Here is a 1,153,433-nt window from a genome sequence, read left to right as displayed (position 1 = left end):
TGGGGCATGGAGCATCACTTTGGGCATATTGATAGTGAAGTACTGTGGGACATCCATGTGGCTGGATATGGCCAAGGGTAAGTGTAGGTTCCATGGGGCCTGAAGTGTATATCACTCAGGGATTGCTATGATTTCAAGGTATGTGCCCCTCCTAAATGCATATGTTGGAACTTAAACCCCAAGGTGATGGTATTAAGAGGTAGGGCCTTTGGGAAGTGATTATTAAACCTCGACGGCTTTTCCCTCATTAATGGGATTAATGCCCGTATAATAGATGCTGCAGAGAGCTGCTGGTATCTTTCCAATTCTTCTGCCATGTGAGAACTCAGAGTCCGTTCTTTTTGTCCTTCTGCCACGTGAGGGCACAGCAAGATGGCACCATCTTGGAAGGAGAGGGCAGGTTTCACCAGACTCCAAATCTGCTGGTGCCTTGGTCTTGCACTTCCCAGTCTCTAGAACTGTGATAAATAGTTTATAAATTACTCAGTCTATGGTGTTTTGTTACAGCAGCAGGAACAAACTTAGAAAGGGATCCCTTTTAAGAAAAGGAATCCAAAATTAAGTGTGAGGGGGAATATGTATTGACAATAAGAAATCACAAAATTACAGAATTTTTTACGTTGTAAAATCATATAAAATCACAAAATCCACAAATTATATTTTTATTAATTAGTTGATACCTCTTTATAATGCCTTTTGTCCTACTTTTTTTTAGCTACATTTTTTAGAATCATATTTTAACTGTTTCGTTATTTACTCACCTTACAAGCTCCTTCATCTTTGTTTTTTCGTGACACAATTTTATAATATTTTCTATATAGAGAAAAAAAGATAATTTAGTCTTTCCTCTGGCATGGTTAATCGAAACTGGTTTTGTATGATTGATCATTTCAAAAAAGTTTCTTTGGCTTCCTATATCATTATTGGTTATATCATGTAAATTTTTAGAATTTCTGTCCAATTTGAGAAAATATTTATTTCACATCTGAGCTGTTTGTACTGCTGCTCTAAGTGTGTGCCCTACAAATGCAAGAGTTATGGTAATCCTAATTTGTTGATTCCAAATATTCCAGATTCTAAAAATTATCTTATGTTTTTATAATTGTTTATGGTGTATTAATGAGTGTATTGCTGACACAAGAGAAGTTCAGTTTACATGAGGTAATGATGAAAACCAAAGTCCTGTCTGTTTATAATTTTATACATCTAAGTTTGTTTGTTTGTTTGTTTTTGGACAGGGTCTTGCTCTGTCGCTCAGGCTGCAGTGCAATGGTACAATCATGACTCACTGTAACCACGAACTCCTGGGCTCGAGTGATCTGCCTCAGCCTCCTGAATAGCTAGGACTACAGGCACATGCCACCACACCTTGATAATTTTTTGTCGTTGTTGGTGGTGGTGTTGAGACAGGGTCTCATTTTGTTGCCCTGACTGGTCTCAAACTCCTGGGCTTAAGCAATCCTCCCACCTCAGCTTCCGAAAGTGCTAGAATTAACAGGCATGAGCCACCATGCCCAGCCACATCTGATAATTGAAAGAACTTTCCACGGGTTAGCTTCTCCTCTGTTACCCACTACTTACTTACTTCTGGTTCAGTTAAGATCTTTTACCCTACACCTTCACTTCCAGATGCCAAGAGAGTTTGCAGAGCAGGTGGAAAGGGTTTCCTGGGAGCTGTGCCTACATTAGGACTGCTGGCAATAACTTGGAAGTGCTTGGATAAACAACTGGATACCATTAATTCCAATCTAAAGTATGTCTTAGTCCACTCGGGCTGCTATAAAATGCCATAGACTGGGTGGCTATATACAACAGAAATTTATTTCTCACCGTTCTGGAGGCTGGGAAGTCCAAGATCAGGGCTCTGGCAGGTCCAGTGTATAGCGAGGGCCTGATTCTGCATAGACAGCTCTTTTCACTCGAACCTCACATGGTAGAGGGGGCAAGGACTCTCTCTCAGGCCTCTTTTAGGGTCCCTTCTCATGAGCTAATCACTTTCCAAAGACCCCCCTCCCAATATCATTACCTTGAGGATGAGAATTTCAACTATGAATTTTGAGGGGACATAAACATTTAGATCACAGCAATGTATCCTGAACTCAACTTCCCCTGCGCTGAACCCCAAAAATGTTCATAGTCACTCAATGCCATTGAAGAGGTGGGGAAATGTGACTGACAGGGAATTGAAGTGGAAACAAACAGCAGCTTTAATCAACTGTAGTGAAAATATCTTACTATAGACATTTTACAAAAACATGACTACATGAGCATATTGCTAAGTGTCCCTCTCAGAGCCATGAGAGGGACACTTAAGCTTCATTAGAATCATGGTACATCTAACTCTGAAACCTGTGGACAATTTTATATATAGTTGAAGCTGAGAGAAATGATCAGGGCAGTCATTGTAGTTGAATTGCTTAGGTATTTTTTATATTTTTTATGGATTCCTGATGTCCCTTAAACTTTATCACAATACTACTTATGCCTAAGATAGGCCTTTCGTCAATGCAGAGTGAGAAGTGGTTAAGTTTTTATCTTTACAAAGTCATCCCACTGAACAAAGGCAATGGATTATGATTAGATCTCTAATCAGCAAGTTAAGGAATTCATATAGAAGCTCATTTTCTAATGGTGTTAAACAAATGAAGTTCTAATTTAACTCACTATTCTGTCATCTGAAACAAAACAGGCCTGAAGATTTAACATCATGAAATATTCTAGTTCATTTTAAATGTTTACTGTAATTAACAAATTTCAAAGAGCAAAGTTACAATGACATTTCTTTTACTGCTAAAATGACCTGGAACATAATTTATTCTTTCCTCAAAAATGAGACAAGCACTTCAGAGTCTTGTGGTGCCTGAAGGCCTCCTTATGAACATCCCTTATCTGGCTCTGTGCTGTGCATCATTTTTTTTTTTATTATACTTTAGGTTTTAGGGTACATGTGCACAATGTGCAGGTTTGTTACATATGTATCCATGTGCCATGTTGTTTTGCTGCACCCATTAACTCGTCATTTAGCATTAGGTATATCTCCTAATGCTGTCCCTCCCCCCTCCCCCTACCCCACAACAGTCCCTGGAGTGTGATGTTCCCCTTCCTGTGTCCATGAGTTCTCATTGTTCAATTCCCACCTATGAGTGAGAACATGCGGTGTTTGGTTTTTTGTCCTTGCGATTGTTTACTGAGAATGATGATTTCCAGTTTCATCCATGTCCCTACAAAGGACATGAACTCATCATTTTTTATGGCTGCATAGTATTCCATGGTGTATATGTGCCACATTTTCTTACTCCATTCTATCGTTGTTGGACATTTGGGTTGGTTCCAAGTCTTTGCTATTGTGAATAGTGCCGCAATAAACATACGTGTGCATGTGTCTTTATAGCAGCATGATTTATAGTCCTTTGGGTATATACCCAGTAATGGGATGGCTGGGTCAAATGGTATTTCTAGTTCTAGATCCCTGAGGAATTGCCACACTGACTTCCACAATGGTTGAACTAGTTTACAATCCCACCAACAGTGTGAAAGTGTTCCTATTTCTCCACATCCTCTCCAGCACCTGTTGTTTCCTGACTTTTTAATGATGGCCATTCTAACTGGTGTGAGATGGTATCTCACTGTGGTTTTGATTTGCATTTCTCTGATGGCCAGTGATGATGAGCATTTTTTCATGTGTTTTTTGGCTGCATAAATGTCTTCTTTTGAGAAGTGTCTGTTCATGTCCTTTGCCCACTTTTTGATGGGGTTGTTTGTTTTTTTCTTGTAAATTTGTTTGAGTTCATTGTAGATTCTGGATATTAGCCCTTTGTCAGATGAGTAGGTTGCAAAAATTTTCTCCCATTCTGTAGGTTGCCTGTTCACTCTGATGGTAGTTTCTTTTGCTGTGCAGAAGCTGTTTAGTTTAATTAGATCCCATTTGTCAATTTTGGCTTTTGTTGCCATTGCTTTTGGTGTTTTAGACACGAAGTCCTTGCCCATGCCTATGTCCTGAATGGTATTGCCTAGGTTTTCTTGTAGGATTTTAATGGTTTTAGGTCTAACATTTAAGTCTTTAATCCATCTTGAATTGATTTTTGTGTAAGGTGTAAGGAAGGGATCCAGTTTCAGCTTACTACATATGGCTAGCCAGTTTTCCCAGCACCATTTATTAAATAGGGAATCCTTTCCCCATTTCTTGTTTTTGCCAGGTTTGTCAAAGATCAGATAGTTGTAGATATGCGGCATCATTTCTGAGGGCTCTGTTCTGATCCATTGATCTATGTCTCTATTGTGGTACCAGTACCATGCTGTTTTGGTTACTGTAGCCTTGTAGTATAGTTTGAAGTCAGGTAGCGTGATGCCTCCAGCTTTGTTCTTCTGGCTTAGGATTGACTTGGTGATGCGGGCTCTTTTTTGGTTCCATATGAACTTTAAAGTAGTTTTTTCCAATTCTGTGAAGAAAGTCATTAGTAGCTTGATGGGGATGGCATTGAATCTATAAATTACTTTGGGCAGTATGGCCATTTTCACGATATTGATTCTTCCAACCCATGAGCATGGAATGTTCTTCCATTTGTTTGTATCCTCTTTTATTTCATTCAGCAGTGGTTTGTAGTTCTCCTTGAAGAGGTCCTTCACACATCATTTTATAGCAGGGATGTGCTGCTGAAGTACAACACATGGCACTATACAAAAGCTCCAAACTGTGTCAGTTCCACTCACCAAATACAGAGTGTCTTATGTTTGCCTGGCATTGTTTGAGGACCATTAAAGATGCAAAGATGAACTAGACTACCTGTTCTTTTTAATTTTTTTAAATTTCCATAGGTTATTGGGGAACAAGTGGTGTTTGGTTACATGAGTAAGTTCTTTAGTGGTGATTTGTGAGATTTTGGAGCTTGAGATAAGGAGCCGAGATAAGAAATAATGCAACAAATGATTATACTTCCTTTACACCAATTATCTTCCTTCAGCTGGGTTTTTGAACCAAGTGTAGTGGGGACACGAAGAAAAGAGGTCACATCCAGATGGAACAAAAAGGAAAAGATTTCATCTGCTATGTCAACAACATTTGATAACATTATTAGAGCCTTTCCTATGCCCCAAGCACTAGCTTAAATAATGGCTACAGAAACAAGATTAAGATACAAGGTAGCCCTTCCATGCTTCAGAATCTAGGTGGGGAGACATATATAAAGAAAAATAATGTAAAGAGAAAAATCAACTTTTTCTTAAACAAGACAAAACCAAAACTTCTTCTTAACCCTGGAATCGTATTTTCTTTCTACAGCCAATCCCTAAACCAGAGACTCAAAAGGCATGTTGGCTGTGCTGTCATGACAAAGGGCCCTTCTAAAATGGGTATGCCATCGTGGTGGTTAAAAGCTCAGATCTAGAGACCACCTGGGCTCAAATCTTTTCAACTCCTGGCTCCTGCCTTACCTCATCTGTGACTTTGGGCAATAATTTCATTTCTCTGTGCATTCTCCACTCAAGTGTTGATAATAATAGTACCCAGTTGTAATGCTTTGATCATAAAATGAGTTATCCAGATAACATTTACTTAGATCAGTGCTTAGCCTGAGGTAAGCTCTTCACACATGATTTCTTCTTCTTAATCTTGTTGATTACTATCTATTCTTACAAAAATAGCTCATGTAGTGGGTACTGGAACAGAAAGTTGCATACATTGCTATGGGGTCACAGGAGAAAGGAAAATAACTCTTGGGAAGGCAGTGTGATTCCTGTGGTGGGTTTGGAAGGAAAGATGATGTTATCCTTTTAAATGGGAATGAGGGAGAGTAGGACTGGATTAAACATCCATGCAAAGGGAACAGCATATGCAACAGTGCCTATGCAGTGTCATAAAGGCACCTGGCTTGCTTGGGACTGATGAAAGGAGCTTGTTACATTTTAACAGAGTGCATATGAAGTAATTCTGGAAAGATGAGCACAATTTTGGCAAGTAGAGATGGAAGAAGCAAGTCAGTGGGGTGGAGATAGTTGACTAGGTGGGTGGCACTCTAGGCAGAAAGAGGGAAACATGGGAAGGCGTGAGATAACATTCAGGAGTGGGATTTGTCTGGAGGGTAGGGTGGGTACAGGGGCTGAAGGGCTTAGAGGAATGGAAGGAGAGTTGGATTCACATTGTGAAGAACTCTGGAAGCCACCATGGGGAGTTTACCAGCAGCACTTCAAGCAATCCAGTGGGAAGAATGGAAGGTCCTTTTTGTTTGATTGAGCAGGGACATGATAGAATCAAATTTTCCCTTTATACAGATTAATCTGACAGTACTTTCCGAAAGGATTAGTGTGGGAAGAGAGAGGAGCAAGAATGCCATTTAAAAGACAATTCTCTCTAGGAGTTCACAACATCTAAGTCTGGGACCAACTCTATAAAGCTAAAATCGATAAATTGTGTGTGTGTGTGTGTGTGTGTGTATGTGTTTAATCTGGAGGCTATGCCATAAGGATATTATGACTGTGATTCCACTAGAGGGTAGTAGAGACAAATTGGTAAAATAGGCTGCTATTTTTCCCTACCTGCTACAGGCTATTTTCTTGTCTATATTTTGTAATAGTTGCAAGTTTAATTTAGTTATTCCATGGCTAAGAAAAATATGACAAGTACATTTAGTGGGTTATAGCTCTAGACAGTTTAGTAAGTTCAAGGTATCAATTTTTAGAAGACAATAAAGCTGGACTGACAAAATCAGAAAGCTGGATGGTTTTTAGCCTTTTTATAATAACCGATATCTCATTATGGCATTGAACTGAAAACCTTCTTTTAAATTGAATGCTGAAAATTACATCCAAATCTCTTGTTGATTATATTAAAAAAAAAGATTGGTAAAAGTTAATTCTGGTGTGTACTCTTAAGTAATTTGAGAAGGCATTTCTTTGGTATACTCATCTGCAGATAATATCCTAAAATAGATACTGCTATATTATATACATTGCTATATTTGAGCATACACACACGTACACATACACTTTTGGAAAGTAATAAGCAATAAAGATCTATAATGCATATATTGTTTTGTTTTTCAACTTGTATTTTGTTTACTGTTAATTTATCGTGAGGAAATAATTATATATGTATAAAACCATATACTTGAAAAAGTTCATTATAACATTTTCTAAATTAATAAAAATTTATAGCCAGCCTAGAATCTAATCGGGAAATGGTTAAATAGGAAAATTAGGGTACTTTTCTTAATCAAATACCACATACACCGACACATACTGTGATAGCAAGTTTGTAAAAGCAAGAACTTATATTAAAAGTAAGTAGATACAGAATTGTTCACTTAGTGTTATGGGATGTGTCATCGTTTAAAAACACTTCTTCCAACTAGTTTTATGTTGTTTTTATAATGACCACACACAAAAAGGTTAATATACCTCAATAATATTTTACTTACAACTTCAAGACATTGCCACTTAGCTAACACCTTACAATTTTTTAGTCCAAAGATCATTATAATATATTAATAAATACTTTAATCTGAGTAACTGTCTTCGATTACTTTATATTGTTAGGAGGAAGGGAAGGAAGGAAGGGAGGGAGGGAGGAAGGGAGGCAGGAAGGCAGGAAGGCAGGAAGGAAGGAAGGAAGAAAGGAAGGAAAGGAAGGAATGGAGGTGGGGAGGGAGGGAGGAAACTGAGACTCCTAGAATGCATCTGCTATCATATCTACAATGAAATATCTCTGGAGTAAGCTATAGTATTTAAAAAAGATTTATTAAGTACCTTCCTCAATAGCTTAAGGAAAGGAGTGCAAAGAGGCCAGCAGAGCAAACAGAATTCTGAAATGGAATTTGTCCATAACAGAAGTACAGTGTGTTACCATATTTCAAATGGGTGTGTCCTACTGCAGGAAGTAGAAGCTTCATAAACTTGTTCAGTCATGAAAACGTTGTAGTTGAACATCCTCTTCCATCTTTAAAAATACAACGGGCCGGGTGTGGTGGCTCATGCCGGTAATCCCAGCACTTTGAGAGGCCAAGGCAGGCAGTTTGAGGCCAGGAGTTCGAGATTAGCATGGCCAACATGGTGAAGCCTCGACTCTACAAAAAGTATAGAAATTAACCAGTTGTGGTGGCCGGCACCTGTAATCCCAGCTACTCGGGAGATTGAGGTAGGAGAATTGCTTGAACACCAGAGGTGGAGGTTGCAGTGAGCTGAGATTGCACCACTGCACTCCGGCCTGAGTGAGAGAGTGAGAATCTGTCTCAAAACAACAACAGAACAAAACCCCAACCTAAAACTAAACTCATCTTCATTCTAGTGGCTTCTTTTTTTTTTTTGAGACGGAGTCTTGCTCTGTCGCCCAGGCTGGAGTGCAGTGGCGCAATCTCGGCTCACTGCAAGCTCCGCCTCCCGGGGTTCACACCATTCTCCCGCCTCAGCCTCTCTGAGTAGCTGGGACCACAGGCGCCCGCCACCACGCCCGGCTAATTTTTTTTGTATTTTTAGTAGAGACGGGGTTTCACCGTGGTCTCGATCTCCTGACCTCATGATCCGCCCACCTCGGCCTCCCAAAGTGCTGGGATTACAAGCGTGAGCCACCGCGCCCGGCCTCTAATGGCTTCTAATCACTCACAAAGGCAATAAGCATAGAATTATAGAATAATAAAATGTTAGAGTTGTTGGAGCCTTAGAGGTCACCTAATGAAAAGTACCCTAATTTTCCTAATGAAAAGGGAAGAGAGTCTTAAGGAGTGTTACATTCCTTTCATTTTTAGAGCAACATGTAATTATTACATTTGTTCTGTTATTTCAGCTTCTGATAATAGTGTAACTTTGTCAGTAAGTAGGATGTGTGTGTGTGTATGTGTGTGTCTGTGTAGGTAGGTAGATAGAAAAAGAAATTAGTTAAGTGTTTCAAGATGGTAACAACCATCTTTTATAATATTTAAAATTGTACCAGGTACTATTCTAAGTACTTTAAATGGACTGTCTTTAAAGATGCAACAATTCTGCTGGTGCAGAGCCAGCTTCAGATGAGGAAACTGACATCTCAAGACTTTAGATAATTTGTGCGGTGCCAGACGGCTAGCTAGTAAGGGGCAGAATGGACACTTGAACCCAGGATTTTTCCTGACTTCAAAGCCGAGCTTCTCTACCTGCACGCAATGTTCCTCTTATGTGCAATAAAATAAATACATGGCACACTATTAAGATGATAAATCACTTGAAATATTATTAATATTAATTTTGATATATAGAAATAATATATTTTGTCCTGTTATACTGTTGTGTCTGAATGATAATTTCATTCTCACCAATATCTCCCTAAATCACAGTAGAAGTGTATCATTGTCTTTAAATAAGAATGTGATTAGAGAAGGTTGAATCATTGGTTAATAGTAGAGTATTTAAAATAGTTGTTCATTATTCTTGGAACATCACAATCATTAGCTTCAGATGAAATGAATGAGACACTTTAGAACTCATTCTTACATAGCTGTAGGTCCAGGCTTTCTCTCATCACTAGAATTTTCCACTCAAGATACATGGTTGTTTATTTTCAGTGATTTTGTAGGACTAGGCGGGGGGTTACGTAAGAACACAGAAGTGGACTAATGTAATCCTTGGTTTGTGACACATTGTCACTATTGGTGCATTTACGGACATCCTTATTTATATAATTATTAATTTATAGTAATAATGTAATAAACACCCATGAAATCCTAACCCAACATTAAAACCGGATCCTGAACAATAACTTACATGTGTGTGTGCTCCTCTTTGCATCATCTCATTTAACCACTGCCCAAACCTCAGGTAACTGCTGCCATCTTGAATCATCGTTCCTTTGCTTACCTTTTTATTTAGTTTTATCTTATCTGTATAGTCTTAAAAATGTGTAATCTTAAAAAGTCCCCTTTAATTTTATTTAAAATTTTTTAAACCTCAAAATAGTTGAGAGTAGTAGATGAGCAATAAAACTCATATACCCTTACCCTAGATTTCCCAATTATCATTTGACCAAATTTGATTTCTCTTCTCCTCTCCTCTCCTCTTCTCTTCTCTCTTCTCTCTTCTCTTCTGTCATTCTTCTTCCTTCCTCTTTCTCCTCCTCCCTCTTCACCTTCTCTTTCTTTGCTCTCTTCTTCTTCTTCTTCTTTTCTCTCTTCCCACTTCCTGAACCATTTTGAAGTAAATTACAGACATCACGGCTTCCTCAAATGCCTCACTTGCATTTCTTGACAATGATGTCTTCCTATATAACCAAATACCACTATCAAAACCTAGGAAAGTAACACTAATTCTATAATACTCTCTAATATATTATCCATATTCAAATATCCATAATTTTCCAAAAAATGTCTTTTAGAATCTGTTTATTATATCTCTAATTCTATTTTAATAGTCTTCCATCTTCTGTTTCGTTTGGGTTTTGTGAGAATATATTTAAGCTGGTTGTTCTGAAACGGTTCCCACATGGTACATTTATGTGATCATTTCTTCTTGGGGTCATTTAACTTGTTTCAATATCCGTGTATTGCATACAATATTTTCTGTATTGTATACTGGTCTGGTAGGTTTGATTAAGTTCAGGTTATGCATTTTTGGTAAGGATACTTAATAGTGAAGTTGTGATTTTCACATTGTATTCTGTCAAAAGGGACATGATTCAGGTGGCCCACTTCACTTAATTGTAACTTTTAATTAAATCTTTTCATTTTAGGCTGGACATGGTGGTTCACATCTGTAATCCCAGCATTTTGGGAGGCTGAGGAGGGCAGATCACTTGAGCCCAGGAGTTTGAGACCAGCCTGGGCAACATCATTAAACCCTATCTCTACAAAAAATACAAACAAATTAGCTGGGTGTGGTGGTATGTGCCTATAGTCCCAGCTACTTGGGAGGCCGAGGTGGGAGGATTGCTTGAGCTCAGGAGTTTGAGACTGCAATGAACCATGATTGCGCCACTGCACTCCAGCCTGGAGGACAAAGCAAGACACTGTCTCAAATAAAATAAAATTTTTAAATAGAAATTTTTCCATTTTATAGTTGTGTTCATAAATTCTTTAATACCCTTCCACTCGTGAGGTGAATCTTAATTCTTCTCCCTCTAGCCACTATGCCATGAGAACACTTAGGCCATGGTTGGAGTGACCTTTGGGTGAGAAACTGGTCTCCTTCCAAGAGCCAGCAGTGAACTAGTTCTGCTAGTGAATGAGCTTGGAAGTGGATATTGTGCTATTATTTGGTTATTAAGTTATGTTTTTCAAGAAATTTTTCCACTGGGTATAATTTTTCAAATTGTTGGTATAGAGGCGATAATAGTATTCTCTTATTACATTTTATATCTCCAGCAGGTCTATACATTGTTTTAATTCATGATACTATTTATTTGTGACTTTTCTCCTTTTTCTGGTACAATCTTGACAGAAGGTTATCTTTGTTTGTTTTTTCTTATTGTTGTTTTTGTTTTTTTTTTGAGACAGATTCTAGCTTTGTTGCCCAGGCTGGAGTGCAGTGGCACTATCTTGGTTCCCTGCAACCTCTGCCTCCCAGGTTCAAGCCATTCTCGTGTCTCAGCCTCTTGAGTAGCTGGGATTACAGACACATGCCACCACGCCTGCCCTGTTTGTTTTGGAAGAGCCAATGGTTGCTTTTGTTAACATTCTCCATTCTATGTATAATTTTATATTTCATTAATTTCTGCTTCTATTTGTATTATCTCTCTCCTCCTATGCATTAACATTTAGTATCTTGTCTTTCCTAAGTATTAATATCTAAAAATGTCCCTCATAATGTCATTTTTGCTGTATACTATGAGATTTGATATACAGGGTTTTAACTTTTTGAATGTATAGAGACAGTAAAAATAAGTGTTTAAATACCATTGTCTGCTAATTCTGACATCCGTATCAGTTCATTTTCCTTCTTAGTTGATTTTGCACTTCATTATTGGTTGTATTTTTCTGCTTCTTTGCATGCCTGTAATTTCTGTTTCTTTGCATGCAGTAATTTTTACTGCAGCAGGCATTACTTTTACCTTGTTGGGGGCCGGATCCTTCTGTATTGCTATAAATATTTCTGAACTTTGTTCTGAGGTGCAGATTAAGTTCCTTGGAAACATTCTGATCCTTTCCAGTCCTGCTTTTATGATTTGTGATAGAAAAAGTAGATAGAACCAGAGCTGTGTTTAGTCTAGAGCTAATTATTCCCCATGTCCAAGGCAAGACCCTCCTGGTTACTCTTTTGGTTGTCCCAGAAATTATGAGTTTTTCTGCTCTGGCAGGTAGAAGCAGACACTGTTCCTGGCCTTGGGTAAGCAGCAGGTACTACTCCCTCTAATCTTTTGGGGTGGCTGTATAAGTTAGGCTCCTCCAGAGAAACAGAACCAATAGGATGTGTGTGTGTGTGTGTGTGTGTGTGTGTGTGTGTATCACAAGGAATTGGCTCATATGATTATGGAGACTGAAATGGCTCAGGATCTGCAGCCGGCACAGCTGGAGTCCCAAAAGAGCCAACAGCATAATTTCCAGTCTGAAAGCCAGAAGGGGGTTCTAGAACCAAGAAGAGCTGATGTTTCAGTTTGAGCAAAAGCAGAAGACTGACATTCCAGCTCAGGCAAGAGAAATTCCCTTTTACTCAACCCTTTGTTCTAGCCAGGACTTAAACTGATTGGATGAGGCCCAACCTCTCCCTACATTAGGGAGGGCCATTGCTTTTACCCAGATGATCAATTCAAATGTTAATCTCGTCCAAAAACACTCTCACAGACACACCTAGAAGAATGTTTAACCAAATGTCTGGTCACCCCATGGCTCAGTCAAGTTGACACATGAAATTAACCACTACAGTGGTTCTTTTCCTGCCCTCTGTAGTTCATTCACCTGAATTCTCAAGGGAGACCAGCTTCACATTTGCAGGGGGTTCTGTGCTTTCCTCCTCAGGACTCTGTCCTGTGAATGCTAGACTTTTGGGTTTGTCTCTCTGGATTCTCAGCGTTGTCTCTTCAACTCAGAGATTTTACTGGCTCTGCCTGGGTCCCCTTCCTGCACCAGGCTGTCTCAAGACAGTGAACTGGGGCAATCACTGGGTGTACCCCATTTGATTCTTATCTCTCATGGATCACTGTCTTAAATTGCCTGATGTCGAATGTTTTGAAAAGTGTTGTCTCATACATTTTGTCTATCTTATTATTTTTTGTAATTCTTTAAGGTGGTGGGGGGGATAAATTTAGTACCTGTCACTCCAGGCTTCCAAGCAGAAGCACCTATAGTATCCTACATTTTATTTTTAAATTTCCAGTATAATTTTTTTCCTTTAACCCAGGGTTATTTAGGAGTATGTTTTTAAAACTTGTAAATATTCTTCATTTATCATTTTAAAATTGTTTAAACTTAAAGCAGAATTTTATATATGTCCATTAAGTTCAGGCTCATTATTTGTATTACTCATATCTCTTTATCACAGTTGAATTTTTCTTTTAATTTTCAGTCCTTGTTTGGTTGAAAGCACTGTTGAATTTCTGACAGCCTCATCTATCAATAGTTAAGACAAATGTGTTGAAATCTCTCATTATGATAGTTGAATTTATTAATTTCTACCAGCAGTTCTATCAAATTTTGCTTCATATTTTTAAGAACATTTTATTGTGCAGCTATGTATTTAGTATTTCTATAACTTCTTGGTGAGTTGAACTTTTAATCATTATGTAGCAACCATCTTTTTTATTAATAATGCTTTTGTTCTTAAAGCCTATATCAGAATTGTCTGATGGAAATATGTGAGGCATATGTGTACTTTTGAATTTTCTTGGAACCACACTATAAAGGTAAAAAGAAACAGGTTAAGTCAATTTTAATATTACTTTTTTTTTTTTAAATTTTGAAATAGAGTCTCACTCTGTCACCCAGGCTGGAGTGCAATGGCACAATCTTGGCTCACTGCAACAACCTCTGCCTCCCAGCTTCAAGCGATTCTCCTGCCTCAGCCTCCTAAGTAGCTGGGACTACAGGCATGTGCCACCATGCCCGGCTAATTTTTTTTTTTGTATTTTTAGTAGAGACGTGTTTTCACCATGTTGGCCAGGCTGGTCTCAAACTTCTGAGCTCAGGTGATCTGCCCACCTCGGCCTCCCAAAGTGCTGGGATTACAGGCATGAGCCACCATGCCTGACCAATGATACATTTTATTTAACTTAATATATTAAAAACATTATCACTTAAACAGATAATTAGTATAATAATAATTAATGAGATGTTGTATATTCTCTATATTTTGTGGTAAGTCTTTGAAATCTGGTATGTATTATACACTTAAAGCACATCTCAATTTATTGGACAGTGCAGTTCTACATCACTGTATCAGCTTACATTTAGTTAATGTTAGTCTGTTACTTTTTTTTCCATCTTGTATTTGAAACTGTATTCTCAAGCTCTGTATCCTTGTAAAAGGCACATGCATTATTTTATGGAGTCTGAGATAAATATCAAATCTGGCATTGGGACAACTTTGAAATCAAGATGCATGTTATAATTAATGGAATGTTACAATCTCTTTCAGCCAGGTGGCATTTGTGACATAGTTGTCATTGCCTGTACATGTACATGCACAAGCATGTCAAAACTTGAAGAATGGGTGTCAGTGGCTTGGAATCAAATTTCAGAAGAGCATAGTGGGGGCTCTTTTAGCCCCTAAGGTTCAAATGGTTGTGGGAAAGGAGTGGAGAAAGGTGTGAATCCAATATGTTTGGCAACATTCATAAAGCAAGAATAAACAAAATAAATTAGCTCCACATAATTGCAAGGTTGTCTTAAGAGCACAGAACCAATGGTTTTTAGTTATTTTACGGATTGCTTTAGAAAGTGCTGAATTACCAGTGCTCTTAATAACATGAACAATAATAATGAGAAATAAAAAGGTGATTCATGAGAGCTGAGTGGATGTGATGAAATTTTAGAAAGACTTTAATTAATTTTTTTTTTGCTTCTATTTTACTTACTTTCTTTTAAAAAAAAAAAAAAAAAAAATAGAGACAAGGTCTCCCTATGTTGCCCAGGCTGGTCTAAAACTCCCGAGTTCAGGCAATCCTCCTGCCTCAGCCTCCCAAACTGCTGGATTACACAGGTGTGAGCCACCGCATCCGGCCCCAGCTTCTATTTTACTTTCTATGTGTACATTAGTTATATATGATTAACATATATGTCTAAATATATGTAAAAGAGCCCCTTAAGCTAGCATAAAATAAAGTTTAACTGATCAGAAAGCTTTTGTCATAATTAATTGGTAGGATTTCTACTTTTCTCCTTAGATTTACATAATATAAATCTTACATTCTATGGCATGTTAGATATGATGAAGTAAGGTTTCTAGATCTCAGTTCTGCTTTTATACAATGTGACAATCTCTTTTAATTAGTAAGTTTTGCCCACTTAAATTTATTGTAATTATTAATGTATGTAACTATTTCGATAATCATAGTTTATTATTTAAATATGTAACACTTTGTCAGTGTTCCTTTTTTCGTCCTCTCTTTTTGGCAGGTCCTCACATCCCTTAATATATAAAATATTAAATTTGGGGTATTTGTGGATATTTCTCTCTCTCTCCCCCACTGTACTGTGCAGATTTATAGTAGGCAGAATAATAGCCTTTCAAAGATAACTGCATTCTAATCTCTGGGACCCACGAATATGTTACTTTACATGGCAGAAAGATATCTGCAAATGTGATCAAGGTTAAGGACCCTGAGGACAGGGAGAATAGTCTGAATTATCCAGGTGGGCCCAATCTAATCACAAGCATCCTTAAAAGTAGGAGGAGTGGTCAGAGAGTCAAAGTCAGAGGTGACCATTTTGAAGAATGATTGGAAAGAATGAAGGTTGCTACTTTGAAAATGGAGAACAGGAGCATGAGCCAAGGAATGGGGACAGCCTCTAGAAGCCGGAAAAGGCAAAGAAATGGATTCACCCCTAGAGCAGGGGGCCCCAACCCCCCGGGCCACACCATGGCCTGTTAGGAACCAGGCTGCACAGCAGGAGGTAAGCGGTGGGAAGAGAGCATTACTACCTGAGCTCCACCTCCAGTCAGATCAGCGCTGGCATTAGATTCTCATAGGAGCACGAACCTTATTGTGAACTGTGAATGCGAGGAATCTAGGTTGCATGCTCCTTATGAGACTCTGAGGTGGAATTCTTGAGAATCTTAGGTGGAACCGTTTCATCTCAAAACCAACCCCCCGCCCACCTCCATCCATGGAAAAATTGTCTTGCATGAAACTGGTCTCTGGTGCCAAACGGGTTGGGGACTCTGCCCTAGAGTCTGCAGAAAGGAATGATACCATTCTCCTACTTTGATTTCAGCCCAGTAAGACTTGCATTGGACTTGATCCTATAGAACTGAAAGGTAATACACTGGTGTTGTTTTAAGTCACCAGGTTGTGTTAATTTGTCACAACAGTAATAGAAAACTCATGTAGAAATTTTAAACACCAAAAACTTCACCCAATATTTGAAGACCTTTACTCCATGTATATCTTTCATATTTTCTAGACTTGTCTTTTATTTGAGTGCTTTATCTATAATTGTTCTCAGGGTAGAATTTTGTGCGTTAAGTTTTTTGAGGTCTTTTATGCTTGAAAATATTTTTGCCAGATCCTTATATTTTAGCTGTGTAAAAAATTCTAAGTCCTGATTCATTTTCCTTTTTTTTCTTTTAAGACAGAGTCTTGCTCTGTTGCCAGGCTGGAGTGCAGTGGCGCGATCTCGGCTCACGGCAACCTTGGCCTCCCGGGTTCAAGCGATTCTCGTATGTCAGCCTCCAGAGTAGAGGGGATTACAGGCATGCGCCACCATGCCCAGCTAATTTTTTTTTTTTTTTTTTTGTATTTTTAGTAGAGATGGGGTTCCACCATGTTGCCCAGGCTGTTCTTGAATTCCTGGCCTCAAGTGATCTGCCTGCCTTGGCCTCCCAAGTTGCAGGCGTGAGCCACCATGCCGGCCCCTCATTTTCCTTTTTTTAAAAAACATATCTGCTCTTTCTATAAGCTTTTAGAATTTCTTTTTCATGTGATATTTAAGTTTTTCACTTAGTGGATCCAGGAGAAGTGTGTTTTCCTCTTATTTCTTATGTTTTGGGCTTTATAGACCATTTCATCCTAGGTCTTTCATCTTTCTTTAATTTTAGGAGTTTGTCTTCATTATTTCTTTAAATATTTATTCCTCCCTATTTCTATTTTTCTCTACTTTGGTGACTCCTTTTACCCAGATGTTGACAATTACACTCTTTCTTATCACCTAGCTTTATCTTTGTATTTCCTTTAGCTTTTTTTTCTCCTTCTTCCTTTGTTGAGAATTCCTCAATCAGACCTTCCACTAATTTTGTCTTTTTTTTTTTTACTATATGTATTTTTTTCTCTTACTTGTTTAATACATGTTTTAGGTTTGTTTTGAATTCATTGTCTCTTCTAACATTGCTTATGAGGAAGTCTGTAATCACTTGCTATTTTTCTTTATAAATAGATATCTGCTTGTTCTAGCCTGTGAGATCCTTTGTCCTAGAAGCAGTGCCTGCTTCATATGCTGGGAAAAGCTAAAGTCCATCCCTGACTAGGTGTTGAGGAAGTGTGAGGAATCCTGGGGGAGACAGTACCAGGCACAGAAAAGCACTCTTCTCTCCATGACTGGCTGGATGAAGCTGCCTTCAGTGGAAATACCGCTTCTACTGAAAGCAGGAGTGTGTAACTGAGCCCCAGAGTATCAAGGGGGAGGGGTGGGGAAGCAACTGCTTAAGACTAGTCTGTCCCCATCTGCTTTCTCTGCTCTTCACCTGCAAAGCTCTTCTGTGCTACAGTCTGATCCAGCATTTCTCCCCAGTCTCCTCACGACTTCTAGTTGTTTAATTTAAGAATATAAGAATGCAAACTATGTGAGCCTGGAGACAGAGACTGTTTATCTTTGCATCCACAGGGACCAGGATAGGGTCTGGCACTTGGTAATGATCCAATAAATAATTTTATAGTGCATTTCATCACATGGAGGGAGAAAGATAGAGACTGGGAAGGGTGAGTCAGGGAGAGGAGGGAAGATGAAGGGAAGTGGGTTCAAGGATACAAACACAGTTGGCAGAGGAATAAATTGATAGTAGAGTAGCATGGCTATAATTAAACAAAAATGTATTGTGCTTGGATGATGGATACCCTAAATGTCCTGACTTAATCACTATGCATTATATATTTGTAGCAAAAGTTCACATGTACCCCATAAATTTGAACAAATGAAAATAAATAAGTAAAACTCAAGATTATAAAAAGCTGAAAAAATCTTTTTTGCAGTGGAATAATCTGAAATAGTTATAAATTGGACTGGGGATGGCACAAGAATGCTACTTGCCAATCAATTACAAACATGATTGACAATTTAACAAAGATTGAAGATAGAAGGTAAGGCTATAAAGGAAATTTGAAATTAAGTTCATCAGGTTCTACAGAAATAAAAATTATTTGGTTCGTTATTCATACACACAGAAAAGTCAGACAAGAAGTACTTATTTTCTGTACATATATATGTATATATATACATGTATATGTGATTTTATACCACCTCTATGAGACATTCAATATTATTGCCAAAACCTTTTCTCTTGAAACTCTTTTTGATAGATGCATTCTTTCCACTACCAGCCTCTCTCGTGGTTTTTCTCTTATCATTGATTTCTTTTACTTTCCTTTTTTTTTTTTTTTTGAGACAGAGTCTTGCTCTGTTGCCCAGGCTGGAGTGCAGTGGCACTATCTCACCTCACTGCTTGAACATGCAATTGTTCAAGCAATTCTCATGCCTTAGCCTCCCAAGTAGCTGGTACCACAGGCATGCGCCACCACACCCAGCTAATTTTTTGTATTTTTAGTAGAGACAGGGTTTCTCCACTTTGGCCAGGCTGTTCTTGAACTCCTGGTCTCAAGAGATCCACTCGCCTCGGCCTCCCAAAGTACTCGGATTACAGGCACGAGCCACCATGCCCGACCGTTTTACCATTGACTTCTGCTTCCCAATTTCCTTCACTGACTAATTTCTTTTCTTTCCACCATGAGTCCCAGGGTTCTGTCCTGGGCACTCTTCTCACTCTATTCTCTTTCCTTGCCTGGTCTCATCAAACCCCAAGATTACAGCTATCACTTACATAATGATGCTGTCTAAATGCATATTTGCAATCCTCACCTCTCTTCTGAGTTCTAGGCTTACTACATACTAGACTTCTCCACCTGGAGTTCCCACTGGCATCTTAACCTCTGATATCTTTCCCCACCAAATACAGTCTGTCCATCTTAGTAACTGTTACCACTTTTACCCATGGCAGAAATCTCAATGTTGATCTTGATGACCATTTTTCCTCATGAATTACACCTAATTCAGCATGTCCATTCTACCTAATTCTTTCTTCTTTACTTCTTTACTATATCTTCTTTACTGAGCTGACGTCAGTAAAGTACTTGTTAAATAAACTGTAGTTTCTCAAAACATAATCCCGTGCTACTGTTAATAACTTGTGATTCTTCAAACATGTCACATTGCACTCTCTCTATCTGAAATGTCTACCCATTTTACCTACTCTTTATTGAATAAGAAGGTTCAGCAAAAATCTGGCTTGGTGGAGGAGAAAGTTTCAAGTTAGGTGGTAAAAATGGAGGCAATAAATTCAGTAACATCAAGAGAAACAGAAGGTCAGCCAGAATAAGAGACAGAGTAGCCTTGCAGAGTGAGAAGCAAAACAACGAGAGGAAATAGAACTGTTAGTTAAAGTTTCATTGTCTAGTATCCAGTTCTTGTTGGCCTGGCAATGGGGTCATCATTTTACGGTAATTATTCCATAATGAGAAAACCTACATGCAAATGAAATAAATAATAATTAGGGATTTTGGACTAGTGACCATATCCTTGGAAGAAAGTCAGGGGATGATGTTGGGAGGGGGTCTTTGCTGCAAACAATGAACGAAATCATGAAGGAAAAGGAAATGTTGTATGTATATACAGGATTAACTTGATCCTGCACTTGGGATAGCTTTCTGGTACTACGCACCTGTGTTTTTCCCATTATTTTTGGTCAGAGTCAGTGAAAACTAATAAAGCCTGTGATTCTAAGTGTCTCTCATACTCATGTTGCTGTTGGAAGGAACCCTAGAAATCAAGAACCTAGACTTGGGAAAGATATTCACTGTCTACCTGGGTTTAGAATAATCCAGGCAGTTTGCTATTGACCTGCTCTTCCTGTCCTTGCCATTAATAGGTGACAAGCAGATAGTGGGGTAGAGAGGGCAGCATCAAATCTATCCAAACCTACTCTAGGAATTACAGCAGGGAGCTGACATCAATAAAGTACTTGTTAAATAAACTGTAGTTTCTCAAAACAATCCTGTGCTACTATTAAAAATTAAGGTTCAAGGGAGAAAGGAGGGGTAGAGAGAGAGAATTTTTTCTGTACCAAAATGGTAGCATATTCAATATATTGTTACATGAAAATAAAATAAGATTGCAGAACAGTGATTATTGTATGCTAGCTTTTGTGTAAGAAATGGGAAAATAAGAACATATGTGGAGTATTTGCTATTATTTGCATAACAACACTAAAAAGTTATATAAGAACATAATTAAAACAGTTTCCTATAATGGGAGGAAATAGAAAGCAAGGTGAATGAAAGCAAGATATCTTAATTATGATTTTTGATATTGTTTTAATATTTGAAATATGCAAATATTTTATCTGTTGAAATAAAACTGTTTAACCATTGCTGTGTATTTGTCACCTCTTAGAAACATAAACAAAATTATCAGTTGATTATCAGATAACTGGAAGAGAGACAGAAAGACGTTCATGACAGTGTTGCTTTTAGTAGAACAAAAAAAATAACTGTGATAGGCAACTGATCAAGCACAATAATATGCAATTATGCAGTGAATACATGGAGTTGTTATGATGTAAATACATATTTATTAACAGTCAGAGTGGGAAAATGTGATGCCAAATAGTATTCATAGCATGCTCTCTATATATGCAAATGAAAAATTGTGAAACAATACACCAAAATGTTAATTTGAAAATACAGGTGATTTTTGTTTGACTTTTGTTTTCTAATAAAGCTAATAAGTTTTTTTTAATGTATAAAGTAAATAAAAAAATACTACCCCTCACCGTCCCTTGTCCTCTCTCTACTCATTCAGCAGTATGTCCTTCCATATTGGCTACTACTAGCACATATCAGTAGTAGGAGGATTGATATTTATTGTTTACCATGTCCCAGGGATTGTTATAAGCACCTTGCAAGAATTACATAATTTAATAATCAGAATGGTATCATGAAGTAGGAGTTACTCTATTTCCATTTACAGATAAGAATCCCAAGGCCTAGTGAGGGTATGTACCTAGTCCAGGTCACGTGGATATCATCAGTGGTGTGAATCATGAACCTAGATGGTTTGATTCTAAAACATGTAACCACCACGACTGTGCTCTCACATTCCACAGGCACCTAGGTGCACTGGGTTCTTATCTCACTTCAATATAACTCTACAATCCTGGCAACTCTGGCACTCTCTTTAATTTCTGGATTCCTGCAAACTAGCTCAGCACCTGGCTTGTAACACACAACTTAATGTTTATTGGATGAATGAAGAATTTGTTTGAAAGCTGGTGAGGTGGTTCAGCTTCGGCAGCCCTCTGGATATGATCTAGTGTGATGGTTCCTAATCACACAGGTTGCTTTCCTTCTATGTTGCCTGTCAGAAACAACTGTCCAGACATATTACTCTGAAGTCCATGTTTCTGACAGTCATGCATTCCTGTACTGTATAGTTGAGGTATAATTTTTTATCCTACCATTAAGCCTGCCCATGAAAATTTATAACACATGTATTGAGTGCCTAGCACATAGCAGGCTGTGCTCTAAGCACCCAGTGTACAAAGATAGAAACACAGTTTATGATTGTAAGGAACTCATAGGCTGGAGCAGGAGGCAGGGGAAGGGTGTGTCTAGTCACTGGTTCATTACAAAACAGATGGAAGAACACACAAGTTGCCTGAGAACCAGTGGAAGAATAACTCATTCCAACTGGGATGGAATATCCTGGAAGACTTCCCAGAGGAGGTGGCAGTGACTGCACTGAGTTTCAAAGGATGAGTAGAAATGAGGCTAACAGTAAGGGGGTGGACAGGAGGAGGGTATGTGGGCGGCAAGCCACCCAGGCGCCGAGGCAAGAGACCGAGGACACAAGCTGTTCCAGTATAATAAAATATAAAACAAGAATAGTTATACCAGATATAGATCTTAGATATGATTATATATGAATATCATTAATCATTAGTTTGTAGCAATTACTCTTTATTCCAATATTATAATAATCCTCGCTCTATAATCATAACCTAGGAAAAACCAGGCCATACAGAGATAGGAGCTGAGGGGACATAGTGAGGTGTGACCAGAAGACAAGAGTGAGAGCCTTCTGTTATGCCCAGACAGGGCCACAAGAAGGGCTCCTTGGTCTAGTGGTGATGCCAGCATCTGGGAAAACGCCTGTTGCCAGGTGGACCGTGGTCTAGCGGTAGCGAAAAGTGTCAAAGAACAACACCCGCTACTTAACAGACCGGGAAAGGGAGTCTCCTTTTCCCTGGGGGAGTTTAGAGAAGACTCTGCTCCTCCACCTCTTGTGGAGGGCCTGACATCAGTCAGGCTTGCCCGCAGTTATCCGGAGGCCTAACCGTCTCCCTGTGATGCTGTGCTTCAGTGGTCGCGCTCCTAGTCCGCCTTCGTGTTCCATCCTGTACATCTGGCTCTGCCTTCTAGATAGCAGTAGAAAATTAGTGAAAGTACTAAAAGTCTCTGATATGCAGGAATAATGGGGTAAGCTGTCTTTCTCTTTGTCTCCTCTCTCTCTCTGCCTCAGCTGCCCAGCAGGGAAGGGCCCCCTGTCCAGTGGACACGTGACCCACGTGACCTTACCTATCATTGGAGATGACTCACACTCTTTACCCTGCCCCCTTTGGTTTGTATCCAAAAATAACAGCGCAGCCAGACATTCGGGGCCACTACCGGTCTCCATGCATTGGTGGTAGTGGTCCCCCGGGCCCAGCTGTCTTTTCTCTCTGTCTTGTGTCTTTATTTCTACACTCTCTTGTCGCCACACACAGGGAGAAGCCCACCCACCCTGTGGGGCTGGACCCTACAGGGTAAACCAGGCAACACTTCTAATAGGAGCTTGAAGTCAAGGGAAGTCTACTTTATCCATTAAAATTGTGAGAAAGTACTTTTCTGGTAAGAATCCTAATCATTTCTATGTGGATGGGTCTCTTAAAGTAGCCAGGAGAAGGAGGATTTAGAAATTGTGTGCAGAGAGAAGCGCAAGCCTATGTGAGTGTACAAGATGAAAAAGAAAGACCAGTTACATTTAGTGCAATACTAACTCTTGTTACACATCACATCTTTGTTTTCTGACATTAACAGTAATTGCAGTAATTGTGAGTAGGCCAGTTCCCTCTGCTCTTGCTTAGGCACATGAATTCCTTTCACTGACTCTGGTAGCCATGTGCAAACGCAGTCAGAATAATTTCCTCGGTATGACGACTAATGAGTTGTCATTTATTCAGTGACCGGGAAAAAATTAACAAGCCTCAAAATAATGTCTTTTTTATCCAGATGGAATTTTAGCCCTTGTTATTTCAGACAACATAAATATATGACATCTTCTAATTTAAAAAACCTTTTAAAAACAAGGGACGTGCCTAGGCTTATTCTTCATGGTGCCCAGAGGTGGAAGTAAAATTATTACAAGTGACCAGGTAAGGACCCGGGAAAAAACATCCTGATAGAGGATTGAGTTCATTTAGTCAAATCATCCATTTTAAAAAAATTACAGGCCGGGCGCTGTGGCTCACACCTATAATCCCAGCACTTTGGGAGACAGAGGCGGGCGGATCACGAGGTCAGGAGATCGAGACCATCTTGGCTAACACAGTGAAATCCCGTCTCTATTAAAAATACAAAAAATTAGCTGGGCGCGGTGGTGGGCGCCTGTAGTCCCAGCTACTTGGAAGGCTGAGGCAGGAGAATGGCGTGAACCCGGGAGGCGGAGCTTGCAGTGAGCCGAGATCACGCCACTGCACTCCAGCCTGGGCGGCAGAGCGAGACTCTGTCAAAAAAAAAAAAAAAACAAAAAACAACTGCTTTAATTTCGATTTAAATACTGAAAACCATGTCCTAAATTTATCTCAACCACTTTGCTTGTTAGAGTGGAAGAACTAATTAGCAGTTAATTAAATTCCAGGCGATTTTTAATTAAGGGGTTAAAAATAATTAAGACATAGAATTGTTACTCAACTCTAACTAGAAGAGCAGTAAAAATCAACAAAATAATCCAATAAACTTACATTTTACCTGGAAAGGAAGTTTTACATCATCACTATGTATTTAAGTAAACAAAAATAATGTGTGTCGGGGGGATAAGGGGTGGATTATATTTAAATATGAACAATTTGGGGAAAAGGTACCAGAGATGGTACCTTTTATCAGATCAGATGGGTATGATCTGATTTTTATGTCTTCTATGCCTTTAGTGAATTATTTTCAAAACTCTCTTAATTGAACAGCTGGTAGCCTGGGGCAATCCTGGACAGGAAGTAGGTAGATCTTTATGTTTAATACACAGTGCATTCTTGGCACACATTATGTGCAAAATACTAGCCTCTTGGATCTTTCATCAGGCAAGGCTATGGAGAAGTTTATTACAGGGCTTCTTTTATAATGAATGGTATTACTTTTGCTAGTTAAATGATGAAATCGTACTAGTGATTCAGGATGGGTATAATTTGTGTTTGATGTTCAGAATGGTTGGCTAAATCGTACATTTCCCATCCCAAAGCTATATGCATCCTCTATTACCACCCCTTGTAAGGCTGGAATTGCTGATGTGAATACATCCATTACCCACACACCAGGGAAGAATGGGGTAAGGTGACTGGATGTTAGGGCACCAATGTCCTTGAGCCGGAGAATCTTGGGGGTTGCATATCTGACCTGTTTACTTGATTTTCTCTTTTTTGTGTCCAGCAATCAGTCTCTACTTCTGTCTCTGTCACCATCCCCAGGTCTCCCAATCACTTAAATTGTGCTCCTCAGTCACTTGAACCCAGCCTCAATACTCCAAAGTACAACTTTTACTGCCTGCAGACATGAAGTTTTCATTAAGAAGACTGATATCCAACAGTCCCTGACTTACTATTGTTAAACCCACGACTTTTCAGTTTTACAGTGGTGCAAAAGCAATATGCATTCAGTAGAAACTGTATTTCGAATTTTGAATTTTGATCTTTTCCCAGGCTAGCGATATACGCAGGTCAACATTTTATTATAAAATAGGCTTTGTGTTAGATGCTTTTGCCCAGTTGTAGGTTAATGTAAATGTTCTGAGAATATTTAAGGAAGACTAGGCTAAACTATTATATTTGAAAGCTTAAATACATTAAGTGCATTTTTGACTTACAATATTTTCAACTTATGAGTTTTTTGTGATGAAACCTCATTGTAAGTGAAGGAGCATCTGCACTAAGCTAAAATTCATGTCTGTAGCTTCCTCATAATATTTAATATGTGATAGAAATGGTGCTGGCTCGGCGCTTTACCCTTGACCGGGGTTTCCTGACCTTGGCATTATGGATATTTGGAGCTGGATAATTCTTTATTTATGTATTCATGTGTTTATTTATTTGTCACCCAGGCTGGAGTGCAGTGGCACGATCACTTCTCACTGAGGCTTGAACTCCTAGGCTCAAGTGATTTTCCTGCCTCGGTCTTCCGAGTAGTTGGGACTACAGGCAATTCTTTTAAGTTTTATTTTATTTTTAATTGACACATAATAATTATACATATTTACGGGGTACGGTATGATGTTTCTATACATGTATACATTGTGTAAAGATCACTCGAGTGATATTTGAGGTAATGAGTATTTATCGAGTGACATTTGAGGTAACGAGTATTTATCTTACTCGTTACCTCAAATATTTATTATTTCTTTGTGGTAAGAACATTCAAAATCCTTTTTTCCAGCTCTTTTCTTTTTTTAGTTTTAATTTAATTTTATTTTTGAGATGCAGTCTCGCTCTGTCACCCAGGCTGGAGCGCAATGGCGCGATCTCGGCTCACTGCAACCTCTGCCTCCCGGGTTCAAGCGATTCTCCTGCCTCAGCCTCCCTGGTAGCTGGGATTACAGGCACACACCATCACACCCAGCTAATTTTTGTATTTTTAGTAGAGATGGGGTTTCACCATGTTGGTAAGGCTGGTCTCGAACTCCTGACCTAGGTTATCCACCTGCCTTGGCCTCTCAAAGTTCTGGGATTACGGGCGTAAACAACCACAGTATTTTGAAATATACAATATAATATTCTTAATTATTTTCACCCTACTGTACAATAGGACACCAGAATTTATTCCTTCTATCTAACTGTAATTGTGTGCCTGTTGACCATCTCTCCTCCTCTCACCCTCCTCCTACTCTCCTTAGCCACTGGTAACCACTGTTCTACTTTCTACTTCTGTGAGATCAGATTTTTTAGATTCCACAAATGAGTGAAATCATGCAGTATTTTTCTTTCTGTGTCTGGCTTTCACTTGACATGATGTCCTCCAGGCTCATCCATGTTGCCACAAATGATAGAATTTTATTTTTTATGGCTGAGTAGTATTCTATTGTGCATGTATTCTACATTTTCTTTATCCATTCATCTGCTGATGGCCACTTAGGTTGATTCCATATCTTGGCTATTGTGGATAATGCTGTAATAAATACAAGAGTGAGGACACCTCTTTGACATACTGATTTCATTTCCTTTCAATAAATGCCCAGTAATGGGATCCGCTGGATGATATGGTAGTTCTCTTTGAAGAACCCACTTACTATTTTCCGTAATGGCTGTACTACTTTGCATTTCTACCAGCAGTGTGCAAGCACTTTTGTTTCTCCATATCCTCATCAGCATTTATTTTTTTCCTTTTGATAATAGGCCTTCTAACTGGGGTGAGGTGATATCTTGTGGTTTTTATTTGCATTTCCTGGAATGAATAGTGATATTAAGCATTTTCTCATATACCTGTTGGCCTTTTGTATGTCATCTTTCGAGAAATGACTTCAGGTCTTCCATCCACATTCTAATTACATTATTTGGTGTTTTTGCTATTTAGTTGCTTGAGTTTTTAATATATTCTGGCTGTTAATCCCTTGTCAGATGCACTGTTTGCAAGTAGTTTCTCCCATTTGGTAGATTGTCTCTTCTCTCTTATTTCCACTGCTGTGCAGAAGCTTTTTAATTTTATGTTGGAACTGAATAATCCTTGTGGAGAATAATAATATTAACTCTGTGTATTGTAGGATGTTTAGCAGCATCCTTGGCCTCTGCTCCTTAGATGCCAGTTGCAACCCTAAAGGCTGTGACAATCAAAACTGTGTCCAGACTTGGCCAAATGTGCCCTAGAGGACAAATAGCCCCCAGTTGAGAACCATCGTGCTAGATCTCTGTCCCACCAGGCATAAGGAGGAATTTCTGCTTTCTGGCAAGTTTGAAGAGTGCTGCATCCTATCTCCATATTTCACACCTTGACCTAAGAGAAGAAAGAAATCCTTTTGTCACTGCACTTCACACCCCACCATGATAAATCGAACTCAGGGCAGTCTCCAACAGAAAGCTCCTAAATTCTTTTGTTTTTTAACCGGTTTAACAACTTTCTCTTGCTGTTACCCAATAGATTGCCAGTTTCTCTTTTAATGATTTTGCTGCTGGTAATCCATCTCTCTTTCCCTACTCTTTTGTTCAGAGAAAACTTTTTTTTTTTTAATTTATTTTTCAGGTCTCTGGCTTACTGGGAAGTGAGATCTTTTTTTCTCTACAATGCAAGTCTCTCCATCATACTGGTTGGAATTGTTCTCCTTGTTGTCACCCCAAACCACACTCCTGAGTTTTCCTGAATGCATTACACAGTATTATGCGCATGCCTCCATCCTTTTATTGTTCAGCTGCCAGTCATGCTTTTTGTCCAGTCAGTCATAGAGTTTTCCACCCAAACACACCTGAAAAGAAAACATCCTCAACCATAATCATTTCCACAGTCCTTCTCTACTTGGGAAGCCGGCTGTGTTCTCACTCTTTCCTTCTGCCCACCGTCCCTCTTCACCCAGAGAAAACTGGCATTACTTTAAGGAAGTTGTTCTCACACTTTAGCTTACAGCAGAGTCACCTGGAGGGCCTGCTGAAACATGGATTGCTGGCTCTAACCTCAGACTTCTAATCCGGTTTGGAGTGAAGCCCAATAATTTGCATTTTTAACAAGTTTCAGATAATGCTTCTGCTCCGGTCATCTCATCTTGAGACCACTGCCATAAGGTATAATGGCAGAGAAAAAAGCCCTCCAGGTGAATCTGATTGAGGTAGGGTGCCCACCTACTGCAGGATCGTGGGTTTATTTCCTCCTTTCTCCAAAAGATCAATGTGTCTTCACAAGTTCCATCCTGCCAGCAATGCCAGCTGAGCTTGGAAAAGGCTATGAAAAATTTCCAAAGCTATGGAACAAAGCTCATGGACTCAAACAAAAATACACAACACTATAACACACATACATTTTGGTGGTTCTACCCTCTGAGAGGTGAATTTCCAGCTGCACTGACTTTTAGAGGAATGTTTTGCCACAGTCTTTCCACAAAAGAGAGAACATTTGCTTACTTAGAAACTTATGGACATTTATCAAGAAACCGTTACATTCAAAGCTTTCTAAAGAAATCAAGGAGAGACCAGAAGACTTGGAGTGTAAACACCTGGACTCTAGACTGGTTGAATAACCTGGGCGAGTCACTGCATGGCATTTTGCAAATATTCAGTCTTCTCAGCTATAAGATGAGGAATTTAGATTTATTCTCAGAGGCCTCTTGCAGTGCTGTGATTCTAGAAACTTCCTTGAGCAAGAACACTGATAGGATCTGGCTCTAGGGTTGGAACATACCTCACTTGAACACTAAAGGGTCTGCTCAAATGTGTCAAAATGAGGCAGTTCATGCCATCCTTTAACATACGGTGCGGTCGGCTGAATAATGAACACCAAAGATACCCAGATCCGAATTCCTAGAACCTGTGAATGTTACCTTCTGTGGTGTTAGAACTTTGCAGATATGATTATCTCTTAAAAAGGTAATCTTAAAAAGATTTTGAGATGGTGGGGATTATCCCATCTTATTTAGATAGGCTCCAAATGTAATCACAGGTATTACTCTAAGAGGGAGGCAAAGATTTGACTACAGAAGAGAAGGCCGTGCGATGACAGAAGTTGGGGAGAAAGTGTGATATGATGTGAGGCCACGAGCTAAGGAGTGAGAACAACCTCCAGATGCTAAAAAGTCTGGGAACTGATTCTCCCCTAGAGCCTCCAAAAGAAACCTGCCCTGCTGACACCTTGTTATTAGCCCTTTAAACTCATTTCAAGCTTCTGAACTCCAGAACAGAAAGATAATATATTTGTGCTTTTTTAAAGCCATCAGGTTTATGATAGTTTGTTACAGCAGCCATAAAAGATGGGTACATCAAGCTTAGAACAGCATGACACTCTCTTGGTCCCCAAAGTGGAAGTTTTCAATGGAGATGGCTATAGCTGGTAAATCAGAAGGATGACAAATGAATCACATTGCCTGCCCTTCAACATTAGAGCTGCCTTTCTTTAGATCTTAGTTCCATTATCTATTCAAACTGCAATATCTCTGACAGGCACTCTGCCTTAGTAGATAATGGGTTTAGCCCAAGGCTTGGCATATTGTGGATGCTTCCTAGAAGTTATTTTGGTCTTATTGTCAGCTGTGCACAAGGCACCAGGAGAACAGAGGCTGAAGGTGAGGGAAGATGGGAGCATGTAGAGGACCTGTCCAAGCCTACCTCCTCTGTTCCCTGAATTCCTGCCAGGTTCATTCTAGGACCACATACACTTTACCTCATCAAGGCCCTGGGAGAACATTTTTGTTGCTATTGCAAAGGGTCAGGATCATTCATTTCTGACTCTACTATCTGTCCTGTTGGCCACAGGGACCCGCCAACACCTCCAAACACAGCCTGTGTCTATCACCTTCCTGGATGTTCTTTGGTCTAATTATCCCTGGCAGCTGATAATCATTTCCTCCAGGCTCTCACCAGGAATCAATGGTGATAATAATAACCATGAGAGCAATCAGATCTGTTTAGTGAAGGTCTACCATGTGGTGAGCGCTTTACACAAAGTCTACCAAATCACTATAGCAACAATTCACAGTAGGTATTATTATAATATCTTCTCATACATAGGTTAACAGAGGCTTAGAGAAATGAACTATTTTATACCAAATCCTACAAGTGATCGGTGATGGAACACACATTCAAACCAAACCACATTCACAAACTGTTTCCATTTTGCTGCATTGTTTCTGATCAAAAGAAAATGTACCCCCACGTACTTAGCACGGTGTTTGGCATATGGTAAAGTCTTAGCATTGGCTTTTATTGATATCATTGTATGTTTATGTCTATGAATATGGCTGCCCATCAGAGTGTACATGGAGCAATGCCACAGGCATGGTGGGCTAGGGTCCAGCAAATGGAGAGGGCTCCTTTGGCCTTTCCACACCCCATGTCCCTGAAGAGCTTCAAAGCCACGCATATGCTTTTATGCTTCTTTATCCTCCTCCCTCGACATGCCTGATCATTTCCAGAAATGAGAAAATAAACAGGCTGTAGCCAAAAGAATAATGAGTGGAGAAAATGCATGCATAGAGGATCTGACCCTCTTAGATTGAGCCTCTCTTCACCTGGCATCCTGTCAAAGTGATCTTCTCCCTCTCGCCCTTTAAAGGCCCCTATGCACATCTCTCTGCATGCACTGACATCGTCCCAGAAACCTCCATGCCTTCACCTTCTACTACACACATACTGGTGTCTGAGAGGCAGAGGAGCTGACAGGCAGTAGGATTTGGGGAGGAAGAAAGAGGACCCTCTCCTGAAAACAAATGTCTCTGGTTATTTTCTCACATCCTTGAGAGAGTTGAACAGGTAAGGCAAGCATGTGACACACATGGTCCCTTCACCGCATCTCCAACCTGTGACAGGCATCACCAATGGATGGTGGCACTCTCCATTGAGCTCAGACCAATGAATTGGAGGTAACACAGTAGAGGAAACTCATTTGGCATGCCTAGAATATGACATGCATGTGGAGATGAGGTACTCTGTAATCTCTTCCTAAGTTGTGAATCCACTTAGTAATTTCTGAATTCTACCTTTTCATTAAAGCCCAGGCCCCATCTTATGCATTTTGAGAAGCCACTCCTTATCATACTGTTGCCTTCTCTATATTTCTCTTCTTTGATACTGATATATTCAAGGGAGAATTCAGAGTTTGAGAGAGCTGAAACTTGACAACAGTTTTGTAATATTTTCTATAGAGAAAATGAAAAGATAATTAAATTTTTCCTCTGAGTTGATCCAAATTTGTTTAGAAAACATTATTTTGGCTTCAGACTTACTATTGATTATGCCATGTAAATTTTCAAGGTGTTCTCTAATTTGGGAAAATCACTATCAATTTTATTTCATAAATGAGCTCTAAGATTTTAGAGCATCTCAAGTTTGCTGTACAATGTGTATTCAGAAACAGTCTTATGGTGAATGACACTCATTGACCAGTTTGTCCTAATGTCCTCAAGTTTTATTTCTAAGTGGGATTCATCTAAATATCTAAAACCATTGTGGGCAACTCATCATGCTCTTGCAAAGGGCACCAAGCACATATTGTGGAGCACCGAGTTAGGCATGTTCCTTCCCAAGCACTATGGGTGCAATCACCTCAGTGTGGGCAAAGCGATGTTCCTTCTGAAGCAAGAGCCAGGCCTTCTATTCAGCTATGTGTCTACTATCAGCTCTTCAAGGATGCTGAGAGAGTAAATCCAATTGCTTTACAACAGATAAGAAAACCAAATCCTTGAAAAATATTACTTACCAGAAAGTTGGAGGTAGAGCCTGGACTAGAATTAGGTAGACACACTCTAAGATTCATGCTGTCTCTCCCCTCTGCTTAGGAAGCTCAGTATGTCCTGGGTATTTGATAAATATTCCTAAAGCTCATCATGTACTGGGTATTTGATAAATATCCCTAAATTTCAGTCCTCTCAAAACATCTAATAAAATTCCTAAAAGAATTCAAATACATATCATTTAACGAATGAATGAGCAACTAAGTGAATGAAGAATATAGTGTTACAAGCATCTCCAAATATTCTGGTTGCTCTTTTTAATTTTTTTATATTAATGGTGTTTCATGTTAATAGCCATGATTTATTTAACTAGATTTCAGGCTTTTTTTTTTTTTTTTTTTTTTTTTTTTGCCTTCTGAGATTAAAGTCTTGATGAAATCATAAACTGTAGAATGTCAATACTGGAAGACACCCTAACAATCATATAATTCAATCCTTTTTTGTATTCAGTGGATAAGGAAACTGAGATTGAAAAAGCTGAAGTTATTTATCCAGGGCCTTAGAGTAGTTCTTCTAAATATTTATCCTGGTCTTTTGTCATACTCTTTAGCATTACAAGACAAGTGCTTATCATTTCCTTTTAATAGGCTCAGAATTTAGAGTCTGAATCTGCCTCGAAATCAATCACTTCAACTGTCCCCCACCCCCTTATTTTTCACTTAAGACATTGGAGTATTTATTAAATATCCTGTGTGTTCAGTGCCAAGGGGAAAGCAGAGACGTGGTCCCTACCCTTAAAGAACTTGTAATCATATATGTTCATAGAAACACATGGCCTTATTTATGACAGGGCATAATTACGGGGAAATTTTGTCAAGTTCCCCTGAATTCTGTATGAAATAAAAGTTGTTTCTCTTTTAGATCACAACATTTTTTTCATTTTTAAATGAGACATTTGAAGAATGACACCCTAAAAGCTAAGTCACTTCAGCAAGACTGACTGTCTGGAGAATCATATTCTAGCCACATCAAGATGGGACTGTCACTTTTACAGGTATTATTCATTAAATGGAGCATATCTTCATCTTTGTTCATCGAACTGGCCAAACATAGTTTGTGTGTTTTGTTTTTGTCTGCTATGTCCGTGGGACTATAATTTAAGGGATGGGATGTGAATGGAACAACACAAACCAAACGCTTCCCCCCAAAAATGCTATGATGCGTGTCATGGGAAATGGCCTCATCCAGTCCTGAAGCAGTAAAATGTGACGAAGAGCATAAGAGTTTGGTTAATAAACACTAATTTAGCAAATGTTTATAAATAATTCTTAAGTCCTTACTATATGCCAAGCATTACTGGATATTCAGAGTCAATATAGTGGTGAATAAGAGAGAAAGAGATCCCTGCTTCTATAGAGCTTATATTCTAGTGAAGTAGACAGGTCAAGAACAATAGCAAATCTACACAGTAATAAGCACTATGCAGAGAAAAAAAGTGTTTGATGATAAAGCATAGATTGGAGGATCAGGAAAGGCTTTTCTGGGGTGGGGGGCGGGGGGCAGGGAGTGACTTGGATGCTGTGATTCAAATGACAAGAAGAAAACAAATGACGAGGACTTGGGGGAAGAGCAGGGAAGAAGATGTGGGCAGAAGGAACATCATGTGCAGCAGCATAAAGGACGAGGCATGGCGCAGAAACAGAACTTAGGCTGGTGTGGCTGGGGCCTGCAGGAGAAGAACAATAGGGCAAAGGTGAGGTCAGAGAGGCAGGCAGGGGCCCAACAATGTCAGACTCTGTAGGCAGGGTGAGGAGTTTGGTTCCAACTTCAAAGGCAAGAGAAGCCATAGTAGGGTTTTCACTAGGGAAGCCACCTGATGTAATTTACATTTTAAGAAATCATTCTGGATGCTGCTAGGAGAGTCAATTGTAGGGAGGAGGAAGGGAAATAAGGAGACAAATTAGGAGACAATGAAAGTACTGCATGTAAGAGACAGTGGCCAGTGAAAGGAGGTGGGGCTGTCATATGGACAGACAAGGCTACTTGACTCACTGGCTAGGTGAATCTGATCAAATCAGCCTTCTAAGCATGAATTTCCTTACCTATAAAAAGGGTATAATAATGTCCTCTTGGAAATTTGTTCTGGGGAATAAGTGTGATAATCCCCAGCACATACTAAATACACGGTGATATTTTAGAAAACGAAAGGATGGTGTGCTAGCAAACTGGATCAGTAGTCAGCAAACTGTGGCCCATTTAGTCCACCACCTGTTTGTGTGGGTAAATTTTATTGGAATATAGCCATGTTTGTTTGTTAGGTATGGCCACTTTCACATTACAATAGCAAAGTTGAATAGTTGCAACAGCAACTATAATGGCCTGCAAAGCCTAAAATATTTACAATCGGGCCCTCAGAATAAAAAGTTTACTGATCCCTGATCTAGATTGTAATAAAGAGTAGAGGGTGGAAGGAATGTAAGAGAGATAAGATGTATCTGTACAAGAAGGAGGCAGATAATTCAGAGAAACATTAGTGGTGTGTCATGCACTATATTTTGTAAGTGCTCTGCCAAAGAGAAGGCCCTAGCTGTAAAGACATGATCAATCAAAGAAAGCATTTGAAATAAACTTCAAATGTCATCATCACACAAATCAACCAATAGTATGTAATATTTATATAATGCCCCTATATTTCCATTATGTTCATCAATAATTTTACTAAAATAATTCATTCTAGATGCATAATTTCAGGGTAAGAGAAGGTAAGTAATGGAAAACAGATAGCAATAAATTGGAAGAACCGTAAATAAAATAGAGAGTTCATCCATGCAGTCAATAAATATTAATTTAGCACAAAATTTATACTAGGTCCAGTGCTAGGTGCTGGGATATACAATGGTAGACATGACAGCTACAGTCCTTGCTTTCATGGAACTTCGAGTTCAATGTTTCCTTTTGGGGAAGAACTGCCCCCAGCTCCATATGAGTATCTTTGTGTAAATGGAGAAATACCCTCTCCTCCCTCCTCAAAATACTTTATCTCCATCTGTAAGAAACATTCCAAAAAAGATTAATTTTTCTAGCACCTTAATTGCCATCTGCCAACAATTTTAATATAAATGTTCAACTCTACTGTAATTATGATGTGAATGGCTCTGGGGTATGACAACTTTTTGGAGTATAGAAACATGTTTAACTATATGCAGAAGCATGAAAAGTATGTGCTCAAAACAGAAAGTGATGATAATATGGAAAGAAGGGACTGCTTGGGCTAAAGATTATGAAGACTCTTTCTCTAGTATCTGTTTACTAAGTTGGTGATCCCTAATTATGGTTTTATTAGTAACCTGCGGGTTATCTGGAATAATTTCATATGGCTTTCCAAAACTTTCAATGTGAAATTTAAGCAAGCTATATACTGTACTTGAAAGAGTAGGCAAGGGGAAGGGTGTGGCAAAATAAAATGATCAGTTACAGGATGTCCAAGTAACCCAAAATTTTGGGGTCTCTCTGAGAGTGGAGCCAGAGTTGCTGCACATAGTTTTGGGGAGTTGTGTTGGTATTTTTCTATTTTTATTAAATTTATTTACTTTCTGGTTTAAATAGAAAAATCCAGATTTGAAGTTCAAGACTCATATCACATAAGTAGTATATGATTAGAATTCCTAGGTGAAGAAGTTCCACACAAGGCCATTAGAAACAGTTTTACAAAATTCAAAGGCTAAAGCAGGCACTAGAATCAAAGCATGCGTGGAGTAGATCAAGTACCTTCAAGATTATTTTTTCCCTTTGTTCAGAAATAAGATGAAAACATGTATGAATTGAGAGAGCCTGATTCTGGTTTAGAATCAGAATGGAGGAGAGTAAAGGGTGAAATGAGAAAGGACTAACAGGAGTATATGGGAAGAAACAAAAATAAAATATTGTTTTTTGAGACAGGGTCTGGCTGTTGCCCAGGTGGGAGTGCAGTGGCACAATCGCAGTTCACTGCAGCCTCCACCCCCCGGGCTCGAGCTGTCCTCCTGCCTCAGCCTTGGAAATAGCTGGGACCACAGGCATGCACCATCATGCCCGCCTAATTTTTAATTCTTTTTTTTTTTTCTTTGTAGAGATGGTGTTTTGCCCAGGCTGGTCTCAAATTCTTAGGCTCAAATGATCCACCTGCCTCAGCCTCCCAAAATGTTTGGATTACAGGTGTGAGATAGAGCACCTGGCCAGATGAAAATATTTTAATTGAAAGTCTGGCTCTCTTTATTCCCCCAAATTCTGTTCTGAAGGTGTCACTTTTTTTATTCCTCTTCCCCTGCGTCCTAGATGCCATGCCAATGAACAAAATAAAGTTTCTCTTTCCTTTTCTTTCCCAAACACCTGCGCTAGAACCAACACAGTTCAATTCACCGGGAATTCAGGCAAAGGTAACAAAGTTTGCTTTTTCTTATTTATAAGTGGCTAAAAGTTACCAGTTTATTTTCTGTCACTAATTAGTTTTGCTTTATGTTAACTTTTAATGTGTATTTTTAAAGATTGATATTACCATTATACATATTGCCGTCACTTTAAATGTTTTTGAAATCCCAGACCAAAGTGAATAAAAAGAAGTGACAAAAAGTTCTAATCAAAATGTGGAGATAAAGTAGAATGAATCACACTGATTATTTTGTCTTCTGTAACTCTACTATGAAGTTTCTTATCCTATTTCATAAACTACTTTGGGACTGGATTTTTAAAATCAACAATTAGTTATCTCAAATATGTTGAGTCAGACAATGTTTGTCATTTTACAGAATATATCAGATAATCTCTATTTCCTTTCAAATGTTTTAAAAAAACTTAAAGGATTAAGAAATGGAAATAGACACTAAGTCACTTAAGCATATTCTACATGGGATTGCAAAACTAACTTGATAAATAAACATTATACTCTCATTCCACTTGATTTTGATAAAAAGATTGCTAAGCCATGATCTTTATTGTGTATTTAAAAATATGACTTTCTACTCAGTTGAGACCATACTGGAGGGGAAAGGCCAAAAGCCACAGGAGAGAAAACATTTTGGTTCAACTTTGCGCTTGGTGAGCTGTTTTCCTTCATAAAAGTCACAAATTAAGGGACATATTTCTACATACTCTCATACTCCCCATGGCTGTGGTAAACAAATCTATATCTCTTTGAGAAATGTTTTCTATTACTACTTTTGTGAAAGAAACACACATTCATTAAACATCATCCCTTGAGCTTTACACAAAATTTCTCACAGGCTAAAACTTTCTGTATTAACTCTTGTTTCCTTGTTTCTTGGAGATTTCATAGATACTATGTAAAAAACCAGCTTTTCTCTCTTGCTAACGGTCAGGTAAAAAAATTCTGCTGTTTAAACATAACTGAGTGTCTAATTATAGTAGAAACTACTGTGGAAGGAATAATGTCTCCGTGTAGCTATGGGGAAATGTCATAAATTCAGAAGCTGAGTAAGGGAGAGAGAGAAAAGTTCAATCCCATTTCTACTGATGGTTCTTGATAACAGTAGGTGGCTTAAGGACAGGGGATTAAATAGTATTGAATCACATAATATGTGACTACTTTTTTGCTTCTCTTTCCCTCTTGATAATTTCAAGGAGAAAGTTTGCATCCAGCTCTGGTTTTCATGCCCCTTTAGTGCTTGCTAAGTTTTCTTTCTAACAGAGAGGGGTTCAGACAGAATACAGAATAAAACGAGAAATGTATAATAATGTTTTCATCCTGTGTGTTTAGTATAAGTGGAAGTGATTTTTCCTAAGGTACTAAAAGAAAGTTTCTTTTAAAGATAAATGTGTTTAGAGCTTCCAGATAGCGGAACATGCGGAGGTTTCTGGAGAGTGGTCCCTCAGGGAAGTCATGGAAGCTCTACACCCCTTCCCCCACACCTTGCCCTATGCATCCCTACATCTGTATTCTTTGTAATATCCTTTATAACAAACTAGTAAATGTGAGGTACTATGTCATTCCTTATGATACCAAGTAAAGTGAGAGTCCTGTTGTCCATGGTCAGCCAACCTGGCACTGTTGGGGAGGCTCTGACCATTTATCCACTACAGGAAACATGACTACAGTTTGACCAAATTTGTCCAAATTGGGGGGAGTCTAACTGAAACACCAGAGGCTTATGCATCACACCATTTGAGGGACCTAACCGTATGACCACAGTGTCATCATGAGGAACAGACCAGAATCTCCAACTTCAAACAGTGGATGCCTAGGAAGGAAGATCTATGACTACAGACAGAAATCTGGTGGCTCTAATTGGCCAGTCATGGTCTGTGTGACCCTGACTCAGTGGCTATATTTCCTTGTACCTCAGCTTCCCTTTAATAAAATGGGATAAGGGTTAAAATATGTGTTTAGATAAAAAGTAAATTAATGTAAATAAAAACATTAACAAAGGTAGTGCAAGAATGTGACAAACTACAGGGTCTGGTGGCTCACGCCTGTAATTCCTAATGCTTTGGGAGGCCTAGGCCAGAGGATTGCTTGAGCCCAGGAGTTTGAGCCCAGCTTGGGCAACATAGTGAGACCCTGTCTTTATGAAAAATCAAAAAATAAGCTGAGTGGGGTGTCTCGTTGCTGGTAGTCTTAGCTACTCAGGAGGTTGAGTGAGCTATGATTGTACCACTGCACTCCAGCCTGGGTGACAAAAAAAAAAAAAAACAAAGACAAATGCTGTGAAGTGACTGAGTTTGGAACCCAATGTCACAGTTCTCTAGAGATTAACTCACTTTCCACCAGACTTCATCTTAGACAAACAACAAAAAACTTTTCTTCTTTTCTTTCTCCCTTCTTCCTTTCTAACCTCTATCATTTAACAAAATGGATTCCTAGCGTGTATAATGTGCCTGACGTTGTGTTAGGCATTGCAAACTCAGAAATGCAAAGATTAGTAAATAGATCATCATCTTTCTTCTTAACCTTCTCAATCTCACTGGAGAGATAGAAGTGTAAACAACTATTGTACAGTTAGAAATGTGACGTGCATGCAAGGTATAGTAGCCTAGAGGAGGAACAGTCAATTGGGAAGCAAGGGGAGGTGTCAGATTTCAACCTTAGGAATCAGTTCTACGAAATACAGTCCAAGTTCATAACTACACCCTTAATTTATTCGGCAAACTTTGAGTGAGCCAGACACTGCATTAGGTCATGGTGATTTGGACATGAAAAAGATAGTCAAAGCATCAAGAAGCACATGATTAAAACGGGACACAGGCAATGAAAGCAATGGTTATATAGGTCTATAACCCTTATCTGAAACCCCTGAAGGCAAATATGTTTGCAATTCAGAATTTTTAGAATAGTGATATGGTATACACACTATATGTTACATAATACCAGTAAAAGGGCCTGGGGAAGTACTTCATAGTTAAGACATAGAACCAGTCACACTAAATGGGATAAAAACTATAAATAACCTGATATCAATTCTGTTTAGGTTTCTAGTTTTTGTAATCGTTTAGATTTCTGAATTGCAGAAAATGTTTGGGAACATATTCTTCAAAATCGTTAGAGGTATGCTGCAGGGTGTTTTGGCAGAACAAAGGGCAACAAACTACATTGTAATAGAAAAAGAGTCAGGCCTCCTCGAAGATGTATTTTCTGAGAGGAGTCTTGATGGATGAATAGGAGTTAACCAGGCAGAGAAGATGGGTGAAGCAGAGAACTGGAGGATGGGGAAAAGGGTTTTCTAGGCAGAAGGAATGGCTTGTAGAAAGACAACGGCCTTGGTGTTTGTGGGGAACTACAAGTATTTCAGAATGGCTGTGTGTGTGTGTTGCCTGAGGTAGAGGGAGAAGGGAATGGAGATGGAAATGCTGATGGAGAGCAACTGAGATCCAGTGGAAGAAGTGGACAAGGACCCATGCTGAGTTAACCTTTACTGTGAAAGATAGAATGAGCTACTAAGTAATTATTTAACATTGTATAAACATATGAACAGATTTGAAATTTTAGACAAATCATAAGATTGGACAGAGCTGATACACTACACAAAATTAGGAGGATATTGAAGTTGTCCAGGTAAGAGATGATGAGAAAATGCAAGTTGGCATGGTTTGGCACATAGTAATTGCTCAATAAATCATAGCCATTAGAGAATCAAAGGCAGGGATGTAGTGGAGATGTATAAGAAGGGACATTTAAGGGCTCAGTATCTGATTGGATTGGGAGGTAGGGGGCAGAGACTCCTCCCCTGACTTCAAGGTCTTGCTTGCTTGGTGGTGCCAGGTTAGGGAGCATTGGTAGAGTATATGATTCTGTTGTCCTTGGGGGTAGGAAAGGAGAAATGATGTTTTCCCTTTTGGATGAGAAGAAATCAGGTTTGGAATTCAGGGAAATTGTCTTAGTTGGATTTGGGAATCATTATGTGATAACTAAGCCTTAATGTGAATGAGATCACAAAGAGATAGTGCATGATATGAGAAATAAGGCAGACCGAGGTCAAAATCCTAGAAGATGTTTAAGGAGGAGATAACAGTCAGCCATACCAAATGATCTTGAAAAAATAACCTAGATATGGTCTAGAAAAGTCTTTCATGGCTGTGGCAAAGAGGAGATCAACCATAACTTGAAAAGAGAAGTTTCAGTAGCTGAGGAAGGGCAGAGGCCTGATGACTATAAATAAAGTAGTGTGCAAGTGAGAAAATAGGGACCCCAGTGTCAACGACTATCCCTTCAAGATACTTGGCTGCGAAAAGAGAAACAGAGAGGAGGACAAACTTAGAGACAAACATAGCCTGCATGGAAAGATTTTTGATTTAATTTTTAAAGGTAGGAGAGGTGTTGCCAGACTGTCAGTTACTTCTTCCAGTTAGCTTTTCAGCTGTGTTGCAGCGTGCCTCTGGAGGAGGAGAAGTGTCTTTGATGCTCTGGAACACAAGTATTTCTCAGAAACAGACAGCCAGATCAACAGACTTGCCTGGAATAGCTCTGCAGGGAGGCACCCCTTTCTGAGCTTCTCTCCCAGGTGCTGCTCCTTGTGCTAACTTCCTGTAGAGTTTTTTTCTCCCTCTATTGTCCACCTGGCTGGCCGCTTGCCTCTTGTTTAAGACGGCTCTGTGGCTGTATGGGTGCCAGGGAGTTGGCTTGTAAAACACCCGTGTCTGTGCAGGCTTTACCAAGGTGATGCGCCTCCCAAACCACTAGCACCTGGCCCTTGTAGTCAGTATTGTCTGCTTCACACATTCAATTTGGGCAACCAATTCCTATGAGTGCCTGAGGGAATAGAGAACTAGGCTAGGCACAGTGAGAGATAAAAGAAAACAGGACTTTTGCCCCAACGGACCTTAAAATCCAAGGCATAGGATAGCCTTGGAAATAATGATGACAGTGGTTCTTAACTTTCTGGGGACACACAAATCCTTTTGAAAAGTTGATGAAAATGATGTGTTTTTTCCCTATGAAATAGCACACGGAATTTAACACAAAATTTTAAGGGATTTATGGACTTGCTAAATTCTGAAGTGGTTTATAAAGCTCATGTTAAGAATGCCTAAAGAGTTATTGTTGCTCTATTAGTGTGTGACCTTGGCTAAATAATGTTTCTGAGACTCAGTTTCCAGATTGTGCTGCCTGTCTTGCAAGGGTTTTGTGAAGACTAAATGAGACAACATGAATAAAGTGCTTAGCACAGGGTCCAACACAGAGCTAATGCCCAATAAATGTTATTTCAGTTTAATGTGTGTTACGGAGAAAATGAGCAAAATGTTAGATGGGACACATAGCTAACTCGCTGCAGTGTTCTCTGGTAATAAAGTCATTCCAGTATTTAGTTGTTACTTGTTGGCAAAAGTATGTTTCCCATACTTTAGTCATTCCCTGCCTACCTTTTGAAATTTTGCTTATCCCAGTCCCACCTGGACAATTACCCTTTAAAAATATTTTTTAAACATATATACTTGCTAGGAAAGAACTTCTGGATCCCTACCTTAAATAGAAAACCCACTTTCACTTGCCTTAAATAGAAAATAACAGTAACAATTAACAATGGAACTAAACAATGAAAATGAAACAATGTTATAAATTCCAGTTAGATATCAGTGCTCACCTAGGGCTTTGAGCCTGGAGCCTGCTCTGTGATAAAAGGGAGTTTACTGTTTGAGAGAGAATACTTTCTCCTTTTATACAGAAGAACTGAAAGAATCCAAAAAGGAATCTATTTCTTACTATGTGATTCACTGTCATTTAATGCCCTGGCCCTGCTCGGTGCACCGACTAGACGTATCTTCCGTGACTCCAACTGAGATGTCCTCCCTTTAGGAGACATTACGTGAGGGCAATTGCTCCCCTCGCCCCACACCAACTAGAACAGTAAATTCTGTGGGGGCAGTGGCCTGATTTCCACCTATCCCGCCGGCCTTGTCCAGGACAGGAGTGCAGCAAAATCCTTATCATATGAGCTCCTAGAAACAAGGACACTCAGAGGTCCCCTGCTCCCCATTCTGTTGCTGGATCAGGCTCAGTGCCTCGCTCCCACCCCTGACAGCTCCAGAGTTTAATATTTTAACTGGGCACGTAGCTGAAGCAATCTGCGTGCTGCCAGGACCTCGGTGGGGTGGAAGGGAGGCTGTAGGCATTGGTCGGAAGCTATCTGCCTGGGAAACATTGCTTTTACATAGATCGTACGCTACAGATTAATAATAATAAAAATGCAAAAACACACTTGCCTAAAGATGATTTTATTCCCTTAAGCCATGTTATTTTATTATTATTATTATTATGGGGATGGGTAATGAAACTCTTTTCAGCAGCCCGGAGGAAAGAGGGCTCGCCCTCGCTGTCTTCCTGGAGCTGCCTCTGCTGCTCCTAGTCAACCTAAGGCCATCTGCCTCTTACCCTGGCCCCTGGGCCCTGGCCGACTGGATGTCATCGCGGGGAGCTGGGTGCAGCGCAGCCTGGGCCTCCGGCCCAGCCGCGCCTCTACCTGAGCCGGGCCCGCCCCCCCACCGAGCACCGGCCCGCGCGGGCACCTGGCGGTCGCAGCGGACACAGCAGGAGGAGGAGACGCCGCGCTGGGCGGGCGTCGCGGGGCCGCGCTTGGTGTTCCAGAGCCGCGGCCGAACTTTTTCCCAAGAAGTCCCACGTTTGGAGGCCGGAGGAGCGAGACGGGGAGGAGAGACTAGAGTTCCTGGAAGGAGCAGCAGCAGCAGCAGCCCCACAACATGGCCTCCTCCTCCTCCTCCTGTCCCGCGGGCACCGAGGACTCCGCTCCTGCCCAGGTGAGCGCCGCGCCGCCCCCCTACCTGTGGCTGCCTTCACCCAGGGGCACGCGGGGACCCGGGCGGGCGGGAGGCCCGGGCCGGGGGGCCTCAGGAGTCCTGGAGACTCCCTGGAGTCCTGCCCTCGTGGGGGTGCCAGGCGGCGCCGCGAGGCTCCGGGAGGGCGAGCGGAGGGGACCCGGTTCCTGCGGATCGTGGGGGTCCAGTTGCGCCTGGAAGTTGCGGCCCGGGACAGAGGCGAGAGCTCGAATTCGGTCCCAGTGCTGGAGCATCCCCAGGAGAGAGGGGGGCCCGAGGACTTGGGGCTTCTGCTTGGAAACATTCGCCTGGAAAAAGAAAAGCGGGCCCCGAGCTCGGGACGCCCTCACCTCGGTCTCTCGTCTTGGGGCTTCTCTGTTCCTGGCTCGCCCCTCCAACTCTGTGTCAGGCTGAACCCTTCCTAAGGACACGACTGAAACAGGCTGTAGAGGCTGCACGTTTGGCGGGGAGGAAATCACCTGGTTTGTAAATCACCTGGCTCTGAAAGTTACCTTCAGAGTTAGGCGTTTTTTTGTTGTTGTTGTTGCTTGTTTTGTTTTCTTTTCTTTCTTGAAAGTGAGTCGATTTAACTCCGTGAAAGTATAGAATATACTTTATAGATTGAGACAGAAACGTGCAGAGCAGGGTGGCTATCGTGGCAGTGCCAGGGGGTGGCTTTGGTGGGTTTACCCTCTCTTGGATCTCCGAGAGCCTTGTAAAGGCATGCAAACAAAAACACGAAGTAGAAATCACCTGACGAGCAAAACCGCTGCATCAAGATAGTCTCCTTCTTCCCACCCCACACCCCTCAGCAGATTGCCACCTTTACGCCCAGAGGCGTTTAATAGCAATTTTGGTGCTGCCACGGTGTGTATAATGTGGCATAATTGGTTTAAAACACTCGCTTATGTTTGCATGTGCATAGAATGGCTAGGGAAGGGTTTCTGAGAAAGAGTAGTCGTCCCGGGAAGGGGGGTTGGGGAGACAAATGAGAGGATGAGGAAGGAGACTTACCTTTCACATACCTTTTAGGACTTTGGTTTGTTTTTTTTTTAAATTGTGGGCTCGCATTACCTATTTTCGCAAAAGAATAAGTACTACGTGTTTTAAAAGTGAGACACTTTTGAATCGTCTTGAAAACAACAGTTCACTGAGTTTTAAGTTATGTAGAATTGCCCTTGAAGCACAAATCTTGCCCATGTCATGTTTTTCCTTTAGTTGTTATCTCTAAAAATCCTCAGGGAATCAATGAGAAGTCTTCAAAAGAAGACCCTGAAGTTTCGACCAAGTCAACTGGTGGTTTTGATTGCTACCTAGATTCTGATATTTTGCTTGCTTGAGAGTGTGGGTTGTCTAATTTTGGAAGAGGTCACTTTCTCTCATTAGTAAAAGCATAGAAGAGTCATCCTGGGGTTACACCAGACTTCATTCCAGGAGGGTAGGTCAGGGCAGGTAGGCTTTATAGGGAGGCAGTCTCAGATTGGACACAGATTGCTGCTTTAGCAGTTCAGGCAGCCTTATAATCTGCTGACCTGGGCTCAAACCGGTGCATGTTTAAGGAAGCAAATTTCTGTATTGAAAGTGAATGTAAAGTTAAAACCACAGTTCTGAAACAAAAACTGACTGAAGCAAAACAATCCTTTGAATATCTCCAGATCTGCTACTAATATCTGGAGGGCAAACTTCTCTTAGTTCTCAAATCAGTGGAGGATAAATGAGTTTTGAATTTGGACTGTAGTTAAATTGTTATTTATGATGGCTCTCAGTGTTCTTTTTGTTAAGACATAAATAAATATGTTTCATAATCTACACAGTGATGTGTTAGGCTCCATAGCAGATATTGTAGCTCAAGATCCTTCAGACAATGTAAAGGCCAATGGTGTGTTTTGGAATCCAAGGAAACAGTGTGGATTCTGAATCTGTTAGTGTTTTTGTGGTGGTCTTTGTATTAGTGTATGTATATCTGTGGTTTTCTTTTTTTCAGTACTTAATTTTTTTTTCTTTTTACAGTGTTCATGAGTTTAAAGAAAGTAAGTGTGCCTAACTCTAGAATAATATGTTGATAACTGAGAAGAATATAATTGTTATGGACTCTCAGCAGTTTTTCCCAGGTTAATCTCCAATTAGTTACTTCTTTATTTAAAGTTATTCATTTTTATGCACAAAATGTCTGTATATTTTTGTAGAATGTGTTATTGTAATTATAGGGAATCTGTATAATCCAAATTGGAGATTATATAATATTCTAGCCTATATAAATGGCATTTTTACCTTTTTGAATGAAGTAAATACCTGAAACTGACGAGTCCAACTATCTGAAACTTTTACACAAGATTGATTGAGTTAGAACACAAAATGATTTTTAATTGGAATGTTTAGCCTTGATACAACTTCCCCAAACTCACATTATTAAAGTTTATCCTTCTAGAAAGATCAAGGTTACTAAAAATCTAATCAGATCTGAAGTAACTTTTCCCTGTATGTATTGACTGGGCTGTTGTTCACCTAACTATATCCTTAGATCTTGCAAATGTGAATGCCAGTCAGATGCTGGGTTAATGTTGAGGTACTTGGAACAATAGGGCCACTTAATTGCAATTTTTCATTTTCATCCTTTGTTGACATGTGAAAATAGCTTAAAAATTTTCAATTGCCTTCTATCCATGATACAATTTTAAAAGTTGTTTTAATATAGTCTACCTTCTCCTAGACATGTGTTTTAAGTACTAGAAGCTCAGCTGTTATTAGTTATAATTTGAAAGTTCTGTTAGAGTAGGCATGGTGGTTTATGCCTATAATCCCAGAATTTTGGGAGGTCGAGATGGGAGGATCACTTGAGCCCAGGATTTCGAGACCAGCCCTGGCAACATAGCGAGACCCTGTGTCTACAGAAAATGAAAAAATTGGTAGGGCACTGGGGCAAGTGCCTATAGTCCCAGCTACTCTGGAGGTTGAGGTGGAAGGATCACTTGGGCCTGGGAGGTTGAGGCCGCAGTAAGTGATAGTCATGCCACTGCACTCCAGCCTGGGTGACACGGTAGAGTGCAGTGGAGTGAGGCCCTGTCTCAAAAAAAAAAAAAAAAAAAATCTTTTAGCATTAAGTACAGTATTTATTTGAAGACCATGCATCTTTTTTCCTGATTAGACTCTAAAAGATGTGGTAACATTTCCAAAATCTACATGCATGGTTGAAATACATCCCGGACACTTGTCTCAGCATGCTTGAAGGTGGACAAACAAAATTCTCCAAAGGGTTTGTCCATTCAAAAAGACATAGATTTTTCCAGGAGTTGATCAGATTCCTGTTTGACTATGGGAGTGAGATCAGTGGTACCAAAATAGAAGTAATTTGTTGATGTTTTATGGAAATTACTCCTGAATTTTCTCTCTTAGGATGGTCTTATATGGATTAATTACCAAGTGTCATGTGGTGTGATGGACAAGAAGAAAGCAATCAGATGAAAGTTATGTGTTCAGTTCTGAGTAGATGGTAGTATTTTTCCCAGAATAAACTGCTTCTAGTATTTGATGTATATTAATAACCTGAGGCTAAATGATCTAGTGTTTGGAGCTAGAGCTTTAAAATATGAAATAAATTATTTTGGTGTTTTTTTGATCAGATGATGCTTTGGTACTGTCATTTTCTGATGACGTTAACAGAAGGGAAGTAATGAAAAATTGGCCCTAACATATATTTTGGACCTGGCTTGATAGGGGAAGTTAATTTGAATGCCAGAACTGAAGTTAATTTGAATGCCAGAACTGAAGTTAATTTGGATGCCATTGTTGAATTAAGAACTATGTGTTGCTAAACTGGAAAGGCTATTTTCCTATGTGTTTTGAAGATAACTGTGGTGATTTATTGGTAGCTATTATGTCATCTAGCTTCATTTCTGGGCTGTGCTGTTTCTCTGGGGGATGCCGAGGCTTCATGCTAAGGATATGCTCTACAAGTGTAGGGCTTCTCTTTCCCCACTTTTTTCATGTCATGATGCTTTATAGGGAATCTGGCAAAAAGCAGCTATGTGACTGCAGTGTTGCTCATTAGCATCAAACATAGGGCTTGATACACATTAACTCCAATTAATGTTTGTTAAGTTAAGAATCTAAAAATGATAAGGACCTGACATTCAGATTTAGTAGCAAGTTCCTTTATTTAAACAACATGTACTTTTGAGCTCCTATCATGTAAAAGGCACTCTTAGGTACACAGTGAAAGTATGGGGTTTACTGTTAAGTAAAAAGAAGTATATAATCCAAGATAGTGAAGACATATGCATCTTGAAAATATAACTGCATTATCTAGTAATAATAACAACCATGATTTATTATGCCTCTCACAGTAGATGCTATGTACTTCACAATAAACTAGAGGGTAAGTATTGTTACCCACCACCCCTGGCATTTTATACATGATGAAATTGACCTTCAGGAAGACTATACAAGTTGTAATTTGGTAACCTGAAATTGAATTGGAACCTTTGGTAATTGATGGAGAGACCAATGATAGTGAAACCAGGAGTCAAGGAATGAAGTCCCCATTCTCCAACTAACTAGTTCTGTAATCTCAGAAACGTATCACTTCCTGAGCTTCCATTTCTTCACTAGACGAAGGAGAGGGTTGGAATAAAGTATTTCTAGGGTTTATTCCAACTATAACAGTCTACAATTTAAAGAAATTTAAATGCTAAAAGAGTTATAGACAATTAGTAATAAGTGATACATTTCCTTGTTTCTAGGAAACACTTTTTCTCCTCACATTCGTATTCCTAATGTTAGAATACTTTTCCAAATGTTGGGAACTTTTACATTTATTGTTTTTAAAAAATGATTTCTTTTTCCCTGAAAATCTGATTTTAAAGCAATTGTGCTCCCTACGATTGATGGCATCTTAGACAACAAACATTTGTTAGTTCCAACAGGAAGTGGCAAGATGACATCTCAGTGAGTTTGGGCTGGTAATTGAACACTCACCAAAACACAAGGACTTGGGTGTAGAAGAACAGAAACATTTCCCGTAGTAGGTGGAGAACAATTGAGAATAACTGCCTGGCCTCTGTGGGTCCTTGAGGTTTTCTTTCTTTTTTTAAAAAGTTGAGATATTATCAGTGTTACGCTGGTAAAATGTCCCTAAAAGAAAAAACGCCCTGATTTGTAGCATTTGCCGATTCCTACCTCTACTATGGCTGATTTCAAGTTCCCAACAGGCGATGAATATGGAGTTGGAAAGAGAAGCATAGAATTGGTAAGCACACCACTTACGTACAGTGAGATGCACAGATTTCATTTTTAGTTGGATGAATGGTTTTTTTTTTTTTTTTTTCAAATTTATATGACACCAGGTATCAGGCACACATGGGGATGCACAGATAAATAACTGGTTCTTACTTTTCAAAATGTCATAGTTTAGCAGACTGTTTCAATGAACTTTTAAGTAGAGAAAGGGCTCTTGCACTGAGAATAGTTGATTAGGTCTCTCTTTTTCCACTGAGAACAAAATAAATACCAAGTAGATCCTTAAATATCTCGATTAGATATGAGAGAACTGAGGTCTGTAACTGGCTTATTTGATGTTAGGATGAGGGATTATGATTTTTAAGACCCTGTTTCTAAGGATGTCGAGTTATGCTTGTGTATGTGTTGGTATGTGTACGTGTCTAATTATCACCTTTATTGAGGTATAATTCACATACAATGAAACTCACTACATTTAAGTGTACAATTTGTTGAATTTTGACAGTTATCAAACCCTATCACAATAGAATATTTTTACCAAGCTGAGAAGTTTACTTGAGTTCTTTTACAGTTAAATTCGCAACCCTCCAGGAGACTGCTATTCTGATCTCTTTCACTATAGATGAGTTTTGCCTATATATACATTTTTGTGTCTAGCTTCTTTCTCTGAGCATAATGTTTTTGATATTAATCCATGTTGTTTTAGGTATTAGTAGATTATTCCTTTTTATTGCCAAGTAGTATTTCATTGTATGAACATGCTAAAGTTTGTCCATTCACCAGACATTTGAGCTGTTTTCAACTTTTGACTATGACAAAAAGATGCTAAGAATATTTTTGTACAAAAATCCTTTCCCTTTCTTTTGCTTGGGAGAGGGGCAGTATGTAAGTGCTTAAGACTGAAATTGCAGGATCCAAGGTTAGTATGTACTTAACTCTATATGAAAATATTCATATCTTACCTCACATCTCTAGGGAATGAAAGATTTTAGATCAGAATGGTAGGGTAGAGGAAAACCCATTGGGGAAATTGTTCCTTTGGTGTTTACTTAATCTGAGAATTTTTAAAATGCAATTGTAACTATTGATGAAATGTGAATATTGAAAAAAGACGTTGATGTTAAATAAGACTTTACAAGCTTGTAAAAGAAAATATAGTTACAGAAGGAAAACAAGTTTTTAAAAACAGTTTTGTTGTGATATAATTTATATACCATAGAATTCACCCATCTAAAGTGCTCAATTCAGTGAATTTTGTTTATTTACAGAGTTGTACAACCACCACCACGGACTAATTTTAGAAAATTTCTATCACTCTCAAATAGGAAGTACCCATTTATGGTAAAAAAGAAAAAAAAACAAAAACAAAACCATGGTTTTAGAGTTAGGAAGAGCTATGTTTTAGTCTGAATTTTACTGGTGTAGCAACTGCGTGACCTTGGTAAACTGAATCTCAGCTTCCACATCTTTAAAATGGAGATGAAGCCGCTCCTTTACAATATTTGTATAAGGATTATAACTAATGCACATAGAGCACTTGGTACATGATGAATATTAAAAAAATGGTAGTGTTTACTATTGAAACTTGTGTGCACCTTTGTACTTTCTGTGACATTTTGTTCATATCCTTATGTCTGCCTCTGCTACAAATGTCTTTGAACCTATCTTTAGGCAGAAATTAGATGGAGTGGAAAGGAGAATCCTGGACTTTAATGAGCTGGGGTTTTCTGGCTGTACAATTTAATTGCTTGACTTGACAAATCACCTAACTGTGTCTGTTTTTTTTTATATGAAGAATTAAAGTAATCACATCCACCTTGTGGGATTGTTCTAAGTATTTGAGAGAAGCTATATGATGTGCTGATATAGTAGATGCTCAATAAATAGGAGGTGTTCTTCTGTGATACTAGAAGTTATCATCGTTGAAGTAATTACATCATGGAAGTAATTACAAAATTCAGTGCATACATGGAAAGTTTGGATGTGAACTTTGTGCATACTTGCTGTACAATTTTTTATATTTTGGGACTAGTAGAGGGCCAGGTACATAGTTCTTAATAAAATATTTGATGAAATAAATGCATAGATGAGTAAACAAGAAAAATTATTTTCCCCATTCTGTTTCAGTTTCCCCATGTTTGGGAAAGTTTCATTTTCCAAGCTTTAGGCCCATTCACTTATCTCCTTTCTTTTTGGGGCTGGGATGGGGGGATAATAGTTAAAAACTTTCATTATAAGAACAAAAATAACACTAATTGCTTACCTTTGTAAGCAGCTATTTATATATTTTAAAAAATACTCTCACGTTATTTCTTTGCATTCATGTCTCACAACAACCATATCACGTAGTTGAAGTAGAGAGTCTTATTTTACTGAAAAGGAAAGAAAAGCAAGGTTCAGAGGTAGACTTGTTCCTGATTCTTATGGAGCTAATAAGTATAATAGCAAAGCCAAATGAGGGAAAGAGGGAATAAATAGGAGGCCTTGTGTGTGCTGGTGGAAGCACAGATGAGGGCTGCTGTTCTGGGAAGCAATCTGGCATTACTTAAGCAAATTGACTAGTTAGCTACTGTGTGACCCAGCAATTCCATTCCTTCAGGTGGACACAGAAATGTGTACCAGAGGTCCCCAAGAGGACATGTCCAAGGTTGTTTACTTCTGTTATTAGTGGTGGAGGGGAATGGGAGGTAACTGAGCGAGCACTGCTTGGGGGAGAGGAAAAATGGCGCATGCAACGTCATGGAGTTGTCTGTAGCTGTAGAAGCAAAGGATTAAATAAACAAAGGGAACTCAAATAGATTTTAAGAATATAGTGCTTGGTGAAAAGATAAGAGTGTGAAGTACATAAACATTAAATCCTTTATGTGAGTTTAAAATTCATTAGCCCAGCACAGCGCACATTTTGTAAGAGTACTTACATAAAGTACATCTTACATAAAGATACTCCTTAAACACATTAGAATGGCTGTCTGTGTGGGACCCAGAGCATGGGAGTGGGCTATGGAGATAAAAAGGAATAAAGAAAGAAAATAATGATAATGTGCCATGAACCAGGAAGTATAGTTAACTCAACCCTCTGGATGTTGAAGTTAAACAAAACTAGACAACACGTTGTTATTTGATACTGTTTGAGTTCCTTTTATTGTGATTAACTCTGTCACCACAAGGCTTAACCAAAGAGATCCTCACATTATCATTATATGGAATGGATGTTCCAAGTGAAATAAAATTTGGATTGGTTTTCTAAAGTTTCAAGTGAAATTTCAGAGTAATATCTTTTTCTTTTTAAAATGTTTACAAGACAGTACACTTGATTTAGTGTGATTTAAAAATTAAGTTCCTTGTTAATTTTGCGTTTTGGATAATAGAGACTGATGTGCCATATAGTACTACCAGTTTTTACAGAATTAGAATGTAATAAGCTACATATTTAATTCTAAAGTGATACTTAAAGTATTGTATCTTTATCATACTTCATGGATTTAGAAGGTGCTCAGTATCCTATTGTATCTAAATCCTATTGTATCTAAAAATAGTTTGCTGTGCGTATACTATCCTTAAAGGATTTCGATATGTAAATTTTGGGGGGAGGAGGGCAAATATATCACATTCTATAGTAATACTTGTTTTCCAAGTTAACTTTGAAGTATAATAGATCACCTTTTTATGGTAGACGGGACTAAAAACAATACAGATTTACTAGGTGCAGTTCTGGAGGCCAAAAGTCCACCATGGGTCAGCTGGGCTATGTTCCTTCTGGGGGCGCTAGAGGAGAATCCATTTCTTTACCTTATTCCACTCCTAGAGGCTGCCTGTGTTTCCTGGCTCTTGACCTCACATCGCTCTGACCTCAGCTTTAGTCATCACATCATCAGATTGCTTTTCAATTTATCTTCCCTTTCTACTCACTATTTGTAATTCTGAGATGATAGTTATAGAAAATGGCTATAATTATGTTTTATGTATGCTGCATATTTTTGTCAAATCAGCTATCTTGGTTGTTTAAAAAAAGGGGCCCTAATGGTTAAAAGTTCAACTCAAAATGGTCAGCCTTTGAGTGTCTACCCATTGCTACTGTGGAGGTGTTGCTGCTATTTGGTAGGGGAACTCTCCCGAGAAAAGAAGGTCACCCAATTATTTTAATGATAGGTATAGAAGCTGGAGAGAAACTGATTACATCTTTGACCCCAGTGTCCACCCGTTTGTGAATGGCATACAGGTGAGAGTTTCAGGTTTCTCTGTAAAATGCAAGGAAAGGCCTAGCTCTTATGTAAGAGTCTCATCTGCATTAACACTTTGTTGTGTAAGTGTGCCTTTTATAAATATCAATGAAATGTTGACATCAAACAATGAATTTCAATGCTGTGTTTTGGTTTTCTCCACAACTGAAATGAAATACTCAGAAAAGGAAGGTGTTGTGATCTTGAAGAAGGGATACAAAGAATGTCCAGAGTGCAAGTGGTGAAAATTAGATTCAAGAGCATGATTCCGAATTGTTCTGCCATTTAGTTTCCTCATCTGCAGCCTGGGAATAATAATTCCTACTTCCTCTCAAGTCATAAGGATCAAATTGTATGATTAGGTAATTAATTCAAATTGCTTAGTACTATGTGAAAATATTGATAGAAGATATTTTTAATGTACTCCTTAAAAAATGAGCTGCTTTTTTCAATGTAATAGTTTTTCCATTGAAGTAATTTAGTGTGTTAGTTTTTGTGTTGCTATACAGGAATATTTGAGACTGGGCAATTTATAAAGAAAATAGGTTTATTAGTTGGCCCATGGTTCTACAGGCTCATGGTTCTACAGGCTGTACAGGAAGCACAGTGTTGGCATCTGCTCCTGGTAAGGCTTCAGGAAGCTTCCAATTTTGCTGGACGGCAAAGACAGGCACATCACATGGCGAGAGAGGGAGCAAGAGAGAGAAGGGGAAAGTCCCAAACTCTTTTAAACAACCAGATCTCCCATGAACTCACTGAGTGAGAACTCACTCATCACCAAGGGGATGGTGTTAAGCCCTTCATGAGGGATCTGCCCCCATGATCCAAATACCTCCCCCTGGGCCCCACCTCCAACATTGGGGATTATATTTCAACATGGAATTTGGAGGGGACAAACATCCACACCATATCCTTTAGCATCTTGCCAAATATGATAAATAATAGCAAATATTAACTCAGTGATAAGTGAACACTTTAAAATTTGACACTTTAAGAGATTTGGGATTTTTAGCCTCTCTTTGAGGTTTTGGCAATTAATTCTTTTTTTAATTTTTAATTTTTTTTTTAGAGACAAGCTCTCACTTTGTTGCCCAGGATGGAGTGCAGTGTTGCGATCATAGCTCACTACAGTCTCCATCTCCTGGGCTTAAATGATCTTCCTGCCTCAGTCTCCTGAGCAGATAGCACTATAGTGTGGTGCCATACCTGGCTGGCAATTTTAAATTTTATTAAACATCAGGTATGCCGGAAAACTGTGCTTTCTTAGTCTACTGAATCCAACAGAACAGGTGCATAAGCAATAATTAAAATTTCCTTGCAGCCCTATCCTTCATTTTGCAGAGTCTTGTTGGATTGAAAGGCTGCTATGGGGTGTAAGGGGTATGAAATGGCATGATTTAGGTTGGTGAGGATGTCCACGTAAGTCTGCATGGAGACCTAAGTCTGTCTCAATGTGTATAACTGATCAGCCAGAAATTATTCAGATGTTTGAAAAATCAGTGTAACGAGTTGCTCTCTGAGTTGGGAAATTTGGGTTCAGTCTATCATTCAAAATGTATATACACTTGGCAAAATCACTTCTGCAGAGTTTCCTCCCAACTGGTAAGATTTCAACCAATTTAAAGATTCTCCATGCTCCAATCAATAGAAAAAGAGGGAAACATCCGTAACACATTTTATGAGGCCAGCATCATGCTGATACCAAAGCCTGGCAGAGACACAACCAAAAAAGAGAATTTCAGACCAATATCCTTGATGAACATTGATGCAAAAATCCTCAATAAAATACTGGCAAACCGATTCCAGCAGCACATCAAAAAGCTCATCCACCGTGATCAAGAGGGCTTCATCCCTGGGATGCAAGGCTGGTTCAACATACGAAAATCAACATGTAATCCAGCATATAAACAGAACCAAAGAGAAAAACCACATGATTATCTCAATAGATGCAGAAAAGGCCTTTGACAAAATTCAACAATGCTTCATGCTAAAAACTCTCAATAAATTAGGTATTGAGAGCTAATAATTAGGTAATAATAATTAATAATAATTAATTATTACCTAATTATTAGAGCTAATAATTAGGTAATAAGAGCTATGTATGACAAACCCACAGCCAATATCATACTGAATGGACAAAAACTGGAAGCATTCCCTTTGAAAACTGGCACAAGACAGGGATGCCCTCTCTCACCACTCCTATTCAACATAGTGTTGGAAGTTCTGGCCAGGGCAATCAGGCAGGAGAAGGAAATAAAGGGTATTCAATTAGGAAAAGAGGAAGTCAAATTGTCCCTGTTTGCAGATGACATGATTGTATATCTAGAAAACCCCATTGCCTCAGCCCAAAATCTCCTTAAGCTGATAAGCAACTTCAGCAAAGTCTCAGGATACAAAATCAATGTACAAAAATCACAAGCATTCTTGCACACCAATAACAGACAGAGAGCCAAATCATGAGTGAACTCCCATTCACAATTGCTTCAAAGAGAATAAAATACCTAGGAATCCAACTTACAAGGGACGTGAAGGACCTCTTCAAGGAGAACTACAAACCACTGCTCAATGAAATAAAAGAGGATACAAACAAATGGAAGAACATTCAATGCTCATGGGTTGGAAGAATCAATATCGTGAAAATGGCCATACTGCCCTGCCCAAGGTAATTTATAGATTCAATGCCATCCCCATCAAGCTACCAATGACTTTCTTCACAGAATTGGAAAAAACTACTTTAAAGTTCATATGGAGCCAAAAAAGAGCCCACATCGCCAAGTCAATCCTAAGCCAAAAGAACAAAGCTGGAGGCTTCACACTACCTGACTTCAAACTATACTACAAGGCTACAGTAACCAAAACAGCATGGTACTGGTACCAAAACAGAGACATAGGTCAATGGAACAGAAGAGAGCCCTCAGAAATAATGTCGCATATCTACAACTATCTGATCTTTGACAAACCTGACAAAAACAAGAAATGGGATAAGGATTCCCTATTTAATAAACAGTGCTGGGAAAACTGGCGAGCCATATGTAGAAAGCTGAAACTGGATCCCTTCCTTACACCTTATACAAAAATTAATTCAAGATTGATTAAAGACTTACATGTAAGACCTAAAACCATAAAAACCCTAGAAGAAAACCTAGGCAATACCATTCAGGACACAGTCATGGGCAAGGACTTCATGTCTAAAACACCAAAAGCAATGACAACAAAAGCCAAAATTGAGAAATGGGATCTAATTAAACTAAAGAGCTTCTGCACAGCAAAAGAAACTACCATCAGAGTGAACAGGCAACCTACAAAATGGGAGAAAATTTTCGCAACCTACTCATCTGACAAAGGGCTAATATCCAGAATCTACAATGAACTCAAACAAATTTACAAGAAAAAAACAAATAACCCCATCAAAAAGTGGGCAAAGGACATGAACAGACACTTCTCAAAAGAAGACATTTATGCAGCCAAAAAACATATGAAAAAATGCTCATCATCACTGGCCATCAGAGAAATGCAAATCAAAACCACAGTGAGATACCATCTCACACCAGTTAGAATGGCCATCATTAAAAAGTTAGGAAACAACAGGTGCTGGAGAGGATGTGGAGAAATAGGAACACTTTTACACTGTTGGTAGGACTGTAAACTAGTTCAACCATTGTGGAAGTCATTGTGGCGATTCCTCAGGGATCTAGAACTAGAAATACCATTTGACCCAGCTATCCCATTACTGGGTATATACCCAAAGGACTGTAAATCATGCTGCTATAAAGACACATGCACACGTATGTTTATTGCGGCACTATTCACAATAGCAAAGACTTGGAACCAACCCAAATGTCCAACAACGATAGACTGGATTAAGAAAATGTGGCACATATACACCATGGAATACTATGCAGCCATAAAAAATGATGAGTTCATGTCCTTTGTAGGGACATGGATGAAACTGGAAACCATCATTCTCAGTAAACTATCACAAGGACAAAAAACCAAACACCGCATGTTCTCACTCATAGGTGGGAATTGAACAATGAGAACACATGGACACAGGAAGGGGAACATCACACTCCGGGGACTGTTGTGGGGTGGGGGGAGGGGGGAGGGACAGCATTAGGAGATATACCTAATGCTAAATGACGAGTTAATAGGTGCAGCACACCAACATGGCACGTGGGTACATATGTAACAAACCTGCACATTTTGCACATGTACCCTAAAACTTAAAGTATAATAATAATAATAAAAAGATTCTCCATGCTCTGAGATTTGAACTATGATGAAGGTGTCAATTAAAACTAGTACATGCTGTTTTGCAGAACCTCCACTAAACTAATTTTAAGCTCTAGGTTTGCCCAGAAATTGATGAGGACTCTGCAGGGATGAGTAAATACCTTAATGTGCATTTATGTGGATTCTTGAAGCAGCTTCAGCTTTTATCTGTTAGTAATCATTGTCTGCCCAAGTTAGATATCTGAGTCATTAATAAGACCTTTCTCCCTGTCTCATGGAATGAAGTACAAATCATTTCAATACTACTCCACAAATGCCCATTGAATCCAATCCTCTCTCCAGCCCTATGCCACTGCTTTGGTTCTGGACTTCATCATTTTTCACTTGGGCCATTTGAACAACTGCTTAAAATTTCTCCTTGTTTCTTCCTTGTCTTTTAATAGACAGCTGGTCTTACCATTTATCTGTACAAAACAAAGATAATGATGTCATTCCTCTGTTTAAGAACCTTTTATGATTAACAATTATAAATAGGATAAAGTCCAAACATCTTACGGGGTTGTATAGAATATCTTTTGCCATCTTGACCCAAAACAGTTTACCATTTTACTCTTTATTTTTGTGAAACATCTGATCCTGTGACCATGCTATACTTATTTTTTCAATCTTTCTTTAAATGCAGTCTGCCTTTGCATTTTTCCACCTGTACATACAAGTCTTCTCTCTGCTAATTTGTGCCATTCTCATTTTTCTCTTCCTGGCAAATCTTCTTTCAAGACAAGTTCAAGTACTCCTCCTCTGAGCAGCATTCATTGTCTTCTGCAGATGGTGACAGTCAGTCTGTCTTCTATAGTGTTATAGTACTTCATGTACATTTTGCAGTGATGGCATTTAACACAGCTTATTGGAACTATTTAGTTACTGTTTCTCCCCTAACTAACTGGACAATGGATTTCTAGAGGGCATTTTTACTAATTGGATATTTTTATATCTGCTTACTCACATCTAGGATCTAGCACATCTGGTGCTCAGTTGATGGCTGTTAATCATAAAAATGCTTGGTTGGATGGTATTTACTAACATGATCTCCTGTGGGACAGTATTAAGGTCACTTTGACCTTCAAAAACCTTCAAAAGGTCTGGGCTTGGTGTCCCATGCCTGTAATCCCGACACTTTGGTAGGCTGAGGCTGGCAGATTGCTTGAGCTCAGCAGTTTGAGACCAGCCTAGGCAATATGGCAAAACCCTATCTCTACAAAAAATACAAAAATTAGCAGGGCATAGTGGTGTGTGCACTTGTGGTCCCTGCTACTCAGGAGGGTGAGGTGGGAGGATTGCTTGAGCCCAAGATGTGGAGGCTGCACTGAGCTGTGATCTGTGATCACATCACTGCATTCCAGCCTGGGCAAAAGAGCAAGACCCTGTCTGAAAACAAACAGAAAACCTTCAAAGATACTTATATTTAAGTCAGATATAGATTTTGGAAATGTGTTAGAAATCTGGCAAAACTATACATTTATAATATAATTACTTTTAATTGCAAAACCTACAATTACTTTTGCACCAACCTAATAGTATTTTGTATTTCTGTGTTTTTGGAAGCTTTGACACTGCAACAATTTTCTGCTAAATAACATAGTGTAGTAGATTTCATAGTAGCTGTGTGACAAGGGTAACTGAATTCATTTCTCAAAGACTCCTTTCCGCATCTTCAAATAGGGTGCATATCTCATAGGATTGTTGAGAGAATTAAATGTGATCCTTCATAGAAAGCGCTTAGAACAGTGTCTCGCACATAGCTACCATCTTGTGGGCATCTACTGTTAAAATTGAGTTTTACTATGTGTGTGTAATATGTGTACTAATATATGTTAATAATATGCATTTCTACTGTGTATTATCCTTGTAAGGAAGGGACATTTCTCATAAATTCTCTGTTGCAAAAGAACATCAGATTCTTTTGCTTAAACTTCCTCCTCTTCTCTCATCCTCTTATAATAAAATGATAGGAATTCGTTCAACATTTTTCTTTAAAGTGATGTTAAAAATAGAGATCATTGATATAATCAGTTGATTTTAAAATGAAGCTAATCTCTCTTCTATTTGCTTATGATAGACAGCAGCTAAAGTCTATGAAGATTCCAGTGATCTCATGCATAAAGCAAACAGTGCCATAATGTGCTTACTGCACCAAAATCAATGCCATATATTTTTGATTGGTTTATAAAACGTATAACCAAGTAATATAGCTAATAACATCATAATTAAAGTCAGAAGAAAGGTTAATAAAATATTTATAATAATGTGACAAGATATTATATCTCTAGTATGCAAAGAACTAGTACATATTGTGAAGAAAAGGACAAAGTACCAAAAGGATAAATGGCTCTGGGGTATGAATAGACAACTCGTAGAAGAAGGAAAGTAACTGGCTAATAAATGTATAAAAAATACATTAACGAGTCATAAAAGACTAAAATGACTAATTTTCATTTGATAGCATTTTATTTTTCAGATTGGCAAAATAAAAAATCTTTATAATGTTGAGGATATGGACACTTCCAAATATTGCTGATTTGAGCATCAATTGGTACAACTTTTTTGGTGGAAAGTGTAGGCAAATGGTTAATCTCTTAAAATAAAAGCATGCTTATTGTTTGTTACAGCAAACCACTTTGGGGAACTCCTGCAATAGAAATGAAAATATTAATATGTACAGATATATTAATATTTACAAAGATGCTTATTACAGCAGTGTTTGTAAAGCAAAAAGACCAGAAACAAACTAAATTTACCTTTATGGGACTGGTTGAATATATTTATGGTTTCTTTATTATATGGAAAGTGATAATTTAAAAGTGAGTTAGAACTACAAATAGTAAAGCAAAAAAGCAAGTTACCAAGCAGTGAGTATTGCATAATACTAGTTTAAAAACAAAACAAATAAAAAGCAAAAGAAAGAAGTCATAATATTTGTCTGAATTAAGGCCGTTCAAGGATTTGGTTGTCTCAGGGAATGGAATTTTGAGGGAATGAAGATTTATTAGCTTTTCTTTCTGCTGTATAGTTTGATATATTAAAATAAGCATGTGTTTTGTAATAAATCCAATAAAGTAAAACACAAGAAAAGAAAAATTTAGGTTGAAGGAAAAGCAGAGAGCAGTTTTTCTCTTGGATATCTTTTCCTTGCATAAATTTTGTGTACTATCATTTGTTGTACATTTGGTCTTATGAGTGCTTCTTATTCACATAGTCATAGAATTCCACTCTCTAAAATGGCTTCGTTTCCCTCTGAATGGGGTGGCCATTAAAAAAAAATTTTTTAAGTGAAATAAAATGGCTTGGTAATTGTGCTTGTGGAATACTTCTCATCCCTAGTTAAGGTTTTTGGTGATGTGTATATTGTCCTACTGTTTAGAAATTACATTTGGAACTGAGCTGGAACATATAGTTTTTATTGAGATGTTGGTAGCACAAACATGTTTTTATAGAGTAAAATTAAGAATACTTTTTTTTTCCTTCTATGTTAGAAGCCCAAAATTAAGTAGCCCTGTCCTCATCCTTCTTAATTTCAGGTGAGTAAATTCCCTGTATCATTGACTCCTCCCATTTCCAGTTATTGCTCAGATGAATACATTCCTTGCTTCACTGACTCCTCCCATTTTCAATTATTACTTCGCCTGTAAAGTTTAAATGTTTTAAAACAATGTTTTTTAAATTACAAAAGCAAAGGTTGTTTATAAGTGAAAAATCAGTCATGTTCAGGTAAATACCGAACAAAACCAACTCTTCTACTTCTAAAACAACAACAAACATGCTATTAAATTAAATTTGGCCTCAAGCTGTCTCTGCATGTAGTGAGCTGCAACTTAACTTAGTATGTAAACAAACTACAACCAAACAGCATATATTCTTCTAACAAATAGCTAAGTCTCAGATAATCACAGCAGCTGAGTCTCAGCCAATCACAGGCTGATAGTTCATCAGACAATGTCTGTATAAGGCAAATGCCTGATGGCATCCTGCCTAAGTAAGGCAGATGTTGAGCTGTAACCAATGAAACTGTTTGTGTGTTATTTCCTTTTTCTGTCTATAAATACTGACTGCTCATGTTGCTGGTAGCTCACTCTACCTTTTCTGGTTCTGAGGGCTGCCTGCCTTATAAATTGTTTTTTGCTCTAATAAACTCTACTGAATTTAATTTGACTGAAATTTTTCTTTAAACAATGCAAATCTCACCAATTTGGTGTCAATCTCTCAGTCTCTTGCTAACTTTCAAACCTTTCATTACAAATAGTTTTCATGAGTGGTAATGAAGTTGAAGGGCTTTCAGAGTCAGACTAATCTGTGTTTTCATTACTTGATTTTGTTGACTTGTATCTTAGTTTCTTTTAAGGAAAATGGGCATAATAAATATTAATAACTTCCCATAGGATTGTTGCAAGCACTAAATTGTAAAGTTCAGTGCTTGGTTCATAGTAAGTTCTTTTTATTGTTATGCTTTAAGATTTCACATATGTTTATTATTATGTATTGCTTAGGTAATCCATGTTCAATATAGAGATGAACCTTTTTAATAACATGGCACGTTGGACTCAAAGAGATACGCTGCTTGCTGCTGAATTTGATGCTGTGGGGCTGTGTCTACACTAGACTCTGCCATTGCCCTGAAGACTAATAACTCCTCACTCCCAGAGCCCTTGCCAGGCATAAGTTACCAGAAGTGGAATGTGAGCAAAGGGTGTGGATAGTTTTGACAGTTTTATGCCCTCTTTATTTTTTGAGTACCACTACTTCTTCCTTCTGATAGGTTATACCAATTTACATCTCACAGTGTAGAAGAGAGCTCACTTTCTAAACTTTTCACAGCATGGTATTATTTTTTCTTTACCTTTGCCAGGGTGATTGGTGAAAAGTAGCCTCACATTGCTTTACATTGTGATTATAAACTTTTGGTCAATGTAAAAGTAAAATGTGGAATACTGGCTTAATAAAAAAATCCTCAAGGGATAAAGTGAGGAGGGACTAATACCTGATAATCTTATAAATCACTGGCTGTGTAAGTAGTGATTGCTGGGGTCTCCACTCTTTAGATGTTTCTTATGAGCCTGGCTACTCTTGTTTCATAGCTACACTTTGTGCTTCTGGTTACAATTGTGTAATCTGTTACTAAATGAAGATTGAATATGGAAATCTTCACTCTCAACTTTTTCCTTTTTAACATTGATGAGGGCTAGGCACAGTGGTTCATGCCTGTAATCCCACCACTTTGGGAGGCCAAGGCAGCAGGATCACATGAGCGCAGGAGTTTGAGACCAGCCTGGGCAACATGGCAAGACCTTATCTCTACTAAATGTAAAAAAAGTTAGCCGCACATGGTGGCATGCATCTGTAGTTCTAGCTACTTGGGAGGCTGACATGGGAAGATCCCTTGAGCCTAGAGGCGGAGGTTGCAGTGAGCCGTGAATGTGCCACTACACTCCAGCCTCAGTGACAAAAAAAATTTTTCTTAAATTGCCTAAATTTTTTTTTAATTGAGTGTGAGATTGTAAGAGAAAATAGAGAACAATCCATGACTTGAGTGGAAGATTGAGATTTATTTTCTTGACTAGAGTTTCATGAAGAATTGTCCCTACTGTCTTTGAATTTTTTTTTTTTTTTACCTATATTTAAGTGCATACTTTGGCAATACACATTTTGCTTCTCCAGTTGCTTGCTTTTATTTATGAGAAGCAATACTCTGATTGAAGCAATCATTTTTTTCCCACACGTTTTTGTTTCCCCCAAGCAGTTTTTCTTAAGAGAGGACAAGCAAGTTAATTTTTAAAAGTTAATTCTATACTAGAACGACTTTTTTTTAACTTTCTTGGATTTTGATGTTAAAATACAATTTTTATGAGAGATAGTATTAATGATTCTCAATAGGAGTTATTTTCATGTAATATTCATGTCTGGTAATAGGTGCACAAGAAAAACTTGAATATGTGAATATGTATCACATGTAGCGATAGTGTATTACCTTTCAGATGAGAGCATGACATTTCTAACTGACCACCTGAAAGGCATCCACTTGAACCACATTTTCTAGTGTTGAGGCTAGATTTACCTTAATTTGTACATTCACATTTTTAATATTTCTTGAAGAAGGGAGAGTCTTTTGTTAAGGAATACAGGCAAGCTGATTTGGTCAACATGGTCCTTAAGTTTCAAACCTGCGATCTTCAGATTAGAACCTTAATGGTTTTCGCCAAAAGCCATTGTAAAGTTGAATTAAAAAGAATCATAGAACAAAAATCATAACATTCATGGTAGAATAGAGTTGCAAATATGCAAAACCTACCATTTAAGAATACATTTTATCAACAGTCAACATTACTACTCTAATATCTGAAATAAGTATCTGAAATAACTTTTATACTGGTTTCAGAAAGAAATACAAACAAAGTCTCCAGAAGTTACTCCTCTTGCTGTGACCCAAATATACCCTCCTGCCTGTCTCTGTGCTTTTGTTTAAATTGTTCTCTTTGTATATTCTCCCCACCCTTATCTACCCAGGAAAGGTCTTAGATACTTTATGCTGATTCTTTGAATTCACTTCTTATGTAAAATCTTGGATTTATGTTTATCCCACCACCAGATATTGTGTGTGTCTGTATGTGTGTATTTTCAGAGCCTGTGTTCCTTTATGCATTGTTCCTTTAATTTATCTGACAGTGACACCTCTTTGTGCTGGGCATTCTGTGGAGTACTTGATTTATAATGGTAAATCAAACACCGTGTTTGCTTTCACGAACTTTACAAAGCAATTTTATATGCACACACACACACATTTGTATATGTAAATATATATAATAGAATTTGTACCAAATTAAAAAAATTGTAGACTTTATTTTCTAGAGCAGTTTTAGGTTTACAGAAAAATGGAGTAGAAAATGTAGAGTGTTCCCATATATCCCACCTCCCCTCACCCCATACATGGTTTCCTGTGTTAATAACACCTTGGGTAAAGTGATAACTTTGTTAAAATTGATGAAGAATATTCATATATGATTATTAACCAAAATTCATAGTTTACATTAGTGTTCACTTTTTGTGTTGTACAGTTCTATGAGTTTTGACAAATGTATGATGCTTGTATTCTCTGTGATGGTATTATGCTGAATAATTTTGCTGCCCTAAAAATCTCCTGTGCCCCACTTATTTATCTCTCTCTCCTGCCCATGAACCCGTGGCAACCATGTTGCCCAGGCTGGTCTCAAACTCTAGGGACTTAAGCAATTGGCCTTGGCTTCTTGAGTAGCTTGTAGTTATTCTTTATCAAGTTGAGGAAGTTCTCCTCTATTCTTAGTGTACTGAGATTTTTATTATGATTAAGCATTTGATTTGGCCAAATGCTTTTTCTGCATCTATTGATATTTTTCTTCTTTAGCCTATTGATATGATGAATCCCATTAATTTATTTTCAGATGTTGAATCAGTCTTGCATACATGGAATAAATCTTATTTGGTCAAGATGTACAGTTATTTTTATACATTACTGGATTTGATGTGTTGAGGATTCTGACATCTGTGTTTATGAAAGATAGCGGTTTGTGGTTTTTCTTTCTTGTAATATCTTTGTCTAGTTTTGGTATTAGGGTAATGCTGACCTAATAGAATGAGCTAAGAAGTTTTTCCTCTGCTTCTGTTTTCTGGAAGAGATTGTAAAAAACTAGTATTTTCTTCTCAAATTTTTGGTAGAAGTCACCAGTGAACTCATCTGGGAATGATGCTTTCCATTTATGAAGGTTATTAATTATTGATTCAATGTCTTTAATAGATAAGGATTATTCAGATTACCTGTTTCTCCTTATTTGAGCTTCAGTAGATTGCAAAATGTCTTTCTAGGAAGTGATCCACTTCATCTAGGTTATAAAATTTGTAAGCATCTAGCTGTTAATAACATTCTGTTATTATTCTTTTAATGTCCATGAGATCAATAGTGGTGGCCCCTCTTTTATTTATGATATGAGTAATTTGTGTTTTGTCTTTTCTTTTTCTGGGTTAGCCTGGCTAGAGCTTTATTAATTCTATTGATCTTTGCAAAGACCCAGCTTTTTTGTTTGATATTCTCTATTGATTTCCCATTTTCAATTTTATTGGTTTCTGTTGTAATTTTTCTTTTTCTTTTTCTTTTTTTTATTTTTGAGATGGAGTCTCGCTCTAGCCCAGGCTGCACTGCAACCTCTGCCTCCTCTCCTGCCTCAGCCTCCCGAGTAGCTGGGATTACAAGCATACACCACCACACTCAGCTGATTTTTGTATTTTTAGTAGAGATGGGGTTTTGCGATGTTGGCTAGGCTGGTCTTGAACTCGTGACCTCAGGTGATCTGCCCACCTCAGCATCCCAAAGTGCTGGGATTACAGGCATGAGCCACTGCGTCCAGCCTGTTGTAATTTTTATTATTTCTTCTTTTCTGCTTGCTTTAGACTTATATTGCTCTTATTTCTGTAGTTTCTTAGATTAGATTATTGATTTTAGATCTTTGTCTTTTTTCTGATATATTTCTTCAATGCTATAAATTTCCCTCTAAGCACTGGTTTTGCTGCATTTCATAGGTTCTGATAAGTTGCATCTTTATTTTATTTAGTTCAAAATATTTTTAATTTCTCTTGAGATTTCTTCTTTGACTCACGTTATTTAGAAGTGTATTGTTTAATGTCCAATTATGCTGAGATTTTTTTCAGTTATCTTTCTATTACTTGTTTATAGTTTAATTTCATTGTGGTGTGAGAGCATACTTTGTATGATTTCTATTGTTTACATTTGTTAAGGTATATTTTGTGGCTCAAAAAGTGGTCTGTTTTGGGGAATGTTCCATATGAGCTTGAGAAGAATGTGTATTCTGCTGTTGTTAGATGAAGTATTCCATGAATATCAACTAGATATTAAGCAGTTGCTTAATGGCGCTTTTTACTTCAACTATGTCCTTACTGATTTTCTGCCTGCTGGATCTGTCAATTACTGATAAAAAGGTGGTGAAGTCTCCACTGTAGTTGTGGATTTATTTGTTTCTCCTTGTTGTTCTTTTAGTTTTTGCCTTACATATTTTGATGTTGTGTTTTTAGACCTATACACATTAACAGTTGTGTCTTTTTAGAATATTGATCTTTTTATCATTATATAATGCTCCTTTTTATCCCTGATATTTTTCCTTGCTCTGAAGTCAGTGTTTTAAGAAATTAATATAGCTACATCAGCTGTCATTTGATTCATGTTAGCACGGTATATCTTTTCCATTCTTTTACTTTTAATTTATGTGTTTCTTTATATTTAAAGTGGGTTTCTTATAGACAACATATAGTTAGGTGTTCTTTTTAAAATTTATTCTAACAGTCTCTGTCTTTTAATTTGTGCATTTAAACCCTTCGTGTTTAAAGTATTTATATAGTTGTGTTAATATCTACCATATTTTTCACTGTTTTGTATTTGCTGCCCTTATTCTCTGTTTCTTCACTGGTATTGAGCACTTTATATGATTCCATTTTCTCTCTAAGCATATAAATTGTATTCTTTAAAAAAATATTTTGGTGGTTTCCCTAGAGCTTGCATTAACAACCAATCCAAGTTTACTTTCAAATAATATGAATACCATACCAGTACATGAATAATACAAGTGCTTTATAACAGAAGCTATCCAATTCCTCCCTTTCATCCCTTATAATATTGCTGTCATTCATTTGACTTATCTTGCAGGATCTCTAAATTACTGGTAAATTAACAGATCCAGCAGGATAGGCTATAATCACTGAATTACAAGCTATAATCACCAAATAAACTATAATCACTGAATAACTTGTTACTCTTGTTATTATTTTAGAGACTTGGGGGTCTCACTATGTTGCCCAGGCTGGCCTTGAATTCCTAGGCTTAGGCAATCCTCCCACCTCAGCCTCCTGAATAGCACAGGCATATGCCACTGTGCTTACTGTTATTGCATGGCAGGTCTTCTGGTGACATATTGCCTCAATTTTTTTCCAGAGAAGTCTTTATTTCTCTTCCTTTTTAAAGAATAATTTTCTTGGAAGTGAAACTGTAGGTTGATGGTTTATTCTTTCAACACTTTAAGTATTTCATGCCACTGTCTTGCTTGTGTGCACAGTTTCTGAAGAGAAATCTAGTGTGGTTATTGTCCGTGTTCCTTTTTAGGTAAGGTGTTTATTTTCTCTGGCTGCTTCCAAAGTTTTTCTGTTTATCTTTGATTTTCTGCAATTTAAATATGTCTAGATATAGATTTTTTGGTATCTATTCTGCTGGCATTCCCTGAACTTCCTGGATCTGTAGTTTGGTGCCTGTCATTAAATTCTGAAAAATTTTGGTCATTATCTCTTCAAATATTTCCTTTGTCCTTTTCTGTCTTTCTTCTCCTGGCATTGCCATTATGTATTTATTACACCTATTGTAATTGTCTCACACTTTTTGAATATTGATTTCTTCTTAAAAAATATTCTTTTTTCTCTTTGTATTTTATTTTGGGAAGTTTCTACTGACATCTTGAAACTCACTAATGCTTTCCTCAGCTGTGTCCAGTCTACAGCTGAGCCTATTAAAGGCATTCTTCATATCTGTTACAGTGGTTTTTATTTTTAACATTTCCACTTGATTCTCTCTTAGAGTTTACATCTCTCTGCTTACATTACCCATCTATTTTTTTTGTGTGTGTGTTGTTCACTTTTCCCATTAGAACATGTAATGGTTATTTTATGTGTCACCTTGACTGGGCCAAAAGATGCTCAACTAGCTACTTAAACATTATTTTGGGATGTGTTTGTCAGAGTGTTTCTGGAAGACATTAGCATTTAAATTGGTAGACCTAGTAAAGTAGCTGGCCCTCCCCAATGTGGGTGGACATCATCCAATCTGTTGAGGCGTTGAATAGAACAAAAAGGCAGAGAAAGGCTGAATTTGCTTTCTGCCAGACTAGTTGAGCCAGAACATCAACCTTCCCCTGCCCTTGATACACCTGGTTTTCAGGCCTTCAAATTTGGACTGGAATCTGCACCAGCGGCTCTCTGGCCTTTGAACTACACCACCGTTTTTTCTGGGTCTCCAGCTTGCTGATGGCACATTGTGGAACATCTCAGCTTCCATAATTGCATGAGCTAATTCTTTATAATAAACCATTATATAGGTGACCCTTGAACAACATGGGTTTGAATTGTGTGGGTCCTCTTATATGTGGCTTGTTTTAAAAAATATATTGGAAAATATTTTTGAGATTTGCAACAATTTGAAAAAACTCACAGATGAACCATGTAGTGTAGAAATATTGAAAAAATTAAGAAAAAGGTATGTGATGAATGCATAAAATATATGTGGATACTGGTCTGTTTTATCATTTACTATCATAAAATATAGGAAACTCTATTATAAAAAGTTAAAATTCATCAAAACATATAAACACAGACCATTCATGATGCCATTTACGCTTGAGAGAAAGGTAAACAACTGTAAAGATGCAGTATTAAATCCTAACTCTATAAAATTACCTGTATTACATACTGTACTACTGTAATAATTCTGTAGTCAACTCCTGTTGCTACTGTGATGAGCTCAAGTGTTGAGTATCTGTTTAAAATGCCCTGTGATGCTAATCATCTCTGTGTGAGCAGTTCATCTCTCCAGTAAATTGTGTATTGCAGTAAAAAGTGCTCTCTTACAGTTCTTATTTATTTTTCACTCTGGTTAGTGCAATACTGTAAACCTTGAGTAACACCGTGGGACCCATACAAAGGGCCACTAGTGATGCTGGAAGTGCTCCCAAGAAGCAGAAAAAAGTCATGTCATCAAAAGAAAAAGTTGAGTTGCTTGATATGTCACCTTAGATTGAGGTCTACAGCTGTGGCTGCCCATCATTTCAGACAGATGATTCATCTTGTAAACAGATGATGTAAACCTATGATACTAATAAATGCAATATGGAACTATAAATATATATTCTCTTCCTTATGATTTTCTTTTCTTTTCTTTTTTTTCTTATTTTTTTTATTTTTTTTGAGATGGAGTCTCACTCTGTCAGCCAGGCTGGAGTGTAGTGGCACAATCATGGCTCACTGCAGCCTCAACCTCCTGGGCTTGAGCAATCCTCCCATCTCAGCCTCCTGAGTAACTGGGACCACAGGCATGTGCCACCATGCCTGACTAATTTTTATTTTTATTTTTGTAGAGACAGGGTTTCGCCATGTTGCCCAGGCTGGTCTCAAACCCCTGGGCTCAAGGGATCCTCCTGCTTCAGACTGCACCTGGTCGTGATTTTCTTAATAACATCTTATTTTCTCTATCTTACTGTAAGAATATAGTACATAATACATATGACATACAAAATATATGTTTATCAACTATTTATGTTATTGGTAAGGCTTCCAGTCAACAGTAGTCTAGTCATAACTAAGTTTTGGGGAATCAAAGTTTTGTACAACTTTGTTATTGCTCAGGGGTGGGTGCCCTAGGCAAATCTCCATGTGGTTCAAGGGTAAACTATGTAGATAGATATAGATATAGATATACATGATATAGATATAGATATAGATATAGTCTAATACAGGGCCCTTAGTATATTCATCATTCTTGCTTAAAACTTCCAGTCTAGTAATTCCAACATCTCTGTCATATCTGAGTCTGGCTCTGATGCTTGCTGTGTCTCTTCAAACTGTTTTTGGCCTTTTAGTATTCTTTGCAAGTTTTTGTTGTTGTTGTTGTTATTTTGTTTTTGATAGCCAGACACAATGAATTGTGTACAAGGCACTGAAATCAATAGGCCTTTATTGTGAGGTTTTGTGTTTATCTTGCTAGAAATCAGGTTGTGTTTACTGTTTGATGTAGCTTTGGTGTGGTGGCTGAAATACCCTATAGTGTCTTTGTTTTTGTCTCTCCTGTTGCCTTGAGGTTTCCTTAGAGACTCTTTCTTAAATAAGGTTTGAGGCTTGCAGTTCTTTCACGTGTAATTTCCTGTTATTACACAGAAGCCAGATTGACTGGGTCTCACTCAGTCTTTTAATGTGCCTGTACTCCTGAGCTGTGCCTTCACGAGTGCTTCTCAGCCTTTCTTTTCCCTCTTAGGTGAGACAGAAATGCTAGGGGGTACGGGAATTTGGGTATTTCTTTTCCCTCAGGTGGGTTAGGATCTGGTAAACCCCAAGTCAGGCTCTGGCAAATCAGATTCCATTGAGGAAACTCTTTATTAAGGAAAACAGAATGTTCTGGGTGTATTTCAAAATGACTGCTTTTCCCCTTCCCCTGCTGGCCTCGTGAGGGGGGTTTTCTTTTATCTGCTCTGAGAAACTTTTGGGGCTCTTGGAGGTAAAAATCTCTACCTTTTGAAACTCAACTCATTCTTCAGGGCTTATGTTAAATGTATTCTCCCCTGTGAGGTTCTGTTTTGACCATTTCTTCTCATGGATTTTGTTTTCTCACCTTTGGTGTTGTACCTCTGACATTCCAAAAACATGGAATGCATTGAATTATATTCAGCTTTGTGTTTTGACTTGAGAGGATTTCTCTGTAGGTAGGCAGGATTGTCTACCTGTTATAGCAGCAAAGGAACTTTGAAAACAGATGGGAAATTAATGGAATTCTGGATTTGACTAAGGTTTGGGTATCTTAGCAAGGTTGGAGGTAAATATGATAATGAGACAGCCAAGTGGGAAGGGCTCCCTGGCAGAACCTCTGACAGCCTGCACATTGGGAGGAACGCATACGGGGTGGAGACATGGGAAGTTCATGTCCTTTGCAGTGGGGAGGAGCCTGGCCTCTCCTGTCCCAGGGTGTGGTAACTGGGATTCGATCTGTGAGGCAGTAAGCACACTAGCAGGATTCTGGCTTTGCAGAGTGTCCCTGTTTCCCTTTTTTTCCTTTTTGTCCAAATCTTGTTTTTCTCACCCTTCAAATTGTCTGCGAGCCTAATTTTTTTGTGGTTCTGTGACTAGGACCTTGTCTTTAGCTGAACTAAGGAAAATTCCTGCAGCAATAAAACTTCTGGAATGAAGTTTTTGTTTAGGAAAGAAAACACCAACAGCAAAACATACAAATTGCTAGCTTAAAAAAGCTCATAATATGCACAGAAATTATTTCAAAATCAACTTGAATTTTTTAAAAATTGGCATTTTAAATCTATAATCATGTTTAAGTGTATCAGAACTGTATTTTGTGGAGTTTCAGGAAAACTTTCTATGCTGGCCCAAGTCAGAGTATCTGCAGTTCTGCCATGTTCTGTTAATTATTATAGTGTTTTCTCTTGATGATTTTAGATTTAAATCACTTTATCAAGTTTACAATTGAGGCTCTAATTTACATACCTGCTCCACACTTGTGTTTGTATTAACTCAAGCAAGGTAGCCAATTGAAATGTGACAAATGGGGTTTTAAAGTGACTAGTTAAAATGTCATATTTCGATGTAAGTTTTCATATTGATTGGCTTTTGAGGATCCAGATTTCAAAAATTGAATGATTTTATGTAGCTTGTTAATAATTTCATATTAGGACTTCTGTAGTCTAAAATTGGATTTTACATGATCCAAATTATTCAGTGATTTTTGACTGTAAGATTAGAGTTAGATTGTTGGTTTTTTAAAAATTATTTTTTGGCAAAAAAGTGGCATTACTGTAATTATTGACTGTGAACTCCTAGAATTTATAGTGAAGGAATATTTACATATAAACATGTTATATATTATTATTAGGTTTGAAATATAAGCATGTATATATGAACACACATATATATCATCTTCATTTGCTTTGGTTTCAAATATATAGTCAAATTATGTTCAAACTATGCCAGGGAATTTCAAGTTCAAACTCATTTACAGACCTGAACTTACTGTGCTTTAATTAGTTATTATGTGTTCTACAGGTTGTTTGACTTGGCTTTGTTAATTGTCTAATAAACCTGAACAATTTGTCTACTGGAAACAATAGTAGTAATTGTGGCCATCTTGAGAACAATGAAGGCCATAGGAAAAGATAATCTTACTACTCATAACATCTAAAGCTTTATTACACAAACATTATCCCTACTATACTCTAAAATATGAAGGAGAGATGTAAGGGTTAAAGAAAGAAGAAAGAAACATGAAAAGTGGCTCAACAGTCAAAGACAGGTTTATTTTGGAAGAATATACCGAGAGGGGCTTCTGGCTGATTTTGGTCAGGAGCATTCTCTCTTACAGACTAGGAGTATTTATTGGTGAGAGAGCTTATCACAGGCTTGGGATGTTTCTGTGTTGGGGAGAAGTTTATGGCAGGGTTGGAATATCTCTGGTCAGAGGGGAGGTTATCTTGGGGCTGACATCTCTCCAGCAGGGAGGGAGGTTACCTCGGGGCTGGCATGTCTCTGGTCGGGGAGGGGGTTTATCTTATGGTTGGAATGTTTCTGGTCAGAGATATCATTTGTGGTTTATGGTCATGCTGACCTTAGCCAATAGGCTGATGCCCTTTGGATTTAGGTAGTTTTTGATCAAGGGGAACTTTAGAATGGCGGTGCTTATCCAAGATGGCCATGCTTCTACTCTGTCAAGAGAGAATCAGAAAATAAGAACCTTTAGGAGGCTGGGTGCAGTGGTGCACGCCAGTGCGGTGGCTCATGCCAACATGTTGGGATGCCAAGGCGAGCTGATTGCTTGAGCCCAGGAGTTTGAGACCAGCTGGGCAACATGGCAATACCCTGTCTCTACAAAAAAATACAAAAATTAGCCAGGCATGATGGTGTGTGCCTGTGGTCCCAGCTACCCAGGAGGCTGAGGTGGGAGGATCACCTGAGCCTGGGTGGTCGAGGGTGCAGTAAGCCATGATCACACCACTGCACTCAGTGGAGGTGACAGTGAAACTTTGTCTCAAAAAAAAAAAGAAAAAAAAAACCTATAGTAGAAAACAAAACTGGGAATGTATAATGATACCTGAGGTTAAATCACTGTGGTCCATAACAGCACTGGTGATAGCTTTTCCTTGTAATAGATGGGCTTGTACAGATAGATGCTGCTTGCTTGAAGGGAGGTTATAGTGGGTTCTGTACATTCATATTTTGTGGGGGAAAAAACATATCTACTCTATGCCATTATCTAAGTTTTAAGTAAGGAAACGTGTCATAAATTCTAAAGACATTTGAGTGTCATGGTTAATTAAGGACATAGACTTTGGAAACAGTGCTTGAGTTAGTTTCATCATAACTTAGAGCCTCTGTTTTCCTATATGCTAAATTTCCTATATCTTAAATCAGGAATAATAATATTATACCTACTTCATTGGATACTCATGTGAATTAAATGTGAATATTATTTTAAAAATCATATAGTGTCTGTTACTCTGTGAATGTTAGGTGAAATGTTTGTTATTATCATCATCACCTTTATTTATTTAAGTCAATGGTTATAGAAGTAACTTGTCTTCCCTTCTACGGACATAAATCAAAACAGGTACTGAAGTTTAAAAAGAAACTAAGGTATTTTAGGGAAAGAATTCTCACTTAACTCAGAAAAGACAACAGACTTACAGTCTTATAAAAATCTAACTTGATAAAATTCTGAGAAATCTCAGCCTTTAATATTGAATAATCAAGCATTAAAGATAATATCTCTCAAACAATGATATTCATAGCATATTTGGAAAGTTAAGTAATTCATTTATTTTTAGCTTTTCTAGGAAAGCTATTTTTTGTCCCTGAGTGGGTTAGTTGGCTTTCATTTTCCTAATAAAGATTAAAAGCTTTAAAAATATTTCATTTTACCAACTCTGAAGATTCTTTTGATTCATGTAGAGAATGATGGATACTAACTATGATCTAGTTCTAACTTTAAAACACGATTATTTTTCAGTTGTTTGCACCTAACTTGAGTGCTAGGAGGTCTATTAATAAAATATGTTGTAATTGTCCCACAGTGATAGCATAGTATTGTTAAAGGAAAATTACTGGCTAACCCCCTGCTGAATTAAAATGAATTTGAAATCTGAGTGGAACATTAACAGTCTGATGCATCTGGATTCTCCTTTCATTCACACTCATTTCCTAGAATGACCTTTATACTTCCTCTTTGTAGAGTTTCTTTGTTGGAAAAGGTCAGGAGGACAACGTTATTAAAATTCTTTAGGTTTTTCTAACTTCACCCTCATTATCTATTGCTTTTTCTGGGGTTATTTTTTTTCCTCTGAGTTTCGGTATAAAGGCATTTTACTCTAAAAGCTCTATTTCTCAGATACTTGTTTTTTTGTGTAATTACACTAAACTTCGTGCAGAATATAGGCATATGTTGATTGCTGCTATTTATGCAAGCTAAATATTCAATCTGGATTGATTAAAATGTATTATAGGTCTGTTTATTTCAGCTGGTATTAAATTGAGATAGTCTAAAAAGAGAAATAAAACTGATATTGATGTGAAAAGATTAAAAACACTGTACTTGACATTACCTACGATATTGACTTTAAAACATCTTGGAGGCTTAACAGCCTATGTTTGATTTTGATACCACGTCTGTATTATTAAGCTTATGCTTATCTGGCAATGTAGAATTAACTTTTGTAGAGGCAATAAGATATAAGAGGCAAGATATAAGGGCTGAGAGCATAGCCTCCCCATGTGATGTGGGCTTCTCACAGTGTGGCAGCTGTCTCCAAAAGCAATGGCCTAAGAGCAAGTACTCCAAGCAACCCAAATGGAAGTTGCAGGGCTTCTTATGACCTGGCCCAAGAAGTCACATAGTATCAGTTCCACCACATCCTATCAGATCAAAAGCCAGTGTTAAGGTCAGCCCCAATTCAAGGAGACGGGTCTGCACAAGGGCGTGAACACCTGGAGGTGTTCATTGGAACACTGTCTTTGAAGACTAGCTACTACAAATATGGAACTACTCATCACTAAATTCAAAACAGTGGTTACCTTTGGGGAGGGCAGGGAGAAGTGCACAGAGGGTGAAATACAATTGAGGTAACATTGTATTTCTTATATATTTTATACTAGGTGTAGATACATAGCTGTTCTATTATGCTTTTTGGTATTTTTAAAATACTTCATAATAAAAATGTACACTTTTTATTTCTTTTTAGATTCTGTAGCATCATTGTTTTAAAGAAGAGCTTATATCCAGGAAATAGTTATCAAAATAAATTTGGTGTTTGAAGATAGAAACCAAATGCTGTGGTTGACTGTTTATTGTGGACAATTTAAAACATACAAAATCAGGCAGAGTAGTAGAATGAACTCCCATCTACCTGTCACCAACCATAACAATTATAGACACATGACTAGTCTGGTTTCAGTTATACCTTACTTTCCTTTCTCCTGTATTATTTTGAAGCAAATGAAAGACTTCTTAACGTTTCAGCCCCACATATTTCACTTATATCTCTGAGACATAAAAATTTAAAAAACCCCCAAAACCTAAACTTACAATACCTAAATCTTCAATCATACCTAAACTTTCAATAATAATTTCTTCAATATTTTTCTGATCCATTTGGAAATTATCAAATATCCACTAAATTCAAGTTTCCAATTGTCTTATAAATATCATAATATTTTTTAATTGTTTGAATTAGGATCCTAAGAAGGTCCATACATTTTGATTAATTGATATATCTCCTGAGTCTTCTTTAATCTGTGGGTTTCTGCTTTTTCTGGATTTTATATTTTGGGCAATTTATTTGTCAATGAAACTAAGTCCTTTGTTGATTGCATCCCTGTGGTATCATTGAATATGTTCTTTTATTCCCTGCATTTCCTGTAAACTGGTAGTTGGATTTAGAAGCTCTATCAGATTCAAGCTTGGATACATTTTGTAAGACTTCTTTTTAGATTGTGGTATATTCTTCCGTGTGAAGGCAAAATAATGACTTGCCTGGTTGTCTCTTTTTGTGGTCTTAGCCACTGTTGAAAAATTCACAGATCCACAAAAGTTTTGGAACTACCAAATGATGATATTCTGATTATAGAATTCATTCTTCTTTTCTAAACCCATAGTTCATTTTCTTTATTAGCTGAAATGCTTCTATAAGAGAAGATCTCTTATATCCACTATTTGCTTATCTTTTGGTGCAGTTCATATAGAAAGTTTTCAAAATAATGGGTTAAATCACTAGTCTCCCATCTTACATCTGTATTTTTTTTACACACCAATAATCACATTTCTCAAGGACCCAAAGAATGATAACACCAGAATATCAAATAATTACTCATTGGATTTATCCCACAGTATATACCCAACAGTCTCAAAATAACAAAACCAGCACTACCACCAGCAATATGATTACTGTACAATGTTTTGTATCCAGTTCTTTTTGCTTTTGCATATATCTCACTTAGGATATAGTGTACAAATTATTTGTTTTAAAGTCATTTAGCATAGTTCCTCTCTGTATGGCTAGGCCTCCAACTGGCCACTTTTTTTTTTTTTTTTTTTTTTTTTTTTTTTTTGAGACAGAGTCTTGTCCTATTTCCCAGGCTGGAGTGCAGTGGCGAAATCACAGCTCATTGCAGCCTCACCCTCCTGGGCTCAAGTGATTCTCCTACCTCAGTCTTCCAAGTAGCTGAGACTACAGATGTGTGCCACCCCACCTGACTAATTTCTTTATTTACTTTTTTTTGTAGAGATAGGGACTCACTATGTTGGCCAGGCTGGCCTTGAACTCCTGGCCTCAAGCAGTCCTCCCGCCTCAGACTCCCAAAGTGCTGGGATTATAGGCATGAGCCACTGCACCCAGCCTAATTTTTGTTTTTAGGAATTTCTGCTGTAAAGTTTTATTTATAATTATGTAAATTGTATCTCTTCCTTCTATTTCCTTCCCCTTTAATTAGCCATTTTTAGAGCTTATGATTTAATTTTTTCATAGTTTTGAACATAATAGGCTACTTTTGATACACATTTATATATATACTTGCATCCCCTTTTTTATTTTTTATTTTTTTGCAGGTAAAGGAAGGCAGATTAATTAGAGAAAGTACAAAGATATGTTGGAAGGGTGCAATGGGCAGCACAGCAGAGAAGGGGCTGTCTGCCACATTCTCCTTTGTTTAGATAAATGTAGCATACTATACATACTTATCCCATCTTGCTGTTTTTACTTAAGATAGCCTGGAGATTAAGTCATAGCCGCAATAAATGCTATTGTGTTGAATGTACCCTAATTTTATTTAGCTTGTCATTTCTTCTGAGTATTTCGATTATTCCCAGTTTTGTGCTATTATAAATAGTCCTGCCATGAATTGCCTCATCTTTTCATTTTTCTTCTTTTTTCCCCAGTGTGTATCTTTTCATGTTTTTTTTTTCTAGTGTATCTGTGAGATCAATGTCTAAAACAAGATCGTTGAGCCAAAGGGCAAATGAGTATTTCAATTCTTCAAATATTGCCAAATTCCCTTTCATTGAGACTGTACTGTTTTACATTCTCAACCACATATGAAAATGTTTTTTTTTTTACTCACAGGTTTCCCAGAATATGTCATCAGACATCATTTTTACCAATTTAATGAATAAAATAATCATGTATTGGAAGTTTTCCTTTTCATTTCTCTTATGAGAAATGTTAAAACTTTTTTCGTATAAGTAAGCAATTTTTTTCAGTCAACTGTTTCTCTAGACCATTTTAAAAAATATCTTTTTTCTCTATTGTTCTAGAAATTGTTTATGTATAACAAATAATCCCTTCATTTGTGATGTAAATCATATTTTTACCAGCTTGTCATTTATTTTACTTTGCTTATTATTCTCCTTGCCATATAAATTTTTATTTTTACTATTAAAATTTATCTCTTTATCTTATTGTTTTTAGGTTCTGGATCTTAATTAGAAAAGTTTTCTCCATTCCTTGATTATAGAAGAACTCACTCAGGTTATCTTCTAGTGTTTAGATAGCTTCCATATTTACATTTAAATATCTGATTCATTTTGAATTTATCTTAGTGTATGATATGAAGAATGGGTCTAATTTATATTCTTTCTATTCAATTGCTAAAATGTTACCTCCCTGAAGTGAAAGCCTATCTTTATCAAATATTAAATTTGCATTTGTAATTAGAAGTAATTCTGGATTTTGTATTTTGCTTGCTTGGTCTGCCTATTATTGTTTGAATACCAGACTGTTTTAATATTAGAGACTTGATAATATGTTTTAGTATCTTGTACAGCTGGCCACCTCTGCCCCATCTTCTTTTGCAGGGTTTCCCTGGCTTATTATATGCTTATTTTTCCAAATCGGCTGCAGAATTGAAGTCTAATTCCAGGGGGGAGAAATGATATTTTTACAGGGGTTGCTACAAATTAATAAAAACTTTAAAATATTTCCAGTTTGTATACTTTCCTGTCCTTGAAGTGTGTTTTATATTACTTTCTTATTTAAGATTTAGGCATTTTAAATTATGTGAACATTTTAATTCTTAAGACATCCATCAAACTTACTGTATTAAGAGGAAAATTGAGAATTATTGCTTTATAAGTTGTATTTATCTGAGCTGGAATTATTTAGGTCATTGATATCTAATTTATCTTTTGTAGTTTATTTCAAGTTATTTTTAATGCATGTATCTTTAGGAAGCAAAAGGCTCTCTACCCTAGCCCACTAAAAGAAAAACCAAAAACAAAAAGTCCCCAAAGGCTGACCGGGAGAGGAGCGGGTATGGGAAAGAGAGATGATGGTATAGAAATGTACGCTGGAGGTGTCTACAGTTAATAACAACATTTATATGAGCTTCTAAGCCAGTGGGATCTTCACATCCCCTAAAAGAATTTTGAAAAGCTATTTGTCTCTTTGTACATTTTGTAGTTGACATCTAACATTTGTACCATGAATTTAAACAGTTGTAAATGATGTGATTTCCTGTTTATGTTAAATATGTTATTTTAAAATGATACCATTACATCATTATTTAAAATTTATCCAATGAAATTAAAATAACATAACAATTTAAGACCTCTAGTCATCATTAAACAATATATGAATTAAGATCTTTGAGAGCCAACTTTTACATTTTCTTCTCTCCTTAAATGTGTATTTCCTTCCTCTTCCTGTATGGAATTATATCTTAACTAAATATGTTTTTATACTTAATTTTAAAAAAATTGATCATTATATTATACTTCTTGGTAATAAACATGTATATTAATTTAAAAGAATTGTTTAAAAATTTTCTATGACCATAGGCTTTAAGTGCTAAGAATTTTTTATTGGTTTCAAGTTTCTATTATAATTAACAGCATAAATTCTATATAAGTAGCACAATTGTATTAAAAGATTTGATCATTATTGTATGTTTTTAAAAAGTAAAATCTTATTGGAAATGCATTTCTTAAAGAGATGGGTGAGACTTTTTACATGTCTTCTTTGAATATTGGTTATTAGTTGAATAAAACAGGGTTTAGCAGTTCTTTTCCTGTTTGTTTTTATTACTATAATCTTAAGAAGCCCACATCACATGCCTAATAAGTGATAATAAAATAATTTTTTGTGTGTGTCATTCAATTCTTTGACCTGCTTCCATATCATATGACAAAAACAATCTGTTATCAAAAATCACTTTCAACAATCAGCTAACATCTGAATTTTGCTCTCCTTCTGCTTTGTTCAAAGCAAAGAATTGGAAATACCTGACTTGCAAAAGGATTGGCTAATCAGATGTTAGAGTCTGATTTCTTTCTGATTTTACCTTATTAAGTTGACTGCAGTAAAATTTGAATTGTCCCTTTATTTGGAGTCCCAGTGGTTGTTATACCCTGAGGCCATGCACCCTAGAAAAATTCAGAGTAGAAAAGAGGTTTGCGCTTTTGTTGGTAAATTGGGCAGACAGGAATTATGAGAAGAGGAGAAGAATGTGTGACACTTCCATACATTCTTAATAGATCAGTTTTAGGAAAAAGTAGAAATGGAAATTGAGAACCTAGAAATAGATATACAGAAATATCTATGCTCAGATTTGTCATCCTGAACCTTGTAGGTTACACCTAGTAGCCCCAGTTTGAAGACCCTCATTTGAGGTAGCCCATGACAGAAAGGCCAACACCCTGGGCTACATTGGTCTTGTCTAACAACAAGATGTACAGCAGCTGGGGGTCAGCAAAGGCAGAGCTCCTGTGCTCTGTAAAAAGTATGCCAGTATTGCTTATGTAGGAACACTGCCCAGTGATTTGACATTGTCTTCACAAGAACGTTCTATGCAAGATGATACATGGTTGGTCACTCAAACAACAAAATCCCTTAACACACATTGGGTTTTAATTCTGTCCCATAACACCTATTTGGATCTTAAATAATGTGGTTCAGATAGCTTTGGTCAGTCAACTTGATGATGGCTTGAATTTAGCTAGTGATGAGGAATAGAGGGCTACTTGGCATATTCCTTACCAGCTAAGGCTATCTATTCTTGATAACCCCTCCTACTGGGTTTAAGAGATAGGAATGAACTCTTTTCCCAAATGAGTTTGTGGCGCAGGTACATGTGTATATGCATGCATGTGCTTCAGCAGAAAACATTTCAGAACCACAGCCTTAAATTATTCATTCTTAAAAATTTTAAAAACCTCAGCTCAGCTCTTGAGGGAAAGAGGAGAGCAGATGAAGGCCCAGGGTTAGGAATTAAAATGCGGATACTGTATTTGGTATTGCTGTATTAGAAAAGTAATCTGTTAGTCATGCAAGAGGTGTAATTGACCTTTTATAATAAAAGGTCAAGGATCCAGACATATATTTTGGCTGGGAAAAAGACCATCTCACCTTACCTTTTGTGAGCAGCAGGGGCTCCCCTCTGTAGGGCAAAATTGTCCTTTAAGAAATTACCTTTGACATGCCATTATTTTAAGTAAGTGAAAAGTGGCAAACATTTAGTGCATCTTCTCTGTGTGCCTGGTACGATTCTAAGTGCTTTACATTGGTTCTTTAATTTAATCCGCATAGTAACCCTCATGAATGAGTTTCAGAGATATTGATCCTCTCATTCTCAGAGTTGGCAATTTGCCTACAGTACTGAGCAGCCTTTTCTACTCAACCAGAGTGCAATTTCAAGTAGTGTTTTCTTTTTTTTTTTTTCAAATTTCATTTAGATTCGGGGGTACATGTTTGTTACCTGGATACATTGCGTGATCCTGGGGTTTGGCGTATGAATGATCCTGTCACCCAACTGCTGAGCACAGTACCCAGTATTTTCTCTATGTGTCAAGAAATGTAAAAGATGGGGAGACTTGCCATGGAGTGTAGGAGAGCTGACTTTGACCTAACAGATCTGTGGGTAGATGCCATAAATTGACTCTATAGCACTAAAAAGAAATAAACACACACACACAATTGACCTGTTCAGTGAAGTTATTAATAGAGTTCTTCATGGTGAAGAAAATCTGTATAGGTTTAATTCAGGATTAAAAAATAGTGGTCTATGGGCAGATTTAACCTACAGGTTGTGTGATAGCCCAGTATGATATTTAAATAAAATTAGAATTTGCAGTGCCTTTTCATGGGGGCAGAAACACTCAATAACAGCTCCTACTGATGCTATAGCCCCAAAGCTTCACACATTTACATTTTCGTGCCTGGATTCTGAAGACTTCTGAGTGTGTAGCTCTTGGTTAAATCACTCAAAGGAGGTGGTAGGTCATACATGGTTGGTAGGCTGTATTAACTATTTTTTGGTTATTTTTACCAGAGATTCGGGAGATGATGGTGGTGGCAGCAGCCCTGGATTTGTCCAGTAGGCATATTTTAAAAATGCTTAAGCACCAGCTAGTTAGAAGCACACAAAACATTTGTTTCATAAAAGTATTAAAGTATTAAGTTTTCTAAAACTTAGGGAAAAAAACATTGCCTGTCATAAAAAATTCAATAAATTATACTATTTTCTGTGATAGTAAAAGTAAGAACTACTTTGGATTTCCTTATGCCGTTTGCTAAGACCATTGGAAAAGCACGCAGTATTAGGACGGGAGTGTCCCGATTTTCCAGGAACTGTCTGTCACGGCCTCCCTTGGCTAGGAAAGGGAAATCCCCTGACCCCTTGTGCTTCCTGGGTGAGGCGATGCCCTGCCTGGCTTCAGCTCGCCCTCCTTGGGCTGCACCCACTGTCCAACCAGTCCCAATGAGATGAACCAGGTACTTCAGTTGGAAATGCAGAAATCACCCGTTTTCTGCATTGATCTTGCTGGGAGCTGTAGACCGGAGGAGCTGTTCCTATTCGGCCATCTTGTAACGATCCTCAGATATTTCTTAAGAAATAAATTATTTAAATACTATTTATCCTAGTTTATAATACTTTCTAATCTGATTTCTTTCTCATTACATGCCCAGGATACTACCTTAAAGTTGAAATTTGCTATTCTCAAGCATGTTTGTATACTACAATGGCATGTTTGCATCCATAAAGGATGTGGAGTATTGTTTTGTATTATGTTTCAAACATCATATAACTGTGTTTATACTGTACATACAATTTTGTGCCCTTTTTTCCCTCAACATAATTTTGAGGTTTATCTATATAAATCTAAAATCCATACAAATATAAATTACAAAGTGAATGGCTCTAGTTCATTCTTTCTTTTTTTTTTTTTGAGATGGAGTCTTGCTCCATCACTCAGGTTTGAGTGCAATGATGACATGATCTCGGCTCACTGCAACTTTCACCTTCTGGGTTCAAGCGATTCTCCTGCCTCAGCCTCCCAAATAGCTGGGATTACAGGCACCCGACACCACGCCCAGCTAATTTTTGTATTTTTAGTAGAATCGGGGTTTTGCCATGTTAGCCAGGCTGCTCTCCAACTCCTGAGCTCAAGTGATCTGCCCGCCTCAGACTCCCAAAGTTCTGATATTACAGACCTGAGCCACCGCACCCAGCCAGTTCATTCATTTTTAACTGCTGTAAGTGATTTCATTTGATAAATACACCTTTATTTATTTATTTATTTATTTATTTATTTATTTATTTATTTATTTATTTTTGAGACAGGTTCCCACTCTGTTGCTCAGGCTGCACTGCAGTGGCATGGCCAAAGCTCACTGCAGCCTCGACCTTCCAGGCTCAAGTGATCCTCCTACGTCAACCTCCCAAGTAGCTGGGACTACAGGCACGTGGCACCACATCTGGCTAATTTTTTATTTTTTGTAGAGTTACAGTCTCACTGTGTTTCCAGGGCTGTTCTCAAACTCCTAGGCTCAAGCACTCCTCCTACCTTGGCCTCCCAAAGTGCTAAGATTATAGGTGTGACCCACTGTTCCTAGCCAAATATACCTCTATGTAGACATCCATTCTCTGTTGACAAACATTTTATTTGTTTCTATCCCATTACATTAGAAACAAAGTCAGCATTACATAGTGGCTAAAACAGGGATACTGAAAGTATTTTCTAGGTTCAAATGCTGATTTTATCTTTTTTTTTTTTTCTTTTTTTTGAAATAGAGTCTCGCTCTGTCGCCTAGGCTGGAGTGCAGTGGCACGATCTCGGCTCACTGCAACCTCCGCCTCCTGGGTTCAAGTGATTCTCCTGCCTCAGCTTCCTGAGTAGCTGGGACTACAGGTGCGTGCCACCACGTCCAGCTGATTTTTTGTATTTTTACTAGAGACAGGGTTTCACCATGTTAGCCAGGATGGTCTCGATTTCCTGACCTCGTGATCCGCCCACCTTGGCCTCCTAAAGTGCTGGGATTACAGGCATGAGCCACCGCGCCCGGCCTGATTTTATATCTTCTTCTTCTTTTTTTTTTTTTTTTTTTTGAGACAGAGTCTCACTCTGTCGCCCAGGCTGGAGTGCAGTGGCGCAGTCTGGGCTCACTGCAAGCTCCGCCTCTCGGGTTCATGCCATTCTCCTGCCTCAGCCTCTCCGAGTAGCTGGGACTACAGGCGCCCACCACCACGCCCGGCTAATTTTTTGTATTTTTAGTAGAGACAGGGTTTCACCGTGGTCTCGATCTCCTGACCTCGTGATCCGCCCGCCTCGGCCTCCCAAAGTGCTGGGATTACAAGCGTGAGCCACCGCGCCCGGCCCTGATTTTATATCTTAATAGCTTCCTTGCCTTGGGCAAGTGACTTAATCCCTCTTGCTTTACTTTCCTCATTTATATTATGGTATATTCACAAAACGGAATATATAGCAGCTGACAGAAATAAAATCTAGCTATATCAATTTTAAAACTTTTTCTTGTGGTAAGAATACTTAGCATGATATCTATCCTCAACAATTTTTTAGGTGTACAATAGAGTAGTGATTGTAAGTACAATGTATGGCAGATCTAACTTATTCATTTTACGTAACTGAAATTTTATGCTAATTAAATAGTAGTTCTGGGTCAGGCATGATGGCTTGTGCCTGTAATCCCAGCACTTTGGGAGGCTGAGGCGGGTGGATCACTTGAGGCCAGGAGTTCAAGTTCATCCTTGTGCAAACATTATAGAGTGAATTTACACAAACCTAGATGATATAGTCAACTACACACCCAGGCTGTAGCCTATATCTCCTAGGCTATAAGCTGTACAGCATGTTACTGTACTGAATGCTATAGGCAAATATAACACAATGGATGTAGTTGTGTATCTAAACATAGAAATGATACAGTAAAAATATCATATTTATAATCTTGTGGGACCATGATCATATTTGTGGTCAATCATTCACTGAAACATTGTTAAACTTAACACTGTTTTGCAGGGTGCATGATTGTATATGGGTAGATGTAGGTTATTGTGAAGATCCTAGCATTCCTATTGAATACTAAGGTGCTTGTTACATCTGTAACATAATTAACAGAGTAATAAGTTCACGTGGTTCAAAAATGGACCTATGAAGAGACTGTGTCATGAAAAAAGGATAATGATTAGTTTAATATTGTGTACATGAGGTCTAAGATTACACCAAAATCAAAAGTAAAAAGATAATAATACCTACAGTTGTTAGGAGGATTAAATGAGTTAATATTTATAAAAAACTTCTAATAGTGCCTGGCACATAGAAAGTACTATACAAGTATTTGTTAAGTAAAATATATGTACATCATTAACTATACAAGATATTGCCAGATTGTTCTGCAAAATATTAGTACTAATGAATTTTATAGCTTCATCCCACTCCAAATGCCACAAGCGTGGGTAAGAGATGACATTTCTTCATATTCTTTTACCACTTGAAATAATGAGGTTTCTAAATTTTTGTCAATTTTTGGTTGTGAAATGAATCTCACTGTGGCTTTAAGTTGCTACATTTTCCTAATTTAAAATGAAATTGAACAACTTTTAATATATTTAATGTTATTTCGATTTCTTCTTTTATTAAATGCCTAATTATATTCTTCACTCATTTTCTTTCCTGTAGAGCTCTTTGCATTTTACCTACTGTCTTAAATACTAAGGTTTGTAAACACTCTTGATGTCTAAAAGTGCACCTCCATACACACTTATTTAAAATTATCTTAGCTATTCTTGTTCTTCTAAAAAAATTGATATCAGTTTGTCAATTTGCATAAAAATTCAATTTTGATTTTAATTGGAATTGAGTTTATAGATCAATTTTGGAGAGAACTGATCCGTGAGAAAAGTTTTACTAAGAACAGTTTTTCTATTTATAGCTAGGGTTGCTCTATTATTTTGTTCTGTATTTTTTGTTATTCTATTTATATGCTTATATATTACTTCCTATTCTTTTGTGTTTGGAGCAGATGCACTTAATTGGTGAGTTTGACATCTTCATTAAAAGTCCTCTGTTCTTACATTTTCTTCTTTGCAGATCTTGCTAGCATTCACAGTTCCAACTATCATCTTATGGAAATGAATCCTCAGTCTCTTTCATAGCTCGTCTAGTCCTGCTCTTAATTCCCAAGGTCTTCATTCTAGGTCCTTGTTTTCCATTCCCATTTTCAATTACAAATATTATCCATCCTTAAGTGTATTGCCAATGTTTTTTAGATTAGCTGAAGATTTGCCAGCCTTCTCTTCATGAGCGTGGGTTATTTCTATATAATAAACATGTTGTAAATCTTCAGCAAAGGCTAATAATTTGACTGTGCTTTAAGGCTTTGTAGACTAATGTTGGTACAGTTACAAGCTCTTTCTTTTATCAAGGGAAATAAAATCATTTGGACATCAAATATTGTTGGCCATTTTGTCTTTTACATGGGTTTTTGAAAGGGTGTTTGGCCATTATGTATTATGAACAGATTAGATGTTCTGCCTGAAAAGCACTCTTCTTGAATTTCTGCATTAAGGAAAAATATAAACAATGTATTTAAGACTGTGGTTTGCATGACCATTCCTCAAGATGCTAGAACTTTCTCTGAGTTCTTTTGAAGGCAGCTAGGGCCTAAGTGGATGGAGCAGCTGCATTTCTCCATTAGGGCTTTGAACAGTCTTGCCAAGGAAAATCTAAGTGATTTAAAACACACTCTTAGTCCAGAACTTTAATGAGCATTTTCTAATAACTGAGGGAGGGGCATTAAGAACCATGTCCACATTTTTTTTTTTTTTTTTCACTCTTTAGAGTTTTATTTCACTAACTTCAGGTCAAATTTCTACAACTGTGTTCTGGTCAATTTACTATCCTTGCTTGGCTTCGCCAAATGGTAGTACCAAAAGATTTGTGGGATAGGGAGAAGATACCACTTTAAGAAGCACGCATTTACTCATCCTCCACAAATCAACAGAGTTAGGCATCTGATTGTTGAACAAAACAAAGTTTTAATAGCATCCAGGAGGGCAGACAGGCAAACCAGGCTGTAGACACTTTTCCATTTGTCAAAATCAGACCAGAGAAAACCTCCTCCACACAGATATAATAGGTATTGATATTCATCTTTTCTTTAATGATCATATCATGTAGTTTCTCAAGTCCTTCCTTTAGGCCATCTCCTATGATTGCGCAGGTAAGCTGCAAATGCCAAGGAGTTGATGAGCTCAGTTCACCCATTGCTAATAATTTCTCAATTTCTGAAAGAGATAATGAGTTCCCCAAGTCTTGTTTATTAGCAACTATAAGTACAGGGACTCCTTGATTTTCTGATAACCTAGTTATTTTGTGAAGTTCAGTTTTGGCTTCTTCCATCCTTTCGGTATCAACAGAGTCCACAAGAAATAAAATGCCATCTGTGCATCTGGTATATGACTTCCACAGTGGCATTAATTTCTCCTGACCACCTACATCCCAGAAGTGAAAAGTGACTGTTTTAGAATTTCTCAGGTTTACCTTAATTTTCTCAGTGTTAAATGCTTTGGTAGGTACGGTATTTACAAATTCATTGAACTGCAGCCTGTATAAGACAGTTGTCTTTCCAGCACAGTACAAACCCAGCATAACAATGTGGAAGGACTGAAATGAAGGCAGGCTGGACAGGATAGAAGTCTGGTCTGATAATCCATTCCCCATTTCCAGCTGCAAATAAATGTCCCAAATTGAAACGCTTTCTACTTCTTGCTTTAGAACTTCTCTTCGTACGTGATCCAACTACAAGACTGACTAACCATCCTTCCCTCCCCTTCACTCAGCGTCTCTCTCAGCTGCTGGGGAGGTGTGCTGATACCTGTTCGCTGGCACCAGGGAGGCATGGGCAGTGGCAGAGGCCTGAGCGCCAGGTGGGCGCGACGCGCCAGACTGTCCTAAGGGTGGTTGTCCGGCAGCTCCACGTGACAGACCCCGCCCCCTGCCTGCACGCCCCTAATCACTAATAAGGGTTATCATAGATGTCAAACTGCTTCCCCCTCCGTTCCAAGAGAATTATTATTCATGTTTTCTTTATTTAATGTTAATACTTTTCTTCCTTCATCCATGATTGCCCACCTATTTTGACCCTGTGTAATCATTTGATATATAATTCTTTTGGTTCACATTGACTAAAGAAACACATAAACAAAAATTAAGGGCACATAGCTTAAAAGTATTCTTAGAGAATGATGGTATTTCCGTGAGTTATAAAGAGTAAGATTCGAAGTAAACCTACCTTTCTTCCTTCCTTCTGTCTGTCCGTCTGTCCATCTATCCGTCCTTCCATCCTTCTGTTCTTCCTGCATGCCTACCTTTCTTAATTAAAAGAAATGTTTATATGTGGTTGTCATGTATGGACAGGAACATTGATATGGGAATTGAAGGCCTGGGTGTAGCTCTGGTTTGGCAACTTAAATTCTTTGAAGCTCAATGTTAATTTGGAAAACAAGGCCGATACTTGTTTTCTGAAGAAAGGAAACTGAAGAAAGGAGAGTAAGGGAGTTTAGGAAAATATAAAAGGAGAGCAATCAGGTGGATTTTGCTGTCTATAAATTTCGAGGAAACTGACTTTTAGAACAGATATGGAAGAAGGCAAACCTTGTTTCTAAAAGGAAACCCCACTTGTGAAATATCTTCAAAGTGAAATTCATAATCATCTTTCTAGTTCGGCTTCCCTTTTGGGGATAAGGACAAAGTACTACATCCTGTGTTAGAGGGTGATATGGCTGCAGTCAGTCCCCCATTAATTATGAAGTTTGGTAGCATGGATTTGACTTATTTTACTATTGTGTTTCTTCCAAAAAGCCCCATGCTTGCTCAAAGTTGATAACTATACCAGATATTGTGGGATAGTTTCAGCACTAATTGAATAATTTCTAAAGGCCAGAAATTATCAGTTGTCACTTATTTCATGTTAATAATCTTACTAACCAGATGTTGTGATAACAATTTAACTGATGTGTAGGGAGAAACTTTGTTAAACCATGAGTTTTTTCTGCTCTCAGACCCCCACAGCAGTCATCAACACAAAAGACTTCTGTGACCAAAGATGTGGGAGTTTTTCCTCAATATACCACGCCTGGACACCAGCTGGTATACTTCAATTCATTTCTGACACTGTCTACCTGGAGATGGTGTCAGGTCCCATAGGTTGAGGGCTTAGTCCCACAAGACCACCACTTCCTTCCCCCACAGTTGAAAGTCAGGGCCTCTGGAACTTCTGAGCAATTGGCTTCAAGTTGGGATTCCCATGAACCCTTCTTTGGGTTCAATTAATTTGCTAGAGCAGCTCATAGAGCTCAGGGAAACATTTACCTGTGTTTACTGGTTTATTATAAAGGACATTACAAAAGATACAGATGGAAACATGCATAGGGCCAGGTATGGGACACAGAGCTTCCATGCCCCCCCCTGGCACACCACCCTTCAGGAGCCTCCAGGTGTTCAGCTGTCTGGAAACTCTCTCAATACAGTTCTGTTGGGTTTTCATGGAAGCTTCAGGACATCAACATTCCTTCCCTCAGGGCATGGGGTAGGACCCTAACCAGGAAGGGTCTTAAGACCCTCAGTCAGAAAGGCAGAGAAGAGTGGAGTCCTTCCTTGGGGCAGTGGAAAGGAGGGCAAGAGAAGGTAAGAGGCCTGTGCCTGAGGCCTAACACACCCAATATTATAACAAAAGACTGTAACAAGGGCAATGGGAGTCAGGAGCCAGGAACGGGGCCAAAATCCAATATATATCATAACACCACACTGTTGTAAAATAAAAAAAAAAATGAGGCTCAAAGAAGTTGTTCCTTGTTTTAAATCAACAGGTATCAAGTGGCAGAATCAGGATTAGAGCCCAGGATGTCCGATTTGGTGTTGCATGTGACTTCCACTGGAAAACAGCATGGATTGGTGTTAGTAATGTGGCTTCTAGAATCTGGCTGTCTGACTTTGACCTTGGACAAGTTATTTAAGCTGTCTAAGCCTCTGTTTTCTCATTTAGAACGTGGGAGTGCGAATAATTATTTTGGTTTTTTTAGAGACAGAGTCTTGCTGTGTCACCCAGGCTGGATTGCAGAGGCATGATCATAGCTTGCTGCAGTCTTGAACTTCTGGGCCCAAGCAATCCTCTTGCCTCAGCCTCCTAAGTAGCTAAGACCACAGGTACCATCATGCCCAGCTAATTTTTCATTTTTTGTAGAGATGGAGTCTTGCTATATTGTCCAGGCTGGTCTTGAACTCCTGGCCTCAGGCAATTCTCCTGCCCTGGTGTCCAAAAGCTCTGGGATTACAGGTGTGAGCCACTGTGTCCAGCTGATAGCTATCTTTTAGGGGCAATTTTCTAGATCCCTGTCCTTCCTCTGTCTTTCAACCATCTTCATTATCAAGGTCTTAATATATGTATACTCAATCCCATGGTAACCTACTTCCATGTCCAAGTCAGAGCCAGTCTGCCCTGCACTGGAGACATACTAGTGTACAAGACAGTTCTTGTCTCTGCCTTTGTGGAATTTACAGTTTACTGGAGTTACCTATACTATGGTGGTGTAAGCAATGAATGTAGCCACATAGGATACTACTGGAAGGCATAGTGGGGGCACCTGAGACTGGTGGGGCTGGATAGGAAGGGAAGGCTGCTTGGAACTGTACATTGAAAGTGAAGGATGATTTGGATTTAGCCAGGTGAAGAGGAGGGAGAAGAGTGTTCCAGAGAAAATGATGTTTGCAAAATCTAGGAGCTGCAAGAGATCATGATGTTTTCCAAAAACTGGAAGTTCAACCTGTGCCCATGTGGGAGGTGGTAAGAATTGAGATGGAAAAATCAGCAAGGGCACCTCAGGAAATGCCTTGCTAGTCATGTTAATGGTTTTGGACTTGGACCTGAGGGCAATGGGAAACCACTGAAGGAATTTAAGGACTTTGCCACATGATAAGATTTGTACTCTGATTATTGTCTGAAAAGTAGGTGGGAGGAGGTCAAGATTTGGAAACAAGATGATGAGAGCCCAAACTTCAACAGAATAGTAGAAATGGGGAGATGCAAATATCTTCAAGAAATACATAGGAAGTAGAACTGGCAGGACTTGGACTTGGAAAGTAGAGGAGAGGGAGAAGTTGAACATAATGTTCAGGTTTTCACTTGGTTAACTTTCCCCTGAGTGCCAAGTGAAGAGGAAAAATATTATTATTTACTTCCTAGACAAAGCACTTCATGTGTACCAGGCACTGTTCTAAGTGATTTACAGATACTATATTGTTAACTGTTCATAGTGGCCTTATGAGTTAGTTCCTACTCATTTTTCCTATTTTATAGTTTAAGAAACTGAGGCATGCAGAGATTAACAACCTCCCCACATAGCCAGAAATTGGTAGAGCCAGAATTCAAACCAGGCAGACTGGTCCAAGACCCAGGTTCTTAACCACTGCACCCTGCTGTCTTATCAACGGGGAAGATAAATTCAATTTTGGTCATGCTGAGTTTGAGGCGCCATCAAGACATCTAAATGGAGTCACCCGGTGGTTTGGCATTTAAAAACAAAATTTAAGCCAGAGACATGGATTTGAGAAACATTTACCTATACATAGTAATTGACCTGTGTGAGGAAGAGGAGGTAGAGTGAATGGAGGAGCAGGCCTGTTGGGAACACCTATTTAGAACCATTCCCAGGAGACAGAGGTTAGGCAAGGCTAGAGAGGTAGGAAGAAAACCAGGAGAGCATGGACTAGATATTCAGTGACATCTTCATGGAGGTAACTGGTTTTGAAAGGAGGCCTCTCCAGTCCCCACTGCCCCTCCCTCTGTAACTCAGAGCCACTGAGCCATGCTGGCACTCACCGCATTGTGCCTGGCCTCAAGGCATGCCCATTACTGTGGTGTGAGCAGCAGTGAATTGGTATGGGTTTGCAGCAGCTCAATTCTTGTCTCCTTAGAGGAAGTAATTCAACTGAGGGGTTTAAAGCAGAGAGACCAAGGCAAGTTTTATATTTTTTAAATCTATTTTTTTTCCTTTTATTCCTTTTTTCTTTTTTCTTTCTTTTTTTTTTTTTTTTTTTTTTTTTTTTTCCTGAGACAGAGCCTCGCTATGTCTTCCAGGCTGTAGTGCAGTGGCATGCTCTAGGCTCACTGCAACCTCTGCCTACTGGGTTTAAGCGATTCTTGTGCCTCCACCTCCTGAGTAGCTGGGACTGCAGGTGCCCGCCACCAGGCCTTGCTAATTTTTGTATTTTTAGTAGAGAGAGGTTTCACCATATTGACCAGGCTGGTCTTGAACTCCTGACCTCAAGTGATCCACCCACCTCAGCCTCCCAAAGTACTGGGATTACATGCATGAGCCACCACGCTGGGCCCCAAGGGTAATTTTAGAGCACGAGTGAAAGCTTATTTAAAAGTTTTAGAGCAGGAACGAAAGGAAGTAAAGTACACTTGGAAGAAGGCCAAGTGGATGACTTGAGAGATTCAAGTGCCCTGTCCAACCCTTGACGTGGAGTTTTTATACATTGGCATGGTTCCGAGGTTTACATTTCTTCTCCCCTGATTCTTTCTTGGGGCAGGCTGTCCACACGCACAGTGGCCTGCCAGCACTTGAGAGGGGCACATGCGCAGTGTGTTTACCAAGTTGTGCACATGCTCGTTTGAGGCGTTTTTTCCTTACCAGTCACATTCCCAGAAGAAGGTCATATACTGGTTAAACTGCCATTTTGCCTTCTAGCGTGCATGCTTGAGCCCACTCACTCAACTCCTGAAATCTTAATGGAAAGCTGCTCATCACCAGCTTCAGGTGTTTTCTATCTATTGTGAGATTGCCTTTCCTTGGGGTCGGCTTGCAACCAATTATTATTTTAGAGAAACTGTTTAACAACCGCCTGACCATCACCTGATGGTTGCCTGACATTCCTGGTGGGAGTGGGGCCCTCTCCTGCCCTGCTTATGTCCGCTTAACTACTTACTGTAAGAGTATCTCCCTTCTACTCAGGCCCCAATTATACATTACCAGAGTATTTCTCAGACTAAGCTCTTTGCCTGCCCTGTCCATGCAGCAATTTTGGTATTTGGCATTCATATGCAGTTTGTGGCCCTTGTTCAGATCATTGCCCTCCCGGGTTGTATCATCCAGAGACCCATGTTTTAACTATTCACCAGACTGAGGACACAGTGCTGTCTCCACCCTGAGCACTCTCTTTACCAAGCATCTTTCTTGTTCCTCAAATACCTTTGCTATGTGATCTCCACCCTTGCTTTTCAGTTCAACCTGTTTTCTGTGATCAGCCATTCAACCTTTTAAAACCCAATCTGAGACTCTTCCCAGGTAACTTACTTCCAAGTCCAAGTCTAAGCATTGGGTTAAGCCTAGGGTTGGTGTATTTCTTTATTTTCTTCTGAGCCTCTGAACATTAAAGAAAAAAGTTACAGAACTGCATTAATTTGCCTCCAAATATTTTGTTTCTGAAACTGTGAGGTCTTAGTCATCTCCTTATTTTTGTCTTAATATTCAATAATCTATAAATGAGTACTATAACATAAATGTTGACTAAAGCAGAATAAAATAAATGTTTGCTAGTGGTCTGTTAACATTATCTGTAATAGCCTTTGTAGATTTTATTTAGGAATAATATTTGATATAATCTAGTAAATAATTTTTGAAGCATTTTATAAATTAAATATTTTCTCAATTCCAAGGAAAAGAAAGTCATATTGTGTTTATATACTAAGGTAAGCTTTGTATTTTGCTTATGTACATATAATCTTATCTAGACTTATGGCTTTTGCGGTTCTTAAAAGCTATGCCAAACTCTGTTGTTCTTATTCCCCTGACCCAATGTTTTGAAACCTTGCCCACTAAATTGTTTCTTAAGTAATCATTTGTTTTTCCCCTTTTTCCTATGTTAAAGCCAATAGAACAGTCAGCATACGATAACCTATTTTACTATGCTGACAATTTAATTCTCACCAAAGCCCTATCAATGTATTTTCTTGTTGGATTCTGCAACCTTAGTAAATTTTAAAATTCAATTTCTGTTATGGTTTTGAAATATTCAAGCTAACTCTTAGAGCTTTTATCATTGTCTTTGTGTATCTGGAATGTAAGAAAATTATTCTAAAGTTACCGTGCCTTGTTCTCAGTCTGTGTTTTATATCATTTGTTCTCCATCTGTGAGGGTAAAATCACCAGCTTACAGATAATCGCCTCATTTCCATTTCTTCCCTAACTTAGTGTGACAAAGTACTGTTAGTAAGTAGGGCAGTCTGAGCGGATTTGGGCAGCTGGGATGGAATTTGGACTTCTGTGACAAAGGACCAGTAGAAGTCTAGCAGGATCTAGCATTTGAAAGGAGTATCATGTAAGGAAAAGCTAGTAGTGTGGTGGTTGTTTTTCTTTCTTTTTCTTTTCTTTTCTTTTTTTGGGGGTAGTTGAGAAAGGATTAGTTTGGGATTCAGTCTTGAGGTGAAGTTGTGAGAAACAGCTTTGGAATTTGAGAGTCTCTGGAGATCAAACTTAATGCTTCAGTGAAAAAGCCAGTGCTTTTATCATTCATAAATAATTTTAAATCTTCCGTAACCATTTGCACATCTAAGGAATTCAGATGTTTCAAATATACTTATTTCTTTGAAAACTGGAATGGTAAGGTCGCAACCTTGTAAATTGCTTATTTGAGTAGGAAAACTAAATGACATACTTAAAATCAGTTTTTTTAAAAAGTTGCATCTCTGCAGCCTCTAAACCAAAGATTTTCTTTTGATATATGTTAAACTTTTAAATGAAATAATATATTATAAGGCTAATATCTCTGGGCAGTAGCATGTACTGATTTAAATCTAGAAAAAAGTAATATGTTCTTACTACCATATAACTATAAATACATATAGTTCTTTTTCTTGTCTTAATTCCTTCTCCAGTTGACTGCCTCACAGTCAGTGTGTCTCACTAAATTGTGGTCATTGAGTTCTTCGAAAGAACAAGATGGTTAGAATGTTGCTGTTTCTTTGATCTAGGTTATTTAGGAACATTGCTGATGTACTTTCTCTGAACTGTAACTGTACCATTTCACTCAAGGGCACCCGGTCTTGGCCACCCTCTGCTCTGGGAACCTGTCCTCAGGTATGAGCAGACCTGATAACAAAATCACTTAACCCTCAGATTCTTAAAAAAAGTTTTAAAATTGGTACATAATAATTGTACATATGTGATACATGTGGTATTTTGATACATACATAGAATATGTGGTGATCAAGTTCGGCTGTTTAGGGTATCCATCAACACAAGCATTTATCATTTCTTTGTATTGGGAACATTTCAAGTCTTCTCTTTTAGCTGTTTTGAAATATACAATAAATTATTGTTAACTGTAGTTGCTCTACTGTGCTAAAGAACACTAGCACTTATCCTTCTAACTGTATATTTGAAACTATTAACCAACCTCTCTTCATTGTCCTTACCCCATGCTTTTGAATGAATAAGGAATCGCTTTGCGTCTGTCCTTTCATCATAGTTAAGCGTCTTTAGTTCCTAATATTTTGTACTCCCTCTAGTTATTGCTTTTCAACACGACATTGAAGGAATCATGATGATTAATGATCCTTAATGAGTCCTATGACTATATTTTACTCTGAGATTGAAATGTATTTGTGTTAGTGTTTTATAATTGATGAGTATTATTTTTGCTTTAGACACGCAGAAATGGATTCTTCAGGAAATAGGACAAAATACTGGTATGTGTCATGACAACAGGTTACTGAAAATATATATAACAGACTTAATTTATAATTCAATTAGCATATACCTGTAGTGATTTATAGAAAATGTAGAATAATAAGCTTGTATGTAAAACTGATGGTCTAATTCGTATTTTAAAATTTAGTAGACATATGAACACATATATCCTTTTAAGCCAATTTCTATTAGTTCATTCCTATTGAGAAAAGGTAAAACATTTTCAAATTACTTGCAAGAATTATCTACTGTTAGTTTAGTGGAGCAAGTAATGGAAATTTTCCTTTTAAAATTGCAACATCAACTATTTTGCTTTGTTATAGTATTTTCACTTATTTTATTGACGGTTTTATGGTGTTCTATCTTAAAATTAAATAAGCCTTACCTTTTCAGGTAGTCATAATTTCTATAATTTCCAATGTACAGATGAGGTAGAAAAAAGTGGAATATTCTTATTTTTGAAGTGAGCCTGTATTTGGATATATAAATGGTGCAATTTAATTTTTTAAGTTATGGTTTTAAATATAGATTCTTTTTTTTTTTTTCATCCTCCAATTATCTCAATATTTCAACTTCTTTGTTGGCTATGTTCCTGAAGAACTGTGGCCCCAAATATGTAGAGAAGTGTGACAGTGAATTGACCTTTGCATATCTTTTTTATTTCTTGTCACCTTTTGGGACTGGAGTCCATTTGAAATCTAAAGAATGTGATACTGCCTCTTTTGAGAACAATGCCCATATTTATAAACAAAATTCAGTGTACGATTCTAGGCATTTTATGAACTCTGGCTCTGTCCTATATGTAGATACTATTCTGGTCTAATTTCAGAAAGTAACCCCTCAAATTTAGTATATGTTACTTGTTTCACTGGAACTTCTTATTTCTACAGGACTACTTTGCATTCATTCAAAAATACTTATGAATCATCAGTTTTGTGCATGCTATAGAACTTAGGTATTGAGAGGAAGCCAGGAATTCTCAGAGAAACACAGATCTATACTATCTTTTGCACGAATTTAGAAGACACATTGTGTGGACTGGAATGGTCATGGATGTTCTTGGGTATATTGGGTTGAATTAGGCTTTGGAAAACTGGGAAGATGGGTGGAAGAAGTGAGTGATGCTAGTCTGGCTGCCAACATTTAGTGATGACCTCAAACCCTGAATCCTTTTATCTTTGAAAGGAGGTAGCCTAGATCCTTCTAGGATAAATATGTAGGCTAGAGCAATGTTTTTCAAACTTGAGTAATGTACTGACTCCTTTTAAAAGGAAATTATTGTGGCCTGTCAATGCTGACTTAAATTATTTTTATTTGATGTTACTTAAATATGTAAAAACATAGAACTTGACCTGAATGTTTTATGCTCATAACTCTTATGCAACTGTAAAATCCAAAACTGATTTAAAAATTCCACAAACAATGATAATGATATGTTGCTGCAAATAAATTGCTACTTGCAATGCAAATGTGGTGCTGGCCATTATGGCATGAGTTCTTTTGAGGTCAAATTGCCCCTGATACCAGGACTCAAATGTATTGTTTATGTTTTTGTTCTCTTTTTTTAAAATTGGCTTACAAATATTTGAAATATTACTACCTCATATCAACTTGACTGTAAAGATAAAATAGGCACAATGATCAGTTATGAGATGGTCATCCAGATGACTCAGAATATATGTGTTCACTTATTAAAGATTACAATTGCTATGGCTATATAAATCAGAACAGTGGTTACCTCTATGGGGGAGATTCACTGCAAAGGGACATAAGATACATTTTGGGGGATAGTCAAAATTTTTAATATCTTGGGCATTATTTTCATAGGTACACACATGATATGGTTTGGATGTTTGTTTCCTCCAAATCTCATGTTGAAATGTAATTCCCAATGTTGGAGATGGGGCTGTGTGGGAGGTATTTGGGTCATGCGGGCAGATTCCTCATGAGTGGCTTGGTGTCTTCCCCATGGTAATGAATGAGTTATTGCTCTGAGTTCACATGAGATCTGGTTGTTTAAAAGGGTGTGGCATCTCCCTCCTCCCTGCTCCCTCTCTCACCATATGTCATGCCTGTTTTTCCCTTTACCTTCCATCATACCAACTTTACAGTCAAGTTGATATGGGTGGAAGCTTCCTGAGGCCTCACCAGAAGCAGATGCTGGCACCATGCTTCCTGTACAGCCTGCAGAACCATGAGCCAAATAAATCTCCTTTCTTTATAAATTATCGAGTCTCAGGTATTCCTTTATGCAATGAAAATAGACTAATACAACACATTTATAAAAACTCATCAAATTAAACATTTTATTTCACTGTAGTAAAGTTTACCTTAGTAAAGAAAAAAAATTATTGGAATGAAGACACAATATTTAACTTTTCTTTTTAATACAAGAACTCTCATACTCTGAAAATAGACGTGTGGACTTTAGTTTGGAACCCGCAATCAAGGAAGGCTACTGAACATTTACGGCTCCAGTAGGCTTTGGCCCAAACTCATGTACTGCTTCCTACCCTGGTGAACTGAACTTGACCATATCTGAGCAGTGAAGACTCTTTGCACCCAGCGTAGAGACAGCCTATGTAGTGCGTCTTATGCCACCAAACACCTTGCACCATGCTGATTTCAACTCATGCTTCTAATTGGAATATTCCTCTGAATATTCTTCCTTCCCCCATTGTAGCCACATTAGGGGAAGAGAGAGGAGGGTAACTTGAAGAGTGCAGAAGGAAGGATATCCAATAGAGCAGCACTCAAAAGAAGATTAGAGTTTAGTAGATACTTTTGTCCTGAAAATCTTTATTTTTACAGTGAACATTTGTGAGACCTTATTTAAAAACTTGTCTGATGGCTGGGTGCGGTGGTTCATGCCTGTAATCCCAGCACCTTGGGGGGCTGAGGCGGGTGGATCACCTGAGTTCAGGAGTTCAAGACCAGCCTGGCCAACGTGGTGAAACCCCGTCTCTACTAAAAATACAAAAAAATAGCTAGGCATGGTGGCGGGCACCTGTAATCCCAGCTACTTGGGAGGCTGAGGCAGGAGAATCACTTGAACCTGGGAGGCAGAGGTTGCACTGAGCCGAGATTGCACCATTGCACTCCAACCTGGGCAACAAGAGTGAAACTCTGTCTCAAAAAGAAAAAAAAAAAAACAAAAAAAAAACTTGTCTGAAGAGAGGTAAAAATTAAAGTTAGATCTCTAATCCTATGAGTTATTTCCTATTCTGTGGTTTTTCCAGCTTGTCAAGGAGAAGGAATGGGACCTTGTAATCTCTCATGAATGTCTTTACTCTTCTGTGCCTATGAAAAAGAAAAAAAAAAGCCATGTTTTTGAGCAAAACATGTTTACAGCAGAAGTTTCTAAATATTCAAGAATTATTAGATCATTCTATCACATGAACTCTTTTACCTTTTATAGGTTTTAGATAGATGGTCCTCATCTACATGCAGAGGTGATTTTTTTTTTTTTTTACCAAATTTTACAGAAATATATATTGCTTGTTGTATCAGAAAAAAAATACATGTTTTCTTCTCTTAAACAGTGAACAGTGAACACTCATCATACTTCTGTGACCAGAATGTGTGGGGATTTCTCCCCACTAACAACCAATTTTCCAGTGAACAACTGGGCATCCTATACTTCAATTAAATTCTGACACTGCTTGCCTTGAGTAGAGTCAGCTTTTCCAGGTTAAGTGCAAGGTTCCACGAGACTGTCCCTCAGTTCAGACACCAGTCGCAGATAGTAGATTGTAACCTATGCTTCTGATCAACTGGTTGTAAATCTGGGTTCCTAGGACCCGTTCCTTGGGTTTGATTAATTTACTAGGATGGCTCCCAGCGGAACTCAGAGAAACACATCTACTGGTTTATTATATTAATAAAGGATACAGATGAACATTCAGTTGGAGAAATACAGAGGGTGAGGTCTGGAAGGGTCCTGAGCACTGGAACTCCTGTCTTCATAGAGTTGGGATGCACCACCCTTCAGGCACATGGATGTGTTGTCAAGCTGAAAGCTCTCCAAACCCTGTAGTTCAGGGATTTTTATGTAGTTTTTATCATGTAGACATGATTGCTTATTAACTCAGTCTCCAGCCCATTGCCTCTTCCCAGAGGATGGGATAGGGCTGAAAGTTCCAAGCTTCTAATCAGACCTGGTCCTTCCAGTGATCAGACCCCATCTAGTGGCCCTCTAAGAGTCACCTCATTAGAACAGAAGATGTTCCTATCAACAAGGAAATTCCAAGGAATTAGGGGCTGTGTGTCAGCAATTGAGGTCAAAGACCCAATATCAAAACAAAAGATGCACCTAGCACCTCTGCTCAGGAAATTACAAGGGTTTTAGGAGCTCTATCCCAGAAACCAGGGTTGGAGACCAAATCTTTTTTATTTATCACATTGTCATAATTGTCTATTGTTGAGTAACAAATAACACCAACACTTAACGGCTTAGAACAATAAGTATTTATTATATCACACAGTTTCTGTGGGTTAGGAGTCCAGGAGCAGCTCAGTTAGGGGTTTCTGATTCATGATCTCTCACTAAGTTGCTGCCAAGATGTCAGCTGGGACTGCAGTATCTGCATACATGACCCAGGGAAGCTTGTTTGTAAGCCTGGCAAGCCAGTGTTGGTCTTTTGCAGGAGGCTACAGTTTCTCAACACATGGACTTCTTTATAGGGTGCTTGAAAGTCCTCACAATTGGAATTCTCCATTGGGCTGCTTGAGCATCCTCACAACATGGCTGCTGGATTCTCCCCACTATGAGTGGTCCTAGAGAGTAAGATGGAGATTGTAATATCTTATGACTTAACCTCATAAGGCACACTGCTGCATTTCCACAGTGTCCTGGGCTGGGCTGCATACTGGGTACAATAGTGAACAACAGGCTTATAGACACACATTCCTGACCTTGCAGCTTGCAGCCCTGCCAGGGGAACACTTACATATATATACCCTTATAAGTTCAATAACAAAAAAGATTTACAAAGGCAAAAAGTGCTATGACAAAAACAAAGGAAGTGCTGCATTAGAGTGTAACTGGGAGGACCCACTTAGATTGAGATACTAGGGAAGACCTCTGAGAGGACGTGACCTTTAGGCTGAGCCCAGATGGATGAGTTAAAAACCAGTCACAGAAAGGCTGGGAGGGGAGAGGGAAGATCCTGTGCAGGGACCTCCAGAAAGGAAAGCACTTGGCTGGTTGGAGGAATCCAGAGGAGGCCAAGGTGACTGAAATGTAGTATAAAAGAGAGGACAGTGAGGGACAGGTGGGGAGGTAAGTGGTGTCAGATCATGCAGAACCTTGTGGATCATAGAGTTGGGTTATTAATACAAATGCAATGGTATATTTATATTTAGATTTAGCTGCATGTGACTGAAACCAAAGAGTAGTTTATATAAGATAAGAGTTTTTTTCTCTTATGAAAGGAGTCATGTGGTAGGAAATCCAGAGTAATTTCTGACCCAGGTTCCTATTGATTTACTTATTTATTCAACTATTTTTGGTTTCAATGACTTTCACCCTGAAATTTACATTGTGTCCTCATATGGCTGCTACAACTTCGGTTGTTACATCCTTGCTGTAGGTCAGAAGAAGAAGGAAAATGTAAAACAGCAAAACAGGGACTTCTCCCAACTGATCAATCCCCTTCAGTGGCCTTCAGAAGTGCCGCACAACACTCCCACTTGGAGTCAACTGGCCAGACCTTAGCCACGTGCCCTTCTTCAATTGCAAGGGAGAGAGTGCATTTTATTTTGGACAAAAAGTACCAACTAAATATCGTGTCCCTGCTACTTAGTGGAAAGGGAAACTGGGTGTCAGGGCAGGCAACCAGCAGTCTGTGTCACAAACGGGAAGCCACTCCAGGGGTAGCCAGGGAGTGACATGGTGCTTTATAAAAGGGATATTCTGGCTCTTGGTGGAAAATGGCTTACCGAGGGAAGGAGTGGAAGCAGGGAGGCCAGTGAGAAACCTATTGCAGTAATCCAAAAGTTAGATAATGAGTCTGGGCTAGGTTAGAGGTGGTGGTTTGGAACCGAGTGGATCTGGGATATATAACCCAGCTCAGATCTACAGGTCTTGGTGATAAGCGAGGTGAGGAAAGGGGAGGAATCCAGAATGAAATCCAGGTTTCCTGTTTGAGCAATTCTGAGGGTGGTGGTGCAATTTTTGGAGATGAGGAAGACTAGCAGGGGAGGGTGGAGGAACTGGCTTGGAGGGAAAATTAGGAGGTCGGTTTTAGGTATGTTAGGGTTGAGAGGTTAGGGTATGGGAGGTGTTGAGTAAACAACTGGATGTACATTTCAAGAGTTTGTGGGGAGGTCAGAGCATATTCATTGTATTTGCAGCCATGGGATATTTAAAATCAATTAGGGCTGGGCACAGTGGTTCATGCCTGTAATCCTGCACTTTGGGAGGCTGAGACGAAAGGATCCCTTGAGCCCAGGAGTTTGAGACCAGCCTGGGCAACATAGCGAGACCCTGTCACCACTAAAAGGAAAAAAAAGCAGCTGGGCATGGTGCCTTGCACCTGTGGTCCCAGCTACTTGAAAGGCTGGGATGGGAGGATCACTAGAACCTAGGAGGTCAAGGCTACAGTGAGCTGTATTCACACCACTGCACTCCAGCCTGGGTGACAGAGCAAGGCCCTGTCTCAAAAAAGTAAAAAATAAGTAAAATCAACTAGGCTGAGATTATAGAAAGGGAAAGGAAGAAGGCCTGTGACCTAGCTCCAAGAAATATTTAACATTTCAAGGTTCGATAGAGAAGAAGTCAACCAAAGAAAGTGAGGAGGGGTCAAGGAAAACCAGGAGGTATGTGGTGCCATGGAAACCTGGCCAGGCAGGCTTCAGGATGTAGTGTGTCAACTGTCCAAGGCTGCTGAGAGGGAGGCTAAGATATGGTCAGAAAGGCATCCATCAGATCTGGAAACCTGGAGATCATTAGTGATTCCCCAGGGCAGCATCATAAAAACATTCCAGTGGAGTGGTGAGGATGGAAGCCAGATAAAAGTGGGTTGAAGTGGTATTAGGGACCCAGCAGTACCAACTGCTGAGTAAAGGGTGCAAGCCTCTGAAAGTCGGAGTGTTTCTTAAGGCAAAAAACACAAAATCACCAGTAGATAATCAGAAGAAGCAGAATGGATCCCATAAAATGGGTGTAAGTGGCTGCCAGCTAGAATGCATTTGAAAAATAGCTTTTGGAACAAAGGAAAAGTTTGTCAAGTTATTTAGCACTGCACTTCTGTGCCGACACTTGTCAGGAGTGAATGTGATTGTGAAGAGGCTGGTCCAGGGCCCTGTCCTGAGTGTAGGTCATAAATACAATCAGTTCAACCCTCAATCCAGCCTGAAAGGAGAAAAACCTGTTTGATACGTGTGTGGAGACAACATAGTTCTGACCATTTAGCCCCTTTCTCAAAACCTGGAGATCACAGTGAAGAACTGCTGACCTCCACAGCTGTCACAGTGTCAATTCTTGTGTTTGAATTTTTTTTTTTTTTTTTTTTTTGAGATGAAGTCTCACTCTGTCACCCAGGCTGGAGTGCAGTGGCGCGATCTTGGCTCACTGCAACCTCTGCCTCCTGGGTTCAAGCGATTCTCCTGCCTCAGCCTCCCAAGTAGCTGGGATTACAGGTGCACGCCACTGCACCCGGCTAAATTTTTTTTTTTTTAGTAGAGATGAGGTTTCACTGTCTTGGCCAGGCTGGTCTCGAACTCCTGACCTCGTGATCCACCCGCCTCAGCCTCCCAAAGTGCTGGGATTACAGGTGTGAGCCACCGTACTTGGTCATTTGAAGAATTTTTAAAGAATCTTGGACAAAGCTTTCTGGAGGGTAACAGCTGAGCCTGGCTGATGTGCACCTGCTTGAAACTTCCTCCCATCTCCCAGTGGAAGAGAAAGTCCCATCTGTTCTCTCTACATTTCTTCTATCCAGCAGGAATGAGTAATATCCCTATGTTTAAGAAATTCCTGGCACCTGGTAGCAAGTAAAGCCCACCCCCTGATGCCAATGATGTGAAAACAGTCCGCCAGATCTTTATATCGTAAAGCTGGTACTTATTTATAACCATGAGTCGGATGGCCTCTGTGGATTGCCGTGCCCCTTAAGTACTATAATCAGTGCCACACTGCAGTGGTCCCCGGGCCTATGAATAGCTACTTCCTCAGTAGTTCTTATGTTTCAGGGGCACCTTCTCTATGGAAAATCTTAATTTGCTCATGAGTAACTGGCAGAGAGGGCAGGCCAGATTTAAGTTAGCCCTTCGTCTGATGAGTTATTCCCAGCTCCTATGGCTAGTCCATCCTGCCGTGGGGGAGGGTGAGAATTACATTCTCCTCTGAGTTTCCTCCTTCTTTTCCTTTTTAGAAAGCGAAGTGAGATTATTTGGAATCAGTCAAGGAGCAGGATTGCACATATTACTGCAGTGGTCTTTGAAGTGTGATTCTGCAATCCAGCATCATCAAAGTCACCTGGGAATTTGCTGGAAGTGGATTTTTTTAAAACCCTAATCTAGACTTACTGTATCCAAGCTGAGGGATGGTTCCCAGCAATCTGAACCCAAGCAAGCTTATTAAAATCTTGTGTTTTTAACAAGCCTTCTGGGTGATTCTGTTGCAAGCTAAAGATTGAGAAACATTGCTCTAACCAGGAAAGAGGGAGATTCAGGGCCATTCCAGAATAAGGGACACTGATACAAATTACTGAGGATAGAACTGAGCTGAGGATTGACCACGTTACATGTCAATACAAACCTAGAGGTTCCAAACCCACTCTGAGGCCCAGGAGATGTCCCATGTACTCACTGGAAAGGAAAGAAAGGAGTGGAGGAAATGGAGACAGCTTGAGTAAGACAAGTTAGGTTACAAAGGGAACAAAAAAATGACAAGGTTGTAAAGTGTAAAAATATGCGTTAGAAATATTTCCAGAAGATTGTCTAGCTTCCTATATCTATGACGACTTTGATGTCTCTTTAGAGATGGATAGTTTTAATTTTTATGAATTTTTATATCATTTGGTTTCTTTTTTTGATACTCAAACAATGGCAAGAATCATTGTGTTTAGCAAAATTTGTTTTTAATGTGTTAGTTTTTTATTTCAATGTCTATAACACATTTTTGGTTTTCTTTATTTGTAGTTAAGAACATTCTTTTTTGGTTCTTTAGACTTTTAAGAGTGGGCCTTTCTACATCCTCTTAGTAGGAAATGGGGGATTCTTTTATATCTCTAAAACCTGGCTTATCTCTGGAATGGGGTGTCTCATACTTTTCTTCAGATACAATATAATATAATATTATACAAAGTTTTACCACAGGAAAAAAACTAAGAAGAAATTGGTGTGTTTGCCAGATTTAGCAAATAAAAATACAGAATGCATAATTAAATTTGAATATCAAGCAATTGTTTTTACAGTAGTGTTAGTATACTCCCTGCAGTATTTGGGACATACTTATATGAAGAATTCATTGTTCACCTGATATTTAATTTTAACAGGCAACCTCTATTTTATCTGACAATTCTAAATAGGTAGTAACTCTAAAATTAAAACATCTAAGCATTACAGTCTTTCAAAATTGCTCCAGCTATTATTAACTAAAAGATTTAAGAGAAGAGTTATCATCTTGGATAAGATTGGCCATGGGGTATGTGCAGTTTTAGGCACCCTGAAGGAAATGCCACCTTTTTCCTTCCTTCTCCAGCAATCACACTGAAATTCAGTGAATGAGGATGATAAGACTTATACAGATAATCTTGAAGATGGTCTACATTATTTTTTACAATATAATTTTTGAATAGGTAATACATGCACACCTCTTTTTTCTGTCTCTTACGTTTTCTACATTTAAGAAACCTGTGAATATATTTTTAAGAACTATGTTCAAATACAAGTAAAAGTCACCATCTTAACTATTTTAAAGTGTACAGTTCAGAGGCACTAAGTACATTCACACTGTTGTACAAACACTCATCTCCAGAACTCTTTTCATGTTGCAAACGGATGTTACGTTGACTTAATGACTGTAGTTCTGTACTCATTACACAACTTCCATTTCCCTATTCCCCCTCCCCTCCCAGCCCCTGGCAACCTCATCTACTTTCTGTCTTTGTGAATTTCACAACTCTAGATAATTCATATGAGTGGAGTCATACAGTATTTGTCTTTTTGTGACTGGCTTATTTCACTTTACATAATGTCTTTAAGGTTCATCCACGTTGAAGCATGTCACAATTTCTTTTCTTGTTAAGGCGGTATAATATTCCATTCCACATTTTATTTATCCATTCATCTATTGATGGACACTTGGGTTGCTTATACTTTCGGCTATTTTGAGTAATGCCCTTATGAACATATGTGTACAAATATCTCTTTGAGATCCTGCTTTCAATTTTTTGGGGTCCATACCCAAAGTGAAATTGTTGGATAATATGGTAATTCTATGTTTAATTTTTTGAGGTACCTCCATACTCTTTTCAACAGCAGCTGCACCATTTTACATTTCAACCAATAGTACATACATGTTCTAATTTCTCCACATCTTTACCAACACTTGTTAATTTGTGTTTATTTCCAGTAGCCATCCTAATGAGTGTGAGGTGGGCTCTTCTAATATTTAAATAATAAGTCACTAAAAAATATAATAATTATTGATAACATTATTTGATTCAAGTACATGACTATGTTATTACACGGTGGTTGAGAACTGCTGTTTTATTCTGTGATACTAGGTTGGCAGAAATTACGCTGGGATTAGGATGGAGAAACTGGATAACTTTAACAAAATATCTCAAGATACACTTAATAGAATGGCTATTTTATTTTTCATAAATTCCCAGAATATCAACTGTATTTATATTAAAACAGATACTGAAGACACAGTCCATGTTTAAGTATGTTTTGTCTGGAATACCACCCTTCTCCCCACGACAGTGTGGTAACCTCAAGAGCAGGATTTATGTGTCAAAGGATTTGTTCAGCCTGTATTTCATGAGCATCTGCTACATGCCAGGCAACACATTTGTTGTTGAGGACACAAAGAAGAATCAGCACATTTAGATTTTGTTTAGTGCTCATCAGGCACAATGATGAGCATATTTTAGCATCTTAGAAAATGCTCGTTGAATATAACTGCGTTTTGATGTTTTTGGTCTTTTGTTCTATTCTCTGGCAGTTCAAACAAAATCAGAGTGGACAATATTACCCCTGTATATTTCTTTAAATATTAATATACTTAAAAATAAATTTTTTACAGTGTTTTGTGCTCCCAGTGTTCCTCAATAAGGTATTGTTCTCATTTTATTGATGAGGAGGCAGAGGCTTCGTATCGTTAAGCGACTTCTACAGGGTTCTAATCTGATAACCCAATGGGGCTGGGAAGCAGCTGAGTCATAATAGGCAGCATCCTCATTCTTTCCTCAGAGGCGTGCTGGCCATTCGGGATAGGAAGTACTTTCTGTGTTTCGATTTTTTAACATGATCCTGTAAAAATTTATAATTGATTCTCTGGTTTAAGGCTTATTCTTTTTAAACTAAGTTGCATATTGGATATAAATGCAATTTAAATCCCTCACATTTTACTCCCCTTACATTCTTGTTAATTGACATTTAGCATCTATGCACTTGAAAATATTTCAACTTCATTCAGAACTAATTATTACTTTGTGATTTGAGTATTATTGTATATGACATGAAGCAAATATCTATGCAATACCTTCTGAAAATAATTGATCAGTACCTTATTTAATGAAGGTCATTGTTAGAATTTTGAATTTTATGCTTTTAAATGGATCTTGGGGTCAATTATTTTTTAGATTTTATTTCTGTCTTAACTCATGAGCCTTCTGCTAACCATTTTGGCCTGCATTGGTTTCTTTTGAGCTAATTTATTCTGGTTTCTCTGTGCTTTGAGACTTTCAATGGCTAACTTTACATGAAACAAGCTTACAATAGGACCGTCTGGTGTATCAAGGTGACCAATTCTCAACTCATTTGATTAAATGTTTCTTTTTGGAGTGTTCTCTGCTATCTTTGTACACACATAGATATCTTTATCTGGTGTAATATTTTGTGTCTCAGGTTTAAGACAAGGTCATTGCTTCTCAATTTTTGTCTCCTTATTTCACAGAATGTGATAACTATTATTTCATGTACAATTATAAAATTATCCCATAATAAAATCTCTTTTATAGTTTGCCCTAACTTGACAGTATTAGTATAAGAAATTTGACACTGAGTTCTTCTTCTTTATTCATCCGAACCATCTAGAAATTCTTGGAAGTGCTGGATCAGATTTTAAGCTGAGTTCGTATCAGGGTTCATGCTGTCTCATGTGTCCTCTTTCTGCTTTGCGCCCTGACAGCGCGGTGGGAAGCTGAGTGGGTGGGTAAACGGTAGACTGCATTTATGTTCCCAGGAAGGCTGTTTGTTTTGCCTTCTGAGATAGGCAGGATGCAATAAGAGGAAGAGTGCTACATGATTCGGCAGATAAGATGCATTTGATTTTGTGTAAGCCCTTTCATCTGTCTCATTTCATTTCTTACTTAAAAATATTAGGATCTGCTCTGTTCTAACTACCTCACTGCTTATTGTTGCAAGAATAAATAAGACACGATTTGTGAAACCTCATTGTAAATTCAAAAGCTTTATACAGAAATAATCTTGTATGTATTAATTTGGAGAAATAAGTTAATGTGCTACCTACTAAAGATGAAAGAATTAAAATAATTTACTTTAAATGGTACTTTTACAGTTTCAAAGTGCCTTTACATAGAAGTTCTCATTTGAGTATTTTAACACCATCGTGAAGGTAGGAGGAAATGCTATTATCAGACGTATTCTGTTAATAAGAAAACTCAGTTTTGGTGCTGCGACTGAAGTCACAGGAATGGAGTCTAAGGGTTGAGACCCTGGGGCTTCCCTCCAAGCCCGGACCACTGTCACTACCTCTGCTTTCCCTTCGTGCTCTTGAGCAGGTGTGAGGAAGTCATAGCCCTGGACAGAGCTGACCCACTGTGGTTTCATGTTATCTCCTTTCAGCTGAGCCTTGTAACACTGGTCAAGGTAGAGCTGCTTGGGTGGAAACAAGAGACGAGGGGCTTGGGGACCCTTTCTATTAGCCAATAGCTTCAACCAGGAGCCTTCTCAGTGGAATCTGCCTCTGCCTTCTCCCTAGGACCACTGTATAAAAATCATAGCCCTTTCCCCACAAAATGCTTGTACTAGCTTCTTGAATCAGAATTTCAAACCTCCTGGTGGCCAAGAATGTATAATACGAAGTGCTTTAATGGCAGCAATCTGATGGGGGAACGTGTGCTATTTGCATAGCTAGCACATTATTTTTATGTGAATTGCTCATTTTGGGGAACTGATTTTGTGAGCGGAGTTCATGGAGGAGAAAAGACTTGGTATTACCATGAACTCTTATGTTGTTTGACTCATTTCCCCAAGTAGTTTGCTCTTCAGGACTTTTGAAGGACTTTATGTAAGGCTTATTTGTATAGCTCATGAGGTCTTACACAAGTGTTCTGTAAATATCCCAGTAACCAAATGAATAAAACATAAAGTCCTGGGACAGTTTAACTGTTTATCTTGAAGGCAAGTTTAATAGCAGACTGTACTCTTAATATATTCATCCATTCAACAGATATCTTTTGAGCACCAACGACATGCTAGACCTGGCTCTAGATACTGGATAATGTAGTGAACAAAACAGGCTCCTGTCCTCTTGAAGCTGGCGTTTATGTTTCAGTGTATAAAACATAGATATAAACATTTGCTAGGGATTGATAATGGTATTTGTTCTAATTAAAACTTAAGAAATCAGTCAGTATATTTTATATGTTTATTTTAATAAATGATTCAGATTGCATGTTATAAAGTGACAGACAATAATGAATGTGTGTAGACATATATACACATATTTAGCAGTAGGTTAGATTGTTAGGATTTGGTTCTAACAAATCCTAAGATTGTTAAGGATTTGGCTCTAGAGATCATATAGCTATTATTTTTGTTGATTTTGCCCAGAATTTTGTTGTAGAAAGATTAGTAAAGTGTTAGTTGAATTCATATATAATTTCCATGTTATACATTTGTCTTTTTTATTTTTTAGTACTTAACAAAAATATCCATCAGATATGAAGTAGTACTTAACAAAAATATCCATCAGATATGAAGTGATATGAAACATACTATGTTTCAGATCACAATATATCAGTGGGCCAGTTGAAAACATTTTTGCATTTTCTTCTCATTGCAGGACAATCCCACAATTATAATTGGCTAGACATGGCATTTTTTTCATCCTTTATTTCTCTTTTTCCAAAATAAACTCAAAACGACCAATAGTAGTCATAGATAAAAAGTGTCCATAAATTTTTCATAATTTTTTTTATAATTTGTATTCTTTTTTGATATACTCTAACTGATCTAATTTAAAAATCACATCAAATTGATTTAAAATAGTTTCTTTAGCCTTGATTCCTATTCTTGACAGCCTGGTAGTATAGCAGCTTAGAGCTAAAACTGGAACGAGACGATCTGGTTCAAATCCCAGTCTGGCTTTGTTTGGGGGATAAAAGTGCATACTGGTGTTTGAGTCAGCTCACAAAAATTTAACTCAGAGGAAGTAGTAATGCTTTTGTAGCCCAGCGGAGCCAGATGAAGATAAGGGTGCTCAGGGCCTCCCAGTGGGTGGCCGGCATCATTCCTGTTGATGCCATTTTCAGATGCTTTTTCTTGCAGCTACACCTGGAGACAAAATGTTTGCCATTCATCTGAGCAATGGCTGCTTGAGACTTTTAAGTCTGCAAGGTCGTGTACAGTGAGCAGGCCATCACTATGCTGGAGGCTTAAAATCCAAAATAAAGAGATAATAGAAAAAGATAAAATATAGGATAAAAGTTAGTGGAATCTTCCTGGAGTCAACTGATGTCCATAAACAAAGCTGTAGAATACACAGGTGAAAATAATGAAGTTTTTAGAGGCTAAAGATAAGGAAACTAGAAGGGTAAATGATTAGGCCCTTATAATCTGTATGTCTGGGCATGGTGCCTTTTATGAATTGGAAGGACTCCCCGAAGAGCATTACCTTGGTAGAGGGAAAAAGAAATGCCTAGAATTTACAGTAGTTTTATTTCTGGCTCTCATTCTTTCACTTTCTAAGAAACAATTTCTTTAGTTTTATGATTACGAATTGGAAGTATAAATATACTATTTTTGTAATATTTGCTTATGTGTTTATATGTAATTTTGGCAAGTATACATAAAACTGTAACCTAGACACTAGTTATGGTTCCATCATTGACAGTGTTTGAAAAAAAAAAAAAACCAAAACACTTCCTCTCCCTGCTCTACCCCTAGCCCCATTACTTCTTCCTCTATATTTGATTTTTCACGTTGCCACCAGACTCATCTTTCTGATCATTTTACTTACCCACTTAGAAACCTTTCTTGGTGGTTCCATAGTTTTTAGAGAACTAAGCCTAAACTTCTTGATATACTTTCCAAGTCGATTGGTTGTACATTATGTGTTATGTCTTATAGATGTGGGGTGTGTGTGTGTGTGTGTGTGTATTTAAAATTCTGAGAGGTTTGCTCCCTTTTTTCTCAAGGCTTTAGGCAAGATCACTTCCTGATTCCTGAGATGACTGTTACAGAGTCACACTGTTAAGCTCATAATATGTTATTGGCCTCTAATTCTCCCCCGTCCTATCCCTACTTCTCTGTGTAGGAGAATCATCTTACTTCCACTTTAGGGACCAACTTAAATGCCAACTCTTCCAGGAATCCTTCCAGCCTCTACCCCAGAGAACTATTAATATTTTTCCCTATTCCATCGCATTTCTGCCATAATCCTCAGAGGAACCCAGCACAACCCAGAGTTGCTATATTATCCCACTAGACATGCAAAGAAACAAGAACTTTTGACCTATATTCAGGAAAAAGTTTTCAAGTAGAAGGGAAATGACAACAGGGGCAACTTGGATCCACAGAAAAAATGAAGAGCATCAGAAATGATAAGTATATGCATAAATGCAAACTATGATTACTGTTGCAACAATAATTATGACTTGACAGGTGTTTTACTTAGTGATAAGTATGACAGTATCTCACCTGATTGAGGGGAGAGATGCTGCTATTTGAAGCCTCTCTGCATCCTTAGTGCCTAGAGCAGTGCCACACACATGTTAACTTTGCAGTAAATATTTGGCATATTCATGCAGAGGTATGTATATTCAAGAAATATTTTAGTGCCTGCATGTGGTAGGAGCTTCAGTGAATAGGACGCTGAATAAAAGAAGGTTCTTATTCTGACACAGCTCGAAATTTAATATACAAGCAACTGTCTAATCAGAAAAATAGGTGCCACAAGAAAGGCATAATCCATGAGTCCAGGGAGTTCACAAGGAAGAATATACTTATATACCTTCATATATACCTACCTGCCTACTTACCTATCTGCTTTTCTATCTAGATAGCAAAATCAATCTCTAATATTAACAAATTTTAAGAACAGGCAGATTACTGATCAAATTAGTAGAGTAGAAACAAATCCTAAGAGCTTGCAGAGAATATTTGGTAATATTTTATCTTATTTGTTTCAAAGTCTCATAGAAACAAAGGATGCCCATTATCAGATTCCTTTGTACCCCTTGTCCCATTTTTTAAGCTTTCTAGATCTTAATTTGCCTTTGTGTAGAAGGCAGCCAATTGTCTTTTCCTACTTGCATTTTTTTCCCTACGGATTTTATAACAATGTACCTTAAAGCAAGGGGCAGTCTTTTCCTTAGTCACTTTAATGATTATTGTATCTTATAAAATATTTATGATAAACTAAGGATACACTCTTTAATTAAAAATGTTTACATGTACAGTGATTATGGTGTTTCAGAAAGGCCAAATAACGATTATGTATCTTTGAGTTTTAAAGTTGTACAACTGCTGACTACTTCCAGCATAAGCAGAGAGGTGATAAGGTCACACGAACTCTCTTGCAGATAACAATGATAAAAATTGAACAAAGTAATAATTAGAAATAAGAAACTACAATTATTTACAAATACTGGAAAGTGTCCCAGAGCAGATAGAAACTAGAAAAGAAACTGGAAAAGAGCAAATAGAACTGGAAAAAAGAACTATGACTGAAGGGGGTCAACATGATGAGCTGTGTCATTCTGGCCCAATAGTATCTTTTCCCTGCCATAATTATGTCAAAACTGCAGCTTTGCTGGCTAAAGGTACCAGGGATCAGAAATCAGAGCTGGAAAAATAGCCACTTTATTAATTCTACTTTTTGTGTCCCAAGAAATCTTTGCATAACTCAGGATCACAAAGATATTTTCTTCTGTAAGTTTTATACCTTTAGCTTTTATATTTAGGGCTACAATTCATTTAGAGTTAATTTTTTAGTCTGGTTTGAGGTAAAGAATGTTGTTAATTTTTTCCCATACAGATTTCGAACTATTTAGTAGTATTTGTTGAAAAGATCCTCCCCTCCCCTCTCCTCCCCTCCCCTCTCCTCCCCTCCCCTCCCCTCCCCTCCCCTCTCCTCCCCTCCCCTCCCCTCTCCTCCCCTCCCCTCCCCTCTCCTCCCCTCCCCTCTCCTCCCCTCCCTTCCCTTCCCTTTCCTCTCCTCCTGCCTGCCTCTTTTTTCTCTTTTCTTTTCTTTTTTCCCTTCCTTTCCTTTCCTTTCCTTTCCTTTTTCTTTCTTTCTCTCTCTTTTTTTTCTCACCTCTTCACCTCTCCTCTCCTTCCCTCCTTCCCTCCCTACCCTTCTCCTCCCCTAATAGGCCAGTCAACTGCCTACTAGGATGAAAGACCAATAATCTTTAGAGAAATGCAACACAATCCAGAGTTGCTACATATATTATCCCACTAGACATACAAAGAAACAAGAACATTTGACCTATACTCAGGAGAAAAAATTTAGGTAGAAGGGAAATGATACCAGCTGCAACTTGGATCCACAGGAAAGAATGCAGAGCACCAGAGATGGTGAATATGTGGGTAAATACGAAAAGCTATAATTGCTTAAAAGAAAATTATAACTCTATATTATAACTCTGGTTTATAATATATATAAATATAACATAAATGACAATAATAGTTCTAAGGATGTGTGTGGGGGCAGGTCAGTAGAAATATGCTGTTACGTGGTTCCTATATTTTACCTGGATGAATTCAGTATCAACTATAATTAGAAAAGGGTAATTTAAAGATGCATATTTAATTCCTATAACAACTGCTAAAAAAAATGAAGAGATACAGCAGAAAGCCAATAGTGGCAATAAAATTGAGTTTTAAAAAGATACTTGATTAATAGAAAACAAGGCAGGAGAAAAGGAATAAAGGAACAAAAAAGATGAGACTTTTTTTTTTTTTTAAAGGCAAACCTAAATATAGTCACATGGATACTTACATTAAATGTTAACACTCCGATGAAAAGGCAGATTGTCAGACTATCTAACAAAAGCAAGGACCAAGTAATGCTCTCTACCAAAGATGCATTTTTAATAACAGGATACAATTACATTGGCAATAAAAGGCTGGGAAATAATACATCATGGAAACAGCAAAAAAAAAAAAAAAGTTGGAATGGCTATAGACTTCAAGATAAGGAGTAAAATTAGAGTCAATAAGCAGCATATAATAATAAAACAGTCAAAATAAGAAGATGTAACACTTATAAATGTATATATACCTAGTAACAGAGTTTCATAATATATGAGACTAAAAGGACAAAACTAAAGGAATAAATAGATATAATCCTATAATAGTTAGAGACACATCTCTTAGTAATGAAGTTTTTTGGATATAATTAAACCCAAAAAATCAGGAAGGATATAGAAGATTAGAACAATATTCATAACCATTGTAATTTAATTGATATTTATACCACACTACACACAAGTACAGAATACTCCTTATTTTCAAGTGCATATGGAATATTCCACAAGATAGACCATATACTGGGCCCTAAAACCAGTTTCAATAGATTTCAAAAGATTGAGATCTTATAGAATATGTACTCTGGCCACAATAAAATAAAACTAAAATCAGCAACAATAAAATATCTAGAAAAGCCCCAAATACCTGGAAATTAAATAACTTTCTTCTAATTAACCATAGGTCAAAAAAGAAATCAAAAAGGAAATTAGACTAGGCATGATGCATGCACCTGTAATCTCACTGACTAGGGAGGCAGAGATCTTAGGATCACTTGAGGCCAGGAGTTCGAGACCAGCCTGGGCAACAGAGCAAGACCTTGTCTCCTGATATGGTTTGGTTGTGTCCCCACCCAAATCTTGTCTTGAATTGTAGTTCCCATAATTCCCATGTGTTGTGGGAGGGACCCAGTGGTAGGTAATTGAATCATGGGGGTGGATCTTTCTCATCCTTTTCTGGTGATAGTGAGTAAGTCTCACGAGCTCTAATGGTTTTATGAAGAGGAGTTCCCCTGCATAAGCTCTCTGTCTTTGCCTGCTGCCACCGACATAAGATGTGACTTGCTCCTCCTTGCTCTCTGCCATGATTGTGAGGCCTAGCCAGCCATGTGGAACTATAAGTCCATTAAACCTCTTTCTTTTGTAAATTGCCCAGTCTCGGGTATGTCTTTATCAGTAGCATGAAAACGGACCAATACATTTCTTAAAACAAAAAACAAAAAACCACCAACAACAATTAGCCAGGCAAGATGGCATGTGCCTGTAGTCACAGCTACTCAGGAGGCTGAAGCAGGAGGATTTCTTGAGCCCAGGAGATCAAGGCTGCAGTGAGTTATGATCGCACTACTACACTCCAGTCAGGGAGACATGAGAGGTACCAGATTCAAAGAAAAAAAAAAGAAATGAGATATTTTGAGTTCAATGATAATAAAAATACAACATATCAATGTTTGTAAAAAATAAGTTGTATAGGGGACAGCTGAAGCAGTGCTTACAGAAAAATTTATAGCTTTAAAATGTTTCTATTAGAAAAGAAAGACTGTAAAATCATTGATCTAGGCTCATTCATTCACACTTTAGGAAACTAGAAAAGGAAAAACAAAGTAAACCCTAAGCAACAAGAGGGAAGGAAATAATTATTACATTGGAAATTAGTAAAACAGACAAAAAGACAAAGGATAGAGGGAAATCAGTGAAACCAAGAGTGGATTTTTTAAAAAAGATAATAGCATTGATGAATCTCTAACTAGACTGATTTAAAAAAATAGAGAGGACACAGATTACCATTTTCACAAAATAAAGAGAGGATACCAAGACAGATACTACAGACATTAGAAGGAAAATATCATTAACAACTTTATGCCAATACATTTAACAACTTAGATGAAAGGTACTAATGCTTTGGACCACACAAATGATCAAATCTTACAAAAAAAGAAATAGCAAATTTTGCTAGACCTACATTTATTTAAAATGTTAAGTTTGTCATAAAAACCTTTCCACAAAAAAAACCCCTGGCCAAGATGGTTTCCTAGTGAGTTCTATCAAACAGAATCATGCATTGCTTAATGATACAGATACACATTGAGAAATTCGTCAGGTGATTTTGTCATTGTGCGAGTATCATAAAGTGTACTTACACAGACCTAGATGGCATAGTCAACTACACACCTAGGCTGTATGGTGTAGCCTGTTGCTCCTAAGTTACAAACCTATGTAGCATGTTACTGTAATGAATACTGTAGGCAATTGTAACACAATGCTAAGTATTTATGTATCTCAACATAGAAAAGATACGGTAAAATATGTGTCTAAAAGGTAAACAGTGGTACACCTGTATAGAGCACTTCCCATGAATGGAGCTTGCAGGACTGGAAGTTGCACTGGGAGAGTCACTGAGTGAATGGTGAGTGAATGTAAAGGCCTAGTACATTTCTGTACACTACTCTAGACTTTATGAACACTGTAAACTTAGTCTACACTAAATTTATAAAAATATTTTTATTTTTAATAATAAATTAACCTTAGCTTACTGTAAATTTTTCACTTCTAAACTTTTTAATTTTTAAAAACTTTTTGATGTTTTTATAACACTTAGCTTAAAACACAAACATATTGTACAAATGTCCAAAAAGATTTTTTCTTTGTATCTTTATTCTAGAAACATTTTTCTATTTAAAATTTTTTTCATTTTATTTTTTCTTTTTAAACTTTTCTGTTTAAAGCTAGACACAAATACACACATTATCCTAGGCCTATACAGGGTTAGGATCGTCAATATTACCATCTTCCACCTCAGCATTTTGTCCACCTGGAAGGTCTTCAGAGGCAACAACATGCCTGGGCTGCTATCTCCTGTGATAACAGTGCCTTCTGGAATACTTCCAGAAGGACCTGCCTGAGGCTCTTTTACAGTTAACCTTTTTTTCTTTTTTAATAAGTAGAAGTATGCTCTAAAATGATGATTAGAAAGTATACTATAGTAAATACATAAAGCAGTAACATAATTGTTTATTATTATTTTCAGGTAATATGTACTGTATGTAATTGTGCAATACTTTCAAATGACTGACAGGACAGTAGCTTTGTTTACACCAGTCTTACCACAAACATGTGAGTAAGGTGTTGCACTATGCTGTTATGACAGCTATAATGTCACCAGGATATAGGAGTTTTTCAGCTCCCTTATAATCTTATGGAACCATCATGATATATGTGGTTTGTCATTGACCAAAATGTCAACGTGTAGTGTATGACTGTATTTAAAAGAGGAATAATAATAAACCTACAAAAACTCTTTGAGAAAATAGAGGAAGGAATACTTTTCAATCCATTTTCTAAATTCATAATTGTTTTGATACTTAAAGACATTATAAGGAAAAAGCCTGTAAATCAATATCTTTTATGAACACAGATATAAAAGAACTTCAAAAAAATCTTCAGAAACAAGCCCAATAATACATTTTTTAAAGGATAACATGTCATGACCATGTAGGATTTATTTCAGGAAAGCAGATTTAACATTCAGAAATCAATGTAATTTACCATAGCAATAATGTACAGGAAAAAATGTTTATGATCATCTTAATAGATGAAGAAAATAATATGATATCATTTAACACCATTGATATTCATAATAAACACTCACAACAGATAAGGAATAGAACTTCCTCAACTTCGGTAAAGACATCTATGAAAAATCCATAGCTACCATTATACTTAATGGTGAAAGACTAAATTCTTTCCCCTTAACACTGGAAAGAAGGCAAGAATGTTCACTTCTTTTCAACACGGTACTGGAGATCCTAATTAATGTAGTAAAGCAAGAAAAATAAAATATGTACAAGTTGCAAAGGAGTAAAACTGTCTATTTGTAGACAACGTACTTGTCTATGTAGAAAATCCCTGCAATGTTTAAAAGCTACTAGAATTAAGAAGTGAATTTGGCAAGGTTGCAGGATACAAGAAAAATATATAAAATCAATAGTATCTCTATATAGTAGCAATAAACAATTAAAAATAAAATACAAAACAGATTCATTTACAATAGCAGTCAAAAACATGCAATATTAAATGATGCACGAGATCTGTCAATGAAAAATACAAAAACATTGCTGAAAGAAGTTTAAGAACACTCAAACAAATTGAGAGATATATTTATGAATTGGAAGACTCAATTTTCTCCTTAACTTCATCTATAGTGTCAGTGCAATGCCCATAAACATTTCAACCTAGAATAGCCAAAGCAATTTTGTTTGTTTTTGAGACACGTTCTCGTTCTGTCACCCAAGCTGGAGTGCAGTGGTGTTATTGTGGCTCACTGCAGCCTCAGCCTTCTGAGCCCAAGTGTTCCTCCCACCTCAGCCTCCCAAGTAGCTGGGGCCACAGGTGTGCACCACCACGCCCAGCTAATTTTTGTATTTTTTGTAGAGATGGGGTTTCATTGTGTTGGCCAGGCTAGTCTTGAGCTCTTGGCTGAGGGATCCTCCTCCTTGTCCTCCCAAAGTACTGAGATAACAGGCATGAGCCACCACGCCCAGCCCAAAAGCCATTTTATTTTATATTATTTTATTATTATTATTATACTTTAAGTTTTAGGGCACATGTGCACAATGTGCAGGTTTGTTACATATGTACACATGTGCCATGTTGGTGTGCTGCACCCATTAACTCATCATTTAGCATTAGGTATATCTCCTAATGCTATCTCTCCCCCCTCCCCCCACCCCACAACAGTCCCCAGAGTGTGATGTTCCCCTTCCTGTGTCCATGTGTTCTCATTGTTCAATTCCCACCTATGAGTGAGAACATGCGGTGTTTGGTTTTTTGTCCTTGTGATAGTTTACTGAGAATGATGATTTCCAGTTTCATCCACGTCCCTACAGAGGACATGAACTCATCATATTTTATGGCTGCATAGTATTCCATGGTGTAAATGTGCCACATTTTCTTAATCCAGTCTATCGTTGTTGGACATTTGGGTTGATTCCAAGTCTTTGCTATTGTGAATAGTGCTGCAATAAACATACATGTGCATGTGTCTTTATAGCAGCGTGATTTATAGTCCTTTGGGTATATACCCAGTAATGGGATGGCTGGGTCAAATGGTATTTCTAGTTCTAGATCCCTGAGGAATCGCCACACTGACTTCCGCAATGGTTGAACTAGTTTACAGTCCTACCAACAGTGTAAAAGTGTTCCTATTTCTCCACATCCTCTCCAGCACCTGTTGTTTCCTGACTTTTTAATGATAGCCATTCTAACTGGTGTGAGATGGTATCTCACTGTGGTTTTGATTTGCATTTCTCTGATGGCCAGTGATGATGAGCATTTTTTCATGTGTTTTCTGGCTGCATAAATGTCTTCTTTTGAGAAGTGTCTGTTCATGTCCTTTGCCCACTTTTTGATGGGGTTGTTTGTTTTTTTCTTGTAAATTTGTTTGAGTTCATTGTAGATTCTGGATATAAGCCCTTTGTCAGATGAGTAGGTTGTGAAAATTTTCTCCCATTTTGTAGGTTGCCTGTTCACTCTGATGGTAATTTCTTTTGCTGTACAGAAGCTCTTTAGTTTAATTAGATCCCATTTGTCAATTTTGGCTTTTGTTGCCATTGCTTTTGGTGTTTTAGACATGAAGTCCTTGCCCATGCCTATGTCCTGAATGGTAATGCCTAGGTTTTCTTCTAGGGTTTTTATGGTTTTAGGTCTAACACGTAAGTCTTTAATCCATCTTGAATTAATTTTTGTATATGGTGTAAGGAAGGGATCCAGTTTCAGCTTTCTACATATGGCTAGCCAGTTTTCCCAGCACCATTTATTAAATAGGGAATCCTTTCCCCATTGCTTGTTTTTATCAGGTTTGTCAAAGATCAGATAGTTGTAGACATGCAGCGTTATCTCTGAGGGCTCTGTTCTGTTCCATTGATCTATGTCTCTGTTTTGGTACCAGTACCATGCTGTTTTGGTTACTGTAGCCTTGTAGTATAGTTTGACGTCAGGTAGTGTGATGCCTCTAGCTTTGTTCTTTTGGCTTAGGATTGACTTGGCAATGCGGGCTCTTTTTTGATTCCATATGAACTTTAAAGTAGTTTTTTCCAATTCTGTGAAGAAAGTCATTGGTAGCTTGATGGGGATGGCATTGAATCTATAAATTACCTTGAGCAGTATGGCCATTTTCACGATATTGATTCTTCCAACCCATGAGCATGGAATGTTCTTCCATTTGTTTGTATCCTCTTTTATTTCATTGAGCAGTGGTTTGTAGTTCTCCTTGAAGAGGTCCTTCATGTCCCTTGTAAGTTGGATTCCTAGGTATTTTATTCTCTTTGAAGCAGTTGTGAATGGGAGTTCACTCATGATTTGGCTCTCTGTTTGTCTGTGATTGGTGTACAAGAATGCTTGTGATTTTTGTACATTGATTTTGTATCCTGAGACTTTGCTGAAGTTGCTTATCAGCTTAAGGAGATTTTGGGCTGAGACAATGGGGTTTTCTAGATATACAATCATGTCATCTGCAAACAGGGATAATTTGACTTCCTCTTTTCCTAATTGAATACTCTTTATTTCCTTCTCCTGCCTGATTGCCCTGGCCAGAACTTCCAACACTATGTTGAATAGGAGTGGTGAGAGAGGACATCCATGTCTTGTGCCAGTTTTCAAAGGGAATGCTTCCAGTTTTTGCCCATTCAGTATGATATTGGTGGTGAGTTTGTCATAGATAGCTCTTATTGTTTTGAGATACACCCCATCAATACCTAATTTATTGAGAGTTTTTAGCAGAATTGTTGTTGAATTTTGTCAAAGGCGTTTTCTGCATCTATTGAGATAATCATGTGATTTTTGTCTTTGGTTCTGTTTATATGCTTGATTACATTTATTGATTTTTGTATGTTGAACCAGCCTTGCATCCCATGGATGAAGCCCACTTGATCATGGTGGATAAGCTTTTTGAAGTGCTGCTGGATCTGGTTTGCCAGTATTTTATTGAGGATTTTTGCATCAATGTTCATCAAGGATATTGGTCTAAAATTCTCTTTTTTGGTTGTATCTCTGCCCGGCTTTGGTATCAGGATGATGCTGGCCTCATAAAATGAGTTAGGGAGGATTCCCTCTTTTTCTGTTTATTGGAATAGTTTCAGAAGGAATGGTACCAGTTCCTCCTTGTACCTCTGGTAGAATTCGGCTGTGAATCCATCTGGTCCTGGACTCTTTTTGGTTGGTAAGCTATTGATTATTACCACAATTTCAGAGCCTGTTATTGGTCTATTCAGAGATTCAACTTCTTCCTGGTTTAGCCTTGGGAGGGTGTATGTGTCGAGGAATTCATCCATTTCTTCTAGATTTTCTAGTTTATTTGCGTAGAGGTGTTTGTAGTATTCTCTGATGGTAGTTTGTATTTCTGTGGGATTGGTGGTGATATCCCCTTTATCATTTTTTATTGCGTCTATTTGATTCTTCTCTCTTTTCTTCTTTATTAGTCTTGCTAGTGGTCTATCAATTTTGTTGATCTTTTCAAAAAACCAGCTGCTGGATTCATTAATTTTTTGAAGGGTTTTTTGTGTCTCTATTTCCTTCAGTTCTACTCTGATTTTAGTTATTTCTTGCCTTCTGCTAGCTTTTAAATGTGTTTGCTCTTGCTTTTCTAGTTCTTTTAATTGTGATGTTAGGGTGTCAATTTTGGATCTCTCCTGCTTTCTCTTGTGGGCATTTAGTGCTATAAATTTCCCTCTACACACTGCTTTGAATGTGTCCCAGAGATTCTGGTATGTTGTGTCTTTTTTCTCATTGGTTTCAAAGAACATCTTTATTTCTGCCTTCATTTCATTATGTACCCAGTTGTCATTCAGGAGCAGGTTGTTCAGTTTCCATGTAGTTGAGTGGTTTTGAATGAGTTTCTTAATCCCAAGTTCTAGTTTGATTGCACTGTGGTCTGAGAGATAGTTTGTTATAATTGCTGTTCTTTTACATTGGCTGAGGAGAGTTTTACTTCCAACTATGTGGTCAATTTAGGAATAGGTGTGGTGTGGTGCTGAAAAAAATGTATATTCTGTTGATTTGGGGTGGAGAGTTCTGGACATGTCTATTAGGTCCGCTTGGTGCAGAGCTGAGTTCAATTCCTGGGTATCCTTGTTAACTTTCTGTCTCGTTGATCTGTCTCATGTTGACAGTGGGGTGTTAAAGTCTCCCATTATTATTGTGTGGGAGTCTAAGTCTCTTTGTAGGTCATTCAGGACTTGCTTTATGAATCTGGGTGCTCCTGTATTGGGTGCATATATATTTAGGATAGTTAGCTTTTCTTGTTGAATTGATCCCTTTACCATTATGTAATGGCCTTCTTTGTCTCTTTTGATCTTTGTTGGTTTAAAGTCTGTTTTATCAGAGACTAGGATTGCAACCCCTGCCTTTTTTTTTTTCCTTGCTTGGTATATCTTTCTCCATCCTTTTATTTTGAGCTTACATGTGTCTCTGCATGTGAGATGGGTTTCCTGAATACAGCACAGTAATGGGTCTTGACTGTTTATCCAATTTGCCAGTCTGTGTCTTTTAATTGGAGCATTTAGTCCATTTACATTTAAAGTTAATATTGTTATGTGTGAATTTGATCCTGTCATTATGATGTTAGCTGGTTATTTTGCTCATTAGTTGATGCAGTTTCTTCCTAGCCTCAATGATCTTTACAATTTGGCATGTTTTTGCAGTGGCTGATACCAGTTGTTCTTTTCAATTTTTAGTGCTTCCTTCAGGAGCTCTTTTAGGGCAGTCCTGGTGGTGACAAAATCACTCAGCATTTGCTTGTCTGTAAAGTATTTTATTTCTCCTTCACTTATGAAGCTTAGTTTGGCTGGATATGAGATTCTGGGTTGAAAATTCTTTTCTTTAAGAATGTTGAATATCGGCCCCCACTCTCTTCTGGCTTGTGGAGTTTCTGCTGAGAGATCAGCTGTTAGTCTGATGGGCTTCCCTTTGTGGGTAACCCGACCTTTCTCTCTGGCTGCCCTTGACATTTTTTCCTTCATTTCAACTTTGGTGAATCTGACAATTATGTGTCTTGGAGTTGCTCTTCTCGAGGAGTATCTTTGTGACATTCTCTGTATTTCCTGAATCTGAATGTTGGCCTGCCTTGCTGGATTGGAGAAGTTCTCCTGGATAATATCTTGCAGAGTGTTTTCCAACTTGGTTCCATTTTCCCCGTCACTTCCAGGTACACCAGCAGACGTAGATTTGGTCTTTTCACATAGTCCCATATTTCTTGGAGGCTTTGTTCATTTCTTTTTATTCTTTTTTCTCTAAACTTCCCTTCTCGCTTCATTTCATTCATTTCATCTTCCATCATTGATACCCTGTCTTCCAGTTGATTGCGTCGGCTCCCAAGGCTTCTGCATTCTTCACGTAGTTCTCAAGCCTTGGCTTTCAGCTCCACCAGCTCCTTTAAGCACTTCTCTGTATTGTTTATTCTAGTTATACATTTGTCTAAATTTTTTTCAAAGTTTTTAACTTCTTTGCCTTTGGTTTGAATTTCCTCCTGTAGCTCAGAGTAGTTTGATCATCTGAAGCCTTCTTCTCTCAACTTGTCAAAGTCATCCTCCGTCCAGCTTTGTTCTGTTGCTGGTGAGGAACTGCGTTCCTTTGGAGGAGGAGAGGTGCTCTGCTTTTTAGAATTTCCAGTTTTTCTGCTCTTTGTGGTTTTATCTACTTTTGGTCTTTGATGATGGTGATGTACAGGTGGGTTTTTGGTGTGGATGTCCTTTCTGTTAGTTTTCCTTCTAACAGATGGGACCCTCTCTGCAGGTCTGCTGGAATTTGCTAGAGGTCCACTCCAGACCCTGTTTGCCTGGGTATCAGCAGTAGAGGGTGTAGAACAGTGGATTTTCATGAACCGTGAATGCTGCTGCCTGATCGTTCCTCTGGAAGTTTTGTCTCAGAGGAATACCTGGCCGTGTGAGGTGTCAGTCTGCCCCTACTTGGGGGTGCCTCCCAGTTAGGCTGCTTGGGGGTCAGGGGTCAGGGACCCACTTGAGGAGGCAGTCTGCCCATTCTCAGATCTCCAGCTGCATGCTGGGAGAACCACTACTCCCTTCAAAGCTGTCAGATAGGGTCATTTAAGTCTGCAGAGGTTACTGCTGTCTTTTTGTTTGTCTGTGCCCTGCCCCTAGAGGTGGAGCCTACAGAGGCAGGCAGGCCTCTCTGAGCTGTGGTGGGCTCCACCCGGTTCGAGCTTCCAGGCTGCTTTGTTTACCTAAGCAAGCCTGGGCAATGGCGGGCACCCCTCCCCCAGCCTCGCTGTTGCCTTGCAGTTTGATCTCAGACTGCTGTGCTAGCAATCAGCGAGACTCCGTGGCGTAGGACCCTCCAAGCCAGGTGCGGGATATAATCTCCTGGTATGCTGTTTTTTAAGCCCGTCGGAAAAGCGCAGTATTAGGGTGGGAGTGACCTGATTTTCCAGGTGCATCTGTCACCCCTTTCTTTGACTAGGAAAGGGAACTCCCTGACCCCTTGCACTTCCTGAGTGAGAAAATGCCTCGCCCTGCTTCGGCTCTTGCACGGTGCGCTGCACCCACTGTCCTGTGCCCATTGTCTGACACTCTGTAGTGAGATGAACCCAGTACCTCAGCTGGAAATGCAGAAATCATCCATCTTCTGCATCACTCACACTGAGAGCTGTAGACCGGAGCTCTTCCTATTCGGCCATCTTAGATCCCAAAAAACCCAAAAGCCATTTTAAAAAGAACAAAAGAATCACATTACCTGATTACTATAAAGCTACAAAATTGGAGAAAGGAGAGATACATGCATCAGTGGAACAACATAGAAAGTCCAGATAAAGACTAACATATATTATCAATTTTCAGCAAAAATATCAAGCAATTTAATGGGGGAATAAAAGTCTTTTAAAAAAATACTGCTGGAACAACTGGAAATCTGTATGGGAAAAGAAAAATTAACACCAGTCTTTACCCCATACCATACTGTAAAACTAACCCTAACTGTATTGTAGCCCTAAATATAAAAGCTAAAGTTGTAATTGTTGTAGAAGAAAAATATTTGTGACCTTGGCTTTGTGATCTTGTCTGAGATTTCTCAGGACACAAAAAGCATGACTACAAGAGAGAATAATTCATCAAGTGGGTACTGTCAAGATAAAAACTCCTGCTTTTTGAAAAATGTTAAGAAAACAGAAAATGTAGCGAATAGGAGGAAATATTTATGATATATATATCTAAGAACTTGTACCTAGAAATTATAGAGGTCTCTTACAATTATAACAAGACAACTGAAGAAAAGATACTTCACAAATGAAAATATATAATTGGTCAAATAAACACATCAGGAGAGGCTCACCATCGTGAGTGGTGCTTGGGGAACTACAAATGTGTAAAGGCCTGCACTTTGTAGAACTTACCCAGACTCCACCTCCTATCTGGTCTCTAGAGAGCCCTTGCCCAGTCTTTCTGTAGTATAGTTTTTGATATTGGTTTCATTCTTTATCCTGCCTCTGCTTCGACTTCTAACTACTTCCTCGTTCAAAGTTATCAGACTGGAACCTTCGTGGTCCCATTTCTTTGCCCAGTTTAGTTTTGTTTTTTTTTTTGCATTTTGCCTGGAAGGCTGTCACCTCCTCAGACAATAATATGGTAAACAAGCTGGTGTCTTCCTTCCTCAATAAAAACCTCCCAAGGAATTTCAGTACTTGACTAATACTGTTCTTAATTGTTACTCTTTACACGATCATGCCCCCATTTATGCCTCTGTTTCTATTTCCTTTTCTCCTTGGCTTTTGATTAAGGGTTTAAGGTTCTTTTTCTGAATGAGACCTTTTCCAAGTTCTTTATCTCTCCTTCTTTTAATTCCATTAGTGTAGTGTAGTTTTTGTTGTTTTTGAGACAGGGTCTCCTTCTGTTGCCCTGGATGGAGTGCAGTGGTGCAATCATGGCTCACTGCAGCCTTGATCTCCTGGGCTTAAGTGATCGTCCTAGCTCAGCCGCCTGAGTAGCTAGGGCTACAGGTGTGCGCCACTATGCCTGGCTAATTGTTTTATTTTTATTTCTAGTAGAGACGAGGTCTTGCTGTGTCTTGAACTCCTGGGCTTAAGCAATGCTCCCCCCTGGGATTACTTGAGTGCTGGCAGTACTTGGCTTTCCAAAAACACTGGGATTACTTGGCTTCCCAAAACACTGGGATTACTTGGCCTCCCAAAGTGCTAGGATTACAGGCATGAGCCACTGTCCCCAGACTATCAGTATAGTCTTTGAACTCACTAAGATGATACTAGTTCTTCCAGAAAAATTCTGTTATTTTTATAGGCAGAAGTTAAACAACTATCAGCAAGTTTAATATTTTTTTCTTAAAATTATATTTTATAAGATTTTACTATCTAGTTTTTAGACTAGCAGTCTTTTAACTGAGCACTATTTGAGTGTTTGTTTTGTTGTGTGTGAGAGGTCAGAGTGCCTAGAGTGGAAGGGAAGACAGTTGGGTACATTTAATTAAACACTTGTATAGTGCTTCCTATATGCCAGGCACTATTGTTAGCACTACCACAAATATAACTCTTCTTCACAAAAACCCAACGAAGTAGATACTCTCATTATCTCTGTTTTACCAGTGAGAAAACTGAGGCAGAGAGGAGTTAGGAAATCCACAGCAAGGACAGGCAGCTAATAAATAACAGAGCTCGTATTTGAAGTGAGAGTCTGGCCCCAAAGTCTATCTAAATTGCTAATCTAGGCTGCATTATATAGCAAAAACATGCATGTTAATTCACAATGTTATTGTTAAAATAGAACATGAAGTTCATTTGCATTTTACTCAGAAAAGTATGTTTCTTGTGTATGTCCTCAATCTGCCAAATTAAATGTCTTTATGAATTTCTTTAAAGTTTTGGGCTTTATGTGAGGAGCTCTGTTAGTTTTGACTGAGGCCCTTGCTGAAACAGTTTGACCAATTTCTATAGGAGAGTGTAGCGGGCTCCCTATGTCAGAAGCTGGAATGACCACTGATCTTGATGTGTTATCCTTGAACACACAAAGTATCTGTTTTCTGGCTAAAAGCAGTTTCTAGGACTTCATTACTTCTATCAGCTAATTTTATTTCAGTAGTAGCTAATTTTATTTCAGGGCTAATTTTATACAGGTACATTGTGTGTGTGTGTACACATTCATATACATAAACACACACACACACATATATAAAACTATATATATATATAGTTTTAGAAAAGGGATCTTGCTTTGTCACCCAGGCTGGAATGCAGTGGCTCAACCATAGCTCACTGTAGCCTCAAACTTCTGTGCTCAAGCAGTCTTCTCACCTCAACCTCCTGAGTAGCTGGAATTACAGGTGTGTGCCACCACATCTGGCTATTTTTGTTGTTGTTGTTGTTAAATTTTCGTAGGAAAGGAGGGCTCACTGTGTTGCCTAGGATGGTCTAGAACTTCTGAACTCAAGCAATTGTTTTGCCCTGGCCTTCCAAAGTACTGGGATTACAGGCACGAGCTACCATGCTGGGCCCAGATACATCATATTTTTGACCTTTCATGACAGTTTATTTGAAAACTTTGAAGCTGAGTGGAGAACAACAAAGTTGTGATGAGATACAATTGCTGCAAACACCCTCCTGGGGTCCATTATTAGATTAGTGTCTTGTCTACAAAGCAGTCTCTCCATCCTCTAATTCAAAGTCTTCCCTCCATAAAATTTCAAATTTTTCACAGTATCTTTCACAGAAGCCAGAGGATTGTCACAATTATGCATATTAGAACTATGCATGCCAATGTCTATTGTACTTCATGTAGGGAGCAAATTTTGCCTTATGTTTATTTTGACTGATTCAGCACTTGCTGTCAAAGGGCATGGATCTTATTCACCTTAGTTTTCTTTAGCAGTACCTAGCTAGCATGGGACTTTAAAGCAGGAGCTTGTAAATTTTTTTTTTTGTAAAGGAGTACATAGTACTTTGTGAGCTATTCAGTCTCTGTTACAGCTATTCAGCTCTGCTGGTGTAGCTCTAAAGCAGCCTAGCTAATATGTAAATGAATGGGTGCAGCTGTGTTCCAACAGAACTTTGTTTACAAAAACAGGTAACAGGCTGGATTTGGCCCTGTGCCACTCTTTGTTGATCCCTTCCTTAGAGCATAAATTTAGCAAACTATCTAGCAGTCAGAAGGATAGGCTGCACTGTGTGACAGATAACTCGAAGATCTCAGTGGCTTTGTACATCAGTGCATATTTTTTGCTGATGCTTTCTGTCTAGTGGGAATTGGCAGGAGATTTCTGCTCATTCTAGACACTCAGGGACCCAGGCTGATGGAGACTTCTTCTAGATGTGCTCTCATGCAGTGAACAAAAGGCAAGGTGACAGATCATGAACTGTCTCTTAAAGCTTCCATCTGAAGGCGACACATTTCATTGGTTGAAACAAGTCCCATAGCCAACCCTAACTTCAAAGGGAACAGGCAGGGAGATAAAATCCTATCATGAACCTAAAAGAAAGAGAAATGGAGTGTTTGTGAATAGCCCAAGAATGATAACAGATAAAACATACAAGAGCATAAAAACATACAAACGCAGAGCTGCTCAGGCTGAAGCTGTAGTGAGGTGGCTAAAAGCTCTCTCCTAAGGCACCTTCAGGGGCCTCCTAGAGCTCAGTAGATTGTAGTTTAAAAGGCTCTGCCTTAGAGAAAACAACGGCCTACTCAGTTGGGAGAACTAGTTCTAGATTTCAAAGAGGTGTATCAAAAATATGTTGAGCTGAATTGATTTCACATAAGATATCATTTTTGAAGCAATTCACTGACTTTGCTAAGCTTTTATTATAATTCTTACCCTTGGTATTTCATCTTAAGATACTTATCTAGGATGTTATCAGAAGTACTGTTCCCATAAACATATTAAGATGCCTGTGCTTTTATAGGTTAAATGATTACCATGGTAAAAATCATTACACTATTAAAGAACTGTAGAGATGTGTACCTTAAAAAGTATTGTTTATTTTTGATAATATACTTTTAAATGTATTTATTAGGAGTTGGTGTTGATCTGGGTGGTTTTTTGATGGGGAGACTTGCTCTATGCTCTTCCTCCCCGTGGAGTTCCTGGGAGGGCATGTGTCAGAATACTGGCAATCCAAGAAGCAAAGTGCTCTCTCTTAGTAACTGGGAAGCTATGTTCGGGTATCTTGAATCTGTCTTCGGAACAGAGGGTTAGGTGGTTCTGCACAGGAAATTAGCCAGGAATGGCCAGTTCCTAAGAAGGACATTGTGTCCCTTTATACTCGCTGATGCATGGAACCGAGAAAAAGAGTCGTGGGAGCACAGCTTTGTGCCTTCATAAGGTACACTCACCCTGCAGGTTATGGTTGCCTTGGGCTGTGGCCAGTATGATTAGCAGATTTTCCTTGGTTTTGGGGAAGCAGGAGCAGAAGCAGGAGCAGGAGCAGAAGGAGCCTGGAAATAGCTGGAAGGGGTGTATCTGGGGTGGGAAGAGGAGCAGAAGCAGTATCTACTCCCAGCAAGGATTTTTTTTTTTTTTTTTTTTTTTTTAGACAGTCTTATTCTGTCACCCAGGCTGGAGTTCAGTGGCATGAACTCAGCTCACTACAACCTCTGCCTCCTGGGTTCAAGCGATTCTCCTGCCTCAGCCTTCTGAGTAGCTGGGACTACAGGCACACGCCACCACGCCTGGCTAATTTTTGTATTTTTTGTAGAGATGAGGATTTCACTGTGTTGGTCAGGCTGGTCTTAAACTCCTGACATCATGGTCCACCCGTCTGGGCCTCCCAAAGTGCTAGGATTACAGGCATGAGCCACCATGCCCAGCCCTCCCAACAAGATTTTAAAGAAACTTCCCTGGCCAGGCGTAGTGGCTCACGCCTGTAATCCCAGCACTTTGGGAGGCCGAGATGGGTGGATCATTAGGTCAGGAGTTTGAGACCAGCCTGGCCAACATAGTGAAATCCCATATCTATTAAAAATACAAAAAAAAAAAAAAAAATTAACTGGGCATGGTGGCTCACACCTGTAATCCCAGCTACTCAGGAGGCTGAGGTAGGAAAATTGCTTGAACCCAGGAGGCGGAGCTCACAATGAGCCAAGATGGCGCCATGGCACTCCAGCCTGGGAGACAGTGCGAGACTCCATCTCAAAAAAAAAAAAAAAAAAAGAGGCCGGGCGCAGTGGCTTACTCCTGTAATCCCAGCACTTTGGGAGGCTGAGGTGGGTGGATCACGATGTCAAGAGATCCAGACCATCCTGGCCAATGTGGTGAAACCCCATCTTTACTAAGAATACAAAAATTAGCCAGGCATGGTGGCAGGCACCTGTAGTCCCAGCTACTCTGGAGGCTGAGGCAGGGGAATCACTTGAACCTGGGAGGCAGAGGTTGCAGTGAGCCAAGATCGCGCCACTGCACTCCAGCCTGGTGACAGAGTAAGACTCTGTCTCAGAAAAAAAAAAAAAAAAAGGCAAATTTTGTTTCTCTCTTGAAAATTTGAAAAATCTGTTTTTATTCCTAAAAATGTGGTTTCAGTTGAAAAGGGAAAGGTTTTCCTCTATTCTGTGCTACACAATGACATGTTTTTAGACCCTAACTTGTTCCTTGTGCAACTGATATCCTTAAACAGCATTACAGATAGAATTTGTCCTCTCTTTTCCAGGTCCATACAGGACATACTATAAAACTTTTTCACAAGGCAAGTTTTTGTTTTGTTTTGTTTTGTTTTGTTTTTTACTGTTTTTAGACACTGTGAGTTTAAAATTTTATTTAAATTGAGATTCTTCTGTATCATCTAAGTATTTATATTGTGTTTAAATTTTGTTATAGGGCATTCTGAACATATTTTACTGTCCCAATAAATCGTCAATTAAGTTGTCCAGTGATGACTAAAAAACCTGTCAAAGAAAATTTAAGCAATAGCCAGCAGATGGCAGCAAGGCGTTGTATATGAAATAAAACTTTGCTGAGGACATTGTATTGCAGCTGCAATTTGGCATTATTAAGGCAAAATGACTTCATATTTCATTTAGAAAAGTATATTTTCAACCAAAAACTTTTAAATGAGGTCTGAGCAATTTCTCCCTTGATTATAGCCTAAATTACATCATTTCAGGTGTCTTGGCTTGACCTACCACATAGCTAACACCTTAAGGTTAGGCATAACATGTTATACCTTTTATTTCTCCTCTAAACATTGTTCAGCACAGTGCCAGGCACATAATTGCTCACCTACTTGCTCATCAGTGTTTTAGCTTAAAAATGATTCAAATATGTTATTGTTATTGTGCTTTCTATTCAAAATATTGTTTCATAAAGCCCTGAAAGCCTGTAATGTGTATATACATCACACACACATATACATGCAACACATACAAATATACCCCAATGACCATGCTACATAGAATAATTTATATTAGAAAGTTTCATATGTGAAACTTCTGTGAAGGTTATCAGGGATTTCCATGTTGCTAAATCCCAGGGACACATTTCAGGGCTCATCTTCCTTGTCCTTAGCAACTTCTACACTGGGGTCTCTTGGCTTATAGCATTCTACATTTTCCTATTTTCCCTTCCTTTTCCAGCAGCAACTGCTTAATAGTCATTAAATTCCTCCTCTTCTTCTTCTTCTTGAGCTAAATGTTGGGGTTCCTCAGGTCACAGTAATCTCTGACATCCTTCTTTCATGCCCTATAATCAAACCAGTGACTTCTCTCCATAATAGGCTCCTACCCCAGGGATGTCACAGGCCCTGAGCCTGGAACTGGATCTCTGTAGTTGTCTTTTTGTTGTTGAAGAGATGGAGTCTTGCTATGTTGCCTAGGCTAGTCTAGAACTCCGGGCCTCAAGCTGTCCTCCTGCCTCCATCTCCCAAGTAGCTGGGACTACAGGCATGAGCTACCTAGTCCAGCCTGCAGTTGTCTTTTATTTGGTTTTCTTATCTTTAGACTTGCTTTCTACTAATCCCTTCTCCACATTTCTCCAGAAAGAGCTTTTCCAAAGTGATCTTACTTCTTTGTGTAGAACACTTCCAAGTTTCTTCATTGCTCTTAAGAATAAAGCCCCAAGTCCTTAACACTGTACTGTATTTCTGGCCCAATTAATGTTGTCACGTCAATCTTGAGCCATTCTCCCTCACTCATTGTACTCTAACCATATAGTTTTTTTTTCTTTTCATTTCCACAAAAGACCTTGGCTCCCTGCCTGCTGATATTGGGACATGTTGTAATCTTTGCCTGGTACTCTCTTGAAGGCCTCCAACCCAGTGTCAGTTTAAATGCCACTTTCCTAAGAGCTCCTTCTCTTCCCCATAGTTGATATTAGATCCTCCTCCTGTATCAAGTTCTCATTTTATGTTGCATTTATTTCAGAGCATTTATCACAACTCTAATTAAATACAATTTTGTGTAACCATGTGTACCCTCCTAGACTGTAAGCTCCGCAGGAAGGGAGACTTACTACCTGGTTCTTTTTGTAACCTGATTCTTAGCAAAATCTTTGAGACAGATCAGGCTGCTATGAACCTAAGATCAACTGTGTTTAATAAATGCCTCAGGAGCTTCAGAAATATTTTTTTATTATTATTTTCCTCTTCTCTTGAGACAAAGTCTCACTCTGTTGACCAGGCTGGGGTGCAGTGGTGTCATCTTGGCTCACTGCAAACTCCACCTCCTGGGTTTAAGCAATTCTTTTGCCTCAGCCTCCCTAGTAGTTGGGATTACAGGCGCCCACCACCATGGCCAGCTAATTTTTGTATTTTATTAGAGACGAGGTTTCCCCATGTTAGCCAGGCTAGTCTCGAACTCCTGACCTCAAGCAATCCACCCAGCTTCAGCCTCCCAAAGTGCTGGGATTACAGGTGTGAGTCACTGTGACTGGCCTATTCTTATTTTCTAAAGCTTATCTTTTCATTGTCATAGATAATATATTAACTTACTAGACCAATAACTTTGGTAAAAATATCATTCTGAGAAAAACTACTCATGTCAAAATGCAATTTTTAGAATAACAGATGTATTTATAAGAAGTGGCTTAGCTTTCTTTTTAAAGATCAATAATTTTTTAATAGAATGTATGCACATTTTTATTTTGTTTTGTTTTTGTAATGCCTACAGAAAATTGTGGAAAAAATAAATTAGGTGACAAAAGAGGATTTCAAATTCTGGGCATCAAAAAAATCTCATTAGGAAAAATTTTCTTAGGATATATGAGAATTACATACATCCTAACCCACATTTCTAGAAATATCTAAAATTAAATGGAAAAAGCATTAAGATATTTGTATAAAAGCCTCATACATTTTTACAGTAAATAAAACTTTAGCCCTAATCAACCTTGTAGATGACAATTACTCCTAAAAATATACCTGAGTTTTATGTTTAAATTTGAACATCAGGGAAGAGCAGCAATGACTCATCGTTTTTTTTTTTTTTTTTAACTAAAACTATCTGTAATTCAGGCCTGAATCTCAGCTTTTTTTTTTTTTTTTTTTAAACTAAATTAACTTCCTTGGATAGTTTTTCTTATTGATTTTAAAATTTTCTTTTGGCATAATAAGTATTGAATACCTCCCTGCTACATGACTCACAATTATACTTTTCTGTAAGATACATGATCTCTTCCATTATCTAATCTAGGAGAAGAGGGAGGGGAGGTTGAAGAGGATCAGTGTGTGGCTGGAGGAGAATTATTTGCCAAGAATAGTGTAATCAATCCCATAAACCAAGCTGCAATTTTAAGAATCCTGTTGTGATGGTGATTAGACTCATAAATCTCTTTGCTGCATTTTTTTTCCAATAGAAGATGTGGTACTTTTAAAGACAATTATGCCTTCATTTGGTTCAAAGAATAATTTAAAACCTACTGGTTTTTATTTAGTGATGAATGTATTTACTTAGAAACATAACATGAAGGAAAAATCTTCATGAACCTAGAGCAGAAATTTTTGAAAATTCCTTTTTCATGCTACATGAAAACATTTTAAAATATGAGTAAAACTATATTTTAAAGGCTGAAATAATTAGTGGAATCTACCTTGTATATTTATTGGTTTGGGCAGATGCTATGTTCTCCTTATTTTCTCTGGGCACCTCTATCAAGAGATTGGCCATGCCCAATAAGCCAGTACCTGCATGGTGAGTGTCGATAAAACCAAGAGACGAGAAGTCATCTTACATTCATTACTCTCTTCTCCAACAGATAAGCAAAACAGACGTTCATTACATTATTCATTTACTATTAGTCTGGGTTCTTTTGGTTTCCTCTGGCAGAAACCACACTCAAATTAGCTTAAACAAAAGATGGAAAATAATTGGCTAATGTAGTTAAAAGGGCCAGGAGGGGATATTTTTAGGCATACAGGGCTGGGGATAGGGACTCAAATAGCACTGTCACATTTATGTTTCTTTCCCTTTGATACTCAGCACAACTTCCCTCTTGGTAGGCTCTTGTCCTAGGAACACATTCTCTGGGAATGATAAAGATTTTCTTTCCTGGTCCTGGATTACAAGTCCCTCAGATAAAAATGTCTTCCAGTATCCATACAAATGCTTGAACAAGAAACCTGATGGGCTCTGCTTGGGTCATGTTCCATTTGTTGATTAACCACTGGGCTTTGGGAGTGGGGTCACATGTCACTCTGGGCCATGTGGATATGCCCATCACTGTGGCAGAGGTTGTAGCACTCAAATTGAGAGCTCTTCCATGTGAGAAAGGTTAGTCCCTAGAAGGTAAAATGAGAGTCTATGTATTAGGGTTCTCTAGAAGGACATAGCTAATAGGATGGATGGATGGATAGATAGATAGATAGATAGATAGATAGATAGATAGATAGATAGATAGAAAGAAAGAGGAGTATATTAAGTATTAACTTATACAATCACAAGCTCCCACAATAGGCTGTCTGCAAGCTTGTGGAGCAAGTAGAGCCAGTCCGAGTTTAAAACTGAAGAGCCTGGAGTCCGAGGGCAGCAAGCATCCAGTACAGGAGAAAGATGTAGGCTGGGAGGCTAGGCCAGTCTCGCATTTTTACATTTTTCTCCCTGCTTTATTCTGGCTGTGCTGGCAGCTGATTAGATTGTGTCCACCTAGATTAAGAGTGGGTCTGCCTTTCCCAGCCCACTGACTCAAATGTTATTCTCCTTTGGCAACACCCTCACAGACACACCCAGGATCAATACTTTGTATCCTTCAAGTTGCCACTCACTATTAACCATCACAGTCTGTCCCCAGGTCAAGGAAGGGCTGACAGATTAAATATAAGATGGAGCCAGGATACCAGGATTATTAACATTGAGTATGTGCTTATTGAAAACAATCTCAAAATACAGAAAAGTATAAAAGAGAAAATAATGCTTCACATTTTATTATAATACATTTGTTTTTATACGTGTGTGTATGTTTTAATTATGTAGCTGAATTTTCTGTTCTATCAAGTTTTATATCATGTATAATATTTTGAAGCTCTGTTATTAGACACATGCACATTGTAAATAATTAAATCTTCTCGTTAAATTAACTCCTTATTATAAAATGCCTGTTTTTACCGATGATAATATTCTTTATTCTCAAGCCTGCTTTTCTCATATGAATTTAGCCTTTTTAGCTTTTTTTGTCTTTGTTAGTATTTGTATGATCTATCCTCTTTCGTCATTTTACTTTTAACCTGTGTCTATAAATTTCAAGCAGATTTCTCATAGAAAGCATATAGGTGAGTCTTATTTTTTTATCCAGTTTGATACTTTTTGCTTTTTCATTGGAATATTAAATGATTTACAGTAAATGTAATTACTGATATGATTTGGTTTACATCTCTTATTTTGCTATCTGTTTACTATTTGATCCATGTGTTCTTTGTTTTTGTTTTCCATTCTTTTTTTGAAATAACCATTTTTAAGGATTCTGTTTTATCTCATTTATTAGCTTACTAGAAATACTTCTGTGTTTTATCTTTTTTTCTTTATTATTATTATTATTATACTTTAAGTTTTAGGGTACATGTGCACAATGTGCAGGTTTGTTACATATGTATCCATGTGCCATATTGCTGTGCTGCACCCATTAACTCATCATTTAGAATTAGGTATATCTCCTAATGCTGTCCCTCCCCCCTCCTCCCACCCCACAACAGTCTCCAGAGTGTGATGTTCCCCTTCCTGTGTCCATGAGTTCTCATTGTTCAATTCCCACCTATGAGTGAGAACATGCGGTGTTTGGTTTTTTTGTCCTTGCGATAGTTTACAGAGAATGATGGTTTCCAGTTTCATCCATGTCCCTACAAAGGACATGAACTCAACATTTTTTATGGCTGCATAGTATTCCATGGTGTATATGTGCCACACTTTCTTAATCCAGTCTATCATTGTTGGACATTTGGGTTGGTTCCAAGTCTTTGCTGTTGTGAATAGTGCCACAATAAACATATGTGTGCATGTGTCTTTATAGCAGCATGATTTATAGTCCTTTGGGTATATACCCAGTAATGGGATAGCTGGGTCAATGGTATTTCTAGTTCTAGATCCCTGAGGAATCGCCACACTGACTTCCACAATGGTTGAACTAGTTTACAGTCCCATCAACAGTGTAAAAGTGTTCCTATTTCTCCACATCCTCTCCAGCACCTGTTGTTTCCTGACTTTTTAATGATGGCCATTCTAACTGGTGTGAGATGGTATCTCATTGTGGTTTTGATTTGCATTTCTCTGACAGCCAGTGATGATGAGCATTTTTTCATGTGTTTTTTTGGCTGTATAAATGTCTTCTTTTGAGAAGTGTTTGTTCATGTCCTTTGCCCACTTTTTGATGGGGTTGTTTGTTTTTTTCTTGTAAATTTGTTTGAGTTCATTGTAGATTCTGGATATTAGCCCTTTGTCAGATGAGTAGGTTGCGAAAATTTTCTCCCATTTTGTAGGTTGCCTGTACACTCTGATGGTAGTTTCTTTTGCTGTACAGAAGCTCTTTAGTTTAATTAGGTCCCATTTGTCAATTTTGGCTTTTGTTGCCATTGCTTTTGGTGTTTTAGACATGAAGTCCTTGCCCATGCCTAAGTCCTGAATGGTATTGCCTAGGTTTCTTCTAGGGTTTTTATGGTTTTAGGTCTAACATGTAAGTCTTTGATCCATCTTGAATTAATTTTTGTATAAGGTGTAAGGAAGGGATCCAGTTGCAGCTTTCTACATATGGCTAGCCAGTTTTCCCAGCACCATTTATTAAATAGGGAATCCTTTTCCCATTGCTTGTTTTTATCAGGTTTGTCAAATATCAGATAGTTGTAGATATGTGGCATTATTTCTGAGGGCTCTGTTCTGATCCATTGATCTATGTCTCTGTTTTGGTACCAGTACCATGCTGTTTTGGTTACTGTAGCCTTGTAGTATAGTTTGACATCAGGTAGTGTGATGCCTCCAGCTTTGTTCTTCTGGCTTAGGATTGACTTGGCAATGCGGGCTCTTTTTTGGTTCCATATGAACTTTAAAGTAGTTTTTTCCAATTCTGTGAAGAAAGTCATTGGTAGCTTGATGGGGATGGCATTGAATCTATAAATTACCTTGGGCAGTATGGCCATTTTCACGATATTGATTCTTCCAACCCATGAGCATGGAATGTTCTTCCATTTGTTTGTATCCTCTTTTATTTCATTGAGCAGTGGTTTGTAGTTCTCCTTGAGGAGGTCCTTCATGTCCCTTGTAAGTTGGATTCCTAGGTATTTTATTCTCTTTGAAGCAACTGTGAATGGGAGTTCACTCATGATTTGGCTCTCTGTTTGTCTGTGATTGGTGTACAAGAATGCTTGTGATTTTTGTACATTGATTTTGTAACCTGAGACATTGCTGAAGTTGCTTCTCAGCTTAAGGAGATTTTGGGCTGAGACAATGGGGTTTTCTAGATATACAATCATATCATCTGCAAACAGGGACAATTTGACTTCCTCTTTTCCTAATTGAATACCCTTTATTTCCTTCTCCTGCCTAATTGCCCTGGCCAGAACCTCCAACACTATGTTGAATAGCAGTGGTGAGAGAGGGCATCCCTGTCTTGTGCCAGTTTTCAAAGGGAATGCTTCCAGTTTTCGCCCATTCAGTATGATATTGGCTGTGGGTTTGTCATAGATAGCTCTTATTATTTTGAGGTACGTCCCATGAATACCTAATTTATTGAGAGTTTTTAGCAGAAGGGTTGTTGAATTTTGTCAAAGGCGTTTTCTGCATCTATTGAGATAATCATATGGTTTTTGTCTTTGGTTCTGTTTATATGCTGGATTACATTTATTGATTTGCATATGTTGAACCAGCCTTGCATCCCAGGGATGAAGCCCACTTGATTATGGTGGATAAGCTTTTTGATGTGCTGCTGGATTCGGTTTGCCAGTATTTTATTGAGGATTTTTGCATCAATGTTCATCAAGGATATTGGTCTGAAATTCTCTTTTCTGGTTGTGTCTCTGCCAGGCTTTGGTATCAGGACAATGCTGGCCTCATAAAATGTGTTAGGGAGGATTCCCTCTTTTTCTATCAATTGGAATAGTTTCAGAAGGAGTGGTACCAGTTCCTCCTTGTACCTCTGGTAGAATTTGGCTGTGAATCCATCAGGTCCTGGACTCTTTTTGGTTGGTAAGCTACTGATTATTGCCACAATTTCAGAACCTGTTATTGGTCTATTCAGAGATTCAACTTCTTCCTAGTTTAGTCTTGGGAGGGTGTATTTGTTGAGAAATTTATCCATTTCTTTTAGATTTTCTAGTTTATTTGCATAGAGGTGTTTGTAGTATTCTCTGATGGTAGATTGTATTTCTGTGGGATTGGTGGTGATATCCCCTTTATCATTTTTTATTGTGTCTATTTGATTCTTTTCTCTTTTCTTCTTTATTAGTCTTGCTAGTGGTCTATCAATTTTGTTGATCTTTTCAAAAAACCAGCTCCTGGATTCATTAATTTTTTGAAGGGTTTTTTGTGTCTCTATTTCCTTCAGTTCTGCTCTGATTTTAGTTATTTCTTGCCTTCTGCTAGCTTTTGAATGTGTTTGCTCTTGCTTTTCTAGTTCTTTTAATTGTGATGTTAGGGTGTCAATTTTGGATCTTTCCTGCTTTCTCTTGTGGGCATTTAGTGCTATAAATTTCCCTCTACACACTGTTTTGAATGTGTCCCAAAGATTCTGGTATGTTGCGTCTTTGTTCTCGTTGGTTTCAAAGAACATCTTTATTTCTGCCTTCATTTCATTATGTACCCAGTAGTCATTCAGGAGCAGGTTGTTCAGTTTCCATGTAGTTGAGTGGTTTTGAGTGAGTTTCTTAATCCTGAGGTCTAGTTTGATTGCACTGTGGTCTGAGAGACAGTTTGTTATAATTTCTGTTCTTTTACATTTGCTGAGGAGAGCTTTACTTCCAAGTATGTGGTCAATTTTGGAATAGGTGTGCTGTGGTGTGGTGCTGAAAACAATGTATATTCTGTTGATTTGGGGTGGAGAGTTCTGTAGATGTCTATTAGGTCTGCTTGGTGCAGAGCTGAGTTCAATTCCTGGGTATCCTTGTTAACTTTCTGTCTTGTTGATCTGTCTAATGTTGACAGTGGGGTGTTAAAATCTCCCATTATTATTGTGTGGGAGTTTAAGTCTCTTTGTAGGGCACTCAGGACTTGCTTTATGAATCTGGGTTCTCCTGTGTTGGGTGCATATATATTTAGGATAGTTAGTTCTTCTTGTTGAATTGATCCCTTTACCATTATGTAATGGCCTTTTTTGTCTCTTTTGATCTTTGTTGGTTTAAAGTCTGTTTTATCCGAGACTAGGATTGCAACCCCTGCCTTTTTTTGTTTTCCATTTGCTTGATAGATCTTCCTCCATCCCTTTATTTTGAGTCTATGTGTGTCTCTGCATGTGAGATGGGTTTCCTGAATACAGCACACTCATGGGTCTTGACTCCTTATCCAGTTTGCCAGTCTGTGTCTTTTAATTGGAGCATTTAGCCCATTTACATTTAAAGTTAATATTGTTATGTGTGAATCTGATCCTATCATTATGATGTTAGTTGGTTATTTTGCTCGTTAGTTGATGCAGTTTCTTCCTAGTCTCGATGGTCTTTACAATTTGGCATGTTTTTGCAGTGGCTGGTACCGGTTGTTCCTTTCCATGTTCAGTGCTTCCTTCAGGAGCTCTTTTAGGGCAGTCCTGGTGGTGACAAAATCACTCAGCATTTGCTTGTCTGTAAAGTATTTTATTTCTCCTTCACTTATGAAGCTTAGTTTGGCTGGATATGAGATTCTGGGTTGAAAATTCTTTTCTTTAAGAATGTTGAATATCGGCCCCCACTCTCTTCTGGCTTGTAGAGTTTCTGCTGAGAGATCAGCTGTTAGTCTGATGGGCTTCCCTTTGTGGGTAACCCGACCTTTCTGTCTGGCTGCCCTTACCGTTTTTTCCTTCATTTCAACTTTGGTGAATCTGACAATTATGTGTCTTGGAATTGCTCTTCTCGAGGAGTATCTTTGTGGCATTCTCTGTATTTCCTGAATCTGAATGTTGGCCTGCCTTGCTAGATTGGAGAAGTTCTCCTCGATAATATCTTGCAGAGTGTTTTCCAACTTGGTTCCATTCTCCTGGTCACTTTCAGGTACACCAATCAGAGGTAGGTTTGGTCTTTTCACATAGTCCCATATTTCTTGGAGGCTTTGTTCGTTTCTTTTTATTTTTTCTCTAAACTTTGTGTTTTATCTTTAGCAGTTATTTACTTTAGTGGTTTGTCTATGGATTGCTCTATGTATATTTAATATCATTATATAATCAAATTCTAATATACCACCCATGTAAGAATCTTACAACAGTATTCCTCTATTTGTTCATCTCATTGTTTTGTGAGGTTATTACACATTTTACTTCTACATGTTATAAACACCACAATATATCATTGTTATTTTTACGTTAAAAAGTAACTTAAAATATAAATATATATAATATTGTTAATAGATTAAAATATTTTTAAAATTACTTCTTATATTTGCTGCTTTGGGCTCTCTTCATTTCTCTTCTAAGACCTTAAGAACCAAATTTCCATCTTTTAGTGGAGGTCTAGTGGTAATAACTTCTCTAAGCTTTTTTTTTTTTTTGGTCTAAAACTTTTTATTTCATCTTCATTTTTGAAATATATTTTTGTTGGATATAGAATTCTATATAATTCTCTTCTTTCAGAACTTTGAAGCTAACATTTCATTATCTTCCCGTTTGCTTAGTTTCTGACGTCTGTCGTTCTTATTTTTGCTCTTACTTAATGTGTCCTTTTGTCTCTGTCTGCTTTTAGCATATTTTCTTTATCATTTTATCACTTTATCAGCAATTTGATTATGATGTATCTTTGTGTGGTTTTCTTTATTTTTATTCTATTTGGGGTTTGTTGAGCTTCTAAAATCTATAGGCTTTTTATCAAATTTAGAAAATTTTCAGCCATAACTTCTTCAAATATTTTTGTACTTCTCCCCCTTTCTTTGAGACTACAGTTGTACATGTTAGACTGCTTGATATTGTCCCGCTTGTCACTGATACCCTGTTCACATTTTCAGTCATTTTTCTGTCTGTGCTATATTTAGGATAATTTGTATTTCTGTCTTCAAACTCATTGATCTTTTGTTCTTATGATGTCTAATTTTCTGTTAAGCTCATCTAGAGTACATTTGACTCTAGAAGTTATTGAGCATATTTTCAGTTCTAGAAATTTTATCTGGGTGTTTATAGTTTTTCATTTCTCTCTTTATTGTGGTTGTATTTTCCTTTATAGGCTTGAGAATATTTATAATATTTTAAATAACTTTGTTAACATTTTTATGTGCTAATTCCATCATCTGTCATTTCTGTTTCTGTTTTGATGGATTTTTTTTTCTGCTTCTTTGCATGTCTGCTAATTTTTGGTTAGGTATCAGGCATTAAGATTTTTATATTGTCGAATGCTGGATTTTGTTTTGTTCCTTTAAACAGGGTTGGATTTTTTGCTCTGTTATGTAGTTGTTACTTGCAGATCAGTTTAATCTTTTGGAGCTGCTTGTAAGTTTTGTTATGGCAGGTGCAGAGTAGTGCTTGTTCTCAGGCTAATTTAGCCCTACTACTAAGGCATGACCTTCTTGAGATCTACCCAACATTGCATGTATTACAAAGTCTCTCCACTCTGGTTGATGGCAAAAATGAATTATTTGTAACCCTGTGTAAGCTCTAGGAATTTTTCAGCCTACTGGTTCTTTCTTCTACCTCATGGAGTTTCACCTCATCCATGCATAGATCTGTACTCATTTAATGATGCAGTGAACTTCTCTGCAGATCTTTGGAACCTTCAGTGCAGTTCACTCCCCTCTTGAACTCAGCTCACAAATTGGAATTATTTCCTGACTGTTGCACTATGTTGGGGTTCTTCCTTCCGGCACTGTGGCTTGAAACTGGCTCTCAGAAAGTTGGGGCCAACCTCTTGAGGGTGTGGCAAAATGAGCACTCAGGGCTGAACTCACTCCTCCCTCTTCACTCAGGGATCACAGGTCAGAGCTGCTTTTCAATGTCTGAATAAACATTGTTACAAATATTCTTTAATTTACATCAGAAAGGAAATTCCTATAGCAGTTAATCTTTTAGGGTTAGAAACAGGAATAAGAAATATTATGTAGTTGGGTTTATTTCATAAATGTGTATTTTGTTTAACATTATAGTATTTTTCTCATGTCATCTGTTATAATCTCATTTCACTCTGAAGAGCCTCCATGATTTATTTAACTCTTCCCTTATTTTTAGAATATTATACTTGATTCCAGTTTTTCACTATGTCAGAGAAGGCCATGTTAAAAATCCTTGAACATGAATCTTTGTTTTATATATCCAGCTATATCTTTGTGATATATGTCTTAAGGTGGAATTATTAGTTTGAAGAATTTGAGAGTAGTAAGATACTACAAATATATTGCTAAATAGTTTCTAGAAAGATTGTACCAGCTTCCCTTTGGCATTGTATGAAAGTACTCATTTTGCCACACCCTCAGTAGCACTGTCTATTTTCTTCTTTCAGTGAATGTGTATCAAATGCAATTGCTATGCAACGTCCATTGCCAGGAAGAATCAAGCACAACCTTCTCCCCTAAAGGCTCATAAGTGAGTCAGGAAGAGAGATAGTAAGCCAATCACAAGAATGTGATAAATTGGGGAACTTAGTAGCATGGGGAAAAGGGTGATCAAATTCTGCCTAGGAAGAACCTGTAAAGTTTTTTATTAAGCATCTGAGGAAAAGCAGTTTTAATAAGGTTAAAGAGAGAAAAAATGTTAGAAAGATGAATGGATTAAGGTGACTGAAATGTGAAACAGCATGGCATAGGCACTGCATGGTTTAGCTGGCACTATGGGCATGTTTGGAGTGAGAATGTAGTAGGAAATAAAGCAGAATTTCAAAGTAAGAAACAGGTGTGAAGGGTTCTGCATAGTCTTGAGCAAGTGAAATGTGCTGCCCAATCTTCTCCATTTCATGGGTTTGCAGAAACCTTAAATGTAGTAAAGTTCAACTGCTTACCATCAGCTTTGTTTTTCTTACTTCTTACAAATGTTCCCAAATCTTTTCATATCATGGGCTCTGTTTCATTTGAGAGTTAACACCCAGCAGCTAAATATGGTAGCAACACTTTTTTGTTGCTTGTTTTTTAGGAGAGTAGGTTGATGCCTTGTCTGTTGTAAATTCAGTAGTTTTGATTCTTTCTTGTCATCTAAGCAGTAGACATTGCACTTCTGTGCAGGCATAGCCCTGCCTGAAGCAGTCTTTCTTGAACTGAACACAGAATCTGCTGTTTTTCCTGGATGGGTGTTCTGTCTGGGCTATTACTAACAGGCTCTCTCAGGGTGAAGATTTCATCTTGGCTGTCTGCCTTATTAAAACATAAGCAAATCATAGATATTTTGTACTGAAAAACCTAATACAAAGCCATCACACAAAGAGGAGAAGGTTGGACAACGTTAAGAACAGAGGAATTGAGACTTTGGAGGTTGATTTTTTTACAGCTTAGCTTAGGAATTAATAGGTTGAGCGATCTTGGTCAAGTCACTAACCCCTTTGAACCCCTGCTTCTTGGTGTATAAAGTGGCCTTTATATTCCCGATTAGATATAAGTTTTGAATGTGTAAGTAAGGGTTAAAATTGTTTTTAGAAAAGGAGAAGCCAAATTTCTTCATTGTGGATATAGAAATTAAATTTGTGTTGCCTATTAAAAGCAACATTTAGCTATATTATGTAATGATTTAAATTTCCAGCTTGCCAAAGATTCTTTTAATAAGCATGATTTTAGTTTTTAAACTAATTCTCTTCTCACCATGATGTGTCAACTTAATTTCTAAGCAAAATATATTGGGCTACTTTTCATTTATCTTAGCAGATACTGAAACTTAAAATGTTTCACTATGAATATAGTTAAAATAAGATGCTTATATGGTTGTGAAATATTTCCTTAAGAGTTGTCAAATGTCAAGAGTTAAAATCAGAGTAGTTGTCCTGCTTGTGGATATCCCTGGCCTTTGTCTATTTCTACTTATGCCATAATTTTAAGGCTTTCACCTGTCGTGCAATGTGAGATGAGAGAAAAGGCTGTCTGGGGCTGTGTATTATAATTTTTGTTTAAAGCACTATTAATCTGATTCTTCAGTTATTTTTGGCTGCAATGAGCTTTTTTTTTTTTTTTTTTTGGTAAAATCCAGGGTTTAAGCTATAATAATTTATTTTTTAAAATGACCACAAACATTTTAAGTCCTGAATAACGGACTTGTGCTTGAGTTTTGGGCAAATACCTCCTCATAGTTTGGATTTTACTAGTATAGAGGGCATACGTGAAATGTTCTATGAATGACTTGTATGAAATCAGGTACAAACTGATAAGGTGTTCAGAAACGATTGATGTTCGGTCCATCAGGCCTTAGAAGGAGTGGCCCTTGGTGGTTATACTTCTATCTATTCAATCTAATTTTATAGATTTTTTTCTTAGGCATGTTTGCTGCTCACATTTATATTAACTGCTTCTAATATGATTCGTGCTGGGCTGGGACTGTAATTACATGAGTTTATTCAAATTACAGATAAATCAGTAGATATTAAATCTGAAGAAGTCTCAGAAAGACCACTCTCTACAGATAGGTAAAAAGAATTTAGGTGTAACCACCTTTTAAATGATGAGAGGTCTTTCCACCAAGACTATATCTGGAGGTGTAGAGCAGGATAGAGTTAAGAAAACTGAAATATGCCTTAAGTTTAACCCCTGAATTATTAAGGTTTTAGAAATGCGTGAGCTCCCAACAGTATCATAAACCTTTGGTTAATATTCAGTAAATAATATTGTGTCTAGAATTGGTTCCTTCCGGTGGGTTCTTGGTCTTGCTGACTTCAAGAATGAAGCCGCGGACCCTTGCAGTGAGTGTTAAAAGTTCTTAAAGATGGTGTGTCTGGAGTTTGTTCCTTCAGATGTTCAGATGTGCCCAAAGTTTCTTCCTTCTGGTAGGTTCGTGGTCTCGCTGACTTCAGGAGTGAAGCCACAGACTTTCGCGGTGAGTGTTAACAGCTCATAAAGGTGGCACGTTCGGAGTTGTTTTTTCCTCCAGGTGGGTTCGTGGTCTTGCTGGCTTCAGGAGTGAAGCTGCAGACCTTCGCGGTGAGTGTTACAGCTCATAAACGCAGTGCGGACCCAAAGAGTAAGTAGCAGCAAGATTTACTATGAAAAGCAAAAGAACAAAGCTTCCACAGCGTTGAAAGGTACTGGACCTGGTTGTCGCTGTGGGCTCAGGTGGCCTGCTTTTATTCCCTTATTTGGCCCCACCCACATCCTCCTGATTGGTCCATTTTACAGAGAGTTGATTGGCCCATTTTACAGAGTGCTGATTGTTCCATTTTACAGAGTGCTGATTGGCCCATTTTACAGAGTGCTGATTGGCCCATTTTACAGAGTGCTGATTGGCCCATTTTACAGAGTGCTGATTGGTCCATTTACAATCCTTTAGCTAGGACCTAGGAAGTCCAGCTGGCTTCACTTCTCAATATTTCTTATTAGCTCATTTTTTTACTCAAGATATAAATCATAAAAAAGTTGGTTTAGGGGAGAATTTCGGAGTACAAATACTTGACAATCTTGTACTATTTTCCTCTTCTTGTTGAATTATCATGTGCCTTCAGAGATTTCCACCCAACCAAACTAGACCAACTGAACAAAACCCAAACAGAAATAGTAGGTAAAAAACTTCCAAATTAATCTCAAGGATTCTGCATTATTCTGTGGGTTGTAAAGCTTGTTATATCCCATTATACAGAATGAGTGAATCAATTGAAGTGAACTATTCTCCACTCAAATAGTTACAACTGAACTCCATGCAGATTTTATTGTAATTGAGATATGTCTCTTATTTTGATCAAAGCATTAGAGTTTACACAAGTTCCATGAGATTTGTATTCTATTTCTTTGCCCGTCTTATGTTAAAATACACTCTCTTTTGTATTTGGCTCTAAGGCAGGAAGCATTGGCAATATTACGTGGGCAAAAACAACCGCAGATATTCAGTGGCAAGCATGGATTTTCAACTCAAGAGAAAATGAAAGACAAAGAGAGAACTCAATATGGATGCTTCAGGTGGTGTGGAGGTTTAGGAAATTGCTCTGCCAATGATTTCCTTTACCATGTTGCATATTTGTAAATATCACCTGTAGTTATCTAGAAAACCAAAGAGGTGGAATACCCTTACCCACTGCCCTGACCTGCCTGCCCAGCTCTATTTTTTTTAAATCCTTGTTTGATTTTATTGGATTGGCCAGCTAAAATTTAAAGCAATAAATCATGACCACATTTTGTATCCAAATCTATACATTTGTTTAGATTTCCTTAAATATATATGTTCATATTGCATAAGGTTTACATGCTTTGACATTCTCTAGGAACTAGTACTTCCTTTGTATCAATAAATGTTTATTATTTTTAACTTATATGATGATTCATTGTATTTGCTTAAAAAAACTCCAGCAACCTATTATTAGAAAATAAATTATTCCTAGCCATATGATAACACTTAAAAATAACTTCAAGAAAGTCTTTGTGATTTACATTTTTTTCAGTCTTGGGAGGCATATTTTCAGCATTATTTAATGTGCAATTATTGCATGCAATAAAATGTCTTAAGCTTTGCAGTATGTCATGATAGTGATTATTTTCAGTAGGTATTGTGATGACTGCATTGTTTTGCATACCTGCTAAACTTGGATTTAATTTCGGTGGAAATTGCATTTCAGAATTTTTAAAGAAAATTTTAGTTAAACCCAATGTGAATAATATTAAAATTTTAAACATAACTTTTATTTGAATTTATCAAATTGGAGCTAAGTATAGAATCTCTATATATACTAGTCTATCTGGAAATACCTGATAGAGATAGTAACCTCAAAATAGAATATTTAAAAATTCCTGCAGCTTTAATTTGTGTAATAAGGTCAACTATCAAAGCAAGAATAAGTAGGGTTTTTTGTTGTTGTTGTTTTTGAAGACAGGATCTCACTGTGTCACCCAGGCTGGAGTGCAGTGGTACGGTCATGGCTCACTACAGCCATCCTCCTGCTTCAGCCTCCTAGGGACCTGTACTACAGGTATGAGCCACTATGCCTGGCTAATGTTATTAAATTTTTTTATAGAGGTGGGTTCTCACTATGTTGCCCAGACTGGTCTCAAACTCTTGGGCTCAAGCGATGTTCCTGCCTCAGCTTCTTGAGTAGCTGGGACCATAGGCATGAACCACCAGGCCCAGCTAATTTTTTAAAAAAATTTTTGTAAAGACAGGATCTCATTGTGTTGCCCAGTCTTCTCTTGAACTCTTGGGCTCAAGTGAGCCTTCCTCCTTAGCTTCCCAAAATGCTGAGGTTACAGATACGAGCTACCATGCCCTGGCAAGAATAAGTAGTTTTAAACAAAGACCTATCATCTTAAACTTTATGCTTTCCTAAGTGTGTTATTTTTTCTTTTTGCTAACAGTAAAAATTTTTGGAAAGCAAATGTTTTGAATTCTATTGAGCTATAATATAGAATTCTAAAAACTATAAGTGTTGTCTTATAAGTAAATTAGAAGAGATTGAAATGTGATTAAAGGATGAATGCCTTGCTGCTGATGAAAGCAATTTGATTTTTACCTAAATAAATAGGTAGCCTATAATTTATAAAGCCCCAACATAACATTAAATGGTATTTTTTTAAGTTTATTTTATCTGAGCTGAATGTCTGATTTTGTAGATACAGGGTTTGAAGTTAGCAGTTGATAGCAGGGAACTAGTTGATGGGAAACACCAGCATCCCAAAGGTTGGCTGGGCCCTCCCCACCAACTGGTTCCATTCTTACGTCTTTAATTGCATTCCTTGGCTGAGACTAGACTTTAAGGCACTTGATAATATCTAGGCGTAAATTGTAATCCCCTAGTTCATTTCAATACTTTTTGAAATGTAAATTTTAATTTTAGATAGCCTTACCATAAATAGTTAAATACTCCAAGATAAAAAAATTCAACTTGTATTAATCAAAATATTAACAGGATTTATCTTTGGATGATAGGATTAGAGGTAATTTTTATTTTCTCTAAAGTATTCCATATTTTCCAAAGTTTGAATGTATTGCTCTAGATCTGTATTCTTCCCTATGTTATTTCATTATCACACAAGTATTATTTGTCTAATCTACTTTTACGGTTTTGATGATTTAACAATTTCCGTGTATAATTTTGATGCATGTTTTGAAAGAAGAGTCTTTTTGGATTGCTATAGGTTTTATATTTATGGATAACGATTAATGAAAAAGTAATAACTATTTATTTATTTTTATTTTATTTTATTTCTTGAGATGCAGTATCACTCTGTCACCAGGCTGGGGTACAGTGGTGCGATCTTGGATTACTGCAACCTCTGCCTCCCAGGTTCAAGCAATTCTCGTGCCGCAGCCTCCCAAGTGGCTGGGACTACAGGCATGCACCACCATGCCCAGATAATTTTTTTTTTGATATTTTTAGTAGAGACGGGGTTTTACTTGGTTGGCCAGGATGGTCTTGATCTCCTGACCTCACAATCCACCCACCTTGGCCTCCCAAAGTGCTGGGATTACAGGTGTGAGCCACCATGCCCAGCCAGTATTAACTATTTATAAGGAAATCTATGACTTTGGACTGGGAAAATATTTAACAGGCAGATCAGTACAAAATAGAGCCCTGATTACCTGGCACAGTCCACCTCTTCCTGCCATCCCAAACCTGTTCGGCTCTTCATAATTCCCATTGTAGGAGATGGCATCATCAGCCACCCAGTTGTTCTTATCAAAAACCTGGGAGTCGTAATTGATTCCCCCTCGCTTTTATCTCCTGTACCCAAATCCATCAGCAAATAGTGTTTTCTCTACCTCCAGGGTAGATCTTATTTATGTTCACTTCTTGCTGTCAGCAGTGCCACGTCCTTGGCACAAGTCATACCATCATCTCTCATGTTGGTGATGTTGTAGCCTCTTTCTGGTCCCTCTGTGCGATCCATTGTCCACACAGTCATAAAAACAGGGTCCGACTTTAGCTTTCTCTCCGTCTAAGTTTTCATACCACATTATCCTGTCCCTGTTCTATGCTCTTTACCCCCACTGACCTCTGTGCTTTTTTGTCAACATATTAACCTCTTTCCTACTGCAGTGTCTTATAACAGCTGTCCTGCTGCCTGGCTGTCCATCTCCTCCCATGGCTGGCTCCTTATCCTGAAAGTTCAATTTCACAGCCCCTTCCTTCCTCCCAGATCACTGACCTGCAACCTGACCCAAACTAGCCCACATCTTAAGAATCCTCTAATCACTTCACTCTGATTAGTTCCTCTGTAGCACTTTCAAATTTCTTAGTCGCCTTTGTTTACTTACTTATTTTCTAACATTTTCTGCTGGAACATAAGCTCTATGAATGCAGGGACCTACCTACCTATCTATCTCGTTCATCTTTCTGTTACAGCAACAATTGGTAACATGGTAGGTACAAAATAAATAATTGTACATCAAAATAATTTATAATATGCATGGATTATAAATGGATCTTTATAATTAACTCTAGTGTCTTAAAATAAAAATGTAAAGAAACATTTTAGTTTTTTTCACAGAGTGCTTTTGTATATCTAGCACATTTTGCAGCAAATTGGTAATGAGGAGGAGGGAGATATCATGCCTTTGACAGATAAGAAACTGACACTCAGATTAAATGATTTATGCAAATTCATTTGCCGGTAAATGGTAGAATAGGAATCATAGAGGCTTTAATGTCCTTTAAATACAACATCCTCCTGCAAATGAAAATCCAAGGCTTTCAGAGGTTACATAGCTGGACTCTTGAAAAGAATGGGAACTAGGAAAATGTTAAAATAAAGTAAAATCAAATAATAAAAAATAAAATCTAAACAAAGTGCTATTGAATTGCTTTGAGGGTTCACATTGCAATGTAGCATGCACATCTTTTGCAACTAGGAAAAGGTATATCCATTTTCATAAAAAATTATGAGTGTATTTGAAAAATATAAATTACATATTCTCACATTTATTATTATATTGATGTAGATTCTTTAAATACCAGAGGCATTCTTTTTTTTAGAAAAGATTTTTAACATGTCTTTTATATTTTCTAGCTAATATTGCCTTTGAACACTGATTTTGTTTGTTAAATATACAAAAGCATCCGTAACATTTGTAATAAGTGTTACATGAGCTATTTGGTCTCTAGACATCACCTCTTTGACTCTCTGTTGCTATGGGTTTTCATTAGTATTCCATGGAGCCTGGGTTGCCATAGAAAATGTGTGGTTGTAGAGGAGTTACTATGGCAACAATCCGCCATTATGTATTTTTCAATATCATCTAGCTCGAGATGATAGTGAATCTGAGTGATATTTATTTAGTGATCCAATAATGAAAAATAAAGCAAACAATATTTTGATAGCTAACTTCAACAGATATTTTAAATATGATGCTCGTTACCTTTTATTCAAATAAATTAAATAGAAATTGAAAACTGCTCTAAAAAGCTAGTTTTTAGCAGCCATTTAACTTGGTCTCTGGAGATACTAAAAATTTAAATTGCCTTAAATGTTTGACATGGATATAAACTTCCAAGTAATAAAGCTCCTTGTCAAATAAGCATACGTTTTTGTTTTATTGGTCTCCTTAACAACCTTGAACACTAGAAGCTCAGGTACGTGTGAGAAGATAAAGAAGAGGAAGAGTTTTTTTTTTGTCTTTGAAATGGAACTCAGAAATAAAGAAGGGAAATCACCTGGTGACTCGTTGCTCAATGTGGCTTTTCAAAAGAACAACAACAACAAAAAAAAGCAGAGAAACTATTTTCAATAAAATGGCAAATACCTAAGTTGAAGAGAAACATTTTGATATATTTAATCCTTTAGCAATCGTTTTGAAATTCCTAACTAATTGGAAATGTTAGGCATGTCATGTCAATTGTCTGCAAATAATCATTTTTAACTTCATAGAGTGACACACCAGTAAGTGGGAAAAGTGTTGTGACGACAAGTCAGCAAATTAGATCCATGTATATTAACGATTTTTTTTAAAGATGAGTGAACTTCAAGTTTTACAATTTTAATGTTGTGATCTGGTTTGTTTGTTTATTTATTTATTTAACTTGCCAATTCTTCCTCTGAAATTGTGGCAATACATGATGTTGGGACTCCCTTGTTTTATTTTCTTGAAACCATTTTGTCTGGGAGCTCTCCAACAATCTTTCCTGAAGCTGGGGTTTCCCGTGGGACATGTAAAGCTATTCCTTTCTGCAGCAGAGGCTAAGCACAGAATCATAGGGTCATAATTCAGCACTTCAGAGAATCAGAGAACATATGAATTGCTCCTGGATGATCCTGGGGGATTTGAGAGAAAAAGATAAAAGTAAACAATGCTTAATCAGGTGCAGCTTGCATAGAGGAGGTATGTTGGGTTTGATAGAAAATCAAAAGCAGACTATTCTAATCCATGATGTTGTCATGTCATGTCATGTAGCTAAAGCTGCATGTCATGTAGCTAAAGCTACTCTAATCCATGATGTTGTCATGTCATGTCTTATAGCTAAAGCTACTCTTTAGCAAAGAGTAGCTTCAAGTAAAATGAGAGCAAATTACCCTGAATTCCAAGCTATGGGGTTCTGGAACAATGAGGTTCACCTATAAATGGCATTTGACATAGTCCTGATAGTTTTACAGATAAGGGAATTAGTAACTTAATGGATATTATCAGTTGAGGATGGGAGTATTGAATTTAGGAAAAGTATAAAGTGAAATCCTTGGCATTTAGCAAATTAAGGGTTTATTGTTGAGAATACATTACAAATATTATTGTGTGCATTCATTTTCTCTGTCACAGGATATCTTTGAGCAGTAGGCAACAGTGTCCTGCTTGAAAGCATGAACTTTGGGGTTAGACTCCCTGGGCATGAATTCTGGTTTGATCATTTACTAGCTCTGTGATCTCAAACAAGTTAATTAACCTCTCCAGGGCTCAGTTTCCTTATTCATATAATGAAGATAATAACACTAAGGATGTTATAGGGTTATTTTGAGGATTAAATGTATTTAAATTTGTAAAGGGCTTGGAATTGGGTCTGGTATACAAAAAGTACTATTCAGGTGTATGTTAATTAAAGAGAAAAAAGTAGGAAGTTTGGGGTTCACAGTCATCCAATTGATCGTAGCTGATCAGAGGGCAGACTTGACCAAATAAAAGATTAATTCATGTCAAATAAGTTAGATAAACAATATAATAGCTAATTAGCTTGTTTCATGTTTTTCAGATTTAAAAAATTGCATGTAAGACTTTGACATAACATTAGTAGTCTTTTATACTGCATACCAAGGTTCCATTTGCTATCAAGCCTACCCAACAAGGATTAATTAGCCTTGATCATTAAGACCTTCATTCCCTGTGTAGAGGTTTCTGGCAGCAGAATACAGATGCCTTATTTTTTATTTTTTTTAATGGTGGACAATAACGACGTCAAGTAGAATTTGTTATGATATATAGCCCCCTTTTAACTGTCTTTGTTTCCCCTTGGTAGATCTTGAGTCAATACTGAATGGAAGAATTAAGTAGAAGATAAGTGCGGTTCATTCTAGAAATTGCAGTTTGATTTGCTATGTAATTTTGTGTTATGAGTTCCTTTAATATCAATGAGTTTAGTGTTGTATGTTTAAATTGGATATCACAGCTAATCTACACCTCTGATTCAGACTGTCTTGTTTCTTTTCTGATGTGGCTCTGGATTGAATGAACCTTTTACTATTTTTTATTCACTACTTTCAGGCCTTTTGTCTGTCTTCAGTCCCTTGTTTCGCTCCTTAAATTTGGCAAATCCCAAGCTTCTGTTCTCTTTCTCCCTCCTATCTTTTCCAGGGTTTTTTATTTCCCTCCTCCAATCTCATGGTCCCACTTTTACCTCCATGTGGTTTTCTTGAAAACCATTCTGTCCCTGTCCTGGTCTCCCTCCCCAGCTGGTCCTCAGTCTGACTACATGCTAGTATTTCCACTTGAATATTATACTGCTAAAACTTCAAATAGGCAGATAGCCCGAGGCCCTTTGTACCTGTTAACCCTGTCCAACTCTACCTCTTAACCTCATTCCCACTGTCTTTTAAAGCAGATGTCTCCTTTTACCTTTTAAATTTTGTCAGGGTACTAGCATCTCTCAGGCACTAAGGCTCAATGTTTTGGAAGAACTGTGAATTCAATGTAATTAACAATAGACCTGTCCAGGGCTTTAATGCAGAAAATTTAAATCAACTGGCTGTGAGTAGAATTTCCAAGGTCTCCTTGGATGGTAAAAAATATTCATTTCAGTAATCCCTAAATGAAAATTTAGCTATTTCTTTAATTATGAACATAGGCATAAACGACAGTAGTATGAATTGTGACTTTGTCACTGTAGTAATTATGAATACTATTATATTTCATTATCTTTGTTGAAGATGTCTTGAAGTATTATTTATGCTCTTAACTATTTAAAATTATAGTTGTTATTAGACCTACTATTTGTACAATATAATTCATTAATAAAGAAGCAAATATATTAACACAAATTTGTTTTTTAAAATATCTTAAAACTGTGATATTGCAATACAGTAAATATAATTCAATGATGTCATTGTCTTTAGCTAATTTCTTTACTTAGAAAGTACATAATCACCCAAGATAATGGAGGTCAGGAGAAATAATGGTATCTCAATTTGTTTGTCTTCCTTACCAGCCCTGTTTTGTTCTATGCCTTTAAAAACACTATTCTGAGAAGGGCTCCGGAGGGTTCATCAGTCTCCCAAAAGGACTGTCTTCCAAAAGAAGATGTTTCTTGTTCTTTTTTCTTTTCTTGTTCAATAAAGAAAAATAAGAACCCTTATTTTCCTGGAACAAGTGCTCATATAAAAGTTGACAGCTTTGAATGTCATTGCTCTGTTTATTTATTCATTCAGCATTTAAAAAATATGTACTAATGTCCTAGGTGTTACTTTAATCTATATTTCATCTCAGTTTTTAGGATCAAAATATCATAATTTTATAAGAACCATGGATTCTTTTGAAAAACTTTTAGAACAGCAAAATAAACCTAAGATAAAGGGGTGTGTGTGTGTGTGTGTGTGTGTGTTACCTTCTAGTATCATGGCAAACAAAACAAAACTAAATGAGCTTGCCAGTACTTTATCAAACAGGATGAGATTGTAGATATTAATAAGCCAGAAATAATGGAGATAGGAAATAAGCAGGGAGGATGAGCCAGGTATAATCAGAGATGTAATTGAGTACATTAGCCTAGTGGCTCCTTAACACATAAATTAGGTACTTTGGGAAATAAACTGATTTTGATAATCTATAGCCACATAACAGAATGTTGTCAAGCTCTTTGCGTCATTTGTGGATTTTAATTAGTTCTTCTTCTGACCTCCATTATCTTAGATGATCACATACTTTCTAAATAAAGAAATTAGCTAGGGACAATGATGTAGGTGAATTATATTTACTGTCTTGCAATTCGAATGTCTATTACCACATAACAAACCATCCCAAAGCATAGTGGCTTAAACAACAATGCATTATCATCTCTCATGGCTCCATGAGGTTCTTGTCTCTTGTGTGTGTGTGTGTGCAGCCATCTAAAGTCCTCACTGCTCTGCACGTCCAAGGTGTCTTCTCTACTCCCAGGTCTGGTGCCTCGGTGTTCCCCTTGTGGCTCCCTCTCTCGGTAGAGTAGCTTGGATTGTTTCATATGGTGGCTCAGGGTGCCAAGAGGCAGGAAGCAGGGCCTGCCAGTCCTCTTAAAGGCTAGGTTCAAAATGGCTACAGCACATGGTGGGTACGTGTTCTGTTGGCCGGACAAGATGCCAAAGGGTAAAGGAATAGACTTCACCTCTCAAGCGGGGTATTGGTGTGTGTGTGCACACGGAAGATGGAATTGAACTCACGCGTACTTCTCACTTCCCCTGCTTCACCTTGTTCTCCTCAAACTACATCTTCCTTCTTAGTTCTCAATTTTCATTTACTAACAATTTAATTGATCATTTTCTCCCAGTAAAACTCCTTTAAGTTTCCCATATCTAATCAGATCTCTACCCATTTTTGTTTGTTTTCTATAAAGTTCTAGCATTCATGCCTCCTCAATTCCACCACTGTTTTTTTTTTTTTTAAGCCACTATAACCTCATGCACTGTTGCGGAGGGTTTCCTGCTTTGGTTGGTGTAAAGTTAGGAAGATCCCAAGACCATGTTCATTTCTGACACCAACTGTAAGTTTTTGAGTTCCTAAGGCCACCCTCAGGTTTAATAACTTGCTAGAAAGACTCCTAGCACTCTGAAAGCTGTTATATTCACATTTCCAGTTTACAAGAGCAAAAGAAGACAGATTCAAATCGAGCAAGGGAAGATTGGGGAACACAGATCAGGGTCTAGAAGAGCTCCAAGCTTCCAGTTGTTCTTTCCCAGTGTAGTTGTGTGGATGATGCCACTTCTTCCAGCAACAGTGCGTGACAACATACATGGGTAGTGCCAACCAGGGAAGCACACCCAAGCCTTGGTGCGCAGAGTTTTTAAAAAATACTTTGTACTTTATCGACTGTGTTAAATATATTACCTACATCCCCATTTGCTTTGATTGCAGTGATGAGTAGTTTTTATTTATTTATTTTTATTTTTTACTTTTAATTTAGGTTGAAGGGTACATATGCAAGTTTGTTATGTAGGTAAATTGTATCATGGAGGTTTGGTGTACAGATTATTTCACCATCCAGGTAACAAGCATAGCACTCAAAAGGTAGTTTTTCCATCCTTACTCTTCTCCCTCCCTCTGCCCTCAAGTAGGCCTCAGTGTCTGTTCCCTTTATGTCCATGTGTACTCAGTGTTTAGCTGCCACTCATAAGTGAGAACATACAGAGTTACGTGACTGAGGCTCAGTCACACAGGCATGTTTGGTCACAGAGATATTGTTGATTGCTCCTGATACCGTGTAGCCACAGGCACCCTACCATATATAAATCACACTGTTGGCACAGACTCTGAGAGGTGGCCTAAAGCCCCAAAGAGAACAAAGGCACTCTTTTCCGGCAGGATATCCCAAGGGCTTAGAGATTACTGCCTGGGTGCTAAGAGTGAAGACCAGACCTCTCTTTGGGCAAGGTTAATTCCTCACTGCTGAGGTCCTTCTGCTTCCCTCTCCCGTCCATTTAATATCCGTGCCAGGTAATTTTCTCTGATGAATAGTCTTAGTCATTGTCACTTTCCTGCTCAACAACGTATGATCTCTTCTTCATGCATTTTTGTGCCTATGTTCCATATTTTTCAGGTGGCTTTTATTATAAATATTTTCTTTTTTGGTCCCATAAACTAGCAAAATGTCAAAGTGGTCCCAGGTTACTTGATCACCCTATGTTTTCCTACCTGGCCTTTCCCCTTGCTATCTATCTGCTGTGTCCTTGCCCATTCGAACTGCAACCCATCCTTGTGGTATCATGCCTCTGATAGTGCCCTCACTGTCAAAAAAGCTTAATTGGTTAAAATAGATTTATTTGATTCCTTTTTGGATCCCTTTCTTTGTACATCTCTGTGGCACTTGCTACGGTTGGCTTTGCATTACAGTTATTTTTGTACCTGCCTTATGCTCTTTCTAAGACAGTAAGTGCCTCCAGAGTAAAGATTGTACCTTATTCCTCTTCATATTTCCTGTAAAAGCCAAGATCATGCCTGAATCTGGAAGGGATGGAATATGGGGAGAATCTAAATCCTACCTTCTGGGGGAAGACCCAATACATGTTTACTGTCACAAGTACAGACTCCTTAAAATGGTGGCTTCTCTGTTGTATTAAAGCCAAATGAATAGTTTCTGTAATAAGCCCTCTTAAGTTCTATATGGGCTGAGGTGGTTAGGGGAAATTCTTTTGAGGAGTTTTAAATAACTGAATTCACTTGAGCACGTAGACACTAGCATTGCGTTCTTTGGTCAGTATGCAGCATTTGGTACTACATATAGATCAGGGATTTTGTAGAATCTAACCTAAAGGATCTGACTGGGTTCCGTTGGTCCCATGTGAAAAATAACTTGATAGGATTCACTTAACTTCAGATCTATGCTCTCTCCTCTCTCTCATTTTAAAAGCCCGTTTTCTCCCCTGCCAGGATTCTAGTATGCATTTTACTAAGATAGCTCTTTTAATATATTCATTCATATAATGATTCAGCATGTATTTAATGAGCATGTATTTATCAGGTGCTATGTCAGGTACAAGAGATACAGTGGTAAACAAGACAGCAGTAGCTCCTGTCCTCAGTTTCTCTCTTAGAAGTGACTTTAAAGCCTCAGGCAGCTGGGCACGGTGGCTCACTCCTGTAATCCCAGCACTTTGGGAGGCTGAGGCAGGTGAATCATGAGGTCAGGAGCTCGAGACCAGCCTGACCAACATGATGAAACCCCATCTCTACTAAAAATACAAAAACTAGCTGGGTGTGGTGGCATGCCTGTAATCTCAGATACTCAGGAGGCTGAGGCAGGAGAATCACTTGTACCTGGGAGATGGAGGTTGCAGTGAGCCGAGATCATGCCGCTGCACTCCAGCCTGGGCAACAGAGCAAGGCTTCATCTCAAAAAAAAAAAAAAAAAAAGCCTCAGGCCTATTTTTTTTTGTAGGTTTAGTTAACCTACCTACAAACTTACTGGCTTTCCAAACCAACTTTCTGGCTTCCCAAACATGTCTGTGAAATTGGAGAGCTAAATTGATAACATCTGCAACAGCTAATATTTGTTAAGCATTTACCCATTCTACATCCATCACCTCATTTCATCCTAACAACCGTTTAGGTAGCAGCATAATCATTATTCCATCATAAATGAGGAAACTGAGGCAATATTTCAGGTTTGCCTGTTCTAGAACTTGCACTCTTCACCACTGTGTGATTACTACTAAATTGAGTAAGCCTCAGCACCATTTTGCTTGAATTGACTTTGATCTTGCATTGTTATTCCAGGCCAGGGTTCAAACATCTCCCATCTGACTGTTAAAATTTACGATTTGAGTTGCCACTATATTATCAGCTGGGTAATTGGATCAGACCTGTTCCTGGATCCATCGTGGTAGTATTTGTCTTTGTTCTTTACAGAGCCTCATTATATTGCTTGAATATCATCTTGAAAAAAACATATATGATGTTAGAAATATTTTTTAACTAGATAAAAATTGCTAACAATAAATGTGCTACTTGGAGTTTGCTAGTAGTTCATTTTAACTGTATTAGTTGGTGTGAGTTCAACAAGTGAATGATGACTTTTCTCAACAAATTGGTTGATATTATGCTCCTCAAACCTGCCATGAATTACACGACCCCAGGAGAGTCTGGAATGTTGATGTGATACTGACACATTGTTTCACTGCTCTCTAATGCAAAAATATTGTAAATGAGAATCATCTCAGTTCGTTTATTCAAGTGTGTTTAAAATGATATATTTGGAGATATGTACTTTCTGAGCTCTGTAGTAGACATTTCTTTAAGGAAATAAAAATAAAATGTCAAATTCGGGACAAAACAATCTAGAATTTTAGTTATGTAAATGAGCGAGATAAATAGTACTGTTCTAGCACCTCTCTCTCTCAAAGGTCCTTTTTAGAATGCTGCATTCCAGTAGGCACTTCTCTTCAACATCTTGGCAGGTGCATTTGTAGGTATAAGCAAACACATTGTATTGCATTGCATTGCGTTGCCTTGCATCGTTTGCAGTGGAGAAATATTTGACCAAATTGCTTTTCTCTAATTTAACCAGTGTTATTTCAGTAGAGCAGATTGCAGGCAGGTCACAGAACAGCTAGGAGCAGGGCTCTGAAGACAGACTTGGGTTTGAATGCTGTCTTTGCCATGTGTATAAGCTGTGTAACTTTGGGCAATTTAGTTAATCTCTCTAAGTTTCAGATTCTTCATCTATAAAATGAGAACAATACTAATTCCTACCTCATGTTGTTTAAATGATCAAATATGGCTTATGCTGTGCATACATTAAATGCCCAGTAGCTCCAAAAGGCTGTTTTACTTATTAGAGAAGGTATCCATTTTCTTTTTATTCATTTAAAAAAATCACTACTTTAAAAGAACAAGTGGTCTTGGTAATTAGCGTTATTGCTAAATACAAAAAAGCCACTTCAAGGAAGAACAAAAAGCAATAACACAACTAATGGTTTCTTAAGTGGGCTGTCAAGATGTCACACTTTGATTCTAGTGGTCAATATAAAAACATTTAAATTCATGCCTAATCCTTGGTATCAAATTCACCTCTGGAAACTATGAGTTATTGAAACTGTCTGGACTCTGGAGTCACTCGACCTGCGTTCAGATACAGGCTCTGTTACTTATTTACTGTGTAACTTTGGGTAAGTTACTTATTCTCTTTGTGCCTCAGTTTCCTTTTATGTAAAATGGAGGTAATAAAAGTACCCGCCTCACAGGGTTGTTAGGTGAGGATTAGATAAGTTAATGTTTGTCAACTCTTTAGAACAGTAGCTGGCAGATACAAGGATTAACTGCAGTTATTTTAGATGGATGGTCCTAATATAACTAAACTTGATTTTCACACAAATATAATAAACACCTTTGATGGAGATGCATTTTGAATCATGGATAGAATAATTCTTTATTATCATACACATTGACTAGCTGGAAATGTAAAATAAGAAATATGTCAGATATGGAAAGTCACCAATGCAAGATCTCCTTGGAAACAGGGTCATTATTTAAAATAAATCATTTATAAGATGGTATATAGTTATTATAATGTACAATCTTTTTAATTTAGCATTTGTAGTAATATTATAATTCCCATTCATGGCTTTATAAATGCAGGCATGATTTGGCCCATATATCCTGGCTTGTTACCAGAAGAGATTATTCAGTCAAGGAAGAAACAAGAACTGTGTAAGACAGTCTCAAAGTAATTACTGTGGACTTCAGAATCGTCTTATTGGAGAGCAATTGCTGAGAAATGAACCATGATTGCTTCTGCAGCTCTAGTAGAAATAGTAAATGTTTGGTAACTAATGGTCCTGGAGACTGTAGGCATCAGTTTCAGCAAACAGGAAGAGCTTGACATTTGACAACAGAAGTCCTGGGTTCAGGTTCTGTTGCTTCCATTACTGACTGTGTAACTCCAGGCAATTCGCTCATTTCTTTGCTCATCAGTTTCATCTTTTATCAAATTAAAATAATAACGTCTCCCCTGAGGCTCTACGGGATTGTGAGCCAAAGAAGATAAAATGTGAGAGCCCTAGGCACATGTTTGTGCCTTCCATTTTTACTAATGTCAAGACAGGAGTCAAGAACCAAACATTTTTGTTTTTCTGTGGAACCTGAATATATGGCCTGGCCTATTAAAAGAGCAAAGCAAAAGTGATATTTTCTATTTAAATTGTATTCCACTAAATTTAATTATAATTAGTTTAATTCTGTTTATTCAGATTCTACTTAAGCACATCACTTTACCTCACAGCATATGATTTTGACCTGCTTGGCAGAATGAGATCTGGGAAGAGGAACTTAGATTGGAGGCAGGGTTAGGGAGGAACAGGGTCTTGGTGTGCAGCTGGTTATCAGAAAAGGTGGGTGTGGGTGTGTTTTTCAAGACTTGGTTATCAGATGAGGTCTTAGCAAGATAGACTCAAGACTCTTTGGGAGTGGGCTTGGGCATGGGGAAGGAAAAGAGGGTAGGATCTATATGTTTTGGTGGTACAGAGAGGTTTGGGAGGGGCAGGATCTGAGATTCCTGTTAGCGAGATGGGAGAAAGCCTGGGGGTGAAGGAGCTCTTCCAGAAGAGGGCAGAATTAACCTAAAGAAAGAGGATGGCCTGGGTAATTTTCTTCTAGGAACCACTATAGGGTCAACTTTGATTATGAAGCTTTCTATTACTGGACATTTTTTTTCTTATTTCTAGTTTTAATTTCCTGTCAATTTTCCAACAGTTGCTGAAGTTAAATTGTCCTGGAGTAGCACAGAAAGACATGTGTTTATTTAGGGTCAGGTGAATAGGAGCCAAACTTGCCTTTCCATAATGTGGTGAGCTGTAGAGGAGAAACATTTGGATCAGAGTTTGGCTGGTGGTCATGAAAAGTAAAGTAGATGGACCAAATCTTATTTATACTTGGTATTTGCTCTGACAGACACCTTCAACCCTAATGGGTGTATGAGAAAGAGGAGAAGGCCAGGGGGTGCCACAGAAGGATTTCACTCTGGTTTTCTCCTTCTACCTTGCTGTTTACCACCATCTCCTTCTTACCTGCTAACTCAACCCTTTTCCTCCAAGCGTTTCTGTTTTGCTTCAAAGTCCTACTCTTTTCTGCTTCAGTGTTTATACCTCCAGTGGCCAAAGCTATGAGAGTTTTTTATTCTCTCTGCTTAGAGGATGACTAAGGAGAAGTCCCAGCTCTGTCTCTGGTGTCTCCTACTAATTTGCTTTCCCACAGAAATACTGATGAATATTAAAATATTTCTACAGATAATAATGAGTGACCTACATTTCTTTAGGTAAGCTAATAAACTAGCCATCCTTTATTGCTTTACTTTTATAAGAAGATGTTTTATAAGGTCTAAACAACAATTCCTTTTGGCTATATATAAATTTTGGACAAAGCATATAACTGGGTTGGAGACTGACTACATTATAGGATGGTGGCATGGTTGCAATGGAAAATAGAGAGACACTGGAACCAGATAAACTAGGTATGCATTTAGGCCCCACCATGTACTGGCTGCATGACTTTGGGCAACTCATATTACTGCTTTAAAAATCAGTTTCCTCTGTGGGAAGAAGATAAAAAAAATTAATATTGTAAAATAAAGAACTGAAGGATGCTTCCACAATGTTATAAAGACTACCCGTCTTAAGCCCATAGTCAACATCAAACTCAGTTATGAGCCTCTAGAAGCTTTGCTATTTTAATCAGTTAAAAGACTAGAATATCTGTGTTTACTATTACTTATAAACATTGTTTTGGAAATTCTGGCCTATGTAATAAGACGTGCAAGAAAGAAAATGAGAGAGAGAATTGCAGAAAAGAGCATCTGAAGAATAACTGTAATAAAAAGTGAGTTGGGCCTGTGTAAAGAACGAACAGGTAGAAATAGCCAAGAACATTTTTTGAAAAAGAAGTCCAAAGTATCTTTTCTGATCAAATATTGTGTGCTCTATAAAGTTTATACTGTGAGCACAAGAATTGACAGATGGATCAGAGGAAGAGAAATGAACAGCCCTGAATCTAGTGTCTGGTTGGCTTAATCAAGCACTTATGCTGTGCTAGGCACTGAAGGGATTTCTGTACATTATCTGGTTTAATCCTTACAACAAGGCTGCAAGATAGATATTGACAAGCTAGACTTGCCTAGGTGTCAAAAATGACATCAGAGCTCAGGTGTGCCTCAAAGCAAATTTTGCACTGATGAACCAGGAAGGAATAAATGATTTCACCAGTGGTGCTGGGGAAAGTCTGCGAGAGGTGGTAGTCAAAAATTGTAGTAAGTACTCATCTCATGTTACACCTATGATAAAGTCCACATGGGTTAAAAAAAAGCCAAGGGTAAAAGATAGTGATAGGGACAGGGAGGACAAGCATAAGTAGCTATTTAATTGATATTGGATTGAGGAAGAACTTCCTAAGCATAGAAGCCCAGAGCAGACATCCCAAAGTAAATGATTGATATGTTTCATTACATAAAATTTAAACTTCTGTGCATCAAAACCATTATAAACCAAACCTAAATGCAAATAATGGACTGGGAAAGCAAATGAAAATATTTATATAATTATGATACACAAATGATTAATATCCTTATTTCTAAAGAGCTCTTATAAATAAATAGAAAACCACAAACATCCTAAGTAAAGATAGTCAAAGGCATAAAGGGAAAGAACTGCAATAGATTGTAAAAATTGCTTCATTGTAATAATAAGAAAAACTAACTCGAATAAAAAGTACGTATCATTTCACTATGAAATAAAAAAGCATTTTATGAAAATGTTAAGATATATTTGTGAATGTTTAGAGAAATGGGCACTTTCCTACACTGCGAATTGTTCTTTTGACGAGCAATCTATAGATTTTGCCCTTTTGGTGGGCACATGATAGGCAAGTGCCATGAAAAAAATTTGTTCCTTTTCTTCAACAGTACCATTTTGGTGAATTTCTCTTAAGGAAATCAGCAGATACAAAGTCAAGATTTTTGTGCAAGGAGATTATTACAATGTTAGATGTGCTGGACAAAAATGTATATCATAAATACTAGGAAGTATTTGAAAAAATCTTGCCATGTAAATAGGTAGATTAGGATGCAACTATCAAGGCCATATTTTGAGACTATAATATGGAAAAATGATATGATTTTAAGGGGAAAAGGCAAGATATACTGTATACATGAAATAATTTCAATCTTGTTCAAAACACTGTATATGTGAGACTCTGGGTATTGAAAGAGAACAACACAAAATATTAACTTTCCTCTAATGGTAGGACTGTGATTGATTTTCATTTTTTGTGCTTGGCACATTTTCTGTAATGAATGTGCGTTGCTTTTATGATTATACAAAGCTATTACATTTACTGTTTTAGAAGTTGTGAAGATTAAATAAGAAAATGTAGCTGAGATACCAGGAATAAAGTTAAGGTTTTAGAAATGTTAATTTCCTTCTATTTTTTTCTCTATTGGAAGCTCAAATAGAAACATGAAATTGCAGATTTAATTCTGTATGACTTGATAGTGGGCTTTTTAAAGCTGACAAGATGAAATAATTTTTGTGGTGTCAATTTGAATAGCCTTTGATAGAGTCGAATGAAATGTACACAAGTGTAGTTAGAGTTAACTACAAAGTAGAATGTTCCTTTCTTTACATTCTACGTATTTAAACTTCAGTACCAGTTGGAATAATTTGCATATTGCACATGTTACTATATTCTGATAGGAAATGAGCTAAAGGTATTTCTTCCCTGATGGAATAAAGTTAGCATTTTGTAAAAACAGAAAGTCAGCCTTAATCTTCATCTTGGAGTTCCTGTAGTCAGAGTAGATCCTTGGTTTTCTATTTTGAAGTTGTAATAATATTATAGGAAACATGTCATCTCTTGCATAATCAGACTTTTGGCTTTACAAGCCTTGCTATTCTGACCCTTGGTAAACAGTATTTACAGTAATGAAGTTTGGGAGAAAATGGATTTCTCATAATAGCTGTGCAAGAAAGTTATATGGGAAAATGTTTTCTGATGCCAGCATTTTCATGCGGAGAAAAAAAATTTTTAATTATCTTTATTATTACTGTTACAGTTACATCTCATTGGCATATTCATTTCAAGTTCAAGAACTTTTTTAATGTATCTGGCACAGTTTCATTTTTAAAAATTCTCTTTAAACTATTGATGCTATTGATTTGGTGTCCCTGCTTTTCTTTATTTTGTAGTTATCTAAGCATTTCCTGCAGATGTCTTTTTTTTTTAAAACTAGAATTCATCTTATTTCCTCTATTTTACTTTGTGCTCTCCCCTTTTAAGGAACTTACTATGTTTATAAGTCAATTAATAATGTGCATGTGTACATCACTGTCATGGTAAATATATGGAATTCTTTCATGTTTGCTAAATGTTTGTTTCTTTACTTTTTTGGGGTGACTTTGGATCAGATTATTCACGAAGCTCTAGAAAGATAATGAAAATTACCACTAAACTCAACAAATATAGTATTTTGTGTGGACAAGTTTCTTCTTATAAACATAAAGTTGAATGAATTATTTACAGGAGATGGTCCTTTTAAACCAGTTTATTGTTGTTGTTGTTGTTATTGTTATTTAACTAGAGAACAATTTGAAGGCTTTTATACTCTTGCCTAGTGGGGCAACCTGGTCACCCGGACATGTGCTCATGGTAGGATAATTCCTTGGTGCTATTAGTTGTGTTTCACATCTGCTTCTCAGCTGTGTAGTTTGAGGCTTGATTTAATGGCATGTACAGAGTAACCAAGACCCCCTGGAGACTGATACAGCATCCATTTCTCCACTGATAATGCCATGAAAATTAAATGTTTGATTTAGCTAAACCAAAAAGTCTACATGGGAGTCCAGTTATGATCAGATGTTTGCTTCTAGATCTGGAATTAGAAAAAGGAGAGTCACTTCAATTATTTTAATAGTGAAAGAGCTTTAGCTATGGTAACCTGATATGTCTGTCTAACCTTGAAGGATGTTCTGCTCAGTGGGCTATGCAGGCTACCTTTCCCCTATAAAGTGATGTGTAAATGCTTCAACTCTCTCCCTCTCGGCCTCTCATCTTCCTGGAGTCATCACCATTCATCTTTCCATATGCTCATGCCATCCGCTATTCTTTTCAACCAGCAGGGTCAGGTAAGGGTTAGGACAGACTGCATTAGAATGTCAGTTCCTCTTCCTTCGTTTTCTTCATATAGAAATAGATGAATAATAGTATCTGCCTCATAACCCTTTTATTGTGAGAATTTATTGAAACAAAACATTTAACTTGGTGCCATAATAAGAGCTTAATAAATATCAATATAATTCACAGTATTATTATTTTTTTCCTAAGATGACTTTTGCATTCATATGTATATATTTTACTAGGTTGAATTATGTGAAATTACCATTTTGGTAAGTAAAAAATAGTCTAACATCAGCTATTTCATATGATTAAACTAATTATTAATTAACTTATAATTCTATTTTCTATCTATGGTCTTTTAGTTATTTTGTTTCTGTAACATATTCACTACACAATTCTGTGGTACACTTGAATTATCTTTTCTTTTTTGACAAGAGTCTTGCTCTGTTGCTCGGGCTGGAGTGCAGTGGTACGATCTCAGCTCACTGCAACCTCTGCCTCCTGGGTTCAAACAATTCTCCAGCCTCAGTCTCCCAAGTAGCTGGAAATATAGGCACACATCACCACGCCCAGCTAATTTTTGTATTTTTCGTAGAGATGGGGTTTCTCCAGGTTGGCCAGGCTGGTCTTGAACTCCTGACCTCAGGTGATCTGCCTGCTTCGATCTCCCAAAGTGCTGGGATTACAGGCGTGAGCCATGGTACCCAGTCTGAATTGTCTTCCTGACATGATTTTTTTTTGTTTTTGTTCAGCAAAACGACTGAGTGATGCTGGTTTTTTTCGTGAAGGACTCCTAAGAATGATAATGTAGTCTAGTAAGACTTTGACATTGGTTCAGTAGGCTCATCATGATACTAGCTGGGTTCCAGCAGGATGTTGTAATGTTGCTGATCAATATTAATTGTGTCACCAGTAATAAGCTAAAGTCAGATTTATCTGGGTCAGGCACACAATTTTATCTTAGCCATATGATATGTTCTACCTATCAAAGTATTTTTCCATTTTTATTGTGTTTAATTTCTCAATAATTTTAAGGAGCAAAAGTAAAACTATCTTAATCCTTTAAAGATTAAAAATGGAGTCATACATTAACTAATTTTATCAGGAGCATAGATCTAGTTAGTGGCTATTCAGAGAGTTAAATAAAGGTCTTCATAATTTCAGAGCTAATATAGGCTTTTATAGGTCTTATCCCAAACTCATTTGATATAATTGGATAAATAAAATCCTCCCAATTTCTCCCATTCCTACTATATTTCCAGGATTCTGTGGTTACTCAAAAGCATTCTCTTTGTTTTAGAAATTTATATCTAGTATAGTTAATAATACAATTTTTAGAATGAATGGAACATGAATTTCACCAGTACTCTGATGAAGAACAAAACTACAGGCTGTCATATCTCAAGATTGCAATATTTTAGTTTATCTTAAAGCTTCTACAAGAATGAAACAACTATTCATATGTGGATTTAAGACTTTCTTGTTCTATTTTACTCACATATTTGTGCACAGTCCAACCTCATTTATAGCCCTCAGCCATTTAAACAGCTTCTGAAATGAATGTGTGGTTATGCTACCTTCTCTAGCAATTTTTATATATGGTATAAGTGCTGTCTTTACTGAAATTCTGACTCTGTGCCGGTGATGCCAGAAGACACAAAGACTATTGGGAATACCAGGCGGAAATGATTTCTTTAGAGGCTCTAACGCCACCAGGAATTCAGTTAGGTGAGTGATTAAAACTGAGTGAGCCAAGGCGGGTGGATCACAAGGTCAGGAGATCAAGACCATCCTGGCTAACACGGTGAAACCCCATCTCTACTAAAAATACAAAAAATTAGCCGGGCGTGGTGGCAAGCGCCTGTAATCCCAGCTACTGGGGAGGCTGAGGCAGGAGAATTGCTTGAACCTGGGAGGCGGAGGTTGCAGTGAGCCGAGATCGCGCCACTGCACTCCAGCCTGGGAGACAGAGCGAGACTCCGTCTAAAAAAAAAATAAATAAAAACCAGACAAACAACAACAACAACAAAATACTGAGTGAGGCAGAAAGAGGTGAGAGTTGCTACCTTTTATCCCCAGCTTAAAAGTATCTTCTATTTTACATTTTTGGTATCTTGGGAGCATCTCTTTCGGCCTTTAACCCATCTGGTATATACTCATCTGCCTTGGTGCTTTGGAACCCTGACTGTCCTGTCTGCTCAGTTTGCCTTCTTTCTTTCTTGTCATAGTTTCAAAGAATGTCCATTTCAGATGTGAGAGCTCTGAACTCGACAGAGATAACTTGCTGCTTGGCATCCACTCAGCCCCTGCAGCTCCTGTCACTTAATGGTCCAACCCTCTTTGCCAGCAAAATGTCTGGGGCCTCTGCGGAAAATGCAGAATCCTTTTTCAGAATCTCTGTTATTGAATCTCCTCACTCAGCTAAAATATTAAAATCCTCCTGGGATTAGGTAATGAGACAGTGTACACTCCATAGTGTGCAAATTGAAGAGGTAGTTTGGATGAATTCTCAACTGAATGAGATAAGAGTGTCAATAAAAATAAAAGGAAAACCATTTATTTTGTGTAGTATCTGATTCTTTCCCCATTTCTTCACCCCACTCCTCCACTGCTTTGATAATGTGTTTCTATAGAATATGACTCCCATGGCAACATTTAAGAAACCGAGGTTACTTTTTAGATCTTGTATGCCAAACACTTGCCTAGGCAAGCCTTTGATTTAGATGCCTGTAAATGTTACTTGACATCTATAGATAGGTGTGCTGTCAGGGCGTTCGATTTACTTAATAGAAAGTATGAAGGAAAGTGTTAGCCTATCTGTAGAATTCTTTTGTCTTTGAACTGTGGAATATGAGTCATCAGGAACAATGCTGCAGCATGTCAGGCAAAGTCTGAATCCCAATGACACAATTCTAAGAACTGTCAGAATTGACTCATGCCCAGTGTAAGGGTATGGGTTATGAAGGTCTGTATGTGGGTAGGCTGCCTTCTATTAGGTTCAGAAGTGCGAGCGCTCTGACTGCATCCTCTGGCATTTATTTATCCTCACAACTGAGCCAGTGGGCGGCCAGGTGTGTCCTCCCTCTGCTGATTCAAGTGGGCCTTTCTTGAAGGTGTGTGCTCTGTAGGAGGAAAAGACTCCTGTTTTCATTTTGGAGTATCGGTCCCTAAACACTTTCTGTGATGTTTGAGGAAGATGTATTTGTATTGGTTTCTGTTCTAAGGAGACTAGTGTTATTGTAGGCCCTTTAACAAATGTGTTAGGAATGCAAATATTTGCATATGGAAGAATATTAATACTACTTATAATAGTTATAAAAGTATATAATTTACTCATATAGAAATTATCTTACGAATGATCACTTTAGTTAACTGACATCTAGCTATCACATTACAAGTAACTGACACCAGCTTCGAGCCCACTAGCTTAGAATTCTGGTTTGGCAGACCAAAAGATGCATAGCCACAAGCTGTTTGTCTCATGCTGACAAAAAGCATTATGTTTAGCATCCTTCAGCACCTGAGAAAATCTAATTTTTCAATTGCCCCTCTGTTTTCTAGAGCCACTCTAAGTTGTTAAAGATTTCAGAAACGAAGTCTGTTATCACAGTATTTTCTTGCAGACATCTGATTCTTCCTGAAGGTGGAATAATCATCCATTTTACTTATTTTTTTCTTACAGGTTTAATTTGCTTTGCTCAAGTCTGTGGTGAGGATATTATTTGCCCTGGAAAATAACTTAAAAATGTGACAGTGATCTCTACAAGTTTGGGTTGGTTATTAGACTCAAGATTTTGGCCGTTAGTAAAGTTTCATTTAGAGAAATACAATATTTAGAGACCAGCCATGAAGATTTTACTCAGGAAGGATTTTTTTTTTTTTTTTTTTTTCCGCTCTTGTTGCCCAGGCTGGAGTGCAATGGCACGATCTCGGCTCAATGCAGTCTCCACCTCCCAGGTTCAAGTGATTCTCTTGTCTCAGCCTCCTGAGTAACTGGGATTACAGGTGCCCACCACTACACTCAGCTAATTTTTGGTATTTTTAATAGAGACAGGGTTTCACCATGTTGGCCAGGCTGGTCTTGAACTCCTGACTCCAGGTGATCTGCTCACCTCAGCCTCCCAAAGTGCTGGGATTACAGGCAGGAAGCAATCTTTCTACAAAAGGGGCCCTCCTTGCCTTTCTTTGATTACTAATGGATGGAATATTTTTTCATGCTTCGTAAATATTTAATGACTTCTTTTGTGAATTGTCTGTACATGTCTTTGGGTATTATTTTATTAGAGTATTAGTATTTTTCTTGTTAACTTATGTGAGCTTTTTATATATTAATACTATTATTCCTTTATCTGTTTGGTGGCGAATATTTTTCTAGACTGCCTTTGCCTTCTAATTCTCTTTATATTCTGATTAACCCTTAAAGTTTAATTTAAAAATCTAGTAAACAATTGTTTTCCAACTGTGCTGGAACTGTTAACTGTATCATTGTTTTCTAATATGTAAATCTTTAGAAAATGTAGTTAGGCACAATTAAGGATCATATTTTTGTTAGAGGGGTAAATATGGCTGAAAGATAAGCTAAAGTTGGGCTTTAAATTCTAAGGCAAGAGATCATCCAGTATAAATGTGTTTCAGTCTAGCACAGATGTTGTTGGATGCAATTATGGGTTATGATATGGTAAGGTATCCATGAATGCTTATTTCTTTGATGCAGTGCAGTGGTTTTCAAGCAACCTGCATTCTGTAATATCTCACTGTCATATTATCTCATATTCTGTCATATTATCTCACTGTTTTGTAACTCTCATAGAAGTCCCCTTTTGAATCTACCATAGTTGACAAGGAAAAAAAAAAAGGAAAAAAGAAGTCCCCTTTGTGGTAGATCCTTTTATGGATTTATTCATGTCACATCTACATCTATTATCACATCTAAATGCACCTTGGAATTCTAAGGTAAATTCTTGCTCTACAATCTTCATCTCTGTGATGGAAGTTGTGGTCCTAACTTGGGTAATGCAATAGCTCTTGATCACAAGCTCCCTCCATCTGGAGGGCAGTATAGCCTAGTAATTCAGAATGAGAGCTCTGCATTGACAACGACTTGGTTGGAGTCTGGCTGGCTAGTTACTCATTAGGAATTATGAACAAGTTACTAGACCTCCTTATTCCTCAATTTTCTCATTTCTAAAGGTAATTAATAACAGGTATCTATCTCACTGGGTTGTTAGGACAATTAATTGAGAATGTACTGTTCTCAAAAAGTTCTTGGCACGTGCGTTTGATAAATTTCAATGATCACCACCACTACCGTACAGTCATTCCTTCCTCTTTCCTTTTCTTCAATGGATGGCATTCTAACCCCATTTTCCAGGTAGCAGGTTTTAAGAAGATTGTGCTAAAACATAGAAAATCTTGAGGGCTTAAAAAAATTTTAAAGTATAGTAGTAAAGCAGTAGACAAGAACTTGGTGATGGAGCTAGGAAAAGATGCTTTACGGTTTAGTTTCAAAATGGTCAAGGTTTCTTCCTGTGCCCGTCTCCCTGACTCACATGTCACATACTCCACATTTAAGATATTCTAACAGTGGGATCTGAAACAGAGGAACAGGATTTGAGGATGTTAATCTTACTTTGGTCTTTAATAATACATCTTTATCTGTCTATCTAGTGTGTGTACTATCACTAGATACATGTAATCTGGATATTCCTAGATGTAATATATATGTGTTTGTATACACAAACTCACATTGTGCATGTGTATTTGTTTAGAATATATAATTATGTAAGTTAGAGATCTAGAGAGTCTCAGATGCCTGCTGAGCCTCTGGTCGGAGTTACTCTGCTAATTCATCCCAGGGGGAGGAACTTTGATGTGACAAATACTGTATTCTCTAAGCTACAATGATATGCTTCTCTCTTCACAATAAAGTATAATGCATATCACCCACTACTTAGTCTGTATCTCCCAACTGAAGAGGTTATTGCAATAAAAAATGCTTGTTTCTCAGGCCATAGAAAAGTAGGACATATATATATATATATTCTTTCTTAGGTTCACAAAGGAGAAAAAGACTTCCTGATGTAGCTGATTGTGGTTTGTATTTTGAGCTTATGGCCAGTCTGCTGATATTTAATTACTTCAAATGGTGCAGTAAAAAAACAAGAGTAAAAGAACTAACATTTATTGAGTGGCCATTATGTGCTATATGATGTTAACTCATTTGATTCTCTACTGATTCTGTGAAGCTGGCTTGATTACTTTCAATTTATGGATGGGGGAGCAGAGGTTCAAAGTAGTTGGTATATAGCAAAGCTCTGTTTGAACCCAGATTTCAGTGAGTCCCCAAATCATGCCCCTCACAGGGCCATGCTGCCTGCTGATACATCTGGATAAAGGAAAACAGAAAAATTGCTCAAGGATTTCCAGGTATGACATTTGAAGTGCTGGTCCTGGCTGGTCACTCTCAGGGCAATCAGCTGGAGGTCGCTGTGGCTGATAACGGCGTTAGGTAGGTTTCTCCCTCAGCCGTAAGCTTCTCCTCTCTATGACCATTCTCTGGTTTTTGGGTACAGCCTCACTCTTGGCTACTCACCTGCGTGCTCTGACTTCTACCCTACCTCCTATGTCCCACCATAGTTTTTTATTTGCTAGATTTGGATTCTAACACAGCAAAGCCATATTGGTGACAGTTATTTGCTTCACTTATTTATTTCAACTTTGATCCAGTGTTTTGAATATCTAGCTATAATTTGAGGCATGTATAACCTTCTGAGGAAAGAGTCAGCAATTAAGATGTCAGCCTTGTCAGGATTCCGGAGCACTATGCTGATAGGTGCTTGGAAATGATATAGATAGAGCATATGCTAAAACCTTCTGGCATGTAAATATGTTGCTCTTTAATGGAAAGTTTCCAGGATTCAATAGGCAGCCTTTTGCAATAATTAAGGTATTCTGGGCTGGATTCAGCCTCCGTTAGTAATTTTTTTTTATATTAGAAAGGGAGGCAGTATGTGGTGTAAGGTAAAGTGGGTGAGCCTGAAAGTCAGACTGATTCAGACTCAAATTTTAGTCCCAACCCTTACTGTCTGTGTGTCCCTGGGCTAGACACTTTACCTCTTTGAGCTCTGGTTATGCATCTGCAAAATAGATGTAATACCTACCTTATGGGATGGTTTATAACACCCAGTATGGTGCATAGCACAGGCCATCAATGAGCAAATATGAGTTCTCTTCATCTTGACTAGAAGATAATGCTTTCTAAAGTTCTTGTCTTCGATGAGTGCATGTTTATGGACAGGAAGGCTGATTAAATAAGCCTTTTCTTACATAAAGACTATTTTTCTTTATAGTCCTTTATCTGTTCCAATTCAAAGGAAGGTTTAAGCCCTCTCATTTCCTTGATACCTCTGCATGAGATAAGACTTGAACTCAATATACAACAGCTTGTTGGGTGTGTTCCATACATCTGTTATGTGCAAGTGTTCTTCCTGCCGGATCTGGGGAGCAGCGAGAGTCACATTTTGCTAGTAGACTTAGCTGTTGATGATTTCAACACAACATTTATCATGACATAGGGGATGCTTTTGAAATTGTGCAGGAAGCTGAAATGAGTAATGTGACAAGTCAAGGCTAACAGCCATAGAAGGAACCACTTCTCGGCTGGGTAGGGAATGTGTTTCTTCTCAGACTCCTCTCTTCTGTGAATTCCATGCTCCCTGATAAAGACTGGCCTTTCCTACCAGGATACCTTCTTAAAGTAAACTCAACAGTTTTGCCAGTGATGTCAAATGTGGCCAGACAAAGGCTTACAGTTGATGAGTACAAGCATAGCAAGGTTTTACCTTAATCAGCTCTTAGACATACTCCCCAGTGTTTAAAACTTGTTAACTCTTCTTTTACTTTTAATTCAACAGCTGTATAAGTGCTTTTTATATACAAGCCATACTTTTAAAATGAAAACATAATATTTTAATCGCCAAATGAGGGAAGACATTTCTCTCTAAAGAAATGTGTGTTTTAGAAAGGATCCTGTGTACTTTAAAAAAATCATCTCATGAGACCAATTAATTTGATTAATTAAAAGCTTTTAAATTATTTTTAGTATGGTACTGTTAACTGTGTTCCAAAAGAAAATGTTCCTCAACCCAAATTTATAGTTGTGTTTATTTTTCTAATTCAGCATCAAAAAACTAAGAAATGCATCATTTTTAAAAATCAGGAAGTATAGGGAACTGAGAAGAGACTGACTACCTTTCATTTGTATGTTCCTTTTCTAATTGTCAATATTGCTACTCATCAACTGCTAACACTAAATTTTCTGATGGCTTAAAGTCTAATAATAAAGCTACATTTTTATTTTTTTCCAAGCACTTCTTTATAGACAGAGATAAATTAAAATTTGCCACTTTTGACTAATAATTTGAAGCTCTAGAAATTGTCAGTACCAATATGGCACTTCTATAACATGAATTTAGGAGGCAGGAACTGTTGCATGAAGTCATAAAGAGTATTCAGAAGTTTGTAAGTACTTTCTGTCACTTGAAATTATTTGATTTTTAAAAATCATCCTTATGAAATGAGCAGAGAAACTCTTATTAATACAAGTTTATCGATAAACAAACTGAATCTCAGCTTACATGACTTGCACAAAGCCACATATTGACCTACCTATGAATACAGCACAGGCCTTTGTCCATTGATTTTTCTATCATCCCATTATTTGACTCAACTCCTTTAAGAGACCACATGCTCCCATTCACATAGTTTCCTTGTAAGAAGCAAGCAAGCTTTGTTCCTTGGTGGCCTGGACTTTAAACATGAATGGATAAAATCTGTAACTAATGGATAGAATCGGTAACTAAGTATAGAGAAACTAAGACTAGTTCATAAATGCTTATGAATCCTTCTGTGTGTGTCTCTGTTTTCCTTTCTATTTATTTATTTCTTTATATTTTTATTTCATTTTTGTAGAGATGGGATTTTGTCATGTTGCCTAGGCCAGTCTCAAACTCCCTGCCTCAAGCGATCCTCCTTCCTCAGCCTCCCAAAGTACTGGGATTTACAGGTGTGAGCCACTGCACCTGGCCTGCTTTCCCTTCTTTAAGCACATTTGAGTCTGTAGACAGATCACATCTTGTCATATGTGTCATTTATGTGTTTCCTGTATTACCTAAAGGGAGAGAGACTGAAAGCTGGTCTGTGGCTATTGGTTGTGCTGATGCCAGTTCAGTTTACTGATCACGTTTACCAGGCTCAAGCTTTTAAAATGAGGCTCTATGGAAATGAATTGCCCATTTTAGGGACTTGAACGGGACTGCGATCAGCCATTTACAAGAATGGTGGAATATACTAAAAGATTAAGCTCTAATCATGTGTTCACTGGAAAATTTAAGACGGCAAAACTTAAATCTCATTCTGCTGTTCAATAGCCATCTAGGGAGCAGCATAGCAAGTGGACCACAATGTTGGTGTTTATGGAGAGAAGGTCCACTTTCTACCTTCTGGCTCTTGAACTTGGTGATTTAGTTGTTTGGAGCTTACTTGTTTCAATAATAAAGCACACTATCTATGAATGTTGGAGCCTTTCTTTCCTATGTGGGAGTCATCTCCTCTGAGCATAGGTGGTGGCCACTCATTGAAAATGTTATACATGGGCTTAAAGCATTGGAGAAATTCATTCCACATCTTTGGTTCTGGAAACCCCCAAAGCATTATTCTATTTTCCTTTTTTACTTTTTGCAAATTTAGGTAACCTTGAAAAATATACTGAGTAGCTAGCTTCTATTTCCACAGCTCTGGCATGGAAATTTCTTACAGGCTAGAACTGCTGCTTAGATTGGTTGCTATGCAACCAGGAGAAGAGTTCACAAGCTTTGTCACAAGCCAGCAATCAAATGAGAGGCAATATTTTCTTTTATGTGTGTTTCCTTTTTGTCAACTTTTGTGTTTGATATTGTTTGTTTACATCTTTTGGGAAGTTTTTATTTGTAGAAATGCCTTTTCCAGAGAAACTTTATTTGTTGAAGGCATTTTGGTTTGATCTTGCTACATTAAAAGGTGAGCTCCACCTCAAAGGCAGTAGGTATTGAATTAGACCTTGAAGCAAATAAAAGAGTTCTTATAAAAACATGATGATGTCACAATACTGCTTTTGCTACTATCTTATTAAGAAAACATATATGTAGCTTTGCATTCTTTCCACTGCTTATTCTTACTTATTGTGCACTCTTTGACATAAATCAGTGACTCAGAACCTACTGTGCCTTTGTCCTCTTGATCTTGAAAGTCATCTCTGAATACAAGATCATTTAAAACTTTATGGTCAGGATTTGTTCTGGCTGAATTCTTTGGAGCCATCTTTTACTTAAAACCCTCTTAACTTTACAGATTTTGCCTTTCCAATACTAATGAACAGTTTTTAAACAAATGCTTGAATAAATGCTTGTAACCAATGTTTATATTTAAATTATCTATTTTCAATTATACATGGATGTGTATTGAGTGAGGCTGAGGAGTGTGCCTCAGAACTGTTCACTGTATTCTTACAGGTAGACAAGCAGAGATGGGGACACTAAAATGAGACAGCTCTTGTCCAGTGTCCCAAAAGTGGAAAAGATGGATTAGAGAAACTACATATCAATTAGCTTGATACCAGTATCTGGCAAAATTGCAGTCTGGGTTCTTGAACTAATAGCTTGTAATTCCATAGCCACTGGATATGGGTTTTGGTAACACGTTTGATGAAATATTTCTTGTGACAATCAACATTTCATTATGGTAATCTCTAATTTTAATGCTTGAGAAATAACACTTAGCATTTTTTTTCTGCAAATGGCTTTCTATTTAAATTATTTGAAGAAATGAAACAGAACATTGAAACTGATGTAAATGTTTTTGAAATTCAGGGATATAATATTTGCATATAAACTTTATAATTTGCATTTCCCCCTTCTAATTTGGCCTACTATAGGAAGATCCTTTTTGCTCTTTTGCCTTTTAAAGTCAATATTTAGCACTTCATTGCATGACGCCACACTCACATTTTAGGAAAGTGTGATTCAAAACATTCAGGATGAGCTGTCTTTACAATTCGTGCCCTCCTAGAGCAAGTGAGGTTCTAGTTAGGGCCCTGTCACTGCTGGGGGTTTGCATATGTTATGTCAGTGCACTAATGGCTGTTGGAAGAAGGCCTGATACCTCATCTTAGTTTCCAGACTCCTTTTGAGTTCTTCATAGAAAAGTGGAGAATGAACCGTTTTAAATCAAACCATAAAACACGAATTGGGAATGCTGATTTCTTTCACTTCTTCAAGACACAAGCATTTGCTGAGTCGGGCCCTTCATTGGTTTCAAGACAAGTGGAGCAGATACATTCTGCATCATGTACTAAACTCTCATCCTGACCCCCTTTTTTTAGATCCCTTTAGCAGCCTGATGAACCTATAAGAAGGAAAAATTTAAATGTGTAAAATGAAATATAAGAAATTATATTGAAATGATTATTGAAAAATTTAAAAATTGTGATAAAGTAATAACTATATATTAGTGTTGCATTAAGTAATGAGATCTAGGAGAGGGTCTAACACCAGGTATATTTTTGATCTCATGATGTTTTAGGTCATATCAGGAGATATCTGCCTAAATGTAATCTGTGAATACTACTATGACTTGTATCATGCCCGTATTTATAATGGAAGGAAATGCTAGATTTCAGTGAGATGCCTGTGAAAATAAAGATATACTTTTCCCATCCAAGCTCTATCCACAGACCCACTTGAAGGGGTCCATATATCCCAATTTAAGAACCCCTGATTACATGGGCCCCATTGACATGAAATCTAAAATTTAATACTAAAATAAGGTTATGATATACCCTTTTCAAATGGTAAGGTCTCTAGGGTTGGTATCCTTGGGGGATAATTCCAATTAATATGTGTCACTCAAACTGTATTAAGCATACATATTAGCAGAGACAAGTGAGTTTCAAACGTGTATTTTCCATGTGGCCTGGTTATTAGTAGAATGGTAAATTTTTACAGAAGATGCCAACTGACTGGGCCCACTGCCAACCTTCCATTATATTGTGGAGGGAGGATAAGAAATGAAGTCATAGTTTAAGTGGTGAAATTTCATCTGAAGAGGCTGTAAGTGACCAAGGGGAAATGCCCAACACATTAGTAAATAATGCCAGTAGTCATACTGAAAGTCTTCTGCATAAATAATAATACTGATTTTATGGATTTTTGTGAGAAATAAATGAGATAATCCATATATAACACTTAGAGTCATGCCTGACACATGGTAAGCCCTGTATTAATGCTACTCTTACTATTCCAGTGTAAGCTATTACTACTACATTTTACAAAAGTGATCCATCTATCTTTAAAGGAAGATTTTATGCACAAGCAAGTTTGTGCACACAGGCTTTTTACGACTGCATCTACATACACTGTACTTCACCCTGAGCATATCAATAAATATATTTGAGATTACTGCATATAGTATTGCCTTGTTTTTTAAAAAAGACACTTTATCTTTCAGAATAATTTCAACCTTACTGAAAAGTTGTAAAAGCAGTACAGAGTCTATAGACTCCGTGCCCAGTTTCCCCTATTGTAAACATCTTCCATTACCATGACACATTTGTCAAAATGAAGGAATCAACATCAGTACCACATTACATTACATTATATTAACTAAACTCCACACTCTATTCAGATTTCACTAGTTTCTCCCTAATGTCCTTTTTTATTTTTTGGCTCCAGGATCCCACCCACTATCCAGGTCTCCTATAGCGTCTTCTAATGTCTGATAGTTTCTCAGATTTTTCTTGTTTTTGATGACCTTGACGGTCTTGAGGGATACTGGTTAGATGGTTTGAATACCCCTCAATTTGAGGTTGTCTGAAATTTTTCTGGTGGTGACACTGGGATTATGGGTCTTCGGAGCTTGACCACAGAGTTGAAGTACCATTCTTATCACTAATAACAAGATTATCTGCTGTCATCATGACTTACCATTGATGTTGCTAACCTTGATGACCTGAACAAGGCAATTTTTGCCATGTTTTGCATTATAACTTTTTTTTCTCTCTTTCCATACTCTACTTTTTTTGTAACAAGGCAGTGAGTACAGCCCATACTCAAGGGGTGGGAAGTTAAATAAGATCCACTTCCTTGAGAGGGGGATGTTGGGTGTGTGTGTGTGTGTGTGTGTGCGTTTGTTTACATGTTTAATGACTTTGTAATCATCCATTGGGTTTTACAAGACATGTGAAAGTCTATTTTTGACATCTATTAATTCTCCCCAGATAAAAATTAGACTTAGAGTTCCAAAAGATATTTCCCCAAATCTAACCTCTCCCTTCATACATATTTCTTATTTGGGGATACCTCTGTCTAGTTTTCCTGAAACTTCTTTTTGTTTGTTTTAAAAGAAGTTTCTAGTTTATTTTTGGCATTCTTTGTGTAGATAGCTGAATTCAAAATAAACAATGAGCTACTTTATTGGCTTTGTTCTCATCTATATTCATAGATGAAAATGGCTAAGCTACTTTTCTGACAGCAAATTATTTGATCCAGGTAACTAAATAATCAGTCCTTCATAGAACTATGTTTTTGAAATCATTAATATCTAAGCATGCTGCTGTCTTATCAAATGTTACATATAACCTTGTAACATAAAACTTCAGTATGCACTCACATATTTTGGGGCTCTTTATTCAATTAGCAGATTATTTATTGAGCTTCTGCTATGTTCTCATCATGGTTTGGTGGAAAGACAAATTAGATGCCTGCTATGAGAAGGTTCATATTTCTAGTGGGAGACACAGAGAATAAACACATTAAAAATAAATGGAAAAGATCAGTTTAGAGAGTGGCAAGTGCTTTGAAGAAAAAAACCAGAAAGCAGGGTGAAGTGCTAGTGAATTACTTGGTCATAATGACTATTTAGGGACTGCTGTAAGTTTTGTGACCATGGAAGTCCTCAGGAGATGGCAGTTAAATTAAAGCCTGGGTATGCAGGAGCATCAGACATATGAAAACCTGGGAGAAGAACATTTCAGCAAAATCTGGAGTTAGGAGTAGTCTTGGCAAATTCCAGGAATAAAGAGAAGGTCAGACACAAATAGATTTTAAACAAATGTCGATTAAATTCAACTGAAAACAGTGGCATTGTCCAAGACACTGTATAAGTACAGAATCCTAAATTCTTCACTATCTCCTAGCACTTGAAACGACTAAGACTAAAATCCGGTTAAAAGTAGGAGCTTTTGAGTCAAATATTGTTTGCTACCTATATAATTTTAGGCAAGTCATTTAAGCCATTTTTCTGAGTGTACAAACTGGGGTTATTTAAAGCTGTCTAATAGGGTGGACGGAAGGGAGTAAAAGAAAGAATGTAAAGTATTTAATATAGACCTTGGCACATTCTAATTATTTAATAAAATGGTTGCTGTGCGAAAACAAAACAAAACCAAAAAACAAAGAGAAAGCCAGAGCTGTAGAAGAGAGGACAGAGAAGTAGAGAAAGGGTTACAGAGGAAGGCAGGGCCTGGTCCATGTGGGGCTTTACAGACAAAGTTGAATTTTATATGAAATCTCTGGATGGCTTTAATCAGAGGAGAGGGACATGAGTTTTAAAAAACGTGAGTGTTTTAAAATAATCTTCTAGCTGCTGTATGGAAAATGGATTACGGAGAGAGAAGAGGAAGCAAGAACACCAGTTAGGATATCATTGTGAGAGTCCTTGTGAGAGATGGATGATAGGTTGTACTAGGGCAGTAACAGTGACATGGACAAAAGTAGACAGATTGGGAAATACTGTGCGGTTAGAACTGTTAGAATTAGTAGATGAATTGGAATAAATTATTGCAGACAGGAATCAATAGGAAAGATAAGGTGATGATGTTATATAAACTGCCTCAAATAGAAATAACCTTTCATGTGAGTAATGTAAAAGTATTTGACTTTATATTTTTAATTAATACTTTAAAAGAAGCACGGTATTGAATATCCATATTAACACACTAGGAGTAAGTTAGGGAGTCATGTCCATTATAACTTAGTTAACATATTTAATAATAGAAGAGAAACCTTTCTTACCAAGTTAGTGAGCTCTTAATTTTTACCATCTGATGAGTCTGTCATAACTACCAAACACAGGCTGGGCTCAGTGGCTCATTCCTGTAATCCTGGCAGTTTGGGAGGCCAAGGGGAAAGGATCACTTGAGCTCAGGAGCTTGAGACCTGCCTGGGCAACATAGTGAGACCTTGTTTCTATGGAAAATAAAAAAAAATTAGCCAGGCATAGTGGTGTATGCCAGTAGTCCCAACTACTCGGGAGGGTCAGGTGGGAGGATTGCTTGAGCCAAGGACGTCAAGGCTGCAATGAGCCATGTTTGTGCCACTGTACTCCAGCCTGGGCAACAGAGCAAGACCCTGTCTCAACATGAACAACAACAACAACACAAATAACTACCAAACAAACAATGTTAAAACTTTGTCTTTAATAGTTAATTTCCAACTGAGGGATTAGCCTTCCTATTTATTTAAATCATTAATCCTCAGGGAATTCTCATTTTAGTGATAATATTTCTGATGTAATGGTCACTATGAATTGTTTTATGTCATAATGATGTTACTATTTAGCAAAGCAGAATAGGTTCAACCATACATTGATGTTTAACTTTGAGATTACTGAGGAAACATTTAATTTTGTACTGTTACTTTCATGCAAAATACTTTTTGATAAAGGGTTTTACAAAGCTTTCTTTGGAATGAATAACTAAATATAGTCACAATTTTGACATTTTGACTTATATCAAATACAGCAATTCATTTTATGAGGACTTGGAGTTTAATTTTATACACTTGCTTTGCTTTACATTTCCAAGGTAATCTTTTCTGTATAAAGAAACATTATGGTTAATATAACAAAAACTTCATTAGTCAGGCTCAATTTAATATTTTTAGATAAAGTAGGCAAGATAGGTACAATTTATTTTTGTATCCTAGAAAGAAGGATTTGCTAAGGAACTGAGGAGTTAAAGAGAAGGGAAATATTTGTCTCTTTAATAAACTTTTAAAGAATACTGCATAAGTATATGGATATCACCAAAGCTCAACAAAGGGATGTTGTTGATATGCTGTGTATGGCTCTTGTCTGATTATTAGGGCAGGTGTAACTGCACTTTAATTTGATAACACTCAGCTAACTTAGATTGTGCTACGATGTAACAGATGTTCCTGCATCCCCAGTTGTTCTTTTTTAAAGAATAAAATACTGTTAGTTGAAATGGATTTCTCTATCACAACCTGTTAGTTTCAAACAAAGACTTCTGCCCAAATTTATTTTTAGGAATATAATTAACTCTATGTATTGAATATTCTTTAGCATCACCTTACCGAAAGTATTAGAACTATTTTAGTATGTGAAGTTCAGAAAAAGGAACCAAGCTTCGTGAACCATTTTAGAATATATACTTTAAAATTATGAAAATAAGAATATGTAAAATTGCTTCAGTCCTTATAAGAATCTTTTGATGTTTTATCTTGTTATTCTTAAGAAAGAATTGCAGTTCCTGTTGCTCAAGGGGATTTTATTCTTGAGTTAACAAAAAACAAAACCAAAAGTTGCCGTTATGAATCATGTTGATCTTTTGATTGCATTGCTTGAACAAAGAGGAAAGAAAGCTCTGTTGAAATTCTTGAGAAATTCTATGGCATCGAGCATTTGAGCTGATTCTTCAGGGGTGTGTAGAATTTAATTTAAGCAAAGGGAGATGACAAGAAGCCTTGGGGGAAGTGAAGGAGGCGGGAAATGACAGCACTCATTCTGGCCCACCTGTTATATAACCAGGGATTGTGCCCATCGCTTGACTGCTCACTGGGAAGTTTGAAAGGTACCCTGAACAGAGAGGCTGCTAAATACATACAGTAGTATAGGTAGACAACATATTTGCCTGTTGATTTGCATACAGGTTACTAATGTATATTTGAATCAATTAAACAAGGCAACAGAATCCCATAAGCTACATTCATGTTATGATATCTTGGCAGTCTGTTTTATTTGCTTCCCATCTCATTTGTAATTCCTAATCTGACTGCTGCAGATCTAAAGAAGAAAGAACATGTGTGGTAGGAGGGAGAATTCATAGGGATTCCTCTGGCTAAATGTTGATAGACATCTCTGAGATGAGCTTTTGATTTGTAGTCTCCTGGTATAAGACTGTAAAAGAACAGTTGATTTAATGGTTTCTATTTTTTTTTTTTTTTTTACATCTGGGGGCTCGCTTTAGTGGAGGGGAATGCTAAGAATTTTTAAAGAATACATTTAAATAACTGCATTTTTTAAATCAGGAAAATTTCATATTGATTGAGTCTTCTTATGTGGTATGGATTCAATTTTTTATGTAAATAGTCTTTCTATAATTTCCTGATTTAAAAAACTTGGTTTCTTATAAATCTGATTTACTTTTGGGGTTTCTAATGTCCCAGTCTACAGAAAGTTTGTAAGGGAACAGGTGATTTCATGCTTCTGTTTTCTTATTTGGGGGCACTCACATTAGTGATGGGAATCCTAAAAGAGTTTCAAAGATTACATTTAAATAGTTGCATTTTTTTAATCAGGAGAATTCTATATTCAGTGGATTCCCTGATATGAATTCATTTTTTGATTTAAGTAGTCTTCTTGTAATTTACTTGTTTCAAAAATGTACTTTTGTATATTGGATTTGCTTAAAGTGAAACATGTCTAATATACTATTAACTTTATATTATAAACACCATTAAAGTATCCAGTGGAAAAATCTATTGGTACTTCTCAACATTTATTCTAAAATCCTATCAGGTTTAGTGGATAGGCAATCTGGAAAATTATTTCTTACACAATATTAAAAATAAGAGTTGATTCTACTGTAACGTATAGTAAGGTAATGGCTGCAACTGTGTATGGGACTGTTGCCATGTTTGATTAGGGCATGCATATTTGACATACAAAATATTGTTCTTATTAATGTTCATAGCAGTGGATTTATTTGGGTAAATTTTAATTTCAGTGTTGGTGATTTCATTATTGTTGAGTGTTCAGCCATTTCACAGCTTGTTAAAGATCTATTTCAAGCATTTGTTTTCCCTTCAGCACAGGTTCCCAGTATCTAATTATTAAAGAGAACATACAATATGTAGAACAAATTCACAAGTGCAAAACTGACAATCCCAGAAGTGTTACATTCTTATTTGTATCACAGTCTTATTCATGTCGGGTAAAATTCACATTTCTCAAATTTCTCTTCTTTTCCTCACTGAGCCTCTTAGCAGGGATGCTGTACATGATACTGCAGGCATGCTGTTAGGAATATTAAAAAGGTTAAAATCCTCAAACTGGAAGAATTATGGGGAAAGGATTCAGTGTGAACTGTCAATCAGGCCTCTTGTGCCTTTTTTTTGTTTTGTTTTACTTTCTTGTTGGCAATATCTGGGGAAAATGAAACTACCTTGGCAAAAATTATGATAGTGAGAAAAATCTGACATAGGAAAATTAGGACAGTGAAAGAAATCTCACCTAACCAACTCCATCTTGCTTTTAATTATCAAGCGACCCTTGTTCATTCCTGGTTGCAGGCAAACTAACTTTGGGAAGAATTTAGTTCATAGTTTAACTTTGAAACAAAGATAACAGTTCCTCCCTAAAACAAACCCCATTCTTGTTTGGGGACCAGACCTCCTTTTAAAAACTAACAAATTAGCCACAGGATCGGAAATTATAGCTCAGGAGTCATACAGCCAGAGACCACAAGATTTCTAACTACTCCAGTTGCTCTTATAGATAACGTTATTATTGTGAAACCTAGGATTGGTGTTCGAGGTATTTTTCAGACCCTGCATTCTGGTAGACCAACTGGTGCCATCTGGACTAGTAAACTGGATCATCTGGTCTTGTGGCCCCAACCGGGAACTGACTCAGTGCAAGAAGACAGCTCCAATCCCTATGATTTCATTTCAGCATAACCAATCAGCATTCCCCATTTCCTAACCCCCGGCCCGCCAAACTGTCTTTCAAAAACCCTAGCCTCCAAATTTTTGTGGAAGCTGATCTGAGTAGTAATAAAACTCCAGCCTCCTGTTTAGTTGGCTCTACATGTATTAAACTTCCACTATTGCAATTCTCCTATCTTGATAAGTTAGCTCTCCCTGGGCTGTGGGCAAGAAGAAGCCATGGAACAGTTAAAAAAATGTGAAGCTCTTTTACCTGCCACTGTTCATCAATTTTTTTAAAAAATTGATTTTCCAGGGACTTGTTTGAGTTGACAGGTTCTGTGCTTCATATCAAGGTCTGAACATTTTATTTCTTTTTCTAGAATGTTTCACTCCTTCAGACACCATAGACTTCAGGGGATACTTACCTTGTTGGAAGTAGCGATAATCTAAAGGATCCCATTAAGCCAGAATCAGCCTGAAATTGCTAACGGCTGCCTGAAAAGAACAGTCATCATTCCCTGCAAGGTGATTGTGAGGAAGCCAGAGAACATGTATTACTCAGGCACAACCAGCAAGACTAACGCTTGTAAACCTCTCAGAGACCTCATCATAGTGAAACTATTGCTATAACATAGCAATAGTTCACAAAGGGATGCCTGAAAAAAACCAACATTGCTATGAATGTAAATTTCCTGCAGATAAATTACAGATCACAAATGGCAAAACTCATAAAAAATTTTCTGTGTCTGCATTTTACTTTTCTTATATATATATATTTTTCACATATAGTCATGTGTGTGTGTGTAAAAATAGGCATATATCCTTATGCTTATAGATTGAAATGCAAAAAGCATGATAGTAAGTTAACATTAATTTGCACAATGTTATTAAATGTAATGAATGATTAAATAATATATTTTTGAAAGAGTAAGACTGGAAAGAGTCAGGTACATGCCATAATCCAGATTTTTAGAAGAAGTTCATAAAGTCTTTAACTGAAAAATGTATTACTTTTAGAGAAAGCCCCAGAAGGACCAAGTAGCATACACTGTATTAGTAACTGTTGCCTAGTATGATGGGTGTGAAAGCTGTAGTTCAGGGATTAGCCTAAGATTGTGTGAGTCTTTTTTGTGGCTGTAGTCCCTGCTATAACAATCTTTACAAAGAAACATTGAGAGGATTGTGGGGAAAGATATAGAAAGGTAGGTAGAAAGATTTCTATATGGGTAGATGAACAGGGAAAGAGAGAGGAGGAAGAGAAACTGATTATTTTAATTTTTTCTCATGTTTCATATGAAAATTATGAAAATTAAAACAGAGAATTCCTTAATAAGTTTTAGTTCTATAAATCTCTTCTATGAATATTGGTCATTTGCCCAGTGCAATGATGTAGGGAAGGAAGCTTCAATGGGACTACGTAAACATGTGACTTATCCTAATTTGCATTTTAGAGCATGTGGAAAATAGATATTGGTTCCAGGCCATCTATTTTTAATGTATAAGTATGTGCTTTCACTGTAACCACTTTTAAGTCAAAGCTTACAGGCATTTCATTCACAGAAACCCATGTAGATACCTTCATTTTCCTGTTTGTAGCTTTTTTTGTCAGCAGAAAAATTAATGGATTAAAACTTGAGTGAGGCAACCATCCACTTCACCACAGTTCCCTTGAACACGAGGTATTTTTTTTAGAACCTTTTCATCAAAATTACCTTTAGTACATATTTAATTTTCTTATAGTAAATACACATTTGGCCTCCTAGCCTTAAAGGCCCTAAAGGAAATGAATAAACGTTGTTCATACTTTTAGAAATACTGAGAATGTCCAGAAAGCAATAGAAACCTCAAAGGTCATGATTTAAAAAAAAAACATTTTCCTAATTATGGATTAAAATGTTTTATTTGCTACATGAAAAAGATTTTGTCCTAAAGCTGCCTTTTATTATTCTATATTACCTGCCCTTAAGTACTTAATTCTCATTATAGTGAGTCCTTTGAGATCAAGGCAAGATATCCTGAGATAGAAATCCGTGGATAATATTTTACATAAGGCAATAATTCATGTGTTTTGATTAAAACAAATTTCTTTACTTCCCAGCTACAGGACAGGCACAGAATGTCTTAAAAGGGTTGGAGGAAAATGGTCATCAGTTCCTTGGATATGGAGGACCTATGATAATAAGAGTTAATTAATAGGTGCTTAAAGATCCTTAAGATTAGTTGTTGTATTCACTTAAATATCAGTTATCTTTGTAGCCACTGCTAATTATCTTTCAGGTAGCCCTTGGCAACTCTAAAAATTTCTATGTGATGTTGCTCTCAACAAAGACATAGGGGTCATTCGTGTGTCTTGACTAACAGAAATTCTAAGTAGGTTTCAAAAAGAGGGAAGAAAAGGGGAAAGAGTTTCCTTTCTACTTCTTCTCTCCACTAGGATATAGGCCTTTGGAAAGAAGGTTAGGATGTGTTTTCTCTGGATTCGTTGTGGAGCGTTACTTTCATCAATAACTTCTTGTTATATTTAGCCAGTCAACAGCTCAAAGAGCCTACCAGAACCATCAGAAGGAGTGTGTGAGGGGAACACTCTAGAACTCTAGTCTGTCTTGAAGTAATTCAGTCTAAATTTCTTTTTTTCTTTTTTCGAAATGGAATCTCATTCTGTCGCCCAGGCTGGATACAGTGACGCGATCTCAGCTCACTGCAACTTCTGCCTCCCAAGTTCAAGTGATTCTTCTGCCTCAGCCTCCCGAGTAGCTGGGATTGCAGGTGACTGCCACCATGCCTAGCTAGTTTGATTTTTGTATTTTTAGTAGAGACAGGGTTTCACCATGTTGGCCAGGCTGGTCTCGAACTCCTGACCTCAGGTGATCCACTCGCCTTGGCCTCCCAAAGTGTTGGGATTACAGGCGTGAGCTACCATACCCAGCCAAAATTTCTATTAACTCAGTTACTCAATTATTCACTTGATTCCCTTCCAATTTCTCCATGTCTTACTTCACATGTAGTAGGCTGGTTATGGTGTGCACTCAAGGATGGTAATCTTTGTGTTTACTGTCTAATTCATTGTCCTATACATTCTGTAATCTGAAATCAAAATATTGTTCTTGGTTGCAAACAAGAAACTGATTCTGGCTAACTTTATTTTTTTTCTATTTTTTTCTTAAATGTTTAAATTATTTAAAAAAAGTTTGTGGGTACATAATAGGTGTACATATTTATAGGGTACATGAGATGTTTTGATACAGGCATTCAATGTGAAATAAGCACATCATGGAGAATGGTATATCCATCCCCTCAAGCATTTATCCTTCAAGTTACAAACAATCTAATTACATTCTTTGTTATTTCAAAATATACACTTAAGTTATTATTGACTGTAGTCACCCTGTTGTGCTATCAAATAGTAGGTCTTATTTATTCTTTCTATTTTTTTGTACCCATTAACTGTTCCCACCTCTCCCCCAAGCCTCCAATATCCTTCCAAGGCTCTGGTAATCATGCTTCTGCTCTCTATGTCCATCTTTTAATTGACTTGATTTTTAGATCGTGCAAATTAGTGAGAACATGTAATATTTGTCTTTCTGTGCCTGCCTTATTTCACTTAACATAATGACCTCCAGTTCCATCCACATTGCTGCAAATGACTGGATCTCATTCTTTTTATGGCAGAATAGTACTCCGTTGTGTATATGTACCATCTGTTCTTTATCCATTCATATGTTGATGGATACTTAGGTTGCTTCCAAATCTTGGCTATTGTGAACAGTGCTGCATGGGAGTGCAGATATCTTGTCGATATACTGATTGCCTTTCTTTTGGGTATATACCCAACAGTGGGATTGCTGGATCATATGGTAGTTCAAGTTTTAGTTTTTTGAGGAATGTACAAACTGTTCTCCATAGTGGTTCTGATTCTGGTTAACTTTAGCAGAAAAATCATCCATTTGAAGAATATTTGCTTGAGCCTGGGAGGTCAAGGTTGCAGTGAGCCATAATTGCTCCACTGCACCACTGCACTCCATGGCTGACAGAGCAAGACTCTGCCACAAAATAAAATAAAATAAAATAAAATAAAATAAAGTAAAGGATGTTGGGTAGTTTGCATATTTGAATGGAAGCCTGGAGAACAAGGCTTGGAATTATGGCAGAAGCAGAAGAATGTGGCAAGCTAAATAATACAGCCAAGGTCATGCCCCAGAAAATGTCCAGTTAGGACTTTACCAATGGAGCTGGTCGTGATCGCTGCTGGTCACCAACCCCAGTCATCACTTCTGTGAATAACCTGCTGCTACCCCTGTGTTTTGTCTCTTGCTCTCTGGCACACATGTATTCTTTGAAGTATCTGGGATAACTGCTAGTTTTCAGCACCTTTCTGCATGGTGTCTTCAATGTCATTAACTACAGTTGGCCCTCTGTATCCACGGGTTCTGCATTCATGTATTCAACAAACTGTGGATTGAATACGTGTCGGAAAAATAAACAATAAAAAACAATACAACAATAAAAATACAAGTAAAAAGCCAATACAGTATAACAACTATTTACATAGCATCTACACTGTATTAGGTGTTATAAAAGTAGTCTAGAGATGATTTAAAGTATTCAGGAACATGTGAGTAGGTTATATGCAAAATACTATGCTGTTTTATAGACGGGACTTGAGTATCTGCAGATTTCCCAGTGTCCATGTCTGCTAAATGGACACAAGGACCTTTGAGAAAGGCTAGCAAAAGACTCATGAACTATACTTATGATGTTACTGCAGCTATATATAACCATTCTTCATGTTGTTCTTCACTTGTAAGTTGATGTTAAAAACATAGTGAACTAGAACCATTAAATCTGAAACACTCAGTTCCCAATTATTTGTGTGGGTTGACTGGCATTTCCATTTATCTTGGCCAGTTTTCTTTTCAAGTAGTTCCCAAATAGCCTCATAACGAAGTAAAGTGAATGAGATGAAATTAGTTTTAATAACATATTTTAATCAAACATACTCAAAATATTACCATTACAACATGTAGTAAGTATAAGTAATTATTGAAGAGATATTTTACATGTTTTTTCATACTGAGTCTTCAGTGTCCAGTGTGTATTTTACAGCACATCCCTATTCACACTCAATACATTTCAAGGGTACAATCCCCACATATGACTGGCGGCTACGATATTGGATAGGGGAGGGTTAAATTATGTTACTGGATTCCAAGAGTTGGCCATGAATTCTTCAGTAAATAGTTTTGGACTGTTCTCAGATCCTCACCTGGAAGGAGAAATACAGAAATAGAATAAAGCAAACGTGTCTAAAGTGTATTTTCATTATGTGCTTTTTATAAAGTGTATCCAGAGTAAAGGTAAAAAAGAATTTGTGTCTCAAAGAGTACACCTACTGTTTTTAGAAATCCAAGTAGCAGCCAACAATTATTAGGGAGGGGCAAAATTGTGGAAATTGAAAGGAAGGCTATATCTTCAGTTAGGATTGGTTGAGAGGAAAACCAATAGCAATTTAGCAATACTGAAAGGAAGCTAGTTGAAATAGTACATTTAAAAATGGTCGTGATAAATTATCCATAATACCCAATGGAATCTTTTTCCATCTAAGACCTTTCTGAATGATAATTGTTGAAAGGAAAGAATTACGAGATTATTTTATTTCTGATTGGGCATACCAATGCCTTTTTTTCTTTAAACCAGTTTTGTTGTTTCTATGGAATGAAGGCATTGCCACGGAGATTAAGGCGCTCTCTTCTTTCATGCTGTATGTTGCCAGTTTTATCCTGCTTCAAGCCACAGTCATCTGTGACTTCATTTGTCATCCACATGGTTAATGAGCCAAGTCAACGTGCTACCTTGAACTTAAAAAAAGTCTATCGGTAACTTAGTTGATTATAACAGACACAAAAACCATGTTTATGTGATGCCATTGCATATGGAAGGTGCATAAACATTTACGAGGCATTTGGATTTGGGGATCAGACTTATTAAGAGCTCATATGAGGTTGATATTGTTATTTTGCCTAAACTTTTCATCATGGAAAATTTCATATATATGCAGAATTAGAATAAGATAATTAACCTCCATGTAACCTTTAGTCTAGCTTCAACAATTTTCACTGGTAGCTAATTTCTTTTTCATCTGTAACTCTATCCCCGTTTACCCGAAAGTAGAATTTTAGAATCATTGACAATCCATAAGTAATTTCAGTATCCTTAATAAAATGCTATATCACACCAGCAATTTAAGAATCTTAATATCATCAAACATTAAATGTTTGTATTTCTGAAATTATCTTTTTTTAAAATAATAGACTTGTTTGAGTCAGGATACAATCAAGATGTACAAGTTGCCTTTGGTTGATAGGCTTAAGTCTCTTAATCAACAGACCTCCTCTTTCTTCCCTTTCCCCCTTGTAATGTATTTTTGTTCATTTGTTTTGGTGTTTGTTTTTGAGACAGGGTCTCACTCTGTCATCCAGACTGGAGTGCAGTGGCGCGAACATGGCTCACTGCAGCCTCAAACTCCTGGGTTTAAGCCATCCTCTGAGTTCTGCGTCCTGAATAGCTGGGACTATAGGCATGTACAACCATGCCTGACTATGTTTTTTTTATTTTCTGTAGTGACAAGGTCTCACTATGTTGCCCAGGCTGGTCTTGAACTCCTGGTCTGTCTTGGCCTCCCACAGTGCTGGGATTACAGTCGTGAGCCACCTCACCCAGCCCCTTTGTAATATATTTTTTGAGAGAATTAGGTAATTTGTTCTTAGAATTTCTCACAGTTTAGATTTTGCTGGTTGCATCCCTGTGATATTGGTTATCATGTGCCTCTATATCCTGCATTTCTTGTATAATTATAATAATAATTAAACTGAGAAACCAGGCATTGTGGCTCACGCCTGTAATCCCAGCACTTTGGGACGCCAAGGCAGGTGAATCATGAGGTCAGGTCAGGAGTTTGAGACCAGCCTGGCCAATATGTTGAAACCCTGTCTCTACTAAAAATACAAAAATTAGCCAAGTGCGGTGACACTCACGTGTAATGCCAGCCGCTTGGGAGGCTGAGGCAAAAGAATTGCTTGATCCTGGGAGGCAGAGGTTACAGTGAGCTGAGATCACGCCATTGCACTCCAGCCTGGGCGACAAAGTGGGAATCTATCTCAAATAATAATAATAATAATAAACTGAGAAACTCAACCAGATTTATATTTAATTTTTTTTTGCTAGGAATATTTCATAGGTGCTATTGTGTGCTTTCCTGTAAAAACACATGCTGTCTAGCTGTCTCTCTTTTCGTGATGTTAACATTGGTGAACATGTTTGTGCATTATTAGCTTGGACCATCCATCCATTATAAAGTTCCCTAACAAATTTTCAGCTAATGGGTTTAGCAGCCATTGATGATGATTGCTTTGATCCATCATTTCATTAGGATCACAAAAATTCTAAAACTGTCATTCTTTCTTATTACCTGGAATATTTTGACATAGAAAAACTTGCCTTTATCGACAATTTGGTTACTTTGAGGTACAGTTTCTAAAGCAAAGACAAGATTAATATTTGATTTTTTCCTTATTTAGTAGTATGGTTGGTTAGTTCCCTGAGGTATCCTCTAAAGATAAATACTGTTTTGGGGTATTTTTTAAAGTATTATTATAATATCTGGATTTGAACCTGTTAAATGTATTTTAATACATTCTATCTATTACTGTTTTTGATGCCTCACTCTGGCTAGTTGGAAGCCTCTTTAAGTTGGCACTGGGTCCATGACTGCAGTGGATTTTGACAGCTTCCTTGCTTTCTGCAGTGCCAAGATGTTCTAGGCTCATCTTACATTTTTCTGCTCCAGATCTTGAATCAGCCATTTCTACAAGGTTTTTGGAGGTGAATAAATGCTTTTAGAGACCGCACCTGGGCATCTCGAGTTTTAAGCTTAAGGAATTAGTTAGGGAAACTCTAATGAAAGTAGCCGTAATCTCAGTGGCTTAATGTAATTCAAGTTTATCTTCACCTAATGATATGGTTAGGCTTTGTATCCCCACCCAGATCTCATCTTAAATTGTAATCGCCCGGTGTTTAGGGAGAAACCTGGCAGGAGGTGATTGGACCATGGGGGCAGTTTCCCCCATGCTGTTCTCTTGAGAATGGGTGAGTTCTCACAAGATCTGATGGCTTTATAAGTGATAGTTCTCCTACACATGCTTTCTTCTCTCTCTTGCTGCCATGTGAAGAAAGTCCTTGCTTTCCCTTCCCCTTCCACCATGATGGTAAGTTTCCAAGGCCTCCCCAGCCATGCAGAACTGTGAGTCAATTAAGCATCTTTCCTTTATAAATTACCCAGTCTTGGATATTTCTGTATAGCAGTTTGAAAATGGACCAATACACCTAACATATTGGCAGACAGTCTTCCATGCAGTAATTTGCAGACCCAGAAGCCTTTTATCTTACAGCTACCATAACCCCTAGTGGCTCAGAATCCTGTCCTTTCAGTGGAAAAATACAAAAAGGAAAGTGGACAGATACCTACGTTTTAACTACTTTGTTTTGGAGGTGATACATGCAATTTCTACTTTTTATTAGTCATGTGGTCCCACCTCAAAGCAACATGGTACTAAATGTAGCCCCTGGCTACAATATCTATGGCATAGATATTGTACGTTGTATAGAATACACATTGTACAATATACTGTATAAGCAGAGCACACATCTTGGTTGGATGTCAAGCTGCCTCGGCCAGAGACCAGCTCTTCTGTCACCGCAAATCATATGCCCTCCTCTACTCCTCCAGAGTCAACCCGAAGTCTCAGTTGGTTACAGCATCTGGCTCAAGGTATAGTATCTTCCATCACATTAAATAAATATATAGTGGTGGGGTAAAGATGGACAACCACAAAAAAGCTCCCATTTGGAAAAACGAAGGTGAGCCACAGCTGTCACTGGTCCATAGAAATTTTGGGCTACTGTTGGGTATACATTATGAGGTGTTTCTGCTCTGACATTGAGTGAAATTTCTTGATTAGACTCAAATTCTACCCTCTGAGAGGAACTCCCTGCTGATTGCTCTCTGTAGCCCTTGTCACTACTCTGGAAAATTCTTATCCATTTTCATCCATGTTCACATTTAAAGTGATTTTTTTTTTTTTTGAGAGGGAGTCTCACTCTGTCGCCCGGGCTGGAGTGCAGTGGCGCAATCTCCGCTCACTGCAAGCTCCGCCTCCCGGGTTCACGCCATTCTCCTGCCTCAGCCTCCGAGTAGCTGGGACTACAGGCGCCCGCCACCGCGCCCGGCTAATTTTTTGTATTTTTTAGTAGAGACGGGATTTCACCGTGGTCTCAATCTCCTGACCTCGTGATCCGCCCGCCTCGGCCTCCCAAAGTGCTGGGATTACAAGCGTGAGCCACCGCGCCCGGCCTAAAGTGATTATTGAAGACTGTGCCATCTTTGGAATCTATACATCTCTTGCATTCTGCTTCCTACCCTTGCAAATTTGAAGGTAACTTTGAAAATTCTAAGTTTTTTTTCCCTTTTTTAACACTCAAAATATCAGTCTTTCTTTTTTTTTCTTTTTTTTTTTTTGAGAAGGGGTTTTACTCTTGTCGCCCAGGCTAGGGTGCAATGGTGTGACCTCAGCTCACTGCAACCTCTGCCTCCTGGGTTCAATAAATTCTCCTGCCTTAGCCTCCTGAGTAGCTGGGATTACAGGTGCCCACCACTACGTCCAGCTAATTTTTGAATCTTTGGTAGAGATGGAGTTTCACCATGTCAGGCAGGCTGGTCTTAAACTCCTGACCTCAGGTGATCCACCCACCATGGCCTCCCAAAGTGCTGGGATTACATTAGTGAGCCACTGTACCCAGCCTAGGTACATGTCTTCACCTTGGTACGTGTCTAATCTATATTCTTCCAGTTAGTTCTATTTGCCAATAACCTCACTCAAAGGTCTGTCAAGGTATAACTACTAAACCTTATTGTTTCCTTTACTTCCTAATTCCCTTGGCTATATCTCTCATTTAGAGGTAGCTATTATATGTCACCTGAAGTGATAGGGAAAAAGACATATTCCTAGTCTGACCTTTGTTCCAGGGCTAAATCTCAATGGGTTTTGTCCTTCAAAGTTGTTCTCAGTATCCTATCTTACTCTTTGGGGTCTTTGGGGGCACTCAGCCTTTTCACTTCTGCAAGTCCCCAAATTTCTGAATGTTCTCTATCCTATACTTAAACTTTTTCATAATTTCTGCCTAAGCTCATCTCTTGCTTCCAAAACTTTGCCAAATGTTGACAATAACAACCAACATACATAAAACTTACAGGCACAACAAGCATGCAGGCCACCTTTCAAGTTACTGCAGGCCAGGTTTACCAAGTGTTTCACCACCTGTATACGTCAAGGCTCTCTAACTCTCCAGCATGCAGCATCCATTTCCTTGCTGCCCGACTGCTAGGTCAATTTTAGATATTTGTTAGGCAGGATCTCGCTTGAAGATACTAATTTCAGTATATGTTAGGGTAATGCCAGCTGCTGTAATAGGGACTGTCACAGGATCAGAAAATTTTAGAACTAAAACAGGACTTTAGAGATCCTGAAGGACATCCAATGCCCCTTCATTTTAGGAATTGGAAGCCAACGTGGGAAAAGGCTGAGGTTGGTCCAGAGCCACATAGTGACCTTGAGGCAGTACATCTACCAGTCCCACTGGGCCTTGGTGACCTTGGCCTCTTCAGCCCTTTGCTTGGCTCTGGCACATACTAGATACTTAATGAATATTCGTCAAACTGGATTGGGAACGTGTAAGTCTAACTGTGTGAAGACATCATTGAGTTTCAGACAACAAGAGAGGAAAGAAGGAAAATTCAGGAAACAATTGGAACTTCAGTAGAAACGCCTTAGGAAAGGCATAGATTAGAGGACCTACATGGCTTTGTTATGTGTCTTTTGTACACTTTGATGCTCTTCATTTTTGTTGTTGTTGTTGTTTTCATTAGGAGATGGGGTCTTGCCCTATTGCCCAGGTTGGAGTGTGGTGGTGCAATCATAGCTCGTTGCAGCTTCAAACTCCTAGCTCAAGTGATCCTCTAGCCTCAGCCTTCTGAGTAGCTGGGACTACAGGCACTCGCCACCACACCTAGCTAATTGTAATTTTTTGGTGGAGATGGAGTCTTTCTTTGTTGCCTCGGCTGGCCTTGAACCCCTGGCTTCAAGCAATCCTTTTGCCTTGGCCTCCCAAAGTGCTGGAATTACAGCCATGAGCCATTACACCCAGACTCGTGCTTATTGTTCCTTCTGTAATCAAAATGCTAAGGACATTTTGATGACGTGGTTTTGACACCAGATAGCTATTCTGATGTCATCTTAATAATAAGTCATTTACTATTTAGCTTAAAAACAACCAAATAATTGGTCCAGCCTATGGACCTCTTAACCCTAATTCCCAATCTTCCTCTCACCTACCTCTGAACTTCTGGTGAGAAGTGGAGGTAGAGGGAGTTGGTCATAATTAGGATGAGATGGGCTAAGGTTAAGGAAAGGGATGGTTTAAGATAATAAGAATCATCATCTTTTTAAAAATGATTGACACATAATCATACATATTTTTGGGGTACAATGTGATGGTTCCATACATGTGTAAATTGTGTAAAGATCAAATTAGGAAAACTAACATATCATCACCTTAAACATCACTTCTTTATGATAAGAACATTTAAAATACCTGTGGCTGGGCGCGGTGGCTCACAACTGTAATCTCAGCACTTTGGGAGGTCAAGGCGGGCGGATCACGAGGTCAGGAGTTCGAGACCAATCTGGCCAACATAATGAAACCCTGTTTCTACTAAAAATACACAAAAAATTAGCCGGGCGTGGTGGTGTGCGCCTGTAATCCCAGCTACTCGGGATGCTGAGGCAGGAGAATTACGTGAACCCAGGAGGCGGATTGCAGTGAGCCAAGATTGCGCCACTGCACTCCAGCCTGGGTGACAGAACGAGATTCCGTCTCAAAAAGAAAAAGAAAAAAAATAAAACCTCTCTGTAAGCTATATGGAAATATATAATACATTGTTCTTAGCTCTAATCATCCTACTATGCCACCAGAACTTATTCCTCCTATCTAACTATAGCTTTATACCATTGATCAATCTCTCACTATCCCCCTTCCCTCTTTTCTTCCCTTTCCCTGATAACCATTATTCTACTCTCTACTTCTATGAGAATAACTTTTTAGATTCTACATATGAGTGAGATCTCATAGTATTTCTCTTTCTGTGCCTGGCTTATTTCACTTCAGGTAATGTTCTCCAGATTCATCCACATTGCTGCAAATGACAAGATTTCATTCTTTTTTTATGGTTGAATAGTATTCCATTGTGCATATGTACCACAGTTTATCCATTTATCTCCTGATGAATACTTCGGCTGATGCCATAGCTTGACTATTGTGAATAGTGCTGCAGTGTGCTAGGATTGCAGATATCTCTTCAACATATTGATTTTATAACCTTTGGATATATACCTCGTAGTGGGATTGTTGGATCATATGGTAGTCTTATTTTTAATTTTTTTAGGAACTTCCGTATTGCTCCTTCCATAATGGCTGTACTAATTTAGAGTCCTACCAGCACTCTTTTCTCCACATTTTCACTAACACTTGTTATCTTTTGCTATTCTGATAGTAGCCACTGTGACTGGAGTGAGGTGATAAGATCAAACGAAAAAGCTTCTACACAGTGAGGGAAGCAGTCAACAGACAAAAAGACAACCTATGGAATGGGAACACATATTTGCAAACTATACATCTGAAAAGGGGCTCATATCCAAAATATAGAAGGAATCAATATATTTATATTTTATATATTATATAAAAATAATGTATTTTAGGAATCGGAAGCCAACATGAGAAAAAGCTGTGGCTTGTCCAGAGCCACATAGTGACCTTGAGGTGGTACATCTGCCTCAAGTCCCATTGGGCCTTGGTGACCTTGGCCTCTTCAGCCCTTTGCTCAGCTCTGGCACATATTACAGGCATAATGAATATTTGTCAAACTGGATTGGGAATGTGTAGAAATCTATTATATGGGGGCAACATTGAGTTTCAGACAAAAAGAGAAGAAGGAAGGAAAATGCAGGAAACAATTAGAACTTCAGTAGAAATGCCTCAGGAAGATGTACTGCCTCAGATAGATGTACTGCCTCAGATAGATGTACTGCCCCAAGGTCACTTTGTGATTCTGGACAAGCTGCAGCCTTTTCTTCTTCTTATTATTATTATACTTTAAGTTCCGGGATACATGCGCAGAACATGAAGGTTTTTTACGTAGGTATATATGTGCCATGGTGGTTTGCTGCACCCATCAACCCATCATCAGCATTAGGTATTTCTCCTAATGCTATCCCTCCCCTAGCCCCGCAACCCCCGACAGACTCCAGTGTGTGATGTTCCCCTCCCTGTGTCCATGCATTCTCATTGTTGAACTCCCACTTATGAGTGAGAATATGCCATGTTTGGTTTTCTGTTCCTGTGTTAGTTTGCTGAGAATGATGGTTTCCAGCTTCATCCATGTCCCTGCAAAGGACATGAACTCATTCTTTTTTATGGCTGCATAGTATTCCATGGTGTATATGTGCCACATTTTCTTTATCCAGTCTATCATTGATGGGCATTTAGGTTGGTTCCAAGTCTTTGCTATTGTGAGTAGTAAGCTGCAGCCTTTTATCATGTTGGCTTCTAATTCCTAAAATATATTCCAACAACTCAACAGCAAAAAAGCAAATAAGCTGATTAAAAAATGGGCAAAATGGCCGGGCACTGTCGCTCACGCCTGTAATCCCAGCACTTTGGGAGGCCGAGGCAGGTGGATCACGATGTCAGGATTTCAAGACCAGCCTGGCCAAGATGATGAAACCCCATCTCTACTAAAAACTACAAAAAAAAAAATATAGTAATTAGCCAGACATGGTGGCAGGTGCCTGTAATCCCAGCTACTCGGGAGGCTGAGGCAGGAGAATCACTTGAACCCGGGCGGCAAAGCTTGCAGTGAGCTGAGACTGCACCACTGCACTCCAGCCTGGGCGACAACGCGAGACTCTGTCTTTAAAAAAAAAAAAAAAAAAAAAAAAAAAAAAAAAAAAAAAAAGGGCAAAATACCTGGATAGGCAGTTTTCAAAAGCAGACATACAAATGTTGAACAGATGTGTGTAAAGATGCTTGCTACCCCTAATCATCAGATAAATGCACATTATGAACGACCTTTATAGTTTGGTGGTGTGTGAGAAGTGGCCTGCTGAGGTTTCTATGTCAATGCTGTCTCTCATACCCTATCAAATTGTAAAATGGGGCTTCAGTTTTTAGATAGAATAACACTTTTAGTGTAGGACAATGTCCAGCATGACAAAAAACTCTGTAACTCTGTTGCTTGTCAATTCGTTGATTCAGACGGTATTTATAATGCACCTTGTCTGTACCAGGCCCTGTGCTGGCACCTAAGATATATATATGAGTTGATATAAGCTTTGTGCCAAGAGCTTACAGGCTATGCATGTTTATTAAGTTTCAGATTATTGTACTGCATCAGAATATTGGGGGTAGCATTTTCAAAGATGATAAAAGTTTGCCTGGACCTAGATGTGACCCTCTTTGACTACTCTGTCTTCTCCCTTATAGGTAGAGAAAGCAAGCTTGTAGTTCATTTCTTTCATATTTTTTTCCACACTTCAAGCCTGAAAAATGCCTGGACAGCTGGGCTAGGCCAGATTCCCTGCGAAGGTGTTCTTTTCGGTTATTTGGGGACATTTTCAGTTTCTGAGTGAGCATATCTTTAGTTTGTAAGTGAAAGTCAGTATAAAAGTTGGGTTTGTTTTAGTGAAAAAAAAAATTTATACACTATGTTACAAGAATTAAATAATAAAGAATACTTGTATACTGAGGTTAATTATTTGGAGAGATTTCTTAATAACGTTGGAGGATTTTGTAGTGAGTAATCCCAGAGGATAAGTAAATTTTCATACAGAATCATATAATGATTAATTGTTTCAAGCTAACTTTAATTTACATGGAAAATTCTTATTTTAAAATTCTTTTATAGAGGAGGTTAGAAAATGGCAAAATTTGAATATGTTTATAATAGCAGTGGTAGGTTTGAGTTAGCTAAAGACAGTATACCAAAGAAACCATGGTGTTTATATGCTGGCTGTCATCTGAACAGGACTTTATAGAAACTTATTTAGATATCACCTTGGCTCTCCAATCACTTATTCATTTCTCACTTTGGTTTAGAATAGAGGCTGTGTGTTCTTTAGTCCTCTGTTTCTTAGACCTAAAAATAAGTCCATCCTCACTGATTATCTTGATAGACTAAGCATAGTCATGAAAATAAAATTTACAAAATAGGAAATAAGTAATGAAAGTTATTAGCAAATATGAAGAATGTGAAGAAATATGAAGAGTGTTCTACCAGCCAAAGAAATGCACATTAAAACACAGCATATTTTTTTCTTATCAATTTGGTAAATATGACAAAAGATTGTTGATAACTTATGTTGATGAGGTTATAAGCAAACACACATCCTTATACCTCATTGAAGAATGTTTAGATTGATAATGAATGGTAAACTCCAGAGGAGTGTCATTTTCACTGCTGATTCTTATAGGATTTTCTGAATCATTTTACCGTGTCTTAAATGTATGAATCATTTAAGATTAGGGGCATCTTTGTGTGTCAAAAGCATCAATATTACAAATAATTAAAGGATAATTATAAAAGGATTGACACTGTCCTGCAGTCCGTCACCTTAAGAGGAATATGTGTTTTCAGTTATTTGGTTGGAGAAACTTGGGTCAAGGACCATGACAAATCCAGAAGACTATATGACAATCAGTATAGACCTATTTTAAAATTAAGGATGTTACCTTAACTTTATAATTATCACTTCCATCTACTCTGAGGGTTAATAATGACATGATGAAAATATCATTGGCTAGAACCTGGTCCTGGTTTTAATGTCAGTATCATTTTTGATCATGGGGCGGAGGCAATATTTTGATGTCACAGGTGAGGGTACAAGTAAGGCAGGAGCTTCTTAGGACAGCTTGCATAATCTTCATTCCACAAACTCCCCACTTCAACAACTCCTTCCTCTTTCATTGTAATTTCTCCTATTCTCCTTTATTTTACTTATTTATTTATTTATTTTGCAACTAGAAAAATCTTTTTTTTTTTTTTTTTTTTAATTTAGACAGTCTCACTCTGTCACCAGGCTAGAGTGCAGTGGCACAATCTCAGCTCACTGCAACCTCTGCCTCCCAGGTTCAAGTGATTCTCCTGCCTCAGCCTCCTGAGTAACTGGGACTACAGGTGCGTGCCACCACTCCCAGCAAATTTTTGTATTTTTAGTAGAGACGGGGTTTCACCATGTTGGCCAAGATGGTCTTGATCTCTTGACTTCATGATCCACCTGCCTCAGCCTCCCAAAGTGCTGGGGTTACAGGCGTGAGCCACCACGCCCGGCCAGAAAAATCGTTTAAGCTCATTTTTTTCTCCTGTTCCTTGAACCAATGATTTCAGGCATCTATGCCAACAATTATTAAGCAAAACCAAATAAAAGGTAACAGATATCTGGACATACTCATCATTATATCATGTTGGTCTTAGGCAAGGTACCATTAAGATTAGAATAAAGTTTTAAGATACTAGGAAATATCATTTAAGTTAAAATTTTAAGAAGTCTAATTCCTTTTCTAATCCCTTTTATTTTAGGAGATGAACAAATAAGGGTCTTGATAGTTCTATGTTGTTGGAATATGGAGAGTTGGCAAGCTGCTATGTTGGATGGGTATTTGATAATAAAGAACTCCAGTGGAGCTGTATCTGTCCATCTTTTGTATGACTTTTCCACAGCAATAAAAGAAAGCCAAGCAGAACTACTGACCCCATTTCACTGTGGACTCAAATATAAGCAGCCATAGTTCTTAGTCATTTTAATATGAGCATTGCTGGAGATTACCTTTTGCAAAGCAAGGGAATATCTTTAGATTCTATCATCATCGTTCTTTTAAAATCATTTAGGATCTTTATTATTATTAAGTAAAACACATGGATTTAGGGAAGCTCAAAGGAATGACTCATCAGTTCCTCACCTCACAAAAGAATGTATATCTGTCATGTAAATATCACCAGGCCTCTAGAGAAAATTGTTAGCCCAGTGAAAGAAAATTACACTGCTCAAAAAACCATAACCAACAAAAATGCAAAGGTTCAAGGAAGCAAATAAACAAAAAGCAAACCATGCATTTACCAGCTATGTCTCGTTGAACATTCTGTCTCTCCCTACTTTACTAATGTACTTTTATTATATCATTGCATTTTAATGGGCATATGGCTGAATAACCAGGAAAGAAAGAAAACTCGGAACAAAACAGGAAAATCCTACTATGGACCTGGTTGAAGGGTTCAATGCATTGTCAAAAATGAATCTAGTGTATCAAAACCATACTGTCACAAAATAGTGTTGCTTACAGTTAAGCTAGGTTTAAAAATTTCTATCTTAATGATCATTAGATATGGCAAAAATCATTGTAGATATTTGAGGATGGGTTGGAAATTGCAACTCAATTCACAATCTCATTCTGCTTCACCTTATGCCCCACACCTACATGAATTTCCAGTTGCTGTAAGAAGATGGACCGGTGTCACTGTGATCATTTTTCAATATGAAGAATCAAAGAAGACTAGAAGCCTAATATATAGAGCATGTTTCTTCAGATGCTTTCATCACATTAAAAATACCAAGACATTTTATAAAACATAATGACTTTTATACATACATGTGTTAGTCTGTTTTCATGCTGCTGATAAAGACACACCTGAGACTGGGTAATTTATGAAGAAAAAGAGGTTTAATGGACTCACAGTTCCATATGGCTGGGGACGCCTCACAATCATGGTGGAAGGAGAAACGCACATCTTACATGGTGGCAAACAAGAGAGAGTAACAGAACTTGTGCAGGGAAACTCCCCTTTATAAAACCATCAGATCCATGAGACTTATTCACTATCATAAAAAAAAGTGCAGGAAAGACCTGCCCCCATGATTTGTTACCTCCCACCCATCCCTCCCACAACAGGTGGGAATTGTGGGAGCTACTAGGATTCAAGATGAGATTTGGGTGGGGAGACAGCCAAACCATATCAATACAATTATACTCTGATGCTTTAGTATTTGTAAATCTTTTCTATGGCCTAGAAGTTTAGGGCCCCAGGAACATCACTTGAGATAGTGGGCAAGCAGGAGAATGAAAGAGTACTGGTGGATGTGGTGGAACTAACTCCAAGACCATCCTTAGCCTAAGGCATGCCAGCTCTGTGGGAAGAAGAATGGCCACCTATTTCCTCTCACTCTCTTTGTACTGTTCCCTTCTCTGATGGCATTTGCACAAAGTAGTGTGAAGTAAATACCAAAACCCCACAGTGAAGTTTTCATGAAATGCACCTGATGGAGCCTAGTTACTTTTTTCTTTTTCAAATTGAAAGTAAATGCATAACTATTAAGGATAAGTTTGTTTACAATTGAATATCATCTCAAATTTCACTGCTAACTTGATATTCTCTGGGAGATACTGGTGTAGTGCAAAGAAAGCTCTTCAGAGCAGTTGGTAGAATTGCTTCTGGTCCCAGCTATGCTATGAACTGGCTAGGTGACTCAGGGGAAACCCTTGCCACAGGTGGAGGAAGAGGGCACAGCATCTCAGTGTTTCACTCACCTCTGAAGACTCCTTTGTTTCCAGAAAAAACAGCATATTTCCCTGTGGATTTGTCTTTCACTTTTACAAGTATTTTAAACATTGAGGAATGATATCAAGAGAATGCTGTTAGTAAGATTTAGTAACTATTTTAGCTTGCCAACTAGCAGTGTAAATTACAGTAAGTGCATGACGTCCTAAACTTAAAAATAAAATTAGCCTATTCATATAGGCATTTCTGCTGAACATCAATGGAAGGTTGTTGCTTCATTTTGTTTTACCTTTAATATGACATACCTTCATGTCAGTCAAACAATTGTATTCAGTGTTAGTGTTTTCAAGTGAATTTTATGCAGAAGATAGCTTTAAAAAATTTGCCGCCTAATAACCCCAACCCTGTTATTTCTTCTATGGCAAGCTACTTTCTGTTTTAAAAATAGATCTGTTCTACGAGACTTCAGTTGGCCCTGGTTGATGTCCTCTTATGCGAGTTATTTAATTTAAAAATAGAACAGTCTCAGGTCTGTATCAACTAGTTTATGATGACTTCTATTGGGAGTGAACTCTAAGTAGGCAGTGAATTCTGTGGAGTTAAGTGTGGGAACATTATAATCCAGTCGTGTTTTCCTCTTTGGTGAACTGGTAGAGCTTGGCATCCAAATTGATATTTTCTATGTATTCAGCTTATGTTTTTTCTTAGGTTAAATTTAACTTCCCCAAGAGCTGAGGGAATTTTATAATTTGGGTGGAAAAGAGATTACCGCTGCAAAGTAGTTAACATTTAACATTTTTGAAACAAGTAATCACCCCTAGACTGTTTTTAGGTCAATCAAATTACTCTTTTACACAGAGCAATTTTAATTTAAAATGTACTGGTACACCTTTAGGCATATTAAAACAATCATTATTTCTTCGAATACATGTTTCTAGAGTAGAGGCGTAGAGAAACATCATTAAATAATAATAAGTAATACCTTTTCTATTAAAGGTAAGTTGTTTTAATTTTTCAACCTTTAAATGAAATTTTTCCTGTTTTATAAAGTGAAGCTATGTTTTTACATTGTTAGAAATTAAATTCCCATTGATTTGGTGATGATTTAAGGCCTTAACTCTAGCATAGGAGCTCTTTTTGCATTAACACGGTTTCAGAGATGTAATTATTTGTTTCTTTTAAAAAGTCTGGAACTTATCAAGTTACAGAAAATGGACATAAAACATGTTATATGCCACATAGTTTCATTATTAAATTATAACTTTAAATGATACATTTTGCTATCTAAATAATTTGACATATTTTAAACATATTTTTCAAAATTGGGTTTTCTGTCAGACCTGATTAAACAATGTGACATCTTGAAATATTATTCAAAGTTACAAGTTCCTCATCAGGAAGAATAATTCCTTCTTAAAATGATATTTTGTAGAATTTTGCCATATAATCCAGTCTTTAAACACCCTTTTTTTTTTTCCATCCAACCAGCAGAGAGCACTTCAGCTTGTAATACGAACCTTACATATACAAATGAATACAGCCAAGATCATGCTTTATTAAATAAATGGGCAAACAACTACCCTTAGTCACAGGTTCATTCATTTCCTGCCAATTCATGTTTATTTGATCAATTTCCTAAATTTTACATTAATTTAAACACACGTTTACAGTTTAAAAAAATTTTATAAAGACATTTTCTTCAAACATATTCTTGTGCTATGCCCTTGGCTAGACATATGTTAATTGTATTTTGTATATTTTATAATCCCAATTAACTTGTAAATTTTTATGTAAATGAACTAAATTTAATTTCAATTTTTGTACCCCCTCCGTTGTTTTTGTTTGTTTTTTGTTTTTAAAGAAAGAGGCCCATGCTCTTTGGATAGTCAGTAAATAGTTGTTGACAAAGGCTTCTTTTGGGAGGTAAATCCTACTGCCTGGAATCTACTATAGACAAATTACTTTAGGTGGATGTACTATCTCTGTTGCTTACCTAGTGAAGAATGTCAAGATTTAGGTGGGAAAGTCGAAATTGAATCCATCTGCTTAGACTCTTCAGCTTATGAAGAATTTGTATAAAGCACCTACTTCACCCTCATCCCTCAAAAGACACACGACTAATAAACAAGGTTCACCCGATTGAAGTCAATGAGTGGTAGAAGCAGTAAAGGTACTGCCAGTTCCGCAGATTGCCCTGTGTTTTGAAGATGAGCAAGGGTTGAATCACTGAAGAACTTGAAAGGTTTATTTTGCCATCTTGAGATGTTCTATGTTTTATATTGCATGACAAGAGGAACGTTACTGAATAGTGGCAGAAAATGGAAACTGTGGTTAAATAGCAATTCAGTGTCTGAGCAGAAATGTCGAACATGGTGATTAGATGCCCAACACCATTCAGAATTCTGGCCATCCCAGACTTACTGAGATGTGTATTATTATAATTAATGCACACACCTCAAATAGAAAGTAGCTCAAATAGCTGCCCTGTGGTTGGTAAAATCCACGTGGCTCTCCCAGTGTGTCACTTGAATCCCTATGCTTGGCCTGCTCAGCCCTGGGTAAAGCATCTAAGCATCCCTCTAACTCATGTCTTTCTCCGGGACTGGTGTTTCAGGTGTAGGAGAAGGAATCTTAGTTGAATAGGGACACAAATCCCCTTTATATGTTAGGTAAAAAATGGGGACGATTTCAGCCTAAACAGATCTGTTCTTTTGGTTTAATATTTTAGCATCATGTCCTCAACCATTGTTAAGTCCCCCCACACATACTACTGAAAAATTAGCCCCCTGTGACTTGCTTTTTCCTGTATGACTGTGTTTTACATTCATTTGAATCCCATTTCTCCTGAAAAAGTTAATATTCATTTGAATGCTATGTCTCCTGAATAAAAATGTTGTGTGTGTGGAACTAATATGATTTATTCCTGGCTCCCAACCCCTAGGAATGGACCTGAACCCTCTCTCCCCTTCTTTCTCCCTTTCCCACTTGTTACCCCACTCTCACCCTGTACCTGTGTCAGTTATCTGCTCACAGTGCTCTGTTTTCATCTTAGTGCTTGTCTGTGGTTGCTCCTAGAACTTTATTCTTTCCTGAATCAGAATGTATCTGGCATGCTTCTAAAGATGCTTAAATGACAGCTCATAATAGTAATTTGGCTGTGTTTAAATGGATGTATGGCGTGGTGAGGGGGTTTCCACCCAGGTGTGAAATACCCCAGATACTCAGAAAATATCCAGATTCCTGGGGCTCAGGATGGTGTGCAGTGGGGAGTGTGGGCACAGTGTGTGGCCAGGGCAGCTGGGGAGTGTGTAATGTGATCTGAGACCTGCATTGCCCTAAACATAGTCAAGAAGCACAGAATGTTTCTGCCACAGAGACAGCAGCTTTGCTCTTAGTATTTCCTGAATATTCTGGAGAGTTTCTTTTTGGTTGGTTGGTTGGTTGGTATTCATGGAAGGAAACCAATGATTAAATATGAATCATGGCAAATTGGGTATGGGGCTTTCCGTCATTAACCCTGCATTAAAAATCCTTAGGTGAAGATTGGCATCTTTTTTGCATGTCACATTAAAAAAAAGAAGTAATCATGGAGAAAATCTAGCCTGTGATGTGACTTCTCCAGTAGTGGTAGATCTCTTTTATTGTTTGAATCATTGAGTGTTTTTTTTACAAACCAAGTAACCTGATCTTTTATCACTCTCCCAACTGCCTCCTCCGGTATGCCCTGATGCATTCAACACATGTGTTAGTATGGGAGGCTAGCAGCATGGAGAGCAATTTACATTCAGCTTCCCAGCCTGCTAGAAGCAGCAAATCAGCCCCTGGGAAGGCTTCGGAGACTTGTCAGCAATCTGTAGCTTATTTCTGTGTGTGTGAGGGTGTGTGTGTGTGTGTGTGTCTCTCTCTCTCTCTCTCTCACCATTTCCAGGCTCAAATCACTGTGGAGGAACAAGCAACAAAGTCTTGTCAGGACCTTATCTCAGGGTAACGATTAGTTAAAAATGAAAGGCTAAAATATTGATTTTCTTTAGAAGAATAATTGACTGTTTGATGTAGAGAACACCCAGTTTCTTCCTGAGGAAAGCTGAACAGGGCTACATTAGCAGCCCGCGTCTCTCTGACAGCAGCAGGGGCTGGGTTTAAGCAGCGGCTGCTTTGCCTGGGGAGCACCCGTAAATGGACTTTGGTCTCAATGCTTTGACTCTTTGTCGTGGTTTTGGATGTTGGAATACCGGCGGTGATCTGTCTTTTATAAACTCACCTGATTTAAAGGAAAGATGAGTGAAGAACCAAAGGAGAAAAATGCAAAACCTGCTCATAGGAAAAGGAAAGGAAAAAAGGTAAGAAATGAATAAGCAACATGTTCTCTTCATTGTTCTCTGGCTCTGGGGAGGAAGTGATCTTTAGGCTGAATTTTTAAGAGATTGGCTTTAGATTTTTAAGAAGCTGCTAGAATCTGAATGCTTTTGTTTTTCCAGTCTATTAATGGGTGTGTTCTGTCTTGGAGGAAAATCATCACAACTCGGATACATTGCTGAAATATTTAAACAGCTAAATACAGTCATTTAGATTTCACTGAAGTGGTGTGTTTTTCATAGTGATATTCAGGATTATTAAGTAAACACATGTCCTAATTATGTGGGTGGGTGTGTTTTTTTCTCCTTTAAATTTTACAGAATGCTCATTAATCAACAGGGTACAATTACTAATGAATATTATTATGGTATAGCTGTTTAGCTTTAACATATATTTTAGGGAAACTTAGAGAAACCTGTAGTTATACTTTAAAATTACAGCATGGAGGTGAACTCCATTTTAATTATTGATCACTTTATGGCTGACAGATCTCAGGTTTGCATTTGACCCTGCAGTCGTACAGCCATATGCCCAGTTCATCTATTATAATCCAAAAAATTAATTTTGTTTTCCATGTAAATTGAGGAATCATCAATATATTAATAGATGATTATGGTAAACCTGTAGATTCATTTTGGTTTTCTTGAATTTGTATATCTTCAAAGGTGCTCCTAACTTTTTAATTCATTTTGAAATGGGGAAAAAAGATAATTCCCTAGATCTATCATTTGGTTTTGATCCATTGTGGTTTAAAAATTGTCTTGGTTTTAGGGTGTGCCACCAATGGAAAAGACAGTTGTGCATCTGTAACAAAGAAAAACAAATATCTAAAATAGGCTTATTGCTCGTAGATATTTAAGGAGAATGTGGGCTGTATTTTAAAATCTATTGTCAAAATCCTCAGATATAATATTTTAATTACTAGGACTCATATATAATTTTACCTCTTTAAAATGCTTCCTTGGCCCAATGTAATGTATGCTCAGACAGTGGACACATACAGAATGGTGGCTATAGCAGAGAAGATAAAGATTTCAGCTACTCGTGGAATATATCAGGCATTTAAAAAATGTTCATAATCTGTTTATTATTAATTAAAAGATTAATTCGAATATGATGTTCTTAAGGGACCTACTACCAGCAGACTGTTCTGAGGTAATGTCTATGTACATGCCAACATTCTAGGGCAGTGGTTCAACGTCTTCCAGATAGTGAATCTGTGCAGACTGGTTTTAAGTCAGCCTTGACTTCTTGTACATTGCCTTGGCAGGGGTTGATGATGTTGCAAAGGTGTTAGTCTGATTTCCCAAGGGAGCAGGTCTCAGCTGCACAGCCCAAATGATTTGTTTAATGCCTAGCATAGTGGCACTGGTCTCAGAAAAAAAAAAAAAAAAAAAAAAAAAACCTGTCAGGTTTGCTCATGTTTATGAGATATGGCTTTAAGTGTCTTGACAGGCTCCACCATGATTCTGAACACAGAGTGTCATAGAGAACCGAGACAGACACATGAACCGCGACAGTGCAATCCATATTAGAGTGAGCAGTGGCTGGATTCGTTGTAAATCATCGAGCTTTTGTGTGGAATCGTTTAACAGGGGCTTTTTTTTCCCCTCTCTCTCTACCTTGAAATTTTCCCAGCTGTGTTCCATGTCTCCTCATATGAGGTTATCCTGCTCAGAGTACAATATAAAGTCAATTGCTTTGAGCCCTTCTTCCTTCATTCCACACTCTCCCAACTGCTACTAGGGCACTCTTAATGAAAGCTTTGATCATCACCCTCTGCCTAGTACCTTCTAAACTCCTTACTGCCTGCTCAGTGAATACCAAATTCCTGACCATAGGGCCTGAAGCTCTCCAGTCTAACCTGTACCCACATCTCCGGTTTCTTCCCCCTCATTATACTTCATTCACATCTGACTCTATCCAGACCAGGGTTTTTACCAGTCCCTGAATTAAATCATTCTTCTGATGCTTGTTCTTTGTCCATTGAGAGTGCATTTCTGTGCCAGCCCACTGGGTGACATCCTACCCATCCTTGAAGGTCAGACCCAGATCTTGCCCTCTTCTTGAAATCTCTTGATTCTCCCTAGTTGGAAGTTAGTCTTCTGGATGAACACAGCACCTTATACTGTCTGGACACTTAACACATTCTGCTTCTTTTTCAAGCTATCAGATACCTACTTTATTCTCTTGACCACATTGAACCTCCTGATATTTTCCTCCAAAAGCACTCAGCATGCTGCCTTGTATGCAGTTGACACTAAATAAATGTCCCATTGAATTATCTCTACCAGTTTACTGATCAGAGTTTACTAAGAATTGTCAGTGTTAGAGCAGATACATATCAAAAAGGAGATACCTTTCAAAGGAGTAGGACTTTTCTCCCCATATTTTCTGGAAAAAGGATACAATATTCTGTTGCTGAAAAATATGTATACATATATATACCTTTTTATTCTGAAGCAAATATTCCAGAAGTTTTCTGGGTGCTCCAGATGACCTATACTGAAGCAGGGGAGGGTGTGGTCAAATAAAAGCGTTTCAGGTGGGAAATATATGCAACTTGCCAAACTCTGTGGCAACAAGCTCCCCAGGCATTCAAAATACTTCCTAGTGACATATGGAATTATTTTAATACAAAATTTAGTGTGACATCATTTTCCATAAAAGAATCTATCTTAAAGTGGCCTTTAAAATTATGTGTTGGTGTTGAGTGTTTTCAGAAAAACAGATCACATGCTTAGGGCATTTGGGTATAAAGTCTCTCTTGAGACATTTAATATGCAGTCATCAAGATAAATGTGATAGAATCATATTATTCCTCTGTTAGCACATAGTATTTTTGTATTTTGATCAGGAATATAATGATTCAAGCTGGTGTTAGGAAATGCTTTTTCTAATAATTTCTGTATTTTGTTCTGGAATGCGAAGAGGGTATCTGTGTGTATCCATATTCCATAGCTGTTTATGTCTCCTTATGCTAGTTATCAAAGAAGGATTTGCTTGAAGAGACCTGGGTGCTCTTGTAGTCTTGCTTCTAACTTGATATCTTGTCTTGAATAGATGAGTCAAACTCCCTTTCTCTATAAAATGGGGATCATGTACCTGAGGCAGCTACCAGGGATACTAGGAAAGTAAAATAAAAATAATCAATAAGACCGTATTTTTAAAAGAGTTTTTAAAATGATAACACCTAACCTCGAAGTGGTCATCATGGTGGAATTTCAAGCTTGATGTAGAGTAACTGATCCTATAGAAGAGATGACACAGGATAACATATTGCCCCCTCTGATATTATACTGTAGAAGTGCTTATTTTAACCAGCCACCAAGGATAAAATGTAGGAAGTGACAAAGATTCTTTTCTTTAGCATCTGTATTAGCTTGGACTGATATTTAAAAAAATACAATAGACTAGGTGGCTTAAACAACACAAATTTATTTTCTCACAGTTCTGGAGAATGAAAGGCTGAGATTAGGGTGTCAGCATAGTTAGTCCTAGTGGGGACACTCTTCTCAGCTTGCTGATGACCATCTTTTTGCTATGTGCTCACGTGGCCTTTCCTCAGTGTGTATCTGTGGAAGGAGAGGCATCTTTTGCTCTTCTTTTACAACCACCAATCCTATCATGTTAGGACCTCATCCTTATTACCTTATTTAACCTTAACTATCTCCTAAAATCCCTATCTCCACATACAGTCACATTGGGGGTTAGAATTTTAACATATAAATTTGGGGGGTTGAGGGGAGACACAATTTTGTCCATAGCAGCATCCAAAGAAGGGTATACTATCCAGGTTCACAACTTAGGTGTGCTTAATAAATCATGTGATACTGATTGAAATTCTATTAATTCAATTCACTTAGCAGATGCTACATAGGGTAGAGCCTTCAATTACTGGCTAGAGCCAGCTACAGGCACACCTCAGAGATATGGTAGGCTTGGTTCCAGACCACTGCAGTAAAGTGGATATCACAACTAAGCAAGTCATGCACATTTTTTGGTTTCCCAGTGCATATAAAAGTTATGTTTGCACTGTGCTGTAGTCTATTAAGTATGTGTTTTTTATGTCTAAAAAGGCAATATACATACTTGAACTTTCTCCAAGTCTTAATCTTTTTGCTTGTGGAAGTTCTTTTTTTGATATCAATGGCTGTTGACGGATGGTGGTTGCCAAAGTTTGGGGTGGCTGTGGCAATTCCTTAAAAGAAGACAACAGTGAAGTTTGCCACATTGACAAACTCTTCCTTTCATGAAAGATCTCTCTGTAACATGCAATGCTATTTGATAACATTACTCACAGTAGAACTTCTTTCAAAATTGAAGTCAATCTCAACATCACCACTGCTTTATCAACTAAGTTTATGTAATACTCTAAATATTTTGTTGTCATTTCAACAATGTTCATAGTGTCTTCACCCAAGAGTAGATTCCATCCCAAGGAACCACTTTCTTTGATCATCTATAAGAAGTAACTACTCATCCATTCAAGTTTTATCATGAGTCATGTCATGTCTTCAGGTTTCTAGTTCTCTTGCAATTCAGTCATGTCTTCAGATTTCTAGTTCTCTTGCTATTTCCACCACATCTGCAGTTATTAATACTTCCTCCATTGAAGTCGTGAGCCCCCAAACTTGTCTATGAGGATTGGAGTCAACCTCTTGCAAACTCCTGTTAATGTTGATATTTTGACCTCCTCCCAAGAATCACACATGTGCTTAATGGGATCTAGAATAGTGAATCCTTTCCAAAAGATATTCAATTTACTTTGCTCAGACCCATCAGACAAACAACTACTTATGGCAGCTATAGCCTTAGAAAATGCATTTCTTAAATAATAAGACATGAAAGTTGAAATTACTCCTTGATGATGGGCTGCAGAATCAATGTTGTGTTAGCAGGCCTGAAAACAACATTAGTCTGCTTGTATATCTCCATCAGAGATCTTGGGTGATCAGGTGCATTGTCAATGAGCAGTAATATTTTAAAAAGAATTTTTTTTTCTGGCCAGTAGGTCTCAATAGTAGGCTTAAAATATTCAGCAAACCATGCTATAAACAGATGTACTGTCATCCAGCCTTTGTTGTTCCATGTATATATCACAAGCAGAGTATATTTAGCATAATTCTAAAGGACTCTAGGATTTTTAGAAAGGTAAGTGAGCATTGGCTTCAACTTAATGTCACTAGCTACATTAGCACCTAACAAGAAAGTCAGCCTGTCCTTTGAAGCTAGGCATTGACTTCTCTGCAGTTATGACACTCCTAGGTAGGATCTTCTCCCACTACAGTATAGGGCTGTCTTGTCTACACTGAAAAAGCTGTGGTTTAGTGTAACCACCTTCATCAGTTTTCTTTGCTAGATCTTCTGGATAACTTGCTATAGCTTCTAAATCAGCACTTGCTGCTTCACTTTTCTCTTTTAGGTTATGAAGACAGCTTCTTTCCTTAAACCTCTTGAATCAACCTCTACTAGCTTCAAACTTTCCTTTTGCATTTTCCTCAACTTTCTTGTCTTCACAGAATTGCAGAGAGTCGGAGCCATGCTCTGCAAACGTTGTGGCTGGTTTTTGTTTTGTTTTGTTTTTAAGAGACAGGGTCTCACTCTCTGTTGCCCAAGGTAGAGCACATTGGCATGATCATAGCTCACCACAGCCTCAAACTCCTAGGTTCCAGCAATCCTCCACTTCAGTCTTCCAAGTAGCTGGGATCACAAGTGTGCTCCATCACACCTGGCTAACTTTTTTATTTTTTTTTGTGGAGATGAGGTCTCACAATGTTGCCCACACTGGTCTCTAATTACTGGCCTCAAGCAGTCCTCCAATCTTGGCCTTCCAAAGTGCTGGAATTACAGATGTGAGTTCCACCATGCCTGGCTAGTGGCTGGTTTGATCTATCCACAGCACTCAGACCTTCTCCCTATAAGCAATAAGGCTATTTTGCTTTCTTATCATTCATGTGTTCACTAGAGTAGCACATTAATTTCCTTCAAAAACTTGCTTTTGCATTCATAATTTGGCTCACTAGTGAAAGAGCCCTAGTTTTTGGTCTGTCTCAGCTTTCAGCATGCCTTACTCACTAAGCTTAATCATTTGTAGCTTTTGCTTTAAAGTGGCAGATGTGTGGCCCTTCCTTCCCTTGAACATTTAAAGGCCATTGTAGGGTTATTACTTGGCCTAATTTCAATATTATTGTATCTCAGGGAATAGGGAGGCCCAGGTAGATGGAGAGAGAAGAACATGTCAGTGGAGCAGTCAGAACACACATACAACATTTATTAATTAAGGTTTCCATCTTATATGAATGTGGTTTGTGGCTACCCAAAACAGTTACAATATTAATAGTAACTACAAACCTCACTGATCCTAGATCACCAAATAGATATAATAATAAAGAAAAAAATTGAAATATTTTGAGAATTACCAAAATGTGACCCAGAGACACAAAGTGAGTGCATGGTGTTGGAAAAATGGCACTGATAGACTTGCTCATTGCAGGATCGCCATAAACCTTTAAGTTGTAAAAAATGCAATATCTGCAAAGCACAATAAAATGAAGTATGCTGGTGTGTTAAACCAGTCTGTGTAGAAAGTGTTATGGGAACCAAATAAAGCTGAATTCAGGCTTTATTGGTGGCAGAAAGGAGGGAGTGGTAACTTCCATTTGGAGGATGAAGTCATGAAAGGATAGTTGAAGGCATGCTTGCATTGAGATTAAGAAGATATGTGTTTCCCCGATGACAGAGGATAAGAGTGTTCCAGTTAGAGAGTGTGAGATGAGACAGAAAATGATTCAGAGCTGCCTGGTGTAAGCTTATGAATCTAAGCATTGGTTTGTATATTTGGACTATAGAGTGCAGGAGTGAGTTACAGCAAGATATAATAAAGAAAAAAACAAGGACCATCCCAAGGAATCTTAGTTAACAACATCATTTTTGACCTGCGGTTTCCCAAAACGACTTGAGCAGAGAAGTATTAAGGTCAGACATAGTTTATAGCAGGGGTCCCCAACCCCCGTGACATGGACTGATATCAATCTGTGCCATGTTGGGAACTGGGCCGCACAGTGGCAGGCAAGTGAGCATTACAGTCTCAGCTTCACCTCCTGTCAGATCAGAGGCAGCATTGATTCTCATAGGAGTGTGAACCCTATTGTGAACTGCACATGCAGGAGATCTGTGTTGCGCACTCCTTATGAGAATCTAATGCCTGATGAGCTGAGGCAAAACAGTTTCATCCTGAAACCATCTCCACCATCCGTGGAAAAATTGTGTTCTACGAAACCGGCCTCTGATGCCATTGGAGACCACTACTTCACAGGAAAACATCCCAACTATTTGGTAGAAAGGCCAGGTCTTTACTTTTGTACCATCATCTATCTCGTAGGACTATATGTTGTTCCATTGGACCATGGCCCAGAATATACACTTTCACTGTCAATGATTACTGAAGACTTGGTCCCTTGAGTGCTTCATTTAGTGATTGTTTTTTAAGGGGCAAATTGGAGAAAAATATTTATATGTTTAGGATTCTACTAGGTATGAAATTCCACTGCAGTGAGTTTGCTTATTTTTTAGAGAATGTCAGAAAAAGGATTTTCACTATTTCAGTTCAGCTGCCTTTTCAATCTTAAGAATAAAAACTAACTTACTTTATTTAAACTAGTTTTTATGGTTTGTGTTTCTTCTAAGGGTAGATTTCATAACTTTATCTCATTCTTTCTTTTTCTTTCTACCAGGCCACTATAGCTTTGCCTTATGTTTGAGAGCCGTACTTGTTTCCTCTCTGATGAATCTCAAATTATCCAAACATACATTCATTTTTTAAGGGACAGTCAAAGGAATGTCCACTTCTAATTTTCATTCCCTGTTCTTAATGCTGCTGGAATTATATTGTATTCTTATCTGGTCCTGGAGTCTTTGATTAGGGTGTCTTGAACACACCACGCCCTCTTACTAAGTTGGTGGTGTGCTGGCAGACCTTGAGCACACGGCAGTTTCATTGAGCTATAATTTTCATTCTTGTGTTTGGACATTGCTTAATTTGATTGCTACTGCTCTACAGGCAAATAACCTTTTGAAGTCTTTTGTTGTTGAGCAGGTGATTTGGGTAATGGTGTACTGAGTATGGTCACGTGTTCAGTGCATTGTTTCTTCTAATGATACACTCCATATCAAAAGGCATTTTAATCCTTTTCCATTTTACTTTAAACATCATTGTTGAATTTTTTCTCTCTTAGTCTTATGTAGCTATAAATTTTTTAAAAAATGTTTTCTACTTGGCTGTTAATTTTATTTTTATAAATGCTAACCATTTTATAGTCAGTAGGCATTCAAAATGATTCAATGTCTTGTGCATCCACATCCATGAAACTGGAATTTTGACTCCTCCAGTAATTAATTTGAAATGATTTTTTTTAACTTAGCATTGGAATTTGCTTATTTTAGTACAAAGATTTTTTTTTTTTTTGAGACGGAGTCTCGCTCTGTTGCCCAGGCTGGAGTGCAGTGGCGTGACCTTGGCTCACTGCAAGCTCCGCCTCCCGGGTTCATGCCATTCTCCTGCCTCAGCCTCCCGAGTAGCTGGGACTATAGGCACCTGCCACTGCGCCCAACTAATTTTTTTGTATTTTTAGTAGAGACGGGGTTTCACCTTGTTAGCCAGGATGGTCTCGATTTCCTGACCTCGTGATCCGCCCGTCTCAGCCTCCCAAAGTGCTGGGATTACAGGCATGAGCCACCACGCCCGGCCACAAAGATTTTTATGTTGTCTTTGCACAAGGTAATCGTGCACTTGGAACTTTCTTTTTGTAGGGAGAGATTGGATGATCCTGGGATATTACTTCTTGATATCAGAATTTCATAAAATGTTAGACCTTTAGTATAATATCACCTTTAAAAAATCAAACTTAGTGAGATAGGTTTACTGGAGATTTTCTTCAAACTTTTTATTGTAAAAAGGATGGAAAAAACATGATATAAATTTATTTTATATATAGTAGCCTTGGGGCATAGACTCTGAGCATGGTTTCAGACTGAGGCACTGAAAATTGGTTTACAATCCCTTCTCCATAATTTCAAAATCCAAAATGAAAAACTGAAATTTTTTCCTTAACTTCTTTGGCGGCAAAATCTGACCTGACCTGAACACATTTGGTAGCAAAACCTGATCTGACCTACATGAAGCTATTTATAGTCTTTATTCATCCTACTTAGTGTGAGTATTCATATGTTTTGCTGAAAAAGTAAAAATTCTTTGCTTATGGGATGCTGCCCCAAGACACTGCTGGGGATGTTCATAATGTTTATACATACCTTTCTAAGATGAAAAAGTTCTGAATTCCAAAGCTTGGCTGGCTGCCAGGATTTCAGATCATGGGTTGTGAGTCTGTATTGAGTTCTGAACTGGGACTGGGAGCCAGTAAGGTTAGCTTGGGGTGAAGGGAAAGGAGCTTGTTTTTGTCCTTAATAAATCCCAGATAAAGTGGTGCTCTGTAATGCCAAGCACTGTAGCAAAGGTCTGTAATGCAGTTTTCAGTTTGGTAGGAAAAATATTTCTAGAAGCACTCTAACAGAAAACTGCTTGCTTAATCATAAATCTGAACATTTGGACCAGGTGGTTTTCAAGATGATATTTATAAAGCTTGGTTTTTAAAAACCCAGTGAATTTAATGAATTGTGATTTATCAATAATAAAAGGAAAAAAAGAGTCCTGATTACTATTCTGGAAATTCTTAATTTTTTGTTGTTCATAATCATTTGATGAGGTTATAATAAATAACTCTGGTGTATATTTTCTGAAAGAAAGGATATAGACTTTGGGGAAATTGCTGTTTGAGTCATTGTACCTGCTTGCCAAGAAAATAATGTTAATCATACGAATAATTAATATTGCATGATTAGCACATACAATGGTGTTCTTTGTCATCTGTCTCAAATAAAAATTCCCATCTATGGGTATGGCTTTTATGCACCTTAACTTTTTTTAAGTTTTCAATGCATTTTTTTTCTGTCTGTTAGATGATGTAATTTATCCCATGGCTATGTTAATAGCTAAAAATCTAGAAATTTCTTTCAGCCTCTATTGATTTTATAACCTTTGTCACTGAAATCCTCTCTCATCACCAGGGAGGTAACAGAAACAAAGCGTATTTAAAACATGTTGAAACCCCGTATCTACTAAAAATACAAAAAATAAGCTGGGCATGGTGGTGTGAGCCTGTAGTCCCAGCTACTCTGGAGGCTGAGGCAGGAGAATCGCTGGAACCTGGAAGGCAGAGGTTGCAGTGAGCCAAGATCATGCCACTGCACTCCAGCCTGGGAGGCAGAGCAAGACTCCATCCCCCTCCTCCATGGACCACCCCCCCAAAAAAAATGCTCCCTTAAGACATATTGTTAACATTTTTAGATATACCATTTAATATACTAGCTTTAACAGCACCCATAAGAAAAACAAAACTCTAAATCAATTACGAAGTTTTAATGCATAAGAAGAGTTTTGAGAGTGAAATTTGGAACATTAAGCAATTTGCTGAATGCAGGCTGTCTTTGTAGACAGCCTTAAAACTTTCATCTTTCACTTCTAACTCACTAGTCTTTTAAGTTATATATTCCATGAGATATGTTTGTTGAGCATTTCTACCAAGTGTGTGTTTTAAAATAAAGCGTAATGATGCAAAACTATTTAATAGGTCTGTTTTATCATTTTGATTCTGCCTCAATGCCATACCATTGATTCCTTCCTTTGTTTTAAGAATTTATTATTCTAGGTGTAAGGAATACATGAGTGAACATGACAGACAATAAACATACACAGTGCATAACTAATGCTAACTATCACTAGTTATCACTAGTTAAAATTACACAAGAGGCTGCTACAGTGGAGAGAGGCTAGGGCTCAGACACAACTCATGATCAGGGTAGCCAGGAAAGGTCTGGCTGAGATGATTCTTGAGTGGTGAATGTGCTCAGTCACCACAGGGACTTGGGTCCACTCTGGAGAGAAGACACTGCAGGAGAAAGAAACTGCTTGGGAAAGGCCTTGTGGCGCTCAGGCTCTGAGGAAGAAACATCATTTGACCTCATCATGGATTCTCCCAGTTGGCATGAACTTTAAAGATTTCTTCACACAGTCCTCAAATGTTTATTTTATTTTTTCTTCCCAGAATCCAACCAATGTTTTGTGAATTTTAAATGTAACGAAAAATATTTTAGGGAGTTAGCTGGGGATACACGATACCTGAACAGTACAGCATCCTGTGAATCTTTGCTGAGTGAATGAATGATGAACTTTTATTTTACTTTCCACTTTCCTTGTTAGCCACTGTGCCTTATGTACGTGAAGAATTTTAAAACTTCTTGCAGGAAACCACATCTCTCAAGCCTCCATTTAACAATTACTTTCCCCCTTGGTACATAGTCTACTCGATAAAACAGAAATAAAAATGTGTACATCAGAAACTTAAAGCTTGATATGATGCTTATGCATGATAATTTTTGCAAATGATATCAATGAAGCTTATGAAATATTACCTTAGAATACTTGGCTGCCCCAATCCATGCATTTGTGTCATATTTAATGTCAGCATTTTGTGTGTACTTAGTGAAAAATTAAGCAATAATTATAGCAAACCACGCTAATTCCTTGAAACAAATCTTAACCTCCAGATAATTTCTGAGAACATTGTGCAATTTCCCCTTGTTATTTTCATGATGCTAACTTATTTAGTTTTTACATACAGTGATTTTACCACTAGATAATTTACCTTGGTGTTTTACAAAGTTGAAAAATCTCTTTGGAATATTTTCAGATTATCTTGAGTGATGATTTCTGTTTTTTCAAGCCAGTTCATTTTAACATAGCAGGAACATCAAAAATACAGAAGCTGAACCATGGTGGTCTATTAATGAAAAATATTTTATGTATAATTACAGGTAATTAAGTGAATCATGTATTCAAGTAAATATTTATGAATTAACTTCAAAATTTCTTTTTAAAAACAAAAGCAACTGTGGTTGTGATTTTATGGGTTCTCATCCCTATCCTCCAACAGAGATGCCTATCAGAAATTTAATGGATTTCCTCCTACTACAGATGTGGGGTTATTTCACTGAATCTGTTTTGGAAAAATAGAGAAGTTCAGGAAACAGCTTGGTTTCAAATATTTGAAGTTCCCTGTTCTGACCCATTAAGCAGCACTCTTTCTCCACAACTGTTCTCTATGTCTTAAATTTAAAAATTAAATGTCTTATAGTTAAAATTTAAAAATGTACACGGCACTTATAAAGTTAGACTAGCAGTATGCTCTAGATTCCAGCTTTCAAAAAAATTGCTAAATATGGCTTTTGATGAATTCAATTATGTGAACGAGCTTGAAATAGGTGCTAGTACCAACTTATACCCACACATTAGTCCTTAATTGAGAAGCTTTCACTGTCTTTCATAGAATTTTGCTATTGTAGGGAATTTCTAGAACAAAGCTCTAAAAATGAAGGAATGACCTTGATATCATCAGAGTGTAAAAACTACAAAATATTAATTTTAATTTCTTAAATGACAAATTTTCTTTTAATAGTCTACTTGATGAAAGTGCTTTTAACACGAATCCCTTATCTTTGAATAAAAGGTTTTTTGGAGGTAAACTCTAGATATTATATATAAGTTATAACTGTGCCAATTATATTTTTCTATCTGTCTCTCTATCCATCTATCTATCTATCTATGAATGACAGATTCTCTGTCACCCAGGCTGGAGTGCAGTGGCGAGATCTTGGCTCACTGCAACCTCTGCCTCCCAGGTTCAAGCAATTCTCCTGCCTCTACCTCCTGAGTAGCTGGGATTATAGGCGCCCACTACCACACCTGGCTAATTTTTGAATATTTAGTAGAGATGGGGCTTCACCATGTTGGCCAGGCTAACATTTTTCTTTTTAGATAATTGATGTACTGATGTAGTTGTATTAAACTAATGTGTCAACATATGCGTTTTGTCTGCTACTTATAGAGGTTTTCTAGAATCTTTAACATGGAGAGTCTTGAAAACATTTTTTAATCATGGGCTTGTGGTCGAAAGAAAAATACTCTGCACGGTGACCTGGAAAGAGCATAGAATGGAATCACATATATTAGAGTTTGAATTCTGTACAACTGTTTAAAAGCTATTCAAAGTTTAAATTACTTAAATTTTCTAACTCCTTGTTTCTGTAAAATAGGGGTATTTTGCCTACCTGGCGACTTAATGTAAGGATTAGAAAAAGTATATGTCAAGTAGCTAGCACAGATTTTAGCAAAAAGTAGGCACACATTCATAAAAATGAACGAAATAATGGCATTCGCGGCAACTTGGATGGAATTGGAAAGCATTATTCTAAGTGAAGTAACTCAGGAATGGAAAACCAAACATTTTATGTTCTCACTCATAAGTGGAAGTTAAGCTATGAGGATGCAAAGGCTTAACAATGATACAATGGACTCTGGGGACTCTGGGGAAAGGGTGGGGTGAGGTGAGGGATAAAAGACTATACAATGGGTACAGTGTACACTGCTTGGGTGATGGGTACATCCAAATCTCAGAAATCACTACTTATTAATGTAACCAAACACTACCCGTTCCCCAAAAACCTACTGAAAATTTTTTTAAAAAGTAGGCATGGAGCATATAGTAGCTATTGTTCTCATTAGCGTTAAAAGCATTGCTAGCATAAAAATAGATTTTGTGCTACTTATCACATTTGATAAGAAAGCAAATTTGGGGGCCTATAAATACAGGTCATTGTCTCCCAAGTCAGAATTTTTGCCATCCTAATCTGACTTGCTTTATTTTCTTATTTACAAATCAGAATAATTTGTTCCATGATGGTAAAATTAATAAGTAATGTTGATTCCTCCCTCCCTAATAAGAAAATTAGAAATTTGTCTTCCAAGCTGTACAAATATTATCTTATAAATTGCTTTAGAAAATTATATGTTTATTCTATCTCTAGGGAAATTTTGATTCTGGAACAAATTTACAGAACATACTGAATTATATAATCGTAAAAATTGGCAGAGATAGTTCTTAATATATTTGTGTAACATTAACTTCTGATGATACATGTTAGATAGGATTTGGATTATTAACATTAGTATATTAGCATAATAGTGTTCTTAAAATCCTTGGCACTCTCATTTATTTAGGAGGAGGGAATAGGGTGGTATATAAGAGAGAACTATGCACTGAGGGGTTCAAAGTCTTGGTTATTTGTCTTGGCTCTGATGTAATAGTAGCAAAAGGTAGTGTGCTGCAAGGAATATGAGATTCAGAATCAGATGATGTGGAATTTCCCATTGCCATTTATATGAGCACACACAAACATCACTGTTTTCTGCCATGAATACCTAGCACCTGCTTCAAATTGTTACAATTTTACATGCTTAAATTGCCACAACTGTTTGTATTTTAAGACAATATACCTGAAAATAGAAAAATGTTCACTGAGTTTACTGTGTGACATTGAACTGAAACTCCCATTTTCTAATATCAGAAATGCGGTTGAATGAGATGATATCTGTGACCCTCATGAGTTTTAAGAGAGTACTACTCTATAAAAGATATTGAATTCATATTCAAAGCAATGGGTAATAGGTGGGGTTTGCTGCATTGCTGTGTGTTTGCTGAAGGAGGTGCAAAGGCCTAGGAGAACCTCTTCTTTGTAGTTGCTGTCTTCCATTCAGCATCTCTAACATTACAGTGTCTCTAACAGTACATCCACCTTGTTTACTAATTTGTGTTCTAGTTTTTGTATTTTTATCATTGAGATGCAAAGAAAACTAGAAACGTTTCTTAATCTTTTCAAGTAGAATTTCAATTGCCATCCTGTATTATATTTAATAACAATAATGCAGTGAAGTGTTTTGAATTTTAAAATCGTTTTTAAAAGAACACCCCATTTAATATCAAAGTAGTTGGACCCTTTTATGTCTGGGCCTTTTATAGAATTTCCCTCTGGGGCATTTTATCAATTGCTTACATGTAGGTCACAGGCAATTTGTCATTCTGACTTTTTAAATTGTGACGAAATACTCATAACATAAAATTTGCTATTGTAATAATTATATATTATATTTCAAAATACATTGATTACAATATATATTTAAATATACAGTTTAGTGGCATTAACTATATTCACGATGTTGAGCAACTATCTGCTCTTTGGTTCTAGAACTTTCACACCCCCAACAAAAGCCCTGTACTCATTAAGTCTCACTAAATTCCTCCCTCTCCCCAGGCTCTGGCAACCACTAATCTGTTTTCTTTCTCTGTGGATTTTCCCATTCTTGATGTTCCATATGAATGGAGTCATACAATATTGTCCTTTTGTGTCTGGCTTCTTTCACTTGGCATGTTTTTAATATTCATCCATGTTGTCACACTTATTAGTGCTATTTTTCTTTTTTTAGCTGAATAGTATTTCATTGTATGGATGTTCCACATTTTCTCCATCTGTTGATGGACATTTGGGTTGTTTCTATTTTTTGCCTATTGTGAATAAAGTTTCAACAAACATCGTATATGAGTTTTTGTTTCAACATCTGTTTCCAGTTCTTTTGGGTATTTACCTAGGAGTGGAATCAATGGTCGTATGGTACAGTGGTCCCCAAACTTTTTGGCACCAGTGACCAGATTTGTGGAAGACAATTTTTCCACAGACCACAGCAGTGGGGGAGGGGGATGGCTTTGGGAAGAAACTGTTCCACCTCAGATCATCAGGCATTAGATTCTCATAAGGAGAGCAACCTAGATCCCTCGCTTGCACAGTTCACAACAGGGCTCACGCTCCTATGAGAATCTAATGCCACCGCTGATCCAACAGGAGGCAGAGCTCAGGCTGTAATGCTCACTCCCCACCACTCACCTCCTGCTGTGCCACCCGGTTCCTAACAGGCCACAGACCAGTGCCGGTCCATGGCCTAGTATTATACTTCCATGTTTAACTTATCTAGGAACTGCCAAGCTGTTCTTCTCTGATACATTTCTGTACTTTGATTTTTATTGTATTAAATATTTCACTGTTTTATTACTTTTCTAGTCACATTACATATTACTCTTTTGGAAGATTTTGGGTAAAATGTAGTAAAAATTTTGTGTATATTCATCATAGAGATATGGAAATAGTGGGATGGGATGTGTGGATAAAGACAGTGACACTGTTCTGCTGCAAATAGAGAGGGGGTCCCTGCGTGAGTTTTTAGTCAACGGCAGCAGGTGCGTTCCAGAGCACTGGAGACAAGTGAAATCACTCTGGTCACATTCCTGTTGAGGACTTTGTAATTGTAGTATAATCTTTGAACAGTGGCAAAACTGAGAAGACTTGCAATTCCTGTTACATCCCATAACACAACACGTCAATTGTTCCAGAACAGAGGGCATAAGATAGAACAGTAGTCCAGAAAAAAAGAATTTACAGCAGGCCAGAAAATAGATGGTGCACTTAGCTACTGCTAGCTTAAGGTTTCTTCTCAAGAGAAGTAATTTAGAGGTTTAAGATATATGCCTTCTGTTCTGCATGTTGGTTAACTTAACCATGGCTCAAATAGTATGTAATTCTCATTTTCTAGTAGAAGTTCAGTTGATTCTCTTTTAATATCTGGAGTCAGAGGATGCCCCTGAGCAATGTTATAAAGAGGTTTCTGAAGCAGGTGGGCTATGACTGACAACTGCAGCCACTGCTTTGGCCCGTGATTTTGGGCAGTACCAGGTGAACTATACCACTGGGAATTTCCTTTCATAAAGGCCTGCTGAATATGTGATTGTAATGGGGAAGTTGACATCAAACAATTATCTACTGCCTTGCTCACTGCAGGAATGAGAAAAGTGGAGGACACTTATTTGCTCATGAATCACATGAGCTTTACAGACAACACAGGAAAATTCCCACATATCAGGGACCCAGATCTCTTTTGCGTGGTGTAGGTTTTTTATTTTTATTTTTGCTGGTAGACAACCTTATAAAAATATGCAGTTAGTGCAAGTTATTCCACAGTCTACTGGTCCAAACTGGTGTTACTCCATAGGGTACTTTCTAGTCATGACATGTGCTACAATATTGAAGATTTAGAATTACCTATTCAGAAGAACCACCCAAGTTTCTTTTATGGTCTTCAGATTCAAAATACAATGTAGCCTTCATACCTGAATGCTTTTAAATTTGTTCTTGCCTTATATTTATTTATAACTAAAAAATTTTGTAATTTCTTTTTTTTTTTCATTTTTAATTTTTGGAGACAGGGTCCCACTCTGTTACCCAGGCTGGAGTACCCTGGCTCCATCATGGCCCACTTCAGCCTCCAACTCCTGGGCTCAAGTGATCCTACCACCTCAGCCTCCTGAGTAGCTTAGACTAAAGGTACACACCACCCCACCCAGCTAATGTTAAAATTTTTTGTAGAGATGGGAGTCTCACTATGTTGCCCAGGCTGGCCTCGAATTCCTGGCCTCAAGCTATCTTCCTACCTCAGCCTCCCAATGTACTAGGATTATGGGTGTGAGCCACTGTGCCTGGCCAAGTTTTGTAATTTCAATTCTAATAGGATATATTCCAATAAAATCTGATCTCCTTAACATTTTCTTAAAATTTCTTGCTTTAAATTTGTTTATAACTGGAAGTTTTTGTGTTTTTTTTTTTTCTTGTAAATGTGTCTCTTATTCCCAGCCTGCTTCTGTAAGAATTTTGTACTCCGGTTCCATTTTAAAACAAAAGAATTACAAAGCTGAAAAGCTGAGAATATTTCTGCAGAGAGAATCAACTTGGAAGCTATTTCATCCTTTTGTTTCCAAATAAATTTTTCCCTAAGTCTCTTTTAGGGTCTTACATGACACAGTATATTGATTCATGGCATTAATATGATGTCATGTAACTTTTATATAGTGTCTAATAATTATTCAAACCGTGTGTAATTATCAGGATAACAAATATACATGGTAATGTATGATTGATTTTATCAGGAAAATAAATTTGTTTTTAGGTTGGTGCAAAAGTATTGTGGTTTTTGCTATTATTTTTAAGTAAGAAAAGAAAATTCTCTTTGGAATGCACCTTGACACATGAAGATGTCAGCATCTATTGGATGGAGTTTGGATTTTTAAATGATTAGTGGGTTTTGGCTTATCATCTACTTTAGAATGTATTCATTTACTTCCTTTATTTTTGTGCTACGAAACCTGATACCATTGCAATTTTTGGCTTCATTGTTTTGAAGTTGGTCAGCAGCAAGCAGATATCATTTGTAAAAAGATGCTACAGCAAAGAAAGGCTGGGATTTTGCACTATAGGCTCTTTCCTTGAGCTGCCACCAGTTTGGAGCCCAGCAGGACCACCTGTGCTTACCTGCATTTATGGTGCAACCCACTGTCCTGGGTTCCCTGGGTGCAATCCTGTCCCTGTTCTCAGGAAGATTACAGTCTCATGGGTTGACTACTTTTGAATTTTACTTAGAGAAAGGGCTCTAAGTGATATGGTTTGAAAAGGGTAATACATGAAAAAAATAAAAAGCATAGCTTAAGACCAGGAAGAGCACAGACTTAAAGATGCATTTTGTGCTATGGTGTATCCGAAAAACGGGAGAAAGCTTGTTTTGAACCCTGGTGGCAAATTCCTATAAATCAAAAGCCAAAGAAGTAATAGAATTGAATAGATTGGAGCCAGTCTTGCCAGCTTTTAATGATTATTTAAGAAAAGCCAGAAATCTAATTTCTACGTGAAAGCTCTTGATGCTGAAATATTGAAACTAATATTTATTTAAAAACTTAGCATGGGTTAAAACAACCAACCAATCAACCAGCACAGTCCTTGGACTCCAAGTCTGTAACTGTTTTGAACTGTGTTATAAAGGGCTACCTACCATAATCAGTTATCACTGAGCAGAACGTTGCAACTGAGTTCCTATGCAGAGAATCTTTGTGCTAAATGTTTATCTAATATATACCTATCTTCTTTTCCTTTATTGGTTTTCAAAAAAATTATTTTACTCTTTTAATTGTTCAAATACTGATTTCAGATTTCAACTGCCCCTCCTCCCTCTGCCCCAGGCAATGCCTTTTAGAAAAATGATTAAATGAGCACTGGATACATTGTGTTCCCCAAGGACTGAAGAGATAATTTTGAGTAATAGAAGAAATACAGAGACTGTAGCTGAAAAAATCTGGATAACATCTGAACAGCTCAGGAGCTATAAACGGAGGTAGAATTTCAGATTTCCAAATTAGTACATATCAGCAGGTATTTATTTTATTAAAAATATATTATGAATTAACTATTTCAGAAAAATAGAAGATGCAATTAATATTTTATGGATCCCTTCTATGTGCTGGGTATAGTCTATGAGATTTATGTAAGTTATCTCATTCTTAAGTCCTACAGCAAACCAATGAAGTGTTTTCTTCATTTTTTCACTAGTGATCAAGCTTAACCTAAGAAACGTGTCCAAGGTTACCCAGTGGGTATAAGGCAGACCAAGGATTCTAGCCTTTCAGAATCCAAAGCCTAGTATCTTCTCTCTTGCCCTTTTAGCACTTCCCTATATCAGGAAAGTTTGCCATTCAGACAGTGTAATTAAATTTCAATTATTGTAATTTATCAGTTGGTGTTATCACTGTATTAGTCCATTCTCATGCTGCTGATAAAGACATAGCTGAGACTGGGCAATTTTCAAAAGAAAGAAGTTCATTAGACTTACAGTTCCACATGGCCGGGGAGGCCTCACCATCATGGTGGAAGGCAAGGAGGAGCAAGTCACATCTTACATGGATGGCAGCAAGCAAAGAGAGAGCTTGTGCAGAGAAACTCCCATTTTTAAAACCATCGGATCTCATGAGACCCGTTCACTATCACAAGAACAGCACGGCAAAGACCCACCCCCATGATTCAATCATCTGCCACCGGGTCTGTCCCACAACATGTGGGAATTATGGGAGCTACAAGATGAGATTTGGGTGGGGACATAGCCAAGCCATATCAACCACAAAGTGAAGGAAGCAGGAACACCTGCTTTAGTAGATTTAGCAAAGCTTTAGTAGATTTAGTTATTTACACTTTATTACTACATATGGCAAATTTCCAAGATTCTACAGCAAACTAGGTTCATAAAAACAGTTCAAATCTCACACATTGAGAGTTCATGACTGATACATGAACAGTAGTAGTAAGTAAATCTATCTTCACTAAAGGGCAATACCAAATTCACAAGGTGTCCAAGATCCTTAACAAAAACATATGCTTGTACTTTGTAATTATCCATAAAACTTTAAAGCCGGTGATGTTTATATTTATTGTTGTAATAAAAGTATTTTGTTGAAATCTCACATATGTATATTTTAGTAGGTTGTGAAATCTGAGACATGGATATTTAAAAAGTGTTATGCATTCAATCTCATTAAATAGTTGAGAGCAGCACAAAAATTAGCTTACTTTTTTTTTTTTTTTTTTTGAGACGGCCAGGCTGGAGCGCAGTGGCGCGATCTCCGCTCACTGCAAGCTCCGCCTCCCAGGTTCACGCCATTCTCCTGCCTCAGCCTCCCAAGTAGCTGGGACTACAGGCACCCGCCATCACGCCCGGCTAATTTTTTGTATTTTCAGTAGAGACGGGATTTCACCGTGTTAGCCAGGATGGTCTCGATCTCCTGACCTCGTGATCCGCCCGCCTCGGCCTCCCAAAGTGCTGGGATTACAGGCGTGAGCCACTGCACCCGACTAGCTTGCATTTTATAATCATAGACTAGAAGATACGTGAAGACTCCTATTTCTAATTGTAGATCAACAAGAAATGAATATGAATATCATGTTTTCTCAGTTCTAAGTGATATAATATGTTGCTGTCTCTGAAACTGGAGTGTATCTTATAATTGATAAAGTCTTATCCTTGGTATTGTCCAGGCGGCAGCCTTGATGAAGTTGACATTGCTCTCATGTGTGCAGGCTTGGTTGTTATTGCAGGTAATATGATTGCAATGCCTCAAAATTTTAGTTAACAAACAAAGATCCTTTGAGAAAGGAATTTTCAGACAGTAGGGTGGAAGAAGTTCCTGGAGACAGTTGTGGAGCACCTTAAGAAATGCTGCATCATCTCCCATCTTGATGGCACAGAGGTTGATGTTACATGTGAAACAAGGCATTGATGACTTGAAGTCAAGTCATTGATGACTTAAAAGAGTAGGACTCCGAATATGAAGAAGTATTAAGAATACCTTAACCAGTTTATTTTACTTATTATCTTCCTGTTTTACATGCATATAAAGGTCACATGAGATAAAAGTCTCTATATAAATGAGCCTAATTTTTCAAAAAGACTAAATTTGAAAGTTCATGTGATAATCAATTGAGTCATAGTTTGACAGTATTTTTCTTTGTGTTAAATTAAAAATGGAACATTTCATAAACAATAGCAACTTAAACGTGATTAAACATAGTAGTAAATAACACTTCAAATCAAAATTCAAATCTCAGAAATAATTTATTTTCATCACTAAAATTAGAAACTTAATAGTATTATTTGTTTGTACATACGTATCTTCTTTTAAATTTTTGTACGTTAATTCGTAAATGGCATCCCAAAAGTCAGCAGTGTGTACTAATTTAAATTTGTAAGTAAGATAAAATCAAAAGTAGCAACATAACTGAATGGTCTAAAAATTAATTGGCTCTCACTTGGATTCCGTCTGTAAATGTTTCATCAATAATGGCCCTTTCTACTATTTTCAGTCTGATTCTTACTTTTTAAAACAGTTGTTCTTTGATCTGTTATTGAATGTATTGACCATGCCTTTTCATTTTGAATCTGCACTTTTAAAATATTACAGTGATAGATATCCTTGAATATTCAGATTCTAAATTCATGTATAAAATACTGTTATATTGAAAAAGAAAGAAAACAAAAAATCCAAACCAAGCACTTTATTGCGTGATATATTGAAAATAGAGCCAGTATCATGACATTGGTAAAATATGCAATTGAAGACATAGGATATGTTTAACTTAACTTTTGTGCATAGAAAATCCTTGATAAGGATACATTAAACCATTTCGTAAATTGTAGATATATTGAAGTGATGGAAGCCTCACTCCTGAAGAGACGTTGCATATTTGGAATGATATGGTAGATATATTAAGCAGAAGTTACAAAAAGGCATAAAATCTAGTGTATGAGTAAAAACCAAAAGCAAAAACCAAAAAACTTCCCAGTTTATGAAAAACTCATAAAGTAAAATTCACTTCATTATAGCAATGACTTCTCCAAAGATATATTAGCTGCCAGAATATGCTGTGTTCATGCTTTTCTGCTGAATTTAAAAGGCAGATGCATAATTGTAAAGTTAAATATCATTTATTTTTTAGTCTTTATACTTCCATGCTGCCATTTTGTTTTATGTTTTTTAGAGAGTGTATTTTACTGTCTTTTAAGAATACAAGAAATATACCTTGTCATAAAAATACCAGAAAAATACCAAAAAAAAGAAAGAGAAGAAATTTATATAGCCATTCAAAAAATTCTTTTTAGTGTTTTAGACTTTTTAGAAATTTACATATTTTCTATACTCTTTTAAAAACTCTAAGCATATATATTTTCCCTTTCTTCTAATAAAAATGATATATTCACCTGAAAATTTTCAAGATACATTTATATCAAGCTTTAAAGGAATCACACACGGCAAAAGCCTCTTAGTTACTTACAGGAAAGGAGTCTAAAAGCTGCTTATGTATCTTACTTTAATCAAGCCTATGCATCCCTAAGACACATGGATATTTTTATACATTATTACATTTATATAATAATAAATATGCAATATATTAAAATACTTATATAAAGTATATGAATGTCATATTTTTATAATCTTTTAATAACAAAAATTGTATGATTTATATATGATTTTACTGTTGTGATTTTTAGTTTCAATAATTTTCATATGAAATGTCAGATTACTGAACAGGTCTGTTCTTTCAGTTTGAATTATTCTAGTTCACTTCAACGAAAACAAAGCTTCCTTATGGAAGCATGGTAAATACTCTTGCTTATTTCTTTGAAGGCATTCCATGTCTTCTACTCTTCTTGATAGCATGTTCCTTCTAGGTACCTGTGCACACAACCCAGAGTAATATGCCACCTAGTGACTCTATAAAGAATTCACAATTTTCAATCAATAGTCCGTCATGCATTAAAGCCATTTCACAGAACAGGTCTTTTTCTTTTTTTTTTTTAATTATTGTACTTTAAGTTTTAGGGTACATGTGCACAATGTGCAGTTTTGTTACATATGTATCCATGTGCCATGTTGGTTTGCTGCACCCATTAACTCGTCATTTAGCATTACGTGTATCTCCTAATGCTATCCCTCCCCCCTCCCCCCACCCCACAACAGTCCCCAGAGTGTGATGTTCCCCTTCCTGTGTCCATGTGTTCTCATTGTTCAATTCCCACCTATGAGTGAGAACATGCGGTGTTTGGTTTTTTGTCCTTGCGATAGTTTACTGAGAATGATGATTCCCAGTTTCATCCATGTCCCTACAAAGGACATGAACTCATCATTTTTTATGGCTGCATAGTATTCCATGGTGTATATGTGCCACATTTTCTTAATCCAGTCTATCATTGTTGGACATTTGGGTTGGTTCCAAGTCTTTGCTATTGTGAATAGTGCCGCAATAAACATACGTGTGCATGTGTCTTTATAGCAGCATGATTTATAGTCCTTTGGGTATATACCCAGTAATGGGATGGCTGGGTCAAATGGTATTTCTAGTTCTAGATCCCTGAGGAATTGCCACACTGACTTCCGCAATGGTTGAACTAGTTTACAGTCCCACCAACAGTGTAAAAGTGTTCCTATTTCTCCACATTCTCTCCAGCACCTAGAACAGGTCTTTTTCAAAATGCCTTCTATGTACCTGTATATGTACTGTTTTGGATCTCCTCTTTCATTTATATTTCCAAATGTCAATTATGATATTAACATTTGATTTGATATAAAGCAATTTCAACATATAATTTCCATTCCTCCTGAAGTAATAAATTTGATAGTCCTCAATAAAATCCAAGTTAAGTGGCCAAATTGCCTAGAATTCTGGGCATATTAATCTTTTTCGTGTCTGGAATATAGTTAAGTGCTTCAGTGAGTTAAAATATGTTAAAGCACTAATTCAGTTAATTATGTACCTTAGAAATAAGTACTAGGCCTTTTCCCGGAGGTAGAAGTAAGGGGATTGTTCTCTAAACAGCACGTACATTAGTTGTAAGAAAAATGTTGTGTTATAGTATTTATACTGTTGAAGAATGAGAATAAAATATTAAACTGCAGTAAATTAATAGCAAGAACATTATACAACATTTATCCCTGTTGTAAAGTTTGAATCATAAGCAGTAAGCGAAATATTAATTATTAATATTCTAAACTACAGCTTTTGAAACCTATTTCAATGTTATTAAATATTTTAAACTCATGGTGTCTAACATTTCCTGGAAAACCATGGTGTTATTGTGTACACCCTGGTCAACATGATGGTATGTGTGTGTGTGTATATGAAGCATGCCCTTCTCTCTCTCATTTGTGTAGCAATTATTGATTACCTTGGTTTCCTTAATAATTCTATCATTCAGAAGGACTGGTAATAAAGGCTTGGTTTCTTACTTAATTTCCATGGGAATTGGAAATGCCCACAATATTCCAATTGAGGAATTTAACAATTATACATTTCTGTTGTGCATATGATTTGGATTTTGGTATCAAGTTGTGGATTAAGTGAGCAGAAGCTGTAAATTCTTATTATAGAAAGCCCTGAACTCTCAGCTTTAGCTTTACTAGCCATAATAGTGGGATAGCATGATGTCTTGTCTACCTCATGAGATTGTTGTAAGAATTAAATGAGATTGGGAATGGGAACTTTTTCTATGGTTTATAACCATACAATTTACATAGAATGTACATAGAATGTAAATTATAATAATCCTATACTATAGTATTTTAGGAATTAGTTATGCATTAGAATGAAGGAATAAACTATTGCAAGAAATGGGAACTAGTAAGGTATATTTAACTACTTAAGTCTGTAAGTGAGGAATGTTAATAAATCAGGACCCAACCCTTATTTTGAACTTTCACACTTAAAGTATTTGGGAAATATGGCTGGGTGCAGTGGCTCACGCTTGTTATCCCAACACTTTGGGAGGCCAAGGTGGGCAGATCACTTGAGGTCAGGATTTCGAGACCAGCCTGGCCAACATAGCGAAACACCGTCTCTACTAAAAAACAAACAAACAAACAAACCTCAACAAAAAAAACATGCACACACAAAATAGCTGCACATAGTGGTGGGCGCCTGTGATCCCAGCCACTGGGGAGGCTGAGGTGGGAGAATCACTCGAACCTGGGAGGCAGAAGTTGCAGTGAGCCAAGATCATGTCATTGCAGTTCAGCCTGGGTGACAGAGACTCGTCTCAAAAAAAAAAAAAAAAAAAAAAAAAAAAAAAAAAAAAAAAAAAGAAATATTTAAAAATGGGTTTGAAATTCATTTGATTATATAAAACAGGTATTTTGATATTTTCTGAAACTATGTGTTATTTATTGTTGGGTATTATGAAAGTTCTCTGTGAACGTTTTCAAATACTTTGGAAAATTTTCCTCTTTGGGGAAAAATGATGAGAACCTGTCCTCAGAGCAAATGGTGATTATTATGTTGTTTCAGACTTGTGTGTTTCCTTTGCAGTATCTTGTAATTTTAACTAATAATTTCTACTGAAAGGAAATTTGTGTAGTTTTTTTTTCTTAGAAATTAATAAAACTTAGAGCTATGATGTCTAGATGGCTCCAAACTTCTATATTGCTTGCGGATCCGTTTGTAAAACAGGGTTTCATACTACTTTGAAGAGTTTGAATAGGTAACTGCTTGTCTTTTGTTCTATCCTCTTCCTAAATATGTAGTTAATTTGCTTGATAAGGGCAATTCTCCTCCCTATTCCCCACCTCCCGCCCCTTCTCTCTGTCTCTCTGTCTCTGTCTCTCTGTCTCTGTCTCTCTCTCTCACTCCACCACCACCCTCCCCACCCTCCCCCCACAAGGCAGGTGGACCACCAGGTCAGGAGTTCAAGACCAGCTCTCTACTAAAAATACAAAAATTAGCAGGGCGTGTTGGCACACACCTGTAATCCCAGCTACATTACTTGGGTGGCTGGGGCAGGAGAATCGCTTGAACCCAGGAGGTGGAGGTTGCAGTGAGCCGAGATCACGCCACTCCAGCCGGGCAACAGAGCGATACTCTGTCTTAAAAAAAAAAAAAAAAAAAAGAAAGAAAAAAGAAAAGGACCGGGCGCGGTGGCTCACGCCTGTAATCCCAGCACTTTGGGAGGCCAAAGCAAGTGGATCATGAGGTCAGGAGTTCAAGACCAGTCTGGTCAAGATGATGAAACACTGTCTCTACTGAAAATACAAAAAAATTAGCCAGCCATAGTGGCAGGTGCCTGTAATCCCAACTACTCAGAAGGCTGAGGTAGGAGAATCGCTTGAGCCCAGGAGGTGGAGGTTGCAGTGAGCCGAGATCATGCCACTGCACTGCAGCCTGGGAGACAGAGCCAGACTCCTTCTTAAAAAAAAAAAAAAAAAAAAAAAAAGTTGCATTGAGGGAACTGACAAGATGAGGAAGCAAAGACAACATTAGTAGTAGTTCAAAATATGCCTGATTTCAAGTTCAGGCTCTGACGTTTACCAGCTGTGTGATCTTGGACAAATCACGTTATCTCTTTGTGATTCCATTTTAACTTTTGTAAAATGAGGTTAATATTATCTACCTTATGGAATCACTATGAGGATTATGAGTTAAAACGTCACCTGGCACTGGGAAGCACTATGAGAGCATCTGCCTCTCATAGAGTGGCCTGATGTTGTAAACTTTCTTGATCTTTTCTTTTAATTTGAATGTTTATTAAATATGGTTTCATTTTTGTAATTATTGTTTTTCCTCTGTGTGTACGTTCCACCTCTTTGCAGAAATTAAGCTCAGTTGCTTGTTGTAGGAGGGGCCACAATGTCTAAAGGAAGTGAAATTGCAGCAATAAATAGAGCAGTTGAATGTAATGGAATGTTGGTTATCGCTAAATTAAAATCGGTACAGAATATACTTGAATAAGAATTTACCCTAAAGTCATGCAAAACTCCTAGTATTTACCTTAAATTTTTAAGTGGCTAGTCATTTCTGTAGATCCTTTTAATTTCAGAGATAAGCTGTAAATTCAATTTCTTTCAGAAGGATAAAAATGGAATAAAAAATTGCAATAATATTGCATGGTAACTATAATTGTGAATGTGGTAATACCTTGTAATTATAAAAAGACTGTCCAGACTTGGCACCATGGCTCATGCCTATAATTTCAGCTCTTTGGGAGGCTGAGGCACGAGAATCACTTGAGGCCAGGAGTTCGAGACCAATCTGGGCAACATAGTGAGACCCTGTCTCTACAAAAAATGAAAAAATTAGCCAGGCGTGGTGGTGCATGCCTGTAGCCCCAACTACTCAGGAGGTTGAAGTGGGAGGATTGCTTGAGCCCAGGAGTTTGAGGCCACAGAGAACTATGACTGTGCCACTGCCCTCCAGATTTTCATTTATAGTGCCCTCTGTATGTCTATCCTGATCTTTTGACCTTGTGAGTCAGATCTAGATATACAATATTCTTTCCTTTGACTTGATAAATATTTTAGACTAGATCTAATATTTCTTTCAATCCCTTGAAAATCTTACACATTCATGAGAATTACAAGAACTGTTCTTGCCATCATACTTGCAGGCTTGAAGGCTTCTAGAATTTTTTTTTCAAGTTTTATAACCAAGGTTTATAATACTTGCTAGCACAAAATTGACTAGAAATTCTATGAAGTATTTGTAGAACTTTTTTTTTTCATTTGACTTAGAGCCACAGAATTTCAATTCTGGAAGTACCTTCACAAAACATTTAGTTCAATAAAAGACACCAGTATGCTCCCCGGAGATACATAGCTGGAAAACAAGATGAAATTGCAATCCCTGGACAAATAATTTCTGACACTGCTAGTTTTCAAGTCTCTCTTTTCTGTTCTCTCTCACAACTTTGGTATCTTTCCTGTATCATTTGGCTTCCATCTCTTCTCCAGTTCCATCTGATGTTCCTGATCATGTCTTTCTAAAAGCATCCCTAGGTTTCCTTTACAGTCTTTTATCAATCCTCTTCCCACCCTAGCATCATCACTGTTCATCATGACTTGGATATACTATTTTATGGGTCTTTCGTACTTACTGATTATGGTTGTTTAACTTTTTTAAAACAGCGTTTGTTACAAGTTACAAGGTTGATATATTAATATCATATTATTAATGACATTAATGATATTAATATGATATATTAATATCATATCATATATATAGACATATCAACCTTGTAACTTGTAACAAACAAGCATTTGTTACAAGAGACTTCCAGGGAAGAATCAAGAAGGGACAATCTTAGCCAAGATAACATGGCACAACATTCCATTTCTGAAAATATTGTCCACGCCCTAAAATGATTAGTTCACTAGCAAGTCACGTAACCACACATCTACCACTGAATTACTTGGGGATTTTAAATGGATTTGTGTTAAAGTATTATTTGTTGAGATAAAGCTATATGGAAATTTACAAACATTGGTGATCAATATTTAGACTTCTTCAACTGTCCTAGGTTAAGGAGTACAATAGATTAACACAAACAAAATGATCAAGACAGCCTTATAAATGAGAGAATATGGCTAGAACTTACTAATTTTACATTATTTTGCTATCTGTATGTGTTGTTTTAGATTAAAATCTAAGTCTGTCACTTTAGAGTGAGCTGTCTAATAATATTTTCATATGTGTAACTGCCAGTTAGAGATAACTTGAAGTTCAGTGCAAAGTCATTATGTTTTAAAGGAGGAATTTGTTAACCTGTCAGAGTTTGAAGGTTATTAATGGTGATTAAATATAGGGGAAAAATGGAAAGCCATATTTCAAATGAGGTACTGAAGAAAGCAGAAATGCAGCAGGGATGGCAAAGGAGAATGTTAAATTATTTTATACATTTAGGATTTAGTAATCATGTTTTCTTTACTCTTCTTTACTTCCCAGAGACCATAATTACATTCTAATTTAAAACTTTTATATAACAGCATCAACATCAGATAGTCTGTTGAGTTAAAGGGTATTATCTCAAAATGGGTTGAAATATAACAAGACTAATACTATTTCCTGCCAGGACACAATGAGTGGGCTCTTAGAATAAAGCATATATGGATATTTACTGATGCCTGCCCCCTTCTCTTGGTTGCCTTCTGGATGGTGTTTTCTATACAGTACATTTTGCTTTCTGCAAACTTCTGAGCACACAACATACCAGTGTCTAGATCCTACTGAGTGTTTTGCACTGTAGCAAGCCAGGGAGAGAGGAATAGCCCTGTCTCACATTCCATTGTCTTTCCCCTTGAGGAGTTTACATTCTTATTGAAAGGATGGTAAATGAAGCAACAAAAACAATAACACAAGTAGCTTATTAAGTCAAATTGAGGCATAAACTGTATGTCCTATAGAAGTTTAGAAGAGAAAAGAATTGAGTCTGGACAGATTGGCTAGGGAAGGCACCATGCTGGGATTTCAGGTAAACTTTGACGGTTTTGACAATTGTAATTAAGTAGGTGGGAGAAGGTGGGCATTGTGAGAAAATGGAGTTTATATCTCAGGAATGAATGATTGAAAATTTTAGATTAAATTTTATCAGATTAAAAATATTTAAGAATAAATACATGTGCATGACATAAAAATAAAAATGTATAAATAGTGGGTACCTACCCAGTGACAGAGAAATCCCTCCCCAAAGAGACAATCACTGTTACCAATTCCCTTTCAGAGATAGCCCGTGTATACAAAAATGCGTGTATGTGTGCCTATCTGTCTGTATTTTTTTTCCCTGGAACTGACCTTTTCCATGAAGAGATACCTTGCTCTTCACCACAGCTCAAGTCAATATATGAAAGTGCTTACTTTATTTAAATACTTTGGCCATTTGCCTATTAATAGACATTTGGGTCATTTCCAATCTCTAGCTTTTACAAATGTTGCAGTAAATATCTTGTATCTTTGTGCATATCAATGTTTCTGTGGTATATATTCCTAGAAACAGGAATCTAGGGGCAAAAAATGTATACTCTAAATTTATAGATATTGCCAAATTTCCACAGAGTATCTCCCAAATTATCCCGTATTTCCTCTCAGTCATATATGGGACATCTTGTTTCCCTACAGCTCTGCCTTCACATAGATTTATCAGACTTTTTGATATTTGTCAATGTGAAAGGGAAAAATATATTTCATTGTAGTTAAAATGTGTGTTTCTTAGTTTCATGAGATTCTAAGTAATATACATAGCACAATCCCTTAAGGACTATTTAAAATATGACATTTTACTAGAAAGATTACTTATTGGATACTTACTGGTTTCAGTGACAGCTATAAAACCATACTAAGGACAAGCTGAATCATGTTGGGTACATAGGGTGTTAATTACCTTAGTGTTGTTGTTGTACATTTTTCTGGCTCCCACAGCTTTAAACTTCATTAAAATAAGTAAAAGAAAATGTCATGGTTCAAACCTCAACCTGGTGCCAAGTGGGCTCTCAACTGCTTGAATTAATGACTCAGTGAATGAATGGGAATCTTAACCTTTAGAAAGGTGAGATCTCAAGGCAGGAGTGATAAACCTCACGTTCTGGTTTTGTTCTCTGATTATCTAATTATTTTAATTCTCTCTCCACCCAAAGAGTAATCAAGGGCAGAATGAAGAAATATGCATTATATTATCCTTAGTGTCCTGAAATAATAAATAATGTACTTTATTGATCAAATGGCTCTGGATTTCATTCTGTGATTTTTTCCCCTTTCTTTTTATCCACATCTGCTATAAGGTATTTTTAAAATCAATAAACCTGCAGGATTTGTCTTCTTAGTAGAAAAACTAAAACAAAATAAAACCAAAAAACCCAACCCAGCTTATAAAAGAGAATACAGCCAATCCAAACATTCTTAGCATTTTTTCATGTGGTAAAGTGGTGTATTGAGGGAATATCATCCCCAAAGTAAGGAAGATTAAGGTGGGATTTGGGGTAAATTTCTGCTATTGTAACTGTAATGCAGCATCTCAGTCTCAATAAAAGAACCAGACAGTTCCTGGGGGTGCAGACTCATATAGGACTCATATATATATATATATATATATATATATATATATATATATATATTATTTTTTGGAAGTACCATCAAATGAGTCCAAAATTCACAGGATGGAGATAAAAGGATTTAAAAGATAAAGGATTAGAAAAAATTACAGCCAAACGGTTGGTAATTGGTGTGTGGTTTTCACTAGTATGAGGGGAAGTGAGAGGATGTTTCTTGGCTCAAGCATCTTATTCTCAAATTACAAATGTGTTTACAAATTAAGAGCACACTAATGTATGGCAGCTCAGTCCCAAGGAAGTAGATTTTAGTTTTTAGTGCTCAGAAATGAAGGAGTCCCACAAGGAACTTTGCCTACTGTACCAAAATAAAAGGATCATCACAAATAAAGCAATAATTCCGTTACCTGCTCCTGAATAAAAGTCTCTGCTTTATTTTTAAGCCAAGTACAGTGATTTCCCAATTTAGCTTTTTGGGAAAAGCCTGTCAGGGTGCTATTACAATCCTCATTTTCCTTCCTCAAAGGAACTCCCTCGTTTGCCAAAACCATATTCTAGCCTAGTAAGTAGTGAGACTTCATCTTTAGCCACACTTTTAGGAGTACTCTAGAGAGTCTGGGTGTTATTCTTAAGCTATTTATAGCAAAGGGAGTTGAGTGAAAGCTGGGTGCTGTGGTGGTATGGGGGTTATTTTTAGTACTTTCGGCACTTTGTGTTTTTCCAAAACTGTCGGTTCTATGAACAAGATGTAAAAATCACTAGATTTCTTTCTTTACAGTATTGCAGAGCAGTTTAAAAAAGAAAGAAAACGTAATATTATCTCACATTTCTAAATATGAGTTTGCTTGCCGTTTTTATATTGTTAAACCTATCTTTTATTTTCTGCACAGGCATAGATTGAGCTTAATACCAATATTGGTTTACTGATTAGAAAAGTGATGCATACTAGCAAGAAATATGAACAATATAGAGACCAACAAATCAGAAAGTGAAAATCCCGCTTTAATCACCATCAGATGAAATTTCAATGAAGAGTTTTGAGGAGAGTCATACAGACTTTTCTCTGCATATTTTCATTACATATGTAAATGTGCATGCATGCATGCTTATTTTTGACCTAAGATAATATTATATGTTCTTTCCTGAAGGTTTGCTTTTTTTTCCATTTGTCAGTGTTTTTTGCTCATGGTTGCATGCCAATACATATAGCATTACTAGATTACTTTTTAACTATTTGATGTTCCATTATGACTATATCATAGTTTAGTAAACCAGTTGCCTTTTGATATATATTTGTTATTTCCAATTTTTCACTTAGACAATACTATAGTAATAAATATCTTTATACATGCTGATGCAAATATTTCTACAATATACTCGGAGTGAAATTTTGATATGCACATTTGAAAAACTGAAGCCTTTAAATGAGCAAATTGTCACTGTCATGACAGGCTTTTTAAAGGTAGAATTATTTTAGGAAACCAAGTAAAGCCTAAACCCAATGGCTATGTTGGTGATAGGTCTCATCACCTCCACATTCAAAATGCCAAGATGCAATAATTTGCCCAATCTCTTGGGTTTTAGAGACATTCTAAACCGTCTTTTGTGTGGCTTTGTGAAGCTCTCACCATGGTGTCTCTTAATCTCATTGTCATGGCCATCTTCATCCATGTACCTTCCCCACTGTACCATGCTTTCTCTTAGCTGACAGTGTTTAGGATTAACTGGATAAATGGTTTCCTAATGTGCTTCCAGGTGGAGCTCAGAGAGCAATTTAACCCAGTTGTAATAACCATGTTTTAGAAAGATTAAGCCTACTTGGATTACTTTACACCAAAGAAGGGGATTTATCTGAAAGATCCAGATGAATTTCATGGATCCCATGGGCTTAAAACACAGTCATCCCTCAGAAAAGACTAGAACCAGGAACTGAAAAGCCATATAGAACTGAGGTCACTTCATCTTCCCAAGACCTTGGGGTTTCTCATCTCTGTGTCTCTCTGCTCTCATTCATTTTTTGGATGATCAATTATCTTGACCCATCAAGTGGAAACAAGCCACCCAAGGCCAGCAAGCATTTAACAAGATCAACTGTCTTAGAGTCGTGGTTCCAGATTTCCTAGGACAGAATGTTTTATTGGTCAGTGTAGTCATGTGTTCACTCCTGGTATACTTAGGGAATGAAGGTGAAGGAGCCTGACATTTTCTTCTTATCAATCACTTCCTCTTTCTCAGATGTTACTATCTCAGAGAAGCCTTTCCACCCACCCAAAATGTACCCCTTGTCCATGACTTTTCCTCTCTTGATTTTGTATTATTATTTTGAGGCATTTAATTTTGAGCTACTTTGTTGTTTGTTTTTTTCTCCCACTAGAATATTAGCTTCGTGGTATAAGAAAACGTATCTATTATATTCATTGCCATAATACCAGGGCCTGAGATAGGGCTTGATTTCATAGGAGGCACTCAATAAATATATGGTGGGTGAAGACCCAGGTGGACAGACCTAGAAGACACCTCTTTGTCTTGCAGAGGCTGTCTCTTGGGATTTTAGTGGCTGGTGAAATTGTACATTTCAGCTTCTCTCAGAGCTGTTTTGTCCTATATGTACATTTGTCTACTTCTCTTATTTGGAGACCATATATTTCACTACCTCTTGATTTAAACAGGGCATGCCTACCTTCAAACTGATTACAGTTTTATTAATTTAATCTCATAGCAACCACATAGGGTGAGCAAGTTAGGTACCATCTTCTTTGGTAGATATATTAACTGAGATGTTGCATGGTTTGTTCAAAATCAAATACCTAGTAGACAATGGAGCTCATTCTAGAACTCATGTCTTTGCTGGGGTTACTTTCAATAATCCCTAGCTCCTAGGATTAATTATTTGCAGTTGACAAGGAACTTTTAGGTCCAACTCAAAAGTGCTGTTTCTTCATAAGGTACAACAAAGGATCATGCCAAGAAAAATCAATGGTATTATAGTGTATATCTGCTTTTTAAAACTTCCTGTGGATCGATTTTACATGCATGAAATTTCTAACAATAATAGTTCTATTTTCAGAGATTTCTATTTCAAGATAATGTCAACATAATTGTGACATTTCAAGTATTAATGGTAGTTTCATTTTTTTTTAACTCATATCCTGTTTTGTGCTTCCCTTGGTAACAGATCTCTGAAAACGTATTATCAGAGAACAAATGCTGTGTTACTCTGCATCTGCCCTCCTTTGGCTTTTATTACTACTTATTCACTCACGGTTAATGGAGAGATTACTGTGTGCCATGTTTAAAGAACTTCGTGGAAACAGCTTGGGTCAGTGAAATGTAGACAACCAACAACAACAACAAAAAAATGGAAATGTATAGGCTAAATATTTTCAATAGGCTAAATATTTTCATTAGAAGCCATTGTTTCAATAACTATGGCTTCTAATGAAAACTATGAGCTTATAATTTTAAACATACCATTTATTTTAAGAAAGTGTAAAAGTTATTAAAATGGATGCTCTTGGTATATGTCTCATTCAGTAGTAAATATATATTTACTATTTTCTATATGGAACAAGATAACCCCTGCCTTTAGAAGTTTTAAATGCAGAAGAAAAAGTCACATTAAAAAATAACTGCAGAACCATGGTGTATGTTAAATGTGTGTGAGCATTCTTTCTACGTATCTGGCCTAGTTTCTAGTGGATTTCATAGCATATAGAATAGAGTATATAGACGTTTGTTGAACGGCTATATGCATGACTGGATACTTGAACAAACCTCCAAGTGAGTGATTAAAGCAAAAGACTTGATGAAGAGGTAGGCTTTTAAGAGGCAACGTGGGAGCCAGAAGGCAAGTATTCCAGGCAGAGAGAATTAATAAGAGTTGATTTCCTTTTCCAAGGAAGGAAAAGATAATGAACTATGGCATGAAGCCTGCAGACAAACAGGTAACTGGGAGGAGTTGGCTTTTAAGAATCTTGTATACCTTGACTATACAGAAAAGTCTAGTGTATAAGACTTTTCTTTAGCAGTGGACAAATTTGGAATTCTGTAGAGAATCCATTTCCCTTATCTGTTATCCTTGTTCACCACTGGCCCTTTTCTTTGCCTCACTCAGTTTTAATCATCATCCTGAAATATCTTCTCTACTTCTAAAAACAACTATCAAGGGACATGTGACCCAACCCAAATATGAAACTATGGTTGGCGGCCCCATGGATAAGGAATAACACAAAATTCAGTATAACCACAGTTGCCCTGCTTAGAGGGAAATGACATTTATCTGAAATTATCTTTGATGTGCTCAGATTTTAAAAAAGAACCTAGAATTTATTCATTACACTAATACATTTTAAATGTATTCCCTTATAAGAATGACTCATCATGAATCACACATTATAGGAGCATTTTAGTCATTGTACACAAATGAAACAGTGACAAAGGAAAATGAAATGTCACCTTGTTTGTTCCATTAAGTGTGGTTTAAAATTCAGATTTTTTTTAAGTTATAGCCTATAGCCAATACGCCATATATTCCAATTCTATCATATTTTTGAAAATCAAATATGAATTTTTAATTTGTGAAATAAGGCTGCTTGGGAATATTTATTTCATTTGTGCAATACCTTATTTTTATGATACAGAAATTAATGAATATAGTTTTTCCATGACATAAATTAATTTCCATTTTCTTCCATAAATTTCAAAAGCAGGCTTCTCATTTAAGCCAGTGAGTTGGGGTATTGTGAATATAATATTGCAATATATACTAAGAGTGACTCTGAATAATCAGGTGGGTTATCTAGTAGATATTTGACTTAATCCCACCACTTAATCCCTCTGTTTTCTGTGCATATGATGTGATGGTTTGAGGTTCTCAATTGAAAATGATCTCTACTGTCCACTTTAAAAGTATTTTTGATACAACAATCTTAAAATAATTAGTATGTTCAAGAAATACATGAAAAATCTAAAACTAGGTATGCATCACATTAAATTGCTGAATTGTTTAACACATCCTTTTTTATATTTTCTCCCCAAATCTTATACCAACTGTTAGAAGAACTGAGTAGCTATAACAAAGGCATTTCAGCAAATACGATAACTATTTTCATTCTACAAAATGACAGTCTCTGAATGAAATGAAAATTTTTGTTTAGTTGAATGTGGAATTTAAAATCCTGCCTCTAAATTTTCATTTCTTTCAAATCCTTCCACTGAAATGTGAATTTTTTGAACATTTTTTTTCCCATACAATTTTTCTTGAAGCTGAATGTCAACAGTAGCAATTTCTGGCTCTTGGTGGGTCAGACATTTAGGTTAATGCTTCTGCTGGCTTTGTTTCAGCCAACTGAAGAATTTTGATTGCAATTATTGGGATTACTTTAATTTAGAAAAGTGCCAGTCCCTTTTTGCAAGCATGATTTATTCTCACATAAATAAAATTAAAAGTTTTTATAGACAGCAGATCTGTTTTCTTGGCTCTGATACTCTTGGGTGCACTATTACTTAAAGAAGAAGAAACTAGAAGAAAGAAGATGACTTATTAGAGATGAGTCAGACTCCGTTGTGGAAAGCTTTGTCACCCATCAAACCACAGTTAACTGGGTGGATGCATCTTGCTTAGCCCTCTTTTCAGTAGAAGTGGATATGTTTTTTTGTTTATATGATTCACCTTTTCTTGAAGTGGTATGAGAAGATGCCTGAAAAAGGAATCATATATGAACTTGTGTTGGGTATATTTCAGGATACTCAGAAAAGAACGTTCCTCTCCTTGATCATGTCGACTATTTTAGAAGCATACCCTATTAAGTTTTTTATGAAGGCAATATTTTCATGTTTAGCTTGTAAAATTTTATTTAAAAGGATTTTAAAGAAGGAAAGCAGATGAATTGCAGGTGGCATTTCTCTAATTTTTTGCTGTTATATCATTGTAACTACACAACTTGTTCAATTTTTCATGTGTGCTTTAAAATATGTGTGCACTCTTCTGCAAAACAAGCTTTCTGAAGCTTAACTAAGAGGATGCAGATTGTTACAGCTTTAAAGTAGGACTGTCAAATTTTTCATCTGCAATTATAAAATCAGTGATTACCATCTTAACAGAAATAATTACATATGCATTTTATAATGGGTTTGATAAGAGAGAGAAATAGTTTGTGAATTCCTGAAAAATAACCAGATAAACTTGTTGAAAGTAGTTTTTAGTCACTCCTAATAAGATCACAAGCATTTTGTAAAATATTTGCAACCACATAGAATTCTTTTTCACTTGGTTGCAATTTGCAATGGCTATCTTCAAAGAGAAAATAATTTGATTGTTATCGAAATCTTGAATTTAAACAACCAATGTTGTTTCCAAAATACTATTTGTGATTTTTTTTTAGCTAGAGGTTTCAAACAGTTGCTTTACCAATATTTATAGCAACCATTGTTTCATTATCATTGCTCACTTAAGGGGCCTCTGTATACAATTTTTTTTTCTAATCATCTCCGCACAGTGAAATGTTAGTACTATAGATCTACTTTTTATCTCTTTATGTAGTATATTTATATCTGTACTTGATGCATAAAAATAATGTGCAATGAATAAGATTTTTCTTCCCCCAACCCCAGAACCAATATTTGCCCTGTGAGGGGAATTAACACCCTCACCAAGAATGCATGATGTAGACAGAGTAAACTCCATTCAACCTTGACTGAGGTAAGATCAGTAACAAGCCAAGAAATTACAGCCCCTCCTCTTTATTGCTAAGTTTTGTGGAAGGTAGATAATTTTCTTAGATGTAACATTAGGCTGCCTGAATATTATTTCACTATATATAGCCCACCAGTATGTATTTGGCATATATTCAAAGGGAAAATAATAGTCTCTTCAGATAAGGGGCTTTCAGAGTCTTTTGCAATAAAGGACTATTTTGAGACAGGACAATTTCTGTTGGGCATCACCAAATCAGAAATTTTGAGTGAACGTATTTTTCATTGCTATAAAATAGAGAAATGAAAAGTGAGGAATTTCCCTTTCTGGATGTGGCTCATATTGTATATTGGTTTCATTTCTGACCTAAATTGAAAAGCCCACTGATATTGAGTGACTGTGAAACCGCAAACATTAGAGCCCAATAAATTTGGATGTTTCTAAATCTACAAGTACTATGATTTAAGGCTGCCAGTCTACAATGACCTGTATTGCTAGTGGCAATGCTGAATAGTTTCACAAAAAGAAAAACATGTCTCAAGGTAGGAGTTCTGGAGCCATAGCTGCAGTGAGCCCAACTTGCTTCCAGCAGTTGTATGAATATTTACCCAGCTGTGATGAAATTAGGTTTGGTTTTAAGGATCCATGAAGGCTTAACAGTGGAGGCTGATTGACACTAGGTGATCCTGCTGGGGATTTTTCTTTTGTGTTGGTTTCTTGCTGAAAAGCTAGGGAAGTACTTTTCCATCCCATAGCATTGGGAATTTTGTCACAAGCCAATAGTTTACCAATTGTGGTAATAAGAAACATGCATTTTCCGCACACTTGAAAATAGAAAATTGCCATTTTAACTGTTACAGCTGGCTTATGGCTATGATTTCAGGCTAATTACAGTTTTCTCACATATACTAATAACGCTAATTTAGAATTTTTAAATAATCACACTCTCAGGTAGAACTGACAAGCTTCTGAAAAGTGAAAACTTTGTGTATATCCTGGAGGAAATTTAGGTTGTTGCAGACTTCATGCCCTGCCCTACAGTAATGAGATGTATTATTTTTCTTGAGTGCCAATATATTTTATGCATAGGACCCTTTGAAGCAACTTCAATTAGAAAAAAAATATATATATCTGGGCGCAGTGGCTCATGCTTGTAATCCCAGCACTTTGGGAGGCCGAGGCGGGCAGATCACGAGGTCAGCAGATCGAGACCACGGTGAAACCCCGTCTCTACTAAAAATACAAAAACAAAATTAGCCGGGCGTGGTGGCGGGTGCCTGTAGTCCCAGCTACTCGGAGAGGCTGAGGCAGGAGAATGGCGTGAACCCAGGAGGCGGAGCTTGCAGTGAGCTGAGATTGCACTACTGCACTCCAGCCTGGGCGACAGAGCGAGACTCTGTCTGAAAAAAAAAAAAAAAAAAAAAAAAAAAAGATATCTATATCCTGAAGAATTCTTTGACTTATGGCAATTTAGAACACCCATTTATCTTTTACCGTGTAGTTGACTCTTGACCTTCACAGATTTAACAGGAGAGTCTCAGTGTTTCCCAAGTGATCCAGAGTAATTTGCAATTCTGCTGAGACATGAATATGTTTGGAGTTCTGGAAGGCTGATGCACAGAAGCAATTCACTTGGTGAACAAACCTAGCCATCCACTCAGGACCTGCCACCCATTGCACTCTGACTGTCCTATATTATTTGTTTGCACCTAGGAAGGAAATTATGTGCTAGAGGGATCCATGAATTTGGGGAACCACAGAGGTCTTCAGCTTATCTAGTCATAAATATTAGCACTCTGTTGTTATTGTTACTATTCTGAAATATCGGAGCGGTGAATCTTAACACCACCAACTAAAGATTCTAATATGGACCTTCTGAGAATCGCTTCCATAGTAAAAAGGTTGTGTCATAAATCCTCAGGTGTGTCAGGGCAGGAAGAAGAAGCAGAGGAAGGAAACCAACTGGAATGAGACTTAAATATAACAATAGAAATAAAACACCTTAATTTTTATTAAATATTTTAATATATCCAGTGTTACCATATTATAAAGATAAATCTTGTTGATATTCTAATGGATAATGGAATAATTTCTTAAATTAAGTCTGTTACAATTAGATAAATAAAGGTAGATGGTATAAAGGGGCTTGAGAACAATAGTCCATATTCTTCCTTAACTTTCTTCTCTACCAGCTAATCTTATATTATACATTTACCTTTGGAATATAAGACAGCTATTCCCTAAAAATAATTCGGCCCAGCTCATGACAAAATGAACGTGCATTACAAATAATGGGGTCAGAAACTGATTCAGTTTTATTGTGCACTTTGTTCCCTCTTCACCCTCAACCTCCACTTGCTTTTTCCAGTGTTGATAATACTTCCCCCAGAACCCACAGAATTATCTTCTTCTTAACTCTACTTCCCGTGATACTACTAGGCTGTAATGTCCACTAGCTTCATCTTTTGTCTCTGAGAAGTAGTTACTGGTATGTGTGGAGGAGTGTTTTGGTAAAGAAGAGTGCCTAGCCTGGGCTTTAGAAGATTGGAGAGCCTGGAGCCCTTCTTCAGCTGCTCTGGAGAAGAAATAAACCCTCTGTCCAGCTCCTGGGAGGGTGCTGAGTTCTTCTCTGAGTGACAGCTTCCTTGACCCAAACATGATGGGATTCTTCAGGATCACACAGATCCAGTCCAGCTCTAAAGTTCTGAGTCCTCGTAAATTCTATTGTTCTTAGTCACTCCTTCATTTCCACAACCAGGGAGCCGCTGTGCCTTCCAAGGCCTGGTACCAGTTCCTTTTGGTCCAGCCATGTCCAAATTGAGCAGCAAGGGCCTGGGGCAGGCAAGAGCTGAGTTCATGAGAACAGCACTTCTCAAACCTTTAGAGTCCCGGGATCAAGTTCACACACAAGAAATGCTGGAGGAACATTTCAAGGAGTTGCATTCCAACATGATACACTCTGTTTTATGACTTTTGCTGGCTGAGAAGAGCTGTTTGCAGCCCTGAGCAGGCTTTCTTACAGCCTCCTGAGGGTACTTGTTAAACATTCAGCCACTCCTCTTAGAATTACCCTCGCCAGGTTCTTCCCTGCCCAACATTTCCCAGCAGAACTTGCTCAGCTCAAAGGTCTGTCTGACACCTACACCCATAACATTATGCATCTTCAGTTATAGCAAAATTTATTATACTTGGTGATCATATTTGTCAGCATGCTTGAAAAGGGCCTATAGCATTCTGGTTGAAAACCTGTGGTCCAAAGAAGTGTTTCTGAAAGCACTGGAACCAACAGATCACCATCCATATCACCAAATAATCACCACAACCCCCAGTCTCTACTGCATGACACCCCTGCAGTTGGGGTAGCGCAATCTGTTTTTTAATAAGGGCTGCAAACAGTTCTTCTATCCAGCAAAAGTCCTAAAATAGAGTGTATCATGTTGGAATGCAACTCCTTGAAATGTTCCTCCAGCATTTCTTGTGTGTGAACTTGATCCTGGGACTCTAAAGTTTTGAGAAGTGTTGCTCTCATGAACTCAGCTCTTGCCTGCCCCAGGCCCTTGCCACTCAATTTAGATAGGACTCAACGAAATGTAGCTGCTACCAGGTCCTGGGAGGCACAGCAGCACCCTGGTTGTGTAAATGAAAGAGTGCATCCCATTTAGCATTCTGGTGCCTGCTAAAATTTGGTCGGCTGCACAAAGATGACCACACATACATTCAACAGAGAGGCCTGATTGTGAGAAGTAAGTATGCAACTGGGTCTCTTTAGACCACAACATGCAGATTAATCTCAGTAAAAATCATTCGAATTGATCACAGCCCATTTTGATTTTAGAAAGAGGTTACTAAGCTCTGGCTGTGTGTCAGAATCAGGCTTTTAAACAATATTCATTCCTGTGTTTCACCTGGAATATTGAAATTCAGTCTAATCTGAGGCCCAGGTGCCTGTTTTAAATACACCTTCCAGGTGTGTCTGCAGCCAGTCTGCAGAGTGTTTGTGAATTACTGATCTGGATGGTGTTTCTCAAACATAAGTGAACATTAGAGTCACCAGGAGGGCTTCTTAAGCCTGATTCCTGGCCCCATTCCTAGAGATATCTTTTCAAGAGGTCTGAAATGGGATCAGGAATCTGCTTTTCTAACAGACTTCTGGGTGATACTGGTTCTTGGACCTCAGCGCTGTGACCTAGAAAACTGCAATACGAACTTCTGAGCTCCCAAATAAATGTCAGGCTTGACTTCCATGAGCTCACCAAGACTTGTACCAATCTCACTGAAGTTCTGTATTTATTGTTATTTTCCTTATTTTTTGAAATAGCTGATATATTCACATAAAAGTTATTAACTTTTATTATGTGAATATTAAAATTATGTGAATATTAAAAGTTAATAGCTTTTAATTATGTAAATATATCAGCTATTTCAAAAAACAAGAAAAACAAAATGTATAAACAGACATAGAGTAAATTTTCTCTCTTCTGGCCCACAGCCACTGATTTTCTCTCACCAGAGGCAACTGATATTATAGTTAATTGTGTATCTTTCCAGAAATATTTATGTTTACAAAGGCACATGTATATAAATATATACACACTGAACCTCCTTTGTAATTAAAATCCTAGCATTCCCTGTTCTGTACCTTGCTGTTTTCACCTAATATACTGTGTGAATCTTTCCCTTTCAGTATCTAGAAGCCTCCCTGGTTCTTTGTGCGTGGTTGTGTGGTACTCATTGCATGATTGTCTCATAATCTATTTAAACAGCCTCTATTTATGGGCATAATTGAGTTGCCAGTCATGGAGTCCACAAATAACGAGCAGCCACCCAAAGTCCAAAAACATCACATCTGAGCAAATCACCTTATCCTCTCCATTCACTCCTGAAGAGATCGCTTTCTGAACATTGTCCATTATTTGTATTCTCATTGATTCTAAAAACAAAGTTTAATTTTGCTCAATGTAAAATATAATTTTAAAAATTACCATTAATGTATTAAGTGAAGAGCTCTCTTGTGTAAGGAAGGGTGGAGAGTAATATTTATTGAGTGCACCTTCAGGGCCATGTCCTTGGATTGAGGTGTTCGCAGACTCAATGATTAGGAGGCAAACTCTTGGTGGATATGTTCCCCACCCAACCCCCATCCACCACATAAAATAGCATCCGGCTCTGAGAAATTAAGGTGTAGAGCTAGCAAACAGTGGAGCTAAGGTGTTAACTCACTTCTTCCAAAATCCAAAACTCTGTGTGTGCGTTCCCTTATGAATGTCTTCAGGTTAGGGGTGCCCAAGGCCATGGGGGCTCAAATCCCACCTTCCTTAGCAGGGTCAGCTTTAGGGTAAGGTGAGGAAGGCACGTAGGGCAATAAACTTACAGAGGCGCCCACTCTCAGAATCACACCCGTGTGCCCGAAGTGCCTCATTTGCTGTAGTCTAGTCAGCCCCAGTGCCTTAGTTTTCTTATCTATAAAATTTGTACCTATATCATAGGGTTTTTTTTTTTTTTTTTGGTGAAGATTAACAGAATTGAGGATTAATAAAATTTAAGCACATAAAATATTTAGAAGTGCATCGCCTATTATAAGTTCTAGTTAAACTTAGACATCATTAAATTTAGTTTCTTGATTCTTCCCTTATGTAGAACAGTCATAATCTTGATTGAATAAATAGGGTTCCAGATGCTCAAAAATTTAAAAAAGAACAAAGAAAAATTTTGATGGCTTCTTGTGAGCTTCCTTTCATGGACTGACTTAAACAGGAAGATCCCAACATCTCCTTTCAAGTCATCATCTCCTAAAAATCTACCCAACAGAAACCACTGCCTGGGCACCAAGATTGGCTTGTGTCTTGTGGTGGGGGGAAAGGGGGCAGGGTTCTGGCAAAGACCAGCTGGTTGCAAGGGGTCAGGCCTGGGGGAGACCTTCTCAAGACTGGAGTCTTGTTTCCTTCTTCTTCAAAAGCAGGGGGTGGGATGGGGGAATCCCAATTCCTTTTTAATGCCAGCTTTTATTCGGTGCCTTTTGAGAATTCCCTCCTTCCCACACTTCCTCCCACTCAATATCCAAAAATATTAATGCCTGAGAACGAAAACAAATTCTGAGGCTTTTAAATAAGTCCTTTGAAAATGTCTATCATGTATCTTATGTATTGGTTTAGACAGTAAGATGATTGGGGGTTGCCTATAGATGGTGTTAATGTAATGTCTAAATGCTATATTGTCACATCTCATATATGCCAGTGCTTAATCAGAACCAAGGCTAACAGATTCATGACTAAAAGCTGTTAGCTGGTATTTGTAAGGCATGTTTTTTTTCTTTTCTTTAAGAATAAATCTTCCTTCAGAGCACGTGAATAAATAAACGTGTTTGAACTTTGCCATTCTTGGTTTTGAGAGGAGGAAAACCACCTCACTATGTGTATGTATTTACAACACTCTGGAGTGCGTGCACGTGAGCCCCCAAACATGTCCATATATAATCAATCTTAATTTTCAAAATAAATTGTATTGATTAAACCTCTATTGATGTGTGGGGGTGGCACATAGATCAGTTGGTAACTGACAGCCTCTTCCACCACATGCATCTGTGAAGACAGTCCTAATTGCCATTCTCATTGTGTTTATGCCTAGGCATTTGAGAACATTTTGTGATCCAATGTTTCAGAGCCTTCTGAAAGCCTTTGCTTGGGAAAAGCACACTCAGGCCTGATGACTGTATGCTAGCCTGGCATATATACATGACTGTTGTTTCTGGCACTTTGCAGACATGTTTTCTCTCACCCTTATTGTCTACCCCCACTTTATCTCGGGAGAGTGGCTGCTGTGCATTCCCTTGCTGGTGGTTCTTTGCACATACCTTCTGTGCATGGCATGGTACTGTCGTGAGTATCTTTTGAGGGTTGGTAGATCACAATGTTCATGGTAATGGTGAACCCGTCATATCTTTAACAGATGGCTCAAATGTGAAATTCATGCAAATGTCCATATTGGGTTAGTATCTCAGCATTATTATAAACGTTAATGTCAATCATCCCAGTTCTTTAGGCAGTGGTCTCCAAACTATTTTAATCATTCAGTAGTACAAACTCAGCATCTGTACTCAATATAGATCAGTGTTTATTAACAGGAGATGATTTTTGTCCCCCAGGGACAACTGACAATGTCTGGAGACACTTGGGTTGCTGCCGTGGTTGGGGAGGAGGGTGAGGAGTGGTACTACAGACATCTAGGAAGAAGAGGACAAGGATGCTGCCAAACATCCTAAATGCACAGGGCATCACCCCACAGCAAGGAATGATCTAGCCTAAAATGTCAATAATGCTGAAGTTTCAAAACCCTGATGCATAGGTTGAACCATATGAAATGCATACAATTTTTAATAATACATATGGGGCTGAGCCATATAAAACTGCAAATATTTTGGTTTGTAAAAATGACAGTTTCATACAGTTCAACCTAATGTAATTATGGATTTCTGAATGAACTGCTGTACAAATAAATTATTTACATTTTAAAATTCAAAAACATTGCTGGGCATGGTGGCTCACACCTGTAATCCCAGCATTTTGGGTGGCCAAGGTGGGTGGATTGCCTGAGGTTGGGAGTTCAAGACCAGCCTGGCCAACATGGAGAAACCCCATCTCTAGTAAAAATATAAAATTAGCCAGGTATGGCGGTGCATGCCTGTAATCCCAGCTACTGGGTAGGCTGAGGCAGGAGAATTGCTTGAACCCAGGAGGTAGAGGTTGTGGTGAGCCGAGATTGCGCCATTACAATCCAGCCTGGACAACAAGAGCAAAACTCTGTCTCAAAAAAAAAGAAAAAAGAAAAAGAATAAAAAAAAACCAACATTGACCTTTATAAAGGCTGTTATTCAGAATTTTAATATTTTCTTTTTGTCTGCTTATGGATCGTTTTGCACGTATCCCATCTTGGTGAGCACAGTTCTAGACTTTTGTTTAATCTGAAGGTTGATGTGACTGCCATCAGTTTACTAGGCTGCAGCACTCTCTGACTTGCTCTTTGGAAAAGTTAGGGGTTCCTTGGTGATGTCTAGGGGGACTGGCTGCCTCAGGTAGCACAGACAGACCTATAGGAACTTGGGCTCTAATCTTGTTTGCCATCTCAATTGAATCAGCCTTCCCCTGAAATGCTTAAGATATCCACCCTTCATTTAGATTGCATTGCAAGAGAGTCTTTAGCAGGCAAAATCATAGTTTGAAAACCACTGAAGGAGATGGTAACTTTCTGAAGTACAGGGATTATTTCCTTTCTCTGTATGCTCAGTATGTAGCACATAGCAACTGCCCAATAAATGCTCTTTTGAATGAATTTCAGAGAAAATGTTACTTGAATTGAGGAGGACTTTGAATTATGGAAAGGCAAATTTTTTCTTTCAGTAATACTTTCTGAAAAAAATCTGATTTTCTTAAGGTTCTTAGCCTCAGGCAGGTTTATATGCTATTTTTGTTTTGTTGGCTTATCTGGTGGTATTTATTAAGAACTCATGTGGGTGTGCATTTCTGAACACTTCTCTCTCTCTCGTGTTCTTAAATTTCCTGCAATCAATATGGACTACTAAAAACAAAATACTTCTCCTGCATATGGTTACGTAGTGTACATTGATCTTATGAAGCATGTTGAAGAGATCTGGTGCTTATCTTCCTAGCACTTAAGCAACTGATGAATGTTAGGCTTACCTAGGGAGCTTTGAAAAATCCAGATACCTGATCTGGGGTAGATCCTTAAAAATAAGTATTTTTTAAATGGTGTTTAGGTGATTCTAGCTTTCAGTCAGTGCTGAGAGCCATTGACTTAGAAGTTAATTATCATTTGTTTTCTACAACTTCTTTTTTAATTTAACTGCCCATCTAGCACGCTATGGAAATGGTCTCCAATATCTATATATTTAAGTGAAAAAAGCAAGACATAGATATTTATTAGATGTATACATGTATGTATATATACATGTATGTATGTGTGTGTGTATAACATGGACATTCACACAATACATATATTCAGAAAATGACTTCTAGAGAGACACACCAAAATTTTTAGTGCTGATCACTTGAGTGAGATTTGGGGTTTGGAGACTCACTAACTGTCCAGTTTGCATTTTGTTTTCTCTATGAGCATTAAAAACAAGAGCAAAAACAATAAACTGCACTGAGCCTGTACTCCCTTTTCAATCTACATTTTTTTATTTCTTCATACTAGTCTTTTTCTAAATATACCATGTGGGTTTCTCATTTCTTTTCTACTGCATTGACATAACTTTTTGGAAATCTGTTGTAGAAAATATTAATTTGGCACTGGGAAAAGCTGATTATCTCTATCCTAACAACCTCTTTAGAACGATCCTAATATATTCCTACCACAATGCCTTTTTTGTTTCAAATTCTTGATGGGTAAGCGTATTACACTAAAGAGCTGTTTTGTCACAACGATCTGGAATAATCACTCCTGACATTTTTATGAGTCACTGCAAAATTCGAAGAATGTCTGTTTGATGGAACACACAATAAAAGGGACTCCAATGTATAGAAGCAGAGTATTAGGGATAATGTTATATTTTATAATCGCCTCAGCTGAGATTGATACTGTTTTTAAAGTTGCTACTGATTTCATTGTTCCAATAACATTGATGAAATCATTCGTAGGAAACCAACATTACAGTACTCAGAGAACAATCGATCAAATATGTCTTTTGTATACTGAGGAAAATAACAGTTTCAAAAGGCCTTCTAATTTTTCTGTCAACTGTGTGTGAAGAATGAGTGTATTTGATTTCACTGAGAGGACTCTGTTAACTAAGGGAATTATGCAAATGAAAAATACCATTAGGATGGAGAATTCTTTCATAGTTGACTTGTTTTATATTGTCCTGGAGGAGTCAGAGTTTCTGACAAGTTCCATGTAAACCTGGGCTAGCTCACATTACATTTTATTTCTAGATTTTTTTAAGGCTCAAATATCCTTTCTCTACAATCTCTGAAAAAGCTTAAATCCATTTGGCCTGGTTTTCCTTGATGCAGCATCAGGCAGTCTGGACCAGCTCCCCTTTCTGCAAATAATGTTAGAGCTTTCACGTCTGCGCAGAATAAGTGAATTCACAGGAATTAGCATTTGCCAGGTGCTTCATCATTTACAAAATGCATTCTCATGCATTTGTTCCCCACAATAACACGAATGATGTGGGCATTCTATTCCCTCCATGTTGCAAGGAAGTTAAGTGATTGTCCAAATTCACAGTTTGAACAGATAGGACCAAAATACACGGTAAAGGGACAGGAATCCTTTTATATTGGCAAAATAAAAATAGTTGACAAAGTCTGGTGTGTCTCCTCCCAAAAAGGACTACAGTCATATAGGACAGAACCCACGTCTCTTATTTCCTTGGTAACCGCTGCAGTTTAGCGCCTATAGTAGGCTCTCAGCAAGTACTTAATATCTTTCTAAGACACCTAATGAGTTATTTGTATACCGTGTTATCTTTCTTTCAAAAGGAACTAATAGTTTCCTTCAACCCTTCTAAATTTTATGTATTATTGAAACAACATGTGTATTAAATGCAATTTTCATATCAATAAAGGGCATTTACATGGATTTTCTGAGATGCTGAAGGACAGCTGTGACTATTAATATTGAAAATCAGCTTTGACATTTTTACGTGGTTTCTGGGAGTGAAAATGTTAAAAATCCTGTCTCTTTTCAAGATGGATGTTTATAATAGAATCTTCTGACATTTTTCTCAAAATGAGACGCTTCTGTTTACATATGGAAACTGTGCTGTGGTTTTAGACTTAACCAATTTCTCCTACAATTGCCCATGAGAGAACTGTCCTATCGGTTGGAGTTTCTACAAAGAAATTAATGTCAGATGAAATTATTAGAAGGGAAAATAAAGTACTTAATTTAAATATTTTGTTTTGATATCAAATATCACAATGATTTGAATAAGCAAAAACTGACAAAATACAATGCTGAATTATTGATTCAGCTTAGGGTATTCAATGATTACATTGCAAAATATTTCACTTCATGGGTCTAGTTCATCAAGTGAACTGTGGGTTCATGGACTCTTCATGCTTTTGACGTGATGCTCCCTTTCATCCTTGTACATGTGTCGTCGTGGGAGTTTATGACAAATCAAGTTCACTTGACCCCAATCTCAGTATCCTCCAACCCCCAGACATGATGAAACATATGGTTTTAGTCAAAAGCTTTTATGGTTGTATTAGTCTGTTTTCATGCTACTGATAAAGAAATACCTGAGACTGAGCAATTTACAAAAGAAAGAGGTTTAATGGACTTACAGTTCCACATGGCTGAGGAGGCCTGACAATCGTGGTGGAAGGCACGGAGGAGCAAGTCACATCTTACATAGATGGCAGCAGGCAAAGAGAGAGCTTGTGCCGAGAAACTCCCATTTTTAAAACCATCAGATCTCATGAGATTCATTCGCTATCACTAGAACAGCATGGGAAAGACCAGCCCTCATGATTTAATCATCTCCCACTGGGTCCCTCCCACAACATGTGGGACTTATGGGAGCTATACAATGAGATTTGGGTGGGGACACAGAGCCAAACCGTATCAATGGTCTATACTCTTCTGTGGATTACTCTCTTCATAGCCAGGCTCCAGTTTGCTGCTTAACCTAGTGTTTCTCAGACTTGCCTGATAATTAGAATTACCTGGGATGGTTGATTAAAACCCCAAGACCTTTTCTTGGAGACAAGATTTGATTCAGTCCAGGAGATTCTTATTATCAGGAGTCTGTAACCCTTTGGTTATACCACCGAGTTTAGGACAGGACATTAGTGGACCTAGAGATAACTTAGATGGTAGTGGTGGAATGAATAAATGGGAGAGGCCAGAAGGAATAGAATATTTACTCTTGTGAGTATAAGAGCACCAGAGCATTCCTTTAATTTAATACAAGAAAAGACCTGGCCAAAGGCTTGTACACCTTTTGAATAGACCAGTGTGTGTTTATACATATGTGTGCAGATGTAGATGCTTGTTGTTTTTACCTGGTATCATTGTTCAGAATGTAAGCATCCCATTTAATCTTACAACAACTTTTATTTTTTAATGGTGGTGACAAAGAGTGTATATGACCACATGCTCTTATTTTATCAGTAGAAAAATGTGTATCTCTGACCATCTACTTTTGGTACATAAATATTATTCTGAAAATTCTCAAAATTCACAAATCTACTGCATATACCAGGAAAGGCTGTAAAAGACTCTCAAATGGGCAAAAGTAGATTACTAGATGTCTTTTTAATGGACTGTTAGGTGATGTCTAGTATACTGTTTCTGGTTATCTAATTCTCTAGAGGTGTGTTCTTTTCATTATCTTTAACATAGGCTATAGAAAACTGACAGGCAAATTTCATCTATGAAGATTCAATTGACACCACCTATCTTTCTTGTAGAAGAGGTTTTGTGTCTTCTGATTCATTTCAGCATTTCAGATTGTCCATGTATGTGTCTGCTATTTGAACTGGTTGTAATGTCTTCCTGGTTTCCTCATTAATTTAAGGATTTCAATAAAATCTTTGAAACATGTCTGTTTCATATTCATAGAAGAATCATCATTTTAGTCTTTAAAAATAGCCTTTAACTCATATCATCCTTATAAAGCCTTATGAGGATTATAAAATGGATATTACTATCTCCATTTAGGAGAGGATAGGAATTCAGCCAGTGGATAGGATTAGAAACCTCCTAGACAAGTATGTAGGAACTTGCAGTTATGCTGGACCAGAGTATCTGGAACCCAGCAGGTTAGAGTTTCAGCTTAGATAGGCCAAAGCCAGACAATGGGTACAGATCCAAAACCCGGGTCCAGGTAGAAGGTCAAAGATTTATATAAGCAACAGTTGTGGGATATAGGGAAGGAGCTGGGTTATAGGGAAGGAATTTTTTTAATCTAGCAAAGGAGACAGAAAAGGGCCATGTTCCAAGCAGAAATCTGGCCCAAAAGCATGCATTGGCTACAAAAAAAAAAAAAAAGTCTCAATATGGAACCTTAGCAGTCCCTTTGTGTCAGAGCCATTATGTCATCCTGTGTCAGCAGGAAACAACCCCAGCGTGAGCATTGAAACTAAGCATAAAATTGGAAACACCTGGCTAAACAGAGGCGCTTGTGGGTTGAGGCAGGCAGCAACTCCTGATAACTAGATAAGGACAATGGCCTTCAGCTGGGCTCAGCTGCAAGGAATTGCATTGATTTTTAGGCATGTGGTTTATTTCAGAAAACTGCTCACATTTTCCAAATCCCCGTGGAGCTGACATTTTCTTACTACCCTGATTAACCACACTGTGTTCAAAGTGAAGAAACTTCTCTGCCCAAGGTATTCTTAGTCCCTTAATGGCAGCAGTGCTACCTAGTCTCCCCTCCATCCCTCCATGCTTAAATTATTCTTGAGGTTATGTTTGCTTGCCATTCTAATGTGGAAGCAATGTTGATATTTTAGTAGCTTTCATTATCTGCTACAGCCAGAAGACAGTGATGTATTGAAAGTGATTTAGAAAATGGGAGATTTTGTCATTGCTTTTTTGGGGTAGGACTGTCTTTTTTTTTTCTATTTTTTCACTTTTTATTTATTTACTCATTTATTTTATATTATTATTATACTTTAGGTTTTAGGGTACATGAGCACAATGTGCAGGTTTGTTACGTATGTATCCATGTGCCATTTTGTTTTGCTGCACCCATTAACTCATCATTTAGCATTAGGTATATCTCCTAATGCTGTCCCTCCCCCCTCCCCCCACCCCACAACAGTCCCCGGAGTGTGATGTTCCCCTTCCTGTGTCCATGAGTCCTCACTCCAATTCCCACCTATGAGTGAGAACATGCGGTGTTTGGTTCTTTGTCCTTGGGATAGTTTACTGAGACGGTTTTCCAGTTTCATCCATGTCCCTACAAAGGACATGAACTCATCATTTTTTATGGCTGCATAGTATTCCATGGTGTATATGTGCCACATTTTCTTAATCCAGTCTATCGTTGTTGGACATTTGGGTTGGTTCCAACTCTTTGCTGTTGTGAATAGTGCCGCAATAAACATACGTGTCCATATGTCTTTATAGCAGCATGATTTATAGTCCTTTGGGTATATACCCAGTAATGGGATGGCTGGGTCAAATGATATTTCTAGTTCGAGATCCCTGAGGAATCGCCACACTGACTTCCACAATGGTTGAACTAGTTTACAGTCCCACCAACAGTGTAAAAGTGTTCCTATTTCTCCACATCCTATCCAGCACCTGTTGTTTCCTGACTTTTTAATGATGGCCATTCTAACTGGTGTGAGATGGTATCTCATTGTGGTTTTGATTTGCATTTCTCTGATGGCCAGTGATGATGAGCATTTTTTCATGTGTTTTTTGGCTGTATAAATGTCTTCTTTTGAGAAGTGTCTGTTCATGTCCTTCGCCCACTTTTTGATGGGGTTGTTTGTTTTTTTCTTGTAAATTTGTTTGAGTTCATTGTAGATTCTGGATATTAGCCCTTTGTCAGATGAGTAGGTTGCAAAAATTTTCTCCCATTCTGTAGGTTGCCTGTTCACTCTGATGGTGGTTTCTTTTGCTGTACAGAAGCTCTTTAATTTAATTAGATCCCATTTGTCAATTTTGGCTTTTGTTGCCATTGCTTTTGGTGTTTTAGACATGAAGTCCTTGCCCATGCCTATGTCCTGAATGGTATTGCCTAGGTTTTCTTGTAGGATTTTAACGGTTTTAGGTCTAACATTTAAGTCTTTAATCCATCTTGAATTAATTTTTGTATAAGGTGTAAGGAAGGGATCCAGTTTCAGTTTTCTACATATGGCTAGCCAGTTTTCCCAGCACCATTTATTAAATAGGGAATCATTTCCCCATTTCTTGTTTTTGTCAGGTTTGTCAAAGATCAGATAGTTGTAGATATGTGGCATCATTTCTGAGGGCTCTGTTCTGTTCCATTGATCTATGTCTCTGTTGTGGTACCAGTACCATGCTGTTTTGGTTACTGCAGCCTTATAGTATAGTTTGAAGTCAGGTAGCGTGATGCCTCCAGCTTTGTTCTTTTGGCTTAGGATTGACTTGGCGATGCAGGCTCTTTTTTGGTTGCATATGAACTTTAAAGTAGTTTTTTCCAATTCTGTGAAGAAAGTCATTGGTAGCTTGATGGGGATGGCATTGAATCTATAAATTACCTTGGGCAGTATGGCCATTTTCAAGATATTGATTCTTCCAACCCATGAGCATGGAATGTTCTTCCATTTGTTTGTATCCTCTTTTATTTCATTGAGCAGTGGTTTGTAGTTCTCCTTGAAGAGGTCCTTCACGTCCCTTGTAAGTTGGATTCCTAGGTATTTTATTCTCTTTGAAGCAATTGTGAATGGGAGTTCACTCATGATTTGGCTCTCTGTTTGTCTGTGATTGGTGTACAAGAATGCTTGTGATTTTTGTACATTGATTTTGTATCCTGAGACATTGCTGAAGTTGCTTATCAGCTTAAGGAGATTTTGGGCTGAGACAATGGGGTTTTCTAGATATAAAATCATGTCATCTGCAAACAGGGACAATTTGACTTCCTCTTTTCCTAATTGAATACCCTTTATTTCCTTCTCCTGCCTGATTGCTCTGGCCAGAACTTCCAGCACTATGTTGAATAGGAGTGGTGAGAGAGGGCATCCCTGTCTTGTGCCAGTTTTCAGAGGGAATGCTTCCAGTTTTTGCCCATTCAGTATGATATTGGCTGTGGGTTTGTCATAGATAGCTCTTATTATTTTGAGGTACGTCCCATGAATACCTAATTTATTAAGAGTTTTTAGCATGAAGCGTTGTCGAATTTTGTCAAAGGCCTTTTCTGCATCTATTGAGATAATCATGTGGTTTTTGTCTTTGATTCTGTTTATATGCTGGATTACATTTATTGATTTGCATATGTTGATCCAGCCTTGCATCCCAGGGATGAAGCCCACTTGATCATGGTGGATAAGCTTTTTGATGTGCTGCTGGATTCGGTTTGCCAGTATTTTATTGAGGATTTTTGCATCAATGTTCATCAAGGATATTGGTCTGCAATTCTCTTTTTTGGTTATGTCTCTGCCAGGCTTTGGTATCAGGACGATGCTGGCTTCATAAAATGTGTTAGGGAGGATTCCCTCTTTTTCTATCGGTTGGAATAGTTTCAGAAGGAATGGTACCATTTCCTCCTTGTACCTCTGGTAGAATTTGGCTGTGAATCCATCAGGTCCTGGACTCTTTTTGGTTGGTAAGCTATTGAATATTGCCACAATTTCAGAACCTGTTATTGGTCTATTCAGAGATTCAACTTCTTCCTGGTTTAGTCTTGGGAGGGTGTATTTGTCGAGGAATTTATCCATTTCTTCTAGATTTTCTAGTTTATTTGCATAGAGGTGTTTGTAGTATTCTCTGATGGTAGATTGTATTTCTGTGGGATCGGTAGTGGTATCCCCTTTTTCATTTTTTATTGCATCTATTTGATTCTTCTGTCTTTTCTTCTTTATTAGTCTTGCTAGCGGTCTATCAATTTTGTTGATCTTTTCAAAAATCCAGCTCCTGGATTCATTAATTTTTTGAAGGGTTTTTTGTGTCTCTATTTCCTTCAGTTCTCCTCTGATTTTAGTTATTTCTAGCCTTCTGCTAGCTTTTGAATGTGTTTGCTCTTGCTTTTCTAGTTCTTTTAATTGTGATGTTAGCATGTCAATTTTGGATCTTTCCTGCTTTCTCTTGTGGGCATTTAGTGCTATAAATTTCCCTCTACACACTGCTTTGAATGTGTCCCGGAGATTCTGGTATGTTGTGTCTTTGTTCTCGTTGGTTTCAAAGAACATCTTTATTTCTGCCTTCATTTCATTATGTACCCAATAGTCATTCAGGAGCAGGTTGTTCAGTTTCCATGTAGTTGAGCAGTTTTGAGTGAGTTTCTTAATCCTGAGTTCTAGTTTGATTGCACTGTGGTCTTGGAGACAGTTTGTTATAATTTCTGTTCTTTTACATTTGCTGAGGAGAGCTTTACTTCCAACTATGTGGTCAATTTTGGAATAGGTGTGGTGTGGTGCTGAAAAAAATGTATATTCTGTTGATTTGGGGTGGAGAGTTCTGTAGATGTCTATTAGGTCCACTTTGTGCAGAGCTGAGTTCAATTCCTGGATATCCTTGTTAACTTTCTGTCTTGTTGATCTGTCTAATGTTGACAGTGGGGTGTTAAAATCTCCCATTATTATTTTGTGGGAGTTTGTCCCTTTGTAGGTCACTCAGGACTTGCTTTATGAATCTGGATGCTCCTGTGTTGGGTGCATATATATTTGGGATAGTTAGTTCTTCTTGTTGAATTGATCCCTTTACCATTATGTAATGGCCTTCTTTGTCTCTTTTGATCTTTGTTGGTTTAAAGTCTATTTTATCAGAGACTAGGATTGCAACCCCTGCCTTTTTTTGTTTTCCATTTGCTTGATAGATCTTCCTCCATCCCTTTATTTTGAGTCTATGTGTGTCTGCACGTGAGATGGGTTTCCTGAATACAGCACACTGATGGGTCCTGACTCCTTATCCAGTTTGCCAGTCTGTGTCTTTTAATTGGAGCATTTAGCCCATTTACATTTAAAGTTAATATTGTTATGTGTGAATCTGATCCTGTCATTATGATGTTAGTTGGTTATTTTGCTCATTAGTTGATGCAGTTTCTTCCTAGCCTCGATGGACTTTACAATTTGGCATGCTTTTGCAGGGGCTGGTACCGGTTGTTCCTTTCCATGTTCAGTGCTTCCTTCAGGAGCTCTTTTAGGGCAGGCCTGGTGGTGACAAAATCACTCAGTGTTTGCTTGTCTGTAAAGTATTTTATTTCTCCTTCACTTATGAAACTTAGTTTGGCTGGAGATGAAATTCTCGGTTGAAAATTCTTTTCTTTAAGAATGTTGAATATCAGCCCCCACTCTCTTCTGGCTTGTAGAGTTTCTGCTGAGAGATCAGCTGTTAGTCTGATGGGCTTCCCTTTGTGGGTAACCCGACCTTTCTCTCTGGCTGCCCTTACCATTTTTTCCTTCATTTCAACTTTGGTGAATCTGACAATTATGTGTCTTGGAGTTGCTCTTCTCGAGGAGTATCTTTGTGGCATTCTCTGTATTTCCTGAATCTGAGTGTTGGCCTGCCTTGCTAGATTGAGGAAGTTCTCCTGGATAATATCTTGCAGAGTGTTTTCCAACTTGGTTCCATTCTCCCCCTCATTTTCAGGTACACCAATCAGACGTAGGTTTGGTCTTTTTACATAGTCCCAAATTTCTTGGAGGCTTTGTTCATTTCTTTTTATTCTTTTTTCTCTAAACTTCCCTTCTCGCTTCATTTCATTCATTTCATCTTCCACCAGTGATACCCTTTCTTCCAGTTGATCACATCTGCTACCGAGGCTTCTGCAATCTTCATGTAGTTCTCGATACTTGGCTTTTAGCTCCATCAGCTCCTTTAAGCCCTTCTCTCCATTGGTTGTTCTAGTTATCCATTCATCTAATTTTTTTTCAAAGTTTTTAACTTATTTGCTATTGTTTTGAATTTCCTCCCATAGCTGGGAGTAGTTTGATCGTCTGAAGCCTTCTTCTGTCAACTCCTCAAAGTCCTCCTCCATCCAGCTTTGTTCCGTTGCTGGTGAGGAACTGAGTTCCTTTGGAGGAGGAGAGGTGCTCTGTTTTTCAGAGTTTCCAGTTTTTCTGCTCTGTTTTTTCCCCATCTTTGTGTTTTTGTCTACTTTTGGTCTTTGATGATGGTGATGTACAGATGGGTTTTTGGTGTGGATGTCCTTTCTGTTTGTTAGTTTTCCTTCTACCAGACAGGACCCTCAACTGCAGGTCTGTTGGAGTTTACTAGAGGTCCACTCCAGACCCTGTTCAGCTGGGTGTCATCAGCGGTGGCTGCAGAACAGTGGATTTTCGTGAGACCACAAATTCAGCTGTCTGATAGTTCCTCTGGAAGTTTTGTCTCAGAGGAGTACCTGGCCGAGTGAGGTGTCAGTTTGTCCCTACTGGGGGGGTGCCTCTCAGTTAGGCTGCTCAGGGGTCAGGGACCCACTTTAGGAGGCAGTCTGTCCATTCTCAGATCTCCAGCTGCGTGCTGGGAGAACCACTACTCTCTTCAAAGCTGTCAGTCAGATAGGGACATTTAAGTCTGCAGAGGATCCTGCTGAATTTTTGTTTGTCTGTGTCCTGCCCCCAGAGGTGGAGCCTACAGAGGCAGGCAGGCCTCCTTGTGCTGTGGTGGGCTCCACCCAGTTCGAGCTTCCTGGCTGCTTTGTTTACCTAAGCAAGCCTGGGCAATGGCGGGCGCCCCTCCCCCAGCCTCGCTGCTGCCTTGCAGTTTGATCTCAGACTGCTGTGCTAGCAATCAGCGAGACTCCGTGGGCATAGGACCCTCCGAGCCAGGTGCAGGACACAATCTCCTAGTGTGCCATTTTCCAGGCCCGTTAGAAAAACGCAGTATTAGGGTGAGACTGACCCGATTTTCCAGGTGCCGTCTGTTACCCCTTTCTTTGACTAGGAAAGGGAACTCCCTGACCCCTTGCACTTCCCGAGTGAGGCAATGCCTCGCCCTGCCTAGGCTCGCGCACAATGCGCTGCACTGACTGTCCTGCACCCACTGTTGGGCACTCCCTAGTGAGATGAAACCGGTACCTCAAACAGAAATGCAGAAATCACCGGTCTTCTGTGTCGCTCAGGCTGGGAGCTGTAGACTGGAGCTGTTCCTATTCGGTCATCTTGGCTCCACCCCCCAGGACTGTCTTTAAGTTAAGGCAACCCTTTTCACAACTTTGCTCAATTACATTACAAAGGAAAAAAGTTATTTCAGATTGGGCCCTGGAATGGCTTCTAAGAAACCACAAATGATGTTTCAAATGTAAAACATTAAAATGACTGGGGTGCTTAATTCCACACCATCATCCAACGTTGCAACTGCTGTCTCTATTGGTCTTTAATTTTACCTGTGGGTCTTGCAAAGGTAACTCATCATGATTACAAATAAACTTTATCAGTCCTGTCATGAATTTTCTAATTATATTTTGTGCTCAGATACTAACCATTGCTCAGAACTCTAGACTTTATTTAAACTGTAAGACAGTTAATACTAGTATGCTTTTTCCTCAGTCTGATCAGGAGCCTAAGTAGCTAATAGCTTCTAGGTAGAGTACTTCTTTGCTATGGACACATTAGCTTTTTGCATTACATAATGTATAATATATTCCTTTGAAGGATGGAAAACTGTACTAGATATTTAAAAAAATTAGTTGCAATACGCCATAATCATTCTTAAAATAATATACTGTTGCAACTTGACTCATAAGGCAGATTCATTAGAACTCAGCTGATGTAACCTATAGATGTGCTACAAATAAGAGAAATAACCTCTTTAAAGCTGATACAAAGTAAATAAAATAATATAAGGTCCATAATTATTAACCCAGTCTCCTAGGCATGATTTATTTATGTTGTGACAAAATAGATAACACTTGACAGCTCTAACTACTTTTACTTTTGAGATAACAGATTTTGTAGAGTATAATGGCCAGTTGGCTGCGGAAACAGTACTCAAGATAGATTGCTGAGCTAGTCTCTGAATCAAATTTAAAAAAAAAATAGGACAAAAATTGTAAAATGGAAAAATGATTAAGACTTCTGAGCAAAGTAGGAATTCAAAGAATTCGAAACATGTCACTGTATAATTGGTCTATTAATATGTAAAAATTGTTTTTGATTTTCACTTTTGCCAAGGAATCATGTCAAACAGTTTTTAGAAGGACAAATACTTTCTGTTTGCCAGTCAAAATGATTTGAGTGACAACAATGGGCAGAAACACCATAGTAAGTACTCTAGGGAGTAATAGAAAAAATAGAAAAGACTAGGCCTTTGCTGGAGAAGTTTATGACCTAGATGGTCAGGAGAATATACAGACAAAAATTCAATTAAAGGATTGTTAGCATACTGGAATTGTGTGCAAACTGAGCAGGCCTCTTAGAAGATAACTTTTTCATCGCCATATTTTAATCCTTTGAAATGTTTCTTATGTCATGACTTCTTTTCATTCCTATGAATGGATTGGAATGGAATGGAGATGGTCAAAATTTATTTTCTTTTTTAGATTCAATTTTATGTTAGATTTAGGTAGTACACGTACAGGTTCGTTAATGGTTATATTGCATGATGCTGAGGTTTGGGATGTGAATGGTCCCATCACCTAGGCAGTGAGCATAGTACTCAATAAGTAGTTTCTCAACCCTTGCTTTCCTCCCTCCTTCCTCCCCAGTGTCTATTGTTCTCATCTTTGTGTCCGTGTATACCCAATGTTTAGCTCGCACTTATGAGAACCTGCAGAATTTAGTTTTCTGTTTCTGCATTAATTTGCTCAGGATAACAGCCTTTAGCTGCATCCATGTTGCTGCAAAGGACATGATTTCATTCTTTTTTATGACTATGTAGTATTCCATGTGTATATGTACCACTAAAATGGAATTTTACCTCAACAGATCTGAGCTTGAATCTTGGGCCCATCATATACAATAGAGTTACTTGACTTTGTGTTGCTTGTGTTAAAATTGAAACTCATGATCAGAGCATAGTATCTCATCACTTCATGACAAAAATTTCAATAATCTAATAACTGATCAACCCTCTAACCCATCTTCCTCATCCTATACGCACACATACACAAACCATCTTCTCTGATGTCATCCGTATTTCCCAGTGTTATCTTTATGATTCTATGCCTTGGTTCTTTTTTTTTTTTTTTTTTTTTTTTTTTTTTTTTTTTTTTTTGAGACGGAGTCTCGCTCTGTCACCCAGGCTAGAGTGCAGTGGCGCAATCTCGGCTCACTGCAAGCTCCGCCTCCCGGGTTCACGCCATTCTCCTACCTCAGCCTCTCCGAGTAGCTGGGACTACAGGCGCCCGCCACCGCGCCCGGCTAATTTTTTGTATTTTTAGTAGAGACGGGGTTTCACCGTGGTCTCGATCTCCTGACCTCGTGATCCGCCCGCCTCGGCCTCCCAAAGTGCTGGGATTACAAGCGTGAGCCACCGCGCCCGGCCTTATGCCTTGGTTCTTACTGTGGTCAGGTGTAATAAAATGAACAAGAGAATATAAGCTTTTTGAAGGCAGTGATTTATTCTTTTTGCCCGGTGTCCCCAGTATCTAGAACAGGGCCTAGAGCATAGTAGGTGTTGTATATACATTTGTTGACGTATTTAAAATTAGAAAACCTAGGATGAATGCTGAGGCTTGTTCTTAGTTCATTTTCAAGCTCTTGTCTTCTCTGAGATCCTATTTAGGTTATCAGAATTCAGAGTGAGAGGCAGCTTCCCTACTGGCAAAATGAGGAACTGGGGCAAGATAAATGTGTCCAAGGTATTTTGCAGTTCAATTAGCAGAAAATGATTTCTTCCTCCTCCAAACCTCTGGGACATATTGTCATTTATCCTTCCTTTTGATTAATGTTTCTACCAGCATTGAGCTATAAGCTCCTGGAGGGCAGGGATTTTGCCTGAACTTGGATTTTGTTTCCTGTAACACCTGTCTAGTGTCTTAATATACAGGACACTGTGAGATATTTGGTGAGTGGATAAACAGAGGAGCTAGTCTATGTTCCAGTAAGTGCCTTAAGCCACAAAAGCAACTTTGTCAGCCTCTTTGCTGGAGCTTGTCATTCTTTAATGTCTCACCCAGGGCATTGGGTCCAGGCCAGGGGCCCCTCTCAGCTCCATAGATATTGCAACATTGCTTTTTCTTCATTCTTCTTACTTTTTAGCCTACAGCAAGGAGGGAAGCAAGGGTAATATTCTCTTACTGTGTTCTCCAGCATCTACAGAAAAGGCTTTTATTATAAAAGGGAAATAATTGCTCATCCCTAAGGCAGAAGGAAACCAGGTAGAAAGGAGGCTGGGATCAGAGCCAAGGAAGAGATGGGGACGCCTCCCAGTGCTTCCCAGCAACACCACGGCTGGGTTCTTTTTATCATTTTGGGCAAGTCATGAATTATCAAAATGCCTTCAGGCATTGCAAGCCAGAATTGCATATTGGTTTGGATAATTAAAAGCTGTTTCCATCAAAAAAATTTGTATTCAAGCCCTTGGTAGTCTTCAGGTGAAAATAGTCTTCCTGTCATTAAAGTTAACTAGTAAGTGTGTATGTGTGTTTATGAATCTGCAGATAATGGTTTCACAAGCCATGAGATTGGGAGTTGGAAGGGAGGGGAAAGTGATAAAGAATCACTATCAGTGTCTAGTAGTCAGCTAGGCTTCTGAGTACACTGTACCCTAAACAGGCCTGATCCTAAGGTTCATTTGGCGTATAGATTCTCATGGCTCTTGGAGATTCTGATTCAGGAGTTCTGAGGTAGAGCCTGGAGTCTGGATGCTTAACAAGTACCCCAGGTGATTCTTATGATGGGCTAAGAGTGAGAAAACCTGTGTGCCTTTCATAGGTATTTGAAGACTCCAGCTTCCTGTAGTAACGTTAGGAGGCTTGTGGCTCAAGGAGGCCAGAGCAGCAACACTACAGGCCTGCTACGTGTCACCGGGAGCATCTCATCTGCTGGGAAATAGGAGCTTGCTATTTTTTCTCTTTTGACGTTTGCTGATACACACCATGTCATTTGAAGATAGAAGAAGTAGGTGCATTTTACATAAATTATGGGATGACAACACCAGAAACTTCTGGCAGCATGGAACAAGTTCTTCCATGATATCCTTCTTGCCCCAGGCTTTGGAGTAAGATTTAGCCATGCCAACCTCTAGGGTAGCGTGGTGGTAACGTATTTTGGCTACATTTATTCAGTATTTCTGCTGTTCAGGGCTTTGCTAAGCCAGTGAGTCATGCCACTTAAACTGCACAACTTCTCTGAGATGTAGTATTATTCTTATGTTTGTGATGAGATGCATAATAGGAGCACAGCGAGGTTAAGCAACTTGGCTGAGTTTACACAGCTAGCCAGTGGGGTGGTTATCTGGTTCCTGTACCTTCCCTTCCCAGTTACCCTTTACTGTCTGCTGGGGAGGGAGTCTCCAGTGGCTAACTTGTCTGTACCCTGGGAGAGTCATCTTGTTTTATACAGAGCACACTTCGGTCTCTCTCTTTCTCTCTTTTTTAATAATAGTGTCTTATATTGGTCTATATTTTACAATTTACAAAGTACTTTAAAATGTGCCATCTTGTGTGAGTCCCCACAACAATCCTGAGAGGTTATTTCTAGATGTTGTAAATGAGAGAATTGAGTTTTAGAAAGTTATGACTTGGCCAGGCTTGCAGTTATAGCTTTTACTTTCTGTCTTTTTATTTCTTTAGCTGTTTTGGGCAAGTAATAAATACACGTGGCCCCAAATTCAAATTGTACAAAGAGTGCATGTTCTGGGTAATCTCGTTTCAGATGAGATAGAGCATGTTCAGGATGGTATGGCCATAGATGGATAATCTCATTTCATCTTCACAAGCCTAACAGTTTCATAGCTAAGAAAACTAAGAATTGGCTGGGCGCAGTGGTTCACACCTGTAATCCCAGCACTTTAGGAGGGAAAGGTGTCTGTATCACCTGAGGTCATGAATTTGAGACCAGCCTGGCCAACATGGTGAAACCTCGACTCTACGAAAAATACAAAAATTAGCCAGTGTGGTGGCACGTGTCTGTAGTCCCAGCTACTCAGGAGGCTGAGGCAGGAAAATTGCTTGAACCTGGGAGGCGGAGGTTGCAGTGAGCCAAGATCGCGCCACTGCACTCTAGCCTGGGTGACAGAGTGAAACTGGCAAAAAACCAAACAGAAAAAACTAAGAATCAGAGTGGGTCAGATAACTTGCCCAAGACCACCCAGAGATGATAAATTGTGGTCCAAGATTCAAAGCCAGAGCAGCTGCATTCCAAAGCTCTTTCCACGGAACGTGGCTTTACAGTATTTTCCTTAGTGTGCAACGATCAAGGAGGCTATTTTTCACAGAGGTTTTAAGAAGAGCATTGTCTCCCTTCTCCTTAGGAAAAAAAAAATTCTGCTTTGTGATCTCTTTAGTGACAGCTAAATCTACATATTTGGAGTGTTGGTGCATTTTTTAAAAAAATACAAAGTAGGGTCTTGTTATGTTGCCCAGACTAGCGTGCAGTGGCTATTCACAGGCACAATCATAGTTCATAGCAGCCTTGAATTCCTGGGCTCAAGTGATCCTGTGGGTAACTGGGATCATAGGAGCTCACTACTACTCCTAATCTTTTTTTCCTCCCTTTTCTGATGGGAGTGGTTAGAGGTGGTGAGAAAATATTTGGCAAAACAGCAGCCTCATTATTTTGTCTACAGGAGTAAGTTGCTACAGTCTTTCAACATATTAGACACTTGGCTAATTAAAGTAGGACGTTACAGTGCAAACCAAGCTTGAAGCTGCTCTACTGATGCCAATCTTGTGGTTTTCCCACCATTCTGTCCCTCTCTCTTCCAGCGGTGCTGTCAGCAGTTTTAAATCTGTTAAATGAGATTTCCCTGAACAGATCCTGGTTCCCAATACCTGTGCCCTCAGTCCCATGGATTTGTGTTACAAGTAGGTTTTTCTTCTATTTCAGCCAAGGTTCTCGATACCTTTTTCTCTTTTTGGGGGCTACTGTTATAAACATTTGATGACTGTTCTTCCTTTACATCTTCATTGTTATGGAATTGAGTCCTCAGATGACTGTTGGAGGGAGGTGACCTTCACATAAATTTCACCTCTTCCTTGGCCACACTTAATAGGTCCCTACCATGTTCTCCATTATTCTATCCCCTATAAATAGGGATCACAATTCCGTGTTTATTACATTATCCCTGCCCCTGTCAATTTTGTTCAAAGCATTGACCACAACTGGTAGTGACACACTGATTTATTTCCTTGAGGTCATCTATCTCCCTTACTAGATTGCAAGCTCTGGATTATAAGAGAATGCATTTATTTGGTGTTTATCCAGCACTTAGCCCTGTGCCTGGTACATAGTTGGTTCCAAAAGATAACAGTGGAATGAATAGTTTTTACTAGTATAATGACATGTTTTTAGCTTTTAATGTTTATCAGTTTGTTCGCTTCTGGTTTTCTCTATTTAGCTGCTTTCTTTGATTTCTAACTCTAAGCAAGGTAGAATATGAGGAAAGACCAATTTCTCATGTTCCAAGGCTGTAACCATGAATCCTGGTGGCACTTGAGTAAGGATGGAACTTGATGTTGAAGGAGATGATGGTGGCTCTAAAATACCCTGCTGGTTAACTACTATAATATACAACAGCTTCAAGTAAATCCCAGGCACAGATATTTTAATAATGATTTATAATTACACTAAAGCACTTTATTACAGTAAACTAATCATTATTCTGGGCCTTGTCTATCACTGCTTTATTTTGAAAACTTATTTCCCTTCTCGTAGGCCAGAAAAGTTCCTGTGTAATCATGAAGATCCTCTTTCTGCTTATAGCATTTCTTATAAAATTGTGATTTTTGCCTGGAGGTTCTTCGTTTCATGCTAGGCCAGCCCAGACCCTGCTGAATGTGCAGGGGCTAGAACCGCTGGGGAGTGCTTATGGTCAATGCTTCCTGCGGTCGCAGTTCATTCCCTAAGTAATAAGAACACTGGAAAGTATTTGCTAAGTTGATTTAATAATTTCTGCCCTTGTTTTCCTATGATATCAGGTACCTTTTGGAAGTATCTGTACCTGAATCACCCCAAAATGTCTAATATAATACATTACCTATATAGTTTCCTGATCAGAACTTCTTATAGTATAGCTCTAGTATTCCTACATATTATTAAGCCTATTTAGCTTTAAGTGCAACATATTCACATTTATTTATCCAATGGCAATAGTGTATGTAAATTTTGGCAATAGTATTTTTTAAAAAAATTATCAGTTTTATTTAGAGCCTAGAGATCTAGTTAGTTATCAACCAAAGACACAACTCTGTACAATAAAATTTGTCATTTTATATGAAATATGAGAGAAACAGCTTATTTGGTATACTTTTATGTGTTTATTTTTATTAAATCACTTGATTCAGATAAGTTGACATAGAAGCAACATATTCAACATAGAAGAAACATATTCACTAGTATTTTATCCTTTAGCGGTTCTATTTTCTTCTTCCTATGTTCTTCATTAGGAGAACATTTAATGCCAATCTCAAAGAAGAAAGTCCCTTGAAAGGACAGTCACAGAATAACGTTGACAAGCAGTGAGGGATAGGGATATGTAGGCCATCAATTTGCTTTGTGTTTTTCCTATTTGTTTTGGATTTCAAAGAAGAGAAACTCACGCAAGAAAACTCAAATAGAAAAGAGCTTATTTTAAGGGATATTTAAAGGATGCATATTTGGGGATCCAACTGCAAGATTAATGTAAAGAACAGAAAGCTGATAATAGGTAATTTTGAGAAAGGAGATGTTAGAACTGGAGCCAATAATCAACCAGGTGAACTCTAAGCCCCGTTCACCTGGGCCGTTCTGATTTCTTAATACCTAAACCTTATCTGCTATTACATTTTAAATATCACTCCTGATAGGGTTTGCTTCGTTTTGGAATTTTCATTTTATCTGTCTGCTGATTGGGCTATCCAGTTGCGCCTTGAACAGAGAGGGGGCTAGGGCCACTGACCCCCTGCACAGTAAAAACTCTTGTGTATAATTTGACTTCCCCAAAACTTAACTGCTAATAGCCTACTATTGATGAGCAGCCTTACTGATGACGTAAACAGTCAACTAACACATATTCTGCATTTTTTTTTTTCAGAATTACTTATGGAGGTTTTATTATCTTTATTTTTGAGACAGAGTCTTGCTCCCTCATCAGGCTGGAGTGCAGCGGCTCAATCTCGGCTCACTGCAACCTCCACCTCCCAGGTTCAAGCAATTTTTCTGCCTCAGCCTCCTTAGTAGCTGGGATTACAGGCGCCTGCCACCACGCCCAATTTTTGTATTTTTGGTACAGACTGGGTTTCACTATGTTGGCCAGGATGGTCTCAATCTCTTGACCTTGTGATCCGCCTGCCTCAGCCTCCTGAAGTGCTGGGATTACAGGCATGAGCCACCGTGCCTGGACTACTTACGGAGGTTTTAAAAAATCTTTTAAGTCCAGGCCTGATGCTTAGAGAAGGTTACAAAGGTGGTCAGGATCTGAGTATCTCCAAAAAGCTCTGGAGGCAGCATTGAGGTTTCCTTCCAGTTGAATCACTGACTCTAGGTCAACTGGGGTACTTTGGGTTTTTTGGGCCATTTTTGGAGTGTGTGGGAAGCTTTTCTCACAGATTTACTAGAAGTGGTGAAGAACTTGGCCTCTGGCTTTTTTGGAGTCTGTCTCGCATCTTTTTTCCCCAGCGAAGGATTTTTTTCCTTCACTGCCTCTACCTTGGTTTTTGGCTTCTTCCCTGGGCCTTTCCCTGGGGTCTCAGACTTTGCAGCTTTTGGGGTCTCAGATGCTGGCAAGGCCTTTCTTTTCTTCCCACGAGGTGTGCTGGGATTAGGACTCTTTGCTGGAGACTTCTTTCCTGTGGCATGTTTTTGAATCTCTACATTTTCATTAGCTGGAGTCTTCTTTCCTATTGGTACCAGTTGTGGAATTTCGTCTTCGGATTCATTTGTTGCTTTAACTTGGGCTTTTCCTCTGCCACGCTTTTTCTTCCCATGCTCTGGGGTCTGTTCCTTCTTTGATTCAGGTTTCTTTACTGTAGTATCACCACTTTCAGGTGCCACATCATCTTTACTAAGAACTGATGCGGTCTTCCTAGCCTGCTGCCTCTTCTTTTTCCTCTCCTTTTGTTTTTCAAAATTTCTTTCTCTTCGTTTTCTCCTTGCCTCTTTTTTCTTCTTATTAGGCAAAGATCTCTTGGTGGCTTCATCCCAATTGCTGACAAATGAGGAAAAGATGGGAAGAGCAGCCGATTTCTCAGTTTTCACAAACAGGAGTTTCACGCTCTCCCACTTCTCTGGCAATTTTTCTGAAAGTCCTTTGGTGACAGCAACAATGTTTTCAATGATGTGCTCAGTTTGCATTCCAACGTGACCGATACGTATAGCACTGCAAGAACCACTTTTAGAAATGTTTAACACCGTTCCACCTATACAGTCATTGATCTCTCTTGATAAATTCTTGGACAAAAGGTTTACAGATACTGGAACTTTCTTTCTTTGGCAAAAATGTCTCCCAATGAGTGAGGGTAAGAGCCGCCTAATTCTGGCATCAGTAAGGAAGAAGTCAAAACTGCTCAGAAGGCGGAGCTTGGCTTCATAGGGTTTATATTCCTTCTTTAGAGTTTGGTGGGAGACAATCTGAGAAATGGTTTTAATTCCATGCTTGTTTAAAAGCTTTCTATAAAACTGTTCTGTCTTTTCAGAAGTTGAATTGGGTTCATCCTTCGTAAATAAACAGATATCTTCTGAATCTGATCGAATACTATGAGGCAAGGTCAATCTGACCCTCAGTTCTTTACTTGGAATTTTCCATAATACCACCATTAAAAATAAATTTTCATTCTCATTCAAAAGTAACCCATAATTGTTTTTCCTGGACTTGCAATGTGTCAAGAGAGCGTCCACTGCCTTTCTAACCTGCTCTTTGTCCAGCTGCTTCCGTGCTGTCGGGGCCGCTGGAGTCGAGGTGGAGGTTGCAGTAGCCGCTGAAGAGTGCGGCATGGAGGCCAAGCCCTCCATCTTGTTGCCTTTTGCATATGTTTTATATACTGTATTCTTATAATAAAGGAAGCTACAGAAATGGTTAAGAAAATTATAAAGAGGGAAACATTTACTATTCATTGAGAGGAAGTAGATAATTATAAAGGTCTTCATCCTGATTGTCTTCAGGTTGAATAGGCTGAGGAGGAAGAGGAGGGGTTGGTCTTGCTGTCTCAAGGGCGGCAAAGGATGAGGTGGAGGAAGGGGAAGGAGAGGCAGACCCACTCGGTGTAACTTTTATTGAAAAAGGTCCATGTATAAGTGGACTCTCTCAGTGCAAACGCATGTTGCTCAGGGTTCAATTGTTTATATGTAATCTTATTTTAATTCATTAATAATTACTTGTTTCTTATGACTACCTGAGATAGTGCTATGCATAAGAATGTCTGTTAAACATGTTTCCCCTTTCATATGCTATGCATTGCTTTAAAAGATATTAAAAATATAGGGTCTCTAATTTTTCACAGTATGTTGAGGGCAAATGGTACAGTATATTTAGGGAGAGATTGATTTGTTATCAATTGAAGCCATATGACTTCAAATTTGGACTCATATTTTGCCAACCTTTTCTTTTTTCCTGCTCAACACTAACCACCTATTCTAGCCAAACTTCCCTTATATTAAGACTCAACTTCCTTCAATGTTTCACTTCTTTTTGAGTTTCACTTCCTCAAAAAAGTCTCCCTGGTTCTCACTGCCAACCTAGAGTGATATCTCATTAGTCTGAACCCCCGTGGATATTAACACCATCAGAACAAACACCCTCATATAAAGTAGAATCTTGACTGGTAGTTGGATTTTTATGTTTAAATATCCCCAATTACTTTGTTAACCTTGACAGTAATGACCACATCTTATAATCTTTGTTTCCACCATAGCTACTCACACCTAGATGTATCTTTATTCATTTATTGAGCAATATTGAGCACAACCCATGGATCAATCACTATTTTAGATGCTAGAAATACAAAGATGAATGAATTGATCTCCTCAATTTTTAATCTCATGAGGGAGGAAGACACAGTTCAGAGAGGAAAAACACTAATAAAGGTATGAACCTCTTGAAACAAATTCAGATTTCTGTCAATTTTTTATTTTTCCTCATTGAGACACAGCTATGTTTTTAACATCAAAGTTGTTCATGATTCAGCAGTTCCTAAGTGCAAGTTTTTAACGAAAATAAATATGAATCATGTAAATTATGGAAAATAATGCTCTTCCTTGTTATTTCTACTTGGAGTTTACCTTGCTGGAATTCCCTGGGTCTCCTGCAATAGAGGCCACCATTACTGCTATATTCTAACTGTTCCTGCAGCTCTTAATTCTACTTGTTCATTAGCATATATGTAATCCAAATGATAACCCAGAAGTAGTTTTCTTATGGCTAATATTTCTTTGTTCTGCATCAGAACCGTAGTCAGTAATATTCTAAAAAATTTTATTCCCTCAAGGACAATTTTTCCAGATTGCCATAAGGTTTTGAAAAAGTCATCTTCTCATTAAATGAAGAGAATAAGAATGTCTGAAGCCAGGAAATTATTGATAGCATCCTAGACCAGCAGCAAAATCGTATTCCTTGCACTGCGGTGAATAATTGATTTTGCTTAAGAATTTTCTTTTCTCCTGCAGAAAGATCTTTTTTCTATTTCCTCAGTATGAAAAATAACCCCTGTCATGTACATCATGATACTTTCCCAATTGGTGGTATCTTAAACACTTAAAATCAGTAGGGCTTTTTCACTAATTGGATGAACATTTCCTTTTATAATTCTTTATTCTTTAGTTTTAAAAGGCTTTTCAAGGATTATTTGCATTGTTTGATGCAGGGGGTAAAAGCAGCTGAAGATATGAGAGTGTTGGTTTTTAGTGACTGCACTAAGACCATTGATGCAAAATGACCCTATTCAATTCTGTTCTTATGGTTTTTGTTTTTCTTTTGTTTTATTTACTCCCTTGACTTCTGGGAGATGGAAATGAATTTTTCCTATACAAGATAAGACCCAGACTGGTGTCTGCACATTGTACTTTTTTTTAATTGATGGAAAAGATGAAAGTTCCTGGAAACGTGTGATGTGTGCCTCTTGTCCAGGAAAGGGGATTCCCTGAGTGTTGCCACAGTGAAGAAGGACACTCTGTGCTCTATGGGTCACTGCTAAAGTTTCCAAAACCTAGATAATTTCAGGATAGCTATTTCAATCTTGACTCGATGTTTACATCAAGAATTGAGACCTTTAAATGTCTCTGAAATTCTGTCATTACCAGAGGCATTTGAATCTCTCTTTAGACAGGAAAATATTCTGTGTACTGCACAATTTGCAAAGTCTCCTCTCTAAAAAAAAATGCCTTTCCCCATTGTCCTGCTGATAGTGCGAGAAAAGTGGGGGAAGCAGGAGTTCCTTCTGGTACTGGGGGAACTGAGCTTATCCTTTCAGTATTCCATAGGGAGTTGAGGTCTTGTCTCTTAATGTGTGTCATAAGAGGCTGGAGGCCACATGCAGCCATCTGTAAATGCTTTGAAAATAATATTCTGAGACACATGAAGGGCTACTTGCATAAAATAACCCTTGTATTAAGGATACCCTCTGTGAGATACATTAAGTATTTATCTCTAGCTAATAGCTTTTATTATGTAATTCAGAGACGGAACTTTATTAGGGCAAAGCACAGATTGTACTACTGCTCTTCTAACACAACAGTTACTTTTTAATCTTATAGAGTTCACAAAAAACAATTATTTGGAGCTGCCTTTTCAGTTTTGTAGTTGCATTCATTTTCTTGTCATATTCCTCTTTCATCCTTTCACGGCTAAAAGTTAAAGCCATAGTAACAAAATGCCCATCTCAGACCTGTTTTTTATTGGCCAACATTCTCTTGCTGACAAATTGAGAGTAGAAAGGAGATAAATAAGGATTAAACAATTGTGACCATTTCTATTTGAAATAAAATTGGCTCATGAATGTGCCTTCTTAATTTCATACTGGTGTTCAAGTGATATCCAGAGCAGTCAATAACATGGGGTACACAGATCTAAAATATAGTCATAAGAAACAGAAGTTACCTAGACCTGATGAATGCTATTTTCTCCTTAAAAAAAAAAAGTTTTCTCACTCTGTAGATGCACATATCACCTTTTCCTTATAAAGCAGAGATAGTCATGCAGTCAAATGGAAGCAGGCAGCCCAAAGCATGTCTTACAGTGTAGAGGCATAGGCTGGAGTCCCAGTGGAGACCCATGTGTACTTTCACCTCTGATGCTACATTTCTTATTTTATTTTATTTTATTTATTTATTTATTTCAAGACAGAGTCTTTCTCTGTCGCCCAGGCCGGAGTGTAGTGACACGGTATCAGTTCACTACAACCTCCACCTCCCAGATTCAAGCAATTCACATGTTTCAGCCTCCTGAGTAGCCGGGATTACAGGCGCCTGCCACCATGGCTGGCTGATTTTTTTTATATATTTCTCTAAAGACCAGGTTTTACCATGTTGTGGCCAGGCTGGTCTCGAACTCTTGACCTCAAGTGATCTGCCTGCCTGGGCCTCCCAAAGTGCTGTTATAGGCATGAGCTACTGTGCCAGGCTCTGAAGCTACATTTTTACATCTGTTTATCTGTAAAATAAGAATTACACTATATTTTAAAGAGGATATTTGCTAAACTAAAATCAGCTGACATAGGTGAAATGCTTAGTATTGTACTTGGCACATGGTGGGTAATCAACGACTTTTGAATCAGATCCTTTATATGATTGGCCCCAAAGATAAGTTTATTAGTGGAAGGAGAAAACCACACATGTGCCAGAATATTCAAAGGAATACTTTGCCCTTCAGAGTCTTCATGATAGAAAGTGCCATTTGTATTCAAGGGATACTTGCCTTGATATGTAGATATATATATGAAAGCTCTATCTACCTGTCACTTACCTATGTGTCTATGCAATAACCTTAATGAATGCAAATATTTTGTAAGGGGAGATTTGACTTCAAAAATAACAAGTTATTTGATACTAGATGAAGGACTACTTCCACTAAATAATATGGTTTTTAAGTCAAAATCAAAGTTATAAAGAGACCATGGCCTTGTGGGATTCATATAGTGTCTGAAGACAGCTCTAAAAAATGAGAGATGGTAACTACAGGGGGGTGAGTACACTGCTTCCATGTGGGGATGCTTTGAAAGGAGGTCTGATGCCATTGACTATAGAAGGTTATGTTACCTGTATTACCTCATATTTTATATATCAGGTATCAGTCCTATGAATAATCCTTAAAGAAACTTTAGTGAGACTGGTTTTAGAGAATTCATCTAAGAACAAATAATAATTTGATACTTTGCAAACTGATCCACTGAAGCGTTTTATTTCTACCAAAGACTGATTGTTAATAGTTTGTTCTAAGCGAATAATATTCACTATCTTAGAGAAAATAGCTATAAAACCATACTGTTATCATTTTGATTTTTTTGAAGTGCACAATTGCAGACTCTTCCTCAGTCTTTCAAAAACATGTCAAAATGAATCCCATGAGGGAAAGAACTTTATGTCTTAACTCATGAATCTATGAAATCTGAGTTGACAATAATACACAAAATACAGACATTATATGAATCCCACAAAGCACACATATCTTTATTCTAGCTTTGCCATTCTTGAACATGTGGCTTTCAGCAAGTTTCTTAACTCTTCTTTTTCTTCCTGTTTACCAAAAAAAAACGAGCATACTACTAGTTTATGCCTCAAATAATTGTTTAAAATATTAAGTGAATTTGTACATGTAAAATGCTTTGGTATTTGACACAATATGTGAGCCCATACATACTAGTTGTGTTAGAGTTAGAAGAGATTAATTTATGTTAACTTTTTTTTTGCTAGTTATATGTCCTTGGTGCTTCACTATTTTGCATATTTCCTATGTCTCAAGACAAGAGGAATGTTTGTGTTAAAATATGCTTTTGAGGATGTGCACACCAAAGTGTTTAAGGGCAGAAAACTGCAGGGTAGTGAACAGTGATGGTATTTGCTGCTCTATTTACGGCTCTTTTAGCTGCCAGTTGCCCTAGAACTACATTGGCAAACTCCCAGCAATAACTAGCACCATTTAGTCCTATAAAGAAAGAGTTGCAACTGATCCAGTGACAATCATTAGACACTTCCTGGGAAACATCCTCAAGATCTTAAGCGATTCCTGGTTCAATCACCTGTTTTATTGTCACATCTGCACTTCAACAAACTGAAGAGCAATTGTTTATGAACTCACCATAAATAAAATATTCTACTTCTGCATCCAATTAACTTGTATCTGTCAAAGAATTTATAGATTGTAGGTGGGGGAAGGGACCTTCTATTTTCAAACAGTGTTATTAAAGGCCACACAGTTATATTTGTCCTTTTCTTTGTCACATAATCTGCTTTAAGTCAAAGCTAATTAGTAGAGATGTGAAGAGATAATTGTGCCTTCATGATTAGAGAGATTTAAACCTCTGCTTTTCCTTTTGTAGGTAAGTGAACTTGGCATTGGCCATTGCTTGTTATGCTTCCTGTCTGGCTCTTACTCATGTTGCCATTTTGTGGACTAAAACTCAAGGCCATTCAAAAATACTGATATGCAGGTGCCATGGATGCTATTGGAGTGTGTGTCCTAAAAGAGAGGGTAAGTGATGGTTTTCCATTTTAAACATAGCTTGTGATATCAAGTTGCCCTCTCCCTTCATTCCCTGACTCCCGTCTTCCCCCAAAAGTGGCTCTCTTGGTTTAGTAAGCATCTCTACCCTGCAAAGCGGAAATAATGAAAAATGAGATTCATTTTGCAAGCTTGTTGGATGAGCTTCTGGAGAATAATTTTTACCAAAAGCCTGAAATCATTTGGCATTGTTGGTGTTTTCAATGCATCTGCATCACAGCACATTGCATTTCACATCTGGCCAGTTTGGAATGAAACTTAGAATATCACCAGACTACAGTGATGTAATTGTCATGAAGTGGTTTTTGTAGCTTAGAGAAAAGAAAAACGCTTGGCTGAAAGAATGGTCTGAAGTCCCACCCAAAGTAAAACATTCTAAATTAATAGTTGCCTAAAGACTAGAGTATTATTAGACTTCTATTTAAAAAAAATCACAGTTCTAATCAAAGAAGTGTAATTGGAGTTTCCTTTTTAAATATTCGAAGACTGTATTTACTATGTTGATGTTCAAATATTAGATCTATATTTAGAAGGAAGTCTAGAGGCATTTTAAGCTAAATAGGAATGTGGATTCCTATTCAATTCACTATTGGAAAAATACATTGTCATTATAGACTTTTTAAAGTATTAAGTAGCTTTTAAAAAACATTATAGGACTGTTATAGCTAAATCTTTTTAATATCTTCGTTGTTCTTAATTCTCTAGGAGTTTAGTAACATTTTGCTTTTTTTGGTAAAATTTGAAGTCTAATTTACTAGTTGGCTATTTCTTTACATTGAGAATAGTTATTACTTTTTCACTCTGAACAATTGAAAATTAAGAAAAATTACACTTAAATATAAATTCTTGATGGTTTTCTTTGCTGTTCTTCTTTTCATTTATTATTGGAAAACAGATACTGCATTAAAGTATTTGTTGAAATATGCCTAAGTGTGTTTTTAGATTGACAGATAGTACCTGGATTCATTGGTTTCCTATTTATTATAGCTTCTTCTGGGATAAATGTATAGAAATCTTGTCATTACCTTTAGAAATTTTATTTGAGTGGCTCAATGTTATGAGTATTCTAAATGCTGACCTATTTCATTTTGATTTTTTTCTAAGTGAATATGTTTAGGTGGTATGATTCTTTTAACTCATAATTATTATGACATTGTGACACATTAATTTTTGGCAGTGATTATTGTTAAAGTAAACAAATATATACCCCCCCACCAAAGCACCGAGTTTCATACAAGTTTTTAAATAACCGTTTCTTTTTAAAAAAATTGATACATAATAATTGTACGTATTTTAGAAGGCATGATGTGATGTTTCCATATATGTATACATTTGTGTAATGATAAAATCAGGGTAATTCGCATATCCATCATCTTAAACAGCTACCATTTCTTTGAACAACCCATTTCTAAATGCTGGATGGATGTGTGAATAAATGCCATTTTATAATGGTGGTTATTTTCACAACAAATTAATGTATTTCACATTTCATAAATTGGGGAATATGAATTATAAATAAAATATTTTTACCACGTAGTATTTGCAAAGTAACTGCTTTCACTACTAATGGGAAAATGTCCTTTTTAAAAAAATTTGGATGTAAGAACTTCCAAGATGAGGCCTTGAGAGAATTGGGCACGAACTTCAGACCTGTGAAATTTTTAGTTTACCTTCTTCTGGACCTTGAATCTTGTAAATTTTATTTATAGTTTATTCATCAGAAATTAAAATCTCAATCAACATTATGCTTTGACCCAATAAACATCATACTGCTAGTTTCAAATATCATGGATTTTACTGGGATACTCCTGGTCACACAAGTATTTAATTCTGATTAGAAGCAGAGTCATGTCTGCATCTGCTGAAATCCAGAGCCTTTAATCCTGGCAAAACTGGAGGTTCTTAAGAAGCCTGTGAAACTTAAAGGTAACTTAATATACAGTGAATTGTGTTTATGTTTGGAGTATATGGTTCACATCATAACATGTTTTTAAGTCCCCAAACTTTGGAAAGATGCCTCAGCCACATCTTTCTCTTTAATAGAAGTTCAGAAATAGCCAAAGTTGTTATTCCCAGATAAGCTTTCTAGAGTCACTTTGGGATTTTCTTGAGTGATTTTGTTTGCATTATGTGTCATTTGCATAGTCCTTTAAAGGGTGCTGATGGTAACTGAGTTGCTTCCCTTGTAGAAGTAGAATCATTTTAATAGCTGTTATAGAAGAACAGTACTTTTTCGTTAGTAAAATAATACAACTGGATGGGAAGGAAATAACTGTATTTGCATATTTTCCTGCATCAGTGAGCACTCTCATCAGTTTTATTGTTTATATTTTTAAAAATATAAAATAACTACCCACTCCTTTTTTCTCTTGTGTTGTGCTCTTCTGAGAAAATAGGTTTGGGGGGTTTATTGTAAGTATGAATACTTAATTGAGTGGAAAAACTTGATCCAGGTGGCTGCAGAAGCAAGTTGTTTCTGAGGGCTGGCTGGACAAATTTGAACCTGCCCCACACAGTGATATTCGCCATTTTACTGTGTAAACCACAATAGGTTGATCTGCTTGAGATTGCAATATATTTAATTATGCTTGGAAAATACAGATTTGAGGTTTTGTAAAATAAAAAAAAAGAGCTTTTTAAAAATAGTCTAACTTATTTCAGAGTTTTTTAATACAGATGCTGGTAATTTATGGGGTCCAAAAGAAACTGGGTTATTCTGAAAGAGTTGGAGTGAGAGGAAATGAGGACTTGGGATGTTCATTGTACCTCTGGATCCTCCTCTGCCAGAAGGATTTTGTAGCATAAGGAATTGAAGATGTCATAGCTTTGGAAATGCCAGTAAATGTAAGGCTGAATTCAGAATCTTGATCAGGAAGAATTTCTGGTTCTTTCCCTGATGAAAAATATGGTCTCTTGCAATTAGCAAATTGCTAATGCTTAATTTGAACAAAAATTGGTCTTCAAGAACTAAAATATTAAGGACAAAATATATCTTGGTAGATGAAATAAAAGATTAATGTTTAATATAAAATATTAGGCAAATGAGATGAGTGAATTTAATCTGCAAGTAAAATGTCAACTCTTTCAAAAATATAATTTATATATATATCTTTTATGCTATAATTTTTAAAGGTCATGCATTTTATAATTCATGTTGATTAACACTATGTATAATAGTTTTATATATTTAGAATTCTAGATTATCTCTATTTAAAGAAAACATTTTACTATAAAAATCACACACAAAAGTGGAGAAAATGATTTAATAAATCCCATCGTGCAAGCTTCAACACTGTGCCATATTGCTATTTTGTCTTTGGGGGTAGAGAGTGCTGAAATATTATAAAATGAATCTTAGATATATCATTTGCTTTTAAATCTTCATATACATGTCTAAAAAAGGGAGTTTTTTAAGATAATTACAATAATATTGACACATAAGAAAGTTATAATGATCCCTTCATACCCTCTAATCCCTAGTTTACATTCAAATTTCTCTTACTGGCTCACATATGCCCTCTATAGCTAGTCTGAATCTCAATTCAAGTCAGTTTCCACTCATTGCGTTTTTTATGTCTCTCAAGACTTAAATTTTAGGACAATTTCTACTTTTCCCTCCTCTCTCTTTCTTGGCATTGATATTGATGAAATTTGACCAGGGGTCCTATAGAATGTTCTATATTCTGCATTTTCCTGATTTCATCTTAGTTGTATTTTTTAATTTGTTCCTCCATCCCCCATACTTCGTGCAAACTAGAAATTGAATCTTGAGGGATTCTATTATTTTAATATTTTCAACAAGAATACTTTGTAGATGAGGTTTTGATACATTCTCTCAGTATCCCAAACACATTTGTTTAGTAACTAATGTCATTTCATTCCACTCTTCAAATGGACTTCTTGCTGCAATATTCAAAAGTAATTAAGTAAAAAATTAAGTAAAAAAGTAATTTCCCCAGGGGGGAAAAAAGCCTTTTCCTGCCCAATAAGTCTTTATTATAATCAAATCCTTATGGGAGTAAACTTCAATTAATTGATGCATGAAAAATATCAGAGACAAAGTGAACCCTTTAATTCTCTAAATTTGGCTATGCATAAAGAAAGCTGCACCTACCATGCCTGTCATAAACTGTCAATGGCCAGTCAGACTGAATCTGCTGCCTTCACATTGCCCCTGTTGTGAGCAAGTATCTCCATGCTCTAGTGAACTCTTACTGAGACAGATCTGCTATTTGGAGCTTTGATATCCATCAAGGTTTTACTCCCATCTCTATATTAAAGCATCATGTTTTTAGGTTTTGGATAAACATCCAATGTATGTCTTTTATGAGTAAAACAGATCACAAGAAATTATGATATGTGTTTGGTTTTCTTACAAACCTTGCTGTATCCATTTGGTTCGCTCTTATACCTTTGTATTTTTAACTCAACATCTCCATTACTTCTAGTCATAGGGCTTGACATTCTCACTGCTAGAATCATTCCTTTTGGGCTTTCTGGAAATGTTTATTAAAGAGAAATCAAGGTATCACATTACTTGGGAAAAATAACACATATATAAGACTCACTGTTACCTAACCCGAGATGATGATCTCAGTAGGCACTATCCAAAGAATGTCTTGACCTTGGACAAACATCTCATCTCGGAATTTTTCTTGGGCTCTGGACACCTGGGAAATACCTTGTAAAGACCAAATTCTGTTGTAGAAGTGGAGAACTTCAAAAGGAGAATATGAGATATCTTGGGATTATTGCCTCTGGTTTCTAATAAACTGAATTATGTTGATAATGCCTATCCCAGGCTCTGTGGTCTGTAGAAGGAAGAGTGGATGAGGAGTAAAGAGATACTGAGCTTCAGTCCTGGATTCCAGGCAGTGTAGCTTGGTGATCAATAGCACAAGCTCCAGATTCACATTGGGTGGCCTCTTGCTCATGTGACCTTAGAAAATTTACTTAACTTTCTGAGAAGCCTCAGTTTCTGAATCTGTAAAATGGTATTAATAGTAGACGTTGGCCTTATGGGGCTATTATGAGGATTTAGTGAGACAATCCATATAAAGTGCTTGCATAGTTCTGGTACTTAGGAAATGATCAATAAATGTCACCTCTACTGTTTTATTATTGATCGTAACTAATGGTTGTTCCCTTCGTTAAAAACTTCACAGCAAATTCTGGCAGAGAATTAAATTTATAAGTTGCATTTTCTCAACGTTTAGATTTCTTTGGCTAATGACAGTTATTTAATTTACAGAATTACTCTTTGTATGCCAAAGTCCTCTAATGATAAACACTAAATTTAAAAAGTTTAAAGAGCAGCATGTCAACAGAATCCATTCAACCTACTTGCTGATTGTGTACAAGAGTATAAATGGATGGTAAATTACAAATATATATTAGTATAAGTTTATATAAGGTCACATACTGCAGAGTTAAGCATGCATAAGTAATTGAACCAGAGAGTATGCTTGCTTGCTCGCCCTTCCTTCCTTCCTTCCTTCTTTCCTTCCTTGCTTCCTTCCTTTGTTCCTTTTCTTTCTTTTCTTTTCTTTTTCTTTTCTGTCTTGTTCTCTTTCTCTCTCTTTCTTTCCCTCTTTATTTTCCTTTTTCTTTTCCTTCTTCCCTTTCTCCTTCCTTCCTCCTTTCTTTTCTTTTTTCTTCTTTCTTTCTTTTATTTCTTTCTTTGTTCTTTCTCTGTCTCTCTCCCTCTCTTCCTTTCTTTCCCTTCCTTCCCTCCTTCCCTCCCTCCTTCTTCCTACACGGTCTCCCTATGTTGCGCAGGCTGGAGTGCAGTGGCTATTCACAGGCACAATCACCACGCACTGCAGCCTGAAACTTTTGGCCTCGGGTGGGCTTCCTGCCTCAGTGTCCCCAGTTGCTGGGATTATAGGCATGTGCCATCATGCCCGACAAGAGCTTTCTTTAATGCCAGATATTCTGCCAAATGTTTTACATAGATATGTCATTGAGCTTTGGAAACGATTATATAGTTCGTGCCACTGTTATCCTGAGGACCAAGGCCACACTCTCAGAACACGGAAGATCTAGAATATAACTCAGGTCTGTCCAGCTCTGGAGCCACTTGTTACCTTCCACATAACTCTTTTTTCTAACGTGTTTTCAGTCAAGGGGCTTATTATGGCATCTGTTTGTTAGTGTGATATGTTACCGTGAAGCAAGAGTAAGTATTTGCATCTTGTGGTCCAAGAGTTGCTGCTACAGGGGCTATAACTACCTGAACTGTCCCTGTAGCTCTAGTACCTAGGCTACCATCAATTCATTCTTGAGGCTTCAGACAGCTTTGTCACTTGAGCTAAAACTTTTCTAGCTGGTCAGAAGTTCTGGTCAAAGTATTTTCTATTATTTTGCTTAAATTTGGGGTATCCTGTAGTCACTTGGGAAGATGTTAAAATGTATCCTCTTTTTTCCCTGCATAATGGACAGAGTCTCACCCTGTCACCCAGGCTAAAGAGTGCAGTGGTGCAATCATAGCTCACTGCAACCTCAAACTACCAGGCTGAAGCGATGCTCCTGCCTCAGCCTCCCCAGTAGCTAGACTGCAGGTTTGCGCCACCAAGCCTGGCTATTTTTCAATTTTTTTTTTTTTTTTTTCTGTAGAGTTGGGGTCTCACTATGTTACCCAGGCTGGTCTCACACTGTGTCCTCTTTTAAAGGACAAGTTTTCATTTCTTTTTCATTTCATTTCTTTTTTTTTTTTTGAGACAGAGTCTCACTGTTGTGGCCCAGGCCACAGTGCAGTGGCACAATCTTGGTTCACTGCAACCTCTGCCTCCAGGGTTCAAGCATTTCTCATGCCTCAGCCTCCCAGCTAGCTGGCATTACAGGTGTGCACCACCACACCCAGCTAATTTTTGTATTTTTGGCAGAAACAGCGTTTCTCCATCATGGCCAGGCTGGTCTCAAACTCCTGGCCTCAAGTGATCCGCCTGCCTCAGCCTCCTAAAATGCTGAGATTACAGGCGTGAGCCGCTGCACCCGGCCAAGTTTTCATTTTCTAGGTGCTGTTCATTACTTGAAGAAATACATTCACTTTGTCAGCACTGTGGTTTGTCATTTGGAAAGAAAAATACACCCTTTTTAAGAAAGCGAGTTCCCTGTAATGTAGTATGCTTTCTATTAGAACTCAAATCAGAATGAGTTTTGTTCAGCACTGATGTTTTCATTCCATCCTCCTCCTCTCACCTCCTGCTGCTCTCAGCCCACTGTCCTCTCTGCCCCATTCCTCCTTGGGTTGTCTCAAAGTCAAAAGCTCTCAGGGTTGTGTTGATTTGGGCTTGCAGAGAATTTACCTGTTGGTAAAGGATACCTTTGAGTATAGCAGCTTCTTTGTTTCTTGATGGTGACTTTTTTCCTACCTTTTAATGTTTCAATTTGATGACGTGGTTGATTAAGTTGGGACTGTAAGGACTTGGAAGGCAGAATATTTATATGGTTTGCTTGCATATCTCAAGGTAGATAGTGCTTTGCAAATGGTAATATTTGTTTAATAACAGGATATAATTACCACAATCAAATATTTAACATAATGGATATAATTGTGGATATAATTACCACAATCATATTTAACATAATTTAAATATGATATTATGTATGTATGTGACAGATTTCAAGGTGAGGATTCTGGGCCTTGAAGGAAAAATATTAATACCCTCTAGTGCAGTGGTTCTTACACTTTGGCATTGTAGGAATCACCTGAAGTACTTGCTATAAAACGCAGATTCTTAGATCACACTCAAATTCAGATTAAGGATGAGGCAGGGCCCAGAAACCTGGATAATTTAAAACATTATCCCAGTTGCTTCTGTGCCAGTGATCCTCTTAAAACACTTGGAGAATCATTGTTCTAGGGTGGCTTTGTTATCTCAAAACCTCACTGTATTTTCAATTGCTATTTTAGAGTATCTACACTTACTGTTGGGGTAGAGCCTAGAGTAGGTTAAGCAACTGAATAGCCTTTGCAGCCCTCCTCCACCCACCTCTTTCTGTGCACAAGGTACCTGGTTTCCTCATGTTACCTGTTTCAGTTATATTCCTAATACTTTCCACGAATTGAAACTCTTTTTTTCTTCATCATGCTTAACTAGCTGTTTCCCGTAAAAGCCAAATTTGAGGTTTGGTATGCATGATTGACAGTTGCTTAAAGTGTTACCCCTTCCCAGAGTTCAGTTTACAAAGCCCAGATGAGTAACTCTTATAGTGAAAATTTAGTTAGTAAGGCAGATTTGGGGAATGGGCATGGGAAGACATGATTTAGGGCAAGGATCATTCTTCTTGGAACTGCTCCGATCATGCAACACCTAAGATGTTATTAAGACCTGACGTCAACCAAGCCAAGGTGGTAACATTTTCTGCTCAATAGTTGATGCAGCAAGAGCTCAGGTAATTTAGTCAAGCTCTTTGGCTTTTGATAAGTGCCATAGTTTTCTGTTCCATAATAGATGATATTTAGTCAACTAAGTATTTCTGAAAGATGTCAAAGGTAAATATTTAAGCAGTTCTTTAAAATAATTCAGTAGATATAGGATGGGGCTTGGGGGTGGGCATTGAGAACAGTATGGACAAAGCAGATTGTCCTGGTGTTGATACTCAGTGAAGCTAACTAATGGGTACAGACTAGTAAATTATACAACACTCTTACGTGTGCGTTTCAAAGTTTTACAATAAAACATTAAAAGGGGCTTAAAATATTTCACCAAACATGGCCAAGCCTTCCTTTTTGTTATTTTTGAGCTGGCCCCTTAGTAGTGTGGCATTCTGATCCTGTCAGTGTCTGGCTCTTCTGTAGGCCTTGCCGTGTAGACAGGGTAGCTGAGTATGGAATGGGAAGATGCACCCATGTTAGCAAAATACTGGGTGTTAAGTATCCCTTATGAATGTGGTGTTTTCTCTCTATATCTCTCACATTTTAATCTGGACAGAAATGGTAAAATGAAATTGGTGTTATGTAGATAGTAATTTGACCTCTTGATTGTGATATTGCATAATGTTTTACTTATCGTGTATAGTTTTTTGAAAAGTTGAGCTCTAGTTTTCTTTTCCTTTATTGATGACTTATAAAAATATGTATTATAAGTATAATGAGCACTATAAATCATACTTTATAGACAACTGGTAATTGCTACCTGCAGGTGCCCACATGCAGCTGAATATGAGTTAGCTAATTTTATTTTCGCATGGTGTATTATAAATAAGATTCCTGTTACTTTTTAGAAGTGAAGTGTATGGCATTATTCATGACCCTTTTGAGGAAGAACATGCATTTTTGTCAAGTAGCCAGGACTCTAATGAATTTTTATGGACATATTGAGGCTACTAGAACCTCTGAGGGTGAGAATGTGTCTTAATCTGTCTTTTCTCCCCTGCAACATCCTGGAGGACAATATAATGGGTACTTTGACTATAACAACAAATAAATGAACAGTGGTTAAAAGAATGCCACTTTACGAAATTGTGATTAAGATACTATAAGAAGATAATGTGACTGGACTTTTAATTAATTGCTTGATATGACAAGTATAGATTGAAATCAATCATTTTTGTTGAATTAGTGTGAACTACTTATAAAATCTTTATCCTTAACATAGGTATATTGATTGTTTTACAAATAGGCTTGACGGCCACCTTACAATTTTGTATTTTAATAACATACAATAGTAATGATTTGAATGGCAGTTTACATGACAAAATCAGTCAAGTCAGTTAAAGACAATGGAATGGGATAGAATGTTGATTGAAAGAGTTAGTGTGTGCATTAAAAATATATTATCATTGGCTATAGTATTATCATGGCAGTAATCCCAGCACCTTGGGAGACTAAGATGGGAGGATCACTTGAGGCCAGGAGTTTGAGACCAGCCTGAGAAACACAGTGAGACTGTGTCTCTGTGAAAAATAAGAAATAATTAGCCAGGTATGGTGATGCATACTTGTGGTGCCAGCTACTCAGGAAGCTGAGGCAGGAGGATTGCTTTGGCCCAAGAGGTCAAGGTTGCAGTGAGCTGTGATTGTGCTGTTCTCCAGCCTGGGTGACAGAGTGAGACCCTGTTACAAAATAAAAATAAAAATAAAAAGGTCGTGAAGTCAAAAGATAAAAATAGGCTAACTTCAAGCTTGAAGTTTTGTGGTATTCTCTTCAATATACCCAGAGTCAACATATTTACCGAACTGCATATCACAAACTGTGCTCTGTAAATTGGAGAGTTTTTGTTTTGTTTTGTTTTGTTTTCTTCTGAAATTAGCTTTGAGCTATAAAAGATCAAGAGAATGTGAAGAACAGTTGTTCTAATCATAGAAGGTTGAATATACCCAGTGATTCAAAGACAGAAAGGAGAAAAAGGTCTGGGGGCAGCGAGGTAGAAATGGGAAGGAAGGCTTAGAAAAAACCTTGTGTGAGAACAGAAGATGAGGCAATTTGGAGAGAGAGATTGTGGGTGGATTGTCAGGAGTCCAACAGTGATAATGGATGTTCCAACAAAAGGTAAACATAACTGCAGATAAAATCTCTAAAAATACTTTCTTTTCCTAAGAGATGCTGAAAGTTCTGTTCTCTGAGATACAGGGGTAAAATGAAATTTTGTGGGTGATTTATAGCAACCATATTTTGTTTTTGAGCGTATGGTGCTTTGTATGGTGCATCTATATCTCTGTGTTATCATCTAGGACAGTACTTTTCAAACTTTGTGCATCAAAGTTGTCTGAGTAGCTTTTTAAAACTGCGAAGGGGATCTGAGCATTATTTTTAAAATAGATGGCTACAGTGCCAATCAAATGAACATTTTTAGTCTGTAAATATTATTATAAAGAATACCAAGCAAAGAACCCTTCTCTTTGTTCCTTATAAGAACCTTGAGAGGCATGTACAGGAAATGTGCCAAAATGAAATAAAAACAAAAGCTTAATAAATCAATCATGTGTATGTTGAATTTCCTCCAGCATTTTGCTTTGTACATTTTTATGGCTTATCTCACAAACTCTGAAGTACGAAGTGTGAATACATGACTGCCTGGGACTTCACTTTGTGTGTTTTCTATTGTTGGCTTTTGGGGTTAAGCATTTTTAAATGTAATTAAGTAGGTACCAGAACAACTACAATTATTTCTGACTATGATATTAAGAAGATTGATACTAGGCACATATTTATTACAACTTACTTGGGCCATTTTTTCTTTTTTTAAAGACAGGGTCTCACTCTATCACCTAGGCTGAAGTGTTCACTGCAGCCTCAACCTCCTGGGCTCTAGCAATTCTCCTTCCTCAGCCTCCTGAGTAGCTGGGGACCACAGGCGTGTACCACCACACCTGGTTGATTTTTTAAATTTCTTTTTTTTTTTTTTGCTATTATTTTATTTTATTATTATTATACTTTAATTTTGGGGGTACATGTGTACAATGTGCAGGTTTGTTACATATGTATCCATGTGCCATGTTAGTGTGCTGCACCCATTAACTCATCATTTAGCATTAGGTATATCTCCTAATGCTATCCCTCCCCCCTCCCCCCACCCCACAACAGTCCCCAGAGTGTGATGTTCCCCTTCCTGTGTCCATGTGTTCTCACTGTTCAATTCCCACCTATGAGTGAGAACATGCGGTGTTTGGTTTTTTTGTCCTTGCGATAGTTTACTGAGAATGATGATTTCCAGTTTCATCCATGTCCCTACAAAGGCCATGAACTCATCATTTTTTATGGCTGCATAGTATTCCACGGTGTATATGTGCCACATTTTCTTTTCTCTTTTTTTTTTGAGACGGAGTTTCGCTCTGTCGCCCAGGCTGGAGTGCAGTGGTGCAATCTCGGCTCACTGCAAGCTCCACCTCCCAGGTTCACGCCATTCTCCTGCCTCAGCCTCTCCGAGTAGCTGGGACTACAGGTGCCCGCCACCACGCCCGGCTAATTTTTTGTATTTTTAGTAGAGACGGGGTTTCACCATGGTCTCAATCGCCTGACCTCGTGATCCGCCCGCCTCGGCCTCCCAAAGTGCTGGGATTACAAGCGTGAGCCACTGCGCCCAGCCTCACATTTTCTTAATCCAGTCTATCATTGTTGGACATTTGGGTTGGTTCCAAGATTTTTTAAATTTCTTTATAGTGACAGCATTACACCATGTTACCCAGGCTGGTCTCAAACTCCTGGGCTCAAGTGACCCTCCTATCTCAGCCTCCAAAAGTGCTGGGATTACAGGCATGAGGCATTACACCCAGCCTGTTTTTGTTTTATTTTTTTTTCTAAAGCGATGTTGTATTCAAAAAGAAAAACAAATACTTTCTGCAACAAGTCCTTTTCAGAGAGAATTGAACACCAATGGTAGTCTATATAATTTTGGTAAACAGTAAAGATACAAAGATTTGGTACAAATAGGTAGAAAATAGGAGACCCAGGCCCTATTCTCCCACCTGCCTCAGACCTACCTCCCGGCCAAGCAGTTCAACCTTACCATGCCTTGTAACATTCTCCTTTGTAAATTAGGATGATCTATTTTTTTTTTTTTTTTTTGGTCTCAAAAAGTTATGTAGAGAATACCAAATGAGAGTTGAACATGTCTCTTATCTTGGACAGAAAGTACTGTTGCCTTTAAAGTAATTAAAGTTGGATAAATTGAGCCATAATAATATAAAGAAAAGCTAATGTTTGTATGGAAGATTTTCTTCTTGAAGTCGTTTAAAAAAAAAAAAAAAGAGCAGATTAAATTCCCCCGGAGATGAAATGTTATGTAGGAATCTATGAAGAAATAAAAGTGATAAAGATATAGGAAGAAGATTACATTGAATTTTGCCTGGCTTGTTTTACCAATGGTTTGTTTTGAGCTTATCTTCAGTTGTTTGGAAGCAACCTAATTGCTCAATAGATAGGAAAAGGCCTCATTCACAATTCTATCATCATGAGTACTACAGAGTCTGTTATGAGTAGGTTGGTTTAATACATGGGAAAGTCTAAGGACATTTTTATTATGCCCCAATACTTGTTTGAATTGGTAAGTACTGCTTGGTATTTAGTAACTCAGGAAACTTTTGGGTTCGATGGGTGACTGGGAATACAGCAAGTAGAGTTCCATGTTGAACCTTGGTAGTATCCGCATCTAAATCATAAATTACTCATCAGGAGAAAAGAAAATTTATTTTTGTTTGAATTTACTCATTCCATATTGAGCTCCATCATATACCAGAAACTATGTTGACCCTAGCTATATAAATTAGAAGCAGACAATTTTGCCATTCTTGACATTGGAAACAAGAGGAAAAAAAAAGAAAAACGAAAAATGCACACACCAGTAATCTGCCCTTAATTTAGACTACATCAGCTATAAGAACGCTTATTAAATGCCTTTCCGAATAGGGATTTGCAAAGACAAGTTAATTATTAAAGACAAGCCTTTGGGAGTCTTATAAAAAAAATCACAACTAACTGCTGCCTCTGTGCTTGAGGGCTGACGTCTTTTAACTCTCTTTGCCCCACTTAATGTTATAATTATAAAATTGCAAATTTATTTCCTCTTTTCTTTCCTCTACCCTATATGCTAGAACGTGCAATAAGATCACAGAAATTTCTAAGTATTAAATGTTATATCCAGTATTTTTCATACTACTTCATAAAGGCAGTTTTCATAACATTGTTTTGTCCTGAGTCAGACTATTGGCTTTTTGCTGGAGCCCCCTTGTGCACAATGAGCAATTAAGCATTGCACTTGAATTCTGAGACTAGCTTTTGTGAATGATGGGCTCTGTATTATTTCAATGAGAACTCAAGCCAGAGGTCAAATAGAGGATACTCTAGAAGTGTGTTTCTCAAACTGTAATGTGTCTACCAAGCACTGATGGATGTTGTCAGCATGCAAATTCTGATTCAGTAAGTCTAGCTGTAGCCCAGGAATCTGATTTTCAATATCTTACCATGTAATGCCAATGCTGCTGATCCATGGACCACATTTTGAGTAGTAGCATTCTAGAACTATAGCATGAGCCTTAACCTCAGGGATCTTACTATAGTTATAGATGATACTGACTTTGAAATGTTAGTCTTGGTTTATAAAACTTTAGAAAAACTTCTTAAAATTACCCCACCAGTCTACACCACAAAATAATTGTCCTTTGCTGTTGACCTGAACTTTTTGCTACTTTGTGAACATTTCTTAAAGGAGATAGAGTTTCTCTCTTTTACAAAAGAATGAGTGATGAGCGATGACATGTTTTGGCTTGCCTTCTGCTATTAAACTGATCTTTCGTGGAAAAGGTATTGTTAGATTTATTGGTTCCTTGTAAAGCTAGAGTTGTTTAGCCTTATAAATTCTTTGCTAATCCCTGTAGAATTCATCTTATTCTGTGGTAATGCTTTAGAATGGTGAAATAAATCATTTGCATTATGCTGTATCTATAAGTATTTATATATTTACATTTATATACCATCAAATCTGTGCTATGTCATTCATAGTATTAACTTTATGTGGTAATACTTAAAAAAATCAAATCCTGTTCCCAGAAACGTATAACATTCCTGAATTTTAAAGTGTATACTTCTTGAATGTAACTGAGAGAGGATCTTTTACAGTAACTAATAAAAAATAAAACTCAATTTTTTAAAAATAAGGCTAAAATAAAACACCTTACCTTGTTGGAACTAGTTTGCATTCATTTTACAAATATTTACCACAAACTATATGTCAAGCATCAGGTTATACTGTAGAGAGAGAACAGGCAAGTATTTAGGATTTTTATTATTCTTAATCATGAATATTTTAATACAGTGATCAAAAGACATAGCACAAGAATACCTAAATTGAGATACATAGAACTATATATTAGCATAAATAATGTTTTTATATAAGCACGCATACACACATGCAATGCCTTCATAGGTCAGATAGGTCAGATAATATATCTCTTAAGCTTGTCTTTCCATATTGAAGTTTATTCTCCTGGTTTCAATAAAAACACACTTTCCCATTTCCATTCTAATGATTTTCTTCCATCTCTAGTGTGGATACATTTTTTTTCCATCAGCATGGTTTCCACTTCAAGTAATGGAAACCTTGACTCAAATAGTCTCATATACTGAAGACAGTTATTCTCTCATATAACCGAAAGTCCAAAATCTGCAGGACAGGCCTTGGATCTGGTTGATAGATTAGTTCAGCAATTTCACTAAAGGTCAGGTTTTTTCTGTTTCTATAAACAAAGAAAAATTCCCCAGAATTCTCCCACCATACTTATCTTTGGCCTTGACTGGGTCCATATCTCTTCTAGTTGCTAGCAGAGGAAATGATATTATCATGATTGATATGTTCTGATCATTTGTAGTAAGGTGGAATGGAAGTTGGGCAGTCAACCACAGTGTCCACTATCCTCTTTCTCTGACAACTTTAAAATGTTAGTATTACCAGAGATTGTGTTTGAGAATCTCTCATTCTTACTGTATACTCTCTGTGTGATTTTATCCAATTCTGTGGCTTAACCACCTTTATGTATAATGATAGTTCTTACATCTGTATATAGCCAACCCATTTTGGGGGGTTGGCTATATAGTTCTTACATCTCTATATAACCAACCCATTTTTTGGGGTTGGCTATATCGAGATATGGGAACATGCAATTTCTCCCTAAATAACTCAACTTGACACTGTTAGCACAATCTCAAATTCAATATAGTCCAAAACTTAGTTTATTAATCTCTTTACCTAAAAGTCCCAATCCCCTACTACCAACTTGGAGAGTCATTTAAACTACAACCCTAAGGGTCATCCATGACCACTGAATGAGTCAGGAACCAAATTCTGTTGATTCTTCTTCCTTCCCTTCTCTTGTGCTCATTCTTCTCCTCCTCCTCTCCATGTTGCTGCCTCCTCCCGTAGGGCTTTTACTGTTTCTATCTTGAGTGTTGTTTTCTAACTGATCTCTCCATCTCCACTCATGCTGCTCCCCACGTGCAATTTCTTCTTCACATTTACTAAGAGAACATCCCAAAGTTATATCTGATCTTGACACTTCCTGCTTACTGTCAGGAACTCCCATTTGTCTAGCAATATTCCTAGCCATTATATAGCAGGACTTTCCAAATCTTACCTCTTTAGCATGTAAATGGGTCCTGCCTTTCCCAGTGCCCTCATCTTTGAAACTTACAGTTCAGTTAGCTTTTCTTTTCTTTTCTTTTTTTTTTTTTTTTTTTTTTTTTGAGAAGGAGTCTCACTCTGTCGCCCAGGCTGGAGTGCAGTGGTGCAATCTTGGCTCACTGCAACCTCCACCTCCTGGATTCACACCATTCTCCTGCCTCAGTCTCCCCAGTACCTGGGACTACAGGCACCTGCCACTACACCTGGCTAATTTCTTTGTATTTTTAGTAGAGACAGGGTTTCACCATGTTAACCAAGACGATCTCGATCTCCTGACCTCATGATCCGCTCGTCTCAGCCTCCCAAAGTGCTGGGATTACAGGTGTGAGCCACTGCGTCCAGCTCAGTTAGCTTTTCTTATTATTTTCCCCCAAACACACAGTGCCATTTCTTTTTTTTTCTTTTTCTTTTCTTTTTTTCTTTCTTTCTTTTTTTTTTTTTTTGAGACAGAATCTCACTCTGTTGCCCAGGCTGGACTGCAGTGGCACGATCTCAGCTCACTACAACCTCTGCCTCCCGGGTTCACGCCGTTCTCCTGCCTCAGCCTCCCGAATAGCTGGGACTAAGTTGCCCGCCACCACGCCCGGCTAATTTTTTGTATCTTTAGTTAAGATAGGGTTTCACTGTGTTAGCCAGGATGGTCTCTATCTCCTGACCTCATGATCCACCCACCTGGGCCTCCCAAAGTGCTGGGATTACAGGCGTGAGCCACCATGCCCGGCCCCACAGTGCCATTTCTGACAGTGTCTATCCTCATGCTGTTTCATTTACTTCTATGTCTCAGGACAGTCATAATCTGCTTTTAAAGACCTCACAACTCTTTTACTCTGCCAGGAGAACTGAGGATGAGGGGATCATGGTGATGGTGATGGTAGCTAATGCAGTCATCACACATTGCTTAATGAGAGGAATATAATCTAACAAATACATTGTTAGGTGATTTTGTATGTGAACATCACAGCGTATCCTTACACAAAGCTAGATGGTATAGCCTACTGCACATCCAGGCTATAGGGTGTGGTTTATTACTCCTAGGCTACAAACCTGAATACCATGTTACTGTACTGAATAGTGTAAGAAGATAATAACACAATGGTAGGTATTAGTGCAATGGAAAATCTTCAGTTCCATTGTAATCTTATGGGACCATGGTTGTATGTGAGGTTTGTCATTTACTGAGACATCATTATGCAGTGCATGACCGTATATATCACCAGACACTATTCAAAGTGCTTTCCACATGTTAAGCCATGTAAAAATACTGTTAGGTAGGCACTCTTATATCCATATTTTATATATGAGGAGACAGAGGTACAGAGAGATGAAACTACCTGCCCAAGGACTCAGAGGTTCCAAGGAGTAAAACTGAGATTTGACCTTAGGCAGTCTGGCTCCTAGATCAGTACTCTTAAGCACTACACTGTACTGTGTCTCAATCATTTGATCAATCTTTTCTTGGGAAGCATTTTACCTTGAACACAGTTTTATTTTGCACTTAAGATATTTTACTGCACTGTGTTTCATGTCTAAGTTCCCCAACTATATCAAAATTCCTTGAGGCTGGAGCAATTCTTATTCACATATAGTCCTCAAAACAGTAGGCACAAAGTGTTGATAGGATGTGGATAGAAAGGAGTAGAAAGAATGATTGGTAAGGTATTTATGGGTAAAGAAATGAGTCAACATTTCTCTCAAATGCCTTGAAAATGTTATTATGATTTGCATTCACAGAAGCATGGTTTTTGATTGAGCCGTCTCGTTCGTTTAAGAAAGAGGTTCTTCCTGCATTTTGCCAAGTCTGCAATTTAAGAACAGATGATTTATGCAAGATAATAACTCACCCAGGTCGATCCCTCACTTTATATGTTTCTTCATCAAACACAAGTCATTCTACAAAAAGACTAATATACAAATGTTGATTGCAACCTTAGTCATATTATTAAAAAACTAGAATCGGTCCAAATATCCACCAATAGATGAATAAACAGTGTGCTATATTCATAGAATGGAATACTAATCAACAATTAAAAATTGAAATGAATAACTGATACCATGCAACAACATAGATGAACATCAAATGCATTATACTGAACAAAAAAGCCAGACACAAAAGAATATATAATATATGATTCCATTTAGATTAAGTTGCAGTACAGGCAAAGTTAATCTTAGTTCTATAAATCAGATCAGTGGTGGCCTGAGCGTGTGAGGCAGAATTTATTGGAAAGGGACAGGGAAGAACTTTCTTGAGTGATGGAGATGCTCTGTATTTTGTTTTGGGTGATTTTTACATAAGTTTAGGCAATTATCAAAACTGACTAACCTGAACACTTAGAATCTGTACATTTTATTATATGCCAGTCATGCCTCTATTTTTAAGAAATGGTGGCAATAGCAAGGGAAGTGGGAGCCCAGGAATTTTTTTTCAAGGTAGAATAAATAACAGCAAGCTTGTATGTTAAATAAAATGATCCAGTGGAAGAAAAGTATTGATGAATAAGAGAGAAGGGAGAATTGGTGAAGCAATGTGCTTGAGCAGGAGAGAGGATGGGAGTGAGTGCACATGTGGAGGGACTAGCTTTAGAACAGTCATGGATAAAGACAGGCTGTGTAGCTGTAAATGATGATAGCTGGTTGGTCATAATGTTCTGAGTCTACCCAAGTCTTCTTTGCCTGATTTTTCACAGGGAAGTAAGAAGGCAGGACAACAGTTTTTAGTGAGGGTTAAGGATGGAGGAGGTGCAGGAGGTTTGAGGAAGTGTGGAGCAGTGGTCGTCAAACTTTTTCATGCATCAGAAGCATGGTGTGTGTTAAAACAAATGTTCTGGGCCTCATCCCAGAGTTTCTGGTTCAGTAGGACTGGGAAAGACCCTGAGAATGTGCCAAGAAGTTTTTAGATGATGTTGATCTATATAAGACTCTGAGAACCACTGGTGTAGAGCTTTCACTTTTATAGCTGAGACATTCATGCTTTGAATAATAAAATGGTTCATCTAAGGTGATGGAACTGTGACTAGTAAGTAGTCCAGGCTGCTGCTTTCAGCTTGGGCTCATCCTACATATGCGCTCTGATTTCAGGGAGGAAGAGCAGCAGAAGGCAGTGGGTTCCAGGGGTTAAGTGGGGAGTGTGCACTAGGCAGGGAATTTTGGAGAAAGGAGAAACTGACATCACCAAAGCAAATCTTGTTAAGGTCACCTTACTATGTTATGGCCTGTTCCCTGATAAATAAATGTGGGCAAGAAAATGTTTTTGTCCTGTTCAGTACCTATGAGCATAGCTTCAGATTCTAGGAGGGCTTTGCTTTTTTTCCTATGTAGAAGGTTTGTTCTTAGGATGTTCATTAATGGAGATATGATTACATTATTTTTAAAAGGCTGGTTCTTTATTTTCATGCACATGCTTTTGTGGACCCAGGGTACATATATATTTTAAAGAAAATTATGTGAATATGACTGTAAAAATATATATTAATATTTAAAGAGCTTTTTGTTGTATATCCATGAATTATATTGAAAAGCAACACAGTTATGGTGAAAAATGAATTTGAACTATGTATAGTAATACCAATTAATATACCTGTTTATGTTTACAGAAAAACTAGAAGGAAATGTGCTAAATGTTAACTGTGGCTTTTCTTTGAGTTACATGATCACAGATGGTTTTAATTTAATTTTTCTATATTTTTCTGCTTTTTATGTTTCTAAAATGAGTGAGTTATTTTCATAAAACTTATTTGTAAAACAAACTACTCATAATAAATAAAATATAATGTAATATATAATATGTAATAATAACTAACAGCATAAAAGCTAATCTATGTCTAGTGCATTAGTCTTGGCTCCTGGGCACTTGGGATGTATCAATGAACAGGTAAAATGTCCCTCTACTTTCAGGGTTGGTATTTTGGAATATCAATGATTAAACTCACTGTGCATTGGAGAAGCTATTGATCCTAGTGGGTATCTTGGCACAGGGTAACTGCACATGTATGTTTTGCTTTGAAGTACTATTATTCATGTTTATGTTGTTTGCCTCTTTTGGATTATACATTTCTTGAGACTATGGACTATGGTCATTGTGAAAATTGTCATTTGCTTCCAAAGTAACCACTTGTAATAAAAGTACTATAATTTTGCCTAGAAAAAAAACTAAATGTATTTTATCTGAATAAAAGTAGGATACTGTATCCATTTCTGGTTGGAATCTATTCATGGAAATGAGCAAAATTTCCAAGACTATGTTTGGTAATGTCAAATCATAGCAAATAAGATGAATTATTTGATTTAAACAATTTAACATCCTCCAGTAACATATGGTACAGTTGTCTAATGCATGAATAAACGACAGCTTTTATCAAGACTCATCTTTTCTAAACATTTGATTGAAAAATACATTTTTTGGCAAAGAAAGGAATAAAATACCAATATTTTCTATCACCTGGACGAAACTTGAAAGCATTAAACAAAGTGAAAGAAGTGAAACACAAGAGGCCAATATATCATATGATTTATGATTCCATTCATATGATATACCCAGAACAGGCAAATTTGTAGAGGCAGAAAGCAGGTTCATGGTTGGGAGAATGGGCTGGGAGAAAGGGGAGAACAGGGGGTGATTACTAGTGGGGATGGGGTTTCTTTGGGGGGTGATAAAATATTCTAAAATTAATTATGATGGTTGCACAACTCTGTAAGTACCCTAAAACTATTGAAATTTACACTTTAAATGGGTGAGTTGTGTAGGATGTGAATAACATCTCAATAAAAGGATTACAAAACATTTTTAAAAATATTTCTCAACGTATTTTTCAGGAGCTCTTCGTCTGCCCACACTTTCCTGTTCACCTTCCCATTCTTCCAGGGCATGTGTAAACTTGTCCAAGCATTTAGACTTTGAAACAAAACAAAACTTGGCCTAAGGGATTTTTCTCAAATCAAGCTACTTTTGGCAAACATTTTAATTAGCTGACATACAAAGAAAATCCAAATGGCATCTATCTCATTTAATTAAACACTTTTTGGTATTTGTTTCTACTTCTCTACTCTCTCTACACCTCTTTTTTCCCTGTATCTTACTTTATTTTGGTATAGTAGAAAAAGCACTCAACCTGAATTCTATTCCTATGTGTTTGTTCTCAACTTCTAGGAGGAAAGTTTGAGGAGATGCCCAGAGTTTTCTTTTTTTTTTTTTTTTTTTTGAGACGGAGTCTCGCTCTGTCACCCAGGCTGGAGTGCAGTGGTGCGATCTCAGCTCACTGCAAGCTCTGCCTCCTGGGTTCACGCCATTCTCCTGCCTCAGCCTCTCCGAGTAGCTGGGACTACAGGCCCCCGCTACCACGCCTAGCTAATTTTTTGTATTTTTAGTAGAGACGGGGTTTCACCGTGGTCTCGATATCCTGACCTCGTGATCTGTCCGCCTCGGCCTCCCAAAGTGCTGGGATTACAAGCATGAGCCACCGCGCCCGGCCGGGTTTTCAAAAGTATAATCCATACTTTGGGAGACCGAGGCAGGTAGATCACCTGAGGTCGGGAGTTCAAGACTAGCCTGAACAACATGGAGAAACCCCGTCTCTACTAAAAGTACAAAATTAGCTGGGCATGGTGGAGCATGCCTGTAGTACCAGCTACTCGGGAGGCTGAGGCAGGAGAATCACTGGAACCCTGGAGGCAGAGGTTGTGGTGAGCCTAGATCACGCTCCAACCTGGGCAACAAGAGCAAGACTCCGTCTCAATAAAAAAAAAAAAAAAAAAAAAAAAAAAAAAAAAAAAAAAAAAAAAAAAAAATACATGAGCCAACATCGTCAGAATTATCTGAGGAATTTATTAATATTAAAAATGCACATCTTAGATCTAGTTTCCAGAGACTCTTGGGATTTACCAAGTATACTTTCCAAGTCAGATTTTCTTTGCTGGGACCTATATTTACCTTGGTAAATATGCATTTACCAAGTATTCCTCCCTCTGCCCTGCCACCATCCCTGTGTGATTCTCAGGTGCACTAAAATTTAAGAATCACTGCTTATTAATTTGTTAATGGTCTTGCCCATCTGTCATGCTCAACAATTATTGATGTCTTCTCTATCTCATTTGGCTTATTCTTTCAGGCTGTTAGGAAACTCCTTTGCTTTAGTGTTTGCTTAATGAAGATTGGGACCAAAATGGTTACCTGAGATACTTGATTTCTTTGTGAGGACTCCTTCTAAATATCTTACTTCTTTGAATAATTTATATCCACTCCCTGTTCTCTTCTCTTAATGCAAAGTACTGGATGATTCCAGGTGTTGTGCTAAACACTAGATATTCTGAGTAATGCAGTATTAATAAAATACAGATATTTTCCAAAAAAGAAATCGACAGTATAGAATTCTTACTATTTGGTTTAGTTATTTTCCCCTCTCAAGAATTAGGTTTTTTTTAAGTTTCTTTTTTCCTTTAATTGCTCATTGCTCTAACTTTTGGAACAAATAATATATTTGTGTTATTAAATTTGGGAATAATTACATATGGCTCCTCAACTTAAAAATTCAGCATTGTGCATAAATAGCATGGAATTTAAGTAAAAAATATTTTTTATTATAAAACAGACTAAAATTTAGCACATAACTTTTAAGAATTAAAGTCTAGTTTTAAAAGTATCTTTTAAAATTGCATTGCTGTATATACTACAGAAAATTGGAGGGACACATTTTTTAGTGTTTACGTGAATATATCAGTAAGAGCAGTTCAGTTATTAGTTTAGTTTATTTTAATATATATTGTTAAACTATTAGTTCTTAGCCTAAGATTCCATGGCTTGGAATGTCTTAAGAATAAAGTATTGACTGCAGAGGGATTGGAGAATAAAATCAGAAAGTCTGGAACTCAAATGTGCTTATAAAATGTGACCACAATTTTGTACAAAGAACTATAGATTTCGTTGTTGTTGTGTTGAGACACAGTTTTACTCTGCTACCCAGGTTGCAGTGCAGTGGCATGATCTCAGCTCACTGCGATCTCTGCCTCCTGGGTTCAAGTGATTCTCCTGCCTCAGCCTCCCAAGTAGCTAGGACTACAGGTGCGCACACCACACTCAGCCCAATTTTTTGCATTTTTAGTAAAGATGTGGTTTTGCCATGTTGGCCAGGCTGGTCTTGAACTCCTGACCTCAAGTGATCCACCCTCCTCGGCCTCCCAAAGTGCTGGGATTACAGGCATGAGCCATTGCGCCTGGCCACAAATAACTATAGATTTTAATTGAGGCTTCATATTTTATTTAAAACTAATAAGCAACTTTTTATTCACTATTCTTTTTATTAGAGGATAAATGAGATTTAATTAAGAAATTGCTAATTATTTTTCTCATTGCACGTATTTGTACCACTTCCAGGGAATTCCTGTTCAGAAATACTGCTTCTAGTGTGTGGGTCAATCTCTTGCCAGTTGGTAAAACTGGAGCATCAGCCTATGAAACATGATGTTCCATTCTTTTTGAGTGAAGTTTTTGAGTAGGCTCTCAAGCACCCCTTTCCTGTTCCACTGGTTTCCTCCTTGCTTTTTTTTCTTCTTTTTTCCATCTCATTCTTTCATCATCTTTCTATACTTTCTCTTAGTTATAACTTTCCCAATCTCCTCCATTTTTAGTATCCCAAAAGCCAGTTTTTCAATGTATTACTTTAAAATTTACAGTTGCTTTAGATAGAATGTTCTCAATGTGCCCATCATGCTGACATTTTCCATGCCATCCTATGTCGTCCCAGCAAATACAACTCGAGTGTGCTAGACACTGAAAGCTGGAGATACACCACAAATAAGAAAGCCACAGGCTCTTCCACAACAATGCCCGCACCTAATTTTAAATCAGTATGGCAGATGTACAGAGACTTGATCACAGAGACAGTGGAAACACCAGGTGGGGACACCTACCCTGCCCTTAGAGAGCTGTGCTTGGCTGATTTACCAGCATCTTCACCACCTGCCTCCTGCCCTCTCCCAGAGGTTTAGTGTCCCTTGTTGATGTCCCTAGAACCCCATAATCCCTGCCACAGAACTGATCACATTGTTAAAGTCTTCCCTGAGGATAATCCCTTCCACATGTCTGTCACGTATCTCCGAGATGCCTTGCCTTTTCGCATGGCTTTATTCACATCCGATGAGAAAAGCCAGAAATAGACTTCTCTTTGCTGTTCCATCAGTTGGACTTGCCGAGACCTGTAGCCTTCCTAAAATTGGACGTGTCATAATCTCTGGTGAGCACTGGGATCCTGAACAGGTGTAGACATGGAAAGGAACAGATCTCGGCCTCTAGGATGTTAGAACCAAAAGAATCTTGTGTAGCATGTAATAGAATCCAGTCATGGTACAGATGATGAAACTGACTCGAGTGTTGAGTGACTTGCTTGAGTTAGCAAGAGGTTTTTCTGGCTCTATTACCTGGGTGTCCTAATTCTTCATTTATTCTGTTACTCTTTCTGCTATATTAATTTTTGAGATTAGTGGCCCTTTATTATTTTTCTTTGATGATTATCATGGTCATCAAGGAAATATCAGATTTAATTATACCAATGATCTAGTTAAGTCAGTGTCATTTTTAGAAATGCCAAAATACACAGACACACATATGTGTGTGTATGTAGCTTTGAAATTCATTATTTTTACTTGATATAAAGGGAAAGTAACATTGGATTCATCTTAAATTAGTTTCTAAATATAAACCATGTCATAATTTTTGAAAAGGTCAACTTTGAGTCAGGAATGGGAAATACTCAATTTGGTGGCCTAATGTGTGATAGGTGGAAGTTGCTTAGATTCTGTCTTTGTTTTCACCTGTGCAATAGTAATGCTAAGTCCATCATCAGAAAACAAGTGAGTCCTTCCACAGACTATGTAGTTAGACATTCCTATTTCCCCTTTATGTGTTTTACCAAGCTCTTCACTCAATTCTCTCTGATAATTAACAGCCTAGATTTTTTTTTAACAGAGAATAATGTAATGAACCACTGATTACCCATCACCCAACTTAATGACCAACTCATTGCCACGCTTGTTTCATTAGTCTTTTCCACATATCTCTAATAGATAGGACTTTAAAAATAACCAAAATTACCATTATTGCATCTAAAAAATAATCCTTTGATATCATCTAATTCCCATTCATTCAAATTTCCCCAATTGGAAGAGTCAAGATTTGAATAATGAATACCCTAGATTTGTGTTTCTCTTTTACTAATTAACTTGATAAAGCTTTACTCTCATTATAAGCCCAGTTGACATAATCATCATCTGAGGTTGTCTCTCATTTCCATCCCCCTCAATGATTTTTAGTTTTCCTTATTATTTTTCTTTTCCAGGTTTTTCCATCTTAGATCCCTGTTGAATGGCTTATGCATTTTCAGTATTTCCCTATTTAGCATCATTGGTGGTGAATGTTAGCAGTACTTTATTATTGCTTATCTTCATTTAGGATGTGAGTTTAATAAGGGGGGAAAATGGTATCTCCAGAAAGAATGCACATGGTATTCTTCTGGTATTCCACCAGAAGGTGGAAGTCCAGGCTCCTTATCTTAACTTTGTTCTCTAACAATGTTAGCTTAATCAAGTCAACTAGTCACTTTGCTTATCTGTATATTGTGGGCAGTACCTGGACATTGTTCTGTCCGACTGTCGTATCTTTTGCAAACCTATTCAAGCCCTTTGTGACCTAAGAATAAATATAGACTCTCTCCTTGCCTTCTCATAAGGTCTTGTTCGGCGGTATAGACGAGCATGTGGAGTGTGTAGCTGACATGGGCCCACGGTGAGGGCTCCATGAGTTCCTGGGGGCTGGAAGGGGAGGTCGCAGAAAACATTCAGCCTTCGAAATCATTGTCATTAAAAGTGAAAGCCTAACAAAATATGCTCTGTGTCATTTTAAAATTGCTATTACACATTGATATAAAATCAAAGAGAAAAAAATATCAGTTAACTTTCGTAAGCATACAAAAAGAGCTGAACAGAACCCATTGGATCAAAGGTCTTTGCCATCTTATTTTTAACCATGCTGAAAATTATCTTTGAAGGAACATGAGCCTGAGGAAAGGAGAAAATGGGCGGCAAGGGTTGCAAAAGGACAAGTAGTTATTTACAGACTTATACCTTGGTTGCTATGGCTATATATTTGATGAAAATCCCATTACATGCAAAAATATTTTGGAAGTGTTAGATATTTTCATTATTTTGCAATTAAAGTTTTTAAATAGAGATATTACAGATAGAAGTCTCTTTGCTTCGTATGAATAATGGTATTTCACGCTTCTCTCCTCCAGAGATCAGGTGTTTGATGATGATTGAATGCCTGGGCCTTGGACTCAAACAGGCCTTTTTCCAAACACCAGCTCTGCCACTTAATAACCAATTCTTGGGACTAACAAGATACATAACTTCATTAATTTTCAGTTTACACAATTCAGATAAAAATACTCCTTATAAATTGTTACAAGGATTAAACAAGATAATGCACCTAACAGAACTCAGCACTGACATAGCCACATTAAGCACGAGAATGATGTGATGCTCATGTGTTCTTCCTTGATCCTCAACATTTAGAAAAATCCTGTGGTTAGTTCTTTAATTTTTCTTTGGGAACATGATTCTATAACATAAGCTGTTGTCTTTTATTTCTTTTTTCTTTTATTAAGGATCAGAGTCTCTTGGATAAAATCTTAAGTCTTTTTGCTTTTTATTTTACTTTAGTAAATGAGTCTTCTTAAGATGTTGGTAGAAGGCTGAGTGCAGTGGCTCACACCTGTAATCCCAGCACTTTGGGAGGCCAAGGCAGGTGGACTGTTTGAGCCTAGGAGTTCAAGACCAGTCTGGGCAATGTGGTGAAACCTGGTCCCTACAAAAAATACAAAAATTAGCCAGACATGGTGGCATGAACCTGTAGTCCCAGCTACTAGAGAGGTTGAGGTGGAAGGATCTATTGAGCTCACAATGTCGAGGTTGCAGTAAGCTGTGATCAGCCGCTTCACTCCAGCCTGGGTGACAGAGTGAGACTCTGTCTTAAAAAAAAAAAAAAAAAAAAAAAAAAAAAGATGTTGTTAGAGAGTAGTTTTGATTATTTTGGGTAGGTATCTCAGAACACTTCTAAATCTGGTGAAGGAGATTTTATTTTAAAATGGTTGAAGATTAGCTAAAGGAGAAACTGGCAGTAGCTTTGGTTTGGGAATTAGGAGATCTGCGTTCTGGCAGAAATCAGTTTGTTGCTCTCAGGCAATTTACTTAATTTCTCTGGACACCAGTGTCCCTGTTATGAATGTGGGGTTTGGAATAGGTGATAGTGCAGATGCTTCAGGTCCAATGTCCCATGATTATTGTTGGGCAGGTAGAGCTTTGCCATTTGAGTCAGAGCAACAAGGGGAGCAAGGCTGATGAGTTTGCAGTACGAATTAAGAAACAACAGATGACAGAAGGCATTACTTTTCATAATCAAGGGAACAATATGGGGAGTGGGAGGAAATATGAGAACTGAAGAACAGAAAAGGAGAGCAGTGCCAGGAACTTTAATCTGACTTTTATTTTTTGAGCAATGTCAGAATTTCATAGCAGTCTCCACTGATGCTTCTGGACATGCCTGTTTTAAGGAATATCTCTCAGGGAGTGTGTACTGTAAACCCAAATTCTGGGGAAACCCTAGGCCTTTGCAATTCACTGGAGATAAAGACAATATGAATGTTTTGGTGTCTGTGCTAGGATGCAAATGAAAGTATGATATGACGGCTTTTGCTCTCAAGTTTAATAGGAATTTCAAATATCTGGCTTGTGGCCAGGTGCAGTGGCTCACGCCTGTAATCCCAGCACTTTGGGAGGCCGAGGCGGGCAGATCATCTGAGGTCAGGAGTTTGAGACCAGCCTGGCCAACATGGTGAAACTCTGTCTCTACTAAAAATACAAAAGATTAGCTGGGCATGGTGGCAGGCACCTGTGATCCCAGCTACTCGGGAGGCTGAGTCAGGAGAATCGCTTGAACCCGGGAGGTGGAGGTTGCAGTGAGCTGAGATTGCATCACTGCACTCCAGCCTGGGCAATAGAGCAAAACTCAATCTCAAATATATATATATGTATACATATACATATATATACTCTAAGAAAGGACGGGACCCGGAAGGCAGAAAAAAATAATGGATTGGGGCAGGCGGGGAGTCAAAAGGTGGGCTGATTAAAAGAAAATTCTAAAAGAGAAAAGGGCCTCTATTTCCCTTCCCTCTCTGGGACCCTCTAACCGCAAAGGGCCTGGTTTCTCCATTCCTCGCAGCACCCGCACTCCCACTCAGGACAACTGAGGAAGAGTGGGGAAAATGGTCTTCCGCTTGAGGCCTGGTTGCCACTCGGCCTCTACATATATCTATACATATATACACATATATGTACATGTATATATACACACATATACACATATATGTACATGTATATATACATATATACACATATATGTACATGTATATATACATATATACACATATATGTACATGTATATATATACACATCTCTCTCTCTCTCTCTCTCTCTATATATATATATATATATATATATATATATATATTTATCTGCCTTGTATTCATAGCCAGTAGGAACTATGGAATTTTGCTCAATTCCATTCTGCTGCTGCCAGGCAGCAGAATGTAAGGCTGGCTTTGGCTAAAGGCCTGGATATTAGTCATGCTGGCAGATACAGTGAAATCACTTTGAAAACATGTGCTCATGTTGCTTTGTGCCAGTAGTTCAGTAGGATTTCCAAAAATCTTCATCATGACAACTTGGGATTGGACACAGGCATGTAGAAAGATCAACGTTTGGCAGTAAAGTACTCCTTGCTACTGTTTGACAAACAGTATCCTCTGTTGTTCAAGCTTGTTAAGATCACTTTGATTAATCTTTAAAAGAAAGTTTCATAGAGATGAATAACCAGGGAGATTGAATGGTTACTCAGTCAGAGATTCACAAGATTTAATATCTCAGGGAAGCCAATAGCTTCTAAGATCTGGGACTTCAGCTTTGGAAGTCCGGTGGAATCATCTATGAGTGTGTGCACTGGCAGTCTAGTTCCTGACAACTGATCCTAACCGACCAAATGTACAAGATGCTGAAGTATAAATGAACATGGTAATTCATAGTGATGCATGAATGGATCCAAAACTTTTGTTAGCAATTTTCTACCCAAAGGAAAATTAACCTAAAAAGGACATTACTATCAGAGTTTGCACAGAGCTTGGGGGATTATTTGAGTGACTTTTTGGCAAGCATCAAGTTGTGATTTTTATCTGTAGTTCACAGATAAAACTACCAAAAGTAGTGAATAACCAAGTTGGTTGGCCAGGGAGCCCTCTGTGAAAACATTTCCCCCTGCCTTATTTCCATGTTCATTATCTTCTTTGGTAAACTTTGTCTTATTTATCATTGTATTTCCAATTTCTAACAAAGTACTTATGAGCTATTTGCTGAATGACCGAATGGTAGATGTACAAATACATTGACTTGATTTCTTTGGAAATTGAGTAACAATCAGTTTTGTTTTAGCTTTCACATCCCTTTTTCTTTCACCTCTTCCAATTGAAATTGAATGTTCCCAGATCTCTGGGCCACAAATTAGGTTACTTTGTAATCTCATTCATTAGGTGTGAATTTTTTTTCTAGTTTCATTCTCCTCTTGCCCTTCAAGATATTTTTTCCATAAGCATTCGTCTGTGCCCATGGCTTTGAACATGTTTAAAATGCTGATGATCTCTACTTGTAAACCTAATAGGTCTTGAGCTCTCATGGGCATTTTAAACTGAACAAGACCAAACTGAACTCATCATATCACCCCAAATTGACTCTTCTCTAGAACTTTCCTTCCTTGTAATGAGTCAAGTGCTCATGTTGGAACCCTAGGAGTAGTCCCTGACCCTTCCTGTCTCTACCACTACTCATCTAATCAACACCGCTGTGTCAGGGGTCATAAGTGGCCACATTTCCTAAACAATAGTTTTGTTTCACTAAGGCAGTGCCTGCCAGCTTTTTGTATTTATTGCTACCCTCCAAATGTACTGAATAGTTACTGTATATGATGTAATGGGAGCAATCAAACATAAACAAGACTAAGCCCTTTCCCTCAAGTAATCTATAAGGAGAAAGAGGTTTGTCATAAACATGTTGAAAACAAGTTAATGTGTGGTAAGTAATCAAAAGCGTTGTGAAATTCTGGAGGTTAATTTTGGCTGTGTATGAGGCTTCATGGAGATGATTGTGTTTGAACTGAACCTTGAAGGATGATTTCGACCAACATAGTTGACTGTCTCTTTATATGCTACCAGCCTATAAAAAGAGGTATCTAAGATAGGAGTGTCTCTACTTCTTGGTGTTTCAGTTTCATGATAGCCTCGTAGTAAAGAAATGTATTTCACTGGATGACTTTGAAAATTTTTAGCTGACATGTAATTCTGTAATTTGATTTTAGGATTTCGAAAACTCTCAAAACCCAGAAATGAGTCAGCTAATCCTCTTAATATGCAGTCATGTGTCACTTAACAATGGGGATAAGTACTGAGAAATGCATAGTTAGGCAGTTTTGTCATGCGAATATCACAGAGTGTACTTTCTCACACCCAGATGGTATAGCCTACTACACACTTAGGCTATACAGTGTGTAGCCTGTTGCTCCTAGTCTACAAGCCTGTGCAGCATGTTACTGTACTAAATACTGTAGGTAGTTGTAGCACAATGGTATTTGTGTATCTAAATCTATCTAAACATAGAAAAAAAGTATAAAAATGTGGTTTTATAATATTATGTAACCACCATCGTATATGTGGTTTATCACTGAAATGTTATGTGGTGCATGAGAGTACACTTTTTTTTAAGGAAAAAAATCATTCAGTTGCTCTGATGTTTTTATTACTTAAATTTCAAGCAATTCCTAGGACAACCAAGTTCAGCTTGTTAAATATTGGTAAATAAAATAAATCTTAGAGGAGGCTTTAGTTCCATATATTTAGAAAATTTGCCTAATAAAGATGAGATCGTGTTTGGGAACAGCTGCCTTTTCTTTGAAAAATATCAACAATAATGACAATAAAAATAACCACCGTGTTCATACGCCAAGAGCAGTATTATACTATATACTTTTCATTAGCTAGCCTGTTCAGACTTCATAATAGCCCTTATAGTTATTAAGGTAGATATTACAATCCTTATTTTATGTGAGGAAATTAAGTTTCAGAGATATTGTAATCCAGGTCTTATGACCCTAAAGCTTATGCTGTTAACCACTAACATATTCCATTTGGTTTTCTATGATTTGTGTTAATGAAATATATTTATCAAATTTTTCTCTTTAAAAAACACAGTAGTAGTTCTGTCAATGAAAATGATTAGCTCAAAAACATCATTTTCTCCTTTCACCTTCCTTTTCAGGCTAACAAAATTATCAGAAATTTATATCTTTCTTGTACAGTATTTCCTTGTTCTCAGCAATAATTGGCTCATATTAATGGTCTATACCCACTTGAAAGAATAACCATTTATTTCGTCTCAATTGTCTTTAAATATTTGCTGTCAGATTTGAAACAGAGCTATAATGGTAATTTCACAAAGTTCCATTAGTCATTCTTTATTCCATTCAGTTTTTGTTTTTACTATTGTATTAAAATCATCTGTCATATAACCTACTGAAATAGCTACAGATTTTTTTAGCATTGCAGAAAAATATGTGACTGTTACAAACAAAATCAGGAAGTATGAGAAATTTTCTGAAGTTTTGATTTTGAACTTGAAATTGGACCATGAAAAGAAACCCATTGAGTCAGACTAATAACCTCTTCAGGTTTGTTTCTTAAAAATGTTAATTGTTGACGGCTTCGTGGTTGGACTCTGGAGAACCTCTTATTATAAATGTTATATCAGGAAAGAAATTCATCTCTTTGAAGATTAATGATGAATTCATTCTCCCCATTTCCGTTTGCCCAAATGAAGACTGGCATTTCATTTCTCATTAAAAGGAAGTCTCACTTAGTGGGTAATGATAGTTTATTTTTTACATACTTGCCAATTATATATTTTAAGTTTTACAAAGTCACCTGACTTCATATTATCCTAGGAATGTCCTTCCTGTAGGATAATTAATAGATTACATAAAAATGTTTCAATCTGTTCATTTGCAACCTCTTTCTTAGTTTTATTGTTTCCTTACTGTGGAAAGAACAGGGATATACAATTAGGTTTTTGGTAAATGTTTTTGGTAAATGTTTTAGAATAACTCTATCTTCCTTTTTTGCTTACCTGTTTCCTCAGTCATTTATATAATTTTTATGTGGGAACTTCCTGGGCTTTCTAAGAACTTTCTAAATTTATGTGTTTTTATTTATTTATTTTAGATTGACTTGACCAAATGGAGCTAGCATTCATTATTATGTCACTGTGCTTGTTGGTTTTAATAGCCCTGTAACACTTTGTTTTCCACTATTCTTCATGCTACCTGGTGTGTGTGTGTGTGTGTGTGTGTGTGTGTGTGTGTGTGTGCATGTCTGTCTGTAGGTACGTATGTTTTGCATTCACCTGTACTTCGTATCCCCAAATCATTTTGCTTTAGAAATTAGAACATAAGAGTACAGAAAAATATAATTTCTGTGATTCTTTCCTTGACTTTCAGTGTTGCATTTTGCTGCTTATTCTATATAATTCACGTATTTGGACTTGCAAGATCTTGTTACAGTAGAGAATGATGATCTTACCTTTTTCCAGATAGAAATCGGCCGTTCCCCTTATGCTTCTTACTCATTGCCATATTTATTTCCCACAAATTAAATCCCATAATTATGAAGTCTCCAGAAAGATGTTAACTTTTTTCAAAAATGTTAGCATCAAAGGCCCTCTTCACTCTCTCCCCACTTCTTGAAATTAAAATAAGTATATATTTTAAGCAGTAGTTTTCTGTGGCATGCAGAATTGTGGAATTGCACACGCTGTATAAAGAGGATTCACTTAAGAATAGAAGTGACTTTTTTTGGTGGGTGTTCTAGAAGATTTTTTTTGCAGGCTTTCTTTCCTTTAATGTGCCACCATTGGCAATTTCGAAGCTGGAAGGTGCTCATAAACAGTTTTGCATATTAATTTAGAAGAAAAACTTCTCTCTATTCATCATTGAATCGTTTTCAACTAGAATTCAAAAATGATTGTTGTTTTTCGTTTAGTACCTGTAATCCAATTTAATTTTTACACAAGGTCTTCATTTTACAAATGAAAGGACTCAATCTCCAGACGGTCCATTGACTGGCTTAGGTTGACACAGTCTATGAAATAACAGAGCCAGAGTTTTGGCTGTAAATCCAATTCATATTCAGAGTTTTGGCTGTAAATCCAATTTATATCCAGAATTTTGACTGTAAATTCGGTATTCTCACCACTAGAGTAAAGCTACATTTTGGAAGTTGCCCCCTTAAACTTTATCAAAAACATATGGTTAGTGCCTACATATAATTTTTGGCATTGCATAATGTAGTTTAAAATAGCAGAGTAGGAGCTTATAGTTTTCTATGAAGCTCTTTGTTAGCTGAAAGAAAATAGTTTCTACCTGCTTTTCGTTATTTCCTGATCATTCTCTTAGGTAACCAAGGCAAAAAAGTTAAAATCACTTAAAAGGGGATGTTACAATGTGCTGTGCCTACAGAAATTATATTATTGTTTATCCTCTATACCAGTTACATCGTCAAGTCATGTGTGGGCTGCCATATTTTGAGCATTTGATATGTCTAAAGGCTCCTCCTTTTGTTCCTTCAACTCTATTAACTCCTTCATTATGAACATGATTTTCGAGAACAAATTTGGAACTTCATTGTTCTCTTTTCCTCCATTAAAGTCTTCTTAAAAATACTTTGTTATTTTATTCTGAGTTCCCAGTTACCAGATTCATAACAAACATGTAGGTGTGACTTCATTTCTCTTAGCTCCTGGCTTCAATGTTGAAGACAAAATATTATTAAAACAACAACAATAAAACATAGAGGTTTCTGCTAAGTCCTGTTGTTTTGGTTTAATCAAGATTTCTCTTTCAGTTGTTTTCTTTTTTGTACATTGGTTAGAGATGATCTTTTTGGGATTATAAACCCTTACTTTTAAAGTGCTGCTTTAGGTGGAGTTGGAATATATCTATCAGCATGGCGTGTGTCTTTGGTGTAGCTTGGCTGCCTCAGAACCAGATTTTTTCAAAAGCGACTCCGTCCCATGAGACCAGTGGAAATGTGTCCAGACAGGCCGGTGGGATATGGCCAGAGTCTTTGAGAAGGGCTCTCTAGTTAGTGAAGATATACCGGTAGGTAGTGGGAATAATTATCACTTAGTAATATGTTCTCTTCTTTGAGGAGAAAAAAAAAATCCCTCTAAATTTTATAACTGAGTTTTGTTTCCTGATCTGGTAGACTGTTCCAAAATTAAACTATTTGGCTTTTCTTTACAAAACAGGTTTTTGTTCAGATGCTTTTATTTGGGGTAGGAAAAATTGTGTATAATACAGATCTAGAGATGCTTTTTCTCCCACATGGGTAAAATCAGACTTCTATTGTCAGCTCTGAAATAGGACTAAAACATGTCTATAGAGCTGATGTGACAAACAGAAGCCAAAATTTATGGATGCAAGGAACAGTAGTGAAGAGGAAATGCAACATTTATCTATGATCAGTAACTACAGTTACAGTATAATCATTATTTTCAACTCGGATTTATATAAAATGGAGAGATGGTAAAACTTTTTCTGTCATAGTTGATGTGTATTTTTCTGATAAGGATTATGGTCATAGATGGCTATCAGTGTGATCCATTTGCTTTTATAAAAAAGTTGAGATTCATATCATTGCTTTGTTTTCATTCAGCATTACTATATAGTGGCATATGTGCGTTAGTTCTTCCAAATCCTTCAAATGAATTTGCTACTTTCAATGCTGCCAGCAAGTTTTATAAATTTTATGTAAATTTCTGATTGGATGTGAATAGTAGCTCCTGAATGACACACATTTCAATAGGTAAGACTAGAGGTTTGGGGTTAACAAGATAACATTTATATTATATAGATAATTTCTCTTTTAGATATTTTAAAATATAAAAATGTTGCAGAAAAAATTTAAATGCAGAAAAACATAATGAAGAAGATAAAAATCTCCTACATTCCCACTACTTAGAAATAACTACTAATCACACAGTAGTATATATTCTTCTATACTTCTTTCTGTGAATACATACACACACAGAGATCTGTGCTGTTTTCAAGATGAGTATGGAATATTTAAAAAACAATAGACTTGCATATGTAATAATTAGGTTTTAAATTCATACTGGAAAACACACTGAATTCTACAGAAACTCTTATTCAGTCTTATTCTTAACCAAAAGAAAAACTCAGGTATGATTACTATTTGAAAGGCCACAATTGCTAGAGGCCGAAGTATGAAATCACAGATCTTAAAATCACCCAATCTTAACTGTTTTATTGCACATTTTTTTAAGTTTTTTTTTTAAATTTTATTATTATTATACTTTAAGTTTTATGGTACATGTGCACAACGCATGGACACAGGAAGGGGAACATCTTTTTTAAGTTTTTAATATAAGCTGGGAAATTTGTTTTTCCTTTGATTCAACCCACTGTTCCTATCACTGACCCCCACTTCCAGAGGGAGGTAGAGGCATCTTTCATCCTTTCCCTCTTCTTGGCAGCCTTCTCTTCAGAGTGACTTCAGTGATCTAAAGAATGTTGGTCCTGCCCTCTGGCATTAGAATGCCGTAAAGATCTCTAAGTCTGCCTGTGCGTGGAAGCACTATCTCCATAAAGTTTGAGCATGTCCATTCTCTGTAAGTATGTATTCCTGTCCCTTTCCTGCACTACCCGGACTTTTTAAAAAACTGCTGAAGGATAGTGAATTTCTATCTGCTACTAACTGTAGCAAGCTTGAAATTTCTTTGGAAATATTTATTTAATTTATTAATTTATTATTTTTTAGAGATAGGGTCTCATTCTGTTGCCCAGGCTGGAGTGCAGTGGTGTGATCATAGCTCACTGCAGCCTCGAACTCCTGGGCTCAAGCAATCTTCCTGCCTCAGCCTCCCAAGTAGCTGGGACTACAGGTGTGCACCATCATGCTTGGCTATTTTTTTTTTTTTTTTTTTTTTTTGTAGAAACAGGATCTCATTTTATTGCCCAGGCTGGTCTTGAACTCCTGGCTTTAAGCAGTCCTCCCATCTTGGCCTTCCAAAGTACTGAGATTACAGAGGTGAGCCACTGCACCTAGCCTGTTTATTCAAAAAGTTCATGTACACATTGCATTCCACTCTGTCATATGTCATTGTTTTCATAGAAGGATAATTTGCCAAGTCATATTACCATTCACCCTCCCTAAGTTAAACCAGCACTCTAGGAAGATGTCCACATTTGCCCTTGGGTTTTTATGCTTCAACCTCCTCACCCCCAGCCTGTGTACTTGAGGTTGAGAAGTCATGTTAGTCATTCCTTCAGTGAATTGCATTACCTAGTGCTCCTAAATGAACAGGATAGGAAAGTTGTCCTTTTCTTAAGGGGTCCTTCATGCTCACCTTTTTATTATCTTCATAATAGGATCACATTTGAGATGCGCATTATTGCCTCGATTATGTCTTCTGATCATCTTAGTGAATGTAAAATCCTGACTTATACTCTTGTATTTGAATATAGAATATAATTCCTAAGACAAAGAATACTTGGGCATCTGGAAGTTTCTGAAGCATTAGGAAATAGATTTATATCCTGGATTTTCTTTATAAAATGAATAAATGTAAGTTCTTGATGTAGTTATTTGTACACTTTTAGAAAATAGAAATACAAAGAAAAAACAATGGTAATCCATCACTCAGACAAAAATCACTATTAACATACTTTTAGGCATTTCCTTTCAGAATTTTTTCTATATAAATACATGAGTGTGAATGTCTGTGGGTGTCTATAGACATGTCTGTGGATATTACAAAATTGGAATCATGTTTTATATTCAGGTTTGTATCCTTTTTTATTTGATATTCTGTGCATATTCTTTGATATCATGAAATATTCTTCAGTTGCGCTCAAAATACTCTCAAGTGTGTGTTCTGTTACTTATGCATGAAATAATTCCTACCTTACAGCTGCATGTGGGGAAGGACGGGGGAACTGTAGGTTGTTGCCCTTGTTATCAGGTGTTTCAGGTTGTTTTCCTGAATCTTTGAGCTCCATGTAGAAGAGGATGCCGTCATAGGCAATGAATGCTATGATTTTACAAATGTTGTATAAGTTTAAAATCTCAGGTTTTCTTTATTATGATAAGTTGTTCATTCACCCGATATTCAGTCAATTACTACCATGTGTCAAGAAATGTGTGAACAGTAGGGATGGAGTAAGACATAATCCTATCCTTAATGCTTGTGCGGTTGCTGTTGCATGACCCAGTCTCTGTTGAAAGTAACAATTTGCTTCTTAAGACATAAATGAATTATTTTAATAGGAGAAGAATTTACTGTTCTGATAAGTTTATAAAATGATGCAACTATATCTCACTCTCTGAAATAGAGCTCTGAGAAGTCCTATAGCTAAAAAAGAAAACTAAACAACAACCCAACTCTATTCAGCTTTATTAAATCAAGCATTTCCAGAACTTTTCTAATCACAGAAAACTTTATCTGAACACATTAAGATGCCCCTGAATTCTCCTAATGAATACAGTAAATTATTTAGCACTACAATGTTTTGTGATGGCTTAGTTCTTCGCTGAAGGCTGAATTGTTACTGGAAATCTATGTGATGATATAAATTATCAAAGGACTTTTTTTCTGATCTTGAGTTAGTCTCAAATAATAGCATGAGGACTATCGATGCCAAAGTGCTATCCTGAGATTTCTGCACTGCTAGGTAATTGCAAAGAGGATTGCAGTGGTGCTTAACTGCTTGCAGATCATTCAATTAGTCTTTGCCTTGAACTTCTGAAAATCTTTATTTCCAAGTCTTATTTGACATCTGTCATAAGCATCACTTGAAATGCTAAATTAGAGCCACTCTATCTGATAAGATCTAAGTCTCCTTCTCTAAAACTTTTTCTATTAAATTTCCCTGAAATAAATTCTAAGCATACAAGGGCTTTCACTGATAATGACTCCTTATCAAATATTAATATTATTATTAATCTGCTTTTGGCTCCTTTTTGTAACTCTTCTCTCTAGGGCCTTTATTTGCGGTATAGGAAAGCTCCAATATCTAGTGGCAGCTCCATTGAATGAAAGCACATTTTCATCTCAGCTTATTCCTTTGATGCATGTATGTTTTCCAGTCCTGTTTAGCATTTTAGTATAGTATTTTGTTGTCAGGCCATGGGTAAAAATTATTTTGATGTATCTAAGGTAAAAAATTAGTAATTTCTTATAATAATGATCAGGGTTTTAAAATGTTATTCTTGGAAGGCAATTTAGCAATATTTTTCAGTAGTCACAAGGTATATAGTGTTTGATCAAACAATTTCACTACTAGGAATGTATCCAGTGGATATCCTCATAAAAAGAAGCCCTCATGATAATGTAAAACAATCATCATTTCAGCTTTGTCCTCCTATAAGGCATTCAACAAATGACTGTTGGTACATCCATGCAATGAATACCAGGCAGCCATTAATAAGTATAAATATATCTGCATGGGAAGACCTTCAGCATAGACCAGTATACTGTATAACAGTAACTGGAAAAATGATGCCAAGTGGTTTATACAGAATATCTTCTTAAAGTAATAACAGTAACAAAAAGGTAATACACACACACATGCATACTGTATATCTGTGTATACACGTTTTTGTTTGTTTGTTTTCTGGAACTATGCACAAGAACTCTTGGCTTTGTTTTCCTTGAAAATAGGGACCAATTGGCTTGTAATTTGCTTTTTGCATTTTTCTGTATTGTTTGGAATTTCAAACTAATTGCATTTATTACTATTTTTTGTCAGTGCGAGTTATCTGTATGGTGTGATTTGGGGTCTTTTTTGTAAATGTCAAATGAGACAACATATGTCAAAATGCTAGAGCAGTGCTAATATTGATATTGTTTCAATGTGGTTTTTAAAAATCAGTGCTGTGAAGAAATAATAAGGGCACCAGGGGAGATAAAAGACATATCCTAGAAAGTCAGAGAAGTGCAAGTCAGGGAAAAATATGAGAAAAAGGGTTTATTTGGGGGATGTGGGAAAGGATGACTGCTTTTAATTTTATTAACTGCACTTTTTTCAAGTTTTGTTCTCTCTGTAAACGTTATTATTTTATACATGTTTTTTGTTTGTTTTTTATTCTTTGGCTTCTTTATTAGATTACCTCTCTACTCTGTGCTATTCCATTTCCTCCCACTCCCAGCTATTGGTCTGTGTGGTTCTTTGTTCTCTTTTCTGGTAGGGTTGCAGTAGGAGCAGGGCTTTGGGTATTGTTACTAAAGTCAACATCAGCGTCTATCCTATGCTTATCACTGACCAGCCACAGGGGTGATTGTCCTCCAACAGCCTAATATCTGAACCGCCTCAAATGTGTATTTCTTCTACTCAAGTCAACTGATTCTGACATTCTCTATTTTTGTACTAGGAGACAGTGAATTGCTAGGGTTTTTTTGTTTAAAAAAAATAGTATAAAACTGCTTAAACATGATACCGCATTGATATTATTGGAAAATGCAAAGTATTGCATGATGGCAGAAAGTATTGACTTGCAAGAAATCATTGTGGTTTATTTATTGTCATGGTTATCTAACTTAATTTACCAAGCATAGCTCCCTTAATGTGTAGTTGTGTAATTGAACAGCTGAGGCCCACACAGTTACCCAAAATGACAAATTTCTGTCCAACTAAAATAACAAAAAAGAGCTGTAAAAACACATTTCCCCTGGATATTGTAAGTTCCTTAATGCTCAAATGCTTCATATCCCACCATTTCTGTGATTTTTCTGATTTGACTAGCTGGAAACCAAGGAAAGCCAAAAAGCTTTGTAGACTGACATGGAAGATTATTGTAAATATTTCCATCTAAAAGAGGAAAACTATTCAATTCTGATTCTGGTCCCTATTTTCTCTATCACTAAGTCTAAAGTTGGGGAATGAAATTATACACAGATAAATAGATTATTATAGAAGTTATCTTTGACCATTCAATTAACTTGTAAAGCTTGATGTCCATGAGCCCACAGCTCCATATGTGAGGCACGGTCAGTTCGGTAACAGAATGGGTTTCATTGGCACGGATTCGTTTTCCAATCTGATAAGTGAAAGGATGTGACTAATTGATAATGTGTTGATAGCCAGTCTTTAATATTAGTAAAAGTTTATAACTGGAAAAGAAATATTATGTTCAACACATGTTCAGTGTGAGATAAAAAATGGCATATAGGACCACTATATATATATATACCACTTTTAATATATATATAGTATATACTAAAAAGCGGTGTATGTGTGTGTGTGCGTATGTGCGTGTGTGTGTGTATATATATATTCACACTAAAAGTGGTGTGTATATATATATTCACACTAAAAGTAGTGTGTATATATATATTCACACTAAAAGTGGTGTGTATATATATATATATCACACTAAAAGTGGTATATATATATATATATATATATATATACATACACACACACACACACACACTAAGTGATATATATATAGTGGTCCTATATATACTTCTCATATATATGTGTGTGTATATATACACACACACATACATGCACACACCACTTTGTATATGACCACAAAGAAATATTAGAATATCAAAATGACAAGTCTGTCTCAGTATTGCATTTTAGCCTTATCTTTTATTAATGTATGATGTGCAATAACAAATCACAATAACCAGTGTATATTGAGTGATGTAATATATTATGCTGAAGTTCTTTCATTGCGCCATCTCATTTATTCTCGCCTTAATGTTGGCTTTATTTTAAAGCTGCATTTTAAAGCAAAATCTGCCAAAGTTCACCCATGTAGTAAACGACAGAGCTGGGATTGGAAACCAGGCTAGAATTTCCTTGTGTATGAATCAGTAATCATGGTAAACAAGAGACTGGTCAGGGGAAAATTTTGGCTGGAATAGAAGGAGAGAGAGTCCAGTATGTAAAATGTGATTTTGCTATTTCAGTTGAAAATTGTAGATTTGTAGAATTATCAGACACCCATACTTAAATGAGTACAGCCTAATTATTGCTGTTCCTTTTTCTTTCAGAAATTTGATACTCAAAATTCACAAATGAGGGCTTCTCCACATTTTTACTTAATTCATAGTTTCTTCACACATTTATAGACAATACACAGTTCAAGCATGTATGGTGCTAAGTTACATATTTTTGAAAAGTTTTTAGGCCGGGCACAGTGGCTCATGCCTGTAATTCCAGCACTTTGGGAGGGCGAGACGGGCAGATCACCTGTGGTCAGAAGTTCGAGACCAGCCTGACCAATATGGAGAAACCCCATCTCTACTAAAAATACAAAATTAGCTGGGCATGGTGGTGCATGCCTGTAATCCCAGCTACTTGGGAGGCTGAGGCAGGAGAATCACTTGAACCCAGGAGGCGGAGGTTGCAGTGAGCCGAGATTGTGCCACTGCACTCTAGCCTGGGCAACAAGAGCAAAACCCCATCTCAAAAAAAAAAAAAAAAAAAAAAAAAGTGTTTTTATATGTTTTTTCCATTTTATCTTGAAATATTAAATTTAACTTTGTCATAGTAATTTCACATTGTGTTTATGTAAGTTCAGTTACTTTGCCTTTCAATGATTTGTAGCTCCATATTTATTAGGTTTCTCCAACTTATGTATTCATAAACAGTCTATAAAATTTCCAAGGAATAAATCGAGTTTGTTTGCTTAAACTGGCTTCCTTTTTCTTTAATTACCTGTTCTTCTCTGAGAAAATAGTTTAAGTACATACTTCACATGATTTACTTGGAAATACTTTTTAGTTGAAAAAAATATATAAAATAATTGAATAATTTTTGCTCTTTAATTATAAAAAATTTGAAAGTATTTTAAATGTTACTTGTGAATATTTAGGTGAAAGATGTTCTCATAAAAGATTAATAGTGCCAGCCTGTGGCTAAATATGTCTCTATTAATAATTTTGATATTTAAATATCATAAACATAAACCTGTTTGCCAATTTTTCAAAAACCTTCTGTAAAGAATGGAGCCTTACTTCTTTAAAAATCTGATACCTCCCACATCCTGCTAAAGATGTGTTCAGGATTAGGATATAAGCGTTGGTGGAATAATTTTATTATCAAAATGAAATGAAACTTCTAGAGTGGCAGTATGGGGAGTGGAAGAGCAACTATATGTTAATGAATTGCTGCATTGAAGCCTAAGCAGTGGCTACATGATAATATTTGAGTTCGTTCTTCTATGAAAGTTTGTTCATTTTCTGTTTCATAAGGGTAGTAAGCTGATAATGTATTAAATTGCCAAGTAATTGCATTTTGAGTCAGCCAATAAATTTTTAATCTTGGATGAATTACATACATTTCCTGAGCTTCACTCTCCATATCTTCTTCTTTTTAATAGCTTTATTGAGATATAATTTACATACCATACATTTGACTCACTTAAAGTATACAATTCAGTGGTTTTTAGTATGTTTACAGAGTTGTGTCACCATCACTACTATCTAATTCCAGAGCTTTTTCATCCTCCAAAAAGAACCCCACTCCTATTAGTAGGCACCCTCCATTACCCTGGAAACCCCTCCATTTCCCAGCCCTATGGGTGACTAGTGATGTATGTTTTTACTTTACACATTTGCTTATTGTGCAAATTTCACATAACTAAAATCATACATTATGTGGTGTTTAGTTTCTGACTTCCTTCACTTAGCATAATGTTTTCAAGGTTCATCCATGTTGTAGCATGCATCAGTATTTCATTCTTTTAATGGCTGAGTAATATTCCATTGAGATATATACATGTTGTTTATTCATCAGCTGTAGGACATTTCAGTTGTTTCTACTTTTTGCCCACCATGAATAATTACTGCTGGGAAGATTCATGTACAAGTTTTGTGTGGACATGTGTTTTCAGTTTTGGGGGGTATATATCTTAGAGTGGAATGGCTAGGTCAAATGGTAACTATATTTAACCTTTTGAGAGTCTTCTACGCTGTTTTCCAAAGCAGCTACACATTCCTACCAGCAGTGTATAAGGCATCTTATATCATTACAATAGGAATAATAAAACCTATTTCACCATTCTTCTGAAGATTAAACAAGGCAAACATGTAAAGTGATTAGGGTGGTATTGGCATAGTGAGGATTTAATAAATGTCTCTTTCTTTTCCTTGTCATTATTAGAAACACCCCTTATCCTGATCCAAAATCTTGAGCCACAGGACTCTAACTGAAGAGAAAGAAAATGAATCTACTGCCTCCTCCAAAGCTAGTCCTTCAGATACTAGAAGACAATTATGCTCTCTTTATCAAAGGCCCTACTTAAACCAGTTCAGTGATAATCGATTTTCTTTACATGTTTTTCATAAATAGACCCATGTGTTGTTTCTTACGTAATTATAGAAGTGTTCAAGAGAAACGAAGAGAGTGAGTGGCAGGACCATGGTGTGATGCAGGAGGAAGAGCTCTTGGCTAGAATCTGCTCCCAACTTTCCAACTAACTGTGAATCATTGAATTGTTACTTAATGCCTCTATAAAACAAAGGCTCATATGAGATGATCTCTAGGGTAGTTCCAGCTCTACTTAATATTTGGATTCTACTATAGCCAGAAAAAGAGCTTAATTTCACAAATAGCTAGACTTTTCCCAATGAAATACCCTAACTCTTCATCCTAAGTCCTCTTTTTTTTGAAAAAAAAAAAATAGAAAAGAAAAAAGAAAAGAACTATTCCTATTAGGAATTCTGTCAAGTTTTACTATTGAGTTTATTTCGGAAATCATTTGAGAAGATGTCCCTGGCTTCTAACAAAGGGAAGAATCCTGCAATGTTTGGCCTCGATGGCAGAGTGACCTAGCCTTTCAATATCCCTCTGGTCACACTTTCTTACCCATTTCACTCTGGTTTAATTTCCTCCCAAAACTCTTCAAGAGGAATGTCTCTCCTTTCTTTTGAATTTTACAGTTTCCTGCCCTATGGATACAGACATGATGACTGATCAGGACTATATTTATTTTTGCTGGTCATTTAGATGTGGATTTATGTTATTCCAGGCAACTGGAAATCATACATATTGATCTGTAATTGTGGCATGGGAATTTTTATAGTTGACATAGGATCTAAAAATTCCTGCACAAGTCTCAATAGTAAATGAAGAACTTCTCTTTCTTTTCTTTTCTTTTCTTTTTGTGTGTGTGGTTTTTTTTTTTTTTTTTTTTTTTTGAGACTAGGTCTCACTCTGTCACCCAGGCTGGAGGCTGGAGTGCAGTGGGGCAATTGTGGCTCACTGCAGCCTCAACTTCTCAGGTTTAGGTGATCCTCCCACCTCAGCCTCCTGAGTAGCTGGGACTACAGGCGTGTGTCATTAGGCCCAGCTAATTTTTGTGGGGACGGGTTTCACCATGTTGCCCAGGCTGGCCTCGAACTCCTGGGCTCAAGTGATCCACCCGCCTTGTCCTCCCAAAGTGCTGGGATTACAGGTGTAAGCCACTGTGCTCAGACCAGAAACTTCTCATGAGAATCTGGTTTACCACAGAAACATAGTTAGAAAATAGAGTACTGAAACATTTGCTTTGGAAAGCCTAAGGGTGTGGCTCACTGATTTCTAGATAATGAGTGCAGCAGGCTAAGGAAATGTTTTTATGAGCATTTTGTGATACTTTAGAGTGACTTTGCATTTTTAATATCATGAGCATAGAATTAGTTCCACACATTGCACCTAATTAAAAGTGACATTTGTGTTATAATTTTGTTGTTGAATATTTGACATGAAGCACTTTGACAGTACATTGGGGGTTACCAAGTAGAGCTAAACATAATAAATTTTTGAAAACTAGAAATAGAGCAAAAATATTCCATATTCGTATGCTAAAGAAAACGATCAGAAACACTTAGACAAACAGTAGTTTCTCAGCACATTACGTCAGGGTGTTCTCTGCATGTGGATCACTTTTAGTTAGGTAATATTTAAGATGCTTTAGTTAGAGAATGTTCTTATAGAGACAGGCTATCTCCCTGTCCACAGATAAGGCTTTGTGAATCTTTGACCAATTATGTCAGATATCTTGGAATAAATAGCAGGTTATTACTTTGTCTACTATTATCTGGTTTTCAGAAAAAATATTTTTTAGGAAAAAGATATGTGTTAATTTGAAGCATCCCATTTTAAAGCAAAACATCAAAGTATTTTTAGTTAAAAATGTAAAGATGAGAAGAAAACCAATAATCTAATACACAGAATTTTCCTTTCCTGAATAAATACTTAACATTTTTCTCACCTCTTGATGAGCTCTGTGATATACGTTGTTCTAATGAATGGCGACAACAGCACCGATTAGCACCCTCATCTCTGGCGTTATCATCTCTCTGCAGACTTAGAGCTGTTTCTTCTTTACTATATGTACCTGTAGTACCCACATAGAAGGCACGAAGTTTCATACAGTGTGGAGATAAATCTCTGTGTGAAACAATGCTAATCTTTTCAGTGTTTCTGGGCCATTTCATAGTTTTAGTGGAGTACATTTCTTGGCAAAGAAGGCAGCATTTTTAGCTCCTCAGCAGAGAGTTAAAAATGTCTTCTTGTTGGAATGTAGCCATCATTCCCCCTGGAGCATGGTATACAAAAAGCTCCCTTCCTCCACACACACAAAAAAAATCTTTCTAGGGGAGAAAGAGTTGAGCCTATTTTATTATATTTGTTCATTAAATTTAAGGCTCCAAAAAAAAAGTAGAAATGAAAAGTGTTTGTAAAGAAAATCTATTATCTGTCTCAAAAAAAAAAATCTCCTGGAAAATTCTTTGGTTTGGGTTTTGTTTTTTTTTTTTTAAGCAAGATTGTAAAATTTTCGCCGTTGAGAATAAAATGAAACAGTTATGTCAGACTGTCCTTTGCAACAGGGCCACTAACCTGATAGATCAGAGAATTTTAATGTATGTTCAATAAGATCACTCTTGATATTCTTATGGAAAAGATGGGGAAATGCAAGGAAGAGAAATAATGGTAAATAGTTGAGTGATTTTACCCAAAGATGACAGGGAGCTTTACAAAAACATGCCAGAGGGTTCTGTCTTGGGCCTTGACCTAGCCACTGTTTTTGTCACTGGCCGAGATAAAACAGACACAGTGCTCATCCCCTCAAATCTAGGCAGACGGGAAATATATTGACTGACAAAAATACCGTAACAAGATCTGAAAAAGTGGGTCAAAAGATGACTCTTAATAGGGATAAATGTAAGGTTTAAGAAAACTTATGGAACAAGTCCAAAAGAGGAAAGAAATTTCTTAGCTATGGAACCTAGGGAGGCTGGGTGCGGTGGCTCACACCTGTAACCCCAGCACTTTGGGAGGCTAAGGCGCATGGATCACTTGAGCGCAGGACTTCCAGACCAGCTTGAAAAGTGTGGTGAAACCCAGTCTCTACAAAAAATACAAAAATTAATTGAGCATGGTGGCACAAGCCTGTAGTCCCAGCTACTGGATAGGCTGAGGTGGGAGGATCACCTGAGCCTGGGAGGTCAAGGCTGCAGTGAGCCGTGATTGCGTCACTGAACTCCAGCCTGGGAGACAAACTGGGACCCTGTCTCAAAGAATAAAAAATAAATAAAACTTTAAAAAAGAACCTAGGGAAAGAAGATAGTGAAGAACAGAGATATGACAGAAATTCTTAGCTTTGGTTATACATTCTATGTGGGTACCTGGAGAGTTTTTAAGAAATTTCAATGCCTGAGCATCACTCCAGCCAATTAAGTTGGAATCTCGGGGGGTGAGGCCCAGGTATTGATACATTTAAAAATCTCCCCATGTGATATTATAGTGCCTCCTAAGTAGAAAACCACTGATTTTGTTTATTTTATGGATAGATTTATAAATCCAGTAAAGAACTAACAGTACATGACTGCCCATCTCTTAAAAAAAATAAGCTAAATTTTTTATTGATCTGATCACATTTAGAGAAATTTAGGGGAAAAAGGAAGTCTGTACAGGAAAAACAAGACTAAAATGGAGAAATGATTCAAAGTCTTAGAACTCTTCAAGAAATTGTAAATACTTAAACTCTTAATATAAACACATATATGGCAGTAAACATTTTCAAGGAACAGATCTTAGCATGCATACTTTTACACTCAGGGTTATCAAAGAAAACTGGGGATTACTATTTGGGAATGTCTCCAAAAACATAGACTAGATTGTCTGTAGAGAATCAGAATATCACAGAGACTATCCTGTAAGAAATAGGGGCCTCGTTAAAGTGAGTCTTGTCCTTTTGGTAGTTTGGAGTTAGACACGTTTATCAAAACTTTTTTTTTTTTTTAACTTTGTCAGCAGAGTTATCTAGAATCTAGAACTCTGGCCTTCCAATCATGGAAAAGCACTGATTTCTGCCAGCTCTTGACCAAACCTTCCCATTTTGCCCCTCCTTATTAGCTAGTTTAGTTAATCTCTTCTTTCTTCTAGTTTCTCTCTTAAAGCACAAATTGCACATCCGTAAACCTGTACTTCCATTGATCTTCTTCAGTCCCCTTGGGCACCCCACCTGCTGACTACCTCTTCCAGCATCTAAGCAGCATTGTACAGAACTCCCCCTTTCCTCCCGTCTTGTGGTAGCGAGGTATCCAGTGCTGACTTGGTGATCGCAGAAGAGGGAATAATGTGAGAATAAGCTATTTTCCACATCAATCTCTTTACTCTGTCAGGGGTGAAATGTGTGAATTTATATTTGATTGCATGATTTTCAACCTTGCCCAATCTGAGTTTGCAGGGGAGTCATTTCAAACACTTTTCCTGATACGAAGCCATTCGAATAATAGTTATATTGTCTTGTTAACTTGTCCTCAAGTCAGTGATTGCCTTTTCCTGAGGACGGTTTTGCTGCAATTTTTGATGGAATGTTGAAGTCAGGGTATACACCTAGACGAGGAAGTCAGACAAAGTATGTCTTATGTATACAGATTCAATTTAAACAAATGCATTATTGGGCCCACCCTGGCCATCTTTATTCACCCTGCTTGTTGATGTGTCTATCTGTGCTTCATAACATGTTTGGATGTTCCTATCCATTAGCAACAAATCTATGCACTGAAAATATCATTTTGGTCCAGTTATGAGTAGGGTGACTATTTTAATAACTGTAAAGCATTACTTATTAAACTGCTTTAGTTCTTTTAATCTTAATTATTATTATTTGGTAGTGTAAAGAAGTAGCCTGGAAAGTATAGCATTCGTTGATTGTGGTTTAGGTTTGAGAAAAGAGTTTTTCTCTTCAGATCTAGTATTGGGGAAAGGATGCTCTCCCCTTGGGAAAAAGGACCAGAAACAAGAGCCTTTATTTTAATGAAATATGAGCAGCCGCTTGTGATAGGATGTGACGTGCTGAGAGAGAGAGCATATGATAGAGGCCAGTGTGGCCATTCAGGGTAGATTCACGCTTAGTTGAAAATGAACATGCATTTTGAGTTCTATGACCTGTGCTTAAATTGCATCCCTGCCTCCAACCAGTGTTTCACTAGAAGTCACTACTTTTCTGGATGTTAGTGTCTTTCTCTGCAAAGTGAAATTATTTAACAGAATTACTCAAACCTCTCACTCAAAATCCTCTATGGTATTGTGATTTATAAAGTCATATCTCATGTATGTACAGTATTATGCCATAGATTTGTATTTTAATAAAATTCAGCAATAATTGAAGTGTCCATTCAAACTTATAAATTTATGGTTCTGTCTGCTTTGTGTTGCTAGTGTCTTTATGTGGAAAATATGAGAATAAAATGAATTCTTAGGACTATGGACAATAAGAACTCTGAGGTACAATTTTTTTGGTGGTAATACTTTCAAGATCCGGAGAACTAAGACACTTTCTCCTCAACTTAGATATTTCAGAATATTAGTGATGGTATAAATTTGACATAAATTCAGATATAAAACGACACAAAATAAATAACACATTGAGGTGAAATCAGAACGGGCCCTCAGAACACCCTGAAAACACCAGCCAGTCTAATTTGAATGCCACTGGAGTTACCTTGTTCTCCAAGAAATATTCAAGAGACTTAGGAAAAATGTATCTGTTTGGCTGACTCTGGCAATCATCTTTTTGTGCCTTAAATTTCTTATGTAAGTTCCATGCAAAGTTGTATTTTCTCCCCAAGTTTCTAATGATTCTTGCTTTCCTAAATATTGCCTTTCTGGCTTCTTCATCTGCTGAATCATTGTATCTGCCTCTGGGAGACATGTGGTTATTTCCCAAAGGGTTTGCTCCTGACGACAAGTGATTCCCTACATATTAGCAGCTTAGGTGTTTCTGCTGTTTGGCTTCTTTTTAGATAAATCACAGTTTTTGTGAAGGGAGTGTACAGCTAAGCTCAGGAATAGGGAATTTCATGTGGGTGTGCTCAAAGGAATTGGTGGTGTGTTCTAGGCTGGCTTTTGTCTTCATGTTTCAGATGTTAGAGGGCAAAGGTGAGAAAACCGTTCTGCCACCTGCTTTTCTGAGCTGAGCTGTTCCAGCTTTCTTAGGCTCGTGTCTCACATACTCGACTCTGCTTTTGAAGCTCTTGCCACCAGAGCTGTGGTATATTTCAGAGACACAAGGAAGTTTTACAAAGACCAGTTGGAGACAGATGGCTTTCAGATAAAGGAAGCACCGAAAATATTGGCAAAAGAGATTGGCAAATGTCTAGGAGAGTGTGTGTAAGTTCCTAAAAACAGTAAATTACTAGGAGCCCATTGAAGGAACTCAGGGCTACTGATCTGAGATGGCTTTGGTTCATTAAGGTTATATTCCAGAAAGAAGCTGCATTTTACTTGCTGGGTGAGAAAGACTGGGAAATCTTTATGGAAACAGTTTTAAAATCCACCAGGCATCATTAATTAAAGCTGACAAAAGAAGCAATCAGTCAGAAAGAGAAAAGACCTGGAATTATGCATCAGCATTGAAAGCAGATGATCTTAATCAAGTAGAAGAGGGTTCCAGGCAGTTGCAAAAAATAGCTGAGTAAAGACTCTGAGATAGTTATTTAACAAAGGTATCAGAAACAGGTATCTGAAAATGTCCAGAGTGCCTCGCCGCATCCATTATGTGATTGTCAGGTTGAAGTTCCTAGTTAGTATGGGAGCCAGTGGCAGTGTCCCTGACCTGCCAGATCATACAAGGTTTTGAAGTGAGAAATATGGTGAATGAGACAGGTAGGTGTGCTGTTTATTACAGATGTGGGTGGCTTTCAGATAAAGGAAACATTGAAAATATGCTCAAAGCTTTTCACTCTCAGACCAAGAGACTTAACCTTTTACCTGTCACAGGAACAGAATCTCAAATTGTTATGTATATAACACATCTGTCCTTTGCAAAGGGAATATATTTGTTCCTTATAAACTGATTCTGTCAAGACACAGTTGAGTACTTTTCAGTTTAGGCTCTTGGATATGCACTATCACTCATTTTGATGCATTATATTTTATGGTACTTTTTAGTGTCCTTCTAACTTTGTATAAAAAATCTCTCCCATATTTTAACATAGAATAAATGTCATCAACATTTTTTGTTAGTAGCATTAAGGCCAATCCAATTCTCTTTTTTTAAAGGTGATGCATATTCATAAATTCCTTGTTGTTTTGGGTCTGAATAACATAAGTAAGGCTTCTCACTTTCACTGCATTATTTGCAGACCCTCAAGCATGACCCGTGTCTTCACACAGGTTTAACTCCAATGAAATAATTGGGAGCCTCGTAAATCTGGCTGATGTTAATAACTTTCTTCTGTTATTATTTCCTTAAACTATCCATTGCTATGTGGTAGATATTTTTACTTGAGCTTATTGTTTTCTGTTTCCCTTTCTCTCATCTAGGCATCCAAAATAATATTGCAAGTTCACAAGAAAAAGTAACCTCTGTTTTCATCTCTTCTGCTCCCAAAGGTCAGCCAGTCTCTCTCTCCCGTGTGCTCTGGCTGAATTTTCTCAGTACTGCTGTTACTACATACAACCATTATATATGAGGTCATAATCAGCTGGTGTTTGCCTGTTTCTTCCTCTAGATTGTGAATGCCTTTGGGGTCTGGAGGGGTGCCTAATTATTACTTATCACAGTAACCTAAAGTGTACCAGACACATATTAGGACCCACCCTAAGAGATGTTGGCGTGTACCTTCTGTAAGCGGAATTATGGAGTATCTGGGCTGCTAGCAAATCTCATTTTCTTGAGTTACTTTGATGGCAATATGAGATTACTGTGGAAGAAGCTAGTTCCAAATGAAAGAACATGACTGGAGAAAGTACACTTTCATTTCCCAGTAACTTCCATCTGTACTTGCAGGATGCCGATTCAGAGATTTTTGTGCACAAAACATCACAACTTGCCTGGGCAATTTTTATGTATGGGAAATAATAACAGCCAACATTTTTTGTTCATGCTATGTGCTAGATAGCTGAAGGCACTTTCCATCCTCACCCCTTTTATTCCTTACGATAACCCTATGAAAAAGATTGTATATTATTCTACATATTAGAATAGAAAGAGACAGGTTAACTAACTTACCCAGGAACATTTGTGAAATGGCACAACAGACCCGTGATTGTGCCTGTTCCTGATTCAGGCCACGTCTTCTCTCTACTACACTACCGCCCACTGCATTTCACTGATTCGCTCTCAGACTTAAATGGTTTCTGGCGGGATATACCAGACTAGGAACAGTGAGGACCCAAGGATAAGGCAGACATGAAGGAGGGGTTGTTTGCTTTAATAAGCAGAGCCTAGAATCTTCGAGAATATTCTCTCAAAGGAAATCAGGAGGCCCTAACTCTAACTCTTTTCCTGTCATTTTCACCTTCCCCATGAGGCTCCATCGCTTCATGTTCCTCTTCCAGTACTCTAAAGAGACACTGATGATCATTTTGTCCTATGACTTAAAGGGTGACATGAAGGGGGAATCCCCTTTTATGGTTCCATTAACACAGCAGAGACCACTGGAACTTGCTAAATACCAAGGGAGAGCAAAAGGAATGTAAACACAATTTTAGAACATATTAGCAACCTAATCTATAAATTCTAGGCTTCTGTTCTACCTGACTTCATCTTCTGCCAGAACTGGCAGAGCATTTGACTTCTCCTCATTTCCTTCAACATCCATACATTAGCACAGTGATCCTAATGGTTTTCTCCATTATGAGGGCAAATTTTACTTACTTAGTATACAGGCAACATTTATTGTACATAGGAATTCTTAGGCCCCTTTCAATTACCATACCCATCATTTCTACCCATTCCTGGTATCCACAGTTTAGCTCTAACTTTGCACATGTTTAGCTTCTATGGAGAGGGTGCTGTATTATTGCCCTCTGCCCAGGAGCTCCTTCTGAGTATGACAAACCATGGTTAAAGTCAAAGTAGAGAGACTTAAGGCTGTCTTACAGGCCCAACTTCCTAAGAAATATGCCCCTTCCTTAGATTGACTCCAGGAATGGAGACTCACCAATGTTTGGCCTTTTGGCCAGAAGAATAGAGAAGTCCCAACTATAGTTGATAGTTGAAGACTCAAGCAGGCAACTAAGCACATGGTCCAGGCTCAAGGGAGAAAGGAGCAGTAAGAAGAATCCTATTCAGTGTTAGAGAGCAGTCAAACAATAAATTAAGGTTAACCAGACCTAGCAGCAGGAAGCAAAGATCTGGTGTTGGAGATTGCGATTTGGAAGTCAGGTGCCAATCCCTGAGGAGGCTTTCATAAGCCAGGACTTGAGTCTTAGAGGAACTTGGGTACAGGACCAAAGGAAGACTAGCAGCTAAGACTGAGTTGATTTTGGCTGATAAGGGTCAAGAATGAATGGTGCCAGAGCCTGCTATGGGACCATCCTATTGATGATCACAGTGCCTCAAATGTAGGGAATTATCAGGATACAGTTAGAAGACATCATCAAAATTCCAATTGGCGATTGCAGTCTCGTTCGTTATAGTGTCATTGCTGGTTAGTTCGGTTAGGTGAATGGTGTCAGGACAGGGTGTATTTCCTCCCTCTGTGGGATCAGGATAGGAGGGAGGTAGTTTGAAAAACCATTGATTGGTGTTGTAATATAATTTTCTTACTCATGGGGAAAATGGGCCCATTGTTTTTACAGTGTAAATTATAGAAACTAATGCTTGACGAGATATTTTTGACTAATGATAGGAAATAGAGTGACTCATTCCAAGAAAGTGAATGAATCAATCTCCTAGGGAAGATGAGCTATGTTTCCCCAAAGGGGGCGCTGGCAGCTTGACTCCTGACTGGATTTTTTTGCCGGCTCTCACAGGCATTTTACTTTCCTGGTTAGATACAGGATAAGAAGGATGTCCTCTGAGAAGAAAACCCCACGGCAGGTGTCTTCCACTAATTGGGAGGGCAGTTGATTCAGGCCTTTTAATATAGGTGGACCTCCAAATTCTGTCACATGTGTGACATTTATTTTAAAAATGACATGCTGAATTAAATCAGCTACGGAGACCTGGCTTTCCCTGCCTAGGATGCTTATAATATAGATTCACCTTTGGTCACACAGAACTTGGTTGGATAGATTGAAGAGGGAACTGTTTAATAATCTCATTGTACATACCTTCACCCATATCATCGCATCTCCCAAGGGGAGTGACTCTTGAAGTTAGAGTGGAAGGACTGATTGTGTGAAGACCTAAGAAGGATTTATTCTTAGATGAGTAGCCGAGACTGAGTTGACATTTGCTGATAAGGACCAAATATGGTCAAAGCCTCCTATAGGGTTAGCCTATGAATGAGATCACAGTGCCTCAAATGCAGATAATTTGAAATATATACAACGATGAGACAGGCACATAATTAAAATTATAGTCACCTCTTTTACTAAAATCAATGTAATTTCTGAGTGTGATGTAGACAAATGATTTATATTTACAGGCAAAGTAAAGGAAACATTTTAAACTAGTTAAACAATGAACATAAAATAGTTTTAAGGTGACCAATTATAAACTGTTTAAAACTGTAATAAAATATAAAATGTTAGTACATTGAAGGCCCCTAGTGCATTAATATTTGTTGCCTGCTTAAGTTGTTTCGTGCATACTTTCAATAAAGATTTTCATTACCTATATTTAGTTGAAGAATATCTTGACACAGCAGGGTGAAAAATTGTGAACTATTATTCTTTGAAATTAGTCGTCTGTATTAATTGGGAATGTTTCAGTATTCTGCAAACAAAAAGAAAACATGCAGTGCTGAGACAAATATTATCTATAATGCCTAGTTTGAAATTTTGGAGTAAATCAAAGCAACCTTATTATTCTCATTAACTAATTTTGTAGTGGGTAAATTTGGTAGTGAAATTGGATTATGTAAAATATTTTTCCCAATAACCAAAAACCTATTTTTTTCTGTTTTATGCATTGGAGTTTCGTATTAATATCTTGTTTGAAAGTTGTTATGCTTCTTTAAAAACATTTTAACAGCAAAAACTTCAAATGTTTGGGCACACCACACCAAAGAATGCTACTTATTTACTTATTGCCACTTTACAGAAATGGAGTTTTTACAATAATGTCCAACATTTTCATATTTAAGAATGTGATCTTACTTTCCCCCTACTCAATTTGGGTGATAAAAAACTATTTGAGAACTTAGTTGCAGTGCTGTATAAGGTTTCACTATGTTAACTTCAGATTATTTTGTGACTGAATTTTTCCAGTAATAACCCATTCGATTAGCGCTTCGAGTCCAGAAAGCTTATTTGTGAACTCGAACAACTTCAAGTCAGGAAATAAATTATTTTATCTTTGATTTGCAGGTAGAGTCAAATTGAACAGCAGAACCCTTTTGTGTATGTAATGAAAACGTCATCCCAGGATGTCCTACTTCAGGCAGAGCCAAAGGGTGGCCTATTTTTATCCTGATGCTTTGAATGGGGCTTCTCTTTGGCAGGGGGCATCCTGTAAACTGACCGTCCTGGCCTTCTTCCCTATTGTAAAGGAAGTGCTCTTCCTGTCCTTATCAATGTCAGGGTTACAATTTCACAGGGCTCTAAAGCCGCCGGGAGACACAGGAGAGATTCTAAGAGGCTGGGCTGGCATTAATAGAAACTGAAGGCAGGAGCCTGAGGGCAGTCAGTGGATAGGAAAAGAGAAAGAGAAAAGTGTCATCCTAGATTGTGCTTTACTTCTACTGATTTTCTGTGGATTGTGCTTTTTCTCCCTCTCTCATTTTCCAGTGTATACAGAACAGTACATTTTAATGTCGAGGAAGACAGAACAACATTATCAAAAGACACAGTCCTTGAGAAGTTTCTACTCCAAGTCAACATAACAGTTCAGCACCTGTAATCCAACTCTTATAATTTAGTAGATGAACAAAAATGTAAAGGAAGCATCCAGTTCCTTGTGAATTTAAATCTACACTTTCAAAAGGGAAGGGAAGAAAGCGGTAGACAAGAATGGCTTTAAAAAGGCCTAATTTGCATATAGGAAAAATATGCCAGCTGTTTGATTCATTGTTTAACTTAAAATGTTGAGAAACCTATAAAGCAGTCATATTTCATCTGGCTATAAATTTATATTTCACTTATTTTCAGTTTCTAGTCACCAACAGTAACCAGATTTTAGTAAGTCATATGGGAGTTATAATGGGAATATCTAGAATGATTGCTAATATTTAGGCATAAAATTTGAAAAATGATGTTATGACTTCAGAAACAATCACATTTGGGGATTTCTATTTAACACACACTGTGTGTGTGTGTGTGTGTGTCTGTGTGTGTCTGTGTGTTTAGAGAGAGAGGCTGTTTCCTATCGGTTTGGTCTAGTGTCAAAAAAAGGTCCATTTTCAGTCAGAGTATAGAAGAAAACAAAGAAAAAAGTAATGGGGAGTTTAACTTCTCAGATATTTATTCAGCCATTTTCTCATGTGTATCTTCTAGATCCTACCTGAATCCCAAGATCATTACTGTTTAGCTTTGAAGTCTGTAAGACATGGAGGATTTTGTAGTCACACACATGCACAGATACATTTGGGACACATTTTAATTTTCTTTGAGAACAGAACACCACGAAGACTATTTAAATGGCTGGAAAATGTATTTAAATTCAACAAAGAATTCTTAACTTGAAGGAGTTAGAACAGATTTTGGAAGTAGGTCATAGAATTTTCTTCTCCAGAAAGCATCTGTGCAGAGTGGTGAAAAAGGGTGAAAAGAGCCCCTGGTCTGTGCTGGCACTTGCCAGCAGTGTGAAATTCAGTCCTCGAAGGTACTTTGTAGATTGCATGTTATTATTGATTCCTTATGCAGGATTAAATGGGCTGAGAGGTTAAGCAACTTGCCCAGGCTTTCATAGCTAGTAAATCCTGGAACTGAGATTCAAATTCAAGTCTCCGTTTCTAAAGATTGTGTTCTTTCCACTCCACTGTGCAACTTTCCCTAGAGATCATTTTCATAAATTTAGTTTTCTTTAAAACTACGAATTGGAGGCCAGGCGCGGTGGCTCATGCTTGTAATCCCAGCACTTTGGGAGGCCGAGGAGGGCGGATCACGAGGTCAGGAGATCCAGACCACGGTGAAACCCCGTCTCTACTAAAAATACAAAAAAAATTAGCCGGGCGTGGTGGCGGGCACCTGTAGTCCCAGCTACTCGGAGAGGCTGAGGCAGGAGAATGGCGTGAACCCGGGAGGCGGAGCTTGCAGTGAGCTGAGATCGCGCCACTGCACTCCTGCCTGGGCGACAGAGCGAGACTCCGTCTTAAGGAAACAACAGGTGCTGGAGAGGATGTGGAGAAATAGGAACACCTTTACACTGTTGGTGGGACTGTAAACTAGTTCAACCATTGTGGAAGTCAGTGTGGCGATTCCTCAGGGATCTAGAACTAGAAATACCATTTGACCCAGCCATCCCATTACTGGGTATATACCCAAAGGACTATAAATCATGCTGCTATAAAGACACATGCACACGTATGTTTATTGCGGCACTATTCACAATAGCAAAGAGTTGGAACCAACCCAAATGTCCAACAACGATAGACTGGATTAAGAAAATGTGGCACATATACACCATGGAATACTATGCAGCCATAAAAAATGATGAGTTCATGTCCTTTGTAGGGACATGGATGAAACTGGAAAACATCATTTTCAGTAAACTATCGCAAAGACAAAAAACCAAACACCGCATGTTCTCACTCATAGGTGGGAATTGAACTATGAGAACTCATGGACACAGGAAGGGGAACATCACGCTCTGGGGACTGTTGTGGGGTGGGGGGAGGGGGAGGGACAGCATTAGGAGATACACCTAATGCTAAATGACGAGTTAATGGGTGCAGGAAATCAACATGGCACATGGATACATATGTAACAAACCTGCACATTGTGCACATGTACCCTAAAACCCTAAAGTATAATAAAAAAAAACAAAACAAAACAAAAAAAAAACTACGAATTGGATTTGCAGAGTTTGTTTCAGCCCCTGCTGCCATGGGAAACAGAGAAGATGTCTGACTGATGTGGTCAGCAGTGCCTGGGCATCACAGGAAGTGTGCTGGGATGATTGGTGTCCAGGTATATGTGATGTGATGGCATTCTTCTCCAAAAGCTGTGAGCACCTGCATAGCTTGAATTCAGTTTATGTGGAACTTTCCAGTAGTCACAGAACAAGCAAGCCTTCCCAGCACAACTAATAAAAGGAGAAATCAAATGAGAAGTAAGAGACACCCAAATCTGCAGGAAAACCTGCAAACAATTTAAATCAAAGGTAAACTTTTGGAAATATTTTAAAAATGTAAAAACTCACATAATTGGATGGAGCTTGAATTTCTGAGTATCTTTATAAAGTTTGGAAGCTCTTTATACGAGAAGATTCTCTTTCTGAACTGCAGTTGGCAGTCCTTACTCTGGTGATATTAAGAAGATTTATTATGAGGGTTCCTCCTCCTTTTAAGGCAATTGAAGGGGAGGAAGACTGGTTCTCTAAGGTTCCTCTTTAGTTCACTGAAGATAGGGTATCAATAATACTAAAAGGGTATGGCCAAGCACAGTGGCTCAGTGCAGAGGCTGAGGTGGGAGCAGCCATTCTTATCTCCTGCTAGAACCTCATCCCAAAGGAACAACCCTGGCTGCTGTGAAGAAACCACAATAGAAGAACCTCTCGTGCTGAGAGTGCACGTAGCTGTGGTGGTTACACTGAAATCAATAAGGACACAGCCCTGGCAGCATGAATAGCCAAGAAACAGTTCCTTGAAATTTGTATCTGGAGAAAGAATGGCAAAAAGATTTCCAGAGCTGATCAGTCCACTGCTGGTTTGCACTGTGTGTACCGCTAGAGGCTGGATGTCGCCTTTCTTACCCCTAGGGTCATGGGGATGTCTAGAAATGTAAAGATAACATTTTCAATGAATTTTCAGAAACATATTATTCCATTTTATTCCCCCCAGAAGGCGAAGTACTTCAGCAGAGTTGATAGAGCAAGACAGAGTGAATGTGCCTCACAACCATGTGCTGGTGAGACTCCACTCTGTTTCTAAAAGTAACCTGGCCACAGGTCCTCCAGGGTATGTTCAGTGTCCTTGAAGACAGTGGAAACCCTTGGTATACACTTGTCAAATCCTTCAGTGGTGGCAAAAATCACTCAGTTCCTCAAGTGACTTTTCTCTCTCAGGCTAGGCCAAAGGGTAGCTCCACACACACCCACAGAGCGTGAGCCGTGAGAAAAAACAGCCCAACGACGGCCACATTTGGAGCTGCCCAGAGGCCCAGCACTACCATAATGCCAGCTAGTCCTTGGGCCCCAGCTGACTGCCCTGCTCTGGGTTCTTTATAAACACATTCATGGGTATAGGCAGTTGGGGATGTTGAGGAAAAGACAAAAAAGTCTGATTCTGTGTTCTGGGTAGGAAGTGAAGCTTACATTTTGCTTCTCCCTAGCATGAAGCAGCCTAATGTAGCTTCTACACTTTTCCTGGATCCCTATGTATTCTTCAAAAGGCAAGCCCATGTGAAATAAGTTGAGCACTAGACCAGCTGCCAGAAGACTTGAGTTCCAGCTCCGGCCTCACCAAATTCTAGGCCAATGGTTTTGAAAGGGTAACTTCACCTCTCTGAAGCCTCAATTTCATGCTCATCTCTTTTCAAAGGCTGTATGAGTTTCCAAGGGTTGCCCTAGCAAATGACTACAAACTGGGTGGCTTAAACAGCAGAAATGTGTTCTTACAGGCTTCTGGAGGCCAGAAGTCTGAAACAAAGGTATGTGCAAGGGTGGTTCCTTGTGGAGATTCTGAGGGCAACTCTCTTCCATGCCTCTCCTCCAGCTTCCGGCGTGGCTGTTGAGCCTCCGTGTTCCTTGGCTTGCAGATGCATCACTCCAGTCTGCCTTCACCTTCCTCCCTTGCCTCTCGCTCTGTGTCTCCAAGTCTCTCCTTTTCTGTCTCTTGTTAGGACACATGTCATTGGATTCCGGGTCCACCCTAATCCAGGATAATCTCTTCTCAAGGTCCTTACCTTAATTACATCTGCAAAGACCCTTATTCCAAATAAAGTCACATTCTGAGGTTCCCAAGTGGACAGATCTTTTGGAGGGCCAGTATTTAACCCACTACAGGAGTGCCTACTACATAGGTCTGTATTAGGAATAAGTGAGAAAATGCACGTTAAGTGTTCTGTGAAATATGAAGTGCTACATTTTTCTTGTTACTTTCCAACTCTGGCTTTGGTAAATTTCTTGTTTTCCTCTCCTATTCCTGATTCCATTTTCATTATGATGTGATCCTAAGCCATCTTTCCAGATTCATTTCCTGTTTTATCCTCTAAGGCATCTTATACTCCAGCCCAAAGAGCTTACTCTTTTTTTGATTCATCATGTACTTTCATCCCTCTTAATTTTTTTCACTCATTCTTCTACTTTACTGTAAGTTCTCTTTCCTCTCCTACTTATCTCTCCAGGCTGGGCTGCTAGCCCACTTCTTTGGCTAACTATGCTTCTTCCTGTAAGTTGAAATTTTTCCAGGGGTGTGCTGGAGCTAGCCCATACTGTCTAGATAGAGCTGATTGCTGATTGTTAAATATGCAGTAATACTTTTTGCAGCTTGAAATCAGCCATGATGGGAGTATTTACATCATGGAAAGTGGCAAACACCGCAAATCAGAGCTTGTTAATTCTCTCTATATATTTTTCTTAAGACAGGGCCTCCCGCTGTCACCCAGGCCAGCTGGAGTGTGGTGGTGTAATCCCAACTCAATGCAGCCTCCAACTCCTGGGCTCAAGTGATCCTCCTGCCTCAGCCTCTCAAGTAGCTGGAACTACAGGCACTGCACCATTACCAGATAATTTTTTATTTTTTGTAGATATGGGGTCTCACTATGTTGCCCAGGCTGGTCTTGAACTTCTGGGCTCAAACAATCCTTCCGCCTTGGCCTCCCAAAGTCTAGGATTATAAGCATGAGTCACTGTGCCCAGCCTCTTTATCTTTTTCTCTCTCTTTCTCTTTTCCTCTTTTTTTCTTTCCATAGCACCACTGAATTTTTCAGTTCTCTAGACTTCCAGAGCATTTTATGTTTACCTCTATTTTAACATTGTAACCATCTATTACTTAGTTATGTAAACAGCCATCACTTGTGCTAGATTTTGATCCCTTGAGGCCAAAGGAATATTCTGTATTCTGGAAAATATATGGAGTTGTCTTATTTCTCAGAGCATCTAATTCATAAAAGGCTTTCAGTAAATAGAGTAGGGTAAATAAATGAAGAGAGTAATGCCAATGCACATTTACTGAGCCTCCTCTGTCCCATCAACTCTGTGAAAGCAAGTATGATTACTGGGCCCTTTTATGGAAAGTAACTGAGATTTAGAAAGGTGAGTATCTTGTCCAAAGTTACACAGCTAATAGGTGGACCCCAGGAGTCTGAGCCTGTACCCTAAATTCTTAAGTACAATCTAAATATTTTTTAATGGTACTATGTGAATACTTTTTAATGAGATGAAATTTCCTATCCCAGACGGACCTCTGCCATCCAACTGAGTAGCCACTGGCTACGTATGGCTACTGAACACTTGAAATATGGCTAGCCTGAATCGAGAAGTGCAAAACACATACCAGATTTCAAACATTTGTTGTGCAAAAAAGGATGTTTAAATATTGAAATGTTGAAATAATAATTTGGATATATTGGGCTAAATAATATCTATTAATAAAATTTATTTTTTATATTTTAATGTGGGTACTAGAAAATGTATGGGTTACATATGTGGCTGGCATTATATTTTCATAGAAATATAGACTACTATCACCTAGGACCTGGAACTCTCCTCTAGCCACCTTGTTACTATACTAGCATTTAGATATCCAGAGAGACCCATGCTTATTTTAGCATAGGGCCAAGGCATGTTCATTCAGAGACTATTTCACATGTTTCTAACCTCCTCTGAAATTTGCCTCTTGGTCATTTTACTGACCCTTTGAGATGAGACATTTGTTATGAATGAAGAGATAAAGGTCAGTGTTTCAGTCAAATTGGTATCCTGTGAAAAGGTCGGGCATCTAGGGATTCATGGGACAAGGTTGGAGCCATTGGCCAAAATTTTATCTCTGAATAATCTGAATATCGGTTACAATAACTCTTGTGTTTGCTCAGTTGGAGAGGAGCCACAGCTCAAAAGAAGATATCTCAAAGGAATTAGTAATCAATTCCTCTCTTCCTTTAGGGCGGGAATCTGCTTCCAGTAAACACAAAATAAGCCATGCAAGAATCCTGCTGTTCTCCCCAACTGGCTAGGGTGAGGTCATGGGGTTGGTTGGGGAGTCGCTCTAAACTGATGAGTAGAGAAAATGCACGAAGCAGATAACTAAGACTTAGCCACTCTATCCTACCAGGTTATCACAGGAGGCAAGTAGTAAAAGAAGAGGAACAATTTGTGTAAATAGGTCAACCAACTGTCTTAGAAAACAGAAAATGGAGCACCAATAAATGTCAGTAAAATGCATCTAACCAGCCTCCCTGCTTTTCTGTTCCTCTGCCAGGGGAGTTCTCACATATTCCAGTCTGAGTCAGAAGGAAAGACAGGATATGAGAACCCTAATTTTCCTGACTTTCTAATGAAGAAATAAATTATGAAAATGTTATGATGACATTTTATTTTTCTCCAGAGTGCTGTAGTTTCATATAATTATTTTGGCTTTTCTTCAGTGCTCTGAGTCTCTCTGATTGCCAGTTCCCAGAAATATAATGAATCTCCCCAATTTTGCAGCCGTAGAACACAGACATTAGTGCGCAGGCCGTGGTCATTATGGCCGTCTCTGATTGCAGTTGCAGAATGCTGCAGGCTTTCCCTGCCTGTTCTTCTCTGGATTCCCAGGTGTATGAAAGTGAGTCTCATCTAAGCTGCTATGTTGTGAATGAATGGGCTTTGCAAAGGATGTCAGAAAGGATTCCTTCTGTCAGGGGGAGCCTATCTGCCCCTCCTTCATTAATAGAGCACAATAATTTTAAGGGTCCCTATATTTGTGAAAGTCATTGCTCTAAGGGGAAAAAAACCATAAGATTTTAGAGAAGGAAAAGATTCTTAAAATTATCTGTCACCACCCCTTAATTTTTAGGTAAGTGACACAGCAAGGTTAAGTCACTCAAGGAGGGTCGCGTATCTAGGCCTGACAACTGCTACTCCAGCCTTCTTTCCACCATATCAGGCCATCCCATTTCAGTAAACAACTTCCAAGTCCCTCGTTTCATTCACAGGAATAAGGTAGAGGGCAAGATACTATTTTTTTATAAAGGTCAGGAATAAATGTCATTTTTGACATTCAATAGGAAAATCTTGGCATGGTGCATTTTGCCCAGGGAACACCCCTTCTCACAATGACTTTGGAATGCCCTTGTTGTTTGCTTTTCTTTTTCCCCCACAAGCAGACATCATTTATTTCAGTTAATGTCAATGACAAGAACTGAGATGCTTTTACTACTGGAGTAGCACATACCCCCTCCTTTTAACCAGAAAACAAACAAACAAAAACTTTAGTGTCCTTCAATAAGTATGCTTTTGAGGGAGGAATTACCCTGTCTAGCAATCTTAGAAATGGTTCTATTTTTACCTTTTCTGAACCATCGCCATCCTTCTCAACACCCTCAGTTGGATACTTTATCTCTACTCTCCATTTGTCCTGATACCCCTTTGTCACAGGCTGTGATGTTTTTAGAATGCTTAAAAATGAAATTCCTCCTTTTTCTTATGGGGTTTCTTCTTCTTCCTCTCTGAGGGAAGCCCTCTAGTCTTGGAACACACAAGTCACCCCCTTCCCTGAAATGGAAGCAAATATGCACAGATGTCTGGGATGTGGCTGTGTGGCATTTGGCAGAGCAGTTGGCACTAGGAGAGTGCCCAGTCTATCACTCCCCTGGTATTTCCTGTCACTTGTGGAACTTGTTTCCTATTACCTTCGCTAACCCATGAAGGTCTGTATTTTAAGCAGACACTTCCTGCTTCCGTAGTACTTCTTACATACAAGACCCAGAGTAATCTGTGGATCAAATGCAATGATTAAATGTCAAAGTAAGCTCATTTTAAGTGGTGCTTCATTTCCAGGTACTTGTTGGGTGCCATTTTATTATTTTTTTCCAAGGCATTTTCATTGGTTAGGATAGTTTTGGGTGAGACCATTTGTCTTGATAATATAAAAATATCTTGTAGTATCCTAGCCTCTTTCCCACAGATAAACCTCCAAATTAACTTTTTAAGTTGGAGCTCCTTTGAAAGCAACCTTGGCATTGCTATTTGGAAAAATGGTATCAAGCTTCAGAGCCTGTACATGTTATCTGCCCTTGGCTGTATGGGAAAAGCTCAAAAGAACAAACAAGGAGAGAGATAAAGAGGAGTAAAATATTTTGCTTGGATAAAGCTCTGTCACTGAATGTATTTGAACCCAAAGAAGACACCAGAAAGTCTCCAAACCTCTAATTCCTCTGTAAACTGGGAACTCATACTAAGTCATGCTGACTGTAGGAATAAAAAGATGAAGAGGAAGGGGGAGCTTACTAGGAATATCAGGCACTACCGAGAATTAGTGCCAATTGATCCCTGATCAAGGTGCATAGGCCTTGGAGAAGAGTAAGTTCGCAGGGCATAATGGACCACGCTCTGAGATGTAATTTTCTTAAATTTAGTTGGCTCTGGATGAGTGCATTCTAATGTGACGGAGGAGGTATTTGCTTCCTGGGAAGGTTTTCTTTCACAGCAGGCAAGAAAAATTGCTCTTTAAAATATACCTCTTCATGGATGAGAAGACAAAATCCTCCATGGCTTAAAATTCTAAATGGCTAGCCATCATCAAAAGTACCCCGGCATCAATGCATCAAGGCACCAGATTTGCTGTGATTTCAAGCTGGGTATTTAAAGCAGGTCACAAATTGCTTTCTGCTTTCCCTTCCTTTTGCTCCTCTGAACAAACAGGTTGTAATTTTAAGAGCAGCACTAATGGAGAAAAATGTTGATGACAAATGCCAGTGGTTACATTGGGCAGACATAAAACACAGCTTTCTATATTTTTATGTTCTTTTTCATATTCTGTGATCACCTCAGAAAGCCTTTGTCTACTTTCGTCATTGATTGACATGCTGGTAACAGGCCTCGGAAACAAGATACAATTCTGCAGCAGCGGCTTCAAAAATTTCCCTGATGACCTGGCCTGGCCAAAAAGCTTAAGAACTGTGGTGCACTGTTTACGTTACCATTCTGATTGGGAGTTACCCAGAAATTCTTGTTTAAAACTGTTATTGCAGTTGTTTAGGGAATTTTACTAGCTGGTAGTGTGTGAAACCTGCCTTTGATAGAGAGACTTGTACAAATATAAATGGTGTTTACATCTAAATTTCAGCTCTCCTTTTTTTTTTTTTTTTTTTAGTAGAAGATATACCAGACAAACTAAAGATTGACTAATCCTGGAGCCCTGATTTTTTTCTTAAATCACTGTTGTCAGCTTAATAACTATTTACTATGATCCAAGTATATGCTAAGAACTTTTGTTTGTTTGTTTGCCTCTTTGTTTCTTTTTTGGCACAGGGTCTTGCTCTTTTGCCCAAGCTGGAGTGCAGTGGTGTGATCTCGCCTCACTGCAACCTCTGCCTCCTGGGTTCAAACCATCGCCCCATCTTAGCCTCCCAAGGAGCTGGGACTACAGGCGTGCACCACCATGCCTGGCTATTTTTTGTATATTTTGTAGAGATGGGATTTTGTCATGTTGCCCAGGCTGGTATCAAACTCCTGAGCTCAAGCATAGGCGTGAGCCACTGTACCAGGCCACGAACTGTTTTATCTTTTTTTAAAACATAGTTTCAATAATTATTTTTCTTGTAATCTAGAATATTGCATTAATTGTGCCTTCAGAATTACTCCAAAATCGTTTATTAAAGAATAAAACTATCTCTCAGAACACTAATGACTTTCTCTTACATTACTTTTACAGCTATATAATTGTGATGTTAGCAGAAGGAGTTCATTTTTAAGACAATTAAAATGCAAGAAAAAAAGTTTTACCAGCCTCAAAATTGTGCTGAATTCAATAGAAGTAGCTACAAAATTGCCACCAAAAACAGAAAATTAGAAGGACCTTCGGACGCTTCATAAATACCCACAACTCTTACCATGTATTCACAATTGAAAACTGTATGTTAAATTAAGCATACTAAAGAAAAAAGGAATGTTTTCTTAGCAATTTAAGAACTTGCTTAAAAAGAAAAAAAGATCAACCACTCCCTCTAGTGACAAAAATTAGCCACAAAATGAAATTCAGTTAAAATTCCAAACACTGTGGAGATGGAAAGCCTTGTATTTTAGATGAAAGGATTTATGGCTGGAATTAAAAGAAATTAAAATGCAGAAAAGTGGGTGAATGGAGAACATTTACTTTTTGTTTTTACGTGTTAATAGCCACTTTTTGTCCAGTCTGTTTCTCCTTTCATTAGTCTTCATATATATATATATATATACACACACACACACACACACACATATATGTGTATATATATACATATAATGTTTTACATGTTATATATACACATATATGTTACAAATATGTTTTTTTTTCAGGAGCATTATATCATGTGAATGAGTTCAAATGTACAAGCTTGGAGATTGATTTGGAATTACTTAGCATTTTAACCTCAGAATTATTCAGTTTTGCTCTCTAGCTAGGATTAACTATTTTAATTCTGATACCATAATTACTTGCCAGAATTTTAGTACTAGTGATACACAATAAATGGATATAAGGTAAGAAGTAGAAAAAAATAAGCCAAAAGAAGAAAATAAACACAATCCCATTACTGAGAAGTACCCATGCTAACATTTGAGATACGTATATATTTTCATGTTTTTTTAAATGAAAATTCTGACATTTTCATCCTAAAAAAATCTGTGTAAGCGTCATTGAGGTGGGCCTCTGGTTAACTGAAGGTGAGTTCAAGAGCCCAAGGTACCTTGGTAAATGTAGATTTGAGTAGATTCTGATATTAGTATATCTGAGATGGACATGGGCTCCCAAATAAGCAGCAGCTGCCATCTTGCTTGGCACCTATCAGAGGATCAGGAAATGTTTGCTAAAAGAATCAGTGAAGTAACCTCACTATTAAACAAAAGCTTTGAAGAGTAGGAAGAAGCTTGAACTAAGCAGGGCTTTTGTGATATATTTAGCCAAGAAGGACATCCATTTTCTGGTTGCCACTAAGCATCTGTCAGTATCACACTGGGGTACTCTCCTTGGAATGTCAAAGGCTTTTATTTTTAGTCATCTTTTTTGTACAATATTCCCCAGGAAAAAAATAGCATTTTAACTTGAAGTAAATTGGGCAAAAAGCAATGGGTCACGGTGGGGGTTCTGAAATGAAGGAGTTTATGTTGGCAGTAAGCATTGAAAAACACGATTGGGCCATTTTGGAAATCTGTGATTTGTTATTTTTGTGCCAGAGTGGTGCAAAATCTTTTTTCACTTTCACTATTCTCAGGCTCCCAGAAGGAATATGATGCAGATTCCAGAAAAAACAAAGTGAAGCCTTTCATCTAGATTATGAGACAGCAGTGATCCATCCTCAGCCCACACCCCACTCTTAGCCCTACTCTAATACACACACACACACACACACACACACACACACACACATATTTTAACAAATGTCCTTTGTGTTTTCCCACCTTTATGTTTTTCTGCTTAGACTAACCTTCCTCTTTCCTCACCTATAGTACCCAGGCACTAGCTTAGCCACAATGCCTATTTCAAAGCAGATATACAATAAATACTTTTCAATGAATAGTCAACTCTGAAAATGCTTAGACAGACATCCTTTAATGCTCAGCTCTAAGACCTGAGCTCTAAGACCTCCTCCAAAAAAGCATTCATTGAAACTTGATGTGCTGATACAATGTTTATACTATGATGAAGCTCTAAGTTGAAGACAGATAATGTGAGTACCTAACTGTATACTTTACACGTATTTATTTTCACATTGATCCTTGGGTTTGATTTAGCAGTCTAAGTTTGAATCGTCTCTATAAGTATGTTACCTTGGGGAAATCATTTCACCCGCTTGTGCTTTAATTTTTTTATCTGTCAAATGGGGATAATAACATCTGCGGCATAGAGTTTGTGGGAGATCAAATGCTATAATCTATGTAAGAAATTTAGCATAATGTGTAAAACAAAAAGAAGTTACTCAGTAATGATTGAATGAAGAACACTTTATTCCAAGTGAATCATGAAAGTTTTCGGTTTTTTTCTTTTAATGTGATACCTAATACAATACTGAGTTAAAATTTATTAAGTACAGTCTGCCTTTTGTATCTGTGGTTTCAACATCCATAGGTTACATATCTGTGGATTCTGCCAACCATAGATTGAAAATATTTGGGGAAAAAACACAATAAAAAATAACAGTGCAATAATAAAAAGTAAAACAAACACAATATAACAACCACTTACATAGCATTTACATTGTATTATGTATTATAAATAATCTTGAGATGATTTAAAGCATATGGGAGGATTGCCTGGCGTGGTGGCTCATGCCTGTAATCCCAGCCCTTTGGGAGGCCAAGATGTGTGGATCACCTGAGGTCAGGAGTTTGAGATCAGCCTGACCAATTTTGTGAAACCCTGTCTCTACTAAAAATACAAAAAATAGCCAGGCGTGGTGGCATGCACCTATAGTCCCAGCCACTGGAAAGGTTGAGACAGGAGAATTGCTTGAACCCGGGAGATGGAGGTTGTGGTGAGTCAAGATCACCCCACTGCACTCCAGCCTGGGCAACAGAGCAAGATTCCATCTCAAAAAAAAAAAAAAAAAAGTATATGGGAGGTTGTGTATAGATTACATGCAAATGATACATCATTTTACATCGGGGTGTGAGCATCCTTGAATTTTGGGGTCTGCAGGGGGTCCTGAAACCAATCTCTTGGCTGCAGAGAGACAACTGTATTTGTTTGCTCTTCAGTGCAAAATTTTAAGCAAAATGTGTCTTAAAATTCTGCTGAGTGAAAAATAACCCATGGTTGCAGACCATGGGGAAACAGAATATATCCCAAATTCTCTTGGTTAGTTTATATGGCAGAAAAAGTTAAAATAAGCAAATTATGATAAATACTTGGAATTTTATGCTTACCATATATAAAAATCTAGGTGTCTGGTGCTTCGCTGAAATTTATGTACTTGTATGAACACTAGAGGGAAGTGTTGTGAATAGCAACAAAACAAATGAGTAGGAATTAAGTGATGTTATTGTACTTACTGTAAATATAATTTTATTATTATGCCAGATATAAACATTTTCTACACCTTAGTTGTTTAAGCGTGAAACAGATTTTAATAGGAATTCCATACATGTAATTGCTGTTGTGTGTGTGTATAGGACCTACATACAGCATTTCTAAGAGAAAAATTCAAGATAGGAGAAGTAGAAATCAAGCTTCAGAAACTTTACATATTAACAAAATATCCAGAGGAAAAAATGGCTTCTGATAATAAGAGTCAGAGGTTTCATTATACATGAGTTCATTCTTTGTTAATAAAAGTAATGCTTTCACCTAGGTTTTTTGGAAAGTGTATCAGGATAACAATCCTAGATTTCTAAATCTCAAGAAATTGCTTGTTCTCGGGCTATTTGGCAGTTTTTCTCATCTCTAAAATCAGGAGTGGAATGATATTTTGATAAAAATAGTAATGCTCATTGAAAAGCAAATCTGAACGATGCAAGAGGAATGATATTATAAAGAAAGCAGTCACTCACAATCCATCTTACCACCCAGACATGACTGGCAACGATTAATTTTTTGGTGAACATCTTTTCTAAACTTTTTCCTGCCTTCTGTTTCTTTTCCCTTCTCTCTCTTGCCCACCCTCCTGCCCGTAGGCAATACTCTTAAATCAGCATTGCCAGTTCAGATATGTCTCCAGAGTGAGTGCCATTCAGAAGTCCCACAAGCTCCTCAAACTCAATATTTTAAAACTGGTATATGAAGAACTACCCTTTTTTAGTTTTCCATTTAAAATGTACCTACTATTAGTTCCAACTGTTGAGGCTATATGCCACCTCACACACTTTACTTCCTACGTTAATTTGGGTGGTTGGATGAAATTTATGTACCTTTTGCTACGTAAGTCTCTCAACATTGGGGGCTCTCAAACTGTGCAAAGGAGTCACTCAAGAAACATGACAAAGATGCAAATTCCTGCTCCCCACTCCTAAAGATCCTGAGTCAGTGAGTCTTTGGGTGGGAGTCTCAGTACTCTGCATTGTTTCCTACATGATATGGTTTGGCTTTGTGTCCCCATCCAAATCTCATCTTGAATTGTAATCCCCAGGTGTTGAGGGAGAAACCTAATGGGAGGTGAGGGTATCATGGTGGGGGGGGGGGTTCCCCCCATGCTCTTCTTATGATAGTTAATGAGTTTTCATGAGATCTGATGGTTTTATAAGTGTTCGGTTGTTAGAACTCTTGGTTGAAGAACTCTTGCTCGTTCTTCTCTGTCCTGCCGCCTTGTGAAGAAGGTCCCTGCTCCCCCCTCCACCATGATTGTAAGTTTCCTGAGGCCTCCCCAGCCATGCATAACTGTGAGTCAATTATACCTATTTTCTTTATAAATTACCCAGTCTTGGATATTTCTTTATAGCAGGGTGAGAGCGGACTAATACACTAGGCCACTTCTATCCCAGGTCATTTGGTACAGCTGCTCTGAGACCACACTTTAAGAAACTCCACCGAGTCAAGGGCAAGGAGGTGAACATTATTTAAGCTGTTACTCTCTTTATCCTCCCTCTACTCTTACTCTGATTTTTTGCATGAATTATTGTAACAGCCAGACTTGTGAATACTCATTGGCAATGGAGCATTCTGTGTAACATGGAAGGTTCCTGGGGGCATGCACCAGGGAAGGGCATATTGAAATGTACTTTGTACAGATTGAAAAACTCAGAGTGCAGAATATGTTAATTAACTAATTTTTTCCATGAAGTGAAATGTGCTACAATTGGTTTAGGTTTTGACACAGGTTTTTCAGCTGCTGGAAGGAGGAATATCTAGCTAAAGTGGAAATTCAGGAAAAAATTACAGTCATGAATTGTCAGAGATGCAAGAACTTCAGATGTCATTGGAAGCAATGCTTTTATTTCTCAGAGAAGGAAACTAAAGCCCAGAGAAGTGAAATGTCTTGCCCAAAGCCACATAGCAAGTTATAGTCAGAATCAGCTCTAGAACTAGTTCATCCTGCAGAACCACCTCCATCTAGTGTTTGCGCTTATCCTCAGTTGGATGGCATTCCTGAGGCTCACAAGGGTTTAACATTTTAAAATGTCCCATGGTGGCTGCTTTTGGTGTTAAACAACTTCATATATAAGTTCTCAAACAAGGTCTGTGTTTTTGGGGGTTTTTTTTAATTAATTTTTTTTTTCCATAGAAATGAGGGCTCAATTAGCCGGGCGTGGTGGCGGGCGCCTGTAGTCCCAGCTACTCGGAGAGGCTGAGGCAGGAGGATGGTGTGAACCCGGGAGGCGGAGCTTGCAGTGAGCCAAGATTGCACCACTGCACTCCAGCCTGGGCGACAGAGCAAAACTCCGTCTCAAAAAAAAAAAAAAAAAAAAAAAAGAAATGAGGGCTCACTCTGTTGTTGCCCTGGCAGGTCTCGAACTCCTGGCCTCAAGCTCTCCTCCTACGTTGGCCTCCCAAAGTACTGGGATTACGGGCATGAGCCACTGTATCCAGCCTGTTATGTGTTATTTTAAATAACAAAGTGTTTTTGCCAGTCTCTACCACAGGATTCTGTTTAATGCAGTATTTTTGATAAATCGATATACCCTTCTCTAGCAGTTCACAGAAGTAGCTACAGGGAGCCACCACATTGAGTCATTTTTACAGTGGAGCCACATCTTACTCAGTGGCTAAGGTCTCATCAAAATTCACCTTGAAAGGTTCCTAGATAATCTATCATTTCTCAGTAATTTCAACAGTACAAACGTTTCCTGCAGCTTTGGAATAGATCTTTCTTTCTTCAGTTGGATTGACTGGTTTGTGTTTAGGATCATGTTACAAGAAAAAAATATTCTTTTATACAGTAGAATCCCAGAGTTTCCCACATCTGTGAGACTTTCTAAGGAAATGACAGACTCGGCTCACTTTGTTTTAAGACTCTTAGGGGACAGATGTTCATTCTGTGAAATGGCCAAAGGGATTTTCCATGATTTAAAAATTTTTCTTCCTGCTTTCCTCCCTCCCCACAGCAAAAGGTCAGCTCATCTGCTCTTGAGGGAATCAGAATCAAAATGTTATCAGGGGAAATATCTCAGAGGTCTGATGCACTTTCCCTTACGGTAAATTATAGAGAACACAATTATTCTTTGCTCGTCCCTTCCTTATGTCGTTATTGCTGGCTGCTCAAGGCTCCATTGAGGTTTTGTACTGATCACTCATTTGGTCTTCCTCACTTAATAGAAACTTTTTATTTTTTTCATCTAACACCTAATCATCCAATCATTGTGAGGTGTGAATAGCTGGAAATGGCTTAGGCATTCACATTTGCCTTACTCTTCCCCACACTTTGCATTTTAAACTGGGCTTTTTATTGCTTTAACAACTAAAGTACTAGATGCTGGGATGCAGGAACTAGGTTAGGTCTTCAAAGGGATTTAGTAGAGGAGTGGGTAGGTGAGAGAGTAAATTTTCATAGAAGCTTCATATCCCATCCTTTCAATGTAGGCCTAATGGTAAGTGGAGTTGAGGCTCTATTATTTCAGAAGTGGAGTTCTCATTTTTAATGCCTGTCCTGGCCATCCAAGCCTCACTCTTCAATCCACACATGTATGTATATAACTTTGGGCAAGGGCAACCTGGTGTATTGAAAGTTATTTTTAAGCTAGGTGTGTTCCTAAAACCACTAGCTAATCTAGGAATTGCAGAGTAGAAAATTAGGTATGACCATCATACATAAGGGTCAGCATGAATTTCTGGCCAAGGTAAGTTTGGCCTCCTCTCAGCTTTAATGGACACTTCAGCTTTTCCATTTGGAAAAAATAGTAAATAACTCTTTGCTGTTATATAATAATTGCTAGAAATTTAATAAAAGCATAGAGTTTTGGAGTGTATAAGAACCTCTGAGCCAACTCATGACGGTATGGTTAAATAGAAATACTTGCATTCTGGAGGCAAACTCCAAATCAAGTCTCACTTTCTGTGAGGTACTGCATAAGTTGCTTAATGCTTTTAAGTCTGTTTCTTCATCTGACAGGACAATTAGGGTGAAAAGATCTAATGTGAAATCTTGATGTGAGTGCTTTGCTCTAGGTCAAGAGATTACTAAATTTATATCCCTGTTCCCCTCTCTCCCTTATGCACACTGTAGGAATCCTTTCTGCAATATCCTCCTGCTCGAGTATTCCAGGGTCGTGGAACCTATTAATTTTTTGGATAGCCACTTGCATTGCTTGGAAGCTTGAATCTGTTCATTCATTCCTTTATTTAGCAATAGTTATTAAGTCCCTCTTCAGTGCCAGGCACTGTGCTAACAAACTTTGCTTTACATCAGATCCTAAGTCCCTGTCTCTGTAACTCTGTTTTTGGGTCCCCTGGCCCCTGCAGCACTGCAGGGTTTCCCTACATGGCAGCCTACTGCTGAGTTAAGAACATGCCAAAGGTCTTTCTTGTATCTTTCCTTCTTTGAAGTGTCTTCAGCTGTTTTCTCCCACCTGTCACTATTCTGTCCACCTTTGCCTAGTGGCATTTCAACGTTTTTTAATCTTTCATAAAATATGGCACCCAGAAATCCCACCCCATCTGTTGTCTGGCCAGTGCTGAGTCCTCTAGGACTCTAACTTCCTCTGTCAGGACCATCTGCCTGTGCTCATGAATCTCAGACTGTGTTCACTTTCCACCACATTTAAATAGTAATTGTGAATTTGTAATGCCCAAACAAGTCGTCTAAACACTCTGGAGTCAGTGGTAGTTCAACCAGAGGCTTGGTTAAGAGAAGCAGTGTTCCAGGTGGAAGAAAGGCCCACATGCCGGAAGGCTACATGGGGTCCTGTGCATTCTGACTCCAGTCTACATCAGACTAGATGAAGATTTGATAGACGCCATGTGAAAACTGATTCTCTGCAATGTCCTGATTAAATCTGTTGTTCTGTTTCTGTTTAAATCCACCACAATATTTGTGGATTAAAATAGATTGTGTTGATGTGACACCATGTACAACTAGAGAAAAAAATAGATTATACTTTTCAAAATAAAAAAGCTTTTGCGCTTCAAGGGACATTATCAGAGTGAAAAGACAACCTGGAGAATGGGAGATATATTTGTGGATCATCTATCTGTCAAGGGACTTTTATCTAGAATATATTTTAAAAATCCTTACAACTCAATGATACAAAGATAAATAACCAAATTGAAAAATAGGCAAAGTATTTGAATCGATAGTTATCAAGAGAGGATATACAAATGGCCAACAAGGACATGAAAGATTCTCAAAATCTTTAGCCATCAAGGAAATCTAAACAAAACTACAATGAGATATCATTTTACACCAACTAGAATAACTATATAAAAGGCATACAACAAGTGTTGACAAGGGTGTAGAGAATTGGAACCCTCACACACCGCTGGTAGAAATGTAAAATAGTGCAGCCACTTTGGAAAACAGTTTGGCAGTTCCTCAAAAAATTAAACAGTTACCATATGACCCAGCAATTCCACTCCTAGGTATTTTCCTGAGGGAATTGAAAACATGCTTCCACACAAAAGCTTGAATACAAATGTTCATAGCAGCATTGTTGATAATAGCCAACAAGTGGAAACAGTCTAAACACTCATCAACTGATGAACAGAGAAACATAATATATCCATACAAGGGAATATTATTCACCCGTTAAAAGGACTAGAGTACTTATTCATGCTACATGGATGAAACTTTAAAAATATGACAAATGAAAGAATCCAGACACAGAAGGACAAATATTGCATGTTTACATTTGTATGAAATGTCCAGAGTAGGCAAATCCTGAAAGACAGAAAGTAGATTAGTGGTTGACAAGGACTGAAAGAGGGGTGAATGGGGAGTAACTGCTAATGGGCATGAGGTTTTTTGGGTCTGTGTGTTTTTGTTTTGTTTTGGTTAGTGATGAAAATTTTCTGAAATTAGATAGTGGTAATTCTATAGCTTTGTTAAGTGGGAGAATATTATATCTGAATTATATATTTTTTAAAATGAAAATTCATCTTAAGGAAAAAAGATTATTTTTGCCCAAGGAAGATTTTTGAGAAAGGTGTATATGGTTATTAGGACTCATCTAGAGGAAAGATTGTTCTAAGAAAAGAAAATATGCTGGAAGTAAGAGAAAATAATATGGAGACAGAACTAAATTTGTCTTCTAAGGCAACAGTTTATACATTTGTTTTGATAAATGGATTATTATTTCCAATGTAAGATATCATTTACATCAAATTAGTAGGAAACAGCTTTTCTTAGGAAAGTTTACAAACTTTCAAAAATATGCATTCCAATGACCAACAAAGGAAAACAGATTCAACCCATAATCCTATACTGTTTTGTAATACAAAGAAACAATATATTAAACACAAAATACTGAGCAATGCATTATGACATTTTATTCCAATGATCACTGTTAAAGTAACACAGTTCTCAAGAATGAGGTTGGTCCACAGGAAAAGGTGTAGTATTCAGATAATCGCAACCCTCTTTTCAGAGTTACACTTATAGCTCATTGCCCAATACACTCTTTCATTTACTTCTGTTGGGCATTTTCACAGAGCCTTATACATAAGAGGATTCCCTTTGAAAAAAAAGTGAACATACTTGCTGAAAAGAAACTCAAGTTCACATAAAACAAATTTTTACATTAATCAAAAATAAAACATCACCGAGTTTTCAGTTTGGAGAATGCTCTGAAAAATTCTAAAGTGTAAAGTTATTGCAGGCATATAAATTCTGAAACCATTTGATTTGAGCTTCTGCAAAAATGCATACACTGTACTAAATAATAAAAAGATCTAGGCATACTCTGGGATGCAGATTGGGGGCGTAGTTCCTAAGTTTATGCTTTTCCAAGTCTGGTTGTTTTCTCTGAATATTCCACAGGGTGGCAGTGCAGGAAGGCCATATGCTGTTAACAATTCCATTCAAGATGAACCTGCCAAAGAATTTAAGGCTGCCGGGCGCGGTGGCTCAAGCCTGTAATCCCAGCACTTTGGGAGGCCGAGGCGGGCGGATCACAAGGTCAGGAGATCGAGACCATCCTGACTAACACGGTGAAACCCCGTCTCTACTAAAAATACAAAAAATTAGCCGGGCGTGTTGGCGGGCGCCTGTAGTCCCAGCTACTCGGGAGGCTGAGGCAGGAGAATGGCGTGAACCCGGGAGGCGGAGCTTGCAGTGAGCCGAGATCGCGCCACTGCACTCCAGCCTGGGGGACAGAGAAAGACTCCGTCTCAAAAAAAAAAAAAAAAAAAAAAAAAAAAAAAGAATTTAAGGCTCTCTATGTACAAAAGACTGTTTTCTGAACTAGGAGTTGATGATCAAGTGGATTTGGTTTTTTAAAGCAAACAAATTAGAAGATAACTCACATTAGAAATGTTTTGACTTTGTTATTTTGTTAAAATCACTAATTTTCCTTAAATAATGACTTCATGTACTCTATTCAATGTGTGATTTGATTTAAATGCCATATTCGAATTACCTGTAGTATAACAAGTAGACTATATTCCTTCTGAATATTGAAAACATGGGCTATGCTATAGGGCCATTAATATGAAAATAAATTTTTGAAAATCAAAATTATAAGCTGACAAGTATCTGTATGTTATATTAAAATTAGGATGAATATTCACCGGTAAAGGTAAAACCATTTTCTTTAATCAAGAAATATGACAGCATAAACACATTTTTGATATTCCATAGGGGTTTTGAGTGTTTAATCAAGGCCTTCCTTATTGTTATGTATTTTAAAATTAGTTGCTTGTGTATTCTATTTGTTCCACTTTTATGACATAGTTGACTTTTTTAAGGCTAATGAGTAATAAACATAGCTGGTACTTGCTGTGAATTTCTACAAAATCTGTTTAGCACATGCCAAGTGTAGAAAGTTTCAGCAGCTGGGACGACGCATAGTAAGAGATTTCAGAGTTATTCTACAGGACATGCATATCCTGCTGGCAGGATCCTCCAAGGAAAGCACTACTCATTCGAGCTGCATTTGATATATGTACTCAGAATTTGGAAATAGATCAAGAACTTGGATATACTCTGGGTGATTATCTCAATCATGAAGTAAGAGTGTTTTTCTAAAATACTGTAAAAGCATAATTCGATTATTTCAAGCCTTCTTCCTGGTTCCTGCTCCCTTCTCTGCCCTCCACCTCCCTACTTCCTTCTTCATCCCTAGGCAACTTAAAAATTTGTTTTTTCTTTTTCTTTTTTTCTTTTTGAGTCAGAGTCTCACTCTGTCACCCTGGCTGCAGTAGCACGATCGTGCAGTGGCACGATCTCGCCTCACTGCAACCTCTGCCTCCTGAATTCAAGTGATTCTCTTGCCTCAGCCTCCCAATGTAGCTGTGATTATAGTTGTGCACCACTACACCTGGGGCTAATTTTTGTATTTTTAGTAGAGACGGGGTTTCACCATGTTGGCCAGGCTGGTCTCAAACTCAGTGGGTACAGGAATAAAATGTTTCTCAGGTTTATTCTAAGATCTTGCAGTAATGAGGAGAGCATGACAAGTTCTTACCAAGTGAAATTATCCCACTGTGGCTCTGCTGCTGTTCTGAGAAAGTCAGAACAGCTGGCCTCAAGCAATCCACCCAGCTTGGCCTCCCAAAGTGCTGGGATTACAGGCATGAACCACCATGCCTGGTCTTACTTACGTTCTCTTTTTCAGTATTGTTCTTTGTATGTCTTTTTGTTGTTTTAATATTTCTTTTTTACCAATCATTTTTGGCCATTTAGGCTGTGATTAGCACCTGAAGTGGAACAGTTTTTAAAGAGCATTGGGGGCAGTTTCTGTCATCATGATCCCACTGTCTTCGTCTCAAAGGGGCTCTATCATTGTGGCCAACCTTTGGCTGAGGCTGGAAAAAGGAAGGGGACTGTTGATGATGGAGTGGGCTGATGCAGGAAGAGGGATCTGGGTCAAATTTTCAACTTGTTCATGAAGATGTTTATTCTGTAAATGACTTTCTCAGAACAGCAGCAGAGCCATAGTGGGATAATTTCACTTGGTAAGAACTTGTGCTCTACTCATTACTGCAAGATCTTAGAATAATGCTGAGAAACATTTTATTCCTGTAACCATGCCACGCCTCCTCCTAGGCCTCCATCTGAATGTACAAGAGGTGTAATATTTGGCCTCATATTTGTTCAGCTTTTTCTAATGCAACTCTGTGTTCTAAAAGTTATCCCTTTTTATTATTTTGCCATCATTATTTAAGAAGGGAGCTGACATACTCCATGGATAGTCAATTCCTGGAGTTAATAAGGAATACAGTAGATGTCTTTGCATTAAAAGTACCAATAAGGATGTTTACCTTTATATGTGTTAGGAGATCTTCTGCTATCAGTGTCACCCCAAATCAAGGGAGGAACTAGGAAGTAAGAGTTTACGGTCATCAGATACTATGGCCTAATGTCCTTCAGAGAATACCTTTGTGTGAACTCTCTGAAAGTTTATTCCCAAGAAAATACAACATACCTTAGAGACGAGCCCTTTCTTGGGGGTACCAAACTCTTAATACCTTCATATAAAGCAAAAAAAGAAAGAAAAGAAAAGGAAGATCCAGCTAGTTTGATGAAAAATTACCATTCATATGTTAATGGTAATTGTTATAATATTTGATGCAGCCCCAAAGTCCTGCAAGAAGGAACAGTTCTTCTGACTTGTATGGACAGTAGGCCTACTTGATGTGATACTGCCAATATCCACTTTGCAAGTCAAGCACTTATTTATAAACGAGGATGGCAAACAGCCATCAGAATAATGTTTATTGATCACCTCTTCAGACACATTTTAGCCGTCTTTGAATGTTTGGAATTCCAATTTCATTTCATGAGATAGGTAGGATACAGTTAAGGCATACAAACAGTTTGTGATCCAGGTGGCATGGAAAACAGGCTAACAGACAGATGGGAAGGAACGAGTCAGAAGGGCAAAGACACCACGAAGAATTGTTTAGATGTATATGGCTGAATGTGGGACCTTTTTGTGGTAGATGTTGTCCTAGAAATTTACATTTTTTAAATTATGCTTTAAGTTCTGGGATACATGTGCAGAACGTGGAGGTTTATTACATAGGTGTACACGTGCCATGGTGGTTTGCTGCACCCATCAACCCGTCACCTACATTAGGTATTTCTCCTAATGCTATCCCTTCCCTAGCCCCCCACCCCGCCCCCACCAGCTAACAGGCCCCTGTGTGTGATGTTCCCTTCCCTGTGTCCATGTGTTCTCATTGTTCAACTCCCACTTATGAAATTTATATTTTAATGATGGTAATAATAATTATGATAAATACTTTACATCGGGGGTCTTTATCCCCTAGTAGTGGTCTGTGGCCTATTAGGAACTGGGCTGCACAGCAGGAGATGAGCAGTGGTCCAGAGAGAAAAACTTCATCTGTATTTACAGCCACTCTCCATGGCTCACATTACCACCTGAGCTCCGCCTCCTGTCAGATCAGCAGCGGCATTAGAGTCTCAGAGGAGCACAAACCCTACCGTGAACCAGACAAACCCTGCTGTGAACTGCGCAAACCCTACTGTGAACTGCACGTGTGAGGGATCTAGGCTATATGCTCCTTATGAGAATCTAATGCCTGATGATTTGTCACTATCACCATCACCCCCAGATGGGACCATCTAGTTTCAGGAAAACAAGCTCAGGGCTCCCACTGACTCTACATTATGGTGAGTTGTGTAATTATTTCATTATCTATTACAACGTATTAATAATAGAAACAAAGTACACAATTAATGTGCTTGAATCATCCCAAAACCATCCCCCTCCCCTGGTCCGTGGAAAAATTGCCCTCCACAAAACCAGTTCCTGGTGCCAAAAAGGTTGGGAACCACTGCTTTACATGCATTAACTTAATCCCCAAAACAAACTTATAAGGCTTACATTTCTTTCCCTGTGTTATAGATGAGGAGACAAAGTCTCAGAGAGGTTGTTCCTTTAACCTGGGGTCACACAGCTAAGAGATAGTAGAGTAAGAATTCAAATCCAAGTTTTCTTTTTTATTTCAGACCTATTCGTGTTATGAAATATGTCTTTAAAACTCCATAAAACTTATTCTTCTGAGAAATGAGGAAACAAGAAGTCATGATTTTTCTCTCATTACCCACAAGTTGACTGTGTGTATTTTATGCTAACAAAAAAATTCTCTGCGGTAAAAAACAGCAATAATACGTGTAACTAGGATAACCATACCCATCGATTGCCTGGGACAAATCGTTCAGCTCTGTTACCCTGGTGCAGTTATTGATAGCACCCCCTTTCAATCTTAATAGTGTCCCGATTTGAACAATGAATTACATGGTCACCCTGAATTAAACCTCCTCATATTTTGCCAGAGCAGATTCTGAGAAGAGAGAAGCCCTACCAGTTTGGAGTGGACGAACAGATGGCTAGTCATTTCTCTTGCACTCTATGGGCCACCAATACCACCTCATTCTAGGCATCTTTAGGGGAATGACAAGGTTTGGTCTTTGGACTATTTGAAGGTAGATGTTACGGGGTACAGACCAGTGAATTCTGGGCTGGTATTCCCACACACTCCTATGTCTAAACATTCCAGTTCTCCCTCCTTGATTTTCTTGGCATTCAGCCTTCAGGCAGACTTTCTGCCCAGACTTCCAAGCCTATGAGCCATCTACCACACTGGTGCTAGTTAAATGCATTACTCAGAAAAACTTTAAATAATGGATTCTCAAATGATCATTATATTTTTTGATGAGCCAGATAAAAAAGCTCAAGTAAAATTTCCAAAAATATAACTTTATATGATTGTTTACTACTTGTATATAAGCATATCTGCATCCACATAGGATAAATATACTTTTACCAGTCACCACAGTCAAGTAGGACTAACAATTTCCAAACCTTCCTTTTTTTCTTTTAGAAAAATGGCGTGAGGATCAAAATAATCGTTTGTATTTAAATGTTACATTACAATATGAGATTAAAAGTGATGACTTACTGAATAATATATACTGTTAATAACATGTTTGTATATAGAGCTCTAGTGTTTTAAAGAAATTTTGCATCTATTAGCTTTCTTAATCCTCCAGCACTCATGTGATGAAAGTAGGGCAGGGAATTTTTGTCCATTTTTATAGAGGGAGCACCTGAACTGTGGAGAAGCTAAGTGAATTTTTGCCAGTTGGAAGTCAAGCCAGGGCCAAAACCAAGAACTGTCCTTCCAGGCCAACAGCCTTCCACTGAACCAGTGTTCCCACTGTTCATCTCTATTCTGTCAACACATTCACCCAAAAGCTTAAAAATCACGCTTACTTTCTTATACTCACTTCTTATTTTTCCTACAAAAATAAACTCTTAATCTTTACTAATCTGTAAAGGCTTTTTAGAGAAAATTCTATCGTTTCTATCTGGGGTAAGAGTACCCTATTTTATTTGGAATATATGTACCCTCTTTTCCCCCTTTTTCTCCTTGCCTTTCTTTCCTATTCCACATCTCCTTATATAAGTCCCTTTTTCTTTCTTTCTTTCTTTCTTTCTTTCTTTCTTTCTTTCTTTCTTTCTTTCTTTCTCCTAGACTTACAGAGAAACAGGAAGGAAGATAGGCTGCTTGAGAGAAGATAACAAAGTACCTCAAGATGTGTTACTTATAAGTGACTCAACAATTGTCAAATAGTTGGATCTAATGGATACAGAGATTCAGCATCATAACTTCAAAACCATGTGACTTTCATATCAGCAGGCTCTGGAATTCCCTTGGGTTTTTGCCTGTCATAAAATACCTGAGGTGGGGTCCCTGGGTCCTGTAATCACATTTATTTTTGGCAGTTGAATTAAAGCTAGATTTTAACACTGAACTTTTGGGCTCCAAATACACAAGTTATTTATATTATCCAATAACACATAGACATTTAAAATGAGCAGCCCTTATTCCTGAAGATTTGATAGGAAATCATATTTCTAATTTCTTCTGTGAATTATCTTCCTCACAACACAGGGGGCAAGTTAAGACATGTCTTTCTCCTACCAAATCTAGAAAACCTTTCTGCCAGCATTTCTTCTTTGCTTGTGCATGTTTAATACAAGTAGATGTGGTTCCCAAGAAGTCAGAGTTCGTTCTATGTCCATGGAAACCAGGTTGGAATTACCTTGCCCTTTCTATTAAAGGGAGAAGATAATACTGATTTATTCAGGGAAACCCGACATATTCCCTATCTAGCTCCTCCTTGAGTCTTAAGATATGATTTCAATGCCAATGCAGTTTCTAAAAACAAACGTTGCTTGAATTTTCAGTAAGTCACTGTTGTCAGGGTTGTGGTGTCCTCCTTACAACCCTGGCGCCTCTGGGAATGATATCATGGTGTAGTGATGAAGCAATCAACTCACTTAAAAAATAACCGTGAACAATAGGAAACTGCAAGGGGCAGCTTATTTTCAATCTTTCAATCTTCATAGTGTCCTAATTTGTCTTTCTTGGGCTAAGCCACTAAAGCTAGTCACAGCACCATGTAAAATGAGGAGTTGTGTTTTCAGAAGATAACCATCTTTCAAAAGAACGATGAGCACAGAATCTAGGCCTGGCTCCACATTTAGGAATTCGATAGAAGCGTTATTCTCATGCTTGGTGATGTTTCAGACAGCCTCATTGTTTGAACTTCATGTTTTGATGTGCTTGTTTAATTCAGTGATGACCCATACAGGTCTTTGAGGGACTCTATAAACAACTATGAAGAGCTCACTGCCTAGACTCACTGCATGGAAATGGAGTTTAATTAACCTTTCAGAATTGGGTATTAGAAGAAATGAAGCAGTTGGAAAAAGATAAGTGCAGGATACTGCTGATGTGGGCTCTGGGGCTAGACAGGTTATGGTACAGATTGCCTTCTGAAGTGAATGCCAGCCTCTTCCTCAAGGAAGATCTGAGGTGTTAAGATGCTCACTAGTAACTGTGCATTGTTTAACTGCTTCCTCAAAAGTGTCCTCAGATACTTGAGTAATCTCATCTGTTCAGTGCATTGTCAGAAAATCTGGGTTCTAGTCTAGCTCTGCATCTAAGCCACCAACTAACCTGGTGACCTTGGGAAAATTGCTTTGACTCTCTGTTCATGAAGATTGGATGGCATCAGTATTTTTTTTTTTTTTTTTACCTTTTTTGTTTAATCAACCCACCTATCTTTTTCAAAAACATTAAAATTTCATGCCGTTCTCTAATTTTTTTAAATCACAAAATGTCCATGGTAACTATAATCAAAATGGCATTCATATTGGATAATGTTCTTTTGAAAGATATTTGACACTAACTTGATTCTGATATGTGCCACTTCTCTCACCAAGTTTGAACTCCTGAGGTTTTTTTCTTAGGGCCCTGAAACCCTATATTCTGTCATGAGACCTATTTAGAAAAAAGTGCTTTTAAAAGAGCCACTTTCTGGTTTTCTCTTATCTCTGCGGTTCCTCACCAATAATGTCAGGAAAGCTGACTTTACTGTTTACTCTATTTTGACTGTGAACATCCCTGGGCCTTCACATCAGATGCCCACACATATACAGGTCAGAATCAGGATATGTCAGTTAGTCTCTCTCTCTTTATCTCTCTCTTTCTCTTTCTCTCAGTACCTTTCACTAGTTAATGTGAACCAGAAAGAAATGTTTACTCTTATCCGTTTTGATATTCTCTGATTGCTTATTTGATTTACATGTAGCATTTTGTTGAATTAGTTACTTAAATTGGAATGTTGGGTATAAATATTGCTCTGACTCTGTGAATTATTCTCTTCATGAACTTCAGCAAATGCTCAGTTGTTTTCCATGTGATAACACATTCTTTATCACTTGTAATTTTGCCAGCCTGGTGGCATAGAATTGTCAGAGCAGGAAAGGAATTCGAAGCATCAGATTGGGTCCTCTCAGTTTTACAGAAGAGAACCTGAGGCTCCAAGTTCACTGCAATTGAGTCTCACTGGAAATCAGGTGTGATTTTGCTTAAATTTCAGCCTCTTCCTTAAGATGCCTATACAATGCCTAAAATTTTTCATAGGATCTATTCCCGTTAGCTGTTCTTTACATATCGGCTTCTATACTTCATAATTTTGGAACTTGGGTGACCTAATTGAAGATGCTGATTTTTGCTTTGCTAAAAGCTTCTAAAGCTATAAATAAGTAATTGTGGGAAGATGCTTGACGGCCTTTCAGCTGAAATAATAATCTCTTGGATTGATAGAGTTTCTTTTTTATAAGAGCTAAAAGCACTTCTTACATATTAGCACATTTATCTTCAACATCCCTGTGGAACTACAGCAACAGATTTCATCATCTGGATGATTCAACAAAACTTTGAGCAAGGATTTGCCAAATGACTCATTGTGTCTCCTGCCCATGATTTCAATCTAAATTATTTGGATTAAGGAAATTATAAGACAAAGTCCTGGCTTTGTATTAGTTATCATAATGAGATATGCAATTATGAGATGAGAAACACAGGAGGCTTTGTATAGGTTATTAAATTATAGAAGACAGTAGTATCGCAACTTGAGGTTGTGACTAAATTTGGGGACATGGCAGCTTTGGGAGCAGGTGAGATGGAGTATAAATTTATGCTAAAACAAGGAGAAAGGAGAGAGGAGCAATCAGCTTATGATGAAAAGGCATCAACCATATAATAGGAGTTTTATTGGCCAAACTGGAAGCAGGAATCAAGGGGAGATCAAGAGAGATTAGAGAATGTGGTGGGCTGGAAAGGTGAAAATAAAAATCAACTGAAGAGGAAGAAAGGTAGTTAAAAACTGATAAACATTTGTATACCACTTCAAGCTTTTTCAAATATTTTTGCTTCCCCAGATAATCTCCAAGGTTTGTTCTTAGTCAAGTACTCTTTTTTCTTCTTTTCAAACCTGAGAGATAAATAAGATGATTCATATTATACCCATTTTAACAGATGAGAAAACTGAGGCCTAGAGAACCTAAAGGGCTTTCTCAAGGTCCCATGGTAATTGGCAAAGACTAAACAATACTAATATCATTTAATCCTCTGGTAACTCACACTCATTCTACTTCCTCTTCTTCCCCCTTGGTTATCTGTAAGCCTATTTGAACCTTAAGCCCAAGACCCAGTCCTTTATGTAGCTTTTGCTGACTTACCTCAGCCATTCCCTGTCACGCCAGAGGAGCCCACCTTAGCTTCCTTAATCTTTCATGATCTATTTGCTATGCATATTTTAGGCAAGGAAACTGCCTGCCTTGGGAACAAAATCTTGAATTCACAGATTATGGCTGTATCATCAGGGTTGGTTGTTTACTTAAGGAAGGGCTTTAGCCAAGATTAATGGCATGTGATGAAGGATGCATTGTTGAATCAGCTTGGCTTGCACAGGTGAAATGAAAGGCAAAACCTTTTCTACTTACTAATGGCCATAACTGCAGCAAGAAATCTATTGTTTAAACACATAGAACTTGACAATAGAAGTGGAAAGGGAAACAGAATCACTACATATTCCAATATTTCTTCCCAATACTTATTTTATAGTTTTATCAATGTAGTAGCTTCCAAACTCCTTTTCTGTTCTTTTGTTATTGTCCTCTGAACTCAAATCCGTCTTTCCAGTGCTGCCAAAATTATTGGTCTAAAACACAAGTCTGACTCTGTCACTTATGCAGTAAAACCCTTCAGCAGCTCCCTCACTTGCCCACAGGAACAATGCAACCTTCCTACCTGAATATACAAAGACTCCATCACTTGCCCCACCCAGCTCTCCAGCTTCCCTTTTTGTCACTCTCTACCCTGAAATGTATTTCACCTCACTTGAATTTCCACAAGCACCCTATGAACATAGTGTCACCTTTTCATATCTTTGCTGCTTCATTTTTCTGTGTCTTCCTTTCTGTGCCTTTCTGCCCTGAACCATACTCATTTCCCTTCTCTAGCTGACCTAAAGGCCCCTCTTTAGGGGTCATATATGCCTTTCTGTGTATATAATTGAGATAAGAAATTGATTACAAAGTAATGTCTTTAAATATCGTTGTTTACCATTGTTAACATCTCATGTAATCCGTGCAACCACCTCATACTTGGCACAGAGGTAATTAGAAAAGATCTGTTGAATAGAATCAACCTGTAAGAGGGATATTATCATCTAGGTTTTTCATGTGATAAAAATCATTTTCAGAGCAATTCGCTATCTTTCCCAAGGCTCAGAACTAGGAAATGGAGGGAACTAACTGCCACACTACAATGCATCCCACAATTCTGCTTTAATTTCTATCTGTTCCAGCAAATCGTAAGGGTGGAATTGTAAGGTTCTCAAGGGCAGAAATAACTTTTTTCTTGTTTCCTGAACCCAAGCATATTAATATAGGAAGAGCTCAAAAATGTTTGGTGTAATTGACCTGAATTTTATTCGTATGCCCTTCTTGATTATTTTTATTTTGGAGCTAGGTTCCATCTCTATCTTTGAATACTGTCTATACTAAACAGTCACTATTTCTACAGTTATTCAACTGACAAATATTAAAGACTTGATTGTTTTTTTCCCTAAAATTAGTTTTCTAGATTCTCTTATTGGTGACCTTATCAAATGTCTCTCATAGACTCTCAGTATGAGAGTGATGGTATGATTTATCACACTTTTAAGAATGAAAGGGAACACTATTAACAATTATTTTGAGAGGACAGATGTGACTGGAGCTGTGCTGGCCAAAACCAGGATGTGTGGTCACCCTAAGTATAGTGACTCACAGATAAGGGTAACTTAAATTCAACACTTTTAACCAAGCCCTTAAATCAAACTTTTGTTGTCCTCTGATTTTATCATAGCATAGCAAAGTGCTGACAGTCAATCACAACTTCTCAAAATATAAAATTCCTTGACAAAATCTGGAATGCCCAAGGAAATAATATATATTTGCCAATATTAAAACACTTATGTGAATCTCAAAATTAACTTTATTTTTCTTTAAAACCACCATCAGAGGTAACTTTTATGAAAGAATGGTAGGAGAGTTGTTTGCAACCAGCGTGCTGTGGCACTCTAGAATACATAACCTTGCACAGGGATACTACCAAATTTGGATCAGTGTATAAAGTGTATATTCTGGGTTTTCATACCTTTATTGGCATGCCTGTCTGGTAGCATCCTGGCTGACTTAATTGTTCACGAAATACAGTGGAGAGTGGGGACCAACTTGTTCTTATTTAAGAGTGAAAATGCTGGGTAACATGAAGCTATTGGTAAATATGAAGAGTTTTTTTAATAGGGATATACAAGAACTTTGTTTTATTAGTACATAAGGGATATAGTCAAGGCAGTTGTCCAGCCTGAAGGTTATCCCAATGAAGAGTGACACCACAGACACTATTCCAGATGTTCTGAGCTAGTATATTGTTATAGTTTGATTATTAAAAGGTCCTAGTAATAAAAATAATAGAGTGTGCTGTGAAAACAAAAAGGTGGAGAATCATTGTTGCAGAATAGATATTCCAGACTGCCCTACCCCCACCTTGTATTAAGACTTTTTGACTCAGAGGCAACTATGGATATTATTTTCTTTTTATTTGTTTTATTTAAAAATCAAATGATTGTCAATAAAGGAAGGTGATATGCAGATACCTAATGTGGAAATAGACCACAAGCAACTTTTTTTTGGAAGTAATTGTCTTCTTTGGTGCTCCTCTTGCCCTAAAAGTATATTTAAGACACAGTCATAGGAGAATTTCACTAGATTAGTTTTCATGTAGACAAATACTACTTCCTTATGGGTCTTTTAAAATTATCTGGAGGTGTTTTGATTGTCATGGTGACTGAAAGGACACCACTGGGATCAGTGGGTGGAGGTCAGAGGTAGTAACAGCCCTTCACCCTTCAGTACACAGAACTAACCTGTACAGTAAAGAATTGTCCTTCACCGGGACCTCTTCAAGGAGAACTACAAACCACTGCTCAATGAAATAAAAGAGGATACAAACAAATGGAAAACCATTCCATGCTCATGAATAGGACGAATCAATATCGTGAAAATGGCCATACTGCCCAAGGTAATTTATAGATTCAATGCCATCCCCATCAAGCTACCAATGACTTTCTTCACAGAATTGGAAAAAACTACTTTAAAGTTCATATGGAACCAAAAAAGAGCCTGCATTGCCAAGTCAATCCTAAGCCAAAAGAACAAAGCTGGAGGCATCATGCTACCCGACTTCAAACTATACTATAAGGCTGCAGTAACCAAAACAGCATGGTACTGGTACCAAAACAGAGATATAAACCAATGGAACAGAACAGAGCCCTCAGAAATAATACCACACATCTACAACTATCTGATCTTTGACAAACCTGACAAAAACAAGAAATGGGGAAAGGATTCCCTATTTAATAAATGGTGCTGGGAAAACTGGCTAGCCATATGTAGAAAGCTGAAACTGGATCTCTTCCTTATACCTTATACAAAAATTAATTCAAGATGGATTAAAGACTTAAATGTTAGACCTAAAGCCATAAAAACCCTAGAAGAAAACCTAGGCAATACCATTCAGAACATAGGCATGGGCAAGGACTTCATGTCTAAAACACCAAAAGCAATGGCAACAAAAGCCAAAATTGACAAATGGGATCTAATTAAACTAAAGAGCTTCTGCACAGCAAAAGAAACTTCCATCAGAGTCAACAGGCAATCTAGAGAATGGGAGAAAATTTTTGCAATCCACTCATCTGACAAAGGGCTAATATCCAGAATCTATAAAGAACTCAAATAAATTGAAATTTACAAGAAAAAACCCCATCAAAAAGTGGGCAAAGGATATGAATAAACACTTCTCAAAAGAAGGCATTTATGCAGCCAAAAGACACATGAAAAAATGTTCATCGTCACTGGCCATCAGAGAAATGCAAATCAAAACCACAATGAGATATCATCTCACACCAGTTAGAATGGCCATCATTAAAAAGTCAGGAAACAACAGGTGCTGGAGAGGATGTGGAGAAATAGGAACACTTTTACACTGTTGGTGGGACTGTAAACTAGCTCAACCATTGTGGAAGTCAGTGTGGCGATTCCTCAGGGATCTAGAACTAGAAATACCATTTGACCCAGCCATCCCATTACTGGGTATATACCTAAAGGACTATAAATCAGGCTGCTATAAAGACACATGCACACGTATGTTTATTGCGGCACTGTTCACAGTAGCAAAGACTTGGAACTAACCCAAGTGTCCAATAATGATAGACTGGATTAAGAAAATGTGGCACATATACACCATGGAATACTATGCAGCCACAAAAAATGATGAGTTCATGTCCTTTGTAGGGACATGGATGAAGCTGGAAACCATCATTCTCAGCAAACTATCGCAAGGACAAAAAACCAAACACCGCATGTTCTCACTCATAGGTGGGAATTGAACAATGAGAACACTTGGACACAGGAAGGGGAATTCACACCCCAGGGCCTGTTGTGGGGTGGGGAGAGGGGGGAGGGATAGCATTAGGAGATATACCTAATGTAAATGACGAGTTAATGGGTGCAGCACACCAACATGGCACATGTATACATATGTAACAAACCTGCACATTGTGCACATGTACCCTAAAACTTAAAAGTATAAAAAAAAAGAAAAAAGAATTGTCCTTCACCAAATGTCAATACTGCTTCATTGTGAAATGCCATGGAGAGCATGTATTCCGATTTGGTAACACGTACTCTGTTTTCTCTGCATGTATAAAAGTCAAAGCAAAATTTTCATGTTTAAAATTACTGAAAATCACTTCCACATGAGCTTTCTATTTCGTTAGTATGATTATTTTGACTTAGAACTTTTTTAAATATTTGGCAAAGCTCTCTTTATTAGCTTGTGCAGTCTATCTACTTATTTGCATTTTAAAAACTTCCTTTATTGTAACAGCTGTGCAAATGCTATTACAGCTTAGGAGGGGAAAAAAGAAATAGGCTATGTTTATGAACAAAATTAATGAAAGGCATTATTAAAGAAAATGATTGCTCAAGCTTTATTACCTAGAAATGAATAAAATAATGTGTTGCTAAATCCAAGTAGAACTGAAATCCAAAAGATAAGAACTTTATAAAAAGACATGTCACCCCATGTCCCTAGAAGCATAGATTTTAATATTTTAGGCAGATCTTTATGATTACTTCAATGTACTTGGATATCAAGAGGATCTGTATCTCTTGGCAAATCGAAAGTCTAGAGCAGTCTTCGTCAGCTAAAATTTACATTGCTAATCACATGTGAAGCAGAATAATGTTTTACATAGAAGAAGCTCTGCAGGTATTTGTTGGCAGCTGTATAGATGAATAAGTTAATGGAAGAACGAATGAATTTTTGTTTCTTGTGGCTTTTTAGTAACCAGTAATCTGTGGCTCTAAGTCTTAGCCAAGAGTAATTAATGGTAGAAACTTTGGGGAAAGACTTTGGTGGAAGTTGTTCAAAATTAAAAGACAAGACAGGGTCAACATTTAAAAACTACTGCAAAGAAAGAATCAGAGTCTGCAAATAGACTTCTTGATCACTAAAACTCAAGCCATGTTCAAACTCCTGCCCTATGGTATCTGATTTGAACTTTTGTCTGAGACCTTTTATTTACTCATAAAAATGTAAAATTTTTATACCCTTAGTTTTAACAATCCACATTGGAGTCAGGGCCTTCCAAACTAAAGCCACATTTCAGTAAACTTCTTCCTTTTGGTCACCAGAGTATCCCCTAATTAATCAAACCCTGTAGGTTTTAAATATAGACCTGACTGATACCACTTGTTTATACAGTAATGACCAATTCTGAAGGAGGATACAAATGCTGTGTTTACGATGTAAGAGTGTGGTTGGATTTTAACTACATACTTGAAAAGATCTAGTGGGATTACTTGTGCCTGGTTAACACAGCCCTGGAGTGCCTGTCTGCTTATGAGATCTATGGTAGGCTGCTCTTTAGGGTGAGGATGGGAGGGGAACTCCTAGGGAGTCAAGGGAGGTCAGTCACAAGACCATGCCACTGTCTACCTCCAGTACCTTCTGGCAGTAATTGTGCACTCCGTCCCCTCATTGTCCTCCACTTGATTTTCCTTTGAGAAATCAAAACCTATTTCTCTAGTCTCACAGGCTGGTAGGTGGTGCAACTGCCCCCTCCCCACTCTCATCAGGTCACTGTAGTTTACATGGAGTACTCAGAGATTGCAACCTTTCCTTTCCTCCCCCGCATTTATTAAGACTTTCCCTTTTTTCTCCACTTTTTTATTGTAATAAAAGATGTATAACAAAATTTGCCATTTTAACTATTTTTAAGTACTCAATTCACTGGCATTAATTATATTCAGATGTTGTACAACTATCCCTACTGTCTATCTCCAAAATTCTATTATCACCCCAAACATAAACTCTGTTATTAAGCAATAGCTGCCAATTCTCCTTTTCCCTCCGGAAATCTCTTCTCTCTCTCTCTGTGAACTTGCCTAGTCTATATATTTTATATAAGTATAATCATACAGTATTTTTTTGGTGTGCGTTTTCACTTAACATGTGCTCAAGTTTCTTCTGTGTGGCATGTATCAAAATTTTACTGTTTTTTACAGTGGAATAGTATTCATCGTATGTAATTACCATATTTCGTTTATCCATTCATCTGCTGATGAACAGTTGGATTGTTTCCACCTTTTGGCTATTGTGTATAAGGCTATGAATATTTCACATATAGGTATCTGTTTGAATCCCTGTTTTTACCTCTTTTGGATATATATATCTAGCAGTGCAATTGCTGGGTAATATGGTAATTCTGTGTTTAACTTTTGGAGGAACCACTTAAGGTAACTTTTTATTCCCTTTTATAAAAGGGATCTCTCCTTTTCTTCCTGCCAAGCCAGAAGATAGCCAGATGCTCAGAATCTGCATCTTATGTGTAAACACTGTTCATTTAGGGGACAACAGGATATCAGATATAATAATGGTTCATTTTGACACAGACTAATTCAAGGCACAATACTGTCCTGGAAACTTTTTTTTAATATATGCTAAGTGGGACACTTATTTTCTATTCTCTGGGTGGGATCTCATTGCATTCCTCTAATAAGCTGACCAGTAACCATCTCAGTAGCTGTATGATCTACCTCTTTGAAGAGGAAGGACTGTGCCAAAAGGCCTGGGGTCATTCTCTCTCTTCTGATGCTTATTCATAAAGCTCCTTCTCTCTTCAACTAGACTGTAAGTTTCTGAGAGAAGATGCTTTCTGTGTCCCAGGCTCTCAACATGGGTCAGTGCCTTAAACATGGTGTTTGCCTGATAAAGAGCTAGTGAATAGTACAAGTGATTTGCAGGCTGTTTTATTCTGTTTTTAAATAGTCTTGCATGGACATTTAATAAATTGGGTGATAAAATATGCCTCTGTGTGGTGGTCAAAAAGGGGTGGGGGGAGGGGGGAGGGATAGCATTAGGAGATACACCTAATGCTAAACGACGAGTTAATGGGTGCAGCACACCAACATGGCACATGGATACATATGTAACAAACCTGCACGTTGTGCACATGTACCCTAAAACTTAAAGTACAATAAAAATAAATAAATAAAGAGGTAATCAACCCATGTTAGGTGACTGCTCCAGACAGCTCACTAGGTCTTCCCTATGGTATATGAACAGAGCTACTCTGGTGCGCAAAGCTCTGTTTGTTTCTGCCTACCATTGGGAGCAGCCAGTACAACGTTTTGCTTAATGGTGTCAAAGTGGACTTGTTATTTGGAGATCATCCGTGTCAGATGTTTGGCTTTTGTTATTTAGTGAGAGGTCATTGGCTAATTTGCTACAGTGGAGATTGAATCCTAACAGGAAAACAAAGGTAATGACTACTAGCAGAAATACTGTAAGATGTGTAGAGAAAAGAAAAGCAAGGCCCAGAGAGGTTGGATGTAACAAAATGACTACCACAGATGAATACTGGAGTTATCGAGTTCGATTTTGATGTTTCACTGAGGTCTGCATCCCTGTGAAAGTGTGGTCTCACCTGAAGTTAGGATTCATTCCAGGTGTCTGTTTTCTCTTTTAAAAAGGTAGGTCCCTGGACTAAAAATTAGAAATCAGAAGGCAGGCTTAGGTAGGCAGGAGAAAGGGACTCGGTTTCTTCTTGAATGTAACAGGCCAAGAGGGCATCCAACAATCAATGCAGACACTTTGCTTCTGACATTCTTGTCTTTAATGATGTCCTGTTTTAGCAAAATGAGATGATATTGGAAGGAATGTAAAGTTCAGAGGCTTCAGAACTGGGGTGCATGGAGTTTTTCTGCCCGCCCAGGAGGCCAGGTGCTGTTTATATATGCAAATTTTCTAGCAGATGCAGGATAGGGCCAGGTATGCTAACTTAGAGCCTGTGGTACCAGGGCCCATGTCTTTGGCTTAATACAGTTATAGACTGTCAGGGTAGGAGGAAGGGCCTCTGAGATCATTTAAATTTTTGCTCTTCATATAATAGATGAGAAGAATGAGTGATGTGCCATGCCCAAGCTCCCATTTCAAGCTAATGACTAAGATGAAGCTGAAATGAGGTTTCCAAACTCCTGACCCAGTATTTTTTCTGTTAAATTCATCTCTTTTCAATGGATTTTTAAAATGAGCTTGTGGGACATTTGTAAATGTTTCCAAAACTTTAAACTTCATTTAAAAGCAAACAGGTTTATATTCAGTAGAAGGTTGGATTCACACGTTAGCCATTTAAGATAATCAAATTGAGAATTTCAGTCTAAAACTTGTACTTTGTTTTTGAAATCAAAAACACTTAGGAGAGAATTGTTTTTTAATATGTATTGTAAATATTACAAATACAACTCTAACATTATGCCTTCAAAAGAATATAGATTTAGAATCTCAGTTTTGATCAGCTTAAGAAAACAGAATTTTATGAAACTCAGGGTGTTTTATACATTTGAAAAGGTCACCCTAAATAAATACAGGAATTAATTTTTTAGGCTCTCTTAAAATTTCTATTTAGGGTTCCCAGGTCAGATACAGAATGCCCAGTTAAAATTGAATTTCAGATAAACAAGGCTTTTTTTTTCTAGCCTAAGTATGTCCCATGCAATATTGGAGACATATTTATACTTTAAAAAATATTCATTGTTTATCTGATAATTCAGATTTAACTGAGAGTCCTATATTTTACTTAATATGGCAACCCAATTTTCATTATATTTATTATTTTGATATTATTATGTTGTTAGATTTTCTTTAGATTATCCACAATTTAGGTGCTAGGCATTAAAAAATGAATAAAATCCACTTTTCCTCAAGAAATATAGAGGAAATATGAATAATGCAATAAGTGCAGCTATGAAAGCAAAGACAAAGGGTACTTGAGCAACCTGGTGATTAGGGAAGGCTTTTGCTGGAAATGATACTTAGGCGCAGGTGTAGCAGATGAGGGAATGTTAACCACCTAATGAGACAGGAATGGGGTTCCAGGCAGAAGCAATGGGAACAGTGAGTCAGTGTGGTGTATATTTATTGAGGCTCTACTGGAAGTCAGAGTTGGGGAAGCTTTTGAAAACATAGTCACAATGGTGCTTCAGATGGACCATTCTGGCTGTGACCTGGACAGTGCATATCAGGAGGCCAGGATTGGAAGTAAGACAGCTTGGAGGCTGCTGCAATAGTCCATCTCAGGAATGATGAGTCAGAACTAGGGCTCTGATAACTGAAGGAGAAGGAACAGACCAAAAAGTATGCCACAGGAAAAATCACCTGTCCTTTCTTATTAGTTAGATGTAGATCTCACAAATAGTAGGTGGTAACTTTTCTTGAAGTGTTTTCAGTTCAAGAAAATAGAAATGTGTATGTGGTGAAAGCACAATTTTTTAAAAAAAACCTTTCAAGTATGATTAATAATGTTTTATTTTGAGTGATTATCTTGATAGTATATCTACATGAATGCCTGTTTACTAAGCAGGGAATCCAGGAGTATTCAAGAAAAAGACACTGGTACCCATTTTCTTAATGTTCCTTCCCCAGAGTTCTCTTTAGGGAGTAGGATCTGATTTATTTCTGTTGGTCCTAATTGTGACATCATCCACCTGCCAGTCTGTGTTCCTCCAATAGTACCAGCTAGCTTTCCATGAAAACCACAGAAATTCCTGCAGATTTCTATCCATTCTTTCTGCAGGTTGCTAACTTCATAGGTGACACATCACCTTTCACTTATATCTTTTTCTTCATCCATTGTTCAATCGCAACTTGCTGCAAACAATGCCTGCTCAGACATCTGTTTCTGAGATCACGACTATTTTATAAAACACCAACCTTATACAGAATTCCTCCATTCCCAGGAAACCAGGCCTGCACTAGTAAACTAGCTGGACAGTCAGATCAGCTTCTACATGTGTTTTCATTTCAGGTTTCAGGCAGTGGCCAGATTTATAACTTTTTCTTTGACCCTGGGGGCACTCAGTTTTCTCAGCTGACCCCCGTCAAGTTGCTGTTTCTCAAACCACCTGGATCATGGCCTAATGATTCATTTTTACTCATGACATCTTCCAGAACCTTTATGTCTAATATCTAGGACTCACTTTTCCCCTGAGTGCACATGTTCCACAGAGATCTCTGCTTAATCTCAAACTTTTTCTTGTCAGTTTAACACTGTGCGGCTAATGCAGTTCTTTCCTGCCTGCTGTTTGCTGAGTGTTATCCTCCATTAGGTCTTCCTGCCTCATCTGGGTATCTTTCCTAGCCTCCGCTTCTCTCAGCCATCTTTTGTTTACCACCATCTCCTTCCCTTTGGACTCATTCTCCTAGTCTTGGAGAACAGTTTATTCTTGGTACAATTTTCTCTCAAAAACAATTTTTGTAGTCAATTCTATTATGGTGTAATTTATATATCTTAAAACACTCAGCTTTAAGTGTATGGTTTCATGGATTATAACAGATGAGACCCCCTGGAACCACCAGTGAAATGAAGATACAGAACATCACTGCCCAGTAAAAGTTTGGGCGATGATAAAAATGTTCTATGCTGTCTAATATGGTAGCTATTGGCTACATGTTGCTATTGAGCATTTGAAATGAGCTAGTGTGACTGAGAAAATGAATTTTAACTTGTTTAATTCTAAAAATGTTAATACATCTAAATAGCCTTAGATGGCTACTGTATTGTACAGCTTCGATGTAGAACTTTTCCACCATTCCAAAAGTTTCCTAATGTAACACTTCTCAGTCAGTCTCCTCCCCACAACTCACCAAGCACCACTGATACTGAATTTTGTCACTTTAGAACTTCGTATAAATGAAATCATATTGGATGTCCTCTTTGGTTTGGCTTTTTAAAAACACATTCAAGATATAATAAACACACCACACAGTGCACCCATTTAACATGGACTTAATGATTTTTAGCATATTCACAAATATGTGTGTCTGGCTTATTTTGGTCAACATGTTTTTAAGATTCATCTGTGTGGTTCCACGTAACAATAATTGTTCATTATCCATTTTCTATTTTAATAGAAACAATCCATTTGTGCTACTATAACAAAATTCCACAAACTAGGTGGATCATAAATAACAGAAATCTATTTCTCACAGTTTCAGAGGCTGAGAAACCCAAGATGAAGGTGCTGATAGGATTGGTATCTGAGGCCCACTTTCTGGTTCATAGATGGTGTCTTTTCATTGTGTCCTCACATGGTAGAAAGGATGAGGGTCTTTCTTGGGTCTTTTTATTTTTTCTTAATAAGGACACTAATCCTATTCATGAGGACTCCACCCTCATGACTTAATCACCTCCCAAAGGCCTCATGTCTTTATACCATCACATTGAGGGGTAGAAAGTCAACACATGAATGGGGGTGAGGGGACACAAATTCAGACCATACAGTGAACCAAAATATAAATTGTTACTGCTTTTACCAATGCCATATGTAAGTTTACTAGTATCTGAATGAACAGGAACTTTATTCAATGCACCTATTGCCCATTACAATTTTTTGTCAGGTACTATTTTCTTTGCTGCTTGGGTGAAATATTAGGGCTTAAAGCCCCATGACTCTCCTATAACAAACAGCCTCTGGCCACTTTTGGTCACAAAAATACTTTCATTTAGGAAATTAACAGGTTCATTCGAGTATAATAATAACAATACTAAAGTATAATAAAAAAAAGAAAAAAATAATAATAATAATAACAATAATAATAACCCAGAATTTCACTGGATGATCAAGCCTCTTCCCTCCTCCAGCTCCAGCCTGATTGGAAGCCTGTAGCAGGGTGTGGGAGCATAGAGGTTTTGTGCCCACTTTCCTGCTGCACATTTATCCTCCCTCCCCCAGGTGGCTAACTCTGGACACTCTGGGGTTGCAGCAGGTGGAGGGAGCAGAGGCGGGGACCACCACCGATGTCATCTGGCAGTAGTTCTCGATGGTCATTTAAGAGGAATTTAAAGGTTCTTCTTTTTGCATTTTGCAGATGATCCAGGCTGCCTCTGATTGATTGTAGTTTTTAGGAGTTTCCTTCCAAAAACACAGGCTGGTCTGCTCATCTTCCTCCCTCGGCCTCTGGGAATGCTGGAGGCATGACGCTCCTTCCAGAAGTCCTTGTAGGCAGGATTTTCAGTAGCTCCAGGCCAGACTGTCTCTTTCTACCCCATGCCCCACAGCTGATCACAAGAAACACCTGTGCACTCTGGCCTTGTTGCAGGTGGGACACGGAATTGTAGGCAGCTGACAATACAATCTGGTTTGTTCTTTCTCCTTCTGCTGCCTCCCTTCAATAGCCAAAGCCTCTGGCATGGAGATTTCCCCAGGCGTGTGTCAGGGACTGGTCCACTCAGCCCCTGGAATTCCAGAGGACCTCGAAGGAAATTCCTGGACTCTGTTCTCACAGTCGTTGTGGGTGGAGATTAGTCAGAGCATACTGATATCTCCAAATGATTTCCTTCTAATCTTCAGTGCCTCCTCTCAGCCTTTCTAATACAGTATGAAAGTGAGAACGCGAAGGCTACTGCTTTGGCAAATGCTGCTCAGGTGTCTAATAGCTCACTCTGAAAGGTGAAGGTAGCTGCCACCAACTTTTTATGCCTTCAGCCAAAAAGAGCGATGGAACCATATAATTTGAACATCCAGTAATATATAAAATAAGATTTTTGCCAGCATTGCACCATCTACCCTTCTCTGGTAGTCCATGGCACGTAGGAGAGAAGGCATATTTATTTAAACCTTCCCCTCCTTCCAACGCCTGTTCCTCCACCATGGCTTCCTTCCCTATCTCCAAAGGAGATCTCCCTCAAAAAAATTGTACAGCTTCTTATTTATACCACCTTTTTTTTTGTAATTAATTAGACAAGCTTGTCCTTTACTGTGGTTATTTGTGGATATGCCTTGTGTTCCTTGAACTGCACTGAAGATCGATCTTCATTGTTATAAAGTTGCATGCTCCTGAGAAATTTTGTATATTCCTGTTATGTTTCATAATCCAATCCCCATGGATATGGGAGTGTATTGAATGGCTGAACACAACAGGCTATGGTTCAGTGCCGCCCTCTCCAGCAGGAAGTGGGTTAGTGGACTTGCTGGGAACAGGATTCAATCTATTCTACAGAACAGATCTCTTGTAGGCATGTTTTACATGATAAATATAAATGCTGGTAACTTAAAATGCCATCGTTTCTGTGATATGAGACTAATTGAAACCACTTTTTTCAAATCACAAATGTCTTAAAAATTGGAGACAAAATTACAGTGCCTATATTGTAATATCAATATTTCCTTTTACGTTCAACTTTCATTATGAATTACAGAGCATTTGAGAGAGTGTTTTAGTTTTTTCTGTTTGTTTCTGAGATAGGGTCTCAATCTCACTCAGGCTGCAATGCAGTGGCACCATCATAGCTCACTGCAGCCTCAACCTCCTAGGCTCAAGTGATCCTCCCACTTTAGCCTCCTGAGTTGCTGGGACTGCAAACAAGCACCACCACACCCAGGTAATTTTTTTCATTTTTTTTTTGTAGAGATAGGGTTTCACCATGTTGCCCAGGCTGGTGTTGAAATCCTAGGCTCAAGTGATCCACCTGCCTCAGCCTCTCAAAGTGCTGGGATTACAGGTATGAGTCACCACACTCCACCTGTTTTAGTTTATGAAATATCACTTAAATACTCCATGATTCTGAATAGAACATTTTGAGTCCCTTTTTTTCTGGGGTAAAATTGATTACTTATTTTATTTTGCAGAATTTCCCAGATTTCTCAAAGGTTAGTGTGATATTTGATGTTGAGCAATATTGTTTTGGAATTCAAGTAATAGATCTTAGAGATTTTCATATTGTCTCCATAGAGAAGAGAAGTTACTCAATAACTACCTTGGGAACTAGAGAAGATTGTCTGTATAATAAAAGTTTTATCTGTCATCTTTTCAAACACTTATTCTGTAGAGCTTTACCTGAGGCACTGCCATGGAAGTTTTACAGGTAGTAACATAAAGAAATGTGGTAGCCCACACTTCCATATTCATTCCAATTCATTTCATGAATTCTTCACTTGTATACTATGTGCCATAGCATCAGAAGAGGAAATAGACTTCTTTTATGAACTCAATATTGCCTTTAGTAAATTGGCCAAAATAAAGTCTTCATTCAATGTCATAAAACTTTAGTGAGGAAGAAGTGGCTAGAATTGCTACAATTCTCTTTTATAAAAAGGCTTAATATTAGTGTCATAGAAAGGTGATAATTATTTTGTACTTTACAGTTCAGTTTTGTAAAGTCAGGTTTTATTGTTTCTGAAACTAGAAGGAAGGATTATTAATGAGTAGACTTTAGTGGATGATCCAACCTTTTATCAATTCATCAACTCTTTCAATTATTTATTGAGACCTTATTATGTACCAGATAGCATGCTGGGTGGGAATAAAAAGATACATGAAGTGTGTACTCTGTCCTCAAGTGGCTTTAGAGAGAGAAATAAGACACACACATTGAAATAATCATAATTCTAAATAGAAAGTTCTGATTGTCATTAAAGAGAGAAAATTAATCCGTAAAATGTTTGTTGCACATTCTCTCTGTGCTGGGTGTAATTAGCAATAGGGCTACCATAGTGAAAATTATAGACAGTCTCAGCTCTAAGGGAGCTACTATGGCTAAAGCTTCCTAATGTGAGTAATTGACAGTGAGATTTTTTTACACTCACACAGAATATTAGTTAGGGTGTTCTGGAGAAACAGAACCAATAGGAAATATACGCAGAAAGAGATTTGTTGTCAGAAATTGGCTCACGTGATTATGGAGGCTGAGAAGTCCTGCAATCTTCTTCTGCAAGCTGGAGACCCAGGAAAGCCAGTGGTATAACGTAGTCCCAGTCCGAAGGCCTGAGAACCTGCAGAGCTGATGATGTAGATTCCAATGTGGGTCTGAAGGCCTGAGAACTAAGCTGGAGGAGATGGATGTAGCAGTTCAAGCAATCAGGCAGGAAGAGATCAATTTCTTTTGTTCTCTTCAGGCTCTCAGGGGATTGGAGGAGGCCCATCCACATTGGGAGGGCAACCTACGCTACTGAGTCCATAGATTCAAACATTAATCATATCCAGAAGCACCCTCACAGACTCACCTAGAATAATGCACCCTGAGCACCCTGCGCGGCCAGTCAAGTTGACGAAGAAAATTAACAACGTAATTTGTCTACCTGGTGGCTGGGAACGTCTTCCCACTTGCTTCCTAACCAGCAGCCATTGAGGAATCCCCTCCTTCCACACCCTCTACCAGCCACTTTTAAGGCTCTTTACTTTCTTATTTCTTCTGTGGTGTTGATAAGCCTTTTAGAGATTCAAAAGTAGCTTTTCTTCAAGAAAGATTGTAGGATCCATTAGAACTAGGCAGTACACAGCTGGGATTAATTGCCCTGGCTCTCTTATTTTTTTAAATTTGACTCCTTATTTTTATATAGTACTTACTGGATTAAGCACTTTACAAATACTCTTTCATTTCAAAACCTCATGAGTACTTTCTTCTATATCCTCATTTCTACACTTTAGAAGTGTGGAAACTGAGGCACAGGCAGATGGGGTCACTTGTCTAAGGTTATTTTCCTAGTAAGTGGCCACGCTGGGATTCATGTCCAGGCACTCTGGTCCTGGAGTCTGGGTTCTTCTCTAGTCCACTGTGGTGCTGCTTAATTCATTTCTATTCCTACTTCTTCAAGGTTGGTGAGAGGGGCACACAGGTACCTGCCCCAGCTGGAGTTAGGCTCTGTGCCAATGTTCTCCACCTCCACCCCTCCAGAGACTGGGAAGCAGACTGACTGCCACATGCTCCCTTCTGCCCAGGCCTGCTCTATTAGAAGTGGTTCTCTTTTAGTTGCTGTTGTTATTTTCTCATACACACAAAAGAACCATCAAGAAAACATCTACTTATCCTTAATAGCACAACAATTTCATCTGGCTTAAAGAAGTTTAGCATTTCTCAGTTTAGGTTGCCTTGACCAGAAAGTACAGTTATTGCTAACCAGTTGTACATTTTGAAAGATATTTACCTCTGAACCCTGAATATAACTGGCCTAATTTTTGTCCCTCCTCTTCCTAATCCTGTGAGTCAGTGTAACCTAATTGCTAAAACAAACAACCTCCAAATCTAACATAATAAAAGTTTGTTTCTGGTTCACATCACAGTCCAATGTGGCTTGGTGTAGAGACTGCAGTTATTTGGAAACCAAGCGCCTTCCAGCTTGGGGCTCCATTATCCACCAGTTCCTTGGAATTCCCCCAGTGGATCCTTGGTAGCTGGGTCAAAAGCCAAGAGAAGAAAAAGGAAGGAGAGGGATAAAGATTGTATGGGAGAGGCTGAGTACAGTGGCTCACACCTGTAATTCCAGCACTTTGGGAGGCAGAGACAGGAGGATTGCCTGAGGCCAGGAGTTCAAGACCAGCCTGGGCAACACATAGTGAGAACTTGTCACTGCAAAAAATGAAAAAAAAAAAATTGGCCAGGTATTCTGGTGTGCACCTGCAGTCCCAGCTACTCAGGATGCTAAGACAGGAGGATTCCCTGAACCCAGGAGTTTGAGGATGCAGTGAGCTACGATTGCATAATTGCACTCCAGCTTGGGCAACAGAGTGAGACCCTGTCTCAAAGAAAAAAAAATGGGTGAGAGGTTTTTAAGGACCAGGCCTGGAGGTGCCACATGTCACATCAATCTGCATCCCCTTTCATCCTCAGTCACATGGCTTCACCCAGGATCATGAAAATTGTTTGAAAAATATCTAGCCAGTCTCTGCTACACCAACCAAAGTTTGATAAGAATGAATGTTCTTTTTGTTACATCTTCCTTCTTCCCTCCCTCCATCCTTCCAACAAATATTTAAGGAGAACCACCTATTAAGTATCAAACACTCTAAGCGCTATGGAACACATTAGTGAAGAAAAACAGACGTTGCCCCTTCCCCCATGGAGCTAAACCCCCACTCCTCTGGTGTGGAGAAATCGCACAAAAAGCATGTCAAGTTGCAACTATGAGTAATGTCTTTTTTGTTTGTTTGTTTTACTTTTTAAGTTTTTTATATAAAGAGGTGGGGTCCCACTATGTTGCCCAGGCTGGTCTCAAACTCTTGAGCTCAAGCGATTCTCCTGCCTCAGCCTCCCAAAGTGCTGGGATTACAGGTATGAGCCAGCACACCTGGCCTGCCCAGTACTTTGAAGCAAGGTGTGTGATACTGTGAAACCTACAAGGTTAGGAGTTTATTCAATCAGAATATCAAAATTCAGTACTTGAGCTGATTCTTGGAGACTGAGGAGGCATCATCTAGGTGGAGAGGGGAAGTGGAGGGACTGGTAGAGGACCAGAGGGGATGCACCTATGGAGTGAGATGAACCTAGACATGATGAAGCTGAGAGACTAGAGCTCAGAGCACGTGATCCATGATAAAAGGGAGGTGGCAGAAGATGGTGTCATTCTGAGCTAAGAACACTGGTAGACTCGTGGGAGGCACATCATATATTTTTAAATGTTGTTGAGTTTGATACTTCCGAGGGAAGACATCAAATAGGCAGTTGAATTTTGGGATCAGAAGCTAGAGGAGGGGTCTAGGCTGTGAGTCATTCCACATAGATGATCATTCAAGCTGCGGGCATGGATGAGGTGTCCTAGGCAGAGAGTACAGCCTGGGAGAGGAGAAGACCCAAGGTAGAGACTGGACGGCCTCTAATATTCAGTGGGAAAGCAAGCTGTTCTGCATCAGAAGCAGAAGGAGCCCGACTCCTTTTGCAAAAGGAACTCTTTGGCAAAAGCTACTTTCTAAGCTTCATTTTCTTTTTTTAAAAAACTAACCAGGCCGGGCGTGGTGGCTTAAGCCTGTAATCCCAGCACTTTGGGAGGCCGAGGCGGGCAGATCACGAGGTCAGGAGATTGAGACCATCCTGGCTAACACGGTGAAACCCCGTCTCTACTAAAAATACAAAAAATTAGTCGGGCGTGTTGGCAGGCGCCTGTAGTCCCAGCTACTCGGGAGGCTGAGGCAGGAGAATGGCATGAACCCGGGAGGCAGAGCTTGCAGTGAGCCGAGATCGCGCCACTGCACTCCAGCCTGAGGGACAGAGAAAGACTCCATCTCAAAAAAAAAAAAAAAAAACTAACCAGTAGAAAGTGAATCAGCCAACTTCTTTATGTATACATCTTTTTACTTAATCAGAAAAGAATTCATTATTTTTTAAACAAGTGATACCCACATAGACTGATATTCTCTGCCATGAGCTATATGCAGGAATATTTGCAATAACTTCTTCGTTTCAGAATGGAGACCAATACCAATTGGTGGGAAAGATGAAATTAATGCTATTGTTTTTCTCTTGGTCTCTCCAGAAATGGGAAATTTGCTGTTTGGGTTGAGTAGCACGTTTCATGAACTGAACTTTCAAGCAATGCAAGATGATAATACATGGCATGAAGGGAGACTTTTTCCTTTTAATGAAACCCATAAAACGGAGAAATCAGCTGTAACCCTCACTGCAGTACTAGCTATTTCTGTAAATTTAGGAAAAGGAAATTTGAATTCAGCAGGCAACTTGTAGTAAGGATTTTCACTTTGCCTTCCCGGATATACTGACATTGCTGCCTGCTTAAGGAGGACAGGAGAATCAGGCAGAAGCCACATAATGATAGCGTTGCTCCATGACTGTTTTCTGAACTCCTTACTCTTGTTAATTAGTTAATGCACCCAGTGTTATTAACTGATCTCAGAACCACATCTTTTCTCAGGAGCAGCTGAGTTCATATAAAAGCCTGGCTGAGGGGTCTGGGACGGGGGAACAAGAGGAAAAGAAAGCCAATACCCAACTGCAGGAGGAAAGCTTCCATATCAGGCCCAGGGACAGAAGCGTTTTCTGTGTATGCACTAGGGGAAAGGATCTCCTGAGATAGCACTTTGGTCCCCAAAGGAGTAAAGAGATTGATACTTTCTTTTATGTTGAGATCTTTACTGCTCATTTCTCTAGATTTATTCTTTCTTGTTACAGCGTGTATTAGTTCATTCTCATGTTGCTATAAAGAAATGCCTGAGACTGGGTCATTTATAAGAAAAGAGGTTTAATTGGCTCATTGCTCTGCAGGCTGTACAGGAAGCATGGCTGGGGAGGCCTCCGGGAGCTTTTACTTAAAGCAGAAGACAAAGCAGGAGTGAGCATCTTCACGTGGCCGGATCAGGAGGAAGGTTGGGGAGGGGGTGCCACATGCTTTTAAACAACCGGATCTCATGAGAATGCACTCACCTACAGTATGGAGCAGGGACGATCTAAACCATTCATGAGAACTCTGTCCCCATGATCCAATCACCTCCCACCAAGCCACACCCCAACACTGGGGTTGACAAGCATGATGGAGTTGACAATAAAACATGGGTGGGGACACAGATCCAAACTATACCACAGTGACAGAGAAATCGTAAGCAGTCAGGCTGATAGAATATAACAGAAAGTTCAAAATGAAAAGAGTGTTTCTTAGGAAAGGGAATTCCTTATTCTATTGCCTTCCATGGATTTATTCCAGAGAAGCCAGAAAGAATATGAGAATACATCACATAGAAGGTGTGTTGGAAAGTAAGTTGCCTGAGCAGATGGCAGCAGGGGTAGGGGCAAGTCAGCAAAAGTTATTGGTTATCCACTGCGTGCAGATTATGGGAGACACAGCCAGGGCAGGCTAAGGTGTGAGCCTCCTCATTCATCCTTCACAGAAATAATCAAGTGGCAGAGATGGGAAAAACATAATAGAAAAGTGTAGCATTGTTTTGCATTGCTTCAAAAGGGCAGAAATTCATTAAATGTGTGACATAAAATATCCAGTATAATATTTATTGAAAGTCTTCAGATAATTTGCTATATATCATCTGTGCCATTTCTGAGCCCTATGTGAAAGTCATTTAATCACTCTTGAGCCTCAGTTTACACAATTTATAAAACAGGAATTATAAAGTCATAAGATGGTTTATATAAATCCTGGCATGTAGCAGTTTTTCCATACACATTGATGAATGTATAAATGAATGAATCAATGAATTACTTAGCACAGTGCTTGGCACATAATACTCATTAAACGGATCTATTATTGCTATGATGGTATTATTTTTGTAAGCCATTAAAGAAAGTGGAAGATGTCTCTTCCCTTGTAACGTAACACTGACATATACCCTCGCAACTTTGTCCATTGATATATTAACTAAGTGAGAAATGGTTGGATAACTTGCATCCTCATAATTCTGTAGAGGAGAATAAATTATAATTATCACTAACATTTTCCCGCCTCCATTTCCTTTAAGATATTTGGAGAGAGGCCAGAAATAAGAGTTTAGAAGGCCAGGTACTTCAAGAAAAGATCAATTTTCAGTGGGATTTTGAATACACAGCTTGGCACCAAGAAATAAATGAAATAATGTGGATTATAGAAGTGACCTCAGAGAAACTCAAAAGCAGGGGTTAATCAATTTGTTTGCTCTAGTTTAGAGTGAGAAAGAGTAACTGGGACTTTCATGTGATACAACAGGGTAGAAAATCTGCAGGGTTCTCAATGAATTTCTATCTGAAAGTTTGCCTAGAAAATGCAGGGAAAATGATATATTTCCATTTATAGTGCAACTATTATAGATTTACTGAACAAAAGATCTATTATGGCTGATTAATTTGGTCAAATGACATTAAACGGCTTGCTTTCCTGTTATAATTTGCCTGGGTGAAAGACTTGGTGGCAAAAATGGTGAATGAGGAAAAGGCAAGGTAATGAAAAAAGACAAAAACAGCTAAAATTTACCAAATATCTGCTATAAAACAGGCACTGTGCTAGTTACTTTATGAGAGTTATCTAATTTATTTGTCATAATAACCCCAAGTGATAGGCAAAAACCAGATTAATTTGACTCTAAGTCAATTCTTTTATTGATAATCTTTAATGAAAAAACCTAACTTATCTAGGGCAGGAGCCCTCAGCCCCTTGGCTGTGGACTGGTACCAGTCTGTAGGCCTGTTAGGAACCGGGCCACACAGCAGGAGGTGAGCCAGCATTACCGCCTATGCTTCAGCTCCTGTCAGATCAGCAGTGGCATTAGAGTCTCAGAAGAGCACAAACCCTACTGTGAAGTGCACATGTGAGGGATCTAGATCGCTTGCCCGTTATGAGAATCTAACTAATGCCTGATGATCTGAGGTGAAACAGTTTCATCCTGAAACCATCTCCTAACCACCCACTTCCCCATCCATGGGAAAATTGTCATTTATGAAACCAGTCCCTTGTGCCAAAAAGGCTGGGGACTGCTGATCTGGGGGTCAGCAAACTACAACCCATGACCCAAATCTAGTGCCTGCCTGTTTTTATAAATAAAGTTTTATTGGAATGCAGCCATGTCCATTTACGTATCATCTATGGCTGCTTTCATGCTACAAAAGCAGAGTTCAATTGTTGTGATATTATGTATGGTCTGGAAAGCCTAAAATGGCTACTATATAGCCCGTTACAGAAAGTTTGATGACAGAAAAAGTTTGACCCCTTTTATTGCCCTGACACTTTGAGCAAGGTCCTCTTTGAGAGTTTCTTCCACAAGAAAACAGAGATAATGTTGCTGGCCTTGTCTAATATACAGTGTTATAAAAATGTAACCGGTTGTATATGAAAATTGTATGTAAACTGAAAAACGGTCTACCATGTAGTATTGGTTGCTTTTTCTCCCAACATGCTGTTAGGAGAATTTTCAAATGTAAAACAAAAAAAGTGGAAGAATATACAATGAATGCCCACATACCTAACCTTAGATTCTACAATTAACATTTTGCTGTGTTTGTTTTATTACCTATATACCCACCTGTCAATCTCTCTATACATTCATAAATTTATCTTTCTTTTTATGTATTTCAATACATAGATGTCAGTAAAATTCACCCTAAACACATTAGCTTGTATGTTGTCATTAATTGGAGGTATTTATTTACTTTTTTCTTAGGTAAAATTTACATACAATGGAATGCACAAAACTTAAATGTACCATTTGATGAATGTTGGCAAAAGCATATACTTGGTAACACAGACCTTTTGAGACACAAAACGTTATTATCACCCCAGAAAATTTTCTCCCTTCCCAGTCAATTCCCACCTCACTCCACTCCCAGAAGCAACCTCTGTTCTGATTTTTTTCACTATAGATTAGTTTTGCCTGTTTTAGAACTTCATGTAAATGGAACATACAGTATATACTCATTTGAGAAAGACTTATTTTACTCAGCATAATATGCTCAGTAACAGTAGGGGTTTTTTCCTTCTTTAAGATTAATTGTATGAATACACCACAGTTTGTTTATCCATTCACTTGTTAATTAACATCTGGGCTTTTAATTTTTTTGTTCCAAATAGAGTTTCCATAAACATTCTTATACAAGTGTTTTTGGACATATGTTTTCTACCTCTTGTGGAAACATCTAGATGTGGAATTGCTAGGGTATAGGGTAGGTGTTTGTATTATTTTATAAGAAACTGCCAAATGTTTTTTCCAAGTGGTTATGCAATTTCACACCCTCCACTCACAATGTATTAGAGTTCTGGTTGTTTTACATCCTTGTCAACATTTGGTGTTGTCAGACTTTAATTTTAGCCTTTCTGGTAGATGATAGTAATATCTCATGTCAGATTTCATTTGCATTAGTCCCCAACTTTTTATGTATTGACCAATTTGTAAGTGTCTATTAAAGTCTTATGTTCATTTTTAGCTGGGTTGTTTATCTTTTTGTTTTGATTTGTTGGAGTCACATATTTTCTGGACACTGATCCTTGGTCGGATATATCTTGAGAATATTTTCTTCCACTTGTGGCCTATTCATTTTCTTAACAGTGGCCTTTGAAGTGCAGAAGCTTTAAATTTTAATGAAGTCTAACTTTTTTTTAATTTTGTAACTACTATATTCTGTATGCCATATTAAGAAATGTTTGCCTACCCTCATGTTGTGAAGATATTTTCCTATGTTTTCTTCTAAATGCTTTAGAGTTTAGTGTTTATGTCTAGAGGTATGATTTTTCTTGGATTACGTGTAGTGTGTAAAGTAGGAGTTGAGGTTTATATTTATTCATATGGGTATTCTGTTGTTTTATATGGTTTGTTCAAATGATTTTCCTTATTGAATTGCTTTGGTGCCTTTGTTGAAAATAAATCAATGATATAAGTGTAAGTCTATTTCCCTTGCATTGATCTTTGTGTCTATCTTAATGCCAGTACCATACTGTCTTGATTATTGTGTCTTTCTGTAATAGTAAATTTTAAATTCAGGTAGTGTCACTCTTTCAACTTTGTTATTATTTTTCAAGGTTGTTTTGGATATTCAAAGTTCTTTATATTCACATACAAATTTTATAATAAGTTTGTCTATTTTTTAAAAAAAAACCTTGTGGTGTTATGATTGGATCATGTTGAATCTACAGTTTCTGAGGAGAATTTTCATTTTAATAATATTGGGTCTTTCAATCCTTGAGTGTAGTAGATTTTTACCTTAATATAGATCTTTAATTTCTCTCAGCAATGATTATAGTTCACAATGTGGAGGATTTACAAATGTCTTTCATTAAATGTATCCAAAGTACTTTATGGTTTTTGGTACTTTCAAAGGTAGAATTGTTCTTTTTTTAAATTTGATTTTCCAATCATTTGCAGACATCATGCAAAATACAGCTGATTTCTGTATGTTGATCTTGTATCCTGAAACCAAGCAAAATACACTTCTTAGTTCTAGGAGTTGTTTCGTAAATTCTTTAGGATTTTGTATGTTAACCATCACGTCATTTGTAAAAAGAGCCAGTTTTACTCTTCCTCTCCAATCTTGTGGCTCTCTTTTCTTTGCCTTATTATACTAGCTAAGGTCTCCTGTATAATGTTGAATAGAAATAGTAAGAGTGCCAATACTCAGGAGAATAGTGTGAACCCGGGAGGCGGAGCCTGCAATGAGCCGAGATTGCACCACTGCACTCCTGCCTGGGCGACAGAGCGAGACTCCATCGCAATATTAAAAAAAAATATACATAAAAATAAAAAAGGGCCAATACTTTTGTCAGTCTTAGAGGAAAAGCATTCAATATTTCACCATTATGTGTAAATGAAGCTTGTATTCTGGGATAAGCCTCATTTTATTAAATTTGATTTTGCTAATATTTTGTAAAGCATTTTTACATTTCTCGATGAGAGAGATCAATCTGGGGTGTGTATGTGTGCATATCTGTAATTTGTTTACTAGGTTTGGTGCAAAGGTTATGCTGGCCTCATAAAACAAATTGAAGTGTCCTCATTTGCTTTGTTTTCTGAAACAGTTGGTGTGATATTGATTTTTCCCCCAAAATATTCAATAGAAACCACCAGCAAAACCATATAGGTGTGGAATTTTCTTTGTGTAATTGTTTTTGTAATGATTGTTTTTGTAGTAATTTCAATTTCTACATAGGCTCCTTAGATTTTCCTTTTCATCTTGTGTCAATTTTGATAATTTGTATTTTTTGAGAAATATATTCATTTTATCTAATTTTTCAATTTATTAGCATAAAGTTGTTGATAATAAATACTTTCCTTTTTAATATCTATACGCTTCGTAGTGATAGTCCCTCTTTTATGCCTAGTATTTGTGATTCATATTCTCAGCCTTTTTTGGTATCAGTTACTTGCACTGCATAACAAACCACCCCAAACTTAGTGGCTTAAAATAATAACCATTTATGTAACTGTAGGCTGGCCACTGGCCTGGAATCAGCCAGGCAGTTCTTATGGTTCAGGCAGGTTCCCACAAACAGAGTCTTTGGTTACCTGCCAGTCTGCTAGGTGATGCTGCTGCTGGGGCTTGGCTGGCTATTGTCTGGGGTGGGGGGTGATGGGCCACATGTCTCTGCTTATCTACCAGGCTAACCCAGGCTTTTTCACATGGTAGCTTGGCCATGTTCCTAAACAGAATGGAAGTGTGCAAATTTTCTTGAGGCCTAGGCTTGGACTAGTGAAAAATTGCTTTTGTTCTTTTTTATACATTATATTGCCTAAAGTCAGTCACATAAACAACTCAGACTTACAGGGAGGAAAAATATAGTTTACCAACAATTCCAAGTGAGTGTGCATATAGGATCATTTATTTCAATCTCCTGCATGTTAAGGCATATTACAAATGTACACATCATTTGTTATGAATTTAACAGTTCATGTAAGTAGTTTAATGTTACCATCAATGTTATGATACAGTAATCCTCAGGCATCCTCCCAGGCCTTACTGAGCAGTAAATTCTTTGGTGTCTCATCAAAACCATTTCCCCCATTAATACTTATGCGTTTTTTTATTGTTTATATTCTTAGTTTTATAAATCATTTATTTTGGTTATCCACACAACCCCAAACCAGTATACTTCTAAGTTCTTTTTTGATCAGTATTACTGCTCTATGATCCATAATACTTGAATAATTCAAAATGTGGCACTGGTAAATATTATCATGAATATTTTGACTTTGAGTTTAAAAAACAGCTTGGGTTTTAAATAATTTACAGCTGTTAATAAGTTGTAAGTAAAATGAAACATAGCATAGATAATATATTTCTCCAGGTCCCCGTTCTGTCCGCCAACTGTCACAGAAAATTCTTGGACAGAGAATATATAAGTAGAATTGGGAATGGGATGATAGAAATACAGTTTAATTCCACCAGTCTCTTAAGTATATATTTTAGCCTAGCTGTTAAGTCATGTTGATTTCACCTTTCCTGAAATCTACCTCCAGAAATTTATCCTAAGTTACTTAATGGGTATGTGAACTCATCTGGTGATAAGTGGTCATTTATAGCATTGTTTCTCTCATAAAAAAATTGGAGGCAATCTAAACGTATAATAGAAGGGGACTGGTTTAAAAAATGACATGTACATCACATGGAATATTATACAACCTTTTAGAAGTTATAGAAGAGGACGTAGTGATTTGCATGGATATTCATTATATACATTAACACATAATACATTTGAAAGTAGATTGTAAAACTACTTGAATGCTTATATTCTTGGTAAAATAGTTACATTTAAATACATATGAACATAAAGAGATGCTTGGAATAATATACAACAAAATACTAATGGTACTCATTTCTGAGTAGTGGCAATACGATTTTTAAAAAAATCTTCCTAGCTGAAATTTTCCTTTTATTTATCCTGTGCTTTTTGAGTGGCAGTTTTAAAATTTTATTTTACTGTGGTAAGAACACTTAACGTGAGCTTTACACTCTTAACAAATTTTTTAAGTGTACAGTACAGTATGGTATCATTGACTATCAGTGCAAAGGTGTACAGCAAATCTCTAGTGCTTATTCATGTTGCTTGACCAAAATTTTATGCCCATTGATTAGTAACCTCCATTTCCCACTCTCCACAGCCCCTGAGAACCACCATTCCACTCTTTGATTCTATGAAGTTGACTGTTTTAGATACCTCATATAGTGGAATCATGCAGTATTTGTCTTTCTGTGACTGACTTATTTCACTTAGCATAATGTATATTTTTGTTTTTCTGATTTTTAAATCCATGATTTGAAATTTTTAGAACGAATATATGTTGAAGACAGGAAAAATGAATAAAAATGACTTTTACAAAAAAGTTCCACACAGGCACAGTTTTCAAAATTATTTTTATTTTTTTGTTGCCACCCTCAATACAGGAAGAGCTCTCGAGCTTTAGAAAGCCTGCAGAGTCACTTCACACACTGGGGCCTGTTGGGAAGTGGGGTGGGGAGAGGGAGAGCATTGAGAAAAATAGTTAATGCATGCTGGGCTGAACACCTAGGTGATGGGTTGATAGGTGCAGCAAACCACCATGGCACACGTTTACCTGTGTAACAAACCTACACATCCTGCACATGCACCCCAGAACTTAAAAATTAAAAAATAAATAAAATATAATTCAAGATATGACAGGAAATTCCCCTAAGCTGAAGCAAGACTTGTTTCTTTAGAATCTAAAGGCAAACTGCACCTGCAGACTGCACCTGCTTTTATAAATAAAGTTTTTATTGTAATGTTAAAAAAAAAAAACTTGGAATGATCTGCTTATCCCCCAGACTGGTTTTATTGCCACCATGATAGAATATGCTATCATGAAATGCAGTAGTTACCTTAGGACTGTTGTTTCTGCTGTTAATACTCACAAGTACTCATAAAGTGGGGCAATTCTTTTTAAATAAGCATGATTTCTTTTTTGTTTGACATTACTGTGAGAAAGACTTGTAAAAGGTTTTGGTTGGAAGCCGAATCAGCATTCTTATTCCTTTCCCATAACTCCTATTCATAGGATCTGAAATATTTTTAAAAACTCAAATTGGCTAGAAAATTATTGTTAAAAATAGACACAAATATTGCATCTGTGTTAAACCACTGGCTGTTATCCTGTGCTTGTCTCATCAGTCTGACTGAAGAGCTCACTGACAAAGTAATATCTGTTACACATCTGTAGTAAAATGGTATTTCTATTTAGCAAATCCCACCGTTATCACTGGTGTAGTACAGGCTTTAGCCAAATCTTACTAGATTTTAGTGCCATGGCTGTACACACACACACACACACACACACACACACACACACTGTATTGGAGGTTTTGATTTATATTTTATTTTCATTGAATAGATTGTTCAAGCTAATTTTCATCTAGAAAAGGGTTAATGTAATGGACACTCGGTAATGCCCAGGGGTATTGAAACTTTCTGTAACCCAAATTAAATTTGATTTAAATTAGATGTATGCTGGAAAGAATTTTTAGAGTGGAGCAAAGTGTTGCAATATCACCACCTCTGCAGAAAAGACCACAATTTAAATTTTTTCATTAAATTATTTGGGTTGTTGCGGGAAGGAGTAAAACCTAGATACTGATGGCTGAATGTAAGGAGTTTAGTGCAAGCTTTCTTGTGCCGGCGGAAGCACTGGGGCAGATTCAGTCCACCTGGGTAACTGTAGCGGCTCCTTGCCTGCAGCTCCGTTGTTCAGGCAGCTTGTTCCATGTCAACACCTGCTCATTAGGAACTGGACCAAGACTCCCAGAGAGCTCTCCAATGGCCCTGGTGTTGTATCCTTGCCAATCTGCGCTAGAATTTAATAACAACCTTGAGGTGAAACTTGGGCCTTTCCTCATTGCTAATCCCCAAAACCATCTGGCCTTTCCCTTTCTCTGAATAACAATTTTGTGCATGCGTGGTGGGAGGGAGGAGGATGGGGTGAGAGAAGGGGAACAAATATCTTACATTTCTTAAAGGACAATGTGTTCACTTTCAGAGTAGATAGAGTTTCTTTTAGGTCACAGATCTGAGCTCGTTCTTTCCATAGCTTCCACATCTTTAATGGCCAGATAATTGTTTAAAATTTGCACCACTCGTTAACTGTTGACAAACCTCCAAGTTTAGTTTTTTTAATGAAATAATGCCAAAAAGAAGCCTCTAAGTCTGTAATCATGATTCTGATTTTTAAAAAGATTATGCATTTTCTCTTTAATTTTCCGCTGGGTTTAGTACAGTATTACATAGGAGATACCCCATAAATATTTGTGTATTCCTATGTGTGGCCCTAAAAGTAATTGAAGTAATTTATGTGCTCTACAAAGTAATTGAAGTAAGATATGTATCGTATATAATAGGAAATTACAAATAAAATATAAAGCATCAGAACTTCCTATGCCCTCTCCCCACCCTAGGGGAGGAACTGGACATAGTGAACCAGATATCCTATTTATTGCATACACGTCGTGTTTATGATACTGTTAGAGGCTCACTCCAGGGAAGATGCCCATTGAGTGAATGCCATATGCAATCACCTGTACTACTTAAAATTGTTTTCTTACTTATGCTCGCTGAGCATTTGTTGAGTTTGGGTGTCTTAAATAATGTTTGGATTATGCTGCTTCATTAGAGAAGTTCCCCAATAAATATTTGTTAAATGAGTGAATTAAAGAAATGTTATCTGTGTGGACATGGTATAGAAAATGTACATAGCAACATACATTTTTCCATCACTGTAATGTTGGTGATCATGTTCAAATCCAGAGGATAAATTTTCATGGGTATTACATGAATACACACATCCACACATGTGTACATACATGTATGCACATATACCTGTGTGTATATGCATACAGGTATGTACATATACATGTATGTACACATAAAGATTCCAAGCATCAGGTTTTGACCATGCTATCCATTCACCCTTTCCCAAAGACCCTCAGAATGCTATGTTATTAACAATGTGGTACCTCAGAAGAGCAGTCAGCAAACGGGCCTGCAGGCCACATCCAGACTTATTTTGGTATAGCCTGAAAGCTAAGAATGTTATTTACATTTTAAATGGTTAGAAAGAAATTAACAAGGAGTATATTTGGTAACACCTGAAAGTTATATGAAATTCATATTTCAGTGTCCATAAGTAAAGTTTTGTTGGATTAGAAAGACACTTTGATACCCTTACATATTGTCTCTGATTGCCTTTTCACAGAGTCCATTAGGTGCAACAGAGACCACCTGGCCTTTGGATCCTAAAATATTTACTCCATGGCCCTTTAAAAAAATGTTTACTGACTCATGCCTTAGAAGATACAAAAGATAAGTAGGATGAAATCTGCCTGAATCAACGAATAGCTCACAGTATTACTAACAATGCTGTTCACTATCAGCCCCTTTTTAAAAGATATTGGGAAAGAATGAGAAAACTGTTCTCGAGTTGTATTTTTTGAAGGGACCTCATCACCTTTATCTCCAAAACATAGGACCTTATATTCCAAACAGACTGTTTTGAATATTCAAACTTCAATCGTTCTTGTGATTATATTGGCATGATCTAATGGAAGGGCAAGGAAACAGTTGCAAAGTTGTGGAACATATAACATGAAGCTCAATTGGTCTGATTCCAATTTGCTTTCCAAAACAACACGAAAGAGAAAACCTGCTAACCCTTGCCAAGTTCAAGGACAAGTAGGAAGAGGGCGAATCCCAAATCTACTCAGGAACCCTGAGTGCCAATCTGTGTTACTGTCTCCCCAACAGGATGATGTCCTGTGTTTGTGTGTTAATGTTTTTGTTCTCTGTGATGTCCATGTTGCTTCATAGACACTGGTTATTGAAATACACTGGTAAGATAGGGAAGAAGCAGGTGTTATTTCCACTCTACAGAAGGACGAGGCTATAAACTGTACATGTTGCCCTTTCCATGGCAGGAAGTCAGCTCAGTGCTAAATCCAAGAAAATAAGATGTCTTTTTGTTAGACTTAAATTTCTGCATGGTTGATATGTCCCACAATATGCTAAAGAATTATTATCTGAGTTTTAGTCTGAAATTTGACTGATTTTCATTATAGCATCTGGTGTAGTGTTTAGTTTTTTTTTTTTTTTAATCCTACTGTAAGTATGTCCTCCTAAATCAACGAATTAAATGCTTCGTTCTCTAGAGATAAGATCGTTTGCTTTCTTATGTGTGCTGCTCCATTCCTCCTACACAGGGTCAGCAAATGATTCCTGGGGCAACAGTTTCCTGAATCTTCAAATACAATCTCCTTTGTACCTTTGCCTTTTAGTTGCTTCTTGAAATAAATGTTTTGAAAGTGAATTTACTTTCCTTATATCTTGATCAGAACTCACCAACATAAAAGGTTGCAAAAATCAATCACTTCGTCCTTACTGTAATTGTATTTCAGCAGCACAGAGCGTGTATGTTGGGAGAGTTTAGAATTCCTTTCATGTTACTGATACAGAAACAGAAACTAGGTAGGATAAGGTCTCTGTAAGGTCTCATAGCTACTTAGCGACAAAGTTGGGGTAAGAGCTATTTTGCCTCACTTAGTTACTTTCATTATATTTCCTTTCAGCCAACTTAAATATAATTATTATATAGACATTAAATTACAAGAGTTTATTGAATTATCAGAAGAAATCATTTCATAGAATGTTATATTTGACTATGAAACAACAAGACTTATTTCCACAAGGTACACAGGAAAATTTATTTCATTACTCAGTGGTTATACTTTATCAGTCTTTTTGAATTGTTATTAAGCTATAAGTTAATAAAGGTGATGGAAACTATAATTATACAAATAGTTTAAGAGATAAGTGTTACCAAAGCATATCTATTATCTTCAGTAATAAGTATATTTGAATTGAACACATTACTTGAGAAACCATTTGCTCTTCACTATTAAATGAATTTCTTGGTTTAGAGGGCAATTTTTGGAGAATTACTACCCTAATAGAGTGAAATACCTGAATCAGCTGGCTCCTCACTGTCTTGATTTATTTTTCCTGGGGAATCTAAACATGGAAGGAAGCAGAGAGTTCAAAAACAATTGTTCCCCATCAGGTCACTTTCAATTCACTCATACTACTTTATTTTCTTCATAGCACTTGTTACTATCTAAAATTATCATGTTCATTTTTTTATTTGTTTACTCCCTGGCTCAATATTCAAGAATTGAAGCTGCTGAAAAGGGGATCTTATCATCCTCATTCCCCGTTGTATCACCAGCACTGACAGCAGTAGCCAGGGCATAAAGGGAGTTTTGTATTCTCTGTTCAGGTTATGAGCAGTTGGGCATGTTGACTAGAATGTCAAGGGGTCACTTGTGAAATCATAAGTTTCATGGGTAGGGAAAAGAGATCTGACCTAGAAAGCATTGTGCTGAGTGCTGACCTCTTCATTCTGTTTTATGTCACCCCATCCCTGCTTCTGTAGCACCTGTCTGTATGTTCTAATTATTGGTGTCCTTGTCTTTCTCGACCATGGAAACTTGAGGGCAAGGACCAAGTCTCATTCCTCTATATGTCCCTGGTGCTGAACACAGTGACCAGCAGGGTGAGGGAACACATCCATGAGCACTTGAATGCTTCTTTTCAGCACAAGTGCCTGAGAACATACTATCTCTTTATGCATCACCTCTACAAAAAAGAAAGAAGGAAGGAAGGAAGGAAGGAAGGAAGGAAGGAAGGAAAGAAAGAAAGAAAGAAAGAGGCATAGTAGTTGATTGCTAAGTGTTCTCTGCTTGTTTGATGAAACACCTGCCTTCAAGAAGACAATTTCTGACAGATGGGGCTCTCTTTTTGTTAGTACTGTGTAAGTTCTTTATGTAGACCAGTGCTGTTGAGTAGGAATGGAGTGTAAACCATGCATCTAATTTCACATTTCGAACAGCCACATTTAAAAAGCTTTAAGAAAGTGGAATTAATTTACTAATATATTTTATTTAACTGAACATATCCAAAATATTATTTTCAACATTAATCAATATATAAAATCATTGAGCTACTTTGCATTTTTTGGTACTAAATCTTGAAACCTGTTAAGTATTTTGTGTCTCAATTTGGATGCAAAATTTTTGTCGGAAATATTTGATCTGTATATTATATCATAAAATTGAAAGTTAGAAAAGTAGATTCGCATATCCAAATTGTTCCAAACACACTTGCATGTGTTCTAGTATCTGAATTGGATATCAATTTTAATTTGAAATTTTAAATAAAACTAAATATTTAGTTCTCCAGTTACACTACTCACATTTCCCTACCACTAGCCACATATGGCTAGTGGCTACTGTATTGACCAGTGCAGATTATATATAAACTCGGCTTGAATAAATCTTTCTTATATATTTTTTTAAATTTGCAAACACCCAAACCCTCCTGTCACATCAAATCACAGGATTCTAGAAGAGTGAGGACTGTCATCGAAGTCATCTGGTCCAGCTGCCTCCTTTTACAAGAGCCAGAGCGCAGAGAGGAAGTGGCATGTGGTTCATCTTCCTCACGCTCCTCTCTTGGTGCCTGCTTTGTACTCAGAACTCTGCCAGGCACTACCAGTCTACTCCTTCGGGTTGAACAGACACCACAGATATGGCTGTGGGGGCCTTCTGTGTGCAATGGAGGATCTCCTCTGTGCAGGCCAGTGTGGGTGTGATGGAGAGACCTTGGGGAAGCCTCCTCATGTGCCTGCCCCTGTCTGCCCATGTGAGGTCACAGAGGCAGCTGGCATGCTTGGGACCAGCTGGCTCTCTCTCCAGCACTGAGGTCAAGCTGGATAGTCAGATGGATGGGGAAAGAGGGCAGACTAAGTGCTAAGACAGATGGCACCAAGGCCAGCGCTTGTTATCCAGAGGTGCCACCCCCTGCAAGGGGTATATGAATGGCTACCAGTCCCTCAATGCTATCCAGTCACAGTTTTTTGTTTTAAGAACTTCATATGTCTCACCTAAAAGTGAAAAATAATATGAGATTGTGAATTAAAAATTTTCCAGGTGTGTGTTTTTTATTTTGTCATTTATAACCATTGACAAGTTTAGTGCTTGTTTTCTTTCCTGTTCCTTCACCTTGTTCCAGACCTGCTCTAGGTCTCTTGATATCATGTAGGATGCCAAAAATTAATGAAATGATCGTGGATCCAGATTTCTTTGTGAAGAAGAAATATTTTGACTATCTCTTATGGCGAGGCTGCTCTGCTTCTGAGAAAACTGAAGTGGGCGCAGCATGAAGTCGTTCTCATTCCATCAAAACACACACTTGCCTCATTACCAGGAACCTGGATTAGGGTTGAGGAGGCACACCCTCCCTGGCAGCCCTGGAGCCGTTTCTCTCTTTAGTTTCTTTCTTGCTTCCATCTTCCATTATTCTATATACTCCCCATCTTCTTCTTTATAGCACAGTGTAACATTTTTTAAATGTGCACAGCTCTTCTAACTTCAAAATCCCCAGGTGACAGTGTCATCTCTGTGGAAACCACATATATTGTTATTAGTTTGTGTGTCAACTCAGCTCAACAAGGTAGACACACAATATGAAATGACGAGAGAGTAGTCAGGTTATTAATTGGCTGAACTAATATTTAGAGCTTGTCTTGAAATCCTGGAAAGGTATATGTGAAAAATGAGGGGGGAGAAATACTTGGCTGTGATATCTAAAGTCAGTAAGGCATCCTAATGAACTGATTTGGCTTTATTTTTGGTGGAATATTTAGTCACAATTGTTTGATTCCTGGATTAGATATTATCTGGAGTATGCCCATTACTCCATATGCGCAACGTGGAAAGATTTATTATCATTATTATTATTATTATACTTTAGGTTTTAGGGTACATGTGCACAATGTGCAGGTTTGTTACATATGTATCCATGTGCCGTGTTGGTTTGCTGCACCCATTAACTCGTCATTTAGCATTAGGTATATCTCCTAATGCTGTCCCTCCCCCCTCCCCCCAACCCAAAACAGTCCCCACTGGAGTGTGATGTTCCCCTTCCTGTGTCCATGTGTTCTCACTGTTCAATTCCCACCTATGAGTGAGAACATGCGGTGTTTGGTTTTTTGTCCTTGCGATAGTTTACTGAGAATGTTTTTATTGTTTTTATAGAAGATTCATGCTGTAATAATGCCCAGGCAGGAAGCACTCTGCATGAAACTTGTTAGTTCTGGTAATAAATAAAAAAAATTATTTCGGACAATTTTTAGCAGGGAGAATCACTTTTTTGACGTAACTTCTAGTAACAAAGCTGCAAACAGGGAAAACACTGAGACTCTTTGGGGCAGTATGGTGGCTTTCAAATTGTGCTCACCAAAGCTGCCTTCTGGAGGAGAGCTGGGACAGCCAAAGAGCTGGGGCTCCAGGACACCATTTTTTCCATTCAGCCATGCAGCTCCACTGTTGTGTTCATTATAAGTACCTTTCCTGTAGGACTTATTCGAAGAATAATTTCTGCAGCTAATAAAAATTTGAAAGATCTCTCTGTACTGTTTTGAAAGCATGGCTTAGGAATTCTTGTACCTGGGACTTTTATAAAACAAGAACAGATTTTTTCCTTTTTTCTTGAGAAAGGGAAGTCACTTAAGAATTTTTGTCCTCAGCATTTTTTTTCTTCTTTCTTTTTTTTGGGAGGGGGGAGCAGGGGGACAGTCTTGCTCTGTCACCCAGACTGGAGTACAGTGGTGTGATCTCAGCTCACTGCAACCACTGCCTCCCGGGTTCAAGTGATTCTTATGCCTCAGCCTCACTTGTAGCTGGGATTATAGGTGCACACCAACATGCCCAGCTAATTTTTGTATTTTTAGTAGAGATGGGGTTTCACCATGTTGGCCAGGCTGGTCTCGAACTCCTGACCTCGAGTGATCTGCCCACCTCAGCCTCCCAAAGTGCCGGGATTATAGGCATGAGCCACTGCGCCCGGCCTACCCTAAGCTTGTAATAGCTTTGACATTCTGTGCATGGGCCACACCCATCCTATGCAAGTCCTATGTACACATTCTCATGGTCAATGGCAAGTAGTAGGACTGGAGAAGTTGCTGTAGAGGGAGGTGACCGTCAGCCTGACTGGACCTTGTACTATTGTTTCCTCTAAGGCCATGTTTGCATCTCATTCTTGTTGCTACCAGGGATCTGCCCCACTTCTCAGACACATGAGCTTGTACCAGTTGGATAATTAGTTGTACTTTAAAGATTCATACTAGTTTTTAGTCTCCCAAATGACCATAAGTTCTTGAAATTTAAGTGGAAATTTTTGATAAAACTTTAGTCAAGGAATAAAGTTTTTAAAAGTTGTTTTAATGTTTTCATTTCAGCTATAATAAAGGCTTTCTAGAACTATTGATTAAAATGTCAATTCAGTTTTGGGGGGAAACTGGCATTTGTGGCTATCTTGAGTCAATGCCTTTGTGTTGAGAATAAGTACACAAGGAGCTTGAGAGTTACTTGTCAGGATGTCTGCTGTGTAGGGAGAAAGGGATTTAGCCTTTAGTAATATCACAGTCAAAACCTAGGACCCACAGGGCCGCCTTTCTTAGTAGAGTTACTGTTCAAAGTTCTAGTTTAGAAATGGAAGATAAAAGATCACATTTTCTGTTAAAAAAGTAATCTGAGCAAGCTATACCTTAGGATTTATTTTTGATGGGCTAACCACTTACTGAGATAAGGGAAAATCCAAGGCAACAAAAAAGTCACATTATAGAGTCCTAAAAAGCCATGACACATTCTCAACTTCTGAACATTTGGGGGAAGCAAAGAATTATTCTAGAGAGAAATATGTTGAAAAATACCTGCGGCTTATTTTCCTAATTTCCAACTATACTTTTGCCGATAGAAATCAATGAGAAAGTATAGTGCTTTGCCAGCCTCAGATGGAGAAGTTACTTGATCAAGCACACTTCTAAATATATTTTAAAGTATCATTAGTGTCTATAAAGAAAGAAAAAATGATCCAGGAGGCAGTGGGAAAGCCGCCAGCTTTTTAGCTGGCTGTTCTCTTCAACTTGCTGAAAATAAAAGAAATTGTATGAATGTTTTTCAAAAGTATAAGATGATTTATATTGGGAAAATGCATACGAAGTTTTAATTTTTACTCTGCCCCACCTGTTACTAATACAGTAAAATATCCTAGTAGAAAAACACTCATTTTTACAAAAGACCCAAATACCTTTCATCTGCTTTTGGATCTGAATTACATTTAATCCCCCACCTTCATGTTTCCCCATTTTTGTATGGCTTCATAGGCAGTGGAGAAACTTTGCAGAACTCTTTCTTCAGGAAGATAGTTTGTGTGGAAGTCAAGCATGTGAGCATCGGTGCACATAGTAGGCCCTTGGTAACTCTATGACCAGCGTGGTTTCCCTGTGGTTCACTGTGAGGCCTCAGAGAAGTGTGCAGTCCATTGGTAGCAGGAACGGAACGCCATGGTCCCTGATTCTTTCCCTTCCCATTTTTATCACTGCTTCACAGAGACTATTAAGCATCCTACAAGAGGAAAAGAGGAAAGACCTTTGAACCCCAAATCTAGAAGTATGGTGAGTAAAAGTTGTTTGCAGGAACTCACGCTTGGCACTCGTTGTGAAGCAGACAAACAACAGCTCCAGAGAACCCCAACCAAATCCTCACATGATGCATTGGGCTTGGTGCTCTGTCCTTTACACCTACACACTCAGCCCTACGAAGTCAAATGCACCGACCGCCAAAGTTATGGACTTTTGTATTGGAAGCAAACATGCTAACAAAGTATTTTCATCAGAACATCTTTTTTTCTTTCCAGCTCATTTTCTTGGTGAAATTGGTGTGTGTGTGAGTGTGTTTCTTTATTTTTTACTAGGTCTCATATGTTTTAGGCCCAGCCTGACATTTCAGCAGTTTCTTGCTAAAGCGCTTACTGTGAATACTGTGTAGTATGTGTGCAAATGACTCCTGACTTATTAGATTTCTTCCAGTGTGTGCAGCCTAGCAGAAGACACCCCAGCAGGCCTTGAGCACTACTGCTGCTTCACTTCACATAATGAATATTCAGAGGCTGCAGTCATTGAGAACTCAGGTGGCAAAAATAGTAAGGTGATTGAAGCAAACCCTAACATGAAAGCAAATCTGCATTTCAGTGACTCAGAAACACTGATTACAGCACAGATTCCTGACCCTCAGACCCCATGAGAGGAGAGTCCTGGGGAACCTCCTATGAATCAGGCATCTGTTCCATACACCAACATGCTCACGTCTTTCTGTATGATGTGTTGTAATCAGCATGTTGTTTTTAAAAGACAACAAGCCCTTCTGTAGTCCTCTCCACAAAACGCATTTAGGCTGATAGTTCAGCATAAAGGATGCACTGTTGAGACAGGCAATACATGCATTGTTTTACCCGTAATGCAGTCAGGATCTCCATAGCAAAATTTAGTGTGATTTTTGAAATCTTATTTTATATATTTTGTCACCATCAGCAGTTGAACTAAAGTAGGAACAGCTCCATTCTATCAGGGGTTAAATTATTCTCCGTGTAGATCTAGTGGTGATGTATAAATTGCAGCCTTTTCTTTTTTTCAAAGGATTCTAAAATAGGTTTTCAGAATTAGCACTGGATTTTTGCTTCTGCATGTGTGGTGACTCTTGATTCTTCCCCTTTGGAGAAGCATCCTTTGCAGCATTCCCCCTTCCGAGGAATCACTTAGACACTTCCAGCTGGTGGCAGGGGATACAGCCATAATACAGCTTCCTCTGTCCCAGCTGTCTTCTTCACTACGGTAAATGCATTACGATGGCTGCACTCTCCTGTAAAGGTTCAGGTAGAGGAAGGTGTAGGATGAAGTCCGGACACCATCATTTGGGTTTTTAAAAGCTTCAGCTTCTCCAGCATCTTTGCATTGTGAATATCTTCCTGCTTCTAGTCAAAGCTTTCTCTCTAGTGATTGGAATGCTGCTGTAAGCCTGATTAAAGGTGCCTCAGGATATCACCTTTTATAAGGAAGCCGTGCGTGCTTGAGAGGATCTTTTTAAATGCATTATGGCTCATGCAGCCTCACAATTAAAGAAAACCAGGGATTTAGAAATCAATGCTGAAGAAGAGCCTGAGAAAAAAAGGAAACACCGCAAACGGTCCCGGGATCGGAAGAAAAAGGTATCTATGTATGCCAGAGCATATATCTTTCCTGGATTCTTTTTGTTTTAATCTCCCCCTGGCATCTGTTAGAGACATTAAGGGTTATTTTTACATGCCGGGTAGAGTGTAAATTGGGTGTGTAAATTGGGAACAGATGATAAACCCTATGGCACACCATGGCCATAGGACGGCCAAGGCAAGAGGGATGGTTTTCTCCTGTGGGGTGATTGCAGGGCTATGCGGAAAGTGTGCTTCACTTTATATAGGCATGGGCATGTTTCCATGACACGGAAAGGTGCTGTGAGGGAGTTACAAAAGTAGTTTCTTCACAGCCCAGTCAAGGTGAAATGCACTGCGGTGACTTGGGTTAGAGGGAGAGGCCAGAGAGCCAGGCTTTGTACTTCTTAGAGGTTTGTCTCGTGGAAAAAGAGCTTTTGTGCTGGAACTGTGTCACATGCGTGCGTTTCCCAGGCAGATCTGTGACCTTAGAGACGTAGCACAAAAGTCATTTCCTGCTTTGCTTTTATTTCCTCTTTCTTTCCTTTTGCCTCTTATTTTTACAAGATGCTTTTTGTCAAGTTGTGCAATGGAAATAAGCTGCTAGAAATAACTTTCTTTTGTTAAATAAAGCTGAAATCACAGAGGTTTGTTTTTCCCTGCTGGGTGAAAGTGATTATCCTGAATGCAGGAATTCAGTGACCTGCAACCTTCAACACTGATTGCTTTAGATCAAAGCATGGGCACTGATGATTCCTTACTAACATTCCAAGGCAGGGGGAAAATAGGAGGAATATTCTGGGTCAGTGGTGTTTTATTATAGCCCATGAGTACTTAGAGTGCCCTTAAATATGACTCCTAGGTACTGAGCCGGGAATAAGACCCCAAAGCACTTTTCCTCCATGATAATTAATAAATATTGACTAAAACTCTGTGATCTGAATAGGAAAGGAAGGTCATAAAGCATTTTTATGTGTCTTTGTGAAAATTCCCAAGGGAAAGATATCCTTAATTTGAGCACTAAGGCATGTGCTTTCTAAATGACATGCAGATTGCATCTCCCACATGTACCCCTCTTCAGGAGTGACCATGAATATTCCTGGTACCTTTGACATTTTCTTCAGAGTTATGATCTACAGAAGACTCTCTGCCTTTTGTTGCATAGCTGACTTTGAGATTGAAGCTGGAGAGCTGCAGTTGTTTTGCTGCAAGTTATTAAATATAGATAGTTCCTACTTTTATATTCTTGTAAATAAACTTCTTGAATATATTTTCATAAAAATACAAACTTGGGTTAAGAAATTGTGTGCAGGCGTATTTCAAAGCCTTGCACAGCAGAGTTGTTATGAAATTGCCATACTTTGCTAGATTCTGGTCTAATTTTATTGTGTGGGGTTTCTCTGTGGGTAGGTCACTACCACTTGCCCCCTCTCCATACATCTCTCTGCCTACGCCCACCATGATAAACTAGCTTCTAAGAAACATGGCAAAGGTACATATATTTGTATGAAGATATGGTGTCATATTAATATTGACACTGTATGTTAGGCCGTTAGGCTAGCTAGGTTTATGTACAGCAGTTTTCTGTAGCAGTGATGACAGATCTGTTACCTTTGTGCCTGGGCCCCTGTTTGACTTGGAAGCAAAATAGGGAAGGGATGAGGCAAAGGGAGTTTCTGGACTCACTGAGCTGTAGCAAATGCTTTGTGGACCAAAGTGCTTTGTTACCAGTACAACAGAGTCTGTCCAATGTAAATCTCTTAGCAACCAGAAGGGAACATGGAGAAATATCAGTATCTCTATTGTAAATGTGCAAGTGGATTTAAACGTTTTGTTCTCAGGACACTCACAGAGTAGATCCTAAAACTGGCTCATGGATAACACTTTCATTACTGTTGTACTTGTTAATTCTTGACATAGTAAAATAGGTATATTCTGTAAGATACAGTGTATTACAGAAGATATAATATTCATAGTCAAATTATTTCATATACTACTTGCAATATACAAAGTAAAGACTGAATTATTTTGAAAACACTCTAGATTTCCTTCAGTGGCATAGCCATATATGACCCTTATTCCTCTATAAAGTGAATTGTTATGACTTTGAGTTTCTTTTTCCCCACCTTTTTCTAAGATCCTGATGAAGGCCTGTGGGCTACTTTGTTCCATGTTGTAGACCTCATGTCAAGAAAAAAATGCTGCTTCTAAGTATTTTGTGGGCTATCATGGGGATAGTTGCTCTTGTTCATATGCAGAAATATTGTACAGGATTTTTTATTTTTTGAGACGGAGTCTCGCTCTTGTTGTCCAGGCTGGAGTGCAGTGGCATGATCTCGGCTCACTGCAACCACCACCTCCCGGGTTCAAATGATTTTCCTGCCTCAGCCTCGTTAGTAGCTGAGATTACAGGCACCCGCCACCATGCCCGGCTAATTTTTGTACTTTTAGTAGAGATGGGGTTTCGCCATATTGGCCGGGCTGGTCTCAAACACCTGACCTCAGGTGATCCACCTACCTCGGCCTCCCAAAGTGCTGGGATTACAGGCGTGAGCCACCGTGCCGGGCCAGGAGCTTTTAATTACATAAAAGTAATAGTGGATGCACTCATAAAATCACAAACTAGAAAATCTTGGGAAAATCCTAAAGAGTGTCTAGTTTATAAAATAAGGAATTTGGTCCATGACACTCCTGCAGTTCAGGTTTGAGCAAGGCCAAAGACGAAGCTTTCTTGATTAGGTCTGATGACACAGAATCGCATAGTATGGGATATCACTATGTGTTACCATGAAATCATAATACATATGTAGGCTTAACATTGGATTCACATTTCATCAAGTTTTTTAAAACTCAGTGAATTACACATATGGTCTATTTTGAATATGTTAATCATGAATACATGATTACCAGCCCAAAAAAAAGCAGTACAGAACTTCTAGGAATTTATAATTAGTTGAATTTTAATAAAGATGTGTTTTATTCTTGACATAACTTAAGTCGTGTTAAGAAAAAGGAAATCTTCCTATTTGTTGAAAGGAAATGCATCTAGGTGGATGAAACTTTACTTTTTTATTACTAATTTGTCTGGCTTGAAAAAAAAAAGTTTGAATGAGTATCTTGTTTAAAAGGTGCTTACCAATGTATTTACAAATGCCCCTTACCCATACTTTCTCACTGCCCTTCCCTGCCATATCTTTTTCCCTTCACACTTCTCTGCTCATGGGCCGCTTAGGTTGGCAACCAGTGGGAGGCATGCCAAAAGTAGATAGAGTGCCTTTGGGTGAGTTATTACTGGATCCCTGCCCTGACTGAGCGAGTTGCAGAGAAGAGCTGTTTATATCCCCTGCTCCCAGCAGGGCCCTGGTCCATGAGCGGTGGTCAGTAGGTGGCTCATCCTACCATAAAGCCATGATGGGCTGAAGTCACACATGCTCTCTTTGTGGTCAGGCTGCAGTCCTTGCACACTCCCTGTCGTTGTTGGCTTCTGGTACCATGTTACCTGCGTGTCATGCCCTCTCCCCACATAAACTATAAAATACATTTCGGCAGTGTGGGGTATTACTAGAATTGACCCTAATTTGTTCCATAAGTGGGTTTTGTTAGTATATGAATATATGCTTGTATATATTTACCAAATCCTGTCAAAAAATTTGAGGTGACCCAATGAAATTTATATTAAAAAAGGAAACATTATGGAGTTTGCTCTCAACAGATAGGTAGGTAGATAGGTAGATCTCTCTATATATATGCGCCTGACACAGTGCTAAATACTGGGATAAAATGACAATTAATTCCATGATTAACATATTTTCCGATTATTGATGTCAAACATACAGTTAGTCACAGAGCAGGAACAAATATTCATTGCTTCATTCTTGTATTCATGTATTCATTCAGTAAACATTTATTAAGTGACTTCTGTGGATCAGGCATTGCATCAAATGTTGGAGACAAAGCCAATCAAAGCATAGTGGCAACACTACAGTAACGCCCAGAAGAGGCAGGGAGGGAGAAAGATAAGAGCCATTAATCAGCCTTCATAAAGAATGAAGAAGGAGCCCCAGGAGCCCACAGAAAGACCCTCACTTGGCTCAGATGCGCTCAGAGGAGAATCTCAGTGAAGCTGAGCCTTGGAGGAGGAGTCAGCAAGATAGTGAAGCAGAAGAACAGGAGTCTCATGCCCAAAGTAATAGAAGTAGGAGAGACTATTAGGCTGTGTGGGAAACAGTATTTGGGAGTTCCTGGAGCAAAGGGGACCTGAGTGTGTGGCACGAAAAGCAAGCAGGTGCCAGAGCATGAAGATCTTCATATGCCATCTTGCGTAGTTTGGAAATCATCCTGCTCAAAGCGGGGAGAGACCTTAATGGAGTGGTAGAAGAGAGGACTGTGGATAGCTTTATGGGATAGAGCCATCACTCAAGCATCCGTGTTGTAGCAGCAGCAGGGAGAGCAGTCAGGAAGCTCTGATGGGGATCCAGGCACGAAATGCTGAGTGTGAACCAAGGCGGAGACTATGCCAGTGGAGAGGGGGTGTTGCATACCAAAGATATTTAGGGGAAGACTCAGTGGAACTTGGCAATGGATTGTAGGCAGGATGTGAGAGAGAGATCGGATTCTAGGATAACTGCCAAGTTCCTGACTTGAAGGGGAAGAGGAAGAATTAAATGTCCTGGATTCATGTCTTTTCTCCCAGGCCATTTATTGACCACTTATTCTACACCAGGTAGGGTATTACATTGCTTTATAGGTGGAGACTCATTTAATCTTCCTAATAACCCTGTGAGAAGAGAAAGAATTTTTTTATTATCCCCATCTTACAGACGAGGAGACTGAGGCTGAGCCTTGAAGCTGGTTGCCCAAATGTTCACCCTAGTCAGACAGTGGTAGAGCTAGGATTCCAATTTGGATGGTCTAACTCTCTAGCTTGTGCTCTTAACTACTGTGCCATACAAGGTATGTAGTATGTGGCATTAATATTTTCACAGCTACACATCAAAGTGGGCTTGTTTCAGAAAATCTTCTAAGTGATAAGCTATTTTCTAGACATGTGAAACTTTAAATGACAGGCTTTAGGTCTCTAATTCAGTATTGTAGTGTCTGTTTTTCTTACCCTGTGCAGTAAATTTTAATGTTTTTTCTTGAGATTCTTTTTTTAAATTTTTTGCAAGTTAGAAATGAAAATTACCAACACAAAGATTTCAAATCCTCAGACACATTGCGTAATGACAACATAACAGTGTGTTAGATGCCTGCTGTATGTCAGCAATGTGCAGAGGATTCCCATGGGTTATTCTTTTTTCTTCCCTATGACTTTCCTATGAGGCAGGCATTATTTTCATCTCCATTTTTGTAGGTAAAACTAAGACTTAAAAATACCTTGTCTGAGGTCATATAGCTAGTGAGTGGTAGACCTAGACTTGAACTTGGGTCAAAGGACTTTGGGATCTGTATTTAACCACTGGGTTTATTGTAATGAGATGCTAGCATTCTCTTTTAAGGTCAGCCACAATTTAAGGGTTTGAGAACAGATTTTTTAGAGACATGAACTGTAGTGTTATTTCTTGCTATTGAAGCTCAGTGCTTCCTGACGTTTTACAGGCTTTTCCCATTCCTAGTTACCTGGGTATCTCTGACACCCTAAGATGCCAGGTAAGAGTAAGGTTTTGTACTGCAGCAGCTGGACTTTCATGGTAGAAGATTGTGTAAATCTTTATGAGATCAAGGAAACTTGCTCTGTTCCCTGCCGCATTGAGTATATGGACTCCAGGTCTCCAGGGAGCATAGTCAATTAGCATACTTGATATTCTGTACCATAATTATGTGTTTACATGTCAAGAGACTATGAGCTCCTTGAGGCTGGAGATGGTGTAATTATCTACTACAACCAAACTGGGGCTTGCTGGGTGGTGAATGAGTGTATGAGAGGCAGTATCATGTAATGATTAAGAGTGTGAACTGTAGAGTAAGGTTGTCTGAGTTCAAATTCTGGCACTATCAGTTCGCTGTTGACCTTGGGGAAGTTATTTAGTCTCTCTGTGCCTCAGGCTTTCCACCTGCAAAATGGATGTAATAGTAGGATGTGCTTGGTATAGGGTTGTAATGGGGTTTCAGTGAGTTCATATTAAAACAGTGCTTGGCACAAAGTAAGAGCCATAGTGTTGTTGCAGTTGTTGTTGTTGTTCAGAATGTACAGACAAATGAACAGAAGAATAAACAGACTATAGTGTGAGTATTTAGCGTTAGCCAATGTACTGAGGCATTAACCAAAGTTGAGGTTTGTTTATGCAACTTGCCTCAGGTCACAGAAATACCTGGTCTTGGAACCAAGGCCTGTGTGGTTGTAAGTTTCTTGCTTGGGCCATCAAAACCTCTACAAGAGAGGTTTTCTTAAGGGTGATTCTTATTAATGGACATCAGGGTGAATTCTTACATCAAGAAAAAAATTATCACTTTTGAGATGTTGAAAGTTAAATTATTTACTAATTCGAATTTTAATAAATCTTTTAAATTTAACTGCAAAATCTAGATTTGTATATTCCTTTATACTTAGTATACTTCTGCATTTAAAATTTTAAAATAGAATCCATTTACTGAAAAAACAATAAAAGCATTGGCTTCTATATATATATATATATATAGATTTAGGTATAGGTTAAATATTGAAGGAGAATATCTAAATACAACATTATATTGTCAGTCACATAATTCAAAGAAATAACAAGCAATTTTCTATAGTTTTGCCCAAATTGTTGTTCTAGTTTATATTATGTAAATTAAAAGTAGAAGAGTTAAAAGCAAACCAGAAGACATCAAGCTTGAATCATTGACATATAGGTCAGAGTTTTTTCTGGTACTTATTCCATTCACCCAGGATTCTGCTTTCATGGACCCAAAGTGGAGTCATGAAATGGGATCGCCCATTATTGTCAAATGTGGGAGGTGCTTATAAAATATATAGATTTCAATTTAGATTTAATTGGTTCTAGTAAATGATTTCTCAGTCATGGGTGACTTTCTGATTAATTAGGATCATATCCTCAGTTTTGTTTGAACTTAGATGTATCTCATTAGAATGGGAAGAACAGAGACTACCATTCATATCTGCTGGATATAGCTCACCTTTTGGCAGAAGAAAAAAAGTCTACTAATACCATCATCATAGGAGAAGAAGGATGTATGGACTTCATGGTAAAACAAATGGGGAAATAGAACTATGACCTAAGAGGGTTGGAAGGAAGGAAGTTCAAGATTTTCTAGGTACTGAAAGAGACACTGAGGCATTTGTAAGGTACCACGAAGGTACCCCTGAAATCAGAAATACCTTGTCTTGGAACCAATCAGATGAATAGCATTCTTTTACCCTAATAAAGTACAATTTTGTAAGACATCTATACAGTGAAAGAAAGTATGAAACCATGGTAAATTTTGTTTAATAGAAGATTAGAAACATTAATAAAACAGGCAAGCAATAAGGAGCGATGTGGGGAAGTATCTGGGGCTAAGTATTACAATTCATGGTATTGAAGAGAATGGGCCTTGAGGCTCAATGTGAGTTCACAGAGAAGCTGCTACTAATTAGCTGTGTGGCCATGAACTAAATTTCCTTGGGCCTCAGTTTGCACATTGATCAAATAGGAATACTATTTTTTCTTTACATACATGTTGTGAAGAGTAGAGATACTGCAGATAAATGCATTTGCCGGTTCCTTGCATAAAAAGAGTGTATTTAGCAAGTTTCCAACTTCCCCTCCTAAAGTATAGGTTCTCCAATGTCATTGAGGGATTGTAGTCAAGAATGAGGTGGAAGAACTGAGAAAAAGAGGGAATATTTTTAACAACTTTTGCACCTTATAAGCACACAAAATTATTCGCTGAATTGATACAGTGAATAAAGTTTTACTAAGAGACTGTCATTCCCAAACAACCATTGAAGTCCCACAGTTAGCTCTTTACAAACTTTCCACAGCCCTCAGGGAATTAAATTTGTCATTTTGAGAAATACTCCTGAAGACTCATATGTTAAATACATTTTTCTGTTCATTAACATTAGTACTAATTAGCTTCTCTCAGTAGTTAAATGATTGCTGAGGCAGATATTAAAGCTTAAGAACCCTATGTACAGACAGAGGAAGTGTCAAATAATTCCTTTAATAAATGAACTTTATTTTGCAGATTCAAACATAAATGTTGAAAAAGGAAAAAAAAAAAGGACTACTTGGGTTGAATGAAGAAATCTTCATTATATAGTTTGTGTGTTGTGATTATGGAGAAGAAACAAAATATTGCTTATACAATATAAGATTCATTACCAACCAATTTATACCCCAATCTAGGCAGTGTCCATGATAGAGGCATTGTTACGGTTTTGGGACAGTTGGGGACTGGGAGAGGAATGAATAATCTGACCAGTGTAGACTTACCTGTTGTACCTGCTTTCTGAACCTAAGGTGGCCCAGTGGCTGTCTTCGTTTATCAGCGGATTCCCTTCTCCCTGCGATCTGATTGCTACTTGGAAGAGCCTCTAAAATTTTCAGTCACATATAGCTAGTTAACCTTCACCTGACCAGACTGGCCCACTTCCATAACTGCCGCTTAGAATTATCAGTGTATTCATACGCTCCCACTTGTCTTAAACAAAACAGAAGAACTGCATCTGAAACCTGGACATCTTTCCTTAGACATTTTCATCATAGACCCTCTGTGATCTTTTTATTGTTCCAGGAAGGTCTACCCAGTGAGACATCCAACAGCAAAAGTATATGAAGCAGAATTTACCTGTCCTGTTATTTGTTGGGCTATAATTCATTGAGGGACTACAGTGGGCCAGGCATTCTACCACGTGCATGACGTAGATCATTGTATTGAATCTTCGTGGCATGGATATTATTTTCCAGTGTTCTGGATTAGGGAAGTTATACTCTGAAAGTTTCAAAAACTTGCCCAAAGTTGCACAATTAGTAAGTGTAAAGCTGTAATTCAAACCCCAATTGGTCTGATTTCCAGCCCTGTGCTTTTTCCACCACTCTTCACACCTGGAATTGCCTCTATGTCACACTGACAGCATCATTTTTACAGAATACTGAGCTCCATGAGATGAGTCTTTCCTGGACCATGAAAAGCCATGCAAGGGTTCCTCCCCCTAGGAAATCTCACATAGAATCCTTTTTGTGATTTATCTCTTTCCTCCTAAAGAACATTACAGAACGGGATGTAGATAGTAGGAGGGTGATATTACTGGATGTAATAAATAAATTGACTCAACTTCAAATGACTTTTACTTCACTTACTGGAGTGCATTCTACCTTAACAGTACTATAATTCTATTAATGCTAAAATAAAAAAATATAAATATGTTTAATTCCCAATATATTTGTATTTTTGAAGATAAGTGGCAAAATCACTTTGTGTCAGCTGATTTGGTGGGGGGTTCTTCGATTTTTTTTAATTGACAAATGTACATATTCATGAGGTACATAGTGATGTTTCAATAGAATGTAAAGTGATCAGATCAAGATAATTAGCATATTTATCATCTCAAACATTTTTTTTGTGTGTGTTGGACATGTTCGATATCATCCATCTACCTATTTGAAACTATATATTATTGTTAACTGTAGTCATCCCACTGTGATACAGAATACTAGAACTTACTCCCCTTACCTAGCTGTAATTTTGTATCCTTTAACAAATCTTTCCTCTATACCTCCCTTTCCCCTACCTTTCCAGCCTCTAGTATTCTGTTCTTTTTACTTCTATGAGATCAACTTTTTTTTTAGTGTCCACGTATGAATGAGAACATGCAGTGTGTAACTTCCTGTTCCTGGCTTATTTCACTTCACATGAGGTCCCCCAGTTCTACCCATGTTGCTACAAATGACAGGATTTCATTCCTTTTTATGGTTGAATAGTATTTCATTGTGTATATGTACACATTTTCTTTATCCATTCATCTGTTTTTGGACACCTAGGTTGATTCCATATCTTGGCTATTGTGAATCGTGCTGCAAAAAAACATAGGAGTGCAGATGTCATTTCAACATACTGATTTTACTTCCTTTGCATAAATGACCAGTAGTGGCATTGCTGAATCATATGGTAGTTCTATTTGTAATTTCTTGAGGAACCTCCATATTGTTCTCTATATTGGCTGTACTAGTTTACATTCCCACCAACAGTGTATAAAATTTCCCTTTTCTCTGCATTCTTGCCAGCATTTGTTATTTTTTTTTTTGTCTTTTTGATAATAGCAATCCTAACTGGGGTGAGATGATACCTCATTGTGGTTTTGATTTGCATTTTCATGGTGATTAGTGATGTTTAGCATTTTTCATATATTTGTTGTATGTTTGCTTTTGAGAAATGTCTGTTCAGATAATTTGCCCGTTTTTTAATCGGATTGTGTGGGATTTTTGCTGTTGAGATGTTTGAGCTACTTGTATATGCTGGATAGTAATCCCTTGTCAGCTGAGTAGTTTGCAAATATTTTCTCCCATTCTGTAGATTGTTTTTTCACTCTGTTGATTGTTTTTTATTTTTTTTTCTGTGCAGAGGCTTTTTAGTTTGATATAATCAAATTTGTTTCTTTTTGCTTCTTTTGCCTGTGCTTTTGAGAACTTATTCATAAAATATTTTCTCAGACCAATGTCTTGAAGCATTTCCTGTGTTTTCTTCTAGTAGTTTTATAATTTGGGGCTTATATTTGGGTCTCTGATTCCTTTTGAGCTGATTTTTATGTAGGGTAAGAAGGGAAAGTCTGGTTTCATTCTTCATTCTTTTGCATATGGATATACAATTTTCCCAGCACCAATTATTGAAGGGATTCTCCTTTCTGCAATGAGTGTTCTTTGCACCTTCGTCAAAAATCAGTTGGCTGTAGATATGTGGATTAAAGTTTGCATTGTCTATTCTGCTTCATTGGTCTGTATGTCTGTTTTTATGCCAGTATCATGCTGTTTTGGCTACTATAGGTTTGTAGTATATTTTAAGTCTGATAGTGTCAATTTTTTGCTTTTTGAAATGAGTCTATTCCCACATTTGCCAGCACCTTTTATTTTACGCTTATCATTTTTATGAGAAAACTGTGGAAAAAGCTTTAAATATCTCGCTCAGGGCTTTAAAACAGACTAATTTTTAGAGTTTAGATGAGAAATTAAATGCAGTTTGTAGAATGGTAAGAAATTAACACCAGCATCAAAAAAACTACTTCAGCTGATGATATAGACAAAATGTTAGAAATGAGTCACCTTGGACTTTACCACATTCTCTTCTTATTAGGATAGAAAAATCTTACAGGCCTTATGAAGTGATGGGGATTGTTTTCCTCCTTGACAATAGAAGCAATGAATAAAAAGTTGAATTTGAGGGAGCGGACTTGGCAAAAACTACTAAATTTCTCAAAAAATTGATTAGACAAAAACAGATGCTTTTAGACTCTGCTAGCAAACCTCAGTTTGGATTGATAGGAAACCTGCTATCAAAAGTTAGGTTCAATTTACAATAAAACTAATTGGTAGGTGTCAAAGGTTGTTGTCTCACATAACAGTTAAATGAACCCTCTGAGTAAGGTGACATTATTCGCATTTTGCTGATGAGGGAATCAAGGCTTAGAAATTGCTTTTTATCACTATTACTGATAAATTCAGAGGCTGAACTTGAAGCTATGGCTATCAGACTCTAAGGCACCCTGCCCCTGGCCTTTGTTCTGTTCACAGATTATTCACCAGTCATATAAGATTCATGCATTTGGAGAAGGCTTTTACTTTCATTTTTATTACTTTATTTTCTATATATAAATGATTTTTATGTCATGTAATTTTTATCCCTCATCATCACCAGTATTGCTCATTTGTTTTATGTAGTAAAACTAGCTAAAAAGTGCTTTTTAAATAATGGTGCATGACTGAAGCTTTATATTTTTAACTTCAAATATTACATGGGGATGTTAAATATTATTGCAAAAGCACAAAGCTATTTTGAATCAGGTGCATAAAGCTCATAATTGATATTGGCACTGTGTATTTACAATAGTCTAGGGAAGCAAAATTTGTCAGAATCATAACCTTCAACAATGCATTTTGTTTTCTTCTAGTAACCCCTTGAAATGTCCAGTTTTTAAAATCCTGGCCACATATCTGCTACCTGGCCGGTTAGGGGTGAAGGAGACAGGACACACTGAAAGGAACACAGCTTCGGAGGTCACTGAATCCCCACACTGTTCCCTGCTCCCTCCCCTCTTCTGCAAGGACCTGCTGTCCCTCTGTTCAGTGGCTTGGCCACTACACCCCAATTCAATAACATGATGATTATATTTACTTAGCTCTGTCAACCCTCAAAATACATTTACCTGTCCTTAAGTAACAGGAAGATAACCATATTGATGTTTGAAAGTGCTGCCTGTAATTAATTTCTTTCCTTTGAAGCATGGCTATTGTTAACGATCCCTGTTTTACTATGCCTCTTCAGCTGGAGTCATTCTTTGCCATCTAAAAATAAATGGCTTTGTTATGCACATTTATTCCATCTGCATTTATTCCAAATACAGTTAATATATTAATACTAGAAATCCAGGCAGATTAAGTTCACCCATTCGTTTGTCTTCATTATTATAGAATTAGTGACCCTGATTTCCTCAATTCCAGTCTGATTCGTTTCAAAAGATATTGAGTGTGCCTCACCTTTGCTGAATTGCATCTTTGGGGTGACCATGAATGCGTTTAAAATATGTGTTTACCCTGCTGACTGGGTCATGGCCTGGCCAATGCAAGTGCTGGTCTTGATTTTCCAGTCCTGCCCAGTGGCTAAGGTAGCATGAGTTTTCTCTTGCTCCAAAGTATATGAGTCCAGGTTCTGGTCTTTTCCTGAGCTCTCCGCGGAAGAGCCTTGTCTTCAGCGGCAGGCTGTCATTTGATTTTACATAACATGTTTCAGTGGATTTTCTGTATGATAAGATTCAAATAATTATATAGCCATCCATTTGGCATCTGATAGACATTATGTTTTTATCTGCTTTCTGGTGGATTAGTTAGGATTCTGTTTTGGCACAGGAAAGGAGAGTACTCTTATGTTCATTTGGCATTCTCAGCTTTGACCTGTTTTCCTAGACCTCCATTTCAGCTTTAGTGGAAACTAAATTATTAATACGATCTGTATTGTGCCTGTGCAGAGAGCTTTATCCAGCCTGTTTTTTAAAGTGCTGCCAGGAATCTCTGAAGTAATAGGAAAACAGATTTTTGTAGGCCCTGTGAAATAAGGAAAACGGCCTGGGCATGGGCTGTGGAGGCAGACCGGCTTGGGTTTGAATCTTGACACAATTACTACTACTTCTCTGTGGAGTCTAAAGTCGGTTACTTAAGTTCTCTGAGCCCCTGTGCGCTCATCCATAGTAATGCCTAGCACGAAGAGACGCTATGAAGGCTAAATTAAATTGAACATGAAGTGGCCATCCCAATGCAGTGATTCAACAAATGTTAATTCCTCCCACTTCCCCACTCCTTTCTTCATTCCCTTGTCCACCTGGAAGAAATGAGGGTTTATTTTATGCTAAGCATATTTAGTGATAGTCATCAGTGAAAATGGGCGAAGTAAATTTGCTAAAGTGAATTACAAGCTGAGGGTAAATAAATAAGGAAATGATAAATACCTGTATGTGTTTATGTTGGGGGAAGTAGAGAATATGTATTCCAGAGAGGACAGTTAAAACCAGAGCCAAATTTCTATTAGGAAGAAATGTGGTTTATGGAGGTATTAAACATGGGGCAGGAGGCTTGGGTTCTAGCGAAGTGTGGTGGTATTCCCCAGATCACCCAGTGCAGCTCCAGCTGCTTCCGCACCAGCACCCCGACAGTCAGTGCAGGTGCCTCGGCCTGCTTGGGAGATTTTCTAAATTGTGATAAACCAGTCCTTTTTTTTTTTTTTTCTTTCCCTAGGCGGGCTTTAATGGGTTTACGTTTGAGTTCTCACTAAAGGCCTCCCACTGGCAGTGCTGCTTGACTCCCAGAGCAAAAAGCACTTGGAAGAAATTTGTCAGCAGAAGTTCAGTTCTAGTGATTCTGATAAGAGTGCTCATATGCAGTTTCTCAGGGACAATTAGAAGTAGGCAAACCATGAGTTGATGGGTTTTCTTGCTAAATATTAACTGTCAATGCAAAGAAGACTGCTTTCAGAGCTTTTGACAGTGTTTAATACCTGTTGTGCCCCTTGTACTCATGCCTGATTACTTGTAATGTACTAGAGCATTCTGTGTATTCTTTGGACTTATTGTTTTTCACCATCTAAATAGATGTCCATTGTAGAAACCACATTAAACCTAGAGAGGCGAAGATCACTCAGAGAAACGTGGCTGCTCCCATTTTGAAATAGATTTTTTCAATGTTTTTCTGTGTGTGTATATACGTCACTTCTTCTTTCCTCCCTTCTCTTTCATTTCTCTTCCCTTTTTTCCTCTTCCCAAATGAAGATGAGATAATAATAGTACCTCCTTTTTTGTAACCTCATTTTTCCACTAAAAATATAATATGAACATAAAAATGAACATATGTCCACTTCAATAAATATATTTCTTTAAATTTTTAAAGGATCTGTAGCATATTACTTTATGAGTGTACCAAAAGTAACAACTAATCTCTTATTTTTCTATATTCAGTTTATTTTCATTTTTGTTTTTATGAAAAATGCCACAAAGAACAACAGCACTTCATCTTTTTCCTAAACCCACAGTGTTCTTATTTTCTGCTCTCCTGGGTTTCTGGTGATTTTTGTTTTGTTTTGTTTTTAGCATGGTATTCCAGGTCCTCCATTTTTAAGCCAGAGCTGGTATTTAGAACTCATTTTCCAAAAATCCACTAGCTGACATTAGTTCTGGTGAGAATAACTCTACTTTTCACCATCCCCAGAGCATACCCTACTTTGTCATTGTGGGTCTTTGTGTTGGTCTGCCTGCAATCCCTCCTTCTATCTCATATATACAAATCCTTCCAACTGCTGGGGCTCATCCCCAGCCTCACCCTCTTCCTGAAATGATAGTTTATCCAGCTGGAAGGAATTTCTTTCATCTTAACTATCATTTTACAACTGTTTGTATCTCTCAGGAAACCAAAGATACTCTACATGGAATTATAGTTTTTCCGAAGACATCTGATGAAAAGTCACAGGTATTGATTTGGAATGTTGACAAGGCCCCTAAGGTTGCCCCCCCGGATCCCCTTTCCTTGTCTGTTTTATCTGGAGGACCCTGACACACTGGTCCCGAGAGTCCTTCCCAGCTCCAGTAGTATCCCTTGTGCTCCTACTACAGGACACATTCCTTGGGCAGGACTACAAATCACAGTGTGTCCTCTTCTAGCTCCCTTGACACTGTCCTGTTGAATGAAGAAATGATAGCGGGTACACAGCTCTCTGCCCAAGGCTCTGTACTTTTCCTCCAGCCTTCATTAACTTGTCTGCAATTCCTTTAGGCCAGTGACTCTCAACTTATGAGAGAAGAGGCTTCATCAGGTTCATCTGGGGTTAGCGTAAGCACCTGGCCTGGTTTGCCCAGGACTGGAAGGTTTCCCAGGATTCCACTTTCAGTGCTAGAATAAGGATGGCTATGTCCCTCACTCCAAGAGCATATTAGAATTCATGGAGTGTGGTGGGGCAAATTGTAAAGCAAGGGAGAAATCCTCCATGCCACCTATCTCTAAAACCATCTGAGCCTTGCTTGCCTTCTGTGGCCTTGCCTTCCATCTGTGATTATGAGATCACTTTTTTTTCGTCTAGGAGTCCATTTCCCATTTTGTAATTTCCAGTGTCATCAATAGGCTTTATTCCTTCCTAAATTTCCTACCATCTCCTGACTCTTTAAGTACAGTGACATCTTCCCCATGCCATGTCATGGTGAATCGATTATATGAAAGTACATAAAATTCAGTTTTGGGCCCATGAACTCCTGCTTTCATTATTTAGGGTCTCACCCAGGACCCAATTTTTGCCTTGTTTTTATCTCTCTTCAACTCCCAGGATCTTGTTTCTTATTCATTTGCATTCTTGTTTTGATTATTTCCAACTTTGACTTTCCCCTGCCTATACTGCCTTAGCCAAGGGATGGACATTTAAATCTTCTTCCCACACAAGAGGCCCCTGGCCTGGCTGCCACCTTCTACCTGATGAGATATTGGACATAAACAGACATAAAGAACATTACTACTTTCTAATTTAATTCTAGTTTCATTTTTTCCTGTCCCAGTCAGAGAGAGCCCACCATTGTTTTATTAGAAAATGTTTTGATGGGGAACGCTACAAAGTTATGTAACTAAAATATTGCATGTGCAAGAGAATCACTTTTTACTCAAATTTATATGATGGAGATGACAAACATGATTTCAAATTGCTTTACAATAAATACTGGTTTAAAAAAATCTACTGATCATGCCTCTATTTTTATACCAATCACTCAAATCATATTTAATGCATTTTTAATGACTTTATAGGCTGCAGATGAAAACACATGATTCAGTCACTTCATTAGAGTGAGTAAATGTATTATTTCATTTATTTTAAGTGAAAAGAAAAGCTACTGTATACATCTGAATTTAAATCTATAGGATTTATATAAACACATCAGTTTCGAAGGGCAGAGTTGTATGGAAAATTCCCAAAGAGGCTCTAGAGTCAAGGAATCTTAGAGATGGAAGGGACTGTTGAGGTCAGTGAGCCAGGGCCTCTGCAGAGCCAGCCTCTCCTTGACAACAGCTCTATGCTTTGTCAGTCTCTGCTTATGAATTGCCTGTGACTGGAAATGCCCTATCTCTGAACATAGCCCCCATTGCTGAACAGTTCTGATTGTTAGAACATGCTCTCTTATTTTGAGACTAAACCTAGCACCCTATCATGGCCACCCATATGCCAGCTATTTATATAGATAAAGATAGTGATATGTTGGTGCTGCTGCTTCTCTTCAAGTTAAACGCTCCCTGTTTCTTTAGCTGGTCTTCATAAGACAGAGAGTCGTGATACCCCTTAAATCCTCTCTTAGCCATCATGAGATAACTAGAATTGACACTGTATTTCATGTGTGGATTGTCTAGATCATAATATATTTATGTAGTACATCCACAGTTGTTGCCACAATTGGTAAAAGGGGCCAAGGTCACAGTTGTTTTGGGGAGAAGGCAATTGAGAGCCCATTCAGACCATTTTCATGGGAACTTTGTTTCTGTTTCACGTAAATTTTTTTCTTCCTCTTTAACTTTTAGTTTTATCTCTTGGTTGACTTTGAAATATATGCATTTAACTGATTTGTGGATATACTGCAACATTTATAAACAGCAGTAAAGTGTAGAATTACAAAGATGTGAAAGCTTTTTCCCTCTAATATTCTATCGTCTATGTTTTCCATTGTAGTATTTCCCATTACCTTATACCTCACACTTAGAAATTATATTCTAAATATATTGATTAAGGAACAACCCCATGGTCTACATTGCTTTCTCTTTTTTCTACTTCCACTTGGCTTCCGCCCTTCTATTTATGTTTTTGCTTTCTTTTCTCACCTTCTTCATCGTAGAAGTGTTCACTAAAATTCACTAGAACAGATGGAAATATTTTAATATCAGTTTGGATACCAGAAAGGAACAAGTTATGTAATGTGTTAAAATTTATGAAAGGCTGATTTTCATATAGTTCAGAATAACAAATTTAATGAACAGTTGGCTTCTAAGGGACTGAATCCTTAGATACTAGCAAGTATGTAGAATTATCTTGACTGGAAAATTACCCTATAAGAAGGACATTAAAAGAACAAAATTCTGAAACATTTGAGTATTTGTTGTAGTGCAGTGAATATGAAACATACATGTTTTGATTCAACAATATTTCAACATTTTGGTTCAATTATTCTTATGCTCCAGGGGTACAAAAAAATAAAACATGCTTCCAGTCCCTTGGGAACTGGCAGCCTATTAAGAGAGACAGACAACTTTAAAATAATTAAAATAGTCTTACAGTTGATATAGAAAATGTATAAAGTGCAGCCTCACCAACATCTGATATTTTTTGACTTGTTAACAATAGCCATTCTGACTGGTATAAGGTGGTATCTCATTGTGGTTTTGATTTGCATTTTTCTGGTGATTAGTGATGTGGAGCGTTTTTTCATATGTTTGTTGGCCACTTGTATGTCTTCTTTTGGAGATCTTATGAAGGGGCACATCTACCAGGGCAGAGGGTAGAGATGAGACTGATGTGTAGATTGAAGGAGTCTTGAAAACTGAGAAGTGTGGCAGATATTGTAGGGAGCACAGGTAGAAATGCTTTGAGAATTAATGGGGCATGATGACTTACTGAATGTGGTTGGAAGAGAAAGGAAGTATCCCGAAAGAACCTGTCAGTGATGTCATGTGTGAGTGTCTGTAACCAATATATGGTGATACCTTATATTGAGAATGGAATGCACAGGGATTGGTTTCCACTTATTCAGGGTATGCCCCCTCCTTTCCTCCCGATTTCCCCTATTCCTTTCAACTATTAACAGTATGTTTGCAAAGTAAGAAATGCTATCTCAGGTTGATGTTTAGCTTGAGTTTTCAGAGCTAGCTCACAAATGGTGAAGTTCTAGATTTGGAACATCTGAGAACACAGAAATCTACCAAGCTGATGAATTAGAAACCTGGAGAATAATTACTGAATAATTCTGAGAAGTGTTGAAGCCACTGATTTTTAGTGACAGTCTAAGCTGTCATTCACTGGGCATGATGAATGTTAGAAATGCTAATTAAAAGGCTTCTCAGATCTAGACTATGACAATCTTTATGATAAGAACTGTGATGTTATAGTTGTGTTCTCCCATTTACTGTGCTGTAAGTATTTGTTGGATTCATGATAGGGCCTTTAAAACAGTGTCATGTTTTAATGCATTCTTCTACTTTGAGAACAATATTTGAATAGTGATTTTTACATATTTTTTCTTTTAAAATTAATTTTTCAATGCTATTCATAGCGATTTTTAAAACATGGAAAATTAGAAGAAAATCATCCACGGTAAGCTCTGCATGATTAATATAATCCATTTCTTTTTCACATGCTGTAATAGCATTAAACGTTTAATTTTCAGAAGTTTAGAGAAATGAAAAAGGAAGCATCTTGAAAAATAATTTTATATGAGAAAGTTTTTCTTTTCAAATCTTTTTGTTAACAGAAATAGGCGTGATTACACTTAGATGTAAGAATGCTTGGAAAAGTTGCCAAGCTAAGTCTAAACAACATGGACTAGGTTTCACTTGTCTGAAATGTGCTACCTTTATTGAAAGATTGTTTAAAGTTTGAAGCTGCATTTTAAAGATTTTTGCAAGAACATTAAAATGCACTTGGCTGATCTTTTATAAAATACTTCTGAAGAAGTGTACATAATATTTTAATGAAAAATGTCACCTTAATATTAAAATCTCAAATTACCAGCAAAGAATGCCATTACCCCAAAATCCATGAGATTAATTTTCTAACTCTTCTTGTAGTTTGTGTTGTGTGTTTGCAAATCTCTCTGTATGTTTAATTTCATTAACCTGACAGTTGTATATCAGTATTGGCAGTTAATAGTTCTAGCAGAAATAAATAAACAGATATCTAACGTGATAACAGTTTATCTTAGATAAGAGTCAAGGTAGACAAACATGAGAGAGAACAGTTCACAGTTCATTTTTTTTTAAGATGAAACAGGTATCTACTGCTCAAATAGTTATGTTAAACAGGAGGTTCCCTGGATGGAATGATTGTAAAATATACAATGACATTTAACAATGTAAAGAAATCTTTTTATAATAAGAATAATTGTGTCTTGTTGTACCTATGTTTGAGGTCACATATTCAATTATCATAAAATGAGGCATACATATATTCTAAGGCAAGAGGCCTTCTTAGACTCGGTCTTTTGTGCTGTAGACCACAGCTGGGTCATTTACTTCAGATAGGACTAGGACGTCCCATAGTCCCTTTTGTCAGAATGGGGAATATGACAGGAATGAATAGCCCAGAACCTTAGCTTGAACTTGCAATTTAATAATGTTGAGCTTTTAATTGCATTCTCGGCAATGTTTACTTTCATCTCACAACAATAAACTGTTTATGGTAATGTCCTGGTAAAGTGTGGCACTGAAGCAGAGACATGTGGCACAAGGAATCCCTTAGCTTTCGTGTAAATGTGCAGCCAAAGATGTTCATTTTATTTGCTTATTTGCCTTACAATTATATGTCCAGAAAATTCTGAAAGGAACTCTGTGCTTAGATCTTGTTAGTTTTTACTGTTTCTAGGGAGTTTTTTTTAAAACCAAAGTATAATTTACATACAGTCAAATGCACTGATCCTAAGGGTATAGTTAATCAGCTTTGACAAATGCACACAGTCATTTAACCTATTCCTTCCACAAGATGTAGAACCTTTCATCAGCCCTGAAAGTTCCTTTGTTCCCTTCTATAGTCAGTATCCCCCTGCTACTTGAAGCAGTCAGTGTTAGGATTTCCAGCACCTGGTTGGATCTTAATGTTAATTCTTAGAGGTTATATGTCAGACTGACATGTCAAAAAGGATTTTCAAAACTATGTTTTCTTTGAGGAGTTTTTTTCTCCATAGAGAATTATTCAGAAGTACATGAATGGGGATTTAAAACTCAGCCATGCAGATTTCCATTCTATTGCTTCTAAAACACATGACAGCATTCTGTGTCTAATTGTTATTAAAGGAGGAGCAGGTCAGTTTCCAGCCTGTCAAAAATATTTCAAGTAATTTTCTTTCTTGTTGTATTTTCATTTGGCTCTATTTTAATTTCTACTTATGCTAAAAAATTGCTGCCAATCCATTATGATTATACCTTAACTTTGTGTGGTGTGTACTCCCTTTGTGTAGGGCATAGATGATCAATATGTGTAAAGTTAGTAAGAACAATCAATAAACATCATGAATAAAGCCAAACAGCTCAGTACACCCCCCACACTAAGTTTGGAGAAGCAATGTTTGCCTTGGTATCTATCAGCCCCTGTGGGGTGATAGGAGATCAAGTCAAAAACTCCCCATATACATACCTTCTCCATGACTATGTGCCATTGCATGAAATGTGAAGCTCCGTCATTTGGATCTCATGGTAGCCAGACAATACTTTTGTTCTTTTTCTTGGAAAGTGTGTGTGTGTGTGTGTGTGTGTGTGTGTGTACACGCACTGGTGTATAGCATCATGTATTGCCCCTAGAGATTTTCTCTTCCCTTCTTTTAGCTAATGTGCTCTTCTTGATAAATAAATTTCAGAGGCAAGGTTGTAATAAACTGAACAATGCAGTGAGATACACGATTCTAGGATACAGGGCTACTTGTATTTCATTATTGCAACACATGGAGTATACAATGAAATTGCACTGCTGTTGTAATTTATTCTCTTTATTAAAATAGACAAGCATTAGACAAGCCATAAAATTTCCATCTGCATTCACAGCAGGCTCCCACCATCTGAAATACAGATTTTCCCCCTTCTCTTGAAAACATCCAGGACTGAAACATTTTAATATTGGGGATCAAGAGGATTATAATATTTAATTTCTGAAAGCGATGGTTATCCTCATCAGTGCTTTCAACTGCTGCATCCATTTTAAAGAGAAAGCTCGCCTTTTATACTTAAATGTCACTGAGGACACAGGAGTTGGGTCAGAAAGATCTGCAGTGCAGCAGAGGGAAATGAATGGGTTCCCAGCTTGGTAATTCTGCTGTAGTTCTGCTTCTATCACCCTACCAGCCTAATCACCTTCAGAAGGAAAACAAAAGGCATTTTTGCAGCGTGCTGATGATCACCCCAGAGGCAAGGCAACCATGGTCGTTTTAGCACATTTTTCCCCACTGCCTGAAGGACAAAAGCTTTTAATAATGGGAAATTGCCAACCAAGGCATGTAAAAGTGAAAGCCTCCTTCTCTGACTAGAGGAAGAATTCATTTCTTTCTTTCTCTAATTTCAAATCCAAACATTTGCTTGACATTTTAGGCATAGAAAGCATAGAGACCTATAAAGATAGATAAGAAGGTAATTGTAAATTCTAATCCTCTTTTTAGCAAACTGTTCCCCCACTTGGAGAATATTCTGTTTCAATTTTTCATAAAAGCAGTCTGATGAAAAATTTAAACAAACTCTTTTAGGAGCAAGTCTTCCGTCAGATGTCACGCCAAGCTCCCATTTGGTAGGAACGGTTATGTAAGGCAGTCTGTGCCATCTATCTCAGTAATAGACATCTAACAGGAATCCAGGGTCCAGGAAACTCTAATGCTTGTCTCTCCGTGAAGATTTCATTTTTGTGGTATTTCTGCCTCTGTTAACTTCAGTGTAACAGAAAATTTTAACAAGGTTAATCTCTTTAGAACAATGTCAGGAAAAGAGGATATATATTCTCTCCTTGGAGAGTAAAATAAAGTCTTCATGCAGTACTATAATTAGGTAAATATAGTAAGAATAAAAATGGGCTGGACGCAGTAGCTCACGCCGGTAATCCCAGCACTTTGGGAGCCTGAGGTGGGTGGATCACGAGGTCAGGAGATCGAGACCATCCTGGCTAACATGGTGAAACCCCGTCTCTACTAAAAAATACAAAAAATTAGCCGGGCATGGTGGTGGTCGCCTGTAGTCCCAGCTACTTGGGAGGCTGAGGCGGGAGAATGGCGTGAACCCGGGAGGCGGAGCTTGCAGTGAGCCGAGATCGCACCACTGCACTCCAGCCTGGGTGACAGAGCGAGACTCCTTCTCAAATAAAATAAAAAATAAAATAAAAAAAATGGTAATAGAGCACGTCTGTTCACTGGATAAAGTGATGGGATACAGTGCTTTGAGAAGGACCTCCAAGGACACTGAAGGGGAAACTGAAAAATAAAAGTTCTGAAGTCTTAAGCGGTACATATTGATTTATTATTTACAAAGGACTTTCACGTACATTATCACATTTGATCCTTGTAACTCTGAAAAAGGATAGTGTCATTTTCACAGAAGTTATACTACTTGCTCAAGGTCAGTTGGCTACCAAGTTACTCTGAATCCTGAGTGATTTCCTCCCTGCCTCCCCTCTTCCCTCCTTCCCTTCCTCCCCAACCCCCCTCACTTCCTGCCTCTCTTCTTCCCCCCTTTCTTTCTTCCTTCAATGTATTAAACATGAAAAGTCTAGTATCTCCTCTTATTCTGCTAGAGTAACCATTTCAGACACATATCCATGGTGAAAGCAGGAAAGAAAGGTCTAAGCCTAACCAGATTGTATCACAGCGACCTGGAGGAGGTGCTGAAAGTGCCTCCTTTCCTGGCAGGGTCATTACCACTAAGGTAAAAACAGAGAAAGAGCAGTTGGGCTTTAACAAAGAATTTCTAAGTACAGTGGTTTAGTTTTTTTTTCCTTTTTCGAGACAGAGTCTGTCTCTGTCACTCAGGCTGGAGTACAGTGGCATGATCTCAGCTCACTGCAAACTCCACCTCCCGTGTTCAAGCTATCCTCTTGCCTCGGCCTCCCAAGTAGCTTGGGAGTATGTGCCGCCAAGCCTGGCTAATTTTTGTATTTTTAGTAGAGACGGGATTTCATCACATTGACCAGGCTGGTCTCAAACTCCTGACTTCAAGTGATGATCCATTTGCCTTGGCCTCCCAGACTGCTGGGATTACAGGTGTGAGCCACCATGACTGGCCTAATATTTTAGTCCTAAAACACAGGTATTTTGCCCTTAACAGGTGAGAGACAACTAAGGTTTGGTACAACTTACGGAGATTAAATGTGCGTGAAGTTGTTTCAGCAGCTGTATGTATATGGTAATTTATTATCATATTATTATTACTGTTAATCCCTCTCACTGCTACTGACACAATCATAGTTTATCTTGGTGGTTAGGAGTCAGTCAGCTCTGGAGTAGGATTCCTGGATTTTCTGCGTTTAAGTCTCACCTCTGTTGCTTACTAACTGTGTGGCCTTGGGCTTGTTAATTAACCTCAGTCAATGTCCTCAGGTATACGATAGAGACAACAATAATCCGTCTCTCAAGGGGATCATTGGAAAAATTTCCTGAAATGGTCAACGTAAATTGTTTTAGAAGCGCTAAATAAGTCTCTGATGTCTTTCTCTTGTTCCATTTAAAGAATATACTTCCGATTAAATCTTGGTTGAGACTTTTTAAGTTTCTCAATACTTGTCAACAGCAGGTATTTCTTAAACACTAGACAACCAAGAGAGAAATGCTTCTAGTAAGTGGTAAATGCATATAATGTCATGCAATATCATATAATTCAATTTTCCCTTTTAAGAGCAGATTGATTGCCCTTTATTGTTTTAGATATTTATTTTACAACAAACATGAAAACCGCTCAAGGAAAATGGTGATAGGTGTTATCAGATTTGGATTAATAGAATTTAAAGTGGAATTTTGGAGTAATCTTCAAAGCATGGGGATCTATAACTTCAGAAGAAAGTATTTTGTATTGTTTTTGATTTCTTGAATATCATTGAGCAACTTATGTGTCTTTTACATTGAATGATATCTCTGTAACAGAAAAGGCTAAGATCTTTATAAAGAATATCTTGCTAATATAAGAAGTTTTTCATTTCCCTCATCTCATTTTCTAGTCTTTCCTTTTTTCAACAAATATTTTAGCATCTATTTTTTAGGCACCATACAAGATGAGGGAAAATGGCAAATAATAGCCAAAGCCTTGACTTGGAATTTAAAGTCTGTGTTTTTCATTCCTTGAAATGTATTACACATGTATTTCACATTTAAGTGTGTGGTAATTTGGGGGTATTTGCTCTCAAAAAAACATCCACAAAAGGTGGATGTTGTCTTTACCGTTTGGAAATATAGAAAATGTCTCTGAATTTATGTTTCATTTTTTTTGTTATTTGTTTAAAACATACAGTTCTTCCCCATTTACTTACAGTTTTATAAATTGTCCACATTAAAAATTGTTACCTTATTTTCTCATTACATTAGGAAACAGTTTACTAGTAGGCTCTATGGCTATATTGTCTTATTTTTCTAACAAATTACATCCATTTTTTAATTATACTTTAAGTTCTGGGGTTCATGTGCAGAATGTGCAGGTTTGTTACTTAGGTATACACGTACCTTGGTGGTTTGATGCACCCATCAATCCACCATCTACATTAGGTATTTCTCCTAATGCTATCCCTCCCATAGCCTGCCACCCCGCAACAGGCCCCGGTGTGTGATGTTCCCCTCCCTGAGTCCATGTGTTCCCATTGTTCAACTCCCACTTATGAGTGAGAACATGTGGTGTTTGGTTTTCTGTTTCTGTGTTAGTTTGCTGAGAATGATGATTTATCAGGTTCAAGCAATTCTCCTGCCTCAGCCTCCCAAGTAGCTGGGATTACAGGCACCTGCCACCATGCCTGGCTAATTTTTGTATTCTTAGTAGAAACAGGGCTTCACCGTGTTGGCCAGGCTGGTCTGGAACTCCTGACCTTCAGTGATCTGCCCGCCTCAGCCTCCCAAAGTGCTGGGATTACAGGCTTGAGCCACTGAGCCCAGCCTGTTTTCTCTTAAAGTTAAAAAACAAACAAACAAACAAACAAAAAGACTTCTCCTTCCTCTTTTTTAACTACAGTCGGCTGGTAACACCTTTGTTGTTAGCTTAAAAACAAATTAATCCTATCTTTTTATAAAAACTTACAACGTTTTTCTACAAGAAAAAGGATTTAGAAAGGACATTATACGCATATATTCCATTTTCCTGGTTGTACTGCCTTTTTCATTCTCATTTTTGATATGTACATCATATTTACTCTTTTGTTCTGTGATTCATGTTAAGGTTGTTTTGTTTTGGTACTTTTGACATTGGTGTGACTTAAGGAAATTGTAATGTTTTGGATTTCTTATTGGGCTGTGTCATTATAGTTTCTAATGAAAACATACTCATATGCCTTTTGGGGCCATCACAGTCAGAGAAGTGTTGCCCTGTACACTTAGCCATGCCTCCCAACCTAGAAAGGGTTGTGTGTTGAGAACCTCAGACAGTTGTTTAAGTTGCACATTCCAAATTCTATGGAATCCTCCCTATTTTGCCCTATCTGGGCCCTTTATTCTACTCTAATTTTCTTGCCTCTATCCAGATACAAGTGGTTGGAGGAGTGATATATTTGTTAGGAATGTCTTTAGCTACAAATAGCAGTACGTCTGACTAACAGTGAGGTAAACAAAGAGGGGTTTCTTTTTCCCCCACAAAACAAGCAATCTGAAGGTAGACAGCTGCTGGTGCTATTTTGGTTTAGTGATGTTGGCCTTCCCTCCCTTCGTTCAATGCTGCAAATCTGCATTCAAGATGGAAAGAAGTGGACGACAGGGCCAGCTATTCAGTGCCTTTATCAAAAAAAGCAGATGCCTTCCCAGAAGTCACAACCAACCTGGGTTTATATCCCGCTGGCCACAACTGCATGTTATATTGCACCCCCCGCCCTCCGCAACCCCAGCTGCAAGGGAGACTGGAAAAGTAAGTAGTTGGCATTTCTGCTGGAAAGGGTAGCAAAAGAAAAGGGCTTGGGAATATCCAATGGATGAACAGAGAACAAGTCATCTGTGTCCAGGATAACCCACCCTATCTACTCTCCAGGACCATCTCTAATGTCCCCAGGTAAAGCCTTTCCCAAATTCCTCAGACAGAGTTTTTCTCTGTGAATCCACCTGGTACTGCGGTCATCATCAACTAGACTGACTGTGCTCCCTGGGGGAGGGCTCCATCACCTCACATGGTACCTGAGAGATGGTGCTCAGTGAAGATTTGCTAAGAAATGAATGAATGTGTGGGAATCCTCTCGGTGTTGCCTGAAGCCAGCTGCTGGAGGTATGCAGAGTGCTGAATGAGGAACTCTCCTTTCCACTTGACGTTCCGTCCTTGTCCCTGGACATTCCCTGATGAAATGCGAAACCACAGCCCTGACCACTCACTCATATTCATTAAGATCCTGTGGGGAGCTTTTGGCCAAACCCCTGCAGGCTCACATGCGATAGAAGTATTCTCATTTGGGACAGTAAGCTTTCTGCCTTCCTAAAATTCTTACACAGTTTTAAATAGTGATAGCCATTTAGTCTCTTGATGATATAAATCTTAGCTCAGCATAACAGTCAGTGCAGTTTTCTGAAATGAGAAAATGTACAAAATATCTATTCATAGGAATTATTCTTGGTTATGTCTGAATAGGCATATAATTCAAAATATAGTTTATACTTCCTGGAATTTATCCAAATAAGATAGTTAAACAAGTGTGCAAAGATATACGTACAAAGTTGTTTTTTGTTTTATTCTAGCAGTATTTTTTAATGAAATTTGGAAACATTCCAGCTCTTCACTAGGAAGTTAGGTTAAATGGATAATGGAACACTATTGAATCATTAAAAGTGATCACATAGGGCATCCTGAGAGTACAGATATGTTGTGGGGCATATCAAGTAGGCTGTGTGTATGTGAGAAGTGACCTTCTCTGTTTACAAAGCTGAAATTATGCATATATAGGGGTGGCTATTCACCAAAATGTTAAATCATGATTATCTCTTCATGATAACATTTTTCAACCTTAAGATTTTTTGTATTGTTTTATTTTTGAAACCGTGTGTGTGTGTTTTCCAATAAGAAAAAGTAGTTTTCATAAAACATAATTTTCCCAAAAAATGCTTTAGGTTAATGAAAAAAAAAGTCTAAAGAACTATGTACAAAACTTCAACTGACTTGACCCAAATTAACAATAAAACTGGATTAACAGCCTTTTTCTTCTAATTCACAAGAATGGAAAATCAGGACAAAAAGTGAACTATAACCAGGAATATATTGTAAATAATAATCTTCAGAATATTTCTGGGACTACATCTCTTCCATTTCCCCCATACCTTGTTCCACTACAACGAATGATATCCCTGACTACAAACTCCTGCCAGTTCCTTTCTTACTGAATAAAGTGACTGAACTATATGAAACACAAGTGGAATAATACATTGGTGAACTATTTTCAACTTCAAGATCTAAACAAAAGGTATTTTCTGAAAAGTCTTGAGTTAAACCAAAAATTAAATTCACAATTCTATTCCCTGAACATTCCAATTAATAAGGCATTCACCGTAGAAACTTTGAAGAAGTGGTTTTAAAACTCTCACTTTAAAATTCCATTGTATCAAAGGACTATTACTATTAACCACAAATACGGGTGAAAATTCCCGAGAGCAGTTCACCCATACTATTGTATTGCCCTGCTTTTTTGTAAGTAGAGTAATTGTTAGTAGCAAAATTCTGATAACTCAAGTGGAAAATGTATTGGAAAGGTAAAGGTACACATTAATTCTGTGGAATACTGGACAGCTTCCTTAGTCGAGAAAGAAAAGAAAACCCCAGAAGAAAGATTTCAAAAAATAGAATTGATCCAATGTCTTGATTCTGGAATATGTCCAATATCTCTCAACTTCTTGTTGATAAAAACCTGCATGAGTTTTCAGACTAGTAAAGATTTTTACATTGTATTAATTCAGAAAATCCATCTGGTCTATTGTTTTTAATAATAATTTAAGCAGGTGTGGCATTTTTCATTTTCACCAATCTTTCTTAGAAAAAAATTGATAATCTTTCTCTGTAAATCTTCCTTTTTCTTTCATGGATAGATCATAGGTAGAAATCAAGAAAAATAATTGTTTCTCTTTTTAAATAAGGGTTTTACACTATTAGATTTAAAGGTTAAATGTGATTTTTTATCCAAAAAACTCTTTAAGCTTCAATAAATCCAGCTCCTGTCTCCTGGGATATCCTGTCACTAGAAGGAAAAGAGAGTATTTTAGATAGTACTTTTTTTTTTTTTTTTGAGACCAGTCTCACTGTCACCCAGGCTGGAGTACAGTGGCATGAACTGCAGCCTCAACCTCCTGGGTTTAAGCAATCTTCCCATCTCAGTCTTCCACCATGCCCAGCTAACTTTTTAATCTTTTGTAGAGACAGGGTCTTACTATGTTATCCAGGCTGGTCTCAAACTCCTGGGCTCAGGCAGTCATCTTGCCTCAGCCTATCAAAGTGCTGGGACTACAGGCATGAGCCAACCCTCCAGGCCCTAGATAGTACTCTTTATTTTCTCTTCACATAGTAAGAAATATTTCCTACCAACTTTATTAAAAACAAAATGAAATAGATGTCCCACTGTAAGTTTCTTGACCTTTTAGCTGAGCACTCTTATTCTTTTAGCTCCCTGGAATAAAAGAATTGTCTCTGATAAAAGTAGATCCTCACTTAATTCCTTAAGATTTTGGTCAAAACAGGCAAATAAAGTAAGCCTAAAAGTGCAGTTGTCTCTCGCTCTGCCAGGCACACATATAGCCACACATGTACACACAGAGGACCAGATGCAACAAGATTTGAAACTGTGGTTAAGAAGCTCTAAAACTATCAAAACTATTTTATGGATCCTAAAAACACTAGATATTTTAGATGTCTTTTAGGAATCAGCTAATGTACTATTTTCTTATGCTAGTTCAGAAGTTTGGAGAGTACTGATACCAAATATAAATTTTAGAAAGGAATAGTAGAATTGTGCTTAATCCTCTAAGTTTGGTCTAATTTGATTACTTAGTATAATGGTTAGGAATTTTTATATTTTAGATAGTATGGCTGAACTCTTCATTCAAATTGGCATGTGACTTAAAAGAGCTTTGACTGATTGATAATCCTTTGATTAGTTTTAGAGACAGGGGCTTGCTCTGTCACCCAGTCTAGAATGCAGTAGCATGATCATGGCTCATTGCCTTGAACTCCTGGGCTCAAGCAGTCCTCCTGCCTCAGCTTCCCAAAGTTCTGGGATTACAGGCATGAGCCACCACAACTGGCCCAAATAGCTTTGTTTTTAAAGGGGTTTTTAAAAGACCAATTAGTAAGGATTTAAATCAAATTACTCTAAGGAAATCATAAATCATGCCAGTAAAATATAATCTGAACTGAAGAATACATGTGGCAAATGCTTAAAAGAACCTCAGAGTGACTGGTATATGATAGGGTGCTTTAGTAAATAATAGTAGTTAATTTATGCGTGAATTGAAAAGATGTTATTAGCTCTTCACCAAAGTTGGGCTTGGTATATATTTGCAGAGAGAAATTGATCCAAGGGAGCCATTCTGACCAACACTTCCAATCAAGGTGTGAGGCATATGCTTTAGCTGGAGAGGAGTGCTATTGAGGCCACTGACATCACAGGGTCTCAATCAAATTGGGAGAGTGAGGGCAGCAGGTGCTTATATAAGAGGAGAGCCAGATGTCTTTATGAACCACTGTTATTTCTCATTACCATGTATGTAGACATGGCATGCAAGCAGACATCAAGCATTCCTTGAGCACCTCCCTAGTGTCAGACACTGTTTTACACACCAGGGTTACAGTAGTGAACAAGACAGCATAAGACCCTGCAAGAATAGGGCTTATAGCTAGTGGAGATAATCAAACAATCAACATGTGAACAATAAGCCAATAAGATAACTGCAGGTCCAAATAAATGTGTGAAGAAGGTACACTCGGCTAAGGTGGGTAGGTAGTAACTAGAAGAGTTGCTTTATTTATTTAGGGTGGTTAGGATAGACCTCTCAGAAGAGATGACATTTGAGTTATAATCTGAATTACTAAAAGAAAAAATCTTTTCCAAAAAAAAAAAAAAAGATTTATCAAACAGAAGGAACAACAAGTGCAAAGACCCTGTGGATTGATCTAAGCTGGTGTGTGTTAGGCTCAGAAAGGTGGCCAGTGTTCAGAAGTAAAGTGAACAGAAAGAATGGCAGCAAGTGAAGTTAAATTTAACCTTGATAGGTCTGTTCTGCAGACAGCTGTAGCTACATCAGCAAGTCAGTCAGATATACAAGTAGGGATGTCAATCAGGAGTCTAAATCTGAGACATGAGACAGCCATCTGTGAGCGTATTGAATTTTAAACCAATGGAACTCAGTGAGGGAAACTAAAGAATAGAGGATGACTGAGCACAGAGCACCCCAACATTTAGAGATCTAGAAAAGGAAGAGAAACCAAATGAGAGGCTGAGAAGTAAAACACAGTGAGGCAGGAGAAAGACCAGGTAAGCCTGCATGATTGTCTAGGGAGGAAAGTGATTTGTGAAGGAGGGTGTGGCCAACGAACAGTGTCTGATACAAGGGAGGTGCTCAAGGAATACCTGACATGTGATTGCATGCCCTGTCTACATAAATGGCTTTGTAAGATGTTTGTTACTGGCAGTCTTGCTAGGTGGGTTAAAGAGGGGAGCGAGATAAAGAAGTAAAACAATATATTGGAGCATTTTATGGTGAAATGGAGCAGATAAATGACATAGTAGCTGGAAAAGTGGGATAAGAGAGTTTTTTTTTGGGGGGGGTGTATGCATGTTTTGAGTATGAGAAGGATAGGAAAAGCATCTCCTTGATGGGAAGGTGACTGTAGAGATGGAGAAATTGACAATGTAAAAGGGACAGAGATAACGGCAAAAGCTGAATTTTTGAGAAGGCAAGAGAAGCCCAGAATGATGTGAGGAAGTTAGCACCCACATTCAAGGGTTGGCCTTAGAGAAAAGCAGGGATGCTTCTGTCATTGCAGAAGGAGAGAGAGTAGGGTGCCTGGAACAGATTCAGAAGGTTGGCAGAGTGACAGTCAGAGATGAAGTAGTACTCATCACATCATATCTATTTTCTCTATGAAGTATGAGGGATGGCTGGAAGTGAAAAATGAAGAGGGTTTAAAGAATGGAGAAAGATTAGGTATGAAATAATTGTCTTATTTGGTTGAAAAAGCAAATTTGCTAGGGAAGTTTATAAGACCTTCTGGCACTATTGAGGGTCCATTCAAGATTCATAGTAACAAATTTGAAGTATGTCCAGTCAGCAAAGTCAGGTGGTTTTCTCTGGCATTGTTCAACTGGCCAGATCTAGGTGCAACTCAATTTCCTTATACATATTGAAGGTATGGCTGAAATGCTGAGAGCAAAGCATATAAAGGAAGTGATTGCAGAGGAGATCATAGAATATAAGCTGATAAGGAGGAAACTGAAGATAAGAGGGAGGTGATGGATAGTGGAAAGGTGGCGGAGTCTGGATGTGAAGTTCTGTATGGAATGGAGTACTAGAACAAGTGAGCCAAGAGACACAAGGGAATGGTTAACTGGAAATACCCACGATAGTTATTTTGGAGGTGACGCAGCTGTTGGTGATTAAATTTAGCATGTGACCACACCAGTGTATGGCTGAAGTGGACTGGAGAAAGGGCCTTGGAGTGAAAGAGGTCAAGGATGTAAGAGGCTAGAGCCTCAGAAACATCACTACATGAATGTTGAAGCTGCAAAGAAAGCCAGGATCAATAGTGGAGTAAAAACGATGGGCCGTGGAATGTAATCAGTGACCAAGGGCAGTGATGAGGATAGGAATAGTAGGGTGATCAGAAAACACAGTAATTGGCTGGTGGGCCAGGCACGGTGGCTCACGCTGGTAATCCCAAAACTTTAGGAGGCCAAGGCGGGTGAATCACTTGAGGACAGGAGTTCAAGACCAGACTGGCCAACATGGCAAAACCACATCTCTACTAAAAATACAAAAATTAGCTGGGCGTGGTGGTACACACATGTAATCTCAGCTACTGGGGAGGCTGAGGCACAAGAATCGCCTAAACCCAGGAGGCAGAGGTTACATTGAGCTGAGTTTGCACCGCTGCACTCCAGCCTGGGTCACACAGCAAGACTCCATCTCAAAAAAGGCAATGAAAAAGAAAACATAGTAAGTGTCTGGGAAACATGGACTTTTGATAGTGATCAAGGGGATCTTGAATATTAGGTGAGGTGAGACTGCTCCTGGAAATCTCTCCAGGAGGATGGTTGGCAATCCAGTAGAGTCCAGAGCATTTAGCTGGGGCCAATGTGCAAGTGTTCTAACCTCCAGCTACTGCACAGTTGGGTAGACAGGGATTTTTTTCTCTGAGGGAGTTTCATGAGCTAGGAGTCCCCAAGGGAGGAACTGGAATGGTCATTCTCAAGCTAGTAGATGCCACACCTTCTGGGGACGTAGAGCAAGTGGAAACCTCTGATCATACAATCTTTCCAGAGTCAGTAGGGTTATTACTGACTGTACATGTAGACTGAATCCAGTATATAGATACATGCCCAGAAGCAGTTCTTAGCTCCCAGATGATTTTAGAAATCTATGTATGTGAACTCAGAACTCAAATTTCCTGTGAAAATTGTGTTTAACAACAGAGGGTGTCATTCTCAGGGATGTGCGTGAAGACATTTCACATGCAGGATGGCTAAAGCAAAGGTCTAAGGAGACTACAGTGCTCACCATGCCTCAGATTATTTCTACTGGAAAAGTGCATTCTACTTACTGCTACTTCCCTGGGCTCTCACATAAGCAGCCCAGCACATGTTTTGTTTGTTCTTGTGAACTTCTTATGTGTGTGTTGCTGTTTCTAGACCGTTAAGATCTTTGAATCCTACCACGATGCCCACATTAAATTGCCCTGAAAAACACTCCGAAATAACTGGCTTCTGTTTCTGCCTTGTCCTTTTTGGGAGGGCAAGAAAGGAATCTTGAGAAGACAGGAAGGAGAAATGAAGGAAGGAAGAGAATCCTTACTGGCTTCATTTTTCCACTTGTGTCTGAAATGTAGAACTTTGTTTAAAGTTGTGAGATGGCAAAATACGACTGACTAATTGTAGGCACATTAAGAAAAGGAGCCTGGAGGGAGATGTTGGGGAAGGTTTGAAGTGCACCTTATAATCGACAAACAAAGGAATATTGCACTATGACTGTGGAGGTGAACGAGCACTTCATGGTCTTTTGTGAGTAGGTTAGAAGGGGGAGCCTTTGGTTGTTCGGCCAGCTTGTCTTTTTCCTCAATGAGAGCAATGTTTTCTGAACTATTTTTGGCTTCAGATACTTCATAGTGACTAAAAGTGATAAAGCCATACGGAAGAACTTTGCCCAGTCTCCTAGCTCTGTCCAACAAGGTCATGGGCAATGACAATCCAATAAAAACTAGTGGTGCCACTAAAGGATCCCGAGGGAACAGGCTGTTCAAGACAGTGGCACAAAAGCTAAACTTAGGTTTAAAAAAAAATGATCACTGATTTCCTCCCTTTTAGGTCTTTGACAAGGAAGTAAAGTTGTTGACTTTTTGATAAGGTTTTGTTTTTGTTTCAATTAAACTTTTTGGAGAATACAGTTGATTTTCGTTTGTAAATCTTGAAAATTATGAGAAATGTAGATTATTAAAAGAAAAAATTAGCAATACAGATAATAAAAAGAAGAAAATAGCAATCATGAATAGCCTCAATACCCAGGATTAAACATTGTTAACAATGTAGCATGTTTCCTTCTAGTCTTTTTTCTTATATACTATTTCTTAAGTGGCTAAATTATATACTATAAATAGTCTTGATAAAATAAATTTGTTATCTGTCCTTAGATTAAGCAAGGAAACAAAATCTTTTAGTTGTAAAGTCAACTATGAAGATGATCAGACTCAGGGTTATTTATTTAGCAGAAATATCAAATGTGGAATTCTCTGGAAAATTCAAAACCATCAATATCGAAAAATACAAAAGAAAATTTTTCTTAAATTTAAAAATTCATAAGCATAAGATAAACGTGTATTATAATAATGTTCCACTTTTTATACAACCGCATTATAGGGGGGTAGCTCTTCTAAAATTGGATAAAAACAAGGAATTAACATTAAACACAACTTGCATCTTATCTTCCCTCTCCTTATCAGTAAGCAAGAGCCAGGAAGAACTGGGGCAAGAGCTATTTTTGTGTTATATGTTCTTTATTTCTGGGATTTGCAAGAGAAATGGCAGCAAACGGTTTCCTAACTGCTGTTCTTAACTCTGTTTTATTTGGAAAGTGTTATTAAAAAACAACAGTGGTTCGGTTATTTTTCATTAAGGACTTACTAGACAATGTCAAATTCAGTATTCTATTGAGTTTGAAGATAGTATCTGTCTTTTTTTGTGGTAATGAAAGCAGTTTACTACTGAAGACAGCGTTTCAAGCAGTTGAAGATGTAATCCATCTTGTGTCTTTAAAGACAGCTATAATTCCTGGAGAACCACTGAGTTATCTGAAAGGCGTAAAGCACTCAGACTTAAAGGTTTCTCAGATCGTCTCTCACATTTCTTGTAGCAGATGTGCCATGCATCTTGGGGGAAGGGAAGAATTGCCTAAATCCTAAGGCTTGATTTTCACAATTCTGGAACAATTCACAATTCACAAAGTACTCAGTGGTCAAGTCTAGCTGATTGTATTGGAGAAGGTGGGATGGAACTGAAAACTGGGCTATTTATTCAACTTTGTTAGATAGTATACAATGCTGTGCAGGAGACAACACGGCCTCCATGACATCATGGACTGCACGTGGATATGGAGATGCGCAAGCCAAGCACAGCCATTTCGTGCCTGGTCACAGGCTGAGCTGATAACAATGCACGTGGCTTTGCTGGCCCTGCCTGCTGACAACTACTGGGGAAAATTAACAGGCTGGGATCTCCCTGGGGAATCCTATGAGAACTGAGTCAAAGGCTAGTGGGGTGAAGCAGTCGGTTTCCGAGGCAATGTTTATTTTAGAATTGGTCTTCATTCTAAAAACTGCCCCTGTGATCTTTGTATTCCTTTAGTGGTTACTGAATGTTCCTGGTTTCCCCTTTCCCCAGAACAAGCAACAGCACATGCAGGGAATACAATAAGAGTCGGCGCCTGTTATCTTCTGCCTCGGCTGCTCAGCTGGGGGCAGTGGGCCAAAGGTCTTAACTACATCTAGCATCTTCAAAACAGAGTTCCCTCACACGAGAGTAGGCTCAGTTTCTGTTAACGAGCAAAATTAATGACAAAAGGAAGATTGTGTGGCAGGAACTCCTATAGGCAGGAAATAGTATGAGAATCTAAAGACCTGTGTTAGGCAGGGGTAATCAAGGAAACTTTGACAAAGGGGCTTATAATTAAAATAAGTAATGAAAAGATATTCTATTCATGGCTTATTGCAGTGCATATTATAAGAGTTATGGTGAACTCATGGACTACAGAAATACTAGATTTAAGATTCACAGTTCCTCCAGGTGCTGTGGCTCATGCCTGTAATCCCAGCACTTTGGGAGGCTGAGGCAGGTGGATCGCTTGAGCTCAGGGGTTTGAGACCAGCCTGGGCAACATGGTGAAACCCAGTCTCTGGAAAAAAAAAAAAATAGCCAGGTGTGATGGTGCACCTTTAGCCCCAGCTATTTGGGGTCTGAGGGGGGAGGATGGCTTGAGCTGGGGAGGTGGAGAATGCAGTGAGCCGAGATCACGCCTCTGCACTCCAGCCGGGGTGACAGAGCGAGACCCTGTCTCAACAAAAGGAAAAGACAAAAAATTCACACCTCCTATTTTTCATTTGTTTCTTCATATGCTCTTTCTCTCTCCATCCCTTTTTGCCTCTTTTTTCCCTCCTTCTGGTGAGAGAGTCTAGTTCCATTTACTCACGCTAAATACAAGTATAATTTAGCTGTACTGTGCACATATACATAGCACAACATAGTACTTACCATCTCTGAGTCTTAAAATTTTAGTTTCTAAGTAGAAATAGAAAAGTAATGGCTCAACACTTACATCTTCCACTTGCTAAGAATCCTACCCTCTGTTCTTTTGGGAATGAAAGTAAGGAGAAGAGAAACATGTGTTGGAAGAGTTGAAGGAGAGTCCAAGGATGGTGTAGAGTCATTCTGAAGAACATCATAGGAAGTTCTCACCTGTGCTCTCAGGGGCCGTGAGAATACCAATATATGCCAAACACCACAGTTTCCTTGGATCTGGTATCGTACTTCCACAGCTACCAATTAACTTGAACTTCTAAGTGCTGCAGTAACTGAAATTAGATTATACATTTGTCTAAATGAGAACCCTTACTTTAGCCAGTGCCATAGTGTGTTCAGGACTAGCATCTGTGTTTATGTGCATGAGTGAATGAAGTCCAAAGGGAAACCTTCAGCAAGGACTTTATTATCACAAGTGAGAAAGGGTTTCTGTTTTGTTTTTCAATTTGCTATTTATTTGAGACGGAGTCTTGCTGTGTCACGCAGGCTGGATGGAGTACAGTGGCGCGATCACAGCTCACTGCACCCCTCCGCTTCCTGGGCTCAAGCAATTCTCATGCCTCAGACTCCTGAGTAGCTGGACTTGCAAGCACCTGCCACCATGCCTAGCTAATTTTTGATGTTTTTAGAAGAGACACAGTTTCACCATGTTGGCCAGACTGGTCTCAAACTCCCGACTTCAGGTGTCTGCCTGTGTTGGCCTCCCAAAGAGCTGGGATTATCGGCATGAGCCACCGCGTGCTGGTCTTGCTATTTATTTTAACACAGAATTCAAATGAACATGAGAATAAATTTCCATTGTGCACTTACACTTTTATAGTGGTATTTTTTTTCCATTCTAAATGCATTTATTGGTCTTTTTAATGCATTGTTATCTGAGGTACTTGTTTTATAATCCTTATTAGAAAGAAATTTTAAAAGTAACAGTGAGGTGTACCTTTACATTCTGGGTTCTTGCTGAACTGTTCTTTGAGACCCCAATGGCCTAAGCAGTGATCCTCTGCCCATCTGTGGCTGCCCAGTCCCCATTAAATTCCCTGTGACTTGTCTTAATTGTTTCAGAGTCTGAATTGTAGGTAGCTGCACTTCTACCTGATCCTGTCATAGTTTCCCAATAAGGTTCAAAATAGAACTTAACACCTTTACATGGTCTGTAGTTTGCGTGTTTTAATAAAAGAAAGCTGGACTACAAAATGCAAATGAGCGGTCTTTTATTTTTCTTCTTCAAACAGGGAAGTTCCCCAGTGCTCCTGCCCTGGGATGGAGCAGCCTGTGATAGCACTGAAGTGAATAATTCTAGACTTGGCAGTTCTATGTCAAAGCAAGTCTCATAAATACAGCAGATGTACGTCCTGGGTGACTGCCATTAGTGTGCATCTGAGGGGTTATTGACTGGTTATGGGCAGATTTGGGGGTAGAGGATAGTGAAGGAAGGGGAGCCAGGACTTTCCCCCTTGTTGTTTTATTTTCTGAGTGATTGCCCCCAAAGAAAAACTTTCTCAGTCTGAATCTCTAAATGGATCTTTCCTATGGAAATGTTTGTGGTCATAGTAACTACTGGAAGCACTGAATTGGAAGATTTTCACCGAACAGAACGAAGTAAGCCTGCCCTTTGTCATTGTTTAAATTCCAATTGTTTCTTTAAAAAAATGAGGAAATATATGCCCTCTGAATGGTATTGTCTGGTTTTATAAAAGTCGGCTTAGGAGATTTTTTTTTTTCTCTATGAAACCAATAAAGCAGTTTTAAGTAATTGGAGCTAAATTATTCTTCCTGGAACACAGCCAGGTCAGTGGCCCTAGGAAGTATCGAAGGGCACAGGGAACTCTATGGTGGGCAGCATCATCATCATTTCCTTTGTCCACCTGGTGAGCCAGGGACTGCTGAGACCCTGTGGAACCCAGCTTACCTTTCCTGGGATCCTTTTCCTTTTTGATGGCTGACCTAAAAAACTGTTCACACTGTGGTATTTCCCCTCTGCCTGTACCAGCAACCTTCAGTTGCTTTTATCTTGGCAACAGTTACATTTGTAGATCTCCACAGCTGCTGCTTTTCCTTTAGCGATTAGAGCTGAGGTTTAAGAGACTCTCTTGGTTAGATTTTTGAGTCTCTTTCCTGGGGAAACAGGATTGAGACGATTGGCCTGAACAGGCTAAGGGACTGGCTTCATTACTATGAGACAAACTTGGAATAGCTTCTCTAAATTACTTCTTATCTGTCCTGTCTGCCCTCATTTGTAACATCCCAAGAGTTAGAAGACTCCATATTTCTTGAGCTTTTCGTGACCTAAAGTTTTTCAACCACATTTATTTAAAGCCATAGCTCTTTCCTCTGTTTGTTTAAGCTGTCTCATCCCTAATTCATTCCCTCTCCAACATCCCCTCCACTGCTATATACAGCTGGCCTCCTTAAAGCCAAAACCTTTAGCTACCATTTTGCTCGATAATTAGCTAGCCTACATTTATTGGCTGTTGACTATGTATTCTACTATGCATATTATAGATACCTGCATACATTGTCTTATCTCCCCTCCTAGATTGTAAATTTCTTAAAATCACGGACAAAGCATTATCTGTCTTCGCCTCTCCTTCATGTAGTGCCTTGCACTTAGTAAGTGCTGAATAAATGAGGCTGTCACTGTGATTATCATTCGACTTGAAATACATAAGAAATGGATATGTTAGCTATTAGGTGTGTATTCTCACCATTGTATCCTATTCCATTCATTTCCAGGAAAATGCTTATTAACTAGACAGGGCCCTTACTTTATTGTCTTTCCCTGCTATTTTCTTGTCTTACTGTTCCCTCTAAGTCTCCACTCACTTCTAAAAATTATGACTTGTCCAGAGACCCATGTTGCTCTGAAGTTTCTTATTCTTCCATGAATATTTGTGCCTATTAGAAGGGAAAAGAGAGGGTGGGAGTCTATTTCTACCCTCATTTCAACTTTTGTTCCAATGATTGCTACTATTTATATATCCTCTCCTCTGTTTCTTTGTGCTTAGAAAGAACTAGGGTTCATGTGGGCTTTTTGGAGATAAATAGAGTTATTTGTAGCCAAAGAATTTGAGTTATTTTGAGTCTCTCTTTATGAGGAGCAATGATTACAAGTCAAGGGTAAGGATTAAGATTTTCATACATTTTGGAGTTTTTTGTGTTTAAAAAACATGTGGTTCTAGATGCACCGAATATTTCATGAATTTGTTTACTAAGCAGTTATCTTCCTTAGCATCAACCGATTATCCTTAACTAATCTTTGCTTACTATTTTCATGAGAACTAAAATTCCTATTTGCTTCCGTTTTGAATTTTCTGCCAGAGATATAACACATGAGGTTTTTGTACTCTTTCTCTAGTAGTTGATGAAATCCAGAATTCAAGCTGTCTGCATAGACATCTTGCAGAAAAAGATCTTTTTCTGATTTCTCTGGTTGAATTCATGAGATCACAAGTAGAATGAAAGGTTAAGTTCAAGTAGCAAATGAAAAGCAAAATGCAACACCAAACAGTTTGCACCAAAAATGTTCTGCATTTTTCTCCTTCAAGCAGCTGTTGCTCAACTAAGTTGTGGCGGTACTGATGCTCTTCCCTCTCTGTGTTTCTCATAAGCCCATCTTGTTACCACTTACTCACCCTTGGAGCAGGGCTTCTTCAAGTACAGTTCATGCTGGGGAGGCTGAAATGGCAGTAGAGAGCTTATAAATATGTATGAGAGATGTACACATTGCTTTAGCATCCCTTCTGTCTTTTGATGTTATAGTCTAAGATCTTTTAGCAGATAATGGATATATCCCTTTCATTCAACATACAATTATGGAGACCTTATCATGCGCATATCATTTACTGTACCAGACAATGTGGTCCTATATGGTCTGGATGAGACTACTATAAATTGATTTCTCATGTGGCTTATGAAATCACATTTTCTTTTAAAGGTACCCTTCTATAAAATAGAAATATAATGTATCATGAGTGTAAAAACCACCACTACCACACCACCACTACTGCTGTTAGCAGCTACCAAAAACAAGGGCTTTACTCTATGCCAGATGCTATAATGAATCTTTCATCCCCCTGAAGTGGGTAATGTATTTGTATTTAGCAGCTGGGAAGCCTGAGGCTAATAGAAGTTAAATTACTTGTTTTGAGTTAAATATCTAATTTGTTTCAGAGCTGAAGTTCAAACCCAAGTCGATCTTACCCCAAGTCTGTGTCCTTAGTCACTATCTGCTACTGTCTCCTGGAGGTTTTCAAATGCCAGTGCTTCCTGAGACAGCCAGTTAGTTCATTTTTTTTTTTTTTTTTTTTTTTTGGCTAGTGATAGGGTTTTCTTTCATATGACAGATAAGACAAGATACATGAATAATTAAAACGCTACACCCCAGGTTTCTGTCACCTAGACTTGGAATGGGCTGGCTGGGGTGTCAAAGACATAAGACTCAAATATGAGTCTGTTTGGTGTGAAATAACAGAGGCAAGATGGAGGAGCCTCCTTTGGCCCTTTAAAGAATTTGTGATCCATCCTCATCCTATTGCTAATGAGGCTGGAGAGAATATAAGGCCCTAAATTAGTGTAGGAAACAAAGTCCACTTTCTGGCTGACCCTTCAAGTACAAGGCAAGCAAACGAAGCAAAGCATGGTGGTGGTGAGGGGTTAGGGGCTGGGGCTAAGAAGTTCAAAGTCACACCTGAGACTCAGAGCCCATCTGATGTTCTCATGCTGAAAAGCTGCAGTCCAAATATAGCCACACATTATTGAGAGTTTAAGGCAGTGGTTCTCAAAACTTGGTCCCTGGGCCAACAGAATCAGCATCAGCTGAGAACTTGTTGGAAAGATAAATTCTCAGGGGATGAGTCCCAGCCATCAGTGTCTTAACAAAGAAATTCTGATGCATAGCGAAGTGTTGCAACCATTGATTTAAGGTACACCTTTTTATATCATTACAAATAGGTCTAGTGATGTAAGAAAAAAGCAATAGATTTATGATTGTATCAATTCACCAATTTGGAACTTAACTATTCATTCACTACCATTTATTGAGTGTCAGGCACTTTGATAGATTTCAATTGATTTCATCCTTAAAACAACCCTGTAGTATATTTTTATCCTCATTTTACAGATGAGGAAACAGAGGTTCAGAGGTGTTAGGTGACTTGTCCAACATCACACAGCAAATACTTGTCTTGGGATTTGACTCACATTTCTGGAAACATGTTCCGAAAATATCCAATCCCAAGGAAATGCTTCATAGTCAAGCAGAAAGACAGATACACAAGCAAAATTTGGGAAACCGTACTATGTATATATACTTTCATGGTGATGAAATTAACCTTTTCAGCATGCAAAGAGTTAATCAAGCTGATGTTCCCTTAAAAATCTACATAAACTCTTCTAGACTAGGGGGGTATGGTAAAGAGACTAAGCATGCAATCTTTCTATGTATAGTTTATAATCATGGAATACTGTATAAATTGTTATATTTGAAGACCATGACATTTTTGAACACCTGCTAGTGTGTAAATCATTCAGTAAACATGTATCTAGTATGTCTGTACAGAACTGCATTAGGTAGTACTAATGCAGTATATATATACTGCATATATTTCTTACTAATGCAGTACTGTACATACATACTAGATAGAAACTAAAAATAATAATAGATGGCCTCAAGTTGTTTAAAAGACTCTTATGTATGAAATCATTAGGAAACAATAAAAGATAGAATATCAGGGCCTAAACACATGACGTAATAGTGGTTGAGTAAAGGGTGAGATCAGTGAGGCTCAGAACACCCATTCTCTGTAAATAATTCAAGCCATCAGTGTTTTCCAGAAGAATGTCTGTATGATTGGTAAAACGAATCTGGGCCTAGGGCAAAAGACATGAGGCATAGCTCACTCTGTGTATGTACTTTTGTGTATATATGTTTGCATATATATTTCCAAAGTATGAGAGTTGGTTATATATGTACATGTAAAGCATCAACAGTAATTGCTGAATTGCCCCCGTCCTCTGCAAGCAGATAATTCTCTAACAATGTGTGATAACCTCTCTTTGTATTCCTTAACATGGGGCGTTTATTATTCCTTAACATGGGGGCATTTATTATATTTTAATCTTTACTAATTTAGTAGGAAAATAATATTGTTTTTATCTGAATTTATTTAAAGAGTTATAAGTTTGAGTACTTTTTTGTATGCCTATTTCATTTTATGTCCTTTGCAGATAGTTTTCATTGAAGGGTTTCCTTAATTGTTAAGAGTTCTTTGTACTGTATGGATAGCAGCCTTTGTTGTATAATTTGCATATACTTCCTTTTGTTTGTTCTTTTTTTAAACCTTACTTTTTTGTGTGCCATATAGAACTGTTACATATTCATGTACACAAAAGTATAAATTCTACATTCCCTATGAATTTTGCATTTTTCTCTTACTTAGAATTTCCTGCTTCAAAGCAAAATTATCCATGTTTTCATCCAGTTGTTTTTCTGGTTTTATTTTGTATACATGTATTTTTAAGAAATCTAAGTTTTATTTGTTACAAAGAGTGAGGAAGGAACTTAGCTTCATTGTTTTTTCTTCTAGTGGCCAACCACATGTTCTTGACCCAATCATTATGAATAATCTACCTTTTCCCCCACTGATTTCAAATTCCACCTCTATTATATATTAAACTCCCAAATTTACTTGAGTGATTTAATTATTTTTGAACTAGTTTTTAGACTTCCTGGCATCTTCCCCATATCAGTCTACGCTCCTAGAATCAATTGCTAGTTAATAAGGGACCACTTTGTCCAAACAGCTTCCTCTTAGCACTGCCTCCAGTATAATTTACAGAAAAGAAGTGAGATGCAGTTTTAAAGAGTGTTTTTATTAAGAATATAAGACTCGTGATTTTTAATGAATATATTCTCCAAGAATGTAAGATCCATGAGGACCTACAGCAGTGAACAGAGAAGAGCAGATTCCTAATAAACATGTGTTGGATGAACGAACTGGAGCTTTAGTATTGTCTTATCTGTTCTTTACTTTCTAAAAGGCTAACATAGTTCATCCAGATAAGAAAGTAATACACCTAAATGGATATAATTCAGCCATTTTGTGTCGGGTACTATGTGTTAAAAGCCATAAAACTTTCTAAGAATCTATCTGAAGAAAATGAATCAAAAAGGAAAGGGAAAATTACACATGTAAAGATTACTCTTCTAGTACTCTATATTTGCAAAATGTTGGTAACAGGTAATCTAAATGACCAATAAGATGAATGACTGACAAGATAATTTAGAAGCAAATACAAAAGTAGGGATATGGCATGCCAACTATTAAAACACACATACACACATGCACAAAACGGGAAAAACCTGGAATGAGTTACATGAAAAATGATAAATTGTACTGGGAGGTAATATTTCAGACCACACTTGCTTATTTTCAAAATGTTAATGCAGTTTTTTGTTTCTACAGTAATAAAACAAATAGCACCATGAATCTAGTTTAATGCTCAGTTGAGGCACAGGTACATGTACAGCATCCTTAATTGGGCTTTGTTTCACAGTGTTGGCTGCTGATTCAATATTTTGAGCTTTATGCAGAAAGACAAGGGCAAAACAAAAGGACATTTACTACCAAATCCATGGACCTGGGCCTGTATTTGAAGACCCAACCACACAAATGTCAGAAGTTCTGTTAGCCTTTTCAGAATGAATATGTCCAAAAATGATGCCTATTTTCCATTCTGTGTGTTCGCGTGCAACACATTACTTTAAATCTCTTTCATCTTTCCAAGTTAACGAAATATTTCATTTGAATTTGCAGATCGCGCAGTGAATTCGATTGATGCACATATCTGTGGATTCTATTGTGGCTACAAAATAAGTGAAGTACCTCCCACTGATAGTCACTTTTTAAGCTCTGTTTTCAATGTTGTATATTCTAATGAAATCTTGTTATCGGTAAAATATCATAGCCGTATATTTTGATCTAACGTTTTTTAAAAGAGTTTTGAAGTTGTGTACCTAGTGCCAATAACAAATATAAAAGATATTTTCAGCAGGGTGGTGGCAATATTTTTAAGAGGAGTGTTCTTTATAATGGCCTTCGTGCATGGGAATACCTTGGGGATGCAGAATGCTTTTTTATGCCTCTTTGCTATGTGTCTTTGTAGCGTTCCTCAAACAGAGCTGTTGTCTGTGTTGCTCACATCTCCTGTGAGATCTAGGCACTCCCATAGCATCTTTGGCATCGGGATAATCTGGTTTAGTAACTATATTTTTGTTTTATTCTTCAGTTTTCTACAGCTACAAAAGTACCTTTTCAGATCACATTTGTCTTAGCATCCAAGAAATGTGGAATACAGAATTAAGAATTAATATGGAATATGATATTAGGAATATTAACTAATGTGGAATATGCTTAAGATATAGACATGATATTAGATGGCCTGAGATTAGTTCGCAGGTGATTTTCAGTGTTCTCTTCATTTGTTACCTGTTGGATTTTGGATGTTGGAAGCAAGTGATTTAGGTGAAAATGGCAATGGCGGGCAGGCAAGGCCTGCTTTTATGAGCTGGTTTAGTACTAGGCTGTTACTAGATCTGCCTCTCCCTTTTCCCCTTCACATGTTCAAAAAGGAGCAAGCATGCTAGAAAAATATAGGCCCAGGTCCATGGATGTGCAGAACTGGCACTTGCCGTAGCAAGGGTTCTCAAAATGTGGTCTCTAGATCAACTGCATCAGCATCACCTGGGGACTTGTTGGAACTACCGATTCTCAAGCCCCGCATCAGCCAGACTGAACCAGGAATGCTGGGGTGGGCCCAGCAGTGTTTCCACAAGCCCTCCAGGTGACTGTCATGCATGCTCAAGCTCAACACGACTCTTACAAGAACAGAAACTTCACCCACAACTATGTTCTCGCTGTCATCACCTCTCTTTATGACTGCTTAATACATAAAATCCAATTTCAAACTTTAAAGAAAGGTACCTCTAGATCTATCTCCACTCTCACTCCTCAGAGGAGCCATTTCTGATCATTTCTGGTTTTAGATATATTGGTAGTCCTTCCCAACTCTCAAATATTTTCTTTATGTATCATCTCTGATAACCATTTATTGCAACCTGCTTTGAGAGATGAGGATTTAGCTTACTTATACTCCCCTTTCTTTCTCCTGGCTCCTCCCAATTGTTTATCACTTAGTTTTTGAAATTTCAGTTCTTCCAGAGATTACGTTTATAACTTTAAATTCCTAAGTCTTTACTCATTGAACTTAGACAGTACTATGTAAAATAAATGGATATCCACTTCCCTACTCCCTCTTTTCTCCCTCCCTTCCTCTTTCAGATAAACCGTTAATTTTTATTTTATTTGTTATGCTGAATGCAAAACCACCAACTTTAGATTGTTGACATTTTTATTTTACTGTGATAAATTATCTAATAATGTGTATATACGTTGCTTCTGAAAATTGGAAATAGTGTTTGCAATAGGATGATTGTATAAATATTATTCATTGCAGAATAAAGGGATAGGACTGATCTTTGACTTAATAACTCACCCACGAGTGTGTGTCCTCCTGTCCTTGATTGCTTGCCTGGGTTTGGTCTGCAGCCTTACACTGTGTCATAAGAATGTTCCCCAAAGTGTTTTCTATAGGTTTTTAAGGAAAAACATGGCAAAGTAAGTTTGTGAAACACTTGAGTAAACAAACACACGACTGTAGAACTCATCAAAGCCTTTAGTTTCTAATGAGAATTGTTAATCTTCAAGAGAGGGATTTGTATATAGCATTTCTCAAATGTACTGGGTCATGGAACCCCTTTTTCACAAGTTATCTCAATGAATTCATCTTATGTAGAAAATATTTTGGAAAGCACTGCCATACAGGATCTGTCGATTCCAGATCCAGATGACCTCATTTCTGCCTAGATTCTACATCCAGCCTGTTACCTAACTTGTCTGGTTCAATGCTCAGACTTAGTGAACCACTGCTCACTGAGATCCCAGCCCCGACTTCGACCCAAGAAAATACATTTTCTCTCAGCTACCGTATTAGTTCCAAAGAGCTAATGTGTATGATCCATGATGCAATCAAGTACTGCCAATACCTTTGCCTCAGTCAGAGTGTCCCTTCACTGATTGTCTCTCATCAGATCATAGGATGGTGATTTGCACGTTTCCTAAATGCTCGGTTTCTCTTAAGTTTTCCTCCAAATTGTCCTAGAAGTAGTAACCTTAACCAACCTACCCCTCTGAAGATATTTTCTTTCTGAAAAGCAGAGCCATCTAATAATAAAACAAATTGACTCATTTAATAAGAAAACCCCTGAAGTACATTTCCAGTTCTTAAAATTTTATGATTCAATATCCGAATTCTTATCTACTGAAATAAAAACTTTTTTTATTTTGGAAAGGACTTTTTTGGAATACTGCAGTGTAGGAGACATTTAATTTCAGTCTGATTCATACTTCTCAAGATAAAATATACCATCCTGAGGACAAAGGTTTTGTCATATTGCAGCATATTGCAAAGTCTAGGCAAGCACATGAAATGGGACACAGAGTAGATGCTTAATAAAAATATTTATTAATTTTTACCAAATGAAACTTTCCTACCTTTTCTCCTACAAATTTGGTTCCCTTCCAAACCCACTCCCTCTCATGAATGTGTAGGAAGCTGGTTTATATTTATCTTTCTGGAAGATATCTCCAGCTAAACCACCGCTGAGATACTTCCCTTTGTTGTGAAGATGACAACCACCTACCCTAAAATATGATATCATAACAAAAAAACCTATGCCTCTTGTGAATTAACCCTGTCGTGGTCTACTTAAAAACCAATCTAAACATTTTTAACCTAAAATTAGGTTTCTTTTGACTAAACTGTGTATTTTGCATAACCATTCATTCAAAAACCAATCACTCAGTGCCTACTCTGTTTAAAGCACTATGCCAAACACAGAACAGAGCACAAAAAGGAACCAGGCACGATCTCTACCCTTAAATGCCTCCTCTTTACTTGGGAAAGTTAGACATGTACATAAGTGGATAAAGTGCAAAGCAGAAGCCTGCCATGTAACAAGACCACGAATACAATTCTTTTGGAGTTCCCTGAATAAAAATAATATTCATATTTAGGTTATTTTAGTGGGACCTCTGACATTATCTACTTATATCAATTAATTATGAGCCCTAATTGGTAGCTTCTGGGAAGAATCTAGGGAAACATAAGGCCTGTTTTGTGCCCTTGAAAAACTTAATCAGAAGACAAGGCATGAATGCAAATAACAATAGTAATAATAATGATAATAGAAGAGGTAACCAACATAAACCAAAAGATAAATGAGCTCTTATAAAGTAGAGCATGACTAATCACCAGATGAACAAATTTGAGTTTCAAAAACTCTCCCTACTGGCTTTGATTCATTTTTTACACTTTCTCAAGAAATCAGAATGTCCCAGATGCTCAGTAATAACAATGTAGAGTTGAGTAGCCCATGTCAAGACTGGAGAGAAAGGAAAGATCAGAATTCTCAGGAGCAGTATCAATGACTGAGGAAATGGTCAGATGGCAGTGGCTTTGAGCAGACTCTAGAAGGGATAAGAGAGAGCCAACATAGAATGATGGCTTAGAAGTTCTGCACTGGAGTGAAATAACCCTGGGTTTGAGTCCCAGATCTAATACTTTGCTCATTTTGAAAACTTGGGCAAGTTTTTTAATCTCCTTAAGCCTCTGTTTTCTTATCAGTAAAATGGTTATGATAATAGAATTCATAGAGTCATTGTGAGGATAAAGCAAAATTTTGCACATGAAGTCTTTAGATCAGAGTTTGCACAGATTAAGTGCTTAGTTGATGCTGGCTGCTCAGTGTTGCTACTGTTTGTACTACTGCCTCTATAGTATCTTCTCTGATCTGTAAGAAAAGGTAATAATAGTATCTCTGGCCAGGCACAGTGGCTCATGCCTGTAATTCCAACACTTTGGGAGGCTGAGGTGGGAGGATTGCTTGAGCCCAGGAGTTTGAGACCAGCATGGCCAACATGGTGAAACCCCATCTCTACTAAAAATACAAAAATTAGCCAGGTGTTTTGGCACATGCTTGCAATCCCAGCTACTCAGGAGGCTGAGACCTGAGAATCACTTGAACCCAGAAGGAAGAGATTGCAGTGAGCTGAGATTGCACCACTTGCACTCCAGCCTGGGCAACAGAGTGAGACTCTGCCTCAAAAAGCAAGCAAGAAAAAAAAAATTAGCTGGCCCTGGATATATACAACTTGTAGCCCCAGCTACTTAGGAGGCTGAAGCAAGAGGATTGCCTGACCCCAGTAGTTCAAAGATGCAATGAGCTATAATCACGCCGTTATAGTTCAGCACTCTGGATAATTCAATACTTTAACCAATACTTAGACCAGTGGTTCTCAAATATCTGCATGCATCAGAATCACTTGGAAGGCTTGTTTGAAACACAGGTTACTGGGCCTCACCCTCAGAGGTTCTGCCTAGGCAACAGAGCACCCTATCCTGGGCAACAGAACAAGATTCTGTCTCTAAAATAAAATTTTAAAAAGTACCTCTTCATACATGGAAAATTTTTGTGAGAATTAAATGAGAAAGTATGCAGAAAGCTTAGCCAGGGCTGAAGCTTCCTATTGCATGACTTCTACACTGCACATTTCAAGGGAGGCATCAATCCGCTCACTGTCATCATAGATACATGTAATCATCAGTACCTTTTCTTCAGGAAGTGACAATTATTTTCCAATTTGCAAAAAGTCATATTTGTTGGCAGAGAGCTGGGAAACAGCAAGCGCGTTGTAAATTCTAGTTGGTACTGTTACTGCTGCTGTTCTTGCCACTCCTGTAATTCCTAGTATTTTTACCTCCACTTCTACTCATGTTTTCTGTTCACCAAAAGCCTCAATCCTGCCCTGGGAGGAGAAAGTTGTCTGGACAAATCAGAAGAGCTACTCTGGTTTTATTATTTCATTTAGTGTTTTCAAAAACAGTGTAAGATACATTTGTTTTGCATTTTATAGAGAAAGAAAATATTCTGCTCCTTACTGAAAAGCATCAAATGGCCTCAAGTGATAGACTGATAAAGTTGGACTATAAACTTAGCTTTGTATATATTTTTCTGTTAACACATACAGCCTGCTCAGATGAAGCACCTGTCCTTGTTTTACATGACAGGGAGAACTGATTCAAAGACCATGTGAGAGGATTATGGTGAAATAGGTATCTGCCTGGGACACGATGACATGTTTATAATTAAGTGAGACATGTACAGGTACTATCATGTGGTATCCATCCTTTCCTCAGAGAAGAGTCAGAGAAGAGTTATAGGATTCTAAGGTTTGCTGATGCTTTATCTCTCTATTAACACTTTAATTTTATTCCACAATCCAGAAATATGTTTGGCCTCTGAGTAGTTGCATTTTCATTGCAATGCAGAGGATTAAACTCCCACAGATGTTAGTGGAAGCCATATAGCTATGCAGCAATTTCAAAATGTACCACTTAATGTCTGAACCTTTTAATCATGCTAGAATTTTTTTTCTATCAAACGCAAATCTATTTTGGTACTAACAAAGAAAAGAAACAAGCACACATTCTATTTCACTCCACTCTTGGAGTATGTACTAATTGTCTTTGGAAACCCACCAAACATCTGTGAAGCTCTCCCCAAGACTTCATGGCTTCCAGACCCAAAAAACGGCTCCTATTTATTTGGAGACAACCAAACAAACAAAACTTTCAGGTAACTAAAATTTTTCTACATTGAATATGTTTGGCCTCTGAGTAGATTGCATTTTCATCGCAATGCAGAGGATTAAACTCCCACAGATGTGGGATTAAACTCCCACTGTGGGGGAAAAGATTCTGAGAAGTGTTTAAAGGGCAAGCTTGAATTAGGGATTTATTTAGAAAAGCAGTATCACAATTTTATCAAAGGGGGGAACTTTCAGCCCAGTCTCCTCTACCTTATAAATCACCATAGGAGATGATGAATTGGGGTGGCAATAGTTCCCACAAGGGCTGGGGAGACACAACGTCATACACATCCTTGAATTTCCATTGCCCAATACAGGTTGACATACCGTGCGCGTGTGCTGATGCTGTTGACCTTCTGCATTCTACTGAATTTGAGAAATGTCTGCTTATAGCCCATTTCTCTTACAATATCAATTTTCTAAGTGTGGCTCCTAGGCCAGCAGCATCAGCATCATCTGGGAACTTGTTATAAATGCATATTTTTTTGTGGAATTTTTATTATTATTATTATACTTTAAGTTTCAGGGTACATATGCACAATGTGCAGGTTTGTTACATATGTATCCATGTGCCATGTTGGTGTGCTGCACCCATCAACTCATAAATGCATATTCTTGAGCTCCAATCCGGGTGTATTGAATCAGAACCTCTGAGGTGTGGGGCCCAGTAATCTGTATTTTAAACAAGTCCTCCAGGTAATTCTGATGCAACTGGTCTAAGTACTGGCTAAGGTATTGAATTAACCTGAGTACTGCTCTCTATGCCTGTTGGATGGGGGAAGGTTTATTCTAGCCTATTGCCCAATCTTTATACTAGTTAACTGTTTGTACTTTAAGTCAGTCAGTGCTCTGTTTCACACTATACTGAACCTCAGAGTGCAGAGAAGTGGGAGCCAAGACTCGGGAAGAAATCAGAGATGGAGAGAGTAACAGGAGCACAGGTACATCTTTCTCAGTACAGGTGAGAGAGGTCAGGCATCCAGCTTCTTCCTCATAGTTCACAACAGCAATTCAAGCATTTGTAAACAGTGGGACTGAGGTCAAAAAGTGGAGCCAAATGAAATGTCATATGGAAAATCAAATATAAAATCAGATAATGGGATAAATTCAATGCTTCTTCATTGGCCAGTCATATACAAAATGCTTTTTCCTAATATGGTACTCCAATAATATATTTTTCTACTACAGCACTCACAAGGATGTGTGAGTAATAAGAATTACTTGTTAACCTATGCTTATAAAACTGTGAAGTCAGGGAATATCTTGCTTTATTCATTTGTGGTATGCCTTAGCACCTGCCTAACATATATTAGGGGGCTTAATGGATAGCTGTGGAATTGAATCAGGCACTTCTGGTTTGGGGCAAGCTGCATGCTTGCCAATTATGAGATAAACGAGACGTCACTGAGAGTGAAGGGGAAACGTACTAAGAAGACAAACTAGGGAAAAGCTCAAGAGATTGTGGGGTCAAAGAGGAGACATGGAATTTAATAGGGAAAGTATTCAGTAGGAGCCTGGTAAGAGAAAATGCTGTGATTGAAAGTAGGAGTCTGGGATTGAAAAGAGAAAGGAAATGGTGGGAAAATATGATGTTTGGAGGAAAACAGAGAGGCTCATGTATAAGGAGCAGAACTTAGATTATAGGGCTTGGCAAGAATGGAGAACTCAAAATAGAATGGAGCAAGATGGGGGTGGCAAAGAAAAGACTCCATGGAAGACATGGAACTACCTTGAGTAGTGGAAGAGGAGAGGATAAAAAGCATGGGGCCAGGGAATTAGTATTTTCCATTTTACTTGATCATCTGGACTTAAGGACTTTAAAGTTCATTGTTATCTTATTGTTTCATAACCAAAGCAAAGTCCAACTCATAATTAAACCATCTGTCAGTGTCCCCACACTGCCCAACTGTCTTCCCAGAGAGCCCCCACTACATAATTTGGTCTTGGCAACAGAAATTCTTTATCTTCCACTGTTTTTTTTTTTTAAGCCTTTCTCTTGATGACAAGCCACTGAGCAGCAATTCCTTTCTGCAGTCTGAAAACCAAGAGGCCAGGCCAGCAGGTTCAGGGGTCAGTTCATCATTCAGGTGCCATCCTCATCTGCTGGACTGCAAAGAGAATGTAGATGCACATAAAATGGTCCGAGGAACGAGTCCTTCTCTTTGTCTAAACACTGGGTACTTTTCTTACTGAATATACACTTTGTTCTGTGAAGGTGCTCTCAATCTTCAAAGGGGTCTGAGCTGGTCAAAAGCATCATCTGGCATCAGTAGATGTGCTGGCTATTCATTTACAGTTGCCTTACGTAAAATGCACATTTAACTTCTTTTTTTAGTAAACCACTGATAGCTTTTTCTTAAAATGCACATTCATTTTAGAAAATATAGATAAGCCAGCTAGCCAGATAGATAGATAGATGATAGATGGATAGATAGATAGATCTCCAAATTCCACCATACCAGAAATATGCAACTACTATGACCATTTTAGCATTGTCCTTTTCTGTGTGCATATGTGTTTGTGTCCTAGCAAAAGGAAATGCATTCCTGCAGGAAAAACACATTGGGAGAAGAGCATCCAGGGCTTACAGTTTACATTCTGTATTGTGAGCTATCAGTTGCTATGATTTACTGAATTGAGGGGTACGTTATGTCTGGGTTTTCATCTCTTCCCTCTCACTCTTACAATTTAAACTTTTCTCCTTCTCAAGAGCTTTCACATTCTCCTGCAAATATGCTCAATTCTCTCCCAGCCTAATTAAGCCTTGGTTGCCCCCAGGACCCCCAATGCCTGCTTCTCCCCTTTTAACCTCACCTTTTGCAAGAGTACTCTAGTTTGGCCTCCACTCCCCAACCTGCCCCAATGTGACTTTTGCCTGCTCTTTGGCACCAGGTTCCCCTCCCCCAAACTGTGTTAAAAATACTCTCAATAATGCACCAGTGATCATCAAACTTCTGCATCCAGAGAATATTTTCTGGTCTTTTTCTTACTGGGCTTCTGAATTATTATGGGCACTTACGGTTATTGCTCCTTAAAATTCTAGTCTATTGGCTTCTGTATCTAAGCCTGGCTGGCTTTCCATCTCTGCCACCTAGAGGTAGCTGTGTAATTTTGGACAAGTGTCTCCACCTCTCTATGCTTTGTTTGCCTCATTGGTAAATTGGGCGTAATAACAGAGTCTGCTAGGTAGGGTTGTTATAGGATTAGATGAATTAAAAATTTACAAATCAATTATACCATTACCTCAAGAAACAATAATAAATGATGATATGGATGATGTCCTCCCATACCTGCCCATTTTATAAGGTTAGTTTTTAAGTCAAGACTGATGAGCTCATTAAAATTCTGATCACTCCATCTGCTCAAAATCCTAAGTTCCAAAACTGCTTTCATTGCCTGTATTTATATAGCTTGATGTTTTGCCCTGGTTTGCTATTCTGCAGCTGTTTGTAAAGGCTGAAATTTAGGTGGGCCAACCTGCCACATTCACTCTGCCAAACAGCAGGAATGGTCCAGGCCTGACTTCTCATTTGCAGAGGAGAAAATCTTATAGATGGTCGAGAAAATCTTATAGGTGGTCTAGAAAAGAACAACCTCCAGGTTAAAGCCTACCAGAAAAAAAATCCCTCTACTATGCAGAGATCATGTGTTTACAGTTTTTTTTTAATGTCCCACAGTAGCTTTATTCCTTTGAGAAAACAAAAACTTTTTTTTCTAGCTGCTTGGAGGTTGAATGTGAAGTAGAGCTTGTCTTTAAGATTCTTATTTGTAACCCTCACTTCCCTCACTAGCCACAACCTCATTCTTGTTCTTGAGCATCCAGGAGTCCCTACTGCAAACTTGGGAAGCATTCCATACCCTGGATTGTAATCATTTTTTCTGTTTCCTTAACCCCCAAACATACACACGCATGCACATTTTTCTTAAAATCCATTTTTTCAACATGGTGTAAGTTGAAATAGAGGACCTAGCCCCAGTGTCAAGTGTCTCCTTGAAACTAGCCTAATAGTGGGAATATAAATATAAGGCCATATAAAGCCAGTACAGTGTTTCAAACCTCTTAAAACCTGATGAAAGTTATAGACTCCACCTTCCCCTGCAGATGTACATTAACACCCAGTAGGCACATAATTGTTTGAGGTTCATGAATCTCCTGAATTTGTCCCATGGAGTCCAGTTTAATAAATAAAAAACTCAAGTTTAGATTATTATTTTTATGCCCATAAGATACTAAGTTATAATAAATTTATCACTAGAAAGGGACTGTACTGGGCTCTTGTTCTCAATTTTAGGATAAAACATTTCCCATTTTTTTAGCTAAGAAAAATTTTACTGCATCATAAAAGACTTCAGAAATCCATCATCTTACATTAAAAACTTGCTGCAAAGTTATGCAAGGCCACTGCTTTCCCTTAAACCTCCTGGAGTCAAAGGGAGAGACCCTGTCCCAGCAACTTGGGATCAATCAGAAAATTAGCCCAGGAAACTCATCGGGTCTTCCAGCTCTGCTCCTTTGCACCTAGATAGACTCGAACCTCTCTAACTGGCAGATATGTAATAAAGCACAGTGATGCTGGCTTGCTAAGATGCAAATTTTAACCATGGTAGTAAATATTTTATGAGGTGCAGGGGGAAGGGAGGATTGTGGTGCGGTGGCTTTTGGGTGCTATTAATATAGATCACTTTTATCAGGGGAAACATTTGCCATTGAAGTACAGTTTCAAATTAAATAACTTACAAAAATTATTTTATGTGGTCAAAGTAAACATGTGAAGCCCATTTTCATTGCATTAAGTGTTGGTAAAAATCTTCATTAGGAGAAAAAGTATAAGATGATTAGTAACCAACATATTCAAGACTGCAGACATTGTGTAAGAGTCTGTGTAACAGACTAATAGAGATCACCCAATTGCCATCACCTGGGATTTTTAACCTTTTTTAGTGTAGTGTTAATTTCTGCTCTCTGTCAAAATTCCTGTGAGCACATAGGTAGGAAATGAAACACAACTAACCAAGACATATATACATCATTAGTGGACAACTGATGGAAGTAAAGAAAAAAATATAATTAGAAGCTAAATAGTATCCCAGGTTCAGAAAACAGGATAATATGTGTTTTCATTGGGCTCATCTGTAGAAAAGAAAATTTTCTTTAAAAACACTATGAGAATGGCGATCATTAAGAAGTCAGGAAACAACAGATGCTGGAGAGGATGTGGAGAAATAGGAATGCTTTTACACTGTTGGTGGGAGTTTTAATTAGTTCAACCATTGTGGAAGACAGTGTGGCAATTCCTCAAGGATCTAGAACTAGAAATACCATTTGGCCCAGCAATCTCATTACTGAGTGTATACCCAAAGGACTATAAATCATGCTGCTATAAAGACACATGCACACATATGTTTATTGCAGCACTATTCACAGTAACAAAGACTTGAAACCAACCCAAATGCCCATCAATGTAAGACTGGATAAAGAAAACATGCCACATATACACCATGGAATACTACACAGCCATAAAAAAGAATGAGTTCATGTCCTTTGCAGGGACATAGATGAAGCTGGAAACCATCATCCTCAGCAAACTAACACAGGAACAGAAAAACAAACACTGCATGTTCTCACTCATAAGTGGGAGTTGAACTGTGAGAACACATGGGCACAGGGAGGGGAACATCACACACCGGGGCCTGTCAGGGGGTGGGGGTCTAGGGGAGGGAGAGCATTAGGAGAAATACCTAATGTAGATGACGGGTTGATGGGTGCAGCAAACTACCATGACACGTGTATACCTATGTAACAACCTGCACATTCTGCACCTGTATCCCAGAACTTAAAGTATAATAGTAATAAAAAGATGCTCAAAAAAACACACTGTGGAAATTTGGAGACTTTAGATGTATATCCATATGTCCCATTTTATAGTTCTTTATCAAAATAAAAAGATTAAAGAGACTTTAAATAACCTATAAAATTGTATGTTTTTATACTTCAATGCCTGGAAAGGGTATGTATGTGTACACACACTTTAAATAGACCCTGCTAATTATCCTAAAATTTGCTTAATGTTAGAATACTGGAATGGTGCGGTTTATTCTTATTTCTATTAATCCTCCCAACAGATCCATTCTCTTTATCTTTTTTTTTATTATTATACTTTAGGTTTTAGGGTACATGTGCACAATGTGCAGGTTTGTTACATATGTATCCATGTGCCATGTTGTTTTGCTGCACCCATTAACTCTTCATTTAGCATTAGGTATATCTCCTAATGCTGTCCCTCCCCCCTCCCCCCACCCCACAACAGTCCCCGGAGTGTGATGTTCCCCTTCATTCTCTTTGTCTTGTAATCACTTTTTACAGTTCAGTGATTTATCTGATACTATCTTAAAGTACCGATTCTTGGAATGGTCAAAATTAAACCACATAGCAGCAATTCCAGAGGCGGCACAGAGCCATCAAAATATACTGATGCCTTCCTTTAATACGGTTTAGAAATTAGAATAGGGTGCTCTTATTTATATATTTATTTTTGGCCTTTCCCAGATATCTGTTGTGTTCCTTTTCTTCCTCCTCAGTAGCTGCTGCCAAACAAATGTGGCAATACTGACAGTTGTCACTTTATAGCAGCCTTGCCATTCCCTTCTGTCCCCCTCCATGTGTCCCTCTCACTGGGCCAACTGGGAGGTGACTACAAAGGGGTGCAACTGGCAGAAATTAGTAAATATCTTTCTAAAAGTTAGAAAAATAAGTGCTGGGTGCTAACATCAGAACAGTGGTGCCAACACCTACATACTCAGCCCTTTGCGAAATTCATACTTTGCATTAGAATATGTACTTGATATGAGGTGAGCTTCAAAGAAGAAATTGTGTCCTATTTTCTTGACACATTGTATTAAATATTATGCATATAATTAAGCTACATATGTCTTCACCAGGAAATTGCTAGTCGTTCTGAATAAAGCCCAAAATTGCTTCTTTATACTTTTCTCAATTTAGAATCAGAACATTAAGGAAACATGCCCATTTGCACGTGCTTCTAATGACAGAGATGGAGGGATGTCTTAATTAGTTTTAATCATGAGGAGAATGGTAACTAGCTGATGTCCTTTTTTGCTGAGGTCAGCACAATAGAAAATGGGCTTAAACTGCAACAAAAAGAAATTGAGTTAGCCATATGGATAAATTTCCTGATGTTATGAGGTGTTCAAATGAATTACTCAGAGACTAGGTCTGTAGTTTAAAAACAAAGAAAAAAAGATATTACCTAATTAAAGGGAGAAAAGAATCTCTTTCTGATTTTATCTTTAAAATGGTTTCTCTGCAAAGGTAATTTAATATTTAATATTCATTTCTGAATGAAGTCAGGTCTTCAGTTCTAATTGGTTGCTCCTTGCAATAAATTAGTAGGTGTTAGTTTAAAATATAAACTATTTTTTAAATCTCCTGGAGAAAATTACTTTGGTTTATTGATTAGCAAATTTTAACTCAAGGACAGGTTAATGTGTTTGTCAGAAAGCCTGACCTGTTTGGATTTGCCTTGAAAGAAGGATGGGCAGGAAAGAGATTCTAAGCCACAAGCAAGGTTGAAGAATGACCTGCAAGTTCGCTGCAATAAGAGTCTTTTTGTTTGTTTTTTTTAAATTAGGCTGTTTTAACTTCATAGGAGGGTTTCCTTCAAATTATTGAGATCTTCACTTTTAAAAAATTTAATCATTCCAATTGTCGAAATTTTTTAAAGTAAGTCATCTGTTAACTCGCCAACCAGAGAAAACACTGTTTCATTTTGTTTTTTTTTTCCAATCTTCTGTTTAATTTTGGTGTATAACACATGTAGATACATATTTGTAAAAATAATTCCAGATCTTGTTTATTTTACTTAGCATTACAGGCTAGGCATTTTTATCAGATCATTTAATATTTCATAAACATTGATTTTTTTTATTATACTTTAAGTTCTAGGATAAATGTGCAGAACATGCAGATTCGTTATATAGGTATACACATGCCATGGTGGTTTGCTGCACCCATCAACCCGTCATCTACATTAGGTATTTTTCCTAATGCTCTCCCTCCTCTTGCCCCCGAACCCCCAACAGGCCCCAGTGTGTGATGGTCCCCTCCCTGTGCCCATGTTTTCTCATAGTTCGATTCTCACTTATGAGTGAGAACATGCGGTGTTTGGTTTTCTGTTCCTGTGGTTAGTTTGCTGAGAATGATGATTTCCAGCTTCATCCATGTCCCTGCAAAGGACATGAATTCATCCTTTTTTATGGCTGCATAGTATTCCATGGGGTATATGTGCCACGTTTTCTTCATCCAGTCTAACATTGATTTGGGCATTTGGGTTGGTTCCAAGTCTTTGCTATTGTGAACAGTGCCGCAATAAACATACATGTGCATGTGTCTTTATAGTAGAATGATTTATAATCCTTTGAGTATATACCCAGTGATGAGATTGCTGGGTCAAACAGTATTTCTAGTTCTAGATCCTTCAGGAATCACCACACTGTCTGCCACAATGGTTGAACTAATTTAAACTCCCACCAACAGTGTAAAAGTGTTCCTATTTCTCCACATCCTCTCCAGCATCTGTTGTTTCCTGACTTTTTAATGATCACCATTCTAACTGGCATGAGGTGGTAGCTCATTGTGGTTTTGATTTGCATTTTTCTAATGAACGTGAAGATGAGCTTTTTTTTCATATGTTTGTTGGCCACATAAATGTCTTCTTTCAAGAAGTGTCTGTTCATATCCTTTGCCTGCTTTTTGATTTATTTTCTTGTAAGTTTGTTTAAGTTCTTTGTAGATTCTGGATAGTAGCCCTTTGTCAGATGGATACATTGCAAACATTTTCTCCCATTCTGTAGGCTGCCTGTTCACTCTGATGATAGTTTCTTTTGCTGTGCAGAAGCTCTTTAGTTTAATTAGATCCCATTTGCCTATTTTGGCTTTTGTTACATTGCTTTTGGTGTTTTAGTCATGAAGTCTTTGCCCATGCCTATGTCCTGAATGGTATTGCCTAGGTTTTCTTCTAGGGTTTTTATGGTTTTAGGTCTTATGTTTCAGTCTTTAATCCATCTTGAGTTAATTTTTGTATAAGGTGTAAGGAATGTGTTCAGTTTCAGTTTTCTGCATATGGCTAGCCAGTTTTCCCAACACCATTTATTAAATAAGGAATCCCTTCTCCATTGCTTGTTTTTGTCAGTTTTGTCAAAGATCAGATGGTCATAGATGCATGGCTTTATTTCTGAGGCCTCTGTTCTGTTCTGTTGGTCTATATATCTGTTTTGGTACCAGTACCATGCTGTGTTGGTTACTGTAGCCTTGTAGTATAGTTTGAAGTCAGGTAGTGTGATGCCTTCAGCTTTGTTCTTTTTGCTTAGGATCGTCTTGGCTATACAGGCTCTTTTTTGATTCCATATGAAATTTAAAGTAGTTTTTTCCAATTCTGTGAGGAAAGTCAGTGGTAGCTTGATGAGGATAGCATTGAATCTATACATTACTTTGGGCAATATGGCCATTTTCACGATATTGCTTCTTCCTATCCATGAGCATGGAATTTTTTTCTTCCGTTTGTTTGTATCCTGTCTTATTTCCTTGAGCAGTGGTTTGTAGTTCTCCTTGAAGAGGTCTTTCATATCCCTTGTAAGTTGTATTCCTAGGTATTTTATTCTCTTTGTACCAATTGTGAATGGTACACACATGATTTGGCTTTATGTCTGTTTTTGGTGTATAGAAATGCTTGTGATTTCTGCATATTGATTCTGTATCCTGGGACTTTGCTAAAGTTGCTTATCAGCTTAAGGAGATTTGGGGCTGACATGATGGGGTTTTCAAAATATATAATCATGTCATCTGCAAACAGAGACAATTTGATTTCCTCTCTTCCTACTTGAATACCCTTTATTTCTTTCTCTTGCCTGATTGCCCTGGCCAGAACTTCCAATACTGTATTGAATAAAAAATGGTGAGAGAGGTCATCCTTGTCTTGTGCCAGTTTTCAAGGGGAATACTTCCAGTTTTTGCCCAGTCAATATGATATTGGCTGTGGGCTTGTCATAAAATAGCTCTTATTAGTTTGATTTACATTCCATCGATACCTAATTCATTAAGAGTTTTTAGCATGAAGGAGTGTTGAATTTTATTGAAGGCCTTTTCTGCATCTATTGAGATAATCATGTGGTTTTTGTCATTGGTTCTGTTTATATGATGGATTATATTTATTGATTTGTATATGTTGAACCAGCCTTGCATCCCAGGGATGAAGCCAACTTGATCATGGTGGATAAGCTTTTTGATGTGCTACTGGATTTGGTTTGCCAGTATTTTATTGAAGATTTTCGCATTGATGTTCATCAGGGATATCGGCCTGAAATTTTCTTTTTTTGTTGTTGTGCCTCTGCCAGGTTTTGGTATCAGGATGATGCTGGCCTCATAAAATGAGTTAGGGAGGAGTCCCTCTTTTTCTATTGTTTGGAATAGTTTCAGAAGGAATGGTACCAATTCCTCTTTGTAGAATTCAGCTGTGAATTCATCTGGTCCTGGGCTTTTTTTGGTTGGCCGGCTATTAATTACTGCCTCAATTTCAGAACTTGTTATTGGTCCATTCAGGGATTGGACTTCTTCCTGGTTTAGTCTTGGGAGGGTGTATGTGTCCAGGAATTTACCCATTTCTTCTAGATTTTCTACTTTATTTGTTTAGAGGTGCATAAACATTGATTTAATGCCTGCAGTACATTCCACCATAGAGATATAATCCTTTTAATCACTTCTCTATTATTAAGCATTGCTTACAATTGCTTGTAAGTATAAATAAAGATGCAGTGAATATTTAATGGTAAATATTTGTCCAAATTTAATATTATTTCTTTAGCAATAACACTTTTAACGCTATCTTTGATCATCTAAAACTGCCACCATCTTATAACTGATTTCATAAGCCTACATAATTCAATAAAAGAGATTGAAGGTATTAAAAATGTCACTGAGCCTTCTATTTCTTGTTGTATTTGCTTCCATTGTTTCAATTGTTGTCTCAGAAAAGTCACCACTGCATCGACTTGAGTTCTCTATCTTGGAAATATCTACTTTAAGTGAATCAAGTCTACATTTGAATAGACAAAATAGACAAATTTGAAAAACATTGGATACCTTTTAGAAGGGATTCTTTTTTTTAAGAATATGTTCACTAAAGAGTTTATTTAATTGATGTCAACCCAAGAGTGTGTAAAATACAGCCAAACTTACCAAACTTCCATTTACATATGCACACCTTTCTAAAAATAAATCATTTTGACTCTAAAGCAGTAGTTTGCAAACCTAGATGAGACTCCAGTTGCCTGAAGAGTGCTTTAACAATACTGTTTACTAGGCCTGCTAAAGCAGAAAGTCCAATGAGTGGCCCTAGAGAACTGGTATTTTTTAAATCTGACCTGTTAATTCTGATGATCAGCCAGGCTGCGGAGCTGTAGAGTCAAGGGCATCTTTTAGGTTTTATCCATCAATGATGCTAAAAAGACATCAAACAGAAGAAAGAAGGCAAGGAAGAGTGAGGAACGTCTATTAGTCATAGTGACACAGGCTTTGAGCCTCTCTTTTACTTCCAAGAAATCCCACAGCACTCTCCCATATCCTCACCCTTATTCTTTTCTGGACCATTTAAGAGGACAGCGAGGGACTCCAGATCTAGAAGACAGTTTTGCTGCGGTATAAGGAGAGGAAAGGAAAAGATTAGTAGAACGTGGGAGTCAGTGCAAAAATAAGTTTTTGTATAGGCAGTATTTGCCAACCATCCCACTGTTCTAAATTTACATACTAATATGTATTTTATTTGTCCACTTAGAAAGAAAAAACAAAAAAGAGCTTGCTATCTTAACCTAAGAGAAAGTGTCTTGTCCCCTTCCTATCTCAAAAGAGAGAGGACAGTCAATCTCCACAAGTATTTATTTGCTAAACCCATGTGTACCCTGAATATCAGTAGCCCAAGAACCTATGAAAGAATAGGCATAGAAGTGAAGGATGGTCATAACTGTCACCTCACCCTCCATTGATGCCACACTTGAATCAATCAGTCTGGCTCTTCCTTTTATGCCTTCATCCCACGGAATGTTTATGAAAGCTGCATGCTCAGATAAAAATAAAGATCTGACTTGCTTTATGAAGGCCAGTCTCTGCCTTGAGGGAGCTTACTTTTTTTTTTTTAAGACAGAGTCTCACTCTGTCGCCTAGGCTGGAGTGCAGTGGCGCCATCTCGGCTCACTGCAAGCTCCGCCTCCCGGGTTCAAGCCATTCTCCTGCCTCAGCCTCCCGAGTAGCTGGGACTAAAGGTGCCCGCCACCGCGCCCGACTAATTTTTTGTATTTTTAGTAGAGACGGGGTTTCACCATGTTAGCCAGGATGGTCTCGATCGCCTGACCTCATGATCCGCCCGCCTCGGCCTCCTAAAGTGCTGAGATTACAGGCATGAGTCAACGCGCCCCATCGGGAGCTTACTTTTTAACAAGGAGAGAAGACAGGGAATCCACATCCACCTATTCATTTGTCAGTAGGAGGGTCCCTGAGAGGGGTTGTGAGATTTGGCTGATCATTTAGAGAACAGGTGGCAGCGATGGTCAGTCTTCCAGGGATACTATGACTGAAAGGAGGGGAGAGGAAGCATTAGAACTCAGAGATGAAAAACACTGTCTCAAGTTCGAATATTTAGACGTGGTATGAAAAAAAAGCAATGATAGAGACTCACATCAGGATAGTGAAGGATTTGGAGGTAAAAGTAAAGGTACAGGCTCTCACTGGAAATTGTTAGAGGCAATCATCAGAACTTCCCCCTTGATCTTGAGTCAAATGACACATGGAGGCTTGTGTCAAAACTGATACCAGCTTCGGCTTTCTTAAGCAAAAGGTAATTTATTTTTATTATTATTTTTTTAACTTTTAAGTTCAGAAATGCACATGCAGGTTTGTTATATAGGTAAACTTGCGTCATGGGGGTTTGTTATACAGATTATTTCATCACCCAGGTATTAAACCTAGTACCCACTGGTTGTTTTTCCAGATCCTCTCTCTCCTCCCACCCACCACCCTCCAAAAGGCCCCAGTGTCTGTTGTTCCCCTCTATGTGTCTATGTGTTCTCTTCATTTAGCTCCCACTTGTAAGTGAGAGCATGCAGTATTTGGTTTTCTGTTCCTGTGTTAGTTTGCTAAGGATAATGGCCTCCAGCTCCACCCATGAGCTGCAAAGGGCATGATCTTGTTCTTTTTATGGCTACATAGTATTCCATGGTGTATATGTACCACATTTTCTTTATTCAATCTATCATTGATGGGCATTTAGGTTGATTCCATGTCTTTGTTATTGTGAATGGTGCTGCAATGAAAGTATGTGTGCATGTGTCTTTATAATAGAAGGATTTATATTCCTTTGGGAATGTGTGCATGTGTCTTTATAATAGAATGATTTATATTCCTTTGGGATTGCTGGGTCAAATGATGTTTCTGTCTTTAGGTCTTTGAGGAATTGCCACACTGTCTTCCACAATAGTTGAACTAATTTTCACTCCCACCAACAGTGTATAAGCATTCACAAAGTATAATTTTCTGAAAGATACCGGGAGCTTGTGTCTAAGGGGGCCAGGAGACCCAGGGTTGGAAAACAGAGAATCAGTAAAAGTGTGTTGCTCATTTTAGGTGTCAGGAATGGGGAGCATGAAAATCCACTCCTCATAGTTTGATCCAAACCATCTTACAATTTTATGGTCATTGCAGCTAGGAAAGAAAGCCCCGGGTTGGTGGTGGAGGGACAGGGGGGTGGTCGCAGGCTGGCAGTTAAGTGTTCCACCTGAGAAGGGCCATGTATAATTCCCACCTACCAACCATTGACCAAAAGTGGACATTTGTCTCCTGCTAACTGCAGAGAGATGTAATCTTCTCACAGGCACAGAAAGAGGTGAAAACTGTATATAGGGAAGTATTCAGTGCCTCTATAATGGGAGCAAGAAGCAGGACAGGTCCAGAGACCAAGGAAGTAGGAATAACAGGAACCTTATCTCAGATGGTCTTGTCTGGGCAGTTCCACTGGTACAGCTGAAGCTGAACAATACTCAGATTCATTGTTGCTGTCATTAAGATTCAAGTATCAAGAAGAAATGTCTGATTAGCCTAGCTTGGTTCAAGTGTTCACCATCTAACCAGGGTAAGCAGAGTACATTATGGGTAGTGACGGGCTAAGAGTTAAACCATAAGGAAATCAAGTAATTTTAGGGAGCAGCCTAGGATATGAATATGAGCTTTTTGTTTAACAGCAAGAATATCCACTTCAATCTAGAGGCTGCTGGGAGTACCTCATTTCAGTATTCACCAAATATTTATTAAACAACTACTATATGCTATTCTAGGCACTAGGGATATAGCAGTGGCCACAATAAACACAACTTTACTGTTCAATGACCTTACATTTTTAATAGTCAGATAATCTTGGTTGGTGAATTGCTGAGTGGCATGGAGAATATTCTAGAACTGTAAGAATAGGAAAAGATTTTATGGTCTAGGCAGGCAAAGGGAGAGCTCTCCAAAAAAAGAAAAAAAATTAGAAGACTTAGGGGTCCCTGTGCTTCTCATTCCTGAAAGATTTCAAACTGCAGCTGACTGGCCATTTACCACAAATGTTCCAGAGGGATTGCATGGATTCTACGAGATAGGGAGACTGAGAACAACCTTCACTTAGGTTCCTTCCAGGTTGAAAGTTCAGGGAATTAATGAGAGCCCAATAAAGGGACACTGTCACTGAGAAACAGAAACATGAAATGAGATAAATTGAGCAATATTGTAATCAGAGAGAAAATATTTCTTCTTGGCAGGAGCAGACTCCCTAGGTCACCCTAAGTAAAATCTTAAACTGGAGATCCAGATGAGCGCTCAGCTAATGATGGTACTAATAAGTCCCTGCTGCCACACATATTCACCTCCCACTTGCACTTTGTCTTCTGTACTGGCACCAACTGTCCATGTCTAAGGACATAGTCTCAACATGTACACGAGATTCATCTATTCTTGCCAACTCTAAGACATCACTCCAGCTTTTCTCCCTTCTGTTTCTGCTTTCATAATTCTCTCTGTAGTGGATGGTTCCCATTAGTATCTCACATGCTTGTCCCCTGTCTTCTTCTAGTTACTACTTCTTTTCTGTGTCCCTCTTTATAGTCAGATGTTTGAGTTGCTCCCATTCATTGCTTCCAAGCCTCTTCTCTGGGTCCCTCACGAGCCCTCTCTGAACGACATTATCCCTTACCACATCATCCGTGCTGCTCTCGCAGGAACACAGGTGGCCTCTCTACCACTAAATGCTTCAGTCAATTCTCAGCTCTGGTCTGACTTGACCTGGCAGGAGCATCTGGCACATTTGACCACCTCCCCCTCTTTGAAACATGTTCTTCACTTCACTTCTAGGACACCTCTTTCCTGCTTGTCTTCCTACCTTGCTAGCTACATTTTCTCAGTCTGATCTTTCTTCATCTCTCCAACTTCTGAATGCTGGTGTACCCCTGTGCTCGGTCATTAGGTGATGTCCCTTGTCCATTTTTCCTTTTCCCTTGGTCATATCATCCAGTCTCATGGCTTAAAAAACCTGGCAATATGTTGATAACTACCAAATTTATATTTCCATTCGGGACACCTCCCCTAAACCCTAAACTCCAGAGGTGTGTGTGTGTGTGTGTGTGTGTGTGTGTGTGTATCTCTAATAGCCTACTTAAAATCACCACCCACATGTCAGGATAAACAATGCTGTTGTAACATCCATATTGCTTTGAATCGCACAATTCCCATGCATTTTGGCCTGACTTCCAGTTGTAAATATTTATAACTTAGCCAGAAGGCTTTCTCTAGCACTAGAGCCTAGTCAGCCTACTTGGCCTGTGTATGAGGCTGAGTTAACTCCCTCCATAATCTGCTGTCAACCAGTGACTGATGGGAGCTGAAGGATGAATGCTGCAGCTCGTTCACTTCTCAGGGACTTCTATGCTCCTGCACAGACATTTGTTTTGAGGTATCTTCTGTTTCTTAGCGTTCCCCAGAGAGATTGAGTTCCAATTGCCTATGGTATCAACTGGCTTGTTAATACACCCTTTAGTGGAGTCCTTACCCGTCTCACTTCAATTCCCTGTGATGTTTCCTGGGATCATCTCCTGGGTAGATTACTTGCACTCAAATGTGTGTCTCAAGGTCTGCTTGTGGGGATATCCAAAGGTAGGTGTCAAATGGGCATCTCAATGATGACAAGCCCCAAACCAAGCTCACGATCTTCATGCCCAACCTGCTTGAAGTTACAGGTCAGAAATCTTGTGCTCACACCTCATACTCAATTAGTCAGCAGATCTGCCTTTAAAATATACCCCAAATTCAACCACTAGTTTTTTTCCCCCATAGGTTTTCACCATATGGAATAGTATAATATTTGACATTTCGAAATTTTTGTATCCAAACAATTAATTTTATGAGAAAGGCAATGTTCATTTGTTTTGTTTGCTGCTGTACGCTCAATGCCTAAAACAGAGTCTGGCATACATTAAACACAAAAAAATATCTGCTAAGAGAGTTGCATGGATGCTTAAAAAAGTTGATTAATGAGAAAAGGTTGGGGAAGAAAGGGATAAAAGGATGCTACATAGAATGCTTGGGGAGGATGAATGTACTTTTTCCAGACCAAATGTCTTTTTTTTTTTTGACAATATATTTTTTATTTTTATTTTTTCAAGTAATACCAGTACTGTTTAACTATAGCCAGCACTGGCTAAAATTTTTATGTTTTCAGAGCTGAAGTTGGTGAAGACATTCATGATTTAAACACCAGATCCTGAAAGGGGTTAAATCTACTTTGAAATGAATCTGCAATCAGTATTTCAAAGCTTTTACAGTATTTTTAGTGATCTTATTTGACTAGACTTTTTCAGAAGTACTAAAGAAATTTTAACAGGTTTTTATTAATGCACAGATAAATAGAAGTATAGTGAGGTCTATAGCCATTTTATTAAAATAGCTTAAAAGTTTGTAAAAAAAAAAATCATTGTAATTACTTAATATATTAGTTAAGAACCCATCAAGCTTATACCAAATGTCTTTATTATAAAAATATTTATAACTAGAAAATAATCCTAAGACAACTTTAGATACTCAAGGTTTATCACTATAGGGCACTACAGTAAAATATTATGTTACAAAAGTAGGGAGGTCAAGAAACTAAGGAATCATTTTTAGTAATGCATTCTGCCAACTCCCACCCCCCACCACAAGAGTTCTGTATGCTCAGATTTACAGAAACTTATCTATTCATGTGGGTATTTTGAAAAAAAATTTGAAATGTCCAGAATCACTTTAAGTGAATTACTGTCAGGGTCAATAAATGTACTGTTCTCATGACCCTGATGAACAACAAAGGGGAGGCAGGGCAGCACAGCAGTTACAGAATGGGCTCTGCAGTCAGCTTGCTGATTTCAGCCCCAGCTTTGACACCTACTTCTGTGGTGTGACCATGGGCAAAGTTATGTGACCTCTCTAATTTCAGTTTCTACACTTGTAAAATGAGACTAATAGTGGTGCCTATCTAATGAGGTCATTGTGACAATTAAATGAGCTAATACATGCAGAGTTCAGAGTAGAATGCCTAGCGAGAGTAAGCCCTGAGTTAGTGGAAGATACTCTTTTCCGTTTGGTTCATGTCCACATATATTTACCTGTCTTCCTCCCAGGCTATACTGTGAGTTCCAAGACATGTAAGCTATGCCTTTTCTTTTCTTTTCCTTTCTTTTCTTTTCTTTTCTTTTCTTTTCTTTTCTTTTCTTTTCTTTACTTCTCTTCTCCTTTTCTTCTTTTCTCTTTTCTTTTTTCTTTCTTTTCCTTTTGTTTTTTTTTTTTTTTTTTTTTTTTGAGATAGGGTCTTACTGCATGTCTCTGCACAGCCTTGACCCGCCAAGTTCAAGTAGATCCTCCCACCTCAGCCTCTTGAGTAGCTGGGACCACAGATGTGTGCCACCAACTCTGGCTAATTTTTTAAATTTTTTGTAGAGAAGAGGGTCTCATGCTGCCAGGCTGGTCTCAAACTCCCGGCTCAAGTGATCTTCCTGCCTTGGACTCCCAAATTGCTGGGATTACAGGTGTGAGCCACCATGCCCAGCCAACTATGATTTTATATAGCATCATTATTATGTTTGTATAACACCTTCCACTTTTAATGTTCAAAATAGCATCATTGTAATTGGAAGGTATACCTTTTTGTCCTGATTTTACTAAGGAAGCTTAGAAAGTTTCTCTGTAATAGTGATTTTCAACCAGACTGGGGGACTTCGTGACAGAGCTTGCTGGGAGGATTTTGTCACCCCACACATACCCAGTAGAGAGTCTGAATCACTGCTGCATGAAGTCACTCTTGTAAATGGGGTGGTAGAGAAGGGAGGGATTGTATTCCACAGATTGAGAACACCCTGTTTGGTGGTATTTTATACTGGAGTGCACCAAACAAACCTTTTCTCTCAACTCGCACTATCCCATCCAAAATAGATAGGGAAGTCATTCTATAGGTCGTGCCATGCTCTGTGTGTTCCCTTCAGATTTCTGTGCCACCAAGATGATTCCCATGCTCTACACACAGCAGGCCTTCAGACATATTGCTTTGTTTGTTTGTTTGTTTGTTTGTTTTTGAGAGGGAGTCTCACTCTGTTGCCCAGGCTGGAGTGCAGTAGCACAGTCTCAGCTCACTGCAACCTTCGCCTCCTAGGTTCAAACAATTCTCATGCCTGCCTCAGCCTCCCGAGTATTTGGATTACAGGCCTGTGCCACCATGCCCGGCTAATTTTTTGTATTTTTAGTAGAGACAGAGTTTCACCATGTTGGCCAGACAGGTCTCCAACTCTTGGCCTCAAGTGATTCGCCTGCCTCAGCCTCCCAAAGTGCTGGGATTAGAGGCATAAGCCACCGTACCAGGCCCATGGTGCTTTTTTGAATACAAGACCAGAGAGAGCTGGAGCCATGAGCTCCCTCCTTTATCCAGCCTTGCATTTCTGTGCGTTAAGGTACCCATCATGGGAAAAGCACATGGAAGATTTGAGACAAAGTTAAGCAAATGGTTCCAAGTTACTCCAAAAGGGAAATTGTAGGTGGTAGTAGGGCTGCTGCCAGTTAGGCACAGGGCCCAGCTCCTTCTAATCCAGGAAAGAAAGTGGTTGGAACTGAGGAGAAACAAGTTTTAAGGCATTCAAGGAAGGACAGCCTAGCTTAGTTAAACATGATCTATATGAAGAAGGGACATAGAAGGCTGAGGGAAACTGGTGTCTCTTTTCTCCAGGAATTCCTCTGGAGTACCAGTTTGAGAAACCCTTGTCTGGAATGTTATGGGGAAAGTTAGGGTAACTAGGGAAAGCGATAACAGGGAGTATTTAAGTTATAAGTAGTCATAATCAGTGGTGAAGAGGCATGGTTTATGGGCAAGATAGAGATAGAACTTTTAGGCCAGTCAATATACTGTAACATTTTTTTACATTTTGTTAGATTTTTGTGGCCAAGTAGAGAAAGGTGTCTTCACAGCATAGCTGTCTCTAAACACTTTGCCAGTTACCTATGGGTGGAGGGAAGGTTTCATTCCCTGAATCCCTAACACAGAGTGTAGTGCCTGGCGCCCAGTGAGTGATCATTAGGTACTTGTTGAATCAATAAATGGATGTGTTTTAAAGCATCTTGGGGACTGGCAAAATATGTGCTTAAATAGTAAATATTGGGTACAGAATAGAAGATATATTTCTTTATAAGAAATTCTACCTTACTATCCAGTTGTTTTTCCCCAGGCTGGCATTTGTCGTGTTGTCTTATTACTGTTGTCATGATGGGAGATTACATTAATGAGCACAAGTTAGAAATTAAAAGGCCTAGTTCTAGTGCAACTACCTGTTTGGGGGAAAGGTTTTTAATCTCTATGAGCATTGGTTTCCTCGTCTATTAAAGAAGGATAATAATAACAAACCTGCCCAGAGTACCTTATATCTCAGGTACTAGTGATGATCAAATGAAATAAAACGTAACAAAGCCTTGGAACTAGAACCATCCCTTTGCCCTTTGCAAATGTCTGTTATAGCAGCCTGTGAATAGTGTTTTTTTCAAAGGCAAGAATTTACAGTCCAGCAATATTTTGAAGTAATTAGTAATCATTTGCAATAACAATGCCAGCTCATCAGTCTTCTGTAGTGAACAAGCAAGAGCACAAGTCTTCATTACCAAGTACTTTAGGCTCTGCAAGGCGCTGCTGATTAGTGAAGAGTTCTTCAGAATTCAGTGGCATCAAATGGCTTCATACTTAGGATCACAGCAACCTAAAATGCCACCGGGCACTCGGAGAAATTGTCAGTGTTTCTTAGATTCAGGAAAGTTTTCTTCCATAAATTATCATAGCATTTGGCAATTTTCTAATCCAGTTATTTAAGTATCTGATCACTATCAGCATTAAGAGATGATGTTTTGTGTCATAACATGAAGAGGGAGATTTAAAGAAAAGAGATAATGTTTTCAAAGGGGGCAGGGTGGTGAGGAAGTGACCTTTTCTTCTTGGTGTTCTGGAGTGATGGTTCTTAATTTGTTGAATTATGATCCCCCCTCCTCTCCCCAATGGCCTCATGCAGAAACACAAAAGCAATTTGCACTCTACTTCCCAGAGTTCAGAGAACCACTAAATCCTGTGACATTAAGACTACCTGGTCTGGTATATTACAATTGAATTTTGCTTTGAGTCAATTCGTATGTGGTCATGAAGGATGTTCAGTAAGTCAGAGCTCTGTTGGTTTTGGCTTGAGAGGTAAAGTCGATCCCGTTATCTACAGCAATTGATTTGAGAATCTGATCTTGGAAATTCAAATTTTAATCTATTAAATTTTTAGAAGGATGTATTATTGGTTGTATAGTCTAAGTGAAAATGCACTGTGAACTGTTAAGAAGGGCACTCTAGGAAATGTTTATAAAGCTGGGTGTTGAGTAGATAATTGAAAAACTATTATTTAAACATATGAACTAGTATCAGGGTAAATAGCTAATGCATGCCAGGCTTAATAACTAGGTGATGGGTTGATAAGTGCAGCAAACCACCATGGCACACATTTACCTATATAACAAACCTGCACATCCTGCACATGTATCCCAGAACTTAAAATTTTAAAAATTATGAAATAGGTACAGAAAACCCAAAGTAAACTATTTGTATAAATTGTGCATAGTAAATGGCATTTCTTTGGAGCATTTGTGTATTTTTTTATAACCTTATGAATATGTCAAAATTCTCTCATGAAGGCCGAGGCGGGCTGATCACGAGGTCAGGAGATCGAGACCATCCTGGCTAACATGGTGAAACCCCGTCTCTACTAAAAAACACACAAAAAAAACAGCCGGGTGTGGTGGCAGGTGCCTGTATTCCCAGCTACTTGGGAGGCTGAGGCAGGAGAATAGCGTGAACCCAGGAGGCGGAGCTTGTAGTGAGCCGATTGCACCACAGCAATCCAGCCTGGGCGACAGAGTGAGACTCTGTCTCAAAAAAAAAAAAAAATTCTCTCATGAGTTGATGTTTGGGGCCATAGCCACGACTCATCATATATCTGATGATGTTATTTCAGGCAACTTTTCTGACCTTGGTTTGCTCATTTGTCAGATGGAGATAATAATACCTACTTTATAGACATGCTATGGGCATTAAGTCAAATTTAATTTATTTAGTGATTTTTTAAAAATAGGCATATACAAAAGTAAGTTATGTGATGTAATAGAAGGTGCTAAGTGCTTTGAGAACAAATCAAGCAGGCTAAGGAGGATGGGGGACACAAGAGAGTTTAAAAGTTTGTCAAAGTAGGGGCCGGGCACAGTGGCTCATGCCTGTAATCCCAGCAATTTAGGAGGCCAAAGCCAGGGATCGCTTGAGGCCAGAAGTTCGAGACCAGTCTGGCTATCGTGGCAAAAACCTGTTTCTACTAAAAATGTGAAAATTAGCCAGGTGCGGTGGTGCGCACCTGTAATCCCAGCTACTCAGGAGGCTGAGACACAAGAATCACTTGAACCCAGGAGGCAGACGTTGCACCACTGTACTCCAGCCTGGGCATCTGAGTAGGACTCTGAGTATACAAAGTAGTTGAAACCTATCAGATGTTCAATAAAAGTTAGTATGCATGTATATGGATGAAATTTGCCCTTGCCATATGCAAATCCAAGTCCACACAATATATGGAATATGGGGCTGGGCACGGTGGCTCACGCCTATAATCCCAGCACTTTGGGAGGCTGAGGTGGGCAGATCATGAGGTCAGCAGATCAAGACCATCCTGGCTAACACGGTGAAACCCTGTCTCTACTAAAAATACAAAAAATTAGCCGGGCGTGGTGGGGGGCACCTGTAGTCCAGCCACTCGGGAGGCTGAGGCAGGAGAATGGCGTGAACCTGGGAGGCGGAGCTTGCAGTGAGCCGAGATCATGCCACTGCACTCCAGCCTGGGCGACAGAGCGAGACTCCATCTCAATAACAAAAATAAAAATAAAAATAAAAAATATGGAATATGGATGGTTAAACTATACTTATGATATATGCATATGCGAGACAGGGTTGCAGTGTCTCTAAAAGGACAATTATAAAACCACGTTCTCTTCCTTTTTGTAAACAATAACAATGGAAATTACAACTAATATTTGTTGAATGCATACTTTATATACATTAATTAACCTCATTGTTTATATTACATTTACTATATTAAATTATTCCTTGTAGAAACCTTGTCAGATAAAACTGTTATTATGCTCATGTTTAAGATGAAAAAAGTGAGAAGTAACTCCAGAAGATGAAAAGAAGCTGAGTAACTAGCCCAAGGTTAAGAGCTAGGAAGGAGCCAAGCAAACTTTAAACCCAGGTAGTCAGCCCCTAACCTGACTTTTAACATAGGTAACCATGAGACTTCCTGCTTTTTCGTTTGTGTGAGGACATCTAGTTTGCTAAGGTGTCATACATTTACCTAGCATTTCTTGTTCTGTCTCTGCTTACTTGAACAGTTTTTCACAGGGTGAGCACCAGGCTGCCCCAGAGCCTGCCTTTGATGGCAGATTAGGAGAATCCAAGGATTAACAAGCATGTCCTCATAGCTCACCAAGCTGTATGGAGTTCTCAAGTCCTCCCTGTCTCTCTCCACAGAAGCTGTGGCACAGGGGAACCTTGATTTCGGTAGGTTTTTGATGTTCAGGGAGCCCTGAGTCTCTGGAAATCCTATCTGCTGAGCCAAAAGCATTTTTCGTGATTATTTCATTGCAATTAGCCCACCTTAGCACATAGAGTAAAAGTGGAGGAGATTTCAAACACTCCTGAAATATAACCATCAGAATACACTGAATTATCACCTTATCGCTCATAATATCTGCTGGCAGAATCTCGCTGAAACACTTAAAATAAATCCTTAACATGCTAGTTGGGAAGAGAATGGTAGCAAATGGGGCCAGCTCACTCCTGGCACAGTAAATCTGCCATGAATTGCTGAGATGAGGAAGAAGTTAGAGAGAGTGGCAGTATATATATATATATATATATAGAACTTTCCCAAATCCTGTGGAAAAAAAAAATAAACAAGTGAAGCTAAATCTTCAGATTAAATTTTACTAAAATATTCTCTCCACAGTAACAGGTGAATAGGTTAGACAACTTTCTAAGTCATTTCCATTGTAATTGTTAGTATTTTAACAAATGACTCATTTCTAACAGCTCTTTCGGCAGAATCAGTGATTCTGGACCTGGTTTTACTTTTTAATTGGTAAGTGCTTGAATCATTGCAACCTTAGTGAGCTCTGACTGGGTTCTATGCCAGACTTCTTCTTGGGTTCTTGGAAGGGTCATTGCATTTACTGGATTTAACCAGTGATCTACTGTGGATTTCATTTGCACACCTCAGTGAAAGTTACATAGACCTTAAAACACAATAATATAAAAATACTTTCAAGAAGAATTTACATAAAAACATAATATTCTAGCAAATATAAAAACACTGTCAAGTTGGGAATCCATTCTGTTTATCAGAGGAAGAACTCATAGCTACTACTTATTTATGCACTTTCACTTTTTATCCCCACTATCTCTGGCCCTAGAGTTCTGACTGTTTTAAACTCATCTGGACCCTCTCTCAACCCCTACCATCCTATATAGTGCTAGGCCACACTAGGAAAGAATAAAAGGGTGGATAATGGGCTGCGTAAACTGGAAAATTCCACTCTAATGTAAAGTACCATGAGAAAGTGAAAGATATCATCATTCGTCTACATTTCTATAATTGTGTGGTATCAGAAGTCTAAGCCAATGTAAGAGCTTTACCTTTAGACTTAAAATCATGTGAATTTTAACATAACTCTGAGATCCAGAACACAAGGGTTTTCCTTTTAGATCTGCCCTTCATAGTTTATGTCCAGTTTTTTTAAATTAGTTACCAATATATAATAACTGGAGAGTGGCATTTTAAAACATCCAGATTTACAGCCTTTCTTGAACTATTAGAAGATCCACATTCTTGCACCTGTCAACTTGAGCCAGGTGTGTGCTGTCCTCCTCGAATGGAGTTTGTACCTTCACTCATCAGGGTCTACACTTTCTGCATAAAATTTTCCCCATTTGATGAAAGTGAACCTCATGTTTTCAGTCCCAATTATGCTTTTACAGTTGTATATTCATGGGATTGTTCCACAGAAATAAGCTTATTCTCTTTCCAATGAGTCATGTACTACTCATGTAACGCAGATTCCCAGAAGTGTGCCCTCATTTGCATTTCCTGCCTGGCCTAGACCTGGCTCTATTTACATAACATAATCGAAAAATTGCTATTTTAAGGGTTAATTTGGTTAACTCCTGTTGAGATTAATGTTCTGCAAGCTCTCTCCAGTATAACACAGTAGTAAAGAGCCCTTGAGTGATTTGCTTATAAAACAAATAACAATGACTTTTTACAGTATGATGAAAATTAACTGGGAAAATGAATGCAAAATGCTTAGTGCAGTGCCTGGAATATATTGTCCGTGTTCATTTAATAGCATTAGCATTATGCATTTCTGTCTACACTGAAAACAGTAACCGGACATCACTTGATGAAAGCTAAGACTTTTGAAAATTTTTGCTTTTTAACTTGATTCTCTCAAAATATCCTCCTAATCAGAATCACCACTGTAGTAAATGTTATTTATTCAATCACTCAAAAAAATATTTACTGGATACCACAGTAACCAATAGGTAACTTTTTGTCTTAGAAGAGTGCACACTCTAGCAGGGAGATGGAGAATAAATTACTAGAGATACATATAAATTCAGATTGAGATAAGAGCCAGTAAGCAAAAAAAAAAAACAAAAACAGAACAGAGGCGGGGACAAGGGTAATGGGTGATGCAGCCTGGAGGTGCTATTTTTTTTAGCTAAGATATTCAGGATAAATCTCTCTGACAAGGTTACAGATGAGATATTATCATCAATTAGAGGTGATTTATAAACTTTGTTCAATGTCAACTGTTGGACTATTTATTCTTGTGTTTCATTTGGGACTTTTTGTTTTTGCTAAATATTTCTGTAAATATCGAGGATGTTAGAGTAGCTGAGTTTAATGAACTTGGTTTGAAACTGGAGAAAATATTTTATGAAAGTGCTGGTAGTTGCAGGAGAGCCAAGTTCAGGAAAAGACCAATTGAAGATTCAAGGAAATAGAGTGATTGACGACTGAAGTTAAGGAGGAAATGAGTGGCCCTGGAGGACAGGCAAAGAGATAAGCTGTGGACAGCAGAAGATCTATATGTTCCAGCACATCCTTTCCTGCAGGAAAGACAAACCAATGATATCATGAAGTCAGCACTTTTTCCTTACTCTCTGCACATACCTGAGTCAAGTGAGGCTCTTTTTTTTCAATCTCAATTATATTTTACAATATTACATTCATATGGTTCTCATAAATATGCTTATTCCTTTTCCTGTCACTCATATATTACTCAGAAGTTACTGGCTTCTTTTAACTTTGACTGAATCTCCAAACTCTCTTGAGGATATCTCTTCGACAGTGGTGTTGACCCTAACAAAGTTGCAGCTCATGTTATCCCCAGGGCCCTGGGAGTAAGCGCCATTTCCAGACTAGATGTGCTCAGTTCTGTTCTGGTCAGTTCTGCAGACATATCTCAGGTATCGTGCTCTGTGAAAAAGGAGCAAAGGTGAAGAGGACACCTGTCCCTAAAGATTAATCATAGCTACCGGGATGGGCCTTCCCAGCAAGATCACCACTCTATTTTGCACACTGGGGAGGCCCCAGCTGACTTCAATTTGGCCTCATGATGGCTGTCAATCATGGAGCTGCAAAGTCCACTGTTTACCAAGACAAGGCTGGGGAGAACTAGAGCAAACTGCAGAGAAAATGCCCAGCTCTAGGCCGTAGCTGTGGCTCTGATGCAGCCAGTTGTTGCTACATGGAAAGGAAGGCTTAGCTTTGCTTAAAACATCTGATTTTTGAAAGAAGGGGCAAAAATCTGAACTCATAAAATCTCTTTATTTGTGAATATTGGAAATTAATTAGTTTTTTTAACCCTAATAAAGATTGTAATTAAGGGAGATGCGATACCTGTTAGCAAGCTGTGTGACTTTGAACAAGTTGTTTTTCCTGTATGGGTTCATTATCAGGAAAATTGGGTCCCACTGACTATGAGATCCCATCTAGGCCTAAGATTCAACGTTTGATAGTTGGAAGCCAAGACAGAATTGCTATGACTTGACAATATCCGTAGGTAAGAGGACTATGTCCACCTTGCCAAACCCCTTTAAGGTAGGAACAGACCATGTGCCATGTCTACCTCTCTGGATCATCAGTAAATACATCAATAAGGAGCAGACATTTCCAGCATTCAACAGACATTTATCAAGAGCTTTCACTGTGCCAAGCCCTGTGCCAGTCACCATCCTTCAGACCTCTTTATGTGGATAAGGAGATTTATTATTTCTAGCTGTGACATTCAGGTACCCAGCCTAGCACTGGGCTCAGAACAAGGGCTCAATAATTGTTGGTTTTCTTCTCCTCCTTCCCTGAAGCTGCTCCCATGGAGAATTCTTCCAGAACTCATTTTGCTTGACTTCTTCCCTTGGCCTAGGATATGTTTATCTTTCTTTAGCAATTTTAACTACTCTCAAAAGCCACCTCAAGTCTATTCTCTTTTATTTCTGCCCACAAACTCTGAATTCTGCTTGCTCACATTCATTTAAATATTAATTGAGCATCTACTATGTTCCTGGTACTGTTCACAAGATAGACAAAAGCCTTGCTTTTAAGAACTAAAATTCTACAGGGCTGGAGGCAAGTAGGAAACAAACTATGAACCAGTAATAAGTGAGAAATTGATCAAATGGTATTACCTGGAAAATAAGGGTGATGTGGTAGTGATTTCAGACCTACTTTAGATTGAGTGGCCAGGAAAGGCCCCTCTCAGGAGGCAATACATATTCTATGACCTATTGATAAGAAGAAAGCAGCTTTGAAAGATCTGGAGGAAGACAGCATTCCAGGTGGAGGGAACTGCAAATTCAAAGTCTCTGAGGGAGGAATACAATTGCCTTTAGGAGGAATATATAAGAAGTCAGCGTGTCTGGAGCATAAATTAGAGGCAGAGGGGAGAGGTACTAGGTGAGACCAGACCAGAGAATTTGGTCAGGTATAAAAAGAAATCAGGAAAGTGTTCTTCCCCCATTCCCCCAATTGGAGTAAAATTTTCTAGAAGGAACTAGGACTATTCTCTCTCTTTTTTTTTTTTTTGGCTTCCATATACCCAATTACTTAGTTACTATTTAGTTAATTGAATGTGAGGAACTCACTAATCATTTAGTATTTAGTGTAGCAAAGTAGGGTTACATTTCAGTGGTTTGACTTACGAATATTCAGAAGAGTTGGGCTACACATAACAGCCTAGGAGATTTGAACAGCCCTTTCTTGATGGCTAGTTCAGCAGTACCCATCTGAGGACAAAGTTTAATTCCTTGCTTCTTCATTCATCTGTGTGCTATTTCATTGCATGTTGTTTTGACCCAGTAGCCAACAGCCCTCTAATATGGTTTGGGGGATAAAGAAGCAGGCAGAGGGACACTTCCACAAGTCTTTGTAATTGAACAACCACCACCAGAAGATGGTTTTTCTCCACTAAGTCTGGCATTTTAATGAGAGAAGTTCTTTTTGTTTCCTATCTCTGATAACTGACTACTCCTCCCCAATCCCCCTTCATCCTTTGCCTGAGAGAGATTAAAGGTGGCTGGAATGCAGGCTGGAGTCATTAAGTGTTCTCTGCCTTAAAACGAAACACATGACATACACCAGTCCTTTCTGCAGAGTAGTGGACTGTCATGTGACTTGCTCCACTTGACCTTTTGATTTATAGAGTTGAAGAAAAGGACATTGCAGAGAGGGGTGATGAATGAAGATATTTAGTTCTACCTCCTTTTTGAATTTCTGGGAAAAAATTATTTCAGTAGAAAGGAGGTAACTTCAATAATTATATTATTTCTACACATTTTAGACATTGGGAGTTACTTGTGTTAGAATTGATTGCAGATCTGTCTGGCGTGGGCATTACGGCTCCTAAGTCTAGATTTTCTTTTTAATGTACCGTCATATTGATGTATTAATTTGTTCTCTTCCTATCTCCTGAACTTTTGTTAATACATGCATTTTTAGTTCCTTGCATTAAACTATTATTTACTCTTTTTTCTCACGTATTCAAATCATGCATAATTTTGTCCAAAGAACAATTTTCTGGAATAATAGTGCTTTTCATTCATATAATAAATGCGTGTGAGTATTTATTACAAAAGCAGTGCTTGGAAATAGGATCTAAGTTTGTTCCTTTTATTTGTGGATGAAGATCTGTCATCCATAAATAAAACTTGGAATAAAAGCATTGCAATTAGAATCAAATAATTATTGAAGATTCCTGGAAACCTGGGGGTGCGTGTGCACATGTGTATCTGTTTTGCTCATGAAATGACTTTTTAAAAAACTGCAGTATGGCACAGTGGCTCAAACCTATATTCCCAGCACTCTGGGAGGCCAAGGCAGGAGGATCTCTTGAGATCAGGAGTTTGAGACCAACCTGGGCAACATAGCTAGACCCCATCTCTACAAAAAATAAAAAAATTAGCTGGTTATAGTGGCATATAACTGTAGTCCTAGCCATTTAGGAAGCTGAAGCAGGAAGATTACTTGAGTCCAAGAGTTTGAGGTTACAGTGAGCTATGATCACACAACTGCACTCTAGCCTGGGCAACAGAGTGAGATCCTGTCTCAAAAAAAAAAAAAAAAAAAAAAAAGGAAAAGAAAAGAAATTGATGTCACTGATATATGCCTGATAAAATGCCAGTTATAAAACTGCTGAATGCTTGATTCTGGGATGGTTGATTTTTCATATCTAACTCTTATTCCTTTGTTTCTTACCTTTGTTTTTGTTTGTTTTTTCTGATGCTTTAAATAGATAATTTTTTAAAGGGATTGGTATATTTCTACAGTTGTTTTTTCTTTAATCACAAGTATTTTAAACAGAGTATGTTAATTTTCAAACTGCAGACAAAACTACCTATTGCAAGTTATTCCAACCTCCTTATTCATCTCCAGAGATGTGTGTTGGTGTCATTGTTTCAGAACACCGCCCTGGAGTAATGTGTCAACGTCAAATGCACAACTGTAAGCTCATCAACTTTAAAGGTCTTGTTCTTCAGCTAATCAAACCCCACAGAGTTCATTATATTTTCAAAATCCTCCAAGCCCTTATTATGCATGACAGCAGAAATGAACATAGTCAATTTCATCTAGCTAAGAATATTATCATTCAATGGAGCCCCTCAGAGAAGGGGAAAAAGGTAATCATTTCCTAATCAATTCTGAGTTTTGCATGCTTCACATTTATATATTCAAGAGCGTATGAAATAATGAAGAAATATCTCATCATTGTGTTTCTTCAGGCTACACTGAACACAGCTTTGATTGTCAAGAAATAAAGTGGCATTCCTAATGTGATTTGGGCTTATGAAAATCAGCATGCTTTCATCATTAAGGGACAGCACCTTTTATGTGTTAGCTGTAAAGTGTGCTGGTGTCAAGAACACACGTATGAAGTCCTGAAGGCATTATTATTGCACATGATTTATTCTTTTGTATCTTTTCTTATTTCTATTGGCCTCATTTGCATCTAGGGCCATTTGCAAAAGTTAAGGAAGGGGAGCAGGGTAGGATGTGTGAATTCAACTATTCTAATTCTCCTGGATTACAAGATTTTGAGGGAATGTGGTAGCGGAGCTCAGGCAGGAGAGGTATTATGGATGTGAGTAGGAAGCTATGAACCCAGTGGGAAAAACAGTACCCGAAGCAAAAGTTCCCCCAGGCATCCAATGCCAGGGGAGTTATGACTGCTTTCTATTAGGGATAAACCAGGCCTCCTGGGGGCTCAGTAAAGTGGTCATTCCCACCTTAGAATCAGTCATATTAGTAAAAGCAACCTCCAAGGTAACTGTCATGTGCCCCTGCCTAGACAGTGTATCGCTGGGTTTTGGATGGTAGGGGCTGAGGACCTGAGGGATGGGAGAGAAAATGCAGTTGGAAACAGCTTCCCTAACCACTTTCCCTCCTCCCCTCCCTCAGCCTGTTGAGTCCCTGACCTCATGGTCCCCACAACAGACATCCAACACCAGATTCCGGCCAGGCACAGTGGTTCACCTCTGTAATCCCAGCAATTTGGGAGGCCGAGGCAGGCAGATCACCTGACATCAGGAGTTCAAGACCAGCCTTGCCAACGTGGTGAAACCCCATCTCTACTAAAAATATAAAAATTAGCCGGGCATGCTGGTGCACGCCTGTAGTCCCAGCTACTCGGGAGGCTGAAAGGCAGAGGTTGCAGTGAGCCAAGATCGTGCCATGGCACTCCAGCCTGGGCAACAGAATGAGATTCCATCTCAAAAAAAAAAGGAGATTCCCTCCAAAGTCAAGGGTCTCCTGTCAAAACTGGGTCTCTAAACTTCTTTTATCCTTTATCTTATCTGTTATCTTGGCTGATAAAGGAAAGTAGAATATGTTCTAATGAAGATCACAGGAAATATTGAATAGAGCCAATCTAGATTAATCGGCTGCTTAAAAGCTTCCTTGTAGATTAGATCATTTGCCCTCTCACAGGCTCAATGAGCTGCTTTTTCCATGTGTTCCTTTGAATAATGTCTGTGTCATGGCCTCAGTTTGAAAGAAGGGAGAAAACAAGAAAAAGGGCACATTTTGTTACTACAAGTTTCCAGGAGTCACATCAGTGATATAAATGCTGTTGTCACATTTTCTTTTTTAAAAAGCGTTTCATATTTTTACTGAATACTGAACAGAGCAAATTATATAGAATCCAGGTCCTGGGGCTCAGCGTTTCATGTGTGACACACAAAGAGAGGCTAGATAGGATATTAATGCTTTAAATTATTACATGAAAAGATAGTAGGGTTTTTTTTGTCATATAAAGCTAATAGGTAAGTGGACTCTTCTGGGGCATGTGTGGTTTCTACCATTTTTTCAATCTCAGGATCACACAACATTCTAGGTTCATGGGAGTCCACAGCCTTTCATTTAAAAGTACATCATAGGCCAAGCATAGAAGCTTGTGTCTATAATCCCAGCACTTTGGGAGGCCAAGGCAGGAGGATTGCTTGAGCTCAAGAGTTTGAGACCAGCCTGGGCAACTTAGCAAGACCTCATCTCTACTAAAAATTAAAAAAAAATAGCCAGGCATAGTGGCACACACCTGTATTCCCAGCTACTTAGGAGGCTGAGGTGGGAGAGTTGCTTGAGCCCTGGAGGATGAGGCTGTGGTGAGCTGTGATCATGCCATTGTGCTCTGGCCTGGGTGACAGACTGGGACTCTGTCTCTATAAAAAAATAACAAAAATTTTATAACTACATCATGAGGACACGACTGCCAAATCCCTGGTTCTAGATCAGTGGTCAGAAAACTTTCTCTGAAAAGGTAAGTAATATTTTAGGTTTTGTTGGCCATACAGTCTCTGACAACTGCTAACTCTGTCGTTGTAGTATGACAGCAGTCATAGACAATTTGTAAACAAATGACCATTGCTGTGTTCCAATAGAACTTTATTTGTGAACACTGAAATTTGAATGGCATATGATTTTCACATGTTAGAATATTTTTCTTCTTTTGATTTTTTTCAACCATTTAAAAATGTAAAAGCTGGGCAGAGCATAGTGGCTCATGCCTAAATCCCAGCTCTTTGGGAGCCTGAGGGGTGTGGATCGCTTGACGCCAGAAGTTTGAGACCAGTCTAGGCAACATAGACCCTGTCTATAAAAAAATTTCAAAAATTAGATGGATGTGGTAGTTCACACCTACTACTCGGGAGGCCAGGGCAGGAGGACCACTCATAAATACCCTAAGTCTTTATGCTTGTTCACGGAATACAGTTATGAATTCTAGACACACCAATATCAACTCACAATATGCCATCATGCAATCACTCTGGGCTTTTGTTTCTTCATCTCAAAAATGATGAGGTTCAACACTTTTACACTGCTGGTGGGAATGTAAATTAATACAACCACTATGGAAAACAGTATGGAGATTCCTTAAAGAACTAAAAGTAGAACTATCATTCAATCCAACAATCCCACTACTGGATATCTACCCAAAGGAAAAGAAGTCATTATATGAAAAAGACATACACACACGTGTTTATATCAGCACAATTCACAATTGCAAAGATATGGAACCAACCTAAATGTCCATCAGCCAACAAGTGGATAAAGATATATGTGTGTACATGTATATATATGTGTATGCACATACACCATGGAATATTACTCAGCCATAAAAAGAAGTGAAATAATGTCTTTTGCAGCAACTTGGATGAAGGTAGAGGCCATTATTCTAAGTGAAGTAACTCAAGAATGGAAAACCAAGTATCAAATGTTCTCACTTATAAGTGAGAGCTAAGCTATGATGTACACAAAGGCATAAGAGTGATATAATGGACTTTGGGGACTCAGCTTGGAAGGTTGAGAGGGAGTGAGAGAGGAAAGACTACAAACTGGGTACAGTGTACACTACTTGGCTGACGGGTGCACCAAAATCTCAAAAACCACCGCTAAATCGCTTATCAATGTAACCAAAAACCACCTTTACTCCAAAACCATTGAAATAATTAAAAAGGATGGGGTTCAGTTAAATGGGCTCTGAGGTTATGTGATTTCTTCAGTTTATTTTCTGTGAAAAAAATGTATTTTTACATATTGACTTTCCTTGAGGCAGGGCATATTGTTGTCATCAAATGAGATGGAAAATATTAACGCCATATCCGACTGAACGCAGCACTTTCAGTCCATCCACCAGAGTCCCAGCTCAGGCTCCACCAGCCTCCCCATCTGCCTGGGCTCACCCTTTGGGGATTCAGCTTCTGCCTCCATCTCCTTTTGCTGCTGCAGTATCTTTGAGATGAGTGACAGTAGTTTGAGAAACAAAATGTCCTGGCCAGGGGTTGGGTTGAAAGATACAATTACGGAAATTATTAGTCTTCTTATTTCGTATAACTGTAGAGTGTTTTTCTCTCAAGAGCACCACAGAAAGGTTGAATGAGTAGGGTTATTTATCCTGGAGTGGGGAAGACTGTGGGGAGGGAAATGACTCAGTAACAGCACGGAGTGTTTAAAAAGACGATAACCAACTGCTGTCTCTTCTCACTAAAGACAGAGATTAAGAAATTGACAGCAGAGGGCTAAATTAAATGTGCGGAGTAATATCTTGCCAGTAAGCATGATTAAACTCCCAAGCGAGTTCCTAGGGGAGGTCTCGGTGGATAGGAGGACACGAATGTCCTGCCTAGAGCCAGACGTCTTATTTTCTGGTTTTTGTTGCTGGCACTAAGGTCTGCCTACAAGATCTGAGGGACAGACCCCCAGGCCTGGACTCCTGGCCCTCAGCATTTTGATAAAGCAAAGGTGCTCCACACAGACATAAAGAACAGATCAAAAAACGCAGCAATTGTCATCAGAACAAAATCTGCAGCTTCAGGGAAGTTAGCTGAGCTTGGGGTGTGTCCTGGAAGTTTATGGAAGAGTTTGATCTCAATTGGGTAAAGCCGGACATGCGGTTAGTGAAGACTTTTTAAGCCAGCCTCACCTTCTCCAGAGCATCAACTCATGGCATTTCTTCCCTTTCTATCTCCCCTACCCACTGTGTCTGCTGCAGGCAGATCAGATTTGCTATATTCCAGAGAGGACTGGCTCCACCTCACTGTGTGTCAATTGAGAAACAGGCACAGAGCAAGCAGGGTGATGGTTTTCCAGGCCTCCCCGCCGAAGCATAGTTTCCAGCACATACTAAGGGCCTACCCTGTGCATGGTGATTGTATACACGAATGAATGAAGCAGGGGTGAGAAAGAGGAGAGGGGCAGTGAATAATGAACAACCTGTAACTGGAACTCTAGATTTTGATGTGCAGTCTCTCAATTTTCAAACAGTGGCAACTAATTTCAGTATTTTTTCCATCTTTATAAAGGTAAAAATTGACAAAAATTGTATATATTTAAAGTATATAACTCAATGTTTTCTTTTTTTTTGAGACAGAGCCTCATTCTGTCACCCAGGCTAGAGTGTGATGGCACAATCTCGGCTCACTGCAACCTCTGCCTCTGGGGTTCAAGTGATGCTTCTGCCTCAGCCTCCTGAGTAGCTGGGATTACAAGTGCGCACCACCACACCCAGCTAATTTTTGTATTTTTAGTAGAGACAGGGTTTCGCTATGTTGGTGAGGCTGGTCTTGAACTCCTGACCTCAGGTGATCCACCCACCTCAGCCTCCCAAGTGCTGGGATTACAAGCATGAGCCACCACCCCCAGCCAATGTTTTGATAACATACACATTGTAAAATAATCACAGTCAAGCTAATTAATATCTGTCACCTTTTATAGTTATTTTTTTGCTGTGTGTGTGTGTGTGTGTGTTATGAACAATTAAGATCTACCCTTTCAGCAAACTTCAAGTATAATAAAGCATGGTTAACTATATTCACATTACTGTGTATTAAGTCTCCAGAACTCATTCATTTTTCATAACTGAAACTTTGTACTCCTTGACCAACATCTTTTCATCTTCCCTTCTACTCCTAGCCCTTCTACTCTGTTTCTATAGACTTGACTTTTTTCAATTCCTCATATAAATGGGATCATGCAGTGTTTGTCTTTCTGTGTCTGGCTAATTTCACTTAGCGTAATGTCCTCCATGTTCATCCATGTGGTCACAAATGGCAGGATTTATCTCTCTTTATGATCAAATAGTGTTTAATTATATATACATATATATATATATATATATATATGCACCACATTTTATTTATTCATTAGTCAACAGACAATTTAGTTCTTTTCTGTGTCTTGGCTATTATAAATAATGCTGCACCAAACACAGGAGTGCAAATATCTCTTTGAGGTACTGATTTTATTTCCTTGGCAATATACCCAGTAGTGGGGTGCTGAATCATAAGGTAGTTCTGTTTTTAATTTTTCAAGGAACTTCCATACTGTTTCCCTTAATGGCTGTACCAATTTATATTCCAATCAACAGTGTACCAGGGTTCTCTTTTCTCTGCATCCTCACCAACACTTACTATCTGTTGTCTTTTTAATAATAGCTATTCTAAGTGGTGTGAGGTCATAGCTCACTGTGGTTTTGATTTGCATTTCCCTGATAATTAGTGATGTCAACCACCATTTCATATATCTGCTGGTCATTTGTAAGGCCAGACTTACACACCAGCCTTCCTGAAGTCAACTTTTGAAAAATGTCTATTCAGGTTCTTTGCCCATTTTTTAAATTGGGTTATTTGATTTTCTTGCTATTGAGTTGTATGAGTTCATTATATTTTTTGGATATTAACCTCTTATTACATGTATGGTTCACAAATATTTTTTCTGAATCCTAAGTTGCTGGTTCATTTTGTTGATTGTTTTCTTTACTATGAAGAAGCTTTTTAGTTTGATGTAGTCTCATTTAATAATTTCCGCCTTTGTGGCCTGAGCTTTTGACATCATATGCAAAAAATCATTGCCCAGATCGATGTTATGAGAACTTTTGCCTTGTGTTTTCTTCTATAGTTTTGTGGTTTGGGGTCTTACATTTAAGCCTGTAATCCATTTTGAGTTCATTTTTGTATGTAGTGTTAGATAAAATCTGATTTCATTTTTCTGCGTGTGGATATCCTGGTTTCCTAGCACCATTTACTGAGGAGACTACCCTTTCCCCATTGTGCATTCTTGGCACCCTTGCCAAAGTTCAATTGACTAGACACACAGATTTTTTCCCGGCCTTCTATTCTGTCCCATTGTTCTAAATTGTTGGGTTTTTTTTTTTTTTGGCCAATACCAGACTGTTTTGATTACATAGCTTTGTAATATATTTTTCAGCCAGGTAGTCTGATAGCTCTAGCTTTGTTGTTTTTCCTCAAAATTGTTTTGCTAATTCAAATTTCTTTTAAAATACTATGGTAATCAAGAAGACGTATGTTTACTATTTGCTGCCAGCATGTGGCCTTATCTTTAGAATCATGTAGAATTAGATATAAATACTGCCTATTTACTAGTTGCTGACCTTGGCAAGTTCTTGATCTCTCTGAACTCTAGCTGCCTTCTCACAAACAGAGAAATTGCTTCAAAACATTGCTGTGAGAACTAAAATAATGTATGTAAAGAAATTAATATAGTGCCTTGCATGTTTGATAAGTGTTATTATAATATCTGATATTATAATAATGAATAGCTGATATATCATGTTGATCCACATAAAATTGCTGGTATACGCTTGGTTTTAAACTGTAAAAATGGCAATTTCATATGGTTCAACGTAATATTTTGTATAAAATCCTCCCCATCTACATTATTATTGAGAGGTGACAGCGTGCTGGCAGTCCTCACAGCCCTCGCTCGCTCTCGGCGCCTCCTCTGCCTGGGCTCCCACTTTGGTGGCACTTGAGGAGCCCTTCAGGCCACCGCTGCACTGTGGGAGCCCCTTTCTGGGCTGGCCAAGGCCAGAGCTGGCTCCCTCGGCTTGCAGGGAGGCGTGGAGGGAGAGGCGCGAGCGGGAACCAGGGCTGCGTGCGGTGCTTGCAGGCCAGCTGGAGTTCCGGGTGGGCGTGGGTTTGACGGGCCCCGCACTCGGAGCGGCTGGCAGGGCAATGAGGGACTTAGCACCCTGGCCAGTGGCTGCGGAGGGTGTACTGGGTCCCCCAGCAGTGCCAGCCCACCAGCGCTGCACTCGATTTCTCGCCGGGCTTTAGCTGCCTTCCTGCGGGGCAGGCCTGGGGACTGCAGCCCACCATGCCTGAGCCTTCTCCCGCCTCTGTGGGCTCCTGTGCAGCCCGAGCCTCCCCAACGAGCACTGCCCCCTGCTCCACAGCGCCCAGTCCCATCGACCACCCAAGGGCTGAGGAGTGCGAGCACACGGCGCGGGACTGGCAGGCAGCTCCACCTGCAGCCCCGGTGCAGGATCCACTGGGTGAAGCCAGCTGGGCTCCTGAGTCTGGTGGAGATGTGGAGAACCTTTATGTCTAGCTCAAGGATTGTAAATACACCAGTTGGCATTCTGTATCTAGCTCAAGGTTTGTAAACACACCAATCAGTACCCTGTGTCTAGCTCGGAGAGGTTTGTGAATGCACCAATTGACACTCTGTATCTAGCTGCTCTGGTGGGGCCTTGGAGAACCTTTATGTCTAGCTCAGGGATTGTAAATACACCAATCAGCACCCTGTGTCTAGCTCAGGGTCTGTGAATGCACCAATCGACACTCTGTATCTAGCTACTCTGGTGGGGCCTTGGAAAACCTTTATGTCTAGCTCAAGGATTGTAAATACACCAATCGGCACTCTGTATCTAGCTCAGGGATTGTGAATACACCAATCAGCACCCTGTGTCTAGCTCAGGGTTTATGAGTGCACCAATCGACATTCTGTATCTAGCTGCTCTGGTGGGGCCTTGGAGAACCTTTGTGTTGATACTCTGTATCTAACTGATCTGATGGGGACGTGGAGAACCTTTATGTCTAGCTCAGGGATTGTAAACACACCAATCAGCGCCCTGTCAAAACAGACCACTTGGCTCTACCAATCAGCAGGACGTGGGTGGGGCCAGATAAGAGAATAAAAGCAGGCTGCCCGAGCCAGCAGTGGCAACCCGCTCGGGTCCCCTTCCACACTGTGGAAGCTTTGTTCTTTCGCTCTTTGCAATAAATCTCGCTACTGCTCACTCTTTGGGTCCATGCTGCTTTTATGAGCTGTAACACTCACCGCGAAGGTCTGCAGCTTCACTCCTGAGCCAGCGAGACCATGAACCCACCAGAAGAAAGAAACTCCAAACACATCTGAACATCAGAAGGAACAACTCCAGATGCGCGGCCTCAAGAGTTGTAACACTCACCGTGAGGGTCCACAGCTTCATTCTTGAAGTCAGTGAGACCAAGAACCCACCAATTCCGGAGACATTATGACATTATTGCCACTGTTAAAGCTATATACCCATTTCCTAAACACACACTTATGATTCCCCCTTCCCTGCTCTATTTATTCTGATAGTATTTATCACTTTGAACATATTCAACAAGTTATTTATTATGTTTATGGTTTATCATCTGTCTTCCCACATCTGCTGGTATATATAAATTTCACAAAAAATAGGGATTTTCTCAGTTTTATTCATTGTTTTTCCTCCCCCACTGTACCCCAGTACCTAGAATAATGTCTGGCACTTAGTAGTCTCTGTGTAAATTATGTGTTGAGTGAATAGACTTACACACTGATCTTCCTGAAGCTTAACTGAGCCTACCATGGTCACGTTCCTTCAAGCCTTAAAGGTTTAAGAGAACTATTGATTAGAACTGTACTAAATAAAATATAAATGCAGGTTGTTATAATGATGGGTTCTTTAGGGCTCTGATTCTTGTGTGAGAACAGTAGAAAGTTATCTAAAGTGTGAGAACAGTAAAAAGTTGCCTAAAGTGTTGCATATCTGAAAAGCTGAATTTTATTAGTTGAAAAAAACTAAGTAAAAAATATTTATCTGGGCCGGGTACAGTGGCTCATGCCTGTAATCCCAGCACTTTGGGAGACTGAGGAGGGCAGATCATTTGAGCTCAGAAGTTCCAGACCAGCCTAGCAAACATGGTGAAACCCCGTCCTTACTAAACATGCAAAAATTAGCAAGACGTGGTGGTGGGCACTTGTAGTCCCAGCTTCTCAGGAGGCTAAGGCAGGAGAATTGCCTGAACCAGGGAAGCAGAGATTGCAGTGAGCCAAGATCCTGCCACTGCACTCCAGCCTGGGTGACAGAGTGAGACTCTGTCTCAAAAAACAAAAAAAATTTGTGTATGTGTGTGTGTGTATGTGTGTGTATATGTGTGCGTGTGTGTGTGTATATATACTATATATATACACTATGTACGATATATATACTATATATATACACTATATACTGTATATATATACACTATATATACAGTATATATATACACTATATATACAGTGTATATATACACTATATATATACAGTGTATATATATAGTGTATATATACACTGTATATATATACACTATATATACACTATATATATACACACACACACACACACACACACCAAGATATAGTGTGTATATATATATATATATATATATATATATATATATATCTTGGAAGTATTCAATGAGTTGTTTTTTTTTTTTTCTCCCCCTGATTATACACGAGTTTGGCATAGTGCTGTATTTTTTAAAAAGATGATCATCAGTTGCGTTTGCCCTTTGATAAAAGGAAATTGGTTTAGTAAAGTAAATCTCCTCAGCAGTAAAGTATGCCCTCAGAGTGTGCGTGTGTGTGTGTGTGTGTGAGTGTGTATATAACTGTAGGTATACATGTCTACGCAGACATATATTCATTAGAAAAGCTAATACAGGGAAGGAAATTAAAAGTTTAAAAAGCCCAATAGTAAAAGTCAAGCCTGACTGGATTCCAGAAAGACAGAGGAGAAAATGGTGGTATTGTCTTTAGAAGGAATGTCAGAGTAGCGTGCGTACAGAGGAAAGTGCTGATAAGCAGAATGACAAAAGCTGGTCTCATGAGTGATTCCAAGCAGCCAGAAAGCCAGGGTACAATCCCCAGCTGATTGCCCTGCTATTCTCGGTATTCCACATATCATGACTAAATCCACATAGCCAATATGGTAAGTCGTGGGGAATTCTGGGAGGTACTATGCTGTCTGTAAGGGCCCGGGCAGATTCTGCACTCTTGTCTGCCCCGCCCACCCCCCATTTAAATACTCTAGTTAGTTGCTTCTGACCAGCTCCTACCTCCTTCCTAGGAAGTGGGAGAAACCTTTACATTTCCGAAGGCAGATATTTTTAGATGTGATGCTCTGTCCAAAGTGTTAACTAATTGAGTTATCAGGTTTCTTACTTGGCCACAGAGAATGGCAGTGGAAGAGGGAGAGAGCTTCCCAGAACAAGTAAGCATTTACAGCTTCTAAATGAAATGTACTTTCCTTATAGAAGTTCTGTTTTGCCCTGAATAGTTGTGCCTTTTAAAAAATGTTTGTTGCTGGGTAGGAAGGAAATTAACCTGTTTGCACCATGGATCACTTGAGTTAAATATGTGTAGGACAATGGACTGTGTCGTTTCTTTCTGTTTTGTTCCGATCTGGACTCTAGATATGTTTTGCCTGTGATGTAATTTGGAGTGAGTTCAGCTAAGGCCTGCCTTAAGAGGATGCATAACCAAATACAAAAAGACAGGGGGCGATTAGGAGTGCAGGAAAAGCCTGGTAAATCCAAGAGTGTAAAAAGGTTTATGTGGTTGCACTTTTTTCAAGAGAAATCTGACAGCTTTAAAATTCAGCTTTTTCTGATTTATTAATTACAAGAGGCAATATGAAATTTTACAGTTGGGGAGAAAACATAGAATTAAAATTTATTTTTGAAACTCATATAAATGGTAGATGAAGGATGTAATTAGAAGTTGGAAAATATAATTTTATTTCTATCTTAATAGAATTTCACATAGATATAAATATGTCATCTTGTTTAATAATTTTAAAGAATTGGCATAGTAAGCCATCTCCCCCTGAAGGGATACTATGTAGATAAAGGGAGTAAATATTTGCTTTATGTTTGTGAAATTTTAAAGTATTTGATTCTGAGGGATTCACCTAATGCTATGTAGATCATGGTATAGTTGAAAATTTTCATGTGATCTCTTGTTTCTACCTGTATCCTTTCATCTAACTGTGTGATGTTACACAGTTAACATCAGTGTATCTAACTCTGAGAACACCTTAGATTCCTGAATATTGTGTTTAAACATTTAGTGAAATAGTCATAATGACTAGAATGAGACATCATAAAAATGAGGACATTGTTGCTTGTTCTAATATCAGGCGGACAAACATACTAATGGTTTTGAGAAAACAGCTGTCATTTCACAGTGTTACAAAAAGCAATTTGGAAAACTTACAATTTTTATCTTTATTTTAAATGGATTCAGTTTTCATCTTTGTACTCTTAAAGACAGAATATTTTTTGCAAAAAGATTAACCTTTCGTGACCTTTATGGAATGTGGCAATATTGCACATGTACAATTATGAAATTTTAATCTGAGTGAGATTTTGTAAACATTCTGTGTGTCTCAGAGAAAGACTTGTTAAGGGTAATCTTTGAGAGTCATAATAAAGCTATAAGATTGTGCATGAATGCCAGACATTAATGCCAACTGTAATTTACTAGTAATGTAAGCATATTGGCAAGTGAGTCCTAAAAATCATGTTATATCACTCTAAAAATAATCAACTTACCCATCCAAAACTTTTAAACTGTACTGTTAAATTTTGATGTGTATTCTGTTCCATCAGTTGTGGATTTGAAAACTTTACATATGCATAATCATAAATTACATAGTTAGACAGCTTTGAGAAATACTCATGGCTGGGAACGGTTTGAGAATAAGCTTTGCTGTAACAAGTCTTGAAGAATGTACCTGAAGAGTTCTGGCCTTTTATTAATTAATAAGTTTAAAAAATCTGAGATCCAAAAGGAAAGCCCAAATAAAAGTAGACCATCTTGTTTCTGCCTCCTGTCAGAATATATCAACTAAATGGTGAAAGCATTTGATCCCAGCCCATATGTGCAGTGTTTTCTGTTTTGGTGGGCATGCTGTTTGAAAAAACGTGCAATAAAATGACAGACTGAATTTGAAATTATCATGCCCTAAGCAGTAACTCTGGAAGGGTACTGACCCGATACGAATCATATAGAAGTTCCATCACAATAGAGTAGCATATACTGTTGCTGTACTGGGTTTTGCTGGAAAATGAAGAATTATTCCTCTCCTGCCTTTGTCTCTGACTTGAATGGAAGACTGAACACTTTATCTGCATGAGCTGAGTTATGGATAAAATCCTTGCAAAGAGGGTATAGTAGATAATTGCATTTTCATGAATGATCATTAATACTTCCTGCTGCTTCTGTTCGGCTTGTGGTTTTTACAATATTGTTTAGAGATTTTCTGTGTGGAAGAACTAGAACTAGTTTTGACATAAATGATTGATGAAAAGTTAACTTTAAAGTTTAACTCTTCAATAATGCTCATGAAAAAGACCTAGACTCTAATATTGAACAAAGCCCAAATGTAATCCAATTTTAATGTGCATTTTAGAGGTAGCTAATAATAAGATCCTTCAATAGCAACTGATGTGCATTAATTTTAAATCCTGTGAAGTTACCCTATAATGCCAAATAGAAAATCTTTGAATTCAGATGTTTCCTATTTTATATATATTTTTTTTTCAATGATTGATTCAGTAATAAATACATATTTAACTGTTGGAGGAATCCCTGATTTTATTGTTGATTTTCAGTTAAGAAAATTGGGGGCAAGTAGGATATTTTATATAGTCAAACTCAAAACAAGGAATCACAAAACTTGTCTTTTGCTGCTGAGACTATTATAGTGTTTGTTGTGAAATGGAAACTTTTAGTTGTATAGTAAATATAATATTTACTTACCAACTAAATTTGTTCTGTGTGACAATATAAAGATGCTACTTCAGGTCAGTTATAAATTTGGATGATAATCAAGTTTAAGTTATCTGTAAAACCAAAAAGAATTTACAATATAATGTGATATCTTTTCGAAGTCATTCTCTTTATAATGTTAAGACATTTTTAGTCACAAAGTAAATATGTTTGCCAACTCTATCCTAGTGCAAATGTGTATTTTTTAAATGTTTTATCATGATCCTCAGAATATATTGCAAAACCTAGTAATAAAAATTAAACTGTGTCTTCTAATTGGACTATTGATAAATATATAATTAGATTATGTAACAAATTTCAGTGTATTTCAGGGAAATATTCAGGGTTACTAATAATCACTCGTTGAGCATAAGAATTTGTAAGTAATTTAATTCTTTTATTTTAGGAGTCTCTTTTTACTTTTGTAAGTAAGATTTTTGTAAGAATATCTTTGTAGATATTCATGATAGCAAACATTTCCAGAGAATAATGTTGGGTAGTGAATGCCATTTTTTTCTTTAGTCAAGTTACAGTGAGTGATGGCAACCAGTTTGAAAAGTAGAAGCCAATAATGTTAAAAATTGCTTTTCAGAATGTGGACATGTTTCAGCTTTATTTAGTCTTGGATTATTGATTATTTTGTATTCTAACTAAACACCATTTTGATATATTGTAAATTTACATACTTCTGTAATTCAGTGATTATTGTCATATTTTGAACACACTTGTATCTGTAACATAAGATACGTTTTGAGTACTGCATACTTTTTTTTTTTTTTTTGAGACAAGGTCTCACTCCATTGCCCAGGCTGGAGTGCGGTAGCACAATCACAGCTCACTGCAGCCTTGAACTCCCAGGTTCAAGCGATCCTCCCATCTCAGCCTCCTGAGTAACTGGGACTACAGGTGTATACCACCACATCCAGCTAATTTTTAAAATATTTTTTGTAGAGACAGGGCCCCACTATGTTCAGCCCAAACTGATCTCAGACTCCTAGGCTCTCATCTCAGCCTCCCAAAGTGCTGGGATTTACAGGCATGACCCACTGCACCTAGCCCTACTGCAGACTTTTAAACACAGACTGTGTCTTGCTCATTATTTGATCCCCAAAACCTGGAATATATGTATTCAATAAATATTTGTTAAGATTTTAAGCAAAGCTTCATCTTTGAAGGGTACAGCCTCTCATAATTGTGGCCTTCTAGTCACCAGTTAGTCATACAAGAGACTATTTTAAAATATTTAAATATTTTTAAAAATGTTTAAAAGGAACATGCTCTAGTTAACTTTCCATTTTAGTGACCAGAATCAGGCTGTCATTTTCCATGTAGAAGTTTCCCAGAACAGAGGATTTGTATCTGTAGTTGTGTTTATGCAACAATGACAAGTTGTCCTTAGGGAATTCTCATGCTATCTTTCTGGCACCATCACTTGCAATGGAATTTGTTGCTTATTTGTCACATGTCATTTCCAAGGACCTTAAGTGGACATCCTATGGACAGTGTCATCCACTGAGGAAGTGTATTAGTGTTCAAGTATTTCGAATGTATGGACATAGCCACTTGGAAACACTCTAGAAGACCTAAAGCAAGGTAGCAGAAAAGCAATGAACAGGTACTGATTAGAGTGATCCTGATCTGTACTTTGCAAAAATAGTAGCATTATATTTATTTAGACTTTGTCTTCCTGCTCAGTCTTGCCTTTTGCTTAAAGTATTCTCTTCGGAGGTGTTAGGCCTTTGTATCATGAGGTCAATCAAGAACCCCTGGGTGTCCCTGAGACCCTTCTAGAGTACTCTGAAGACTGGTATCCTTGACATACTTCAACCAAAACAATATGTACATTAAAGAGATTTGCAGACTCGTAAAACAATACCATTCATGTCATCTTTTTTGTTTGTTTTGGAAAATACAGTTATGTTTCATAAGATAAATATTTTAAGTTAGCATGTAACAAGATTGCCATTGTTATTTTAAAATAAATTAATGATTAATTTTTTAATTGTCAGCTTCATTTTCTAATGTGGTAAATAACAATAGTTATAATCCTCATAATCAAAAGCTCTTTGGGGCTCCTCAATAATAGTTAGGAGTATAAAGGTACCTTGAGTAATAAGTTGGAGAACCGCTGCTGTAGACAGATCACGATGTGAGTGTTCTCTGCTTTGTTTGCTTCCCTTACTTCCTGAAAGCATTGGGCAAATGAGGTCAAGTTCGTGGGTTCAGTCCCTGTATGTTTATTTGACTCTCATGGTTATAATTGTAGCCAAACAAACTAGAATATTAACTTAAAATAATTTTAAAGTGATAATTAATAAAGGATAATGTTAATTGGGGACCAACTGTGTGCCATGCCATTTCTAACTGCTCAGCATGTATTATCTCCTTTAATATCAACAGCCCTCTTGAGTTAAATTTTACTGCTAATTTCATTTTACAGATGAGGAAATTTAACTACAGTATGTTTAAGTATCTTGGCCAAAGTCACATCTTTTGTGAATTGCAGAGCCAGGTTGTGAACTTAGGCATCCTGGGTCCAGAGTCCGAACTCTGAAATATTAACTTGCCAATAGAAAGTGACATATTAGTCTAGATCTATCTGCAAATACTTAGAAAACACATATCACATAGCTCCTTAAATAGGAGTCTTTGCTCCTAGTAACCCTCGTAGTACATTTTAGCTGTTAGACGATAACATAACTGAAAGTCACCTTCCATATTATAATTACTTATAATGACAGAGTCCAATGGTTACCTTAACTTTGGGGTAAAGTCCACTCTTACTTGTTTCATTTTTCGTCATAGAAAATAACATCCTTGTTTTCTTTACTACATGTTTCCTTCAGACTTCTAGAAAGATTTCTTGTGTATCTATGTATGTGCTCTTTCTATATTTTGTCCTTTTGTTGTATGTAATGTAAAGCTGTTTAAGCCTCCCAATTCCAAATCAAGTCAAGGAAAAATGTAAATGTCACTTACAGATTATTTACAATCCCAAATCAGTCTATCTATCTGTCTGTCTATCTGACTTCTCTAGTGAGCTAACCTTGTTTTTAAAAACATTTTTATACATTCAAATAGAACTTATTTATCTATATTTTCAACAAGGCCTCCTAAAATCCCTTTGTTGATTACAGACTTAAGTAAAAATGAAACATTTTAAGTGAAAAGAACAATAGCATTTTGGTTTATTTGTTTTTTAAAAAATCAGCATGAAACCATCCTCCCTGCAAGCCCCCTACCTCCCAAAAAAGGCAGATAGTTTCATTTACCAACAATTCTAGCAAGGCTCCAGCTGCATCAGCTGGGGGCCAACATTTTAGAATGATAAATTCAAGAACTCACTAGCTAACGCCTCCTCTCCCTCTGGTGCCATGGCCTCACCCTTCAGCTCCTCTGGGCTTTTAAACCTCAGGCCTCTAATTATCTGACCAGGAAGCTGAAGTCCACTGTATTGTAATTTCCTAGCTGATTCGCACCATATAGAGTATATTTATGCATTGCAAGAAAATATTTATGTTTTTAGTATTAAGTCTATCCACACTAAAAATAAAGCTATTTATTTCCTGGTCTAAAAAAAAATTGTTGGGAAAATGTTCATCTATTCAAATACTTTCTCTTCTCTCTGCTACCTAGACCAGTTTTAGCTTATCACTGTTTTCAGTTGCTATATATAAAATGTGAATAGTTGCCTGGATTAAATATTTTAGGACTCATGCCAATACCTCCTACATAATAAGGATCCTTAAGCATGAAGGCCTGAAATCCTTGTTCTGATTCATAACATACCAAATAAATGGAAAAATCCCAAACGGTTGTTGTGTTTTATATAATCTACCATGTATAATGTCAGAAGTTCCTGCTATGTATTTCCTGAGCGGAACATAGCAATATCTCAGTATTATGAGGTACATCTCTAAGGGACTCAGCAGTTTGTTGTTGTGGTGGTGGTTGTGTAGCCAAGCTATGCAAAAAATTGGAATTTGTTTTATAAACAAGGATCTCCGTAGACTGCCAGATTTTAACTGCATAATACTATCTCGTTTCATTTTACGTTTAATGAGAAAAAGTTGTTGGTCATTTTTAGCCTTCTTTGTATGTGAGGAGTGGGTCCAATTCATTCTTGTTCTGTAACATTAGGTGGTAGGAAGAACATTAAAGCCAGGGAACCCAAATTCTATTTTCAGCACTTTCTCTAACTAATTAAGCAAATCACACCTATCTTTGCTTCAGTTTTCTATCTATTTGATAGAGATGATATGGTGACCGCTGGTTACCCCCAAATATAAGATGTGTATAACAGATAGAATTGTACGTATTTTTTTGTTCAATACAAAGCAAGTTGTTTATTAAGACTAAAAGTTAATCATTACTGTATCTTTGCTTACCAGTTTACTAGTTCAGGGCTATGAACCATGAGATTATTTAGTAAATGTTAAGGTGAGCCAAGGGTATGTACATAATTGACTAATGCTATCACAAGATGATAAATGAAGGTGTGATGAGATGCATGCCAGCGGATCCCTCCAGGAGAGGGATGTTTAAAGCAGCCACTTTCTCTGGTAAACAAGGAAGAATAGATTATGCATCAAGGATTTCCTAGGCAGCTTGGCTCACAGGAAAGCAAAAGAGAATTTCTTAACAGACATGTTCATGTGGGAAATAATTGAGACAGATGAGCTAGATGAAGCAAAGCAAAAAGAGAGGAAGGGGTGACTGATAGAAAGTTTAGGACCCTGGGCAGGGCTCAGTGACTCATGCCTGTAATCCCAGCACTTTGGGAAGCCAAGGCAGGTGGATCACCTGAGGTCAGGAGTTCGAGACCAGCCTGGCCAATGTGGTGAAACCCCGTCTCTACTAAAAATACAAAAATTAGTCGGGCATAGTGGTGGGTGCCTGTAATTCCAGCTACTCAGGAGGCTGAGGCAGGAGAATCGCTTGAACCCGGGAGGCGGAAGTTGCAGTGAGCTGAGATTGCACAACTGCACTCTGGCCTGGCAACAGAGTGAGACTCTGTTCAAAAAAAAAAAGAAAAAGAAAGAAAAAAAGAAAGTTTAGGACCCCAGTGGGTTTATGTTTTTTTTGTTCAGCACATGCCTTCTGCCAAACAAATGAAAAATACTTTAGGTATTTTAGGGAAGGCTGGCATATAGAACACTTACAGATTACAAACCATTAACTGCTCTTTTATTAAACCTTTGATTACTATCTTATTTTAACTCAATGGGGAAAATAATTCCCTGAAATAAATATGATTACACTTTTCCAAAGGACTAAATCTTCCTTATATTAACATTCCATTAGCGTGTATTAAGAAAAAAAAAATTCTCCAGGGCTGCTGTATGTTTTGAATTGCTTAGCCCTGAGAATGCAATGGATAGACTTTTTTTTTCCAGAGCAACATATTACTATTTCTCTCATGCTTCTTTGTCTCAAGAGGTCATCAGAAACAGGTTCAAACACAGCAGAGGTTTCAAGAGTCGTAATGAATACACCTGCAAAACGTACTTTGCAGAAATGGTTTCTCCATCTGTGGTTATTTTCCAGGCTTATTTATTTGAATCTTTAGATTTCAGAATAACCAAATATAATTATTTTATTAATTTTAAGGTTGACCTGTCTGTTCCTGTTGTATAGCTTAACCCAAGTAAAGGCAAACTCATGCTGTCCTAAAATTTCCTAATGAAATAAAGTCGAATAATTCATTTTAATTTTAAATTTGAAAAACATCTTGAGCTGAGCACAGTGGCTCACACTTGTAATCCCAACACTTGGGAGGCCAAGATGGGTGGATTACTTGATCCCAAAAAGTCAAGAACAGCCTGGGTAACAAGGCAAAACTCCGTCTCTACTGAAAATTACAAAAATTAGTCAGGCGTGGTGGTCTATACCTGTAGACCCGGCTACTAGGGAGGTCGAGGTGGGAGGATTGCTTGAGCCTGGGAGGTGGAGGTTGCAGTGAGCTCCAGCCTGGGTGATAGAGACAGACTGTCTAGGGGTAAAAAAAAAAAAAAAAAAAAAGAAAGAAAGAAAGAAACGTATCTTGGATAAAGGGCTATAATTCTTTTCACATCTTGGGTTAGGTACCTTGGCCACAGTAGAACTTTTATTAACACTGCTCCATCTTTGCTTGTTTGGAAAATTAAACACTTACCATTAGCAGTGGAAGCATTTGCACATTGCATAATACCATGGAACTTTTAGGGCAGGGAGGATCTTGCTTGTCATCTAGTCACATCGTCCTACCACTTCCTTACATCATTTATGGCTTTCTGCCTAATACAGCACAGTGACTTTGTGTCTGCAGCACAATAAGATACCTTGCAACTTCCATAGTGTAAGGAAAATGAAAGTTTTGAGTCAAAATAGTTTGAAATCAAAATAGTTGGCCATAGCCTGGTACAAATCAAGACAAAATGTTACTATATTGACCTCATATTATTAAGACACAAATTCTCCTCTCCTGATACGTATGATTTTATATCCTCTGAGAGACAAGTGAAACTGGCTTTTTAAGATCTTACTTTATATTATCAGAAAATTTGTGACAAACACAAATCCTATTTTGCAGCTGAACATAATCAACTTTATGTTGAGGAATATTAGAAATACCCACCCACCCACCAGCACCTGACATGTGTTTTTCCTCCCATGGGAAAATTTTTTTTCTTCTCTGTATTTATTTTCGTTGCTAATCACTCTCCAAGAGAATTTTTAGGGGTCTGAATTCTGAGTGAGAAAAAATACCCCCAGGGCCTGAATTCTAGATCCTCCTTTTGATGTAAACCAGATCATAGTGGACAGACTGGATGAGGGTATGTTTTATCAGCACATGGCGAGGTAAATCTCGTGAAAACACTGCCTTTACAAAAACAAAAGCCTGCCAGCACTGTATTTTTTTTAACTGGTTCCCGCTCCCCTCTATTTAAAGATAAAGATGGGAATGTTGTTTTGCCTTTCAGCATGAGAGTGGCCACTGTGCACAGACACCCCAGCAGGTTTGAAATGTGCACCAGCAGAGGCCTTTCTGGCACAGGTCCCAGTGCAAAGATGCTAACCATGCCTAACATGTGTTAGGGGACAGTGACCTCATTTTCAGGGATGAACTGAGGGGACTTCCATGCAAAATCCATGCAAAGGCAGCCTTGTAGCAATCAGAGGGAATCTGTGGAGCCAGCCCCTTTTACTTCAGTTAGTTTTAATAGTGTTTATTACTAATATAGACCACCTTTAGAAATTTAGAAGCATTTTTTTAATTGGTTAAGTAACCCCCTCTCTACTCCTCTTCTGGCTGATTTATGGATGAGAAATGCTGGTTTATTTCTAATAACTGGATAGTAATTAAGTAAAAAAAAGAATAAAAGCTTAATAATCTGAGGTCTTTCCCAACTAAAAGGGTTCAAGTTTTTTCAAGCTCTTACCATGAAAAAGGCACATAAAATTGCGCTTTATTTAAGATCTCCACACCCAAAACACATACTTGATAATAATGCATTTGCTGATATAGACCAATCTCTTAAAAAGAGAAATACCAATCTCTTAAAGATACAAGGTTTTTACTGACAGGTGGCAGATTATAGTATGAATGTCACTGTTGTTTTCGTTTGTGTAATTGGTTGCATTCTTTTGAAATTGGTGGGAAATTAGATCACTGTGCAAGATATCTATAAAAATATCAGTGCACAATATCTTACTCTAAAATATCTGGCAACTGAGTGGTCACAATCGGGATGGCCATGTCCCAGTGACTCAGCTCTACTCTCATAGGAAAAAAAAATCCACCCTTTGGCTCCCCTCTCATGTGCTTGGGCAGAGCCACAGCTCTGTGTCCCACACGAAAGCCTTAAACACAGAAGAATGGGCCTTTCAAGTCATTAGACTAATTTTTTATTGGACATTATCTTATTCTAAATAAACACATTTTAGATTTTGGAAAATTCAAGTCCCCTTTCTGATGGAGAATAATTTTCAAACTCATGTTACTTTGTTCACCAAAAATTACTTCTCAGTGCTACCAAGCAAAGCCTCTCATCTTTAGTTTCTGGTTATGAAAAGCAGGGGCAATAAGGCTGGGCACTGTGGCTCACACCAGCACTTTGGGAGGCTGAGACAGGCAGATCACTTGAGCCTAGGAGCTTGAGACCAGCCTGGGCAACATGCTGAAACCCATGTCTACAAAAAATACAAAAATTAGCCAGGTGTGGTGGTACCAACTACTTGGAAGGCTGAGGTGGGAGGATCACCTGAGCCTGGGGAGATCAAGTCTACAGCAAGCCATGATAATGCCACTGCACTCCAGCCTGGGTGTGAGAGTGAGACCTTGTCTCAGAAAAAGAAAGAAGGAGGGAGGGAGAGAGAAAGAGAAAGGGGGAGGGGAGAAGAAGAAAGAGGGTTGCATAAGCCAGAAGCTGTGGATTGCTTGAGCCCAGGAGCTTGAATACAGCCTGGGCAACAGAGCAAGACCCCATCTCTTAAAAAAAAAAAAAAAAAGGCAGGGCATAGATGAAAAAGGGTCGGGGGAGGTAATTATGAAAGTGAAGAATTTAAAATGTGGCCTTGAGATCTTAATCTTGTATGTTAAATTAGAAGCCTGTCAGTATACCTTCAGAATGCCTCTTATATCACTTTCTTGTCCATTCCACAGCTAGCCCCCCACCGAGTCTTCTCATCACATTGTCACATACAACCATATTTTCACAGTAACCTACTTCAGTGGCTTTCTCCTTTGGTGAAGGAGAACTTAATGTGCCACCAAAGGAGATCAAGTTTGAGCTGCATTGATCAAAACGTCCCATCTCAGACCAATTGAATCTGAATCCCTTGGCTGTGACGTGTGTGTGTATGTGTCTGTGTGTGTGTGTGTGTGTGTGTATGTGTGTGTGTGTGTGTGTGTGTTTCCTACCTGGGAGATCCCTGAGGCACGGTGGGGTTGACAACAAGGACCCACAGATCTTATCTCCATTTCCTCCCACACTCATATCTGAAGTCAATTAATTGGGTCAATATGTAGCTTTAATGATGTCTTTTCACTCCTCAAAACTCTTTATTTCCTCCTGGTATCTTTATGGCAAAGTTAAATCAGATTTATCTGGTGTTCCAAACCTCTTCTGAACCTGCCCTTTTCGCCTACTCCCCTCTCCCAGGGGAATCCCCTTTCACAGAGATTGTCTATTCACAATTCCTCAAACCTTTCTGGCTCTTTATTTCTACCTACCTTTTCTTCCTTTTATTCTCCACTGACCAAATCCCCTGTTGAAGTCCTGCCTCCTCCTACCAGCTGTTTTCCCAGCTGTAACAGGATGCAGAAATGGCCCTTCCCAATGAGCTTCTCTGACTTTATGAACTTCTGTAGGTTAATCTACCATGAATTCAGGCTCCAGTGTGCACAGCTAGATTAGGACAAAGACCTACCCTAAAAAAGATTATCATCCATCTCTGTAGGATATGTGATCCTAAGCAGAACAGACCAAGTGCTGTAGGAGTCCAGAGTGAGAAGGGGTCATGCCTAGTGTTTATCAGGGAAAGTAGCAAATATGAAGGGATCTTTGAGCTGGACCCAGAATTTAGTAGGTGAGTCTGTTGGTCGGGGAGGGAAAGTGAGGAGGGTTGGTGAGAATTACTAGCAGGGCATTACTGTTATTACCAATGTCTTGGGTGAAGTCACAGTGCCAAGAAATTATAGGGGGCAGTTGAGGAATAAAAAGATATCTAGGTTGCTTTCAAGATTAGTGTTGATTCATGTTTTTTTTTCAGGCTGGAAGTATGTGTTTGGGACAGGCTTTAAAGGGCCTGTGAGCCTATGCCATAGAAGTGGATTGGATATTATGGTTTAAAAGCAACAACATTTGAACAAATGAGATATGGTATAAAACAGCAATATATTAAACAGATAAGGGTAGACCTATTTGGCGCAAAACTGAAGATAGGCACACACAACTCTGCTCACTGAGCCCTACCCTTGATCTCAGTGTTTCTAAACTTTTGGGCTCCACAGAACTCAACTGGAAAACCCCTGATGTTGAAGGAAGAGCCTGGGCTTGTTATCAAGCAGTCTTGGGTTTCATTCCTTGCTGCTTACTTATTAGTTATGTGACTTTTGGCAAGCCACTTAATTTTTAAGAAAGGTTTCTGCCTCTGTAATGAGATTCCTGTTTTGATTGAATACTTAAGAAATAAATGATAATACATGTATAGTAAGACATAGTGCATAATAATAATACATGTACAATGCTTAGTGAGGTCCCAAGTATATAGTAGGCACTCATTTAATAGCAGCTATTTTCCTTGTCTTGACTTTCTTAGAACCCTCAGTGGCTCTTTATACACTGTTCAGTGCTTCCAGCAGATTCAACTAGTGCCAACTACAGCCTCTTGGAGATTTTTTAAATGACCTGGGCATTATATAGCAAGGGTCTGAACAGGCCAGGGAGAAGGATGAATGAGGAAAAAGAAGGTGAGCATTATTTTCAGCTGTAGGGAAAGCTAAGAAGTTAGGAAAACAATAAAAATAAGTCTTTTGAAGTGCATCTTTGAACTAGCACTTTAAAAGTAAGAGGCCTGTAGAGATTTAAAAATATATATATGTAAAAGCAAAAACTGTTTTACTTGGTTGTATGAGTACAGAGTACAGGAGACAAAGCCTAGGACATGCCCAAGGTGGATAGTCTAATAAGAGACCCCACATTAACCTGGGCCCCAAATGGTGAGCCCCAATATAAGAATGCACAAGAAATAAACCCACCATACAGAAGAGACAGGAAAAACATTCCTCTCCCCATTTGTCACCAGATGGAAGAGAAAAAAATCTGTCCTGAGAATTTGTAACCACAAGGACTCCCTCATATCTATACCAGTTTGAGATCTAAATTTATCCGTGTAGTCTTAACAAAAACAAAAAACCTCAAGCCAAGCATTTATTTTTAAAGTAATCTTGGGTTGATAGTGCCTCTAGGCAACTGGCAGAACCAATCTCAAATTTCTCTTTGGAATATGACAACATTAATCCAGGCATTAAAGAATTACCAAAGATTAGTTTCTAAGGAATATGAGGTCACAAGCAACAGTCACAAGCCAGGGAAATGTAAATTGGTGCAATCACTTTGAAATACAATTAACTAGAAATTAACTAGTAAAGCTGAATAAGCACATACGGAGTGACCCAGCATTTATGATCCTAAGATTTAAAAAACTCTTGCCCTTATGCACCCCGACTAGTGCCAGGATATTAATGGCAGTATCTTTCATAGTGGGTCCAAACTGGAAACAAGAGAAATGTCCATCACCTCTACAGTGGATAAATACATTGTGTTATAATCACATAATGGACTCTTCTACGTTAGCAATTATAAATTACCCACATGTTACCTGTCAACATGGATGACTCTAAGAAACACATTAGACAAAAAAAGACAGAATGATACATAATACATAATTTTACTTATATAGAGTACTAAGACTCTTAAGTACTAAGACTAAGTCAATTACATAATATTTAGTTTAGGGAGGGGTACATAAATGTTAAAACTATAAAGAAAGGCATGAGAGTGATTAACTAAAACAGAGGATGCCTTAGGAGAACCACTCAAGAAGGGACTCATTGGGAGTCTTCAAATCCGCTTGTAACTTGCATTCTTGAGCTGAATAGTGGGTATGTGGGTGTTTATCTTATGATTTTTCTTTAAACTGTTCATATCTGTTTTATGTATTTTTTAAATGTATGACATGCATCATGATAAATACTTTTTTAAAAAAAGGAGAAGGAGAACTTAAAAAGTCCCTAAGACAGAATATTGAATCAGATGTGTACACACAACTTTCTGGAAGGGGGTTTGAGGGAGAGAGTGAAGAAAAAAAGGTAATCAGAGAGTTACACCAAGATTGCATGCCTGGGTGGCTAGGATAATCTTGGGATGTTTAAATAAAAACAAGGAAATCTATTGTTCATATTTCTGTCGTTAGCATCTGGTTGCAGGCATATGCATTATATATCTCAGCACACTTCTGTTGTTGCTGTTGTTGAGTGAGGGAATTGTGGGACATGGAAATGTCTTGGGGTGAGGATGAGCACTACGTAGATATAGGGTGCTGAGCTTAGAGAGAATGGTGGGAGCCATAGAAGCGATGAGGTCACCTAGAAAGAGCATGCAGAAAGGAAAGAAATGTGAATTCTGAACATTTTCAGTGATGGGTTGAGGCAGTGAGGCACAGAAGGAAGTGAACAAAGAGATGACAGAAGAAAAGCTTGAGGGAAGATTTTCAAGAAAGAGAAGGTGATTGGTACTATCAAACATTACAAGAGGAGAAACTTAAAAGTCATGGAACTTGATGACTAGAAGGTCATTGGTGATTTTATACAGAGAGACAGTATTGATTACTGAGAGAAATCGTATTGCCAGAAGTGCAAATATGAATTAGTATTAAGGATATAAGTCAGTGTGAACCTACACCAATCTTTCAAAATGTTTGATATTTAAAGGAGAACTCATAAACATCTATTTATTGAGTGCCTAGCTATGCACTCACATTGTTAATTACTTTACCTGAGTTATCTAATTTCATCCTAACAGTAGGTTATTTTATTCTGATTTGACAGCTGCGAAAACTGAGGTACATAGATATTTTTAAAAACTTGCCAAATACTAAGAGGTAGAATAGCTGAAACACAGATTCGGGCTGTGTGATTCCGGTGCTTTGGTTCTTATCTAGTCCACTGCACTGGGAAATAGAGGCTATCATCACTTGCATGGGGGTGCTGGGTAGAAAAGTGGAAGGAAACTTTTTTGTATTTTGGGTTTTGTTTTGTTTTCTATGTTGGTAGGCAGAAGACAGGGCACCAGTAGAAAAAAGGAATTTGAAGTTTACAGGAAGGATCATCTGACCCTTCACATGGCTTCCAGGTAGCTGGGAAGACGAGGTAACGGGGAAAGATTAGAGAATTGTCACATCAGGTAGAAAGAGGCTCCTGAGATTGCACCCGCCCCCCAGAAAAGTTTAGAAGCAAAGGAGCAGAGCTATGTTATGTACTCACTGGGTCTCCAGTCTGCATTTTTTCAGGTGATCCACTGTTAGCCTGATCTTGAGTCTCATAATAAACTCAATGAGGAAATTCTGATCCATGGAAGATATACCTGAAAGTGCCTAAAATAGTTAATTCAATGGATGGATAGACAAATCGATGGACTGATGGAAAATGAATGAATGAATGAGCCAAGAATTCTCATTTGGAATAGACCAAACACGTATTAAGCCCTTTGTTAGAATGGTGATTAACAGCCTAGACTCCAGAGCCAGACTGGGTTTGCATCCCTGTCATTCACAAGCTCTGTGTCCCTGGGAAAATCACTCATCCTGCAGCTCAATTTTCTTATCTATGAAATGGAGCTAGTAATAGTACGTACTTGTGTTAGTTTGCTAGGGCTGACATAGTAAACCACCACAAACCGGGTGGCTTAAAATAACCACAATGTATTCTCTCACAGTTCTGGAGGCCAGAAGTCCAAAATCAAGGTATCAGTAGAATCACACCTCCTCTAATGACTCTAGGGGAGAATTCTTCCTTGCCTTTTCCCACTTCTGGTGGTGCTTGCCTTGAGGTAGCATAACTCAAGTCTCTGCCTCTTTCTTCACTTGGCCATCATCTCTCTTATGTGTACATGTGACTTCTCTTCTTATAAGGTCACCAGTCATTGGATTTTGGGCCCATTCTAATCCCGTGTGACCTCATCTTAACTAATTACAACTGCAAAGATTGTATTTCCAAATATAGTCATGTTCTGAGGTTCCTAATGAACATCAGTTTTGGGGAGACACCATTCAACCCACTACATTACTTAATGGAACTGTTATAAGGATTACATAAATTAATATAAGGACTTATAAAATTAATACATATTAAGTGATGGATAATATAATTAAGTTAATATTAAGTGCTTGTAATCATGTCTAGCTTATAGTCAAAGGTATGAAGTATGACTGAGGTTGGCACTCTGAAAATGCTTATTCTTTCCAATAACTGCTTTCTGCTGAATAATATCAATATTCCACTGCCGGTAAAGATGCTGAGTTACTAGATTAATGCATAATAATGCTTGACTCTATCTCTGAAGCTATTTCCTTGAAAAACATACATGATTCATATTTCTAGTAAAATGACTAAGTAGACAGGACATTAAATGGTAACAAAATAAACTTTCATTTCCAAATTCCTCAGATTGTGGTCACCCAGAGGAAAAAAAAGTGCTGAACAACCTGTTCATATTCACTTTTGTGCAACTAATTCCTTAGGCAGTGGCTTTGTCTGTGTGACTTTCTATGTGGCTGCACTCAGCTTGTCTTTGAACCTAATTTCCTCCATAGTAATTTGTTGACGTTTTTGGATGCATCTTAGGTATAGCATCAAAAGAGGCATTGTTTTGATACAAGGTTATCAAAAGGTTAAAAAAACAAGCTATAGACTGTGTTAAGAGTAACTCTTAGTTATTCCATGAAATGACGGCAATGAGATACAACCCACTGATACTGAGTCTAGTACAAAATTCATGTGTTTTTTACATGAAGGATATAAACAACAATATATTCTCTATGGGCAAAATTGGGGGGAAAATGGTTAAGAATCCAATATTTGCCCTGCCACTTATGCAAGGTTATTTTAGACGAGAGAGAATAAGAAGCTGTGAAATGAAAGCAAATAAGTCTTTATTTGTGCCACATTTATTTTGTTCCACAAATGTGTATCCAGATATTGACACAATGCCTAACATGTAGTAGACATTCAACAAATATTTGGGGAAGAGGTGGCTATTTTGTTTGCCGGTGGCTAAAAGGAGGAACTTATTGGTTCTTTTTCTGTGGGCTTTGTAATGTCTCTTCCTATGATGTAAGTTTTCTTCAGGACAGTCTTCATTCACCTCTTCTTGCTTTATCCCTACCTTTTCCCCCTTTTTATTTGAAGTGGGTGGTTGTTATGGTTTTGGTGTGGTAAGCATGTTGATATGTAACAGGGCCAAGAAAAGTGAAGAAAATTAATTTCTGTTTCTGCTTGTGCTTCCTAAAATTCTGAGGCGGTCAATTAGCTATCTCAGAGAATTGTTTGATATCAGGGTCATTGAATGAAATAGATAGAATGAAGGCGTCCACCAGAGAATTTTGTATCAGTAGAGCAGGAGTTCTTAAATGCAAGTTCACGAGCAAGCTTAGCACTCCTGAGCCACATGAAATTATGTGCAAATTGTGTATGCAGATGTAGATTTGGTGTGTGTGTGTGTGTGCAATTGTTGAAGGAAGATAATTTATTCACCACCTTTATTAGTCTCAAAAGAATCCAGATCCCAGATAGGTAGAGAACCGCTGAATTCGAAGATTTGTTTTATACTGATTTTGTTTTGTTTTAGAGGTTTGGATGGGAAGATTCTGAGGAAACTTGAGAGCAAAATGGACAGTGCATGGAATTATTAAATCTTTCCAGATATGGGATCAATTCAAAGGCTTTTTTCTTGAATTATAATACCTCTTTTTTAACTTCCGTAGCTGCCGTTGTTATGTACTCCATGTTGGAGTTTGGGATGCTTAACTCACAGTTGTTATCTCTGGCAGTTGAAATATCCAGGCAGACTGATGTCATTTGTTCCCAGAACGGCATCAGAGCCCTTCTGGGCAAATTCACTGATAAGTCATTGAACAGGCACAAAGAAGATGATATTTTGTGGTGCAATGAGCCATCCTTGCGTGTCTAATTTAGTTCTAACTGAACTTATAAACAAAAAACTAACCTCTACATAGTGAACCTCTTTAAAAACTGCATTCCGTTTTTCTTTAAATCCCTGGAAACTTTTATTTGTCCTTTGTTTAACTTGAACCTTTATCTCTTGTCATCTGCTTAACCCTCTGCTCTGATTAAATGATTTTCCTGCTTATCTCAAATTCTAATTTTATGTTATTTTAAGTAATAGCTATATGTGCCCTCAGACACCTGACTCGGTGACTTAGTTTATAATCTCTGGTAGCTATCAGATTCCCAACTTAAACTGCTGCTGCTGCTAATAAAGACTCCTGTAGTATTCCAGGCAATAATTTAATTAATAGTTATTTCCACCCAATTTACTTATTTGTTGATGCATTCATTCACAAAAAACTTATAGGCACTTGCTATATGCCAAGAATGCTTCCAGTTGCAGGGGAAACAGTAAAATGAATATTACCCATGGAGTCACAATGCCTCGTGCTGAGTCAAGGCTTGTGGCAACCCAAACAGGCCAAAGAGCTAAGCCTCCTTAAGTGTACAATCTTTATGTAAGTTGGGTTACTGTTTGTTTAAAGCAGTGGTTCTCAACTAGGAAGACTTTGCCCCCTCCCCCAAGGGACATTTGGCAATTCTGGAGACACTTTTAGTTATCACAAATAGGGGATACCACTGGCACCTGGTCAGTAGAAAATGCTGGTAAACTTTGGACAATGAACAGGACAGTCCCCTACAGCAAAGAATTATTCAGATCAAAATGCCAATACCGCTGAGGCTGAGAAGCCCCAGTTTAGAGGCACAGTGGTGATTGAGAGAGGCTCACTACTGTGAAAGAGAAGGGGGCAGGTGACTCCAGAGGCAGTGGCCTCTCCTCTGAGGTTCTGAGCAAGTTGACTCTTAGTGAATTGACCCACACTGGAACCAAAGACCCTTCTGAGGGATAGAACTTTCTTCTTCTCAATTACATTTCCATGAAAGAGTTAGCATTCCTCTCTTAAAGACTGGCATCTTGGCTGCTTTCCAGTTGCCTACTCCTTAATCTGCCTCCTCTGCTTATTCTGAAGGGGCTCATGATTTAGGGTGGAAGAAGGACAGGTATACCAAAACCTGTGATGTTGTGTAGTAAATACAAAGAGAGTTCAATGAAATTAATGCTGGGAGCACTGAGAAACTAAACTCTACCTGGGGGATCTGGGCAGGCTTCACAGATGAGGTGGCATTTGAACAAAGCCTTTGAAGGTGGTGTTTACCATATGGCTGAAAGAAGACACTTTTCTCTTTTAAGCCATACCCTGCATGATTGCATTTGTAACTGGTGACAAGATGTTTTTGGCTGCTCTTTCAGGAAAACCTGCTTTTGTATTGTACTGTATTAAGCAAGACTTCTTTACAAATTTTGCAGGCCCAGCTTTGCAGTGTCTTTCCTCTCACCATCCTTCTATCAGAGATTTCATTAGTAGGTGGTTTCAACTATGAAATTATAGATGTTAGAGTTTAGCAGTAGTTCAATGTTGCAAGCTTTCAATGAGTGAATTACATGTCTTGTTTCAAAATTTTATATGTATTTCTTTCTGCTGCTGCTCCTACGTATGGCTATGTACTGTAGGAAAATCCAGTAGAACATCATTGCCTGCAAATTTCTGTTAGACTATTAAGTACAACATAAAATGTGTTAAGCATGGTGGCTCATGCCTATAATCCCAACACTTTGGGAGGCCAAGGTGGGAGGATTGCTTGAGGCCAGGAGTTCAAGACCAGCCTGGGAACACAGTGAGACCCCTGTCTCTAAAAAATAAACAAGTAGCCTGGCATGGTGACGCATGTCCATAGTCACAGCTACTCAGGAGGCTGAGGCTGAGGATCACTTGAGCCCAGGAGTTCAAGGCTGCAGTGAGCTGTGATTGCACCACTGCACTCCAGCCAGGGCAACAGAGTGAGACCCTGTCTCTAAGAAGAAGAAGAATGCCATTTTGAATCTATTAATTGAAAAAATTGCTGTGGTAGATGCAGATAAAAGGAATAGATGTTACATTTCTGCTACAAGAAAATAGTAGGGTCTTCATAATGTAATTATCAATAAGTTATAGAATTTCTCTTTTCCCTCTGGAAATTGTGTGTTGATTTAAGGTGCCTATACGTTATAGGAAATTTTCTCTCTCAATTCAGAAGGAATTCTGACATCACACAAGGGATAACATTGTACTCTTGAAACTAGCTTTTAAAAAATGTGTCCTTTTCTTGGTTCTTTTTACAAAGAACTTTTATTCATATTTTCCTGTTAGAAATAAAAGAGTTCAATTATTTTAGTTTGGATCTTTAGCTGGATAGTTTATAAACATGCATATTGCTTCATTTTTCATCAAAAGGTTTTTCTTTTTTATTTTAGTCTGATGCCAATGCAAGTTACTTAAGAGCAGCTCGAGCTGGACACCTTGAAAAGGCCCTCGACTACATAAAAAATGGAGTTGACATCAATATTTGCAATCAGGTTAGTTGGAGTTATTACTGAATTTTTTACTTAAAATTCTAAAAATCCGGACTTCAAACTCCTTAAAGACTTTATTTTTTTGTGAGTTTTCCGTTGAATTCTATTAGCTTGTCATTGTCAAATTATTCTCTGTTAGAGGAACATTCAGAAATGTCAGCATATGTCCCTTAATAATTAATTTCTAAAATTTAATAAATAATGATAACAGAACAACCCATCCAGTTTTGAAGTACTTTGATTCCTAATTCAAGATTCAAGTTCCGGCACTGCACACATGCAAGTGATCATCAGGTGGGACATTATAATATCTCAGGAGTTCTTGGTAGGTTGTTTACTGCTCTATTTTCAACCTGCTGAGTAAAGCTTTTCCTTTACTTTTAATCAGAATGGGTTGAACGCTCTCCATCTCGCTTCCAAAGAAGGCCATGTAGAAGTTGTTTCTGAGCTGCTACAGAGAGAAGCCAATGTGGACGCAGCTACAAAGGTCAGTATCACATATCTAATGCTTTTTGTGCCACTCGCCATGTTCTATGAGGATTCAGCCCTCAGTAAGAATGGGGGCACAACTCTCATAAGATATTTGTCAAATTTGTTCTCTTTGGGGAGAACAGGAAAATTCAAAAGATCGATGAGCTGATATATCTTGACTTTCATTTCACAGAAAGGAAACACAGCATTGCACATCGCATCTTTGGCTGGGCAAGCAGAGGTGGTAAAAGTCTTGGTTACAAATGGAGCCAATGTCAATGCACAATCTCAGGTAAGCCTACGACTCCATGCCACAGACATTTTGTTATCATTTACAAACAATGTTCTTTGGGTCAGGTGCTTGCTTAGTTCACATGTCCTCTAAGAACACAATACTTAAGAACTGTATTTAAAAAGTTATATTATTGCACACTTCGGAAGGCAAAGATGGGCAGATCGCTTGAGGCAGGAGTTTGAGACCAGCCTGGCCAACATGGTGAAACCCTGTCTCTACTAAAAATACAAAAAAATTAGCCTGGCATCATGGTGCATGCCTGTAGTCCCAGATACTTGGGAGGCTGAGGCACGAGAGTCACTTGTTCCCAGGAGGCAGAGGTTGCAGTGAGCCGAGATTGCACCACTGCACTCCAGCCTGGGTGACAGAGCAAGCCTCTGTCTCCAAAAGATAAAGTTAAATTATTGCAGATTATTTAAATTCATATGTATTTTCATTTGCGATATATATGTGTGTGAGAGAGAGATTTTTAAAGCGGCCTATCTATAAAAGATGCTAGTCATAGACACAAATGTTTAAAGAGTATCTGTAATGCAGGATCTTACACTATTTTATGATGCTAGCTTAGGTTCAATCTTTTTAAAAACAGGCAGAAGGAACTTTAAAAGTCCTCAAGTTTAATAAAAATTTTCAGATTCTTTGTAAGGAACATAGGTCCTCCTATAAATCTTACATGGTCTTTCATGAATTTCTAAGAGGAACACCAATAGGTTATCATTTGATAGACTTTGAATCTAAAAGAATTAACTTTGCTTTATTTTGTTTAAAAATATAGGTCCTCATTATTCAAGTATTCATTATTTGAATCTCCACAGACAGGTCATGTAGGAAAGCAAACATCATCGTAATTTAAAAATATTCACTAAGGACATGACTGCATTTAAAACTGGTTCCTACTCAAACATTCCTTCCAGTCGAATGCTGACTTCCATCCTTATTTGTCAGTGTGTCCCCAGGGATGTTGGATATTGAACAAATTGATTGCAGAACAAAACTGCAAGTTTTGACAAAGACACTAAGTTTCCTGAAGTCAAGGAAAGTGATATTGGAGAACTTCTGGGTGCACAGCTGAGCTGTGGGTACGTGGCACTCTGGCAGTATTAGGCTAGAAGCATGTGAAAAGTTAGGATGATTTCCTGACAGCAGTTTCATATAGGAATGATTTGAAAATACATAGATTAAATGAAGACAAAAAGATAAGTGAGATCTTTGGATGGCAAATACTTCTTCCAAAAGATGGTCTTTTTTGCTTATGCTATGAAAATTAAAAAGTGAAGAATGTCAACATATATCATTTTGTTGGGAAAAATAACACTTGGTTTAGTCTTTGTTCATTCTGAGAACTTATACATGAATCCAGTTGTAACTTACATTTTATTAAATTATATAAGCCTGTTTTTATAATTTCCAGTTTTATCTTTTAAGAGTAAGTCTGAATCAAACTTTAAAAAATTATTTACTGTGGATTTTTGCTCTCCATTTTAAATGCACTTGATTTTACCAGGCTTTTCTAGCATGATTATCTTTGGATATTGGGAGTCTCCTCTGTTTTATGGGTTCACAGAATTGTAGTGACTTCCTCCCCTGCTTACTACCGACATAGCAATGATAACTCTGATGCCATCAAATGTCAGAGTCAAAGAAAAGGAACTGCACAGTGCTTCCAACTGCATGGTTCTTGTATATTTGCTCTAAATTCATTCTAGTTCCCTGTTGTTGGACCTTTGTTACATGATCTATGCCAATTATTCCCATTCCGTAGGAGAGTTCCCTTGGAGTAATAACGCTTTTCCAGAAAGGAATGATGTAAAATTGAATAGCAACAGGTATGGTACTTTGGGAAAGATACAGACCAGCTTACTACAATAGAAGCATCGTGCTTTTAAAGGAATGTTTTTCAAAATACCCCAATAATATTTTACTGAAATGTGGCTAGGTAGTTTTAAGCTCTGAGAGAGTGGGAAAACTCTTTAATCCATTTTCATTTCTTTTATTATTTTCTCCAGGGAGGAAAAAATCGACCTCCTTCTTTCAAACATCACACCATTATTGACTAATTCTTAGAGCAGCCATAGTTTTAAACTGGCTCGGCAATGTTTGGGAGAAGCTGCAGTTGAAATAAAATCCTAATCAGTTCTAATTTCAATTTATACACATTCCACACTGATGATGCAGTAAGGGAGAAGAACATGTGAAATTCCCTGTTACTTACAGTTGTGCTCGGAATTACCAACCACACATGGCACAGCAAAGCATTTGCTCCTTCATCTGAACACCTGCCCACATATGCCTTCTGAACTGCATTGTTCTGTGGATGGAATAAGTAATGAGATGACCCTGCAGAGGAATGGAGTTTCTATGATAATTCCTGGTAACAACTCTTCGGTAGGAACTGTTATAAAGAGTAACAAGCAATGATGTCAACTCCATTTAGGAAGCAGCACATAAAACAGTACAGAAATATTAATATTCAAGACAGCATCTCTGTTGACATGAAATTTTAACTTGTAAGTGATATTTAATAACCAACAAAAAATAGTGTAAAAAAAACCCCTTACTCTTCTTCACTATAAAAATTCTCCTTATCTTAAACATAAAAATGACATTGGGCAATATCAAGTTCTCGTCTTATAAATCAAGGCTCTATAAACTAGGGATTTGTAGATTTTAAAGTAATTTTTGTAATTGCCTTGATCTTAGGTCTTAACAAGTTAACTCTTTCTTTTAGCACTTAACATTCTAGTAGTCATTTAGTCCTACTCTGAGAAAGAAATTGAGTTGACTAAACTGTGATTATAAAGAATTCTATTAAGTCCTTAATACTTTATATTAGAGATATCAACAACGATTAACAATGTTTGCTATTGAAAAACCTCAAACTGCACAGTCAAATGACATCCCCCACTCTTCTCTCCATCTCTGTCTTTGTAATATAAAATACCAACTGAATTTATAAAGAAGCAAAGTCTGTTTCCAATAGTATTTTAACTATCAAAGTATTTTTAGTGAACAGATTTTTCTAGTGGTGTTTGCAAAGGTAAGACCGTTTAGGTTAGCCAGTGCCTCCTTGGTCTTTCTGGGTACTCTGATATTCCCTATGGTGGGAAAGTCGGATCCTGACAAAGGTAGACAGTACAAGTATGGGACTTTGGGTATGGTTCAGATTGAGCCTCTGTGACCTTATATTGCACCTCTAATCTAACTGACCTTCACGAAAGTTAGTAATATATATGAATCAATGCAAATCTTTCACCATACCCTTAACATCTTAGTTAAGAACAGCACTTTATGATGTGCAAAGGCTGGCCATAGAAAACTAGAATGAATAGAAAAATTTCACGGATGAAATTTAAGCCCTTCTCCAAACGAAGTCATAGGAATACTTATTATTTTATTTTGATGTGTATTAGACAGCATGCCTCAGTACTATCTACAAAATTATAAGTCTGCAGATCTGCATGCTTATAATAGCACCACTATAAACATTCAGAGCAGAAGGTATTGAATATATTGGATAAAATCAGACTTCAAATAGCATACTCATTCCATCTTAAGTTGCTCTGCCTTTTGAGAATTTAGTCTGTTGTTGCTACAGAAAAGAAAATGCAAATTGGGCACCCGTATATTCCTTTTTAGCTAGCTTTGTTTTGGAAATGTTCTAAGTTAGGAAATTATTATAAAAACAGTGGTGTACTTTTTTCTCTTATTTTGAAATCTGACCATTCTCCCAATCCACGTGCCATTTCACAGCAAGCAGTTATGGCTCTAGGTTGTCTAATGACAACACATTGAGTTAATGATGCCTCAACCTCTTTGAGCTAGGGAGTGATGGCAATATTTTTATTTACTCTTTCCAAAGAACACTTCTAATTTTCTCTCTAGAATCATAACTAAATGGTTATGTATGTGTTCTCATGTCTTGACCATTTCTTGAGACATAAAATTTGTAATTTGGGGGTGTTATTTGAATTACAGGAAGAGAAACTAACTTAAGCACAAGCGGGAATTTATTGGAATTAGTTGAGGAACACAGAGAATAGAAAGCTAAAGAAGCTTTCAGAAAGCTTTGGAAACCTGATAGCTGGGGTGGAGAGTGGGAGAACATAGTGAGAAGCAAGAGAGCAGGCTTGGCCTTTGACCTGGTTCCTACAGGTCAATCAAGGCTGGAGAGGGAGAATCAAGGGTGGACCTAAAAGAAAAAACAGAAGATAGCCTGCATGTGTGTCTACCCTGTAATTAATGAAGGGCAAGCTTCTCTGTCTCAGTCCATCCTGGACAAGTCCTACTTGCATAATGAGGAATAAGTAATTCTCTGAAAGAAAATAGGGGTGGCATTGTCCCAAAGGGGAAATTGGTGTGTGGGCACTGGTGACCAAAACTAAAGCAAAATAAAACAAACACCCATGCACTACAAATGACCACTATAAAATTGAGATTTCCACCATGAAACACTCACCAAAAACATTTTATCAATATAGATAGCAGAAATAGCATAAGAAGGCCAAGCACAGTGTTCACGCCTGTGATCTTAGCACTTTGGGAGGCCAAAGCAGGAAGATCACTTAAGGCCAGAGTTTGAGACCAGCTTCAGCAACATAGTGAGACCCTATCTCCACAAAAATAAAAATAAAAAAGCCAGATGTGGTAGTGCATGCCCATAGTCCTAGTTATTCAGGAAGCTAAGGGTGGAGAAACACTTGAGCCCATGTTAAGGCTGCAGTGAGCTATAATCACACCAGTACACACTAGGCTGGGCAATAAGAGCAAGACCCTATCTGTATTAGTCTGTTCTCATGCTGCTAATAAAGATATACCCGAGACTGGGTAATTTATAAAGGAAAGAGGTTTAATTGGCTCATACTTCCACATGGCTGAGAAGGCCTCACAATCATGGTGGAAGACAAATAAGGAGCAAAGTCACGTTTTACATGGTGGCAGGCAAGAGAGCTTGTGCAGGGAAACTCCCATTTATAAAACCATCAGATCTCATGAGACTTATTCACTACCACAAGAACAGTGTGGGGGAAACTGCCCCCATGATTCAATTATCTCCACCAGGCCCCGTCCTTGATACCTGGGGATTATTAGAATTCAAGGTGAGATTTGGGTGCGGACACAGCCAAACCATATCACTATCTCTTAAAAAAATGAAAGAAATAGTATCAGACCATTCAAGGACAGATATCATATGATTCTGTTTATATAGAATATCCAGAATAGGCAAAACTAGAGAGAGAAAGTGCATTAGTGGTTACTAGGGAGAAATGGGGAGTGATTACTCAGGAGTATAGGGCTTCTTTTTGGGGTGATGAAAATATTCTAGAATTAGATAGTGGGAAAGGTTGCCCAATTTTACGAATATACTTAAAGCCACTAAATTGTACACTTTTAAAAGATGAGCTTTATGATATGCAAATTATATATCAATAAACAAATATTTTAAAAATCAAAAAACAAGCAAGTGTGTAACCATTCAGAAAATGGCCAACTTTCAGGTAATAATCTTAGGATGGCAAGCACTCAAAAAGAAGGTGGAAAGCTATTGTGGAAAAGGAAAACAATTAATTACAGGGCTGCATCTTGCTGTGGCTGTTGTCTACAAATATTTCTAAGTAGTCCTAATTCTGTGCATCTCAGTTTCTGTCATCGTAAAACAAGGCATGTAGAATGATTTCAGAGTTGTGCCTCTTAAGAATAACTCTCGAGAAGCTCCAGGTCTGTAAGAAAGCATTACCTTAAAACCCAGTGCCTGAGTCTGGGCTTTCTTCATGGATCCTGAAATGGATGGTTCTGGAAGGAAACTGTGAGAACAGTGGACACTCACTGGAGCCAGAGATGTGTGGATAGACTAGTGTTTCTCAGGCAGTCTTGGACCACCACAGACCTCCACTCCAACATTGAGAATGAACTGGCATTACTTGTCTTGACATAAATATCTTGTTGCTATTCATGTCTGAGAGAAAAACACTTATTTTGGAATTAAAAAAAAAAAAGAAGGCCAGGTGCAGTGACTCACGCCTGTAATCCCAACACTTTGGGAGGCCGAGGCAGATGGATCATGAGGTCAGGAGATCAAGGCCATCCTGGCCAACATGCTGAAACCCTACCTCTGCTAAAAATACAAAAATTAGCTGGGCGAGGTGGCACGTGCCTGTAGTCCCAGCTACTTGGGAGGCTGAGGCGGGAGAATCTCTTGAACCTGTTGGGTGGAGGTTGCAGTGAACTGAGATTTCACCACTGCACTCCAGGTTGGGCGACAGAGCGAGACTCTGTCTCAACAAAAACAAAAAACAAACAAAAACAACAACAAAAAAAACTTCTAAAAATCTGAACCTGCCCTCTGGAAGTTTCAGCTTTCAGAGAGAGCACTTGATGAGAGAAGATAGATGCTTAGTACCTAGTTTAGCTATAAGAAAAAGCCATACTGGTTTTGGCCTTTTCTTTTCTTGTTTTGTTGTTTAAAGAATATTTAAATTACCTAAAGATGTAATGATCTTTCATTTTGGTCCAATTAGAAAATGAGAAAATAGCAATATAAAGAGGATAATCCTAAACTCCCTTTGAATTTTGCTCATAGCGTCATAGCACTGGGAAGAGGGACAAAGATGAAAGACACACGGACCTATGGGCGCGTGCACACACACACACACACACACACACACACACCCCACCGTGTTCCAAGTACTCCATGCTTCATGTTTAAATGTGGTAGAATGTTTCATGATAAAACAGAGTAACAGTGGGCTCCAGAGATATTATCAGGTAGACAGTTTAAAAGGAAGAAGACTGAATGTGATGTTGCATTTCACCGCCTCTAATTTTGTGTTTCTAATCTTGAGCTTGGCAACTAGATCACCTAACTTGTTAGAATTCTGCGCCAAATAGAGGAAGTAGAATAGAGGAACTCTCTGATAAGTACATAGCCATGGTGGATTTGTTATGTGGCATCACATTTATCTGCTCGAGGATCTTTTTAACTTACTTTCTAATTCCCAGTTAAAAGCCAAAAGCAGTGTGTTTACCAGAGGCCGAACTTATGGATAAGTAAGGTAATCATATAGTAGTTGATATTTATAATAATGAACCTAATCCTTTTGAATCACAAAAGGTTGAATATTTGGTAGCATTGTGGTTTAGAATATATTTACTTTTATTCTTTAAAATTGCATAATGCATACAATAAAATTTCTAGAACATTCAGTTAAATAGAACTGCATTCTGAAAAGTATATTCAAAAAGAATTTACCGGCTTGGTGCAGTGGCTCACACCTGTAATCGAGCACTTTGGGAGGCCAAGGCAGGTAGATGGCTTGAGCTCAGGAGTTCAAGACCATACTGGGTGACACAGGGAGACCCAGTCTCTATAAAAAATAAAAATAAATTAGGCAGGTGTGATGGTGCATGCCTGCAGCCCCAGCTACTTGGGAAGCTGAGGCAGAAGGATCATTTGAGCCCAGGAGATTAAGGCTGCAGTGAGCTGTGACGGCACCCCTGCACTCCACTGGTTTTTTATTATTATTATTTTGATACAGAGCAATGGAGCAAGACCCTGTCTCAAAATAATAATAATAATGAAACAAAAGAATTATAGTTTGAAAATTGTTTGATGCTTATGTCTTGCAATAAGATTTTAAAATAGTATAGTATTTCATAGATATGAAATACATTATTCTAGAGAACAAATATATATGACATATTTTTAATAGGAAAAGATGTAATATGCATATTAATTTGCTTGAATCCAAATTCTTTGAGAGTTGATGCACATTTCAGAGAGGCACACACACACACAAACTAAATATATGTGCATATGTATGTACGTATAATATGTATACATATATGTATTCTGAACATTAAACTACCTTTGCAAAAAATACAAAGAAAGGAGGCCTACAAAAAACAGACTATGAATTAGATTGAATCATACCATTATGCAAATTGGCATTTCTTTTTTGCTCTGAAAGACCACATCTGTGGTGACTTTGAAGCTATTTGAAGCTATTTGAAAAGCTTTGAAGCTGTTTGAGATTAATATAAATTCCTCCCTGAACTAGTCGAAACTAGTTCAGATACTTTTGTGTGAAAATATTACATGTTTATTTAAAACAGATAATTGATGCTTGGGAGCTACAATGACTAAATGTGTTTTTCTTCATATTCTCATAGCATCTAGTAAAATACTTACTCATGGTAGACTCTCAATAAGTGGTTGATGACTAAGTGAGTGTACTTATTTCTTTAAAGTGGGTAAATTGCTTTGAATTATACTTGGACTATTAACTATGAACTATTAACTATGATCTATACTCAAATTATGAATTATGAAATATAATTTTGAATTACACACATCAGGAATTTAGCTTAAGCTATGGTGCTTGGGCTTTCTAATAAATATATCTATATGAAAGTATTATTAAAGTTATTGTATGTGAGCACTTCTTGGAGCATAAATCATCAGTACCGTGGAAAAATAGATTGTCTCTGGAAAGCTGCAGACAAACATTTTTTTTCTTATTTTGCAGAATGGTTTCACGCCATTGTATATGGCAGCCCAGGAAAATCACCTGGAAGTTGTCAAGTTTCTTCTTGACAATGGTGCAAGCCAGAGCCTAGCCACAGAGGTAAGACACTGTTTTTTTTCCTGTGGGTAGTTTCACATATTTATAGGGCATTTTGAAAACCTGGAGTTGTGAATTTGTCCTACTAGTATTTCAATTGAAGTTTTATATTAATGTGTGGGTTCATAATTTTCATGAAATACATTACTATAAGTCTACTTTTAATTTTTAAAAATCTTCTGTTGCTTACTCTTTCTGCTCTTAAATGCCCAATTCTATGCTATAATTATGCTATTATTTTAATATTTAATGTGTTTGCCTGAGAATTATTTTCTATCTCTTACAATTTTGCCTTATAGGCAAAGGCAATCATTGTTTTGGAATAATTGATGTGAACTATCTTTTCAATAAAACATTACTTTTAAATTGTTTTTCCAAATTTAAGTTTACCTAATTATAATGATTGAATTTGTATATTTTTTAAGTTAACTAATTAGACTTAATTCATAGTTATAAATAAAAGTATTCCACTTTTTTGGGGGGGAGGGGGAACGGAGTCTTGCTTTGTCACCTAGGCTGGAATGCAAAGGCGTGATCTCAGCTCACTGCAACTTCTGCCACCTGGGTTCAAGCAATTATCCTGCCTTAGCCTCCTGAGTAGCTGGGATTACAGGTGCCCACCACCCACACCTGGCTAATTTTTGTGTTTTTAGTAGAGACGGGGTTTCACCATCTTGGCCAGGCTGGTCTTGAACTCCTGACCTCGTGATCCACCTGCCTCGGCCTCCCAAAGTGCTGGGATGACAGGTGTGAGCCACCACGCCCAGCCAAAACTATTACACATTTTTAAGTGTTAAATAGATGTGGTATTTGAAGAAAAAAATCTTTGCTGTCTAGAATAGAAGAATTATTTAAAAATAGAAAGTTATTTAGACCATTGGTACTGTCTTAGGTAATGTTGTTTATTTTTTAAACTAATCTGAATGGAAGACTGGAATCACTTAAGCATGTCACCAGAAATCTATTGCTAATAATAAAGGATCAATATTTGAGTATTTTTTATTTCTAACAAAACAGTGAATTAGGGCAGATGCAGGGTTATCTCTATTATAAACCACTACTCTTGCTTGCATGCTGATGTGCTTCCTGAATGGCACAGAAAAGATGGCAATAGAGACACTGCATCTAATCTCACTTAGTTTTTGAGATTATGCCTTCTAGGGAAACCACTAAATAAATTAAGAGATAGCGCACACAAAAGATACACAAACAAACATAAATATATGAAAAATTATCATCCTCATTTATAGTCAAATACTAATTTATTAGTCAGATAAAAAATAAGATCTCATCTTTTGCCCATGAGACTAAAAACAAAAATTTGATGGGGAGAGGAAATCAGAACTTTCCTACAATACTGGTGAAATTGATTGTTGGTTACAACACTTTTACAGAAGATTTGGCAGTAACTATCAAAAAACTAGTATTTACAAGCCTTTTTACTTAGCAGCTCCACTTCTAAAAAGTTATATTATAGAAATGTTAGATATATCAAATATATATTATAGATATATTTGCATTAGGATGCAAAAATAGTATACAAGGATGTTTGTCAACACAATTAATAATAGCAATTTTTAAAAATCAGAAAGAATCTAAATTTACACCAATAAGAATCCTGTTTATTCAGAACTATTTGGCTTTGAAAGAAACAAAAAAGAAACCTGTTAGTAAATGTTCATATATTTAGACAATAACATGCTGTTAGCACTGTTAAAAATGAGACAAGGCTCTATGTACTGATATAGGAAAATGTCCATAGTAGATTGTTACCAGTGGTTTGCCCTGAGAATTCGGAGGGAGCCTTTGTACCCATCCGTACTGTTGGGGATTTTTATACCCATTTTGTTATTTTATACCCATCAGTACTTTGGGGAATTTTTATCATGAGAATATACTATTATTTTAATAGTATTCTTAAAGCTAGTTAGGAAATAACTACTGGTTGATACCAAAACAACAAACATTTAGCAGGGTGCAAGGGCGCACACCAGTAGTCCCAGCCCCTCAGGAGGTAAAGACAGGATGCACTTGAGCCTAGAAGTTTGAGGATGTAGTGGTCTGTGGTTGCACCTGTGAGTAGTCGCTACACTCCAGCCTGGGCAACAGTGATACCCTGTCTCTAAACAAACAAAAAAGAACAAACATTTACTAGGCAGAGAGCGGTGCCTCTCTTCACACTCAAGAGTAGCTATTCTAAGCACAGTACGATACACACATTGTGTCCTAGTGGACAGGGGAAATAGAGACAGGCAGAGACTGTTGGTTAAGAGAAAACCCATCCCATTTTTGGATGGAAATATTAAGTACTGTAAATAACCTAATGAAAGTGATTCCATAGCTTTCTTTGTGAAGATGGTGTAGTACTCTTTTTTTCACTGTGATGTACAGATCACTAAGTATCTCTCCTTTAGAAGCAAACATAACCCCAATTTACTGCTAATAGATTTGAATTAGATTGTAAACCAATTACCAGTAACTCTCAGAGCTCTCCAGGACTTTTTTAAGTTTTCAAGGCCCAAAAAGAAGCCCTACAGCTAACTTAAAGAAAAATAGTACGTGAGATCTTCAAATCACTACTTCAGTCTTTTGGCAAAGGATATATATTTTTAAAGTTTTTACTTTTTTACATGGATTTAATTTCATATTATTTTTGTAGTTTTAAGGGAAAAAACAAGAAATATTGTGTCTAGTAAGTCACGTTCATGTCTTCAGGGAGATTGCTGTTATATTGCTATATAAATAACATCTAATTACCTAGAGATGTTTGAGCCTTTGAATTTTTTCTCTTCTTTTGGATTATTGGTATTGGAGAATAAGAACAACAGGAAATAAGACATTTTATTCAAATGATATTCTAATTACTGTATTGCTCTCTCATTAGCAATAATATTGGTGTCATTTATAGAGAAGTCTGTATTTACAGAACAAACAGTAGGGGGCAATTAAAGGATCCTTTAAATAGCAAGTTTTTAATAGAATCTTTAATTCACTATATGATGGGATATTGCCAAATTCTTTCAAATGTATTTTTTTCAGTAAGCCTGGCACACTTCAAATCTTGTATATATGTAGCAAGACTTCAGTATAATTGTGGTTTTTAAAATGTTTTTATATTACTGTGTACTGCATCTCATATCTTTTCTATATACATGTAATCTTCCTTTTGCTAATTACGATTCTGAAGCATGCAGTATATTTGTTTGTGCGTTTATTCCACGAGTAATTATCAAGCACCTATTATGTTTCAGACGCTTCACAAGGTACTGGATATCCTTGAGCAACCAGGGGATGGATCTTTTTTCCAGTAGCCTCTATCACATTTCCTTTCTGCTCATTTTTCTCTTAAGAATAACTGCACAAAGCAAACCACACCATTTAAACTCGGTTTTGAAACAAAATCTGGAGCTGCTAATTTTAGCTATTAACACCTTAGAGCTGGTATCTTTGTGTCTTTAATTGGCTTATGCAGGAAACATATTCTTGTCACTGCTAATCGGCTCAGTTGCAGTTTATTTTCTGGTATAAAGTAGTTTCCTTTATGTATAGGTCCTGTGAATTTTAAAATTCACATCAGTGGAAAGGTAGCCATTTTCTTTGGATTCAGAACAGAAGTGGACTGTCATTTTTACCCCTTAGCTTTTGTTCAGGTTTTTTAAGTGAGATGCAAAATTAAATCTTAAAACACAATTTTCCTTTTGCCACACTCTTATTTAAACAATGCATATTTCTTTTTTTTTTGCAAAAGTAATACATTACATAAATGAGAAAGTACAATAAGAAGCAAGAAATCTCTGTTAATTTTCCCTAGAGATAACATTTTACCCGATTGCTTGCATGTGTACACATTAGATACATGTATGTATCTTTATGAAAATGAAAATATATATTAACATTGACATGTAGACCACTTTTCTTGTTATATCCTAAAGTTCCTGCCTTTAAGTGTAAACCTATGATATTGTTTTTGTGATATCTTGGATGTATCTAGCCTTTCCCTGCTTTTTATCTTTCTTAAGGCTTCGGGGAATAACCTTCTAGTTGTTTTGGTTATGTTATTGTTTTCCTTTTTCCTGCTGTCTTCGGTAGTAAAGTTAAAAGAAACAGGTGGCATTTAAGCCAGATCTTGAAGAATGGAGGGTAGAGGGGATTTATATACATAGAGAAAAGAAGAGGGCATTTCAGGCTGGGGGGGAATAGCATAAGTACAGGTGTCAGAGGAGAATTAAGTCTGTACCTGCATAATCAGTACAGACAATGGCAGAAAGGATTTTATAGGGGACAATATTGAGCAATAATGTCCCTTAAGTGCTTTGAGTCAATGTTTTGCACATCCTGGGTATAAGTGTGCTGATTTGCATTCAATCAAATGAATTATGAGAGCCTTTCTCCATAGGCTAGCAAGGGAAGGAATGTTGAAAGGGATGTTTTAGGAAGACCTTGGTGCATATGTGCTTCTATGTGTTTTCCAAATGCTTTTCTTTACTACATGACTACAGAAATAAAATATCATGACCCAAATAAAATAATAAGTAACTTGCATGCCAGTTCTCTAGTTAAAAAAAAAAATGCCCTTTTGAGTATATAATAATGAAACCATTGCAGACTTATAATTTGTGAGCCAGTCCTAGGATTTTCTACCCTGTGCTTTTTTTTCTACATTCAGCAAATCTAGGTAATCCACAAGTTAATTTAACTGCAGTGAAATCTGTAGCTGTGTCCCCTTTATCAACTCCCAGGGCAACACAAAGGGAAGATTCAAAATGTATAGAGTATGTATGTGTGTACTTATGTCTGAACTTATTCTAAAGTCATGTTTTACTCAAATTCATAGAAGCAGAGAGGAACATGGTGGTTACCAGAGGCTAGGAACTGGGAGTAATGGGGAGACAGGAGGTAATGGTCAATGAGGAGGGATAAGTTTTTGTTTTTATTTTGCTGTTTATGAAATTTATTGCACAACTTGATTAACAGAGTTAGTAATAATGTACATATCAAAATTGCTAAGAGCATAAAGTTCAAATGTTCTCACCACAAGAAAATAAGTACGGTAATGAAGATGTTACTTAGCTGGATTTGTCCCCATTGTATTTATAAATCATAATATCACTTGTACCCCTATAAATATTTATAATTTTTAATTTAAAATAAAATTTAAAAAGAAAAAAGACAATAACCAGAACAAATGTATAAAGTCATGTTTTGCATGATCTTTGTGTTGTCTTCTCTCATTGGTCACAGAAGCCAAGAGTCTTTCTCTTAGCTCTAGAGACCTTAGTCTCCACAGATCTTTCATAAAGCAACAATGAGTACAGTTCATGAATTCACCTATCCTGACAGCACCAGGAATATGCAAGGCAACAGGGCACAGTAACGAACCAGACAGGCATACATCTCAGTTTTCAAAAATCCGTAGAAATATTTACATCTTATTTAAATGAGCTCCTTTGAAAACTTTGCCTGGATTTAGCCTGAGTTTTTTTTTTCTTTTTTTTTTTTTTTAAGACAGAGTCTTGCTCTGTCACACAGGTGCAATGGCATGATCTTGGCTCACTGCAGTCTCTGCCTCCTGGATTCAAGCTATTCTCCTGTCTCGGCCTCCCAAATAGCTGGGACTACAGGCATCCACCACCCCCAGCCAATTTTTGTATTTTCAGTGTAGACGGGGTTTCACCATGTTGATCATACTGGTCTCGAACTCCTGACCTCTGGCGATCCGGCCGTCTCTGCCTCCCAAAGTGCTGAGATTACAGGCGTGAGCCACCGCACCTGGCCCTGAGATTATTTTATGAATATTGATATTATACCAACTTTTGTATGTAGTATTTTTGTGCATTTTCAATATTTTCCCAATTAATGTATATTAATTTTTAATGGAAAAGAAAACCAAAACCCATGAACTTATTACAAATTTCTTAGTGCTTTTTACTTTGTATAGATAAATATTTTTTGAAAATATCTTTTCACATTTCTGTCCATTCGAATATGTTGTTAGTTTTAATAACCCCAAACAAAAATTGATGCTTGGTCACTTGGTTGCCTTCTTATTTGTTAATTTAATAAAAAAGAAAATATTCATTGGAGCCCATCTTGACCCATCCATTTATTTGCAGGATGGCTTCACACCATTGGCAGTGGCTTTGCAACAAGGTCATGACCAAGTCGTTTCGCTCCTGCTAGAGAATGACACCAAAGGAAAAGTGCGTCTCCCAGCTCTTCATATCGCGGCCCGAAAAGACGACACGAAAGCCGCCGCCCTGCTGCTGCAGAATGACAACAATGCAGATGTGGAATCAAAGGTGAGGCACGAGGGACACGGGCCTGTCATGCAACTCTCCAGTGTTAGACACACAACCTTTAAGAGCACCCGGTCTCCTTCTTGGCAAGCTTATGCCATGCCTTTAACTTCATTGAAGGGAGGAACAAAGTGTGTCTGAGCTAGCCACTGAAGGCACAGCCTCCCTTCACATGAGAAGCTGGGGGATGAGGGGAATGCGGCCCTATGCGTGCTAAAAGGGAGGCCACCTCAAAAGAAATCAATTTCTATGCAGTGATCATTTCTTTCCTTTGAATATAGTTTTGGAATATATTCAACATTTCAGCTCAAACATCAGGGTGAAAAATTACAAAATGCTAAAGACAGTGTACACAAACAAACCTCTGGTTGATATCCAAGATGACAGGCCAGGCACTGAGCATAGATCAGCTGCGGAGAGCATGCCAGCAGCAAGAGAGCTGCAGCCAAAAATTCCCATCGTCTTGACATGTGGTACCTGAAAGTCTCTGTGATGGAAATGTGGCATTTGGACTAGGCCGTTGCGTGGTCCATCATTCAGTCTAGCTTTCTTTCTGTGCCTATTGTGCTTTCATCAGAGCTTCCATCCTCATTACTTAGCTGTCATGAGCTTTCTGCAATCCATATCACCAATAGTGAACTAACCGTTCATTTTTTCCTCCTCTTTGCTTCCAAATGTGTTAACCTAGATGGTGGTGAATAGAACAACAGAGGTATATATATATATATGCATATACGTGTAGTCTATATCTGCATCATCATTTTCCCATGACTTAGTGCTGCTGCCTCATGTCTCTCCCTTCTTCTTTGCATCGCCTTCTGTAGGCTAGATACCTGCTTTATCCCCAATCCCTCCTCTCCCCAAAGGAGCATGTGCCAGATAAGATAGCAGTAGTTTGATTACCAGGGCTTTCTGCAGCTGAACCTGGTGTTTGAAAGAGATGAGGAATCCTTGACTCTTAAGGGTATTGCAATAGAGCTGTGTGAGATGAAGAGTCTGGACACTTTAGATGTTTATCAGCTATATGTAAAGCTGCAGACAACCCTGTCATTCTACTCATCCAGGACTCGTTTTTTAGGGTTGTGCATGACACTTACCCTCTGTGGTGTCAGCAAAAGGAAAGGTATTTCAGAATGGTGTCAATGTGACCCACCCTTCTACAAGACTCAGTGAGATAGCTAGCATGGCTAAGATGCTTGCTAACAAATTAGAAATGCATCTAGTTCCTATAAGGTTTCAATCTTTGGGGACTAAGTGAATCGCTGCATGTTTTAGCATTTTTTAAGGAAGTAAAATGACCTTGGTATAAACAATCCAAAAACATGTGTTATTTAATAGGCACTGGATAACAAAGAGATTAACTTGTGGATTCTTCATGGAATACAATTGCCCATTATATAAAACCAATTTTGTGGTAGTACCTCTTCCCCCCAAAATTGCTTTTGTCATTAAAATTGGCGTTTACTGTTGGTTAATTTGAATCTATATCAAAGATATAAACTAATTGAATTTTGAGTTTCAATGCACAATTCTATCATCAGTAATAAAACAGCGGCACTAATCAAGCTATCAGCTATAAAGATTTTTCTCATCTCTATCTTAATTTCTTGAAATGTTGGCTTTTATATAGTTCTGTTATTGGATTACTAAAATTGCTCAGTCTCCACCCTTGGTTCCTCCCTGGCTATTCTTCTGCCTGTAAGTTTGGGGTTTATTAGAAACCCTGTGAGCAATTGGCACTGATCGAAACCTAGTACAGAATGGAACATAGACCTCAGCATATTTTGCTTCCTCATTTTTATTTGGGCAGGGTTGTGATATTTGCCTGTCAGGCAGGGGGCTGGCAGGAATCAATTGAACGTCTGCTATGTTTTCTTTACAGAGTGGCTTCACTCCGCTCCACATAGCTGCTCACTATGGAAATATCAATGTAGCCACGTTGCTGTTAAACCGAGCGGCTGCTGTGGACTTCACCGCAAGGGTAAGAGCACAGCAATGTGTAATGCCTTTAAAGCATTTGAAACAATTTTATGCTCTCTTTCCTCAACATGAGGAGGTTGGGACAAATTGCCTCCAAGAGTCCTTCCAGTCGGTGAAGGCTATGATTTGTACTCATCCTAATGTATGTTCGTGATTTTATATAGGTGTGCCTGTTTCCTAGCAGAAGAGGTAAACCAAGATCAGGAATGCTAGCTGGGATGGATGATAAATAAATATATAAATGCATATATAGAACATGCGATTCAAGGAATCGTGGCTGGGGACAACAAATAGTTCCCTATGTTAAAATTTCTGAAACCCTTAGAAATTGGTCAGATGGCACTCAGTGCTCTAGAGATCAGAGTCTTGACCTTACAATGGGAATGTCCTGGAATACCTGGGTGAGGCCTAAACTACAGAACCCAAATAATGAGACCATCTTTTGCCTTTATCTTCTGTCCCCTACAAACTTTCATAGTGAGTAACAAGGTTGTGTAACCTGAATAAGCTCATATCCATTGAAGAAAGGAATTACAATGTCATATGGCCCACTGCACAGCAGGTTGGACATCCAAACAGAGTAACACTGCTCTCAATTTAAGAACTGGTGTTCAGCTTGACCATCAGAAACACTGTCGGAAGTACAAGTGAAGCTGGAGGCAGGATGAAGTAGTGGCTGAAATCCTGGACTCTGAGACTCCTTAGGTTCAAATTTTGGCTTTCACTTTTTTCCCTGTGTCTGTCAGTTTCCTCATTTATAAGATGAGATAATATGAATTATGAAATTAAATAAACAATTCTAAAACATCACCTCTCCCTCACTGCGTCACTGTGAAAATTAAAAGAGATAGCATATGTAAATCACTCAGCCGGTGCCTGATGTAGTATCATCACTAACAGCAGCGGCAGTAGTGTATTAGTCTGTTTTCACATTGCTATAAAGAGGTATCTGAGATTAGGTAATTCATAAACAATAGAGGTTCAGTTGGCTCCTGGTTCTGCGGGCTGTACAGGAAGCATGATATTGGCATCAGCTCGGCTCCTGGGGAGGCTTCAGGAAACTTAAGAATAATGGCAGGAGGCGAAGCAGGGACAGACACATCACATGGCCAGAGCAGGAGCAAGAGAGCAAGAAGAGTGGTGCCGTACACTTTTAAATGACCAGGTCTCATGAGAACTCCCTCACTATCACGAGAACAGCACCAAGTGGGTGGTGCTAAACCATTCATGAGAAGTCCTTCCCCATTATCCAATCACCTCCCACGAGGCTGCACCTCCAACACGGGGCACTACGTTTCAACATGAGATTTGGGTGGGGACATACATCTACACTATATCAGATCACTGTAACACAAGCAGCACTGTTATTTTGAAAGTAGCATTTGAAGTCTTATTTTTTGCTGAACGCTCACTTCTTAGAAGAGAAATGGAACTAGATTAGATAGGGAAGTAGAGTATAATGCCAGCAACAGCAGTACAGTGGTCGTTGCATCAGCAGTAAAAATAATATCATTTCTGAAGTCGTTCCTGACTGTAAGATGCCAGGCTATGCATTTTATCTCATGCATACTAATATAAGGAAAGGTATAGTTTATCCTTATTTTACAGAAGAAGAAACCTAGGTTTAGAGATAAGAAGTAGCTGCTTTAGGATCACAGTGCTAGCAGGTTGGAAGAGGCAGGATTTCAGCCCCAAAGCTCTTAACCACTATTCTCTCCCCTAGGTAACTTAAAGGGGTTTATTTTACTTTTCCCCTTATAATTTGTTAGTTCTATAAAAATTAATAAGGGCTGAGATTGTACTAATAGAAAAGCTATTTCCTATCCTGTTGTCATGAGCTTGCTGAAAGCCTTCATCAGTTTAAATGACTGGAGAGCGTCAGTCAATTTTATTCACAGTTTTTCTTATTGCGTTAACTACATCCTTGATGTGGCAGATCCAAGGCCTAGTTTGACACTTTGAAGGACGAAGTTAAGCCCTTCTTTAAGTCAAGTATAAACAGGGTATGTCAGTGTTGAAGCTGAAGTTCATTTCAAGATGCATTCTTCTGGTTTTATTTCTGTAATTCATAGCGTAATAAAACCTTATTAAGTTACATCTTCTAATTAGGACATTTGGAAAATTTATGTCAGGGTAGTGTTTGAAGTTTGTCTTTGTGCCTTTGTTCAGAAATTTCCTGATGTTGCTGAAAACGAGGATTAGAGAAATGTTTAAGCAATTTAAGAGGACATATTACAGTATTTTCAGACTTTTCCAAGTGATTCTAAAGTGTTCATTTGCATTAAAACAATGACTGTGGTAATTACAAAAGATGCTTATTTATTGATTAAAAATCAGTGGAGACATCAGACCCACGTTGTTAACCTTCCTGAGTTACCATATACGATTTAAAGTACTTACACTGTGCTTTTGTTTAAAATATGTTAAAATTCAGACTTTTCACCGATTCAGAAATGCATTTTTCCCAGTCTTTCCTAATTAATGATGTCTAATAGCATTTTGAGCTGAAGGCTGTGGTGGAATTTGATTTTATTTAATAGGAGGCTTGGGCTGTTGCGTATTCCCAAACGAGCTATGCTTCTCTCTGCAGTGGGTGATTGATGACTGGCTTTAGGGTACCTGAGAACTCTTTTTAAAGAGCTTAAACTGAGGCAACTGCCAGCTGCCTCAAGCAATCCATTTTAGGTCCCAAATCTGTAGCAATTTTATTGTATAATAATCTAGCATCTCCACTATCGTATTACAGAGGCTTCTCCCTTCCCAGCTTCCATGGGGTCTTTCTAGGTCATAGTTCTCTCAAGAAGGTAACAGAAATAGCAGGTGAAAGCAAGAGGCCCCTGAATGCAGACAGGATCAAATTCTATCCAGTCAGAGCAATAAAGGGAGCATCATTAAGCCTCATTTGCTAAGAATTGGCTGCAAATTGTAACCATAAATCATATGCTTCAGAGCCAGGTTTGGAGAGAGGTATTGATGAGGTGGTTAGAAGCAGATTAAAAAACACCAGCAACCTTTGTCTTGGGGGGCTGCAATTTCTGTTTGCTGCCTGTGACAAAATACAGTAGAGAGTGGAAGATTTAAATCAGTGAAGAAAGAAGTATGACAGATAAAGTCTTGCAGTTCTTGATAGCACTGTAAACTGAGGGAATGTCCCAGAGAGTGACCACCTGCTAGCAAAGAGAGCTGGGGAAGAGGAAGAATGACGACACTTCTGGAATCTTTCCTGCATGCAATAGATGTTCATTTCCAAAGCAGATAATAGGCAGAAACAAATGCGATGTGACTGAAGGGAGTGCACAATAGAAGGAATTGCTTTCTGTGTTCATTTGTAGTGCCAACTAATTTATGCAGCAGTAAAGCAGGTCCCAGTCAGTGGTGAATGTATACTTCTGAGTAGCAGCTCTGGTAACTGATTTATGGCATACTTAACTGTTTCAATAACACCTTTCCTTCAATTTTTATTATGATGTTTGCATTGTAATTTTACTGTGTATATGTAAGATATCCTGTCTGACATCGTCAATATTTCCTTTTGGATTATCCTTGGAGATCTATTCAGGCTCATGGGTCTGCTGCAGAGAGTTAATGCAGTAGCTACTGAATGCTGCAATGCAGCGTCAGCATTCTTCATTCTTTGAACTGAGTCTGCTGAGATGGCACTGACACTGTCTGAATTTATGCATGACCCTTGCTCTCTTTGCAAATCATTCTAGCTCTCTTGGGAAAGAGAATGTAACTAAAACATACCAGAGCTACTACTGATTGTCATTTCAGTAAGGAGCATTTGTGCACTAGAGTAACAAAAGGCCAAATTATATTATGTGGTTGCCTACAAAGTTCCCTTTATTGATTGAAGAAGATGGATTAATACTTTGCTGGCTGAATTTTTTCATCAAATATAATGGACCACCTAATCTAATCTTCACTCTTGTCATTGGCCTTTCTCTTGTAAATTATTATTCAACTTCCCATTTTGAGAAGATAATTGAATAAAGCATTCTTCTATTAGTCTTGCCATTTAGCACTTTTTGTTTTCATATCTGAAAGGATTAGGGATTTATGTGTTTGGATTCTTTACCTCATTTGTTTCCAAAAAGATTTCAGGTGGTTTACAGATTAAAATATACAGATGTGAAGGGCGGAACCAAAAAAGTAAATGTTACCAAGCAGCAAGAATGAGCCAGTAAATACGATGGAAAATAAATATATGCCTTAAAATCTTTGATATATATAGTGGAAAGGGAAGCATGGATAATAGAGTTTTCACTTTTGACAACTGAAATCCTGTAGTTACCTGTAGAGACAATTTTTGTGTCAAATAACTCAAACATTATTTTTATCATATGAGTCCTTAAGAACAGAGAATTACATAGTTGCAATATCTTTAATTCCTATACGTCAAAAGGCTCACTTCTACTTCCTACTGCCTATGACTGCTATATCTCCATCTGTGAAGGCACCTTGCGCAGAGAAGATGAGAGACTGTGGCCTAGCTACTTAGCTTTATGATGTTCTAGTTGTATAGGAAGGAACTTGGCACGTATGGCACAGATCAATGACTGGTTAACATGTCCATTGGGCTGCCTTTTTCAAATATTAGGTATTTTATACAAGGTTTTGATAGGTATCGGACCACATTCAGAACCCTACTAAATCATACAGAAGTTTACTTTATTTAAGATATTTTAATGTTTGGATAAAATGAGAGTAATGTTTTTAGATACTTGAGCTACTAAGCCTGTGAGTGGAAAAATAAAAGTATTAGACTTCTGCACTTATATACTGTTGGTAGGAACGTAAATTAGTTCAGCCACAAATTGGAAAGCAGTTTGGAGATTTCTCAAAGAACTTAAACTACCATTCAACCCAGAAATCCCATTACTGGGTATGTATTCAGAAGAAAATAAATTGTCTTACCAAAAAGATACGTGTTCACGTGTTCATTGAAGCACTGTTTATGATAGCAAAGACACAGAATCAACGTAGGTGCCCATCAACAGTGGACTGGATAAAGAAAATATGGTACATATACACTATGGAGTACCACACAGCCATGAAAAAGGAAAAAGTCATGTTTTTTGCAGCAACATGGATGCAGCTGGAGGCCATTATCCCAAGCAAATTAATGCAGGAACAGAAAACCAAGTACCACGTGTTCTCATTTACTAGTGGGAGCTAAACATGGGGTACTCATGGACATAAAGATGACAACAATAGATACTGGGGACTACTGTTGTGGCAGAGTTGAAAAACTACCTATTGGGTACTATGCTCACAACCTAGGTGATGAGACCTTTCGTACACCAAACTTCAGTGTCATGCAATATACCCACGTGACAAACCTGCACATATGCCTCCTGAATATAAAGATAGAAATTATTTTTTTTAAAGAATTATGTTCTGTCCAAACCTGAGGCCAACATGGCTTAGCACATGCATGAGCAGAACAGTATCCATGGATGAGCATTATCTGGGGAATTTCTTTTCTAAATTCAATCCAATTTAGCAATATTTATAGAGCATCTACTATAAGCTGGACCTGAAGGTTCAGACTTGAGTTACCCACTCTACCATTAGTACTTATTACTAATGTGACAATACTTAGTACTTTATTAGTCCCTACTCTACCAATTTGTTCAGGCACCAAAGTGCCAAACCATATAATACAATTTCTCCCATAAGTCCTCAAAGCATAACTGCATCTAGGCTATAATGCTGAATGGGACTTTTCTAAAAACTCAGGAATTGATGAAAGGAGTTGAAAACAGAAAGGCAAAGCTGAAGGATAGGTCCTCCGTAACAGTGTCCCCAAAGACCACAGGCTGTGCTCCCTTCCTTGGAGTTCTTCTGGTGACCCCTCCTGAGCCCCTGGAGACCACTGTGTTGCAGAGTCTATCTCATTTCCCCCAAGTGGGAACCCCTTTACCAGATCTCTCCTAGCCAGAGTCCAGGCCTCTTAACCACCTCTGGGCCCCAGTGAGGAAGGAAACTGTTTTCTCTACACCTGGGCGATGTTACTTCAGTAGCCACTAACTTGGGGAACTAGCTTTGATTTAAATAAATTTTTTTTTATTCTCAAGAGCATTTCAAGTGCTCAATAACTAGTGGCTACTGTCTTATTAAGTGGCACAGATATGTCGCATGTCCATCATCACAGAAAGTTATTTTGAACAAAGCCATGTCACCATCCATCTTAGGCCTTCCTTCCCTTCAATGTCATAACGATATGAAAATGCAACATTTCCCTCAAGGAAGATGGTTAGTCCCCGACCCCCTAGGTGAGGATCACAGCCTGTACTTCCACTCACATTAGGCTTCAAATATAATTTTATTTATCTGCTATTGGCCATTTTGCACACTCTATTTGCTATCTAAGCCCCTGGAAGGTTGAGATGCCCTAGTCATCATCTGTCTCTAGGTTTTCCTTTGGTCCCCATGTGCCTGGCTCTGTGCTAGTGACGTTAACATGAACTTAATTCTCTGAGTTTCAGTGGATGATTTGTTTTTGCTGCCTGATAGCCTTTTTTCTATCTACCTTCCTTGACATATTAATAGTCACCAAAATGTTCAGCTGCATTTCATTCAGCTGGAAGGCAATGAATGTAAAAACATCAACAATTCTGCCTGCTACAAAATAAGTGCTCAGTAAATGTCCATTCCCTTCTTTTCTTCTGCAGGTGAGATTTATAGTAATAATGATTTTTTAAGTTATAATTTATTATCCAGCTTCTTTATTAGGCATTTTACACTTATTGTCATAACAATCCTATGAGGGCTAAAGTAAAAATGTAATAAAATATAGCTCTCTCCCACATCCTGTTTTTCATCTCACATGCAGACTTTGAATTCCCCAAGAACAGACCTGTGTCATCTTACACACTTTGGAATCCCTGGAGTATAGCCCAGTACCTGGTGCTGGGAGGGACTCAGTATATATTTATTGAATTCAAAAATGAATGAATAAATCACTTCTTGGCCTTCCTGTCCACCACTCCTGGTCACCCAGCATCTATGCAAACCTGCTTTCCTCTCCCTAACCTATCAAAATTCCTGTTACTTCAACTTGAATCTCTCCTGGTCTGGGAGCTGCTTTCCAAACTAAAGTCAGCTGCATTAAGGGAAATGGAAAAATTCACAGGATACTAATAGAATTTTAGACCAGTGCACCAAACCTAAGTGCTGAATGTCAGAGGCAGAGGGACAAGTTTATATGAGCAGCAAGGAGACTTTGCGTTCAGCTCTGTAGATGGCCTTGGAAGTCAGGCCCAGGCTAATTGGGCTAAGCCTAGGCTAAAAGTCTATTGCCAAGCTTTGTTCAAAATTAAGAGTGTTTTAAGCAGGGCCTCAGGCTCTGGGCTGTGAAGGCCCAAAGTGACCACCAGAAGATGCTAGAAAGGACATCAGCTACTGGAGCATGGAGAAGAGGTGAGCCTGGCTCCAGTAGGAGTGTGGCAAACTCCTGATGGTTTGACAAGGGTGTAGGGCTTTTGGAGACTCTACTTTGGTTTGTGTAGTGATGCATTTGCAAACATATCTTTAAAATACAAATGGCCCTCCACATTCTTAGATTTCACATCCATGGTTTTAACCAACCATGGATGGAAGATATTTGGGGGAAAAAAAAAACATTAAAAAATAATACAACATAGAAAAAGAATACAAATTTTAAAATACAGTATAATAACTATTTACATGACTTTTACATTGTATTAGTCATTATAAATCGAGAGATCATTTAAAGTATACAGAGAGTGTGTGTAGGTTATGTGCAAATGCTGTTTTATATAAGGGACTTGAGCATCCACGGGTTTTGGCATCCTCAGGAGTCTTGTAACCAATCCCCACGGATACCATAGGATGACTGTATATTTTCCTCTCATCACACAAATCATGCTTTAAACAAAATACAATAAATCGCAAGTGAGAAAATAAAAACCACTTATAGCAGTCTTTTTTTTTAGCATTTGAATGTTTATCCCAACAGAGACCACACACACATACATTTCTTTTTTATTGGTACATATTTTTTAATAGGTTTATCTCCTAGTATAGGCTCAACAGCATTAAAGACAAAGACTTCTTTTCTTTCTTTTAAGGGTTATGTAAACCTCCTGAATGAAAATGGGGATTTGAGAGCCTTAGCAAAGGAATATGAGTTATGGGAAAGTAGCCATGTGTCTACTGCATTAAACATATTCTTGTTGCCATGGTGATATTAACATTTCAGGAGGAACAAAACCAGTAAGTTTTGGTAAGGTGGCAGAATGGAGGAGATGCATGTTTACATAGATTTGCTCTTATAATTATGCTGTGCAATCTCATTTCTGCCTTTGCCTGAATGCCACATCAAAGGAGAATCTCTTACATACATTTTTTAAAGAAGTATTTTTATCTGATATCCATTTATATATTTGAAATTCATTGACATCTTCCTGTGTGGAGTGGGGTCTATGTTCCTCACCTGAAGAGGTGCCATTTCTAAGTGACAGCGGAGTGAGGGGAGGAATACGTGCTGGACCCTGGACTCTTGTCTTGGCTGTATCATCGATCACCGATGTGGCCCAGGGCAAGTCCCTTCATCACCTGGCCTACAGTTATTTTAGCCAAATGAGAGAGACATCAGCCAACCCCAGGCCCTTGCCCTCTGCCCAACCACCTGTCTGACAGCAATGGAGACAGTCTTCAGCTTCCCTCCCCCTTTCACAATAGAGTACATATGGAACAGCGGCAAAGTAAACCACACTGTCAGACTGCAGGAGTCCCACACTAGCCTTGCGGCTTATCCTGGTGCTCTTGAGTAGGTTGTTTATGTTTCAGCCTAATCATCCATATGATGGGTCCAATGGTAGAACCTAATGCTATCATTGTGATTGTGACGATTGAATGAAATAATCCACAGAAATTGCTTAACACAGTGCCTGGCCCATTAGACATGGGCAAGGGCTCAAGACATGGTGGTGGTTGTCACTGCTTGCATCCAGGAGGGGACCCTGTCACTGCAAGGCACGTTTCCCTGTAAAGCATGACACATGTCAGGTCGATGGCACCAAGGTAGCTCTCTAAAGTACATCTAGAAGTAGTCAGGAATGTGGCCTCTCAGAATAAATTACGTTGTTTGCGGTGGTGTTTGTCAGTATGAGAAAGTCAGCCTTTAAGAAACCATTAATTAATGACATTGTTTGAGACAATAAAAAAGCCAACAAAAGAAATCATAGACATTTGAAGGTTTTTCACTTTTTCTCCTTGAATATGTGCCTTGCCGCCTGGGGTGCTGCTCAGAATTGTTGCTCTGAGAACATTTTTAAATGACCCGAAAAAATCCTATTTTGAAGTTGTGTGAAATAAAGTTCTATTAAGGTAGGAGTTGGCAAAGCTCACTTTATTCATTTGGACTTTAAAAGAGAATTATTCATTAGCTGTAGAATTTTTATTTCCCCCATTCAGTGAAAATAACACCTAGGGGCTGCCATGCCCCAGACTGATCCTCTGCTAAATGTTCCAGCACGTTGTCCACCCTCCCTGTCATCAGACAGTGCATTTGGATCTGCTCAGATGAATCCTGGTCCCCTCCTTGAGCACTGCAGTTCTTCCACGGCAGTGAAAAAAACATTGCTCTTCTTCCTCTGGTGGTTTGAAGAATATACAGAAAGGGCAAAGGGGTACCTAGAGTGTGGAGGTTAGGGTTCATAGAACTGAAGGACTGCACAGGTGTCAGCCCCTTTGGACACAGGCACGATCATTTACTGGCCCTCTTCCAAACTTAAGCAAGAAGTTCTAAGAAAATAAATTCAGATAGAAGATCAGCATGGACCAGATAATTGGTAGGAAAAAGTTGCAATGCTAGACTGTGATGGAAATATACAAATGGAGATCAGCTCCAAGAAAAGGAGGCTGAAGCCCAGATGCAGGTGTGAAATGAGACTGGAGATGAATTATGAGAGTCCAGCCCGGCGGGGAAGGGGCTCAGTGAATGCCAGTGGGCACTGGCCTTGATCCTGCAGGTAGAGGGAGTTACTTATTGCAGGTCTTTAAGTGGATACAATGATGGCAGTAGTGTTTAAGGTGAATTATGACACGTATGAAGGGGAAATCAGGAAACTGAAGTTACAAGCTGTGGCTGACTCCAGCCACAGAAAGAAAAGAACCGACAGGAGCAGCATGTTGCCCCCTAGTATGATGCACTTCTGCTTGCTGATGACCTCTGTGGAGTCTGGCCAGAGCCACTGGTTTTCAATGGAGGAAAAAGGAGCATCATCTGCCTTAAAAGATTTGGAAATTTGTAGAGGAATTTTTGGTTGTCACAGTAGTGGTTGGCATGTAATGGGAGAGAGCCAGGATGGCTTAGCATCCTTCAATGCATGGGTCAGTCTCACACAAATAACAGTGTCCCAACCAAAAGGCCAGTGATGCATCCATCAGACATGCTGGATTGAACATCTCTTTACAGCCAAGAAATGGAGTGGTGAGATGTCCCAGGATGGGAAGGAAGGGCCCAGAAATCCATGGTTGGTCTGGGATGCTCCTCAGAACGTGTCTAGCAACCCCCCAGCAATGCACCCCAGAGAGCGGTTGGTCAGAAGACCCTGAGGCTCTGTTCGGCTCCCACTGCTAAGACTTTGAAATACGAGGTGGAAAAAACAACACAAAATTCAAACTAATGTAGTTAATAGCTATCATGTATCACTGGGTGCCAGGTACAGTAGCAAGTATTTCATTTATTATTCATAATAATTTCATGAGGTGTGGATATGATTTCCATTTTACACTAGGAAGCAAGAAGTTCCATAACTTGTACAAAGCCACACAAACTAGTGGAGCTAGTGCTAAGATACAGTAAAGACAATAAAAAACTGTGTAGTTCATAATATTGTAACATCAAAGGCAATGTGTATTTGGGCTTTGACGTAATCCAACGTCATCACAAGAAAACCAGAACTGACAGCAGCCTCTTGTGTTCTGGCTGGTGATTTGGTCTCTGCCTGGGCCAGGCTTGTGAGATGAATTAAATACATTTTTGAATCCCTAAATAATCGTGCTTTTAAATGGACTCTGGACATTTAGAAACTCGATGACCTTATGACAAAAGCATATGATATATATTTCCTGGTAAGAAATACAAGGCAGGCTTGTCTCTAAAAAGGAGTGAGGTCCCCGTAGTTTAAAATGTAAAAGCAGGCCGGGCGCAGTGGCTCATGCCTGTAATCCCGGAACTTTGGGAGGCTAAGGAGGGTGGATCACAAGGTCAGGAGATCGAGACCATCCTGGCTAACATGGTGAAACTCCGTCTCTACTAAAAATACAAAAAAATTAGCCAGGCATGGTGGCGGGCGCCTGTAGTCCCAGCTACTGGGGAGGCTGAGGCAGGAGAACTGCTTGAACCTGGGAGGCAGAGGTTGCAGTGAGCCGAGATTGCGCCACTGCACTCCAGCCTGGGTGACAGAGCGAGACTCCATCTCAAAAAAAAGAAAAAAAAATTAAAAGCAAATGTTCTAATAGTTTCTAAGTCAGGACCTCTCAACTAGTTTTTCCCAGTTTGTCTCAGCCACCTTTTCCCATAGATTCTGAATCATTAACTCTGCAGTGGGGACTTGCAATCTGTGTTTTTAACAAGTTCCTCAGGTGATTCTTCTGAACAGGCAAGATTAGAAAATATTGACCAAGGCTATGTTATGAAAATGTTTCTCTATATAAATTGCCCAAAGTTGAGTCATGGAAGTCTTTAAAAATCATTTACTTGTAACAATTATTTTTGTGTTGATAACCCCTTAATATAGCCTTGAATTTATTTTATGTCTTACATCTTACAAAACACATTTAGGTATAGTCCATCATATGAAATTCACAAAAAATATACAATTTTATAGATAAGTCAGTGAGGCCCCCATTTGTCTTGGGTCCTACTGAGAATAAAGTGGCAGAACACAGATGTGAATCCAGACCTTCTAACACATTTTGGTACACCTCAGTGCATGACCTGTGGAGCTGGTGGGGCATGCTGGGTTGTGGAGAGAGTCAGCACGGTGCTCAGTGGGCAGCCTCGGTGCCTCATTCTCGTTGAGGATGGGGTATTGGCACTGATGGTAGCTGGGGTCTTCATGGCACCTAGAAGAGTAGCTCCAGCTCCTTAGGACACGTGTGCTGCCTACAGATAAAGCTGTTGGCACAGACTGACTTTAGTATTTCCAAACCGTCTTTCTTTAGAAACTTCAAAGACATTGTTTTCATTTCTTGACACGTTTGAAACTCCAGCATCTAATTTGTTAAAAGATCAAGTGAAGGCAAGATACCTGAGAAACTAAGAATTTCAAGTTAGCTGATATCTCAGAAGCCTGCAAGAGTGGTTTACTTTCTGGAGGGGTAAGAAAAAATATTCAACACAGAAATTAATTTAGTTCCAGGTTTGTCAGAAGTGATACAGGAGTATAGAAAATTTGTAATATAAATCCCCATTACTTTTTAAAGAATTTTTGATGGCAGAATGTTAAAACAAAAGTGGGTGGACTTTTTTATTGAAGTTATAACATTCATTAGAAACATTTCAGGAAATCTAATATCATTAGCTCAACATATTCTAAATTGTTTCAAATGTTAAAATAACTTTCCTCAAAGTAGAGTAAGTAATTGATTCCTCCACAATTGAGTTTTAAATGCCCCTTTCCGTTCAACTACTATATATATCTCTCTACTCATAGATCTTTCTAGCTGAGAGGGGCTTTCTTTACTGTAAAACAGATAGCAGACTACTTTTGAATGAGCTTTAATAGTGACATCTTTAAAGAAATACAAAGAAAAGCCATGAGTTCTTATTTAAAATGAAAGAGTTGAACTAACCACTCTTTTAGACATTAACTATTTTTGCTGTCACTGAATATGCTGTTTCCTTTTGGTTGGAAATTGTTTCTCGGCAACGTTTTCTGTATAGAGACTATGCTACTTGGATTCAGAGCTGGAGCTAATGTTTGCCCAAGTTAGGAAGAGACTCAGTATCAGGATGTATTTTCTCTTCTGTGACCCACAGGAAAGAGCACAGCTTTGGGAATCAGACAGCTCAGGGTCAAACCTCAGCTCTGGTATTTTCTAGCCATGTTACCCGTAACCCCTTCCAGCTTCACTTTGCTTCTCTGTGAACTGACATTAATAGCATCTATTTCATGTGTTGTTATGGAGATGAAATGAGATGATGCATGTTTCATAGAGCCTGCACAAAGTAGAGGTCCCATAACTGGTAGTTTTCTTCCATTTTAATTACGTTTGTTCTCATGTCAAACAAATAGTTTCTTGGTCTCAATCAGTGGTGTCCTTTTTTTTTTTTTTTTTTTTTAGCAGAACTCTTTTTCTAACAAATTTCTACAGGAATTAGGCATTTACTGTGTGTCAATCTTTAGTGCCCCCAAATTTCTTATTGTTCATGGAATTATGGAAACTCTGAAATGTAGCCTGAAAAAATATAAATTTAAAAGCATATATGGAATACTCATTAAAATGGCTACTATCAAAAAAAATCAGAAAATAGCCAGTCTTGGCAAGGATGTGAAGATATGGGAACTCTTGTACATTGTTGATGGGAATGTGAATTCATACAGCCACAATGAAAGCAGCTCATCATTTCCTCAGAAAGTTAATACAGTTAACATATGATCCAACAGTTCCATTTCTGGGTATATACCCAAAATAATGAAAAGCAGGTTCTCAAGAGGTATTTGTACATGCATATTCATATATATTCATAGCAGCATTATTCACAGTAGCGAAAAGGTGGAAGCAAGCCAAGAGTCCAACAGATGAATGGATAAACAGAATGTGGTACATCCATACACTGGAACATTCCTCAACCTTAAAAAGGGAGGAAATTTTGATGCATGCTACAGCATGAATGAACCTTAAGACATTATGCTGGCCAGGCGCAGTGGCTCACGCCTGTAATCCCAGCACTTTGGGAGGCTGAGGCAGGCACATCATCTGAGGTCAGGAGTTCAACACCTGCCTGGCCAACATGGTGAAATGCCATCTCTACTAATATACAGAAATTAGCCGGGTGTGGTGATGTGCGCCTGTAATCCCAGCTACTTGAAAGTCTGAGGCAGGAGAATCCCGTCAACTCGGGAGGCAGAGGTTGCAGTGAGCCAAGATCACACCACTGCATTCCAGCCTGGGCGACAGAGTGAAACCCTGTCTCCTCCCATCACAAAAAAAAAAAAAAAAAAAAAAAATGCTGAGTGAAATAAGCCAGTCACAAAAAGACAAATACTATGATTGCACTTAACACAGGTATCTATAGTAGTCAGATTCGGAGACAAAAGTAGAATGGTGGTTGTCCTGGGCTGGGAGGAAAGGGGCATAGGGGCAGCTAATGGCTATAAAGTTTTTCATTTTTCAAGATAAAAGGAGTTCTGGAGACTGATTGCAGAATGCTGTGTACTTAATGCTGCTGAACTGTGCACTTAAAAATGGTTACAATGGAATGGTATATTTTACCATAATTTAAATTAAAAAAAATTTTAAAGCGTCTATTGAAAATCACTGGGCTCTGGCCGGGTCCATGGCTCACACCAGTAATCCCAGCACTTTGGGAGGCCAAAGTGGGTATATCACAAGGTCAGGAGATCATCGAGACCATCCTTATTAACATGGTGAAACCCCGTCTCCACTAAAAAATACAAAAAAATTAGGCGTGGTGGCGGGTGCCTGTAGTCCCAGTTACTCGGGAGGCTGAGGCAGGAGAATGGCATGAACCTGGGAGGCAGCGCTTGCAGTGAGCCGAGATCATGCCACTGCACTCCAGCTTGGGCAACAGAGTGAGACTCCGTCTCAAATAAATAAATAAATAAATAGGAAAATCACTTGGCTCCAAAGACCCAGAGTCATCTGTAACATCTAATCATGCAAAGGTGGAAGAGAATTTGTAATTAAGGGAAGAGATCCAAGATCAGCTGCCATCCTAGTCTTTCTCCTCTGGCAACTCCTGGGATCGTGTGTATTGGCTGAGGGTGTGCGTGGGGAGAAGCAGGTGTGGGAATCTTTAAATATGGTCTGCCTTCCCCCTAAATCACTTGAGAACCAAAGGAAGACCTGGCTGTGCCTTATCTGAATTGTTGATGAGCCATCCTCTATTAATTCAAAGGGAGCCCTCTGACAGGATTAACAATAAACAGCCTTGTACTATCCTTAAAAGAAAATAAGGCTCTTGAGTTTAGAACAGATCCCAACGCTCAGAGCCTGACTTCACAACAAACAGCAAACATCCAAGCATTTGCTGCTGCTTCCTGGGAAGGCCAGCACTATCAGGTGTCTGATCAAATGGGATTAGTTGGTCTCTCTGAGAGGAGTGAGGTTGAGGAAATGTCACTGGCATCAGTATCTTCGGTGTCAGTCTCAGCAAATCCAGTATGGACTTAATCTCCTTATCCAGAAAGCACACAGAGAAAAGTTGGTGTAGAATAAGCAAACAGTTAGCAAAACTGGAAAAGAGAAAAGGACTTTGTCTAAAAAGACCTTTTTCATTAAAGTCTCATGAAGAAAGGAAAAAAAAAAGAACAACTTACAATGGTGCTCATCTTTTTTTCTTTCTTTTTTTTTTTTTTTTGATGTAGGATTTTTCTCTCTGTCGCCCAGGCTGGAGTGCAGTGGCACAATCTCAGCTCACTGCAAGCTCCGCTTCCCAGGGTCAAGCAATTCTCGTGCCTCAGCCTCCCAAGTAGCTGGGATTAGAGGCACACACCGCCATGCCTGGCTAATTTTTCTATTTTTAGTAGAGATAGGGTTTCTCCATGTTGGCTAGGCTGATCTTGAACTCCTGGCCTCAAGTAATCCATCTGCCTCGGCCTCCCAAAGTGCTGGGATTACAGGTGTCAGCCACCATGGCCGGCCTAGTGGTTATCTTAATAATGATCACTATGGTATGAAGGAAGTTTCTGAGTTTATTTTATGCTTGTGTCACTAATAATAGGTCATCTAAGTCAAATTTTTAAAAAGAAATGTCCTGCATATAGTGTCAGACTAGGAAGGCTGGAGTGTTGCCTTATTAGTCTGTTCAGATATTAGAAATTTTCCTGAATATATCCTTGAAATCTCAAATCCTTATCATTGGAAGTTATCATTGTTTGCATATGTTTTATGGGATTCTTAAGGAATTTAAAAATTTGGCGTCCTCATGAAAGGAAATAAAGTACTGATAAGTACTACAGCATGGATGAACCTTGAAAACATGCTAAGTGAAAGAAGCCAGTCACAAAAGATTACATATTATATAATCTCATTTGTATGAAAGGTCCTGAATAGGCAAATCCATAGAGACAGCAAGTAGGTTAGTAGTTAACAAGGGCTTGGGAAACAGAGAAATGGGAAGTGACCACCTAATGGTATGGGATTCCTTTTTGAAAATGATGAAAATGTTCTAGAATTATATACTGCTGCTGATTGCACATCCTTGTGAATGGACTAAAAAAATCACTGAACTGTACACTTTAAAATGGTGAAAATTATGATATGTCAATCTTAATAATGCCATTATAAAAATAAACCATTAGAGAAAACTTTCAGTGGAAGATAATAAAAACTTACAGAAAAAAATGTTTTTATACTCTTAAGAAAATTAAAGGGAGCAGAAATTCAGTTCTCTAATTTTCTACATTGTATCAAACCTATATGACTGTTAAATAGAATTTATCAAACATTTATTGATTACCTTTTCTGTGCTGGAGAGTTAGCAGATGCAACCTCTTCCCTTAGAGGCTAAAAGAGTTTTCAAAAGATATATATTTATAACGTGAACAAAGATGGTAGTAATCTTTGCTTCCGTGTATTTCCTGTGCTTTCTCTGTGAACGTATTCACTAAGCATTTTTCCGTTTCTGTATATACTAGAAATAATGCTAAAGTATAAGAAAATAGAATGAGAAAACATAAAAATCTTAAAATGTATGTGTTTTAAATGTAAATCACACACTGAAATCTTGATCTTCAATTTGTTATGCAACTTTGACTTATTTTTTAATCATAATAGTAACTTTGTGACAAAAATTATGACAAGTGGTAAGAATTAGCAGAAGATACTGGATTCCATCTCAACTTTAATTATTTTAGAATTTGTCTTCAGTGGGAACATGTCAAGGAACCAAACTAAAAGGCTGTATAAGTTAACCTTTCATTATCTACAAGATTTTGAGTGATATCATCCACTTAACTCTTCCCTTAATGATAACCTCTCCCAGACATTTTTAAAGAAGAGATGAGACATGGGGGGGGGGGGGCAGTTGAGGGAGACATCAGTGATTCACATACATCCTTTATATATTTAAATGAAAAGTTTCCCATTTATCACAAGTAATATAGAAAATGGCCCTGATTTCACTTTGGGCAGTTGCAGACATGCCCCTGTTTTGATGATTATTTCGTAAAATAAATTTGGCTGGGTTTTTCAGAAACACTGAGAAAGAAGAAATAAGCAAGCAATTCCACATTTCCCAGCAGAGGCAGTTGTTTTTCCAGGTCCCTGACATCAATAGTACCCATATATTTCTATCATATTCTATCACATAGAGCATGTTATATACCACATATGTCTATCATTTTAAATCAGCTCCAGCTTGGCCTGAGCTTCCCACTCCTCTCAGCTGCTCCTGATCCCAGCATGGCTCACAGACACAGCCTGTTCTGAGCTGATGCTCCTCTAAGACGTTTTGCATCCCTCATAAGATCCACCTGATTTAGTACCTTATCATTCAAGACTTATTTTAAATCGCCATGTCTTTTCTACCCAAATTATTTCATAATATCCTTTTGAGATGCAGTCATTTCATACATTTCTAAATGTCTGTATAATAAGTAAAAAAAATAATATAACATCTAATAGTTATAATGTTTACTAAATGCCAAGCACCATTCTTAAGACTCTACACTTATTAACTCATTTATCCTCCTGACAGTCTATCGTCTTAGTCCATTTTTTGTTGCTATAACAGAATACCACAGATTTGTAATTTATAAAGAAAAAAATTTCTTATAGTTCAGGAGGCTGGGAAGTCCAAGGTCGAGGGGCTGCATCTGGTGAGGGCCTTGTCAAGATGGCGGAGGACATCATATGGTGAGAACAAGAGTATGCATGTCCAGTTCAGGTCTTTCTCCTCTTCTTATAAAGCCACCAATCCCATTGTGGAGGCCATACCCTGATGATCTTATCTAATCATTAATCCCTGCCAAGGACCCTACCTACAAATTCCATCAACATATGAATTTGGAGATTAATATTCTAACATATAAAATTAGGGGGGCATATTCAAACCATAGCAACTATGATATGAGCAAGTACTATTATTAGCCTAATTTTACAGATAAGAAATCTATGATACAGAGAATTTAAGTAAACTTACCTAAGGTTAATTAGCTAATATGGAGCAGGCCTGGAATTTGAACCTAAGCAATCTAGCCCTTAACCACTGTCCTGTCCTGCCACAATGCAATGTTTCTCTCTTAGCACACTCTTAGGTGCTCCAAAAATGCAAAAATAGTAAGACATACGTATATATTAGTACACTACAAAATATGGTGACAGCATGACCTGGTCTAGCAAAAAAAAAATATGAACTTGGGGTTAGACAACTGATGGCAGCTTTGTGACATTTGGCAAGGTATTTTCATTTTTAGAGTCTTCAAAAAATCAAATTTTTCAGATTTTTACAGATTTCCTCATCTGTAAAATAAAGAAAAACATTCGATAGTACTTCTTTCTAGGGTTGTTGTGTATATTAAATGAGACAAAAGACATGAAATACCTATGAATGTCCTTCTTTTAACACAAATTATCTCATGTCTCCTCTTGACACCCCTGTGCTGGAGGCAGTGGAGGTATTGTGTCCACTGCACAGATGAGGAAATAAGTTCATTAAGGATAAGGCACATTCTCAGTATCAGCTCTCATGAAAGTGGGTGTGGAAGAGTGAGAGTGGGGCCTTGTCTTCTCATTCCCGATGAAATGTGCTTCCCACTAGACATATGCTAAGGATGGGACTGAAATAAAGTTATAACCAGGATAGAATTTCTCCCCCCACCCAATTCATTATTAAAATTTTTCTGTACATTTCTAAGCCAGTTTTATAGTTTAGGAAGTACTGTAAAAAGTCATCTTTATTTTTGGAGTTAGATGATCTTTTAAGAGTTATTCTAAAGTATATCATATGATATAATGTAACATATAATACCACATATTACTGTAGAGCAGTGTGATGAAGCTGTAAAGGAATATATTGAATTTTTACAAATCCTCAGCGATCTTAGTTTGTGCTGGGTGATTTGCTTCTCTTTTTCCTAAAAGTAGAAGGCAAAATCTATTCTAAATTGGAATTTTATCCCCTAACTTCAGTTGTAGGGGCCTTCAAGGAGTATAGGTTGGAGACTAAAAACCTTATCTGAAAATCGAGGTGGAAGGAGATCCTCATAGAAGAAAGTGAATAAACTACAAAAGAAAAAAGGGCTAGAAATGGTATTATATATAAGAACAAAAATCTACACATTAGAGAGATAGCAGTGATCCATGTTGTTTTCTTAAGTACTTAATTAACTTATTGGCCTAGAAATTTGAGAGAATTGAACTTGCTGTGTACTGTAATTTTGCTCAGTCAAATTTCTGAATATTTATCCAGGTCCCATTAGTGCTTTAGATAAATATATGTATAGCCGATTCCCTTCGTTGTTTATAAAATGTATCTTTTTATATATGTGATTCCCTTTTTGTCTTTGTCCACCATTTTTCAAAAAGGATTAAGGAGAAGTAAATGCTAGAGCAAAAAAAAGGTACTGGTTAATCATATGTATACTTAAGTTTTTTAGAGTGAATAAATATTACCTTGAATAGTTTGATGGGAAAGTTAAGTTAAATAAGATGCTATTGTGCTGGTGATGAAAACAGTGGTTTATAAATAAGCCCAAAGAGTTTAGTGAAATGGAAGGGGTGGTACCTGGGAGTTGGGAAACCTGGGGTCTTGGCCAAGCACCAAGCTCTGTGACTCCATGTAAATCACTTAGCCTCCTCCCTGGTCTCTTCCTTACCTATAATATAGGTGATTAGACTGAATGAACTCAGAGCTCTTTCAGAAACTTCCCAAATGCTAATGTATTCTATAACATTTTGAATGAACAAGAAAAAAATTATTTGGTACAAGAACAAACATTCTATTAAGAAACTAATATATATATAATTACAATCGTGTTTACTTTTTGTTTGCACTAAATCAGGTCAAATTCAAAACTCCAGGTTGAATTTGTTTTTATCCAAATGTTAATTCATGCTTCTTCTCACAAAGTGCATATAGATCTTTAACTCTGGCCATACTTAATATTCTACCTTAATGGGAAAAAAATTCATCATATTTTTAGGTGCAGGATATTCTCAGGTTCCTTCAAAGTTTACGTACTAGGGAAGTTAATGGCTAAGTTAAACCTCTCTGGGGCATCCAGAGTATAGAAAGGAAGGGATGAGAGTTGAAACAGATGGTGGTAGTGGGCTGCAAATCAGGCAATATTAAAATACAACTATTTTTCCACTGTACAAATGTACATGGTAGAAATTTTTTAGAAAAGCATGAAGAAGCAAAAAGTCATCTATAATCTCATTACTGAAAGAAATTGTTAACATTTGGATTAATATCTCACCAGGCGTGGTGGCTCATGCCTGTAATCCTAGCACACTGGGAGGCCAAGGTGGGCGATCACTTGAGGTCAGAAGTTCAAGACCGGCCTGGTCAACATGATGAAACCTCGTCTCTACTAAAAATACAAAAATTCTTTGGGCATGGTGGTAGGCACCTGTAATCCCAGCTACTCAGGAGGCTGAAGTGGCAGAATCACTTGAACCTGGAAGATAGAGGTTGCAGTGAGCTGAGATTGTGCTACTGCACTCCAGCCTGGGCAACAGCAAGACCCTGTCTCAAAAAAAATTGACTGGGTGCGGTGGCTCACCCCTGTAATCCCAGCACTTGGGGAGGCCGAGGCAGGTGGATCACCTGAGGTTGGCAGTTCGAGACCAGCCTGACCAACATGGAGAAACCTCATCTCTACTAAAAATACAAAATTAGCTGGGTGTGGTGGTGCATGCCTGTAATCCCAGCTGCTCAGGAGGCTGAGGCAGGAGAATTGCTTAAACCCGGGAGGCAGAGGTTGTGGTGAGCCGAAATCATGCCATTGCACTCCAGCCTGGGCAGCAACAGTGAAACTCTATCTCAAAAAAAAGAAAAAAAAAAAAAAAATATATATATATATATGTGTGTGTGTATATATATATATGTGTATATATATGTGTATATATATATGTATATATATGTGTATATATATGTGTGTATATATATGTATATATATGTGTATATATATGTGTGTATATATATGTATATATGTGTGTATATATATGTATATATGTGTGTATATATGTATATATGTGTATATATGTATATATGTGTATATATGTATATGTATGTGTATATATGTGTATATATGTGTGTATATATATATATTCACACACACATATATATTTGGATCAATATATTTTAGAATGCATATATATTTATGTATAAAAATTGATCTTATTTTTCATAGTTTGATATCTTTAATAATATATCCATGTTTTCCATTTCATTAACTTATCACAGTATACCTTCAAACATGGTATGAGCCTGACAACAGCATAGTTCCAGTTCCTTCTTTTCATCTGTGTGTGATTGTTGTCATACGTTTTACTTTTGCATATATTATAAGCCCCACAATTTGTTGTTTTTGTCTTTACTTTGGACCATCCGTTATCTCTTTTATTTACCTTCATTTTTTGCCATTTCCGGAGCCCTTCATTTCTTGGTGCAGGCCTAAGTTTCTGTTTACTATCATATTCCTACTGTCTGAAGAACTTTGAACATTTTATGTATTGCAGGTCTGCTGATGATGAATTCTCTCAGCTTTTGTTTATCTTAAAAAGTCTTTATTACTCCTTGAATTTTTTAAAGGTATTTTCATTTGGTGTAGAATTCTTATTTGACAGTCAGTATTTAAAGATGTCACTTCTTTTTTTCTGGATTGCATAATTTCTGATGAGGAGACCACTCTACTTATTATCTTTGTTCTCTGTATGAGATGTGTCTTTTCCCTGGGCTACCATCAAGAATTTTCCCTTTATATTTCATTTTTGGCAATTTGACTGTTGTGTCTAGTTGGAGTTTGTTTATTGTTTATCTTGCTTGATGTCTCCTGAGCTTTCTGGATCTGTATTTTTCTGCCGTTCATTACTCCAAGACAATTCCTGACCATTCATTATCTCTTCAAATATGTCTTCTGTCCCATTCTATCTCTTCTCCTTATGCAGCTCTCATTAGCTGTTTTGTATCATCCCACAGCTCTTGGAGGCTCTGTTCTTTCTTTTCCCCTCTTTTTTCTCCTTAATGTTTTTATTTTCAATAACTTAAATTGACATATCTTTAAGTTCAATGGATCCTGCCTCAACTGTGTGAAGTCTATTGAGGAGCCCAACAAAGGAATTTACTCTGATATTGCAATTTTTCTTATCAAATGTTTCCATTTGACTCTTTGCTAAGAATCCCATGCCTTTGCTGCAATTCCCTATCTTTTCATGCATGTCGTTCCTACTAGATAGAACACTGGATATTGTGTAGAAGGGGAGAGATTGAGTTAAATAATATTTGTGCCTGGAAATGAGCATACTCATACTTTTTCTTCTGTGCTGCAAATATGAGAGGTGGAGCCTGTTTAGGCAGGAGTTGAGCTGAGTTTACATTTTGTTTCAGGCTTCAGATTCCTCAGCGGAAGGCTGCCATTGCTTTCTGCTTGGGGTGGAGGCTGGGGCATCAGAGAATTTTGCTTAGTGTTAGGGCTCCACCCTGAGCTTTCTCTGCACACCTGTAGTACAGAGGAGGTCTCCCCACACCCTTGCCTTACCTCAGCAGTTGACTAACCTTGCTTGTTACTCTGTGCTAGGCTGGTGCTAGGGGTCGGGGGTCTTTCATGTAGGCTCAGACTCAGTCTTTAGGGTGCGTGTCTGGGTTCAAGGCTGGGTCTTTCTCCACATTCCTGCCCTTTCCACCACAGCAGCCAAACTCTGCCCTGTGTGTATGGTTACGGATTTGAAGGCTCTTTGTACAAACTGCCAAATTGCATTCTAGAAAGCATGTACAAATTTACATTTCACCAGCAGTAAATGAGGGTTCTCTTAGGCAGGCTTTCTAGCTCTAACATCACTGAGTTTCTTTGATATGTTGGTATTTCTTAATTCTGTTGCTTGCTTAGACAGTGGAAGTGCAGCTCACAGTGTTACTCATAGTAGGGCACAATACATTTTTATTGGTTAGCTGAGGAATCAAAATATGAGTAGTCCATTGAGTGGCCCTGAGATACTGCTTTCATTTTGATTTGTTTCTACTTCACAGGGGCATCCACGATGTGACTCAGGGATAAAAAGTGTTTGCATTTTAATGGAAGCTGCATTTGACAGAGATGAGAAGCTAGGGTTTTTAAACAAAGGTCTTCTGAATCCTGCCTGAAAATACCACAGCCTGAGGGTCTGGAAGCCCGAATTCTGATCCTGATTCTGCCTCTAATTAGCTGTTTCTTAATCTGCAAATTACCAGTTCTGTGCCTCACTTTCTTTATCCAATGGGGTTAATGATATTTATCCTATTTCAATGGATTGTTGTGAGGGTAAAATGAAATTACAGAAGTGCAGGCCCTTAACAACACTGTTTAAGTGCTGTAGAATATAAAGTATTTCTCTAGGAAGGGCCAGAGAGGTGGAGAAAATGTGAGAATTAGAAACTCAAGGCACCTTTTTTTCATCTACACATCCACAGTATGAGAGAGTGCGTGAATACGGAAGAGAGTGAACTTAGAAACAGACTTCTTCCTCTTACTAAACTTAGCCTGTTTGTGATAAAGGTTAATTAAGTCTTTCTCAACCAGTGAGGGCGTAATTTTAAAGGGAAATGGCATGCCAGCCCTTACTCACACTGGGAAGTGATGAGGTCTTCATGTCACGTCCCACTTGGGGCTCAGTGAGCTCTCCTATTGGTCGATGTTTCCCTTATTCCCAACCTGACTCTCCGTCTGCTGTCTCAGCTCTAGAATTCATCCACTGTGCCGTTTGGGTCACTAGAGCAACACACACTTGTACTCAGAAAACAGACATAAGCAAGCAGATCTAAAAGTCATCGTGAAATTGATTTCCTTCTGCCAGCTTTCACTCAAACCAAATAGTCCTCCGCACCAAAAAAGACCACAGCGTGCACAATGGCACAGCCTATAGTTTCACTTCTCTTTTGTAACCTGTTATACACAGTTGAAAGCTGTGCAGCCGCAAGCTGGTAGGCCTAGAGCAGGGGTCAGCAAACCACTGCCCACAGGCCAAATCCAGCGCACTGCCTGTTTTTATAAATAAAGTTTTAGAAACACAACTGCTCCCATTTCTTTACATATTGCATGTGCCTGTGGCTGCCTTTGTGCTACAATGGCAGAGTTCAGTAGATGCAAGAGACTGTGTGGCCTGCAAAGCAGAATATATTTGCCATGTGGCCCTTTGCGGAAAAAGTTTGCCTATACCCTGGGTAACAGCAATATTAGTCTGTTTACTTTGCACCAGCATTACTAAGAGAAATTTGTTTTCCTCAGGTCTCTTTCTTCTTTCATTTAAGATTTATATTTTAGCATCTAAGAATAGTGAGCAAAGAGAATGTGCAACCTTTCCATCTGTGGAAAGGTTGTAAACCTAACCCTAACCCTACAACCATTAAAAGCGTTTAACTAGAAAAGTTTACATAAAATACAAGGAGAAAAGGACATGTTAAACAACTCCCCGTGAGGACTCAGTCAGTCAAATCCAGGTGTGGAAGAGTCTACACAATAAATTGCCCAGTTTCTTCAATAAATAAATGAACGCAGCGGGGAGAAAGATGGGATAGAGGAGCTGTGGAGATTAAGAAAGACTTAAAGGACTCAACCTAATGCAATATGTCGACCTTCCAACTTGAGCAGACTAATGGAGATAGTTGGAGATAATGGGAGAATTTGAACATGGAGGGGGTCTTGGGTGCTATAAAGGAATTATTTTTACTTTCTTCGTTATGATAATGGTATCGTGATTTTTTGAGATGTCCTCATCTATTAGAGATAATTAAATTGCAGTATTTATGGGTAAAATAACATGATGCCAAGAATTCTCTTTGTCCTCTTCTTAAACTCCTTCAGAAGGAAAAAAAAAAAAAAAACAGTAGGGAGCATAAAAGAAATAATATTGGCAAAAGGCTGATGTTTACTGAACCAGGGTAAGGAGCACTTGAAGTTCATTATGTTTTTTTGTCCAAACTTTGTGTATGTTGAAACTTTTCATTATTGTGTTTTTTAAAATCTTGCATTCAAGAGTTTACGTGTTGAAGAGTTGAATCCTGGTTCTGCCAACTGTTTCTGCATGTGTAAAATGGGGATTGTAATTCAGATTATGTATGATGATATGAGGATTGTGAGAATTAAATGAGATAGTAAAGAGTTTAGCATAGTCCCTCACATGCAGGAAATGATCAATACTTGATAGCTACTATATTGTTTCAGTTATCAAATTATAAATACATAATCCCTGTGAGCCTAGTTTATTTGTGATGTAATTGATTCTTTGTGAACAACAGGATTTAAACTCATATTGCTGCTACACAAGAATAAGAAGCCAGGCATGGTGGTGCACACCTGTAGTTCCAGCTACTTGGGAGGCTGAGGCGAGAGGATCGTTGGAGCTCAGGAATTTGAGACCAGCCTAAGGAACATAGCGAGACTCTGTCACTTAAAAAGAAAAAAAAACAAAAACAAAACAAGAAATTAGGGAATTGTTTTCAATGTATGCGTACATTTCCTTGACAGTCTGGAAACAATCATAGTGCCTGTAAGATGCTTGGAGAGGAGAATAACTATGGTAGCCTACTACTGAAATCAAGGAGAACACAATTAGAATTTCAGATAATCCTAACAATCTGGTTATTCTTCAAATATTTGTCAAATAAGAATTACAGTTTTCAAGAGACTGCTAACAAATGCCTGTAAACACATTTAAGCACCACGGGCATGGGAAGTTATGTGACTATGTATAGAAGTAACAGATTTTCCAGTTTGAGTTCCTATTGTCTCTCCTTGACAAGCTGATGCTCCCAACGGAACCTGGGAAAGGCTCCAAGTCACATGACACTCCTTTAAACTCAGTCTGTACTGACTTAATCAGCTACTTGTTAGTCAACCACTCACTAGCCAGTATGTATCACTCAAATTTATAGAAAAATACATTGACTTAAAAATGCAGGATTTTTTAGCAAAAAAACAAATTATCACCTCATCCATCAGTCACCTCAAGTGATTGAAATAAATTAACTTGGACCCTGCCTCACAGATTCCCTTACAATTCATTCCTTTTTAAAGTCTCCTTCTGAAGAAAATTCCTGTCAGAAGTATTAGGAAGCACACTGTTCATAAAGGATGTTTAGAAAAGAAGAGGGGGAAATGGGGATATGTTGTGGGAAGTTTAGAAAGGAACGTTTTGTTGAAACCAAAAATATCAAATCTGTACTTTTTCCTCTTCTTCCCAGAATGACATCACTCCTTTACATGTTGCATCAAAAAGAGGAAATGCAAATATGGTAAAACTATTGCTCGATCGAGGAGCTAAAATCGATGCCAAAACCAGGGTAAGTGTGCAACTTATGTACCTGCTTCTACTTATATTCAGGAAGTAGGAATACTTTTCCTAATACCTTTGTGCTGATACAACATGAGCTTCGTTTTCTGTTCTATTTGTTATAGTCTCTTGAAAAATGACTGCTACTTTTATTTTTTAAAAAATGGTATGGCCATCCATCTATATTTATCAATACTTAATTCACAGTTAAATGGTACCTGGCTTTAAAAGTTCTAGAGTTTTTGTTGCATTTAATTTTCAAGACACTGTAAGCTAAGCTATTCGGTCAGTTTGTTACTAAAACTGCAAGTTATTCTATTTAAAAACAAATCTGTCTACCCTTGTGCACTGCTGGTAGAAATGTAAAATGATGTGGCTGCTATGGAAAACAGTGTGGAGCTTCCTCAAAAAAAATTAAAAATAGAGCTAACATATGATCCAGCAATCTCACTTCTGGGTATATGTCCAAAATAATTGAAAGCAGGATCTCAAAATATTTGCATAACCATGTTCATAGCAGCAATAGGCAAGAGGTAAAAGCAGCCCAAATGTTCATGGACAGATGAATGAATTTTAAAATTTTAAAATGCAATGGAGTATTATTCGGCCATTAAAAAAGAAGGAAATCTTGTTGCATGCTACAGCATTGATGAACCTTGAGGACATTATGCTGAAATATACCAGTCACAAAAGGACAAATACTGTATGATTCCACTTACATGAGACATCTAGAATAGTGAAAATCATGGAAACAGAAAGTAGTATGGTAGTTGGCAGGGACTGGGTGTAGAGGAAGTAGTTATTTGATGGGTATAGAGTTTTAGTTTTGCAAGATGAAAAAGTTCTAGAGATCTGTTACACAACAATGTGAATGTGGTTAACATTATTGAAGTGTCCGCTTATGGACTGTGAGGGTAAATTTTATGTTGTATGTATTTTACCCCAATTAAAAATTTTTAAAGGCTGGGCCCAGTGGCTTACAACTATAATCCCAGCACTTTCAGAGGCCAAGGCAGGAGGATCGCTTGAGCCCAGGAGTTCAAGGCTACAGTAGGCTTTGATCACACCTCAGCAACAGAGTGAGACCCTGTCTCTAAAACAAAACAAAACAACATTTTTTAATTAAAAAATTATAAAAACCCACAACTATGTCTAACCTAGGTGTTTATGGCATGTTGCTTCTTTGGTGTGATGCATTGTGGGTAGGGGAAAAACCAAGACTTAGAATCTGATTTGAATCCACATTCTAAACTTAGCTAGCTGACTTAGGTAGGCTATCTAACTTTACTGATTGTACTTTCTCTATCTGAAAATAAAGAAAATTAATGGCCACCTTGTAGGGTTGTTGCAATGATCAAGATAATGTTTGTAAACTGTGCTGGCATGAAGTAGGCCAGAAATAAATTCTAGCCACTGCTAGCATATCTCAGAGCTCCAGTTAGTATTAAAGTTCTAGCCACGGGTTTTCTTATTCAATATTTCTTGTGCAAGAAGCAATCTAATCAAAAGGTGGTCTCACCACAAACATCCATCTATCGCAGGGTTTTAAGTAGTTTTCTTGTAACTGTAACTCCTGCAATCCTGTGCTTCCCTCTTCTAAAAATTCTGATTCCATGTTCCTAAAACTGGCCTGGTAACCTCAGCTTAATTTCTGTAGTGCTTTGATTTACTACTTCATTTTTTATTCCTTGCATTTATTTACTCAACCAATAAATGATCGTTGAGTGTCTACTGTGGACCAGACATAGCAGGTGACAGAGCAAGACACCACAATACTTCCCCTGCCCTTATGAAACAAAAGGTCTAGTTTGTATTCTGTACTTTGACCCTAAGACAGCCCAGCCATAGGCAGGAGACCTAGACTTCTTTTTCTTGATTACCACTGAACCTGGAAACCATGTATGTACCTTAAAAGAAACAGACTTTCTAAATAGGAAAAGGGAAGAAAGAGGAAGGCCGACCCCTAAATGACTGTCTTACTGGAGAGGTAAATTGAATATAGGTCTTATTGAAGTGATTTTGCATCATTCCAGTAAGAAGCAATTATCAGTATGTAAAGAATGCTAGAACCATTGCTCTAAATGGCAGGGGTCTTCTGCTAAGCGCAGGCTATTTAAGGAGTTGTAAGGAATAAAAAGTAGAGATGCATTGCATCTGTTGCCTGATTATCACATGGAGGAAAAGGAACATTTGTAAAGAGGAGGAATCTTTGCGAAGGGAAATGAGGGTTACCAAGACACGCAGAAAAGAGAAGCTTGAAGAGGTGCCTGGATATACAGATTTCAGTTGGTATATGGATTGGAAATTACCTTATTTCTCTGTTTGTTGATATGGTAAATCAACAGAACAGCAAGATGATTTGTCAGTCATTTTTCATCATTTGTCAAACACTTACATGTCCTATTTGGTTCAATGGGAGGAGAAAAGGATACATAGGAAGTTCAGGCCCCATCTTTAGAGGGCATAGAGGGTCACAGGGGAGGGCCAGGAGAAAAACATACAAATTCCTCTGCATGAAAGTACCAAAGATAGGAAATAATCTACATGGGCAAAGTTTGGTGTGCAACTTGGTTTCTGTGCCACTTTGCCTCCCTGTTCCGAAGGGCTGTCTTATTTTCGACAAAGATACAGATTCCTTTGTACCTCCCATTCAGTTTTGACTTGGATTTACATTCCTCCTGTATTATGTGAAGGAAAGACATGGAGAACCAGAGAACAGAAAAAACTGACATTCTTCTGCAGTTGTTCTGAATGGAATGGGTTGGGGGAAGGGTGTCAGTTGGGCACAGACTGAATTTCTGGCAGACTAAATGGGAGAAATTATAGTATATACCCGAAATATGTAAACTGTTTTGTGTTCTCTTCATCAAAATGTCCCTTCTCTCCTGCTGAAATGAAGTAGTGATTGGGTGTGTGGGTGAAAGGGAAGGAGTGGGCTAAAATGTCAGAAAGCCATGGGGGCAAGCCTAAAAATAGGAGAATTTGTCACAAAAACAAGTTCTAACTACCCAGTCTGGTAGCCCCTGAGAAAATAGATACCGTTATCTACCCATCTGCCTCCCGCCAAGTACTTACTATTACGGCAACCTTGCTTGCATTCAATAAATCTGATCTGCTACACACTTATCCCCTGTGTTTTAGACGCAGGAAAGCATCACTGGATTTCATCTCAGAGGACAGCACTGTAAGGGACCTCGTTCCTATTGCTCTGTGCCCTGTCTGGGTGCTCACAGAATAGAGGATTCAGTTTAAAAGAAGATTCTTAGAGCTCTTTCATTCAAGGACGTAAACTTGAATTGTGTTCAGTGTAATTTAGGTAGAATCAGAGCAAGATATTACCAGCTGGAAAGGCAGATGAGTGAATTTAATTTCACCCTAGTGCCTGATCTGTAATCTTAAGTGTGACTAGCAAGTAGTGAAATTGTGACCTGAGAAAAGTTCACCCTCCTGAGTCATAGTTTTCCAGCCAGTACAGATAGAAAGTTGTTCCTGATGATCTCAGTCTCTCAGCTGGAAGGGCACTGGAAATTGTAACTTTAAGAATAATTAGTTATTATAAAATTTAGGATGATTGCACATGAATCTTCTTGGAGGTGTTTAGCTAGGATATGATGAATTACAGACCCTTCAGGTTTCTTTTTTTTTTTAAGATTGAGTCTCGCTCTGTGGGTCGCCCAGGCTGGAGTGCAGTGGCGTGATCTCGGCTCACTGCAAGCTCCAACTCCTGGGTTCAAGCCATTCTCCTGCCTCAGCCTCCTGAGTAGCTGGGACTACAGGTGCCTGCCACCATGCCCGGCTAATTTTTGTATTTTTAGTAGAGACGGGGTTTCACTAAACCCCTTGTTAGCCAGGATGGTCTTGATCTCCTGACCTCGTGATCTGCCCTCCTCAGCCCCTCAAAGTGCTGGGATTACAGGTGTGAGCCACCGCACCCGGACCCCGGACCCTTCATGTTTCTATTTACCTCATTTCAGGAAAATCTTTCCCATTTTCCCAGCTCCATAATGCTAATTAATATCAACTGGCTTGTTAACTCATGTTCCTGTTGATAGTAAGTATATAGAGAATCTCTGTCACAGTGGTGGGACATGTGCTGAGATATAAACACCTATCAAGGCATATTTGTCAATCTGGTCTATATGCAGCTTTCTAATTTTAAAATGATTTATGTAGTTCATTTTTTCAACAAGATCACAATGGTTTCGTTTCTTTATAGACTAAAATGTTTTGCTAAGAATGGCCCTTATTTCTTTCCACTGAATTCTTCTCTCTTTAAAGCTAGCGTGAGTATTTGGTACATGTTGAAGGAAGATACTTTGCAATGGATGGTCTCTCGTCATTTTTAGTTTGCTCTGCATCAATTCACAGACCAATCAGAGACTCAATACAGACCCTGAATCAGAACCATTTTGAGACTTGAGTTCTCTATCTCTTTTCACTGACTCCTCTCCATCTAATAATAAAAGCAGCTATACTTGTATTTAGTGCTTCAGAGAAGATGCAAAATCCCCAGTAGTGTTGGTAATAACAATACTCTCATTGCCAGAATGTTACTCTAACTGTGCCCCTCCCAACTTCTAGCCTTTCTAGCAAGTTGCCACTGCCTGCATCCTCGGAGAAACCCATTACCACAGTATTACTTGCAAAGCTACACCTTAACTCTAAGATGCACGTGGTCATCTTAGTGTCTGTCACACTTAGCATACTTAGCACGCTTCCTGGTACATATTAAATGCCTAGTAAGTGTTGGCCGAATATATTGAAATAAGATATACTTCTTAATATTACATTTGTCAAAACATCTTAATTTACTTGACTTTATACTGGTCCTATGGTAATGTAATTTTTCCACTGAAGTTAATGGCATCCGGTTTATGTACAAGAATAAAGAAGTATTTATGCTCAGGTAGATGAAGTGTTTTCAAGGCACTTCCAATCTGTCAATTGTTAAATTTTTACTGCCTGGGAAGGTGTTGGGGACATTTGATGTACTATAATTTCAGCCCATGCTTTCCCAGAAATGTAACTGGTTCTGTTTCTCAGGTTAAATACTAAGAAAAAAGAATTATTGATACTGACTTTGCTCTTGATTATATTTCCAGGGATGTGATTGTCCAAAGTCAAAAATAAATCCTTGAATAAAATATTAAATATTTCAAAGTCATAGAATAGTCTCTCTGAAAAAGAAATTCTAAAACAATACTTCCTCCTTGAGTTCTAAAATAGATATGTTGACAAGAACATTAGAAATAGTGAAGAAGACCCTGGGTTTCTATATTAGTTGAAACTAGCATGAAAATGTTTCTTCATGTCATATAAAAATATATCAATTTTTTCATTTTATGTCAAAAATATTACGTTAATTGAAAATATTTATTTAGATTAAAAGAAGGACCAGTAATCATGAAATGCCACTAGCTTTCAAAACACAAGAGAATATCTTTGAAGGAAAGAATGTTTTTTACAGTTGCAAAGCATTCTGAGAACATAGTATATATACTATATTTTATAGTATGTTATATATTATATATTATATAATGTTATATATTATGTTATACTATATTATACTATATTATGCTATAATTTACTATATTATATGTAATATATAATATGGTATATATACATAGTATATATAGTATTACATATGTAATACTATATATTACCACGTATAGTATATAATATATACTATATATTACAATAAATACTATTTAGATATATACTATATCCTCTATATTATATATAATATATACTATATACACTCTATTATATATAATATTATATATAATATACAGTTATTACATTATAGGAATTACAATTTGTAATATTATAATATTCACACTAGTAAGTTAAAGATACACATTTTAATTTATAAAACAACTATCCCCCCAAAAAAATTTAACTAAAAAAATCAGAAGATAGCCAATGATATATATGATGTTTCAATGATTAGAATACTAAATAATTCCAACGCAAAAGGAGACAAGCAAGGAGGGAAAATAAACACAAAGAACAGAGTGGAAAACTACAATACAAATAACATAAGGTGTGTTCTAGTCTCAAAATGAAGGCTGTAGTTTTCCAAGTACAGAGGACACAAAGGGATTTTACCTTATTTTCATTTAAACATATAGGTGGTATGGCAGTAGAAAAAGGAAGCTAATTAATATATTTTCCCTCCTATATATAAAAGGCAGAAATGAACTCTTGATCTTAAATAGAACATTGACTGCTTATATTTTTTGAAGAGGTTGCTTGGCATAGCAGAAGGAACCCAGTCCTTCAAAGGGAGGCAATCCTGAATGTAAATCCTATCTATTTACTCTATGTACTTGCCATGTGACCTTGAGTAGTACATGAATCCCCTGGAGCAGTTTTCTCATCTATAAATGTAACTACTGATGCTTTTCTCATAGAATTGCTGTAAAGATTAAATAAGATCACAATTATAATGAGCCTATAACATAGAGGACATTCAAAAAATTTTATTTCACCTCTTAAGCTATCTCGGTAACTGCTTAACACAAAAAAAATGAGGACACAGTCCAAATTTTTGTTGAAAATGCCAATATGAAATAGCTTTGCTGGCTGGGTGCGGTGGCTCATGCCTGTAATCCTAGCACTTTTGGAGGCTGATGTGAGAGGATTGCTTGAGGCCAGGAGTTTGAGACCAGCCTGGCCAACTTGGTGAAACCCCATCTCTACAAAAAATGTAAAAATAACTGGAAGTGGTGGGGCATGCCTGTAATCCTAGCTACTTGGGAGGCTGATGCATGAGAGTTGCTTGAACCCAGAAGGCAGAGGTGGCAGTGAGCGAGATTGTGCCATTACACTCCAGCCTGGGTGACAGCAAGACTTTGTCTCAAAAAAAGAAAGAAAAAGAAAGAAAAGAAAAGAGCTTAGCTATTAGACTGTAAGTGATGCCCTTTAGTTTATCTTTCACTATCATCATAGTTCTCTTCTCTTGAAGGACCCTCTACATTTTTTTCATTGTTTTCAGTTTTTAATTAAAGATTACATCGTATTCTACAGCCATGATCTATCTGCAGAGTTCTCTCTGCTTGAATTCCTTTTCTTTCTCTAGAGTGAGGAGTTTGTATTTATTTATTTATTTTGCTGGTGAAAAAGAAAAGAAAGAAAGAGTATCCTAAAGGATACAAATCAAAATAAATATGTCTCTTCTTGAAAATATTTCCCAAACCACGAATTTGTGTCACTTCAGTGACACTGAGCAAATTTGACCTGCTAAAGACACATTCTGGTTTCATAGTCCTAGGTGTGGCGCCTTAATATCCTGCATCATGCTTTTCAGAAAAATCGGATCTGAAAGTCTTTTGACCTTCACGTGTACAAGGATTTGCTCTTAGGCTAACATGAGAGCATTCTGTCCAGCGAGTAACGTGCTGTTCCCCTCCTCACTAATAAGATTACTGTCACTAAAATGAAATACGAGATCTGGACTAGCCAGTTTGTGTTGCTTTAGAATTCTGCCCAAGGGAAACTTGTTCATTATGTGAGTCCTTTAAAAATCAAGGGAATTGGAAAATATTACTAACCCCATGTAATTTCATTTCCCTTCCGTAATGTTACTATGGCAACTCAGCATCCCTCTCCTTCTTTCCTGTCCAACTGCATATGTTGCCTTTCGTGAGGCACCCCCTCCCTCAATGCCCCAAAATTGCCTTTGTCTAGCATTTTTCAACTGGAGATCAACACTATTCTATGCAGTTGAAAAACTGCTTTTTGGTCTACAGCTCATTCTAAGTGACTTTGTTCATTAATTATAAATTTCTAGGGGTTGGAAGCAAGTAAGAATCCTTATTCTGCATCAAAAAAAAAAAAAAAGCGTGGCTCTAATTTTAGGGAAATGAATATGCCAGTTCTCTGCTACATTGCAAAGCACAGTATCAACCATAGCTCTTTCATTACACTTATTAGTATTCTGAGTAGAAAAAGGAAATCTTATTTAGAGCAAATTCTGAAAGCTAAGAGACTTAGTCACATCCTTAAATCAAATCCCAATTTACAAGTCACTTATTCTATTGAGAATTTTACTTTTCTGGAAAAATAAGGTATTTTAATAGTGCTACTGAAGTAGACAAAATGAGTCTACTCTTAAACAAAAAGAATGACAAGGAAAATAATTTTAAACAACTAACTAGAAAATAATTTTTTTAACTAGCCTGAAAACACATTCATTCACTCACTCCATTCATTCATTTACTCAGTAATTTTTATTAGGCAGCTTTCATGGACATAGTACTAAGTTACCTCCTCTGTGAGATTCATTTATCCCTTAAGCTGGTAATCTTGTCCTTAGAGATAAACTAGTGTTAAACTAAAAAATTATACATGATACTTGTAAGAAAACAGTAAAGCTGACTTTATCCAAAGGAGGCTACGACAAAGGAATTTTATAGTAGTAAAGAGATCTAGCTCAACTCTGAATACAGCAAGGAAAGGTGGGAATTTATAGCCAAGGAGTAAGGTGTGAGGTCAGTAAATAGAAAATTACTAAGAGGAAATGTCAAGGGTAGGGGCAATTCTGGGTAAACTGACTTGACAAGATTATTGCCAAAGGCAGGTCAGATTGATAAGAAAGGCAGGGTGGGAGATAAGGAATTTGATCTAATAGTAAGGGTTGGGATTTTCATTAAACTGATCCAGTAGGAGTCTTGCTAAAACTGAACTAAGCAGACACTAACATAAGGAAGGCCAAAAGTCTAGATGAGAAGAGAATTCAGAGAAGCTTGACTAGAGTTAAGTCAAGGAAGAGCATCTTTGTCACTAGAAATATTCATGTGTGCCCACAGGTAAAGAAAATACTATGTAAAAAGTTGCAGGTCCCCCAAAAGAGGTATAGAAAATAAGACAGGAGTCTGGAAGGTAGAAAGATTCCATTTAATTTGTGAAAAGATTTCAAAGAAATGCTCTGCTCTAAGATAGTAAGGATCCTGTAGGAAGTGGGAAGGGAACTCTCAGGTACATGAAATGGTGTGGGCAAGACAGTAAAACAAGAAAAGGAGGGACTCTTACCAGAAGCTGCAGAGAGTTTGTTAATTGCAGTATAAGTTAAGGGAATCAGGAAAGGCCAAGTTGGACCAAGTATAGCAGGAACTGATTTTAGACGACTTTGAATGCTAACTTGAAGAATTTAGACTTGACTGAGGAGTAACTGTGAATGACAGTTAGTGAAAATCATTTTGAACAGAATGGCATCCTAAATCAGAACCGTGTGTCAGGAAAGTGAGTGATAGGCCATACCAGCTTCAAAGCCAAAGAAATGAGTTCAAAATTTATTTTTTTAACCAAAAAGTAGGAGTGAAGTACAACAAATGCCTGCTAGTTTTCTTCCTCTTTTTTTTTTAACTGAATTAAGTGTGAATCATTAAATGGCAGGTCCTTTTCAGTCCCACTGTGGATCAGCTGGTCTTGCCTGTCTTCATGACTGCAAGAACTGTGATGCTAATTAAAGATCTTACATTCACCCTAGGCACTCGTTTTCCACTGACCTGTCAATGTCCCAGCAGCTGGGCCAGCACTGCCTGTGCAGCCAGGCAGTCGCATCATTGATATCTTGTGCAGCTTCCAGATGAGGCATCCCTCCTGCAGCAATTTTGGCTACTTGAAGAGCTACATGCCTTTGAAAAGAGCCAGACTGAATCTGTAGAAGATCCAAAGGAGACTGACACTTGAAGTCAGTGTTCAAAATACTACAAGGAAAACTACAGTTGAAAGAGTTGTGTTTCAAGTAGCTCTTTGCAGTTCAGCTAGAACTGATGAGTTGTACCTTAGGGTAACAGCTGACTTTGTCATGGAAGCAAGGTGATTAAAGGAACAATGGCTAAAGAATATAACACTTCACAGCTCTTCTGCTGGTGAAATGTCACCTTTCCCTACTGAGTCTTTAGACGCCACATGTTGTTAGTAAACAAACATCAGAGATCAGAGGTAGCAGCTTCTGAATGTAGCTAAGGGAAGGCTAAGAGTGGCTTAGCCTTAGTAACCCCTCTGAAGACATGCCTTGATTGTCTTGTAGAGCCAGCACTCATAGTCCAAGCCTCATTCTAAATTTGGTGCGTGCCACCTTGGATGAGTAATTTCACTTCTTTGAACCTTGGAGTCTCTACTTATCAAATAAATATTATACTTTTATAGGACTAATCATGAGGATATAATAATACGATGTCTTGGATTTGCTTCAAAATAATACAAGAAAAGGGTTTGACTTTCGGTCAATATACAGACGAGTCATGACTGACCATGGGGTGACAATTGTTGAAGCTGAGTTAGGTACCCAGAGGTTCATTATAATATTCCGTCTATTTTAATCTGCAATATCTTTGAAATTTTTTATAATTAAAACTTTTTTTGAAAAGACAAAAATCAGGCCAGGCACGATGGCTCACGCCTGTAATCCCAGCACTTTGGGAGACTGAGGTGGGCAGATCACCTGAGGTCAAGAGGTCGAGACCAGCCCGGACAACATGGTGAAACCCAGTCTCTACTAAAAATACAAAAATTAGCCAAGCATGGTGGCAGGCGCCTGTAATCCCAGCTACTCAAGAGGCTGAAGCAGGAGAATCGCTTGAACCCAGAAGGCAGAAGTTGGAGTGAGCTGAGATCGCGCTATTGCACTCCACCCTGGGCGATAAAGTGAGACTCCATCTCAAAAAAAAAAAAAAGGGGGCAAAATCAACAAAAAATGTGTATCTGTAAGAAGAAACAGTATACCTCAAAGGATTAAGGAGTTGATGGATGAGATAGATTTTGCTCTTAGCCAAACACTTTGCATTCAGTATGTAGCATTTTGCCTTGTGGAAGATAATTTTCAAGGATGGATGAATGCAGCTAAAATAGTTATTTTTCTGTGTGACCATAATTTGAAATTATTGATGCAAAGAGTCAGACCCTGGTAAGATATTTGAATAGATTTATTCTGAGCCAAATATGAGTGACTAATGGCCCGTGATGTAGCCCTTAGGAGATCCTGAGAACCTGTGCCCAAGGTGGTTCGGGTACAGCTTGGTTGTATACATTTTAGGGAGACATGAGACATCAACCAATACTTGCAAGATGTACATTGCTTCCATCTGGAAATGCAGGACAATGGAAGCAGAGGGTCTTCCAAGTCATTAATGGATTCAAAGATTTTCTGATTGAAAGAGTTACTCTGGTTGAAAGAGTTATTATCAATACAAAGGAATATCTAGGTTAGGATAAGGGGTTGTGAGGACCAAGGTTTTATCATGAAGATGAAGCCTCCCAGGCTTCAGAGAGAATAGATTGTAAATGTTTCTTATCAGACTTAAAGAGTCTGTTCTATCAGTAATTCCGAAAAGGAGGAAGGCAGAATGAGGCATGACTGGCTTCCCTTACCCGTCATGACCTGAAGTAGTTTTGCAGGTTAATTTTGGAATGCCCTTGGCTGAGAGGAGGGGTCCATTCAGATGGTTTGGGGCCATAGACTTTTATTTTTGGTTTACAAACATGTCTATGCATATTTTGTCATTTTTTACTTCTTAGAATCTGCAGAAGAGAAAATGAAACAATTTTGACCTTTTAGTTCATAAAAAACAATCACTGTACTGCAGTCTGTATGAAATGTTTTTTGTGTAGGTGGTGGAAGGTGGATGTGATTATTGTATATTATTTCTCCATCAGATGTCTTCAGGTTTTACATTACGAAGTAGACATTTGGACATTATTTTTTGTATGTTTCCAGATTTTATTTTATTTTATTAATAAAATGCTGTTTTCACTTGAAAGGCTGCTTTACTTTGGTTTATAAAAGCAAATGTTTTAAATCAACATAAAAGGCAGAAGATATAAACGTGCTCCAAAGAATGTTCAAATTAGGCCATGTACTATTTGCAATTCAAATTTTATTTTTAAATAACATTAATACTATTGAGATTTGGCTAGTAGCTTAGAAATAGGGTTGTATCTTGTGGCTTATACATTAGAATAATTAGGCTCACTTTCAATATCTGCTCACACAATCCAGAAAGTTATATGAATATATTGAATCAAATTTTGTTGTATTTTTAAATGTGATTATCCTTAGGGTAGGTACTAAGTACCAGTCTCAGGGATCTTCAAGTTGGGGAACTCTTAAACCAAGAACACTTGTGAAAACTTCCCCAGCGGGATTGGAGTCACTTAGTTTTAAATGAATAACTCTCTGCTTCATCAGCTTCCTGCAGAGTCTCCCTTCCCACCTATCCTTTAACACATATTCCCTCTGCCCTAGTACTAAGAAAAGCCTAGCTCTCTCACACACACATTGCCCAAGGGTGCAAAAACCCCTGAGGTGGTGGGGGCAAGAAAAAAGTTCAAAATATTGGTGTTCTGCTGAGAACTGCATGATTCTAATGATCCGATAAACCCGTTGCTGCCCACAAAAATGAAAGACCTAATAAAGTTGTCCTGTGATGGATCATTGAAAAGAATTTTGGGGGAAAGATCATTAAGTATGGAGGATCAGATGGACGAATTGACAGAAGTAGGCTTCAGAAGATGGGTAAAAAAAAAACTACACTGAGCTAAAAGAGCATGTTCTAAACCAGTGCAAAGAAGCTAAGAACCTTGATAAAAGGTTAGAGGAATTGCTAACTAGAATAACCAGTTGCAAGAGGAACATAAATGACCTCATGGAGCTGAAAAACACAGCACAAGAACTTCATGAAGCATATACAAGTATCAATAGCTAAATCGACCAAGCAGAAGAAAGGATATCAGAGTTTGAAGACCACCTTGCTGAAATAAGGCAGGCAGATAAGAGTAGAGAAATAAGAATGAAAAGGAATGAACAAAGCCTCCAAGAAATACAGGACTTCATAAAAAGACTGAACCTACTACTGGAATACGAGAAGGAGACGGGGAGAATGGAAACAAGCTGAAAAACACACTTCAGGATATTATCCAGGAGAACCTACCCGACCTAGCAAAATAGGCCAACATGCAAATTCAAGAAATACAGAGAACACCATTAAGATACTCCATGAGAAGATCAACCCTGAAACACATAATAATCAGATTCTCCAAGGTCTAAATGAAGGAAAAACTGTTAAGGGCAGCCAGAGAGAAGGGCCAGGTCACCTACAAAGGGAAGCCCATCAGACTAACAGCGGACCTCTCAGCAGAAACTCTACAAGCCAAGAGATTGGGGGCCAATATTCAACATTCATAAGGAAAAGAATTTTCAGCCTGGAATTTCATATCCAGCTAAACTAAGCTTCATAAGTGAAGGAGAAATAAAATCCTTTACAGACAAGCAAATGCTGAGGGATTCCATTACCACCAGGCCTGCCTTACAACAGCTCCTGAAGGAAGTACTAAATATGGAGAGGAAAAACCAGTACCAGTCACTGCAAAAACACACCAAAATATAAAGACCAATGAAACTATGAAGAAACAGAATCAACTAATGTGCAAAATAACCAAATAGTAGCATGATGGTAGGATCAAATTAACATACAACAACACCAACCTTAAATGTAAATGGGCTAAAGGCCACAATTAAAAGACATAGACTGGCAAATTGGGTAAAGAGTCAAGACCTATCAGTGTGCTATATTCAGGAGGCCCATCTCACGTGCAAAGACACACATAGGCTCAAACTAAAGGGATGGAGGAAAATTTACCAAGCAAATGGAAAGCAAAAAAAAAAAAAAAAAAAAAAAACAGGGGTTGCAATCCTAGTCTCTGACAAAACAGACTTTAAATCAACAAAGGTCCAAAAAGAAAAAGAAGGGTATTACATAATGGTAAAGGGAACAATTCAACAAGAAGAGCTAACTATCCTAAATATATATGCACCCAATAAAAGATGGCCCAGATTGATAAAACAAGTTCTTTGAGACCTATAAAGAGACTTAGACTCCCACACAATAATAGTGGGAGACTTTAACACCCCACTCTCAGTATTAGACAGATCTGTGAGACAGAAAATTAAGAAGGATAGTCAGGATTTGAATTCAGCTCTGGATAAAGTGGACCTACTAGATGTCTACAGAACTTTCTACCCCAAATCAACAGAATACACATTCTTCTCAGTGCCACATGGCACTTATACGAAAATTGATCATATGATTGGAAGTAAAACACTCTTTGGCAAATGCAAAAGAACTGAAATCATAACAAACAGTCTCTCAGACCACAGTGCAATCAAATTAGAACTCAGGATTAAGAAACTCACAAAAACTACACAATTACATGGAAATTGAACAACTGCTCCTGAATGACTCCTGGGTAAACATTATGAAATTAAGGCAGAAATCAAGAAGTTCTTTTAAACCAATGAGAACAGAGAGAAAATGTACCAGAATCTCTAGGATGCAGCTAAAGCAGTGCTAAGAGGGAATTTTATAGCACTAAATGCCCATGTCAGAAAGCTTGAAAGATCTCAAATCAACACCCTAATAAAAGAGCTAGAGAGGCAAGAACAAATGAATCCAAAAGCTAGCAGAAGACAAGAAATAACTAAGAGAAGAATTAAAGGAGATAGAGATATGAAAAACCCTCCAAAGAATCAATGAACCCAGGCACTGTTTTTTTGAAAAAATTAACAATATAAATAGACCACTAGCTAAACTAATAAAGAAGAAAAGAGAGAAGAATCAAATAGACAATAAAAAATGACAACGGGAACATCACCACTAACCCCACAGAAATACAAACTACTATCAGTGAATACTATAAACACCTTTATGGAAATTAACTGGAAAATCTAGAAGAAATGGATAAATTCCTGGACACATATACCCTCTCAAGATTAACCAGGAAGATGTCGAATCCCTGAATAGGCCAATAACGAGTTCTGAAATTGAGGCAGTAATTAATAGCCTACCAACCAAAGAATCCCAGGACCCAGATGGATTTACAGCTGAATTCTACCAGAAATACAAAGAGGAGCTCGTACCATTCCTTCTGAAACTCTTCCAAACAATTAAAAAGGAGGGACTCCTCCTTAACTCATTTTATGAAGCCAGCATCATCCTGATACCAAAACCAAGAAGAGACACAACAAAAAAAGAAAACTTTAGGCCAATATCCCTGATGAACATTGATGAGAAAATCCTCAATAAAATACTGGCAAACCGAATCCAGCACATCAAAAAACTTATCTACCACGAGTAAATCGGCTTCAACCCTGTGATGCAAGGCTGGTTCAACTTAAGCAAATCAATAAACATAATCAATCACATAAACAGAACCAAAGACAAAAACCACATGATTATCTCAATACATGCAGAAAAGGCCTTTGATAAAATTCAACATCCCTTCATGTTAAAAACTCTCAACAAACTAGGGATTGATGGAACATATCTCAAAATAATAAGAGCTATTTATGACAAACCGACAACTAATATCATATTGAATGGGCAAAAGCTGGAAGCATTCCGTTTGAAAACTGGTACAAACAAGGATGCCCTGTCTCACCACTCCTATTCAAATAATATTGGAAGTTCAGACCAGAGCAATCAGTCAAGAGAAAGAAATAGCATATTCAAATAAGAAGAGAAGAAGTCAAATTATCTCTGTTGCAGACGACATGATTCCAGCCTGGGCGACAGAGCGAGACTCCATCTCAAAAAAAAAAGAAAACTCCACCATCTCAGCCCAAAAACTCCTTAAACTGATAAGTGCCAAATCATGAATGAACTCCCATTCACAATCACTACAAAGAGAATAAAATACATAGGTATACAGCTAACAAGGGATGTGAAGGACCTCTGCAAGGAGAATTACAAACCACTGCTCAAGGATATAAGAGAGGATGCAAACAAATGAAGAAACATTCCATCTTCATGGATAGGAAGAATTAATATCATGAAAATGGCCATACTGCCCAAAGTAATTTATCGATTCAATGCTATTCCCATCAAACTAGAAAGAAAATGTGATATATTTATATCATGGAATACTATGCAGCCATAAAAAAGAAAGAGATCATGTCCTTTGCAGGGACATGGATGAAGCTGGAAGCCATCATCCTCAGCAAACTAATACGGGAACAGAAAACCAAATACCTCATGTTCTCACTCATAAGTGGGAGTTGAACAATGAGAACACATGGACATAGAGAGGGGAACAATACACAACAGGGCCTGTTGGGAGCTGGGGGTTGAGGAGAGGGAACTTAGAGGATGGGTCAATAGGTACAGCAAACCACCATAGCACACATGTACCTATGTAACAAACTTACACATTCTGTACACATATCCCATTTTTTTCTTTTAGAAGAAATTTTTTAAAAAAGATTTTAAACACAAAAAAGGATCATTAAGTAATTTTTCACATGGAATTCAGAGAATTCATAACCCTACTACAACAGTCTACATGAACAAGGTTTCTCAGCACTAATATCTATAAAAGCAAAAATCAAGGCTAATATTGATGCTGAACCCTGTCTCATTCTAGCAATAACTAATCTTCATTAGCAGATACATAAACTAGTCATGAAAAAAGCATATCTCATTAAAAGAGAAATTTTTAATACCTTGTTTTTGTGGAATGGTCACAAAATTTTTTATATATTTTTGCTGTTTTGATTGGTTATATTCAAATAATTATAATAATCCAATCAGGTGATTCATTTTTTACACTCAGAGGCATGTGTTGTCAGGAAATATTTAAACCTTTCTTAAATTTAAACTTATATAATTTCATGGCAGAGAAATATGTAGTAATCAATAAAAAACCTTCAAGCATAAAATTACATTAAGATAAAATTATGTAGGGGAAATGGAATGGAAATAGAAACGCAAGAGGAAAAAGAACCAATGTAGAATTTCTATTACAAATTTGTATTTAAGAGTTTATTCATGTGTTTTTGTTAATGGTGAGCATCAAATTACTTGTAGTACTTAGATTTTATTGGCTATTCAAAAGAGTAGTGGAAAAGTTATATATTTAAATGTCAATATTCAAACTTGTGGGAAATTACATACTTTGCAGCTACTTAAACTTATGAAAAAATGTCATTTTCAACCTAAAATAAGGAAGTATTTTATGAAATAAATGAGCAAATGTTTGAAGCCCACTTTCCCACAGCATCTTGGGTGCCATGCTGGATCTTGAAGAAGTACACTGCACTCATAGAATTTATTGTCAAATTTAATTGGTGATGTTTCCTTTGTTCAACAGGATGGTCTGACACCACTGCACTGTGGAGCAAGGAGTGGCCATGAGCAGGTGGTAGAAATGTTGCTTGATCGAGCTGCCCCCATTCTTTCAAAAACCAAGGTAATTTCTTTTCAGGTTTCTGGACATTGGACTGTATTTATTTTGATGGTTATATGATCTAGCCTTTTGAATCACACAGAAAATGACATTTTCAATGTAGCAGTCAGAGTAGTTATGTTCCCCAGATCTTTACAGAACCTCGAAATAAGTTTGGGCTTATTAAGATTTTATGTAGAATGTGCTATACCACAAAGTTGTTTGTGTGTGTGTGGTTTTTGTTTTGTTTCGGGAATGCTTACTTCTTGATTTTACTCTGTGAAATTTTCATAGCTCAGACGTAATTGTCAGGTTAAGAAAGACTAAAAGTTCTACACTCTCTAAAGTTTGGGTGCCGGCTATCTTTAGCCCCTCAGCTTACTTCTTGAGAGTTCACAGACTATTAAGGAGGTCAAGGATATCACTTAGCTGATAAAGACTGGAAACTTAGGAAAGACAGCACCTTGATTGGGCTTTTGGGAATGTTGACATATCTGAAAGGAACACATGATGATTGCCTGAAAAAAATTAATGGTTGACTCTCTTTTAGACTTTTTTAAATAGTAAAACCATTTGACATAATTTGAAGAAGAGAATATTTGCAAATAAATTTTGAGACATATAAACCACCTCATTGTCACTACCACTTTTATTAATTAAACCAGTGATTGTTTTGGAAATGATACTAAGCTTTACCAAGAGCTTTAATCTGTAAACATTATCAGACAACAAAAGCACATATTATTTCTGTCTTCACTCTGGTCAGTGTTTCCTCAACAACATTAGGAAGACTAGACAGGGTTGAGATGGTCTGGACAATTCCATCACTCATGTAAAATGTAGGGTTTAGACTGGTGAGCGGTTGAGGGTATTGTCTAACAGAATTAAACAGCCATGATGTTTTCATTGTATATGATGACATCTTGGCCTTTTGAGTGTTTCTTATCTTGACGATTCTATTTGTTCTTTTCCTTTTACATACCCCATATCTATTTTCTTTCCCCCTCCAATACTGTCCCCTAAGCCACATTATCATCTCTCACTGAACCACCGTAGTAGCTTCCTGTTGGTCCCCCGTTTCCCTTTTTGCTCCTTTACAAATCAGTTCCCACTTTGCAGTCAGAGTGGCCATATAAACTGTCATCCAAATCATGTCAGCCTCCTGCTTAAAAACCCTCCCATTAACCCCCATTGTTCTCTTTCAAATTGATTCTCATTTTCTCAAAGCAGTAAGGACCAATGTTAAAAATCAGAGAGTTGCTCATCTTTTTTCTCCTATTCATTTCATTGCTTTGGATTTGTTCTGAGAAATCTTGATTTTTTTCTTCCAACCTTTTAATTTTCAAGAACATCTTCTTGTTCTCTGATAGCTTCTTTTCTTAAAGTATCCTGTTCTTGTTTAATGGGTACATTTTTTTCTGTTACCTTTCTGAGAACATTTGAGATAACTTTTCTTTTAATTTAGTTTTTCTGTTTACCAAATGTCCCTAATTCCTCAGATTTCCTTTTTTTCCTTTTTATTGTTTTGGCTCTATATTTTATAATGAAGGCTTCCCACAATGGCTGTACCTAATTGTGTCAGGCACAAACATGTGAGTGGCAGCTCTAAAGAGTGTAGGCAGTGCTGATCAGGTGGCAGTGGTTAAGAGGGGCTCTTTAATGTCACAATTAGGCTCCCTTTACCTTAGGCGGTACAGTTTTTTGAGCGACAAATCCACCAACCTTTGCAGTGCACACACATGCGAATACATTCTGAGTAGGGGAAAGAGGCTGCCAGTCTTGTGCTTTATGCATACTTTAATCATAATAATGATAACTAATATTTACATAGTGATTACTGCTTATCAAGCTCTATGTTCTTTACACGTATTAACTCATTTAATCCTCATTAAATGAGATACTGGTATTACTGTTATTCCCTTTTCATAGATGAGGAAACTGAAACCCAAAAAGATAAAGTAGCTTTCTCAAAATATCCCAGTTAGTGGCAGAACAAGGATTTGAACCCAAGCAGCCTAACTCCAGAGACCACATCCTTAACGCCTCCATTCTCCTTCCTTTTTCTGTGATCACCTATTTTTGGTCCAGATCCTCGTCACTGCCCTCTGTTCTGCCTGGGCCCTTGAGTCTGAATCTCTCTAGTTCACCTTCTCCAGACACTAATTCTGGTGTCCTTCAGGCTCGCAGGAGGCAGTTACCTGACTTTGCGGAGCTGGGAAGGGCCTGGAGACCTGATGGCTCTATACACAGTCTTTGAACTGATCTTACTTGCAGCCCCAAGTCTCACTTCATCTTCTGAGGTACTACGCTTCCACAGCCTCTGCCTTTTTGGGATTTGAGAGGCAAATCAGCTTGTCTTTTTATTCCTAGCAGTGTGCTGGAACCTGATTGTATCGTCTCATGAACTGGTTGTGTACATCTCTTTCCAATTCCCCATTCAGTAACATCAGATGGACGGCTTGAAATTGATTATTGTGGGGGGATTTACAGCATGGAAATTGGCTAGTGCTACACACTGGGGCTTTTCTTTTTCCAGGAGTTGGGTGCTAAAACATTTGTCAGCACAGTACTGATTCTACTGCTTCAGACCCTTAGGTTTCAGCCTCTCTTTTCAGCTGGATGAATTACCACACTCAAATCCTCTTTTCATATTCCGAAGTTTGGAGACAACCCTCATCTGTTTTTGATTTCTTCCCCATTGTGTATGTGGGAATGGAAAAGGACACACACATGTGTGCCCTTCTAGATTTTACCCTTTAAATCCATTACTGCTTTATGGTGGAGTTTGGGAGAGGAAGGATAAATATATCTATTACACCTGCTGTGTTTGATCAGCAGTCTCCCTCTGCACTGAGGATAGACTTCTGAACAGATTCTGACCACCTCTCTTCCTCATCTCCTCCGGTTTTGCTCCTTCCTCACCATCTTCTAGCTAACCAGCCTTCTTTTACTTCCTAGAATACACCGTTGTTCTCATTTCCTGTTTGCTTGGTTTGAGTTCCCTCAGCTTGTTCCAGATCTCTGTGGTCCCCGTACATTCTTCAACTCAAATGTCTTCCTCATAGACAGGCATTTTCTCATGATTTACCCCTCCCATCTTCACCACCTCCTGCCAGTGCCATCTGGCCGTGTTTTATTTTCTTTCGAGCTTTTAACACCATCTTGAAATTAGATGCTTGTTTACTTGCTTGCTGTCAGATTCTCCTCAATAGAATGAAAGCAAGAACTTTTCCTTGTTCAGTGCAATACGCACAAGCACCTCCTTTCATGCCTAGAACACGGTAGGGCTTCAGCAAATATTTGTTGAATGACTATTAAGTAAATGAGCACATTCCTAGCCTTAAGGCCATCTGACCAGTTCTTCAAGAATTTCGTCTTCACTGAGCTAAGAAAGCCCATCACATTGGATCCATATTTTCAGGCACCATATGTAATACCGCCTCTTTCTGTAGAGCAGATGAGCTTTCTTTACTGTTTTCTTCTCCTTCCCCAATTATCTTTGAGTTTCCCATCCACACAATCATTGTGTTTTTGCATTGCTAAATTTTTTTTTATTGACGCTGCCTCCCATTTCTACTCTCCACTATTATTTGTTCTCTCAGACTTTGTGGGATATTTTTGTTTGTTCGCTTGTTTACTTCATGTTTTCCTCTAAGACTGTATCAAAACATAAAGCAAAAGAATGTTTTGGCAGGAATAAAGCAGTCCATATGCTCGTGGGTAGCAGTATCTCAAATGGGAAATGTTCCTACCTTTTCCTGCACCTTAATTTCTATGGTTTAAAATATTTGAGGGAAATTTTTTAGGCAGAAATATCCTGATGGACTGACAGTGTACGAGATCTTTAAATTGACCTAGATGTTTGCTGAGCTCTTTCTGTATACGCAAAGCTGTCTTCTGGGCAATGAAAAACTAATAACCACGTACCTCTTGCCTTCACGGAACACAAATAGTTGAAATATATGTCAGAGAGTGGATAATGCCATTAGAATGGTTAACAAGGAGCTTATACTACTTTTTCTTATCTTGAACTCCTTCTTTATGTCATCCATTGATAAATTCGGAGCAAATAACTCGGCTCAGAGGATTCAGAAACCTCTGGTTCCTTGGCGCATATTTGATCTGTCATTGTCAAAATTCGTTGATGACAATTTTTTTAGAAACTGAATTTGCTGTCAAATTACTTTTCCACAAAATATGTTAAATTATGTTACAATAATTGATAGAGCCTCTCTTGATAATTGAATTCTCTAGGAATTTCCCAGGCTCCCCCACTTCGCCATCATAGTTAAAAGAAAGGACTGACATCTTCTTAGCTTGTTTTGCCTTCATTAGGAAACATATTGAGTGCCGGTGTCATTCTAGGTTTTATTTACCTTTGACCCTACTTATTTATTCTCTCTGCTCTTTAAATGAATTTTCAACTCGTTCCTACTACACATGATTAACTGTGTTATTGAACCCAATTGATTTATACTAACAAGGCAAGCATTAGTTAATGGCTTTGTCAATGCCTTGCCTTTCCTCATCATAGACACACGGGGGCACCAGATTGATAGAAAAGGGAAAAGTTTTCCTTTCTTTGATGTGAGATGAAATGCATTACATTTAGACTTTCAGGTATTAGTAATCTCTAAGGACAAAATCAATACCAGTCCAATGAATACCACTGTTCTTACCTTCATTTTTTCTTTTAGTCTTAAATATTAAGAATTCCTATTCGGCCAAGTTACAGTGGCTCATACCTATAATCTCAGTGCTTTGGGAAGCTGAGGCAGGAGGATCGCTTCAGGCCAGGAGTTTGAGACCAGCTGAGCAACAGAGTGAAACCCCATCTCTATTTAAAACAAAAAGAAAAGTAAAATTCCTATTCATCTAAGTTATGACCCATGCTGCAATTCTCACTTCTATTAAATTAGGAAAATACATTATCCTTGACAACTTGTTATTGACTGACATAAGCTGTTGGGAGGACCAGTTTTAAAAATAGCTGTAGTTCAAAATAGTTGTCAAAAGCTTTTACAAATAGAAGGCATTTTCATGTGAAGAACTGGAGTTTTTATCTGTTTATATTTGCACTTTGTGTTCTGCACATTTGTGTTTAAAAGGTAAAAGAATGAACTCTGATTTCTTTATGTGTTCCAGAATGGATTGTCTCCATTGCACATGGCCACACAAGGGGATCATTTAAACTGCGTCCAGCTTCTCCTCCAGCATAATGTACCCGTGGATGATGTCACCAATGACTACCTGACTGCCCTACACGTGGCTGCCCACTGTGGCCATTACAAAGTTGCCAAGGTTCTCTTGGATAAGAAAGCTAACCCCAATGCCAAAGCCCTGGTGAGTGGCTCAGCCAGCGAGTCCAGCCTCAGTTGTCTTGCTCACAACGTGCTGCCTCTGTATGTGAAGGGAATGCTTTGAGGAGGTTAAAATAGAAGGTGCTAGTTAAAGTGTACTTCTTGTCAATTTTTTCAAATATCCTTCAGGAAAGTCTACAAAATTTTCTGTTTCTGACATGAGAAAGGCTGATGGAGCTAAACTGTTAATGTTTTTATGGTCACGTAAGTGATTCCCTTATGAACCCAAAGACTGTACAATTATAAAAAGACTAAGGTGGCCAACGTCATCTTATTGTGGATAAACTTAAAATTCTGTGAATTAAAAGCTTATTCTGAGATCTGAAAACAAGGCAAAGTTATCAAAAAAACTCTATTTTAAACATAAGTGGTCTAGGAATTTGTGAGCTAAAATTTTATATTATCTTAACCTTGTAGGGTAATGAAATATTGCCTGTAATCTTCTGTTTCCTTTTGCCATTCAAAATTTTGGTCCAGTTTATAGGCTTCACTTTAATTTGTTCTTTTAACCTTTAGCTATGCTATACTTTGGTTTTCTCAGCAAGATGGTGCTTGTTGTCTTTGCAAAAATAAACGGTCCCAAATTAGTAAGCTGTCTATTTCAGAATAAGTACCCAAGTTTAGGAAAAAATAAGTCACCCAATTTTAGGGAAAACATGTGAGTTTACTAGCAATTTTGAGGTAAAGGTTGTCATCATCCAACTGACCCGTTTAGGAAGGGTTTTTGCCTCTTTCCAAAGAGTGCGGTCATCCTGTCTGCATAGATCCATACCACCTCTTGTACTCTGTGGGCTCTGAAATTCAGAGTGGGCAGGAAAGAATGACGAAAGAGAAACTCTCCAGACCCCAGACACCTCCTTGCCACTATAATTCTAAAACCTTTTACCAAAGCGGCATTTCAGGATCTGTCTGTTGACCCACCCAGTCTATCAAATGGGTCTGAATTCTGAGAAGGGAGGAAAGGAAATTAGCAGTCATGACTCATTTTTCCATACAAGAAAAAAAATAAGTCCTAAAACAGGGCGTGGGCTCCCACTCTCATTTTCCTCTGACTCTGAAGATTTCACAACATATGGAGGTTGTAGCCAGTCATCCTGGGATGGACTGTGGCCAAATGGTCTGAGAAGCCTCGGTGAAAGCACCTGCAGTGACTTTGACCTAAGATTTTACAGTGGACTCTGGTATTTTATAGTTCTCCACTGGCAGCTGAAATACGTGCCACAGTCTCAGTCGGCAGGCAGGACAACTTGGGACATAATTTATTAAAAAAACAGATTCTTTTATTAGATTAAATAGTAAACCAAATGATTCAAATAATGGGTTATTTACATTTCTGCATCCTTGGAGTAAACACCTACTTGAAGCATAAAGCTAGAGAAGAAATCAAAACATTTTAGAGCTGGTCTTGTAGTTGTCCTAAAACACAGCAAAGAGAACAGAATAAACCTTGGTGAAGTGGAGCTGTGAGGACAAATGTTGGGGCCAGGCATTTTCAGTCTGTATTTGAAATGAGGTAGAGGAGGGACATATTATTATTATTTATTATTTTGAAACAGAGTTTCGCTCTTGTTGCCCAGGCTGGAGTGCAATGGTACAATCTCGGCTCACTGCAACCTCCGCCTCCTGGGTTCAAGCAATTCTCCTGCCCCAGCCGCCTAAGTAGCTGGGATTACAGGTGTGTGCCACTATGCCCGGCTAATTTTTATATTTTTAGTAGAGATAGGGTTTCACCATGTTGGCCAGGCTGGTCTCGAACTCCTGACCTCAGGTGACCCACGCACCTCAGCCTCCCAAAGTGCTGGGATTACACATGTGAGCCACCACACCCAGCCTGGGACATATTATTTGGAAGAGTGAATTCCAAAATAAAATAATGAAATGAATGATCATTTTTACCTCAGCTAACCGGGAGACTGTAACAAAAATTCACTTCCTGTTCACAATTATCAGGGTACCTTGGGTTCCCAGGGCAGCTAGACTACTTCCAGAATAGAATCTACATGCTGCTTAACCCTAGTACTTTCTGTTCATTTCAATTTACCACACATCATTTTAGCAAAACTATTTACTGCACATAGTGAAACTGGATTTTGATGGAATGTAGTCAAGCAGGTATATGTATTTGTCCCTTGCAGAATGGCTTTACCCCTCTTCATATTGCCTGCAAGAAGAATCGAATTAAAGTAATGGAACTCCTTCTGAAACACGGTGCATCCATCCAAGCTGTAACTGAGGTGAGAAGAGTTAAGATTTCTGGGAGTCCTGAGATACCGAGAGTATAGCTTTAGCAGCCAGAGCCCCAGGGCCATCTCCAGGGACCAGCTAGTTTGTTTGCATATCATGGCCATAGACTGCATTCTGAACTCTTTAGGAAAAGGGCTGCCAGTCCCTGGGAGAAGCAGACAAACATATTGGTGGGTGAGTTGGATGCAAATGTATCACCGTGTCAAGAAAGGTAACCTAAAACACATGCTTAAGGGGAAGGGCACCTTCACAGAAAGCATAATTTATATCAAATCATATACTATAGTACTTCTCTAATGGGTGCAGTTTTGTCCCCCAAGGGGCATTTAGTCACGTCTGGAGGTACTTTTAGTTGTCACAACTGGATAGTACTACTGGTCTCTAGTAGGTCAAGGCAAGGGTGCTACTAAACAGTTTACAGTATACAGGACAGTCTCCTGCAACAAAAAATCATCTGATTCAAAATGTCAAATGTGCTGAGGTTGAGAAACCCTGCACAAGATGACCTTGGTGCTTTTGTCAAGTAAGGATTACTCTGTCTCAAAACTCAAAATCAATGAAACAGCTGCTGAGGTTAGTAAAGTATTAGATCTAAGTTTCTCTCATAGGAACCAACTCAGAACTCAGAGAAATGATCCATCAGAATCAGGGCTGCGCCTTCTACAAAGCAAACCAAGCCTGACACCTACCCTTTCAGACTTGTCCCAGACCCCCAACCTCCACCTCACTACCTCCTAGCACTCTGATCTCTGTTAATTCTAATTCTAACCCTTGGCACTTCCATAGACTAGACACTCTCTTGTTTGCCTCTGTATGTCTCTGCCTCTGTGTGTCACACCCCCTTGGCCAGGCAAATCCTGCACATCCTTTAGAACCAGATCTGGGCCACCTTCTTCAGGAAACCTCCCCTCACTCCCCAGCCTGGACTACATGTTCCTTCTAGGAACCATCAGCTCATCCTGTGCATATTTCCATCAAAGCCCTTATCCAGCTCTCTGATTTATGACTCAGTGACACCCCTAAGACCCCCAGAGGCTGAAAGCTCCTTGGAGGCAGGGCTGAGTCTGACTGGTCTTCATATACCCACAGTGTCTGGCCCATACACAGATCATTCAGTAAAGTTTTATTGAATGCCTGATGCTTAACTATAGGATTTGAAGCAAACATAAACATTAAAGTCTAGTCTAGTGATTGTTGGCTTGGCTTCAGTTTCTTGCCTGAAAATGGAATATTTGCCTAGATTTACACTTAGAATTTTTAAAATATTAAATGGTTGACAATGTGAATACTGATTTGCCATATTGTCAGGCTTATGGCTTCATATTAGGCAACCGCTTATTTGTAAGTATAAAACAGAAAGTTTACTTTCAGTGCATAGGAACCCTCTTAGAGATCAGAATAGGCTCTAAAATAAAAGTAAATTCTTGGCTGATGTTTGAGTAAATGTCCAGAGATGTCAACCAGTAATCCAGCTCTCGGTTCCCTAAGAGCTTTAAAAGGCAGTTCAGACCAAGATTTTGCCTTGCACGAGCTCTAACTACTCCCCCTGCTGATGGAAAAAGGTGCCAAGACTATAACAAAATTCTCATTTTCCTAATTGTCCTCCATTCTTCTCACTTTTTGAAGTCTGGACAGCCGGAATTATTCCTTTTCTGTCTTTTACCTCACTTTGATTGTATAGAATTCCTTTCATATATTTTTGACATTTCTCAAATTTCTGCTGAGATTAATTATCCCCTTCTGTCCCTTTTTAAAAAAACAGGTTAGCTTTTTCTAGACATACTAAAAAAAAATGTTTTATCAAGTTATGATGTTCATGCTGTAAGCTAAATTAGACTCTGAAAAATTTTAAATGGAATCATTTCATATAAAAAGCACAAGTAAATTATACTCTTTAAAATATTAATGACGAGATTTTTATCTTTCTTATTCACTCTAAATCTCACAATCATGGACATATTCAATATAAAATATCCTGGAATCAATAAATTCTGCTTTATGCTGAAGAGTATTCTGGGGTCTATGTACATTTATGTATATGTATGTGTGCATAGGATCTGAAGCAATTCAAGTCTAGTCTAGTGACCATTGTAATATTTGCTTTATTTATATTGCCTTAATTTACAATACCCATAAAGTTAAAAAATTAACTGTTCGAAACTATTAATGCTGATTTGTTCATTTACTAAAGAAACAGCTTTGTGTTAGCTACCCTGCTCTTTTATATGGGACATAAATGGGAATCCTCTTTAAAGCCCAGAATAAGATCTGAAATAAAAGTTGACTTTTTACTAATATGTATGAAATCACAGCTGTCCTCCTTCTACACACACACATATGGATAAGGAAGGTTTATTAGTAAAGGGGAAAAACAACCTTCAAGTTATTTATCAATTTTTTCAAAGATCTACATTAAAAGTATGAAATAAATTCTTCTTCTTTTCTAATACGTATGACATAAGTTTCATAGTAACAGAGTTTGCTTTAGGAAAATGAAGATTATATGTTTATATATTTACCATCTAGAATCTGTAACATAATGGTGAATGTCCTGATGTCTTCTAAAGTGATCATTAAACTGATTTAGATGGATGGATGGATGGATGGATGGATGGATGGCAGGCAGGCAGGCTCACAGACAAACCTTTTTTATGCTAAGCCAACAAACCATCATTTTCTTCTTTTCCCCTTAGTCGGGCCTTACCCCAATCCATGTTGCTGCCTTCATGGGGCATGTAAATATTGTATCACAACTAATGCATCATGGAGCCTCACCAAACACCACCAATGTGGTAAGTATTCTTTGAACAAAGGAGGTCCATTGTGAGTATTTAATAAGCTGGCAAAGGTGGTTTTTATCCACTTTTTTATTTTTTATTTTTTTAAGAGTTAGAGTATCGCTCTGTCTCCCAGACTGATACAGTGGTGCAATCATAGCTCACTGCAGCCTTGAATCCTGGACTCAAGTGCTCCTCCCACCTCAGCCTCCCAACTAACTGGGACTACAGGAATGTGCCATCATGCCCAGCTAATTTTTAAATGTTTTGTAGAGACGGGGGCCTCACTATTTTGCCCAGGCTGGTCTTGAACTCCTGGCTTCAAGCAATCCTCCTGCGCTGGCCTCCTAAATTGTTGGGCTTATAGGCATGAGCCACCATGCCTGGCCTTATTGTTACTATAATTAATTAATATGTAATTAATATGACTACTTAAAAGAAGAAAATTCAAGAATATGTTGGTTTCCTTTAAAGGCAAGATATACTCAGTCTCTAGTTGGCCACAAATTGTTAGGACTTATGAACTATGTTCATTAACCTTACAGGTACATTACTACTGGATATTATGTTTTAAAAAATAAAGTGTGGTCGGGCACGGTGGCTCACGCTTGTAATCCCAGCACTTTGGGAGGCTGAGGCAGGCCGGTCACATGAGGTTGGGAGTTTGAGACCAGCCTGACCAACATGAAGAATCCCCCGTCTCTACTAAAAAATTCAAAATTAGCCAGGCGTGGTGGCGCATGCCTGTAATCCTAGCAACTTGGGAGGCTGAGGCAGGAGAATTGTTTGAACCTGGGAGGCGGAGGTTGCAGTGAGCTGAGATTGAGCCATTGCACTCCAGCCTGGGCAATAAGAGTGAAACTCCATCTCAAAAAAAATAAATAAATAAAAAATAAAGTATGGGGGGTATTTTTCTACAACAAAAACATTAAAAAGTACCGCATGTTGGAGAGGTCGTTTAGACACTATCGTTATTTATACAAAGAAGTGATTTTAGCAGGGCATGGTGGCTCACGCCTGTAATCCCAGCACTTTGGGAGGCCGAGATGGGTGGATCACTTAAGGTCAGGAATTCAAGACCAGCCTGGCCAACATGGTGAAACCCGTCTCTACTAAAAATACAAAAAAGAATTAGCTGGGCGTGGTGGTGCGTGCATGTAATTCCAGCTACTCAGGAGGCTGAGGCATGAGAATCACTTGAACTTGAGAGGCAGAGGTTGCAGTAAGCCAAGATCATGCCACTGCACTCTAGACTGGGCAACAGAGTGAGACTCCGTCTCAAAAAAAAAAAAAGAAGTGATTTCAACTAAATTCAAGGTAGTCTCTCTTTAATGTGCTTCACCATGTTATAGCAAACCCACGGAATTCTGTGTTCATAGATTACTCGATGGTATTCTTTTCCCACACTAAGCATTGCTCTGTAGGAACCACGAGGCTCACTTCAGAGTAGCTGTCAGAGTGGTAACTTACCACCCATGATCTGCATGTGGCATTTGACATTGTTTTACAGGATTTCAAATTTGACATCATAATATTAGCACAACAGACCATAAGCATAATAACACTCATTGGACTCATGAGCATTAAAGAAGTAACAATAAAACAAGCACCATCCTGGCACAGAAGGGGCAAGCTAGGAGGCCCTGCACGCTTACCCTGAGAGTGGGGCTCCCCAGCAAGAGTGCGTCTTCCAGCAGCCCCAAGCAGTACAACCAAAAGATAGAAATAGACCAGCTTCTCAGATGAAATACAGTCTTTCCTGGTACTAATTGCACAGAATGTTTTCATTCGTAAAGGGAACACTGAGTAATATACTAAATGACATCCTCAGCATCTTTCCAGTAAACACAATCCACCAGTTTCCTGTGGAATCTGTCTTCACGTGTCTTTCCATGGAAGTAGGTGGCCTATAAAGCAAAGACCAATTTATAAAGGCAGTTTAAAAGTGAGCATCACCTATGTGAGAGAATATATTTCATTTTTGTTATTTGTCCATTTCAGTGTATCTGTTTCTAATGTCATTTTCATTTTTAATCAAGTAAAGAAGTAATCTGAATTAGAATCTATTTGGTGAAAAAGTAGGGGGAGGGTGGTCCAGGGCAAAGAAAATGCCCCACTGGGAAAAATGCCCAAAGACTAAGATATTGATCTGTTCAGATAAAACAAGAAATGCAAACCAGCTGTTGACAAGCCAAATCCAGCCCTTGGCTATGTTTATGTTGCCCATGTAGTGTTTTGTTTTTAATTCTGAATTTATGGTCAATATTTAAGCATTAGAAAATTTGTATAAAATCCAGACTGCCACTTCTTCTGAAAAGTTGCATGGTGTGGCATGGTAAGACTGGCATCTTGCACAGTGACAGCAGCGAGCTGCAGATGTGGGGGGTGGGGGGTTGGCTGCCTGCTTCAGCGCAGGTGTGGGCTCTCTCAAGCACTCCACACCTGCCCAGCTGTACTCACTCACCCCACTGCTTGGCTCCTATGAGCACTCGCCTTTCCAGCCCCAAGGGAGGCCACATTGTAGGTTACTGAGCAGCACCCCTGGCACAGTGGGTGACAAGACTCCCTAGGCTTATGCCAAAGTCTTTGCCTCATGGACCAGGTTCCTGTGAAATTCTTATGCATTTGATTTCCTATCTTTTCAATAAGGAAGTGCTTAGGACTATTTTTTATTTTTGAAAAAAAGTCCATCATAAGCTTTATGCCAAATAAAATACGCCACTCTTCTTCAGAGCTGCAGCTAATTTACTTTGGCTCATGTTCCCCAGAGAGGAGAGACAGCACTGCACATGGCAGCTCGCTCCGGCCAAGCTGAAGTTGTGCGGTATCTGGTACAAGACGGAGCTCAGGTAGAAGCTAAAGCTAAGGTATGCACAATACTTGAAAAGTGTTTGAAATTGAGGAAAACCTGTTTGATTTTCATAAAACTTTTAAGTATATACATGCCGTCTTTCAAGAATACTTTAAAAATAGTGAACAACCTCCAATGATGAAAGTCCCTACCCTAGTAACATTTTAAAAAAATCCCTTCCCTCCAGATTCGTTCATTCTATTATTTAACAAAATGAAATAGGAAGAGATGAGAACTTGTGCCTGAAACTGTCAGCACACGGCTAGTCCCTAACAGATTGGGGACTGAATCTAGACTTGGTCCAAACTTCTTCACACTCCGTGGAGAAGGGTTTATGCACAAAGCTTCTAGAATAATCACAACCTAGAGGCATAACTGAGGTTTTTTGGTTGACTTATAAGTCAGCTGTCAACAGCCACAAAAGGAAAATGGGGTTTGTTTTTTTTTTTTCTACACAAGCTGTATGGCCACTTCAGAATTGGCCTCGTATTTCACCTGCAGGAGAAACCCACTTATCTGCTGCTATTGGGATAGATAGTTCGGTCTGGTTATCAGAATGGCCAGTTCAGGTCCAGAATCATAAACCATTTAATTTCAACCTACAATATGTAAATATACATTTGCACAAGTCTGCAGTCTCTAGTTTCAAGTTAAGGGGTGGCAGTAGTAGCAGTATGTGAGATTTTTCCTTGGCACCTATTTGTTTCTGCTTTCAATATTCCTCTTCTCCCTCGCAGCATCTCCCTAACTCCTCTTATGCTTCCCACTGGTTAGATAGCCCCTCTTACTTTGACCTTGACCCTCATCCTCCTTATTCTTCCAAAATGGTGTCCTCTATTCTAGCCTCTTTTCTCTACCTTTCCTACTTAAACCATTTACCTGAACCTTATCACAATTCAGTAGAGAATTTCTATTTAGAGGACTACCACAGGGATCTTTGAGCAAATTAAAATGATTTGCCCTCCCACTTGCAGATAAGACCCTAGGGGATCAGGACTTGGTGAGTACTGCCCTTGGGTGAATTGTAGTGAGGTGGCTCTCCAGTTGAGACAGATGCAGCCCTTGCCAGGATGCACAGCCTGGCAAGCAGAGAGCATCAGCCCCTGCTGACCCTTCAGCTGGGAGCCTTTGCACAGGTATATTGCGCAACCCTACACTGCCTTCCTCACACTCTGCTTTTGTCTATGGGAAGGCAGAACCAACAAAATAATTCATTCCATGTGAGTGCATAATAACTGGTGTGGAGGTATTAATATCCCTCCTAGGTATATGAGTTTTACTAGGATACATTCTCTTATCTCCCAAAGAAGGAGCAATTAAAGTTCAAATTTGATTCTCTGTGTCAGGTGTTGGTGGGGAGTAATTTATAGACAGAACTGCATTTCACAGTTTTCTTATTAATGAGTCACTCTCCAAAGGTATTTAATTAGCTTAGCGCTACCATCTCCTCGTTTCTGAACATTGAAGAAAAAGACAAATGAGATTTTTTTAGCATTGACTCAAAAAGTTGATTGTACCTCTTACATCAAGCAGCTAATATTCCCTGAATTTTTCATAAAGGCACTATTGTTTCCTCAGCTCATCAGCCTTACATTTCTACCTTGCTGTTTAGGATGACCAAACCCCACTCCACATTTCAGCCCGACTGGGAAAAGCAGACATAGTACAACAGCTATTGCAGCAAGGGGCATCTCCAAATGCAGCCACAACTTCTGGGTATACCCCACTTCACCTTTCCGCCCGAGAGGGGCATGAGGATGTGGCCGCGTTCCTTTTGGATCATGGAGCATCTTTATCTATAACAACAAAGGTATGAAAGCAAATCTCAGAATCCTGCTCTGTCCTCCCAAATACATCTTCCTTACATTTCCCAGCATAGTAACAGGTCCAGAAGCTGCACAACAGCATCTATTCTTGCGATCCCACGGCAGTCATTAATTTGGCCAGCAAAGCTCTGTGGTGGGAGAGGGTAACTGGTAGTATTTTGTGGGGGGGGGCGGGGTTGCCTTAAGTTTCTTAGTACATTATCTTCCAATGAAACCTTACTGATATCCAGAGTCAGATTTCTTGTAAATTATTTGATGGCCTTAAATGGTAGTTTAAAAACAGAGCTACAGATTAGCAAAATGCTCAGGCAAAGCACACAAACCATGTTATTACAGCACAGTTGGTAGATGCTTTTATAATACTTGCAAAACTGGCAGTGAATTTTTCTTGGGGTTGTTTTTGTTTGTTCTCATTCTTTTTTGTGTCATTATTGTCTTGTCTGATTTATGGTTTGATTTATTTTTATCTCAACTCTGATGCCTTAGAGTAATACCCTAACATAAACAGTTGTTCTGCATGTGCAGAATGCAAAATTTGGAGCTCATTTTTTTTGTGATACTACATAAGTCTTGCAAGTGTGATAGCAAGATGAATTGGCTTGTGGCGCATCTTCCGAAGCTAGTAACTGGTACTGCACTCTTTTATTTGGATGCAGATAAGAAAGACTAATGTGTAATCAATATAGAAGACAATTACAAATAGAAAACTATCAGGATAAATAATGACTATCTCAAATTTCATTTCTTGTGATTCTTTGGGCTCTTCAGTAGAGTTGAGATGCAAGTTCAGGAAGCTCATTTGATGTGAAACAGAATAATGGGTGATAGGGTCTTGAGTATTGAGGCATTTCACCATACCAGCTGCACATTCCTTTTAGTTTGCTGTAGTCTCATGAGGTCGAATGTGCTGATGACCCCCTAATCCCTGACTCATGACTGGGACCCCCACAACTGTGTGCTGATTGGCTGGTTGATACACAGATTCTTGTAGGAGCTGGAAGTCTGAGGGAGCCAGCCACTCAGCTATTAATATCCAAGTGTTGCATATTTGTCCATGTGTTATTATTCAGTTCACCTACAGAATAGACGTCGTCATTCTAAAACCGTGTCATTATTCCGTTCACCTCTGGTGGCAAAAGTGAGAGAATTTCTGACTCCTCCTCCTGAAGGCTAGAGGACACATAAGGATTGTGTATACATGGAGAAACAGGGAAAGAAGAAGAGAAAGTGTCCGGTCTGGTGATGTGAGATTGTGAGAGGTTCAGACTTGCCCTGGATTTTCCCAAGCCCTCCAAGCTGAGTCTGGGACCCTGTAACTTATTCTTCCCACAATATGAAACTCTTAAAACAGCCCTAGAATAAGCCTCAGATCCAGCTCTCCAACTTCATCCTGGTGAGATACCTGAAGACTTCCAGAACCAATAGCATGTCATGGCTCAGTCAGCAAAAGGGAGAAAGATTAGGTATCCTCGTATGTTATGCTCACATCCTCTCGATAAGAAGGCTCTTGAACTCTTATCTATGAGTCTTGGACTTTAAATGCAGACCTCGCTGTTCATCATCAATAGAATAATTAATCAGTTCTGGAAAGCAGTGCCCTTATGTCATATCTATTTGTTTGTTTGTTGTTTGGTTTGGGTTTTGTGTGTATTTTCCTTATGTCATTTCTATTGTTCATTATTTTTATGTTTCTTTTTTTTTTTTTTCAGAAAGGATTTACTCCTCTTCATGTGGCAGCAAAATATGGAAAGCTTGAAGTCGCCAATCTCCTGCTACAGAAAAGTGCATCTCCAGATGCTGCTGGGAAGGTAAGAGGTCACCAGCCCCCCTGAAGCAGGCCACTTCCACGATTACAAAACACACCCTTGCTAATACTCACTAATAGCCACTCGAATTATAACTAAATATTTAGGTCCCACTAGGATGAAGAACACTTGGGAAATAAAAGGTAAATGCTGGGGTCCAAGTACTGTGGAAAGTGGAATGTAAATATGCCCTATGTCGTATCCAATCTAATTTCATTTCCTCAATCTAGGCCTCTGGTATTAAGACACCTTTGACACTGGTTGTTATTTCTGCACGTGTTTTCAGAGCGGGCTAACCCCACTGCATGTAGCTGCACATTACGATAATCAGAAAGTGGCCCTTCTGCTTTTGGACCAAGGAGCCTCACCTCACGCAGCCGCAAAGGTACCTATAATTCCACAGCCTAAGGAGACTGATGGGTAAGGTCTGTCAGTCTCTATCTGCACATCTACTTCTGCTTCACCAGGAGCACCCTCCTAGTTTAGGCACCACTAAAAAAATCACAGAAATAGAAGCGCCTTAGGACATCTGTGCCTTCAGTGATTTAGTCTGCTAATATGGTAGATGCTCAGGAAATATTTACTTGTCAGTTGATAGTCTTTGGCAATCCAGGACCTCCTGGAGGAAGGAGAGCTGGAACACTGTTTAGCCAGATGAAAAACATAAGCACAGCCTGAGGGAGTAAGGAAGTTCTGATTTGTCAGAATTATGAAATATGTGTTACATTTTTCTGGCCATCTAGTTGCCTTCGAGTTGTTTATCTGCATTTAGTAAAATAGGTTGAGAGGTTTTACATGTGTGTTTTTATTATTGCTAAGGATGATCTTTATTGTTAGGGCCTTTTTGATCAGTAGACAACTTAGATTTCTGAGAAAAGAGAAACTGAGTGGGTATATAGCTATATTATTATTTTAGTAATCTAATTTGAGGGACAAATCATAAAGAAGAACTTCCTTAAAGACAGGTTAATAGAATGCTATTGGTTTAATAAGCTTCCTATTGTTGAGCAGGTGGCTATGATCAGAGAACACTGGAATGATGCAAACCACCATTTCAGTGTTGTTCAGTTATTTCGCTAAACACTATTGGTTGGAGGACCCTTGAGTATCCCTTATGCTCCTTATGCTTTTTTTTGTTTTTTGTTTTTTTTTGGAGACGGAGACTCGCTCTGTCTCCCAGCCTGGAGTGCAGTGGCGTGATCTCGGCTCTCTGCAAGCTCCGCCTCCCGGGTTCACGCCATTCTCCTGCCTCAGCCTCCCGAGTAGCTGGGACTACAGGCACCCGCCACCACACCTGGCGAATTTTTTGTATTTTTGATAAAGACCGGGTTTCACCACAGCCAGGATGGTCTCGATCTCCTGACCTTGTGATCCACCCACCTCGGCCTCCCAAAGTGCTGGGATTATAGGCGTGACACACGGCACCTGGCCTCCCTTATGCTTTTTACATCTTTGATTTACTAATCCATGTTGGGGCAGCTGCAGTGCTCTCCTTTAAACCTAATATTTAGATCACATTATTGTATATACAGATGAATGAACTGGGGTTGTTCTAGATTACTTTAGATACCCTAAGAGATCAAGTTTTAGGTACTGTCTCCATTTAGAGAGTGTGTTATCTTCGACAGATATTTCTTCCTGGGAACTTTCAATCATTTTCTGCCCCATCCTCTCCAGAATTATACCCAGTGAAATCTAAAATTCAAAATCAAACTCCCAAACTTGCTTTTAATCTAAATGTAGCTTTCCCCTCCGTAATTTCTGACCCTGACAAACATTCTTTCTATTACAAAACCACAACGTGACTTGATAAAACTTTAACTTAAAAAAAGATACAGCAGCATTATTCATGATAGCCAAAAGGTAGAAACAAAGCAAATATTCATCGATGGATGAATGCATATACTCACTGTGCATATACACACAAGGGAATATTATTTAGTCTTTAAAAGGAAGGAAATTCTGACATATACTACTATAATACATGGAGGAATCTTGAAGACATTGTGCTAAGTAAGCCAGTCACAAAAGGACAAATGTATGATTCTACTTATATGAAGTATATAGAGTAGTCAAATTTATAGAGACAGACAGAGGATGGTGGATGTCAAGGGTAGAGAGAGAAGGGAAGGGGGGGTTAATGTTTAATGGATAGAGTCTCAATTAGGAAGACTAAAAGGTTCTGGAGATGGATAATAGTGATGGTTGGAGAACAATGTGAATACACAGTAGTTAATACTACTGACCTGTACACTGGAAAATGCTTTAAATGGGAAATTTTGTTATGTGTATTTTAGCATAATTTTAAGGAGAAAAATTTGTAAGGAATTTAATGGTTGTACATTTTATTTCATTTCATTTTTACCTCTGTGCTTGTGGGCTACTTTTCTTTTTCTTTTTCTTTCTTTTTTTTTTTTTTTTTTTTTTTTTGAGACGGAGTCTCGCTCTGTCACCCAGGCTGGAGTGCAGTGGCACGATCTTGGCTCACTGCAACCTCTGCCTCCTGGGTTCAAGCGATTCTCCTGCCTCAGCCTCCCAAGTAGCTGGGATTACAGGCGTGTGCCACCAGGCCCAGCTAATTTTTGTATTTTTAGTAGAGAGGGGGTTTCACCGTGTTGGCCAGGATAGTCTCGAACTCGCGACCTCAAGTGATCCTCCCACCTTTGCCTCCCAAAGTGCTGGGATTACAGGGGTGAGCTACCTTGCCCAGCCCCTTTTCTTATTTATACATACTTTTCTTATGTATAAATAACCTGGAGTCCTTCATAGATAACAAGTAAATAATTAGTAAGTGAACTGTTTTTTCCTTGGATGAGAATAATAATTTTGGCACAAAAAGCAGTGTAAAATTGACCAAAGTTATAAAGCAATAAGTGCAGCAAATGACTCCAATCTCTCTTTCTACTGACAAATAATTTTTTTTTTTTTTTTTTTGTCACCCAGGGTGGAGTGCAGTGGCACAATCTCGGCTCACTGCAACCTCCACCTCCCGGGTTGAAGCGATTCTCCTGCCTCAGCCTCCCAAATAGATGAGACTACAGGCATGTACCACCATACCCAGATAATTTTTGTATTTTTAGTAGAGATGGGGTTTCTCCATGTTGGCCAGCTGGTCTTGAACGCCTGACCTCAGGTGATCCGCCCTCCTTGGCCTCCCAAAATGCTGGGATTACAGGCATGAGCTGCTGTGCTAGGCCCACAAATAACTCTTAAACAGGGCAATAGTTGGTATATTCCTAGTTGATTTCTCCTTTATATTTGTCAAACAAGACTTAGTATTCATAGTTCCCTATCTGCAAAACATCCTTTACAAATATTTGAAAAGAAAAGCAGTCCTTTAAATAATTCTTTATAACATTCCATTAGCCTTAGGCATATTTTTATAGTCAATTAAACACAGGCTTTTCTAATGGGACATTGATTCTCATTTCCATACACAATTGCCTCCATAAGAGCCTGGGTAATGCCATCTCTGGCACATGTCCAACAATCCCTGTCTTCAGGGCAGTGGTACTGGTCAGGAACTTTTTCTAGATTTTAATCTTAAGCAAAGCCAGTCATATAATTTTAGGTATTGGCTTTATCTGCTAGAAAAAAAAAAAAAAAAGTCCTAGCTACTATGGTTTAAATTGATGAGCCTCCATTTTCTCATGGCACGAACAGTTAGGAGGTAGACAGGGCAGTTGTTGATGTTGATATAGGGTGTCGAGGGAAGTTCCCTGTGACTTTTTAAAAAATCAGTTTGGGGGTACAAATGCAGTTGTGTTATCTGGATATGTCGCCTAGTGCTGAAGACAGGGCTTTTAGTGTAACCATCACCCAAAATGTGTACATTGTACCCATTAGAGAATTCCTTGTCCCTCACCCCACTCCTACCCTCCCACCTTTCCAAGTCTCCAATGTCTATTATTCCGCTCTCTAGGTCCATGTGCACACATTTAGCTCTCGCATTCAGGCAAGAACATGCGGTATTTGACTTTCTGAGTTATTTTACTTAAGATAATGGCCTCCAGTTTCATCTGTGTTGCTGCAAAATACATAATTTTATTTTTTTTCATAGCTGGGTAGTATTCCATGGGGTGTGTGTGTGTATTTATGTGTGTGTGTATATATGTATACACCCACATAAATTATATATATTATAATTATATATAATATATATATTTCCAGCTTTATATTTGTCAAACAAGACTTTATAACTAATAGTCCACTCAGCTATAAACATATAGTATATACATATATATACACACATACACACACGGTATGCAATATCTGCATACCATGGAATACTACTATATGTATGTATATATATCTGTATACACACACACACACACATGCACCATGGGATACTACTCAGCTATAAAAATGAATAAAATAGGCCGGGTGCAGTGGCTCACGCCTGTAATCCCACCACTTTGGAAGACTGAGGTGGGTGGATCACGAGGTCAGGAGATGGAGACCATCCTGGCCAACATGGTGAAACCCCTTCTCTACTAAAAATACAAAAATTAGCTGAGGATGGTGGCCAGCTACTCAGGAGGCTGAGGCAGGAGAGTCACTGGAACCTGAGAGGCAGAGGTTGCAGTGAGCCAAGATCGCACCACTGCACTCCAGCCTGGGTGACAGAGTGAGACTCGGTCTCAAAAAAATAAATAAATAAATAAATAAATAAGAATAAAATGTATATATCCCACATATTCACATATTCACATATTCTTTATCTAATCATCCATTGGTGGACATGAAGGTTGATTACAGGACTTTGCTATTGTGAATGGGGCTGCAATAAACGTACGAGTGCAAGTATCTTTTTTGATATAATGATTTATTTCCTTTGGGAAATATCTAACCAGCAGTATCTAACCAGTCGTAGGATTGCTGGATCAAAGGTAGTTCTATTTTTAGTTCTTTGAGATATCTCCTTACAATTGTCCTTAAAGGTTGTATTAATTTACATTCCTAACAGCGTATAAGCATTTCCTTTTCTCTGCATCCTCACCAGCATCTATTATTTTTGACTTCTCACAGTAGTCATTCTGATTGGTGTGAGATGGTATCTAATTGTGGTTTTGATTTGCATTTCTCTGATGATTAGTGATGATGATCATTTTTTCATATGCTTCTTGGCCATTTGTGGGTCTTCTTTCACGAAATGTCTGTTCGTGTCCTTTGCCTTCTTTTTAATGAGGATGTTTTCTTGTTGAGTTGAGTTCCTTGTAAATCCTGGGTATTAGTTCTTTGTCAGATGCATAGTTGTGAATATTTTCTCCCATTCTATATGGTATCTGTTCACTCTGTTGATTGTCTCTTTTGCTATGCAGAAGCTTTTTAGTTAAGATTCATTTGTCTGTTTTTTGACTTGCTGCATTTGATTTTGAGGTCTTAGTCGTGAATTTTTTTCCTAGTTCAATGTCCAAAAGAGTTTTTCTTGTGGTTTCTTCTAGAGTTTATATAATTTCAGATATTACATTTAAGTCTTTAATCTATCTTGAGTTAATTTTTGTATATGGTGAGAGTTATGGGTCCAGTTTCATTCTCCTTCATCTGGCTATCAAATTTTCCTAGCACCATTTATTGAATAGGATGTCCTTTTCTCTGTGTTTATTTTTGTTAACTTTGTCAAAGATTAGTTGGCTGGAGGAATGTGGCTTTTTTTGTGAGTTTTCTGTTCTGTTCCACTGATCTATGCATATATTTCTATACCAGTGCCATGCTGTTTTGGTTACTATAGCCTTGTAGTATAATTTGAAGTTAGGTAATATGATGCCTCCAGCTTTGTTCTTTTTGCTTAGGATTGCTTTAGCTATTTGGGCTCCTTTTTGGTTCCCTGTGAATTTTAGGATTGCTTTTTCTAATTCTGTGAAAATGAGGTTGATATTTTAACAGGAATTGCAGTGAATCTTTGGCTTTTCCCTCCAAAGACTGTTGATTGGGTTGCCAAATTTACTTTCAAGCCACAGGCAGCAAGAAAGTCAGCACAACAAGGCTTTCCCAGAAGTTCCACCAAACCACATCTCCTTATACCCCACTGGCCACTTCTATGTGCAAAAAAAAGTTGGGAAATAGTGCTAAGCACACTACCAGAGAAGTTTGTCTGTTTTGTTTTGCTTTTATTTTTTGTGTTTTGGTTTGGGGGTTTGTTTGTTTGTTTTCACTAAGAAAGAAAGGAGAATAAATACAGAGTAGGCAATCTGCCTTCTTTACTCCAGGGAAGCTCAGGCATTCCTGAATTCTGGCAGTGGTGAGAGATAAGGTACAGAGCTTCAATAGGGCATGATTACTATGTGAATGTGACAGCAGCAACCTCAGTGTTAACTCATCATCAAATCACATCCTTTGTCCTTTTTCTTAGAGCATGTGATGCCTTCTTCTTACCCTTTCTTCTCCTTTCTTCTCTTTTTTAAAATTGCCAATGTATCGTCTTACTCATACATGTCCTAGAAATGTGAAGAGGTTTCAGGAAATCGAGGTAGTGAAAAGTAGATGCACTGCTCTAATCTATTTTAGTCCAATCTATTTCCTGTGGCAGGACGTTATGCTGGCAAGAGGATTGGCTTGGGTTCAGGCATAACCTGGATACTAATTGTAGAAGAGATAGTGAGGGTTAAGTATTATTTATCATGTTTCTCTTCCACAACATGTGCAACATATCTATTGATATGGATCGGTATATTTGTGAAAGTTCTTGAAAAAAATTAAAATATGATTTAAATGCCATATATTACTTTTGATAATTTCAAATTGCATTTGCTTTTATTTTAATTTTGAAATGCAAAAGCACATGTGGCAAGCACTTTGTCCTCTACATCAAGAGGGAAAAAAACCTGTTAGGTCAGAATTATTCTACAGTTGAATCACTCCCTGTTTAATTTTTCTTTTGATAGATGCATCTGCCTTTCTTTGCATGGCAAGTGAGAATCATTTCACTTTTCACAAAGTAGAAACAACTTAGAAAATTTAGAAAATTCCATTATAATCCTCAAGATAAATGTGCTTATTATTTGAAGATATTTCTTAAGTCTTTCTGAGATTAACTTTTCATACTAAAATAATACCTGAGTCACTTTTCCCTTGCTTTGTACTTTCCTTTGTATGTCAGGTAAGGAGCTCAAGATAAATCCTTGAGCAATAATAGTACTTTGCCTGTAATTGGCATATATTACAGAGCTGAGTCTGTCTCTGTCTGTCTCTCTCTCTGTCTCTGTCTCTCCCTGTATCTGTCTCTCCGTCTCTCTCAGAGTTTTAAAGACAGGCTCTCTCCATGTTGCCCAGGGTGGTCTCGAGCTCCTGAGCTCAAGTGATCCTCCTGGCTCAGCCTCTAAAGTAGCTGAGACTACAGGCATGCACCGCCATGCCTGACTGCCTCAGCTCTCTTGATTGAAAAAATTTTTTAGGACATAGGATTCTTTTTGGTGGCATTAGAAGTAAATAAGATTTTCATGTGTGAGCTGCCTTACCTTGTTAGGGGGTTGAGAAGTGATTAACCTGAATATTATGTCAATAGCAAAAGCAAAAAGAGAGAAGATGCATGATAAGAAGCTAAATTCTGAGTTTATCTTGCCTTTACCACTCGAAGTAGTTAGGTTAGTGTTAGACACATTGACTAATTATATCTCCTATTTTAGTGCTGCTTTGTGAATTTTCTCTTTTATGCTGGTCACTCGTTGTAGCATTGGGCTCAGACCAAAGCTCTGCATTTGGCTCTGAGGGCATCAGTCTCTGAAGGGTGTGTCCCAGCAGAGGGCCAAATGCTTCTCAGGGCAGCTGGGGTTTTCAGATGGCAATAGGTCAAAATTAAAAATAGGGATATAAAATCTTCTTTTACCCTGGCTCATCCAGTTTGGCAGAGGCTAGTTTCAGAAGAGTCTAGAAGTGACATTTCCACTTTCATGGGTTGATATAAGGGTTTGTCAAGTGAGGAATGCTGCTGGACTTGGACATGCCAGTGACTTAAATGTGAGGGTCATTGCAGCAGGATGGCTGAGTACTGGGTGCAGCAGCCCCTCAAAACCCTCTGTGTTGTTTCTGATCCTTCCACATGGCTCAAAAGGATTGTGACTGATCCATTGTCAAGATTTGGATCATACTTCCAAATATAAATTCTTAGATTCTATTTTCTTTTTCTAAATCTTCCTATCCATGGAAAAAAAAAATCATTCTAATTTCTCATTAGCGTATTTTACATACTCAGGTTTATGTCCATATCAAAATGTAATCTTTCACTTCTTGTAAGTGACTGTGGACCAAGGCAACATTCCCCAAAACTCTTTATTGGGGCAGGAGACCCTGATGGCTCCTGAGGCACAGCTGACTAACAGTTTATCAAGGGAATCTTGATTGTCTCTCTCTGGATATCAGGGGTCAGCCAAGAGAAGGATGCCAGAATGTGCCGAAAGCTCTAGTACTCTTGATTCAAAACCTGAGGATTCCTTTCTTCATGTAATTAATACATGGCAGTTATTGTGAGGCACTAGAGAGATACAAAGACAAATATAACACAATATGTGCCCTTAAGAAATGTATATTTAGTAGGAGGGGACAGATAAATAAACAAAAGAGTGCCACTAAATATCCCCAGGACTTTGATAAGAGTCAGTCAGGGTTGGGGGTAGGGGTTGAGGCTTGAGGGATGGGAAGAAATAAAAAACTTCATGGAGGGTGTGACCCTTGAGCTGAATTTTCAGCTGACAGATGCTGGCTCCTGGGCATGTTGGGAAAAAGCATTCTTGTAGAGTAAGGCAAGACAGAGAAACATGAAACTATATTCTGTTTGGGGGACGTGCAGGATGATAGACCAGCATGAAGACAGGTTTTGTAAAAGAGGAAATCAAGGACCAAATGAGGACAGATGATAGTGTCTTAACTTCCATGAACATTAAAAATTTCAACTTGTAAGCAATAGATGGCCATTAAAGGTATTTTTTTAAATAAAAGAATGAATCGCTCTGAACATGCCCTAGTGATAAATCATTGTTTGTTGCTTCTTCCTCCTGTCCTCAATTTAAATAAAGCAAGTAATTATCGAGCATGTTGTAACATAATTTCCTGTAAAAGGGAAATTTATATTCCTTTTGGAAAACCAAGAATACTCGGACTCTTTTTGATTAAAATGTCCATATTAAACCGAGCGTAGTGGCTCACGCCTGTAATCCCAACACTTTGGGAGGCGGAGGCGGGTGGATCATGAGGTCAGGAGATCGAGACCATCCTGGCTAACACGGTGAAACCCCATCTCTACTAAAAATACAAAAAATTAGCCAGGCGTGGTGGCAGGCACCTGTAGTCCCAGCTACTAGGGAGGCTGAGGCAGGAGAATGTCGTGAACCCGGGAGGTGGAGCTTGCAGTGAGCCGAGATCCAGCCACTGCACTCCAGCCTGGGCGAAGAGTGAGACTCCGTCTCAAAAAATAAAAGAAAAGAAAAGAAAAGAAAAGAAATAAAATGTCCATATTAAATTATGTTTTCCCTACTTAGGAATGCAGGATACATGAGGGCACTATATTCATGTACCATTTGGTTTACCAGTATTTGCTTACTTAATCATGATTTCTTAAGCAATCATAGAAAACCACTAGAAAGAGACATAACTATTTGAAAATGCACTGTGCACATTTTTATCTTGTTCCTGGGCATGTGACCAAGTGATTTGTGTTGACAGAACGGTTATACGCCACTGCACATCGCTGCCAAAAAGAACCAGATGGACATAGCGACAACTCTGCTGGAATATGGTGCTGATGCCAACGCAGTTACCCGGCAAGGAATTGCTTCCGTCCATCTCGCAGCTCAGGAAGGGCACGTGGACATGGTGTCGCTGCTCCTCAGTAGAAATGCGAATGTGAACCTGAGCAATAAGGTAACCCACTTCTTTCTTGACAAAGCATGCAGCACACCAAAACCTCACCCCTCAGAAAGGTCACTAAGAATTCACAGAAGATCTGGGTCAAATAGGATGTGTAAAGTGTAATATTGCACCAAGTTGTTTATCAAAGTGTTACTTAACAGAGCAAAAATTTGGAAACAATCTGTTTAAACAATAAGAAAAATGGTCAATAGGCCAGTTGCTCCGGCTCAGGCATTTAATCCTAGCACTTTGGGAAGACAAGGTGGGTAGACTGCTCGAGCCCAGAAGATCGAGGCTGCAGTGAGATGTGATTGCTTCTTTATACTCCAGCCTGCGTGACAGAGTGAGGCCCTGTCTCTTTAAAAAAAAAAAAAAAAAAAGAGAGAGAGAGAGAGAAAGATAATGGTAAACAATTCAGATAATTCAGTCAGACAATGAGTGTGTGTGGAAGTGGCTCTATATACATATAGCCATAAAAATGAAGTCCAGGAAGTTTTTGTAGTAACATAAAGTTTTGTTATAATGTTAATTCAAAGAGCACCATTGTTACTTCACCATAACACAGCAAATAATAAGTTGCAAATTGTAGCCCTTTGCTTAATTCCACAAACATGTTTGGGGTCCTGCTCCTTGCTCATCCATTTTTAAGTTCTAGGTTACAAAGAGAAATGGGAAACATTTCTGCCTTCGTGAGTTCATTTTAATAACAAATTTAGAGTAGCTATTTTATGGAGTAGATAGGAGAAGTTGTTGGCAATTTTGAAGGAACTTGTGAAGACTGTTCCCTAAACTCTTCAAACACCCATGCCATCATCTTTGATATGCTTATTATTCATGAAGAAAAGACTAGAGTTTTGTCAAGCAAAGTGAAAGTTCAGCCCACAATTAACCAGAAACTTGTTAATAAAGTTACTGCCTCTCCCTGTATGTATCAAAGAATTTAGGTTGGCTGAATTGCTCATTAAGATTCACCCAAAACACAAGACAGGTGTTTCTAAATCTTCAGATAATAGAAAACCACACAAAAGGGCCCTCAGATTCTGATAACCTCCCCTCTCTGGCATTTAGCTTCTCTTCTGCCTGCTGGGTGTGGGCATAGCTGTGATATTTCTCAGCCCTAGCTCAGATATTGGAGTAGGGTTTCAAAATAGCAATAGTCTTATGTTGACAAATAACAAGTAATTTAAATACTTTTAACACGTGTGCCTGTGTTTTGAAATCACAGAGAGTTTGAATCCTAAGTCGGATTCTTCCTGTGTCATTTAGGCCAGATATATTACCTCTCTGAGCCTCAGTTTTGTCCTTTAGTACGTGGAGATAACAATACTGACTGCTTGAGATGCTTTGAGGATACACTGAGAAAACATTCAACACTTTTAAGTAAGGAAAAAATCATTTTTTTAATTTTGGAATTTTTACAATTTTGGAAAAAGCTTACTCCATAACAATCTGAATTCTCAAGGTTATTGTTTAACAAATTCTGTAGACCAAAAGACATATACAGGAGACCAAGGATATCTTTTTTTAGTTTTAGTATTGTGAAAATCTTTTTTGGTCATTACAGAGCAAACACATTTTTAAAATTTTTTTTTCTTGTTAAACCTTCCTTTTAGGAGTGCATGTCTCAGCATTAATAGGAATCAAAAAGCAATTTCATAATAGTCATTATTGTTAAGATTTGTTTGATCTTTTGAATTTTCTATAGTTTTATATACCAATTTAGAGACCAGAATTGTAATGGCTTGCCTCAAAACTCAACTTGTCTTTATGACAAAGAGGACCTTGTGTTTCCCAAATTGAAGCACATGCTGAAGTGTATTTTTCTCTTCTGAGTCCATAATATGGTATTTCATCATTTCTTCCAGAAACAATGTAGTACTTTCACAATTGGTTTAAATTGAATATTTCCAGTAGGTTCGATACCAAACTGCAGTGTGACTGTCTTTGTTTCTTCAAAATCCTGCAGCCAACTGGTATAATATATACCCAGCCTTGAATTCACCTTAGACTCATAGAGCGATTTTAAGCTAAAAATATTTAGGGCAAAATTTTTCTCAGTGCTTGCTTTCTTTAGTAGAGTGGAAATTAACAAAAGGAATTCTGAAAACCCAAAGACATATAGTAAACCAGGGAAACCTGGAAATTTCTGGCCACCTTCCTGAATAAATGATACACAAGCAGAGATATTCCTAAAGGGATTCTAAAAGATCAACTGGCTTTCCATTAGCATGTTGAACTTAAGGAACTTCCAAGAACTTCTAATACTTTTAATTTCTAACTTCTCTTTAGAAACTATCTAATAAGAAGGCATTTGTAAATCCTTGCATCCTTTCTCCGTTGTCGTTTTCAGTATAAAGCACTAAATATGCCCTGATATGAAAACAGAAAAGCAGCAAAACTTTTTATTATTCAATAAGGAACTGTCTCTCAGTTTTTGTCAGTTTTTCCTGAGCTGCCAGTGTTTTAAGCATCAATTACTCACTGTTCCCTCCTCCCTTCTCCTGCCTACCTTTCCCTCTTCTCATATAACACTACATTTTATTTCCTTGCTAAAAAAATAGCTATTAAAAAAGATTTAGCTTTCATAATTTATGTTGAACTAAACACTTATTGTTGTTACTTTCTTTTTTCTTACTAGTAACCAGCACTTTCCCAGTACTTTTAAGGAAAAATGATCATGAACCCCAAGTTGTTGTTGAGGTGCTAGTGTTTGATTTGATTCAGTTTTGCTTTTGATGTTCCTATTTTCCCGTATAGGTTTTGCAGACCCCAATGCTTATATTTTTTATACAACTGAAAGAATATTAAACAGAGCTGTTGCTATTTTAATTTGATGTTTTCTCTGTTTCAAATAAATGCTTTTTTTTTTTTTTTTTTGAGACAGAATTTCATTCTTGTTGCCCAGGCTGGAGCACAATAATGCAATCTTGGCTCACTGCAACCTCCACCTCCAGGGTGCAAGCGATTCTCCTGCCTCAGCCTCCCGAGTAGCTGGGATTACAGGCATGCACCACCACTCCCGGCTAATTTTGTATTTTTGGTAGAGACAGGGTTTCTCCATGTTGGTCAGGCTGGTCTCAAACTCCCAACCTCAGGGGATCTATCTGCCTTGGCCTCCCAAAGTGCTGGGATTACAGGCGTGAGCCACTGTGCCCGGCCCTAAGTGCTATTTTTAAAATGAACAATGATGGAAATGCCATAAAAGGTCAACAGGTAACTTCTGAACTCAAACAGGGCTGTGGTTACTTTCATATTGTTTTTTAAAATCTTATAAATTCTAACCACGAATATAAAAATAAAATGTTATTTATATAATTTATACTGTTCTACCTAAGAAAAATGTTTGATTTTTTTTCCTCTGATTTAATCAATGAATGGGTGGATTAAATGCTAGATGCTAGACACTGGTTATATAAAAATTAAAGATACAATACTTGCCTCAACAAGCTCACAGTGGTTTGAGGAAGACAAGCAAGAAAACAGAGTTTAAATGCAGGATTATGGTATTTTTAATAGAAGTGAGCACATAGTAGGTTTGCACATAAATGTAATAACTTGGCCCTTTATTGAAACAAGAAGAGGGAAAGGCCAGGGAAGCCTGAAGTGACTCCATCAGTGAGTGGGTGAGCCAGGTGAGCAGCAGGCACCTAGACATGGGAGCATGAGAGGACAACATGTGCCCACAACACATTTCTCAGTCTTTGCTGAGAGCTACTCAGTAAAGTACCCTCAGTGCCAAAAGTTTCAGACTTAGAGTAGGTGACCATGACACTCACAAAATGTTGTGGCTGACAATATTATTTCCTCTGAAGTAAAACATGGAACATGGTTCTGTGATGAGGTCAGTGTTTGGGTGGTGCCAATTTTGGCTCTGGTTTATTTTTCTTGAATTTCAAGTGAATGCGTCAGTCCTCCTTTTCACATTTCCCCCTTTATTCAGTTCAAGTGAGCTTCCTCCAAAATTCTATAAACATTATTAAAAAGTCCCAACTTGACTCTCTCTGCGTTCCATAATTGCTCTGATGGAATAGCAACCCCTGAATAAATAATGTTTCACATCTAGAAGACTCTGTGCTCTTCCTGAAGCTGCCTTTGATTACCTCCTTTCCTCTGACAAATAGAACAGGCTGATATTTTCATTGCACAGATGCTAGAGGGGGAGAAAAGACTTCCAGGATTAAGATATTAACTTCTGTGCTCATAATGGATGAAAGCAAAAAATCTGAAAGCACTAACATCAACTCACTTTCTCTTAAATATTATAAAATTTATATTTATATTATAAAAATTTACAATTTAAAGAGGTTTTTTAAAACCAGAGTATAGTCTTAGTAGTTTTTTTTCTTGGTCATGAGAGCAACCATGTGTTCTGCAAATTCTCTAACAGGGTTAGTTTCAAATACTGTATCAGTCTTGTTAAACCCACACATCATCTAAATGACCTGGAAATTGTCATGATCTTGCATTCACATTACATTTCACAGGCGACCTTTCCTACCCGGAGTGACATACAGAAAATATTCATTAGACCTTGGGAATTAATATGGAGAAAATATTATCAGCATATGTCAGTGTTCACTTTGTAAACAGATATCATTTAAATAATTTTTGGTAAAGCTAGTGGCATTGACGATATATTAAAACTCTTGCATAATTTTGAAAAAAAAAGAGTCTAATTTTTGGAGATAAACAGTGAAGTGTATGGGGACAAATATTATAATGTCTAGATTTGTTTTAATATTGCCACAAATAAATGAATGAGAAGGAAAAGAGGGATAGATGAAACAAATATAGGAAAACTTTGATAATTGCTAAGTCTGTGATGAGTATACAAGGCTCAGTCCATTTCTTACACTTTTGAGTATGCCTACAATTTTTCATGCAGCCTACAGATAGTAATGTTGCCACAGTGCTAAGACAGTATAACACATAATTTCTTTTTTTGAGACAGGTTTCATTCACCTCCATCACCAAGGCTGGAGCACAATGGCACTATCTCCATTCACTGCAACCTCCACCTACCACGCTCAAGCAATTCTCCTGCCTTAGCCTCCCAAGTAGCTGGGCCTACAAGTGCATGCCACTGCACGTGGCTAATTTTTGTAGAGATGGGGCCTCACCATGTTGGCCAGGCTGGTCTCAAACTCATGGGATCATATGATCCACCTGCCTCGGCCTCCCAAGCATATAAATTTATTCCATAGGTTTTTTCTGACATAGAAATTCTTGCCTTACCATCTTAGAATTCACAAATGGTTTCTCAAACATGGCTATGTGTGTGACATTCCTTCCTGTAAGATGACTGTGCCCTTTGAATGTTTTGCAGAGTGGCCTGACCCCACTCCATTTGGCTGCTCAAGAAGATCGAGTGAATGTGGCAGAAGTCCTCGTAAACCAAGGGGCTCATGTGGACGCCCAGACAAAGGTATACGGCCCTCCCTTTCCACACGGAAAAGAATGTGTCCATTTGGTGACTGCAGTAAGGAAGAAACTATAATTGTATCAGGAGAACAAACCCTTTAATCATCTCTTTTCTATGTAGTATTTTAAATATTTATTTAAATATTTAATTTATTTAAGTATATTTATTTAAAGTCTCCGGTTGCCATATTCCAGGGACTTTTGTCTTTAACGGCCTGGGTACTTGATCCTAGCTGCATAGTAATTTCCCCCTATATTACCACTGTTGAGCCTCCTTACAACAGATGTATCCTTCAGGGGCAGAGTATGAAAGCTTGTACCTTTCTTAGTTTTTGTGATGGATTTTTTAAATGCAGACAAATAGACAAATAGAAAAACTTGTAATTTGTGACCTCTACATTTGTTCAGCATGATTTATGAAACAGGATAAATTAAGGCTTATTTAAATATTACTCACTTGCTAAATTCCTAATGGTCTGTACGGTCATGTGAGTGTCCTCCCTCTCTCAAATGAAAAAGCTCTCATTTCAAAAAGAAAAAAAAATTGCTGATTAATCTTATATAATGCCACAATTCAAACACACACACACATAAAGGACTTCTCATGTCATCATCAAAGATATAGCTTCACATTAATCACATTTCTCTGAAAATTTTCTTTATGTGCTTAATTTTGTTATTTCTTCGTATCAGATTTGTGTCATCTACTCTAACATATTTTTGTTTGTTTGTTTGTTTTGTTTTGTTTTGAGACAGAGTCTCACTCTGTTACCAGGCTGGAGTGCAGTGGCTTGATCTCGGCTCACTGCAACCTCCACCTCCCATGTTCAAGCGATTCTCCTGCCTCAGCCTCCTGAGTAGCTGGGATTACAGGCATGTGCCACCATGCCCAACTAATTTTTGTATTTTTAGTAGAGACGGGGTTTCACCATGTTAGCCAGGATGGTCTTGATCTCTTCACCTTGTGATCCGCACGCCTCGGCCTCCCAAAGTGCTGGGATTACAGGCGTGAGCCGCCGCGCCCGGCCACATATGCTTTCTTTCTATATGCCATGTTTGACATGAAAAAGAATGACTACTAAATATTGCGAATAAAATTTTTATATGTAATATAGGTAGGTTCTGAGGTATATGGGCATATTGAAGTAACTAGTAATACAGAAATATTACCCCAAATTAGCCAGATAAAAGGGTATTGACACCAAAATCAGACTGAATTTACCTTATTTTCTTATGCTGCTTGAATACTTTCATCAGGAAATAATTCTTGACTTTGGAAATTTGCAATTTTATGGTAAATTTCTTCATTCCATACTGCTTTATTCACACACACACACAGAGAGAGAGAGAGACAGACTTAAACACTTTCTTAAGTTCTCTCTCCTTTTTATAGATATAAAACTCTAGAAGGCAAGGTCTGGGTCAAGTTTCTCAACATTTTTCTGCCCCAGCACAGCCAAGACATGCCCTAAAATTCAGCCAGGGAGTATGGTGAGGATTCTCAAGGCCAGGTGGGGGAGGAGAGAAACAAGTACTGTGCTGCCTCCATCTGTTTTCCATTTGCACACACAGCCCCTTGATGTACGAGTCTCAGGACTCCACCACAGTTTCCTTCTAATCCAGCCCAACTCAGGTCCCAGTTGGTAGGCTTTTTTTTTTTTTTTTTCTCCAAGAGGGAGTCTCACTCTGTCACTCAAGCTGGAATGTAATGGCTTGCTGCAACCTCCACCTCCCAGATTCAAGCAATCCCACCTCAGCCTCCTGAGTAGCTGGGACTATAGGCGCATGCCACCACACCCAGCTAATTTTTGTATTTTTAGCAGAGGCAGGGTATCGCCATGTTGGCCAGGCTGATCTCAAGCTCCTGACCTCAGGTGATCCATCTGCCTTGGCCTCCCAAAATGCTGAGATTACAGGCATGAGCCACCGTGCCCAGCCACATAGTTATTTTTATACTCCGTAATATCTTGCGGCATGTAACCTTTCCTGCCCTTTATGAACGGAGCTGAGCGTCTCACTTCAGAAAGCATCTCTCTGTCCTTTAAAAGTTATTTTCCTTTCCTTTCTCTTCTCTGCAAAGGTCACAGCCACCAAAAGGAAGTGAAGCCATGATTGTCCCATAACTAGAGCACAGCAGAAGTGCAGATAGCTGGGTTGCTTGTATTTGCTGCTTAATTTTGTGAATAAGGAGTTTGTTGTATCCCAGGAGTGTTCACATTCTCACTGGTAAAGAAGACATCCCCAAGCAGCCCACAGGTGGGATGCATACCATTCAAATCATTGGCTTACATGCAAAAATAATTAATAATAATAAAAATATCAAGACCTCTGCTCCCTGATGAGGAAAAGACTAGAAAATCCTGGTAACAGCCTTTGCAGTCCTCTCCCCTTGCACCCCTCCAGTTTGCTGACACTTTATACCCACCCCCTTTTTGCATTTGAAGTTCACCAAATGAGTTTAAGCTAAATTGTGCCACAGGGTATAATAATCAGTGTTGCTTGACAGAGATGAAGCCACTGCTTTTGCTTTTTAGAAGGATGATGTCCGGAAGCATTTTATTTAGACCACGCCTGAAAGGCGTTGATTCTTAGAGGACACTAATTAGGTATCAGGAGTTACACTGGATTTCTTTAAATGTGTGTAAAAGCATAAAAAGCTTTGAGAACTTATGTGATACTTACTCATTTCACATTTATTTATAGATTTCCTACTGGTCACCAAATTCTTACCTGGGAGATACATTCCTTGCCCTCATAGAATTCATAGTTTAGAGAGCAAAACACATAGTATTATAATAACAAAGTCATCATCATAATAAAATAAAACAATGTATTACCCATTTTCTCTATGCTGGGTACTATTCTAAGTGCTTTTTATTTATTATTTTGTTTAATTCTTTTTTTTTTTTTTTTTTTTTTTTTTTTTTTTTTGAGACGGAGTCTCGCTCTGTCGCCCAGGCTAGAGTGCAGTGGCGCAATCTCGGCTCACTGCAAGCTCCGCCTCCCGGGTTCACGCCATTCTCCTGCCTCAGCCTCTCCGAGTAGCTGGGACTACAGGCGCCCGCCACCGCGCCCGGCTAATTTTTTGTATTTTTTTAGTAGAGACGGGATTTCACCGTGGTCTCGATCTCCTGACCTCGTGATCCGCCCGCCTCGGCCTCCCAAAGTGCTGGGATTACAAGCGTGAGCCACCGCGCCCGGCCTATTTTGTTTAATTCTTACAACTACCCTGGGAGGCTGGTAAAATTAGCATCCTCGTCTTACAGATGAGGAAACTGAGGCACAGAAAAATTAATTACTTGCGTAAGGTCCCAAAGCTAATTATTACAAAGCCTGATTTTAACCATAGGTCTAGATCTAGAAATATATATAATTTTAGAGTATTAGGTAATAACTAAGATTTTTGACAAAGGTGGGTAGGATAGAGGAAGCTATACCTTGTTCATATCATGGGAACATGTGAAGAAAAACGGGGATTATGTCTTAAGATACTGCTAGAAAATTAAGAGGACCTCAGAGGGCCTTAATGTACCAGGCTAAGCTGTCCAGCTTTTTATCCTGTTTGCACTGAGAAGCCACTGAAGGTTTTAAACACAGACGTGATAAGATCAGCAGTCTGGTTTACAAAGATCCTGGGAAACGATGCCAAGAATAAGTTGATTTTAAACCTTCCAGCAGGGGCAGTTAGGCTATTGTGAAATCCAAATGAAGAATAGAGAAGGCCTGAACTAAGTGGCAGGTGAGACACTGAGAACAGGAGAGAAATTAGAGAAATAATTAAAAGACATACAAACAGCTAAGATTTGAAGACTTTTGGAAGGCCGAGGCAGGAGGATCACGAGGTCAGGAGATAGAGACCATCCTGGCTAACACAGTGAAACCCCGTCTCTACTAAAACAATACAAAGAAATTAGCTGGGCGTGGTGGCGGGTGCCTGTAGTCCCAGCTACTCGGGGAGGTTGAGGCAGGAGAATGGTGTGAACCCAGGAGGCGCAGCTTGCAGTGAGCTGAGATCGCACCACTGCACTCCAGTCTGGGCGACAGAGTGAGACTCCATCTCAAAAAAAAAAAAAAAAAAAAAAAGATTTGAAGACCATGTGTGTTTGGGGACTAAGGAGAAGCAAGAAATTCAAGATGAAACTAAAGATCTGACCTGTGCAACTGGGTGATCACAAGTACCATTCAATGAGACAGGGAATAAAGGAGACAAAGCCAGCTGGGGAAAGAGGACTATGAGTTTCGTATTGGTGTATTGAATTGTAGATTACCGGGGGCCAATCAAGTAGGAAAACCCAAGAAATGACTCACATATTGATCTGGACACAGAAAGGATGGCTGGACTAAAGATGCAGATTTCGGAATCATCACAATAAAGGTATTAGCTGACACTGTGAAAGTAGATGTCATCCTCAAGGAAAAGTGTGGCACACACCAAAGACAAAACCCTCGGGATCTGCTCCATTTTACAGTGGATGGAGGAGGCAAAGGAGGGCTGTCCAAAGGTAGAGGAGAAATCAGGAAAGAACATGATAGGGCTGTCAAATTATGAAAAACTATCAAGGTGTTTCAGATAAGAGAAGCTCAAAGTCCATGCATGCCATGCATGGCTGGGCACTTGGGATATTAAAAAGCAGTTTAACTAGAGTAGTGGAGATGGTGAAATGTAGGGAGAATGGGCTGGAACAGTGAGTGAAGATTTTTTTTTTCAAGAAGCTTAGTTTTGAAAGGATAGAAACCTAGAGAAAAGGAGAAATATTTGAAAGGAGTACTTTTTGTTTCTAAGATGGAAACATAAAAATATGTCTATAAGCTGAGATGAGCATGCCAGAGGAAAGAAAAATGGTTAGCAAAATTATTTGTTTTTTTTAAGGGGGGGATGGAGTTTCACTCTTGTCGCCCAGGTTGGAGTGTAATTGTGTGATCTTGGCTCACTGCAACCTCTGCCTCCCGGTTTCAAGCGATTCTCCTGCCTCAGCCTCCCAAGTAGCTGGGATTACAGGCACCCACCGCCATGCCTGGCTAATGTTTTGTATTTTTAGTAGAGACGGGGTTTTGCCATATTGGCCAGGCTGATCTTGAACTCCTGACTTCAGGTGATCCGCCAGCCTTGGCCCCCCAAAGTGCTGGGATTACAGATGTGAGCCACTGTGCCTGGCCTGGTTAGCAAAATTATAAGGGGTATCAGAAGTGGGATAGGCTGAGCCAGAGTTAGAAATGACGATTTCTTTTTCTTTTTCTTTTCTATTTTCTTTCCTTTTTTTTTTTTTTTTTGTTTTTTTTTTTTTTTTTGTAGACAGAGTCTCACTCTGTTGCCCAGGCTGGAGTACATAGGCATGATCATGGCTCACTGCAGCATCAAATTCCCAGGATCAAGTGATCCCCCAAACCTCAGCCTCCTGAGTAGCTGGGACTACAGACACATGCCACCATGTCCAGCTAATTTTTTTTTTTTTTTTTTTTTTTTTTTAATTTTTAGCAGAGACAGAGACCAGGCTGGTCTTGAACTCCTGGCCTCAAGTGATCTGCCCGCCTCAGCCTCCCAAAGTGCTGGGATTACAGGCATGAGCCACCACACCCGGCCTGATCTTTTCCTGTTTTCAATCATTAATTTACCAAAGATTTAAAATATTTATTGAGCACTGATGATATGCCAGGCACTGTTTTCAGCACGAGGTAATAATAGCTAACCCTATGTGTCAGACACTGTTGAAATAATTGTTAACATAGTTAATCCTTATGACAACACAATGACTTTGGTACTGCTACTAAAGTCCGTTTTATAATGCATAAGCCAATGTACAGAGAGGTTCAATAACTTATCCAAATTCACACAGACAGTAAGTAGCAGAGCTGGGTCCCAAACCCAGACGGTCTGCCTCTGAGGCCCAGGCTCTCGGCTGCTGAGTCCCTCCTTCCCCAGTTCTCATCAGTCAGAAGTGCAGCCTGATCAGTGAATGGATGTAAACATCTACTACTTGGTAATCAAGAGAGGAAAAAAGGAAGGAAAGTTGTTAAAGACTCGGATGTATCTTGCAGGGTTTTGCTGAGCTCTATCCAGTGTTGCCCAAAGGAAGGAAGGAAAAACCTAATCAGCTTGTAATGATGTTATCAGTGAGGCAGCTACGACAAAGAGGCAGAGGCTGCTCCGTTCCCTGGGCTAGGGCTCTTTATTTGTTTACTTGTTTATTTAGCTACTCAAGAAAAAAAATAGTGAGTCTTTGAAAAATTTGTTACTGCTGATTGGAAAGAATTGCTCACGTCCCACCTCTCTGAGCGTATTTATGCGAGGTGCTATTTTGTATGGGAATGCTGTTAACCCCAATGAATGGAGGAGCCCACATCTGATTTCTCTGAATGCAAGTTTAATCTTCTTGGCCATGCCCACGTATTTTCGAAAAAACACTTTAGTGTTTGTGGAACAGCAGGAAGACCAGTGTCCTGGAGCACAGCGACCAAGAGTGAGAATGGTGGGAAGATTAAAAGATATATGGATGGGGGATGAGGAGGATAGGGGAGACTAGAATTAGAGAGCTCCTAACACTGTATTATAATGACTTAGGGTTTTAGTAAGAGTGAGATGGGAAGCTATGAGGATGAATAGAACCTGTGCATTAAAATATTTAGGCCAGGCATGGTGGTTCACACTTGTAATCCCAGCACTTTAGGAGGCCAAGGCAGGAAGATCACTTGAGCCCAGGAGTATGAGACCAGCCTAGGCAACATAGTGAGACCTCATCCCTACAAAAAATAGAAAAATTAGCCAGGTGTGGTGGTGCATGCCTGTAGTCACAGCTACTTGAGATAGATTGAGCCCAGGAGGGGAGGCTGCAGTGAGCCATGATCCCATCACTGCACTCCAGCCTGGTGACAGAGCAAGACCCTGTTTCAAATAAATAAATAAACAACACTGTCTCAACTATATACATCTAATCAACACATCCATCTCAACAACTATTAGAAATGGTTGTATTATAACTTAGGCAAATTGACTAAAATCTCAAAGAATTTTTTAATATTTACATTTTTTAAAAATATTGGGTCCACATGGTTTTGACTTGTAAGGGAAGTTCTTTGAACTTGGAAATAATGTTACTTCAATCAGTTAAACCAACTGTACTGAGCATTGATTGGACACATTATTTTCAAGCTTCCCTTATTAAGCAGTATTCTGATCATGGGTGCAGTATCTGAGTTCCTCTGTACTGAAAAGGAGAACCCTGCAAAGCAGGCAAATAGATTCTGGTCACCAAAAAGGAATACCCTCCATCGTGTATTAAGTAGCGTTAGAGGTTGTAAGTCAGTTTCCTCTATGTGGTTATGGTGAGCTTTCCAGGGACAGTCTGGTCAGTGTGGGTGCACTGGCAGTTTGTTTAGTGAGACAAAGTCTACCAAGAGTCACCCCTCTAGGGCAGCACATCCCTGGTAAGGTGTCTTCACCTTCTACAGTCAACTGTAGTTTGGGCATCTCTTTTTCAAATTCAAATGTATTCATTTGCTGGGGCCACCATGAAGACACTAGTGCCATCATATAAGATACAGACCCTTGAAAACATGGATCACCCACCCCCATTCCTGTTTAGAAATATTGTGATAAAAGGTCAGTGTTCTCCCTTTCAGAGATCTGGTACTGCCTGTGTCATTATGAACAGGGGCTCTGAAATTGCAGGGTAGTATGTTATAATGAACACAGCCATCTAGAGAAGGATCTGGAATATCCTTATTTTAAAGAAAATATCTAGATTGTATACACATACATGCACACACGTATACACACACAGAGAACTTATAGCCCCTCAGGGGTCAGTGGATACTAATTTGAGAAACAAATCATTTCTTGTCTAAATCAGTGAATCAGTGGTTTTCAAACTCTGGGACTCTAGGTAGGAAGGCGAAAGACTAACTCGATATACTTTGTTCAAGTTCATACTTCTCAGACCACCTGAGCTCACACCAGCCTCCCTCTTCCTTTTAGTGTTTCTGTGCTTCTTCCTATCTCTATCAGGCATTCTGATCATCACCTCCTGCCACGTGTTATTATTTAGCCACTTCATTTTTGCCTAGATTTAAAGCTTTCAGAAAGTATTCAATAAACAAGTCAAGTCTCCATAAAGTGCTCTTCTGACCCTGAACAAGAAGCCACTGAATCAGTCTGTCTATGCTGTCAGTTGCGCCATCTTTCCTTTGTATCTTGAAAAGTTCTAAGAACAAGATGACCTGATAAAAAATAAAGCACTTTGGGGAGCTAACAGTCTTATAGGCAGTGGTATTTTAAGTTATACCTAAGTCTTATGCTGAGAATTATCAAGGGCAATTTTTTTAATATAGAGAAGAAAAAAACCTACTTTTTCCAGCTCAAAAAGAAAGGTTAAATAATGATTTTGCTTCTGTTTAGGATAGCTGTTAGTAAAAGTATAATTATGATGCTTCTTTTTTAAAAAAAATAATAATTACAGATGGGATACACGCCACTGCATGTGGGCTGCCACTATGGAAATATCAAGATTGTTAATTTCCTGCTCCAGCATTCTGCAAAAGTTAATGCCAAAACAAAGGTAAGCTCCTTCCTTTTTTGTTTCTGCCAGAATCATTTATTTTTGTTTCAAAGGAATTAAGAATCATCTCTTCCATCTTCCTTCTACAGAATGGGTATACGCCATTACATCAAGCAGCACAGCAGGGGCATACGCATATAATAAATGTCTTACTTCAGAACAATGCCTCCCCCAATGAACTCACTGTGGTAAGCACTCAGGGCCAGCTTAGGAGAAGAGGGAGGAGATAGATGGGCCTGGACTCTGGTGTCTTCTTACATTTTTCATTGTACTTTCATGAAGAGGCATAAACAGAGCATTCAGTAGAATGAGGAAAGAAGGACAATAACCATATTGTTCTGAGCTGTTCAGAGACAGAGAGATGATTAGTGTTTTATATGTGAAAACTACCTATTGCATTGTCATCTAGTAGGAAGTACACATGTAAGAAAAAAAAAATTGTGTTGGTTTCATTGATTGCTTACTTAGAATGTTAAAAAGCCTCTCGGATTGCATGTGTAGCTGCCCAGACTTTGCTGTATGAGTACAAACAGGTTAGGTGGGTTTTGTGCAAGGTATGTCTCTAATGAAACACTTTTTTGTGTATGACAGTGGGATGGGTCTGATGAGACACTCACCTTACATTTTTGTATCAGCAAAAAAAAAAATGTGGAATAAGGCTTGCTAATTCCTTATTCACATTTTCCTTTTGCCAGAATGGGAATACTGCCCTTGGCATTGCCCGGCGCCTCGGCTACATCTCAGTAGTGGATACCCTGAAGATAGTAACCGAAGAGACCATGACCACAACTGTAAGTAAGGAATGCAGAGCCTTGTTACCCTAGGAGCCAGCTTTCAGCCAGTTTTCTTGGGCTTTTCTGAGATGAATATTTTTTCCCATTCATAAACTAAGCACCATGTTTTAAAATACAGTCACCTCATTGTTGGTAGTCAGGATAGCAAAACTCTTATTGCTAATATGAATAAAAATTTAAAACACTAAGAATACCTATTTAAAAGATGCATCTGTAGCTATAGAGTTTTTACTTCCATATACAGCTAAATGTATTTATTTATTAGTTTGCTTTGATATAACAAGTTTTTAATGAAATGATAGTGAAGGCCGAAATTTTTTAACATCCTTCCTTGGCAGCGTAAAGAAATTGAAAACTCTAAGTTGGTTCCTTAAAAATGTTTTAATGCACAAATGGTACATGGATACATTATCATTCCTGTAAAAAAAGTTTACATTGTTTTAAAAAAATCCAGATGGGATCAGAACTGGTTTTGCCTGCTACCGTCACTCATCTTCTGTCCTATTGGAGTTTTCCTAAGAAACACAATAGGCTGTTTTGTTAAAATTTAAAGTGGATATTTACCAGGAGGCTCTATTGCATCAACTACATTTTTACAAGCTGTAGCCTCTAGGATAAGTCATTTCTTTCCAACCCCGTCTGGTACCTTTGAACAGCATCGAGATTTGGTAACTTTGGAATTAAGAGCAAATATTATATGATATCAGAGGCTTATTTGAGTTATTCCTAACTCCATGACTCAACACATAGACCTGAGGTTGACTCTTAACAAAGTAAAGATAGGACTCTGGAACATTTTGAATTATCAGCTTTGTCCCTTTTTCTCTTCGACCACGTTCCAACATGAAGGAGAAAATGGTTAGCATCTGCAAATTAGTTTGTATACCCAGTGCTTTTTGTGAAAAACATGGGTTGAAGCTCTCTGTAGCTACCTGCAGTTTGAGTTATCTGGCAGTGTTACTCAATGTATAATTCTTAGTCTTTAGAAACTAAAAAACAAGCCTGCTGATTACGGGAGAAAAATTTTGTAATTTGCAAAAGAGAAAACAATTGTTTTAATGGAACAGAACAATGATTGTCAACCAGCACCCATTCCAAACTTCAAGTTATACTTTGTCTAAGAGAGAAATTTCCACATGTTGCTTTCATACACCTCTTGAGGATTTTATTATATTAAAACCTATCATTAAGTTCTCAAAAAAAGTGTTCAAACCAATAATGTTTATTACCTTTAATTTTATATCCCACGTAGCTCTATCTAGGATAGGAAAGGAGAAGAAGAGGACAAACTATTTAACGATAGCCAAGTGTCACAATGCTATAAAGATTTGAAGTGATTGCAGTAAATATATAATATTAATACTTCTATTTCAATGTTAAAAGACTTGAGACATGTAAAAGTTCAAAATACAAATCTTATTTTGTTGAATGTAAATGACTTTCTCACCCATTACGAAATTTCAAAATGTTTCTTCAAAATCAAAAAAAAGCTTTAAGAGAAAGTAGAGTTAAGAACAAAATAAAGTTACAGCTTCAAAAAATCGACTGAAAGACAGAGAAAGGTCTCAGAGCTCCATCAGGTTCCCATCAGAAGAGAGAATGTACAGGAATAGTGCCTTTTCACTCCCAACATCATCAGCTGTCCTTGTTGGTGACTTTCTGCAAAAGAGAGAAGACACTATGCATGCTAATTGGAAAGGTCCAGTTTGCCTAGTGAAGAAAATGAGGCTTCCACCAAAAGAAGTGTTCACGTTGATTAAAAAAGAGTCCAGAGAAGTCTCTAAAACTTCGCCCAGCATTGTGGTATTTGGTACATTATCTCAAGCTGAGACACCACCTTGTCAGCCTTGCTTTAGCGGTTACATGTAAACTAGCTTAGACAAGACTGATGTAATTCAGGGTGGAGTCTATGACTTTAAGCTAATAACTATAGCTCAGCCTCCACCACAGGCATGATAGTTGTATAGCCAGTTCCTGGGACTCCAGCATCCATTGACTCTATAAGCAGACTTCAGTTTTTCAAAACAAAAAGAGAATGTCTTTTCCATATGAGTGAAATACATGATGTGGCAATGCTGAGAAAGATGGTTTAGTTAATTAGATTACAATCAAAACAGCATACCAAACTGAATGGATAGAAGCTGATATTTGAAAGATGTGAATTGTATCTATCAAAACTGCATTGTTTAAAATACCCAATTACTTCATATGTAAGGAGCAGAACACTTCTAGCACCCAGATATTGGTTGCTAATACCATTTTCTACTAAAAGCAAACAGTGCTCCTTGGAGAAATGGCTGAATCTAAGGTTAGCACAGTAAATATATAAGATGAGCCTGGAACATCTTAGAGTGCCAAAAAGTAAGGAAATGCTCCTCCCTCCCCCAACAAAAGTAAATAAACTAATACAGAGACACAGTGGTGGGGAGTATGTCGAAAGGACATAGGAATTAACTAAAAGAGTTCCCAATGGCCATAGCTGGAACAATTTGAGCAAAAATAAATAAATATAATAGTATTGAGGTATAGTGCAAACTGTAAAATAAGTATCCATGAATTCATACGATTATACATAAGTAATTCAATAAATAGAAAACACAAATTTCTCAGGCAAAAGAATTCCAAATAATGTATGAAAATACTTCACTCTCAAAGTGGAACATAATTCCTCACTGCTTACATGTGGGCTGAACATAGTGATTTCTTTGCAAAGAAAACAGTATGGAAGCAGGGGGAAATAGCGTAACCTTACAATGGAGAAACCTGACAAATACTGCTTCAGCCATGTGATCAAGATCAACATCAACAATGATAAGTCATGTTGATGGTATGTACCCTTGATACAATGTGATGAAATGGCACTTTTCCTCTGTGATCTTCCTCCCTAAAACATACAGCCCCAGTCTATTCAAAAAAAAAAAAAAAAAAAAAAAACAAACCATGAGACAAGCCCCAGTTGATGGACATATCTGACTAGTACACTGCAAAACTGTCAAGGTCATCAAAAATAAGGAAAGTCAAATGCAAATCAAGACTGCAATGAGATACCATCTCATACCAGTCAGAATGGCGATTATTAAAAAGTCAAAAAACAACAGATGCTGGCGAGGCTGTGGAGAAATAGGGATGCTTTTACACTGTTGGTGGGCATGTAAATTAGTTCAACCATCGTAGAAGATAGTGTGGCAATTCCTCAAAGACCTAGACCCAGAAATATCAGTTGACCCAGCAGTCCCATTAATGAGTATATACCCAAAGGAAAGTAAATTATTCTGTTACAAAGATACATGCATGTGTATGTTCATTGCAGCACTATTCACAATAGCAAAGATGTGAAATCAACCCAAATGCCCATCAATGATAGACTGGATAAAGAAAATGTGGTACATATACACCATGGAATACTGTGCAGCCATAAAAAAGGAATGATATCATGTCCTTTGCAGGGACATGGATGGAGCTGGAAGCTGTTATCCTCAGCAAACTAACGGAGGAACAGAAAACCAAACATCACATGTTCTCACTTACAAGTGGGAGCTGAACATAAGACCACGTGGACACAGGGAGGGGAAGGACACACACTGGGGCCTGGGGGTGGGGAGGGAGAACATCAGGATAAATAGCTCATGTATGTGGGGCTTAATACCTAGGTGATGGGTTCATAGGTGCAGTAAACCACCATGGCACACATTTGTTTACCTATGTGACAAACCTGCACGTCCTGCACATTTAACCTGGAACTTAATTTTTTTTAAAAAACAAGGAAAATCTGAGAAATTGTCACAGCCCAGAGGAACCTAAGGAGACACAACTAAATGTAATACAGTATCCTCGATGGGATCCTGGAACATAAAAAGGACATTAAGCAGAAACTAAAGAAAAATGAATAAAATATGAACTTTAATAATAATGTATCAATGTTGATTCATTAATTGTGATATTTTCCATGCTAATAAAAGATTTTAATAATAGGCCAGGTGCGGTGGCTCACGCCTGTATTCCCAGCACTTTGGGAGGCTGAGGCAGGTGGATCACCTGAGGTTGGGAGTTCGAGACCAGCCTAGCCAACGTGGCGAAAACCTGTCTCTACTAAAAATACAAAAATTAGCTGGGCATGGCCATGCACGTCTGTAATCCCAGCTACTCAGGAGGCTGAGGCAAGAGAATCGCTTGAACCTGGGAGGCAGAGGTTGCAGCAAGCCGAGATTGTGCCACTGCACTCCAGCATGGGCAACAGAGCGAGACTTGGTCTCAAATAATAATAATACTATCAATAAAGATTTTAATAATGGGGAAACTTGGTGTGGGGTACATGGGAACTGTCTATACTATCTTCACAATTATTCTATAAATCTCAAACTCTTCTAAAAATAAAAGTTTATTTTTAAAACTGCTCCATTGCAGTATTACATGCTGGGAAAGACATCAAATAATGTTTTATTTCAACACAATAATTGGGGATAGGGGTAGAAATCACATTTACCATGTATTATCTCTAAGAAACTATGAATTTGTACCTTTTTTAGTTTTAACAACCTGGCTTTTTTCAGTTGTTTTATTTAAACGTGTATCTTCCCTTGTACCATTAGTGTCTCATATGCTGAGAATTAAAAAACAAAAAACAAAAACTCACTTTTAAACTAAGGTCATTAAGATTTTCTTACCAGTGATACTAACAGTGTCTTTTGGATGGATGTAATCTAAGATTTTCTTACCGGTGATGCTGACAGTGTCTTTTGGATGGGTATAATCTAAGTTATCAAAGAGAAAGTAAAAAAGGCATTTGCTGCATAATATACTGTTCTTTAAATTTTGGGGTAGGCTAAAATGATCTGCCAATGCATCACCTTTTAAGTATTTTTTCATACACATTGTTGTAAAGATTATTGTTGTAAATATTATTTTAATATTTTGTTTTATCCTATGAATTAAAATTACATATAAGAGGAGAACACAAAGTAGACGGAAAGCTTGGCACAAGTAATAGAGACATATTTCTTGCAGTTCATTTGGCTTATCTTCAGCCAAGACGTTTCGTGGAATGGGGCGGCAGATTCATCAGACCATGAAAAAGTATAGCAGTGGAGTAGGAGGGGCAGAATCTTCTCTTTTCCTTTGAAAAGCTTTATTAGAGACCTAAATCTTCTAAGCTGTGCTACTTTGCCACTAGAATTCTTTCGTTTTGTACTCCTGTGCTTTGTATATGGTGACAACCTTTGTGTCACTAAGGGACAACAATTTTGGTGTTATTTTATATGTGGGAGATTCAAGATATTCAACACATGCATTCCACAAGAAACTGATTAATTCAGAGATAAATGAAAAGACCCATTAAAATGTACAGTCTGCTCACACTAAAATGACTGCTTTTTTATTACTAGACTGTCACAGAGAAGCACAAAATGAATGTTCCAGAAACGATGAATGAAGTTCTTGATATGTCTGATGATGAAGGTATGAAAATGTTCTTTGAGTTCACGATAATTATAAGTAACTGTGTATTTTGTTTGTTTCCTGAAGAAATTCCATTGCAAAAATGTTTATCAGGAATATTGAAATGTTTTGTTGTAATATCAAGAGTATGTATTTTTCATCCACTTATATTGTTCACTTAAATCATGCAGTTCGTAAAGCCAATGCCCCTGAAATGCTCAGTGATGGCGAATATATCTCAGATGTTGAAGAAGGTATTTGTAAATTTTTATTGTGATGAAACTTAACTACTACCAACTTTATCTTCCATTTCTTATCTTTGAAATATAATATTTCCTTGAGTTACTAACTTCATATTATCTTGAGATTATTAATTTGTGTATTATTTAAATAATGTATATCTGGTACTATTAGCTCTCCTTTTTAAGTCTCTTTGAATCCTCTTTCCTTGAACCCATTTCCTAACTTTAAAATATAAAAGTGTCACTAATTATCTGGATTACTTGCCTTCTGTTTGTTTCTATCAAACAGAATACAGATGCTTTTATTGTTTGCATCTGAAATCTAGAAAGGGAAAACTGATTACTGTTCATGATTACAATATTTTTTAAAACAAGAGAAGTTTCCTTATAGGAAATCCCTTTACATGCCCTAAGATTTGCCCATTCTGCTAAACTTTGTAGAAAAAGCAGCTTTTGATCTTGAACTGATAATGAAAACAACCTGAAAAAAAACTTTTGAAATAGAAATTTTCAATAATGATTTAATGAAGGAGATCAAAATATTATTATAGCTATACTTTATGTGTTTTCAGAAATTGGTTTCTGTTTTGCTTAAAAACCAATACTTTGACCAGGTCATGATATACAGATATATCAATGAATGGCATCTTTAAAAGGTCCATTGGAAAACAAGCATTTTTATAGTGAGTAAATATTGTACTGATGACACATTTTGGAGTCTCACTGAAATAACAAAATATTTACCATGGGAAAATTATATTTAACTGTTTTTCTTGCATCATTTGACTCTCCCAAATGATGGGAGATCATCAAATATAGTCTACCCTATTGTGACCTCCATTTGCCACCTGTCATGTAGTAGCTTTCTTTTGGGTTAGTGTTGCTAGTCTTTTTTTGCCTTTAAGTAATCTTGCCTATTTTAATTCATATGATTTCTTTCTTTAAGTTGCACGAATTTCAGTGGGAACCTAAACAGTGGAAAAGTCTGCCTGGTCCGAAGCCACTTTAATCTTTTTGTTATCCGATCAATGACTTCCCACTGTAATGCATTGTGGCCAGGGACTGCACACCCCAATGAGATAATGTCCTGGTGGTCATTTAGGGACCTCGGAGGATCTGGCTGAATGTTGTTTTGATAAATGCTAAAGGCTTTTACTCACTTTTCTTTCTTTTTCTCTGAAACATCAGCTATACATTTACCTCCCTTCTATCCCCAAATGGATAATATTTGTTATCGTCTTTAGGACTTTTAGAGTAATATGCCTACTGTCATATTATATTTCATTGCCTTCTCATACATTACAGAGTAACTTCTGTGCAGAATATAAAAGAAAAAATGATATTCTTACATAGATGTTTACACACACAAAACATGATGTCAAAAGTATGTTTGTCAAATGAAATTATTAGGAATCATAGTATGACAATCATAGACCTAAAAATTTACTGTTCATTAACAAACTATCTAAAATTATCCCCATTGATGAGAGGCCAAGTTTGAATGGACTATCTAACAGCCTTATACGTATGGATAACCAAATAATTTCAAAAATGGAGATTTTGAATCTCGAAATTTGAATTTAATTGACCTCGTTACTTAACTAGAAATGTGTTTATCTCAGCTTGGGAATTTGAAATTGGCAATTTTAAATTCTCATTTTATGCATCTTTTCTTTAAAATCTTTGGCCCTTACTTTAGTGTGTCCAGGGCTATTGGAATCAAATGGCTTTTGATTTTGTGGTATTGCCGAATTTAATGTTGAAAATAATTCCTTAAAGGTCACTCCATCTGAGCAAACATCTGCTGGAATCTCATCTGCTTAGGATCTCCTGTGCCCAAGCCCTTCAAATGATGAGAATTCTTTAATTCCTAAACTGCCTAGTCCATTTGGACAATTCTGTCTTTAAAAATTCTTCATGTTATTGAACTTCCTGTAGCTTCTGCTCATTGATTCAAGCTTTGGTGTATTTGACCAAGTTGATGGAAAGACTACATTCTACATAGTATTTTCAATAAAAGCTGCCTTTTCTGTGTGACAATCTGTCAGATATTTAAAAATACTTTTTCTATTTCTTCTTAGTTTTATTTTTTTTTCAGGTATATCATTGCTACCTCCTTCTATTGTTCCCCTCATCAACCTGGTCGCCCTCTCCTGTGCATGTTTCAACATGTCTGTGCCATCTCAAGTTGAGGTGACCGGAACTGAACACAATATTTGTAGTCTCATCAAAGCAGAGTACGGCAGGGCTATTGCATTCTCCATGGAAGATGTTAAAAGTCTATTTTTGAAGATTAAGGTTATAATACACTTTTAATTTGAGTCATATTAGTATTACTGTCTGCTAAGATCCCTAAATTTTGCTTACAAGAGCTCTAGTAAGCCACATTTGCCCTATTATGTATTTATGTTGTCCTCTGCTGCATAAATTAGCATTTCTAACTACTGCAAATCCCAAAACAAATCATTTTGAAATTTGGATTCTAAAAGGACCCCTACAACTTTAATGATAATTTTAACTTCTGACTCATTTGCCTGATAGTCTTGCCAGAGCTTTGATTGTCGTTTTAGTTAGATTTAGTGTTGGCCATTTGAGTCAGCTCCTATGCAGCTGTGGCAAGTGTTCATTTCCATGAAGCCATAGGCATGTTGTGAGTATAACTATCTACAAGAACTAGTGAGAGATCATCACATTGGTATCCCCGGACACTAAAGAATAACAGCAGCTTTTAAAAGCAAACAAAAATAATAATATAGGCTGCCAGTTTGTCTCAAGAAAGAAAATGAAAATGAGTTTGTAATAAGGGAAAATAAAATTTTAATCCGATTCTAAAAATAATCTGCTGTAAGTAGATATTTAAAATTTAAAATAAATAAGATAAAAAATAAAAAAGCAAAAGTAAAATAAATATTAAGGAAGAAATGCCAAGAGTAGTCTCTCTCTTCTTTTTCATTCTCTTTTCCTTTTTCTTCTTTGCTTTCTCCTTATCGTCTTCCCCTTTTCTTTTGTACACTATGAGAAACTAGTGTAAGTGAAAGAATGTTTGGATTCATTTCTCAAAAAAATAAAAATTAAGGAATATGAGACTAGGCAATACATTTAATGAGGTGGGAGAACAATGAGGCCAAGATGCAAAGTTGAACACAGGTCGAAGCATCAGCAAAGCAGAGCCGTAGAAGAGGTCAAGCAACTTTGTCCAAGGCCGGTTTTTAAGCTCACATTAGGCAGGTGGGGGCTAAGCAGAGCTCCTCGGAGGGTCAGATGCATTTGTAGATACCTTACTGCTCTACTGTCCCCTGTTCCAGAAAAATAGCTATTCATATAACATTCAGATAACTTTAATATACTTACAAAATTAGTATCTTGATTTTAGTGCTATTTTGATCCTTATGTTTTGCAATTTTGTTTGTAATTGACAATATGAAACAGTGTGTGTATAGAAGAAAGAAGAGAAGAAAGGAAGGAAGGAAAGAAGGAAGCAGAATGAGAAAGGAGACAAAGAAAAAGAGGGAAAATTGAGATTAAGGTTCAAGTGATTGAGTTTGGCGTCTCCTCCCAAGGGATTTCACATTGGCTTTGGTTCAACTCTGATCTTAAATTGCAACTGCCTATAAAACCTATTTTATAAATCAGAGCAGGGGGGTATAAAATGTTATTTTAGCCTGCAGAACTCTAGTGGGTTGGAGTGTGGTTACAGATCGAAAGAACTATAGATGGGACATAATGAGAAGTGGAATTCAGTCATGCAAAGTAAAAATCTAAAAGGCAGCTCTATGAAATATGACTCTGCTAAACAGGTTTAGGAGATAGCAGCTGGTGAGACAAACTCCTGCTAGGAAGAAATTTCGAATTCTAAGCTACCTTCGAATTTGATAGGGCTGAAAAATATCTTTCTGAATCACATGCAGACACTAAATATTAAAGGAAACAATAAGAGGCTAAGTATACCTGTAAACATAATATCAAGTAGGTGTAAGTTTGAGATATAATAAAGCAATAAAATTTTAGCAGATAATAGAGTGACATGAGGGGTAAGAAGAGTCATGTTCAGCTTTGTGCCAAATTTGGTGGTCAGTGGAAGCCACAGCAAATTAAAATTCACTGACTTCAAAGAACTGAAGGGGCAAGTTGGAGTCTTGTAGGTCTATTCCTGCCATTACACTGATGAGGAAGGAAAGCCCAGATACACATTGAATGGTCTTTCCAATGATGTTTGTGGCAGAGCCGGACAAGAAGACTGGTCTGACACTCTGTAGTTTTAGATCATCTCATTCCCCTGTCCCCAAAGTCTAGTCAAGTAAAGCACTGGGAGTAGAGAAGGAACACATAGATCTGTAACTGGTTGTGATCAGTTACTTGCAAACAACACTGCATAGATCATCTATTTCATTGCTATTCCAACCTGAAATGTTTCTTATATATAGAACCCAAGAATGCATACTTTTAGCTTCAAAAAAAGGAGGTGTGTTAAGGAAAAGGAACAAATCATGTTCTTGGAAACTATCACAAGGTAATAAGAATATTTTAATTTGTAATTATAGATACATAATAATTGTACGTATTTATGGGGTATATGTGATGTTTTGATACAATTATGCAATGTGTAATGATCAAATCAGACTAATTGGGATATCTATCACCTCAAGTAGTGATCATTTCTTTGTGTTTGGAACATTCTGGTTCCACTCTTTTAATTCTTTTGAAATACATTGTTAACTATAAATTATTGTTAACTATAGTTGCCCTATTGTGCTACCAGACACTAGATCTTATTCCTTCTAGCTAACCGTATTTTTGTGTCAATTAACCATCCCCTCTTTATCCCTGCTCTTTCCAGCCTCCTGAAACCATCATTCTACTCTCTATCTCCATGAGTTCAATTTTTTTTTCAGTTCCCACATAGGAGTGAGAACATGCTAAATTTATCTTTCTGTGCCTAGCTTACCTCACTTAAGATAATGTCTCCAATTCCATCCATGTTTTTGCAGAAAACATGGGATTTCATTCTTTTCTGTGGCTGAATAATATTTCATTGTGTGTATGTACCATATTTTCTTTATCCATTCATCAGCTCATGGACACATAGGTTGATTCCATATCTTGGCTACTGTGAATAGTGCTGCAATAAACAAGGGAGTGCAGATATCACTTTGAAATACTGATTTTCTTTTTTTTATTTGGATGTATACCCAGCAGTGGGATTTCTGGATCATATGGTATTCTATTCTTAGTTTTTTGAGGAACCTCCATACTCTTCTCTATAGTAACTGTACTAATTTACATTTCTACCAATAGCATATGAGGGTTCCCCTTTCTCCATTTTCTGTTAGCACATAGAAATGATACCAATTTTTATGTGTTGATTTTGTATCTTGAATTTTACTAAATTTGTTTATCAGTTCTGATAGGTTTTTGGAGGAGTCCTTACGTTTTTCTAAATAGCAGATTTTATCATCTGCAAATAAGGATAATTTAACTACTTCTTTTCTAATTTGGATGCCCTTTATTTATTTCTTATGACTAATTGCTCTGGCCAGGGCTTCTAGTTCTATATTGAATGAAAGTGATGAAAGTGGGTGTCCTGGTCTTGCTCCAGATCTTAGAGGAAAGGCTTTCAGTTTTTTCCCATTGAGTATGATACTAGCTGTGGGCCTGTTGTTTATGGCTTTTACTGTATTGAGGTATGTTCCTTGTATACTAGTTTTTTGACCATGAAAGGATATTGAATTTTACTGAATGCTTTTTCAGCATCAATTAAATAATCATATGGATTTGTCCTTTATTCTGTGGATATGATGTATCACATTGATTCATTTGCATATGTTGAACTATCCTTGCATCCCTGGGTGATGAATCCCACTTGATTATGATGAATGATCTTTCTACTATGTTGTTATGTATGGTTTGCTAGTATTTGAAGATTTTTTGCATTTATGTTCATCAGAAATATTGGCCTGTAGTTTCCTTTTGTCTGTGTGTGTGTGTGTCTTTGTCTGGTTTTGATATCAGAGTAACACTGGCCTCATAGAAGGAGTTTGGAAGTGTTCCCTCAATTTTTTTGGAATAATATAAGTAGGATTAATATTAGTTCTTTTTAAAAATGCTTGGTTGATTTCAGCAGTAAAGCTGTCAGGTCCCGGGCTTTTCTTTAATGGGAGAATTTTTATTACTACTTATATCTTGTTATTCATTAATAGTCTATTAAAGTTTTCTATTTCTTCATGATTCAATCTTTGTAGGCTTTATGTGTCTAGTAATTTATCCATTTCTGACAGGTTTCCCAATTTATTGGCATATAGTAGTTGCTTATAATAGTCTCTAATGAGCCTTTGAATTTTTGCAGTATCAGTTGTAATGTCTCCGTTTTCATCCCCGATCTTATTTATTTGGGTCTTCTCTTTTCTTAGTTAGTCTGGTTTAAAGCTTATTGATTATCTTTTCAAAAACCAACTTTTTGTCTTGTTGATCTTTTGTAGTATATTTTTAGTCTCAATTTAATTTATTCCTACTCTGATGTTTATTATTTATTTTCTTCTACAAATTTTGAGTTTGGTTTACTTTTGCTTTTCTCATTCTATAAGCTGCCTCATTCAGTTGTTTATTCAAAGTTTCCCTGCTTTTTTGATGTAGGCATTTATTGCTATTAACTCCTCTTTTAGTACTACTTTTGCTGTCTCCTGTAGGTTTTAGAGTGTTGTGTTCCCATTTTCTTTTGTTTCAAGAAATTTTAAAAATTTTCTTTTTAATGTATTCATTGACATAATGGTCATTCAGGAATATATTGTTTAATTTCCATGTGTTTGCATAGTTTCCAAGGTTTCTCTTGCTATTGATTTCTAGTTTTATTCCATTGTGGTCAGAAAAGAGACTTGACATGATTGCAATTTTTTTTTAATTTTTTGAGACTTGTTTTGTGGCCTAACATGTGGTCTATCCTTGAGAATGTTCCATGTGCTAAGGAAATAATTTGTATTTTACAGGTGTTGGATAGAATGTTCTGTACATGTCTATTAGGGTCATTTGGTCTATAGTAGGTTAAGTCCAGTGTTTCTTTGTTGATTTTCTTTCTAGATAATCTGTCCAATGCTGAGAATGGGACGTTAATGTCCCCACCTATTGTATTGGGGTCTATCTCTCTCTTTACCTCTAATAATATTTGCTTTATATATACGGGTGCTCTAGCATTTGGTGTGTATATATTTATAATTTATATACCCTCTTGCTGAATTAACTGCCTTATCATTATATAATGACCTTCTTTGTCTCTTTTTGCAGTTTTTATCTTGAAATCTATTTTATCTAAGTATAGCTATTCCTGTTCTTTTTTTGGCTTCTATTTGCATGGAATATCTTTTTCCATCCCTTTATTTTAGTCTGTGTGTGTGTCTTTATAGGTAAAGTGAGTTTCTTGTAGATAGCATATCGTTCAGTCTTGTTTTTAAATCCACTTGGCCACTCTATGTCTTTTGATTAGAGAATTTCGTCCATTTAAATTCAGTGTTATTATTGCTGGGTAAGAACTTACTATGCCATTTTGTTGTTTTCTGATTGTTTTGTTTGTCCTCTCTTCCTTTCTTCCTCCTTGTCTTTCTTTGTATAAAAGTGATTTTTCTTATTGGCTGGGCATGGTGGCTCATGCCTGCAATCCCAGCACTTTGGGAAGCTGAAACAGGTGGATCACTTGAGGCCAAGAGTTCAAGACCAGCCTGGGCAACATGATGAAACCCCATTTCTACTAAAAATACAAAAATTAGCTGGGCATGGTGGCATGCATCTGTAGTCCCAGCTACCCAGGAGGCTGAGGTGGGAGAATTGCTTGAACCCGGAAGGCGGAGATTGCAGTGAGCCAAGATAACACCATTGCTTTCCAGCCCGGGTGACAGAATGAGATTCTGTCTCAAAAAAAAAAAAAAAAAATGCTTTCTCTGGTAGTATGTTTAATTTCTTGCTTTTAATATTTTGTATATCATAGGCTTTTGTGTTTACCATAAGACTTGCAAATAACATAATCAATTGTTTTAAACTGATGACAATTTCATTCTGATTACAAAGAAAAGAAAAACAGGCAAAAAGAAAATGAAATATTCTACACTTTAACTTCATTCCCCTCCACTTTTTGACTTTTGTTGCTTCTATTTACATCTTTTTATACTATCTATCTCAAAAACTTGCTCTAGTTATTATTTTTGATAGGTTTCTCTTTTTGTCTTCCTACAAAGGTATGAGTGGTTTGTACACCACAATGACAGTGTTGGGGTAGTCTGTATTTATCTGTGTACTTACATTTACCAGTGAGTCATATAGATTTAAATGATTTCTTGTTGCTCATTAATATCCTTTTCTTTCATACTGAAGAACTCCCTTTAGCATTTCTTATAAGATAGGTCTGGTTTTTCATGAAATCTCTCAGCTTTTGTTTGTCTGGGAAAGTCTTTATCTTTGCTTCTTTTCTCTCACTGCCTTTAGGATTCTTTCTTTATCCTTGATCTTTGAGAGTTTGATGACTATATACCTTAAGGTAGTCTTATTTGGGTTGAACCTGCTTGTTCTTTGATTTTCTTATACCCGGATATTCATATCTTTCTCTAGGTTTGTAAAGTTCCCTGTTATTATTCCTAGGAGTAAACCATCTACCCTGATCTCCCTCCCTCCTTCCCTGCCACTGCCTCTCTCTCTCTCTCTGTCTCTCTCTGTCTCTCCATTCTCTTTAAGGCCAATAACTTAGATTTGTCCTTTTGAGGCTATTTTCTAGATCTTGTAGGTATGCATCATTCCTTTTTATTTTTTTGTTTTTTCTTCTGTGACTGAATTTTCATAGAGCCTGTTTTCAAGCTCATTCTTTCTTCTGCGTGATCCATTCTGCTATTGAGAAACTGATGCATTTTTAGTTTGTCAATTAAGTTCTTCAACTCCTGAATTTCTGCTTGACTTTTAAAAATTATTTTAATCTCTGTTAAATTTATCAGATAAAATTCTGCTCTTTGTTATCTTAAAGTGCATTGAGCTAGCTTGGGCAACATAGGGAGACTCTGTCTCTACAAAAAATAAAAAATAAATTAGCTGGCCATGGTGGCACACACCTGTGATCTCAAGTACTTGCAGTGTTTAAATGGTATAAACACCTGGGCCCAGGAGGTCAAGACTGCAGTGAACTGTGATTGCACCACTACACTCCAGCCTGGGCGACAGAGTGAGAAACCTTCTCAAAAAAAAAAAGGCCGGGCACAGTGGCTCACGCCTGTAATCCCAGCACTTTGGGACACTGAGGCAGGCAGATAACCTGAGGTCAGGAGTTCGAGACCAGCCTGACCAACATGGGGAAACCCCATCTCTACTAAAAACACAAAATTAGCCAGGCGTGGTGACACATGCCTGTAATCCCAGCTACTCAGGAGGCTGAGGCAGGAGAATGGCTTGAACCTGGGAGGCGAAGGTTGCATGAGCCGAGATCGTGCCATTGCACTCCAGCCTGGGCAAGAAGAGCGAAACTCTATCTAAAAAAAAAAAAAAAAAAAAAATTCATTGAGCTTCCTCAAGACAGCTATTTTGAATTCCCTATCTGACAGGCCATATATCTCCATCACTCCAGGACTGGTCACTGATGCCTTATTTAGTCCATTTGGTGAGGTAATGTTTTCTTGGATGTCCTTGATGCTTGTAGACATTTGTTGATACCTGGGCATCGAAGAGTTAGGTATTTATTCCAGTCTTCACAGTATAGGCTTGTTTTTAGCCATCCTTTTTGAGAGGACTTTCTAAGAATTCAAAAGGGATTGAGTGTTCTGACCTAAGCCTGTGGTCACTGCAGCCATTTCAGCACTAGGGAGTGCCCTAAGCCCTGGAATGCTGCAACTCTTACAGACTCCTTGATACACAGCTTTGGTAGATTTTGGGAAAATAAGGGAGAATTCCGTGGGTTACCAGGTAAAAAGTCTCTCCCACTTCCCTCTCTTTCTGGCAAAGGAAGTCTCTCTCTGCACCAGGCTGCCTGGAGTTGGGGGAGGGATAAGGCGGTCACTCTAATGGCCATGACAGCTGGCACTGCACAGGGTCACATGTAAAGCCTTGTAGCCCAGCACAGTACTGGGGCTCACCCCACGGCTGTAGTCACTACTGCCTGGCTGTTGCTGATGTTTATTCCAGGCCAAAGCCGCTTTATTCAGCAGAACGGGGTTTGTCCCATCAGGACATTGGCTTCCCTGCTGGCCCAGGGTGGGTCTAGAAACACTGTCCAGAAACAAAGGCATGGAATCAGGAGGTTCAGGAGTTTCCCTGGTGCTTTATTTTAGTGTGGCTTAGCTGGTACCCATGTTACATGACAAAGCCCCCTGTATTCTTCCCTCTCACTTCTCCAAGTGGAAAGAGTCCCTGAGCTGCACTGCCTGGAACTGGGGGATGAGTGACACAGACACACCCTTGGCCATCACAGCTGGTGTCACACCTGAAGTCTCCCACCTTTGTATTAGTCAGGGTTCTCTAGAGGGCTAGAACTAATAGGATAGATGTGATATATAAAGGGGAGTCTATTAGGAGAATTGATTCACACAATCACAAGGTAAAGTCCCACAGGCCATCTGCAAGCTGAGGAGTGAGGAAGGCAATCCGAATCCCCAAACCTCAAAAGTAGGAAAGCCAATAGTGCAGCCTTCAGTCTGTGGCCAAAGTACTGAGAGCCCCTGGCAAATCACTGGTGTAGGTCCAAGAGTCCAAAAGCTGAAGAACCTGGGGTCAGATGTTCGAGGGCAGGAAGCATCCAGCATGGGAGAAAGATGGAGGCCAGAAGACTCAGCCAGTCTAGTCCTTCTATGTTCTTCTACCTGCTTTTATTCTGGCCTTGCTGGCAGCTGATTAGATGTGCCCATCCAGATGGCGGATGGGTCTGCCTTTCCCAGTCCATTGACTCAAATGTTAATCTCCTTTGGCAACACCCTCACAGACACACCTAGGAACAATACTTTGCATCCTTCAATCCAATCAAATTGACATTCAATATTAACTATCACAACCTCCAAGACCAGTGTAGCACCAGAGCTTGCCCAAGGACTGCAGTCCTTGTGTCCTGACTGCTACCTAAATTTATTCTGAGCCCCAAGCCACTTTAGTCAGCCAATGGTGAAGCTGGCTGGGACTCAGTTTCCTCTTGCCGGGGTGGAGGATTCCCCACTGGCCCAGCACTGTCCTAAATGCTCTTCCGTGGGCACTGGCAGAATTCTGTCCTGTACTGTGTTCCACTGTGACAGGGCAGTGCTGAGCTCCAATGCAATGTTGCACACTCATTTTGCTCTCTCTTTCCCAAGCCCACAGATTCTTTCTCTATGCTGTGCTGCCTGGGGCTGGGGGAGGCGTGGTGTAAATAATACAAGACTGTCTTTCCGAGCTTTTCAATGCCTCTATCCTTGATATTACATTAAAATCAGGTACTGTGATTGCTCACTTAATTTTTTTGTTATTATAAAAGTGCTTTCTTGCATTGATAGTTGTTCAGTTTGGGGTTCCTGTGAGGGGACAATCACTGGAGTGTTCTATTCAGCCATCTTTCTCTACCTCTCCTCCCCTTTACAATAATGATAAATATTTAGAGAACCTTCCTCTGTTTCTTTTGGCAAAAGAACTATACACACCAAGATGAAAATTCAAGTAAAATAAATATAAACATAATTTCAAATAGATTTTAAGAAATAAAAGCCAGTAGTTTTAGTAAACGTATCAGTGTATTCTCATTAGGAAAGAATAAACAGATTTTGGTTGTTTCATTTTGTTTTGTTTTGAGACAGAGTCTCACTCTGTCACCCAGGCTGGAGTGCAGTGGCATGATCTCGGCTCACTGCAACTTCCACCTCCCAGGTTCAAGTGATTCTCCTGCCTCAGCCTCCTGAGTAGCTGGGACTACAGGCACCCACCACCATGCCTGGCTAATTTTTGTAATTTTTAGTAGAGACAGGGTTTCACCATGTTGGCCAGGCTGGTCTCAAACTTCTGGCCTCATGTGATCCACCTGCCCCAGCCTCCCAAAGTGTTGGGATTACAGGCGTGAGGCACCACGCCTGGTCGAGTAAATAGATTTTGACTTGACACAATCCAAAACTCAAAAAAGTAGGGTGAATTACTTTGGGAAATGTGAAGGTGGATCTGAAGAAGACCACCAGGAAAAGACCAGTTAGGACCTCTTCTTGCCAAATGTCTAGGACTCTCCTGCTACCCTAATCTCCTAATCATTCTAAATAAATAGGACTGTTATGTTATTAGCTTAATAGATCTGGAAAGAGGCCATGGAGATCAGGTTGCCCTCAGGTGATTCAAGGGTTTGGTTTCATTAAGTCACTGTCCTTAGCAGCTTCAGAAATTGTTCTTCACCTGAAATTTTGTCGTTTTACAAGAACCTCTTATATCATTTAGCCTTTTGCCTGAAGATTTCTCTGCTTACAATTGGCCTTTCAAATCGATGTTACGTAATTGCTTGCATCTCTCAGGGATAAAGCCAAAATGGCAACCTTAAAATACCAGAAGCAAAGACTAAATCTTATTCTCTGTTTTATCGCAAGAACCTAGTATACTGCTTGGCACACAGAGATCTTCAATACCTGTTTGATCGGTTGCGTCAACATGAAGCCATACTCAAAGGATAGTTTAGCAGGTTTCTGAGATGAAGCAAGATGAAGATTGCCGACAATGCTACCTTTTCCTTCCATTCAACTCCTTTTTACTGAGACAGTCCTAGGCTATGTCTTAAGTTGATAAAACAGCTTTATAATGACTCTCCCAAAGCATATCTGCATCTCAAGGAATAGTTGATAAATTTAAAAGAATTACCAGCTAAAGAAGAAGATCTGTGGACTGGGACAAGGGCCTTTATTCTAAAGCAAAGTCTGTTCCATCATTGGTATCCTGTCTTTGGAATTAGAATTATATAGTGATTATCACCCACACTACCCACTTATCCAGCTATGTACATTTTCATTTGGGTTCTGATATCTTAAGTCACCTTAAGATACCTAAACATACTCCTTGAAAATAGTGTCTCTTCTCACCCTTCTCCATCTCAGTAAATGGCTCCATCGCCCAAGGCAAAATCTGAGTTTTATGCAATCTGTCTTCCCATAGCACTTCTATCCAGCCCATCAGCAAGTCATATCAGTTCTACTTTCAGAATACATCTCAAATCTCTCTTCTCTTCTCCATCTCCATTTTCACCACCCCCATCCAGGCCACCAGCATCTCTCACATGGAATACTGCAGGAGCCTCCTTACAGATCTCCACTTCTTCTCTGACCCAGTACTCAGCTTTCTCCACAGCATCCACACAAGCCTTTGAACATATACATTGGATCATGTTATTCCACTCCTTAGCTTAAAACCATCCAAAGCTTATAGTTAGCCTTTTCAGATTTATTCATACTGTTGCATATAATTGAAGTTCATTCATTTTCATTTCTATACAATATTCCATTGTCTGCCTGTACCACATTGAGTTATCCACTCTACTGTTGATGCGAATGTGGCTTGTTTCAAGTTTGAACTGTTGTTACAAACCTTCTTAGGTAAGTTTCCTGGTACACATATGCATACATTTCTGTAGGATGTAAACCTAGGAGTATAATTGCTAAGTTGTATATTATGCAAAGACAACAGAATTCTTCAAAACCAGATGACAATAAACTATGCTTGTAAAATTAGATAGTGAGATTTTTAAGCAAGGAAAAGAATATATAGAAAGCAATTACCTTGAGGAGGTAAGAGGGGCCTGTGTTTGGGGTGGGGGATGTGGGAGTCTTCTGAGGTGCTAATGATGTTCTATTTCTTGACCTGGATGGTGTTTATAACAGTTTGCCAAAATGTATATTTATATTTTATATTCTCATCTGTGTGGTTGCCGTATTTTGTAACAAAAGCAACCAAGCCACACAAATAATATAAATACACCCTTAAAGTAGTACAAATACAAAACTAAAACCCACCCAAGGCTTTATATTGCATTTAGAGTAATTTCAGTAGCTTGCCATGGTTAGTAAGTCCTGTGTGATATGGTCCCTCGCTACCCCCTTTCCATTCTCCTTTCACTTATGCTTTTTTATTTCATCCTAATACTCATTTTATTAGCCATTAATTTCAAGAGTCAGCAGACTTTTTGTACAGAGAGCCAGTGGTAAATATTTTTGAATGTTTAGTCCATATTGGTCTCTGTCACAGCTACTAAACTCTGCCTTTGTAGTACAAAAGCCACCAGAGATAATACCTAAACCAACAGGCCTGATTGTGTGATACTGATAAAGCTTATTTACAGAAATAGGCAAGAGGCTGGGTTTGGCCCATGGATTGTAGTTTGCCAACTCATGGCTAATTTTTTATATTTTCTTTCGAACTAGACTAGTCAGTGCCATAGGATCAGAGTTGTCCTGGTCTCTATCATAGGTCTTAGGGTGTATACATCTGTACCTTCATTCATGAATGCATCTACTGGCTTAATTCCACACATTTACCTGTGTCTCTGTCCCTCCTGAGGATTCCATATAAATTAATACTCTCACCATCAGAAACAAGGTATTTACCATTATTGAATCTTTCTATGTGCTAGGCATTAAGCCAGACATACTTCATGCATTATGTAATTTAACCCTCACAATGATTAAATTGGAGCCATTGTCATTTTTATTTCATAGATGCGGAAAATAAGTTTCAGTAAGGTTAAGGAACTTGATTAAGGTCACACAACATCAGTGCTGGGGCTGATATTCAAATCCTTGTACTTCTAATGTAGATGTTGTCTGGTAATTTAGATAAGAGCCCCATAATGGTCGAGTTATTGTAAGTTTGAATGACTATGCTAGTCTGTTTTGCATTCATATGAAGGAATATCTGAGGCTGGGTAATTTATAATGAAAAGAGGTTTATTTTGGCTCACAGTTCTGCAGGCTGTACAAGTAGCATGGTGGCTAAAACAGATCGTAATTTTGAACACTTTTTTTTTCCTCTACATTGTATCTGTCCTCGCCCATCCATCTGCTTCTGGTAAGACCTCAGGATGCTTTCACTCATGACAGAAGGTAAAGGAGAGTTAGGTGGCAAGAGAGGAAGCAAGAGAGAGGAAAGGAGGAAACTTCTATTATATACAACAGTATGAATGAATCTTAAAATCCTAACTAAGCCAGGCTCTTTTTAACATCACATCTCACGGTAACTAATAGAGCAAGCATTCACTCTTTACAGGGGGGATGGCACAAGCCATTCATGGGGGATCCACCTCCATGACCCAAACACTTCCCACTAGGCCCCACCTCCAACACTGGGGGTCACATTTCAACATGAGATTTGGAGGGGATAGACCTTCAAAGTATATATAATGGCATATGTAAAAAGCATTTAGCCTAGAACTTGGCATGTGGTAAGAACTCAGGAAATGTTACTTACTTGGTGCTTTATCTTTGTTACGTCTCTCAAAGTATTCAACAGCATTATTAATACTATTTTTACTCCTAATTTCCATTATGTCCTAATTTAATATCCTAATTTAAAGTACTATTAGTCCTAATTATATTAAGGAGTCAATCTCAAGGAGTTTAAGATATTTGCTCAGGTTTACACAGTTATGGAAACTGGAATTTGCATTTAGAATTTTTTGGCTTAGACTTTCTACTCGAGATTCTGTGTTAGTCTGTTTTGCACTGCTAGAAAGAAATACCTGAGTCTGGATAATTTATATATATATGAGGTTTATTTGGCTCATGGTTCTACAGGTTGTACAAGCATAGCGCCATCATCTGCTTGGCTTCCGGTGAGGCCTCAAGAAGCTTCTATTCATGGCAGAAGGAGAAGGGGGAACAGGAATGTCACATGGCAAGAGAGGGAGCAAGAGAGAGGAGGAGGTGGCAGGCTCTTTAACCAACTAGCTGTTGTGTGGACAAACAGAGTGAGTACTCACTCATTACAACAAGGAGGGCATCCAGCCATTCATGAGGGGTCTGTCCCTATGATCCAAATACCTTCCACAAGGCCCTACCTCCAACACTGGGGCTCAAATTTCAACATGTGATTTGGAGGGCACAGACATCCAAACCATATCAGGTGCCATGAGAGAATAACGGATCAAGTGACAAGAAAATTAAAAAGACAGGGACATCATTAAAGACCTCAAAAACAAACTTGAAAGGCATTTTAAAGAATAGATAGGATTTGGACACACAGACATTTTGCATGGGTAGAAGGATGGGGATTGGGAAGAGGTGTTTCATATTTAGAAAACTTGTTGGTCAAAGTGTCAGAGACAGGAAAGTACAGGCCCCCACAGGAGAGCTCAGCACACAGGAGTGGGGACAAGGGTGCAGACGCCAGGCACCAGATGAGGTCCCAGGGCAGCACACAAGGAGGAAGAGAAGCAGTTCTAGAAAACTCTGGGCACACATAAGAGGAAGAAGAATGCTAATGGACATGGAGAGGGAGTGGTGAAGGATGAAGGGGAGAAAGCCTGAGGAGTGGGTGCTAGAGGAAGCCTGGGAGGAACTTTCCTAGAAAGCTCCAATCAAAAGAGCACAAGTGGTATAGGAGGCCGGGTATGGTGGCTCACACCTGTAATCCCAGTACTTTGGGAGGGTGAGGCGGATGGATCACCTGAGGTCAGGAGTTTGAGACCAGCCTGGCCAACATGGCGAAACCCTGTCTCTACTAAAAATACAAAAAGTAGCCAGGCGTGGTGGTGGGTGCCTGTAATCCCAGCTACTCAGGAGGCTGAGGCAGGAGACTCACTTGAACCCAGGAGGTGGAGGTTGCAGTGAGCCGAGATCGTACCACTGCACTCCAGCCTGGGCGACAGAGCGAGACTTTGTCTCAGACAACAACAGAACAAAATAAGGGGTATGGGAATCCTTGGTGACCTCAGCAGCTGCCATGCCATATGGAATATACTGGATATAGACACAGAAGATAAGAGTTCTAGTGTAGGTAGGGAAGGTCATAGCATGTATATTTTTTTCCTCCAAGAAGCTATGATAGAGTGAGCAGCTAGAGCAGCCTGTGAAATATTTAACAGACACCAAGGAATTGTGTGCTTGTTTAACTGCAAACAACAGGCTGTTGTGGTTTTTTTTATTTGCCCCAAACAAATTGTAATTTTGAGTATTTTTTCCCCCTAAATCATGTCTGTCCCTTCCATCTACCTGAAAAGTCTGACCTGCTTCATGTAGAAGGTTGTCCTAATGTGACCACCCTGTAGCCCTCTCATTAGCTCAGAGAACACAACAGTGAGAATGAATGAGCAAGGGGAAGACAAGGTGGTCCAAGACAGGGAGCTTGTCCAAGACAAGCTCCCAAGACAGGGAGCTAGGAGCAAGAAGAGTGAGAGGACCCCGGGAAAGATGTCCCAATGGGGAGGGGCGAGTCAGAACCCCAGTGAGAATGAGAACTGAGGACGAGCCCCATGTGTCTTTGCCTTGTGTGTACACATCTCTGGGGTATAGGTTGGAAATACAAAACAAACCAATAAATGGGTGTTTATTGCCAGGCACAATGATAGGCAATTTGGGTGTAAGGGAAAGAAAAGGCCAAAATCACTGTTTATACACGAGCCTGGTACTTCTTTATACCTGGGAACAGCGATTAACGTGTTCCTGTATTGTACTCATGGTCCTTGTGTGCCTAGGCAATGAAGAGGCGAGAATAATGAAGTCTGGATTTGGGGTTGAGGCTAGACAAATAGCTAAGGAAGAATGAATAGGACAAACCAGCTGTCATGACACTCCCACCTTGAATTTAGCTACCTAGTTTCTCTGCAAGTGAGAACCAACATTTTTGTGCCTGATTTTCCAGGGCTAGTTTGTGGCTAGCAATTAGTTCATTGTCTAGTCTTCTTCACAAGTGGCTTAGATTTTAGATAATGAGAACAGTATAAGTAATCTTGTACTTCTTTCTACCTGCATTCTGTCTTTAGACTTCAGTGCTCCTTTGACCAAGTCAGTATGGTGTTTGATCTTACTTAGAGGACTAAAGGAATTTCTGTATCCGAGTTAAGGAGGACTAATAAGAAAGAATATGAAGAAATTTTAGAGTCTGTCCCAATTTTGTCTTTTTCTGCCTCTTCATAGGAAAAACCTGAATTCTCTTTATTCTGTTCTTTGTGGGTAAATGTGCTTCTTTTTAAAACCTGTATAGCACTTTACTGCTCCTTAATCCAGGCTAGATATAGTTTCTAAAGTAAGCATGCATGACTCAGTGTTGGAACTTTTCCAGGTGCAGCAATGAAAAATGTCCTATGTGGTCTTGGTTGGGTTAATAAACAAACCCATCTCAGAAAGGAAAGAGAATTCAGGTTTTTCTATGAAGAGGTAGAAAAAGAATCAAACTGAGTTTGTACTCAAAAAAACAGCTTAAGCAGAGTCATTTGTTCTGTGGAATGAATAATGGCAGTTTGCTGTCCTTTCAGAGGTGTCCAAACTTTGTCATTCATACCTGATTCTTTTTTGGCCACCTACAATGCCAGGCTCTCATGAGCACCTAGAACTAGGGAAAGGAAGGCAGAATGCTGCTGGTGGCCATCCCACAGGAGGCGCATGCACCCCTTAAAATGAGAACACGCTTCTTCAGCCTTCTTAATTTACCTAGTTTACCCAATGCTTATTTAACTATTTTCTCAACTTAATCCATGATTACCACCCATTTTCAGAAGGAAAGCCAGAAAGTTGTATTAGTCCATTCTCACACTGCTATAAAGAAATACCTGAAACTGGGTAATTTATGAGGAAAAGAGGTTCAATTGGCTCATGGTTCTGCAGGCCGTACAAGAAGCATAGCAGCTTCTGCTTCTGAGGAGGCCCCAGGAAACTTACAATCATAGGGGAAGGCAAAGGGGGAGCCAGTACTTTACAAGGCTGGTGGAGGAGGAAGAGAGAGGAAGGGGAGGTGCCCCTCACCTTAAAACAACCACATCTCATGATAACTCATGAGATGGCACTATCACGAGAACAGCACCAAGGGGATGGTGCTAACCCATTCATGAGAATCCACCCATGTGATCCAACCACCTCCCACCAGGCCCCATCTCCAACACTGGGGATGACAATTCAACATGAGATTTGGTGGGGACACAGAGCCAAACCATATCAAAAGTATATCCTAGCACTTATTTTATGTTTTGAAAGAACAACAACCATGGCCAGCATATGATGGCAAACAAAGGGTTAAAGTGAAGGCCCTCTCTTCCACCCCCTAAATAATCCTCTCCTTCTTCTTACTGAGAGGAGAGGTGGAGAGTGAAGGGGGCAGGAAGTAAATGCTCACTCTATTCTATACCTTGAGCATGGGACCGTCAATTTTTCTCTGAGCCTCTAGTCCTGCCAGAAGGTACAGAGATGAGCTGGGCTTGCAGCATCTCCACTGCAAGGCTTGCAGGTCCTCCAGCCCGACACAGAAGTTCCTGGGCTACACGCAGGAACCTCCTGAAGTAGATGGCACAATTCCATCCTCCAAACACCACCTCCTGCTTTTTATCGCCTCTCAGAATATTCACAGGAAACCTTACTTAACATGAGCTATTGCTCCAAACTGAAAAATGAAAGGAGAAATACATGCAGATCTGGCATCTAACTAACGTTCCCAACAACTATTCTGTAACTCTGGGCTAGAATTAGACTCTTAGAATCCAAGTTTGAGGGATCAGGATCCTAATCCTACCATATTTCTTTTTCTTACTCTTGCTTCCTTGTTCTTTTGAGAATGAAAATATCAGGAGATCAAGGGAAAAGTAATGTGAGCAAATACGTCATTTGGATTCTCTAGGCTGAGAATTTATTGTCTAAATGTTGAATGAGATATAAATCTTTGCCGGGCTCAGTGGCTCATGTCTATAATCCCAGCACTTTGGGAGGCCGAATCATCTGAGGTCAGGAGTTCAACACCAGCCTGGCCAATATGGTGGAACCCTGTCTCTACTAAAAACACAAAAATTAGCTGATCATGGTGGCGGGTGCCTGTAATCCAGCTACTCGGGAGGCTGAGGCAGGCTAATCGCTTGAACCCAGTAGGCAGAGGTTGCAGTGAGCCAAGATTATGCTACTGCACTCCAGCCTGGGCGATAGAGTGAGACCGAGTCTCCAAAAAAAAAAAAAAGAAGGGAGCAAGAAACACCAAGGCCTACTTGGGGGTGGAGGGTGGGAGAAAGGTGAGGACTGAAAAACTGCCTATTGGGTACTATGCTCATTACCTGGTTGATGAAATAATCTGTGCACCAAACCCCTGTGACATGCAGTTTTCCCATGTAACAAACCTGCACACGTACCCCTGAAACTACTAGAATAGTGTGCATCTCCTTCTTCCTGCCTTGTTACTTCACTTTTTCTATTCCATCTCTTAAAGAGGCATGTAAAGTAGAATATCAAAGTATTGAGTGTTCCCTCTGCTTGATTGCTGGATAACCACTGGTACACATACACAGCTTCGTATCTACATGGCAGACTTATGTGAGTGGCAATACTGTTTCTGGTGGATGGAACATAGAGCTTACATGACTTATCTGCAGTCCCTATATTTTGTTTTGTTTTATTTTGTTAATTTTATTCATTTTTTGAATAGGTAATAGATGCACATGGTACAAAATTCCCAAGGTACAAGAGTTTACGGTGAAAAGTAAGTCTCCCTCCTCTTTGCCCCAGTAAATATAGTTCCCATTTTGAAAGGCAATCACTGCTCTTTCATTCATTCCACATTTGTTGAGCACCTACTATGTGCCAGGTTCTGTTCTGGGCAATGACATGAAGCATAACAGACAAAGCCCCCTTGCCCTCAAGGAGCTTACATTTTGATTACGAATTTCTTGTAATATTCATTCAATAGTATCTTAAGTTTTGTATGGCCAGCCCACTGTGGTAGTTAAAAGAAGGGCTCTAGAGTGACAGCAACTGATTTCGAATCCTATTTTCTCTATATTCTAAGTAATCTTGGAGTATTTATTCCACCACTCTAAACTGTGTTTTATTTTGAAATGGAAATAACGATTCTGTTTTATAAGATTATAAGAATTAAATGAAATAATACATATAAAACACCAAACACAGTGCCTAAAACATAGTAAATGCTCAATAAATATTAGTGTTAATTATAATTGATCTGATTCTGCTGTTCTGTAATGCTGACTAGAAATAAAGGATTTATTTTCCCAATAGTTTTCATTTCCTCTCTTTGCTGTATGATCAAAGAAAATCACTTTTTAAAGGATAAGCAACAGTAAATTTAAGTCAAGTTTGATCATTAATCTCTCATGTATTAGACTATTTTCTGAGTCCTATTAAGAAATCAACTCCTAGTAAATCAGTAGAGTATAGAGACACTGTTTCTCTTTATTCTTTCTAATCTTTTTTAATCCCGTGTAATTTGGAAGGTTGTACTATTTGGTCTATACTATTAACTATTAATTTAAACTTTATAATGGGAGATTCTGTATTTTACAGCAGAATTAAACACTTCTGAGCAAAGTTTCTAACAATACAATTTGGTATCCTTATCTTAAGGAACTTTATGACTCAAGTCTCCAGCCAGACGGGAAAACAGCTTTCAGTTCATGGAAAAGTGACAGAAGTTTTCCTTGGTGATGGTCTTAAGATGGAAAGAGATTAGAAGAAAAGTACATCGGGTGGGGGAAGAAAAGAAGAGAAAATAACTTCTAGGATAAGAAAACACTTTTAAATATTAGGCCAATAACTATTTCCTTTATTCAACATGAAAAAGGATCACTAGGGGGCATAATGAAAGATTGTGAGGATGTTCGATTGGGTATATTACACCATGTACTGGACCATTGACTTGGAATCTAAAAAGGAATGAGGGTACACCTATTTGGCCCACCACAGTCCTGATAATCATTTAATGTACTCTCTTTCTCTCCTTTATTCCTGTTTCTATTTTGTATTGTTTTCCTGGCAGACGAAGTTGATGGATCTTTGAATGGCTGATTATGGTGTAGGAAATCTCTTCTTTCAGCCTAGTCATGAGGTAGGGAGGACTAGGAAGAGGAGATTGCTGAGTAGTTGAAGTAAAATGCCTCTGAACTGCTTTTATTAATTGGTTAGTGGTGGGATCAGGTAGATTTGGGGAGTTTTATATTCTTTTTGAATATTTTCTAGGCTCTGATAATTTATTGACAGAAGTCGATTAACAATAAGAACATCAGTGCTCAAGATAAAAGTTTTGAAATGCATCAAGTCAATACTAAGTGAGGCCTTCTCTAATGGCATTTGCCACTGTGCTCCTGGGCTTTGTGTATACACATCATTTAATGCACTACAGAGCTAACTCTAATTTATTAGTGATACATTAGGCAACCAGAGTGTGACCTCTTTGGTTTACCTTTGGACCTTGTCATTTCTCATTTTTGTTTTGGTTACCTATTACAAAATTACAGCCTCCCCTAAACTCAGTGATTTAAGGTCTTATTATCTCCCTTGGTTCTGTGAGTTAACCGGGGCTCAGCTGAGTCTTGGGATCTTTTATGAGATGGCAGTCAGCAGCTGAGGTGGAGGAACGTGACCAGATGTCCAAGATGGTGTCTTCATTCAAAGGTCTGACACCTCAGCTAGGATGGTAGCAACAGCTGAGCGTTGGCTGGGCGTTTCTCTCTCTCTCTCTCTCTCTCTCTCTTTGACTCTCTGTCTGTCTCTCTCTTTCCCTGGTTCTAAGCAGCCTCTCCATATGGCTACCTTGAGCTTCTTTATAACATGGTGCTATCATCATAGTCAGATTTCTTACAATCGGACTGGCTTCCCCCAAACCACTGTTTCAAGAGACTTGAGGAGTCTGCAAGGTTTCTTTGAACACAAACTCATTCATTCAAAATCACTTTGCCAAATTTCACTGTTCAAAATTTCAGCCAACCCAGATTCAAGTAGGGGTACTACGCAAGGGCATGAATAGAAGGAAACATAGTTCATTGGAGGTAGGGGTGAGGGGGGCATTTTAAAGACGAGCTGCCAAAATCCTCTTTGCCTAAAAATAGTGAAATTCCTCTATAACACAACTATTATTTCACTGCACCAAATACCTCTAGAAAACATAAACCTACACAACTCATTTTTAGTAAGTGAAAATATGTGACTCTTGGTAACATTTTTAAGCTAAATATATCTGATATAAAATGCATGTCATCTTTTAATAAAATTACCTTGGTTGGCTTATACACACGTGTTAGAAGCTGCCACTAGCTAAAATGTGTTTGGATTATATAGTGGATTAGAGAAAGTTAACAAATCACACAATACAGTTCATCTCATTCCTTTCTAATCTTTGGTACGGCGGTGTGTTGTACTGTATAATAATGATAGAAAGTTTTGTTTATTGAAAGGAGTGTGAATGAACTTTGTTGTTGTTATTGTTCATTCATTCATTCCATCAACAAATTTTGTGATTACCTAACACAGTGCCTGGCTTATAAGTAATGGAGAACAGGGACACTTTACTGTTGTGATTGGATTTTGCCTTTACCAGTATAAATAGCAGCAATTTAAATGCTATTTGAGTTCATGCATTCAGATATTTGGGCATTGGAAAAAATTGTGCTACAGAATAATAGTAATCGTGCTGATTAAGCCCTTACTTTGTGTATTATTTCATTTAAATCTCCCCAGGAGGCTTGAGGGTAGAGGCAGACTTATTACCCCCAGTTTTATAGAGGTTGGAACTATGACTCAGAGCAGTTAAATGGTATTTCAAAGGTCACCCAATCAATACATGGTACAGCCTGGATTGTGGAAAACAGCATTAAAGGAACACCATTGCTTTTATTTCTGAATTCCATGTCTTTTAACAAATGTTCTCACCATTCTAAAATGCTAAGTGGATAATTACTTAATGTGATAAGGCTATTTTATTTTCATTAATCTTTGGCCAAGTGTGTTGACAACTCTCACCCCTACCCCAGACTTCTTTTGGTTTCATAGTGACCATTTCTGAAGTCTAAGGAGTATGGTTGAAGAATAATGGAAAATTACTTTCATTGAAATTTTACTGTATACCAGTCATTTAACAATATTCGAAAAGAGTGCTAAGTTGCCATGACATGTAGATTTAAAAGATAAAAATAAAAATAACATATTTATTTATTTATTTATTTTTATTTTTATTTATTTTTTTTTTTGAGACGGAGTCTCACTCTGTCGCCCAGGCTGGAGTGCAGTGGCGCAATCTCGGCTCACTGCAAGCTCCGCCTGCCGGGTTCACGCCATTCTCCTGCCTCAGCCTGTCCGAGTAGCTGGGACTACAGGCGCCCGCCACCACGCCCGGCTAATTTTTTGTATTTTTTAGTAGAGACGGGGTTTCACTGTGGTCTTGATCGCCTGACCTCGTGATCCGCCCGCCTCGGCCTCCCAAAGTGCTGGGATTACAAGCGTGAGCCACCGCGCCCCGCAAAAATAACATATTTATTATCAGTCATGGATTCCAAGATTATTTATGAGAACTTCCAATATACCTGGCCCAGGAAGAATATGGCTCCTAACTTAGGGGATCTCACCAGCCAATGGGAAAGACTAAGCAGATGTGTTTACTGGCAATACATTCTGATGAGGGACACCTAATGGTGAGTAGAGGGTGCGAGCACTTCTAGAAAGAGTCAAAGATTAGAGAAGTTCGTCTAGAAAAAACGATAAAGGTTCCATCCAGAGAATACACCCTAGTAAAGGCTCAAAGTCTAAAGAGTTTAAGGACTTCTAGGGACTGAAAAAATTCTGTCTAACAGGAGGGAAGGTGGGTGTGGAAGAATAGCCAAGAAGGAAAAATAGCCAAGAAGTCAGTGGAGGGAACATTGCATCATAGGCCTTGCTGAGAAATTGGAATGAATGACAGTATTTGAATAAGGCTTTGCTCAGTTCTGTAGTTTGGATTCGAAATGCAGACTTAAAAAGCCGATGAACATCCAGACATTTCTCTTTAAACAAGACTACCCCTTCTATTCTTTAGAGTTGGAAATTATTCTCTGCTTGGGAATAGTTTTCAATATGTTCCAGACATTATAAATGACTTCCCTTCTATTTCCATGTATTTCTCATGTTGATTACAGCCAGGCTGATCAGAGTAATGCACCAGGTGTCATAGCATCCTAATATTATATGAATCATGCATTTATCCATTCATCTATGCATGTATCCAGGGAAAACAGATTTTTTTCCCTACTTTATCAGTTCTACAGATTCAGATTCCTGTATATTTAGGTAACATTCCAAGGGGATAGATGTGCTTTTATAAAAGAGTGCTTACTTCAGCAAGACAGTTTCTAAACCCTTTACTTTCGAGCCCAATTCTCCAGCTATTCTCGGGGGCGGTGGGGGCTGGAGGGAAGCAAAAAAAAAAAAAGAAGCAATTGAAATGGCCTCTCCAGTGTACCCAGATGGAAGATGGGGAAGTCCTGCTAGTTTTTTCCTTCACTGCCAACATAAACAGCGTGGAGCAGCTGAGAAGGAAGGCCACTAGTGGAGAGGGAAAGAAACAATGTAGCAGCAAAGTGACAGACCTCAGTCCAGCCTCCTATCTGGGGCAACAAAGGCCTCTCCAGCCAACCCCAGTTCTCCCTTTGCTTTGCACTTCCTCCAGGGACCTCTCAAAGGAGCACCAGTGAGTCCCTCGATATTAAATAGTTGAAAGAACTTGGGCCAAAAATAAAGGAGAACACCCATTTGCTTTTTCCAACTTGTCTCACTTCTGCTCCCTTCTTCAAACTCTTGATAAAACGCAGCGGCAATTAGTGTATTGCAAAGTGCTTCTTGGAGAGTTATGGGAATCACTGCTGCTTTCCTTAGCCCCAGTTTCACAACCTCAACTCAAGGGCAGGCCCTCCCTCTCTCTTTTTCTCCTCCTTCCACCTGACAGGGACCATAAATAACTGAGGCTCCCAGTGTTCCCAGCTGAGAACAAAGTTGAAAGTTTGCCTGGAGCTCCGTGCCACTCCCCGCCTGGGCCACTGCTTTGTTTTCTTCTAATGTTTTTCCTCTACCTGGGTTGGCTGTTTCTTCATTCATATTTGAGAAGAATCACCTCCTAATTAAATGTAGCACTTCGCTCTCTCTCCCTACATGAAGGCTGTCTCGGTTACCCGACTAGGCAACGCGCATTGGTATCAAATTACCGAAAGTCTACACCGGAGCAGTCCTCATATTTACATACAAATAACTCAGGGGCTTTCATTTATGTCACCATTCTGTCCTGCTAGAGGCTTGCCAGAGGAGTTTTTAATCCAATCAGAAGGAGCTTTAAAAGGATGTCTGCGGAGTGGTCAAAAGGATCTTAATCTCAATTAAGTGGGTTTTTTTAAAAGGATTTTTTGGAGGGCCTGAAATTTTGAAAATCTTCGATCTCTGAGTGAGGAAAGATGTATAATTCCTCAATTGCCTACGAGGATATCAAGATGCTGAGAGGAATTCAGCGGTGGTGAAGAGAGTGGATACAAACCAGGGATTGGTTTGCTTGAGCTGGTTTGGAGGTTGATTCTAAATCACTGCTTAAGGAATTCCTGGAAACATCAGGAAAACATTTGATCATCCAAGCCTAGTGGAAATGGCTTTACCGCAGAGTAAGATCTTTGAGTTGTACTTGGTGTGTGCTGTTTTTGTTTGAGATGCAGTGAATGTGCAAATAGCCCAGCCATAAATAGTTACTTAAAATAATCTCTTGGTACTGGGTAGCAGCAGTAGAAAGTTGATCTGTTTAGTTTTTACATTTGCAAAAACAGTAGTTGACAGTGTATTTTTAGACTTGATTGGTAGTTTAAAAGCTGAGCTCTTGCGGTTTCCTGAGTTTAAATGAATGGAAAATGTAAACAGTACCGAATGTAGGAATTGGAAAATAATTCTGGGGGAATGAATCACTTACCTTTGAGAAAACACAACATGTACACTTTTACAATCTCTTGGCCAGCGAAGCTTGTGTCCAGAAAGAGGGTAAGAGTTTGCCTGTGTGGGGAAGGAACTTTTCTGCAGCCCGTGCTACCTTTTGAGAAGGATGGGAAATGTCCCAGAGGGCAAAAGACAATTGAAAAACCTGCCTTGTCACTCTTGGAATGTGGTTTTTCCATGTGAGGTCATGTTTTGCATACGTAGCTGGTAAAAGTATTTCACATAATTAACTCTTTGTCTTGATAATTAAAGAGCAATTTATATAGTCCTTTCAAAGTGCTGAAGCACCCATATTATCTCTGGAGAAGGCTGCGTTGCTTTCCATGTAGATTTCAAGCATTGGGACAGTTGGGCTGTTGTTAATTTGATAGGTTTAGAAACATTTCAAAATTGATGTGTTCCAAGGCCCTCCAACCAAGCAAGTTATAGTTCACATAACTTGCTAGTTTCTTACATAAGCCCTAAACTGAAATTCTGTGTGTGAGAAAACCGGTTTTTTTTTTTTTTAAATGTCTGTTTCCTTCCCACATATAATTTCAAGAACAGTAATGAAGAGGTGGTTCTTATTTTGTAATCCATGTCCATTCAAACAAGCTGCCCTCATCGTGGGTGAGGTGAGGTGAGGAAAACTATAACTGACAGAAAACATCCACCTTTCTAGTCAGCTGAGGCTTACGGGGAAGCAAAGGGATAGGGGTAATGTTTTAAGATTCGTACTTAATACCGGGAGTTGTTTCCGCTACTTAAATTCACTCTTGAAATTGTGTACTAACCTTTACCTATACCTTTTCCTTCTAAACGGGAGTTACAAAAATTATCCAGGGGATACGGGAAGGTGAATATGAGATAATGGGGGATTTGCTGATAACCAAAGGAGTGATTTTCTCCACAGCTGACACTTTCAAAAGGGAAGCTTTTGATGTGGGCTTGCTCTCTACATCTGCAGGTGAAGATGCAATGACAGGGGACACAGACAAATATCTTGGGCCACAGGACCTTAAGGAATTGGGTGATGATTCCCTGCCTGCAGAGGGTTACATGGGCTTTAGTCTCGGAGCGCGTTCTGCCAGGTACTTCATTGTTGTTGTCTTTCATAGTTAATTTAAAACAACCATGATTTGTCATAAATCAAAATCATGTTCATTTTTCACATTATCCCAAAATGTGTTCTTTGGATGAAGATGTGAATTTAGCGAAATGTTCTCGACGCAAATACACATGCTCTGCTATTTTCTTTTGTGGTTTGCAGTTGTTAATTTCATGTGATTGAACATGTTAATTGTGTGTTCTTTTTTTTTTTTCCCCACTTTGCAGTCATGCTTCCAGCACAGTAGCAAAAGAGCTCACTGACAAAACTGGGAGAACCAATCTGAGTCACATATTTCAAAATTAAGTTTTGTTCCATATTGAAAGAAAATATTATTTGCTAATAAGTAAGAAATATGTGTATAGATTGTTCACTTTTCTCTCTTTGTTATTGAAATAATAATTCATGGTTAACAGAGCATTTTTGAAAAAAAAAATTGTTTATTAAGGTTGTCCACCAAGTGTTTGAGTATCTCTTCTAAAACTGTTCCATTATTTTGTTTACAAGGGACATGTTAGAAGTATAACAGTGATTTACCAAAAGTCACAGACAGGAATGGTGACAAATTCAGTTCTTACAACTGAAGTGGAAAACTTCTGCATGGGAAAACCTTGACTCACACTTTTCTTAAACTAGTTGAAAGAAACAGAACCTCGTGCAGAATTTGGAGACTTCTTTACCCTAGCGTGGATTAACAGAGTGTTTGCTGACAGTCAAGTTATTTTAAAGCTAATAATTAAACCTTCTAAGCCAGAGCCCTGAGGACATTTTCCTATAGTTTAAGGATCTGTTGTAAAAAGTTTCATTGTCTAATAGTAAATGGCACTTCCCACAAAGTAAACCCTGGAGTTTATTCTCAGTGTAGTTGGTGTGGCCAGTATGGATATTGAATTGATTTTTCTTCTAGCCTTCTTTTAGTAGGAATTTGAAACTCATATAGCTTGGTAGAACTTTTGCCTTATAAATACATTTATAAAAGGCCTTAAAGTCTTATTGTAGCAGCTGTCATTAACAGGAAAAGGAAAAATAACTTTAAAAAAATATGCAATATTTTAGGCGAACACAGATAGCAACAAGTTAAAATGGAAAATATGTAGAACCTTTAAGGTTCTTGAGATCCTGTAGATCTTGTTTAAATCGTAGAGATTTATAGCTTTTGAAATCCAATAACTAGCTTGCCTTCTCTTCTGATAATATATGACACATTTTGTGATCAATCTTTTTTTGTAGAAAACTGTAGTAGCTGACCTCCAGTGACATAGGTAACCAGAATATCGCACTGTAATTTTTTTCTTAATATAATTCCAAGGCTTTCACACTTCTAATTTTGATTGCACTATTATTTGTTGCTATTATATGTAACTCATTTTTTTTACTTTGATGACTCATGTTATGCTCAGAGGCAAATATTTTTAAAAAATCTATAAAGCCAATATTTTTAAGCACATTGTTAGAGTATTATCAAGTAAAATATATTCTGAGTGTAACATTTTAAAAGGAATACATTAAATGTGTAACTCATTCAACCATAACATTTTTTTTCTTTTTTCCCTGTCTGATTTTTTGCTTTCTATTTCTTCTGTTTTTGTTTTTGTTTTTTTTTTTTCTAAAATTACTTTAAAATAGTCCCAAGATAAGGTAAGAAGACATGGCACTTTTGTAGTGTTTCTCTTCCCTCTCCTGGCTCATGCTCTCATTTTTATTTTCTTTAGCATTGTAATGTGATGTGCTGTGATGTGCTGCGATGTGCCTTCTTTTTTTCTGCTCAAAAGCTTTAGAAAAATCAGTAAAAATTTTGTGATTTTAAGAAAACTAGAAAGTATATAATAAATATTACTTATGCAAAATTGACCAAATACTTAAGGAATTTCTTTCCCTTAACAAGTTTTATATAGTGCATGAAGTAATTAAAGAAATTTCACTGGGTTTGAAGAAAAAGTCCTGATGTGAAGGGCTGTTTGTTTGCCGGTTGCTGTTTTATTTGAGTTGTGCTAGGTAAATTAGTATAAATTTAGAATTCTGAGGCATGTTTTTCTAACACTTCCTATATTTAACACTTAGGGTATACTGATGGCTACAAATAGTTGGCCTTAGTTAAAAACAATTTAATGCTTTCTAGATCCCCATACAAATAATCTTTAATTTTAGGCTGAAAGTACTTCAAAGTATTAAGGATTCAGAGTGAAACTTGATGGATTTAATTGACTCCATATGTCTAATTTAAATTGGTCTGGAATGATCAGAAGTAGGAACTTCAGACATGCAAAATGAAGACATCTTTAGGCCTTTCTGTTGATAGCTCCCAATTCTGGGCTCTGTTCTGCAGTTGGCACTCATACAGAAATTAAAAGAAGGAGGAGATGTTTAAGAAGTTTCAACAAAGTTTAGATACATTTAAAAATAGAAATTAAAATGAATAGGTAATTATTTTTTAAAACTTTTAAGTGTTTGTCCACATAGAAAACTGTTTCATACACCACTAATGTTAACATATCATGCCATGGGGACCATAATTTGAAGAAATGAATGTCTAATGCAAAGAGTGGCCAGCGACTCTCAGATCACACCACTGGAGCAAAATGTAACATAGTTATGAGTACTTACAAGCTGCACTAATAATGTAGCCACTAGCCACCTATAGTTGCTTAAATTAAAATTAGTTAAATTCATTTGTTCGTTCACATCAGCCACATTTCAAGTGCTCAGTAGCCACTGTTGTTGGACAGCTCAGATTTAGCACATCCCCTTCATAGGAGAAAGTTCTGTTGGACAGTGTTGAGTTAGAGAATTCCTGCTCTTAGGAAGCTTCTACTGTGTTTGAGGGAAGGTAAGAGAATAGAAACAGGAATGGCAGAAAGAAGGGCTTGCAATTGAAACTGGGGAAAGAAGAGAGTAATGGGTTCCATGATTGGGCACGGAGGGCCTGACTGTGCAAGTGGCCAGAGTCATGTGGCTTACTAGATAAGTTCCTCTGTGCAGGAATTATGCTTATAATGGTCTTTTAGTAAGTTTTGCTGAATACACTAAATAATGACTGCAGAATGATGGTTGTTTGGGGATAAGAGAGGTCCGTCTGAGATTCTGATAAAAGTGAAGGCTCCAATCCTAGAAGAATGTACGTACCTATCTGTGTAGACATTAGAATGAGGCCTCTAATATCAGGAGGCTCTATATCTTGATAAAAGGATACCCACTTTCCTATTTTCTTTAGTATAGCAGGCAGTGGGGAAAGAAATTTTTTCATGCAAAGAATCATTTATTTACCTCTTACGTATGTCTTCTTTGTTCATTTCCCCATCAAGCACACAAAAGGCAAGGCAAAAGCCAAATTCTGGCTGGTTCAACTGGTAAAGATACAAGAAGCCACTTTTAGATCCAGATGGTTTTTTCATTATATAGGCAGTGAAAGGAAGAAGTGAAAGATGCTGGCTTCTCATGATCCTTGTCCCCTACACCTAAAAGGACACCAAAACAAAAGGGGCTAGAAGTCTACAGTGCTAGTTATGGGATACCCCATTGCTGAGGAGCCAATTCTAGACTTCAGCTAAATGGTTTTATATTCTGCAGCTCTATTCCAAGGAGAGCAGAATAGGAAGCCTCATGCATCATTAGAAAGAGGAAGTGATGAAAGCTATCTCATGACAGCTTCCCAGGTGAGACGGGGAGGTGAGTAGCAGATGATCTCGTGGAAGCTCCTCACCAACCTCCATCCTCTGAGTTCCTGGAAGATCATAGGGTGTTCTGTGAAGGCTCAGATTAGCTTCAATTCCGGTCTTTGCCTGTATGATTTATGTGAATACATGCAAGGTCACGAGAGTGACATGGCAGAACTGTTCTCCCAAGGGCCCTGACTCTGTTGAGTTTTAGTTTAGAGGTCACTGTGATGATGACATATCAGGGCATCAGGGTACCTGCATCTGAGAAGTTCAAGGGCCATATGGAGGATTTGACAGTGGCTGGAAAGAACAGTTGAAGGTGCTAGAAAGACAACAGTAGAGCAAAGAAAGAATATTTGCAGAAAAGACCAAATAACCCTGCAGGGCATATGAATGTTTCCTCAAAGCCAGGAAGATGGCAAAGAGGATCATGCAAAGTGTATTCATAACACTACTTCCTTCTTGATGTTTTCTATGAGTAGCAACAACAAACCAGAGTTCTCAGTAAGTCTCAAAGACTTATAAACAGACCTATTTAAAGTAGACATAATTCTTATCAGTAGCGCATGTCAAGTAGACATAGACCAGAAAGAGGAGACATTCTAACATAAGATCTCGTCCTAGAAAAATCTGTCAACTATCTGGTTCTTCTCAATTGTCATGTCGGTTCAACTTCATAGTGAAACATCCAAAGTTTTCATGCATTTCATATTCTCAAAATTGGCCTAATTTTAAACAAATTCTAATCATAAGGTTGTCTACACTGAAGACATTTTCTCAAATATAAGGGATTTTACTTTTCACTATGTCCTTTCAAGAACAACTTTTGTTGATATTTTTAGCCATCTTGCCTGTTCTTAAAGTTGCATGCATTAATTTTTTTTTTATTCATCTCATCATCATCTACCACTGTTGAATGGTTAACTGTAAATACAACAGCCTCCGCTCCTTCAGTTCGGATAGGTCTTACACCTTGAACAGAAGCTCCTATGCACGGGACAGCATGATGATTGAAGAACTCCTTGTGCCATCCAAAGAGCAGGTATGCATTCTTTTCAAAATAGCCTTTGACCATTAAACTTACATTTGTATGATTTAATCAAGCTCTTTGTCTTGTGACAAAAAATATAATTCTGCATGTTTGATTTTACGTTTGTAAATCTTCTGGTACTAGCCGGTTAAAAAAAAATAAGTTGTACTATAAGCAGAAATATTCCTATCTTCTGCAGGTGAGGAAGATAGGAATATCAGAGAGGAACTCACAAAGTCCTAGGAAATGTGCAGTTACCTTTCTCTTCTCTAGGTCAAATCTATTTCAATTTTTTAAAAGGAGAGTTAATAATCATTGGTAGCTGAAGTTGCTGTTATTAACCTCATGAATGTTTTTGTTTGTTTTTGGAGACAGAGTCTCTGTCACCCAGGCTGAAGTGCAGTGGCATGATCTCAGCTCACTGCAGTCTCTGCCTCCTGTGCTCAAGTGATTCTCATGCCTCAGCCTCCTAAGTAGCTGGCACTACAGGCACACCACCACACCTGGCTAATTTTTGTATTTTTAGTAGAGATGGGGTTTCACCATGTTGGCCAGGCTGGTCTAGAACTCCTGACCTTAAGTGATATACCCGCCTTGGCCTCCCAAAGTGCTGGGATTACAGGTGTGAACCACCGCACCCAGCCTGAATGTGGTATTTTGCTAAACAAACTGTGTATCTATGTTGGAATTTGTTAGAATTGTTTTTAATAAGTAAAGATGAGACTGGTCATTTTTTGTTCCCTTAGCTTCAAAGCTGCCTTTGATGGGTGTCTGAAGATGTGATAGTATTTGGCTTTCTACCAGAATCTCTGCTACATGCATTTGGTGTTTGTGTAATTTTTTTCTTCCAATAATTGTGGTTGAATAGATAGTGGGTTACTATAAGAAGTTCCAGTAACACCGTCTTCCTGCATGTGGGCTCAGGATGGTCCTAGAATAATTACTACACAGATAATACCTGGCTTTAAGTGTGCACAGTAGTGATTTAATGATAGATGAAACTATCTGGACAATAAAACTTTTAAAGGTGGCTTATAATATTTAAACAATGTAAATAATTGGTGAAATCATGCTGGGCTTTTTGACTCACTGCACAATGAAGGTGAATTGGAGCAGATGAATAAGTGATAGTCACATATCACAGCCAAGTTAGAGGTTAAGCAATAGGTAGACTTTTGGGACTCCCACATGTCTGCAGATGCTGATGTCTAGGCATACACGTGTGTGTTGTACTTCATAGGGACCTACAATACATATTTTATTACTTTTTACTCTCTAGAACATTCTTAACAAGCAGGCCTTACAGAGGTGAATATAGTGGTTATTCAGTGTTTGGTCAGACAAAAAAACTATTTTAAAAATGATTATAGGCTGGGCATAGTGGGTCATGCCTGTAATCCCAGCACTTTGGAAGGCCAAGGCGGGCAGATCACTTAAGGTCAGGAGTTCATGACCAGCCTGGCCAACGTGGTGAAATCCCATCTCTACTAAAAATACAAAAATTAGCCAAGTGTGGTGGTGGGCGCCTGTAATCTCAGCTACTCGGGAGGCTGAGGCAGGAGAATTGCTTGAACCTGGGTGGCAGAGTTTGCAGTGAGCCAAGATTGCGCCACTGTACTCCAGCCTGGGCGACAGAGCGAGACTCTGTCAAAAAAAAAAAAAAAAAAATGATTATAGGTGCATGTATTAGTATGTTCTCACATTGCTAATAAAGACATACCAGAGACTGGGTAATTTATAAAGAAAAGAGGTTTAATTGACTCACAGTTCCACATGGCTGGGGAGGCCTCACAATCATGGTGGAAGAGCAAGGGACATCTTACATGGTAGCAGGCAAGGAGAGAACTTGTGCAGGGTAACTCCCCCTTATAAAACCATCAGATCTTGTGAGACTTATTCAGTGTCATGAGAACAGCACGAGAAAGACCTGCCCCTATGATTCAGTCACCTCCCACCAGGTCCCTCCCACAACAGGTGTGAATTGTGGGAGCTACAATTCAAGATGAGATTTGAGTGGGGACACAGCCACACCATTTCAGTGCAATAGCATGTCATGGGTTTTAAATGGGTATTAGCACTAGAGAAAGCACTTGTCTCAAATAATGAAACTAAGCTCTTGGGTATAAGGTGTTGCCAGGAATTGGTTGAAATTTTCTGCTTGGTTGGCTGTGGTCATTATCTTAGTCTGTAATCCTGCTCTTTTCATATTCCCAATTGAAATGAGATGGCAGTGGAGATATTGATACCACTTATAAGTATAAAAATGCCTGTTATTCTCTACACTCTAAGGAAAACCCACAAACTGTAAAATCACAGGTGAAAGGAGGCTCCCCAGGTATCAATGACACTTTGCTAATGTAGAAAGCATGTGCCAGGGAATTTCTGATCGAACCTAATTGTGGCTTATATTTCTGCATATTAACTTGCTATGGGTCAAGGGCCCGAAATTGGAACCACCACCACCATCACCATGACCTTACCATCATCACTGTCACCTCCACCACTGCTAACACCACCACTACTACCACCATAGTTACTCCACCACCCAACTTCTGCACATCAATGTTGAAGTAAAATGCAAGTGTTTGTGGTGCTGTAAAATGGCTTCTGAGGGTTCTCACACCATTGCCTATTAACTATTACCAAGACCTACTTACTCAGGTAGACTGGGGTTTGGGGGAGGGGGGGCAGCATTTACTCAGAACTAAGGATTTGTGAACAGAAATAGAAGACAAAGAGAATTTTTGAGATGAAACTGATGCTCTTGTAGTCAGTTGTTGCTTCTTACTCAGAAATACCTCTGTGGACATCACGAACGCTTCTACAGACCCATCAGAGGAAAGGAGAGCATAGGACATCTGAAAATCTTTCAAAATAAACTTTAAGTTGATAATGTAGAAACAGAAAGTTGCTGTCTTTAATGAGCACAGAATACCCACATAGGCATTCCTTGTGGAACCAGCATGTTTAATAAGCATGTAACACTACTCAGATCCATGCAAATCCAGAATAAATTGGCAGGAGATTTTGGAGCAGGAAATGAAAGTCATAAAGACATTTTAGGGACTGTTGGGAGCATTTGAAAATGTCTTGGAGATATCTGTGTATGTAGGAAATCACTGATAATTTTCTTAGCAGTGATAATTTTAGCATTGATAATTTTCTTAGCTTATCACTGCTACTTATTGAACCTACTCAGAGAATATTGGGGTATGCATGCTGAAGTTTTCCAGAATTAAGCAATCATTAATTCAACTATTTCCAAATAGTTCAGCCAAAATGCATGTGGATAAAGTTAAAGCAAATATAGCAATGTTAATTGTTGAATCTAGGTGGAAAGTGCATGGGTATTTTTTATACAGTTTTTCAACTTTTTCATTTGTGTGAACAATTTCAAAATAGTAACTTGGAGGAAGGAGGAAAAATCCTGAAAGAGGTGCATTAACTTTTTAAGTCTCTAGTTTTGAGACTAAAAAAGCTAATGCACCTCTGTCTATTATTATAGATAAATAAAATTATAGATATAGAGGAGAAGGAAAAGGCTAATTCCTCAAGAAGCTGGCAGACAGAAGTGTTTAGATACACTGTGCAAGACTCATGGGAAGCATTTACTTCAGAAGTGCATTTAAACACTTTAGGATTAAATGACAAAATTATTAGTTTCTGTTCTTCATTTCTCTAATTTTGTATTTATAATGTTCAAAATATAGCTCTTCCACAGTAATAATTTTGTTGGAAAGCATGAAAGAAGTTTTCAATATGTAGAATTCCCAAAGCAATGACATATAACTTACTGTCAGATTTAAAACTGCACTGTCATTGCCCAGTTAAATTTGCCCTGACAAGTAAAGGTGAAAAATGAGTAAAAATGAACTCTCATGCACTACTCTTTTTCAATGAGTAGACCTCACTCATACAAAGTACAGTTGCCTCTTTATTATCCTGCTGATTAATCAGTTTACATATTAACCACAGTTAAAGTGTAGTTGAGACCTAGGGTGATTGGTGCAGGCCTGCCACCTCACCTTCTAGGGACCTGTGCTGGCTGAAGGCACACGTGAAGGCCAGAACTGGGGTAGGGGAGTGGGAGAGGTGGAGCCATCCTCACCCCCTTTTGAACCCCAGTACTTAGTCTGTAATCCGCTTAATTCCCTCCTGGACAGTCAAGAGTAGACTCTTTTGTTACAGGTTATCGTGAACTTCCTATTCTTTTACCTTCCCTTTACTTCAGAAGTGCATTTAAACATTTTCTATTAGAATTAAGTGACACAAAATCATTAGTTTTTGTCTTTCATTCCTCTAACTCTGTATTTATAAATTTCAAAATGTAGCCTTTCCACAGCAATAATTTCATCAGAAAACATGAAAGAATTCTGTCAGCCAAAAATCACCTGAAGATATGTTTTTGAAAATGTGTATGTAAATGAAATCATGTCTTGGATTTGTCAAAAGATCTTTTTATTTAAAGCAATGACTCAATCCGGACCACTTACGAGCATCACTTGGAGAACTTTGGGGTGTGTGTGTGTGTGTGTGTGTGTGTGTGTGTGACAGAGTCTCACTCTACCACTCAGGCTGGAGTGCAGTGGCATGATCTCAGCTCACTGCAACCTCCACCTTCTGGGTTCAAGTGATTCTTGTGCCTCAGCCTCCCTAGTAGCTGGAATTACAGGCGTGTGCCACCATGCCTGGCTAATTTTTGTATTTTTTAGTAGAGACGGAATTTTGCCATGTTGCCCAGGCTTGTCTCGAACTCCTGACCTCAAGTGATCCGCCCAGCTTGTCCTTCCAAAGTGCTGGGATTACAGGTGTGAGCCACCATGCCCGGCCACCTGGAGAACTTTTAAAAAGACGATTGCTCAGTTCCTGATTTCTTTGGCCTGTGTAGAGCCTGGGCATGCAATTCTAAATGCACCCAAGGTTGAAAGCCACTGATTCATAGTCAGTATTCTTAACTGAGGGTGCCCACTGGAATTACCTGTGGCTCTTTTAAAAGCAAGATGCCTGCAGAATCAGAATTTCCATGTCTGGGTTCTTGGGCATGTGTATTTTTAAGGGTCCCCTGACCATTCTAAGGTGTACCTTTAGTTAGTAACTACCGATTTAAGGCAACTCTCACTGGAAGCTTGGTGTGTATTGGTCAGTCAATATCTAATGTATTTGTTTTATAAGCTCAGATTTGTGTGTGTCAGATTGTCTGAAAGCAACACCTGTGCTTGGAAACATTCCATTCCTCTCCAAAAAGGAGTTAATAAATAAAGGGATGAGTCTAAACTGAAGCCTGATTGTCTGGGATGAATGTAATAGCATGGAGCTTTCATTTCTTCTGATGTAATTATTGAAAGCAATTGTCTGGTATAGCTAATGTACTTAAGACACATTACTGTGTGTGATCCAGATTAGACAGTGCTCATTACATAAATGGAATGCTATTCCCTAGATACCTTCAGTGTCAGGAGAGATAATGGTGGTAACACTTATGGTGGTGGTGAAAACAGCTAATTTTGAGCTCCTATTATGTGCCTGGAATTATGCTAAGTGATTTAGCAGTATTAAGCTGTTTACAGTTCACAATATCCCTATGAAATAACTTGTTAACCCCATTAAAAAGATGAAGAGGCCAGGCACGGTGGCTCACACCTGTAATCCCAGCACTTTGGGAGGCCAAGGTGGGTGGATCATTTGAGGTCAGAAGTTCGAGACCAGCCTGGCCAACATGGTGAAACCCTGTCTCTATTAAAAATACAAAAATTAGCCCAGTGGTAGTGGTGCACGCCTGTAATCCTAGCTACTCGGGAGGCTGAGGCAAGAGAATCTCTTGAGCCTGGGAGGCAGAGGTTGCGGTGAGCCGAGATTGCGCCACTGCACTCCAGTCTGGGCAAGATAGTGAGACACTATCTCAAAAAAAAAAAAAAAAATGAAGAAACTGAGGCACAGAGAGCATGAGTAACTCCCCCCCAGGGACACAGCTTATAAGTGGCAGAGTTACTGGCCATCTGGATCCAGATTGCCTCATTTTATCCTGAACACTCTACATCTGCATTGCTCAGTGCAAGAAAAAGGCCCTTGAGGAGTCCAGGTATTTTATACTCTGTCCTCCAGGATCTTATACTTGCTAAAGTATTCTTGGTTGGGCCACAGAACCACCATCGTGATCTATTTTTTTAGCATGAAAGATTGTATTTAGACAGTGTTCTTCATTACATTTATTTCTAATCCTAATAAAGTCTTTTATTTATTCAATGTGCTTTAAAAAGAACTGACATAACATATTCAGTAACAATTATAAAAAGTGTGAAGAACTGGCCGGGTGCGATGCTTCACATCTGTAATTCTAGCACTTTGGGAGGCCAAGGTGGGCAGATCACGAGGTCAGGAGATTGAGACGATCCTGGCTAACACCCCGTCTCTACTAAAACTACAAAAAATTAGCCGGGCATGGTGGCACGTGCCTGTAATCCCAGCTACTTGGGAGGCTGAGGCAGGAAAATCGCTTGAACCCAGTAGGTGGAGGTTGCAGTGAGCCGAGATCGCACCACTGCACTCCAGCCTGGGAGACAGAGCGAGACAAAAAAAAAAAAAGTATGAAAAACTAAAAAATATGGCATGGAAGGCATCATTACAGGAATGGAACTATTTGACCTTCAGACAGATAAAAGGTAGAAGGCATGATATCAGTTTACAAGTAATATTTAGCAGGCTAACCAATTAGTTTATCTTTCTTTAAATGACCCCAGAATTAGTTGTAAGACCGAAAGGTATGTATATACTGTAGGCAGAAACATGTAATTCAGTATGACTTTTTATAGAGTCATTCAAAGATGGGAGAAAAGCATAAGTCACTTATCGATGTCGGTTGGTTTTGCGTGCATACACCCATTTGGCTTTCTGCATACACCCATTTCCGTGGCAGTGCCTGGATCTGATGGTTGAATCCCTAACCCCACCCATTTCTCAGCTGATGTTGTTTAGAAGGGGCATAAGTCCCTCCTGTTCTGCAACAGTGAGACCCAATTCTGGCCATTCAGAGCATTCCTATCTCCTGGATTACGGCAATTACTTTGGGATAAAAAGTGAAATCTGAGCCCATCTCGTGAGACTCAAATTTGAGACTTTGTCTAACCTTTTGGGAAAGAAAAACTCTGCTGGGGTTCCTAAGCTATAAAGATGACATAAGTCCAAAGCTGCTGGGAGTAGAATGTGAAGACAAATGATTCCTACCATCATTTGAGCTGGATTCAACCGACCTTGAAGTTAGCACCATACAGATTTTCTTGCCATATAAACCAGCAATTTAATTTCAATCTCCCCCATCCCTGGAAAGGGAGTATCTTAAACCAGTTCAATTTGGTTTTCTGTCATTACTAATGTGGTTGCTGTTGGTGGCAATGAAACCTGGTAGGAACAACCACATATCAACGGAAACGTAAAAAGTCTAGCATCTTAAAGTGCCATTCAACCTTGAGATTCTATTATTTTATGCTTTCTCTCTAGAAATAAGTAAGTTCAATATTAACAAAAGGGAAAGAAAATGAAGAACTATGATTTAAGAGAATGCTATAAACTTGGGAATTTCTTTTTTCTTTTCTCTTTTTTTGAGACAGAGTCTCACTCTGTCACCCAGGCTGGAGTGCAGTGGCGTGATCTCAGCTCACAGCAACCTCTGCCTCCCGGGTTCAAGCAATTTTCATGCCTCAGCCTCCCCAGTAGCTGGGATTACAAGCATGCACTACCACACCTCGCTAATTTTTTTTGTATTTTTAGTAGAGATGGAGTTTCGCCATATTGGCCAGGCTGGTCTCAAACTCCCGGCCTCATGTGATCCGCCCGCCTCTGCCTCCCAAAGTGCTGAGATTACAGGCGTGAGCCACCACACCTGGATAAACTTGGGTATTTCTAAACAAAAATTTTAGAAAGGAGCCCCTTGCCAATTGATCACTCTAAAATGAACACCTTCCATTTCTTGATAATTCTGTTGACTTAGGGGCAGTGCATCTATGAAAAGAGAGGAATGGGACAGCTGTTTGGCCCTGCTCTCTCTGAGTAGATTTCTTTCTTTTGAAGACTTCCTTTTCAGACCAGATTTGCCTATGTGGTTTGTTCCTGAGGGGACTAGTGGCAGGCCTTCAATAGTGACTGGTTTAGAAGGCTTAACTAGACTATGATGTCAACAGTTGCACTGGCTGTTTGAATGCTGACTGTGGAGAAAATTCTGTAAGTGATATTGGAAGCCTCATTGTAGCCATCATGTACAGGAAGGCTGCTGTCACATCTTCCACCCCATAACTCTTCTCATTTATCTCACAGCCAAGGATTCTGATTCCTTTGGATTGGACCTGGTCTTTTTTGAGGCTAAGGATGATTTCATATACATTTAGTCATATAATGTGTAATGTACAATTTGATACGTTAGCAAGTAGTGTGAAAATTGGAGCATTCTTCAGAAGAAGCTTCCTGCTTGTATTTTCAAGATCCAAGCATTTTCAATTATCTCAGTAATAGGGAGGGAGAAGAATACCTAACCCAAAAGGCTGCCTATGCTAACAGTCAGATTTTCCTCCTCTACCTCTCAACCCTGTTCCACCCACACTCCCACCCCCATCTCCCACACTCATCGGCAGATTAACCTTGCTACTTCTTTCACGTAAGCTAATTTCTAAGGGGAGTGCTCAGAAACGTGCATGGTGGCAGAAGGTAGCCAGCCTCAGATTAAAGATTTGCTAGAGATAGTCCTCCTAGAAGATAAGCACCTTTAACTGGTGACATTTAATATGCTGCTTTCTCTCTTCAAAGTGCTTTGCCAGCATTACTCAGGTGATGCGTTCAACACCTCTCAAAGATTGGTCAGCAAGATTACAGATTTTTTTTTAAGGCAGAGAAGTTGGTATTGTGACTTCCTTAAGGTAGTGCAGTTAGTTTTGATGTCTCAAGCTGGGTGTTGACATCCTCAGCTTCCACTCTGACTTTGATTGACCTTCTTTTGTTCAAGTTCATAACCAGATTGTCTTGAAATCAGTCCAATTTGGAAATTTAATGAACGAAATTTCTTTATATGCTATTCTCAAATAAAATAAGTCTTAAGAGTAATAATAGTTGACTTCAAGAAAATAAATACTGTAAGGGAAAAAAGACCTGCTTTTTCTATTATAGTAGGCCTTTAATTTTTATTTTCTTTTACTACTTGTATCAGGTTTCCTTTTATGGAATCCATTTCTTAAAAGTGTTTCCATGTAGTTGTGCTGGATGTTTAAACCTACTACTATCTATTTGGGTAGCAGTTTGCCATTTCACTCAATATCCACTGCACGTCACAATAATTATAATACTTAATACACTACCTGCCACAATGTTTTATTAAATGCATCATCTCATTTCATGCTTTTGGCTACCTGATGAAATGGGTATTATGATTACCACTTTACAGATAAGGAGACTAGGGCTGTGAGGAGTGTTTAGCTTGTCCAGTTAAATAGCTTGTCTATTAGGCGGTAGAGCTGAGAACGGACTGTAAACCTGATGGGTGCTTAAACCCATTCTCCTGCTGGCCACTAGGCAATAGTGCCACTCTAATAAGCAAAGCATAGCAGATCCGAGTAAAGCATTTAGCCATGGGAAGAATCAATGCGTAGACAAGTATTTTGCAAAGCAAAAACACCACTATTATTTTTGTTAATCCAGCAGGCAGCTCTGACTTCTCCCTGTGGTGTGAAAAGGATATGCTATCCTAAATATCTACATAGAGGGATGCAACATTATAGAACTATAAGAAATAAATTATCTTCAATTATTAAAAATCTAGAGGTAGTCTGGGCACAGTGGCTCATTCCTGTAATCCCAGCACTTTGGGAGGCCAAGGTGGGTAGATCACTTAAGCCAGGAGTTCAAGACCTGCCTGGCCAACATGGTGAAACGCCGTCTCTACTAAAAATACAAAAAAAAAAAAATAAAATCAGCTGGGCATGGTGGCACATGCCTGTAATCCCAGCTACTGGGGAGGCTGAGGCAGGAGAATTGCTTGAACCCAGGAGGCAGAGGTTGCAGTGAGCCAAGATAGATCGCGCCACTGCACTCGAGCCTAGGCGACAGAGTGAGACTCTGTCTCAAAAAATAAAATAAATAAGTAAATATCTAGGGGTATGAGATTAACATCATCTGTGTTTTTGTTTGCATGGTAATTTAGAATTTTCAAGTCACTTTCACATTACTTGGGTCATTCCATTCTCACAGTGAATCAGGGCAATTAATATTTTCTACCTGTCACCCTAATGCAGAAATGGAGGTTCAGTGAGTTTTTTGACTTGCCATTCACTGGGCTATGGAGTGACAGAGCCTGATTCATGTGGGGAACTGACACCCACATGACTTCCTCTGCCTTGGCCCTGTCCAAGTTGTGGCCATAGGGTGAAGTTATCCCTGATAGCCCTTTACTTTCTGTGGCTCCCAGTCTGATTGTATTATCCAACTGTTACTAGACTAAATTGTATTTACAATCTCCCAGAATTGTTGCACTGAGTGTTGCATGTGACCTGTTACTGGGAGATTTACTGGTTGCTGTTAACATTAGCCTGTCAAGGCTACCAGTTAATTTGCAAGACCACCTTCCCCCATAGGTGGTAGAGCTGTTAGATAAGGAAACTTGCAGAGTTAGTTCTGGACCTTAACTCATGTCATCTAACACTGGAGGTTGACAGTCAGCAACCTAGAGAATTACTCATATTGGAGTTAATTGGATTTCTCCTTTTTTTTCTGTCTCTCTTGCAAACACTTTCTTGACCCTGCCTCTTTTCTTCCCTGCCTGGACAATTATTTCCAGACCTGGGCATTTGGGTGTGTCCTTGTTTGTAAGGCCAGTGTGTACTTGTTCTCGTCTTTCCTCCGATGAATAGGACTAGTGAGAAACTATTTTTGGAAAGTATTAAGCTCTTGGAGACAGTGATATCATCATTAGTCAGGCTTTGGACTCTATTAAATAATGTGCATTTTCAGTTTAATAATCCTCGACATCACTTCCAAAATGAAAAGTAATGTGCTTATTCATATTATCTTTGACATGGGAATAAAAATTATTAAAAATACAATGTGAATTTTTCTTTAACATAGTGTTCTATTAAAGCCAGCCAGTGCTAGGTGTTGACTTTGTGTTGCCTAGTTTTTGAAGTGTTTCTAAACCTCAGTTTCCTCATCTGTCAAATGGCTCCATTACTCTCAGGGCTAATAGGTTCTCACAACTCAAACAAAAAATGAATGTATAGGCCTAGGTCAGTCCTTACTATTGAACTGATGCACAGTAAGTTGTGGTAGTGCTGTTAACAAAGGAATGTAAATATTCTGAGTCAATAAATAAGACCTAGGCATTAATAAGATGCATTCTTGAATGGCCTCCACTGGTTTGATAAAAGCACTCTGTGTGTATTACTATAATGCCCCAGTGCTGGGACTAGAATATTTTTATTTTTGCTGTTTTCCCCCATAAATGATCAGATTGTGACAAATGAGCTAATATAAGTGAAAGTCCTTTGAAAAGTATAGAAGGCTTTACACATATAAGGAGACATTATTATAATTCCATGCCAACACCAGCACTGCATTAGTGCCAGACTTTGACGTATGTTTTCTTTTATCTCCATATCAACCATCCCCAGTTTGAAAATGCAGAAACTAAGACTGAAAAAAGTTGAGTAATCTGCTAATGATCACAAAACCAGCAGGTGATGCTGGGACATCTCTGAAAGAGCTTTCGATAAGTAAAGATAAGGAAAGGTCAATGGCAAAATATCTCCTTTATTCCTGATGGAGGCCAGGCGAGGACTGGCTTAGTGTCTGAGCCGCGTGGGCCTGCTAACTGAATCCCTGAGATAGGCACACCCCCCTACCCAATGACTGTGATGCTGGCCCAGGCCAGGCACACTCTTTGCAGAAGTAGGCTTTGGAGAGAAGAGGAGGCTGCTCACTCTCTGTGCCCATAGATTGAAAACTGGATCTGAGCAGAACCTTCCCAGCTACCTTTCCCAAATCTATCACTCAGATACATCACTTTAATTTCCAGGGCTAAAGTGAATATAAAGGGGTAGGGAGAGGCCCATAGTTACACAACTGGGTTGTCTTTTCAAACTGGAAAAGTCAGGAGTGGGAAAGAAGTGTTTCCATTAACAAGTGGCAAAGGCAATTTCCAAATCTAAGTCTGTGATTCAACTTCAAAGACAAGCTTTTCCATTAAGCCCAGGCAACACCCCTCCTTGCTGAGAAAACTTAAAAGTCAGGTCTAGTTCATCTTTAATCATCATCATATGTGGTATCCTGTTCATTGTTTTTATTTTAAAATTTTTGTGAATACATAGTAGGTGTATATATTTATGGGTGACATGAGATATTTTTATACAAGCATGCAGTGCATAATCACATCATGGCAAATGGGGTATCTATCACCTCAAGCATTTGTCCTTTGTGCTACAAACAATCCAATTATGTACTTTTAGTTATTTTACAATGTACAATTAAATTACTTTTGACTGTAGTCACTCTGTTGTACTACCAAATACTAGGGTCTTATACTTTTTTTTTTTTTTTTTTGAGAAAGGGTCTGGCCCTGTCACCCAGACTGGAGTGCAATAGCACTACCTTGGCTCACTGCAACCTCCACCTCCCAGCTCAAGCCATCCTCCCTCCTCAGCCTTCCAAGTAGCTGGGACTACAGGCAAACACCACCACGCTTGGCTCTTTTTTGTAATATTTATAGAGATGGAATTTTGCCATGTTGTCCAGGCTGGTCTTAAACTCCTGAGCTCAAGTCATCCATCCACCTTGGCCTCCCAAAGTGCTGGGATTACAGACATGAGCCATGCACCCTGCCTTTATTCATTCTTTCTAACTGTTTTTTTTTTTTTTTTTTTTTTTTTTTGGTACATTTTAACCATTCCCACTACCCTCCACCCCCTGCACTCCCTCACTACCCTTCCCAGCCTCTGGTAACAATCTTTCTACTTTCGATCTCCATGAACTCAATTATTTTAATTTTTAGCTTTCACAAATAAGTGAGAACATGAGAAATTTGTCTTTCTGTGCCCAGCTTATTTATAATTACCTCCAATTCCATCCATGTTTTTGCAAATGACAGGCTCTCATTCTTTTTTACGGCTGAACAGTACTCCGTTGGGTGTACATACTCCATTGTGTATGTATTTTCTATTTCTGTTCATCTGTTGATGGACACTTAGGTTGCTCCCAAATCTTGGCTATTGTGAATAGTGCTGCAATAAACATGGGAGTGCAGATGTCTCTTTGATATGCTTATTTTCTTTTGGGTATATACCTAGCAGTGGGCTTGCTGGATAGCAGGGTAGCTCTATTTTCAGTTTTTCGAGGAACCTCCAGACTGCTCTCTGTGGTGGTTACATTCCCACCAACAGTGTAAGAGGGTTCCCTTTTCTCCAAATCCTCGTTAGAATTTGTTATTGCCTAACTTCTGGATAAAAGCTATTTTAACTAAGGTGAGATGATATCTCATTCTGGTTTTGATTTAAATTTCTCTGATGATCAGTGATGTTGAGGACTTTTTCACATACCTGTTTGCCATTTGTATGTCTTCTTCTGAGAAATGTCTATTCAGTTCTTTTGCCTATTTTTAGTTGGGTTATTAGATTTTTTTTTCCCTAGAGAGTTGTTTGAGGTCCTTATGTATTCTGGTTATTAATCCCTTGTCAGACGGAGAGTTTGTCAATACATTCTCCCATTCTGTGGGTTGTCTCTTCACTTTGCTGATTGTTTATTTTGCTGTGGGGAAGCTTTTCAACTTGATGTGATCCCAGTTGTCTATTTTTGCCTTGGTTGCCTGTGCTTATGGGGTATCACTCAAGAAATTTTTGCACAGTTCAGTGTCCTGGAGAGTTTCCCTAGTGTATTTTTTTTTAGTAGTTTCATAGTTTGAGGTCTTAGATTTAAGTCTTTAATTCATTTTGATTTGATTTTTGTATATGGCGAGAGATAGGGGCCTAGTTTCATTCTTTTGCATGTGGCTATCTAATTTTCCCAGCATCATTTATTGAAGAGACTATTATTCCTCCAATGTACGTTCTTAGCACCTTTGTCAAAAATCAGTTCACTGTAGATGTATGGATTTATCTCTGGGTTCTATATTGTGTTCCACTGATCTATGTGTCTGATTTTTTTCCCAGCACCATGCCGTTTTGGTGACTATATCTCTGTAGTATAAAGTCAGATAACGTGATTCTTCCAGTTTTATTCTTTTTACTTAGGATAGCTTTGGCTGTTCTGAGTCTTTTATAGTTCCACCTAAATTTTAGGATTTTTTTTTAATCTCTGTGAAGAATATCATTATTTTGATAGAGATTGCATTGAATCCATTGATTGCTTTGGGCAGTATGGACATACTATTAAATATTTAACAATATTTAACAATATTGATTCCCCCAATCCATGAACATGGAATCTCTGTTAATCATTTTATTTCTTTTTATTTATTTATTGTTTTTTTGAGATGAAGTCTTGCTCTTTTGCCCAGGCTAGAGTGCAACGGCACGATCTCGGCTTACTGTGACTTCTGTATCCCAGGTTCAAGCGATTTTCCTGTCTCAGCCTCCCAAGTAGATGGGATTACAGGTGCATGCCACCACACCTGTCTAATTTTCTTTTTGAATTTTTAGTAGAGATGGGGTTTCACCATATTGGCCAGGCTGATCTTGAACTCCTGACCTGAAGTGATCTACCCACCTCAGCCTCCCAAAGTGTTGGGATTACAGGCATGAGCCACCACCACGCCTGGGCCTGGCCCTGTTAATCATTTTAAATGTCTATTTGTTCAGTAATTAAATAGAGGCAAAGTTTTTTTATTAGTACTGTGGTGCTATGCACAGTAACATGTCAGAAAAAACATAAGTGAATAGTTGAAATTTTATATTTCGGTTTTAAGTAGATTCTAATCTGTAGGAGTAAGTCTTCGCAGACAGGTAGCATGGCAATGAAATACCAGTTCAGTATCTATGTGTAAAACCATAGGTTCCATTGAATTGCTTCATTTTATATTTAGATGGATGCTCCGTAGGACGAGTATTTTGTTTGCCTATATTTAGGTTATTAAAATTGAGTTACGTCTGCTCATAAACCTGAGCAAACCACAAAACTCAGAAGAGAAAGTACTAAGGTACCTAAAAACATGTTTAAGTGTTACTATCTGGGACAAATATTGGGACATATAGCTCAAAATAATACAGCTCATTGTTTTGATCAAGTATGAGATTTGTTCATGTTACAACAAAGCTTCAATGAGTGGCAGAGTTGTAAGAGTAGAGAAGTTAAGAAAGGACTCAGAGGGATGTGGAATCGATGTCCTGGCACACTCTGGCTTTGATAAATATTACATGATTGCAGTGATACCTTTTTGTGAGATGTAATTCATTGTTTCAATAATTAATGGCACCAGGGCATGTTTCTAAGAGTACCAAAGGTAAATAATTTACTGTAATTACCGAAGAGGAATTATATTATTTATTTATGAGAACTTTTTTTAAACAAATGAACCTTTGTGAAAAATAACCTTAGGCTCCCCAATATAAGAACTGTAGCTTGCCCTCCACTCCACTCATGCCAAAAACATTAAAGGAACGTCACTACTTTGTATTAAGTATTTTGCCCTACTCTGAAGGTTTGTTGGTTTGGGTCTCTGAAAGTCAGTATAAGTTGTTAAATAAGGCCAGACTGAAACCAACACCTCATATTTGGTTAATCCATATAGAATTTGGGAACTTTCCTAAATGGTTTATTGCTTTTGACGGTTAGAATCTTGGTTCCGTGGATTCTTATTAGAAGCTTAATTGCACACCCATTCACTAGATGTGTCCTCGCTCATTAAATGCAGATAAAGCTGTTCCTCATTCATTTTTGTACTTTCCTAGGACGTGGGTGAGATAGTGACTTGCATACAATTGCTCTACAAATTTATTTTTCAATTTGACTTCAGGGCTATTTTTTAAAAATCTGTGTAATTCAGAGTAAGTTTTTAAATTTAGATTTTATTATTACCAAAGTTACGCAATTAAATAAAAAGCCACATCATTCTACAAGACACACTTGTTAGGAAACAACATAATCCCCATATACACCTTCAGTCTCCAATTTCTCCTTTCCAGAGACAAGTGCTTGGAATAATTTTTGATAACTCTTATGATGTGCTTGGATATCTCTAAATACTACATGTATATTGTTCTTGTTGATTTTTCTCCATTTCAGGAATTATTTATTGACTTCCTCAAATGAAAGATGAAGCTTTTTTCCCCACACTTTTCCTCCCCGACTATGCACACTTCGTATCCTCCCATTTCCGCAAACAGTTGTAATATATTTTGCTTATATCTGTATTTGATGCTTATCTTGTTATGCCTATGTAAATGCTACCCACATACGTGGCTTATATTATGATTGCTTTTTCTTTCTTTTTTTTTTGAGACGGAGTCTTGCTCTGTCACCCAGGCTGGAGTGCAGTGGCGCAATCTCGGCTCACTGCAACCTCTGCCTCCTGGGTTCAGGCGATTCTCCTGCCTCAGTCTCCCAAGTAACTGGGATTACAGGTGCGTGCCACTGGGCCCAGCTAATTTTTTGTATTTTTAGTAGAGAAGGGGTTTCACCATGTCGGCCAGGCTGGTCTCAAACTCCTGACCTCAAGTGATCTACCCGCCTCAGCCTCCCAAAGTGCTGGGATTAGTCATGAGCCACCGTGCCTGACCTGATTGCTTTTTCTTTCCAGCACAATATTTTATTTTCCCTGGAGTTTTTTCACTTGCATGATGTCCTCTGTGCATATCAATAGTCCAATCCCAAAACTCTCCCCTAGTTGTACAAATCTCTTAATATGTTCACATTCATTAGGTGATCTATCTGGCTCGTCTACTTACCTCATCTCGCTTAGAGCTTTCTTACTTGTCATATTCCTTGTAGGTCCACTGCACACAGATGTGCTCTTGGGTCTTCCTTCATCATAACCATGAAAATTCCCTTTGTTTTCTCTTGTGTTGGAGTCCATGCCCTCCCTTTTCTTGGGTCAGTCCTTCACTTTGGTGGAGTACATCTTCCATTAGTTTCCTCAGAGAGTGCATGAGAAATACGTTTTTTAAGGTGCTATATATGAAAATATCTGTCTAGTTCATACTTGTTTTTAATTTAGCTGGTTATAGAATTCTGACTTGAAGTCATTTCCTGTCAGAATGTTGACGGAATTGCTCTATTGCCTTTTACCTTCACGTTTTGCTGTTAAAAGTCTGACGCAGACCCTCCATCTGTGACCATTTTTTCTCTCTGTGTTTATAGGCTCTGTCTTTGTCTCCGAATTCTGAAACGTTACGATGCTGTACCATAATGGGTTCTGTATTCATAGTGCTGGTCACTCGCTGGGTCATTTTACGCTGGCAACCTCTGTCTTCAGCTCTGGAAAAGTTTCTTAAATTGTTTCCTTGATTTATTTTCCTTTGTTCACAATTTTTTTTTTTCTTTCTAGAACTTCTTTTTTTTTAGACTGAGGGGAGGATTTGAACCTCCTGAACTTATCTTTTGCTTTCTTTTATTTTCTCTCCTATTTTCTAGAGTTAAAAATTTCTCTATACTTTCTAAGGTTTTTTTCAATATATTTGTTACTTTCCAAGAGTTATTTTTTCCCTAAATGTTTCTTTTTTTAATAAGTAGTCTATTGTTTCATAGGTGTAAAAATATCTCATCTCAGCCGGGCGCGGTGGCGCACGCCTGTAATCCCAGCACTTTGGGAGGCCAAGGCAGGCAGATCACAAGGTCAGGAGATCGAGACCATCCTGGCTAACACAGTGAAACCCCGTCTCTACTAAAAATACAAAAAATTAGCCGGGCTAGGTGGCAGGCGCCTGTAGTCCCAGCTACTCGGGAGGCTGAGGCAGAAGAATGGCGTGAACCCCAGGGGGCGGAGCCTGCAGTGAGCCAAGATCGTGCCACTGCACTCCAGCCTGGGCGACAGCAAGACTCTGTCTCAAAAAAAAAAAAAAAAAAAAAAAAAAAAAAAAAAAAATCTCATCTCTCTCTAGATATTAATGAATAATTTTTAAGTTTTCTTCTCCTTGAAAAGCCTGTTTCCTGCAATTTGCTTTCCTCCTGTTTGCTTGTTTGTTTTGTTTTTATACTAGATGCTTTTCTCAACTGTCTAGTGACTGTCAGCTGTCTACTCATTAATAAGCTCATTGGAAGCTCTCTATATGGTGTAAAGATTGTCATCCGTGATTTCCACTGAATAAGCCAGAACATTTCACTGGGAAATTCCAATGGGCAGGTCAGAATCCTCAGAGACTTCCCATTTTCTGCCTAGACCTCTGTCCCTAATTGTGTCTGGGAGACCAGTAAAGGAAAGATGGGAGTCTGAATATTCAGTGTACGATCCCCATTTTCAGTATGGTGCCTCTAGCCTTCTAGTCTCCTGCCTTTAGTCTTCTGCTAGGGTTGGTGGTAGTGATGGCAAGGGATCATTATTTGACAACTGAGGGGATTATGAAGGTCAAATCACTTTTTAAAGAGAATTCTAGCCAATCCTTCTGTTTTTCTGCTGATGTGTTTTCTCTTATTCTCTCTGTCCTTTCTGTATCTGTATTTTTAAATACGTGACTGTCATTTCACTGAGGTTTCAGTAGGAAGCAGATTGTGGGGGATCTGTGGTCTAATACCTTTTATCAGATTTGGCACATTCGTAGCCATTATCTTTTCAAATACAGCTTCTACTTTATTCTCCTATTTCTAAGGGTCCAGTTTACACCTATGTTAAAATCTCTCAATGTTCCACATCTTCTACTGTTTTCTTTTTTTTTTTTGAACCTATCCTTCATTTTGCATATTTTTCCATTTAGGTCTCTAACTTAATCCTCTTTTATATTGTGTCTAAGTAAAGAAGTGACATTGTATTTAGCACTGAACCAATGCCCATTTGATTCCTTCTTATGTATATTCTAGTGTTCTATCCCATTTAATTTATTTTCTCTATCTTCCCCTGTGTTTTTGTAAACATACTGATCATAGTTATTATAAAGCACTTACTAGCGTACCTCAGAATCGGGATGGCCTGGGAGTCTATTTATAGTGTCTATCTAGCTTGGTTTGGTTTTATTTCATTTTTCTGTTTTTATCCACCCACTCTGACCATGCTTGGCAATTTTTCACTTTGTGCTAGACATGGTGTATAAAAAATTGTGGACACACCCGATGGTGATATATTCCTCCACAGAATGTTTGCCCTCCCTCTGCTAGGCAAATAGAATAGTAAATTTTAATTCAATTAAGATTTTGCTGAAATGAGGCTGGTCTGCAGCCCTGGTGAAAGCTCACACTACCTCTGGTTTCCCCCCAGCACACCAGCATCCTTATTTAAAATTGTGGTATGATCTTCAAATCTCTTCCCATTATAAGTTCTAAACTTTTAAGTCATTTTCTTATTACTGCCAAAAATCTCCATTATGCTCTTCAGAGATATTTCTGGTTAGGTTTTGAGCTTCCTGTTCTGCACAGCTTCTGAATTCAGCAAATGTTCTTAGCAGGAAACTGTAGCATGCTTGACGCCACCCAAATCTCCACCAAAACTCTCCTGGCTTTTTTGTTCAACAACAGTGACCCCTGTAGGTTAAAAGTACAGATCTGTTTGCACTGGTAACTGACAAAAGCCTGTAAGTTAAAAATGGGCAACAGAAAGTCAACTCAACTCCTGAAGATGTTCACCCTCCCAGAGTTTGGTAGTTCTTTTAGTTCTCGATGCTTCAGCTGCCCTCTGCTGCATTCAGATACGATTTCTGTATTTTATCTGGCTTACTTGGAAGAAGCACTAGGCTGCTACTAGCTACTCCGCCCCACTTGGAACCAGAAGTCATCAAGATTGAATTTTTCGTTTTTTATTTTGAGATTTGGGAAAAAAATTACAGTTGTTATAGGATTAATTTGCAGACATGTTGAAGTGCTTAAAATCATAGTTGGAGTTAGTTCTGTGATATTTCTTTGCCATGTCAGTTACCCAGGGAGCTTTCTTAAAAGATTGAAATAAAACAATACATCAATAGACTATTTTCTAACAATATACTCAGATTTCAATGTATTTCTATAGAGGAGAATTTACAAATTATTTATGTTGAATGTAAGTCTATCTGGAATTAGAGGAATACAGATATATTTTATATGTGTAGAGAAACCAGTCTTGTATGGTTTGTTGATGTAATTTAATTTACCATTTTATTTTTCAGCATCTAACATTCACAAGGGAATTTGATTCAGATTCTCTTAGACATTACAGCTGGGCTGCAGACACCTTAGACAATGTCAATCTTGTTTCAAGCCCCATTCATTCTGGGTAAGTAACCTAAAATGACACTTTTCGTTATCCTACTACATGAACAGTGCATTTATTAGAGATATAAATTCACATCAACAAGCTTCTTATATATGAATATATTAATGTATGAAATGTATATTCATTAGTATATGTGAGATGCATTTGTAAATCATTAAGTTTTTTTCTAAGTAATTCTATATGAGTTTTTTTTTTGAGAAAAATTTAATTTTGTTAGAAAAAATAATGAAATTAATAGTACAACAAACTTTCCTGGCTATTCTAATCTTCTAGGTCTTTAATTTTCCTTTTCAGAAAATTTCCTTTTTAAGTTTTTTAAAATTTGAAACATAATGATTTTTCTCCATTTTACTTTTCTATTCAAATGAAGTTTTTCTAGGTATCTGATTTTTCTTTCCAATAGAAAATTAAATATGTAAGTATGCCTGTTAATTTACCTTAACTGACTTTTGTGCTTCCCTTAATAACAGAAGAATTCCTCTCAAATATTTAGTAGTTGTTTTTGTTTTTTGTTTTTGACTGGGTCTGGCTCTGTCGGCCAGGCTGGAGTGCAGTGGTGCAGTCTTGGCTTACTGCAACCTCTACCTCCTGGGCTCAAGCCATTCTCCCACTTCAGCTTCTTGAGTAGCTGGGACCACAGGTGTGCACCACCATGCTCAGATAATTTTTTTTATTTTTTCATAGAGATGAAGTCTCGCCATGTTGCCTAGGCTGTTCTCAGACTCCTGAGCTTAAGCAATCTGCCCGCCTTTGCCTCCCAAACTGCTGGCATGAGCCACCACACCCAGCAAATATTTAGTTTTTAAATGAGCAGTAGGCTCTGGTGTTGTCTTGTTTTTCTCATATGATACAGGTCCTTTTGTCAAATCATTTGACAAATGATTTGTTTTGTATGATTTTCCTTTTAAAATAATATATAAATTTGAACTTTAAGTTGGTGCCTTCTGCATTTCTGAAATAAAATTATAATTAAGTTGTATTAAATTGTAATTAGAAAAAAATGAATAAAAAGAATAAAGATATTTACTTAAAAAAAAAAACATACCAGTGTCTACACTGGAAGTGCTGTGGTTAAAAACCACATCGAGTAGCCTCCTCATCCTGCCTCCCTGGTCAATGGAATTCGAGGCAGGAGGCTAAAAGGGGACCTGCTTCAATTACTGAATTAATAAATTAGTGTATCTTTAGATACTGGATTCTTCATCTTTGGGTAATTCAAATTCGGGATAATTGACATCCATATAAGTAGAATCAAAATACTTCATTAAAATGATGAATAGCTCATGGTATTTTTGCCTTTGAAATTGGCATTTAGGCCATAAGTTAATTGTGATCAAGGGCAAGGGCAGATTATTTTGGAATTAAATAAATTAACAATAATTAACATTCATGAAGTGCTTCATATATTATATGAAGTATTTGCTGCTGCTTCTAATTAAAATAAATTTTAATAGCTAATGTTTACTTACTTCTTGTCATGTACCTGGCGTTGTGCTAAATCTTTTACGTGTATTGTCTCATTTATATTTACTTGAACCTTATAATGATACTGTGAGATACGTATTATTCATTATCCTCACTTTACAAATAAAAAATCAGACTCAGAGGAATGCTTCAGGTTAAAATAGCATTATAGATTTTGGCTTTGTAATACTACAATTCTGAGAAACAGATCAATATCATTCAAATGGGAATAATTGACATGGAAGTGCTTCATAAATTATAAACTTTATGGTGGCTTTCGAGTTAGTAACATTGCATTTCTTTAACTCAATTAGAGAAACCTTGAATTATTATAATTTTAAACTGCTAAAAATATTTATATAATTTATATTCGATGCATATGGGTCTAATATTGGAAAAGCAAAAGAAAAAATCAGATTCAAGAAGGAAAATATACAACATCTGGGATACATTCAGGGAGCAAACATGTTGAAGAGTTTTTTGAATCACGCTTGATGAATTGCCACCATATTTCAAAGACCTGAAACCATCAATTTGTATTCTCTACAAATCAAAGACAAGGTACTAGGGCTTAATTTAGTAAACTGAGAAGTTGAAGAAACATGATAACAGAATCAGAAATGAACTTTCCCATACATTAAAAACAATGAAGTGGCCGGGCGCGGTGGCTCACGCTTGTAATCCCAGCACTTTGGGAGGCCGAGGCTGGTGGATCACGAGGTCAGGAGATTGAGACCATGGTGAAACCCCGTCTCTACTAAAAAATACAAAAAATTAGCCGGGCGTGGTGGCGGGCGCCTGTAGTCCCAGCTACTCGGAGAGGCTGAGGCAGGAGAATGGCGTGAACCCGGGAGGCGGAGCTTGCAGTGAGCCGAGATCGCGCCACTGCACTCCAGCCTGGGCGACAGAGCGAGACTCCGTCTCCAAAAAAAAAATAAATAAATAAAATAAAATAAAATAAAATCAATGAAGTATTTGAGTATGCAAGTTATCTCCCCTTCACCTTGAATGTTATTGAAGACAACAGAGACAATAGACATGTGCAGGAAAGCAAAAGTAATGGCAGCAGGTGTGGGCTTATTTGAAAAGGAAAATATAATAGACCTGGTGTATACTTAGAAATATTTCACTGATGCCAGGTCCTTGCAGTTTATGCAGCTACGCAAGGCAGATATTTTTCTAGGTTGTCCCACAAATGCCAGATGCCCCGGTTTCATTTTCTGATGGTTTTTATTTTTCCTTTGCTTGTCATTGACATTTTCTGTTGCTTGCTTCTAATTATATTACATTAATTCTTCCCATTTGCTTTCTAAATTATTTTGCAGCTATTCTTCTCCACTTCCTCAGTATGATTCAAGGTGATAACTGTGTCCTTTATGTGAACCATCCTTTTTGTATTTTTAATTTATGTGAATTTTTCCCATAGTTAGATCGTGTCAATGTCTGTAGTGTATCAGCATTTGTCATCCTGCTGTTCCTAAAACTAGAAACATTCATGTATTAGTTTTAGGATCATTTGTAGAATTCATGCTATAGTTTAAATATTAATAAGATACAAATATTATTACATACCACCTTTTAATTTATTCTATGAGTTATGTTGCATGACTTTTTTACACAGAATATGTAAGACATGAGTTTGTAAAACAAATCACTGTATTTTATAATGTTATTAAATAATAGGATCCATGTCCTGTTTAATGAATAGTCCCACTTTTCCTCAGTCTGTTGACTCTATGAATTTGAGAACCTCAGAACAATAAATGGTTGCTGATGAGCACCAGCCATGCACTGTGTGCTATACAGAACACAGAGAAAGAGACTCTTCCAGTTTGTTGTTAATATCATCTTAACTAGTGTTTTTTCCATTGGTTCTGATATTCTTTACAGCTGAGATATTTTTATTTTCATTCTGATAAACCGTACACTACCTTCAGTCCGCTCAGCTCCAATCAGCTATCTACCTATCTATCCACCCATCAATCCATTAGTATTAGTAACCAAGTCTCACCTACACAGTTTCTAAGCAAAATAGTTTTATTCATTGGTTCATTCAGTAAACATTTGTCATGTCCCTATTTTGTGCTACAATTGTGCTTGGCTCTGCAGGTCAAGCAGTGAACAAGACAGACCCAATCAGAATTACTATCTATATTGATAAGACTCAGCGGTTGCCAGGGCAAACATTCCCCTCAGTGGAAACATTCCAGCGTGTGTGTATGTGTGTACTGACACAACTGAATCTTCAAGCCCAGAGTTTGTTGTAAATCGTTTTAAATCCATTCTGTTACTATTATTCCTAATGAAAAATTGATTTCATAGTTACAACTACTAAGTGCAGGGAATGATTCAATTTTGTCTTATAATATTGCCATATTGCCTTCATTATTGAATAAAAGTAGTTGTTAAATATACGTATGTCTAAGAAAATATAGGCAGCCCAGAGCAATTTCAGGTGAGCCTCATGTCTTTTAGCATTGGTAACAATTCATCCCGACACTTGTACAAGTGAACAAGTATCTTTTTCTTTGACTAGGGAGGAGTGATTTTTGTTTTGTTTTTGAGAGAGTCAGTGTTTTCCCCTTTTACCTTGATTATCATAGTGGTCCCAATCTCCCAAAATCGATAGGATGTTATAAAAGACATAAATTCATTCAGAGTAAAATGGTTAAATCCAAAATGAGCAAAAGGGTGTGAAGATGAGTCCAGCTTACTGATGAGCAGAGTTGGTTCTAGGAATCTGATAGGCTGAAAAATGATCGCCAGCCCATTGCCGCTCCCTGGGGGGATCACAGGCCAGTTTACTTGAAAAGGTCACTCTTTCAAGGTCAAGAGGTACCATTCTTCAGAAGAGGGTCCCAGCTAGGAAGTCCATGCAAGGTCTTAAAACCTGTTTGCAGGATGTTAGCATTGTTTTTAGGGGAAAAAATAGTAAAGGTTTTTGATGGATGGGATTATTTTTTTTTTTCTAAAAACACTTTAAGAATTCAGACGATTTTCTAATTATCACCATTTTGTACTGTGCTAGTAATCTGTGTATTTTCATATGTGGAAACTAGAATACAGGGATATGTTTGTGTTCCCCTGTCTGACCTTAACTCTTCCACACATTGAACTCATTGATTTATGTTTACTTATGACTCTGTGATAATGATAACTGTGTTATAACTCTGTGATGATGATAGTGGGACCATGCATATGTGATAGAAGACAGTGATTCCAATATGATTCTACTCAAAAATAAGTTAATTTCTTTACATTTCTATACCTATTAATACATGCAGACAGTTTTTTCCTTATTAGCTTTAATAAAAGGCCAATGACAGAATTATATTTAGAGCCATTTTCTAAAAGTCTAAGTTCCATTTTTTTAATCATTGTATAAAATAGTCAAATGTAGGTTATTTCAGACAGCTTTTAAGCCCATATTTATACTGAAAACATTTAATCCCTTTCCATCAAAATCACCATAGCAAATCTAGTCATCTCCTGCTTTTATTCTTATATTCTGCTTCCTCATAGTAAAAATTAGTGTTGGTATGATTAAAAATACATTTATTTTATGAGTCGTAAATGTCAAGACATACTGTGGAGTTTCATCTTACTTGTAAGAGACCATATGGCAGCATATGGCAAAAACCACTTATAGTTAAAATGACCTTTGAATATAAAGACCACAGATTTTTTGTTTTAAATGCATGAGAATCCTCTTACTAGACCGTTTTTACTCCAGTTTTGAAACCTTCCTTATTCCTTCCATTTGAGCCTGGTAAAGTAGTTGGCTTTTCTGTGGGGGCCATGTTCCACCAAAAACAAGTTGTGTTTCCGTTTTTGCAAAGTGCACAAGTTGAATGCATGTTTGATGTGACTCCACTGTATTTACTTCCGATTTATCTTTAAAGGGAGGAAATGATAGCTACGTTGTCTGTCGCTTTAAATAAACTTAAACATTTAATTTCCAAACTTGCTGTGAACACAGTTTATTTCCATTCTTGAATTGGCCTCTGATCTTCTCCCCTCAGGTTTCTGGTTAGCTTTATGGTGGACGCGAGAGGGGGCTCCATGAGAGGAAGCCGTCATCACGGGATGAGAATCATCATTCCTCCACGCAAGTGTACGGCCCCCACTCGAATCACCTGCCGTTTGGTAAAGAGACATAAACTGGCCAACCCACCCCCCATGGTGGAAGGAGAGGGATTAGCCAGTAGGCTGGTAGAAATGGGTCCTGCAGGGGCACAATTTTTAGGGTAAGTTGTTTTGTCAATTTTAACCTTGGCCCTCACGATGCATCTTTGATTTTCTTTACCCTTGTTAACTCAAGGAGTTAACTCTTAAAACTGCTTAGTTGGACCTGATTGAGTATACTTTTTGTAAAGTGTCAAAGGTCACAAAGCTGTGTGATTCTGTGAAAGGCTAATAGGCTGATACTTTCTTAACTCAGTTTGCTGGTCAAGGCTTTTACTAACCGAAAAGCATGTTCTCTGCTCAGCAAGTGCACGGAACCCCAGTGGTCCCTGTAGAAGTCAAGGCACCATTCTAGGGAAAAAATACAGATGCTGGAATTATTTTACCGCATTGAATATATGGCTACTTTGGGGACATGTCTTTTTAAAGAAAATTTTTTGGGAAACAGTTCATTGTGATATGGTATTTTGCAAAAAGGAAAAATGAATTTAATTCATTTTCTGAGGTGGCACTTGGGTACAAATCAGGCAGGCTCTGTCGTGACTGACAGTTTGTTCACAATTTCCCCTTCTCGTTTCTCTTTCTGCTGCATGGATGTTATTCAGTAAACTGCATCTTCCTACCAATCCTCCCCCTGTAAATGAGGGTGAGAGCTTGGTTAGCCGAATCCTGCAGCTTGGGCCTCAAGGAACAAAATTTATTGGGTAGGACCTTTATAGACAAGATACAGAATGTCTACAATTTTTTTTTCCATTTTCAATTTTTTTCTGTCACACTCATGGTCTGATTCTTGTCTTAAGTTTATTTTTATTTTTTAAGTTTTTTTTAATGCTTTCAGTTGATGTGTGTCACTGAAAGAAAAAAAAAATCATAGTGGCTTGACTTAATGTAGCACCGCTACCTACCTTGTGCTTTTCAGGCATGTGGAATTCACTGCAAGCATTCTGCTTTCATAACTTCGTGCTTTTGTAAACCTTTCTTTTATTTGAAATGTTTCTTCTGAATATGATACTTTTTAAGACAGCAACAGTCTTTAACCCAGTGTAAGAGAAGGTATTTGCAGGCTTTGAGTCAATATTTGCTATAAATTACATGTATGTACACCTGTGTGTGTGTGTGCACACGTGCACGTGTGTGTGTGCGTGCACGTGTGTGTGTGTGTGTGTAATTAGACCTTTTAAAAGTACATGAGTACTGTGTAATTTTTTATGGGCTTTGAGGAGAAGTCATCGATAAGTAAACAGATTTTGAAAAGTGTTGGGAAAATAAGATATTTAAATAAAATTAAATAGGCAGCAGATAGAATATTCTTTTAAAGTTATAGAATTGTTCCGTTTGGTTTTGTTTGAGCTGAAATGCATTGGTATTTGTTGTTTGTTCGCTTGTCTGTTTGACTGTCGTATTTGCCTTGGCAGTCTGCATGAAGAAACCTGTTAATGAAAAGCTATGCTTGGCTTTCACCTTGATCAAAGACCCTTGTTCATACCTTCTCTCCAATATCATTGAACATCATACATAAAGCCACATTCCTTAAATATTTACAGAGACAGTATCTGACATATTAACCTGCAAAGATTGTATCTTGTTCTCAAAAATAAATACAATTTAATGTTTAATTATAAGGTGTAGTTAAAAACTCTGGTAAATATCTTAATCTTGAAATTATTAATACTGCTAAGAATACTTCATTTTATTTTTACCTATTGAAGAATAAAGGCATTATAAAAATTATTTTTTAATCTTTAATTTGAATGAATTATGATTTTGCCAAAAGCAAAATGATCATATTTATCACCCCCGTTTTAAGCAAATGCTTTTCTAATAAATTGATATTCATGTTTTTATTTATGTTATTTGATCATTACAACTACTATCCCTTTTTCTGCTCTTACTTATTTAAGCCTGTATCTTCTGTTATCACATATACCTAAACACATAGGTTAAGAAGTGGGGTTCCATACAACCTCTGTAGGAGAATAATGATACTGTCTACTTAAATGTCATAAAATAAAGCTGCACAATCCAACTACATAAACTGTGTGTGATTGTGGTCTGCTTACTTCCATTCATCTCTTTTAGTATTTATCCTATTTTAAAATTTAACAAAATTATTTCCCGTGGCTTGATTGGCTATGTTCAATTTGCAGCCATTCTTTTACATTCCTTTGCAAAAGGACACTGTCAAAAATTACTGTGTCATTATATGACAATTTCAAACCAACAAGTACTTTTACAGAAAGTGTAAGTATTCCTATGCAGGTTGTATTACAGCCAGGAATTGAAGCTACCTACTACCATTTCACAAACTGAAAAATACAGAAATTTTTTTAACTGTACAGGCCATGAAAGGCATGGAATCTGCCTTTTGGAGGAGTCGTTAACATATTGTTTTCTTGCTAAGGAGAAAACATGGCAATCATCTTTCAAACTAGGAACTTTATAGAATTTTTTTTAAAGAAATGACTGTGTCCTTTTAAATCATTAGCATTTGTATAATATACCTATTGTGTCTTTTAAAAATGGACCAACTTTCTTATGGTCTACTTTAATAAGTTTCCATTCTGATTCAAAATTCCTATTTATATGTACTGAAAAATTTCCCCCATTAAATCCTATGCCTAACATGTGGTAGTCCTCCAAGAACTGTTTGTGAATGAATGAATGATGGCATGTTTTCAGGCTTCGAAAATATTCTTTAATTAGCAAATGATTCTGCAGCTTTGAAATCATTCCCAACCTTAGTGGCACCTCTGATTTTCAAATGAATACTGTTAATGAAACATTTTTTAAGTATGATACTATAAATATATTTAATTTGATACCAAAATAATGTGGATTTTTTTTCCAGCCCTGTCATAGTGGAAATCCCTCACTTTGGGTCCATGAGAGGAAAAGAGAGAGAACTCATTGTTCTTCGAAGTGAAAATGGTGAAACTTGGAAGGAGCATCAGTTTGACAGCAAAAATGAAGATTTAACCGAGTTACTTAATGGCATGGATGAAGGTAATAATGATGGCTCCTTGGTTCTGGAAATGTCTGCAGGCAGAAATTAAAGGAATGACTAGGTTACATGAAACAGGACCCGAATTTCACACATTTGTATTTTAAGCTAGGACCCAGGTTCTTCAGATTTTTATTGCTGTTTTCTATATCATAATGCTGAAGTTCCATTTAATCTAACAAACTTTATTCTCCGTAATATAGAAGTATAGGTATTTTGATGATTCCATCTTTAATCACATACATCAATCTTTCCAATACCAAAGAAAGTTTTCTAAGTCAAAAATGAGCAAGAAGAGGGTGAAATAATAATGGAAGGTATGCAAGGCATGCTGAGCATTTTGAAGAAAATATGTTCACATTTTATTTTTGGAATTATTTCTGGACTCTTTCAGCTTTTTCAAGTTTCTCCCAGATAATTTCAGTATCCTTCATAAATTTTTAATTTCTCTTGGGCCATAATTAGTCTTTAAAAAATGTTTCAGGGTAGTAATTGGAGTCTGTGGTGTTTCAATGTCTCATTCTTTGACCTAGTAAGACTGGTATGTATCTGAGCATGTCACTTTTTCATACACAACTTCTTCAGGCTGTCTGACCCTACGAACCAGAGCAATTTTTCTTAGTAGACATTGGGAATAGTCTGGTTTTGAGAATAGGTGTTTGACGCAGAGTTTTCCTTGAAAAATGTAAAAAAAAAAAAAAAAAAAAAAAAAATTAGAGAACAGGCTCACCGTAACGTCTGATGCTGAGAGAAAAATATCAGAGCTAATTCTTCCTTTACACTCACTTCCTAATCTCTCCAAATCCAGGAATTATTTAAATAACAGCTTTATTAGAGATATAATTCATATTCCGTAAGATCCACTCTTTTTCAATTCACTGACTTTTGGAATGCACTCAGCATAGTCTCCAGTGGGTTTCAAGGTGTGAACAAAGGAGCGAGGTGAACCGTAGGGTACTTGAGGAATGACCTTGGGCAAATTTATTGAACTCTGTGAGCCTGTGTTTCTTCTGCAAAATGGAGATTACCTTCCTAACTTCCTATGGTTATTGTTGAGAATAAATAAAATAATTATGTGAGGCACATATGAAATACAGTCCTTGTTATGTAGTAAGCCCTTGATAATTATGAGTTATTATCACCATTATATTTGTTCTATAGAAAAAATTATCATGCCAAAGGTTTGGTATAAGACACAATCACCACCAACCATGAATTTAAAGATCTCTTTACAGCAAGGTAGAGGGAAAATAGTAATTGTTGAGTGTCTAGCATTCATGAAGCACTGATAGATGCCTTCATATGTGAAAAATTTAAAAAGAAAAGATAGCACTGCAAATCAGGTGGTTTTAATTCCACTTTACTGCTAAGGGTGCTAATCAGGTGGTTTTAATTCCACTTATAAGGAAACTGAAGTTCAGAGATGTCAGGTAACATATCTAAGGTTATTCCACTGAGTGTAAGGCTGGGGTCCAAATGTAGGTCTACTTCTTTGCTTTTCTTTCTTTTGAGATGGAGTCTCACTCTGTCACCCAGGCTGGAGTGCCGTGGCACAATCTCGGCCTACTGCAACGTCCACCTCCTGGGTTCAAGCAATTCTCCTCCCTCAGCCTAAACTAAGGCTCAGAGAGATTGAGTGCTAAACTCAAACCTACACGTGTAGGTTTGTTATATAGGTAAACTCGTGTTGCAGGTGTTTATTATACAGATTATTCTTTCACCCACGTTCAAAGCCTAGTACCTACTCGTTATTTTTTGTGATCCTCTCACTCCTCCCACCCTTTACCTTCAAGTAGGCCCCAGTGTCTGTTGTCTTTGTGTCCACGAGTTCTCATTTAGCTCCCACTTATAAGTGAGAATATGCAGTATTTGGTTTTCTGTTCTTGCATTAGTTTGCTAAGGATAATGGCCTCCAGCTCCATCCGTGTTCCTGCAAAAGACAGAATTTCATTCTTTTTTATGGCTGCATGGTATTCCAAGGTGTAAAGAAACAATGATATAATCTTCTGTCTTGGATTCTATGTGTTATTTTGGAAAAACTGGATAGCATTTCCTTGCCACATTTTTAAAGACCAGATAAACTTTGGTTCCATTTTAGACAATTCAAAGGAAATGCAAATACTTCCAGGCTTAAAGAATCAAGCACTGGAGGCCACTAGAGCAAAACTGAGGACGGAATTTTCAAGGCACAGGTTTTCTTCATGTATTAAACGTAATAGTAATGAAGCAACCACTACACACATTTTATAATTGAAGCTCAATTAATCAAATTGTATGCCAAACTCGAGCCCTTCTCGCCACTCTTTTCATATCCCCAAAGACACTTCTTTCTTTCCAGAACTTTCCTCTCTTCAAAAGCAGACCAGCCAAAAAAAAACCCAAATCTGTCTTTTTAAAAAGCCAACTTTTTTCTTGAAGGTACAACTGTTCAAAGTTCTGGTTCAGAGAGAAGCATAAGCACAGTTTAGGAGGTTTCATGTTTTTTATGTTCTTTTATCCTCTCTGTTCCCCTCCCATTTTGCTGTTAATTAACTGTTAATTAACAAGATAAAAATAGTTCCTGAATTAAACCAGTGACCAGGTCACTCAAGGTTTCCTTAAAAAAGACAAATAGGCTGGGTGCAGTGGTTCACGCCTGTAATCCCAGCACTTTGGGAGGCCGAGGCAAGTGGATCACGAAGTCAAGAGATCGAGACCATCCTGGTCAACATGGTGAAACCCCCGTCTCTACTAAAAATACAAAAATTAGCTGGGCATGGTGGTATGTGCTTGTAGTCCCAGCTACTTGGGAGGCTGAGGCAAGAGAATCACTTGAACCCGGGAGGCAGAGGTTGCAGTGAGCCGAGATCACGCCACAGCCCTCCAGCCTGATGACAGCAAGACTTTGTCTCAGAAAAAAAAAAAAATAAATAGTCTTATCATTATTTAATATAACATATTAATTTCATAACAAAGTTTATCTGTCATCTGTGGCAAGTGACCCTTGATAATGCCTGTCTTGTTATAAATGTTTACTTTTTCAACCCCCTTCTCCATAGATGAATTCTATGTGCTACTTTATAACCAATCTACTTGCTACTTTTATAACCAGTCCTGTTGTAGGTTCTCTGAAAATCTTAAAACTCAAGTATTTAAAAATCATCTTAGCAAATATTCTGATCACTGATTTTTATTAACCCAATTGTAAAGATGAGTTTATGTTCCTATAGTGTATTAAAATGTGTGAAGCCTTTCCATGTACACAATCAAATTTAACTGTTAGAATAACTCCTGGGAAAGAAGTTTAAGGAGCAGGATAATTTGCCCCATGTAATGTGGTGGTTGGGATCATGATTTATGGAAGTTACATAGACTAGACTTCTCAACTTAGCTCCACCACTTACTCGTTGTGTGACTGTAATGAAGCATTCAATCTCTGAGCCTTGGTTTAAATGTGTAAAGTGAGGATGTCTAATAGTGAACTAATAGGGAATAGATGAGCTAATATATGTAAAGTTCCTAGCTTGATGCCTGATATATGAGAATCACTCAATCAGTGTTTAGTCATAGTCACAACTGCCATGTAAGTTGTGCAGGAGAGCAAATGGGGTCTGAAATCCTGCCCTTTTCACTTGTCAAGCCATCTGCCCTGACACTGGCCTGTAAGACATAGGGGTACTTTTTTCTAATTTGCTCAAAGCTGCTATCTAATTGCCAAGCTGTGTACCTACAAGGTTGTGTACACCCCAAGTGGGCACCCTTTTCCAGACACTACATCAGCTAGTAAAAGCCATGGTCATGGTTGACTATGGTGACACACCCTCAACATTGCCACCACCCAGCTGGGAAACAGTCAATAGATTTAGTCTTCCAAAACCTGGACTTCTGACTCCACACCTAGTTGTCTCTCTGCACTGCTCCTTTGCCTCTGTATGCTCTCAAATGAATGATGCCTGTGAAAGTGCTTTGTCTAGAACAAAAGAGCCACATATATGTCAGCTGGTATTTAAGTTTTCCATTACTAATGAAGACACCTCTTAGTTTCTTTGTATGACACAATACGGTATATATTCAGGAAAAACTGTAGCTGCAAAATAAGGGGGAATTAAAAGTTACTCCTTATCACCAGCAAGCCCAGGGACTAAAATATCAGTGGTTTTGCTAACGAAGTAGGTGTATTAGCAAAGGTCTATTGAAGAGGCTAGAATCACAGAAAGGACAGTTGGTCTGGGTGTGAAGAACCTGCCATCACCACTAAGGTATCATGCAACAAGAACAGCTTTTAACTTTGGCAGCAGACATAGATCTTGTTCTAGTCTTTGTCAATTTTTGTTTTCTCAGCCGAGAAAAAGATGCTGCAAACAGAAAACAAACATTCATTCCTCCCGCCAAATTATAACGCAGCGAACTGAATTCACTTTTTAAGTTTAATGAAAACCTTACTTTAATTAAACTCACAAAGTTGAATTAAACATGTTTAAAATTACATCTCCAAAGTCAGACCCCAAAGAGTGTTTTTAGTTTGCTGTTATCTTGGATCTGGAAGCATTTTCTAGTAGAAGAGGTCCTTAATTTACAAATCAAAAGCTCCAGAAATGTTCTAGTCCTGCCCTGTCCCATATAGTAGCCACTAGCTCCAGGGAGCAACAGAGCACTTGAAATAAAATTAGTACAAATGGAAATATGCTGCAAATGTAAAATACACCAGATACATGAGGATGAGCACCCTCCTCCAAATACATATCTCATTATTAATTTTTACATTGGTTACACATTGAAATGGTAATATTTTGGATATATTAATCTAAATAAAATGTGCCTATAATCCCAGCTACTCAGGAGGCTGAGGTGGGAGGATTGCTTGAGGTCAGGATTTCAGGAGCTCAGCCTGGGCAACATAGACTTCATCTCTAAAAAAGAAATAAAAAATTAATTTCACCTGCTTATTTTTATTTTTTAGTGTGGCTATGGGAAATTTAAAATTACATATCCAGTTTACATTATATTTTTACTGGGCAGTGCCTCTCTGGACAGTGTGTATGCTTTGTTTTACGTATCTATTTTGTTTTAACACAAAAATTGTTGCTACCTAAGTATGACACAGAAGGCTTTGAGTATATATGAATTATGCCATTATTTAAAAATCCCAATCACTGTCTTGGAACAAAATGTTGCCGAAGTTCCCCCAAACAATTTTACAATGCTAGGAACATATTTTCTTGTCATTGCTGAACTTTCAAATGAGAGCAAATGAAGTTTTTAAGATAATACATTTTAGATTGAATAATTACACTATTATTTTATTGTAAACAGGAAAGGGAAATTGGCACTTGCTGTGTAACAGAAAATTTTGTAAATTTACTATCTGACTACATAAACAATATCTTAGAAAACAGACTTCTCAGAAGTTGCCGCTTGGGTTCATTTCAATATAATTTAATTGTTTTTGCCCTGAGACCAGTAGTGTCAAGTCATTGTAGAAGCAGTTGAGCACCGATGTGAAATATGTAGCTTTACGTTGTGCACAGCACCATCTGCTGGAGAAATCTATAACAGTTTTGAAAAATTCCCAAGGAGAGAATAGAAATGGAATTTAACCAAATCAGGATTGTGGTTGGGGTGCAAAAAAAAAGAAAAAACCATAGTAAAATACTGACTTTCAGCCTATTGCCATAAACTGGCATTTTAAATCAATTGAATGATGTCCATCATGTTGTAAAGGAAAGGAAACTGTAGCAGAACAGCCCCCCAAACTAGTAGAAATAAAAATTCTAGTTTAGAAATGAAAATTAGGACAAAGCAAATAAGCATTAGTAAGGACAAGTTTTGAATGCATCTGTGTATATGGATTTGCCAGAAATTACATGTCTTTATGAAACATTAGTGGATCAAAATAGTGACATCAGCCATCCTGCCCCCCACCGCACATATCAGGCACAGTAGAGCTTTTAGCCCTCTGAGGGCAGTGAAGCAGGTCCAAGAGGTTGGACATCAGCCTCCACTACCTTTAGTGTTGATGTGAACAGAGAGACCAGTGTGCCAGAAACTGCGGGTCTAAGCTTTTGGAGTTTAGCGTGTTCTGTATTTGCTGCTCATGCGAGGTTATCGATTCATGGTGTTTAAGACACTGTTTATGATCCTGGATTTTGAAGATAGAATCATATTAATTGATTTTTCCCTTAGATGTAACAGTAATGGCTTAAACGATGGGGTGAAAAAAGTGACATATGGGGACTAATTGCATGAAACCATGTTTTTATTTGCACAAATGGAAAAGTAAACAAATGTAAGTCTCTTAATCTGCAGTCATGGAAGAAAACCTTAGATTATTCCAACGTGGCCAGACATCCCCTACTTCTCTTCCTCCAGGAAGCCCTCCCTAAACCCCAGACTCAGATCAAACTGGTAAATGCACCCACAGCACCATAACTGCAACTTTGAACTTTGATATCTTCCTTGGTGCACTGCAAAAGTCCAAGAGGGCAGAGACCACCTCTGACTTACTGACAGCCATTATGCCCACTGCATATAACAACTCTTGATACAGAATTGTCACTTCATCACAGTCTGTTGAATGAATGGAGAAATGAATGACTTGTGTCAGGCATATGCCCCCCTGTTGGTGACACTTTTTCTCAATCCAGTGACCCATACCCAAGAGAGAGAAAAACTTTCTGGAAGAAGGGAGGCTACACCAAATGGGGAGAGGAAGTCTGGGGCCTGGGGAAGGCTCTGGGGCAGGTTATAGTCATTCTACACACAGAGTACAAAGTAAACTTAAATGTCAACACTAAAGGTAGATTTCAAAAAATAGTCACATTTCTCCCTGATTTTTAAAGTAATATCTCATGAGCACATAATGATTAAAAATTAATCTTCTAAAAATAGCTTTAAAAATATATGATTGTCAGAAATTATATTAATAGACTGCTAAAACTGGAGGGAAAAACAAGTAGGTATATCATTGTTTCCAGACATTCTGCATCATCAGCACTTATTACACGTGCAAATCTAAACAACAAAGAGGATCTCTACCCTGAATAAAGATGTGAAATAATGCTGACTCAAATATATATAAAGCAGATGACAGAATTGAATAAGAATATGAGTTAAACACTAAAATTATAACAGGTGCATGGAGCCTTTCGTACTATCTTTGCCATGCCCCATGAATTTATAATTATTTTAAAATAAATGTTTTTTAAGACATTGAAAAGATCTCTATGATGTTTACTTCAAGGAAGAAGGATCAAGTTTTATCATTTGAGGATTTTTCCCTATAACATCTTATGTGAGCTTATTATGAAAGTTGCGTATTTTGATGGAGCTGAACTTTAATTCCAATGGGATAAATGCCTGTAGTTTTCTAAACTAGTTCAGTAAATATATTACAAATGCTATGTTGTTCTACATATTCTATAACTAGAGTTGAATATTATAGATTTATTTTTTATTTTCTTCATTTCTCCCAACTTATTTGATATTTACTCTTCAGTAATTGGTGATTTTTTAATGGAATGAAATGGAAATGATAGCAATTCAGATTTACACTTTGTAGAGAATTATTTTTAAAATCTAACTTGTGTATTCCCTTAGATCTGCTACAGATTGACTCTCTGGCTGCCCTCAAAAGCTGGGTGACCTCGAAAAGAATATATAACTCTTCTAAGTTATTATGTGAACAGAATTGTGCTGGGTGGTTTTGTCTTTTTTTGGTCATATCCATCCCAGAGGAAACTGCTCATCCTAATCACATAGATGAGGAACATATGGCTCAGAGAAGTTCAGGAACTTGCCTGAGGTCCAGGTGCACTGACTATAGAGCTAGATTTCAACCCTGGGCACCTGTCTACAGTGACTTTCCACAGACCCCATAACTTGCTTTTTGAAATCTGACATTCTAAAAACCCTTTGCTTTTTCACCTCTCAATATCAAATACCCCATTGTTAGAGGAGCTGAGAAAAGCCTGCACCTGACTAGAAATTAACCCTGATACAGAAATCATCCTTTGGGAAACCTTGAGGCCATTTGTATTTCTTCCATGGACTATTCACACTCCACCCTGACCAGGTCACAAATAGCCTTTGAAATCTAAATTGATGTAGGAAACAGAGCTCTGTCCCCGTTTAACCAAGTGATCAAGACATTTAATTGTGTGCCCATAAGAGTGAGGCAAAAACTAATCAAGATGGTCATTTGAAAGCGTTAAGAGTAACCCATTCAGTCAGAACATGATTTCAGTCATGTTATTTATGGTGTCCATAACCATTTATATTTGCAAAGCATTTTACGATTCTTATTGTTTGTAACAAAACCTCAGTCACAGAGAATGCTGTCCCGCCTTTTACAAATAAACTGAGTTACAAGGTGCTTAAGAAATTTATCATTTATCTGTGAGGCAAGAAGGCTATAGAACATTAGTGGCCCTATAATCAGGCCTGCTGCTTAGATGGGCCAATGAGAAGTCAGGTCACCTTTTCCACCACAGCATTTGCAAATCTATTCATTATTCATCCATTTATCAACCACCACTCATGTGTCAGGCAGTCTGCAAAGACATTGTTAAAGAGTGGTTGAAGTCCATGTCTGTGTGACTTCATCTCTTCCCAACACCCCTTTCCTAGACCTAGGTTCTAAGCTCTAAAACTGACGAGCTAAATCCATCTGGACAAGTCACTTAACCTCTCTGAAGTTCAGACACCTATTTTACCAAAATGCTGCGTGGGTCAAATGATAATTGACCTGACACAAAATAGACCTTCAGTAAGTGTAAAGTTCAATCTTCCTCCTGGCCAAAACTGCCTATTTCAGAACTCACTTCTCTTTTCCCTTTAATCCTCTTTTTGTATGTGAGAATTTAGTAACAGATTTTAAAAAGAGAGAGGAGAGAGGAATTTCAGGGTCTTTTCATAGTCTATGGCATTATGAATCACCCTGAAAGGTAAGAAGCTCGTATGTTTATGTTCTATTGTTTACCTTACAGCAACTTATGCCATTTTCTCCCTCAATTCTGTAGCCGTGGAGTTATTTAGAATATCCTTTTAAAAAACAAAACCATATAAATGTAATGAATATTTATTTTTGCCAATAAGCTTTTCTTCTCATATTAAACCGTTCTTATTTTTTATAGGGTCCTGTTGTCATGTTTTTAACAATTTGGGTTCTGAATTTTTAAGACAAAGTACAGGATGAAAGTCTATCAAGACATTACTTTTTCAAATGTGTCAAAAAGTCACCTGGGTAGAGTGTGAAAACTGATTTTTAGGTTTCACCCCAGGTCCGCCTAGTCAGAAGCCCAGCAATCTGTGGTACTAACATGTAGTAGGATTGTTTCTTGCAAACTGACCAGGTTGGAGAACATTGCATTAGGAGCTAGGAATTCTGCAGATGTGAATGTGATAGAGGCATTGCATTTGTGCCGCAGATTATTTTGTCGAGCTTTTTTCTGTAATGTATAGGATGGGACAAAACAAAAGATTCTTAGTAATTATTGCTGCTTCTTTGACCTAATTAGTAAGGACCGTTTTTAAAATCTAAATACATATAAGTTCAATCACAGAAAGAATATTGGCACTGTTCATTTTTACATTATCAGGCTTTATTACTATTTGTCTGGAAATGTGACTTCTCTGATATACTTTTATCTTAATTTTATTTCTTTCTTTATTTTTGAGATGGAGTCTCACTCTGTCACCCAGGCTGGAGTGCAATGGCATGATCTTGGCTCACTGCAATCGCCACCTCCCGGGTTCTAGTGATTCTCCTGCCTCAGCCTCCCGATAGCTGGGATTACAGGCACCCACCGACACACACCTGGCTAATTTTTGTATTTTTAGTAGACCGGGTTTCACCATGTTGGCCACACTGGTCTTGAACTCCTGATCTCAGGTGATCCACCCACCCCAGCCTCCCAAAATGCTGGGATTACAGGCAAGAGCCACTGTACCCAGCCTCTGGTATACTTTTAAAATATGTAATACAAAACTTCCAGAAGGAGTTTTATATTCTCATGAAAGTTAAACTCATTTTGTGTAAATGTTAAGTAAACAGTAATTTGAGTTATAAACACATGGACATGATAGATTTCACTGTGGATTAAAAAGTAGGAAGATTAGAACGACTTTTTCACATGCATTTTTTTTAATAAAAATAAAACTAGGCCAGGCACAGCAGCTCATGCCTGTAACCCAAATACTTTGAGAGGTTGAGGCAGAGGATTGCTTGAGGCCAGGAGTTCAAGACCAGCCTGGGCAATATAGCAAAGGCCAGTCTCTACAAAAAAAGTTTAGAAATTAGCAGGGCGTGGTGATGTACATCTGTAGTGTCAGCTACTGAGGAGGCTGAAGTGGGAGGATTGCTGGAGCCCAGAAGTTCAAGGCTGGAATGAGCTATGATCATACCACTGCATTCCAGCCAAAGTGACAAAGTGAAACCTGATACCTAATAAAATAATATAATAAATCTAAAAGAACAAACAATAACCAGTCTCTACTAGTAAGTATATTTTATAGCAAGACTTAAAGAACTGTACAGTTGTTTGATATGAAAAGTGTCTGAGTCTCATTGATTCTCAGTTGATTTCTTCGGTAGATGCTTGTTTAGCACCTGCCGTGTGCCAGGTCTCAATATCAAACATCATTTAATTTAATATAGTTTAACTATGGCTACCTTGCTCTTTATGAAAAGAACACCTAATTTTTAAAACAACTAATAATTTTATTAGACCCAAAAGCCTCAGGGGAAGGTACTCATGATGCCGAGCAATGCGGCCACAGTCAGGGTGTGAGAGTTAGCTGAGTGTGGAGGGTCCTTGCCTCCTTCCCCCTTGGAGCCTCTCTCCAGCTGCCTGCGAATTTAGTTCTCTCTTTTCCAGCACTGAGCTAAGGATATTTCGTTTTGTATTTCACTTTCCTTTTTTAAAAGCAAGAAACAGGGAAAAAGCAGGTTTGAGTTGAATGTGTTAACACATTAAAATGTTATCTAGTGTTTCATTTACATATAATATTTATTAATGCTAATCCTATTAATGGTCAGGTAATAAATTTTCAGATCCTAAGAATTCTGTAGTGACATTACTGATGGCTTTACCTCCTCCTTTTGCCTTTTCACACTTACCTACTATCTATGTCATTTTTTTTTTTTTGATTTATGCAATATCCTAGAATTTCATAGCCTAGCCGTCAACTGCAGCCCTTGAAGAGATTATGCCTTTCTTTACAAAACAATATTTAAGTAATACTTTTTGTATATTTTTGTATTTTTCTTGGCTTTTATTCTTAGGGAAAAAAAAACCTCATAAATGTCTTAAGCACACAAACAGGATGAAACCTGGTTATAAGAAACCAGAGAGGGCTGGGCATGGTTTTCACGGCTCATGCCTGTAATCCCAGAACTTTGGGAGGCCGAGGCGGGCACATCAGTTGAGCTCCAGAGTTCAATACCAGCTTGGCCAACATTGTGAAACCCCATCTCTACTAAATATACAAAAATTAGCTGGGCGTGGTAGCGCACGGCTGTAATCCCAGCTACTTGGGAGGCTGAGACAGGAGAACTGCTTGAATCCGGGAGGTGGAAATTGTAGTGAGCAGAGATCATACCACTGCACTCTATCCTAAGCAACAGAGTGAGTGAGACCCTATCTAAAAAAAAAAAAAAAAAGAAAAAATAGAATACTCTTTCTCCATTTCATCATGTAGACACCTGGAAATCTGAGTGTTGAAGAAGGCAGTGCATGTGATTCTATTTAAGGAATAGTACATGGAGACACTAAATGTCCCCTTGCCTACAGCAATGCCTGAAATTCCCACGTTAGTTGTGTCTTTGAGTTGGGGCTTATCTTCAAAATACTGTTAAAATGTACATTGAAGGTCAATAACCATGCAAGTTTTAATGGTGTCAAAAGAATTGCTAAAAGCTTTGAAAAAAAATAGACACGACACAGAGGGTCCCTGAGCTGCTGGGAAATTATAAAATATGTGAGAAGTTGAATGTGGAGGGTACTGATCAGCTTCTCCTGGGAGCTTCTCTGTTTATATAGTTAGAAATCTGAGCATTTCCACTTACAACTTCTGTGCTGCATCTGAAATGTACATGTTCACTTTATATTTGGGGTGGCTTTAATGCCTTATCAAAGGTGACAGAGAATAGCTTAAGTGTGGTCAGCCTGCCTCTATTACACGAAGTGGCAATTCTCAATTCAGTGCTATCATCGTTTTCAGGGGTGTTATAGCTGTTTCTTTCTACTTTTAATCCTCACAAATGTGTGCACATATACCCAGAACTCTCTCACACACAAAAATAGCTAAGAAGTGTACAATACTGCCAGTTCCCCAAAAGGTGCCTCAGTTCCTCTGGTGGGTCTAGACTGATCTCAAGTAAATTTCATACTCACAGGATACACAGCTTGTTATAAGCAGAATTAGGAAATCTGCCCCATTTGAAGGATGTAATTTCATGATCATGTCTTCTTAAATTGCTAGCACCACAAGGAGTCCTGAGCCATTTTGAAGGAGAACATAATGACATCTTTGTGGCTGAAGTGAAAAAATATCTGCTTAGCTGCTGATGATCTGTTGTTGTATAGCAATTTAAACAGATAATCAGAACTTTCTCAGTTGCAGCATGAGTTATGAACTTGAGGAATTCACTCTCTTAAGTAAGCCAAATCATGGAGAGGGAAATATATTTGCTTTCTATGGAAAATGTTTATCTCCTTTCAGTTACATTGAATAGGTGAAAACTCCCCCAGAATATTCTCCTAAGCAAACTGTTTGATTCTTTCCTATTTTTCTGTAGGAAAACTTTCTTTTTAAAAATTTTGGCCGGGCGCAGTGGCTCACGCCTGTAATCCCAGCACTTTGGGAGGCCAAGGCAGCCGGATTGCCTGAGGTCAGGAGTCTGAGACCAGCCTGGCCAACGTGGTGAAACCCTGTCTCTACTAAAAATACAAAAATTAGCTGGGCGTGGTGGCACACGCCTGTAATCACAGCTACTTGGGAGGCTGAGACAGAAGAATTGCTTGAGCCCAGGAGGTGGAGGTTGCAGTGAGCTGAGATCATGCCCCTGCACTCCAGCCTGGCCAACAGAGTGAGACTGTTTCAAAACAAAACAAAACAAAATTAATTATTTGTTTTCTTTTCTTTTCCTACACTAGGATTTCAGTGTTTAGGTTTACAGAGAAGAAGATACTTGAGGAGGCAAAAAGGAGTAAAATTGCAGTTCCTTTTTTTTCTAATAGTTACCATTTTTAATTAAAGGAGAAAATAGCTCTATAGTCATTGTTCCATTTGGGAAATCAATGTTTGATAATAAAAGTTCTGTTGGTGGCTCATTTTTTAAATCTGGGTTGGACCCTGTTTCTCTCTTAGTGATAATTTGATCCTCCCATCTCAGAGTTTAGTGGTCAATCCATAAAATGAAAAGATGTATTGATTCAATTACCTAATCATTCATTTTGTCATTCTACAAGTTTCTATTTGAAATAAGCCATAATCTCAGCCTCACATATCTGATAAAGGAGACAGAAATGTTAATAGTGAAGGGACAGGGGGACATGTGCAGTGTGTATCTGAGGTCTGAAAAGAGGCCTATAGGAGTAATGAACAACAGAACAACCCCCCATCCCCCAAAAGTTTGTGAATTTTTCCTTTATTTTGTTAATAGGTAAAACAAGCACAGCTATATCAACCCAAGGGTAATACTCCTTGTTCCCTACCCTCTTCTCATCTTCCCTCCCCAATTCCATTTCCTGTTCCTCTGAGGTAACCATTGCTAACAGCCTAGAATGTTTCTTCTACATATTTCTTATAAAAATATACAAACGTAGCCTGGCGCGGTGGCTCACGCCTGTAATCCCAGCACTTTGAGAGGCTGAGATGGGCGGATCACGAGGTCAAGAGATCGAGACCATCCTGGCCAACATAGTGAAACCCCGTCTCTACTAAAAGTACGAAAATTAGCTGGGCATGGTGGCGCATGCCTGTAGTCCCAGCTACTCGGGAGGCTGAGGCAGGAGAATCGCTTGAACCCGGGAGGCAGAGCTTGCAGTGAGTCGAGATTGTGCCACTGCACTCCAGCCTGGCGATAGAGTGAGACTCCGTCTCAAAAAAAAAAAAAAAAAAAAAATGTACAGATTACATTTTCCCCTATAAAGGATCATCCTGTGCACATTGCTGTGCATCTTGCTCAGGTGTACAGCAATTTCCGCAGGTTATACAGGGCATTCGCTGTTTGCCTGGCTCCCTCCCTTCCTCCCTTCCCTCCAGTCTACCCTCTAGTGTCACATCTCAAATCATCCTGTTCAAATGAGAACCTCTCCTCCCACCCCCACCCTCCCTGGTCACATTCTAGTCCCTCACTTTGATTTATTTTTTCTTCATATTTGTTTAGTGATGTATCTACCCCTCTTTATCCCCTATTAGAATAAAATTTTCATGTGAGAGTGACTTTAATTTCCTCTCTACCCTATCCCCAGTGACTAGATCAGTGCTCTACATGGTGGTCCCTCAGTAGAAACTTGGTAAATGAATGAATTGGAATCATTCTGTTTACTAACCGCAGGAATGTCTAGGATATGGGTAAACTGTTACTTATGTAACCATTCCCTTATTCATAGAGATGCAAGTTCTTTCAAGCTTTAGTCTTTATAAGCAATGCTGCCGGGTGCTGTGGCTCATGCCTGTAATCCAAACACTTTGGGGGGCCAAGGTTGGGGGCATCATCTGAAGTCAGGAGTTTGAGATCAGGCTGGCCAACATGGTGAAACCCCGTCTCTACTAAAAATACAAAAATTAGCTGGGCGTGGTGGCGTGTGCCTGTAATCCCAGCTATTCGGGAGGCTGAGGCAGGAGAATCACTAGAACTGGGAAGGCAGAGGTTGCAATGAGCCGAGATCGTGCCATTGCACTCGTGGGCGACACGATGAGATCTGTCTAAAAAAAAAAAAAAAGGAAAACAAAAAGATGTCAGTAAATGGTATTGCTGGGTCCAGGGTAGGTGCATTTTCAATTTGAATAGATGATGCCCAGTTACACTGTTAAAAGATTATTGCCGTTCATACCCACTTGCAATAATGAAAGCACTTGTTTCCCTTAATTTTTCTCTGATAACAAGATGTGATTAGTGTTTAATTTTAGCTAATCCAAGAAGTGGGTGTGGAGGGAGATAGTATCTCATTCTAATTGGCATTTCCATGTAAATTATCCAGTTTGAACATTGTAATATGTTTTATTGACCATTTTTCAGTTTCTTTGAATTGCCTGTTTATAATATTTTGCTATCATCTATTGACTTATCTGCCATCCTATTATTAATACATTTGGTATTGAGCATATTAATCTTTTACTTGTCAGATGTCGCTATTTTTCCAGTCTACTTTTTGCTTTTCAAGTTTACTCTTTTTGCCATGGAAATCTTTACATTTTTATGTAGTCAAATATATTATCTTTTATATTATGCTTTTCGGCTTGTGGGTTTCCAGTTTTGTGTAGGAAAGTTTCCCCTAACTAAAGCTAAACCATATTTTCCTGAGTTTTTTGGTAAGATTTTAATTTTTTTTTTGGAAATGGAGTCTCACTCTGTTGCCCAGGATGGAGTGAGTGGCATGATCTCGGCTCACTGCAACCTTCGCCTCCCAGGTTCAAGTAATTCTCCTGTCTCAGCACCCCAAGTAGCTAGGATTACAGGCACATGCCAACACACCCAGCTAAATTTTGTACTTTTTAGTAGAGATGGGATTTCACCATGTTGGCCAGGCTGGTCTTGAACTCCTGACCTCGTGATCTGCCTCAGCCTCCCAATGTGCTGGGATTATAGGTGTGAGCCACCACGCCTGGCCAGATTTTAATTTTTAAAAATACTTGTCTCCTAAGCAAATGGAATTTTTTATTTATATACAATAAGATGTGATTTAGCTTTGTTTTTCCAAATAGATTTCCTATTATGTAAGTACCCTCTTTTAAATAAATAATCTTTCTCTCACGTATTTGAAATTTAAATATATGACCTTGATTTAAATATAACTTAAATACATAATACATATATAAAAGTATATATGGATTTATATATATTCAGTATACATATTTAAACTTGAATCTATTTCTTGATTCTCTATTATTGCCCCCCAAACTATTTGTCTATTCCTATGTATAATTCTTGTATTTCTATATGTGTGTGTTTAACTGTTTAATTATGGTACTTCTAAGTAAATCTTAATATCATATGAGATAAATTCTCCATCACAAACCTACTTTTTCAAAATACTCTTGCTAATCTCAAACACTTATTATGCCATAAAAATTTTTAATCATTTATTCCAATGAAGCCCACCAGAATTATGCATAAAATTTGGCTTTGAAACACACATACACACACACACACACACACACACACACACACATCTGGATGGACTGGAGTGAGAGAGGTGAGTTGGTTGGGAGGTGGTCTTAGCAATTAGGCAAACTAAAACGGCCTGAACACCCAGGTGACAGGAGGGTGAGCCACGTCCAAAAGAGAATCAACTGGACTTGGACTTTGACCATTTGTTAAGAAAGTTGAGTCATAACTATTAGAGTGAAGGAATGAGCAGATTGTAAACCCTTCCTAGAGTTAGGACTATGGAGGAAAGTAGTTTTGGAGGTAGACAGGAGGGACGAAGATGTATCCATGTGTGGACAGGTTGAGTTCCACACATGAGAGCCATCAGTGGGCACAAAGAAATTGGTGATGATGATGCTGAACATTTGGATGACTTTAAAATATTTGAAAGAGGTTTTTAAATGAAGTTCTGGAGCTTTCAGGCATGCTTAAGTTCTTATTCATTTTCTTATGAGGCCTCACTTTTTTTTCTTTTTCCTAACTCATTTCTACTTTTGGCAGCTTAGGGGCAAATTATTGTAAATTCCCACTCTTGTTCTTGAAAACTGGGAATTTATCCACAGGTGGTAAAATGTCAGTTCTTGAAAATGTTTGTTCCCACTCCGTAAAAATATTTTCTACAAATACTTGTATTAATAGTTTTATAATATTTTTGCAAAACCCAATATTTTATGGTCACTACCATTTTCTCTTTATCGTAAAAACTGTTTAGGCTACGGAGTATAAATGATTTTGACTATTAAAATGATGTATCGGCTGGGCCCAGTGGCTCATGTATGTAATCCCAGCACTTTGGGAGGTCGAGGCGGGCAGATCACCGGAGGTCGGAAGTTCGAGACCGTCCTGGCCAACATGGAGAAACCCTGTCTCTACTGAAAATACAAAATTAGCTGGGCATGGAGGTGCATGCCTGTAATCCCAGTTACTTGGGAGGCTGAGGCAGGAGAATTGCTTGAACCCAGAAGGCTGAGGTTGTGGTGAGCCAAGATCACGCCGTCGCACTTCAGCCTGGGTAACAAGAGTAAAACTCCATCTCAAAAAAAAAGATATCTCATTTTGACTTAAGGTATGTTGTAGATATGCTTATTCTCATGGCATTTTCTTTCATTTGTCTTTTCAGAACTTGATAGCCCAGAAGAGTTAGGGAAGAAGCGTATCTGCAGGATTATCACAAAAGATTTCCCCCAGTATTTTGCAGTGGTTTCCCGGATTAAGCAGGAAAGCAACCAGATTGGTCCTGAAGGTGGAATTCTGAGCAGCACCACAGTGCCCCTTGTTCAAGCATCTTTCCCAGAGGGTGCCCTAACTAAAAGAATTCGAGTGGGCCTCCAGGTAATGTTCACAAAATGTTGTTTCCCTCAGTATGCCCAGAAAGCATGTGAGTGCATGTTTTGCTCTGGAAAGAGTTATTCTAACTCATCCTAATGATACTGCTAATTAGGCCATTTGGGGAATCATTTACCTATTTCAGATAAAAAGCATCAAGTATAAAGTTAGCTTACTGGCTTGTTAAATAAGGTACATATTTTAGGGTTGTTCTGTTTAAAAGTCTCAGTTGGTTTCTGATGAAAAATAATTTTTTCAATCATAGGTTATTGGTCTCAGTATGTGGAACAATATACCAAGCCATGGTTTATGATATGCCACATCATAAAAATCAGTTATAGTGAAGCCTGCAAACTTTAGTGTTTTGATTTGATTGAAGTAAATCATAAATACTGGGTTTTACCCAAACCAATTGGAACTTGATTTGGTTTGGAAAGCTGACTGGAAATCTTGGATCAAAAGATTTTTCTTATATTTATTTCAGCTAGACTTTGGTTCTTTTTTTCCTTATTGAATAAGGAAAATGAACTAAAGTAACTTAATTGATGTTATTAATATTGTAATTAATAGTTTAACTGAAGGTTCATGTTCTTCTTGTGAGGCTGGACTCTTCTGCCCAATGGAGTTACTGGGTTTTGTTTGTTTGTTTGTTTTGAGCCAAGCACACTTAAGTCCTGAGATGACCTTTAATAAGTACTTAGCACTAACGAGACCACCTTACATTTCAGGGGTATGAAGCGCCCTTCTCCTGCCTCCCATACTAAGTTATTTTACCAAACAGAAAAGAAACCAAATGGTAGAAGAGAGGCTTAGTAGACTAGAATTGAAATCTTTTGAAATTTTGAATGCATTTTGTTATTAACTCTGAAAGCCTCAGTTTTTATGTGGGTTTGAGTTGCCTTTATGAGGTTTTACTGAATGTCCTGCATAGGTTTAAAATATATTGGACTCAGCATTTATTGTCCTTTAATTTGGACTAGAATAAGAAACTTCTATGCCATGAGACTAGATCTCCTCTCTTTCCTGCAAGCCGGTGCTATTTGTGTTCTACTGGGGAAATACTCAGACTGACCAGTTCCTATCACAGTGTTTGGTTTTGTTTATTCATGCTTTCCTAAAATAGTAAGAAAGGTTAAAAAAGACATGAGGGGGTTTTTTTGGTTGTCTGTTTGTTTTTTTTCCTTCTCACTTAAAAAGTAAACTTCCTGATTGGGGGGAAAAGAAAAAAAGTCACTTTCATTTAAAGTCCTTTCTCTGTCTCTAGGCCCAGCCTGTTCCAGATGAAATTGTGAAAAAGATCCTTGGAAATAAAGCAACATTTAGCCCAATTGTCACTGTGGAACCAAGAAGAAGGAAATTCCATAAACCAATCACAATGACCATTCCGGTGCCCCCGCCCTCAGGAGAAGGTGTATCCAATGGATACAAAGGGGACACTACACCCAATCTGCGTCTTCTCTGTAGCATTACAGGTTTGGTTAAGTCACTGCTGTACTTCCTATTGATTCACAAAGATTCTGTACAAACACATAAAACCTTTAAAATATCCATGCCAACATTATAAGAGAAAATAAAAGAACCAAACATTTTACTTGTCCATCACCTCATCTCTGGTTTCCCAAGGATCATTTCTTGGGAAGATCCTGGTCAAGATCCTGGTCTCATGACTCATTTAAAATTTAGCAATAGCATCTTTCCTGCTATTAAGGTTAGCATTAGTAGAAGTATCATTGAACCTACTGGAGCATCTAGGTAATTTCTGGATTCAATCTAGGTAATTTCTTGGTGACCTAGACAGAGGTAATGGACTTAGCAACATACTTTAAACTACAAGGAAATTGGGTGGACTTTGGGAAAAATACATGTCCCACAGAGCACTATTAATAGGAAAATGTTGAGTACATGGTTATTCTCACCTACTGTACTCAACAGTGTAATCCGAGAGTTTAAACATTCAGGGCTCAGAAGAACACATTTTGTGATAAACACCTGGAATCTAGAGCTCAATTCATCCTTTGATTATCCTAATCCGGTTTTTAACTGCAATTCCAAGATTATTAAAGATAGGTTTTGTTTTTGATCTTCTTTTGTTCTCCGAGGAGTAATTTTAATGGCTGATGCCCCTTTTTACCCTTGGTAATTAATTATACAGAATGCCATGTACAGAATGAGCTGTTTCTTAACTTTGGTAGTTCTTACCTTTTTGAAGAGTAAGAGGCTGGGCGTGGTGGCTCACGCCTGTAATCCCAGCACTTTGGGAAGCCAAGGCAGGCGGATCACCTGAGGTCAGGAGTTCGAGACCAGCCTGACCAACATGATGAAACCCCGTCTCTACTAAAAATACAAAACTTAGCTGGGCATGGTGGCAAGCGCCTGTAATCCCAGTTACTGGGGAGGCTGAGGCAGGAGAATCGCTTGAACCCAGGAGGCGGAGGTTGCAGTGCGCCGAGATCGCACCATTGCACTCCAGTCTTGGCAACAAGAGCGAGACTCTGTCTCAAAAAAAAAAAAAAAAAAAAAAAGAGTAAGAGACTTAATTATCCATCTGAAACAACAAATCTTTGCACTTACAAATTGCATTTATAAAATATACTTATAAATTGTGGCTGCCCCAAGTTTAAGCCATTCTTAGCACCCAGACAAAAAACAAGAAATTTTTTTTTTAATTTAATACCATCTTACAAGGAAATCACAATAAGCCTGGTGAAAGTATAAAAGGAGAGTAGAGAGGAAAACTACCTTCAGTACACACTATTAAACTGAAGGTGTTGAAGTTTTGCCGGTTTGTGGCTATGCAGAAAGAAGAACAGGATATGATGAAAATTTTACAAGGAGCATCTCCCATGATAAAGTCAACATATCTACTGTTGTTCTCTCAGGGGGCACTTCGCCTGCTCAGTGGGAAGACATCACAGGAACAACTCCTTTGACGTTTATAAAAGATTGTGTCTCCTTTACCACCAATGTTTCAGCCAGGTATGGAAATAAAGGATTCCAAAAAGCAGTAAGGAATTAGTTTTTATTACCTTTTGGAAAGTAAAAATTGTTGTGTTCAATACTAAAAAAAATTGTTGTGAGAAAAAAAAATCCTTAGTATTTGCTTATCAAAATTATCCTCAAATAACAGAGGGTTCCTGTGTTTGATACATGGAAAAAACATCTTTGCTATTTAAATGAACAAGTTACTGTTTTGGGTTAGTTCCTTTACATCTTCTGATTTTTTAAATTGTGAGTCTTTTTAAGATTTGGCTTTTAAATAGCCACATTTTCATACTTCTGTTTTTTGTTTTGCTCAGATTTTGGCTTGCAGACTGCCATCAAGTTTTAGAAACTGTGGGGTTAGCCACGCAACTGTACAGAGAATTGATATGTGTTCCATATATGGCCAAGTTTGTTGTTTTTGCCAAAATGAATGATCCTGTAGAATCTTCCTTGCGATGTTTCTGCATGACAGATGACAAAGTGGACAAAACTTTAGAGCAACAAGAGAATTTTGAGGAAGTCGCAAGAAGCAAAGATATTGAGGTACCTTGTTCACAAAAACAAGTTCATTTCATTACATACTCCAGATATGAGGTTTTATTTTGTGGCATTAATAGCACTCACTATAAAATACTAAGTGCATTATTGATTTTACTTTTACTTTAAAAAATTTGATATAGATTAATCCTCAAATTTTTTTCTGTTTTTATTTATTTATTTATTTTTGAGACGGAGGCTTGCTCTGTTGCCAAGGCTGGAGTGCAGTGGCGCGGTCTCAGCTTACAACCTCCGCCTCCCGGGTTCAAACAATTCTCCTGCCTCAGCCTCCCGAGTAGCTGGGATTACAGGCGCCTGCCACCATGCCCAGCTAATTTTGTGTATTTTCAGTAGAGATGGTGTTTCACCATGTTAGCCAGGCTGGTCTCAAACTCCTGACCTCGTGATCCACCCACCTCGGCCTCCCAAAGCGCTGGCATTACATGAGTCACCATGCCCGGCCAATACTCAAATTATTTTAAGTGTCTTTGGGGCTGTCTTAGCTGGTTAAAACATAGTACTAATGAATTTAAGTTATGGTCTCCATTTTCTTGTGGCCACTTGAGTTACTTACTTTTCAGAATCACTGTTTATACACATTACTATGATTTTCCTTTTTCAAACCCAGTGAGCATGTAAGTATCTAACAGACCAAAAAAAAAAAAGCTTTCAAAATATATACCAATAAGTGATTGATGTCAGGAACATTCTTAAATATTTTTAAAGTTGCCAGAATAAAAATAAATGTATAATTCTGTTCTGTATATGTCCATGATATGGATTCCAGTTACAGTTGGTGAATTGTAAGCACACAACATTATTTTTATTGCAAATAGCACCACAGAAGTAACTGCCTAATAGAGACATGTGTGACATAGTAACATGTCAGTCTTTTAATGTTATGTGACATAAAATCTCAAAATATTTCAAACTCAGATTAACATTTAATTGTTTATTTCTTTTACTCTAAAAGGTTCTGGAAGGAAAACCTATTTATGTTGATTGTTATGGAAATTTGGCCCCACTTACCAAAGGAGGACAGCAACTTGTTTTTAACTTTTATGCTTTCAAAGAAAATAGACTGCCATTTTCCATCAAGGTAAATCATCTTTAACAGAGAATCTGTGAATTATGGGGAAAAAAATACTCTTAGAGAATAAAAATAAAAGGTTTTAATGATTTATTTAATTTGAAATATCCCATCAAATCTGAACTCATAAGGTCAGATTTTGTTCTGGTTCTACCAGAGTATACTTTCAAGCCAGTAGAGCTTTATAATTGGTAAAAAGGATCTTTATTTTTCAAAGAGTTTAATAACATTTATGTTTAAGCAAACATTTGTAAAACCAAACAATCTAGAGTAATAGAATGTATTATTTCTGGTTAATGTTCAGTAATCAAATAATGGATGAAATGCAAATTCAGTATTCAAGTTTCATTTTCATTTCTGGTGGAGCCCAGGGACATTCTAGAGGGATCACCTTCTTTCTCCAAGAACATAAAAAGATAGGAAAATTGTTTTGTCATTATTATTTGCTGTTACTGTTGCAAAAGCTGGAGCTTTCAGAAAAAAAAAACTGTTTGAAGGAAAATGCACATAACTCAGACTGTACTATGAATTGTCAGGATTAGATCATCAGACACAACAAGCCTGCGTTTAGGAATCAGGCATCTAACTCTTGTTGAGTTCAGATGTGACCACCCCGGTTGCTGCATAATCGTAATCATCATCTTTTCCCTTTACCTTTCCTGCCTCTCATGGGGCTTGATAAAACAACCATGTTTAACTCTTATACAGTTAAAAATCCTCAGATAAGTCTCATTCTATAACCATCAACTACCGAAATTCTTGTAGATTAGAGACACCAGCCAAGAGCCCTGTGGTCGTCTGTCTTTTCTGAAAGAACCAAAGACAACAAAGGGACTGCCTCAAACAGCGGTTTGCAACTTAAATATCACTCTGCCAGCACATAAAAAGGTATCTTTTAATACTGCTTTAAATTGTCTTTCCCTGGTCTTGAAGAAGTGGGCCTTTGGTATGCAATTAAGGAATGCTTTGTAACATGAATAAAGCTCTTGAAACTGAAGTTGTATTAGTCTCCTCGTGTAGATTGCCTAAGTCTTGTTAATGTGGTGTCAAATTCTTATAGTTTGTATGATGGAGTCTTCTCTGTTTATCGCTTTTGCTTCTGCTGGTAGCGCATAGATTTTTATGCTTTCAAATAACGTCATATGTTAATTTGCCATGGATGTACAGTTCTTGATATTTTTTGTTGGCTTTTTTTTTTAATTTGCTTTGCTTTCTAAATCGGCTTGCATTTGTGCTCCCTACTCAGTCCTTTTCATATCCTGATATTCTTTTCCCTGCTGTCCATTATAATATTCCTTGTCTCTGCAATGCATCTTGGAACCAAAAGGAGACAGAGTCAGATCAAGATGATGAGGTAATATAAACACTTCTGCTTTTATTCTATCAGAAGTAGAATAGAAATTGAATCTGTATGACAGAAGTTGCAGAGGGCTAAAGTGTGGGAAACATATAAATTATATTTTTGCAGGTCTTAAGTAGGTAAAAGGGTATATATTTTTCTTAAATGGTTCACTCTTCTTCCACACGTACTTAAGAGTACTTAAATATATTCAACAAAATTATAATTCAGCTAATGATTTAGAAACTGAAGGTCTTTAAACGTTTTTAAATATGGTAGATTGGCATGTATAAATAAACATTAAAAATTTTTTTAGACAAGTCAAGTGCAATAGTGAGAAAGGGGGAAAGAGTAGGACCAGGAAGTTCTATCTATGACTGATGAGAACAGTCAATTGAGATAAATGCACTACCTTCGAACCCACCAAGTAGACATTTTGTGAAAGTTTCATGTGCCTATTTTACTATCAACTATATCCTACTATCCAGCATGTTATAACATTTAAATCCAGATCATGTTTAATATGTGCAATTTTATTGTACAAATAAACTTATGTTGTATGTGATACAAAATATTTGCTTACTAGCTATTGATAAATCTTTGATACTCTCACTAAAGAAATTTATCTTGCCCATTTTTTTAAGAATATAGTTCAATTAAGTTGTCTCCTAATGTTTCTCTAAGTTATATGATAATTAGATTTTTGAATCCCACACATCAATAGTAATAAATAGAATCAAGTAGCCTTAGGATGCAGTAATAATACCTCTGGCCAGGCGCGGTGGCTCATGCCTGTAATCCTAGCACTTTGGGAGGCCGAGGTGGGGATGGGATGGGGGGATCACCTGAGATCAGGAGTTCGACACCAGCCTAGCCAACATGGCAAAACCCCGTCTCTACTAAAAATACAAAAATTAGCTGGACGTGGTGCTGCATGCCTGTAATCCCATCTACTCAGGAGGCTGAGGCAGAATTGCTTGATCCCAGGAGGCAGAGGTTGCAGTGAGCCAAGATCTCACCACTGTACTCCAGCCTGGGCGACAAGAGCAAGACTCCGTCCCTACCCCCCTCTGCCCACCCCCCCCAAAAAAAGTACTTCTAACAAAACCATTCATCTGTTGTCAATCTCCTCATCTACACTTTATGCCTGTTAACATACAGAAACCCCAGCAGTAATTGGAATAATAAACTTTGTGTGCCTTTCTCCCTTGAATGTTCTCACATAGAGTGAGCGTACTTTGTGATATATGTGCTTTCAATATGAACAGATCCAGGAAAATTAACTGCTCAGCATCAGAAGTCTCTGTAATGCTTGTCTTTCACTTGTACTTCCCTGTAGTCTGCTGTGTTGGTGCTCTTAAATTTGCCAAATGATGATTTTGGTTAAGACACGGGGGGTGGGGCTATAAACTCCCAGTAGGAAATTAACATTTCCTAAGAAGGAAAATAAACAAATTATCAACATGCCATCCTACAAAATGTTTTAAAACTGAAGATGTCACAGGGAAGTTGGAAATAGAGTTGTCTCTTTTTTTTTCCTTTTCAGATTGAGAAAACAGATAGACGACAGAGCTTCGCATCCTTAGCTTTACGTAAGCGCTACAGCTACTTGACTGAGCCTGGAATGAGTGAGTTTTCTAACACATTTACTAATCTATGTGGATTTTCATAAGAAGAGACATTTTTTCTATACAAACCAAATTTTATCATTTGGAAACTCAATGGCAAAAGAAAAATTGCCCGCAGGAAAACCCTATCATACAACCTAGGTAATATTTTGCACCTAGTTGAGGATGTGAGGTAAAAACACCCCTAGCTCATACTTCAAAACAGTTTTTAAAGGCATTAACTATTTTTAAATTAGAAACATCTATTACTTTTCTTTTAAAACCTTGATTTTTACTTTGATTAACTATGCTAGGAGATGAATATGAATGTTGCTTTAGATCTATGCTCAGATGAAAAAAATTACTCAAATATTTGGAATGGTAGAAAAATGATAAAGTTACTTTGTCATCTCATTTTTCTCAGTGTAGATAGGTTGTCATACCCTAGTCCCGATTCTTTTTCTTCCCACTTTGCAAGAATCACATTTCCTTACCTTCTTGAGGTAGCACTTGTTTACAGAGTTCTTCTTTCCTCCCTCCCTCCCTCTCACTTCCTCTCCTCCTGTCCTTTATTAAAATATCAGTTCTAAGGCTGGTCTTCACTAGACCGGTTAGACCCTTTTCTTTTCTCAATGATTGTTTTGGTTCATTGTTAGCTGGCATGCACTTATTAAGATATAGATTCATTCACTCTTATCTGTTTATATATTTTCTCTCTCTCTCTCTTTCTGTCTGCCTCCTCCTCCCTTTCCTTCCCTCATCCTTGTAATCATCACCTCTGGTGATCTCTACAGCCCTCAAGATAACCCCCTCCACCAGCAGGAACTAAGAGTATTGAGCTCAGCATTGTATTTGACTGACATATTGGTGCCACTTTAACCATTCTCCTCATTTTAAATGAGGGGAAATTATACAAAAATTATTTTTTAATTAGTGAATCATCCTAGCTGTTTCCCACTGACACAGTTTAAGTTCAAGGAGGTCTGGAAATTTGCCAGTAAGAGTCACAACTTTGGCTTTTCCCACCTTTTCTGAAGTCTTGTTTTTGTGGGCCAACAGCATAGCATGTAAGATGTGTGGCAGGACACTACTGCACTACTTAGTTGAGATGGTCTTAGCATCATCTTCTGGAGCCTAGCTCCTTGACTATTAGAGAAGTTTCAATATTTAAATACAAAATGGAGAATATAAGAGAAATGAAAGAAACCTACCACATTCAAGAATGTTTCCTCAGATCTCAGTTCTCCTCTAGCAGAAATGTCTAAATCCTCCCAGAAACATAAGGGCTCAAATTAACTCATATTATGCTACAGAGCAGAAGAGAGGTGTGTGGGGGTGTGTGTGTGTGTGTGTGTGTGTGTGTGTGTGTGTAGCTAGGTGGTTTCCAGTAGAACTAAATACATTGGGGAGGTTTTCTTTGGAATACTATTTTGCCCTAGAGATCCTCAGTGGGTAGTTGGTTGAGACCCTGTAGGCAACATCGTTAAGCTTTGGACAGGCTCAATGGACCAGTTGCTTTAGGTCGGAGGCCCCTTCAGGCAGGTGAGTTTCCATCTGATTCTGGTTGCTAAGGCAAAGTCAATTGAATGTTTCCCACTTATAATAGTGTTACCGGTTAGATCCAGCTAAGGTGTACGCAGCTTGTGTTCCTGGACTTTTGATAGAAGAGGAGGGAACTTTTCTGTTTTATGAAAGGGTACATAAGGGTGGTAAACAAGGGAATGAATAGGAATAGGAAGTGACTAAAAGAAAACTAAGTCTCAAAACTGGTGTTATGGAACTCCAAGTGAATGCCACTTTTCCCTCACCACGCTGCCTTTCCAACCCCTTCCCCCCAGGAAAAAGATTCTGGATTAGTTCAGTGCCTGACATCCAGAAATTCCCTGTTATGAAGGGATCCCAAAATATATGTCATTAAAGCATAAAATGTGTCACTGATTGGTAGGTTGGTTGTTCCTTGCGAAGTATAAAAGCATAGACGTGGTTCAAAAGACTTCTTTGCCTGATAGAGCCAGCCATCAGTGGTAAAGGATAGATGCTTTATCAGTGTCTGACAGTTACAAAAATAAATGCTTGTGAGACACAGACTAAGCTCAAATCATTGAATTTGAAGGAATCCCCGAACCTTCCATTTGCAGCGTGGCATTTCCAAAAGAGTTCAGCAGTATAATATTGAGAATTATGGCAAGAAGGGGTAATGAATAGGCGAGTTTTTCCTTAGTTCTTCCACTTTCTTTCGAATAATATGTAAGCCTAGGAAAGGATGTGTTCAGAATGTTTGAATTTAAATGTACACTAGAAATGAACATCTTCACCCTTGTGGGAGTAGCTGCTAATCCAAGGACTGGATTGTAGCAATGGCACGGGCACAGCATGAAGAAGAACATAAAAGCTGAAGCAGATTCTCATTTTCTCTTTGAGTTTCACTATTCTGAACCAGGGCTTTCTTGGAGCAAAACTGTATTCAACTTTGATGTAGAACATTAGCCGTTGGCAGACCTTGCAAATCTCTGTGACCAGTTTGGTTTGTTTAAGTTGTAGAAGCACAGAGGACCAAGTATGTGTTTGTGCTCCCGAGCAAGTGTGCTTACCTCATTTGTGTGTTTCTTGCTCCATTGCCAGAAGAAATGCTGGTATTACTATATCCATTCTTTCTAGTGGTAGGTCTACCTCATGACTGCTTCAGTGTTTGTGATATCCATGAGTCCCATGAATATTATGGGAAGGCACCAGAATTGGTACCTTTGAAACTGATAAACATATACACACACCCCACATATCCTACTGTAGGTACTTAAATATGGGGTGTTAAAAATATGAATGTACTTTTTAGATGTCCCCCATGATAGCTTTTGAGAATTAAATGTAGATTAGGTTATGAAAAAATATCTGAGATAAACTATATGCTTTTATCTATAATGAAGAGTTACAGACATGGACATATGTAGTTGCAGGTGATTTTATAATGTGCAGTAGAAAATATTTTCCTAAAATCTCAAAAGGTACCAAGACTTCATATCTCATGGAAAAAGTGTACTCTTCTTTCTAAATGCCCTTGTGAAAGTATCTTTAAAGTTTATATATTGTGCATAATATGGCATACGAATTGTATTACTTCATTGGCTTGTTTGCCATGATATATTGTGCATGATAAAATGTTCTCAGTTGCTTTGCTTGCTTATGGTAACCATGAACCATATTTTCTGTTTTTTTTCTTTGTGTGTGTATATGTACACATGCATTTTAAAGTCATTTCATATTATGTTTTCTTTCCCCCTCATCAAAAGGAATATACTGCATGGAAAAGATAAATGCAAACATTCCTTTTCTTTGTTTTTTTGTTTAAAATTCTGACTCAGAAAACTTCTTGCTCTTATTGGCTTTTTATGGGTGTAAAGCATAACCGAACTGTGCATGGGAGATACAGATTTAAAATCCAGTGGCTTCACAGTTTGCACATCAGTTGCCTGTCACTTAAAAGTTATTTTGGATTCTGCATGAAATAGGCTTGAGTGGTTTTTGAAAAAAAGTTTTAGATATTTAATGTATAGCTACATATATTGAAATGGTTCTAAGTAGGTGCAATCTGTATCATGGAAAGGCTAAAGGAGAGAGAGGACATTAGAAATTACTAAAATGAAAGTTGTATGGTTGCACAAAACAAACATGTACCTATACAGGCAAAATAGAATGGCTACTGCTATTTCAAAACCAACACATAAGAAAGTCAATAGGAAGTAGGGAACAGTTTTCCATTATGGTTATTTTTCTCATCATTAATTCTTTCCTCATGTTTTCTATTTTTCATTGTTTGCCTCCTTGGTTGCAATGTGCTTTTTCTTTCATTTCACATTACTCTGTTTTTTATTTATTTAGTTGTTTTTTTTTTTGAACTTCAGATTAGTTATGTCTGTAGAAATTTATTTTTCCTCTTAATTGTTCCTTTTGCCTCTTCCATTCTAAATCATGCAAACAATTGTACTTGCTTTTGTAATATTTCAAAGTTTACTGACCAATTTTTTTCTCTGGTCTCTCTGTTTCTCAACCATTTTTGTTGATTTTTGTGTTTGATTTCATTTTAAAATTTAAGAAACAGTTGAACGGAGTACAGGAGCAACAAGATCCCTCCCCACCACTTACTCATACAAGCCATTCTTTTCTACAAGACCATACCAGTCCTGGACAACAGCTCCGATTACAGTGCCCGGGCCAGCCAAGTCAGGCTTCACTTCCTTATCAAGTTCTTCCTCTAATACGCCATCAGCTTCTCCGTTAAAATCAATATGGTCTGTTTCGACTCCTTCTCCAATCAAATCCACATTAGGCGCATCAACTACATCTTCAGTTAAATCCATTAGTGACGTGGCATCTCCAATTAGATCCTTTCGGACAATGTCTTCACCGATAAAAACTGTGGTGTCACAATCTCCATACAATATCCAAGTTTCCTCTGGTACCCTGGCTAGAGCTCCAGCAGTCACGGAAGCTACGCCCTTAAAAGGGCTGGCATCCAATTCTACGTTTTCCTCTCGAACCTCTCCAGTGACTACAGCAGGGTCTCTTTTGGAGAGGTCATCAATTACTATGACACCCCCCGCCTCCCCCAAATCAAACATTAATATGTATTCCTCAAGTTTGCCATTTAAGTCAATTATTACATCAGCAGCACCGCTCATATCTTCACCTTTAAAGTCAGTGGTGTCTCCAGTTAAATCGGCAGTTGATGTCATTTCATCAGCCAAAGTTACAATGGCATCTTCTCTCTCATCACCTGTGAAGCAGATGCCTGGACATGCAGAGGTAGCGTTAGTCAACGGATCTATTTCCCCACTAAAATATCCATCATCCTCAACTTTAATTAATGGATGCAAAGCCACTGCCACGTTACAGGAAAAAATTTCTTCTGCTACAAACTCTGTGAGCTCTGTGGTCAATGCAGCCACTGACACAGTTGAGAAAGTGTTTTCTACCACGACTGCAATGCCATTTTCCCCACTCAGGTCATATGTTTCTGCAGCACCATCAGCTTTTCAGTCTCTAAGAACTCCTTCCGCAAGTGCACTCTATACATCCCTTGGGTCGTCAATATCTGCAACTACCTCATCTGTAACTTCATCAATTATAACAGTGCCAGTCTACTCTGTAGTCAATGTTTTGCCAGAACCAGCATTAAAGAAACTTCCAGACTCTAATTCATTTACAAAATCAGCAGCAGCCTTGCTGTCACCCATTAAAACATTGACTACGGAGACACATCCTCAGCCTCACTTCAGTCGAACTTCCTCTCCAGTTAAGTCATCTTTGTTCCTTGCACCCTCTGCCCTTAAGTTGTCTACACCATCTTCTTTATCTTCCAGTCAGGAGATACTAAAAGATGTAGCTGAAATGAAAGAGGACCTAATGCGGATGACCGCAATACTACAGACAGATGTGCCTGAGGAGAAGCCATTCCAACCTGAACTCCCAAAAGAAGGGAGAATCGATGATGAAGAACCTTTCAAAATTGTAGAGAAAGTAAAGGAAGACTTAGTGAAAGTTAGTGAAATCCTTAAAAAGGATGTGTGTGTAGATAATAAAGGATCACCCAAATCACCAAAGAGTGACAAAGGACACTGTCCTGAAGATGACTGGATAGAATTTAGTTCGGAAGAAATCCAGGAAGCCAGACAACAAGCTGCTGCGAGCCATTCTCCATCTCTGCCAGAGAGAGTGCAAGTAAAAGCAAAAGCCGCCTCCGAAAAGGATTATAACTTGACCAAAGTTATTGATTACCTAACAAATGATATTGGGAGTAGTTCACTGACAAACTTAAAATACAAGTTTGAGGATGCAAAGAAGGATGGTGAGGAGAGACAGAAAAGAGTTTTAAAACCAGCAATTGCTTTGCAGGAACACAAACTCAAAATGCCTCCAGCCTCCATGAGGCCTTCCACCTCTGAGAAAGAATTGTGTAAAATGGCTGATTCCTTTTTTGGAACAGATACTATTTTAGAGTCTCCTGATGACTTTTCTCAACATGACCAAGATAAAAGTCCCTTGTCTGACAGTGGCTTTGAAACAAGAAGTGAAAAGACACCTTCAGCCCCACAAAGCGCTGAAAGCACTGGTCCTAAACCACTTTTTCATGAAGTTCCCATCCCTCCTGTCATTACAGAAACAAGAACTGAAGTGGTTCATGTTATCAGGAGCTATGAGCCCTCAGCTGGGGATGTTCCCCAGACCCAACCAGAGGAGCCCGTGTCACCTAAACCTTCACCTACTTTTATGGAATTGGAACCAAAGCCTACCACCTCTAGTATTAAAGAAAAAGTGAAAGCATTTCAAATGAAAGCCAGTAGCGAAGAAGATGACCACAGTCGGGTTTTAAGCAAAGGCATGCGTGTTAAAGAAGAGACTCACATAACCACAACCACCAGAATGGTTTATCATTCTCCACCAGGCGGTGAAGGTGCATCTGAAAGAATTGAAGAAACCATGTCAGTCCATGACATCATGAAGGCCTTTCAGTCCGGGCGGGATCCTTCCAAAGAACTGGCAGGTCTGTTTGAACATAAGTCGGCAGTGTCTCCAGATGTTCACAAGTCTGCTGCTGAAACCTCAGCCCAGCATGCAGAGAAGGACAACCAAATGAAACCCAAACTGGAGCGTATAATAGAAGTCCACATCGAAAAAGGTAACCAAGCTGAGCCCACTGAAGTCATTATTAGAGAAACCAAAAAGCATCCAGAAAAAGAAATGTATGTATATCAGAAAGACTTATCCCGGGGAGATATTAACCTAAAAGATTTTCTGCCAGAAAAACACGATGCTTTTCCTTGTTCAGAGGAACAGGGTCAGCAAGAAGAAGAAGAACTTACTGCTGAAGAGTCATTGCCTTCTTATCTGGAGTCTTCCAGAGTAAACACTCCTGTGTCCCAAGAAGAAGATAGCCGCCCTAGTTCTGCTCAACTCATATCTGATGACTCTTATAAAACATTGAAGCTTTTGAGTCAACACTCAATAGAATACCATGACGATGAGTTGTCAGAACTAAGAGGGGAGTCTTACAGGTTTGCTGAGAAAATGCTTCTGTCAGAAAAGCTAGATGTGTCTCATTCTGATACCGAGGAATCGGTTACAGACCATGCAGGACCCCCTAGCTCAGAGTTACAGGGGTCTGATAAGCGGTCCAGAGAAAAAGTAGCCACTGCCCCCAAAAAAGAAATTCTCTCCAAAATCTATAAAGATGTTTCTGAAAATGGTGTAGGTAAAGTGTCTAAAGATGAGCATTTTGATAAAGTGACAGTGTTGCACTATTCTGGCAATGTTAGTAGTCCAAAACATGCCATGTGGATGCGCTTTACTGAGGACAGATTAGACAGAGGTAGAGAGAAGTTGATATATGAAGATAGGGTGGACAGGACTGTGAAGGAGGCTGAAGAAAAACTGACTGAAGTGTCACAGTTTTTTCGTGACAAAACTGAAAAGCTAAATGATGAACTGCAGTCCCCAGAGAAAAAGGCACGCCCTAAAAATGGCAAAGAATATTCTTCTCAAAGCCCTACCAGTAGCAGCCCTGAGAAAGTGCTACTGACAGAACTGCTGGCATCCAATGATGAGTGGGTTAAGGCAAGACAGCATGGCCCTGATGGACAAGGCTTTCCCAAGGCCGAGGAGAAGGAACCCAGTCTGCCCAGCAGCCCAGAGAAGATGGTTCTCTCCCAACAGACTGAGGACAGCAAGTCCACAGTGGAAGCCAAAGGAAGTATTTCACAGAGCAAAGCACCAGATGGGCCCCAGTCTGGATTCCAGCTCAAACAATCTAAACTCAGTTCCATTAGATTAAAATTTGAACAAGGCACACACGCAAAAAGTAAGGACATGTCTCAAGAAGACAGAAAGTCAGATGGCCAGTCCAGAATCCCAGTTAAAAAAATACAGGAGAGCAAGCTACCCGTCTACCAAGTTTTTGCTAGAGAAAAACAGCAGAAGGCCATAGACCTCCCAGATGAAAGTGTATCTGTGCAAAGAGATTTTATGGTATTAAAAGCCAAAGATGAGCATGCCCAAAGCAACGAAATTGTTGTAAATGATTCTGGCTCTGATAATGTGAAAAAACAGAGAACTGAAATGTCAAGTAAAGCAATGCCTGACTCTTTTTCTGAGCAGCAGGCTAAAGACTTGGCATGTCATATAACCTCAGATTTAGCAACTAGGGGACCATGGGACAAAAAGGTCTTTAGAACATGGGAGAGTTCGGGAGCCACTAACAATAAGTCTCAGAAAGAAAAACTTTCGCATGTACTTGTTCATGATGTAAGAGAGAATCACATTGGTCACCCTGAGAGTAAAAGTGTTGATCAAAAGAATGAATTTATGTCTGTGACTGAGAGAGAACACAAATTGTTAACAAACGGCTCTCTCTCAGAAATTAAAGAAATGACTGTAAAATCTCCCTCCAAAAAAGTCTTATATAGGGAATATGTTGTGAAAGAAGGGGACCATCCAGGTGGATTGCTTGATCAGCCTTCCAGGAGGAGCGAGAGCTCAGCAGTGTCACACATTCCCGTCAGAGTTGCTGAGGAGAGGAGAATGCTGTCTTCTAATATTCCCGATGGTTTTTGTGAACAGTCGGCATTTCCAAAACATGAACTATCACAAAAATTGTCCCAGTCAAGCATGAGTAAAGAGACAGTTGAGACACAGCACTTTAATTCTATAGAAGATGAAAAAGTTACCTATTCAGAAATCAGCAAAGTTTCCAAACACCAGAGTTATGTAGGTTTATGCCCACCTCTCGAGGAAATCGAAACCTCCCCCACCAAATCTCCTGATTCTTTAGAGTTTAGCCCAGGAAAGGAATCTCCCTCTAGTGATGTATTCGACCACAGTCCCATTGATGGATTGGAAAAACTCGCACCACTAGCCCAGACAGAGGGAGGGAAAGAGATAAAAACTTTACCCGTTTATGTCAGTTTTGTACAAGTGGGGAAGCAATATGAAAAGGAGATACAACAAGGAAGTGTAAAAAAAATCATAAGTCAGGAATGTAAGACAGTACAAGAAACCAGGGGGACCTTTTATACAACTAGACAGCAAAAGCAACCTCCTTCTCCCCAAGGTAGTCCAGAAGATGATACTCTAGAGCAAGTATCCTTTCTAGACAGTTCTGGGAAAAGCCCTTTAACCCCAGAAACGCCCAGTTCAGAGGAAGTGAGTTACGAATTTACATCTAAGACACCTGACTCGCTCATAGCTTATATACCAGGCAAACCCAGCCCAATTCCCGAGGTTTCTGAGGAATCAGAGGAGGAGGAACAGGCCAAGTCAACCTCCCTTAAGCAGACTACAGTGGAGGAAACAGCAGTCGAGCGTGAAATGCCTAATGACGTGAGCAAAGACTCTAACCAAAGACACAAAAATAACAGAGTTGCCTATATTGAATTTCCCCCTCCTCCACCACTGGATGCGGACCAGATTGAGTCAGATAAGAAGCATCATTATCTCCCAGAAAAAGAGGTTGACATGATTGAAGTCAATCTGCAAGATGAGCATGACAAGTACCAGCTGGCTGAACCTGTCATTAGAGTGCAGCCACCTTCACCAGTTCCTCCGGGGGCAGACATCAGTGATTCAAGCGATGACAAATCTATTTATCAGCCAGTCCCCGTTAAAAAATATACCTTCAAATTAAAGGAAGTGGACGATGAGCAAAAAGAAAAATCCAAAGCTTCTGCTGAAAAGGCTTCCAACCAGAAAGAACTGGAAAGTAACGGATCTGGAAAAGATAATGAATTTGGCCTTGGCCTTGATTCACCTCAGAATGAAATTGCCCAGAATGGGAACAACGACCAGTCCATCACAGAGTGTTCCATTGCCACCACAGCAGAGTTTTCTCATGACACGGATGCCACAGAGATCGACTCTCTGGATGGCTATGACCTGCAAGATGAAGATGATGGCTTGACAGAGAGCGATTCTAAACTCCCAATTCAAGCCATGGAAATTAAGAAAGATATCTGGAACACAGAGGGCATTCTGAAGCCAGCTGACCGCTCTTTTAGCCAAAGTAAACTTGAAGTTATCGAGGAGGAGGGAAAGGTGGGACCAGATGAGGACAAGCCACCTTCTAAAATTTCTTCATCTGAAAAGACTCCTGATAAGACTGATCAGAAGTCAGGGGCCCAGTTCTTCACACTGGAAGGCAGACATCCTGACAGATCAGTGTTTCCTGATACTTACTTCAGTTACAAAGTAGATGAAGAATTTGCCACTCCTTTTAAAACAGTAGCTACCAAAGGTCTAGATTTTGACCCTTGGTCCAATAACCGAGGGGATGATGAAGTTTTTGACAGTAAATCACGGGAAGATGAAACTAAGCCATTTGGGCTGGCGGTAGAAGACCGCTCTCCAGCAACAACCCCTGATACAACGCCAGCCAGAACGCCAACTGATGAAAGTACCCCAACTAGTGAGCCTAACCCCTTCCCATTTCATGAAGGAAAAATGTTTGAGATGACTCGCAGTGGTGCAATTGACATGAGCAAGAGGGATTTTGTTGAAGAGAGGCTCCAATTTTTCCAGATTGGTGAGCATACTTCTGAAGGGAAGTCAGGGGACCAGGGGGAAGGGGATAAAAGTATGGTCACTGCCACACCACAGCCACAGTCAGGGGACACCACTGTAGAAACCAATCTAGAGAGAAATGTAGAGACACCTACAGTGGAACCTAACCCCAGCATCCCGACCAGCGGAGAGTGTCAGGAAGGCACATCCAGTAGTGGCTCCCTGGAGAAATCAGCAGCAGCCACTAACACCTCTAAAGTTGACCCCAAGTTGCGCACGCCTATAAAAATGGGAATTTCTGCATCCACCATGACCATGAAGAAAGAAGGCCCTGGAGAAATAACAGATAAGATAGAAGCGGTGATGACCAGTTGTCAGGGATTAGAAAATGAAACTATAACAATGATTTCAAATACAGCCAATAGCCAGATGGGCGTTAGGCCCCATGAGAAACATGATTTTCAAAAAGATAACTTTAATAACAACAACAATTTGGATTCTTCCACTATACAGACAGATAACATTATGAGTAATATAGTTCTGACAGAACATTCTGCACCCACTTGTACCACAGAGAAAGATAACCCAGTGAAAGTCTCATCAGGAAAAAAGACAGGGGTACTACAAGGACACTGTATAAGAGATAAGCAGAAAGTTCTTGGAGAACAGCAAAAAACAAAGGAATTGATAGGGATTAGGCAAAAATCCAAACTTCCCATAAAGGCCACTTCACCAAAAGATATCTTCCCACCGAACCATATGTCAAACACTAAAGCAAGTAAAATGAAGCAGGTTAGTCAATCTGAGAAAACCAAAGCCCTTCCTACTTCTTCATGTGTAGATGTAAGGTCCAGAATTCCAGTGAAAAACACACACAGGGATAACATAGTTGCAGTTAGAAAAGCATGTGCCACACAAAAGCAAGGGCAGCCAGAGAAAGGCAAGGCCAAACAGCTTCCATCCAAGTTGCCAGTAAAGGTAAGATCCACTTGTGTCACTACCACCACCACCGCCACCACTGCCACCACCACCACCACCACTGCCACCACCACCAGCTGCACAGTTAAAGTTAGGAAAAGTCAGCTCAAGGAAGTATGTAAACATTCCATTGAATATTTTAAGGGAATTAGTGGTGAGACCTTAAAGCTTGTGGACCGCCTCTCTGAAGAAGACAAAAAGATGCAGTCCGAATTGTCCGATGATGAAGAAAGTACCTCAAGAAACACGTCGTTGTCCGAGACTTCCCGGGGTGGCCAGCCTTCGGTTACAACGAAGTCTGCTAGAGATAAGAAAACAGAGGCAGCACCTTTAAAATCAAAGAGTGAAAAGGCCGGCAGTGAGAAAAGGAGCAGTAGAAGGACTGGTGAGAATGAAGGCAGTCAGGTCTCTCGAGCACTCTGCTCACATCCTGGAGAACGAGCATAGTTTGTAAACACTTTCCAACTCGTAGACCCTAGTGCATGAACTGTTGTGATTGCCTGTGGAGTGACTTAACCGTAGTTTCTCATTATGTCATTGTCATCTGTATGTGCTGTCGTATATACTCTTCTTTCTGCCTTTTGATCAAACCACACGGTAGACAGCTAGGGAAGCATGCTGAAGATATTGGTGTCATTCAAGATGAACAACCTTTTTTTTTTTTTTTTTTAATGTGCTAATGGATATGATTCTGTCAAAGCAAAAGCACAGATGTTGAAATCCCATCATGGTGTTTTCACCAACACGACACTTCTGTAACTGTTTAAACTAGCTAGCTCGTCAGCATGTTCAATCCCATTACATTGAGCATCCATGTAGTCTGACATTTGGCCTGATGCAGGTGAAAAACAAGTGAGCCATGTGCAAAGAAGTGTTCATGTAGGTGACTAGGACACATTTAAGTGTACAGTGTTAGCATTAGTCTCTCTGTAAAATCTGCGTACTGCTAAAAGCAATTTTCCAGTATCGTATCTTTCTTGATGATTATTTTAATTAAGAAATTGTAAATCGTAGGTCCACAGAGTCCATGTGAACGGACAGATATCAGGATGGCAATAGTAGCCGATCACCTGGGACTTAGTTGGACAGGTAAGTGTACACACTCCTGAATGGAACAAATTAGTTTCTTCATTTCTTTGTCTTACTCACAAGCAGTTCAATATATATATTTTAAAAATAGAAACAGGCAACTAGTAAAAAACATTTTTATCACCAATAATTTTATCTACCCAGAGATAAAAACTGATTGTACCTTGTATACTGTGTTTTTCCAAAGCCTTTTCTATGCATATGCACTAAGAAATAGAAATTTAAATTTATTTTACCTTAAATTTAAGCATTTTCTTCACAATGTCACTTCCGTAATATAGGTTAACCTTTCACTGAATAGCAAATTTATCTTGTAGCACAAAAGAAAACACAGCTAAGGCCTGTGACTTAATTAATCAAAATTCTTTCACATGGTTTATGTCCTTAGAGCAGCTTTCCAGGCAACAGTTCAATTAACCCACGCCTAGGCTGCACAAATTTTAGTCATTCACTGTGAAGTCCTCTTCACAATTTTTGATATACACATAAAACTCTATGTGTATTTATCTGATACTCTTCTTTAACTCACTTTTATGCTCAAATATTTATTTAAAAGAAAAATCTTATATCATTTTGATAATGGGAAACGATTATTTGCATTATCTATGTAAACAAGAAAACAATGACAGTAAGTTTAAATTTTGAATTAAAAATTTTTAAATGTGATTTTTTAAATATAAATATGTAAATAAATATACTTAATTCACAAAAGTTGAATTCTATAAAATTCATACCTGTAATCCCAGCACTGTGGGAGGCCGAGGCAGGTGGATCACTTAAGGTCAGGACTAGCCTACCCAACATGGTGAAACCCTGTCTCTACTAAAAATACAAAAATCAGCCAGGTGTGGTGGTGCATGCCTGTCGTCCTGGCTACTTGGGAGGCTGAGACAGGAGAATCGCTTGAACCCGGGAGGCAGAGGCTGCAGTGAGCTGAGATCGCACCACTGCACTCCAGTCTGGGTATTACCAGGGCGAGACTCCATCTCAATAAAACAAAATAAAAGATGATGAGATTTCATATCAATTGGACAAATTGGACAATTCTGCATTGTAATTTTGAGCTTAACAGGACCCTTAAAATCCTACCTCACATGAATCTGAGAAATTTTAAGTTTTATAGGTTAAGTATATTTTTTAATGCATGGCCAAATATTCATTATCATCACATCTAAATTCATCTTGCATACCATTAGCAACATACATTCCATACAGTTATCTCTATTTAGTGGGAGAATATGAAACTAGATAATAGGAAGCAATTTCATCTAATTTTTTTTTTCCTTTGAATGACCTCAGTCCCCGTCCACCCCTACCACCACTACCCCATTTCAAAACCTCCTCTCTTCCTCAACCTAGTCTCTGCTCTCAGGTATACTGCTAATGGCTGGGAGCTGAGTGGAGTTCTGAAAAGATAGGTGGTCTGAGTAATGTTTTGTAGGCAGTTGAGAGTTAATAGTAATTTATTATGTATAAATATTTACTAATATCAACTTTATATTTTAACATTGGACATTGTAATCTGAAAATATACTGGAGCAAATGTTTGTTTTGCATTATTATATGCCTAGAACTGTTAGATTATTTTCCTTAAGCAAATACAGTCAGAGTAAATTTTTGGAGATGTGGCATAATAGCCAGACAAAAAGCCATAAACTTAAACTTCCTAGTGTCAGTGTCTTTGCTCTTTATTAAGTCTCTAGACAGTGGATACAATTTTGTCATCAAGGCTTATTGGGCAGTAGGAGTATTGTCTCTTAAGACACAGAGATGAAGAACTTAAAATAATTAACTTCTCTAACTAGAATTAATGTATGCTCGATGATAATTATTAAGAATATTAAGCACTTAAGAGAACAAAATTTATATCTGTCCCTCGAAACCACTATTAACATCTTATGTGCTTTTTTTAAAATAAGAACTTTTTATAATGTTATACATACAATGTAATCTGCTTATTTGTAACTGTGTCATTCTACAAAATTAAATATTTTCTGATCTTGGTTTTAATGCATAAAAAAAATATCCAATAGATGTACCTTATGATGGTGGTTTTCTAACTGTGGTTCACAATGCTTCAATGAGATGTGAAATCAGTTCATGCTTTGTTTTTGTTTTTAAATGGAATATTATATAAAAGAAAATGACTGTTTAAGTGTATTAAGGCTAAATTTTGCTCCGTGAAGATCTGATTTATTTATGTAAACACCATGATATATAATGTCTTCCTAACTGTAGGCCATGATCACAACAGTTGTTTGCAAGCCACTGCCTTAAATTAACTCTTATCCTTTTGTTCAACATGTGGATTGTTTTCAATGAACATTCATGTATATAAATCATTGTATACAACTCATACATTGTCAGGGTAAATTTCTAAATGTGAATCACTTGGTCAAAAGATAGTGGACTTTTTTGAGCCTCTGAATGCATTTTGCAAAATTGCTGGAAGTATTTTGTAAGGGGGATAGAGTCTTGACCAATTCCTTTTCCATGGGACCATTTTTGCCCATTTCTTGCTTTTTGTTATCATTTAAGGTAACACACACCTGATAAATTGTTTTGATACAAAAAAAAAAAATACAGTGGGAACTAAGTCTCCTTCCCTTCTCTGACTCCTAAGTTTCCCTCTTCCAAGGCAGCCACTAATACTGAGATCAGATGTATCTTTCCAAAGACACTCTGCAATTTACAAGATTGAATATGAGTATATATGAGTGTATACGAGTAGATGGACAGAAAGCTGTCTCCCTTTTATTTTTTACTCAAGTAGCTTCATGTCATATAAGATGATCTGGCCTGGAGTCATCATATAACCTCCTGTGTGGAGTTTATGAAACTTGAAGGCATAGAGGGTGGCATATTATGTGAGTAAAAGATATCTTCATGAAGATTGCTTAGCACGAACCCTATCAGCATCTCTCGTGCCATATACGTGAATTGTATACCCCTATGTGTCTGTAATTTGCTCAAATTATAGAGAATTTGGCTGAATTAAAACAATCATGCAACATCCTCTTTGCAGACTCCAAAAATCTTTTTTATTTTTTGAGATAGGGTCTCGCTCTATTGCCCAGGCTGAAGTGCAGTGGCACAATCTCAGCTCACTGCATCCCCTGCCTCCTGGGCTCAAGTGATCCAACTCAGCCTCCTGAGTAGCTGGGACCACAGGCATGTGCCACTGCACCTGGATAATTTTTGTGTTTTTGTTGTTGTTGTTGTGTGTGTATGGAGACAGGCGTTTTGCCATGTTGCCCAGGCTGGTCTCAAACTGCTGAGTGCAAGCAATCCACCTGCCTCAGCCTCCTCAAGTGCTGGGATTATTGGTTTGGGCCACTGTGCCCAGCCTAAGTCTAAAAATCTTTATAAGATGGTCTCTAAAAAAAATCTGATTGTAAGTAATTACCTCAGGAGAGTTAAGTCACAGCCTGCATATGGTCACTACTTTGCTATGAAGCCAAGTATATAAAAATTAATGCCTGAGGCTGTACTTGAGCTTGACTATAAAATTCCCTTTTCTTTTTGTGGCAATTGAGCATTACTTTTATGAAACATGTGTGATAAAAGTAGAGTATGCAATCTTAGTAACTCTCTTTCTTTTCTACAGAACTGGCAAGGGAACTGAATTTTTCAGTGGATGAAATCAATCAAATACGTGTGGAAAACCCAAATTCTTTAATTTCTCAAAGCTTCATGTTATTAAAAAAATGGGTTACCAGAGACGGAAAAAATGCCACAAGTATGCTGAAATTATATTATTTTAACTTTCAAAACTGCATAAATGTAATATTTTAGATAAGCCAACTGTTAGGTTCATTCAAGTATTGTTCTAATTTTCTGTAATCTTTAATATAGAAAACTAAGTGATCATGAGGTAATAGCAAGTCTTTTAAAGTTATACTTGTTTAATTTAGTGTTAACAGTCTAAACTTCTATTCTTCAGAAACTTTTTGGAAAGCAAGTAGCAGGGAATTTTTCGCATCTGGCCTGTCATTCTCTCTGTGACCACCAAAACTGAAAAAATAATTTTAGTTGTTAAATCATGGGACACAGTCATCAGAAACACTCCAAAATTACCACTATCGCTGGAGGTGGATGTGCAGAGAGGGAAGACAGGATCATATTAGGGGAGGAGATAGTTTTACTCAGCTTGGTTGGCTCTACTGTTGTTGGGTTTGGTTTTGTTGGCTGGTGGGATTGGGTGGTAGTCCTATATTTTGGCAAGTGCCAACCCACAACAATGTGGAATAAATTATTGTGGGTTTGCCTGTGTCAACTTGACCTTAGAAAGTCATTAAAATAAGTACCAAATATGAGGGTGACCTATTTTGACATTCTAAGAGGAAAGGAAACTTTAGTTTTATTAGATCCCCTTATAACCAACAGGAATCTAGTTATTTTAAGGCTCATCTGCACTGTTCCAGTGGAGCACAGCTTTACAAAGTGATGATTAATACTCTGACACCTTCCCTGTGGCAGCAAGCATTCTGAGTCCTCTGGATAGGGAGATTGCAGAGATGGAGTAAGAAGGAGCTAAAATGTCAGCAGGGCTGCAAAAGCCATGCCTTTGTGTAGATATTGTGCTGACTGAAAGAACATAATTTAATTGGGTTTTCAACCTTTTTTTCTCCTTTTCAGCTGATGCCTTAACTTCCGTCTTGACAAAAATTAATCGAATAGATATAGTGACACTGCTAGAAGGACCAATATTTGATTATGGAAATATTTCAGGCACCAGAAGTTTTGCAGATGAGAACAATGTTTTCCATGACCCTGTTGATGGTAATTGAATTTAGTGTTCATATTTATTTAATCATTTGATAAAATTTGAAAGTGCAGTCAGACAAGGCAGTCACTTAAAAGCAACTAAACTGTGATTTGCTTGACTTAGTTTCTCATTTTCACAGCATTTTCTCGGCCAGAGTCTGCAAATAAACACTCTGATATCAGAGCAAACTTGGTAAATACCTCTGTTTATATACAATATAAATGATGATATATGAACGCCTAAGGTATCTGAAAGAGTTGGTATTTCTAATATTTCATAAAAGTTAAATATCTAGAGAATGCATTGCTTTTGTCACTTTTAATTTTTATATTAACCCCCCCCCCCCGCCAAACTAGTTACCTCTTTTATTCATATATAGGTAAAACAAATGATGAGCCATTTTTATCAAATAAGCAAGATATTGAGTAAAGTGTAAGCATATAGTATATAAATTGTAAGGCAAAATGGCAATTTACTGTTGTGGCACCAGGTATTTAAATGTGCACTGAGAAAATTTAATGTATCATTCAAGTACATGCTTTAGTTATTTAGCATTGTTATTTTAACTTCATGAATATGCTGCCATTTATTCCTTGGAAAAACTACTTGATCTATTGTATATCAAAGGCAGCGTAATTTCTAATTCAATTGGCATACATGTTACTAATAATAATTCCGCTTTCACATTAGCTTAATTTATATAATAATCTTGTCATTTTTTCCTCATTATGTAAATTGGTGCTTTTTTCACTGAAATATTAAGAAAAACATAGTATCTTCCTATGTTTTTCAAAATAGTGCTGTCTTATGCTCACAAATGAAAATTTATTCCTACAGTGAATTTTTGTGTTTTTTTTTTTGCGATGAAGTCTCACTCTGTCGCCTAGGCTGGAGTGCAATGGCACGATCTCGGCTCACTGCAACCTCTGCCTCCTGAGTTCAAGCCATTCTCCTGTCTCAGCCTCCCGAGTAGCTGGGATTACAGGTGTGCGCCACCATGCCTGGCTGATTTTTTGTATTTTCAGTAGAGATGGGGTTTCACCATGTTGGCCAGGCTGGTCTCGAACTCCTGACCTCAAGTGATCCACCCGCCTCTGCCTCCCAAAGTGCTAGAATTACAGGCATGAGCCACCCCACCCAGCCTCTATAATGAATTTTGAGTAGAAAATTTGATGATGGTGTGGAGGCAGGAATAAGAACTAAGGATATTTTTCTACTATTCCATTTTTAAACCGGCAAATTTAGACTAACAAGAGTTACTAACTTCTAATTAACTTCTAATTCTGCATATATTTTATGGAAAAATATCTCAAAATTCTTAAAAGGTTTCTGCTTATTAAAAAGTTTAAGTCTGGCCGAGCACAGTCTGTCTCTTAAAAAAAAAAAGTTCAAGTCAACAAAAGATTTAAAGCATACTTGTTATCCAAGTAACAAACACGGTGGGTAATGAAGTAAAAAGCGGTTCTTTTTAAGTTTATAAAGACCACAGAACCTTGGAAAAACGCTCCCTTTGAGGCCTTGTCTTATATGCAAGGCCATATATTAGTAACCGTATGCTTTTTGCAGTAGATATATATAGATCATCTTATCAAATTTTAAATTATTGATAAGTTATAGTTTATACATGCTTCTAATATTCTTTATTGGGAAAAATATTTTTTAAGTAACTCTAATAAAAAAGATCACCAGAACACAACAGAAGTAGTTGTGTTGAAAACTTCATTTAATTTGAACATTTTAAAATTGGAATATCCTTAAAATACAGTCAAAAATGAAAGGGCTTTTTGTTGCTGTATCTTAATATTTTTAAATTCCTTGTTCAAAATTTCTTAGGGAAATTTAGAAACGTGTATATGAAGTAATTTCACTTAGGCAGATTATAAACCTCAGCTAATCTTAGCCAGCTTTTCAACAAGAGTCTGGTTTATAGATGACCATAACTGAAAAATGTTCACTTTGCTATAGCGATTTGAGTTTACAACAGCAGCTAAGTTGGTGTTTACCTTGGACTGACGGAAAAATTAGACTTTCATTTTGTAGACCAACAATTCAGAAACTGTGCTTTGTGGCTTTTTTCCTGTCTCTCCTCTTCATTGAACTTTTATGAAACTTCCTTTCCTCACCATGACCAGACCATTGTTGACTTTTCTCTCTGCTGAGGCAGAAAAATGCTTGCATAGTCCATGCAGCAATATTTAAAACAAGGGATTAGCTCCCCCCTCCCCTTTTGTGTAGGCTGGTTAATAAACTCTGTGTTTCATAGCATTGTCGTGAATATTCAGAGTGCTCCTTGCAAATGGTTTTCCTACTATCTATCTATCACTGTTGTGTATCATTTCTCTTTATTTGATTCGTGGTTCTGAGTGGACCCTACCACCAACTTCACCAAGACCTTCATGTACTCCACAACCCTTTCATCTTGGTCATATCTGTTTTTGTACAACACCCTAAAACTACATGGAGTCTTTTAAACTTGGTCTGTTTTTTCAATCCTTTTCTTAACATCGTTTACAATTTTTTTCCCAGTGCCACTGCTCTAAAATCTAATAATCATTTCTTTCCAAAGAAAGATTAAATCCATTTTTCTGTGCTATAATTTCATGTGAAAGAAGAACTAGGTTGCTTTGCTCGTATGTACAGTTCTTAAAATAAGTTGTAGGTAATTATTAATTACAAAAGCTGGTTTCTTGTGGCTTGCTGTATTCAGTCCACCACAATATGAACTTTGCATGCTAAATATAGAAAGATAATAAGTATCTCATATAATGACAACTAACTTTATATTGGATTAGTCTGCATACTTTGGATTAGTGTGCATATTTATTGTATCCTAATTTCCAAAACAGAAACAATTGATATCTTAATTAGTATTCTATTTTATTGGAGTTTGCACTAGGCTTTTTATTTCATTGTGTTACATTTAATTGAACTAAACCGATAAATTTATCGACATTAATCTGTAATTCATCATACATTTTCATGCCTGATATAATTTTAGTCATTCCATGTGTTTTTGTTTGTTTGATGTATTCTAATTCATTCCAGTCAGTCCAAATGTACTGTCTTCCATAGGTTATCCTTCCCTTCAAGTGGAACTGGAAACCCCCACAGGGTTGCACTACACACCACCTACCCCTTTCCAGCAAGATGATTATTTTAGTGATATCTCTAGCATAGAATCTCCCCTTAGAACCCCCAGTAGACTGAGTGATGGGCTAGTGCCTTCCCAGGGGAACATAGAGCATTCCGCAGATGGACCTCCAGTCGTAACTGCAGAAGACACTTCCTTAGAAGACAGCAAACTGGAAGACTCAGTGCCTTTAACAGAAATGCCTGAAGCAGTGGATGTAGATGAGAGCCAGTTGGAGAATGTATGTCTGAGTGAGTATCCTCAATACCTTGGAAATGTGGCTGGGTCCCCAAAAGATGTTAAACCAGCAGAGCCTAGAAAACTAGGAGTAAGCTCTGAGCAGCAGGAGAAAGGAAAATCTGGTCCTGATGAGGAGATGACGGAAGAGAGACTCAAATCTCTATTTGAGGACGTTCAACTTGAAGAAGGAGTAGAGTCTGAGGAGATGACAGAAGAAAAAGTACAGGCTATTCTTAAGCGTGTTCAGCAAGCAGAACTGGAAATGTCTTCAATTACAGGTTGGCAGAATGAGACATCACCTGGAAACCTAGAGTCCTGTGCTCAAGCTCGAAGAGTAACTGGTGGGTTACTAGATCGACTGGATGACAGGTATGGCTGTTTCCAAAAAAGGAAAGTGAACACAGGTTACTTGTTAATAGTTTATCTTAAATACATGCTTTTTAGTGGTGACTTCTTCCAAATTACCATTCTAGTTCTGGGATAAAACCTGCTTTAAAGACCAGTTCGTTATGCTAATCTGGAAAGGAAAGTGAATTTAAATTTAAATTTAATTCTCAAAACTATTGAGAGGCTGAAATAAAATGCAAGAAAATTTACATACATGCCCAAGATTTATACGTTGTCTTTACTTTAGAATACTATTCTTTTCTACCTTATTACTTGCATGATTCTTTTCATATAGCCAGCAATTATTGTTCCTTTAAAATAATGAATGAGATGGGCGGATCACCTGAGGTCAGGAGTTCGAGACCAGCCTGGCCAACATGGTGAAACCTCATCTCTACTAAAAATACAAAAATTAGCCGGTTGTGGTGTCACGCGCCGGTAATCCCAGCTACTCGGGAGGCTGAGGCAGGAGAATTGCTCGAACCCACAAGGGTGGAGGTTGCAGTGAGCCGAGATCACACCACTGCACTTCAGCCTGGGAGACAGAGTGAGACTCTGTCTCAAAAAAATAAGAATAATAATGAATGAAAGTCCATGTTGTTTAGAAATATAAACCTTACTGGTTTTTTTCCTAACTGCGAACATAAATATGCTCATTATTAAAACTTACTTAAAATGCAGATTAAACAAAAATCAATACACGTCATCATCTACCAATAACATTTTGGTGGATTTTCTTCTATGCATGATTTTTTAAATGTCTTAATGTAAAAAGTGCAGAGAAGCAAAAAGAAAAGCCATCCATTCTCCTACCATACTAGGAAAAACTGATTTTACATATCCTTCTATTTTTCCACGAGTCTTGTTTTTCATAATTTGAAAGAGACACAGTTTTTTACACCAAATAATATTGCCATGATGAACATTTGTCTTTACCCAAAATAATTTCCTGGTCATGAATCTGGTTAATTCTCATACTGGCCTTGCTCTAGAAAGGTGAGAGTCTAGAATCTGAGACATAGGTTCAAATCCCACCACCATTAGGAATGTAGTTTGTGATTTGGGACGAATGTCTAAGCTCTAAAAATGTCACTCTAATTATCTTTAAATATAAGAATACTACTACCTTCCTTAAACAGATTTATAGATAGAAAAAGAGAGGATGTATCATGTCTGCCAAATGACTGACACGAATAGTAATTTCTCAGTAGCACTAGGCATTATTTTTATTTACGTACACATTAGACTAAAATATAGTTTACTTCAGTGACAGCTAGTGATAAACTTAAGTTGGACACAAGAGAACTTATATTATCTCATAACCGTATTTTATATTTTTATGTCATTAATAAGCTTCTTGCTCAATAAAAATTCCCAAAGAGGGAGTTTACAAAACTACTTTTGAAAAATTGCAGGCCTGAAAGAATTCTATCTACAGCCTACAAAAGAGACAATTGCAAAGAAGACAAACAGTACTAATTTTGATGTCTATGTTCGGATATAGTCATACAATTTATAGTTACATATCAGGGAATAGATATAGGAAAGGTGTTCATTATTATTAAACCAGCTGAAATTCCTTGTTTTATATAGGCTCGGCCAGTGAATTATATAGATAAAACACTAGTGAATCCCCTGGTTCCACAGAAGGATGAAAATGCCAGTCACTTTTTGCTCCTGTTATCAGAATATGTAGGGCTGGAGAACGGAGGCAAGCAATGTGGACTGGGGAATAGAAAATTAAACCAAAGTCATAAAGCTATATGTTACAGGATCTTCACGGTATGCTTGGATTATTTATCCTTACACATAAAGAATAGAGTGTGCTATGGATGTCTTTTAAAAATAAGTATGTTCAGATAATCAGAACCTGATTTAAAGGAATACACACACATATATATTATACATGTAAAGCATTGTACTAGTTATTGCATTCTAGCGGTAATAAGCAGAGATGCTCAAAATAATACGCAAGCTACAAACAAAGTGAAAAATAGTCTATACTGAAACTTGTAAAAAAACTTAGAAGTCAATTTAAAAGAAAGCATTGGAAAGGAAAGAGTTTTAATAGTTAAGGGAAAAACAGTTCTCTCAGTAGGTAGAAAAGGGTGTGCAACACTCAAATCACTAGTGAGATTAGCAGAGGCCAAGAGCAGAGAAAAATGAGATTCAAGTAAAGGTATTAGAGTTGGAAAAGTAAGGGCAGGATTCATGACTGAAAACATATACAAAGAACTGGAATTTGGGGTTCTTGGGGGAATACCACAGTCTTGACCACAGGAATTTGTTTTGTTCTTTTTTGGAGAGAGACAGGGCGCAATTTTTTGTACAGTAGCTCAATCTTTGCTCACTGCAACCTCTGCCTCCCAGGCTTAAGCAATCCTCCCACCTCAGCCTCCTGAGTAGCTGGGACTCCAGGCATGCACCACCGTGCCCACTAATTTTTGTAGTTTTTTGGTAGAGACATGGTTTTACCACATCACCCAGGCAGAACTCAAATTCCTGGGCTCAAGGGATCCTTCTGCCTCAGCCTCCCAAAGTGCTGGGAATATAGGCAAGAACCACTGAGTCCGGCCAGCGGTTTATTTTTTACTGGTGATAGAAAAGCATTCTGAAATATCTTCTCCTTTAAGATTGGTGGGCTTGGAACTCTAGGTATGTCCATGAGCCTTTCAGGATCACTCATCAAGATGGTAGAATTCAAGTAGCTGTAGAACTGCAATTTGTATATTTAGATGAGAGCATAGCTAGGCAATTTGGCAACTGAGATATGGGGGATGTCTAGAAGCTGTGTAGCACCTCCTGACACCCCACCCATGACAGCCCTTTGTATTTTATTTATTTTGAGACAGAGTCTCACTCTGTCACCCAGGCTGAAATACAGTGGCACAATCTCAGCTCACTGCAACCTCCACCTCCCGGGTTCAAGCAATTCTCTTGCCTCAGCCTCCTGAGTGGCTGGGATTACAGGCACGTGCCATCATGCCTGGCTAATTTTAGTATTTTTAGTAGAGATGGGGTTTTGCCGTGTTGGCCAGGCTGGTCTCGAACTCCTGACCTCAGGTGATCTGCCCGCCTCAGCCTACCAAGGTGCTGGGATTACAGGCATGAGCCACCGCGCCCAGCTACATTTTAAATCCAGTGGCCACACTTTTCACACTTTTCTATTTTATGCCTTCAGAAGTAGTCAAAAGACACAGTTCTTAAAACTTCAGAGTTTCTGAAACCTATATTCAGTCATATGTTGCCATTGTAAATTTGCAAATTTTCTGTTGCAGCCCTGACCAGTGTAGAGATTCCATTACCTCATATCTCAAAGGAGAAGTTGGAAAATTTGAAGCAAATGGAAGCCATACAGAAATCACTCCAGAAGCAAAGACAAAATCTTACTTTCCAGAATCCCAAAATGATGTAGGAAAACAGAGTACCAAGGAAACTCTGAAACCAAAAATACATGGATCTGGTCATGTTGAAGAACCAGCATCACCACTAGCAGCATATCAGAAATCTCTAGAAGAAACCAGCAAGCTCATAATAGAAGAGACTAAACCCTGTGTGCCTGTCAGTATGAAAAAGATGAGTAGGACTTCTCCAGCAGATGGCAAGCCAAGGCTTAACCTCCATGAAGAAGAGGGGTCCAGTGGGTCTGAGCAAAAGGTATGTCATCTGGTCATCCAGTAGCAGTCATTGAAATGGAAAGTATTGATGCTTTACTTCTTTGGATTAATCTTGTAGCCTGGGGCCCAAGGTTTTTTACAATTTCTAAATTATAAATATGTGAAATTGTAGCACTAATGGTGGAGGTAAAGAAAGTACTGAGTTAAACACATAGGTAAAAAAAAGTTCCGAGTAAAATGTATGCCATTTGATTATACCTTCATTCATTGTGCAGGAAAAGGGAATAAGTATCTGTTTTGCCATTTTTAGGACGGACAAGAACCAGAGAGACGTTAAGTAACTAGTTTAAGACCCAGTATTTTACCTGGGATTTAGGTTTCCTAACTCCCACTCCGTGTTCTTCCTTACGGAGGAGGATAATCATTCTGATCCTTTCTGGCTCCTTGGCATAAACAGTCTATAGCATCTGACCCATCTAAGTTCTATTCTGTATGGTCTGTTGTCTGAAAGCGTGTTTTAAAAATTAAAGAAATGAAATTCCAAGCCTAAAATGAGGTGAGTTGACAGCAGTTAGTTAGAAATTTAAAATTAGAAGTATAATTTTTATAATTTATATAAATTGATGATGACTGTCTTAACATGTATTTCTAATCACTTTAAAACCTTACTGTGATAGATTTGCTTGTTCTTTGTACTTCTGTGGTACAATCTAATAGATGTTTTTCTTTGAGGTTTACTATATTTTTAGATATTAAAAGTATTTTAAACTGAAATTATGACTCATACGTGGATATAAGAAGATAAAAACCAGCTCTGTTTCCTACATTTTTTACTGCTTTTTACTCTCCCAATTTTTATGCCTTTTCATGAACTCTGCAATAGACAGAGATTGGTAGTAGCACTTGCAGTTTTCGCTGAGACATATCCAGTTCACTGAAGACCCACTTTCGTGTTTTGGGAGGAAAAAACAAGTCTTTTCTAAAATAATGAGTTCAAGATTGATTTGAGGTTTAGGAAGACTTTTAACAAACTCAGTCGCTCAGGAGCTGATTCTCAGCTTATCAGTAATCATATCCTTTCCTTTTCCCTTCTGCAGACAATGTTTGACTATTTTCAGGCTTGTTAGAAGGGAGAGTAAGAGGAAGTATAGTTCTAGATCATCTATTTTTTTTTTCCCTGTAAGTTGCTTTGATATAAGATTTGGTGGTGGTAATCAGTTGCTTAAATGATATCCTAAAATAATCTCCAGCTCATTTAATAACTGCCTTCACCAAATTTTTATTAATGGTTTTGTTTTAGTTTTAAGCTCTTTTAAGTCTTTTTCAGGCCTTCTTTAACTCCAGCCTGACAAGTGTGGTTTTGAATACTGATTTCTGTCTTTCTTTGACTTGACTCTTAGTATATTTAAGTGATGTGAGTTTTGGAGAAGTTCCCTTTTAAAATGATCCCACAAAATATAGAGAGAAGCAATAACATAGTGGTATTTTTCCTGTGAATATTTATTCTGCAAAAGTCTGTTAAAGTTCTAAAGGCAAATTTCTATACAAATACATATAAACACCGCTGTGTGTGTACATGTGCATATGTATGGGCCACTGGAAAATCATGTTGGCCATTGGCGTAAAGACGGTTGAAAATTGTTTTAAACCCTGAGTGGAAACTTAGCTGAGTTTGTCATTAATGGAAAATAATTTACCATTAGAAAACATTTTCAAGATTTCCTGTAAATGAGTTTGTGCCTCTGGTATTGGTTTCGAGTCCTATTCTAATGCAGAAAGACTTCAAGACCTAAAAAATCCATAATGGAATTAAAGCTTCTAGGAGACATGAACCTGACCTCACAAGAAAGTCAAAGATGTTTAGGATGTGTCGTTTGTGGCTATACCATAGTATAATAGCAACCAACTAGGTCATCTGATGTATGATCTCAGAAAACAGCCCCCTTTTTATCCCCTAAAAAATCAGGTCAAAAGTCCGGGTGCGGCTCTTACACGGATGACTGCCTGCTGTTATAAGGTAAAATTCTGCTATTTTCCACCTGTTTCCATGCAGCGACCCATGGCAAAGAGTACTGAGAAAATTCCATTTGGTTTCCTTGTTTTCCCCTTTACCAATTCCTAGATAATTCACTAAAAGGAATCCTAAGCCTGAGATTCTTCCATTTTCACTTTAAGGTTAGCAGAGATTCCAGGGAAAAAGTGGGAACTGAAACAATGACCAAATGGCCATTTTTTCTTTATGTAAGGGGTTGGGCTCACGTGATTTTTTTGTAGGATTATGCTATAATCAACTCTAGGTTTGTTGTTTGTGTTTGCTTTAACATAGATGTTCTTCTACTTTTGAATTCACCCAAGTGAAAACCTTTCCTCAACTTAAGATTCCATGTACAGATAATTCAGATGCAGTTTTCCCTTTTGCCTCATCCAACCCATTAATCCTGGAATGCTGACTAATAATTCTTTTCCTTCATCAACACACGGATTCCTTTTACCTCTTTGACTTCTTGAGCCTTTGCAAAGCTTCCTTCCACAATACTTAGATCATTCTAAGTCTCCTAAATTTACTGTCCTTTACTGAAAAATTTAAAATAATAATAGCAAACTTAGTTCAAGTTCTTACTCCTTGTAAGGATAGTGGCTACGACTTCCTTTTAAAACCATATCGTTCAGTGGGGTGGTTTGTTGAGGTGAAATTTCCTCTAAAGTCAAGGCTGATATTACTGTTTAACATTTTAAAATACTTGTCAAGTTTACTGTTGATGGAAAAAAAGGCCTAGTTTATTATCTATTCAACTAACATTTCATAAAGCATTTTATCTAACACCTGTACCTCCTATAGCAATTTTATTTTGTTTCTACTTTTTTTTAAACAAATACTGGAATTCATTTTTCCAGTGGATGTTAACTAAATTCTATCTCTGGGACTATTAGATTTGAGGTAATGAATTAACTTCAAAGATAAAGTATCAGAATTATTTTCATAGTCCCACCATTAAAATTTAGAAATTTAACCACTCAGTAAATCACTCTTCCCCATGGCATCTTAGTGAAAGCTAAAGATATTTCAAATTATGAACTATTTGCCCCCTGGTAGTTTTTCCAGATTCCCACCTTTATTGCCTAAAAATTAATATTTTGTGCAGTAACTATATTCTTGTCTGTGAAAAGTATTCTATTTTATATTCTAATTTCATATCAGTTCTTTAAAAAGAGATTTCAAGCTTTTACACGTTTATTCCTTCATTCATTTGAATAAATTCTTTCTCAGTACCAGTTATGTGTTAGGTACCAATTATGCTGATATTAATCTCTTGCTATAAATATATGTGCCAAAATATGCCAATATAAATTCTTTACTTTTTTTTGTTGTTGTTGTTGTTGTTGTTGTTGAGACAGAGTCTTGCCCTATTGCCTAGGCTGGAGTGCAGTGGCACGATTTCAGCTCACTGCAACCTCCGCCTCCCAGGTTCAAGCAATTCTCCTGCCTCAGCCTCCTGAGGAGCTGGGCTTACAGGCACACACCACCACGCCCAGCTAGATTCTTTACTTTTTAATAAAGTTCAAAATAGCTTTTGATAAGGTTGTCAAATTTGACCAAAATTTCATAGAAGTCCAAAATATTATGCCTCTTTCTGTAGATCAGATGAAATGTGGCCCAAATTACAAAGGTATACACATTCATGGCAGATGAATATAGATTTTAAACTAGTTTTAAAGGGAATATGAATAATTGTAGCTTCTGATGCAAAAAGGCTCCATAATTATTTTTAATAACTTTTATAACTACCTTGATCTTTACCTGTACACATACACACATGCACAAAGGAATTTCACTTAGAATCCTGGTCAAAAATTTTCTTCCACTTAAAATCATGATGTATATTTGTGAGAGTCTTAAAAAAAAATTCTTTAGTTGGCAAAAAAAAAAAAGAAAAAAACATCAAGTAAGTGTAATTCTTTCTTGATTTCCCTTCTCAGAATGTCTTTTATTTTAAGTGTGATGGTAAAATTATACTAAAAATGCATTTATCAGGACTTGAAAGACAGTGAGAGTGATTCAAGCTCAGAGGAAGAACGGAGAGTCACTACCCGAGTTATTCACCGGCGTTTGATTATAAAGGTATCCTGTAGCTGGATCATTATGTGGCATTGCTGTACTATTAGAAACTCTTTCCTTGTGGTTTTGAAATTTCAGCATGCTTGATAATGAAATGGCTTTGTGTAATTTTTTTGTACCCTTGAAAGCTTGTAAAAACAACAACCAAAAAGAAAAAAAGCCATGTCGCATGGTATTCTTTATAGGCCTATTTGATATGTGGTGGTTGTAGTTTTATTTGAGAATTCTTGGCATTTGTATCCTGCTTTCCTTGAAGAAGTGTTATGTGAATGAGCAAAGATTCTGTCTTGGTGACGCAGTAGTTCATATCAAATGAAACGTTCAATTGAAACCTTAGAAACTATAATAAGGTATGAGGCAAGATAAAGAAGAAAGAGAGTGAAAGAATTAAAAGGCTTCCTTCTCAGTCTCAAATTCCTACTGCCTTAAGAATGTTTAAATTAAAACCAGTTCTTCATAAGCAATCAGTGGCTGAGAATTTGAGGTTATAACCTGGCATGGATATATGTGACACAATGCAAGTCAAGTAAAAAAAAAAAAAAAAAAATCTGAAATAGGTGTTTAACTTTACTAACACACAAGGAAAAAATCAAGCTGTATTTTTAAGTATAGGAGTCAATTCTAAAAAAAATGGAAAATAGAATTCCTCCCTATTACGGCACAATTGAAAACACTATTAATAAATATTCTTTCTTTCCTTCACAAAGGTCTGTTGAAGCACTTACCTTTTGCATAGTAAGTTTCCACAGAATGCTTCTTGTAGTCTCCCCCTTGTCTTCATTACTTCATCATTAGATCTTTCTTAGGGTTAGAATAATTGAGTTCAGAGAACTAGAAAGCCATTTTCAATGCACAGACTTTTGAATGTGATCCAAATAGCTTGAGGCTTCTTGGTTACTGCCCTAGAGAGAAAGAGGAAGAGAATATCTATTGAAAACCGTTTATCAAACTTATCCAATCCCAAAGTGTCAAGAGACCCAACAGAAAGCAGAGAAGTTGGCACAGGTGTCCAAAATTTCTTAATCCTGCTGCTCTTCACTTTTCATGAATAAACTCCACAAATCTGCCCTAATACAGTTTTTCTAAGACTCTGGAAACATTAGGGAAGAAAATCCTTGTCTAAATTTTGAGTTATCCTGCAAATCAACTGTAAGCTCAATAGGGTTCCTTTAAAAACCATGAACCACTTCTTTGAAAATTCCATATATATAAGCAAGCCAAATTACTTATTGCTGTCTAGCACATTTGCAAGTATTTAACCTGCTATCAATAAAATCCTAATAATAAGTCACCTCACACATGTTCTCTGGGATGGGGTGGGGGAATGCTTGATTCAGTTTTTTCTGAGTTTTTGCTATTCTCATAATCAGTGTCTTCAAGATATGATATTTTAAAGTGAAACATCTAGAAAAAGCACATAGTGCTTTGAACTTGTCTTTTATGCTTAACATATCACATACTAATGTTACATCTAAATCTACCACATTCCTTTATAATAGCTGCCCATGATAGAAGTTGACTTTCTTCTATCCAGGACAAAAGAAAACAAATATAACTATGCAAAAAAAGTGGAAGGCAGGGATAAAGAAGTTTTTCTCTGAAAAGACAAAAACAATAACTTCAAAACCTCTCAAATCAATCAGGGCTATTTCCTTTGGTCTCCTAGAATTCTAGACATGCACCAGCAAGTTAGCTATTAAGTAATTTTCTCAGAGTAAGTTATCTTTGTTTTTCAGCTTAAAATATGATTGATTATAACATATTAACATATTTATTAAGAACTTAGGTTTAAAAGACAAAAATCCACTATAATGTTGTAGGTTTCATAAAAACAGGGGAGTCTGTATTCTCCCCAAATGCTTCTTTTTTTTTTGAGACGGAGTCTCGCTCTGTGGCCAGGCTGGAGTGCGGTGGTGTCATCTTGGCTCACTGCAACCTCCACCTCCCGAGTTCAAGCAGTTCTCCTGCCCCAGCCTCCCAAGTAGCTGAGACTACAGGCACGCACCACCACGCCTGGCTAATTTTTATATTTTTAATAGAGACGGGGTTTCACCATGTTGGCCAGGATGGTCTCGATCTCTTGACCTCATGATCTGCCCGCCTTGGCCTCCCAAAGTGCTGGGATTACAGGCGTGAGCCACTGCGCCCAGACCCATCACTTCTTAAAGTTAATGTAATTTTAGAGAGATTGAGTGGAGTCATCAGAGAATAGGTTTTATAACTGAAGAAGGCATTGTATAAACAATAGGATCATTCCCAAACGAGCTTTGAGAGATATCTTTCATATGAGATGAAAAAACCAAAGGCTAAAAAAATAGTTATAGTCATCATTGGAAGCTATAGGTATAACAAAAACACTTTATAAATTATTTTTCTGTTCAGATTTTTGGGGCAATTGCAAAGAGTCACACTTCTGTTGCTTTTCTCTTTACTCCATATGTTGCTATATTTCTAATGGAAAAGAGCTCGAGGACTATAATAGTATATGGTAAATATGACATGGGAACCGTCTCTTGTCAAAAACATAAAATGGGAATGTCTAAATGGGTAACTTTTTAGTAACTAAATGGGTCATTGAGACTAAAATTACTGTGTTTCCAAGATCTCAGAACTGAAGATTGGAGATAGATAAATTTATTTACTCAAAATCACACAGCCAGACAGCGGCAGCTCTGGGACTAGAACCTAATCCCTAGCCCTCTAGTGAAGTGCATTTTCCTCAATACTATACAATTGGACCTCCATATCTGGGCATTCCACATGCACAAACTCAACCAACCTTGAGAAAATAAAACAATAAACAATAGAAGAAGCAATATAGTATAACAATTATTTATATAGCATTTACATTATATTAGGTATTATAAGTTATCTAGAGGTGATTTAAAGTATATGGGAGAATATGTGTAGCTTATATGCAAATACTACACCATTTTATATCTGGGACTTGAGCATCTGCAGATTTTGCTATCTGCAGGGGTCCTGGAACCAATCCCTGTGGATACTAAGGAACAAATGTATTCTCTTCCAGAACAAATGAAAAAGTATTCCTTTTTGCTAGGCTAAATCAGGTATTTGGCCATTCAGATCTTTTCAGCAGCACAGAAGAGGGCAGCATTGGGCTGTCATTCCTGGGAACCATTTGATGGGGCTGGAATGCTGGGAATTTGACCTACCTCATGGATGCTGTCCAAACCTGGACTGAACCAGCATAGTTAACACTGTTTGCCATAGTAAGCCCCCTAGCACTTAGTATCCCAGTTCTGAAAACTAGTCTGGGGTTGTTCCATCCCTCCCAGAGTTAGCTCTGGCTGGGAAGTATCTCCCAGAGGAAGCAGTATGTATGCTAAGGATTGGATTGCCAAAAGTCTGGGCAAATCTGTCTTCTTAGAATTCCATTTGTATAATAAATGAGGTGACGGTGATTTTTCTCTTTACTTTCAAAGTGGATCCATTCTTTTTCTATGAAGTTTTAACCTTTTTTTTACATTTAATGTTTTCAAACTCCTATAGAATGAGTCAAGTCAACAAAGTCTCCCATTTGTCATGGGACTTAAATGAATGTGCTGATAAAATTTTGATCTCTACAATTAGATAATATCACAGTGGTTTCAAATGCTTAGAAGCAATTTATGTTACTAACCAGTCCTGAGTTTACCTTATTAGCTTAGCAAATCCAGTAACTGCAAAGGTAAAAAACTGCAAACCAACACATAACCAAACTATTGTGAAGTTTCATAAAATTCAAATAACTGAATTTTTACTATATAGTACAACTGTATTTTTATTTCAATTTTTCAACATTTTTACTGGTTTTCTAAATAAGAGCTTACATGTATGTTTCTGCTAAATCAGGCAGTTCAAACGTATGGTAAGTTCTATCCGTTCATTCCATTTCCCGGAGGTAACCACTTTTCACAAGCTTCAGATTGTTTTTACATACATATACAAATATGTGCGTAAAATATGTAGGTTTCTTACTATTTATATTGCTTAGTACTTGCTTTTTGTAAAATTTATCACATCAGTCCTATTTTTGGGCAATTCAAGTTTTAATGTATCCATCAAAGCAAATTGGTACATTTCATGTTGTCACTCTTCCATTTTATTCAAAAATTCAAAGAGAAATAAAAGTTATAAAATGCAGTGCTTCTAGCAGGAGTCCAGAGGGAAGTACAGTTAATTTTCATTAAGGCCGTCACCAGAGCTGAAAATGTAACACCACATGTGCTATAATTTTCCTTTATAATGGTCGGGGGGAAGGGAAGGGAGGTTGCCAGAAATGATGTTGTCAACAAGACCACGGGGACAATTTTGTTTACTTAAAAATACTAAGTGTTTTCAAGAACTTTAAAAACCTCATTGAGGCCAGGCGCGGTGGTTCAGACCTGTAATCCCAGCACTTTGGGAGGCCAAGGTGGGTGGATCACGAGGTCAGGAGGTCGAGACCATCCTGGCTAACACGGTGAAACCCCGTCTCTACTAAAAAATACAAAAAATTAGCCGGGCGTGGTGGCGGGCACCTGTAGTCCCAGCTACTCAGGAGGCTGAGGCAGGAGAATGGCGTGAACGCGGGAGGCGGAGCTTGCAGTGAGCCGAGATCGCGCCACTGCACTCCAGCTGGGGCAACAGAGTGAGACTCCGTATCAAAAAAAAAAAAAAAAAAAATGAGATTACTTTCTCCCATTGAAGAGAGGCCTTAGAGCTCTCTCTTAGGTAACATTTGGTCTCTAATATAGTTGACAGAATTAAAGATGGATAAATTTTTTAAAAACATATTTTACGACTCCCTACTGTCTTTCCTATTTAATCAACTCCTATCTAATCTATTCCTCCTGTTCATTTTGGCTTATTATTTATAAGTAGGGTTTTGCTTTTTGTAAGGCTATTAATCTAAGTCAATGAATCTAAGTCAATGAATACATACTTGTATGTATTCACTATGCTTATACATATGCCTACTTCATAGTCCTTTCAGAGATTGTCCAAATAATTCAAAAATTAACTGGCATCTTTTCCCACAAAAAGATTCATTCAGTACCTGCCCAATAGGACACCATTTTAGGGATTTTCCTGAGTTCTTTAATTGTCTATCACTCAAAGAGGTGTACATTTCCAAAAGTTAGTTCAAAAATATTTGTCATTCATGTTTAAGCTATAAGGAAAACTTTCATTACTTTTTATTGACTTTTTTTGCTGTCTTTATGACTTGACTTTTAAAATAAAATTTTGGGTTTTCTCCAAACATTCGAAACCACCAACCATAGAAAATACAAATAACACTGCCATTAAAAACTTGTTGCAGATTTTAGTGCATTTACACAAGACCTCTACATTTTTCCATTTTTTCTCCCCTCCCTTCACTGCACTGATTCAAACTTGTCATAAGCAAGATTGGGGATGCACTAAACAAGATCAAGAAACACCTTGTTTTATTTTCATTCCACCTATACCACAGTGAGGAAAAACAAGTTAAATGTCCCGCCCATTGTCATGAACTATGCACCCACAAACTGTAAGAACACAAAGTCACTTTGTAATAAGAAAAAAATAATAAGAACAAAACTTTGTTAGCAAAACAATAGTGTTCTAGTCTTTTTATTCTGTTATTTTTACCCAGAACTGCCTTTCTACTGATTGTGACATATGGCAATCATAGAATGTTCTCACCATTGGCTGGCACTGACGAAATTATCAGAGCCACTATCTTTTCCATTCCAGTAACACAAAGAGTTAGAATCTCACTTTTCCAGGAAGGCAGCTGCTTTTGTGATTGGCCATTTTCCCTAAAACAAAACAAAACCACATCTGTACACTGCCAAGCAGCATTATCCATTTCACCTATTCAGTAAGAAGGACTGACAGATCAATAGGTCCCTGGAATACTAGTCCATCCTTAAGATCTTTATCCTTGTTCTCCTGAACTATAAGTGGCACAAATCTTAAGTTAAACACAAATGAAGGTGATGTATTGCAGATATGGTCCTACTTTTTCTGAGTAGTTTGTCTTGTTATACAATCATAGAGCTAGTGGAGAGATACTATGGAGCCATCTAAATCCACCAAGCTCTCTATGACAGGAAAATAGGCACCCACCCTGGAGAGTTAAGAATGTATTCTATTTTTAAAACTCAGAGTGAGACCTTTCAGAGTTTCCCCTCCAAAATTAGATAAATCAGAAAGCCAGATTCTAACTAACTCTGTGTTACTGGAATGTAAAAGATAGTGGCTCTGATAATTTTGTCAATGCCAGCCAATGGTGAACACATTCTATGACTGCCATATGTTATAGCCAGTAGAGATGCAGCAGTTCTTGGTTTAAAAATGACAATAAAGACTAAAACACTATTGTTTTGTTCTCATTTTTTTTTTATTACAAAACAACTTTGTGTTCTTATAGACTGTGGGTGCGTAGATCAGAAGATAATCATCTTAAATTCCTTGGTATTGATTTTATCTATTTTTTTGCCTATGGCAATGAAGATACATCAGTGTATAAACTATGTACTATATCCGACACAGTTATTCTCACTTATTTTAAGAGCTATGAAAGATTCAGTCTTCAAAACAAGATTCTCTGTACCCTCAACTTTTCTCATACTCTTTCAAAAAATGTATTTATTATCTTTAGTGAATGAATTTTTAAATAAACCAGAGTGATGAATATCATGCCCAAACTAAGGTACTATCTTAGTTGAAGTTAGATAAAACTCAATCCACAAGTCTCTAGAGGTTTGGTAGAACTAATGAAGAAACAGTGCTTAAAGTGAGATGATCTAATCAGAGCTCTAGTCCTTGGCTAAAATTTGTTTCAACATATGAAGCCTTTTGGTTTACAGTGTGTAACTGCATCCTAAAATTATGTATTTTCAAATTCTTCCTTCTGGAATCTGTTGCTAACCGTCACGCTTATACATACTTGAGGTTTAATGTTTGAATGTTGTTGACTGCTAAATAACTGTCAGTGAAGTCAGCCTTTTTCCCTCGCACTGGAGTAGCAAGTAGAATTTACAAATTTCTCTAAAATTCCAGAGCATGTGTGTGGTGTTTGGAGTAGTGTGGAGATTTCTCCATCTAGTATGTTGCTAATCTCTATGCCACATCCTTTAGGGAGAGGAAGCAAAAAACCTTCCTGGTGAATCTGTCACAGAAGAACAATTTACCGATGAAGAAGGCAACCTCATCACCAGAAAAGTAATCATCATTGAGATTTCATGCTTCTCTTGGAATTTAGATTTTCTGCATTAAAAACTCTGCTACTTTTGTGCTGTAGTGTCATCTCCTGAAACAGAAAAATCTCTACTTTTCACCATTACTTCCTACAGATCACTCGGAAAGTATTAAGACGAATTGTTATCCCACAAGAGAGAAAACATGATGATGTGGTAACGGAGAGGGACTGCCAAAGAGAATGTAGAGGACAAAAGCTTTGTGCACTCCCTAGAAATTGCTGCTAACAGGCTGGCATCTGCAGTGTGGCAGCTTGAAGTGTTTGCTGCTTTTGACATCTTATGCATTTGACCAGGGTCAAAGAAAAATACTTTTCTTCCTAACAAACATTCTTTGTTACATACTTTTTTTTTTTTTTTTTTTTTTTACTGTCTTCAGAGTTTTCACGGAGATAAGGTCATTTATAGGGGATAGAATGTGCCAGTTTAAGGGAGAAAGAAGATGAAACCTTCACTATTCACCACCAAACCTCAGAGCAGTGCCTCAGTCCCACCCAGGGCTTGGCCTTCAGCTGAGTGTCTGTTGGGACAGGGGCGGAGAGCACTCCAAAAGCACAGGCTTTAAAAGTTAGAATGGCAAAAGGCTCAGTTAAGATCTGCACGTCGGATCCATACATTTTTCTCTTTCCAACATGTTCTGCAGGGAAATCTGAATTCCTCCATCTTAATCTGAGGAAGGGGTTCCCCTCTTTGGGTTTATAACAGCCCATTTCCAATGTGCCAGTTAAAGAATCCCTCCAGTCAACCCCTGTCTCTCAGAGAAAACATCACTGGTTATTTTTCACTTGTTTCTCAGATCTCTACCCTTTTCAATTTAAAAATAGAAACTTCAGTAGACTATGTTTACATTAGAAAAAGTAAACTGAAAATTTATCAGAAGTACAAATCAGAAAATTGAAAAGGCTTCGTTTGTTTTCTGTTAAAAATTGGGTAAAAACTGAGTATTTGTGCCACAACCTTGCTCTCGGGGAACTGTATTCCTGATGCTCAGTGAAGAGAGGATTTGTGTATGCAAAATAGATGCCTCCTTGGTCTGACAGTAAGAGGAAGTCATTGGCAATTCCACTAACTTAAAAAAGTCCCTGAGATCAACAGCATTTCTATTGATTAGTACTTAACTAAGAAGTTTGAATCTCATTGCAACAGACTGCTTACAATTCTGCTGCCTTGTGAGCTGTGGTGCTGATTTCTTTTAGCTTACCATAGGAAATGGATAGGCTGCTCGTTATTTTGATTTATCACTAACCTACTGAATTACTGTCAAGTACAGTTATGTTGTATTCATTTTGACAGTGCTCTCTAGCTTGCCTTGATGATGCTAAACTGTGTGGTTAAGCTAAAGATTGTATGTATTTTTGGACATGAAGTGACAAAGTGCTTTAAACTGTTTCGCTTATCCTAATCTAGCCTCCAAGGATCAGAATGGGACTGCTTTATAACTAAAACTGTTTCACTGTGAAATCTTAATATGTACATTCCTTTTAAAGCAGGGAGAAGGTTTTAAGGTGAAAACGAAGAAAGAAATCCGGCATGTGGAAAAGAAGAGCCACTCATAACAGCGAACGGTCAGTCAAGGTGAGGTGTGTTCATATCAACAACAGTAGGACTTAAATTCCTGTGAAACTTATAAATTTCACTAAATAAGTGATTCAGATTTTCCCTGCCCTTTCCTTTTCACTGAATTCCAGCTTTGAAAGTCAAATACGAAGTTGTTCAAGTTCTGTTGATGTTTGCATATATATACACAATGAAACTTGACTTCGGTTTCACAGTCCATTAACTTTCTCCTCACAAATTAGGCAGCAATTTAATTGTAAATTATGTTTGCAGAAGCAAATATAAATACTGATAAGAGTAAAGGCTCACTATGAAATACAGTAGCCTTATACAGTCTAACAGGAAGACTATTTGGCAATAAATACTTCTTACAGTTATACTCAGAGTTTTATTGATCCAGACTTTCACCATTTTAGCAGAACAGCATCGGAGGACATCATTTTGGTTGAAATAAAGTGAGTTTCCAAGTCTAAATTAAATAACTGATATATCTATCTGGTGTTTTATAGAAACAAAAGGAAAAAATAGGAGGTTAATGGCACTGTTGTTTGTTTTTTAAGGTAAATGTTTAGTAAGTGAGCTTCGTTTACATTTGCCTGGACTTTTCTTTACAGATCACATTATTTTCCTTTTATATTGTCCTGTTTATTTCTACCTAGCTACAATTAGGCCATTTGGGGTGAAAAAGAAAGTCCTCTATAGTCTGTAAGGTAAAGCAAAATCACTTCTTTAGTTCACTGCCAGTCTTCTTAGCCCCACAGGTTAAAGTAGTAAGAAAGAGCAAACAGATTCTAGTTTTCATTTTCATGCATCTGCTGTTCCCTACTTGCCAGGATACTGGTATGCAGAGTGCTGAGGGAAGGAACTGGGAAGTAATCTAGTTTCACTGCCTGTAATTTTATGTGTGAGCTTAACTAAGGCCCAGATAAGTTCTCGATTCTCCCTCCCCGCAAGCCTTATCATTTGTTTATTCAGTATAACATTTACTTCATTTCTTTCTGTGAGACTTTCTCACGTGACCATTTAATGGCATTGAGAAAACCACTAAGAACTGCAGAGCATTCTGGAAAGAATGTTTACTACACATCCTCTTCCTAGTGTTTCATGAGTGCTCTTCAGGCAATCCTCACAGCCAACCTTCTTGGATAAGGCCTTCATCATCCCCATTTGATAGATGAGGAAACAGGCCCAAAGTGGTTAAATGAATAGCCCACGCTCACATAAGTAAAAAGTGGCAGAACTAGGATACAAACCCGAACAAGCTGCCTCCAGTGTCCACTTGTTTGCCAGAAACTTAACTTGGGTCGGAGGTGACGGGGAAGGTTTCCTTGAGAATGTGATGTTTGAGTTGAATTTTAAAGAATGAGTAGGAGTCAGTCATCTCTGTAAGGATTCTGGGCTGTACCCAAAAAGCAGTGGGAAACCACTAAGGGATTTTAGGCAAGAGTGAGGTATGATCCAATTTATATGTGCTGCATCACTCGCTCTAAATGCAGGGTAGTTAATGAATTGGAAGGGGCACTGGTGGATGAACAGAAAACCTGTTGAGAGACTACTGCAGAAGCTAGCTTGGCAGTGAGGATGGCTAAATAAAAAAATATCAACACAACTTGGTTTTTATTGGATGAGAAGGATCCAAGATGAGAAAATGAAGGATGACATCAATGTAGCAGTAGCTAGAATGAACCCACTCCTATGCATGCCCTACTGCTGAACCTGGTGAAAGACTTCTCCCTATAGCAGATCCACAAAATACTAAGCATGAGTTTGTTATCTCGAATTCGTCTATTTATGCAATTCTAAGTGAAAAATGAAACGAAAGTAGAAAAGAGTTCAGTCATCTGTAGTATGCCCCTAAAGTTTAGCAGCTTGTTCAATCATATTCTCAGGCTCCAAGTGGAAAGGAACCAAAAGGGTTACCTACACCAGCTGAGCCATTTTCTACAATGACATATTCCTAATATCTGTGAATAAATGACACCAAAAAATATGACAGCACTATGCTTCCAGGGTCCTTTAGACTGTGTTAATTTAAAAACAGTTTGCTCACTAAATATAAAGGAGGTTTTAAAATTTTAAATAATCATCTTACAAAGAAGTTATCAGACTCACTTGCTGCACCACTCAAAGGAGAGAGAACGTTGGGTACATTCATATGAATGTGAAAATAACTTCAGCTAAAGCAAACAATGTGTCAGATTGAAAGAACAGTGACTTGACAAGCCTAATTTTACTTTCCAGGTAGTGTTTACCTTCTGTAAGTGAACTTAGGGAATGAGTCCAAGAATACTGCCTGGAATTCCAGGAGACTGAATGTATGTGCTCTGGAAAAATCAATTTGCAAATATATTGAGATTTTTTTATAGTCATGCTGGCTGCCTCTTTTTAAAAAAAAAAAAAAAACAAAAAAAAACAACTAAGCAAGTAGAATGCTGCCAAATATGACTGAGTCTTAGATGGTAACATCAAAATTTGTATTTTCCATTTTAGAACCAGTTGGATTTTGAGCTATCTGAACTCTGCACCTGCTTTTCTGTAATATTGAATCATAGCCATCCTATTTTTAAAGAGAAAAGCCAGTGACTTTCAAGATTTGTACATAGTATATAGTGATTTATAGTTTACAAAGTACTTTTACATTTTTGTCTTATTTAATCCTTCCAACAAGCCTTAAGGCAAGTCAGGCAATTTTGCTTGTGACCTTTTACAGATGAGGACATTAAGGCTCGGACAGGTCAAATGATGTTTCTGCCTTCACACAGTTTATGACTGGTACAGCTAAGACTTGAAGTCAAGATTATTGATTCTCAGCCTGATGTTCTGTTACACTAAGCTATCTCTCTAAAATTATTTACAAAGAATAATAATAATCATCTTCTGTGAAATGATTGCTATATGGCAGGCACTAGGTAAATAATTATATATATTACCTTAGGAAATCCCCAAAATAATGCTATAAGGCAAATACAACTATCCTCCAACAGCTTTTTTTTAAAAAAATAGGGAAACTGAGGTTTAGAAAACTTAAATATTTGATTTACTCAAGGTACTACAACTAGGGAGCAAAAGAATAAAATTTGAACTTATCTAGAACATAGATCTTAACTACTACTTATATTAATAAATAATATTTGATCATTAGAGGCCCAAAAGCAACTTCTGAATCAAATACAGGTACAAAAGCAACTTGTCATAAATTTTTTCTTACTCTACACAGTGAAAGGACTCATAGTTTTTTATTCTTTTTTTCTTAAACAAAGCAAGACTTCATTTCTAAATCTCTAGATTTTTACTTCAAATACCAAAAAAGGGGGCTGATTCATGAGGTCATGGCAAGGGAAGATCCCCAGATAAAAGGTCATTTAAGCCATGGCAAAGACTTGCATGACACATACTGTATTCTAAACCTCCTCTAGGAAAATGCTTAGGTTCTGACACCCATGTGTAAGCCAAGAGTGGCAAGAGTGCCCATGCTTGTCAAGGCAGCCCTTTACCTGAGGCCAAAAAGTTAACCCATTTCATTTATTTCTTCAAAGACTATTTGGCCATCTGCCTGGCTTAAAGTGGAAGGACTAGATATACAATAGTGAATAAATGCTTCATGGTCCCTGCCTTTCTGGATCTCCCAGTCTGCAGTGGGAAAAAAAAAAATGGAACAAATGTTTAAACACTGAAAATACAAAGTCCAGGATCCAATGAAAGAATGTAAGAATGTACCTAGACTTGGGGGCTAGGGAAGGTCTCTCTGAAATCATGACATTTAAGTTAAGACCTCATCGGTGGCACCAATTATGAAAATAATGGAGAAGAACAGGACCCCAAGCAAAGGGTACAACATGTGCAAGCTCCCTGAGGTGGGAAAAGGCCTAACATAGTTGAAGAAATGAAAGATCAGTGCATGATCTTTCATTTCTTCAAATATGTAAGATTGGTGTGTGATCTTTCATTTCTTCAACTGTGTTAGGTGAGCTGGTAGTAGGTAAGATAGGCACAAGATAACATTAAACACACACACACACACACCATCATTCAGAGCCCTGTAGGCCAGAGGAAAGGATTTAAATTTCATTCTAAAGGGAATTTTAAGTTCCTTATAGATGCTGGATGTTAGACTTTTGTCAGATGCATAGTTTGCAAATATTTTCTCCCATTATGTAGGTTGTCTCTTTATTCTGTTGATGGTTTCTTTTGCTGTGTAGAAGCTCCTTAATTAGGTCCAGTTTGTCAATTTTTGCTTTTTACAAGCAAAAAACAACCCACCCCATTAACAAGTGGGCAAAGAACATGAACAGACACTTTTTGTTTCTTCTTTTATTTTTGAGACAGTCTCACCTGTTGCCCAGGCTGGAGTGCAGTAGCACAATCTCGGCTCATTGCAACCTCTGCCTCCCGGGTTCAAGCAATTCTCATGCCCCAGCCTTCTGAGTAACTGGGATTACAAGCACATGCTACCATGCCCCGCTAATTTTTGTATTTTTAATTAGAGACGGGGTTTCACCACGTTGGCCAGGGTGGTCTCAAACTCCTGACCTCAAGTGATCCACTCACCTGGGCCTCCCAAAGTGCTCGAATTATGGGCGTGAGCCACTGTGCCCAGCCATGCACAGACACTTTTCAAAAGAAGACAGGCATGTGGCCAACAAGCATATGAATAAAAGGTCAGCATCACTGTTCATTAGAGAATTGCACATTAAAACCACAATGAGATACCATGTCACACCAGTCAGAATGGTTATCATTAAAAACTCAAAAAATAACAGGTGCTGGCAAGGTTGTGGAGAAAAGGAAACATTTATACACTGTTGGTGGGAGTGTAAATTAGTTCAACCATTATGGAAAGCGGTGTGGCAATTCCTCAAAGAGCTAAAAACAGAACTACCATTCAACCCGGCAATCTCATTACTGGGTGTATATACCCAAACGAATATAAATTGTTCTATCACAAAGGCACTTGCACACATATGTTCACTGCAGCACTATTCACAATAGCAAAGACATGGAATCAACCTAAATGCCCATCAATGGTAGACTGGATAAAGAAAATGTGGTACACACACATACACCATGGAATACCATGCAGGTATAAAAAAAGAGCGAGAGCATGTCCTTTGCAGGAACATAGATAGAGCTAGAGACCATTATCCTTAGCAAACTAACACAGGAACAGAAAACCAAATACCGTATGTTCTCATTTAGTGGAAGCTAAATGAAGCTAAATGATGAGAACACATGGACACAAAAAGGGAAACAACAGACACTGGGATCTACTTGAGGGTGAGAGGGGAGAGGAGAGGAAAAAGTAACTATTGGGTACTAGGCTTTGTACCTGGGTGACAGAATAATCTGTAACAAACCTGCACGTGTACCCTTGAACTTAATAAAATAATTTTTTGTGTGCATATTTAGAGGAATTTGAAGCCTCTGAAGGATTTTAAGCAAGGACCTAACTTGGTCTTTTTTCCCTCTTTAAAAAAAAAAATAAGAGCACGGACTATCTAGAGAATGGATAGGGGGACAAGAATAAAATGAAGGTAACCAGTTAGGAACTTATTGCTTCAGTTCAACTAAGCCATAATGGTGGCTTCAGCTGGGAAAATTGACAGCACTTGATAGATTAGCATGGTGGGTAGAGTGGAGAAGAATCATTGAGTCAAAAATGACTCCTAGATTTCTGGCATAAGCAACTAGATGATAGAGAAAGAAGCAGAAGTGGAAGAGGAATGAGTTTTAAGAAGAATGACAGGCATTCAGGCTTGGACTTGAGTTTGAAATGCTATGAGACATCCAAGTATTTATGTTACATACACAAGTCCAAAGCTCTGAGGAAAAGTTGGGGCTGTGCATATAAAAATGTGGGAATCATCACAAAAGAAATGGGTATTGAACACCAGTGAATAGATGTGATTACCTAGGGAGAAAGCTGAAGTAAGCCAAGAAGGGGCTCAAAAGTTGAGTCCTCAAAAGCAACATTTCAGAGTTTAAAAAAATTTCCTCAGCCAGATGCGGTGGCTCACGCCTGTGTTCCCAGCACTTTAGGAGGCCAAGGCAGGCAGATCACGAGGTCAGGAGATCTAGACCATCCTGGCTAACACAGTGAAACCCTGTCTCTACTAAAAATACAAAAAGATTAGCCAGGTGTGGTGGCAGGCACCTGTAGTCCCAGGTACTCGGGAGGCTGAGGCAGGATAATGGTGTGAACCTGGGAGGTGGAGCTTGCAGTTAGCCGAGATCTTGCCACTGCACTGCAGCCTGGGTGACAGAGCGAGACTCCGTCTCAAAAAAAAAAAAAAAAAAAAAAAAAAATTGCCTCCGACCTCTCTCTTCTGCAGAGCTCCAACCATGACCCTCCTTAGTAAGCACTCAATAAGTGTCAGCTATTGCTACTAGTATTAAGAGAACCAAGAATAGAACCTTGAAGAGGCTGGTGGACTAAGAAGCAGTAGCCAGTGATGTTAGAATATAACAGTGGGAGAAGTGAGAACAGCAGTATCTGAAATCTTCTGCATGTGATGGTGGTTTACACTTCAGAAAAGTTTCTATTATTTCACGTCACTTGTTTCTCATAGTAGCCCTAGGAAATTAGTAAAACAGGATTCTTGTTCCTCTTTACTAAGGAATGAACGGTGACAGACAGCAAAATCTCTAAGGCTGAGTGCAGTTAATGACAGGTCTGGATTTCCTGATTCTGATTCTCAGAAGTCAGAGCTATGGGCTGAATTGCTTCACTACAAATTCAGGACCCTGCCCTCTAGAATATTTTACCAGAATTCATACAGAGTAAATATGTTTTTATATTATATATTTTTTATTTTTCTTAAAAATATGTAATATTTTTTATTTTAAGAAATAAAATTAGCCCGGCTAATTTTGTATTTTTAGTAGAGATGGGGTTTCTCCATGTTGGTCAGGCTGGTCTCAAACTCCTGACCTCAGGTAATCTGCCTGCCTCGGCCTCCCAAAGTGCTGGAATTATAGGTGTGAGCCACCGCACCCGGCCCTTTTTTATTTTTCTTACCCTTAAAAAATTCCTATTAACAAAAGCCTTGGCTTCATGATAAGAGCTAGAGGCAGATGGCTTGATTTCCAATTCTGGCTCCACTATATATTAACTGTGTAATCTTGAGCTCACTATTTAAAAGCTTTATGGCTCTCTTTTTGGCCGGGCACAGTGGCTCACACCTGTAATCCCAGCACTTTGGGAGGCCGAGGCAGGTGGATCGCCTGAGGTCAGAAGTTAGAGACCAGCCTGGCCAACGTGGTGAAACCCCACCCATTTCTACTAAAAAGACAAAAATTAGCCAGGCATGGTGGCACGTGCCTGTGGTCCCAGCTACTCAGGAGACTGAGGCAGGAGAATCACTTGAACCTAGGAGGCAGAGGTTGCAGCGAGCCAAGATCATACCACTGTACTCCAGCCTGGGCGACAGAGCAAGACTCCATCTCAAAAAAACTAAATTAATTAAAAAACAAATAAATAAAAGCTTTGTGGCTCTATTTTCTTATCTATAAAATGGAAAAAATAATAGTACCTCATGGTTATTAGGATTAAATTAGCTAATCCACTTTAGAACAGTTTAGAATAAATATCTTTACCTAATAAAAATAATAACAGTAATAAAACTTTATTACTGTTAGGTTTTTCTTTCACTGCTAAAACACGAATGAACAGTTTTCCAGTATTTTTTTTCCAGCCCTTTGACTTAAGATACTTTTTAATCACAAGTGAACAGAAAAGAACAATCAAAAAAGCCCTATTTATTGGTATTAGTGAAAAAACAAAGCTACCTGAATTGGGAATTACTTTAAAACTGCACTGTAGTTTATTTTAGTTACATAAAGTAATTAAAATTAGTGTTTAGAAAAAAGTCTTAGTCCATGATTTCTGTAACTACAGAGAAGGAAAAAGAGAAAAGAAGGGAAAGGGAGAGGTGGGTAGGGAGAGAAACAAAGAACTAGAGTAAAGACCTCTCTGTCCTCAGTGGGCTCAGGCTTTCTTTAAGCCATGACACAGCTAAGTCTTAAAGATGAGTAAGAGTTGAACTACAAAGGTGGATTTCATTAGGGAAAGACGTCTGAACTTTCCAGGAGGTGGCATTTGAAACAAATTTGAAGGGTAGAAGAGGAATTAGCCACAGATGATAATCAGAGAAGGCAAGTGTAGGTGGATACAAAATCATGAATAAAGACAATGAAATTGGAAAACAATTTGTAGTTGATACCTGTTAATCTAGATCCTCAAAGTGAAATCTGTGGACCACAGTATCAGCATGCCTAAAAGTCTGTTAAAAATACAGAATTTCAGGCTGGACATGGTGACACGCCTGTAATCCCAGCACTTTGGGAGGTCGAGGCGGGCAGATCACCTGAGGTCAGGAGTTCAAGACCACCCTGGCCAGCATGGTGAAACCCCATCTGTAATAAAAATACAAAAAATTAGCCAGGCATGGTGGTGGGCGCCTTTAATCCCAGCTACTCAGGAAGCTGAGGCAGGAGAATCACTTGAGCCCGGGAGGTGGAGGTTGCAGTGAGCCAAGATCATGCCATTGCATTCCAGCGTGGGGCGACAGTGCAAGACTCTGTCTCAAAAAAAAAAAAAAAAAAAAAAAAAGAATTTCAGACACACTGACCTACTGAACCAGAATCTATACTCAAAGACTCCTGTGTAATGCAGATTAAACTTTGAGAAGCACTGTTCCAGAACATTTGACTGGCTCTCAAATTATCGAGTTTTTAAAAATTTTTGATGCTGGCCCCATCCCGAAAAATTCTATATAAACTGGTATGGGATGTGGCCTGGATATTGTTGTTGTTTTAATCTTCCCAGGTAATTCTAATGTGCAACCAAGTTTGAGAACCACTGGAGATTGCAAAACAACTTTTCAGTGGAGGACAGTGGGAATTAAACCTAAAAAGGTTCATTGGGCTGGACCAGAGAGCTTCAGATGTCAAACTAAAGATAGGAGACCCTTTTTAAAGCTAGGCATTACGATCTAAAATCCACATGGTATGTCCATTCACCTATAAAAGACAAGTCAGTTCTGTACCAGAGCATGCTCCTGACTTGAAGATGTGATGTATGCAGTACATATTTAACTGTAAAGTATCAGCCGCCATGAAAATCCAATGAATTGCTGTTTCCAAGTTTGTTTGTTTGTTTTTTTGAGACTGAGTCTCGCTGTGTTGTCCAGGCTGGAGTGTGATGGCGCGATTTCAGCTCACTGCAACCTCCACCTCCTGGGTTCAAACAATTCTCCTGCCTCAGCCTCCTGAGTAGTTGGGTTTATAGGTGCCTGCCACCACGCCCGGCCAATTTTTGTATTTTTAGTAGAGACTGGGTTTCACCATGTTGTCCAGGCTAGTCTTGAACTCCTGATCTCAGGTGATCCGCCCCCATCCCCCACCCCCTGCTTGGCCTCCCAAAGTGCTGGGATTACAGACGTGAGCCACCGTGCGTGGCCCTGTTTTCGTATATTTTAAAATGTTTCTTAAAAATATAGTGAAATGGCTAAAAGGAATGATTGGTTTTCTGATTTAGTTTCTCCCACCTTTAGGTTTGGAAGTCATACAAAACCCAAAGAAAGAGATTCCTAAGTGCAACTGCATCTATCTCATATCCATTATCTAAACCAGAAAAGGGAGATGAGTCAAAATTCTATTTCTGAAATGTCATCTTGATGGCTTCTGCCCTCACACCTTCCCATCAGATGGCGCTGTCATCACAGTTTATACCAAGTGTCAATATTTTTATAGCAAGTACACAGTCACTTAGCCAAGGTTCTCGTGCTTTTTATGCAACATTGTGCTTGGTGTAAAGTCTTTTGTCCAATGAATGACCTTCGTGTACCCAGTGTGGTTGGGACCAACAGGCTCTGATTGCATAACCAAGAAAAGAAAAAGTTATAAGAGGAACTAACTCCCACTTAAAAAAATCACCCAAAACATCCTCACTGGAATATAAGTGGGCATAATTCACAGCATTTTTTTAAATGATAGCAACATATCCAATATATCCAGAAAGATAACATTTGCTTGGATTGAGGTGAGAAGAGAAAGGCCTTGCTATTCATTACGAAATTAACCTGGGAAGTTGGATTGGTTTTTAGGAGACATGGAGAAAAGTAATGATGATCACACATCTACATAAATATTAAAAATTATCAAGCCAGGCCAGGCGCAGTGGCTCATGTCTATAATCCCAGCACTTTGGGAGGCCGAGGCAGGTGGATCACTTGAGGTCAGGAGTATAAGACCAGCCTGGCCAACATGGTGAAACTCCATCTCTACTAAAAATACAAAAAATTAGCCGGACGTGGTGGCACACACCTATAATCCCAGCTACTCGGGAGGCTGAGACAGGAGAATTGCTTGAACCCAGGAGGTGGAGGTTGCAGTTAGCCGTGATCATGCCATTCCATTCCAGCCTGGGCGACAGAGTGAGACTTCATCTCAAAAAAAAAAAAAAAAGAAGCAGCTGTGTATTTATAATAGCTGAAGTATGATATATAAATTATATATCAAGCTTCAAAAAGTCAGGGGGAGAGGTTTAGAAAAAGCAGGGAGTAAGACTGTAGTAACATTATCATAGGACCATCTAAGAAGCCTGGTGCCCACAAGATTAGGATTAAATGATAAAAACAGGTGAGAAAATCCTGATCATCATCTTCTGATTTGCCCACCCTCTGCAAGATGATCTACCCAAGTGAGTCACTTTCCTTCTTTGGAACCTCAGCAGAGTCACAGGGGAGGGGTGTTGAAATCACATAGGAGGAATTGATACTTTCATGTTCTTGGCTCCACGCATTAGTGACCTGGGGCATGGAGGTCAGTAGCATTTTTAATACTAAAAAGGAAGCCAGGTCCTGTAGGGGGGCAGAGAGAGGAAGTGCTGTACCAACATGTTTCCATAAGCCAGGCTGTCCTAGGTGACCCATCTAAAGAGGAAGATACTTGTCTGAGGTAAGTAAACATCTTCAGGGTCACTGGAAACACTCCTGGGCCCCAAGAGAAGTTGAATTCTAAAGGTTGTCCTAGATCTGCAAATATAGTCTGTTGTTTATATGGGAGTGAGCAGGGTTATTCTTAAAGTTGTTCTTGCCTTACTCAGGATTTCTATAGGAGCTGTATCTTGTTCTCAGGCAGGCAGGCATGCAAGTTTGTCAGCTTTTCACACTGAACAAGGAGGAGAGACAATATATGGGAAGAACTTTGTTTTATGGAAAAGACAAATTCATACCACAGTAGTGCACAAAAGTATGAAAACCTCTGCCAAAGAATGATTTATTTTGACACAGTAAGACTGGTTATAAAACACAGATGCTTTATGCAGGAATCCTCCAGCAAGACAAGACATTCTCAGTGGAGCCTCCACTAAAAAGCTCAAATAAAATTAATTTGTCCCATTATGACTGACATGGACAGGAAAAGCAAAAGTTCTTTGCAGTAGTAGAAGTTTGTCTTTAATTTTAATTTGGTTATGGAAAAGAAATTTCATTGTAATGAAGTAATGACACTTTTCTTCCTTTTGAAAGATTAGTTGAATTTTTGGAGAAGTCAGAGACTTACAAAGCATTCAGAAATAGCTGAGATGCTCTATCCTGACTCCTTATCTCTGGCCATTTCTGCTCATGGAGGTCCCAAACTCCTTACATTTTGATGTTTAGGGAAGTCTCAGAGATTACCTCTCTCAGCCACCTCATTTCACAGATAGTCTCTGAGGCCTGAAGGGCTACAAATGGCTTCCCCAAGCAGCTGAATAACCTGAGCTTCAGACAGAACTAGAAGAGGGTCTTCCCAACACGGTCTAAAACTGTCACCGAACCAAACTGGGTGTTTGCCTGTGCACAATGGAAAGTCAAACACCAACCGAAGCACCAGGTTTTTGCAGGAGAAAGGTGCCACTTGACTGACAAGGAGACAGGAGGAACCACTCAAATCTGTCTCTCCAAGCTGGGGGCTGGGTCATGTTTCAGAAGCATAGGGTAATGAGGCATGATCTGACTGGATCCTGCAATGGGGTGACGCCAAGGCTCTATCTGACTGGATCCTGCCATGAGATATAAGCTTCTTAATTAGCTCCTCAGTCTGAGAACTTAGGTTCCTCCTATGGTTGCATATTTAGTTCATCTGGGCATGCTCAGATTATGTGACCTTCAACCTGGTGGTGTCCATGGCAACTCAAAAACAACTCACAACTTTGTTACATAAAAGTTGAGGGCCGGGCATGGTGGCTCACGCCTGTAATCCCAGCACTTTGGGAGGCCACGGTGGGCGGATCATGAGGTCAGGAGATCGAGACCATCCTGGCTAACATGGTGAAACCCCATCTCTACTAAAAAATACAAAAAATTAGCTGGGCGTGGTGGGGGGCACCTGTAGTCCCAGCTACCCGGGAGGCTGAGGTAGGAGAATGGTGTGAACCCTGGAGGCAGAGCTTGCAGTGAACCAATTTCGGGCCACTGCACTCCAGCCCGGGTGACAGAGCAAGACTCCATCTCAAAAAAAAAAAAAAAAAAAAAAAGTTGAACCAGGTGGTCTGGTGCAATTACAAAACACAAATATAGTAATAAGCAAGGCTCTCTGGAGGTCGCCTAGAAAAGGTCACTGCCTTCTAAGAGCTTTCCAGTACACCTTAGGGCCTTGTCCTCTAAGGCATCTAGCAGGTAGCATCATGTTAAACCACCCCATAGGGAATGGAGGGCCTCTGTTCTCTTGAGACTTTTCTATTGAATGGCAAGTAAGGCTTACACTAGTTGTCTTAGAAAAGAAAAGAGAAAAAGAAAAAGAAAAGAAAGCTAAACTCACTATCTACTGTCTCTTTCCACAGGATCATAAGTTTTTACTGCCAGTATTGAGAAATTCATGGAAGAAATGTCAGCAGGAAGTAAAAATTCACCGAGAAGTGTGTGTGTGTGTTCGCTGCTTCCACACGTTAATGGCATGATCTTTTTTTATGCAAAAAGAAAAGAAAAGAAAACCACCCACATTTTAATTTAGCATGAGCCAATTTACAGAGCATGGAAATCACTTTCATTTCCGGATTGGCGCGTGTGCAATTAGCAATGCAGTGTATATACAAGAAGCCATGCTGTTAACAGTTTATCTCAAGTAATTTGGTGTCATTTACAAAAGGAAGAAATTCCTGCCATCAGAAGGGACAGAAGGAGATGGAATGATCAAATCACTGAGAAACACTAAAATTACTAAATCTACAACAGCTCGCCTTATTTTTCTTGGACCCAAACTGTCAGGGTATAAACACTATTTGTTTCTTTTTTAAAACATCGATAGTTTTGCTGTAAATAATAACACTGTATAAATTCTAACAGAAAAATAGAATAAAATGTTGATAAGGCACTGCCTCTTAGAACACAAACAGAATATTGCAAATGCATTTAACAAATAGGGGTCTCAAGTGACTTCACCCTAGAAGAGGAGGGAGGGATTCTGGGTGGGGGTGACTCTTCACTGATTCTTGTATATTAGCAATTATAATGTTTGTATATGCAAAACTGCTAGCTTGATTTTAAAAAAAAAAAAACAAATCTTTAAAATCTGCTGCAAATTTAAATAATTCCCAAAATGAGGAATTCTGTAGTTCTGTGAAAAATTTTTTTCTTCAGAATACTAATATTTTGATGCATGTGTATCACCTTATTTTGATTAAATCTTTTCCAATTTTGCAAACACTACAGTATACTGCAACACAAAAGATTTTATCTGTAAACACAAAGCCCTTCATCTAATATTTGTTGCTATTGCCAATTTTTCAATGAAATGACCTAAAAACAACAAAAAAAATAACCTATACGGTAGTTGCTTTAGGGGGTGGGGGGATGCTATCTGTTAGTGCTTAAAAGGGGGTAAATGCTTGCCGCTTTAGAGGTGGATGGTGCTCATAAGAGGCCCCAGTCGGGGGTAATTAAAAAGGACTGAACAGAAATCCTTAGCTAGTAGAATGGCAGCACGCTGTAAAATTATTACTGTATTGTGTACTGGCTATAAGATGTAGACACCTTTCAGTAAGCCAATCATTTGTAACCATTCTAGCAGTGTCATATTAGGTTAATAAGGCTGCTGTGTTTTAAAGGGCATTTTTATTTGGGTTTTGGTGAAATTCTTTAATTTGTTGATTATATTCACATAAAATCAGCATTCATTGACACATAGCTCTAATGACATATGTATGAAAAACCATACACTGGATGACCTAGTCGATTATTTAAGCATAAAATAAATTGTGTTAAACTCTTCACCTATCTGTGCTTTACAGTCTCCTTGTGTTTTCTGGCAAAAGGTAGTTGTCTAATCCCTTGTCATATGAGTCCTGGCCAATCTACCCCATTGGTCCTCTTTGTGCCTCTGGGGTCACTGAAGAGATAGATAGTCTCTAACATTCATATGTGCCCTGCAAGCTCCCAGCTTATAAATTCCGTGCATTTCATGGGGAAGCCAATAATTAATTAAAGATTAATTGACAAGTAAGCTTTGCCCACATCTGTTCAGGCCATCTCAAAAAGTGGAGAATTGGAGATACTATAGCCAGCATGTCAAAAAGTTGACTGGCACTTCTAGGAACCATCAACGTGCAGTTGCTTTTAGCCCACAGAGCTTTCTTTGTTTGTTTTATTAATTTACATTTATTGTCCGCTCTTACAAGTTGGGAGATTTCACATAATCAAGTTGCTAACTTCTCTTAAAAAGCAAGATTTGGCAACAACGGACCTCATTCCCAGAAGGTAACAACCTGCTGGAGCCAAGGTGTCCCTGCCCTCTCCAGCCAGGTGTGGGGTCTACAGGTATCACTGCCGCAGCCTCATTTCTTATATTTGTACATCCTGACTATGAGTTTGCAACCCATACACTGCGTGAATCTAAATTCTACTGAGGCAGAGACCATGGCTGTTTTAACTTTTATTCTAGTTACCAGCTTAGCATATGGTAGTAATGAGATAGTAGTAACTGTGATGATCATCATCACTAAAACTGGAGTGCTCACTACATGCTATTCTCTGTTCTAAGCACATTCTATTTACTTACTTAGTCCTTATATCTACTTTATGAATTAGGTACTGTCTTTCTTTGATGGTAATGATCCTTTTATAAAATTAAATGGGTGCTTAGAAACTTTCAGCAATGTTATATGTTGCATGTTCATTAAAGATTGTTGCCAAATGGAATGAGTTGTCCCCAGTAAGGATTCACTATCAATGCAGAAGAAATGCACAGATAATCTACTTTGCATAAAGAATGGGGCTAGGTTGCATCTGCATGGTATCCCAAATAAATAAACTGTGCCACTACTCTTGCACCAAAATTATTTTATGATGGGTAAAGTGAGACCCTTGAGAGGTTTAAAAAAAAAAAACAACAACAACTTTCCCAAAATGCCTCTCTGTAAAGCCAGGATCAGAATATAGGTGTCCTAACTTCCTATCTAAGAGTTACAAATTACTGACTCAGTCTTTGAGAGAAGGTGTTTATCGTGAACCAGAAACTCAATGATGTATACCTGTTTAGGTATTAAATAGTTGTGTTTATATACCCAAAAATTTGACTTTAGGTATCTGTGATATGCTTTGGTTCCGATCAAGCAGGAGGTCACAAGTTTACTCAGAAGTATCCAAAATATGACATTCAAGATTTAACTTGCATATGTGTGTATATGCATATATTTATACATGTATATTTAGATTGAATGTGACATAACATTATGTATTTCTAACATAATATTTGGCCTGCCAACTTATAAATATGTATTTAAGCTTTTCATTGATTGACATTACTGTAAAAAATGAATTATGATTGATAAGTTCTGGATATTTGCTGTTTTTTTCATTTTATATTCTTACTAAATTATTGAATTTGTTAAATTAAAATGTGCTATCACTGTATTGCCAAATTATGGCAATACACTATGCAGTATCATTTCAATACTTTTAAGAGGCATCTATTACTTCATTGAACACATAAGCAGCTAGCATCCTTTCCTCTGTAAATAAGGACTTTTCTGGCATCCTGATGTTCCTCGCTGTTCATTTGGTATCATCCTGGAGTTCCATCAAGACTGAGGATTTTCTCCATGGCCAATAAACTGTTGTCAGCATCAGCTCACGTTTGGCTGTATGACAGGGATATGTGAGAAGCCCAAAAATAAATCACAAAATAATAAGGCATCTTCTGAGTCTCTCTGAAGAAGCCGGTGATCCAAAAACTAACTTCTTATCTGAGTGAGTCTTGCTATTCTTGATTTGCTTGAAGAGGCTGTGACATATTACAAGGCGTGTAATTTCCCAGGCATAGCACACTGCTTCTGTTTCATGAATTGATCAAATTGTCCAGAAGTAAACATTTACAAGATTAAGATTTGAACCAAACTTTTCAAGAGTTCTTTTAATAAGAGGTGGAAGGCAGTGGTATAATTTCTTTACATGGTTACCTGGCTAAACATGTACCAATACAAAAATTAAATAATAGAGCAGATTCTGATAAGTATCCTTAGTAACAAGCTCAACAGCTTTCATTTCTTTAATAGAATTAAATGCAGATAATTCAAAAATAAAGCAAAATGAAATTTACCATTATATCTGCTGCACTTATTATTAGCTACATATGATATGTGCAAGTAGGTGAACATGAAGTGAAGAATTTTTACTCTTCAGCCCCTAGTGCTTCCTGAGTTATGGAGTAAAACGCCCTGAGGGTTGCATTTCCAACTGGACATCCTGAGACTCCTCACCAATTCCAAAAGAGTTCCATAGCAAAGTTGAGATGAACATGCTCAGAGGATTCTAAGGTGGTGAGAAGAACCACCTTGGAATGCCACAGGAAGCACACCAAAGGCAATACCTGTGAGGACTTTTTTTCTAGGACCACCATGGAACTCTGATATCCCAAAAAATATGATCTCCCTGCCTGATTTCCCCCAACATCCTCAATTACCACTTCTCCTTTGTCATCTAACTCAACCATTGGCATAATTCTGAGAGCTGGGATAGAATGATGACTTGCCAGCTTTTCAAAAATGTTCTGTCACATGATGTACGTCACCAGGTCTTCATACTAGACTGTACACTCCCTGGGGACAGGGACTTTATTTTGTTCTATGCTATATGTATAGTACCTAGGATAGTGCTTGCCACCTTATGAGTGCTCAAGAAATATTCGTTGAGTGCAAGAATGAATGAGTCAGCAAACATCAGAGGGCGAGGAGCAGCAAATAGGGAATGTTACTCTATACCATTTTCTTTACAGGCTCAACCAACTTGGAAATTGAAGGAAAGCACAGCTTTTGATTCTAATGACTTCATTCACCAAGGACTAACTTGTGTCACCAACCTCCACTGGTCCATTCCAGTTGCACGACCTCCTTCTTAGCCAAAAAGTCCTTAGTAATTGGGGTATGGATGTTCCAATAGCTCATGAGCAAAGAGCACACAGTCATGCTGCTGAAGTGGCCATCCGTCCTGTGGCCATGGGCTACGGTGCTCATCCTCATCACTGACTGGCCACTGAGAAACCAGGCAAGAGTGTGGAGAACCCATCATGAACCTTCCTGTCTATGACAAAGTTAGTTTGGTTGCCTCCACCTTGGTGTTGCTGAGTAAATGTGTTTCACCATTCACCACAGCTCCTCTTCCTTTCCCTGTTTCCTCTAAAGTCCAACCTACTTTATTCGTTTCTATCCCACATCTCTGTTTAATATCATTAGAGGAAGGAAAAGAAGGCAAATGAATGCTATTCTGTTTAAAATCCTTCTTTCTGGCAAGCCAGATATCTACCTCATTTTCATCCCATCTCTCTCAATGCCAGTAAAAGGAGGATGGAATAAAGGAGCATGTAACTGAGAAGACAAAGATGGATCATGTGGTTCTCCAAACCCATGCATCTCTCCAATCATTCTTCTCATTTCACAACATGTACTCAGTGTATGCCACCTTCCAGGTGCTCTCCCAGGCACAGGATACATCAGTTCCCTACCCACTACCATCAAAGTGAGGAGAATACCATCAGCCTCTGTGTGAAATCTAAATAAGGGCTCCTCAGGACAGGAAATTGTAGAATTACTTGTGGAAATAAAAGTACCCCAGCACATCATAGGCAGTGCATGCTGAAGAACGTGAGAAGACATGTAGAATGGGGAGGAACAGCCCTGTGGCTGCTGAGTGTAACCAATGCACTTTCTCTTTTTTTGAGATGGAGTTTCACTCTTGTCACCCAGGCTGGAGTGCAATGGTGTGATCTTGGCTCACTGCAACCTCCGCCTCCTGGGTTCAAACAATTTTCCTGCCTCAGCCTCCCAAACAGATGAGATTACAGGCACCCACCACCATGCCCGGCTAATTTTTTTTGTATTTTTAGTAGAGACGGGGTTTTACCATGTAGGCCAGTCTGGTCTTGAACTCCTGACCTCAGGTGATCTTCCCGCCTCGGCCTCCCAAAGCATTGGGATTACAGGCGTGAGCCACCCAGCCCCACTGCACTTCCATATTCCGCCTGCTAGTCAGAATTTAGTGGGACTCAAGGCCTGACAACAATATTTCAATAGAAAACTTTAAAAACATTTTAAAGGTAGCTAACCAACTCTATAATATTGTATAAGCCCATCTGACTTCCAGAGATTCTGAATTTAGGTGAAACCAGTTGTAACTTTGAACTCATGCACGATGTTCTCCTTCCATATGTCAACTCCTACATAAATTTGACCACTTCACAGAGCCTGTCCCTGCCGATGCCAGTCCACACTGGCAACTGGTAAACTAAAGGAAGACCTCACAATGTGGCACTCAAATCTACATCCTCTGGTAGTCCCCTTGCTCTCCAACAAGGCTTGTGCTTTCCACATTTCCATGAGCAGAGCTGGGTATACCGACAGTTTGTAATGTTGAGCTTCGCATGCCTAATCATTTACCTGTTCTTTATGGTAAAGCCTTAGACTTCAACTATGCTGCAATATACATCTGATAGCTCAGTCTGGGCGCACACCCCACCCACTGGAAGCCAGTGCTTAAGTGCGGTGAAGAGTGGAGCTAGAGCTAGCACACAGCCTGGCTTTCTGACACTGCTATCATAGTTAGTGTGCCTTGCCCAGGTGGAGCCCGAAATAAGTAAAGAATAGCTAGGGAAAAGCCTATGAAATATTAGCCTATTTAAGAACATGTGGCTCTAAAGAATAATAAAACAAATGTAGTGGTGACAGCTATAGCATTGTAAGCTTTAGAGTAGCCCTCATGCTTCTGGCCATGATAAAACTAGATTCTCAAGTTCCTTAGGCCAGAGTGGTCACACTGAATTGTCTGTGGAGACTAGGCAGGTCATCTAAGCAAAGGGGTTGTTGTAGACTATTGTACATAAATAATAGCTGCCTCTCCCTGAGGGTGGATTACATTTCCCAGCCCCAATGCCTTCACCCTTGCCATGGAACTTGCTTTGGGCAATGAAATAACGGCAGATACTTTAGGAGATAGTGTATTTTTGTTAATGTACCCTTTCCTCACTCCAGTGATGCTCCAGAGAGACTGCTCCCTGCTCTGGTGCTGGGGTGAAGATGAAGTGGAGCAGAACCACAGTCAACCCACCATGGATAAGCAATGTGAGCAAGAAATAAACCTTTCTAGTAAGCCAGAGATGTTTTAGTCATTTGTTACTGTGGCATAACAACTGCCCCAATTAATATACAAGTCAGGTATAAGACATTAAGGGCTGATGGGTACTGGGTAAGCAAACTCCTCTTCTAATGAGGCTGCCTTGTGGGAATATAAGCCCAGCTCTGCCAGATTTTTAAGTTTTTTAAATATTGGCAGCTAATTTTTTTCCCTAATAATATTGTATGGGCCAAATGAAACATGCCTGTGGGTCACTGTTTTTAAGCTCTGCCACTAGCTCTTGGCATTTGCAAAATGGACATGTTCTTAGATCATGCTACACAAATTAATGTATGATTTTTGATCACACCCTGTGAGACCAGTGTACATAAGCAAATAACTCCTGAGTCAGATTCACAGACTACCTCTTATCCCTACCTCAATACAGCTTAGTTTTTCTCTATGCACCATTTCAAACCCTGGAACTCTAAGGATCTCAAGGAGTCACTTAAGCTTCTTTACTCACATTTTATTGCTTTTTTAGTGAAGACTTCACCAGTCCATTTGGGCTTGGTATGGTTCCCTGCCTACCTGTATAACCACATCTCATCCCATCTTATCTCTTTCTCTCATTACACTTTAGACCAGTGATAAAGTGTAGCCCATGTGCTGGGCTTGGTCTGAGAAGCCCTTGTTACCTGTCTGCAATGAGACAAGAAACCTGAGCCAGAATGTAAATCGACTGCATTACTAAGCATATTCTTTAGTTCAGCTGATTTAAAAAATACAGTATGTTAACTTATGTAATACATAGTACTCCCCATATAGTCTTATGTTGTATTTATTTCAGAACATATCTTGGTTTTATGACTAGAATAAAGCTTTTTTGAGTCCATGGGTCTCAGCTCTTATTCCTTTTTATTTCTGATACATACATATGTCTAGAGCAGTGACTTGGACACAGTATAAACTAAATAAATACCACTTGAGCTGAATTTGATTTACAGCCATACCCACATACATCCATGTCCCACTTTCATCCCCTCATGCAGATTCCAAGCTTCTCTTGAAAAATCAGAAGAGCTGAGAAATCTAGGCCTGAACTCCTACATTGTGGTATTTTGTTAGAGCTAACTAAGCACTGTTTTTGGTTGAAGATGTGCTCTCCAGTTTTCTACAGTCTCTACTATTCTATCATGCCTTGCACAAGGCCCTGTGGCACTTGATTTTTGACCATTGTAAAGCCAAAACAGTTTAGATTGCAGCTACCATTTTGCCCCACTAGGGTTAGAAGAGTTGCAGCCATTATAGAATGTAGCCACTCAGGCTGCCTGAACAGTTCTTTTCTGTTATTGTTTAACCAGGAAGATTTTCATTTCAGCCAGAAAGATGGCTCATTTTTCTAACACCAATTTAGCAGAGGCTGTGCGTACTTGGGTGATTCAAAGAGTCATCTAAAGATCTGATGCCATGACACATACCAGATGACTTTCACAACCTTCCCATCACATGTCCTTGGCACAAAATGGAAAAACACTATGATGACACCTGACAGTAACAGAAGTCTCATGAAATACTGTGGTGGGGGAGTTGTTATAAAGCTCTTCTCAGCAAGACTTCACTGGGGGTGGAAGCACAGCAACCCTCAAAGGCAAACTGAAGTTTTGATACCTTACAGTGAGTCACTGAAGATGTGAGTGGTTTTCCTTGACATTCACAGCATTCACAAGATACTGATCCAAAGCTATACTTATTTGTGCTTCCCTTCATCTCTCATTTATTTATTCAATAAATGTTTGAATGACTACTAGTGCCAGGCCTTGTGCTAAATGCTATGGATACAGCAATGAATAAGAAGGACAATAAACAAGTGTACAAATAAACAAGGTAATTATAGTGACAGACGCTATGAAGGTAATAAAAATGGTGATGTGACGGAATAATTGGGGGGAATCAAGATACTCTAGAGAGGGTATGCAAAGAAGGCATAGAGAGGGTGACATTTGAAAGCTGAGATGGAGCTTCCCTGGCAGCCCTCTGCCAATAAGTACAAATGGGATGGGATGAGAAAAGAAGGCCCTTGAAATTTTTTGAGAAACAGAAAGAAGAAGCTGGTGTGGCTAGAGCCGTGCTATGCAGAGCATCAACAAGTAACAAGATAAAGAACTTGTACCAGGCTGTAATTCTGTACCACTTTCTTCTCAAGAAAACATTACAACATATATTAATATAAAGCACAAAACAGTAAGTGCCCCATGTGTTGGCTGTTATGATTGTTAATAGTATTATTCCATTTTCATAATGATCTCAGGATTGGTTGATGAAGTGAACTGGAAATGGCCTAGCAGAGAGCCTTGCACATATTAGACACACAATAAATACTAGTTTAATGAATGAATGCTTAGTGGAAGAGCAGCATTTGAGTTGGAACTTGAGAAGCAAGTATGACTTTAATATGTGAAGAAAGGAGGTCTAGGCAAAAGGAATAAAGAGGCTAGAAGGCATAAAGCCATCCAAAGAAGTGTGAGCAAAATTTGTTTTGATCATAATTTGAGGAGAAAGGAGGAACAAAGATGGAAAAGAGTGACTTACCATTGAGAGCTTAGACATCACAAGAGTTGTAGGCACTGCTTTCAGCAGCCATCTTCCTCAATCATCTCTCGTATGTGTTTGCTCGCATCAGCATGTTTGCAAAAAGTAGCTGCTCAATGACTGCAAGGCTCTATTACACACTGGGCTCGCCATATAAGATTCTAAGGCTTGGGAATCTGAGTCCATATTTGAGAAGTGTTTCTGAGTTAACTAGGGGATATACCTGGGCTTGAAAACCTATCTTTTTGGACATGTGCCATAGGAATCCATCTTCATGTAACCTTAACAAAGCAATTTCCCATCCCTCTCCCAAGTAAAGTGAAGCATAGTTTTCACCAAATGCATTTTCTAAAGCCAGCTGAATAAGAATAAAGAAGCTATTGGATGTGTGTGTCATTTGCCTGATTTAAAAGCTAACCAAGATCAACTGCAGAACAAGAAACAACTACTTATGAAATCCTAACTGTTGACTGACTGGCATGAGGCAACATGAGCAAACTAAGGCCCAGAGAAGTTAAATGACTCTTTCGATGTCTCACAGACAGCTTGTGGTAGAATCAAGACTAGAACTCACATCTTGCACCACACCCTACTGCCTCCCAGTTGGTTTATGGATGAACCTAAAGAGTCATGTATAGGGGATGGTGCAAAAAGGTATCTCGCTCCAGCTGGATTCACCTGAGGTCTTTGTGACTGCAAATCGAAATGTTATAAGGACTTGTTGGCCCTTATCTTTTATTTAAGAGGAATTTTTAAAGTGTATTTTAACTGACAAATAATTTTACGCATCCATAGGGTACAGAGTGATGTTTTGATACATATAATGTAGTGATCAGATTAGTGTCATTATCATATACATCATCTCAAATATTTGTTATTTTTTGTGTTGTGAATGTTTAATATCCTCCTATCTGAAACTATATATTATTGTTAACTATAGTCACCCTACGGTGGTATAGAACACTAGAACTTATTTCTTATTTCTCCTGTCTAGCTGCAATTTTGTAACCTTTAAACATTCAGCCTGTTGAGCATCTTCTCTCTTCCTTTGTCTTCCCTCAGAGTCCTCTTGCTGGATCTCCTGCTACTTCTCTAGGTGCTCCTGATTAGTTGGTCCCAACGAGATCTTCTTCTCCTACCCATCCTTTTACCACTGGGATAGACCAAAACTCTGAGTGATCTTATCTATTCCCAAAACTTTAGTAAATATTAATGTGCTGACAAATCCCAGTCTTTATCTCCCCCCACCATATCTCTGCCCTAAGCTCCAGAACTCATATATCAGCAGCCTTCAAGGTCTCTCCACTCAGATACCCCACAGGCTCTACAAACTCCTCATATCCAGAAATGAATACATGCCCATCCCCCTCAAAAGAAGTCAGCTCAGATACTCTTCTCTGTGAATGGCATCACCATCCATCTCTTGCCCAGGTCAGACACTTGAGAAACATTCAGGTACTCCCTCTGCTACTCCATCCAGTTCAAAAACATGTCCATCATATCTCCCAGTCTCTTCAATTGTTGCCATTCACACAGCCCTAACTTAGGTCCTCAGTTCTCATCTGAGTAACTGCAATAACCTCCTAACTGGTCTTCCTACCTCTGACACTTGAATATCGCATTTTTTTTTTTTTTTTTTTTTTTTGAGACGGAGTCTCCGTCTGTCGCCCAGGCTGGAGTGCAGTGGTGCAATCTTGGCTTGCTGCAACCTCCGCCTCCCAGGTTCACGCAATTTTCCCTGCCTTAGCCTCCTGAGTAGCTAGGATTACAGGTGCCCACCACAATGCCCAGCTAATTTTTGTATTTCTTTTTTTTTTAGTAGAGATGGGGTTTCACCATGTTGCCCAGGCTGGTCTTAAACTCCTGATCTCAGGTGATCCACCTGCCTTGGCCTCCCCAAAGTGCTGGGATTGGCTGGGTGTGGTGGCTCACACCTGTAATCCCAGCACTTTGGGAGGCCGAGGCAGGTGGATCACAAGGTCAGGAGTTCGAGACCAGCCTGACCAATATGGTGAAACTCCATAATTTTATATTTGTAAAAATACAAAAATTGGCCGGGCATGGTGGTGCATGCCCGTAGTCCCAGCTACTTGGGAGGCTGAGGCAGAAGAATCGCTTGAACCCGGGAGGAAGAGGTTGCAGTGAGCCAAGATCATGCCACTGTACTCCAGCCTGGGCGACAGAGCGAGACTCTGTCTCAAAAAAAAAAGAAAAAAAAAGTGCTGGGATTACAAGTGTGAGCCACCGTGCTTGGTCATGAGCATGTATTTCTTTTAAAATCTCTAATCATATTACTTCTGAAGAATGAATTCCTTTGAATATCATATAAAACTTAGCTATAAGACCTTGGACATGTCACTTAATCTCTCTGAGCCTCAGTTTCCTCATCTATATAATAGGTCAATAATCCATACTTCATTGGATTATACAAAGAATTAGATTGAATGATGCAGGTTAAATGATTGGCAAAGTTCCTGACACAAAGGAAGCATTCAGTAGATTGCAGCTACTAGGGTTTATTACTAACTATAGGCCCTCAATTATCTTTCATTCTTTATGTGGCTCACACTGGTCCTTTAAAATATTTTGTTAAAACCCTCTCAGAAAATGTGATTCTGGAATGATCTCAGGAACTGAGATGGAACTCAGTTCCAACATCTGCTCCCTCACAAGAGTACTTTTGGCAGTACTTAGATTCTCCCCTCTCTAGATTCCCTCCTTGCCCTGTGGCTTAATAGCATTGTTTATTCTCCTATCTCTTCCTTCTCTCTGCCCTCTCTATTAATTGTGAGCTCTTCAAGATAAGTGATGCCTTATTTGTTCTGCTGTACTAAATACTCAATGAAATGTGAGGACTACACATCCTACCCCATGACAGCTCACTCCCACTGTTTCAACTGTCTGATTATCATCCTACTGTATGCTCAACCAATTCTCTGAACATAGCATACTTTGTTACAAAATTCACTTCCTTTTGTTAATACAGTCATCCCTCAGCATCCATAGGAGATTTGTTCCAGGACCCCCAGGAGATAACAAAATCCACAGATGCTCAAGTCCCTGATATAAAATGGCATAGTATTTGCATATAACCTATGCACACCCTCCTATATACTTTAAATCATTTCTAGGTTGCTTATAATACCTAATACAATGTATATGTTATGTAAATAGTTGTTATACTGTACTAGTTAGTGAATGACAAGAAAAAAGCCTACACGTGTTCAGGACAGAAGCAACCATCCAGTTTTTTTTTTTCCCAAAAAATATTTCTGATCTACAGTTGGTTGGATTCATGGATGTGCAGCCCACGGATATGTTGGGAAGACTGTATATGGTCAAAGAAAATTCTACGAACAGTAATAATACACTTCCTTTCTTCTGTCTACTCTTTCTCAGCCTTTTTTTGTTTGATTTCACCATCCTAGGAGGTAGACAGGGCAGAAACCAAAGAGTGTCAGGAGTCACACGGCAAGCCAGTGGCAGAGTTGGGCGGATCCAGTGCTATTAGTACAGTCATACATAACTAGATGCATACCCATAATCAGATTTTTTTAAATGACTACTTTCCCTATACATACAAAGGCTCCGGAAAGCAAGGGCTGGTTTTCCATTCTCCAATAACTCTTAAGACCTTTTTAAGTGGGAAATTTTTGTCCCATTTGTTTGGACATGGGATACATTTATTAGGATGAAACCATTAAAGTTTCTGAGAACTAGAAATTATTCAGAAACCACCAATCTGAAGGCCATTCTGAAAAAAGTCAAGGAAGGGTAAAGAAGAGTGGGTTAGGCATACATTGGAGTTAAAATACCAGCATTATGAAGGACTTCCCTACCTTATAAACAATTGCCCTAACTTCTACTATAATAACAAAATAAATGCTTTTGTGCAAGACGAGTTGAAACTGTCATGTCAATTTTAAATGCAAAAAATAATTTATAATTTCAAATCAAGAGGATTGTTATAAGGCTTAAATGAAATAATTCTTGTAAAATACTTATCATACCTAGAACAAAATAGTACCAAGTAAATAGTAGCTATTTTTGTCACATTAGTATTTACTAATGTTCCCTGACATAAGAATCACCTGGAGTATACCTGTCAAAAATATCATTTCTGGGGCCTACACAAGGCCCATTAAGACAGAATCTCCAAGCAAGGAGACCTGTAAACCCTATGTTTACAGTTGTATTTTATATGATGAGTAAGAGAAAAATTCTATACTAAGAAATTGTGGCCATCTTAGTGATTTTCCATTAATACCAGAATGTGTTTGGTGCAGGGTGGTAGGGTCTGGCATTCAGGCCACTCTTTTCTTCCCTCTCCACATTCGAGTCTTCTAGTATCTAATTTATAAATACAGGAAATATTTTAATATTCTTTCAGTAAAAGCAGAGAAAATCTTTTCCGGTTACTGTGTTCATACTGAGTAGAAGAAGTTGTTACGGAAACACCAGGGGTTCAGTCTTGGTCCTGCTGCTCGCTGCACAGAAAGCCAATCACTATGATGCCGAGTACTGCCAAGGAAGAAGGCTTTAATCAGGTGCTGCAGCCAAGGAGATGGGAGCTCAGTCTCAAATCCATCTCCCTGACTAAAACCAGGTGTTTATTTGGCAGGCAAGAGAGAGAAAAATGTGTAAGAAAACAAGGCAAGGAAGCAATCTTGGGGAATTAGGGGTCGGCATCTGGTGTGGTGATCTGGTTTCAGTTCTTTCATACTTTTCTGAGAGGACTAAAAGTCATTTCCTGAGGAATAAACTCAGATAAAACAAATACAAGTTTCAGGCTTTTTAAGACCAGAAGGGTCAATTTCTATGTTTATCAAATAGAACAGTCCATGGGGCAATTGGGTTGGTTTCAAAATGACTTTAAATGGAAATATGTATTTTTTAAATCCCCAATTCATCTTTACTGTATTTGAAAGTCATTGATACTTAACATAATCAACCTAGTTTTCCATTTGCACAGACATCTGGGAAAATTCTGGGACAGAAGAGACTTGAAGAAATGGATAAAATAGAATATATTAAAGCTGGCCAGTATGAATCAAATAAACGTGTATAGATTTAATATACTTAGTATTTTATCAATGAAATAATACAACAATATCAAGGATATTTTGAAAGAGGAAAAAACGCCACCTAAAATCCTACTAGCATCATGAGTACACCAGGCCCTCCAGTCCATGTATTCTGCATCTGTGGATTCAACCAAGCATGGATCAAAAATTTCTTTAACAAAATGGGTGGTTGCGGCCAGGCACAGTTGCTCATGCCTGTAATCCCAGCACTTTGGGAGGCCGAGGCAGGTGGATCACCTGAGGTCAGGAGTTCGAGACCAGCCTGGCCAACATGGTGAAACCCCGTCTCTACTAAAAATACAAAAATCAGCCGGGTATGGTGGTACACGCCTGTAATCCCAGCTACTCAGGAGGCTGAGGCAGGAGAATCGCTGGAACCAGGGAAGCAGAGGTTGCAGTGAGCCGAGATTGTGCCACTACACTCCAGCCTGGGCGACAAAGGAAGTCTCCGTCTCAAAAAAAAAAAAGATGCTTGCACCTGTACTGAACAATTACAGACTTTTTTGTGTCATTATTCTCTAAACAATACAGAACAACAGCTATTTACATAGCATTTACATTGTATTAGGTATTATATCTAACCTAGAGATTTTTTTTTGAGACGGAGTCTCACTCTATTGCCCAGGCTGGAGTGTAGTGGCGTGATCTTGGCTCACTGCAACCTCCATCTCCCTCGTTCAAGCAATTCCCCTGCCTCGGCCTCCCGAATAGCTGGGATTACAGCTGCACGCCACCATGCCCAGCTAATTTTTTTTTTTAATTTTTAGTAGAAACGGAGTTTCACCATGTTGGCCAGACTGGTCTTAAACTCCTGACCTCAGGCAATCTGCCCGCCTCGGCCTCCCAAAGTGCTGGGATTACAGGCCCTAGAGATTATTTAAAGCACAAGTGTGATGGTTAATACTGAGTGTCAACTTGATTGGATGGAAGGATGCAAAGTATTGATCCTGGGTGTGTCTGTGAGGGTGTTGCCAAAAGAGGTTCACATTTGAGTCACTGGGCTGGGAAAGGTAGACCCACCCTTAATCTGGGTGGGCACCATCTAACCAGCTGCCACCATGGCTAGAATATAAAGCAGGCAGAAAATAAACATGAAAAGGCTAGACTGGCTTAGCCTCCCAGCCTACATCTTTCTCCTGTGCTGGCTGCATCCTGCCCTCAAACATCAGACTTCAAGTTCTTCAGCTTTGGGACTGGGACTGGCTTTCCTACTCCTCAGCTTGCAGTTGGCCTATTGTAGGACCTTGTGATTGTGAGAGTTAATACTACTTAACAAACTCCCCTTTATATATATATACATACATATATATAGGTATACATATATATACACTATATATACATATATATGTATACATATATACACATATATACACATATATGTATACATATATACACATATATACACATATATATACATATATATATCCTATTAATTCTGTCCCTCTAAAGAATCTTGACTAATACAGCAAGCATACTTCATATTATTGTGCTTTGCATACACTCCTCTTTAGAAAAAAAAAAAAAATGAAGGTTTGTGGCAACCCTGCATTTAGCAAGCTTATCAGCACCATTTTTCCAACAGCATGCACTCACTTCATGTCTTGGTGTCACATTTTGGTAATTCTTGCAATAGTTCAAACTTTTTCATTATTATTATATCTGTTACTGTGATCTGTATTCAATGATCTTTGACGTTACTATTTTAATTGTTTTGGGGTGCCATGAACCACTCTCATGTAAGACAGTAAACTTAATTGATAAATGTTTTGTGTTCTGACTGCTCCACTGATCAGCTGTTCCCCATATCTCTCCCTCTTCTTGGGCCTCCCTGTTCCCTGAGACACAGTGATAGTGAAATTAGGCTAATTAATAACCCTACAATGGCCTCTGAATGTTCAAGTAAAAGGAAGAGCCGTATGTCTCTCACTGGAAATCAAAAGCTAGAAATAATTATGCTTAGTAAGTAAGGCATGTCCAAAGCCAGTATAATCTGAAAGCTAGGACTCTTGCACCAAACAATTAGCCAAGTTGTGAACGTAAAGGAAAAGTCCTTGAAGAAATTAAAAGTGCTCCTCCAGTGAACAGAAAAATAATAAGAAAGTGAAACAGCGTTATTGCTGATATGGATAAAATTTTAGTCGTCTGGATAGAAGATCAAACAAGCCACGATATTCCCTTAAGCCAAAGCCTATTCCAGAGCAAGGCCCTAACTCTCTTCAATTCTATGAAGGTTGAGAGAGGTGAGGAATCCACAAAAGAAAGGTTGGTAGTTAGCAGAAGTAGAATCCTGAGGTTTAAGGAAAAAGGCTTTCTCCATAACAAAAATGCAAAGTGAAGCAGCAAGTGCTGATGTGGAAGCTGCAGCAAGTTACCTAGAAGATCCAGCTAAAATCGTGATGAAGATGGCTACACTAAACAACAAACTTTCAATGTAGACAAAACAGCCTTATATTGGGAGAATAGGCATCTAGGATTTTCATAATTAAAGAGGAGAAGTCAATGCCTGGCTTCAAAGCTTCGAAAAACAGGATGGCTCTCTTGTTGGGGGCTAATGCAACTGGGGACTTTAAGTTAAAGCCAATGCTGATTTTCCATTCCAAAAATCCTAGGGCCCTTAAGAAACATGCCAAATAATCTAAGTGTGGTCTCTCACGCCTGTAATCCCAGCACTTTGGGAGGCTGAGGCAGACAGGTCACTTGAGATCAGGAGTTCAAGATCAGCCTGGTCAACATGGAGAAAACCCGTTTATGCTAAAAATACAAAAATTAGCCCAGCGTGGTGGCAAGTGCCTGTAATCCCAGCTACTCGGGAGGCTGAAGCATGAGAATCACTTGAACCTGGGAGGTGGAGGTTGCAGTGAACCAGGATCATACCACAGTACTCCAGCCTAGGCGACAGAGTGAGACTCCATCTCAAAAAAAAAAAAAAAAAAAAAAAGAATCATGCTAAATCTACTCTGCCTGGTGCTCTATACATGGAACAACAAAGCCTGGATGAAGCATATCTTTTTACAGCATAATTTACTGAATATTTTAAGCTCACTGTTGAGACCTACAGCTCAGAATATTTTTTTCAAAATATTACTGCTCACTGACAATGCACCTCATCACACATGAGCTCTGATGGAGATGTACAAGGAGATTAATGTTATTTTCATGCCTAACACAATATCCATTCTGCAGCCTAAGGATCAAAGAGTAACTTAAACTTTCAAGTCCTGTTATTTAAGAAATATACTTCATAAGGCTGCAGCTGCCATAGATAATGATTCCTCTGATGGATCTGGGCGAAGTAAATTGAATGCCTTCTGGAAAGGATTCACCATTCTAGATGCCATTAAGAACATTCATGATTCATGGGAGGTCAAAATAGCAGCATTAACAGAAGTTTGGAAGAAGGTGACTCCAGTCCTCATGGATGACTATGAGGATTCAAGACTTCATTGGAGGAAGTAACTGCCGATGGGGTGGAATTAGCAAGAGGACTAGAGTTAGAAGTAGAGCATAAAAATGTGACTGAATTTCTGCAATCTCATGATAAAACTTGAGCAGATGAGAAGTTACTTTTCATTAATGAGGAAAAAAAAACTTCTTAATGGTTTTCCTGGGATGGATTCTACTCCTGGTAAAATGCTGTGAACATTGTTGAACTGACAAAGGATCTAGAATATTACATAAACTTAGGTGATAATGCAGTGGCAGCATTAGAGAGGACTGACTCCAATTTTGAAAGAAGTTCTGTGGGAAAAATCTATCAAATAGCATCATATGCTGCAGAGAAACTTTTCTCTTTTTTTTGATGGAGTTTTGCTCTTGTTGCCCAGGCTGGAGTGCAACAGCACGATCTCGGCTCGTCACAACCTCTACCTCTCAGGTTCAAGCAATTCTCCTGCCTCAGCCTCCCAAGTAGCTTGATTACAGGCATGCACCACCACGCCCAGCTAATTTTGTATTTTTAGTAGAGATGGGGTTTCTCCATGTTGATCAGGCTGGTCTTGAACTCCTGACCTCAGGTGATCCGCCCACCTCAGCCTCCCAAAGTGCTGGGATTACAGGAGTGAGCCACCACGCCTGGCCGAGAAACTTTCATGAAAGTAAGAGTGAATCAATACAGTAATCTTCATTACTGTCTTATTTTAAGAAATTGCCACAGCCACCCCAATCTTTAGCAGCCACACTCTGATCAGTCAGCAGCCATCAACACTGAGGCAAAAAGATTGTGACTCACTGAAGGCTCAGATGATTGTTAGTATTTTTAGCAGTATTTTTTAATTAAGGTATGCACTTTTTTAGACATTATGCTATTGCACACTTAATAGACTACAGTATGGCATATAAGTAACTTTTATATGCACTGGGAAACCAAAAATTTGTGTGACTCACTTACTGTGATATTTGTATTACGGTGGTCTAGAATCAAGCCTGCAATATCTCTGAGGGATGCCTCTATATAAGAGGATATGCATAGATTATATGTATATACTACATCACTTTATATAAGGGACTTGAACGTCTGTGGATTTCGGTATCCACAAAAGGTCCTGGAACCAATCCCACACAGATACCAAGACAACTACATTTCGTTTTTGTAATTTCCCTCTCAGTTATTTGTATGATTGTGTGTGTGTGTGTGTATGTGTGTGTGTGTGTGTTGGAATTGCTCAATGTCTTCTTGCTCTGTGCCCTTTTAAACTAGTTGTACTAAAGAGAACATTTGTAATGTGACTACAAGCAAAGAAAGGGCTAGAAACCTTTTTGTCATAATACTGCAAAGCTGGTTACTTTTGACAGTGCAAAAAAATCTAAATGTTTACATGTGCTGGACCTTGAAGAAAAAGGAGTGGGTGTGTAGAAGAGATGGAGGAATCGGGAGGGAAAGAAATGAAGGAGTCCATAGAGGGCAGAAGCTGCTCAGCAACAGTGAGAGCAATGCACGGGCAGCCCCAAGAGTTCAGAAGGAAAATCTATCATATGTGAGGGACTAAATAGAATGAGCTGAACAGAGTAGAGAAGCCATCACTATTCCTGTTTTTCTTGGGTGGGGTGGGGAATGACTCCAGGTGGATCACAATAAGCACTTGAGTGCAATGTAAGGCCTATTCCCTACAACCTTCCAGATTGCATTTATGACCATTCAGCCAGAGTAAGACTAATATTCAAAACAGTCCCAATTTTTAGATATCAAGGACAAGGAAAACACAGCTTCATGTGCATACATGCTTTTCTGTAGTTTATATCCTGCTGTACTAGTTATATGACCTAGGGCAATTTACATAACCGTTATGTTTCTTCATCTGGCAAATGGGGGTGATAGTTTTACCAACCACAGATGGTGAAGATGAGATCATCCATATAAAGCACTTCAAAAAGTATCTGGCACAGAGTAAGTGTGCTCCATAAATGTTACCTGCTTTTTATTATTGGTAGTTGTGGTGGGTTATGCTTAGAGGTAAAGCAGAGGAAAATGCCTTGCTTGGGTCTCTCTGGCTTATGGGTAGTGGTGCACGCAGGTGGGAGGCTCATGACAACCTTTCACGCTCTAGGATGCTACAGGCTGCTGCAGAGGCCTGGGGACACCCACTCTGGCTTCCCTCCACTTCAGTCTTGCCTCCAGTCTGCTTCTAAGACCTCAGGGCTCCAGCAGTCTTCTCACTCCCACCCACACTCCAAGGCAAATGGGCTTCATTCCTAGCCAAGGATCCTAAGAAACTTTACCCTTAGGACCCCTTAGGCAGGATCCTAAGAAACTTTACCCCTTCTCTACCATGCAGCTCCCCCTCTCTAAAGTCAATCACTGACTCCCTTCTCTAAAGTAGAAAGGTCCATCTTAGAATAATAATCTCCAATTTCATTTGTGTTTCTCTAAATCCACTTCTGCTCCAAGGAAAAAGGGAAATTTTTTGTTGTTGTTGTTCAGAGTCATAAAATATGTGTCTACCTTGGGTGGGGAGTAGCGGTTGAGTCATGGGAAACTTCTATCCAGAACCTATTTTTATGAGTTGAGCCCACATCAGTTAACTATGCCAACTGATTAAGATAAGAAGTTTTTGGTTCTTGGATGATTTATCTAATTTGATTTGGGATGATGAAGAGGTAATGTTCAAAGCTTACCAAGTCATAAATGAGTGAATTCCCTGGAAAAATTAAATAGGATATCAGAAGGGAGAACTCCCTCTTCTGGGTGCAAGCTGGGCAGTGACCCAAACCAGAAAGCATGCTGAGTTACAGGTATGGATGAGAGACCGTGCCACACTAAAGATCTGTAATCGCGGGCAGCAAAGTCAGGGCGGGCTTTGGGTGTTCTCATGAGGATACTGGAAAGCTTCTGACAGCACTAACCTAGAGGCAAAGCTGACTTTGGCAACCAAGCAGTTGGGATAGGACGTGAGTCAGGAAAGAATTCAGGATTGTTGTTAAATGCTTTCCCTGTTGCTTGGGTCCGCCACCTTCAAATGTGGCGCTGTTCACTCTGGGAGCATCTTAAAGGTACCACTTTAAGACTTCCGAAGTCTTCTGCAAAGTACAAAGTGTCTCAAAAACACAGGTTGTTTTTAATGCTATTGTTATCAACAGTGTATAGTGGCACTGATTCATCAGAAATCATTCAAAGTCTGTTTGCTTTTCACAGCTATTTTCTTGGCCAAGGGACTAGGCATTCTCTCTTTTTTTTTTTTCTTTTGAGACAGTCTTGCCCTGTCGCCCAGGCTGGAGTGCAGTGGTGCAATCTCAGCTCACTGCAGCCTCTGCCCCCTGGGTTCCAGCGATTCTCCTGCCTCAGCCTCCTAGGTAGCTGGGATTACAGGCTCCTGCCACCACGCCCGACTAATTTTTGTATTTTTAGTAGAGGCAGGGTTTCTCCATGTTGGCCAGGCTGGTCTCGAACTCCTGACCTCAGGTGATCCACCCACCTCAGCCTCCCAAGTGCTGGGATTACAGGCGTGAGCCACTGCGCCAGGCCTAGATATTCTAAATTCCAGTGCTTTGCTGCTTTTATTTCTTTGCTACTTTGTACCCAATAGGGGAAAGTAGGAATATTAGACTCCAAAGAGTTATTTTCTCCTGATTTCTGTAGTTTCCTGGGTGCTACAAGTTTTCTTTTTTTTTTTAAGTTTTAAGTCTGTTTTAAAACAACAAAATGATTAATTTAAGTACTAGTTAAAAAGAACTTGTTCTGTTGTCACAAAGTCTCCTGAAGACATCAAGCAAGTAGGTAGAAGTATGGAGAAGTGAACAGGCACAGGCTTCTCGGTGTGACAGACATGGGTTCAAATCCTAACTCTGATTGTAGGCAAATTTTATTTCCATATGTAGCTAGGACACTAACCTTACCTTGCATGGGTATTTGAGGATTCAAGAGAATATATCCTTGTCCAGTTACTACCATATAATTGATCCTCAATAAATGGTAGCTGCTATTTTAGTCAGAGACAGAATTTTGATTAGAAATTAAATTACCATGGCCCCAATAGAGTCAGGTTGAACACTATGCAGACATAGCAAATAAGTCATTTTAAAGGCTCCTTGCACTGTGGCAGGAATGCAGCCTGGTGGGGTAGGAATAAAAGATAGAAAAAGGGCAGGGAGCAAATGGATTGTGAGTCAAAAACATTCTTTATCTTTAAATATGCCCCATTATAACTGCTCTGAAAACTATTTGTACTAAGACACGTTTCACATTGTTTGTAGAGAAATTAAGTTGTAACAAAACGTATACCAAAAAAGGCCTTTCTATTCTTGACACATGGAACTGAAAATGTCTATCTTTACCACCTACTCCAAAGAGGGGGAAAACGGGTAAAACTTGTTTATATCTTAGAAAACACATAATGCTTAAGATACCTCATTATTAAGTACATTTTATTGACTTCTATGTGGATTGCTATAGATCTGAAGTCTGCTTATTATCTGTACTGCACGGAAAAAATGGTTTTAAGTATATTTATATCCCCTTATTTGTCTAAAGTCTCAAGCGTCCTGTTGTCATGGAGCTATATTCTCTGAGGATCATATTAGGCATGTTTGCATTCTCTGCAAACTGATTACCAGTATTTGTCACACTTACCAATCCCATGTGGAGGAAAGCTGATTATTCATGATTCAGATATAAGTATCTAGTGTAATCCACTAGCTTGTCTGAAATGGAGCTGAAGTGGTATTGATGGCTACAGAATGACAAGGAGGAGGAGGAGGAAAAGAGTAAGAACAAAATCACCAAGTGCAGTGGCTCACACTTATAATCCTAACACTTTGGGAGGCTGAGACTGGTGGATCGCTTGAGCCCAGGAGTTCAAGACCAGCCTGGACGACATGGCAAAACCGCATCTCTACAAAAAATACAAAAAATTAGCCGGGCATGGTGGCACATTCCTGTAGTCCCAGCTATTCGGGAAGCTGAAGTCCCAGCTATTTGGGAGGATTACCTAAGCCCAGGGAGGTCGAGGCTGCAGTTAGCCTGGTTAGGGAGACATTGCAACTGTGAGGGACACTCAGTGCTACCACTGCTGGCACTGGTGTGAACCCGAAACTGTCCCTTCTTCTTTGTGACATTCACTCCAGACACAAAGTTCTGGCGGGGATGGTCTGACAGACTAAGCTCAGGAACTTAGGTTGTGTCCTAGTGGTCAGCGGTCTAAAGGATTTGGCCTTTTTCAACTTCCACAGTTTAAGGTGGAACCCTCACCTCCTACCAGACTCACCAAACAGAAGGTGGCTTAGATGTTCAGCAGCCTCCCCAAAATACCAAGGTTCCTCACAGAAGGTTTCCTTTGTGTTTATGATTTATATACTCTCTCTACCTTCAGAGAACAGTTACGAAGGCTAACAATAAAAAACACTGATTCAATGTCTGTGTTAAAACAAAAGAATGAAACCTAGAAGCCATGGGACAAGGCCAGAAAGGCCTTAGGAAATTGGAGCAAAAGGATGCTAGAGGGAGAAAGAGAAAATTTTTTCTTATTTTTTCTTTTATTCTTTTCCCTCTCACATTCTTCTCAGTAGTGCGAAAAGGTATTTTACAAAGGCACTCCCGGCCCACAGGGCTTCTAGAACTTGCTCTTTAGTCTTCTTGGATCAGTTTTCTTGAAGTTTATATATAAAGGGCTACTAATATACAATGCTGAAAATCTTTACATGTTACTGGCCAAGGTATTAAAAGCAAAATCTTCCAGTCTGTGATTGAGGCCAAGTGTTGTGAAAGAAGGAGCTTTAGCCTGACTCATTCAAAAACCCATATCTAGTTCAAAGCTTTACCTCTTAGAAATGAGATGACCACAGGAAACCCATCTAACCTCCATCATGGTGCTCAAAGTGGCTAAATTGACAAAAGACTATAATGAAAGGTAAGGTGTTTCTGAGCAATCCAACAGACTTTTCTACCCACTCATTCATCTACTTATTCATTGAGTAACTACTATTTGGTAAGCATAGCAAATAAGACAAAGGTTACTACCCCCAAGGAACTTACATACTAATAGTTTAATTGGAGTTTGGATGAAAACTCAAATGCCATTGGTAGCTAAGAAGGTAAGAGAAACTGTGTGAAGAAGCTTTTTTTTTTTTTAATGTGTCAGTATTGAGTGGTGGAGCCTATGGCAAATCCTATCCAAAAGTATTCAATCTCATGTCTTTTAAAAAAGTCATATATGTAAATAAGGAATTAAAACATAGGACATTATATGTAATAACATATGTACAAATTGATTCAGAAACTAGAAAGTTTTTCATTCTGCCCAGAGTGGAATGGTAAAGGTGTTAGAAAATTTTTCAAGAGGACATGATGCCTGAAAATGGTTTTGAAAGACCAAAGGAGATCTCCAGGTAGATAAGTAGGAGAAAAGCAAAGTACACATCATGTGCAAAGACATGTAGGATTGAAGCAATATGTATAATGGGCTCTATAAGATGTTTAATGTGACAGATCCAGAGGAAAACAAGGAAGAAATGAAACTAGAGAGGAGATCTAGAGTCAATTAATAGAGGACCTGGTATTACTATCTTTAAAAAGTAGGGAACAGAGGAAACTGAGAGGATCTGAAGTAGTTGGGAGGAAAGATTTAAGGAAGCATAAAAATAAAAGCAAAGAGAGCCATTAGAAGGGATAGCAACATCAAAGATGAAAGATAATGGGGCTTCAATGAAGTGTCTGTAGAGATGGAGAAATGCTACATCTAAAGACTCTCATGGGGACAAGACTGGAAAAAAATTTAGTGGTTTAATAAATTTGTAGATTAACCTAGTGTGCTGCCATTGAAAGAGATCTATGAAAATCAGGGAAAGAGATCTATGGAAATCAGGGAAAATAAGAGAACAAGGATACCAGCGTCATAAAAGTCAACAAAGGAGACAACTTTAATTGGAGATGGATGTCAACAGTATGAAATGTAATGGGAAGATCAAGTAAGTTAAGAGCAGAGACATGTTTATTGATATTTAACAAGGCCTTTAGACTTTTGGTAAAAGCAGTATAAACAGTCTTAATGAATGGCAGCAGTTAACCCTAAATAGGGAAATATATCTGAAGAAGGGCATAGATAAGTAGAGTCCACAGTGAAAAGCCCAATCCACTGACCCTGTATGATAGATTCAGGAAAAAAAGACGAAAAGGCCTGACCTTATGACTCTGGTTTTGTTGTCAATATATACATTCCTCCCTCTTCTGGTGACAGCATCTTGATTTTTCTTTAGCAACTAACCTTCCATCTCTCAGAGTCTATTTGGTTTAGGATAGACATTCCCTAACCATCACATGGACACATGACGCAGATCTGGCCAATCATAGGATTCCATTCCCTTGGCCAGAGCAATTGATTCAGTGATGAACCACAACCCAAGCCAGACCATGAGACACAATCCTTTGGTGTTGGCATATATTTTTGTTGTAGCTTTTGTTTGGTGTGAATTAGGATGTCTTTTTTAGAGCTTTTGAGCTCCTTTCCTCTGGGATTACCAAGAGAAATTATCTTTCCTCTAGTATTACTGAAATTGCAGGACATAAGCCTGGAGGTGCTGGAAACCACCAGATGCAGAAGGCTTGCCTGGGAATAAGGCCAACGCATAGGAAAGTAGAACTGAGAGATGGAAAAGAGGGCAGAGGAGGAGAAGAGAGAAAGTGACTAGGTTCTAATGACATCATTTGAGCACTTGAAGCCAACAAATACTTTTCAGTAATGTGAGCCAATAAATCCTCTTTATTTTTATTTAAGCCACTTAGAGTTGAGATTTCAGTCTCTTCTAGCCAAAAGAACCCTATTTGAAACAGTGGATGGAGAGGTGTGGGAAGCAAACCAGTTTCAATTCAGCCTTGCCTGGAGCCAGCTCTGATCATGGATCTCAAAGTTTGCCTTATCCCCCACCCTACTCAGCCAAAAAAATAGTTTAGGTGTCTTATCATCTTAGTCCTTCAAAGGATTGATTCATTGAGAGGGGGCTGTGAGGAACCTTGCAGAATCTCAGCAGCTTGGCCCTGAGCCAGGACCAAATTGTTGCTGATGGATCAAGGTTTCTGGGAACCAGCTGTGAAGGAAAGATATCATACAACCCTTAGAATTCTTAGAGCAAGGACCCCTGACTGCTCCTGTTCTGCAAAAACTAAAAAATGGGAAGCACCATTTTCTGCCAGAAAAAGCCAACATCTGAAGTGCAATTACCATAAGAAATGGAATTGCAAACCCCTGCTACTCTACATTTAAAGCAGACACAATGGCTTCTAGGCACAGTTGTGCTCAACTCCAGGGGCACCAAACACATTGTAGTGATGTGAATAGCATCCCTTGGAGTTATGCCATTCTCAACCTACACAGCCATATGTAATGACCCTGGCAGATACTCACTAATTAGTGAGAAAATTAGCATCCATGGACCCTCAAGTACAGAGGGACTTTGTATCTGTGTCAACTACAGAGAGGATAAGAGAGAAAAGAAACCATTTGCAACAGTTCAGATAGCAAAAATCTTTAGCATCTCAGTTCTTCAGAAAGGAGCCAGCTGAGTTGTCTGTGTGAATCTACTTTGTCCCAGAGCCCTTGTCCCAAAGTGCAAATGTGAGGCAGGGTTCATGGCCAAAGATAACTCAACAGTCCATCCTGGTCTGAGTCCCCACATGCTCTCTTTCCTAAAAAGACTAATACGGGCAAACACTGAGTAAAACAACTGGTACTCCGGAAAGCACCTGGATTTTTGGGCAAAAATAGTACTGAGCCAACTTAAACAAAAAATAAGTGGACTTAATTTAAACATGGGCAGAGTCAGTTTGGGGTCACAATTAAACCCTCAGGATTCCACTGTGCCCCGTCCTCTTCCAGATGTGGGACACAGTAAAAATAGCCTCAGATAGCCTGCTCATATGCAAGTTCAGAAAAGATTTGCCCCAAATCTTTCCAAGGACTGATATTGAGTCTACTTTTCATGATGTGAACAGTGTGTCCAGGTGAGGCCTAAATACAGGTCTTTGCCCCTTATCAATTCCATGTGGGAAATACAAAGAGATTGCCTTTAATTTCCCAGAATAGGGCCTCAAAGACCAAGCAATCCAGCCTAAAATAAAAGAAGCATCCTGAAAAGAGTAGTAAGCTTTCCCCACACACACTCAGAAAAAAAATAAATAAAACTAGGCCGGGCACGGTGGCTCACGCCTGTAATCTCAACACTTTGGGAGGCCAAGGCAGGTGGATCACCTGCCTGAGGTCAGGAGTTCAAGACCAGCCTGGCCAACATAGTGAAACCCCATCTCTACTAAAAATACAAAATTAGCTGGACGTGGTGGCATATGCCTGTAATCCCAGCTACTCAGGAGGCTGGGGCAGGAGAATTGCTTGAACCAAGGAGGCAGAGGTTACAGTGAGCCGGGATTGCACCATTGCACTCCAGCCTGGGCAACAAGAGCAAAACTCCATCTCAAAAAAAAAAAAAAAAAGAAAGACCCAAAATCAATTTTCCTTTTTCTTTTTAAATAATTTCAACTTTTATTTTACAGTACATGTGCAGGTTCGTTACATGGATATATTGCACAATGGTTTTGGCATACAACTGACCTCATCATCCAGCAGTGAATGAGTCTAGTACCCAATATTAATTTTTCAATCCTTGCTCTCCTCCCTCCCCTCCTCTTAATAGTGCCTGGTGTCTACTGTTGCCTTCTTTATGTCCCTGAATACCCAATGTTTAGCTCCCACTTATAAGTGAGAACATGCAGTATTTGGTTTTCTGTTCCTGCATTAATTTGCTTTAGATAATGGCCACCAGCTGTATCCATGTTGCTGCAAAGACCGTGATTTTGTTTTTTTATAGCTGCAAAAATCAATTTTTCTCATGTCTCCTGTAAAGCTGCAAAACACAAAGAAGCCATTTTCACCATAATTGTAACCATCACAGGCAATCTATTTGCACTCACGGGAAAAGTCTGATATGGAGTATTTTTTCTAAACTAGTGAGAACTTCCACTTGTAGCTAATGATCCCCTCACCTCACTTGCATTTTTTTCTGAGTAACAATAACTTTCACCTTGGATGATCTAATCCTTAAACGACTGTAATGTGTTTCCAAAGGGGCACTGTTTCAACATGAGAACTGCATTAACAATTGGCAGAAACCCTTGTTTTTTCTCTGTCCCACTTACCATGATGGCTGTCCCAGGCCAATATAAATATTCTGCTAGTTTACGTTTGAGCAAATCAAACAAACACCTGTTGGTTCCCTGTAGTATTTCAGAGGTAGGGATTACGGCTAGAAAGTCATAGTAGGCACAGCTACCACTTATTGAGTACCTAAGAGTGTTTTACATACATTGTCTTTAATTCTTAGAATAACCCAGCAAAAGTGCTACCACTTTTATTAGGGTTTTTTTCTCTTTTATTTTTTTGAGATGGAGTCTTGCTGTGTCGCCCCAGGCTGGAGTACAGTGGCCCAATCTCGGCTCACTGCAACCTCCACCTCCCTGGTTCAAGCAACTCCCCTGACTCAGCCTCTGGACTAGCTGGGATTACAAGTGCATGCCACCACGCCCAGCTAATTTTTTTGTATTTTTAGTAGAGACAGGGTTTCACTATGTTGGCCAGACTGGTCTCAAACTCCTGACCTCAGGCAATCCACCCACCTTGGCCTCCCAAAGTGCTGGGATTATAGGCATGAGCCATGCGCCTGGCCAGAATTATTAGGTATTATTGCGTGGTGGACAGCTCTGTGCAAACTTAGCCCCAAAGTCCAAGAAAGCGGAGAGGTTGAAGAAAGAGACTGACATAGCCACTTTCTCAGAAAGAAACACCTAATAGTGACTTAAGAACTGAAGCCATGCTGGTGTCTCAGGTGGTGGCGAGATGAGATGGTGGATCCCCACACCATTACCCTCCAGACGTGGGGCTTACATACCACAGGGGAGTAATGTGTAGGACAGTTATAGCGAAAGGCGAGAATGCTATGTTAATCTGCATAAGGGCAGGATTTATTGTTAAGGATGTTTAGACCAAAGAGTCAATACATCCTTTTACACAGGAAATGATAAAACAGAAATCTTAGAGGCATTCCTGGAACTAGGGTTAATCAGAAGTCAACATGGCAGATTAGCATACAAGATGGAGTTGCTTTAGCCTCCACAGGTGTTGAATCTGAAATTTAAACTCACATCTACCTAAGATGAAAGACCAGGATCTTAGGCCTTGAACTTTCTCACTAAGTCAGCTTAACAACAGAGAAGACAGGCATCCTTAAGTCACAAAAAACTGCAGTTTTATCAACTTGACATCACACAAATCACAGTTCCTGTGGTGACTGGTAGGGGATCCCAAATGTGCCAGAGGAGTAGTGACCAGTAGATTTTCTTTTTAATAACAAGCAGAGTTATTTAATTCACAATTCTAGATGCTATAAAGTTCAAGAGCATAGTGCTGGCACCTGGCAAGGACCTTCATGCTGTGTCATCCCACGGCATAAGGCAGAAGGGCAAGAAAGAGCAAGATCAAGACAGCAAGAGGAGGCCAAACTCACTTGTATAAGAAAAATACTCCCAAAATAACTAGCTCACTCCTCGATAACAACATTAATCCAACCATAAGGGCAGAGCCTTCAAGACTTAACCTCTTAGGCACCACCTCCCAACCCTGTTGCATTTGGGATTAGGTTTCCAACACATGAACTTCGTGGGAAATCTTCAAACCATAGCATCCACCAAGGGAGATGGGAGTAAAAATTAGAGATATCGACAAGAAAAAATGTCCCCAGTTAGTTTTTCAGGTTATAAATGGGCACATTTGCTCACATACTCATTTCTGCCCTCCCTTCACATGCCTATTTTGAGCATTATCTCTATGCCAAGATTTGTGATGATTATGCACTAAGAGACGTGGTCTCACTGGTTGGTCAACTAGCCCTGGTGTCACCATTCACAGCAGGGACAGGGAGGTAAGTGATGGCCTATAACATATCAATGCAGCAGTAGTAGAAAGCAGATGCCAATCTTCATGATGGAATCCAGACCCTGAAGGCACCCAAGTATACAATACCTAGACATAAAACATTAAGTCCAGGCACAGTTGACTCACGCCTGTAATCCTAGCACTTTGGGAGGTGGAAGAAGGCGGGTTTCTTTAGCTCAGAAGTGTGAGACTAGCCTGAGCAACATAGCAAGATCCCATCTCTACCAAAAAACTTTAAAAATTAGGCTAGTATGGTGGCATGCACCTATAATCCTTACTACTCAGGAGACTGAGTTAAAAAGCAGGAGGATCACTTGAGCCCAGGAGTTTGAGGCTGTAGTGAGTCATAATTGTGCCACTGTACTCCAGCCTGAGTGACAGAGCGAGACCCCATCTCAAAAAAAAAAAAAAAAAACACACACAAACAACCTGAAGCACCTAAATGGAACACTTAAGAGGTTAAATATTTTCAGTGTGGTAGTGAGAAGGAAGATTTAGATACCCATAACTGCCTGCCAATGACAAACTACCTTCTAAAACCCAAACTGATGATTCTGTCAACATCACTGAACTTGAGTAGGAGATAATGGAAAGTAAAGAATCCTTCACACCTCCAGCTCAAACAAGTGAGCAGGAGTTCACCAAAAATATCTGATCAATATGGTTCTCATAAAACTTTTAATATTAGAGGTTACTTAAATGGACAAAATAAATGCCATTCTATTATATTGCAGGCATATTAGTTTACATATATTAAAATTTAAGTTAGGGGAAAACTAAACTAATGATTATATCACTGAAATACCAGGGGTTTGGTTTAGGTCCTGCTGATCACCACACAGAAAGCCAATGACTGAGACGACAAGTATTGCCATGGAAGAAAATTTTAACTGGGTGCTGCAGCCAATGACATGGCAGCTCAGTCTCAAATCTAACTCCCCGACCCACTAAAACTAGGAGTTTATATAGCAGGGAAGAAATGTTAACAATGTGTAAGAAAATACGAACTAGGGAGGGGCAAAGAAGCAATCATGATGAGGGTCCCACATCTCATTGTCTGGATGTAGTTGCTTTAGCCTGAAATACTGATAAGTTTCAGTATTTTGATACTTTTTTTTTCAAGAGGCCTGAAAGTCATTTCCTGGGGAAGGAACTCAGATATAACAAATGCAAACTTCAAGCTTTAAGATCAGAAGGGTTAATTTCTATATTTATCCAAAAAACTATCTATGGGACTATTAGGTCAGTTTCAATTAATTTCCTGGATTTTAGTTTTAAAATGTTATAGATTTTAGAATATGAAGTACTTTTCTCTGCTTGTAAATTTGAGATTTAAAATATTAATAATTTTAAAGGGTAGGTGTCCTAAAATTAAAATTAAATCTTATTTCTTAAAAAAACACTCAGTTGATTTTATCTTCACATAAAAGGTCATGGTAAAATAACTAATCTTCTATTTTTGAAAAATAAAAAATATATTAATGTTTTCAAACATATGCTTTTTAAAAACCACACGGAAAAATATAATCTAATAAGAGATTCATGGATCTGTAAAGAGTTGAGTGGTCAGGGGGTCCACTAATACTCTGAATGAAGCCTTGTGTGTGTTTGTGTCTAAGTGCCATCTGTGGAAAAAGAGGGGAGGGAGTTAGTAATTTTTTCAGATTCTCAAAGGCGTATGTGACCCACATGAGCATTGATATTGACTGTAGGAAAGTATGAGAAAATGTTAAAACCTTGTCAGTTATTGGAAGCTATGACAATCTCTGATTAGAGTCCAAAACAAAAACTAGCTAAAATATAGGTACAAAATCTGAACTCCAACATTCAGATGAATTAAAGATCTTTGGGGGCAATAAAAGAACTGACTCTCTCTGTGGCCCTCAGTAGCATCCACTGAGCCAATAGTCCATCAGGTCATTGTTGTCTCTATCCCTCCACAAAGAACCAAGCCCACAATGTTAAGAGATTTGCTTTGTTTTTTCAACTCTAGGGCCCTAGCAGTTCACAGTAGCTGGAACCAGTCCAAGCAGCCTGCTGGATAAGGATGAGTTGTGTATTTCATTTTTATAGACCAAATGGCTTCTCGATTATTTATCATCTGTGTGATAGAGAAAAGTACCAATGAAATGTGATCGTAAATCCATACCTTCTTCCAGGATCAAGGAAAGAACGAAAAAAATCTAAAAGGGAAATGACAACACAGTTTTGTGACCTAAAAATGTGTGGCCGGGCACGGTGGCTCATGCCTGTCATCCCAGAACTTTGGAAGCCAAGGTGGGCAGATCACCTGAGGTCAGGAGTTCAAGACCAGCCTGGCCAACATGGTGAAATCCCGTCTCCACTAAAAATACAAAAATTAACCAGAAATGGTGGCAGGCGCCTGTAATCCCAGCTACTTGGGAGGCTGAGGCAGGAGAATCGCTTGAACCCAGGAGGTGGAGGTTGCAGTGAGCCAAGATCACGCTACTGCACTCCAGCCTGGTGACAGAATGAGACTCTGTCTCAAAAAAAAAAAAAAAAAAAAAAAAAAGTATGTTTTTCTAAATCAGATGCTGTTCTTGTTTCTTGAACTAAATATCCCTGAAGATGTGAATCTCAAAAGTAGAAAATTTGGGGAGTGGGGATGTCGAAGAATTGACTGTTTCTGGGCAGCCTATTGAGTGAAATCTTGAGATAGAGTCTTTGATAACAGTCCCCTAGGGAACATTTTATCTGCTATTTCCTGTTAACATGAAAACTGCATCACTTTAACAGGTTTGGGCCCCTCATCCCAGGAAGCATTCATCATCAGAGGAAAATAAATCACGCACATGAGGAGGATGGGGCTCGTGTTACCAAGGACTATAAGAAATAAAACCCCCAAAAATAAAATAATTAAAAGTTTAAAAAGAAAACTTACCACTGAATGGGTTTCACTGGAATCTATTTCTAGGATTGCTCCCACTTACACATCTGTGGCATTGTTTTACCCCAAGAAAATATTTTCATTCTAAAAATTTTCTTTTACTTTTTCAGCAAAAATTCATGGTTTTACATTCCCTCAGATGCATCCGCAGCAGATCCTTAAAAGAACAGTGTAACTCACCTCTGAGTAACCTTCATATTGTCTTCTGCAAATGCAGGAGCCCATAAGAATTCTGGCCTGCACAGAAGAACTAGGCTGGAGACTGACTCCCTTCCCTACCTTGTCAATGTCCGAATCAAGGCCTGTGCACACTGGTGGCTACTACGTATTCATGGAATATTAACCGTAGCTAACATTTATATAGAGTTCACTGTTGTAAGCACTTCACACAAACACTCCACGATAGGATTATTACACCGTTTCATAGATGAGAAAATGGAAGCACAGAAAGCTTAAGTTGACCAAGGTCACACAGCTAGTAAGTAGTGTAACTGTTATTTAATTCTAATAACCCATTGGAATATGAATAATTTTTCCTATTTTTTGCACAAGAATCGTGAGCCTCAAAGAGGTCAAGTGACTAACCTAAATTCGCACAATTAGTAAGTGGCAGTTAGAATCCACCCTAAGCCAATCAGTATTCTTTCTCCATGCCTCTCTGCAGGCCAACGACAGCAATAGCAGCACTTAAATCCTCTAAAAAATGTCTTACTTTGGTCTTTGTTTCCTTTATATCAAAAATAATCCTTCATCCAGACAGAAAATAAGGGATCTAGAAATAAAACTCCCAGGAAATAAAAATGTTCTGTACGTTTCTTGTTCTCTCCATATGTGAACAATTACTACAGAAGACTAATGTGCTTGCTCACTTGCTCCAAGCTTCACTGGCAAGAACAAACAAGTTTGAAGAGTCATACACACACAAAAACACCAATAGCACAGAAAAGCAGTTGAAAATACCTATCAATGTCCTGGCAAGAACAAAGGAATTCCAGCTTACTTCACTTCAGTTAAGGGTGAAATATATTGGAAATTTATTTCTAATAAATGAACTATTTAACTTGGCAAACACTGGAGTAGAAGAACTTGCTTCTGAAGCACAATGTCATTTGTAGAAAATGCACTCACCCCTGCATAATAAGGACATTTGCACTGACCTCAAGTGTTTATAATCTTAGAGGAAATAAAATGTTTTTGGCAGAATGACTTATTAGGCTTAGAGTTAGAATTAAACCAGGGCTTAGACAAAGATCTTGCTCTTGGCAGTTCTTTGTGAAACAGCCAAATTTTGCTGTCAGCACCTCTCCAGTTTACCTACCACCCCAACTCCAGGTGTGTTCCTAGGACTTACATACTGTCCCAGGGATGTTCACAATCAGCCCCATCCCACAACTATAAAAATTGCCTCCCTGAAAAGTTCAGAGTGTTTGTACAACAAAGTCTCCTTCCCTGTTTGTACAACAAAGACTTTTTCTCCCCCTTAAATAGAGAAAATACTAGAGTATGCTTTCCAGAGGAGAGAGGTGTGAAATGGAAGAGTGGAAAGATTGCTAAATATCCCCCCAATATCCATTTATCCTTTCTATATGTTTGTAATATAACTCCTCTGCCTAGCTAGAGACACACAACCTAGCATGTCTCCACCTAGCCATGGCCACGTAGCTAAACATTTGCCAATAAAATATGAACAGGAGCCGGGCATGGTGGCTCATGTCTGTAATCCCAGCACTTTGGGAGGCTGAGGCAGGCGGATCACGAGGTCAGCAGATCGAGACCATCCTGGTCAACATGGGGAAACCCCATCTGTACTAAAAATACAAAAATTAGCTGGGCGTGGTGGTGCGTGCCTGTAATCCCAGCCACTTGGGAGGCTGAGGCAAGAGAATCTCTTGAACCAGGGAGTTGGAGGTTGCAGTGAGCCGAGATGGTGCCACTGCACTCCAGCCTGGTGACAGAGCAAGACTTCATCTCAATAAATAAATAAGAACAGAAACAATGGTGCAACTTCTGAAAACTTCTTTACTTCAAAGCTAACCACTTGGCATCCACTCCCTTTGCCCACTTCAATGGGTGCTGGTAAACCAATTTCAAACATGTGGATTAGGGTAACACTCCAGGGAAGGGTGGAACAGCAAAATAGAAGATCGCCGGATCATCTGCCTATCATTGTGAGGGAAATAAACTTTAATCCTGATTAAGCCTCTGTTATTTTCATTATTCTGTAAAATGGTCACATCAATATCTTAACTCTATGTGTGAGAAATGAAGGGAGAGCAGCAAGAAAATCCCCCAGAAGTGAGTGAGACACACACACAGACCCCTCCTTTGAGCCTCAATTTCTTCATCTTTAAATGGGAATAATCCCCTTCTTTCACTGTTAAATAATATATGTAATACATTAAGGAGACTACATAAGTTTTCAAGCAATGATGACTTAAAAACAAAATTATAATCTTCTCATTTGAAACATCAAATATTCTTTCCCCCTCCATATCCAAGTAGTCACCAAATCCAAATATGATAGGTCAGATTATTACACCATTTCATAGTGGGGAAGTGGAGGCACAGAAAGCTTAAGTTGACCAAGGTCACATAGCTAGTAGGTAGTGTAACTGTAATTTAATTCTAATAACCTACTGGAGTATGAATAATTTTTCCTACATTTTGGACAAAAAACATGAGCCTTCTTTATTATCCATTCTTTTCTCTTAAATTCGCACTGCTACTATCATAACTCTGACCAGAGGTCACCAACAGACTACCCATAAGCTGAATCCCATCAGAGACATTATTTTCCTGTAATTAGTCATCAATATAAAAGCCAGGAGTCTCCAATTACCATTTTGCAGTTAAGAGAACAAGGGATCTCTGGAGAAATGGACAATTCCTAGTCGGTGCAAGAAATTTTAAAAGCTAATCTGGAACATCTTGCCATATGAGATAGTAAAGAAATTATCATACTACTTAGGGTGTGTCAAATGACTCAGGGAATGAACCTAAGAGGCTATGGCAGATCAAACTGAGATGAGTTAGTCATCAACAAGAATAAATGCAATGGATTGAAAAATATCATGTATTTAAATCTGTGAATTCATAATCATAATAAAAACAGTTAATTGATAACCATGGAAGATGATTAAGAACCATTTCATTATTTTGAAAATTTATAAGGGGAAGAATCAAGCATTCATCCTTCCTTTCCTGAAGAAAGCATACTGCTAGGTAATCAAATAATAGATAAGGGGGAAGTTTCTCTTTATAAAAGTATTCTAGCGAATAAACGGTCTGTGGCCGGGTACTATGGCTCATGCCTGTAATCCAGCACTTTGAGAGGCCAAGGCAGGCAGATCGCTTGAGTCTAGGCATTCGAGACCAGCCTAGGCAACATGGCGAAACCCTGTCTCTACAAAAAAAAAAAAAAAAAAAAAATTAGCCAGCCATGTTGGTGCACACTTGTAGTCTCAGCTACTCAGGAGGCTGAGGTGGGAGGATCCCTTGAACTCAGGAGATGGAGGCTGCAGTGAGTTGAGATCACCCCACTGTACTTCAGCCTGGGTGACAGGGTGAGACCCTGTCTAAATAAATAAATAAAATTTAAAAAGAGGTTTACACACACACACAATACATATATAATCAATAGAGTAGAAAATCACTATTCTACAACCTCCAAAAACCTAGCTGAACCAGTATTTCAATATGAATAGTTGCTAATATTAAAAGAGAGACAATCAGACATCATGTCTCTCGGCACTTGGAAAAACACAGTATCACTTATGAAGATTTGCCCCAGAAAAACCCAAACTAGAATCTGATCAAGCTTCTATAATGCTACTACCAATTTACAGAAAATACAGAGGAAAAGTAAAAACATTAAATGATACTTCAAGGATGCAATCAACAAAACCCAAACTCTAGAAAACTTCACAGAACATCTCAGTTCATTTAACAAATAAATTACAAGAAAAAGATGCAAGATAGCAATGAAAAATTGTCTCCCAACACTCAACAGCAACGGGACCTAAAGCACAGACTTTACACAATAGGAAGACTCACTCAAGTTCTGCCTCTGCCATTTATGAGCCATTTGCATGGGGCAATTAATTTAACCTCTTTAAGCTTACTTTTCTTCACCTGTAAAATAGTAATACTAACAGTACCTACCATAGGGTTGCTTTGAGGCTTGAAATAATGCACACACAATTACCCAGCTTACAGTACATGTACTATAAAATTTATCTTCATTTATTACTTTTATTTTTTGAGATGGAGTCTTGCTCTGTCACCCAGGCTGGAGTGCAGTGGCACGATCTGGAGTGCAGTGGCACAATCTCAACTCAATGCAACCTCTGCCTCCTGGGTTCAAGTGATTCTCCTGCCTCAGCCTCCTGAGTAGCTGGGATTACAGGCATGCGCCACAACACCTGGCTAATTTTTTGTATTTTTAGTAGAGACGGGGTTTCACTATGTTAGCCAGGATGGTCTCCATCTCCTGACCTCATGATCCGCCCGCCTCGACCTCCCAAAGTGCTGGGATTACAGGCGTGAGCCACCGCACCCGGCCAAAAGTTATCTTTATTATCTTCATCATTAGGAAACATGTGCTGAATGAATGATTAAATAACTGGAATTAGTCTGCTAAAAATACCGAGGATAAACTATTCTTAGCTGATAATATTGGCCAGGTCATTTACTCAATATTTATTGGGCACTGGAGCTGATTCAGGAGGCATAAAAATAAATGTAAATGTGACCTCCACCCTCACAATTTTGCCTTTTCAAAAAAATTTAGTCAGTGTCTTAACCTCAAGGAATACCAGCTAATGAAGATGTCAAGGCCCATTAACAGCCTGCTGGGAAGAAATTTTAGGAAGGACAGCCACCAAATATTTGTATTTTCAAGCAAAATCTGACTGAGGATGGATAGTACTCACTTGTGATAGTTTACTCTATATGATTGAATCATTGTGGAATTACCACCATTCTCACAGAGATTAAAGATTCTTTCCTGCTTTCTATTCTTGCCATTCCAATCTGTTCCTCTCTTTCATCCACAAAGTTTCCTTTCACTCCATATACCTCCTGAGGATCAAAATCCTATGACACATTTGTCTCTATGACTTGTATGAGGAAGAGAACACATAAGCTTGCCAGAATATTAAAAGAACAAATACTTCCTCATTAGAAGAGAGCCAACCTACTTTAATGTTGAGATACAAATGACTAATGCAGTACAGACAGTTCCTACCTCATAAACACTCAACTTACAAATGACCCAGACACACACTACTGCTCCGCACCACCAGACTGCTGTTGCCATGGGAACCGCTCAAGGTAGGGAGGGGAAGAAAACGGAAGATTTTACAGAAGCTGGGGGTTCAGAATAAAAGAAAGGGAAGAAATTGAAACAAGTAAAATAGCTTGTCTTCCCCAACATATCTCGAGTTTGTTCACTGAGCTCTGTTCCATTGTCTGAAATTCTATAATTATAGAGGGCACTGGTTAGCAAAATCCTTTTTTTTTTTTTTTTAAGACAACTACTTCTAGTGGGAGTTTTTACAGTAATACACAATTACTTCTGGGCTAACTTTTCACTAAGAGGAGATTCTTAGTATCGTATTTTTATCAGAAACAGAAAGATGGCTCCGGTATTATCAGCCACAACTGGCAGTCAGCATCCAAGGCACAGCATCCTCAGCAAGAAACAGTCACTTGTAAGTACAATTCACAAGCACCAGGTATGCAAAACTCCAGCTATCATTTGCACATGTGATATAACAGGTGAGGCACACCCGGTAGTTACACAACACAGTAGCCCTGAGTATCAACAGCCCCTTCAGTGTTGGCAGCATGAGGAGGTTTTGTAATGAAAACCTAGTGCAAGAGAGAGGGGAAATAATGGATTTGGAATTTTATCAAATAGACAAAATAACCACTTTGCGGAATACATCTAAACCAGTCATACAAAGCTACTTAGGGGAAACTATGAGAACTAAGAGCTTGAAAGAAAAATCTGCCCGAGCCAGTGGCTGTTTCGTTTTTGTTTTTTTACCTCTGAGTTGGTATGAACTGTAAAAGAGGTGTTTTTTTCTAATTTCAAGTCAGGCACTGTATCTATACATAAAATGATTTTTTTAAAGAATAAATCTTTCCAAAGAATGTTTAAGCAGTTATTATCACTTCTGAAATTTGACTGAACACAATTTTTAAAACCCTTTTATATTATTAAAATAACGCATGATCATTAAAAAATTAAAACAATACAGGAACATACTAGGAAAAAACACCTCTCATTCCCATCCCAGCCAAATACCACTCCCCTAAAGGCAGCTATGCATACTTTCAGGCATTATCCACAAAAGGCATATATACTCATACCCACAATCCTACATGCAAACATCTATAACTTTCACATACACACAAAGGATATGCTATACCTACTGCCCTGTTATTTTCTATTCAATTTATATTGGAACCATTTCCACAATAATATATATGTTTACTTCACCTTTTTCAAGGCTATCTAGTAGTTTATTGTACAAATGAATCAGTTTTCTATTGGCAAACTCTTAGTGCCATTAATTTTTCAATCTTACAACAATGAAGCAATAAACAGACTTGTGCATGTCTTTACACATTTGTACAAAGCATTTTGGTTAGGTAAATTTTCAGAAGTAAAACTGTTGCATCAATGAATAAGCCTATTAAAATGTTTATCATGACTGCCAAACTGAACTCCATAAGTTTGTGTTTTCCAAAAATTATCTTCAAACATATGAGTGCAATGACATTACACAAACCTCAATCCATAGATGGAGTGGACAAAACCCAGGATAAGATTTTCAACTAGGACCATACTGCTGGAACTTTCCACTTGAAAGTCTTTCTCTTGACCAAAATATGGTTATGGAAAAAAAGAAAGCAAGCCTTCCTCCACGTTTCCCAGGGGGAAGACAAATGATATTTAAAAGGGTCCAGATGCTGCAACAGGTGATTGCCAAGTGCTTGCCTGGATCCCCCCTCTCTGTTCTACCTGATAGTCCATCTTGGTGTATTCCCTTCCCTTCTTTTATTTGGCTTATTTGCTTTAGCTTTTTCTGGCCTAGATACTGTAATACACATCCCTTCCCCTCTCTGCTGGTAAGAACACCTTCTTCCTTTAGGAAACTGCCAGTCCACCAAGTCAGGTCGTTGTACTTGGGCTGACAAGGATAGCGTCTCATCTCCAGGACAAGTGGAATGGGCCTGTGACCCAGACCTGGCTAATCATGATGTTTCATGCCCCTTGTCAATAAGTGACACACCTAAGGAAAGGCATGTCTCAAATCTAGCCAGAGTTCTCCTCTGATGTATTACATACGGACAATGAGAAAGGGCAGCCTTTATTCTTTGGGGTCTCTAAGATGGATGACAAAGCTGGAATAGTCCATAGCAAAGCCTTCCCTTCCCCAGAGGAAAGCCAATTAAAACAGGAGACAAAACATTAAAAAAAAAATCAATTTCAGGTATCTTCTCTGACCACAATGAAATAAAACTAGAAATCAATAACAAGAAGAATTTTGGAAACTTTACAAACACATGATAATTAGACAATATGCTGCTGAATGACCAGTGGGTGAATGAAGAGATTAAGAAGGAAATAGAAACATTTCTTGAAGCAAAAGATAATGGAAATACAGCATACCAAAACCTATGGGACACAGCAAAACAGTACTAAGAGGAAAGTTTACAGCTATAAGGGACTACATCAAAAAAGAAAAACTTCAAATGCACAACCTAATAAGACATCTTAGAGAACTGGAAAAGCAATCCCAAAGCTAGTAAAAGAAAAAATATAATAAAGATCAGAACAGAAATAAATGAAGCTGAAATGAAGAAAACAATATAAAAGATAAATTAAATAAAAAGTTGGTTTTTTTAAAAGATAAACAAAATGGACAAACCTTTAGCCAGACTAAGATAAAAAGAGAAGACCCAAATATATAAAATCAGAGATGAAATGATAACCAATACTGCAGAAATTCAAAGAATCATTAGAGGCTTCTATGAGCAACTATATGCCAATAAATTAGAAACTCTAGATGAAATGGATAGATTCCAAGACATACACAACCTTCAAAGATTGAACCATAAAGAAATCTAAACCCTGAACAGACCACTACAAGTAACAACTATTACAACTAAACTCATAATAAAAGTCTCCCAGCAAAGAAAAGCCTGGGGCTTGATGGCTTCAGTACTTATTTTTACCATACATTTAAAGAAGAACTAATAACAATCCTACTCAAATTATTTCAAAAAACAGTTTCGGAATTATCCTATGAGGCCCGTATTACCCTAGTACCAAAAGCAGACAAAGACGCATCAAGTAAAGAAAACTATAGACAAATATATCTGATAAACATTGATAAAAAAAAAAGTCTTCCACAAAATACTAGCAAACAGAATTCAGCAACACATTAAAAAGATCATTCATCATGACCGAGTGGGATTTATCCCAGAGATACATGGATGATTAAACATACACAAATCAGTCAATGTCATACATCATATAAACAGAATAAAGGACAAAAACCATAAGATCATTTCAATTAATGCTAAAAAAGCATTTCATAAAATTCAACATCCCTCATGATAAAAACCCTCAAAAAACTGGGTATGGAAGGAAAATGCCTCAACATAATAGAAGCCATATATGACAGACCTACAGCAAATATTATACTGAATAGGGATAAAAACTAAAAGCCTTCCTTCTCAGATCTGGAACACAACAAAAATGCCCACTTTCACCACCGTTACTCAACATAGTACTAGAAATCCTAGCCAGAGCATACAGATAAGATAAAGAAATAAAGGGCATCCAAATTAGAAAAGCAGAAGTCAAATTATCCTTGTTTGCAGATGACATGATTTTATATTTGGAAAAATGTAAAGACTCCACCAAAAAACTATTAGAACTGATAAATTCAGGAAAGTTGCAGCATACAAAAGTCAACATGCAAAAATCAGTAGCATTTCTGTATGCCAACAGTAAACAATCTGAAAAAAAATAAAGAAAGTAATCCCATTTACCATAGCTACAAATAAAATTAAATACCTAGGATTTAACCAAAGAAATGAAATACCTCCACAATGAAAATTATAAAACACTGGTGAAAGAAATGGAAAAGGGCACAAAAAATGGAAAGATATTCCATGTTCATGGACTGGAGGAATCAATATTATTAAAATGTCCATACTACCCAATGCAATCTACAGATTCAATGTAATCCCTATCAAAATACCAAAGACATTCTTCACAGAAATAGAAAAACAACCCAAAATTTGTAAATTTTAGGATGGTCTTTTGTAGAACCACAATAGACCTGGAATAGCCGAAGTTATCCTTAGCAAAAAGAACAAAAATGGAGGCATCACATTACCTGACTTCAAATTATACTACAGAGCTATAGTAAGCAAAACAGCATGGTACTGGCATATAAACAGACACATAGACCAATGAAACAAAATAGAAAACCCAGAAACAAATCCATACATCTACATTTAACTTATTTTTTACAAAGGTTCCAAGAACATACATTGGGGAAAGGACAGTCTTCAGTAAATGGTGCTGGGAAAACTGGATATTCATATGTAGAAGAATGAAACTAGTCCCCTATCTCTCACCATATACAAAAATCAAGTTCAGATGAATTAAAGACTGAAATCTAAGATCTCAAACTATGAAGCCACTAAAGGAAAACATTAGGGAAACTCTCCAGGACACTGGACTGGGCAAAGATTTCTTGAGTAATACTGCTAAGCACAGGCAATCAAAGCAAAAATGAACTAAAGGAATCACATCAAGTTAAAAAAGCTTCTGCACAGCAAAGGAAATCATCAACAAAGTGAAGAACAACACACAGAATGGGAGATCATATTTGCAAACTATCTATCTGACAAAGGATTAATAACCAGAATATAAGGTGCTCAAACAACTCTATAGGAACAAAATCCAATAATCCGATTAAAAATGGGCAAAATATCTGAATAGACATTTCTCAGAAGAAGACATACAAATGCCAAACAGGTATACAAAAAGGTGCTCATCATCATTGATCAACAGAGAAATGCAAATCGAAACTACAATGAGATATCATCTCACCCCAGGTAAAATGACTTTTATCCAAAAGACAGACAACAGCAAATGCTAGTGAGGATGCAGATAAAAAGGAACACTTGTACACTGTTGATGAGAATGTAAATTAGTACAACCACTATGGAGAACAGTTTAAAAGTTCTTCACGAAACTAAAAATAGAGCTACCATGTGATCCAGGAATCCCACTGCTAGGTACATACCCAAAAGAAAGGAAATCAATACATCAAAGATATCTTCATTCACATATTTATTGCAGCACTATTCACAATAGCCACGATTTGGAAGCGACTTAAGTGTCCATCAATAGGAAAATGGATAAAGAAAATGGAGTACATATACACAATACAGTACTACTCAGTCATAAAAAAGAATGAGTTCCTGTCATTTGCAACAACATGGATGGAACTGGAGGTCATTATGTTAAGTGAAAAAAGCCAGGCACAGAAAGACGAACTTCACATGTTTACACTTATTTGTGGGAACTAAAAATTAAAACAATGTAACTTACGGAGACAGGGAGTAGAAGGATGGTTACCAAAGTCTGGAAGGGTGGGGGCTGGGGAAGTGGGGATGCCTATGGGTACAAAAAAATAGTTAGAAAGAATGAATAAGATCTAGTATTTGATAGCACAACAGAGTACAGCCAATAATTTAATTGTACATTTTATAAAAACTAAAAGAGTATAACTAGGTTATTTGTAACACAAAAGATAAATGCTTGAGGTAACAAATACCCCATTTATCCTGATGTTATCATCATACATTGTATGACTGTATCAAAATACCCCATATACTCTATAAATATATATACCTACTTTGTATCCACAAAATTTAAACACAAAAATATCTTAAAATAAAAATAAATAGGCCGGGCGCGGTGGCTCACGCTTGTAATCCCAGCACTTTGGGAGGCCGAGGCGGGCGGATCACGAGGTCAGGAGATCGAGACCACAGTGAAACCCTGTCTCTACTAAAAATACAAAAAATTAGCCGGGCGTGGTGGCGGGCGCCTGTAGTCCCAGCTACTCGGAGAGGCTGAGGCAGGAGAATGGCGTGAACCCAGGAGGTGGAGCTTGCAGTGAGCCGAGATAGCGCCACTGCACTCCAGCCTGGGCGACAGAGCTAGACTCCGTCTCAAAAAAAAAAAATAAAAATAAAAATAAAAATAAATAAAACAGGAGAGAGGCCAACCAAAATGCACAAATAAGCAGATCTGAAAGGTAGATGGAGACAGAGAGAGAAAGAAAATTCTAAAGTAATTTGAGTTCTTAGAAGCTAGGTACTTCCTACTTACATAAGTCAGTACAGTCTCTTTATACTTAATATGGTCCAAATTGTGGTTTTTGTTCCTTAAAAACTAAGGATTATGACTAATACGGCATCAATCTCAGACCCACTAGTTTGTTTCCTGACTTGTCTCCTTCCTAGTCACCCAGTATTTCCTTTGTCTGGTTTCCCTGAGTTTTCACCTTTCTGTCTTAGGCTGTGTCTCCCAAGGGCATCCCTAGTAGTAATATCAGCTGGTGTTCCTCAGATAAACTTCTCACCCTTAAGCTGGCCAATAAGGAGTACATATTATACTCCTGGATGAAGTATCCCTCACCAGTTGTGTGACCTGGGCCCTCATTTTCCTCACAGTGTTGTTGGATATACCTTGAACAGTACTACATATAATTCTGAATATTTCTGAATAGCTTTCAAAAATAGTGGATGTACACTATGAGGGTCACAAAAGCTGAGTTGCAAACATTTGCAGTGATAGAATAAATGAAGCTGAAAAATGGAATATTTTGTGTAACCAAGAGGCATTTGTTATTTCAGTTTTCTAGTAAAGGCTTATGCCAATTTTGCAATATCAATGTAGTTTGTGTAGACATTTGCTAAAAAATCACATGACCTAGGATAAGCATTTTTAATTTTTTTCCATTTCAAAAACAAAAACATTAAAAAATAAAACCATGCTTAATTCTAACACCCTAAAACAAGTATTTCCTGCATCAAATGTATTTTTTTTTTCCACAGGTGAATAAGAGTGGCGTAACTTTATATTTCCTTTTTATACTTACATTTAAAAATAGGCTTTGCCAGGGCCGGGCGCAGTGGCTCACTCCTGTAATCCGAGCACTTTGGGAGGCTGAGGCAGGCAGATCACCTGAGGTCAGGAGTTCAAGTCCAGCCTTACCAACATGGAAAAACCTTGTCTCTACTAAAAATAAAATACAAAATTAGCCAGGTGTGGTGGCACATGCCTATAACACCAGCTACTCAGGAGGCTGAGGCAGGAGAATCACTTGAACCCGGGAGGTGGAGGTTGTGGTGAGCCAGGATTGCGCCATTGCACTCCAGCCTGGGCAACAAAAGCAAAACTCAATCTAAAAAAAAAAAAAAAAAAAAAAAAAAAAAGGTTTTACCCCATGCAGGATCTTTATAATTCAATAGCTAGATATTATTATTTCCAATAGAGATATAATTTATATGACTACATAATTTACACTTTCTGGTATTTGGATATTTCAATTTTTTCCAAATATTATAAATGCTCCAATAAAAAGTGGAATGATCAGGTCAAAAATCTCTGAACAGCTCTTGCTATTAGGTAAAATTGATTCTCAAATGAGTTTTCCTGAGTCACCCCTACCACCAGCCAAGTGTGAGTATACATATGTGGATGTTTCACTTTTAATGCAGCAGATCCTGTCTCCGGTATTATCTTTTTTTTTTCTTCCTCTAATGTAACAGGTATAACATGTTACCTTTTCAGTGGGCAACAAATAAATCATCAGACTCTGAGTTTTGCAAAGAATAATTAAAATCTAAGAAAGGAGACAAAAATAAAAGCTTGCAAGTATAAAAATGTTCTATTTCTAAATCAAGCTATTTAGAACCTTTTCTAAATCAAGAAATTTAGAAATAGAATGATAGATTTAAAAATAGATGAACATTAGTAGTGTGTAAGTATAATTCTTTTAATTCTTTTCCCTTTTTCAGATCTGTAACTTACAGAGGAGAATGTAGTCTTGCACGCACATGTTAACCTACTGTTAACAATTCTGGTTTCAGAGTACTAAAACAGGACTGCAAATGTGTCCTTTTATAATTTTTTTAAAAGGGGACATACTTTACAAAAGACAAAACTAAGCAGAGAATAAGAGTCAAAGGGTGCAAAACCTAGACATTTCCTTTGAGAGATTTAACAGAGAAGAGGGATTAAAATTTAGGAACCAATTGTCATCCAAAAATATCCTATCAGTTTCTCTATTCTGAATACATCTACCTTCCCTGTTACAAGTTTTAACCTTTCTTTAAAAGAAGTATTGAAGCGCTAAACCTCCAGGGTGCTATATTTAGAAAGCAGTAACAGACTAAGGTGGGCTGTTAGGAGCCCACATGAGGAGGCCTTGATATGGGTTCTGGAATACTCTTCATTTTAACTTTGGAATTCTGCTAACAGTGAGTAGCAGCTCTGGGCTAGACTTAAGACAACGAAGAATGACAATGACGGACAAATTTAAACAGTTGTGGTCAGACTGTGGAGACTAACAGTCCTAAAATAGGTTGCATACTAACTTAATAGACTGTTTTCAACTCCCAGCTTATGTATCACAGAAATGCATGGACTCCATAAAACTAATGGAATGGTGGCACATACCTAGTGATATAGTGATTATATTCCAAATGCCATACATACCCTAAACTCCTGAATTCAAACTAGTCACCCATAAGTTTTTGTCTTTAAATACATATAACAACAATAACAAGGGGGGAAAAGTCCTGTTTCTAATCCAAAACATTCTAGAGCTCAGATTGAGAGGTCATGTAAGCGATGTGCTTAGTGTATTCAAACCTTCATTCATTCAACAAGCTGAGCACCTACTAGGTGCTAGAAATCCAGTGTTGAATAAAGACAAATCTTTGTCCTCTGAAAACACATTTTCAGAAGTGGAATAAGGGAACAGCAGGGCTCAGTGACACATGCCTGTAATCCCAACACTTTGGGAAGCCGAGGCAGGATGATCTCTGGAGCCCAGGAGTTTAACACCAGCCTGGGTAACATAGTGAGACCCCATCTATACCAAAAAAATTAAAAATTAGCCTGGCATAGTGGTGCATGCCTGTAGCTCCAGCTACTGGGGAGGCCGAGGTGGGAGGATCACTTGAGCCTGGGAGATGGTGGCTGCAGTGAGCCATGATCCCACCATTGCACTCCAACCTAGGCAAGAGAGTGTGACCCTGTCTGAAGAGAAAAAAAAAATAGTAAGAGGAGAATGAATAATAGAATAAATGAGTATAATAAATTAAACTCATTAGAATATTACGTTATGTCTCTGACAAAGCACACAGGGACCTGAAATAGAGAATAACAAAGTTAAAGATGCAGGGAGGTCCTAAACAAAATATGGTTCTTTGCACTTTATAGTATCTATTGGTTTTAATAGTTCTCTGTTTTTTCCCTTTCTCTCCTCCCCACTCTCTTCTTCCTCTGGATTCTACCAGTCTAAGCTGCTTCAACATCTCCACTTTCTGTGTATACACAACAGGCACATATATGCACACCTCTTTTTTGATGGACCCAAAACTTCGCTTAATATTAAGAGATGAAAATCTACTACTTCATGCTGGGCGCAGTGGTTCACGCCTGTCATCCCAGCACTTTGGGAGGCCGAGGTGAGCGGATCACCTGCAGTCAGGAGTTCAACACCAGCCTGGCCAACATGGTGAAACCCTGTCTCTATTAAAAATACAAAAATTAGCCGGGCGTGGTGGCGGACACCTGTAATCCCAGCTACTCGGGAGGCTGAGGCAGGAGAATTGCTTGAACCAAGAAGGCGGAGGCTGCAGTGAGCTGAGATCACGCCACTGCACTCCAGCCTGGGCGACAGAGCGAGACTTCATCTCAAAAGAAAAGACAAAAGAAAAGAAAAGAAAATCTCCTACTTTAATGCCATAGGAATTCCTAGCAATGCACAATGAGACTTGGGTACTGAAACTTCAGCTTGACTCCCCCGCCCCCGCCCTCCCCTCCACCCCCGCCCCAGGCACTATTTTAATCCCTCATATTGCTTGACCAGAAAACTACTCGGGAAACAGCACTAGAAATAATAGCAGACTTTTATAGAGGGCAAAACTGAATAACAAAGGAGCAGTAGTTATCAACATGTTTTGAAACCAAGGCACTTTTCTACGTTACTGCCATTTCCATTTATTTTCCTCCTTTGAAAGTTGTTATCGGTGTTTGCTATCAGCTGGAACAGTATGGAAGTGACACTCCTGAGGTTAGAAACAGTCTAACCCTAGTTCCCAATACAATCTTCACCAATTCAAAAGAAATTAGATAAATCCTACCTTACAACATGCATCACAGGCCGCTTTCTGAAATTCTCTGGGAAAAGGTTCAGGCATCCCAGCAATGGGGATCATCCCAGGAAAATACATCTCACCTGGGATAGTAGTATGAGGAGGAGGGGCAAGTTCCAGGCTTTGACCCCTATCCACTCCCAGCTGTGTGCTTAATTAAAGTTTGATTTCCAGAATGGCCTCCCTGTCTTAAATGAAAACCAAGAGTCATGATGTAGCTCTACAACTCTGCCCCAAAGCACAGGTCTTGATTTTTCATTCTGGCAAAATTTCAAATACAATCAAGTCAGGGAAAAAAGTTCCAAGATGCCATAGAACCTTCTTAGATCTTCCTGGTCACAGCTTAAAGAGATACACATGAGGATTGCTTAATTGGAATCACTTGGAATAATTTAACCTGAAAGAGGAAACAAATAGCAGGGTTTGGTTTTGTTTTTAAATAATATGCAGTCATCAAGAAAAAAACTGAAGTTGAGGTTGATCATATTAATTACCTGGAGTTCTTGTTAAAAGTAAAGAATAATTCAGACCTTAGGCTCTTATTTAATTATCCAGAAATGTGAGATTGCATATTGACTTGGTTTGGTTTTTTGGTGAGTTTTTGGGGTTTTTGTTTTTGGTTTTTTGGTTTTTGGTTTTTAGCATTGACTTTTGGGGAAAAAAAAGTGCAAAGTTAAGAACCGTAGCAAATAGCATGGTTGCGTCTTTATCATGAATACATAATAGTTATACATTTTTATGGGGCACATGTGATATTATGATACAAGCAAACAGTGTGTAATGATCAAATCAGGGTAATTGAGATACCCATCACCTCAAGCATCTATCATTTCTTTGTTTTATTTCTTTTTAAATGTGTCTCTGGTTTGTAAATATACATACAAAAAAGTGGAATATATACAAAAATATTAGTAGCGATTATTTCTATGTGGCAAGATTCCATCTGAATTTAGTGTTTTTCTTTTCTCTGTTTTTAAATGTTTCCAGACAATACAGGCACCGTATTTTTAAAAGTTATTTACCGATCATGAAGTCAGGAGATCGAGACCATCTTGGCTAACACGGCGAAACCCCATCTCTACTAAAAATACAAAAAAAAAATTAGCCAGGCGTGGTGGCAGGCGCCTGTAGTCCCAGCTACTCGGGAGGCTGAGGCGGGAGAATGGCGTGAACCCAGGAGGCAGAGCTTGCAGCAAGCCGAGATTGCGCCACTGCACTCCAGCCTGGGCAACAGAGTGAGACTCCGTCTCAAAAAAAAAAAAAAAAAAAAGTTATTTACCATTTAAACTTTTCAAAAGACAACAATTATCTGCTAATCTTCTGAAGAAAGCATAACTGGAAAACACATTTTTCTAATGGTAGCAAGACTTAGCTTAGGGGTTAAAAGAGATGGTTTCCCAGCTCAACTCAGAAGCATCCATTTTCAAAATTCTCTTAATAGAAAATGAGTGAAAGATGTATCATATCCATACCACTTGTGTCCTAACCTATCCCTGAATATAAATTTGTAGAGCCAATTGCCTACTCAACATCTCCAACTGGATGTCTCAAAAATTTCCCAAAGTTAATATATCCCAAATCTTTATTCACTTCCTCTGTCTCAAGTCCCGTCCGCAACCTCCTTTTCCTCATTTGCCCAGCCAATAATTTAAGAAGTACTTTTGATGCTTCCCTTTTTCTCAAAGCTCATATCCAAATTGTCAACAAGTCTACTTTTTTCTATCTTAAAATAAATCCTCAGAGTTTCAGTCAGCCCTAAAATACAGCTTCTGTCTACACAGCTTAGTGCACTTTGTGCTGCTGTAACAGAATATCTAAGACTGGGTAACATAACGAATAGAATTATTCTTTAGAATAATAAAAAATAGAATTTATTTTTTCACAGTTATGAAGGCTGAGAAGTCCAAGATCAAGGCACTAGCCTCTAAGGAGGGCCTTCTTGCTGCATACTCACATAACAGAAGATGGAAGGGCAAAAGAGAAGGAACTCCCTTAACATCAAGTCCTTTTATAAAATGGCACAAAATTCCATTTAGGAGGGAGGGGCCCTCATGGCCTAATCACTTCTTAAAGGCCTCACTTCTATTTTTTTTTAAGGGGTCTTGCTTTGTTGCCCAGGCTGGAGTGCAGTGGCTCCATCTCAGCTCATTGCAACCTCTGCCTCCCTGGTTCAAGGAATTCTCTGCCTCAGCCTCCCGAGTAGCTGGGATTACAGGCACCCACTACCATGCCTGGCTAATTTTTTGTATTTTCAGTAGAGATTGGGTTTCACCAACTTGGCCAGGCTGGTCTTGAACTCCTTACCTCGTGATCCACCTGCCTCGGCCTCCCAAAGTGCTGGGATTACAGATGTGAGCCACCATGCCCGGCCAGGCCCCACTTCTTAATATTATCACATTAGCAACACCTGAACTTTGGCGGGGGACACACTCAAACTATAACATCCTTTAAAAAAACAAACCTAAGAGGTGGAAGAAGTGTAAATAAAGTCTCACAAGATTCATGCCTTCAACTATAACAACCTCAGATTACTTGTAAGATATAAACATAAAATTACAACAGCATTTCCATTGCCACAACAACCCTATGAATACAGAAAGTTAGGAGAGTTAAAATTCTATGTGGAAAAGAGAAGAGAAAAGGAAAGAAGTGAGTTACTACTTAGAACACAGAGAAAATCACCCTCAGACAGAGACACTCTGAAACTGAGTGCTAAAATACTGAAAACAAATCTGGGACTTAGTAGTACACAGCACTACCTACAGGAAAGGGCTTGAAAGTGAGATATCCAGCTGGGCACGATGGCTCATGCCTGTAATCCCAGCACTTTGGGAGGCTGAGGTGGGCGGATAACCTGAAGTCAGGAGTTTGAGACCATCCTGGCTAACACGGTGAAGCCCCATCTCTACTAAAAATACAAAAAATTAGCTGGGCGTGGTGGCGGCCACCTGTAATCCTAGCTACTTGGGAGGCTGAGGCAGGAGAATTGCTTGAACCTGGGAGGTAGAGGTGGTAGTGAGCCGAGATCACGTCACTGCACTCCAGACTGGCAGACAAGAGCAAAACTCCGTCTCAAAAAATAAATAAATAAAGTGAGATATCAGACATGTCAGCCTTGAGGAATTACTGCTTCTAGGGGAAAGGAAGATAAATATATAGAAGTAGTGATGCCCCTCAGATGTCTGTCACAGAGAGAAAAAAGAAAGTAAGAAGAAAAAATTAAGGATCCTATGAAAACAGAAGAGAATTACAAGACATGCCAACTCTTCTCCCCTCCTCCACCACATCACCACCAAGACATTTTATTAAAGAAATTACATTTCACTGTGCTGTGTGAACTAAGCACTCACAAATTAGAAACCCTATCAACAAATGCCTAGACTTCAAAAATAATCAGACCACTGCTACATGAAGCTACCATAAGAAGATGAAAGAAACTGAGAAGCTGAACATTTCAGCTAATGAAACGTACTTCCCCAAACCTAACCCTGAAGCAAAATCAAAGTGTAATACAACATTGCAAATTGAATATATACTCAAGTATTTGAAGATAAAGAAACCAACTAAAATCGGCTGGGCATGGTGGCTCATGCCTGTAATCCCAGCACTTTGGGAGGCCGAGGGAGGGGGATCACGAGGTCAGGAATTCGAGACCAGCCTGACCAACATGGTGAAACCCTGTCTCTACTAAAAATACAAAAATCAGCCAGGCGTGGTGGCGTGTGCATGTAATCCCAACTACTCAGGAGGCTGAGGCAGGAGAATCGTTTGAACCCAGGAGGCGGAGGTTGCAGTGAGCCAAGATTCTGCCACGGCACTCCAGCCAGAGCAACAGAGCAAGACTCTGCCTCAAAAAAAAAAAAAAAAAAAGAAAGAAAGAAAAAGAAAAAAGAAACCAACTAAAAGAAAAAAGAAAAACAATAGTCAAAAATAGGAATAAATGGGCCAGGCATGGTGGCTCATGCCTGTAATCCCAGCACTTTGGGAGGCCAAGGCGGGTGGATCACAAGGTCAGGAGGTCAAGACCATCCTGGCTAACATGGTGAAACCTGTCTCTACTAAAAAAAAATACAAAAAATTAGCCGGGCATGGTGGCGGGCACCTGTAGTCCTAGCTACTCGGGAGGCTGAGGCAGGAGAATGGTGTGAACCCAGGAGGCAGAGCTTACAGTGAGCCAAGATCGTGCCACTGCACTCCAGCCAGGGCAACAGAGAGAGACTCTGTCTCCAAAAAAAAAAAAAAAAAAAAAAAATAGGAATAAGTGAAATGAGACAAGTGAACACTGAACACAATAAAGAATTTTTTAATGACAGATATCTCAGAATAATGAATACATTATAATGTATCTGAGAATAGAGTCCAATGAAAATGTAATAAGGGACACAGGAAAAAGAAAAAAACAACAACAAAACCAACCAAACAAAAAACACCCATAGGATAATGAAAATAAGATGAAGAAAGAAGTAAAAAGGGTCAGAAAAAAAGTGGCTGCATGAGAAGACAAAGATAATCCAACATACATATAATTGCAGACCATGAAGACAATAACCCAAACAATGGAAGAGGACTATATATTTAAAACTGTAATCAAAACTTTAAAGAACTATTTTTAATCCAAAATTTATAAAATGAAATGTCCTACTATGTATATAGGAAGCCTGACACAAAATGTCAAGAGTGTGTCAAAAATATGAATATGAAAATAGTAGAACAGCATTTTTTTAAAAAAAGCCAATGAAAGAAAGTACATATCAAGGACTTTGTATCCAGACAAGTTATCCTTCAAGCATTAAGATGTAGAAAAACAACTTTAAACATATAAGTACTCAAGAATAATTTATTCATGAATCTTTCCGAGAGAATATATTTGACCAGGGTTAATAAACCATAGCACATAGGTCAAACCTGACCAGCTACCATTTGTGAGTGTGTGTGTGTGTGTGTGTGTGTGTGTGAGAACTAAGAATGGCACATTTTTAAGCAATTAGATTGTAAACTGTTATATAAGTAGTTTCCTAATAGCCTCTATTTTGCCTCTTAACCCATAGAACCTAAATATTTACTATCTAGCTCTTTCAGAGAATGTTTGCTGACTCCTGTACAACAGGATAAGCTTTATCCAACCAAGAGATGACTAAGCACTGTCGAAATTATAAATACAAAGCTAACCATTAGAACAAAAATGCAAACCTTCTTAAATATCAAACAAAATTTTTAAAGAAGGAGCCACAAAGTTACACCATTTAGAAAAAGAAAGTATATCTAATAAACACAATAACTATAATATAAAATAATGTGGGAGTCAAAGCCAAACATATCAATTATATTAATAAATGTGGCTGGGTGGGATGGCTCATGCCTGTAACCCCAGCACTTTGGGAGGCTGAGGCAGGTGGATCATAAGGTCAGGAGTTTGAGACCAGCCTGAACAATATGGTAAAACCCCATCTCTACTAAAAATACAAAAATTAGCTGGGCATGGTGGCACACACCTATAGTCCCAGATACTTGGGAGGCTGAGGCAGAAAAATTGCTTGAACCAGGGAGGTGGATGTTGCAGTGAGCTGAGATCGTACCACTGTTCTCCAGCCTGGGCAACAGAGCGAGACTCTATCTCAAAAAAATAAAAAAAAAAAAAAAAGAAAGGAAAAAAGAAAAAGAAATAAATGCATTACAATGAAGAAAATATAGTATTTTCAACAAATGGTGCTGGAACAAATAGATGTCCATATGCAAAAAAAAAAAAATCTAGACACAGACCTTATACTCTTCACAAAAATTAACTGAAACTGGAAAATAAACCAATATGTAAATGCAATACTATAAAACTCCTAGAAAATAGCTGATATGGTTTAGCTGTGTCCCCACCCAAATCTCACCTTGAATTGTAATCCCATAATTCCCATGTGTCATAGGAGGTACTCAGTGGCAGATAATTGAATCACAGGGGCAGTTTTATCCATACACTTCTTGTGGTAGTAAATGAGTCTCATGCAATCTTATGGTTTTATATGGAGAAACATCTTTTGCTTGGCTCTCCTTCTCTCTCTTTGCCTGTTGCCATCCATGTAAGATGTGACTTGCTCCTCATTGCCTTCCACCATGATTGTGAGGCCTCCCCAGCCATGTGGAATTGTAAATCCATTAAACCTCTTTCTTTTGTAAATTGCCCAGTTTTGGGTAGATCTTTATAAGCAGCATGAATATAGACTAATACAATAGCACAGGAGAAAATCTAGATGACCTAGGGTTTGGTAATGGCTTTTTAGATATAACACAAAAAGGAGAAAACATTTGCAAGACATATCTGATAAAGAACTATTATCCAAAATATACAAAGGACTATTAAAACTCAATAAAAAGAAAACAATCATTAAAAAAATGGGCAAAGATCTTAGCAGACATCTCACCAAGGAAGCTATAGAGATGGCAAATAAATATACAAAAAGATATCATACATCATCAGGGAAATGCAACTTAAAACAATGAGGCCGGGCACAGTGGCTCACTCCTGTAATCCCAGCACTTTAGGAGGTCGAGGCAGGTGAATCACTTGAGGTCAGAAGTTTGAGACCAGCCTGGCCAACATGGTGAAATCTCGTCTCTACTAAAAATACAAAAATTAGCTGGGCATAGTGGCAGGTGCCTGTAGTCCCAGCTACTCGGGAGGCTGAGACAGGAGAATCATTTGGAGACAGGAGAATCATTTGGAGACAGGAGAATCATTTGATCCCAGGAGGCAGAGGTTGCAGTGAGCCGAAATCGCCCCACTGCACTCCAGCCTGGGTGACAGAGCAAGACTCTGTCTCAACAAAAAAAAAAAAAACAAAAAAACCCCACACAACAATGAGATAACACTACATACCTGCTAGAATGGTCCAAATCCAGAACACTGACAACACCAAATGCTAGCAAGAATAGGGAGCAACAGCAACCCTCATGGTTGGTGGGAATGCAAAAAGATACCACCACTTTGGAACACAGTTTGGCGATTTCTTATAAAGCTAATCATACTCTTATTTTAAAATCCAGCAGTTGTGCTCCTTGGTTCTTATCCAAATGAACTGAAAACTGATGTCCATACAAAAACCTGCATATGACTATATATAATTGCCAAAACGTGTAAGCAACCAAGATGCCCTCTGATAGGTGGATGGATACCTAAACTGCCATACATCCAGACAATGGAATATTATGTGGCACTTTAAAAAATTAGCTATCAAGCCATGAAAACACATTCAGGAAACTTAAATGCATATTACTAAATAAAAGGAGTCAATCTGAAAAGGCTGAATGCTGTATCATTACAACTATATGACATTCTGGGAAAGGCAAAACTATGGAGAGGACAAAAAGATCCGTGGTTTCAAGGGGTTGGAGGTAGGAGGTAAGGATGGATAAGTGGAGTACAGAGGATTCTTAGGGCAGTGAAACTATTCTGTATGACACTATAATGGTAGATATATGTCATTAAACAGTTATCTAAACCCACAGAACGTACACTATCAAGAGTGAACCCCAATGTAAACTACAGACTTTGGGAGATTATAATATCTCAATGTAGGTCCATCAGTTGTAAGAAATGTACCACTCTGGTGGGGAGTTGCTGACAATAGTTGGGACTTTTGCATGTGTGGGCATAAGGGGTATATGGGAAATCTCTAAATCTTCCACTCAATTTTGCTATGAGCCTAAAATTGCTCTAAACATTGAAGTGTGTTTGTGCATAATTTTTTTAAAGGCAGGGTTGCAATTCTTATCTCAAACAAAATAAAATTTAGCCCCCAAAGTATTAAATGAGACCAAAAAAAGGACACAGTAGAAACTAAGGTGATACAATTAGACACAGAAACAGTAATAGGCCAGGCACTATGGCTCACGCCTGTAATTCCAGCACTTTGGGAGGCCGAGGCAGGCAGATCACGAGTTCAGGAGATGTCAAGACCATCCTGGCCAACCCCGTCTCTACTAAAAGTACAAAAAATTAGTTGGGTGTGGTGGTGCGTGCCTGTAATCTCAGCTACTCAGGAGGCTGAGGCAGGAGAATCACTTGAACCAGGGAGTTGGAGGTTGTAGTGAGCCAAGATCGCTCCACTGCACTCCAGCCTGGCAACAGAGGGAGACTCCGTCTCAAAAAATAAAAAAAAGAAACAGAAACAGTAATAATAGAAGCCTTTAACATATCACCCTCAGCACAAAGTAAGACCATTAGACAAAGAATAAGTGAGAAAAAAGCCATATTTTATGGAAATACGGATATATATATAGCAATACACTCTGAAATCATGACTTAATAAAACTAGAAGTTAAAAAGCAAAATCTACTAAATAGCTCGGATAAAATAAAAGCAAAAATTAAAGAATTTCTGAAAAATGATAACTATATGAGGTAAAAACACTTCATATAAAAATCAATGGGATAGATTTAAAGCAATAATCAAAAGAAAATTCATAGCCTTAAACATCTATATCAAGGAAAACAAAAAGCAAAAAATAAATGAATTAAATCTCCAAATCTCCAAATCAAAAAACTAGGAAAAAAACAAAAACTTAAGATGGGAAAAAAAAAATCAGAAGTTATTACGCTGAAGAATAGACAGACAGATCAAAGTAATAAATTTGTAAAAATCAACAAAATAGACAAGTCTTGGACTGTATTCTACTTATTATAAAGGACGTTATTGGGACAACTGATGAAATTGGAATATGCACTGCAGCTTGGATACAAGTATTGTATCGGTTTTACATTTCCTGAATTGGTAACTGTACTGTGGAGAATTGTCTTGTTCTTGGAAAACATACACTAAAGAATTTTGAGGTAAAGGGGTATAATGTATGTAACTTATAACCAAATGGTTCAGAAAACAATTTATATAAATGTTGACATGGATAAAGATCTATAAATGTGTGTGTGTGAGTCTGTGTGTGAATAAAGAGAGAAAATGAGGAGTGTGGCAAGAGAGAATGCCAATGTGACAAAACTTTAAGAGTTAGTGGTGAGACCCTCTAAAGTGAAGTTCCTTTCACTATTATTACAAGTATTCTGTAAGATCGAAATTGTTTCAAAATGAAAAGGTAAAATAAATAAATAACCCCTGGGTCCTGAATCCAACCACTTCTCATCAAATTTACCACCATCACCCTAGTCCAAGCTGCCGTCTTCCCTTGCTTACTTGTACTGCTGCCATAGCCTCCTAACTGGTCTTTGCCTTTACTATCAATTTCCACACAGCAGCCAGAATGCTCTCTTAAAATCAAAAATACAGGCCAGGGCAGGGTGCAGTGGCTCATGCCTGTAATCCCAGCACAGTGGGGGGATCCATCCGAGGCCGGTGGATCACTTGAGGTCAGGAGATCGAGACCAGCCTGGCCAACATGGTAAAACCCTGTCTCTACTAAAAATATAAAAATTAGCCAGGCATGATGGTGTGCACCTGTAATGCCAGCTGCTTGGGAGGCTGAGGCAGAAATCGCTTGAACCCAGAAAGGGAGGTTGCAGTGAGCTGAGATTGTGCCACTGTACTCCAGCATGGGTGACAGAGCGAGACACCATCTCAACAAACAAACAAACAAACAAAAAGCAGGCCGAATGTGGTGGCCAAGGCCTGTAATCTCAGCACATTGGGAGGCCAAGGCAGGTGGATGGCTTCAGCCCAGGAGTTCGAGACCAGCTTGGGCAACATAGCGAAACCCCATCTCTACAAAAAATACAAAAAATATCTGGGAGTGTTGTGAAACCCCTGTTGTTCCAGCTACTCAGGAGGCTGAGGTGGGAGGATCACTTGAGCCTGGGAGGTAGAGGTTGCAATGAGCTGAGATCCTACCACTGAACTCAAGCCTAAGTGACAGAGTGAGACCCCGTCTCAAAAAATAAAAAAATCATAAATATAACCATATTATTATCCTGCTCAAAATGTTCTTATGACTTCCTATCACACTTAAAATCTAACTCCTTATCAAAGCCCCTACACCACCTGACCGCTGGCTGCATTTTGAACCCCTTCTGCTGCCACTCTCCAGCATGTTTACTCTGGTCTGACCACACTATCTTTCTTACAGCTACTCAAAAACATCAAGTTTGCTCCAGCTGCTTGGACTTTGCACTCATTGTTCACTCTGCCTGGAATGTTCTGCCCGCAGCCCTTTAGAGGGTTGTCCCTGCCTTCATTTCAGCCTCTGATAAATGGCCTTCCCTGATTACACTAACTAAAAAAGCAGTCCTATCATTCTCTAAGCCCTCTCTCCCTGCTTTATTTTTCTTCATGGCACTTTTGGACATGTTTCATTATATTATTATAATGGAACAAGAAATGATCCGATAACATCAGGAAATAATCCATTAGTAAAGTTTTAACACTGTGATATTTCAGAGACAGTCATTAGGTTAACCTTGTAACCAGGTCCTCTGCCTTTGTTCTAAGCAATAAACAGTTTTTATCACACTGACAACTTCAGGTTTTAGAATGCCAAGTAGCATGTGAATTCACTCATTAATTTATTCATCGATTCAACAAAAATATATTGAGTTTTTACTATAGGTTGGGTACTGTTCTTTGTACTGTAGCTACAACAGGGAACAAAACTGAAAAAATTTCCTGCCCTCAAGAACCTTACATTCCAGTGAGGGTGTCAGACAATAAACAGAACGGACAGTAATAAGTGCTATAGAGGAAAGGGACAGGATATAACAGAGTTAGTTTGGAGGTAGGAGCTGATGGTAAATAGTGTGATCAAAGAAGGACCCACTAAGAAACTGGCATTTCAACTGAGACCTAACAGGTGAGAGAGAGTGCCATGAAGATATCTGAGCGTTGCAGGCAGGCAGTACATCAAAAGCAAAATTTCTGAGGCAGGAATTTTCTGGTGTGTTCAAGGCAGAACAGGTAGGCCAGTGTAGCTCGAGAGAAATGAGCAAAGGAGAAAATGGTAAAACTTGAGTTCAGAGAGGAAGGAGGAGGAAGCAGATGGGGCAGGGTCTGGTAGGCCATTAGGGCGCAGGCCTTGCAAGCCATTGTGAGACCTCTGATCTTCACTTTAAGTGAGACTGCGAGTCATGAGAGAATTTTGAAGATATGTTATTATTAGACTTCTGTTTTAACAGCATTGTGCCCACTGCTAGTTACAGAAGGGACTGCAGAGGAGCAAGAGAGGAAGAAGTGAGACCAGACAGAAGAGTTTTAAGTAATCCAGGCACAAAAAGACGGTGGACCAGGGTAGTACCACAGAGGAGGTGGCAAGAAGTGTTGGACCCCGTAGAGCTAACAGGATTTACTAATGGAACGAAAGGATGCTGAGAGAGAGAGAGGCATCAAAGATGATCCCAAGATTTCTGTCCTGAGCAACTAGAAAGGTGGAGTAGGCATTCTCTGAGATGGTGATGCTTGTGGGAGGGACAGATCAAGGTTATAAGTATTTTACAAAAATAGACTTTTCTGTGATTAAATAAAACAGAACTTTCTAGTTAATGAGCCAAATGGATTAGAGATGTACTGAAATACTTCTCCCTTTGAGCCTGAGGGTGGAACCTCCAGGGCTATTCCCTCTCCTCACTCTACCCCAATGAGCCACACAAATACTATCATCTTCAGTGTGTGCATGATGTGGAAAAGAGTAGTAAGTCCTGAAATACTAAAAAGAGGAACTTGTCTTGCTGCAGGCTAAGTTAACATAGGCAAATAATCTTCACAGAGAGCTTGATTTGTAAGTGGTATGTATGTGTGTGTACTACTTCCACAGAGTCCATTCGGCTGGACTTTTTGGATGTGGAAATAAATTAATCTAAAATGTAGATATTTTTCTCTTCTTTCCAGCAAAAGAAGTCTGTAACTAGCCTCCTGCAATTTATTTTTATTTTATTTTTTATTTTTAGAAGGAATTTCACTCTTGTTGCCCAGGCTGGAGTGCAGTGGTGCGATCTCAGCTTACTGCAATGTCCACCTCCCGGGTTCAAGCGAATCTCCTGCCTCAGCCTCCCAAGTAGCTGGGATTACAGGCACCTGCCACCACACCCGGCTAATTTTTGTATTTTTAGCAGAGACAGGGTTTCACCATGTTGGCCAGGCTTGTCTCGAACTCCTGACCTCAGGTGATCCACCCACCTCGGCCTCCCAAAGTGCTGGGATGACAGGTGTGAGCCACCATGTCTGGCCAGTTGTCTATTGTTTGTGTCTGCCTCTGCCATTAAGACTGTAAGCTGCACTGCATGAGGGCAGAGATCCTGTCTGTTTCACTCATTGCTTATCCTCAACACCCAGATTTGTTGAATGAATGAATTCCAAGAGGCCTAAGACATGATGCCAGCACTATGTTTTTTTGTTTTTTTTTTTTTTGTTTTTTTTTTTGTTGTTGTTGTTTTTTGAGAGGGAGTCCCACTCTTATCACCTAGGCTGGAGTGCAATGGCACAATCTCAGCTTACTGAAACCTGCACCTCCGGGGTTCAAGCAATTCTCCTGCCTCAGCCTCCCGAGTAGCTAGAATTACAGGCACCCACCACCACACCCAGCTAATGTTTTGTATTTGTAGTAGAGACAGGGTTTCACCATGTTAGCCGGGCTTGTCTCAAACTCCTGACCTCAGGTGATCTGCCTGGTTCGGCCTCCCAAAGTGCTGGGATTACAGGCTTGAGCCACCGTGCCTGGCCGTGATGCCAGCTCTTGAAGAACTCATGGTCCACTGAGGGATTCATGCCTACTGGTTCCCTTTATCGAATAGCTTCTTCAGTAGTTCTGAGATTGTCTTGATAAGATCATTCTGTTTTCTCTATTTGGGTGCTCTCATCTCTCTTATTCTCACCTCAAAATCTGGTTTATGTTCCAAGGGCATAGGTTCCAAATCCCAAATTCTTCCCAGAACTTTCTCACTCCAGTTCAAGATAGTGCCTCCATTCTCTGAATTTCCTGGCATTTTTACTGACAAGGAATTTTTCTCTCATTTAAAAATCTTATTGTATACTTGTTTGCACTGGCCTCTTTGGGATATTTTCAGCTTCTCAAGGGCAGTAACCATGTCTTACAGTTTGTTTTTGAGACAGGGTCTCACTCTGTCACCTAGGCTGGAGTGCAGTGGTGCAATCATGGCTCAGTTCACTGTAGCCTCAACCTCCCAGTCTCGGGTGATCCTCCCACCTCAGCCTCCTAAGTAGCTAGGACTATAGGCACATGCCACCATGCTCAGCTAATTTTTTTGTATTTTTTGTAGAGACAGGGGTTCATCATGTTGCCCAGGGTGGTCTGGAACTCCCGGACTGAAGCAATCCTACCACCTCAGCCTCCCAAAGTGCTGGAGTTACAGGCCTAAGCCACCACACCTGATCAAGCCAGTTTGTTTTCCCACATGGCCCAGTGCCAAGTACAAAATAGGTGCCCTATCAATGTCTATTGGACTAAGTTTAATTTAAACCTGAAGAGCTGAGCTCCCCTGTGAAGACGCAATTTGTATCTAACTGAAACCCAGGTCAGCAGTGTAATCTATTCTTGTGATGATGTAGGCTTTTTTCCTGTTTCGCCCTCCTGTTTGGTTAATAATTCTGTCTCCTTGTTTCTCTGGAAAGAGAGACTAGCAGTGATCAATTCTGGCAAATCATCAGGGTGAGGGCCAGACACATTAGAGTCAGGTATGAGAGATATAATTAGCACCTGGCAAGGGTTCTTAGGAGGCATTTAGGGGAGAACAATTTGTTACACAGACTAAGTACTACGGCTTAACTATACTCTGGAATCATTTAATGAACATGAACTAATTAGAAAAATGCCTAAGAGTACACTCCACCAACTTAAGTTTCCTATGACTATCAGTCACTCCTTCTGCGGGACTTTGCCCATGACTAAGTTTCTAAATGCATATCTCCCTGGTCCTGCAGAATATCACCCTTGTATACAGGATTCCAACAATGCTGACATCCCTCTTCCCAGCAACTGGCTGCTTTCTCTCTCCTGCAGGGTTGACACTCCCATTTCTGTTTCATAGGCATGCACTGTGTTTTGCTGGGTTTTTCCTTTCTGCTCCCTTTATGCTGCTACTCTCTCCCTTCTACACTCTCTTATCTATATATTTTCTTTCTTTCCCTGAGGTTGCTTATTTTCCCTGAAGAAACTCCATGATGAAAGACAGAAAAGACTGGTTTCCAGATAGTACTGTAAAGGAGATACTATCAGCACCATACAACAAACAGGCTTACCATATCTAGCACTTTAGAACCAGTATATATTCATATACACAGAATAGACCAATGTGTTTATGGAAACACACACACATATTTGTTTCTAATTTCAAAGCGTTCCACTATGGAAAGGGCTCCATGGAGCATTTAGGTCCCTCTTCATAAAATTCTCCCAGTTGTGAGAATTCACTCCATAATTGTCCAATACCTGTGCTGCCTGTTCTAGGCCTATTCCAATTCTGCAGGTCTGATGCTGTCCAGCTTCTTTCTGACTCCTGGTTCCACTCAATTGATAGCTCTCTCTTACCTTGATCTTTTCTGCTGTTCACTCTTAGCTCCTCCTTAAGGTATCTTCCCCATTTGACTCTTTTTAGTGAGAATACCTGTGTGTATCTGAGAGACATAGGGAGGAGATATACTACTATAGATAACTATGAAGATAGATACGAAGATCGTGTCCAAGTCCAGCTGATAATTGTTGCACTGACAAGACCCACCTGGCCTCTGCAGGGAGTCCATTCAGACACTTTCCTGCAGCTAGCTATGTGCTGGGTATTAAGGGATCGTGTTTCAAAGAATGAGAGCCTGCAGCCATGAAGAGAAGTCAAGAGATACCATCTCAACTTTACTAGGTAGGTTTACCCAAGCATGCAGATGCTGGCCCTCTGCTTCCAGCACCTCTCAATTGTTGTGGGGCAATACCAGTCCACATCAGCTGAAAAAGCCCCTAGTGAAGCACCCTAACTAACCTGTACAACTGGGATCACTTTGCTGCCTGTTACAGAGCTGTGGCAATGCAGTAGGCCTCTCCTCCAGATACCACTCCTCCTAAGCACCTGCTTCTGATAAACTGTAAAGTTTGTGTTGCTTCCCCTCACTTCCTTTTCTATACCTGTCTCTCCTTTGGTATATAAATCTTCATTCTCCCAGAGATATAGGAGCCTAAGTTTCTTTCCCTTGATAAAAATTAACTTTTAAATTGTTTGGCAAACCCATTTACATTAAGGTATAAAAAACAGTGTCTTGATTTAAAGAAATAAATGACAAAGTGTGGTAGTTGAGGCAGGAGTACACATTTAGGAAAAGTCTCAGCAGCAGGCCCTTGCCTCACATGCAGAGTTTTTTATTTAATCCATGTATGGTCGGCATTGCTAGATGAGAGTGTTAATTATGCTGTTGTCAATGATATAAACATTTACTATTCATTTTTAGGCTATATGTACAATGGACAATCAGAGAGACCCTCGGTCAGTTTGTAGTCAATAGAAAGACCAAAAATTAATTTTGTTTCAGTGCGATACAAATTTAATTAAGAAGATTTTTAAAAATATGTCATTCCTAAGTAAAGCAGCCACCCCAGTTGTGCCTGGCCCACAGTTGCCAGAGGATCTGATGCTTGCGTCTGGGACCATGTGGGTGGATGTTAAACAGCCCATATGGTGTGATGTTCATTTCCTGTATTCCAAGCAAACAGCAGGTGGACTGCCTTCCTACTGCCTTTTAACAGCCAAATCAGCTAGAAAATCTAGAATGTGGTGGGCAATGCCAGATCACAGGAAAAATTGAAGGGCACTGAGAAAGAAATAAGCACGTCCTCTATGCTGATGATAATGATAATATTATAATGGGGCGATATTAGAGAGTATTAAATATATTTGTATTTATAATTGATAATATTATAATGGGGCGATATTAGAGAGCATTAAATATATTTGTATTTATAATTAACTCTAGTTCTTAAGCGACCTGTAGTTCTCATATCAAGAGTCATGCAGTTTCTTATCATGTAGGGATTCAACCTTTCTCTCATCAAAGTTGAGCAGTGGAGCTTAATGGTATAAGGGAAGTTCCTGCAAACAAGAAGATAAAGGAGAAGGCCTGTCCCAATCAGCACCTAAAAATCATGGACAAGAGAGGAAGGAAACATAAAGGAAGCAGGCTATCTGACATGTGAACTGAATTTGGCTGGAATGGCAGAGGGTTGTTACTTAGGTTGAATAAAAAGCCAAAACAGAGAGAGTTTTGATCTACTCCCACGTTGAAACCCTGGAATGAGACCTGCACGCAAGGCACTCTGCCAGCCTCTGGCAGACGGTTAGAGTGGATGGGTTGAAGAGAAATAGGAGAGGCAGGTAGTGCTCTTTGTTCCCTATGGTCTGTGCATGGTATGCAGTGAATCTAGAAAGTTCCTGTGTGTGCCGGTGAGGAAATAGGGAGAGGCTGGGAAGACTGTTGGAACTGCAGAGGCCTAGAGTTGGGAAAAGAAGGCCTGCAACTCAGGACCTTCAGTGACTGGAGGCAATGTCAAGTCAGGCATGTCAAGGCAGCAGTGGATACCATTGTTTACCAAAAGACCCAAAGGAACCAGTTTTCCTGCAATAGATGCCAGTGCAGTGACTAATCAACCATTCCATGGCCAGACAGATTAAGAAAGATAACAGGTAAATTTCCTCTGTCACCAGGAAACCTCATAAGCTTTTACCCTATACAAAGAAATCTTTAAAAGAAAATTACACAGTGTGGGGGCAACAGTCTCATTATAAAGATGGACTTTAGACTGATTAAATATTTCCTTGAAAGGATTTTAAAACCAAAATATAACATGGTTTCTTCCACCACCATGAGCCACACCCTGCTATCCAGCAAAGGGTTAGGAGAAAAATCTATTAAAAGAAGTAGGCCAGGTGCAGTGGCTCATGCCTGTGATCCCAGCACTTTGGGAGGCCGAGGCAGGTGGATCACTTGAGGTCAGGAGTGCAAGACCAGCCTGATCAACATGGTGAAACCCCATCTCTATTAAAAATACAAAAATTAGCCAGGTGTGGGGCACACGCCTATAATCCCATCAACTCAGGAGGCTAAGGCAGAAGAATTGCTTGAACCTGGGAGACAGAGGTTGCAGTGAGTCAAGATTGCGCCACTGTACTCCAGCCTGGGCAACAGAACAAGACTCTGTTTGAAAAAAAAAAAAGAAAAAAAGAAAATAAAAAAGGAAGAAGCTACATTTTCTTTGCACATTTCAATAGAATGTGTAAATTTGCTACCCTGTTACCAAATGAACATTTATCGAATGTCAACAACATGCCAGGTATTGTACAAAATGTTAAATAAAACCTAATTTTATTTACTCCTGACTGTGGAGTAGGTACTATTCTTACTATTCTTATCCTCCTTTTACAGTTGAAGAACTTGAAGCACAGTATGATTAGGTAACTTTCTCTAAATCAATGATGGAATGAGGATTTGACCTCAAGTACTCTGACGCAGAACCTGTACTCTTACACATATTCTCAAAAGCCTTCTTGTTGTGTGTTATATAATTAACAGAGTTTCCTACATAGGTCTCTCTATTTGACTAAGAAGAATTTTGAAATAATACCGTTTGATGATAAAAGGAGACTACCCAACAATATGGGAAGCATGAAATTATTTATACAAATTGTGTATTTTTATACACAGAGAGTTATCTGAAGTGACATTTGCCAAGAGATTGAGAATTGTTGACCCTGAGGAGTAGGATTTAGAATGACTTTTAAATTTTTCTTTATTCTTTTTTGTTTAACTACAATTTATTTACTTATTTTTGAGATGAAGTCTTGCTCTGTCGCCCAGGCTGGAGTGCAGTGGTGTGATCTCAGCTCACTGCAACCTCCGCCTCCTGGGTTCAAGCGATTCTCCTGTCTCAGCCTCCTGAGTAGCTGGGACTACAGGCGCGTGCCACCACGCCTGGCTAATTTTTTTGTATTTTCAGTAGAGATGGGGTTTCACTGTATTGGCCAGGATGGTCTCGATCTCCTGACCTCATAATCCACCTGCCTCAGCCTCCCAAAATGCTGGGATTACAGGCAGGAGCCACTGTGCCCAGCCTTTAACTACAATTTTTATATAATTACGGATTCACTTTATAAGCAGAATAATACAATGAGGCTTGTATCAGAAAAGAAGTGGCTTCACTAAAATAATAAATCAGAAAATCTGCTACTTAACACATGCAATTTTATTTCTTTTCTGCTGCAGGTCAGGCAGCTTCCTTTCCAATAGTAACTTGGCAATCCAGTCTACTTCCATCTTATAATTCCACCATTTTAACCAGCGGTTTCTAGGGACACAGAGGCAGAGGATAAAAGAGAATGAAGCATTTACACCTGCTGTTAAATGCCTTCATTGGTCCAGAACAAGTTACATGGCCGCAATTAAATTCTAAAGGATGGGAAGTGTGGTTTCTCATGTGCCCCAGAAGGCAAAAACTGGATATAGATAAACACAAGTAATCTCTACCACAATGTGATTTCCATTTTGAAGACCATTAAAATAAAGGATGTCCTCTAGAGTCAGGCTGCCTGGGTTCATCTCCCAGCTTAGACACTTATTGACTAAGTGACTTTCAACAAGTCATTGTGCCTCAATTTCCTCACTTGTCCAATGAGAATAACAGGGTTGCTATTCAGATTAAGTGAGATTGTATGTTGACAAGTACAACAGATTGTGCACAAAGATGGCTATGATAGATCCTCCTGTTCCTATACACCTGTCCATTTGCAATGTGACTTTTCCACTCCTCCCATCAAAAGGTGACGTTTTATTCCCATCAAAAGGTGACGTTTATCTAGGTATAACCTAGATCCTGTGATTTGCTTTGACCAACAGAATATGGTAGAAATGATATGTATTCCAGGCCTAGAATACAAGCAGCTCGCAGCTTCTCTCACCTCTTGGAATTCTGCTCTGAAACTCCCATGTGAAGAAGCCTGATCTAACCTACTGGAGGATGAAAGATCACATGGAAGAGAGACAAACTTCCAGCTGAAGCCCCCTCGGCTAATCAGTTGTAGCCATTTCCAATCACCAGACATACAAGAGAGGACTAGTTAGCCCATCAGAGCTGACAGATAATTTGCAGTCACATGCATGATCCCAGGCAAGAAAAGCAGAAATACCATGCAGCGGAGTCCAGCCCAAATTGCTGATTCACAGAATTGTGAGCAAATACAATGGTTGTTGTTTTAAGCCACTAAATTTAGCACGGTGTCTGGCTTAGCACAGTGCCTGGCACACAGTAAGTACTTACTAAATGTCAAATGTAATGGTGTTATCATTACTATCTTCATCTAATTTAAAGCTCATAATATTTCTATAAGGCAGGCAGAGCAAGAATTTCTAATCTCATTTCATAGGTGGGGAAATAAAAGGCCAGAGATGGTAAATGCTTTGCCTGACATCGCATAGTCTTTAAGAAATCAAGTAAGCATTTACAATTTGATTTTATAAATTCCTCTCCTGGGCAGCCCTATTCTACAAAAACAAATCCCTTCACGAACAGAAACAATGAGCCACAGTGCAATATTTGCTCTTATAGTTTCCAAGTTACTAATTTCCCATCAAAGTGCTTAATCAGCCTCCCAGTACCTAAGTCTTTCCTGATAATGACCTTCATTCAGTACCTACAATGTCAAGTTAAACTTGTCAACTTGAGAAAAGTAAGTAAAGCAATTATTATTATTATTTTGAGACAAGTTCTCACTCTGTCGCCCAAGCTGGAGTATAAATGACATAATCTCAACTCACTACAGCCTTGAATTCCTGGGCTCAAGCAATCCTCCCACTTCAGCCTCCCAAGTACCTGGGACTATAGATACATGCCACCACACCTGGCCAAATTATGTGTTTTTTGTAGAGATGGAGTCTCATTTTCCCACCCAGGCTGGTCTCAAGCTTCTGGCCTCAAGCAATCCTCCCGCCTCAGCCTCCCAAAGTGCTGGGATTATAGATGTGATCCACAGTGCCCGGCCTGCAATTTTTGTTTTAATGTCAAGGAAAATAATTTACTTGGTAGAGACTTGGAAAAGAGATCTTCTCTTTGTAATCAGAAGTGAGATTTACAGGGTATCCATGTACCTGACTCAGTAGTGATCAAAATTTCCTAAGAATGATTCCTACCACTTTGGCAATGGATCCCACTGACCTGTCAATCACGAGTATTAACAATTTCCAAAATCCACCACTTCCCCACCCATTCCTGCAGGTATTTTTTTTTAGTCATGTATATATCTCGGTGAGTTTTAAAGGTTCTTGCTCTCTTACAGTTCAAAGATGAGTTCTATTCCATTGAGCCAACAGAGATCCATTTTCTCCTTTTTGCAAACATTTCTAATCTTTCTCTCTACATCAAAGTAGGCCTTCAAACATAATTAATTTATCTCTTTCCTTCATTTCCCCATATCCAATTCATAAGCAAATGTCTGGCTTTATCTGAAAACCTATCCTGAGTACAAGCACTTCTCACCAACTCTACTATCAAAACACCTAGTCTAAGTTATCAATATGTTGTTTTTTTCTATGACAGCATTTACAGAGGACAGGCAATGTGTTCTAAAAAAGAATCCAGAACATATAAGGAATTCAAACAACTCAATAGTTAAAAAAAAATAATTTTAAAATAGGCAAAAGACCTTAAAAGACATTTCTCAAAAGACATACAAATAGTCAACAGTCATATGAAAAAATAATAAATATCATTATTAGGGAAATGCAAATCAAAAGTACAATGAGATATCACCTTACTCCAGTTAGAATGGCTACTATGAAAAAGACAAAAGATAACAAATATTGGAAAATGTAGAGAGAGAATTGGTGAGAATGTAAATTAGTGCAGCCATTATGGAAAGCGTATGGAAGATCCTTAAAAAAATTAAAAATAGAACTACCATATAATTTAGCAATTCCACTACTTGGTATATATCCAAAAGAAACGAAATAAGTATGTGCAAGAGATATCTGCACTCCTATGTTTATTGCAGCACTATTCACAATAGCCAAGATACAAAATCAGCCTAATTGTCCACCAACAGATCAACAGATAAAGAAAATGTGGTATAGATACACAACTGAATACTATTTAGCCATAAAAAAGAATGGAATCCTGTCATTTGCAGCAGCATGGATGGACCTGGAAGACATCATGGTAAGTGAAATAAGGCAGACACAGAAAGACAAATACCACATGATCTCACTCATATGTGGAATCTAAGCAGCTGATGTCATAGAAGTAGAGAATAGAACAGTGGTTACCAAAGACTGGGGAGAGGAAGGCGGATGGGAGAATGGAGAAAGATTCGTCAACAGGTACAAATTTATAATTAGCTATGAGGAATTAGGTTCTGGTGTGCTATTGCACAGTAGTGTGATATATATTTCAAAATACCTAGAAGAATTTTGAATGTTAACACTACAAAGAAATGATAAATGTTTGAAGTGACAAATGTGCTCATTACCCTGATTTGATCATTACACGATGTATATATCTATAGAAACATCACACTGTACCCCATGAATAGGTATAATTATTATGTGTCAGTTAAAATTCCTAAAAAAGAAAAATAGGTTGGGATGCTTAAATGCAAAGATTACTTGCAGTTTTCAACTGAATGATCCATACAATATAAACAAACTCTTCATGGTTACATGCTTCTCAAACCAGAAGAGTTTAAAAAGAACAGCTTTTAAAAATAACAAATATGATTCTGTCCTTTTGCTACTGTGGACATAATGACTGTTTTGCTTCTTATGACATTAAGTTACATTATAATGGCTACAGCAACTAAGCTGTATCAATAACGTTGTTCCTTTAAATAAATCTATGAAGACAATACAGACATTTATTAAGAACAAAATAAAACAGTGAGGTGAAAGTTCTGAAATAAAGTTAAGTGAAAAACAATTGGTATTTTTATCTTCATACTGAAATGCATGCAAATGAGAGGGATCAAAATAAATCAAAACATGAAAACCTTTTTAAAGGAAATGAGGCTGTGGGTTGATTTTTCAATATTTTCCCTTACTATTGTATAGTACATGAGAACTAAATAAAACCAAGAGGGGGAAAAAAACAAACAAACAAACAAAGAATGTATCAGGCCCTGGCTGGTGTGGTTAAGAGTTATTCTGGGAAGGTGTGAGAGCTGCAGAAATCATTTACCCTGTCTTTCTCTTTTTCTCTGAGACTCTGACTGTGATTTTTCTCACTAGTAACAAAAGGAATAACCTCCAGTGAGAATGAAATGATGAAGGGTCTTTGAAATCCTCTACTCTCTGAACACAGTGAATGTGATTGAAAGATCTCAGGAAGAGTTTTCAAAAAGCTTATTGCTCAATCACCAGCCTTTGCGAGGAGTTGTGGATTGACTGCTGTCTGCAATAAGGTCACCAGAAACTGCCATAGCTCTGATAATGACAAGCTGCTGAGACTCAAAGCTATGTTTTAGCCCCAGCCCCAGGACAGACTCACCACGAAGCTCTTTGATTTCCAGACGGAACTTTCATGAGGACACACCACACTTAACTAAACCCTTGACCTAACAGACCTATACTGAAGATGAAACCCCAAAGGTAGCCAAGGGATTTGGTATTTTAGTCATGTTCTTTCGTGCCTTAGTACCTTTAAGGTAAGCTCACACAGAGGTGGCCATGAAATGGTTAAATAGCAAAATCCCTGACTTCTGTAGTCAGTGAGAAACACCTGAGAGAGTGTCATAGGGTCAAAAGCCTTTTTGCAAAAAGGAAAACATTTCAAGTCACAGATTCATTCTTTTATTTCTACTCATTCATTCATTTTCTTCAATAAAAATTTAGGAAGCTCCTACTGTTTGCCAATAATTCAACAGAGCTCTGGAGAAAGAGACGAATTCAATGTGGCCTTTTGACTAGGGACAATTGCCCACCACACTTCTGATAACAGACAAGCCCTTCCTCAGCACCACAGGGTTAGCCAACCACAGTATTCCATTCCCCTGGCCTCAGTCAGAACCTTTCCTCCAGAAATTTTCCTCTGGAACTATCAGGAAGGACTTCCAGTTACCCCTGGGGACGCCATTTTGGAAACCTAGTACTATCATGGCCAAATTATCTATGTTGGAGGAACAGCACCTACAGGAGTGAAGCCACCACACAGATGGAAACAAAGGAGGAAGGAAGGGAAAGGGAGAGGAAAAAGGAGGAGGAAGAAGAAAGAGAGAAGGGGGAAGGGAAAGGAAGATAAGAAGGATACCACTCGGCATTGTTTGCCTGGATCCAGTCCTGCCACAAGCCGATACCACCACCACCCTTTTTTAAAATCAATTTTATGACCCTGAGGCAATAATTCTTGCCCTCCTCCCATGCATACTTTTCACTACACTGATCTTAACTACCTGAAACTGAGAACATCTAGATAAAAATCAGAGAATTTGAGGTCAATTTAGTAGCACAGCAACCACATACATAAATAATTGCAAAAAAAAAGTGATGAAGCATAAATACAATACACTGTCATGGTACAAAAAAGAAAGATCAACTCAGCTTAGACAGTTTATGGTTCATCAGCCAGAGGTTGGCTTATTCTGTTTTTTAAGGGACTTAGCCTATAACTACATCACAGAAAAAACAACTTGTAGGTGTCCCCTTACTCAAGAAAGGCCTTGTGACACTGGAGGTAAGTTTGGAAGAATATGGATCTGTCAACCTGAGGAATTGGGAAAGATGCAAATACATAAAAACAGAACTATGGTCCAACAGATGTGGTATATTTGGTATGGTAGATTAGATACATCCACAAATTCTTTGCTGCACTTCCTAGTAAGAGGCATGGCCTAATTCCTCTCCCCTTGAAAATACACTGACATTTATTGACATTTTATTAAATCTGTACCCTTTCGTACCCATCTTTTTCATGCAGTGAAATGAAATATACAGCACTTCTGCTGTCTCAGCACATTTTCAAGATATTCTAAGAAATGTCTGGAAAAAGTAAATATATAAAGACAGAAAGTAAATTAGTGGTTGCCTAGGGCTAGGGGTTGGGAATGGGACTGATTGCAAATGGATATGAGATTTCTCTTTGGGGTGATGGAAATATTCTAAAATGAGGTTGTGGGAATGGTTGCACAACTCTGAGAATATACTAAAAAAACACTGAATTGTATACTTTAAATAGGTGAATTTTATGACATGTGAATTACATCTCAATAAAGCTGTTAAAAAATTAGATAAAATGGACAAATTCCTTAAAAAACACAATTTCACAAAACTAATACAGGAGGAAATAGAAAATCTGAATGAAATTGAATATCAATGAAATTGAATCTTTCATTTAAAAATCTTTCCCACAAAGTAAACTTCAAATCAAAATAGCTTCAGTGATGAATTCTGAACATTCAAGTAAAAAATAATAACAATCTTATAGAAAGCTCAGAGACTTGAAAAGAGGAGGGTATCATTTCCAACTAATTTTATAAGATCAGCATAACCTCGAAGCTCCGTTCTATTCCGAGATTACTGAGAGTTCATAAAGAAGTATTAAATTTTATGTAAAAATTTTTCTGGGCTAGGCACAGTGGCTCACACCTGTAATCCTGGCATTTTGGGAGGCCAAGGCGGGTGGATCACGAGGTCAGGAGATCGAGACCATCCTGGCTAACACAGTGAAACCCTGTCTCTACTAAAAATACAAAAAAAAGTTAGCTGGGCATGGTGGCGGGCACCTGTAGTCCCAGCTACTCAGGAGGCTGAGGCAGGAGAATGGCGTGAACTCGGGAGGTGGAGGTTGCGGTGAGCTGAGATCACGCCACTGCGCTCTAGCCTGGGCAACAGAGCAAGACTCCGTCTCAAAAAAAAAAAAATTCTGTGTCTATTGAGATGATTATATATATATTATCTCCTTTATATAAAAAGGATAATATGACCAAGTGGGATTTATGCCAGGAATGCAATCTTGGGATGAGCATAAAAGGACAAATTGTAAAAGATTTATAAATTACCCTTCACTAAAATTAAGAATTCTTGTTCATCAAAAGATACCATTCAGAGAAGGAAAAGACAAACCACTGACTGAGAGAAGATATTTGGCATCATCCAGTGGTGTAGCGAGGGCAAGGTAATGGGAAAGTCTGCCTTGTATGCAGACAGTAAAAGGGTTCATTGTCTGAAAATGTAACAGCAATACTAAAACTCACTGAAAGTCAGTCTGCACTTTATTATTATCATGCACTGGAAATTCTAAACATTGTCATAATAAAATATTCATTTAGAAAAAATATCTTTTATTAGTTTAAGTTCTAAATGAACGTATGATCCACAGATCTGGAGTAATCCGAGATCTTTTCAGAGAGTCCATGGAGTCAGAATATTTTCATAACTAAAACATAGTTTTCCTTTTTCATTGTGTTGACTGTGTGCACTGACGGTTCAAAACAATGGTGACTAAATCTACTTATTCCTTAGCAGGAATCAAGGCAGTAGCACAGATTAGACTAGTATACATTGTATTCTTCACCACTACACACTAACAGTTAACAACAATAAGAAAAAACTAGTTTTACTTAAGAAATATATCTAATGAAGCAGTAAATATTTTATTATCATTTAACTTTTTTTATGAACAGGCATGGTGGCTCACGCCTGTAATCCCAGCACTTTGGGAGGCTGAGGCGGGTGGATCACCTGAGGTCGGGAGTTCAAGACCAGCCTGACCAACATGGAGAAACCCCATCTCTACTAAAAATACAAAATTAGCCGGGTGTGGTGGCACATGCCTGTAATCCCAGCTACTAGGGAGGCTGAGGCAGGAGAATTGCTTGAACCTGGGAGGCAGAGGTTGCGGGGAGCCAAGATCGTACCATTGCACTCCAGCCTGGGCAATAAGAGTGAAACTCCATCTCAAAAAAAAAAATTTATTATCATTTAATTTTTAATTAAAATTTCAATTACAATTTAAAAATTTACTAAAACATTTAACTTTATTAAATCCTAAATGTTCTTACCACCAAAAAATTATGCCTATGTGAGGTGATGAAAATGTTAATTAGCTTGACTGTGGTAATCCTTTCACAAAGTACCTACATATATATATATATATATATTTTTTTTTTTTAACCAACTATAACTCAAGCTAGAAAAAAATGAATTAACTTTAAAATAAAACATTTTATTAAATATGGACCTTAGCGTACCCACCTTTTTTACATGATGACACGGAAAATAAAGCAGTTCTGTTGTCTCAAGGAAGAGCACTTTGTGATTATTTGACTGTGAGCTAATCTAGCCACTTTTTTTTCTTTTTATGGAACACCAGTTTGACTTTTAAAAAAACAACTGATAGGCTGTAGTTATTCAGACTTAGTTATTTAGCAGAAATTTTCTTTAAAATGACCAAAGTAAGCCTGGCACTTCAAGGAAAAGAACTAAAATATCTGTTATCTAAAAGTTGAGCTTTTAACCCTAAATTGCATATTGGAAACTTGTATCTGCTACTGTGAGCTTGAAAGATGCTGTGAGCTTGAAAACTCTTCTGATGAGATTGGTGATGATATTAATAAATATAGTGTTTTTGCTATTATAAAATGAAATGTGTCTATCAAAAGCATTTTAGAGAATCTCTCAATTCTATCCAAAATGATGTTATTCTGATAATAAAGCCCAGATCTGCAACTTTAATGTTATACATTTTTCACTTCAATAAAATTAATGGCTGGTTTTTCCTGACTGTAAGAACAGTATCTTTCATCATACCGCCCACATTATCCTCCAATATCTGTAATACTTTTCTTTAGTAACTGTATTTCTGATAAGATTATGATTTCATGGGAAACAATTGAAAATATATCTGATCTAATCAAATTGAGTCAGCTTGCTATTGCTCTCAGGTGTTGCTTATCTTCGTGAATGATTAATACCTATTGACTTTGTTCTTAGGTGATTTTAAATATTTTCAGTTCTCTTCAGCATGAACTGTAACTTCTCATCATGGATGCACATAGTAACTGCATTCTCAGAAGATTTATGTAATTAACCAATTGATACAAGGTTTATTTTTCTTGAAACTTTTTAGAAGATGAGAATATCTTTCTGGATTCAGCTCTAGCTGAGTCAAAGAACCCTGAACTCATACAAACTCATATCCCATACAAACATAAACTTTGCTTTATATTTATCCCAAAAACCAAATACCTAGCCGGGTGCGATTGCTCACGCCTGTAATCCTTTGGCACTTTGGGAGGCCAAGGTGGGCAGATCACAAGGTCAGGTGTTCGAGACCAGCCAACATGGTGAAACACCGTATCTACTAAAAATACGAAAATTAGCTGGGCATGGTGGCTGGCACCTGTAATCAGAGGTTGCAGTGAGCCAAGATCACACCATTGTACTCTAGCTTGGGCAACAGAGTAAAACTCCGTCTCAAAAAAAAAATAAAAGTAAAAAACAAACAAAACAAAACAACAACAACAACAACAAAAACCTTATGGTCTGAGTAGGAGTATCTGTAGGAAATTATTGAAGTTATTGTGTAAAAATTCTGCTTTAGTCATCCTTGAGGATTGTTTCAACTCCTTGATCTATAAAATTATCTTAAGCATTCTTAACATGTTAAATCACAGAGTTTTAGCTCAGATTTCCAAAGAACCATATTTTTTGGTCCAGAGTGAGTATAAATTTACGGTTGTATTTTGCGTTCTGATTCTCTGATATTTGAACTCGGCCATCTGTGAGTGCTACTCTTGTGAGACTAAAAGACACCCACTAAATAGTAACAAGGATAACCAGTTCTATCAAAAACATTACCAACCAAATTTCCCCACTTCTTTTTTCGGACTTTCCTTTTGCTTTCAGCCTATTAAATTGTAAAGCAGAGATTTAACATTTCTCTATTATTCTGCTTTGGCTTACGTACTGAAATAACCACACAGCACTCTATTGGATCTTTTCAGTTGTTCATGAATTAAAATAATGTCCAAGTTTTACAGTTTTTGGAATAGTCTCAGCAATGGATCTGTAGTTTCAGGACCTTTATTTACAAGATCAAGATGTTTTAGGTGTTTGAAAAATAGCTGGTTTTTTGTTTTTTGGTTTGTATTTTGTGGGTTTGGGGGTTTGTTTGTTTGTTTGCATGGAATACTATGCAGCCATAAAAAGGATGAGTTCATGTCCTTTGCAGGGACATGGATGAAGCTGGAAACCATCATTCTCAGCAAACTAACATAGGAACAGAAAACCAAACACCACATGTTCTCACTCATAAGTGGGAGTTGAACAATGAGAACACATGGACACAGGGAGGGGAACATCACACACCGGGGCCTGTTGGGGGCTGGGGGCCCAGGGGAGGGATAGCATTAGGAGAAATACCTAATGGAGATGACTGGTTGATGGGTACAGCAAACCACCATGGCACGTGTATACCTACGTAACAAATCTGCACATTGTGCACATGTATCCAATAACTTATAGTTAAAAAAAAAAGTCACAATGTTTTGAGCCTGGTATAAATGCCAGGAATATTATATGGACTTGGTATCTGCATCTCGTTAATTGTACCACACAACACTCTGCCATTCAAATAATAATATCTGGTCAGGATAAGAACTTATATCCTCTGGGATTTTTTAAAGATATGTGATTTCTAAAATAAACTTTTTGTATATAATGATAAAAAAAGAAATGTGTCAACATGTGGAAATGTTGAATTAAATCAGGGAAGTAATATTTTCCAAATTGTCAATGTATGATGCTACAAAGTCAGGCGTGAGTAAAAAGATTGATTCAGAATATAAGTCAACAGATTTTAATGTGAGACAGTATGAAAAGTTCACTTATATGGTTTCAGAACACATTATAACTAACCTGTAAGAAACTAACTTCTGTCAAGTTTCGATGTAGTGTCAAAGAAGAATACCTACAATTATTTAAAGAGCCTACTAAAATACCCTCCCTCCTTGAACTACACATTCATGTAAGGCCAGATTTGTTTCATCTGCTTTAGAACAATATATGCCAACAGATTGGATACAGGATATTAGAGACTCTAATTGCATCAATGTAAAACAAGACCACTCTTCTCACTAAATTTTGTTTTGTTTCAGAAAATTAATTATTCTTCATAAATATATATGATGTATGTTCATATGAGTTTATGTATTTTTATGGTGTAAACTTAATTTTAAAATTAATACTTTTGCTGAGTTTTAGTTTCTAATAGGGTAAATATCAATAGATTTAAGCAACATAAACAAAAGCAGAGTTCAGTAATTTACAAGAGTACAATGATGTTCTAAGACCAAAAAGTTTAATCACTGCTGTTTTAAACAACTGCTATTATTGTTGAGTTTTAGTAATACATGTAATTATCAAATTAGTACATTATTATCACTTACTGTGTAATTAAGCATTTTATTATTTGCATATGTTAATTCGGAGCACTCCTACAGTTAGCTCATGACACACAGTCTCAGCTACATGCCTTCATTTGAAAAAGCTCATAACGATCCACAATTGAGCTTGCTTGAAACACAGTTCGTCTCCACTTCTATGGTACAATACACATCAGCATTTAAACAGTGAATTCGAAATAAAACAATGAGAAAAGTGATTGTAAAAACAAACAGAACACAGGTTACTTCAATTCTGTCATGCAATGTGACTATTTGGAGCTTTTATTTCTGTTTAAATTTTAAAATAATTAAACGATGTTAACTGTGAAGTGTAATTGTTTTAGTAAGAGTAAATTTAGTTCCTACATGAAATATTTTGCTAAATTTTAATAGAATCTGTAAAACTGAATATATTCTTTTTTAAATTGCTCATTGTTTTTTAAGCTAAAATATCAAGAAACAATTTTTACTGATTGTTACATTATTATTAGACAATCATTTTTATGGGGGGGCATGTTAACAAAAGATCCTCTTGGGGCGTCATATACGCTAGGTATATCACTGCTAACACCATAATGAATGGTCACATGTGGGATGTTTTCTCCCCGAGTTCAGTATCAAGAACTTGTTGTTGTTGTTGTATTTAATTGAGACAGAGTCTCACTCTGTCACCCAGGCTGGAGTGCAGTGGCATGATCTTGGCTCACTGCAGCCTCAGCCTCCCGGACTCAAGCCATCCTTCCACTTCAGCCTCCCAAGTATCTGGGACTATAGGTGATGCCACCATGCCAGGATAATTTTTGTATTTTTAGAAGAAAGGAGATTTCACCATGTTGTCCAGGCTGGTCCCAAATTCCTGGGATCAAGTGATCCACTCACCCCAGCCTCCCAAAGTGCTAGGAAGGATTTGTTTTTCAAGGATGGCTATAGCACCTTTATTCATCTGTCCTCTTTTGTGTCTGACTTTTTTTCACTCAAAATTATGACTGTGAAATTCATCCATGTTGTTACATGTACCAAGTAATTAATTTTACTTAATCTTTTCAATCTGGTGTCATTTTTCACAACCCTGTTTATGTCATCTCTTCAGTGAAGTCCCCTCAACTCCTTAGGCAATTATAACATTTTGCTAAGCACTTACCACAATGAAGCTAGCCTATCATCTCTTTTAAGCTGGACAGCTGGGGAACCCATCTCCTAGTCTAAGGCTTGACACATAACAGTATCTCATTTATTGCATTAACGTTCTCCAGCAAAACAGAATATGAGATATATATGTATATATGTATACACACGTATATGCACACACACGCGTGCGCTCACACACACACGTGCACGCACACACACACACGTGTTTCAGTTCAATGTAGGAAAAAACCAAGGTCCTAGCTCAAAAGCAGTCAGGCAGGAGAAAGTCCCTCTTATTTAGCCTTTTTGTTCTATTTAGGCCTTCAACTAATTGGGTGAGGCCTACCAACATTAGAGAAGGTAACCTGTGGTACTCAGTCTATTGATTCAAATGTTAAACTGATTCAAAACCATCCTCACAGAAAGACGCAGAGTAATATCTGACCAAATATCTGGGTGCCCAATGGGCCACTCAAAGTGATACATCAAAATTAACCATCACAGCCCAGCACAGTGGCTCATGCCTATAATCCCAACAATTTGGGGGGCCGAGGCAGACTGATTGCCTGCGCTCAGGAGTTCACAACCAGCCTGGGCAACACAGTAAAATGCCGTCTCTACTAAAATACAAAACATTAGCCAGGCGTGGCAGCGTGCACCTGTAGACCCCAGCTACTCGGGAGACTGAGGCGGGAGAATTGCTTGAACCTGTGAGGCGGAGGTTGCAGTGAGCCGAGATCATGCCACTGCACTCCAGCCTTGGTGACAGAGCGAGACTTTGTCTCAAAAAAAAATAAATAAATAAATAAATAAATAAATAAAACCATCACATTTGTTAATATTTGTTAAATAAGTTGGTCTTTCCATCAGTATCTCAGGAAATAAATAGACATGTAAGAGTCATATTTACAAAGCAGAATAAAATAAGGGCTAATGAGGGGTATACAGAATTCAAGTTTCACTCCATCTAAAAATTAACTTCTTATCTGAGGAGCAAAACATAAAATTTTGATAGGAGAGGACTTGTGTAGTGGGGACACTATTGTATTGAGGCAGCTTCAGCATAGCAGGTTCTTCCCCAGTTTAAATTCAGATCACAGTTGGAAAGCAGCCTTTGACTAAAGAAGGTTTTTTGAGATGGATGCTCAGATAACTAAATGCCCAGGGTGTTCCCCAACCTGGGGGAAATTTTAAAAATTTTCTAGTGCTGGAATATTTCCTGTTGTTATCCTCAGAGATCAGTCTTGGCTGTGAGTTAGTTACCATGGAGACCAACTAAGTCTTATGCTTTTCCCTTAGCATTGTTTAAGAAAATCCAGACAGGTACCTATTGAGAAAATATTCTAATATGTGGCTTTACACCAAAACAGATGACTAGTTCCTTTGTGAAAAAAAAAAAAAAAAAAAAGCGATGGTGTTTGTACAAGAATGTGGAGGTTACCATGCTCCAAAAATGCAAAACTTGATAAGTAATTATACTCTATTTATACTGTATTTCACTTTCCTAATTTCCAAGTAAAAAGTGTTTATTTTAGAAAATTTGAAAAATAAGTTATAACCCAAAAAGGAAATTTAAAATCACATATAATCACTTCTCTCCTTTTATGGTGGAAAAGAATATAAAGTAAAACATGTGTAAGCGTTTTCCTCTCTTCCCCTCCAATCTCACCACCCCCAGCCCTGAGATAGCCACCTTTATCAGTTTGGTCCTTATCAGTCTTGCCAATTTCTCTCCTGTTTATTCATTTATTGATTCAGCAAATACTTACTGAGTGAGCACCTTGAGCCAAACATGATTCTAGACACTGGTATTTCATTGAATCCAATAAGATCCCTGGTCTCATGTTTTATAAATTCTAGTGAGAGAAGACAAAAAGTAAATCAATAAACAAATTAATAAACAAAAATACTGGCTAATAATGTGTTATGCAGAAAATAAAAAGGTGCTATCATACCTGAGACTAAACTATGACAGTAAAATCAGCCCTGTGAAGATTGAGAGAAGATATTGCAGGTACAGAAAACAGTAGTAAAAAGGCCTTAAAGTAGGTAAAGAAGGCCAGTGTGTGTAGCTCTATATGATAGGAGTGGAGGGAGAAAGTAAGAGAGAGTTATGAGAGGTGAGCATGGGACAACTCGTGGAGGGATTTGGGGAAGGTAAGTATTGAAAAAGTCTGGTTTCGGCCCGGCATGGTGGTTCACACCTGTAATCCCAGCACTGTGGGAGGCCCAGGTGGGTGGATTACCTGAGGTCAGAAGTTCAAGACAAGCCCAGTCAACATTGTGAAACCCCATCTCTACTAAATATACAAAAATTAGCCAGGCGTAGTGCCAGGTGCCTGTAATCCCAGCTACTCAGGAGGCTGAGGCAGGAGAATTGCTTCAACCTGGGAGGCGGAGGTTCCAGTGAGCCGAGGTCATGCCATTGCACTCCAGCCTGGGCAACAAGAGGGAAACTTCGTCTCAAAAAAAAAAAAGAAAAAAGGAAAAAAAAGTCTGGTTTCTAAGTGCAAGAGAAAGCCACTGAAGAGTATTAACAGGGGAGTGATATGCTCTGATTTATATTTTTCACATTTTCACTCTGGCTTGACTGTGGAAAATAGATTTTGGGCAGAGATTCCCAGCATGAGATTCATAGACACTCCTAAGATATTCATAGATAGAATTCAGAAACTTCATTACCTTGAATGGGAGAAAATTACCTGACGAGCCTCTCAAAGAAGTAAAAAAAACTCAAAATTATTATATTTGTCAGCCCTACAATTCACCTTCCCAAAATATCTAAATAATTGTCTCTGGCTTCAGGAGGGTAGTGGGATCCTCAATTATGATAGCAAGATTCTTCCTTTTTCTGTTTCTTTATAATTGTGTTTAAAACTAAATCCTATTGGAGGCCTACTTGCATAAAGGACTTATACAAAGAGAAACCTAGGCTTATGGAAGGTGACCAGATTGAGAGTAACTTGGGGGGTTAGGGTAGAAGAGTCCCCACAACTTGAACCTAGCACCTCCATAGCCCACCCCATCTTATCTGTGATTTTGGCTCCCTGCTGCCAACAGCAAAAGGAAAGCAGAAGTAAAAAATACCTTGGAATAGGACAGGAGAATGAGGCTTAGGAAGCACATCTCGAGAGAAAGAATCAAATGCTTCTTGAAACTGTTTAGCCGTATTTCCCAAACACGAGCACTTGTGAAAAACAAATTCCTCTGCTCCACCCTAGACACATTAACTTGGAGTTTCTAAAGGCGGGAACCAAGAATCATTGCTAGCAATTATAATAATCAGCCAGTTTGGAAAACACAGAATATCTGTGGGGAAAAAAAATCTAGAAGAACCCATGGAGCACAATACTCAACAGGTTCAGACTCGAGAAAGTACAATTTGACTCTCATAGCTCTCACATGTGATTTTCGGTTTAAATGTCGGCATCTTCACTGGCAGGTTATTAGAAGGGTGACTAGCATATTCATACACTACACAATTAATATTAAATGAAACTGCTGAGATTACTGACATTAAAAAAAGAGAATGACTTATTTATCTCTGACTGTACCCTTCAAAATGTAAAATTATTTCCTTTCATGCTGCCAGAACAAGTGGACTCCATTTGGTGTTGCCTAAGACCACACAATTTATTAAATGACACTTGGAAACCCTAATAAAAGTGATTAATATGTGTGCACTCCAAGCTCTGAGTACATTTTTCAGATAATCTATTGTTCCTACATTCACAGAACTGACTGTGTGTGTGTGTGTGTGTGTGTGTGTGTGTGGCCATGCGTGGGGGCCCATGCCCGTAATCCCAGCACTGTGGGAGGCCAAGGTGGGTGGATGACCTGAGGTCAGGAGTTCGAGACCAGCCTGGCCAACATGGTGAAACCTCATCTCTACTAAATATACAAAAATTATCCGGGCGTGGTGGCAGGTGCCTGTAATTCCAGCTACTCCGGAGGCTGAGGCAGGAAAATTGCTTAAACCCGGGAGGCGGAGGTTACAGTGAGCCAAAATGGCGCCACTGCATTCCAGCCTGGGCAACAGAGTGAGACTCTGTCTCACACAACAACAACAACAAAACAAATGTGCACATATGTGCATGCAAACTTTTTGTAGAAGGAGGGTTCTTTTATTCAAATAGAATTAGAATTGGCAGTATCATCTAGTCACATGGCTTTAAATACTATCTATATACTTCCAGCTCCAAATGCATATCTTTAGCTCTGACCTTCCCCTGATCCTCAGATTCTTATACCCAACGGTTTACTTGACATCAACACTTACTTTAATATACATCTAAAATTTACAAGACTAAAACTAAACTTTGGATTCTCAACTAATGATAGCAAAGCTCTTCCTTTTTCATTTTTTTCTCTAAGACCATGTTTAAACATGGCTTCCTATTGGAAGCCAACTTATTTAAAGGGCTTATACAAAGAAAAACCTAAACTTATGAAAAAAGACTAGGCTTATGGCAAATAAGGCATCCCCTTTTTTTCCCATCTCATTTTATAGCAACTCCTTTTTTCCAGGTGCTCAGTCATCCTCAATTCTTGTTTCTCTCCCATTCCTCATCCAAATCCTTTAAGCAGCCCTTTCTTTCGTTTTCTTCTTTTGTTTGTTTTGTTTTTGAGACAATCTCACTCTGTCATCTAGGCTGCAGTGCGTTGATGGCATGATCACCGCTCTCTGCAACCTTGACCTCCTGGGTTCAGGTGATTCTTTCACCTCAGCCTCCTGGGAAGCTGGGAACATCCAGGATGCCCGCGCCACCACAACCAGCTAATTAACCGATCCTTTCTGCTTCTCCCCTTTAAGAATATATCCGGAATCCACCCACTTCTCAACACCTTCACTGTAAACATCCCAAGCCTTCCCTGGATAAGTGTAGGAGCCTTCTAACTGGTCCCCTTTACTTCTACACTTGCCCCTCTTCCATCTACTTTTAACACAGCAGTGAAGCGTTCTTGATTGTTTTATTTTTATTATGAAAAATTTCAAACAAATACAAAAGAAAGGATAATGTAATAAAACTCCCATACCTTCTCATCATCAGCTTCAACAATTGTGGCCATTTATGTTTGATCTACATCACTGTCCACTTCCTCCTCACCCCAAAGGAGAGTGGGGTGGGGAAAAACCATTAAATGACTTTCTGTCTCATTCAAAACAAAATCCAAAATCTTTCCCGTGGCATGCAAGTGCTCTCATGCTCCCTCTTGCTTACTCCCTCCCCATAAAATTAACCTCCTGGCTCTTTCTCAAACACATTAGGATGTTTCTGTCTCAGTGACCTTGCACTTGTTTCCTGGAATTCACATTCCCCTAACACTAAGATATTTCCCTGCCATGCATGTTCCTTCTCTTCCTTTAGGTATTTACCTTGTTAATTTAAGTTTAGACTAAAGCTGCCTTCTTACCTAAGTTTGGCCTAAACGTCTCTCCATACATAGTGAAAATAAGCTAACTGGATGTATAAACAGACTGTAACCTACTCTTGTACCAATTACAGAGTTTTGGCCAATCATAGGCTTCCAACTGTTAAAATCATGTTGACATAAGGCAAACACCAAGCAATAACCAATTCAGCTATTTCTAAACCTCACTTCCATCTTCTGCACATAAATGTTGTCTTATCATGTGGCAGCCCCAGAGTCACTCTGAACCTGTTCTGGTTCTGTGGGCTGCACAGTTCATGAATCATTCTTTACTCAATTAAAGTTTGCTCAATTTAATTTGTCTAAAGTTTCGTCATAACAATCGCAGCATTTCCTACCGCCTGGTTTTGCTGACACATGACAAACTTCAAATATTCCTCTGCCCTTTGAGATTCCTGCAAATTGGCTGCTAAGAGCCATAGTTTAAAAGTCTGCACTGTTCACTTTCTGGCTACTCATCCTTTTACACATATGTAAATTTCTGTACAATACGTTATTCCTAACAAGCTGCAATTACCCTTTGTAAAAGGCATTCTCACCCTTTCTCTGGGCTCTCTGCTGCACCTAGACCAACGGGTGACCAATGAGCCCCCAAAAACAAAGACAACAAAAACAAAAATGAATAAATGGGACCAAATTAAACAAAAAAGCTTCTGGACAGCGAAAGAATTAACAGAGAAAATAAGTAACCTACAGAATAGGAAAAAATATTTGCAAACTATACTCCAATAAAGGACTAATATCCAAAATCTACTGGGCACTCAAAAAAAGTCAGCAAGGAAAAACCAATCCCATTAAAAAGTGGGCAAATGATGTGAACAGACATTTCTTAAAAGAAGATACACAAATGGCCAACAAACATGAAAAAATGCTCAACATCATGAAAAAATGCTCAACATCACTAATCACCAGGGAAATGAAATGCAAATTAAACTCGACAGATACTGTTTTGAAGAAGGAATACTTTCCAATCCTGCAGGAAGGTCAAAGCAACTCATTGTAAGCCAGGATAAGGACTCTGAATTTTATTCATAGTGTTGCACCATAACACAGTAAGACTTCAATAAATGTTTTCTAATGGTAAAATTTATTTTAACAATAAAATAAAATAAAAATTTATATTAACAATAAAATAAAATAAAAATTTATTTTAACAATAAAAATGGCATGTGAATGTACTTAATGACACTGAAGTGTATCCTTTAAAATGGATAGAATGCTGTTTTACGTCATATGAGTTTATCATATAACAAAATAAAATAAAAATTGGTCTTTTCAGCAGATCACCTCCTTCAGCCTCTGAGGCTTTCTCTGTTCCACTTGCACCTCAGGGATCCAGGTGGACAAGCCTGAGGCCAGCCAGGTCCCTTTTTGCACCTGTGCCTCTGAAGATGCCATTGGACTATCAGTCCTGTGTGTTTATTTACTCGTAGATGCAGTCATCTATTGACTCACCACTGTCTGATCCCAATACCCAGGAGAAGGCAGTTGTAGAGGGCAATGAAGCACTAGCATCTGCAGAAAGCGCCTGGTCGTCTTTCCCAGCGTCTTCTGGGCCCGCGGTGTCTTCTGGAAGCAGTCGTCCTGGCACACCTGAAGAGTACACGCTGCGCCTGCGCGGCTGTCAGCTCTGCTTTCTCGCCCTGTGCCACTGCTAAAGGTGCGGGGTCAGCGGGAGACTGAGGCTCAGGTCTTGGTCTTGCACCTCTCTAATCTTGTCTGTCTATGGAGCTCTGATTGCCTATATCGGTCAGGCCTTCCTTCTCTTAGGCTCTAGAACTCTAAGGCCAGCCCCATCTTTTTACAACATCCAAGCTCCATCCCTTGATAGTGGCCCTTCCCCGGCATCACCTAAGCCTCTCCGTGGACTACCTTGGCCACTTTTCTAAATACTTCTCTCAAGTAGGAAACTCAGGCTGATGCATTTGCGGTTTAAAGTATTTTGAACACCTCTTCAAAAGAAGAGTCTTGCTATCCTGCATATTCATGACTGAGAAATCCAGTGTAACCAAATAAGATCTTTAAAAAAAAAAAAATGGCCGGGAGCGGTGGCTCACGCCTGTAATCCCAGCACTTTGGGAGGCCAAGGTGGGCGGATCACGAGGTCAGGAGATCGAGACCATCGTGGCTAACACGGTGAAACCCCGTCTCTACTAAAAATACAAAAAATTATCCGGGCATGGTGGTGGGCGCCTGTAGTCCCAGCTACTCGGGAGCTTGAAGGGGGAGAATGGCCTGAACCCGGCAGGCAGAGCTTGCAGAGAGTCGAGATCGCGCCACTGCACTCCAGCCTGGGTTACAGAGCAAGACTCCGTCTCAAAAAAAAAAAAAAAAAAAAAAAAGAGTAGTGATACTTTTAATAATCATGAGTTGACATTTTTGAATGCATTGGATGTGGCAATTTCAGTGATAAGTGGTTTACATGCATTGTCTCGTTAAATTTTTAACACTTTTTTTCAACTCATAAATCAGAAAGCACCTACAGTCATTTCAAAGAGAACATTTAGGGTAGTAAAACCTCAGGCTTCTGGAGTTCTGACAGTCGTCTTTTAAAAACACAGAAAGGGCCGGACGGGGTGGTTCATGCCTGTAATCCCAGCACTTTGGGAGGCTGAGGCGGGTGGATCACGAGGTCAGGAGTTCGAGATCAGCCTGACCAATATGGTGAAACACCATCTCCACCAAAAAAAAAATACAAAAATTAGCCGGGTGTGGTGGTGCACACCTGTAGTCCTATCTGCTCGGGAAGCTGAGGCAGAAGAATCGCTTGAACCCGGGAGGCAGAGATTGCAGTGAGCCGAGATCATGCCACTGGACTCTAGCCTGAGTGACAGAGTGAGACTCCATCTCAAAAAACAAACAAACAAAAACCACAGAAAGAAGGAAGGAAAGAAATGAAGTCATTAGAGAATATTTTTAGTAAAATGTGTATTATGAGAGGATTTCAAGGCATATGACAAATAGTATCATAATGTCATTGATTGAGCTACAGAGCAGGGAATATACAACTCCTTAAACAAGTACAACTAATGAATACTCAGCCAGACACAGTGGCTCACACCTGTAATCCCAACACTTTGTGAAGCCAAGGTGGGAGGATTGCTTGAGGCCAGGAGTTTGAGACCAGCCTGGGCAACATAGCAGGACCCCCACCTCTACAAAAAATTTAAAAAATTAGCTGGGTGTGTATGGTGGTGCACACCTGTACTTATAGCTTCTCAGGAGGCTGAGGTGGAAGGATGACTTGAGCCCAGGAGTTTGAGGTCGCAATAAGCCATGATTGCACCACTGCCCTGCACTCCAGCCTGAGCAACAGAGCAAGACTCTGTCTCTAGCAACAGCAACATTAACAACAAAGAATATAGGATGATTGGTTAACACTGAACATTTCCTATGGGTTAGTCATCAGACTAAATGCTTTACATGCTTTAATTCCATGTAATACTCACTATAACTCTATGGGAGTATTATTACTCTTTCTCTATTTTACAGGTAAGGAAGCTGAGGCACACATTCATTAAATAACTTTTCCATGGTCACACAGTAGTTAATAATCAATAGACATGGGAATTAAACTCTAGCAGATTCTTATCAGTGCACTCCTGCTCAATGGCCATGTATACTGCCTCCACTGCAACCTGACTGGAGGACTTTGTCCTTATACGCTATTTCTGTTAATACTTTGGATGAAGATGTGGATGGCATGCTGGCCAAATTTAAGCATAATCCAATGCAGGGAGGAGGAGATAGTGTATTAAAGGACAGAATCGGGATTCAAAATTAGTTCATCAGGCTTGTTTGGTGCTAGAGTAGATAAAAACTAACATTTTCAATTTAATGCAGGTTTCTCAACTTCAAAGTTATTAACATTTGGGGCTGGATAATTTTTTCTTGTGAGTAGCTGTCCAGTACATTGTAAGATGGTTAACAGCATCCCTGGCTTACCCACTAGATACTAGTGGCAGCTCCCAATTGCGACAAACAAAAATGTCTCCGGACATTGCCAAATGTCACCAGGGAGGTAAAATTACTCCCAGATGAGAACAACTGACTTGGTCTTTACAACATATTATTTGTAACTAATTTTCACAATTGTGGTAAGAGGTAGGTAGATTGACATCGAAGCCAAAGTTATCTGATTTCCAGGTGGCATACTCTCATCAAGATGAAATTAAGAAGAGATGAATATAAATTTCTGCACTTAGAGCCAAAACAAACAAACCCCAAAACTAAAACAAAACACAGCATAAACCCATGATATAGTCTGAATATGTGTCCCCACCTAAATCTCATGTTGGAATGTAATCCCCAATGTTGGAGGTGGGAAATTGTGGGAGGTCTTTGGATTATGGGGGTGGATCCCCCATGAATGGCTTGGGCCAGTGCCTTGGTGATAAGTGAGCTCTCACTCTGAGCTCACAGGAGATCTGGTTGTTTAAAAATGTGTGGCATTGGCTAGGCATGGTGACTCACACCTGTAATCCCAGCACTTTTGGAGGCCGAGGTGGGTGGATCACCTGAGGTCAGGAGTTTGAGGTCAGCCTGGCCAACATGGTGAAACCCTGTCTCTACTAAAAATACAAAACTTGGCTGGGCATGATGGCTCATGCCTGTAATCCCAGCACTTTGGGAGGCTGAGGCAGGCAGATCACCTGAGGTCAGGAGTTCAAGACCAGCCTGGCCAACATGGCAAAACCCTGTCTCTACTAAAAAATACAAAAAAAAAAAAAAAATTAGCCAGGTGTAATGGCAGGCACCTGTAATCCCAGCTGCTCAGGAGGCTGAGGTGGGAGAATTGCTTGAACTCAGGAAGCAGAGGTTGTAGTGAGCCGAGATCATGCCACTGCACTCCAGCCTGGGTGACAGAGTGAGACTCCGTTAAAAAAAAAAATAGAATTAGCCGGCTGTGATGGCATTCACCTGCAATCTCAGCTACTCGAGAGGCTGAGGCTGGAGAATCACTTGAACTGGAAGTGGAGGTTTCATTGAGTCAAGATCGTACCATTGCACTCCAGCCTGTGCAACAACAGTGAAATTCCATCAAAAAAAAAAAAAAGTGTGGCACCTCCCACCCCTGTACTCTTTCTCTTGCTCCTGCTTTCACCAGGTGAGATGCCTGCTCCTGCTTCCCCTTCTGCCATGATTGTAAGTTTCCTGAGGCCTCCCCATAAGCAGATGTCAGCACTATGTTTCCTGTACAGCCTGCAGAAACATGAGCCAATTAAACCTCTTTTTTAATAAGCTACCCAGTCTCAGGTATTTCTTTATAGCAATGCAAGAATGGCCTAATATAACCCAGGATGATAGAAGTATTATAGTTAGCATATGTGGAAGAAAACACAAGTTTTTAGATGAGTACAGACTAAATAATAGTAGCCAACATTTATGGAGGGCTAATGCTTTTTCAGATTCTGCTATGTGCTGTGTACACTAATTCTTTTAATCCTCAGAAGTATCCCCATGAGATTTAGTGTCCTTATTTTAAAGATTAGGAAAGTGAAGCTTAAAGAAGTAGCATTGCATAGTAGCAGAGACAAGTGATGATGCCATGATTTGAATTCAAGCAGTCTAACTTCAGAGTCAGTTCTTTTGACTATTAAATAATACTTCTCACAAAAGATACATATATTAATAGAAGGAATCATCACTGTAATGTGGCTGGGAGAAAAACACTAGTTCTTATAAAGAGAAATCTAAATAAGAGAGGTTATAGTTCTCCCCTGCTCTGATGGTTAGGATGTACATAATACAGGGATATCAGGTGGGATTACACAGAATCTGATCAGAGGCTGGGCGTGGTGGCTCACACCTGTTATCCCAGCACTTTGAGAGGTGGTGGTGGGCAGAACACTAGGTCAGGAGCTTGAGACCAGCCTGGCCAACATAGTGAATCCCCATCTCTACTAAAAATACAAAAATTAGCAGGGTGCAGTGATGGTGGGCACCTATAATCCCAGCTACTCGGGAGGCTGAGGCAGGAGAATTGCTTGAATCCAGGAGGCAGAGGTTGCAGTGAGCTGAGATGGCACCATTGCACTCCAGCCTGGGTGACAAGGCAAGAGGGAGGGGTGAAAGAAAGAAATAAAAGAACCTGATCAGATTGGTTTGAATCTACAGTCCATATCTCACAAAAGGCCAAAGGCCTCCACGAGAATTCTGTAGATTCCACTGTCTCTGGGCTCCTGTTGCACACAATTTGTTTGCATTTTCAATACACCAGCCCAGATCAGGAACTGAGCCTCCCTCTTTGGTTCACAAAACATACAACCTGACCCAGAGCTTTCCAAAATATAGTAAACTTGATTATAATTTGTTGCAGAATAAACATAGCAGCAAATTCTAAAACTCTCATAATAGACATTTGTGTACTGAAATCCCTTTAGGCAGAGAAACAGGACTTTCTTCTGAGTATGCTCCCTCTTCCTCCTCTCACCCTCACCACATCTTCTTAAACTATAAATTTTCTTCCCTCTGTTTTGAAGAGCAATCAACTCTTCCCAAACTGCAAGAGTCCTTTGTTTTTCCAATGGAAAATTTAAATATTTGTTACATTTGGAATAATAACTATGTTCTTTTCTGGTGGCTAGACCGGCAATTCTCAACTAAGGGCAATTTGTCCCACAGGAAACATTTGTAGATATTTTTGGTGTCAAATCAGGAGAAAAGGGAGTGGTACTACTGGCATCCAGCCTTAAAGGCCAAGGGTGCTACTAAGCAACATACAATGCACAGGACAGCCCCCCCACACAACAAGGAGTTATTCAGTCCACAATAATAGATCTGGTCTAGAACAATAGATCCAGCACGAGGAACACCAGGTCATCGATGAACAGAAGCTTCTCCAGGAGAAATTCAAAGATGATAATGAAAGAACTTAAGATTGTATTAGATAGAGGAATGGCTGAAGGAGTCATAAATGTTTAATATAGAAAAGGGGGAAACTTCGCAGAGCATGAGAACTGCTTTCAAAAATTTGAAGAGTCAGTCCGGGCGCGGTGGCTCACGCCCTAATTCCAGCACTTTGGGAGACCGAGACGGGCTGATCACGAGGTCAGGAGATTGAGACCATCCTGGCTAACACAGTGAAATCCCGTCTCTACTAAAAACGCAAAAAAACTAGCCAGGTTTGGTGGCGGGCGCCTGTAGTCCCAGCTACTCAGGAGGCTGAGCCAGGAGAATGGCGTGAACCAGGGAGGCGGAGGCTGCAGTGAGCGGAGATCATGCCACTGCACTCCAGCCTAAGCGACAGAGCCAGACTCCCTCTAAAAAAAAAAAAAAAAAAATTTTTTTGAAGAGTCGGCTGGGCGCCGTGGCTCACGTCTGTAATCCCAGCACTTTGGGAGTCCGAGGCGGGCAGCTCACTTGTGTTAAGGAGTTTGAGAACAGCCTGGCCAACATAGAGAAACCCCGTCTCTACTAAAAATACAAAAATTAGCCGGGCGTGGTGGCAGGCCCTTGTAATCCCAGCTACTCGGGAGGCTGAGGCAGGAGAATTGCTTGAACCGAGGAGGCAGAGGTTGCAGTGACGGAGGCAGAGGTGTGCAGTTAGCCGAGATAGTGCCATTGCACTCCAACCTAGGCAACAAGACTGAAACTCCGTCTCAAAAAAAAAAAAAAATTGAAGAGTCAAGGAGCAAGCTGGCCAATGGAGAGAGGCTGGTATTTACAGAGTGGTAAACGTCATCTGGATGTAAGGAAGACTATCCTAACAAGTCTGACTGAAAATGAAATGAACTTCTCAAAACTTTCTCTTACGTATGAAGAGACTGGATGACCCTTTGTCAAGGATGTTGTAGAGGAGAGTGAAGTACTAAGTAGAACCACACGAAATTTCTGTTTTTGTTTGTCAACAATGGTCACATATCTGCAATTTCTTAGGACTCGAACTAGTGTTATTTAAGATCATTTCACTCTGGAATTCAGTAAGCTGCAATGATATCTATGGGATACTTTCAACTCAAAACTGGCCAAGATTCCTAGTATTTATCAAGCTGCGCAATGATCCAGAGCAATAGAATCATTTGAAGGTGACACCTTGGAGTCTTGAGCCTGTCTTTTCTTCCTGTCTATTTATAGTTATATTCATAGATAATTTTAGCATCTGAGAGAATTGTTTTCTCCTATGGATTTATGCCAAGAGATACCTCTGTTCAGAGAAAGCTTCTAGTTTTATGCAAGAAACTGGGTCCATAGATGCATGTAATGCTAACAGACTAAATCCCTTACCTCCCTTCCAATTTTCCTCTGGGCTACAGAGTTCCTACTTATTCTTAAGTCTCCGATATGGTAATATAGGCTGTAGGAAATAATGCCTAGTTCATTAAAATAAAAATTGAAGCTTGCCCCACCACCCATGTTTTTATGATGAAAAATTTTAAATATGAAAGGTTGAAAGAATAGTACAATAATCATTCATATGCCTACTATTATATTCAGCAATTTTTTTACATTTTGCCATTTAAAAATATTTTTATATGTATGTTTGTATACATATTTATATTTTTGTTTGAGAAATCACTTCAAAAGAAGTTATAGGCAACACATTGGTTTACCTCTTCAGCATGCATCTGCTAAAAGTAAGAAAATTATCCTACATAACTACCATACCATTATCACATGTAAAAAATTAATACTAATTCCTCTATATCATCCAATACACAGTCAACCTTCCAATTTCTCCAACAATCTCAAAAAGTCCTCTATAGCTGTTTTTTTTTCCTCTCAAGTAGGAAGCAATCAAGTTTCTCTACTGCATTTGGTTGTTATGTCTCTTAAATATCTTTTCATCTAGAAATTGCCCCGCCTTTTCTTTGATAAGTTATTTTATGAGACCAGGTAGTTGTGTTGTAGAATATCTTACCTTCTGGATTTGATTTACTGTTTATGATGTGTTCAACTCTATCACCTTTATTTACCATAAACTAGAAATTACATCTAAAGGCCTATTACATCTAAAGACCTGGTTCAATTTGGGCTAAACATTTTTGTCATACATATTTCATAGATGACACTGTGTAGTTCATATTGCATCCCATTAATAGTCACACAATATTTCCCTATCCCATTACTTGTATTGCTAAATTAGGTGAGTTGGTTAAGACAATAACTGTTAGGTTGTTTCCTAGTAAAGATACTGTTTTCTCTTTATCTTAGGGAAATGCTTTGGCAACGTGGTAGTATCCCATTTCCCAACAAACTTTCACTGAGTTATTTAGCATGTACTGATGTCCCTTGCCTGTGTCTATTATTTCATGGGGCAGAAGGGTGTGTAGAATGCTGACTTTATAATTACATCACCTCTTCTACATTTATTAGTTGGCAGTCTTTTGTAAAATAGCATTTATTCTCATTAACTGGAACAAAACTATATTTCTTTCTTATACAGGCAAAGTAAATGCTTATTTCTTTCCCTTTGATTAAAAAAAGAATGAGGCCAGGTGCAGTGACTCACACCTGTAATCCCAGTACCTTGGGAGGCCTAGGTGGGAGTATTGCTTGAGCCCAGGAGTTCAAGACCAGTCTCGGCAACATAGAGAGGCTGTGTCTCTACAAATAATTTTTAAAAAAATAAGCTGGGTGTGGTGGTGCATAACTGTGGTCCCAGCTACTAGGGAGGCTGAGGTGGGAGAATTGCATGAGCTTGGATGGTAGAGATTGCAATGAGCCATGATCATGCCACTGCACTCCAACCCGGGCAACAGAGTGAGACCCTGTCTCAAAAGAAAAAGCAATTTTCATGGTTTTTCTTAAGGAGACAGTTTCTATTCTTTCAAACAGAGTAAATATTTCCAAACCAAAAGCAAGAAATTCTTTCTAATCTTCTCAATAAAAGAAGAGGAAAACAACATTTTCATTACAATCTATAAAATGCAATTTATTTCTCTATTATGTCATTACATAAGAATAAAACTGAAAACTCACTCTCTTCAAGAACGAAGTTTCAAAGAGCAGCACTTAAGTGGCTAGTAATTCATTTCCATAAATTACTGCTGCAAATATAATTTTTTTCCAAACATTATTTAAAGAATCAAATATTGATTTATTAAAGGAATGAATAACCAATTGGAACTAGTGGAAGTTTATTTGCAAAGATGAAAAATTATTACCTATAAAATTATATTATGTTTGGTGCTTTTACCATCCAATAAAGTTAAGAAGCCAAATCATAAAAAGTTATCTACAGAAATAATAATAAAAATATATGAAATAATAATAATAAATATATGAAGGTTAAAAAGTGAACCAGTATTTCTTTAATAATTAATTGATTATTTCCCACAGTTAAAACAAATCAAAACTTCAGTAGAGATGAATATACTGATGGGTTTCAGGATACACTACCCCAAAATATGGCACCTTGGCATTTGAGAAAAAACTGCAGAAGCAGGAAGATCTCTCTGACCTTCTCCTACCCTTCTCCCTGAAGCAGGCCATGAAAGATTTCCCTGACCTTCCCCTGAAGTAGGTCAAAAGACCCTCACGTAAGTGGTGCCTATCCTATATGTGGAGGAAAGGAATGTTCTTATCTCTGAAGAAAGCAACACAGAGAATCATTACCCTCAGTTTATTACCATAACATCATACCCCCTTTGTCCAGTCATCTTTCTCCATGACTGCTCCCTCTTCATCAAACTTAAGCATAGTAATACTCAGCTTTCGCTCTTTGGGAGAGTCTTCATTATTGAAGGCTCCCATGTAAAGTAAAACTTATATTAACTAAATGCATATGCTTTTCTCTTGTTAATTTGTCTTTTGTTATAAGGGCCTTAGTCATGAACCTAGCAATGGATGAGAAAAAATATTTCATTTTCCTTACAATACAGTCTCTAAAATTTATTTTGTCATAGACTCCAATAAATATTTACTCCAGGCAATGTTATGGGGCCTGAAATTATAACTATATCACAATAAACTAAAAACAAAACCTGCGTAACTCAATTGCCTATGTTCATTTGGTACCTTTTCCTGTACTACCCCATTCCTTCCTGAATTACAGAAATGTTAAGAAACTTTCTTCAAAAATGTGTTACTCTCTAAGGAAATACTGTATCGATATTGCCAACATTACATATGTCTTATAATATTTTTTCCTGTGGGGAATAGGGAACTCAAAGCCTTTTAAAATTGTGATTAAAAGTTTTCTGAACAAAAAAAAATTCATTTCCTAATGGTTAGCCATTTCTGAGAACTTCAGTAAAATTTCTTTTGAAATTGATGACTTTTGGAAGAAAGAGGAAGAAGAGAAAAATGTGCCCACAGTGAACAACTTGGGAAACCAATGAATCAAAAAAGAGAATTCTCCAGATGATACAAACTGCTCTAGAAAATTCCCTTTCAGTTTGGACCTCAGAAGCTTAATATCAAAGGCATGTTTGATTCTACCTCATCCTTTCTAACAAACAAGTAGATAAATGCATACGCTTCAAGAAAATGAGATGGAACTCTAGCCCAGGAAGATCCATGGCACATAATCTTTCCTAGGGCACAGGGAGTGAGTTGAGCGACCCATCAGACTCCCACAGTTTTCCAATGTGTTTTCTCAGTGCTACTTTGAAGAGGTGGCGATATCTTTGTTATTCTGTCAGTTCTGCTATGACATTTATTTTGAAAATGAGAATTTATTCCTATGCAACTGATGTATTAGAGAATAATTTGAGTGTAAGACAATTTTTTGCTTGTTTATGTGTGATTTTTATCTGTGTAAAACACTAGGTGTAACTAGAAAACTGCACCCAACTGAACACAGTCAAACAAGAAGGCACAAAAGATACTGCACACATATCAAACATCTACCAGTTACTTCAGATCACTATGTGTGCTACAAACCCGCCCATCCACATCTCATGTTAAAACAACTTTCTAATTTCAGAAAACCCTCCTTAGATCACCACACGAGAATTCACAAGAGGCAATTCTACTGAGCCCATTTCTGCATCCAAACTTCAAGTCTTTTTCAAGGTAAAATACCGTATTTAGTGTATACATTTCTTACTCTTTAACGTGCATAAATCTGTGCTGCCATTTTCATCAGGTTTCTATAATTTTTAACATGTTACTGAACTTCCCTCACTCCGAGAAAATATAAATGCTTACTTATTTTACTTTAGTAATTTTATTGTTTGTTCTCTGTCGACAAAGTTTTAATCCACCTGGAATTTATTTTCATATAAGGATATAAGGTAGATCTAGCTATTTATTTTTAAAATTCCAAATGAGGCTGGGTACAGTGGCTCATGACTATTGTCCCAGCACATTGGGAGGCTGAGGTGGGAAGATTGCTTGAGCCCAGGAGTTTGAGACAAGCCTGGGCAACATGGCAAGACCCCATCTCTACAAAAAAATACAAAAATTAGCCAAGCATGGTGGCATGCACCTTTAGTCCCAGCTACTTGAAAGGCTGAGGTGGGAGGATCTCTTGAGCCTGGGAAATAAAGTCTGCAGTGAGCTGAGATCATGCCACTGCACTCCAGCCTGGGCAACAGAGTGAGACCCTGTCTCAAAAATAAATACATAAAATAAAAAATAAAATCCCAAATAGCTAGCAAAATATCCTAACACAGTTTCTAGTATAGTCTATCATTTTTAAGTGCTTTGAAATCCTTTTTTATTATACACAAGGTATGAGTATAACTTGTGTTCATTTCTGTACTTTCTCCTCTTTTCTGGTAATCCGTATTGCCATTTCTGCACCAGTACTATCCCTGCATTATACTGTAGGTTATTTGTTTATTGCCTGTTTCACCCCAGTATAGTGTAAGTTATCTCATGAGTTATCTTACAAGTAAGTTCTATATCTCCCACTATTATTGTATTTTTACTTTGAACTGCCAATGTGGTAAATTTTATTGATAAATTTCCTTGCATCCCTGAGATGAATCCTATTTTATAATTTTTTTACTACTAAATTCTATTTGCTAACATTTTATTGAAAGTTTTTATATAAGTAAAATGAAATTAATCTGTAGGTTTGCTTTTATTTCCTATCTCCCACTCCCAAGATACTTTTGCTAAATTTTGGTATAGGTATTATGCCAATTTCACTAAAAAGAACTGTGAAGATGAAATTGTATAATGCTAAGGGTTTGCTTCATAATTACTTGAGTGAGAGAAGGGTGATGGTGGTCATGAAAATATGTCTCTCAGATCTTCCACTGAAGGAGCACAATTGACTAGCTCTAGCTGCTGTGCTCTGAAATCAATTTATCACCAGTTTACACAGAGGCATGTTTCTCATGGACTATTCCCAGTCAATGACTTCGTGCAGCAGAGATCTTCGGCAGGCCTATTCTTGGGGAGTGGGGTACTTTTCTCACATGTCACCTTGGCTTAAGAATTTCCCATTGGCTTTGCAGAAACTTTTTGAAAACTCCACTGAGGTCTAAGATATTTCCTACCCAACTTTCCTTCCTCCCTTCTCTCCTCTACAGGAGTTAAACCTGCATTTCATTCTGACAGCTCTGTTAGCTCCCTCTAGTTCCCTTCCTTTTTTTCCCCAATAAATCTCTTGCGCATCTTATCCTATCTTCACATTTGTCTCTCAGAGTTCTGAAACTAACACAGAGATCAACGGAGATACTGAGTTTTTAAAATTGGCCATCTGGCCGGGCACAGTGGCTCACGCCTGTAATCCCAGCACTTTGGGAGGCTGAGGCGGGCAGATCACGAGGTCAGGAGATCGAGACCATCCTGGCTAAGACGGTGAAACCCCGTCTCTACTAAAAATACAAAAAAAAAAAAATTAGCTGGGCGTGGTGGCACGTGCCTGTAGTCCCAGCTACTCGGGAGACTGAGGCAGAACAATCACTTGAACCCAGGACGCGGAGGTTGCAATGAGCCAAGATGCGCTACTGCACTCCAGCCCGGGCAACAGGGCGAGACTCCATCTCACACACACATACACACAAAATTGGCCATCTGTTGATGATAATTGTCAAAGGTAGATCATGGGTATGTTTAATCATCCACTGTATGGTCTAAAAAACAGGAAGTCAAATGAACAAACATTTTTCAAAAGAAAACACAACGTGCAGCCGGGCCGGGCACGGTGGCTCACGCCTGTAATTCCAGCACTTTGGGAGGCCGAGTCAGGCAGATCACAAGGTCAGGAGATTGAGACCATCCTGGCTAACACGGTGAAACCCTGTCTCTACTAAAAATACAAAAAAAAGTTAGCCGGGCATGGTGGCGGGTGCCTGTAGTCCCAGCTACTTGGGAGCCTGAGGCAGGAGAATGGCGTGAACCCTGGAGGCGGAGCATGCAGTGAGCCGAGATCACTGCCACTGCACTCCAGCCTGGGCGACAGAGAGCGACTCAGTCTCAAAAAAAAAAAAAAAAAGAAAGAAAACTTAATATACAGCCAATAAGCATATGAAAAAATGCTCAACATCACTAATCATTAGAGAAACGCAAATCTAAACCACAATAAGATACCATCTCACACCAGTAAAAATGGCTATTACTAAAAAGTAAAAAATAACAGATATTGGCGAGGCTGCAAAGAAAAGAGAAGGCTTATACATTGCTGGTGACAATTATAAATTGGTGGTAAATTAGTTCAGCCACTGTGAATAGCAGTTTGGTAATATCTCAAAAAACTTAAAACAGATTACCATTCAACCCAGCAATCCCATTATTGGGTATATACCCAAAGGAATATAGATTGTTCTATCATAATAACAGATGCACACATATGGTCATTGCAGTACCATTCACAATAGTGAAGACATGGAATAAACCTAAATGCCCATCAACAGTAGACTGGATAAAGAAAATGTGGTATACCATGGAATACTATGCAGCCATAAAAAAGACAAGGTCATGTCATCTGCAGCAACATGGATGGGGCCAGAGGCCATTATCCTAAGTAAACTAACACAGGAACAGAAAACCAAATACCACGTGTTCTCATTTATAAGTGGGAGCTGAACACTGAGTATGCATGAACACAGAAAAGGGAACAACAGACACTAGGGCCTACTTGAGGGTGGACAGTGAGGAAGGAAATACTACCTATTGGGTACTATGCTTATTACGTGGGTGATGAAATAAACTGTACACCAAACCCCCACAACACATAATTTACTTATTTAACAAACCTGCACACGTACCCCCTGAAACCAAAATAAAAGTTAAAAATTTTTGCTGACTGGGCACAGTGGCTCACACCTGTAATCCCAGTACTTTGGGAGGCTGAGGTGGGAGAATCACCTAAGGTCAGGTGTTCGAGACCAGCCTGGCCAACACGGTGAAACCTCATCTCTATTAAGAATACAAAAATTAGCTGGGTGTGGTGGTACGTGCCTGTAATCCCAGCTACTCAGGAGGCTGAGGCAGGAGAATTGCTTGAACCCAGGAGATGGAGGTTGCAGTGAGCTGAGATTGCGCCACTGCACTCCAGCCTGGGCGACAGAGTGAGACTCCATCTCAAAAAAAAAGGAATAAAATGCCTAATAAAAATAAATAAAATTTATCAAAAAATAAATAGGAAGTCCATTGTCATCTCTATTGTATTAAAATATCTATAGTGAAAAGTTCGCATTAAAAGAAAAGAAGAAAGAGAAAAATGAAGGCAGGAAGAAAGGAAAGAAAGAAGGAAGGAAAAGATAGAGTGACAAACACATAAAATAATCACTCAGGCTTAACATACCCTGCTTTGTTCATCATATGAGAACATGCATTTAAAAACAAATACAACTCTGAAGCCTACCTTTGTGTGTGTGTGTGTGTGTGTGTGTGTGTGTGTGTGTGAGTTTGAACAATATCTACTAGTATTTGTCTCTCATTTCTCCCTTTCCCAAGTCCCTGAAAACTATTAGTCTACTTTCTACCCCTATGATCTTCCTAACTGAACATTTCATATAAATGGAATCATACAATGTGTGTATTTTATGTCTTCTTCCTTTTAGCATAATGCTAAACCTTTTAGGTTGCTTCTACTTTTTGACTATTCTGAAAATGCTGTTATGAACATTTGTGTCCAAGTTTTTGTATGGATATATGTTTTGAATTCTCTTTGTTAAATACCTAGAAATGGAATTGCTGGGTACCACAGTAACTCTAGGTTTAACATTTTGGGAGACTGCCAACCTGTTTTCCAGTGTTTGCCAATTTATAACCCAACTATCAATGTATGAAGATTCCAATTTATCTACCTCCTAACCAACACTTGATAATGTCTGTTTTTGTTTGTTTGCAGTGTTATGAAGTAGTATCTTATGGTTTTGATTTTTAATTCCCTACTGACTAATGGTATTGAGCATTTTTTTCATGTGCTGTTAGCTATTTGTATGCCTTCTTTTAGAAAGATGCCTAGCTAAATCATTTATTCTTTTTTCTTTGCTCATTTTTTATATTGAGAAATTTTCTTTCATTGTTAAGTAATGAGTCCTTTATATATTCTAGATACATTCCATTGTTAGCTATATAAATTGCGAATATTTTCTCTCATTATGCAGTTATTTTACATTTTCTCGATGGTGTTCTTTGAAACACAAAAGTATTTAAATTCTAATGAATTCTAGTTTATCTGTTTTTGTTTTACATCACTTGTGCTTTTGTTGTCATGTCTAAGAAACCAATCTTAATTCTTTTTTTTTGAGGCGGAGTTCCACTCTCATTGCCCAGGCTAGAGTGCAATGGCACCATCTTGGCTCACTGCAACCTCTATCTCCCGGGTTCAAGCAATTCTCCTGCCTCAGCCTCCCAAATTGCTGGGATTACAAGCACTATGCCCAGCTAATTTTATGTATTTTTAGTAGTGACAGTGTTTCACCATGTTGGCCAGGCTGGTCTCGATCTCCTGACCTCAGATGATCTGCCCACCTTGGCCTCCCAAAGTGCTGGAATTACAGGTGGGAGCCACTGCACCTGGCCTCAATGCTTAATACAAATTTATGAAGATATTTTCTTTTAGGAGAATCCATAAAAGAAAGTTTTGGCCAGGTGTGGTGGCTCACAGCTATAATCCCAGTACTTCGGGAGGCTGAGGTGGGCAGATCACAAGGTCAGGAGTTTGAGACCAGCCTGGCCAACATGATGAAAACCCATCTCTACTAAAAATACAAAATTAGCCTGGCATGGTGGCAGGCACCTGTAATCCCAGCTACTTGGGAGGCTGAGGCAGGAGAATCACTTGAACCTGGGAGGCAGAGGTTGCAGTGAGCCAAGACTGCGCCACTGCACTCCAGCCTGGGTAACAGAGTGAGACTCTGTCTCAAAAAAAAAAAAGAAGAAAGAAAGTTTTATTCCTTTTCATTTGGGTCTAAAATCTATTTTGAGTTCTTTTTTTTGTATATGGGATGAGGTAGGAGTCCAGCTTCATCCATTTGAACGTGAATATTCAGTTGCCCAGCACCATTTGTAGAAAAGAATTCTTTCCATACTGAATTATCTTGGCATTTTTTTTTAAACCAAATGAGTATAAATGTAAGGGTTTATTTCTGGACTCTCAATTTTATTCTATTAATCTATAGGCCTGTCTTTATGCTAGTACCACATTGTCTATGACATGACTGTAGCTTTGCAGTAAGTTTTGAAATCAGGAAGTGTGAGTCCACCAAATTTGTTCTTTTCAAGATCATTTTGGATATTCTGGATCTCTTGAATTTCTGTATGAAATTTGTGATCACTTTGACAATTTCTGTGAAACAGGCAGCTAGGATTTTGTTAGGCATTGGATTGAATATGTAGATCAATTTGGGAGGTATTGCTATCCTAACAATATTAAGTCTCCCAATCCATGAACATAGCACATCTTTCTATTTATTTAGATCTTCTTACAATTGTATTACAGTTCTTTTGTTTTGTTTTGTTTTTGTTTTTGAAATGGAGTGTTGCTCTGTCATCTAGGCTGCAGTGCAATGCTGCGAGGCTCACTGCAACCTCTGCCTCCTGGGTTCAAGCGATTCTCCTGCTTCAGCCTCCCGAGTAGCTGGGATTACAGGCACGTGCCACCATACCCGGCTAATTTTTGTATTTTTAGTAGAGATGGGGTTTCACCATGTTGGCTAGGCTGGTCTTGAACTCCTGACCTCCCAAAGTGAACTCGGCCTCCCAAAGTGCTGGTATTACAGGCGTGAGTCACTGCGCCCGGCCATGTAATACAGTTTTTAGTGTAAAAGTCTCGCACTTCTTTTGTTAAATTTATTACTAAGTGCTTATTCTTTTTGATACCATTGTAAACGAAGTTGCTTTATTAATTTCTTTTTTTAATTTGTATTGCTAGTGTATGGAAATATGACTGATTTTTATATACTGATATAGAATTCTGCAAACTTTCTAAATTTATTTATTACTTCTAATAATTTCTAGTGGATACTTTAAACTTTTTTTAAGGAAAGACCATGTTATCTGTTAAAAGAGTTATTTTTATTTCTTCATTTCCAATCTGGATGCCTTTTGTTGCTTGTTCTTGCTAAATTGCTATGGCTAGAGCCACCAGCTCAATGTTTCTGGATCAATGTGTGAGTCTATAAGTCGGCCAGTTTGGTTGTGCTTGTCTGGTCATAGCTGGGTTCAACTGCATATGACCGTCTGTAGCTCTAGATTGAGGCACTAGACTTCAGAATGGAAGTTGGGTTTAAGTCTTCTCTACAGTCTTTTTGAACCTGTAGCTATCAATATTTGTTGGATCACTGGAGTGCAAGAGGCTAAGTCCAAGCCATGAAAACACCTCTATAGTTTCTGCTTATGTCAATGGGACAGGAAATATACTCTGCTCAGAGACAGGGTGTTGCAAAGGTAAGCGAAAGAGGGGTAAATGTGTATTTTTATTAGAGAGAAATGAGTAACTGGGACAAACTACCTCAATTGAAAAAAGTCTGGGGGTAAAGATGGTGTGAGGGACAAGTTAGAGAAAGTATTTTCGCATTACATCCATAGTGCTTTCTTTGTTTATATGTTATGGATGGGTAGTTTGATCAGATCTGCTATTTAACAAAATTAGTTCATTCACTCATTCAGCAAACATTTACCTCTCTGCTACCACTCTGTCAGGTAGCAGAGTTCACACAGTTCTCTCCATACAGATCCTTTGCTCCTTCAGGTAGATTCCTACGTCACCCTTTGTGTGATTCCCTACATTCTACCCACATACCTGTAGTATTTTTTATTAAATTCTCCTCAAATTTTCCTAATTTAGGTCTGTTATTTGTTTCTTGCTAGCACCATGACTAATATATATTTTTTGATAAAAGTTTCAAAACAATGCCACTGTAATTATTAAAATAAGACTACTCAGTATAACATTTCACCATTTTTTGTACTTCCTTTTATCCTTACAAGATATCCCTCCAGGAAACCATAGCCAAAATGTGCTTTAAAGCATATTGCTTTTTTATTGCTACCATAATATATTACCACAAACTTAGCAATGTAAAACAACACAAATGTGTCATCTCACAGTTCTATAGGTCAGAAGTCCGGGTTGGCTTGGCTGGTTTCTCTGCTTCAGGTTTTGCAAGGCTAAATCAAGAGTTGGCCAGCCTGGGCACTTATCTGGATGCTCTGGGGAATAATCCACTTCCAATCTCACTCGGGTTGTTGACACAAATCAGTTTCTTATGGCTGTAGGACTGAGGTCCCCATTTCTCTGCTGACTGTCAGCTTGGGACCACTGTAAGCTCCTAGAGGCTACCCTCTAGTTTTGGGGAATGGGTCTCTCCATCTCAGTGTCAGCCACAGCACACTGAGTCCTTTTTATGCTTGGAATCTCTCTGATTTCCACTTCTGCAACATCTCTTCTGCTTTCAGTCAACGTTCTCTGCTTTAAAGGGTTTATATGATTAGACCAGACCCACCTAAATATTTCAGGCTAATTTTCCTATATAAAGTCTATAACCTTAATTGTATCTGCAAAGTCTTTTTTGCCACTTTAATGTAACCTATTCGGAGGGTCCAGGGATTAAAGTGAGGATGTCTTTGAAGACCATTATTCTGCCTACCACATATAGACATTTAAAAAATTATTTTCTCATCCGGGCACAGTGGCTCACACCTGTAATCCCAGCACTTTAGGAGGCCGAGGCGGGCGGATCACGAGGTCAGGAGACAGAGATCATTCTGGCCAACACGGTGAAACCCCGTCTCTACTAAAAAAAAAAAAAAAAAAAAAAAATAGCCGGGCGTGGTGGTGGGCACCTGTAGTCCCAGCTACTTGGGAGACTGAGGCAGGAGAATGGTGTGAACCCAGGAGGTGAAGGTTGCAGTGAGCCGAGATCGCACCACTGCACTCCAGCCTGGGCAACAGAGTGAGACTGTCTCAAAAAAAATAATTATTTTCTCTGTGATTTTGTCACCAACTTAATACATAGTTAAGATTATTTGTTTAGGTAATTTTTAAAACATTTTCTTTCAGAGTAATTTTAGACTTACAGAAGAGTTGCAAAGATAGAACATACAATAATTCCCATATTCCTTTGTTTGGGTTAGTTTTGACCTTTAGAAATTTGTTGTTTTTTTAAATTATGTAAAATATTTTATTTTGTTTTGTTTCAGTTCTATAAAACATTCACGTTTCCAAAATCAAAATTGTAAAACCAGATACATTCCAAGATTTGGCTTCATACCATCTTACCTTCCTCTTCTTTCTCTTCCCTTTGAAAAACCACTCTTTTACTCCCACTAATCTGCAGATACCCCCAAATGCTGATATATCCCTCAGCCTTTCCTACCTGAAATAGTGATTCTTCAGAGGTTGTTTCCTCTTTCCTCCTGTGTTTTTAATCAGGAAAGGGGAAAATACTATGATGAAGCTTAATGATACATTCTGCCCAAGCAGAGCAGAGGCTAGCAAGGGCTTCAGGTGGAACATTCGGGTGCCTACTCAATCACAGACCACACTCCCACCACTCCATGGAATCACTGGATATCAAGCAATACAGTTTATCAGAGTTACTTCAACTGACCATATTGCCTATATTCCAAACACCTTCAATAGTACAACCATCATCAGTTTGATAACATTTTAAGGGGAATTAAAAAGAACATGTCCACATTAAATGAGCACATAGATTGTGTAGGATGCATTCCAGTTTCGAAGGTGTAAAAAGCATAAAATAAAAATACATCTTGGCTGGGCGCAGTGGCTCATGCCTGTAATCCCAGCACTTTGGGAGGCCGAGGCGGGAGGATCATGAGGTCAGGAGTTCGAGACCAGCCTGACCAACATGGTGAAACCCCATCTCTACTAAAAATACAAAAATTAGCCAGGCGTGGTGACATGCACCTGTAATCCCATCTACTTGGGAGGCTGAAGCAGGAGAATCACTTGACCCTAGGAGGCAGAAGTTGCAGTGAGCCAAGATCGTGCCACCGCACTGCAGGCTGGGTGACAGAACGAGACTCCGTCTCAAAATAAATAAATAAATAAATAAATAATAAAATAATAAAAATACATCTTAGAATGAGGAAATATGGTCCAATCCAAGTCATTCTGTAGTTAGATTAGACTCAACCTGAATATTGTCTTCTTTTTTTTTTTTAACCAATTTGTAATTGTGGTAAAGTATATATAACAAAATTTATGACCTTAACCACAGTTCAGTGATATTCAATGCATTCATAATGTTGTGCTACCATCACCACCATCTATCTCCATAACTCCTTTCATTTTGTAAAATTGAAATGCTGTATTATTCCCTGGCAACCATCACTCTTCTTTTTGTCGCTTTGGTGTTGACTATTCTAAACACATCATATTAGTGGAATCGTATAGTATTTGTCCCTCTGTGACTGACTTATTTCATGTAGCATAATGTCTTCAGCGTTCATCCATGTTATAGCATATGTTGAAATTTCCTTCCTTTTTAAGGTTGAATAATATTTCATTGTATGTATATACTACATTTTGCTTATCTATTCATCTATAAATGGACACTTGGATTGTTTCCATGTTTTAGCTATTAAAGATAATGCTGCTAAAGACTTGAGTGTGCAAATATCTCTTATTTGTGGTTCCCATGGAGATTACATTGAATACCTTATAGTTACAATGCTCTAATTTGAATTTATAGTAGCTTAACTTTAATAACATACAAAAACTTTGCTCCTTTACAGCTTCTTTTTCATCACTTTCAATTGTCAATATCACAAAATTACATTTATACGTGATGTACCCCAAAACATAAACTAATGACTTTTAAAATGCATTAGTCTCTTAAATTATGTAGAGAACAAAATATGAAATTACAAACCAATTTATAATAATACTAGATTTTAATCTAATAATGTTTTAATGTATTAGTCTCTTAAGTCATATAGAAAACAAAAATATAGTTACAAACCATTATAATAATACTAACTTCTATAATTGTCCATGTAATTACCTTTATTGAGATCTCTATTTCTTCATACAGCTTTTAGTTACTGTCTAATATCCTTTTATTTTATCCTGCAGAACTCCCTTAAGCACTTCTTGCAGAAAAGGTCTCGTGGTCACAAACTCCCTCATCTGCGAATGTCTTATTTTCTCCCTCACTTTTGAAAGATAGTTTTGTCAGATATAGAATTACTGGTTGGCAATTATTTCCATTTAGCACTTTGAATATGTTGGCCCACTGCCTACCGGCCTCTGAAGATTCTGATGAGAAATATGCTGATAATGTTATTAAGGATCCCTTGTATGTGACATGTTGTTTCTCTCTTGCCACTTTCTCACTTTTTCTTTCAAAAGTTTAATTATAAGGTTTCTTATTGTGGATCTCTTTCAGTTCATCCTACTTGGGGTTTATTGAGGTTCTTGGATGTTTATATGCATACATTTCATCAAATTTGGGAAGTTTTCAGCCATTATTATTTTTGCATATTCTCTCTGCCCCTCTTTCTATCTCTTCTCCTTATGAGACTCTCATGTTATTTATGTTGGTTTGCTTGATGATGTCCCACAAGTCCCTTCAGCTCTCTTCCTTTAATTTTATTTCTTTCTGTTTCTCAGACTCTATAATTTTCATTGTCATATTTTCAAGATTCCTGATTATTTATTCTGCCTACTCAAATCTGCCTTTGGGTCCCTGTAGTGAGTTTTTAATTTCAGTTATTAAACATTTTAGCTCCAGTATTTCTTCTTGGTTTCTTATTAGGCTTTCTATCTCTTAATTGATATTTCCATTTCTTCATACATTGCTTTCTCAGCTTTCTTTGCATCTTCTTTAGTTCACTGAGCATCTTTAAGGCAGTTGTTTTTAAATATTTGTCTAGTAGATCCTCCATCAGATCTTTCCAGGAACAGTTTCTGTTTATTTTTTTCTATATCAAGCCATACATTTTTAATTTCTCTGTGTGCCTTGTGATTTTTGTTTTTTGTTTTTTTTTAGTTTTGCCTTGTGATTTTTCTTTTGTTGAAAACTGGACATTTGAATCTAATAATGTTGTAATTCTGGAAATCAGATTTTTCTCCTTCCCGGGGTTTGCTGTTTTTTGTTATTGTGTTTTTTTAAATTGTTTTGGGGACTTTTTGATTGTTGGAGGGTGTCTCTTTGCCAAGGATAGGCCTGAGGTATAAATTTCAGATCTTCTTAGGTCTTTTCTGGGCCCACATCTTCTCCTTGGTATCCATGGTCACTTTCTAATTTTCCCAGATTTTACGGTTGTCTTATAAGTGTTCTAATCTTTAATGCCTGGCTCTCAAAAGGGGGAAAAACAAAGAATGAAAATGAGGAGGGAAAGAAAAGGCCACTGGCCTTTAAGTTCTTTGGAGGTCACTTCCACTGGAGGAAAAGAGGCCTGAAACAATGAGAGAAGTGCAAAAACGATGGCTGCCTGCTTCTTGTCTGTACCACAGTGATCAGGGGCAGCAATCATCAATCAGAACACAAATCTTCAATATTTGGAAAACAGAATGCTTTTTGTTCATCCTGGCTCCTACAAGCTGAGAGCAAGCTGCTGCAGGAACACATACACACTTGCCTGGGTGTGGGCATGAGTGGCTGCTGCTGTGCTAAAAGCTAAAATTGACTAAAATTAGCTACAATTTACCATCTAAGCCTTCCTCTGGTAGTTGCAAACTTTCAAGAGACTACAGAGTTCCACAGTAGTTATATCAGACAGATTCTGCTAGTGCAATTTTTGTCAATATGCAGAGAGAGATTCCTGGTGCTTCCTACTCTGCATCTTCTTAGAATACGTTTTGTATTCTTTCCTATATATTTTCCAATTTTTCAGGGAGAAAAAATTTGAAAGGCTGCCCCTTTCTTGGAAGTATATGTTATCTTATTTTAAATTAAATGCAGTTGATCCTTGTTATTCATGGTAGTTATGTTCTGTACTGTTGCCGCAAACACAGTAAATACTGAGTCATTGCTCCTAGAGGAAATATAGGGTTAGGCTCCAATAAGCTTCTGGTCACAATATTTTCATCAACCAATCAATACATAAGCTTGTTTTATGTGTGTTTCTATCTAAACACACCTACTTAACATGTTGTTGATTTGTTAACATTGAACTCACGGCCAACAAAACTGTAATTCATGCCTGAATGTAACTTACCTAACAATCATATTTTCTCCCTAAGGCATATCACAGCCATTTTGTACTTAGAATCACAAGCTGTCACTTCAGCACTATGCTTGGGAGCTATTTAAAGAGTGAAATTACCCAAAAAAAAGCACAAAATTGTGAAATGCATGTGTTTTAGTCCATTTAGTGTGGTTACAAAGGAATACCTGAGGCTGAGTAATTTATAAAGAAAAGAAGTTTATTTGGCTCATGGTTCTGCAGGTTGTACAAGAGGCAAGGCACCAGCATCTGCTTCTGGTGCGAGCCACAGGCTGCTTCTCCTCATGGCAGAAGGTGACAAGGGATTAACATGTGCAGAGATCACATTGTGAGAGAGGAAGCAAGAGAGAAGGGAGAGAAGTGCCAGGCTCATTAACTATCAACTCTCATGGATGGAACCAAGCCATTCATAAGGAATCTATCCCCATGGTCCAAACACCTCCCATTATGCCCCACCTCCAATATTGGAGATCAAATTTCAACATAAGGTTTGACGGAACTGAGGTAGGAGGCAGGACTTGACTCCAGAGGCAGGGCTCAGGCTGCAGACCTGACTGAAGGCTAGCTGAAACAGGGAGGAGGTGAAAGCACCCTCCACAAGACATACTCACCAGTACCATGTCAGCTCACATTGCAATGGCAACACTTGGAAATTACCACCCTTTTCCATGGCAACAAACCAACCCAGATGTTACCACACATTTTCTAGAAATTTCTGCAAAATCCTCCCCTTAATTTGCATATAATTAAAAGTGGGCGTAAACATGGCTGCAGAACTGCTTCTGAGCTGCTACTCTGGGCACATTGTTTATGGGGTAACCCTGCTCTGCAAGTAGCAGTATCTCTGCTGCTGCTGTGCACTGCTGCTCCAATATAAGTTGCTGTCTAACACCAATCAATTCTTTCCTGGGTGAAGCCAGGAACCTCCCAGGATAAGCTCCAATCTGGAGACTCATCTGCCCTGCATCAGAACAAACATCCAAACTATAGCAATGTAGTGCTAAACAAACTGTGAAAAGGACATTTTTCACAGCATGAGAGCTAAAGTAAGAAGGTAGAGTGTCATCTCATTCTGATTCAGGTAAGAATGTACATATTGGGTGGTAATTTTTTCACCACTCTGTTCATATCTGCAAATGTTGCAAAAGTGCAATGGGTATTGACTTGGGAGTTACAAATAAATCTTAGCAGGTAAGCAAATTAATGAATGTGGCATCCATAAATAATGGGATCAGCTGCATTTTAAACATGCAAAAAATTATTGAACACCTTAAAATACATGATCTAGCCTTGTCAAATCTTAACATTTTGTTATATTTATATCAGGTCCTTCATACACTTATTTTTTAAAGAAATAAAACATTGGCCAGGCACAGTGGCTCATGCCTGTAATCCCAGCACTTTGGGAGGCTGAGGCAAGCAGATCATGAGGTCAGGGGTTTGAGACCAGCCTGGCCAACATGGTGAAACCCCATCTCTACTAAAAATACATAAAATTAGCCAGGCATGGTGGCGCATGCCTGTAATTCCAGCTACTCAGGAGGCTGAGGCAGGAGAATCGCTTGAACCTGGGAGAAAGAGGTTGCAGTGAGCCGAGATCTCACCATTGCGCTCCAGCCTGGGCAACACAGCGAGATTCCACCTCAAAAATAAAATAAAATAAAATAAAATAAAATAAAATAAAATAAAATAAAATAAACATTACAGACTCAGTTGAAGTTCCCTGTTTTCATCTTTCTTCATTCCTGCAATACAAGTACTAACCATTTCCAACCCTGATTACCTTCTGCTCTCAAACAAGATCACACATTCAGGGTGAAATGGCCATACAATTGTTTTCCCTTTCTTTTTTTTTTTTTTTTTTTTTTTGAGACGGAGTCTCGCTCTGTCGCCCAGGCTGGAGTGCAGTGGCGCAATCTCAGCTCACTGCAAGCTCCGCCTCCCGGGTTCACGCCATTCTCCTGCCTCAGCCTCTCCAAGTAGCTGGGACTACAGGCGCCCACCACCACGCCCGGCTAATTTTTTGTATTTTTAGTAGAGACAGGGTTTCACTGTGGTCTCGATCTCCTGACCTCATGATCCGCCCGCCTCGGCCTCCCAAAGTGCTGGGATTACAAGTGTGAGCCACCGCGCCCGGCCAATTGTTTTCCCTTTCTAAAGGCAACCACTATCCTGAATTTGGTGTTTATCATTATGTATGCCTTTACATACTGATTACATATATAAGTACTCACAATGATCGGTTTGCCTGCTTTTGAACTTTGTGTAAGGCATATCTTCTGTACTATGCTTCTGCTACTTGTTCTGTGTTACCTTTAACATTATGTTTTTGAGAATTATACAGGTTCATACATATTGCTTTAGAGAATTTGGTTTCCTTGCTATATAGTATATCTGTATTTAGCCATTCTCTTGCTGGTGTTTGTTTGTTTCTATGCTTTGCTCTTTATGCAAAGATAAAATTCTGCAAAGATTCTTGTTAATGTTTCTTGTGCACGTGTGATTGTTTTCTAGAATGTATACCAAAGAATGGACTTGCTGGATTATAAGAAATAATTTATTTTTAACTTTATTAGATTTTACTAAATTGTTCTCCAATTTATGCCTCTATCATCAATGAATGAAAGAAAAGAGTTCTTGGCCGGGCGTGGTGGCTCACGCCTGTAATCCCAGCACTTTGGGAGGCTAAGGTGAGTGGATCATGAGGTCAGGAGTTCAAGACTAGCCTGGCCAAGATGGTGAAACTTCATCTCTACCAAAAATACAAAAATTAGCTGGGAGTGGTGGCATGCGCCTGTAATCCCAGCTACTCAGGAGGCTGAGGCAAGGAATTGCTTGAACCTGGGAGGCAGAGGTTGCACTGGGCTGAGATTGCACCACTGTACTCCAGCCTGGGAGACAGAGCCAGACTCCGTCTCAAAAAAAAAAAAAAAAAAGAAAAGAATTCTTGTTGCTTCCTAGTCTCACCAACACTTGCTATTGTTAGATATAAATTTTATTGCTAAACAAAATTTAGCCAGGGCTGTAGTACTGCATTAGAGTTCAGTGGTTACTAGTGAGATTGAGCACTTTGGCATTTCTTTATTGGCCCTCTGGTTTTTTGTTTGTTTGTTTACTTCTACTGAATTATCTGATCAATATCCTTTGTCTTCTCAATGGGTTGTTTTGTTTTGTTTTGTTTTTTACTCACTTTTAAGAGTTGTTTATATACTCTGGATCCTAATCCTTTGTCAGTTATATGAAATGTAAATATCTTATCTGCTGCATGTAGTTTCTCAGGGACACAGGCTGGGGCTCTGCCATCTTGAATTTGTGTCTTCTATGGTGGCCTTAGGTGTCACCATTACAGTCAGTCGTAAAGGAGAAGAGCATGGAGGACTGTGGCTGGAATTTTTTGTGCTCTATATTTGTCAGTGGGATTCATCACTTCCACTTTATTCCACAATAGAGAACATTGTCACATGCCCACATCTGACGATAAAGAAGATTAAGAAATATTGTTTCGTTGCATGCCTCAAAAAAGAGAACAATTCTGGTGAACAGTTAGCAGTTTAATAGCCTTTAATTTTTTTTCACACTGCTCTTGTCAGTTTTTAGTATTAGATTTATATTATTTTCATAAAATAGTTGTGGGTTATTGCCTTGTTTTCTGTTCTCTGGAACAGTTTGCATAAGGCAAGTATTATTTGTTCTTTGATTGTTCAGTAGCACACTGTCATAAATCTTTCTGACCTCAGTGGACAATGTTTTTAGTGGAGGAACATTTTAAACTTCTGATTAAATTAATTCAATGGTTATATACAAGTGTTTTACTTGTTCTTGGTAAATTATTTTTTCTTAAAAAGTTGTACATTGTGTCTACATTTTTAAATTTCTTGTTGTAAAATTCCTTATAGTTATTTTCCCTTTTTTTTTTCTGAATCTCATTGTCTGATACTTTGTTAATTTGTTACTTTGTTTAAGATTATTATTTTTATAAATATCGGTCAATTTTCATGTTCAATTTGCTTCTGACCCACAATTTATTTAGAACCTATTTTAAAATCTAAATCTAAATATTATGTCAGGTATTTTTATTAATGATTTCTCATTCAATTGCATTATGATCAGAAAGCTTCATACTGGTTCTTTGCAGAGGCAAAATAGCCCGGTTGTTAAGAGTATATGTCCTATAAATTAAGTATTTATAACTAAGTATTTGTTTAGTAAGATTTATATATCAGGGCAACTAAATAATCTCAGCTAATAAAAAAAGGCTCTACTTTACAAAGGAATGACAGCAAATACATCTAGAAGAAATAACAAAACTAGAAAATTACCATTTTATAACTCCTAAAGAAATTACTGATTGAGGCTGAGCATGGTGGCTCACGCCTGAAATCTCAACACTTTGGGAGGCCAAGGCAGGCGGATCACCTGAGGTCGGGAGTTCAAGATCAGCCTGACCAACACGGAGAAACCCTGTTTCTATTAAAAATACAAAATTAGCTGGGTGTGGTGGTGCATGCCAGTAATCCGACTACTTGGGAGACTGAGGCAGGAGAATTGCTTGAACCTGGGAGGCAGAGGTTGCTGTGAGCCGAGATCGTGCCATTGCACTACAGCTTGGGCAACAAGAGCGAAACTCCGTCTCAAAAAACAAACAAAAAAAAAAAGAAAGAAAGATAAATAAATTACTGATTGAAACTAGGATCACCAATGTATGCTAAAGCCATTGGTCAAGTGATAAGGAGAGACAGGATGACAATGTATCCAATGCCAAGTCATCACCCCAAAAATTAGTTGCTGGGAGAAAAATGTAAACTACCACCGTGCAATGGTGAGACCTGCAATGTTTAACTCAGTGATTAATCTTAGCATCCATTTTTAGTCAACAACCAGATATCATATACCTCCTGATGTATTACAATGTGGAGAACACACCATCACCTATGAAGTATTCTTGCTAAAAATGTTTAACCTGAATCAAAATAAGCTTTACACTCAAATTCTATTTTGTAGGAAATACAAAGGGCAGAGGAGAAAGTTAAAACAATATCAAAAGGAAAAATTGGGGAAAATCTAGAAGGGAGATGTTCTGTAAGTGTCTTCAGCATTTTAATGACATGAAAAGAGTGATAGGAGGGCTTTATTAAAACAAAAGAGATTGAAGAGATGAACCAATTGCAATGCAATGTGTGGTATTTGATTAGAATGTGATTTGAATAAACCAGTTTCAGGAGACATGCTGAAGGAGATGACATAATGAAGACATTATTCAGGAGATAATTGGGGAAATTTTGATACCAACAGGATATTTTATTATATTAAGGAAATTACTATTAATTGTATTATGGATAATTGTACTATGGTTGTATAGGAATGTTATTTGAGATAAGACATTATGATGTCTCTATTTTATGTAAAAGTATCTGAATATACCACTTTCTTGCTTAGAAAGAAAAAATAACTGTTCTTATTCCTACAAGATAAAATCCAATCTTGTTACTGTGTGGTATTTAAAAAAAATGCTTTAAATCTGGTCCCAGTCTATGTCTCTAGACACCTGCTCTCATACAGCTTACGTTCTAGCCTCATGAAATTTCTCACTGTTTTTGGTTTATATCATAAGCTGTTTCTTCCTACTCAAAATGCCCACCCTATCTTCTCCATATAACTATTAAAATTGATACCATACATATGTGCACATTTACATGTGCATACTCATCAAAGCCATACTGTATGGTTTTAATGGTGGCAATGGTTATTAAAAATATATAAAATGTAAACTTGAAGGATATATATCCATGGAGAAGAGGAGTTGGGAGTCAGACTGTGAGTGGTTGTCAAAGGGGACTTGACTATAAGTGTGCTATATCTTTTAGAAAAAAGGAAAAAGTTCTAGGAAATACAACCAAATGGCTAAACTTATTAATTCAGGGTGTTGAGACTATGTGCTTGTGTGTATCTTTAAAATTTTTTTCTAAAAAGTGCACATCTATAGATTGTGCTAGTTCAAACCCCATCTTCCAATTTATTTGTTGATAAACTTCAGCGATTTCTTCTAGCTTGAGTTTTCTCATCTTTAAAATGGGGATAACAATAGTGCCCACCCAAGTAGCATTGCTGTGAGGATTATATATAATGTTATATTGTTTCATATTATATATACAAAGCACTAAAGCATTTAGTTTGGCAAGAGTACATGCCTAATACATATGAGGTATTCTTTGCTGGGACCTCCTTTGTGGCCTAAGTTCATTGTCAGTTTTTGTATATTGTGTGCCTGAATAAAAAGCTTTTTCTGTAAGTGTTGGGTGCAATTCTATATATGTATATTGGATCAAGCTTGTTAATAGTGTTCAAATCATCCACATGCTTTTAAATTTTTCTTTGGCTTAATTTTTCAACAGAAAACTGCTATGATCACCTACAGTAATTGTGGATTTGTCAACTTATTCCTATAATACTGTTAATTTTATATATTTATATATATTATATATTTGAGGCTATATTACCAGGTGTATAAAAACTTAGAACTGTTATATTTTCCCTGGTTATTTTTTGAATTATTAGATGTCTACCCTTTCTTATATCACAGTGTTTTTTTATTTCTTTGAGGAACTTATTTTAATAGGGCTTCTCCATGTGTTTTTTTTTTGGTAGGTATTTACATAATGTATATTTTTCATTCTTTTACTTTCAAATTTTCCAAGGTTTTGGTTTTAGTGTCTTCTAAGTCTTGTAAAACACATGGCTGAATATTTTGTTTCCAATTTGATCATCTCTGTGTTTTAATAGGTAGGTTCAATTACAGTTTGTGCTTCCTGATAAATTTGTAGTAATTTCTATAAACTTACTTTTTTTGTTTTTTTTTGAGATGGGGTCTCTCTCTGTCACTGAGGCTAGAGTAGAGTGGCTCAATCTTGGCTCACGGTAATCTCCACCTCCTGAGTTTAAGCGATTCGCCTGCCTCAGCCTCCTGAGTAGCTGAGATTACAGGTAGCTATGCCCAGCTAATTTTTGAATTTTTAGTAGAGATGAGGTTTCACCATGTTGGCCAGGCTGGTCTGGAACTCCTGACCTCAAGTGATCTGCCCGCCTTGGCCTACCAGAATGCTGGGATTACAGGCGTTAGCCACCTTGCCCAGCCAGCAATTTTTTTTAACCTTTACTTTGGTTTCAGGGGGTACATGCGCAGGTTTACTAAATAGGTAAATTGTGTGTTGTGGGGGTTTGGTGTACAGATTTTACCAGTGTATGCTTAAATACTGTCAATGCAGTTTTATTTGTATTTGTTCTATTGCATTCTCATTGTATCTCCTGAATATGAACATTCATATCTTCTATCAATTCTGGAAAGTTCTCAGATGTTATCACTTTAAATATTGCCGCTCCTTTCTTTCTCTATGTTCTCTTATTCCTGAATGTCTATTATATATATGTTGGACCTCGTTGCTCTAGGTTCTGAATCTCTCATCTGCTCTTGTATTTTCCATCTCTGTAAGTCTTTGTGCTACATTCTAATTTCCTCAGACCTAACTTCTATTTTGCTAATTCTCTCTTCAGTTGTGTTTAATTTGCTGATTAATTTATCCCTCAAGGGGTTAAGATTTTAATCATGTGATAAAATTAAAAACTGCCTAACTAGCAGCTGCTAGCTAGATCATGATATTCCTAACTCAAATAAAACAATGCTAACAGAATAGAAAATGTCTGTATAAGGATACTTCATGTCAATGGTTAAAGCAGAACAGAAAAGACACTTTAAAACTACAAAAATGACTAAGTTTCTTACTCTTGACTAATATAAGTGACTACTGCTTTTTTGCCAGTGATAACTCTAGCCCTCCTTTAATACTCCTGATACTTATCAAATATTAAATCACCAAATTTCCTCCATTTCTTGACAACATCTGATCCAGAACTGACCCCTGCCTTTTTTTTTTTTTTTTTTTTTTGAGACAGAGTTTTGCTCTTGTCACCCAGGCTACAGTGCAATGGCATGAACTCAGCTCACTGCAACCTCTGCCTCCCAGGTTCAAGCAATTCTCCTGCCTCAGCCTCCTGAGTAGCTGTGATTACAGGTGCCACCACCATGCCTGGCTAATTTTTGTATTTGTAGTAGAGATGGGGTTTCACTGTTTATCAGGCTGGTCTCAAACTCCTGACCTTGTGATCCACCTGCCTCAGCCCCCCAAAGTGCTGGGATTACAGGCATGAGCCACTGTGCCTTGCTGACCCCTGCTTTCTTAACTTCTGCTTACAAATAGCCAGTTCAAGTGCAAATCCCCATCCCACAATTCCTCTGGTGTATTTTCTTTTTTGCTGCAGGAAACAAAATAAAGCTAGCTTTTTCAAATAGCTTCAAAGTGGGTTTTAATATACTATATTTTTAACTTCTAGGTGTTCTATTTGGTTTGTTTGTAATCTGACTGTTTTGTTTTTAATTTTGACTGTGTTTTTCTTTTCTATATTTTCCACTCTTTCTTTTATAGCTCCACTTGTTTTAAACATCCTTAATTTTCCCAATCCAGGTCTATCCAACACTTGTATTGACTGAAGTTGTGGGACATCATTCTACTATTGACTATTTGCTAATTTTTGTTCAAAAATGGATTATTTCTGTGTGTTTTACACTTTTCCATTGTAATCCCATTTCATTTTGAGACTATGTCCTTCCATGGTGAATTTGCATTTGCCTCTGCTAGGTGCAGCAGGTATAGTACCATTCCACCACCAACTATTTTTAAAGTCTGTTTATTTTTTCAGGAATATTTTACATAGAATGCAATTCACTCTTTATGTATGAGGAGATTTGACAAATACGTACATTTGTGTAACCATCCCCATAGTCAAGATATTGAACATTTGTGACCAGGTGCGGTGGCTCACACTTGTAATCCCAGCACTTTGGTAGACCAAGGTGGGTGGATCATGAGGTCAAGAGATCAAGACCATCCTGGCCAACATGGTGAAACCCCGTCGCTACTAAAAATACAAAAATTAGCTGGGTGTGGTGGCGCACACCTGTAGTCCCAGCCACTCGGGAGGCTGAGGCAGGAGAATCGCTTGAATCCAGGAGGCGGAGGTTGCAGTGAGCCAAGATTGCACCACTGCATCCCAACCTGGTGACAGAGCAAGACTCCGTCTCAAAAAAAAAAAGATATTGAACATTTCTGTCACTCAGAGTTTCCATTTCAGGTCAACCTTCAAAATAAGATGCCATCTTGGAGAATTCTGGACCACGTAGGTAGCATCAAGTACATATGTGAACCCTCTAACTTCATCAGGCTTAGGTCTGGGTTATAACTTTTCTAAAGAGACGTTTTTTTTAAAAGAAACAAAACTCTGAATTCTGTTTAAGGCAAACAAGCTTCCTTGTTTTCTACCTGATTGTTGGTATGGAGATTTTTCCCTTTAGTTCAGCCTTTTGGTGTGGGTGTAGCTTTTTGATGGTTCCAGCATTCCGTGTATGTCTTAGTTAAATCTTCTTGTCTTGTATGTCCCCAAGGCCTCAAGTTCTGCTCTTGATGGACATTAAACTAAAACTCCTTGTTTAATAAGATCCACAATGCTGTTGCCCAAGTTTTTGAGACGGAGTGTCGCTCTGTCGCTCAGGCTGGAGTGCAGTGGTGTGATCTTGGTTCACTTCAGCTTTCGCCTCCTGGGTTCAAGCAATTCTGCCTCAGCCTCCCGAGTAGCTAAGACTAAAGGCGCATGACACCACGCCCAGCTAATTTTTGTATTTTTAGTAAAGACGGGGTTTCACCATATTGGTCAGGTTGGTCTCGAACTCCTGACCTCAGGCGATCCACTCGCCTTGGCCTCCCAAAGTGCTGAGATTACAGATGTGAGCCACCGCACCCGACCCTGTTGCCCAAGTTTTAGCTACCAGGTTTACATCTTTGGTTTTGGTTATCTCTTCCCCTTTTTTCATACATAAATTTTAATGACTTATAATGTATGTACAGAAAGGTACACCAATCATAAGTATATAGCTCAACACCTTTTCATGAGTGAACATTCCTATGCGACAAGCACTCAGATAAAGAAAAAGAACATTACTAGAAAGCTGTTAGGATTCTTCCAATCACTCCCTTCTTCCAACAAGAATGATTATTCAGACATCTAACACCATAGATGAATTTTGCCTATTTTTGAACTGCATATAAATGCAATCATACAGCATATACTCTTTTGTGTCTGGCTTCCTTTGCTTATAATTATGTTTGTAAGGCTCACTCATGTTGTTTCATGTAGCCACAGTTTGTTCATTTTCATTACTGTTATTATTCCGCTGCACAAACGCAACAGGATTTGTATTATAGGCGGACATTTGGGGCGTTTCATTTTCCTCTTTGCTACTGGAGCCTGGGATTTCTCTTTACTTTCTTTGAGTTCTGCTGTGTATTAAATAGGATTAAAGCAGCATTTCCTGGTCAGCAATTCTAGATGTTCTGTGTCAGGGAAAGTTTTAGATATTACTGGCTGCCAAAGCTCCAGACACATAAATCATGTTTTTTTTTTTTTTTTTTTTTTTTTCGAGACCAAATTTCGCTCTTGTTGCCCAGGCTGGAGTGCAGTGGCATGATCTCGGCTTACTGCAACCTCCACCTCCTGGGTTCAAGCAATTGTCCTGCCTCAGCCTCCTGAGTAGCTGGGATTACAGACATGCACCACCATGCCTGGCTAATTTTGTATTTTTAGTAGAGATGGGGTTTCACCATGTTGGTCAGGCTGGTCTCAAACTCCTGAACCTCAGGTGATCCGCCTGCCTCAGCCTCCCAAATTGCTGGGATTACAGGCATGAGCCACTGCCCCCAGCCTGATATTCTTACTTCTCAAATGATTTACTTTAGCTGATGACTTATTTCTTTAGACTGTCATCTGTATTAATGGCTTTGATTCCTGTGAACCAATAATGAGTGAATAAAAACAGGAGCATAGGGATGAAATATGTAGTTAATCTTGTAGTCATGATCTCTTGCCAAGTTGAGATGTTGCATGTGCAAGGCTAGTTTAATGTTAAAAAGTATAAAATATTGAAAAAGCATGTTGCAGAAATAGAGTGGCTGGGCAAGGCATGGTGGCTCGTGCCTGTAACCCCCTCACTTTGGGAGGCTGAGGTGGGTGGATCACCTGAGGTCAGGAGTTCAAGACCAGCCTGGCCAACATGGTGAAACCTGGTCTCTACTAAAAATACAAAAAGCTAGCTGGGTGTGGTGGCTTGCGCCTGTAGTCCCAGCTACTCGGAAGGCTGAGGGAGGAGAATCACTTGAACCCGGGAGGTGGAGGTTGCACCAAGCAGAGATTGTGCCATTGCACTCCAGCCTGGGTGAGAGAGCGAAACTTGGTCTTCAAAAAGAAAAAAGAAGAAAAAAAAAAAGAAAAGAAATAGAGTGGCTAAAGACAGCAATAGTATAAAGTGTGGATATGGTTGTTTGGGCCCAGGATCTCTTGTCTAATTGACACCGAGAAGATAAAATGAGAAGCAAATTCTGTTGATGACTCAGTGGTATCTAATCAATGTGTAACCAAAATGGGGCTGTCTTTTGTCCTACTAGTTCAGTGGTTCCAAACTGGAAGCAATTTTGCCGCCCAGGGGATATTTGGCAATGTCTGAAGACATTTTTTGGCTGGCATACTACTGAAATCTATTAGGTAGAGGCTAGGGATGCTGCTAAACATCCTACAATGCACAGGACAGCTCCCTACAACAAAAAATTACCCAGTATCAAATGTCAGTGTTCACAAATGCCTTGCTGACCTAGACAAAGCTTCTAAATTAAAGGTGTAATTAAATAAATAAACTATCAACTACTTTTCAAGAAACGATAGCCCTAGGCTGGGCACAGTGGCTCTCGCCTGTCACCCCAACACTTTGGGAATCCAAGGCAGGAGGATCACTTGAGGCCAGGAGTTCAAAGCCAGGAATTCAAGATGAGATTGGTCAACATAGAGAGACCTAGGCTCTTAAAAAAAAAAAAAAAAAAAGAAGAAGAAGGAGAAATGATAGCACTACATGGACACATTCTTCTATATTTCTATCCAACATCTGACACTCTGTGACATCCAGCTCATACTTGGCTCACCCTAATTTTTTTCAAAACTGTAATGGTGGGTCCTGCAACAACTAAATCCATTAAGAATTTGAATAAAATTACTCAGATCTGACATTAATGTAACTGGATATGTACAGCAATTTGTTTATAGATGTTAAAAATTATCAAAATTGCTCTATGATTTATGCCATTATTATTTTATTTTATTGTTGTAAACACTAAAGTTCCAAGGTCATAGAGTAAGTGATTTGCAAAAATGGCATTAGACAAAGAAAAATCTTGATGTTGTGCCTTGCAGTTAGACTACAAGGTATTCTTTTCCTTTGTTCGTGTGTTTTTGCAGCTTTAATTGAGGGCAAAGCTAAATTTCATTATTTCTCCAAAGGAGGTGATTACCTAAATCTGTCCCTTCTTCCTCCGGGCAGCACACACTACCATTTGTTCTTCTGATTCATTTCCCCTAGAAAGCTGAGAAGGAGTTTTATAATGATATTATTGGTTTTGTAACTGGTGTTTCCATTGTAATGCTATTACGGAATCAGTGTTGTGATAAATGATCTGTTTATAAGGGAAATCAGTTTTACAAGAAGTAGAAAATTGGACATGCTTCTGCTTTGCAATAACAATAAAAACCACGGTGAAAAAATATTCTCCAGTTTATTCCCATCTGTATCAGCAGGGAAGCTTTAGAAGATGGCTTTCACCCTAAAGTCTTCTAACCACGATTACTACCTACAAGTACCATGTTAAAATGCAAATTTCCACCAAATTCTATTGAAGGACACTACATTCTTAAGCTTACCATGACGTGGGCCCTTTAAGAAAACCAGGGGCTTCAAACTCCACCCCTCTGCTGACTTGAAGCAGTGTGAGTCCGCCTTTCCAAGGCGGTTAGTTTTGTGGTGACGCTAAGAGAGAGTTAATTTGCCCCATGCTCTGCCTGGAAGGAATGTTCCTGTTGCAATAAGCTCTTAAAGTGGAAGCTTTAAGATACTATGGAATAGGGAACAATAGAAACTTGTGAGGTATGGCAGCCAGACCTACTCTTAAGATTCGATCACAGTGCTGAATAAAGTGGAACGAATGTTAAATCTGTTTCCCCCTGTGGTGCTTCTGCCAGCTAGCTTTACTCTTCCATTTCAACCCTCAAGTGAGCTTTCCAGAATCCGTTTCCAATTTAACTGATTGTCTCATGTACTAGATCCCAAAAAAGTGAGAGAACAAAGTTTCAGTGCAAATTAAACTGGATCACTTGTAACAGAACGATTTAGATTGCCTATATGTTTCTCAAGAGCAAAGCCAAGCATTTCCTCCCTCCTGCTACACAAACAGTGACAGAGTTCAGAAGCCCTCTAGCACTAAACTAAAAAATACCTGGGAGAAATTGGGGTTTAGTTGCTGTTGGCATTTAAGCTGTTTGCTAAAAGCAGCCATCTTGGTGAAAGATGATGTCATTTGGAACACTTGGTGTTTTCGAGTTTATTCTGAGGTGCCAGTTTCCAAGAGCCATTGAATCACCGTTTAATCATGAGATCAAATTTAGGTTTAAAGATAATGACGGAGTGGGAATAAGAATCATTCTTCCTTCTTCCTAACACTTTAGAAATCTTTCAGAAAGTTCAACCCAACAGAAAAAAAATTACACTCTTTTTCTATTTTCTGTTACCATGTGTTTGTTCTAATGTTAACTAAGCGTGGGTAATAAAACTAGTCTGGTCAGTTTCACTTTCCAATTTTTATATATAAGTGAAAGCTGTTTTGTGTCAACAGGGCAAAGTGTTTAGAATCATCTCACCTGCTGGGCCAATTTCCTGCAAGCCTTTCTTTGGGAAGAGGGAGGGGGAATAAAAGTTTTTGATTTTTAATTTATTAAACTGCAAAGCTAGAACCCTGAATTAGACCGCATTATAGTAATTACTGTTTTACATTTACATGCTAAAGTTTTCTAGGAGTGAGCAAGAGGATAGCAAAGAACGGTGATGTTGCACTCCCACTCAATCATTACTATTTGTATAGCATAATGTTATGTCCGCAGTTACTTTGGAAAATTGGCACTTAAAGAGGTGTTTCAATCTTCTACTAAAAGTGTTTCGCTTTCCTTTTTTTTTTTTCTTCATTAGGTAAATGTTACTGTCTTAATCCTACTGCGTGACATGTGCTGGAAATGTTTGCAAAATGCAAAGAGAAAAAGAAAAAAACAATTGCACCTTGTTTAAACAATTGAGCGCAGTATGGTTTATGAGGTTATTAAAGCAGGTGTGTGTCTCTCCTGCAAATTCTTTCTTAACAAGGTTAACCTGTGGCTGCTGTTGTTTCATCCTCCTCGGCCTCTTGTAGAGGAACTTTGTTCTCTTAGGTTTATCCAAGCCTTCCCAGTCAAAAACACCTTGCTTTTGAGAATACAAAACTGCGTGTATGTGTGAAACAGATAGAGGGAGACACGCGCACACACAGTCGGCGGAAGATGGGGCCACAACACGGTAGAGAATGGGTGCCGGAGCCCGGCTGACCTTTCCACGTGTCCTCGGCACCTGCGAGGCTGGTGGGGCATCAGGTTTCTTTTTTCTCGGGGCGGGCGCGAGCCCGGAAGAGGCTGGGCGGCCGTGGGCTTAGATCAGGGGGCTTGGAGGCCCTCCCTTGGAACACGTGTGGCTGGCGAGCTGGTGGTGCGGGGGCAGTCCTTGGCTTTCCCGCACCCGCAGTGCCTGCGCGTTCCCAGCCCGCCCGTGGTCACCAGGCGGCGGCGGGCGGGTCCCCGAGCTTTCAGCCAGCTTTGCTGGGCGGCCTAGGGAGCGCGCCTGGCCCGGCTGGAGCGAGCCCCAGTGCAATACTGCCCAAGCCCGGGCGGGGTCTCTGTTCTCTGGCAGAGGAGGTCCCTTGGCAGCGGGAAGCGCCCTCTCTTTCTCTCGCCGCCGCTCCGAGTCTGCGCCCTGGTGCCAGGCGCTCAGCTCGGCGCTCCCCTGTGCTCGCCCGGCGCCCACTCATTCGCAGCCCGGCCTTCGTCGCCGCCGCCTCCCTGCTGCTCCTCCTCCTTTCCCTAGCCAGCCGCGGCCATGGCGGACAGCGCCAGCGAGAGCGACACGGACGGGGCGGGGGGCAACAGCAGCAGCTCGGCCGCCATGCAGTCGTCCTGCTCGTCGACCTCGGGCGGCGGCGGTGGCGGCGGGGGAGGCGGCGGCGGTGGGAAGTCGGGGGGCATTGTCATCTCGCCGTTCCGCCTGGAGGAGCTCACCAACCGCCTGGCCTCGCTGCAGCAAGAGAACAAGGTGCTGAAGATAGAGCTGGAGACCTACAAACTGAAGTGCAAGGCACTACAGGAGGAGAACCGCGACCTGCGCAAAGCCAGCGTGACCATCGTGAGTGCCCCCCGGGGACGCGCCGCAGCGCCGACCTCCGCCCGCCCCGGGAGGGGCTGCACCCGAATCCAGCCAACCCCTAGTCTTCCCCAGATTCCCGGGGACCCTCTGAGAGCACACTCCCTGCGGGGACCTGCTGGCCTCCAGGAGGAGAGGGAGGTGTCCCTTCGGGGCCACGCGGGTCTGTCCTCCTCGGGGGGCTGAGGACCTTTGCGCGGTGCGGGGGAAGGCTACTGTGGCAACCATTCATGGTCCCTTTTGGCCTCTGGAGAGGAGGCCCCTCCGGGGCTGGGCTGGAGGCTGGCGGCGTGGCTGGGGGGCGGGGTAGGACTTTTTTCAGCCCTAGCATGTTTGAGGGGTGCGTCCAGAATCTGGGGAACCCCAGTTCGAGAGAGAGGGAGGAAGCTGGGATCTCTTACTGGGTCCTGGCTTGGAGTGTGGGGGTTCGCAGCTGGGCTGGGCACTAAGCTGGCATCTGGACGGCGCTAGCTGGATCGCCCGGGGAGGGGGCGGGAGAGAGTGGCCGGGAATCCGGGAAGTGGAGTTTTCTGGCCAGGATCAAGAGGGAAGGGCGGATACGGCGCTAGTGCTCCCACCTCTATTGGAAGCTCTTTGCTTTGGGTTGGGAGGGTGGACGGTTTACAGCGAGGAGAGTGCAGCATCCACGCCTGGACAGGGCTGGGGCCGAAACCAGGGGAAGGGTAGTGACTGTGACTCCCTGGCTGAGCCAGAGGTACGTGTGTTTGCTTCATTCGTGGAGTGGTTAGAAGTATCTTGCTTCTGAGTCTAGATACTGGAGAACAGGCCATCTGTTCTGTTTCTACCTGTCCCCTGGAGGCTGCCCAGAAAAGGTTAAGCTTGGGTCTGTAGGTCTCTCTCCTGATGTGGCAGGCGTTTAGAAAGGCCCCTATAGCAGTGATGAGGCGAAACGTAACTAGAAAAAGTACACTGTGTACTCTCACCTATCATCCCTGCCAGCTCACCACATCATTAACATGCAGGATCCCCACACAGACAACTGTATTCAAATCAAAAGTTTCCCAGCCAGAAGCAGAGAAGAAGATGTCAAGAAATCAAGGGGGATAAATGGCCATAGCTGCTGCAAAATAGCGGATTAGGCTGAACTTTGAAATGAAAAAGGGATGAATTTGGGGATGGAGGGTCACACCTTGGAAATAGGGCAAGTTTAGGATGCCCCTTGTGCCAGGAAATAGCCTTCGGTGGAGGAGCCTGTGTATATGTGTGTGCACGCGTGTGTACACCCCCAATGTTGGCTCATACATGAGAACTAGATGGCATTCCTAATTTGTGTAGAAAGCAAGTTGCAAGTTAAGTGTGATCAGTAGCCTAAATAGCAGTTGATTGTAAAAAGAAACTTTTCATACTCAAATCCAATTTTGGAGAATGAAATTGGAGCAACTTTCATCTGAGATGGTAAAGTTCTTGAAGTGCCCTTTTGGTAGGAAGGGTGGAGGGGCGGGGAATTTGCAGAGGCAGCCACTTCCAAGCCTCCTATGCAGCTTTCTTGGCTGACAGAGATGTCTTTGCTGAGTTGGGGTTAAGAAGAGAGGGAAGTTGGTGGAGGCAGTTTGTTTAAGGTTTGAGTTAGTAAATGAGAGGGTTAGTCTCTTGGAGATTGTGAGACATGGAAAGCAGTAAAACTTGCATGAAGCAAAACAGCCTTTTGCATGCAGTGGGCAATTCAGGCTGGTTTTGTTTGGATGGGAGGAATGAGGGATGCAGAGACTATGAAAGGGTTATCTGTTTGACACTTAGACCATATTATAACTAGGTTTGTAAATTGTACTTGAACATGTTGGCTTTGCAGGAACAAATGTGTTCATTCCCGGTGTTTAAGATCAGAGGCCTTCTGAGTACTTGGCTAGAAGAGCATATAAGGTGGTGGCTTTTTTTCTTTAAGCATTTACCCTTAGCTAACACTGACATCCAACCAAATATACTTTGTGAAATGTCGTGTGGTGTTAATGAGTAAAGTTAAAATTGTTTTAGATGACACTGCACAAGTACCAGAAGCCTCTCAGTTCTTTAATCTCTGACTAATATATTCAGGGAGACACATAAAAAAGTGCTTGTGGTTCGCCTGGTTTCCTAATACTTGGCAGTTGTTACTAAGGAGCTGAATGATAAATGCAGAAAAGAGATTCCGTCAAGATTTTGCAGGTTTTGTTAACTGACCTAGGATCCAGATTCTGTGGGGGGTACGTTTGACCTCTCAGGTATGTAATGTGGGAGGAGAAATTTATGTGACTCCATGAAATGGGTCTGTTAATGTAGAGAGTCCATTGAACAACACTTAAGTAGTTTATGTCAAGGTTAAGCTGTACAATCCCTGACATCTCTGACTTAAGCATTAACCTTGCTAGTGGCAGTCTAGGAAGTTTCTGATAATTAAGTGAAGGCCTTGTTAGATTTTTCACTATTTTAGTTAATTTGAAGGGAAGATGGTACCATAATTCTGGTAATTGCCTTCTTGGCTCTTTTTAGTTCTAATTATGATATTAACGTTCATGTCCTTGGGCACTAAAGGTGATTGTGGCCTTCTTTTTCCTTGAGCATGTTCAGGAAGGCACATTGCCTTTCTGCTGCACCCTGGGGAAGAGACGGGCTTTTTTTTTCCCTCTACTTGTTTTGTTTTTTAATAGACTTTATTTTTTTTAGAGCACTTTCATCTTCACAGTAACACTGAACGTAAAGTACAGAGATTTCCCACGTAACCCCTGCCTTCACACAGGCACAGCCTCCTCCATCATCAACGTCTTTCATCATAGTGGTCCATTTGTTATAGTCAGTGAACCTACATTGATACATCATTATCACCCAAAGTCTAGAGTTTACTTGGTCTTGTATGTTCTATGAGTTTAGACAAATGTATAATGACATGTGACCACCATTATGGTATTACGCAGAGTTTTTCTGCCCTGGAAGTCTTCCACGCTCTGTTCATCTCTTTCCCTCCCTGCTAACTCCTGGCAACCACTGATCTTTTTACTCTCTCCTTAGTTTTGCCTTTCCCAGATGTCATATAGTTGGAATCATACAGTATGCAGCCTTTTCACTTAGTAAATGCATTTAAGTTTCTTCCATGTTCCCCAACTCCTATGTCTTGTCTTCTGTTCAGAGTTAAATAGTATTTCATTGTTTGGATGTATCATAATTTATCTATTCACCTCCTGAAGGGCATCTTGGTTGTTTCCACCTTTTGGCAATTATGAATAAAGCCGCTGGAAATATTCATGTGCAGGGTTTTGTCTGGAAAGATATCAGTTCTTTTGGGTAAATTCCAAAGAGCATGATTGCTGAATTATATGGTAAGAGTATGTTTAGTTTTATAAGAAATTGCCAAACTGTCTTCCAAAGTGGCTGCACCGTTTTTCATTCCCACCAACAATGAATAAGAGTTGCTCTGGCGGGGCTGGGCGTGGTGGCTCACGCCTGTAATGCCAGCACTTTGGGGAGGCCAAGGCAGGCGGATCACCTCAGGTCAAGAGTTCGAGACCAGCCTGGCCAACATGGTGAAACCCGTCTCTACTAAAAAAAATACAGAAAAATTAGCTGGGGGTGGTGTTGCATGCCTGTAATCCCAGCCTCTCTGGAGGCTGAGGCAGGAGAATGGCGTGAACCCAGGAGGTGGAGGTTGCAGTGAGCCAACAACGCGCCACTGCACTCCAGCCTGGGCGACAGAGCCAGACTCCATCTCAAAAAAAAAAAAAAAAAAAAAAAAGAGTTACTGTTGCTCACCAACATTTGCTGTTGTCAGTGTTCTAGATTTTGACCATTCCAATAGGTGTATAGTAATATCTCTGTTATGCCCTTTTTAAAGCCAAGTCCAAAGGCTAATAGAAGCTCTTAACCAATGGTCTCTTCTGGTATGTAAGCGGCTATTCTGGTCAAACTACCCATTTAATGAACGACTAGTTTCATGGGCCTGTGTTCTCAGTATCTGTGTAATAGCAGTAAACATCATCTGTGGGAGAGAATCAACAGTAAGAAGTCTTTCAGTCGTGTCCACAAGTGCCCAGTGCACCTGTGAGTTACAGCCTGCCCTAGGCCATTTTATTTGGGGCTTAAAAGTGGAATAGAATATTTTGAATGATTATTCAATTTTCCCCATTAAGTCAGCAGGGGAATCAGGCTACTGATTACAGATCATAATTTCTTTTTTTTGGAGTAGGGAAAAGAAACAAATGCATAGTCACCTTTTTGAGTAGCTTTTGTATGTTAGGCCAGATCTGTTGGTTTGTCCTATGAGTGAGAATGTGATTGTGGATTATATGATTCAGTGTAGTGAGGGTTATCGCAGGGTGGTGGTCTTAGGGGTGGTGGTCTTAGGGGTGGTGGTCTTAGGGGTGGTGGTCTTAGGGGTGGTGGTCCTAGGGGTGGTGGTCTTAGGGGTGGTGGTCTTAGGGGTGGTGGTCCTAGGGGTGGTGGTCCTAGGGGTGGTGGTCCTAGGGGTGGTGGTCTTAGGGGTGGTGATCTTAGAGAAGGTGAGGAAATGCAATTGTGGGCAGTAATTGGATGGCTTCAAAGTTCTCAACTAGTTGCTGACATTCTCTGTGTATAAGTAGGGCCTCAGGTGGTTCTCTAGGGTGTGTACCTCTTCCAGGCAGTTTCAGACCTTTGGCATGTGTTTGGTTTGGAAATCAAGGCCTATAATAAATCACTGATATTTAAGTGTCTGACTGTAAAATTAATCCTTTATTGTAAGTTAAGGGAAATACAGAAGTACAAGGTGTTTTGAAGTTATAATAGAAAAATATGTTGGTCTGGCATGATTAGAAAACCTTGCTATTTTAAACATCAACAGTGTAATGGTTTCATTAACCAATAAAATCTGCCATATAGTTGATGTTGTGTGTTTTGGATTATTTACTCTGGAAGTCTAATATGTTATTTTCAATTTTTAAGACTTTTGTCAGACTCTGAAGCTACAAATCAATATTGCCTTTATAAATGTGACGATGAGAGTATGATGTCTTTTTTCCCCCCGTTTAGAAAAGTATTTCTTAGATTCTTATGGAAACACCCAACTTTAGACACAACTTTGAGGAAAATATGACCTCACAGTTAGGTCTAACTGTACACAAGTCTTCTTAAAGAGGCCATTCTCCTATTTCTTCAGCATTTATGAGTTTTTCACATTTGTAAGTATCTTCTATGTGTTTCATATACTCTATTTGTACTTAATTTTAAAAAACCTTTTGTGTGTGTGTGTGTGTGTGTGTGTGTGTGTGTGTGACAGCTTTATTACCCAGACTGGAGTGCAGTGGTGTGATCTCAGGTCACTGCAACCTCTGCCCCCCAGGTTCAAGTGATTCTCATGCCTCAGCCTCACTAGTAGCTGGGACTACAGGCATGCGCCACCATGCCCACCTAGTTTTGTATTTTTAGTGGAGGTGGTGTTTACCATATTGTCCAGGCTGGTCTCAGAACTCCTGGCCTAAAGTGATCCACCCACCTCTGCCTCCCAAAGTGCTAGGATTACAGGCGTGAGCTACCGTGCCCAGCCAAAAGCTGAAATTTTAAAGGTCATGACAGTCTTTTACAGTGCTGTCCTATTTGCTAGAGTGGAGAATTATTAGAGAAGCCACAGTATCTGGTTTGTGGTGACTCTTGTTCAGGACCAGGGAGGCTGGTCTACAGCAAAAATCGGAGGTAGCCATTGCTTGCTTGAAAATATTGAATGGCTCCCCATTGTCCTTGGATCCAGGTAAACCTTCTGGTGGTTTACCAGACTCTGCATGATTGGAATGCCCTGCTTGCTTCACAGCCACACCCCTTACATGCTTTTAGCCCAGTGTGCATTCTCTAAGCTCTCACTTCACTCCTTTACTACTAGCACCCAGAACTTCAGTAGATTTCCTCTGGCTCCTCAATGGTGCCACTTGTCCCCTTAAATGTTGTTCTGTATTCCTCCCCTCTTCTCTACCTTGTCAGTTGAAATAGACTGTACTGCCTTCTCCACCTGAACCCCTTCCTGGTATGCCCTGATACCTTCTCTTTGTCAGCCACACACCGGGGTATGCACCTGCTTACGTGGTTCCATAGACCCTGCCCCCCACCCCCAGTCACTGACACTCGACCACTGAGATCTTTCCCAGTTCATGCGTAAATTTCTCTGGGGGCAGAATTTGCCTTGTTCATCGCATTCCTCAGTGCTTGGCATGCGAGAAACACTCAGAAATTTGTTGAGCTGGCTCCAGAGGCACGGGTATGTGTGCACTTGTTTCTTTCTGTGATGAGGTGCCAAACTCTCTCTGGGACCTCGTCTTCATAGAGCCACTCCCCTGCCACAACAGCAAACACTTTCTTTACCATAGTTGATGAAACAGACCAGATATGTGAATGGATACATTGTATACTTTGGGGGACCATTGCAATCAATGTGCCCTTGCCTTCTAGCTTTGGGTGATGTGGGCTACCTTGCAGCATACACCTGGGCATTCCTGATAACATTTTATCTGAAAGGGGACAAAGTATTTTCAGGTTCTCCTTTCTAAGTGTTTCTGAGCAAGGCTTGGAGGAAAAAGTAGCCCCGTTGGAAGTGTTCGGATTTGCTGCCTTGGTTTTGGTGTTGGTGGCAGATCATTCCAGGTGTTTCCTATGACTCTTCAATGTTGAAATGCACCACTGGGAAACAACTCTGGCCCATTGCAGGGGGATGCAGTGATGCAAATAAATACTGGTGACCTGTAGCAGTGATGGGGGAAGCATCTGAAAACAGAGTAGGGGGATTGTTGAATTCTTATGTCTGCTGTGTCTTACAGAGACACAAGTGTCACCACAGTGTATTTGTGTGTGTGTGTTTTCCTTAAATCATGCCTTGCTGAAATAATTGTGTTTACACTTCAAAATGCTAATCCAAACCACTGAACTGCAGTCAGGCTGAGTAAGGAATAATAGTAATCTTTTCTGTCCCCTCTGCATACTTTTTTTCCTTAGTGAGTAGGTGTTGCTTTTTGTTTTCAATCACATTGTGGTTGTTTTCAGGTATATTGAATTGTCAAAGTTGGCAGAGTGAATGTTCACAGGTTCAGTATGTTCCTGCTTGGTGATGGTTGCAATTTTCTTGACAGAGGAATTAATCCTCTGGAAAATATTTTTAATCGTGAGGATCTTGGGGTTGCGTTAACTTGCAGATTCTTCCTACTTCTCCAAGGCTGTCAAATTTTCTTATTTTTATGGCTGTGAAATGCACAGCTGTGAAGTTTATTCCAACCTTGATACCAGTAAATTGCAAAGGTCACTTTGTGTAGGTTCTCTCTTTAGGGATAAGTATTCTTTAAAAAAAAGGGTTAATATGATTGATGGTCATTTAGAATTAACCCTCCGCTTTACTTATTGGTTCCTAGATCAGACATATGGAGTGCAATTTAATGATTACAGTTCATTACAATACTCATTTGTTTTTTGCTGGGCGATTTTTGTGGTCTCCCCTCTCTGCCCCGCCTTTGTTGCTTCAGTAAGGTACAAAATGGCATGTAATAAATAAAATATAGCCTCAAAGAGGCAGGATTCAGCCGTCAAGTGCTTATAATACTGTGTGCTAGATACAAATATCCAAAAGGAATGTTAGGGCTCTCCCAGTAGCATAGGGAGGATTGCACTTGACTTTCATTCAGCCTGGCCCTGGCCTGGTGCTGTAGGGAATACAGAGCAGAGGGAAACAGCCTTTCTCTCCAGCCTTGGGGCTTGTGCAGTGCAGAAGGAACCAACACACACGGACGCAGGAAGGGAAGCTTAGGCCGACTCCTGTAGGGGTTCCCAGGGAGGGGAATTTTACCTTCCAGCTTCCAAAATGAAGTTCATCTATCTCTGTGAATATCTTTAAGGATAACAAGTTATCACATTCATTCACAGTTTAATTAGCTTGCAGTTTATTTTGTAAGGCAGAGATGGGGAGAGCTGTTGCTCAATTTATGCTGAGGTGGCACTGGGAGGCTTTTGGTTTGTTTTTAATTTTCATTTTTATGTGATGATTGAAAAGAAATGTCATTGACATTTTAATTTCATAATCTGCGTCTGTCAGTACATGGAAATTATCTAGGTGATTTTTTTCCCCTCTATTCCTGTTTCTTTCATGGAATAATGGTGGATGGACGGAATTTCTCAAGTTTTTAATCCGAAACTATCTGAAAGCAAAGACTTCTTGCAGTAAAATTAGAGGTACTATTTTATAGGAAATTTTGAATTCTAGTTTTTTACAAAAGCAGTGCTGATTGATGTGCTAATCTTCCATGCATCTGTTCCAGATCAATCTAGCCTTGCGATGCCAGGTGTGTGTCCAGAGTGATCTGGGTAATACCCACCAGGGCATCTCAGGGCACTGAGGATCAAATGAGGCCACTTGGTACTGCAGAGCAGAGTTGGGATGTTCAGCCAGGCATAGGTCATCATTCAAAAAGTTTTCCATAGGAGGAAGGACGAGAGTAAAAGAATGAAAGCAGTAGGTATTATGGGTGAGCTGAAGAAAATTCTTAGAAATCTAGTTACCTGTGTTAAACACTTCACCTGTTGCTTCTATAAGTGAACAGTTTGAGTCTTTTGTGCTGTCTGCTTGTTGAGATTGAATTAGAGAGGCTAAAAGGGACAGATTTGAGAGAAAAATAATTATACCTGGAGTTTCATATTGAAAACTTTTCATCTGATGAAATTACTTGTATGCAAGCTAGACTTTTTAAAAAATTATCCTAATAGGCCAGGTGCGATGGCTCACGCCTGTAATCCCAGCACTTTGGGGAGGCTGAGGCGGGCGGATCACCTGAGGTCGGGAGTTTGAGACCAGCCTGACCAACATGAAGAAACCCCTTCTCTACTAAAAATACAAAAAATTAGCCAGGCATGGTGGTGCACACCTGTAATCCCAGCTACTCGGGAGGCTGAGGCAGGAGAATCGCTTGAACCTGGGAGGCGGAGGTTGCAGTGAGCCGAGATTGCACCATTGCACTCCAGCCTGGGCAGCAGGAGTGAAACTCCATCTCAAAAAAAAAAAAAAAATTATCCTAATATACCAACTCAAATGATAACTTTTATTCTACTGAGAGATGTTTTTTGTGGGGTGGAGTTCTTCATTAGACCAGAGTTTATCCAAACAAAGACATCTGTTGAGTCAAAACATCGTGTCTTCACTTCATTTAGTAGCCCTACTAATCTTTGAGGAAAAAATTGACTAGGTGATTTTATTGTTTTTGTTAACCAAAGAGTACTGTTATAAGTGTATCTCCATAAAGTAGAGTTAGACTTCTTCAGGTTCAAATTACTACCTGGTAAGGGTTTATGTCCCTTGGAAAGTATATTAACTGTTTTATGCCATTTTGAACCTTGCATGCATGGAGTTTATATTGTGAAATACCTTAGGTACCCAGAGAAGAGTACCAGTGACTTTTTTTGCATTTTTTTTTTGTGGTAAAAACATATACAACATATAATTCACCATTTTAACCATTTGTAAGTATACAATTCAGTGGCTTTAAGTACATTCACAGTGTTTTGCAACCATCACCATTATCCATCTCCAGAACTTTTCATCATCCCAAATGGAAATTCTGTACCCATGAAACTATAACACCCATTTTTTTCCTCCCTGGTAAACCTCTATTCCTAGTGACTTTTAATTTTTTTTTTTTTTTTTTTTTAAAGAAAGACTTACTCTGGTCTACAGAAGCTGCTAGCTGCTTTTTACTGTCCTGCTCTTGAAGTTATAAATTTGGACCTTAAAGTGTTGATGTCTTATTTTAACTTAAGTTTGTACTGCCTGTTAGCTGTCCCATATATGGTTCTTTTCTGTCACTCAGCAAATGTGCAGTGCCCTAGCCCTACGCCCAGCTCTGGGCTTGGTGCCAGTAAGCACCCAGATGTGGAGATGCTGGATGAGGGAATAACCCATGGCGAGAGCTTGTCCTCCAGGAGGGAAGGGTCTTCGCCCCATATCTTCCCCCCGACACTTCACAGATCATGGTTGCTTTTTATTTTTAATGAAATGTATGCATTTAATTTCCTTGATAGCATTTGGAATAAACTGTAATTTTATTTTTTAAATTACTTATTTTTATACTCACAGGTGCATTTTATTACAGGGAAAGGATGCAGGTTAAAATCAGTCAAGGGAAAAAGCATATAGGGCAGAGTCTAGGAATGTTTTTCGTTGTGGAGCTTCTAGTTATCCTCTCCCCGTGGAGTGTGCACAGCATTTCTTTCCTGGCAACAACGTGTGACAATACACATGGGGTATTGCCAACCAGAGAAGTTCGGCCAAGCCTTGGGGTGCAGAATTTTTACTGGGGCTCCATCATGTAGATATGGTCGACCATCCACAGGGCAGATCTCAGTTTCCAGGCCCTGAGAAGGCTGTGCTGATACCACATGGCCTAAAGCGCTCAGGCTGAATCACACTCTTAGGCTTTCCAGTGTGATCCAACGCCCTCAGGTAAACAAAGACACTCTTGTCAGGCATGACCTTCCAAAGGGTTAGAAATTGCCTCCAGAAATTCTGAAAGCTTACAGAATTTTTATTCACCACCGTTGTCCCACTTCCAAATCTTTTTGTGTTGCTGTGATAACAGTGAATGTTTATCCAGTGCTTACTATGGGTTAGGCACTATTGGAAGGGGTTTGCATATATCCTCTCATTTAATCCTCACCACAGTCCTATACGATCAGTACTACTGTTTATCCATAGCCATAAGCCTACAAATTTAGGCCCAGAAACTTGTATCACTTGCCTGAGGTCCCATGACTATCAGATGGGACTGGGATTTGAGCCCAGGTCTGACCTCAGAGCTTCTACAGTCTGTGGGAAGATGGCATATAAATTAATTTAGGGACAGGCCTTTTTGTTTGGTCGGTTTTCTTTGAGACAGGGTCTCGCTCTGTCACATAGGCTGCAGTGCAGTGGTGCCATCATTGTTCACTACAGCCTCGACCTCTTGAGCTCAGGTGATCCTCCCACCTCAGCTTCCGGAGTAGCTGGGACTACAGATGTGTGCCACCACTCCTGGGTCATCATTATTATTATTTTTTGTAGAGGGTCTTACGATGTTGCCCAGGCTAGTCTTGAACTCCTGGGCTCGAGCCATCCTTTCACCTTGGCCTCCCAAAGTGCTGGGATTACAGGCATAAGATACCATGCACAGCCCAAGGACAGTTTTATCTTCATCTTGTTGTAGGCAATTTCCTATTAGAAGTTCCTATACAGTTCTGTTCAGTTAGGATAGTCAGGGCTGCTCCTTTGTCACAGCAAATTCCCAGGTTGCTGGGCCTAAGGGAGTGTTGCCAGGGTAGCAAACTCCCTGTCTTAGAAAAGAAATAACAATAGAGAAGGGTGCCTTCATCGCATGGGGGACGGTCTGTGCTCCCCTTTCTGGCTCAGTTGCCTTCCAGTTGGGCCTTGGTCTACTCCACTCCTGCACCCTGTTCAGCTACCCCAGGATATTGCCACCTCTTCACATGGCATAGCCTTATGGATTCCCCCCGCCCCTCCCCATCCCAGTCTGGAATCCGTTTCTTCCTTTGCATTTATGTTACAATCTTACTTAAAAATAGTCTGACTAGCACAGTACAAGTGGGTTTTTTTTTTTTTTTTTCCAGCGAACATGAGTGTCTGCTGTATGCCAGGCAGTGTGCCTGTATATAACAACTGGGATGATTTTGTGCTGGTGGTGTTGGTGGTGGGCCCCTGATTCAATCCAGGAGTGGAGGCAGAGTTAGAGAGCACAGGCTCTGGAATGAGATTTCTTAGTCACGATCTAAAGGATTAATTGAAGTTAATTTGAAAGAAGTAGGGAGCTGAGTAATGGTTGGACAAGGCACTCCCCCCACACCCAGGCAGAACCTAAATGCCCAGAGAAAAATGAGGATGGGAGGAGAGCAGTGCCCAGCTGGGCAACTCTGGGCTGTGAACCTGGATTCCCTTCAGGAGCTCACTACAGAAGGGCGGGGGAACCGTAAGAGCATTTCTGCCTCTTGGAAATCCACTCTGGCTACTTGGTGCAGACATTTGTGTCTTTTTGATGAAATATTTGAAGGCAGGTATCTTGTTATTTATCATTAGTAGGATGACTTGTCTTATTCCATGATAACAGTTGCCACATATTGCAGTCTTGTGGTGTTTCTGGGTACAGTTCTCAACCCTTTACCATTAGGGACTCATTGACTCCTCAGGACAACCCTTTGTGATCTCAGTGTCACCGATGAAAGACATGAGGCACAAGGAGTCTCAGCAACCCCTTGAAGATCGCAGTAAGCAGCAGAGCAGGAGATTGAACACAGCAGTTGGACAGTACCTTGCATGGTGACTGCCATGTAAAGACCCTACCATTTGAAGGGTCATTTGTGTTTTCCATAACCTTAACACAGCTGTTCAATAAAGTTTGTGGAATTGATTTTGGGAACTGCTCACTTTTCTTTGTAAAGTCTTCGATGGAGAACCATAACTTAAAGTATAAGACTTTGAATGCACAAATTTATCAAACAGTGCTCATTGTATGTATGTATGTACGTACGTATTGTTTGTTTGAGACGAAGTCTCACTCTTTCACCCAGGCTGGAGTGCAGTGGGGTGCTCTCAGCTCACTGCAGCCTCTGCCTCCTGGGCTCAAAGCGATCTTCCCACCTCAGCCTCCTGATTGCTGAAACCACAGGCGTGTACCACCATGCCCGGCTATTTGTTTCTTGGATTTTTTTTGTAGAGACATGAGAGGCCAGCTTTGACACCATTTTAACCATTTGTAAGTATACAATTCAGTGGCTTTAAGTACATTCACAGTGTTTTGCAGCTGTCTCCAGCTCCCAGGCTGGTCTCCAGCTCACAGGCTCAGGCGATACTCCCACCTCAGCTTCCCAAAGTGCTGGGATTATAGGCATAAGCCACCATACCCGGCTGCTCAGTGAATTTAAAAATGAAATCACTGGTGTAACCACCACCCTGCTTAGGATACATGCAATTGTCAACACCCCTGAAACTGTCATGTGCTCTGTTCCAGTCAGTACCCGCCCCCCGCAAAAAGTAACCCTGTTCTGACTTATTTCAATATATTTAATAGATTTGTTTTGCTAGTGTTTGAACTTCATATAAATGGAATTATACAGAATGTATTTTGTGTGTCTGGATTCTTTGATTATCTTAGTTCCTTCACTAATATTAAACAGTATCCATGCAGTGCATATAGTGGTAGTTCTTTTTGATTGCTGTGCAATGGTCTGCATAAGTATCTGTGAAATTATTTTCAGTTTTAGAGTCAGCTTCCTGGGCTGCCCCACCCCCTTCCCTCAGTATTAGTGCTGGGCAGCAGGATGACGTGAAAGGAGTGTGGCACAGCAGAGGACGTACAGGCCCTGCGGGACTTACTTATGTGCTTATTAACTGAGATTCTGGCTACCCTACTAGCTAAGTTATATTGCATTTAGGGCCTTTGAGCCTTGGTTACTTACCTGATAAGAGACTGTAGAGTTAACACAAATCTTGCTGTCATCCCACAGTTATGAAGATCAAATGAGATTGATACACAGAGGAAAGTTTTGGGGTAATGTGTGAGTTATTCCTGTAGAAAATGATATTAAATATTATTAGTACTTCCCCACCCCCTTCTATTGTCCTCCAAAATATATTTCAAAATCAGTCCTGCTCTAGATAATCCTGTAAGATGATGATAGAAAAATAACCTGTTGAAAGCTGAGCGGGGGTGGTTGAGGCAGCACCAAGCTCCCTGTGCACCGCAGGTTGGGGAGCCTCGCAGCCTGGCTTCTAACGGCCCATGTTTCTCTGGTGCTTGCGGATGCCTGGGAACTGAGCGGGTTTCCGAGGGCTTGGTGAGCCAGGATTATACCAGTCTATGTGGCTGTGTAAAAGTAACAGGACTGCAGGAGGTAAACACCCTTCTTAAAAGATCTGGTTTTTTTCCCTATAGGTCAGTTACAGAGCTCTTTCCATTGTGTTTTTTGAAAAAGTACACGTTTTCTGACTTTAGTACTATCGGCAGACCGAAGACTGTCAAAGCTGGCCTCTCTGATAGAGACTTTTGACCCTCTTTCATGGGAGTATGGGTTCTAGAAGGTGCACTTTGATGGGCAACGCCCTAATGCCACTTCTTAGCTGCTGGTTTAAAGAACAGAAACCAAAACATGAATCTTTGAAATGGACTGACTTTGCAGGATTGCAGTCGCCAAATGATGGAAGGACAACCCCTGGTGATGGGCCAGGGTGGTCTGTGGGAGGCAGTAGTTTTCTCTGCCAGGGACTCCTCAAGTGACCTCTTTTCTTTGTTGCCTCTGGGTTGCTCTCTAGCCTGGGAACTTTTTGAAGGTTGAGGAGCATGCTTTTCCCCAAACTACTATTAATATTTTGGTTGTATTGACTTTTGGGATGCTAAGAGAGGGCAAGGAGGATATTTTATCTGATTGAGGAACTCTGCTTGCATTGTAAATAAACAAGTTAAAGTAAGCTCAAGACTGCCCTTCCCTCTTTTGCTGTTGTCTATCCATCAGAGTTGTGGGGGCTCTAGCCGAAACTATTGGAGCCTTTTGGTTTCTCTGCCTCCCTCTCTGCTACTTGTCTGGACACCTTCTCGTTGAACTCTTTTTCAGGTAAGGAAGATTAGTGCTAATGACAGTCATCCCTTCCGTGGTTGGTTCTTACTTGGCCCAGAGCCTCGTAGCTCTGGGTGATTGCTCCCTGACAGTGATGTGTAAAGGGAACCGGGATTCGCTTGTTAGGCCACAAATGAAAACCAGTAGGCTTTACTGCTTTCCATAAGTACAGTGTATTCTTTCCCCAGTTCTCAAAGTCTTCTATAGGTTCTATTGCTTTTGTTTTTATGCTTCTTTATTTTATGTGTTGCAGATTAGCATTCTCTATTAGGCTGTGTGAATTTTCTCTCCTTTCAATTTTATTCATTAACTGCTTTCTGATTTTCCCACCCTAGGGTGCTTTGGCAGAACTTGGAATAACGGAAGCGACTTGGAAACCAAGTAGGATTACCAGTTAGCAAGTAAAAATGCAGGATGCACAACTGTATTTCAATTAGAAATAAACAGTGAATTATTTTTTAGTATACATATGTCCCACATGTTGCATGGCACCTATATATACTAGAAAATTATTTGTTGTTGATCTGAAATTCGAATTTAACTGGGCCTCCTGTGTTTTATCTGATAGTCCTAAGACCTAGAGGACCTGTGTTTAAAAATCTGTTTGCCCTGTCGCAAGGACAGAAAACCAAACACCGCATATTCTCACTCATAGGTGGGAACTGAACAATGAGAGAACACTTGGACACAGGGTAGGAAACACCACACACCGGGGCCTGTCATGGGGTGAGGGGAGGAGGGAGGGATAGCATTAGGAGATATACCTAATGTAAATGACGAGTTAACGGGTGCAGCACACCAACATGACACGTATACATATGTAACAAACCTGCACGTTGTGCACATGTACTCTAGAACTTAAAGTATAATAATAAAAAGAAAATAAAAATAAATAAATAAAAAAGAAAAAAATATCTGTTTGCCCCTTCCTTGCTGTGTGAACCTGGGGCAATTTAGCTAACCTCTAAGCCATCTTGCCCTCTTCTCTAAAAAGTGATCATAGTATCTTAGCTCTCCAGTTTTGGGGATAAATGATGTGACTTAGGAAAGCTCTCAGGGTGCATTCAGCACAGTTCTTCCTTTTCCTTCCCAATTCAATAATTATAGATTTGCTTCTTGCCCATTTCTTCCCTTTTCTGTTTTCCTCCCCCACGAACCTGAGACCAGGTTGCTGTCTGAGAAGAAGCCAATGCAGCATCCGCTCCTTTGCAGCATCCCCTCCTTTGCAGCATCCCCTCCTTTGCAACATCCCCTCCTTTGCAGCATCCCCTCCTTTGCAGCATCCCCTCCTTTTGCAGCATCCCCTCCTTTGCAGCATCCCCTCCTTTTGCAGCATCCCCTCCTTTGCAGCATCCCCTCCTTTTGCAGCATCCCCTCCTTTGCAGCATCCCCTCCTTTTGCAGCATCCCCTCCTTTGCAGCATCCCCTCCTTTTGCAGCATCCCCTCCTTTTGCGGGGCTCTCTGGAGTCTTCTCAGGATGGTGCCTCCACTTCTTCCTCAGCGGCTCTCAGTTTGCTTTCACAGTTCCTGTTCTTCCACACCAGCTTCCTAGTCTCCTCCTCTCTGGAAGCCATCATTGACTGGATGTCTCAGGTGTCTGCCTTTACTTGGCCACATGTTACGAAACCCCTTGTTTTATGTCTCCTTTCCTCGCCAGCCTGCAGTGGTACTGGGAGAACTGGACCTCTATGCCTCGCCTTCTCTGCGGGACGAGACGTCAGTCATGTCTTTTTTGATGAGCCTCAGCTTCCTGAGAAAAGTGTGTTTAGAATTTAGGGTTTGTAGAAGAGCAGCTTGCATTTGGCCCCCAGGTGAGGGGTTTGGCTCTAGAGTTGTGAAAGACCTTCTGAAGAAAAGGCCTGAGCAAGGCCACGCCCTCTACTCTGTTGCAGGCATCACCTCCCTCTGTTGCTTTTCTTTTCTCTTTTTTTTATTTTGAGATGGAGTCTGGCTCTGTTGCCCAGGCTGAAATGCAGTGGCAAGATCTCTGCTCACTGAGACCTCCGTCTCCCAGGTTCAAGCGATTCTCCTGTCTCAGCCTTCTGGGTAGCTGGGATTACAGGCGCCCCCCACCACACCCAGCTAATTTTTTGTATTTTTAGTAGAGATGGGGTTTCACCATGTTGGTCAAGCTGGTTTCAAACTCCTGACCTCAAGTGATCCACTCGCTTCAGTCTCCCAAAGTGCTAGGATGATAGGTGTGAGCCACTGCGCCCAGCCCCTCTGTTGCTTTTCACCTCTGCAGCTTCACATGCTAATTTACTTCCCACTCGAATGGCAGTTGAGTTTGAGACCCTTGAAGTATGCTGTGGATAATGACTAATGACCGATGTGCACTGCCTTGATGTAGCCCTTGAAACAAAACCACAGGGCCAGGGAGAGGACGGGAGTGCAGAGAAGTTAACTTGCCAGGGTCATTCATCTGGTAAGTGGTGGGGGTAGGATCCCTTAGCCTGGCTTGGGAGCCTCTGTTCTTAATCGCACTACATTGTATTTCTAAGACCACCTGCAGCAGTAAGGGTCCATGAAATTCCTTGTAGGAGTTTGGAATATAGCACTGTTTCGTTGTTGCTGCTGCTGTTTGTTTTTTTTTTGAAAATCTTTGCCCTATAGTCTGGGCAGTTGCTTTAATTCTTGGGTGTCAAATCATTATCAATGTCCTGTCAAAAGAATCCTCCTTCTGTCCCTGAAAGGTGTTTCCAAGAGTCTTCTCCTCTTGTGGCCTTTCTCCTTAACTTGTGTACATTGAGGCACGGATGCATTGATTTAACCCAGCATTTTTCGTGTACATCCTAAGTGCTAACCATGTGCTTGAGATGTCCTTTTAAGATAGCAAGGCAGGGTATAAACAATAACTGAGGGCTCTGCCTTGGGCTCCTGGCATCCAAAGCCCAGGAAGACCTTGTGCCTGCCATGAAGGAGCTCAGAGCCTTTTGGAGAGTTGTGGGAAGGCAGTGTCCTCATGGTGAGTGAATGAAGACAGCTAGTTTAGCATTCAGTGTTCACACAGGAAAACAAACCACGTGGAGTTGAGAGGGAAGAATGTAATTCAGAGATTGGTCATCCCAGTGGTAGAGTTGCTGAGAAGCTGAAGTGGGGTAGGTGATGAGACAACCCAGGGATAAGCAGGAGCAGAACACTGCTCTCACAACTCCTCTAGAGGATAAAGGGAGGAGGTAGTGTTATCAGAGCCCAGGGGCCGCGGTCACCAAGAAGAAGTTGGAACTGCCCTGGGCCTTGAGACGTGGGTGCTGCCCAAGTTGGAGAAAGGGGAGAAATACCCTGAGTTCTCCCTTCCATCCTCCCATCTCTTGCTAGTGCGTCTTATTGGCTGAATCTCATTGGCTGACTTTGGAAACTGGGAGATGCAGCCTGCAGATGTCACCTGTACTTTGCAGAGCAGGAGAGAAGGGCAGTGAGGCATCTTGGGCCAGACAGACCCAGGGCTGGCCCAGGAAGAAATGAATGAATATGGAACTGACTGTGTTTGGCCTGGGCAGCTGTCGAGTACTTTGCGGACAGCAGAAGGTTGGAAGACTCAAAGGTTTTTATTCCTTCAGGAAAACGTGAGTAAAGGGCATTCCAGGGAGAAGGATCAGCATGGATGAAGGCATGGCAGCTTGAAACAGCAGGCTCACTTGTAGCATCCCATGCAGCCCAGAATGGCTGGATTGATATTTGAGGTCTTTCCTATCCATCCTCCTCCTGCCTCAGAAGCCCCTCCCATAGAATGCGTTCTCACGTGTCCCTGTTGTCATTTGTCATTTATGGCTGATGCACATTTTCCTGCAGGGAATGCCAAATGGGAAGCTCTGCACCTGAATATCTTCCAGGCCAGCTGCTTCTGACACAGAGCATGCACCATGTAGCCAGTGGGGAGCACCTTGGGATGCCTCAATAGCCCTAAAAAGGAATTCATGGGTAGTGCCAGTCAGTTTTGATGGGTGAAGCATGCATGAGTCCCCTGATATTCAAGGGCCCCAGCTCTGATGAGGATGTTGATACCCTGGGAGGAGAAATGGCTGCCCATATTAGTGACTTAGAGGGCTTATCTCGTGGCCCTGCTTGTCTGGCATGCAATCAGACTGTGAGAATACTTTTCTCACATATCCCTCCTATGAAATTTATTTTTATGATGATAGTGGATTTTGTTTAAGCTTATTTTATTATGGAAATTTTCAAGCATATACAAAAGTAGAGTGAATCCACAAACCACCAGCTTCACCCATTATTGACACATAGTCTTAAAATGCTTTCACCATAAATGGTTCAGTTTGCCTCTCTGATAAGGACTTTATAACCACCATACCATTATCATACCAGACAAAATTAGCAATTTTTCCCCTGGGAAATTAGTGTTTGAAAGGTAAACATCACAGGCTTTTCTGTGATCAAAGATATTATCCTTGCCTCCCCTCTGCTATTAAGCCCTGTGCCCTTAGGCTGCTGGCCCCAGCTCTAACCTTCGTCCCTAAAGCTGTTGACAGCAGGCTTGGAGACCTTTTACCTGCTGCCCTGTTTCCTGGTCCCCAGCTTCTGAGCATCCCAGTTTTGCTGGTTCTGCCCTCAGTAGGTATGCAGACTGGCTTCCCAGCCCCCATGACGAAGCAGCAGAAAGTTTAGGTCACCACTTCACCTGTGTGAAGCAGACCTGGCTTATGTGGTTCTACTATAAGGAAATCTGAAGTGAGGCATCCTGTGCAGCCAGCCTTCCCTGGAAGCTTCTAGCTGAGAAATGTCTGAGCATCTGTGGGGAGTCATGCCCTCGGAAGATGGACTGGCATCTATGGCTTCCAGAAAGTCTGGCGCAGTGCTGTGTGTGAAGCCGCTCAGGGCTGGAGAGTCCCAGACAGGAAGCTGTGGGCAGTATGTGCAGACACGTTTTCTGGACAGGTAGAATAACAAGCAGTCTTTGCCCAGAATCTCCAGCTCTGAAATCTGCAGCTTGGGCAGCATCTATGGAGTGGTTTCAGCTAAATTATTTCATTTGAGTCTCACAGCAAGTCTGTGGGTGTGGGTAGTGTATGCCTCCTTAAAAATAAAGGATCTGGGACTCAGGTGAAATGCTGTTAAATTATTGGCCAGGGAACAGTGCTGGTAAATGGGACAGTTGGCATTTCCAGGAAGGTGGCCTCACACCCAGGCTAGGGTTCTTTCTCCTCTGTTAGCTCCTTGGCAGAGGAGGAGGTTAAAAAAAGGGTCTGATAGTTCAGCACTTACAAGCAAAGGGCATTCAATTCCAAAATTTCTAAGAAATTCCAATGTTGCTTTTGACCCAGCAACAAAAATTGGGAACCACTAGTCTATACATTTGTGAGTACATATGATAATTTCCTCTGAGGTTTGAAATAATGCCCCATTTAAAAATATTTTTAATATAATTTTTTTGAATACGAAAGACATCACTTGGTATTTGGTCCCCTTCCCTTTAACATAAAAGGTGGTGTATATGATATTATATTCTGTGCTGCCCCTCCCCCTGCCATTTAATTATATTTTGGAGACTTCTCTTTTTTTTTTTTTTTTTTTTTAAACAGTTGCATGGTAAGCCATTGTGTGGGTATCTCTTACCATTGTGCATTTAATGTGTTTTCAGTCTTTTGTCTCAAAATGTCACAGTCACGTTGAACATAGGTCATTTTGTATGTGGGTGAGTGTATCAGAGGGGATAATTCCTAGCCACTTTCTTCAACCATTTCCTTATGTTAACTCAATCATTGCATCAGTCCTATGAAGTAGCCAGTAGCATATTATCCTTATTTTACAGACAGGAAACTGAGGCTCAGAGAGAGTTGGGTGACTTGCCTGAAGTCATACCCCAGAGAGTAGGAGAGCCAGAATTGACACCTAACTAAGCTAGCTGATTCTAGGGAATTCCCTCACTTTTTGATGCTGCCTTTCTTGGTAAATTCACAGAAGTGACATTGTTGTGTCGATTGCCCTATATACATGTAATTCGAATAGATGTTGCTTGTACAATTTACACTTCCATTAGTAGGATATGAGAGATATGTGGCCCCATACTGCACTGTCAGAGGGTTTTCTCAAACTGGATTTTGGTAGTCTGGTAAATGGACAGTGACATATTAGTACAGTCTTTGCATTTCTCTCAAGGGGGTGGATAAGCATCATTTCTCGTGTTTATAAGAGACATTTGTATTCTTTTTCTGTACCTGCCTAGTTGATATCCTTTCTTGTTTGTCTTTGGGGACCTTGGTCTTTCTCTTACCCATTTTTCTTAGAACTCTATATATTACAATGACTTGCTCTTTTTTTTTTCAGTTTTGAGTTGCAAAAAAATTTCCCACCTGTCAATTGTCTTTTGACTTGGCTTTCGGTGTTTTTTGGCCACAGTGAAAAATTTTTTTTATGGTTTCTTGATGTCATTTATAATCTACAGGAAATATTGCTAACATTTTATGGCAAAATCTTTCTGTATATTTACTTTGGAAAAAAGTAGGACAGACTGCTTTTGTGTTTTTGTTTAAATGATAGTGCATTTAAGACAGATTCAGAAGAGTGCATTGAAGTAGTGATGCCAGATATTCTTTTAAATTGCATAAACAACTTGAACTCACAACTGCACATTAGATACATCTCCTGGTGTCTTTTTACCTCATCCTTCTCTGTATAACACTTTATATTTCATATAAGATCTTGAATTAGGATAATTTCCTCTGACTAGTTGATCAATTACTGAATTGTTTATTTTGGATACTATTATTGTAGCCTCCTTCTTCCTCCAGAAGCTGCTGCTTAAATGGATTCAAGTGTGATTGGCATTATTTTTCTATCCTGGTCTGTTTCAGGCTCTGTTTATCTGGTGGTTTTATTTTACTCTGCAGTATTTTCCATTTCCCCTGCTTAAAGATAGATTTAAAGCTGCAGACCTTAAGTGTAATCTTCTTTCATATTGGCCGGTCTTCTTTGTTCATCTCACAGATATTACAAATAACATACGTATCACAAACCTTTGTTCATTCTGCAAATATTTCTGAGGTTATTCTGTATATAAGCCCGTTCTATGCATTGTGCTAAGAGGTTTTGAGACAGTTCCTGCCTCTGGCAGCTGATATTCTAGTTGGGGGGCGGGGCGGGGTTGGAAATAGACATCAGACAACTGATTTCACAGTTACAGAATTGAAACTGTGATAAATCCTTCAAAAGATGTGTTTCTTGGAGGATATGATGGGGGGAACCAGACCAGTTTAAGGCAGCCAACGGAGCTTCCCTGAAGTGACATGTAGGCTGCAATCCCCTGTATATCTTTTTTAGAGTTAGCCATAAAGAGAATTGGTAAAAAAAAAAAAAATGTTCTGGGCCCAGGGAAGAGGCTATGCAAAAAATCCTGAAAGTGACAGAAGTGCAGGGCAGATTTGAGGAACTGAAAGACGAGTTGTGGTCAGAGTGAGATCGGGATGTGGCCTGAAGCTGGAAGTAGGTGGGGCCAGGTCTGATAGGGCTCTCAGTCCTGAATCTTGAATTGGACCTGCATTAGACCACTCTTGAATTAGACTTGAATTATTCCTTGAATTTAATTCAAGAGGTAATGTTGGCATATGTGCTTTTAAATTAGGAGTAGATTTTTAAATTCCGGGGACCATGCCAGTCTAGAACTTTCTTTAGTTGAATAAATTTGACCTGCAAAAATGATACTTTAATCCATTCTCTTACAGTTTTTCATTAGGATATGTTTTTGCCAATAGCCTTTGTGTTTTAAAATCTAGATGTGGCAAAATAATTTACTGCTTGTTAAGCAAACCTCCCGACATGGCTGGGGTATTGAAGAAAGAATGAAGATGGAAGGATTGTAGATATAACAAATGTATCCAAACTAGATTTCTCTCTTCCTTTCCCTGATTCACACTTATTCTCTGTCCTTTCTTTTCTTTTTTCTCTTTTCTTTTCTTCCTTCCTTCCTTCCTTTGTTTCCTTTCTTTCTGTTGCTGCTGCTGTTGTTGTTGTTGTTGTTGTTGTTGTTGTTACGGAGTCTCGCTCTGTCACCCAGGCTGGAGTGCAGTGGCACGATCTCAACTCACTGCAACCTCCGTCTCCCGAGTTCAAGCAGTTCTCCTGCCTCAGCCTCCCAAGTAGCTGGGACTACAGGCGCGTGTCACCATGCCTGGCTAATTTTTGTATTTTTAGTAGAGATGGGGTTTCACCATGTTGGCCAGGCTGGTCTCAAATTCCTGACTTCAAGTGATCTGCCCGCCTCGGCCTCCCAAAGTGCTGGGATTGTAGGCATGACCCACTGCACCGGGCCATCTTATGCCTTAAGTGTTTTTCTGGATACATATTATGCAAATACAAGTGTGTGCCTATATTGTCCTCTTAAAAGATACCCAGAAATGGGAGCACATTGTACATGATGTTCTGTATCTTGATTTTTTTTTTTTCTACTTTACACATCTCATGAGTTTATCCCCATCACTGGGTATAGCATTGCCCCATTCTTTTCAAGGGCTTGCTGTAAAGTATTCTGGGAAATGGGAGCACTCTCTTTAACTCTTCCTCTGTTGATTGTTTTCAGTCTCTTTCTTTTTGTAAAGCAAGTTACAGGAAACATTCTTTTAAAAATTTTTTAACAAGTCTTAGCAATGGTTTTTATTATCTGTAAGATAATCTAGGAGTAGAATTACCAGTTTTTACAGTTTGTGCTTTTGAAATTTTGTTTGTATTCACTTGGGCAGCAGTAAGTCATCTTTTGCTTATTGTCATCACTTTCTCGACCTGATAGCCTTTCTTTTTATATGCTTGCCTTCTTTTTTTGGTCCTGTAGGAGGGAACATCTTATTTTTTTGTTTGTTTTGAAGGGGTTGCTTTTACTTAGAACAAATTGCCATGTTACTTACCTTTATTTTTTTCCTGAAACTTAGGCAACTTTCTTAACATTAAACTCCTCTTTTGCTTAAATGGCTTAAAAGTAAGTGACAGAACAAAGATAATATGGCTTTTAGCACCAAATGCTTCTGTTAGTAAGAATCTGCAGATTGGTTGATGTTAGGCGTTTAAAACTGTTTTTGGAGCCTATTAAAGACATGTCTCCTGTTTGTATGGATCACTCTCTCAAGTCACATAAGAAGGTGGTGGTCTTTGTAAAAATGCTAGAAAATGTTGGGAAATTTGTTCAAAGTTTGGGGCTTTCTGTCAAACGTGAGGGTTTTGAACTCTGACAACAATACATTAAACTTTATCCAGTTTATACTGCATACAGAGTTTCTTAAAGCAGGCTCTACCCTGATCACCATCAGTATATGTGATAGGGATCTTAGCCCTCTGTTCTCAAATATAGTTTAGGGAGTTTTAGAGAAAAGTATGTTTCCTCATTAAATAATCAGTTGAGTTGACTCCAATTTGTGTATGTCAAACCAACAAAAAGAACATAGACTTTTAATATTGTCCAGTTGGATAGGATTTATAATTTTGAGTAACCTTCCAGTAAAACTTTTTAATTCATTAAGTTTTTCCCTATCATCAGCCTGTGCTGACATAAGTTCAGCTGATAGAATTCGAAAGAGCAAAGAGAAGAAAAAGGAAAGTCTAGATTTCTAAATAGAGTGCGAGAGGGAGATGGTGGCTCCCATGAATGGTATTAGCATTGCTTCTAATATCACGTGTGATAGTTGGCTCATCAGGGACATCCGAGTATGTCTTAGTTTTTGACTCTGCAATACCTTTGCAAAGTATTGATACCATGATTTCACTTGGAAGTCATAAAAGGGAGAGTTTATTTCCTTTCCTTGTTCCCTGTCTCATAGCTTCCAGTGTCATATTTCACTCATTGCTATACTTTAGTCCTTTGCATAACTGACAGTGTTGTCTGCTTATTGCAAAGACACATGGTATTTAACTCAAAGACTGAGACTCAGAGTCCATTGATGGAACAGAGACTGGAGAGACCACAGTGGGCAATAGACCCAGTTGATAGGACCCTTCCAAGTCCCTGGGACTCACTGTGTTTCAGGGGTACGAATATATCATTTTTTTTCTTTTTCCTACTGAATTAAACTTTTTTTTCAGTTAAAGCCGATCAATACGGTAAACACCCTTACACCCCTCACCTAATTTTACTAATTTTTTTTTTTTTTTTTGGAGACAGCGTCTCGCTCTGTCGCCCAGGCTGGAGTGCAGTGGCACGATCTCTGCTCACTGCAACCTCCGCCTCCTGGGTTCAAGCGATTCTCCTGCCTCAGCCTTCTGAGTAGCTGGGATTACAGGTGCGTGCCACCACGCCCGGCTAATTTTTTGCATTTTTAGTAGAGGCGGGGTTTCACCATGTTACCCAGGATGGTCTCGTTCTCCTAACCTCATAATCCGCCTGCCTCGGCCTCCCAAAGTGTTAGGATTACAGGCGTGAGCCACTGTGCCTGGCCAGTTTCACTAATTTTTAAGGTTACCACTTCCATGTCACCACTTCTCCCTGGCTTTCCTTCTCCCCAGCTTTCCTTTCCTTCTCCACCCGGCTTTCCTTTCCTTCTCCTCCCAGCTTTCCTTGCCTTCTCCGCCCGGCTTTCCTTGCCTTCTCCCCCCACCGGCTTTCCTTCTCCCCGGCTTTCCTTTCCTTCTCCCCAGCTTTCCTTCTCCCTCCCTCTCCTTCCCTCTCTATTTCTGTTCCCTTTTGCCCAACCGTCTGAAAGCAGGTTTCGGATATAAGAGCACTTCATTCCTAAGCATTCCTAAGTATTCAGTGTGCCCCTCCTAGGGACAGGAACGTGGAGTGAGGATATTTTTGAGGTTACATCTACCCTATCACACATTGTCCCCTTCATGAGGACTCACAAGAAAATTGTTTGCTTTGGTCTTAATACCAAGTAGAGCTCCTCAGTTTTGGGGCAACAAAAACTGCTAGGCAGCCAGGATGTTCAGCGAAGTTTTCAAAATGCATACTACCTGTTGATTAGCATGTGTATAATTTCAACTTTTGGCTTCATTTGAATATTGGACTTTTTTTCTCCTCTGGCCATCCATGCCTCCTCTCCCTTTAAAATTTTACACATTTATACAAAGAACCCCCCAGTGGATTTTAGAATGAATTGATGTATAAAAATTAGCCCAAAATGAATCTGAAATTTTAGTAGGCCCTCAGCTGATCCCTAAGAGAGGAAAGGGGCATAATTGTCTCACCTCATTATGCCCCTTCTGGGACACCAAGATAAAGAAGGTGGAATTTCCCCCATGTAAAGCCCCAATAGTTTCTTTTTTTCTTATTAATGTGCTGCCGGAACGTTCATCTTAAAACCATTCTTAAGTCTTACAGGACACATCACACTCTGGCTCACACCCACTTCTCAGGGATTGTCCTGGACCTCTCATTCTCTGGGCGGGGTTGACTGTCGGTATCAGGGGCCCAGGAACAGTGGTGAGTGGTAGGAAGTGGTGACATCTGTGATAACACAGTGAAAACAGTAGATAAGGTATTGGTTGAAGATGGCTATTATGGTGAAAGATGTGGATTTAGTCAGAAGGCACGTGGCTGAGGAGACTGTTGGGACCTGCTGGGTGGGACTGAAGTGCTTTGGTTGGGGAAGGAGGAGATAAAGGGAGTGCAGCGGGTGGGGGGCAGATGATGCTCTGCTCTGCCAGGTTATAGAAAGGTAGTCATCTCTGATCACGTCAGAACTGATCGTTCTTTCCTGAGTTGCACAGAGGTGGCACTGGGCAGAGACTGGACAGCAGGACATCAGTGGTTTGAACCACCATCCTCTGTGCACCAGGCTAAATACAAGCAGTAACTCACATAACTCTCAAAAGGAGCCTGTGAGTATAAGAGTTATCCTCATTTACAGATGGAAGATGTGTCTCAGAGAGGTTAAGGAACTGGCCTAAATAGTGGACATATGCCACTTTCAGAGCCTCAGTTAAGTGGAGGCTGCTCTGTGACATGCTACCACTTTTATCTTTTCCTTTTAACAACTTTTTTTGGAGTATAACATATACACATATGGTAAATGTACATTTTGATTCATTTTCACAGATTGAAGGCACATGTATAACTTGCACCCAGATCATGAAACAGAATATTACTAATACCTGGACCCCACTGTGCCCTCTTCCAGTTATTATCCCTCCAAGGTTAGCCACTATGCGGAGTTTGAACTCCACTTAACTGGAATTAGACAGTGTGTACTCTTAAAGTGTTTAATGTCTTTCTCCCAGCATTATGTCTGTGGGATTTATCTGTATTGTTGGTCTCTTCCCGTCTGAGATTGGGTCTTAGAACCTAGAGTGTCCAGAAAAACCGTTTGTTACTATAGGGCTGTAAAATCCCCTGAGTGTACAGTTGGTATTTTCAGAACTTGTAAAATTGGAAAATGTGGTCCTCTCTGTATCATCGTGGTCTGCCATGCTTTGAGCATTAGAAGAAAAAGCTACCTGGTTTTCAGAGTTCTTGGTATGGAGGATTCTCTGTATATTAAGAAGGAAATGTCTTCAGTATTTTTTAAAGAATGGATTAAAAATCTTGATGGACTCAGCCTCTGCCGGAGACATTTTCTCTTATAGATGTAGCATGCTTCTATGCAATAGCTAGGATCCTGAAAAGTTTATTTGCAGATGAAGTTAAATTCAGTTTTATCAAAATGGAAATGTATGAGGGAGCCTGATGGTGAAAGAAAAGGGAAATTGGTAAAGTGATGAATCATTTGTGCCTTCAGACAAAGACCTCTAGGCACATATTGAACAAGCTTGGGTTTATTGTTCATTGCATTGAGGGGAAAACACATTAAAGAGCAGAAAGGGGTGTTAGAAAGAACCTATTGGAAACTTTGGGCTTTGGTTGAGTAATATTGGGAAGGGTTGATGGAAGCAGGGAAGCAAAGGTTCTTTTTAGATTGAGTGTTTTCAGAAAGTGGGAGCGATTCTGTGATTGGGTATCTCAGTACCTTTAGGGAAGGCAGATCAGAGCCAGGCTACAGCTGTAATTAGTAAAGAAGTAGTGGTGGCCGGGCGCGGTGGCTCACGCTTGTAATCCCAGCACTTTGGGAGGCCGAGGCGGGCGGATCACGAGGTCAGGAGATCGAGACCACGGTGAAACCCCGTCTCTACTAAAAAAATACAAAAAATTAGCCGGGCGTGGTGGCGGGCGCCTGTAGTCCCAGCTACTTGGAGAGGCTGAGGCAGGAGAATGGTGTGAACCCAGGAGGCGGAGCTTGCAGTGAGCCGAGATTGCGCCACTGCACTCCAGCCTGGGTGACAGAGCAAGACTCCGTCTCAAAAAAAAAAAAAAAAAAAAGTAGTGGTTACTCAATTTTGCCGAGAATGGGGTATGTTTGTATTTTGTGGGTTTCACAGTGATCTTGTTTTGTCTCACTTTGTCATGGTCTCACAGTGACTTTGTTTGGTGTAGATGTTTGATGAGATTGCTTGTGTCCTTCCTACTGTAGAATGATGTGAGTTAGCTGTAAGTGTCAGATTCGTTTGTAATAATGAGATCTGGCTGTGAGCATCTGATTAACTCCTGGATACTTATTTGTTTCTCAAGAAAAATTTCTAGACTCTTGTTTTTCATAAATCTATAGTTTATAATATGGGTGTTCTTAAAATGGGATTGAACTTCAGTAACTTCTTATTCCTTAAGATACTAAGTAAATGTTCTGAACAGGAAGTATATTTAGAACATCACCCTTTAGATCCTTGTTTTCAGGCTTCTTAAGTGACTGGGGTTGCCTTGTGTGGACTGCTTTTGAAGGTTTTAGGTAATCCTTGTCAAGTCATGTGGACCTTTGGCAATTGCGTAATCACACTTGACCCTTCGCTCCTTACCTGTTGAGTGAGGATGATTATAATAGTGACCCAAATTTCTTAATGTTCCCTTATGAAATAATTATTGGATCTCTCAGTGAGATGATAACTGCTAATTTATACTGTACCTGCTTCTCAAATGGATTTGAGGTGGCCAAGAAGATATCCCTTCCCTCCAAGCACACAAACTGCATCTTTTCCTTTCTTTTCCCTTATGGCTTGGCCTAAACGAATAGTCATAATTGTTAAATAATTCCTTGCCTATGAAAAAAATTTTCTGAAAGGGGGCTCTTCATCCAAAAAAACTTCATTGGGATGCCCCATGGAGGCACTGAAATCTCTCATAAGAGTCATAAGACTCTTTTTAAAGCAGGGTGTAAGTAGAAGACTTGATACTTTGGCGAGCTGAATGTTATGATTGGTTGTGAAGGGGTAGGGGTTTGTGTGTCACATTCTGGGTCACCTTAGACTCCTGAATCTTTTCACATGGATTGGGATGTGAATTGACCAGAACATACTTTTCTAATTTTCTTGTCTAACAGGGCATTGAACCTTCTGATTTCTGGCACCCCTGTTTTGCTACATAGCCTTATCCGTAAACTGCAGCTGTGAATTCCTTCTCATTTGGTTTCATGGGATAGATTGTGAAACTGGCTGATATGAGTGGTGAGTTTTCCCTTGCAGTATCCAGCCTGACAGTATTCAAGAAAGGAAAGGGAAGGAAGGTGAAGAGGAGTGCTTGGATCAATGGAATCAAAACTCAGACCAATTCAAGTAGATGAAATAAACAAGTGGGGAGCTGGAAATGTAGACATTTTGCTGTCAAGTGTAGGGCTTCTTGTGCATATTTGTAATAATGAGGTCTAGCCGTGAGCATCCTATTAACTCCTGGATACTTATTTGTTTCTCAAGAAAAATTTCTAGACTCTTGTTTTTCATAATTCTATAGTTTATAATATGGGTGTTCTTAAAATAGGATTGAACTTTAGTAACTGCTTATTCCTTAAGATACTAAGGAACTGAGGTACTGTCTAATTTTGTCTAAACACAGTATATGGCCATTTATTCCATTGAGATGCTTTGAAATGGCATCTAAATTCCATAGATACCGAAACTTAGTTGTGTACCCTCTTAACACTTTCAAGTATTTTTGAAAACACTTTTACAGGATTTACAGGTTTTTAGTATTTTCTCTGTTGCTTTGTTCTTGCCATTGTGAAGATTTTTAAAATTTTACTTTCTCATTGTATTTAGAAGTGATTTTGTTTTGTGTTTTTGTTGTTGTTACTTGGCCCTGGTTACCCTGATGAACAATTATTGGTTGGTTTTCTTGCACGTTGTCGGTGGATGTCTGGAGTGACAGTTTTGTGTCTCTTCCTTTCTAGCATCTCTCAATCTCTTACCACAGAATGGGGTCATACTCACATTTAACTTAACATATTCCGTTGTGTATACCTACTAAACAGAAGAGAGGGATAATTTAGACAGTGCTGGCTCCTCCACTCTCTCTCTTGCTCCACAAACATTTGTAGGCCCTGAGTCAGTCTCCTTCCCTCAGATGGCCGCATCAGTTTCCATGACCTGGTGCGGGTTTCCACTGGTGCAGATTTTTTTATAGAAACGTTTTCCCTGACCCTACCCCAGCTGTATCATAATCAAAGAGAACCTGACTTTCTGCCATTTGCCATTTACATCCTAACCTTGGAACCTAGCCCTAACAGAAGAACCACCTCCATTTATTTTCTTTCTATTTCCTGCATTAGCTAGGATGTTCTGTACTACGTTGAGTCATATTGATGATAGCAGACGTCCTACTCTTGTTTCGAACTTTACAGGAGTGATTCTGGTGCTTTATTAAATATGTTATCTGATGAAAGCTTTTGGTAGATGCCTAGATGGAGGATGTTTGTTTTGCCATTGTGAATGAGCAGAATTTTGTCAAATGTTTTGCATCTATTGAGATGATTATGCACTGCATAATGGCATTTCAGTCAGCGATGGACTGTTGTAAGACAGTGGTCCCTTAAGATTAAAATATTATATTTTTACTGTACCTTTTCTATGTTTAGATACATAAATACTAATCTTCATGTTACAATTGCCTGCAGTATTCAGTATAATAACATGCTGTACAGGCCTCGGAGCAATAGGCCATACCACATAGCCTAGGTATGTAGTAGGCTATATCATCTAGGTTTATGTAAGTATACTTTGATGTTCACACAATGATGAAATCACCTAACAATGCATTTCTCATAACATAACCTGTCATTAACCAACACATGACTGTATTTAAAAAATCTCAATGTAATGAAATACAATTGTCTAATGTTGAATTATCCACTTATTTCTGAGATAAACTCTACCAGCTTATAATTTTTCTTAATTTTAACACATTGCTGTGCTCATGCTGCTAATATTTTATTCAAGATTTCTGTATATGTGCTATATAAAAGTGGCCTTTGGGTTTTTTGCTAGGACAGTTTGGAAGCAGGGCTACTTTTGGATAGCTTTTTTTTTTTTTTTTTTTCCCCTTAACAGGTGTAGTTTATATAACATGGCAGCTATCTTTATCTTAAAAGTTTGGTGGACCTTGCCTAGTTAAGAAAAAAAAAATCACACCTGGGCCTGGTATCCTTTCTGGGTAAGGGAGCCTTTTCAAAAATGTTAGAAACTTTTATGGTGACAGAATGGTGATGGCAAATAATCTATTTAATGAGGCAGCTGGGCATGTAATGCATCAGTGATTTTTTAAAAAATAATGTGTGAGGCTGGGTGCAGTGGCTCACACCTGTGATCCCAGCACTTTGGGAGGCCAAGGCGGGTGGATCGCCTGAGGTCAGGAGTTCGAGACCAGCCTGGCCAACGTGGAGAAACCCCGTCTCTACTAAAAATACAAAAACTAGCCGGGCATAGTAGTGCATGCCTGTAATACCAGCTACTAGGGAAGCTGAGGCAGGAGAATCACTTGAACCCGGGAGACAGAGGTTGCAGTGAGCCTGGATGATAGAATGAGACTCGGTCTAAAAAAAAAAAAAAAAAAAGACGTGTGTGCATGCACTCGTGTATGTGTGTAGGCTTGTTGGCCGTATGCTTGGCATTGCGAATTTATTAAGATTTTTTTAACAACTGTTTTTTTTTGGGGATTGCAGAATTTAGTATTTTGATAGGAGTATATAGTCTCAAGTTAATGTCCAAATAGCAATTTCCTTTGCATAATATCATGAAACACATTCAGAATGTCATATGGCAGGCTTGGGCTGGGCAGAGCTTTTGTCTTGGTTAGTTTACCTAGTTAACTTGCTTTGTAGGGCTTAAACATCAAATTGCATACAGAGGTCTCAGTCTTAATGCGATACATGTGTTCCTGAAAAACTTTGCATTCTCCAGAATCACACACTAAAAATATTAGGGTTGATGGAATAATAGCGTCGGCACAGACCACTAACTCAAACTTTGCCATGTTGTAACTAGAGAATTAAACAGTTTTTGGTTCCTTAGGAGGTGCAACTTGGACTTGTGATGTAGTTTTCAGCAGATCAGCAACTTTAAGATGAACTGCTAGTGCTTGAAGTGCCAACTGTACGCAGGACTCAGCATTCACAGATAGAAAGATAAAAAAGGTCTTTGTCCTTGAAGCTCACCTGGACAAGAACCTTTGAACTTCTGTGCCCTTCGAACCTTCTTTTTCCTCTATGTGGTGTTCAATTCAGAAAGACTTCACCTGTCCCAAACCTTTCCTGGTTCAGTCACTGAGTACCCTGTAACAGCCACCCTTGATGAGCTGATCTCTACCAGACTTTAAATATATTTTAGTGATGATAAATAACTATTTTTTGGACAAAATTTGGAAAACAGGTTCATTATATAGATACTAGGTCATCAGTGCCATCCCTCATAACCACCTCTATTCTGGTTTATGTGCTTCTAGTCATTTCTAACATCTCTGAGGGTTGGTGTGAACCTTTTAAGCAAAATTTGGGTCATATTGTGGTTCCCAGCATGTTTTTTCCCAACTGAACACATATCATGACAATTTTCACTTGTTCTTAATCATGGCAACATATTATTTCATTGTCAGGGTTAATCATCATTTATTAGTGCCTATATTGGTTTCCTGTTGCTGCTGTAACAAGTTATTACAAATGTAGTGGCCTGAAATAACGTAGATTTATCATCTCATAGTTTTGTAGGTTAGAAGTGCAATATGGGTCTCACTGGGCTAAAATCAGAGTGTGACAGGGCTGCAGTTTTTCTGGAAGCCCCAGAGGAGAGTCCATTTTCTTGCTTCTCCAACTTCTAGAGGCTACCTGCATCTCATGGCCCCTTCCTCATCCTCAGACCCAGCAATGGCAAGTCAAGTTCTTGTCATTAGGCATCACTCTGATCTCTTGTCTGCCTCCACTTGCCATTTTAAAGGACCTCTGTGATTATACGAGTCTCACTCAGAGAACCCAGGATAATTTCCTTATTTTAAAGTCAGTTGATGGGCAACCTTAATTCTATCTGTTCCCTTAATTCCCCTTGCATGTAAGTAACATTTTCATGGGTTCTGGGGATTCAAATGTAGACATCTTGAGGCAAAGTTTGCAGGAGGGAGCATTCTGCCTTCACTGGTCTCCTATTGTTAGTGAATTGGTTGTTTGCATTGGTATGGATGGCATTTCTGTGAATATCTTTGTATATTGATCTCTGTATATCTTTGGTTAATCCATGAACCACCTTTCTGTAAACGGAGGATTTCAATGTGATAATTTTAATATGTTTGATAAAAATGATAAAATTACAGAAACTCTAGTCTTGTTTGGATAGAACAAAAGGCAAGTTTAGTGCCAAAGAAAACATTTTAGAACTGGGAGAAGATCAATTTGTGCCTTTGTTACATTCCTGTTAGAGTGTAAGGTCCTGTCTCATTATAGTTTTATTATATTCCCTGTGCCTTCTGGCATATGGAATCTACGTAGGGGTGTGTGTGTGTGTGTGTGTGTGTGTTTGCTAGGTAAATGTGTAAGGAAATGAATGCCTACACTTCAGACATGCTTCACCATTCTTTGACTTTATTTTCTTTCGGTATTAGATGTCATAGATCTTCACTGACCATGGTTGATTTTGCAGCGTTTGAGATTTTGACAGCTGTATTGTGTCTAAATGTGCTACTGCCTCAACATCATAGGAATGGGGAACATTCATTCTCATATAGAAGATTTTAGATGTACTTGGATTGTTTTAACAGCTCTGTTTTGATAATTTTAAAAGCTAAATATGTGTTCTGTGTCCTTCTCCTTTTTTAAAAAAATTAGCAGTCTATTACAAAATCATCACAAATTTAGGTAAATACCATTGCCAGAAACCAAGATTGAAAAACCTGCAGTTACTTTGAAATATTCAGAATAAAGTAGCATATTAAAATTCTAAATATTAAAATATAACTCCACAGTCTTTTATCCATGAGGCCAGATATGTTTTAGAATTTAGGTTTTTTGGTGGTGGGAGTCAGGTGTGTTTGTTTCCCAAGGCTGTTGTGACAATGTTTCACAGACTGAGTGGCATAAAACAATAGAAATTAATTTTCTCACAGTTCTGGAGAGGCCAGAAGTCCAAAATCAAGGTGTTGGTAAGGGCTGTTCTCCCTTGGAAACCTCTGGCCGGGGAAGATCCTTCTGTGATTCTTCTAGTTTCTAGTAGCTCCGGGCGTTCCTTGGCTTGCAGCTGCAGCACTTCATTTCCTGCCTCTGAAGTCATGTGGTCATCTTCTCCTTGTATGTTTCTGTCTGTATTTTCCCTTCTTATAAGGACAGCAGTTGTATTGGATTGGGGCCCACTCCAATGATCTCATCTTAACTTGATTACATCTGCAAAGAACTTATTTCCAAATAAGGTCACATTCACAAGTATATGGGGTTAGGAATTGAACATATCTTTTTCAAGGACACAGTCCATCCCATAAAAGGGAGTGGAGCTATGGAAAGGTACTGAGCACCTACCACGTATACTGTAGCACCGCCAGAGGATTGGAACAGCAGACACATCAAACCACCTCAGCAAAACATGTGAACAGGCATGCTAAGTTTGATGATAAAGCTGCAAAGAGCGTCATGTCAATTCAGATCAGGCTTGCCACCAAGTGAACGCAGTTGTTTGGTTGCTTGCCAAATATAGCTTTCGGTTTTCAGTCTTCTGGGTTTTGGAATTGTGTTTAAAGGATCGAGGACCTGTGCTAGATTTTCACCTTAATTCCTAATGACAGGTTAGCAATATTTCTTAGAAGCTCTAGCAGGGAAGAGTTACTGCTCACGCACTATCTAATGTTGTTACCTTTTTCCCCCCATCTGGAAAGTTATCCTCTTTGACTGGATGCAGCCCCAGGTATCAAGGTGGTGAGATTTAGTTTGACCATGAAATCCTTGTGTCCAACTAGAATAGAAACTTGATGCTGAAAGTTAACCCCTGGCTAGAGGTTAAACCTTCCGTCCCTCTTTACTCACTGAAAACTAGAAAATGTTCATACCTCAATAACCTCCAACTTACAAAGCTAGCCTTATAGTTAAAGCAGTGTGTCTTTTACTTCTTCGGAGGAGTTGGCTTCCATAAAAAGTCAGTTCAGAAGCCCAAACCCTGGACACCCTCACATGAGCAAGGAGACAAGGAACAGGATGTAAATTGGCTACCATTTTCTTACCTGCAACAGCACAGGAAACAGACACAGCTTTGTAGCTGCAAATGTAGGCAGCTGTTTGCTTAAGTCTCCATATCTTAACTGAATACTGATACCCAAGGCTGGGGAATCTGCTAGAGGAAACATCCAGCTAGCACAGTCTCAGACTGTTCAAGCATGTTCGTTGTGACGATTCTTCAAAGGGCAGAAGCATTGGAAACAACTGGAAGGAATGTCAGGCGGTAGAGAGATGGTTTTGGCACATCAGTGAGATAGGTTGTTTACAACATCAAAAATTATTGGAGGAACATTTAATCATAGATATAGTTAAAATCTAGTAAGTGGAGTGAGGATACAGTGTGCATGTAATGTGAACCAATTTTGTAAAATGTGTAAGCACAGAGGTTACAAGGGATGGATAATATTAGCAGTGCTTTTCATAATTGACTCCTTATTTTCTTTATACTTGAGAATTTTCTAGTTTTCTGTAATCCATTTCCCCTCTTCCTCCCTTCTAAGTCCCTTGTTTGAGGAGCCTTTTACTTTTGGAGGAGAACTTGTATCCTTATATTTAATCAGAGTGCTATTTTTTTTTCTTTTGCCAGTTAGCAACTGAATTTGGGGAATACTTATGTGGGAATTTTTGTTCAAAGCAGCGTGGATCCCCTGCCCCCCTCACAAGGCAGCTGTGCCATAAAGGACTTCACATTATCTCCCATTTTACAGATGGGGAAATGTAGGCAGGCTGAAGAAAGAAAGTAGCTTGCCAAAGTTAATTACGAGTTAACAGCAAAACCAGGATGAGGGCTGAGGTCTCCTGATTAGCTAACGCTGTATCTTTTTATCTGCTCCAGGCTCTCCAACCAAACTGTTCAATGGAACCTTGGAGCCCCATCCCTCAGAGCTGACCTAGTTTGTCAGGGCAAGGGTCGGCATCAGTAGTGCATCAACTTTTTTTTTTTTAAATGAGTATTAGGTGATGCCAATGAAATCTTGATGTTGAGCTTTGGGAATCCATTGCCTACAAAGCAGTCCCTCCCAGATTTGTGTGTACGTGTATACACATGTAAACACAAGGTGAATGTTTATTTTTACGTACTTGAGTGCTTCGTATATACAAGGTGGTGTTCTTAGCTCTGTGAATGTGGTATGACAAATTAGCCTCTTTAACAACTCCAGAGGCACTGTTAACATTTCTTAGACACAGTTCTATTAATTTTTATAATTTTTAAAATATTTACAATTATATACATGATACTTATACATGTTTATATAATATAAACTCATGTATAATACATGAAAGCATTTTATATATTCTTGTTAAATAAAACTTCACTCATGGGATCATAATGTGCATAGTCTTTAGCATTTTGCCTCTCCAATTTACTGTATCTTGGGTGAGCTTTTCATTTCTAAACATAGATCTGACTCTCCTCTCATACTGATGAGTTTTCATTTCAGGAATTGTATACGGCAGAGGCTAAACTGCTGATGGGGAGACCCCCAAATACAGCTACTCAGTTCATGGTGCTCTCATTTAATAGTCCAGGGCTGGTGGTTGACTCCTCCATGAGGTTGTTCACTGGGGACTTCCTATTTCGTAGCTGTACCATCTTGCGGGATGTTAGCCTTGCCATTGTGGTGGGAGCTGCCTTATAACTTCTAGTTCGATTCCAGCCTGTGAAAAGTGGGAAGCAGCATGGATGATAACTGCTTCTTTTTAAAAGCTATGACTCCAAAGTTGCATGCCACTTCCATCCACCTCCTGTTTGTCAGAAATTGACCCCATAGCCCCACCTACCTGCTCAGGAGTCTGGGATATGTAATCTAGCTGGGTGTGTCCCACCTGAATGTAGGAGAGTGCTCTTATCAAAAAGAGGATGAAGAAAGTTAATGCTGGGGGTCGCTCACATACCATCCACTGCAGCTCGATTCATGATCCAACAGTGGTGACAGGATGGAAGAGTTAGAGCTACCAAGTTTAGTGCTGTGTTTTGGTACCAGTGGCATCTGTGCAAGTGGATGTGGGGGTGTGAAAAGTGGTGATGGATCTGGAACTACTAGACTCTGAGCTCCTCCAAGAGCAGTGATAGTACCTTATTGTTTCTGTCATGAGAACTTGAGTCGGTGCTTTAAACTTCAGTTAACCAGCAGAGGTGGGTGGGGAGAAAAGGTTGAGAACAAGAGAAGCCTTTTTCCACGTCTCAGTGAATGCCCATATGTTAACCAGTATTGAACTACTTGCCATATGCCAGGCACAGTTCTAGGTTCTGAAGTCACCAGCGGCCCCGATTGTGCTCATAAGCCTACATTCTGGTGGGGGTGACAAACAGTAAAAAGATATCCCTGTGGCAGTAGGCAAGATACATCCTCGATGGAAAGAAGGCAGTGTAATGGGGTGGTGAATGGTGGTGAGGGCTCTTTAGGTTTGATGGCTGAGACAGCCTCTTCGGGGGGATCTGAGATGACAGGTAGCCAGCCTGCTATGTGGCAGAGAACCTAGCTAGTGCCTGGATACTACAGGGATCGTGAGTGTGGCATGTGTGGGAACAGAAAGGCTGGAGTGGCTGGAGTGTCATGAGTGTCGGGGCAAGAGGCAGGCAGAGGCTGGACCACGGGAGGGCCAGCAGATGATCCAGGGCAAGGAATCACTATTTCTTGGTGTGATGGGAAGCCTTTGGAGGGTTTGAGCAGGGCAACAAAGTGGTCAGTTTTCCATCTCTGAAACTGTGGGTGTGCAGAATGAGCACGGGTTGTATGAGCACAAGAGTGGAAGGATCAGCAGGGCCAGGTAGGAGGCTGTTGTAAGCCTGATGAGGAATGATAGTGGCTGGAGCAAAGGCAATGAGAAGGCCAGAAAGACACTCAAGATTTATTTCCATTAGAAACAGGACTTTCTGATGGGCTAAATAGGCACAAGGGTAGTGAGGGAAAGAAAACCAAGGCTTACTTCTTGCTGGTTTGTTTGTTTGTTTGTTTGTTTGCTTGCTTGAGCAAGTCCATGTGTCACTGCTTAGGAAAGAGGGGAGGGAATCCAGAGAGGTGTTTGGGGTCGATTATGTTGGAGGTGCTTATATGCTGTCCAGGTGGTGACGACAAGTTGGCAGTTGGTTAAGTCTGGAGATCTGAGGGAGCCTTTTCTGGCTAAATGGTCTCATGTCCCTCTTAGTAAAGTTGCACTTAACTGGAAGACTTTGGGCTATAGTTTATAGCACTACACTGAGATCATTAGGGCGTGGTAGGGATGAAGTGTGCTCTTTCCTGTGGCTCCCACTGGCTTTTGAAAGACAGGTTAAAGGCATTCTTTTTAGATATAGGGTGTGTCAGGAGTCCCGAGGACCACCCTCAGGTTTGGTGATTTGCTAGGAAGACTCAGGACTCAGTATCTAGTAATACTCATGGCTAAGATGTATTAGAACAAAAGGCCGCAAAGCAAAATCGGCATAAGAAAAAGGTGCATGGGACAAAGTCCGGAGGAAACCAAGCATAGCTTCCAAGAGTCCTTTCCCAGTAGAGTCACACAGGATGTGCTTAATTCCCCCAATGTGGCATTGTAAGCACACGTGTGAAGTGTCATCTACCAGGGAAGCTCATTGGAGCCCAGGGTTTTTACTGGGGCTAGCTCTGCTTAGCATGTACCAAAGTTCCAGAATCTCAAAGGAAAGCAGGTGTTCATCATAAACCATATTGTTTGTAAAGCTTAGGCACAGTGAGCCATGAAAGAGAAGGGGAGGAAAGCGTGAAGAATAAAGTTAAATTAGAGTTGTCATGCCAAACCCCTATCAACCTCCGTAGGGAGGGCACCAGGTTCAAAAGGCCAAATAAAAGACCTGGAGCCAGCAAATGAGATGTAGGGTTTTATTAGGGGCTTTCATCCGAGGAAGAGTGTCCAGTGGCAGTGAGCTGAATAGAAGAACCACCTTAATCACAGAAATGGTCTAGTGGCGGCGGGCTGGACAACACATCTGCATGGCCCAGTGGTGGTGGACTGGGCAGGGAAATCACACGGTCCAGTGGTGGTGGGCTTGACAGGAAAACAGCAACCCTTGCAAACAGCATGCAGTTTGTATAGAATTTTCACTTAGCACCCTCCCCTTAATAACTTCTACCTGGCAACCTTCATTTACCCCAAAACTCAGGGCCTTAATCCTCTGTACAGCCCCGGTTCCACAGGATAGGATGAGGGCTCAGATTGTGAGCTCAAAAGTATCTGAAGCAGGTCTCAATCAATTTAGAAAGTTTATTTTGCCAAGGTTAAGGACACGCCTGTGAAGCAGGTCTCAATCAATTTAGAAAGTTTATTTTGCCAAGGTTAAGGACACGCCTGTGACAAAGCCTCAGGAGGTCCTGATGACATGTGCTCAAGGTGGTACAGCTTGTTTGTATATGCTTTAGGGAAACATAATACATCAATCAATACATGTACGATTTACATTGTTTTGATCTGGAAGGGCAGGACAACTCAAAGTGGGGGCTTCCAGGTCATAGGTAGATTTAAAATTTTTCTGGGCTGGGGGTAGTGGCTCACACCTGTAATCCCAGCACTGTGGTAGGCTGAGGTGAGCATAATTGCTTGAGCCCAGGAGTTCGCGACCAGCCTGGGCAACATGGCGAAACCCCATCTCTACTAAAATAATAATAATAATACAAAAACTAACTGGGCATTGTGTCATGCCCCTGTAGTCCCAGCTACTCAGGAGGCTGAGATGGGAAAATTACTCAAGCCCGGGAAGTCGAGGTTGCAGTGAGCCATGATAGCGCCACTGCACTTCAGCCTGGGTGACAGAATGAGACCTTGTCTCAAAAACAAACAAACAAATGATTGGCAATTGGTTGAAAAAGTTATCAATAGAAAGGAATGTCTGCGTTATGTTAAGGAGTTGTGGAGACTGCAGTTTTATCATACATATGAAGCCTCCAAAGTAGCAGGCTTCAGAGAGAATAGACTATAAATGTTTCTTATCAGACTTAAGGTCTATGTTGATGTTAATGCTGGTTGGCTTTTCTTGAATTCAAAAAGGGAGGAGGGTATAATGAGGCATGTCTGACCCTCTCTTCCATCATGGCCTGAATCAGTTTTTCAGGCTAACTTTGGAATGCCCTTGGCTGAGAGAAGGGGTCCATCAGGTGGTTGGGGGGAGGCTTAGAATTTTATTTTTGGTCTACAAGACGTGAGCTTCCAGGTTGGCCACTCCAGAATTCCCTGTCTCAGAACACACATTCAGGTGCCTCTGCCATATGGGTCATTCTGGGGATGTGCTTAAGTTACTGCTTTCTGGTGCATTTACCCTACAAGAGCTTGCTGTCAACACACAGGAACACTATGTATGGCATGTATGCCATCAGGGAATATGTATTCTACTACCTGAAGTGATGGCAGCGATAGCAGAAAGTGGCTCTTTTGATAGTCTGAAAGAGTACCTGTTGGTCACCCAACATTTAGTTACCCTCAGTTTGAGAAAGCAAATTACAGGGCATGTCATTCTGAAGATGAGCTGCTTTGTGATGTTCAGGCACTGACAGCAGCATAAATAATGTTGACTTTTGTGGCAAGTTAGTGACTTTTGGAGAATGATGCTGCAGCCTTTGGATCAGAGGAAGGTATTGTTACTGGATTGTTGAGTTTAGACCATAGAAGGACTAGGAGCCTTGGAGCCATTCCAGGGTTTGCTTGAATCATAGCCCTCATAACTTTGTAGCTGAGATCCTCAGGCAGGTTGCTTGACCTCTCTGAGCTAGTTTCCCTGTATACGATGTGAGGCTGAAATATGTGGAGTCAGTGTATGGATTAAATGTGATACTGTATGGAAGAGCCTGCCATGGTGCCAGGAATACAATCAATACTTAAACATTCTCCTCTATTAGCAAGGAGGATTGTCCAGTGTTATACGAGTATATGCATATATACAGCTGGTATATTTCTGCATGTTTATGCTCCTCCCTATTCAGTAGGTGTTTGGATGCTTATGTGCCAGACCTTAGGCCTTGAGTAGTCTCTTGTATTTCTTCTGTTACTGTAGTAGATAAAAATGCTTAGCTTTTTCCTCTGTGCAGCTTAATCCCATTTTAAATCTCTTTATTCTTGAGGCTATTTATGTAGCCAAGACAAGATCATTCCAAGGCCAATTGCTAAATGTATGGATTAATGATGTTGCTTTTCTTTAATTGCTAGGAGGATTATGTACCCCTTCAGGGTGGGGGACAGTGTCTGTGGTATGCAGTGTGACATCTACATGGTGCTTCCCATGCAGGAGATTCTCCATCATAGATGTTAACTTTTAGAAATTGAGTGATTGTAGCTTATTTTTCTACTTGGCAGCAGTTCTGGTTGGGAACTTATTATGGGGCGTGGGGAGAGGAGGCAGATAGAAGGTAAACTTCTGGGGCTAGTGTTGAGGTTCACCCTGCCCATGTCAGAAGCCGTAGGAATTTACTTAGAAATTTAGGGTTCCTGGTGTAGAGAAGCTTTGCATTAGGCACACAGTGAGTGATGCATGCCCAGTATTTAATCTGGAATGATGATATTCTTTTTTTTTTTTCTTTGGAGATGGAGCCTCATTCTGTTGCCAGGCTGGAGTGCAGTGACCCCATCTCACTCACTGCAACCTCTGTCTCCCGGGTTCAAGTGATTCTCCTGCCTTAGCCTCCCAAGTAGCTGGGGCTACAGGCACGGGCCACCACGCCCAGCTAATTTTTGTATTTTTAGTAGAGGCAGAGTTTCACCATGTTGGCCAGGATGGTCTCTATCTCTTGACCTCGTGATCTGTCTGCCTCAGCCTCCCAAAGTGCTGGGATTACAGGCGTGAGCCACCGTGCCCAGCCGGAATAATATTCTTTAGCAATCATTTTACAATCAGTCAACCTCCAAATAGAGATCAACTGCCAGTGGGTTTTATTCTTTGCTTGGATTTTTATTTTGTTTTGTTGTTTTTTAATTTCCTTTAAGATTCTCTGTCTTGGGGAATGCACCTTGCTGGGAAAGGGTGGGAGGAGCCTTGGATTTGGTAGTGATCTCTGTGTGTAATTGGCCCTACTTTCTGTTGCAGAGGTCACTTTATCACAGAGCTCCCCCTGTTGATTCTTTGAAGTTAGGAGGTGTCTGATTACCTCCTTTTCTCTGCACAGGTGCAACTGAGAAACACCTCAGGTTTTCCAAGCATGTATAGCTGTTGGAATGTTATATCCCAGTCTTCAGGTGTTAGCCATTGCCCCTGGGCCAGGGTTGGAAACCTCGGTGTCAGGGATAGGTAGAGTTGTAGAGGGTGGGGCATTGATAGGTTTCTCGTAAAAAGCTGGTTAGAGGCCTCCATAATTAACAACACGTCTTCCAAGGGCAGTGAAGAACTTCCCCAGTAGCTTCTGAGCTAAAATGTTTTGGAGGTAGTAATTTGATCAACTTGAAGATCGTGTATTAAGTTAATCGTTGATGTGAATCACAAACACAGAACACCGATATACTCATTGCTCCCTTGTAGTTTGTGACTCTTGTTCTTACAAATGTGTGTGGTTTGAGACTTGTTAGGCACAGCCCTTTTTTGTCTGATCTCTTTTTTGTATATCATGCATACATCTGAGGAGGTCTATACTGTTTCTGTCATTAAGAGGTGGGAGTCTGTTTCCTATCCCTTGATCTTGGCTTTGATCTTGGGTCTCAGCTGAACCTCCACCTGAATGCAGCCATGTGAGTGAGCCCAGTGAAACCAGCCAAGAAACCACCCATTAACCCATAGAGTAATGACAATACATTGTTGTTGTTTATAGCCTTAAGTTTTGGCATGGTTTGTTACATAACAATAGGTAACTGATTGAATAAGCTTGTTCTGGCAGAAAATACTCTGGCAGGGATCCTATCATGCCCTCCTACACTCCGCAGAACAATCATCAGGGTTAAGAAAGCCTTTCACATCTTAGTATATTAATAATTTGGATCATTCTGATTGCTTTCTTCCCCGTTGCCCACTGAAAGGGTTTTTAGGTGCTAGCTTTGTTTTGTAAGGAAAGGAAGGTTGCTGATTTGTGGGCATGATTTATTTTCGGGAAAGGATTGTTTGGTTGTTATGCTTTACTGGGGTTAGGGACTTAGCAATTTGAGTGGACTGTGCATCTGGTAAGTGTAGCAGTAGGTGATAAAGAATTCTGAGAGGAAGAATAAGAAACTACCAAGGTAGCTTTTGAAAATTATGCCTTAAACTGGTTCCATACTTAAAGGTGGGGGGAGCTTTCTTCTACTTTGAATCTCTGCTTTTAGGACCCAGATTCAGGCTACTTTTCATAGCAGAATTCAGTCATGGCATGAATGAGTTTTTTAAAGCTGGCCATGGGAACTAACTGCAGTTTATGTTGTTGTTATAGAAAATGTTATCCTAACAACCAACTTATAAATTAGAACATTTGTGACTTTTAGAGCATTTCTAAGTTGGAATGTGCCTATAACTATAGTAGAAATGATATTTGAACGATGGGCTAGCTATTTTTCTAAATATATCAAAGTGATAAGTATTAGATATGCCCCATTTTTTACAGTGAATTGTTACAGTGATGTAAAGTTAGGGCTTTTTCATGTTTTATTGAATTATGTCATATATTTAAGTCTGTATCTCCTTGCTTTCTAAGGTCATTTAACATTTTTATATTTCATTGATATTTCTGAATTATGAAAAGCATGCATGTTATAGAGAATGCTTTTTTAAAAAACAGCTTTATTGAGATAGAATTTTATATAACATAAAAGTTACACATGTAAAATGTACAATTCAGTGGTTTTTATTATATTTACAGAGTTGAACTATAATCTAGTTTTAGCACTGGCTATCCCTCTCCCCACCACCCAGCCTTCCCTGCCCCAATCCTACACAACCACAAATCTTTCTGTCTTTATAAATATGCCCATTCTGGACATTTTCTATAAATGGGGTCATGTAATATGTGGTCTTTGGCATCAAGCTTCTATCGTGTAGCATAATATTTTTGAGCTTTGTATTGTAACATCTATGAATTCTAAGAGGGAAAATGATTTATCCACCAAGTTATATTTATAACGTTGTTTAACATTTTCATTACGTAATATTTTATTCAAACAAAAGAATAAGTGGACCATATAACACGTGTAAGTTATAAAGCATGACAAAATGAGCACCTGGATTCCTGCCACTCAGGAATGGTACTGATACTATTGCATCTACTTATGAATTTCATTCCTATTCTGTTCTTCCCACCTCCTCATCTCATAAGTGTATCTCTAAGCAATGTATCATTTCTTCTGTTTCTTTAATTTATTAAAAAATGTATTTTTTTGCAGCTTCTTTCACACCATACTGTGTTTCTTAGCTTTATTCATATTGTATTTAACGTATTTCTTTTGATTTCATTGCTTTTTAATTTTCTGCGTGAATATACTGTTTTTCTTCTGAATAGGTATTTGGGGTGTTTCCAGTATTTTATTTAAGGAACACAATGAATTTAATTTATTTAACAACACAATGAATATGTTACAACTGCTTTCTTCTATACATGGAAGAGTTTTATGTAGGGCATATACCTAGCAGTAGAACTGCTACATAGTAGAGTACAAAAATATTTAGTTTTTCAAAATATTTGTACCAATGTACACTGTCATATATAAGAATTCCCACTGATCTTCATACTTGTCAACACTTGATATTATCAAACTTGTTAATTTTTGTCAATCTGAGATGTCAGATATTGTGATCTTAATCACAATATCACAATCAGATATTGTGATCTTAAATCTTTTTAACTACTTCTGAGGGTGATTATGAACTTTTCATAATTTGTCATTCAAATCTTCATTTTTAAAAATGCCTGCTTATGTTATTTTCCCATCAGAGGTTATATATACACACATGTATATATGTATACGTACATACAAGAGGTTATATATACACATATATACATATATATGCATGTGTGTATGTGTGTATGTATATATATATATATACACACACACACACACATATATATATACATATATATACTTTTTTTTTTCTTGAGACAGATCCTGGCTCTGTCGCCCATACTGGAGTGCAGGGGCATGATCTCAGCTCACTGCAACCTCCACCTCCCGGGTTCAAGCGATTCTTATGCCTCAGCCTCCTGAGTAGCTGAGACTACAGGCGTGCACCACCATGCCTGGCTAATTTTTTGTGTTTTTAGCAGAGACAGACTTTCACTGTGTTGGTCAGGCTGGTCTTGAACTCCTGTCCTCAGGTGATCCACCTGCCTCGGGGTCCCACAGTGCTGGGTTCACAGGCATGAGCCACCATGCTGGGCCAGAGGTTGTATTTCCTTATCAAGTTGTTCTTCATGTAGGATACGAGTCACTTGTTTGTTATAATGTATTATAAGTATCCTTCAGTTTCACAGCTGCCTTTTCACTATTTTTATACTGTCCTTTTTCTCTGGCTGCCTTGAAGATTTTCTTTTTGTCTTCGATGTTCTGTAGTTTGATTATAATTATTTGGGGAGATGGGTCTGTTTTCTGTTCCTTTTGAATTTATCCTGATTGGGACTCTCTGAGCTTCTTGGATCTGTGGTTCATTCTGTTTCATTAATTTTGGAAGAAACTTTTGCCATATCAAGTCTTCTATCTTATTAGTGTAACTGGAGTATTAGAAGAAAAGAATTGTTAGACCATTTGATAACCCATGGGTAATCTGTTTGTTCTTCACCTCCATCACTCTTTGTTTCAATTTATTTGTTAAAATAATTTCTGTTGACTTATCTTTCAGTTTACTGGGTAAAGTTTCTTAAGCCATGCCAAATCTACTAATGAGCCCGTTGAAGGAATTCTTCATCTCTGATTAGTTTTTTAATTCCTATCATTTCCATTTAACTCTTCTGGTTTCTATCTCAGTGAAATTTCCCATATGTTTATGTATGTTGTTTACCTTTTCCATTAGATCTTTAAACATCTTAAGCATGGTTAAGATCACTGTATGATAATTCCTACATTTAGGTCATCTCTGAGTCTTTTCTGTTGTCTTATATCTTGATTTTGTTTTTACATTCTTGTGATTTTTTTTTTTTTTTTTTTGGTAATTTTTGATTGAATGCCAGACATCGTATGTAGAAGACCAGTAGAGACCAAGGTAAATTGTTTTGTTTTCTGAGATGAAGTCTTACTCCGTTGCCCAGGCTAGAGTGCAGTGGCACGATCAAGGCTCTCTGCAGCCTCGACCTTTCTGGGTTTAAGTGATCCTTCCATCTCAGCCTCCTGAGTAGCTGGACTACAAGCACACACCACTGCACCCAGATTTTTTTTTTTTAATTTATTTTTATTATTTTTTGAGACAGTCTAACTCCATCACCCAGGGTGGAATGCAGTGGCGAGATCTTGGCTCACTACAACCTCTACTTCCCGAGTTCAAGCAATTCTCGTGCCTACAATTACAGGTGCTCGCTACCACGGCCAGGTAAGTTTTTGCATTTTTAGTAGAGACGGGGTTTCACCATGTTGGCCAGGCCGGTCTCAAACTCCTGACCTCAAGTGATCCCCCCAACTTGCCCTCCCAAAGTGCTGGGATTACAGACATGAGCCACCGTGCCCAGCCACACCCAGCTTACTTTTTAAATTTTTCATAGACATGGGATTTCACCATGTTGCCGTCTGGTCTTGGACTCCTGAGCCTCAAGTGATCCACCCGCCTTGGCCTCCTAAAGTGCTGGGATTACAGACGTAAGCCATCGCGCCCAGCAGTTTTTATGCCTAGAAATGAGCACGCCTCTTCTTCTATTAGGTCATGTATACGGGATTGTGAGTTAATTTGATCAGTAATTGAGTTGGGTTTGGGTCTTCGTGTTATTTCCTTCATTCTACCACAGGTTTTTAATTCTTCCAGCTGTGAACTGCTGTTACCTTATACTTAAAATAGTGCCTGGAGTGCCCCACTTTCCTCAGTGTTCTTGCTTTATGTTCTCACCTTTTTTAGAAGTTCTCAAATGCCTGAGCTACAGTATAATCTAGCCCTGGCCCCTTCTTCAGCATTAGATTACCATTGGTGGTTTAGATCTCATATCTGGGCTCATTGTAGAGGCAGGGGAATGGTTCTCAGTTCTTCTGATCCAGTTTAAGGTAGGCCCTGGTACCTGGGTCATGGAGATAGGGTCTCCTCATCATTCTTCTTCCCTTCTTCATCTGGTAGTCAAACTGCCTTGAATCTGACGTGTATATGGGCAGAAGAGTTTCCAGCCTTTCCTCGAGGGCATTGGATCTGTGTCTGAGTCCTGGGGATGGGAGGGTTTCCTACCTTTGCTTCACACACAGGCCAGTTTTGCTTATGCCTCTCATGCTGAAGCAGTGCCTTTTTTGCCTGGACTCTGGGATTGGAGGGTTTACTGTTCCACCCAGAGTGGCTTAAGGTATTTTATTTTACTTTATTTTGAGACAGAATCTTGCTCTGTTGCCTAGGCTGGAGTACAGTGCCACAAAACCGGCTCACTGCAACCTCTGCCTCCCAGGTTCAAGCAATTCTCATGCCTCAGCTTTCCGAGTAGCTGGGATTATAGGCGTGCGCCACCACACCCAGCTAATTTTTGTATTTCTAGTAGTAATGGGCTTGCGCCACATTGGGCACCCTGGTCTTGAACTCCTGGCCTCAAGTGATATGCCCACCTCAGCCTCCCAAAGAGGTGGTTTCTGTATCTCTAGAATTATGCCTTTCATTAGTTCTAGGAAATTCCCAGCCATCATCTTCAGTTGCTCTTTCCCTCTTTCTCTCTGTACTTGTCTTCTTAGTCTTTACTTACATGTGTATTAAATCTTTTCATTTTCCTCCCTATGTGCTCTGATAATCTTTCTCATTTTCCATCATCTTGCTTCTTTGTGCCATATTTTGGATTGTTAGGTTTGTCTTTGGTTATTTTTTTTTTGCTATTCGGTGGTGTCAGATTTGCTATTGAAGTGGAAAACCCAAGATGAATCTAAACATTTATTTTAAGAAGTTCTGTTTTCTTTTCAAACCTGCCTGATCTTTTGTGTTAGTTTCTTGCTGCTCATCATCATATTTTGTTTTCTAAATGTTTTATAAAGTTATTTTATAGTTTCTGAGAATTTGAATATCTGAAGCCTAGTGAATGATGAGGATTTAGGGGAGTTAGTGCATATATATGGGATCCAAAATAGATTGTTTCTGCTATAACTTATTTATAGTGGTTTGTGTCTTCTGTGTGATTTGTTTGAGAACACAACATAAGATTGTTTTGGCCGGGCGCGGTGGCTCACGCCCGTAATCCCAGCACTTTGGGAGGCCGAGGCGGGTGGATCACGAGGTCAGGAGATCGAGACCACGGTGAAACCCCGTCTCTACTAAAAATACAAAAAATTAGCTGGCCGTGGTGGCGGGCACCTGTAGTCCCAGCTACTCGGGAGGCTGAGGCAGGAGAACGGCATGAACCCGGGAGGCAGAGCTTGCAGTGAGCCGAGATCACGCCACTGCACTCCAGCCTGGGCGACAGCGAGACTCCATCTCAAAACAAAACAAAAAAAAAAAAGATTGTTTTACCTTCATACACACACACACACACACACACATTTTTTTTTTCCAGAAAACTTCCTTGTTTTCTCGTTAATCCTTCTGTTCATGTCCCCTCCCTAACCCTTTTTGTATCTTTTTAGTGCTAACACGTGCAAGGCACTAGGATAAGCTCTTTATGTGAATTAGTTTATCTTCACAACTAACCCAGAGGGAGGTGCCCTTATTTTCACTTTAGAGGAGAAAGCAGCACCCTGAAGAGGTTCTATGACTCCCCTAGGTCATAGAACCTAGGGGACAAAGGCACAGCCACCTTGTAAACCAGGCAGTGTGAGTCAAGTCTGACAGTGTTTATGAACCTCCTCTAAAGGGTGGTCTGCAGGCTAGTACTTCAACTATGTGTCCCTTGCCCATAAGGAAATAAGTTAATAAATCCAGTGTAAATATTTAGCTACTTTTTTAGCAATTTTTCATTGCTCTGTATCCAAGCAAGTGACCAGTGGACCCATCTTCTTGAACCAGGCATGGACCAGGTTGAGTGTTTTTGAACTGACACGATGAGGTGTGTATGCAAAGCTGTGTTCTAGTCATGTGCAGTAGGACATGCCCAGAAGGACGTGTGTCTGTCCGCTGCAGATGGGGGTGGGCAGTGACGACTACCTGGTCTTTCATGAAAGCTGGTTTGAGAGAAACCACAGTTGGTAAAATTTAGTAACTTAAGAATTCTTATCCAGAAAGTCACTCTTTGGTGCTATTTTCTCTCTTGCTCTGCAGTCCTGTAACAATGACCTAGGCTTAGTATCTGAGGCAGAATTAGTGCATTTGCCAAGGCTAATAATGATTCTGCTCCAATCCCTGTGTATATTGGTGACTTGCTGGCAATACTGGAATAGAGTAAATAATACGAATGCTTCAATTATCAACTATTAGTTGCTTTTATTGTGAGCTAGTGTGCAGTATGCAGAGGAAGCGTATACTAGTCTAGGGCTTCCAAAGACTAAATGGAGAATTGTAATTCTTAGGCATGTGACTGAAATCCTCTTCTTGCTTCTTCTAATAGAAAAAATAAAGGCACATACAGGCTTATCCTCTGTGTCATCTGTTACCTACCCCTGCTGCACCGGCACTTAAATATTAAACAGATGTCTGCAGGACAGTGGTTGGTGTTGATAAACCCATTGCTGTGACTGACAGTCAAGCTAATCCTATAAGAGTTGCCATCCATTGGTCATGAGGGGTTCTGCTAAACTCTGACCATCTCCCAGAACAATCATTATGTACAATAGTATACCTAGGAAAGGACAGTTTAAACAGAACAAGTTTTTATTCAGTTGCCTGTGTGTTGGGTGGTCCCTGCTATCCTAATAATGTGGTTTCAGATGCTATTTTAAACTGAGATGTTAAGATCATTAATTTGTGACTAGACAACAAACTAGTAAACTTAAATAATGAGAATAAAAAATCGAGCCTGCCTGGACTCTTAAAGCTTCAAGATGTCTTAGTTTCATGATTCTTTGTTATTAAAACAAGTCATCAACTAACTTAAAAGTAATTCTTTAAAAAAAAAAATCTGTGCAAATGTGTTATCTTGGTAGGCACTTGAACTTTCTTCTGACCATATCCATAGGGCTGCTATCAAATAGATGTTTGTCTGTCATTTCTTGCTTTGGAGAACCGTTCTTTTTCTTATGCTTACTAGATTATGAATTGCACCACCCTATGTGATTTTGGTTTTGGCACTTGGATTTTCTCTTCAGTGGTTGAGTGCTATTGTGAAGGGTTTTAAAATTCTTTCTGTACTAACCCTTGATCTCGAAAATGCCATTGATAAAAGAACAGAAACACTAAACAATCACATTAGAATCTCCTATCAAATTTGTGCTCAGGTCATGGTAGCAGTGGGTCAGAACAAACTGTGTTTTCCTTATCTGCAGAAAATTATGCTAATTTAACTTAGAGTGTGGTTGCCTAAATATGTGGTGACTCAGGATAAAATATTTTCTGTAATTTTTTTGGTGTTTATTTTTCCCACAGGACTTCGTAAATTTCTCCTGTTCCTACTCTCCCTTTAATTTCCCTTTTTATTAGATTTTAGTAGGATGGGAAAAGAATGATGAAGAGATGCTTTGTGGTCTAGTCCTCACATTAACAGACAGTGATTACTGCTGGGTGAGGGGCAAGGCGTTAAATTACACAAATAATTGATTATGATTATACCAAATTTAATTTCTAAATATAGCAGCTAGAACCTGAATATGGAACAGGAAAATATCATAAATTTTTCTATTTCCTCCAGATTTTCCCAGTCTACCGTACAGAGAAAACAGTAGGAAAATGTTTCTTCCTTCAAAGAGTTCCTGATTTTTTTGTTCACATTTTCATTTGAGAATTTACAGAGCTATAGGTAAACATTGCTTCATTTATTTAGCTTTGCAGATAGATTTTTAATTTTGAATTGGGATGTATTTAGATATGCTGAGACTTGCAAGCATTTTAGGTAAAAAGGAAATATATTGATAAACCTGATAATGAGATTTTATGAGGTAGGCTGTTTTTTCTTCCCTCTGTGCACCTTCATGCCTTGTGAATGGTACCTGGGTCTTGCTTCTTTGCTTGTAGGCCACTGTCTACCTGGCTCCTTGCTGGCTGCTTTTGGGGCAGTACCTTGGAAAGGTAATTTGCTTTACAGCTTGAATAAAAGGTCTTGCCTTGGGATTGGGGAGAACAAACAGGACTAAGACAGAGATTGTGATGATACTGCATGTAATATGGGGAGAAATCTGCAGGGAGAAGTCAAATGGACACTTAATACTTTTTTTATGATGCATAGTTCATTCTCTGGTAATTAAGTTTATGCATATTGTCAGAACACTGTATCCATTTAATTTTTTTTTTACCTGAGGCTGTACTGGATATAGCATTTTGCCGTTTGTACTCGTTTATATGCTCATTCCTAAGATGATCTGCACCAACTGGAAAAAGAGGGAGCTGGGGTTTTACGTTTGGAGGACCTGGAAATCTTGTACTGATGTTTTCTCTGGGTGTTTAGATGCCAGAAGAGGCAGAATAACACCCCCCAATTAGACCTAAGCACTGGCAAAATCTTTGCTAAAGGAGGCCTGTGATTAAAGCTGTGTTAGGCCATGTTAACCCTTTGTTAAGTTAGCCAGATTTTAACAGGCTGCACCAGAACAGTTTCTCATGTTCATTCGGTGGTCCTGAGAGTGGCATTTTCTATTAATGAGCTTCACTTAGAAATAAGTAGCTATTCCAAAACAGTGAATAATTTTGTTTGCCAAAGCCTCGGCCTCCCAGGACCCGTAACACATCTTTGGAAGGCACATTTAGAGCAGGCCTAGCTGTCTTCATTTTTACATTTTGCTGCTGTCCTTGGGAAGAAATGCAAAGGAAACTGGTCCTCTATGAATACAGTGTGTTATGAGTCCTTTTTTAAAAATCAAGATATAATTCAATTCACATGCTGTAACATTCACCCTTTTAAAGTATATAGTTCTGTAGTTTTTAGTATATTGGGAAGGTTGTACAGAGTATTAGCCCTAATTCCAGAACATTTTCATCACCCCAAAAAGAATCCGTGTAGCCATGAGCAGTCATTCCCCATCCCCTCCGCTTCAGCCACTAATCTACTTTCTTTTTTGGGTTTTTTTTTTTTTTTTTTTTTTTTTTGGAGACAGAGTCTCACTTTGTCACCCAGCCTGGAGTGCAGTGGCACAATCTTGGCCCATTGCAACCTCCGCCTCCCGAGTAGCTGGTATTGCAGGCACTCACTCACCACCATGCTCAGCTAATTTTTTTTATTTTTAGTAGAGATGGGGTTTCACCATCTTTGCCAGGCTAGTCTTGAACTCCTGACCTCGTGATCCACCCACCTTGGCCTCCCAAAGTGGTGGGATTACAGGCATGAGCCACCGCGCCTGGCCTAGAGCCACAATCTGCTTTCTACTGAAAGTTCTTTTTTATGTTACAGTGAAATCTCCTGTCTCTATGACTTAGTAGCTAGATGAGTTGGGGATGGGTGGCTTCACAAATAAACTCTTAAGGTTGATTTTCAACTTCTCACAAGAATAATCTCTTAGTTTGTTATTTTCTATTTATCACTTCTAGGCCCCTGTATAAAGGGAAAGGTGATCTGCCTAGCCTCTGAGTCCACTTCACTTTTACTACTTATAATAAAATTTACCAGTTATCTAAAATACTAAATGTGTGTTAATGTGCAAGAAGTTGAGTCTGATCTGATAATGAAATGAGTTTATGGCAAACACCCTTTTGAATGCCAAGTCTAGAATCACCTGCAAGAGCACTACAGTTCCTCTCAGCCTTTCTGTTCTTTAACTTTTAGAATAGTCAGAATTCAAATCATATAGGACTTTGTCGGTCAAAACCAGAAAAACAAGTAGCTTGGATAGATGGCAGGCTTAGATATGTATGTGTCAAATATGTCTTAAATAAATACTTTGGATTCCTGCCTATGGCACTAGTGTGAAATCCTGAAGTTTGAGAGTTCGGAAGGCAAGTGGGGATTGATGTAAAGGGGGAGGAGAAGTATGAGTTCTCAGCAGTTTTCCTTGACTATAGTGGAAAGAGTAAAACATTGAGAAGCGTTAATGAAATAGGAGGTATGTAAGAGAACCACTGGGGGACCCTATGGACTGCTCACTGGGTGCCTTGGCTGGCAATACAAATTTATTAGCTGAAGAATTTTGTTTTTGTTGCTTAGCTCTCTTGGACTACCCCAGAATGGCTTTAAAAGTGTGAGTACTGGGCCTTCTCCCAAAGCCTCCACTGTTTGTGTTTGTGTAGCTCTGTTTTTCAGTCTGTGTACTATGTGTGGCTCTCTTTGTAGAATTTGCTCAGCAAGCAGTACCAGAAGCTGGCATACCTCCTCTAGGGCCACAGTGATGGGGAGCAGGGAGGGTGGACTCTACAGAAACCGTGGATATTAGAGTGTGTGGATATTGGGGAAGCTGGCGAGTATATACAGAAATCGAAACTGCCAGAGTTGGGATTGATTGTCGGAGCCTTTTACAGTAAGAGGTGGTAATTGTTTAATGTGGGTGCCCTTTTGTCTTCTGCCTGTCTGGTTCTCTTGGAATATTATAAATGACAGGTGCTGGAGGCTTGGAATTCATGTGGCTCTTCCTCCCTTGATTTGACAGATAAAACAAATGCATTATTTGGTATAAATGAATCAAAATGTTGTGGTTTAAAAAGTTCTCTAAATAGAGTTGAGTTTGTTAGAAACATGGATGCCCTTTCCAAAAAGATTAATTTCCTTCAAAGATGGTTAGGCTTTTCTGTTTAGACAGAATAATAATGAGCCTAATCTATTAAAACTTTTTTTTCAGGGAGAGAGGAGGGTATCTGCAGAAGAATATTTTCATCTCCATTGAATAATGCCTGACTCCCTTCTCTTCTGGTTGTAAAATTCACTAATCCCTCTTGTTGACTTCATCTCCAAAAAATTCCCAATAGGGAAATAAAGCAAAAAATGAAGCCCCTCTCACCCACCTTTACCCTTCACCCCTAGATTTCCACTACCTCCTAATAACTAGTTTTCAGCCATTTGGTGTAATTTTTTTTCTAGTAATTATTCAGCTATTCAGTGAACATGTGTCCATGTACATTTGTAATGCCTTTTATTTTTTATTTTATTTATTATTTTGAGACAACATCTTACTCTGTCACCCAGGCTGATGTGCAGTGGCATGATCTCAGCTCACTGCAACCTCTGTCTTCTGGGTTCAAGTGATCCTCTTGCCTTAGCCTCCCGAGTAGCTGGAACCACAGGCATGTGCCACCATGCCTGGCTACTTTTTTGTATTTTTGATAGAGACAGGGTTTTGCCATGCTGTCCAGGCTGGTCTCAACTCTTGAGCTCAAAGTGATCCACCCACCTCTGCCTCCCAAAGTGCTAGGATTACATGTGTAAGTCACTGCACCTGGCCCATAATGCCTTTTTAATGGCATATCCAAACCTATCCAAACCTTTTAAGTGACATCATAAGGAGGTGATATAATTTTACTTTTAAGTGAGTTGAGCTCTGCTCCAGTAAAAAATGTTGCCCAGATACTTTAATTGTAAACTGTCGAGATGTAGCAACCTGTGAGAGTTATCATGAATTGATGTGCATAGCACAGGACTGGACCCGTCTGCTACATTAGAAGGATCTTTCTGTATTCTGGTTATTGATTTGGGACAGTTTCATAAAAACTGCAATGTGATCTTGGCTAATTTCTTTGAAATATCACTTCAAGAATAAGGACCACACATAGTAAAGGGGGGCTCTTTGGCATAATAGTGATATTCATTTCTATAGACTCTGCTGACTTCCTCTGTTTTGCATTTCTTGGGTGTGTTGGTTCACAGCTAAAAATAGAGCTCTATTTAAAATGGGTACCCTTTCTGGAAATAAGAACTATATTTCAGTTAGTAAATTTCCTGTTTCCTTAACATGTGTTTTGTTTTGTTCTTTCCTTTTTTTTTTTTTTTAAACAGCAAGCCAGGGCTGAGCAGGAAGAAGAATTCATTAGTAACACTTTATTCAAGAAAATTCAGGCTTTGCAGAAGGAGAAAGAAACCCTTGCTGTAAATTATGAGAAAGAAGAAGAGTTCCTCACTAATGAGCTCTCCAGAAAATTGATGCAGGTAAATTATCTTTTCTACTCCCTCATCTTCCCTGCCTGTTTTCCTTTCTAGGAGAAAATGACTTTGATATAGCACTTTGCTTGTAACATTTGCTGATGAGGTTGTAGCTTAAGTTCTTTGGAGATTCAAAATACCAGGTAAGGGTGGCAGTGTTGTAATAGTCAAGACTGTAGTTTTCTAGCTTATCTGTATATGTTAGGTAAGCTATTTTGTACCCTGAGCATTTCCAAAAAAATTGCTGATGAGCAGAAGATCTTGGCATGAGATGTTGAATGTAGCATTTTGGAAGTATGGGGACTAATGCCAAATGTGAAATTTTTCTCCTTTTATGTTGAACCTATGAGTACATAAACTTTTTGGCAGTCATAGGTGGGTCTTTTGCACTAAAATATGAGGATATAAAGTGAAACATCTTTAGGAAATAGGTATCCATGATAGTTAAAACTACCCACAATCAACCATGTTCAAATGGGTGAGTAATATGTTACTGAACAAGTATCAGACTGCTATTAAAACTCAACGTTGATCACGAGTAATGTATAGAAGATGCCACACAAAACATATAGGAAGGTTTGGTTTCTCTACTTCAGAGGCTCATTCTCTCTCCCTCCTTTTTTTTCCCCCTTTCAAAGCTTACTGGTAAAGTATAAGGTAAAGTTTGCTTAGGGGAAATAGTTTGTGGGTTAGTATGAACTTAAAAATAAGTGGGATATTGAGTTTTCATTATTTAACATAGCTTGCCCAAAATAGTGAGCAGGTATAAAATTATCAGAACATTATTACAATTTTGTCTTTAGATGTCTGTGAAACACGCCCATATGTTTTAACGTCATCAATAACAATTTCATTAATTTGCTTGAAGTATATATATTAGTGAGGTTGTAATAAGAAGTTATTTGAGGCTTTTTAAAAAATCTTCCTAAGTTCTTTTCTTACCTCCCCACATAGATGATCCTGTAAGAGGATCTGGAAACTCTGATGTGGCAACTTTAGTGTTAAGACCATAACATGTTCCAGGCAGCTTTTACCCCTGTCTTTCTATTAGTCTCATTTTTCTACTTAATTACTGAATAAAGATACTGTTAATCTTGCACAAAATTTGATTTATATGGTAGTTACTGAAATGTGAAGAATAGGTACCCAGGCATTACTGTCTACAAAATTTTTGTACTGAAACTTTTTATTTATTCATTTGCATTGTGATTTAGAGAAAAATGGATGGAGAAGGTTAGTTTGACCTTTTAGTGTGTCTTACTGAGGCAGCATTAAATGACTTATTTTACCTGGTGCTTCTAGAATCATGGGGATGTAATTATGGTTTGTTTTTCCTAAGTGTATGTGTAATCAGGTGCCATAATTTTTGGCACTGCAAGAAACTTTTTTTTTTTTTTTTTTTTCAATTTACACAGTTGTTTTTTGGAGTCTTTAACCAAAGTACATTATAGGACAGTCAAGACGTTGCCAGATCATGTTCCTTTTCTCTATGTATCTCCACTATGAGTGATTGTATAGTCTGTAATTGGCCTCTCATTCACTTATGTAACCTACCTACCTTTTAAGGATATTGATGTTCCTTAAAATAAGATACTAAAAAAGAATGAAAACATAAGAACATAAGAATGAAAACATAAGAACATAATGCAACAGCAAAGGAAGTTATTTATAGTTGTATACTTGTTGTAAGAAGGCTTGAACTTAAAATTGAAGCTCCAAGCATCCTCTAAGTAATGCTATGACATAGAAATGTAGTCATTGTGTTTTCATAATTCTTATACCTAAAACAGTAGTTCTTGGTCAGGAGAAAAATCATAGACTAAAAACTTGGAAAAATTTTTCAGCGGATAGTGGATCTTTCTAAAGGGATTGAATGGTATATAAACTGAACAAAATAAACTGTTATTTCCAAAAGTGGTATACAATGTGTAGCCCTAGCCTTCATGCGGGCATATCTTATGTTTGCCCTCAGCCAAAAGAAAGGGCGTAGTATGAGGTGTGATTCTGTGAAAACATTGGGGATCTCTAGATGGGTCTGTAGCTTGTTGGTGATTCAGCTTGTAGAATCTGGACAGATGGATGGTTAGCATGTTCCTGAGACAATCTGTCATGCATCCCAGCTTGGTTTTTAGGCTTTTTATTTTAATGTTGTGGTAAATTTTACATAACATAAAATTTACCATTTTAGCCATTTTTGAGTGTACAATTCAGTGGCGTTAAGCATTTTCACTTTGTTGTGCAGCCATCACCACCATCCATCTCCGGAACTTTTTCAAACTGAAACTCTGTGCCCATTAAACAATAATGCCCATTCTCTTCCCCTGGTCTTTAGGCGTTTGAAAGGAGATGGATAGCAGGTAGTTTTAGGTTCAGGTCTCTGGCAAGTTCTGAAGCTGTTGCCATTCTGAGTCATGATAGGAGATCTGTTGCTTTAGACACCAGGTATCACAACATGTCTATTTTTTGATAGTGCTTAAGAACCTGCCCTCTATTGTTGTCCGGTTCAGGGATATCATAGCTGCAGCAGTGGAAGGGCTGTTCAGCCTATGATACTCATCCCTCAGGCTCCCAATATGTATTTCCTTATTAGGTTCAACCAGTCTTTTGTTGAATGACCACATTTTCTGCTACTCAGCATGGAAATACTGTTTTCCATCTGGAAGATTTTTGGAGTAATTAATACCAATAGACTTTTTCAACTATGTGATTATTTTAATATGGCTTTCTAGGATGTTTGCTTCTGCATAGGACCTTGCTAAAAAAAGCCTGCTAAGAGAAATCATGCTACAAGTGTCACCCACAGACAAATGGGTGCATTGACCTGTTCACTATGAAAGTGTTCAGCATTTTTCACCCAAAGGCCACTGAGAGGCTATATACAGATCAATTTTTGTTTTGTCAGAGTGCTTTGGCTGTTATTTCTGATAGTGATTGGACAATGCTTTTATGTGCATTTCAAAGGGATTTTTTGATCCTGAGAACAAAATGAGACTTGCTATAGAAGAGACGTGTCCCTTCCTGTCTGCTATGGCCAAGTTGGGTATCCAATACCTTTAAAAAATAGAATCAAGTTTACCTAAGTATACATGAGAGTAAATCCCTTTGCCCTTTAAAAGATCCAGTTTGGGAGATGGCTTAAACACCTCCATATGTGTTCATCCTCACCAACAGGAAAACACACACAAAAGGGAGCATGCAGCTCTTCTCCCTTGCTTTTCTGTCTATCCAGTACAGACACAAAATTTTATCTTTATCTTGTGAGAACTCTTGACTGAGAAGTCTACATCTTTCTGAGCCCAGGCCATGGGATTCACTACCTGATTGGTGAGACATTGTTCCAAAAAGAACTCTATTATTTTTGGTAAATTCAACATGAACCTACATTAGAGCTAAATTCTACTCTCGAATGCCTTGAAGAGAGGTTGTGCTTTAATCATTATTTGTAATTCAAACCTGTAAGAAGCGTTTGTGAGCAAACTTATCAGAATTTTATATACAGGCTGAGCGTGGTGGCTCACACCTGTGATCTCAGCACTTTGGGAAGCCAAGGCGGGTGGATCACTTTGATGCCAGGAGTTCGAGACCAGCCTGGCCAACATGGCGAAACCCCGTCTCTACTAAAAATACAAAAAATTAGTTGGGTGTGGTGGCGCATGCCTGTAATCTCAGCTACTCAGGAGACTGAGGCAGGATAATTGCTTGAACCTGGGAGGCAGAGGTTGCAGTGAGCCGAGATCACGCTACTGCACTCCAGCCTGGGGGATACAGTGAGACTCTGTCTCAAAGAAAGAATTTAATATACAATAAGTTCTCACTTAATGTTGCCAATAAGTTCTTAGAAACTGTGTCTTTAAGTGAAATGACGTATAATGAATCTTATTTATTTGTTTGTTTATTTTTGAGACTGTCACCTAGGCTAGAGTGCAATGGTGCAATCTCGGTTCACCTTCCAAGTAGCTGGGATTACAGGCACCTGCCACCATGCCCAGCTAATTTTTGTATTTTTAGTAGAGACAGGGTTTCACCACATTGGCCAGGCTGGTCTTGAACTCCTGACCTCAAGTGATCTGCATGCCTTGGCGTCCCAAAGTGCTGGGATTATAGGCGTGAGCCACCGCACCTGGCCAATGAATCTAATTTTACCAGAGACCAATTGATACAAACAAGAGTTAAGTTCCTACTGCATATTTCTGGTCACGAAAACATGACCAAACTTCCAAATAAAGACCCCAAACACTTTAAATATTACACATTGAAATAAACTGAGCTATGTATACTTTTAAAAAGACTAGTTAAGAAGAAGTAAGATAATTACTTACCCAATGATTCCAGTTTAGGGTCACAGGTGGTCAGAACCTGTCTTGGCAGTTCTGGGTAGCTTAGGTTACAAGGTGGAAATCTGCCCTGGACAGGATCTATTCTATCGCAGGGCACACGGGCACACTCACACTGGCTGAGACTGGAATCATTTAAACAATGGCCAGTTAACATGTTGTGCACATCTTTGGGATGTGGGAGGATGCTGGAGTACCTGGAGAAAACCCGTACAGACATGAGGAGAACACAGGAAATCCACACAGACAGTGGCCCCAGTGGGGAATCAACTCCACTCCCCATCAACGTTTTAGTGAAATGACATTATTTGAGGACCTGCTATATAACACGTACGTTAGGGGTAAAAAAAAAAAAAATGTCTAAAAGGCCATTCTTCAGAATGTTATAGAGTAATTATACTTGGGTGCTGAACTTACAGGTTATGTTGTTTTCTTTGTGCCCTATTCCTTCTAATTCTGTAACAGCAACATGATACTTTTGTAACTAGAAAACATCTTATTTCTTGAAAAGGAAATTTAAGAATTGTGATGCCTGGTTTGTCCTTACCTTTTGAAACCACCTCCTTCTGTTTCTTTGACTTAGAGAGCTCAGAGTCCTGCTATGCTAGTAGCATCTCTTTGTCATGGGCAGCAGTGCACAGAACCCCCCTGCAGAGTCAGGCTCATTTGCAAGTGACAGGAGATTCTGGACTGCCCACATCATTAAGAACTAGTATAATCAGAATGCTCTAATGATTAGCCTAACTGTCTTGTCAGTCTTTGTATGATTCACTCCACTAGTCCTCTATTGTAAAACTTCCTTTCATTTAAAAAAAAAAATTTCTAGGCCTGGCGCGGTGGCTTCTGCCTGTAATCCCAACACTTTGGGTGGCCAAGGCGGGCAGATCACGAGGTCAGGAGATCGAGACCATCCTGGCTAACACGGTGAAACTCTGTCTCTACTAAAAATACAAAAAATCAGCCGGGCGTGGTGGTGGGCGCCTGTAGTATCAGCTACTCGGGAGGCTGAGGCAGGAGAATGGCGTGAACCCAGGAGGCGGAGCTTGCAGTGAGCTGAGATAGCGTCACTGCACTCCAGCCTGGGAGACAGAGCGAGACACCATCTCAAAAAAAAAAAAAAAAAAAATTTCTGATTCCCCTGGCAAACTTTTAACCACCAATCACAAATACCTACTGGAAGACGTATCTATTATCTCAGACACTGAGATTGATCATGGTTTTAGCAATTGTGGGTTTTCCCACCTGCTTTTATGCAGGGCCAAAGCATCAACTTGACTTTCTGTTCTTTGGGAGCACACTCAGCTTGTTCTGGATTGTCTACACTTTTCTCAACAAATACCACTACCAAAAGTTAATAAACTATTTTTTTTAACCATAGATTACGACTGGGGTAGGAAGAGTACTGCATATTACATATATCTTAATCTTTTCAATCTATTCCAGCTTGCAAATTTCAGACCTTAAAATAATCAATAGATTTGTAGTACGGTACTTTCAATTCACATTTGAAATGGGATCTGATTCTGAGAAAATAATGCTGCTCTACCTATAATAAAAATTATTGTAGTCATATCCTAATAGGGGGCACATTGATGGTTGGAAATACTTAAGGAGAAAAGTCCTGGATCTCTTATTAAGGTGATACGGCTTATTTTTATTATTATTGACTTGGTTCCTGAGGTAAGAATGCTTCCTGGAACTAAAGTAGTTGGAGTTTCTCTAGCGTCTATGGAAAGATGATAAATAGAGGACAGGAAGGAAGTTGTGGGCAAAACTGCTGAAGCTACCTCTGCCAAATGATTTATAGCTGAGCAGTTCAGAAGGATATCATGCGACAGAATTATTCTTCTATCTCATTTACACAGAAATAAAACTGGGAAGAAGAATTTCTAAGTCTCCAGATCTGCCTGTTCATCTGGACAAAGGGCTTAGCACTTCATTTGCCTTCTTTCACTTGTCCTGTCAATTCTGGAGAAGTGGTTTCTCCTAATACCATCTTACTGGATTCTTTTTTTTCTAGAGTGTGTGCTTACTTAACCCCTGAAAGACTCTTTTTCTGAGTAGCGTGACAATTTCTGCAGGCAAAGGAAGTGAGTATAGACTCCCAATTCTCTTCTTTTCCAGGATGTACACTAGAATCTGAAGCATCCTCTTCACCCTCGCTCCCCTTCAAGTTTCCCAAGCCACTAAGATGGCAATGAAATTATTTTGTTTATGCAAGGAGCAGAATCACATGTCAAGCTGATAAATAATGTATGAAACTTCATTTAGTTAATTTCAAAGGCTCCAAGACCATGACACCATTGCATCCATTCAGATGAAACCTTGGTATCTCTATGTTAGGGGAGAGATCTAAATGAAATATGTCCTTTATATTTAGATGGCTAGATCTGTGGCCCTCCTGGCTTGTTTTTCAGGGCCCTTAATACTGATCAGAGAAATTTGCTATCACAAAACAGCTTTCAAAACAGTTAGAACAGAGCTTTTTCTTATTGTTTTCATTCCAAATTACCGGAACCTCAGCTTTGTCTGATCTTTTCAGGAGCAAGAGGTTCACACATTGCATTCACAGTATGCCTACAAAGAGCCACTGGGTTGTTTTTAATGCATTTTATGCTACCGCCACCAGTGGCCAAATTATAAGCCAGAATTCTGTTAGTAGCATGGCAAAAATCTCTCATTGCAATGTAATTTGTTATGAGTAGATAATACAATAAAGCAAGTAGTTCTTCAGTGTTGAAATTACTGAGTTTCTTTTGAAGTGTGCGTGCATGTGCGCATGTACTAAGGTTATGGCTAGATGTGATGTGCTAACATCCCAAAAAAAAAAAACAAAAAAAACCATAAGGGCAAAAAGTAAGGGCTCAGAAGCTTCAGATGCTGACTTTTTTGACATAAAATGTGAGAAAAAGTAGGTAGAGGGAAAAATAAAGGTAGAAGAAAAGAAAGATAAAAATAATTAGGTGAAGCTGGAGTTAAACTTGCTGTATTTACCAAAGTAGATGGGAGAAATATTCTTATTTCTAGTTGGAAAGGTGAATCTTGTCTATTAAAGGATACTAGGCCCCACTATCGATAGACCCTAGCTATCACTAGAAACAGTTTTAAAATAACTTTAAAACTTTTTGGTTCTAAATGTTACAATGTTTTGCATTTCATTTTTAAACAATTTGCAGTCAGCCCAGTCAGTAATTACTTTAAAATATGGAGTTATATCCTGCTGCTGTCCTCACCTTCCTATTTCCTCCACTCATAAACTTGGTAAGAAAGATGAGACCTTTTATTTTGATTTTCAATAATGCCTCAGCTTAGAATGAATTCTTTGGGCTAAACACTCTTTCTTCCTCAGGAGAAAATGCCAGTTTTTACAAAATGGATTTTTCAATATGCCAGAGCCAAAAGGATTTCTTTTTCTCTCTCTTTTTTTTTTTTTTTTTTTTGGAGATAGTCTCTCTCTGTTGCCCAGGCTGGCATGATCTTGACTCACTGCAACCTCCGTCTCTTGGGCTCAAGTGATTCTCATGCCTCAGCCTCCTGAGTAACTGGACTAATTTTAACTAGCCCAGCTAATTTTTGTATTTTTTTTTAATTTTATTTATTTATTTTTTTAGTAGAGACAGGGTTTCACCATGTTGGCCAGGCCAGTCTTGGATTCCTGACCACAAGTGATCTGCCTGCCTAAGTCTCCCAAAATGCTGGATTACAGGCATGAGCCACCGTGCCCTGCAAGGACTTTAAAAATCTTTTCCATGGAGCTTTTTTTTTTTTTTAAATATTCTTCCTAACCAGATTTTTTTTAAAGGTGTTAATGCTTTTAGTGGCATCATGCTCCTGGAAATCCAAGAAACTCAAACTTAGCCCTTTAGGTATTCCAAGTAGATAGGAAGTCTGATATTATCCTGAAGCCATCTGCTCAGAAGTGAGGGCCTGACTCTGGTCCTCAGTGTTGCTAACAAGGAATCAAAATAACAAATAACTAATTTCTGGAAGAACGTAGCTATTTTTTCTCTTTATAAAAGTTATATTATGGCTTTTCCTGTAGAAAATAGCAGATTAGATAACTCAGACATACCTCACTGAAGATAAACAAAAGCTTAACAAAATCCTTCTTTGTTAAATAATTAACATGATGGTGAAGAACTGTTGGGCAGAGATCTGAAGGAGGGTGAGAATGAAGCACCCAAGGCTGCTTTTATTCAGAGGACACTTGGAATTCATCCAGAAAAACACCTGAGATAGTAAATTGTGGTTTTGGTCGTTGTGTGGAGCTGGGGCTGCAGAAGTCAGTTGATTGCTTTTGGTCAAAGTTAGAGAGAGTGATCAGTCAACCCTACCTCAAGCTGGAATCATGAAGGGCTGCATGCTTAGGCTAAGAGTGAACTAGTTTTGCATCATCTGGGTAAATCAGAGACACAAGGCTTTGATTTTGGATTAAGGTAGACCCAGACTTATGGTGCTTAGCCAAAGGAGATGGAATTTTATGGAGCGAGTTACTATCATCCTAGGCTACAAGCTTCTCCTGCTGATAAATTTTCAAATACAATATTCAGCCCACAGTTAAAGATCCATGCACATGAAGATATGAGATTCCATGAATGTAAGTGACTAGAAATAAAAGAAATGGACTTCGCAGATACTTCAAATATTGGAATTACTGGGCATATACTATAAAGCAACCATGCTTACTATACTCAGAGAAGTAAAAGCCAACCTTGAAATCTTTGGCAGGAAACCGGAAACATATCACTTTTCTTGTAGACATTCAAATGTTAAGTGAAAAACTAATGAATAACTATATGGCAATACTTTTGAAATTTATATGATGTGGACAAATTCTTAGAAAAACACAACTTTCTCCAGCTGACTGAGGAAGAAAAAGAAAACTGTCTTCTGTCCTGTAAAGAAATTGAATTAGAGATCAACAGCCTTCATAAACAATGAATTCCAGGTCCAAATGGTTTCATTGAGAGTTGTACCAAACATTGAAGGATAAAGTAATTTGTCTTCTGGCCGGGCACGTTGGCTCGTGCCTGTAATGCCAACACTTTGGGAGGCTGAGGCGGGCGGATCACGAGGTCAGGAGATCGAGACCATACTGGCTAACATGGTGAAATTCCGTCTCTACTAAAAATACAAAAAAAGGCCGGGTGTGATGGCTCAGGCCTGTAATCCCAGCACTTTGGGAGGCCGAGGCGGGTGGATCATGAGGTCGGGAGGTCGAGACCATCCTGGCTAACACGGTGAAACCCCGTCTCTACTAAAAATACAAAAAATTAGCCAGGGGCGGTGGCAGGCGCCTGTAGTCCCAGCTACTCGGGAGGCTGAGGCAAGAGAATGGCGTGAACCTGGGAGGCGGAGCTTGCTGTGAGCTGAGATTGCATCACTGCACTCCAGCCTGGGTGACAGAGCAAAACTCCATCTCAAAAAAAAAAAAAAAAAAAAAAAAAAATTGTCTTCCGTAAATTCTAAAGGGAAAAAAATGGGTCCCCAATATATTTTAAGAGTAACATAACCTTTAATGCTCAAACTTAAGTGTAGTTCAGAAAAGGCAAATTATAGTACAGCCTCAATCATGAGCAAAAATCCTACACAAAATATAAGTAAATGAAGTCAGCAATATATTAAAAGGACAATGCACCATGACCACGTTGGGTTTATACAAGAAATGCAAGTTTAGTTTACCAGTAGAAAATCAGTAAGTGTAATTTGCCACATTCACAGAATAAAAAGAAAAAGTCATGATCATGTTAATAGATGGAGAGAGGATTTGATAAAGTGTAACAATTCATGATAAAAATTAGTGAACTAAGAATAGAACTGAAACCTGACTTTTTAAAAAAGTGTTTACATAGGCCAGGCGCGGTGGCTCGCACCTGTAATCCCAGCACTTTGGGAGGCCGAGATGGGCAGATCATTTGAAGTCAGGAGTTCAAGACTAGCCTGACCAGCATGGTGAAACCCCATCTCTACTAAAAGTACCAAAAATAAGTTAGTGGGGTGTGGTGGTGCACGCCTGTAGTCCCAGCTACTCGGGAGGCTGAGGCAGGAGAATCAGTTGAACCAGGAGGCAGTGGTTGCATTGAGCCAAGATTGTACTGCTGCACTCTAGCCTGGGCAACAGAGTGAGACTCCATCTCAAACGTAAATAAAGTGTTTACAAAAAGCCTACCCTAACCATTGTGTTTGATTATGAAAAGTTAACTTTCTCTTTAAAATCAAGAACAAGACATGGGGCCAGGCGCGGTGGCTCACGCCTGTAATTCCAGCACTTTGGGAGGCCGAGGCAGGCGGATCATGAGGTCAGGAGATCGAGACCGTCCTGGCTAACGTGGTGAAACCCCGTCTCTACTAAAATTACAAAAAATTAGCCGGGCATGGTTGCAGGCACCTGTAGTCCCAGCTACTCGGGAGGCTGAGGCAGGGGAATGGCCTGAACCGGGGAGGTGGAGCTTGCAGTGAGCAGAGATCGCGCCAATGCACTCCAGCCTGGGTGGACAGAGTGACTCCATCTTGAAAAAAAAAAAAAAAGAACAAGACACAGATGCCTGCTGCATTTCCCTATATTGATTTTTGTTGTGGATTTCTAGCCAGTGCAGAAAGGCAAGAAAAAGATGTAAGGATTGAAAGGAGGAACTAATATTGCCATTTACTTATTATTGTGTAAGTGGAAAACTTTTAAATCTTAAGAATCTACAGATAAGTAATTAGAATTCCATTTTCTCACATGAAAAATTGTATTTCTGTGTACCAGCAATAAGCAGTTAAATGTGAAAATATGAAAGCATCAAAAACCAAGAGAAGGGATTAAGTGCCATGGAAAAATATAGAACACTGTAAAGGGCATAGGGCAGTTAAAGTTTTAAGTAAATTCAAGTCATTGAGGTAATATTTAAGCAAAATCTGGGAGAAGAAGCTAGCCAAATAGATTTTTGTGGGAAGAGTATTGTAGGCAGAAGGAATAGGAAAGTGCTAAGGCCTTGAAGTAAGATTGTGCCTACCACGTTGGAGAAGCAGCAGAGAGACTGGTGTGGTTAGGTTGACGTCATGGGGAGAGAAGAGTGATAGATGAAATTGGGAGGTAATGGGTCTGGAGGCTTGATATGATAGAGGTTTGGGAGCCACTGTTGGCACTTTGGCTTTTATTCTGCATGGGAGCCACCCAGGGTTTTGAGCAGAGTGGCAAAATGATCCTACATAACTCTTAAAATGATTGCTTTGGTTGCTGTGTCATGAAGAGATTATGGATTGGGGGCCAAGGTGGGAGCAATGCATATTAGAAGGATATTCTGTAATACATGCCAAGAGATGGAGTGGATTATTCAGGGAGTAGTAGTGAAGATGGTAAACTGGATTCTGGGTACATTTTGAAGAAATAACCTCATAGGATTTGTGGATGGATTAGAAGTGGTGTAGAAAAAAAGGATCAAGAAAAACTTAGGGGTTTGAGTCTCAATGACTGGAAGAATAGTTCCCATCATTTAAGATGGAAAAGACAGCAAGTGGAGTATGTTTGGAGTAAGAAGGTCAGAAGTTCAATTGCAATGTCTGGGCTTCCAAATGGAGAGAACAGACAAGGCAGTTGGACAGAGGTTCTGACTCTCAACAGAGAAGTCTGGGCTAGAAATATAAATTTGGGAGTGTTTTCTTTAGAAATTATTTATTCCCATGGAAATTAATGCTGTTACTCAGGAGGTGTGCCCAGAGGAGAGGGCCAGAGACATATCATAAGGAAAATGCAAGGATGAACCACAGAATGGGAGAAGAGATATGCACCATATGTAATGACAGAGAACTACAAATCAGTAAGAAAGCAAACAACCCAGAGGAAAAATGGCAAATGATTTAAACAGACTCTTCACGTAAGTATGTGGCCAAAAAGCCAGTAAACAAATGGAAAAAGTACACAACCTCATTAGTAGTCAGGAAAGGTGAATTAAACCACAAGAAGATATTACTAATAAATTCTTATGTACTGCAGGTAGAAAATTGAAATCATTACACTCATTTGAAAACAATTTGGTAGTACCTAATTAAGTTGGAAATATTTATTCTCTATGACCCAGTGGTTTCAATCCTGGGTATATATCATATTACATGTACATGTGTACCAGATATGTAAAAGAATGTTCTTTGTGCCATTGATCATGATAAAAAACTAGAAATGGCCAGGCGTGGTGGCTCACGCCTGTAATCCCAGCACTTTGGGAGGCCGAGGTGGGTGGATCACGAGGTCAGGAGATTGAGACCAGCCTGGCCAACATGATAGTAGATACATGAAACTCTGTATCTACTAAAAATACAAAAATTAGCTGGGTGTGGTGGCGTGTGCCTGTAATTCCAGCTACTCGGGAGGCTGAGGCAGGAGAATTACTTGAACCACGGAGTCGGAGGTTGTAGTGAGCCAAGATCACACCACTGTATTACAGCCTGGCGACAGAGTGAGACTCTGTCTCAAAATAAATAAATAAAAAGAAATGACCCAAGTGCCTGTCATCCGTTGAGAGGATAGACTGTGGTATAAATAGCTGGATACTGTGAAGCAATGAAAATACAAACCACAATTAGTAACAAGTTCATTTAGCAGAAGAAGCTGGATATGAAAGAATGCAAAACCTAGCAAGACCAATGTTTGGAAGTAAATGAATACGTAGGTTGTTTAAAAAAACAACTTTAGGAAAAATCTAAGGAAGTAAATACCATAAGAGTTAGGATATTGATTATGGCTAGGAGTTGGAGAGGGGCTATAAACAGGAAGAGAAACAGGGGCTTTGGGGCAGACCATGATATATGGGTAATGTCCTAGATCTTGATTAATCCACCCCACTCCCAACCGTTGTTTTGCTTATCCTGAGGCTTAATCTAGAGCAAACGGTCCACATGAAGTGAGGACGTTATCATTTATTCAATCAGTATTTGCATTCACAATGTATTTTCTATGTTTTGGAGTAGGATCAAGGAAATCCTAGTCACTGCCCTTCTTAGAGCTTTCAATCCTGTAAAGAGTGATTGAGAATGTACCCAGGTGTTCTAGGATGGCAGCACACATCAGAGATGAGAGCAAAGGCTTTGAAGCCAAGGACCTCAGTTTGAACCCTGGATTTACCCTTTACCTGTGAAATTTCGGGCAGATCACCTAATCTCTTTAAGCTGTGGTTTCACTCTTTGCAAAATACAGATAACAGTTTCTACTGTAGAGTTACGAAGATTCAACCAACAAGTGTGATAGTGTATATAAAGTGCTTGAGACGTAATAATCGCCTTGAAGCATTAGCTGCGTTTAGAAGTAGCTGATGGAAAAGATATAGAAAAACATAATGAAATAGACATTAAAATGCACTTGAATGACAATGGGCTTCTCACACCTTAAAGGAGGGTGAGTGCACATTATGCTGAGGGCATGTGGGAAAACATTGGGGAAGTCTTTTATGCTATCCCCTAGTCTCGGTAAATTGAGGGGAGGGATTCGGACTCTATAGGCAGAGGCACAGCATGAGTGGGGCATGTGGGCAGAGTGAGTGGCATGGTTTCTGTAAGAGTGATCCGGCATGACTAGCAAGTATTGTGATCTAGAAGCCCCTGGACCAGTATGGTCACCAAAAGTGTTTGGCTGGCATGATGGGATTTTCTTTTTAAGAGTCAGAAAAGGACATGAGCTTTTCCTTTAACCACAATAGCTACCACTCCCTGGCTTAAACCCATCCATTCTTTGTTTGTTGCATGCATGAACCCTGAAGGCATTTATGCTTGCAAACCTTGGACTGTCACATCAACTGAGTAGTGTGAAAATAGTATGAGGAAGGCGTGGGAAGCTTGCATAGGGATTGGATCATGGAAGGACTTGAATGTTATGCCAGTGAGTTTGGACTTAGTCCACAGGTAGTAGGGAGCCATTGAAGAGTTTTGAGCAGGACATTGAAGTAATAGGACTTGTGCTAGGATGATCTACAGTGGGCCTGGGGAGATCCAGTAGGAGGTTTTGGCAGTAGCCCAAAGGAAAAGGAATAAAAGGCCTGAACCAGATTGGGGACATGAGCACATGGCACACACAAAGAAGAGTGTGTGTGTGTGTGTGTGTGTGTGTGACAGCTGTTGTGGAGGCTGGCTTCATGGGCCTTGGTAACTCATGAGATGTGAGGCATTGACCCAGATTACTGGTACCAGTAACAGAAGGGGAGGAGGTGGGAATAAGTGTGGGCCCAAGAAGCCCTTAGTGATGAAGTACTGAGTTTGAGGTGGGAGTCTGAATTTCTGCTCAGCAGAACAGCTGACAAGTCGGTTCTTGAGAGACTTTCTATGTTCTGAGAGAGATTTTTGAGCTTTTTTCCAAAGCTCATATTAATAACATTATGATTGCTTTTGACAGTCTAATGGCTTAATGCAGTTACTGTCCTGGGGTGGCCTTTACTTGGTCCAATGCAGGTAGCTCCATTCCTTGGTAACTTTCAATAAACCAAGGATGTTAGTTGCAGTACTGTGGGTAACAGAGATATTAGTTGACTAGTGAAAACAAAGCTGGGGGCCTCTCAAGTTTCTTCTTCTTCTTTCTTTTTTTTTTTTTTTTTTTTAGACAGAGTCTCGCTCTTGTCGCCCAGGCTAGAGTGCAGTGGTGCGATCTCGGCTCACTGCAACCTCCACCTCCCAGGTTCAAGTGATTCTCCTGCCTCAGCCTCCTGAGTAGCTGGGACTACAGGCGCATGCCACCACGCCCGGCTAATTTTTTTGTATTTTTAGTAGAGACAGGGTTTCACCATGTTAGCCAGGCTGGACTCAAACTCCTGACCTCAGGTCATCTGCCCACCTCGGCCTCCCAAGTGCTGGGATTACAGGCGTGAGCCACCGTGCCTGACCTGGTTTATTCTTAAGTTGTCTTGAAAAAGCTGGGTCCTAGGGGTAGTGGCTAGAAGGTGTGCTTCAGTTGGCAAGGACTGACTTGACAACAAGCCCAGACCTGCACATTGACATTTTACAAAACCTAGGATCCAGCAAACCTGCTGCATGTTGGGTGGGAAGGTGCTCTCAGCATCCAGCATCCAGCATACACATGCACCTGTGGTACCTATTGGAGGAGGTTCTCCCAGGTAAATGATTTTCAATGCCTCTACCTGCTAGAAAGAATTTATTGAGAATAAAAAGTCATTTGGTGCAGAGTTCTTGAATCTATTATGTAAAAGGCCTGGTTCATTGAAGTGGTTCCAGAAATCCTTTGTAAATTATAAGCACAATTATTGGTAATTGGATGATGCTTAAGGCTAGCCTGCTTAAGATCAAATTAATGCTACACTTGTGTATTTCATTGGGCTGGAAGTTTGCTTTGAGACTATATATCTAATCAGTGGATGATATAAGAAAATGCTTGCTTTAGAACTTAGAATTTAAAATTATACCGATTTATAGTTGAGCATATAGTTGCATTTTCGTTTATGCCCTTTTCAGTTCTGTTAATATATTTTTCTTGTTGGATCCCAAGGAACAAACTTTTATTTATATAACCCTAATTCCGTTGAAAATGTGATCTGCTGAGGGATCATTGTTATGTAATTCTGATTCCACAGGGATATTTTTATTAGTGTTAACATATAGCACAAATAAGGGTTATAAAACTGTTCGATAATCTTTGAGATTGGCCTTATATAAAAAATGTATTTGTTGAAAATTCTGATTTTTGAAAAAAGCCTTTAATCTGCCTAGGCATCTAGCTTTATATATATTTAAGGCAGACACATGAGTATCATTTCAAAATATTAATTAATATGCTTGATTATTATTAGATGGAATAATTTCTGTTCTAGTTCAGGATCTTTGACTTTATTGGAAGATTTAAAATTGTTCATGTAACAGTACATTAAGACCTATGATGATAAATTTAAAGTCGTGCCTAGAAAAGTTTGCCCATATTGAAGATGGGCATCAGAGGTGAAACTGACAGCTAGTCTTGAGTCACCCTGCACTAGGCTTCCCAGGGTTTTCACGTCTGTGGTGCCATGAGCTATAGCTTTAAAATAGGCAGGTCAATTCAGGGTGTTGGTTCAAACCCTATTGGAGCCACGTTGCTTGAATTTACATGGTATCTGTTTAAAAGAGAATATCTGAATTTTTCTTAGACAAACTATATGAGGCAAGTTCTGTAGTTATTAGTCCTTCAAGGTCCCTATGCACACATTTGCCGCCTACCTCTTGCTCATCTTAACCCTTGTCTCATGATTTTAGGGGACTGAGGTACTTCTGTGTTTCTCTCAAGCAAGCTCTTTTTTTATTTTTTTTATTTAGACAGGGTCGTGGTCTGTCACCCAGGCTGGATTGTAGTGGTGCACTCACGCTCACTGCAGCCTTGATCTTCTGGGCTCCAGCAGTCCTCTCACTTCAGTCTCCTGAGTAGCTGGGACTACAGGTGCGCGCACCACCACGTCCAGCTAATCTTTTCTTATAGAGACAGAGCCTCACTGTGTTGCCTAGGCTGGTCGCAAACTCTGGGGCTCAAGCAGTCCTCTTGCTTCGGCCTCTAAAAGTGCTAGGATTATAGGCATGAGCCACTGTGCCTGGCCATGTTTCTCTTTTTATTGGCAGTTTCTTTGTTCCAGGAAGAACTGTATTTTCTGTTTCTAGTCTTTGTTCAGGAACTCTATGCTCTGCTTGTGTTGCATGTCACCTGAGGTGGCAGAACAAAGCAGGCAGCAGAACTGTTTGTTTTAGCACTGTCTTTGGGGGATGATAAAAACTGTGAATCTTTAGCAAACAGAGTTACATCTCAGAATGGCTTGATATTTTCCAAATGGGTTAGTGTAACCCAGTGACCTTACTTGAGTTCTGGTAATGACAGCTTTACCATCAAATTTTCCTTAGGGTATAGCTCTTGAGAGGAAAATGCCTCCTAAAATTGAGAGCTGTGATAGGCTTTATTATTAGTTCAATCTGTAGTCTTAAAGGAAGTACCTAAAGCTACTGACAGTGTTAGACCATCTGTCTAAATATGGATATTTTCCTGCAAGCCAATGAGAGTCTTGCCTTTCTTCAGATTAACATTCTATGACAAACGCTGCTTGGTGGGCAAGAGATTTTTCAATGTTAGATTACACCCTTTATTGTTTTAGTTTACCTCAGGGCAGAGGCATAATGTTGAGAAAAAAGAAGGGTTCTTTCAAATAAAAATGGCAGCAGTTGAAAACATATTGGAAGAAAACATAGCTACTGTATTAAAAAAGCTATGCAAATAGTTTAAAGGTTTTAAGACTTAAGTTTATCATCTCTCAATAACTAGTAGATACTGTTAAAGCTTAGTGTTCATAACTATTTTTAGGGCAAGGATGATATGTTAACTATAGATCTCGCCTACCATTCGCATAGTACCTGCAGATAGAAGACAGCACACCACGCTTACTGAATGAAAGCCTTAGGGGCAGATGTACATGCTTTGCTATATTTTTCCTCCTAAGCGATGCTTGTTCCATTGGGTTCTTTCTCAAAATTGCTGGGAACTCTTCTTGTTCTCTATTCATTCATCTTAGTTCTTTTAATTGCTGCTTGGTCTTGCAGAATCTGAGTTTTAAAGAGCTAGCTAAGTATAGACTTGTCACTGTAAGCACCTCCTTACACCTGCTTTTCTCTTGGGTCCCTGCAAGATTGACCAGGTTATTTTTGGCCTTGAACATCAAAAACAGTTGGAAGGAAAACAGCATCTATTTATTCAATATTTCCAGTGTTGGAAGACTATGTCAGATTAAAATTTTTTTTCTTTTTTTTTTTTCTTTTTTGAGACAGAGTCTCGCTCTGTCACCCAGGCTGGAGTGCAGTGGTGTGATCTCGGCTCACTGCAACCTTCACCTCCCTGCAACCCCTGCCTCCTGGGTTTAAGGGATTCTCCTGCCTCAGCCTTCTGAGTAGCTGGTGCATGCCACCACACCGGGCTTATTTATTTATTTGTTTGTTTGTTTGTATTTTTAGTAGAGACAGGGTTTCACCATGTTGGTCAGGCTGGTCTTGAACTCCTGGTCTCATGTGATCCACCTGCTTCGACCTCCCAAAGTGCTAGGATTACAGGCGTGAGCCCCTGTGCCTAACCAAAACAATTTTTTTCCCCTTAAACTGAGTATGTGTTTTCAGGGCAGTGGACACTGTCAAATGTGGAGAGTGTTACTTGTAGCCATTTTGAGGATGATCAGGCTTGCCTCAGCTCTCAGTTGTCCACTCCACCCTAAGAAGGGTTTACAAAGAAACGTTGCATCCCCTGGGCAAGCATACATGGCTTTTTTTCTATGTTTAATCATTTGGCTTTCCAGGTGCGCAGGGTGTGGTAGGTACTCATGGGTGGAGCAGTCTGAAGGCGACCTCTCTTGGGTTTGCTCAGTGATACAGCGGGAGAGAGCACTGGTTTGGGGTTCTGGGCAGGGTCTGGGTCCCAAGCTCCGCCACTTTCCAGCTGTATTGCTTCAGTCTAATAATGTGATTTGTCACATATAAAATGGAAGTGACCATGCCTGTCTAAATGCATGTGAAGAACCTGGTGTATAGTGTCTGCCAAAAGAAATGGCTGTGAACATAAAATTAGGGAGCAGTGTCCTATTCAGCCAAAAACTAAAACTTTTGTGTGCTTCGTTGTTTTAGTAGCTTTTACTTTTTTCCCTTAATTCTGAAACATCAGGCCAACCCCTGCTGTGGATCAACAAACCACCCCCCCCCAGTTGAGAGTGTTATAAAAATAATATGCAATTATTAATGAGAACCTCCCCAAGTCCCTATGGGTCCACTGGATTTCTTTTATTTTCCTTTGGTTTTGTAGGTTGGAGTTTGGTTTGTTTTTGTTTTTAAATTTTCTCTGGTAATGACACCGTAGCCTTATCTTTTAATTGCATGAATAAGATTCTTTTTTTTGAGACAGAGTTTTGCTCTTGTTGCCCAAGCTGGAGTGCAATGGTGCCATCTCAGCTCACTGCAGCCTCCACCTCCTGGATTCAAGCGATTCTCTTGTCTCAGCCTCCCAAGTAGCTGGGATTACAGGTGCCTGCCACCACGCCCAGCTGACTTTCATATTTTTAGTAAAGACAGAGTTTCACTGTGATGGCCAGGCAGGTCTTGAAGTCCTGACTTCAGGTGGTCCACCTGCCTTGGCCTCCCAAAGTGCTGGGATTACAGATATGAGGCACCATGCCCAGCCGATATTTTCCCTCTTGGTTTTTAGGGAATATATAGTAACTGTGGTGTACAGTCTCTGTATAGAAAAATAATTGTGCTGATTTTTGTGAAGGCATGCTTACTTGTACACTGGAAATAGCATTCTGAATAATTTACCTAAGTATGTTCTGTGATTTTGACATCTCTGTCTACATACATGATGCAAATCTGAATAAACTGCAATTCATTTAATAAAAATTGATATGAAATTTCTATTTTTAAAAAATTTATCTGTATGCCTATAGCATAAAACCTGAAAGGTAGCAAAAAGTATATTGTGAAACACAAATTGTATTTCCATTCCCTATGACTTTTGGTTTTAAGTTAGAGGAACCAGTTAGGCACAGATTACTAGGTATACACTTGCACATTTGAGCAAAAGTGGGTAATGTAACTTTGTGGTATAGCTTCTTCATATAGTCACCTTTTGGAGCCAATGTTTCCATGGCATTTGAGTTGCCTGATGTCCACATCTGTGTGTTTTTCATTTTCCAGTTGCAGCATGAGAAAGCCGAACTAGAACAGCACCTTGAACAAGAGCAGGAATTTCAGGTCAACAAACTGATGAAGAAAATTAAAAAACTGGAGAATGACACCATTTCTAAGCAACTTACATTAGAACAGGTAAGCACCTGTAGCTCTTCCTTTACATTGTATTTTCTCATTCTCAGCTTGTTCTTTTAAGCTTTAAGATGCCTGGAAGAATTTAAGTGAAAAGTAGTTTTCAGCGTTCTCTCCCCACTGTGGAGACTTCATTTCTGAAGTGAGCATTGACAGGTTTACATAGTTCCTGTCATTCTCTCACACATTTTCTCTTTTTTAACCACAATTAATAAAGTTTCAGGAGATAAGTTGTGATGTACTGATTTATAGCAGGAAATGTCAGCTTCCTTTTTGCAAAGCAAAGGGAGAATAATGTTTTTGACCACAGAATAGTTTCTGTGAAAGTTCCTAAGACAGTTAACTAAAACTGGTCTTTCAAAGCTTCTTCAGAATAAACAATTAACATTTTCCTCTTTGAATCATTAGCAACCTTACATGAGCCTTCTCTTCTCCCAGTCCAGACTTGTTGGTACAGATATGGAGTCATAGACTTGGTAACTCACCTTGAGTCAACCACTGACTGGTTGTATGACTTTATATTAACTTCATTAATTTCTCTGGGCTCAAGTTCTCCATTTGTAAACAGAGCAGGACAGACTAAAACCAGAAATGGCAAACTTAACAAGGTACAAAGGTGGGAAGTAGTAATAGCACACAATCCCTTTGTCCTCTGCCCTCAGCAGGCATTGGTGTTGGAACATTGGCCTTGGGAGTCCAGACTTGGTCTGTATGCCCCATTATCACACAGAACTCTGGGCAGCTATTGTCACTCCATTCAGGGTGTGTCAGACTATGTTATCGCTAGCCTTGGTGTTCCCCGATGCCTTCACCCATGCTAGTGTCCTGAAATTTTAGTTCCCCTAAGTTATAAGAGGCTGACGCTAGTGTACTGCTACCTGGGTTTCTATGTAAAATGCAGTAGATGAAGATCTTCCAGCTGTTTGTATTTTAGATCCTGATTGCCCTGATTAGGCTAAGCCTCATTAAAGTTGTCTGATTTATCTCACATTCAGGATTCTCCCTGTGCACCTTACTCCATGTTAACTCATTCCATCAGTCACTCTCAGGACCGCTCTAGTTTGAATATTTTACCTGAGAATGAAACAGTGATCGTGCTGCAAGGTTTGAAGGGAAGTTAGAGTTTGTCTTAAAGTAAGACTGACTTTAATTATTCTCTTATTCTTGTTTTTACCTGTAGCAAAGCAGGGAATGGTACTGGGTTTTCTAACACTGAATGGTGACCCTAAAAGTGTTTTCGTCCTTTCTCTGATGAAAGTTCAGTTTTCAAGGGTTGGCTATTTTATACATATCTAGAATAATTTATTCTTACCATTCATCTTCCAAATTTAAATGCAGTGTCTAAATTAACCAGACGCCATGCCCCGTGCCCTACCAGTTTAAAAACATTTTGTTCTGAGGTTCACCCGTTTAATTCCCAGGATAGGCAGTAGCTCCAGTTCTGTTAAAGTTAAGCTTCGAAGATTTAAGTCCCTGACACACTATTTACTTGTTAATCAAGAGTTAACCAAGTGACCAAGTAAAGTCCTCACAGAAGCTGGTATTAGGAGAGCTTTGCCTGGCCATGCCCTTCACAATGATGGTTGTCAATATTTTAAATATAATAGCTTCTGTCTGGTATTTGTTCACAGGCTCCTAAAGGAGACTTTGAAACTAGGACCGTGACCCAGAGGGTTTAGCTATGGCCACAAGGGGGAGGTAGTGGCCTAGTGTCAGAAAGAAGGGCAGTCTCATCCTATTGTTCCTGGGAAAAAGTCCTGCCTCCCTGTCTGAAGACCTTTTGCAGACTTTAGTAGCTGAACCCCTTTAAAATGAAGTCTGAAGCGTATATTCTCTATACCAAGTTAATAACTTAGTGACCTTTTAGGCTTATTTCAGTCCTCGATGGTAAAGAAATAGATTTCCACAATAAAATATGTGTAATGCAAAGCCCATTCTAGAAGTAAGCCTCATATCCAGCATATGAAGCCTACGTTTTAATTAAAGTGGAAAAATTTAACATTGTCATAAAAATTTCCCGCACTTTGCTTTGGGTATGACTGGGATAATTAAATGTGTTTTCTTTGACTATAAATAATTTTAATCAGCGTTTAGGGGGCATGTTTGGTTTTTCCCTCTAATAGAAATAAATCTCTTAGTTTCCATGTATATGATCTGACCAGCCCTTGAGGCCATCTCTTGGAATTATCTGTATTGTATGATATGATGTAGTATATGTTATAGTCTACATTATATTATAAAGGATATCCTGTACTCTATATTATTGTCAGAAGAGCAAAGGCATGCACTACACTATGCCTTATCATGATTTACATGTAGTTTATGCCTTTGCTATACTGACAGTCAATGCTTTTAAACTATAAGCCACTTGAAGGCAGTTATCACGTATGCTCCCACATGTCCCACTGCTTTGTTAGATCAGTGGTAAGTGTAGGTTTGGGCATGTGAATGGTGAGTGGTCCTCTGTATTTTAGAAGGCAGCGCAAGCTAGTGTTCAGGGCCTGGGCTCTGACTTCAGAGCAACCAGCTGTGAACCCGTTCCCTCTACTTAACAATCCTTTCACCAGTTCACTTTTTTTTAACAGCTCTAGTGAGATGTAATTTACATATCCTACAATTCACTCACTTAAAAGGTACAACCCAGTGGTTTACAGCATATTCGGAGTTGTGCAACCATCACCAAATCAATTTTTGGACATTGTTGTGAACTCAAAATGAAACCCCGTACCGTTCACCTGTCACCCCTAATCCCCTATAACCTCTAAGCAACTGCTGTTCTATTTTCTGTCTGTGTATTTGCCTATTCTGGACATTTCATGTAAATAGAATCATGTAATATGTGGTCTTTTGTGATTGGCTTCTTTCATTTACCATAATGTTTTCATCCCTGCTTCTTTTTTTCTGGCTAAATAATCATCTATGGTATGGATATACCACATGCATCAATTATCCATTTATCATTTGATGGACATTTAGGTTGTTTCCATCTTTTAGTTATTATGAAGAATGCTGCTATGAACATTCACGTATAATTTTTTTGTGTGGACATGTTTTCATTTTTCTTAGTCATATGCAAAGGAGTGAAATTGCTGGGTCACATGCTAACTCTCTTAAAATTGTGCAAACAACATGTAATTTTAAAATAATCCATACTTTGCATGTAGTGGGTTGAACCTGCAGAAGGGATATTGGAAGGCATTCTGCCAGAGATTTGAGTTGATCATGACGTGTTTGTTTTGAAAGTAGAGCTTGGGTTATCATGGTTTCTGAGTTGGCTCCTTTCTGTTCTCTGTAAAGCAGAACTTAACTGGGCTGAGTTTCTTCCTAGGAAGGCCTCAGTTAACTCACATGTCAGCAGGGCCTCACTGTAAGTTTATCTCGCTGAAAGTTAGTCCTTTGGTATGGACACTTCAATTATTCAGATATCATTCATTCTTTTCATAGGCCTTGAATCTGGAGTCCTCTTATTCTTCAAACAGGGAATGTTCACAGCTAGATCATGAAGGTCTATGGGCTATAAATGGTTCTGTTGGTGTTCTGCAGTATTATAATTCACAGAATTGTAGAGCTAGAAGTCCATGATGGGGGGAAGACTACCTTTTTCCCCAGACGCTAGTGGGGACATGAGACAGTGGGAAAATCACAAATAAATCCAGGGGTAGGGGCATCAGCTCTGCTCTTACAAATTGGGACAATAGCCTCTTATTCCCATTTCCTCTCCCTCCAGAGTTTGCTGCAGAGTTGGGCTCAGTGGGAATCACTGCTCAGTGATAGATCAGTTTGGCCTGTGAGTGGCCCAGCTTGCTCATGCTCCCTTTTCAGAAATGGAAACCCGGAGAGAGATTGGGAGGGTTTCTCAAGTCACACAGCTAATGAATGGCAAACGTGGTCCCCTGGTTCTCGTACTAGTGGTCTTTTAGACCCTGGAAAGACTTAAGCCTTCGTAAAAGTAAAGGCAATGTCATCTTTCTTTTATACTTCAAAGAACTCTGCTGCTTTCCAGTTCAAACAGCCTGCATTAGTTCTTAATCATTTATTTTAGTTACCTTTTTGGCATTTATTTAGCATCTTTAAATGCTTGATGCCAAAAGTCAATTTATAAGCAGATGTAAAAAAGCATATTCAGGATAATGTAAAATTGTGTGGTCTTTGTAGCACACAGTATTAGTCTAGTAAATTGGATTAATCTAGACAATATGGCTTTAATGATATTGGGGCTTTCTAAACAAACACTGGTGGCCAGTGCCTATAAACCTTGACTTGAAGATTTTTCTTCAAACGTGGTCACTGTACGTCTCTTATTTGCTATTCACATTTTCTTAGGTAATGGTAAGAACATTTGGAACTTGGAATTTTCTGTTCGTGTCAAGAAATCTTATTTTGAATAATATGTTCTACCACTTAGGGAAAATTTTCCTTACTTGTCTAGCATTAAAAGGCACACATTAGTTTATATAATAAGTGAAGTTTAGCTCATCAGATATGAGGGCCTTTTGTGTACTCTGCTCTGAAAATTATCTGATGAGGAAGAAGACAACAGTGGCATACGGTACGTGGGTTTTAGACACTCCATGGTTATTAAGTAGTACTGTAGAAAAATAGGGCACTATATCCGTGGAGGGTTAGTCATCTAATTCAGCTAACACTTACATGGTGTAACAGGATTGCCTACCATGTACCAGGCCCCTTACTTTCTCCTTCCTGTAGTTGGCCCTGTGTCTTTTTTTCAGTTATTCCTGGAATTTAGAGACATATTTTCTTATCTGAGATGTCCCCCTTCTTCCATAGCACTAAAACCCATATATAAAGGTAGGATTTAGGATTGATATATTAATTTTAGCTTATTAGCATCGATTTATAATGATATCTTAGCCCATGTAGTTTAGGGAAACTTCCCTGGGTTCAAATCTCCCTTTCATCTGTAATAAACAGTGTGGCCTCATGCATGCAATTTGACCTCTTTTGTGAAGCAGTTGCAATTCTTATTTGTATATTTTGGGGAGGATTAGTTGTCCTTCCTGCCGATCCTCACACTCCATGTGTACTAAAATTCTTTCTGATGCAGGATTATTCAAATGTGGACTGCACAGCAAGAAATACGTTTATATGGTAACCTAGTCACTGATGATGTGTGATTGTATGTGTCATTGTGATGAGTTTCATAAAACAGTACTTACATGCTTTGCACTGATTTTCTATTTAATTATATTTCATTTTTATTAAAATGTAGGTCACAAAAGACTAGACTAATTTCACAATCCAGTAATGGGTCTTGACCTGCAGTTTGAAAAAAGTGTTCTGCCTTGCCCAATGCTTTGGTGCTTCCAGATCTTCATGGATCTGTTTGCTCTGCCTGGAACACTTTCTCCCTCCTCTATCCTATCCCTGCTCAAGCCTTACTAGCGTCCCTCCTACAGTCAGGTGTCTGTGCTATGAGGTATTTCTATAATATTCAGAACTACTCTTGTAACATTCAGTACTCTGTTTCTTTCTTATAGCTTCCCTATAAGATGAAGGAGGGCCAAGACAAGGTTGACCTTAACACTATATCCCTGGTGACTCTAATCTGCTAGCTCTCCAAAAATTGTAGCTGCTGCCATTTATACTGAAAAATGTCATCTAATTCCTGTGATACTTTGCCCTTTGCCCTACCTATTTTCCAGGAAAATAAGTGTGTATATTATTTAATCCTCAAATGTCTCACTCACTACCTTCCTTGAACTGGTTATCTGTCTCTTCAGTTATGGACATATTTATGCTCAAATGTCATTTGTGATCTGGCTTCTTTTTCTTCTTTGTCCATGCTGCTGTTGATGCCCTTGTATGGCATGCATCCTGCATTAATCCAATACACCTGTATTGCATGCCTGCTGTGTGTCACAAACTCTTCTAAGAAAGATGACAGGAGGTCCCTGACCTTGAGGAGCCTGGTCCAGGGAGGCCAGTGCTGAGGGATGCACTGGGCAGAGTACTGTGGTGGAGGAGAGTAGTGGTGCTCCCACCATAGCACAGCAGCCCCCTAGCCAGCAGAGAATGCCTGCAGCTGCTCTGAGATTGATGCAGGAGAAAAGAAACCCACTGGCTAAGTGGGTCTATGTTCAGCCATGTTGCAGGGAAGCAGAGATGGGAGAGGAGGCAGAAATGAGGAGAGAAAATAGGTAGTAAAAAGTGTTTGCAGGTACTACATAAAGATGCCAAGAACAGAAAAAGAGCTGTGAAGGAGATGTGAAGTTGACTCCCTGCCTCTACTCTGGGGGTCATGGAGTAAGAGGAGGTTTTGGTATCTGCTGTGTAGTGTTCTTGAGGGTTTAGGCTTATCTTTACAGTGAATGACAGATGGAAAGAAGCCATATAGCTCTACCAGGGCTTGTGCAAGCCTCAGTGCTAACCGTGCTCAGTGATTATCTTCAGCCACTAGATGACACTGGGTGACTTAAAGGGGCTTGATGAGACCCCAGCTTCCAGGGCAGCACAGGGAGTGACCCTCACTCATCTCAGTGCCCCTCATCATCTACAGCTGCAGCAAATCACAGAGGCCAGGGCTTAGAATAATGAATTTGAATCCTCAGGACAAAATTTTTTAAATTCATGGTCTTAAGCAGGAAAATATTTAGTATATTTTAAAGTCTATCAGAAAGGAAAGAAAATTTTCACATTTCCAGTTCTTAGAATAGTGGCTCTTAAGATGTTAAAAACAGTTAAGGATAGTGCTAAGGATACAAGATGGCCTTTCTGCCTTGGTTGTCTAGAAGGCAATTCATTCAAAAATATAACCAAACTGACATCATAGCCAGTTCCCATACAATTCTGATGCTACTTGTTTTAGTAGCTACAGCAACTAACTCTAGCGAATTATACAGATAAACTTTGTGTCCTTGTGATTTATGTGTGAACTGAGTGGCTAGTGGCTCATATTCAAGTTTGCATCCTTGGGTGATTTGGTTTTACTAACTCTTGTAAAACATGGTTGTATTAGTCCTTTTTCATGCTGCTGCTGAAGACATACCCTAGACTGGGCAATTTACAAAAGAAAGAGGTTTAATTGGACTAGTTCCGCGTAGCTGGGGAAGGCCCACAATCACAGCGGAAGGCAAGGAGGAGCAAGTCCCGTCTTACAGGGACAGCAGCAGGCAAAGAGAAAGAGAGAATGAGGAAGATGTAAAAGCGGAAACCCCTGATAAAGCTATCAGATCTTGTGAGACTTATTCACTACCACGAGAACACTATGGGGGAAACTGCCCCCATGATTCAGTTTACTCCCACCGGTTCCCTTCCACAACATGTGGGAATTATGGGAGTACAATTCAAGATGAGATTTGGATGGGGACACAGAGCTAAACCATATCAATGGTGTTTCTCTTAAATTCACAGGTAGTGTGACCATACTGGGTCTTGTTTAGAATTCCATTCATGCTAAAAGCTTCCCTTGCAGATTCTGACAGCTAGAGGAATCCATTGAAATTGTGCTGAGTAGAGCACCTACTGATTTTTGTGTGCCATTTTGAAAACACAAAGAACAACCATGTTCCTTGAAGAGTCACTTGCATTAAGGAAATGAAATTTAGTGACTACCATGCATACTTTGTAGTTTAGTTATAAATGCAAATTTCAGATTATGGAAGTCTTGGAATCTTTTAAATCAAATATTTGCATTGTAAAAATCCATTGTTCTTTCAAGACAGTTTGGAAAACAAGTACTAAAAGAAGTACAAAAATGAAAAAACTTGACCTAGATTACAGTTCCCCTAGAAAAACAGCTATTGATGTTTTTCTTCATCTTCTCCTTCTCCTCTTCTTTTCTCTTCCTCTTTTTTTAAGTGGATTTATAATTGGCTGTCCCGCTTTTTAAAAAATAAAACATCATAACTTATTTCTGCACATTTAGATAAGCTGTATTGGAGACATAATCATAGTAAACCCTGAAGTTGGCTTGGTCAAAATTTGATTATAGCAAATCCATGGTGATGTTTCAGTTGCCTGAGAAGCTTAGGTACATTCATCCCACCCACTGCTTGTCCAAGACAGATGGAGAAGAAACCTCAGACAATAGCTGAAAAATAAGTGGAATTTTGTGTCTTGGAAGTGAGAAAACTAGGGTCAATACACTATACTCAAAAGAAGCTTTAGGAGGCTCTCTGTTGATTTGTTTTGGAATCCATTTGTTGGGATGTGATGAAGCCAACTAAGGGGTGCCAACTCCAGACCTGTGAAAGTAGACTCTGAGCTCTATCAAGGGACACAGATAAGTCTCTCTGTAGGATATGAAAAAGGAAAAAAAAATCCCCCAGAATTCCTTTCCTAGACTCAATTTCAATTAAATAGAAAAACTCACTGTGTTCCATCTTGTAAGACTTTATTTTGAAGCATCAGATGCCACATATAGATCAACTTGTACAGATGATGTTGCATGATGGAAGGGGAAAAACTCAATGTATTTCCTGTGTCAAAGGAGAGGCAGCTCGTCATGATCCAATGATGTGCATCTTCTGGTTACCCACTGGGAACAAAGACCTTGCGTGTCAAATTGAAGAGCACTGGTGTGCTGCAGTAGAGCAGTGAAACCCAGAGATACTGTACTGAGACTTCCTAGTTGTAATTGTGAAATGCACAGGTCTGTTTCTTTATGATCAAAACAAGAATTTGCTTGATGACTTAGGTGTTCTCCCTATCTGAACACACTGCAAAAGAATGAATGGCTAAGTAAACTCATCATCGCTATGTAAGGAAGTGGGATGAATGTGGTAATGACAAGAAAGAAATGATTTATCAAGGAAACTTCCATTTTGGATAAAGAACATCAAGTTTGTCCAAAACTTCCATTTTGGATAAATCACATTAGGGCAAGAGAAGTTGCCCTGTTGTTCTTAAAGAAGCTTGTTTTAACTTTAATAATATTTTGGGTTGGGAGTCAACGAAGTCTTGCTATTGAAGCAGGATATTTCCCTGACCCCTTCGCAGGAGTTGTGAGAGGGATGTCTCATTTACTCAGCCCACCACTCTGGACTCCACTGTGGGAACCGGAGTGAACAAGTGCTGGCACCGCCTGGCTGCTTAGGTACTGGCAGGAACGAACTCTGTGCTGGCCCTGTAGCAGCATCTAGGCAGGGGGTGCCTGTAACTCCTGAAGCCCCAGAGGGTGTGTTACAGTACTCGTTTAGTTCTGCTGTCCATGGACAGCTTAAGTGTTAAGAGTTCAGTGGGCCCTTTGCCTTTTTGCATGAGTCAGCTGCCCTACACCAGCGAGGGCAAAGGGCCAGTGTGACAGCCTTTTGTATCTGCAGTTGTAGCTCCCGAGCTCTTGTCTGGCATCCAGGAAAAATGAGGTTGCACGAATGAATTGAAGGATGGTAAATGTGGGGGATTTTATTGCCGATGAAAGTGGCTCTTAGCGGGAAGGGGAGCTGGAAAGGGAATGGGGCAGGTAGGTAATCTTCCCCTGAAGTCTGCCTGGAGTCTTCTCCAAAGTTACGCCAGCAAACTGTCCCTCCGAAGGCAAACCACTTCTCTCCAGCCTCCAGCTGTAGTCCCGTCTACCGGCTGAGTCTGGGTTTTTTTTTTTTTATAAGCATAGGGTGGGGTGGGATAGGGCCATGGGTGGTTTAGGAAAAGGCAACATTCGAGTGGAAAAACAGGGATATGAGTTCTCACTTTGGACTGTGGTTTCAGGCTTTTTGGCTTGAGGATGGGGTTTTGCCAGGGACCTGCCCTTTTCTGCCTAGAATTTCTCTGCGCCCGCCCTGTCCCTGTCACTGTGTTGCCCAGGGTGGTCTCAAACTCCTGGGTTCAAGCAGTCCTCCTGCATGAGCCTCCCAAGTAGCTGGGATTACAGACATGCACCACCACACCCAGCAAGATGCTTATTTTAGGTAATAGTCTGATGGTAGCCACTGATCTGATAGTATATTTGCAAGTTACAGACATCATTTCTTTCCTGAGGACTTCTCCACTGAACTCTTGATGTAGTAAAAGAATGTATACACAATACTGTGAAACTTGCTTTCCCTCAACAGCAATTATCTGTTAAAAGAATCCCCTCGAGTAATGAACCCAGTATGCAAATTTCTGTAATATTATGTTGATGTTAAAGTGATGAAAATGTTAAGACTAGAAACCGTATTAATCTGAGTAATTAAATGTGTGTCTATTTAAAAAGTTATTTCTCACTGAAAGCAAAATTTATTGAACTGAAAAGTTATGAAATAGTGTTATTTTCATGTTAATAATGGCATATTAATATTGTCCTGAAATTATATCAATTTCAAAGAACAAATCTAATTCTTACAGGAACATAATTTTTTAGAAGAAAAAAGATGTAAGCTGTATTAAAGAAGGTTAACTCTGAGCTATCTGGAAAATTCTATCTTCCAAATAACTGAGCTTTCACTGTCATTTATTCTTCTGAAGGTTGTTTGGCTCATTCTGTATTTTAAATATGTCAGATAATACCATATTAATGGATTGCTGTTTTTGGATGTACTATTCAATTATAGTAGGAAACTCAGTTTTTTTAAGATTAGATATCTAAGTTTTTTTCTTTTATAAAAATAGCAGACGTTGATTAAGAAATTGGGCAGGCCAGGAAAAAATAGGAAGATAAATTATCACCAGTGTAACTTTCAGCCAAGGGACAACCATATTTATCTTGCTGTATAGTTCTTTCTGATTTTTTTTTTTTTTTTTGCGTATTTCTCCTTTTTCCTGTATTTTAGATATATGTAGGTAAGTTTCTTTTCAATTATAACTTTGATCTTCTGGTCTAGAAAGTGACCACTCTTCCTCCCCCTTTTCCTTGCTCCTCACTGGCAGACTTCCTTCAACTCTTTCTGTTCTCAGCATTGCATGAGCTATGTGATGACCTAGATAGAACTTGTTCTTAAAATTCTGAAAGCAATCACAGCTTGATTAATCAAATAGACACCTGGGGGGGACTCTGTGGTCTATGAACACCTGTCTTAGTTTATCTGTAACACAGACTGACTGCTTGTTTTGTCTTTTTTTTAAAAGACAGTTTTCCAGAATGCAAGGGTCAGATGTCTTCCACCTTAGGAGAATTGCCAGGACTGAGCAAAATTCCACTGATCACCTGAACAGACAGCTGACACAGACATTGCTTGTTTTACCTTACTTGTCTCCATTGCTTTACTTTGTGAAGGCTTTGTTAAGGACCATTGTGGATTGCTGTCAGCTATTTTCATGTCAGATGCACGTGATGTATTTTAATAGCCCCCTCATGAATTCTGTTAGTCACTTCTTTCCAATATATAGGCACAATCTGGATTAACTCAGGTATATGGGAAAATAGGATGGAATGAGATTGTCTCTGCTCTTTTAGTAGAAGCAAAACTGTGACCATTTTTCTGACTGATTTATCTTTTGAATATTGTACTTATATTTTCCCAGGTGATGTTGATGTACCCCCAGGTCAGCACTTTGAACACCTGAACATCTATGAAATCACATAGTAAAGTGACAGAAGATGGGGCTAAGCTCTTAATGGCCTTTAGACATAACCTAACCTGAAAGGCTTTGGGAAGTTGTGTTAAATCCCCGACACACTCTTGTGTTTTCTTAGGACTTGCCTCTTACTAAAAAAAAAAAAAAAAAAATCTGGCCAACTTTAGAGTTTGGTTAATGTGGGTCTTAAAGTATTCTGCTATCTTTTTCTTTTCTTTCTTTCTTCATTCGTTCGTTTGTTCATTCTTTTTTTTGAGACAGAGTCTTGCTCTGCCACCCAGGCTGGAGTACAGTGGCACAGTCATAGCTCACTGCAGCCTCAAGCTTCTGGGCTCAAGAGATCCTCCTGCCTCAGCCTCTTGAGTAGCTGGGACTGGAAGTGCATGGTACTGCATCTGAATAATTTTTTATTTTTTTTGTAGAGACCGGATCTCACTCTGTTTCCCAGGCTTAAGTGCCTGGCAAACTTTGTGTTCTATTTATATGATAGCCTTTATTTCATAGGCTTTCCCTTCTCTTTATTATGCCTGGATTAATACATGTCTTAGTTATAATAGACTGCTTTCCAAAATCTGTGTTATAAATCAGATGTTTGGGTTTCAAAACAGATTTTCCCCATAGTAATGATGATAATATGGTACTTAGACTAAAACCTTTCAAAGCAGTTTGAAAAGGTTCACTAAAACCTTTCAAAATCCTAGAACTGGGTATAATATTTAGCTAGAGTTCTCATCCGGCTTTTTTGCCAAACATTCCTTACTCCCACCCCAGCATCGTAGTCCTCTTTAAATGGAAAAATGCAATAGTAAGAAAGAACTGTGGTAGCATTGGGAGCCACCTATGGGCTGGCCCACTCCCTTTCTGCTTCTTTGGGTATTGGTCAGGATCTGTCTACTGAGAAGACACAGGTAGGACCGACTGTGAATTCAAATAAGCCAGATGCATTTTTATATATTAAGTTTATTCATTGAAGAAGTTCTAAATTTATTTTGGGAACATAATAAGAACTCCTGGTCTGATGTTAATTAACCTGCAATGAAAAGTAGAGCTACTCAAGAGGAGTACAGAATTTGGCAGTTCATTGAACTGACTTAATTACAAAGCAGTCTTTCCAATGAATATTCAGCTCCAATGAATAAATCAGCTCTATCCCTTGGTGCTGGATGCTTGTGGAATAATCACAGTACGGGGCTTGGGTTAGCCTGAAAATTAGATGTTTGTTGAGGGATGAGTGGGATACGTATTGCATGAACACCAATTTTTTTAAAAAAGTGATCAGATATTAGGAAGGATGTTGAAGAGAGATTATTACAGATAGAGACCAGCATATTGAAAGCACTGTATCACTCAGCTTTTTACACCTGAAGCAAGAATTCCCAACTTATTACCCTGGAAACTTAACATATATTATGAGCTTGTGCAATGACCAGGACAGTGTAAGCATTGAAAATCTGTTTTAATTGGCAGAACTGTTAGGTTCACTTTGGCTGTAAATATATAGGATTTGGAATTAGTTGGGCAGGAAGTGGTGGGGAAACTGATAAAGAACTTCAGGGGAAATTAACCAAGGGACTCAATATGATTTCCTCTAACATCTCTGCTCTTTAATGTCAGCCAGAGCTCCTCAACAATGCTGAAAAGTTGAGATTTTTTAAACTGAAAAAACAAGAGGCCCTGCTCTTTGCAGGGTTAAAGATAATATAGAGTCCTATAGCACTGCCAGCCCATGTAATGAAATACGGTAAGTCCTCACTTAACATTGTCAATATAGTTCTTGGAAACTGACTTTAAGTGAAACAACATATATGAAAATCAATTTTACCAGAAGCTGATTGATATAAACAAGAGTTAAGTTCCTATGACATATTTCCGGTCACAAAAACATTATCACACTTCTAAATAAAGACCCAACATTCTTCTGATATTAAACATTGAAACAAATGTGAGTTATGCATATATTAAAGAAAGATTAATGAAAACCATATAATTACCCCATTTTTAGTGAATCAGTGAGTGATGGTCATAGTAGTGATGTGTTAAATCAAGGGATAAATGTTTGCAAAGTAAAAATTGTAAGGAGCACCTCCTCCCAACTCACAGTTCAGAAGCAAATAGTAACAATTACAGCAGCTTGCTGAACACTTGCATACTGCATCATTGATTTTCATGTGTTTGTATGATTAGCATATACTTTATGAATTTGTATTTTACAATAATTTGTACTCATTCATTTTCTAACGTGCTTATTCCAGTTCAGATCAAGGGTGGCTAGAGCCTGTCCTGGCAGCTCAGGGCACAAAGCAGGACTCAACCCTGGACAGAGCACCAACCCATTGTAGGACACACTCATACACACACTCTCACTCACTCCAGAGGGACCATGTAGACATGACAATTGCACATCTTTGGGACATGAAAGTAAACTCGAGTATCTGGAGAAAACCCACACAGACATAGGGAGAACATGTGAACTCTACATAGAGGCCCCACTGAGAATCTGCTTTTTTTTTTTTCCCCTCGTCAACATTATAATAAAAGGACGTTGAACATTCAAGGACCTACTGTACTTGAGAATCCACACTGCTGAGCTGGGGCCTCCTGTGTTGCCTGCATCGTGGAAATAAATTAGTAGAACAAATTGGGACAGCAAACCCAAGATTCACACTCAGGGTGCCCAGGTTTGCTGAGGTGGGCAGTAGATTGATAGCTGGTAACTCTACCAACAGATGCCAGGAAGGAGCCGAGATTCACATAGAGCTCCAACTCATGTTTCCTGATCTCGTCTGTTTCCAAAATCGCTCATCGACTCCCTAAACTGTCCTTATTTCCCTGGCATCAGCTACCCCCAACTCTGCTACTCCCAAGTATTGTTGGCAAAGGAGATAGGCCCACAAACCACAGCATAATTTGCCCTAAATCCCTGTTTCCCTCAAGTTCCTGTACTTGCTGGTTGGACAGGACCCAGCAATTTTGGCTGCCATGGTGACCGATATCCGTTCCTATCTTGGTGGCATGACTGCCTGAGTCATGTCATCTTGCAGGCTAGTGGTTTCCTCGCTTTAAAATGATGCTTTGCCTTGCTGCTTCTGGCTCTAAATGTGTGTGACAGAACTAGCTCTGACTGAAGACAGCTACTGTCTTGACATTGGTCAGGGAATGACAGAATGGATAGGCCAGAAGGGGACACAGGCATCATCCAGGCCAAACTTCTCATTTCATGGATGAGGGCATCGGAGCTACAGCAGCTGAGTGACCTGCTCAGAGTCACATGCCTCATTAGTTACATATGGGTAAAGACAGCTTTGTCTTGATTTTGCTCCTCAGAGTTATTAATTAGTATTATGCGTATTTACTCTAAAAGTAATTGAGCATGCATTTCTCCACTAGACATCATACTGCAAAATGATGCCTGCTTGAATTTTTTTCTTGCTTATCAACTACCTCTACCTCCTGTGATGCTTTTAAAAACTGGAATTGGGATCCTTAAAGGTAGATGCCTCATAGTTATTTGTTTAAATAAACATAATTCTGAGGCTGGGGGCAGTGGCTCACGCCTGTAATCTCAGCACTTTGGGAGGCCAAGACAGAGGATTGCTTGAGGCCAGGAGTTCAAGACCAGCCTGGGCAACATAGCAAGAACTCATCTCTACAAAAAATAAAAAATTAACCAGATGTGGTGGCGTGTGCCTGTAGTCCCGGCTACTTGGGAGGCTGAAGCAGGAGGATTGCCTGAGCCCAGTGGGTTAAGGCTGCAGTGATCCATGATCGTGCCACTGCACTCCAGCCTGGGCAACAGAGAGAGACCTTGTCTCAAAAAAAGAAAAGAAAAATGACTGTGGATTGTACTTCAAAGCTTGGCCAAAATGTATGATGAATGCAGAGAATCACAAAGTTTAATAGGAGTCATATAAGGGTTCCAGGATTTCTCATTGTTGCTGCAGGTAGGAATTGTTTAACATTCTGAGGAGCATTTGCACGTTAGTGCAGTCCCAACTTTGCGGCACAATATATTTGACTTATTTTGACACCCTGCACCTCCTCCTTTTTGCCCTTGAACTGTTCTTCAGAATCACATTCTGCCATGCAAAAACAACATATTTTGAAGCTCTGTTTCCAGTTTGCTATGTAATCATGGCTTATTCACTTGTCAAATAAGCCCTCTAATATATATTGATGGCCTATAAGGTGCCAGATGTTATTCTAGATACTGAGGATACACCAATGAATGAAACAGACAAGTCCCTTGTAGGACTTAAATTCTGGAGGGCTGGAACAGAAATAGAACAGATATCCAGATATGGTGATTATCATAGCCAAAAAGTGTTGAGTGCTTTCTAAGTGCCAATTAGTTATCAATGGTTTACCTAGATTTACAAATGTAATGCTCACTGTAATCCAGTGAGCCAGACATTATTTATGTCCCTTACTTTGTAAATGGTAAAATTATATCTAGTAATTGTCTCAACGTTTTCTAACTAGTGATTGATGGAGCTGGGATTTGAACCTAGGCATTTGGCTCAAAGTCTGTGATCATAAGACAGAAGTGTAATTACAGGAGTGTCCCCCCAGTGCATTGGCTGCTGTTTTGTGACTCTACCTAAGTTTGTAGGAAATATTTTAAATATTCAAATGGCCAGTTGTTTCTACAGCTATTTTTATGGCTTTGAGAGGAGAAAAGAAAAGCCTAGAGCTCTGTCATCATATGAGAGTGTTTTCCCATCTGTTTGAGACCTCCTTTTTTCTCTAAACTTAGAACATGATGATATCATTATCCTTATATCATTTCCTCTCAGGTCTTGATTGTTCAGGTTCTAAGGCAGCTGATTTTATGCATATTCATTCTGGCTCAAATGTGGAACAAGTAGCTGCTCACCTTCATTGGCTGTCCTGTGCTCCTGTGTGAATATGGGCAAGTCTTTTGCTCTCTGTGAGCTCCTTAAGGACCTTGGGTGGTGTTGGTAGTACTAACCATCTTGGGAGGTTGAGATTGGTGCTTCCTAAGACTAAGCTACCAAGAGTTTCAGAAAGGGGAATGTCATTTGGCTGTAAAAATAAAACCGAACTTTGGATATTATTTTCTGATGTTTGATTGCTTTAAAAGACTACATTTGATTCATGTTTTTGGTTCTGCCTTATGTATACACACGAGATCTTTGGATAAGGAGCTTGCCTCTGTGACTCACTAAGGAAATGTGAAATCTGTTAACATCTTTGTGCAATCAAGAATAATTTGTTGACTCAACCATTGAAAGGTGAATTGCCACTGGTTGAAGAAATAACATGGAAGCAGTAGCATAGGCTCTTTGCATTAAGAAAATTTTTTTAATTATTTAATATGTCAAGTACAGAGAATGATAGAACACATGTCCTCTACTCATTGCTATGAAACCTATTGCACTTTCAGTCTCTCTTACCAGCCCTCTTTTTCTGCATATCTGTTTCATTCTATTTCACAAGTATATAATTGTTTCTTGACCTCCACTAAAATGAAGATCCATGAGGGCAGAAATTGCTGACTCCTTGGCTCACTGCTATGTCCCCATTATCCAGTCATTGTTCTCAGTATTTATTACATATTGCTCAATATTGATTAATTGAATTTTCCCATGTTTGCTTCATTAAAATAGAACACTGTTGGGGTTCCCTCCCCAACTGCAAAGCCTCCTCCAAATCAAATTTGCTTCCTTCCCTAAATCCTTAGAGTAACCTAGAGTAACCAGTATTGTGGATTTGGTGTTTATCATATTTTGTGTGTGTTTTTATATCTTAGTACATGTTTATTTATCTCCATTAGCCAGTATGTAGAGTGTTTGGGAGCTTTTAAGAGTTATTTATATGAATAGTAATATAACCTTTCTGACTTACTGTAAGGGACAAGCCCAGAAAAGTCCTGATATGACTAGTACACCAAACTCCCCTAAAGACCTCTCTAAGGAGGACTTTCCACGTGCCTCGAATAAATGCTGAAACAAGCAATGCATTTCATGTACCAGACAACAATTAAGCATTAACATCTAAGAATGAACCTAGTTTTTTTCAAAGTTTAAGAACTAGATGCACTTAATATGTTTGTGCCAGAAAATTGGCCATATGTTTGCAGTATTCTCCAAGAAAAGGGGTCTTAATTATTCAATCAAAAAATGTATTAACAAAGTATAAGTGGCCTGACACTTTGGTAACACTTTTTTCCTTCCTTTAGTTGAGACGGGAGAAGATTGACCTTGAAAATACATTGGAACAAGAACAAGAAGCACTAGTTAATCGCCTCTGGAAAAGGATGGATAAGCTTGAAGCTGAAAAGCGGTTTGTTTAGTCTTGCTGTTCAATATGGGTGTGTGTGTGTGTGTGTGTGTGTGTGTGTGTGTGTGTGTGTGTGTTGCTGTTCTGGGTGTGACTGAGGGATAGCAGTAGGACACCTTAATTCTTTGGTGATGCACATCATTTTAATTGGCCAAAGGAAAAAAAATGTTGAAAGCCTTCTGAACTATACCCATGTTGGGCACCTCTTTATTCTTTGCTATCGTACTGTCCCAGTAGAATTTCTTTTCATTTGGTGTTAAAAGGCTATGAGAGAATTAGTCATGCTGCTATTGTTCACCTTTAAAGTATTTTCAGGGGTGGTTGCAATTTCAACTTTCTACCTTATTGAACTGGCTTCCTCAGTTGTTTTCTAAAGTACATAGGGTATACTGCGTACTATTATTTATACATCTCTGGAATTTACTTCATTAGGAAGCCTGAGATTTTAATAGTAAAACTGTTTTAAAACCTACTGTAAAGAAATACCTTTACATACTTAAGGCTAGGATTCTTTATGTAAAATGTATGTACTTGGAAGTGGAATGTCACTCAACAGCACACATTTCTTAAACCTCTTTGTGCAAGATAGGCCCTTATTTCCAAGCACTGAATACTTTCGAGTGTGTGAGGCAGGGCTTGTAAGAATGGGAAGAAGATTGTGTATGTGGAATGTGTGTACGGGTGTAAAAAGTGAGTTTCTTAAAAATGGTCGTTAATCTACTTAACCAAGATCTTTTGTTTGCTATCCAGAGCCCTTCCTCCTTAAGTATTTGGTTTGGATGCATATTTGTAATTGTTTTGAGTTCATGTCTACATTTGCAAAATATAGGCATACCACATAGCTTTAGGAAAAGTGAAAATTAGAGCTATATCTATAAGAAATACTTGTTATAATCATATCCACTATGCTTTACTGATAGGTATTGTAGCAGTACTAATAAGTTGAATTATGAAAAGTCATTTTATGTAATAAATGCAGGGACCATTATAATATTTAACACACTAGTTTTCTCAAGGGTAGACCTGGATGGAGGTAACTCAGTTTGCTCTTGGACAAACTCAAAGGTACAAAGTAAAAACAAAACAAAAACCCCAGCAGCTATGGAAAGGGATTTAGAGATCTGCTGCCAAAGGAAGACTTTGTAAAAGGCAGTTGGAGGTTTTACCTGTATTAGTGCCAAATTATTGGGTTGAACAGCATAGAATTTTTCATTTTGTAGGTCAGAGCTATTGAATATCAGCATTTTATATCCTTCAACATAAAAATAATTGGTCAAGAAGGTGGCACTACTAATTATTAACCTGATAATTTTGGTTTTGTTTTTAACTTTTTACCTTTGCTGTGGCCAAAAGCAAAGGGCCACTAGTCCAGTTTGCCGTGCCCTTGCAATTAGTTTTGCAAGAGGGAATTTTAGAAGTTGAGTCTCTGTGTTACTTTACCCTCTAAGGAGATTCATAGTAGCTTAGAAGCTTCAATCAAAAGCCGTAAGAGAGTGGAATTTCCTCAGCATCTTCATGCACTAAACCCAAGAAGTTGAACACTGAATCAACAGATAATTCTAAATGCATACTGTATTCCAGGCATAATTATCAGATCCAGTTGTTAAATAAAGACTTTTCAGTATTGTTTAATTACCAGTAGTCATTTAAAAGGAAAAAGGGAGATTAGAATGAGCTCTGCCCTTTGACCTGAGACACCAGGTAACGGCAACCAGAAGTTTGATGTAAAATGGGCAGAGGAATTAAGCAACCCTGTGAATTCTGGCAGTAAACAGGAGCTTGCTTTTGAAACAAACCTGCCAGCTTGTTTTGTCTTTTCAAGGAAAACTGTTTGTCATTGTTGGAATTTTTCTTTTCAATGAAGAATCCTGCAGGAAAAATTAGACCAGCCCGTCTCTGCTCCACCATCGCCTAGAGATATCTCCATGGAGATTGATTCTCCAGAAAATATGATGCGTCACATCAGGTTTTTAAAGAATGAAGTGGAACGGCTGAAGAAGCAACTGAGAGCTGCTCAGTTACAGCGTACGTAGCCTCTGGTTTCACTAGTTTCATGCCTGTAGAATTAATAACTTTACCAAATATAGCGTATTACCAATATTTAATTACCATTGAATTTGCAGTAATTAAATTCATATATTACTGATGCATGTTTACTTAAGTTTATCATCCTGGAATGGATTCTTTTTTTTTTTTTTTTTTTTTTGAGTGTTATAGTAGGGGAGAACAAAACCACTTAGAATACTTCTGGAAAATAATTAATGTAATTTCAGGAACATCCAGGATCACAAGTAACATTTTTAATCTTCTCTGCCATGTTTATCTCTAGGATTGTGCTAACAAAAATATTGCAGCAGACCTCAAAGCACTTTCAAAATATTAAGGCAGAGAGTAGTGTTTACCTTCCTTACTGCTACATTCAACCTTAGCTGACATTTGTTCATGCTATTTGAAGAGTAAATGCTTTTGAAATTTATACTTAATATTTTGGAAGAGGCCAAGATGTTGAGTTGAAAAATCAAAGGACTAGATTTCTGAATACTTGATTAGGTCCCTGTGTAGTTTCTTGGGTCTCTCCTATTTGTGGTTTTGTTTTATTTATTTATTTTTTGCTATTCAAATTTATTTTTTTGAACAGATAATTCAGTGAAAGGTATGCAGTGAAAAAATGGGTCTTCCTCTAATTCCTATTCTCTAGCTACCCTGTTCCCATAATTATACATTTGTACTATATTCTTGCAGATATATTTGTATATAAACTTACTTATACAGTTGACCCTTGAACAACATGGGTTTGAACTGTGCTAGTTTACTTATGTTGTAGATTTTTTTTTTTTTCAATAAATACAGCTGTCCCTTCATATCTGGTGGTTCTGCATCCACAACCAAAGTTGGATGGAAAATACAGTATTCATGGGATGTCAAACCTGTACATGTGGAAGGCTGACTTTTCCTGTCTGTGGGTTCCTCAGGGCTGACTGCAGGACCTGCGTGTGCACACATTTTGGTATACTTGGGAGTCACAGGTTCTGAGGGACAGCTGTAGTAACACAATGAGCACACTCATTTATACCTTTCTCTTTTCGCTTACTATGCATTGTAGTTTTCTCCCCTGCCAATACATACAAAGCTGCCTTCATCCCTTATTTAAAGGCTGCATAGTATTTGATTGTATGGATATGTCATAATTCAACTAGTCCCATAGCAGTGGACCCTTTTTGGTTGCTATGCTACAACCGCAATGAACATCTCTATACACATTTGATATCTCTGCAAGAACACCTTCAGGATAGATTCCAGAAAGTGGATTTGTTGGGCCACATGGAATGTGCATTTTAAAAAGTTCAGTGGTTCCTACCTTTGTTTTTGTCTCTGAAGTTCCTTACAAATTCCTGTGCCGTGGAGCATCTAGGATGGTGTATCAGCATCATCCTTGGAGCCTTTGAGAAATATGGTGTAGTACTTTCCTATTTCTGCTATTACAAATTACCACAAACCTAGAGGCTCAAAACAATACAAACTTACCATCTTGCAGTTCTAAGATGGGACTTACTAGGCTAAAATCAGGGTGTCACCAGGGCAGCTATCCTTCTGGAGGTTGTTGGGGAGCCTCTGTTTCCTCGCCTTTTCCAGCTCTAGAGGCTGCCTGGATTCCCTGGCTTGCGGCCCCTTCCTTGCAGTTGTACCACCCCACCTCTGCTTCTGTTGTTACATCTTCTTTTCACTCTGATTCCCCTGCCTCCCTTTATTAGGATCCTTGTGATTATGTTGGGCCCACTGTGATAATCTAGGATAATCTACCCATCTCAAGCCCCTTAACTTAATCACTTCTGCAAAGGCCCTTCTGTCAAGTGAGGTTAGTAGCATTTATAGGTTTTGGGGACTAGCATGTGGACATCTTTAGGGAAGCACAATTCTAGCACCATACAGGTTTCTGGGCTTACTCCATGGAGTAAAAAAGGAGCATATTAAAAATATATAAGTAATCCTGATGTGGACCTCAGGTCGATAATTACTATGTGTGTTTGGTGAAAATCAAATGAGATGTATTAAATAGTTCTCAAATATTAGTTATTTTAAGATTTTTGAGTTTTTACCATGTGAGTACACAAACATCTTTCAGCACCTTCCTGAACTTTTTCCAGTGCTGTCAGTTTGCTTTTTTCCTCCTCATTTATACTGCTCCATTGTGCCCCTAGCAAAAATTTTAGAAGGAATTTGGGGAGAATTTATGCTTACTACTGTCTCCATACTGCACTGTTTAGTCTCTGAAGAGACTGCAGATACTAACAGAGGCATTTGTAAGTGCTATTTCCGATTTTGTGAGGACAGAGAAAGCTGAACTAAAGAAGCAGCAGTGGCACTTAGCTGCTTGCAGTGATTGGATTGGGCCTAAAGGATGTGTTAATGACTTTTCATCATCCATTCCTTGCATTCTCCTTAGGTTAGATGACCTGGGCCTCTTTTGGATGCAGCTATGGCAGGTGGCTCCTCACCCTCCAAGCTTGACTGCATCTGAACTTGAACTTCTCTCTCAACAGTTCTCAGCAATGTTTGAACATTGGCATCGCCTGACCAGCTTTTAATAGACCAGTGGCTAGGACTCATCCTTGGAATTCTGACTTAAATGGCTTGGGGTATGGTGTGGGCACTGGTATTTTCTAGCCATGAACTTGAAAGGGAATACAAGCCATGCAGACCTTTGGATCATTTGGGAGCCACCTTTTTGCAATCTGTGTGGAAGTCATCTTCAGTTCACACCATCTTTGACTAAATACAGTAAGTCCTTACTTCACATAATCCTTGGGTTCTTGGAAACTGAGACTTTAAGCGAAACAACTTACTGTATAACGAAACCAATTTTACCATAGGCTAACTGATACAAACAAGAGTTAAGTTCCTATGACATACATATGTTGTTTCACTTAAAGTCACAGTTTCCAAGGATCTGTGGACGATGTTACGTGAGGGCCTACTATATTGGGAGATGGCTGTAGACCTGGGGAAATATAAGCTGTGGCCCCTAAGTACTAGGGAGTTCTCTGTGCAAGAGGAAGGAGGAGGACTCATAGGAACAAATCCGGTCAGGTGAGGCTGTGTGCCAGCAGGGGGCAGCCAAGGAATGCTCTGGTGACAGCCTTCTGTGTGTGAGTCAGTGACACCCAGAGGTGTTGGACCTGGTGCCTTCTCTGTGCCTCTGTCTTCTAGGTCAATTGCTGAACTGCCAGGAAGTCTTCCCAGCCGATCACTGCAGGGGACATTCTTATCTATAGATATATTGTTTAAGGATCCCCCTGCTGAGTTCCCCGATGCTAAAGGATTGCCATTTTCTTTGAAAGACAATGTTCTCTGAAGTTACTGTTCTTGGAGCCTCACTAATCGTTAATTCTGCAAAGGATTTCATGGTAGTCTCCAGCACCCTTCCTGTAAAAGGCCTTATAAGATTCCTATTGTGGAAAAGAAAGTCAGCTTGCTCTGACAGTCACCCTTCTAGTTCTAGAAACAGCAAATACTCCAAGGGGTCAATCTTTTGTTTCCTGTAGAGCTAAGTGAAAAATTCTGCATGCTTGCATATTTGGGATGAAATAATTTAAATCGTTTATATTAAAAGTGTACTTTGTAAATATTTTCCCAGCATGCCTTCAATTAAAGAGATTTTTGTGTCTGGATTAGACAGCGGGGTTTCTGGCTATGTTGAAACAGCCAAGGGATTTAGTGTTTAATGCACGTAATAGCGTTTAATAATTTTGGTATTTTTATTTGAATTTCTAAAATAAGGATATTCAAGAGCTTTTGTATATTCTGTAATGATGCTGTTTTGGAAATCATTGAATACTTATCAGAAGTCTTTATTGGCTAAAATGCCAGACCTTTGTAGAGTTGCTTAAAACTGAAACTAATTTGATGGGCATTGAGAGTTGAAATAGGGTCAGTCTGTGGGAGAAAAATGCTCAATGTGGCATTCAGCTCCTTCCTTCTTCCCTAAATTTGGACCGAACTGACAATATGGAACAGCAGCCTACAGGAAACTCTCTTAGATGTGCTCATGGCCACTCTGAATTTATAGCTGCTTTTCAGAAAAGAGAAGTGTATGGAGATTTTACTTTTCCCAAGTTCATTGACAAAGACAAGGAAAAGAAATGAAACAAGAAGATGGGTAGACACCACATTTTGTATTAGATAATTCTGGTTACTTGGTAGCAGATTCTGTGTGAGATAAACCAGAAAGGAATGGGGGCGGTGGGGAGGTTGTCAAAAGAGGAAGGAAGACGTGTTTTTCTTTTTTTGGAAGGTTGTGGAGTATGCCACAGAATCCTGTGAAGAATAACCTCAGAAGGACAAGAGTTTTGATGGCTCCAGGGAACTTAGCTGAAGGAGACCTTGGATCCCCATAAAGATGTCAGTTCCCCATTTCAGATTCCTGGGAGAGGTAGTCTAAGTGGCTCAGCCTGGGTCCAACATCTAGTCCCAGGGCTAGTCAGCTCTGTCCTGGGAGATGGGTGCTGTAGCAGAGACCTGGATTTGTGGGGGAGCTCCTGAGGGAGGGGTATTTGTCATAAGCAAGATGCCATCCCTAGAGGTGCCAGCTATACACAGGATTTCACCTGCCCTGTACCGCTATGTGTGCGTGAGTCAGGATAACAGCCACACACATACCACAAATTAGGCTCGGAAATATTAATCTGAAGTTTTCTGGTTTACTATGTCAATGTCTATTCTCATGAAAAGAATGTTAACTGTTATCACATGTGTTCTAGTACAGTGGTTCTTGGTGTGCCGCCACCACTGTGCACAGCGGGGATGCCAACAAGTGTCACAGGCTCCCCTAGATGGCTTGCTGTGTCTGGAGTTGAGAAGCAGCCACACTGGTGTCTAGAGCAGAGCCCGTGGGCAGAATCTGGGCCTCCTTCCCTTCCCAGCTCCGGCAATGTAGAGAAGAGCTCTGGTAGTGGCTACTTGTAGACTCAGCTACAATTCCACCATTTCTTCTTCTACTTAAAGCACTTTAGAATGCAAATGAGTGGGAGTGATGATGCCTGACCTGCCAACACTGCCTTTTATATTTTTTTCTAAATGCAAATAATTGGTAAACTTTTATACTTGAGATAAACTTTAAATCCATATCTCATCTATGTGTGGGAGAATGAGAAAGACCAGATATCTTTTTTGTTTCTTTGTTTTTTGAGACAGAGTCTTGCTATGTCACCCAGGCTGAAGTGCAGTGGCTCAGTCTCACTCACTGCAACCTCCACCTCCTGAGTTCAAGCAGTTCTCCTGCCTCAGCCTCCCGAATAGCTGGGATTACAGGTGCCTGCTACCACGCCCAGCTAATTTTTGTATTTTTAGTAGAGACTGAGTTTCACCATGTTAGCCAGGCTGGTCTCAAACTCCTGACATCAGGCGATCCACCTTCCTCAGCCTCCCCAAGTGCCAGGATTACAAGTGTGAGCCACCATACCCGACCAGAAAGACCATCTTGTAACAATTCCCTCTGTCTGTGGCATAGGGGCTGAACTGAAGTCTCCTTTTTTTTAGATTTGGATATGATTGCATGAAACATGGTTTAATTGAAAACTCTGACTTTTCAGATTCAGAGAAAATGGCACAGTATCTGGAGGAGGAACGTCACATGAGAGAAGAGAACTTGAGGCTGCAGAGGAAGCTGCAGAGGGAGATGGAGAGAAGAGAAGCCCTCTGTCGACAGCTCTCCGAGAGTGAGTCCAGCTTAGAAATGGATGACGAAAGGTGTGTGTATGTCCTATGAGCCTTATTTTTGTTTAAAACATAAAACCCAGATTCTACAGGGGTTTTCTTTGGTATCCTGTTAGGTGTATAAGGGGATGGCTTAAATATGTATTTATTGTGCTAATGAATGCCACTGCATTATAGTAGATGCCGAGAATGGGATAAAGATTGAACATTTTCCGGCCGGGTGCGGTGGCTCACGCCTGTAATCTCAGCACTTTGGGAGGCTGAGGCGGGCGGATCACGAGGTCAGGAGATCGAGACCATCCTGGCTAATACAGTGAAACCCCGTCTCTACTAAAAATACAAAAAATTAGCCGGGCGTGGTGGCGGGCGCCTGTAGTCCCAGCTACTCGGGAGGCTGAGGCGGGAGAATGGCCCGGGAGGCGGAGCTTGCAGTGAGCTGAGATTGCGCCACTGCACTCCAGCCTGGGTGACAGAGCGAGACTCCGTCTCAAAAAAAAAAAAGATTGAACATTTTCCTTAAACACAAAAAGATGAAAAAAATCACCTCTCTAAAATTATTTGGTGGGGAGAGAAATGGAGACAGGGTTATACTAGAGAAGCAGCAGAGTTTGCATTTGTTGTTGAATTAGTTTAATCCAGTGTTATATCTGCTTAAAGCATGGGAACATATTAATTCCTGTACTGTAAAAGGATAAGCAAGCTATAGTTCAGCTCAAGGAAAACAGTGCACACATAGCTTGAAAAGAATCAGCAGGGACACAGGTGGAGGTTGTTGAAATCCTAAGGACTTGCCTTAACACACTTGATAACTTTTGAGCCTTTTTGTAGCCACTTAAAAAAAAAAATAAAACTAATGGATTACATTCATCTATTCAAACCTAAGCAATGAACCCCCTCATTGCCCTGCTGTGAGTGATCTGGAATAAGAGACCCATCCTTTGGTTAACTAGCAGAAATGGTCTCAAGTGTTTCTGCCTCATCCAGTTCTCTTCCATCTTCCTCCTCTCTAAACTTGGGATAAGGTAGTGGTAAGCTAACAAACAAATATAAGTGGAAAAAAATGTTCAATCTGCAGAGAAACCCAGAAGTTAGAGAATTAACCTTTCTCTGAACCAGATCATTTCTGCAAGGAAATTCTCCATTCTGGATCAGCGATGCCCTGGCGTTACATGGGCCATATCTTAGTGTGAGAGGTGAGACTGAGTATTCTTGGGGGTCCCTCCAGCAGGACTGGGCATTCAGTGTCTGAAACCAGGGCTACTCATGGCTGTGACGAGTAGTACTGCCTGTTGATGCCAATACGTGCTGTCCAAAACATGTAGGCAATGTTAGCACATCTGCACTCTGTTTCTATTATGGAATAGATCTAGAGGTCTAACAACGCTGTTCATCAGTTTGCTGTGGACAGTGACATTATTGTTAAAAATTTAAGATTATCTATAGTGAAAGTCTATATTTTTATAATGAGAAAAAAAGGAAAACAGTAACAGGTTATTCTATTTTAAATACCTATGTGTATGCCTCTTCATTTGGAAATAATAAAGATTATTCTTTCTCAAAACTTTGCCTTATAAAACTACAGTTCCCTATTCTTCCTGAAATCTATATCCCTTAAGAACCATTTGACTAAAGCTAGAATACTAAATAGCTTATTAGCTACCTTCAGATACAGATCATATATAGCATCTCGGACCCAGTTTGAGGTAAGATACACTCTAAGGAAATATGTCTTCTGACTGCAGTGTCAATAGTGAAGCAATTTCAGCCTTCCAGATAAATATTTTTTTCCAGACCCGGTATTCATTTCAGAAAGTTTGCCCTACCTTTTGTAGGTCAGATCATCCACAGCTGCCCAATAAATACTTTCCCTACTAGGAACAATGATACTACATTTGGGAGAAAGAAAATTGTCCGGCACTTAAGAGACCACAAGATGCCTCTTAGTCTACTAGTGGATGTGTAGAGTACAAGAAGTTCCACCTGGTGCCACTAGGGTGGGTCGCTCGCGCAGGATGGTTTATCAGGAAGTCTCTCAAGCAGAAATTTCTACTCGTCAGCGCGCCATGCTCATTTCACAGAGTGTAAGCTGATGTTCCTGATGATCACACTTCAGCATTTTCAGGTCTGATGTGACTTCTGAATCCAGGAAAAAGGCAGACTCAGCATGGTGTGGCTAAGCGTGACCTGCTGTAGGTGTTCAGTACTCAAGTCTCATTAAATCCTAGTGTGTGACTGTTAAGGAGGGCTTGCTTGTAAACAGTTGATACTCAGTTCACAGGAATAAGTATCTGTAGGCTTTAATTTGATGACATAAATCTCAGAAGGCTTGCTTGGTTTTGAGTTTCAAATAACAATTTAAATGTCGCCACTAATCCGTGAGTATCTTTTTAACTCTTGGGACAGTGGAGGTGAATTTCAGCATAGCTGTTGTGTGGTGGAGGAAAAACTGGTCCTCTCTGTGGTGTGGTGCACCTCTTTCACCTGGCTTCCATCCTGAGCTAAAACATCCCAGATCTCCCAACTGGTGACCCTTGGAGTGAGGTTTGTCAAACAGCAGAGCGGTGTGACTCAGGAGTCCATTTTATAAATGCCTTCTAACTATAACATCACTCTAAACATTCAGGATTTTGACCTCAAGGTGTGAACCCCAAACATTTTCTCTTAAAAACTCTCCTAAGGCCTGTTTAAATGCAGGTGGTTTTATCATTTCCTCCTCTGTCCTCTTAGGTATTTTAATGAGATGTCTGCACAAGGATTAAGACCTCGCACTGTGTCCAGCCCGATCCCTTACACGCCTTCTCCGAGTTCAAGCAGGCCTATATCACCTGGTGAGCATATGTCTTTGGCTGTTTCAGTGATTGATTCCTGGCACATTGAATAGGGAACCTTGACTCTATTCCCTTCTAGTGTATAAAAATCTTGGAAACAGATAATAATCATGTCTTTTTCAAAAACATCAAAAACTCATCACTCTCAAAGCTAAGAGTTTGAAAATTTTAAGCATAAATGCTATAGTGTCAGCTGGTGTTTCTCTTCTTTTTTTTTTTTAAATCTAAAAGGAATTTGACTTTAAAACACCTTTTTAAAAAGAAGAATGTCTTTGACTATGATTTTAAGTGCTGATGGGTAGACAAAAAAGCCTTAGGTAGATTTCCAAGGTGCATCATAGCACACCTTTTATGAGTTCTTTTACCATATTCCACATACATTAATCTCATTTTTGTCCTCAGAATAATTAATGTAGGCATCATGTTCCCCATGTTAAAATGAGGAAGCAGCAATTCAGAGGGTCACTACTGGTTACACAGCCAGGAAGTGGCAAGGCAGGGCCTATCTGTTTAAAAAGCCTGTGTGTTCTTTCTAGCATGAGCTGCCTCCTGATATCTCCAGTGATTGGTGAGTGGGACCTGGCCCTAGCAGGCAGGCCACAGAAGAGGGAACGAACTTCTGTCAGGCAGCCTGCTTCTGGCTTTGCCCTCACAGCCTTTCCCTCAAAGGATTGCTTGTCTCCATCTGACCCCAAAAACTGTTTCCTGAGCTCTGTGGCTCAGTACCAGCATAGCATGGGGCTCTCAGGCCAGGAAGGCAAGTAACTGATCCAGTGAGAGAGAAAGAGGAAGCAGAGGGTGGAGTGGGTGGCCAGTGGAGTAGGGGGAGGAAAGAAAAGGTGATGGGCCGAAGAATCACATCTTGTGACCAAAATGATGAGACTGATTTTCTTGTGCTTGTTGGTAAGCAGATTTTCAACAGAGTTGGGAGAAAAGTATGGAGGGGAGGGTGACAGAGGCAGAGTTTTGCAGTAGAATAGAGTGAGGTGACTGCTTTGAAGGATGGCAGCATAATAAAACAGCTTTGCATCAGGATAACAGAAGTTCACAGCACTGTGCTGCCATTGACTTTTTTTTTTTTTTTTTTAAGAGGAGGCAATCAAAAGTTAAAGGGTGGCCGCCTTTGTACCGATGGGCCAGTGTGCTCTCTGGTGTCAGGCGGGGGTAAAGATGCTGATTCCAAAGCAGAAGGACTTTCTATCAGAGATCAGTGGGACGATAATCACAACTTGTTCTTGCCAAAACGATGTTCCCAAACCTGTTTCTTCCACCTTCCAGTGCCATTAAATCTCTCTTTAGAAGCTTCTCTTCTAGCTGCCTCTCAATTTTCCCAAAATAGCACTTGGGTTTCATTACCATGATAAAGGTCTTTTTTGCCTTCTGATTTATTGATGTAAAAGGAAGTCATGAGTCAGGAAGAAGTAAAATGGAGGATTATTTCATTATTTTGTGATAGTGATGCTGATTCATATTAAATATAATTTAATACCCTGTTTTATTTATTTAAACCTAAAGCCTTAAAGGCATGTAATTTCTGATTGATTAAAAAGATTGTTGCAATCATTGAGAAAAGAAAAAGAACAAATGTCAGACCTTGGTTGGGAATATTCTTCTATTTTAACAAAGATTCTTCAGGAAAATCTTGCTCTATTTACATAATTTTTACTTTCACTGTACCTGTTCCCATAGTGGGACCAACATCAAGTGTGGGGCTTGCTTGGATAGATAAGCTATTTGACTTTTCTTAAACTATGTCATAAGTAACACCTAGATTTTTTTTCCTTACAGCTAGCCTAAATGAGAATATTTTTATACTGTTTTAAATTCTATAACATCACCAAAGGAGATTTTATCTATTTGGCAGCAGAATTACTCTATTCTGATCTAGTACATTGTAGTGCTATACATAGTAGATCACCAAAACCTGAATATTCCAGTTTTCTTTTCATATTAGTTTTTATTGGAAAAAATTTGTGGCTCTAAGTATTAAGAATATCTAATCACTTCCTTAGTGGAAATATGCTGTTTGAATAGCATTGATTTCCATTTTAAACATATTGGCTCTGAATTTTCCTCCCTTTCTGGTTGACATTGGAAATCTTGTGTCTTCACTAACTTCACTAACTTGTTGAAATATTGGCAATTACATATTGAAAATGTACTTGAAAAATACATAGCCTAAAACTAAGAAAGAGCATCATCTTTATTATATTTGGACTGCTTTTATGAATTATATATAGGAAGAATGTTATCTTTCAGTTTTTCCATCATTTTATGCAGTATAATAAAGGATATTCCCATTTAGCCTGTTTTGATGTGTCTGAACTAGAGATAGGCAATAATGAGGTCTAAAAAATAGGTCTGCACCCTCATAGCAATGAACATACCCCACAGACATTGGTTTCGAGCCAGTTAAAAGAACTAGAGCTACTTGGAGAAATGAGTGTTTCTAGAGCTGGGGCACCAAATGTACGAGATGAACTGGGTGAGATATCTTGTAGTGCAAAAGAGTAAAGAAGTGCCCAGAAAACAAAGTGATGAGAGTATGTCAGAGGGATACAGGAGCTCCCAAACACCAAAACTGGAACAATTTGAGCAGTATTAATTACTATAACATTATTTAATAAAATATAATTCAAACATCAAATATCCAAAGTCCATACTGATGTGAATAAATGACTAAATAAATAAACAAGGGAGAAGACACAAATCCTCACAGAGAGAATTCCAGATAATATATGTAGATATTCCATCCTCAAGGAGATGGAAATAACTCTACTCCTTAAATGTGGAATATGCGACTGTAAGGTCAAGTATAAGATGAAAACCTGGCAAAGGAGATTAGGAAGTTGCTACCAGAAAAGTGGAAAGAAAATTGATGTATGATGTCACTGGGGTCAAGGCAAAGAATTTCACCAAGAAGGGAGTGGTTAGCTGCAAGGTCAAGTACAATTAGGAGTGGAGATCAGTGATGGTGACTGGCAGCACAGAACTCACCACTGACCCTAGCTAGAGCAGTTTTTGATGGAGTGGTAGGGCCAGAAGCCAGATCAGATAAAGAGGATATTGTATCCAAATTGTTTGAATTTTAACAAGGAAGATGTTTTCATATATAACTTTTGTGTGTCAAATAGGAAGGAAAGGTGCCTGCCTTTAATTTATTTCCACAATTTTTTTTTTCTTTAGCAAAGATATATTAAAACTTGGGGCAGTGAGAAGGGTATAAAAAAGCAGAAATAAAGTCATCCAGAATTCTTTCATCCAAAGGTGGTGTTAATGTTTTAGTGTTTTCAAGTGTCTCCTATCCCACCCCTTGCAGTTTTCTTTTAGGTAGTTGGTTTCATACATATTATGAAATGCTTTTGTATCTTGTTTTATATTGCTTAGTGTGTTTTCTCAGTCATGAGTCACTTTTAATTAATCATTTTTCAAGTTTGCAGTCTTGACAGTGAAATAAATCTTAGAATTTTGGCTTTTGTTAATATATTTCCATATCAAAGCAAGAGAAGTTTATTCCAGCAAAGACTTGATGTAAAACCATAGTATTATATTTAATAAGCTGGTGTTTGTGGTTTGGCAATTTCAACTTTGGTTTTGGTGGGGAGGGGTTATCCTTTATTGTATTTCTGGGTCAGAGGGTGAAGATGCATGATAATTAGAACTTAAGGAAAAACAAAAATCAATAATACATGATTTCCAACCTCTAAGAGCTTATAATCAACAGCAGGGCCTACAGAAGTCGGTTTAAAAAAAAAAACTTTAATATAAGGCTAAATGTAATAAATTTCATAAATTGTGTATATTTTATACCCTTTAAAAAGTTATGTAGTTAAACAAATGACAGTATGTCTATTCAATGGAATACTGTTCAGCAATAAACAGATTAACTATTGACACTTAGAACAATTTGGATGGATTGCAAGGGCATTGAACTGAATGAAAAGACCTCATCTCAAAGGGTTGCCTACTATATGATACCATTTCTACAACATTCGCAAAGTGACAAAATTATAGTGATAGAGAACAGATCAGCCATTGCTAGGATGAGTTAAGATTAGTAGAAGGATAAGGATGGTTGAGCTGTACACATGCATAGGCACACAGAGAACACACATGGAAGCTGATGAAATCCAAACAAAGTCTGTGCTTTAGTTACTAATGTTATACCAATGTCAATTTCCTGGTTTTGACAATGTGTTACTGTTATGTAGGGTATAATCAGGGGAAGCTGAGTGAAAGATACATGGGAACCCTGTAATATTCTTGCAATTTCTTGTGAATTGTAAACTATTTCAAAATAAAAAGTTATAATAATAATTTTTATAAACCCAAGGTAAAATAGTTTAAAAAGAGGTTCAAAGAGGAGAGAGCTACCAGCTTGGAGAGCTTTTGAGATGGGCTTTGAGAGGAGATAATGAGCTAAAGCGTATCAAACCCTTACTTTTGCCAGGCACTCTTGAAGCACTTTGTGATATTACCTCATTTCATCCTCATGACAACCTTGCAAGGTAGCTACAGTATTCCCATTGAACAGCTCAGGAATCTAAAGCACAGTGAGATTAAGGAACTTGTCTACTTAGTGCCAAGTGTCAGAGCTGGGATCCAACATAGTCTGGCTCTAGACTCTGTGGTCTTTGCCTTCTGCAGAGGATGAGTGAGGTGCTGATTGGCACTGGGAGCAGGAAGAAGCTATGGTAAAGAGAAGACATTCTCAGGCTAGGGCACACCATTAACAGAGGCATGAAAGACTGAATCAGGAGCAATAAAATCACTGCGGTTCTCTTCACAGCTGCCCTGGTGTCCAGTTCCCTGGAGATTCTGATTCATTGGTTTGGGATAAGGCAAGCAGAGCTTTGATATTCACTGTTGAGAACCACTGACCTGGAGCATCAGAATATAGTTTGAAGCCAAATGCAGAAGTCTTGATAACAGCTAGAGAAGGAGATTTCTTTTTTTGAGATAGAGTCTTGCTCTGTTGCCCAGACTGGAGTGCAGTGGTACGATCTTGGCTCAGTGCAACCTCCGCCTCCTGGGTTTAAGCAGTTCTGCCTCAGCCTCCCAAGTAGCTGGGATTATAGGCACTCACCACCACGCCTGGCTAATTTTTTGTATTTTTAGTAGAGACAAGGTTTCACCATGTTGACCAGGCTGGTCTTGAATTCCTGACCTCAAGTGATCCACCCACCTCAGCCTCCCAAAGTGCTGGAATTACAGGCATGAGCCACCATGACTGGCCAGGATTTTTTTTTTAAGTAAGTAGGCAATACTCATAATTACCCTTCAGAAAAGTTAACTCAGTGATACTAGAACGTTGACTGTATTTTTAAAAAATGAACTGAATCCCCTATTTGAAGACAAGGATCCACTTTTTTTTTCTTTTTTCTTTTTTTTTTTTTTTTGAGACAGAGTCTTGCTCTGTCACCCAGGCTGGAGTGCAGTGGCGCAATCTCAGCTCACTATAAACTCCACCTCCCAGATTCAAGCGATTCTCCTGCCTCAGCCTCCTGAGTAGCTAGGATTATCAGCACACACCACCACGCCCACCTAATTTTTGTATTTTTAGTAGAGATGGGGTTTCACCATGTTGGTCAGGCTGGTCCCAAACTCCTGACCTCGTGATCCATCTGCCTCGGCCTCCCAAAGTGGTGCGATTACAGGCATGAGCCACCATGCCCAGCCCGCTTTTATAACCTTTCTCTTAAATGTAATCACTTTCATAAGAAATAAAATTAGGATTTTATTCTCCAATGTTATTTTAAAGAGAACAACTTCTTTCTTTTCCCAGATGAGTAGAGTTCTTGTGATTCCAGTAAATATCACATTAAACAACCACTTAGTTCCCAAAGACTTGTCCTTTATCCCAGACCTCCATTTTGTAAATGTGAATAAAAACTCTACAATTGGAAATGGAAATATGTCAAATAGAAAGCATCACTAATTGATAGTCAAATCACAAAATAAACTTTTAGTATTAGATGTTGAGGGCACAGAAAAGTCCTGTGATAATAGCACAACTAAAGGAAGGCCTGACTGAATATCTCTGTCATGGAAACAAAAAAGACAGATGGAAGAGCATACTTAACAGCTTCTTGTTTTTACGTAATTCAGAAAAGCAGTAAGTAGAGTTCACATTGCTTGGCCTCTAATAGCTGATAGTATGTTCAGAGTGATTGTCAATAGGTGATTCCTATCCACATTTCCCCAAACAGCTCCTTTGTTTTCCCTTTTCACTTTGCCAGTATGGAACCTACCCTGTGCTAGGTATTGCGGTAGATGTTGGGAACTCAAAGGTATAAAGAAAGCTAGCCACATTTGTGCAGTGATAAAACAAGTAATTCCCCAGACCAGCTGGTGACTTCTGCACTAACTCTCGAAGACCAGGGCTGCACATGCCACATGTAGGTGAGGATCGCTTTTAGATGTTCTCAAAATATGGACCCCAATCCAAACCTGTCTTAACAGTAAGGAGAGTCTGGACATACAGATGTTAAAAACAGTGGAGATGATCCTGGAGTCCTAGATGAAGACTACGCAGAACATTATAGTGGACTGGGGGTTGTTTCTTCCTTAAATACCAGGTTATTTTAGGGGACATTGGCAGGGCTTTCATTCCTTGTATTGAATATTCTCAAGTTGTGACATTCCCAATGGTTTTGTTTACTGTTATGGCTGACACACACACACACACACACTCTCTCTCTCTCTCTGTGTCTCTCTCTCACTCACTCACTGATGCCCACACTCTCCCTGTCGTCGTCGTCTTGATTTTTTTTTTTTTTTTTTTTTTTTTTTTTGCTAGGAGGTTGAGTTCATTGGCTACTTAATATCTATCTCCAATTTGGTCAATTGTTGATACATCTTTTGACACTTCTGGTTTTCTTGCATTTGATATTTACTCCTTTGCTCTATTTTCTCCACTTTATTCTTGTTCCTTCTCATGTCTTTTGCTTTCCTGAATCTCAGTTGAATTCCTGACAGGGTTTGACTTAAAAATATCATTATTGTGGTGAGACCTCTTAATATAAGATCTATCCTCTTATTTTTAAGAGTACAATACAGTACTGTTAACTATAGCATAGCGTTGTGCAGCAACTCTCTGTAGTTTATTCGTTTTGCTTAACTGAAACTTGATGCCTGTTGAGCAGCAGTTCACCACCATTCTACTCTGTGTCTATGAGACTGGCTATTCTAAACTCCTCATATAAATGGAACCAGGTAGGATTTGTCCTTCTGTGACTGGCTTATTTCACTTAGCATAATATTCTCCAGGTTAATATATGTTGTTGCATATGGCAGGATTTTCTCCTTTTAGACTGAATATTCCATTATATGTCCATATATATCACATTTTCTTTATCTGCTCATCCGTTGATGGACAGTGAGGTTGTTTCCACATTTTTTTTTTTTTTTTTTTTTTTGAGGCAGAGTCTGGCTCTGTCACCCAGGCTGGAGTGCAGTGGCACGATCTCGGCTCGCTGCAAGCTCCGCCTCCCAAGTTCATGCCATTCTCCTGCCTCAGACTCCCGAGTAGCTGGGACTACAGGCACCCACCACCATGCCCAGCTAATTTTTTTGTAATTTTTTAGTAGAGACAGGGTTTCACGGTGTTAGCCAGGATGGTCTCGATCTCCTGACCTTGTGACCTTCCTGCCTCTGCCTCCCAAAGTGCTAGGATTACAGGCGTGAGCCACCGCGCCCAGCCTCCACATTTTTGCTATTGTGAATAACACTGTAGTGAATATGGGAGTGCCAATATCTCTTTGAGATCCTGATTTCAATTATTTTGTATAAATACCCAGAAGTGGAATTGCTAGATCATGTGGTACTTCTAGTTTTAATCTTTTGAGGCATTTTCATACTAATATCCATAGTGGATGCACCATTTTACATTCCTACCAACAGTGTATAAGGATTTTTTCTCCATATCCTCACCACCAGTTGTTATCTTTTTTTTTTTTTATAATGGCCAACTTAACAGTTGTGAGGTGATATCTCACTGTGGTTTTGATTTGCGTTTCCCTGATGGTTAGTGGTGATAATCATCTTTTCATATATCTATTAGCTCATTTGTGTATCTTTTCTAGAGAAATGTCTATTAAAGTTCTTTGCGCATTTTTTTTTCATTGGACTGTTTGAGTGTGTTTGTTTGCTTTGAGTTATAGGAGTTACTTATGTATTTTGCATATTCACCCCATACCAGGTAGGTATATGGTTTGCAAATATCTCCTCCCGTTCTATAGGTTGCCTTTTCACTCTGTTGACTGTTTCCTTAGCACAGACACTTTTTAGTTGAATGTAGTCCCATGTATTTGTTTTTGCTTTTTTTTTTGTTGCCTATGTCATATCCAGGAAATCATTGCTAAGATCAATGTCAAGGAGCTTTTCCCCTATTTTCCTTCTAAGAGTTTTATAGTTAAGTCTTTAATCCATTTTGAGTTGACTTTTGTATATAGAGTAAGATAAGGTCCAGTGTCACTCCTCTGCATGTGAATATCCAGTTTTCCCAACACCATCTGGGTTGAAGAGACTGTCCTCTTTCCCCATTGTGTATTCTTGGTGCCCTTTTTGAAGATCAGTTGACCATATATGTGTGAGTTTATTTCTGGGCTTCTCTATTCTATCCTAGGAATTAACTTTTATTTCCCTTGTTACCCACACCATTTAGTGAGCCCACCATTCTTTTCATCTGTTTCTATTTTTGTGGGTGATAGAGAACTACTGCAATTTAAAACCTCCTAGATAGTTGAAGACACCAGATAGTTGAGCTTAAAATGATACTTAATTTGTTGTTATATTTCAGGTCTATCATATGCAAGTCACACGGTTGGTTTCACACCACCAACTTCACTGACTAGAGCCGGAATGTCTTATTACAATTCCCCAGGTCTTCACGTGCAGCACATGGGAACATCCCATGGTATCACAGTAAGTGTCCACGGGGTAGGAAGCAGCACTTTACTCCTGAAAGTGGTACCGACTGGTGTTCTGGAGAACAGGATCGGTGCCCTTAGACATTTGCCCTTCTTCCTGCCTCCTCCATCGTTCACCTTGAAACTGTAGAGACTTCAAAACAGTTTGATACCAAATTCTGGTATTGAAACTAAAATCCTTCCCAGGAGACAAAACTTTAACTTCACTTCCTATGAAAAATTACCCTTTGTGAAATATAATTTGAACTCTGGCCAGTGCTTTGATTGAACTCTGTCCAGCTCCTTGCTATAAAGCATTATTGTTGGTTGCCATAATGTCTAAAGATATTTATTGTCTGCACCTTCACAGTTCACTGACCTTCAGTATTCTTCCTGAAGTTAGCCTTGTTTGTAATGTTACTCAGAATTTTCTCTCCTCAAATTACAAGGAAGCTTAAGTGCATCTGGTTCCAACTCTACCCAAGGGAGTTTTTTCTTTAGAGTAGGCAATATTGTTGACTAATAGAGCCATTAGAAGTGTAGCTAGTAGAGTGAGAGTATTAAGGGTATTTCCAGTAACAGAAATACCAATATTTCAAAGAATAAATTCTAATATTTTAAAGAAGGACCCTATTCTAAGAATGCACTTAAGGTATTTCCGAAGCTGTTTTGCCAGTTTGATGGACTTTATGTAAAAGTAGGAACTTTTTTTTTTTTTTTCCTCACTCTGTCATCCAGGCTGGAGTTCAGTGGCATGATTTCAGCTCACCGCCACGTCCGCCTCCTGAGCTCAAGGGATTCTCTTGCCTCAGCCTCCTGAGCAGCTGGGGTTACAGGCACATGGCACCACACCCAGCTACTTTTTGTATTTTTAATAGACATGGGGTTTTGCCCTGTTGGCCAGGCTGGTCTTGAACTCCTGGCCTCAGGTTATCCACCCACCTCTACCTCCTAAAGTGCTGGGATTACAGGTGTGAGCCACTGCGCCTGGCCTCAAACATAGAAACATTTTTGTTGAGCTGTATCTTTCAGGATGTGGACAACTTATTGGAGATAAGCAATAGAAGGAATTGGTGACACACACTGAAAGAAAGATTTAAGAGGATATTTGCTCATTGAAGGACCCAAGTCCAGCAGTTTGTTAAACACAAGTTGTGCAGTAATTTTATGTAGCTTTTTCACAGGTGGAAGTGTAAACACTGCCTTACTTAAATTTTATTACTAGTTCAAAAGCCAGTAGGGATGAAGAAAGAAAACCCTGGTTTACTGTCTTTGTTGGTTAGTGTTTGATTAGCCCCAGTGCCAAGTCAGGCTGTGTTAGGTAGAATGAGCCATCTGTACCTAGACTGACTTGCTATTCCTGTCCCATCTGCAGAGGCCTTCACCACGGAGAAGCAACAGTCCTGACAAATTCAAACGGCCCACGCCGCCTCCATCTCCCAACACACAGACCCCAGTCCAGCCACCTCCGCCTCCACCTCCGCCACCCATGCAGCCCACGGTCCCCTCAGCAGCCACCTCGCAGCCCACTCCTTCGCAACATTCGGCGCACCCCTCCTCCCAGCCTTAATGCATGAGCTTAGTCTGAATTTCAAGTTGGGACTCATCCAATGGAGCCGTCTACTCAACGCCAAAGGCTTCCTTCTCTGGCATATTTGGATATGACTTATTTGCACTGAGGTTATCTAGGCTTCACTATCCATTGTGTTGTAAATGTTTGTCAGAAATGCAGCCAGTGTTGTGGGTCTACAACACTAACCAGACGACTTTTTCCATCAGTGTTTTACTTGAATCTTCATGTACGTCCATTCCCTGGCTGGAACCTTCGCTGTTCGGTATTTGGTATTTCAGCAGCAGTGTGCAATTTTTGCTTGGCCCAGAGCTTCATTCTCCTGGCTTTTAGGTTTGTAAAAGAAAAAGGGATATCTTTTTTATATTTTTTTCCATGAATCTGCAGAAAATTACTGAGCTGTTGTTACCCTCTTCTCATTATTTAATAGTGTTTACCAAACATACCAATAATTCAGCACTACAATTCAGACCTTTGAAAATCTGGCTTTCAGTATAGAACAGAAAGTAAGATGAATCAGTGCCCAAGACATATTTTCTGTTTAACAGAACTTTCTACAGATACATTTTTTACAGGTTATTTTCATTGTATTATTGACATCCATGTCTCTCGTAAAACAGATGGCCCAAAGTAATGAATCATGTGGCTGTACCTTCTCCACATAAATGGGATGGATAATTATCATATATTAAGATGTGATTCTCTTTTCTATCCTTAATGTTAATCTACTTAACCTGGCCCCGTCTAACATGAGTCGATAAATGTTGTCCTACTCACCCGTGGTTTCGGCTAATTAGAACGTGTTATTTGATTTCTGCTGCAGAAGGCAGTATGATTGTAACAAAAACAATGCGGCTTCCCCCTTTCATACTTCATTTGTGTTCTCTTAAAATAGAGTTTGAACAAATATTTTAAAGGTGCAAAATACTATTAGAAAATACTATTTGAAATGGACATTATCGGAATATCTTGGCATAATGGCCAGAAAATACTGTATTGCTTGGCAGAAAAGAAAAAAAGGTCTAAAGGAAAGTAGCACATTAGCATTGATGGCTGCTCATTTCACCCAGTATAAGCAAGTGCAGTGTACAAATAAGTATATTCTGAATACATTATTTCCATTCATTTAGCACAAATAAATCATTTGGTTTCACTTTGCAGTGGAACACTGAGTCACTCTTTTCTTAACACTTGCAACATCTTAATTTTTGTTTTTCAGCAGTTGCTGTTTTGTACTTTGGTAGTAAAGTGATTTTTACCACCTGTGTTTGCATATTTATATATGCTGTGGATGAAAATAACTTACTAGAGAATGTATATTTTATGACAAGAATGTGTATCTGTTGGATATAATCAGAGAACTGAAAAGTAATTTATCAGTAATTTTTAAGAGTCCATGTTTTGTGACAACCATCTCTAATAGCCAACTCTTTATTAAACACACTCCTAAAAGTAAGGAACCATGACATTGTAGATATTTAATATTGTACAGTATAGAAACCTCCATTTTTGCCTTCGAATGCATATTTAAGAGTTAACAGAATGAAAAAAAAAGTCTTGTTGGATAATAGTGTTTGACTAGCATTTTAAGAACTTGAGAGTAAAAGCAACAATAAGATTTTTTCACCTCTTCTGCTTCCACCCCCAAACTGAGAACATCACTCAATCGTTTGGAAGAAAGTATAGATCTATATAAATTTTATTTATAATGTATGTGTAATATACATAATCATAATACAGTTCTCAGATGCAGGGAAGAAGTTTGGCATTTAATCATTGAGGCTTTAGGTTTTTGATATGATCAGACTGGGCCATGTCAAACCCGGAATTTTTACCAACAGTTCACTGACCCTCCTGGTACATTGCCATTCCAAGGAATTCTGAGAGTAGGCAAACAAACTTTGCCTTCATGGTACAGTTCTCAGTTTTTCTTATAGGAGAAATATGGTATATGTTTATAAGAATGTTTTATGAGATCACAGATTTCAATGCTGTGGATAGTGTCTTGCACCCAAACAAGAAAGTCCATAATGGAATGATCTTCCCTCAGCTTCCTATCGATTTAGTTACCTCTTGAAAGCACAAAAATTAAAACATTGCCATATGTTGAATTTTTAGAAAGCACTTGGAGTGAGCAAACAGTTCCTGATAAATACCTTTTAGAGATAGGTTCTTGATATTCAGACATCTGCAGAAATGTTCTGGTTCCCAAAGTCATTTCACTTCAAAATAAAACACAGCTCCTTCAAACAGCACTTTTTCCACATAAATCTAGTTGCCTCTCCCTGTGGACATTCAGAACTGATAGAACAAACACTACTCTTTTGAATTTGATGGTTCGTGTCCTTTAAAGTGTTTGAGGACCCTATGCGGAGGCTGTAACACTTGGGTAGTACCTGCTAGGACAATTTCTTGGCAATTGTCTAACTACCAGCGATCAGTAAGATTCAGATTCTGAGCCCATAATGGCAAGAGCCCCCTCACCTATGGGAAGCTGACTTCCCTCAGTCGGGCACTTCTCATGGGGGCTGAACATGGTTCCTGCCATTCTGTTACCCACTCTCCCAGGTGCGCCCTGGATTGGCTCCCAGAAGGCCTTTGTAAAATCAGTAGCCATCCTGCAGGCAGGCGGGAGCAACAGGGGCTTCAGGAGCTTCATTTTCCTGTCTTGCAGACAGAGACCCTTGGCTACCACTGTGCTGCTAATAGGGTAAGTACTCTGTTGCCAGATTACCATGCCTTTTATACAAAACCAAATTCACTTACCTAATACCTGACACCTCTTTGGGCTCTGAACTGCTTTCTCTCAGCAAGCATGCTAGCACTCTAGACAGAATTCTAGAAATTTGGCAGATAGTGGAAGTCTTTGATTGAACTTACTCCTTTGTTGACTGAAAGGAGTTTTAAATTCTGAGCTCCTGAGATACTGACTAGCAACCATGGAATGAATGTGTGACCAGAAAGTGGCTTTGACACCAAGTGCTGCTGTCCCTTTGTAATTGGCTTCTAATGGATTCAACCAGAAATAATTGATAATGTGAATTTTTGTTAATTGTTCACTTGTAGGAAAATAGAACATGTATCACCCTTTGTTAGGTAGACATGAACTTTTCCTGCACAAAGCCTGCTTTTAGAGAATGCCCAATAAGGCAAGAAAAAGCATAGTAACTTGTGCTTTCAGAGCTCAATATTTGTATCTTATCAGTACAGAAGAAATATTTCTGTGTAACTTGATCTTCTGTCTAGTACTTGTCTTATAGGTAACCAACACTGAAAACTTTGTAGTGATGACTACCAAAGAAATACATAGTAAAACAACCTTTTATTTCCAAATTGTTAAAGAGCCAGCCATTGATGCTGCTACATGAGTTCCATGCTCAAGAGCCATTGTAAGAGATTAAGGGGTTTCTAGGTTTTTGGTGATTTTTTGTTTGTTTTTTTCTTTGTTTTTTAGTTTTTTTTTTTCTTTAATTTTTTTGATTAAGACATACACACAGCTGTTAGCATAAAGTCGTGGGGGGCATTTTCTGGAATGCTCAGCAGTTCTGGTGAACTGCCAAGCCCTGGTTGCCCCTCGTGAGGCAACTGAAAAAATCCTGTGTCTTGATAGCATGGGTGCTGTGTGTGTGCATGTGTGTGTCTGCATTCATGCCTTAACTCGGGTTACTGCGCAACTTTAGCTCTTGACTTAGTCTGCACCGTCATCTAGATTGTATCGTACATCTCGGTCTGAACTTCATCCTGGCAAAAACAAAGTTGCAGGCACAACAGTTTAAGAATGCATTCCTCCAGAAGAGTATCTGGTCAGGTTGACCCTGAGCCTTCTTTGGACTTGATTTGGAACTTAGCCTGGAAAGCAAAAGTGGACTGTCCAACAGAAAGATGTTAACAAGGAAAAGAGGAGAGCCAAGCGCTAGCATGCCTTTTGCCTCTGCATATCTGTGCACACTGTATGTTGTTCATGATAGCTTGTCTACAACTTGACTAGGTTGGAGTTCTGGTAATAGTGGCAATCTTGACATTCTTGGTCAGAGTTTAGAGAGATGTAAGACTTTCAATTAATGTCTTATTTACTCCTTTATGTTGATTAGTCTTTGATACATGTGCTGAATCAGAAACCTAAATAAAGATAATTTTTTAAAATGTACCTCTTGAGCCTTAAACCCTATCTTTTTTCATTTCGGTTTTTGGGAATAAAACATTGTTTCTCTGTTGCTTCTGACAGACATCTAACTTAAATCGTAAACTCTAAAGGCTGCCTTAGAAAGTAAATTTAAACAGCTGGGTGCAGTGACACAAGGCTGTAGTCCGAGCTACTCAGGAGTCTAGGGTGGGAGGATCACTTGAGCCTTGAGAGTTCCAGGCTGTAGTGAGCTACGAATGGCCCCACTGCACTCCGGCCTGGGTGTCAAAGGAAGATCCCATCTCAAAAAAAAAGTAAACTTAGGAGTGATGGCACGAAAAGGGCTGGTATAGTTTTGCTTATTTTTTTTTTTTTTTTTGATGAAGTCTCACTCTTGTTACCCAGGCTGGAGTGCAGTGATGCAATCTTGGCTCACTGCATCCTCCACCTCCTGGGTTCAAGCAATTATCCTGCTTCAGCCTCCCAAGTAGCTGGGACTACAGGTATGTGCCAACACGCCAATAGAAGTTAATTTTTGTATTTTTAGTAGAGACAGGGTTTCGCCACATTGACCACGCCGGTCTCAAACTCCTGACCTCAGGTGATCCACTGCCTCAGCCTCTTAAAGTGCTGGGATTACAGGCGTGAGCCACCATGCCCGGCTAGTTTTGTTTCTTAATCATAGTGCTGGCTACTTGGATGTGTTGAGGTTTTGAAAATTCATAGAACTGTACACTTAACGATTTGTGCACTGCTCTGTATTTGTGTTGTATTTCAGTTTAAAGCAGTAAACCTAGGAGGTTATGAAAAGGAAAACCATGCCCATTTCCAAAATGTTACATACAAACATATATGTACAGAATTTGGATGTGACATTTGGGATGTTTTGTGAGCTTTAAAGTTTCAATCCACCTGTATGGTGTTTTTTTCTCTACTTTGTTGGAAGCATGGCTTTGGGATCAATTCTAGGTTTGAGTACCAATTATTTTCCGGGGATAGTTACTTAACTTTTCTGGGACTCAAATTCCTTACCTGTAAAATAAAAAATGTTATTTATGTGCCTGGCTAAAATAAGAAAATTGATGTGAAGGTACAGTATAGTCCTTCACACACAAAATCAGACGTGGACTAGTCTCTGCCACATCCATCCAATGAATGAGTATTTGGGGTAATGTTTGACACATGCTTGGGGGTAGGTACATGGTTTGTCAGTTGCATTTTCGTAAGCCCATAGTAGTTAAGAGTCTACATTCTGTGGAAGAAATGCACAGTACTCAGCGGGATCCTCTTGGGAGTATAGTTTTCAAGAACCCATTTGTGATGCCGTCTTTGGTTTTTGTTTTGTTTTGTTTGTTTGTTTGTTTGTTTTGATACGGAGTCTTTCTCTGTCACCCAGGCTGGAGTTCAGCTTACTGCAACCTCCCCACCTCCTGCGTTCAAGCAATTCTCCTGCCTCAGCCTTCCGAGTAGCTGGGATTACAGGTGCCCGCCACCACGCCCAGCTAATTTTTTGCATTTTTAGTAGAGACGGGGTTTGCCATCTTGGCCAGGCTGGTCTCGAACTCCTGACCTCTGGTGACCCACCCACCTCGGCCTTCCAAAGTACTGGCATTACAGGCATGATGTGATGCCATCTTATGAGTGCAGACTGTTTAAATCTAGGCTCTTTTGTATATAAAATAATAAACCTTCAGTGAATGTTGACTGACCCTGGCTTAAGCAGTATTCCATTTTAACTTCGTGAAAGCAATGAGTTTTTAATTTGGTTGAAATGACCAAATGACAAAACTCCTTTCTACCCATAGCAGCTGGATTTTAGTTGTAACTTGGTGAAAATATTAGCCAAGGAATTTCCCAGGACCTCTGGATTCAAGTCTTAACCTTCGTCCTGCCCTAGCCTCAATTTTCTATCGGTGGAGATAGCTGTTCTTATTTCAGGTCAAATTTGAAGAAAATTATTTAAACAAAGTGCTTTGAAAACAAGTAAGTAAAGATTAAGCTGCATGTGTATTTAAAAAAATGTTAATATCTTTTAAAGCCTATGTGTCCACATGGTGCTTCTAAAGTTGAAATGGTTGGTCTAGAACATTTTTTGTGTTTGTGTAGAACTCTTAAGTAAATCTGAGAGGTCCTTGTTTTAACATGTGGCCTATTTAAATTAAAAACTTGTGGAAATGCAATTATATTCTGTCTCTAATATATAATCTCAAACTTTTAAACATTGTCTTTAGAAAAACAGGAAGAAGTCAGTGCATGGTAAATTATGGTTTGTGTCTAATGCATATGTTGACATGAGGGATTGAATTCCTGTTCCTTAAAGTTTTCTGTCCAGTATCATCCCTGGTTTCATATTGCATTGAGCTGAATATATTTAGATCTTTTTCCAAAGGTCTTATTTTCTGATACTCTACTGATAACTTAGTGCAACTTTCAAGATTACTAATTACCCCAAGAGGAGATCTTAGTAATTAATCTTAAATTTTTCATCTTAAAAACAAAAAAAGGGAAAGTCAGACTCAGAAACACAGATGTTTTTCTCTCAGGGAAACGATAGAATGAGCAGACAAGGATGTGAAAACAGAGACTTATAAACGTTCTCCACGTGTTCAAGAACACAGCAAAGTATGAGCATGGTAAGAAAAATTGAAAATAAAACAAGTTGATCTTCAGAGATAAAAAATACAATATCTGAAATTTAAAACAATAACAACGTGTTTTAAGTGTTTTGTGGATTTATGTTTGTGCTCTTTGAATGTACCTGAGAAACATTAAAAAGCACCCCTGCTGGTCGGGCACTGGCGCAGTGGCTCACACCTGTAATCCCAACAATCCTTCCAGCCAAGGCAGGAGGATTGCTTGAAGCCAGGAATTTGAGACCAGCCTGATCAACATAGTGAGACCCCCATCTCTACTAAAAATTAAAAATTAGCCAGGCATGGTGGTGCACGCCTGTTTTTCTAGCTACTCAGGAGGCTGAGGCGGGAGGATAGCCTGAGCCCAGGAGTTTTAGGCTGTGGTGAGCTATGATCATGCCACTGCATTCCAGCCTGGGGAACAGAGTGAGACCCTGTCTCAAAAAAAAAATGTTGGGCAATGATAGACTGGATTAAGAAAATGTGGCACATGTACACCATGGAGTACTATGCAGCCATAAAAAATGATGAGTTCATGTCCTTTGTAGGGACATGGATGAAGCTGGAAACCATCATTCTGAGCAAACTATCACAAGGACAAAAAACCAAACACCACATGTTCTCACTCATAGTTGGGAATTGAACAATGAGAACACATGGACACAGGAAGGGGAACATCACACACCAGGGCCTGTTGTGGGGTGGGGGGAGGGGGAGGGATAGCATTAGGAGATATACCTAATGTTAAATGACGAGTTAATGGGTGCAGCACACCAACATGGCACATGGATACACATGTAACTAACTTGCACGTTGTGCACATGTACTCTAAAACTTAAAGTGTAATAAAAAAAAAAGTTGGGGTTGTGGTGGGGCAGAGAACTGTTTAAATTCAAGTTAAGCCTGTGATCTACTTTTCTTTCACCAGGGGAGCTTTGCCTGCGTTCTGGTAGACCACCAATGGGAAATTATTAATCCTGGGGACTTACTACCCAAATTCATCACATTAGTGTTGGGCATGAAGCCTCAAGGCTTAAGGTAGCCAGGTACCGTAGAAAGAGTCCCGTGAGTTCAAGTCTGGTCTAAGTGCAATTTTTAAGCTTCTATTTCCTCATCTATAAAAGAGGAATGAAAATGGTGTCTTTAGGATCAAATGAACATATTGGTGTTAAAACTTTAGAGACTATAAGGTTCTATTTTGTATTGTAACTTCACTATTTCCAGTATCATTTCATTCATTCTACAAATACTCTTAAAACACCAATTATATCAGCCATTGTGTGTGGCACTGAGAGTGCAGCGAGGAGCAAGGAGGCTGCAGTTTCTTCTCAAGTGCGGTGAGTATTGGGATCGGGCCTCCTCAGCACCAGAAGAAAGAAAGGGTCAGAGAAGGCTTCAGAAGCAATTGATCTTTAAGCAATTTATTGAAGAACAGGTGAGATTTAGATGAAGGGTCTAGGACAGAAGGATCAGCCTATGTGGAGACTGGGGGCATAAGACCCTTGGTTCAGGTGGTGACTGGGGTCCCTGAGACAGACTTGGGTGCAAAAAACTTACTTGCAAGGTGATTCCAGGAAGTAGAAGGAGAGTAGAGAAAGTGAGGCCAGTGAAAGGTAAGTTAAGAGCTGGTTAGTGAGTGGGCAATTGGAACTCAAGGCCGCTAGGGTATCCCCAAGGAATAACTCAGAACATCCTTCAGCATTGTCCCACCATAGGACTGAGCTGCTGGAACTGGGGTCTACTGGCTCCTTTCACCTATTGGTTGAAGGTGCCCCTGGAGAGAATGACCCCCCAGCCCAATTTGGGTTTTCTGGATTATGTTTAAGAGGCTTCCTCAAGGCCCTGAGGCAGCGAAGCCTCCAGTGGCTGCCTCATGCTTCATGAAGGATGCTGGCAAGTCGCATGAGTGTCCGCAGGGAAATCAGGTGGGCCACAGGGCATGATGCCTTGCACTAGGTCTGTTATAGGTGGACTGGACTGGGGGTGCTAAAAAGTTCTCACCATCATTTGGTTTAGCTTGAACACATGAAAATTTCAAATACTTTTTTTTTTTTTTTTTTTTTTTTGAGAAGGAGTTTTGCTCTTGTTGCTCAGGCTGGAGTGCAATGGCACGATCTTAGCTCACTGCAACCTCCACCTCCCTGGTTCAAGCGGTTCTCCTGCCTCAGCCTCCCGAGTAGCTGAGATTACAGGCATGTACCACCATGCCCGGCTAATTTTGTATTTTTAGTAGAGACGGGGTTTCTTCGTGTTGGTCAGGCTGGTCTCGAACTCCTGACCTCAGGTGATCTGCCCGCCTCGGCCTCCCAAAGTGCTGGGATTAGAGGCGTGAGCCACCGCGCCCGGCCTGAAATAGTTTTTAATTTAAAAATGAAGTAGACTTGCATTGTAAAAACCCAGATTCCTAATTTCTCTTGAAAGATAAGGTGGCAGCAGGGACTCATCCCTCCACTGCACAATCAGCTAGGGCTGAACAATACCTACAATACCTATCTGGCATAGAGAATTTCAGGAGTGAAAGAAGTTTGATAGGCTAGAGTTTGTGTGCACGCTGGGGAAAAAGAGGTGAAAAGGAAACCAAGTTTGGAGAGAGGTCTGCACCGGAAGTTCCTAGCACATGTTCAGCTAATAATAAGATGGTTTGTAGACACAAGGGACTGTGATAAATCAGTATTATGAGCCTCAAGGTTGGTCAAGATATGAGATAAGATCAAAGTGTTAGTGGGTTCTCAGCTGTGATACTATCTAATTTGCCCCTTACTCTTCCCAAATTCCATATATAGCATGATTTCAGCAAGCTGAGATGAGGATGTGCTCATAGGTCTAGAGTTACAGAGATGAGTCAGACAGGTGTATGTTGATAAATGTTTAACAGTTCTGCTTTCTGAGAGAATAGCTCTGATTTATTTATTTATTTATTTATAGATTATTTTTGAGACTGAGTCTCACTCTGCCACCCAGGCTGGAGTGCAGTGGCACGATCTCTGCTCACTGCAACCTCTGCCACCTGGGTTCAAGCGATTCTCCTGCCTCAATTTCCAGAGTAACTGGGATTACAGGCACCTGCCACCGTGCCTGGCTAATTTTTGTATTTTTAGTAGATATGGGGTTTAACCGTCTTGGTCAGGCTGGTCTCAAACTCCTGACTTCGTGATCCACCTACCTCAGTCTCCCAAAGTGCTGGGATTATTGGCGTGAGCCACTACACCTGGCAGAATAGCTCTGATTTTTATTGCTTGCTGATTTTTGTAGTGTAAATACCCCCCACCATGGCTGATTTTGATCCACCAATGTGAGTTCGCTGAACTTGGAGAGACATGTGCCATAGTACACCATTGCATAGTTTTTCTACCATACAAATATATTAAATATAAATAACCTTAAGAGCATGATAAAAGTACAATGTAAAATAATTAGGAAGGTGGGGTGTTTTGACTATGTACCTACCACCTTTGTTCTTAATATAAACTTTTGAAACAATATAAACTTTTATAATTAATAACTTAATATAATAACTTAATATAATTAATAACCTAATATAAACTTTTGAAATGTCATTCTATATAATTTAATTTAATTTGTAATGTTGTCTGCTTAACAGCCAGCTCACAAAATTCATGGAAGTTTAACACTTGGCTCTCATGAGCTTTTTGAGCTGGTTCTAGCATGTCTCTGTGCCCGGAGGTAGGTGGAAACTCGTTCATCAGAAGGCCTCTGGGGTTTGGAGCTCTCATGGCAAGTGCAGTGGTGACAGTAGGGAAAGTAATTTATTTTGGGAAGCTCAAATCCCCTTCACAGCTGCAGGGTCAGAACAAGCTTGGTCTGGATTTGGCAGAGACAAAAGGTTGGGTGAGACTCCCTCAGGAATCTCAAGACAGCAGAGGCAGCTGCTCTTGGAGGAAGGATCCCACATGCCGAGTGCAAGGCTGTTCGTTACGCTGGGGTCTGCTCATCTCAGGAGCTTGAGTATGCAAGTTTCTTGGGCAGCATGGCTTTTGTATTCATAGTTTTTCCAGCCTGGCCTGCCTTTATCTTCCTTCACCATTATCCTAATTTTCAGCCAGGACAGGAGGCCAAAAGTTCATTCTGCAGAAGCAGGGACTTTACAAGGGGGCCTGAGGAGCTCCACTGGGCAATCACTTTTCTTGCAGCTGTGCTGTTGTCAGACAGTCTAGACTAGGCTGGCTGCCCTTCATCCCGTTCCTCTTTGTCTGGGTCTGACTGTAAACTGAGACACATAAAGTCTAACTAACTTGCCAAGAATCATGCATGCAGCAAATGCCAAGGCCAGACAGTCTGGCTCCAGAACGTGTGATCTTAACCACTTGATGGGAAAAAATTGGTAAGAAGGTGGGTGTATGCATTGTGAGGCAGACCTGGCAGACTTAAGGAATTTCAGAGTAGGGACCCTGTCATGAAACCCTTGGGAAGCTACTGGAGGTGTCAGAGCGAAGAGGAGGGGGGCTGATTTGGTTCATATTGGAGAGAAAGGAAGACTGTGAACTCTGTTTGAAGAGGTACTTGTCTTACACATGTGTATATGTGTGTGTTGGCTAGGCGTGCTCTCAGAAACAAAGAAGCCTGCCTCTCCATGCACCAGTCAGCAGCTGTGTGACCAGGGATGCCTGTACCAAATGGGAAATGGACTGAACACTCTCTGGACAGTTTATATGAAAAAATGATGGTTAATTTCTAGATATGATAATGGTATTGGACTTATTTCCTTATTGTTGTTTTAAGGGGTTTGTTTGTTTGTTCGAGACAGGCTCTCACCCTGTTACCCATGCTGGAGTGCAGTGGCGTGATTTCAGCTCACTGCAGCCTCAGCCTCCTGGGCTCAAGGCATCCTCTTACCTCAGCCTCCTGCCTGACTAGGACTACAGGTGCATGCCACCACACCCGGCTGGTTTTCATATTTTTTGTAGAGATGGGGTTTTGCCACGTTGCCCAGCTGGTTTTGGATTCCTAGACTCAAGCAATCCACTTGCCTTGGCCTTCCAAAGTGCTGGAATTACAGTCATAAGCCACCACACCAGGCCCATTTTTAAAGTTTTTATTCTTGGCTATTGCTATTTACCTGAGAACCTGGGCCTTAGATCCATGGGAAATATCAGGACCCTGGAATGAAGGTGCTGGGGAAGTTCACATCTTACATTCGGGAAAGATTCCAGGTTTACTACAGGATCATGAATTTGGAGGAGGTTTCCCCATAATTATGAGTTCAAAGGCTTACTCAGCAGAGCCAACATGGAGTCAACAGGGTTGCCTGAGAGGTAGCAGAGTATGGCTGGTGATATGGTTTGGCTGTGTCCCCACCCAAACCTCAACTTGAATTGTATCTCCCAGAATTCCCACGTGTCATGGGAGGGACCCAGGGGGAGGTAATTGAATCACGGAAGCCAGTCTTTCCCATGCTATCCTCATGATACTGAATAAGTCTCACGAGATCTGATGGGTTTATCATGGGTTTCCACTTTTGCTTCTTCCTCATTCTCTCTTGGCCTCACCATGTAAGAAGTGCCTTTTGCCTCCCTCCATGACTGTGAGACCTCCCCAGCCATGTGGAATTGTAAGTTCAATTAAACCTCTTTTTGTTCCCAGTTTCAGGTATGTTTTTATCAGCAATCTGAAAATGAACTAATACAATTAATTGGTACCAGTAGAGTGGGGCGTAGCTGAAAAGATACCTGAAAATTTGGAAGTGACTTTGGAACTGGGTAACAGGCAGAGGTTGGAACAGTTTGGAGGACTCAGAAGAAGACAGGAAAATGTGGAAAAGTTTGGAACCTCCTAGAGATTTGTTGAATGGCTTTGACAAAAATGCTGATAGTTATGTGAAAAATAAGGTCCAAGCTGAGGTGGTCTCAGGTGGAGATTAGGAACTTGTTGGGAACTGGAGCAAAGGTGACTCTTGTTATGTTTTAGCAAAGAGACTGGTGGCATTTTGTCCCTGCCCTAGAGATTTGTGGAACTTTGAACTTGAAAGAGATGATTTAGGGCATCTGGCAGAATAAATTTATAAGCAGCAAAGCATTTAAAAACGTGACTTGGGTGCTGTTAAAAGCATTCCATTTTGAAAGGGAAACAGAGCATAAAAGTTTCAGAAAATTTGCAACCTGATGATGCAGTAGGAAAGAAAAACCCATTTTTTGAGGAGAAATTCAAGTCGGCTGCAGAAATTTGCATAAGTAGCAAGGAGCCTAATGTTAATCCCCAAGACCATGGGGAAAACGTCTCCAGGCCTTGTCAGAGACCTTCACAGCAGCCCCTCCCATCACAGGCCCAGAGGCAGGAGGCCCAGGAGGAAAAAGTGGTTTTGTGGGCCAGGCCTAGGGTCCCCGTTCTGTTTGCAGCCTAGGGACTTGGTGCCCTGTGTCTCAGATGCTCCAGCTGTGGCTGAAAGGGGCCAATGTAGAGTTCAGACTGTGGCTTCAGAGGGTGGAAGCCCCAAGCTTTGGCAGCTTCCAAGTGCTGTTGAGCCCGCAGGTACACAAAAGTCAAGAATTGAAGTTTAGGAACCTCTGCCTGGATTTCAGAAAATGTGTGGAAACACCTGGATGCCCAGGCAAAAGTTTGATGCAGGGGCGGGGCCCTCATGGAGAACCTCTGCTAGGGCAGTGCAGAGGGAAATGTGGGGTTGGAGCCCCCACACAGAGTCCCTTCTGAGGCACTGCCCAGTGGAGATGTGAGAAGAGGGCCACCATCCTCTAGACTCCAGAATGGTAGATCCACTGGCAGCTTGCACTGTAAGCCTGGAAAAGCCACAGACACTCAATGCCAGCCCATGAAAGCAGCCAGGAAGGAGGCTGTACCCTGCAAAGCCACAGGGGAGGAACTGCCCAAGACCATGGGAACCCACTTTTTGTATCAGCATGACCTGGACATGAGACCTGGAGTCAAAGGAGATCATTTTGGAGCTTCAAAATTTGACTGCCCCACTGGATTTCGGACTTGCATGTGCCCTGTAACCCCTTTGTTTTGGCCAATTTCTCCCATTTAGAATGGCTGTATTTACCCAATACCTGTACCCCCATTGTATCTTGGAAGTAACTAGCTCGCATTTGATTTTGTAGGGTCATAGGCGGAAGGGAGTTGCCTTGTCTCAGATGAGACTTTGGACTGTGGACTTCTGGGTTAATGCTGAAATGAGTTAAGACTTTGGGGGACTGTTGAGAAGGGATGATTGGTTTTGAAATGTTAGGACACGAGATTTGGAGGGTCCAGGGATAGAATGATATGGTTTGGCTGTGTCCCCACCCAAATCCCAACTTGAATTGTATCTCCCAGAATTCCCACATGTTGTGGGAGGTACCCATGGGGGCCGGTCTTTCCCATGTTATTTTCGTGATAGTGAAGAAGTCTCATGAGATCTGATGGGTTTATCAGGGGTTTCCACTTTTGCTTCTTCCTCATTCTCTCTTGCCACCACCATGTAAGAAGTGTCTTTTGCCTCTTGCCATGATGCTGACGCCTCCCCAGCCATGGAGAACCTCTTTTTGTTCCCAGTTCCAATTAAACCTCTTTTTGTTCCCAGGGTATGTCTTTATCAGCATCTTGAAAACAAACTAATACAGCTGGAAAAGGGCAGACCTCCAAGCAGCAGATGATGCAGATTTAAGGTAGACTCTTCCTTAATTTATGGTAACTCCTACATTGTCCTTAATGTTACTGGATTTTTTCCTACTTTTTATTAATGCATAAGATGCATTCAGCCTGTTTCTTATCGCTATAATAAAAATACTTTAAAAATATATGTATATTTTAGAGGTTTGTAAATGAAGTATTTGCAGAGACAATGACATGATATCTTGGGTTTGCCTTAAAATAATTCGTAGAGGATGGAGAAGTGGGTGTGGGTATAGAGGAAGCAAGATGGGCAGTATGCCAATGGCCTAACCTAGGTGATGGATACCAGAGCATTCATTATACTTTCTCTACTTCAGTATGTGTTTAAGATGTTCATAGTAAAATTTTCAGAAATTGAGAGAATGGGAATCAACAGAGTTTTTCTAAACTTTTAAGTTCAAGGGTACATGTACAGGTTTGTTATGTAGGTAAACTCATGTCATAGGGGTTTGTTACACACATTATTTCATCACCCAGGTATTAAGCCTAGTAAACATTAGTTATTTTTTCTGATCCTCTCCCTCCCGCAACCCTCTACCCTCTGGTAGGCCCCAGTGTCTGTTGTTCCCCTCTACAAGTCCATGTGTTCTCATCACTTAGCTCCCATTTATCAGTGAGAACATATGGTATTCAATTTTGTGTTCCTGCATTAGTTCACTGAGGATAATGGCCTCCAGTTCTATCCATGTTCCTGCAAAGGACATGATCTCGTTCTTTTTTATGGCTGCATAGTAGTCCATGGTGTATGTGCAGCACATTATCTAGTCTGTCATTGATGGGCATTTAGGTTGGGAATCAATAGATTTTTAAAGGTGGGAAGGAAGAAGGGAGTGTTGGAGAAGACAGTGCTAGAGATACTACCATAGAAATTATGGTTTTTGCCAGCAGGCAATGGTATTTTATACACCACCCTCCAAAATGAGAAACATAGAAAGGAATTGAAGGAATTGTTCAGAACTTAGCTTAAGTTTGTGGGCTCTGGGCAACTAGTTTGGAGTGATTGACATGCTGGTTAGTTTGAAACCAAGAAAATGTTCTCTCTTTTATTCCTTTTTACAGACATACTTTTCCATGGATAACAGGGCTGGCATGGTAGGGGGTGGTTTCCTTTGGTTTTGGAAAGACCACTGCCTGCAGTTATCCTGTGGGGTTCTAACTTTTTAGTTGGGGTGTGATGTTGCTGTCATTATGTTTTGAGTTGACCTCATGGCACTTAATTGGGTTGAATTCACGTAGCTTATGCGTCCTGATGAAGTTACATCAGTACTGAGGCTTCTGAAGAAATAATCTACATTTAACCAAATATCAGAGTGAGATATCTACGAGTGTGCAGAAGCTGAAGAACTAGATTAGGAGGAGGAAGTCCATTAGGCTTTATTTTACTGCAGTTTTTCATTTTTCTTTTTCTTTTGTGTGTGTGTGTGTGTGTGTGTGTGTGTGTGTGAAAATGTAAGGTTCAGCTTTTTTTTTTTTTTTTGAGACAGAGTCTTGCTCTGTTGCCCAGGCTGGAGTGCAGTGGCAGTGGAGCCATCTCAGCTCACTGCTATCTCCGCCTCCCAGGTCAAGCAATTCTCCTGCCTCAGCCTCCTGAGAAGCTGGGACTACAGGCACCCACAACCATGCCTGGTTAATTTTTGTACTCTTAGTAGAGACGGGGTTTCACCACGTTAGCCAGGCTGGTCTCGAACTCCTGACCTCAGGTAATCCGCCCACCTCGGCCTCCCAAAGTACTGGGATTACAGGCGTGAGCTACCATGCCCAGCCTTGGGCGCTTTTAAAAATGCTGGCCTTTCTTTGTTCTGGACATTTGTGATTCACTGCAGAAGACATTCAGGTTATGCAGTGTATAACCCCAGGTTGAGTAGTATGGCTTCACATAAATCAAGGTGGTATATAGAATAAGTGGTCAGTCCTCTGACGGTGTGGATCTGAGGTATGTTTAATGTCCTGCTTGACCAATTTCAGACATTTGTGGTAGCTTCTAACTTCCTTGTCTCACTAGCCCTAGGTCAGTACTTGAGAATAGTAATTTAAACATTATTGTAAATGGCTACATGGATGTGGGCAACACATTTCTGATGCTCTGAGCTCCTCCTCTAAGAGGGTCATCACACCTTTAGTCTTGGCTGTAAAACAAAATGGTTTAATAGAACCAAAAGTAGAGAAATATAGAGTGAAGGAAGCCTCCAGTCTTCTCCACTCTTCTCCTAACTCTCTACAAGGGCCAATTTTGTCGATCTGATTGGATTAGAGTCTATGTTAGAGCCAGGGAACCAGCAAAAGTTTCATCAGACTCTTCTGGTGCCCAGATTTCCAGCCGTGTTCTTAAATCTGATGAATCCTGCCCTCCTGTTCTATTTCTCATTCTGAAAACAGGTACTTGATTTCCTTGTTCCTAAAGAAACAGAGATTAGTCTGACTCAGGTATCTAAGGTGATTTACTGAAATGGGAGTTGTAACAACTTGGAAAGAAAAAGGAGTGATTTTTTTCTGTTAAAGCAATTAAAAACCAAGTACTGTTTTATGTTACTGTCTGTGAGCTTTAGGAAAACATGTGCTTTAAATTGGCGTTAAGATCCTCAATTGTTAAATTTATGTAATTGCCATTCAGACAAAGTGAAGCTTCTTTAAGTTATTATCATTCTTTATGCTATGAGAATGCCTTCAAAGGCTAGGGAGAAATTACTCACATTTTGAATTCTGAGCCAGGTTTGACCTGAAGTGTCTATGAGCCCAAACCCTGAAATGAATTTTTGTTTTTGCATGATAAATGAGTTATCTATAATAGTCATCCCCAACCTTTTTGGCACCAGGGACTGGTTTCATGGAAGGCTGTTTTTCAACATGGGCAAAGGGTGGGGATGGAGAGATGGTTTTGAGTTGAAACTGTTCCACCTCAGATCATCAGGCATTAGATTCTCATAAGGATCATGCAACCTAGATCCCTCACATGCACGGTTCACAACAGGGTTTGTGCTCCTATGAGAATCTAATGCTGCTGTTGATCTGATAGGAGGTGGAGCTCAGGCAGTAATTCTCACTCTCCCTCCTTCACCTCCTGCTGTGTAGCCCGGTTCCTAACAGGCCACAGATGGGACCAGTACTGGTCTGCAGCCCAGGGGTTGGGGACCTCTGATCTATAAGGCTGGATCAGCCCATCAGTGGCTCTGAAGGAGAGCCAGCCTATAAAGAGGGGTTGCACTCATCCACTTTGGTCTCTCTGGGTTAATAAATTACCGAGAATTTTATTGCTCCAGGATTTACCCTCTTGTCAAATCTAGCTACAAAGAGACCAAACAACTCAGTTGATACCAGGTGTGGCTCCTTTCTTTCTTTTTTTAAAAAAATTTAGCATAGAAATATATGCTTTTGTTGTAGCTACTCTGTATATTTTAAGACATGGGACCAGGGAATCTGAATTCCAATAGTGGCTCTAACACCCATATCCTTAGATAAATTGCATAACCACTCCGAGTGGTTTTTTTCTTTTTTCTCATAGACTTGCATGAGAATGAATGTGTTACTCTGTGTGAAGCTCTTAGAATGGGGACTAGAGCAAGTTAAGCCCTCAATATATGAGAATTGTTATTAAATATTCCTATATTCAATGGTTTCACCACACTAAGATTGTCACAATATTAAATTCTGATGATAGAAGTCAACTTAGCTTGTCATAGCTCTGTTTTTCTATTTCAATGTTCATTGTCTGAAAGTCCAATTTAAAAAGACCATTGCATTCTTCAAAACCGGCTTAGTTTTCTTGGCAGTAGCGGTGTGTAAATGCTGCAGCTAAAATATGGAATATTGTCTTTCAGAATATTTCCAAGTTGTATATATTCTCCTTTGGAGCACTGCGTGGTTTATCAAGAATTACTCCTGTGCTTTATTCTTATCAAGTTCCTGCTTTGACCATGTGATGATATACTGTCAGTCCCCAGAACTGAGCAGAACTCTCCACCTCAGAGGTACTCACCTGGGTTGGCAACACCACTTCCTCCCGTTTGCCCAGAGTTGCAACTAGGCCAAAATTGAATCCGACAGGACAGAGACATTGGCAATACCTTTGGATTATTGTTATCTGTCACTTCCTCCCCACTACCCCCCACCATCCCAAAGACATTCTCACCTCTTTAAAAACTATTAGGCTAATTAAGGACAGGAAGTTGGTTTCCTGACAAATATTATTGTTGAAGCATAGTCCTTTAGTTACATATTTCCAATTGCCTCACTTTGGATAAATCTTTCTGAAATATGCCAGTCTCCCTTCCTAAAACAAAGTTCCCTCACATGGGATCCTGGTCATTCTGCTAAGGAAAAACAAAAAGATTCTTGTTGACTCTAACATCCCCAAAGGATGTGCAGAACCTGGAGTTTGATGAATGCTTCCTTCTGCCGCTCTGATGAATGTGACGGGGTGTTGGGCTCATTAGGAGGGAATGTGTGGGTTCTTGAATTTTGTTGTTTGAGGATTCATGTATTTTTCTTGCTAGGTGCATGGACCCCTTCATTCAATTCACATTTATCAGGCCAGGTTCTGCTTAATGGCCAAAACCAAAATTAGCTTCTTAAAATTTTGAGGAAAATAATGGAAAAACTGCCTCAATCCATAATTCCATGGATTTTCTTTTTATTTCTGATGTTCAATGGCAGTTTTTAATTATGTTTTTTGAAATTTAAGAAATAAAGTGAGAGGTCTGTCTCCAGCAACAAAAATGAGTGTTAGAGGCAAAGTATTGAAGTTTGCGTAATGCATATTACATCAAAACTAAGGCAATAAAAAGAACTTATTACCATTCTCAGATTGCAGTGGGGTGTGTTGGAAAGTGCATGAACTGGGTATCAAGAGGCAGAGTTTCAAGTGTCTTTGGCCACCTGTCTGCTGTGGTCCTGGATCAGTTCCTCCACACCTCTTGTGAAGTGTCGTGCTCTGTGCCTGACACATAGGAGATGCTCACAAACTTCTTGTTTTTCTGTATCTTATCCACCCAAATTAAGGGAGGAGACCACCCCTCATATTGTTTTATGCCCAATTTCTGCCTCCAAAGAAAGAAGAAGTAAAAACTCAAAGGCAGAAATGAAATCCACAGGCAGACAGCCCGGCGTCACGCCCTGGACCTGATAGTTAAAGATCAACCCCTGACCTAACTGGTTATGTTATCTACAGATTCCAGACATTGTATGGAAAAGCATTGTAAAAATTCCTGTCCTGTTCTATTGCATTCTGATTACTGATGCATGCAGCCCCCAGTCACATACCCCCTGCTTGCTAAATCGATCATGACCCTCTCACGTGGACCCCCTAGAGTTGTCAGCCCTTAAAAGGGACAGGAATTGCTCACTCGGGGAGCTCGGCTCTTGAGACAGGAGTCTTGCCAATGCTCCCGGCCGAATAAACCCCTTCCTTCTTTAACTCTGGGGAGTTTTGTCTGCAGCTTGTCCCGCTACATTTCTTGGTTCCCTGAGCAGGAAGTGAGGTTATTGGCAGATGGTCAAGGCAGCTCCTTAGGCGGCTTAAACCTGCCCTGTGGAACATCCCTGCAGTGGACTCCTACCAGCCCAAGTGACACGGATCCTGAGAGCGCTCCCTGGTAGGCATTTGCCCCAGTGAGACGCCTCACCAGAGCAGTGTGTGACAGGCCTCCGTGGAGGATCAACGCAGTGGCTGAACACCGGGAAGGAACTGGTACTTGGAGTCCGGACATCTGAAACTTGGTAAGACTAGTCTTGGGAACTTGCTTACTCCATTTGAGTGGAAGCGTGGCCTGATCACCCACAGCGTGCCTTTATCAGCACTTTGGTTTGGTTTTGGTTTTGGTTTCGACCTGGTTTGAATTGCTTAACAGGACTGGTCTTGGGAACTTGCCTGCTCCATTTGAGTGGAAGCGTGGCCTGATCACCCATGGTGTGCCTGTACTGGCACTTTGGTTTTTGTTTTTGACTTGACTTGGATTGCTTGATACTTTGGTTTTGGTTTTGACCTGGCTTGGATTTCTGAATACTCTGAATTTGGTTTTGATTTTGGTTTGGTGTAAACTGCAAAAGTGTGTGTGTGCCCTTTTTACTCATTCTTTGTTTTGTGGTGTGCACGTGGTGTGAGCATGGTGTTTTGTCTTGAAGAAGCATGGGTCAGGCACAAACAAGCCCATCCTACTAGGAACTATGTTGAAAAATTTCAAGAAAGGATTTAAGGGAAACTATGGAGTGCTATGACACCAGGAAAACTTAAAACTTTGTGTAAAATAGACTGGCCGGCATTAGAGGTGGGTTGACCATCAGAAGGAAGCCTGGACAGGTCCCTTGCTTCAAAGGTATGGCAGAAGGTAAGCTGTAAAGCCAGCGCACCCAGACCAGTTCCCGTACATAGATGCTTGGTTACAGCTGGTGTGAGATCTCTCCACAGTGGTTGAGAGAACTGCAGCATAAGCGAGGCAGAGAGAGACAGACAGAGAAGAGAGACAGGAAGAGGCAGAGGCAAAAGGAAAGTCAAAGAGAGAAAGAGAGATATATACAAGTAGTTAAGAAAAAAAAGTGTACCCTATTCCTTTAAAAGCCAAGGTAAATTTAAAGCCTGTAATTGATAACTGAAGGTATTCTCCGTAACCCTATAATGCTCCAATACCACTTTGTTGTCAGTGTAAACAAGGGCATATCCTGAAAGCACTGAGGCCTTCCTATCAAAAATCCTTAACCCAGTAACCCGCGGATGGCCCAAATGCATTCAATCTGTAGCAGCAACTGCTTTGCTAACAGAAAAAAAGCAAAAAAAAAAAAACTTTTAGAGGAAACCTCATTGTGAGCACACCTCACTAGTTCAGTTCAGAACTATCCTAATTCAAAAAAGCAAAAAAGTAGCTTACTAACTAAAAAATCTCAAAGTATGGGGCTATTCTGTTAGAAAAAAAAGGGAAAAAGGGGGGTGGAATTTACGTAAAAAGAGTATTATATGGTAAATTCTTGTCCTGAAATAAATTAACTGATTGTTTAAAGAAAGAAATATTTGTAATAAGTCAGAAAGTTAAAGCATGTCAAAAAATTGTCTGCAAAAGTCGTGAAAGACAAAAAGGTTATAAAAAAAGTTTACGCAAGAAATGTTGTATAATTTAAAAGTAACTAGGCCTCCTGAATGTAAAACTAAAAAAACAAACAAAAAAACAGTTTATGTGCAAGATGTATAAGGAAAGTAAAATATACCTTTGGTAAAAGAATTATAAGGAGGCATAAGACTATAAATTTTTACCTGCATTAAAAGGTTAAAAATATGTATATTTTGGCCGGGCGCGGTGGCTCACGCTTGTAATCCCAGCACTTTGGGAGGCCGAGGCGGGCGGATCACGAGGTCAGGAGATCGAGACCACAGTGAAACCCCGTCTCTACTAAAAATACAAAAAATTAGCCGGGCGTGGTGGCGGGCGCCTGTAGTCCCAGCTACTCGGAGAGGCTGAGGCAGGAGAATGGCGTGAACCCGGGAGGCGGAGCTTGCAGTGAGCCGAGATTGCGCCACTGCACTCCAGCCTGGGCGACAGAGCGAGACTCCGTCTCAAAAAAAAAAAAAAAAAAAAAAAAAAAAAAAAAAAAAAAAATGTATATTTTGTTTTAAATGTTTAGTCAAGTTTTAAAATGTTAAATGGAAAGAAAATTCTGTGTGTAAACATTGGCTAAAGTTAAAGAGGTATCATCCAGTTTTTCTGTAAACTGGACATTAAAATAAAAGCCTAGCAGGTTTTTCTTAAAGCACCAACCTGCTCTTTAGCAAAAATTATAAAAGGTTATAAAGCGTCTATAAAATCTTACCTTATGGTCAAACATTAAAAATTGGATAAATATGTCTACAAGGTTTTATTAAAATTAGGTTTAACATTAATAACACACTAATATAAAGGTAAAATTTAGCTTATCTGGTATAAAAATCATATAAAAAGCATTGTTACATGTAAAATGGTATTTGGTTTTCTTTGGTTTAAAAACTAATAAAAATAGGTGCTAAAAGAAATTTCTTAGTAAAAATGTACTAAGGACTATAAAGTCCACTGCCAAGGACCCCACATTTAAAACAAAAGTCAATTTCTTAAAAATTATATACTTGGTTTATCTTCCACTTTCCTTTCCCTCAAAAACTAAAAGTCTTTTAGCACATGTACCACCCCTAGAATTTCCGGTAAACCAGCACCAGCCTGAAGATCACATTCTCATCAAAGAGTGGAAAGAAGAAAAACCCGAACCAGACTGGGAAGGACCCTACCTGGTGCTGCTAACCACCAAGACTGCTGTTCGTACAGCATAAAAGGATGGACTCATCACACCCAAGTCAAGAAAGAGCCACCCGCTCCAGAGTCGTGGGCCATAGTCCCAGGGGAAAACTCTACCAAACTAAAGCTAAGAAAAATTTAACTCTTTTCATCTATTCTATTACTCTTTCTTCTTTCCTTATTCTTTTGGTAACCATCTAGTTATTAACATAACCAAGTCAATTTTGCCTCAAACTGTTCCATTTAATGCTTGCCTTGTTATACCCTGTGGAGACTTGCCAATTCAAAGACAGCTTTCTACTTCAGAAAAGTACTTCTGTCCCTCCTGACTCTCCTCAGACTGGGCATTAGTAAACTAGGATCGTTTAATCCGGGGAGATTTTGATAAAGACCCCAGTGCCAACCAGGAGTCTTGTCCCCCAATATAGAGAGCAAGCTTTTGTATCTAGTTAGTCTAGCATTTGTTAGCTAATGATGTCCTTTGGTATTTATTAAAGTCACCACAGCATGGGGGGACTATGTTTATGCCATAGTTGGTCCAACATTCTGTGGACCACTAAAGAGCAAGGATGGACTGCTCCAACTGGTTTTTGTAATTTCCTAAAAGCGCACATTCATTTTACTAGAGGATCATAGAAGTTAAAGACTTAAAACAAACTTCAGCAATTAAGACAGGATACGAAGATGCAAATGTCTGGTTAAAATGGATTAAATATTCCATCTGCACGTTAAACAAAAGCAACTGTTATGCTTGTGCACATGGCAGGCCAGAGACCCAGATTGTCCCCTTTCCACTAAGGTGGTCCTCCAGTCGACCAGGTGTAGGCTGCATGGTAGCTCTTTTCCAGGATTCTACTGCCTGGAGTAGTAAGTCATGCCAAGCTCTCTCTGCTGTATCCAGAAGTCCAGCACCCTGCGGGTGAGCCCCCAAGGGCCATCCAGCTTCCGTCTCTCAACACTAAGTTCACTTCGTGTCTCTCATGACAGGGAGGAAACTTAGCATTCCTTGGAGACCTGAAGGGATGTGATGAGCTTAAGAATTTTCAAGAGCTTATCAATCAGTCAGCCCTTGTTCATCCCCGAGCGGATGTGTGGTGGTATTGTGGTGGACCTTTACTGGGCACTCTGCCAAATAACTGGAGTGGCACTTGTACTTTAGTCCATTTGGCTATCCCTTTCACCCTGGCATTTCATCAACCAGAGGGAGAAAAAATAAGACATCGTAAAGCGAGAGAAGCCCCTTATGGGTCTTTCAACTCTCACATCTATTTAGATGCAATTGGAGCCCCGCAAGGAATACCAGATCAATTTAAAGCTTGAAATCAAATAGCTACAGGATTTAAGTCAATACTTTAGTGGGTGACAGTTAATAAAAATGTAGATTAGATAAACTACATCTATTACAACCAACAGCAACAAGCTTTTCATGAGTTAAAAGAAAAACTCATGTTGGCCCCAGCCCTGGGGCTACCTGACCTGACAAAACCCTTTACACCTTATGTGTCAGAAAGAGAAAAAATGGCGGTTGGAGTTTTAACCCAGACTGTGGGGTCCTGGCCAAGGCCAGTGGCCTATGTCTCAAAACAACCAGACTGGGTTTCCAAAGGCTGGGCCCCATGTCTAAGGGCCCTGGCAGCAACAGCCCTGTTAGCACAAGAAGCAGATAAGCTAACTCTTGGGCAAAACCTAAACATAACATCCCCCCATGCTGTGGTGACTTTAATAAATACCAAAGGACATCATTAACTAACGAATGCTAGACTAACTACATACCAAAGCTTGCTCTGTGAAAATCCCCGCATAACCATTGAAGTTTACAACACCCTAAACCCCACCACCTTGCTCCTGGTATCAGAAAGCCCAGTTGAACATAACTTCGTAGAGGTATTGGACTCAGTTTATTCTAGCGGGCCCAACCTCTGAGACCATCCTTAAACATCAATAGACTGTGAGCGGTACGTGGATGGGAGCAGCTTTGCCAACCCCTGCAAAGTGACTCTGAAGAAGACGACAAGCCCTGCTCCAGTCACACCCGGAAGCTGACTGGTCCACGCACGGCCGAAGCATGAGAAAACTCATCGCGGGACTAATTTTCCTTAAAATTTGGACTTTTACAGTAAGGATTTCAACTGACCTTCCTCAGACTGAGGACTGTTCCCAGTGTATACATCAAGTCACTGAGGTAGGACAAAAGGTTGCTACAGTCCTATTATTTTATGGTTATTGTAAGTGTACTGGACCTCTAAAAAAAACTTGTTTGTATAATGTTATTCTATACAAGGTATGTAGCCCAGGAAATGACCAACCTGATGTGTGTTATGACCCATCTGAGCATCCCATGACCACAGTGTTTAAAAATAAGATTAAGAACTGAAGACTGGTGGGGTCTCATAAACGATATGAGTAAAGTGTTAGCTAAAACAGAAAAAAAAGGTGCTCAAACAAGTCACCTTAAAATTTGATGCCTGTGCTGTCATTAATAATAATAAGTTAAAAATAGGATGTGGTTCTCTTAATTAGGAAAGAGGCTATATGGTAGAAAATAAGTACATTTATCATGAATTAGGACTGTGTGAAAATAAATGTAGATACTGGTCTTGTGTCATTTAGGCTACTTGAATAAAAAGTGAAAAAAATCCTGTCCACCTTCAGCAAGGGAAAAGTGGCCCTTCCTGTACCAGTGGTCAGTGTAACCCCTTAGAACTAGCAATAACCAACCCCGTTAATCCTTCCTAGAAAAAGGAGGAACCTGTAGCCCTAGAAATTGATGAAGCTGGACTGGATCTTCAAGTAAATATCGTGGTTTGAGAAAAAGTTTATAAACGCTCTCCTGAGCCAGTATTTCAAACCTTCTATGATAAACTAAATGTGGCAGTACCAGAAATTTCAGGAAAAACAACAAATTTGTTTTTGAAATTAGCCGAGCATGTACCCTAGTCTCTCAATGTCATTTCATGTTATGTATGTGGAGGAACCGTAATAGGAGATCCATGGCCATAGGAAGCCTGAGAATTAGTACCTACAGACCCAGTTCCTGATGAATTCCCAGCCCGAAAGAATCACCCTGATCACTTCTAGATCCTAAAAGCCTCAATCATTAGACAGTACTGTATAGCAAGAGTGGGGAAGGACTTCACCCTTCCTGTAGGAAGACTCAGCTGCCTTGGGCAAAAACTGTGTGATAGTACTACAAAAACAGTTACATGGTGGAGTTCAAACCACACGGAGAAAAATCCATTCAGTAAATGTTGGGAACAAGCCTCCCAAAATCTGGCCATAAACTGGCCCCAAAACTGGCTGTAAACAAAATCTCTGCATCACTGTGACATATTCATGATGGCCGTAACGCCTGCGCTGGAAGGTTGTGGGTTTACCAGAATAAGGGCAAGGAACACCTGGCCCACCCAGGGCAGAAAACCACTTAAAGGCATTCTTAAACCACATAGCATAGCATGAGCGATCTGTGCCTTAAGGACATTCTTAAGCAACATAGCATAGCAAGAGCGATCTGTGCCTTAAGGACATGTTCCTGCTGCAGTTAACTAGCCCAACCTATTCCTTTAATTCGACGTGAGCCACTGTAGCTGGCCCACAAATTTTTCTAAACTAAAGCTGACTGCATCTTGGCTGGGCGCACTGGCTCAGGCCTGTAATCCCAGCACTTTGGGAGGCCGAGGCGGGCGGATCACGAGATCAGGAGATCGAGACCATCCTGGCTAACATGGTGAAACCCCATCTCTACTAAAAATACAAAAAATTAGCCGGGCTTGGTGGTGGGCACCTGTAGTCCCAGCTACTTGGGAGGCTGAGTCAGGAGAGTAGAGTGAACCCGGGAGGCCGAGCTTGCAATGAGCCGAGATCGCGTCACTGCACTCCTGGGTGACAGAGTGAGACTCCGTCTCAAAACAACAACAATGACAAAAAGAACAAAGCTGACTGCATCTTCCGTCTGCATAAAAATAGCAAGAACTTTCATAATTCTTACTCTGTATACTTCTCAATGTTTCACACATGTTAACTCACTTAATCCCTGCAACAACTTTATGTGAGGATTACTATTATAATCTCCTTTTTACAGGTAAGAACTGAGGCATAGAGAGGTTAAATAACTTGCCTGGAGTTAAATTGCTGGTAAGTGATGAAGCAGGATATTAACAATTTGATATATCCCTACTTATTCTGACAGTCTTGTCTCTGGCCACTTGTGCCTTATACTCTATCCTCCAGCAATGGCAAGCTACATTTCACTCTCACCCCACCCGTATTCACTGTGCCCCCTTGCCATAGTTTTGATCCTGCTGAGAGCCTGGCCTGGAATGCCTTCCCCAGTTGACTCCTCTGCAAATTCTTACTCCTCCTTTCAGCATCACCTCCTCCTCCTGTCAGTCTTCCCACCTGGCTCTCTGTGTTGCCCTTGCATTCTGGGTGCACCTCCAACTATTGGAGGGGCTGCTTTGTATTAGGTATTAGGTGGAGAATTGAAACCAAGATCTAGAGGTGGTCCTCAGGATTCTATGGTCATTTAGGAAAAAGAAGCAAAAAGAAAAATCCCTGGAGTAGAACAGTATGAGTAATCCAGGAAGGACAAGAACAGGGCACTTAGGGAAGATGTAATGCTGGAGTGTGTGGAAAACCTTCCTAGAGGGGGTGATGTCGAAACTGGAACTCATGGATGGAAAGGAATTCACAGGGGAGAATTGGGGAAAGGAAAGGTGTTTAGACAGAAGGAACAGTGCTTGCAGGCTCAGAGCCAAGACCACTTATGGTAGGATTGGGGAAATTACTGAGTGTGTTTATCCATTTCCTTATCTCTCGTACTTGACTGAGCTCCTAGGATGTCACGTCTGCTCCGCTGGGCTCAAGGAGGTCTCAGCGGAATTAGACTGGAACCCAAACACTGGAATCTCTCAGGCTCTACCTTGCCATCTGGTAAACGTTCAGGCAGTGTGAAGAGGCTGCTAAAGTCCTTTGGATTTCCTGAGATTCCATGACCTGCATAAATAAAAGAAGGCAATTTGGGAGGCTGAGGTGGGAGGATCGCTTGAGCCCAGGAGTTCGAGACCCAGCCTGGGCAACATAGTGAAACCTGATCTTTACAAATAATAAAAAAATAGCTAGGCATGATGGTGTGCATCTGCAGTCCCAGCCACTCAGAAGGCTGAGATGGGAGGATTGCTTGAGCCTGGGTGGTTGAGGCTGCAGTGAGCCATGACCATGCCACTGCACTCCAGCCTGGGGACAGAGCAAGACCCTGCCTCAAAAAAAAAAAAAAAAAAAGGCATTGCGGGGAGGGCAAGCAGGAGTGCATTCAGTCTGAGAGTCTTGGGAACCTGGACATAATACTGAAGGCCTTGATTTTCACCTATTTGTGAAAAAAGAGTGTGATGGGGTGGGAGAATGTAGCTGAGGCAAACCCAGACACTGCATACAGGAAGTGGAAAGCCTCTCACCACCAGTCCTGGGGCTGAGTATGAAGTCTGAAAGGCATTTCTAAATGCAGGATCCCTGTAAAGACTCAAGAGACTGAATATACAAACAGACAGGGGCCACACTATAAATAAAAATAGAACTCGAGCTAAGAATCTGCTCTGAACCTGCTGCAAGCAGCCCTTGAAGCCAACCCACTGGCAATAGTAACCAATCCTGGAAGTCAACTGATATAGGAAGCCAAATAATAACCCCTGTAGTAATCTGCACAAAACAGCCATAACTTGATTAATAACTGACAGCTTTCCTTATTTTTGCATTGACTTCCAGTTTAGGACCAACAAGATGAAGCAAATATGCAACCCTAAGCCACTACGTCGTATGCTGCTTAGCTGCCCACAGCTTCCCCACACCAATAGCCTGAAGTCTTTTCATTCCCCCCTACCATAAAGCATTCCCATTCCTCTACCTGCCTTTGTGTCTCTACCAGATGCAAATGATGGTGGCTGACTCCCTTGCTAGGGCAGATTCTGAATAAACACACTTTGTTTGTTCTCATTTGGGTGGTCCTTGTTCATTTCCACAGGCTGGAAGAGGTTCTCTGAAGCTCTGGATATTCCATTTACTTTCTTTCATTCTTGGATCCATTTCCTTTTCTTAGAACATTGGAGAATGTTTTTCACCATCCACAAACATTTAGCAGGGCTGGGCATGTTTGTGCTGCAAAGAACACTTTTTACAAGATCAGAGATAGCACCTAGATTCCCAGTGCTGCCACTGGTGCTGTGACAGCCAGCAAGTCCTTTAGCCTTCTTATATCTTCATCCTCTTACCTGTAAAATGGGACTAAAGAAATTGTTTTCTGGCTGGGCATGGTGGCTCATGCCTGTAATCCCAGCACTTTGGGAGGCTGAGGCAGGTGTATCACCTGAGGTCAGGAGTTCGAGACCAACCTGGCTAACATGGCGAAACCCTGTCTTTACTAAAAATACAAAAATTAGCTGGGTGCGGTGGCGCACGCCTGTGGTTCCAGCTACTCGGGAGGCTGCGGCAGGAGAATTGCTTGAACCCAAGAGGTGGAGGTTGCAGTGAGCTGAGATCGTGCCACTGCACTCCAGCCTGGGTGACAGAGTGAGTGAGACTCCATCTCAAAAAAAAACAATTTTGCTTACCTGCTGGAACCAGACCCCATGATCCTCCAGGTTCACATCTAGTGTACCTCTCAGCACTTTCTCACCGATCCCAGTCAAATAAAAACATTAAGACCTAGAAACACAGAGATTTTATCGGAAAAGACTTGCAGTAGGAGGAGGGGACTATTGTAAGAGGACAACACACAGACCACAAGATCTGCAAGAGTCTCAAGAGAGACCTTGGATGTGTGATCATGAAGGGCGGCTGCTCCATATTCCAGTGCTGGCTCAGGTTAAAGGTGAGTCAAAGTTCAGAAGCTTGTGGGGAGGGAAGAAGCCTAGCTAAAGTTTGGTCAAGTCTTATTAGCGGGTATTTTGTCCACATTGGTGAGTGGGGACAAACAATTTGGGTAATCATTTATGAGGCAAAACTTGGAGGGTTTGTGTCTGGCCTTGTCCTAAGTAAACAAGGGGGCATTCATGAGTCTTATCTAAGTCGCATGGGGAAGAGTGGTTCTTTGCAGTAAGCTGTTTGTAAGGACAAACGGAAGAAGGATTTCCTGAGTGCGGTCTTCCAGGAGCACAGGGCTCAGGCAGAGTTCAACATTGTCATCCATTTATGGATGAATGCATAAACAAATGTGGTAGATATGTTCAATGAAATAATTATTCAGCCTTAAAAAGGAAAGGAATTCATACATATGCTACATCATGGATGAATCTTGAGGACATTATGCTAAGTGAAATATATCAGTCATGAAATGAAAAATATTGTATGATTCCACTTATATGAGGTAGCTGAAGTAGCCACATTCATAGAAACAGATGTAGAATGGTGGTTGCCCAGCCTGGTGGGGAGAATGGGGAGTTGTTTAATGAATACAAAGTTTCAGTTTTGCAAAATGAAAAGCTTTGTGGAGACTTTGCGCAACAATGTACACAAAAATGTGAATGTATTTAACACTACTAAACTGTACACTTAAAAATGGTTTAGATAGGTCAAGCGTGGTGGCTCATGCCTATAATCCCAGCACTTTGAAAGACTGAGGCAGGTGGATCACCTGAGGTCAGGAGTTCAAGATCAGCCTGGCCAACATGGTGAAACCCCATCTCTACTGAAAATACAAAAAAAAAAAAAAAAAAAAAATTAGCTGGTGTGGTGGCACGCTCCTATAATCCCAGCTACTCAGGAGGCTGAGGCAGAAGTATTGCTTGACCTGGGAGGCGGAGGTTGCAGTGAGCCAAGATCATGCTACTGCACTCCAGCCTGGGGACACAGAGAGTCTCCGTCTCAAAAAAAAAAAAGTTTTGATAGTAAATTTAATGTTATGTGTCTTTTACATAACATTAAAAACTTTAAATTACTTTAAAACAATTAATTTTAATCTAAATTAAATTACTTTAAATTTAATTAAAAACTTAAAAAAACTCAACATCATTATCCCCTTTGATTCAAGATTAGTAAATATTATTTATCAATGAACAAATCAAAAGTGATAGTGAATCTCCTGAGTGGGGGAGAAACAGGGTCTAAGAAATAATTCCCGGAAGACTCTTGTTTGCGTTATTCCTGCCAGAGGAGCTGAAGCACCTGTTGAGAGGTGGTAGCAAAGGTGAGTTGTTTTATGCCGAGACCAGCTCAGTTGGGGAGACCCTAACCCAGCAGTGCTAGAGGAATTTAAGACACACACACAGAAATATAGAGGTGTGAAGTGGGAAATCAAGGATCTTACAGCCTTCAGAGCTGAGAGCCTCGAACAGAGATTTACCCACATATTTATTAACAGTAAACCAGTCATTAGCATTGTTTCTATAGATATTAAATTAACTAAAAGTATCCCTTAAGGGAAAGGAAGGGATGGGCCGAATTAATTGAATAGGTTGGGCTAGTTAACTGCAGCAGGAACACGCCCTTAAGACACAGATCACTCAGGCTTTTGTTTGTGGCTTAAGAATGCCTTTAAGTGGTTTCCCGCCCTGGGCGGGCCAGGTGTTCCGTGCCCTCACTCCTGTAAACCCACAACCTTCCAGCTTGGGCGTTATGGCCATTATGGACCTGACATTGCTGCAGAGATTTTATTTATAGCCAGTTTTGGGGCCAGTTTATGGCCAGACTTTGGGGGGCTTGCTCCCAACAGTTTTAGCGTCTTGCTTGCTGATCATCTTCTAGGGGGGATGACTGAAATGAAAAAGAGAAATATTAATATAAAAGGTTATAATAAAGTAAGGAGCCAGGAGTCGGATCCTGAGAGTATCTGGTCCAGCAGCTTCCAAGAGGTCGGTGGAAGAAAAGCTTTTGGTCATACGGCACTGCTCATTGAGTTTGCCGAAGCTAAGATGTCAATGTTCTTGGCAATGTTGTCCACGGTCTTGGTTCCCTCTCATATAAAAGGCATTTGTGACTTGAACATTTTATTACACTTCCTTTGAGGCTCAAAGAGTGCCTTTTCCAGGGAGAAACCGGCCCCTGCATGGTCTGCCTCAGTGATGAGTATTTCAAGGCACATATCAAGTCATCTGGGCTTTAAGGCGCAGTGCTTCCTCAGGTGCTGAGGGAAGTGGCAGCTACAAGGCAACCTAGAGTTCCAGTAAAGATCTGGGTTTACAAATTTTAATCTGGATTGTCAGAATTCAATTCTTCGTGATGCCAAGACAGAAGGGAGAGATAAAAATTGGAAATGTTAATTTGAAGGCTGTAGGCAGATATTAGAGAAAAACAAGAGTTAAAATTTGGTAAGGTTTGACAATGTGTGTAAGATGACAAGATCTGGTACAACTTACAGGCAATAACAAAACTGGTTTTTCATATTTGTCAGTTACCTGAAGTTTACAAGAGGTTCAAACACGAGTTCAAAGACAATGAACAGGACCAGAATCTGATAACCCACCATGGTGTGCTATAGTTTTCCATTGAAACACAAAAATTCTTTCCACAGATACTTTCCCTTTTGATCAAGATAATCTCAAAGGACCAGACACAGTGGCTCACATCTGTAATCCCAGTACTTTAGGTGGCTGAGGTAGGAGAATTGCTTGGGGCCAGGAATTCAAAACCAGGCTGGGGCCGGGTGTCGTGGCTCACACCTGTAATCCCAGCACTTTGGAAGGCCGAGGCAGGCAGATCACGAGGTCAGGAGATCGAGACCATTCTGGCTAACATGGTGAAACCCCGTCTCTACTAATACAAAAAAATTAGCCAGGCATGGTGGCGAATGCCTGTAGTCCCAGCTACTCGGGAGGCTGAGGCAGGAGAATGGCATGAACCCGGGAGGCAGAGCTTGCAGTGAGCTGAGATTGCGCCACTACACTCCAGCGTCTCAAAAAAAAAAAAAAAAAAAAAAAAAAACAGCCTGGGCAACATAACAAGACCTTCTTTCTCCAAAAAGCAAAAATAAAAATAATAGAAAAATTAGCTGACCATAGTGGCATGCGCCTGTAGTCCTAGCTACTTGGGAGGCTGAGGCAGGAGGATTGCTTGAGCCCAGGAGTTCAAGGCTGCAGTGAGCTATGATTAGACCACTGCACTCCAGTCTGGGCCACAGAGCCAGACCCTCTCTCTTAAAAAAATTAAATAGATAGATAAATAAATAAATAATCTCAAAGAAGGATTATTCTTGTCAGAAAATAAAGTTGATGTCATTGAATTCAACCTAATTATTTTAACATATGCAGCAAGAATGGCGATTTAACATATTGGCTCTTCAAAGTTTGCTTTGTGGAAGATTTCATAAGGACGTTCAAAATGGACCTTTAAAAACCTCTTAAGGCTTGATTCTTCTGAGAGTGTTTAAAAAACAAACAAACACAAACCTCTTGAAGTTAAGAAGCCAAGCCAAGAATTCACCATCAGATTTCACCTATATTAATCATAGATTTGAGTAAATTCCTCTCTTCTCGAGGTCACGCAAATAGTCTCAGTTTCCTTGGCCCACTAGGAAGAGAACTTCCTTATCCATCGGTAAGGCTGAGAACCCCACAAGCCAACCCTGTAAAGTCAGCCTCAGTTCCTTAAGACTTACTGGCCATATCTTGATTCATTCTCAGCTGTGACATTCTGAACAAAGCTTTATTCAGAATAAGCTTTGTTGTATAACCAATGTTTCCAATTACATCCTCTTAATAAGGAGAACAGATTCTTACTGAACCTATGCAAATAACTGTATTGCCATGGAAATAAAAGTATTCAATAAAAGTTTCTGAATTCTGGAGGAAACAGGAAGAAAAAGATAAATGTTTTGTTTTTATTAATCTACTTTTTTTAGATAATCGCTTAAAAGAGAAAGTAGCCCTCGCATCCAGAAAATAGAATGTTAAAGTATTAGCAGCATTCCAAACAAAACCCAAATCATTCCTCATCATTTCGCTCAGGCTTATTCTTGTTCTGTTCCATCTTGAGTTAGTAGCCTCAGGAACCCGTTAGCTTCTTCATAAGAATGCGGGAAATCCTGGATGGTCCAATGGCATGGGCCCCAAGTTATTTAAGCAATACCATCATAAGCCTGTGCCCGTGAGTACTCAGCACAGTCCTTTCCCGTGGGGCTCTGAGACCGCCGATTTTAATGTCAAAACACTCTGGTTTGTAGCTGATTTGCAAGTGCTTTCCAGGAAGAATCAAAGTAAAACAACAACAACAAAAAAACTATCTCTAGAGGCCAAGAGACCAAAAATGACCATGGTTAACTTATTAATGATAATTTTTCAAAAGTGAAAGATCTGATGAGTTCATTACAAAAATAATGCAATTGACAAGAAAGTTTGGTTGTTTCTGTGGCATTTAAAACAAAGCAGTGAATTTAAAATCAAAGTGACAATAGAAAAGTTTTAAAGAAAACATAGGAGGTAACAGGATTGTAAAGAACCTTAATTCTTTCAAGAGTGAGAAGACTTTGTTTCTGTAAGTAATCAAGGACATGAAAAACTGAACGTAAATCACAGAAAATTATTCTGATAAAATAGAATCATTGCCTTTTAGGCAGATTTCTCAGAAGGTAAAGAAAAATCTTAACAACCTCTTAAAAAGTACATAAATGATTCAAGAAAATTTTGTCATTTAACAGAAAGAAAAGCAGTTTTAATTTTGTATCAGCATAATGTTTGATATCAAGGCTCTTTTAAGAAAATCTTATAAATGAAGCCACTAAACCCTAGCCAGTTTCGACTATGGCAAATAAAATTTCCTTTCTGTGCACCTACTGCAGGTTTCTACATCCATTTAGGTTTTGTGCTACCTATTCTTCTTCCTCATTCTGGAACAGCCAGTCATTTTACTTTAGGACAAAACTATGCTCCTTTACCTTAACAAAAACACATCCTGAGTACCTTGCATGCAAAGTTACTCTTCTCTGCAATATTTTTCCTAGAGAATCTCACTCAGAATATTAATCGTAACTTTTTAACTTCTATTTCACAGAGATAGCTAGGAGGTAGATACCTGTGAGCTGTCAGACACTACAATTTTGCAGCAAAGCTTATGAATATACACTTTACAATGTTTTATAGTTTAGATGTCCTTATAGTACAATTTCTCAATGTGGCAAAATACATACAGCCTTAAAATTATGCTTGGTGATTAATATTTTAATACTTTATCTTATTAGAAATGATCTAGGTATTTAATGACTATCCATTAATTAACTTACACTAGCATAAGTTTTAAGTTACTAAAAGATCTTAGAGACTGTCTTCAAGCTGACATACCACAAAACATAATTATTGTTGAAATGAAGTTTGTCAGAATAATAATTTAATTTAGTTAAACACACATCTCCAGTTTTCATCATCTTAAACATCTAGGAAACATAATGCTAGTTTATTCAATCAGTAGAGCTGTCTACATTCAGGCAGAATAAGCCCAAATAGAATACAAATGTATGCTTGCATTATGCTGAACTTGGATAACTCAGAAGACAGCTCTTTCTATCAAAAAACAAATATTGGTCTTTCTTTTAAAAAAAGAGTTACCTAAATTTTTTGAATTTGAATTCTTAAAACATTTGCATTCATTTTTTATAAAAATACTTTTTAAAGTATTAGAAGCTCAATTCTACTACCAACAGGGTGGCTTAAAACAACAGAAATTTCTTGTGTCAGTTCTGGAGACTAGAAGACCAAGATTAAGGTGTCAGCAGGACCATGACCCCTCTGAAGGCTCTGAGGGAGGGTCTTTCTTTGCCTCTCCCTTGCTTCTCTGGTGGTTGCCCACAGTCCTTTGTATTCCTTGGCTTGTGGACACATCACTCCAATATCTATTTCCTTTGTCACATGATGTCTCCCTATGTGTCTGACTATGTCCCCATTTCCCGCTTCTCACAAGGACTCAGGTCATTGGATTAGGGCCCACCCTAATCCAGCATGATCTCATCTTGATTATATCAGCAAGGCCCTATTTCCAAATAGAGTCACATTCACAGATACCGAGGACTTGGGCTTGAAAATGTCTCTAGGGGATGCAGTTCAACCCACAACAGCTAATAAGTGGTTGGCCTGGTGTTCCGAACACTCATAAGTCAGCTGCAGAGTGGAGTGTCCATGCCCCAGGGACCAGTAAAGAGGACCCTTTGGAAGTGTGGTAAGAAAATATTAGAATGTCTATTTATTTTTACATTTCTTCTTTTAAAAATTGTACTTGTATTTTATGATGTAAATGATATATTTACAATAGCATATGCATATGTTCTATAAATAAAAATACATATATTCAGTGGATACTCAAAATTTTTTAATTGACCAGAGAATGGAAAAAAAAAGAAAGGCCCTTTACCTATTCCACTCCTTCTCTCCTGTCTATTAAACTGAGTGTCACTAGCATATCAGTTTCTCTTTTTCACAATTGCCTCAGTAAAGTAACATTCCACTGTGAGGTTTGTAGTGAGGTGTCCACCCCACCGACCACAGCATTTAGCTGAAAAAGGTTTAGTTTGACAAAAGAGCAGTTACTAGATCTGAGCCAGGGTGACAAGTAGCTGGAACCTTAAGAATGAAGCAGTTGGCTGGGCGCAGTGGCTCACGGCTGTAATTCCATCACATTGGGAGAGAGAGGCAAACGGTCACTTGAGTCCAGGATTCAAGACCAGGCAAGACCTCATCTCTACAAAAAAAAAAAAAATTAGCTGAGTGCAGTGGCACATGCCTATAGTCCCAGCTACTCAAGAGGCCAAGGTGGGAGGATTGCTTACACTCAGGAGTTCAAAGCTGCAGTGGGCTATGATCACGATACTGCACTTCAGCCTGGGTGACAGAGTGAGTCCCTATCTCTATTGAAAAAGAAAAAAAGAAGCAATTTAACAATCTTTATGTATTTCAGTAACTTTTCTCTAATTGTCAGTTTTCTTTTTTCTTTTTTGAGACAAAGAGTCTTGCTCTGTTACCTAGGCTGTAGCGCCACGGCATGATCTTGGCTCACTGCAACCTCTGTCTCCAGAGTTCAAGTGAACCTTCTACCTCAGCCTCCTGAGTAGCTGGGACTGCAGGCATGTGCCACCACACCTGGCTACTTTTCTGTATTTTTTTATAGATACTGGGTTTCACCATGCTGCCCAGGCTGATCTCGAACTTTGGAGCTCAAGCCATCTGCCTGCTTTGGCCTCCCAAAGTGCTGGTATTACAGGCATGAGCCACCACTCCCAGCCACATAATTGTCAGTTTCTTTTAATACTTCAGACAGAGCCAGTGTTTAATGTAATTAGGTATAAAGACATGCTGTTAATATTATAAACAATTTGATGTTATTTTTGGGGGAGGAGGGGAGGCACAGAATTCGGAATGTTTTGAAATATAAGTTTCCAAAAGAGGAGAGCCACTGCAAACCAGAAGTAAGGTGATGATTACACCTCTGTTCTTACCACGTGAATTTATGTATGATACAATCCCAAGATCCAGCCTCCAACCCCCACATATACCAATGTGTTTCCAGGAATTGTTTTGGGATCTCTGAGGGAAGGCAGCTGCTATGCTTACAGGTAAACAAACTTTAAAAAGTTGATAACATGCATTTCAAAATCCATTTGTTGATATATTTTTAAAATTGAGGAGTCAATATAAACAAGGTAAAATGTATAAATTTAAAAAGATATTCAGATGTCCATGGAAAATAATTGTTCAGAAGAGCAAAGGGTAGTATAACATTAAATGAGTCATGGTGTTTTTTGACATTCCTGATTTTTTTTATTATTATTATACTTTAAGTTCTAGGGTACATGTGCACAACATGCAGGTTTGTTACATAGGTATACATATGCCATGTTGGTTTGCTGCACCCATCAACTCGTGATTTACATTAGGCATTTCTCCTAATGCTATCCCTCCCCCAGACTCCCACCCCCATGACAGGCCCTGGTGTGTGATGTTCCCTGCCGACACTCAGGATATTTTGTGGGTTGTTTAACTCTTCAAAAACTTGACATAAGGGTCTATTGATTGTGGAGGAACTGATCTCCTTCTCATGGGTTCTTTGAGCTCCTGTGTGGGCATAAGTATATCTTTGCTATAATTTGTTCCACCTGTGCCTGTCAATTTCTTTCCACTTGCCTCCTCCCATGACATTCTGGCTCATGTTTCTTCATAAAGCTCTAAGCCAGTTATTAATAACAGACCAGTGAGCCTCCTGATCCACCAAGACCATATGGTGCTTTTCATAAAAGAGAGAGATCATTCCCTTGACTTTGGACTTCGCTCGTTGAACCCCTGAACGGTAAGTGTTCTGTTTTGTTTTGTTTTTTAATGTAGCATTTTAAGATGTTGATTATGGAGGAAAGTTTAGTGTGACTCTTATGTGCTTCTGATGGAGGGAGAATATAATAGGTTAAAATTCACTAAGACAAAGCCTATTTCCTATTCCCTGCAACTCTCCGCTTTTTATAAGGCCTTATAAAAATCTCTCTGCTTTTCATAAGGCTGATTATAAAGAGAGATCAATGAATTAGATTTCTACTCCTCTCATTTTCTTTTGGTTAAATAAAGGCAGGAGGAGAAGCAAAGGATTAATGATATATAAATTACTTGACCAAGCCCTGTGGCTGCAGCTTGACCTCCTGTCTCCTTGTATTTTCTCTCCAAATAGAATTCCAGTGATTTCAAAGAGAATTTTCACATATGAAAAGTATATGTGGGGGACTGTGGGGGAGGAGTAGTTGGACAAGAGACCTGGCACTTTTGTGTATTTCCCCCTTGTTCTAGGTTTGGATCAGAGAGGGCACCTGTCTTGTTCCATGGATTCATTGCTTCCTTGTTTTTTAGCCAAAGGCTTTGTCTTTGCAGCCTTCTTTATACTGGTTGCTTCTGAGAGGCCTTCAAAGTAGGTCACGATGTTTTCTGTCTAGAAAAGGGGGACCCTGAAGCCCAGAAAGGCCAATGCCCCACTTGGTTCTCCTGAGCAGGGCTAAAACCTGACACTCCAATCCTTCTTCAAGACCATAGACTAATATAGCTTTTTGCTTTGGTTATGTATGTTCAATTCTTGAACATGTGCACCAGGCTTCTAAATAAAATGTGTAAGGGTGGCATGACAGGGAACTGGAAGGAGGCAGATGTGGGCTTGTTGTTGAGCCCTGGCTTGGACCACATACAAGCTGTGTGATCCTAAGAAAGTTCTCAACCACTCTGAGCCTCAGTTTGCTCATTTGTAAAATGAGAATCATAGTCTCTTTTACAACGTGATGGGGTTTACTCAATGTATATAAGAAGCCAAGTATAGTGACAGGACTGTTATTTTAACACATTTATAAATTCCTTCTTTGAATTTTTCCTGAATCTTCCTAATTATCTCTCATTTGTTTCCAATTTAAACCCAGAGCCTCCAAATGGGAAACATGAATTTAAACTGTAGAGGCAATATCTGACTTCTACTACTTTTAATAATTTCATTTTTAGAATAGTGTAAACCATGCAAATGCTGAGGACAGGTGGATTGGAGGATGGTATATTGTCAGCAATGGAGACATTAAGTCTACAGCTAAGATCAACGATGATGAGAAACCTCCCCAAACAACTTCAAAATATAAACTATTATTTCCATAAACATATCTGCTCTATTATAATCAGCATTCTAACATTTTTTCTTTTTGCTCTGTCTTTCTATGTTTCCAAAAGACTGGTTTCCACCCTTGCCACGTTAAATTCTGTGTGTCTGGACAAGACAGAAAGAAGGACTGTCTCAATACCTGCTTTCCAAAGTGTTGCTCTGTAACTCAGGAGATATGATTGGATTTTTGTTTTCCTCTATAAACTTTAATTGTGCAAATATGTATTTAATTCGTACCATGTGCAAGACACCATGTGCTAACCTAAAACGGGATCTATAAAAGTCACAATGGGCTTGCTCATGGTTCAGTCCTCCTCCTTGGGTATCATCTTTTTTTTTTTGAGACAGAGTCTTACTCTGTCACCCAGGCTGGAGTGCAGTGGCTTGATATCACCTCACTGCAACCTCCACCTCCTGGGCTCAAGTGATTCTTCCACCTCAGCCTCCCGAGTACCTGGGACCACAGGTGTGCACCAACATGCCCAGCTAATTTTTTGTTATATATTTTTTTAGTAGAGACAGGGTTTTGCCATGTTGCCCAGCCTGGTCTCAAACTCCTGGGCTCAAGTGAACCACCGCCTTGGCCTCCCAAAGTGCTGGAATTATAGGTGTGAGCCATCGCACCTGGCCAAGTATCACCTTCTAAGTAATGACTTTGTGAAGCATAGAAGAGCAACACCTTAAAGTCACACCTTGTCTGCCCTATGGAAAAAAAATTGTCATTAAGCACTTACTTTGTTCCAAGCTCTGTGGAAAATGCTAGAGATATCATTTCTGCTCTAAAGGTGGTCGTAGTCTGTCATTTAAACTTGAAATTCTATTCTCCAGCCTAACCATCTATTTTCAGCTAAACTTGACTCCAAAGAACAATCAGCTTGTTTCAGAAATCAAATCTGCACCTAAAAACATAAAGACATTGCCACCAGTGAATTTATACCAAGGAGTGTGTGTTGCAGGCCAAGGGGGCAGTTTAAAAGGTTTTGCCAAATGCCTGTGAGTACTCAAAAAAGTCCAGAGATTTCCCCACTCCCCTCCATTCACCAACTCCAAACGGGAATGACACTTGTTTGGATATCTGAGTTCTGCAGGTCAAAAAACACAAGCAAGCCCCCCTAGTCCCATTTCTGCATCCTGCACCCATTTCTGCATCCTGCACCCATTTCTGCATCCTGCACCCATTTCTGCATCCTGCACCCATTTCTGCATCCTTGCACCACTCAAAGGACAAGTGTCTGCAGGCACCGCTGTGTTGGGGCTCTCTGAGGAAGCCTCACACAGCTGATCCCCAACCAGGGCTCCGGGCATTTCATCCGGCTTTGTAAAAGGGCATCACAACTGTGATTCATGCAGAGGGCTGGAAAACTTGGCAGGGAGAAGGCTGATAACATTTTGATTATTTCAATTCCAGAATATTTCATAATGTTCAGTGCCCATAACTGAATAAATTCATGTCATCTCAGGGGCAATGTATGATCTGTTTAGCTCAAGAATATGGCAGCTAGAAACTTTAGTCTTCAGGAGTCCTGATAGTGGATGATTAAGGAGTCATGTTTGTTCATATGTAGAAAAATTGTTCTTTTAAGGGCCAGAACATTTATTTCAAACGTTTGAGGCATGGCCATCAATGGCTTGGGAAAGCCAAAACTGAACAGACGTTGACCTAAAAAGAAAGCGAGTGAGCTGGGCATGATGGCTGATGCCTGTAATCCCAGCACTTTGGGAGGCCGAGGTGGATGGATCACCTGAGGTCAGGAGTTCAAGACCAGCCTGTCCAACATGGTGAAACCCTGTCTCTACTAAAAATACAAAAATTAACTGGTGTGGTGGTGGGAGCCTGTAATCCCAGCTACTCAGGAGGCTGAGGCAGGAGAATTACTTAAACCCAGGCAGTGGAGGTGAACCAAGATTGTGCCGTTGCACTCCAGCCTGGGCAACAAGCATGAAACTCCGTCTCAAAAAAAAAAAAGAGAGAGAGAGAGAGAGGTTCCACTGAAGAGAAGAGAAACACAGTGGCTCCTGACAGGTCTGAAACCTGCTTTCCCACCTGGGGCGGGTGGGTGATCAGATCGACCCTCAGGAGTGCTGGCAGGCGAGCCAACACCCTGCTGCTCATGTGTCTGTGTGTCTGCCTCAGCTTCTCTGGGCTTTCCGTCTCTTAAGGGCTATTTGTTTCCTCTCACCTAACTGAGCCACTCCATCCCTCTTCATGGCTGGGCTGCAAGGAAGTGGCAGTCTTTCTGAATCTGCTGCTTCATTTAACTAGGCACTATTTATTGAGTGTCAGGTAGCATGCTGGGCTCTTGGCTTACTTTTTTTGTTTGCTTGTTTTGTTTTGTTTTGTTGAGACCCAGGCTGGAGTTTAGTGGCACAATCTTGGCTCACTGCAACCTCTGCCTCCCAAGTTCAAGCGATTCTTATGCTTCAGCCTCCCGAGTAGCTGGGACTACAGGTGTGCACCACCATGCCCAGCTAATTTTTGCATTTTTAGTAGAGGCAGGGTTTTGCCATGTTGGCCAAGCTGATCTCCAATTCCTGACCTCAGGTGATCTCCCTGCCTTGGCTTCCCAAAGTGCTGGGATTATGGATGTGAGCCACCATGCCCGGCCTCTTGGCTTACATTTTTACCAGTCCTGCAATATTGCAGTGGCTAAGGCCGTGGGCATTGGAGCCAAACAAATCTCCATAAAAATCCTTAGTCACCTCTTACTATGTGTGTAATGTTGGACAGCTATCTTAACCTCTCTGGGTTTCCATCTTTTTGAGTAAGAAAATAGGGGTATGAATATTCCACCTCATAAAGTTTTATGAGATTAAAAATCAAAGTGTGTGTAGAAGGTACTGAACTTTAGTTACGAATAAAGTCCTTTCAACCCCCCACAAGACAGATATTACGCTCTCTGTTCTCCAGATGAGGTGGCATCTGAGCTTTGTCCAAGGCTGCAGAGTTAATACTGGTGAGAGCCAGGATCTCAAACTGGTTCCATCTGGTTCAGATCCTGTACTCTCTCCTCACTGCACCTTGCTGACTGACCATCTGTGACTAACATGTTTCTGTGTCCAGTCGAAGTCCACTTTGTCAAATTCTTTGCCTTGTGGCCCTGACCTGCCACATTTTCCACTTTTCACTTGTGATTTGCTTTGCTCTGGACTCTCTAGTTATACATGGGCTGGAATCAAAGATGTTGGAGGGTGATGAAGGCAGACTCTCCTCACGTAGCCGACTCTGATGAAATGCAGAATGCAGTCTATCATAAATGTCAGAAAATTGCTGAGGCAGTTGTGGCACTAGCTTTGGAAAAAGTCACTGTGTGACCTAAGACAAGTCTCTGCACTTCTCTGGGCCTTGTTTGTCAACTGAGAAGTTTACAAAAGCTCTGATATCTTTTCTTTTCTTTTCTTTTTTTTTTTTGAGACAGAGTCTTGCTCTTTCACCCAGGCCAGAGTGCAGTGACGCGATCTCGGCTCACTGCAAGCTCCGCCTCCCGGGATCACGCCATTCTCCTGCATTTCATTAGTACTTCCAGTCTTTCCCCATTATTGTTTTTCTTAGCTGGAAAGAGAATAATTGCCTTGAAATCATGTCTTAATCAGGAAACAAGGTGCAAGAATAATGCCTGCCATCATTTAAACATAGAGCCATATGCATTATTTAATTCCTATACGAGCTTTCTGTGATATAAGGCTCATGTCATTGATAAGTTAATTTCTCAGATATATGTTAAATTTCCTTGCTCATATAATTCAACTTTGGGCAGAATTGAAGGGGACCTTAATGAGCTCCAAAAATGCAGCTTGAACTCAAATTTTAGAAGCTTACAGAACACAAAAAATCCATTTACCATTGCATATGCCCAAATTTTCCCAAATTACTCGAATTTGAGTTTAGTGAGGGCAAACCTCCAGTATGCTGTAGAAACGGTGGCCATCCCAACAGATCATCCCATTCTAAAAGCCTGCACGTCCTGTGCCAAGTTTTTCTTGCCTTCCAACAACTTGACTTGTTCCCTAATTACAAGCAAAAGAAAAAAAAAAAAACCAAAAGGAAAAGTATTAAGAAGACATAGTTCCCATATGATTTCTCAAGTTTCTGAAAGACGGTTGTCTTGAACATAAACTTTCTAGGAAAGGGAGATGTTTTCCATAGGGAGACAAGTTGCAAGCACCCAACTTTGGGATTTTATTTTTAAAATTATTTGCTGGGAAAGGTAGACTTATTATGTATGTTTTCCTTGTTGTAATTGTCATTTGGACAAAGTGAACTTTCATTCTTCCCAGAAAGCTTCTGCTTTAAGTATAGTCCAGTCAGTATTTGTTGAGAACTAATTAGTGTCGGAGAGTGTGAGGCACTGGAATCCAGGATGAATAAAGCCGTCCCCTACCTTCTAGGAAAGCATCACTGACTATAGGGTATTGCATGTAAACAACCATGATACAGTGTGGTCACTGGCAACATGTTACGGAGAAGTTGGAAATACATTCTGTCTAAGGAAGTCAGATTGGATAACAGAGGAGGTGAGATTGAATCTCAAAGGATGAATAGGAGTTTAACAGTTTTGCCTGTTTAGGTGCTTAACGAGAACTTGAGAAGAATGATTCATTCAAGGGCTACTGTCTAACAGCAATGTGCTAGACTGTAATTAATAATAGACACGATCACTTACTAAATGTTTACTTTCTAGGTACAAGTATTATCTCATTAAATTCTCAGGCTACCCCAAGAAGCAGGTACCATTATCCCCACTTTATGGAAGTGCCAACTGAGGCACAGAGTTAATGTAACTTGCTTAAGGTCTCATGCACTATGGCAGACCTGAGATTCAAACTCTGTCAGTCTGATTCTAGATCCATCTCTCAAACACCATGTCTTGGCAGCATTCTTATTATTTCTCAGCTTAGTTAATGTTAAGGAGGTCAAGGGGAGAAACTTGTTAGCTGTAAGGTAACAAGTGGTTAAAAACACATAACAATAAATATGAATAAAATACGTAGTAAAAGATAATAAAAATAAATAATAAAAACTGTACTTTTGGCCAGATGCAGTGGCTCACGCCTGTAATCCCAGCACTTTGGGAGGATGAGGTGGACGGATCACCTGAGGTTGGGAGTTCAAGACCAGCCTGACCAACATGGAGAAACCCCATCTATACTAAAAATACAAAAATTAGCCGGGCGTGCAGGTGCATGCCTGTAATCCCAGCTACTCAGGAGGCTGAAGCAGGAGAATCGCTTGAATCCGGGAGGTGGAGGTTGCAGTGTGCAGTGAGCCAACATCATGCCATTGCACTACAGCCTGGGCAACAAGAGCAAAACTCTGTCTAAAAACAAAATCAAAACAAAAAACAAAACAAAAAAACTGTACTTTCAGCTAAATTTGTTGTTAAATAGTGAGCTCACAGGTGTGATCTGGGCAATGTCCCATTTACAAAGGGCAGATTGTTTTGATGTGAATAAATTAGCAACTAACTGTTATAAAGTAAATTCCAGCAAATTTGGCGTTATCAGGCCCAGAGGGGTAACTGTGAGCCCTTCCATCCCATCCACAACCAGCTCACCTACATAGAAAGGATCCAGGACTGAAGAAGGAGACTGGCCGTTAATAATTATGTGATGTTTCCATGCCAGTATAGTCAATTTCCATTATAATGTAGATCTTTTCAAAAGTAACTTTTCATTTTAAAACATGAATAAATCAGTATAGTTGAAAGAGCATGGCATCTGGAAGCTGAAGTACTAGATTAGTTTCTAAACTATGGCACAGAATACTCAATGTCCTTCATCTCCCAGTTGTGCAGAAGCAGTGCCCGGCACATAATAGACCCTCAATAAATGGTGATTATTATAATGTTATTTACTTAAGTGGCCTATTAAGCAAAAGTAGACAGATTTCAACTGTGTCTCATTTTTCAACATGTGCCTCTGGGGAACTTCTATCAATATTATCTTAACTGTTTGACATTGATTGAAACAAGGAGAAGGATTAGAAAATTTTTATTAAAAACGAAAATATTTTTGAAGTGTGACTCATGTGTTTAAGATTATAAACTTGAATCCAATGAAAAGTGTTTTTATTTTGAGTGAAAAAGAGACTTTGCAAAGTATATTCATTCTGTACTTTGTCCTAACCAAAAATCCACACTTAATAAAGAGAAATGTTAGAGGTTAGGAGAAATTGAGAAAAGTGTGAAGTCTCAGAACTAATAATACTTTTATATAACAGAGGGATTTTTTGTTGTTGTTGTTTTTTGTTTTTTTGTTTTTGTGCTTTTTTTGCCAGGGGACCAAGCCATTTAGAAAATACATTCTTCTTATGGTCCCTGGAGTCAGAGTTGACTTCAAAGGTAGGGGCTTACAAACTGGTGGCAGAGTGAAGAACAGAGAATACAATGAAGTCAGCTCCTAGAAACCAGGGATTACTGCTACTCTCATTTGTCTAACTCTGTGGGATACCACTCCTCAACTATCTAATAAGCAATGAACAGGTCAATTCAAATTAGATTATTTGGACCTGAATCTTGATAGAATCAAAGGAAGAAATAAAAACTTATAAACTAGATGAGAGTATCCATTCTACTTTCAGCACAACAGTCTATAAAATAATAAAGTGACTCCCAATGGCCTCTAGAAATGAGGAAAAGAAAGACAGAGGCGTTCACATGGTTGCGGGGGGGCGGTATTATTTGCCATCATCTGAAGTTTCAACATAAAAAAAAAATTGACCCAAAATAACCTCAGCTGTCATATCAGAAATGGGAGATCATGTCATTTTTAACTATGATGTTAAAACATTACATTCAAGATAAGACCAAGGTCTTGAGATAAACACATTCAGTAAGTTGTAGCATAGTTTTTAAGGTGTCCTAACTTGTTTAAAATTTGTGTATATTTTTCGGTACATGTTTCTATCAGATTAAAAAAACTAGGAAATATTTTCTCCTGAAAATTACTGCTGTTAAATAGCTATTCTCTTCAACAAATGCCCCTTCAATCCTAAAGAAGAAACACTTACTACCACGATTCTATTGGATTAACATTGAAAATGTAAATCAAGCACCATGTGACTCATAATTTTAATCCACAGTAAAGCCTGGGTGTGTTAGGAAACTCGTGATGAGACAAATTTATGTTCTTCCAATTATTTAGATCTAGAAACAGACCTAACATCAAAGGCAAAAACCAAACAGGAACCCCTGGTTCCTGTTCCTCATGGTGGAAGAGATTTGCCTTATCATAGAAGTTACATACTTTCATTAAAATATTTCATCGATAAATGTAATTTTCCTTTCATTCATATTTGTTATAATGATTGGCTTGACAAAAATAAAATCAGTATAAGTTACTTTGAAATATATCAGAGGGAGAAAGACTAGCAGCAATGAGACTACTTTCCTTTGTGTTCTGAAGTTATATAGGCAATATCCTTTTAAATGAATGAATGTGAGAAATGGAAGAAGTAAGGGGTGGCAGGGGCAGGGGGCAGGTGGCAGTGAGAAATGGAAACAGCAAAGGGAAAAGAAAATCACCCAAATTGCTTCCACCCAAACTTCACAACTATGGCCACTATTGACATTTGGATGTATTTCTCTCTGGTCTTTTATTTTGTTTAGTATTTTAATTATGAAGTCTAACATACATACAGAAAAGCACATGAAAGCCAGGTACAGTGGCTCATGTCTGTAATCACACCACTTTGGGAGGCTGAGGCAGGAGGATCACTGGCGTCCAGGAGTTCAAGACCAGCCTGGGGAACATAGTGAGACCCTGTTTCTACAAAAATAAAAATAAACTACCTGGGTGTGGTGGCATGTGCCTGTGGCCTCAGCTACTCCTGAGGCTGACGTGGGATGATTGCTTGAGTCCAGGAGTTCAAGGCTGCAATGAAATAGGATTGTACGACTACACTCCAAGCTAGTATACAGAATGAGACTCTCAAAAGCAAGCAAGCAAGAAGGAAGGAAGGAAGGGAGGAAGGAAAAAGAAAGGAAAGGAAGGAAAGAAAGAAGGAAGGAAGGAAGGAAGGAAGGAAGGAAGGAAGGAAGGAAGGAAGGAAGGAAGGAAGGAAGGAAAAGAAAGGAAAGGGAAGGAAGGAGGGAAAGAAAGAAGGAAAGAAGAAAGAAAGGAAGGAAAGAAGAAAGGAAGGAAGGGAGGAAGGAAGGAAATCACATGAACAGTTTAATAAATGTTAAAAAGTGATTGCTAGTATAACCACCATCCAGGACAAGAAATGAGACACTGTTGGAATCTCTTGCCTATTTCCTTCCCCTATACTCCCTAAAGTCAGGCCTACTCTGATTTTGTGGTAGCAAATCTCTTTCTTTTCTTGATAAATTTACCACTTGCATTACTGCCAACCATATATATACCCCTAAACCACGCACTTTAACTGTATTTTTCTAGTTTATAGAAATGTACTTACACTGTTGTCTTTTGTGTCTTGCTTTTTAAAATTCAATGCTATCTTTGTTAGATTCACCTGTTTTTGTATTTTAAAATTCAATGTTATATATGTAAGGTTCATCATTGTTTTTGTCTATAGCTGTAGTTTGATTTTTATTATTGTATAATATTCCATTATATGACTATGCCACAATTTATCCATGTACTAATGACATTTAAGTTGTTTCCATATTGAAGCTGTTATGATGTTTGGATATGTGTCTTGGTAGGCAGATAGCCATGCATTCTGGTAGGGGATACACTTAGGAGTGTAATGTGTGGTTATAAGTATGAGTTATAATCATATTCAAACATTTTAATATCGTCAAGGTGCAGTGGCTCCCCAGCGCTTTGGGAAACTGAGGAGGGGAGGACCACCTGAGACCAGCAGTTTGAGGCTGCAGTGAGCTAGAATTGCACTCCTGTTCTCTAGGATTGCTTGAAGTCAGGAGTTCGAGACTAGCCTGGGCAACATAGCAGGACTCCATCTCTACAAAAAATTAAAAATTAGCCAGGCAAGGCAGTGCACACCTGTAGCTGTAGTTACTCAGGAGGCTGAGGAGGGAGGGTTGAATGAGCCCAGGACTTCAAGGTTACAGTGAGCTATGATCACACCACTACATTCCAGCCTGGGTAACAGAGCAAGCTCCTGTTTCAAAATAAGGAAATAGGCTGGGTGTGGTGGCTCACCTCTGTAATCCCAGCACTTTGGGAGGCTGAGGCAGGTGGACTGCTTGAGCTCAGGGCTTCAGTATCAGCCTGGGCAACATGGCAAAACCCCATCTCCACAAAACATACAAAAAATTAGCTAGGCATGGTGGCACACACCTGTAGTCCCAGCTACACAGGAGGCTGAGGTGGGAGCATCGCTTGAGCCTGAGAGGTCGAGCCTGTAGTGAGCCGTATTTGTGCCACTGCACTCCAGCCTAGGTGACAGAGTGAGATACTATCTCAAAAAAATTAAAAATAAAATAAAGAAGTAAATAAAAAATTAAAATAAAAAAGGTACAGTAAAAATATGGTATAAAAGATAAACAGTGGTACACCTGTATAGGGCACTTAAAATGAATGGAGCTTGCAGGACTGGAAGTTGCACTGGGTGAGTCACTGTGTGAATGGTGAGTGAATGTGAAGGCCTAGGACATTCCTGTACACTACTCTAGACTTTGTGAACACTGTACACTTAGGCTACACTAAATTTATTTATCAGTTTTTTCTTTCATCAGTAATAAATTAAGTTTTAGAATAAAGAAATAGGCTGGGAATGGTGGCTTACCTCTGTAATCTCAGCATTTTGGGAGGCTGAAGCAGACAGATCACCTCAGGGGAGGAGCTCAAGACCAGCCTGGCCAACATCGTGAAACACAGTCTTTACTAAAAATACAAAAATCAGCCAGATGTGGTGGCGAATTCCTGTAATCTCAGCTACTAGGGAGGCTGAGGCAGAAGAATTGCATGAACCCAGGAGGCAGAGGTTGCAGTGTGCTGAGATCGTGCCATTGCACTCCAGCCTGGCCGACAACAGCGAGACTCTGTCTCAAAAAAAAAAAAAAAAAAAAAAAAAAAAAGGAGAGAAAGAAAACTAAGAAAAAGAAAAAAAATTAAATTTCATATACTGTAATATTTTACTTTATAAACTTTTTAATTTTCTTAGTGTTTTGACTCTTTCATAATAATACTTAGCTTAAAGCACAAACACATTGTATGGCTGTACACAAACATTTTCTAGAATTTAGCTTCATCTTTCTGTCCAATGTTCAGTTTTAAGCTCTACAATTCTGGGATAAACAGAAATTAAAGTGTCATATTTGCAAAAGTTCACTCTTAGACATCTCCTTCCAATCTAGTTTCCAAAACAATTTTAGAAGTTTTTCTGTGTAGGCTCCCTACCCCTCCACTTCCTACACTACCTCACTGTCCAGTAAAACTTGTTGCTATGCTTTGACACAGGAATCAAGGTTGCTAAGAGACCACCTGTGCTGAATGCACTTTGTTCTGGCAAAAGCAGAAAACTGAGAAGCCGTGTTACCTACCACTACCTGGGATTAATTCAGGTGAGAAATGGGTGTCTACTCACTCCTCATTCCTCACTAATTGTCTATTCCCCTCCTCACATCTTATTTCAGTCTCTTTTACTCTTTTTGGAGAGAGTTGAAGGTATCCCTGGGAGCCACAGACTGAAGAAACACAAGCTGGAGTTTGAGGTTTCTGGAGAGAAGGAAAATCACTTTTCAAACCCATGTATTATTTTTGCTCCTTGTTGCTGAAACACAGGCAAAAGGAATTGTTGCATGCAGGGAAAATTCTACGTGTTTCTTTTGCTAATGATTGTTATATAATTTGGGGCAAGTAATTCCCTTCTCTAGGAATGGAGCAATTTATTACAGAAATTATCAAGATTGCTCAAAATGGCAGTAGACAACACTGGCAGAGTACTCATCTCTTTCCCCTTCTCTCTTTCTTATTCTCTCTTAAAAGCCTACCTGCCGTTTTTATTTTGGGGTGAAAATAGTAGATGAAATATTTTACTACCCAAATTTTGCCACCTTTTTTGACATTGATGTTCATTTTGAGTATATATGTGGAACTTTGGCGTAAGGCTTTGAAAGCTGCTTATTTGCCTTTGCATCCCCTGTAAAAGGGATTAAGAATGGTTCTAAATGCCCTGCCTAACAGACATTTGGTAAACTGTTCCAACAATGTGGAATGCAGACCACAAATTCCAGGTATTTTTTAAAACTTGTTTTATTAATACAGAAATGTAGAGGAAATTAAATGTTTGATGCCTTAGTAAGTAACCAAAACATGACAGACAGGATCTTGAGGAAAGAAAAAGACTTTTTTTTTTAATCACTACCTGCCTTTTTTCATGTCTTTAAATTCTCACTTCTTGGTAACACCAATAGTACAAGTTAGAGGAATAGCAGCTTCACCAATGCCAATAAAAATGATTGAAATGACTGCAGATACTTGATAAACAAACTTACTACAGATAACATGAAAAGGGAATGGCCACTATGAAAGTTCCTTGAGCTGTTTGTTTTAGAAAGAAAGGCAAGTTTGTCATAGAGAAAAGCCTGTGATTTTGACAGAAAGTGGTCAAAATAAATGGGAGAAAAATATTTTATTTCATTGATTGGTTACAAATAGGTGTGGAATATTCCCTGGAAGACTTACCTTGCTCACTATCTTTTTATAGTGGAAATATTAGATTGAGTTGAAATAATCAGTATTATAAATGTGTTCATTTGAGGATACTTTTCTCTTTTTTCCTAGGGAGCAGGAGTATTCTGGATATGACTGGTAAAAACTGGATATTAATTTCTACTGCTACTCCCAAAAGTCTAGAAGATGAAATTGTGGGAAGACTTCTAAAAATTTTGTTTGTTATCTTTGTTGACTTAATTTCTATTATATATGTTGTGATAACTTCTTAGAAAGCTGACTTCCTTTCCATGTACATTTCAAACTGAATTACAGTGAATAAAAATTTGTATTTTAACATGTTGAGTGACTCACATTTTATGACATTGCCAATTTATTCTAGAAGCCAACAGGACACTGCAATACAAACAACATTGTGTATTGTTTAGTTCTTTATGGTTTATGAAACATTCACATATGCTGAAGTGAATTTTTTTTCCCCAAAAACATCTATCCTACTGAGTCATGAAAATTCTAGATTTTTGGCTAGTCATGGTGGCTCACACCTGTAATCCCAGCACTTTAAGAGGCCCAGGTAGGTGGATCCCTTGAGCGCAGGAGTCCGATACAGGCCTGAGCAATGTGAGGAAACCCCATCTCTCTCTACTAAAAATAAAAATTAAAAAAATTTGACAGGCATGGTGGTGCATGCCTGTAGTCCCAGATACTCATACTCCGGATGCTGAGGTGGAAGAATCACCTGAGTCCAGGAAGTCAAGGTTGCAGTGAGCTGCAATCACAGCACTGCACTCCAGCCTGGGTGACAGAGTGAAACCCAGTCTCAAAACAAAAACAAACAAACAAGCAAACAAAAAACTTCTGGATTTTTTAACCTAGTCATTATTTGGTGTATTGACTAAAATTTATACGTGAGATTGTGAGTGAAGTTGATTTTTTAGGATGTGTACCTATGTGACATTTTATATAATTCTATTTTTAACATGCCGAGTTTAACATTCCGGTAGCATAATCTTTACATATGCTGTACCAATTTTCTTACACACATATTTGATCTGTTTGGAGGTGGATTATTTTTCTTAACCATGGGCAATTGGATAAGTGAGAAATATTTCTATCAACAAAGACTTAGGAATGAAAATACTTAGAAGAGATTCTTTTAGGAAAACAGAACTTATAAGAAAGGAGAGAAGGCAGAGTGTAACCCATGTTGATTTCCTATTTGGGACTAAATGCTCACTTTATGTCATTTAATGTAAGGCTTACAATAATCCTAGGTGGCAGGGGCTTCTTGCCTCCATTTTACAGATGAGGAAACTGAATCTTGGAAGAATTGTGCCAGTTTGAGGCCAACACTAGGAAGTGTCTGGAACCGGATCTGGAGCCTTCACAATCTATAATATGTTGCCTCCAAAGGTAAATAATAACTTTATAAGACAAGTGTAGTTAAAAACCAATCTGTAGAGCCAAACTCTTTTTCTTCCAGTAATTCTTTATTCAAGTTCCTCTTGCTGTATTTAATATTGCCTCTATTTTCTTATTCCATATTTAAAAATTTTTTTATCCAGAAGAAAGATCAAGTTTACTTTTTTCTTATGTCCCACTTGAAAATGTGTTCTCTTCCCCTGTTTTCTCCGTTTCCGCTTCATCTCACAGTGTTAAAATATAACTGTTGAACTTCTACTTTTTAAGCTTTTGAAAAACAAATGACTCTCTGTCCTTTAGACTTTTTGAGTTCTTACTTTGGACACACATACTCAACAAAATTCTGATTTCTTCTATGTGATAATTGTTTTCTTTGATTTGGTCCAAACATTAATGCAAGGTTTCATAAGAGATCTAATTAAGTGTGAAAGGAATCTGGACCTTTGAGACATATCCCTTAACCAACTCTTACTTAACCTGTCAGCAGTGTTGTATATTTAACCACAAACCAAATAGAGTCAAACTGAGTGTTAATTGAAAACAGTAGCAGAACGTCCTGTTCTTCTTCTACACTATATTATTAGACCCTACCTTTTGGGTATAAGGACCACCTCCTGTTGATGTGATGTGCTTCTCCCCAAACTCCCATATTTGAGATTTGTTGGAACCCATTATCAGGTTACTCCTATTTTCAGGCAGCTGTTTCTTTTCTCTGGGAGATTCCAGGCAGTAGACAAGATGGTTCGAACCATCTATTCTGAAGCCAGACTGCCTGGGTCACTTCCTATAGTTTGACAGCCCTATGTCTCAGCTTCCTTACTTATAAAATGAGAGCCTAGTTCATAGGGTTGTAGAGAAAATGAAATGAGGTAACTGATGCAAAGTGCTTAGTACAGTCCCTGGCATATGGGAAACCTTTAATGTATGATAGATTGCTGTCATTATTATCCTCAGGTGGGAGCAAAAGTGATGTGCCTTCCTTCAAACTTACACTCCCCCTTACACTTAGAATGACCTCATATTAACCCGTTACATTGGCCCAAGGAAGTGATTATGTTCCACTGGAACCTAGGCATAGTTCTGCTGGAGGTATAGATCTAAACTGGCTGAGCTTGCAGGGCGTCTTTTGGTTATGTTATTTTGGGAGCTGGAAATTACAACTAGGTATCATAATGTGACTTGAGACAAGAAAAGATACATGATAAACATCCTTTTTCAACAAGTAATAAGAGTCTTAATATGCAAGTGTTGTGGCTTTATAATTGGCAATAAGTCATTTTTTTTTTCACTCTTCTAAAATATTCATTTAGTTCCTTTTTGCCAGATTGTGCTGGGCAGCCAGGCCAAGTTGTAAACAAAACACACCTACTATTCTCATGGAGTTCAAAGCTTGGTGGGGAACATGAATGAATACCCAAATGGTGCAATTACAATTGGGGGATGTATTGGGAAGGACATGCTCATGGTGTTATGAAGGATATAGTGAGAGATGATTCAAGGACTATTAGCAGTGGCAACTTCTGGGAGCTTGTTAGGCATCCAGAATCCTAGTCCCCTTGAGACCTACTGAATTCAGAATCCACATTGTAACAAGATCCCCAGTGTTCCATACACATCTTATGGTTTGAGAAGCCTTGCAAAGCTCATGTGACTAAGTGTTCCTGCCATCTTGTTCCTCTGGCTATTGAGCTATGTGACATTTGCACAAGTTGCATAATCTCTCTGGGTCTCATACTCCTCCCGCATTAAAATAAAGAGAGACACAAACAAAAATGGCACAATACCATATGCTTTGCATATCACATAGAAATATGTGAATGTCAAATGAATTGAGTGGAAACTGACACAAAAATGCATACCAGAAAGTAAGGGAGGAGACCACCCCTTATATTGCCTTATGCCCAATTTCTGCCTCCAAAGAAAGAAAAAGTAAAAACTAAAAGGCAGAAATGAAATCCAGAAGCAGACATCCTGGTGCCACACCCTGGGCCTGGTAGCGAAAGATAGACCCCTGACCTAGTTGGTTATGTTATCTATAGATTACAGACATTGTATAGAAAAGCACTGTGGAAATCCCTATCCTGTTTTGTTCCAATCTAATTACCGGTGCATGCAGCCCTCAGTCACATACTCCCTGCTTGCTCAATCAATCACGACCCTCTCAAGCGCACCACCTTAGAGTTGTGAGCCCTTGAAAGGGACAGGAATTGCTCACTCAGGGAGCTTGGCTCTTGAGACAGGAGTCTTGCTGATGCTCCCAGCTGAATAAACCCCTTCCTTCTTTAACACAGTGTCTGAGGAGTTTTGTCTGCAGCTTGTCCTGCTACATTTCTTGTTTCCCTGACCGGGAAGTGAAGTGATTGGCGGATGGTCAAGGCAGCTCCTTAGGCGGCTTAAGCCTGCCCTGTGGAACATCCCTGTGGGGGACTCCGACCAGCCGGAGTGAAGCGGAGCCTGAGAGCACTCCCGGCTAGGCATTTGCCCCAGTGGGACGCCTTGCCAGAGCAGTGTGTGGCAGGCCCCCGTGGAGGATCAACACAGTGGCTGAACACCGGGAAGGAATGGGCACTTGGAGTCTGGACATCTAAAACTTGGTAAGACTAGTCTTTGAAACTTGCCCACTCCGTTTTGAGTGCAAGTGTGGCCTGATCACCCACAGTGTGCCTTTATCGGCCCACTGGTTTGGTTTTGGTTTTGGTTTTGGTTTTGACCTGGTTTGAATTGCTTGACAGGACCCGTCATGGGAACTTGCCCGCTCCATTTGAGTGGAAGCATGGCCTGATCACCCATGGTGTGCCTGTACTGGCACTTTGGTTTTTGTTTTTGACTTGACTTGGATTGCTTGATACTTTGGTTTTGGTTTTGACCTTTCTTGGATTTCTGGATACTCTGAATTTAGCTTTGATTTTGGTTTGGTGTAAACTGCAAAAGTGTGTGTGTGCCCTTTTTACTCGTTCTTTGTTTTGTGGTGTGCGTGTGGTGTGAGCGTGGTGTTTTGTCTTGAAGAAGCATAGGTCAGGCACAAATAAGCCCACCCTACTAGGAGCTATGTTGAAAAATTTCAAAAAAGAATTTAAAGGAGACTATGGTGTACTATGACACCAGGAAAACTTAAAACTTTGTGTAAGATAGACTGGCCAGCATTAGAGGTGGGTTGACCATCAGAAGGAAGCCTGGACAGGTCCCTTGTTTCAAAGGTATTGCATGAGGTAACCTATAAGCCAGGGAACCCAGACCAGTTCCTGTACATAGATGCTTGGTTACAACTGGTTTTAGACCCCCCCCCGCCCCCAACACACAGTGGTTGAGAGAACAACAGCATAAGCAGCTGGCAGAAGCAAGGAAAGACCAGCAGAGAGAGAGAAAGGAAAGAGACAGAGAAGAAAAGAGGCAAAGAGAGAGAGGAAGAGACAGAGAGGAAGAGACAGACAAACAGGAAAGTCAAGGAGAAAGAGAGAGAGAGAAAGAAAGAGAGAGGCAGAGAGAGAGGAAGAGACAGAGGCAAAAGGAAAGTCAAAGAGAGAGAGACAAATCAAAGAGAGAGAGAAAGAGAGAGATATACAAGTAGTTAAGAAAACGAAAGTGTACTCCGTTCCTTTAAAAGCCAAGGTAAATTTAAAACCTATAATTGATAATTGAAGGTATTCTCCGTAACCCTATAACACTCCAATACCACTTTGTTGTCAGTGTAAACAAGGGTGTATCCTGAAAGCACTGAGGCCTTCCTATCAAAAATCCTTAACCCAGTAACCCGCGGATGGCCCAAATGCATTCAATCTGTAGCAGCAACTGCTTTGCTAACAACAACAACAACAAAAAAAAAAAACAGTAAAAAAAATAACTTTTAGAGGAAACCTCATTGTGAGCACACCTCACCAGTTCAGAAGTATCCTAAGGTTAAAAAAAAAAAAAGGAGGGGGCGGAATTTATATAAAAAGGGTATTATATGGTAAATTCTTGTCCTGAAATATATTAACTGGTTGTTTAAAGAAAGAAATATTTGTCACAAGTCAGAAAGTTGAGGCATGTCAAAGAATTGTCTGTGAAAGTCGTGAAAGAGAAAAATGTTATAAAAAAGAATTTATGCAAAAAATGTTGTATAATTTAAAAGTAACTAGGCCTCCTGAATGCAAAACTACTGAAAAAACAAAACAAAACAAAACAAAACAAAACAGTTTATGTGCAAGGTGTATAAGAAAAGTAAAATATATCTTTGGTAAAAGGATTATAAGGAGGCATAAGAATGTACATTTTTACCTACATTAAAAAGTTAAAAAAAATTATTGTTTTGAAGGTTTAAGCAAGTTTTAAAACGTTAATTGTAAATAAAATTCTGTGTGTAAACATCTTAGCTAAAGTTAAAGAAGTATCATCCAGTTTTTCTGTGAACTGGACATTAAAGTATAGTAGGTTTTTCTTAAAGCACCAACTTGCTCTTTAACAAAAATTATAAAAGGTTAAAAAGAGTCTATAAAATCTTACCTTATGGTCAAACATTAAAAATTAGCTAAATATGTCTACAAGGTTTTATTAAAATTAGGTTTAACATTAATAACATACTAATATAAAGATAAAATTTAGCTTATCTGGTATAAAAATCATACAAGAAGCATTGTTAAATGTAAAATGGTATTTGGCTTTCTTTGGTTTAAAAACTAATAAAAATGGTACTAAAGGAAATTTCTCAGTAAAAAGGCACTAAGGACTATAAAGTCCACTGCCAAGGACCCCACATTTAAAACAAAAGGTCAATTTCTTAAAAATTATATACTTGGTTTATAGGCCAGGCACGGTGGCTCACGCTTGTAATCCCAGCACTTTGGGAGGCCGAGGCGGGCAGATCACGAAGTCAGGAGATCGAGACCATGGTGAAACCCCGTCTCTACTAAAAATACAAAAAATTAGCCGGGCGCGGTGGTGGGCGCCTGTAGTCCCAGCTACTCGGAGAGGCTGAGGCAGGAGAATGGCGTGAACCCGGGAAGGCAGAGCTTGCAGTGAGCCGAGATCGCGCCACTGCACTCCAGACTGGGTGACAGAGCGAGACTCTGTCTCCAAAAAAAAAAAAAAAAAAAAAAAAGTATATACTTGGTTTATCTTCCACTTTCCTTTCCCTCAAAAACTAAAAGTTTTGGCCGGGCGCGGTGGCTCACGCTTGTAATCCCAGCACTTTGGGAGGCCGAGGAGGGCAGATCACGAGGTCAGGAGATCGAGACCACAGTGAAACCCCGTCTCTACTAAAAATACAAAAAAATTAGCCGGGCATGGTGGCGGGCGCCTGTAGTCCCAGCTACTCCGAGAGGCTGAGGCAGGAGAATGGCGTGAACCCGGGAGGCGGAGCTTGCAGTGAGCCAGTGAGCCGAGATTGCGCCACTGCACTCCAGCCTGGGCGACAGAGCGAGACTCCGTCTCAAAAAAAAAAAAAAAAAAAAAAAAAAACTAAAAGTTTTTTAGCACATGTACCACCCCTAGAATTTCCAGTAAACCAGCACCAGCCTGAAGATCACATTCTCATCAAAGGGTGGAAAGAAGAAAAACTCGAGCCAGCCTGGGAAGGACCCTACCTGGTGCTGCTAACCACCAAGACTGCTGTTCATACAACATGAAAGGATGAACTCATCACACCCGTGTCAAGAAAGAGCCACCCCCTCCAGAGTCGTGGGCCATAGTCCCAGGGGAAAACTCTACCAAACTAAAGCTAAGAAAAATTTAACTCTTTTCATCTATTCTATTACTCTTTCTTCTTTCTTGGTTCTATTGCTGACCATCTAGTTAATAACATAACCAAGTCAATTTTGACTCAAACTATGGCATTTAATGCTTGCCTTGTTATACCCTGTGGGGACTTGCCAAGTCAAAGACAGCTTTCTACTTCAGAAAAGTACTTCTGTCCCTCCTGACTCTCCTCAGACTGGGCATTAGTAAACTGGGACCATTTAATCTGGGGAGATTTTGATAAAGATCCCAGTGCCAAGCAGGAGTCTTGCCCCCTGATGTAAAGCTTTCATGCCATAGTTGGTCCAATGTTCTGTAGACCACTACAGAGCAAAGATGGACTGCCCCAACTTGTTTTTGTAATTTCCTAAAATCATACATGTATTTTACTAGAGGATCATAGAAGTTAAAGTCTTAAAACAAACTTTAGCAATTAAGACAGGATACCAAGATGCAAATGCCTGGTTAAAATGGATCAAATATTCCATCTGCATGTTACACAAAAACAATTGTTATGCTTTTGCACTTGGCAGGGCAGAGGCCCAGATTGTCCCCTTTCCACTAAGGTGGTCCTCCAGTCGACCAGGTGTAGGCTGCATGGTAGCTCTTTTCCAGGATTCTACAGCCTGGAGTAATAAGTCGTGCCAACCTCTCTCTGCTATATCCCAAATCCGGCACCCTGCAGGTCAGCCCCTGAGGGCCATCCAGCCTCCATCTCCCAACACTAAGTTCACTTCGTGTCTCTCACGACAGGGAGGAAACAGCATTCCCTGGAGACCTGAAAGGATGCAGTGAGCTTAAGAATTTTCAAGAGCTTATCAATCAGTCAACCCTTGTTCATCCCTGAGCGGATGTGTGGTGGTATTGTGGTGGACCTTTACTGGGCACTCTGCCAAATAACTGGAGTGGCACTTGTACTTTTGTCTAATTGGCTATCCCTTTCACCCTCGCATTTCATCAACCAGAAGGAAAAAAAATAAGACATTGTAAAGCAAGAGAAGCCCCTTATGGGTCTTTCGACTCTCAGGTCTAGACGCAATTGGAGTCCCATGAGCAATACCAGATCAATTTAAAGCTTTAAATCAAATAGCTGCAGGATTTGGGTCAATATTTTGGTAGATGACAGTTAATAAAAATGTAGATTAGATAAACTACATCTATTACAACCAACAGCAACGAGCTTTTCATGAGTTAAAAGAAAAACTCATGTCGGCCCCAGCCCTGAGGCTACCTGACCTGACAAAACTCTTTACACCTTATGCGTCAGAAAGAGAGAAAATGGCGGTTGGAGTTTTAACCCAGACTGTGGGGCCCTGGCCAAGGCCAGTGTCCTATCTCTCAAAACAACTAGACAGGGTTTCCAAAGGCTGGCCCTCAGGTCTAAAGGCCCTAGCAGCAACGGCCCTGTTAGCAAACTAACCCTTAGGCAAAACCTGAATATAAAGGCCCCCCATGCTGTGGTAACTTTAATGACTACCAAAGGACGTCATTGGTTAACAAATGCTAGATTAACCAAGTACCAAAGCTTGCTATGTGAAAATCCCCACATAACCATTGAAGTTTGCAACACCCTAAACCCCACCACCTTGCTCCCGGTATCAGAGAGCCCAGTTGAACACAACTGTGTAAAGGTGTTGGACTCAGTTTATTCTAGCAGGCCCAACCTCTGAGACCATCCTTAAACATCAGTAGACTGTGACCGGTACGTGGATGGGAGCAGCTTTGCCAACCCCTGCAAAATGACTATGAAGAAGACAACAAGCCCTGCTCCAGTCACACCCGGAAGCTGACTGGTCCACGCATGGCCAAAGCATGAGAAAACTCATCGCAGAACTCGTTTTCCTTAAAATTTGGACTTGTACAGTAAGGACTTCAACTGACCTTCCTCAGACTAAGGACTGTTCCCAGTATACATCAAGTCACTGAGGTAGGACAAAAGGTTGCTACGGTCCTATTATTGTATGGTTATTGTAAGTGTACTAGAACTCTAAAAAGAACTTGTTTGTATAATGTTATTCTATGCAAGGTATGTAGCCCAGGAAATGGCCAACCTGATGTGTGTTATGACACATCTGAGCCTCCTATGACCACTGTTTTTAAAATAAGATTAAGGACTGAGGACTGGTGGGGGCTCATAAACGATATGAGTAAAGTGCTAGCCAAAACAGAAGAAAAAGGGGTGCCCAAACAAGCCACCTTAAAATTTGATGCCTGTGCTGTCATTAATAGTAATAAGTTAGGAATAAGGCATGGTTCTCTTAATTAGGAAAGAGGCTATATAGCAGAAAATAAGTACATCTGTCATAAATTAGGACTGTGTGGAAATAAATGTAAATACATTTATTTACATTTGTGGTCTTGTGTCATTTAGGCCACTTGGATAAAAAAAAAAAAAAATGAAAAGGATCCAGTCCACCTTCAGAAAGGAAAAAATGGCCCTTCCTGTACTAAAGGACAATGTAACCCCTTAGAGCTAGTAACAACCAATCCCCTTGATCCTCGCTGGAAAAAAGAGGAGCGTGTGACCTTAGGAATCGACGGGACCAGACTGGATCCCTCGAGTAAATATCTTGGTTTAAGGAGAAGTTTACAAATGCTCTCCTAAGCCAGTGTTTCAAACTTTCTATGATGAACTAAATGTGCCAGTACCAGAAATTCCAGGAAAAACAAGAAATTTGTTTTTGCAATTAGCTGAGCATGTAGCGCAGTCTCCCAAAGTCACTTCATGTTATGTATGTGGAGGAACTGTAATAGGAGATCAACGGCCATGGGAAGCCCGAGAATTAGTACCTACAGACCCAGTTCCTGATGAATTCCCAGCTCAAAAGAATCACCCTGATAATTTCTGGGTCCTACAAGCCTCAATTATTGGACAATATTGCATAGCTAGAGAAGGAAAAGAATTCACTCACCCCATAGGACTACTTAGTTGTCTGAGACAGAAACTGTATAATGGTACCACAGAAACAGTCACTTAGTGGAATTCAAATCACGCAGAGAGAAATCCACTTAGGAAATTCCCAAATTTGCAAACCATGTGGACCCACCCGGAGTCCCACTGGGACTGGCAGCCCCCACTGGATTATATTGGATATGTGGGCATAGAGCTTATGCCAAATTACCTGAACAGTGGGCAGGTAGTTGTGTTATTGGCACTATTAAACCATCTTTCTTCCTACTGCCCATAAAAACAGGTGAATTCCTGGGCTTCCCTGTCTATGCTTCCTGTGAAAAGAGAATATGGCTATAGGAAATTGAAAAAATGATTAATGGCCCCCTGAGAGAATCATACAATATTATGGGCCTGCTACTTGGGCACAAGACGGCTCGTGGGGATACCGGACCCCCATTTACATGATCAACCAAATCATACAGTGACAAGCTGTCTTAAAAATAATCACTAATAAAACCCGCAGAGCCTTGACTATTCTGGCCTGGCAAGAAACTCAGATGAGAAATGCTATCTATCAAAGTAGATCAGCTCTCGACTACTTGCTAGCAGCTGAAGGCGAGGTCTGTAAGAAATTTAACCTTACTAATTGCTGCCTACACATAGAAAATCAAAGGCAAGTAGTTGAAGACATAGTTAGAGATACGACAAAACTGGCACATGTGCCCGTGCAAGTGTGGCATAGATTTGATCCTAGGGCCATGTATGGAAAATGGTTCCCAGTGCTAGGAGGATTTAAAACTCTCATAATAAGAGTTATAATAGTAATAGGAACTTGCTTATTGCTCCCTTGTTTGCTACCTGTACTTCTTCAAATGATAAAAAAGCTTCATCACTACCTTAGTTCACCAAAATGCTTCAGCACAAGTGTACTATATGAATCACTATTGATCTGTTTTGCAAGAAGACATGGGTAGTAAAAATGAAAGTGAGAACTCCCACTATTGAATGAGAGTCTCAAAGGGTGGGGGAAATAAGGGAGGAGACCACCCCTCATATTGTCTTATGCCCAATTTCTGCCTCCAAAGAAAGAAAAAGTAAAAACTAAAAGGCAGAAATGAAATCCACAAGCAGAGATCCCTGCGCCACACCCTGGGCCTAGTAGTTAAAGATCAACCCCGACCTAATCGGTTATGTTATCTATAGATTTTTTTTTTTTTTTTTTTTTTTTTTGAGAGGGAGTCTTGCTGTGTCACCCAGGCTGGAGTGCAGTGGCGCGATCTCGGCTCACTGCAAGCTCCGCCTCCCGGGTTCAGGCCATTCTCCTGCCTCAGCCTCCCGAGGAGCTGGGACTACAGGCGCCCGCCAACACGCCCGGCTAATTTTTTGTATTTTTAGGAGAGACAGGGTTTCACCGTGTTAGCCAGGATGGTCTCGATCTCCTGACCTCGTGATCCGCCCGCCTCGGCCTCCCAAAGTGCTGGGATTACAGGCTTGAGCCACCGCGCCCGGCCTGTTATCTATAGATTACAGACATTGTATAGCAAAGCACTGTGAAAATCCCTATCCTGTTTTGCTCCGATCTAATTACCAGTGTGTGCAGCCCCCAGCCCTTAAAAGGGACGGGAATTGCTCACTCAGGGAGCTCGGCTCTTGACACAGGAATCTTGCCAATGCCCCCAGCCAGATAAACCCCTTCCTTCTTTTTTTTTTTTTTTTTTTTTTTTTTTTTTTTTTTTTTTTGAGACGGAGTCTCGCTCTGTCACCCAGGCTAGAGTGCAGTGGCGCGATCTCGGCTCACTGCAAGCTCCGCCTCCTGGGTTCACACCATTCTCCTACCTCAGCCTCTCCGAGTAGCTGGGACTACAGGCGCCCACCACCACGCCCGGCTAATTTTTTGTATTTTTAGTAGAGACGGGGTTTCACCATGGTCTCGATCTCCTGACCTCGTGATCCGCCCTCCTCGGCCTCCCAAAGTGCTGGGATTACAAGCGTGAGCCACCGCGCCTGGTTCCTTCTTTAACTGGGTGTCTGAGGAGTTTTGTCTGCGGCTCGTCCTGCTACAAAAGGAGTTATGTAAATCCAAGTCATTGTTATAAACATTAGGAAGACAAGAGTAGCTCTTAGAGGTAAGGAATCTGTGACTGCATTTAGTAGAATTGGAAAACGATTGTAACAATGTCCATGGCAAATATGTATGTATACAGTATGGATTGGGTAACAAAAATTTCCTCTGGTAGATTTCTGTGATGTTTCATAGAACTTAATGTCCATCTGTGCTGTTATAATTAACCCTCCAACTGAAGTGGATGGTGTTTCTTAACTTGCCCCTAATAAGCATGGCATACTTGAGCACAGATATCTCTGTGCTATTAATTTCATAATCTCTTGGTGTTAATTCAAGTGGACTTGCATTCTTCCCAGTGCTATAGTCCCTTGAAGAAATTATTCTGAATTGAGAAGAGAGGTCAGAAAATGCCTTCCAGAAAGAACCCTTTTTATTTATATGTCAGTATCTAGAATTAGAGTGTACTGTGCTGTGTTTTGCATACCTTATGAAACAATCTGTACTAACAAGTATATGAGATATTTCCATTTCATTGATGAGGAAATGCAGTTTCAGAGAAATTAAGTAAAATGCCCAGGTCCATATAGGACATCCTAACTGTAGCGATGCAGCTAGAAGGTGAGAGAACCAAGACCTCCCAACTCAAAACCATCTGCCTCTAGAATCCTGTTGTTAAATGATTAAAACCATTCAGTGATTCTGCCTCATAACAAGCCAGAGAAGTCAATTAGCTCACTGCTTCCTCATTTGGAAGACAAGAGGTTTGAACTGTAATGAGGCACCCCAATCCTAAACTCAAGGATTCAGTGAGTGAAAATGCAACCTGTTGCATCTGTCCTAAATGTGTCAGGAGACCATTTGCAAGGTCTCACTTTACAGATAACTGTTTCCTCTTCTCTAAGGCTTCAGTCTATAATAAAATGGCATATGTATTCTCCAGTCATTAAGGTCTGTTTGGAACAGGCCCCCCCCATATCTGGCCATAAACTGGCCCCAAAACTGGCCATAAACAAAATCTCTGCAGCACTGTGACATGTTCATGATGGCCATGATGCCCATGCTGGAAGGTTGTGGGTTTACCGCAATGAGGGCAAGGAACACCTGGCCCACCCAGGGTGGAAAACCACTTAAGGCATTCTTAAACCACAAATGATAGCATGAGCAATCTAAGCCTTAAGGACATGCTCCTGCTACAGATAACTAGCCAGAGACCATCCCTTTATTTCGGCCCATCCCTTTGTTTCCCGTAAGGAATACTTTTAGTTAATTTATAATCTATAGAAACAATGCTTATCACTGGCTTGCTGTCAATAAATATGTGGGTAAATCTCTGTTTGAGGCTCTTAGCTCTGAAGGCTGTGAGACCCCTGATCTCCCACTCCACACCTCTATATTTCTGTGTGTGTGTGTCTTTAATTCCTCTAACACCACTAGGTTAGGGTCTCCCTGACTGAGCTGGTCTCGGCAAAGCTCCATTGTTTTGTGTTATTAAATATGAAGTCAGGCCTTGTAAATGGGAGTCTCAGATCACTTTTCTGTGTTCAGTACCCAAATAAATTAAAGCTGTACCCATAAAAATCATTTTAATGTAATTTTTAAAATAATTTAAAAATCTCAAATACTATTTTAAGCAATTTGTTTTCAAAGAACTCACAAGTATTGGTATAATTTGGAAACAATTTCCAATTGTTTGGCCTTTATAATAATACCTCTTGTGTGACCAGCACTCTTCAGTTTATGAAGCATTGAGTGACTCATTAAGGGTTGTAGAGGGGGTAACATTTGAGTGTCCACTTGAATAAAATGACTTTCAAGAAAAGTAAGCCAGAGAGCCGTTCCAGTAAGAATGAACAATTCCTAAGTCTATTGCATAATTGGGATGAACTGCCTCTGTAGAGATGGGGGCCAAGGTTTGAGAGAGGATCTTAAATGTGTGGAGTTTGTATGACCACTTAGACCCAGAGTGTTGTTCGGGGCTGTTGTCTGCATGACTGTTTTCTGATCTTACTGGGAGCTGTCCCACTCACTGAGCAAACTCAGGGCAAGATGCTATGTAGGCCAGTCTATGACCAACAATGATCCCAGACTTATTTATAAACCCACAGGAAAGGCCCCTGAGAGTGCTCTGCCATCTGACCTGAGACTAGGGTGAGGAAGGATTAGTGTTAAGGCACGGGAAGTCCTTGGTGGCCAACTAGGTTTCCAGTGTGAGCCAGGAGACTCATTTGGCCTTTCAGCCAGTAGTAGCTACAGACTGTTCTCTGGACTCTTGTACAAGGTGCAATCTTAACTACAGGGCTTGCCATTTTGGGTGTTGTTTGTGGAAGTTGATTATAACTTGTACCATGGAGATCATTCACTCAATAAATATTTATCAAGTACCCTTAGCCTACCTGGCAGTGTTGTAGGTACAGGGATATATTACAGTACCAGGCAGGTAGGGCCCCTGTCCTTATGGAGCTTGCTTTCAGTGAGGAAGGCAGGCAAGAAGTTGATAAACACATGAGAATTTCATGTGCTGTGGAGAAAATAAAACAGAGGAAAGAGAGAGAGAGCTTAGGTGGAGGAAGATTATTTTTGCTAGCAGGAGCTAAGAAAGTTTTCCTGAGAAAGCAACATTGGAGCAGAGACTTGACTGGGGAGGAGCATGCTAGGTGGAGGCCTAGAGGAAGAGTGAAGACTCAGATGCTAAGGAAAGCAGATACAAAGGCCCTGGGGCAGGTAGAACTCATTAAAGTATTAGGAAGCTAATATGATTTGGCTGTGTCCCCACCCAGATCTCATTTAGAATTGTAATAATCCCCATGTGTCAAGGGTGGGGCCAGGTGGAGATAATTGAATCATGGGGGCGGTTTCCTCCATACTGTTCTTGTGATAGTGAATAAGTCGCACAAGATCTGACGGTTTTATGAAGCACACACTCTTTTGCCTGCCACCATGCAAGAAATGACTTCGCTGCTCTTTTGCCTTCCATCATGCTTGTGAGGCCTTCTCAGCCACGTGGAACTGTGAGTCAATTTAATGTCTTTTCTTTATAAATTACCCAGTCTCAGGTATGTCTTTAATAGCATCATGAGAACAGACTCTCACTGCTAATAAAGATACTACAGAAGCTCACTGTGACTACAGCTTAGTGAGTAAGTGGAGAGCTAATTTTTCAGGATTGATAAAAATCAGCTTCTACATAATTTCTCTGACATTTATCCTGCAACCTGAATGGCTAGGGAAACCTTCCAATGGCAGAAGATACAGATTCTCTATGTATTGTTCTTTTTTTTTTTTTTTTTTTTGGTTGGGGGGATGGAGTCTCACCTCGTCATCTGGGCTGGAGTGCAATGATGCAATCTCGGCTCACTGCAACCTCCGCCTCCCGGGTTCAAGTGATTCTCCCTGTTTCAGCCTCCCGAGTAGCTGGGAAACAGGCACGTGCCACCATGTCCAGCTAATTTTTGTGTTTTTAGTAGAGACGGGTTTCACCATATTGGCCAGGCTGGTCCCGAACTCCTGACCTCAGATGATCCTCCTGCTTTGGCCTCACAAAGTGCTGGGATTACAGGCGTGAGCCACTGTACCTGGCCCTATGTATTGTTCTGTGTCCTTTGTGCCAGCGTATGTCACAACTTACATTAAACAGTGAATCCTGTCTCTGAAGGTTGCAATTTTTCATGGTTATTCCAGCCTGATCTTGTCTGACCCCTAACTTGGCACAATATTAAGCAGCTCTGTCACTCTACTAGATGAATTTAAAGGCTGTGTTTTGCTGACATATTTTTAAAAACTACAAGCAGAGCTAAAATTACATCTGCTGTCTTTTTTTAGTAACAGATTTATTGAGATATAATTCATATATCATACAATTCAATTGACATACATGGATGGGTAGAATCAATATTGTAAAAATGACAATATTGCCAAAAGCAATCTACAAATTCAACGTAATTTCCATCAGAATACCACCATCATTCTTCACAGAACTAGAATAAACAATACTAAAATTCATATGGAACCAAAAAAAGTGCCCCCATAGCCAAGGAAAGACTAAGCAAAAAGAAAAAATCTGGAGGCATCACATTACCTGACTTCAAATATACTATAACACCATAGTCACCAAAACAGCATGGTACTGGTATAAAATAGGCACATAGACCAATGGAACAGAATAGAGAACCCAGAAATAAAGCCAAGCACTTACATCCAACTGATCTTTGACAAAGCAAAGAAAAACATAAAGTGGGAAAAGAACACCCTATTCAACAAATGGTGCTTGACAACCCACATGTAGAAGAATGAAACTGGATCTTCATCTCTTACCTTATACAAAAATCAACCCAAGATGGATCAAAGACTTAAATACAAGGCCTGAAACCATAAAAGTTCTAGAAGATAAGCTAGACCTTGGCTTAGGCAAAGACTTCATGACCTGGAACCCAAAAGCAAATGTAACAAAAACAAAGATAAATAGATGGGACTTAATTAAACTAACAAGATTCTGCACAGCAAAAGAAACAATCAGCAGAGCAAACACAGCCCATAGAGTGGGAGAAAATCTTTGCAATCTATACATGTGACAAAGGACCAATATCCAGAATCTATAAGGAACTTAAATAAATTAGCAAGAAAAAAACAAACAATCCCATCAAAAATTGGGCTAACGACATGAATAGACAATTCTCAAAAGAAGGTATACAAATGGCCAGCAAGCATATGAAAAAATGCTCAACATCACTAATGATCAGAGAAATGCAAATCAAAACCACAATGTGATACCACCTTGCTCCTGAAAGAATGGCCATAATAAAAAAAAATCAAATCAAATAATAATAGATGTTGGCATGGATGTGGTGAAAAGAGAACACTTTTACACTATCGGTGGGAATGTAAACTAGTACAATCACTATGGAAAACAGTGTGGAGATTCCTTAAAGAACTAAAAGCAGAACTACCATTTGACCCCACAATTCCACTACTGGCTATCTAACTAGAGGAAAAGCAGTCATTATATGAAAAACATACTTTCACATGAATGTATATAGCAGCACAATTCACAATTGCAAAAATATGGAACCAGCCCAAATGCCCATCAATCATTGAGTGGATAAAGAAATTATTATATATATATATATACACACACATACACACACACACACACACCACGGAATACTACTCAGCTATAAAAAGGAATGAAATAATGGCATTTACAGCAACCTGGATGGAACTGGAGACCATTATTCTAAGTGAAGTAACTCAGGAATGGAAAACCAAACATCGTATGTTCTCACTCATAAGTGGGAACTAAGCTATGAGCATGCAAAGGCATAAGAATGATACATTGGACTTTGGGGACTTGGGGGAAAGGGTAGGGGATGGTGAGGGATAAAAGACTACACATTGAGTACGGCGTCCACTGCTCCAGTGATGGGTGTGCTGAAATCTCAGAAATCACCACTAAAGAACTTATTCATGTAAAAATAAAATAAAATAAAATAGAAAAAAAGAATCAGAAAAAAATGAAAGCAAAAAAAAAAAAAAAAAACAGAAGCAGAGCTAAAGTTACATCTACTGTATTTTTTTAAGTAACAGCTTTATTGAGATGTAATTCATATACCATACAATTCACTTGACATACAATTGACATGCAATTTAAAGTGTAAAATTTAATGCTTTTTAGCATATTTACAGAGTTCTGCAATCAACATCACAATCAATTTTAGAAATTTTCATCTTTCCAAAAGGAAACCCCATGCCTATTAGTACATGTTAGGAGCTTCTCCCCATTTTCCCCCAGCAGGTCCCCCTCCTCAGCCCTAGGCAACCAGTAATCTTCTTTCTGTCTCTAAATTCACCTAATTCTGTGATGTTCATATAAATGGAATATATAACATGTAGCCTTTCCTGTCTGTCTTCTTTCCACTTAGCATTTATAAGTACTTTTGTACTTATAAATTGTGACATTTGTAAGTATTTTTACAGCAGAATAATATTCCATTGTATGGATATGCCACATTTTCTTTATTTGTTCATCAGTTGATGGGCGTTTGCGTTGTTTCCACTTTTTGTCTAATGTGAATGATGCTGCTATGAACATTCATGTACAAGTATTTGTGAGGGCATGTTTTCATTTTTCTCGGTTATGTACCCAGAAGTGGAAACCATTGGCTCATCTGGTGACTCTGTCTTTAACCTTTTGAGGAACTGCCAGGCTATTTTACAAAGTGGCTGCCCCACTTTTATAGTTTTTGAAAAGATTTTCTCCTAGTCTGTGGAAGGGGGAGTACATTTTTGACACCTGATAATTCTCGGCATTTGAAATGTTAAATACGCAGATTATGAAATAAAGAAATTTAAATAAAATAAATGAAAGTTTTAAAACTCAAACCAAAGTAAGAGGTTTGAGTTTTAAAACTTTCATGTATTTTCTTTAAATTTATTTTTTACGCCATCTAATAATAATATACCTTATTATTGGGGTTCCTTATTACCCATTACATGTTAAATAGTTAATTACATAAGAAATTCCTCACATTTTCTTCAAGTGCCTTAGGTCAAGTGATGAAGAGCCAAGTAAACATGACATACTTTTTAATTGACAGTCATTAAATTTATTTACCTACTAAATCATCGGGTACCCACTCTATGCCAGGCATGTGTGCAGTGCTGAATATTTTCTTTGCTATTTTATACTTTGAGAGGTTACTTTATTATTTCAGGGTTGGAGGAACACTGTGTACTACAAATAATTATCATAGCTAATGTTCCACAAGCAAGCTTTTTGCAAATTGAGTTTTTTGCTTTGGGTATTCATCAGTTACATACTTCTTTTTATAAAATATGCCATTTGGGCCACATTTGATAAGTCAAACTTTTTGCAAATTATAGTTGTCAGCACCACAGGAGTTCCATTAGGTATTTATTTTTCCACCTCATAGCAATGTTCATTTCCTAATTTATTTGGTGTATATTATAACATTATTGGCTAGAGAATCTGTTGAAAAATAATCTTGACCAGCCAAAGAAAAGTTGAACTAGCAGCCTTTCCAAGAATTACATCGAAGGCAGAATCTAATCCTTTACTTCATTAAGACCACAGTTGACAGAAGTTGTACCCGAGTTATAGAAATATTGATGTGATGTGGAAGGAGGGTGATGCCTGAGGAGTGATTTAATTCTATTTAAATTCACATTAAAAGGCCAAGTTCCAGACTATTTTAGTCGCTGGACTTTGATTCTCTGAACTGGTTACCATACCTGTGTGTCACTACAGAAACTTCTTGGATGAATTTGAATAACTCAGATTGCCAGTTGTGTAATGGAGAGAAAAGGATAGTGTATATGACATCCATTCGTAGTCATTGTAAATTTGTCAATGGATAGAATTTTCTTCTTTTAACTTTAGTACAGATAGGTTCAGAACCTTACTTGCCATGGGATTCTTTGGTGTACTCATGAAAACAAGTACTCATATAGAACTTACTTACTATGTGTTAGGCTGTTCTGAACACTTTTTCTGGTTTAATTCATGAATCTTCACAACTACCATTTGAGGTAGGTATTATTTTCCCTGTTTTATAGATGATGAAACAGGTACAAAGAAGATAAGGACCCTCATCAAGATTAAGAAGCTAATAGGTAGTCTGGGCTTGAGAGTCTGTGCTTTTGTCCTATATGCCCTCTGCTTCTTTTAACCTCTTGAGATTTCTGTTTCTTCATCTGAAAAATTAGAAGATTAAATCCTACATTGAATATGAGGTTGCACCTGCTAATCTCCAGGGCCCTTTTCCTAAGACTCAGGTTCAGATTCAGCAGTCTCAAAAAGAGCATTCATGACCACATGTGACTAAGAGAAATAATCAAGACAAAAAATACCCTAGGAATTAAAACACCCAGAAGCAGCTTCTTTGTGCCTCCAAAGATGTCTGAAGGACCAGATTCAATAAAAGGAAATGCCCATAATTATCATTGTATATGATGTTGACGATCAATTCAGCCTTAGATTGGTGGGTACCAGCGTCTTTGTGATGGATCCAAGTATTTGTACCGTAGGCCATACCTCTCTGTAGATTTGGAAACATAATGACTTTTAATCTAAATCCACAGTGATAGATTTGGTTGAGGATAAAGGAGCTATTGCCATGCTTCTATCTGAGCCAGCTGTACCCCTGGGGTTTGACAGACATTAGCTTCTTACTGCCAAAAGATACTGTCTTTTTTTCCCTAAGACCTCTTTAGCCTAATCATCAATTTCTGATTCTTCTTGGTTAGGACAGTCCTATTTCCAGTGAAACTTTAGCCCTTGCTTTACCAGACACCATTCCTCAATATACTGGTATCTCATAGGTTTTCTATTTTTTGTTTCTGTTGCATCTCTTCAGTGATCTCTGATTATATTTTCCAAGCCACAAATCAAGAAACTGAGTTTGACAAAATAATTTTGTATTATTTCCAGTTGCAAAAGAAATCTTGAAGATGTATTTTAGATTCAATAATGCTGGAGTTTCATGAAATTTTTATGTGTTATTGGAATGATGAGATATCATATTTGTAATTGGAACTATTCTAGAGGGTACTGCAATGCGAGGCACGCTTCCCTCACTTTCCAGCAATTCTTTGTTCTTATTATTCTAAGTTCTAATTGGAAATCCAGAAACTATCTTAGACCTTTATCTACTAATCACAGTCACTACCAGTTATGTGGTACTTCTCAAAATCTTTCAAATTGGTCCCTATATCATTTTATAATTTTATAGATTTTAAGTTTTCCTATCTTTTGCCTCAGCTATTAAATCAGCCTTCTAACTAGTCTCCTTCCCAATCAGTGTACCCTCCGACATGGTTTCTAAGAGTGATCACCTTGAAACACAAATTTAACCATGTCATTCCTCTGTTTAGAATGTTTCAATGGTTCTCCTTTGCTGGATAGTCTTCATATGGAGATGAGAACTTCCATGGTCTAAACCATTGTAGAGAACATTTGTTGTTTTTTGGCTAGTCAGCATCCCAGTTTGTTTTTGGAGAAGTATCTCTCCCCTAATGAGTACTCTCAAAGTGCCCTGTCTTCTTCTAGCTTAGAGATGGCTACATGGCCCAAACCAGGCCAGTCACACTTTCTTCTGGGACTTTGAATCTTGAATAAAACTCTGCAAGGATGGAGCTCATTAATTTCCTCATGAGAATACATAGTCCCTACCAACGAGATCTCTAAATGAACGTGGGTCCTTCCAAGTTCTCCAATTTATGCTATCCTGACAAGAGATGGGAACTGTTAACTGCATTCAAAAGCCCTATGCTTGTTTACCTTCCCCTTCCCACAAATACTCTGACTTTTAATCATTTGTAATAATCCATTGTAATTCCCTAGCATACCTTGGGAGTCTTTCATGCCATGAAGACTTTGCAGATGCTCTCCTTTCTGTCTTGGAATGCCTCCCTCTCAAGCCAAGCAGTGCCTCAGACTCTGTGTTTCTTTTCTTTTTTTTTTTTTTTTATTATACTTTAGGTTTTAGGGTACATGTGCACAATGTGCAGGTTTGTTACATGTGTATCCATGTGCCATGTTGTTTTGCTGCACCCATTAACTCGTCATTTAGCATTAGGTATATCTCCTAATGCTGTCCCTCCCCCCTCCCCCCACCCCACAACAGTCCCCGGAGTGTGATGTTCCCCTTCCTGTGTCCATGAGTGCTCATTGTTCAATTCCTACCTATGAGTGAGAACATGTGGTGTTTGGTTTTTTGTCCTTGTGATAGTTTACTGAGAATGATGGTTTCCAGTTTCATCCACGTCCCTACGAAGGACATGAACTCATCATCTTTTATGGCTGCATAGTATTCCATGGTGTATATGTGCCACATTTTCTTAATCCAGTCTATCATTGTTGGACATTTGGGTTGGTTCCAAGTCTTTGCTGTTGTGAATAGTGCCGCAATAAACATACGTGTGCATGTGTCTTTATAGCAGCATGATTTATAGTCCTTTGGGTATATACCCAGTAATGGGATGGCTGGGTCAAATGGTATTTCTAGTTCTAGATCCCTGAGGAATCGCCACACTGACTTCCACAATGGTTGAACTAGTTTACAGTCCCACCAACAGTGTAAAAGTGTTCCTATTTCTCCACATCCTCTCCAGCACCTGTTGTTTCCTGATTTTTTAATTATGGCCATTCTAACTGCTGTGAGATGGTATCTCACTGTGGTTTTGATTTGCATTTCTCTGATGGCCAGTGATGATGAGCATTTCTTCATGTGTTTTTTGGCTGCATAAATGTCTTCTTTTGAGAAGTGTCTGTTCATGTCCTTTGCCCACTTTTGATGGGGTTGTTTTTTTTTTCTTATAAATTTGTTTGAGTTCATTGTAGATTCTGGATATTAGCTCTTTGTCAGATGAGTAGGTTGCGAAAATTTTCTCCCATTTTGTAGGCTGCCTGTTCACTCTGATGGTAGTTTCTTTTGCTGTGCAGAAGTTCTTTAGTTTAATCAGATCCCATTTGTCAATTTTGGCTTTTGTTGCCATTGCTTTTGGTGTTTTAGACATGAAGTCCTTGCCCACGCCTTTGTCCTGAATGGTATTGCCTAGGTTTTCTTGTAGGATTTTAATGGTTTTAGGTCTAACATTTAATAGCACAAGTTCCCTGATTGGGGTGGTTAGCCCATTCTAGTAATTACTGTCAGTCTTCTTTCCTAGATTGCAACCTCCATTGTTTTATATGATGCCTGGCATGAAATAAACAAGATTTATTATTTATTTTTAATTTTTATTTTTTGAGACAGAGTCTCACTCTGTGTCCCAGGCTGGAGTGCAGTGGCACGATCTCTGCTCACTTCAACCTCTGCCTCCCAGGTTCAAGCGATTCTCATGCCTCAGCCTCTTGAGTAGCTGGGATTACACGTGTGAGCCACCATGCCCAGGCTACAAGAATTATTAGATGAATGAATAAATAAAATGACAGTATGTTTTGTAGTTCATACATGGGAATTTATGTTATAGATAACAAATAAGGCACATCTCCAGAACTGAAGAAAAGGATAGAAGGTTTAAGATAATAGAATCAACATAAAATTCATGAGACTGACTATAGGAGAATTGCTGATGAAATCAGGGCAAATTTATTAAAATAGGAGTGATGATGATGGTAAAGTTACGTGACAAACACAGAGCATGTATGTTACTAGCTAAGTGGTTTCTAATTAGGTAAGTAGGTTTAACATATCATTTAAATTTATTTACTTATTTATTTTTAGAGTTGGTGGTCTTACTCTGTTGCTCAGGCTGGACTCAAACTTCTGAGCTTCAGGAATTTTCCTCCCTCAGCTTCCCAAGTAGCTGGGACTACAGGCATGTGCCACCACACTCAGTTCAAAATGTTATTTTTAATACAGCTTGGTTAAATAGTAGTGGTTGAGAGCACAGAATCCAGAGTCAGACAGCCTGGGTTTAATCTCCATACCTATATTTTTTCATTTTTTGGATGGAATAAATTGTACCTACCTCATAAGTTTGTCATTATGAAAATAAAATAATATAGGTAAAGTACTTAGCACAGTGCCTGATGGTTCTAGTCATTCTTCCTTTGCCAGCACCGCCCCCCCATCCCAATCCAATTCTGCCCCTCTTAGACTCTCTGTTCCTGGGAAGCTGAACCCTTACGGGCAGCATTCCATTCTCCCTCAATGCCTGCCTTCTGCTTGGGCTTGGGCTTGGCCAAGGGTAGGCACCACCAAGAGATCTGAGAGTAGAGAGAGAGGTGAAGGTATTGGCTCTACACCCATTTTGATGCCTTGTCTCTGGGAATAAACTATCTTCCTTCCCAATTCCAGCCCCCTTCGGGTGCTGCTAGCCCAGGCCCTGGGCACACGAGGTCTTCCCTTTGTCACTGAAGCCCCAGGAGCAGTAAAGGCTTCCCACTGTCCCTCAGCTTTGGGTGCCTCCTGTTTATTCTTTTGACTCTGCCCACATTGCTATAAAGTGTTCTTCCCTTAAGATTTCTTTGACTATCTGGGATGAATCCTGTTTCCTACCCAGACCCTAATATACAGTACATAGTAATTTCTTTAAAATGTGAGCTTTGGTTATTGTATTAAATTATTAATATTAAATATTTAAATTGTTAAATTATCAAATAATAAATATTTAAATTGTTAAACTATCAACTAAATTTTCATATAGTTTCTTTAACTATGTAAAAACAAACATGGATATCAAGAAGGCAGGATTCAGAAGCATCTTCAAAATAAAGCAGGCCAGGCATGGTGGCTCACGCCAATAATCTCAGCACTTTGGGAGGCAGAGGCAGGAGGATCACTTGAGCCCTGGAGTTTGAGGTCAGCCTGGGCAATATAGTGAGACCCTGTCTACACATCCCCCAACACACACACAATTAGCTGAGTGTGATGCTGCCTGCCTGTCGTCCCAGCTACTTGGGAGGCAGAAACGGGAGGATCACTTGAGACCAAAAGGTTGAGGTTGCAGTGAACCAAAATCATGCCACTGCACTCCTGCCTGGGCAAGAGAGACTCTGCCAAAAAAAAAAAAAAAAAAATCCGAACTAACCAAACAAACAAACAAAAAACATAAACCAGAGGACACATTTCATATCTACAGCAAGTTGCTTGCCTATGGTTCGGAATAACTCCCAAGTACTTTGATGGAAAAGTGTAAGTAGCTCTGCAATGTGGTAGGTAGTAGGAACAGAGATGAGTAAACCATTCTATGTGAGCCCAGCCTGGGGTAGGGTAAGTAGAGGATAATTAATGTATCCTTTTAGATTGCTTCTGTCTGCATTGATTCCAGTCTATGTTCAAACTGTTATGAAACTGCTTGACTACATTTTTTTTCCTCAAGGGTATGTTTTTTCCTGTATAACTTTTACTTTCATGGATTAGTTACCATCTTCTAAATTACTCCCAAGAAATCAAAATTGCAGCCTGTTGAATAGATAGATCTAAGGTGACCATATTTGCCAAATAAACATTTTTTACTTAGTGAACCAGTGGGCAAAGTCTTTGGACTACCTACAAATTTTAGGCAGGATGGACCCTGTACATAGAGTAAAAGTCATGCTCTTTCTCTTACATCATGTAATGAAGAGAAGGCTAAAATGTAACACTTTGAGCTGAAAAACTGGTGCTGTCTGAAACTTTGTGTAATACATCTAAATCAAATACTTAGGCAAAACACATTAAAAAAAGGCACTGTTTCATAAAAAGATTTGATTCACTCATCTTGTGTTTATTTTTATATAGTATTAATCTACTCCACCTGTATTTTCACAAGAAGAAATTGGATCCATTGGTACATTTGAACTCCACACCCTGCCTTTAGTAGTAAGTCCTTCTTCCTTAATGATGACACTGTAGATCGTGTAAACTGAATTTGTAGCACATATGATTCTATGGGTGGATTTAAAATGTGGGAAATGACTTCAAAGTGTCTTGGACACATGCAGAAATTTTCTCTTCCTCTCCTTCAGTGCACTTTTGAGAACCTGCTACATGCCAAGCACTCTGCTGGAGCCTGGTATAAAGCTTGGTAAGCACAGCTGGAGGTCCTACGTTATGTGTAGACCCTGGACTCACATTGCCTGTGTCTGCCTCTGTCCCAGCCATTTTGGTGCCCTCCAACTTTAGGCACCTCTTTAACCTCAGGAGGCCTTAATTTTCCTTATACATAAGAATATGCACATTCTAGGCCAGGCGCGGTGGCTCACGCTTGTAATCCCAGCACTTTGGGAGACCGAGGTGGGCGGATCACGAGGTCAGGAGATCGAGACCACGGTGAAACTCCGTCTCTACTAAAAATACAAAAAATTAGCCGGGCGTGGTGGTGGGCGCCTGTAGTCCCAGCTACTCGGAGAGGCTGAGGCAGGAGAATGGTGTGAACCCAGGAGGCGGAGCTTGCAGTGAGCCGAGATTGCGCCATTGCACTCCAGCCTGGGCGACAGAGCAAGACTCTGTCTAAAAAAAAAAAAAAAAAAAAAAAAAAGAATATGCACATTCTGTATAATTTTATGTTTCTGATTTCCACTTTCATGAGAATTTAGAGTGATGGTTCAGAGCAGGGTTCTCTGTAGCCTGGTCACCAAGATTCAAACCTCAGCTTCACCTCTCACTATGTGATTGAGGGCAAATTATTCAGCTTCTCTCTAGTTCATTTTCATTATAGGCAAAAGGCAGGTGATAATAGTAGAACCTACTTCTTGAGTTTCTTGTGAAGCTTTAAATTAGTGTAAGAAGTCAGTCCTCAATGTTAGCTCTCCTCAGTCTTGAATCATTTTTCTAAAGTAGATTGGGAAGAGCACAGGCTTAATAATCAGCCAGATCAGGCTTGGAATCCCACTCCATCACTGACCCATCGAGTGACTCAGCAAGTAACTTAACCATTCTGAACCCCACTGTCCTCATCTGTAAAGTAAAGATAACAATACTTAGCCAGGCTGGGCACAGTGGCTTATGCCTATAATCCCAACACTTTGGGAGGCTGAGAAGGGAGGATCGCTTGAGCCCAGGTGTTCGAGATCAGCCTGGGCAAGATGGCAAGACCAAGTCCCTACAAAAAATTTTTTTGAATTAGCTGGGTGTTGTGGTGCATGCCTGTAGTCCCAGCTACTCAGGTGGCTAAGGTGAAGGATCCCTTGAGCCCTGGAGTTCGAGGGTGAAGTGAACCGTGATCATGCCACTGCACTCCAGCCTGGATGACAGAGTAAGACCATGTCTCTAAAAAACAAAACAAAACAATACCATTGATTTATCTTCCCCATTTCCCCTAAATTAAAAATCACTTGAGCCAGATAATGTGATGAAAGATAAAGGCAGGAAAATATGAAATGATATTCTGGAGAATGCAAGTAAAAATACAATATAGTGTATCTTTAAGGTCACTTTTAACATTTGAAAATTTGTCCTTTTAAACAAAAGCTCTATAAGCATAAGAGAATGATTTATCCACGTTTATTATTTTCTGACCGTTTATCTGTTAGAGTGTGAGAGAATAAATTGGAATTAATAGAATGGTTTATAGACAGATCTCCAAGCCAACTGCTATAAAAACCACAAAATCAGTTCTCTTTAATTGTTTTTAATACAAAGTGTAGTGTCTTTGTAGCTATGCCGTCATTCATAACAGGAGAAGAACATCATGTCAAAAGAAAAGAAACCTGCATAGTGTGGTAAGTCAGGGAGGAAAATCTGGTCAGCCAGGCAAGCACTGGACCAGTGACTCAGGTGCTGGTCAAGTGTACCACCTTCCCCTGACCTGATGACACCTTGCTCTGCCCTCTGTGTTTCATGTTTCGGCTTCCATGCTGGGATAAGGACCAAAGAACAATTTTAGGTTAATTTCTCCATCTCATTCTCTAAAGGACTAAGGTGGCAAATAGCTTAAGAAAGGGAAACCTTAGAACATTTCACAAATTATGAAGTTCTTAATAAATGCTTAATAATAACAATGCAAAGCAAAAAATGAGCTCTTTTATTTAGTTGACACCTCTGTATCAACTTTTCTTTAAAAGCATTTCTCAGGTTCCTTTTCTTCCAAAGCCAGATTCATTTAAATCTGGCTTATGTAATAGCCTGCCTTTTTCCATCTTGTTGAAACTATTTCTGAGCCTGGAGAGTGACCCAAAGGGCAGATGCTGGCCAGAGCTGTAAAGCCAGCAATATCTAACTTATCTGATTCTCACTTTGCAAGCGCAGCTTGCATTTTTTTTGTCACTGGGTGAAGTGGGGGCATAGAGAGGTGGTTTTAGCCTTGTCTCTGCTGACTTATCTTCCTGCCTCACCCCCAGGGTGATCTGGAGCACATCTTGAGCTTCTCCTGGTCAAATTCCATTTGGAAGTAAAGTGTCCCGGTCAAATTCCATTTGGAAGTAAAGTGTCAGGACTCAACTAGATTTCTGAGTTCTTTTACATGTCTTAATGCTCTCCTGCAGATGATGGGGACAATTTTCACATTCCAGCCTGGCAGCAGTCCCCTTAGCCAAGTGTCCACTGCCCCAGGGCCAGATTCTAGCTCTCTCATTCCTCCAGGCTCCCTTCTAGCCACTTCATTCATTACATTAGAAGGCTGGCCCTGCAGCCATCTGAGTTTACGACCCCTGAGAACCAGTCTTTCTCTCTAAAGCTGGGGGCATGCCTGTGTGTGAGCACAAGCTCATTTTTGGTTCTTAGTTGATAGTCAAGGGCTGGCCTGAGTAGAAATAGAAGTGCTGGCTATATACTCTTCTGAAAGAAATCTGGGAAAACTTGGTGCAAATGATAACAGGCATGCGTCAATTTCAGAAACCAGTTGCTGGATGTAGAATATTTTCCAGGCACAGTTTCCTTGTCCCCAAAACAAAAGCTCATATACGTTGATTGGTTTGAGCAACAATCAAGATAACGTGCTCTGGTGCTTAGGAAGTATTTGAATCGAAGACAGACTTTCTAAAATTACCTTTCATTGGCTGGGTGCGGTGGCTCACGCCTGTAATCTCAGCACTTTGGAGGCCAAGGCAGTGGATCACTTGAGGTCGGGAGTTCAAGACCAGGCCAACATGGTGAAACCCCATGTCCCCTAAAAATACAAAAATTAACCAGGTGTAGTGCTGCATGCCTGTAATCCCAGCTACTCAGGAGGCTGAGGCAGGAGAATTGCTTGAACCTGGGAGGTGGAGGTTGCAATGAGCTGAGATCATGCCGCTGCACTCCAGCCTGGGCAACAGAACAAGACTCTATCTCAAAAAAAATATATTTTATTGAAACATAGAGAAAAGAACACAAATTATCAGTGTATAGGTCAACGCATTACCACAAAGTGAATGCACTTGAGTAACCATAAACCAGGTAAAAAATACAGTCTAAGAATCCCCTATTTTGTTCCCTCGCCTCTTTAGAAGTAAGTTTTTTATGGTGTTGACAGTACAGTTTCTCCATTTTTCCTTCCAGAACTTATTCTTGGGACCACGTTGCTCTCATTCTCACTGTTACTTTCCCCCTCTTCTCTTTTTCCTTCTTAGAACAAAGCAAAATACTATTGACTAGCAGTGGTCATTCTCTTCTCTCTAACCTGAAAGTCAGTAAATTGAGTAGAAAGGACTGATGGGGGCCAAAAGGGCTAAACCTCCACCACATGTGTGCTGTAAGAAAACATGACATGGTTGCCTAGGCTCCACAGGTTTTTTAAACTCTCATCTCACACAGACTCCATGATACAGGCAAGATTCTTGTAATTTCATAGACAAGGAACCGGAGGCTCAGCAGCTTGATCAGCACTTCTGAAACCAACCCTTTGTCAGGTGTAGAGTCTTCATCTAGGCCAGGACCAGTCACTTTCAGTGTATAAAGCGAGTTCTCATCAAGGTGGTTGATGGCCCCAGTCCGCTTTGAGAAGTAGAAAGTGTGGTGCGGCTTCCCAGAAAAATGCATACACTGGGGAACACAAAAAATGCATATCACTTTGGAGGGTTCCCACGGCTGGCGAACCACTGGTACCTATGGACAGCCCCCAGCTGCTGCAGTGACTCTGAGGGATAAAACAGCCATCCATCTCTGCGCGCAAGCCCATTACCAAAGATAGTATTGCCAATGGTAGTATTGTTAGTGCAGTTCAACTGCGGGACAGACTGAACGTCCTTAGAAGCTGCCTCTGTGTGTGTGTGTGTGTGTGTGTGTGTGTGTGTGCACCGCGGGACGCCCTCCTCTCCCGCGGAGCTGTCACAAAGGACTGTACTTGGCATCCTCACTCCTCACTTCCCAGGATCACGGACTCCACAAAGTTCTGGTGCCCGTTTCTCCGGGACCACCGCCAGCTAAGCATACAGCTCCGGCCAGGAGGGCGCCAGCGGCCCCGGGAGCCAGGGAGACCAAGGACGACTCGCATTCATTTCTAGACCCCGGCTCCCCCAAAGTGCGCACGGTCCTTGGCGGGCTCGGCCAGGGCACGTGGTGGGCGGCGGGGGCACAGCGGCGCCTGGGGATGCGCGTGTGTGCGCACCGAGAGGGCGCCTGGCCGACGGCGCCCACCTCTCTCGTGGCTTTGGTGGCTCCAGGCCTGGTAGGGCCGGGGCCGCGGCTCGGGCTGTGCCCTCCCTACTCCTAGCCGGGCCGGGAGCAGCGGGAGCAGGCGCAGCGCCCCTACCGCCCGCTTTTCCGCCTCCATCTCCTCCGCCTCCTCCTCCTCCTTCCCCCAACCACCCGCGCAGTCACAACCGGTTCAGACTGGCCGGGGTGCCCCGCAAAGAGAGACAAGAGAGAAAAAGACAACAGGGAAAACCCCGGGGAGGAGGAGGAGAAACAAGGTGGAGCCCAGAGAAGGGGGCCGGCTCCCCAACTCCATGTGGCCGCCGCCGCTGCAGGTCTGTGGGGGCAGAGGGCGGCGGCTCCCGGGGCAGCGCGTAGCGGGACCGATTGCCTAATACTCCGGCAGGGGCCGGGGCTGCAGCTGACTCGGGTAAATAGCCGCCCGGCTGGCCCGGAGCTGCAGGGGAGAGCGGCGGCCGCGATCCCCACTACACCACCAGCCCGGCCGCCCGGGGCACTGCGCCGAGTGCTGAGCACCGGAGGCCCAGACGAGGCCGGGACTCAGGTAAAGGGCTGGAGCTTGCGGGGAGGGTTCCAAGAGTGGGCAGCAGCCCCTGCTGCCCAGCGTCCTAGAGACAAGAAGTAACTCCGACTCCGAGCAGTAGGAGGGGGCGGTGGAGCAGCATGGAACCGGGCTTTTGTCTGGGGTGTATGCCGGGGGCTTCGAGTGTCCACGGTGCGCCCGCCCCTCACCGCCCCCTTTTCGATGGGGTGCTTCTACAAAGTGGGCAAGTTTTCCCGGGAATCTGAAGGCGGTATTTTGCACGAGTTTAAAGAGAGGGAGGGGGTCCTGGGGGTGGTACGGTGACCCCCCAGAGAGCCGCCTCTGGACTCCTGAGAGAGCTTCTAGGGTTACTGGTGGAAGAGCAGGGAGAGGTGCATGTGATGCAGGTGGGCCTCCATTTCCCAGAGGACCGAAAGGCCTCCAACTGCCTTGGTCGGGAGCGCGAGCAAGCAGGTGCCCCCGGAGGGTTGGGATTGGGGCGCCGGGGGTACTCCTGACCTACGTGGAGCGCAGCGCGCAGGGCCGGCGGATTCTTCACGGTGGCGCCAGGTTCAGCACCACCCGGCAGCCCTGGGAGAGGGCGGGAGCCCAGCCTTCGCCACCGCCGCTGGAGGCACTGGCACCGCGGCCACCTGGACCCTCAGCCAGAACTTGGGAGGACTTGGCGCTTAATGCCCCATCTTTGGTTCTCCCTAGGTAACCTGCTCTGGCTTCAGCAGCGCCCAGAGGCTTTCCAGAGAGCTGATAACCACGAACAAACTTGGCCGTCAAAAGCAAATCAATGCTTTACCTTGTTTTCTGGGTGCCTAGCCTATCCAACACAAACTATCCCAGAAGTTTAGTCAGGATTTACACTAAATATATTACTTATATAGTAAGTTATTCGACATAACATTTTTGATCAATTTTCTAGGCTACATTTTTGATCAATTTTCTAGGCTACAATTTTGATGTGTTTTTTAAAAATCTTGAATTAACTGAATAATAGTTCATATTGAAGGTGGATTCTCCCATTCCCTGCACCCAGAGTAGGATTTTCCGTTGTTCCATCAAATTCTGTAAATTGGTATGCCCTAACAGTTTCTTATATTTGAGTTGGCTTCAGCTTCGAGAAATTCTTCAGGCAGGTTTAGGCAGAGGGCTGAGGAAGCTAGAGAAGATTCCGAAGAGAAAGGATGATTATTTGTTGCATGATTATAGCGTCTTTTAAAACTTCTAATAGGAAAACACTTCCACTTTCCTGGACCAAATGCAGAGTAAAGCCATTTTCTATTATCTGTTGCAATAATTAATAATAAATATGTAAATGCAGAAAACATGGTTAATACCCATATCATTGCCAGAAACCAGTCCCGCTCTCCCCCTCCCTCAAAAAAAAGTCCTCGGAAGTAGCAATTAGATAAAATAATTTAACCTGCAATTTTGCAGCAACTCAGACTTTCAGCACCACTGATCCTCTAATAAGATCCTTACTGGTTTCTTCCATTTTTTGTGTAGGCGAGTGGAATAACAGGTATCCTTCATATCCATAGGATGAGCATTGGGAGGAGCCAAAGATATGGGGAGGTAGATCAAGACATTAGGAAATTTTTTCTGGCTTCTGACTTTGAGTCTGAAAAGGTGGTGTGAATTGGTTGGTGTCTGAATGTGTCAGGACACATTATGGTGCTCTGGGGTGGATCTGGCCATGGAACTCAAGCTAGAGGATGAGGAACTACACAGATGTGGTCACATTTTCAAGTTTTGCTTCCTTACCCCAATCTTTCAAACCCCTAATTAATTAGGTAATAAAAATTGTATATATTTATGATGCACACAACACGATATTTTGAAATAGTAATATATTGTAGGATGGCCCAACCAACATAATTAACCTATGTATTACATCACATTTTTATCCTTTTTTTTTTTTTTTTTGGTGTGGTAAGAACACTTCAAATCTACCATCTTAACAATTTTCAAAATTGTGACTATAGTGACTATAGTCACTATGTTGCACAATAGATCTCTTAAACTTATTGCTCCTATCTAACTGAAATTTTGTATCCTTTGATAAACATCTCTTCACCCCAACCCTAACTACTGGTAACCAGGGTTCTACTCTCTTCTCTGAGTTCAGCCATTTTAGATTCAAGTCTCCCTTCCCTTCCCTTCCCTTCCCTTCCCTTCCCTTCCCTTCCCTTCCCTTCCCTCCCCTCCCCTCCCCTCCCCTCCCCTCCCCTCCCCTCCCCTCCCCTCCCCTCCCCTCCCCTCCCCTTCCCTCCCCTCCCCTCCCCTTCCCTTCCCTCCCCTTTTCCTTCCCTCTTTTCTTCTCTCTCTTCTCTCTCTTCCTTTCTTCTCACTGCAGCCTCGACTTCACCAGGCTCAGGTGATCCTCTCACCAGGCTCCCAAGTAGCTGGGACTACAAGCGTGTGCCACCACACCCAGCTAATTTCTGTGTTTTTTGTAGAGATGGGGTTTTGCCATGGTTCCCAAGCTGGATTACAGGCATGAGCCACTGTGCCCGGCTGATTTCCTTTTTTTTTTTTCTTTTTTTGAGACGGAGTTTCACTCTTTTTTTTGAGACGGAGTTTTGCTGTTGTCACCCAGGCTGGAGTGCAGTGGCACAATCTTGGCTTACTGCAACCTCTGCCTCCTGGGTTCAAGCAGTTCTTCTGCCTCAGCCTCCCGAGTAGCTGGCATTACAGGTGCATGCCACCATGCCTGGCTAATTTTTTGTATTTTTAGTAGAGATGGGGTTTCACCATGTTGGCCAGGCTGGTCTCAAACTCCTGACCTCAGGTGATCCACCTGCCTCGGCCTCCCAAAGTGCTGGGATTACAGGCATGAGCCACCATGCCTTACTGATTTCCTTCTTTTTCAAGTCTGAATTAGTCTCCTATTGTATGTGTGTGTGTGTGTGTATCACATTTCTTTATCCATTCGTCCACTCATAGACATTTAGGTTGATTCCGTATCTTGGCTATGGTGAATAATGCTGCAAGGAACATGGAAGTGCAGCTATCTTTCAGTATAATGCTTTCCTTTCCTTTGGGTATATAGTGAGATTGCTGGATCATATGGTAGTTCTATTTTTTATTTTTCTGAGGAGCCGCCATATTGTTTTCCATCATGGCTTTCCAAGATGGTATCACTTAATGACTTCGATTTTAATTAATGATTGCAAAAATGTATATATTTTGAGCTACTTAGCCTTTTCTTTGGGAGGTTCTTGGCAGACACCAAAGTAACCCTTATGGATGATGAGATTGAACTATAACAAAAAACCAATTTCCAAAAAAAGAACACGTGGTCCCTGCCTCCAAATGTTTAGTGAGAAAAATAGACTTACAAATATCTGTATTACAAGATAGTATAAATGGATTCATAGGGTAGCAACATCAGTAGTGTGCTACTAAATGACAAAGAAAAGGAGAGGTTCATTCAAGGCTAAGCATGAAGAAGAGTTGTGGGGTGGGTGTAGCAATTTAGGAAGAGGATTTCCTTGATGGAAAAGAGGCCTGCTGGAACAAGAGAATAGCACAGAGATAAGGAAGTCTAGTGTGTTTATAGGAAGCAAAGCAGTTTGGAGTAGCTGAAGCCTGGAATTTAAGACAGATAAGGCTGGGAGGTGGGATGGGGCTAGATTATGGAGACTATGACATGTCATGCTAAGAAATTAAAATGTGGTTGAACATTATTGGTATATTTACATAAACAGTATCAACATCCTTAACTGTACTTTTTGCCTTAAATTTCAGTTTTATGAGTTTCCTTCTAAAATAAGCAGTTGATTAAAATCTCAATATTTACTTCCTATCAGTTTCTTTCAATTAATAAAAGAATAATGTATTCCTAATATCCTTCAATGCTTTATCTAAATCCAACAGTGTTTTACCCCCAAACCTGCATTCCTATGATATTAATAGCTCTTAGCTTGATTAAAACTTCAGATAGAAAAACACTTCCACTTTCCTGGGGCAATATGCAGTCTATAGTCATTTTCTATTCTCTGTTGCAATCATTAATAATAATAATTAATGTTTATTAAACATGTTATGTCAAGGGAGCCACATAGCCTTATGTTATCTAGGGAGGCATTATTTTGATCTTAGACTGAGAATTTTTACAGTGTCACACAACTAAGTAAATGGACCAAGGAGTCTACGCCCAGAGCCTGTCCTTTGAACTATTGTACTATTATGTAACAGGGGCATAGTGTATGATAATTATTATTAATATTAGATAGAAACTGGGCCTGATTCCTGTAGCAGGACTGTTTCTCTGTTTTTTTTTTCTTTGCATCTTCATTTTCATCATTTGGATTAATTTTACCTTACACGTTCAGTGACGGGACATATTTTAATGTTTTAATACACTTTTAAACTACTCATGGGATCTTGTACTTTTATGACCCACCCAAAAGAAACTCTTAAACTCTGAGAAGAGACAGGATGTGGGATGAAAAAAAATCTTAGCAACAGCGATGGCACAAAATGTGAAGACCAGGCCTCCGGAAGCATGTTGATTACCAATATTCTCATGATTCCCAATAAACTCCCCAAATCACCAGATCTTTTTGCATTTCAGCATCCCATATATTTTTCTGTGTGTCTTGATTTTTTTATTATGAAGGTAATACAGTAAACATACTACTTTGTACATGACATACTAAAGTATGTATTTAGACAACAGATCGAACATCATATGATCATGTATAAATTGTGCAAAACATTTGCTAACTGAAAGAACATGTCAGTGTTGTTATTATCATAGATTTCTTCACCAGAACACTATTCTCAGGCCAAGCTCTGCAGGAGAGGGTTGTGTGGAGTAGAGAGAAGCTGAAATGAGAGCCCAGCAGTCCAGTGACCCTGGTAACAGTGTGGGACACAGGGAGATGATGATACCAATGTATCTCAGTGTCTGGCCCTCACTCTCCCTAAATTTAACTGTTACATCTTTATTTTTGTATTTACTTTGTTAAATATTTGGACCTTTCCATCTTTTCTCAGACTCTGAGTGGTTTACAGATCCCTATTTTCACTTTTGAGTTTGAGAGTAGGACTTAGAAATAGATGACTCTTCAATGGATTGGTGAGTAAAGGATCCTGAAACTGTTCTCTCCTTTAGCATGACGTCTCTCAACTTCAGTTTCCTCATGGGTAGATTGAGGGATTGAATAAGATCAGTGGTGGCAATCACAATCTTCACAAGGTTTACCCAGATGAGACAGGCATCATAAATGAGCAAAGAAGACTGGGGGCAGTGGTTGGGTAGTAGGTGTGTGGAGGTATGGGGGATAGCACAGGTGAAACTAAATGCAAGGCAATGTTAGTCCTGTGTCAGGGAGATATTAGGGAGTAGAAGGACCTGGAAAGAAAATGCCTCATCCAGCAAGAGCCAGACTTACTCAGTTCCAGTTAATCGTTACGTAAGAATGAGGGCCCAGTGTTATCAGAACTTTCAATGTTTTGAGAGAATCCTGAAGTTCAGATTTTTATGTGAAATCTTCTAGTGTTAAAACATCAGCAGTTTGGCCGGGCGTGGTGGCTCACGCCTGTAATCCCAGCACTTTGGGAGGCAGAGGCGGGCGGATCACGAGGTCAGGATATTGAGACCATCCTGGCTAACAGGGCGAAACCCCGTCTCTACTAAAAAAATACCAAAAGAATTAGCCAGGCATGGTGGCGGGCACCTGTAGTCCCAGCTACTCGGGAGGCTGGGGCAGGAGAATGGCGTGAACCTGGGAGGCAGAGTTTGCAGTGAACCGAGATCTCGCCACTGCACTCTGGCGTGGGCGACAGAGCAAGACTTCGCCTCAAAAAAAAAAGAAAAAAAAAATCAGCAATTCATTCAAATTTACTAAAAACAAAACCAAAAACATTGAGTCTGCCAAACAAAACACATGAAGAGAACAGATTTGGCCTGGGTGGTGCCAAAGTTTCCAAAATTCCTTCTGACTTCAGACTTTTGTGATCCTGTATAACCAATTTCTTCCCCTTTTGCTAAAACATGTGGTAGTACTCCCTGTATCCAAATTATGACAGCTTTGGAGGAGCTCTTCGGCAAATGCTATACTATGAAAATTCTACAAGGCCTTGAAGGTTAAAAAATATCCTTTTTCATAGCCGCACTATTGATAAAATTCAGAGGCCTCATACCACGGGAGGCCATGGTAGGAGAACTGCTTCAGCCCAGCAGTTTGAGACCAGCTTGGGTATCACAGTGAGACTTCGTCTCTACAAAAAATGAAAAATTAGCGGTCATAGTGGCACCTGCCTGTAGTCCTAGCTATTTGGGAAGCTGAGGTAGCAGGATCATTTGAGCTTGGGAGGTCAAGGCTACAGTGATGAGCTGTGATTGCACCACTGCACCCCAGCCTGGCAACACAGCAAGGACCTGTCTCAAAAAATCAGAGGCTCCAGAAGTTAATTACCTGTATTTATTGTCCCTTTCAGGAACAATTAGTGTGATTTAGTTCCAAGATTCAGAACTGCTCCTCTAAATATTTTACTTCCTGTTCTGCCTTTCCATCTCAATGTGAAAGAATCAATTTTGGTTTCCACTTGGATGAGGGGTATTTATAGGCTTGGCTGACGGTGTTCAGACAAAGAAATCTTCATTGTCTTTAACCTGGCAATATTTCACCACGTATTCTGTCCCTCTTCCTTAACAGAGCTATCTGGGGATGTTCTTGAATTTCAACTAGATGGATAAATTAAGAGTTTGAGTTTTAGAAGTTAATATGGCAATTTCGATTTTTTAAAAAAGCTATTTATATGGATCCAAAAAATAAAAAGGTAAACATAATGAATGGATTTGCAGTGAAATTCTTTAATACAGGTGTGTTTTTAAAGCTGAGTTTCTTGGATTTGACTGGCTAGGATGTGTTATTTGCTTTATGTCAATGAGCTATTCTACAAACAAGTGGGCCTGACTTTAACTTAAAGTTCAGAGCAGATGTTGACAATGAGAAGGAAGCATCTGAGTATATAAAACAAGAATGACATGTTCAGAGAAACCACATACCTTACTGTGACTGAGGTGACTACAGAGGACAAACAAGAGGCTCTGAATGACAGTTCTGAGCCATGATTTGCCCTTGTCCTAGCCCCAGTAATGAGTCAGCCCCCACCCTTTCACATCAGAGAATATGTTAACCATCACTGAATGTTTAACATTTAAAACTGAATCGGAAAGAATCAGGTAATTATTTGATCATTACAGCCATGTCATCTGATGTTATATTGGTAAAAGATTTGGATTTTAATTTTTTTACTTATGTATTTGGCTAGCTTTTCAGATTCAATGGTGGAGACAGACTCTAAGCTCCAGAGAGGAAGGGGCCACATCTCCTTCACCCCACAATGCCTTCTAAATGCACTCAATTCATTTTGTTGAATGAAATATATTTGATTAATCATTTGAATATATAGGAGATTTTAGGTAAGTAGGATTTCAATGCATTCATTCATTCATTTCATACAGATTTGTTGAGCTTTCCCTATGTGCCAATCATAATTCTTAGTGCTAGGCATATGGGATAGACTTGTGGGCTAGTCCTTTAACAAAAAACAATCTATTGTAATAAATGTTATGGCAGAGATGCTTAAATTGGTGTGACACCTTGGAGGAGGAATGACTGATGTAGAGTTTCACAGATGGCATCAAGATGAGAGAAACATTTGGGCTCAGTCTTGAAGGAAGAGTAGGAATTGGAGAAAGGCATTCCAGCTGCCTCCAGCTACTAACAGGAACTGAAGAGTCAAAGCTTGGACAAGGGAGGGAGCATAGCTAAAATGCTGAGTCACGAGCTGTGGGTTGGGGGGCACAGATTTGTGGGACATCCTAGCATTATAGACTTTTAGAAGAAAGAATCAGGTAACTGGCTAGTTATTTAAAGATCTGGATATCTGATGTCATATGGACAAAACATGGTTTTATAAAACCAATGCTTTCATTTTTGTTTATAATTTTTGAATAACATCATAGTTTTAGTGATGGACGACTGTAAGCTTCATGAGGGAAAGAATGATTGTCATTGATTTCTTAGTGTCCTTTTGTAATTAATGAAATAAAACTTTGTGCTCTGCTAATGGGTAAACTGTGGGTAATGAGGAACCATGGAAGGATTTGAAAAATTGGAAGCAGAATTGAGATGACCAGAAAGCCACGGTTTAGGAAGATGAATCTGGCAGCAGCTCGGCAGATGCCCTGCAGCAGGGAGACAGTGTAAGCTGAGGGATCCACCTGTAGGCAGTTGTGATGGTCCAGGCATTCGCAGAAAAGATGGAGAGGAAGAGTCTGATTGCAGAACTCTTTGGGGGACCCTGGGATGCTGGAGACGAGGAGCTGGGATTCAAGGAAGAGCTGGAATGCAATGAAGTGGAGGCTTTGTGCTTGGGCAAATGGAAGTATGGTCATGACAGTTTTCCAGATAAAATTCAGGAGGAGAAATTAAGAATTGAGTTTGAGGGGCCTGGGTACATCCAGTTGAGATCTTGACATGGAAAATGGTGAAAAATTCTTTAGAAATGTGGATCTGGAGTTCTGAAGAGAGGTCAGGGCTGGGGATGGAGAGTTCAGACTTCTTGCTTGAGTATCTGTGATCACTTGGTGGCGTTAGAGAGAGCCTGGGAGAGTCTTGTGGGAGTGGGCTCACGAAAGCCAAGGGGGCAGTGGTTCGTAAAAACAGAGAAGTAAACAGTGTCAAGAATGAGGAGGCTGTGCTGATGAACTGTGAGGATGCAGGGAATGCCATAGTGAAAACACTTTTTCTTGTTTGGATGCATCAGAAGCCAGAAATCACTGAGTAGAGGAATGATGAGAAGGTGAGGAAGCAGAGGTAGTGAGAGTACCCTTTCATATTTTTCTAAGAAAACCTTTGAAAGATGCAACTACAGTAACAAGATCGAACACTTACTAGTTACTTTATGCGAAGCTCCATGCCTGTGCTTCATGGCCAGGCTTGAAATCCCCTGTAGGTTTTAGCTTATGCTTGGATGGTCACTAGAAACATGCTCATGTGAAATACAAACTTAAAATGGAGTTCTTCATTTGCTTTTTGATGCACATTGAATTACCACCTTTTTTTGCAAACTGGTTTTGAAAGGGAGATCCTAGGAGTCTTGGGGATAAGGAAGGGGTCTCTGAACGGGGGAAAGAGCAGCAAACTGGGGTATGAAGAATGCAAAGAAGAACTTGACTGTGCAGTGCTTAAGAGACAAAGTCAGCATTTGTCAGCTTTCATTCTACCAACAGGTACCCTAATAACTGTACTGCAACATCTGGAAAGGGAGTGGTAGCCAGCTATGTAGTTTCCTGATTTGAGGAGAAAAGGAAAGAAGGAAAGAAAGGAAACAAAAGCAAACCTTGTTTGGACTTCAGTGCCTCTTGATTTTGTCTTTTTTTGGCTGTCAGTGACCTGGGGGCTTTTCAATGCTCTAAGAGCAGCCTATGATTGTCATTCTGGTCTTTCCTCACTGAGACTTTCTTCTTATTTGCTGACTTTTCTTTCCATCAGGAAGTTATTCTAAGAGATGTTGAAAAATGCCATTACCATATCCTGTTATTATTTTTGGGTGGGGGGAGAGATGTGGTACTAATGTGTGTGTGTGTGTGTGTGTGTGTTTTCAGTGCAGCTGAATCTGAAATAATGAAAACCTAGAACCAAGTATCTGACAGAAGATGTCCTATTGTGGCAGGGAAGGAGGAGAGTCGAGGATGTTCTGGCCAGAGGTCTTTATAGGGAAAGTACCTTAAAGATTTTGGGGGGAGCTATATGAGGATAAAAAATAACTTTTTGTGACTACCAGTTACGTCTAAAGGGATTTAAAAAACAAAAACAGTGATACTTCATATTGAGATTACTATGTGCCAGGCACTGGGCTAAGTGCTTTACAGAAATTAACTCATATAATTATTACCACAATCTGATGAGGTAAATACTGTCATTCCCCTCACTTTTCAGATGAAGAAAAAGAGGCACAGAGCTATTTAAGTAACTTGCTGATGGTCACACTCTTGGCTGGTACCAGAGCTGCGATGTACACTCAGGTTATCCAGGACACCAGCCAGTGTGCTTATTCCTTATGCGAAATTTATGAGAAATTTTCTAGAATAGACGTTCTCGTGTAGTCATAGATGTAAGTATCTGTGTGTGTACTTGTATGAGACTGTAGTTACTGAAAACACAGAGAAGTGGAAATTCAACCAGCCATTCTTGTGAACCACGTAATAACCTTTACCAAATGATCACAGCCTCTCTCCTGGTACCTTTCCCACACTGAGAGGTTGTTTTGTTAATTTGAGCAAATTAATAGGTGACAGTCATTATCCTGACAGCCTTATGATTATCATCATTCACACCATTATCTTTGTTAGAATCTTCTCAGGGGTTTTCCTGCCAGCCCCATGCCCGTTCTGTTGGGGATTGCGGATAAAGCAGAACTGGGGAAAGAGCAGAACACTGGGGTATGAGAAATGCAAAGATAAACTCGACTGTGCAGTGCTTAAGAGACAAAGTGTTGTAATCCCAGCACTTTGGGAGGCTGAGGCAGGCAGATCAACTGAGGTCAGAAGTTCGAGACAAGCCTGGCTAACATGGTGAAACCCCATCTCTACTAAAAATACAAAAAAAAATGAGCCGGGCGTGGTGGCGGATGCCTGTAATCCCAGCTACTTGAGAGGCTGAGACAGGATAATCACTTGAACCTGGGAGTTGGAGGTTGCAGTGAGCCAAGATTCCTCCATTGCGCTCCAGCCTGGGTGACAAGAGGGAAACTCTGTCTCAAAAGAAAGAAAGAAGAAAAAAAAAGAGACAAAGCATTGGCTTTTGTCAGCTGAGTGTGGCTTGGACACAAAGAATTGGGGCAAGTATCTGGGCACTGACTGCCCAGAGATTCTTGGAGCTGCTCCTCCCGGGTCTTTTCCTTGGCTGCTGCACAGCAGAAGGGTGGCATTTGGGGTGGTTGAACCTGTGCTTGGCTATTTGGGACAATGGGAAAGAGACAGAACAAGACTTTTCTCTCTTCTGGCTGGCAGTGGTGTGTTCTTGCTTTTTCTGGAGCCATAAGGGTGAAACTGTGCTCATTCTCTAGCCAGAGACCAGCCAACAGATTCTGGGGATTTGCCACGTCAAAGTGTGGGGTTAATAGCATTGCCACCACCAGTGGGGACAGAGTCAAATACAGCAAGTCAAGAAGGAGCAGGCAACTGCACATTCCTTTGGTCTTCCTCTATGTTCCAGTGTGCTTAGGAAAAAAAAGTCATATTCTCCTGAAAGGATCTAATTATTCTGCTCTTTTGTTTTGTAAAGTTTTGTTTAAGTGTTCTAAGTATTAAGAAATAACTAAAGATTTAAAAGTTTCCAAAGCCCTGGATTTCTAAATGATCCAGTAACCAGTTGTTGTTCTAGAACTCTGGGGTAACCAGTAACTACTCTTTAGACAATGGCTATGAAATTACCAGAAATCCCTTAAGTTCCAGATTCTTCAATACTAGAAAAAAACCCTAAGGTTGTGAAAGTAATAGCTAATATTTATTGAGCTTTTTTTTTTTTTTCAACTGTATGCCCAGCAGTGAGCTTTGAATTTGCAAACCACTCTTATCCTATTTTACAAATGAGAAAACTGAGGCTCAAAGCCAACAAGCAATTGGCTTAAAATCCCATGCTAAGTAGCACAGACTGGACCAGAACTTAGATACAAACTTGATTTAAGAAGCCTCTGATCTTAACCATTACTCAGTTTCTATCGTTCTGGAACCAGATGCTAGAAAAATGTGCCTTCTTCCTGTCTACCCCATCTTCATGGTAAAACTAAGAATAAAGGAAAGCTAGGAAGTAATTGAAAAAATTGTTAACTTGCTTAAAATAGTTTTCTGTTATCTCCTTCCTCCATATGTACCTAAAGCAGCCCAAGGACACTGATGTTGACCTCAGAAACCCTGAATTTATGTTTTTTTCTCATTGTTCAGATTCCTCTTTCAGGATATTTAGGCATTCCTGCACCTGAGCAGAAGCTTTGCTCTGTTGCTCCTTTGTTTGAGGAGCCATAATACCAATGAAATAAGCAATACACAATTTCCTGATTTTATTTCCCTCAAACAAACCTGTTACTAGGTTAAAAATTTGGGTGTAGGTATAGGTGGGGAGAGTGGATGTGGACAGCGAGGAGGGCCATTGACCCGGTGGGGGGGCTCATATTTATGAAAAGTCTCATGCAGCTGTTGCTAATTTTATCTCTAAGTCAGGCCATATATTTGGTCATTGTAACTGTGTGTTTATAGCATTCATCTTTTAAAAAGTAAATTTGTTGCGTTATAACTTATGTCCAGTAAAATTCAACAATTATAAGCATACAGTATGATGAGTTTTGACAAATTCACATAGGGTTTACATTAATTTTTTTGGTAACAGATTTACTAAATTACAAATTACTTATAATTCACTTATTTAAAGTATATAGCTCCCTTGATGGCTTTAGTATATTCAGAATAGTACAACCATCACTACTATCAATTTTAGAACATTTTCATCACCCCCGAAAGAAACCTCATATGCATTAGCATTTCTCCCTACCCCAAAACCTCCCAGCCCTAGGCAGCCACTAATCTACTTTCTGTTTCTACAGCTGTGCCTGTTCTGGACATTTCACATAAGTGGAATCATACAATATGTGGTCTCTTTCAATTACGTTTTCTCACTTAGCTTAGGGTTTTTAAGGTTATACATGTTGTTGCATGTATAAGCATTTCATCCCTTTTTATTGCTGAATAATACTCCATTGTGTAGATATATATCATACTTTATCCATTCATCAGTTGATGGGCATTTGGATCCATTATCTATATATGTTTATCAGTTTTCATCACATATAGTATATAAAATATCTAGTGTATATATATAAAATATATACTATATTTAAAATATATTTATATTTATATTTATATAATATATTTTAAAAATATATATTATATAAATATAAAAAAATTTAGTGTATATATGTATATATATGTGTATATATATAAGTGTGTGTGTGTGTGTGTGTGTATATATATATATATATATATATATATATATATATATATTTGAGATGGAGTCTCGCCCTGTCACCCAGGTTGGAGTGCAGTGGCACGATCTCAGGTCACTGCAACCTCCACCTCCTGGGTTTAAGTGATTCTCCTGTCTCAGCCCCCGAGTAGCTGGGATTACAGGCACCCACCATCACAGCTGGCTAATTTTTGTATTTTTAGTACAGATGGGGTTTCACCATGTTGGCCAGGCTGGTCTTAAACTCCTGGCCTCAAGTGATCCACCCACCTTGGCCTCCCAAAGTGCTGGAATTACAAGCATGAGCCACTGCACCTGGATGAATATTTAGGATATTTAATGTATTCTATCTATAGTCTATCTTAATATATAGACTATTTTCTATATATATTCATCACTGTTTGGCTAATAGCATTCATTTTTAAGATGTAGATATTTAATCGAAACCTTGATTTTCATATCCTCTTTTTTGTTTTCTTACCTTCAATATTTAGCATGCTAGTAGTCAGAAACATGAAAGTAGCTTAATCCCATCTTGATTTCTGAGACAATCTGATCAAGACCACCACAACTGGATTTACAGTTGTACTAAAATTATTATTTGGAGGCCGGGCGTGGTGGCTCACGCCTGTAATCCCAGCATTTGGGAGGCCGAGGCAGGCGGATCGTGAGGTCAGGAGATTGAGACCATCCTGATTAACATGGTGAAACTCCATCTCTACTAAAAATGCAAAAAAAAATTACCCAGGCGTGGTGGCGGGCGCCTGTAGTCCCAGCTACTTGGGAGGCTGAGGCAGGAGAATGGCATGAACTGGGGAGGTGGAGCTTACTGTGAGCCGAGATCGCACCACTGCACTCCAGTCTGGGTGAAAGAGTGAGACTGTGTCTCAATAAATAAATAAATAAATAAATAAATAAATAAATAAATAAAATTATTATTTGGAGTTCACGCCCTTGAATAGCTATTTCAAACTGTAGGAAATTCTTATAGAATTTTGTGTGTGTGTGTGTGTGTGTGTGTGTATATATATATATATACATACAGAATAAAGATGACTCAATATGATTTTACAAAGAGTTTTAATACTTTAGAAGCACAACAGGGTGGATTCTTTTTCTTTTCCGTAAAAACTGATGTTGATATATAACTATATTTATTTGACTTTAGAAGAGAAAAGATACACTGACATTTTAAAATGTCATTGGAAAGTGACAAAATTGATCTAGTGACTATAACTTTTAAAGGACTTACGTTAGTGTTAACGTGATGACATTTGCTAGTATATAAATCAACAAAGACAGTAGATTTACTTGACAGTTTAGGTCTTTGACCCAGAAGAGACTTATTTTAAAGTTCTATCCTACTTAAAAATTGTTATAAAAATCAGTTATAAGTGTGTTGACACTGTTGCAGCTGATGACTGCAGATGCACTTTTTACCCCTTGAACAGTATAAAATGAAATTGCTTAAGAAATGGGAAAGCAAAAGTAAAAGTAGAATATTACATGTGGTATGGAGAGGGCAGACTCAAGAACTAGAGATATGATCACTTGTGTTATGCCTCTCATGAAATGAAATGTAATTAATTTGTATTTGAATTGAGAGCTTCAGTTTGTATTAAATATATTTGTTTACCTATTGTTTTAGAATTCCCAAAAAATTATCTACATTTTTGCTCACATTTCATTAAAACACCCAAAGAATGACTTGTTTACCTACATTTTTTTTGTTGTTTTTAGGTATTGGTTAATTATTTCTCAATTCCCAGGATTCCTTCACCCAAACTGAGGTGGTATAGAATAAATGATACATGTTTGGAGGGATAAAAGTCATTGTTTGAGGGAAAGAGTGATATCAGTATTACAACTGCTTCTGGCTGAACAGGTTTGCTTTTTAGTTTATAAAACTTGTTACCTACATTGGAGTCAGAGCTAAAACATAATTTTCAGTAGCTTTTGAAGTGTTTTATTTTAACAGCTTTATTGAGGTATAATTCATACATGATAAAATTGATCCATTTAATGTGTGCAGCTCAGTGATTTTTAGCATGTGCATAGAGTTGTGCTACCTGCACCACAATCTCATTTTAAAATGTTTTCATCATCCCACAAAGAAGCCCTTTAACAGTCATTCCCCATTTCCACCCCTCAAACTTTTTTCCAAAGTGGCTTCAGCCTTTTCATCTGCACCAGCAGCATGTGAGGGTTTCAGTCCACCTCCTCGCCCATGGTTTATAGCCTTACAGTGTCATAAATGTAACTGTAGGAAGGTCATGGAACCCAGCATGATTTAGACTTTTGACTCACCTCACAGATAACTAGATCAAGGCAAAATCAACCTGGAATCAGGTTTTCTGATTTTTCCCAAGATAAAGTCACAGGATTCTAGGCTCTTAAAATAAAGTGCTTCAGCACCAGACAATCTGGTAGTGATTGAGATTCAAATAAAAATGTGCTACTGTTGACCTTTTATATTTCAAGTGAAAAGTCTATCTATGAATCTTTAAGGAGATATTTATAGACAATGCTCAAATGGGGGTTGTTAGGGAAAGATAATTTTGGGGAAGGGAGCAAAGGCAACAGGAAACTGTCGACTGGAAATAAGATTAAATACTTGTAAATCACTTTGTATTTGGCAAAAATTAGTATAGTGCATATGTATACATTTCAGGGATAGAAATACTCAGTGTTCTTAAATGTCACACCTGCAGTTCTGGCAGCCTATATCCAGAGCAGAAATTTTCAGCCAATGTAAAGAGTTGAAGAAACAAAGGATTGGCATTATTTGAGCAGAACTAAATATAATCGAAGGCATTGGAACTTAAAGCTTTACTGTGAATGAAATGTAGTCTTTCATCAATAGTCTTTTTCATTTCCCAAAGGAAGTGATTAGAACTTGCCAACTCTCCTTTCCCCTTGAACAAAACAGGTTCTGGCTTTAGGACATATACTATCCTTTCTACTAATGATAATCTAATTTTGTTGAATAGTGATATCTTCTTATGGTTAATATTATTTCATGCTCTTCTCTCTCCTCCAAGGGAAGTTCATAATACATGTACTGTATTTAATTTTTTTAAGTTAAAGTTAAGAAAGATGCTTACAAGTTCAAGTTCAAATTCAAATTAATTCTCTGAAACTTCTTTTAACCCTATAGTATAACAAAACTGCCCCTAAATTAGTGTTCTTCAAATGATCTCTCAAAATGGTTTCTAATTTTGAGTTTTATAAGGTGTCTGGCCACTCAGAGTCCTGGTTTGTTAACACTCTGGTTAAAGGAGATTCCAAATTCTCAAATAGTTTACTAGAATATAGTACAATATCTGTATTTCCTAGAAACACATTTTCATACAGTTGTATGAATAAGACTCCAAAACGTTGAATATATACATAGATCGTAAGTCTAAATAACATAGTGCCTTCTGATACTTACAGATCTTGTTTCATTTATTTACTTACTTATTTATTTAGAGATGGAGTCTTGCTCTGTCGCCTAGGCTGGAGTGCAGTGGCGTGATCTCAGCTCACTGCAACCTCTGCCTCCCGGGTTCAAGCGATTCTCCAGCCTCAGCCTCCCGAGTAGCTGGGATTACAGGTGTGTGCCACCATGCCCAGAGAATTTTTGTATTTTTTAGTAGAGACGGGGTTTTGCCATGTTGGCCAGGCTGGTCTCGAACTCCTGACCTCAGGTGATCCACCCACTTCAGCCTCCCAGAGTGCTGAGATTACAGGTGTGAGCCACCCCACCTGGCCTTTTTTTTCTTTTTTTGGAAAAAAAGTTCCACCACTTAGATAATATAAATGATTTATTCTAAAATATGTAGAAACAATTATTTCTTGTGGTTATAAACACAGACTTCTTGAAACACATTCTTCTTGAATTTACATGGAGAGTACCATTTTTCTAATCTTGTTTTGCTCTGTGAGCCCTGTAAGAACTGCCCTCTCCAACTCCACCAAACCTATCAGGCCTATCCTGATTACACATGTATGTTCATGTTGTTCCTCTTGCCTTGTCCGCCCTTCTATGAATCTCTTCATTGTTCTTTACAACTAACCTACTTTATGAGGCCCTTCCACTCCTGCTCCCACCTTGAGTGCTTTCATTTCCTTTGACTCCTAAACATTTAATATCCATCCACTTGTTTGGCACCCAATCGTGTACATACTCTTTTGCTCATACCTTTCCACATGGACACACCTTCCCATGTACACATATCTTACCTTCCTAAGTGAGTTAAAAGAGTTCCTGAGGTCAGGGGCCATACCCTACATGTCTTCTGGTCTCCTTTAGTAGCTAGCGCAATATAACTTAAATGTAAGTGATCAAGAACATTTTGAATAAAGACCACTTTCTTCTTTTTTTTTTTTTCTTTTTGAGACAGCATCTTGATCGGTTGCCCAGGGTGGAGAACAGTGGCATAATCATGGCTCACTGTAGCCTTGACCTCCTCGGCTCAAGCTACTTCCTGCCTCAGCCTCCCAAGTAGCTGGGACCACAGGTGCATGCCACCACACCCAGCTAATTTTTAAGACCACTTTTCTCTTGCTGCATTTCTGTAAACAGTAGGATAAATGGGCTTAGTGGAAATTTTAGTTAATTTGGAATTTTTTTTTTTTCTTTTTTTTTTTTTTTTGAGACGGAGTCTCGCTCTGTCGCCCAGGCTGGAGTGCAGTGGCGCAGTCTCGGCTCACTGCAAGCTCCGCCTCCCGGGTTCACGCCATTCTCCCGTCTCAGCCTCTCCGAGTAGCTGGGACTACAGGCGCCCGCCACCACGCCCGGCTAATTTTTGTAGTTTTTTAGTAGAGACGGGGTTTCACCGTGGTCTCAATCTCCTGACCTCGTGATCCGCCCGCCTCGGCCTCCCAAAGTGCTGGGATTACAAGCGTGAGCCACCGCGCCCGGCAATTTGGAATTTTTATTAAAAAGAATGCCAAATAAGGGAATGTATCATATTAGATCATAAGATATGAAGAAGGGAGGATAATAAGAAATTTTCATAAAAATAGATATGGCACATCTATATTTCTTATATTCTATGGTCATCAACAATATTCCTCAGCTTTACCTTTGTCTTAAATGGGACCAAGTGAGGTATGGATGGTTAAAATAATCAACTTGAAATTACTGCATACTCACAATATATTTATTCAGTTGCAAGTAAAGAAATGAGTACCGATAACTTAACAAAATCATTTACTGGGTTAGCTCACAAATGTGGAAGCCTGGAGAAACCAGAATTCGGTGTCTCTAGGAGGTCACGGTGGTATGACTGACAGAGGTCTCTTCAGTGCACTTTCATGGGGATCCGTAAACTCTGCAGATTTTCCTTTCCTTATATAGCATTTCACTCAAGATTCAGGCATTTCAATCAAGATTCAGAGTCCTGAAAGCCTACTGGCTTCTCTTGGGTTAGACGCCCTTTATTGCTCAAGGTCAAGGAAACTTAATTAACAGTCCCACAAGCCCTCTAGCCATAGGACTGATGTACATCCTCAAAAAGGAAGTTGAGCACCATTACAAAAAAGGAGAATGAAGGCTAGCCTATTCATAAAATCACCTTATGCAGTACAGAGTATCAGAAAAACAGCTGGTGAGAGGCACCTAGGGAATAGAGGAAGCCATGGGAGGAGGGTGCTAGAGTGACAGAACACAGGAAATCACTAAATGGTAGTTTTCACTGTGTTCTATTGACACCACATGTATCTTAAACTCTGAGATGATGACAGATCAGAAGCTATTAGTCATCGCTATAAAAACTTGCCTTTCTAGTCAGAGTTGATGTGCATGGGAACTTTGTATTTCCAAGTTTGCTCTCTTAAATATTTACTGTGAGAATTTCTTTGGCTCTTGTCCTACATCCTGAAATGTCACCGAAGGCAGGGCATGGCAATGCAAGGCAGGGCGGAGGTGTGTGGTGTAGAAAGGCATTTTTGTCTACTTAGGTTTGAAAACTGGTAAGGGACATAGTTCTCTTCATCCTCCCCCATTGCCCGCAACCTCCCAGGAATACTGGCTTTATTCATGATTCTGGTGCTTTGTCTCTATAAATATGTACTTTTCCTGAAGTGCTGTGATTGGAGCATTTGAATGAAGGACAATCTCATATGCATTTGTCTTCACACAACCTCTTAGTCTCTTTATATGTTTGGCTATTTCTATCATATCCTGTCTAGTTTGAGGAGTTCAGACAATATTTTCTTTAAAGAGGATTCTGAACAGAAATTGTAAAGTACTAAATTGTCATTAGAAAGACCAGAATTGCATTGTCTACTTTTGCAATAGAGTAGGTATCAGAGAGAGTAAATTTCCAATGGAGGGACATATTTGATTACTACAAAAGTTTCTGATTTGGAAGTTTGGATAATTCTGTTAACACAATCATGTGGTTTGAATGTCTAGATTTTATACCTACAGGTTTGTTCACTAATTATAACATCTTTGTGTTTTTGATTATTAAATGTTGAAAGTTAATTTGTATAAAGACTTATGGCACATGGTGACATGAGTTCTGCCCAGTGCTCTGAAATCAAAGTGAAGAAATAAATCCATGGAAGCCCAGGCAAATGATGGGTTTAGCTATGACTCTCTGAAGGCAGCCAAATGCCTTGTCATCTAATGAGGCTGCGTGTGAATGGATAATTCATATTCCTACTGTCTTCAGATATTATCTGTTGAAACCACAGCCAAGTGCATGGTGGGAAGAATCTGTGGGCAAAGACTCTGTTGCACCTGACTGTAAACCTGGCATAGTGAAGAGACATGGAAGGTTCAGGTTAAGTGGGAGGCCCTGCTGGGGACCTGAAGGTTAAGCCTTGGATCTCCAAATCCATTGCCATGTAAGCTGTTTAGAAAAAGAAGGAAAATTTTTCTTTTCTTTCCTTTCCTTTCCTTTTGTTGTTGTTGTTGTTGTTGTTGAGACAGGGTCTCACTGTGTCACCCAGGCTGGAGTGCAGTGGTGCAATTACTGCTTACTGTAACCTCAAACTCCTGGACTCAAGCCATCCTCCTACCTAGCCTTTTGAGCAGCTGAGACTACAGCTGCACCACCACACCAGGCTAAATTTTGTATTTTTTTGTAGAGATAGGGTTTCACTATGTTGCCCAGGCTGGTCTCGAATTCCTGGGCTCAAGCCATGCCTTGGCCTCCTGAAGTTCTGGGATTACAGGCATGAGCTACTGTGTCCAGCCCAAAGTTTTAAATAAAGTAAACACCATTTGGGTACCAACACTAGTAGAAATCAAAAACAAAAATAGACAAATTTTGCCTATGAATTAAAAAATCCCTCCGCCAAAATAGACTAACATAGTCAAAATAATCCATGAACCAAGGAAATTTAATCCAATAATTCATGGATGCTTCAGTAGTAGAAAACATATATTTTATCATATTAAAAGTTATAAAGGGAAAATTGTATGACCATCTTCCTATACACTGGAAATACATTTGATAATATGTAATAACAATTATTTATAATAACACTCAAAAATATAAAAATGCAAATTACTTTCTTAACTTTGTAAAAGAAATCTAACGTAGCACCAGAGGCAACATCATGGTATTTGAGGGCATTCCCACTAAAGTTAGGAACTAGACAAAAATGTATACTTTTCTTAATTGATGCTATTCTGTATGTACTGTTCAATGCAAAGACAAAAGAGGGAAATTAGGGGCCGGGCATGGTGGCTCACGTCTGTAATCCCAGCACTTTGGGAGGCTGAGGTAGGTGGATCACCTGAGGTCAGAGGTTCAAGACCAGCCTGGCCAACATGGTGAAACCCCGTCTCTACTAAAAATACAAAAAATTAGCTGGGCATGGTGGTGGGTGCCCGTAATCCCAGCTATTCAGGAGGCTGAGTCAGGAGAATCACTTGAACCCAGGAGGCGGAGGTTGCTGTGGGCCAAGATTGTGCCATTGCACTCCAGCCTGGGCAACAAGAGCGAAACTTTGATTAATCAGCTTATGTGCCTGACACTGGTCTTGCAGTACGATTGGAAGCCAAAACAAGGTGGAGGATGTCCTGAATTAAGATGTTTTCACCTCACTGTATAACAGAGACAGCCAATAAATCTACCATTTGATTTAAAAAAAAAAAAAAGGAAATTGAAAGTATAAAAATTTAAGACATATAAGGAGATAAAAAATTGTAACTGTAGGTGACTATATGACTATATTGCATTGTGCATTGTATATACCCAAGAAAATCACCTGAAAATCCACCACAAATAGGAGAATTATGTAAGGAAGTGGAATGTAAAATTAACATACAGACATCAATAGCTTTTAAGCATACAAACAGAAGACAAATAAAAGAAATGACCCCAATTACAATATTAGCAGTGAGGATAAAATCTATAAAATACAATACAATGAAATATTGAGAAACATTTTAAACACTAAGAACATGGACGGAGACTTGAACAAATGCAAAACATATTATGTTCTTAGAATGAGTTGACATCATAAAAGGTCAATTCTCCTTACATCAATTTTTAAATTTAACTCAGTCCTAATGAAAGCATCATCTGATTTCTGTTTGAACCAGACAGGCTGATTCTGAAGTTCATATACAACAGAAAACATGAATAGCTACAAAATATTGCAAACGGAGTGTAATTATAAGGACAGAAAAAGCCCCATTAGAGATTAAAATATGGTAAAAGGACTTTTATAAAAAAGATTCTGTGATGAAACAAATGTGGTAATGATATGTGAATAGACAGACCAATGGAACAGAACAGAATATCCATATACACCTAAGAATTAGGAATTTCAACTGGCTTTTCATCTCCAAAATGGTACACGACATTTATACTGTAAGAAATGAAAGTTGAGTGAGCCGAGATCGTGCCACTGCACTCCAGCCTGGGCAACAGAGCGAGACTCTGTCTCAAAAAAAAAAAAAGAAAAAAAAAGAGAAATGCAAGTTGAAACTATGATGAAATGCTATTTTAAAACCAAGAAATTTGCAAAAATCCAAAAGTTTCACAACACATTCAAAATCCTGGAGACAATATGAATTAGTTCAATGCTCTTGAACTTAATTTGGTAATACCTGGCCTCAATGATCCTCCCACCTCAGCCTTTTTCAATATTTTCTGAAATTACAATTACAAATGTATATTCCCTTTCACTCAGCAATTCCTCTTTTGGATTTTACCTAACAGATATGCCTGTAATCAAAAAGATATATGAATATGTAAGGTTTTTCACTGCACATTGTTTTTCATTGAAGCCATAGAGACAGGTCGAACAAACTAAGATAAAGTCCCATACTGGAATATAGTGCAGAAGTAAGAAATGAATGAGGAAGGTGAATATGCATTGATGTGGAAGATCTTCCAGATATTTGTCAAGTGAAAGAGAACAAGGCACATACCAATGTATATAATGTGCTATTTTTTTGTGTGTAAAAAATAGAGGAAATCTATATTTGAGTTTGCCAGTGTATACATAAAGAAACTTTAGAAGGTTATACAAGAAACAAGATGCATTGGTTACCTGTGGAGGAGTTAAGGCTTAGATGGGAAATAGTTAGACAGGCGACAGTTTACCTTTGGTCTTTTTTTCATTTTGAACCATGCAAGTGTTTTTGCCTATTCAATAAGTAAATAAATAAGCAAGCATACAGCCATATGCATACATCCTATGTACTTATAAAAATGACTAAGGATGCTGTCTATGTATTGATAGGCAAAAATCTCTCAGGATGTTAAGTGGACAAAGGAAGGTGGGGAATGTAATGTATAATATACTATTTTTTTATGAAAAAGAGAGACATTGAGAATATTTGCTTGGTTTTGCTTATAAATGCATAAAGAACCTGGAAAAATACTCCAGTTGGTGAACATTGTGGTGTGCTGCCAGTTCCCCTCCAGGCCCCCTTCAGGAATGACAGAGTCCTTGCCCCAGCTGTTGAGAATGCTGACAGCCCTTATGGGGATAGATTGCCTCCTTTGAAGGGAGCCACCTTACCTCAGATCACCACCCATTCCTGGGTAGCCACATCCAGTGCATGATCAACATGAAAGTGTGGATGGGCAGCTCCCAGCACCCAGCTCAGCACATCTCTGAAGGGTCATCCCAAGTTTAGAAATCTCCTTTTTTATAACTGCAAGGTTATCTGCAGCTAATCTTCTCCCTCTGCCATCTGTGCCCTTCCATAGGCATCAATTCGAGAGCATTCCTAATCAGTCTCCTTCTTGCTAGGAATCTGCTTCCTAGGGAACCCAAGAAACTAAAAACTAAGAAACTAAAATTAGTGGTTCTCTGTGGTTGAGCAGGGTGGGAATCTGGTGAAGGTGGACAAGGTTGAGAAGGCTTATTTCACTTTATGCCTTTTTATAATTTAAAAGAATTGTACCGTGTGTATGCATCATTTATTCAAATTATAAATGCAAATGTATTGATAACTTGCTATGTCAGTGATATTTTATGCTTTTCCATGTACGTCCTTGGAGAACCTTTTTTTTTACTTTAGGAGGAGATTTTTTTTTTTTTTTTTTTTTGAGACAGAGTCTCGCTCTGTTGCCCAGGCTGGAGTGCAGTGGCACGATCTCGGCTCCCTGCAAGCTCCACCTCCTGGGTTCACGCCATTCTCCTGCCTCAGCCTCCCGAGCAGCTGGGACTACAGGCGCCCACCACCAGGCCCGGCTAATTTTTTGTATTTTTAGTAGAGACGGGGTTTCGCTGTGTTAGCCAGGATGGTCTCAATCTCCTGACCTCGTGATCCGCCCGCCTCTGCCTCCCAAAGTGCTGGGATTACAGGCGTGAGCCACCACGCCCGGCAGGAGGAGATATTTTAATCCCAAGTGCTGTGCCCTACCACACTCTAAATAAGCTTTTCTTTTCTGTTCGTTTTTGTTTAGGACCTGCAGAGAAACACCTCCTGATTTGGTCTTACAATGGAACTGAAAAAGTCACCTGACGGTGGATGGGGCTGGGTGATTGTGTTTGTCTCCTTCCTTACTCAGTTTTTGTGTTACGGATCCCCGCTAGCTGTTGGAGTCCTGTACATAGAATGGCTGGATGCCTTTGGTGAAGGAAAAGGAAAAACAGCCTGGGTTGGATCGCTGGCAAGTGGAGTTGGCTTGCTTGCAAGTAAGTAGATAAATTTATGCCTCTCTTTACTCTTTAATCATTTAATTACATTTACTACGTCATGAACATTATGCAAGGCAGAGAGGGCTTTCTTTTCAAAGTATAACATATCTTTTCCTGCCTTCATTGCAGTGATTGTACTTTCACTGTAATAAATCTGTGTGAAAATATAGGCACTCCCTAAGATGTTAAATCATCCATCCATTCATTCATTTCTTTATTAATTTATTTTCTACGATGTGCCAGGCATTGAACTAGATGCTGGAAATGAAAAGATGAACAGCAAACACATGGTTCCTGCCCTTAAGAGGCTCACAGTCTTGTAAGACACACACATGTGTGACTAAGAATGAGTCAGGGAGATGAAGGTAGTGATCCAGGTATGCTCAGGGTACATTGGCAAGGACCAAAGGACCAAATGGCTCTCAGCAGCCCTCTAAGCAGCTTCTTTTTTTTTTTTTTTGAGACAGAGTCTCGCTCTGTCGCCCAGGCTGGAGTGCAGTGGTGCAATCTCGGCTCACTGCAAGCTCCGCCTCCCGGGCTCACGCCATTCTCCTGCCTCAGCCTCTCCGAGTAGCTGGGATTACAGGCGCCCGCCACCACGCCCGGCTAATTTTTTTTTTTTTTTTTTTTGTATTTTTATTAGAGACGGGATTTCACCATGGTCTCGATCTCCTGACCTCGTGATCCGCCCGCCTTGGCCTCCCAAAGTGCTGGGATTACAAGCGTGAGCCACCGCGCCCGGCCCCTAAGCAGCTTCTACATGGCTTGTGATTACTCTTCTCTGCTTCAGATACACTGTGGTCAAATCACGTGTCCTGTGGTCATGAGAACTTCACAAGAAAAAGCTGACATAGCAAAGAGTCTCACAAAATCCAGTCATCCATCACAAAAGTAAAATCCTCATTAAGGATTTTAATATATTGTTATGTATAAGATATACGTGATATATTTTGTGTGTCTCCAAAAGTGCTATTCTTGATGAACAGTTACATACGATGTAATAGTGATTCCTGTCATCTTTAGATAGAACAGTAGAGACTTTTTATTTCCCTTTTCACCATTAAAGTCATATGCCACTTGAACTTCTAGAGTCATAGTTTGAACTCTGCAGTAATATTTAGTGACCATTACTCCAACATACTTGGAACTATTTAAGCACAAAAGATGGTGATCTAGATAGGGTCAGTAGCCCTGGGCTGTCTTCCTGTGTGCTATGAACTCACCATTATTCATTGAGCAAATCACAATCTCTCTTCTTATGGGGAAAATAAGGACATTAAATATGATTTGTAAGGTATTTTTCAGCTCTAAAATGGTTTCATGAACAATGCATTAGTCATTCCTTCTTTTAAATATGCTTCTCTCCTGAATTTTAAAGGGGATGTCTTTCAAAAAAAGCAATGCCTCCAATTGTTGTATTACCTTGTTAAATTATAAAAAAGACAAAAAGGTTTAAAAAACAATGCAGGATCATCTCACTATGTCAGATAAGATGATTAAATATAAGTAAACAAATAAAAATAATATTGCCGTTATGAGCTCAAGGGAAACAGGGAAAGTTTGCCCTAGATTTGTTTGATAGAGTTTCTCAAAATAAGGATTGTTTGTAAAGCCATCAAAGTACAAGTGGATGATAAGTGATATGTTAATAATGTGATTCGAATGTATTGATTTCTAAAATAAGACCTGTAGTAGGGAGGAAATAATTTTTTTAATGTTCTCTAATTAGTCACCATTTCTATTAGCAAATACTAAGTTAAACAGAAATGTAATTACTTTGGCTTCCAGCAAGGGTCAAAGGATTATTGAAATGCTAACTCAGTTAGCACATACTTGAAGAATGAAGCTTCTTTTCACAAGTCTGTCCAGGTTGGAGTAGAGGGCTGAGGCAAGCTGAGATCTCCTTAAGGATGGGCGTTGGTGGTCAGAGCTGAAGCTGACTGTTTTTGACAATTCAACTGCAGCTCTACACGTTTTCCAAGTTTCTAGGTGGATGATCACTCATCTCAAGAGCCAGGAGCAGCCCTCTTTTACTCTTAGGCAGAACTGGTTACATAATTTGCAGGCCCCAGTGCAAAATGAATATACAGAATCCTTGTTAAAAAATTAAGAATTTAGTGACAGCAGAGCACTAAACCAAGCGTGGAATCCTTCTAAACACTGGGCCCTGTGCAACTTGCATAGGTCACAAATCCAATAAGCCAGCTCTGCTTGTAGGGACCAGAGAGTTAGGGCATCTTATCAAAATTCTGGGAGACAACAAGTACTTGAAGGAGCTTGAGGGTGGAGTCAGAAGCTAATTCAAGTCCTGGCTCTACCACCATTGAGCTGAGTGACCTTATGCAAGTCACTTAACCTCTCTAGGTCCAATGCCTTTAGCTAGATGAGGAAGTAATTGCACCTGGTGAGCAAAGCTTTTAAAGATGAGCATAGCCGGGTGCGGTGGCTCAAGCCTGTAATCCCAGCACTTTGGGAGGCCGAGGCGGGTGGATCACGAGGTCAGGAGATCGAGACCATCCTGGCTAACACGGTGAAACCCCGTCTCCACTAAAAAATACAAAAAAATTAGCCGGGCATGCTGGCGGGCGCCTGTGGTCCCAGCTACTTGGGAGGCTGAGGCAGGAGAATGGCATGAACCAGGAGGTGGAGGTTGCGGTGAGCCGAGATCGCGCCACCGCACTCCAGCCTGGGGGACAGAGAAAGACTCCGTCTCAAAAAAAAAAAAAAGATGAGCATAGAAAAATGAGGGCAAATAATTCAAGAATGAAAAGTGGTGGGGAAAAAAAAGGATGGCTAAATAGCTACAACTTACGCCTGCGTGTGTGTATATATACATATATATGTGTGTGTATATATATATATATATACACTTTAGATATTGTGTACAAGTTTCAGCATAGCTGGCTCCATTGAATATATTGTATTTGATGTTGTCCTCTTTGGGTTCCTCATAGCATAAATTAAGATGCAAACCCTGAAACAGTGTTTATATAGTATTAGCAAGCAATGTCTGGCAGTGTGCAAGCCACATTGACCATCTGCTTTATGACAACTTTGCTCTATAGAGAAACAAGTGGATCATTAGTACCTTGGAAGTGGAATAAGTATTTTCATGTTGGTGACTCAAATGGTTATCAGTGGTTCTTAGCCAGGGAGATAATTAGGATCATCTATGGGACCATTTCAGCATATAATTGCATGGATTTGACACTCAGACATTCTAATTCATTTGGTCCATGATGGGGCCTAGATTCATGAATTATTATTATTATTATTATTATTAGAGATTGGGTCTTGCTCTGTCGCCCAGGCTGGAGTGCAGTGGCGCTATATTGGCTCACTGCAACCTCGACTTCCCGGGTTCAAGTGATCTTCCCAACTCAGCCTCTTGAGTAGCTGGGACTACAGGTGCATGCCACCATGCCCAACTATTTTTTTCTTATTTTTTGTAGAAACAAAGTCTCACCATGTGGCCCAGGCTGGTCTCAAACTCCTGGGCTCAAGGGATTCTCCTGCCTCAGCCTCCCAAAGTGTTGAGATTACAGGCATAAGCTACTGTACCTGGCCTCATGAATTTTTTAAAGTCCCCAAAGTGATTTTTAGTTAGGAACTACCACTGGCTTAAGCCCTCTATATTTAAATTTTAATCTTTCACTTTTTGATAACTCTCTGATATATGATTTGCTTTGACATTTTTAAAATAAAGAGAACTATTGCAGATTTCTTCTTGTGTGTGGCACTACTCATGCCGTGTAAATCATGAAAAGTAAATTGTCTGTAAAACCTGCAAAAGAAAGGGATCATTCAGGATGAAAGATGAAGACAGTTCTTGGAAAGATGGGCAGGAGAGGGAGTTGGAACTTTGCCAAGATTGTGCCTAAGCATGTGAAATATAAACTCCTACTCCCGGGCTTTGGCAAACCTAGATTTGGACAGTAGCTCATAATAGCATATTACAACTGTGAAAAGGCATGAAATTCTGGACTTTATACTCTTCATAATCTTAATTCCTAATTCCTTTTCCTTGAAACTTAAATAATTGAGAAGAAAATACTTCTTCCCCTTGCCTGAATTCTTTGTTTGTCCAGATAATCCCTGGGATGAATAAAGCTGGGTAGGAAGGATCCTACCCTCCTGGGTTATACATTGTGAATGAGCTCATCCTCATTACATATATTCCTAAGGTCTCTGAGCTAGGGATGCCAATATAGAAAACACCATTCATGTTTCTAAGAGGTTTGTAGTCTCAGGGAAGAGACAGAAAAAAAACGGTAACTAATAATTTGAGAATTCACAAATATCAAGGAGAACAGCAATGGCAAAACAATCTCTGTGGTTTTAGAGGGATAGCCTTTGAGGAAGCTATTGAGATGGGCCAGATAGGAAGATGGACTTTCATAGGCCGATAGACAGGGAGAGGGAAGTCCATGCAAACTACCTTTTTGCAGAGGCCTGGATTTGGCACTGCAGAGGCTGTGTTCTCATGGAGTAAATTTGGCTGGAAAGGAGGGATTGTGTTGGGAGTTGTGACAGTCAGTTTTATGTTTCAACTTGGCTAGGTTACATTCTCCAGTTGTTCAAACACCAATCTAGGTGTTGCTGTGAAGTTATTTTGTAGATGTGAATAAAGTGCATAGTCACTTAACTTTAAATAAGGTAGCTTATCCTAGAAAATCTAGATGGATTTGGCTCAATTGTTGAAAGGCTTTAAGAGCAGAAATGAGCTTTCCCAAAAGAAGAAATTCTGCTTGTAATTGTAGCTGCAGCCTATCCCTGAGAGTTCCAACATGCCCTTCCTAATGGCCTCCCCTGCAAATTTTTGACTTGGTTAGCTAGGCAGGTATTGTCTGGCTGCCTAGTATGGTTGTGCCAAACGTGTAAGCCAATTCCTTGCAATAAATGTCTTAATATATACTTCCTACTAGTTTTGTTTTTCTGGTTGAAACTTGACTGATATGGGAGAAATGGAAGGTAACTGAACTAGAGAGCTATCATGGCCTTGCATTGTTTTAAGATGAGCTAACACACCCTTTGGCTAGATATTGTTCCCCAAATTCAAGGAAATGGTGGTTCTGTTTCTCACACTACCCAAGTGCTGAAACGCAGGAAATAGCACGGGTCTGCAGTTTTGTACTCAAAGCAGATTTGAGAGTCCTTACCCTCTCCCTTTTGTCTTCACTTCCTCCAAAGGTGTTCAAACTCCTAATATGAGTCAGTAAACGTATCACCATGTTAATATAATGAGTCAGTATGGCCAGGCCCACTTGCTGAATGAGTTATGAGTGCTGGCAGAGCTGGGTTTGGGCATTACCCCTAAGCACTGTTAACTCCTTCAAGGAGTACTGAATTCCTGCTTCTCTCAAGGATTCTGTTGCATTGGCAGGTTCCCAGTGTGCTAGGCAGTTTTAAGATTGGTAGGAATAAAGATGAGGTTTTGGTTAAGCTTTCTGCCATCTCTAAATACCACCAAACCAACTAAAATGAAAGGCAGTCAGGGTATATGAGATCAACAATTTGAGCGGGTGTGGCTCCTTAGTGCCTTTTTCTTTTTCAAGGAGCTGAACTTGAGATTTACAGTCTTTGCTGGAGCAAGGATTGAGGAACCTGCAATTTGGAGGAGCTCACACCTTGGGCTCCCTGAATTTTAGGTGGAAAGGTAGGACCTTCACAGGCCCAACTGATCCACTCTGTTAGGAAATCTTTGCTGCATGGCAGGTCCATAACCTGGTTACTGCTATATTCTGTTTCTCACTGTAGCGTCAGCCAACTTGTGTATTCACTGCAGCAGACCTGGCCATCCTTCTACTCCTGGGACTCTTTGAAACTTTTTAGGAAAAAGAAGTGCGTGGAGGTTGAGTTTATTTCCTAAAGGGAATAATTTCATTCCCAAAACTATCCTATAATAAATTAAAAACTGAAAAATCACATTATGTTTCTGTTCCCTCCATTTAGAATACATGTTCATCCCTTTTGTTGACATAACCATACTTCGCAGCCTAGTTCACGGCTTAGTTATGTGGCTTTGGTTGTTCTTCCTCTTATGAAATCCCCAAACAAGCCATCTGAACCTTTCTTTTGGTGCTTTTGACCTTGGGTTTTATTTTAACCCTTGATGCGAGTTTGTTTTGCCTCTTGCCTAAGTCCTGGATTGTGTTTGATTTCTCTGTGTCCTTTTCTAACATGATATGAGATTCTAGTACAGTGCTGTCCAGTAGGGTGGGCACATGTGGCTACTGGGCACCTGAAATGTGGCTCATTCCAGTTTAGATGAGCTATAGGTATAATAAATACATACTGGGCTGGGTGTAGTGGCTCATGCCTATAATACTTAGAGCTTTGGGAGGCTGAGGCAGGAGGACCACTTGAGACCAGGAGTTTAAGACCAGCCTGGGCAACATAATGAGACCCTGTCGCTGTAATTTTTTTTTTTTTAATTAGCCAGGAGTGGTGGTAACTTGGGAGGCTGAGGCAATAGTGGCTTCTAAACACCAATACTGACAATGATAATATTGGCTCTTGAACACTAACACACAGGCAATGGTAAGTTCAGGAAAAACTTTCACCAAAGGCAAAATGAATATAAAGGCAATGACAGATGAAATGTATGAGTGTGTGTATATGTGTGTATGTGTGTGTGAAGTTCCCATTATCTTCTTACTGTCTTGCATTTTATTCTGAAATTACATCCTTCTCACTATTTGCTTATGTAAACATTTCTTCTTCTCTAAGCAATAATAATAATTAGATGGTTATTACTTTTTTTTTTTTTTGAGACAGAGTTTTTCTCATTGCCCAGGCTGGAGTGCAGTGGCGTGATCCCAGCTCACTGCAACCTCCATTTTCCCGGTTCATGCAATTCTCCTGCCTCAGCCTACCGAGTAGCTGGGATTACAGGCATGTGCCACCACACCCGGCTTATTTTTGTATTTTTAGTAGAGGCAGGGTTTCGTCATGTTGGCCAACCTGGTCTTGAACTCCTGACCTCAGGTGATCCACCCGCCTTGGCCTCACAAAGTGCTGGGATTACAGGCTTGAGCCACCATGGCCGGCTGGTTATTATATTTTTAAAGTATCTTGTGAAAATAAAAAATTAGGAACCCCCTCCCCTTTTCCCCCCTTTTTTTCCCTAAAATTGTTCAGGTTCAAAGGTGTGGAATCACTGGTTCATGTCATAGGTAAACTAACTTTTGTACCAAAGTTCCCTTCGGCAAAGTTTTCACTTTGCGTTGTAAGAAATCTCCTGAAAGTAACCCTTTGATTTAATCTGTCTCTTGAAACTCATCCAGTGCTGAGGAATAATAGATGGTTTATCATCTTGAGGCCTTGCACAGTTACTACAAAGAGCTAAACACATAAATGTATCACATTTTGCAGATGTGACTTGATGGTCACTTTGATGCATTTTGTCTTGTTATTGCTGAAATATGAGGCTATTGTGTTTTGAATCTATGTAAATAGAATCTATAAATAAACTCAGGTTCTAAGGATAAGGGTAAAATAATTTGCTCTAAACTATTGAACACCAAGTGATTATAAATTTTATGTTTTCATCTAACATAAGTTCATAAAGCTATGTTATCTATAAGACATTAACAAAAGTACCATTACCAGTGGTGAATCCATACAGGTCTGCAGCAGACTTGATCCTTGCTTCCTTGGAGGAAAGAATTTGGCCAGGGGGCAGAAGTGGGTTTAAAGCAGAGAAAGAGACCAAGGCAAGTTTTAGAGCCGGAGTGAGAGTTTATTAAAAAATTTTAGAGCAGGAGTGAAAGAAAGTATTTACAGTTGGAAGAGGGACATGTGGGCAACTTGAGAGATTCAAGTGCCCCATTCAGTCCTTGACTTGGGGTTTTACAAGTTGGCATGGTTCTGGGGTTTTTCCTTCTCTCTTGATTCTTCCCTCATGGTTGGCTGTTGCTCAACTGCTGCATGTGCAGTGTTGGTCATTTGGGAGGGTTACCACGTGCCTAGTGTGTTTACTGAGGCTGTGCTCATGCTTCGTAGGGGCAGTTTTCCTTTACCAGTCAAATGCCCCCAGAGGAAGGTCGTACATCCACCATTTTGCCTCTTAGTGAGGAATGCCCGAGTCCACTTGCTCAGCTCCTGACATCTTACTGGGAAGCTGCTGATCTCCAGCTCCAGGTGTTTTCTGTCTACTGGGAGACTCTCTTCCCCTGGTGTTGGCTGTGGCCAATTATCATTTCAGAAAAACAGTTTAATAAACACCTGACCATCACCTGATGGTTACCGGAAATTCCTGGGTGAGGCGAGGCCTCTCCTGCCCTGCTCATGTCTGCCTAACTACCTACTCTAACAGTACATTGATGTTCTTTACTAATAATTTGATTTCTAGGAAAAAATTAAGATCCCAATTGAACTATTTCTCAATCAGGGAGAATGCTGGTCTGACTTTGGCCTTAGACCTGTCATTGGCCAGCTATGGACTCTTGGTCAAATCACATGATCTTTCTGAGTTCCAGTTTCACCATTTTTAAATTGAGGTGTTTAGACCATTTCCAACTTCCAAAATTTCAGCTCTAAAATTTTTTGTCTTTAATCTCTGACCTAATGATATATTTCTCTAAATCAGCAGCAGATGGCAGTGTGAAAGTAGAGAACTTTAAAACCTGTTTCCATTTGCTGTTTTCACCCTGTAAGAGAATTTCTGTTCATTTTTTCCTAATGCTTAAATTGTTTTTCAAAAAATCATTTGTTAGGCAAAAAAAGTGACTTAAGAATTTATCACATAGTTGATAACAATGCTGTATATTTCATACAACAGTGGCTTTGGTTGTACATGCTATGAAAATTATTACTCCTCCATCTTGTCCCCACACTCCCAGGCTCTGAGGCTTCCTCGTGGAATTAACAGGCATTAAGGAGCATAAAGTCCTATTTTGAGGATGAAACTTGAAACTTTTCAAGTATGCCGGGAATAATCTTTGTGTGTTTCAATTCCATTGTGTTGTAAAATTTGCGAACACTGAAACTCAATGTCAATGTAGTTTGGTAACAACAGAGAAGGGTCATGCCTTATGCTGTCAGACATCCATTTGTAAAATTAGACTCTTAAAACTGTTTCTATTTTTGAAGTATCTAAGCATTTCTCATTAGGTGTACAGACAGCCCAACTATTGGATGATAAGTTTGGTCTTTCAAATGGATTTTCCTTTTAAAATACTGGCACAGAATATTTCCCTCTATTTGTTGTGTAAATGTATCAGTCTCCTCTTCTGCATCAGTGTCCTCTTCTGCACTGACTTGCACAAGAGGGCCTGAAAACGGGAGGGTACAATTTATGGCCAGGAAGGAATGTGGGAGAGCCTTAAGCACCAGAAGCTATGATCTCAGTATATCTCAGGGGCCATGAACTGGTCTTAAATATGTGTTTAAGAAGTTCTCTGGTATTGGGAAGAATGTAAGAACACAGTGCATGGGTTATTGGAACCAACCTCTGTCATTTACAAACAGTGAGACTGTGATGGATTTCACTGTTTCTCTGAGGTTGCTTCAAAAAGGGGTAAAAGACACATACATACAGAAAAGTGTATGTATCATGACAGTATAGCTTGATGAATGCTCATGAACTGAACACACTCATGTAATCATTACATTCATGCCAAGAACCAGAACATGAGCAGTACCCTGCAAGTTTGGCTTTGCGCTCTTCTGATTATAACTCCCCAGCCCCTCCTAAAGATAGCCAGTATTCTGACTTCTAACACAGATTAGTTTTGCCTGTTTCTGTAGTTTTTATAATTGAAAGTATATAGGTTGTACTTTTTATGTTGGGTGTCTTTCATTTACATTGCGTTTGTGTGATACACCCTTAACGTGTGTAGTTGTAGATCGTTTTCACTGCCATATAATTAGGTATATAACTCCAGGTGTTTATGTGGAATTGAATTCCACATAGAATTGAAACTTCTGGGTTTTACAGCATGCTGTGTTCGGCTTTAGTAAACACTGCCAGCAGTGTGTGAGAATTCTGTTCCTACCGCTTTCTTGCTAACAGTATTGTCTGTCTTTAGCCATTCTGGTAGGTGTAGTTTTGAAAATTGGAGATCAACTTGAAAGGTTGTCAACTCAATTCAGATATACTTCTCTTTGCTTTCAAATCCTTGGTCTTTCTTCTACCATAGACTTGAACAGCTTCTTTGAGCTTCAGTTTCCTTCCATGTTAAATGAGACTGTTGGGCTAAATAACCCTTAATGTCCTTTTATTTCTAGTACATTAAGTTCTGTACTTCTGAGTACAGTCCTAGTAGGAAAGAATTTCACTATCACTTAAATTCTGTTACATGAGCAGTTGCCCACTTATTTGTAGAACAATTCCAGGTGAGGGTCACTTTTGCCTGTCAGTCAACAGGGCACAGTAACACTGTCAGGTGGGTACTATTATAATTCCCATTTTCAGATGAGGAAACTAAGGCACAGAATGATCAAATAAGTTGCCCAAGACCCAATAGCTACCAAGTAGTAGGGCTAGAATTTGAATAAAATCTGACTCCAGAACCTCCATTTTACCTATGTGACCTTATCATCCTTTAATTTCATTATCAAAAAGAATGGGACTAACAATAGTATCTACCTCCCAGGGCTGCAGTAAGATTAAAATGAGATGAGATTGTTCACGTGAGCTGCCTCATGTAATGTCTGCATATCATAACTACTCAGTGCATTTTATTTGTGTTGTTTTATGATGGAAAGAATCATTTTGAACTTATGATGGATGGATCATATGATAATAAGTGAAGGTTTCATTTCTTTTTTTAGGTCCTGTCTGCAGTCTCTGTGTCTCATCTTTTGGAGCAAGATCCGTCACAATCTTCAGTGGCTTCATGGTGGCTGGAGGCCTGATGTTGAGCAGTTTTGCTCCCAATATCTACTTTCTGTTTTTTTCCTATGGCATTGTTGTAGGTAAGGAACCTCGTCACTATGACTTTCCTAACCTTCAGGAGATACACATCATTTCACCAGTGCCAGATTTATGATCCAGTTAATATAAAGGAGTGAAAATGCTCACTAATAATTTACTTTCAGTAACCACTTCTCCAAAAATTGTTGCTTTAGTGAAAAAAACCTGCCCAGTGAATCAAAATGTTTGAAAGAACAAACAATCCATACTCTGTCTCCTTGCAAGGCACAGGGAAGTTCTTCATCTCAGCTCTTGTCTCTCTATAGTACACATGGGAAAAGTGAGAGGGGAACATGAAACTTGGATGTTATTGACATCTGTCACTTCTCACTAAATTATGAAGTGGCCCTTTTCCTATTGGGCAGTCAAGCATGATTCTTTGGAGCTGTTTGCGTTCACAAACAGCTGTTTGCATTCACAGCATCTGTTGCTGTGGACCCAAGTCAAAAGTCACAGCACAAGTAAAAAGTAGATTTGAAAGCATGTATTAGTATTACTATTTTTTTTAGAGATAAGACATGAGTGAAGAAAGCTGAGTGGTGGGATGATACTGGTTACAGGGGAGGAAAGTATAGGAGGTGCAGGGCCTTAGAGTACTGAAAATTTGGGAAGATATCCTTGTCATGTCATTACACTAATTGGGGTCAGTGTTAAAAATCACCAAACTTGGTATTTCCGGGAGCTGTTGGTAGGGACTTAGAAAAAGATGGCCTCCAGCTTTCAAGTTTCTTCTTAATGCCTGAAAGGAGCTAATTTTATTGACTACCAATATTCCTTTTTTCTGCCTGGAAATATTTCTCCAATAATAAATAGTAGAAAATGTAGCAATTAATATTCACTGAGTACTTATCATATGCTAGGGACTGTGCTAAATGCTTTATATGATCTCATTTCCTCTTCACAAGAACCCATTTTACAGAGAGGGAAAGTGAAGCTCAGAGAAGTAAAAATATTACTAACTAAATTAACAAAGCTAGGAGACTTGGTCTGATACTTAGAGACACTCAGTCTGATACTCAGTAGTCCATTTATATGGGATTTGATACTGGCTTAGGCTTACACTTACGGCTATTGCCGCTGATGGTGGAGTTACAGGGCTTTCACTTGGCTTTCCTCACTATGATGGCGTTGTAGGGAATGATAACTCTTATTGCTTTGTCCAAGGGACCAAAGAACAATGTAGGGAGTTCTATCAGCTGTTGTGTATATGTACTATAATTAAATATCAGGGACTGGGGAAAGGACCATTGGCTGGGCAGTTGGGGCATAATCCCATGTATTACCTACCCCATGTAAGCCCACTCTAATGGGAAGCCATGCAAACTCTTCATGTCTCTAACAACAATGTTCAAAATGTATTTCACTTTCCTCAGTGTGCAGTTACTTAAATAGATGGCCATAGTTCTCTCTGGGGAAAGACTCACATTATCATTCCACATATACAAACTTGTCATCATATTTGTTGTAATGTCCTTCCTCCTAGAGGCCTGGCCTTTCCTTCAGTTAGTGGATTCTGGGTCAGAAAACAGGCTCAGGTCTGGGATGTACATAGCTCTGATTTGACAATAGGTTCTGATTCTCAGTGACTAAGAGGAAACTGTCAGCTCATGGAGGGAGCACTGGACTTCAGGTCAGCAGACACAGGTTCTGTGAGTTGGAGCAAGCTCCTTCATCGCCACAAATGACTGTACCCTCCTCATCTGTGAAGGCAGGCGAAGAAACCTACCTCATATGGGTCTTGTGAGGACTAAATGATGTCAAGCAAGGTAACAATAAAATAAAGAGTTGAGTCAGATTTCAATTAATAAAAATATCTCTCACCACGGTAATTATTGGGGACCTGTGAGTTACTGCTTGCTGGCAAATTATTAATATTTACCACCATCATTGATTTCTTACAGTTTTATTTCATAAGTAGGCTCATAGTATAGGGCTCATGGAATGTTTGTAGGATAAATAAATGGGATAATAATGAACACTGGCACTTTCATTCTGTTACCATTTGAAGTAGAATCTCATTCCTGTATCATGAGCTCTTTAGAAAAATAAGAAGGGTTCAGTCTAATGGTAACATTTATAAGATGCAATTCTGTGCAGAATCATATCCTAAGGACTTTCATTTGTCTGGAATGAGCTAGATGGCCTCTTAAGCTAGACAGTATGATCAAGGGAAAGATCCGACACTGACTAACAGGCAGGCTCTGGGGTTGGACCATGTGGGTTAACCTTCTTTTATCCACTTGCCAGCTGTGTGACTGTAAACATGTTTTATAACTTCTGTTTTCTCATTTTTAAACTGAGCATAATAATAGCACCCATCTTATAGGAGTTTGTGAAGATGAGTGACATAATGCAATGAATGCTAGCTAGCATAAACCATTATCATTTGTTTTATGACCTGAAAAATTATTCAGCCTCTCTGAGCTTCCATTTTTATTTTTTATAAAATCGCATTGATATGAGTTCATGGAGGTATTGTGACTACTCATGAGATAATGTTTATAAAGAGGCGTACAGAGATGTTTAATACATATTTGTTCCTTTCTCCTTAAATTCCTTTCTGACCCATACAGCAGTAGTTTTTGGCTACTGAAGAAGCTCTATTGAATCAGAAATATTTGTGTAAGAGATTTAAAAATATAGGAAAAGAAATTAAAGTTATATTGGATATTACAACCTAAAATGTCAAAAGAATACTAAAGTGTATTAAATGATATAATTCTGTTTTACCACTTAATTGATTTTTTCCAAAATTAACAATTTGAAAACAAAACAGTTTGTTTTGTTAGGTTTTGTAGCTCAAATGAAAACCTGTACCAACTTGTCAGATTGCAGGATTAATTGCAATGAGGAACCTGATACCATATCAGTATAGCTTTTGTACTCTGTTATAGTAAATCCATTTGTTTATTCTGCAGTTTTTTTTTTTCGAGACGGAGTCTCACTGCAACCTCCACGTCATGGGTTCAAGCGATTCTCCTGCCTCAGCCTCCCGAGTAAGCTGGGACTACAGGAGCATGCCACCACGCCTGACTCATTTTTGTATTTTTAGTAGAGATGGGGTTCCGCCATGTTGGCCAGGCTGGTCTTGAGCTCCTGACCTCAGGTGATCCACGGTCTTGGGCTCCCAAAGTGCTGGGATTATAGGCGTGAGCCACTGTACCCAGCCTCTGTTTATTCTGTAGTTTAAATAGATCTTCATTCAAACCCGATTTTGTAGCATCATGCATTGTCTATTTGAAAAATATTGGTTTGCTGAGTTATGTAAGAACTTAAAAATGTTAACACATTTCCTTGTAAAACATCACTTTGGTTAATATTGCCAGCAAGCTCATTAGAAATCTTTATGTATTGGCAAGTGATTGTAAGCCACACAGCCAAATCTGGTAATTGAGGCTCCTGTTTTCTCAATAAATTTGCTAAATCGGGCAAAAGGCAATACAGTGGGTAGGAGGTGGTGGTGCAGGGAACATGCCTGTAATGATTTGCTCAAGCCTCTTTCTAATAATTTCTCTTTGCTTTTCTGAAAAGCACAACTCAAAATCAATTCGTTGTATTCTCTTTTCTTTAGAATATATTGTTATTTAGCTAGCTGATTATGGTTTTCTTATTATTCTCTTCCTGATTTTTGGAAGAATTCCATTTTCTTCCCCGCACCTCCCACCACTGCCCTTTTTTTTGGTAATATCTGCGTAGTCCACTGAGAGTGGGGAGGGAAAAGAACATGTTTGTAGACAGTCTGATTCTCTTACTATAATTCTGCCAAATCAGATAAAGAGCATTTCCTGTATATTCGCTTTAGCAGAAATAGAGATTTACAAGCCCCCCCTTTCAAAATTGTTATATAATTGAAGATAATCTTTAACTGTCATGGATATGCAGGTGTAATAAGGTACTATAATTTTTTAATGTAGTCTGAGGCAGTATCTACATAATGCCATAATACTCAGGTGAAAAATGAAAAAAGTATACAAATATAATGGATTTTTTTTGTACTCATGATAGTGTAGGGACAGAAACTAAATCTTTACATTTTTTATGTCGCTTAATTTTTACAACTATCTTACGAGATTGTTTTACAGATAAAGAAACTAGGAATTAGAGAGTTTAAATGACTTTGCCAAAGTCACACAACCAATTGTCTAGTTGGAGGAATAGACTTGAAAATATATAACTTGTAGCACAGCATAATAAGTGCAATGATGAAAGGAAGCCAATGTATGTGTGTGTGCAGGGGAGACAGGGTGGAGGCTTCATGCTTAATTTATGCTTGAGCTAAGTCTTGAAGAACAGGCAAGAAGTGGTTCAAGTGGATACGGTTGAAAGGGCAGTGGGGATGGTGTGAGGAGGACATTTCAGTAGCCTAAGTACTCAGAGGCGCAAGATAGAATGGATAAACAGCAGTCTTTTTATACGTGTTTGTTAAGGAATGCACAGGTGGTGTGAGGAGTTGCAAATATGTCAAAGCATAGTGTGTAACAGAGGCCAGATGCTAACAGTTTTATGTGGTCTTTATTGCAGTAGTATGATATGATGAGAACTGTATGACAACAGTTTAGAAGACAGATTGGTGGGAAAAGTACTGAAGGTTGAGACAGCTATTAGGAGGACTTAGATGAGATAAAAAAAAAAAAAGACGAGGAGGTGGTGAACTGAGGCAGTGTTAGTGCAGAGAGAGACTGAGGTTGACAATTTAGGCTGTGGGTGTGATAAAGAGCTTGATGTCTGGTTTGATGAGAGGAGATGAGGGGAAAGAGGCCTCTGAAGTTGTGTCTCCAGTGTGTGAAATGGAACGTAAAGTGTGGAAAAGAAATGTTACAACATGTAAATATATTTAGTTTTCACCATTTAAAGAAAGGGAAACAACTATACCTTACTAATACTGATGCTGTGAATTGTCAGTAGTACAAGTATTTAATTTTAAAATTGTTATACTTTTACTGGAGGTTGGTACATAGAATTTTTTCACTGGTGGGGGTCTGATCCAAACTGGTTGGAGGCCAAGGAATGCTTTAAGGCAGTGGTTTCCAAACTGTTTAATCTTGGAACCCTTTACATTCTTCTATTTAGGACACCAAGAAACTTTTGATTATGAGGATTATACTTAGATTTAGTCTATTAAAATGTACTGTATTAAGAGATAAGACATTTAAAAATATTTGTTTAGCTATTCATTTCAAGATAACAAATCCAGTAGATGTTAACATAAATATCATATTTATTATGAAAAATAACTGTTTTCCAAAGCAAAACAAAATTTGGTGAGAAGAGTGCCATTGTCTTACATGTTTGCAAATCTCTTTAATGTCTGGTTTCATAGAAGATAGCTGTATTCTCCTATCTACTTCTGTACTCAATATGTTACAATATGCTTCTTGATTGAAGTATATGAAGAAAATCTAGTCTCATACAAAGGTGTAATTAGAAAACAGAAGAGTGTTTAAGAGCCTTTTCAGGTAAACATAGATATTCCTCTACCGAAATTTGTTAAGTGATCGTTTCCTAAGGATTAATTGCAATGAGGAACCTGATACCATATCAGTATACTTTTCATACTCTGTTATAGTAAATCCATTTGTTTATTTTGTGCTTTGAATAGATCTTTATTCAAACTTAATTTTGTAGCTTCATGCACTGGCTATTTGAAAAATATCAATTTGCTGAGTTATACAAGAACTTAAAAATATTTATTAACACATTTCATTGTAAAACATCACTTTGCTTAATATTACCAAAAAGCTCATTAGAAATCTTTATGGATTGGAAAGCTGTCAAATGCATGGTGACAGATACAAGTTTTCCAAAATTCTGGGTTTTTTTTTTTTTGCTGAAAAATATCAATTTTATCATTGGTAACAATTACTGTCAGTTGTTTCCCCGCGTTGGTTCATTTCCAAGAAAATATCAGCCAGACACCCAAAGTTAAATAAACGTAGTTTGTCTGTCAGACATTGTTTCAAATAAAATGATGTTATATTTTAAAAGTGGTTATTTCAGCTAGCTATAAAACAATTACTTAAGTGCTTATCCTTGCAGCAATTATTATAATTCAGGTGAGGCATTGAAAACAAATGTGTTTGTTTTGACTGTGAGGGTGTGGTTGTGAAGCCTATGAAGTGTCAAGTTCCTTAGGAATACCTTAGTTTGTGGTAGGCTTTTTGCAGTTTTATTCACCATCTCTTTTGCACCATCAGCATAAATGTGAACATAGTGAAAAAAGCAGAGAACATCTCAGTATTATTATAAAAATAGTTTTGACTTGACTAACTTCATGAAAGATCTTAGGGACTGTAGGTACACAGACTTCTCTGTAACAACTGCTGGTTTAAGGTTGTCCTGATGCAGATGAAGAGAGGAATCATGCCACCTTTTGCTTTCTTTTCTTTCTTTCTTTCTTTTTTTTTTTTTGAGACAGTCTCGCTCTGTTGCCTAGGTTGGAGTGCAATGGCACGATCTCAGCTTGCTGCAACCTCCACCTCCGGGGTTCAAGTGATTCTTTTGCTTCGGCCTCCTGAGTAGTTGAGACCACAGGTGCACACAATTGGGTGCCTGGATAATTTTTTGTATTTTTAGTACAGATGGGATTTCGCCATGTTGGCCAGGCTCATCTCAAACTCCTGACCTCAAGTGATCCTCCCACCTCAGCCTCCCAAACTGCTGGGACTACAGACATGAGCCACCATGCCTGGCCTCACCTTTTGCTTTCTGACAAATTTAAAGTAAATGCATTTCAGATTTCTGCTATATTAAAAAAAAGTGAGGTAATCCTATCTGATCACCTAAGGCCTTTAAATCATTTTTAAAAATTCATTTTAGTATAAGATTTAAAGTTTAAAAGTTGCTGTTTCAACTTTTTTGGCATTGACACTTAGTAACCTGAAATGTCTTTTTTTTCATGTCTTCGATGCTTAACCTTTGACACAGCTCTGACAACGAAACCACAGAAAGCATGAATGAATAATGCAAATGTAAATTTGCTTGCATTATTTACAATAAAGCCTCCTCCAAAGGCTTTCAGAAATAGTCTTAGTTAAGGGTGACACTTTTTGGCTTCATAAAATTGATTGGTTAGAAACAGTTCTTACTTCATCTTTTGAAGTGTCCTCTGTGTAGTAATGACAACTATATAAATTAATCCAACTCATGTCTTAGATTTTGAGAGTATTTTTGCCCCATAAATGACATGAAAGGGCACTCTATTTTTAAAGGGTTATTTAAAGTCTAATTGTTTTAATCTCTCTCATTTCATTAATAAGACTCTGTGTGCAATCATGGATAATCATCTGAGTCATGGGTTAAGTGCTGATTTCTTAAAATGTTTATGCAGTGTATTTGTTAAACTCATGTATTCTTTTAAAACATAGTCCAGATAGCTATTTTAAGTAATGAAAATGACCTTAATAATTCACATAATAGGACATAGTTAAAATTCAGTTGTTAGACTATGGCTTATGTGTTGTTTTAGAGTGATCCTCAAGAACAGATAATGTTGTAGAAGAAAGGCATAAAGTAAATGACTGAGGGCCAACGGAGAATTATATGAAAAACAAACTGGGGTTGCCAGATTCTTAAAAGGGAAGAAAATATTAAGCTAACAAATGAGAGCCTTGGAGATGATCTGGAGATAAATATTACCCTTCGGATTCAGGAAGAGAAATTTAGTTGTAACATTTTTTTGTTGTTAATTATAAAATAATTTCAAATTTACAGAAAAGTGGAGAATAATATAGCAAACAACCATATGCTCACCAATAGTTGTTAGTATTTTGTTGTATGTGCTTCCTTTTTTTGGTGAAAGTATTTTAAAGTAAAGACATTACTACATTTTACTTCTAAATAAGGTAATATGCACCTCTAAAAGATGAAGACTTACAGATATAAATTTCACTGTGGTGACATGATATGAGAACCCCACAGGGCCTTCATATTGCAGACTGGGTTGTGCAGGCTAAACTCTAACAAAATAGCTTTGAGTGATCAAGTGTATTTTAAAAGTTGTTTAGAGGACTTAGAAGAGGAAGAACACTGAGCTGGGGGCAAGGATTTGGAAGAGGCATAGATCTCTAAGGGGCAAACTTGATCAAATTTACTATTTGGTATGTGAATTTAGCCATTTTCTTTCTTTCTCCATAATGTCTGAATTTACATTGGCATTATTCATTCATGCTTTAGAAATTGGATGATTTTTTACTTGACCCTGATCTTAAGGTGGGTGTGGGGTGAAAAATGAGGCTGCCCAATGGTATCTATTGGGGCTACACACATGGAAGGAATCTAGGAGTCTGTACTTGTAACAGTTTTAGCCAGTGAGTAATGGAATGTCTTATCGGACATACTTGTTTTTCCTTTTTTCTCTTGCATTGAAGTAATGCAGTGTCTTAATTTGTGCAATGTCTTCTCATGCTTAGGTCTTGGATGTGGTTTATTATACACTGCAACAGTGACCATTACATGCCAGTATTTTGACGATCGCCGAGGCCTAGCGCTTGGCCTGATTTCAACAGGTATATTTTCAAAATGAGTACAGTATTGTCACCATTCAGTCTTCTAAACAAAGTAAAAAGTTACCAAGCACAGACATGTTTAACCAACCATTACCCAGCTACCAATCAGCTAGCAAAATAATTTCTTTACTTCTGGAAGGAAAGTTTATTTTACACCAAAAATAGGGCAGTGGCTTTCTTTTCTTTTCTTTTTTTTTTACATTTTACATTATAAATTTTTATGTCTTATATGGGATGTTTTCTAAAGTATATAGCTCTTCTAAAATGGTAAACTGATATTTAGTATAACATTAATAAATTTTTACATGGACACCTATGATTGTCAAAGCAATTTTAGAAACTTAAATTTAAATGACCATAAAACTTGAAAAGTTGTCTTTATGATATCTCTTAAAAGGCTATTTTTTCCTGCCATTGTGTTTCCTTCCTGAAAGTCCAGAGTAAACCATCTCGTTATTTATTATTTATTATTATTATATTTTAAGTTCTGGGTTACATGTGCAGAACATGCAGTTTTGTTACATAGGTATACATGTGCCACGGTGGTTTGCTACACCCATCAACCCATTATCTACATTAGGTATTTCTCCTAATGTTATCCCTCCCGTAGCCCCCCACCCACCGACAGGCCCCAGTGTGTGATGTTCCCCTCCCTGTGCCCATATGTTCTCATTGTTCAACTCCCACTTATCAGTGAGAACATGTGGTATTTGGTTTTCTGTTCCTGCGTTAGTTTGCTGAGAATGATGGTTTCCAACTTCACTTATGTCCCTGCAAAGGACATGAACTCATTCTTTTTTATGGCTGCATAGTATTCCGTGGAGTGTATGTGCCACATTTTCTTTCTTTCTTTTTTTTTTTTTTTTGAGACGGAGTTGCGCTCTTGTTGCCCAGGCTGGAGTGTAATGGCATCATCTTGGCTCACCACAACCTCTGCCTCCCGGGTTCAAGTGATTCTCCTGTCTCAGCCTCCCAAGTAGCTGGAATCATAGGCACATGCCACCACGCCCAGCTAATTTTTTGTGTTTTTAGTAGAGACGGGGTTTCTTCATGTTGGTCAGGCTGATCTCGAGCTCCTGACCTCAGGTGATCTGCCCCCCTCGGCCTCCGAAAGTGCTGGGATTACAGGTGTGAGCCGCCGTGCCTGGCCTATACATGCCACATTTTCTTTATCCAGTCTAACATTGATGGACATTTGGGTTGGTTCCAAGTCTTTAATATTGTGAATAGTGCTGCAATAAACATACATGTGCATGTGTCTTTATAGTAGAATGATTTATAATCCTTGGGGTATATACCCAGTAATGGGATTGCTGGGTCAAATGGTATTTCTAGTTCTAGATCCTTGAGAATTGCCACACTGTCTTCCACAATGACTGAAGTGTAAAAGCATTCCTATTTCTCTACATCCTGTCTAGCATCTGTTGTTTCCTGACTTTTTAATGATTGCCATTCTAACTGGCATGAGATTGTATCTCATTGTGGTTTTGATTTGCATTTCTCTAATGACCAGTGATGATGAGTTTTTTTTCATATGTTTGTTGGCTGGATAAATGTCTTCTTTTTTCCTTTTCTTTTCTTTTTTTTTTTTTTCGAGATGGACTTTCACTCTTTTGCCTAGGCTGGAGTGCAGTGGCACAATCTCGGCTCACTGCAACCTCCACCTTCCAGTTTCAAGTGATTCTCCTGCCTCAGCCTCCTGAGTAGCTGGGATTACAGGTGCCTGCCACCACGCCCGGCTAATTTTTGTATTTTTAGTAGAGACAGGGTTTCCCTACGTTGGCCATGGAGGTCTTGAACTCCTGACCTTGTGATCTGCCTGCCTCAGCCTGCTAAAATGTTGGGATTACAGGCGTGAGCCACTGTGCCTGGCCAGATGTCTTCTTTTGAAAATTGTCTGTTCATATCCTTTGCCACTTTTTGATGGGGTTGTTTGTTTTTTTTTCTTGTAAATTTGTTTATGTTCCTTGTAGATTCTGGATATTAGCCTTTTATCAGATGGATAGATTGCAAAAATTTTCTCCCATTCTGTAGGTTGCCTGTTCACTCTGATGATAGTTTCTTTTGCTGTGCAGAAGCTCTTTAGTTTAATTAGATCCCATTTGTCTATTCTGGGTTTTGTTGTCATTGCTTTTGGTGTTTTAGTCATGAAGTCTTTGCCCATGCCTATGTCCTGAATGGTATTGCCTAGGTTTTCTTCTAGGGTTTTTATGGTTTTAGGTCTTATATTTAAATCTTTAATCCATCACGAGTTAATTTTTATATAAAGTGTAAGGAAGGGGTCCAGTTTCAGTTTTCTGCATATGGCTAGCCTGTTTTCCCAGGCTATTTATTCCTGGCTATTCCTATTAAAGCAATAGGGAATCCTTTCCCCATTGCTTGTTTTTGTCAGATTTGTCAAAGATCAGATGGTTGTATATGTGTGGTGTTATTTCTGAGGCCTCTGTTTTGGTACCAGTACCATGCTGTTTTTGTCACTGTAGCCTTGTAGTATAGTTTGAAGTCAGGTAGTGTAAAGCCTTCAGCTTTGTTCCTTTTGCTTAGAATTGTCTTGGCTATACGGGCTCTTTTTTGCTTCCATATGAAATTTAAAGTAGTTTTTTCCAATTCTGTGAAGAAAGTCAATGGTAGCTTGATGGGAATAGCATTGAATCGATAAATTACCTTGGGCAGTATGGCCATTTTCATGATATTGATTCTTCCTATGCATCAGCATGGAAGGTTTTTTCATTTGTTTGTGTACTCTCTTATTTCCTTGAGCAGTGGTTCTTAGTTCTCCTTGAAGAGATCCTTCACATCCCTTGTAAGTTGTATTTCTAGGTCTTTTATTCTCTATGTAGCATGTGAGTGGGAGTTCACTCATGACTTGGCTCTCTATTATTGATGTATAGGAATGCTTGTGATTTTTGCCATTGATTTTGTGTCCTGAGACTTTGCTGAAGTTGCTTATCAGCTTAAGGAGATTTTGGGCTGAGACAATGGGGTTTTCTAAATATACAATCATGTCACCTGCAAACAGAGATAATTTGATTTCCTCCCTCTCTTCCTATTTGAATACACTTTATTTCTGTCTCTTGCCTGATTGACCTGGCAAGAACTTCCAATACTATGATGAATAGGAGTGGTGAGAGAGGGTATGCTTGTCTTGTGTTGATTTTCAAAGGGAATGCTTCCAGCTTTTGCCCATTCAGTATAATATTGGCTGTCAGTTTGTCATAAATAGCTCTTATTATTTTGAGATACGTTCCATCAATACCTAGGTTATTGAGAGTTTTTAGCATGAAGGGGTGTTGAATTTTATTGAAGGCCTTTTCTGCATCTACTGAGATAATCATTTGGTTTTTGTCATTGGTTCTGTTTATGTGATGGATTACGTTTATTGATTTGCATATGTTGAACCAGCCTTGCATCCCAGGGATGAAGCCAACTTGATCGTGGCGGATAAGCTTTTTAATGTGCCGCTGGATTTGGTTTGCCAGTATTTTATTGAGGAAATTCACATCAATGTTGATCAGGGATATTGGCCTGAAATTTTCTCTTTTTGTTGTGTCTCTGCCAGGTTTTGGTATCAGGATGATGCTGGCCTCATAAAATGAGTTAGGGAGGAGTCCCTATTTTTCTATTGTTTGGAATAGTTTTAGAAGGAATGCTGCCAGCTCCTCTTTGTACCTCTGTTAGAATTTGGCTGTGAATCCACCTGGTCGTGGGCATTTTTTTTTGGTTGGTAGGCTATTAATTACTGCCTCAATTTCAGAGCTTGTTATTGGTCTATTCAGAAATTCAACTTCTTCCTGGTTTAGTCTTGGGAGGGTGTATGTGTCCAGGAATTTATCCATTTATTCTAGATTTTCCAGTTTACTTGTGTAGAGGTGTTTATAGTATTCTCTGATGGGATTTGTATTTCTGTGTGATCAGTGGTGATCTCCCCTTTATCATTTTTTATTGTGTCTATTTGATTCTTCTCTCTTTTCTTATTTATTATTCTGGCTAGTGGTCTATCTATTTTGTTAATTTTTTCAAAAAAACAGCTCCTGGATTCATTGATTTTTTTTGAGGAATTTTTCATGTCTCTATCTCCTTCAGTTGTGCTCTGATCTTAGTTATTTCTTGTCTTATGCTAGCTTTTGAATTTGTTTGCTCTTGCTTCTCCAGTTCTTTAAATTGAGATGTTAGGGTGTCAATTTTAGGTATTTCCCGCTTTCTCCTGTGGGCATTTCGTGCTATACATTTCCCTATAAACATTGCTTTAGCTGTGTCCCAGAGATTCTGGTACATTTTGTCTTTGTTCTCTTTGGTTTCAAAGAACTTGTTTATTTCTGCCTTAATTTTGTTATTTACTCAGTAGTCATTCAGAAGCAGGTTGTTCAGTTTCCATGTAGTTGTGCGGTTTTCAGTGAGTTTCTTAATTCTGAGTTCTAATTTGATTGCACTGTGGTCTGAGAGACTGTTTGTTATGATTTCTGTTCTTTTCCATTTGCTGAGGAGTGTTTTACTTCGAATTATGTGGTCTATTTCAGAATAAGTGCTGTGTGATGCTGAGAAGAATGTATATTCTGTTGATTTGGGGTGTAGAGTTCTGTTGATGTCAATTAGGTCTGCTTGGTCCAGAGCTGAGTTCAAGTCCTGAATATCCTTGTTAATTTTCTGTCTCATTGATCTGTCCAGTATTGACAGTGGGATGTTAAAACCTCCCACTATTATTGTGTGAGAGTCTAAGTCTCCTTATAAGTCTCTAAGAACTTGCTTTATGAATATGGGTGCACCTGTATTGGGTGCATATATATTTAGGATTGTTAGCATTGATCCCTTTACCATTATATAATGCCCTTCTTTGTCTTTTTTGATCTTTGTTTCTTTAAAGTCTGTTTTATCAGAGACTAGGATTGCAACCCCTACTTTTTTTTTGCTTTCCATTTGCTTGGTAAATCTTCCTCCATCCCTTTATTTTGAGCCCATGTGTGTCTTTGCACATGAGATGGGTCTCCTGAATATAGTACACTGATGGATCTTGACTCTTTATCCAATTTGCCAGTCTGTGTCTTTTAATTAGGGCATCTAGCCCATTTACATTTAAGGTTAATATTGTTATGTGTGAATTTGATCCTGTCATTATGATGCTAGCTGGTTATTTTGCCCATTAGTTGATGCAGTTTCTTCATAGTGTCGATGGTCTTTACATTTTGGTATGTTTCTGCAGTGGCTGGTACTGGTCGGTTCTTTCTATATTTAGTACTTGCTTCAGGAGCTCTTGTAAGGCAGGACTGGTGGTGACAGAATCTCTCAGCATTTGCTTCTTTGTAAATAATTTTATTTCTCCTTCACTTATGAAGCTTAGTTTGGCTGGATATAAAATTCTGGGTGGAAAATTCTTTTCTTTAAGAATGTTGAATATTGGCCCCCACTCTCTTCTGGCTTCTAAGGTCTCTACAGAGAGATCCATTTTTAGTCTGATGGGTTTCCCTTTGTGGGTAACCCAACCTTTCTCTCTGGCTGCCCTTAACATTTTTTCCTTTATTTCAACCTTGGTGAATCTCATAATTATGTGTCTTAGGGTTGCCCTTCTCAAGGAGTATCTTTGTGTTGTTCTCTGTATTTCCTGAATTTGAATGTTGGCCTGTCTTGCTAGGTTGGGGAAGTTCTCCTTGATAATATCCTGAAGTGTGTTTTCCAACTTGGTTCCATTCTCCCCATCACTTTCAAGTACACCAATCAAATGTAGATTAGGTCTTTTCACATAGTCCCATATTTCCTGGAGGCTTTGTTTCTTCCTTTTTATTCTTTTTTCTCTAATCTTGTCTTCATACTTTATTTCATTAAGTTGATCTTCAATCTCTGATATCTTTTCTTCCACTTGATCGATTCGGCTATTGATACTTGTGTATGCTTCACGAAGTTCTCATGCTGTGTTTTTCAGCTTCATCAGGTCATTTATGTTCTTCTCTAAACTGGTTATTCTAGTTAGCAATTACTCTAACCTTTTTTTAAGCTCCTAGCTTCCTTGCATTGGGTTAAAACATGCTCCTTTAGCTCGGAGGAGTTTGTTATTACCCACCTTCTATAGCCTACTTCTGTCAATTCATCAAACTCATTCTTCATCCAATTTTGTTCCTTTGCTGGCAAAGAGTTGTGATCCTTTGGAGGAAAAGAGGCATTCTGGTTTTTGGAATTTTCAGCTTTTTTGTGCTGATTTTTCCTCATCTTCGTGGATTTATTTACCTTTGGTCTTTCCCGTTGGTGACCTTTGGATGGAGTTTTTGCTTTTGTTGATGTTGATGCTATCACTTTCTGTTTGTTAGTATTCCTTCTAACAGGACCCTCTTCTGCAGTTCTGCTGGAGTTTGCTGGGGGTCTACTTCAGACCCTGTTTGCATGGGTATCACCAGCAGAGGCTAGAGAACAGCAAAAATTGCTGCCTGCTCCTTCCTCTGGAAGCTTCATCCCAGTGGGGCACCTGCCAAATGTCAGCTGGAGCTCTCTTGTATGAGGTGTCTCTCTATCCCTGCTAGGAGATGTTTCCCAGTCAGGAGGCATGGGAGTCAGGGACCCACATGAGAAGGCAGTCTGTCCCTTACCAGAGCTCGAGCGCTGTGCTGGGAGATCTGCTGCTCTCTTTAGAGCTGGAAAGCAGAAATGTCTAAGTCTGCTGAAGCTGTGCCCACAGCTGCCCCTTCCCCCACATGCTCTGTCCCAGGGGGATGGGAGTTTTATCTATAATCCCTTGCCTGGGGCTGCTGCCTTTCTTTCAGAGATATCCTGCCCAGAGAGGAGGAATCTAGAGAGCGGGAGTGGCTTTCAAAAGTGTCTAAGATAACTAAATTGGGGGCATTCTATGTCCAACATAACATATGAAAAGAAAGCTTATGGGCCCAGTAAATTGAGAGTCACATGCTGGTGAAGACATTGCTAAAAGAAAAAGAAAGTGCTTCTAGAAAGCACCTTATCCCTGAAAAAGATAGGAGAAAAGGAAGGAAAATGAACATCCCTAAGGCCACTGTCAGAAAGACTGATGCTGATCATGTCTCCACCTCCTTGTAGTGTGGAACTTACAATTTTTCTAAAGTACTGGTTTCTCAATACCTCTCAATGGCCTACGTGCGTATCCAAATGACAAGCTGTTTACTCTTGTTATTCCTTTAGTAATCAAGACATGATCACTGAGGGGGAAAATATAAAATATAATTTTTAAATATAAAAGCATTCTGGACATATAAAAGTGGTTTTTCAGTTTTCAGATGAATTTTTTAAAGTTATGTACAGTTCTCATCAAAATTTATGTGGCCAACATTTCCTGAGTTTTTTAGGACACACAGTTGCCAAGTTATCAAAAGGTGTAAATTTACATATGCTTCTTGCTGGTAGGTGGGTAACCCTGGAAGGTCAGGCTTTTAGATAGCCTGAAGAACGTCAGTAGTTATTCTGGCAACAGGATCCACACTAATATTTTATTCCTGAGGCCAACCCAGTGGCAACAAAGTGATTCGTGGTTGAATTGAATCCAGCTGTATATTTCCCCAACATATTTTAAGAAGCACTGCCCGGTGAGAAGTGTGAACTGTGGTCTAGGTGGAGACAAGGCCAGAGTCAGAGGACATGGCTAAGGCAGTGATGGGAGAAGGGATGCAAAAACAGAAGATGGGGAATCCATAGTAGTTGAAACGCAGTTTGCAGAACCTGTGAGGATCTTCCACAAGTGTGGGAAGGACTGTGAGAGTAGGCATGGCAGTTTCAAGGACAGTGGGTCTCACCTGTACTATGTTTTCTGTAGAGGCAGTATGACATCAAGTTAGAAGCACAACTCTGGATCCACACTGTCTAGTTTTGAATCCTCTTCTGTCACTCACTAGCTATCTGGTGTCAGACAAGTTACTTAACTGTTCTGTGCCTCCGTTTCAGAACTGCAAACTGGGGATAATAGTATGTTGATGAAAAGAGTCAAATTCTTTAAAATATTTGAACTTTTATGAGTAACAAATGGCCTGTGACACAGTCCCACGAGATTCTGTCTCAGGTGGTCAGGCTAAACTTGATTTTATACATTTTAGGGAGACATAAGACATCAATCAATGTATGTAAGTTGTACATTGGCTTGGTCTGGAAAGGCAGGACAACTGGAAACAGGGGCTTCCAGGTTGTAGGTGGATTCAAGAATTTTTTAAGTGGCAGTAAATTGAAAGGGTTAAGTTACTGTCTAAACATCTAGAATCAATACAAGGGAATGTCTGGGTTAAGACAAGGGGTTGTGGAGACCAAGGTTCCCATTATGCAGATAGAATCCATAGAAGGGAGCATTTCTTATCAGACTTAAAGAGTCTGTTCTATCAGTCTTAAGGTGCCTGTTTCAGTGTTAATACTGGTCAGCTGTGTCTGAATTCCAAAGAGGGGAGAGTATAATGAGGCATGTCCAGCCCCTATCCCCCTGACCTTATCATGGCCTGAACTAGTTTTTCAGGTTTACTTCGGAATACACTTGGCCAAGGGGAGGGTCCATCAGCTGGCTGGGTGGCTTAGAATTTTATTTTAGATTTACAAATAGTACCCATCACATTGGGTTATTGGACATATGAAAGGGATATATGTGTAAGGCACATGACAGGGGCTCTCAAGTGTCAGCAGTTATAATTCTGACCTAGGTTTCCCAGATGTCCAAATGTATTTGTGTTGAAGGTGTTGGGAATTGCATGCTGTGACAGATGATCTTGCTTTTCACTCAGGCTTGAGAGGAGGGCACAGGGGCCTGGTCCATAGCACACTAAATAAAAAATGAAGCAACTATGGACAGTCAAGATTTAAAGGAGTTTTCAGTTTCAACTCACAGGGAGCTAGGTGAAGGGAAATTAGGGAGAAGTATGAATCCACCTTCAGTCAAAGATATGATAGGCAAAACAAAAGTCACAGCAGAGTTCTTTAAAAATTAAAAAGAAACCCCGCATCAAAACACTTGAAATATTGTGACCTAGTTGAAAGAAAGGAATGTGGGCATGAAATGAAGGTTTGGGGGAAGCGATCTTCCTCTATAGTGAACAGGGGTTGGTTCACAAATGCCCATGGGCCAAATCTGGCCTACTGCTGGTTTGTGTATGATTAACAAGCTACAATTGGTTTTTACATTTTTAAATGATTGAAAAAATCAAAAGAAGAATATTCATAATATGTGAAAACTATGTGCAATTTACATTTCAGTGTGCATAAATAAAATTTTATTATAACACAACTATGCTCTTTTTTTATGGATTATCTCTGGCTGGTTTCATGCTTCAAGGGCAGAGTTGAGTATTTGCGACAGAGATTGTACATCCTCCATGCCTTAAATATTTACTCTCTGATCCTTTCCAGAAGTTATTGACCCCTGGTATTAGTGAGTTAAAGTGTGGCTGTATTTCTCACTGCTTCATGTTCCCTGAACACCATTTAATATTTTCTCTTTGTAATAATGTATAACATGCATGAAAGCATAATTAGTGTTTTATTTCACTTAACCCTTTACAATGATTATTTTAAAATTAGGATGCTCTTTTTAAAGATTAAAAATTACAGTTTTAGCTATTGCGTGCAGGGCTTAATTCCTAGGTAATGGGTTGATAGGTGCAGCAAACCACCATGGCTATATTTGCCTATGTAACAAACCTGCATGTCCTGCACATGTATCCTGGAACTTAAAATTCTAAAAAATCACAGTTTTGCAGTTTACAAAATTCCACCAGGAAACTCTAAATTACTCTTCAATACCCTGGGGGAAAAAAAGTCCTGCATCTTTCTAAACCACAGACATGTTCTTGTGGGGTGAAGGCTGAGGAAACTAGTCTCCAGTGTGTAATTTGATTTTCCCCACTCTCTCCTATCTTATGTGTTCAATAAATATCTGTTGAATTGATTTTCATCATGTTGACAGATAAACTTGGTTGGCAAGAATAGGAAAGTCGTTTATTTATTTGTTCTATGTGAAAATGTAGAACTTTCAAAACACCAAGAGCATTTTTAAGTATCTAATGATGTGGCACTTTGTTAGAATCTGTACAAAGAAATAGGCAAAAATCACAAATTTATGGTTAATGGGTACTAATGCAGCCAGCAGTACATGAGGTCACCCAACTGTTTTTAATTCTGTCAGGGTGTTTTCTGTAGCATTTTTAACTTTTACAGTATATGCCACATTTAATGAGAGAAGGAAAGGATTACATTTGTCTACTGTTATTACTTCTCAGTAGTTAGCAAAGAGATACTCTCTTAGCAGTCCCAAAAGATACTATTTTAGCTGCCATTACATTAACATGAAACATTAATATTTGCATGCAAAGTTTTTTTTTCCTTTGGGAATGAAGGGGTTAATTTTAAAAATGTTAAGAAGGGACAACTGAGGTCCCAAAGAAAATATTTTCTTACAACTCTAAGGCAGAGCCATTTGGCTATTTGGAAGAATTGTTTTATAAGATGGGTTTTTATAGCAATCATATCCATGCAATCAGTGATGCTGCTGAGCTTGGTCCTATTGGCATCCTGATGAGTTTATAATGTAATTTAATACTGACCATTTTAAACATATGATCAACCTTTTCAGACTATTTTTTCCTGATTTTTCACATGACATTTCCCAATGACACTTACATTTTAAAATGCTCAGTTTATTAAAGATTGAAATCAGAACCAGATGAGAACAGTACCAATTGATTAGGCTACCATAACTTGGCAACCCTGTGTGTTTAGTGTGATCAGTGCTAAAAAGGTGAATTATTCACAGTGTTACACAGATGTATAAACCAGCATACTTTGTAATTTAAAAACCCTAAAATACTCTACTTTTCTCATAATTGTATTAATGCATGAAAAGGATGAATCACTCATTCCGGTGATTCAGCAATGGATTTGAACTATCAAGCCATTATAAATACCCTTAAACTGCAATATACTATTTTTAAAAAGTAAAATATGAAAATTTACTTTTCTGGAATAAATATGTAGCATGAAGCCTGGCACATAATAACTGCAAAGAAAGTAGTTTCATGATGATATTTGGTTTTTGGGGCTTTTTGTTTGTTTGTTTGCTTGTTTGAGATGGAGTCTCACTCTGTCACCAGGCTGGAGTGCAGTGGTGCAATCTTGGCTCACTGCAACCTCTACCTCCTGGGTTCAAGCAATTATCCTGCCTCAGTCTCCCAAGTAGCTGGGACTACAGGTGTGTGGCACCATGCCCAGCTAATTTTTGTATTTTTAGTAGAGACCGGGTTTCACCATGTTGGCCAGGATGGTCTCGAACTCCTGACCTCGTGATCCACCCACCTCGGCCTCCCAAAGTGCTGGGATTACAGGCCTGAGCCACCACGCCCAGCCGATGATACTTGTTAAGAATATGGGCTATTGGGGTCAAACTGACTGAGTGTGAATCCTATTTGTGTTCTTTACAGATTTTTGATCTATGGCAAATTTCTCAACCATTCCAGCCCTAGGTCACTTCATCTCTAGAATGGGAATAATAATAGGACCTACTCAATGGGATCAGTAAAAGCATTAAACATGATTGTGCAATGTAAAGTGCTTAACAGTGTCTGAGCTGCAAATTCTAATTCTTAAATGTTCTATCAGTATTGCTATATTATTGTTATCTTCTATCTTCTTACTATGATTTTAATATAAAGTTACATATAAATGCCAGTATAAAACATAAATTGAATTGTGATACTACAAATTCTAATCCTGAGAGCCTCAGATTACGAGGTTGAACAGTTCCCGTTCCCTTTTTAGGTTCAAGCGTTGGCCTTTTCATATATGCTGCTCTGCAGAGGATGCTGGTTGAGTTCTATGGACTGGATGGATGCTTGCTGATTGTGGGTGCTTTAGCTTTAAATATATTAGCCTGTGGCAGTCTGATGAGACCCCTCCAATCTTCTGATTGTCCTTTGCCTAAAAAAATAGCTCCAGAAGATCTACCAGATAAATACTCCATTTACAATGAAAAAGGAAAGAATCTGGAAGAAAACATAAACATTCTTGACAAGAGCTACAGTAGTGAGGAAAAATGCAGGATCACGTTAGCCAATGGTGACTGGAAACAAGAGAGCCTACTTCATAAAAACCCCACAGTGACACACACAAAAGAGCCTGAAACGTACAAAAAGAAAGTTGCAGAACAGACATATTTTTGCAAACAGCTTGCCAAGAGGAAGTGGCAATTATATAAAAACTACTGTGGAGAAACTGTGGCTCTTTTTAAAAACAAAGTATTTTCAGCCCTTTTCATTGCTATCTTACTCTTTGACATCGGAGGGTTTCCACCTTCATTACTTATGGAAGATGTAGCAAGAAGTTCAAACGTGAAAGAAGAAGAGTTTATTATGCCACTTATTTCCATTATAGGCATTATGACAGCAGTTGGTAAACTACTTTTAGGGATACTGGCTGACTTCAAGTGGATTAATACCTTGTATCTTTATGTTGCTACCTTAATCATCATGGGCCTGGCCTTGTGTGCAATTCCATTTGCCAAAAGCTATGTCACATTGGCGTTGCTTTCTGGGATCCTAGGGTTTCTTACTGGTAATTGGTCCATCTTTCCATATGTGACCACGAAGACTGTGGGAATTGAAAAATTAGCCCATGCCTATGGGATATTAATGTTCTTTGCTGGACTTGGAAATAGCCTAGGACCACCCATCGTTGGTAAGATATTTATCTTAAAGTCATCCCATTTTACTGTTCTTCCTTGTCATATCTCCAGATATAGAAGTCCAGATTGTAATCGTAGCACAGATTTGTGCAAAATAAATCTGCATGGAACATCTCGTGGTAATGATTTATTCAAGACTGCTTTGAAATAATTGAGAAAGCGAATATGCATGCTCTGGGATTTGTATTCACTCTTTATTTGGGAGAAACTCAAAATGCCTGCTTTTTTTTTTTTTTTTGAGACGGAGTTTCGCACTGTCGCCGAGGCTGGAGTGCAGTGGTGTGATCTCGGCTCACCGCAAGCCCCGCCTTCCGGGTTCATGCCATTGCACCTGCCTCAGCTTCCTGAGTAGCTGGGACTAAAGGCATCTGCCACCATGCCCGGCTAATTTTTTTTTTTTTTTGGTAGAGACAGGGTTTCACTGTGTTAGCCAGGATGGTCTCCATCTCCTGACCTTGTGATCTGCCTGCCTTGGCCTCCCAAAGTGCTGGGATTACAGGTGTGAGCCACCGCACCTGGCCTCCCTGCTTATTCTTATCCAAATATTTAAGAGATTCTCTTCTTCTAACTCTCAGTAAACCACGTTGGAAGTAGTGGAGTAATATATATACTAATTATAACTATATATAAAACTGATATAATTAGGGTATGGGATGGATGTTCACACTATTTCCATGAAACTTACTTTTTTTCTTACTGTCTTTTCAGGTTGGTTTTATGACTGGACACAGACCTATGAGATTGCATTTTATTTTAGTGGCTTCTGCGTCCTGCTGGGAGGTTTTATTCTGCTGCTGGCAGCCTTGCCCTCTTGGGATACATGCAACAAGCAACTCCCCAAGCCAGCTCCAACAACTTTCTTGTACAAAGTTGCCTCTAATGTTTAGAGGAATATTGGAAGACACTATTTTTGCTATTTTATACCATATAGCAATGATATTTTTTGATTCTCAAGCAAATTTTCTAGAGTCAAGACTATTTTCTCATAGCAAAATTTCACAATGGCTGACTCTGAATGAATTATTTTTTTTTTACATATCCTATTTTTTATGTAGTGTATGCATACCCCTATCTCATGTATTTTTTTCTCTTTCTCCTCCCCACACCATCAATGGGACTATTCTGTTTTGCTGTTATTCACTAGTTCTTCACATTGTAAAAAGTTTGACCAGCTTCAGAAGGCTTTCTCTGTGTAAAGAAATATAATTTCTCTGCCGACTCCATTTAATCCACTGCAAGGCACCTAGAGAGACCGCTCCTATTTTAAAAGTGATGCAAATAGCATGATAAGATATGTGTGAAGCCCACTAGGAAATAAATCATTCTCTTCTCTATGTTTGACTTGCTAGTAGACAGAAGACTTCAAGCCAGCCAGGAAATTAAAGTGGTGACTAAAACAGCCTTAAGAATTGCAGTGGAGCAAATTGGTCATTTTTTTAAAAAAGATATTTTAACCTACAGTCACCAGTTTTCATTATTCTATTTACCTCACTGAAGTACTTGCATGTTGTTTGGTACCCACTGAGCATAAACTGTTTCAGTTCCTAAGGTGTTTGCTGAGATGTGGGTGAACTCCAAATGGACAAGTAGTCACTGTAGACTTTCTTCATGGTTGACCACTCCAACCTTGCTCACTTTTGTTTCTTGGCCATCCACTCAGCTGATGTTTCCCAGGAAGTGCGAATTTCACCTGTTTCCAAACTGGAAACACATTTCTCAATCATTCCGTTCTGGCAAATGGGAAACATCCATTTGTTTTGGGCACAGTGGGGATGGGCTGCAAGTTCTTGCATATCCTCCTGGTGAAGCATTTATTTGCTACTATCAGATTTTACCACTATCAAATTTAATTCAAGGGCAGAACTAAAAGTGAGTGTGTGTGTGTGTGTATGTGTGTGCTATGCATGCTCTAAGTCGCCATGGGATATGGGAATGGAAAAGGGCAATAAGAAATTAATACCCTTATTCAGTTGCATTTAACCTTAAGAAAAATATCCTTGGGATAAACTCCAATGTTTAATACATTGATTTTTTTTTCTAAAGAAATGGGTTTTAAACTTTGGTATGCATCAGAATTCCCTATAGATCTCTTTGAAAATATAGGTGCCTGGGTATCATGCATAGAGCTTTTAATTCTGCTGGTGTAGGCTGTTGCCCAAGCATCTATAATTTTACTGAGCTCTTCAAGTGATTCTGATAACACAGCCTGGATTGAGAATTTTTATAAGATTGGTAATGGAAAAACATTTATTCTTTTAAATAATAATTTTTTTAAAACCCAAGAGGTCAGGGGTTTTTATAAACAAATAGCCAAGTGTTCTTTAAATAGGAGGCACTCTTCCCATTGTGCCAAAATCATCTTTTCATTTATTTTGAAATATGTATGATTATTTTATACTTGTATGTTGCCTTTCTTCGAAGGCACCTGAAGCACTTTATAAACACGAATCCTCACAACACCTCTGTGAGGTAGGTAAATAGTACTTTTCTATGTAGTAAACCTGGAGTATGGAGAATTTCATAACAGTTCATTCTACTTAATAATGCAATAATGGAGCTCCAAGATGTCTTGGACTTTTACACCACACTCAGACTTCTGGAAAGTTTTCTGTACCTCATTCTTTAGTCCCTGTCAAGGTTAGTAAATAAAATAAGTGACATAAAAAAAAAAAACTAAACTACATGTTGTGTTGAAAGTTCCTTTTTGCCAATGTTATGTTCAGGAAACACAATAACCTGAAAAAGTTTGACTTTGATGTGACATCTTCATGTTCATCAGTGCTGATAATCGTCCAAAGGCATCTTCACTATGTCTACTAAATAACATCCAACGTGGGCATTTTCTATTGTCTAGGGGATGAATTTTAAGTTACAATAAAATATTTTTCTTTGTTTTGCATCAGTTTGGTTGCTTTCTCTCCTCTTAGTCAGTTCTCCACCCAATTACAGTGACATGTCACTTGAATGTAAAACTATAAATTACCTGGCATAATTCAGACTCTGGAACGTGGTTATTGGACAAAAGCATATTCAAAATACTTAGCTACTTTGACCATTGCCTTCCAAAAAGCTAGTATATCAGCTTTACCTCTTGTGGTAAAGAGTACTCTGCAGGTCTTAATTCTTAATAATAATTTATAGAATTCTTAATATGTTTCAAGCTTATGTTGTTTAACCCTCATAATAACCTTATGAGATGGAGATTATAACCCTCATTTTATAATCTAAAACATAATTGTCATAATACTATGGACAACATATTATAAAAGTATAAGTAATTTCCAAAATCAAAGTGCAAAATGTTTCTCTCTGTAGAAATTAAAGTAAACCCTTTAATTTCTAACATGGTTCAGAAATTAGGCCTAGCCAGGAGGGTTGCTCTAAAGCCAATCCTTTGGTGAACAGAGAAAATTTTCTGTAGGGTAATCATGTCAGCAGGGAAGAAGGTTCAGCCACCGACCTTTAAAGGGCTCATGAGGAACAGTTCCCAAGAACCAGGAGTTCCAGCACTGGGAGGTCATGAGCAAACATATATGCCAGCCAACCAGTCCAGTGACCTTAGGTAGCCTTGGTGCTTAGCAGTTGGTATAGAATTATCCTAACTCAGGATGTTCCAGGACACAAAGGGGAGCTCCATTTTGAAACAAAGGACAGCTCATTTTCTCTTTTACTTAGAAGGAATATTATATTGAACACATAAAATACATGATTTACATTAGCAGTGCCATGCACTTTCTCCTTCATTAGTAACAATCTTGGGCTGGGTGCAGTGGCTCATATCTGCAATCCCAACACTTTGAGAGACCAAGGTGGGTGGATCACTTGAGGCCAGAAGTTGGAGACCAGCCCAGTCAACATGGTGAAACCCCATCTCAACTAAAAATACAAAAATTAGCCAGGTGTGGTAACACATGCCTGTAATCCCAGCTACTCAGGTGACTGAGGCAGGAGAGTCACTTGAACCCAGGAGATGGAGGCTGCAGTGAGCCAAGATTGCGCCACTGCACTTCAGCCTTGGTGACAGAATGAGACCCCATCTCAAAAAGAAAAAAATCTTGGGACCGTCTGCTATATAGTCAATTGTATATGAAGGATGTCAGTAAAATCCCTCTTTGAGTAAGGAGTTTAATCGCAGTCAGTTAAAATGATCAGAGCTCTATGAATACATGGATAATACTTGGGACTGCAGTGTACATACTTGTTAAGGTTGTGATTCCACAACCAGATTGCCTATCTCAGTCCCTGTGGCCAGGTGACTGTGAGTGAATTATTTAGCCTCTCAGAGCCTTAGTTTCCTCATTTATAAAACACATCATAGGCCTATTGTGGGAATTAAATAAGATTCCCAATATATATACCTGATACGTAGTAGATGTCCAATAAAATATTAGCTATTATTTTTGTTGTCATTCTTAAATGTGTTGCTTCTCTGTACCTGAGGGAGTCATCAAGTGTTCCGGGAACAGGTGTAGGGTTAATGTTTGCATTAAAGGGCTTCATTTGGAAGAATAATGAGCCTCTGTTATTCCTAATCACATAACTGTCACAGCTCTTGCCTGTTCTTGTCAAAATCTTCTTTCCCTAGGGATTCATGACTCAGCACATTTTTTTGGAATTGCCATTCAGAAGCTCTGACACAAAACAAAACACAGGCTGTTCCTCCACAAATCAAATACAAGCCACTTTGTAAATTGAATTGCTATGGGAATTTGAACTTTTTCTTTCTTAAGAACTCTCATCTGAGCTGCTCAGAAGGTGGGCCTGAAACTGGGCAGAAAGCAAAATGATCCGATTTGTTTACCGAGTACTAATTGGCTTCGGCTCAGGGCCCTTACCTCACTGCTTTCCAGCCTTTGAGACTTACTCTTGAGGGAGTGCAATTTCTTGCCAGGTCTCCTGGGACTCTATTCCTAGTAGATCTCAGCCGCATTCGTTGTTTTTTTGCTGTGTGCATTCCTTGTCCTAATGAATCATTTACTTTTATTCTTTCTCCTTGCAAAAAGAAAAAATAAATTTAAATTTAATCAGTTTTTAATAAAAAAAGATATTCTAAAATCTTTCGTAAGCAACATGTTTTCAATACATAATAATTTACCGTGGTCAAGTGCTTTCCTGCGATAGGACACCTTAAAACTACATAGCCACAAAGATATGCTTATTTTTTCTTCCTGGAAAATTTCCTGATGTGATAAAGCAAGTTCTTATTCCTCCAGCTTAAATCTGAAAACTGCTGAATATCTACAGCTCTAATAGGGCATTGCCAAGGGCAGCCCAAATGACTTCAGAACCCTAGCAACAATAGAGCAGGCATTTTTCTGGAAAGCACTCCCTAATAAACTTCTTGCATGCAAACTCTGTTTCATAGTCTGTTTCCCACCAGGAAACTGAGGACAACTGAAATCCCAACATGGTGAGATAATGCCAAATACACAGGGTCATCAGAGCAGAGAGGGAGGGAGACACCTTTTCTTGAAGGCCTTTTATGGGCCCAGTATTGTTCCAGTATTGTTACAGGTACTTCACAAACCATGTCTCATCCTGTTTAAGTTCTAAAAGTGTTGGCAAGACTGGCTGCTCGACTGTCAAGATACCACAAAGATGCCTTCTTATCTTAGGACATTTGGGGTCTGGCTCTTTCCTGACAGGTTGAGGTACTTCATTTCTTATTCATCCAACACTTCTTAAGTGAGCCCCTAGTATGTGTTAGGTACTCTCCCAGGTACCAAGGATATAATGAGCAAGATAGACAAGGTTCCTGCACTGTTTGAGCTCATCGGTGCCCCAGAGTTGATCAGAATAAGTTAGATGGCAATGCAGTTGTAACAGAAGCTGCAGCTCCTGTGGGAAATTCTGGAGCTGGGATGGTCCTTCAGCATTAGCCCAGTGGAGTTCAGTCATGTCTGACTCACATTAAGATCCCCAAAAGAGTGGATTTAGGGGAGCAAGATGGCTAACTGGAGAAGCCTGGCACTCTTTCCCCTCACATGAAAGAACCAAGGAAAGAAATACACAGCTAAAATTTGACTGCAGTGTTGAAGGGAGAGTGCTGGAGTACAGTGGGACAGTGGAGATACACCTGTGGTGACTGGAAGTCTAGGAGGGCAGTGTGGAGGTACCTGGCGTCTGCAGCCCTGTCTCCTCCACCTAGATCAGATTGGCCCAGAGACAGGAGGGACTTCCCGTTGCGTGGGAAAGGAAGCAGAAGATCCGCACCGGTCCTCATTGATACTGCAGACAGCTACAGTCCTTACAACAGGAAAATCATGCAGTCCTCACAAGTCCTGAGCCCAGTTTGGAGAGCTGCTGGGGATTCACTCAGCTGCATTGCCCCAGATTAGGAGCACAAGGTGTGTACTCCCTATCTACCCTCGAGCCTCTGTGAACCAAGCTGCTCAGCACAGTGCCATCTTTTTTTTTTTTTTTTTTAGTTTTAATTAGCACGGCTTTATATTACCTTACATGGAAACAATATGTAAGTAATAACATTGAAAAAGACATACCGAATCAAAGGAGCTGTTCTGATCACAGGTGTTGGCAAAGGTATAGTTCTGGGAAATAAATTTTATACTTAAAACTCAAGGGTATAATTATATTTTTATATTCACACTTATCTGCAGGAGTTTAGACTAATAAGTTTAGTAACAGAACCGTGTGTGAAAAATGAAGTGCAATGGAATAGTAAAATAGATTACTCAAAACAATTCAGATAATAAAAAAAAAAAGTAAATTTAAATGCTCCTCTGGTGATCACAAAGTTTTCAAAGCTGCATATTTTCAAAGTATTTTTGTAGGCTGAATAATATGCTTGCCTTATCATTGTTGAATGAATAATCCATATTTCTCCTTTCTCTTTTATGATTTTTATGTTTTCAGAAATCAGAATCAAGTGGATTTTACATTGTAATATCAGAATAGAATAGGCTTTTGCCTTTCTGAATTTGCCCTCCCAGAGTTCAAGCATCTGATCACCATTTAAAAAAGCATTTATCATTTCTGATTATTTCATTAAGAATCGAATTCAAAGCAGAAACATAAAAGTTTGTTTCATCACCTAACCAAACTTTTTTTTTATAGCCAAGATGTACATGCATTTTTATAGCAGATAGCCCATGTACACAATTTGGCATATATGAAGTCTTGCCCTAATAGTGGCATTCACAGGTTTTTTTTCTATGTACTTAAATCAGCCCAAGGGATAATGTTACAGTAGGTAGTCAGACAGCAGCAGGGCAGGAGAGGGCCCCCTTCCCCCACCACCAGGAATGTCAGGTGACCATCAGGTGATGCTCAGGAGGTTGTTAAACTGTCTCTCTAAATTAATAATTGGTTGCAGCTGGCACTGGGGAAAGTCAGTCTTCCAATAGATGGGAAAATCCTGAAACTCGTTATCAGCGGCTTCCCAATAAGATCTCAGGAGTTGAGCAAGTGGCCTCAAACATACGCACTAAGAGGCAAAATGGTGGTGTTTAACTGGTATATGACCTTCCTCTAGGAACTCTCAAATGGTAGGGGGGAAAACAGCTCAAGTGAGTATGTGCACACGATTTGACTTTATAGAATTTAGATGCCTAAAAAACGTCATTATATTTTCGAGACTCAATTTACTATTTTATCAATTTTACTGAATTTATCAATTTATGTAATATTTTTAAATGTTACCAAATATTTTGACCAATAACCATAAATATGTAGTATATGAAACTTTCTTTCTATAGATCTAAAAATAATTGTCTGAGACTCGGTCATTAATAAAAGCAAAAGCTTTACTTAAACTCTTATAGTACTTTGGAGCTTTCTACAAATAATCCCACTTGTGAACATTACTTTCAGTAGAGTTGTAAAAGGAAGATACATATACTGACTTCATCATTTATACAGAAAATGACAAGATTATATTTATTTTTAACTCTTGAGTTTTTCTATTTTCTATTTCTACCTCTAGTTTTCAGTAAAACTCCTTATATTGGCCATTTATTTTAAATGTAAGTAGTTAACATTTACAAATTAAAACATACACATACCTTCAGCATAGACGAAGTACGAAGTTAAAAGAAAGAAGAACGTGTACACATTTTTATATTAAAAATTACCAGGTTATTTTTCTATGTAAATGATATATGCTGAGATATTAAATATCTATTTCAGAAGATTAAAGGCAATTATATTGTGTTATGGTACATGATGTTATAGAAAAGTTAGATAGCCTTGTCACTGAAATGAAGTTAGACACAAATTACACTTAGTTTTTGTAGACCCCTAATGAAATTTAAAATAATTACTTCTAAAGCATTACTTCAACTGTTTGATTAGAATGTTTAAACGATATAAAGACCTAAGTATAATACATACTTTACAATTTAACTCTAATAGCATAAATGGCAATAAACCAAACAGATTAATGAGTTTATAGCAATGCAATTGGCAGATGAAATAAATAACCCCAGGTTAAATCCTTGTTATCATGTTATGCTATGCCAAACACTGGCTGATAGAAAAGTAATTTGTACTTCTATTGTATGTTATACCTTCTATATACATAAATCATAAAATTATATAAAATTAAATACATAGTTCTCATAATTCTAAGAAACTTGAAGAATTCCATATTATTTGCTGATTGTTACCTTCAGTATTTCTGACAAGTGCTTTGTTCACATACGTCTCCTGCAAATCAGTAATAAATTTGGGTAGCATTGACTTTCAAGCTTCTTCTGTAACAAGCTTCTTCAATAACTATAATAAGTGGAGAGTCGTAAAGACTCCGTGCTAATAGTTCTGTACAACACGTTTTTGAAGTTTCACATGAGAAATAATTCTGCACTCTATGCTCACCAAGAAATTCAACATTAATTAGTTAGGATTTTCTATTGCATAGGTTGATTATTTATATCCCTCACATTTTTTAATATGTTTTAATTTAGACATTCAGCTTTGCTTGGCAATTTATAAATTATTTATTCTTGCATCTTCTACTTTTTTGTGTTTATTTTATTGCATTTCTTTTCTATTTGTCTTTTTTGCTTGGTTTAGGTTATTTTTATTATTATTATTATTATACTTTAGGTTTTAGGGTACATGTGCACAATGTGCAGGTTTGTTACATATGTATCCATGTGCCATGTTGATTTCCTGCACCCATTAACTCATCATTTAGCATTAGGTATATCTCCTAATGCTGTCCCTCCCCCCTCCCCCAACCCCACAACAATCCCCAGAGTGTGATGTTCCCCTTCCTGTGTCCATGAGTTCTCATTGTTCAATTCCCACCTATGAGTGAGAACATGCGGTGTTTGGTTTTTTGTCCTTGCGATAGTTTACTGAGAATGATGTTTTCCAGTTTCATCCATGTCCCTACAAAGGTCATGAACTCATCATTTTTTATGGCTGCATAGTATTCCATGGTGTATATGTGCCACATTTTCTTAATCCAGTATATCTATCGTTGTTGGACATTTGGGTTGGTTCCAACTCTTTGCTATTGTGAATAGTGCCGCAATAAACATACGCGTGCATGTGTCTTTATAACAGCATGATTTATAGTCCTTTGGGTATATACCCAGTAATGGGATGGCTGGGTCAAATGGTATTTCTAGTTCTAGATCCCTGAGGAATCGCCACACTGACTTCCACAATGGTTGAACTAGTTTACAGTCCCACCAACAGTGTAAAAGTGTTCCTATTTCTCCACATCCTCTCCAGCACCTGTTGTTTCCTGATTTTTTAATGATGGCCATTCTAACTGGTGTAAGATGGTATCTCACTGTGGTTTTGATTTGCATTTCTCTGATGGCCAGTGATGATGAGCATTTCTTCATGTGTTTTTTGGCTGCATAAATGTCTTCTTTTGAGAAGTGTCTGTTCATGGCCTTTGCCCACTTTTTGATGGGGTTGTTTGTTTTTTTCTTGTAAATTTGTTTGAGTTCATTGTAGATTCTGGATATTAGCCCTTTGTCAGATGAGTAGATTGCAAAAATTTTCTCCCATTCTGTAGGTTGCCTGTTCACTCTGATGGTAGTTTCTTTTGCTGTGCAGAAGCTCTTTAGTTTAATTAGATCCTATTTGTCAATTTTGGCTTTTGTTGCCATTGCTTTTGGTGTTTTAGACATGAAGTCCTTGCCCACGCCTATGTCCTGAATGGTAATGCCTAGGTTTTCTTGTAGGATTTTAATGGTTTTAGGTCTAACATTTAAGTCTTTAATCCATCTTGAATTAATTTTTGTATAAGGTGTAAGGAAGGGATCCAGTTTCAGCTTTCTACATATGGCTAGCCAGTTTTCCCAGCACCATTTATTAAATAGGGAGTCCTTTCCCCATTTCTCGTTTTTGTCAGGTTTGTCAAAGATCAGATAGTTGTAGATATGTGGCATCATTTCTGAGGGCTCTGTTCTGTTCCATTGATCTATGTCTCTGTTGTGGTACCAGTCACAGTGCCATCTTGAGACCAAAGTCACCCCTTGAATGTACCCTGCTCTAGGGGCTAGCAGCCACTGCACCTCTCCAGCACTGGCACACCATCTTCATTCCACAAGTCCACACAGATGACTGAATGCCACAACACCAGCAGTGTGGAGCCAGAGCCCAGAATCAGCTGTGACTCTGGTCCTGCACAGCCAAGAAACCAACCTCTATTGCTGCACCTCCAGCCAAAAAATGGTCTGGCAGTCCCACCCAGGGTGACCCCTCCATTGAGCTGGCCAAACTGCTGCATACCCTATCCTAAGCAGAAGTGGTCCCTGAGCCTCCAAGCAGCTGATATGCCTCTAGGCCAGTGGAGCGGAAATGTGTCCAGGATCTAGAAACAGCCCTGTAGCACTCTTGCCCTCCACAGACATGCCTCTGGACTGTCCAATGTCCCTGCATCCCCAACAAGGGCCTGAGAAACAGTCCCGCAGGTCGCTCCTGGTGGGCATGCCTCCAGGCTAGCCAAGTAACTGTTCACCCATGTATTGGGCTTGAGAAACAGCTCCATGGGCCACTTCTAGTGGGCACAGCCTCATGCCTGTGCTTGCATTCTGGACTTACACAACAGTGCTGGTGGGCTATTCCCTGCAGAAACACCACCAGGTTAGCCGAGCAGTCATGCAGCAATGTCATGAGTCTGAGAATCAGCCTCGTGGCTCCCCTGACAAACAAGTCCCCAGGCCAGGTTGGCAGCCACATGCTCATGTTTTGGACCTGAAAAATAGCCTTGTGGGCCACCCACAGCAGATATGCTTGTAGGCTGACCAAGCAGCTTTATGTCTGTGTTCTAAGACAGAGAAATAGCCCCCTGGGTCACCTCCAGCAGTCATGCACTCAGGTCAGCTGAGAAGCTGTGTTACCGCATCCCAGACCTGAGAAATAGCCCTAAGGGCTGCCCCTAACACATATGTCCCCAGACTGACCAAGCAGCTGTCTGCCTGCATTCTGGACCTGAGAAACAGCTCTACAAGGTTCTCCTGGTAGGCACACCCCCAGCCTGGCCAAGCAACCATGTGCCTATGCTCCTGGCAAGAATAACAGCACTGTGGCCTCAATCCTAGTGAGCCAGTCCCCAAGTTGGCCAACACACTGTGAATACGCCTAAGCCCTTGGCCTGTGAAACAGCCTGGTGAGCCCAACACCAACAACACTGCTGCCACAACCTCTCTCAGCCTTGGCCACTGAGAAATTTTTAAATGCCACTAGTGTGGATTATAGCTGAAGAAACTACACAAAGACTACACCGTTAAATCTACCTAGAACAAAGGCCAACATATCCCACCAAAATGATATCCCAAGACCCATTCATACAAACAAATTTTTCCTGACAAAACCTAATTCTTAAAATTGGAAGAGGTGACTTTTCCACTAGATGCATAGAAATTCACACAAGAACACATCAACCATGAAAAAGCGAGGAAACATGTCATCTCCAAATAAAAACAAGAATTCCTAGTAACAGACTCCAATCAAGAGGAAATATATAAAAATGTCAGAAAAGAATTCAAAATAATAATCTTAAGGAAACACAGTGAGATACAAAAGAATGCAGATAGACAATTCAATGAAATCAGGAAAACAATTCATGATTTGAATAAGAAATTCCACAAAGAGATATTATAAAAAAGAACCAGACAGAAAGAGCTGACGAATTCAAAAAAGAAATAAAAGGTACAACTGAGAGCTTCAACAGCAGACTAGACCAAGCAAAAGAAATAATTTTTAAACTTGAAGACAGATTATTTGAAATAACACAGGCAGACAGAAATAAAAGAAGAAAAAAGAAAAAAGAATGAAGAAAGCCTACAGGATTTATGAGACACCATTAAGTGAACAAATATTTGTAAAATGGGCATCCCAGAAGGAGAAGAGAATGGAAAAGTTGAGAAAAATATATTTAATGAAATAATAGCAGAGAACTTCCCAAGTCTTCGGAGAGATATGGACATCCAGTTCCAGGAAGTTCAAAGAACCCCAGAAAGATTCAACCCAAAAGGTTCTCTCTGAGGCACACTAGAGTCATATTGTCTAAAGTCAAAGACAGAGAAAGAATTTTAAAAGTAGCAAGAGAAAAGCATCAAGTCACATATAAAGAAATGCCTATTAGACTAATAGCAGATTCCTCAACAGAAACCTTACAGGCCAGGAGAGAACGGGATGATATATTTGAAATGCTAAAAGAAAAAAAGTGCCAGCCAGGAATATCATACCCAGCAAAGCTATCCTTCAGAAATGAAGAAGAAATAAAATCTTTTGCAGACAAGCAAAAACTAAGGGAATTCATCACCACTAGATCAATTAGTCTTACAAGAAATGTTCAAGGGAGTCTGACATCTGGAAGTAAAACCACTATCATGAAAACTATAAAACTCACTGGCAGAGCCAATACACAAAGGAGAAAGAAAAAGGAATCAAATCTTATCACTACAGAAAGCCACCCACCTACAAAAATAAACAATGAGAAAGAAAGTAAGGAACAAAGAATATACAAAAGAACCAAAAAACAATAAAATGACAAAAGTAGATTCTTGCCTATCAATAATAATCTTGAATGTAAATGGATTAAATTCCCCATTTAAAAGATATAGGCTGGCTAAATGGATTTCAGAAACAAGACTCAACTATATGTTGCCTATAAGAATTTCACCTCACCTGTAAATGCACACATAGATGGAAAGTGAAGGGATGGAAAATGGTATTCCATGCAAATGGAAACCAAAACTGAACAGGAATAGCTATACTGATATTAGACAAAACAGATTTCAAGTTAAAAGCTGTAAAAAGAGACAAAGACATTAGATAAATAGTAAAGGGACCAATTAGCAAGAGAATATAACAATTGTAAACATTTACCCAACCCTGGAGCACCTAGATATATAAAGCAAATATTATTAGATCTAAAGTAAGGCAGAGATCCCTGTACAGTAATAGTTGGTGACTTCAACATCTCACTCTCATCATTGTAAGAGATAATCTAGACAGAAAATCAACAAAGAAACACTGAAGTTAAGCTGCACCATAGACCAAATGAACCTAACAGATATTTACAAAGCATTTCACCCAACACCTGCAGAATACACGTTCTTTTCATAAGCACATGGGACATTCTCCAGTATTGACTATGTGTTAGTACACAAAACAAGTCTGAATAAAACAAAATCAAATCATATCTAGTATCTTATGTGACCACAATAGAATAAAACTAGACATCAATAAGAAAAGAAACATTTGAAACTGTACGAATACATGAAAATTAAACAACATGCTCCTGAATGACCAATGGGTGAAGAAAAAAAATTAAGAATGAAATATTAAAAAATTTCTTAAAATTATGAAAATAAAAAACACAACACACCCAAACCTATGGGACACAGCAAAAGCAGTATTAAGAGGCAAGTTTATTGCAATCAATACCTATTTAAAAAACCAGAAATATTCAAATAAACAACCTAATGATGTACCTCAACGAACTAGAAAAGCAAGAACAATCCAAACCCCGAATTAGTAGAAGGAAAGAAATAATAAAGATCAGAGCAGGAATAAATGAAATCGAGAAAAAACATCCCCACAAAACATCAACAAAACAAAAAGTTGTTGTTTTTGAAAAGATAAACAAAACCAACAAGTCATTAGTTAGACTAAAAAAACAAAAAAGAACACAAATAAATAAAATCAGATACAGAAAAGGAGACATCACAATGGATGCCACAGAAATATATAGGATCATTAGAAAATATCTTGAACAACTATATGCCAATAAATTTAAAAATCTAGAGGAAATGGATAAATTCCTGTATACATACAACCTACCAAGATTGAACAAAAAGAAATAGAAAACCTCAGTAGAACAACAACAATTAATAAGATTGAATCAGTAATAAAAAGTCTTCCAACAGCCTGGGCATGGTGGCTCATTCCAGTAATCCTAGCACTTTGGGAGGCCGAGGTGGGTGGATCATCTGAGGTAAGGAGTTCAAGACCAGCCTGGCCAACAACCTGTCTTTACTATAAATACAAAAATTAGCTGGGCATGGTGGCATGTACTTGTAGTCCCAGCTACTTGGGAGGCTGAGGCAGGAGAATCACTTGAACCTGGAAGGCAGAGGTTGCAATGAGCCAAGATCGGCCTACTGCACTCCAGCCTGGGTAACAGAGCGAGACTGTGTCTCAAAAAAAAAAAAAAAAAAGTCTTACAAAAAAGAAGAGTCTAAGACAGATGGCTTCACCCCTGAATTATCTCGAATCTTTAAAGAAGAATTAATACAAATTCTTCTCAAACTATCTCAAAGAACTGAAGCAAAGGGAATTTTTTCTAACTCATTCTATGAGGCCAGCATTACCCTGATACCCAAACCAGGTAAGAACAGAACAGCAACAAAAAAGAAAACTACAGGCCAATATCCTTAGTAAATATGGATACAAAAATCTTCAACAAAATACTAGGAAACCTAATCCAACAACACATTAAAAAGATAATATGTCAAAATCAAGTGGGATTTATCCCAGGAATATAAGGATGGTTTAATATATGCAAGTCAATAAACATCATACATCACATCAGTGAATAAAGGACAAAAACGATAGGATCATCTGAACAGATGCAGAAAAAGCATTCGATCAAATGATCAAACAAAAATCCCAAAATGATAAAAACTCTCAATGAATTAGGCATAGAAGGAAAG

At 38.8% G+C, this 1,153,433-nt stretch overlaps 6 protein-coding genes and 3 long non-coding RNA genes across 17 annotated transcripts; 5 read left to right on the top strand and 4 right to left on the bottom strand.

The window, feature by feature from the left end:
* Positions 1 to 34,664: 34,664 nt before the first annotated feature.
* On the bottom strand, positions 34,665 to 42,915 carry LOC129480375 (uncharacterized). Its single transcript, XR_008657020.1, has 3 exons — positions 42,832 to 42,915; positions 42,044 to 42,129; positions 34,665 to 35,019 (listed from the first exon to the last, which is right to left on the bottom strand). It is a non-coding gene; the product is annotated as an uncharacterized lncRNA (long non-coding RNA).
* Positions 42,916 to 43,000: 85 nt separating this feature from the next.
* LOC134736463 (uncharacterized) lies at positions 43,001 to 146,245 on the top strand. Its single transcript, XR_010120476.1, has 3 exons — positions 43,001 to 43,214; positions 145,212 to 145,257; positions 146,211 to 146,245. It is a non-coding gene; the product is annotated as an uncharacterized lncRNA (long non-coding RNA).
* LOC129480064 (ADP-ribosylation factor-like protein 4A) lies at positions 69,532 to 87,263 on the bottom strand. The gene is made up of 4 exons (XM_055273870.1): positions 86,694 to 87,263; positions 83,614 to 83,637; positions 70,374 to 70,482; positions 69,532 to 69,704 (listed from the first exon to the last, which is right to left on the bottom strand). The coding sequence occupies exons 1-4, from the start codon at positions 87,261 to 87,263 to the stop codon at positions 69,532 to 69,534; spliced, it is 876 nt and encodes a 291-aa protein (XP_055129845.1).
* A 60,923-nt stretch (positions 146,246 to 207,168) lies between the features above and the next one.
* ANK3 (ankyrin 3) lies at positions 207,169 to 763,988 on the top strand. 4 transcript variants are annotated; one of them, XM_055274392.2, is made up of 44 exons: positions 207,169 to 207,659; positions 516,390 to 516,491; positions 516,877 to 516,975; positions 517,153 to 517,251; positions 525,777 to 525,875; positions 531,986 to 532,171; positions 534,051 to 534,149; positions 560,754 to 560,852; positions 577,991 to 578,089; positions 583,211 to 583,408; positions 585,561 to 585,659; positions 588,363 to 588,461; positions 591,215 to 591,313; positions 592,910 to 593,107; positions 594,833 to 594,931; positions 595,215 to 595,313; positions 604,586 to 604,783; positions 610,098 to 610,196; positions 618,646 to 618,744; positions 618,834 to 618,932; positions 619,440 to 619,535; positions 624,920 to 624,992; positions 625,163 to 625,225; positions 645,767 to 645,820; positions 653,015 to 653,138; positions 657,751 to 657,853; positions 678,085 to 678,191; positions 683,678 to 683,902; positions 686,689 to 686,843; positions 704,316 to 704,527; positions 705,786 to 705,993; positions 707,401 to 707,497; positions 707,818 to 708,046; positions 709,014 to 709,139; positions 709,896 to 710,018; positions 712,016 to 712,097; positions 724,614 to 724,688; positions 728,296 to 728,427; positions 729,327 to 729,470; positions 732,529 to 732,837; positions 733,105 to 733,195; positions 736,492 to 736,870; positions 749,664 to 749,751; positions 762,557 to 763,988. In XM_055274392.2, the coding sequence occupies exons 1-43, from the start codon at positions 207,597 to 207,599 to the stop codon at positions 749,730 to 749,732; spliced, it is 5,607 nt and encodes a 1,868-aa protein (XP_055130367.1). In that variant the 5' UTR covers positions 207,169 to 207,596; the 3' UTR covers positions 749,733 to 749,751; positions 762,557 to 763,988. The 4 variants fall into 4 exon arrangements, with proteins under 4 accessions (XP_055130367.1, XP_055130366.1, XP_055130368.1 ...); XM_055274391.2 differs by lacking the exons at positions 207,169 to 207,659; positions 645,767 to 645,820; positions 732,529 to 732,837 and adding exons at positions 404,127 to 404,809; positions 710,458 to 710,484; positions 716,173 to 723,984; XM_055274393.2 differs by lacking the exons at positions 207,169 to 207,659; positions 645,767 to 645,820 and adding an exon at positions 404,142 to 404,809.
* On the bottom strand, positions 273,619 to 275,288 carry LOC129480525 (ribosomal L1 domain-containing protein 1-like). The gene has a single exon (XM_055274395.2). The coding sequence runs from the start codon at positions 275,286 to 275,288 to the stop codon at positions 273,819 to 273,821; it is 1,470 nt and encodes a 489-aa protein (XP_055130370.1). The 3' UTR covers positions 273,619 to 273,818.
* LOC129480526 (uncharacterized) lies at positions 431,171 to 471,992 on the bottom strand. The gene is made up of 5 exons (XR_008657069.2): positions 471,288 to 471,992; positions 466,790 to 466,853; positions 466,585 to 466,661; positions 450,935 to 451,026; positions 431,171 to 445,057 (listed from the first exon to the last, which is right to left on the bottom strand). It is a non-coding gene; the product is annotated as an uncharacterized lncRNA (long non-coding RNA).
* Positions 763,989 to 885,615: 121,627 nt separating the features above from the next.
* Positions 885,616 to 1,004,766, top strand: CCDC6 (coiled-coil domain containing 6). 2 transcript variants are annotated; one of them, XM_055274389.2, is made up of 9 exons: positions 885,616 to 886,577; positions 941,582 to 941,731; positions 961,720 to 961,848; positions 979,499 to 979,602; positions 981,464 to 981,624; positions 987,189 to 987,345; positions 990,040 to 990,140; positions 998,941 to 999,065; positions 1,000,425 to 1,004,766. In XM_055274389.2, exons 1-9 carry the CDS (start codon positions 886,275 to 886,277, stop codon positions 1,000,617 to 1,000,619), a joined length of 1,425 nt encoding a protein of 474 aa, XP_055130364.1. In that variant the 5' UTR covers positions 885,616 to 886,274; the 3' UTR covers positions 1,000,620 to 1,004,766. The 2 variants fall into 2 exon arrangements, with proteins under 2 accessions (XP_055130364.1, XP_055130365.1); XM_055274390.2 differs by lacking the exon at positions 885,616 to 886,577 and adding an exon at positions 887,388 to 888,011.
* Positions 1,004,767 to 1,038,364: 33,598 nt separating this feature from the next.
* MRLN (myoregulin) lies at positions 1,038,365 to 1,051,760 on the top strand. 2 transcript variants are annotated; one of them, XM_055274385.2, is made up of 3 exons: positions 1,038,365 to 1,038,496; positions 1,050,209 to 1,050,312; positions 1,051,535 to 1,051,760. In XM_055274385.2, the coding sequence occupies exon 3, from the start codon at positions 1,051,555 to 1,051,557 to the stop codon at positions 1,051,693 to 1,051,695; it is 141 nt and encodes a 46-aa protein (XP_055130360.1). In that variant the 5' UTR covers positions 1,038,365 to 1,038,496; positions 1,050,209 to 1,050,312; positions 1,051,535 to 1,051,554; the 3' UTR covers positions 1,051,696 to 1,051,760. The 2 variants fall into 2 exon arrangements, with proteins under 2 accessions (XP_055130360.1, XP_063493968.1); XM_063637898.1 differs by lacking the exon at positions 1,038,365 to 1,038,496 and having other exon boundaries at positions 1,043,086 to 1,050,312.
* A 29,565-nt stretch (positions 1,051,761 to 1,081,325) lies between these two features.
* SLC16A9 (solute carrier family 16 member 9) lies at positions 1,081,326 to 1,141,189 on the top strand. 4 transcript variants are annotated; one of them, XM_055274381.2, is made up of 6 exons: positions 1,081,326 to 1,082,070; positions 1,105,976 to 1,106,207; positions 1,116,987 to 1,117,130; positions 1,125,537 to 1,125,632; positions 1,137,369 to 1,138,283; positions 1,138,999 to 1,141,189. In XM_055274381.2, the coding sequence occupies exons 2-6, from the start codon at positions 1,106,012 to 1,106,014 to the stop codon at positions 1,139,175 to 1,139,177; spliced, it is 1,530 nt and encodes a 509-aa protein (XP_055130356.1). In that variant the 5' UTR covers positions 1,081,326 to 1,082,070; positions 1,105,976 to 1,106,011; the 3' UTR covers positions 1,139,178 to 1,141,189. The 4 variants fall into 4 exon arrangements, with proteins under 4 accessions (XP_055130356.1, XP_055130357.1, XP_063493967.1 ...); XM_055274382.2 differs by having other exon boundaries at positions 1,081,470 to 1,081,840; XM_063637897.1 differs by lacking the exon at positions 1,125,537 to 1,125,632 and having other exon boundaries at positions 1,081,470 to 1,081,840.
* The last annotated feature ends 12,244 nt before the right edge of the window (positions 1,141,190 to 1,153,433 follow it).

Source organism: Symphalangus syndactylus, chromosome 4 (genome assembly GCF_028878055.3).
Source record: "Symphalangus syndactylus isolate Jambi chromosome 4, NHGRI_mSymSyn1-v2.1_pri, whole genome shotgun sequence".
NCBI lineage: Eukaryota > Metazoa > Chordata > Mammalia > Primates > Hylobatidae > Symphalangus > Symphalangus syndactylus.
Note: the sequence above shows the minus strand (reverse complement) of the source record. Positions and strands in the feature narration are given on the sequence as shown.

What these genes read in the sequence shown, in the direction of transcription:
- MRLN (XM_055274385.2), top strand. Translation starts at nt 1,051,555, where the DNA reads ATGACTGGTAAAAACTGGATATTAATTTCTACTGCTACTCCCAAAAGT.
- SLC16A9 (XM_055274381.2), top strand. Translation starts at nt 1,106,012, where the DNA reads ATGGAACTGAAAAAGTCACCTGACGGTGGATGGGGCTGGGTGATTGTG. An exon ending in TGGAGTTGGCTTGCTTGCAA is followed by an intron (nt 1,106,208 to 1,116,986) that starts GTAAGTAGATAA and finishes TTCTTTTTTTAG; the next exon opens with GTCCTGTCTGCAGTCTCTGT. An exon ending in TTCCTATGGCATTGTTGTAG is followed by an intron (nt 1,117,131 to 1,125,536) that starts GTAAGGAACCTC and finishes TCTCATGCTTAG; the next exon opens with GTCTTGGATGTGGTTTATTA.
- LOC129480064 (XM_055273870.1), bottom strand. Translation starts at nt 87,263, where the DNA reads ATGGGGAATGGATTATCAGACCAGACTTCTATCCTGTCCAGCCTGCCT. An exon ending in ATATGATCATTAAAGAAAAG is followed by an intron (nt 83,638 to 86,693) that starts ATGAATATCAAT and finishes ACAGAGTGAGAC; the next exon opens with TCTGTCTCAAAAAAAAAAAA. An exon ending in TCTCAAAAAAAAAAAAAAAA is followed by an intron (nt 70,483 to 83,613) that starts AAAAGAAGAAGA and finishes CTGCTATAACAG; the next exon opens with GTAGACAATCCTGCCTACCT.
- CCDC6 (XM_055274389.2), top strand. Translation starts at nt 886,275, where the DNA reads ATGGCGGACAGCGCCAGCGAGAGCGACACGGACGGGGCGGGGGGCAAC. An exon ending in TCTCCAGAAAATTGATGCAG is followed by an intron (nt 941,732 to 961,719) that starts GTAAATTATCTT and finishes TTCATTTTCCAG; the next exon opens with TTGCAGCATGAGAAAGCCGA. An exon ending in AGCAACTTACATTAGAACAG is followed by an intron (nt 961,849 to 979,498) that starts GTAAGCACCTGT and finishes TCCTTCCTTTAG; the next exon opens with TTGAGACGGGAGAAGATTGA.
- ANK3 (XM_055274391.2), top strand. Translation starts at nt 404,696, where the DNA reads ATGGCTCATGCAGCCTCACAATTAAAGAAAACCAGGGATTTAGAAATC. An exon ending in CCATCCAAGCTGTAACTGAG is followed by an intron (nt 585,660 to 588,362) that starts GTGAGAAGAGTT and finishes TTTTCCCCTTAG; the next exon opens with TCGGGCCTTACCCCAATCCA. An exon ending in TGATATGTCTGATGATGAAG is followed by an intron (nt 624,993 to 625,162) that starts GTATGAAAATGT and finishes TAAATCATGCAG; the next exon opens with TTCGTAAAGCCAATGCCCCT.
- LOC129480525 (XM_055274395.2), bottom strand. Translation starts at nt 275,288, where the DNA reads ATGGAGGGCTTGGCCTCCATGCCGCACTCTTCAGCGGCTACTGCAACC.